Source organism: Rhodnius prolixus, unplaced genomic scaffold (genome assembly GCF_049639745.1).
Source record: "Rhodnius prolixus isolate KJV_2025 unplaced genomic scaffold, Rpr scaffold_3, whole genome shotgun sequence".
NCBI lineage: Eukaryota > Metazoa > Arthropoda > Insecta > Hemiptera > Reduviidae > Rhodnius > Rhodnius prolixus.
In genome coordinates this window covers 30,726,471-31,651,989 of record NW_027411603.1, presented here as the reverse complement: position 1 = coordinate 31,651,989, position 925,519 = coordinate 30,726,471, and the positions used below count along the sequence as shown (strand labels likewise).

Sequence of the window (925,519 nt, the reverse complement as noted above, 5' to 3'; positions counted from 1 at the left end):
AAAAAAACATATAGTTTACTTTGTGGGTTTTTTCGAAATTCCGCTTTCCTAAAATGTTATTAGCGATTGGTGCGTTTTAAATAGATCACCCTGTATATGAAGAAAGTTTAATAAATCGTTAGAGCTGCTATTGCTGGGTTATAACGCCTTTAAATTGAATCCCATAACAATGAAGAAGGTTCTATATATAGTTGTGAAGTCAAGGAGGCAGTGAGAATAGTAAGGCTAGAACTGTCCAGTCCCCCCCGCGATACCCAGTCGCTATTAAACTAGAAATATTAATTAGATACGCCCTCTAACTAACAGCCAATTCGAAGCACCAAACTAATATCCAGATACTCTATTATAATAACAATAAATTACGCAACTGTCAATAGAACCCCATTATTAAAACTTCTAAAGAAGAAGAAATATATTATAGAGGCCGTGGACTCGATGGAAATATATCCGCTATCAAGCTCTACAGCCTCCATTTTCCAAATTATTATGAGACAATCCCAGCTTGTCTTAACACCTTCGTTTTCAGCAGTATGGGTTGATGATCTAAGCGAACTAGCATTTGCTGTGTGGACTGATTATTCTGACCATCTGTTTGTTCAAATTTTAGGAGACTTCGTTTCTGTGCTTGTACTTCTTGTTTACAACCACGGAAGGTAATAATTTTTTCCTATTCTCATGTATGGTACATACTTGGTACATCTCTTTTTTTTACGTTTTTTGTTTCCTTGAGTCCAAAATTTGGTTTTCAGCAAATAGTAACTTTGTATGTGAATAAAAACGAAAAGTGCAAAAGTTTAATTCTTTTTATTTCGATTGGAGCTAACATGAGGCTATCCTGCTGCAATTATAACTTCTCAACTTTAAAGATGTTTTCAATTATTTGAGTTGTTCAAAAAGTCAATTTTTTGCTAAATTTATTTACTGGAGAGGGGGCACCTTTGAACAGTTTTAATTTCCGGCCAAATATTTAAAACATTAATTTTCTACGTATGTTGTGGTAGACCTGTTGTATAATTGGCAGAGTTTCCCTTCGTTTTCATTGTTTGTAAAGTCCAGAATTGAGGAATGTTATATTTTGTAAGGTGGAAGTAAAATTTTTGTTGCAGCTTTGGAAGTGTACTGTGAAGATTGTAGTGGGCAAGGTGTAAGTATTGTTAGTCCATATTAACATTCGGAATTCGTATTTTTAAATCTAGTTATTACGAAAGACTATTTGCTTGCAAAAAGTGTTGGATATTATATTTTCTTTTATGGAAGGAGAGGGGGCACGTTCCAACATCACAGTTAAAATGTGCCCTAACGACCTGCAAGTTTGTGACTTTTTTTTTAGTTTAATCGCAGAGAAGGGGAAAGTGGTCCGAACCTACATTAAGAAGCGCAACAAACCGAATATTTTGTTCAAACTTCCTAAACCCATCATCACTTCGGTTACAACATCCCGAACTGAGTCATTCTTGATTTTTGAACTAGATATCACAGTGGTTTAAAAGAGAAAGTAATGTAGTAGGGAGAGAAATAACTGATAGAAGGTAAATTCAGAGTAAAGTAATATCATTTCTTTCTATTTTATATTGTGTTCAAAGGTACCCCACTAGTGGGGCAGATATTAACATTGAACACAACATTTTTAAATTAAAAAAATATAGATATGTATGTAAAGTACCAACTGTTTATTGATATAGATCTGTTAAGAAGACTTGAAAGTTGTAGAAAACAAAATAAAAAGGTTCAATAATACGATTCTGGTGCACTCTGTAACAGAAAATGTAAATTCTGTTCAAATGTGGCCCCCTCTAATTCTGGAATATAGACTCAGTAAAGTTCACTCTAAATAATTTTTTTTGAATCAATATATGGTACTGCCTCATATTTATGTGGTAAGAGAATGGATAAATGTAAAATGGGAGGAAGTATTCTTCAAAATTCAGCGCATGACGTAAATTCTATAACGGAAATACCATCTTAAAGAAAGAAACTTACATTGAATATTACTACACAGCTTGCAGTTCAGCGAGGCCTGCAATGCTAAGATGTATTGCTGGTTAGTGGGTTCGAGTCCCCCTGATCTAGGCCTTGGATTTTATTTAATGGTTAATGTAAGGAATTTATATTAAAGAATACAAAGCTCCAGCTGTGACACCGTAAAGCCTGACTGCAAAAATAGGCATTATGTACACTTGCAGTTCAATAACTTATATTTGAATAATTTTTCTTGAGGCCTAATATCCATAAGGATTAAATTTATTTAATTAGTAGATAGAAAACAAATGTTAAAATACATAAGATGCAACATGAGGGTTCATATCAGATTCACTTATTTACTTTTTTGAAAATGATCTCGAGATCTTTATTGTGGCTGAAAATTGAAAATCAGCTTTTTACTCTATAAAAATTTGTAGCGACAATGGGAATTGAAGAACTGAACGCTGTAAATGTTGGATATCACAGATGAAATAAATAATAAAACAAATATAAAATCAATAAAAAGCATTATCTTAATAGTTTGCAATCTATTATTTACAGAGAAGCATTTAAAATAATTTTACGTGAGAAACACAGATCAAATAGCGTGGCGATATCGTAAATGAAATATTTTCTTTTATTTAAAAAAAAGAAAAAAGTGGAAAATGTAATGAAAGAGACTGAGTATTGAAGAAGTAGAAATAGCAATTTAAACGAAATATATGTATATATTGAAGTGGCCGACCTCTAAATACAACAACCTGTTTATGGCCAATGGTACGGCCATTAACAGTTGACGATTAACCGTGGACGACATAATTGACTTTTGTGAAAAGGAAATAGCCGCCAAGAAGAGTGAACATTACAACCAACATACACATCAAATACATATACACTAAACAATACGTGTGTAATGGTAGAGGGGGAGTGCATAAGAAGATTGCAGCGCTGTAATAGAAACGCGCACTGAATTCTAAATTATCATTCAATGGTAAGAACGGGATGTAAGATTGTGCAAAAGAGAGGTCGAAAGAAATCAAATCGAATTGCGTTTAGATCTTTTCACGTCTCTATTGTTTGTGGCGAACAATTCCCACAGCCAAGTAATTTCTCATTAAATAAATATATAATTCATAAATGAAATTGACATCCATTAGCTTTTTTTAAAAAAATAATAACAATAATTGTAATTTGTAGATTGTAGATTGTATTAAAAAGGGCGGTTCCACCAAGAAGGGGAAAGGAACGCAGGCAATCAGAAATGCCCATTGTTCCCCGCCCACCCCTCATCTTTTAAGAGATACCGGGGTTTAAAACAACAAATCCGGCTGAAAGTTGCCAGATGCTAATATAATAAACTAATAAAGTAGTAACAGGACACTAGGGAGCATGGCGACTCAATCGTCCAGTGCACTGAATAAACCTAGAAAGTTCATTAAGATTACCAGATGCTACAATCTCCGATAGAGAAACATTTGATCTTCCGAAGACGAGAAATCTAGTTTTAGAATAAACAGGGCACACCTCCACAAAGTGCCGCACAGTCTCATTGGACCCACCACAGCCAGCGCAAATTGGCGACTGGGTAAGGCCACATTTGGATAGATGATACGCTAAATTCGCATGTCCACTCAACACCTGAACCAACTGGCGAATCCGGGACCTACTATAACCAACTATAGCCGTTTTTGACAGGCCAAGAATTTCTTTAGCCTGACGGCAGTCAGCTCGGGATCTCCACCGTTTCCGATGTTCCTTTAAAATCCACTGCTCCACCTCTGTTCTACAACGTCGATAGGAAACAGGGATAATCGGCTGAGGAGTCATTGTTATCATTGCCGCTCCTTCCTATAATAATAACAATAATTGTAATTTAGATAGCAGCGAAATTACATTTACAACAAAATCTGGGCTTTGTAGCTTCTATTTTCCATTATGCATCAACAAAAAACAAATTCGCTGAAATATTTCAATTCTCTTTAATTATTTTTTTGGAGTTTTCAAGTTTTAACCAGCGTGCATACAAATACTTACTAGAATGGCCCTTACAGACTTGGAACGAAGAGATTTTATGCACCTAGAGGCTCCTTAATACAGGAGGCTGTACACTAGGTCAGGGGTCGGCAACCCGCGGCTCGCGAGCCACATGCGGCTCTTTGGATGTGAAGCTGCGGCTCTTTAGTTCCATACGCAAATATTATTTATTTTATAAAAAAAAAATTTAAAAATCGTTCTGAATCGATTAACGAGGATTAGGCACCGATTCTATCTCTCAGCCACTTGTACTCGCTTTTCACCGCCCCCTCCCTCGTGTCACGCGTCGTCACCGTCGTCGTCCATCGGAAGCTCTCGAATGACACCGTCGTCGGATGTTTCTAGGTAGGTTTTAATTCGCTTTCGACGCAAGACAATTTGGCGTCTTCACCAGTGCTTTGGCTGTGACGTATAGTTTGTTGTTTCAAGTAAAAGAGTTAGAAGCGACTTATCTTCTGTAAAGTTATGTATGTACATATATAGATAATAATAATAAAAACCGAAGTAAAGGTAGGTGACATAATGAGTATTATATTTTTAAAACACATATTATACATATTTTTTTCCAAATTAGATACCTAACTTCTTTTTTGAAGTCTGTTGTGTTTTAGGAATAAAGCTTTCATTAGAGTTGATCCAATGATGGATACCCCTGTATCCTTGTTTCTATTTATTGTTTCAATAAATTAAAATTGATTGTAAACAAAACAAATCAATGATTAATTAGAGTAAACACATAAACAAAAGATATCTCTGGATTTTGAGATGAGTCGTGAGTATGTCTACTTCACGACAAAGTCAATAAGAATTGTCAAAAAAGAAACAAAGTACTACTGTTGGATATTACCTCGAACGTGTTTTTATTAAAATATACGAGTATATTTAATAAATTACCTATTTTATAATAATATATTATCTATTTTAAAGCTTTTATTATTTAAAAATTAGCGTTAAAATAATAATTATAAGTGTAAGTACCTATAAATTATTATTTAATAAACCTATTTTCGAACACTGAGGATCAAAGTAGGTAGTTATTTGCAGTTTTAGATTGTTTATATGTTTGGCAATTTTCATTGATTTCGGCATAGCTGGGCGTAACACCTTTACTCGTTAACTAAGTATCTAATATTTGCCAAAATTTAAAAAAAAAACTAAAATGTGCAGACTGCGCCGGAATAAACACGTTCTGACAAGTCCGTTCGTGCCAGTCGGCACCGCACACGGGAGGCGACCACAGATGCGACGAAACTATGTACTTATAGTCAATCAGTACGTGAGAGAGTAAGACAAACAGTGTTTCGGGTCTAAATTATTTATTTTAATAATTAAATTCTTAGAGAATTATTTATTTTATTTAGTTAAGTATTTTTAATTGGGAAATATGTTGTAACATAAAATGTTTTTTGATCAATTATATTTCATTATGCCCAGCTTCTCGTATGTATTTACTTATGTATACGTTGACATAGTAAATAATTGCAAAACTTGTCATCTGCTGTTTTGGATACCTAAACAATAATTTTAACAATTCTTTATTACAGCTTCACCGCAAGCATGGCTTCTACAAAAAAAAAGAGAAGACCTGAAGAAGAGCATCGAGAATTCAATCGGGATTGGACGGAGTCGTTCGCTTTCATCTGCAACTCGGATGGCCTTCCGACTTGTCTCATTTGCCACGAAAACTCGCACACAATAAGAAATCAAATTTAGAGAGTCACTTCACTAAAAAACATACTCAGTTTGCTAGTGAATATCCAGCCGGCAAAGAACGAAAAAAAGCTGTCGACGAGCTCTATAAACAAAAACAGCAATCAAGTTCCTTGTTAAGTAACTGGACGCAATCTACAAGTAATGTTAATCTGGCAAGCTTCGCGGTATCACTAGAAATTGCAAAAAAAGGCAAACCATTCACAGATGGTGAGTATGTCAAAGATTGCTTCATACGAGCATCTGAAGAACTGTTTCGTGATTTCAAAAACAAACCAGAAATCTTGAAAAAAATCAAAGATTTGCCACTATCTGCTAAAACAGTACAAGATAAAATAGCTAAAATGTCTTCAAATGTAACATATTTGCAGGTGGAAGATACTCAACTTTCTTCTGCCTTATCACTTGCTATAGATGAGTCTTGCGACATAAAAGACACGGCACAAGTTGCCCTTTTTGTCAGGTATATGTCTTCCCAAGGTCCAAAAGAAGAACTTCTAGGATTGCTACCGCTCTCGGAACAAACTAGAGGGGAAGATATAGGGAATGCCGTGCAAAAATGCCTTGAAGACAATAAGATCGATTTAAATAAAATCGTTTCAATAGCAACTGATGGAGCCAGAAGATAAATATATTATCTAATTTGTTGTGAAAAACACTACTTATATATGAATAATTTTTTTTTTTTATCAAAAAACTTTATTTATGCGAGTACTATTTATTGTTAGCAAGAAAAAATTTTGTGGCTCTTTAAAAACTTTGAAATTTTGTAAATTGTAATTTTGGCTCTTCCGACTCAAAAGGTTGCCGACCCCTGCACTAGGTTGTTCGTAACCATATAAAAAATTTCCAAAAATCGCAGTTGGAAGGAATGGAAATCATTCACAATATCTTTTATTTTAATCACATAATCTTCAAAAAAATTCAAGAAATATTGCTTTAGTTTTTGTTTTTTTCTTTTTTAAATAGGCACTTTCAGATTTCATTTATCCCATTATTATAAAGGCACTGGCATCAATATATGGCCACATCTCTCAGTCTATCCAATAACACAAATAACCTTTGTGTAAACTGAAAGTTTATATCATAATCTATAATCTTTATGCCTTTTAATTAAGAGCTTAAACAACTTAGTAGAAAGAGGATAATAAATAAGTTAACAATAAAAACTTAGAAAAGTTCCCTCTTCTAAGTAATTACAATGAGTCCTAAAGAATTTCAACCATAAAATGCTGTCAATAATTAAAAATAGATAATTTTATGGACTTGCGTAGTGTGTTTTTAAGTTGTAATAAATGTTTTTACGACCGATTAGATCTAAAAAAAAATACGTAAAAAATTAGAAATTTACACAGCGGTTCAACAATAAAGTATTGGCAGATCTACACAGATCTGGCTGCAATGAAGACATTCAAGTAAAACTAGCCTTCCTTAGTAAATAAATTGAAATTAATATTATCATAAGCGATCTCAGGAAGAGATTAGGGGTTTCAATCCCTGAAAATAGATAACAAATAAAATGGTTTCCATAATGTGCTATAAAATGTAATTGTAACGAAAACTATATCCATTATTTCAGAAAAATTCACACTCAAAGACAAAATTGAATTGGCTTGACTCCATACATCAGTATAAAACATGAATCCATCTGTTGTCTGAAAATTGGAGTTTAATTGAAAAAATTCCTTGGAGTTTGGCCAGTAAGTCTGTGCCACCATACCCAGCGGAATCTGTGAAGTTATTCATACTGCTTGTTGTACCCTTCCAAGTTTGGTGAGCGACTCCTCGGTAAAGCAGTGGAGTATTTCTTTTACAAAATGCCGAACTTTTAGTTATTTACACTATTCATACTTTAAGGGAATTCACTCAGTTTCAATTAGTGCCATTTCTACATCTTTCCGCAATCTAGTGCTTATCATCCTCTTGAAAGACTAGTAGCAAAATACCTCCATTCTTAGATATCAGTAAAAAGAGTTAGTGACTCTATGGAAGTAGATGTTCAAATAATCGATAGTTAAAAAAAGGAACAGAATGTATTCGATGGTTAGCAGAAGTTTCAATGCTCTTCAGGTCATGCACCACTGACACTAACAGAAGAATAGCGTGTGCAAGATCTTCCTCTGCTTTTGATTTTCAGTTACATTCGTTCTGCAACAAACACACATAACTGATGCACATAAATGCACTTAAGAGAAAAACATTTAAATTTTCATAGGTAAATCATTTGAACAAATAAAAGAACTGCTTGTAGATTTGAGGATAGCTCGAAACCCTAAAAATCAATTCCATAATAGAGAATTGTTCTTGCAATTGGCAAAGTCTGGCCTAAGAATTTAGCATAGGAAGTGACGATGGTAAGTAGCAAGCCACTCCTGAAGAAGTTTCACCCTTTATTTCCGTGATTTTCGTGGAACCACGACGAGTTAGCAGTAACCAAAAGTAGGCTTCTAGTCAGGAATTGTTTATTGCTAAATTTGGGCTGATGTACGATGCGATTTGGAAAGTCTCTCACTCTGTCGCTTTTACAACCTTTTGGCCAGAAGAAACAGATAGTTAACCTTGCGTCATACAAGTTCATCTCACTAGCTTCTGCTGGCCAAAGCGGACGATACACCTCCAAGTGGTTCTGATGTTAACTGATCGCGGGTATTGAACCCTAAGAGGCCGAATGCCCATCTGGACTAAATCTGTCCTCTTATAAGACAGAAAAGGTTAGGAATTTTCGCCGTAGATGAGTTTAGAAAACATTTCAAGGGTGTTCCAGACACCCGTCCGTACTCCTCACAATTACCAGCATAAAAACGCTGTAGGCTGGGTAAAATAATAATAATATAAAGTGTCAATAATATCCATAAGCAATGGCAATTTTTATCAATCTCTAGTTTTAGACATTACTTTTTAATTTGAAAAATGTTTGCTAAGTTAGTACATTAAGAACTAGTCAGTTGCCAATAAAACTGAATCGTTTTTTGGGCTTAGCGAATTTTTTTATAAAATATGAAAGAAAAATAAAGACCAATACATAATTGAAACAGAGAGAATTTTCAAAAAAAAACCCTCAAAAACAGACCATTAATAAAAACATGAAATTCATAAGCTGTAACAAAAAAGAAATATCTTACTCGTACTTAATATTATTATTTCGAGTAATTCATTCTTTTAGAAAGTAATTCTTTTATAAGATGGATATTATTCTATAATGTTCCACCCAACTTATAGAACCAGAGAGAGCAAGTTGGCGTACTATAAAAAACAACGTTGAAATTTCCGTGACTGAGTTATGCGCATATTTAGAAATAACTTATTCTAACGATTTGGTCATTTATTTTGAACGATCGTGACAGCTTACTTCCTTTCTTTTTTGCATAATTTATAAAAAAATCTAAAAAGAAGATAATTAAATATTAAAAACAATTTATATTTCGTAATTTTCTTTTTTTCTTAGTAGCCATTTTCATTTTTATTTTATTTTTTTTGAAATAACAACTATCTTATTATTTGTGGATTGTATAAAAGGGCGTTTCCACCAAAAAGGGGAAGGAACGCAGGCAATCCGAAATGCCCATTGTTCCCCTCAAACCCCTAATCTCAAAAGAGACACCGGGCCAAAAAAATTGCCGGATAACAGAACAATAAACTAATCAAGTAGTGACAGGACACTAGGGAGCATGGCGATTCAATCGCCCAGTGCACTGAATAAATCTAGAGAGTTCTGGTAAAGATTACCAGATGCCACAATCTCCGACAGGAAAACATTTAACCTGCCGAAGACGAGAAATCTAGTTTTAGAATAAACGGGACACACCTCTACAAAGTGCCGCACAGTCTCATCGGATTCACCACAGCCGGCGCAAATTGGCGACTGATAAGGCTGCATTTGAAAAGATGGTACGCTAAATTCGTCCACGCAACACCTGAACCAACTGGCGGATCTGGGCCTGATGAAGCTAACCACAGCCATTTTCGACAGGCCAAGAATTATTTACTTGTTTTCACGTTCAGACTATTCGATTTTCTTTGAGACCCACAAAATTTAAAATGTTAGTTCGTCAAAATATAATAGAATTAGTTAATTAAGGCGCGTCAACATCTAAGGTTATTGGCGCCCGGAGCTTTTTTCAGTACACTGGCGGCCTCCGAACAGTGTTCTCTCGTTACAGACAACACTGTCCATCACCGGACAGTGAGCTGTAAGAAGCTCCTAGGAAGAGAAAATCTAAGGCTCAGCAGCTGGATTCGAACCCGGGACCTCCGCGTGGGAGTCCAGTACGCTAACCGCATAGCTAATCTCTTCCCTTAGAATTAGTGTTAATTTAAAAAAGATTTGAGTGGCACCAAAATAATCACCGAGAGAATTGTACCAAATAGCAAGTTTGATATTTTGCCACTGTATTTAGATAACATTGAAGCCCGAATTGTTGATTGATGTCACTGCTCCCCGAGATGCGAATTTCCAGGCTCAGTGCATGGAAAAATATTACGAAGTATCTAAGGCAATTATAGACATCAAATAGGTCCAGAAGAGAATACCCACAAACTTTCTGCTGGAGGTCCAGAAAGATGGCAGCATAAGTTGTCTCACTCACCATTTTATTGCATTTATGGGGAATAAAAATAACTATTATGTGATTAACTCATTTCTAAACGGCTTACTATCCTAACTCGGAAACTTCAAGAGCACTTACAACCTATTTACCACTTACTTAAAATGGATGCTGTGGATGCTTGGCCGATATTGAGTGAACAAGTGTTATGCCCAAGAAGCAATATCCTCTAATGACTTCATATTGACAACTTAAGTTCGGAAGCTGTCTGATAACGGTAACAGCTGACCATTTTTCAGGAAATTTTGAGCACCTTGTTTCCATGATAACTGCACGAGTACATTAAATGCACAAGTGCGATTGTCTAGTAAAAACAATACTAGATGTGTAGTTAATAAACTTCTCAAAATAACGAATGAAAAATTATTGTAAGAGTGATATTTAATTGGATAATTAGGTTCACTCAAATTGGAATGCGATAAATTACCTGTTAATAATAGATAATGTCGGAACTTTTCTAAGTAGAAAGATTTGTTTTATGCATTTTAATTATTGTTTTTTTCGGTGAATACAATATTTATCGTTAAATTAATTCATACGAGGGTCGTTTGAAAAGTCCGTGCAAAAATAAAAACTACTTAATTTTTTGGGGTAAACCTTTTTTATTTTTCAACATAGTCTCCTTTTAGGCTTATACACTTCGTCCAACGCTGTTCTAGTTGGTTGATCCCTTCCGAATAATAGGATTTGTCCAAGTCTGAAAAATAGACATTCGTTTCTGCAATCACCTCCTCGTTTGAATAAAATCTTTTTCCCGCCAGCCATTTCTTCATATTGGGGAACAAATAGTAGTCCGAGGGAGCCAAGTCTGGAGAATAGGGGGGATGTGAAACGAGTTGGAACCCTATTTCCATTAATTTTGCGACCACAACTGCTGAGGTGTGAGCTGGTGCGTTGTCGTGATGGAAAAGGACTTTTTTGTGGGCCAATCGTGGGCGTTTTTCTTGCAGCTCGGTTTTCAAACGGTCCAATAACTATGAATAATATGCAATAGTTTTACGATGTAATAGTTTTACCCTTTTCCAAATAGTCGATGAGGATTATTCCTTGCGAATCCTAAAAGACAGTCGCCATAATCTTTCCGGCCGAAGGAACGGTCTTCGCCTTTTTTGGCGATTCCCCCTTGTTTAGATTGTTCTTTGGTCTCAGGAGTGTAGTGATGTATCCATGTTTCATCCACAGTGACGAAACGACGCTTAAAGTCCTGCGGATTCTTCTGGAACATCTAAGGTTATTGGCGCCTGGAGCTTTTTTCAGAGCACTGTACGACCACAGCACTAGCAATCTCACGCACCTTCACTCTTCTGTCATCCATCACCATATCATGGATTTTATCAATGATTTCTGGAGTAGAAACCTCAACAGGGCGTCCAGAACGTTCAGCGTCACTTGTGCCCATATGGCCACTCCGAAAATTTTGAAACCACTTATAAACTGTTCTAATCGAAGGTGCAGAGTCACTATAATGTTTATCAAGCTTCTCTTTAGTCTCCTGAGGCGTTTTGCCTTTCATAAAGTAGTGTTTAATCAACAAACGAAATTCTTTTTCGTCCATTTTTTGAAAAATCACTCGACTTCCTCGATTCAAACGAATGCCAAACACAAAGAAATAGACCGATCTGGCTGAAACTTGGTGTGTGTTCTTCCAAGAGATGCTACTAACTAAACATAACCTCGATACGCGCCAGTATCTCTCTGACTTTGCACGGACTTTTCAAACGACCCTCGTAAATACGTGTTTATGGCAGGAATAACAAATATCAGAATCAGTTGATTACTAAGATGATGGTTTAATCTTAGTAACCTGATTGGTTGAAATCATTAGAATGCTGCAAATTGATTGTTGCATAAAAATGATTGGTGCTTTCTAAGAAACTCTAAACTCTAAATCTATAAAGTGAGCTCAATATTGGAAACCTTACGATCGATCGTATTCTTCCTGTAGCCAAGAAGAGAAAGTTAAAATTATATTTATCTAAACAAAATAATAATAATTTATGGTAAATAATGTTTCATGGTTTGAGAAATGACGACATACGAGCGCAACTACATTGAAAATGGTTTGTTAGGCTGCAGCCTATAATGAAGTTTTTTTTTAGGCTATAGCTTTAGATATTAAAAAATATAATTTATTTTTAAAAAACCACTGGAACGATGTAATTTCAAAATTTATTAATTTAATTTAGTGTAACGTTAATTTATTTTGTGAAATTAGTATCATAACTTAACAGTCTCAATAGGAACTACATTAAGACAGAAGAGTCTGATCATTATAATAATAAACCGCTTCACACAATAATTTTCTGTATTAACAAAAACCAAGTTTCACGCAACTTATCGAGTCATTAAACATTGCAGTTCGCGTGTGTTACAATTTTCCCCCAAAAAAGTGAGGAATTAATTAAGTTGTTTTTGTGCCAAAAACGGTGGTTTGCTTTCCACATAATTGACTCTGCTTTAGACCGTATCGCTTATGATTATGCTTTACTCTTGTTTCTTGTGCCCTTTATCGGTCATATGATCGCTGGATGTTCGCAATTAATTTGAGTACAAATTATTAAGAGGTAACGTTTCAATCTAATTAGAATATGCATACATATAACTGAAGAGGAAGCCAAAGGTGCAACTCCCTTCGGAAGGGCATAATTTATTAAAGTATTGACACATTTACATAACATATAACGTCGTTCAAAATTGTCTACGGGGTCAATCCCCATACAAATTTTTTTGAGTGTAGTTCTGTTATAAAGAGTAGAATAAAAAATAAGTTAAAGTTCAACTTAAAATAAAAAAGTAACAGATAAATATTATTTTTAAGTAAAAATAATAGTTTAACCTTCGGTTTTATAAATAATGTTAATTATATTAATTCTCTTATTAAAGTGATTATGTTGATCTATGAAGTATTAAGGCCCTTAATTTGAGTACATTACTCACATATGTACAAATTAATTTTAGAACAGATACAGTTTTAGGGTTAAGCAACTTGTCCGTCCAGTTCTCCTCGTTGTTAAAATATTATAAAATTCTCTCATTGGCTGATACATGGGGCATTTGAGAAAAATATGATTCAAGTCTTCGATTTCATTTAATTGGCAAAGCTTTCATTGAATCTGAGGATTAATATTATGAACAGTATCCTTGTCAGTAATTTTAATAAAGTACTTGGTAGAAGTACGGAGTTGTGCTATTAATCTGGTGCAGGTTGAGAGCTAGTTAAGGTTGAATTGTCAGGTTAGAATTAAATATTGAACGGTAATATGGGCTAAAAGTGGAATTGAATAAATTATTTTGGTCTATTGCAGACTACTGCAAAAGACCCTTCGGAAGGAGTAACAGGTGCATGTTGAATTGAAATAGTCTCAAAAAAATCACTTATGTCAGCTAGCACTAACTATAATTTTGCAATTAAAACTAAAAAAACTGACAAATGTTGTCACGATGTCTTACGATTAAATGGTTAAAATTGTGATTATTAGTAATTAATATTATGTCATTGTAATGATACTTTAAAGACTTTGAGTAATGGCTTGAGTGTTATGCGAAGAATATGTTCAATTTTTCTTACTCTAAAAAATTGTGAATTTTTCCCGTAGGTTTTTCTAGAATCTAAAAAAAACACATGGCTTCCCATACTCTTACACTTTCACGAGGTTATTTTGTTCAAAACTTATCTTTGTGTGCGGTATCATGGTATTGTGGTATTATAAATGTTTTGTGTGTGCTATTATCGGCAATTATTGAATGTCAGACATTATGAACATGTGGCAGGTGTAATGTTTTATATTATTAAACAGGTGTGTCGCAAATAATGTTGCTGAAATGACTCTGAAAAACTAATACTATTGCCTTTAGTATATATAATTTACTTGCACCATAAATGCTGGTGGTATCTTAAAGCGCTTCCAAATATTGAACCGTCCAAGAACCGTTTAGAGAGAGACAGTCTGTGTAGAGAGGATATTATATTTAGACAGGTGAGAGAGGCCACCTGCCCGGACAGTATTCCAGAACACAGATGTCAGACGGACTATGTTAGCTAACAATGTATCTCCATATACAGTAAACAAGTACTTTTAAAAGATAATTCCAGTCATTTGAGATTATTTGCATGTGCGGTGTTTTGAAAGAAAATTATACCAAGCTGTGGGCAGTTTGAAAATGTAGATAACAGTTTCTTCATGGGTGGCAATTTCATAGATTTGTTATTTCTCTAATATTGCTAGCAATTATAGTATAATATGGATTTACTATCATTTATTTATTTATAATATGTAAACGGGTTTAAGGCGCCACGGTAGCCTAGCGGTTAGAGGCGAGGCCCGCAAAGTGAATTATGTTGTATGGTACTGGGTTCGATTCCCGGTCTTAGGCCTTGGATTTTATTTAACGGTTAATGCAAGAAATTTATAGCAAAGTATGTTTGCTAGTCGCCTCCGTCCACGACACCTAATTGAGGTATTTCGACGTAAAGTCTGCCTGAAAAATAGGCATTACATTAGTTTTTTACTTTTATAAACCCTCACACTAAACTTAAAAGAACAGAACTAAACAGACGCTATCGACTACTTAGAAGATTCTTAGACGATAGATCAAAACTCTCTATGGACAACAAAAAACTGATTTATACTTCTATTTTAGAACCTGTCAGGGCGTATAGAATAGAGCTGTGGCGTTCAACCAAACGCTCCAATCTCCAAAGGATTCAGTCCCTACAATCTAAAATACTTCGAACTATTGTAAACGCTCCATTTTATGTCTCCAACCTGACTATACACACTGACCTTAACATTCCTTTTATCGCAACAAGTCGCTGAAAACACGATACAGAAAACTCTACTGCAACCTGCAATCTCATATAAATCCTCTAACTCAAAATCTTTCACCAAGAACTCTTCCTGACAACCCAACAAGACGTCTTAAAAGACAGTGGCCACGTGATCTCCTCTCAAGTGAAGAGAGTGACTATCAGTTTAATGTTTTGGAGTGTTACCACAGGGTAACTTCTCCACTCGTTTGCTTCATTTGTTACTCTGTTATCGTAGCGCCAACGCGCTGATTGTAGCACAGATAAACGCAAAAAAAAAAATTTATAAACGGGTTTATACCCAATTACAATTTTATAATAGTAAGTTAGTTCCTGCATTTACAGGGTGAACCAGTAATTAATGTCCATAGGCCCACTGTGTGAAGTACATCTAAAGTGGAGTTCAATGACGTATTGGCCAACTTCATATTTTCCACTGTTCTTGAGTGACGTCATTAATTTTTTTTTTTCTAAAAACACTACTTTTTTTTTGCAATAAAAATGTTATTTATCAGAAAGTTTTAGTCCGAATTCGATTCTGATGGCACAGTTAGAAAGACAGATAAATTTTCTAAAAATTGACACCATTTTGAAGCATAAATTATTCTCCAAACAGCCTCAATCTTCCTCCGAAAACTGGGAAAAATAAAAGTAATCCAAATTTTTAAGAAAACTCATTAGGCCCTTACGTGATCATTATTAGACTTAGGTGCTGTCACTTTTTATAAAAGTTTCCTTGTCTAATGGGCTTTCAAACGGTATATCATTTTCCAGGATTCCTTTTATCTTCGTAAGAGAAATTTATGTTTGTTTTACAAGAAAACGTGCTCACGAGCACTCAACAGAGTTAGTTATCAAGTTGTTTAATTCATTTTGAAAACTCTTTTAGATGGACAGGTAGTCAATTTTAAAGTAGATTGTCTTAAAATAAGGAAGTCAAAGGATATAAATTGCACTTTAAAAATTTACTCCTGATCTCTCTGAAATATTTGAGAAGATGTAAGGAAATATTTTAGCAAAATAAAGCTGCGGACTCCGTCCCCTGAACTCCATACCTTTGAGTGAATAAGGAGGAAAAGAATCCTCTTAATGATAAGAAAATTATGAAGATTAGAAGGAAAGACAAATTTAGATCAATTGGTTTCAATAAAAAAAAATAAATAAATAAAATCCTTGAGTTATTCGCAATGACAATATTGTAATTAATTTTTTTCTTCTTCAAACTTTTATAAAATTCTCTTACATTAAAGTTCAAAACAAAATAAAAAAGAAAATAGACTATAAAACATAGCTCTAAAATGGTCATAATTTTTCATAGCCTTTTATGATTTAATATATACAGAGAGATATGGGCGTAATAATATGGTGTTAGCGATACGTAAAAGATTTGGTGAGGCCAGAGTTAGGCAACTGGCCAATGTTATAAGCTGTCTGGTGTTCCCACAAGATAACCATCTTATATCTTACCACCCTCAACCGATCTAAGATTATAATTAAAGAAAGATGGGGGGAAGTTTTAAAAAAAAACTATATTTTTTATCATGCAGTTTATTGTTATCTCAATTTTTATCGTATCTCAATTTCAATATGTACTCGTAGACTGTTGGTAAGAGGTAAGCGAGATCTTTCTAATAATTTTAGTAAGTTTTTATACGAGGAACTGGCGGATCAAAGTTTATAAATAGAATTTTCACCAGTTTCAAAAATCCAAAAATAAAGTTATTCAAAAAAAAGAGTCGGTATAGAAAGCTAAAACTTGGTATTCCGTTTTCAATCGTCGTTGCCGTAGTCCATCATACAAGTGGGCTATTTACTACGATTTTCACATCCATTTCACTTGATTATCATGAACAATATATGTTATTATTGAAGCTAAAAGTAATAAACTTCGATAAATTGTGCAAAATGCGGTGTGAAAAATACGTATCCAGTATTACTGACAAGATTTTTTGCACTTTTTTTTAAATTTATTTTGTTATTTACAATCTGTATAATACACTATACAATAAGTAAATATGGAGATAGAAGTATAGAGGCGTGAAAGGCAGGAGGAAAGAAACTGCCCAGCGGCAGCACTTTCTACAGGATATGATATTTAGGCCTTTAGACTGCGAGGAAGTCGCGGGGCCACTGGCGATTCAGTCGACGAGGAGGATTGTCAGGAATGTGGAGGCGAGAGACTGTACTAGAGGATTGGAGCAAGTAGAGAGAGCACTATGGAACTATTGATATTTCATCTTGACGAGTTGGTCTATGAAGGGAATGTTGAGGTCGTTGTGAAGAGTGAGGTTAGTCACCGTAGAAAGGAGCGTCAGCTATCTGTCGGAGTAGTTTTGACTGAAATGTTTGTACAGTCCGTATGTTTGTAGGTTTGGCTGAACCTCACAGCTCTAGTCCTCATTGGTTTGAGGATAGTACTGTATATTAATCGTTTGAGTTCAATGGGTAATTTGGAGCGTCGTCCAAGTAGTCTGTAAAGTAGTTTCGCACGTTTTGTCATTGCTTGTCTTTTAAGTCTAGTGTGTGGGTTCCACGTGAGTCGCTTGTCTATGTAAAACTTTAGTACTTAAAATCTCAAAAAGTTATTCGTGTGAATACTCAAAATTATAAGGAAAATCTGTTGATTGCGAAATAAGAGCTTAGCTTAAGGAATGTATTTTTGATATCCTTAACTTTATTTCGAAAACAAGTGTTTATTAAACTTTTCCAAACAGTTAAGACAAAAAGTTAAGAATAAAGAACATGTTAAGAAAGGACAGTTTAAGTTAATCGATTCAATTAAACTTAGAAAATGGCGGATTCATAAAGTAAAACTTATATAGTCTTCTTTTATTAATTTTTCGATAAATTCTTAAATTCTTCTAACATTTCAGATACTTACTTTAGAAGTATAAATTAAACAAAAATTTAATTAGGAACAACTAATATGCAACAGTGAACTCAAACCGATCCGGACTTACGGGACTTGAGCTGTGGGATTCAACCAAACATTTTAATTCACAAAAGATTCAGTATTTTCAATCAAAAATACTCCGTCTGATTGCGGATTCTCCATTTTATGAATCTAACACTACCCTGCATTACGACCTAAATGCTTCATATCTAATTGAAGGATCTAAATCTAAAACATAGACAATTCTTTGTATCTCTTCCTTTCTGCACAAATACTCTTGTCCAAAAATCTTGCCTCGACTACCTTTCCAAATCGCCCTCCACGTCGATTGAAACGCCAGTGGCCTCGTGACCATTCCAGTAATTACATTTTATTGATTTTTGTAGATTGTGAATAGAAATAAATTAAAACAAATAAACAAAATAATTTAAGACACATCCTTATATTTCATGTTTTTAGGATAAATCAACTTTTGAATCAATTCGTGAAATACCTCTGGGATAAAAAGGTAAAAAGCAAAATTTTAATAGCATTTAAAAAAAGATTAAACATTAAAGAAATGACCAATCATAGTCGAGTATTAAAAATATGAAATGTAGGCGGTCTGTGGGGCCAATAGATAGCCAGAATTGTTAGTTGGCCACATATTCATCAAATAGGAAACGTCCAATTCAAAGTAAATTTAGCACTAGCCAATAAACAAAATGGTGGTTTTGTACTTTCATTGTTCTTATTGAATTTTCACTTCTCTTACTGGAAATTTGAATGTATCCAAAATTAAATTGTACACAGCCCAACGACTGCGCAGTAGGGTTCAGCTATGAGCTTTAATCTTATTCTCATCAAATCCCTCCAATCGAAAATCGTACGCATAGTCTTTAACGCAAGATTCATTCTGTTGGAAGAATCCCTTTTATTCTAGACCCAGTACAAGTTCCTTTAAACTACATTTCATTCCAAACTGTCCCAATCTACTCTTCCCTCGAATCCTTCCTGAAGGCTAAAGTGTCGATTTCAACCGCCATCACCTGTTCTCACTAGCAAACATACTTTATTGTAAATTTCATTTATTAACCATTAAATAAAATCCAAGGCCTAAGACCGGGAATCGAACCCAGTACCACAATACATATTTAGCTTCGCAGGTCTCGTCTCTAACCGCTCGGCTACCGTGGCGCCCACACCTGTTCTCATTATAGAAAAAGGTATTCCTCGAAGTCATTTTTTCTATGGTCATCGTTGAATGACCCTCATCAATTCTTTCAATTTATTTTGATTATGTTTAATCATACTTACTTGTTGTCAATGGGCAATTCTAAATTAAGTACAGTGAGTGAAAATATTTGTTTTAGCGCGTGAAATGGACGAAAAAAGTGTACTTTACTCACTTATAGTTGATAACTCCTCTGATTGTCACCCTCATAGACCAAAAAGTATGCCTTTTGTGGCAAGAGATGTGGTCTTATTTTGTTTTTATTTACTTTATGTATTATGTAAAAAGTCATACAAATAAAAATTCTGTTAATACAGAAGATCTTCCATTTAAATATCATCTCTTGCTAAAATTTCCATTGCCTAGATGCGCGTTTATAGGCAGTCTTGCTGACCTTCGAAGAATGATTGGATTCAGTCGGTACTCTATTGTTTTAGACGACAGTAAACAGAGCTGTCTGGTTCCCGTTGTACTCAAGACTGTGTATTTGTGTTTTGGGCAAGTACGTGGTGAGCGTGTTGGTTAGAGTTAGCGTTGTCAACTAGAATGAGTTAGTGACGTGTCATGTCCAAGTATACTCCGCATTCGCTATTCTTTTCTTTCACAAACGGCGGCCGCTGAACACGCCACAAACAGCTAGTACTACAGTCAACCAGTGGTTTTCTGCTTGTTCGTCAAATGGAATTTATCATTTATAAATCCAGTTCTGTCTTGCATGGAGTTGTTGTATTCACGCCGCCACAAAACTTCTAGTTCGTTCTTTCTCTTAACACGATTTCAAGCAACTCTTATGTTCCAGTAATATTATCTCGCACGTCTCCAGTCTATTTCAATTCTAGCTTATACCACACCTCTGGAATTCAATTAGACTTCTTCCTTTTTTTCTTTATTTTTTATTACAAAGCATGGGAGGTGAGAATGAACACAAAGTTAAACCGCTCCGCTTTTAAATCATCTGAAAAATAAAAAATAATTTAATTGAAAATAGATTGCACTTTCAGGCGCTAACAGTTGATGGCTAAGTATTTCAGACGTACACTAACTTCTCAACGATCTGTCTTATCTTTCTAAAAACCACTTTCAGCCATGACTCGAAGCATATAATTGCTTTGGGGCTTTCTTAACGATTAAACTGCCACGTGGCACAATTTGATTTTGTACGCACTTACGAGGGTTCTGTACCATTAAATAACCAAACAAAATTGCTCTGTAGAAAATTATTAACTGGTTTTTTTTTTTAACAAATATTATTAATTTTCTGGCATATTTCCATTCAATAATGTGAATAGAGAAGAGAATAGCATGTTCTAAGGAGGAGATCACGGGTTCGAATCCAGCTGCTGGCTCTTAGATTTTCTTTTCTTTTGTTACTCAAAAAATCTACAAAATCTCACTGTGAAATCACACTTTCAGTAGCTGGTTTCTTCACTTCATCAGGTTTCAAAAATTAGGTTACACTACGAGAACTATAAAAACAAAAATTAATTTAAAAAAAGTCTAGAATTTGTAAATTAAGAAAACAAGAGAAGGGATACCTCTTCCCTGAGGTATAGTGTTCAGTGTGGGATGCAACAACTCAAATTTGAGATGATTTAGGTAGCTTAAACGGAAGTGATGAGCACAACGTTTCGCGACGAATTTTTTGGCTTTCATAATAATAATAATAATAATAATAATAATAATAATAATAATAATAATAATATGCTTTATTAATTTTTTTAAATTTACAAAAACGCAATTTAATTTTTATCTAAAGCACCTACTGCATGGATCGAAGTCCGTCAGCAGAAGTTGACTCCTACTCAATTGTACTGTATCTAATGATTAAAACATATATTTCATGTGTACATCTCAGAATAATAATATAACTAATGCAAAATTAATTACAAACAAAATTAAATTCTATCGAACAAAAATTTTAATTCTACCCAACTAAAAATTAAATTCCTTAATCAAAAAATTTCTGTATTTGCCAGCCGTTACATTATATTTATACAGTTTTTCCCAGTTATGACCGTTCATATAGCGAATAAATTCATTTTTTTCTAGTACGCCTTTACCAAAACATGCCTTCCTGAACTCTGTCAAAATCGGGCAAACTGCAATATAATGAAAAATATCTTCTAGCTCATGCAAATTACACAGTGAACATATCTGAGCTTCTTCACTACGGCCAACTCTGTAATTTAAATTAAATAAAGATCCTCTAATTTTGATTATATTTTGAATAAAAAACAAACTATTGGTATCAGTTATATAATGGTTAGGTCCAAAATCAAATGAAAGTTCTTTATAAATACTGTGCCACCTAGAATTCTGCATTCTATTTAAAAGATCGTTTTTGAAAGAAAGTCTCATCCCACCTAACAAGCCGTCCATTAAATTACCATCCACATTATAATGTAATTCATTATAGCCATGACTTCTACACATCGACAAGCAGTCCTTATACCAAAATAGTTTCTCGGCTATTATTTCTTTAGCTAATATTTTAGGAAGGCGTTCGTCAGGTAAAGTGAGAACTTTCTGTACATAGTCATAGTGCAGTTTAAATGTATAAAAAAACAGAGGTTGAAATCCAGTCTCCAAATATAATATATAATTAGGAGAATTCCAGGGAAGAGAAAAGAGCCTTTTTAGAAAATACGTATTTAATTTTTCCACTATATCCACTCTCATGAATCCCCAAACCTGCGCACCGTAGCAAATTATTGATTTAAAAACACTATTAAAAATTTTAAATTTTGCTGATATAGGAATGTTATTGTTCTTAAGTATTCTACTATAAACTGACATAATACAAAATTTGGCAGCACGTAACTTCTCTTCAAAATGATGTTTTAAAGATAATTGAGGCGTTAACCATATTCCTAAATATTTATATTTGTTTGTAATTTCAATTTTATTTCCTTTAAATTTCCAGCATTCGCCACGGGCTAATTTACCACCATTTCTAAATATTAGTATTTTTGATTTATTCAAATTCAGAGATAAATTCCATAAATCACAATATGTAGCCAATCTGTTAATCATGCATTGAAGGACCAGAGGTTCGCTAGCCATCATTACCACATCATCCTATATCTAATAAATAGTACATAATGATTGTAAATTAGTATGTAAGTTATTTCAAGGATTGCTAGATTAAAAATATATATTGTATAATAAGAATTCTTATTAAAGAACAAGAATTGATTTTGAGTTTTTTTTTTACATGTTGTCAGGTCAAAGTACAGAACTCGCTGCCTGAGAGCTTCCCCATTGAAAGAGGATTGAGACAAGGCGACCCGCTTTCTCCCTTGATATTCATCATATGTCTGGAAATGGCCTTAAGAGCCATAAGGACGAACCAGGGGGCACCGTATACAACATGACGAGTGATATGCGGATGACGTGTTAATTATTGCTAGGTCAAGGGCAGCATTAGGAGGAGCATTTGAAGAATTTGAACAAGCGGCAAAAAAACGAGGCCTGGAGATAAACCAAGAGAAGACCAAGCTCATGCGCACCTCAAGGCTCCAGAGCCAACGAGAAGAGCAAGTTCAAATTCTCAATTATACCTTCTCCACATGCGACAAATTCAAATACCTTGGCTCCGTACTGACAGCAAATTGTGACATAACCGCTGAAATAAAAGAAAGGAAAATAAAAGGTTAAAGAATTTGTCACGTTTTATAAAACAATAATAAGGCCGGTAGTGATGTACGGTAGCGAGACTTGGGCAGTGACACAAGAATGTGAGAATATGCTGGAGGATATGGTGAGCGAAAAGTGTTGCAGAAAATCTACGGCCCGGTGTACATTGACGGTGAATGGAGGCTCCGAAAGAACGAAGAACTCAAGAAACTATACGGAGAACCCGACATAGTTTCTTGTATCAAAAAAAGGCAGGCTAAGGTGTTCGGCCATGTTGAACAGATGCCCCATCACTGAGTACCTAGAAAAGTATTATATGGACACCCGGGGGGCGCAAGACCTAGAGGTTGCCCCAGGATAAGATGGTTGGATGACGCTGAAAGAGATCTGCGAAAGGTGGGTGTTAGAAGATGGCGCCTAAAAGCCGAGGACAGGGAAGAGTGGCACTCTCTCTTGAATGAGGTCCAGGTCCTACTATAGGGCTGTAGCACCAAGGGAAGAAGTATTGATTTCGAAAATTGTTTAAATCTCCTCCGTAACAGATTGAGATAGATAAATGAATTTATTACAATCATACCGAGTCCATAATATCTCTTAATATCAGAAATTTCTTTCAAAGCAGGTATTTTGTTATTTATTTATAATTATACAATTTACCAGATGTACAAAACTTGAAACTGGTTTTAGTTTCTTAGAAATTATTTACCCTCTGTAAGGAGTGTAAGACGTGCAGATCGCTGTAAGTGATATTTGGTTTATTTAAATTAAACAGAAAGTTTTATGGAGATCGTTTATTCAAAACAACAATGCAGTTTAGTTGCATATTTAAGAAATAATTTACTAAATTCTTCACCTTTTTCTTACTGTGGTAATAGCAATGTGTTGTGAACGCCAAATTGATCACTTTATGTTAGCAAAGTTTTTATTTAATTCATCTTTTGAATAATATTTGTACAGAAGAGATTGGTTTTGAAGGTTTATCTGTTACTAGGGCTGGGTATCCAATTTTGATTGCATAATGTATTTCTATTTTATGATGGTTAATAATGCATTCCATAAATAAAGGATTATCCGTTGCGGGTTTGACCTGGCTTAGCCCTGCATAGTAATGCATAGTATTTACGGTTTTTATGTAAGGAAAACTGACACCAGATTTCTCTCATAGATTGCACTGTATTACATTACACTGTAAGCAGTTGGTACATGTTTGGATTTAGGAATTATAAAGTCCAGTTTACCCATTAATAATAATTAGATACTTTCATTTGTAGAAAGCTTTAATAAAATTCACTTCAATCTAGATTGTGTAGTAATATTATTAATATAATAGCTTTCGCTTTGCTTTCTATCTTGTAAATATTGGATTTTAAACAGAAAGGTTTTGCGTAGCCAACAAGAAAAATAAATTGACTTTTAGCTTTAAAGTTCACCTTAATAATTTTGCCTAATTGTTAGAATTTCATTCCAGCGTAGTGTCAAAACTCAGTTTATTTATTTGCTGTAACTCCCGGATTTATTTTTGACGAGTAGTAAGATGCGATGGAGAGGTCTCTGATCTTCATGCAGTACACGGCCGGCGTGCCACAGGGCAGCATACTTGGACCGATCCTATACACCATCTATACTGCTGATATCCCTACCCATCCCCAAACCCTAATCACAACCTACGCCATAATCTGATCCTATTCAAGTCTCTCACATTGTCCAAGAACACCTTAAGTTCATAGAAGCTTGGTGCAGAACATGGAGGATTAAACAACACTACTAAATGTATACAGCTGACATTCACATTAAGACCTGCCCTCCACTAACTATTAACAATACTGACCTACCGTCTTCCACACAGGTTCGTTATCTAGGGCTCTACCTGGACAGCCGTCTAACCTGGAACCCTCACACAAGACTTAAAAGACTAGAACTGAATAGACGTTACGGACTACTAAGGAGACTCCTTGGACCGAAATCCTCCATGAACGTACAAAACAAACTTACACCTTACAAAACACTATTACGACCAATATGGAGCAGAATTATGGGGCTCCGCCAAACCATCCAACATCCAACCTATCCAATCTTTCCAGTCTAAAGTCCTCCGCCGAATCGCTAACGCACCATTCTATGTCTCCAACCGCACCCTTCATCATGATCTCAATATTCCCTACGTAAATGAATTAATCTACTCCCGATTCCTAAATTTCCACAGCAAACTCTCCGATCACCCGAATCCTCTGGCTCAATCACTATCCACATCGTCCCATCCTGACAGTCCTCCACGTCGCTTAAAACGGCGTTGGCCACGTGACCTCATTGCTTCCTAAACCCCCAATAAGTTCCTAGAGAGTTCCAGCGCTGGTTTCTCTCATCCCGTCATCCTGGTTGTGGCACTGAGCCAGCTCTGTGGCACAATCAAATGTTTATCTGTAAATAAACATTTGCTAGATGTATATTTTGTACAGTTGCAAATAAATAAATAAATGAAAATTTTTTTGACGAGTACCGTCGGTTGTTCTGCCATACCCAGCAACGTAACCCAGTTGATTTTGTTTCATTTTGTAAAATTTAAGTAGCACAAGCCTCGTCATTTTCTTTACTATATTAAGTACACTAACTAATACAAAACATACCACCTGTATTAGACCATCTGTCAAATTACTGCAACCAAATTATTAATTGAAATGTATTCATTATATAGGCTGTCTAAACATGCTGGTAAACTGGATATAGTTGGATAATATAAGTTTCTAATGGCGGCTTGATTTGAATTTAAATGGAAACGCAATCAAAATGCAGTTAAAAAATCTTTTTGTACGTGGGATCATAAATCAAATCTACACAGAATCCCACGTTGCTCCTTTTGTAACATCCAATATTCTATTTCATCTCAGGTTTCTTTCTTTTATTTATTTTGACTGTCCATTCGTCTGTCTTAAGAATGTAAACAGGAAAAGAAGTTGAGAAAGAAACCACTCATCTCTACTTTATTGTTTGTAACCTGAAATGTATACTCCATTAACTGCTTTTAATTAATCTTTCTAGGCTTGGTATTTACCGCTTGTTCCCTCTAGTGGATTACATTCAATTTCAGTACTCGAGGGTGTATACCCGAGGAGTTTGAGAAAACTAATGTTTACATTCATTTTCAGCAAAACTGCTCAACTAGGTCGAGTTGCTTAAACCTAAAGCGAACAAATACAACTTAAACCTAATCAGTCAAAATGATGCGGATTTATATCATTTTTATGAACAGATTATTTGAGGCAATATTTAAAAGCCTTTGTTATTCATTCTTGAAAAAAGCTGATGGACGAGCAATATTGGAGTCCAAACTTCATTCAGGCTTCCGTAGAGGGAAGTCAATAATTGACCAGATCTTCTCCCTGAGAATGACGCTCGAAAAGGCTGCGGAATACAACTTTAAAACACACCACTTGTTTATAGATTTTCAATCCGCATATGACAGCATTGATAGAGAACAGCTTTACAGCGCCATGATGAAAATGAATATCCCTGCTAAGCTAGTCAGCCTCATAAGGATGACAATGTCGGGGGCAGTGTTTTGTGCGCGTGCAGGCAGTTCTGTCGGCAAAATTTATGCCAAGTAAGGGACTGCGAGAAGGGGATGCCCTAGCCTGACTTTTATTTAACCTGACGTTGGAAAAGGCTGTGAGGGACTCTGGTATTCAAGCTGGTGGTACGCTACTAAATAAGACTGTCCAGCTGCATACGTTAACGATATCGATATTATAGTAAGATCGATGGATGCCATGAAAGAAGCCTTCCTGTCGCTAGAAATGGCAGCCAGAAGGTTAGGCTTGGTTGTTAATGAAGCAAAGACAAAACATATGTGCACGGGATATAGCTCTACTATCCAGGACGACTGCGCACTTCAAATTCGAGACGGTTAACGAGTTTGGCTATCTAGGGTCCCTAGTTAGTAGTGAAAATCAAGAGAGCCTGGAAGTTAAAAAGAAGAATTATGGCCGCAAATAGGTGCTATTTTGGCCTAGTGAAGTACATCAAAAGCAAGCTTATCTCCCGCAGCACGAAAATTGAAATGTACAAGACGTTGATCCGGCCAGTGCTTATGTACGGCTCCGAAGCATGGACCATGTATGCGAGTGGAAGGTTCTCCGTAGAATTTATGGCCCTGTACGTGATGGACAGAACTGGAGAATCAAGAAATACCGGGAGGTATATGCTTTGTTCAAGGAACCGGATATCGCCAAAATTATAAAACTCAGAAGACTGCGATGGGCAGGGCACGTGGCAAGATTGGGGGATGAGGAAATACCCAAAAAAATTATGGAGGGCAGCGAACAAGGTCCAAGGAGGGTAGCAATACCAAGGAAGGACGCGATGGCAGGACTGTGTGGCAAGAGATGCTTTGGCAATGCTTAGATTCCGAAACTGGAGGGCGGCTGCGCAGGAAAGGGATGCCTGGCGGGCACGTCTTGAGACTCTTCATGAGTTTTTGCGCCATTTAAGAAGTAGAAGAAAACTTCATTCAGAGTACCGGGATCCATCTTGTAATCTTAAGAGGTAATAGTAGTGACTGGTTATTATCAAGTAAACTTAGGAATCCTGGTGAGACGCTTCGATATACTTGTTGAATCTGGTTAAAGAACTTTTAAAAGTCGTGATTTTGGACATACCATTTGTGCATGTGAAGACCATCAGATGGGAGACCAACACGTAGTGTGGAGTGACTGTGTATCTGACACGGTGTTCTCTCGCTTCCTGAGGATTAGATTTACAATATTGTAATTGGCCAGCTATTAAGGGAAGAACTCAGTCGTTCGAAAGTCTGTTCTCAGATATATTATAGATTCACAAATATCGCGTTGAGACCTGCAAACTGATAAGAGAACTTTGAGGCGTTTTCGACGGCGAGTGGATTAGAATAAGTGCCTTTGAAGGCTTAGAGGTCCCTCGCGCTTTTGCGACTCTGTTAATAACGGCAATAATTTTGAAATATTTTATTTCTTGGCATTCCTACATTCAACAAATGGTACTTATTAAAAATTAATCAAAAAAATTATCTCAGTGTGGATTATTCTCGTATTCATCAACTTAAATGCAAGAAGAATGTTTATAACACCTTTCATTCTAATTTTTTCTTAAGAGGTGGACGTCTTCTTAGAATGCAGCTCTTTTTACAGATAACGAGGTCTCTGGACGCTGGTAATAGATTGCTTTTACAGACTCCATTCTAGGGGTTATACTTATTGCAAGCGTATAGACGCGAGGGCACAGCCTGGTGGCCAAGGTTGCAGGTAAGGTCGAGAACAGTTTCTCACGACTTACTCCACCTTCGGTAACGGATTTGTTTAGATTTGTGCGCTAGCTCTAGCTTAGCTGTACAACTTAGCTAACATCCTACATGCACATGCAGACATACACCACTTTACTATGGAGCCTGCGTGACTCATTGTAAAACTAAAAATTATGCTGTAATTTAGCCACGTTTAGCAACAGTTGTAACACAAAAATTAATGTAAACAATAATCAATTAGGTAAATAAATAGTATTATAAATTTGAAAATTACGCACTTATTCACACACACACTTCACAAACGATTATTACCAAAATATTCCCAAAATCTCTTGTCTTACTTTTTCTTTAGGTTTTGTAAAAGGAACTATTGCAATCGTTACCACTTACTCTCACTTCTCGTGAGAATGTAACATGTCTAAGCAAGAAAGCAATAGAGTACTGTCTTGTGAAATGGCAGCCATAATAAAATATAGACAATGGCGGATTTAAAAGTGAACAAATCGCTCAGTTTACTTTTTTAATTTCAATAAAATAATCAATATTCCTAAATTTTTCCATTTCCCCTTGCTTTAGTAATATCAAACAGAAAATATTACGTGAGAAAAACCTCTTTTTGGCACAAAATGACACTTAACCAGTTAAGAGTGGAATTTAGTTTTAAAAAAAAAAACCATTGGGTGCGGAATTAAAATCAGACAATGACGTGTATACACGCAGGGCAAAACAACTAAAAGTTTACAACGTCGTAATATAGTCACTGCAAGCGACTTTTTCTGCATTCTCTGGGGCTTGAGATTACAGAGCATTCTGTGCTCATTCAAAATCTTGCACCGCTTCACAAGAACTTTTACAAGGAAGAAAAGAGCTTTGAATTCTGTGCAAAATGAAATCATGCTCGTACTGAGGTCCTGAACCTCTATCTAAGGTAAAAACGGCATTGCACAAGAGTTGAGAGCTTCTATTTGTGTGCGTAATTCCCAATCTCTAATGCGGAGACCAAACATGTACCAACCACTTATCATTTGGCTGGCTCCCACCGCAGTTCTGTTGGTAAGATAAAGGAAACATCCCACTAAATAATATTCTTATAGTATTTTATTAAAATTTCGAGTTTTTATAGTTAATGGCAATTTTATATTTATCACAACGAGTATTCACGTCGAACGCACCGTAATAGAGATTTGGTTTGACGTGTATACGCGTCAAACACGCTTAACTGGTTAAGGGGATTGAACCCAATCCCTTACACAGAAATACCCTTTAAAAACTTTAACGGGAAAATGATTTCAAATAAAAGTTATTTACATGAAATTAGTACGCCAAGGTTAAATAATCGTGGGAGCCGTTTACGTTAGAGTGTATTATCGCGAGAATGTCCCTGATGAGGAACTTGTAATGTCTCAGAATGATCCAGATTCATCCTTTATCTTCTTCTACGAAATATTAGGTAACAAATTCTGCTCTCCATTTTCACTTATTTTTTCGGTTCACTTTCTCATCCTAAAAAAAAGTTGGAAAATCTCTTTTTTTAAGAATTATTTCGACGAAATAAGTGACTCAATAAAAATTAATTGAGGAAAACGAGAAAATTTTTCTTTTCTCTTACTGCACTTGGTAAGGGTACGTTTACAACGGAGCTGTGAGTATAGATGATAGCAGAGATGATAACTGATAGAGTAAAATATAATCGCTGATTAGTGTGCATAACGGAGCTATGATACATGCAACATGTCGAGTAGTGAAGAAGAGTTTTTATGTTCAGCAGCAACAAAATGGTGTATTTTAAAGAAAAAACGCTTTAGAAAATATCATGTACATCCCATAAATAAAAAACGAAGTACTTTGGGCGAATTTCACTATTTATACAAGGAACTTAGAAATTATCTGGATCGTTTTTTTGAATATGTGAGGATGGGTCCACCCACATTCGACTATATTTTAGAAAAAATAAGGTCAAAATTAAGAAAACTTTGGAAAAATTGTCATGGAAATCCTATAACCATAGAAGAAAAACTAGTGATTACACTTAGGTAAGTAATGATTTGATTGAGAAAAAAAAACAAATAAATACACATGAAAATAAATGTAAGCACGATTTAAAAAACAAAATATTGTTTAAAAGTAAATAACCAAAAATAATGAGTAAAGACAGCACTAAATAATTTTTCGACGTCCATTTTGAAGCTCCGATACTGGAGTTCAGCTAGCAGAAAAATGAAAAATTCAATTCTATCATCTATGCTCGTTTATAGCAGCGCGTATGAGTCACTAGTCGCAGCTTCGTTGTGCACGCTCACATTCGAATGTACTAGGTTATTCAATAAGCGCTGATGCATCACTGCTATCATCTCCGCTATCATCTATGCTCACAGCTCCGTTGTGAACGTACCCTAAGAGGCAATAATAAAAATCGTTTCAAAATTTCCACTTCGATTTTTCACCAGGAAGATCCGGATTTAGGTTCAAAGAGTTCAAAAAGGAGTTTAATGTTCGTGAATTTGTTTTAAAAGGAGTGTGAATTGAGTGGAAAGCGTAACTTGAAATCAAAAAATCGTAGGCATTTCAAAAATGATGATGTCTGGTACAGTCCACCCCATCAGTTGTGACAGAAAGCTTTTGGACAAATCCAGGAAATCGAAAATATACCACATTACTGAATCGATTGTTTTCAGTTTTTGGAGAGTTAATTAAAACAAAAAATGAAGCACCAATGATTGTATTTTAATTTATTATATTTATTGCTCGTCTTCAACTTTTATTAGTCACATTTTCGTGAGAGAATTTGAAAAGAGCAAAGGATGGTAGTTAAGCTTTTCTCTAATGCACTATTTTAGATAATTTATGGACTAATCACATTAAATATAGATCAAGATTAAATGTTCAATTAAAATTGCAGATTTGAAGAACATTGATAGATCGAAAATTTCACTTCACTCAAAAGATTTGCGTAGTTTTTAGCGATTTTTAATAATATAAAGTGATTTTATGTGCAAGCAACAAGGCGAAATGGTTTACTGTCATTTTTAATAGAAGTTTTATTTAAATATTGTATAAAATCATAAAGTAATTAGCTCAATAACTTTTTTTATTATCTCAGTTGCGTTCATAAAAGTTAGAAATGTCCGTGGGATTCATCTTAAGCACATTATTGTAGGGCACGGTATTATTATTATATGTTCTTGAGGGTTAGTTTGTAAATGAATTCATTAATATATTTTTTATAAAATAATTTTCAACAACAATCATCAACTTATACGAGGGTCGTTTGAAAAGTCTGTGCAAAGTCAGAGAGATAGCACTACTGGCGCGTATCGAGGTTATGATTAGTTAGTAGCATCTCTTGGAAGAACACGCACCAAGTTTCAGCCAGATCGGTCTATTTCTTTGTGTTTGGCATTCGTTTGAATCGAGGAAGTCGAGTGATTTTCAAAAAATGGACGAAAAAGAATTTCGTGTGTTGATTAAACACTACTTTATGAAAGGCAAAACGCCTCAGGAGACTAAAGAGAAGCTTGATAAACATTATGGTGACTTTGCACCTTCGATTAGAACAGTTTATAAGTGGTTTCATAATTTTCGGAATGGCCATATGGGCACAAGTGACGCTGAACGTTCTGGACGCCCTGTTGAGGTTACTACTCCAGAAATCATTGATAAAATCCATGATATGGTGATGGATGACAGAAGAGTGAAGGTGCGTGAGATTGCTAGTGCTGTGGGCATCTCGAATGAACGGGTACATAATATTTTGCATCAACATTTGGACATGACAAAGCTATCCGCAAGATGGGTGCCGCGATTGCTCACGCTTGACCAAAAACGAAATCGTGTGAAGTGTTGCAAGGACGGTTTGCAGCTGTTCCAGAAGAATCCGCAGGACTTTAAGCGTCGTTTCGTCACTGTGGATGAAACATGGATACATCACTACACTCCTGAGACCAAAGAACAATCTAAACAATGTGTTACCAAGGGGGAATCTGCGCCAAAAAAGGCGAAGATCGTTCCTTCGGCCGGAAAGATTATGGCGACTGTCTTTTGAGATTCGCAAGGAATAATCCTCATCGACTATCTGGAAAAGGGTAAAACCATTACAGGTGCATATTATTCATCGTTATTGGACCGTTTGAAAACCGAGCTGCAAGAAAAACGCCCACGATTGGCCCACAAAAAAGTCTTTTTCCATCACGACAACGCACCAGCTCACACCTCAGCAGTTGTGGTCGCAAAATTAATGGAAATAGGGTTCCAAATCGTTTCACATCCCCCCTATTCTCCAGACTTGGCTCCCTCGGACTACTATTTGTTCCCCAATATGAAGAAATGGCTGGCGGGAAAAAGATTTTATTCAAACGAGGACGTGATTGCAGAAACGAATGGCTATTTTCCAGACTTGGACAAATCCTATTATTCGGAAGGGATCAACAAACTAGAGCAGCGTTGGACGAAGTGTATAAGTCTAAAAGGAGACTATGTTGAAAATAAAAAAGGTTTACCCCAAAAAATTAAGTAGTTTTTATTTTTGCACGGACTTTTCAAACGACCCTCGTAATAAAAGAATAAAATTGGAGAAAAAATAATCAATAAGAAAGCCAGTGTAGGTGGAAATTGCATTTCAATCTTTACAAAAATAATTATACTGAGCCTAAGGCCAATAAAAACAGGTTTTGATAGTAATGTTATATTTCATTTAACATTTAAAAGTACTGAACAACACGCAGGCTAATAAAAGTGAGGTGAATGTTTCTGAGGAATTTTTACTACAGTATATAAAGTTTTTTATTATTTATTCAAGTCAAGATTACATATGTTGGACTTTGACTTTAAAAGTACACGTAGAATTTATTGTCGCAGGCATTATAATCATAATGGTGTAAACCTAGTATTATTTGCGGCTTTATTATTGCGGCTCGTGGGATTGTTAAGAATTCTTTCCAAAGTTACATTGGTTAAAACCATTGGTACGAGTAATATTGTGGAGATGAAACCAAATTTAGAACCTTATTTAAAGCCAAGCATTAAAAATGAAAAAAAAAGAAAGATTTTAAGCTAATTTTGATTCTATTCAAGCCCAAATTTATTAAAAGAACAACTATCTCTTAGAAATAACCAAAGTATGGTGGGCAAAACTTAACTAAAGCAAACGTGAACATTAAAATTAAGTTACGAAAAGTGACCTGAGAAATAGTGGAAACCCAACAATATGGAATCATACTGTTTACATAACTTTACTTCCAACTGTGCGCGATCAGAGGTCCACCGCCCTTTAGCGGTCTGCCGATACATTTACCATGCTCTACATACTCGTAAGTTACAGTAAAATATTTTTTATTTTTATTTTATCAACTTCTAATGCAGTGAAAACGACCATTTGTGACAAACAGCGACAGAAAACCGCTTATCTAAGTGGGAAGTCTTATTTTCCACTTGAATGATAATTGATTGGTAGCCACTAGTTTAAGATGAAGTTGGATGGCGGCCATGGGGACGGTGTCACATATTGAGCCACCGAAATGAGAAGTGGCAGTTGTCCTTTGTCCATCTGCGGTCAAACATACTAGCACACACTTACTGAATAATACGTTTTGGAAATTAAACAGGGAAAATTAAAAGACAGTTTCAATTTAATTGCAAACATTTAAAAGCAATTAAATTGTAAATCATATTTTATCCATGCGGGTCTTAACATCTAACTACCAAATTAGAATATTCGGAAGAGAAGCCATTTAATTAGCTAGGAACAGATATTCCAGCGTGCATGTCAAGTTCCCAGGCCTGGATTCATTCTTTATGACTGTGCCCTAACAGCTTTCAAATAGTCCAAACTGTTGATTTGGTGCTATCCATTTCTAGAATGCTAGAAGTCTCTCAGGTGCATAAGGAGAACTTTTACAAAAATGAGGCTCATGCCCAACCCTTTCTGTAAATGGTGGAGGAAACAACCACCCAACTTAAGGACACAGAGTTTAGAGGGTGAGACGGATCTTTGGATGGAACAGAAGCATAATAGAGGCCAGCTGGTCGCTGGTATAACAATGCTATGTATCACAGAGATTGCTGACCTTATAGCAACAGGAAGATACAATGCTACTACAATTCTCTACTTCCATAAACCTTCTGCATCCTAAACGAGAAATTGAAAGCCCATGCAGTGAAATAGTGGACGTTGTGAATGCCAGCAAGGTAGAAATTAATGACAGCGAAGAAGAAGTTTGATTCTCCTTAAGAGCATCTTTGGTGGCTCAGGTCCATGATTGGAAGTTTGTCTTAGGCTTAATTGTTGCTTTTGTTTTTCTTTGGTGCTGCTGTATGGGCGCAGAGAGGGTTTGTTTAGCGTAGAGTTTCGTTCCCCAACGCTGAATAACATTAATTTACTCTCGGAAGTGTCTAAAAGAGAATAGTCAATAATTATATTATTAAAAATGTATGTTTAGTTATAATTTTGCTTTTTACATGGATTTAATATTTAATTTTTCTTACATTCTAAGGAAATGACATTCTATCTTAATTTAATCTGGGCGTATGGAATAGAACTGTGGGGTTCAACCAAACGCTCCAATCTTCAAAGGATTCAGTCTCTTCAATCTAAAATACTTCGAACTATTGTAAACGTTCCATTTTATGTCTCCAACCTGACTATACACACTGACCTTAACATTCCTTTTGTCACACAAGTCGCTGAAAACACGATACAGGAAACTCCACTTCAACCTGCAATCTCATATAAATCCTCTAGCTCAAAATCTTTCTTCAAGAACTCTTCCTGATAACCCGACAAGACGCCTTAAGAAACAGTGGCCTCGTGATCTCCTCACAAGTGAAGAGAGCGACTAATAGTTTAATGTTTTGGAGTGTTACCATTAGGTAACTTCTCCACTCGTTTGCTACGTACATTTGTTACTCTGTTATCATTTTTACTTGTTGCGCCAACGCGCTGATTGTAACACAAATAAACGCAAAAGAAATCACAAACAGAATATGCCACAAATTAATACATTTAATTAATTAATTACAAATTAATATATTTTAATTTAAAAAATTGCATAAAATTCATTAGAGTTAATATTACTGAAATCCTTAAATTATTAATCCTTACATTGTGTAACTATTCGTGCAATCTTAGATTTGTATTTTATTTAGTTTCTTTTGCATGCAGTGGTCATGTTTGCACGAGTATTCAAATGGAGAACACGAGCCATTTGCAATCGCCGCCATTCTACGGCATTCCTCCCACCAACCCCATAGAATGTGCATTACTCACGTTTCAAGAATGCATTTTATTTTTCAATATTTGTTTAATCTATTTGGAGATATTTTTTTTTTTGTTATAAAGCTCAAAATGATTAACGTATATTCTATAATGGTAAAAAAAAATATTTATAAATGAAAAATGTCCTAATTTTTTTCAATTTTTTGGTCAGTATTTTACAAATATTCAAAATCTGGAGTTTCAAAATTTTATTATACCCATTTTGTAAGTTTATTATCACTAATTCTCTTTCTTCTGACCTGCTATCCATATTTGTTTCAGGATAACATGTTTTTCCATGAAAACCTTCCACTGCTTACAAGATGCTTATTAATCAGAAATATATCCTTGACTCCATTGAAAATGGCACCCCAGTCGATAAAGTTGCTGATCATAATATTCTTATTAAGTTCGCGGTATCCACGGCAAACTACTTATGTGGCTCAAGAGATATTTAAGGGTTTATACTGTAAAAGTAAAATCTCTTTTTCTAAACCCTCCTCTGCAAAATCACGGTGAATCACGGGTTGCCGAATGGGTGGAAAATATTGTTCACACTTGCACAAGTTGTGCCGGCCGGATATTGTTTTTCTTTTACCTTTGCTGTGAAAAAAACAAAATAAAGTAACTAAGCAAGAACTATGAGCCGCCATTCTCGCTCATAACAGACAAATGGTCTGCCAGAGAATGTAAAACAGCAAGCTGGTCGTTAGTAGAATAATAGAGGCCAGCTGGCCGTTGGTATAACAATGCATACACAGAGACTGCTGACCTCTTAGCGAAAGCGAGAGGTACAATGCTACTACAATCCTCTACTTCCATAAAACTTTCTGGAGCCTAAAAAGAGAAACTGAAAGCCCATGTAGTGAAATAGTGGACTTTGTTAATGCCAGCAAGGCAGAGGGTAATATTTGGAAATCTTTGCTGAAAGGAGCAATTTGAAAAGAAGACATTGCTGTCGATTTTTTTTTAATTTTGAAAGTGTAATCCACTAACAGATTGTTCCGGAAGGTCGTTTTGTTGATTCTGAGCTTTATTCGGAACAGAAAGTTTTGGAGAGGCGATACCCAGCTTTGGTGAATAGGAAGAAAGTTTTGCTGCAGCAGGACAACGCCCAGCCACCACACTTCCCGACACACGAAGCAAAAACTTGCTGAAATGGATGCACCACCACATCACCATATAGCTCTGATCTTGCACCTTCCAACTTATTTCTTATCCGAGCAATGGCTCACTTTCTTAAGGTGAAAACACTTAAGACATTGGAGGAAGTAAAAACTGGAGTAGAAGACGTTTTCCAGTCGAAACCCGAAGAGTGGTACCAGCAGGGAATCGAAGAGTTGGCTTTTAGATGGCAACTAACATAACGGACGGTACTTCGAATGTTAGAAGAAATTTGATATAAGAAAAAAATAATAATTCATTTTAACCCTTGAAACGGTCATTTTCTTTGAGTCACCCCAATATTATGCATTCTCAGATATTGCGTTGAGACCTGCAGACTGATAAGAGAACTTTGAGACGTTTTCGACGGCGAGTGGATTAGAATAAGTGCCTTTGAAGGCTTAGAGGTCCCTCGCGCTTTTGCGTTTCTGTTAATAACGGCAATAATTTTGAAATATTTTATTTCTTGGCATTCCAACATTCAAAAAATGGTACTTATTAAAAATTAATCTAAAAATGATCTTAGTGTGTGTTGCTCTGCAATCTCCACAGGCGAGTGTCCACTGCAAATTGAATCTCACTGAAGGAGACGACTTTGTAAGCACCTGCATAGGACGATAATGAAGGTACTTATTAATGGCATCATATCGAAGAGCTTAAATGTATTTCAAAAGGTTTAAATAATATTATTTTATTTAAAATAAAACAATTATAAATACTGCGACTCACCTCACCTTCTTAGAAAATTGGTTCAAAAAATGGGTTATCAAACTGAACGAAACAAAAGCTCAAAATATTACCTTCACTCTTCGACGCATCACTCTTCCTCCTGTCTTTTACAATTTAATTCCTTTACCAGTAGTCAACGTAGTCCGCTAACGTGGGCTTTACCTTGACAGAAGACTTACATGGAACCCTCATACTCGACTTAAGAGAACAGAACTCAACAGACGCTTCCGACAACTGAAAAGACTACTCGACAACAGATCAAAACTCACTCTGGACAACAAAAGACTTATATATGTAAGTATACTAAAGCCAGTCTGGGCTTATGGCATCGAACTGTGGGGTTCAACCAAACGCTCAAATCTGCAAAGGATCCAGTCCTTGCAGTCTAGAATTCTTCGCTCTATAGTAAACGCTCCTTTCTACGTCACCAATCAAACCATTCACACAGACTTGAACATTCCTTTCGTCACACAAGTTGCAAAAACACGTTACCGAAAATTCCATCTTAACATTTAAACACATCACAATCCACTAGTACAACATCTATCTTCAAGAACATTTCCAGACGTCTTAAAAGACAGTGGCTTCGCGATCTCCTCTCTGATGAAGAGAGTCAGTAGAATGTAGAATGTTATTGGCGTGTTACCGCTGGGTAACTTCTCCACTCTGATATGTGTATGTTATTTATTGTTATCATTGTTGCTTATAACGCAAAATCCGTTGATTGTAACTAAATAAATGATTAAAAAAAAAATATAAGGCGAAATTTGCGCTTAATAAAAATTTATGCATTCACCCAGTGGTTTCAAATTAGTGTGTGGTTTAATTTTTAATCTTAATGCACAAATAAACTGAAAAGAGGTAGTAAAACAAAATTGTTTAAATTTACTGCACAAACGCATGTATGTGCATATCTCCCTTCTACTTATAACATAAGTTTCAAGCTTGTACATACGAGCGCAATCTTCAGCGCCTCCACAGCATCATTCTCCGACGCAATTACCATGGGCATTCTCTGTATGTTTGTGAGTACGCTGTAAAAAAAAAAAAAAAGAAAAAGAAAGGCTGGCTGGACCGGGAGGGAAGTTTTGTATTCAATGTTGCTTGGTGTGCCCCATTGTACTCTACCAAGGCACCACACTCTTTGATCAGGCACCAATCTTCCGACATTATAATAAGATGTAATCCAAGCTCTCGCTCTGTACGTCCTTCCTTCTCAGCAGCCATTCTCACAGTTTGTACCAGATCTAATTAAAACTTACGAAAGATAATTGAATAACTCAAGACACTGCGGTCAGAATTCTGCCGGTACTTGTTGTGAACTGCAGTTTCCATTTAGGTATCTTTATGGAACTAAATTGATGTTGTTTTTAACAAACAAAAGATAGAACACAATCAATTAGTTATAATTATATTGATTATTAAACTAAGTTGTGATAAAGAATATTTTATTTCATATTTGGTCATGTCCAAAAACCAACTACTAGCTATATAATCCTAATTTAATATGTTCGAGACTAATGTTCTTTAGCGAACACTAAATTACTTTGTCACTTTTTCAGAAAAATGAACAATAATTCTGAAATTGAAAATAATAAAGTTTACTATAATAGCAGACATGAATATTATTCGTAGGCTTGTCTAATGCACGTAGACAGTTATATTTTTCACATTACGTGCATCTAAGACTGGTACATCTTCAGTTCTGGCTGTTTAGGTACTCAGTACTAATATATTGATACCAACGTGTGATGCAAGAAATGTAAAAAATACTAAATTGTCTATAAGCAAAAGCCCTGAAGATAACCTAGTCCCTAGGTTGAAAGCTTGGCAAAAAATATTAAACAAGTAAATAACTGAAATTGGCCAACATTTTACTTCTTTTATGCATTCAACTACCAAAAACTATGAAAAATCCTGAAGTATATATTTATTTTTTGGTTCCACGTTTCGTCACTTGTAGTCTTTTGACTATCAGCTGACTCTTGAGTGACAGTCCATCGGATGGGAGATCTTAAACCTTTATTTTAGCTAACTATCTTGATCAACTAATTGTGTTGATAAATAACACTATAACTTATATTTGTTGTATTTTTTTCAAAAAGACTTCTCAAAAAAATAAAATTTGGGGAAGCCGTCGTTGCTGCCAATGGGAATGAAAAAGAGAGGAACTGATTAAAGAATAAATTGTAGCTAATCAAGAACTTATTTAAAGATACAGAAGACCAATAGTGATGTAGATGCTAATTGAGGTGACAGGGGAACTAATTTTGGGTGACACGCATCGACAGCGACTAAAAATTATTATATAATTTTAAATTATGTAGCAATTTGTGACGCAGCGTAAGTGTTGAGTACAAGTTTTTCAAAATTTTGACAAGCCAAGCTTAAAAGGTTCGCCGTCACTATACTATACATTACTGTCAAAAGCTGCACTTCTTTTGTGTACAGATCCATAAATTGAAAAGATATTGAGAGTTGAATTTTTTTTGGGTCATGGCACATTCTGAAATTGGGCCAGCTATAATCTTCCACAGTAAACAACATATTCATATGATATTTGTTTTCTTATAGATGATACTTTTCTCAGTTGAAAGCTATATCTCTTTTATGTACAGATCTATAAATTCAGAAGATATTAAGTGTTGAAATTTTTTTGGGTCATTTCACGCTCTGAAATTGGGTCCGCTACATCTTCCACTGTAAACAACATAGTATGATGTTTCGTTCTCTTATAGATTGTACCCTGATGTCACGCGTTTCGCTGGTGACACGCGAACTCATTTTTGGTGACACACTTCGGCATAGACAACAAATTATTATATAATTTTAAATATAATGTAGCTATTCTTGGATTACTTAGAAGTATTTTTTTTTTTTTGTTTTCTTTTTTTGGCATTGGCTTCCGCCATACAGCCAGCATCGTCTAGGTGCTTATCACTAGAATATCACTTACTCTCCGTTCTTACCTACAAATACATTCGCTTCACACATTCATCATTCTACTATATACCGCTATTTACATAAACTACTGCTAATGGATGGAGCAGCACTCTGTGCTCCTGCCATCCTTCTCGCTTAACCAAAATTAAAATCACGTAATCCTTCTCTAAGCATTTTGTTCCATTCATTCTAATTCGGCTATAGCTTCTAAATACATTCATATTTCATTGCTAGCTCTGCTATCGACTTAAGCACATAAATGTTGGTGGAGAATATAATGTCTTCGTAGCGAAATGGTGCATCTAAATACCTGTATATATCGTCAAACATTCGTTTCCTTTCTACCACATAACGTGGACATATCATTATTACATGTTTGAAATCTTCCTCCTCATTGCAATCTACGCAAAGAGGAGAGGACCTTTTGTTGATCCTGTGTAGATACGATCCGCACACCGCGTGGTTCGCTCTCAGCCTGCTTATTGTCGTAACAACCCATTTATTAGTGCCAGTTCCCTTAAACCATGGTTGTCTAGGTAACTGATCTGCCATAGTTTTATAGAATCTACCTTTATCACCATTATTGTAATCTGTCTGCCATTTTTGTAGTGCTGCTTTTGCAATTATACCCTTGATATCGGTGTGTGGTAATGTATAATTAGCCATTTCCCCACTATCAGTGGCTTCCTTTGCAAGTGTATCAACAATTTCATTCTCTTTTATACCACAATGACCTCTTACCCACAAAAAATTAATGCAGACTCCCTTCTCTTTAAAAATGGCAATAGTTTCTACAATCTCTGCGATAATGTGATTCATTCCTGTAGACTGGTTGTGTATATGTGATAATTTACACAACGCACTCTGGCTGTCACTAATAATGGTATATTTTCTCCGACAACGAATAAATATATTTTAAAGCCGTTAAAATAGCAATTAGCTCCGCTGTATAGATGGACGCCTCATCTTCTAATTTAATTATCGTAAAATAGTTCCGAACCGGATCATACACAGCACTTCCGACTTTATTATTGATTTTGGACCCATCTGTAAATAAACGATATGAGCCCGGATAATGGGAAGAAATGTAATCTTCGAAGGCCGCAGTTCTCATCTTTTCCGGAACCTTTATCAAGTCGAATACTTAGAAGTAATTTCGTTATTTATGGATAATTACGGATCTGGCAAACTTTTCTCAGATCAATAATCATAAAGTGGGTCATTTAATAAATCTTTCTAGTTGCAAATATCAAAAAGTTATTAATATTTCTATATGTGACACTGTCCAGAGTTAAGTTAGGGTTTTACAAAATTTCATGTCTAGTTAAAAATGTTCGCCAATTCTGTGATAGTTAATAAAAATGATTTTAATTAAAAAATTAATCACTTCTCGTCTTACAAATATCCTTAAAATTAATTAATAATTTTAAACTAATAAAAGATATTGGTTTTCTTCTTAAAAAGGAATCTTTGCTTCTTTTGTTATATATTTTATTTGTGCTCTCCATTCGAGTATATATATCTTGAAAGTTTTTTAACTTGTCCGTCCATTGTTATTTAAATGCGGTGATACAGAATTTGTTGTTGTTACAGCGGAGACACAGAAAGCTGAGAAACATTCTGTGTCGTTTTGACTCCTCGGTTCGGCTAATTCTTTGCTATCAGAGACGTTCCGACTGACTACCAACACACAACAGTATGCTTTATTGTTACTAAAGAAGCCGAAAGTGTTCTGGTTAGTAGAGAAATGTTCTCTTCACAAAATTGATCTTCTAAAAGTGGTTCCAGTCGTTTTTTATTTATAGATTTATTCATTTATATATATAGATATATTTCCTTTCAGCTCATTCATTTTTTTTCGTTTTTTTCCCCCAAAAATCCAGTTCTGCTGCCTTCCGTTTTAGTCCACTTTTAACAAAAACACATTCAAACACTTCTCATGATATTTTTGTAGTACCAATTCAATAAATATAAATAAAAAAAAACACCGCTTTTGACACCGCAGTTTTCTGTTCTTCCGACATTTCTACAACTAAAACATTCATCCTTTGTGGTTTCAGAATATCTGTTTACCACAGGAAGCTGAGTCAGTATCTTATAACTGCATGTGGCGGGGATATTATTATGTGAAAAGTAGATTGGCAACACTGAGAATGAATATTTTCTTTCCGCTTTTTTATTCTGCTTTTGTTATTTATTTCGCTTTATCCATATTACTTGTGTAAAACAATTAATAGATAGGAAACTTTGTCGAAACGTTGACAAATAAAGTTTAATTTTGTTCCGACGATCATGAGTTAAAATAAATTACCCTCTTGTATTAAATATTTGATTGTAAAATGGACTGAATAGCCAATACAGATATTAGAAGCAACATCCTTACAATTATCCCACAAGAAATAATAAACCTAAAATTATTGGTTGTAGATCTGGTTGTATCTGAGTGGTTAACTTATAGGATTCCTACATGGTGGTCTCAGTTTCGGATTTGGCAGCTGGCTCTTAGATTTTCTCGTCATAGGTGCTTCTTACTGCTCACAGCAATGGACCGTGTTGTATGTAACGAGAGAACACTATTCGGAGGCCTGCCGTGCCTTAAAAAGCTCCTGGCACCAATAAGTTCAAATGTTTGTCTTAAAACAAACAGAAAGTGTTACTATTAACACAAATTTGGCGAATTGTCTCCACATAGTTGGATTAAACATGTTATGGAATGAGCTTTGAATTTAGGATCTTTAAATTTGAGATTCGTCCCTTGACCTAACAGCGTCAAGAGAAGCTACAGAACTTGAAACTCGGACAAACACAAGAAACCTCCTACCACGGAGGCTAGGAGTACCTTAACCTCCCCTAAATAGGCTTATATTTTAATTACTCATTCAAGTAGAACATTGCTCTTTCATCCCTATATAAGAAACAATGCTTACTAAAGCTGTTCGCTAGCAATAAGTAGACAAGAAACAATATCCCATTCTATATTCTCGGTAATATGGCTCCTTTGTCAATAATAAGATTATTTCTAATGAGATTATTTCTAATATGGACAAATAAGGACATGTTGGCCTTGAACATGGTCTCAAAGAGAGTATTTGTGCGTTCGTAGTATGATACAATCGGAGAGTAATTCTCTTGGCAAGATCGGTAGCGAATCATATTCTGGAACATACTTATTCATTTTGACCAGTGTACCTCTATACACTTAGTTTTGATGAATTTTAGATAAGTATTAGAAAATATGGTTATATTTTCAATATCCAGTAATTTATTGTTTACTAAAACAAAATATATTAATGGCAGAGGTAGAAATTAGAAGTATTATTTTTAAAAAGTTTGGCGTTAACTGTACTTTTATTGCTATTTTATTATTTCTCAAAAGTGACCAGTTTTGTTAAATTATATCGTGATTGGCTGATTGGTATACAGTGTAGTAGCAACCTAATTTATTTGCCAATGAAGTGGCAGTGGTATATTGCTTTATTGCTGCAAAGATCCAGCAGGCTCAGACAATACAGCAGATCCACCCTTAACTTTGATTGCAGCAAGACTACCGCAAGTTTTAACAACGCTTTACAAATGATCTCCTTTGTTTTCTGTAACAAGTATTATTACCACCAAGCTTCAGAGTCGCTACAAATGTAGAGCTCAAAAGAGTGACTTCAATACTGCCTTAGAATGCGCAATCCGAGGAAAGATTGCATTAAGAATAAGCAGTTAATTTGCTTGTCCTAAAAGGTTTAAAATCAGGAGGGATTTATTTTAAAATCAAAGGTGACCAAAAGATATAAACAACTTAACCAATTTTTTCCAGCGATTTAAACAGTTTGTTTTTTTTTTAAAAAAAAGAGTAAATAAAGTGGTTGCAGTTAAAATTTCGTAACTTTTAGCTTGGTTATGTAAATTGATGTTGAAGTATTATACTGTTTGCAAGAGGGCAGGTAATTATTCAAAAAGTGCATTGTGAATTTTCACATACAAATAAATAATAATAGCTGGTTATTCAATGCGAGCTTTTAAAATATTTCTCTCTAGATTTGTTAACTTCTTAGGGAGAGAAATAAAAGTGTCTTAACAAAAAGAAGAATAATAAATAATTATAAGACCTTAAACACAGACGAAGAACTGTGTATGCAGTCAGCGGTTTCAATGTGCAGGTTGGTGGGCTCTACTTAACATAAGTATCAACTCCAGAACAGAAGAATGGTCGTTACGATCAGCTGATGATATCTGCACCAGGAGGTTACGTTGCTAGCCAAATTATGCGGCACGATGTATCTTTAAAAAAAAACAAAAAACCCTCGGGCGAAGAACTATTTAACATTGGTACATCTGGCTGTATAAATGTGGGTGGGTATCAATGCACCCATTGTGGGGTTCTCTCTCATATTAATTAGCTATAGAAATACATAAGATATTCAGCATTGTATGAATAGTTTTATGCAATTTAAATTTAAGGTGCGCAGATAATGAAATATATTTTTTTTATATACTTATTTAGAGATTTACAAACAATATTGTACATTAAGCAATAAGCAAATCTGATAAGACTGTCAGACATGAGGAGAAGTAGGAGAGGAACTACTCAGAATAAGGCAGCCCAGAGGAATCTAGCAGCACTTTCAAATAATACAATAAGAATTGTGAAAAGACTACTCAAAGGGGCCAAAAAATTCCCATAATTTTTTCAAAAAAGGTGTTTTTTTTAACAAAACGTTTTCTTGATACGTCCCACGAAACAGATTTTCAAAATATAATAATTGATGATTGATTAGCAATGATAAATATTTTGCATGATTTATTACAATCTGTTTGAGATGCAGAAACTTATGAACTGATCTTGCGGGACTTTGTCTGGACCGAAGCGCCTTTTCTAATAGAAATAAAAGAGAATTGTGAGACCCAAAATACTCATTAATGTGATAAGCGTATCTGATTCTTGGTTACTGATATTCTTCAAATAATTCGTGGGAAGATAATATGTATAAAGACAGGTACAATAAAGTAGCGCAATCTTGCCTGTCTGAACTGTGGTAGGGTTAAAGGAAAAGATGAGACGTACAATAAGGTTGATTAAAGAGATGACCAGTTTACTCCTTTTAGGTGCAAGACTGATTGATGATGAACTAGAAATGACCCGAAACGTCTTGAACTCTTGAACCAATAAAGGAACAAGTTGCAGAGACTGAATCGGCATGATTTTTTAACCAAACCTTACACAACAAATTAGAAAACAATCTTTAACTAGACATACCTAGCTTAATCACCAGGGAAAGTTTAGCAATCTTTTCCCAGGCCGAGGACGACAGAAGTTGGTAGATGAATGATTTGGTAAGTATGGAAATGAGTGGACGGCCTCTGTTCTAAAAGAATGAAGTAACGATCTTTGTATGTTCTGTAAGTAGTAGTCTTATACCCTAGTCCAATTAGAAAAAGTCGCAAGTAGGCTTCTTTAAACTTTTACTTTGTTTGCCTAAAGGTACTCCCAATCATTTATTACGCCTTGTAACTGAACAACCTCATTTGAAATATGAAGTATTGAAGCTCGCATTAAGATGGTTGCAATCTCTGTGTAAATAATGATAACCATGTAAAAATCTGCTTAAAGAGACTGTAATGAGTAAGCTCTATCCAAGCAATATTAAATTTAATTGATACAGGTAGTTGAATGCTTAAAAGAAATTAATTTAGAAGATTTAGGCTCATTAGAATGCTTGCATTACAAACCTAATAGTTCTATAATTTTAGACAGGTAAAGGGCATATTTGCACTTAACTGATTTAAATAAAGTAAATAACATTATGTTTAATATATTTTGGAATTCTCAAAATTTATTACAAATTGTTGGCCAACAATATTTAGATAAATTCATTTCTTTTCAAGTTGTAAGAATTCTTTTTGAAATAAGATTGGGTGGCCGCCCTGATGTTATTAAATTTAAAATCAATAACGTAATTTATACGATCATTAAGATCATTGTTTAATGTGTAATAAGAACGAGCCGGAAAACATTAATTGTTCATCAGCTGCCCAGTCTATGAAAGATTTAGAATCCCACTCCATATAAAACAAATATAATAATCCTAAAGAAGAATTTTGTAAATTAATTAATAATTTTGAAGAGAAAAATATGTACCAATTTTTAATTATTTAAAAAAAGTTCTAAAATTAATATCTTATAGTCAACAAAGTGAACATGAACTTGAACTCCTTTATAACAGATAAAGTTAAAATATACAAATAAAGTTTGAATAGTACTCTTATATCTTAGGAATAGGCGGATAAAGTAGAAGAATTGTGCTGTTCATAAGACTATTAATGGTTTCTAGGAAGAGAAAATCATTGCGACTTCCGCAATGTGAGCCAATTGCACTATCAATAGGCTAATTGCTGCCCTTAAACAACCCTTCAAAGAAGCTGGGTTCATCACAATCGAGAATCACTTACAAAAAAACAATTTTTTCGTGAGAAAATTTTATTTCCTAACACTTCTTTTGTGCCCTTTGCCAAGGAATAAATGCTTATTCTTACTTTAACCTAGGGCGCCACGGTAGCCGAGCGGGTTAGAGGCGAGACCTGCGACGCTAATATGTATTGTGGTACTGGGTTCGATTCCCGGTCTTAGGCCTTGGATTTTATTTAATGGTTACTAAAAGAAATTTACAGTAAAGTATGTTTGCTAGTCGCCTCCGTCCACGACACCTAATTGGTAGTTGGACGTTAAGCCCCGCCTGAAAAAATAGGCGATTACTTTACTTTACTTTAACCTTTCTTGGGTCAAGCAACTCTTTGCTGTGTATTCGTTGTGCAGTGTAAAAGTCAATCTTTGAGTTCTAGGTTTGAAGTGACAGTGAAGCCAGGTGCCACCTATTACCACATAGCAAAGAGAAGCGAAGGTATTCATTTAACAGCCGTTGAGAAAACTAAAAGAGATTTGCTAAATTAGGGCCGGTTATCTCTTAGAGTTATAGTTTGGTCTGCTGAACTGGCATTGCAAACGTATAAATCGGCTGGGTCTTGTCAATAGTAGAGAATTGAAGAGTTTCTTGACTGAGGAAGAGTTATTGTTCCAAGTGCTCTGCTGATCTGAGGGTGTGGTAAGAACTGGTTCCTCAAATTGGGCATTAAGCTATACTGGAACGGTTTTCAAGCGGCTTTGGCGCTTGCTTGTGAGCATTAGGCTTGACTTAATTGCTCTCGATCGACTCGATTAACTTTGGAAAACCAAATAGACCAGTGATGGCGAACCTTTTGAGCTCGGTGTGTCAAAATATTGAAAAATTGAAACATAATTTTCGTGGCGTGTCTCACATCACAAAAGTAAAGACTAAAAAAAATAGAAATATTTATAATTTTTTTAAGTCATTTGTTTAATGCCATTTAAAATACAAAAACCAAAATTATGAAACCAATGATTTACATTTAGAGACTTGTTTTACATATTTCACTGATATTATTATTAATAACCAACTCTGGCCGTTATGAGAGGCAAATATTTGAATTATGAAATTTTTTATCTTTGAAGATGCGTGTCACCAAAAATGAGCTCGCGTGTCAGCTCAGGTTCGCCATCACTGCTATAGACTGTTTGACTCACTACTTCGCCTCTGTTAATTCCATTCTATTCTTATATAGAACTTCTGTCATGAATAAAATCCATTTTAATTTGTAGGTGACGCGTAGTTGTCAGACGATTTGTATTAGCTTGGAATAGTAAAATATGATGATTAGATGAAATAAAGTCGGTACTTGGAAGATTTAAAAATTGTATGAGTTCCGCTCGCGCTGAAAGCCTTCTTATCCGCCGGTCTGTCAGTCGTTTAGCACGTCAGCCAGCCAAGCAGTATCAATAATGCATGCGATACCCAGTAGTACGGGCTCCTTGTCCTTGGCTAACAACTCTCCTCACACCGCTTCTAAGCCATCCACAAGAACACCTTCTTATTTTCATACAAAAAGTTCCACTTGTTTTCTTGTAATACAAAGTTTTGTACAGATGCACCGCTCACTTACTACCGTCATAAATATAAAGTGGTACATAATCAAAGTTATGGACCACTTACATACACAACAAGAACCTTTTTAGTTATACACTCGAATAACTGCTAGTACATGCAGCCCATTGTCACAGTTATTCTTCTTCTCCAATTCTTTTTTATTTTAATAAAAAGTTCAGTGAAAAGTCTTTTTACTATATTTGGTCGCCCGGCCTACTACGCCTTTTGAATCGGCAATGTATATTTGCCAGTCTACATCTGTTTGTATTCAGTTTACAATACAAGCGAAATGTATTATTTTAGTTGAACCATTTCTTTTTTCTCTACATCCTGTAACTATGTTTTATAACAAAGTTGGTACTTTATTTATACCACATACAAATAAAGGTTTATATTTTTCTCTGGATTTTGCCTAATTCTACTCAAATATAAGTACTTTTAAAATTAGCTTACGTGGCATATCACTGCACTCGTTGCATATCACTGCTCTCGTTGCATATCACTGCACTCGTTGCATATCACTGCTCTCGTTTCAACAATGTCTGTACTTAATGTAAATACATACTTTTTACATATATAATTTAGTGACCAAAATAAGGTCTTTATGGTTTGGGTACCTGGTCATTCAGGAAATAAGGGAAACGAAGTGGCAGATTTATTGGCCCGGGAAGGCACTGCGGGACACTTCGTTGGACCGGAGCCCTGTTTTGGGGTTCCGAAGTGTGTTAAGACTGCGACCATTAACTTATGGGTGCAGAGTTGGTCTCAGGAGTGGTGGCTTGCCACCACTGGGCAGAGACAGGCGAAGAAGTTCATCAGAGGCTATTCGCCGAGGCTGACCGCAGAATTAATCCGTCAAGGCCGTGGGGCTATAAGGATGATTGTAGGCTTATTGTAGACTGGCCACTGCAGGCTCAGAAAACACATGCATCGCATGGGCCTGGCAGATGATAGCCTCTGTAGGTTCTGTCAGGAAGAGGAGGAGACGGTAGTGCACGTGTTGTGTCAGTGTGAGGGGCTCGTGTGGCTAAGGATGTTACTTCTCGGGGAGGAAAAACCAAGGCCTGTTAGCTTTACCCAAGAGTCGCTCTCCAGCATTAAGAGTCTGATTAAATGGACAGGTCTGGAGGGTGAGCTTTAGAGTGAGGGGAGCCACAATAGATCCAAAGGGGTCGCAGTGGCGTAGGCCTTGAGGCCGCCCTAGTCTAATCTAAACTAATCTACATAAATAATCCGTAAGTTGTGGAGAATAAGTTCGTTACGGAGTTCAAAGGCATTCCTGCCTCAATACAAATATTTGACCTCTAAGAATCAATCACTTCTTTCTGTTCACTGATTAATCTTCATCCATTCTTTGCCGGAGCCAATCAGTCCAAATCTGTGGAGTTACTATCGAAGCTTTCCATGACTATTTGGAGCTTAGATTAGCCAACATCCCAAATAGGAATACTCTGCTTGTTGGCGTTCCAGATCATATGGAAAGTATTCCTTAGTAGCGCGTCCTTTAGAGTATTCCTGCGCCAATAATCCTCCCATTGCAGATTGCAAGCTTGTTTAACACTTGTGCTTTAGTACAGTCAGCGGAGGCTTGGTATAAGAGACTGGCAAGGAACTGAGAGCAAGCCCCTCATTCGCCAGTGTTTCTGCACGTTTGTTACCTTAACTGTGAAGGCTGTAAGGAACGCGGTAGCAAGTTGTCTTGGTCCTGTACATTACCAAGAGACGCCTTTCGGGTGATTCTTGCGGTCTTCTAATGCCATACCAAAGCTTTGTAAAATAGCGAGCAGTTCAGCCTGGTTATTGGAACAGAACTCAGCCAGCTTGAATCTTTCTTCAAGCTTTTCTAATCTATTCTAGTATTTAAATAAAGTGTGATTGTCTAAAATACTAATTAAATTGTGGCTTCTTTTCTGCGATTTTGTGCAGAAGGTCACAACCAGATCATGGTCTCTAATTAATTTAAGAAATCCAATTTATTGAACACAAAATCTAGGCTCGTAGTTAAATTTTCACTCTTTCAGAAGATTTTAATATATTTGATTTGGAGATGACATAACATGTCATCCCCAACCGTTAAGTAAGAAGCCCATGTCGTACTTTGCGGGTGCTCTACTATTGTTTAAACCATATTAACATTATCATTTATTATTAACCATATGTCCTTAATTTAGTTAGCTCGGTAATTGTAAATTAGTATTAGAGTTTAGTCTAGTTTCGCTACCCTGTAAGCTTTATTCATCTTCCCGCTCGCTACATTCCTTTAAAGAACAAATCCAAGTTTATCTCTTACAAAAGAAGCCTTCTTTTTGTTATGCTTTTAGTGAAGAGATAAGGCGAAATGGAATTCATTTTCTGGGCTCCGAGGAGACCAACTGATTATTATGTAGGAGCCTCTGTTACAATTACGGAAATAGCAACGGATACTGGTATCTTCCGCTGCAATGAAGTCTTCACAATTTATTCTACTCTCATGCTTATCTTTAATTGATGATCAACCAGCCGATTAGTTTTCTTTATGGCGCTATTAATATTATTGCTATTGTTATTACTTCACTTCCTTACTGAAGTTAAACGCAACATTACTTAGGACTCTACAGCTGTCTTTAAATTAATGTTTAAATGAGTTAGGATGAGAATTGAGAATGAAATGGAATTAGGAAATGGTTGTACAGGAAATGATTATAACTTAAAACTTTATTCTTTAAGTCCCTGCTAAAATTAACGTAACTTAATAAAAACAATCTGATATGAACACGTTCAAATCTTTTTTGTACTAACCATTATCATTTATAATTATTTTTTATAAAAATAACAAACGTAAATTATTTTCAATCAGAGAAATATGTGCTGGTTATCTTCTAAGAAAGACTTGCTGGTCTTATAAAACATTCTGCTTAATAAGTTAAAACTATGATTTTAAATGACGTACTTGGAATCTATTCCAGAAATATTTAACGTGTAAAACACATTATATCCACTATCAAGATCTGAAAATCCATGCTGCTAGAAATCGAAAGAGTTTCGCCGCAAAAGTGAGTTCTGGTTGGATATTTTCTTTATTTTGTACATAATTGATTTGCCATATTCTTACTTGTTTGTATGCGGTTGGCACGTCTCTCTCATATTGCCAGAAGTAAGAATATTGAGGTTAGAGGTCACGGAAAAAATGACTAGTTACCTAAAAATCAATTGGTAATTATCAGCAGAAAACCATACAAAAATAAAGTGTTCAGAACAAACATCTACAAAGAAAGAAAAAGTAATTTGTTCCTGAAGTAGTATTGGGACAAACCTGTGTCCATATCCATACATAAGTCATTAATATGTCCCAAGTAATTTACCTTGCAAGCAAATTAAAGACAGTAATTACTGTGGAAGTATTAAAAACACTATACTATGGATTGTTCAGAATGTCAGTGGTAAACTGTTTACTAGATTGAAGAACAAAATTATTAGATCTACGTTTAATGGAAGATCTCTAGCTAAACTACTGTTTCATGAATTAAATCATGATGGCTTTGGCATAAATATTTGTTCATAAGCAGGCTTAGAAACAGCAACTAACTCAATCAAAGCAACATTTACAACAAATAGAATAAAAAAATTGTAATTAAATTACCCTAATTTTTGGCATAGTGAAATCAGAGCCCAAACTTAGTTTGACCAAAATATATAACAATATTTCTGATAAAATCAAGTAACTTCTGTTACAGAAATTAAAACAGAACTTAAGTTATTTACTGATGAATTGTTTGTTCGTCGCGGTTGGGTTTTTGGAAGACTGAACAATACCTATAAATCTAAACTAATTTCTTTATATTGTGTTCATTCAGATCAGAGGGTTATTTTACGAATTCTTGAATATTACAGCGTTTGATAAATAATATACAGTATAATAAAGAAGTGGTAAAACTATTGAAACTATTTTTTCGTTCTGGTAAAACGTTTTCGAAGCCTGCGTAAGGTTTTATTTTGTTTTTCTTACCAAATGCAGCCAGAATTAAAGAGCTAAATCACTAGTATTGATAGTGCTAAAGTGGTGTTCATACAAGTAAGTACCATCTAAAGGCATCTCTAATTCTTGATCATGATTTCCATTTACCAGTCAGTTGTTATTTACGTGAATTAACCTAATAACCTCTCTCACTCATGGCTGCATAATACTAATCACAGTAAACAGTAAAACGATGCAACAGCGCTAAATCAGTTGTTAATGCAATGGATTTTTTGGTTTATAACTCCTACTTGAACTAGCGTACGAGGGGGTACCCAAAAAAAAACCGGAATTATTTTTTAAAAGCTATTTATTTACAAATTTTTTACAGAACAACCTTATCCCCTTCAAAATACTCTCCATTACAACTAATACATTTGTCCCACCGGTGCTTTCACTGTTCGAAACATTTTTTGTAGTCATCTTTAGAAATGGCTGACAGCTCCTTCTTCGTTTTTTTCTTGACCTCTTCAATGTTGTCAAATCGGTGACCTTTCATGCCCTTTTTCATGCGTGGAAATAAGAAAAAGTCGCACGGAGCCAGGTCAGGCGAGTAAGGTGCGTGGGGCAGCGGAACCATGCCATTTTTAGCCAAAAACTGTGTAACAGAGATGGCTGTGTGTGCAGGTGCATTGTCGTGGTGGAAGAACCAGTCTCCTGTTTGCCACAAATCGGGTCTTTTTTGGCGAACACTATTGCGCAATCTTTTCAAAACTTCCAAATACAAGGTTTGATTGACGGTCTGACCTGGGGGGACAAACTCTGAATGGACTACGCCTTTGGCATCAAAAAAGCAAATCAGCATTGTTTTGATGTTTGACTTGACATTTTTTTGGTCGGGGTGAAGATGACGTCTTCCATTGGCTCGACTGTTGCTTTGTTTCTGGGTCATAACCATAGCACCATGACTCATCACCAGTAATGACCTTTGACAGAAAGTCTGGATCAGTTTCAAGCTGTTGTTTTAAAGCACGACATGTTTCAACTCGATGTTCTTTTTTATTGTCAGTCAGAACTCGAGGAACAAACTTGGCAGCAACCCTTTTCATCCCCAAATCTTCCGTTAAAATTCGCTGAACCGAGCTCCAAGATAACCCACTACTCTCTGACAGTTGATCAATTGTCTGTCGACGGTCTGTGAACACCAGCTCTCGAATTTTTTCAACATTTTCGTCGATTCGGGCAGTTGATGGACGTCCAGAACGAGGTTTGTCATCAATCGACATGTCGCCATTTTTAAACCGAGTAAACCACTCGTATACATGAGTTTTTCCCATAGCGTCATCTTTGTAAGCTGTTTTCAACATTAAAACACTTTCAGCAGCATTTTTGCCGAGTAGAAAACAAAATTTCAGAGCTGCACGTTGTTCACTTAAACTTGCCATCATAAAAAACGAAAAAAGAACAAAACAGCGCTGGTAAAAACAATCACTGCAGATGAACAGAACAAGCCAGGCAGACAACCCAGGCAGGACTGAACTGGCAAGGAATTGCGCTATACACGTCTAGCGGCAGAAATGCGTACTACATAAGCTCCATGCGCGGCAACGCAATTCCGGTTATTTTTGGGTACCCCCTCGTATTACATTAAATGAGCTTCATTTTACGGCAGTTACTATCAGGGTGGAATTATTCTTTTAGGTTCATCACGATTTTTGGTTATTTTTTCTACCAACCTTCATGCTACAATACTCAATCTAATATGAAAACTCCAGGATTAATACTTTCTACCCTTGACAAGGGTATTTTTTTTTTTTTTTAAATATTTAAAATAGAATCCTGGGCAAAGAAGTGGCGGATTAAAATGAACCCACAGAAATGCCAGCACGCCACGTTTACTCTCCGGCTCTTGTCCACCTGTCCTCTTCAACAGCAGTCCTCCTCCTTGTATAGATCTGCTGCTCTACCTTGGGCTCTTTATAGACGAACGACTCACTTAGAACCCACACACTAGACTTAAAAGACAAGCAATGACAAAACGTGCGAAACTTCTTTACAGACTTCTTGGACGACGCTCTAAATTGCCCATAGAACTCAAACGGTGGATAGACAATACTATCCTCAAACCTATGTAGACTTAGGGAACGTTCACAACGGAGCTGTGAGCATAGATGATAGCGGAGATGATAGCAGTGTTGCATCAGCGCTTATAGAATAACCTAGTACATTCTTAAGTGAGCGTGCACAACTCATACGCGCTGGTATAAACGAGCATAGATGATGGAATTGAATTTTTCATTTTTCTGCTAGCTGAACTCCAGTATCGGTGCTTCAAAATGGAGGTAGAAAAATTAATTAGTGCTGTCTTTACTCATTATTTTTGGTTATTATTTTATTATTTACTTTTAAACAATATTTTGTTTTTTAAATCGTGCTTACATTTATTTTCATGTGTATTTATTTGTTTTTTTTTCAATCAAATCATTACTTACCTAAGAGTAATCACTAGTTTTTCTTCTATGGTTGTAGGATTTCCATGACAATTTTTCCAAAGTTTTCTTAATTTTGACCTTATTTTTTCTAAAATATAGTCGAATGTGGGTGGACCCATCCTCACATATTCAAAAAAACGATCCGAATAATTTCGAAGTTCCTTATATAAATAGTGAAATTCACCCAAAGTACTTCGTTTTTTATTTATGGTAATTACATGATATTTTCTAAAGCGTTTTTTCTTTAAAATATACCATTTTGTTGCTGCTGAACATAAAAACTCTTCTTCTCTACTCGACATGTTGCATGTATCACAGCTCCGTTGTGCACACACTAATCAGCGATTATATTTTACTCTATCAGTTATCATCTCTGCTATCATCTATACTCACAGCTCCGTTGTAAACGTACCCTTACAGAGGACTAGAGCTGTGGGGTTCAGCCAAACCTACAAACATACAGACTATACAGGACATTTTAGTCAAAACTCCTCCGACAGATAGCTGACGCTCCTTTCTACGGTGACTAACCTCACTCTTCACAACGATCTCAACATTCCCTTCATAGACCAACTCGCCAAGACTAAATATCAAAAGTTCCACACTACTCTCTCGACTAGCTCTAATCCTCTCGTACTGTCTCTCGCCTCCTCCGACATCCCTAATAATCCTACTCGCCGACTGAATCGCCAGTGGCCCCGCGACTTCCTTACAGTTTGAAGAACTGAACATCATCCTTCTCCTATAGAGAGTGCTACCGCTGGGTTGCTTCTCTCCTCCTGCTCTTTGCGCACCAATATATCTTAACTGCTTTCCTACTTACTCATTGTATACATGTATACAGATTGTAAATTACTAAATAAATAAAAGAATGTTTTTCTTTTCTTTTTTGTTATCTTTTGTAATTTACTCTCAACAATAAAAATATATTTTCTATAATGTAAGGGAGAATCAAAGTTTAAAGCAGAGGGCTCCAATTCTGTAGAAGCACTTAAAATGACTTCTGATCTTAAAATGGAAGCAAAATAACAACATGCTTTGAGATTGTAAACAACTTTAATCCTTTCATTGGCATGAGTGTTCTTGAAAAGAATTATATGTTTTCTGAACAAGGCATTTGATTCCTCAATGTTAAAGAGCTATTCAAAGTTCCTTCTCCCCCCGATTTTCGAGTAAATTCTAATGGGAATTACCAGTATTCTACCCACATAGCTTCATGTTATGGGATGCTTCTCTTTACCAATGCCTAACATATTATGAAAGAAACAGAAACAAAAATATCTTCTTCTACCGCAGTAAGGGAAAGTAGTAACTGCAAATACTTGAAATTCAATATTAAAATAATACAATATTAAGGCCAAATGTAGAATAAACAAATGGAAAGCGAAAAAGCGGGGTATGATGATAGTGATTGGCGGTGATTTTTACAATCACCTCAGAAGAGTCTTTCATGTTTCGCCGCCATTGCCCCAAACTAATACTTTTTGTTTCCCACCTCATGTTTTTACGTACACTTGTACCTTTGAAAGAACAACCTTTAAACACAGTAATACACATTGTTTGCCATTTACTACGCTCAATTACTATTTTGACTCATCTGCCTGACGGAAATGCCTACACAAAAATACATTCCACTTTAGGTGAACAATTTTTATTTTTTGTCTTATTACTAGCAAAAGGAATTTTAGCAATTGTGTCCAATTTACGAAATGATGGAAATGCGTATATATATATATATATGGAGTACCTCTGAAGTGTGTTTTAGCGCAGATGTCCGGTGGGTTATTCTACAGGTTATCTCAGAAACGTGATGTGACAGAATTGGTATTTTCAATACTTTGCAAATCTAGCTCCAGCTTTTTGTTTACTTCATAGCTCCTTCTCGACAAAGATGGTCTTCCTTCTGTCAGCGATCACTCCTGGAAAGCAGCTTCTCTTCGACATGTAGTTGGACATCATACTGTCGGATCTCACAGCTTAAGGCCAAGCTCTCTTAGTTTGCACACTTTTCGGAATTCAAGAAATTGAGGTGGGTAACGGGCACTATTTATATTTTGAGCCTAATAATGAAAAAACAGTAATTTGTTATTGAAAATGACTTTATTGTTTTTCAAAATATGTATTCTCCTTTATGATCTATACACTTCTGCATGCGTTTGAATCACTTGTCAAAGCATTTTTTCCATTCCGCTTGAGACACCTCCAAAACATGGTTTTTGAATGCATCAACGGCTTCTTCTGCCGACGAAAATCGTTGTCCACATAATTTATTCTTGACGTTCGGAAACAAAATGAAGTCATTCGGTGCCAAATCAGGACTGTACGGCGGATGACCCATTAATTCGATTTTTTGAGTGCTCAAATAGTCGGTTGTTAGTCGAGATGTGTGACAGCTGGCATTGTCTTGATGAAGAATAATCCGACGGCGCTTGTTTGTTTTCCTTATTTCATCGAGGACTTCCTGCAAACAAATGGTTGTGTACCATTCAGAATTGTTCTACGTTCCTCTAAAGGCACTGTTGCCTCATGACCAGTTTTTCCGAAAAAACAGGCGACCATTTGTTTCGAAGTGCTTCGAGCGCGAACAACTTTTGTTGGATTTGGTTCATCTTGAAACACCCATACAGTCGACTGCTGTTTAGTTTCCGGCTCATACGCATATATCCATGATTCGTCACCTGTTACAATCTTATACACGTTTTTTGAAGCACCCCCATTGTTTTTCTTAAGCATTTGTTTGCACCAATCGACACGAGCATCTTTTTGAGATTTTGTAAGATTATGTGGGATCCAACGAGAACAAACCTTTTTCACGGCTAAAATATATGCTGGTGGAACTAATGCCTAAGGTTGCCTCAATCTCACAGTATGTCACATGACGATCTTGCATTATTAGATTTTGCACAGCATCAATGTTTTCTGACAAAACAACTGATTTTTGACAACCTTCACGACTTTCGTCGGTGAGCGAACGACGACCACGATTGAATTCGTTATACCAGCGTTTCACAGTGGCAAAGGATGGGGCTTTATTGCCAAAAGTAGAAGTAAGTTGATCGATGCACTCCTGTCTTGATAATCCACGTCGAAAGTCGTAATAAATCATTGCACGAAAATTTTCACGAGATAATTCCATTTTTCCGCTGAGACACAATTTTCAAGTGACTGAAAAACAACACAAATCGCGCTCAAATAACAAAACGTTCAGAAGAAGGTTATGGTCAAAAATGTCAAACTTTCAAGTGGAAACGTCAGACAGCAACTCAGTGTTGCCAAGGCTCAAAATATAAGTAGTGCCCCTTATTATCGAGATGGCCGAGTCACAAATCTTTTCCATTCTGCAAATTTACGAGGCCAATTATATTCGTGACCTGTCTGAAACTGGGTGAGATAATAGTTGAACTCATGCATCCTTTACGCCCACTCAGGAAGACGACTCTTTATGAGTGTAATCTTCTTCGGGTTTATCAGGTGCCACGGTTCACTCCAGGAACTCAAGCTGGCCTCTTTTCTTTTACTTCAGTTCCTTTGATAGTTCCTGTTAACTCACAGGACATCTTCCTGCCTGGAACCATCAAGTCAACTGGTATCACTCTTGTAATCACAAGAACGGCAGGCTCCCTCACTGTGTGGTTTGAACTGTTTACACGAAACGCCCCTCTTCTTAAATCTAATAGTAAATGGTAGATAATTTGTAACCGTTGTTTTATGGAAATCTAACAGAAAACATTTCCTCCTTACAAAGATATCTAAGCAATTATTCTGGCATTCTTCGCAAAGATTCAATTTTAATAAGGATAAAAACCTGAGTTCCTATCAGTAAATCTTAATAGGTGAAATTATTATCCATTTAGCCGGCCTCCATAAAACAGATACAAACAATCAATTAATCTTTCACTGCTATCTAAGCGATCTTCCTATCGAGGTAACGGAATAAAACGGATATATTCATATCCCCGCTTTATGCCTGCCAGCCAAAATATTACAAATAAAAAATACAAATAACCCGTTATAAAGTATCTCTCCCACCAAAATAACAATAGGTCATCAATTTTAAATAATCGTCGACAACAAACAAACTTGTACTAAACATTTATTGATTTTCAAAAGTATTATTAGGAAAGGCTTTTTTCCCAATTTCGAAAGTAATTTTTGCTAATCGGAGGGAAACCGTCGAGGAAAGGAAAGCGAAGAGGATTAGGAAACGAAGTTAGCAATTATTTAGGAATACTTATGTGTCTCCAAGAATTACATCACAATCTCCGTCTATTTTGAGCGAGCTTTTGACTCGGTGAATCACGATTACCTGTGGTATAAGCTGGCAAACCTGGGTGTTTATGGAAAAGTGTTTAGATTTATTAAGAAATTGTATGAATCTGCTAACATTAAAATTAAATGTGGTTACAATGTTACGTCAGAATTTAATTTAACTCAAGGCATAATACAGGGCGAAATTTTAAGCCCATGGGCGTTTAACCACTATATTAGTGATATAGAAAAATTTTTTGTTAGTCATGGTGCGAATACTATTAGAATTAATAAAGAAAATGATATTTTAATGTTGGCATATGCGGATGATTTGACGATATTTGCTGATAGTTATACGGACTTAAACCATAAATTACAAATTTTAGATAAATATTGTGATCAAAATTTTTTAAAAGTAAACGTCAAAAAAACAAAAATTATGAAATTTAAATTGAATGGCAGACATTCTGTGTTAAAAAGAACTTTTATTTATAGAGGTGAGCCAATCGAGGTAGTCAACAATTATGTTTATTTAGGTGTAACTTTTTCATCTTCATGCATGTTTAGAGAAAACCTTGTGTCAGCCATCAGCAAAGCCAACATGGCTACCGGTAGTGTCTTTGATATTCTTAGCAAAGGAAAATCTAAGTCTTGGAGTTCGAGAATATACCTGTTTAAGTCAATAATTGGTAACAGCCTTTTGTATGCATCTCCAGTCTGGGCATTGAAGTATTTAAATGAAACTGACGCGGTTCAATTACGGTTTTTTAAGAGACTATTATGTCTTCCAAGAAATACCGCTAATCACTTGCTTAGGCTTGAAACTGGAGAATTGCATGTGAGTTTTTCTGTTTTAAAACAAGCTTTTAATTGGATCTCAAAAATAGAAACTATGGAGGAACATAGGTTGCCAAAAATCTGTTTCAATCAGTTAATTAACTATGACCAAAACAGTAATAATAAGAAAAACTCTTTGAAATACAATTGGTTTTCTCAAATTAAAAGTATTGTTTCAAAAACATGTATTGATCATTTAGGTAATCTGACGGATCTTCTACGTACTAGTGACAACTTTAAAAATATTTTAAATTTAATTAAATTTTCCTTAGTAACAGCTGATTTGAACCGTTTGTACAAATCAAGCTTTTCCCAGCAGTTATACTCAATCCATACTCTTAAAGATTTTCTTACGTGTCAAACATATCTCGAACTAAATGTACCTCTGAAATTTATTAAATTTTTTGCAGAATTTAGGCTATGTAATAATTATTTTATGAAATTTAATATTAATAATATAATTTACCAAATAGACCCTACAAAAACATGTATGTTATGTAATCTGAATGAAAAGGAAGATCTTACACACATTCTATTAAATTGCACTTTGTACAATAATATGAGAGATGTAATAAATATTAACAGTAGTGACTCACCTCATCAAATTATAGTTAACTTCAAAAACAATTATTCTAAAGCTAATATTTTTAATTAATACAAATACTTCTCTGCCATTCTAAAAGTCCGCTCATCTTCTATTTTAAACGATTAAAATAGAAAAAAAAAAAAAAAAAAATTACTTTATACTTTCTATGAACTATTTTCTTTATTTGATGGAAAAAAAAATTATTTACAATAAGTATTTTTTATTTTTTGTGTGATTATGTACTGTACTCATGTCAGCAATCAACTCACTTGTAACAAGCTATATGCTTAAATACAATAAAGTTTATCTATCTATCCATCTACATTTATTGATTTTCAAAAGTATTATTAGGAAAGGCTTTTTTCCCAATTTCGAAAGCAGTAATTACTATCTGATGTTGGTAATACACTTTACACCGCCATAGTTGGAGCATTCTCACATTACCATTGGTCCATGAGTGCGCAAAAGCAACCTATTCTTTTACAACCTCCCACAAGATATTTATAACTTCAGCTTTATTATTTTACGGGTGTAAAAACTAAAAAAATTTTATTACAGGTACCACCATATGTGTTATAAATTATTCTTTAGAAATGTAATCTCTTCTTCATAATTCATTTTATTATATTGATTTTATTGTATCTAAATAATGTATTAACATAATGTTATTCAATTTAAATAAGCCATGAATCTGGTTAATTGATCTTAACACTATTTATTCAATTGCTTGTATTATTTATTATTCATGAGAAATTCTTGAATAGTTCACAGCCATATAAATTATTTATATAACTCGTTTACACCACAATCATAGGTATTCTAAGTTAAAAAAACAGATTTGTGAGATAGATTGTTAAGTTCATGCGAAATTGAATGATCTCTCGTAATTTGTTTGCGCACAACCACTACTCGGATATTCATTTTTGTTATATTTTTTTTAATTAGAATTACTTGACTTCTCTCGCTTTCTAATGCCTTAAAGTTGATTTTTTTTTAGCACCTAACCTAAAACAGGGTTTTGCTATCTTCGTTCCCTTCAGGTGCCAAAATCTGCAAACTTCTCCCCTGTTTTAAAGTAAGATATTGCTACAGGTACGAGGGTCGTTTGAAAAGTCCGTGCAAAGTCAGAGAGATAGCACCACTGGCGCGTATCGAGGTTATGTTTAGTTAGTAGCATCTCTTGGAAGAACACACACCAAGTTACAGCCAGATCGGTCTATTTCTTTGTGTTTGGCATTCGTTTGAATCGAGGAAGTCGAGTGATTTTCAAAAAATGGACGAAAAAGAATTGATAAACATTATGGTGACTCTGCACCTTCGATTAGAACAGTTTATAAATGGTTTCATAATTTTCGGAGTGGCCATATGGACACAAGTGACGCTGAACGTTCTGGACGCCCTGTTGAGGTTACTACTCCAGAAATCATTGATAAAATCCATGATATGGTGATGGATGACAGAAGAGTGAAGGTGCTTGAGATTGCTAGTGCTGTGGGCATCTCGAATGAACGGGTACATAATATTTTGCATCAACATTTGGACATGACAAAGCTATCCGCAAGATGGGTGCCGCGATTGCTCACGCTTGACCAAAAACGAAATCGTGTGAAGTGTTGCAAGGACGGTTTGCAGCTGTTCCAGAAGAATCCGCAGGACTTTAAGCGTCGTTTCGTCACTGTGGATGAAACATGGATACATCACTACACTTCTGAGACCAAAGAACAATCTAAACAATGGGTTACCAAGGGGGAATCTGCGCCAAAAAAAGGCGAAGACCGTTCCTTCGGCCGGAAAGCTTATGGCGACTGTCTTTTGGGATTCGCAAGGAATAATCCTCATCGGCTATCTGGAAAAGGGTAAAAGGGTATTACAGGTGCATATTATTCATCGTTATTGGACCGTTTGAAAACCGAGCTGCAAGAAAAACGCCCACGATTGGCCCACAAACAAGTCCTTTTCCATCACGACAACGCACCAGCTCATACCTCAGCAGTTGTGGTCGCAAACTTAATGGAAATAGGGTTCCAACTCGTTTCACATCCCCCCTATTCTCCAGACTTGGCTCCCTCGGACTACTATTTGTTCCCTAATATGAAGAAATGGCTGGCGGGAAAAAGATTTTATTCAAACGAGGAGGTGATTGCAGAAACGATTGGCTATTTTTCAGACTGGGACAAATCCTATTATTCGGAAGGGATCAACAAACTAGAGCAGCGTTGGACGAAGTGTATAAGCCTAAAAGGAGACTATATTGAAAAATAAAAAAAGGTTTACCCCAAAAAATTAAGTAATTTTTATTTTTGCACGGACTTTTCAAACGACCCTCGTAAGTAGAACTGCCTGAATACATGAGCTCTTAAGAGAATCTTACATATTTCTGTTGATATATGGTACAAGTAACGTATGAGGCACCTCTGTATACTGTATTCTATAGAATATTGATGTTTAGTTTGATCCCCAGTCTAAGCGTTGGTTTTTTTTTAATGTTGGATATAAGAATGCAACAGTAAAGTATGTTTGCTAGTCACCTCTGTCCACAACACCTAATTAGGTAAATGAACGTAAAAGCCGCCTGAAAAAAGGCATTACTTTACTTTTTTATAAGTAAGGAATGAAGAAAATTAAAAAAATAATAAAAATAATTATTACAGGTATTAACTATTTAGTACAAAGGAAACGAATGTTTGACAACTTATACTGGTATTTAGATACACCATTTCGCTACGAAGACATAATATTCTCCACCATCTATGTGCTTAAATCTGTAGCTGAGCTAGCAAAGAAATACGAATGTACTTAAAAGTTATAGCCGATTAGAATGAATGGAAGAAAATGATTATAGGAGGATTACGAGATTTTAATTTCGGTTAAGCTATAAGGATGGCAGGAATGTAGAGTACTGATCCATCCATTAGTTGTAAGGTTAGTTGTTAATAGTTGTATATAGTAGAGGGATGAATGTGTGAAGCGAATGTATTTATAAGTAAGAATGGAGAGTGAATGATATTCTAGTGATAAGCAGGTAGACGATGCTGGCTGTATGGCGAAAGCCAATGCCAAAAAAAAGCAAAAAAAGAAAAATTTATAACGCAATAAGATGGATAGTTTTGCAGGAAAAATTTAAAGTCCAGTTTGTAAATTAAAAAAGTATCCTTACAGACTAACACAGCGGAATCAAAGTTGGATGTATGATGTTTTCTCTTTACATGTTCAGTTATTTTTTTTTCTTGGGCTGTATTTGGACTTGATCAATCCCCATCTGACGGCGGAAATCCAGTTTAAGGCAGATCAGAAGTTGCAAAAGGCGCAAGATTTGCAGTACCTTCCGATGTTCATTTCTCACGAGTAAATTTGCAGAAAGAAAAATTGCCTTCATTTTGTTTCCTGGAAAGAGATCAATAAACTGTTCTTCTTGTGGAACTTTTCAGTTGTGGGCTCTGATGGACAGCAATGGAAGAATGGATTCCCCATCCCAGTTAGCCAGCCTCTGAACGATTCAATACTTCCTTCCTTGACGTAAGCAGTAAAAAATAGTGTGATTGTGGTAGGCCACAGCAGTACGTTGTCGATAAGAAGACAATGATACATGCAGACTCTTTCTGATTGGATATCTTTCTTCTTCTATCCAAACATAAATAAACACCAACTGTTTGAGAAGTCGTGTCTCGTGACGTAGCGTGTGGAGATAGCAACAAGATAAATCGTTTCATTACTCACTCGGATTAATTACAATGAGAGAAAATATTAATGCGCTTACAGGCCAGCCTAATGGATCCTAATGAACCTTTTATTGCCAGTGTCTAATGATGACAAGTTTCAAGACATTCTTGCACTGCACTCTCGCGCTCATACTGGTTAATTAATCCCTTACAAACTTACACGTGACTTATGGAGAAAGATTTATTTATTTATTTATTTATGTGGTGATGGTCTGGTGAATCTAGTTAGCAGTGTTGAAGTTCTACTTAATACATCCTAATACAAACTATATCTTGCAAATATAATAATATTAGATGGCCTAAGAGAAGAGAGATTTTAGATTTGAGCTGCATGAAGTTAGCTAAATGACGATATTTGCTCAATAAATTTCATCGTGACTCTATTAATCTAAATACTTGACAGATAAAAATGGAAAGAAATCGTATTAATTGGCCCCTCAGAAAAACGTGAACCTTGTCTAAGTTCATAAATATTTGAATAATTCAGAAATAATTTACTTTTTCTTTAAGCTGATTCTAAAAGATACTTCCAAGGTAGCAACTTGGGATAAATATGGTGAATCAACTAACTTGGAATCTTCACACAAGACTGAAACCAAATGATTACACACGTTAGCAAGGCTACTTGAAAAGCGATATAAACACACTAAAAAAATTAATAAATGAAATAAAATTCATTAAAAGAATCACCAATGCAAAGCTCTATATCAGGGGTCCCCAAACTACGGCCCACGGGCCACATGCGACCCCTTGAGGCCACTTATCCGGCCCCCGGCACACTTCCGGAAGGGTACCTCTTTCATTGGTGGTCAGTGAGAGGAGCATTGTATGAGGCGGCGTCGCTCAAGTACAGTACTACTTCCGGTGACGCGGGACGCACGCGTCACGGCTTCGAAAGCAGTGTAAAATAACAGCAGAAGTAGGAAGAAAGGCAAAGCACTATAACTAAACCGGACATTGATCATCTCATTAGCCAAAAGCAGGTCTATAGTTCCCAATGAGCTACTGGGCAGTTTGTTGATTTAAATTTGCTTGTTCTTTATTTTAAATATTGTATTTGTTCCCGTCTTGTTATTTTACTTTAAAATAAAATATGTGCAGTGCGCATAGGGAATAGTTCTTAGTTTTTTTTTTTTTTTATATATGGTCCGGCCCTCCAACAGTCTGAACTGGCCTCCTGTGTAAAACGTTTGTGGATACCTGCTCTATGTAATGACCTAACCATTCCCTTTAGCCTCGGATCTTATAAAAGTTCTCTGTCAAAGATTCCACACTCTCCCATCTTATTATTATAATTCTTTGGACGAACAGCTTTCAAGACTAACATCGCCCAAAATTCCTTTTAGACGACTGCAGAGACAGTCAATCGTCTGCACTTAGACAAGGTCAAGAAGTTTCGGTCAGTGTCGTCTTCAAATGTCACTTAAGTTATTTTTCTCTAGTTTCGCATTAGCTGGTTTTAAATTTTAAATGTGCAAATCAATTGCAAAGATATCACGAGTTTGGAACTGTACAAAGTTGGTGGGAATTTTCGAAGAACCACTGAAAGAGTAGTCCATTAGTGAGGATAAATGCCCGCAGAAACCCTTTTTTGACCGCTAGCGAGTAACAAAATCATCTTTTTTGAATCCTCTGGGACTCAAGTGTCTGATCAAACGATTAAAAATTGTGTGAGAGTGGTTGGTTTACATTCGTATCGCCCTGTTTGATGGCCCACTTTGGACATTCTTGCACAGAAGAGCAAGATTGGAGTGGGTAAAGAATAGGCTCAGGGAGATCCAAAACTGGGAATTTTGTATTGTTTAGTGACGAGTCAAGATTCTAAACCCAATAGAGCACATTTAGGACAAATTTACAAAGACGACTAAATAACTATCAGCCCCAACCCAGGAACTCCGGAGAGCTTGCTAACGCTTTAACATTACTATGGGAAGAAATTCCGCAAGAAGAAATAGCTGCCGTTATTTTGAGTATGGCAAACCGTTGTTCAGCTGTTCAGAGAGTAAGAGGAGGCTACACCAGGTACTGAAAAACTATTAATTGGATTAACAAAATAAAAATTGCGGAAAAACCAGTGGAGATGTTTTCCACAATTTGTTAGGCGACACTCACGGCTTTTGTTAAATCCTGTTTTATCTTTGTTTTTTTTTTAATTTTATCTGTGAAAGATAATTTGATATTATAAGATAAATGAAGCAAACTTTTATTTATTAATTATTTTTTTTGCGTTTATTTATGCTACAATCAGCACGTTAGCGCTATAAGTAACAGTGATAACCGAGTAACAAATAATAAGTAACGAGTGGAGAAGTAACGGAGTGGTAACACTCCCAAATATTAGATGGTTAGTCACTCTCTTCACTTGAGGGGAGATCACGAGGCCACTGTCTCTTAAGGCGTCTTGTCCGGGTTGTCAGGAAGAGTTCTAGAAGAAAGATTTTGAGCAAGAGGATTTATATGAGACTGCAATCTGAAGTGGAGTTTTCTGTATCTTGTTTTAGCAACTTCGGTGATAAAAGGAATGTTAAGGTCAGGGTGTATAATCAGGTTGGAGATATAAAATGGAGCGTGTACAATATTTCGATGTATTTTAGATTGAAGAGATACGAATCCTTTGGAGATTGGAGCGTTTGGTTGAACCCCACAGCTCTATTCCATGTGCCCAGATGGGTTTCAAAATAGAAGTATAAATTAGTCACTTGTTGTCCAGAGAGAGTTTTGATCTGTCTTCTAAGAGTCTTTTAAGTAGTCGTTAGCGCCTGTTCAGTTCTGTTCTTTTAAGTCTAGTGTGGGGATAGTGGACTTGAAAACCAAAGAAAATGCCGAGGCTTATGCTACTTAAATTTTACAAAATGAAGCAAATTAAGCTGGGTTACGTTGCTGGGCATACCAGAACATCTGGCCATAGCAGAACATCTGACGGTACTCTTGATTAAATCTCAATCACGGATATCCGATTTATCTCATTAACCCTTCTGTTCTGAAATCAGGATTATTTTGGGAAACTAATAAGCGCGAGTAAACATTTCTTGGACAACTACTCAATACGTGGGTAGCATTGTTACCGTTGTTTAAACATTAATTAGAACATTTAAAAAAAATGATACGCGACAAAATAATACTGTTTTAAATAGTTACATGATTATTAGGTTAATTTAAAACTTTTAAAAGCATTCTTTAGAAAAGATAATAAAACAGAGAAAAATGAAATAAATTGGAGAAGCGGAGATATATTAATTAGATCCAGAAATAGTGAAGGAGTTGGCTGGTTGAACGTCACGCACACTGTGTCTAGGTCACCTTCTACCTACTTCTTCTCAAGATATACATCACAGTGGCTTTAGTCACTTTCTTTTATTGTGTATACAGTCTACTGGGCTGGCATTGTGACTTAATTATGCAGACCCTGGCAAAGCATGCGTTTTCAACTACATTTTTCTTATGATCTCTAACTAATGGTATATCTACCCTTTTCCTGTATCTTTTTAACTTGAGAATTTATCATTGTAATCCCAAATAACATGGTTCGTTAAGACTGGTAATGGTTTATATGTGTTTAGTTTATTTATGCGTTGGACATTCCATTTGTATGGGACACATTATGGGATCAGGAGAGGATGCCAAAAAAAAGAAGATCTAATTTAATATATTCAGTGGAAATTCTCTGGAAAGAACTGAAACTTTTAGTTGGAATTGTTGTTAAGCAGCATCAAGAGAGGTGATGATTAAGAAGTGAGAGAGAATCAGAGCTCCTTATGATCATGGGGACTTCTAACTCACAAATTTTTACAAAATTTCAAAAGTTTGAGCTCTACTTAATTTTAACAATTTAAAAGAAATCTACCCCTAACTCCTCTCACAGAAGTAAGCTAGTTCTGTTTCTAGCAAAAGTTATAAATTGTTGTCAATACGCTAAGTTTAAATAGAATCGTTAGAGTCATTAGCGAGAGAATCTTAGAATACAGAAAACACAATTCAGTAAATTCAATGAAACTTCTGTCAGTCAATTCCTTCAAAATTAGAAATTAAAATTTTATTCTTATTAACATTATTTTAGGTGGTAAATCAGTGCAATTAACAGTAATAGCACTTTAGAAGGATTTCTTACAATCTCGCTCTACTAGAATCGAATTAATCGAACGAGTTAATCGAACTTTCCTAGAAAAACTATGTTAAATGAAAGTTTTAGGTACGAAACTTCGATAACCGAATAAACGAAAATCTTTGGAGCTATTTGTGACAAAATACTAAATTGGATTTATATAGTTCAGAATAGTTATTCGTAAGAAATTTGTGATATAAGAGCTGTCCGGAGTACGGGATGATAATTGTAACTAAGATAATAGAAACTGTTTTGTAATACTTTTCAATAAAACAACAGTACTTTATAAAAGATCCTTTATTTAACCACCTCAGCCATGTGCTCACACACAGAACCTCCGTTGCTGTTACTGGCCACTGCCAACACCCCCTTTTGTTTACAATTAATTTATTTTAATGAAACTACTACAAAATAGAATATGTTAGAACTTTAACATACAATAATAATAACAACAATAAGGAACTTAACTTTCTTAAATTTTTTCATTTTCCTACACTCATTTTTTCTTTCATTTCTACCTTTAAACTTCCTGAATCAACCTTTTGGGTTTGATCACCACCCTTCCAAATCTAGTGATGATCTTCCCCCCCTGAACTCCTGAAATTTGTGATCCATTCTTCTGACCCGATAATGGTTCCGCTGAGTGTTGCTTTTCTTCTGGACTCCCTGATTCCGCTGTTTGTGCCATAGGCACAGTCTGCTCTGTCATTCCTACTCTACTCCTCATATCGTCATGCCATCTCTCCATCTTTCCTCCATCCTCTTTAATGTGGACTCTGTTTCTTCTGTACATGTGTCCATCAACTTTAATCATATACGACCTTTTATCAATTTTTGCCTTGATTATTCCAGATTTCCATATTACACTTTTGACTCCCGGATTTATTAATATCTTTACTTTCTGGCCTATTTTCAACGTTCCCAAATCTCTTGCCTTTTTGTCGTATTCATTTTTGTACTTGTGTTTTTTAATATCTATTTCCTTTCTAGCCTTTGTCAGATGAACTTTCGTTTGAAGAGATTTGTCTGTTCCTGGTACCATAGTTCTAATGTGGCGACCAAACATTCTTTGAGCTGGACTTGTTGTCATCATTATAGTTGGGGTACTTCTCCAAGTGAGCAGTGCTGCCTCCAAATCGCCTCCTTCTTCTCTGATTTTTAACAATTTCTTTGTCTGTTTTACTGCTGCCTCTGCTCTGTCGTTCGACTGATGATGGTATGGTGAAGAAATTTTCATGTCAAATCCCCACTTTTGTGAGAATGAAACAAATTCTTTGGAGCAAAAATTTGTTCCTCCGTCACTAAACAGAACTTTTGGTACCCCATACCTTGCAAATGTCTTCTTCAGCCATTCAATAGTACTTGATGTACTTGTATCCTTTATTCTTCCAAATTCGAAGAATCCCGAAAAATAGTCCACACATACAATGTACACCAATCCTTTGAACCAAAATATATCAGGAGGCGATTGACAATCCAAATGGGCATCGTTGGTAGCAATATCTTCCATATGGAGTCCAAAATGTTGTTAGTTCTTGCGATTTTTTGTGCAACTTCATTTGATGGAATCCATTTTTTGCATCCAAAACACTGAATATTTTTGCTTTGGTCAGTTTGGGTAGAATTTCATCGATTGTTGGTGTCATAAATCTATTTCTTATAAGATTATCATTTAGTGCTTTTGGAGCAATGCATATCCGGTTTCTCCTTGGTGTCACCACTAACACCATATTTGTAGTCCACTCAGTAGGTTTGTTCACTTTCCTTATTATTCCTTGACGTTCTAAATTTTCCAATTCCTCTTTTATTTGCCTCCTTACACCTATAGGAAATCTTCTAGGAGATTCTATTACTGGAACCGCATTACTTTTCAGTTCTAATTTTAAGGTTCCAATATCCCCTAACTCCTTAGAGAATACGTCCTTATATTTTTCCACTTCGATCTTTCGTATTAAAACTTCCTTATCAGGATTAATTAATTCCATTTCTAACGCAGTGTCTAATCCTAATATAAGCTCTTCATGGTTCGTCACAAAAAATTTTACCTGAAATAGCTCTCTCTTAATTTTAATTTGCAGAGTGCATTCGCCTGCTGCTTGCTCTCTTGCTCCGTTGAAAAACTTCAGTCTCTGCCTTGTATTCCTAACCATAGGGCAAGGTTCCATCGCATTTATGTGATTCCACCCAATTACATTACAGGTCGCTCCTGTGTCTATTAGCGCCTGCAAACTTAGTCCATTTATTTTCAAAGAAATCGTCATTTTTCTCACTTCACTGGTCGAAATTTGAAGCAAATCGCTGTCACTTCCCTCATCCACTACTTCCCTTACCTTGTCTAGTTTTGCACGGCAAACTATGGCAAAATGATTATATTTCAAACACTTTTTACACTGCTTACCAAATGCCGGACACTTGCTTTTATTAAACTCATGCATATTATCACAAAATTTACATTTTCTTGAATAGATAGTCTTCTTTCCCTCTTTTTTCAAGATCATCACATTTTCTACCTCACATTCGGCGCCCTCTTCCTTTTTTCTCATATTTTGCACTTGTTTTTCAGTTTCCTCTACGGCATTAGCTGTGTCAATCAATTTTTGTAATGTTAACTCTGTTGTGCTAAGCAGCCTTTTCCTTAAATCATTACAAATAATACCTACTACAAACCGATCTCGTATCATTTCTTCCTCTAACTCGCCAAACTCACAGCTAGCGGCTTTCTCTTTTAATATTCTTATAAATTCCGAAAACTGCATTCCTTGAGTTTGATATGTAGAAAAAAACACATACCTTTCATATACCACGTTCTTTTTGGGTGTAATTTCCTTATCCAGGGCTAATATCAGCGCCTCAATGTCTTCCTCGTTTTCCATCTGCAACTGGCCGATTATTCGTAATCCCTCCTTACCAATAATCGTCTTGAAAACTGCCGACCTGCGTCTGCTGGATTCTTTTTCTAGACCCGTACCTATCTCATAGTTGTGCCACATTCGTTTAAAAATCCTCCAATTCTCAACCAGTCCCGGGCCCGCCTCCAAATAGCTTGGAATGGGCAAGTTCGAATACATCGACATTGTTATTTTACTTATCACGAATTAAAAATCAAATTCGACCACTTCTGACACCATGTTTTGTATTACTTTTCAATAAAACCACAGTACTTTATAAAAGATCCTTTATTTAACCACCTCAGCCATGTGCTCACACACAGAACCTCCGTTGCTGTTACTGGCCACTGCCAACAGAAACCACATTAGTTGTTAAAAAAAAAGAAGAAATTCGGAAGCTTGGATAACCAAGTTTTAAAAGCGGTTATCTAGGGGGATGTAAACATAAAAAGTAATTCGAAAGCTTGGATAACTAAGTTTCAAAAGCTGATATCTAGGGGAAGAAAACATCTTGAAATGACAAGAAAATCTTAGAAAATATTCAAGGTGAAATTAGATCATTAAATAGTGTCTTCAATTGGATCGAAAAAGGTCCGCTTAAGATAAGTTTTCAGTCAAAGAATTCTGAATCATCATAGATGCCGCCACATCTAAAGATGGAATTCAGCGTCTTGTAAACCGCCTAACAAAGTATTCTTCATGTATCAGTACTACAAACCATCCGACCAAGATTTGCCAGGTTAAGAACTTGCTCCAGCTGCAGGAATCAGCACAAAGTCGTCCTTATCGAATTTTTTGACCTCTACATAATCCCTTGATCTTCACTCTTCAAAACATTGACAAAAATACCCTATAATTTTCGTGATCCTTTCGTGCTTATATTCCCAACTAAACCATCAATCATTACTCAGCCCACAACAATCTGTTCTTATAATTTTAAAATATACACAGACAATAATAATGTTTCTCTTATTATTTCCTCGACTGACGACTAAAGTTGTTTATTAAATATTCATTGTATATATTTTGTATTTAAATTTGAAATTATCATAAAGCTAGAAATGTTTTCCAAAACCCTTTTCTTGCCAGACTGTATAGTTGAACCTATCAATTAAACTTTCAATATTTTAGAATTTTAAGGTATCTTTGACAGAAGTTTGATGTGTAATTTAAGACATGCCACCTTAAATATAAATAATATGAATATAGTATTCCGTTTGTGGCTGACAATTATCTGATTCTTGAAATAATATTTCTAATAACTATTATAAAAAGGAAGCTAAAAACAATTAAATTATTAGGGAACATGTACTTTAATAAATGACTGTTTGTTTGTTTCTTGGTGCCTGAATAAATTAAGTTCATTTTTTTGCTAGACCGTCACAAGGACCTTACCTTGCTTACCTTTCCTTCAAACTCTATGGCTTACCCTGCCTAACTTATTCTAAGAAAAAGAAAACATTGTTATAAGTCTTTTAAAACTGGCTATATTTCATCATATATGTAAATAAAACTTTGATAGAGAAAATCATTTTTAATGTTGAAGTGTTCTACAATTACATTACCTAGCTCTCAAAATGTAGAGGCCTGTTTTGAGTGTAATCCAATTTTTTTAATAGCCCTAACAGGTAAAAAACAAACATTCTTTACAATGCATTGCCAATCCGAAGTCAATTTGACTCCAAAAAAAATAGGAATGGTCTCTGTTTCCCCACATCTCATAGCTATCCCAAAATGCTCTTAGATATGCTATCCCCACTCTCTCACCATTCGATAGTCACGAGCTGAAGACCGTGGAATTCTTAGTTTCTTTTTGCACATTAGTTTACTTGAATCATAAGAGTCATTTTGAATCCAGATTGGTAATATATGTAGATTTTCTGTTATTAACTTGATTCCAGATTATTGCCTAAATGCTTATGTGATAAATTTACATAATTTTCATTGAAAGTATCAAGGCACAAAAAAGCCTTGTTTGATCTTTGCAAACAAAGCGGTAAGTGGACTGTATAGAATAGGGTGTAGTTCTTAATGCGGGCAATCAAATGAAATTATACAAATAAAATGAAATAATAAAGCTTACCTTCCAGATGTGGACACTGGCGTGACCAAGCTCTAAGGAAATGGAACCCCCAAAGGGAAAAGAGAGTCGACTCCCCCCCTCCCTGGCTCCAGATACCTTTATGAGCGTAGATTGTGTCCTCTTGACTAAAGGCGAGCTGATTGAAGGCCAAATAGGCGTAAATATTCTTTTATAGCGGTGAACATGCGGTGTAGCGAGAATAGCGGAAAACTGCGTACCCGTGAACATGCGGTGTAACGAATAGAAGTGAACACGGGTTAACACTTGAAATTGCGGTGTAACAGGAAGAGTAGAAAACTGAACACTCGTACACTTTGCGGGAAATAACAGAGGGAAAACGAAGTGCACTTTAGTAGGCGTTATAATGAAAGACGGAAAACGGAAAGCACTTCCGTACGAGTGCCAAAGAAAAAACAACGTTACAACAGGCGGCAGATTACGACTCCGACGAACAAGCGGGGGTTGAAACAGAGCAATGAGCCGTCGGAAGTTGTCGTAAGTACGACAACTGCCGAGGTCGATGCGTGCGATGCGATTAGCATACATTGGGGGACAGAAAGGAGTTAGAATGAGTTGAAACAAGCCTCTTTCTAGAATTGATTTTCTGTCCGAATTGCAGCCAAAACTTGCAGTGAATTGGGTAATTTCCGATCCGTGTCATCAGCGCACAGTAATTGAAAAAATAGTGAATGTAATTAAAAAAATGAAAAGTCCCTGATCAGAAGGCAGTCAATCAGGGGTTCTAGAAAATACTGAAATTACTGCGATCCTAAGTTGAAGTTAATTTCTTCTGCGTGAAAATGTTAAAGCCGATTTGTGGACAAAATTTGTTTTTTCGTCCTTAATTCCTATTCTTTTTCATCCTTTAATGCAAATTTTATTATTAAAATTGAAATCAATATAAAAAAAAAATGATAAAAATAAATTATGGAGTCAATATGGACTCCGCATTGGCAATAACTGACTAAGTTCGAGCATTGGCAATGCCGTGTTAATATAACCTTCTGTTTAGTGAGAAGCAGTTAAAAGTTTATTAACAAATTTGGAACGTGTCTTAGTGTTATTTATTTAAATCAAATTCTCACCTAAATTGATATTCTTTGAGTTTGTGAAGTCAATGTAAGGCTAAACTTCCTCAATTCTTTCGAAATCATTTACAGCCTAAGTTTCTACTATGCAAAAAAACTAATTTTCTTTATTCATACTTTCATTGCTAAAATATAAACAAATACTTAAATGACTTCAGTCTACATAAATTCCATAAATGCAGCCGATAATGCACAGGTTAATCTTAATAATCCAAACTGCATTCAAATCTTTTAGAAAAAATTATAAGAAATGTGCATTCTACCAGTATGAATGCAGACAGGAATTATCTAGATCAAAGAAGAAATTGATTAATACCGGGATGAGTGAAATTTATGTCCTAGCTGTCGGGTATGCAGAACGAGTAAAATTGATAGTTCTATTGTTTCAAGCAATGTCATTTGGTGCATTCTTATTCTAAGTGAATTGGCTCAACTGCACACAACAAGTGTATCCTCCTGCTAAGAGAACACTGCTGCCCCTTATTTGTTATTGTTCGCTTCAATGTTTGTAGTAAATTTTTCTAAAAAAAAAGAAAAAATGATAAACTTCGTTATTCAAAAAATTTGTAGGTATGATTTCTCTTTGGATTATTATAAACGTTTACAATCAACTCAAGTGCATACAAATCAATAAACACAAATGTAAAACCGTGACCTTCGATCGTCAAACAGTTCCATACACAGGATATACCATTTAGAATTATGTACAGAAAAATAATAGAATGAAAATGCTAAATTTAGATAATAACATTTTTAACTCAAAATTAATGACAATATAAATTTTACAGGGAATGGATTAGGTGAGTTAAGCGAATAATAATAATAATAATAAGGTGTATATTTTCAATTTACAATAAACGTAATGAAGAAAAATTACAATATATAACACAAATGCATGGACTTGGTCCATCAGCAGAGAAGCACGTAACTAAAATTCTAACTTGATACAAAGCAAACAAAAAAATAAAATAAAACAAAAATACATAAAATTTAAGAGAAGAAACTAAAAATTAAACTGTTCTATCATAAACTTCCTATATCTACCTGCGCATATACAATACATATTAAGCTGTGCCCAGTCCTTACCATTCAAATACTCTAAAAATTGGGGTTCACCTAATTGTTTTGTCCCAAAACATTTAATTCTGAACTCCCTTAAAACAGGACAAACGGTAGAGTTAAGCGAATACTGGATTCCAATTTGAAGATCACCGGTTCGAATCCAGCTACTAGCCCTTAGATTTTCTCTTTCTAGCAGCTTCTTAGGTACATCTCACTGGCAAATGTTGGACAGAGTTGTCGGTACAAGAGAGCACTGCCTTGAGGCCGATTGTGCTTCGACAAAAGCTCCTCAGATGTTACCGCATCTTGAATTTAAAAAATGTAATAAAGTTGTTTATATAATAATATAACAAAAAATATAATATTCAACATGTTCCATGCCCAAATATTCAACAAAATGAGGGAATTCATTAATGATTAAATTTAAGTTTCAAAAATTGTGATTGTGTAATATTCTACCTTAATTCGAATAAAACAACTACCTGTAATTTGAAGTGGCTGCACAAAGCCAACCAACGTGGACGATTTAAATTCACCAAATATACGAGATTCTCGTAAATTCTAAACATTCTTTCGATGTCAGATATTTTTTTAACCGAGTAACATTATCTGAATTCAATTACAATAAAAGGCATTTGTCATGAAATATTAAGAGGTCCTCCACAAACAAAGGACATTGCAGATTTGACAGTTGTTAGAATTTTCAGCTACCCAAGCATTATAATTTAATTGCAACAAATCGGAACTCAGCTTATAAGTTTACAATAGCGAGAGAAGTCTGAGAAGTTAAATTTTAAAAATTAATAGATCAGGAGGTTTTCGCTACGTTTTGCTATAACTAAAAGATTTACATTTACTATCATTTTATTCGATAAACTTAAAGAAAGCTTATCAGAATGATCCGATACCGGTTTTTGGAAAGAAATATCAACTTTGTTTTCCTTTCAAAGCTTAACCCATCATTACACGAACATATTTGTTGATTTATAACAATTTTCGCTAGCTGATTTAGCATTTCATTACAGCCCATCTCAGATAGAACTTTATATAATGGTAGATTAAAATAGTAAAAATTTAAAAGTTATTAACTTCATAAGCGCATCCAAGTGGATCGGAACGGAAAGTATGTAAAGAAAGAAAGGCTGTGGCCACCTGAAGAAGCGAGCTAATTACTGAGAGGCATGATGCTCGCTAGATGAGCTGCTAGCTGACGGAGCAAAAGAGTCTCTGGGAATATTACAATTCTAATTATGAAGGCAGGTCATGGCTAACCATCTTCCCTTTGCTATTTACCGCCACTGACACTGCTAGTAAATAGTTCATGAAAGCGGTGAACCGCAGACAACTGGTCAGAACTAAATGGCGTGCCGCCTTCTTACTTTACAAATTGTTTTAGAATTATTATACTGACGCAGAATATAAAAGCAATAAGCTAGAGGTATGAAAAGCTAAAAAAACGTTTTTCTTTCACCTTTGCTTTTATTGACATGCAGTTTTTTTAAAATTCTTTTAATAACGTTCCACTGTGATATCTTCTTGCAAAAGCTAAGTAATAAAAGAATCGCAGTTGAGGAATATCGCTTTTTTATCAAGTTGATAAAAAGAAAAGACAATTTTGTTCCTGGTTTTGTGTAATTAAAGCACTTTGCGAAGTCCTACGTTACTCTTTTTAAAAATTGTTCGGATAATGTTCAAATTACATTAAAACCAGAAACTTATTAGGTATTTGGGAGTAAGATTATACTAATTTAAAGAAACTTAGCAATACTGAGCTTTTGAGCCCCTCCGAGTTAGCCGAAATTTGCCCAAAAGAAAATACTTAGCAAGTTTCAGAGCTTTTTCTGAGTCATTTGCATACGATAGAAGTTAGAGGTAACTCAATTAGCTTTCACTGTGGGCAATGCACTTTAAAGTTAGCTATGTAGATTAGTGTTCTCAGCAAGAGGATATATATTTTTTTTTTTAATGATTTAAGGCGCGTCAACATCTAAGGTTATTGGCGCCCGGAGTTTTTTTTCAGTGCACTGCCTGTCTTCCGGACAGTGTTCTCTTGATACAGACAACACTGTCCATCACCGGACAAAGAGCTGTAAGAAGCTCCTAGAAAGAGAAAATCTAAGGATCAGCAAGCTGGATTCGAACCCGGGACCTCCGCGTGGGAATCCAATAAGCTAACCGCATAGCTAATCCCTTCCCTAGCAAGAGGATATGATTTTAAAAGACGTGACTAACAAATAAACTGGACCCTCAATCTATTATTGACCGCAAGAGGTCAGCTCTGTCTAAGATGGACCGGTATTAAAAGAGAGGGCTACTACCCTTTATAAGAGCGTAGAAATGACGCACAACAGTGGGATAGACTTCAGAAAATCTTTTTAAACTAATCTTTAATTCAGTACTCCGGAGGTACACAACACAATGTCCAATTTTAAATTTTTTAAAAGAGAGCAAATGAAAGAGTTTTTTCGTGGTTTTTTCTTACTTACGAGGGTCGTTTGAAAAGTCCGTGCAAAAATAAAAACTACCTAATTTTTTGGGGTAAACCTTTTTTATTTTTCAACATAGTCTCCTTTTAGGCTTATACACTTCGTCCAACGCTGCTCTAGTTTGTTGATCCCTTCCGAATAATTGGATTTGTCCAAGTCTGAAAAATAGCCATTCGTTTCTGCAATCACCTCCTCGTTTGAATAAAATCTTTTTCCCGCCAACCATTTCTTCATATTGGGGAACAAATAGTAGTCCGAGGGAGCCAAGTCTGGAGAATAGGGGGGATGTGAAACGAGTTGGAACCCTATTTCCATTAATTTTGCGACCACAACTGCTGAGGTGTGAGCTGGTGCGTTGTCGTGATGGAAAAGGACTTTTTTGTGGGCCAATCGTGGGCGTTTTTCTTGCAGCTCGGTTTTCAAACAGTCCAATAACGATGAATAATATGCACCTGTAATAGTTTTACCCTTTTCCAGATAGTCGATGAGGATTATTCCTTGCGAATCCCAAAAGACAGTCGCCATAATCTTTCCGGCCGAAGGAACGGTCTTCGCCTTTTTAGGCGCAGATTCCCCCTTGGTAACCCATTGTTTGATTGTTCTTTGGTCTCAGGAGTGTAGTGATGTATCCATGTTTCATCCACAGTGACGAAACGATGCTTAAAGTCCTGCGGATTCTTCTGGAACAGCTGCTAACCGTCCTTGCAACACTTCACACGATTTCGTTTTTGGTCAAGCGTGAGCAATCGCGGCACCCATCTTGCGGATAGCTTTGTCATGTCCAAATGTTGATGCAAAATATTATGTACCCGTTCATTCGAGATGCCCACAGCACTAGCAATCTCACGCACTTTCACTCTTCTGTCATCCATCACCATATCATGGATTTTATCAATGATTTCTGGAGTAGTAACCTCAACAGGGCGTCCAGAACGTTCAGCGTCACTTGTGCCCATATGGCCACTCCGAAAATTTTGAAACCACTTATAAACTGTTCTAATCGAAGGTGCAGAGTCACCATAATGTTTATCAAACTTCTCTTTAGTCTCCTGAGGCGTTTTGCCTTTCATAAAGTAGTGTTTAATCAACACACGAAATTCTTTTTCGTCCATTTTTTGAACATCACTCGACTTCCTCGATTCAAACGAATGCCAAACACAAAGAAATAGACCGATCTGGCTGAAACTTGGTGTGTGTTCTTCCAAGAGATGCTACTAACTAAACATAACCTCGATACGCGCCAGTGGTGCTATCTCTCTGACTTTGCACGGACTTTTCAAACGACCCTCGTATAAGCCCACGGGAGTTATTTTGCATAAATCTTTGGTCGATAATAAGTAACATAGATGCGTTAACATTAGATGAATAAGTGATGGTTGGTTAATAAAAAAATAAATATTGTATTAGAAACATTAAAAAAATTAATTTTACAAAAAATGGACTTATTGTTGGGTACCTCAGGGGTACTGAATTAATCCTTTAAAACTTAGGAAATTTACAAAACAATTGCGGAAGGTTAAATTTACTTAATTGCAAAGTGTAACAAAAAACACATCAGTAAAAACCGCTCATTTAAACACAGTATTTGGTAAAAGGGTTACAAAAATTTACCTGACTGAAAAAATCTCAGGGTTAACTTTCAGCAAAATGTAATTTTATTAAAAAAAAATACCAAAATAAAGTGGACATTTCTGGAATACAGCACTCTGTTAAAAAGAAGGATCGCCTACACATAGACGATCTTACCTGCCAAACTTCTGTGCCCTTGTAAAATGTTTTTATGAACTTTATGTAAACATTTTTTATTAACTGGTACATGGTTATTACTAATGTTTCACTCTGTTGAGGTACATGTTACCAGTTGTGATGTAGGCGAAATAGCCAGTTAAAAGTCAAGTAATAGACTTTTGATAGTGTTTTCACTACATTTTTCTACTTCCTTTATGTTCTTGAGTCTCGGATACCAGAGTTGTTTTATTCTGTAAAAATGCAAATCAAGTACTGCATATCGTTGTGTAAATTCCATTTTTTGTAATTTCTAAATTTGGTTCGAAATTAATATTATCATTTTATCTCACATAATTCATTTCGCTACGTTTTCTATTTGAAAATATATTCCACATTCATTCGATGATAATAATTAGGGAACGGATTCGTATGTATTTACATATTTTTTCTAGGCAATTTACAGACGTTTTTTAACTAGAAGTATTCATACTGACACTTTTTAAGCCGTTTGTGTTTACTTTTATTTCACATATTTCCACATATTTGGATGTTATCGCATATTTATACATATTTGATTAAAATAAATAAATATTTCTACATATTTAATCAAAATATGTACATATTTTTCATTTTGGGCATATTTTCATAATTGGGAGGTGGTTGACAGGAACTGTGAACCACAGACTGTAGGGCTGTGAATCACAGTGGGTACAATGGTGTAATTTACACAGAATGCTGCTAAACAGTGACGGGCACTTCTTAGTTCTTTGAAGTTGTCTGTTCTTTCAGCTCGTTCGTTGAAGTGTCCAATTCATTTCGTTCGGTCACTTAGTGTATTCTTTTTTGGGTGAAATGCCACGAACATCGGCCTCAAACAAACAACTGGTTGCTAAATATCTTCGCGAGTTTCCAGCAGAACTTTTTCGAAGTGATGGAGACATTTTGTACTGCACAGCTTGTGACAAGCGCGTTTCTTGCTCTCAACGTTCCCAAGTCACCCAACATATTGCCACCGGATCGCACATAGAGAATAAAAACAGAAAGAAAGAGAGGACGTCCTATCAAGCCTTCCTTACATCTCCATCATCAAGTAAGTCTACACTGAGTACAGATCTGTGTCGGGCTTTGGTTAGAGCAGATATCCCTTTCCACAAACTTAAAAATCCTCATTTCAAAGGATTTTAGTCGTTACAAGTCCATCTTACGCCCAGATCGTCGTCACTTTACGTTCTAACATTTGAAATTTCATGTGGTTGCAAACAATTTCGAAGAGTGAAGTTTTCAAAATTGAAAATTTAACACATCTTTTTATAAATAGTAAAAATGTTCTTTGTTGTATAAATCATTATAACTTGCCCCTCCAAAAAAAATTCCATTTTCATAAAAAAAAATGTCTATTTTACTTAAATATTTCAGAAAATATTTTAAGAAAATCACATATTTTCCACATAATTGACGAAAATAAATGCATATTTTAATTAAATATTTGGCATTTTTAAATACATAAAAATCCGTTCCTTAATAATAATAATGATCCTTTATTTGTATAATAAAAAATAATAATACAAAATTTATAATATCATGAAAATGCATATCTTACAGCCGTCTGCAGGTGTTAGCTTTTAGACAAAGAATGAAAAAGAAAGACAAAATAAAATAAAAATGAAAAAAAGGACATGAATCAGAAGAAGTTGAGGGTTGAAGTACAATGGAGAGTCAAAGAAGAGCAGCAAACAAAATAACAAAATAAATCATGAAAATAGAAGATACGAGGTCTGTAAATTAAATAATGAGACTGATTTTTTAAAAAATTTTATTCAAAAAGAATTACAATTCTATATTGTCACCTTCAAAATAACTTCCTTCTGAAGCCATACAGCGCTGGAGACGTTTCTTCTACTCCTCATAGCAGTGCTCGAACTCCGATACTGTAATAGCCTTCAGGTAGTAGGTTACAGCCGTTTGAATGTTTTCGACTGTCCCAAAATGAGTTCCCTTGAGGTGATTTTTTAACTTCGTGAAGAGAAAAAAGTCACAAGGACTCGTCAGGCGAATAAGGAGGCTGAGGAGCCACAGGAATGTTTTTACTGGCCAAAAACTCGTTTATTGAAATTGAAAAAAGCAAGGATGGCGAAGTCGAAGATCAAATGCTTGCTGATTTGTTTTTTCGATATCCACGGAATCGTCCACAAAGAGTTTCTACCTCAAGGTCAAACGGTCAATCAACACTTTTACCGAGAGGTTCTTGAAAAACTTGGAAAAAGGGTCATTCGTGTGAGACCAAACATAAAGAACAAGTGGGTGTTGCATCGCTCCATGTCACACAGCAATTTCAATAAACGAGTTTTTGGCCAGTAAAAACATTCCTGTGGCTCCTCAGCCTCCTTATTCGCCTGACTTGAGTCCTTGTGACTTTTTTCTGTTCCCGAAGTTGAAAAATCACCTCAAGGGAACTCATTTTGGGACAGTCGAAAACATTCAAACAGCTGTAACCGACCAGCTGAAGGTTATTCCAGTATCGGAGTTTGAGCACTGCTATGAGGAGTGGATGAAACGTCTCCAGCGCTGTGTGGCTTCAGAAGGAAGATATTTTGAAGGTGACAATATAGAATTGTAATTTTTTTTGAAAAAAATATTTTAAAAATCAGTCTCATTACTTAATTTACAGACCTCGTATTTAAATTTTCGGCACTCCATTTATAATTTTATATCTTACATCCCAGGCTCTTTTGACAAAATTAATCAGTGGATGATAATCTGGCCAGAAAGACCAGAACTACCCATGATTTGGAGTCGAAACTCACCTAACATTCATTTGATATTCTTATTTAGTTAATTTATTTCGAGACGGCCAACGTTCAGAGTATACGCAAGATTTGTCAAGATGTGCTAGATCAGGCAACGAACGAAAGCGGAAAAGTAAGCAGAATGCTTGAAATTTCAAAACCGATTAAACCAAGAACCTTACCCTGATTCACCAGGTAGGACATATCCCATCCGTAACACCACTGGAAAAAAAGGAAGCCGATAGTTTACGATAACCCTCCTAAAATACCAACACTCCTCCTCTCAAGAGAAGGTTATGTCCTCTTTCACTCCATATATTCATAAAAGCTTCCTGGAGGAGGAGATATTCCCTTTGCAAAGCTAAGAAGGCCCGCAAAGCTAAGATATATTATGGGCACAATTCCCAATTTTGGACTTAGATTTTATATTTAATGGTTAATATGAGAAATTTACAGTAAATTACGTTTGCAAGGCGCCTGCATCGAAAATTGATAGTTGGACGATAAGCCCGCTTGAAAAACAAGGCAAATATGCATTACTATCTCGTCTCAAGCCAATATTAAAAGCAACTTACATCGATTTCAGAACTTAGAGACTTTGTTTTCGATCTACTAATTCCTGTGCGAACTATTAGGCGACACGAGTAGCTTTAGATTGGATTAGAAAAGTGTTGGAAAGGCAGAAAGCAGGAACCAGAGATATCTTGACTTTAGAAAGAGGGCAACTACTTCTCAAATATCTTCCCCTGATGTTGATTCCATTTGCTCATCTGTAATCCCTCTAGGGAAAAACTCCACAAAATCGCCTCGGTCATCTTGCTTGTAGGAGCAGTCGTTTGTTTGGTCACCACGCGAAGGTGGAAATCCCAGGCTATAATTTCTTTTAGTTCAGTAATTGTGAAAATTATTACAGTCATTTTAACTTAAATGATCTGAGTGATAATGGCCTACCGTAATTTAATCAGTAAGATATTTTTGGTAAAGGTTAAGAAGAAATGTGATTGTGAAAAGTTTGAATTTTCTTCAGTTCAACATACTCACTGGGCTTAATGCTTAATTCGAATGTGAAAAAGCGCTGCTTCACTCAAACGTCCAATAAATTACCATTGCATACACAATCTACCAAACCTTATGGTTTTCATCCTTGACTATTTACATTTATCTGAAAGAACCGCAAATGTTGACTATCTACCTCTTTTTTTTACTGAAATTGCGCTTCTATCCAAGAATTAAAGACATCTGTCGTACATCCACCACCAAAAGTGATTTTGTAAACTAGATTTCCTACTGATAAAGCCTCTGGATTCAATCCAGAAATCCAGTTCAAGAAATCCAATGTTTAATTTGTACTGACATATGTCTTTGGATTTTGCAATCTTTGCTTTGAAATTTGTTTTATGATGTGTCTATTCAAATATACAGAGATGTATTCAGTTTATATTTGTCGTATCATCCTCAAGAATAAAAGAAATAATATTTTTAAATAAAAGATTTAAAAGAACAAAGAGAAATATTAGAATAGAGAGTAAAATAGAATTATACATTAGGAGGAACAACAATCATATGGTAATCTAAACGTGCGTGGGCTTTATTCCCCAATCTGTCAGACTGTTTTAAAACTTTGAACAAGTAAAATAGGATACATCGTAATTGTGGTGTTGTTTGAAGACGCATGGTAGTAGATGTAGAAGATGTTTTATCTTTTTTCTTTTTTTATCTAAGAACCATGACACGGGGAGTGGCACGGGACATGAACTGTTGTTGGCAGAGTGTTGGCCGGCTGTTTACCTAGGCACGTTCAGAACTTTGTATAATAAAGATTAGTGTGTCATCTGAAAAGAGCAATCGTTTGGATTATAATGCTCCTACAGGAATGCACACTTCAGGTAACTTCTATCTCGGCGATGTGTGTCTTCAAAGATTTATTGTAGTAGATACATTCTTGTGATTTTTTTAAAAACTATTATGTCACTTTCTTTAACAACTTATATTTCACACAATTTAACCAAGATAAAGCCAATTCTTTTCCAAATGAGAATCATTGTGATCTAAATGGAAGACTTGGTGATGTGGAAGGTATTTTAAAAATCAAGACATAGGCCCCACTCAAAGTTGTGTTCGTTGATAGGTTTGTTTAAGAGATTACTTTTTCTTGAAACTATTCTTGAAAAACATAAAATATTTATTAAGAATAAAGCACAAACTCTCCAATAAGGAAACTGTTTCTGAGATTCTTTCTTTAAGATTTAAGCTGTAAAAGAAATAATAAATAATTGATATTTAATAATTAACCGCTGGAACGTGCGCACTGCTGCATTCTGTGAGCAATGTCGATCAACTGTTTGTTTCCTTTGATGGAAGGTTTTACTTAGTTAGCTTCTGTTATTAGTACTTTATTAACATTAATTCTCTTCGCGTCGGAGTGCGTCTAATTAATTTTTACTTACTCTTAAACTTGTAAGTAAAAGAACGTATTGTAAACGAGCAGATTTTCGATCTAGAGTTCTCACAGAAAATATTCGTTTTGGGGTTCCTGAGTAAAAAAAATGGATTGTTCTAAGTGGTCTATTTATGTATGGGTGTGCGTATGTATCCACCGAAACTTTTTATTTAATTAGTACTTCACCTTCAGCATATAATTACATACAATAAAACTTATAAAGGTGTAAATTGTGTATGAAGAACAGGAGGAGAGAAACTACCCAGCAGTAGCATTCTCTACAGGATATCGATGGTGAGGATGATCTTTAGAACTCAAGAAAGTCCCGAAGCCTCTGACGATTCAGTCGGCGTTATGGATTGTTCGAAATAACATTAAAGATGAGAGACTGTGCAAATGGATTAGAGTAATTCGAGCAAACAGTATGGAACTAGCGATTCACTGTATCTCAAAAACAAAATCTCGCAGCAAGTACAATATTATTTACATTTTAGAGTAATATTTGTGCGCACGTCTACAAACTTTCATTTGAAAACATTTTCAAGGGGAATTTGTTATTAAAAAGAAATTGTAATTGCGAAAAAAATGAGATTAGCTAATCATTACAGAGCTGATATACATAATATCAACTCGTTTTCTCTTAAACTAACAAATATATTTATTGCAGAGAAAAATAATTAAAACTAATTTTTAATTCCATTCAAAATCTCCCATATAAACTTGGCCAATCTAATGATTGATTATTTTTAAAAGAAACAAAAATGTATGACAAATAGCTTGGAGCATGAATTGTTAATGTATTATTAAATTTATTTAAGAATATAAATATTAATTAAGCCATCTTTTTTTAACTGTACTACTGAGCGGTAATTGATTTCTTCTAATGGATTTTATGGGAACATTTAGAAGGAAAAATTAATTCATTACTTTCTTTTTAAGAAGAATTTAATATCTGCAAAAATTTTCAAAACTTACGTATACTGCTAATATAAAGTAAGATAATTATTAAAGGAAATTAAATAAAATCGTTTACTTCTTTCTGCTTAAGGCTATATTCAAGAATTAATTTGTACACTTTAAATCTGGCGTTGCCAACTCTATGATTTAGTGAACCACTTTGGAAATGCAGGCTGCATAGATAATATTAGCTGTATTTTGCATATTTATAAGAATTAACTAGAGGAATGGGGTGGGGGAATTGAAAATCACATTAATATGAATGAACAGTCCCCTTCCAAATCAAATTGTGTTATTACTGCGAGTATTCGGATGATCGTAGACACCTTAACCCGTTGCTGATTGAAAAATACATATTATCGCTTGGAACTGGAAGAGAGTAGCCTGGTTCTATCAGCAGAAAGAGAGATGCTGCACATATTGCAGATGGCTGGTATGGTTCATGGTTCGGCTCTTCCAAGAAAAAAAAACGCTGTTGCCTTCTTACTTGTAAAGAAGTCCCTCACTAGACTCTGTAAATATGATTAAACAGAACATGGCCTAGGGTATCTGTCCGATCGCCATTCCCATTAAGTAGAAATAATGTGGGGGTGCTGCTTCAAACATGTCTGAATCAGACAGAATTTTTTGAATGGGATATTTTTTTTATGGGTTGTCTTAACCTACAGTTAGCTCGCCCGAAGAATTAAGAGTGAAAGTGTTTGGTGAATTGTACAGACCTGGATGTCGCCTGTGATGGACGAGCGAGATAGAGTGACTAAAGGTGGGATGGAAAGAAGATAAGATTTTTTATGTCCATGGTTTTTTTGAGGGCACAAACTTGCACTTAAACACGTATTGTGAGGTGTAGAACGCTGAATGGATACACAAATTGTTACATTGATGTTACTAGGCAAACTAACTGAGTACATGTGACTGTATTAGTGAAGGACAAGAAATGACATCGTGCATCACTTTTATTATAGTCCTCCAAGAATAACTAGCGGTTGAGGTTATTTAAATGCCGGAAACACCTTTTTTTCTTCTTTTTTTTTGGTAGAGATAGCGCTACTCTCTCTTCTGGTCAACTTAATGATTAGTATAGCTCTTACTTGTCAAAATTACAACTAAAACCTCCACCACCGCTCACCTCTTATGGCTGTACAATCATTTCCTAGCCTATGGTCAGGATACAGGACGCCTGCACATTGTGGAGGAGGTAAGTGGTCCTCATTAGTGAGCCACTTTGCTTTATACCCGGCCATTTCCTCCACCTAAACCGCCCTTCTTAACCATTCTAACCTTTACCAAATAAAAAACTGAAATAACAAAGGTGAGACCCCATTTCTAGTTCCCATTTTCCTTTTTTTCTTTTACACTCCTTAACTCTTCTTTCATGCTAGTCTACTCGCATATAAAAGTTTTTCAAAGTATATTAGCGTTCCCATTATTCTTATGACTAAACCTTTAAAACATTTCAAGTTCTCACCAACTTCTTATGTATGATACTTACAAAAAGTACTTTCATCAGGAACGCACAGTGGTTACAGTTGCAATTTAGTTCATACTGTTATAAACTACATCAACTAGATTTCTTCCCACTGATGGCATTTCCTGAGGTATTCTGACTAAGTCAGGCAGATTCTTTGCGGAAATTTCATGAATGGTGGATTCGCTAAGTATTCAAATTGACTGTAATTTGTTTAAACATTTAAAAATAAAAAAGCACTATAACACTATAAGTTAATCAGTTCCCGTAACCTTTTCCAAATTAAGACCCGGCAACTCCTAGTTTCCTATCTTATTTTCCTCCCATTGCGTCTATGGCTACTTAGTGTATGCCGTGATATTGAAGCTAAGCTCAAGTGCCTCATGAACTGCTTCATACAAGATTTATTTTCAGCATTCCCGGAGATACTCGCCTTTCGCACTACTACGTTGAGTAGAAGTGGCTTTTCCCTTGTTTACCGCAGTATTTTTTGGCTTCATTCTTTTTCCAAGTCATCCAATCTCAAAGGCCATCTTATATTTTTCAACTCTTCAAGTTCAAATCTTCGATCCATTCTCGCAATTTCTAGATCTCGTTCCTCTGATTCCCTCACACCGTACTTCATCCTTTGGTAAATCCTTCCAAACACACAGAAGTGAAGAGCTAATGAATAAGCCAAGAACAGGAGATTGTGATTATTCATTAGCTCTTCACAACCTGTTAATTCCAAAAGTTTATTGAGTAGTTCAAGAAAATCTGTGTTTTATTCACATATTTAGCATACTTTTTTAATTAACTAAAGAATAACACACAGATCTAAACTCATTAAACGAAAATCCTTTCTTTCGAAATTGGTACCTAACACTCATTTAACATCATATTCATTTTTCTTCTTTTTATTTTATTTTATTATTTATATTGTAAATTTTATATTTTTGAATGTATTCTTAAATTAATTATTTATTAAATTACACGTTTGTAAAAAATCGTACTGGATTTGATGATTCTGATCAGTTATATTCTTATGGTAGGTGAATTCCTTTCATAATGCCGACGCTGTTTTGAGGCCTACTTTTTTGCAATTAATCGCAGATTTCTGCATCAATTTTTAACATAACCCCAATTATTGTATACCGTTCGAAAGGTGATCGTATGTAGATGTTTTTCCTGATTAGTGCACGGTTTTTTCATATAAAATGTTTTTGAGAAAAATGAAGTCAAAGTTTTTGGAAAAAATCAGAAACTTGCTATTTCTTATGTTTGGGCCACGAAGTAAAATACTTAATATTATTATTTTGGAATTCAAATTAGCGTATTTAAAAGGAAATTTAACCTTCTTTCTAATGAGCTTATTAAAATAGCTGTAGCTTTTATAGTTTGAGAAATATAGACAACGTTTTGCTAAAAAGTAGTAACACCTTGAAAAAACATAAAATTAAAAATATCTATAAAACGGAGCCGAATCGAGCCATAGTTTATATGGAATTTTTTGTTGCAAATGATGCCCAGAATCGCCTCCCGAAGTTACCGTAGTCTTATGCTGAACACTCTGTATAGTGCATTTACGATTTTCAAAAGTGATTTGACTTAGAAAATATGAGATAAAAGAATGATAGATTATGTTTGGAATGCAATGAGCCCTTACAAAGTAGTAGCTTTGTTTTTCAAAAAAAGTAACTTAACTTTAATGCTGTATTACAAAAAAATGTTCAGCCTATTGTTCATTTCCACCTGAAGATAGAGTTGCCAACTCTATAAAGTTCCAAAAAAGGACACCCTAAAATAAATAAGTACATACAGGACCGTCGACAGGATTTTGGGGCCCGGGAATATACAGGGAGTTCAGCATAAGACTACCGTTACTTCGGTAGGCGATTCTGGGCATCATTTGCAACAAAAAATTCTATGGCACGATTCAGCTCCGTTTTATAGTTATTTTTAATTTAATGTTTTTTCAAGGTGTTACTACTTTTTAGCAAACATTTGTCTATATTTCTCAAACTATTAAAGCTACAGCAATTTCAATAAGCTCATTAGAAAGAAGGTTAAATTTCCTTTTAAATAAGCTAATTTGTATTCCAAAATAATAATATTAAGTATTTTACTTTGTGGCCCAAACATAAGAAATAGCAAGTTTCTAATTTTTTCCAAAAAACTTTGACTTCATTTTTCTCAAAAATGTTATATAAGTTTAAAACGTGCACTATTCATGAAAAACATCTACATACAAACACCTTTCGAAAGGTATACCATGAATAGTGGTTATTTTAAAAATTGATGCAGAAATTTCTGATTAATTGCAAAAAAGTAGGCCTCAAAACAGTGTCAGCATTATGAAAGGAATTCACCTACCATAAGAATATAATTAATCAGAATCATCAAATCCAGTACCATTTTTTGCATTTTGTTCATCGTTACATCAATAACCTGTTGACCTATTCAGTTCAGTTGGAACAGAAAAACAACACGCCAAATGAAGAAGTCTCGGTAGTCAGAACTTAAATCAAAAATACAATAACATAAATTAGATTTGTGTGAATAATATCTGAAAAAAGGACAAAAGGCGTCCTTTCCTAATTTAAGAAAGGACAAGGACAACCAGGTGTTAAAGGACTGTCCTTTCCAAAAAAAAAAAGGGTAGTTGGCAACCCTACCTGAAGATCAAGCTGAAGAGTGGCATTGCCTGTATACAGCAGAGCTACTACAGTATCTGTACCAATTGAAAAACAACTACCTATAGATTAAAAAAAAAAAAAAAAATCTTATGTTTAAAGAAGAAACTACAATAATTACTGAAGGGAAGGGATTAGCTATGAGGTTAGCATACTGGACTCCCACGCGGAGGTCCCGGGTTCGAATCCAGCAGCTGACCCTTAGATTTTCTCTTCCTAGGAGCTTCTTACAGCTCACTGTCCGGTGATGGACAGTGTTGTCTGTAACGGGAGAACACTGTCCGGAGGCCGGTAGTGCACTGGAAAAAGCTCCAGGCGCTAATGACCTCAGCTGTTGATGCGCCCAAAAAAAAGAAAAAAAAATTACTGAGTACTTTACTCATCAATCGAAATATCAATATCATTCAAAATGTCCCATGAGCTGGATATTATCATTGATTTTATTCCAAATGGAACCCATGTATTTATAAGATGATTATATTATTTTGTTTGCATCTTTTATATCTAGAAAAAACTGAAGTTTTTGAGTAAATCTCTTTTGTCTTTTGTACTTACCAAACGTACCAATACTCCGACTAATTGGACTTTTTTTTACGTATAATTTTAATTATTTTCAGTTCTTAAATCCAATTCTCTCTCAGGTTCTGGTCTATCTGCTGGTATAACAGTGCGTTGGCAACCTTAACGCTAACTCCTAGCCAGGTTATGTTGCGTTAAAAAAAAAAAAAAGAAAGCCGAATTGAAATGGTGATTAAAGTGTTGAGAATCAATATTAACATAAATTGCTTTCGGAGAAATTTTCACGCAATTTGGAGAAATATGGTTAAACTATTTACTTTATTTACAAAATCACAGAATTTCTAAATTAGGTTAACTGAAGTGCCTTAATCATGACGCAAAATGTAACCACATTAAGTTTTACTCAAATCAAATACGGTTAAATAATGCAAACGACATTACAGAAAAGGTACTAATAATTTTAACTCAGCATAGTTTCTTGATATATTTTTCTAACCAACATAACTAGAAAGTGGGATGAACAATCCATTTTACTGTAAATCCTACGCAGCATTGTCTTTCTTAATTTAAGTGTATGTTAATGAATGAAATTGTTATTTATAAACTTTCAAGTTGTGTTTGTATTTACTTACATTATATTCGCTTCCGCTTTCTTATTGAAAGTTTGTTTTTATTTATTTAAATTACTTTTGTTCTTTGGATTTTTTGTTTACCCGAGCGTACTTTAGAGCTCATATAATTGTTTTAAATATTCAAAAATTGAACAAGATATTTAAAGCCAACTTCTCTGATAATTCCCCAATTCTTTAGAAGAACGTGATTATTATAGATTTTCTTGAAAACCATTTCTGTTTTCATGTGGAATATTTTATAGATATTTTGTCATTTAACAGATAAATGTAAAATATAACATGGTAATTTAGTTTTATAAAAAATTATAACAATTACGCGAAAAGAAAGTTCGTGAATTAAAGAACTACATTTCTAAAACCGTAAACATATGGTTCAATTTCCAAGTTTCAATGAGCGCTTTTCAGCACGAGCTTAGGATTAAGTTTTAGAACTTCTTAACTAAGTCTTCGTTTTGTTCTTTAAAAATTCTTCCTAAATTAATCTAACTAGTTTTTATTTTTAGCTCCTTTAATTTAAATGTAATTCCTAGAAATAATTGAAGTTTTACAAGAAAAGTCAAAGAATGACAATGTACGAGGTGTGTTCAAAAAATAAGGTGAATTTTCATTTTTCTCAAAAAATATTTATTTATTCATCGATTTTTATTTGGTCCCCTTCAAAGTAGTCCCCCCCCCTCAGATATAATACATTTGTGCCAGCGTTTTTTCCAATCCTCGAAACAGTTCTGATATGCACTTTTTGGTATGTCCTTGAGCTCTTTCAGCGATTCGGTTATTATCTCCTCAATCGTCGCAAAACGCCGTCCTTTCATGGGTCTCTTCAATCTTGGGAACAGGAAAAAGTCGCAGGGCGCCAAATCTGGTGAATACGGTGGCTGAGGCATGATAATGTCATTCAACAATTCCTGAGCGATGCTCGTGCGACGGTTTTTTTTTAATCAAAATTCAGCAATTTTGGAACGAACTTCGCTGCCACACGCTTCATGCCCAAAATTTCCGAAAAAAATTGCAGGACATGTGCCAACCGATATGCCGACATCCTCAGCAACTTCTCTAATTGTGATTCGACGAGTCTTCATAACAATTTTCTTTACTTTTGTTACATTTTCATCGGTTGTTGATGTGCTGGGGCGTCCAGGGCGAGCGTCGTCATTCGCATCTTCTCGACCTTCTGTGAAAAGCTTGTAACACTTGTAAACCTTTTTTTGACCCAGAGTACTCTCACCGTACGCCACTGTCAACATTTCAAGTGTTTTTGAGCACTTAATTCCATTTTTTACATAAAATTTGATGCAACTTCGTTGATCCATTTTTTTCGACAGAAGAAAATCGCCGAACTCGCAAAACACTTGTCTTATTTATGCCTCTCACAAACAAACTAAACATGCTATATAGCTACAACTTTGAAAATATGTTCGAGACAAGTGTACCAACATAAAAAAAAAACATGCGTAATTCGAATGTACGTAGCCCGCGAAATTTGAAAATTCACCTTATTTATTGAACACACCTCGTACATATCTGGGTTGAAGGAATGATTCTTATTCATGTAGCCACAGGTAACAGTTTTTTCGACTTCTTCATTTTTCAATGATTAAACCCCATTTAATTTCTTTTGTTAGATCTTATATTTTCTAAATTTAAAAACATTTTCTGAATTTATTAAACGGTCAGTTTCAAGGACTTACTTGCTGATACAATTTCTTAAATAACAGATAGACCGTTTTGTTGTCATTTTCCTTAGTTTACCTTCGTCTTTAAAGCTACAAAACTCTTTTTGGATTTCACAAACATTCAAATGCGTTTCTACTTCGTGCTGCCAAAATCTAGTAATGCGGTACAAATTTCATTCTTATACTTGTTCAGTTTCAGCGACAAACTGTTTCTTTAATATGTCTCTGGTTTTCATTTTTATTATTTAGTTTATATTTTTTATACAGTGTATTTTTTATGGTGTAGTGGTGAGGGGGTCACCTTTGAACAGTTTTAATTTCTCTCCAAATATTTAAACCATTTATGATTGGTAATTCTCTCCATATGTTGTGGTAGACCTGTTGTATAATTGACAGAGTTTCCCTTCGTTTTCCATTGTTTGTAAAGTCAGAATTGAGGAACGTTTTATTTTGTAAGGTGGAAGTAAAATTTATATTGCATCTTTGGAAGTGTATTGTGAAGATTGTAGTGGACTAGGTGTAACTATTGTTAGTCCTTATTAACATTTGGAATTCGTATTTTTAAACCTAGTATTTACAAAAGTCTATTTGCTCGCAAAAATTATTGGGCATTACTTTTTCTCTTATGGAAGGAGAGGTGGCACATTTCAACATCACCGTTAAAATGTGCCCTACCGACCTGCAAGTTTGTGACTTTTTTTTTAGTTTAATCGCAGAGAAGGGGATAGTGGTCCGAACCTACATTAAGAAGCGCAACAAACCGAATATTTTGTTCAAACTTCCTAAACCCATCACACTTCGGGTACAACATCACCGAACTGAGTAATTCTTGATTTTTGAACTAGATTTCAGTGGTTTGAAAGAGAAAGTAATGTATTAGTGAGAGAAATAACTGATAGAAGGTAGATTCAGAGTAAAGTAATATCATTTCTTTCTATTTTATATTGTGTTCAAAGGTACCCCACCAGTGGGGCAGATATTAACATTTGGCACAACATTTTTAAATTAAAAAATATAGATATGTATGTAAAGTACCAACTGTTTATTGATATAGATCTGTTAAGAAGACTTGAAAGTAGTAGAAAACAAAATAAAAAGGTTCAATAATACGATTCTGGTGCACTCTGTGACAGAAAATGTAAATTCTGTTCAAATGTGCCTCCCTCTCCACTAATGTAGAATATTCTCTGTTCAACTTTCTGTAGACACTACACCTCTATTGCCACCTCTAGCGTTAAGCCTGGATGTCTCGATGGATTAAAACATCACAGCGAGGAAGCTGTCATTGTCACTTTAGTTGCAGATAATACTTTCTTATTCTCTCAAGAACCCAATCTAAACTCTTAAGAAGTTGAACAACGAGAATTCATAGTTCTGTGGATCTTCCAAACCATTGCTACAGCTTTTCTAATTTTAACTCCAGATTTCCGTTTTATGAAAATACTGTAAAGAATGTGAACACTACATTTCCATATTACTTGCTTTTGTTTTTATTGTAGCTGGAAAGTGTTTAATATTTTGTTAAATTTAATTTTGAGGCAGTCAAGTATTCTGTGATCTTATTCTTTTCTTGTTCCTACAAATTAAGAATAAAACCAGAGCCTTGTTTAATTACTATTTGAAGATGACGTAGGTGAACTTAGTTAATCGTGGGAAAGATAGATACCTCTGGACAACTTGCTTGAAGAGAGAGTCTGTAAACAATACCTAAATAAAAATTTCTTTAGCAGGATAAAGGGAAGAAATGAGCTGACTAAGAAGATGGTCAAAAGAAAGCGTTTCCCCTGAGGGATTTAAATGGATATCTGTATATGCCCGGCCAAACACAATATTCATTACTGTATTGTTTGTAAATGAGATGCGGTCTGCACGCATCACCACTTACCTTCCTGAAGGGCACTACAAGATGAAAAAGTTGAATCTAATTGTTGGTCTTTGTTAAGGCGGCTAGTGGAAGTAAGAAAAGCAACTTGATCAAAACTTCGCTCTTCAACATTTACTACAATGCTGATGTCTTCATGTAGGAAAGAGGTATCCAAGGTATTCAGAATCTGGCCTGTAGTTATTAGTGTAGTGGTTTTCAGGCGTGGATTTGTAAATGGGAGACCGTTCACAGATTGTCGTTTAGCTATTTGGACTTCTTAGCTTCGTAATAACCGACAATAAGATTATACGAGGCATGTCCAGAAAGTAAGTGTACTGAATTTTTGTAGGTTACAAATTTTTTTATTTTAAAACAAAAACATTACCTGGTTACATTAGTACATATGTAAGCTATTTTTCGACATAGCCACCATTCCTCTCAATGCAGGTGGTGAACCGGGGTATTAATTTTTTGATGCCTTCCTCGAAGTAGTTTCCCGCCAACCCCTTCGTCCACTTCTCCACCTCCCCTTCACCTCCTCGTCAGATAGAGATAGTGATCTGAAGGTGCTAGGCCAGGGAAATGCGCGGGATGGTTCAGGACATCCCATTTAAACGAGGCGAGCAGTTCTTTCGTGGCATTGTCGTGCAGCAGACAGACTCCCTTTGTCAGCATGCCTCTTCCCTTGTTCTGAATCGCCCTCCGCAATTTTTGTTTAAGGGTCTCACAGTATCTTGCAGAGTTGATGGTCTCCCCTTGAGGCATGTATTCAATTAAAAATTATGCCTTGACAGTCCCAAAACACGGATGCCATGATTTTCATGGCTGAAATTGTGATTTTGAACTTTTTTGGCGGAGGGTGAAGAGGTGTGACGCGCCACTGTTCGAGACTGCCTTCTGGTTTCAGGCGTGTAGTGTGCAACCCAAGTTTCATCTCCAGTAAAAATGGAGCGGAGTAATTCATCTCCATGGAGTTTGTAGCGTCTCAAAAACTCTTGAGCCCGGCCTCCACTCGATTCAACTTGTGTTGGTCTGTCAATTGTTTTGGGACCCATCTCGCGGGCAGTTTCGTGATGGTTTCGTATAGCAGAGATCTGGAGATTTGTGGAAACATCGTAGAAAGTTCTTCCACAGTCAAACTGTGGATCGTCACGGAGCGCATTTCCACAATTTCGTCAGTCAGTCAATTGAAGGTCTTCCGCTCCTCTGATCATCATGCACAGACGTACGACCGTTTTTAAACTCGCTACACCACTTGAACACACTCGTACGATTCATAGCCTTATCACCATATGCAGTTTTTACCTCATTATATAAACCTCAACCGGAGTTTTTCCCTTCCAAACGAGATAACGGATGACGCCGCGTATTTCGCACTTGGCGGGGGAGATTTGATTGACATTTTTCACGAAACCTATTGTTGCGTCGACAGTTCTCAACGTACTGACCTCGAACCGGTCACGTTGCGGAGGGTAGGAATCATGTTGGCAGTGTAGCCAACATGTCGAACTCCGGCCGTGAGAGCCTCAGTACTCTTACTTTTTGGACATGCCTCGTATATAACCATTTTGGCACGGTTAAATGCCATCTGTGTAGGCTACAACATTTTGACTGTAACAGGCTGTGCTTATTCATTTTGAAACATCTCTTTGTCGTTAGTAAAAAAAACTAATCATAATCTACAAAAAAAAATAATGAACTTATATTTCTTTATTATATATTAAACTTCATCTTTAGAATTTGATAGCAATATGCTTAGAGTTGAGGAAGTAGGTTGTTTCTAGTGAAGTCATGGGAGCAAAGTATTTGAAGGTGGTACCCCATGATTAGATATGGTAACAAACTATTCACTCTGAAAGTAATGCTTTCCTTTCATTCGCTCCGTCTAAATCTCTCTCTTGCACAGTTAAGCAATGTCTATGGCCAGCACATACCATCAGAATAACGGGTACACAATGTAGATAGTGCGGTAAGAGAGATTCAACCGCTTTATAATTTTACTAACGCAACATACTAAAATATCGACTTGGAAATAAAAAAAAAAAAAAATTGAAACACGGAACATAAGAATAATAATAATACATAACAGTGTATAAATTTATTCAAAAATAAAAATTATATTTTATATTATTAACAATCTAGGTAAGACAAAAAAATTTAAAAGAAGACGTAGCAATTATTTATTTATATCAGGTGCCTTCTCGGCTAAACTTATTTTTTTTGCGAAACTGAACGGCACAAACTTATCAAAAGGACTAAAAGGTCACGGCAGTTGCAGCAAACTTTGGGCTAACGACCACGGGACCTGCTTATTTGCTGTAACGTACTATCGGTGATGCGTAATTTTTTGTTGTTATTGGCAATGTTAGTTATTTTCACATGTTTTTCAGTTAGATAGTGGAGTTTTGAGGAGGTGATTGTACGTACATTGTATAAAAATTATTTAAGATTTTATTATCACATTTCCGCTGTGAGATTAAAGGTTATAAAGGTAAAGGCGTAACTGTTTATAAGTAACCGGGATGGTATCGCTAGGAGTAAGCCATATAAAAGAGAGGTTACGGAGATACGAGGTCTGTAAATTAAGTAATGAGACTGATTTTTTTATTCAAAAAGAATTACAATTCTATATTGTCACCTTCAAAATAACTTCCTTCTGAAGCCACACAGCGCTGGAGACGTTTCTTCCACTCCTCGCAGCAGTGCTCGAAACTCCGATACTGGAATAGCCTTCAGCTGGTCGGTTTGAATGTTTTCGACTGTCCCAAAATGAGTTTCCTTGAGGTGATTTCCCCGTTTTCTGGAACGTGTCATTACTGGTGACGAGTCTTGGGTGTTTGAGTACGACCCAGAAACCAAGTGCCAGAGGACCTCTCCAAGACCCAAAAAAGCAAGGATGGCGAAAGCTAAGATCAAATGCATGCTGATTTTTTGTTTCGATATCCCACGGAATCGTCCACAAAGTGTTTCTACCTGAAGGTCAAACGGTCAATCAACACTTTTACCGAGAGGTTCTTGAAAAACTTCGAAAAAGGGGGCATTCGTGTGAGACCAAACATCAAGAACAAGTGGGTGTTACACCACGATAATGCTCCTTGTCACACAGCAATTTATATTGACAATCTATATTGTCACCTTCAAAATATCTTCCTTCTGAAGCCACACAGCGCTGGAGACGTTTCATCCACTCCTCATAGCAGTGCTCAAACTCCGATACTGGAATACCCTTCAGCTGGTCGGTTACAGCTGTTTGAATGTTTTCGATTGTCCCAAAATGAGTTCCCTTGAGGTGATTTTTCAACTTCGGGAAGAGAAAAAAGTCACAAGGACTCAAGTCAGGCGAATGAGGCTGAGGAGCCACAGGAATGTTTTTACTGGCCAAAAACTCGTTTATTGAAATTGCTGTGTGACAAGGAGCGTTATCGTGATGCAACACCCACTTGTTCTTTATGTTTGGTCTCACACGAATGACCCTTTTTCCAAGTTTTTCAAGAACCTCTCGGTGAAAATGTTGATTGACCGTTTGACCTTGAGGTAGAAACTCTTTGTGGACGATTCCGTGGATATCGAAAAAACAAATCAGCAAGCATTTGATCTTCGACTTCGCCATCCTTGCTTTTTTAAATTTCAATAAACGACTTTTTGGCCAGTAAAAACATTCCTGTGGCTCCTCAGCCTCCTTATTCGCCTGACTTGAGTCCTTGTGACTTTTTTCTGTTCCCGAAGTTGAAAAATCACCTCAAGGAAACTCATTTTGGGACAGTCGAAAACATTCAAACGGCTGTAACCGACCAGCTGAAGGCTATTCCAGTATCGGAGTTCGAGCACTGCTATGAGGAGTGGAAGAAACGTCTCCAGCGCTGTGAGGCTTCAGAAGGAAGTTATTTTGTAGGTGACAATATAGAATTGTAATTCTTTTTGAATAACAAAATTTAAAAAAATCAGTCTCAATACTTAGTTTACAGAACTCTGAACAGTACCTAAAGAAGAGGTCAGACTGAACAGAAATTAAGTATTATTAATATAAAGTTGAAATTCCAAACAAATTAAAAGAAAACACTGCAATGTATATTACCAGAGGACTTTTTTTTAAACAGAAATTTTAATATTTATTGAAACAGACATTTCCCTAATGCGAAACACAATTATGTAAACATTATGACGACGTAAAATATAAAGTGGATCTTCATTACTGTGTAGATTACACATACAATGGTGGTTAACCTGTGCCCACCAGCTGATCAGTAACTAGAAGTCCTTGAAGTCTTTTATATCGTTGTGTGGTACGTTGTTAAGAGTTTAGTGGCCCCCCTGGAGTAACATTATCGGCTCTATACTCACTCTGCTAGCTTTTTGTTGCCCCGACGGTCTCACCATACCTCCTCGTCAACCTCAACTGGTATTCTTCTGTCTAATACCATCTATTCACTTTATTAATACATTCCACCTGTTTAGTTGATAGTCACTATATTTATTACGTCATCAAATTCTACTCATATTTTTTTTGTACTGTTGGCCAAAGATAATCTAGTTTTTTTTGTTTTTAACGAATTCCACGTAACATTATACACATAAGGTATGTGTTTCTAAATCTTATGCATAAGCAAACTTCCTTACAAACATGCTGAAGAAACATAGAGAAAACGTATAATAAATTTGTAATATCAGATCGCTGAGGAAAATAGAATCCCAACCTCTTTTGAGCATCCTCTGCTAAAGCTCTATAAAATTTGGGAATTATTATACGATTTCACCTATAAAATGTATAAATAGGTCGCTCAGTATCTTTAACTAGTCTTCTTCTTCTTCTTGGGATGGTATTAGCCTTAACATTAGTTGACAAGATGTTGAGATAATAATATAAGAAACTCCTAGCAAGGTAAAATCTATGAGCCAATAGCACTTTATATTCTTAACCTCTTCGCTCGCACCAAATAATTACGTTCATTTTAATAAGGCAGCGGTTATAAAAGAATTCTTTTGGGAGAGAGTATCACAGAACACCATTAGTCGACAGAAACTTAATCAGGATTGCTCCTGTTTCGAAAAGAGAACAATACGAGTGATTACTAGTTATTCACACATTTTTGAGAGAAACAATATTGAAGTACAAATTTCTGTGTATTATGAAAGATTATTAAAACAAGAGTTTTTTTAATTCAAAGCTTGACAAATTAGTTAAAACTGGACAACAGACGGCCATAAAGGCTCTTGCTAGAGTACAAAGGTTGGCCTGCATGTTGATTACAGGGGCCTTTAGTAGTGCACCTACTGCTGCGCTAGAGGTACTGCTAGGGTTGCCTCCGCTTCAGTTTGTTATTCAGGCGCGTACAGACTAGCGAGAAATGAACAATGGAGGCGCATTAGCTCCTCTGTTGGACATATGAATATTACAGACAAGGTCGACCCTTTGCCGGTCATAGACATGGTTGGGGACAGCGTCTGCCCTAAATACAGTTTTGAGACTCCGCTTCAGGTGATCCTCAGATCGAGGACTGAATGGAGGGTAAACTGGATAGAACAGTGCCAGAAGGGAGCCATGTGGTTTACGGATGGCTCCAAGATGGCCTGTGGGACCGGAGCTGGAGTGTATAGGGCTAAACATAAGGTACTTATTGAGAGTGCTCTTGGGAGATATGCCACCCTCTTTCAGGCCGAGGTTTTTGCCATTAAAACTTGCGCTGGGGAAAATCTGCGAAAGAATCTTAAAAATAGGGAGATTTGCATTTTTTCGGACAGTCAAGCGGCACTGAAGGCCCTCTCTTCCTTCAGAACTACCTCTTCCCTGGTCTGGGAATGTAAATAGGCCCTAGATCAACTGGCTCGGCACAATAAAGTCCGACTTGAGTGGGTGCCGGGCCATGTGGGGATCAAGGGGAATGAGAAAACTGATCAGTTGGCCAGGAATAGAGCTAATACTCCTTTCACTGGTCCGGAACCAGTCCTGGGGATCACTAGGGGTGCAGTTCGTGAGGCTCTCAGAGATTGGATCTGGAGAGAACATGAAAAGTACTGGGTGATGCTTTCTAGGGTCAAACACAGCAAGAGGGTTATGCCCTTGTTGTACAAACAAAGAACTAAAGTGACTCTAGCTTTGGGCAGGAATCGCATCACTCTTATTACAGGCCTATTCACAGGGCAGGAAAGGTTCAGAAAGCACCTGCACAAGGTAGGGCTTATTAGCTCGGAACCGTTGAGCAGATTGTGCCAGGAAGAGGAGGAAACGGCCTCTCACCTGTTAATCGATTGCGTTGCAGTCGAGAGACTGCGCTACGACATCTTTGGTACCTTGAGACCAAAGGAGATTCTAGCGCAGAAGGAACTGGTAGGGAAAGCCTTCAACCTTCTTAGAAGGGGAGGCTTCATCTACTAGATCCAAAGGGGATGGCACAATAAGCCTTTTGGTGGGTCCCGTCCCGCCGTTCAAATCTAAATCTAATCTAATTCAAAGCTTTCCGGTTCTTCTGATAATCATCCAGTTAATTATTGTGGGTACCTAAACCATTCATCAAAGATTTGCGAGGAATTTGAAGAGTCTAAAAATAAGTTTCTGCGAATTGTTTTCTACTTAAATTCAATCAAAGCTAAACCAAAGGTGGATTCAAAAAGAATGTGTATGCTTCTCTAAGGCATTCCCCACAAACAATTGAAGGGATAACAAGTAGCTTTTACAGTCCTTTTTCTTACCTTATATGGCCACCTAACTTTCCCATCAGCCCCACTTAAATGTTTAAACGTTGTAATTACATGAAAATAAACTTAAGTTACTTTGAAGTTATTTTAAATGGTGCCAAATTAAGAGAGAGCAATTTTGTAAAAAGGAATTCAATAAATTTAAGCTTGTTTGACTTACTTGCAATAACAATTCTTTGAGACAGTATAAGTAGCCAGAAATACTTATATTAACAATTCTGGAAATTATGTTTACTGCTTTTTTTAAGAGGCAACGACTGAAAAATAGATCATTAAATCACATTTCTGGTTAGTAATGGTTTTTGAAACGCTGGGAATTAAATTGTTTCTCTTCTTTTCGATCATTTCTATCACTCTCGTGCATATTTTCAATTTTGGGTTTCCTCCGAAAATGTTTTGAGGAAAAATCTGAATCAGAAAAAGTGTTTTTCTATAAAAATGGTTTGCGTTTGATCTTGTGATCCTTACACAAAACTCGAAAATATCTCAAAAAATTCAAAATTTCGCTTAGATGCTAATCTAGGTTGCCACAATAAGGTTTTAATCAAGATTGATCGTCTGAAACCACTTTACTACTTTAATGCAACAGTTTTTTTTTTAAATATTATTAGATTTTCACAAAAACGGCTCTAACGATTTTTCTTTAAATTTTTGTTTGAGAAACGTTTACCAAAACAAAACCCCCAAAAAAAAAATCGTTTTTGGGCACTTTTGGGAGAAAGAGGTGGCTGCTTCCTCTTTAATATTGGTAAGAATTATATAATAGTATAAAAGAATTGGAGGAATCACAAGAACATAAGAAGACTAGAACTAGGAGCCACTTCCCCTGCAATATTAGTAAGAATTATATAATAATATACGAGTAGGGTAAAGTCGGTTGAGATGGCCAATCGGGAGAGATGGCCAACAGCCGAAATTTAACCGAAATGTCGTCCGACGGCGCTGCGTGACCTCTCCAGTGATGAACCTTCATGTCTGACTACAGTAAGTTCATTTTGGTCTGCGTCAAAGCGTTATTAATTAACTCAGAGAATAAAAACATTATCGTCTCAAACAAAAAATTTTATGATAGTTGCATATTGCGTGCTGCAGCGAATGTATGTGTCGAAATTTTAGTGTTGTTTTTTACATATTAGGTAAGTACAGTATACATTAATGAATCCTAACTTCTAAAACTGTGGACAAAGTACGCGTTGAGTTATGTATATCATGTTGGCCATCTCTCTCTAGCATACGGTACAGATGGCCATCAAACAGCAGGGATAGATGGCCAATTATTTTTACTTTTTTCGGTTATAGTTTGGCTCAGTTTCCAATTCACTGCAGAAAAATGCCAACTCAACATAAAAGACAGAACACTAACCGCGGAAATTATACTGAAGAAAATTTGAGATCGTATTAACCCCACACCCAAAACTGTCGTCTCTGCAAGAAAACGAGCCAAGTCTGTTGTCACTTTATTAACTTCTCTTGAGCACATTGCTGTTGTGAAAAACAGAGTTGTAAAGAAATCCAAACCATCAAGAAATACCATCCCCAAAGAGACAATTCTGAAAGAAAGGATTGTCCGAAAAAGAAAACGCTCACCTTTCCCAAGTTCCGATGAGGAGGACGAAACAGGAATCCAATTTGAAGAGGAAAGTGATGCCATTTCAGAAATCGATGAAACTGAATGTACAGGATATGGGGAAAGCTACAACAAGACCAGAAAAAAAGATTGGTTGGAATGCATAATATGCCGGAAGTGGTTCCACGAAAATTGCTCTACTTTTGCATACGCTTGCCAAAATTGTAGTAAAAGCGCATTTAAAAAGAAGAAGAATAAGTAAATATTAAGTAACCATTCATTTTTTTCTGTTATTTTTACGTTTTACTAGTGCAATTTTATTTACAATATGTGGCCATCTCTTCCAAGTTACGTTGGCCAACTCACCCAACCCAGTGGGGATAGATGGCCAATTGCTATTTTCTTTTTGTAAGAATAAAAAAAATGTTTCTCTTGGCATTTTTTCTGAAATTTTTACTTCAACTGATGTTTGTGAGCGTATGAGGTTTCCAAAAATAATAATAAAGTAAGCCTAGCCCTAACCAAAAATTTGCAGGCACCCTCCAAATAAAATGGTAGCCATCTCACCCTACTTTACCCTACATGAACTGGAGGAATCATAAGAACAGAAGGAGACTAGAATTTAGGAGCCACTTTCTTTACTTTGTTCGTTTTAGATACTTACCCAAATAACCGACACTCACTAGTTCAAATTTAATTATATTTATTTTTATTTTTTAATGATGTAGGTATTTTATTAATCAATATTTATTGAAGTGAAATAGCTGAGAAAAGTAAAAATTGAAGCAAAAAATCTGTACGTTTACAATACTTACTCTAACTTACTAGAGAAAGAGAACATTATATTTTATTGTTTTTAGTGGAACCAAAGTGTGATTAAGGACAGCTTGGTCACCAATTTTGGTCCCTTAAGATCTTGGCCAGAGCATCACTTTGTTGCTAATGGCACGAAAATGATCCCACATTGCTTTCTACTTTTCATTCTATTACACCAGCAATTATCAATCATAACTGTGCACCTTCCAATCTATATTCCTCAATATCTAAAGATTTTCTTTCTTAAGCATGAAATAGATCAAACAGTATATTAGTTTTAATTACTTGTCATGTTAAAATAAAATAAATATGACCCCCCTAAACAAACAGATAGCGCAGCATCATCAAATAAGATCGCCGCCGTATATCTTTCTGAGAAATGAATTATTGTGGGCAAGGTGAAAACAAATGGAGTAACAACAATCTCTTCTCCCTTTGGGCAATCACGTGAATTGTTCAGTGGCTAGAGTATATTGCGGAAGAATGGAATTGTATCCTTTGAGAAGGACAATTTTGTTCTCCACTAGAGCGAAACGGGGACATGAGAATGTTAGCTAAAAAAACTGTGGCGCCTGGTATTTAAATATAATAACTGAGCGAGAATAACGCCTAATCTTCTATATCGATAGTTTTTCACTTTAAAATGAGAAAAGAGGGAAATCTCTTGTTATTTCTTTAAAAGCGAAAGATTGGACAAAGATAATCCAAAATTTTATTTAGCCGACGCCATTAAATTTCAGTTTTTATTATTAAATAAATTCTATTTCGGCAACAAAAATTTATAAAAAAAAATAAATAAAAACCCCCAAAGATATAGAAAATAATTTTGTTTTTGGAGTTCACATAAAAAAAATTTTTATATATATTTTTGGGCGAGAGAAAGAAAAGATAATACCTAATTTGACATTCATATCAAATGTTCCTTTACTGAGAACAGGTGCACTTTAACACCAGCTTATTTAAGAATTCTTTCTGACTTGTTCATTTAAACTGGACCTCTGCTGTCTGGGATTATCTAGCTAAGCCTTTTATCAAGTAATAAGCGAGCAACCGGTCCTGGAATGGAATTTAATTATAGCTGGAACCTATTCCCAACTGTCCATATATCAAAATGCCAAAATCAAAGTAATTTTTTTTTTTTTCAAGTTGAGGAACTTATTTTTATTATATTATGGTCGAATTTCAATGCCATTTTTTGTTTATGGTTTAAGGCGCGTCAACATCTGAGGTTATTGGCGCCTGGAGCTTCATTTAGCGCACTACCGTCCTCATGGACAGAGTTCTCTCGTTACTCTTCCCTCACTGGACAGTTTAAACTCGGGTTCTTCGTGTGGGAATCTAATACGCTAACCACATAGCTAATCCCTTCCCTTTTCTGTGCTAATAATGTCATTTTTTTACAGATAAATTCTGCTTTTCGTTTTACGTAGTATTTTGAACACTAAATATGGAAATACTAACGCATTGATTACAAAGAGATATTTTTAAAATTTAGTAAAATTCAAAATACATTTTTCTGCAACCATGTAGAGGGCAGTTCTCATTACTCAATTAAAATCAGCTGTCTAATGCCCAACTTCCCACACTAGTGGGGAAAAATTCCCATTAATGTCACTTTCCTCACTAGTGAGTGGAAAAACTTTATTGTGCTTCCTTGATATAAGAAGTTTTGTTATTAACATAAATATTTTCTGTAAAACTTTAATAAGCTTATTTAACGTAACTAAATAATTAAAAAACGAATATTAAAAAATAAAATAAAAATTGAAAGGAATATAGAAATAAAAATAATACTTTAATAAATAATTAGATATTTTTAATTATAACAGTTAAAAAGGTTATAGTGTTACCTTATAGAAATTTAAAATGGATTCTAGTGATGCCTGTTTAGAAAACACTCCTCCATCAATAAAAGAAACAGCAGAAAATGTAATAAGTAATGTAAATACGTAAGTAATGTAAATAATTGTAATATAACAATAAATGTTTATAATAAATAAATTACTTTTTGTAGACTGTAAAAATGAAATTTTTAATTTTTTTAGTTAATAAATCTAATGGTTGCAGAAAAATATAATATTTAACTCGAGTGTCAAGTATTTTCCTCACACTCGGCAATTTGCACTTGTACTCGCCTCGCTTCGCTCGCTCGTGCGTGCAAACCCGGCCTCGCGTGAGGAAAAGTACTACTTTCCACACTTGTTAAATAAATAACTATTTCCTTGGGAAAAATTTGTTTTTTATATCCAATTTTAATTTTGTATTTTTCAGTACTTACTTTACAATTTCCTGGTTATTACTATGTTTCTAAATAATAAAGGATAACACAGATCCGCCATTGAAGTGTATCCACAGACTTTTAAAAAAACTTTCATGCTACTTCGTCACAAATGGTTTTCTAATATTGAAAACTAGTTTAAATGTTTGTAATACATAAAAAAATTATAACCAGAGAAGATAAGTCAGACATTTAAAGCAGGTGTAAGTTCTTACATCTGAAGCGAGTTTTTTATTAGAGAACATTTTTTTATAAACACCGATCGTTAGCTGGGTAGACTTGGCCCTTTCCAAGAGTCTATGCTTATCAAATTTTTCACACCTGCCTCTCAAGGCATGACTGCTGTTAAGTGTTACACACAATCGATTCTGGCTGTAATCTAACAACGTACTAAATGTTTGGGTGCAATGGGTCTTTTTACTAACTAGCTCGCTCCTAACTGACTTCATCAAATATGTCTAATAATAAAATCAAATTGCCGAAATTGTTTGATACTTTTTACCCTGTAAATCTGAAGCTCAATCATAAGGATGTGAAGAGGTGAACTGATAATCCTGGGTGATTAATCTGCCAGTGCACATTCTGCATTTACTGTGCAGTTTACCTGCCACTCTGACATTGCTGCTTTAAACGCCTTAGCACACGTAGGCCAAATGGTTCCCTGCGTTAAAATCCTCTTAAAAATTTCTAATGTACCCTCTCCTAATGCCTCAATCACAATCTGCCTCAGTCATTTTTGGAATTCCAAAATATAGATTTTTTTTTTTTATATTTCACTTTATTGGCCATATTTACAACTATGAAAAATGTTGCATCAAGTACATTTGATGATCTTATTGGTTCAGTTCACTTGCAATGTCAAGGTTAGAGCAATCATCCATAGTTGAAACGCTTTCACAATGATTTAATCAGACAAATAGATCTCTAGGCCACCTCCGCTTCAAGCGACGAGGAGGATTGTCTGGAAGGTGAGGAGAGGAGAGCTGTTGTACAAGAGGATTAGGATGGAGAGCTAGGAGGCTTTGAAAGTTGCGGTAGCGAGACTTTATTAGGTCAGTGACAAAAGGGATGTGAAGGTCAGAGTTGTATGGTAAGGTTAGAAATGTAGTACGGAGCATTCAGGATTTTCCTTAGGATTTTAGACCGTAGTGTCCTTCAGGCGTTTGGAGTTAGAAGGTTTGGTTGAGCCCCACACTTCTGCTCCGTATGTCCATATGGGTCTTAACAGTGTCTTGTAGATTGTCAGTTTATGATTCAAGCCAAGATCAGTGGTCAATTTGTCTACGTCTGCTGTCATTTTGCCTTTCCAGTCGAGTATGTGGGTTCCACGTGAGTCTCTTGTCAATGTATAAACCTAAGTACTGGTGGAATCGTCACACCGTTCAGTTGAACTAGAGGATACAATAATTCCCATAAGGTGAATTCGGAACCAGGTTTCGAGAAAATTTAAATGGATTTGAATGTTCTGAATGGCTTGAACCGGATCACCAGAATATTAAAAATCCATAGTTAATATGGGCAACCACAAACTTCCAACATCGTCCATTTTTTTTTTTTTTTTTGTAAATAAGAGTCATTAAATCACTGCATTTTTTAGTAAATGCAATATGAAAATTGGTGTTTACAGCGATTGTGTCAGAAATGCTGATATACTAGCATGTTGGACAGAAAACTTGTAATATTGCAACTTGGGACGTTAAAGACTTGTTAGAAAGGTCTCAATTTAAAGATTGAGTCACCAAAAAAAAATTATTTGACAAAATTTTGGCACTGTTCATCTTCAGTATTAATGAATGAGTTTTGTAAATTTTATCTGTTGTAATGGCAAAATCAGAAGTACAAAACAGAGAATTAAAATTAAAATTCGGTAATTGTAAATAATTTTTAAAAAATATAAAACTTGAGTTAGACGGTGATTGGTATGGTTCTCATGCAACTAAGGGCAAGATACAAGAAGGATTTATTCAACAACCTTTAGGTGTTTTTGGCACGCGGAGGAGACAATCGAACTGCTTGAATAAAGGCCCAAAGACTTCATTGGCTGCGAGAGAGTCTAACTTGAACCTTTTCACCACTCTGTTACAATGCCAATTTTGTCTAGCCTTTATACTCATAATTGCCAAGATGCAATAGTATTTATCATTTGTGAAATTGTAAGTTTTATTTACTTTAGTAATAAAAATAAGTGATTAAAAAGTTTCGTAAAGCATAATTACCGTAATAATCAGTTTATCTATTCCGCAAAAAATTGATCACTCGTGCTTGTCTATGAGAAATACAATAATTACAAGCTATTTTACGATTACTTACCCATATTGAAGCCTTGTGATCTCTTTCCTTCTAGATTCTTTCAAATTCCCTTCTGGTGACGAACTTAGAAATGTAAATGCATCCCTTAATTATGAAAGCATTTAAATAATTACGATTAACAAAATTTGCAAACAAAAACCTACAATGGCCGCTACCATTAGTAACAACTTCAAAAATTTACTAATTGATAGACGAAGTTGCTGCTGAAAAAGAAAAAGTTACAAAAATTTAAAGTAACACTTCATTATAATCAAGTATCAAAGAAATACTATATATATATATATATTTTTTTTGAATAAACTATTTACAAATTCAAAGCAAGACAAAAATGATTAAAGTCGGCCAAATTTCTTTGAAGTTAGTTTGAAACAATCAGGCAAACCAATCTTCATCCAACTTTATACTTCTTATTTCTTTTACCTTCTTCATCAAATCAAACCTTATCTACTACCCAACCAAATTCGGCTCCAAACTGCCGGACTAATTATAAGTAGGCTGCCATATTTGGTAGAGACAGGGGAACAAGTACTCAACCTGGTTAAGAGTCTTGGTGTTAGGAATATAGCAGTACATTAGGAACCCGCTCTAACCTAACTCGACTCCGACCATCTCAGCCTGCAGCATCATTACATCACCCGTACTCTGTGTCAGAGTGTGTGTGTGTGTGTGTGTGTGTGTGGACTATCACACTCTGGTTCCCATCATCAGTTCTCTCCTCCAGATCTAATTACGAGGCCGTATTATCTCCTATCTACCGACCAGCTCTACCACTCCTGAGAGCTAGTGATTGATAGTCGTGTTCAAGTATCACCTGTTAAGAGATACCAGAGTATCTTCTTCTTCTTTCTTTTTTTAAGTGAAGAAGCTGGTACTCCACATATCCAAATATTATCATTACTTCACCTACTTCTGTATGTTTCTCTTTTTGAAGATGTAAAATAAATCATTAATTTTAAAACTGATTTTAAAATTAATGAAAGTAAGCTATTTCTGTTAGGACTGTTTGGTGTTGGCTATATCGACCTTGGGCAAAACAAACATAAACTTGAAAAAATAATAGTAATCCCGCATCTAATTGTTGGGAAAGTAGTTTTTCAATTTTCCAAATATGAAGGTAACAAAACAATCATAAATGAAAATGCTGCCTCAAATTGCCATGGACACGGCCGTGTGTTGTACGTGAATACGTTTACGTAACGGATAATATTTTTATAATATAATAATAATATATTATTAAGCAGCGGTAAGTGTTTTTCTTTTGTTAGCTTCAATGAGCGCAGAAACTATAGACGATCACACTCATCACACTTATGTCCGAATGGATTGTTGATAAACGTCGTAGTGAAACGTGCACTAGCTGCTACCCAATGTGTCTTCATAATCGACGATCGAACACAATCTATGCCTATACAGTCCGTTGTCCATGTAGAAGCGATTTCATCATCCACTTGCATAATTTCAACCGCCCCGGCTGCAGATGTACTGACACCGTCGTTGATCCGCTCGGCCGCATTCATTCTTTTACGTTCCCGGCGCAGCTTGACTCGGTCATATGGTGTTTTATTATTACCATTCGATTGTACTTGAGAAGCCCTTTCCAACCGTATACGATCTCTGTATTTGTTTTTGGCTTTTCGACGCATATAGGCCGACATTATATATTTTTGATAATATTTTTTTATTCTAACACCTTATTATATTCACTGTCACTATTTTACAGTAATGTTTTATATACAATCGATAGATTGTGACGACAGTTGACGATTAAAGCTTAAACGAACATCGTAGCTTCTCCGAGTCAAAAGTTATACTAATTGCAAATCTCGATACGCAGCAAAATGATCTCAAAATGGCGGCGCTTCCCCCTCCACCGCGCGCGATGCGTCACAGTCCTCGCTTATCGTAATGAATTCTTTGATCCTTTAGCTATCCAGTGGTCTAATTTAATTTTGGATGTAGACGATAGATTCGAAACTATAATGCCAAACTGTATCCCCCGATTTTGTTATCATTAGGTTTTTTGGATTGCCTCCATATGATAGCAAATTTAAAGACGTATTCACGTCAAAATGCTGCCTCAAATCACATTGTTTGCTTTCGCGCCATTAGAACCGAAGAATTGCTGTAATATAGTTACCATGTTAACTCCATAATTCAGTCACTGAAATTCAGTGTATGTTTTCAGTAGATTTTTCTTTTTGCATAAGCTAATTCTTCCCAAACACAAAGGGATGTAATTAATAAAAGATATTCAAAAAAAACTTCAGAAAATGAAACAAAATTTTATGGAGAATATTAAGTAATTGTTCTAGAAATGGACATGAGAATTCCATTCAATTGTTTTGAAAATCTATTCCCACATTGAGGCTGCTTTATGTGCGAATCCATATCTATTATTTTATTTCCTAGGCGATGTTCATACAACATGTACGAGTACATTTACGTACATTTACAACATAACTAACTACGAGTCAGTACCCTAGCTTCCTTGCATTGCAAGTCAAGCCATTCTTGCGAGAAAGTAAAACTATTAACCCCTAAATTAACAATAGATTTTTCTCCTCCATAGTTTATAAAACTGGCTCATTATAATAAATAATAAAATATATAAAACCCGCAAAGATGTTTCATACATTTAAAAGCAGTGGTTCCCAACCTGTGGTTCGTGGACCACCAGTGGTCCGCAAGAACTAAAATACGAGTATGGTCCGCGAAACAGTTAACATTTTTAAAATGATAATATATTTATTTGACATGCGGCCGCGTGTGCGACGACGACGCGGTGAGTGGGACATCGAGCGAGCACAGAGCGCCTAAAAACAAGTCCAGGAATCGACTTGAAAAGCAAATGATGATGTGCGTGTCGCTTTGATCAATCTCATCAATCCCCAGGATTACCCTATCTTGTTAAGAAAATGCAAGCTCAAAAAGCAAATTAATGTGACTGAAAACATAATCACTATGTTAATTGAAGTTTATTTTTTAAAATCTATAAGTAGTTTATTGTGATATTGAACCTGTGGTCCCTCCCAAGAACAAAAATATCAAAATGGTCCCTGGTCATAAAAAGGTTGGGAACCACTGATTTAAAAAAAAAAAATCAAATTGGCGCTAATAAACATTGATATGCCAAAAGATGCAAAAATATACAAAATAAATCGAATATATTTACATCGAATATACTTACAGTATTTGGCGCCACATTCTTGCCCACTTCTTCCGCCCATGATGAAATAGTCCAATAAATTATTCATCATTTAGAGGGGGAAAAATCGAATTTAAATCATTTTATTTTATCTTCTTTTTATTTCTCTAAGATTTCTTCGTTTTAAATCATCCTACTCTTTTGCAGTTCTTAGACTGTTAAAATAACTTTAGAAATGTAACCAATAAAAGATAAAGCACTTTAAAAATTCGTGAAAATTCTTTGTAAAATATCGTAAATAAACAAACAAATACTCATTTGTGGATTAGGATAAAGCAATAAGGTTGTTAGTGTTACACTGTAATTATATTAATACACAAATTATTTGAAGATTAGTAAAAAAATTATTTGATTTCAAATAAGTAAAATATGAATAGAATAAGTAGAGCCAAAGTTTTACCTTTTAAACTAACTGACGTACTTATGATAAGCACGGAAGAATTTGGTTTTTTAATTAACGTCACACTTGACTTTATAAAAAATAAATAAATGACAAATAAATATAAGTTGAGACCACTGGAAGATTGTATTTTTGAAGGTAAACTCTGAGAAAGGATTTTACGCTGTACACCATAAATATTAGTAAGCTGTTTTGGATCACACTTTTATGAACTGTGTTTTCTGATTTTCATACGGTTTGCACATTTGAAAAAGCTCAAGCGAACAAAGTAAACCTTCCCCGTGAAGGGGTTTGGTATGAGTGGCCGAAAAAGTGCCAAAATTAGCCGTGTCAATTACATGGAACGGAGAAAGTTTCTAGCCTAGATGACACTAGTTACAGAAGTTTGTGAAGCCATCATAGCCATCTTGACAAGTAGTAGCCCTTAGACATGAAGTTCTACTGCAAGATTCAACGGAAAGGTTATTTCCGTTGAGCACATTTAGAAAATATTAAAGAAAAGGAAGAAGGAACCAAAAAACCATTAACTGCAGCGGACGATACGGCAGTGTCTTGTCTGTGTAATAAGAAAAACCAAGAAATTGTGCACAATGAGAACGGTGACTATTATTTTTGTATCAAAAAACAGGACAAGGAGCAAAAAAAAACCTATAAAAAATATTAATACGTTTATTAACTCGAGATCGGTTATTACAAAACAATGGCCATATAATATGGCCCATGTTCAACCGAAACTGAGCGACTACTTGCACTATACACTTATTAATTAGTAACAAAATGTAAATAGTAACTCTTGTAAATAGAAAAAATAGTCAGTCTTTTAAAATTACAACAAAATTTTTTTTTAATGTCACATTCTTTAAAACTATACTAGCGACAATAATATACAAATATATCTAATTTTCACAATATGAAGATCAGATCTTAACAAAATCATATTCAAATCTTCGAAAAAATATTCACATTTTCATTAATTTCATTGAAAAACAGTACAAATAAATAAAAAAAACAGTACAAAACAGTACAAATGAATAAAAAACAGGACATTTATGCTTAAAAAAAAAAGAAGGACAGCGTCTTAAAAAACAGTACTGTCCTGCCAAAAACAGTACGAATGGTCACCGTAACAATGAGTCACAAGTTTTCTAACTGAAATGGGAAATAGAAAAAAATTGTTATGAAAGTCGGGATAATATTTTACCCACAATTCTCTCCCTCGTTAACCCTTTAGCTACTGAAGACAAGTATAAACGTGGCCCACTGCCTTTCCTGAAGGCCTACACGTTGACTCACTTCCGGCGATGGTTTGGAAGCGATGTGTCTGCCACTAAGTGGAATTCCAAAACGATTCTTTTAAAATACAAAAAAGAGTAGGGATTCTCAAAATATATCCTTAAGTTCACAGTCTTTGAATCCCGATATAGCAAAACTTGTACGAGGAAATCGCTGGCCAAGTTTCGGGTAAAAAAGAATAATTTTCGTTTTATAAATACAATTATATAGTGTCTTAACTATTCTATCTACTATTGAATCCTCACTTTAGAATATAAATTTAACAAAAATTGTAAATGTGATGTGGCCCGTTGAGAATGTATTAAAAGATACAGAGGAGTTATATCGCCGAAGAACTTAGTTGATTGAAAAGAACAATATTGGAATTCCTGTTACGAATTCGGAGAGCATTGTTTGTTATTTAGAAAGGTGCCAAATTTTCTTGTGGAGATGATTGCCTATGCATGATTGAGTATGAAAAAGATGAAAAATGGTAAAAAATTAGGCAGTTTAACACTGCATTGCCAATCCGAAGTCAATTTGACTCCAAAAAATAGGAATGGTCTCTGTTTCCCCAAATCTCATAGCTATGCTCTTAGATATGCTATCCCCACTCTCTCACCATTTAAAAGTCACGAGCTGAAGACCGTGGAATTCTTAGTTTCTTTTTCTCAGATTAGTTTACTTGAATAATAGGAGTCATTTTGACTCCAGATGGGCGTTAAACGTAAATATATCGGAGTCATTTCGACTCCTAATTGGTAATATAAGTAGATTTTCTGTTATTAACTTGACTCCAGATTATTGCCTAAATGCTTATTTGATAAATTTACATAATTTTCATAGAAAGTATCAAGGCAAAGTAAAAAGGAAACGAATGTTTGACGACTTAAACAGGTATTTAGATGCACCATTTCGCTAAGAAGACAATATTCTCCACCAACATATATGCGCTTAAATCTGTAGCAGAGCTAGCTAAGAAATATGAGTGTATTTAATAGTTATAGCCGATTAGAGAAGGGTTACGTGATTTTAATGTAGATTAAGCTGTAAGGATGGCAGGAATATAGAGTACTGATCCGTCCATTAGTTGTAAGGTTTATGAGGTTGTATATAGTAGAATGAATGTGTGAAGCGAATGTATTTATAAGTAAGAATGGAGAGTGAGTGATATTCTAGTGATAAGCACCTAGACGATGCTGGCTGTATGGCGGAAGCCAATGCCAAAAAAAAGTCAAGGCACATAAAAAAATAGCCTCTTTCTAGAATTGATTTTCTGTCCGAATTGCAGCCAAAACTTGCAGCGAATTGGGTCATTTCCGATCCGTGTCAACAGCACACAGTAATTGAAAAAATAGTGAATGTAATTAAAAAAATGAAAAAGCCCCTGATCAGAAGGCAGTCAATCAGGGATTCTAGAAAATACTGAAATTACTGCGATCCTAAGTTGAAGTTAATTCCTTCTGCGTGAAATGTTAAAGCCGATTTGTGGACAAAATTTGTTTTTTCGTTCTTAATTCCTATTCTTTCTCATCCTTTAATGCAAATTTTATTGTTAAAATTGAAATCAATATAAAAAAATGATAAAAATAAATTATGGAGTCAATATGGCTCCACATTGGCAATAACTGACTAAATTCGAGCATTGGTAATGCAGTGTTAAAGGTATGAAATGAACTAAACTCTTTTTAATTTGGCGATGAACAAGGTGTGAAAGTAAGTCTATCAAATTATACTTTTTTCACTCTAGTAGTACAAGAAATGGAAATAAGGCAGTGAAATTGGGGGATGATAAAGCAAAAGATGAGAACTTGAAGCCGGCTGGATACGACAGCAAGTGGGCTCCAGCTCTGCACACGAGCCATGGAATGCAAGCAAGGTCAAACAGCCGGCATAGTGAAGGGCAACATACGTACAGACGGACCCGTGCACTCCAGAGCACAATTCCAGCACCACTGGACTCCCCAGCGTTGCTCTCCATTCCTCGCATTCTCTCCCCTAATCATGTTTTCTTTCTCCTGCTGTTTGCATTCCACCACAGCCCAGACCCGAGGATTCATATTTATTTATTATACTTTTATACTTTGTCATTATTAGCCTGACGTTGACTCCATATTAAGGATGATAAGGTACTGGGAATATAAATGGGAATGAGCCAGCGTGTTCTGTGTTTTTATCCCAATCTGATATCAAATTTTTTGAACTTGATTCTCTTTCATTCTCTTTTTAATAAATATAAAGTTGAGAAATATATAAACATGAGGCTGAAGAAAGAGTTCCTCGACCATCTACAAACCAAAGTGGAATTCAATTTCTAAACTTTTTACTCCAATATTAAACGAATTTTCGCTTAATTTCATTTGTTCTTAACAAATTTATTAAACTAAATTGGTAAATCGATTTAACTTTTTATTAGAAACCGAGAAAAAATTATGGCTCAATAGATTTACTCAAAAGATTTTAATTCATTTCAATTATTTAATGAATCTTGAGGCTTCAAACATTTAGTTGATTTAACCTGTTTGGGCACCGGGGATTGCTTGCTAAACTCAAGAGCATCCTACCAACTACATATTTTCTCATCCTCCAATCTTACCTGACTGGACGTTATTTTAGTGCCCTGTGTGGAAATTCCTGCTCAGTTTCTCAGTTCGTGCAGGTGTTCCCCAGGGAAGCGTCCTTGAGCCTGTACTCTACACCATGTACACTGCTGATATTCCTACCAATCCTCATACCTTCCTTTTTACTTATGCCGATGATACGGCAATCCTCTCTCCTCATGAAGACCCCGGTCCTTGCCTATCGCTCCCTCCAATCCCATTTAGAATCTCTTGAGACGTGGCTAAAGAAATGGAGAATTAAAATCAATGAAAACAAATGTAATTACATTACATTCTCCCTAAGGCGAACTATCCTTCCACCCGTTTACCTAAACCTCACTCCAATTCCTACAACAGATTGTGGTAAGTACCTAGGACTCTTCATGGACAAACGCCTAATCCACTTCTCTCTAGACTTTTCAACAAACGATCTAAACTCTCCCCTACAGATTAAGTGACTTATCTGCACCATGATACTGAAACCTGCCTGTACTTACGGAATGGAACTTTGGGGCTCAGCCAAAGCTTCCAATATCTACAAAATCCAATCCTTCCAGTCAAAAACACTCCGTCAAATCGCAAATGCTCCTTACTATGCCCCTAACTCTACCTTGGGCCGAGATTTCCTTTGTTCCCTATGCTTCAGAAGCTATAAGATCTCGTTATATTAAATTCCACCCATCAATCACCTCACATCCTAATCCACTAGTATCTCAACTTACTACACTCTACCAGAAAATCCTTCCAGGCGGTTGAAGTGCAGGTGGCCACGCGATCTTCTCTAAGAAGTAAGTGCTAGTAGACGATATGAACTGTACCTCTTTGGGAGTTTCACCAATGGGTGAATTCTCCTCTCATGTATTCATGTATTTATTTTGGTATCAAGTTGTAACAGCTTCACTTGTTGCAGAATTATACTGCAGTCGTGAAAATAAATAAAGTAAAAAATAAACCTGTTTGAGAACTATTCTTCAAATTATATGTCGAAAATGTGCAAGATTGGTCAATCATCGGAAATAAGAACGTTGCTAACAATTTAATTACTTAGTTATTTGTTCGCACATTTAATCCAAAAGATTGTTTTAGGGATATGTAAATTGTAGCAATGTATTACTTTACTATGTTCGCTCTATTTATTTATTTATTTTTCAAATCAGTTTCTGATAATACAGTGTCGGATGTTATTGAGTATATAACTAATCATTATAACTTGAAAAAGGCGATCAAATCTGTCAGCTAATCTAATGGGTGAAAATCCAGCTAACTAAAACCAACTCTTTTATGAACATTCAAACTCAGAAGATGTTTGAACCAGAGTAAAATATAAGCAACATAAGATTTTTCGTACAAAAAAGATATTCCTTTTGTTTTCATATACTAGGGAATTCGAGTTCGACGGAGGCGGACGTGATAAAGAATTACGATATTGGATATAAAGGTTAGTGTAAAATATGGTAACCAGCTTTGTCCGCTTCAGACGTGAATAATAACGAAAACTATTTGATCAGCGTTCGAGTACTTAAAAGGAACAGATAATTGAAAAGCTGATAATTTCGTCCATCTCTTTTACTGTTAGACCTGACTTAACAGTTAATAATTACGTCCACCTGTGAAGCTTGTAATCAAATTATAATTAAGATTAGATTAGATTAGAAGCGGTACGGGACCTATGCCCCACGGCACAGCAGCCACAAGAGGCTTATTGTGCCTTCCCCTTTAAGTCTAGTAGGTGAAACCTCCCCTACTAAAAAGATTGAGGGCTTTCCATACCAGTTCCTTCTGCGCTACAATCTCCCTTGGTCTCAGAGTTCCAAAGATATCGTAGCGCAGTCCATCGACTGCAAGGCAATCGAATAACAGGTGAGAAGCCGTTTCCTCCCCTTTCTGACACAATCTGCACAACGGCTAATAAGCCCTACCTGGTGCAGGTGCTTCCTGAACCTGCCGTGCTCTGTGAATAGGCCTGTAATCAGGGCACAAGCCCAGAGTCTCTTTGCTTCTTTGTTTACACAGCAAGGGCATAACACTCTTGTCGTGTTTGACCCCAGGAAGCATCACCCAGTTCTTTTCATGTTCTCTCCAGACTCAATCTCTGAGAGCCTCACGAACTACACCCATGGTGATCCCCAGCACTGGTTCTGGGCCAATGAAAGGAGTACTAGCTCCATTCCTGGCCAGTTTGATCGGCTATTTCATTCCCCTTAATCCCCACATGGACCGGCACCCATTCCAGTCGAACTTTATTGTGCCGGGCCAGTTGCTCTAGGGCCTATAATTAAGATAATAAAGATAATAGTGTTTAAAATAGAGATAATCTTGCAAAATAAATAGATATTGGAATTTTGGTGTAAAGAAAGCAGAAACTATAAGATATTGCAAAATTTGGGTGTTTGTTTAATTCTAGAATAATTTGTTCAGTCATCAATGGACAATAAAGACTATTAACAATAATTAATATGTTCTATTCAGAAAACATGTCTTTACATTCTCAATGGTTGTATTTAGATATTATCGATTATAACGCTCCCTTATATAAGTTATATTAAATGGCAAAGAATAAAAAGTTAACCAGTTGCTTATTATGGGAAGCAAATCTAGATTCCGTGGTTGAAAATTTGCTGCTGCTCCTAAAAGAAAGGAATTGCAGACAATAGAAAACGTGGCACAAACTTCCGAAATCAAAAAAATAAAGTAGCCAAAAGTTTTACTGACCAGGATCCATGGAACATTTTGGAATCTGGAACTGTAACAGTACTTTAAATACACTGTTATTAGCCGAATATTGCCTTCAAAAATGTAAGATGTCCAAGAATGTTAAACGCAGCTTCCTTCAGTAGAACGTAAGCAACTAACATTGCTCTGAAAAGATGGAAACTACCGGTAAAATCTGTACCATATTATCTGTTTCAAGGGGGAAAAAATACTCTTTTTTTTTGCAAAATTAGAAGAAAAAAGAAAAATAAGAAAAGTGCAAGCAGTAAAATCAATATACGTAATTTACCTATCACTGAGGACGTGATCTAGACTTAATTCAGCAATAACAAGTTATTACTAAAAGTGATGTTCTTTTCACCTGATTCCCAAAATACCGTTATTTATTCCTCAAAATAAAGACGTGTTCATTTTATACTGTTAGGTATTCAAAGAAATTACACAAAACTGAAAGAAAATCGATTGAGTCAATTTTGATTTAAAAAAAATGGAAGAATTACTTTTACCATAGGATATTTATACCACAGGTGACCAACTGAATCCAAATTTTTCCTGGCAGATACTATTTGTGTGATACTATGTGGAGTTAGTTTAGCTTCTAGCGGGTTGGACAGAAAGCAAATCAATCAAATCAAATTTATTGCTTCTAAAAATGTAAATTTTACAGCAAGGAGTTCTACATATTTAACAAAACTTTCTACTTAAATCTAAACTAAATAATAGTTATTCTCATAGATGCACAAAAAATAAAGAGAATTTTTTTTTTTTTTTTGTCTTTTGATACAAAAACTTACCTATATACGATAAATGTAACAAAACATTGGCAAGAGGACATAAAAATATAAAGAATACAGAGACTTTCTAACATTATATAAGAACTTTGACTCTTTGTACAGTTACCGCAACTATTTTTTACGATTTAATTTTCTAGTTAATATTATTTATTTATTCTGAAAATGGAACATTTCAACTTAAAATTGTTTTTGCTTTTTAATGTCTGTTTAATTTCTAATTTATAACCAGGGTTTCAATTTTTTTCTAATTTCTAAACATTTTATGACAAAGTAACATAAGTTTTTAATATCTAACTCTGAATAGGGATTCAAGATTATATCTAGCGCATTTAACTTTAAACCCGGCAGCTTGTCAAAATACTTAATTCTAAGTGCGCTAAATGTACGGCATTCCAACAGAAGATGCTCAAGCGTATCCAATGAGCCACCTTTACAGAATGAGCAATTTTCAGTAGGGTTGAAATCATGTTTATCATCTTTAATCACTATTCTTGGGTATTTTTTATTTGCCAGTCGGATCTGTGCTATTAGTTTTAGAAAGTGCAACGGAAGTTTTAGGGACAGGTAGAACGGTGCGGAATTATACTGACTCACAAACCTAATGTAGCAGTTGTATCTTGTTTTGAATAAAGATTCTAGATCAATACTAATAAGATGATTTTTGTAAGCATTTAATAAATTATTTTTGTTTTTTCTTATTTCATTGTAGTCCTGAGAGATCCATAAATGAGTGGCTCCTATTTTAGTTAAATAATTGTACAAAAAGGAACACCAGTTAAAAGGAATTTGTGTATTACCAATTAAATTTATGAGGCGATTTAGGCATAATTTTTGAATACGATTATCATTCATTCCAAGCAATGTTATCCACCATGATAGAACCCTCTTAAATATGTGATAGTTGATATGAATTCTGTTTAGTTCATGTCTAAGTAACGCATCAGGAGTTGATTTTGGCAGCTGTAAGAGTGATTTGAAAAATTTAATTTGTACTTTTTCCAAGATTTCCGCATAAGGTGACGCCCAAATTTCCCCACAATATAACAATACGCTATTTACCATCGAATCAAATAGTACTTCCTTAGTCCTCCATGCATCTGATTTTCCTTTGGATAGTATTTGTTTCACGTTTGCAGCTGCAGTTATGCTCATTGATTTGTTATATTCACTCGCTCTTCTAAATTTTCCACTTGATGAAAATATGATACCGAGGTATCTGAATTCTCTGATTAGTTCCATTTCTTTTTTCTTGAAAATAAATTTCTTCTGTTTTCCTAATTTGCCCTTATGAAAAGGTATTATTTTACTTTTGGCTACATTAACATTTAACAAGTTGTTTTCACAATATTTTTCAAGCAAATCCAGTTTTAACTGCACATCTATCCAAGAGTAACCTAGCAGAACTATATCATCAGCATAAAGAAGCATGATGACATCCTCCTTTTCGTTAATTGCTACGCCTGTCACACCATGGTCCCTAAAGAAAGTTACTACATCAAACAGAAAAATGGAAAATAAGGAAGGGCTGAGGTTCTCTCCTTGCAGTACCCCCTCTGATACCCTGAACTCCTTTGTCTGTCTACCATCGCTTTCTATAAACACAGAGGCATTATCATAGAGATCCTTCATGATGTTTACAACCTTACCGTAGATACCAGCTTTGTTGAGTTTGTTCCATAGTATTGTGTGTGATAGGGAATCAAAAGCCCTTTGTAGGTCTATGAATATTCCGTAAATTTTTGCCCCTCTTTTTCTTAAATTTACATTAACTACTGCAGATAAAGCAAAAATTCCGTCCCTACATCCTCTGTGCTGACGAAATCCAAGCTGCTCTTCAGGCAAGATGTCCTGCTGCTCAACCCAGACATTCAGTCGATTAGCAATTATTCTGGTAGGACAGAAAGCCTACGCACGGTGTAGCCCAGTGAGTGTAACCCAGAGCGTAGGCATTCACTAGTTGGAGCGTCCATTCCGGACCTGACAGTTTAAGTAGACGTAGATGGTTCCTAAAAATGAAGGCGTGGATGTTTCTTCTCCACAAAGCTGAACTATGAACCAAAATAACCTTTCACGGTAGCCATGGTAGCCGAGCGGTTAGAGGCGAGACATGTAAAGCTAAGATGTATTGTGGTACTGGGTTCGATTCCCCGGTATTAGGCCTTGGATTTTATTTAATGGTTAATAAAGGGAATTTTACAGTAAAGTATGTTTGTTAATCGCCTCCGTCCGCGACACCTAATTGGGTAGTTGGACGTAAAGCCCTTCCTGAAAAAACAATTACTAAACTACCTATCACATTGAAATATTCGTACAGCGACGATTTACTTTCTTCCAAGCAGATTTGCACAGACTGTTCCTTGCCAGGCCATTGCTTGTTTTTCCTTAATCTACAATGAGCCGTAAAGAGCCTAGAATCAACCTAATTCTTGATCTAAACGAATGCAAAAAAAAAAAAATCCCTCCAGACTTCTAACGCGAAACCATGGAATAAAATCCTAGGCAGCTGAAGCTTTCTACGAACCGTCTAGCAACCAAGAGGGTCATCGGCTAAAATTGTCCACAGCAATTTCAACAGTTTCTCCTTTCTATGGACAGACTCAACTGGACCCTAACCTCTGTTCAAAACCAAACAGCGAGGCTATATTCCTCTCTCAGACTGCATAACGCATTGACAGATGGTTGATGCACCTTGCATATAATACTCCTTTTATGTCTAGGAACCGTATTTAAATCTTCTAGAGCAGAACCGTTAGTTTCCTTTGCCTTTCAGACACGCTGGCGATTATTTAGAGGTATGATCAAAACTTCATCTCTTACATGCCTGCCTTCTAAATCTCTACATCTTCTGTAACAGAAAGGAAAAATGGCCAATCAATCGAAACTTTGTAAGAGTTAATGCTGCGTTAGACAAGTATCTTTGTAAAATATTTTTTAACATTGCTAGAAAGGTTATCAAAAGTGGAGTTAAGTTGATTTTTTAAGTTGATTAAGTTTTGAATTTCCGTTCTTACTAGTTAGACCTTGAAATGTTAAAAGCTTCGTTACGAACATTAATCGTGATTGAATTTAACTAACTTCGAAATCAGTATAAACTGAAGCATACCTGGATCCGTTTCCAAATCACACCACAAACCCTGGCTGACAGTAACCATGTTCAGTGTAACGCTTACTTTTTATCAAACAAGTAAAAACCAATTTCAACAAAAAAATTTAGATTGAAAACGTATTTTCGAGAATCAGTTGAAATCCTTATTATCACAGCTCGAAAACGTAGAAATAAATATGAAAAATGTACTAAAAAAGTTACCAGAGTGTTAAAGCAGTTATATAACTGTTTCTCAAGTTAACTTATATACTATAGTAGAACTAGCGTCTTAGTTAGAATAAATGGCCTGCATAGTTAGTAAAGTAAGTTATGTTCTACATATTAGTTCATTGCATGTCAAATGTAACTGCGATAATTTACTGTTTAAAGAAAAAAAAAGGTAGTAATATTTTTGTTTAAATTAATGTTAAACGCGTTATTGTTACAGTTGCTCGAAGAACACGTAAAAGAGGACGTGTAAGATAGTAAAAAACAAAATGAATTACTAGCGAAAGCAAACATACATTGGCTTAATCACCTTGCCATATCTATTTCAGATCTCCGTAACTGGTTTAATCATCAACACAAATTTTCATTTACTCTAATGGTGGTGATAAAAATAAACAATGGACGACCAAAACCGGTCACAACTATGGCAAAACAAACATGCTGTGAAGGTTGAACATAAATTATTAAAGATATAATACAAAATTTATTGTATTTAGATACATAATTTCTGCTAGTTTGATTATTTACCAGCGAGCAAGTACTGTTTTACCGGTAATTCGGCTAGTAGTGCCGTAACACAAACAAAAGTTATAGTTCTACGATGAGCGATTAGCACGAAGTATCTGGTGGATACATTGGCACACAGACTATTTTAACCGCTTTTTCATAACCATGGGACCTAGGAACAGGTGTTGGTCTAGTGGTGATGAGCGTGGCTTTGTAAGTGGAAGATCCCAGTTCGAATCCCGCCTAAGACTACTTTTTATTTGTTAGTAAAAAAAAATGTTAATATAAAGTATGTGTTTCTGCCCCATCCATGACACCTAATTGGTAGTTGGAGGTTAGGCCATTCCTAACAAAAATAGGCGATTACTTTACTTTTTTTTTTCTTTTTTTTTTACATAACCTGGTACCCTCACACAAGACTTAAAAGACAAGAACTGAACAGACGTTAAGGACTACTAAGGAGACTCCTTGGACCGAAATCCTCCATGAACGTACAAAAGAAACTTACACTTTACAAAACACTATTACTACCAATATGGACCTATGGAACAGAATTGTGGGGCTCCGCTAAAACCATCCAACATCCAACCTATCCAATCTTTCCAGTCTAAAGTCCTCCGCCGAATCGTTAACACACCATTCTATGTCTCCAACCGCACACCTCCATCCTGATCTCAATATTCCGTATGTAAATGAATTAATCCACCCCCGATTCCTAAATTTCCACAGCACTCTCTGATCAACCCCAAATCCTCTGGCTCAATCATTATCCACATCGTCCCATCCTGACAGTCCTCCACGTCGCTTAAAACGGCGTTGGCCACGTGACCTCATTGCTTCCTAAACCCCCAATAAGTTCCTAGAGAGTTCCAGCGCCGGTTTCTCTCATCCCGTCATCCTGGTTGTGGCACTGAGCCAGCTCTGTGGCACAATCAAATGTTTATCTGTAAATAAACATTTGCTAGATGTATATTTTGTACAGTTGCAAATAAATAAAACTTTTTTTACTTTACTCATTGGAACCTCAGAACGGATATGGCTAGTGAAAACTCAAAAATCCAAAATCAACACGATTACAGTAGCTCAATTAAAGGAAAAGAAAGTAAAAAATACTTTTAGGTTCCTGAATCATATTGCTCAGTTAGAATTTTTAAATTTGCAAAAATTTGACAGATTATAAGGGAAAAATAAACGTACCCAATTCCTGTGACAATGGCCACTTCGTTACATTATAAACTAGTGAGGAACATCATGTATTTAGGTTGATTAACATGTCTGCTGCACATCTGTAAACAATCTAAAGAGTCTTAACTAGGAGAGAAGAGTTTTTTGTCTGCTCAAACTTTTGGCCCTTCATTAGTGAGCATATTTTAAACTAGCAAAGGAGTAATACTTCATTATTTTGCTTTCTTTTTTTTTATTGTTCAAAACTACAGTTAGGGTGCGAAGCCAAGAATCATGGTATGTTCCGGTAGTTGAGACCGGAACTGTGTCAGGGTGGTCTGATGCTCATCGTAGAGCTAGCTGTAATAATGGGTTGGTTCCTTGTTACTCCGCTAATATCCGCTATAGTCATGTAAGGGGCCACGTGTCTTCTTTTGCTAACAGCTGGGTGGCAGTAATACTATCAGAATTGGGAAATCAGTTGCGGATGCTCCTTCAGCTCAATTAGATGTATACTCATTTAGTGGGCTCTTCCGATTACAGAGGAAGTGTGCAATCATCAGCACAGGAAATCTAAAGGAAAAAGAAAAGAACGTGAACAGTCACGTATTTCTTATGCTACGTGTATAATTCCTGTTTGGCTGACTCGTAGTAAGATTTTAAGTGAAACCTCAAAATACTAAAATGAATCCCCAGCTCAAAAAATAGAAATGAAATAAAAACTTTTGATCTACTTTCAAAATTTAGAAAAAAATTGTAGAAGGTATTTTCGGAAAACTCACAGAAAATTGAAAAATACATTCACTAAATTTACTTTCAATTTTGGAATTTTCTGCAAACTTAAACTTTTTGCAAAACAGTTAATTGCTCTTTAAAATGTAAGAAATTGAGAGCTAGACTTTACACTGAATTGAAATCTCTTATTTCAATCTCTTCAATTGTTGGGGAACATTCAATAATAATAATAATAATAATAATAATAATAATAATAATAATAATAATAATAATAATAATAGTAATAATTAAATAATTCATTTGTAAAGTGATTCTCCCGGAATTTATTTAGCTGTAAACTCAGCATTTACGACAGTCTGAAGTCCTCAAAATTAAGATATTTTATAATGACATATTGATACGTAATAATTATAACCAAAACCAAATGGTAACAACGAACTTTTCTAATAAATTAAAGTAAGAAATTATCATCCAAAAAAAAAACCTGAGAATGGACTCTGGGTGGTTCGAAGCATGTGTTGAATATTAGTATAAAAGACTTTTTCAGATACAACTTTCTTTCTCAAAGTGGGCGATAACACCCCCTTGGGGGCGCTGAAGGCCTACAGGGCGGTAAAGGGCCCAAAATTGGGGAGATGTTGAAGCGGTTTAGGGGGAGCGATGGCTGATTTGTGTTTCTCTAATATTTTAAACTAAAATCCAAAACCTGCCTACTACAACTACATCGATTATTCTGATGTTTTTTTATTTCATTTTTTCGTTAATTTGGGATACAAAAACCAATCCCGCAATTGTACCCTGGATTGCGGTCAATTGATCAACGATTTTTGTTAGTATTTCCATCGTTGTATTTGTGTGAACGTGGCTTTAGTGCTGTTGGCAACTAGAAAGAGAAATCGTTTGCATAGTACCGAACGCGGTTACTTGCGGCTGTTTTTTGGGGTAAATTCGAGCCTGATATTAACCAAACTTGTTTAAAAAATCATCAGATTCATCCTTTACATTAGATTAGTTTTAAAATTTAAATTGAAATGCGGAAAGACAGTTCGATTGATATGGATTAGGGGCCACTCAGGGATAACTGGCAATGAAATTGCAGACTCTAAGGCAAAAGAGGCAATACGCCTGGAGAATCTAAAGCTCGAGAAACTGTTACCTTCAGATATAAAGAACTTCTCTAAACGTTCCTACTACAGGGCATGGTCTATAGATTACGAAAAATCAAAATATGCCAAAGGTAAATTTTACACTTCACTGCAGCCGACAATACCTAAAAAACCGTGGTACTTTGACTTCGCAGAAGGTAGAAAGTTCACTACTACTTTGATACGACTGCGCTTCAACCATAACTTCTCGCCCCACCATCTCAGCCGTATAGGAATTTCAGTCCCTCCAATTTGCTCTTGCCCTTCTGATACACTTATAGACGCCAACCACCTGATCCTTGATTGCAATAGTCACCAGGATGATAGGGATAAACTGTGGAATGCAGTCATCAAAGCGAAATGTCCACTTCCTGCCAACCTACACACCATCCTCATAGAACCAATATTCGACACGTATCTGGCTATTTTCCAATTCATTACCAAAAACAAAATCAAACTTTGAAAATAAAAAGTAAAAAATAAAACATAACAGCACCTAAAACAAAAATAACAATAGTACTCGTAACACATCTCATTAAATAATACATTAGTACATCCCTGGCTAATCTGCACAGACAGGAAGCCAACAAACAAACAAACAAAAAAAAAAATTGCTCTCATTGGAACAGTCTCATTTAAAATGTAAGTTTGAACTCAGAATCAGGATAAGACTCATATGGCTCGCTATAATTAAATTAAAGTTATGATTGCGATTGTGATTTTTAAGATGTGGTAAAGTTAAAAATTTTAGAGGGGCGCTAGAAAATAATTGATTCTCAAAGTGGGCGGTAGACGAAACAAGTTTGAAAACCTCTGCTGTCAGATTGTAAATGGCTTGTATATATTTATTTATATATATTCCTTATTCAAGGGCGAATATTGGAGTAATGGTTACGAAGCATGAATTTGTAAGTGAGAGAATCCCAGTTCGAATCCCGCGTACAGCTATTTTCTATTTGTTAGAAAAAATTGTTTATAGTATAAAGTGTGTGCTTCGCCCTTGTCCAAGGCATCTAATTGGTAGTTGGACGTTAAGCCCTTTATGGATTATACAAATAAATATTCAAAATTTACAATCTTCTACAGAGTTTATAAACTTTTAAAGAAGTAAGTTTCTTTCTTCAGGTGTAAGTGTTCGAATTCGCCAAAATGTTGAAGTTGATTTTTCTCCTGTAAAACAAGATTTGATGTCCTGCCAATAAGAACAGAAAGACTCCTTCAAAAATGGCGACTATTCTTTATTTATTCAGTTTTTTGGAATTTTTCTTGAAGTTTGAGATAGTAGTCTTATAAGCAACAAATATGAGAAAATATAGGTGAATGACCCTTAATTCTTCAATCTGAAATTTATATTATTTATTTTGAATTCTAGTCCCCACCTAATGTTTAATAATATAAAAAAGCAAAAAATCCAACAAAATGGAAGGAAAAAAAATATGGATAAAAGAATATACTCCAGAATCAAGAACGATTGTAGATGCCACAGTCGAAATGATTTATTTTTTAAAAAATATTACAAGTAGAACAAGCACAGCTGGTGGCAAAGGCTTTCGCTGTGTCTCTGATTTATCTGCAACTTGCTTACACACTATTTATATAGCGTCAGTTCGCCGCGAGCCATGCGGGACAACATTTATATATATATATATATATATATATTCCCGTCCTCACATACTCCAATTTAAAATAACTGCCATAACTCCAGGTTCCAACTTTTTTATACTTTTTTGCTTAATTTTTATCCTTTTAAAGCAATTTTAATTTTAAGGGTGAAAAATATTAGAGCAATGTTATTTATTAATCTAGCGGAGTCTCCTGTTTAGAGAATTTTCAAAAAAACTAAGCATTTACTATCAAATATTTAGAAATATTTGTTATTTCTTACTTTTCACATAAAGTATTCAAATAAATTTGGTACTTCATACAATCGATTGCAGAACTACGAAAGTCGACTTTGTCCTTTACACTTCAAGGTAGCCTGATATAGAAGTTTGAATAAGCTTAAAGTGTTAATTATTATTAGTTTGTTTCAGTAACCAGTGGTCAAAGATGAGCGGCTAAACTAGAATACTTTGTATTGGAAATAACCAATTTATTCATCCGTTCAACTGGATGAAGGAATTTTCGTGACTGGGAGATTTCTTTTGGAGAGGTTGGATTACAAGAGATTACCAATTCTAAGCAACTACATTTTAGATAAACACTGGATTGGTTCGTTTGAAGTTATTGTAATCTGTTTAAGATGTTTAACATCTTGTAATTATGTGTTATTATTTTCTAATAATTTAGTAAAATATGAACTAGATTGACTGCTAGACGCTGGATTGCTACTTGTAAACGTTCAGCGTATGGTTCGGTGATGAAGTGCTCACTGCTGTTAAGGAGATTTTACTGGGTCTTGCGACACTTTTTATGGAGGTGAGTCTTGGCTAGAAAAGGCTGTTTATACCGTTAAACAAGCAGACCTTCGAAATGCTGTTAAAATCTTTGGTATTTGGTATCTGATTCAGTGGTGAAAATTTATAGTACATTTTTTGAATAGTTAATATTGGGTTAGGTTGGTGTGTTACCTAAAATTATTTGAGATGTATGTATGGTTCCAGAATCAGAACTAAACAGACGCTATCGACTACTTAAAAGAATCTTAGTCGATAGATCAAAACTCTCCCTAGACAACAAAAGACTAATTTATACTTCTATTTTGAAACCCATCTGGGCGTATGGAATAGAGCTGTGGGGTTCAACAAAACGCACCAATCTCCAAAGGATTCAATCTCTTCAATCTAAAATACTTCGATCTATAGTAAAAGCTCCTTCAACCTGGACTATACACACTGACCTTAACATTCCTTTTATCACCGCTGAATCCTCTAGTCCTCTAGAATCCTCTAGCTCAAAATCTTTCTCAAGAACTCTTCCTGATAACCAGACAAGACGCCTTAAGAGACATTGAGTGGCCTCGTGATCTCCTCTCTAGTGAAGAGAGTGACTAATAGTCTAATGTTTTGGAGTGTTACCACTGGTTTGCTTCATTTGTTACTCTGTTATCATTTTTGCTTATAGCGCCAACGCGCTGATTGTAGCATAAATAAACGCAAAAAAAGATTCTAGAATAAACTGAAGGAATTCATACTACATATTTTTCTAGGATGAGGTTTGTATTGTTCCACGTTGAGTTTTAGATAAGCCTCCCACAACTCCTCGGTAAAATTGATTAGCAAAGATTCAGTTAGTAAGACAGCGTTGGAGGCGCTGTGTGTTTCCACTTCAGACTGGTGTCAGAATGTTCTAGAAAGCTGGAAGTGCTTGCTGCTTTCTAAAGAGAGTGCTGGTGCCTGGACATCCTTATTCATAACGGTAACGAATATGGACAGGTTCGCTCATATCGGGAGCCATAACCTCCTTTCATCAGTTCCGGACCAACTGTTGGCGTGACACATGTAAATCGGGAGAGCACGGTAATCATCCTTCTGGATAAGATCTGTACAATGTGGGCAGTCCAATAGTCCAATTATTTTGTTGATATATTTGCTTTTCAGTATTCTTGCAATATCTATAATTTATTAAGCAAATTTGGAACAAGATGACATGGTACTCGGAAATATATGGTACACTTACATTCAATGAACCGATTTTATTTAAATCTGAAATTCTAGAAGTTTTGTTTCCGCAGTGGCTCGTTATACTTGATTGCAGACCTAGCTTCGGTAGCGTTTGTTTCCTATATTTTCTAAATTATGTATGTCTTTGGAATGTATCAATTTCTCTTAAAATGACATTCATAAATCTTAGCGGAAAGCTATGAGCCAGCCACATATGTAATGTCAAATTTAACTTCTAAAATTGTCGATTAGAATTTCCGATAGATTTTGTTCGTTGCACGTGAGAAGAATGATGTGCGATTTTGCGTAAGCAAATGCCTGCTTCATGTAAACGGACAATTGCTCCCGTTGGAATGTCGAGGTGCTCTACTTTCCCTTATAATTCTGGAATCCACAAATTTTTATTATTTTATTTTGTAATGTATTCAAAAAGTAATTTTTTGACTAATTTAACTTTTTTACCTAAAAACGTCGCCTTTAATTGTTATAATTTTTGCCCAAAATGAAATCACTTAACAGTTTAATGAAAACAAAAGTTTGAAGTGCCGCAGGAGAGCATACTTGGCTCCTTTCTGTACACAGTATACACATCATTCTACCTGTACAACCCTTTACACTACTCTGTACATATGCAGACGATTCAGACATACTAGCTACAAGAACACATCCTTCATCAGCTTCATACAAGTTATAGACATACACAAAATAGAATCCTGGGCCAAGAAGTGGCGGATTAAAATGAACCCACAGAAATGTCAGCATGCCACGTTTACTCTCCGGAGGGGCTCCTGTCCACCTGTCCTCTTCAACAGCAATCCTCTTCCATGTACAGATCTGGTGCGCTACCTTGGGCTCTACACAGACAAAAGACTCACGTGGAACCCACACGCTAGACTTAAAAGACAAGCAATGTCGAAACGTGTGAAACTGCTTTACAGACTTCTTGGACGATGCTCCAAATTACCCATTGAACTCAAACGTTTAATATATAGTACTATCCTCAAACCTATGTGGACTTACGGACTAGAGCTGTGGGGTTCAGCCAAACCTAGAACCTTACTATTCACAACGACCTCAACATCCCCTTCGTACACCAAATCGCCAAGACTAAATACCAAAAATTCCATACTGCTCTCTCCACTTGCTCCAATCCTCTTATACTGTCCCTCACCTCCTCTGACAATCCTCCTAATAATCAACCTCGCAGACTGAATCGCCAGTGGCCCCGCGACTTCCTTGAGGTCTGAAGACCTAAAGATCATTACATCCTGTAGAGAGTGCTACCACTCTCCTTCAGTTTCTCTCCTCCTGCTCTTCACGTACCAATTAATCTTAGTACTTCCAGATTTACTTATTGTATATATGTAATACAGATTGTAGATAACTTAAAGTTTGAAATGTCGAAGTCTCTTGCCTGTGAAATTTAATTATTCTAGGCAATGCAAATTCTTTGCACATTTAGTTAAGGTCGAGTGTAAAACATGGATATGATGTTGAGTATATTTGTAGCCATGAATTCCACCACGCCAGCCCTATTTACTTCTTTATGTAATGATAAGAGTTTTGGTTTTCGCGTCAGTTTTAAATTATTATTTTTGTAAGCTCTACTTTTTTCATTGAATTTTTAACATGATTAATTTGTCTGTGGCTCTAAAGCTGAAGCTATCCTTTCTCTCTGAATACGCCCACTCTTGGAGAACCGGATCTTTCGTGGAAAAGGGCTATAATAGGACAAATACTGTAATATATAGAAATAAATGCTTACGTAGTATTTGAAATAAAGCAAAAGTGTTTACAAAATATCAAATAAAATGTATAATTTTACTCGTATTTTGTTTGTTAAAAAAAATCGACAACCCAAAGCAAATAACCATATCTAGATTTTTCTTCAGATAAAACACACTTTTGTAAAGTTTTGTTCAGTTATGTTTGTAAATAGAGACTTCCATAGCACTTGTTTCGTCCCCGTTTTACCCGTTAAGCCAACTGAATTTTAAAGATGTTTAGTTTTGAAAATATTCAGTTTAAAATGTAAACATAATTCTTGTGCAAATGGGCTCAAAATCTAGTACTAAAAAAAAAAATTGAACAAAATTTGACTCACGTCTCAAAAAGGTTCGCCATCCCTGAGTTTAGCTGTCTAGCTCATTGGTTAGTGCATGGATTCTCACGCAAAGATCCGTACTTTAAATCCATAGATTTCTCTTGGATTTTTTTTCTTCTCAAGAACCTCTTACATTGCCCGAAGTAGGTTGTAGTAAGAAAACATATTCCGGAGCCGGCCGTCCTCGGACATGGTTGCGCCTTAAATTTAAAGATACACAAATGTAATATTTACATTACATATGCATTAATCTATATATTACATATTATGTATTTGTAAAAGGACGCCACGTGATACCTAATTTATTTATAGTGAGGGGACAACGCTTTACGCCCACGCTGGTCGTTTGGAGCCGAGTGTAATCTTGTTATTTAGAGTCCCATTATTAAATTATTCAATTCAATAAAAAGAAAAAAAAAATTACAATTTCATCCATTAACAAATGAAGCTGTTTCTAAACCTTTCTTAAAAGGCACGTTGATCCGCTCTTACTCGTATATGTATACATACAGTAGGGATTTCAAGACTTAATGTTTATTGTTTTTACGGGTCATAAAATCGTCTCGAATTTTGGAAATTGTTATTCACACGAAATAAAAGTTTTGACGTCAACCATTTGCGGAAAAATGTTTCTCGCACCTGATGAAATATATCTCTCATTTCATCAAATATCGATTAGCTGCCCATCAAATAAGATTTTTGTTTTAAAGAATAAACATCCAATAGTAAACATCTCGGTCTCGGTCTCGTCGAGATATCTCGGTCTCGGTCTCGGTTTTTTGAATTTTTGTGTAAGTATTAAAAGCGGTTTGCTATTAATAATCTTTTCAAAAAATGTTATTATTTTCTAATAATTATTTTAATTTATATATTGGTAATGAAAATGTGTGTAAAAGAAGACAACTACTTACACTTCAATGCATCATATATTACTATTACTGTTATATATCTTTATATAATTTCAAAAAATGCGCCAAATGAATGACCCAAATAACATATCTGCCTGCTATAACAAGTCGATTCGTGAAATGAAAAATACACCTCCCAATAAACTTCCCGCTCCATTAGTTATGGCTGTTGGTGAAGATAAAGAATCTGATGATTCACCTTTTGACGACGACGACGACTGCATCAATATTTTTGCACCATTTGCTCAAAAATCAGCAAATATCACCGAAGCATGGAAGACAGAAATAATTAATTACACCAAATTAGACCAAGCACCAGTAGACGTTGACATTTTAGAATGGTGGAAAACACTTGAGAATTCCTTCAAAAATTAGTCTAGAATGGCAAAAGATATTTTTAGTATCTGTGCAACTTCAGTGCCATCGGAAAGATTATTTTCGCAAGCTGCGATGATAATGACCAATAGAAGATCTTCTCTAAATTCTGACTCAGTAAAAGCTCTTTTATGTATCAATGCTTGGGCAAAGTGTATCTTAAAAACGAAAATTTGTGGCAATATTTTTTAGGTGCATAGATAGTATTTTTTTTCAAATTCACTAATTCCAAAATTCTAAAATATAATTCAAATAATATCAAAGTTCAAAGTATTAGATTATTAATAGTGAAATTTATGAATTTGAATGAATGAATGATATGAATAGTGAAATTCAGTGAATTTAGAAAAAATTATGTAATTCGAAGGGGGCCGCCACGGTAGCTGAGCGGTGCGAGATCTGCGAAGCTAATGTGTATTGTGGTATTGGGTTCGATTCCCGGTCTTAGGCCTTGGATTTTATTTAATGGTTAATATGAGAAATTTACAGTAAAGTATGTTTGCTAGTCGCCTCCGTCCGCGACACCTAATTGGTAGTTGGACGTAAAGCCCCGCCTGAAAAAATAGGCGATTACTTTACTTTGCTTACTTTACTTATGTAATTCGAAGTCAAATAGATGTAGTAATATTGAACATATATAATAAAATCGTATCTTTTAATAATTAATTCAATACCCGTAATGATTATTTATTAATAAAGAACACAATTTTATAATTTTGTAGCTAAAAATTAATATTTGTAAAACCGAGACGAGACCGAGATTTCTCGACGAGATATATATCATGTCTCGATCTCGGTCTCGGTCTCGGTTGCTCAAGTCTCGTCTCGGTCTCGGTCTCGGTACCGAGACCGAGACCGAGATTTGTCTCGTTTCTCGTGCAGCTCTAGTGTTTCTTTTACTGTTTGATAATATTTTGTTAATTTGATTTTGATAATAATCACGCAGAGTGGTTTACTTTCTTTGGATGTAATCTCTATGGCGAGCTTTGGAATGTGTAGATTACTAAATGTTCGGCAAGCTGAATTTCATTCCATTTAAACAATCATTTGAGTTCATTTTACTGATTTATTTTTGTTTAATTTTTGGATTTTGTTCGCAACTCCCCTAATTAAGGTGATATTTGTCGGCACTAAAATGCTATTTCTCTCTTTTCCTGTAATTTTTTAATTCTCCTCCATTTGTGTGTTCCTTAATGAAAACATTTGACAACTTCTCAAAACTTCTGAGTAAATGTCATTGAAAGAGATCTATCTATTGCTTTCAAATTTCACTGTTTATGACAACAAATAGTACCGTTATTCCATATTCTATATTTATTTAGCCAAAAACCCCTTCACACCAAGAGAGCGACTGAAAGAGAGAGTTAAAAAATTGTGTGTATATGTTGACAAGATGAAAGAATCGATAAAAATCGACGAATATAATTTAATTTATACACCAATTCCATATCGAAATTGACACTGCAAGACAAGGCGACAGTGCTACATAACATAATTGAAAGTTCCAGATCCACTACATCCAAGCCACTGTTTAAGAAGTTGCTCATGAATTACAACAAATTTTAGGTTAACTTTTCTCTAACTTCGCCTAAATTTAAGAGCTTGTCAAACAAATACAAAACAAAGAAAAGAAGACAGTACTTCCAATCAGCAAGGAAAGAAACCTGAAATAAATATTGAAATATCTCGTTTAATATCCCTTAAGTTTTAGTTATAACTCATCAAGTTTTTTTACATGAGAATGTAGTAGCAATATTAACTAATCTACAGATTAGCAGCCATGTAAGATCATTCTATGAAGTATTTTAATACTCATTGGAACTTTCTTAATATGAATGAATATAAATCATTTTAAATGTGAAAGGAGCATTTTAGAAATATATCTACACATTAATCATAATTAAGATAAAAACCACTAAGGAGTTCATACCACTATTTTTAACGATTGCAGATGCACTTGTTGACAAATGACAATTTACTCTTTCTCCAAGTATTTATTTTTATATCTTGCTATCTTTCTAATCATTTTTATTTCTTTTAATTATATTTATATATACAATACGCATACGAGGGTCGTTTGAAAAGTCCGTGCAAAAATAAAAACTACTTAATTTTTTGGGGTAAACCTTTTTTATTTTTCAACATAGTCTCCTTTTAGGCTTATACACTTCGTCCAACGCTGTTCTAGTTTGTTGATCCCTTCCGAATAATAGGATTTGTCCAAGTCTGAAAAATAGCCATTCGTTTCTGCAATCACCTCCTCGTTTGAATAAAACTTTTTCCCGCCAGCCATTTCTTCATATTGGGGAACAAATAGTAGTCCGAGGGAGCCAAGTCTGGAGAATAGGGGGGATGCGAAACGAGTTGGAACCCTATTTCCATTAATTTTGCGACCACAACTGCTGAGGTGAGAGCTGGTGCGTTGTCGTGATGGAAAAGGACTTTTTTGTGGGCCAATTGTGGGCGTTTTTCTTGCAGCTCGGTTTTCAAACGGTCCAATAACGATGAATAATATGCACCTGTTATAGTTTTACCCTTATCCAGATAGTCGATGAGGATTATTCCTTGCGAATCCCAAAAGACAGTCGCCATAATCTTTCCGGCCGAAGGAACGGTCTTCGCCTTTTTTGGCGCAGACTCCCCCTTGGTAACCCATTGTTTAGATTGTTCTTTGGTCTCAGGAGTTTAGTGATGTATCCATGTTTCGTCCACAGTGACGAAACGACGCTTAAAGTCCTGCGGATTCTTCTGGAACAGCTGCAAACCGTCCTTGCAACACTTCACACGATTTCGTTTTTGGTCAAGCGTGAGCAATCGCGGCACCCATCTTGCGGACAGCTTTGTCATGTCCAAATGTTGATGCAAAATATTATGTACCCGTTCATTCGAGATGCCCACAGCACTAGCAATCTCACGCACCTTCACTCTTCTGTCATCCATCACCATATCATGGATTTTATCAATGATTTCTGGAGTAGTAACCTCAACAGGGCGTCCAGAACGTTCAGCGTCACTTGTGCCCATATGGCCATTCCGAAAATTTTGAAACCACTTATAAACTGTTCTAATCGAAGGTGCAGAGTCACCATAATGTTTATCAAGCTTCTCTTTAGTCTCCTCAGGCGTTTTGCCTTTCATAAAGTAGTGTTTAATCAACACACGAAATTCTTTTTCGTCCATTTTTTGAAAATCACTCGACTTCCTCGATTCAAACGAATGCCAAACACAAAGAAATTGACCGATCTGGTTGAAACTTGGTGTGTGTTCTTCCAAGAGATGCTTCTAACTAAACATAACCTCGATATGCGCCATTAGTGCTATCTCTCTGACTTTGCACGGACTTTTCAAACGACCCTCGTACATATGTAACGAATTATATCTTGAGTAAGTGCTGAGCGCTTAAAATTCCCTTTTTACGATTAATTGTGTGAAATTAATGCTTCAAAGTAGTTCTTCTTTGCGTACATAAATCTTGGTGGTAAAGTTGCATCATTTCCAATGAACCAAGATGCTTCACAACATATATTAAGCATCTTTTATTTATCTCGTTAATGAGGGAACTTTTATTGTCGGTCTGTTTTACACAAATTACAGATTGTAAGATCCAGAATCAATTACTCTTTGTCCATTTCATACATTGGTCAAGTGAGCAATGTTATTATTATTATGTATAAAGTAGTGATCGTTTCAAGACTGAGGCATAACTGGCCTCTTCTTGATCAAAATCTCTTGACTTTGCGGAGACGGTGGAAACTGGTGTTAAGATTCAAGAATTTAGCTTAAGAAATCAATACTTCTTTTTTCAGCTCTGTGAATCCAACGAATCAAAATAACATACATATCTTCTAAAAACTGATTGTTGCATCCATCCTCTGTTATTAATCTCTGGTTGAGTTTTAAGCTGAGATTCTTCGAAAGTTATTTGGAAGTTATTTGTTCCAGAAATGTTTATCATTGTTTCACCTCTAAATGAGTTAGGGGACATAATCGAGCTTTTACTTCTTTATAAAATTAACCATAAATGATCATGCATAATTTTTTAAAAAGAATCAGAGTGTGATGAAGGGTGATTAGTTAAATCTAGTTAAACAGCCACATTATTCACCTCGAGTTTGGTCTATTATCGGACGTGTCACTGTAATTTGTTCAGGGTATATTAAGTGTAAATATTTCTTGACCATTATCTGGGTAACTCCTCCCATTTCTTTGAGTCTCTCTTCCTCCACTTCCAACCGTTTTTTCTAAAACATTTTTATTTTCCAACCACGCCTTAGCTTGCGGGAGGTCTAAATACCTCTAATGTGCGCACTTAGACCTAAACACAAAACACCATCTATCACCAACAGATTCACCAGGCCCAGGACACTCCGCCTACGGGTGAAACAATGAAAGATTCCATTCATACCGAAATCAAGCGTCACGATCTCTTTTTTTTACCTTCCTCTTCCATTGTCGCACATGTATCCCATTCTTTCTATCCTTGTTGCCCACTCTAATCTCTCTTTATTTTCAAATCATCATCATCATCATCTTTCTTTGGATCAAAACCAGCTCCATACCATTGTTTTCTCTTTTATTGATGACAGTCACTATCAAAGACTATTTGGGAGATGATCAACCAGGAACAATGGTTCTTTAAAAGTAATTAATGGAATGTACATCTGTGAATTACAACAGATAATTACTTTTAGATCGGATCGTTTCTTCTGAATGTAAAAATCTTGCTTGCTTGCAAATATGCTCGTATATTAGTAACAGAGCAGAAGGCAAAACACAAAAATTACTGATTCTGTTTAAATTGTAGAAATGAGAGATATTGTGACAAAAACTAATTCTGAATTCATACTTTTTTGCTTTAAATACACTTACGAATACACTTGCCTTCCCCGACCTGTACGCCCATCTTGCAATATTTCCTGGTCCATTCCTTCACTGCCTTCTGACATCATCAATTTAGATTATTTAGATGATTTAGAATTTAGAATTTTGAAAATTAAGATGACCGTCCTTGGTGCAACAGCCCAGCCAAACGCTAACCAGCGAGAATTAGGATTCCTTAGCAAAAATTTGCTGGAAAAGTACATTTTAAAATTTCATGCGATTTTGCTGGTCTTAAATATGTCTTTTTATTTTATTTTTAAAGGCTTTTACGAAAATATATTAAGTTATTGCTGAAAATGTTTAGTGACCATAATGACTCGTTCAACAGGAATTTTTATGTACAAGATTCACGTCAGAGCTTTCCTTACTGAGGATTTGAGGATTCCTTCCTAACCACAATCCGATTCTGTTTCTCGATTGCACTTAACCACTTTTTTTCTTTTATTATTCAGTCCCTCCACGTATTTTTTTTTCATGGAAAAGACAGATCCTGGTAAATCCTCCTCAGCCATCTTCAGAGATGTAAAATTTCCTGTAACACCTTTCTCAACTTTCTGGTCTCCGCTAGGTAATATCCGTCTAAAGATCCTTGTGTTCACTTATTCTTGGACCATGGCCGAAGGTAATAACTTGTTCTTAACGATTTTTTGGAGAAAGACCTTCCATAATTCCATTAACCTATTCCTCTAACCTCATTATTCACTTATTCTACAATGTTTTAACCAATTGACTTCCTTTCAGAAATCAATCTCAGTATCCAGAAATGTTTCGATCTTTGTCCTGACTTCATGTTTCCCTGCAGGCAGCATTATGCATTCTATCCTGAAGTTACTTACCATACTTCTAAACTGGAGGAACAACATTATTTCCATTTTAAAAAATTAAGCATTTTACCTCGATGATCAGCCTTGTTGACTTCTTTTTTGAATCTTCTTAAGCTTCAAACATGAAGTCTATGCATTTAAATTCAGCTTCATTACCCATTTTGATCTTTTAATTTCCATTAGTTCTCTATAGATCCCAAAAACACAGTTTTATTTGCTCATACAATTGTCAGATAGTCCCTGTTACTATTGTTAATATTTGAATTTAATACAAATAACTTAACCGCATACTAATTCGACAAGTAAGCCATGTGGAAGTTTTATATATGTACATCTCAAATTAGATGAGAAAACTAGTTAGCGCTCCTCACTCAGCACTAGAGTCAAGAACCTTCTAGAAAGAGAAAATCTAAAGGACAGCAGCTGGAGTTTTGGACTCAGGATGTCCGCGTGGGAATTCAGTACATCTATCCATTAAATTAATCCCCTCTCCTGTCGGAATGATTGTTGGACTCGCTAAGACTTTTAATATGTAGATTCCTATCTGCCCACATGCAAAAATTCTATCAGTTCAACAATCCTATTTATTAATTTTCATTCATTAGTAAAAAAAAAAAAATATCGAACAGCTTAAAAGTTTTATTGATTTTTAAAAAATAAAATTATCAAACAAATTTAATCCACTAGAAATTAGTTGCATTTATGGGCTGCTGAAAGAATTAATCGGGTGAAGTTATGAATTGAGGGATTAGTACGAATGGCAGGGTGGATTGAACTTATATGTAGCCTAGCAGACTTACCAAGTTCAACATTTTTTTTTTTAGGATTTTTTCCTCAACCTTGAGGTTTCCTCAGACCAATTTCCCTACTTTAAAGCCAACACTTCATACATATACTAACAATATAGTGAACTGCAGGAATTATATTTAGCCTCTTCAATCTATACTACTTCTCCAGTGCAATCTATACATTGCGTCTTGCTCGCACAGCCCTCGTCCAGCCATTAGCTCTTCGATGCCATTTTGCCACCGGTTCCTAGGCCTGCCTCTTTTCCGCGTACCTGGCGGGCTCCATTGCATGACAGTCTTCGGCATTCTACTTTCTGGCATCCTCAACACGTGGCCGAACCATATCAGTTTCTTCTGTGCTGTGCTTCTCCACATTCCTCCTTCTCTCTCTACGGGATATTCTCGCGGAACGCCTCCAGAAATCCATTTCAGTCGCCTCTATCTTTTTCTGCATTTTCTTGCTGACTGTCCATGTTTCTGATGCGTAGAGCAAGACGCTTTGAACCAACGCTTCATAGATATGCCTCTCGGTGCTGATCTGGACATTGCTGCTCCATAAGACAGAATTCAGCATTCCAATCCCCTTCCTTGTGCTTGTCACCCTCTTTTCCATATCCATTTCGGTTGTTCCGTCTACTTGAAGGTAGAAGCCCAGGTATTTAAAACTGCTGACTTTATTTAATTTTCGGTCATCAATTTCACATTCATTGTATGGGGATGCAGTCATGTATTCCGTTTTTTCTGAATTTATTTCCAGTCCCCACTTCCTGTATTCTTCTGCCAGCTTTCTGACCATATAATTGATGTCCTCTTCATCATTTGCGATCAGGACTTGGTCGTCAGCGAATAGGAGACTGTGAAGGTCTCATGCCTTCCCCGACCTGTACGCCCATCTTGCAATATTTCCTGGTCCATTCCTTCACTGCCTTCTGACATCATCAATTTAGTCAGAAACCCTAGCACATTGTTACGAATTCCGCTCGCCTGTTGTAGGTAGTTCAGGAAGCAATAGCAGTGTACCTTTTTACATCTGTAGAAGTTCTTTAATCCAATTAATTAATTACCCATGATATCTCGAGAACTCATAGGAATAGGAATTTTGAAAATTAAGATGACCATCCCTTGGTGCAACATCCCAGCCAAACGCTAACCAGCGAGAATTAGGATAAGCACACTCTGAAGCCTAAACACTTCTGCAGTGAGAGAATACATCTCCTTCCACCATCTGGTACTACGCAGACCTTCTGGGGGAAGTCTAATACTCTTTCAAACGTGGGTCAGTCCAGAAAGTACCCCAAGTAGAGTCTCCTAGTTTAAATCAATCTCTCTTAAAGAATTATTTCCACCTTACATCACATCTTAACTCTTAGTTTTACTTTATAGTGATTCATTAGAAAAATATTTTCCCCTATCAGTTATCAGTGCAAACAAAGATAAAACTCGTGACGAGGTACAACGCCACATTACTTAGTTCACCCACTCATTTCTTCTTTTGTCAGCTTTTACTTCTCGTTCTTCCTTTTTGAACTTTTTTCTGCTTTTAGAGTTAGCTTTCTTTGACTGGTAACTTTTAGTCACAGCAGGATAGCACAATAATCCGGCCAACCTTGTGAGTTAAGTCTTTTCATAAAATTAAAGAATTATTTCATTTTTTATGAATTCTTAAGAAATAGAAGACCATATTTTGTTACATTAATAAATCTATCATTATAAAAAATAATTGTAAACTAAAGTTTTTCTAATTTTCTTGAATAAAGTATTCAGTTCGGTATTTGTTAACTTTGCAAAACAAAATCACTTTTTATCTCATTATTTTGTAGACCAACTTGTTGAATTCATTTCACAGATTTTAGTCTGATGTTATTATTACTTATTAATAAAGATATTTTAACGTTGAGTTGGTTCTGCAATATACACAATAGATGTGCTTAAAAAACAGAGAAGCCAAGTGCCTACTCGATCCGAAGATGCGGATTGATACTAACGACGCAAAGTGTAGGAGGTAATCCATAGATTGTGTAGAATTGCAGTGTTTAAGCTAAATGCTTTGAATATCTCTCCAGCACAGAGACAAGTCAGGCGAGCGCGATTTTGAAGTGATTAGAGGCTGAGGAATCTTTCCTAGAATGGCTCTTCACTTTCTTTTCGAGGAGAGCTGTATAATATCGTCAATCACCATTTCTGGATTAAAAGAGTAAAGTAAAGCAATCGCCTATTTTTTCAGGCGGGGCTTAACGTCCAACTACCAATTAGGTGTCGTGGACGGAGGCGACTAGCAAACATACTTTACTGCAAATTTCTTTTATTAACCATTAAATAAAATCCAAGGCCTAAGACCGGGAATCGAACCCAGCCCAGTACCACAATACATATTTGCTTCGCAGGTCTCGCCTCTAAACGCTCGGCTACCGTGACGCCCCCGTTTCTGGATTATCATGAGGTCATTTCCGTTTCTCGATCACACTCTATCCTGCCAATCTCCTCCCTTAAACTACTCCCTACCCTCTATTTTCCGATATTCCCCTTCCATGACTTTGCTGGTCTTCCTCTCCGGCATTCCCTCGAAGGGTTCCATTGCTTCAATTCCTCTGGGCACCTCCACACTGCCATTCTTCTCAAGAGCCTTACGATTTTGACCTTCTTTCAGCCAATATTTTCTTTGTGTTTCTTTTACGTTAATTTCCTCCTTTACATCCTCATTTCTTATTCTTTTAAACCTATTGTTTTATTGCAGTGCCACGTGGCCCATGTTTCTGGCCATGGACAAAGATCGCGTCTATTATTGTGTAACCATTTATTGTTTTGTTCTAAGTACTGGGTGCAGCATTCTCAGTACCTTCCAGGCCTGCTATCTTCTCACCCTGATTTGTTCATCTAGTTCTCTACCATTCTCCAGATTTGGTTTCACAAGTTTTCATCTTTTTTTTTGCCTACCTGAAAACCATTTTATTTTCTCCACCTCTATAAACACCGTTATTTACTGAAATTTATTTTCTAAAGCGTCTCTCTGTTATCTGTTATAATATAATTCTTTATCTTTTTAATCTTTTAATTTCCGCTTCATAAGCTCAAGTTCCTTCCAATCTTCGGCGATTAGAACAAGATAATCTAATTAAATCTAAATATATGCTTAAAGATGACGAAGGAGACAATTTGCAACATTAACTAGTCATGATTTGCTTAATTTTTTCAAATTTATGTCTGGAAATCTGTACGGACTGTACAAACATTTCAGTCAATACTCCTCCGACAGATAGTTGACGCTCCTTTCTACGTGACTAACCTCACTCTTCACTACGACCTCAACATTCCCTTTATAGACCAACTCGCTAAAACTAAATATCAAAAATTCCATACTACTCTCTCGACTAGCTCTAATCCTCTAGTACTGTCTCTCACTTCTTCTGACATCCCTAATACTCCTCGCCGACTGAATCGCCAGAGGCCCAGCGACTTCCTTGCAGTCTGAAGGCCGAAACGCCATTATTCTCTTATCTCTCCTCTCTCCCCACATTCTCCTCTCTCCTATAGAGAGTGCTACCGCTGGGTAGTTTCTCTCCTCCTGCTCTCCTCCCGCACCAGTTCATCACTCTCACCATATTTACTTATTGTATACAATGTATACAGATTGTAAATTACAAAATAAATAAATAAATAAATAAATAAAATGTCTGGAAATCTAAAATTGTATATATTAGTACAATTTTAATGAAAATGTTTAATAATAGAAACAGTTCTTGACCAGTTCTCGGTCAGTTTTGAAATAACAACTATAATATGTTTCGTTACGAACTAAAATTAATGCATCATCAGGACAAAAAGAGAAATCTAGGTGTTTTACAATACCAACATGACAACTTACAACTTAGTTTTTTCTATTCAACTAAAGTAGTAATTTAATTCTTAGTTGTCATGTTTATATTGTAAACACCCAGTTCTCTCTTTTTGTTCTGTAGCTTTTGATGATGAATTAATTTTAGTTCGAATCGTTGGCATCAAGAGTACTTTCAAAAGTGATCAAAACTCAAAATTTCTCGTAAAACAAATAGAATCGAAGTTTATTTTATCATTCATGCGGAATTGTCTTGTGGTAGATGAGTACTGTCAGAACTAGATGTAGTCTAGCAGCCTCTCGCTGAATTTTGTAATTTTCTTTGCTGCGAAGTTGTTAATCTCTCGTCGCCTTAAGTTGGGATATGTCCATCGCTTTTCTGCCAGAACGTTTCTAATATTTTTTGCCACCATCAAAGTTACCAAGATTAAAAGTAAGTCTTCATAAAAAAATAATACAAAATAAAGTAGGTGAAAGTAAAAATTTAGTAAAAACAAAAAAAAATAGAAACCTTATTTTCTATTTATCTAGATAATGTTTGAAAGCATATAACAAGTTAGTAGGTAATGTTTTCTGGTGTGTTGAAGCGCAGCAGTATTTATGTATGTTGTTGCGGAGAATGAGAACAGAGCCTGCAGTGTTCTTCTATGTGGCCCCGGTGAGAGTGTGAGTCTAATAAAAAGGGGCATTCGAGTAAAGGATGGTGAAGAAGGGACCCCTTCTGGGGGCGGAGGGCGGGACAAATATTTGACCTGTAGGTCCGGGTATACCTGGGCGCAGCAAGCTTCAGGGTACCTTTAAGTCTCCACTCTCTTCTACTTGTATATAGATTGTAAAGTGGCGAGCGGTTAGTGGCGGAGAAGAGAGAGAGGTTAGAACAAGATGCAAGTGCAGTACATTCACCCAGAGTGCTGTGGTGGCTGCGTGGAGATAGGCAGAGCGCGCTCGCTAGCTACATACTGTGCTGTAGTGGGGCAACCTCGGCTCTCCAGAGAACTCTGTGTGAGTGTGTATTTCGTTCTCCGTCTTGATCACCGCACCCTGTCCATTTCTTTGTATTATACCCACACTGTTTTTAGTATAGCCGTAGCTGAAGTGAGAGCGCTAGTGTACAAGTAGTAGAGCTTAGGGGCCTATCCCTCCTAAAACATACGGTCAAGTTGGAGCACCCGGCACGCATAGTCCTCTGGTGTTCATTTCACTCAGTCGTAAACTGACGTTTGGATAGAATATGTGAAGAATGTTCGTTCTTTTTTAAACTTTTTTTTTTTTTTTGTTATTAATCGTATTTTGTGACTAAGTGAATCGCGATGTAACATTTTATTTATACATTTTTCCTTGTCTTCCTTGTGAGTGTAAAATAAAAAACAAAATCACTTCCGCGAGTTTTCCCCAAATAGGGATGTACGTGTGGTTTAATGTAGAATCAGTAAACATCTATGGACGATCCACTGTTGGCCAGTTCGCAGCCTCCAGCTGCAATGATGATCGTTCTTGCACTTCTCTTATCACTCTATAATCCGGCTGGAGCAGGTGAGCTACCTACACTTGTCTGATAATCTAATCTTAAAATGTTATGACAATTTAGATAAGCAAGAGGGACGCATTAATGGCATCAATCTGATTTATCTCTATAAAATGTGTTATCAGTTTTCATATCATTTTTCTCACTTCTGATTGGCTAAAAATAATGCCTTAAATTGATTTTATCAAAGTGGAATCTCATTAGAAATTAATCTACCCTTATTTTGATTGATTTTTATGTCTTTAAATTTGTTTGCATTAAAATAGTTCATGATACTAGGTCCTTCTTAACTGTAGAAAACTTGCTAGACGTTGTAGACATTTCATCTAATAAAAATTTTTTTCACGAGTTATTATTGGCTCAACTTTGATTGCTGAAGAGCCTCTTAGCGTTTATAGTATTAGCATTTGTTTGGAACGAAGACATTATTAAATAAGATAGAAAGGGGACCCCTAGCCTTTCACCTATCTGTACCCAACGGAGCCCTAGGCTCAACTCTAGGGTAATAGCATATATATTTATGTGGGCATGCTGGTTTGCCAAAGTTTGCCTGAAGATTCGCTCAATTCAAAAAAAAAAAATTCATGGAACAACCGTCTTCACTTTTGAATACTTAAAAATGCTTTGTAAAGTTCACAGAAAAGATAACCAGAACAAGAGAAGAACAAGAACAAATTTCTAAAAAAAACAATATCAACCAAGGTGTTTTTTTTTTCAAAATCTATTAGATCTAGGTTGTTGCAAAAAATTGCACTTATAAACGAAAATATGCTCTATATTTTAAAGAAAATTTGGAAATTTTATCTTTTATAGAAAAAGAGAAAAAAATTGTCAAAGTTTGGTGTTTTTCAACGTTCCACTTTTTCGTGCTGTTTTTTTGACGATCAACCCTTTGCTAACATCTGTCGTATAAACAGTTTTTTAATGCTATCCATTTCTTCAAAGATTTCAATTTGGTTTAACTCCTCTTTACTGATTTTGGTATCATCACCTGCCTTGATTAAGGAAATTATTGAAGGTAGGTCTTGCTGGCAGGATGAAAGGAATATAAATTACTATTTACGTTTGATGTTGGTCTGATTTTATGGTCTATTGCATCCGTCTTGTATTTATCTTTTTCTGCATCATTTGCTTCCATCATCAGAGGTTGATTCAACGTCCAGAGATTAATAATAGTTTTTTCTAGGTACCTGTTAAAACAAAATAAAAAAAAAACGTCATCTAAAATTCCTAATCAAATTCATATAACACTAAAATTTATTTCCGTATGAAATCAAACTAGAACTTTCAAGATTCCAGCCATATGTTGCTACTCAAAACAGATCTAAGCTTTATCTAATAATAATGTATTATAAATACTCATGACAAAACTTGAAATAGAGTGATACACCCCAGGGTCTTAAATGTTGCTGTCACCTTTTTAGTCAATCAAGGGGAAATATTTATATCAATCTTAGTGTTTATTTTCATTTCATTTTATTATTTATACATGACTATTTATAGGAACTGTGTCCTTCCCATCATTAAAATCAGTTATATAGACCGCAGAGACTGTCAAATACAGTAAATAAATCTTAGTGACTGACAGCTGTTGAACGAACCAATTGAAAACATAATCTTTTTATAAATTTCATTATATTATAAATTTTGCATTCAATATTTCGTTTTATTATCAAATGTTTAGATTTCTTATTAGATTTCACAAGAAATAAATGTGTGTTTTTTTTTAATTATTTATCTAGTTACAATCAACGCCTTTTTGCGTTATAAGCAACAATGATAACAATAAATAACATTCACATATCAGAGTGGAGAAGTTACCCAGCGGTAACACTCTAAATACTACTGACCCTCTTAATCAGAGAGGAGATCGCGAGGCCACTGTCATTTAAGACGTCTGGAAGTGTTGTCTGGAAATGTTCTGGAAGATAGATGTTGTACCAGTGGATTGTGATGTGATTGAATGTTAAGATGGAATTTTCTGTATCGTGTTTTCAGCAACTTGTGTTGCACGAAAGGAATGTTCAAGTCTGTGTGAACAGTTCGATTGGTGACGTATAAAGGAGCGTTTACTATAGAGCGAAGAATTTTAGACTGCAAAGACTGGATCCTTTGCAGATTTGAGCGTTTGGTTGAACCCCACAGTTCGATGCCATAAACCCAGACTGGCTTTAATATACTTACATATATAAGTCTTTTGTTGTCCAGAGTGAGTTTTGATCTATTGTCGAGTAGTCTTTTCAGTTGTCGAAAGCGTCTGTTGAGTACTGTTCTCTTGAGTATGAGGGTTCCACGTGAGTCTTCCTGTCAAGGTAAAGCCCAAGGTAGCGGACTACGTTGACAGCTGGTTAAGGAATAAGATTGTAAAAGACAGGAGGAAGAGTGATGCGTCGAAGGGTGAAGGTAATATTTTGAGATTTAGTTTCGTTCAGTTTGATAGCCCATTTTTTGAACCAATTTTCTAAGGAGGTGAGGAAATAAATGTTAAGGAAAGTTATTCAAACTGTAGTTGTTATTTTTAGTTCATATAATAAGTTTGCTTGATGAATTGTCTGTAATTGTTGATGAATACTTTTGGATGTAAATAGCATAAACTATATTTTTTTAAAACGTATAAAAGATGAGAAAAAAAACTAATTATGGATTCCACATTGCATCAAAATTAAATCCAATCCAAGGGAACCCGATAATATTGTTTATCGTGATATTGCGGTTTTCACCTCTGCTGACCTCTAGGTCCAGTGTTGGGTTTCTTCTACGTCAGTGGAAACTCATTAATAAATAAAAAACTTAATTATAAAAATTTACTTCTGTTCCAAATTTTTAGTAACGCATCTAACATAATCTAATGTTAGATTACATTATGTTAGATTACATTATCTTATGTATTGGACTACTTTGAAACTCCTAGAGACCTTAACATTTTGAACTCTTTGAATCAAATTTTTTATAAAAAATAATTGTGTGGCATTGATTGGGAGAAATTTGTATGAATTTCTCTCTCGTTTTTGAGAAAATAGTTGAAAAAAAACTGAGGAAGTGGGAATCTTGCCTAGTTGTCGGATGTATTTGTATTAGTGATATTAAGTTTAAAATTCCTACGATATTGGTTTTTGATTTGTTTGCGAATTGCAGGTAAAGGGAGATGATAATTGCTTCAATATTTTTTTTAGAAATAGAGTAATTTTGAAACACTATCTTGGAATACCCAATTTCTACTTATTTTTTTTTTTTTTGTTTTTGTAAATTACCACTGTTTGGATCACTCAAGAAATTTAAAACATGAAAAGCTGTTGCAAATTTAATCAGAATTCCACATTTTTACGGAAAAATCTTTGTTTTTAAGGCGCGCCAACGTCTGAAGTTTTTGTTTTTGTTTTTTTTCGGATACAGACATTTTCCATCCCCTGACAGTGTGCTAAAAGAAACTCCTAGGAAGATGATTCAAACTCTGGATCACCGCGTCGGAATTCAGCATGCTTAACCACCTTAGCTAATCCCATCCCCATTAAGTTGCTTTTGTGGTTAATTTCAAATTTTGCTTTTCTTTAATTCGATCGTCAGTGGAGTTTCGAAATGTAATTTGTAGAGATTTTGTTTCATGTATGCAACGAAGTGAGCGAAAATAAGTTTCTCTGTTGTTTATTCCATGATAAAATGGAACAAAGCCATAACATGACCTTGAAATTTCAGTTAACCGCTGGTTAAGGTTAATCTCTGTAGTAGATCCACCTCAAGAAGATGATGTCACCCTTTACAAACAATTCTTTCTCACGATAAACATTGATTTAAGTGAAATTTAGGAACAGTATAATTTAAACTTTTAGTTTTAGTAAATTCAATATAAAAAAAACTTGCATTTATGATATGCTTTCTTAAAACTGATAACTTAAGGTTTATTTCCTTTGCAGTCAAAGAAAGTCCGAAAGGGAAGCCCTTTTGATCCAGTAAGAAAATCCCTTCACTTAAACTATTTATTCATACGAGGTGTGGCTATTAAATAACGAGTCTATTGCTACAAAATATTTTATTTTAAATTTATACATATTTAGTTATTATCACCTTCAATATACACCCCTCCCCCATCCCTACAACGCTCCAAGCGAATTTACCATTGTTCGAAACAGTGCTGGAAGTCTTTTTCTGTCAGCTCCTGCATGACGCGTGCCGCTTTTTCTTTCACAGCTTCAACGGATCGAAATCGTGTCCCTTTTAATGCAGATTTGACTTTTGGGGAACAGATAAAAGTCACATGGGGCCAGGTCAGGCGAATAAGGCGGTTGGCCTAAAACTGGGATGTTTTACTTGGCTAGAAACGTCTTGACAGACAATGCAGTGTGAGCCGGCGCGCTGTCTTGATGGAGAACCCATGACTTGTTCTTCTAAAAATCGGGTCGTTTTTTCCTAACTCTTTCACGGAGTTAAGCAAGTACCTCATGGTAGTAATGTTGATTAATTATAATCGATATTTTCATCCGTTTTGATCGAGGAAGATCGACCCGGGCGGACATCATCTCCGACGTCTTCTCGGCCGTCTTGAACCACTTAGTAACTCGTGCACATGATTAACATTCATCGCCATAAACTTCTTTTAATAAAAGATAAGTTTCAGCAGCGGTTTTACCCAGTTTCATGTGAAATTTCACGACAATTCGTTGCTCTATTACATGTGTAGTATCATGTTTTCGGCCAAACGAAACTAACTCCTCATACACAAACGACGGTTCCGGTCAGACAGATTTCTCTACAAACACGTGAGACGCTGCAATCGAAAGAGAAGGCTTTACGCTGCACAGCTGTCGGTCGTTAGGATTTGGCGCATGCATAGTTCTTCTGTAACAGCATCAGTCTCGTTATTAGCCACACCTCGTATAATTAAGTTCATATTTCGTACTCTAAATATTGAATTATGAAATACAGCGTTATTAATATAATTCTTGTAAGTTATTCTGACTAATAATCTAGTTGAAATTAAGCCTAACTTATCGTGAAAAGGGACTTAGAGGTAAGTTAAAGCTCTCTAATTTGCACCTGCTGACCTTCTTTCTAATTTCACGCGTGATATAATTTATTCAGTTAAAATAAAACTTTATTCTTGCTATAAATAATAACACTAATCGTTCTCTAATTCTTATTTGTTGGTTTAAAAGTGGTTAATTAATATTTATGAACAGAGTTAGCTAGTATCACAAATTTATTACTGACAAGACATTCCTTCTTCGTAGTAATCAATCAAACTTTGTGACACCTTACCAAGTTTAATTATTCCATAGTACGAATTGGATTAATTAATAATAATTTGATGTTCTTTGATTTAATAAAGTAACTTGTAAATGCACATTTAACATGCCTAAATGTCATTAATTTTACTTTTTAAAAATTGCGCTTCCTCTTCAATTTAATGGGCGCCTGGAATATTTTTCAGTGCAATGTCTCTTATTCCCGGAAGAAAAAAAAAAAAAAAATCTTCTAAGACCAACAGCTGAATTCGATCCCGGGATGTTTGGTGGCAGCCCAATATGTGATTTAAAAATAATAATAAGAGATATGCCTCCCTAAAATATATATGTACATTCGTAAACATCTGATTTGAGCCCCACACGACATTCTTTATTAATGAGAAATCACACTTACATTTATTAAAATTTGTAGTATGTAGTACAAAATGGTGCAAGGTTACCTTGTGTCCAGTTAAATTGTTAACTATGGAAGTGATTCGATTTTAAAGTTATCGATGTTCGCTCAGAAACCTCCTTAGACCAGTTTTTTTATAAAAATGTTTCAAATACAATTGATGTTTACAAATATAAACAAATAGCTTACGAACTTTAATTCATTTATTTATGTGCGAAGAAATCTTACTTTCGATTAACTTATATTTTGGTCGACTTTTAAATCAATCAATCAATCAATTAAAGCAATCCTTCTAGTGGCTTTTATTTATTAGGCAGCTGATGAACAGTATATTGTTCTGACGTGGTATCTATGCCAATGTTTTCTACTTTTCTGAAAGAAAAGAACCCCTTAATTTCTTGTTCCGGCAAACAGCAATCCGGCCAATATTGCTTTTTGAAATATATATAGTCACCACTGACCGAGACTATTCATGAAAAGAATTCCCAAAGTATCCAGTAGATCGAGATTTTTTATTAATAACCTTCCTAACGAATAAACATTTTGTAACTGTATTCTTTTTAAGGAATGTTAAACATTAAGTAGTGGTCTCTCGATAACATTAGATGAAGAGAGTGGAAATATTTACAGGTGGAATTATGAACTGAGGCACATGTCATGGAATTTCCGATCGACATATTTGGTATTAAAGTTTTTGGAATGTCTGGTTAATTGTACTGAGTCATTCTTCCCCTTTACAAACCACCATCAAATATTTTTCTTCTCATTTATTGGGCCAATCTTCATTCTTTACTGCCAGCACAGCTTTTAAATTCAAGTCCAGATCTTGACAACCATTGGTAATTTGTTATTCTTATTATTACGGTCTTACTTCGGGACAGAATAAACTATACAGTTCTGGATAACCTACTAATGCAAATAAAGCGTAAAAACTAAGTTCCAATGCTATCGAAAAATAAAGATTTTTTTAAATTTCTTTAAAAGAGTGAAACTACCCACCTAGTGGTACTTCTTTCAACGAGTTAGTATAAAGATTAATCAAACCAGAAGTAAATCGAAAATTATGGTATTATGGTTTACAATTTGGTAGATGCCACGATTGATTTAAGTTTCTTGTCGGTTTGAGAAGAGATTGATTGGATCCTGTTTCTGGTGCATTCTTGCTTTGCAAGGAGAACACCAAATTAAAATACTCTTCGTACCCTACAGACCAGGCCAGTATGTTGCAAAGTGCCAATTGCCTTTTCGGATGTTCATAATAGATTTTATCTATATGTTGGTTGTTTGTACTCCTCAGTACAACATCTACAACTCTTGTAACTAAATAGATCTGATCTAAATCTAATCTGATGGCCTCATTTGTAATCAAGTTACGATTTGGGCTGGCAGTGTACGAGGACTGTAAATTAAGTAATGAGATTGATTTTTTAAAAGTTTTTTATTCAAAAAGAATTACAATTCTATATTGTCACCTTTAAAATAACTTCCTTCTGAAGCCACACAGCGCTGGAGACGTTTCTTCCACTCCTCATAGCAGTGCTCGAACTCCGATACTGGAATAGCCTTCAGCTGGTCGATTACAGCCGTTTAAATGTTTTCGACTGTCCCAAAATGAGTTTCCTTGAGGTGATTTTTCAACTTCGGGAAGAGAAAAAAGTCACAAGAACTCAAGTCCAGGCGAATAAGGAGGCTGAGGAGCCACAGGAATGTTTTTACTGGCCAAAAAACTCGTTTATTGACATTGTTGTGTGACAAGGAGCATTATCGTGATGCAACACCCACTTGTTCTTGATGTTTGGTCTCACACGAATGAACCCTTTTTCGAAGTTTTTCAAGAACCTCTCGGTAAAAGTGTTGATTGACCGTTTGACCTTGAGGTAGAAACTTTTTGTGGACGATTCCGTGGATATCGAAAAAACAAATCAGCATGCTTTTGATCTTCGACTACGCCATCCTTGTTTTTTTGGGCCTTGGAGAGGTTGAGGTGTGCCACTCCATGCTCTGGCGCTTGGTTTCTGGGTAGTACTCAAACACCCAAGACTTGTCACCAGAAAATGGGGGTCATTTTCAATTGAATCACTCATTTTGGGTACAGTCGAAAACATTCAAACGGCTGTAACCGACCAGCTGAAGGCTATTCCAGTATCGGAGTTGGAGCACTGCTATGAGGAGTGGAAGAAACGTCTCCAGCGCTGTGTGGCTTCAGAAGGAAGTTATTTTGAAGGTGATAATATAGAATTGTAATTCTTTTTAAATAAAAAAAATTTAAAATTCAGTCTCACTACTTAATTTACAGACTTCGTACACTCCTAAATCTAGCTGCTAATAATGTTAAGTAAGCTAATGGTTTTGTAGCTAATAGAATAATTATCATTTTCCAAAATAATGTTTCACTTTGCCCATGTACTAAGAATATAGCCAAGGATTGATGGAATAGCTTTAAAAGCACCTCGGCAATGAGAAGAAGATGTTTTGGTAAAAGTGTTTTAGGCATGATTTATATAGGCAGACATTTTGTTCTTTCTCCATTTAATGACGATAGAGATTTTCTTTACTATGATGAAGCTTTCAGACTGCATTCAGTTAAATCAAAAATTGAGACTATTGGTCCCTGCTAGAATAGGCTATTTAGAAATAGTGTTAGCCGATAATTTGTTTGGTGGAAAATATTAAAAAGTAATGCCTACCAGATCACTATTTGAGCAGTTTTTTTTTTTTTTTTAAATTTATTTATTTTCACAACTGCAGAATAATTCTGCATCAAGTGAAGCTGATTACAACATGATAATGGAATAGATACATGAATACATGAGGGGAGAATTCACCCATTGGTGAAACTCCCAAAGTGGTACAGTTCACTACTGTACATTGGCTCTTACTTCATTTAGAAGATCGCGTGGCCACCTGCGCTTCAACCGCCTGGGAGGATTTCCTGGTAGAGTGGTAAGTTGAGCTACTAGAGGATTGGGATGTGAGGATTTGAGCAGTTAGAAAAGTAATTCATTCATTCCAAAGAAATCAAATAAATTCCAAAATTCCAAATAAACCGGAAGATAATTTGATTTAAAACAAATTGAGGAAGCGCCTAGCTTTCAGACATACAAAGAATCAGAAATACAATTTTAAACTGATAAAAGGTTCGACCGTCCGAAAACTAAAAGCAAACACTTCATTGAAAATTGATATATATAGTCGACTCTCGATAATTCGAACCTCGATAATTCGAATTTTTCGATAATTCAAACTGCTAACTTCGGTAAATCGAAAAAATTCAGTGTATTTCGATACGTTCGATAATTCGAAATCCTTTTCTTAACAATAGGGGGAGAGAAGGCTCTACAATTCGAAGAGGCCACCTTCCCCTCTTTATAATTCTAATTTTCCCTAGTAATGTTTACTTCTCATTTTCCGCTTATTGTCCATTTCCTGCGTAATGTTTCCCTCCTCTCAGCCCAGTTTAACTTTCCAATTCTCTTTCTTAGTTTGTCACGATGGGAAGTACGTCTCCCTTACTGTGTCCAACAAAAAAGAAAACAGTATCGCGGCCGTGGAAAGTGGTTCGAAAAAAAGAAGATATCGCCAAAACTTTCAATATTCCACCATCAGCGCTTTCTACAATTCTAAGTCACTTGACTAAGTCAAGCCACATTGAAAGAAAAAACTGTTCTTCATTTTTTTAATTAGGTACATATGTATATTATTATTTATTGAAATGTTAATACATATGTAATTTTTTTGTTCTTTTTTGTCGTTTTCATTATTTTTACTTTTTTACTTGAGGCTATATATGTCTAAAACTTAGGTAAGCTCATGCGTATTTTCAATATACGTATGTACATACATATGTACATAATAAAAACTCTTAATAATTCGAATTTTTTTCCCCCTTCTTGATAATTCGAGGTCTCGATAATTCGAATTTTTCTTGTAGTCCTCCCTTGGATTTCGATTTATCGAGAGTCGACTGTATTTCCATTTTATAACATTTTATCGAGTAGGAATGAGACAGTTATATTATTAATTACCAAGTTTTCAATAGAATTTCATTATTTTTAGAGTATTTATGTGAATCAGTTCCAGGTAACCTAATTATCTCAAATTTCATCAACTAAATTTTAATTAATTTCAGTTTATACAAAAATTATATTTGCTCCTCATTTTTTGTATTTGTTTTAGGTTTTTATTAACTGATTATTTGATATAATCTATTTATATGAAAGTGAACGTAAATAAAATTAAATTTGTACACTTCAGTTTAATCATCTACCTGATTACCAGCAATTTGGCAGAAATATTTTACTAATTACCATTCTATGATAACATTAGTAACAAAAGAAATAAAAATCCCTGAATGAATATTGAGTCTATTTGCTAAAAATCTTTGAAACTGTGCAAAAAAATTCTTACGGATACACATTGTGATTCCTCTATTTCATTACGATTAAAAAGAAACCTGTCTTCTTACGATTTGTACTAAAATAGAAGAGAATTTTGTTATCTTTTGAAAAAATTATCAAATTTGTTTTGCATTAGTATTCCGAGTAGTGTTTTATGGAATTTGATATTAGAAAACTCCAGTTTAACTCTCAAAAAATACAAAACGAAGTGGTTAAGCATACGAGGTCTGTAAATTAAGTAATGAGACTGATTTTTTTAAATTTTTTTATTAAAAAAGAATTACAATTCTATATTATCACCTTCAAAATAACTTCCTTCTGAAGCCACACAGCACTGGAGACGTTTCTTCCACTCCGATACTGGAATAGCCTTCAGCTGGCCGGTGACAGCCGTTTGAATGTTTTCGACTGTCCCAAAATGATTTTTTGGATTCAATTGAAAATGACCCCCATTTTCTGGAACGTGACGAGTCTTGGGTGTTTGAGTACGACCCAGAAACCAAGCGCCAGAACATGGAGTGGCACACTTCAACCTCTCCAAGGCCCAAAAAAGCAAGGATGGCGAAGTCGAAGATCAAATCAGCATGCTGATTTGTTTTCTCGATATCCACGGAATCGTCCACAATGAGTTTCTACCTCAAGGTCAAACGGTCAATCAACACTTTTACCAAGAGGTTCTTGAAAAACTTCGAAAAAGGGTTCATTCGTGTGAGACCAAACATGAAGAACAAGTGGGTGTTGCATCACGATAATGCTCCTTGTCACACAACAATGTCAATAAACGAGTTTTTTGGCCAGTAAAAACATTCCTGTGGCTCCTCAGCCTCCTTATTCGCATGACTTGAGTCATTTTGGGACAGTCGAAAACATTCAAACGGCTGTAACTGGCCAGCTGAAGGCTATTCCAGTATCGGAGTTCGAGCACTGTTATGAGGAGTGGAAGAAACGTCTCCAGCGCTGTGTGGCTTCAGAAGGAAGTTATTTTGAAGGTGACAATATAGAAATGTAATTCTTTTTGAATAAAAAAATTTAAAAAAATCAGTCTCATTACTTAATTTTCAGACTTCGTATACTAGAAGAGAATTGGTTACTGAAGAAATCATTGCCATTCGAATATTCACCCTTGATCACCGTGATCTGCAATTCGGTATTTTGGCAAGAAAACGTTCCTCTGGTTAGCTCAATATCTTAGCTCAAGAACAGGTTTGGAAAATTGACTAACCTATGTTAATATGAAATGCTTGTAGATGCTTAGGAATAATTTAAAGAATGTTCTCAAATATCATTCAATATTAATTCTGCTTCAATGGAAACGTTCCCTTTTAGCACCATTATCTGTATTATTATAGTTGATGCCCTAAAAGAATGGTACAATGGAAGAATAGAAGGCTGAAGTAAATGCAGTTAGAAAGAAAGAACAGGAGATGTAGAAAACGCACCTACAATTCACCCCGGATATTGTCAATTAAATGCAATTCTATTGCTTAATTCCATTCATTAAGACATCCACTTCCTGTGATATTATAGAATGTCCTTTTTATATTTATAGAAGTTCCGTGAAGATATTTTATTACATCAGCAGGTGTACTTCCAACCAATTGTAAGAGAGCGGTCGTATAGAACTACTAGACAGGGTTGATATCTCCAGGGAAATCCATTTCCCTCCAAAAAAAAAAGTGGCTCTCCTTTCTGTTTAAGGTACAAAAAGTTAGTGCATGCCAAAAAATGTTTAAAAACTCGTATAGTTCGAGAATTAAAACTAAAAATCATCATTCCGATTCATGTCACCTTTAGTACTTGTAAACTGGTCTAATTTAATCTGTAATCTGGTCTGATTGAATCAATCTATTGGTACGGATGTACAGTCAAACCTCCTCATAAAGGACACTCTCACTAGCGGCCACCTCCATTTACGGGCAGTTTTTGGATTTCCCCGTTTTACCCCTATACATTTTCTATATAAAAGAACCTCCGTCTAACGGTCACTATACATAGCGACCGAGGACATTGATTTTGGGGGAACGGATTAAATGTTTCACCTCCCACCAACGACCACCTTATTATTATTCGTTCGTTTGACGCTGTGATAGAAAGAATTATCCCCTCTCAAGTTTTTCTCTTTTTCTGGTTTTTCCTAAAGTTTCCTATATAAGCTCATACATCTTGTACCTTTTTAATCATTTTCAATATAACTTTGGACGAACAATATTATTTTTTCCGATACGTTTCTCAAACGAAAGTGGTTAACTCTAGAAGAGAAAATAAATGTGTTGGAAGATTTTGCTAAAACCAAATCGAGCCAAATTCGTCATCTTGCCGAAAGGTTTGTTCTATTTTTCTAATAATAGATGATAGTATGATGATAATTTTACCATAAATTATTATTTATTTATTATTATTTTTTTTTTTTAATGATTTAAGGCGCGTCAACATCTAAGGTTATGGGCGCCCAGAGCTTTTTTCAGTGCACTGCCGGCCTTCGGACAGTGTTCTCTTGTTACAAACAACACTGTCCAACACCGGACAGTGAGCTGTAAGAAGCTCCTAGAAGAGAAAATCTAAGGGTCAGCAGCTGGATTCGAACTCGGGACCTCCGCGTGGGAGTCCAGTATGCTAACCTCATAAATTATTATTGTTATGAATAAATGTGATGATTTAATAATGAAATCAATAATACGAGGGTCGTTTGAAAAGTCCGTGCAAAGTCAAAGAGATAGCACCACTGGCGCGTATCGAGGTTATGTTTAGTTAGTAGCATCTCTTGGAAGAACACACACCAAGTTTCAGCCAGATCGGTCTATTTCTTTGTGTTTGGCATTCGTTTGAATCGAGGAAGTCGAGTGATTTTCAAAAAATGGACGAAAAAGAATTTCGTGAGTTGATTAAACACTACTTTATGAAAGGCAAAACGCCTCAGGAGACTAAAGAGAAGCTTGATAAACATTATGGTGACTCTGCACCTTCGATTAGAACAGTTTATAAGTGGTTTCAAAATTTTCGGAGTGGCCATATGGGCACAAGTGACGCTGAACGTTCTGGACGCCCTGTTGAGGTTACTACTCCAGAAATCATTGATAAAATCCATGATATGGTGATGGATGACAGAAGAGTGAAGGTGCGTGAGATTGCTAGTGCTGTGGGCATCTCGAATGAACGGGTACATAATATTTTGCATCAACATTTTGACATGACAAAGCTATCCGCAAGATGGGTGCCGCGATTACTCACGCTTGACCAAAAACGAAATCGTGTGAAGTGTTGCAAGGACGGTTTGCAGCTGTTCCAGAAGAATCCGCAGGACTTTAAGCGTCGTTTCGTCACTGTGGATGAAACATGGATACAACACTACACTCCTGAGACCTAAGAACAATCTAAACAATGGGTTACCAAGGGGGAATCTGCGCCAAAAAAGGCGAAGACCGTTCCTTCGGTCGGAAAGATTATGGCGACTGTCTTTTGGGATTCGCAAGGAATAATCCTCATCGACTATCTGGAAAAGGGTAAAACTATTACAGGTGCATATTATTCATCGTTATTGGACCGTTTGAAAACCGAGCTGCAAGAAAAACGCCCACGATTGGCCCACAAAAAAGTCCTTTTCCATCACGAGAACGCACCAGCTCACACTTCAGCAGTTGTGGTCGCAAAATTAATGGAAATAGGGTTCCAACTCGTTTCACATCCCCCCTATTCTCCAGACTTGGCTCCCTCGGACTACTATTTGTTCCCCAATATGAAGAAATGGCTGGCGGGAAAAAGATTTTATTTAAACGAGGAGGTGATTGCAGAAACGAATGTCTATTTTTCAGACTTGGACAAATCCTATTACACGGAAGGGATCAACAAACTAGAGCAGCGCTGGACGAAGTGTATAAGCCTAAAAGGAGACTATGTTGAAAAATAAAAAAGGTTTACCCCAAAAAATTAAGTAGTTTTTATTTTTGCACGGACTTTTCAAACGACCCTCGTATGTAGTTTTTTTGATAAATTTTTTTGGATACATTTAAGAAAAAGTTGATGCATTTCATATAGCTAAATAATTATGCAATTATGTACGTTTTAAAATCTATTAATAATAATCAATTTTTAAATAATTGTTTAGGAAAAACCCCGTATTTTTTCATTATGAAACTTGCCAACCTCCTTCTAACGGCCACCTCCAGACAGCGGCCACTTTGGCTTCTCTCTTTTTTTTAATCATTTATTTACTTATTAATGCTTTTAGTGTCCTTTTTAAACAGTGGCGTAACTTTCATTTAGACCCAAAATGTTGTTTAAAAAACTTGAAACATTGTTTTTATTAGTCTGCAATAACTACCTATATTTCAGAAGATAAATGGCACGTTAATAAAAATAATAATTAATTTAAATTTAGGTAAGGAATTAGCTCCAGACCATTTCACTGGATTATAATGAGGAGATCCCGGGTCTGTTACAAATATAATCAGATGAAAAACTGAAAATTCGATCCACAATATGCGGCCATTAAAATTCTTTATCTTCATATTATTCTCAGAACACTTTACACAAGCTTCCAAACTTTGTATAGATGCGTTTGCTTATATTTTCTCAATCTAGTTCTAGCCATAGCTTTCAAAACTGATAGGCGGACCTATCATCGCTACTGGTGAGGACAAAAAGCTATAATAATTGCAAAGCTGGTCATACTATCCTCATCCACTGCTTTACATCTCTTCTAACATCAGCTGCATTAACATAAGACTTTTTGTTAAAATGGCGGCTCCTCTCCTAGTACCATATTATGCGGGCAGCTAACTTATACAGAAAATTCAAGATTCCTAAACTCTCAACAAATCCAACAACAAGTGAATCTAGTGTGAGTATTTCACACAAGAATTTTGTAAAACGTGTAGTAGGTGTATGTAGAATTATAGTCACTATAGTGAGAGTGTGTGTATAGTTAGTTACGCTTCATCATAACCTTAATAGCTAATGTTTTCTTAACAGTTAATAGTAATATATATAAAGGACAGCCAGCAGGTAGAAGAGAGGTTCTATCAGGTAGGGAATTGTATCAGAACTAACCTCAATACACCTTTCAGCTGTTCTTTTAAAGGTACTTGATTTAAAAAGAAAAAAGAGCAAGGACTAACATATTAAGTAGGCAGTGATGCATAGAAAGGTGTGCCACAATTTGACTTAATTTAGGAGTACAATTATTACTTTTTTGTTAGAACTGCAACTTTTAAGGAAACAAATCCATAAAATAATCTTGTTAATGACTATCTTGTAGCCATCTTTATCTTCACCGACTTTTCTAAGAAAGAATATTGAAACTTTTCTCTAATAATGAGATAATTAGGGAAAAAAACATGTTTTTATGCCCTTATGAAAAGCATTCTATTTCTCTTACTTAAACGATCATTTTTTTTCTGTGAGTTTACATCAAGTTAGATCTCTTCAAAGTCTCTTATTTACCCAGCCACTGTGTCGAAGTTCACAAAGCAAGCAAGTTATCCATTATATGGATCAGTGCTGAAATGTCGTTTTTGCTTTTTAGTGTACAATTATGTTACTTGTTCCACTCTGGCCATGTTCATGGGAGGAGTAATTTTTTGAATTCACCATGCTGCGGCATGCTAACTATCACACTCAGGGTTTTCGCAGGTCTGGTCTAGACATTTTAGTCGTGGTATAGGCTAACTGTTACTTGCCAATTAGATGCGAAGTAAAAATAAATGTAAAAACTGAAACAACTAGGGGTAGACGATATAGAAAGCAAACAATAAGTGACAGCTTTTCACAACTACTCAATTTCAAACTCATCGTCCCTTAAAATTATTTTTATGTAGGGTTATTACTAGGGAACGGATTCGTATGTATTTACATATTTTTTTCTAGGCAATTTACAGACGTTTTTCAACTAGAAGTATTCATACTGACACTTTTTAAGCCGTTTGAGTCTACTTTTATTTCACATATTTCCACATATTTGGATGTTATCGCATATTTATACATATTTGATTAAAATAAATAAATATTTCTACATATTTAATCAAAATATGTACATATTTTTTCATATTTTTCATTTTGGGCATATTTTCATAATTGGGAGGTGGTTTACAGGAACTGTGAGCCACAGACTGTAGGGCTGTGAATCACAGTGGGTACAATGGTTATTGTAATTTACACAGAATGCTGCTAAACAGTGACGGGCACTTGTTAGTTCTTTGAAGTTGTCTATTCTTTCAGCTCGTTCGTTGAAGTGTCCAATTCATTTCGTTCGGTCACTTAGTGTATTCTTTTTTGGGTGAAATGCCACGAACATCGGCCTCAAACAAACAACTGGTTGCTAAATATCTTCACGAGTTTCCAGCAGAACTTTTTCGAAGTGATGGAGACATTTTGTACGTACTGTACAGCTTGTGACAAGCGCGTTTCTTGGTCTCAACGTTCCCAAGTCACCCAACATATTGCCACCGGATCGCACATAGAGAATAAAAACAGAAAGAAAGAGAGGACGTCCTATCAAGCCTTCCTTACATCTCCATCATCAAGTAAGTCTACTCTGAGTACAGATCTGTGACGGGCTTTGGTTAGAGCAGATATCCCTTTCCACAAACTTAAAAATCCTCATTTCAAAGGATTCTTAGAGACCTATATTGGGAAAAAAATGCCTGACGAGAGCGCTCTGAGGAAAAACTACCTGGAAGATATCTATAAAGATACACTAACCAAAATTCGAGAACATATCAAAGATGGACGGATTTGGGTGTCAATTGATGAAACCACTGACGTTGAGGGCAGGTATATTGCCAATGCAGTTATTGGAAAACTTGACAGTGTTGCTGATGTGGATTCAAAGCCATTCCTTTTGAACTGTGAGGTTCTCGAAAAATGCAATCATTCCACCATTTCACGATTTTAATAAAAAAAAATGTCCATTTTACTTAAATATTCCAGAAAATATTTTAAGAAAATCACATATTTTCCACATAATTGACGAAAATAAATGCATATTTTAATTAAATATTTGCCATTTTTAAATAAATAAAAATCCGTTCCTTAGTTATTACATTGTCATCAAACTCAAAAGTAGTTGTATTTGTAAACAAAGCCTTCTTTGTGAATCAAATTATTCTCTTATAAACAAGATACATTTTTTTACAGAACAAAATGAATAAATGGGTTTATGTAGTATGTTAGCAAATAATGGCCGTTTAGTGCACGCTATTTCTTCCTTAATACAAATAAACATTTTACAGAATCATTTGTTATTCATCGCGTCAGTGGCTTAATTTTTAATGTAATGTGATTATAAAATGTTAGCGTACGTGTAAACAAAACGTAGTAGTGCAAGAACTACGGAGTCGGTAGTTATAGAGCGCCTCTCAAACTGATCATGTTGACATTTGTAACAACATTTGGCACTGGCCCATCCACGGCCCACTAAATCTCGGCGGCTATACCACCTTACTTCCTGTACTAAATAGTTTCTACATAAATAAATAAAATAAACATATTTATACGCTAATACTTTGCCAATCTATTTTTATGAATATGATACCAACATTTTACATTCACGAATTTATATTTCCCTTGTAGTTTAACGGACACCAAACTGTAAACTCTACGTAATTGTCCTTCCGGGATGAGTCTGGTTTCCCATGGTACTGCAGCCAGAAGGTTAAGGCTATTGTTACCAAACCCTAAATTGCCTTATGGGTAAATTAACCTCATTAGGAATAGAATCGTCCACCACTAGTTTTCGTAGCAATATAATAAAATCTTAGCCTCGTAATCGCTATCAAACAGAATATGAGAAGCTGTGTTTCTTCCACTGACAGATATGAATATACCAGGTCTGTAAATTAAGTAATGAGACTGATTTTTTAAAAAAAAATTATTCAAAAAGAATTACAATTCTATATTGTACCTTCAAAATAACTTCCTTCTGAAGCCACACAGCGCTGGAGACGTTTCTTCCACTCCTCGAACTCCGATACTGGAATAGCCTTCAGCTGGTCGGTTACAGGCGTTTGAATATTTTCGACTGCACCCAAAATGAGTACCCTTGAGGTGATTTTTCAACTTCGGGAAGAGAAAAAAGTCACAAGGACTCAAGTCAGGCGAATAAGGAAACTCTCCACTTTATATCTTTAACCGGACTAAACACACTGATCTTAATATTCCTTTTATCACTGATGTCGCCAAAATCTGATATGTGACCCGAAAAGAGAGTGTGGGATTTTACAGCATTTAGTCAATTATAATTGGAGACAAATCTCCACTTTTTGCTGAGTGGTTTGTTGTTTATAGGCTTAGTTATAAATCTATATTATTGGGGAGCGTCGACATCTATTGCTTTGGCACCCGATGAACGAGTAGCAAGCTGTCAAACTATTTTTTTCTGAGTTATTGCTACAAGATTTTTTGAGTTAAAATGCATTATACTGAATCATACTGAATGCATTTTCTGTTTAGTTATTTTTATTTCGATGTTAAAAGTTCATTTTCTAAATTAATCAGATCAATTTGAATTAGTGAATTCCTTTCAATTGGGGGCGTTAAAAGAAAGGATTAAAATGAATGAATAAAGTTGTTATAGTTGTAAATGAAGTAAACTGGTATAAAAACAGTTGCTTAGGAGGATGAACAATCGTTTGTTAGGAAGGGAGTGGTTGTACAAGCACGAATACGATGAGAATGGAGTATCCGCTCGCCAAACAAGGATACTTAACGTGGCTACAACTTCCAATATGGCAACAACAACCAGCTTTATTCACTTTCAAATACTTCCACTTTTCCTTCTAAAATTATAAAAATTCCAATCTATTTTTATTGAATATTTCTGTCCATTTTATTATTTGACTTTCTCTAAATACTTTACTGTTAAAACTGTAAACTGTTGGAATTTTTTTAATTTGAAAGTTCAGGTTTCTATTTTCTCGAAAGTGATTTTATAGGCACATTCCTCGTATATCTAGCCCTTTTATCTGATTCATTACCACTCTGGAGGAATTGGTTTTAGAGAGAATGGAGGGGCCTTTAGGCATTTCAGTGCTGACGACGACGACAATTAGAATTCCTTGCTTTAAGTCAACGTTTCCCAACCTGTGGTACTCGAGTTGCTAGTTAGTGGTACACAAAAAATTAATCAATAATGGCGGACATAAAAAATTAATTCATAAAAATATCGAAGAAACGTTTTTCCCCTATAATTCATAAAAAACATTTTAATTAATAATATTATACAATAAAGTTGTTAACATGTACAGTAATAAGGTTAGTCTGTCTCAAGATATACGAGAAAAATATAATAGCACATTTAACAGGATTAAAATTGTCTTTCATGGAGTATTTTCCAAAAACCGAAAACACAAATGATAATTGGATTTCAAACCCCTTCTATAAAGAAAATTTCGGAAAAGCTACATCATTATCAGCAAAAGATAAAGAAAATTTAATAGCATTATCATGTGACAGAACTTAAATGATAACTATGTAAAGATCTGCTTAAAGTGACTGTAATGAGTAAGCTCTATCCAAGCAACATTAAATTTTATTGGTAGTTGAATGCTTAAAAGAAATTAATTTAGAAAATTTGGGCTCATTAGAATGCTTGCATTACAAACCTAATATATCTATAATTTTAGACAGGTACAGGGAAACATTTGCACTTAACTGATTTAAATAAAGTAAATAACATTATGTATAATATATTTTGGAATTCTCAAAATTTATTACAAAATGTTGGTCAACAATATTTAGATAAATTCATTTATTTTCAAGTTATAAGAATTCTTTCTGAAATAAGATTGGGTGGCCCATATGTTATTAAACTTAAAATCAATAATGTAATTTATACAAACAGACCCAAAGATCATTGTTTAATGTCTAATAAGAACGAGACGGAAACATTAATTGTTTATCAGCTGCCCAGTCTATGAAAGTTTTAGAATCCCACTTCATATAAACAAATATAATAATCCTAAAGAAGAACTTTGTAATACAGATACATTGCATCTCTATACAAATATAGATAATAATAACAAAATAACCCTCTCGGTATAACAAATTTCACGAAATACAATCATGTTTACGAAGTGGTACAATTTAGCATGTCGCGAGCCAAAAAAAAGGTTGGGAAACGCTGATTTAAGTAAATTATTTGAAGAAGTGCAATTATCTTTTTCCACATAAAATTGATTTGATGGAAAAAGTTTTGAAGTGATTTAGGGGATGCTACAGCTCTTTTTTAAATTTCACTTTAGTGCATTGAGCCGAACCGTAACTCAGCCTAATGGCATTGGGCTAATGAATAGCTGTACGAGGAATCTAGGGAGAGAGTTGTTCTTGGGAACCAGCCAGCCTGCGAAAATTTAATAATGGAGATTTGATAGTTCAGATTGCCAATTTTGATGAATCAAATCCGATTTCAAGTAAACTCGAGTCTTGCTAAAGAATTGGAAGTGTCTTAGGGTACCCTAACCTTCATTGTTATTTCATGGAAAAGATAAAAATGAGTTCTCAGTATTGCACACTTGGATTCTCATAAATATTTCTCATCAAAATCCAATCACAATACGCTGCTTCAAAAATCTAGTAGAATGGAATGAAAAATAGATTTACTTTGCGAAATTCTAAATGGAGATCAAATTCAACGCGCTATAAGTCATCTAAAATTAGAAATTCTCAAGTAATTTGAGTAAAAGCTGTTTTAAAATATTTGCCCTCAATTTTGGGTGACGAAATAGTGCGAAAGAAATACGAAAGCAGACTGTTAAAGTTTTGAAATCTAAAAGAACCTCGTACCAACTTTATATGTTAGGATAAGACTGAAAGATTGATTCATTGACTTGTGCAATAAAATTATGTTCGTACGTAGGCTAATTTTTAGAAAGGAAATGCTACCAATTTGTTTTTAAGTTCGGAAAAACGGATTTAAATGAAGTGTAAATTCTTTTAAAGTACGCAACATATTTACGAGGGTCGTTTGAAAAGTCCGTGCAAAAAATAAAAACTACTTAATTTTTTGGGGTAAACCTTTTTTATTTTTCAACATAGTCTCCTTTTAGGCTTATACACTTCGTCCAACGCTGCTCTAGTTTGTTGATCCCTTCCGAATAATAGGATTTGTCCAAGTCTGAAAAATAGCCATTCGTTTCTGCAATCACCTCCTCGTTTGAATAAAATCTTTTTCCCGCCAGCCATTTCTTCATATTGGGGAACAAATAGTAGTCCGAGGGAGCCAAATCTGGAGAATAGGGGGGATGTGAAACGAGTTGGAACCCTATTTCCATTAATTTTGCGACCACAGCTGCTGAGGTGTGAGCTGGTGCGTTGTCGTGATGGATAAGGACTTTTTTGTGGGCCAATCGTGGGCGTTTTTCTTGCAGCTCGGTTTTCAAACGGTCCAATAACGATGAATAATATGCTGTAATAGTTTTACCCTTTTCCAGATAGTCGATGAGGATTATTCCTTGGGAATCCCAAAAGACAGTCGCCATAATCTTTCCGGCCGAAGGAACGGTCTTCGCCTTTTTTGGCGCAGATTCCCCCTTGGTAACCCATTGTTTAGATTGTTCTTTGGTCTCAGGAGTGTAGTGATGTATCCATGTTTCATCCACAGTGACGAAACGACGCTTAAAGTCCTGCGGATTCTTCTGGAACAGCTGCAAACTGTCCTTGCAACACTACACACGATTTCGTTTTTGGTCAAGCGTGAGCAATCGCGGCACCCATCTTGCGGATAGCTTTGTCATGTCCAAATGTTGATGCAAAATATTATGTACCCGTTCATTCGAGATGCCCACAGCACTAGCAATCTCACGCACCTTCACTCTTCTGTCATCCATCACCATATCATGGATTTTATCAATGATTTCTGGAGTAGTAACCTCAACAAGGCGTCCAGAACGTTCAGCGTCACTTGTGCCCATATGGCCACTCCGAAAATTTTGAAACCACTTATAAACTGTTCTAATCGAAGGTGCAGAGTCACCATAATGTTTATCAAGCTTCTCTTTAGTCTCCTGAGGCGTTTTGCCTTTCATAAAGTAGTGTTTAATCAACACACGAAATTCTTTTTCGTCCATTTTTTGAAAATCACTTGACTTCCTCGATTCAAACGAATGCCAAACACAAAGAAATAGACCGATCTGGCTGAAACTTGGTGTGTGTTCTTCCAAGAGATGCTACTAACTAAACATAACCTCGATACGCGCCAGTAGTGCTATCTCTCTGACTTTGCACGGACTTTTCAAACGACCCTCGTAGCATTACAAAAGTGGTTTACAATCTAAGATTATTTACTTGTTACACATTCAGAACAACTGATGGTAGACCAATATTAAAAATTCTCAATTTTAGATAACTACTTGCAACAGTTTGTAAACACATAAATATAAAACCAAAGCAAAAGCGACCTACTTATAAAAACAAAAAGTGCATCTACTGAAGACTTGATACATATCTTTGAACTGTAACTTGATGCTGTTGATGTTGTTATTTGTAAGGTGAAATACAATCTTCAGCTGAGCAGTGATGTTTCTTTGATAAATGTAAGATAAGATGTATTAATGTCATCAACTCTACTATCTACTTCAGTAGAATTAGCACTTGGCTCTATTTCTGAGAAACGTTTCTTTTTTTTCGGATTTAAATTAAAATGTTACTTTAGCTGCTATTTGAGGAAGAATATAAATTGTATTTAACTAATTTTGATTTCAAGGTAATCTCGGTGAAAGCCTTAAAACTTGAGGTATTTTATCATTTGTTGCTCTAAATCTGGGGTGAGCAACCTTTTTAATCAATGGGCCAATTTAAATTTAAATATTTTTTTGGCGGGCCGTACATAGATTAACTCTTATCAATAATTTACGAAAATTCGCGCGAAACGCATCGCGTCCGTATTGCATGTTTTAACAAGTCACCGACAAGTGTGTATCTCGTCACAAAAAAATCGCGCAGACGCGGCGCGTTCGTATTGCATGTTTAAAAACATCGTCGACAAGTAACTCGCCATAAAAAAATATTTCGGTTTAGTATGTACTACCATTTTATTATAATTAATTTTATAACAATAAATTGATGGGAGAAAGTCGATAAAATAAATTCAATTTTAGAAATGCTTGGCGGGCCGCGTGTTGCTCATCCTTGGTCTAAATGCATTCCACGGTGACCCCACGCTAGAACTGCCATATATTTCATTAGTTAGACCTATTCTAGAAAATTTCTGCTATCCTGTTACTTAACTAACTATTCCTTCTTAATTCAGCATTTGGAAAAAAATGTGAACAACGCTTCCTTAGGTTTATTTATTACCTTTATTTTCACTTATTAAAATTAAGATACACCCACTACTAACCCTAGTACAAAAACCGGTCCATGAGTTGTAAAAATGAAATAGGCAGTGTGAACATCGTATTTAATTTACGCACTGCAGTAGAAGAGAAATATTTTCTAATTGAGTCAATCATTCGAAACTGATAACAGTATTATGCTAAAATAAACAAAGAATATCGGTTATTAGATAAGAAAGAATAAAATCAATAATAACTGTAAATAAATAAGAGTAACCATTAAGTAATTTAATTCTGTATCAGGTTGTGCCTGTAATCCTATACAGATTTACAGGTTAAAACTTATTTAGCTTTTACCCAAGAAGAGAAGCAGTAATGCCATTAAATCGGGAGACTAACATTAAACATTACTTCTTCATGTTCCTCTCTGTAACCAAAGAGCACAATTTAGAAATTCTTCATCTGTTTGTATAAATTGTTAAAAAATAACTTTTTTAGAAAATGCTATGACTTTTGGTAATAAATAAGAAGTAATATTCCCTTATTAATTGATTAAACGCGTTACTGACTATTATATTTTCAGAATCGTTGACACGAATATTGTTCGGCCCCCTCTGTTAAGAGTATACGAGGTCTGTAAATTAAGTAATGAGACTGATTTTTTTTAAAAAAAATTATTCAAAAAGAATTACAATTCTATGTTGTCACCTTCAAAATAACTTCCTTCTGAAGTCACACAGCGCTGGAGACGTTTCTTCCACTCCTCATAGCAGTGCTCGAACTCCGATACTGGAATAGCCTTCAGCTGGCCAGTTACAGCCGTATGAATGTTTTCGACTGTCCCAAAATGATTTTTTGGATTCAATTGAAAATGACCCCCATTTTCTGGAACGTGTCATTACTGGTGACGAGTCTTCGGTGTTTGAGTGCGACCCAGAAACCAAGCGCCAGAGCATGGAGTGGCACACTTCAACCTCTCCAAGGCCCAAAAAAGCAAGGATGTCGAAGATCAAATGCATGATGATTTGTTTTTTTCGATATCCACGGAATCGTCCACAAAAAGTTTCTACCTCAAGGTCAAACGGTCAATCAACACTTTTACCGAGAAGTTCTTGAAAAACTACGAAAAAGGGTCATTCGTGTGAGACCCAAACATCAAGAACAAGTGGGTGTTGCATCACGATAATGCTCCTTGTCACACAGCAGTTTCAATAAACGAGTTTTTTGGCCAGTAAAAACATTCCTGTGGCTCCTCAGCCTCCTTATTCGCCTGACTTGAGTCATTTTGGGACAGTTGAAAACATTCAAACGGCTGTAACCGACCAGCTGAAGGCTATTGCAGTATCGGAGTTCGAGCACTGCTATGAGAAGTGGAAGAAACGTCTCCAGCGCTGTGTGGCTTCAGAAGGAAGTTATTTTGAAGGTGACAATATAGAATTGTAATTCTTTTTGAATAAAAATTTTTTAAAAAATCAGTCTCATTACTTAATTTACAGACCTCGTAAATTCATAACTAGATTGGTTTGCATTTTAAATAATTTAATATCTTTAAAAAAAAAACAGTTAATTGGCTGTAATTGGCTTGGTTTGATTTGTCAGTACTGTTAAAACTAAGATTTATCACAAGTTTACAAAAACCAACTACTATTATTTAGTTTCTAACCACATAGTTAAAATACTGAAGTAATTTGCACTTAAATTCGAGTTTGTAAATATAAATTTGAAAAATTAGAATTAATAAAATACTACGTGAAATTACTAAGTAAAAATTTATAATATTCAAATACTTGACTAAAACTAAAGGCGTGAAGTGGAACAGTACACAAAACCACGCCCCTGCTGAAAACATCACGTTTCAGCGTCTGACATTTAATTACAAATACTAACTTTATATATAGAACATAAAATTTAATAATTCAAACAAGTCACGGACCAAACTTCTATACTATATTTGTGTTTTAAGAAATAGAAAATGTAATGGTTATAAAAAAAAAGATTTTTTTTTGTTTTGTTTCTAAACATAGCTTATCTATCAATCACCTTATAGAAGCTATAGTTTTTACACAGTGTGACTTTTGCCACAAATCATTTATTTATACTAACCTTTCTCACGTACATGTAGTATCTCTCGTCGAGTATAACGATTGTTTTGATATTTCTTTCGGTTTTGTTGTGATTTATATAAGTGAATTATATCAGTTGTCAATGTTTAAATAAACCTTACTGGTAGTTATTTATCTCATTTTTATTTTTCTAATTGTTTAAAAGATTTTATTATTTATTTAACATTAAAGGATTAATAATTGTCTACTTTTACAAATTAATTCTTAAACTTTCCAACTGTTAGCGTACAGCATGCAGAATTAATTATTTGTGCAACTATTTGAGTTTAATTTAATTGCAATCTAATTCTAACTCATTAGTACATTCAGATTTATACATTTAGTACTTAACAGATGCCTGCACTTCAGCAGATCTTTTAGATGGCACTGGATTTGGCTTAAAGCCATCTTCCTTTACAATTTATCTACAGTTACAGAACATTAAAATATTCAATATAATTTTCATAGAACCAATAAATTTGTAAAGCAATTGATTACTTTTACACTGATTATTTATAACTAATTTACGCTTCTCAAATTATAAAGTTTTCAGATTCACTCTTCTTAGGAGCCCCTTTACTGATCAGGGAAATTCCATGTCAAATCAACACGGGGTCTGAACCTCACCATCTCGGATTTTCTTGAAATTTGGAACATGTGTACTATTGGTATAGACTTGGAAAAATATGAAATTTTACTGTGATATGTCAACTGGTTTATGAGTTACAGGGATGTAAAGTTGCCAAAAATGGGCTGAAGAACAGGGAACCCCGTGTTTTTGAATTACTGTAGAAGCTTTCCTAATTGAGCTACAGACTTGGGATTGATGTCATTTTATAGCATATATAATGCCCTTTCCTGTGATATGCGACACCATATGGGTTAGGATAAATAAAGTTTGTTAAATTTAAATTTTTTAAAAAGTACATATTTTAAAATTTTAAAATTAATTCCATGAATAGCTAGTAGTGTTATGAATCACTGGGCAAAATATTAATTTGGGACGACAATGGCTTCATTGTTAAAAAAATTTAAGACTAAAGCTCCAATCCGATTAATTCAACTCTGAATTCATGTTAATACAATAATGCTAATAATAATTCCACTAATAAGTCCAAAGTAAACCATACTGTTAAGTAATAGGATCTCTTTATTATTTTAAGCTTGAAAAGGCTTCATTTGTTCGACATGCATCACTTTCTAGTAGGACATATGTAAGTTCTTCCAGTCAGAGTCACAGGATCAATTTTTATCGAAACATCCACTACTGAGACCCAAAGAATATCAGCATTTCTTGGATGCGAGATGATTTAGAGGGTCCAGCTGGATGAAGAAAAGTTACTTTTACTTCATCAAGTTCTTCATTTTTCTCTAAAACATATCCAAGCCACCAGTTTCTTTATAGACTACACTGATATAACCTGATATGTCGGCTAATTTTAGATTATCGGGGAATTTTGAAACTTCCATTTCGCAAGCTTCTGAGTTCATAGAAAAGTTTTTAACCAATATTTTGGATTTACTTCTGGGAATGAAAGCATGATATTGCTGTGTTCCTTTAATAGCCAATGCTTGAGCAAACCGATTTATTAAAAAACACTCAGATTCAACAGTCTTCCTGGGTTGAATATGCAAAATCTATGTTGGTGATGTTTTCTACTGCCCACTCAAAAAGTTGTAGTGAAGTTTGGATTTGATTTCCATCGGGTCGTTGCAAACTGGCAAGAGCTGCCAGCCTCTTTACCGAACCCCCTATGCCATCACAAGGCCCTTTGCCGACTTAAACCAACTTAAAGAGGCTGTTATCTCAGCCAAAGAAGACTGTTCTTGAACAAAGATATTGAATTGAATTATTTTTGTATAATTTGATTAACTGCATAATTTCATTAAAATAATATATAATAATTAATATGATTAATTACTGTAATCATAATTATTAATTCTAAAAATGATTTCAAAATCAATATTTTAAATCTTAATAATTATGAATTATGATTCATAGATTCATTATTACTATTTTCAATTTATTTATTACTTTAATTTTATTAAAATATATTTTCCATGAAAAGGAGCTTTAGTCTTAAATTTTTTTAACAATGAAGCCATTGTCGTCCCAAATTAATATTTTGCTCAGTGATTCATAATAACTACTAGCTATTCTTGGAATTAATTTTAAAATATGTACTTTTTAAAAAATTTAAATTTAACAAACTTTATTTATCCTAACCCATATGGTGTCGCATATCACAGGAAAGGGCATTATATATGCTATAAAATGACACCAATCCTAAGTCTGTAGCTCAATTAGGAAAGCTTCTACAGTAATTTAAAAACACGGGGTTCCCTGTTTTTCAGCCCATTTTTGGCAACTTTACATCCCTGTAACTCATAAACCAGTTGCCATATCACAGTAAAATAATTTCATATTTTTCCAAGTCTATACCAATAGTACACATGTGCCAAATTTCAAGAAAATCCGAGATGGTGAGGTCAAAAATGGTCTTTTTTTTGCGTTGATTTGACATGGAATGACCCATCAGTATCTGATGTCAGTATTTTTTTTAACGAGAGAACATTGTCTGGAGTGCCATAGTGCACTGAAAAAGACGCTAAATGACCTCAGATTTTGTCGATTCTTACATTAAAAGTTATGTTATAATAAAGATATCTGGTTTGATAATTCTTCTGATGATTGGTGCTGAAAATGTTAACATATTATGTTTTACGAGTATTAGCAAACGTTTTATCACCAATTAACTGGCATTACAAAACATCGAGAGTTCTTTGACCTGCTACTACAAATTTGTTTAAAATTACCGAAATCCTTCTTCCTTAAAAGAAGGTTAATCGTATAATAACTAACAAGAGGTGAAAAGAAACTCTGGTAAAGCCGACTTTGCTAAATTTTCACTCTAATAAAGGCTCCTGTAATGAAAATGTACTGTTACTCCAAACCTGCTAATTATAGTGGCTCAGTATCAATATCTAGATGGCAGGATCAGCTTAATGGAGGTAGTAGTTTCCTTCATCTACTCCAAACTCCTCAGGGTATGGTACAATAATCCTCTTAGCTGCGGTACCTTGGGGAACCCTAGTTCCAATAATACCTCAAGCTCTGGGACTTTGCGTCCAAGCAATGCAGCCTGTTGATGGTTCCCCCCCCCGTTACAAATTGCAGTTCCTAACTCGTATTTCCAAAAAAGTATGCTCTTTGACATGAAGCGATGAAAACGCAAGCGTCAAAACGGATATTCCAATTTTGCAATTAATGAGCTGGGTGCAAAAAGGAGTTATCTACAGTTTTTTAAAATTTTTAGTAGGGACAAAAAACTAAATATACTTTAAGATGTATTCCTTATGTTGTGTCTGCTGTAAGGATTAGTTAATATATTGTGTTGGGGTCATTTGGGGCTCAATTTGAACTTTCTAGGGCATTTTTTTAAGCTTGCTATAAGCAAAAGTTATTTTGCAGCTAACTCTTTTTTGCACCAAAATCATACTTTTCAGTGAAACTTGAGTACATATTAAGTACTTTAGTCAACAGATTTCTTGTGTTTGAGCTTTTAAGTGGCATTTTGTGTCTTGTCGAAACGAATGTTAGATATATTATTATGCCTGTCAAAAAGAAAAATAATAATATCTACCTAATATAAACATTAAATAAATCTAATAAAAAAGTTGATTGCGTCATCTTTTCTGTTTGGAGCAAAAGATAGTTATCTGCAGTAGAAAACTCATTTTTGCTCCAAATCTAACCTAGGTTAGAGAATAAGTAATAATAAACTAGTCCTGCATAAAGACTCGTTTATGCACCAAAAGATGTAGAATTGAACATACAATAAGGGGGCGCCACTAAACACATTTTCTGAAAAAAATGTAGATAACTCCTTTTTGCACCAAGCTCTTCAATTACAATCTTACCAATTGTATTATTTATGTTACTCCTTACCTAATTACTTTGCCTACAAACAGACACAAGTTTATTAATGTCTAGAGTACAGATAGATTACAAAAATATGCGTCAATTGAAGCAATGGAGAATATGTACGAAGTTTACAGAAATAAAAAGAAAACAATTCGGCTTTGTAAAAAATAAATTATTTAATCATGAACCATTATTTTAAATTACAATTTTTTCCTAAACCATCAGGCATCGTAATCATGAAAGTTCTTCGCCCAAAAGGATCTTTAAATTTTAAATCTTTTAACAGACTTTAATAGAATATCGTATACCATGACAAAAGTTGTGGCTTCCGCCAAATTCTTTAAGTCATTAGATCTGCTTCCGCTTTTAGACATGTTTTTTGAGAATGAATATGTTTTATGTGTGTGTGAATAATGTTTGTAGGTGTGGACGAAGAAACTTTTACAAAAAAAAATGGAAGAAATAGCATTTTGTGCATTACGGTGACATTTTAGAATAAGTAAACTAATTTATATTCAGATTGTAAATCACTGTTGCGTTCATTCATTGAGAAATTATTATTGTTATTATGAATATGGCCTTGCATTGTACAATACTCACTGACATACGAAGTTCATTCATCCAACCCTTGTTTATTTGTTTGTTAGCCGTTTGTTTTTATTAAATTCAATTTAATAAATAATTTGTAAGTTTAGAATAAAACAGTTTTAATTTAATCTTATTTTTTGGTCTAAATTTTTCAGTTGGATAATTTCCCAAAAATGAAATCATTTATAAGATAAAAATTGTGGAATTAACGCAGACGATTTACCGTTAATTATTACTAACATCATCTAGATCTTAGATTACGAAGCTGTCCATAATTCTGACACGAAGGTGAAATCTAGAAAACTGAAAGAAAGGGTACTTACTTTATCCGTCCTCAGATTGGCACAAAAAAGAATTTCATTTAAAATAAATAAATAAAATAAAAGTTAGTAATCTACATATTTGCAATCAGTATGAGATTTTTAGAGACAATTGTGGTAGGATCTTAAGTAAACAACACTCAGCTGTGCAATTTGTTTCACTTTATAAAGTTAGTAATCCATTTCACAAAGCTTTTTACAATGTATTTACACAAAGTACCGTACATTATTATGAAATGGTACTTTAGCAAGAAGCCTAACCTAATCTATCCCTCTTTCAAAGAAGTACCTTCCATCAAATTAACCAGCAGAAATGTTTTCTAATAAAACTTTGTTGACCACTGTGAGAATAATTTTTGAAGAAAGTTTCGAGAAAATCCGTTATTTAAAGTGGTTTAATTGCTAAGTTAAAGTTGGGTTTCAACTTCAACTGTTATTTTCCAGTTTTGAACTTCATCTTCTTTTAGGAACGGACGTACACCATTTTTTCTGACAACTACTTTTTATGATAAAGAGATTCTCAAAACGGATATTTTTGAAAAAAAAACTGATAGAATGGTTCTTAAATTGAGAAGACACGTTATAAATTCTTAAGACTTTATTTAAGCAAAACACTAAACACATAAAAGGGCACAATACAAAATACAGAACGTATTACAATTTACACTGAGAATAAGACTCCATGTTACCGACGCTATGTTCTGGCGGCAATTACTAGAATTTCCCTCTAACATTAAAATTTCCCTTTAACAAAAAGTTAAATCTAAAATACAGGGTCTTAGGACTCAAAAAGAATACAATTTCTTCCTTCTTTTAGAAAAAGCCTTTCAAAGGGTTATACATTTTTTTTGTAGATGGATCATTATATTGTTGAGCCGATTAGCAACATTGTATACTTCGTGATTTGCATTTGTTTTGTTCTCTAAATGTGGACAATGTTTCTGTACAGCTCTGTGTCATGTCAACAAATGCTTAAGATGCTTACTCTTCATGTATAATTGCTAACTCTAAGCATACTTGTGATTCTAAATTAAGTTCCGTATAATGCTGACGATTATATGTACGTTTAGACGATTTGACGCGGTTTAAATACCATACATGGTTTTTCCTGCGTATTTGGTTGCCAAAGTATCGTTTCAAACTTTCATTTTTACTAATAGAGACGATACCCGACTGTTACTGCAATGACTAGTAAAGAGGAAAGCATAGTTTTGCTGATTAGTATGGTCACTATTCTTTTTGCAATCTGTAGCTATTCTAGAAGGTAATTTCTTATTTCATTAACAGTGAAGTCGACATTGATGATTTCATTTGATTACCATTGACACTTGTTGGGTGAAATTTTTAAGCCAATTTGTGAAATTATAAAACTTTGTTGACCATTGTGAGAATAATTTTTGAAGAAAGTTTCGTGAAAATCCGTTGTTTAAAGTGGTTTAATGGCTAAGTTAAAGTTGGGTTTCAACTTCAACTGTTATTTTTCAGTATTGAGTTCTTCTTTTAGGCACGGATTGTTCGAATCCCTTTATTTTGTTATTAAAAGATTCAACAACTATAGAAAAAAGTAACATGAACATGTGTGCATAATTTTTTAAACAGCTGAATAAGAAGAATTTAAAGAAAAATATTGTTTCTAGCAGGGAACTACGATCATGAAGGCATGAAGTCCGTGTCTAGCTGACTGATGATGTTAGCTAGAACGGGAGATATCTATTTGAAGATGAATAATGCACTAAAAAGGTCATAATCAGTAATTCAACTGTTTTGTTGAGCTTTAAACACGAACTATATCCGAGATTTACGATATAAAAACGAAAAGAAAAAGGCAAAAAGGGTTGTGAATTATGTTAACTATCCGTGTCCGTCTAAGAGAACTGAGCTGCTTGATGGACTTAAGGCTTGTAAAAATAGGCATTACTTTAATTAGTAATAAGATAAAGTTTAATTATAATGCTGTGGAGTTTCTCTAGATACGTAACTCATTCCTAATTAGTGCAACGTCCAAGCAAATTATCCTTTCCCCAAATTAGATCTGAAAGATTAGCTCATTTAAAGAATTAAGATGCCTCTATTCTCCTCTATAACCGTACAATAACTTTTTAGCTTCTGCCAGGAATAATTGCTCTAATTTGCATACTTTTAATTCGCCGGAAATAGATATTTTGAAGGACCTTCAAAGACGAATAAATACATTTAGAAGGTGCACTCTTTGTGGTGGTGAGCTTCACCGTAATCGCTAAGCTTAGTGTTCTAGTTCTATTGCCTCCTTCATCTGAAAATAACTGCAAGTGCCTTTATATGGGACATGATTTTTTCATTTTTCTCTACTTTATCACGAAAATGGTTCCTCCACTGTTTGTTTGGGAACCACTGGTTTAACCAGACACATTTACTTCAATTTATAGCAGGTCTTTTACTACTAGAGAATAACTAATTACATGTTCAAATCATTTTAAGTTGAAAATTAACAGGTTTTTTTTTAGTTGCAACTGTTCAGTAAGAGAAATGCATTTTGTGACCACATTTACGAATTGATTAGCAAGATTAACATTAAGTAGTAATTTCAATTGAAAATGCAGTTTGTTTAACAAGTTTTTCTCTTTTAAATTTAATTGACCACTTTATGCTAAATAAGTTATAAATATTCCTTCATTACGGTTTTGATATTTTATTAGTTATACAAGAAGAAAAAATTTAAAAAGAATCACCAATTATACTCACAGTGGGCACAAGAGGTGAAACTGCAGGTACTCTCAAAGACGGCTATTGGTTTCCTTAGTTACCTACTCGTAGTATATAGCTGGTGGGAACGCCAAACCTGTTTTTACCAATCCTCCAACCGTCTCGCCCACCATTACAGTTCAACTGCTCCCAGAACATTCTATCTTCTATACATATATCGTGGATTATATGTATAGAGAGTGTGGTTGAAGTTAACTTAACGTCCACGAAGATTAAATAGCCAAACCGTCTAGAAGAAGGGTATGGTTAGATTGTAATGTAGGATATAGCTGTTGTATGCTTGTAGAGTGTTGGCAAACGTCTCGACCAAATCTATTCTATAACATTATGTTCATATTTATCAATGCCCTCAAGCAATTTAATACAGTTGTAATTAAAACCGTGGAACCTAATAGATTTATCCTTCGAACACTACTAATCTTTTGAAATAATACTCGTAGTTTTTATTGTTTTTATTAATAAAAAGAGAATTTTAATCTCATTTTCTATATTTTACTTTAAATAAAACTTATTTCCTGTTCTTAAGACAAGTTTCGGCCATCTAGAACAGGCGTGCGCAACTATTGTGTCCTTAAGAGTCACTTTTTGATCCTTTTCGTCGGATCTTAATGCTGATACTCTTGGCACAAACTTTTTTAGTACTACTTAAAACTTATTTAAAATTAAATTATTTAATCTTAAATACTTATCTCAATGAAATAATTGTAAAAATATCTTATTCTTAACTTAATTTTACTGTAATCACTTATGCGTATTGTGTTATACGTTGTATCGAGTGGGGACTGTGTTAGTTGTACAAAATAAAATCCCCAAAGCCAAAGCAATGATAAAAGTATCCAAATTCCATTCAAAATTTATCAATTCAGAAACCAAATAGGACCTTACATTTTAGTAATAAATTCTTACAATAATTATCTGGCTTGTCTTATTAAAAGAATGTCTGTACATTTACTGGGCGCCTAGTTTTCTGTGATAGATGTATTTTATGTATATATTTATATAGTTGCTGGAGACATGGCATCTGCCCAGAACATTCCACAAATCCTTGGCGCAGCTTAAAAAGAAATACACTCGCCGCAGACAGAGTGCGGGGTTCTACAACATCTTACGTTCAACCGCAATAAGAAATGCACCAGTTGTTCTTAAGTAATGAAGCACTGATAGCGTGTTAGAAGAGAAATAGGGGATTCGTTTTTAATTCCCTGATGTTTACTTTTTTAATTAAATACATATCCTATGAAGGTCCGTAACTTTAGTTATTGATTTAATAAATTAATAATTATTTTAACAGAAAGTTGGTTTATCTAGAAGAAATAATTTGGGTGAAATGTTGTTCCTAATGTGGACTTTAGGACTGTGAATTAATACTTCTAATGAACTTCAGAATTAAAAAGGCAAACTAAACGAAGAATTAGTCTCAAAATTGATGTTCTTACATCAATTTACAGAATTTCGGAAAGATTTAATCAAATTATCTTTGATATTAAGATAAAACTGTGGCACTACGAATCTTCAGGACTTCAATTCTATCTTTACAATTAAGATATAAAAAAATCTATTGCCAGCCATTCTATGAAAAATCCTCATCAGAATCCACATTTAATAATCGAATTTACCAATTTAACAATCTCTTGTGATATTGACTTACAACAGTGAAACAAAAATATAAAAACAGATTAAAAAACTGAAATTATTATTATTATTATTAATTTTTGTTTCAGAGCTAGGCCTGTGGTTCATGCGGTCTCCTGAACCCATAGTAGCTCCTGTTGGCGATGATGTCGTCTTTGAATGTTCATTGAATGTACCAGCGGAATCAGTAAGATGGCGACACAATGGTGCATATTTAGCACACGATCATCCACCTCCTCCAAGGCTATCATCTACTAGTCGATTATTAGTCAAGTTTAACGATGAAAAACAAGAAGGTGACTATCAGGTAATAGTCAAAACTATTGTTTATTTATTTATTTATTTATTGCTTATAAAGGACAATGTCCTGTAGCAAGGGTTTGGTTACAGAGCTTACACGTTTAAATATACAAAAAAAAAATTTACTACTGTTTAAAAAAACAATTTATGGATTTATAATAGCTTGGCTCTTGAAAAATTTAGAAGAAATAATAATAAAGACTGAAATTACATTTTAATAAGATTTAATTGGCCGCCAAGTTATGAAGACGAAAAATAAAATTACAATCACCATACAATTTGCATAGTAGTGAATACATTCAATAGTGATAGCAACTGTGAGGTTACACATAACTTAAATTTAATTATTTTACAATCGCTTCTCAGCCTTTTGGCTAAGATCAAAGTGTCAAAACTAATTCTAATCTCTAATATATTATTGTCTGTTTATCAAATTAAAGGTTAAATAACAAATAACATATTTATTATTATTATTTCAGTGTGTAGCCTGGTTTGGAGCTTCTGCTCTGGCAAGTACGCCGGCAAGGCTAACCCTTGCTGAATTACAACCATTTCTTTATCAACCCCATAAACAGTACTTTGTGACAGAAGGGAACAACGTAGCAATAAACTGTCCACCACCTGTCAGTAAACCGCCAGCAATCATTCAGTACCTTCACAACAATCATATTATGTCAGGTAATTAATTCACATTTATCTCATACGTATTTATCTGTTTTGTTTTGTTTTTTAATTTGTATTTGGTCCTATAATTACTAAATATAATATTACTCTAACAACCCAAATTGAATAATGAATGAACATTGTGATGAAGTAATAATTAGGGAGCAAGCTTACTTTTTTCTTGTTGTGATGGCCCTCTTTTCAAGCAAATTCTTCAACCAAGTGATAAATTTTTAGAGTTGTTCAGTATTAGTAGATTAAAAGTTGGCATAATTAGTATTTTTTTCCTCTTAAAACGCGAGAAAAATAAGTCATTGCCATTTAATTTATTTAAATTAAATAAATTTGGTCACCTTTTTATTTTAAAATTGAATAAATCACTGGCAAAAAAATAAATTTATATTTTATCCAGAAAGAGAAAGTGGAGATCCCCGATTCAAATGCATCTTCTTGGTCATGTGTTTTTCCTTAACATCCTCTCACAGCTCACTATTAGGTGATAGACATTGTTGCCTGTAATTGTAAGCTTGAAGGAAATACCTAAATGGTCTTTATTAAATGTAAATGAATTCCATAAGAACATTATTTTAGAGCAAACGACAAATAAAGAATTACTTACGTTTTGTAAAAATAAATGGATTTCCTGTAAAAATTTAACGACTAAATTTTCCTTTGATCAATTCTCTATAAGTATTCTTATTGTTGGAAACTGTTGCTTTACATAGGATTTTGAAAAGTAACAGAAGAAAGAGTTAACGAACTTTTGATATTAGGTCAAGCAAAGCAAGCAAAATTAAATTTAGTAAGTAAACATTACAAATGCAAGTGTGGTTTACTTTTTCTTCGGTACTAAAGTCGCATCGTCCTTGGTCTCTTTCCAATTGGGAGTACCGTTCCATTCCCCTCATCCTTATTGTTATCCAGTTTTGCGAAGTAAATATTTTTTTTAGTTCTGAAGGAAATATTTTGTACCATACGTCCTTCAACAAAAATCATGGCCATGGGATTGTTTCCATCTGTGTTTCCATTTTGTAGTTAATTCCCTATTTTCATAGAAAATTTGTTTCTCATATTGTTTTAGAATCAACCACAATCCTTCCAACTACAGGCAGCTTACTTTTAAGCAATGTGTCACAACGTGATGCAGGTGTTTACACTTGTTCGGCCACAAATTACATTACTGGACAAATAATTGATTCATCTCTAAAAGTGACAGTTACTGTGGAGCCTCCTGGCGAACCAGCTTCTCCTAGATTTCTTTATATACCTCAAGCCAAATATATTGTTCAAACCGGTAAGTTTTATTGTTGTTATTATTATTATTATTAGATAAGGTAACACTCATTTAGTGTAAAACTTGCTTGGTTGTGTAGATTGTTTAGACAATCGATTGAATTGCCAAAAAAAAAGAAGCGAACAATGTGGTAAACGACATTTTTGGAGAATTTTAGTTATATTTATTTTAATGTTAACCTATACTATTATTGTGGCTGGATTAAAACCCATATGTTCATTCATAATTCTTCTGATTGGTCTATGCTTTAAACCATCAATATATTGGTGGTACAGATCTTTTCAACATAATCTTCATTTATTCGCAACCTCTTGCACACTGGTGCGCAACTATTTTCGCCCTTGGAGCAAGGAGAGCTGAAGATATTGCTTTGATTTGCTTACTAGATGAATGTCTGTCCTATGCACTATATAAATGCATATATGATTTGAGAAGTGGAAGAACCCTACAACATTGCAATCCCTGCCACTAATCAAAGTCATTTTATTCCCTTTGATGAATTTATACAACCTTGGGGCAAAATTTCTTTGTGAAGGGCAAATTATGAAGGAAAAAGTCCGCCGGCAAGACCCCACTAAAAATGACTCCTGAATGTGGAGGAAGATAAGCAAAACATGGAATTAAGGCTGTAGCGAACAAACGTGACAGAGTCGTTGGCAGCAAATTTTTCTGGCAATATTCTCTAAGGACCATAGTTCTACTGGAAAAAATAAAAGAGATGGCGGTTTGGTGATGTTATTATCGTGTTATGAAAATGTCTTTATCGAGCCAATAACCCCGATAAGTAACTGATACAATAACTTTTATTTTAGTTTATCTCCTGATCCTGCATCGTTCCAAAATAGAACTTTTTTCGCCACATATTCTCTTCATTATTCAAAGCGAGTCTTTTAGCACAAGTTCGCTACATCCTTCCTGCAGCATTCTCCCAGACCAGTAAATTCAGGCTACTATTTCTAAGATGCATGGTATTTTAAGGTTTCTAAGTATTTTGTTTCTTCTGAGATTAGAAGTTTCAGCTAATTAGGTACTTGGACGTAAAGCCTGCTTGAAAATAATGATAATAATAATAATGCATTTATATAACCAATGAACTGTGTTTTTAATTTATTCCCTTTATGACATTATTTTATTTTTATGAATTCACTATGCAATTTTTACACTTGTTTTAGGCCAAAATGTGAGCGTAGAGTGTAGCGGAGTTGGTACGCCTCCACCGAACGTGACGTGGCGACGTGTTAATGGAGCTCTGCCAAAAGAAAGAGCAGATTTAACAGTAGGCGCTTTGCGATTAACTGATATTCAGCCCTCTGATCAAGGACAATATGTCTGCGAACTAAGCAATGGGGTTCCACCGAAGGTAGCCCATCTAGTAACAATAGAAGTGCAAGGTTAGCAATCATTTAAACACAATGCAATAAATGGCAAGTAGTGGACTGTACAGTTGATCACCATAGACGTACTTATTCATGTATTTCACATTCATGCCTTAACTGCAGCCATTTCAATTCAAACAAGATCATCAAAAATTAATATCACTATTCAATGCTCTATTCTTATGCTCCATAGCCATCAGATATCATTATTAAAAAAAAAAAAAAACTAATCAATTTTAATGCTATTATTATGATTACAGTTGCTCCAGTAGTGACAAAAGGGCCACAAAATGCTGTATTTGAAGAAAATAACGATACAGAATTGAATTGTGAAGCTATAGGATATCCAGCGCCTAATATTACTTGGCTCCTGAATGGTGAATCAGTCGATAATGATTCACATATAACTCCACTAGGTAAAATAAAAATGTTAAAATCTTGATTATTTACACATTGGTTATTATATTTAAATATTTTATATTAGGAGTAAAGTTTCTGAGTCCCCAATCGAAACCATTTCTTGTTTTTAAAGAAAGAAAGATTAAATAAAAATAGTTTGTGTAAATTCTTGGATATGATCTAGACTTTCTTAATACAATATATTGCAACTAACAGCGTATAGGGTGCCAGCTCTAAATGGTATTTACGTACTAAATCATACACAGGTTTTTGTTGTCCCCTAAGTAATCTTTTAATTCAAGATCACTTCATTGAATGAACTCTTTCTCTCAAGCTGGAAAAAATCTTTGAAAATTAAACTCAAGATCACAGCTTCCTTTCCTAATTTCAGGAGGAAGATTAATCATTAAAAGGATTCAAAAAAAACATGCTGGAATTTACCAATGCTTTGCAACAAATGCTGTTGGAACTACATATGGTTCGGCAATGATACAAGTATCTCCTATTCAAGTTACACAGGTTGGAAGTGATTATCTCCCAGATGTTGATGATCCCGATTTAGAAGGTAAAATGTAGTGGAGCAGAATTAAGTCTTAATTTTATTAATAATCGCTTTATTTTGAATAATAAATCTAATTTTTATAGAATCTTCCGAAGGAGGCTCATCTGGAAGAAATCATAAAAAAGATCACCCAAGAAAAAACAAAGGAAGGCGCAAAGAAAAAAAGCATAAAGGCAATTGTAATTATTTAGTTATTGTAATTTTAAAAGTGGCTTACAATTATCTGTTATGACAACTCCACATGTATTAACGTTGTTCTATTGTGCATCATTTTGCAACACAAAAGGATTATTGGTGCAAATCCATTTTTTTAACAAGGATTCTATAATGATAAATTACTTTTGCAGTAATAGTTGTACTGTCACTTAATTTAGCGAAGTTAGTAATCGTAATGTTTTCAATTGCAGTAATGGTTCCGCCCACGCGACCTAATATAACTAGATTGTCAGACAAATCAGTTATGGTAAGATGGTGTGTTCCACCAAATCCCGGTCTGCCAATACAGTTTTTTAAAGTTCAGTACCAAGATTTAGATGCTTCTGGCAAATCTTCAAGATGGATGACCAGTAATGAAGACATTCAGCCGCATATAAGAAGTTATGAAGTTGATGGCCTCTCCACTGACCACCATTACAGGTATGAAAACTTATAAATTACGATGGCTATTATCGTTTTTATTATATATCCCGGGATACGAATGCACGAATTATATTAAGTATCTCGAGTAAAAAAAATATCAATAGGAGTCTTAAAAGAGTTGGAAGAATCTATGATCTTTTTAAAATAACTTAAAACTTTTAATAGGCCGGTTCTAAAATGGACGCTGAAAAGCTCTTCAATTGGAAAAAATAATTGATAAAAAAAGTAAAGTAAATAAAGTAAATCCTAATTTTTCAAACGAGCTTTACGTCCAACATCCAACTAGATGGCGTGGACGGAGGCGACTATCAAACACACTTTACATTTTATTAATTGAATTAATCCTAGTAAAATTCAAGAAAGGCCGCGTTTCCAACGCATCCATGGAAGTTTTGTAGTATTTAATATATTACTATAACCTTGGCTAACTTCACAGTACATCAATCATATTTGAATTTCACCTAGAATTTTTCATAACAAATTATCGGTAATATTGACGAATTCTAATCGACAAAAGTAGCCAAAAATTTTATCGATTAACACATACCACACACTTCAATGATAACATTTTTTCTGCTTGCCTTTTTAGTATTACACTGAATTCCGTTGATCAAAATTTTTGATTTGGTTGGCTCTCAATTTTATTTCTTAATTTTCTTAAATGGTCATGAATTTTGGGGAACAAAATGCTATACAATTCACGTCAGTAATATGTACTTTATTAATTGATCTTATTCAAAATTAGAACGAAAACAAACAATGCTTTTAGGTTCAGAATCGCTGCTGTATATTCGAACAACGACAATAAATTAGGAAGAAATTCGGCTAAATTTCATTTACAAAGAGGTCTGCCCAGTAACAAAAACCCACTGTACCCGCCTGCTCTTACTCACACGGAAGCAGTAACTCCAACATCGATTCGAATACATTGGGAGGTAAGTAGATCTATATGAGTATTCTCCAAGTAAAATAATATTAGATCTGATTATATTGGTGCAAATTTTAAATCATTGGTCATCACGAGGTATTGTTGCTATGAAAAATACTAGCACACTATTCTGTATATATAACTACTTACTGTAGTTTCTCAAATTTTACTCAACTCTGTTGATGAAATACCTAACTATAGTTAACAGTTATTTGTAGCTAATTCATCTGAGTAATAAATTTTTATTTATATTTATATTTTGCATATTACAAATATTGGAGTTGTTTTGTTGCAGTATTTGAATTCAGTCCTCGTCCCTGTAGACGGATTTTATGTTTACTATCGTGCGACTACAAGCGCAGGTGATTACATTAAAGCAACTGTTGAAGGTCAAAACGCAAGAACTTACGTTATTACACATTTGCAACCAGATACAGCTTATGACATCAAAGTACAGAGTTTCACAGTTGGAGCTGCGTCGGAATTCAGTTCAGTTGTTGTACAGAAAACACAAAGTAAGTTTGCATTTTTTGTGAAAAACGCAAATTAGAAAATCGGTTTTTGTTTACTTCAGCAAGCAGCTGACTATCTAGATTTAGGATAAATTTTGTCAGTGGGATTTCTGAATTTTTATCATTTTTCCTTTGTATCATTTTCTTTATTGCTCAATCATTTGAAAAAATGCTTAAATGGACTTTTTCTCAAATTGCCCTCTGTTGCCAACAGATTATGCGTTTAACTGCAGTCCAACCATTGTCTATCCTTCTAAGAGTTCATGGAAATCCATTCCTCACCACGTCTTTTTTAGTAAAATTTCCATTTGATTATATTTAATTGGATTAAATTAACAGCTTCCCGTAAAGCCTCATCAGTTACGCTGAAGGCTTTCTCTTACCTGTCTTATATAAGCTTTTTTTTCTCTAACATGCAATGTTTTTATCGCAGTCTCTCTCTACCCTAATTTGTTGCAGTATGCAGAACTTCGGGAATTGCACACTTTTTTATTTTCCTCTTCCCACTCATTAGAGAAGTAGTACAATTGTTTAAAATTTTCTGCTTTGAACTTTGTTTGAAACATTTTTCTAACAAGTTTTATTAAGGGTACTTTTGGTGGGAGATTCATTGTAAACACTCTTCCTAAAGATTAACACGGACGACGCTTGTTACTTTACTCGTTACGGCCTAACACGGCTTCTCTCTAGAAAAATCCCTATTTGGGCTGCCTAAATAGTTGAAAAGTGCAACTAAACTTGTTTTGTACCTAGCCAATCAATATGAGCTGGTATTCACTTCTGCCTAAACAGATCTCTGACGTCAATCGACCACCTACAAGTCAAAACACAATTACTAGGCTTACTTAATTGTTTCCCAAATTCTATATGAATCTAGTGTAGTAATATTTAATACAAGTTTGATCACTTCTCAGGGGAACCAAATGCCACAATTGCACCAAACCCAGAGGTAATTGGAGTAAGCAGTTTGGGTGCCACAGATAAATCTAGCCACGGCCAGCTGTATCTAGTATTGGGAGCTGTGTTTACTGGATTAACACTTTTACTTTCTCTCGCTGGCGCCATCTGCATATGTTATCGTCGATCAGTGGCACATGGAGATCATGGTATTTATAAGTTTTTTGTTTTTCTTATAACCTATCTTGTGTGCCAGATCTTCTTAGTGTTACTCTCTTTTGGCAAATAGAAAGTACTGAAAGCTGCGACAAGAGCGGATGTGGAGTAGAACCCGGCCTGACCATACAACAATTGGAACCAGTCACTATGAATGGCTTCACTCATAACGGAAAGGTAAATGGTCGCCTCTCCAACGGATATTTACCAAGATCAATGAATATTACCAATAATCCTCTAGCCGAATCTGAACAAGATAAAGTATGAACATTTACATAAAAATTTAAATTACCAAAATTCATCTGTTTCAAAATTGCCACATCTGATTTCAATCTGGGCGTACCTTTCGTAAGGAAATAAAATAGTAATTCCCAAAATATTGTCATAATTGTGTTTATATTAATTTTCTAAGCAAGCGTAATTTGCTTAACTCGGCTCACCCTTTTTGGCTTAATGATTGTACCCCAAAATAAAAATAAAAATCTGAAAATTCCGCGTTAGAAAACTCATTGATTTTGTAGCACAATAAGATTGTCATACATGATTTAGATGTCGTGTTTTTCAAAATCTTCAGTGAAATCAAAGTTTATTCAATTATTTCTCACAAGAGGTTTACAAAAATATTGTACGATGCTGAGGGTTTTTACTATTTGTTTAATAACAACACTTTCTTATTAATTTAATTAGATGACAAAAATTTAACCCCGTCTAGTAGCTAACGTATCTTGGTGCGGGAAGTCAGGGATCAGTTTCCCAGAGTCGTGGAAAAGATTGCGGGGTAAAATTACTAATAATTTTACATGCCTAATAAAATACCTGCATCTTTTATCAATAAAATTCTTCTTCAGACATACCGTTTTAAATTGGTAGTAAAAACAAGTACAAAGTCTCTAATAATAGACATTTGAGAGTTATTTCACTTAATTTGATCGTCGAAATTACTACACAAGTTTATTTTTTATTTATTTAAATGTTTAATAAGCCTATTTAAAAAATGAATCCAATTAGAAAACAACAAAAGCTGATGATTTTTTACACATTCTACTATTTTTTTCTTCTTTTTGATAAAATTAGATTCGAAGTTTTGGGGACGAATTGTTTTCTCCAATGAGCTGTCCCCCAATAATTTGAAGATTCCCTTACTTCTTAATAGTCTGCTATGGTAACTCACTAATATATAAATCGAAAATAACTGATCGAGCTCTAAATCATGTATGAATAAGAAAGCTTTCTTTTTTGAAACAATGTTTACTTTTATCACCAATAAAATTCTTTTTTTTTACAGAATGTTATGGAGTTAACATATATGACGAGCCAAAACAACAATTGCTCTTCTGAAGGTAGAAGTGACATGGATGATGAATTAGACATTGAACATTCAAAACGAAGAAACAGTTGGAGATCAACAAGGGTACCTCGAACGGGAGAGAATTATGTCTGATTATTTTCAGTCAATTTATGAATAATTTTCTGTCTTTTTACGGAAGTAATCGAACGTTTTTTTCTTTTTTTTATGAGACTGCGCGATTTATAATTTATATTTATTTTTTAATATAAAATAAAAACTAATAACTAAGTCTGGATTAACTTAGTTAATTAAAGAATTTCATTCTGCTAAACAGCTAAAAGTCTTCCTTTTCACACTTTTGCCCTTAAAAGGACATATTGTGGATTTATGTTCATCGTAAAGAATGCATGTGTTTCTTCGGTCCTAAATATTATAAGTTGTTTATTATTAAGAAACATTTTAATGTTTTTTTTAATGTATATTTAAATTTACTTAAATTTATTATTTAAGAAGTAATCTAATGTGATCTGTTGTGAATGTGAATCTCAGCTAAGAAAAGTTGGAATCTGATATTCGTCTAGATATTAAAAAGTTAATGAACTGCTGGGTTAAATAGATGTTGAAAAATATCTGGGATCTTATCCATCTTTACTTCTATTGTGACATATTTTGGAAATTCTTTCACCATCAGTTTGATTCAACATATGATGTAAAAGAGTTTTGATTTCCATTTTCAAAGTTTCTGCCAGAATGTCGGATTTCTGTATCATTCTCAGTGTCTTGTGTAACCAAAAGCTAAAGTGAAATTCATCCCTACTTCATAGACCAGACTCTTCAATGCAGCCAAATTCAAAACTAGTTAAAATTAAAGGAAAAAAGCGTAAGCGAGAAAATCTCCTGACTAGACTGGATATTTATAAAATAATAATAATAATAAAAAAATCCTTGTGTCGAAAAAGATAGAATAAATACATTTGAATACTCAAAAACCGTAATTTTAACTAAAGTATTAATAACTTTATTTCTGCTATTCCTAAAAAATATTAATGTATAATATTAAATATTATTACTAGTATGCACTGTGAATTGCTTAATTTAACGAAGATTCGTTTGTAAAATACTACTCATTTACTTAATTAAGCTGTTTAGTTTTTATTTTTGAAGCGTGATAAATAAGGGAATACAATCTTGTAAATATGTAAGTATGTAAAATTATATTTTTGTGTATTTTATTTGTAAAACCTGCGGTTGTGTTAAATTTTTTAGCATCAATACTTTGGTAAGCTCATTTATTTTACTTTTCTAGATTTTGTATAAAAAAAGACCTTTAAAAAGTTCGCTTTAAAACAAAAACTAAACTTACAGCCAACTTGCAATATTCGGAAAGAATAAAGAACAAAAATGGTTCCTGAGAATGAGATGTGAGGGTTAATATTTATATAAATCTCCAGTAAACAACTCTTCTGAGATAAATTTTTGTAATTTGGTCATTGAAATTAAATTGCTAGAGAGCAATAAAAAAAGTCATCAAAAGGAAGTAACTGGATTTTTCACTTAAAAGACAATAATAATTACTTCCAAAAATAAAAATTGCCTCGTTTAAAACCAGCGAGTGACTTTACGCTAAAGAATTACTTGAGTTTATCTTGTTCCAAATGTTTGATTAAAACTGCTGCACAAGGAGGACATAAACTAGAATTTATTTATTTATTTCCAGTTAACAATTTGTTAGAGCTCATAACTGTAAGTGTAAAACATTAAATAGCTGGCTTAAAATCATGTTTACAGTTAAAGACGGGTTAATATTAAGCTGATGTTGTAATGTCGCTGAAGTTGTCTCCTGAGGCTGAAATATTTTAAAATGTCACTCACCTTATTTAGATCGAAAAACATTTATACATACTAATATCTTTAACAAAGGAAACTGAGTATGTCTTCCCATAACTATGTTTCAAGTTATTTTACTTAATTTACTCAGAAATTTCACACAATCTAATTCTTAAAAAATATTTTGTTTTATTGTTAAAAAATCTCCAAAACTGATAATCATGCAAGTTATCTAATAAACTGTTGCGATAAAACAATTTTAATTTCGATAAATTTAAGGAAGTAACTAAGCCCTGAGAACAAAAAAGACTTATATGTAGAAAAAAGGTTGTGCACAATTAAAATACTAAACATATAGACTGAACATAACAAAGAAGTAAAAACTTTTGTGTTGGAATACTTACTACTTTTAATGTAGATATTTAGTGATAGTTAAAAATAATGTAATTTCATATGTACATAAATTATTAAAATGGTTTACATTCTTATTATTAGCAAATTATTTTGAAAAGGATTTGGAAAATTGTGATCTTAATTTTTTTATATTGTAAATATTGTGTAAGTAAATTTACCACAAATCCTGACTAGTGCAATCTCAATTTTTATATGTATATTTTTTATAGAACTTTATATTTAAAAATTTATTACTGTTTAGAAAAATAAAACAAAATTTTAAAAGCAATATATTTAAGATCAAACAAAAACAAAAAACAATATTGAAACATACTTCTTGCCAATAAAACTTCGATTGAACATTAGTGTTTTTTTTTTTTTTTAATAGTTATAAAGTGCGCATTTTAAAGGGAGTTGTTATAAGCCAAAGAGTAATAGTTCGTGAATATATGTGATAACAAAGAGCTGGAAATTGGCCGCTGGGTTTACTAAAAACAAAATCGTGCACGGGTTTACTAAACACAAAATCGTGCACGGGTTTGCTAAACACAAAATCGTGCACATATTAAACTACAGGCTCTATGTGCAGCTCTAGGTTAATGGTGTTCCTACTTTATTTAAAATTATTTATCTTCTAATTTCAAATAAGTTAATAAATTTTGATTATTTCTTTTTCATATTTATTTTAAAAGCAGTGCATTTAGAAGGGACATAATAGGAATTTTATACAAATAAAATAACAAAAAAATGTAATTATTCAATAAGCTTGACAAGTTGTTCACGTTTATTTTCCAGCTCAATCACATCATTATTATTTTATTTACTTTTTAAAAGGTCCATGCCTATTTTGAATGAGCCACACATCGTCTATGATTTCTCCTCCCTGTACAAAACGATCAAAATTTGTTAATCCATATTTAATTTTTCAATAAAAATTACACCATAAAATTAGCTTTTATGTGAAATTACTTTATCAACAGCAACTTGTTGAATGTGTAAATGAGATGCATTAAGAACATGTAGACGGGTATATCCATATTCTAGTGTTCTGAAAGCAGACCATGGTTTGGCGTGCCTTGTAAAATTGGAAGTTAATTCCTGGCAACCCTAAAAAGTAGTAACAGAAAGAAATAAAACGGGCACAAAAAATCAGGAAAAAAATAGTGCTGAAATTTCTAACTAAAAAATATTTTCCCAATTACCTCAGAATTGCTCGAGAAGAATAAGTGGACAAAGCAGTACGGATGTACATTATGCTGTGTTCAAATGAATGTTAAGCTTACAGACAAAATTTATTGGATTTGTAATTCTATTTTATTTAGCACCCTTGCATTTCCCAAATTCATCGTTTTAGAAATGATTTAAATATGTACATTACAAAAATGGGTAATAATTAAATCAGAAATTGATTTATAACATTTTTAAAAGTAGAGTAAAAAACTATTTGGGAATATGATACGCTTAATTGGAGATGGAGATCAGTAATTAATAAGAGAAAAACACACATTACGTTGTGCATATTATTATATGCAATTTATTCATATTTTAATAATATGCATTTATATTTATTAATTGTTTGAAGACTATATTTAACATGTGGAAACTTCTGCACGAGTAAAAAAATAACATTTGGTTAAGAACGCTTTTGACTGTCAATTTAACACGTTTTCCATGACTGCCTAGCTCTTTGCAAAGTTCAGCTTTATTTGTTGAAGAAGGTACACAAATCATGGCGAGAGCCAGTGAAATTAGGACTAGCACATGTATCGTATATGATTTTTGGACAGTTACTTATACGATTATCAACTTCTGGAAGATTATTTTTACTGAGTTCCCGAAATTTTAGCACAATGATCTAATCTTTATTTGAGATCATCATTTGATATTGCGAGCTCTTCTTGTTTAAAACGAAGGGAAGAGAGAAAGAAACAAGCAAATTATTATTGGTTTTTAATCTCCTTACCGCAGATCCAGTTATGACATGTACTGGAGCTCCTGGATTTACGTAGGGTTGGTCTAAACTACCATTTTTAACCTGGTAATTATAAATAGGCCATAATCGTTCATACGAATGTTCATGGGCCCAGATCTCTAGATCAACACCATGCTGGTAAAATAAATCTTCTAAACCAAACCTAGGTAAATAAAATACAAATTAATATGACCTCAAAAAAAAAAAAGAAAAAAAAGACAACCAACAAAACTGACCATTCCATGACTGGTAAACCAGTTCTAACGCGAGAAGAGTATAATTTACAATCGTCTTTATAATAGTTAGAACAATACATTGGTTTGTGCCCATAAGTGATTATCCATGGCCTCTTTTGGCGGTTTTCTGGTAAATTTGCTTTCTAAAAATTAATTCACCACAATTATAATATAATATTTATTATTGAAAATAAAATTTAAAAGTAATTATTAATTCTGAATAACGTAACGAACCATTAAGTCTTCTATAAGCCAATAATATTGCTTGGTAAGCAATTTCAGGCCATATTCCAAATAATAGTAGGCTTCTGTATTGATACTAATGAAATGTGCTGGACCTAAATCGAAACTATAGAATAAACTTTCATATGGTCCCGGCATACTAAATCTTTCTCTGTAGTGACTGAAATTGCTGTAAACAAAAATCATTATTTAAATTTCAAGGTAATATAAGTTGTCAAAAGTGTGTGGTGTCCCTACTGCGGAAAAACTGCTATTTAATAGTATTTGGGTCTCACAACCGGCATTGCCATGTTAAAAATGGTTTAACAAGCTTTAAACTATTTGTTTTAGTAATATATAGTTAATTAATATAATCATATAAATTCAGTTTAGTAATACAAATATCCTTTACAAGGGACACATACTTCCAGGACAGAGAGCCTGAAAGAACAATACCAAAGTAGTTTTCGTACAAATTGAACATATATCTACTATGGATCATGTATCCACACTGCAGATGCCTAGACAATTGTTGAGTACAATGTGAATTTACATGAAATGTAAGTCGATTTTCAGGAAGTAAACAACAGTGTGAATGAAAATTAAGGCCATTGAAATGCCTTTAGATTTTGGTTCGCCTGCTAATTTGAGGCATCTAATTATAATGATGAAAGTCCTCGTACAAGACAGTAAATCATGCTCTTTAAAAAACACAATAGGTTACAGTCAAGGTGAATCACTTTGTAAAGAGGGAAAGTCAATTGCAAAAAGTAAAAGTAATAAGAAAAAAATATTAATAACAATGAAATGAGCACCATGTATACAAAAAATAACTTTTTTAAAAAAGAGCTCTCAAATTATTTATAGAGTTGCAGAAGTCCACATTAGTTATAATTTTAATGAATTAGGGTACTGCTTTCAAGTTTTTCCAAAGTAAAAATATGAATTTGCTTACTAAGCTTCCTCGTGGTTTCCAGGGCACACCATATAAGGAACATATGCGGCTATTGGTTGGATTTGTCGCATAAATTCATCACCAACTTCACCATTTTTCTAAAAGTAAAATAAAATATTTGTGTTGTAGCGTATAATCTTAAAGCTCACTTCTTTCCAAATGATAGTGGTAGAATGCATCGTCCGTTACCAAAGGAATAAATGAAGGCAAACCTTGTACAGTACCTCTTTTTTTTTTTTGTTTGGAACCATTCTGCAGTGCGATCAAAAGAACTACCGGTTAGGGTGTTAGGGACTCGCCCTTGGTGTGTTTAGGGTTAAGTACCAACACACCTTACTTTCCTTCTCTCTCTAGAAATTCAGTAGAAGAGTCCTTCAATTAATAGATCTGAAACGATTCTAGAAAGGATATAATCCTCAACAATACTTGGTAATTACCTATGCTCAGCAGGCAAGCCCCAGGGTAAGCAAGGAGAGGGAATTAGGAACATCTACATCTCAGTGCAACCGTCCTATCCCTTTTTCTGATGTTCTGAAGAAAGCTTCCTCAGGAGAACTAGCTCTCTAGGAAAGAAAATGCTGGGAATAGAGAGGTCACTCACTGTGTCCAAAGATGTCACCCAAATGAAAATGATGGGAGAGTTCTAGGAATTCCATAAACTCTTTTCACTCTGGTAGCCTCCCAGCTTCTCCCAGTGAACTCTTGAATGAGTTTAATATCTGGGACAAATCCTGTCATTTTGTTATCAGCCATTCAATTATATCAAATATTATAAGTTAAATGTAGTCACGAGCAAATAGTAGTCTCTTAGACAGTTATTTAAAGAGGAATTCTCAATTAAAATGAAAGTAAATGTTTGTTCCGTCATATTTTAAGGCACGCAGTCATTGATTCTGACGAGAAAATATATTCTATTCCGCAAAATGAACTGGATTTAAAGTGATTCCACTAAATTAGATACAGTATCTCGTACTGTATGATGAAAGAATTTGTAAAGGCATTCGCACTTTCGGCATATGGAAATGGGCAGGTCACATAACTAGAGTGGGCTGGGCCAACATTTATATGCGAAGGGATATCTTGTGACAGAGCCAGGAATTCAGATAAACCAGATTTCAGATGAAAAGACAAGGGATTGGAGAACGCCTGTTCCTCATCTGTGTAAGAAAAGAGCCCTAGGAAAATCATTTTGAGAAAGCCTACATTCGCTCTTTAGTGAGTAGAATGTATAAACAAATTGTGCATAAACATTTATCTCACCTTATACACATGTAGTAGTGTACTAAGGTATCATCTTTTGTAATTTATTGTAGTAATTTGAGTCTTGATTTATTGTAATGTAAATAAGCAAATCAGTCACCTCCAATAGGAGAGGCACTTTTTTCTTATCGGATGTAAATAAATGAGGCATTTGAGGCAAGTAATTAAAAAAAAAAAAATCTAACATCTTTCATGTCGTATGCGAGATCTCCAGCATGTATTATAGCGTCGTATACATGACGTTGGGTTTCTTCTTGCAATCTAGGTAATGACCTTGCATTTACATTGCCCAAATCACCGTAAACAGCTAAATGTGGTGACCACGATTCTGACGGATTTACTGTTTTAAACCAAAATTCTTCTGACCAGCCAAGATCACTGCCACAATGGTAAACTAAAACAAACAAAAAAGAATTTTAAATTCACTGTATCTGAAGTAAATTTAAGTACCTCTAATTTATTAAATGTATCTTGCATTTAAAATTATTCTTTTTTTATCGTGACGTAGCGAACCTCATATAAGGAGTTTAAAGGGCTAATAAACACAGTGATTGTCCATTAATAAGATATGATGTAAAAGCAATACAAAAGAGCCCATTTTGAAAGAAGATGATTCTACAACTCTTTTGAAACAAAAACATTTAAATAAAATACTATGATCCGATCTTGCTTTCTTTAGAATATTAAGGGAGGGCACTGCGAGAAGATTAAATAAGCTCCGAGGGGTAATTATCCCTTGCTGCTTACTTCTTCTTTGATTATCCTAGAGTGCTCTGGGTGAGTAGTTTCATCACCAGGGCACCAGAGGTGATGCTGAGATAAAAAAAAGTCCTATTTTCAACCGTTATCGAGAAAGCGGCTATTTTATAAATTTTTTAAGCTTCATAATTTTTTTCCACATAAAAATGGCCTTGTCTCACAAATTATTACACAAAGTACACCTATACACAAATACAAATACACCTTAGTAAACAAATCAAAAGAACATTCAATTTTCCTTAAGGGTCTGATGTCACTTTACTTATATTACTCCTTAACAAAAACTTACAGTTTAAAAAGTTAAGTATAAGGGTTGATTAAACGCCAAAAGGTACACAAATCAGCTTTTTTTACCTTACGGGCCCATTCATATTTATACATCACATCATTGATAGCAGACAACAAAAATAATGATAGTTAAAATATTATCTAATTTTAGTATGCTACGTGGTAAAGAATGACTAAATAAATAGAAAATAGAAAGATAATAAAATTTAAAATTGAACACATTAAAAAAAAAAAGAGATATACAATGATAAGAAATTTTATCAAGGGAAGTAAATTAAAATTCTAATGTATCTTTTATCAGATGGTTAACAGTTGTTAAATACATCACAAATAAATTTAATGAACACTTACCGTATTTAGTTAAGGGCTTAAGATTAGTTAATCTAACTCTATGTATATATTGAATCCTTTTCTCTTTACCGCCATCAACAAATTTTTTAGAATATCCTTCAGCTTTATCTGTTAGTTCATCTATCCCATATTCAACTATTGAGTTTGGCGTTGCATTAAATGTTGACCACGTAATTAACATTTCATCAACATTCTCTGAAAGTAAAATTTTCATCAACATAACAATATTGAATTTTCTTTAAATTACAAATTTTAAATATTGCAAAATAAAACACTAACCACAATAAGTCAAATCACACACCTTCTCATGCTTATTTCAACAACCAAAAACATTTAAATAAAATACTATCTCTAAAAATAAAATGTAAATAGAAATTCTACAAAATCCTCTAATTACTTAGTTTGTACTAAAGTCAGCAGATCTCACAAAATGCTGCCTAATATAGCTGTTTTCAGCCAATTTTTCCGCGCAAATTTTCTTAGCTTCTTTCATTGGACAGAGCCTGACCAGTTGAATCACATCAACTCTTAAGAATATAGTTTCGCTGAACGATGATCTTTTTATGAAATTTAGATTCAAGTTAAGTTAATTATAATTGTTCTAATCGATAGATGTAGAAGGTATTTTCAAATTATGACCGTTACAAAGTGAAATATGTCAGGAAAATAAACACATGCTGAATTAATAACTAAACTAGAACTCAAAGGCATTCCTTGCATTCATAGAGAATTCGCCCTGGCAATAAAACGAATTAAAACGCCAATTTTCATCGGAATCGCTCGGATGAATCGTTAATAAATTAAACTATACACCAATGCACCTATCAGTATTTTTTATTTTAATGCGTTGCTATCACCGTTTAGTTCATGATCGGTTATCAACATTACAATCATGATGTTAATTACAAATTGACTATCCTAATAATCAAAATACAAAACATTTTGAAATCCTAATATCCTAATATTCAAAATACAAAACATTTTGAAATGAGAGATAATATAAGACAATTTATATTACTAGGAAAAGCATTTACTAGAAATTAAAAATCAGGAGCTCAGATGATTTCAAGTAGGAACTTAGTGATAATAACAGCGTTGATTGAATTCACCTAGTCAACTTTAACCGTACGGATCGTTTGAAAAATAGAGTATTAGTAAAAAGAAGTCGAAAAGTTTCTGGTACAAAATTGGTAATAGGAAAAATTAATTAAGTTAATTGATGCTTTAATTAAAAATTTCAGAGCGAGGAAAGCTAATGATGATTCCTGACTCCCAGCTCCCACGGCTCTTGCTAGAACTGTCGTAGAGAATCTGGGTGAGACCTGAAAGACCTATAGATAAGTATCATAGTTCTCTAAATTTTTGGGATCTATTTTGATCATAGTACAGTCTTTCTCATTAATAACAAAACAAAAAACCCCCACGCGGAGGTCCCGGGTTCGAATCCAGCTGCTGACCCTTAGATTTTCTCTTTTTAGGAGCTTCTTACAGCTCACTGTCCGGTGATGGACAGTGTTATCTGTAACGAGAGAACAATGTCCGGAGGCCGGCAGTGCACTGAAAATAGCTCCGGGCGTCAATAACCTGAGATGTTGAACAAAAAACCGTTGATTGAGAAAATGCTATACTCGGGTACCACACCTCTGCTTTCGTAAAACAGAACAGAATTCTAGGGAAATGTAAAATAACTGCATAATGCTTAAAAAATGTATCCCTGAACCTTTAAAAATGGTTGTCCTGTAATAAAATGAAAACTTTGTGGCGCGCCAGACGAAATAAAAGACAGTTTATGGTTTGCGTCAGATGGGAAAATGTTGCGTAACGTGTCTTTTGGTATTAGCAAATTCTTTTAAGCACTTGTAAGTATCGTTCTTAGTTATTTAGGTATCCAATAAAGTATAAATAATTTAGATTAGCTTTTTACCTCCAAAAGCAATATGTATCTGTTCAGGTTGGTACTTTGATATATGGTGTTTTTTCCTGTGTTTTTTCTTCAAATCACTTTCAACAAATCCACTTATTAAATTAATACTAAGTAGCAAAACCAAAAGGTGAATACAAGGCTGCATATTACTGAAACAGGTAGAAAAATAAATAAATAAAATTGTAACGCAAATATAAAAAAACTCTAAAAAAGTTTATCAGTTATTACATTTGTCATAAATAAAGTAACAAATGATAAAAAAAAAAAAAAAAAAATACCTTGCCTCCTTGAACAGAAGTGCTGCACTAACTGACTTAGAGTTTAAGAATTAGAGACGAATATGTATGTAATGTTTTTATATCTTCGTCTAAATGTCAATATTTTCTTATCAATATTACAATATTCTTTATTATTGTTTTATATACTTTTATCACATATATATATCTATAATCTACAAAGAGCTTGCGTTTAACCCCTAGACGAAACTCTGTTTACACTGATTTTTTTTTTTTTGTTCTCTTGCACTTTTATCTTTTTTTTTTTTTAAGGGGTATTTTCAAGTTTCGAAAGTTTTAGAAGTGTTTCACGCTAGTTTTGTTCAGACTGCAACTATTTGCATCCGTTATATTGAGATTATTATCAAATGCAGATAGTTGCAGTCTGAACAAAACTAGCGTAAAACACTTCTAAAACTTTCGAACCTTGAAAATACCTAATACAATTATTTCTTTGAAAATTTAGTTTCTTCAGAGGAAAGGAAAGGGTTGTTACGCTTACAGGAGTTGAAAGGACGGGAAACACTGATTAGGCCTAGAGTTAGCCATTCTTAATATCTTAAAATTAATTAAAATCCAACTCGTAGATTTCCAGAATCAAGAAACTACTAATTCTTGAAAAATGTTCCAAATAAAAGTGTTAGATATAAGCAATTAATAGATTTTCAAATATTGGTAACAATAATAACCGGGCCTTATTAAATATCACTTAGTACACACACATAAGTACATGAATAAAAGATAGTTGGACAAGGAACTTAATCCGTCTGCCAAGCTGTCTTTTCTAAGTTACAGAAAAAAATATTTTTTTACTCACAAAGAAAGGAAATAAATATAACATAACTAACTTTCTAATGAATACAAATGGAAAAGAAACATGCAACCAAAATAAATTCATTTCCTAGTAGATTAGATTAGATTAAACTAGGGCGGCCTCAAGGCCTTCGCCACTGCGTACCCCTTTGGGTCTATTGTGACTTCCCTCACTTTAGAGCTCACCCTCCAGACCTGTCCTTTTAATCAGACTCTCATTTCCTAGTAAATAAAGTTAAAGAGGTGAATTTTGATAAAATGGGTGTGCTTATTAAAAAAAAAATCATTAAATTCATTTACAAGTGAAGTAAAGATCTATAATATCGTGTCTGGCGAACAAAATGGTAAAGATTAATCTAGCCATTGTACCGTTCAAATATTTAATAATTTCTTCTTCAGTTAAAGAGCGACAGACTCTCAGTACAGGATAGCTTTCAATGAAGTCAATTACATTTTCTATCAAATCTGTGTTGCATAGAAAACTGGTATCCTCGGACCAATTCACACTGCAATTAGGCTGAGTTGTTCGCCTCTCACTTTCATCAATTAAGTGCTAATTAGATGGGTATTGTTAATGTTGATGTAATGGTCAGCGTCGAGATCAACGTCAGTCCACGGGAAAATAAATATTTCTGTGAATTCTTTAACATTAAGGGAATCTGTACTTTACAATACCATATTTGCTAAATAAATCTATATTCTTTTTACCAATAGAAATTTTTGTTTACATTTAGGCGAGTGGAGAGCGTGACAGAAGTTTGATATACTACAGGTAATGTAGTCGGAAGATATACAGAAGTAGATGTTTGTAAATGAACAAAATTTTTTTGAGAAAATCCTAAAAATCTGTTCTGTAAGGTTGTTTAGTAAATCGATCTTTCTCAAAACTTTTAGCGATCTTAATGTTCTTTGATATTATCTAAATGGCAGTATAACATAATAAAATGATCTGGAATATTTTATTTTTAAAAAAATCTTTATTGTCTTGCACCACGGAGTCCTTCTTCTGGAATTACTTTAGAGTTGGAGGGCCGCATTCGTCATAAAAGTATTAAATAATGTGTGGCAAAGATAAAAATGGAGATTAAGGAAAGTGTACTAAATGCATTAGAGACTCCTTAACAAAATCTTACTGTTTAAAACGTTAAGTATAATGGTTGATTAAACCACAAATTTATCCAAATCAGCAAGTACCCAACATTTCATACTTCAGCTCGTAATTTAACAAGATAGGAAAAAAGAAATTCATATTTTTCTGGACTGATTTCTCTTAATACCATTGGGGCTTTATAAGTACTTTACGATTCATTCGCGTTAGAACACAAGGTTTTCAATAATCCCTACAGAAGATATTGAAAACACATAAAAATCTTTTGTACTTTTGGAAATTATTTAACAATTGTTATCTTTTAAGTAATTTTATTGCTTTAAATTTTCATTGATGCTTTTTTGAATTTATATGCGCTATAGAAATTTATACTGGCCATTTCATTCATTATATTCACAAAAGCAGAATTATATAGAAAACAAATGAAATTAGAGTTAGTCTATTACTGTTGTAATTTTAATAAACTAATTTCGTAATAAACGAAATTTTAGCCTTCAATTCGTGTTACTGCGAAGACGAGAGCACATATTGTTAACAGCAAATAAATAACTTGAAAAATAATGCATTCTTAAATCTAAAAAAAAATCAAAAAACAAACAAAAATTAATTTCGTTAATGTACATTGGTGTTTGCATTTTTTTTTTTTTTTTAATGTGTTATGAATTTTTTAAGTGTTTAATAGCATTTAAACCTGTGCATTAATAGTTTGATAGCTCCTATAACAATCAATTTCAGTCAAATGGAGTATTACTCTTCACTGAAAAAAAAAAATGTATATGAAAATGGCTAGCATAACATGTAATAAATTCTGAACAATATTAATGAAAAATTAATGCAGTAAAATTACTTAAATGATATTATTGTTATAAAATTTCCTAAAGTACCATTACCCTAGTCAAATTAGGATTTAACATCGGAATGGAAGATAATAAACTGTAAACTTGCACATAATAAACCTTTGTTTTGGCATTTTATTAGTTGGCTCAAAAGTCTTTTAGAATCTCGTGTCGCGTGACTGGAAATCAGAGGTCAGAGGTCACGAAAATCGTTTTTTTTTTTTGTAAATATCTTGTTTCCTTTGCTCTAAATGACATTTAAAGTTATTAAAAAGTTATCGAGCATAAAATTGTATACAAATTTAGTTTTATGAAATTTTTCATACAATCAACTATTCTTAGGTAGAGCGCGCAGAGTGAAAGGCGCTTAGCTGTACGTCAGATTCACAGTCTAATTCAGTAAATAGTTTGTTTTATAAAGTTACAAAAATATTATAATTATTAAGAAACCTTAGTTACTAACTAAATAATGTATCTACATATGTAAATAATAAAGTAAATGTTCTTTTGTTCAAAATCTTTAATCTCCGAAGATTCTTCACCGATTGTTTTGATATTTGGACACAACGTTGCCTTTTCATTCGGGCGTGTTTTTATATACCTATTATCTAAATGTCACACCCGTGACAAGCAAAAACATTTAAAAAACAATTATTATTATTATAGCGCCATCTATTGGACGTGAAAACATCACACACTACATAAAATATTTTACGATTCTATATCAATGTTTCCGATTGCATTGTTTAATTGAATGGCAATAGATTTCAATGTTCTACAAATAGCCCTGAATCTACCGGCTACAATGTTAACTGCTTTCATCACGTTATGTCAAAATGACGCTTTGGCGAAAACACTGCAGTATTCGGAAGTGCATGCATATTACACATGGAACGCGAGTTGAAAATTATTTGAACGATGCAAACGAGGAGAGCAGGACAACCTGGCTTATTTAAAGAAACTACGATAGACAGACTGTACAGCGTGCACATCCCAATCAAGATGAATGCTTCTTTCTTAAATAAGCCTGGTCCAACGCTTTCCATTATTATTATAATAAAATACCTTGTTAGGAACAGATACTAGGTCAATGTGTACTCATTAGGCCAGCTATTCTTGCAATAGAGGTTCGGGAAAGAAAGGAAAATACAAAATCATCATTAATTTTGATGGAATTTCCTCAATTTCGGTTTCAAACATTGTATTTTTATGCCAAGCGTACATTATAAACATTAGATCGGCTATTTTTGGTTGTAATAGTTCAGAAAATAGGGAAAAAATACAAAATCGTTGTCAGTTTTTCTAGAATTTCCTTAATTTTTGTTCTAAATTGTATTTTTATGACGAGCCTATAATAGATTCAGAAAAAAGGGAAAAATCCACGGCTAAATCTAATTTCTTGAATTTTAGCTTTTTCATGGTTTTTGAAAATCAACCATAATGAAACTGTCCACCGGAGAATGGAAAACTTATAACTCATATCTTAAACTAATCTATATCACAAACTATGTGAAATCTAGAACTGGTGTAAACATTCAAACGAATTTTTCTGACCACAATTGATATAGCTAATTTTTTTTTATAACTTACAGTTAAAAAAGTTCTTTTAATTATTATAAATGTTTACTTTAAAACTGCTAATTTTAGGAAAAATGTAAAAAACAAAATTAAAAAATCTATTTACAGAAATGAAAGCCGGTCGGCCAATTGTCTTCAAATTTATAGTATAACTTTGATTACTTATTGATAGATATGATAATGATAATCAGACTAAATAGTTTAGAGGAAAGAACAACCACTCCTGCTTAGAATTACTGATGATCAAATTTTTTCATGGCAAATTTTTCAAATAATAGTTGTGATACTACTTACGCGCAATTATACCAAGTTTAGAGAAAATATGAACATATAGGTTTCGTGACCGTAAATTATTAACTTAAGAATTCAAAATTGGCTAGGAATCGGTAAATAAAAACAACAACTCGTCTTTTTGCCAACGTTTAGACAAATATATTGTAGTAGTACTACATTACTGATTCTCTAAATTGTTTTTATTTGTAATATCCAGGCCCTGAAGAAGATAATATAATTGTCGAAACGCTGGCAAAAAACAATAATGGTTGTTTTTATTTGACCGATTTCTAGCCAATTATGAATCCTTAAGTTCCTTAAAATCCTAGAAGAAGTTTTCGCGAACATCTGAAAAAACTAGAAAATCTATTCTTGTGCTTGGCTGATTTTGTTCAAAAATTTATTGTCAGATCTAACGGTGGCACCTAAAATGGACATCAAATTTAAACTAGCTGCGATTTGTTGGATGGCGGACAACATTACCTTACTTCATTTAGAACTTGCCTGAGTTTACTTATTTTCCCACAAAGTTATCATTTTTGGACAAGAGTGTCCGCGTCTAATAAAGAAAATGCAATTGGATTACTCAGATTTGGGTGTTAGAAAGAAAGTTTTGGTTAACCCAAGCCAAGATGACAAAGATGTCATTGTGAAGAGTAGTTCAATTTCTCTTTCCATTCGCTAGCTTAAACTAGATTCTATATTTTCTATGAAAAACCACCAAATAATTGGAAGCACATCTTCATCTAATGATTTTTTTTTGCCTCAGTGTCATGATGATATGGTAAACATCCACATTTCTCTCTTATTTGGAAATAATCAACTAATTGGATCAACTAAAAATATGGTTCGAAACGTCGACATACAGAGTTGTTCATTGTAAAATGACCTAAACGCGAAATTCTTAAAAAAATATTTATCATTATTGTTAAACATTTTTAAGTTCAACTTTTAAACGAAAATTTATTTTTGGAGAGAAGTTAATCGTGGAGGTTTTATTTAAAACTGTTTCGTCCTTCAGACTTTTGCAAATATAATTTTTGCAGATGCAAACAATTGCTAAATATTGAGCCGCTCCTTCTTGCACTTTATTTTTAATATTTCACATCAATAACGGCGCATTTTCGTCAGTACATACACACTCTCAAATTTACTCCAAATATCCCATCTTTCACTCACACTCACAGAATGTGACCCTGCCAGTTCAAGTGCCTGTCGATTAAAACGACCTGATACCGTTTTACATTTTTTCTTCACGTGATACAAGAAAATTATTATCTCTTTCCCTCTTGTCAAAGTTTTGAGGGCAACAACTTGTTTGGCTAATAAAATTCTACTTTATCAGTGGCCACTCCACCAATAGCCTTCATATTTCAAAATCCAACAACCACTTACAGTGGGGATTACCACAAATGAAGTTAACAATAAAAGTGCTTCACTACCAGAGAATAAAAAATTTGCTGTAAACATTCAAACGACTTTCACTTATATCGAGGTTCTATCTCACACCTCTAAATTTTTAATTTAGATTTAATTCTTGCTAAAATTATAAATTTTTTAAAACTGATAAATTACAAGAAACAACCCAAAAGAACAACTTCTATAAGTCTACGTTTGTACATGTAATTGATGAACGAAGATTGTGGAAAATTCTGCGATTCATTTGCGAGAAAATCTTAAAAAAACAAGCGAACACCTAAGTCAAACTTGTATGGCGAAAGCCAATGCCAAAAAAAAAGTCAAACATCATTCTGACCAACTTTCTATAATCGGTTTTCTTAATTATGGATTACCTAAATTAGTTTGAGTAAAGATGAGAGGGAGATAAAACAAGAACGATAATATGTAGGGTAAACTAACGTAAATCCTTTAAATTAAACATTTCAATATAAACTCTATTGTAAAAGAGTTACACAATCCTAACGTAAACAGTACAGGGTCAAATATGTGTAAAAGATAAAAGAGGAATTCTAACTAGAATTTTGATATCCATTAATAAGAATTTAATAATCTGATAAATTAATAAAGAAATAAAATATTAAACAAGAAATAATAATTATAATTTAAGTAATGTTTATTGTTCGTACGGGTTTGACTTCTAACTTCAATTCAGGTATCAAGAACGAAGGCTTTACTTTACTGTACCTTGACCACCGGCTGACAAATCTATTTAGTATACTCCGGAGGGCATTGAATAGTTTAGTGCTTTCATTGACCTTGCAATATTTTATAAAAATATAGGGAATAAATTGCAGCAACCGGCCAATTAAAAATAAAAATAATAATTTAAAATAAAGGCGTTGCTGTCCTTTAAGGACCCTTCGTCGCCATTCTTTGTCATTACTTCTTCTCACGGGCAAGTTTCCTACATCAACTCCTCACGACGAGTCTTCGATGGGCCTCCTCCTAAATCGTGCAGCCATCTTATACGTGAGTTTTTTCTGCTCCAGACATACTTTCTAATTTCTTTTTCGGGATTCTCTCAGCGGGCATCTTCTCCAAATATCCCAACCACATAAGTGATTCCTTCTTACGAAAGATATCAGATCCAGTTCCCAGTACATCTCTCAGAGTTCGGCATTCATTCTATTCCTCCAATGCCCAACCTCACAGATAGGTCCATGTATTCTTCTAATTAGTTTACTTTCCCATACATTTAAAATCTTTTCGTTTTCTTTGATAAGTTCCCAGGTTTCACAGCCATAGGTAACCATAGGCCTAATTACTATTTCATATACAAGGACCTTTGTCCTATGCGTCAAGCCAATGAACTTTAATGGCTACTGGGGTGCATTTGTTACCGGAAGTTACTCTAGCTTTAATTTTTTCCAGCATTTCATTTCTTCTGGTAACGAAAACTCCCAGATATTTAAATTGACTTACCACCCGGAAGAGAAGTGAAATCTTCATCGGGGCTCAGGAATTTCTAGAGGTACTCATGTACGTCATTGTCCTGCAAACCCAACTTTGTTGCGGCACCTATAAATTCTTTAAAAGCCCCCGCTAGTACTGCTCTTGAACTAGCAGCTATCACAACATCATTAGCATAGCTAGTTGTTGCGTCATTCTAAAGCTTATCTTGGGGGGCCTCAAAACAGGATTTCGAGAATTGTATTATAATATCGCAATAATTTACTTGCACAGTAAGAGAAAGTAAAATAAAAAGCTAATTTATCAACCAATATTGACTAAATATAGAAGATGAAAGTAAAAGATTTAATTATTTAATTGTTTGCAACTACTCGCTAATCGATATATTGCTTTACGCCTAGAGGAGGTTTCAAACAGCGAGATTTCACAGGGAGGTTGTATTCACTTTTGAAACTAAATGGGTTTTTTTATTTAAAGTTAATAATTCTGAAACATGAACTCAGTAATCGGTAGATTAAGTAATACGCTGTTACATAGTGTGGGCATCCGTGCGAATAATGTTACCTGTCTTCCATGTAGAATTGTGGGTATTTAGTCTTCGTTTTCACAAAAAAATTCAAACTAGCTCTTAATGTTTACAAAACTATTGTTATTTTAGATAACAAGAAATTATGCATACCACTATCCCGGTGAAAAGAAGTACAATCCTCAAGAAGCTATACAGTATGATGTTAGTAAAGATCCAGAAGAATGGAAATATGTGAGTAGGTTGCTGCCATCAAAATGGATCAAAGATCCTTTACCTAAAGATAGTTATCCATCAGGATGGAAACCCCCAGATCGTAAGAATACTTTATATAAGAATCTATTTTTATTTTATTTCTAAGCTCTCGATTGTGATTGAAATATCTACTTTTAGGTAAATCATTGTACAAAGGCAATAGTTGCTGATTTTTCATGCTTCTTGCTTTACAGTTCAAAGCTGTTTCTGTTCCTTATCTACAGCATCAGATCGGCCTAAATAATTTTTATTACTATTCGAGAAGTGTGCCCTAAGGTGTCGACAGGCCACGAGTGGCCCCTTAACCTACTCAGTAGAAAACTTTTAACACTTATTTAATCCCCTCACAGGCTTAATTTGAACTGACCAGTGTCGCAATTGAATTCATTAGAGAGAGCTTTATAAACTTGTCTCTCAGAATTACTTTCATTCCAAATACTCTCAGTCTGTATTGCACATAGCGCGAGCGTTCCCCACGTAGTGCGCCAACGACTCTGTATACTTTTCAATTTCACACTTTTACCACTGAGCTCTTTGAATTATTTTCATGTTGAAAAAGCGGCGAACCACTGATGTAATCCAGTAGTTAGCGCCACAGTGATCCCTGATCTAGCATTGTTCCATTTTATGATCTCGAAAGAATCATTAGGATTAACATTCTTAATTGTATGTTTGCTAGTCGCCTCCGTCCATGACACCTAATAGGCAGTTGGACATACAGCCTGCCTAAAAAAAAAAAAAAAATTCTTAATAAATCCCATCGATTAAGTGAGAGCGCAAGAGTCAAGTTGCCACCATCATTTGTCCATTTCTTCTAATTCCTATTCTCGGATGTGTCGAGTAGCCCAGTAGATGCTAGGAATTTGGCAACCCAAGTTCTAGGCCTTCGAAGCGTTGAGAGTATCCCTCCTTCTCCAACTAGCTTGCTTTTTCACTACCTTGGATTCTCTGATATCATGAAACTCGGAAAGGGCTCACTACTTTCTTTCGAGTTTGTTCATTGAATCTTCTACATCTATGATTCTAACACCAATTTGATGCCAAATCCAGAGCTTGTTCCATTAGTCGCCCAAAGAACCAAGGAATTTATCTCTTAATAGTATAAAGGGTACAAAGGCAGCTTACCTTGTATTAACTAACAAGTTGTTTCTTAAGCAAAGTATTATCTAATCACAACTCAGTACTTCAATCCAAAGGCCCGTTTCAATCTCATCTCCGTCTCCGCATTCGCACCCGTCACGTTCAAAAGATGTGTAGAATCCTGTATCCTCGACAGAGGACCCTCTTTTTGGTAATGTGTGTCTGGAGCAACCTTACCAAAATATCCTTGTTTCTGAACAGTAGCTTACCATCCTCTCCTGTAGTGTGGGCGTAATAAACAGTCTCTAAGCTTCAGAGTTCTCTTAGTTTCCAAAGTTCTTTCACGTTTGTCTCGTTTCATTCCTGATTTCCTTTCGTGTTCTCTATCGCGATTTTCATATAAATTTCCCTATTATTTTCCAGTCAACTCTATTTCTTTTAGCCTTCTGCCCTTTAATTTTGATTTTTGAGGCTTGTAGCTCATCCTAATTCTTAGTAAGTCCTTAACTTGAAAGGTAGAGGTCAAGCCTGCTCAAACGCCAGGAATGTCATATCATTTAACCGTTTAACCTTGTTGTGAGTACTCACTTCTAAGAATGACTTCCAGGTGACAATATCAACTTAATCCCTGACCAATCAATTTTTGTTGTAAATTTGTATTTAAACTTAATTTACTCTAAGTAGTACAATTGTGCCCGTAGTCAGTGCTTGATTCAAGGCAGTTTGCTAGAGTTATGACGGATTGTGGAATGGATAATTCTAAATCAGAGATTGTAGTCTCTCTTTCAGTAAGAGATAAAAGTAGGGAAGTCAGAATTAGAACATAGATTGAAATCTTCCATTACTTTGCCACCGCCGCGGATTGATTTATAACCCATTTTTAAAGAATGAGCTTTGAAATCTCTTTCTTCTTTCACGTAGTCAGCACGAGAAGTGTCATTTGGAGGATTGCAAGCAAGTAGGAATTTAAAAGAAGACTTTCCCTGTAATAGAACAAGAGCCGCTGCTTCGCATTTATAACAAATTACGAATTAGGGAATCCTCCTGCATAGTTGTGCTTGAGCTCTGAAAAGACTGTTTGACATTACATCTTTCGTTTTAATTGCAAAAAATACAGCGATTTGGAGTTTCGTTTAGTTACAAAGAAAATTAGATTTTCTTAAATTAAGAAAATTAGATGAACCGGTTTTTCCTGACGTGAAGGCGTGACTACTTAACTTCCCCCCAACCAACTATAGAAATCTTAATCTGATTGCTTTTTTTTCTTTGTAACAGTTATTATTAGTTAATAATATTGATTTCAGCTGCTGCTTTATCATTGCCATACTATGTTCGAAGATCAAAAAACCATATGATCCCAGTTTATTTGAAGATTTCAAAAAGAGGGCAAAGGAAATTAACAGTAATTAGGCACATCTGTGGTGATATTTGGCTTTTCCATGAAGACCTTAAAAAGTTCATAGAAAATAAGTGTGGTAAAGAGTTAGGAATTAAAGTAGATGAAGTTGGATGCAAATTAGTTATAAAAGGTGATCATGCTTATTATGCTTCCGAATGGATTAAAGAACAAGGATTTTAAAATATGAAATTTTTGTGTAAGTTTTAATAAATTATGTTGTTATTTTTTCTCTACTTTTTTTTTAACTTAACCTTAGTTATTTTTTAGTACATTCATTTTACATGTTTGAATAGGAGATTGATCATTTTCCTCTAGTCATTCCTTATTTTTATAGTTCCTTTTATTTTTAGGCGCAGAACTCGAAATCTCCGATTCCCTCAAGGAAGGTTTTTTATATAGCATTTTTTCTTTCTTAGGTCATCACGAGCAGCTATAAGACTCTCGGATATAATTTGATCCCTTAACCTTAAACTCTCATACAAATTCGTGAAGACATCCCAGTTTCAAAAGTCAAATAGTGGTAAGAACCACGCCTTGCTTATGTTATGAAAATGGTTTTAGGTACGTTTTCGCTCTTCTTTTTCGGTTTAGATGGTTGTATTGTTTGACTAGTTCAAATAACTCCTTCCTTTCTATCTTGTGACAAAGAAAACAAAAAAAAGTGAAAGCGATCAGAAGATACTATAGTTTGCACAAAATGATAAGATGCCTGTTCATGAGTTCACTGACTCTATCTTGAGTTGGAATGAGCACCTTTTCCGTCTAACAGACTGAATTCTTTTATCTTCTTATGTGAATGACGTTTCGGGTCACCAAGGATCCGTCATTAGATCTACATTGTTAAAGTCAACGTTTGGATGTATCAGTTCTTTTTTTTGTAAAAAAAAAAAAAAATCTATTCAACCACAGTTCAGAGCAATCTAAATTGTTGACCATAACGACGCATTCAGCTTAGTCAATTTTCCCAGAAGTTAGATTTACTCTTTGCCAATAACACTTACTTTGGAACTAGCTGACATCGTCTAATGCAAAAAAAAAAAAAAATCCGTGGCTAATTTAAATTTTCCATTTTGCCGAATATTTAGTTTTTATAGTATTACACATAAGTTTTCTTACAATCTAGCCTCAGTCCTGGATGAAACAACGGATTGATCCTTTTCTATCTCAGTGACTAATGGAACACTAAAACTTTGTTTATTCAATTTTTATTTTGAAGTCATTGTTAAGCTTTAAATTTTTCTGTGAGTCGTGCAAAGTATTTACCAAATATCACCATACCATCTGCCAAACAGAAGCAAGCACGTAGGTGTTTTGAGGATGATTCGTTTAACTCACCTCTTATCAGATGAAGAGTTGTGAAGCTGAGTGATCTCTCATTGCAAAAACACCGATCTTTCATTAGATTCTATATATATTAGATTATACATTAGATATATATATAAACACACACACATATATATATTTTTTTTTCATCAGCTGTATAAGAAGTCCTATTTTAAAAATATTTTTAGTACTATTCTCTGCAACTTCAAGAAAATTGTTGTTCTCAGTCAACAATTCACTACGTTGCCGTAACTAATGTAAAATTAGTTAAATTTTAACTAATGGCATGCTTTCATCAAAGGAAAAGGAGGGAAAAATATGTAAATAGCCAGCTCTTTGTAGGAAATAAAGGTAAAGAGTTTAAATCCAGCTCTCTTCGTTTATATCCACTTTTCATTATTTAATTTAAACTTTTTTCTTCCTTCTAAATGAATTATTAAAAGAGAGGAAGAAAATATGTTGCAGAAAAATCAACCACCATTGCATGTTGCATTCCCAGGTGCCATTTGATTTTATGATAACAGGGGTTTTTATTTTTATTTATTTTTTTTATTTAAGCTATTAATTTATATTATCTGGTAGAAACACAAGATAAAACAAACGTCTATTTAATACTATTAAAATCAACTAAGGAAAATATACTTAGTACAAGCGTTAAAATTTATAATAAATGTAGAAGGTAATAGCAACAGCAGCAATATACTTCAAAGTCTGATTTAATTGCAATATGATAAAGAGAATCTTGAAGAAAAGACAAGATTTGTTAACTTTATTTACAGGAATACAGTACCCCTTCCACACACAGGTGATGTCTCCTCCTTCTTAATACTTGTTCGCAGCGCCCCGCCACACATCCTTTCTATAATTAGTTATTTTAGAAAGGTAAAGTGAATAGAAAGTGAGCACACACATGTGTGGGAGACGCTTTCATAGTGGGGAGCGGAATTTTTGCTTTTTTGTTCCTCCTGAATGTTGTAAACACTCAGTTTGCTTTATATTATGTCCAAAGTAAGACATAGTTTAGTTTGTGATTCTTTTCTTTGTCTTTATAGTTAGTGGTAACTTTTTCTTTTTACTGTAGATGTACCACAAATCTAAATTATTATGATGATATGAAGTACAAGTATGGCCTTTTGTTCTTACTACTTATGACAGGATGTTTTTTCTTTTTCAACAGCAATAATGAGGATTACAGTTTTAAAATTGTAAAGAAACAAATTAATTTTAACAATTATACTTTTGACTTATTCAAATTAAATAATTCGTCAGTTGTGCCTACTAACAGATTATTAGATTTAAAAGAATTTCGTTATCTAATAAGTAATAATCCTTGTAAACAACTATATATTAGTAAACATAATATATCAACAATTCAGATAATAACATCGTATGCTGGCAATGTTGAAGCTCGCAGAGCAATTCGTAGAGCTTATCCAAGATATGAATTGGAAAAATTGGGTATTGTCAGATTGTTTTTATTGGCCTTATGTAAACCTAACGGACGAGATCGGATAACGCAGCATGCATTATTCCATGAAAATAGTAGATACGGAGATCTAATTCAAGGAAATTTTTTAGAAGATTATAAAAATTTAACTTACAAACATGTTATGGGATTGAAGTGGGCTACAACTAAGTGCTATAATTTGAAATATATAATTAAAATGGACGATGATATATTAGTGGACTTATACGACTTGAATAATATAATTACGAAAAAACATTTAAAAGAAACAGAACTGGCTGGATATTTGTTAAAAGATTTAAGGCCAATAAGGATGAAAGCCAACAAGTGGTATGTTACAAGTGAAGAGTACAGCGATAACACTTATCCATCGTTCTTGTCGGGCTGGATGTACGTCGTTAGCGTACAACTTGCTTTAAAACTGGTTAATTCAGCGCATATGGTGCCATATTTTTGGATTGACGATCTATTTATTACCGGTATTTTGGCTAATCAATTAAATGCCAAATTTATTGATTTAAGTGAATACTTTTCATTACATCCAGAAGTTGTTGAATGTTGTATTAGACTCCGTATGAAATGTGGATTCTTTGTAGCACCAACTAGTGGTGATTACGCTTTACAAACTAAATTTCATGATCATTGTTATACATGTCGCACTTTTATGAATGCTTGCAGAACTTTACCAAGAGGTAAAACTGTGGAAAAAATGTGTGTAGCTAAAAGAAGAATGCCTACTTTAGGTAAAGGTCTGCCTCATTTTAGTATTGTAAAAATTTAGTCAATAACTTTTATCTTTACATTTCAATTTCTTAAAAAATATTCAGAAATTCAGGTTTTAGTGTTCATTAACTTCCCACAATTGCGATATCTGTGGTTTTCTAAGCTCTATTCTCACATTCAGCTAAATTATCCAATCTTGAAATTAGTATTTACAACTGAATAAGATCGAACTTTTAATATTAAAATCGTTACATGGACTTGAAATCCATTTTTTATTTATATAATAATAAATGGCTTTGCCCTCTTATAGCGCAAAGTTGGGCGATGGCTACTGAAGATGTAATGCGCTGATATTAGATGTAAGAATGCCTCCCCCCCAAAAAATTAATATAACTAAGCGGGATGCACAAACTATTTACAGTTCAAGAATCCAGGAAAAAAAGAACAGGGCAATCTTAACACTATTCCTGCTCTTTCTTGCAAAAGATGATAAAATCAGCCAAGACACATTCCTGATTAATCGTTAAGGATACTTAGCATTTTAAGCTCCGCAGTATAGTTCAGAAATTACCATTATATCGCTTGAAAAAGCACCTTGACTCACTGTTCAGTCGGTATCAATTTTTCTCATATATATGTTTCAAATAAAAGTTATTATATATGTTTAGACCTTTGAAGCTTATTGGAAAAACATGTATCAATATTTTTTTAGCAGTTTCCACTTATTTCTAATTTTCTGCCTTTCAAAAAAAGGCACATCACTGAAAAATGCTGCCAAAGAATTTTAGCACTTTATTCCAAGTTTTTTTATTTCTATTTCAATCATTGCCTCCTAAGCAATCTATAATACTATACTTTAAAATATTTTTGTGCCTCCATTTACCACCCAGGAATCAAAGAAATTTCGAGTTTGAGCTTTCTCTGATTTTTCATCTTCAAATCACTTTGTTCTCAACCAGTTTTAAGTATATTAAAAAAAAAAGAAAAAAAGAAGCTAAGTACATATATTTAACAAAATAAGAAGTTTATTTTCAAGATAACCTAAAAACATTTATTTCCGAAAAAAATTCTTACACCTTATCTATTTTTACCACTAAGTAAAACAAAAAATATGTTTTAAAATCTATCAGGTGTCGTGCTTGGGGCAGAAATACATACTTCAATGAGAATATTTACCTAAAAATGAATTATTAATTTTTACCCTCACATTATAATTTTCTGCCTATCGAAAAGGGCACATCACTAAAAAAAACGCTTTCGCTGAAAAATGAATTTCAGTAGTTTCCCACCACTGGCAGTAAAGAAGTGTTATTAAAAGATGCCCAACACTTTTTTATGGGTCTTCCAATTAGCGCCACCATGAATAAAAAAAAATACTACAATCAGGGCCGGATTTTCCTATAGGCTAATTAAGCTTCAGCCTAGGGTCTCAAGATCTACGGAATCTGGATTCCAAATAAAATCGTTAATTAAATTAAAAAACGTGTTTTAACCTTCACATGGATGGCTCATCACTTTTGGCCGAATAATTGTTTTCTTCATTGTTTGGAAGTTAATTGATGGAACTGCAGTCATAAGCTTAAAAAGAAACTGCCATTTTTAATTTACTTCATAAAGCTACTGTTTTTACAAAAGTGTTTCATTAAATAGATTTAGAGAATTAATTAATTAATTTATCTTGATCAGAAAATGGTCAGACGGAAAAGAAATTACCTAAATGTTATGGATTTCTCGAAAATAAGTCTCTCGAAAACACTGGAAAACTTCTAACAGTTCTCAATATTCTGCTGTTCTAGCTCATTCCTCACTCTCTCTTCCACCAGAATAAGTATTTATTTCATACCAATTCTGGTTGAAAGATAAAATTAAAAAGGAACCGTAAACGTTTATAAAATTTTCTTTTTATATCAGAAAAATATGGAACTGATAAAAGAATGAATTTTATTAAAAATTATAAATATGAGTTTTAACATATATTATGTATACTATATACATAATACTTCCTTATAAGCGGTAACTACTATTTTACTTATATAATACTTAGTTAATACAATAGTTTTTTGGGTCTTATGACTAGTTCGAAATTATTGTTAAATATTACTAAATTTGGTAACAAGATAAAAATATTTACGATACCTGAGTAGGTAAAATAAATTGTATGTACAAATTATATTAATTATAATAAACTATAATACAGTAAAGATAAAAATGTATATAATTACATAAGGGAAGATACTTTATAAAACAATAATTTACAACTAACAAATGCTTTAAATGTAAGTAAAATCCCCTTAAAAGAATAAAACTATTCATCTTCTGGGAAATTCAATAACGTTTTTAAGACAGTTCAGATCCGTAAGGTCCATGATTATCTTTTATTATCCACAAGGAATCTATCACATCACCTTTCTGTAAACAAAAAAAAATTAAAAATTAAATAAAAAAGTAACTGGTTACAGTCAAGGATCTAGAGGAGGGATTTTAAGAGTGGGAAGATGAAAGAAGATGTGTAAGTAGTATGGAAGATGTAAGGTGTATGACAATGTATCTTTCCACTTCTAAGCTCTTAATTGGATACTGTGATGAAAGGCATCACAGTTAAATAAAATAATTGGTCTTAAAAATGACGGCGGCCATTGCCGATAAAACCATCTATAACTTCAAGGTCTATTCATTAACCAATCCTTACTTTATACTCTATAAAATGGATTAGAAAAAATAATTGTTTTATTTATATCTAATGATTTATTGTATATTTTTAATAAATTCGCCACTTGAGTAAATGGGGAACAAACTAAACTTTACTTTGTTATGTTATATAATATTTTAAGGACTGTTAACTTTTATAGATATTAAAACTATAGAGACTGTATGTTTATTAGATCTACGAAAAAGTTTTTTATACCATTGTTGTAACATCCTATTTTAATAAACATTATTTTATAAATATACATATAAAGCCAAATTATCAATAGTAGTCCACTTGCTATTCCTGAAAACTACTATATTTATTTTAGAAAGTTGGGCAACAAGTTGAAAACAATGAATCTTTAGTGTAAACTTAAAACTATCAAACTATAAACATTCATACTCTGATTCTTGCTAGGATCACTTATCGACTTGTAGCGAACGTCCAACTTCAATTTTCGTAAGCAAAAACGCGTTTTATCATTGAATACAATGTAAAAATGTTTGGGAAAAAATGAAAGTAAAGACAACTCTATAAAGCGGGGGCGTTGTTGGCTTCTCTCACAATTTTTATGAAGATATCCTGAAAACAAGCCACTTACAGTTTATGAAATCAAAATGTGGCGAACTGTTAAGAAAAATATTTTTTACTGCTCGTAAATTTCTGTTTCAACCATTGTGGAACTTTAAAAAGTAAAGGGGTCAAATAACTGTAAAGCCTTCTTTTCTCTAACTCTGCCCTGAAGATTTCTTTGTAATCTATATTAATATATATATATATATAATATGTGTAATTGGAACTCACATAAATGTAAATTACCACTTACCAAATTTATCGACACCTGTTCCATGTAAAGATGAGTAGAGTTTATTACTTGAAGCCTGGCATAACCATAATCACTACTACGAAATGCAGACCATGACTGCGGATATTTAATAAAGGGATCCGTATTTTCTAGACAACCCTGTAAATTAGAAAATTATTAAAAAGAAAAAGTATTATTGACAAGAAATCAGATAAAAATAAAATATCAACATCAAAAATAATTCTTACTTACGGCAGACCCTGAGATGATATGGACAGGTGCTCTAGGATTTACATACGGTTGACTATAGCTTCCATTTCTAACAATATGATCATAAACTGGCCATAAGCGTTCATAAGAATGTTCGTGCGCCCAGATTTCTAAATCGACACCATTATCGTAGAATAACTGTTCCAAACCAAAACTAAAAAAATTATTATATTAAGTAACGTATATTATATAGAGTATAAAGCTGAATTCCTTTAAATTGAGGCATATTTAAACATCAAATGGACATGTAGGAGAATTTTTTCTAAATTCAATGTAATCATTAGAATATTAAAATGTGGATCGTGCAACAACTTTCATGAAACAACCAAGGATAAATTAACCACAAATAATGTTCGCTGGTTAAGAGTAGAAATCGGAGATTTTTGGTCCCAAGACTCTCTTTTACTAACTGCAGGAAGATCTAGAGGCTAGGCAACGCCAGGTGTCGTGCTAGCGAATTATAATTCGTGAATTCGTGAGGTCAGAATTTTTTGAGTGATTGGAGACGTAGAAGGGAGCGTTAACTATTGTTCTTAGAATTTTAGACTGAAAGGTTTGATGTCGGTTGATCTTACGATTTTTTGACACTTCCGTACAAGTTGTATTCCTTATGTCCATATTGGGACAATTAGGGCGATGTATAATTTTCTTTTGTTCGTCAGGGTCAGTTTAGAACGTTTGTCGAGTGGTCTAAAATTATCACGAAGGTTCTTAATTTGCGATGATAATAGTATTCTTAGCTTTTGAATTAGTTGATATATCTCCTCTATTAAGTGTTTGAATCACTTCACTAGACTTTTCTGTTTCCATAATTCCAATCCTAATGCTCACTAATGTTCACTAAATTCTTATCAAACTTTATTAGTTGAATGAATACACTAATATTATGGAAATGGTGAATTATTTAAAATAATAATGTTAACAAAAAAAATAATAAATAAATAAACCAAGAAAGGGAGACAAGGTAAACTAAAACTAGACAGGTGGTAACTATTTATATAAAATAGGGGGAAAAAGTTGGATAAGATGTTAAAAATAGTGGCTCAATTTGGTTAAATGAGCACATTATCTTTATCTTGCTCACATGGCCTTGATTATAGCCCCGAGGCATCCTTATATACAGGGTGCTCATTTTAAGACGGCTCAAATGCATTTCATGCTTAAACGGTTGATCTGAATGAAAAATGGTAGAATGAAAATTTGTTGCCCGTCACCTCTAGTTTCAGAATATGTGACTTGATTTTAGATTCCTGTCTGCATACGCGGCTAACGCGCGACCAAAAGTAAAGGTTCGCAGTTGACCCCCATTTCCATATACACAGTTTTGAAGAGTATAAATATCTTTAAAATTAAAGGTGCAAGGCCATTTCAAAATCTGATATTTATTAATCATATTTCAATTTTTTAACTTGTTATCAAAGAGAAAGAAGAGCACTCGATAGGTCATTTTTATGTATTTTTTCAACTCCTTTCTACTGAAAATATTGCCTAGGCAGTAAAGCTAGTATTTTTCTTAATATAGGAAAGTAAGTATGATTTTCTAAGAAAAATCAAATGTTAAGAGCTCTAGATGTTTTCAAGCATACACAAAATGGCCAAAAAATAATTTTACACCTTTCATGAAAAGGAACGAACTTATTCCTTAATTTGTCAAATAATGCACTTATCGCAGCTTGTGCAGCATGTATTGTGCCATCAAGGGTGCCACCTCTGGCTCACAAACCAGGTTAGCCAGGAGGTTATCAACTGCTCTCTGTAACTGTAATTACATTTATTGTTTACGACAAATACATCCACAGAGGCATTTAATATGAAAGGGAGAAGATATCAGATCTAATTTTGAAACAAAAATAGTGTGTCCCTAACGACACATTATTTAGTTCAAAAAATTAACCAAGCCAGTACAATTTTCGTATAAGAATAAGGAATTAGGTGGTACAGCCACTTAATGCGAATGGAATTCCACTGGTAAAAAAAGATTTATGTGGAGGCTGAAGTGAACAGAAGGTGTCCTAGTGGATGGAGTTAGAGGGAAGCTTTCTGCGATCGTGAAATTGTGCGAGGTAGGAGAAAGACCTGGTTCAGGACAAGAAGGTTTGTTCCTTATTGCGCAGGGCGCCTCACACTGCTAAGGAGGTAGATAAAGTTAGAATTAGGATGATGATGATGGCACTAAAATGTTTATAAACTCATGATTTTCTAAGATTTTATATTTTTGATACCGAATTTCATTTTTGTAAAATAAGCTGAAATTCGAATCAAAAATTCCACGCACAGATGTGGAAAACAAATATGTTAATTAATATTACATTTAGGCCATTCTTTGTTCAAATCTAACATTTATTTGGGGGTGGTTGAACAAATAACTTCACCCGAAAATTTGACTCTACAATACTCTAGTTTTTTTCCCGCAATTTTCTATTAAAATGATTCCAACCACCTTTTTTTCGTTATCCTTTATGTTCTACGTCAATTTACAAAAGAACATAACTTTTTTTAAAAAATGCTGTCCTAGGAATTTCGTTTTTGGGGGGAAGAGAGGGGAACTCTTAGGAAACGTCATTAAGCTTTTATCTGACAACATGCCATTCAATACAATTAACAGACATACCAACAACTAAATATCAATATCCACTCATTAGCCATTATACATACCTTAGATACCTTATAAATAGGTAGCCATACCTTATAAATTCAAGAATGAGAAATTATTGCCAAATAAGGTCTTAATTTCGGTTTAAGTTTGCCTAAGTTTCAACTAAGAATATAGGTCATTCTAGATTCATACGGAATATCTAACTTCACATTAGTTTTGATTATATATTTAAAAATATATCATTCTTATAATACCCAAACAATCACAAGCTAAGAAACAATCAGCAGTTAACACTTGAAATTAATGTTTAAATTAAGTAACCAAACTAATGTGCTACAGTTCTTAGGTCGAAAATTAAAATCTGCAGGACAAAACAAAATATAAGCGATGAAAGCTGACCATACTTACTAACCTGTCTAACAATGAAATACAGTATTACATAGATCAATATAATTTATTTTTATTGTGTTATATTAATTTTCAAAAAAGACACCCAGAAAAATGATGAATATTACTTATAATGTTACCCAAAATTACATCGATGGCTAAATAACCACCTTATTTAAATTACAGTAATAACCTGACAGCAAACAGTAATGGCTTCGATAGATCCATGGTAAGAAAGTAGGTTTCTCAACAAAAACAGAGAGATATTCAGAAAAAATAGTTTTTTTACCGACTTAAATTAGTAAATCATTATAATTTTTTCTTTTTATTTTTTAAATCTAGAAATTTTAATCCACACACTAAACTGAAAAGACTAGAACTCAACCGACGAAACAAATTACTACTGCGACTAATTGGCAGACAATCCAAACTACCACTGGAACATAAACAACTAATATATAACAGCGTACTCAAACCGATCTGGACTTACGGACTTGAGCTGTGGGGTTCAACCAAACTTTCCAATTCAAGTCATGAAGACTTCTTTTATCGTATTCACTTATTACGAATTTTATTCTTTGTAGATTGTGAATAGCAAATAAATTTAAAAAAAAATTAAATCTACAATTTTTTTCTCTAATGTTGTTATACCATTCAATATGTGTACTTTTTATCAGATAAGATTAACAGAATTTGTCAATACTTAGGTCTTGGGTACACAAAAAACGGTCTGCGATATGGGGACGTCACACAGAACGCGATTCTTTTGTTAAAGCGGTCCAGTTTAGTAGCTTTCTTCTTGAGAAGTAGTAGTGCGTTTTTTTGTTATTTGTTTTAATTTTTATATATTGAGTATGAGCTCGGACGAAGAACAACTCCTTCTGCTATTAGCTTGGCAAAGCAAAAAGAAGAAAAGACACACAGAAAGCGGTCTGTCGCGGCGAGCAACGATCTCTGACTCAGGCGGTCTAGTTGTATTACACAATGTTGCATTATCTCTGTCAAACAGAACGCGGTCTACCGCCGCGGGCTAGTCTTCGTCGCGACGACAAACGGTCTGGTGGTACAAAATTACAGATTTCAACGTGGCCGCCTTGCCTCCTAGTTATACGAAATAGAGATTCCAATGTTAAGAAACTTTATTACTCATTTTTCATTTCATTCTCGCGACATACGAAAATACAAGAAGAACCTATCTTCATGTGACTCCAGTTCGATACATGGTGGTATTCCCCTAATTGTTCTCTCTTCTTATTAATTTCATGCACCCAACTTCGTCTTTTCTTCTTTTTGCATTGCAAAGCAGAAGGAGTTGTTCTTCGTCCGAGCTCATACAATATATACACAAATTAAAGCAAAAAACAAAAAAAACGCACTACTACTTCTCAAGAAGAAAGCTACCAAAGTGGACCGCTCTAACAAATAAATCGCTTCCTGTGTGACGTCCCCATATCGCAGACCGCCGCGACCGACCGCTTTCTGTGTGCCCAAGGCCTTACTCTGAAGTCTAAAAGCAAATTTTCGAAAACAAGACTACTAAAATTCATACCAAATCATATTAAATGAAAAAGCTCAAGAGGAATGGGAAAAAAAAGGTAACGTTCCCTTCTTTAATATGGTCCTCAGTTACTGTCAAGGTTCGGTTAATCAAGTCATCTATTATCTTTTGTTATCAAGTCCGTCATCTACACATAGTTTTGTCCTAATTTCGTTAACCTAAACATCTCCTGTCCCGTTGAAAATGTGGTTAAGGCCGCAATGCTGGTTAGTATCTTTGACTTTATCCACCTTAACACACATTTTATAGTATCCCTGACCGGCAACGAACTTTCATCTATCAGATGTAGATTAATTAGTTTGGTGTTGAGATTTCGGCTTCACTTAATCGTTACTGACTCGTACTATGGTTTGCTGAATGATTTTTAGGTCAATTAACTTTAAATAATATACAGTTTTTGGAGTTTTACAATTATATGACAAAAGTTAAGATTAAAAAGAATAACTTTTACATTTACTCATTAAATGATTAGTAACTTTAATAAAAGTAAATATTTATATAAGCGTTGAATGAAATGATGGAATATTTTCTGTCTTAACATTAACTTATTTAATTATTATTAAAGAAGATGAATAAAAAAAAAAAAGCTGGATTAATATTGTGCCCAAGTTTTGGTATGATGGCGTTTAGCCAATTTATTTTCGCATCCAGACGCACATGTGATATTGATATTTTTTTTTTATTTCTTTAAATGGGAAATATGGCTAGATATTTTTAGTCGCTTATGAATAACACATGTTTGAGCCAACAAACCATCACTAGCTTCTATATAAAGAGGTCCTTAAACACCATTTCAACATTTCCTTAGGTCAACTAATTATGATTGATTTGTTTACCATATTTAAATCAGGAATACCTGTTTACAAAATACTAGTATACGGTTTTCAATAAATTAATCTAAATTTTAACTATAATTCTGGAATATATTACTATTTTATTCGTGTTGAAACCATATTTAATTAATAAATTTAAATAAACGCGCTGTTTTCTAGCTTATTTTCGAAAAAAAGACCATTGCTTGTACCATAACCAAGAGATGACGTCTTTGGGGGTATGTATCCTCGCTCTTGAAACAAAAATTGTATTAAATTGTTTGGTAGGGCGGTTGAACTGTTGAAAAACCTAACTTCGACAATTTTTTTCCTTTTTTTTTTGTATTAAGTAAAATTCCAAAATATTCTTATATATAAAGGAACATTCTTATTGTAACATAAGCAGAATATAATCTCTTCTTTAAGAATAATTTTTTTGCAATATCGCGGATTAAATAAATTTTGAGAAAAACTTTGCCAAAAATAGGGAAAAAACGGAAAATTTTGAGAAATGTTTCTTGTTTTTACCTTAATTAATTGAGTTTTCTTTAATTAATTGATTAAACATTAAGTATTTCATTGATTATGAAAAATCTGTTTGACACAGACGGTCAAATAAATGTGTCTTGGGTGTCTAGAATCACAGAGCACTAATAAAAGCATCCTCTAACTTCCGGCTTAAATCAGCCAAATTACTTCCGATATCCGAATATTAATATATCATTAGATTTGTAAACATGTTTACAATACAACCAAGGATCAGAGAAAATTTTTACAAAAGATTTCAAATATTGTTTGCCAAACTTTCCACTTTAAGAAGTGAAGTGTTGATTGAATGACAAAAGATACACGAATCAGTAGCAAAATCCTAGCATTTCATTCAGATTTCAGATGGTAATTTCAGCCAGTTAGAAATTTCGGAAAAAGCGTATGTGTTTTAATAAAATCTGTTCCAAATGTTTATGCTAAAAAAAAAAATCAGAAAATTAAATATTATTGTAGGTACTTGATAATGATTTGTGTACATTTTGTTAACCCTTATTCTTGATTTTTTTCAAATGAAAGTTTTTGTTATAGCCATTAAAAGAGTGAGGAATGGTCGAATCTTACAAAACTGACGGCACGAATGATAATGAATCTTCTAGATTGCTTGAGGCCATTGAGATCTAAGCCAGAATTCAGAAAATAAATTGGTACCTCTTTTGTTAACCAATCTGTCTAGATTAATCGAGAAAAGAAACCTGATTTCCTTTAGATTGAAAACGTAATCACCAGATGCAAATTAAGAAATAAGCTATGCCTCAGAGAAATATAAGCTCCAATTGTAGAAGGATACACGGCCAACATCTTTGATCCTAGCTGTACTAAAGTTCATGTTTGATGCTTGATACACCAGCGTTTGAAAGACTTTGAAAACTTATCAGTCTTTTAAATTATTAAAAAGGAGTCAAGAAAAGGTGAAACCCTTTAGACTCTTCATAACACTATAAGTATCTAACACTATTTATTGTATCAACATATTTCAATTAGTGTGGCAGTCCTTAATTTCTGGCCTAAGTCCTTAATCAAATTCTTAAAATTATTCACCTGCACCAAAAATTCTTAAAGCATAAAAATATATACAGGGTGACCAAAGTTACCCACCCACTTTTTTTTTAACGGCGGGAAATTTCGAAAAAATAAAAAACACGTATTTAATCATTTCTAGTCTAGTTTATTTTCAGTGATTGACCCATTTTTTAAACCCTTGTATCTCGAGATACAGCATCCAACTTTTGTTTTTCAAATGGAATGTTCTATTTTTTGTTGCATATTTTTGTAGTATTTGAGCTCCTAAAAACAACCAATTTTTTTTTTTTTTAAATCGGTTAGGTTTTTCAAAAGTTATGGGTATTTAAAATATGAAAAACAAATTTCAGTTTACTGTCAAAATTACGTTATTTTTTTTAAAGAATCTATTCAAACTGGGCACAACCAACGGATAGGCAAGCCAAAACTCTGGACTCCCACGCTTTGCTTGTAGCAGCACTTATCGTGGCGAAGTCAAGATCTAGGCCAGGCTAGAAGTTCGACGTTCAGGTTGCTTTTTCTACAAACGTTTAGGTGGAGTTATAGGAAATCAACTAATCGGCCCATACTTCTACAGAGAGAACTTAACTGGTGAAAGGTATCCAACTTTTTTTTCAGAGACATTTTGCCAGTTCCGCTTGAAGATGTTCATCTACAACGTCGGATAGAATGTATTTTCAACAAGATGGTTGTCCGGCGAGAGTGGTTCGAGGTTAGCTGGGCAGAAATTTCCATTAAAAGTGCGTAAGGACTCATTGTCCCTTCCAATGGCCACCTCGATCACCGGACTTGACCCAAATGGACTATATTTTGTGGGGATACCTAAAAAAATAAAGTGTAAATTATCCTTAATCCCGTGGCTTCAGTCGATGATCTGAAACGTCGAATTACTCTAGCCTGCCTAGATCTTGACTTCGCCTACCATAAGTGCTGCTACAAGCAAAGCGTGGGAGTCCAGAGTTTTGGCTTGCTTATCCGTTGGTTGTGCCCAGTTTGAACAGATTCATTTAAAAAAATAACGTAATTTTGACAGTAAACTGAAATTTGTTTTTCATATTTTAAATTACCATAACTTTTGAAAAACCTAACCGATTTAAAAAAAAAATTTTTTTGTTGTTTTTAGGAGCTCAAATACTACAAAAATATGCAACAAAAAATATAACGTTCCATTTGAAAAACAAAAGTTGAATGCTGTATCTCGAGATACAGGGGTTTAAAAAAAATGGGTCAATCACTGAAAATAAACTAGACTAAAAATGATTAAATACGTATTTTTTATTTTTTCGAAATTTCCCGCCGTTAAAAAAAAAAGTGGGTGGAGCATATAACTTTGGTCACCCTGTATATATGAAATCACTTAGTAAAAAGGGTATAACTTCAAGCTCAACAGGCAAAAGTCTGATAATAGATGCTTTACTGATACTAACTTCAAAAGCTTCAAAAATCAGATCTTTCAAGACCAATCTATCATTCCTGACTATCAACACACTTAGCGGAGGGTCAGTCATGACAACTGGATCCGCAGTGCCAGAAATTTAACAGTATGCAACATTTTGAAGGCTTTGACTAGTTTCGAATGAATGCCTATTTTTCAGAATATCTGACATGTAATTTCACTCAAATGAACATTCAAAATGCCCAAAATCACGAACGATTTCCACACTATGATAAAAATTTTCTTAAAGAAAGACCTCTGACGTTATTCATTCATTGCAAAACAAAATACTATCTTTTCTTATAGTTCTTATAAGTCAAATGAGATTTATACTAATATTTATTTTATCGTATATGTTATAAGAAATAGAAAATTTGAAGTTTGGAGAAAAAATTCAGAAAATGTTTATTTTAAAAAAAGACAATATATGTATGTAAAAACTGTATAAAATAAAAAGCACTTACCAATCAAATATTGGAAATCCAACACGCACTCTTGATGAATGTTTTGTACAGTCATCGCCGTCATCATCCGAACAGTACATTGGTCTGTGGCCATATGTAATGATCCATGGCCTTTTAGCTCTATTCTCAGGTTTGTTAGCTTCCTACAAAACAGAAGTTATATATTAAGGGAGAGCCAAATAATATTTACATAATTTAAATTTATATGAAACAATAAATTTATATTGCTCTTACTGACTGCCCTTCCATACCGTATAACTGGACTCTACAACTAAAAACTTATCTAGCTATTGGTAAAGAACATTTGTCGGACAGTGAGGACCATGATACCATTATAAGATATAAAAAAGGCTGTATTAGCGCATTCTGTAACCACTTGTTGAGCAAAGATATAGATAAAATAAGATAAAATTCAACTTTTAATTTTTTCTACAGAAATATTAGTTTATTAGGTGGCTAAGAAACGTACCTGAATTCAATTGCTCAAATCAGTCAAATCAGAGTTATTTCTCAGATTAGACTAGCTTCTAAAAAATCTGTTCGATTATTTATTAATGGACTGAAATACAAATTTCTTCCTTAAAACTAATGTAAATTGTGTAATGAGGCTAGTTCTATGGGCGATCTTTGTCATTTCTTTACAGAAGGTAAAATTTTAGATTGGCTGAGAAATAAACTCTTACTATTTCAATTTCAAGAGGAGCAGGTTTCTAACTTAGTCCAATTTGAAAAGTTATTGTGCTTAGATGATAGCAAAGCAAACAATATTTATAAATTTACTATCGAGGGATTAATTACGATCATTATTATTGTAGGGCTTAAACATGCACTATTGTTGTCTATTTTGTACTTTTGTGTTTGAATTATTCTCTGACATAACATTCATTTCCTCAAAATATCATATTTAATTTTACTGTCATTTATCTAAATGTTTTTTTTTGCGTTTATCTATGCTACAATCAGCGCGTTAGCGCTATAAGTAACAGTTATAACCGAGTAACAAATGATCAGTAACGAGTGGAGAAGTTACCCAATGGTAACATTCCCAAATATTAGATGGTTAGTCACTCTCTTCACTGCAAAGAAGATCACGAGGCCACTGTCTTTTAAGGCGTCTTGTCGGGTTGTCAGGAAGAGTTCTAGAAGAAAGATTTTGAGCTAGAGGATTTATATGAGATTGCAGGCTGAAGTGGAGTTTTCTATAGTGTTTTAGCAACTTCGGTGTTAAAAGGAATGTTAAGGTCAGTGTGTATAGTCAGGTTGGAGACATAAAATGGAGCGTGTACTATAGTTCGAAGTACGTATTTTAGATTGAAGAGATTGAATCCTTCGGAGATTGGAGCGTTTGGTTGAACCCAACAGCTCTATTCCATACGCCCAGATGGGTTTCAAAATAGAAGTATAAATTACTCTTTTGTTATCACAGAGACAGTTTAGATCTATCGTCTAAGAGTCTTTTAAGTAGTCGATAGCGTCTGTTTAGTTCTGTTCTTTTAAGTCTAGTGTGGGGGTAGTATGTTAAGATGCTGAAGATTTCCATTATATTGTCTAATGAGGTTTCTTAAAACTATATGTATTTTTTTTATATAAATATAACTATTTTACAGAATTTAAAAGAACCCAGCACTAATGTTAAATTAACAAAGTAATATTTTAAAATGTTTATTCTGTTATCAGCTTTGTATGCTCATTATTATTATAAAATTTATATTGCAAAATTTTATCATTCTAATTTTGTAGAATTATCCAATAAACAAAGTTTTTAAGTAATTAAACTAGTTATTTGTGTAAGTAGTGTGGAAAGTAATTTAAAATCACGAATAAGAAAATTCTACCGCACTAATTACATACAAATTTTTCGTACAATAAAAACAAACAGTCTGATAGGGAAGGGAATAGCTGAGTGGTTTAAAGCATTATAGTGTATACTAGTGTATATTATAGTGTACAAGTGTATATTATAGTGTACTCTAGTGTATACTCTCTAAATTTTGATTATTTGTAGTGTTTGCTATGTTAGTTATTTTTCGTAGTGTTCGATATTCGTAGTGTTAGCGAGAAAAGATTAATTAGAATGGAAGCGATTCAGTAAATGAGAAATCAGTTTAACTAAAAAAATATTTTTCCAATTTATAACAGTTGTGTAAATTTAAATCGTTTGAACAGGTGAAAGTGAAACGTTGAGTGATGCATACATTAATATTGTCATAAAATCACACTTGAAATAATAACATATGTGATTTTAATAATTATATTTAATACTTTTATTTTGATTATTTACCTTCAAATCATTTTCAAGCCAAAGATATTGTTTGATAGCAAGTTTTATACCATATTCCAAAAAATAATATGCTTCAGTATTAATAGAGATAAAGTGGATTGGTCCTAGATTAAAACTGTAGAACAAATTTTCATATGGCCCGGGCATGCTGAATCTCTGACGATAATGGCTAAAATTACTTTAAAAAAAAAAAAAAATTGATAGATGAGTTGATTTGATAATAAAAAATAAAGCATTGAAAGTAATAAAAAATATCTTACTAAGCCTCTTCATGATTACCAGGCGCAACCATATAGGGAACATATGCGGCAATTGGTTGGATTTGGCGCATGAATTCATCTCCTACATTACCATTTTCCTATCAATCAAATAGTAAAATTTATAACATTAGTCGCTATTTGGTCTCAAATTATATATAGCTATATATAAATGCCAGACGCTTATAACAGATAACCAAAACCAATTATGGATGCACCTGAACAACAATGGTCTGTTGGGATACATAAACTCGTGTTGGTCAAGAATTACATTATTCACTTTATTATAACTCATAGCATTTTTCGACAAAATAATGCATGACCCCAAAACATCAAAACTGACACGAAGAAATTCAAAAACTACTATTTTTATACTACCCATATTAAATAAACTTTGTATTGCAAATCCTTTCCTACGATTTTTCATTTTTAACTCAATTTTACATCATGTTTTCCCAGACTTTCTTTAGAGAAAAAGAATTACTTAAATATTAGAACATTATAAACTATGTTAAATACACATTTTGGCTATGCAATTCAAAAGAGGCTAAAATTTGAATAATGAATGCATTCAGGTAATTTTTAAATACATATAATCCATGAAACCTGATTGAAATTCTACTTACTGTTCTCATGTCATATGCAAAATCGCCAACATGTAGTATAACATCATACAATGTTCTCTGGGCTTCTTGCTGAAGATATGGTAATGAAACGCCATTTATATTGCCCAAATCACCGAAGACGGCTAATTTAGGTGCCCAGTTGGTGCCATTGTCTACTGTAACGAACCAGAAGAGGTCTGACCATCCCTCTGAACTACCACAGTGATACTCTGTACAACAGAAAGGAAAATACAAAGTTACTAGGTTGTAGTACATATTTATAGATAATCAACCCTTATAAAACTTTTACTACCGGACAGTACGCGACTGTTACATTACACCGCAATTAAAAAGACACATGCGGGTGTGAAAATGGATGGAGGTATCTCTAAAAGAAGTTCTGTTTACTGTAGAGGTAAGTGAGAAACCAATAGTGGATAGCAAGGAAAGTTTCCAAACTTTCCAATAGCGAGAGCTGAAAGAGGATGAAAACTTTGAAGGTTTATACACATTAAAGAATTAAGGGGCAATGAAAGACACTGTGTGCGCACTGCATATTAAAGGGTGTCTTTCATCGGAATTTAACAGCACTAAAGGTCTAAGGCAAGGAGATGCTCTATCCTGCCTACTGTTTAATCTTATTTTGGAATATGTAATGCATGAGGCAGAAATCCCGCTATCCGGTAATATATTCCACAAGTCTGTCCAGGTTTTAGCCTACGCAGATGACGTGGACATAATTGGAAGATCCTTCCAAGATATGGAAAGGGCCTTCCTTAATCTGGTTAGAGTGATTGGAAAAGTGGGACTACAAATAAATACTGCTAAGACCAAATATCTAATAGCCGAAGGACCTGCAGATCATCCCGCGCACGTAACATTTGGCAATTACATGATTGAACAAGTTGATTCATTCATATACCTCGGAACCTTAATCTCTAGGGATAACGATGTATCCCTAGAAATAAAAAGAAGGAGTATGTTGGCCAATAGGTGCTATTATGGATTGAATAAGCATATGAGAAGCAACTTAATATCAAAAAATACAAAAGTGGGCAGGCCATGTGGCAAGGATGTCTGATTTGGAAACACCTAAACGGCTTCTGCAAGAAGAAGTACATAGGATCAGGAGAGTGGGCAGGCCTAAATTGAGATAGAATGATGGGGTATGCGTGGATGCCAAGGACCTGCTTGGAGTGAGGAATTGGAAGGTTGCTGCAATGGATAGGAGTGACTGGCGGAAGCGGATTGAGGAGGCCAAGGCTCAGTAATGGGCTGTAGCGCCAGTAGTAGTATTAAATAATTAAGGATTATGCAGAAATCTAATTAATGTAAACAAAAGGAATCCATTGAACAACAGTCTGCACTTAACTGGGGAGAATGGTAATTTGAGAAACATGACTGGGTGGATTTTCGAAGGTTAATTTTCTGAAAGTAACTCTACGAATTTTTTCTAAACTTCGTTCATTCATTACCTAGAAGCAGATCTAACACTATTATTGTAGGAAACATTTTGGGAGAAGAGGAGAATACATCAAAACTGTTCGCAGTTTCCGTCAAAAACACAAATCGAAAAAATGCCTAATTGCGGTACTTCCTCAAACGAGAGACAGAAAATAATAACAATAGTAATTACTTCATTGGAGAGATTATCAATCCCAAAATATTGTTAATATTTTTTAATTAATTTTTAATACTCACATATGAAATGCATCATACCATATTTAGTTTTAGGAAGAAGTCCAGACAAAAGTACTCTATGTATATATTGTTTTCTTTTTAAAGGACCACCATCAACAAACAACTTTGAATATCCGTAAGCTGTATCTACGAGACCATTAATCCCATATTCAACAATAGATTTTGATGTTGCATTAAAGGTAGTCCAAGTTACTACAATTTCATCTGATTCTTCTGTAAACAAAAATGTATAAATAGAGATTGATTAGAGAGATAAACTTTATTATAAATATTTACAAGTAATTACAAAGATGAAGTACCACTGTAAATTTACATTTAACCATCATAACAGTTTAGGAGACGCTTAGGATTGCAAATATGCAGGGAAAAAAGAACAAACCTGCAGCTAAATATTACAGAAAAAGTTAAGCTATTGGAAACCAAAATTAAACAAACTGGAAGATATTAAGAAATACAATCTTTCCAGAAATTAAATTATGCGCATAAATAACAATATCAACAGAATTTGCGAGAAATGTTTATTTAATAATAAAAACCATTAGGTATATATAAAAGAGATAATATTAAAGCAAACACGCACAACAGAATTTCTTATTTATTCTTAAAAAGTTGCAGTTTATATTAAAGGTTGACTCTATTTTGTAGAGCAATTGTTTGCGCTCAAGTCTGGGGGTACAGGGAATATAGTGTAATAGAAATGTTGCAAAGATATTTTATTAAAAGGTTGTTCTCCTTACCGAAATATTCTCCCAATTATTTTATATATCTTGAGACTGGTAGATACCCTTTGTTTCATTTTACGTTGCAGCTTCATCTTAAATATGTTCGGAAAGTATTAACGTGGCCGACAAATTTAATTAGAAAACGCATAGCTCTGTATATGATAGAAAAGAAAATTGATTGGTTTAAAGAGATGTTAGAGTTGTGCAGCAAACAAAATTTTGATGCCGTTAATATTTATAAAGATGATGATAAAGAGTACTATCATCAATTTTTGGAGGTCCTAAAAATTGATTTTCAGAATTCTTTAATTTCCAAAAGGGACCAAGCGAATCCCTTATATATACTTATATAAAGTATATAAGCGATTACATGTTCAACTCACAAATAACAATTACATAAATGACAGTAATACGCGGTATTTTATGTCCACTTTGATGAAAATGAGGGGGGGAATTATTGGGATTGAACTGCTTTGTAACTGGACGTGTGTACATTTGCTCATTATGCAATCTTGATGTTGTGGAAGACGTCTATCATTTCATTGCTGAATGTCCTATTTTGCGAGGGTTTAGAAAGGCAGCATTAAATACGGAAAAGTTAGATTTTAATTGTTTCTTGTTATATTTGAATGGCCGGAATTGGCAGAATTTGTTTATTTTTGACGTAAATGCATTAAAGTATAGAAAAACATTAATTGACGAATTTAATTTTTAATTTTTAGTTAAATTTGTTAAAACAACTCTGCAGACGGACACAGTCCATGTAGATGTGTTTGTAATGTAATGTGAATTTGTAATTATTATTTTTTAAATAAACGCAATTATAATTATTAAAGAGTTACGTACTTTAATATTCATTAAAAAGCTGTATATTAATTAATGTAGCTTTTCTAAAAACATAAACTCTAAATGAAAAAAAAAAAAAATACGACTAATTGACGCAGTTCATTCTGACGTTTCTAAAGTATAGTTTTCAGAGATGTCGGAATATTTCTCAATGCTAATCAAGTCACATGAGGTCTGCTATACTATTCAAAGTAGGGCTAACTATGGAAGTTCAAGACAAACGAAGTAATATTATTTATAGTTTTTGATCAATTAAATGGAAAAGGAAGGGATTAGCTATGAAGTTAGCATACTGGACTCCCACGCGGAGGTCCCGGGTTCGAATCCAGCTGCTGACCCATAGATTTTTTCTTCCTAGGAGCTTCTTACAGCTCACTGTCCGGTGATGGACAGTGTTGTCTGTAACGAGAGAACACTGTCCAGAGGCCGGCAGTGCACTGAAAAAAGCTCCGGGCGCCAATAACCTTAGATGTTGACGCGCCTTAAATCATAATATATATATATATATATGTAGGAAAGAAGAGATTAGATAATACTTAACAAGAAAGATATTGAATCTAATCTCCATACACCCCAATCGAATCGCCATGAAATAAATAATCGTTTCTTCCTCTATCTTTCAAACTCTACAGTCGAGGCCTGGCCTGGCGAGCCCCATTATAAAGAGATATTTCCATTAAACATCAAAACCCAAAATGGAAACTCGTCAGTATGATGATCGTAAGACAGTCAGTAAATCAACTTAACATCAGCTCCATATAGAATCTAATCGGCTTTTTACTTTGTGAGCTAATCAAGTAAGAATTTCTGTGAAACTGGCCGCTCCTAGATGCTAGGTTTAATATGTGATCTAAGGCACGCCAACAGCAGTTCTGGGACCAAGAGAGGTGCCTACAACCTTTCATTTCTAGGATACCCTGGGATATAGCACCTTGATAAAAGAACTTCCTTGACGGAAGATGCTTCTATCTCCAGTCTTCCAGAACATTCCAGCTTCGATTTCTAGTGGAGAATTAAAAAATTTAGTCCCTACGGCTCAGCCTGACTATTCGAGCAAATAAAAATCCCTTTAGAAGCTACGTTTTGTGTGCTGATCAGCTGAAACTTCAACAATGTCTGGGTGTCCATTCACTAAGAAACACGAGTAATTCCTGTCTCAAAATAAACCACTGTTCTAAACCTTCAAGTTTCTAAACCAATCGTGTAACATGAAGAAATGATCAGGTAACACACCAAAAGGACACATCGTTACCCATCCATTATGTTTAAGAGTAAAAGTTAGGTAATCCGTGGACTAGAAGGAGATTCATTAATTTTTTTTTTTTTTTAATTTATTTGTTAAGTTACACCAGCGCCTAGATACGCCATAAGTAACAATGACAATAAATGACCACTACGAACTCACTAATATTAGAAATTTAAGGGTGAAATTTTTAAAACCGTTAATATTCCAAACTAATTCATCATGAGCTCTATTTGTAATTGCTGGACAAACAAAAGCAATACAAAAAATTCAAAAAGTTACTTACGACCAAGAGCAATGTGTACTTGTTCAGGTTGATAATGCAAAATGTCCTGCTTAAATTTCTGATGTGGTTGAGGCTTCTTAACATATTCAATGTGAGTTAAAGAAATATACTCATCTGCTGGAATTGCAGACTGAATGAGCTCTACAAAGCATCCTATAAGAACTAACAATATTTGCATATTTCTGAAAAAATTAAATGATTTTTGTTATTAAATAAGTATTTGATGAAATTAAAAATTTTATACAATAAATATTTATAAATTTTAGTCAATTCACGCATTATGTTTTTTTTTTCCTCGTAATTTTAAATAAGTATTTCGAGATAGCCACTATTTCAAACGGCTAAAATCTAAAATAAGTACTTGATGGCTATAGAAATATCTCCTATGCGAATACGGTTTCATTCAAACCACCCATCTACAACATTTCATTTAAGTTTCTAACATTTTTTTTAACGTATATTTTGGTTACTTCAAATTTTATAAAGAAAATATTTTTACAAATAGAAGGCATCCTTAATAATCACATCTACGATTCGGTAATTTTAATACCTCAACAATTTTCTTGTCAATGAACCTAAACATTTATGTTCCTGAAATGTTTTCCTTTTTCATTAAAGGTAAACATTAATCAGAAAATGCTTTATAAAGAGAAAGAACTCACCCACACATACACAAATACAACTTAATAAGCCGTCGATTCACCATAAATATGTTTGTAAAAATTCTCAAAAAGTATAACTATTAATAACAATACGACTGCAAATCAAAACTATAAAAATTTCAAAATTGGGGACTGTCAGACTTTTTAACAATTTTATATTTCATGACGGGATGTAAGCCACAGCATTTCAGGAAGCAGATAGCAAATAGCCTGTTCACTACTGATATGTTTCTAATAGTATCTATAAAAAAAAATAAAATTTAGTGAAGATATTTAACTTCCAGATGGGTTAGGTTCACTTAAGATAATACGCCCTGGTCACTGCACTTCTAAGAAATTTCTTTTTATTAATTTAATATTTTTTATTCCAAAAAAATAAAATTAAGCCAAAAGTAAGCAAAACCTTTTTAGTGGTTACTTTGGGTCTAAACCTAACTATAAGGTTTAGAATAGTTTAGAGATTAACAAAGTAAATTCCCTCTGAATTTTTGATCTTTCAAAAGAATCTATAAGAAGGGAAGACTAAATAGCTGTACCTCCTAGTTTACCCAACTCTAGGCGTCTACGTCACTCGTACGCAGTACCCTATAACCCTTCAGCTTATCTGGTTGGATGGATATCTAATAATCGCTCCAAGTGCCCCTTATTGGTGAAGGGTAAACGGGGAACCATAAATAATATTTTCTCGTGTCCCTCCTCCTAAAGATGCCGTTGGTGTAATCAACCAATAAATCCACTAGAAGCAACTAAGTTTATGAGCGTGGGAACCCAATGCACTAATTCCTTTTCGATACCACTATTCAATAGAAAAGAACTTTTATCAATACTTGACAGTTTTAACAGCAATTTAAACATAAATAAATAACTTTTTAGTTCAGGCGGGAATATAAAGGAACCTTCTTTATAATTCGAAGCAATTTCTTTCAATATTAAAGGAATTAAAGTTAAGATAAAACGTGATAATGATAAATTGAATTTAAAAAAAAAAACTGCAACTTACAGCAAGATTCCTTAACAAACGACCAAAATTGGAGCTAATAACGACGAAGTAACATATAACGCGATACTGACTCATTCCAACATCTGCACATTCCAAGCATTGCAATACGTAAATTCAGCGCAATATACCAAACCAAACCTCCACACAAATTTACTCTGATCCAAAAGTATCTATTATTTTACTCTCTCCGCGCCAAGAAGTTTCACTCTCGCCTCTCCGAACATCCCAAGCCTCTCATTGACCAGTTTTCATCCTTGACTCTATCTGAGACGTCAATGGCTTGGCGATTTAACTCGGCTGTGGAGTTCAATAACTCACTCAAAGGAGAGCCACCAATGGGACATTTAAAAAACCCTGTATCAATGTTTGACAATTTATTTAATAGAGGGAGGCAATTGATGAACTTATCATTTGTTGTAAATTTCAGTCAAGTTATCTATATTTTAGTAATCAATAATAATTTCAAGTGTAAAGTTTTAATATCAATATTGCATAGGTAGAAAGCCCAATCACTTCAAAAGAAGTAAGTATCGTTACGGTGTTGTATCCCAAAAATAAATCGGAACAATCACATGGAGGTAATTCCATTTTCTTTTTCTTACAAATGACAGAAAATGGTACCCAACTTCAGAAATCAAACACTGTTTTCCACTTTGAAACTTCAGCGTGGTGGTTTAGTGTTAGTGATAAAATCTATCTTACTTGAACACCTCTCGAAAAAACGCAAAAATGAGTGGTACAGATATTCTTCAAATTTGTAATTCCTTACTTAATTTTTATTATAAGGGGAAGGTAAAAATGCAAATTAATCGGAAGTCTACTTTACCTTTATCCCCAAAACGCTCTTTAATAAATATTGGTACCTAAGCAAAATATCAATATAGTACTTTTCCCGCATTGATGATACTTTCCCGCTTATATTATGATGGATGTAGTCAAACATACTTGCCGATTTGTAAAAATCGCTCACTTAAAAGGTGATTTCAAAGTATTTTCAATTAAAACTCAAAATTGGATATCTGCACGAATGCAATACTTCCTTTTATGAAGGGAGAATTAAAGTCAAAATTAGAACAAAAGTTAGTATCTAATAAGATTCATTGATTTTATCATAAATAGAATTCTTGTTTTTTGGTACAGATGTTTAAGAATAATTATTTTTAAGCTTCCAAAACTTCTGACCAACTGCACGACTGACAATGTCAGAATTGGAGAAAAAAAAAACATACTATGACGGACAAAATCAACTATTATATTATTCAGCAACGCAAATCAAACCACATTTTTATGTTTCTTTAATTGAAAGAGAAATCTTGGTAATAATCGTTCTGAATTGATCCACGTTAGAAATACTGTACGGAAAATAAAGTATTAATTAAAAGAAATTAATAAGGTAGTCACAGATTTAAAGCTTTACTTAGTCAAGTAAGCAACATACTCTTATCAATTACGCAGCAAGAATCATTAAGGGTGATAATTCTAATCAATTGAGACTATCTTATTAAACAAAACAAAAAAAAAATATAAATAAGGGGAAGTATAAGCTGATTATCTACTTACGGTCTTAAACTAGGACTACTATTCAAGTTTATTTAACAATTTTTTAATCAAATCACCAAATAAAATCTATAACTCCCTCCCTACGAACATTTTTAAATAATTCAACAGAACTATAATGCCCCCAGCCTTCAAAATACGAAACCTCCAAGCTTTTCTGAGAGGTTTTATAACCTATTTCTTATTAGGCTGGCTGCTGGCTATAGTCAGCTGGTATTTTTTCTTTAGAACCCTTGGTACCATTTTAGCTAGCGAGCTTTACTTACTTAGTAACTTAGGAGTACTACAGTAGCTTCAACAAATTAATCTAGAAAAAATGTTGTCCAGGTTAGCTTTACGCAAATGTAAGTATTATTTTTAAATTAAACGAAATTAATATTTCTCTTGCTCATATAACCTTGCCACAATTGAAAATTTCTGTCCCTATCAAAATTTAAATATTTTTGCTCTTCATTCAACTTATTTATGTTAACCAGACTAGAATAACAAAAAATTACTTTTTTTTAATATAATTTTAGGTCTCCAGTTGAAACCCTTAGCACCCTCTTTTCTTGGAGCTATGAGGCTAACCGCGACAACAGCAAAAGAAGGCCCAGAAAGAGATCTTGTTAATTTTCCTCGTCCTGTGCGGGCTGAATTTCCTTCCAAAGTGCGTTACTGCACAATTCCAGAAGAATGGTTTGAATTTTTCTACAAGAAAACTGGCGTTACAGGTTAGTAATAGAATATCGACACCTAATTGGTAGTAGGACGTAAAGCCCGCCTGAATTCTAATTAACTAAATTTTTGTTTTAAAAAACTAAGTCAAAAGTGAGTAGAAAAATTATCAAAGCTATCTCATTTCGAATTTAAGTTTTTGAAGATAAAAGTATCCTTTTATTTCTTTGACCAATAGCATTTTATTCTCTAGCATTAAAAGTAAAAGGCAACCACTGTCAATGTTCACTCTCGAAACTTCATTTAAAGGAATTATTTATTACTGAAAAACTCTTTCGGTATTAAAGGATTTAGTACTAAATGTATCATTTATTTGAATACTTTAAAATATTTGGCCCCCTTTTTTTTGCAGTAAGATATGTTGACTTTTTATTTATTTATTGATGCTATAAGCCTAATAATATTTACTATAAGTGTATAATTATAGAAACCCCCCGAAAGCAAATATTGTACTTGATATTTCCTTTACAAATTTTTTAATTTATAAGCGTTACAAATCCTTGTAACTTATTAACCATTCCTGCGCAGGCACCTTTTTATACAAGAATAGTTAGCACTTTATTATTAGTTTACCTTGAGAATAAAGTAAATAAATATTGTTTCAGGACCTTACATGCTGGGGCTTGGCCTTTATACATACTTGTTGAGCAAAGAAATTTGGGTCATCGAACATGATTACTACTACTTGTACTCTTTTTTTGTTATTGTTTATTTTGCGCAGAAAAAGTTTGGTAAACAAGTCGCTGCCTATCTGGATAAAGAAATTGATGTAAGAACGTATTTATTTATTCACCAAAAGTACTGTAGTCTTCATTATTTAGTTGATTTAGAAATATTTTTTGTAGTTAATTGTGTGAGAAGGTAAAAATTTATTTAATTGATTGATTAAAAATAAAATGGAACATGGATGTGTATAAAATTATACCACTTTTTTAAAGAAGCTTACTTTGTTTCCACAATCTACAGCTGCTTTTAAATAATTCCCTCTCAAATTCTGTATTCGGTAATGTAACTTTTTCATTGCACGATATTCAATCTTTTTTTTCTTTTTTTGGAAGCTTGTGCAGACTGGGGTGAATATCTTCTCAAATTTTATATTAATCATTTTCAATGCCATTGTCAGTGAGATGGTGTTCTCATTGAGGGCAAACTAATTAAACATAGTCTTCAGTGATGGAGCTTCAATATGAAAAGCCATTCAAGCACTTCATGCAGTGTTCTTCAATACCTGAACTTTGAACTTAAAGAAACATCGCCATAAAACTCTTTATTATAATTGCCTTTGTTTTTGAATGTTAGAAGTTGTACTTTACTTTCACTCTCTCATTACTTTCACTAAGTTATTAATCGAAAACGTTGATGCGAAACTGACACAAAATTATTGATCTAATTAGTCAACATTATTATTTTTTTAGTAGCAAGTAACTAACTGCATTTTATGATTTTACACAGCCGCTGCAACATAGGACAACGACAGCTTCCTCTTAATTCAAATATTCCGTTTAAAAACTCTTTGAAAAACAGAAACTTTCAATTGAATTCTGATAAAGTTGGGATTTTTTTTTTTTTTTAATCCTGACTTTAATTGCTATAAAAATTTAATATTTTATTAATAAAACAAACCAAATAAAGTTATTATTAAAGAATAACGATTTCTTTTTATTATTTTTATTTTTATACGTTTTATTAATACAGTGAAAAATTGAAATTAATCTCACTTACAGAGTGTATCAGATGGATGGAAAGAATCACGTGAAGTTCAGATTCGTACCAATGAAGAAGGAATTGTACAGGAAGAGAAAGCCCAGTGGCAGACAGAGGGACAAATTTTGCTAATAGACGCCAAAAGAGAAAATGTAAAAATGCAGTTAGAAGCTTCCTACAGGGAACGAGCCATGCAAGTTTACTCTGAGGTCAGTTTTATTTTGTTGACTTTTTATTTTATTTTATATATATATATATATATATATATATATATATATATATATATATATATTTCTCGTCTGGTAAACAACTGTAAATTTTTTAGGTGAAAAAGCGCCTTGACTATCAAGTGGAGAAACAGTACATTGAACAAACGATCGCCCAGAAACACATGGTTCAGTGGGTTGTAAATAATGTATTGAAGTCTATCTCGGCCCAACAGGAAAAAGAAACCCTTAAAAAGTGCATGGCAGATCTTCAGGCATTAGCAGTTAAAGTCTAACTTATTGGTGAATGTTATTAGTATGTTGAAAACAAAAAATTATAGTTAGTAATAATCATCGAAGAAAGATAAATATCTGTGGATTAATATCAAATTCTGGTCAGTGAAATAATAATATCCATCATGTGAAATTTAACGTTTTATTTGAACTGTCGAGGGTTTTGTGTCACACTTCTGTCATTAAATATACTGCCATTACGACATGTTGGGCATTTTTATTTTCACTATAATCATACCATCACAAATAAAAGGTTTATAACGAAGTTTGGTTCTTTTGAAATTGCCAGGCTTTAATGTTGGAAATATCTCTTTAGAGAAACCCATTCACATTAATCACTTAAGTGGATGAACTAAATTGAATTGAGAAGTGAATTTTCAGAAGTTTGCATGTTATTGATTTGCAGATGAACAAATAATATGAAGAAAGATATGCTCGTGCTGAAAACGCTGGCGTTCATGTAGATAGCATCAAGACATCCTCACGAACATTGTAACTAAATCCGTTGATTGGAAGTGCAAATTTAATTGATATTTCATTTCAATTTCTGAAGATTTTTTTTATCTGAACCGCACTCAATTTTATAGAAGCTATTTTTTATTTCATTTATTTTTTTTTAAGAAAATATTGATTTGGAAATTTTGAGGAAGTAAAATTGGATATAACCAGAAATCCCACCGTCACGCTTCCTCTTGTCCGCGGCTGCTTGTTCGGGTATGTCTGCTTAAATCAAAGTTGCCCATTTTGTGGATGGCTTTTGCAACCCAAGGTTACACTGGTGAGTATTGGAAACTCCAACTGGAAATTCATCCCTGATCCAGTTCCAGTCAATATCTATATAAAGGAAGAAAGGGAAAAAAACACATGAAGTTAGCGGGGTAGATGATCTTGAAAGTCCCTCTGGATCTTGTGAGATTGCAAGTAGAAGTTAGAAAAAAAAAAGTTTTGGTTACTGCAGCGTGCTTTATCATATTTTAAAGATGAATAGAAATAGGCAAAACTCTAACCCGAAACAACGAATAAAAATGCTAATCCGAAGAATTCGTACTGAGGAAAGAATTGTTGCTTCTTTGGAAGAAAGGAATTATCAGTTAGTTGCAGAACTGAATGACACCAAAGTAGCATTGGCCAATTTTACTAACGAACATGACAAATTGATGTCAATAAATTATGAACAGGATTGTCAATCCATTAGCAAATTTATGAATTCTGGAACAATATCAGACAAGGATAAGAGTAAACAAGCAGACCTCACACGGAATAGCGAGAATACGACTTTGCAGCATGGCAGAATGATGGCGATTCATGGCCAACAGGATGTTCTTCATGTGCTTCAATTGCGGAACTTCCTTGTACTGTTTCATTAATAACTATCCCTGGCTCTGGTAATACCCTTGTACAATTTACAATAGAATCCTCCTGAATGTTTGGTGTGTTACTGGATCTCACAATGAATGTACTGCTGCTGCAAACACTATTGACTTCATCCATTGATACTCCGGCATTTGGTATAAATGAAGAGACCCCAAAAAATCTAGGTTTTTTAGGTGTTTCCTTGTGATTAGATTTAGCATCCTCATTTCTAGGTCGTTTTCTTGAATTCTTATAATTCCATACATTTTCTTCAACGTGCTCTGAATTCGACAGCAAAGTCGCATTCTCGCTATTCCTTGTGAGGTCTGCTTGTTTACTCTTATCCTTGTCTGATATTGTTCCAGAATTCATAAATTTGCTAATGGATTGACAATCTCTTTCTGTTTTAAATAACCCATTATTTGAACTCCTAGCTTCTCTATCTTTATTGTCTTCTACCATTTTCTTAACGTTAGAATTTTGAATCTCACAAGATCCAGAGGGACTTGCAAGATCATCTACCCCGCTAACTTTTTGTTTTTTTCCCTTTCTTCCTTTGTCTCAAAGTGATAGTTTCCGCAGAAAAAATGTTAATTCCGGACACTGAACTAGCTGATGACGTAGAAGGAGAGGTAAATGAAATATCTTTAGTTGGAGTATACTTTACATTTAACAAGGATGTATTACTCAGGAGTCTAGAAAAATCGCTTAATCTCACTACTGGTTCTGCATGCGCTTCTGGTATGAACTCACTCAGTTTCGAAGAAGCACTCCCTGTAAACTGCTGCGGAAGTTGACCTCTTCTACCTAATCGAGATCTAATTGATTCCGCCTACGCGATTTCTTCTGGTATAGGAGACAATTCACTCGTATCATCTGGCTTGCCAGGTTCTTTTACGCCACCTATTTTATTAATCTGCAGCCTCTTTAAAGTGACGTTTGGATTATTGATCGCATACCCCTTAACCATTGGGCTGACAGTTGCTTGATTTCTTTTTACTTCAACAGAATCTGTTAAGTTTATTTCATTTCGAGATGTAAAGGGTGACGCCGCATTTGCAACTGGTCCTTCTGCTGTTAAGTTGATTTCATTTCGAGATGTAAAGGGTGTCACCACATTTACAACTGGCCCTTGTTTGTAATCCGAAATGCCAGTTTTGATGTGGGTGGTAATCTTTTTCAAATTCAATAACACTTCTGATGCAGATTCTATCGACTTCAAGGCAGATAAAGCTCCCATATCTAGCTCATCCAAGTTAGTTCTGAATTTCACGCGATCATTTTGGGTATGATTTAAGCGTACAGCCTGTTCATAATTTATTGACATCAATATGTCATGTTCGTTAAATCATTTGTTTGTCATCAAATTGTCAAATTGGCCAATGCTACTTTGGTGTCATTCAGTTCTGCAACTAACTGATAATTCCTTTCTTCCAAAGAAGCAACAATTCTTTCCTCAGTACGAATTCTTCGGATTAGCATTTTTATTCGTTGTTTCGGGTTAGAGTTTTGCCTATTTCTATTCATCTTTAAAATATGATAAAGCACGCTGCAGTAACCAAAACTTTTTTTTTTTCTAACTTCTACTTACAATCTCACAAGATCCAGAGGCACTTTCAAGATCACCTACCCCGCTAACTTCATGTGTTTTTTTCCCTTTCTTCCTTTATATACATATTGACTGGAACCTGGATCAGGGATGAATTTCCAGTTGGAGTTTCCAATACTCACCAGTGTAACCATGGGTTGCAAAAGCCATCCACAAAATGAACAACTTTGATGGAAACACATTTTGCTCAAAATTCAAATGAAATTTCATAGTATTGCAGCAAGAGAAAACTGTACAAGTGATTTACATCTATTTGATTATTTACTGAGAAAAAAAAAAAGATGATCAAGCATTAACCTTTTTGATGAAAAATTTTAAAGCCGAAAAAGGTAAAAACAGAAAGCAACATTTACATTTTATCATCTTGTATTTACCATCAGATATTACAATAGAAAATATATTTTACTTTTCCATAATCCCATTAAACATTGAATTCCTTTTTTGTTTTTATAAGATAACGCAAAAGTTATTTCTTTTACTTACTCTAAGTGGAAACAATTTTTTGTTTTGCAAGAATCAAATTATCATTTCCATAGGAAGGTAGATCATGACCCCCAATAGCTTCACTGAAAACAGCTATTTTACATTTATATTTACAAAATGGAACTTAAAATATTCCCTGTTCAATTTTTCCATGCTCAAATTTACAAAACAAAATAAGATAGACTTTGTAAAACCTAACCATGACCAAACAAACAATAATATGTATATTTATTTTATTTTTTAATCTTAATTATTGAGTTTACAATTTTTCCTTCAAAGTTACAAAGTTATTTAGGGTTTATATTTGTATACATATATCAATATTTGTTTCTTCTTCCAAAGATGTATATAATTAATAACATCGTTTTGTACAATTTCTACCTAATCAAAAGAAGGCATGCTTGTTTCCAAGCAAAAAAGCCTTTTTCTTTTATTAAATTTATTTCAAAATTTCTGTACACTTTTACAAATTAGATATTTATTTTCAATGTATATTTACTTAATAAACTCATACATATGGGACTTCATCGTTTTTGAAATCTGATTTATTGCTCACCAGTTAATTTAGTTGATTGTTTTTATTTTTAGAATCTTTTTATAAGTGAATAATCACATGTAACATTTTCTCTTTTGATTCTACCATTAAATTACCTACTCTGCTCTAAAACATAAATATAAATATTTTTATCAAATAGGAAAGATATGTGTTTAGAACACTCTTTTCTACGATAATTCTAAATTAATAACAAAAATGATTAAAATAATGGTTAGACTAAAATTATTTTTTGGCTGAAATAATTTTTAATTTTTTACGTTAGTGATCGTTATATGATTCTTTTTACATCGATTGTAAATCCAACAATTTGTTGAGTTCGGTTTAAGCGACCTTATTACAACTGCATCTCTTGAGTTTATGAAATCATTTTACTAGTTGAGTTAAGTAAAATGGAGTATTTTTCAATAATCTGCCATTTATTTAATTATTTGGATATAAGTTCTGTTATCTGTCCAATAAATGAATCAATCAATCAAGTAGATTCTATAATCACATTTGTAACGTTCATGATTTCGTTTCAATATGGTGCTTTGTTACAAAACCTCTTTGTTCTTCTAAATGGGTTATTACTTTTCTTCCTCTGACATTAGGCTTTAACAAATTTGTTTTTACATTCTACAAAAATTGTAGTTACTTGCCTAAACTAGGTAGTCCCTCCACCTGGATTGAGACATCTATCGAGTCATCTCGGATGGTTAAACTTGTCACGTTTTTCTTAATTGTATGATTTCCTAGTTTCAGGAGATGGTCTGTCTATTTTTACAATTACTTTGATAATGATTAATTTATTCATTCATTACTCGCTCAAATCTTTGGGTAAACCAGTTTTATTCGCAGCTAAAATGCTCAAACCATATAACGCAGTTCTTCCTATGATGTAGAGGAGATTCCACTTCTAGACCGAACCTTCTTACTCATTTAGACTAACTAATATCCTTCGGAAACAAAACTTCAACAGCTGTAAGAAGATAAAAGATTTCCCGGTTGGTCTCGAAATATTTATCACCAGTACAATACAACATAATAACGTTTATCGCAAAAAAAAAATTAATAATAAAATAAAAAATTGGAGTATTTGGATAATGTGAAGAGAGAAAACACGACGGTGTGCTGTAAGAAGCTGGAATGAACTTAGGAGCTAATTTTCCTAATCTCTAAGAATTATAAAAATATCATTCGGTTTGAGAAGAAAAGAGTTATAAAGTTAAAATTGATTTAGTGGAAATCTGAACAAGCAGTCTCAATTATCTGTGCAATAATAAAATATTTGATCTAAGCACTGGGATTATCAAAAATTAAATTTTCGTTTATTCACCAGTACATGAACTAGAATAGACAAGTGAGCAATTCTGGATATTGTCAAATAAATAACAAGAATCAGTAAGATCAACTACCAATAATATACTTTAGAAGAGATTTACCCTTTGATTACCGAAAATTTTCTGAACATATGCGAAAGATACCAGCGGTTTTTATTCGTTTTTGCAGAGGTAAGGGAAATATGCTTTCTATCAAAGTCACTTTTAAAGTATCCTTTTAGAGAAGTTAACAAATTATATCTAACATATTAGAGTATAATTTGGATTACAAAATGTAAAAGTTTCAAACCTTGTACAAAAAGACACATCATTCTGAAAAAATTGAAATTATTAAAAACGTTTATCGAGAAAATTTCAGAGGAGCATGATAGCGCTTCCGGATTTTTCCGCATATGCATGAAGGAGCTCAGTCGCGCTCCCCGGTTCTCTAATGGTTAAAACAGATTTATCTGTCCTTAAGTTTGTAGAAATGATATCAATAATTTTAATTTCCTGCCCAGAATTAACTATGGCCAAAATCAACTATTAGATGGATTTACAATCTGTTTTTTATGTAATACAAATAAAAATAGATGGTTTTTAATAAACATTGGAAAGATTAACACTTTTACACAGCCATTAATATCACAAATTTTAGAAGGAATCTAAAATAAAAGAATATTGTTCTTAGATTTTACTCTTTTTTTTAAAACAAGAAAAAAAGGTATTTTTATGGTAGAAGATTTCAACCTCATTTGCATGAATTCAACAAAAAGGTTGGTTTGAATTTTGGATAGAGAAGATTTTTTTTCCCTATTTAGGTTTACTTATAGAAAAACCCCATAACATATGAGTTTCCAAAAAAAAGTATATATATACACAAAAAGTACGACGGTTCAGGGTTGTTTTCTGAAAAAATGTCTATTTATTTACAAACAGTTTCCCTTTCTAATATGTTAGTATTAAAAATACCTTGTAACCGAGAAAACAAACTGAAAACAAGTAATAATAATATTGAAACATTTTCGGATGTTTTGAATACAAAAAAAAAAAAAAAGAGGATAAGGGATGGGTTTTTAATTTATGTACTAGCCTGGCTAAACAAAGATAAGTTATACATATATTATTATGATATAAGCATTCACTTTTTTATCCCCCAAAGAGATTAAGAATTTTTCCTTATATATATATATATATTTAATTACATACATATTTAAAGAGGGAGAAAGTGATAAAAAGAAGGTACAATGAAATTGTGGGGTACAGGCGTTGCCATTTTTTGTTGTACAAGGAAGACCAATAATAATTCACACTCAAGATGTTCATCAATTATAAAATTATATACAATAACTTCTCTTTTTTTTCGTACCTTTCTGTTTTTAAAACAGAAAAATTTGTTTTAATTTAAAACTCCGAAAGCAACATGTGACTAGAACAATATAAAGGTAACAAGAATGCTTTTTCTTTCCTTTAAATTTATTGTGCTTTTAATTTAGTTTAACAACACTAAATAAATTTGATAAATTTTTGATATATTTCTCTTTATTTATCGGATTCTCTTGCAACACGCCATTTTAATAATAAAATTAACAACATAATATTTTATTGTCATATACTTTTAATAAAAATGGAATATTTTACAAGATAAATTAACTAAGAGAAGTATTTTCTAATTTATTACTAAATTAATTAACTTTTTAATAAAATACATAATAGGGTAAACTGTAATATTGAACGATTAGGGTACTTTGTCCGACGTTGACAAGTAATTGCAATGCAAATAAGAAACACAAATTTTAAAACTTTTATACCAACATGTTAAGAAGAAATAGTAGTAAACATTATTAATCAGGATTCCTAAGGACGTTTTGCTACATTACATATATATTCTCTTTAATTAAATTTTTTTTTTACATTCTTTAGTCTTACATAAATTTTGGTAGTCGCGCGTTTACGTGTACTTTTAAGCTATTTGATGGAGGAGTCTAATTTTTCTCTTCGATTAAGAAAGATAAATTAAAATTAATAAAAGGGGGAATGGAAATTGCTCGGGCTCAGAGTTGGCTAACCCAATTTTGACCTCTTAGCAACAGCTTTGAAACATTCATCACCTTTAACCTCTATCCTCCAAATCGCAATAATAGGAAATGGATCAAACTTAATGCCACTTAAGGTAAAGTGAAGAATAACATTTAAGGGGCACCAATCGGAAGATAAAATATTAATCATGTTGAGTGAGGGTTTTTGTCTCGTATTGTAGGAATAAATGACAAATACAATTTTTAATAATAAGGTACATACACCCTTTATTTGGATTTCTTTTCTTCCAAAAATTTTGTTTAAAGTTAAGAACATTAATTTGAATAGATGAAAATAATAAGAGGAAGCTAGATTATATATTTCCGTAAATGCAGAAGAGAGAGCTCGCTCTGAACAAGGCAATAAATGAATTCTAAATCAGTGATTTAAAAATAATAATATACTAAATTTTAGAACAGAATGAAAATAGGAAGAACATTAACAGAATTAAAATGTCATTAAGGGTAATATAGCATTTTACCGTAAATGCTAGCCAAATTTCTACACTAATTGCTTCAAACATCAGTTCAAGAAACCTAAGGGTAACCTTGAAGGTTACTCGCACTTTTCCCAGAGATATTGAGATAACAATCACAGCACATCCTGAAAAATCAAGGAGTTTAGCATAATTTTATATTATTTATTTACTTTCTCTTATTCCTGCTAAAAGGAATTATCGTAATCGTTTCAAATTTTAGATCTTGAGTTATCATAAAAAGTTGAGGTTTCTGGTGTACAATTTTAAAAAATGGGTCTTTGAGCCATAAAACACTCATGTATGAATCAAATTAAGCAAAGCTTAATAACGAGAAATCGCAGGAGATCAAACTGTTTTCCAAAATGTCTCGAAGATTGATTGAATTGCTAAATTTTCAAACTGAGGAAAACCAGAACGACTAAAGTGCTAAATTCCACATATATGTAGTTCTTTATAATTATTATTATTTTTTGTTTTAGTTTATCGCGGTTTTCTCCAAAAATTTGTTTAAGTTGGACTTTGTATATTTACTAATCATGTAAGGACTTATCAGTTTTGATTGTAATTATTTTCGAATGTTAACGATGAAGGAGCATTTTGGTGATCCATTCTAAGCGCCATTACCACTTATATGTATTAACCACTTACCACTTATATCTATGAATTAAATAAGTAGCTGAAATATGGAGATTACTAAAAACCCGAAGTAAATTTGTCAATTACATTTCTATAAGAATTATGAAGTGAGATTACACCAAATTTTTTTATATGCTTTTATTTTATCTCCGTCAATGGTTTTTTTTCTGAGACAACAGACAGAAGTATAGAAAACCAACAAAAGAACTTCCTAGATCTAAATGTAATTTCATTTCTGAGGGTCTCCAACTATTGGCTTAGAATTTCGAATTTCGCCACCCTTAGACCGTGTATCGGTTGTACAGTCATAAGTCACGCGTAATAATTTGCTTATATGACCCTACATAAATAATTAATCACCAAAATGAATGGTTATTTCTACAGAAATATGCAATCGACTACCGTCAACTCCTGGAGGCATACCCTAAGTGGATTAGCAAATCATTGCCATTAAACTACCAAAAATGTTCTTCGCAACGAACGAATCCTTCCTTCTCAAGTAGAACTTACAGCTAACAACAACCAAGGCTAGAAGCATGGTTTGTCTTCTCAGCCGGCAGAATTTCTAACCCAAGAGGTACAAATACCTTTTTATGACTAAGCAATTATTAAGACGAAGGACAAAGATTTTATGTGTTGATTGAAAAAAGTTTTGAAAGGAACTTATTTTACAATCCAGTACTAAATAATTATAATAACAAAAAAAAATCTAATTATTGAAAATAAATGGAACGAAAAATTCATTTGGACTGTTATATAGTTTTTTTTTTAATATATATTTGTTAATATATATCATTAAAAGAAAATAATAACAATAAAAAAGTAATACCAAATGTACAACAGCGCCTACTTCCTAAATTTTAACAATTTTTTTGTTTATTTTTATTAAATGTTTTTATTTTACCGTGGGCCATATCTTAATGTACAAACCAATATAAACAACAGATATGACCATTATGTACAAATTACTATTTGAAAATGAAAATGTTATATACACAATTAACACATAGCTTTTTTCATTTTTATAAAATATTATATATGCAAATTCATTTTGTTTCTACAATCTACAATTTTAATTTACTTTTTTTGTCTTTATTTTATATTATGATTAGCTTATGAAATTATATATTCTTATTTTTTTACTATTAGTAGTCTTTGTATTTTCTTCAAATTTGTCCACACTATTTCTTTTTATTTAAAAAAGATATTAATATCATTTACCAGCTCTAAATATTTATACACTTTTTTCTCTCATTTTATTCAATTTTTCAGTAAAATTCCTAATTAAAGCACAAGATTTGACAGTTTCATAATATTCTTTCAGCAACTATTTCTGATGTCTTACAATAAATATACATAAGTTTATGTGTAGATGTATGAGTGTGCCTTATTTGTATAATATATATATTTATTTGAACAATTAGTGCAATTACTTTGTTGTAATCTATTTTTATTTCATTTTTTAAACTGATACATTCTTATTTTTGCCAATATATAAAATAGGCGGCATATTTGTAGTGCTTAATGGAGGTCCTAAATTTATTTAAAAAATCTGTTTATTTTCATTTTTAAATTATTCAAGAATATTAAAATCCACCTTAATAAACAATAATTAAATATACATTTATTTCCTAAAAAAATATATTTTCTAAAATCATGGATATAATTTAAATTTCATTTTGGGACTATTTTTATACAATACTTCGCCGTAACAGACTTGAACGTCAATCAATCGCTAACGCACATAATAAAAGAATAAACATAGTTCTGCCCCTCATTGATCGTTTCTTTGATAGTTCTCCCATACTTTAAGCAATAAATATTACCTAAATTATCAATTGATTAAACATTTCAGAATAATTAAACTGCGATCAATTAGTTCAACCACTTGTTCTCAGTTCTATCTGATATTTATTAGCGAACTAGAAAGAATTCTAGGAGAATAATTTTCTTTTATTCCCTCGTTTATATTATGGTGTATTGCAATCCTAAGATATTTCTTAATACTTTTCTGATCTTCAAGACAATTTTACAAACTTCTGTGGGAAGAGGATTTGCTGAGTTGTTGGTGCACTTTAGCTTCCAGGTCCACCAGTTCTTAGATTTTTTTACTTTCGAGAGTATTTTGCACCAGACAGAGGTTCTTAAAACGATAGAAAACTGCCCGAAAACCAGCAACCCAATAGAAAAAGGCCCTGGGTGCCAGAGACTTGAGACCTTGATGCAGTTTGGATCACCCTATTTTTGGTGAACAGAAGAGGGTACCCAGTAGTTGGGCAAATTTCGGGACTCATGAGAATGGTCTTTTCTATACCTTAAATACCCAGCTTTTAGCAAATATGAAATTCTCTCTCGAAAAAAAAAACGAGCTCAGGTCCAAGTTCATTTCTTTAAAATTAGTGATGAAAGCTGAAAGAGAAATTTCCTTCAAAAGCATGATGCCACAATTTTTAATCAGCGAACTGCTAGTTAAATTATTTAAGTAAAAATGAATAAATGAAAGAAAATAATAATTACTTAAAAACTGAATGAACGAAGTCGGATGGAAATAGCTCATTTTTTAAAAATCACTAACACATGGTAATTGGAAGAAAGAAGTGATTAGGAACAAATATTAAGTGGTTGGGTGATTGGTTGGCCCCTTAACCATAAACATAATGTAAAAGTTTTTCTATTTTTACACACATTTTAAGTGTAACTGAGTCAGGAAGTACGAAATCAACTGTCTAGAGGGCGCTAATATAAAATGGAGTAAATTGCTGGTTACTTCAGTAAGCTGAATGAAGCTCACTTGAAAGACTTAACTACATCTCTGGAAGTTACTCAAAGGAACTGTATTCTGAAATTTATTACTGAACGGATTACCTATCTATTATAGATGTCCTTAATTTAATCATTTATATCAAAATATAACAAATAATTATAATTTTTATTATAAGCGAAATAATTCTAAAACGACTTTTTTTTTAATCTAAGGAGCAGTTACTGATTTAGAACTTAACTTTTAGGAATTTTCCTCTTTTTTTATTGTTTTCAATGGACTACCCAGCACTTGTTCATCCAAATGGCCACAACACTTGTACCATCAAACTAAATCCATCCATGAAATGAAAAATTTAGGATCACCAATTTAAATCTACATCCAGAAAAGTTCATGATTTTACGAAAAATAATGCAGAAAGAAAAAGACTTAAAAAATAATTTATTATAAGAAATTAACGGTTTTTTCTCAAAAAATCGATTTTGCATTTAGAAATGTTTAAAATTATTTTATAGTTTTGTTTTAATCAATAAAAACCATTGATATGGTTTTTACTCCTCCTTACAGTTTTTTGCATCTGTGTATAATTCATAATTAATGTTATTTTAATGACGTGAACACGTTAAAAATAATATGAAATAAAATCTGACAAGAAATAATAAATTTTCAAGCTTAGATTCCGCAAAATTATTTAAAGATAATGCTAGAGTCGTATTTAATAACTTAAAAATTTTAAAAAGCTGCACTATCTAGGTACCACGGACTCACTTATTTCAATTTAGCTGCCTTATTTACTATAAAATTTGAAAGAAATTCGAAAACATTTTTACTTCTAATTTAAAACATCAACCGACTACTAATTATATTTCTAATTTCTTTTAATTGAATTGAAACAGAAAAGTATTTTTTATGAAATACAATTAAATATATATATATTTAAAAAAATAAAAATAGCCCCAAATTAGAATTTTGTTTAAAATCTCTGGCTGCTTTTGATGTAAAGCAAAGTTTATTTAGACATCTTTATTCATAGCTGTATTAAATTTTGCTAGTTTAACTAACAATAATTGTCACTAAAATATATTCACCGTTCTCAATTTATCTTAACATCATATTTTAGATATTTTTTTTTTAGTTAATACTAATTCCGCGACAAAACTACTTTACATAAGGCAGCCAGAATACGGAAAAATGTAACAAAAAAAAAATTGACGGTCTTAACTTTATTAAATACATAAGTTTGTCGTTAAAATGGAACTTAACATTTTCTTTAATAAACTAATTTTCTTCCTTACAATTGATATAAAAAACAAAATCTATTCTTTTTATAACATTCTAAATCTAAACCAAGGCCTATTTTTAGCCGTAAATAACTATTTAATTCCATAATGTGTTACAGCATCAATTTTAAGTTTTAAATAGTAATCACAGTGTTTCAATATTCAATATAGTTTTTTCCATTTTATTTATTAAATATCATTTAATTAATCTCTGAGCTACACATCCACACGCACACAATAAAATGTTTTATTTCAACACAAATAATAGGCATATAGTTTGTTTTTATTTATGTTTAATACATTTGAATGGATATTAAAATGTCACGGTTTATTTTGCTCTCTGGAACAACATTTTACTTAGAGAGAAATAGAGAGTTTGAGAGAGAGTTGTTTACCATTTATTTTAATTTCAAAGTAGTGTCAAGAATGAAGAGAGGAGCTCATGAGATAACCGCAACACTTGAACGATACATTATGTTTATATACGTGTTGCGTTAATATAAATATAAAATATAATAATAATGTTTCATATTTGGTACCATTTTTTATCTTTATATTTGAGCATAAGGCTGTGCGCTGATGATTGAAACGTTTCAGCTTCAGACATCATTCTAGCTGTACGCTCTTCTAACTGAGAGAGTTTTTCACCTCGCTCAACAACCATTTGATGAGCCCGTGATACTTCATTACAAGCTTTAGTTGCGTTCTGGTCTAATCCAGCTATTCCTGGTATATGTTTGGCTATAGTTCGAGATGGTTTACCGCTTGATTCACCAACTAAAGCATACATCATTTATTATTTTTTACGTACCAAGTAATTATAGTGTACAGCTATTGATCAGTACATCAACACCCGCCCCAACAGTTATAATAATATTAATAAACAAAATACCGATGTTGAATTGCTTTTTACTATTTAGGATAAATCATATTATGTAATATTTTATGATCTTTAAGAAATGAAACCAACCTGAATGCAAGAGAGTAATTCCATTATCCCTTAAAGTTTTAAATGACAAAAGATCTTCATTCCTTCAAATTGTACATGGGACTAAAGTTCATTAAACGTGAATCAATATTTTGATGCAGTAATCAATAATGAACCCTAAAAAATAGTAACCTCCCCCAAAATTCCCCCTTTTCTAAAAGCAAAAAAATGTATTAATTAGAACTTAGTTCTGTTTACGAAAAATTGTTGCAGTCTAACGAAACTTAAAACTGAGTTCGAACTTCTTGCTAATTTGTGTATTTCCCACTTTCTTGTTCTAAATCGTGCAAGTTATGAGTTATTTGGTCGAAAATGAAGTCTTAATAAAAGTTTAAACGAATAGTTTATCGTACTACAATAATTATCTTGCTAAATTATTGGTGGTATTGCCAGGAGTGATTCGATAAAACAAAATATTTAAAGTTAGATTCTTGCTTTAAAAAACCTATATTCAGTTTAATGTAAAGTGCATACTCACATAATTCTTCTCTATCCAACGACCTAGCTCCTCCGCCGAATAAGCCTTTAAAGAAACTTTCTTTTGGAGGTTCTGGCATATCGTGTGGTAAAAATAATTCACCAACCATTTCATTTAAGCTTGAACTAAAATTAAAAATTATTTAATCATCAATACTATTTAATCTCAAATAAGATGGGGAAAAAATGATTACATAAATTTATTATTCAAAATATCAAAACTTTGGATATATTGTTTCACAATGCTACTGCAATAAGTTTTCCATTAAAAACTACTTTAAAATCTGTACTTCTTTCATAATCCTAAATGCAACAAGATTATATTCTAAAAATAAGAGACTCTTTAGTCCTAAAAAAGCAGCAGCACAATATCTAACATTTCATTCATATTTTCTTTTTAGCTTGTAATTTTAATCAATTAGAACTGAAAAAAAACTTATGAACTTTATTTAAATTTGTTACATTTTGAACTGATTTCTTCTTCAACTACCAACATGGCTGTTTATGTACTTTAAAATTCTCCTTCGAACGATTTTCTTAGAATATTTTTTGTGCATTCTTACACAAGATACAATGAAAAACATTAAAATTCATTGTCTTTTTTTGAAATTTAAGAACATTTGATACCATTTAAATAAATTCCACTCAATTATATTTCAATTAAAATTCAAAGCATTGAAGATGACCTATTCCCTAAGATGAAACAAAAACCAACAATTATTATATTATATACTTACACGCACACATGTGCTGCATCTTTTAGCCCACTAACACTTTATCAGCTAAATGTCGTTAGGTCCGCAGAGCTGGATAATATCTTGATTTTATCCGCCATAGCACGTATTGTATTCCTGATCTGTTTCGGATTTTCACCCATCATAAGTAAATCGCTTAATGTCGAGATTTTAACTTCACTTTCATACCGTCTAGCACTACGCTAGCTGACGACTTTTTTTTTACTATCAATCCAAATGATCTTGAAATCTAGGACTAATTCGACCACACTGGACTATCAGACTAGTTCACAAATGGTCCGTAGCTCTGGAGCAAGTACTTTGAGGTAAAGTCACAAATATTCCCCTCAAAGATCTCCTTACTTTTACAGACTATATAGTTTTTTATTGAGGTTTAAAATGGTGCCTTACGGAACAATGAGATTCTCATTTTTCTCGTACAGCCAAGTTGTATTGAAGCTTGTTAAACATAGTTATTCTTTGACTGGGAATGAAGGTACTTCAAGAATCGGCATTCCCGGTGCATCAAGATTGCCCTTGAATGGATGCTCAGTCACATTGGCATCAGGTTAAATGATGAAGTGGCTAATCACCAGGACAGAAATGAAGCATCCCCACCATTTATCCAAAGCCTGGCGCTGGTATCACCAAACGTACATTGCGAATGGCTCATAAGTAATGGCTTTGATGGAACACAACAAGTCTATATGATACTGAATCAATTCTAATGAAAATATCATGCAACAAAATTATGTAAATGGTGTTAGTTGGTTTTAAATTTTTAAAAGAAGAAAGATTTTTATGATCTTAATAAAACCATCAGCATGAAAAAATTGTTCAAAAGTAAATATTGAAGTATACTGAAAGCCTCAGTAGTAGCGAGAGAAATCAGTTCTAGAAGGGCGAGGTAGAAAGATTTAATAATAATTAAAAATTTAAAAATAATTAAAGATTTAGTACAATAATGTAGTAAATAATTGATTTAAGAAAATAAAGTAAATAAGCATTTCTATCGCGCTAAAATTACGAGCTGAAAAGAAAATATGAATGAAATGTACTTGCTCAATTCTTACATATATGGAGTAAATATTAATATTTAAAATCTTACCAAAATTCAGCCGAAACTGTAAACTTTTGAACCTCAGTGGGAGAACACAAATACAGGCCGTGCCCGTGATTACTAAAAGAAAATGTCCTGGCAATTCTGTAAAAATATACATTAATTCATTAGATTTTTCAAATATTACTAGGATGTTTACAAATTGTACATATGAAATTGGCAATAATTAATTATTCACACCAAAAACCAACAAACATCAACAAAAAATAAATAAATTAAAATTACATTTAATAATACATATATTGCCCTTTAAAAAAAACTATTACATAAATAATGTATTACAATTAAACGAATACATAAATATATAAAAGTTGTAAAATGTATTGTAGATATAATATAAATAATTATCACGAATAACTTATTAAAAAAAAAGAAAAATCAAGAGATTCATTTATGAACAAACAATGAGAATTAAAGGAAAAACATTTATATTTTTAAAGATTCTGATTGATGCGGGCCATTGTGTTGTTCGTGTGCTATTTGTATAATATAATTGTATGCAAAAATTTATTAAAATTTAATACCTACATGTAGTTATATTCAGTTAAAAAATAACAAGAATTTAAGTAAATAATAAAAATAGTAAATTTTTTTGCAAAGTGATTGAATTATAAATTAGAAGAAATTGTGCTGAATTGTATAAAAAATTGCCAAGTGCTTTCACATTATTTTGTAAATAAAAATAAAGGGCATAAACAATTATGCAATTAAATAAAAAATAAGAAAAAGTAAAAGTAATGGAGGCATAATTTTTTTTATATATAAATCTCTTTTAAGCATGCACAATATACTGAACAAACAAATTTTAAGCGAAGTGAGAATGCAATATAATTTATGCACAAACATGCTAATTTTCATTACTATTTTATATTATATACTATACTATTATTGTAATATGAATAAGGAAATTTAAAAAATATTTTATGCTATAAAAGAATTAAAACAACTTTATGTAATTATTAAATTAGGATTTGTTGCTCTTAATTCAATTCATCTGAACTTTTATTCACGTACATTAGGCGCATCAATTACATTGTACATTTCGCATTGCTGAGGTATCTTGTAATTTATTTCCTATATTTTTGGAAAAATCGGTATGAAAATATAACAAAATAGAGGGGTTTTAAGCGCAAACCTATCATGTAAGACGACTATGTACGCCAAAAAGATGGAATTAGTAGGAGTTTTCAAAGCGTTCTCATAATAAATACTAGCGTTTGCAATCTTATCTCCATACGAGTTAAAAGCTTCTTAATGTTACCTAAAGATGGGATCAATAGTACTTGAAGATCCCATTAATCTTTTACTGAATCTAAGGTTCCTCACAAAAATAACAAAGATCTTCCCTCTAAACAATTTAAGGTCAAAAATGATTCTTATGTTAAGTATTGCAAGGTAAATCCCTTTTGAAGAAGATATTACAGCTAAAAAAATCTTCAGCCCTTCGGTGGTGTTTTTTGGAACTTCTGGTAATGCTTGCCAATTACATTATTTTTTTTTTTTTTACAAAGTCCTCTCGGCATTATTTTTTTTCTCAATACAGCTTTTGAGAAAAGACATGTGCTTTTTCATCTAGATATGATTCTTTTATAACTTACCAGCCAGCAGTAAACACTTTACTTTGAAAGAACAATTACATTCACCTCACAAATTCTTAAAACCCATTGGATTTCTTAATTTTATTGAGTTTCCTAATAATTGTTAGACTTATGAACTGTTTAGTCAAACAAACAGAAAATAGTCATGAATGGTTAGAAATAGCAAAACCATTTTTCTGGCTTGCTCGATGAATTAAAGTCTCGAAAAGTTACCACTTTCTAATCGATCTCGGTCATAATTACGAAAGAGTTACACGTTACACAATCAGTAGGAGGAACTCGAAGAAAGAGGTTCTACTTGATTATTGTTTAACGAACAAAACTTTATTAATTTATTAAGTTTTAAAAATTAAGAAAAGTAAGTAAGAGCAAATATCAGATATTGGATTTAAAATAATTTAACTATGATTAAGTATTTGACTTGGATAATATTTATAAATTTAACTCCTATATGGCATAATTTCTTATTTGAAAATTAGTAGAAATAAACAGAAAGTATAGTTAACTACAAAAGGGTTATAAAATAACACTATTTAATGAAATACTGAACATATAAAAGCAAAGGAGAGCAAAATTATAGAAAAATAAAAATTATTGAAAAGAATATATAATAAAGCAGGTTCAGGTATGCTGTTTGTTTTCTTTATATATTTCTTTATATATTATACATAATATTGTAGTGTATTTGTATGTACAAGTGCATACACGTGCTTTCTAATATGAGGCCTATTTTTTTTTTCCGGCGCATCGACAGCTTGGTCAATGAAGCCTATTATTCACATTTGTACATTATTAAATAATTTTAATAAATCACAAGGAAAAATATAAAAACTAGAACAAAATGAAAAAGTGCGCTCAATTTCTTAATTCTAAACAATTCCAAAGCAATGGCGTAAAATGTCATTTTCGTCGGTTAAGAATTCGTCCATTTTTTCCTAGTAAGATTCTAATAAGATTTGTTGATGTTAGCGTAACTTTTTAAAAAGAGAGGAATATTTTTTTTCTGAAACTCGAAAATGCTAGTTAAATTACTATTTTTATGGACGATAATATATTTAGTAAGCTTACATAACCTTGGTCCACTACTTAGTAAAAGGTGTACGGAATAAGAGAGATAAATTTTGTTAAAGAGAAGTTCTGGACAAGCCAGTGAGATATTGTGGGTTCTTACTCAAACTGATTATTCAATACAACTCAATGCCAATGTTCTCTGATCAAAGACAACGATGAATCCTGTCTTATGGCCATGTTTTTAATAATTTATTTTGAACTGAATATTGAATATCCTTGCAAAAAAAAGAAAAGGTTACATAGATGAGAAAAAGCGCAGTATTTAGAAAATGTAAACTCCTCTTGTTTCATTAAAATAAATCCAGGTGTAATAGAGAAAACGTAGGTTAACAACTGCAGGCACTAGTGGATCTACTTCTACTGAAAGCATCAGTACTCTAGCCTTACATGCGTGGTTGATCTTTCTAGGAGAAGTGCAAATATTTTTTTTAAGATAAGGCCATTAGTTCTTATAGAAAAGAAACAGCTATTAAAGGCAGTGGAGTGAGGGAGTCAAAGAAGAAGGTAAAGCAAATCCATTTTTTGTTCCGTTACAATTCATAGCTATAAAATTCCATACATTACTTTAATCATTTAAGCTTGATACTCTTTTTAGTTTGTATTATTTTAATATAAATTCACAAAGAAACATTAGGTAAGGATCTACTATTCAAAATAATTTCCTCTACCAACAAGCCACTTTACGCCAATTCGCCACTATTCATGAGCACGTATGTTTTCTTTTTTAAACATTAGCATGTTTTTTATATCCTACGGCCTAAAATAAATGTGATAAAGTTGCTTTCTAACACTTAATGCAGTTTAATTATTTTTAAGTTTTTTTTATTATTATTTTAGCACAAGATTTAATAAGCGCACTTAATAAAGTAAGAGTGATTATTAGTTTTTTCCTTATACAATAATATTTACCACCAATAAATATATTAAATGAGCACGTGTATGCTAAAAAGTATTTGTAATTGTGTGGCCCACTTACTGATCGGTGTCCTCATTCACAAACATCTGTTGCCCCCAAATAGATAACATTGGGTCTACAATGCCCGCTTTCCGAGTCTGAAAACTAAACCCAGTCTTTGTTATCCTGTTTTACCCCACAATGTGGATTTTTTTAAAAACCTTTTTTTTTATTTAATAATTTATTTACTGAGAGGTTAAAAAAAAAAAATATCAAAATAATAATTCAAAGTATTTTTCTCCCCCGGTAACAATTAGTCAACCAAAAATAATGGAATTTTTAGTCAAGTCTCGTTTACAATAACATCATATTAGTCAGTGGCGTAACAATTTTATGATTAATTTAACTTTATTTAGTTTAATTTATTTATTTCTTATTTTTGGAAATAAGGTTATAAAATTAGTTTTATATTCAATTTAATGTTTTAACGAATGAGAGAAAAAAACAACATCCTTTATATTCAAAAGAAATAAAAGCATCTATTGTAAGCTGGCAGATATATCTAAGCTCTTTCTGTTTCCAGGAAATTTCACTTTCAGCGCTTTCAAGGCACGCGAAAAGGGCCTAAGCATTTATAGGTGCGCTAAATTATGCTATCTAAAAGTACTGCAAATTGCTCTGATCACATTAAACTTCTCCTTTTAGAAGTCAAAGGTTTTAAAAGTTAAGAATGAAGTAAATTAATATCTTTGATAAAAAGCCATGATAAAATGTACTCTATCACGAGGACCTCTTTTTTGAGAGGTTTAAAAAAAGGTTAAATGTCAAATCTTCAGGATAATTTTAATCGAAAAGGGAAAATAATTCTTCCCTAAATAATATACATATTTTCTTGATTTTCGGTTAGCTTGTTTAAATTGCATTTATGATTATGAAATGTTGAAAGGAACAGTATATACCAAGTTGAATCTTAGTATTTGAAAGTTATTCGATTGTGACTTCATTTAACTGACAGGCTATGGGAAAAACTCAAGTATACGAGTGGTTTACTCGGTTTAAAAATGGCGACATGTCGATTGATGACAAACCTCGTTCTGGACGTCCATCAACTGCCCGAATCGACGAAAATGTTGAAAAAATTCGAGAGCTGGTGCTCACAGACCGTCGACAGATAATTGATCAACTGTCAGAGAGTAGTGGGTTATCTTGGAGCTCGGTTCAGCGAATTTTAACGGAAGATTTGGGGATGAAAAGGGTTGCTGCCAAGTTTGTTCCTCGAGTTCTGACTGACAATCAAAAAGAACATCGAGTTGAAACATGTCGTGCTTTAAAACAACAGCTTGAAACTGATCCAGACTTTCTGTCAAAGGTCATTCATTACTGGTGATGAGTCATGGTGCTATGGTTATGACCCAGAAACAAAGCAACAGTCGAGCCAATGGAAGACGTCATCTTCACCCCGACCAAAAAAATGTCGTCAAGTCAAGTCAAACATCAAAACAATGCTGATTTGCTTTTTTGATGCCAAAGGCGTAGTCCATTCAGAGTTTGTCCCCCCAGGTCAGACCGTCAATCAAACCTTGTATTTGGAAGTTTTGAAAAGATTGCGCAATAGTGTTCGCCAAAAAAGACCCGATTTGTGGCAAACAGGAGACTGGTTCTTCCACCACGACAATGCACCTGCACACACAGCCATCTCTGTTACACAGTTTTTGGCTAAAAATGGCAAGGTTCCGCTGCCCCACGCACCTTACTCGCCTGACCTGGCTCCGTGCGACTTTTTCTTATTTCCACGCATGAAAAAGGGCATGAAAGGTCACCGATTTGACAACATTGAAGAGATCAAGAAAAAAACGAAGAAGGAGCTGTCAGCCATTTCTAAAGATGACTACAAAAAATGTTTCGAACAGTGGAAGCACCGGTGGGAGAAATGTATTAGTTGTAATGGAGACTATTTTGAAGGGGATAAGGTTGTTCTGTAAAAAATTTGTAAATAAATAGCTTTTAAAAAATAATTCCGGTTTTTTTTGGGTACCCCCTCGTATTATAATACAGAGGTATCGGCTCGCAGTAAAAAAACAGTCGGGCCGCCCGAGGCAAAGTATTGGTTTGAATTTTAAACCTAAATTTATTATTCACATCGGAAATATTTGTGACTATAAGCGTATAATATGGAAAGCTAATAATTTTTCAATTAACAATGAAAAGAAATGTTTGAAATAGATTCATTCATATTCTTTATCAATAAATTGAGAATTAGCATTAGAATATTGCTAAAAAAGATATCTTGTCCCCTAAATTCTGTTATGAAGCCGCTATAAAGCAATAGTAAAAGTATAAAGCAAATAATTGGAGCTACTTTTGACAAGAATTGCAAGAAACTGAAAAAGCCATAGCATTTAAAGTTAAAGCAATCCGACCGAGACCATATTGACAGTACTTAAGTAGCCCTAAGCGGACCATTGATTTGATCTTTTTTTGGGGGGCTATTTCCTATTATTTTAAAAATTTATAATCATAAAATTTCTCTTTAATAAGAAAGTATTACTACTATCATTACATTACAAGGATATTCTAGAGTAAATGTTAAACTCCAATAAATCTGTTTTAGTGGTTCAGCACAACCTATAAACCATTTGAGCTAGCATCCCAATAGTCAAGGTGTATTTCTCAGGTAATCGCCAGCGCAGGAATTGATAAACCTAAACAAAAACTAACCAACTCTCATCCATACTCCTGAATTAGCATTCTCAGTTTATAACTTGATTTACAGCGCCAACCATTATTAGAATATATTCAGGTTTAAATCAAATTTATAATGACACAATTTATTACTGCTTGTCGAACTATGATCAGAGCAAAAAAAAAATCGGCGAACAATAACTTATGGCACTCTTATTGGACCTAACTAATAGTTGCAGGCGTAATATTGGCTTAGAAATTAGAAATTAAGCTACTTTTTATGAGTTTCATAGAATCTTTAAAGAATATTAATAAAAACAGAAGAAAAACATTACAGTAATAAATCTTAAAAATGTAACTGAAAAGTAAGTAAGAATAAGAACCAAAAAATGTTTGTTTACAAAAAATAAGTTTGGCACCAGCTATTATTAACTCTACAAGAAAGTCCACCTATTCCTATGAAAACTAACTATAACTAATCCATATTTTAAAAACAATATTATAAAGGTAAGTAGGTATAAATGAAAAATAAATGTTACACCACTGAAAATCTCTTATACTTTTTTTTTTAGAAAAAAAAAAAAAAAATATTGAAAGTAATGAATTTACAAAAAAACTTAATTGACACCGTTACAACAAAAAACATCAATTTCTAAAATAAATAAAGTGGATTGGACAAGAAATATTTCAAAATCACCCAAAACATTTAATAAATACCTGTGGAAACGTCAAACACAAAACATTGAATTTATAGATTATTAATACACATCAAATATATATTTTATTTATTTTTTACAATTTTTATTATATTTTTTATTTTTTGACACTGAGGTGGATAGTAATGTGATATAGGTAATACTGAAATTTGACACATTTAAAATACTGCCATCCCGTTTCAACCAATCTTCACCTAATATAGCTGAGTCTTTTGTTTTAAGTTTAGAACAAAACTATTTTAAACAATTGTTAACTAAAATTAATTAAATATAATACTAAGTGTATATTTTTAATACAGTGTATGAAACATAAGTTTTTTTTTTTTAAATACACTTAAAGCATTTCTGTGCGAAACGCGCGACAGTGAGAGTGGTCGAAAAAACTACTTGTTCAGTGTGGTCAAAGAAAGAGAGATAGATAGAGAAAAAGAGAGGATATCAGTGAATCGATAAGCATGCTCGATTTTTAATTTTTAGATTTTTTTTTTTTCTTCTGTAATAGTGCTAATTATAATAATTTTTCTTAAAAAATATAATTCTCATGCTAAGAATCCTGTGTTGAATATATTTTTTATTATATAAAAAGTGTATATCATCATTTTTTTTTCGTTTTTGTTTTCAAGGATGTGAAGTATTAGAAAAATGAAAAAGTTTACCTTATAAGATCGCCTAGTGGAAGAAAATCTGTATCCATAAGAAGTCGCAGACTTGGTAGGCTGTAGGCAATGATATGTCCATTGGAGACATAGCATACCAAGCATACACTATCTAAAATTGAAAAGAGTTTTATTGCAACAAAAAATCTTATTTGAACATTCACTTGAATTAGAATAAGGAAAATGAGATAGATAAAATACGAGTATAAGAGATAAGGCAGTTTGGCAAGCCTAGGAAAGAATACAGGGGCACAAATGGCCAAATTGCCTAACCTTAAAGTCACATATGAATAATCAGATGTCACATAGAAAACGTGGTAAAAAACCGAGAACCCTGGTTCTCATTACAAAAAGTCCTTCAACACCTTAACTTAAAACCGTTTTGTAGTCAAAGCGAATTAAACTTATATATCGAATTACTGGCTAGATTTTTTACAGTATCAAATTGCACCAAGAGGATAAGGAAATATTATGTCAATTCACCTGGCAAAAGTTGTGTCTATTTTTATATGTATGTAATAATTGCTTAATTTTTCATTTATTAGATGTTTGAAAATATAAAGTAATAATAAGGACGAATATGACCTCAGTTGTAGCCAATGGCCGTAAATTAAATGATAAAAATGTAATAATAACAATCATCATCAATAACCTTTGCTGTCGATGTGCAAAACAAAAAAATTATAATCATTATCATGTGAAATATATTTCTATAAAAAAAATGTATATTTTTTTACTTACCTTTCAAACATATTATTTCAGCTTTTACTACAAAACCATCTTCAGTTATTTGTTGTCTATAAACGACATTGTAAGATGGTAAAGCGGCTACAATGGCTTGCTTTTCACTTACAATAACTACAAATTGTCGATCACAATTAATTTCTCCGATAACGCTACCAGGCGGCGACATACGACTATTACTATTTGTCCTCGATGAAGATTCTGGAAAATTAAGAATATTTTCAGAATTTTAAAATGAAAAGAGATTTAATTGAGGAAAAAAGAAAATTAAGAATTTAAATCTGCAATATTAGAGAATAATTAGTTAATATTTTCACAAGTAATTCATAATACTGATTCACCTGAATGGCGGCAAAAATATAATTACTCACTCTGCTTATCTTTACTCTCATCTTTCCAACTTTCAAATGTATAAGGTATCAACGCGCCATTACAATCAAGGAAAGACATTGTTAATATCGGACCTTTCAGCCTGAATTGAGAGCCTACAAAATTAGAAATAAATAAACTGTTAAATGGTTTGCATTCAGTAAGACAATTGGTTCAATTAAGAGATTCAAAACAGCACATATATTTTTAAGAATCTAGTTGTTCTTCCAAACCATAAGATCTCTCTTTTATTTTACCATAAGATCCTTTTATGATTCCTTAATCTGAACTTTACCCCAGACTATAATTCCATTCTCACTAAATGATCTACACCCTATTTCAAGGCTCATTGAATCAGTTAGTGATAACCTATATTTCAGTATTGAAATAATAGAAATTCTCTGATGTAATCTTAGTTGAATTCAATATCAACCATGTGATAGAAAACAGTGTTTTCTATGGGTACACTGAAAGTTTTGTAGGGGAATAAGTTAAAACAAGAATTGCTCAAGATTCCATTATGGAGCCTTATTGAGTTTAAAACATCTACATATAAACATCTAATAACTGATACGTCTCTTACAGATCTGATCCTAACAGTTTCATCCTTATGAAGGTCATTTTCAAGTTAAGAGAGCAGTTAGTTAATTTAAATTGTAGTGTAATGCGATTGGAGGAACAGCGATTACGAGCCTATGTAACTTAGGAGAACTTGAGGATATGTGCCATTATTTAAAAATACAGAATTAGGTGGCTGGGAAAGAAGGTACTAGGCAAGGCAAAATTATTTCAGTACTTAATGGAGAAAAATGGACAGATTTGTTTTACTTTCATGTTTCACCTAATTAATAATGTTCTTGATAAATGAATATAATACTTAGATCATACAATGTTGTTTCTGTTTAAATTAAAAATATTATACAAACTCTCTACTACAGAATTTTATTTTACTTTATTTACATTTTGTTTATCTTAGTAAGTTGTTTTTTCTTCTGTACGATGACGTTATGACCATGCCTATCAATAGCTTTTAATTTTGGTTAATATTTTCTTTTTATAAAACATGTACATGTAAGTAAAGCTATTCTATTCAATATCTAGTTACTTATGAATGCAGCAATGTTGAACAGGTTAGTTCGATCACCGTTTAGTCAATACTTTTTGAATACAAAATTATCCTACAACAATAAGTTTTCTTCATTTTTTCCTCTAAACGTTTATGCAAGAATCTTTTACTGGATTTATCCTATTACAAGTCACAGGCTGATTTCTAACCTTTTCATATTATCTTAACGGTTTAATAAAACACTAACATTTCGAAAAACATAATCATTGAAGACCTTACTTAGAGAAATTACCTACACACAAATCGTTCTGGCTAATTTTCTTCAAATAGTAGCATATTGCATGAACAAATAAATAGTAAAGCGAGTAAACCTTAAGTTATGCTATTTGCTTAATGATATTTTAGTTCTAATAATTTTTTTTATAGAAATTATACTTACCAAATGGTCCAACAGCTACAGATTGTGATAATCTTATATCTGCTGAAGGAATGTTAAGCATGACTGTCAGTACAGATCCAAGACTAGTACCCAGCCATAGAGTTGGAAAAGTGGATGTTTCTAAAAGTTAGTTTTTAAAAATATATTGAAATAATTATTTTAAACAAATATCAAACAAAACTAAGTTGATAATATAAGAGATATTTAGTTTATTAAGTACTGTAGTGTGCCCAATAAATTGCGCGTATCTGGCACGTTTATACCCCTAAACTATTTCAATTTACGTATGGCCACTCCGAAAATTTTGAAACCACTTATAAACTGTTCTAATCGAAGGTGCAGAGTCACCATAATGTTTATCAAGCTTCTCTTTAATCTCCTGAGGCGTTTTGCCTTTCATAAAGTAGTGTTTAATCAACACACGAAATTCTTTTTCGTCCATTTTTTGAAAATCACTCGACTTCCTCGATTCAAACGAATGCCAAACACAAAGAAATAGACCGATCTGGCTGAAACTTGGTGTGTGTTCTTCCAAGAGATGCTACTAACTAAACATAACCTCGATACGCGCCAGTAGTGCTATCTCTCTGACTTTGCACGGACTTTTCAAACGACCCTCGTAAATGATGAAAAAAAGAATACATACGGTCAGGTTAGTTTAAAAAAAAACTGATATTTATTTATCTAATAAAAAGAATTGAAGATGTATTAAAAATGTAAACAAATCTGCAAAAACCCAACATTTCACATACATAACTTTGTGGTTTTTTTTCCAAAAAATTGTAATTTTAAACAGATATATTTTGAAGAAAATTTGGGTATTTTATCTTTTTTTTAGAAAAAGAGTCCAAATAAATGTAAAAATGATGTGTTTTTCAAGATTATTTTTTTCCTTCCGAAAAGTCCTACCGAACAGTTTTAATTTAAATAAAATAATGTTTGAAATTATTTATTTAATTTTCTTCCTATATAAACATTTCCTCATCAACACATCAACTATCTACTACTAAAAAAATATTGATTTACCAAAAAAAATAAATCATAATTCACCTGATTTTTTTGTATAAGAATCAGCGAATGCAATACATTGTATTGCTTCAGAATTGATAGTTTCTAAGCTAGACATACTAGAACTTCTTGAACGTGAAAAAGAACTGTCCAATTTGTCTGGAAATTTTAAAAAGTTATAAATATTTTAATTCAGATAGAGTTACATTAAATTTAATATTTTTTTAAAAAAAAATATTGTTATAATTAAATAGTGAAAGAGATTGTTTCTTATTTCTTTTGTATGGTTTAATTAAATCTAATACCAGGATTTTTTGGAACTGCATAAAAATATTTTTAGAGAAATAATTGAAATTTCTTTAAAATAAATATTTTTTTTAACTAATACAAAATAAATAAATAAAAATTACCTCAAGCGCAAAGATTGAACTATTTTCATACAGTTTTACATGTCTATAAGAAACTAATAATTAATTTTGCATTGAAGTTCTTTAAGTAGCATGCGGATTAAATAATAATAATAATAATATATGGTATACCCTTATTTGTCAAATCAATGCATGCAGTTAGTACAATACCGCAGTCAATATAATTTAAATAATTAAAAAAAAAAAATTAGAAATTCTATATCACCAACACCATAGCCACAACAAACACCAGTGGAATAAGAAGGGAATTAATTAAATAAGTTATTGAATTTTAACTATTAATTAAAACAATACTTACAAGGAACAAATCACTCTACAATATTTATTTTATTTTAAAAAATAATTATTTTGGAAAATAATTTTTTTAAAAAAGTACAATTATAAGAATTATAAAAATATAAAATGGATAATGCCATGTTGGAAAAAATACTTAAAGAGTGCAGAAGTGTTTCTTAACTTCTTTAAATGATTATTCTTACAATCAATCTACTTTAATTGTATGTAGCTCCATACAGGGCAGTGCGATCTTTTGCCGATTAAAGCTGGGTAACACAAGACGATTAAGTATTATCCAGGGTAATGGATGATCAGCTTGGGTGCTGGCGTGGATTTTGAGGATGAGAAAAAAAGTTTGTAAAAGTGAATATAAGTATAGGTAACCGAACAATTTAGTAGCTCATCCATTATGGCTTACTGGTGCAAAAAGCTGGTCCCTATCCAGTATAGAAGTCTCATTCATCACGTTTAATAACAAACTTTTCTTTTAAATTTCTCTCTTCCAAAAAAATCTAAACTAGTATCTCTTCTAAAATATTCTAAATTATTAGATGAAATAAACAATTTATTGCTCCTATTGCGTTCTGCTAATTGAAGAAAAGTCTAACAGGATATTGGAAACGCCAGTATATGTAGGCGTGATCACCCAGTGATGCCCCTTTTATTTGAGTTTCCTGAAATTAATTCTTCCATTTAAATAACGTATAGTTAAATTATAAAAAACTGCAAACAGACCAAATAAATAATCTAACTCATTAAATAACTTCAAATATAATTATGAATAATTTAAGTAAAAATGAAACGTTTTCTTTACCAAAATGCTTGTAAGGAACAAAGAAATTATTAGTCCAGCATCTTTAATAATAGAAAAATTGTTCTTGGTATAACTTTTTTATTAAGTTATGAAAGTTTTTATCAAAATAAACATAACGTTAATTTTTGACGAATTTTTTTGTTCTTTCATCATGGTCTCCCAATGGAAAAATACAAGAAACAAGTAAAATTAAGCTTGCCTTTGAAAAGGTGTACATTCTTTCTACATAGAACCATTAATTTTGTGGGAAAGTTTTGACTTTTTGGAAAAAGATTATTTCAGTTGTAGCGCGCTATACTAGCAGTAAGAACAAAAATTATATATAAATATATGTATATATAAACTTTTGTTGCTTAAGATCTTTAAGCATTTTACATAATTACCAAACATTTTGTCATTGAAATAACCTTTCTTCTGGGTCTGCTATAATCTTTCTAAGTAATTTAGTTTTAGAAACAATACACTCTGAAGAAGTTACAAATCTTTACTGAAACTTTTGGCAATAGAATTAAAAACCTATTTCTTATTACTTTTAAGTAGCAAAATATTCAATATAACAATTAAAGTGGTCAGTAAGAAATTGGAACAATTTTAATAATTAAAAATCTCAATGAGAATACCAATATCCATAAGAAATTGAAAAACTAAAGCACCAATCAGGACTTATATTGTATAAAAATAAATTTCTTAATTGCTTCTAAATAGAGCCATAAAGAAATTTACATTTTAATATCGGGTAGGATTTCGAAAGTTTAAAAATTACGAACATTTGATCATAGTAGGAAACCATTGATCGCTTAACTGTAAATGCTAAATAAGAAACTCTCTGGCTAAGCCAATAAATTTTCAGCATGTTTGCCTAAAGTGTTCCCCAAGATTCAAAGAATAACAAGAATAACTAAATTTCAAGAATAAAGAATAAAAACATAATTTTATAACTTGCAACATCAATGTATTTAATGAAGTCTTAAGATGTGATGGATTTCAACAGAACAGAAAAGTTATGAAATTTTTCATTATAAGGAAGATAAGTTCAAGGATTCAATTGGAAATCTCTCCTAGTTAGAGTGGCACATACTGAAGAGCAATCAATCAATAAAGTAATGTTGATGTAAAGTAATTCCGTACATTTTTTCTTCCAGTTACCGCTTTAAACCAGTTTTAAGGCCAGCACCTGCAAGAGTGATTTTTATGTAATTCTTTATTAATAATGTTAAAAGTTTCTACCGGCTGCTAAAGGACTAGCGGCCAGAAACGGCGACTCAATAAGTTCTCTTCAGCAACTAAAGATTTGGATTAACCGAAAAATGAAATAGGACAATTTATAAAAATTTATTACAAACTGAAAAATGTTACCACTCTTAATCATGTTGAGCTGTTTATTGTTGATTATATTGTCAATAACACATCATTATTTATTAATTTTTGTTCAATATCGGCAGAGGAGGCACTGCCGAATATGGAGCTAAAAGAACCACATAAGAAGATAGAAAATGGTATAAAATGTTTTCTGACAATCTTAAAATAATGCAGAAAATTAGATTGAACAATTTTTTTTTTTAAATTTAAGAAAAAGGTGATAAAAAGTTTATTTACCAAAAGTAGTTTAATCAAAATGGTGTTTGCAAAGATAGGCAACGTTGTTCAAACTAAATAAAATATTCTTTCAAAAATATATATATATATATATATATATATTTAAAAGAATGTGCAATAAAATTTTTTTGCAGGTAATTTGCACAAACAATTTGCATCAAAATTATGTAAAAATTGACTGTCTTTCCTGGAACTGTACACATATTTATTCAATTATTTTTTTTTATTATAATTTACCATTAATTCCAAATAAATTCTTCATTGTACAAACATAAATACATAAATAAATTAAAAATCTCAACTTAAAATACATTGAAAAAAAAAAAAAAAAAAAAAAGATCAAAAAATATTAACTACCCATAATTCTATTAAACGAACATTTGAAATTAAATTAGAACTTACAATGTGTACGATTCCATTGTTCTAACAAAAGCCAAAACACCAGCGCAGTAGCAAAGCATGAAACCCATAAGATCAGCCATTTTATTGTACAATAGTAATCATAATAAATAAATAATTAATTTAGAATTTTTACTTTTTTTATAGGCTATAGCCAAATTGATGATTTTTCCAGTTTATAATTAATTAAAAACAAAGAAAAAATTATTTCCTGTCAAGAGTTAAATTTATTTTTGTTTTATTTTATTTATTTTTTTTGTGCTTATTTTAAATATAAACCAACCAGCCTCCATCAAGCTTCATCTTCGCCTGTTTCTTTAAGTAACATGATGGCAGTATTCAATTATTTACCACTCTTTTCGAATATTTGAGGATATAAATTTCAGACTTTATGGCAACTTTGTTAGAAGAATTTGAATACAAATGGCTAAAAATTTTATTGAATATTCTTTAGTTGGGGCAAAAGTGTTTGAAACTGCCTTGTTACATTCACAGAAAAGCAAAAACAAATTACGGATTCATCGAACTTTATATCCTTATGGGTGACAATTAAAGTTAAAAATTCAAATATCACCCTCGATGTGTCCGACTAGAAAAATAAAAGCTAGATGTTTCATTGGACTTGTTACTTACACTTCATACAGCTTCTTTTCTAAAATAATAAACCAAAAATATTTCATCTGAGTTAGCTTACTATTAATGTGAAATATAATCTGATGCTATTTACTAATAGTAAAAAAATAGAGGGAAGAAATAAGTTCAATAAGTAGTCAAGTGCACTTGAAATCGGTGGTTTTCTCCTCACATCATACAGTTCCTAAGAAAACATTCTCTGGAAGGCAGGAATGTTCAGCGAAGAGTAATAATCTTAGATGATGACACATTTTAAAATTAGAAAAAAGAAAAAACATATCCGGTTCTTCTTTTGTATTATCTGCAAAATAATTTTCATCTGAGAATCATAAACGCTTGAAAATACTACTGGAAAAATCATTCTCTAGGCTATAACTAAATGCGTACATGAATAAACTATAACATCACTATGTATCATTTATTTATTTATTTTTTTGTTACTATAAAGAAAAGCCAAAACATGCAAAACGCATTCAATAAAAAGAAAGCAAGCAAAAAGCGCAAAATTGGAACTTATCAAAATGTCAAAACTGATTTCATCACAGTTTTTAATAATTTTATGCAAAAAAATAAAATTAAAAAAAATAAAAATCAGCCATCATGATCTATAATTAAAGTTATGTTTGTTGAAAAATAATAATTGATACAAACTTAAAAACATGGTAAACTAACGAGCAGTAAATTTAAAATAATTAGAGTGATTAACGAAAGAGAAATTAATAAAAAGTGCTCACTAAAGGACGAATAGAAAGAAATATAGTGTGATCTGAGTACCTCATCTATAGAAATATCTGCTAGTAATGTATTACCTAGCTTGCAGTGGACAAACTTTGATAGATAAATTATATAATAGCATTCGAGTAAATTGTGTGTTTGCCCTTTCAGATTCAAGGCAACGAGAACAATACTTTATAAAAGTAATTCACACACAAGTACACTGCATTAAAAAGAAAATTATTTATATAAATAATAGAAATAATTCAGTCAGTCCTTTAAGTTATTAATCTGAATTTGTCCTTTAAGGAGTGCAAAATATAAAACTAGCAATAATAAACAGACCAAAAGTAAGAAAAATGTTTGATTTCGCCTTAATATTATAATAATAAAACAATGAAAAATGTCTGTATATTTTACAATTATTAAAACAATTATTTCAACAAAAAAAAATAGATAATATTTACAAAGAATGAGAAAATATACTGATAAAAGAAGCAGTTATTCTACCTAGTGAGGTAGCATTGTGCAAATTTAATACAAATAAATTTGTTGGTAGAAGGTATTATTTGAGATTCTAGACATAAATAGCATCAAAGAACCGAAGAGATAAAAGCTAGAAATAATTTTCTTTCACTTTCTTCGATCCATGTTGTTTTGAAAAGTTTACACAAAGGAGTTTACCTATAACGACACCAGGTCGCTGGTTTACTTTGAGGTACTTGCCTTACTAGAGCCAGATCAAAATATCTACGCAAAAGGTTTTCTTATCTTGTCGATAACTATCTAGCTACTTTTTTGAAACGAATTCTTTTCTGGTTGTGATGTACGTGTTCTAAAATACTTTTTTTTTCTGGTAACAGATCGACAAACTAAATATATTTTATCTTTAATCTTTGCTGCTGAAACATTCAATTATATTAAGTTTCAAGCATCCATGAATTATTCTTAAAAACTAATGTTTCAAAAAACAAAAACAAAAAATTTGGAACATCTTAAATTTACTTTGATCTACCAAATGCTACTGACTAGGTGTCTACCATTTCTAAAAGTGGGAACTATAGTTCCAGTAAACATATTTGCATAGAACTAAACTGTAAATTGTTAGCGCAATTCGAGTTTAATATTTGTTTAAACTATTCAGTTCTGTTAGAAAAAGAACTTAACAACATCGCAAAAGAAGTGGGATATAATTCCGTATGTATTAATGCATGGCAACTAAACCCAATTGCTAATTGATTACAAGATGGAAAACAGAATTTGGGCTGCTGCATAATTAAAAACAAACCAATTTCTATTTAAAAAAAATATGATGGAAAACAATTATGTGGGCAACAAAATAGTTTGTGTCCATTTAATAGAATCTAATAGATCACTAACAAAAATGAGAACAAATAGAATTAGGAATTAACAAATACAGCTTGGTTATTGATATGCAGCTTCATTCGAATAACGCATTATGTTAGACAATGATGATCCAAATTTATAAAAAGGTAACAAATCCCGTCGAGACGATCCATACAAAATAAATAAATAAATAAAACAACTAAAAGATGAAATCCAAGAGGTGAAAATTGAATGTTGGAAGCCTCGATTGCAAATAGCAAGAATTAGGAGGTTTTTATAGGGAGAAAACCATTAATTAGCTTTCCTTGAGAGACGCGACGGATTCCTAACACTTCAAGAGATTGTCTATTGCGACTTATGTCACAAAACTAACTGGAAACATCTAAATATGGATAAAGTGAAACCGGCTTGTGCTAGTTGTGGGCCTCAGCCAAGCATTCTAATATCTAGTCGCCTCCAATCACTAATGTCTAAATTTCTTCGCCTTATAACGAGTGCTTCTGAACGCTACTTACATGATTTAAAAAAAAAGAAAAGAAAAAACAAAACAAAACAAAAATGTTATTCTTGGTGAGCACATCTACCTATCGGTACTCCTAGCATCTTGTCAGTTGTGTATGGATCACTAATAATCTCTCTGTTCTCTAGTATTACGCGCCTTGCAACGTCACGCCACTGAATACGATCGGCTGGAAATGAATACATAATGTAATAAATAATTTAATTCAATTGCTATCAGAAATAATGAGCTAAGCTATCGGAAAGCAGTATTATAATCATTTATGAATATGATTCTACATTAAACGAATTCAAATTTATAATTTTGATTCATCATTTTCAAATTAATTACTGGAAGAAGCAAGTAACTTATTAGAGGCAGTGAGATGCATGCTTGATAGATTGTATATCTCGCATGCTTATCAAAATAGCTTAAAGCATAAAGACTCTGGTAGTATCTACAATAACATGCTAAAAGGAGCATATTTTCTCAAAATATGTAAATAACTTTAAATTTAATTTAAATAAGTAAAATTAATTTTTATATTTTTAATCAAACTGAAAATTTTTCATTGTCATTGTAAACATTGTAATCATACAGAATACCTAAAAAATATTAATAATAAAAACGTATCAACTGTCTTGTATTAATAATCGCAATAGAAATACATTTAACTATTAATAAATAGAAACTTGAAAGAAAAAATAAAGAGAATAAGAAATAGACATGGAAAAGAAGCGAACATATTAAGATTGTTTAGACAGCCAGGCCTTAAAATTAACTTAGTAACAAGTTTGATAGTACGTCACCCAAAGATCCATGCTAATTTTTAGGGATACTGAAGTCTAATAAAAGAGAAATAAATGTAAAGGTAAAAGCAAGTAGTTAACAAATGATTCACTTTTATTGACACAGTTTATTCTCTCTCTTTCCCTTTTGGGACAGTTTTAAGAAAGAAAGATAAGAAAATATTATATTATTTGTAAATGCAACTATGTACATTTATAAGAAGTAAGTTACAAAAGTGGACATCATTTTGACAGTCCAACAGATGCGCTAGAAACAAAGATTGTCTTTTTTTTATTTATTTCGGCTGAATATGTTGGCATCTTCAATATCTTTAGAATTTGTTCAGAGCAATGAAAGCAAAGATGGCCGTTAAAATTCCGACATTAAATAATTTTAGTTAAATATATTAATTTCACATCTTCTTTATCCGCCGGGTGACATTAATAAAAAGAAAATCTTCCCATGACCGCGCTACCTATAAAACTAACTGAGGAAGAAGTTAAACAATATAAATTCTTTCTTTTGGCACGTTGAAAGCCTCGTTAGCAAATATTACGATTGTTGACTCTTCCCGCAATTACGGGAACAAAATACGGCATGAAAAGTAGTCGATGACAATAATAGCATAGAATGTATATTTAATTATATTATATTGTAATCTTATGCAAGATTAAGCGACTGGACACATCACTGGGTTTGAAGATTTAATTCTCGTTCTGTCTTCTCTAGATTAATGTAGTGGACAAAATCAAATTGTTAGCAATGATGATTTCAATCTGCCGTAAATGTAGATAGATAATTTTAAAAAGTAATAATAATAATTGAAAAACGGAGAAGCTCCGGGCGCCAGTAACCTCAGATATTGACGCGCCTTAAGTCATTAATAAAATTAAAAGAAAAAAAAATTATACTTAACACTTCAACATCTGATAAGCTAATTTTTCTAAATCATTCTACTTCAAAATGAATAAAACTGCTATGGGTTCCTTTACCGTGGGAATTGGCGAATTGTTGGTTCCTCTGCTACAAATGCGGTTTATTAAACGATAGAAATAAAGTTTTTTTTTTAGAGGTAAATCAAATCATTGTCATACTCAGTTTACTTCATTTTCTTCAATTTAGGGAAATATGAATTGAAACCGCAATATTTCGAACAAAAAGTATAATTAACATCATTACTACTCTTCGCATTGACTGAAATAAACAGTAAGCACTTAAGTAGAAGGCAAATTAAACAGAAGCAACTGCTGGAAAATGAAAGCTAAATATTGCTTCAGTTCAGTAATAGGCTGGACTAAAGAAAAATATGAATGATATAGATCTTAAGACAACTAATGTGCGATCACAAAGAAAACAAATTTCTTTTACAGAAAATTAAAATTAGGAGGTGAATTTTTTTTAGAAAAAAAAATACTTACAAAAAATAGTGAAAGAACAGAATTTATAATTATGACTGAAGGACCACTCAAAGTAAGAAGTGAAAGCATTCCACTCATCAAGGAGAAACCAATCTAAGCCATCCAGACTTGCTAAACTCTTCAGGGATGTGAACATCCAATCTAATTTTAAGGAAGAACAGACTTCTAACGTCAATCTGAACAACTAATGGCGTCTTAAAATGAAGTGAAGCTTGGATTCAAGTCAAGTCTTGAAAATATTAAAATATTAGCTAGTTTCACCATGGTCACTACTTTTTAGATTTTCTCTTGGCCCCTCAAAGAATTACTAAGAAGGTGTAACCACGAAGAACTGAAAAAGAATATGTAAACTGGCATACTCTTCAAGAACGACTAATCGTTGCCAACCAAAAACAAAATAGTCCTCTGTGATTCTAAAGCCGCCTTCATCACCGAACAACGGTAAATTACAGCTATCTTGAATGTAGTTTAATCTCCTCCTAAAAGCACCTTGCTTTTAGGTACCATTCAGCAGAGGAATCTCAGACAATGGGAAGGAAGACAGAGAAAAACATTGTTGGGAGAATGTGGTAGTATTGAGTAATAGGAAGGTCCGGCGGACTGGTCTTCTTGGCTTCCTAAAACACGTCTTCCGCTGGATTGGTCCAGAACTGTGGACATGATCACTTGCTGCCTCTCGCTCGGCCGAAGTAGCTAACACTGAATGTATCGCAAACTTTTATTAGTTTGCAAGAAGTAAAATGGCAGAAATGCCTGAGTTGGTGTAGATAAAAAAAAACGAAGAGTGCTTACCTTGAGCATATTAGTAGTTAAGTGTTCAGTAAAGAAATTACAAAAGACACTACAAGTGCCTTAAAAAGGATACCAGATTTCCTTTTGAAAACACAAAGTGATAAGAAAGAACAAAATAAAACATTAAAGCAGAAAGAATGCCAAAGAATGGGTAAGCGAATGGCTAGAATAACAACAATCATGGAGACAATGGATAACTTCTGAGTCTAGCTGATAAAGATGGGCATTTTATGGCAACTTAATGTGAAATGTTAGAAACAGAATGGCCTTTACGTGAACTGTTTTTATAAGAAGAGCAAAATGTTAACTAATGGATGTTCTATTATTATTATGGCAGGCCATTTTAGGCAAAGAGCCTCGAATCTATTATTTGCTTTAAAAGTCTTCATTAACTGAAATAAATAAATAAATAAATTAGGGATACACAAATAAGAGCGATTTTCCAAACCTCCTCAAATTGAACAGTCAACAGATGCCAACAATGTGAAATTAAATGGTATTATGATTTTTGTTTTCATTTGAAACGAAGAATAAAAATGAAAAGAGATAGAGACAAAGACAGAATTACATCAAATACTGCTAACGTTCAATCGTCCAAGTCTTCATCACATTTAAATAAAACATATTCACTTTAGAATACAATCAACAAGTTTAATTTATACGTATAAGCTCTTTACAATGTTGCCAAACCCAAAATATTGCAGATGCCAAAATTTTTTCTTTTTTTTTCGAATTGGGTATCAATTTATTTCTATATTTTAACCCTTCTAATGAATGTAACATTAAACAAATAAAGAAGTATTGTTTTAGAGGTGACTGTACTACCAAAGCTAGCGTACTGTCTGGAGCGAACGAGGTTGGTATGCCGTGCAGGGATTGGCTCCGGGTATGAGAGCGTGGAGAGGCACTTAGTTAGCCTGTGACGATGGTGGTCCGGCGTACCTTGAGACCTGGACCGTCGTACATCTCCGACGTTGCTACTAGTCCTACTAGTCGCTGAAGAACCAACTCCGCTAGTGCTATGTGCTGATGTATTCCTGGCCGGTGATCCAATAGCACTGCTTACGGAACTTGTTGTACCAACTAAACCACTGCTACCAGATTGTCCAGCAGCACTGCTCACGCCATTCAGCTGAAACATTTCGTCTCTAGACTACTATTTCCCACCGTTTCCCCCAAAATCACACCGATATGCCATCATTTCAAAATAATCAGCATTGTTTTTTTAATAAACTAATAATTGGCACTTCTGTTTTTTGATGTAAAAATAACATCGTTTTACTATAAACAAGAGTTCCAAAATTGAAGCTTTAAAGAATTCTATTTTTGCAAAAGAAAGGTTCATAACCTATCCGATTTGTCAATAAAATAAGATTTAAATTTGTTGCTACAATGTAGCTGAGTTGAACCATTTAATTTAGCAAGCAAAATAGATGAACACAAATGGTTGTATCAAATCCATGACGCTTGGCCAAACAGCTGACTAAACGCTGTAAATAAAGACTACGTCAGAGAATGATGCTCACGAATCATTTGTTTTACACATTATTTATATTTGAGGCGTTCCTCAGGAAATAGAGCAAATAATTATTTTCTTTCAACTATCTTTGCTGAAAATCTAAGGTATACATTTTATTAAATCTAACTATATGAATTTGGTTCAAACCGACTAATTAGAAAACGTAATGATTGTTAAATTAGTCAATTTTAATTCACAAAACAATGCAACATATTTAAGAACAAAAAAAATTGTTATAATACTCTTTTTATTATATATTTAATGGAAACAATTCGCCGTGGCCTTGACGACCTTTTTTTTGAAACTGTATTTCTAGGTGGATTTCTTGGGGGCTCTTAGTGCAATACTGGTAAACATTGTTCTATCTTTTCAAATGATTTTATGTTTAATTCAAACATAAGCTGGAAAAAATTGCGTTTAACAAAGCGTACTTGGTTTTGTTATCTTACAACCTGTTTTGAGCTCGCCCATTTTGATAAAAACAGTCCATGATTTTTTATAATCTACTATCCCACAAAACATATTGAGGATAAAACGCAACAAACCATCGTTTATGTACAAAACGGCCAGAAAAAACTATGAATATGAATACTGTAAATTTTTATTTTTTTAAATATAGAATTTTTATTGAGTCTGCAAGTTAAATAAGGGATCCTTCATCTACTTTAAAATTCTTGTAACCGCTAATTATTTCAAAGAGAATTAAACTAATTCAGAGACTATAAATCAAGGAAATATAGTCGCTGTCGGTGAGCAACCAACTCCTTGGTAGGGTATCTTATACACATCTTAGGAATTAAGGGATTCTTTTTTAGGAAGTATGGTTTTGCAAATAAACAGCAGCGCGCCGGAATTATTCAAAAAAAAAGATTGAGTCAGCAAGAGAATTCATAAACTTGCGCAAAAAAAAATTGAAGGATACGTTACCTAAAAAAAATCACAATATAATTTAGCACAATCTATTCATTCAATTCAAGCGTCGTCAACTTAAATATAATAACTACACAATTTTCGATAGAGTACTAGGTTTATCTGGAGGGTACGGTACTTCAGAAAAACTAGATAGAATGGGATTATTTAACCCAAAACTTCAGTGTAGACTCGGTTTAAAGCAGGCAGTGACATCATCATCTCTTAATAGGCTGCTTTGCCATGACGAGTTTGTAGTAGGAAATATTCGGTTCTTTGCGCCAAAGGAATAACATTTCGCAACCAAGACTAGTGGGCATGATTTTGGACCTGGTAAGAAGTGGAGGATTTCCAGGGTAGGTGCAATAAAGTACTTGGGCTGCAGAGCCCATGGAGAACAGAACATGCCCCAGTAATCTTTACTACGATGACTTCATGATGCCTTGACATTCTAGTGCCATAAACCAGGAGTTACCTAGTTACAAATAGGAATTACTTTCGAGAAAAAACGGAAATTATAATTTCATAATGTAGACGATCACAAGTAGTTATATTTTTGTTATGTACTTTTCTCATCTGATGTTCATTAATTAAAAAATTAGATATAATCATTATTAATAGGTTTTAATAAAATATTTAGCACTAATTAACTCTGAATTGGTTTATGATGAATGTTTAGTCAGCATTATTTTTTGTAATATTAGTAATAAAAAACAAAATATTCTGTAAGGAGACGCAGTAATAAAACTAACGCTTAATAATAAAGTTATTTTGACACAATGCCTTAAAAGTGAATGCCTAAATTAAACCTAGGCTAACTGAGTTAATCTCATCTACTCATTCAATAAACGAAGTCAACATGAACAAAAACTTGAGTAGTTTAAATCTCCATTATATCAATACGAATATCTCGTATTAAATGCAAGCTACACATTTTTCACATAATAATATTTGAATATAATGCAATAAATTTAAATGTTTTACCAACTTTAGCTCATTATATTTACGGTAGTTGGATGTTTACTAATTAAATTTTGTACATGAAAATCTTATTGATTTATTAAAAAGTAGACAAATTAAAACTTAGCTATGCGATCCTCGCCTCTAACCGCTTGGCTCCTACTTATAAATCATATGTAATGATGAAAATCCGCTTTTGACGCTCAGGAGTGGAACCTGACCACTGATACCAGCTAACAGACATAAATAGCACAATGCCTCAACTGTGGGAGCTAAAATAACTTGACTGAAATATGAGCTATACGCCATCGAAGAACAGAAGAACTATTTAAAATAACATTGTTAACATGTTCAATTCTGATTGTTATGGTACTGTATTGACGAAGGTCCTTTATTGTGCTTTTTAAACTGAGATACATAACATTTCTTCTTTATCTTCAAAATTCATTTCTTGCAAATGAAGGAAATTTGCGATGTGAGGCCCTTGTACATCTGCAATATTACGTCTGATCGATTGTTGGTGACTACCCTTGTAATTACTTGTACAGTAATTCTCGCTTTCAGACAAGTTCACAACAAGTGAATCATAGTACCCAGGCTTACTGAGCCTACAAGGCTTAAAATTATGTACAAAAGTAAACTATTTCTGGAAATCAAATAATGAATAATTTAAAATATTTCTTCAGGTTTAGATAATTAATATCTTCAGTACTTACTAACTAATTTTCTTAAATAATTAATCCATACTGTAAATTATTCCAAAAATATATATTTCTTATTAGGGTAAGTACTCCTAACCACAAATTGCATACATTCAGTCAAATTCAGTACAAAAATTTTCTAACTTCGTGTTTCGTGCTTTAATTAATTTTTTTTTCTACCATAAAAAGCAGTTATATTTAAAATTGAATAGAACATATTTTTTAACAGTGTAATGGAACAGGGCCTCAGGCCCTTCTAAGTGCAATTAGACACATGGATTCACTTCCAACTTGTTGAGTAAATTGAAATCATGTCTTTTGTACAAATGCATTCGAGTGCTTTCATAATAATATTCAAATTGGCCAACAAAAAAATAAAATAAAAAAATAAAATGAATAACACTCGCCAAAATCCATTTCTAATTTCCTACATTAAACTTTTTCAAACAGAAAATAAAACAAACTAATCAGTGAAGATGCAAAATAAAAGAGTTCGAATTTCTTCTTTTAGTTTAATAGTTGTCTATAAACAAGAAACTTTAATATTTAACACAGTCCACAACTAGTAGCACGGTTTGCATCAGAAAGCACAATAAAAACTAAAGCTGCTACAAACATTATGAATAATAAGTTTTTATACCAAATAAGTATTTAAGGCAGCTTGATTCTCCGTCAGAATCCTAAATAAATGAGTTTAATATTAGTAAACATTCTTTTCAAAACACTTTACTTTTCTTTTAACTAATTTTAACTTTGGACACAGGCATTAATTTTTATATTCATTTTTTCAGCTTGAATTATATTAATATTACTGTACTAAAGTATATCTTTTATACAATGATATTTGACGAAATAGGCAATATAAATTGCCAATTTTATTCATTACAAATCAATAGCAAATGAAGTGGATTTATAAAAAATATATTTTGATAGTAAACATATAAGTAAAATAATAAATAATAGATTTATCAAAACAGCGAATCACTAAAATCTACAGTCCCGAGAATACAACTTCTGGGTTATTTTTCAACAGAATCTTTAAAGGTTGTATGTACCTTCCAACTGAACTATCAAATATAAGAATAGATAAAAAAGAATTCATACTTTCATTTGCAAATCTTCTCTTTTGAAGTATTCAATATTTTGCATAATCAAAACAATTAGTTTGGTTTGTCACAAAAAAGTGGTTATATTTTCAAATCACAGGAGATCTGGTGAATAAGAATAAATTTCAACTACGGAAAAAACAAAATTATAATTAAAAAAAATAATAAAACCTATTCTTGGGTAATGATGGTAAATGAACTGTTAGGCAATGATTCTAAAAGCTAGAGGGAACAATAATAACTATCTTGAACAATTCAACGAAAAGAGCAAGTGTCTTATCAATCAATCCACTTCAAGTGCAAAATCAAACAAAATGCAAAAAAGAGAAGCCTACATTTTTAAATTTTACAAATGAACTACCCTAATATTCATTTCTTGAATGCAACTAATGTATATTTTTCGATAATGCATATTTAAAACAATTCTGTTCACATCGTAAAGTAATAAATTGATGATGTAATAAAATTCAACTTATAATTCAAGGAAAAATTATTTAATTCAACTTATTCAACATCTTATTATCAGTAAAATTAATGTCCACTTAGATAATTAAGTTCAGATCTTCAGTAAAAGTAAATAGAAGTTACGTCTTAAGGCAAATGCCATCGAAACTTGATTCCATCCTCATTCTAGTGGATAGTAAGAAAACCGAACTATAAGCAGCTATGATTTCTAATCTTATACTTGTAGCAAAACTTTAGAACATCAATAATAGTACGTGCGGCGACTTCAATAATGTTAATATTAAGAAAATTATCTAAGTAACCAAGTATCTCAAAGAGCTAAGGGTGGCTAGACTAACTACTTGCCAGAAATATTAACTAATCAATCCCTAAATAATGATTCCAAAAAACTGTTTGGTTCTTTGAACAATTAAGTGGATAGTAAAAGAATAACGGTTTGTGCAAATTATTGTCATAATTAACAATTTCAGATAGAGGCTAGTTATCAGCATATACGAGTTCGTTCTAAAGTTCTTCTGAGTTTAAATAGCATAAGCGTATATTGCGAAATATTATTCATATTTACTTAATTTTTTTCGATATGTAATTATCTTAAGTAATACAAGAATTTTGTTTTAAATCAACCAAAACTTAACAAATCAAAATTTAAAAATTAATGGCAAAATATTTAATTTAATGTTGTCCAGAATTTCTTAAGTAAAATTGTGAAAGTTTTAAGAAGGCATGATGTTTAAGAAATCAAACGAAAGTGGCGAAAATTTCCTTTTGCAGAAATGTGTACTCGTGGTAATTAGTAGAATAATAACTGTTTTATAGTGGACTTTATTACCGTTTAAAACCATGCATTGTAGTCTTTAGAATGGAGGGAATAATATTCATTTATTAATGTAACATAAAACATTATTAGACAGTGAAAAATATGCCATATAATCGAGACCATCATCATAAATGGTGCCCGTTTGAAAGCCTGTTATTCACTTACATATATTCACTAAACTGCTCCAAAGAAATTCATTTTTAAGTCTCGAAAGATATCTGAAACTTTATTTTATAACAAACTTAATAACAGCTACAATTTCGTTTTTTTTTTCATCCTTTAAAAATCTAACAGTAAAAGAAAAGATTTTTTCCTCATTCCTATTTAAATCACTAACGAAACGCTACTCGCATAATTCTAAAAGCCACATTGTTTAGGGTAGAATACTTAAACCTGCAACAAAGTTTATTAACATCATTGTTTTCTACGTATTATTCGGAGACACCACTGTAACATTGCAATAGACATTTGAATCTTCAAATGTCTTTCAAAAGACAAATTCTAAAAGAACTCAAAATTCACTAATTAAAGATTAATTATTTTTTTTAATTAATGTACGACGTTAGACTTTTAATTTGTAAAGAATACATTAAGTCCAAATAAATAACTTTTCGCTATACGTAAGCCAGTTCTGTTTATTTTATATTTTTATTAACTGAAAATGTAAAATTTAATTTTAAGGAGGTAATATTGGTTGTTGCGGTACAATAGTTGTGGAGGTAGGAGTTTGGGATTGTATTCTTCGAAAAAATAAAATCAAATATTGTCAGGATTTTGACAATATTTTTAAAATATTGAGTATAATAATTAATAGAACATAAAGTGGTTATCATATATATTTTTTAAAATAAAATTTTATTTAAAAAATAAAATAAAATAAACATAATATTTAAATCTTTATAATAAAAAGAAATATATGTTTAAACTAAGCATGAATTAAAATTTTAAAAAATGCAAAAATTCGAGCTAGCAAGTTGCAAACGTTTCTTTCACTTTTACCTATCTAAATCTAACTAAATTATTCTACTTGATCAATTAATCTACCATGATATATATAACTAGCTAACTAAATACATCCTGGCATATTCATTTGTTTTAAGATATATGGAAATTCTAGGGAGCAAGATAGCTCTCAATATCTTTTGTGCACAAAAATATGTAACGCCAATATCCTTAAAGAAAAAAAAAAAATCTGTCAAAAAAAGATTAATTATTAATTAATTAACAATACCTATAAAATAAATAAAAACCCAACACATGCACAAGATACTGTCCCACATGCAGTTAAAACTTTCACCCAACCATATTAGTAACAAACCCCAATAATAATATGCCATAAAATTTTCTAATTTATCATACACTTTTTATATTTTATTCATTTTTATTTTAGATAGCAGTAGAATAATTCATAATATAAAAGTTCGTAAAAATGTATATTTGATATTTTCAACCACAAATGGAATTTTGTTTTTTAAAGTTGATAAAAAAATTTTTTGAAAATGAGAAGCAGCAAATTAAAATGGAAAGGAAGAGTCAGTTATTGTCTGCCACAAAAATGATGAGCTTAGATTTACTACAATAACAGTCAATTTAACTGTATCATCTCCACAGCCTTGAAAACAAGCATACTTTAAGTTGCCCCAAATAGTAAGGCCTTTTATTTATTGGGAAATTCATTATTGATTCAGTTTTTAGTCAGTAAGAGTTATCCTGATATTGTTAATAAAACAGCAACATGCCGGACATTTAATATCGAAATTTACTAAATTAAAGAAAAATTCTTTGGTTTTCAAACTATTTCAACTGGTAAGAAAAAGTATTAAGATTTCACTAAATTTTCGAAATTGTGTTCATCTTACATAAAACTTCTTGCACTTAAGATTTTTATAAAACTTCTTGCTATTTTAATAACTAACTACTACTTTTATTTAGATTCCACTATTCTTGAGTAATATTGTTATTAGTTAGTGTATTATTGTTAGTAGTCTTCTATTGTTGTTCATTTTATTGCCGACCATTATCAGAATTATATGTACTTTGTGGATTAATGGTTATAAGCAGGAAATCCCTTATCTCTAGCAGCTAACTTAAACAATACTGACGCTAAAAACAATGGTGACGCTTACTTAAACAATACTATCAGAATATTCCTTAGAAATATGTGGTAACACTAGAAGTGTCCAACTCCAAATCACTTCTTATAAAAGAAGCTTTAATATTTAATTGAAATTAAACTTTGAATAATTTGTTGGAAACTATGATATTAAGGGCTAACTTCATCATTTTGGTTAATTCTTTGCTGTTTAACTAGAAAGAGTTAGGCGAAGGGCAATTCCAGATTCCAGAATTTTAAACCTAGATTTCTAAACAAAATTCCATTCACTGAAGCATTTAACCTGAGTAAATGTATGAAGAAAATAAATTGTAACTTAGAAAATATTAAGTTACACACGGTTATCTCCATAGAAGGTTCATTCATTCTCCTTTTTTTATCCACCAATTTAAATTAGCATAATAATATGTAATAAGTAATAGTGGGTATTACTGATATTTGTAGAAATACTTGACTCGACTAAATTAATCATATTTTTGTAATTTTTAAAATCAAAATCATGTTGTTTAGTACACTTACTTTTCTTCCGGCCAAAAGGTGAGAAGCCTTGTCCGGGTGGCCTTTGGTTGTGATATTTGATATTTGGCACGGAGAGCAGTCTATTGTCTCTTTTTTGATTCGCAACAGTTGAGTCTTTCTTAGTCCTAGGCGGAGCTACAGGCGGCCTATCTTCGAATAACGCCAATTCAGATGGTCTTATCGCTGGTTCACCAAAACCAATTGGCGTAGTAGCTTCATCGTCTAATTCTACAGCTACGATTGGCAAACACTCTTGTTCTTTTATCACAGGTATCTCTTCATCAGGACTTAAACTAGTTGTAGGACTTTCTTCCTGGCCTGAATCTTTTTCTACATAAAACACTGAACACGATCTTTTACTATTATTTGTCCTTTGTTGAAATTTTAATTTTAAATCCACACGACTCAATTGTTTTTTTATTTTAAACTTTTTTCGGCGAGTTTCATCCGATATAGCATCTTCATGAGGCGACGTATTCCCTGAAATGCTCTCGTCTGCTTCTAGGCCCTTTCAAATACAAGCTATATGTACATGCTAAAATATTCTTGCAACTTTTAATATCATTACTATAGACTGATGTCAATAAAAAATAAATAAAGAATAATAAATTAAACACATCAGCCTACAGAATTTAGATAGGTAGCATTCACAAATAAATTAATGAAACAATAAAAAAATTTAATTCGATTTCCGCCATTTATTAATTAAACTAGGTCAATACGTGCCTGGTGGTTATATTTATTCAATTTTTTAAATTTACATTCAAATCTGACAATCCAAGCATTTCCAAAATTGTGTGTAACTCCAAGCAAGATGCATAAGAAATACATCTACATGAGTGCTTTTCAACCAAGATAAGCAGTGAGTGCGTAGTAGCATAAAGCCTCCAAGCACGTTGGTGACCACATTGTGCTAATTTTAATTTAGGACGCAATAAATTGCCAAAAATTTCATAAATTGAATATTTAAATTAAAAATTTCTAGTAATGGAAATTCTACGCACTCTAATCTTCTTAATATAATAATAATAACAAAATCGATTGTGTTTATATCATCTAGTAGTTAATAATCTTAAGATCAGGAAAAGTAAATCCTTTCATAGAATAAAAACGATTAAGTGTCATAGAGAAAATTAATAAAAAAGTTAAAGGTAATAATTTATAAATTAAAGAAATAAAAAATTATTCAGCATAAAAATACATATTGTAGGGATTGTGTTTCATATTCTCTGAATATTAATTTCAAAACATTTCATAAGCATGAATTATTATCATTCATAACGGATTTTGTTGCACCATATTTTCATTGACCAGAAACAAACGAATGTATTTATTTTTTTTTATTTTTTACTTAATTCCATTAATTTAAGAAATCAAAATTCACAACGTCAGCCAATTATTTTAATTCTAATGTATGTAATTCAGAGTAACCTAACTTGAAATTCTCACCTAAAGTAATCACTAATTACTAGGAAACTAATAATAATAATAATAAAAAGCAATAAAACGTATAATCTTCAGGTATTCGGCAAGAAAAAATAAAGCATAACCGAAAATGTAAATGTGGCGACACAATTTACCGGAATTGAAACAGAACAGTATTAGAAACAAATTTTGTATACGAAATTTTCAAGATAATTTAGGAATCAAGAAAAATAAACTTTAAAGTAAGCTAATATTAAACAAGTTTTTGTTTACGAACGTTACAAAATAATAATTAATTAAAATAATAATAAAATCGTTTCTGGAGTGTTCAATTGATTTTTTTTTGGGTGAATTAAAATTAATTTTGAACATAAAAAATTAGACTTATTTGTTTTTTAAAAAAAGAGGAAAGAACCAAGCTTGAAAATGGAAAACAATAATACCTGGGGTGTCCATCACGCAGTTATGATTTTGTTCTAATAAAAAAAAAAATCTACGAAAACTACATGATCTAAAAAATAAATGTAAACATAACCAACTACAGTCAATAAAAATAAATAAATACATAAATAAATAAAATAAAGCAAAACCTTTGCTCACAATGTGAATTAAACTTCACCAAAATGAAAATTAAAAAATTAAAATTGTTTTTGAGGTGATTCTTTCCTTAACATTATTGTACATTTTCTATCATAATTTCGTATAAATCTTACTAAGAAACTATTAAAAATAATGCACATTATTATTTCTGCTCTTTTTTTGAGAAAAGCTTTATTAATAATGGATAGAAAAAATTAAACAGATTGTTAAGTTATTTTTATATCTTAATTTTAAAATCCTAAAGATTATGAGAAATGTTAAAAATGCAATTTATTTTTTAATACGTAAAGTTTTCTTTTTTAAATGGAATGAAACAATTCTTTATTCTTCTAGTATTGTTTTTATTCACTAAAAAAGGCTTCTTCTTGATCACTACTAGAAAGGTGGTCTCAGTTCTTTAAAACATGAAGTTTAATAATTACTAAATATTATTTATTTCCTTTTGGCTGAGCTAAAAGCCAATCAATAGACTTGCGATGCTAGAACCCACTTAAAAACAGAATTTTTCAATGTACACATCAAATTAATGGGCGAAGGTGTACACTAGTTAAGAGTATTTAAATAGTTTGAGCTACATGTACAGTTAAATCATGAATAAACATGGGAATCTTGAAATTTTTTATAAAGATTGTTGTAGGAAGTTATTTATAAAAACAAAAATCTTGAAAGTATGAATATAAAGGTTTCGTGACCGTAAATTAAGCCCTGAAGAAGACCATATATTTGTCGAAACGTTGGCAAAAAGACGAGTTGTTGTTTTTATTTGACCGATTCCTCGCCAATTTTGAATCCTTTTTTGAAAGTATATTATTCAATGATTTGTTTAAATTAAGTAGATGTAAATGCAAAAAAGGATGGATTCTCAAGTTGTTTTTTCACTGTCAATTCCTTCTTTAAGAGAATGACTGTAACTGTTTTTATTTGGTTGGAGATAGAATCAGAAAATTACCTACTCAATGACTGAAAATCTTCCACTTCCTTGAACGCCACTTTAGTAACAAAAGGATCCATATTTAATTATGCATGTTATATTTAATTTTTTTGTTTCTGTAATTTTGAAAAAACAAATGTTTGCTCATATAACTACAAGGAACTCCAGATTTCTTTTCGAATCCACTTTTTAAACTATAGTAATGCTTTTATTTTTCGAGGCTCGCTCTACGTCCAACTAGCAAATTAGGTGTCGTAGACGGAGACGACTAGCAAACGTACTTTACTGCTTATTCCTTTTACTAAACATTAAATAAAATTCAAAGACTAGTCCAGGAATCGAACCCAGGTACCACAATACACATTACCGTTCGGCTACCGTGGCGCCTTACCTTACCATGTACTGGATTCGATTCCCGGTCTATGCTTAGTATTTTATTCAATGATTAAAATATGAGAAGCCGTTTATTAGTATTCTTGAATCTCTACTAAATTTCTAAGCGAAATGAAACCACCAAACCAGAGATGATATTATTCAGTTAAAATCCGAAAAAAAAAAAAAAATTAAAGAACAGAAATAATAAAACTACTAATTTTTAGAAAAAGTATGTACATTGGATAGATTATTTACAATAACTTTCAAGGGCTAAACTAAAAGAAAAGCACTACAAAAAATAAAAAAAATAACCAAATAATTTAAGAACAGCTATAAGTAAACGTTTTAGTAGTGAAAATTATTTAAAAAATAAATTAAAAAATTGTTTTTTAATAATGCTGATAATTTTATAATTGAAAATGAAATGAAGCGCCGATTGTAATGGTATTTTAAATAGATTTTAAGAACGTTGCTAAATATGAACTACTATTTAACCGGAGTATATTATTAATCAGTTGGGAACATTTGATAAAGGTATAGATCAAGCTTGAATAAATGAGAAAGAAAGAAGCAAACTGAGTTAATTGCATTTTACCTATTTATCTATTTATTTATTTTTAGGCTGGAAAAAGCCTGTTGTAACTCAAGCGCTATGAGGTGTCATGAACCAAAAATCTAGAAACTGAACAACCTTAGAACTACTTAGACGTAAAATTAGACCCTAACTTCTAAATTAAGAGAAAACTGTAAGATATGGTTCTTCCATTTTAGGTTCCTTTGAAAATAGATTGCAATATTTAAAGAAAATTATTTTAAAATTAACGAAAAATTATCTAATTAGGATCAGTTTTCAAAGGATTTTTTTAAATTACTTACAGCAAGGATTTTAAAAGTAAATCACAACTCTGATAACGTTATTTTATTTTTATTAACCCATCAAAGTCATAAAGTGGACAATAAATTTGCCAAATCGTTGGAAAAAAAAATAATAAAATAAATAAATAAAATGATTTGATTGATGGAATCCTCCTAGCAACCATTAATTTTTTATTTCTTCAAGGATTATCAGCGAATAGGGGATTGCAATGTATGGAGGGAATAAAGTTAATTTCCACCCCCCACCCCCCAGTAATTTTCAACATATTTTTCACTTTGTTATGAAAAACATTGGATAATGTTGCACATAGAACTTAGCATTTAAAGCAAGGGATCATGATGGTTCTTAGGTGGAAAAAGTTTGGCTCCCTTTAGGACAAAAATATTAAATCATTATAAAATATAATCTGCGACTAACTGGATTGATTTTTATCATAATCTATTTCAATTAACACACTCAATTAAGTACATAATTTTGAGAAGTACATATTTCTAAATCAAAAGAAAATTGAAACAGAAATATTCGCAGAAATTTTATTTTAGGTTATTAAAGAAGATTAAATTTCTGCTATAACCAATGAGAAGTCTTGAAATAAACACAACTTTTTATTAAATGTGCGTGCAAACGGAGAATCTGGAAATTCAAAATTAAAATATTTGGGTTCAAACACTTGAGGAATTGGTAGCGAAGGTTATCTGATAGAACAGAAATAAATCTATAGACGCTGTAGAATTGGCAGTGTGCAGCTGCTTATACAATAACAAAACATATAGTAACAATACGAAATAAAAACCAGTCTTTTGGATATCAAGGTAACAGTCTAGATTTACTTCATTAGAAAATTGAAATAGATTTTAGGGATAAGGAGGGCAATCTCAAGATCTGAATGAGAAAGAATTAAAAAATCATTTTCCTACTTTGTTGCAAAAATAATTTCAGTTTCCCTATCTATGAACATCAATTGGTAAACCAAATATAGACGCTGAATAACAATAACAAAAACAAAAAAAAAAAAAATGGCCACTGTCTAAAAACAAAGATTCAGATAATATTTCTAGAATTTATTTGGAAGAATAAGTAGTATACAACATAGCACACTAGAAAATCCAGCAAATACTTTGCCCTTAGACAGAAAACTTAATTTCAACTCGGGTAGATAGTTATATGATGAATTAAAATCACTTTTAAAGGTTGAACAAATCGTTATTTAACAGGATATATGTAACGTGTTTAATCCCTATCGGTTCAACTTTGGCAATCAATTGCCCAGTTTAAGTGCAATAAAAAATAACGTATTTTTTTTATAAAATCCTTCATTTGGGAGATATTCCACAGTCAGCAGTCTTACAAATGTTTTCTGTCTTACTGAATAAAATCGCTAACAATTTTCAGCAGATCTGCTGAGGATAAATCAAATTCGATAGCATCATTAAAAAGTGCATTATATTTTCTGTTAGAATCTTCAATCACTTTACAAAATGTTCAATATCACTTCAAAGATATAAAAATTTAAAAAAATTTAAAACTTTGTACTTTTAATGATTGATTAAAAAAAAATATTATAAAAAAAAAAGCAAATGAAATGCAAATCTTTGGGATGGCGCAATCGGATTTATTGTAGCCTCAGCACACTCAAATTATATGCGATTTTATAAGATTGGTACCAAACAGGTGGTTAAAAAAAATGTAGAATATTTCCCGAACGAAGTACTTTTTCGAAAAATGTTTACTGAACTTTTTTTGTTGATTTGAACTTTTTTGAATTTTTTGTTGACCAGAGTGTGGCCATTAGGAACATGAGATGCCCTGTATATATCCAGTTTGTTATCAATAATTGATGACAAACTTCTGAAAATTTAAATATTGTGTGTTTTTTATGTAATGAGTAAAATGCTTCCAAAAATAGGAGGACTAAGAATACAATAAATTTTTAAATTATAAAAGCTACGATTTAATTAAGGTATCTCTCCTAAAGTGGACCTATCAGCTTGAGTTGATTGCTCACGCTAGTTAAAACTTAAAAGCTGTAAAAATAGTTAAATTTTTGCAATGAACGCTGATGAAAATAGTGAAATAACTAATTCAGAAACGTTTAGTATTTTGGGAGGGAGTAAGGGCACATTGAGTTTTGGGTAATTAAAGCCCTCCAAAATCCTATTAATTTAATACTATTGTTTTTGTTGCAAAGGTAACATTTTTTAAAATAAAACGTAAATTATTATTGTGGCGATAGAAATGTCACACTTCCATTCGAACTTGGATTTATTGATGTTTGCTGCTTGTTGTCAAACGCTGTTTACAAAAGACTGACAAAGATGTATCTGTGCTTTTATGTTTCACTAATAAAAATTTAATATATAAAAAATTTACAAATTTAAAATAGTATACATTTACTTTATCTGAGCATCTCAAGCAAAAAAAGTAATCAAAATAATTTTTAATTTAGACATTTTAACGATGCATTAAAATTTTTGGTTGTATTGTAATATGAAATGAATATGTAATTTAAATTTTAATTTGTCAATTTCAAATTCCTTTTGGTATATAAGCATTGTTTAAAAAATCAGGTTGCATCAACAAAGAGGTATCTTACAAAGAGGCAGACGCAGATGCTATGAGCATTTTTTATTTATTTATTTAATTTTTTTTTTTTTGTCATTGTGAACACACAAACATGCTTTGCTGTGCGGCAGGCATGTTTCATGCTAATCATTTTGTGCTTTCATGTTAAACATTGGCTTAATTCTTAATTTAAAGATATAAAGCAGAAAGGATTTAAAGTTTTTTTTTTTTTTTTTAAGTAAATTCGTTTATTATTCACTTAAAGAATTATAATGTAATAATTCAAGACTAATATGGCGCTATAATCATATATTAATCATCTGTATTGAAATTCTTTAATATATAGATTTATAAACTAGTTATGCTTAATAAAGTAATTCTTTATAGTAACAAAGATTCGAAAATAACAAGTGTGTCTGCCTCATTTAAGAATTAATGTCTTTGGTGTGCACCACACTTCAAATAAATACAAATAAAAGTGTAAACTATAAGTTGTTTCTCACTTATAAAATTTTCTCAATTTTAAATTACTGCAATAAAAACGATAATTAGAAATTATAGTATAAAAATTTAATACAAAAAAATTATCACTCAATTTACCTAATAAACAACATTATTATATCATAAGGGAGATAATGACTAGAATAATCTAATTTAATTTTGCAAAATATCTGTACATAATCTTTTACCTGATCGATGCTAGGCGACCTGCATCTATCTGCATCAGATGAATCAGGTGGCTGAGTCCTTTTTGGCGATTTAGGAACTCTTTGGTAAGGGTCTGCTCCACCATACAAATCTGGTGTGGCTACGTTTAGTATACACATTCTACGTACAATATCTACAACAACTGCACCGCTTTCTGTACCATATGCCATCCTGTTACATTTCAAAATTATTATAGATCATTTATAAATGCAATTAGAAGTACATAGAAATGGTATTAGGAGAACCTAAATAGAGAAATTATTTGGCAGAAGTGCGATTAGGAAGTTATTTTCGGGTTACACGATAGCCTTAGTGTTTTGTACCTTAAATAAACATTTTATTATAATAATTGCAATTATCAAAGATGTACGACACACCTGTCTCAAAATCTCCATTAAAATATGTTTCAGTTTTACATAGAAAATATTTGAGAAAACTGGCTTAAGATATTTCCTGAAAAATTATGAAATGCAAGGCAAATTCAAATTGTAAGATCCGTGAATAAACATATTTATGTATATATTAATTATAAATATATACAATACATAAAGCAAATTTTCATCGTAAACGAAGTAAGGGTAACCTAAATAAATCTTAATGAAAACAAAGCTACTCACAAGCCGTAAGATGAGTTAATGGAAAGAGCTGTAATCGGTGCAGGAGATATACAAACTAGTGTTGCCTGAAATCCGGATGGCTTTTTGTGCATTCCTGGTTTTACTTTAACGGGAGTACTGCAATCAGCCCCGTATATCTGAAATTCATATCAAAATCTGATAAAACATAACATTGAAACAAATAACTGTAAAAAGTTATTTAGTTATTTACACTACGATTGGAAAAAATGTATATTACAATTAATAAGTTTTTTAAATTTTATTTTATCTGTTGCAGCCCTCGTGATCATGCATCCCTGACCGGTTCTGGACTTTCTTACACCATCAAAAGCTAGGTTAGGAATAGGACTTCGACTTCACATACGTTATCATACGCCACTACACTAGCTGAATCAAGTCAGGGATACGATAAACACGCCTGCTACAACGGATAAAATCAAAGATATTTTCCAGCACTGCGGACCTAACCATACGAGGTGTGGCTATTAAATAACGAGACTATTGCTGTAAAACATTTTATTTTAAATTTATACATATTTAGTTTTTATCACCTTCAATATACACCCCTCCTCTATCCCAACAACGCTCCATGCGAATTTACCATTGTTCCAAACAGTGCTGGAAGTGTTTTTCTGTCAGCTCCTGCATGACGCGTGCCGCTTTTTCTTTCACAGCTTCAACGGACTGAAATCGTGTTCCTTTTAATGCAGATTTGGCATTGGGGAACAGATAAAAGTCACATGGGGCCAGATCAGGCAATGCAGTGTGAGCCGGCGCGTTGTCTTGATGTAGAACCCATGACTTGTTCTTTCACAAATCGGGTCGTTTTTTCCTTACTCTTTCACGGAGTTAAGAAATTACCTCACGGTAGTAATGTTGAATAATTATAATCGATATTTTCATCCGTTTTGGACGTGGAAGGGCGACCCAGGCGGTCATCATCTCCGACGTCTTCTCGGCCATCTTGGAAACGCTTGAACCATTCAAAACCTTGCGCACTTAATAAAAATTCATCGCCATAAACTTCTTTTAATAAAAGATAAGTTTCAGTAGCGGTTTTACCAAGTTTCATGTGAAATTTCACGACAATTCGTTGCTCTACTACATGTAGAACAACTAACACCTCTTACACAAACGACGGTTCCGGTCAGACAGATTTCTCTACAAACACGTGAGACGCTGCAATCGAAAGAGAAGGCTTTACGCTGCACAGCTGCACGTCGGTCGTTAGGATTTGGCGCATGCATAGTTCTTCTGTAGCAGCAACAGTCTCGTTATTTAATAGCCACACCTCGTATTTTCAATAAGTTTATTGATTCATTGCGAACTTCTTCTTCTTCTTCTTCTTAATGGCACTACATCTCATAAAGAATCTTGACGTGATCAATTGGGCCCGCGAGGTGAACTGCTCATTGTGTTTTTATACTTTAAATACTCAATTTCACCACTTAAGCGTTTTGACTTCGGCCACTTTGCTAACACTTGTAAGCATATGTTCCCCTTGTTATTTATTGTTCTAATCATTGGGGGAACATGGTATTTAAAGTAATTTGGATCATAGGATAAGAACGTAGTACTTGGGTTTAAGTAAACAAAAGTTTAGTTTGTTTTGATAGGCTCTAATGCAATCCCAGATTGAAAATATCTCTACTATATTCCCCCTCTATGAAGTTCATACTTCAAAAAGAAAACACTAATTAAAATGTCACAGCGCCAATGATCGCAGAAACTGATCAGTTTTAATTAAACAAAAATAAGCAAACTCGTACTGCAAGGTAACCAGCGACTGTGTTACAAAAGTTTCTTCTGTTTTGAAAAGATAAGATCACACAAACTTCATAACATAGCAATCAACAATGGATGCTTTCAAAATTCAGGACTTTATACTCTTGATTGAGTAAATAAGTAATACAAACAGCATAAGAACTAAGAGAGGCTGAGGTTCTCTTTGTTAGCCAATTAAAAGTGATTATCTATAGTAACGTTTTGTTTATGTACAGCAAATTTATATTCCTGAAGACTTCTTCAGGAACAAATATTTAGAAAGAAATCAACAGGTATGCTACAATGAATTTCTAGTTTTGATTTCTAAACTCGCTAACTGGTTAACTAGTTGAATTATCAGCGATTTACCGTTCTAGGAAGAAATAATTGAAAATACAAAATTCAAAAGCATAATAGAGCGATTTTAGCAATTTTACTTACTTTAGCGTCAGTGGATTCCATTTTATTTAAACTTCCCCTCATTGAAAAGTCAGCTTCAGGAGAAATTTCAGTTTCGTCACAGGTTTCATAGACAATTGGGATATCGAGCACCTGAATGTCAGATTAAGTATATTAAAATGTGTTAATATTATCATGAAATATTTATCGAATCTACTGAATTTACTCTCATACAAGACATTAATTAACAGGCTGATTTTCAGCAATAACAAATATTTGGGCGAACAAAAAAAAGACAAAAAAATCAAAACAAAAAATCAATCTTTTACGTCTGTGAAAACAGATTGAAATACGTGACAATTTATAGTGAAGTAAAACCAAACGATACATACGATTGTTTCCGATGTTGACTCTTGTTTCTTGAACTTAAATAGAATTACATAACCTGCTGTTCCAGCTACACAAAGTTTTCTAGATTCCGGACATAATGATAACAATTGGACTGCGAATGGATCTTCATCACCATCTTGTGATCTTGACTGAGGTCGTTCAAATACTTTACTTGTTTTTACTTTGTATAATACTTGAAGGGTGCCGCAAGATGCATCCCAGAACTTTATGCTACCATCAGCGTGACTGTAAGCAGTACGAAATTATAGTAACATTATTTCCAAAGGGAAATAAATAATAATTGTTTAGATATAATATATATTATATGTACTGCTACAGATTATTTAAATAAGACTATTTTCATTGAATGTTATTCTAATTTCACTCTCTCAATTTATATTAAATTTCAACTTGCACCTCACCGAACTATTCTATCCGAATGAAATGAAATGTGAGCATATACATATATTTAAGAGGGTTACAAAAATAAATAAACATCATCCATGGCTGTAAGTAAATATAACCTTATTTTCATAACCACTTTTCGTTGAATGGCTAATAATTTGCCAAATGATCCTCAGTTTAAGTCTCAGAGCAGTATATTCTTTAATTAGGAAGATTAACCTTATTTTTTCCCCCCTTTTTGTAACATACAAGACTGGGTCGCTGGAAAGTGTGCAGTAAAAAGCTCCTAGTAAAGTAAAATCTAAGGTCAGGTTGCTGGTCATATTACAGAAGCAGATGGGACAAGGATTGAAATATGGAAGCCAAAAAACTTTGATTTTCTGAACCATTAAACGCAATACATGGCATTGCACGGGCAAAGTAATGTCTCGAAAAGAAACGAGTATCATTCGGACATAGATCTTACTGAGGTGCAGAGAGAAAATAGCTGCTGAGCTGGTGCTGAAAGAGGATTCAGCTCATTTTTTAAAACAATTCATATATTATTGACTCCCCACTTGACTTGGCCCAAATTTGTGATCGATAAATCGGCAATCTAAATAAATTATAATTAGAATTCTGTCAGTTTAATTTTTTTTACTACACTAACTTACACACAATAACGTGATTTTACACGGCAGATGTCCTATTTCAAAGTTCAATCTAAATGAGTGTAGTCCAAAGTTGAAACCATTATCTGTCATATTTTCTCGATATTGAAGACCAATGAAGTCTGGTTGGAACTAGTCCTTCAAGACTTCCAGTTTGAAATAATTTTATGTGCCATTATTTTCACTACCACATTAAATATTTATTCTTCTTACCCAGTAATAATGATTTCCGAGTAACTACATGGAGGAGTGGTCCATTCACCACCAGCTAGTGGCCATTCTTTATCACTCAACCCACTCCTCTTGCCAGATCTGGAGCCAACAGAATAGAAAGCTGGTATTAAATCAGAAGGGCTGTCAGCTAAATATGTACAGCAAGTAACTGGACATTCATGAAGGTCCATTGGATGAGGACTTTCAAAACATGGAAAACCAGGTGTTAAAAGATCTATTACAACAAGATCCTTTTGAAGTACAACTACCACAGCATAAGGTTCTGGGATTTCTGAAATAAATAAATAAATTTTATTGAATAAAGTTTATTGTAAATATTCTAAAAAATTCATATTAAATTTGTTCAATGCAACGTTTCACAAAACACTTACCACTAGCGTAGGGACTTTCACAAAGCGTTATAAAATCAATAACATTGTGCTCCATTTCAAGCACTGTGGTTGCTTTTCCTTGAACTATCGTTATGCTCGGAGATCGGCCAGCCTTATCATATGTAAGACCTCCACAGAATATAATGAACGTCTCACTGTTAAACATACAAAAAATCGTTAACTAAATTAAAGGAAAAAGTATTTTAATTAAATGTCAAGAGATTAAATGAGAAGATTTGAGAATCGAAAAGAGAATTTGAAAGTTTGTACAATCATAAGAAGTAATTTGAATTCTAAAATTATTTTTCAAACAAATAGCCGATTTCATTATAGTTACATATTTTTTATTATCGTTTGCTATTTATTTTGAATTAATGTTCAACTTGGCTCCAAAAAAAAAAGAAAGAAAAAAGATTATTATATAAATACATAATATTTAAGTCAGCCGAAGCTGTGGCCACTTTTTAATTAAGATACTCCCATAAAAATTATATAAGTTGACAGAAGAAAATAGTAACCTCTAAAAATCAGAACATTCTGTAAAACTTATTTTTTGTTTTGTTGATTATTATTATTATTATTATTATTATTATTATTATATAATGTTTAGGGTGGGTCAACATCTAAGGTTATTGGCGCCCGGAGCTTTTTTCAGAGCACTGCCGGCCTCCGGACAGTGTTCTCTCGTTACAGACAACACTGCCCATCACCGGACAGTGAGCTGTAAGAAGCTCCTAGGAAGAGAAAATCTAAGGGTCAGCAGCTGGATTCGAAATAATTGTTATTATTATTATTATTTTTTCAGTATTATGTGACACATATTCATACATTTCTTAAGTTGACAATTAAAAACTCAATAACTCAAAGCACTGTTAGATGACTTTCGTATATTCCAGCTCCTTTCAATCTCTAAGTATTTGATGACTTTATAAAGTGGCAGTAGAGGCGACTGTGGACGAGCGTTAGATAAAGGTAAAGGAGATTGTGGCCGTAGGGCTTCTTAAAAAGTATGACTTGAAAAGCTGAACGATGGAGACTGCCATGATTGATGACAGAACAGAGATGAGAGGGAAGTAGACAGGACACAAAATTAAAGAAAATATATCTTTTCGCTCAGGTGGGGATCGTTGTAGAGAAGATAAGGGGATTGTACCAGATGGTAGAGATTGGAAAAAAAGAACTTAATCCCGGCCTTATGAAGTAGATGGCTCGCTGTGGAAGAGGGTTGGATAAGGTGGATAAAGTACTCAATGTCAACATGGAAGGATGAGCTTCGGATGGCGTTGGAAGTGAAGTGCGGGGAGGAAGTGGCTAACAATGAGTGGCTAAAAAAAACAAACCGTTGCAAGTATAAAAAAAAATAATCATGTTTAGGTTTTACGTTCTTTAAAAGACAAACTTGAAGGTTAATGGCTATTCAAAAATTGTAACAAAAGGAAAACTATAAAATGATTTCGGCGTAATGCAAGTTAACAAAAATATGAGAAGAAGAAAACAAATTTAAATTGCAAAAATTCCACATCTTATCTGCAAATTCTAATATCTCCTGTTTCCGAACAATTCTTGACCATCCTCCTAAGTGCCAAGTGATTTGCTAGAGTAAATCTAAGCTCGTTCAGTTTTAAATCTCATGATGAGTGCTACAACTGGGTAGGTTCTTACTCATTAATTATTAATGTGATTCAAACCAGATGTATTAATTGTGGCTAGAATATCATCCAGCGATTGCAACTTCTCTGAAATGTTTTGGAGAAATCTTAAGTGTATCTAGTTAAAATGTGGTAGGGATACGCAAGGCTAGACAATGATGTCTATTTTATCCGTCAATCACGCATGTTTTTATTAACATTTCTGAACGATTTCGGATGTTTATCCATAATGATTATTGGTGAAAGTAGGAAATCAGTCAGAAATATTAAAAAAACAAATTTTCAGCAATGTTCATATACAGTGTCGAACAAAAGTCTACATACACCACAATATTTCGGGAATTTTCAAAATAAAGAATTATTAGAGTAAAAATGTGGTTTAAACATTTGTAACTATTGTTACTAAATATATATATGGAGATGAAAAGACCTCTGCCATCTCCCATTGCATATAAATAAAAAGATCGGAGTTCATGCCTGAACAAAAGTCCACATACAGAATTGATAAATTCAATATTATAATAATACTTACTAGTTAGGGTAAATCTTAATATTTACAAATTTATTAGTTTTAGTTGGAACGTGAATATAGGCGGATCAGAGTTATTTAAGAATATATTATTATTTAAAATGGTTCACCAAAGAAAGGAAATTCCTGTGTCAGAACGCAGATTAATAGTTACGAGGGTCGTTTGAAAAGTCCGTGCAAAAATAAAAACTACTTAATTTTTTGGGGTAAACCTTTTTTATTTTTCAACATAGTCTCCTTTTAGGCTTATACACTTCGTCCAACGCTGCTCTAGTTTGTTGATCCCTTCCGAATAATAGCATTTGTCCAAGTCTGAAAAATAGCCATTCGTTTCTGCAATCACCTCCTCGTTTGAATAAAATCTTTTTCCCGCCAGCCATTTCTTCATATTGGGGAACAAATAGTAGTCCGAGGGAGCCAAATTTGGAGAATAGGGGGATATGAAACGAGTTGGAACCCTCTTTCCATTAATTTTGCGACCACAACTGCTGAGGTGTGAGCTGGTGCGTTGTCGTGATGGAAAAGGACTTTTTTGTGGGCCAATCGTGGGCGTTTTTCTTGCAGCTCGGTTTTCAAACGGTCCAATAACGATGAATAATATGCACCTGTAATAGTTTTACCCTTTTCCAGATAGTCGATGAGGATTATTCCTTGCGAATCCCAAAAGACAGTCGCCATAATCTTTCCGGCCGAAGGAACGGTCTTCGCCTTTTTTGGCGCAGATTCCCCCTTGGTAACCCATTGTTTAGATTGTTCTTTGGTCTCAGGAGTGTAGTGATGTATCCATGTTTCATCCACAGTGACGAAACGACGCTTAAAGTCCTGCGGATTCTTCTGGAACAGCTGCAAACCGTCCTTGCAACACTTCACACGATTTCGTTTTTGGTCAAGCGTGAGCAATCGCGGCACCTATCTTGCGGATAGCTTTGTCATGTCCAAATGTTGATGCAAAATATTATGTACCCGTTCATTCGAGATGCCCACAACAATAGCAATCTCACGCACCTTCACTCTTCTGTCATCCATCACCATATCATGGATTTTATCAATGATTTCTGGAGTAGTAACCTCAACAGGGCGTCCAGAACGTTCAGCGTCACTTGTGCCCATATGGCCACTCCGAAAATTTTGAAACCACTTATAAACTGTTCTAATCGAAGGTGCAGAGTCACCATAATGTTTATCAAGTTTCTCTTTAGTCTCCTGAGGCGTTTTGCCTTTCATAAAGTAGTGTTTAATCAACACACGAAATTCTTTTTCGTCCATTTTTTGAAAATCACTCGACTTCCTCGATTCAAACGAAAGCCAAACACAAAGAAATAGACCGATCTGGCTGAAACTTGGTGTGTGTTCTTCCAAGAGATGCTACTAACTAAACATAACCTCGATACGCGCCAGTGGTGGTATCTCTCTGACTTTGCACGGACTTTTCAAACGACCCTCGTACAATTAAATAATCAAGGATTTTCACATCGTAACATTGCAAAAATTATTCAAAGAAGCCACGCGAGATATCCTTTCCGACCGAGATAAAAGACAAATTTTCAGGGTGTATGCAGACTTTTGTTCGGCACGTATATTTTTAAAAAGCTCATAAAATTTTTAAAACTTACTTCAAAACCGTGGGATTCTCATTGCTAAAACTTTAAGATCTTTAAACTGGTTATAATTAGTATAATCACTACTTCCTTAAAACTTTGGCAAGCAATTTCCTGCAAATTACCCTCCATTACTTCCGCATTATAACACCAGAATTATTACTAACGCAGGAAGTACTGATATCTTTTATGTTTAAATTCCCGGTTCGAATAAAAAAAAAAAAGAATTTTACTGTGTTCTCTGAAGTTTTTCATCTTTACAAAAATTCTCTTTGGTTCAATAATATTGAATTGCAAAGAGGTATGTGATTGCTTATTCCTTTTATTATTTTGCTTTATTTATTTATTTTTTAATTTGTTATTTTCTGTGTTGAAGCCTGGTACTTTTCTTGAACGTTTTATGTTGTTATTGTGATAATTACAATTTTTAGTCTCGACTTTTAGCCGGTAAAATAGTCACCTCACGGCCAGAGAACAGGGAAGGCAGTTTTACTGTACTGCTAAGACAGCATTACAAACTAGATATTCTAGCATTATTCAAATACTGTGTTTGCTTTTGTGACTGCCAAGTAAAGAGGGATTTGTATTCTGCCCAGATTTGTCATGATCAAAGGGAACGAATTAATAATAAATGACAGGCAACATAGTTTACTTAATTGTTCTTTCCAAATCATTTTTTGAAAATATAACAGTTTAATCATGGCATTTCATATTACGAAGGACCGTCATTATTTAGGATTTTTTTTTTTGTTTCGAGGAGCGTATGTACATACAGAGTGAACCAGTAAGTAATTTAAAATATTTCCTAACATTTCTCAAATATTTCAGAGATCAGAAGTAAATTTTTAAAGTGCAATTTGTAACCTTTGACTTCCTTATTTTAAGACATCCTACTTTAAAATTGACTACTGATACATCTAAAAGAGTTTTCAATGAATTAAACAACTTGATAAACTAACACTGTTGAGTGCTCGTGAACACGTTTTCTTGTAAAACAAACGTAATTTCTCATACGAAGATAAAAGGAATGCTGGAAAATGATATACCGTTTGAAAGCCCATTAGACAAGTAAACTTTTATAAAAAGTGCCAGCACCTAGGTCTGATAATGATCACGTAAGGGCCTAATGAGTTTTCTTAAAAAATTCGATTACTTTTACTTTTCCAGTTTCCGGAGGAAGATTGAGGCTGTTTGGAGAATAATTTATGCTTCGAAATGGTGTCAATTTTTAGTAAATTTATCTGTCTTTCTAACCGTGTCATAAGAATCGAATTCGGACTAAAACTTTTTGAGTAATAACATTTTTATTGCAAAAAAGTAATGATTTTAGAAAAAAAAATTAAAGTGACGTCACTCAAGAACAGTGGAAAATATGAAGTTGGCCAATACGTCATTGAACTCCACTTTAGATGTACCACACACAGTAGGCCTATGGACAATACTGATATATACAAGTATATATATGTACACAGTGGCGTACCTAGGGGGGGGGTGGTGGGTGCGGTCCGCACCGGGCGGCACTTACCTTAGGGCGGCATTTTTTATATTTACTTATAGTTGTAAAAAGCAACTTATTCATTTCATATTTATTTTCTTTCTTGAATAATAAATGATTATTATGATTATTATAAGTTTAATATTTGATTTATATAAATTATGATTAACTATATGATTTCGAATATTATTCCTCGGTGTATATAAATGCATTTTAGTGTAAATTTTGAATTCTAATTCAAGAACAAGATAATAATTTTATTTTATTGTATTCATTAAAATTCGTTGAATTCGTAAAAGGATCTTTACGATTTTGTTCGGCAATTTTTCCTAACTAAAATTTTTTGATATCAGTTTATAAATGTCATTTCTTTTGAAAAGTTTATATGATTACTTTGAAGTGATATATCAATATTTTTTTAAATCATCGATGATCGATTTTTCTTTTGAAAAGCAGGGCCGGCGGAAGGCGGTCTGCTAGGTCTGCAAAGCATTAGGGCGCCGGCATAAGAACTATCTTTTTCAAACAACAAAATCTAAACGAGACAAAACAAAAATACTGACGAAGTTACAATTTCAGGAATCGCAAATAGATAAATATACTCAGTCCGTTTTGAAGAATTGTATTTGGAATGATAAATTGCTTATAAACCATTTTGTTCATTCGCGATTCAATCTTTTAACAGTGAAGAGTGAAACAAATTATTAGGGTGCCAGTGCATTTGGAGAGTTTATTATAGGTAAGTATATTATATTACGTATTATAGATATAGATGTTATTCTAAATGCTATTCAGAGTAGTAAAATGACTTTGCCGTTTTCTATACATAATATACTATTTATTTCGACTTTCGACAAGTTATATTTTTATTATATATCCCTAGGATGAAACGAGTAAAAGAAAGTGGTGCGTCATTTAGAAAGAAAAGGAAGAGAAGGGAGGAAATACAGACTAAAAATACTGGAGCACTACTCAAATATATCTCCCATAAGTCAACTTCTAGTTCTTTTAGTATTGTTGCCTCAAATACGGGCGAAGAAGCAGCCCTCGAAGGCGAAAAAACATTTTCCAATGTTGTTCAAGAGGAAAGACCTGCTTCACATACTGGCGAAGAAGTAGAAAGTTCATCAAGTTCTGATGAAGAATCTGCTGCACAAATTATTCCGTCTATTTCTATGAAAGATATTGGATTATGGCCTAACAAAATTGACGACAATACAAGAGTATTTCTGGTACGTCAAGGTCCCTTTGCAATTCAAAATTTGGACGCCGACTTCAGCGAAGGAGTAAAACGTCCTAATAATACAATCAAAGCCAAAGGTGAAACAAGAAAACTGAGTCAGGACTGGTTTTTTCAAATTTTGCCTAATGGCGAAAAGCTCTTAAGATCGTGGATGGTATATTCAATTCTGTTCCCAACATTGTAATTTTGTTAAGAATTTTTTTAACAATTTCAATCAGTGTCGCTAGTTGCGAAAGAAGCTTCTCAAAATTGAAGTTGATAAAAAATTATCTTCGTTCTACAATGAGTCAATTAAGACTACAAAATCTTGCAATATTGTCAATAGAACAAGAAATTACAAATAATATAAATTTTGAGAGCATTATACACGATTTTTCTAGTATGAAAGCTAGAAGAGTAGATATTATATAAATATGTTTACGAGTGCATACAAATATGTCTAAAAAAATTTACTCTGTGTATTAATTAATATTGATTAAATAACTTAATAATTTATTTATGTGTATTAATTTATAAAAACCACTATTTGATTGACTTATAATAGAAAGGGCAGCAAACTGGAGATCGCCCCGGGCGGCAAAAGTTCTAGGTACGCCACTGTATGTACATATTTTAAGGAGATGTGAAAATGTACAAAGCTAGAAATGTAAGTGTATACGAGTTTGAAACTCTCTGAGAAAATTTTGACGCCAGTGTTTCTTTATTTTAGAAACGTAGATTAGTTTGGGGAGTTAAACTGGCACTTAAAAAACATAATTGTAGGAAGAAAATCAAATACAAATTCTTTTAAAGAAATTATCTTCATTCAATACTGTGAATAGGCCTAATGTGTGTAGTACATCTAAATAGCTCTAAATATAATTTAAATAGCTCTAAAAATTAGCCCTTCACAACAATGTCAGCAGCAACATCTTTAAAAAACATCTCTACTGCAACTGACTTTAGAAGTATGAAGAATTAATATCTGAATGAAGTTTACTGAGAAATGAAATAAAGAATTTAATAAATTTTTGATAATTATTTTAAATTATTAAATACCCGCTTCTAGCAGCTTTCCATTCCACTTTTTGTATCGGTTTGCAATTATCCGGTTTGCCATCCTTATTTCTAGCTGCAAATTTAAATACATAAAACATTAGCTCAATAATATCCAATTTGATCCACATTAGCGGTATTGAATAAAAAAACAAATAACTGATTTAAAACTATATGAATTTAACACTCACAATGTGGTTGTTGGGAAGCAATACATTTACCAGGCTGTCTAATATTCCAAGTTTGTAGGGTACCATCTGTATGCGAAGTGATGAATTGTTTACCATCATGACACCAACATACTGATTTCAGCGGTTCTGTAGATTGCCATCGCATTTCTGCTGTTTTAAGCTTTAGGTCCCATAATACCAACTGCCCACTTTCAAAACCTATTAATAGCTGCACATATAAAAAATAAAATAAGAAGAAGAATAATGATGTAATATAAATCAAACGAATTTCTATCACAGATAGTCAATTTGTTTATAAACCTATAAACGAGAGGTAAATTTCAATTCACTGAATTAAAGAGAAATGATTTAATAATGGAAACCTATTTTAATTAATTTACATGACAATAATTTGAAAAAAGATACTTGGACTTATTTAAAAACATTTCTTTATTTCCAACTAATACTAAATTTACTATTCTTAAGTAATGGCCATATAAAGTGACGCGCTACATATTTATTCATTATTAATTGTTTTATTTTCTATCTAGAAATAACAACATAAATGAAAGAAATCCATTTATAATAATAATTATTTTTATAATTATTACTATATTATTACTGTATTATTATATTATTTTTTTAAAACTTTTGACAAGAGTTGTAGATTTCTAATATTGAAATGCTTAAGTAGGTTTTAGACTAATTAAAACCATTAATGCGTTCTTACAAGTTAAAATACTAGGAACCAAACCTTTTTATTGATTTTTTTAAAAATAATAATATACTCGTAGCTATGGGGCAAACCTAGCATTTTTTTCAGCAGAGAGGATTAGTTTGAGAAGTAAATCCATTACGTTTCCATTTTAAAACTATTCTTTCATTTCAGACACAAAACAATCACTTTATAGATTAGATTTTTTTTTTTTTTTTTAATATGTTCACAAAATAATTTGGGTAACATGATATATTAAAGTCACATAAAAAAGTAATAATTAAATAATTATTTTATGCTCACTTTCTCGGTGAGGTTCTCTGATGGTTTCAAGGGGAATACTACGTGAAAACCGGGGTATCATTCTTCGCTAATCCGAAAAATGATATTTAGAAAAGGTGACCACAGATAAAACAGAGTTGCAATAAATTTGTACCTTGCACAGATTATAAAAGAAGTAAATCAATTCCAGAATCGTAATTTTCTAAGACATCTAGGGCTGCTCAACTGGCTAACAAATCCTACGATATTAATTTCGTTATAGACAACCAGATAAGTATTGGGTACACACAGTCTGGGTGCTTGAGGCTTTCAGAACAATAGCTTAATGAGAAGGAAGCCCGTCTGGCCAGGGGAGATTTCCATAGCACCTTTATGGCGAAGCAAAATGCAGTCAATGAAGCGCTGATGCACAAATAACAATGGTAGCGAGAAAAGTTAATTTATTAGCCAATTCGCGCCAGTAGATTGGGGCGACTCTTGCGGCTACTTAGTAAACTTATGCATCTCGTGGGCCAGCTGTTAAGATACCTGTACAGAGAAGAATGAAAAATACACGGCACCACACGTATTTGTGTTTCTTGTCAGTGTGAAAGATGTGCTTGGCTGAAAGTTCGGCACATTGAAGAAGAAATCCTATTTCTTTAAGCTATTTCAAGGAGTCCCTTTCCAGACAATGTGTCTGTGAAGTAGATGGTGAAATAACAGATCAGGATTCCACGACGAACTACACCTACTTAAAAGAAAGAATGAACCAAGATTAGCTAGTGTTTAAGATCAAAGAAGAGGAGCCCCATTTGTGATAAGGTATAAGTGTAGTTTATGTAAGACAATAACTCAAGATTATTTTTACAAAGGAACCAGTTCTATACAACAAATTTAACTCTCTCCAATCATTGATAAACAATGAGAAGTGAAAGAAACTGATTTTAAGCCAAGATTATTACAATATGCGAACACATTACTTCTTTTTCCTGCGAGATAAAGTAAATGGTGTAGATCTTAGTATTTTTCGAATTATTTTACTGCACTTTAATTAAGTAAAGAAAGTAGTCAATAGCACATTTATACAAAATCGGTACCACATCGCCTAAGTTTATTTTGAATTTTTTTGTTTTATTAAACACCATTTCACTTTTTGCATCATTTAAAGCAAAAATTTGGGAACTTTTTTGTCTTTTTGTCTCTAAGAAGTAGTTCTATTCAATAAGATACAGGAACGTAACTAACTAAAGTATGTTTTACCTTGCTACTATCCAAAGGGTTGTCACTGAGATGTACAACAGGTCCTGGGTGAGTCTTCCGAGATCTGCAAACAATTTTTTTAAAGGTTAATATTTAAAGAAAATAATTTTATAGAAGCTACGTCCTAAAAAAAATGTATTTGTAAATAGATAACAGAAGTAAAACATTTTGTTAAGTCTGCTTCATTTGTATTGCATCATGATTTATGTGCAAATAAATAAAAACGATTTATTTTATACAGTTTACTGTTTCATCTTAAAACATTTCAAGTTCTCCAATAACTTCTCGTAGAAAATATAAATTCTTTCGTAGGTTCAAAAGCTTTTGATCTCTTTTTTATTATTTTTATAAGCCGTCTAAGAAAATACTGAACAATATTAAGATTAATATTAATAAGGACGAGAACCGGTGTATTCAACGTGGTATGGCCGTTGGCTATAATTTTATATTGTATTTAGAGACTGGTGTGGACTTGTTGGAGGTGTTTACCCTGAGACTGCATTTCAAATATTGTCTAAAAGTTTTGAATCTACCTGAGTACCGTCTTCCTAGAATACTTGCATTGGAAGTAATTAAACGTAAAGTATTCTGGTTTGAACACTGGATTAATCTTTTTGACAAATATTCTACTGGTTTCTTCCCCTCAGTTGAGAATATGCATCTATGGAGTGGTTAGTTGCCTGTTCTGTTGGATACTGTTAGGCTGGCGCATCGGGAAGAGTGTGTAGAAAAAGCCAGATCGTCGACTAAGTTTTTGTTCTATAAAAAACTAAACTTCTCGTTAAATCTTTTTTCTTTTGAGCGGGATTCCCAGGCCAACTCTTACCCATTAAAAGATCTTTGCTGGTTTTTTAAATTGAGAGGAGAGTTGTTGTTTTTAAACTGTACTCCTTGGGTCGAAAGGCAAATTGAACTCTGCTCTTTATGTAATTTGAATGTTAGGGAAGATATTATGCATTTTTTGGCAGTGTGTCCCATACTGTCAGAATTTCGAACAAGGTATCTGGGTGCGTCTACCTTTTCGGAGGCTGAGATGGTCATTTTACTAAACTCTTTTAATAAAAATTTAATTATATTTGCTAGTCGTGCATGGCAGTACCGATATTTCCTTGTCCAAGAATTTAATTATTAAATTGCTGGAATATTGCATATTTCTGTTTTTTCTTGTTTTATTTTATATCACTTCATTGTAGTTAAATTATTTTATTTTTTTGGCACTTTTTGATTTTAAGTATTCTTATCTTGTTTTATTTGTTAATAAGTATATATATATTTGGTATTTTGTGTAACCCCAACCTCCGGCTGACGGAATTTATTCCAAGCCGTACATACTTTGTATTCAAGAATTTTTGTTCATTTTCTTTTCTATTTCAATAAAAGTATATTATTATTATTATTAATATTAATAAGGTTAATAATAAGTATGATAGTTTTGGTTTTCGACCGTTGTTAATTGATGATTTTGGGGAATATTGAAGTGCAGTCAATTGATCATAACTGTTGTGATGATTTATCTTAACCTTGAACTCCGCAAATTTTACAATACCCTGAAAAAGGTAATATATAGTATTTACCGAAAAGTTGGATATGAAGCAAGAAATTTGTTTATGATTTTATTAACCGCACCTCAATAAAACCCAAAATCATTGTTGATATGTAGCTCTTTCTGCAATCTCAATTTTCTACTATCTTTCATCTAGATAGCTGCAATCGATTTCATCACCTATTTTTTCTCTCAAAAGATACAACTTCTGTGGTTTCTTAAAAAAAATACTATGTTTACCGCCGATTTCTAGAATTTAGTTGTACTGTTATTCAATTTAAGTTTAAGAAAAAATGGAATCTAAGCTATCCTTCACAGTTCCCCGAAGTAAGCGTGTAGAAAAATAACACCGATAGAAAAATAAAATAAAAACTAAGATACTGAATTAAAGGATTAGTAAAATATAAAATAAATATTAATTATATAAATGCGAAAAAGTATAAAATAAAAATGAATGTTCAACGAAGAGTAAAGTCGAAAATGAGGTTATGTTCGCAGTGCTAGACAATATTATTGATTTCATCAGCTTTGACCCGCGTTCCTTTATATTTCAGAACAGTTACGGATTTTCATCTATAAGAATGTGATTCATCAGTTTGGTGTGAGGAATTTTGCTACTATTTATAATACTATCAAACACTATACTTGATTACTCTGACGGCCATTAAACTTTGTATAGTGAGGCAGCCTTCGTGAATGAAATATAAGTGAAAGTCAAATTCTCTAAAACAAACTGATTCAAGAATTTACCTAAATTAATCTATGGCCTTCAAGGCAACTTTTGGAACAGTTCAAACACAAATTAAATTTAATCAAGTCTTCGAGGATAACCTAAAAAGGCATACATTTTCTTACAACTAAATTCCCAGGGTTTAGGGTTTCCCTGTGCTGATCGGAGAAGATGCAGGAATTCCAGTCTGTAAATGTAGCTGATGTAAACTTGATTGATTGTAAACATTCGGCAAACTCTAGCACAATATCAATATATTCACTCCCATTTATACATAACGTGCTGTCGCCAAAAACAATAGAAGGATTGGTATACCTCTTCAACTTTGACCCGCATGGTTTGGCAATTGAGGCAAGTGGAATTGGACGAGTGTTTATAGCATTAACTTTTAGATCTCCTTACCCTCTAGCTGGCTAGAATCGAATTTTGTGGGGGATACTGCCGCTGTAGCCTTGACTCTCGAACAGTTGTGATAGGGAGACCTCCTTTGCAGATTGCATTCTTTGTTGGATCACAGTCTGCTACTATTGCCTTACCAATCGATGGTAGACTGATTATCATAACAATGTAGCACAATTGGGCTGTAATGTCTTGCTAATGTGGGTGCCTAGTTATAGGGGGAATTGTGACGCTGACCTTCTTGCTAAAGAAGGTACCACAAAGGAACAGCCGATGTCCTCATAGAATATGTTGCTATATGAAGGTTCATTGCCAGGAAGATGGAATATAAAAACACAGTAGTCTTGGCCTTGACAAGCAATGGTCTGTACTACTTGACAAAAGAAGCTGAGGAGAGTTCGTGGTATGTTTTCAACTTGCCGCGGATAATGACTTGCACAGGCATGCCCACCTCTTCTGTATAGGGTAGCATCACTGACTGTCCGTTCTGTGGTCACAGATAAACCAAGGATCACTTAGAAGACAAAGAATTTAAGAAGGCATGCAACTAATAATAATATAAAGCAATATAAACCTAATTGATACTGGGTTGCCTTTTATAATATTGCTAACCACTAATAAGGATATATTGAACATTCTTTGAAAAAGCGCAGTACAGCTTGTACAGTAGCACAGGTAAATGCATTAAAAGTCCTATTTTGAAAAGGAGGAGTCCAGTCTAACACATGTAAGTACTGAGACAGTTTGCAAACATACTTTTCAGTAAATTTATTATTACATACTACCATCAAAGGTTAAACAGCAGGGATAGACTCTAATACCCAACTAAGCTTCACGCTTCTAACAGCTTAGCTATCATGACACCTGAGCCACAACCACAACCTAACGCAGATCTCAGTACATCTTTTAGGTAGCTATGTCTTCTTCTTTATCCCTGAACAAATTTATATCTATCTAATCTAGCCTTAGTAACAACTGAAAAAGAGAGCGACGAGAAAATATGCTCTTTCAGAGAGTTGGATATATCTTTCATTCAGGCTTATTGATTCAAGAACTGTGCAAGGAGAATATACACTGATAGGTTAATGATTTAAAGAAAAACCTAAGACTTATATTACTAAGTAATAATAAACTAAGTAAGATTACTGCGGCTTGATTAGTTTTGTTTTGCAATTCAATGGTTTGTAGAAATCAGATAGGAATTAATGGTTGAAGTATTCACCAACAAGACAGATAAAGTTGAGTTAATGCCTGACTTCATAAAAAAATCCTATAATTATTCCTTATTACATTAACAGACATATGCTTTACTGATATATTATTTTATTATTATTATTAATTTTTGTAATATTCAACTAACACTAAAAGTTAAAAGACTTTAACCTTCTGCTTTTGGTTAAATAATAGAAAGAGGGCAACTGAGATTCTTAAAATTACTGCTGCACCTACCAAGGAATACACCTGATTGTTTTGTACGGTTGGAAACGGGAAGGACACATACTGGTTTTAAGGTCTTTAAAAGAGTATTAGGATGGTAGTTAAGACTACTAGAAATGCCAGATTGTCGCCTCCCTAAACTGTGCTATTTAAGGTTGAGGGAATTGGAAGGAAGTTGTAGGATACCCTATAACTGGGTGAGTTCTCTGAAACATTTCCTGTCTTCTATCGTTGCTGTGGACTGGGCAGAGCGTAGCTGTGGCTCGTGGGGACTTCCGTCGATTGTTAGACTCCTTCAAGAACGGTTTGCTTAGCAAAGACATCGAGTCTGTTTTGAATGGTCATTATAATCCTGACTACAGACATTTAAGTAATTTAAATTTTGGAGAAGTTTACTTAACTTACAATATTCATATTGAAAAGTTGAGATTAATGGCTAAGCTTCGTTTAAGTTATAAAAAAATCTGTAAAATATACTTCAATCGGAAAAAATTTGAATTTAATAGTAATAAATTATGTCAACTGTGTTCGTTAAATGAACCTGATGACATTGCTCATGCTATCGCAAGGTGTCCTACCCTTTCATCTTTTAGAGATCCACTTGTTCAGAAATATTGTGGTGCTGTGGACAATTGTGATGGCATCTTTGTAAATTTTCTTTCTTTTACGGAGCCAGGTCATCTCAGTAAGTTGAATGATGTTTTTGTTTTCTGTCAAAATATTTTTAAATTAAGAAGTATTTTTTGTTAGTATTTAAAGTTATTCTATCATTTTATTTATTTTTTTACTATTCTTGCCTTTTACGAGGGTCGTTTGAAAAGTCCGTGCAAAAATAAAAACTACTTAATTTTTTGGGGTAAACCTTTTTTATTTTTCAACATAGTCTCCTTTTAGGCTTATACACTTCGTCCAACGCTGCTCTAGTTTGTTGATCCCTTCCGAATAATAGGATTTGTCCAAGTCTGAAAAATAGCCATTCGTTTCTGCAATCACCTCCTCGTTTGAATAAAATCTTTTTCCCGCCAGCCATTTCTTCATATTGGGGAACAAATAGTAGTCCGAGGGAGCCAAGTCTGGAGAAAAGGGGGGGGATGTGAAACGAGTTGGAACCCTATTTCCATTAATTTTGCGACCACAACTGCTGAGGTGTGAGCTGGTGCGTTGTCGTGATGGAAAAGGACTTTTTCGTGGGCGTTTTTCTTGCAGCTCGGTTTTCAAACGGTCCAATAACGATGAATAATATGCACCTGTAATAGTTTTACCCTTTTCCAGATAGTCGATGAGGATTATTCCTTGCGAATCCCAAAAGACAGTCGCCATAATCTTTCCGGCCGAAGGAACGGTCTTCGCCTTTTTTGGCGCAGATTCCCCCCTTGGTAACCCATTGTTTAGATTGTTCTTTGGTCTCAGGAATGTAGTGATGTATCCATCTTTCATCCACAGTGACGAAACGACGCTTAAAGTCCTGCGGATTCTTCTGGAACAGCTGCAAACCGTCCTTGCAACACTTCACACGATTTCGTTTTTGGTCAAGCGTGAGCAATCGCGGCACCCATCTTGCGGATAGCTTTGTCATATCCAAATGTTGATGCAAAATATTATGTACCCGTTCATTCGAGATGCCCACAGCACTAGCAATCTCACGCACCTTCACTCTTCTGTCATCCATCACCATATTTTATCAATGATTTCTGGAGTAGTAACCTCAACAGGGCGTCCAGAACGTTCAGCGTCACTAGTGCCCATATGGCCACTCCGAAAATTTTGAAACCACTTATAAACTGTTCTAATCGAAGGTGCAGAGTCACCATAATGTTTATCAAGCTTCTCTTTAGTCTCCTGAGGCGTTTTGCCTTTCATAAAGTAGTGTTTAATCAACACACGAAATTCTTTTTCGTCCAATTTTTGAAAATCACTCGACTTCCTCGATTCAAACGAATGCCAAACACAAAGAAATAGACCGATCTGGCTGAAACTTGGTGTGTGTTCTTCCAAGAGATGCTACTAACTAAACATAACCTCCATACGCGCCAGTAGTGCCATCTCTCTGACTTTGCACGGACTTTTCAAACGACCCTCGTATATTTATATTTTTGTTATTATTATTTTGTTTTTTACTAAGTTATCTTGAATTTATTTATACTTTAAATAGGAAGATCCGAATTTTTTTTGTTATTTATTAAGGTCAATGAAGCATTTCTTATTTTTATTTTTTCATTTTTGTTTTGTTTTGTTGGAACCACTGAGTATTTCTGTTTACCTTTTGCCTTATGAGACTACTTGTTAAGGTAGGATTTAAATTTCATTATTTTTATTAATTATGTATAACTATTACTTATGTCTTTATTTTTTGTATTTGTTGAGGTCTGTCTCCAACTGTATACCCTATAAGGGTTAAGTTAGTTGTAAATTTAAATAAATAGAAATAAATAAATGAATAAAAATAATAACTGATAACAGTAAAAAAAAAGCTTTTGTCTGCAACCATGTAGGGAAGTTCTCATTACTCAATTAAAATCAGCTGTGTAATGCCCAACTTCCGCACTTTCCGCACAAGTGAGTGGAAAAACTTTATTGTGCTTCCTTGATATAAGAAGTTTTGTTATTAACATAAATATTTTCTGTAAAACTCTAATAAGCTTATTTAAATTTATTTTATTTAAATAATTAAAAAACGAATATTAAAAAATAAAATAAAAATTGAAAGGAATATAGAAATAAAAATAATACTTTAATAAATAATTAGATATTTTTAATTATAACAGTTAAAAAGGTTATAGTGTTACCTTATAGAAATTTAAAATGGATTCTAATGATTCCTGTTTAGAAAACACTCCTCCATCAATAAAAGAAACAGCAGAAAATGTAATAAGTAATGTAAATACGTAAGTAATGTAAATAATTGTAATATAACAATAAATGTTTATAATAAACAAATTACTTTTTGTAGACTGTAAAAATGAAATTTTTAATTTTATTAGTTAATAAATGGTTGCAGAAAAAATATAATATTTAACTCTAGTGTAAAGTATTTTCTTCACACACTGCCTCGCGTGAGGAAAAGTACTACTTTCCACACTTGTTAAATAAATAACTATGACTTTTATGAAATAAAATATAATGAAAGCTTAAAAGTTTCAACGAACAAATTTTACATTGAATTATAGACCAAATTAAAGAATATAAAGAGTCAGCAATGTTAACAGCATCAAGACTAAATATTACCAATACAGCCCACCTCAAACACGAATCAATATTCTGTTCACTAAACTAATTTCCTCGAAACGGTCCCTCTTAATTGGCGAAATAACATTTAAAGCATTTACAGAGAAAAGCAATATTAAAATAGATAGAACAAGTCCAAAGAAAATGTTGTAAAGATAAGGGACGAAGAAGGCAGGGAGAGTATGTAAACAGATTGCAATCTTAACTGTTAATGGAACTGTTGTTTTAAACAGTTCTCTAACTAGCAGATTTCTTTCTCAAATGAACATTCTCCATCTGCTGAATCAGCCGGTGTTTTTCAATTTATTTCAACAATTTTGCAAATATAATTGTACGGTTCTGCCTTCACAAACAATTAGCTTGAATTTTGTAAGTAATTCATGTGTTATTATGAAAATTGTGAAGATTAAATTAATAATAATGATAATAATATAAACACAGAAAGTTAATTTAATACTTAAGTGCTACAAGTGAATAACTGTGCAGAACAAGTAGTATATCTCTTTATTTTTCATGTATTTATTTATTTTATGATTTTATTGATGAAAATTAATATCAAGTAATTCCGTAATTGGGGAATATTATTATTTTATTTTATTTCTTCACTTTATTAAAACATTTACAACTGCAACAAATGTTGCATCAAGTAAATTTGATGAAATTGGTTAAGTTCTCATGAATGTCATGTAAGAGCAGCCACCCATTGATGAAACTCTTTCTCAGTGGATATTACACTCACATTAGTAGATCCCTAGGCCACCTCCGCTTCAAGCGACGAGGAGGATTGTCTGGAAGGTGAGGAGAGGAGAGTTGTTGCACAAGAGGATTAGGATGGAGAGCTAGGAGGCTGTGAAATTTGCGGTAGCGAGTCTTTTTTTAGGTCGGTGACAAAGGGGATGTGAAGGTCAGTGTTGTATGGTAAGGTTAGAAAAGTACTATGGAGCATTCACAATTTTTCGTAGGATTTTAGACTGTAGTGTCTGCACTTTGGTTGAGCCCCACACTTCTGCTCCGTATGTGCATATGGGTCTTAACAGTGTCTTGTAAATAGTCAGTTTGTGATTCAAGTAGAGTTTGGATGTGCGGTCAAGTAGTCTAGTAAGTAGCTTATAGCGTCTGTTCACTTCTTGTCGTTTCAGTCGAGTATGTGGGCTCCATGTCTCTTGTCAATGTACAGTCCTAAGTATCGTACGTCAGCTGGAGGAATCGTTACACCGTTCAGTAGAACTGGTGGACTCGCAGATTTTCGTAATGTAAAAGTAATGTGCACTAATTTTTGGTTCACTCATTTTTATTTTCCATTTTCGGAACCAGGTTTCAAGAAGATTTAAGTGAGTTTGAATATTCTGACTGGCTTGGGGAATATTATTAAAATTTTTTGGTGACTGTTTCATTCAGGAGGAAGCAAAATTATTTCGGAATAATTTATTTATTTTTTTCAAGCCTTTGAGCTAAGGATTATTATAATTTAATATGGAGCCAGGGCATCCAAAAGGAAGTAAGCTGTCCACTAGGGTCATACTTTGGGCCAATTGTGCTCCGCAGAAAAATAGCTTATTTCAACCCTGAATCATTAAAAAAAACCCAGGGCAGAGGTGAATAAAGACTTCGATCTCTCCCGTTCTTCTGGTGTTAAACATCAGGATCGATGAGCTATAAAGAAAGGTCTAGGCTTTTTCAGGACTTGTACTGGACAAACTGTTCATTAGTTCTGTTGATGACTGTCACTAGTTAGGCGTCACACCCTTGGGCGTTGGTCTCATAAATCCGTTCTCCTCAGCAAAGTAATTGCCTATTTTTTCAGGCGGGCTTTACGTCCAACTACCAATTAGATTTCGTGGACGGGAGGCGACTAGCAAACATACTTTACTGTAAATTTCTTTTATTAACCATTAAATAAAATCCAAGGCCTAAGACCGGGAATCGAACCCCAGTACCACAATGCATATTAGCTTCGCAGGTCTCGCCTCTAACCGCTCGGCTACCGCCTAGTTTATTTTCAGGCACCTTCCAGTTTTTAACTCGTAACAGATAATCTAGCTTCTTCGTGTATACTATCTCTCAATTGCAGTATAGGTACACTTGGTTCGGTACAACTTCTCCTCCAACAGAATTTTGGAGATCTTTGCCTCCAAGATCCCCTACTTGTAAACAACAGGTCTTACTTTAACTGAAACGCAGTATAACTTTCTCGGCTACCTTAATCAAACCAAGACAAGCTACCTTTATATTCTTATATAACCTTTCAAAAACATCTGTTATGTGCATTGACCGAAACCTGAAAGAATCATATTTTACGCTACGAATCGAATATTCTAAGAAGACATAATGTACAAAGTTAATCAAAATGGGGTATTTGCTGAACAGTTATAAAAAAAAAATAATAATATTAAGAAATGGTTATTATTTTTAAGCACCCTGCTTATTTCAATTTAAATGGCAATTTTTACAACTCATAAACTTAACTCAATGCGAGATTTATCTAACTTATTACGAAGCGTTAACTTTATGAAGCACTTGAACAGACTTGTCCAGTCTAATAAAAAGAGAGGACTATAAAGCTAAATAGCATTAACAGGTAAAATGGACTCGCTACGTGCTTTTAGTGCAGGTAGTTGATGGATTTTTTTAAACCATTTTTTAAAAATACTACCTCTATTATATCCCTAAGGATTCAGGCAATGAATCCTGGAGGTTATTTTAATATTACTTGAATAAAAAAAAAGTTACATACTTCTAAGTAAAATGATTATTTGATGATTAAAGGATGTCTCCGTCGCACAAATGGACAGCACTAATTTCAAATAATACAACAAAATTATTAACTGTGCACATCATTAAAAGGCAATTACCAATAGATATTTGGAACATTTAATCAATTATTAGTTCTTCATAGTTTTACACACTTTGTCCGGCGACCTAGAATGACCACTTTATTAAATGCTTTCAAGTTTTTTAGCTTACTTTCTCTCTTCTACAATTTGCGATTATCTCGCAAACAGCTCCAACAATTTTTTCTTGTTTTGTCTAATTTCTACCCAAAATACACACAAAGACTAGAAAAATTTATTGACAATTTTCTCATAGATACATGAGTTTTTCTATAATTTTCTTTTTCTTTAAGGTAGCTTTTCTGTTATTACGAAAAAATCATTTTTTTTTTTTTTTTTTTGATCAGCCTATAATTTTTAGCTAAAAAATGGATATTTACTGAATAGATTAATAATTTATTACTAATAAGTTTAAATCTTTCGGCAATTGAGTTGGCTACACATAAATAAACTACAATGAACAACTAAAATAATACAATGTAGAAATGATATGTGTACGATATGTAATTCCATGCTCTAATATGATATTAGACAGAATATGACAGAAGGTTTCTTATAAAAGAATGTAACACTTAAAAGCTTTTTATTAGAATATATGAACATAGAATATAACTGAAATTATGCGATAAGTTCTAGCTGCGATTGTAAATTGTAACTTTGTCTAGCCTAAAACGCAGAAAACTTACTTAAATAAGGTCCTAGAATTCTGGAAAAATGTTTCATTTGTTCAGATGAAAGTAAATTTAACCTTTTTCGGCACTGATGGGCGTAGGGTACGTTTGGCTTAAACCAAACTCTGCGTTTCAAGCTAGTCATGTAAGGCCGTCTGTAAAACATGGAGGTGGCAGTGTCTTAGTTTGGGGGGCGTATGTCATGGAATGGTGTAGGAAACTTAGCCTTCATTGACAATATTATGAATGCCGAAGCATATGTCGATATTTTGCGGCATAATTTAAAAAGTAGCGCCGAAAAAACTGGGGATTATAGATACGAGGGTCGTTTGAAAAGTCCGTGCAAAGTCAGAGAGATAGCACCACTGGCGCGTATCGAGGTTATGTTTAGTTAGTAGCATCTCTTGGAAGAACACACACCAAGTTTCAGCCAGATCGGTCTATTTCTTTGTGTTTGGCATTCGTTTGAATCGAGGAAGTCGAGTGATTTTCAAAAAATGGACGAAAAAGAATTTCGTGTGTTGATTAAACACTACTTTATGAAAGGCAAAACACCTCAGGAGACTAAAGAGAAGCTTGATAAACATTATGGTGACTCTGCACCTTCGATTAGAACAGTTTATAAGTGGTTTCAAAATTTTCGGAGTGGCCATATGGGCACAAGTGACGCTGAACGTTCTGGACGCCCTGTTGAGGTTACTACTCCAGAAATCATTGATAAAATCCATGATATGGTGATGGATGACAGAAGAGTGAAGGTGCGTGAGATTGCTAGTGCTGTGGGCATCTCGAATGAACGGGTTTTTGCATCACATTTGGACATGACAAAGCTATCCGCAAGATGGGTGCCGCAATTGCTCACGCTTGACCAAAAACGAAATCGTGTGAAGTGCTGCAAGGACGGTTTGCAGCTGTTCCAGAAGAATCCGCAGGACTTTAAGCGTCGTTTCGTCACTGTGCATGAAACATGGATACATCACTACACTCCTGAGACCAAAGAACAATCTAAACAATGGGTTACCAAGGGGGGAATCTGCGCCAAAAAAGGCGAAGACCGTTCCTTCGGCCGGAAAGATTATGGCGACTGTCTTTTGGGATTCGCAAGGAATAATCCTCATCGACTATCTGGAAAAGGGTAAAACTATTACAGGTGCATATTATTCATCGTTATAGGACCGTTTGAAAACCGAGCTGCAAGAAAAACGCCCACGATTGGCCCACAAAAAAGTCCTTTTCCATCACGACAACGCACCAGCTCACACCTCAGCAGTTGTGGTCGCAAAATTAATGGAAATAGGGTTGCAACTCGTTTCACATCCCCCCTATTCTCCAGACTTGGCTCCCTCGGACTACTATTTGTTCCCCAATATGAAGAAATGGCTGGCGGGAAAAAGATTTTATTCAAACGAGGAGGTGATTGCAGAAACGAATGGCTATTTTTCAGACTTGAACAAATCCTATTATTCGGAAGGGATCAACAAACTAGAGCAGCGTTGGACGAAGTGTATAAGCCTAAAAGGAGACTATGTTGAAAAATAAAAAAGGTTTACCTCAAAAAATTAAGTAGTTTTTATTTTTGCACGGACTTTTCAAACGACCCTCGTACTTTCATCTTCCAACAAGACAATGGCCCCAAGCATACGGTATATAAAACAAACGAATGGTTGCTGTACAACGTTCCCAGGCAATTGAAAACGCCTCCACAGTCCCCGGATAACAATCCAATAGAGCACTTATGGTATCTGTTGGTCCTGCAAGTAAGAAAGAATAAAATTTCTTCCAAAAATGATTTGAAAGAAGTTTTGTTAAAAGAGTGACGAAAATTGGACAAGAGGTTACTCAAAATCTTGTACCGTCGATGCCAAGAAGACTGCAGGCTATCGTAGATGCCAATGGTATGATGACAAAATATTAGTGTTATCCAGTAAATTAAAACTTTCAATTTATAAATATATACAATACTTAAATAAATAAAAGTCTGCCAATACTTTTTTGACTTCCCAAAAGTTATTTTTTGTTTACATTTTTGATGGATTATCTAAAATTTGTTTCCCCCTCGCTAAAACCCTGAAAAGTTTAGTGTGCCAATACTTTTTTGACCCACTGGAGATAAAAATAAAACAGTACATTTTACCTAAAAATTATTATTTCAATTAAATTTACATTTAATAAGTTCAACTGAGATACTTTACTTGAGCCCTAATATTGCTTTTTGGACGCTTTTCCAAAGCTTCAGAGAAACAAAATAGTACAAACACAGTAAATCTAATTTAGTACGGAAAATCAAAAGACCGTATTATTTACTGAAATGGTAGACGTAAAAGAGAAGCATGATTTTTATCGACAAATTTTTAATGGAAAAAATTCAGTTGTAGAATGATCTTCACAGGTACGAGTAAGTAATGTGTATTCGGTTTTTATAAATCGTAAAAACCCATTTTCGAGAATAGTCCTGAATACAGAAATTATTTTAGGTTTCCAAAAAGACACAACACTAAACATCGAATTAGAAGTTTTTTTTTTTTTTTAATTTTCCTTTTATGAGTTAGGCGACCACACAGTAACAATTTGTAAAGCATTTTCTGTGTACCAGGTACCTAAAATACGGATACCGCCTGTGAAATCTCCAACTAGAAAATGGGGACGATAATGCATTCTCTTTCTAAAAGTAAGAAAGAAGAATAAAAGTCAACATTTTGGTGAAAATTGTGTTGAATGGTAAAAGGAGTAACACGCAGATGGGAACTCCATGTTTGTTGGGAAAACAACTCCAACCATTGGCTAAAGCTGACCCTTACACTTTCTCGGTAATGCTCCTAAAAGAAAGAAAAACATTTAGATTTGTTTTTACAAGAATCGCTAAAAGAGAATGAAAAACCTAGTATATGTGGCAATGCATTTTTTGTTTACTTTAATGGCAACCACTTATTGGTGGAGGGGGGATGTATTTTCCAAATGAAAGGAAAATAGAATGGAACGATGAAAAACTAGGAAAATAAAAAGCTGTTTTGCTGGAAAGTGGTGAGTAAACTGAGAATATTATTCGCCATTTTAACTCGGAACAGAATTAAAAACAGTTATACAAACAAGTTTTTTGGGTTCCTATTTGTTTTTGTGCCTCCTCAATCCCAGAAATTGACTCTGCCCATGACCACGCCTCTTCATTATCCTATACTAAATCTACAATTAGGGTTACCAACTGCCCTTTTTTGGAAAGAACAGTCCCTTTTTAAAACCTGGTTGTCCTTGTCCTTTCTTAAATTAGGAAAGGACGCCTTTTGTCCTTATTTCAGATATTATTCGCACAAATCTAATTTATTTTATTGTATTTTTGATTTAAGTTCTGACTTCCGAGTCTTCTTCATTTGGCGTGTTGTTTTTCTGTTCTAACTGAACTGAATAGGTCAGCAGGTTATTGATGTAACGATGAACAAAATGCAAAAAATGGTAATGGATTTGATGATCCTGATCAATTATATTCTTATGTTAGTTAAATTCCTTTCACAATGCCGACGCTGTTTTAAGGCCTACTTTTTTGCAATTAATCAGAAATTTCTGCATCAATTTTTAAAATAACCACTATTCATGGTATATCTTTCGAAAGGTGACTGTATGTAGATGTTTTTCATGAGTAGTCCACGTTTTAAACTTATATAATATTTTTGAGAAAAATGAAGTCGAAGTTTTTTTGGAAAAAATTAGAAACTTGCTATTCCTTATGTTTGGGCCACAAAGTGAAAATACTTGATATTACATATTATTTTGGAATACAAATTAGCTTATTTAAAAGGAAATTTAACCTTCTTTCTAATGAGCTGATTGAAATCGCTGTAACTTTATTAGTTTGGGAAATATAGACAACTGTTTGCTAAAAAGTAGTGATACCTTGAAAAAACATAAAATTAAAAATATCTATAAAAAGGAGCCGAATCGTGCCATAGCTCATATAGAATTTTTCGTTACAAATGATGCCCAAAATCGCCCCCCGAAGTAATGGTAGTCTTTTGCTGAACACCCTGTATATTCCGGGCCCCAAAATCCTGTCGACGGCCCTGTATTGCCTATTTTTTTAGGGCGTCCTTTTTCGGAACTTTATAGAGTTGGCAACCCTACCTACAATAGGAGATAAACGTTAATAAAATAAAAATAAAACAATCCAATTGGAAATTGAGAATAACTGTATGTTATTGTAGCTAAAGTTATAACTTAAACATTAAGTTAGCTATCAGCCGCTTTTGCTTGAGTAAGGAACTAATATTTTACAGAATTCTTACTTTTTAATGGAAATTAGAGCACAAGTTTCACAACCAATTTCTAATGAATATTAAATCTGAAACAAATCTACAAGGAATTCTAATAGGCCATTTTAAAATTTGTATTACCCCATTATATTTATTGGTGGTACAGTTTCCGGATATCACCATTAGGCAGCGCCACCTGTTTTTATATTTTAACACAGCATAGTTGATGAATTACCATTTAACCAATTTAAACTTAGACCTAACTTATTCATTGTCCTGGAGGAACGTTATTAAAATTCATTTCTTCTTTCGCCTACTCCTTCTAGGCTCGTCCTAAATTACCATTTCAGAATAAAATGCGGTCCTACTCCTTAAATATTATTAATAAGAATTGAATGTGTTGCTAAAAATTCCTAAACTTCTAGAACCATTTTTCTGAATTTATTTTTTACATTTAAGCCAGATTTTTAAATTGCTTCCATTTAAGCTTAATTTCTTGTATTATTGTACTTTGCTTATATTACATTTAGAGATTTATATTGTATATTTTTTTATTTAAACCATATCTGTATGAAAATTTAGTTTTGGCCAGTTTTCAATTATATCAAACAATATCAAACTCATTTGACATCAAGGTCCATTTTAAGATTTCCACATATACGAGGGTCGTTTGAAAAGTCCGTGCAAAAATAAAAACTACTTAATTTTTTGAGGTAAACCTTTTTTATTTTTCAACATAGTCTCCTTTTAGCCTTATACACTTCATCCAACGCTGCTCTAGTTTGTTGATCCCTTCCGAATAATAGGATTTGTCCAAGTCTGAAAAATAGCCATTCGTTTCTGCAATTACCTCCTCGTTTGAATAAAATCTTTTTCCCGCCAGCCATTTCTTCATATTGAGGAACAAATAGTAGTCCGAGGGAGCCAAGTCTGGAGAATAGGGGGGATGTGAAACGAGTTGGAACCCTATTTCCATTAATTTTGTGACAACAACTGCTGAGGTGTGAGCTGGTGCGTTGTCGTGATGGAAAAGGACTTTTTTCTGGGCCAATCGTGGGCATTTTTCTTGCAGCTCGTTTTCAAACGGTCCAATAACGATGAATAATATGCACCTGTAATAGTTATACCCTTTCCCAGATAGTCGATGAGGATTATTCCTTGCGAATCCCAAAAGCCAGTCGCCATAATCTTTCCGGCCGAAGGAACGGTCTTCGCCTTTTTTGGCGCAGATTCCTTCTTGGTAACCCATTGTTTAGATTGTTCTTTGGTCTCAGGAGTGTAGTGATGTATCCATGTTTCATCCACAGTGACGAAACGACGCTTAAAGTCCTGCGGATTCTTCTGGAACAGCTGCAAATCACTCGACTTCCTCGATTCAAACGAATGCCGAACATAAAGAAATAGACCGATCTGGCTGAAACTTGGTGTGTGTTCTTCCAAGAGATGCTACTAACTAAACATAACCTCGATACGCGCCAGTGGTGCTATCTCTCTGATTTTGCACGGACTTTTCAAACGACCCTCGTAGCTGTGAGCCGAATTATAAAAAAGAAAATTTTGATTTACAATAATTATTAACATAAAAAGTACACTGAGAAAATCAAATCAAGTCAAATAATACAAAGTCGTACAAAAAAATTATAAAATCATTTCTTTGAATAAACTTGGCAAACTTTTTTTTTTCACCAAATCTTCAAAAATTTGGTTGAATTTCAATGGCGGCTTTGATTTTTGAAATAGATTAAACATGTTGATCTGTTAATCTTGATCTTTCGGGCGTTTTATTATTTTTTAATATTGAAAATAATTGTTCACACAAATATGTGCTTCCGAATATGACTAAAACATGATTAGCTAATAATAAAATATTGGGAAATGTTTGATAAATATGTTAGTTATAAAATTTTGGTATTCCAACTTCCGTGAATTTTTGTTTCAAAACAGAATCGCACTGAATTTCGCTAAGTTCTAATTGTAAAATTTCATCAATAGTTTCAACATCTACTTGAAAGAGGAGAAATAAATATTTGAAATTGATTTTCACATTTATTTAAATCCACAAATCTTGTTTCAAATTCGTCTTTTAAAAAATTTTGTTTGATTTTGAAAATTTCAAATTCGGCAATTTTTGTAGTAATGATTTGCAGCATTCAAAATGGGATAAATTTTCTTTTTGAAGTTGTTTTTACCCAAAGTAATAATTTTGTATTTGACTCACTGGCAGTACTGTCGCAGAGAGCAAGAAGCGAGCTAAGTCCACATTGAGTCTTAAGCCCGTAATGCTAGCTACTGCACATTTTGTTTGACGCTGCTGCACTGTTCCGACAACGGCTGCAATGTGGATTACGTTTAATTGTAAACATTAAATTGTAACAATTAAATTTTATAATTTCCAAACAACGTGACGGGCCACAGGTCTTGGACTAGCCTCGTGTTTGACAATTCCTGCACTAAAGTAACTGATTGAAGCCACGGTAGCCGAGCGGGTTAAGAGGCGAGACCTGCGAAGCTAATATGCATTGTGGTACTGGGTTCGATTCCCAGTCTTGGCCTCGGATTTTATTTAATGGTTAAATGAGAAATAGTAAAGTACGTTTGCTATTCGCCTCCGTCCACGACACCTAGTACATGGTAGTTGGACGTTAAGCCCCGCCTGAAAAAAATAGGCGATTACTTTACTCTTTTTTTTTTAAGTAACTGATTGAAGATATTAGTTAGAAAAAGTCGTGTGAGTCGTTCACACTCAGATTTGTTTTTTACTTCCTCATACTCTAGTGATCTGTAATCGTGCCGAATTGGGGTTTTAAAATATTACCAGAAATATCGATTTGTTGCCATTATCGACTTCCGACTCTTTTTCAAAGCATTGTTGCCAGAAACTAGAGTGGGATAGAAACACTGTTAGCACTGGCAATGTGACATAAATCTAAAAAAATTGTAAGTCCAATTCTCAACACACTACTGATGAATCATACTCTGACAGTGAATAAAAATCCGAAATTGGTAATAAGAAAACAAAACAGAAGAGCTAATTCGGGTAAAAATCAACGATGCCTAGCACTGAGAACCCAACAACACTTTCAAAGATAATGTTTTTATTGTTTCGAAACTAAGGTGCACTGAGTTACTTTGTTCGAAGCGAAATTACGAACTGACTTGATGTATAAACAGAATATTTAGAATATTTATATCAAAAATGTATAAAACAGCCACAGTATACTCACATTTCAATCGCTTTATTCCAGTTGATGACGTAACCAGACAGCTGGAACGATTCTATGTTCACTACGTGAATGTTGCCCCTTTCTGAGCCTACGTACAGCCATTTACTTTGTAATGGTAGAAATATACAGGTTATTCTGAAAAATAAAAATTCATAATTAATATAATACTTCCTAGATTGATACAGAATACTAGAAGGTAGATAGATTAGTGAATAAATGCAAGAAGCCAGGAGTGCATTCATTATATTATGCGTCCATGTATACAGGGTGCGGCGGCGCCAAAATCCGAACAACTATACATTTTTTCCAAACATACTTTTGATTGCAAAAAAACGAAAAGGTTTACAAAAAAATTCTATACACACTATCCACAACGTCATAAAGAACACATTTACTCAATAGATCCCTCGCTACCTTGAATGACCGCCTCCATTCTCGGTCTGAAGCATGTGCAGGCGCGCTTTAATGTGACACGGTCCTTATCGGCGAATGCCGCTTTAATAGCGGCTCTCAATGATTTGGATGTCTGGACCTGTTAGTGACCCTTTCAACTACGCTCCATACGTAGTAGTCCAAAGGATTCAAATCTGGGCTGTTGGGAGGCCAGTATTCTTTCGACCAAAACATGTCGACGTTGTCCGACAGCAAATTTTGCACCAAATGACTTGTGTGGACGTCATACGGCTTTCCAGACGACACAGTGTCCATCCACGATTTCACTACATGTGTCAGAACACGCAAATAAACTTCTTTTGTGACATTTTCCCCGTTGTTAAAGAAATGCGGTGGATTGACATCACCCTCAATGGACACAACTCCTAGTAAGTGAACATTCGTAGCAAATTTCGTTCTTGCAACAATGGGAACATCTTCAGGGTCGTGGGCGAGCCAGCGGCCATTCCTTCGATTGGTTTTCGCATTAACAGTAAAATTTTCTCCTCAGAAAAAACCTGAGTCGTCCGGCAGCATTGTTTCTTAAGGAACACAAAAGCAGATTGCAGCGTTCAACTCGCTTTGTCCTGGCGGCTTCGGAAAGCATCTGTTTCACTTTAATTGTGTAAGTCTTATAGCGGAAGTCCTCCTGGACGATTCGACGCATAGTTTTTTCGCTCACAACAACAACCGACGATATTTCTCGGATCAACTGCCCTGGATCTTCAAAAATCAGCTCCTTAGCCCGTTGAATGATATCGGGCGTCCTGACAACGCGCTCCTTCGAGTGGGCTTTCCTCAACGGTGTTGCAAAACCTTCGTAGGACTTCTCCGACTCATTATTTTTCGCGATGACATCGTACAGTCGATTTCGGGTATCCGAAGAACCGAATTATTTCTGTCGCCGCACTTGGTTTCAACATTGAATCTGTTTAGAGGTTATGATGGTTTAGTACATGCGTCAAGCTATATGAACGCTGATCGCGAAATCTACCAGTGTTATAGAAAGGCGGGAATCTCAATTTGTATTTTGTCTGGATGTTGGCGCCGCACCCTGTACAGTCAGGAGATGTGTTAAATCCATTAGAGGAAAAAAGAATGGAGAGTTTGGTGATTATATTTATTTGATGATTTATTACATGAAATTCAAAATACAAACAATAATATGACATAAAACATAATTTAATTTATCAAACTCATAATATAAAGATTAGAATTTCAGACTTGAGTTTTAAAGGTTGAACGCAGGAGATATTGGAGAGTTTAGATGAGTCTCCCAGCTCTGATCCACATGTCCAAGATTGAACATGTAAAGTCTTTGTTAGTTATGTGAGCTTAGTTTAGATTTAGATCCGATCATGCGTCTTAGTTCTCCGAACCTTTTGTTTAGTTGTCTCTTAATTTTGTGCGGCTTCCATGTGTCTAATGTCCAAGTAAAACCCAGGTAGCTTAGTACTTTCGAGGGGTAGGAATTAAATTTATATGTAAACACATGTTTGTCTCCTGAGAATGAAAGTCACAATGACACTTGTTTTTAACTCTTAAAGGGATTTAGAAGTTTGGGATGGTACTGAGATGGCGGAGCCGACAACCAGGTAGTGGATTGTACAGTAACGAGGGAAGGAATTATCTATGAAATAGTTAGGAATTATGTGCAATATAGAAGAATATAATGGGGAAATCACCAGCTCGAATCCGGTGTATGACTACATTTTATTTATAAAAAGTATTATGACTTATTAAGTAATAAAATTGACTGCAAACGTGAGATTCGAACTGGGGATCTCCCACCTACAAAGCCACGCCCTTGACCATTAGACCAACATCCTGGCAAGATATTCTTACCGCAATCATAGGACAAGAAGTCTTGCATATGGGGTACATTATCATGATGGTTGCTTTTACTTGATGAGAAAACAAATTTATTCTGATTCACCCACAACCATTACATTGCACTACATTTTTTAAAATCTTCAATGATTATTATTTTTGTTATTTGCGTCACAAATTTCATTTTTTTTTTTTGGCAGTCAGAGGACCTCCCAAAACGTGTATTTCTGGTGGAAAATTAATATTGAAAACCGTTCACGAATAGATAAAATTGTAACTTTGATCTTAAATATCTCGACTAATATTAGGGATATCGAAACGGGGTTAACGTCATTTTTCACAATTTTTTTATGAAGTTTTCATAATCATTGTCAAAATCAGTGGTCCTCATGAAACTAAGATCAGTTTTTTGGCCGTAACTCCGCCAAATAATGAAGATACAGCATCGGGGGTGGAAAATTTGAAAACTAGACCAAATACAAACATATAGTTTACTTCGTGGGTTTTTACGTATTCCCGCTTTTCTAAAAAGTTATTAGCGATTGGTGCCTTTTAAATGGATCACCCTGTATAGAGTACTGTGTAGAATATATTCAGAATTCGACCGGGATATTGCATTGTGGAAGCATGATTGCTTTAATTAGAAGAATAATAGACAAAAAAATTACCTTTCTCTTTGAAACTGAAGACTGTGAACAAGATCTGGCCTTTTTTGTCTGAAGTTCCAAAGATGTACACTATCATCAGAAGTTGCCGTAATTAATGCACCTTCATTGATGAGAAAAACAATCTGAATTACAGCTACATCTCCTTCATGCCAAACTGGGCAATCAACGCCAAACCTGCCCAATCTATAGATTTATTAGTTAAGGATTTTTGTTAAAGGACAATGAACATAAAGAAAAACTAAACTATTGTAGAAGTTAAAATAAATTAGCCGAAATTGCACTAATTGATCTCTAAATGTACAAATTATGAAGAGCAAGTCTCAGATATCCTGATTCTTTGACCTTGTTGGTGTTAAGAATACTCTATATTAAGAATACATTTTGGTTAAGTAGGTTAAGTAAGTTAACTTAAATTTATTTTACTTGAATTTAAATTCCTCTTGAGCAAACACAGGAGCGTGATTAATTGAAATAGAGAAAATTAGGAAACGCATCTGGTTTAATTTTGAGAAGAGAACTTCGATCTAATTAAAGAATGAAAAAATATTAATCAACAAATAGATGGAAAAATAGACCAAATAATCTTAAAAATATATTATATTTTTAAACAAAATGTTGTCATACTTCAAACTTTGTGTAAAATAAACTATTAATATTATAATAATAATAATTTGCCCGTGTTTAAATAAATAGCACACGTAGTGGGTAGGCGAGATAGGTTCACCCTATTAAAACAACAATGTTAAGTGTTTACCATGTTGAATACCACAACTGGAAAGTTGTCCAGGGGGAAATTGGCTGGCTGTACCAAACTACATGACAAGTACACCCAGAGTTCATTAATCGTAGAATGTCAGGGCGAGACTATGAAGTAGCCGTGGTATAGTGGTAAATTAGGTAAGGTAAATTAGGTATACATACATATATATATGCGCGATTTCCATACAATAACTATGAATGAGATGTAATGTAAGCTGGTTTTAGCAGTGAACAGTATACGAGCAGTGAAATTAAATGAAACAGAATGCAAAATCAACTTTATATAGGCTCCAAAACATTCAGAATGTGAAGTAAATACTTTAACTAATGGTACTATACTTGAAAACGAAAACAACATGGTATTTTATAACCTCTAAATTATAACGTTTGTTTTATATATGTTAAAGAACCTATATTGTTAAAGAATGTTGATATGATTTATAAGATAGGAAAAAATTGTGCAGTTTCTTAAGTGTTTTCTTCATCCATGCGTTCTTAAACCTGAGGTCTATTAACCAATATCCGGGGTTTTCGTAACTGGTAAATTATTATGAAAAGGTGAAACTTACAGACATGTAGATAATTTAAAAGTATATACAGGGTGTTCACGGAAGAGTGGACGAAATTTCGGGAGGTGATACAGCAGCTCAAATGCAACAAAAAACATTCTATTTACTATGGCCTGATTCTCTGCATTTTGAACTTTTCCGTCGATATTCGCGTTTTTCACCATAAAAAACGGTCGTAACTTTTCTATCCTTTATCCTACAACAAAACTGCTTATTCCAAACGAAAGAGCTTTAAATTTCCTATAAATCTGCTTAACACAGAGCCTCAAAACGTTTCTTATAAACAATGAAATTTTTACTTTAATGTCTAAAAAATTCGTTCTCGATGATTTTTGTTAAAATTTTCAACTGTATTTTTTTGAATTATTAATGAATCAAGGAGTCACCCAATTGCAGAAAAAGTGGTGCATTTATTGAGCTTCAAGACCTTATGGATGTTTTTGTTATTAATAAAACTCTACCCCGAACAGAGGGGTGCAAATGCAAAGAACTAAATAAAGAAATAGATAAAGAAGAACCTTGTTTTAATCATTTATCTCATGTTCTTTAAATATAATTGAAATTCCGAAGTCTTATTTTAAAATTATGATAACTGTGGAGTTAAACAATGGGTTATCAGCATAGTGAGGAATTCAGGTTTACTCAGCTCTTCGGGGGAACACGTGGGATACTCAGACCGAAGGAGTCTGAGCAAACTGCGCAAAGAACTGGTGCTGTCCCATTTTCTGAATCAGTTCAGATAACAGAGCTAAGAGTCCGGTTTTGCCACGAGCTGAGTCCAGCATAAGATTCACTGTCTTTAACAACTTGCTGAAGGCTATTTGAAAATGCTTTGATTAGTTATTTTTTAACAACTTCATGAACTGTTACCTCATAGCATTCAGCCCCGATTTCAACTCAAGTTACTACAGAATCAAATTCATTCTTGCTTCCAGTCTGTATTCAATTCCGATCTAGCACCGTCAGATCATAATTTGTTACTGCGATGAAGCAATGTAGACTTTTAAGGATTCTACTTCGCCAAGGAATGGTATCATGATGGTATCCTAGAAATGACGCCGAAAGATGAGTAGATTTGTGTTGGGCTGAGACCATCAACCATCGTCAAAGAAGTTATAGAATTACTATTTTGATTCTAGAAAATATTCAGATTCTTAGAATTCCATTCCATCAATAGAAATGCTTTTTTTGTACATCAACGAAATGAAAGACCAAAGTTCATTTTTGCAATACAAATAACGTTTTCAATATGATCGTAATTCATTTATAAATATGTTCAGGAATCTATCCTGAAGAGTTTAAGCGTCCACGGCTAAGAGAATTTAAATTTTGTTTACAAAGAATTACATGATAAATGGAGTTTAATTTCCCTTGTACATTCCTAAAGGGTGTGACATTAGTTTCGAACATTCTACGCAGAAAGAACCTCCTCGTTTTACCTAAACCCTCCAACACATACTCAATCTTTTCCCCGTTTTCATGTTTGAAATTTATGACGAAAGAGGCCGTGGTATGAGTTGATGGTAGTATCCAATCTCCCAGTTAGCGAGAGGAGAGATGCCCCATTTACCAATCTCTAAACTGTTACCCCTCCGGGGATTCCTCACGTTTAGCGCACTGTTCTACCAATGAACAACCAGCCTCCACGCTACTATAACTCTACTTCCTGCTAGAGAAGCCCACTTTTACTTCTCTAGAAGTTTTAACAGAGTTTATGGCCTCGATTATACTTCATCTTCTAATGACTTCAAACTCAATAATTTTACCTTCACACTCTTTCCAACAAATCTCTGATATCTTTCTAGTAAAATATTGAGTATTAAAATACTCTAATCTTTTCGAAAGATTGTCTTCCATTCAAATTACTGAACTGGAATTTTTAAACAATTCTTTTGTTCAGAACAAAAAAATTATTGTTAGCAGTTGATACAAATAATTGGAAAACAAATTTACAGCAATAATGCTCCCACAAATGACTTACATTCATTTTGCTATCAGAACCATCGGAAATGAAATATAAAAATAACCTAGAATTAAACAGTAATGATTTTAAAAGAACTGATTTTCTCAATTCAGGATAAAAGAGAATTCCAGAAGCAATTTTATGGCAGTAATATGTCCACGTTAGGTTCTAGAAAGGAAACGAATGTTTGACGACATATACAGGTATTTAGATGCACCATTTCGCTACGAAGACATAATATTCTCCACCAACATCTATGTGCTTAAATCTGTAGCAGAGCTAGCAATGAAATATGTATTTAAAAGTTGTGGCCGATTAGAATGAATGGAAGAAAATGATTAGAGAAGGATTAAGTGATTTTAATTTCGGTTAAGCTATAGGATGGCAGGAATATAGAGGACTGATCCATCCATTAGTTGTAAGGTTTATGTAAATAGTTGTATGTAGGGTGAACCAGTAGGTATTGTCCATAGGCCTACTGTGTGTAGTACATCTAAAGTGGAGTTCAATGACGTATTGGCCAACTTCATATTTTCCACTGTTCTTGAGTGACGTCACTTAAATTTTTTTTCTAAAATCATTACTTTTTTCCAATAAAAATGTAATGCTAAAATTCAGTTCTGATGACACGGTTAGAAAGACAGATAAATTTCCTAAAAATTGATACCATTTCGAAGCATATGTTATTCTCCAAACCGCCTCAATCTTCCTCCAAATGCTGGAAAAAAAAAAGTAATCGAAAATTTTAAGAAAACTCATTAGGCCCTTATGTGATCTTTATCAGACCTATGTGCTGGAACTTTTTATAAAAGTTTTCTTGTTTAATGGGCTTTCTAACGGTATATCATTTTCCAGGATTCCTTTTATCTTCGCATGAGAAATTACGTATGTTTTACAAGAAAACGTGTTCACGAGCACTCAACAGTGTTAGTTTATCAAGTTATTTAATTCATTGAAAACTCTTTTAGATGGACCAATAGTCAAATTTTCAAGTAGGTTGTCTTAAAATAAGGCAGTCAAAGTTTACAAATTGTACTTTAAAAAATTCAAGAACAGTGGAAAATATGAAGTTGGCCAATACGTCATTGAACTCCACTTTAGGCGTACTACACAGAGTAGGCCTATGGATATTACTTACTGGTTCACCCTGTACAGTAGAGGGATGAATGAGTGAAGCGAATGTATTTATAAGTAAGAATGTAGAGTGAGTGAATGTATTATTCTAGTGATAATAAGCACCTAGACGATGCTGGCTGTATGGCGAAAGCCAATGCCAAAAACAAAAAGTAACACTAAAACACTTTTAATAGTTACTTATTATTTTGGATTATCGACTTTTCTCTCGCATTGATAAGGTAGTGTCGGACTGAAAAAAAAGCCAAAATGGCTGCTTCTGCCTTGCCAAAAAAGAAATTAGATGCACTTTCTCTGAGTGTTAAACTTACTTTCCGAGAAAACTTGTTTTATGTGTGCTACTCAGTTTTTTTCCCCCTTTTAAGTACACCCAACTCTTTTTTTAATACGATTTGGAAATTACACGGTTCACCAATAAGAACAAATACACTTTTTTAAACGAATTTTTACACGTTTTTAGCACTAATCCACCAAATTTTTTTTTTTTTTAATTCTAATTTCGACAGTGTGATCAGAAGTCAGTAGGTTTTATGGCCACACAAGTGTTAGTGACTTGGTCTTGTTGACATCTCATGACTTCATGGCTTGTTTCCTCTATTATCACTTTTTTCTTTATCTCGTTGTACTTCAAATTGAACACAGCATTTCGATATTCAGTGTTCAAGTGCTCAGTATATCAATGACATATCTACTGATGATAGCATTTTTGATCCAGTTCGTAATAAACGTGCATTTTTGTTATCAAGTAGCGATAATTAGATGCAAAATTCAGTTTTATTCCTAATTTAAATTTAAATTTTTATAAGTACTCGTACTTATGGGACTGAATTTTCACTGTACACTAATTTTATTATTGTAATAAAAATGAATTGTTTTGGTTTTATAAATACAATGTAATATGGATTACATTATTACTTTTTTATCACGGTTTTTGTGGGAAAATTAAGAGTTTTTTTTCATCTTACACGATTTTTTAAAGTTGTGGAACATATCCCCATATTTACCATACGTCGCATGTATTTTTTTACAAGTCTTTTTGCACGTCTAAGCAACGTATCTATCTTGTAAAAAAAGAGTTGGCTGTACGAGTCTCTTTACTGTACTCGTATGTCTTTTTTGGAGTTCTGTTAGGACGAGGCCGTTCGCCAATAAGATCACACGAATCACTTTAATCGTTCTTATGTTTCACAATATCATTATTAATATTTAGGTTGCTACAATGATAAATTAGGCTGCACATTATTATTATTAGGATACTTTTCATGATCAAGTGAATTAAAGTAAAGCAGTTTGAATGTAAAGCTAAGTTTATACCAAACGAAATTAGAAATACAGCATAGATCAAGAGGAAATATATTTTGGGTTCGTTTGGTGTAAGCTGTTTCGTTCAATTGGATGGACTTAAAAGGTTTTTGCATCGAACGATCTTACGAATCACCGTTTATTCTAAAATAACTAATTAATAATTTTTCTGTTCAGTTTCACCTCGCTTTCCGTTCACCACAATATTTTTCATTTATTTTTTTTTGCGTTTATTTATGCTACAATCAGCGCGTTAGCGCTATATGTAACAGTGATAACCGAATAACAAATGATATGTAACGAGTGGAGAAGTTACCTAGTGGTAACACTCCAAAACATTAGACTGTTAGTCACTCTCTTCACTGGAGAGGAGATCACAAGACCACTGTCTCTTAAGGCGTCTTGTCCGGGTTATCAGGAAGAGTTCTAGAAGAAAGATTTTGAGCAAGAGGATTTATATGAGATTGCAGGCTGAAGTGGAGTTTTCTTTATCGTGTTTTCAGCGACTTCGGTGATAATAAAAGGAATGTTAAGGTTAAGGTCAGTGTGTATAGTCAGGTTGGAGACATAAAATGAAGCGTGTACAATAGTTCGAAGTATTTTAGATTGAAGAGACTGAATCCTTTGGAGATTGGAGCGTTTGGTTGAACCCCGCAGCTTTATTCCATACACCCAGATGGGTTTCAAAATAAAATTAATTATAGATCAGTCTTTTGTTGTCCAGAGAGAGTTTTGATCTACGTCTAAGAGTCTTTTAAGTATGTAGTCGATAGCTTCTGTTTAGTTCTGTTCTTTTATGTTAAGTCTAGTGTGCGGTCACCACTAGCTGTATTTATTACTTTTTCACTCACCACTACTTTATTTTTTTAATTTTTTTATTATTTATAAATTTATTTAAGTTTTAATCCATCAAAATTCACGTTTGTTAAATGTAAAAGCAGGGGAGGCGACATGTGTAGAACGAGTCATTTTTCCGAACAGAAATTCAAGCAAGAAAAATAAACTAAAAATAAAAAGTGGTCTGTGCAGAGTACCACAAAAATATTAGGCCATCCGCTGGGCTTGGAAACCTAAATGGAGCCTAAATTAAATTTGTAACTCACTGTTTCAACATTTTTACAACCAACAACGTCTGCCTGTGCTTTTCATTATCACTGTAAGTACGGGTTCTTTATGAAGATCTGTTAAATAAATACTTCTCCCTAACAAGGGGATGTAAATTAGTTTACCAATTTTAACAACAAAGTACTGAAAGTAATTGAGGAATGAACAACACTGTTAGTTGACTAATTTGGCCCGAACGTTGGACAAGCAGATATTACGTAGATAATTATGTAAATAGTTCTTGACTTGTGTTATTTTACGACATTTTGTACAATAATTTGATAAATTTAACTGAATTATTTAACTGAGTTAGCAATTAGTTTTAAAAAAAAATACAGTGGAGTCTCGGTTATCCGTCACCCTTTTATCCGTCTATTCCAATTAACCGTCACCGTCCTCAGTATTTAAAAATTAAAAAAAGACCCAAAAAATTATTTTAAAAAGAAAACTTTCTTTTGAGATTTTTTCCTTTGTCTTTTAGGTACATACTCGTGTCCATCATTCGACAGTTTGTGGGTTTTTTCCCTAAAAAGATCAACCACAAACAAAACCGATTAGATGTCGCAGACATTGTATTCATTAATTTTAATACACAATAGAATGAATTGAATAATGAAAGATAGCTGACCTTTAAGGCTTAAGCGTATAAACGTATAAAATATGTATACCAGTTAATTACAAAGTTTTATACACGTTAAACAAAAGAATCTGGAAATTTTCCTGTTTTTTTCCATTATCCGTCTATTCGACTATCCGTCACCGTGTCCGGTCCCGGTCATGACGGATAACCGAGACTCCACTGTAAGTTGGTTTAACTCATTACTGTGGAAATTGGGTCCGAGAGAATTAAACGATTGTCTTTCTTACCTAGTAGAATTGGAACGTGATGGTTCTATTTGCGATAATCAATTGGCGAGAGGTCTGGAGAATCATTTAACTTTTGGAGGTGCGAGGTAAGCGTTCCCTTGCAAATGGAACGGACCTTTCTGGTGTTCAATGGCGGCTGTTGTTGACCTAAATCCAGTAAATTTAATCGCTCTCTAAACTGAAACCTCTCTAGTGCAGATGCTTTAAACCGGTTTTCAAAAATGTGCAGTGAATGATAACAGTTGATGACCTACTGAAAGTGTTTAGAAACTTCAGTATTGTCTAGAATGTTTCCAAATGACGTATAAGATTCATTTTTCATCAAAAAATCATTTTTCGATCCGAAAGTGCAATTGCTGTAAAGAGCAAATCTATAAAAATGGCTATTTTTGCTGATAATGAAAAAGGCACCTACTTTTCGCTTTTGGTTTACGTTTTCAAAACACTTTAAACCACGGACATTCAGCAATCGCTCCAGCAAAATAGTTCCGGGACCTCTTTGAAACCACTTGCTTTCCTCTTAAGTGATAATGTCTCTAAAGAATCATCTTCGGCAACCGTCAGTCTATCTTAGAGGTCATAATCATCATTTAGAATTTTTTTGCCAACAACGTTACTTCCGATAACTCCAGAGAAATTTTTCTAAATAGAGATGTAAGTACGAGGGTCATTTGAAAAGTCCGTGCAAAGTCAGAGAGATAGCACTACTGGCGCGTATCGAGGTTATGTTTAGTTAGTAGCATCTCTTGGAAGAACACACAACAAGTTTCAGCCAGATCGGTCTATTTCTTTGTGTTTGGCATTCGTTTGAATCGAGGAAGTCGAGTGATTTTCAAAAAATGGACGAAAAAGAATTTCGTGTGTTGATTAAACACTACTTTATGAAAGGCAAAACGCCTGAGGAGACTAAAGAGAAGCTTGATAAACATTATGGTGACTCTGCACCTTCGATTAGAACAGTTTATAAGTGGTTTCAAAATTTTTGGAGTGGCCAAGTGACGCTGAACGTTGTGGACGCCCTGTTGAGGTTACTACTCCTGAAATCATTGATAAAATTCATGATATGGTGATGGATGACAGAAGACTGAAGGTGCGTGAAATTGCTAGTGCTGTGGGCATCTCGAATGAACGGGTACATAATATTTTGCATCAACATTTGGACATGTCAAAGCTATCCGCAAGATGGGTGCCGCGATTGCTCACGCTTGACCAAAAACGAAATCGTGTGAAGTGTTGCAAGGACGGTTTGCAGCTGTTCCAGAAGAATCCGCAGGACTTTAAGCGTCGTTTCGTCACTGTGGATGAAACATGGATACATCACTACACTCCTGAATCTAAACAATGGGTTACCAAGGGGGAATCTGCGCCAAAAAAAGGCGAAGATTATGGCGACTGTCTTTTGGGATTCGCAAGGAATAATCCTCATCGACTATCTGGAAAAGGGTAAAACTATTACAGGTGCATATTATTCATCGTTATTGGACCGTTTGAAAACCGAGCTGCAAGAAAAACGCCCACGATTGGCCCACAAAAAAGTCCTTTTCCATCACGACAACGCACCAGCTCACACCTCAGCAGTTGTGGTCGCAAAATTAATGGAAATAGGTTTCCCCCTATTCTCCAGACTTGGCTCCCTCGGACTACTATTTGTTCCCCAATATGAAGAAATGGCTGGCGGGAAAAAGATTTTATTCAAACGAGGAGGTGATTGCAGAAACGAATGGCTATTTTTCAGACTTGGACAAATCCTATTATTCGGAAGGGATCAACAAACTAGAGCAGCGTTGGACGAAGTGTGTAAGCCTAAAAGGAGACTATGTTGAAAAATAAAAAAGGTTTACCCCAAAAAATTAAGTAGTTTTTATTTTTGCACGGACTTTTCAAACGACCCTCGTAATCTAATTAATTTTGGAAAGAATTTAGAGCTTTGTCCGGGGATCTGTTTTGATATCGAATCAGTTAATGAATTATTTGTTAACTTTAAGAATAGTGTTTCATTGTCAATGATCAGTTCTAATATTTTAGTAAGTAGGAAAAAGTACTCTGGCCCTATTACTGTAAACAAACCTTGGTTCAACTACGAATGTTACAATTACAAAAAACGAGTATCACTTGCGCTAAAACTCTGTCAAAAAAGTAATTTTAGTATAAGTAATGTCAACAACGTTGTACAAATCTGTGCAAATTCCCTTACTGGTGTGCTAAACTTCATAAATATTTCTAACCATCTCTAACTACCCTTCATTGCTTACATAGATCTCACAAAAAAAAAGAAAAAACTTTAGTACGAAAATACTTCCTCAACAAGTCGCAAAGATTCTTTATTTAAAAGAAAAAAACACAGGAAAATAATAAAGTTCGAGTATACTACGAACGATGCATTCATAAAAAGCTGCAAATGTATTTGATAGCAGCAAAAGGTTGGAATTTGGAAAAATTCCAAAGAATTTTAAATAATAAAGAAATAGCAGAAAACCTTAGGTTAGACGTGTTGAGGTCGCCTTGCCCTAAATTAAAATAATGACCTAGTTAAAGGAAAGGGCAACACACAATAGTCCCTAGAAGTTAGAGGGTCGACCGCCACTTGGCACACTCAGAAAAAAATATATTACAGTATTGTACGTGAGAACAACTCTACTCGTACATCTCCCAATCTTTATCTCCGAACTAGTCAGTCAAAGAAACGTTATTAACGTTATTTAGTTGGTAATAATTGGTTTAGAGTTTGGTAAATGTTGAATAGCTTCAGTTTTACGAATTTAACTGCCTGTAAGCGTGAGTTAGTTCGTTAGGCTTTACCCATTGCCGATTTAATGGAACTTTGATTGGCTTTTAAGTCTCAACAGATCGCAATACCCATTGCATGTATATTTCTTATAAAATTACCTACCAACATCACAGTATTCAGTAAATATTTCATTCAAATAAACTATAAGGAAAGTTTAGATGCCAAAAAGACATCTACTTTGTTTACAGCCTAAAATTTAATCAAGGTCAGACATCTACGGTTATTGAATATCGCCTAAACATCATGAAATGACTTCAAGGATGAATACATAAATTTGAGTTCACTGTTTAAAAAGACGGTTCTGTGTAATAACTATAACTTAAACCATCATCTAACCATGAAAAAAACCTTCCTCAATAAGAACAGAACGTGACTCATTACGCATATTATAGTTTGACAGGACCAGAATGCGCGCCCCGGGTTTCCTGTACCGTGTAGCAAAATTATTTAAAATTACAATTTAATTCTGAATTTACTCAGCTCGAGCGCAAGCAAATTAACAAGTGTGATTGAACAGGCTGTGTAGTAAATAAATCGGACTTTCTTAAGTCTGTCTTTTCTTTATCTTATGAAATCACCGATCATTCCGTTTCAAGCTGCCAAATCTGTTAAAAATTGCGAAGTTACACTGGAAGTCTGGGGACTGAGGACTTCAGATTGTTTCGCTTATCTCTTCCCATAAATCGTCCCATCAAGCCTTCTAATTGTATAACTAATTCCTCATAAAATGTTCATTTGAATATAAGTTAAAGATACAGACAATTTTCTGCGCAAATATCCAACCTAATATCTATTTAAATGGCTTAGACAAATTGAATTCAACAAAAAAATAATTATTTGATTAAAATTGCATAAGCATTGATATTTTATTTTTATTTTAAATAAATTGTGTAAAGTAGAGGAGCTAAGACACTTCCCTGTGGCACCCCAGCAAGTGTGGCACACTGCCGACTTACCTTCTAACCTTAATACCTCTATTTACACCTTGGCTAACGACACTGCCATTCTCTCCACACACTCTGACCCTATCCTCGCAGTACGCTCACTACAGTCCCACCTTCACTCAATAGAACCTTGGTTAGAAAACTGGCGTATAAAAATTAGCCCAAATAAGTCTAAATACATAGTCTTCACCCTCAAACGTCATACTCCACCACCTGTCTTCTTACATCATACACCTATCCCACCAGCCGACCATGTGCGGTACCTTGGAATGTATCTAGACAAGAGACTTCCCTGGAACCCCCATACGAGACTTAAACGTACACAAACTTCTAGCCAGACTATTCGACAAACGCTCAAAACTCTCACTACAGAACAAACGACGACTCTATACAGCTCTTCTCACACCAATATGGACTTACGGACACGAACTTTACGGAACAGCTAAAAAATCCAACATCAATAGACTGCAAACACTCCAATCCAAAAATACTCTGCCGCATAGTAAACGCTTCATTCTATGTTAGCAATCACACAATACACACAGATCTCCAAATTCCATTCATCTCCGAACTTGCCAAAATTCGATATAAAAATTTTCACCAAAAACTCTCACTTCATCACAACCCTTTAGGTGCAAATTTGTCTTCAACTACGCTACCCTCCAATCCTCGAAGACGGCTGAGGCCCCGTGACCAACTGGGTGACTAATGGCAGCCATCACTGGAAGACCGTCATTCACGTCTGCCACGCTATTTATTTATACACTTATCGCATTTACCTATTGTACCCTGTAGGTACAGGTGTAAATCTCAATAAAAGGATAAATAAAAATTTTAAATAAATAAACGGTTCAATGAACCAATTTTACAATTTACAAAAACGCACATACGTGCCGGACTCCCGCCAAGGCAGCCTACCGGCTCCAGGCCTAGCCTGGATTCGCTTATGCAGCACTACATCAGGCTAGGCCCCTATTCTATCCCCAATCAAGGGGTCCTCCCTCCAAACTCAACCAGCTCCCTTTGTTTGGCACTTAGCACCTCCCTAATGAAGCGTGCCACACATGCCCACAGCCGCCTACTAGTGAGCATAGTCGGTATTATCCCCGCTGGGGTAATATGCCCGACATATTGCTCCAAGTCTCTCCTGAGGCAACCCCGCCTCTCACACACAAAAAAGGTGTGGTGGGCATCGTCTAGAATTCCCGGACAATAGCCGCACTCACCACTGGTCCTCTTCCCTATCTTCCTTTGGAACTCACAGAAATACCCGTGACCACTAAGGAATTGGGTAACGAAGTAATCCACTTCGCCAAAGGACCTCCCTATCCATGCACCAACATCTGTGATAAGGCTGGCCGTCCATCTACCTCTTGACTCCTCCTCCCAAGAAGATTGCCACTCCAACACCGTGTATGCACGCTCCTCCCTGGAGACCGCTACTTTATCCACTTCGTGCCTTCTAGCGTAAACTCTCCTTCTTTCATCGGCCAGAAGTGCAATTGGGATAACTCCCGCTATAACCAGGACCGCTGGCTCCGAAACAGTCCGGTATGCCGAGGCTATCCGTAGGGCACCCAGCCTCTGCACCCGTGCCAGTCTCTTTCTATAAACTTCTTTTCTGAGTGCCTCTGACCATATTTCAGCCCCATACAACAGGACTGAGTGGGCGACACTCATAAGCACCCTACGCGTACTGGCTTTGGGACCTCCTACATTGCTCATAAGCCTTGTAAGTCTGGCGACATTCTCTCCTGCCTTATCCGCCGCCTCCTGTAAATGTCTCACGAAGCTCAACTTCGCATCAATTGTGATGCCCAAGTATTTCACGGCTTCCACCGAAACAACTTCTTCTTCGCCAACGTTCCACGGGATATGCCGGTTTATTCGTTTTAATAATAATAATAATAATAATAATAATACAAATAGTTTAACGAAATTGTTGACATCTGGCTTTACTTAGAAAAGTTTGTATATCTGTGCCAAGAAATCTAAGTTAAAATGATTGGCTATCCGCATCATACGAAAGATAGGGCAGTAAAAACCGTAATTATGTTTGCAGTACGGTACATTGAACAGAGAAGAATGTCGTGTAGTATGGGATGAGATATTAAAAGAAATAAAAGATATAATATAAAAATGAATTAATTTTACTTTATTTTTTCTCACTGGTTTAATTTAATATATTTGCATTATAATAAAAACAAAAACAGAAGAAAAAGCTGAAAAACCTTTTATAAAATGATGACAAATGAGTTTTATGGTAATATTTTCCTTGCAAACAGTACTTTTTTTTTTTTTTTTTTTAATCATTTATTTAGTTACAATCAACGCATTGGTAAGAAGATAGAAATAAAATTGTCATCTATGTCATAAAAATTATTGTGGATTTTAGATTGCAGACTTAAAGCTAAAAAAAATAAATAAATAAATAAATACATTTCTTACATTAGGAGAAAATTATTGATGACAACTGGGACGTAAACTCAAGTAGATCTAGTAAAAAATTTAATTATTCCCAAAGTTCAAACTTACTAGGCTTGGGTACAATCCTAAAAAACTATCTTCTTTACTCTTACCGCATGTATGGAGTTGTACGCATCCCTCAATCATTGCTAGGCTACAAATAATACAAAACTAGTTTCTTTTTCAAATCGTAAACACTTCAAACCTGGCGCCACAGTAGCCGAGCGGTTAGAGGCGAGACCTGGGAAGCTAATATGTATTGTGGTACTGGGTTCGATTCCCGGTCTTATGCCTTGGATTTTATTTAATGGTTAATAAAAAAAATTTATAGTAAAGTATGTTTGCTAGTCGCCTTCGTCCACGACACCTAATTGGTAGATGGAAGTTAAGCCCCGCCTGAAAAAATAGGCGATTACTTTACTTTTTACATTTTAAACCTCTATATCTCTCTTCGTATTGTTAAGATTTTAATGAATTCTTTACCGAATTGAAGGGAAAAGTACTTCTATACGCAATTTCAACGAAATCGAGCTAAGATTTACAGAGTTATTAATAATAATAATCTTGGAGGGTGCCTTACATACATGGGGCTAACTCCTCTACCATTCGATGTACAACGTCAAGACCCCCCGAAAAGGCCCATATCCATGAAATATCTAATCGAATGACGCCTCATTCATAAAAATCAGTATGCGCGTTTAGGCGCTACGTTGTTTACAAAAAAGGTAACACGAAGAACAACAAGAACAAGAAAATTTTCTGAAAATGCCGTTTTTACCAATTTTCCGCAACATTTTCCTCGAAATCTTATTAGATCTGGATTGTTGCAAAAAAAAAATATAGTTATAAAGGAGAATTTTCCTATATTTTAAAGAAAATTTGAGAATTTTATCTTTTATAGAAAAAGAGAAAAAAATTGTCAAAGTTTGGTGTTTTTCAACGTGACGCGTTTAAAGGGCAGTTTTTGACGACCAACCTTTAGACAACTGCTGTCCTACCGGACAGTTTTAATAAGTATTAATGATATGTTAGGTACTTGCTGATTTGTATACATTTTAGCGTTTAATCAACCTTTAAACTTAACTTTGTAAACTGTAAGTGTTTGTTAAAGATTTATTTATCTAATAAGCTTAGTGTAAAGTCGACTTAATCTGACCTTATTTCTTCTTATATGCACAAGTCAAAAAACATCTCTACAGGGATTCCAGCCATTCATAGAGGCTAAGGCGATGGACAGGAGAAGAGGATACTTCTATACTCTGACAGATTGCGCAGGAACCGTTAGTTTGTGATATGTGGCTTCTGGCACTTGAAGACCGGACTAGACAAAGCATAAAAATGGCAGTAAAAAGGCGAGGGTTTGTTACTGGAAAGGATCGTAACAACAAGCTACTTTTCTTGTCCGGGTAAGGTGATTAACTAATGAAACTGATAAGATTGTGTTAGAAAGAGGAGGAAATAGACCCTCCTATTTGCGGTGTGAACGTCATGAGATCTGTCTTAGCATGTTAGGGACACAGAAGAAAAAGTGAATAGTGGGTAAACACACTGATCTTCTTCAAGTGGAGAGACTTTATCTACTGGAACTGGGAGCATTCAAGAGGATGGTTCGAGCCCCAGGTCCAATATAAATATATTGACCTACAACCCACCAACCCCTTATCTACAAACAAGAGTAATTTCCAAAGCACACTTTTTTCAAAACTTGTCTTTTCCAAAAACCTGCATGAAAACAACACTTCCGAGGGAAGCAAAAAAAAAAAGGTGAAGAAAGATAAATATTGACAAAGAATGATGAAGTAGAGTGAAAATGAGGAGTGTGAGGTAGGTAGTTTTTGAAACTGGGAACCAACTACGTGTCAGAAGTTACTTGTTATCGCATCTGTACTCTGACAATGAATGATGTTACAACAAAAGCTATTACACACATCATATTACACACTGAGAAAACTTCCTCACCTCTACTAACTTGCCGATTCTAGTACTAGTAAAACATACTTTACTAACCTTAATGATGGCAGAACATAAAAAAAACAGTCTGACTGACTACACTGAGTCTAGTTGGTTAGAATTTGATTTGAAAGGATAAAGATAAACAAAGGTGTCCATAAGTACGATAGTTACTGTTTTTATCACACTGTAGATACACTATAGATTCCCTTCCAACTAGCAACTCCTGTATTTATATAACCTTAATTATGAGTAGAAGGTTGCACTGAAAAACTATGAAAGTACTCTGAGCGAAGTTGCTTTCTATTCAATCTCATCTTTGCTACTTGTGAAACTGCTTGGCACACTATAACATTTTGCAAACTATTGTAGAAGCTATTTAAGAGCGAAATGCTAAGTAATGAAACCAAACTTTTTGAATTATTATCGAACTTCCTACGATTTTTCATATCGATATATTATCGATAACAGAAGAATGGTGTAATACAATATTAATAAAATCCAGGTAGAGGCACTGGTATCATTCTTTATTTTTGTGGATCACTCCTATAAACAAAAACAAATTGCCTTTGTGGGAACCTTAATCTACACAATACAAACACTAACAATTCCCAGAAAAAATAAATTTACAGACATGAAACTTACAATAACAAAGACGTCTTTGCACAAAGGTCAAATGTTTACAAAATTTGTAGAATATAACAACAATGCTTGGCCTACAAAGTTTTGGGCTTTAAGCCACTACTGAACCAAGACTTCATAGATTTCTTAGACAATCACTTCTAGAGTACTAATTTAAAACAGAACATAACAAGAAATAATAATATTATTTATATAGAAAACGAAATCAGCTTTAAATTGTAAATCAAATTAGAAGATATAAACATCTTTAAGCATTTAAATTAAATGAAAGTTTCTAGTTTCTCTTAGTAGATATAATATATACAAATAAATCTCTTTCAGTCAGACTATTTACTTAATATAAGAACAGAATATTCAGCTTCTCTGAATTTTTATTACCTAATCTGATGTATTGGAAGCTTTATTTATGTAACGGCTTAAATATTTATCTCTGTAAATTGAAGAAAACGGACCATCCTAATAGAAAATGTATTATTCCATCTTTGTTGTTTCCAGCACAATTTACAAGTATTCTAAGAAAGAAATTGATATTATTTTTACAATGGAAATAAATGTTGCAGCATTTAATATTTGAAATCCTAATTTTGGAAATGAGTATAAATTTCAAGATAAAATTGTGATAAGATTCTGCACCTTCAAGGCAAACACTAAGTAAACTCTAAGAACACATACATTTTAGTACAGTATTTATGCCTGGTGTTTTTTTTTTAAGTTTTAAGCCATTAAAGGTGTTAAGTTATTCCTTATTTTTAGCCAGATATGTGGAGCCTCACTTATTGGAACATCTAGGGAGATTAGAAGAATATTCCTCATTTCATGTGCCCATATCAACGGGATCTAAGCAGACTCCTTGAGATTCTACAGTTGCAAAGAAGCATTATTTAGGTAACCATTCTTCTGGTATTGATGGCAACTTAATTCAAGAGCCGTACATTCTTTTGAAAACCCAAAATTATAATGGGTTCTGGAAGCTTCTAGGCGAAATATAACAGTTTGGTTTATATCTCTGTTAAATGGACGTGTTTTTAGGGAGCTCCGCATTAAAATTTCTAAACGTTGGTCTCCCCAAAATTCTGATAAATACTAAACAACATATTCGGAATCCTAGGTTTGATTAGAACATTACTTAATTGTACACTGATTTAGTCGAAGAGATTTTTAATGAAATTAACACGTTACAATTCACATTATTCAGGGGGGCATTGGTTTCCTCTGTGTGGTGCCTCTGGATACTGAGTACTTTAGAAAACTTGATGTTCGCAAAAACGCACATGACAGCCTGAGGTCACAGGTAGCAGCCCTATCATTAGGATCGGGAGCCTTCGGGCTAATAACCCGCTCTTCTTAAATTAAATGAACGAGTACTCGTATTAAACGCATCAAGAATGATAGAGCCGGAAGGCTTTTAAGGGATAAGACCTGGCGAGGAGCCTCTACACTGTACACACGGTGGAAGAGAACTTAATCAGAAGCTTTTGTACGGCCACTTTGAAACTGTTCTACCCATTTGTAAACGTTCGAACGATTCAAACAATTGTCTCCGTACACTTTTAACATTCTTTTGTGGATTTTACTACCTTTCTCACCTTCCGCGACTAAAAATCTGATCACGGCACGTTGTTCTTCCACGGTGCAATTCTCGAGCGGACTCGCCATCGTTAACTGAGTAAATTTGAGGTTATGTTTACAAAATATAATTGAACAGCTGATCAGATGTCATCGCAAGGTTGCCAACTTTATGTCCTGAAAGTTTCATACGGATCAATTTAGCTGTTTTTGAGCAGTAGTAATTTGTCTCGTTACTTATTGAATGACCCTCGTATATATGAATGTTCACTTCAATTAGCAGACCGCTTGAACAGCGTTTCGAACGACCAGACTACCGAAACTAAACATACCTTTCAAAATATAAGTTTTCGCTCGGAAAAATTTCTTTCACTAAAGTTTAATATACAAATTATCTAGAAAAAAAGAAAATTCTAAGAAAAAAAAAATAGGTAAACAAAGCGATAAGCCATGAAACTGTTCATAAATATAAAACAAAATTTGCGTTAAGTTTGTACCAGCAAGATTCTATTAGAAGCAAGTTTGTGATATTCAAGAAAATCTAAAATGTTATTACCCCCACTACTGACTAATGTTTACATTTCTCGACGACATAATTTTAATTTATAGACTACTGCACTGTTTCCTTTCTTTATACAACCACAACTTCGGCTGTTATAAAGTTTTAAAAGTTTTCTACTTGTTGTTAATCAACTTCAAAAACTGTATATGAAGTAAATTTTTGAAGTTAGCTTGGTTAATTAAACTCTTTCGCTCACAATTGCAACAATTATACAGATTTTAGTTTGAAGTGGTTTAATAAAATCAGATATATCTAATAAAATAAAAGTTATTTTAGGTCTCATTAAGTGTCAATGTTTTTCCATTAAATTGGTGTGTTTGTGAAAAGTGGAAATGTTTGCAAAAAGTGTCAATTATCTTTGCTGGTCCCATGTGTATTGTGTGATTGTTAGTGTCAGTATTATTATTTCTGGTTTTAAGGCTGAACATCTGCAGGAACGGCAAGTACCATTATTTCATAGCACTTATTTATTTAGCCATTATAGTTTTTGCACTATTTTTTGTAAAAAAAAAAAAAAAAATTAATTATTTATAAGTTACTTGCGACCAAACGATAATCTAAGATTTTCTTCAGTTTTGCCGTGTGACATTTCACATAAAATGAACCCATCAGCTTACACGGATAGTTATCGCATGTTTGGATCAAATGCCTCATTGAAATTCATTCAATAAAACACTGATAAACATGGACACCAATATTCACAAAAATAATGGAAGAGATTCCTCCTTTAGGAACTATTTAAATGCATACTTTGTTCTGATTAAGATAAGAAAATATGTGACTAAAAAACAAAACTATATACGAAGAGATTATTTACTTCTGTCACTGTACCAAACTAAACTAAATATGAAATTCAATAAAAAAGTAATAATTAAAACCAAATTAACTAGTATTGCAAGTTGGAAACTTCACAGTGGTACAATTAGTGATCGAAACAGTTAATCAATGAACTCTAAATATCACAGATAAAAGTTACATTGTCAAACAACTACGAGGGTCGTTTGAAAAGTCCGTGCAAAAATAAAAACTACTTAACTTTTTGGGGTAAACCATTTTTATTTTTCAACATAGTCTCCTTTTGGGCTTATACACTTCGTCCAACGCTGCTCTAGTTTGTTGATCCCTTCCGAATAATAGGATTTGTCCAAGTCTGAAAAATAGCCATTCGTTTCTGCAATCACCTCCTCGTTTGAATAAAATCTTTTTCCCGCCAGCCATTTCTTCATATTGGGGAACAAATAGTAGTCCGAGGGAGCCAAGTCTGGAGAATAGGGGGGATGTGAAACGAGTTGGAACCCTATTTCCATTAATTTTGCGACCACAACTGCTGAGGTGTGAGCTGGTGCGTTGTCGTGATGGAAAAGGACTTTTTTGTGGGCCAATCGTGGGCGTTTTTCTTGCAGCTCGGTTTTCAAACGGTCCAATAAAGATGAATAATATGCACCTGTAATAGTTTTGCCCTTTTCCAGATAGTCGATGAGGATTATTCCTTGCGAATCCCAAAAGACAGTCGCCATAACCTTTCCGGCCGAAGGAACGGTCTTCGCCTTTTTTGGCGCAGATTCCCCCTTGGTAACCCATTGTTTAGATTGTTCTTTGGTCTCAGGAGTGTAGTGATGTATCCATGTTTCATCCACAGTGACGAAACGACGCTTAAAGTCCTGCGGATTCTTCTGGAACAGCTGCAAACCGTCCTTGCAACACTTCACACGATTTCGTTTTTCGTCAAGCGTGAGCAACCCATCTTGCGGATAGCTTTTGTCATGTCCAAATGTTGATGCAAAATATTATGTACCCGTTCATTCGAGATGCCCACAGCACTAGAAATCTCACGCACCTTCACTCTTCTGTCATCCATCACCATATCATGAATTTTATCAATGATTTCAGGAGTAGTAACCTCAACAGGGCGTCCACAACGTTCAGCGTCACTTGGCCACTCCAAAAATTTTGAAACCACTTATAAACTGTTCTAATCGAAGGTGCAGAGTCACCATAATGTTTATCAAGCTTCTCTTTAGTCTCCTCAGGCGTTTTGCCTTTCATAAAATAGTGTTTAATCAACACACGAAATTCTTTTTCGTCCATTTTTTGAAAATCACTCGACTTCCTCGATTCAAACGAATGCCAAACACAAAGAAATAGACCGATCTGGCTGAAACTTGGTGTGTGTTCTTCCAAGAGATGCTACTAACTAAACATAACCTCGATACGCGCCAGTAGTGCTATCTCTCTGACTTTGCACGGACTTTTCAAACGACCCTCGTACTTTCAATATTACAAAAATCTATTTCTTCTATTCTGGTTTTAAAGGTTTTCTTCTAACTTTTAATGTTTTATAATGATAGTTAGTTAGTTTGGATGTTGAATTGAATTTGAGAGAAATCTGTTATTTCACGTGCGAGTTAAAACTACTGGTTTACTTTAAGTTTTTTGGATTTTTTCTTGAAACAGCTGCGCCGATTTTTCCTAAACTTTAGCTTGATTAGATAAAATTTGTATTTGATATAATATTTTTCATTATACAGGGATTTGAATTCCGTTCATTGGATTGCCGTACAATTTGAAGGATGAAAAGGATATATTAGTGTTCGTTATCGACCCGAAAAATGAGTACCCTATCATCTTCTAACTACGCTAAACTTCCAAAATCTTTATTTCATAGGAGCAGTGATTATTTAGGTTGTTTTATAAAAATATGCGATAACTTCGGCGAGAAAAGTCTCAAGTTTGTTTCTTACCAGAAGATATACTCATTTACAGCCTCGATAGCTACAAACAGGCCTACACAAAATAAAAAATACAAAGGTTAGCCCTCTTAATTTTTACAAAAAGTCAAGAAATCTGTAAAGTTATATTCTTAAAGTGAGTCCGGCTAGTAATTATAATGTATGTAGGAGTGATGCTGCCAATTAATCTTCCAACTGTTGTAAACTAGTAAAGCAGACGGAATGCCAGATATTTCCCTTGCCAGAAAGTGTGCAGTTAAACTAAGCAGAACCGTAGGCAATACAATGTTTTGCAAGATGTTGAAAAAGAGCCAAACTTACGTAGTTTCTTTAAATCCCTTTTAACAGCTTCTTTACTCTTACTTCCAATTCATGCGTTAGATTGGATTCTGTTTAGATCTGTTTGAAGTTACAATAACTTTGGTTGTGTGGTGAACTGGTTGGCAAACTCTTATCTAAGTCCTGTGAAAGATTAGGAAACAATGTTACATGAGTTTGTGTGATACTATCAATAATGGATCTACTCCTTAACAACTGGGCTTTTTGACTTAATTCTTTACTTTATTAGCGGAAATCGTGCATGACTTAACTTCTTTGAAGAACAAACGTAAAGATATGTTAATAAAATTGAAAAATACTTAAAAATCTGATGAGATAACAGATTCAAGGTAGAACTTAGAAATATTTCTTCATAATGATCTTTAGAAGAATTGTTAGAATAATTTAGGGTTGGCAAATAAGTTCGTTCGGGTTTTTGAGGGTGGAATAAATATCAATTTTTTTGATACACAGAATAAATTTTAATCAATTATTCATTGACCATTCTTATTGATGACTTCTTGCCATCTTTCCACCAACTTCATTATACCACGTTCGTAGAACGTCTATGGCTTATCGTCGAAAAACCAATCAAAATGTTTTTTGACAGTCATCTCATTATCGAAAGTTTTTCTGTCCATAGAGTTCTGCAACTATCAGAATAAATGATAATCAGAAGGTGCCAGGTCCGGTAAATACGGAGGATGAGGCAAAACATCCCAGCAGTTTATTCCGAGTGGTCAATGACGCATGCGGTATTGCGTCGTCGTGCTGGGAGACGACACCTTTGCGATTTGCTAATTCTGGACGTTTTGTGCGGATTGCATGGTCCAGTTTGGTTAACTGCTAGCAGTATGCAGTTGAATCAATTGTTTTGCCTGACGGTAACAGCTCCTAATAGATGATACCTTTATAATCCCACCATACGAAGAACATAATCTTCTTCAGATGCAATTCCGCCTTCGAGCTTGTTTGCGGTGGCTCACTGCAGTGATTCCATGATCTTTTACTATCGTAAAGCACTACATTATCGTAAACGATCCATTTTTCATCTCCCGTTACCATCCGCTTTAAAAATGGGTATTTTTTTGACGTTTCCGCAACGAATCGCAAATGTATATGCGAGTGGCTAAGTTGGCGTCGGTTAATTCACGCAGTACCCAAAAATTGATCCGAGAAACGTATCCCAGCCGACGCAAATGAATTTTGGAGCTCGTACGGGATATGTTAAGTGCTAGTGCTATCTCTCTCACCGATTGGCATGGATCTTTATCGATTACGCCCTTGTCATCATCTGAATTAATCTCAGTCGGGCGACCGGAGCGGAGCGCATCATTAATGTCAAAATCTCCAGAACAGAAATTGACAAACCACTTTTGGCATACGCGATCTGTCAGGGCATCATCACCATAAGCACAAGATATCTTTTTATGAGCCTCTGCAGCTCGTTTGCCCTTTTTAAAATGAAAGAGTAAAATATGACGAAAATGCACTTTATTTTCTTCCATCTTTACAGCTACGCAGCAAGCACAATAGTAATGTTTGCTAAACCGAAATCCATAGAAAGGTTAAGCTTAACATAATCTTTAAAATGAACAATCGAGTTCTGCGCTTGCGCCAAAAATAAAAAAAGAAAATCGGAATGAGTCTGTACCAAAATAAAAACCGAACGAACTTATTTGCCAACCCGATACTATGCTTTATTAGTAAAATTAGACTAATTTCTCAAATAAGAATATATCAAAGGATCAAATGAAACTGCCATGTGCTAATACGAGCTATAGAATCTCGCCATAATCAATGCAATGTCTATGATGTTTCTAAAAACTTGCAATTATTAACGAGAATATGCACTATATTATAAAGAAAATTTGGAAATATAATCTTTTATAGAGAAAGAGAAAAAAAAATTGTTGAAGGTGGGTGTGTTTGGTGTGCTTTTTCTTGCAGCTTTTGAAGGCTTTGTTTTCCTGTTCTGCTTTATAGGATGTTTCTTATATTTTTGTATACTCGTATATCTAGAGATTATGTCTCAACACGGCTAAAGAACGGCAAAGAAGTGTAAAATAATAATTATCATTACTTCTTTAAAGTAAAGATAAAAGATCATAAATGTTCAATTTCAATGGGAACGAGTGGTTTTTTCGGGGTGTAAACGCACTGCTATCTTAAGACTGGTGCCAAGCGAGTCTCTGCAGCATACCTTCAAGTCCAGCTATCCCAGGATCTGCAAGAGTGGGAAGGGTTCCAGGGAGGGTATATCCTTCTCCAGTACCTGACTATTTCCCAGGTGTCAAAATCTTCTACGGATATTAGTGTTAAAGCGAGGAAGTGGATGGAGTCTGCTATTTCCCCCTACAAAAATCAGCAAGTGCTTGTCCCAGCTTCTTAAGACCATCTCTGAATCGATAATGACCCTCGGTCAGTTATTTAGAATTTAGACCACTCAAATCGAGACGCATCTCAGAGCCAGTTTCATTTACGAAAAATGTATGTCTCAGAATAGGAAGGCTGGTCTAGAACATATCTACTGCAGACCTCTTCCTCCTTCTTCAGAACTGTCGCCTATCCTGCTGGAATCTTCTGGATCCCTGGGGTTTTGGACCCGCAAATGGACAAGGCCCTTCTCACCTTGCCTACAGCGTCTCAGTCAGATTATTTCTTTACTTTCTCTAATTAAGGAACTATGAAAGTAGTTTTGTTTTTTAATAACTTGGAACCCCCACACGAGACTCAAACGAATTGACCTCAATCTGTGGTATAAAATGTTGATAAGAATACTCGACAAACGTTCAAAACTGACCCTGACGAACAAACGAACACTATATACCGCTCTACTTGCCCCAATATGGACGTACGGAAAAAATCGAACATCAACCGACTTCAGACGTTGTAATAAAAAATTCTAAGAACAATAGTTAACGCTCCCTTCTACGTCTCCAATCAAACTATACACTCTGATCTAAATATTCCTCTCGTCTCTGAAATAGCCCAATTCTCGATACACCAAACTTCACTCAAATCTGCACAATCATTACAACCCTCTGATCCACATGTCTACTAACAACACTTCCTTCAAATCCACTTCGCAGACTAAAGCGGCGGTGGCCAGGCGACCATCTCGACAAATAAAACCGACCTCCTAGGATGGTTGCTGTGTAAGCTTGCTAATCTGGCGAACTAACGGCTTCCATCACTGGATGGTCGTCCGTCGTTCACTCCACTCACGCCCTTGGCGCACATGCATGCGTGCATGTGTATTTGCGCCATCCCTTATCTCTCTTCACTTTTGCCTATTGTACTAGATACAGTTGCAAAATAAATACAAAAAAAAAAAAAATTAACGAGGGAATATTTAAATTTGCTAAGATTTGAATTATGAAGTCATAGAAATTTTCTATCTTGGTTGATATCATTAATAAATATTCGATTTATGGAGGTTAGATTCGATAAATGGTTACCCAACCAGGTTATAGTCTTCATATTTCATAGGGTAGTTTCCTTTTCAAACGATTCTGCGATGGTCCTTTATTTAAATGAAAGGTTGGGGGCTACCTTTCTGACCTCAAAACAATTTGTGCTATTTAGTCACACAGTTCAGCATGCCAGTGTACCTGTACACATACCATCCACCTTGCAGACATTCCATTCCTAACCTAAACCTTACGCTAGAATGCTCTTGAGGATATTCAATGCTCCCATTTGTCAAAGAATGAGAGACGCCATTATAGAAATTAAGTTGAGGATTTTACCACTCCTGTGCACATGAAAAACCTTGCAATAAAATCTTGCTTTAAATTATATAGATTGAACATTCTATTAGAAGAGTGAGGTGTACATTTGGCGCATTGTTAGAGACTTAATCATTCATAGAATACTATATAAGAAGCTCAGGTATTAAATGATTCATGCCTGCTGTTAAAGCTGTTGTTTCTTATTACTGTTGAATATTCTTTATAAATAATAAACTTTAAGAGAAAAATTATTTAGAGTTAGAGATCGTGAATAGTCAATACCTCTTGATTCCATAAGCGAGAGAACTAGTGAAGTTTGCTTTCTGTAAATAATTAATTAATTACTTCTGTTTTGTTAAATTCAGTAATTTTATTACACTTTCAGATGTAAGACTTCTCTCATTCCATTTTCTTTGCTGAACACGAACTTGATTTTTAATTAAAAATAACAAATAATATTTAAATAAACTTCATCCAGTGACAAATACGAAATTCCTGTTTTCTGTTCAGTACTTCTGTAACTGTACAAATTGAGAGAAATCAAAGATTATCGCTATAAAATTTGATTAAATATTTCTACCAATATTCCCTAGTGTTCCTAAATACTCAGGAAAATTGCAAAATAAAATGAGTGAGCTGAAAAAGAAGTATCGAAACAAGAAGCTATGCAAAGTTTTTACATGTTTCCAAAACCCACAAAATACTTTTACAAGAATTTAAAGAAGCAACTGCGGTGACATGAAATTACTACTGATAATAAGACCAAAATAAAGCCACAAGTTCGCAAAATAAGAGTAAACTAATAAAAGCTAGTTTTTTTTATTGTCTAAAGAAAAATTCTATTTTATTATTAATCAAACTTGTTTTGAATGTATAATTTCATGTTCATTTTATTTAATAATTTAGTTCAAGTTATTCTTTAATTTTTCTATCTAATATTCTAACTTTTATGAATAAATAGTTTTCGTGACCGCAAATTGTTAAACTTAGGATGGAAGATTTGCGAGGAATCAGTCAAATAAAACAATTCGTCTTTTTGCCAACGTTTCGACAAATATATTGTCCTCTTCAGGGCCTGAATATTACAAATACAAAACAATTTACAGAGTCAGTAACATAGGAAAAAACAGTAAAAATCAGGATACTGAGTTACAGAAACTAAGAGCCAGAAATGGAGAAGCAGGTGTATTATACAGGGTGACCAGAGTTATATGCTCCACCCACTTTTTTTTTTAAACGGCGGAAAATTTCGTAAAAATAAAAAACACGTATTTAATCATTTTTAGTCTAGTTTATTTTCAGTGATTGAGCCATTTTTTTGAACCCCTGTGTCTCGAGATACAGCATCCAACTTTTGTTTTTCAAATGGAACGTTATATTTTTTGTTGCATATTTTTATAGAATTTTAGCTCCTAAAAAAAACAAAAGAAAATTTTTTGAAATCGGTTAAGTTTTTCAAAAGTTATGGTAATTTAAAATATGAAAACAAATTTCAGTTTATTGTCAAAATTACGTTATTTTTTTAAATGAATCTGTTCAAGCTGGGCACAACCAACGGATAAGCAAGCCAAAACTCTGGACTACCACACTTTGCTTGTAGCAGCACTTATGGTGGCGAAGTCAAGATCTAGGCAGGCTAGAGTTATTCGACGTTTCAGATCATCGACTGAAGCTATGGGATTAAGGATACTGTACACTTTATTTTTTAGATATCCCCACAAAAAATAGTACATTGGGGTTAAGTCCGGAGATCGAGGTGGCCATTGGATGGGACAATGAGTCCCTAAGCACTTTTCATGGAAATTTCTATGCAGGTAACCTCGAACTACTCTCGCAACCATCGTGCCGGGCAACCATCTTGTTGAAAATACATATCTAGCCGACGTATGAGATGAACATCTTCAAGCAGAACTGGCAAAATGTCTCTTAAAAAAAAGTTGGATACCCTTCACCAGTTAAGTTCTCTCTGTAGAAGTATGGGCCGATTAGTTGATTTCCTAAAACTCCACACCAAACGTTTGTAGAAAAGACATCCTGAACGTCGAATAACTCTAGCCTGCCTAGATCTTGACTTCGCCACCATAAGTGCTGCTACATGCAAGCGTGGGAGTCCAGAGTTTTGGCTTGTCTATCCGTTGATTGTGCCCAGTTTGAACAGATTCTTTAAAAAAAAACAACGTAATTTTGACAGTAAACTGAAATTGTTTTTCATATTTTAAATTACCATAACTTTTGAAAAACCTAACCGATTTCAAAAATTATTTTTTTGTTTTTTTAGGAGCTAAAATACTATAAAAATATGCAACAAAAAATATAACGTTCCATTTGAAAAAACAAAGTTGGATGCTGTATCTCGAGATACAGGGGCTTAAAAAAATGGATCAATCACTAAAAATAAACTAGACTAAAAATGATCAAATACGTGTTTTTTATTTTTTCGAAATTTCCCGCCGTTTAAAAATAAAGTGGGTGGAGCATATAACTCTGGTCACCCTGTATATACAGATATAGCGGGACTTACACGGGAAATTTCTTTAAATAACAAAAACCGTTAAACACAAAACACAGGAGAAACCAGATAACCCTTATGCACTAAATAACAAATAACCAAATAGCCATTTCTGGCTCTTAGTTTCTATAACTCAACCAACCCGCATAGCCACGTAAGTTTCAATAATTATAAAGAATTTATTGTATTTTACTGTTATTACTGATTTTTACTGATTATTTATGTTACTGACTCTGTAAATTGTTTTGTATTTGTAATATCCAGGCCCTGAAGAGGACAATATATTTGACGAAACGTTGGCAAAGAGACGAGTTGTTTTATTTGACCGATTCCTCGCAAATCTTCCATCCTAAGTTTATTCTAACTTTTCTATGGTGTGTTACTGAAGTGTTTATTTAGTTTTATTTATTCTGCGGAACCCTCCGGCAGACGGAATTTCCTTGTCGAAGAATGTTTTCTTTTATTTTAAATGAAAATGTATTTACTTTTTCTTTTTTTTTTTTTTATAAATAAAACATTATTATTATTAGTTCAAGTTATTCCCATCAATTACTTACTAAAATTTGGTACCATTGCCTTTTTTGTTTGCTCATTACAAGATGCTTGTACAGGGGATTCGGTATTCGGAAGGCGAAAAATGTTTGGAAATTTATAAACTAGAGAATCGCCATCGGGTTTCATTTGAACTTGAATATAATTTATATTAGGATTAACTCTTTGGTTTTAACTATGTTTATAGAACAATCATTCTTTGGTGGCTCTCGGGGAGCTACGTAAGGCAACTTTTTAGTACACGAAGAGAATTTAGTGACTAAGCAGTTATTAAATAATTTTAATAGAAAATCGTTACCAGATTTTTAATCTAATAATACCTTCGTTGGTGGCTTTTCTAAAGCCTCTCCCCTTAAATCTTCCTCAGTGACCTCAAATAGGCCTCCATCCATATAGGTCTCCTGTGGACACTATCGGCCCTTTCCAGTTGATCCCAATTTGCTAACTAATTTATCCCATCACTTCCTTTCATCTTCTTTCCGGGGCTCCTCAATTAACTCCTAATTAGTACATACCGCTCCCTTTGTGTAACTTTTCCTGTCCCGCACTGTGCGCTGCCTTTTAAAATGATTTAACCGTAACAGGGCAGATTAAAGGGAAAGTTCTATTAAAGAATAATCTATAATCACAGCCCAACCACCAAATAAGGATCGTGGATGGAGACACATACGAGGTGTGGCTATTAAATAACGAGACTATTGCTGTAAAACATTTTATTTTAAATTTATACATATTTAGTTATTATCACCTTCAATATACACCCCTCTCATATCCCTACAACGCTCCATGCGGATTTACCATTGTTCCAAAACAGTGCTGGAAGTCTTTTTCTATGAGCTCCTGCATGACACGTGCCGCTTTTTCTTTCACAGCTTCAACGGACTGAAATCGTGTTCCTTTTAATGCAAATTTGACTTTGGGGATCAGATAAAAGTCATATGGGGCCAGGTCAGGCGAATAAGGCGGATTGCCTTATAAACTGGGATGTTGTACTTGGCTAGAAACGTCTTGACAGACAATGCAGTGTGAGCCAGCGCGTTGTCTTGATGGAGAACCCGTGACTGGTTCTTCCACAAAACGGTTCGTTTTTTCCTTAATCTTACCAAGAGTTGAGCAAGCACATCACGGTAGAAATGTTGATTAATTATAATCGATATTTTCATCCGTTTTGGACGTGGTAGGGCGACCCGGGCGGTCATCATCTCCGACTTCTTCTCGGCCATTTTGGAAACGCTTGAATCACTCAAAAACTGGCGCACGTGATTAACGTTCATCACCATAAACTTCTTTTAATAAAAGATAAGTTTCAGCAGCGGTTTTATCAAGTTTTGATGTGAAATTGCACAATTCGTTGCTCTACTACATGTGTAGTATCATGTTTTCAGCAAAATGAAACTAGCACTTATTACACAAACGACGGTTCCGGTCAGACAGATTTCTCTACAAACACGTGAGACGCTGCAATCGAAAGAGAAGGCTTTATGCTGCACAGCTGTCGGTCGTTAGGATTTGGCGCATGCATAGTTCTTCTGTAGTAGCATCAGTCTCGTTATTTAATAGCCACACCTCATATCTATACGTTTGTTCTTCAAAGAAGTTAAGTTATGCACGTCAAGTCCATCCACGTCTCAAAATACTACTAAAAATTCAAAACCACTGAGACCGATTCCCAAAAATTAATTAAGCTAGGTCTAGGTCTTTTACTACCTCAGTCGCCAAAACTCATAACAGAAAATTCTTCCTGACCTAGACGCCACAAAATGCAATTGCCTTAAGATCTCTTCAGTATAATAAGCATTTGACCTTCAAACACATCTTTAAACAGAGAGACTATTGTAGAGACAGCGAAGAATTTGTTATTTACAATGGCCAAAGAAAGGGAGCATGCAAAGAAATTAAATTTCAGAGATTGCTAGAGCAACTTGGAAAGGCTCCCCTAATTCAACTGGAGATTACTACCGAATGTTTGGTTTGGAACATTGGGGGACAAGACTGGACTATCAATGAGGCAGAACAACAGAAAACTGGTAACAGAATTCCAAGTCAGGTACAACCGAGGTCCCAAAACTAAGTGATGTTTTGGAACAGTGAACTCCAATGAAGGGTGAGAAATTCACAGGTTTGCAGATGCCCAATACCCATATACGAATGTAAATAGGAATTAAAAATGTATGAACAGATATGAAATTGAAGACATTGGATTAGTGGTAAAACTAAATAAATCTGTGGTATTTAGCATTTTTTCCAACAAATACTTTAAAATAAAGTAATCGCCTATATTTTAAGTCGAAGCTTATCGTCCAGTTACAATTAGGAGAAGAAGCACATACTTTACTACTGAATTTATTTTCTAGCAAATAAAATGTAGCACACACGGGATTCGAACTGGGGAACTCCCACTTACAAATCCACGTTCTTGACCACTAAACCATCAACCGCGACAAATATATTAATATGTAAATTGTGGTTAGAAAAAAATATTAATTTATACAAAATTAACTCCAAAACTCAAACGCAGAGTGATTTATAAATACTCTCTGATTTAAAATTTAGATTATTTCTTCTGAAGAATTCTTTTTTAATATAATAATAATAATAATAAGGAAAGGGATTAGCTATGCGGTTAGCGTACTGGACTCCCACGCGGTGGTCCCGGGTTCGAATTCAGCTGCTGACCCTTAGATTTTCTCTTCCTAGGGCTTCTTACAGCAGCATTCTTTTTTTAAAAAGAATCTGTTCAAACTGGGCACAATCAACGGATAGGCAAGCCAAAACTCTGGACTCCCACGTTTTGCTTGTAGCAGCATTTATGGTGGCGAAGTCAAGATCTAGGATGGCTAGAGTTATTCGACGATCAGATTGTTTTTTCTACAAACGTTTGGTGTGGAGTTTTAGGAAATCAACTAATCGGCCCATACTTCTACATTTTGCCAGTTCTGCTTGAAGATGTTCCTCTACAACGTCGGCTAGATATGTATTTTCAACAAGATGGTTGTCCGGCGAGAGTGGTTCGAGGTTAGCTGGACAGAAATTTCCATGAAAGGTGCTTAGGGACTCATTGACCCATCCAATGGCCACCTCGATCTCTGGACTTAACCCGAATAGACTATTTTTTTGTGGGGATATCTAAAAAATAAAGTGTACAGTAACCTTAATCCCGTGGCTTCAGTTGATGGTCTAAAACGTCGAATAACTCTAGCCATCCTAGATCTTGACTTCGCCACAATAAGTGCTGCTACCAGCAAAGCTTGGGAGTCCAGAGTTTTTGCTTGCCAATCCGTTGATTGTGCCCAGTTTGAACAGATTCTTTAAAAAAAATAACGTAATTTTGACAGAAACAGAAATTTGTTTTTCATATTTTAAATTACCATAACTTTTAAAAAACCTAACCGATTTCAAAATTTTTTTTAGTGTTTTTTAGGAGCTCAAATACTATAAAAATATGGAAAAAAAATATACCGTTCCATTTGAAAAAACAAAGTTGGATGCTGTATCTCGAGATACAGGGGTTTAAAAAAAATGGGTCAATTATTGAAAATAAACTAGACTAAAAATGATTAAATACGTGTTTTTTATTTTTTCGAAATTTCCCGCCGTTTAAAAAAAAAGTGGGTGGAGCATATAACTCTGGTCACCCTGTATACAATACAGATAAAGTGCATAATCTGGCGGCCAAAAAACAAAAAATAATAATAATAAATAATAATCAAAAAATTAAAAAATAAATAAAGCAAAAAGCAAAAGAAAAGAAAAATAATAATAAATCTTCCTGCACAGCAACATGAACTACATTAATATTAAGTGTAAAAACTAAATAATATGGAACTAAGGTTCATATAAACCAATAATAAATAAAAGGTTACTCTTGTACTATATAATTACTTGTAACTAATAAAAATTATAATAATAAAGAATTAAAACAGGGAAGGGATTAGCTATGAGGTTAGCATACTGGACTCCCACGCGGAGGTCCCGGGTTCGAATCCAGCAGCCGACCCTTAGATTTTCTCTTCCTAGGAGCTTCTTACAGCTCACTGTCCGGTGATGGACAGTGTTGTCTGTAACGAGAGAACACTGTCCGGAGGCCGGCAGTGCACTGAAAAAAGCTCCGGGCGCCCAATAACCTTAGATGTTGACGCGCCTTAAGTCATAAAAAAAAAAAAAAAAAAAAAAAAAATAAAGAATTAAAACTTACAAACTATCAGAAAAATCTTTAAACTTCAAAGCTGAATTTACAAAATAAAGTAAATTATTCTTTCTTTTAAAAAAAGTACTTTTAGTAAATTGGTAAATTTAAACATCATCCCAAGGATCTAAAAATTTAATTTTAATGTAAAAATGAGAAAGATGAAAAATTTGGCTAAAATAATTTAGAGAGTCCATTATGCAAAGTGATGCTGGCAGTATTCACTTATCTCTTCAAATTGCTATGAATAATTTGAATGCAATGAGGTTGTTTGTTCTCCGTCTATTCTCCTGGCTAACTCTAACTGGAATATTCAAGAAGTGCGTACAGAGGTAATATTCACTTTGAGGGTTAGTTACCCACAGCCTCAGTTTATAACTTGCAGTGCTTAGAGTATATATAATTTGATTTCATCGATTAGTGTCAGCGGTGAAACTTATTAAGACTTGAATAATTAATCTATTTAGCGTTCTGTTCTTATTATATAAAGAAATATGTTCACAATTCAAGCATTTAACTGTTGAGGTTACAGTCACTTCAGTAATAGTATACTTCTCAAAATAAATTGAATAAATGGCGTAATCATTGTTTTTAATAAATATTTTTTAAGATGACTTTCGCCTTAGGGAGACTGCAATGTAATTGTATTTGCATTCATACGTTGCATTCATTATTCTTCCACCCGTTTTCTTAAATTCACTAACTCCTCTTCCCTCAAGAGATTGTGTTAACCCATTACCTGCCATAGGCCCCATTTTGGGGATCATAGCTTTTTTTTTAGGTTTTTCTGTACCCATCTATAACGTTAATAAAACAGTATCTAAACATTTTAAGTGAGTTTGGAATAACTGGAGAGTTTTTTTTTAACTAAAAAATAACATTTTGAAGTTGTCAACTCGCAAGATAAGCGAGAAGATTGATTAGAATGTCTTAGAATCTACAGTCCCGAAGAACCTACCAGGACTTATCGAAATTCACACCAATCTTCCTAAAGAAGGTATCAGTGAAGAATTACTTTGCCCGCCTACAAAAGGTAAAAAATGTCACAAAAAAAAGCCTGTGAGGTCACCTTGGAAGAAAATGACGTGATTTCTTCAAACTCTCTGAGGATAATAAGGTAATTTTAGAAAGAGAGGAAAAAAGAAAAAGTTCTTCAAGGAAAAATCACCTGTACGGATGTTCGAAACCCTGTCATCAGAAGACATAATGCTGTATATCGTGAAAGAGAGTATATCTTACGCTGCCAAAATAATCGTCATGAAATCCAGTTTTCTATAGATTGCCTTCGTAAGTTAATTCTATTCCTCCTGCTTACTGGATACCTTTCTCTACCGCAAGAACAGATATATTGGTATGAGGATGAAGATGTGAAAAAGCTTAGGAAATGCAATGTAGGGATACATGTAGAACGTATGGAAAAATGGCACTCCTATTTTCAAAAATTTTACAATTCTTATTAATTTTTTGTAAAACTTAATATTTTAAACCCTTAGGTTCTTTCTGTTAATAATAAAATGATCTCTGTTGATGTACCTAGTTTTTTGTACCTGTAGTTGCCAAAATCCCCAAATGGGACTTTTCAAAAAAAATATTTTTTTTTAATAAAATGAAATGTTTAAATACTATTTATTTAATACTGGAGTTATTAAAAAACTATATTTTTTGAAAAAATAGTAAAATTTCTCAAAAAAAAAATTTGGCAGTTAATGGGTTAAGTACCTAGGACTCTTCATGGACAAACGTATAACCTGGAATTCACATACTAGACTTAAATGGAAAGAACTAAACAGACGATTTAAACTTCTCTCTAGACTTCTCGGCACAAGCGATTTAAACATTCACTAGACAACAAACGACTTGATACTAAAACCTGTCTGGACTTACAAAATGGAACTTTCAAGACTCAGTTAGAGCTTCCAATTACTATAGAATCCAATCCTTCCAGTCAAAAACACTCCGTCGAATCGCAAATGCTCCTTACTATGCCCCTAACTCTACCTTGGGCCGAGATTTCCCTTGTTCCCTATGTTTCAGAAGCTATAATATCCCGTTATATTAAATTCCACACTTCAATTACCTCACATCCCAATCCAGTAGTATCCCAACTTACTGCATTGCCTGGAAATACTCCAAGACGGCTGAAGCGCAGTTGGCCACGCGATCTTCTCTAAGAAGTAAGTGCCAGTGCACGATAGTGAACTGTTCTTCTTTAGAAGTTCCACCAATGACTTCTCCCCTCACGTTACTCATGTTTATACTTGTTTCATGTTGTATCAGCTTCACTTATTGCAGAAATATACTGCAGTTGTGATGGGATGTGTTGAAACTTCTAAGAGCACCACACCTGTTTGTCCGTTTAGACTTAAGAATCAGGAGTGAGTCTCTTGGGTGATTTTGAAGGATCTGTTGCTTTTCTTCTCTAATGTGCCGAAGTGCCGAGCTCCCACCTACACAGGTACTTCTCACTGATTAGAAATATTCATTGACTGGCCTCGGTAATGCAAGTGTTCACTCAGCCAGCTGTGGCCCGTTATGGGTACAGTCGACCCAATTGTTTAGCCTTGTTGGACTAACACTGCTGTCAATTTATGTGAGTGGGCTAGATAAAGAATTTTTTTTGCTTGCCTCTCGCCTAAAGACCACCCATTGCTACGACTGTGGATCTCGCTTTGTTTCCTTCATCATTCATAAAATAATAAGTAATTTCTTAACTCAGAACGATGAGAAGGTTCTATCTGCAATGGCCAGAGAAAGATGTTTGTAGTCAGAACGCTGCAAATGTGGCGCTACTTGCGTGGCTATACACAAGTAGCAGATTAGAGGCGCTAAAAGTCGTGCTTGTCGATGGATCTAAAGAGAATAATGAATGGTAGGTGAATGCGAAAATGTTCGCATTTCTCCAAAAAAAAACATGTCATTTCTACCACAGACAGTTAAATCGAGACAGTTTATTTCATATTATTAGTTTAAATTCAATTTTAATGTCAACGAGAATATGTAATGAATTTTATTTTTGCTTTTACTATTTCTAACTTCAGTTTTACTGACATCGTATTCATCTAAACATCGTATTGAAGCGGGTATTCCTCAAGGAAGCATCTTAGGACCTATTCGTGTATGTTATATACACAGCAGACATACCAATCCATTCTGAAACTGTCCTCCTAATTTACGCAGATGATACCGCTATACTTTCTCCTCACATTGATCCGGTAAATTCACACAGAAACCTTCAAACACATCTCTTTTCTCTTGAGGAATGGTTTAAAAAATGGAAAATCAAGTTAAATGAAACAAAATCTCAAAATATTACTTTTACTCTCCGCCGCAATACTCTTCCTCCGATCTTCTTTGACTCAGTTCCTGTCGTCCTCCTGCCAATGTTGTCTGTTATCTTGGGCTGTATTTAGGCAAAAGACTGACTTGGAACACGCACACACGACTTAAACGTCACTTAATAACAAACGACTGATTTACAATTCCATACTAAAACCCGCCTGGACGTACGGTATTGAACTGTGGGGTTCAACGAAACGCTCCAATCTTCAACGAATTCAATCGCTTCAGTCTAAAATTCTCCGTACTAACGTTAACGCTCCATTTTACGTCTCAAATCTAACTATCCACAAAGACCTGGAAATTCCGTTTGTAGGTCAGGTTGCACGAACTCGTTACAAAAGTTTTCATCAGAACTTGCAGTCTCATTCCAATCCTCTTGTACGCCATTTAGCATCTCATCACCTTCCAGATCATCCTCCCATACGACTAAAACGCCAGTGTCCTCTCGATTTTCTCTCTTCTGAAGAGAGTAGCTAACCCTGGAGACGTCTTAGGGAGTGTAATCACTAGGTAACTTCTCCCCTCAATTAGTTAGTTCGATGTCAGTTATTGTCATTGTTACTTATAGCGTGTCTAGCGCTGGTGTAACCGTACAAATAAATTTAAAAAAAAGAAAAAGGTTTGCTGAAAGGATGCGCTGCACTGCGAAGAACTGTCATAGTAAGCCAGATATTTTTTTGTATTGGGCCATCAATAGCAGAAATCATTAGACGGGAAGCCCTCTGGCTGTTGAAATAAAACTATCTCATACTACAAGGACGAGTCTCTGACCAGAATAATCGAAAGAACTTTTATATACAGCTTTCATAAAATTACAGTTTTCATATCAACTACATTTATTAAAGCAAGGAAAAGAGTTCACGGCCTAAACAAAAATATGAAGCAGATATAATTTTCAACGAGCTCTGAAATTTGGCCCACGAGTGCTAGTACATTTGAATATATTAAGCAAACTACCTCGTTTTCATTTGTTCAATGAAAAATAAATCGCAAAAGTTGTTACCAAAGAAAACTTATTGATGAATGATATTTATTTGGATAATTTCATGAAAATTCTAGAAAATAATCACTTATTAAATTGGAAATATTTAACAAATCGCAGTTTTAACACTTTTCCAAAATAGAAAGTATTAATTTTGCGCATTTTCACTTATTTTTTTATGAGTAATTAAAAATTTTTTTTTGGCGTTTATTTGTGCTACAATCAGTGCGTTGGCGCTATAAGTGACAATGATAACAGAACTATGAATTACAGAAGTTTACAAGTGGAGAAGTTACCCAGTTGGTAACACTCCAAAACAGGCTATTAGTCGCTCTCTTCATTTGAGAGGAGATCACGAGGCCACCGATTCTTAAGGCGTCTTGTCCGGGTTGTCAGGAAGAGTTCTTGAAGAAAGATTTTTAGCTAGAGGATTTATATGAGATTGCAGGTGGATGTGGAGTTTTCTGTATCTCGTTTTAGCAACTTGTGAGGCAAAAGGATAATGTTAAGGTCAGTGTGTATAGTCAAGTTGGAGACATAAAATGGAGCGTTTACAATAGTTCGAAGTATTTTAGATTAAATCTTTTGGAAATTTGAGCGTTTGGTTGAACCCCACAGCTCTATTCCATACGCCCAGATGGGTTTCAAAATAGAAGTATAAATTAGTCTTTTGTTGTCCAGAGAGAGTTTTGATCTTTTGTCTAAAAGTCTTTTAAGTAGTCGATAGCGTCTGTTTAGTTCTGTTCTTTTTAGTCTAGTTAAGATGTTTAAATCAAACGTTCTATTATTAAACTTATACCAGATATGATTACATTATTTATAACCTGGCAGATGAAATGTTGCGAACTGATTATCGGTTAAGTTTGAGAACGAAATGATAGAGAATATTTTGTCGACAAAAACTAAACGTCTAATGGATGATGGATGGGTAATGGTTAGAAATAGTAATATATTTTTGTACACAATTAGTCCAGTCATTAATCTAGATGCTTTTAAAAGTTGGACACTGATTTTGTTTCCGCCTACACTGAGACTTTGCTAACAATTTTTTCAATGTCACTTAAGATTAAAAATGAAGCTGGACACCATTACTCTCTCTGTATGTTGAGAATTCACTATCTTAGTGATTTACTTCTAATTATCAAAGTAAATAAATGTTTATTAGATTTGTTCCATTCGCTAAAGAGTCTTCATCGTTTACATGGTTACAAAGGGGGGAAAGAAAGAGAAATAGTAAAAGATAAAAGTATTTCGGATAATGATATGTTAATAGAAGAGTTAGAAAGAAGAACTCATAGCAGACGATCAACATCTAAGAGGTTAAGTTGGGATTAGAGAGATTTTAGTAAGCTTTTTGGAAGAAACAGCTTTTTCACTTTAGTAAGCTCCACTGTAAAGGGAATTTCCTAAATCTACTGCCAATTTAATTTCCCAATAGAGGACTAACAAGATGAAACAAGTGTCTGTTTTGTATAAAACTCTCATCATGCTGAGTTTTAGAATTTCTTTCAAGCATTATCAAAGCAAAGCTCTCACTGTCTGCGGATAAGGACTAAAAAAGAACTAAAGCTTTTGTTTTCAGTCTACTTTAAGGCATTGTTCGCTCTTGGATTCAATTGAACGGATTATATTATTTAGATTAAAATGCAATATTAAGAATTATTTTGCCAATCAAGTAGTAATATACTGTTAAGAATAGGGATTACAAACGAGGGTCGTTTGAAAAGTCCGTGCAAAGTCAGAGAGATAGCACCACTGGCGCGTATCGAGGTTATGTTTAGTTAGTAGCATCTTTTGGAAGAACACACACCAAGTTTCAGCCAGATCGGTCTATTTCTTTGTGTTTGGCATTCGTTTGAATCGAGGAAGTCGAGTGATTTTCAAAAAATGGACGAAAAAGAATTTCGTGTGTTGATTAAACACTACTTTATGAAAGGCAAAACGCCTCAGGAGACTAAAGAGAAGCTTGAAAAAAAACTTTATGGTGACTCTGCATCTTCGATTAGAACAGTTTATAAGTGGTTTCAAAATTTTCGGAGTGGCCATATGGGCACAAGTGACGCTGAACGTTCTGGACGCCATGTTGAGGTTACTACTCCAGAAATCATTGATAAAATCCATGATATGGTGATGGATGACAGAAGAGTGAAGGTGCGTGAGATTTCTAGTGCTGTGGGCATCTCGAATGAACGGGTACATAATATTTTGCATCAACATTTGGACATGACAAAAGCTATCCGCAAGATGGGTTGCTCACGCTTGACGAAAAACGAAATCGTGTGAAGTGTTGCAAGGACGGTTTGCAGCTGTTCCAGAAGAATCCGCAGGACTTTAAGCGTCGTTTCGTCACTGTGGATGAAACATGGATACATCACTACACTCCTGAGACCAAAGAACAATCTAAACAATGGGTTACCAAGGGGGAATCTGCGCCAAAAAAGGCGAAGACCGTTCCTTCGGCCGGAAAGATTGTGGCGACTGTCTTTTGGGATTCGCAAGGAATAATCCTCATCGACTATCTGGAAAAGGGTAAAACTATTACAGGTGCATATTATTCATCGTTATTGGACCGTTTGAAAACCGAGCTGCAAGAAAAACGCCCACGATTGGCCCACAAAAAAAGTGTTTTTTCATCACGACAACGCACCAGCTCACACCTCAGCAGTTGTGGTCGCAAAATTAATGGAAATAGGGTTCCAACTCGTTTCACACCCCCTCTATTCTACAGACTTGGCTCCCTCGGACTACTATTTGTTCCCCAATATGAAGAAATGGCTGGCGGGAAAAAGATTTTATTCAAACGAGGAGGTGATTGCAGAAACGAATGGCTATTTTTCAGACTTGGACAAATCCTATTATTCGGAAGGGATCAACAAACTAGAGCAGCGTTGGACGAAGTGTATAAGCCTAAAAGGAGACTATGTTGAAAAATAAAAAAGGTTTACCCCCAAAAATTAAGTAGTTTTTATTTTTGCACGGACTTTTCAAACGACCCTCGTAAGTTCAATGACTGGTGTAAAGTATTAAAGAATATCTTTCAATGGAAGATAAAAGGCAAATCCTTTATATCATCTTCAAGGAAGCTGCCGAAACAATTTACAAACTCACGCCACTGCAAGTCGCAAGCCGACTTCAAGTATGTGCAACCCTTTTTTGCAAAAATTAATTGATTTTTAGCTTCATCAAAGAGTGTTGCTCGGGTGTCTTTCTCGATGTGAAGCAAGCCTTCGATCGGCTGTGGCACCCGGGCTTACTCTGGAAACTCAAGGGCACACTTCCGTTCACTCACTTCCTCATCTTGAAGCCCTATTTGTCAGATCGTCCTATATGTTATATACTCAGCAGACATACCAACCCATCCTGAAACTGTCCTCCTAACTTATGCAGATGATACAGCTATACTTTCTCCTCACATTGATCCGGTAACTTCACACAGAAACCTTCAAACTCATCTCTTTTCTCTTGAGGAATGGTTCAAGAAAATGGAAAATCAAGTTGAATGAAACAAAATCTCAAAATATTACTTTTATTCTCCGCCGCGTCACTCTTCCTCCGATCTTCTATGACTCAATTCCAATTCCACCTGCCAATGTTGTCCGTTATCTTGGGCTGTATTTAGATAAAAGACTGACTTGGGACCTGCTCACACGACTTAAACGAACTGAAGTTAACAGGCGTTATCGACTACTTAAAAGACTATCAGACCAACGTTCAAAACTTTCATTTAATAACAAGCAACTGATTAACAATTCTATACTAAAACCGGCCGGTATTGAACTGTGGGGTTCAACGAAACGCTCCAATCTTCAACGAATTCAATCGCTTCAGTCTAAAATTCTCCTCACTATCGTTATAGCTCTATTTTACGTTTCAAATCTAACCATCCACACAGACCTGGAAATTCCGTTTGTAGGTCCTAGTTGCACGAACTCGCTGTAAAAGTTTTCATCAGAACTTGCAGTCTCATACCAATCCTCTTGTGCGTCATTTATCATCTCATCACCTTTCAGATCATACTCCCAGACGATTGAAACGCCAGTGGCCTCGCGATTTTCTCTCTTCTGAAGAGAGTAGCTAATCCTGAAGACGACTTAAAGAGTGTTATCACTGGGTAACTTCTCCCCTCACTTAGTGAGTTTGAAGTGGAGTCAGTTATTGCCATTGTTACTAACAGTGTATCTAGCGCTGGTGTAACTTAACAAAGAAAATTAAAATAATAAAAACAAACGCTGTTTTCTCAGCTAGAGTGCATTCCGAGTAAATTCTGTGTTTGAGATTATATTCTTCTTTATAAATATCCTTCTTTGGTTGATTGGAAATATTACTAATTCGACATGACATTAGTATAAAAAGCGTTAACAATTAACATCCTTCTTAAGTTCAAATATTTTATATTTGAGTTCCTTCTTGTTCAAATTAGCTGACTCCATCTAATGCCGACCTTCTCCTCACGAAGCCCGCTTTTTAAGCGCTAAATGGCCTACAAATACCACGAAGAAGGTGAACGGAATGTTTCAAGCTTCTTGCCTGTAAAGAAGCTCTTCATTTCTAAATCCATCAAGTTGTTACACAGATGGGTTCAAATTCTCAGTTAATTTCGAGATGTAACCTTTTAAAAGGGTAAAAAAAAAAAATAAATAAACTCGCATGAACATCTGTTAAGCCTTAGTAAATCTATTTTTGAATTCGTTTTTATCTCCTAATTCCAAAATAGAGAATTATTTATTTCAATCAGTGAACTAAAGGGAACCCCTTTCAAAAATTCGTTATCCGTAATTTGGTGCACTAAAAATTATCTATTTTTCATCTATAACTTGTAAGAAGTAATTCTTCGGCGAGCGTGAGCGAGCAAAATGTAAGTTATTACGAGGGTCGTAATAACTACTTAATTTTTTGGGGTAAACATTTTTTATATTTCAACATTGTCTCCTTTTAGGCTTATACACTTCGTCCAACGCTGCTCTAGTTTGTTGATCTCTTCCGAATAATAGGATTTGTACAAGTCGAAAAATAGCCATTCGTTTCTGCAATCACCTCCTCGTTTGAATAAAATTTTTCCCGCCAGCCATTTCTTCATATTGGGGAACAAATAGTAGTCCGAGGGAGCCAAGTCTGGAGAATAGGGGGGATGTGAAACGAGTTGGAACCCCATTTCCATTAATTTTGCGACCACAACTGCTGAGGTGTGAGCTGGTGCGTTGTCGTGATTGAAAAAGACTTTTTTGTGGGCAAATCGTGGGCGTTTTTCTTGCAGCTCAGTTTTCAAACGGTCCAATAACAATGAATAATATGCACCTGTAATAGTTTTACCCTTTTCCAGATAGTCGATGAGGATTATTCCTTGCGAATCCCAAAAGACAGTCGCCATAATCTTTCCGGCCGAAGGAACGGCCTTCGCCTTTTTTGGCGCAGATTCCCCCTTGGTAACCCATTGTTTAGATTGTTCTTTGGTCTCAGGAGTTTAGTATCCATGTTTCATCCACAGTGACGAAGCGACGCTTAATGTCCTGCGGATTCTTCTGGAACAGCTGCAAACCGTCCTTGCAACACTTCACACGATTTCGTTTTTGGTCAAGCGTGAGCAATCGCGGCACCCATCTTGCGGATAGCTTTGTCATGTCCAAATGTTGATGCAAAATATTATGTACCCGTTCATTCGAGATGCCCACAGCACTAGCAATCTCACGCACCTTCACTCTTCTGTCATCCATCACCATATCATGGATTTTATCAATGATTTCTGGAGTAGTAACCTCAACAGGGCGTCCAGAACGTTCAGCGTCACTTGTGCCCATATGGCCACTCCGAAAATTTTGAAACCACTTATAAACTGTTCTAATCGAAGGTGCAGAGTCACCATAATGTTTATCAAGCTTCTCTTTAGTCTCCTCAGGCGTTTTGCCTTTCATAAAGTAGTGTTTAATCAACACACGAAATTCTTTTTCGTCCATTTTTTGAAAATCACTCGACTTCCTCGATTCAAACGAATGCCAAACCCAAAGAAATAGACCGATCTGGCTGAAACTTGGTGTGTGTTCTTCCAAGAGATGCTACTAACTAAACATAACCTCGATACGCGCCAGTAGTGCTATCTCTCTGACTTTGCACGGACTTTTCAAACGACCCTCGTACATATTTACCATCAATCAGGGAAAAAATAGTTATTGCTTTGATAAATTTTATTAAAAGATTGTACTTTTGAGAAAGAAATACAGCAATTACAAATACTTTGTAACAGAAATCATACCAACTTCTACAAGAAGGACGCCAATAAAAAAAAAGTCTGATGCAAACATAGAAAATCGCCATATTTCCAATTATCATTGAAACAATACGGTCTTTTAATCTACTCAAAATTACTAGAGAAATCATCAGAACTAATGGTATATAATGTTGAAATTTCTTTCTAGTATCCAGTAATAATAAGTGCTGAATTGCATGTTGCATGCATTCTGAAGAAAATAATAAGAAAATCCTTATTGTAGGTTCTATTATTTCATTGAAAAAAACTATATTATATTCTTATATCATTATGCTAAGGGCTACATTGTAAACTATTGGGTAACAATGTTTATTAATTCAATCAAAAGAAGATATTGTAGTTTTACTTAGAATAACTAGCGCCAAAATTTGAATTTAAGCAGTTAATTTACTTAACTAGTAAATTTCATCTATCGAAAGATCTAGGCTGAACACTCTCATGAACCTTACCCCCTAATTATCTCAAATTTTAACTCATAGATTTTCCTTAAATGCCTAATTTTACCGTCATATCGACTTTTTACCAACATTCTACTGTTACTAAAAACTGTACATTACGCTGAACTGCAACACTAGCTGTTAAACTAGGTTTCGTGGTCACTTTAATGTTGCATTTTGCAGCAAGTCTAGAGTACTGCAAATTTTGTATAGTAAATGCATAATAACTCTTTTCCTATTGTGGTTATTAGTTCCATTTCAATGCGTGTAAGATGCTTCAATGGTGAAAAAAGATGATATTTATTTAAATGCTATTATTATTATTAAAACTGTCCGGTAGGACAATTGTATAAGGGTTGATTGTCAAAAAGTGCACGAAATAGTGTAACGTTGAAAAACACCCAACTTTAACAATTTTTTTCTCTTTTCCTATAAAAGATAAAATTTCCAAATTTTCTTTAAAATATAGGGTAAATCCTACTTTATGACTGTAATTTTTTCGTAATAACATAGATTAATTAGTTTTCGAGAAAAAAGTTGCCGAAAATGAGCAAAAACCGCTTTTTCAAAAAATGTTCTTGTTCTTCTTGTTACCTTTTTTTGTAAATAACGTAGCACCCAAACGCGTGTACCGATTTTCATGAATGTTATTATTTAAGGCGCACCAACATCTAAGGTCATTGGTGCCCGGAGCCTTTTTTAGTGTACTCACTCCAGGACAAATTACTCTCGTTACAGACAAAACTGGTCCAGACAGTGAACCAGACAGTGAACTGTTAGCAGCTCCAAAGGATGAGAAACTTTAGGGCCAAATTAAGCTGGAATCGAAACTGTGATCTCCGCGTGGTTATGATAAGTTCTTAGCTAATTCCTTCCCAAAAAATTGTATCATAATTTCATTAATTACGAAAGCAATGAGAAGTAGGCTGAATTAAAGAAAGACTGCGAAGGTAGAACATTAAATTTCCTTGTAAAAACAATAATAAAAATTTGTTCTTGTAGTCAGTCCCAGCTATGAAATAGCTTTAAGATTTACGCCACTAAATGAAGAATATTCAATACTTTTAAAATATGCAATATAGAAAACCATAGTTTTCTTTTAACCTCATCATTACTAATGCAGAGAAACCGCAATGATAACCTCAGTGCTATTCTATCCTATAGCCGATCCGCCTCATCAGTAAATGCTTTTCGAACCTTTCAGGGGAAACCATTCAGAGGAACCTTTCCAAAGAAAAAGGAATAAAAACTATCAAGAAATGGAGAAGAGCAAAAGAAAAACGCAATAATCTAGAGGAAAACCTTTCCATTTGCACTTGAAAGTTTCCATTTGACCCATGAATATCTTTCTAATTAGGGTAATAAATATTTTTGATTGATAGAAAACGCTTTACTAACTGCCAAAATTTTCATCGATTTATTTATGTCTGCAAAAGTTAATGTGTGTTTGTGTTGTTAACTGGCATTATCAAACACGAATATGTACAGATCATTTTTTATTATTTCTCGTTTATTTTAAAAGAGAAAAAAGCTTGTAGAATGTGAAATAATGAGCACATTCATTACAAAATAAAAAGGAAAGCGCAATAATTCATTTCGGGAAATTTAGTAACTTTGGGGCCAAAAAAAAATTTAATAACAAAAAGACTATCTACAGACTACAGATCTTCGCTAAAACTATAGACTGTACTATGTCACATCTTCCCCAAAACTATAGGCTATACCTATGATGGCGAACACTCTTGACACAAGTGGCACGCATCGACAGCGTTTTATAGAGTACTTTGAAGAAATTACGGTATTTATTGAGAATTACGGATCTGGCAAAAGTTAGGGTTTTTCCAAAATTTTGACACGCCAAGCACATAAGGTTAACCATCACTGTACTAGGTCGTATTCTCTTTTTGCAGAACTGTAGAAAATACTGTCTTAACTAAGGTAAACTTAAGGTATTAATGCTCCCCTAAATGTTCTTTGGATTATTCCCATACTCCCTTAGGCAGGCAGCCTAACTAATCAGACCTTTATTCTACATAATGATCAAAAGAAATATCTTTATTCCTTTTCAGAACGAATTAATGCAAGATACCATACCAAGTAGTAGATCTCAAAGCAATAGAGAATACTTTTCAAAATATTTTGAATTTTATATATTTTCTAAATATTTATTATATAAATTTATATTCACAATATTCAATTATATTTATTTAGTTTTTGTGTGCATTTTCTAATTAAACTAAAAAGTAATAAAGCGGTGCTATACAAAGTAACGTAAATGTTAATTAATTTCTGCCATTAACAGAGTACAGGATTTTAATTAATGGAAAAGTATATTTATATATGCTTTGTGCTTTAAGAATCGTGAATCAGATATTAAATTACAATGTTGGTAAAATTAATTAAGAATAGATTAGAAATATTGATATTTAATACTGATACTGAAAATAACGAAGTTAAGTGAATATTTTGTTCCTCCAAAATACAGGTTTATAAATGTGCAATGTGTAATGAATAATGTAGGGGTCGTTTGAAAAGTCCGTGCAAAGTCAGAGAGATAGCACTACTGGCGCGTATCGAGGTTATGTTTAGTTAGTAGCATCTCTAGGAAGAACATTTCTTTGTGTTTGGCATTCGTTTGAATCGAGGAAGTCGAGTGATTTTAAAAAAATGGACGAAAAAGAATTTCGTGTGTTGATTTAACACTACTTTATGAAAGGCAAAACGCCTCAGGAGACTAAAGAGAAGCTTGATAAACATTATGGTGACTCTGCACCTTCGATTAGAACAGTTTATAAGTGGTTTCAAAATTTTCGGAGTGGCCATATGGGCACAAGTGACGCTGAACGTTCTGGACGCCCTGTTGAGGTTACTACTCCAGAAATCATTGATAAAATCCATGATATGGTGATGGATGACAGAAGAGTGAAGGTGCGTGAGATTGCTAGTGCTGTGGGCATCTCGAATGAACGAGTACATAATATTTTGCATCAACATTTGGACATGACAAAAGCTATCCGCAAGATGGGTTGCTCACGCTTGACGAAAAACGAAATCGTGTGAAGTGTTGCAAGGACGGTTTGCAGCTGTTCCAGAAGAATCCGCAGGACTTTAAGCGTCGTTTCGTCACTGTGGATGAAACATGGATACATCACTACACTCCTGAGACCAAAGAACAATCTAAACAATGAGTTACCAAGGGGGAATCTGCGCCAAAAAAGGCGAAGACCGTTCCTTCGGCCGGAAAGATTATGGCGACTGTCTTTTGGGATTCGCAAGGAATAATCCTCATCGACTATCTGGAAAAGGGTAAAACTATTACAGGTGCATATTAGTCATCGTTATTGGACCGTTTGAAAACCGAGCTGCAAGTAAAACGCCCACGATTGGCCCACAAAAAAGTCCTTTTCCATCACGACAACGCACCAGCTCACACCTCAGCAGTTGTGGTCGCAAAATTAATGGAAATAGGGTTCCAACTCGTTTCACATCCCCCCTATTCTCCAGACTTGGCTCCCTCGGACTACTATTTCTTCCCCAATATGAAGAAATGGCTGGCGGGAAAAAGATTTTATTCAAACGAGGAGGTGATTGCAGAAACGAATGGCTATTTTTCAGACTTGGACAAATCCTATTATTCGGAAGGGATCAACAAACTAGGGCAGCGTTGGACGAAGGGTATAAGCCTAAAAGGAGACTACGTTGAAAAATAAAAAAGGTTTACCCCAAAAATTAAGTAGTTTTTATTTTTGCACGGACTTTTCAAACGACCCTCGTATTATAGTATCAAACGCCGAGTATTTCTCTTACATTACAAAATAATATCTGACAGTATCTCCACTGTTCAACTTAATTTTTTTTTTTTTACTTTTTTAGGTTATTTAAGTATTCACTCTTAACTGCTTGGCTATGGTTGCAAATATCAAAAAATTATGAATATTTCTATAAGAGATACGGCATCAGACTTTAGTAAGGGATTTTCAAAATTTTGACGCGCCAAGCACAAAAGGTTCACCTATCATTATAAATACGTCACACTATCTTTTCGCAAAACTGTAGAAAATACTGTCTTAACTGAGGCTGTCCAAGAAGCTTGAGGCACACTCCATCCTCGCTCGCATCAAAGCTCCCCAAATGTTCTAAAGATGGTGCCAATCAGATCTAAAAAGAACCACGCTTTCCTGGTAAGTTCCAAGAAGTTAGAGCTGCCGGGTTATAAGGTATAAATCTTTCCGCAAAACCCTCACTAGGAAGACCTCAAATTTGAAATGTTATCACTGATCTAAGGTGGGTATAGATCTTTTCAAATCTAGTAATCGCCTGGGCTCTCTAGGTAAGTCATGGAGCCATTAGATTGAGATTCCACATTCCGTGAACTTCTTTCATACAATCCCTCAAGAGACAGGAAACGGCTAACTATGCTAAGGGCAGATTCACAGCCATATCTACCAGTCTTTTATTCCAAACTTAGGTTCTCTCTCTCGAATCTTTGAATGCCAACCATTCTAACTATATTCGCTTTGGTTGCAGAGCAATCTTTTTTATATGTAATAATCTGGAACAATCATATCTATAATAATAAATCGTATTCAAAGCTAAAATGAAGAAAAACAAAAATGAACTATTTTGAATTGTGATGAAAGGACATTTAATCCAACTCACCCAAATTTTTATAAATAAATAAAGCCTGGTGGAAATTAAAAAACTCAAAATTTGAGAACGGAAAACCGATAAATTTTGTATTCCAATTTATTTACTCGTATATTATTTTCCGAAGCGAGTAAACATTTTCGTATTAACTTCATTGGCTAATGAGGAAAACTGAATTATTATAGTTACAAGCTATTCAATTTAGAAGCTTCTGTACAAAATGTTGACAAGTTACAAAAAGTTTGGTGCGTTAAATTAGTTATTAGTTTGAAGTGAAATTAGGTTCGCGTTTGAGTGGAACAATACTGTTATAGAGGGTAGACAATAACACGAGTATATGTAGCAGAACATATCCTAGTACTGGAGTAACATCAAATGATAGCTAACTGAATTCCGTGACAAGGAGAGAACTGGGTTTTCAACACATACCATTATGATGACATCATTATAGATAGCAGTCAAGTTTTATAACTGCATATTTTCGAAGCTGTAGAATTGAGTAAATAATGTGGTTTCATAATGAGCTAGTAAACTTAATAGTGTTATAAAAAATTTTGACAGTTTGTTAAATTTAACTTAAGTACACACCGCAAAAAAATTAAAGGGCCACTTTGCATTGACGTACTTCCGCGTCAATGAGTGCACTCTAGAACATGTTTTGAAGAGATATAACTGTGGTTAGAATTAAGACAAACTCTCAGACCTGTCTCAAGAGGCTATTGTTTTCTTTGACCATTTTTATCCTTGTCATCTTGAACTCTGTTCATATTGACCAACATAGGGCTATTTCTACCATATCTCTATCAGTCTTTAACGTTATGTCGTGCAGTTTTTACTGTTGTTTGCTATTGTTTTATGTGTTATGGATCCCCTGCAAGGTTTAAGGCGGCATCTTCCAGAATTTGACGTTTGTAGGACTGTAACATTAATTGAGGAAGGCCTAGGAGTGCGGGAAGTCATTCTGTAATCCAGCGATTATGGGGGAGATACTAGGAGATAGGAGGATTCACGAGACGAAGCCAGGGTAGGGCCGGCCAAGATCCACTTCATTAAATGAGGACCGATTCATGCGTCTACAAGCCGGCTTCAGAAATCGCCAAATCAACTCATCTGCTATCCAAAGTGACCTTAGGCGTGCCACAGGAACCGTGATTTCTGTTCGTAATCGGTCCAGGGAGGATGGCCTGCGTTCCAGGTACCCGATAAAAGTGCCACGGTTGACCAGAAGGCACAAAATCGCCAGATATCTGTTTTCCAGGGACCATCGCAATTGGCACATCGGGCAATGGAGGAGACCAAATTCACTCAGTACAGAAATAATGGACGAAAGAGAGCATGGAGACGAGGAAACGAACGTTTTCCCCCTTGTACACTAACGTCACCATTTGGCGGCGGATCAAATTTGGTTTGGGGTAGAAATTTCTTTCACCGACAGTTTGACAGCTCAGCGGTACGTCAATGAAGTATTACGAATCCACGTCCGCGGAAGAGCACTTACTGGTGGAGATAAATTCATTTACTTCACTTACTGGAGGAGCCCGCCCTCATACTGCAAATGTGGATCGTTAGTTCATAAATGCTAATAACATTTAGACCCTTCGGCTGGCCAGCTTGTAACCCGGATTTGAATCCGTTTAAACACTTATGTGACCAGCTAGTGCCAAAACATTCTCCATAGCCCTGACTCACCACGGGCATCACCAGAGCTGGAACAAGTCCTAAGAGAAGAATGAGAAAGAATTCCACAACAAAACATCGGGCGCCTATTAATGAGCATGCCAAGACGCTGTTATTCAAGCTCACGGTGGCAATACGAGGTACTGAGCACGCAATCAAAAACAATTTCAAATGTTTCTGTATTATCTTTTTTTTTTAAATTTTTGCCCAATTTTAATAAATTTCGTCTTGTGTAAAAATTTATCTCATAAATTGACATAACTTCTTTTCCCCATCACTATTAACACTCCTCTCTGCACTAATAACAAAGTGTTGGCAGCCTTGTTCTTCTAAACAGGATGTACTGTGGGCTTCTTCCAGTGGCCCTTTAATTTTTTTTGCTGTGTGGATACAGCAAATATTAGAAAACTTTTATCTAGGTCACAATCTGTATTATTCCTAACTTTTATAATATATTTTTTAATTTTATATGAAATTTATAACTCCGGCAAGAAGTAAATAGTGAGATGAAATCATCTCCCACTGAAGACTCTTTAAATGGCGTATTTGTTTACTGACCCCCTAGCGTACAAGAACTTATGAAACATCGCCGCTAGGACGTCGAATAGGGTTATTTGAAAGGGATAAAGCAGAGGAGAGGCGCTGAGAAGAGGATTCAGAATTGTTTAGTTTATAATATTTCTAGTGGACACTTAAAATTGGAGTTCACATTCGCAATATCTTCACTAATGGAACTTCTTTACCCAACCTAGAACTATTCAGATGAATAGTACCAGAAAATATGAAGAAAGGAAAGTAGGTCAATTCACTCTTACGATTCAAGCAAAAAAAGAGATACTTTGTTACTGTCACATTATTGCCAATAGATAACCCTAAAGAATCCTCCATTATATATAAGAAAAGGAAGAGATGGGTTATAAAGGCGTAGGTAGAAATGGTGGATTCAAAGCTAAGAGCGATTGTACTAGCAAAGAAAAATTGCTGATTGGTGCCTTGAATATGTCTCAAAGTTTTAGAATCAGAAAAAACCCGAAACTGATGTCATAAAATAATCATTTTACACGTTATTTTATGACATATATTACGCACATTAATATAAAAAATTACAAAAATAACAAATAATTTATTTTCACTTTATTAGCCATATTTACAACTACAACAAATGTTGCATCAAGTAGATTTGATCATACAGGTTAAATTCACATGAAAGTCTTGCTAAGAGTAATCGCCCATTGATGGAACTCTTTCTCAGTGGATTGCACTCACATCAGTAGGTCCCTAGGCCACTTCCCCTTCAAGCGACGAGGAGGATTGTCTAGAAGGTTAAGAGAGGAGAGTTGTTGTACAAAAGGAATAGGATCGGAAATTCATCAATGGTGCGTCCTGCCAACGTTTCACGAAATTCGCAAGTGGTTCTTTGGCTTAAATACGTGTAGCACAGGCCTAACTCCACCTCTAACCCAGGGAAAATGATTCCAAAAAGGTTATAAAACGAAATGTGCTTGAGCGAAGTTTCAAGAAAGGCGTTAGAGATAAATTTGTATTCATTATATCATTTGGCATCTCAAAACCTAATTTCTCCAAGCTCTGACGTTCACCAGTCAGCTTAAATAGTACTATATCTGCCAAACCACCAAATTAACGCAAAAGTTGATTGCCCATTCCATGCTGCAAAGCGGACAATTGCAGTTATTCCCAACTCTAATCCTACCTAAATTGGTTCTGAATAAAGGCTCCATCTCAACTTGATTCTACGAGTATGGCAATAGCTTTAATAAAAGACTGGACAACAGTGTTTCAAGTGCTTGGTCTAAATGTCATCTTCAAGTAGTATATTTGTCTTTGTGATGTGTTAATGCGTTTTACTGAAGACTAAAGAATAATGGTACGAGCAGATGTTCCGGAAGTGCAATTGCTTATCCTTCTTATCCAAAAACAACTCAATCTTCCGCCAAGCCTGCGCCAACATGAGTGTGATTTAACATATTACCAAATCGTTTACTAAATTTTTTTTTATGAATGTTCAGCCATGAAATGTTGTGCTCTGCGCTTGCAGTGATGCTGCAGTTAGTAACTCAACAAACTGTTGAATGGAAGTACCCAAAACTAAAGCCTTAAAAAACCTAAAATACTGGCTAAAAAAGTGCTAACATTGTAAAACAGAAAAATAAATAAAATTAATCGAATGAATACATAACTAAATGAAGACACTATCGATAATGCAATTCTACCAACCGTGACGCAATAACATGGTTGATTAATTTTAAAACCAATTCAACGCTAGCTGGATGGCCGAACCTCATTAACCAAGTGACCATATACATCTTTCTCTAGCGCTCCAATTAAAATGATGTAGCTACCTCATTAAATATTTACATAAGAGGTGTGTTCAAAAAGTAACGGGAATTTTTAAATTTCGCGGGTTTGGAGAGTCTGATTGTAAAATTTTTTTTTTTATTATGTTGGTACACATGCCCCTGAAGTACGATAAAATTTTCAGTAATATTCATTGTTTACTTCTTAAGTGGCAGCCGTTAAGGTTAGACGTGTTTTTCGAGCTTGGCGATTTTTGTTTGTTAAAAAAAATGGATCAAAGAATTTGTATTAAATTTTGCGTAAAAAATGAAATAAAGTGTGTGAAATGTTAATAAAGGCATATGGTGAGTCTGCTATTAGTAAAACAAGGATTTACGAGTGGTATAAGCGTTTCCAAGATGGCCGCGAAAACGTTGAAGATGACGAACGACCTGGACGTCCAAGCACATCAACAACCGATGAAAACGTGAAAAAAGTGAAAGAAATGGTTATGAACGATCGCCGAATCACAATCAGAGAAGTCGCTGATGATGTTGCCATATCAATTGGCTCATGCCATGAAATTTTTTCGGATGTTTTGGGTATGAAACGTGTGGCAGCAAAATTTGTTCCAAAATTGTTGAATTTCGAACAAAAACAGCGGAGAATGGAAGTTGCTCAAGAGTCACTCAATGAAGTCGACAACGATGCGGATCTACTGAAACGTGTTATAACAGGTGACGAAACATGGGTTTACGGATATGATGTCGAAACTAAGGCTCAATCGTCCCAGTGGGGGCATTCTGGATCGCCAAGACCGAAAAAGGCTCGACAAGTGCGGTCGAATGTGAAGGTTATGCTCACTGTGTTCTTCGATTTTAATGGCATAGTGCATCATGAATTCTTGCCACAAGGTCAAACAATCAATAAGGAGTACTACCTACAAGTTCAACGCCGTTTGCGTGAAGCAATCCGAAAAAAACGCCCGGATTTGTGGCAAAACAATTCATGGATTTCGCACCACGATAATGCACCTGCTCACACTTCATTGCTTGTTCGTGAATTTTTGGCCAAAAACAAAACTTTAACGATGCCCCAGCCTCCATATTCGCCAGACATGGCTCCATGTGACTTTTTTCTATTTCCAAACATAAAGAGAACATTAAAAGGCCGTCGTTTTACAAGCATAGATGACATTAAAAGCGAATCGCTGAAAGAGCTAAAAGCTATCACAAAGATCGAGTTTCAGAAGTGTTTCGAGGATTGGAAAAAGCGCTGGCACAAGTGTATTGTATGCGAAGGGGACTACTTTGAAGGCGACAATATTAATGTAGATGAATAAATAAATATTTTTTTCAAAAAACGAAAATTCCCGTTACTTTTTGAACACACCTCGTACACTGCTAATGGTGATGATAAAGTATATATTTAAAATAAATAATTAAAATTTATGTAAATTTAATTCTGAAAAAAATGACTCCTTGATTTCAAAAAAAGTAAACAATTTGTAGATAAAGCTTACTTTAAAACAAAGATACTTTTGTTTCCAAAAACACCTAATCACAGTTAGGTTGAAAGGGAATTATAGATGAAAAAGCATTTTGGAACCTAAAAGTATATTTCTCAAAAATTAACGAGAGAACCCTTTTTTTTCTTTAATTTTGGAAAAAGAAAAAAATACTCTGCAAATGTTTCTTTTTGTGAAAAACTTTTTTCAGTACACTGTCCGGCCTCTGGACAGTGTTCTCTCATTACAGGCAAAACTTGCCATCATCGGACAGTGCATTTTCTGTAAGAAGCTTCTAGGAAGAGTAAATCCTTAAAAATAAAGAACCCGCGATCTCCGCGTTGGAATCCAGTATTCGCTAACCACTTAGCCAATCCCTTACCTGCAAATGTTGTTACGATACTTTTAAATTTCACACCCATAATCAAGGATAAAACGGGTTTGACTAGTTATGATATATTATAAGGGACTCATAAGGGGTAAATTACACGATTTAAAGCTCATCATTTTATGAAATACTTCTCTGAGTTTGGAAGAGCCTTGCCACTTTATAGCGTTGTTCTGAGAAAGGGGATAACTGGATAACAAGATTCAGGCATGATTCGTCCTATACAGAGCCAAGCTACTTATAGTTCTAAATTTTTACTGCACTTCTACTGCAACAACAATAAAATTGCACATAGGAATAGTGGCCAACTAAGTGCAAATATTTTGCTAAGAGCTGTCATAGAAATAGTCTATGTTTGATGGCCAAAAAATGCTCTTGCAAGTCAGCAAAAACTGGACATGTCTTCAGTTCAACAAGCGACCACCAATTATTAAAAACATAGCGCCTTTTCTCTTTGCCATTTATTAACAAGGTGGGAACATGACTGGATATTCAAATGGCAGGCTGATCCAAAATTGTTAAGGAAGACTTGTTTTATTTAAGAAGATATACCATTTTCAGCAGTGAATCATCGGACAGCATTAATATCGTAGTTGAGATGGGATACGGCATGATTTAACTCATTAGAGAAAGGCAAAGATACATTAATTTTAAAACATCCGCTTAGAAATGGTGAAACCAAAAGTTGGCGAGGATTTGGAAGTAGCATACAATTTAACAATTTAATGTATTACAAGCAATAGAGTCATACAAAATCTAAATGAATGATAACCAGATGTTCAAACAATTACACATAAAAGCTAATTTACAATAGAAACCCATTTAAATAATAGTTACAAGGGCACTTGAAACCTAACGCAGACAGATAAGTAAATTCTCCAATAAGTCGATTAGAGCACAGAAACCCTTCATTCATTTAGCACGAATGATCACAATATTAAAACGGTAACTAAGGTAATTACGATATAAATGTTGTCAACTATAGCGGAACTGTCAGGCTTCAACAGAGTTACAAATTAAGAATTAATATTAACTAGAAGGCGTGGCAGAGAGATGGTGAACGATGTGATCGTTGTGGTAGATTAGAGATTTGAAGAAAATTAGACCTAGGTTTTCCATTTCTTAACAAATACATATAAATTTCATGAGTGACAATAATACTTATATTTCGTATCTTCTCAGGATCAACAAAAGATCCTCTCTTCTTTGCGTAGATTGCAATGAGGAGGAGGACGATTTCAAACATATAATAATGATATGTCCACGTTATGTGGTAGAAAGGAAACGAATGTTTGACGATATATACAGGTATTTAGATGCACCATTTCGCTACGAAGACATAATATTCTCCACCAACATTTATGTGCTTAAGTCGATAGCAGAGCTAGCAATGAAATATGAATGTATTTAAAAGCTATAGCCGATTAGAATGAATGCAAGAAAATGATTAGAGAAGGATTACGTGATTTTAATTTCGGTTAAGCTATAAGGATGGCTGGAATATAGAGGACTGATCCATCCATTAGTTGTAAGGTTTATGTAAATAGTTGTATGTAGGGTGAACCAGTAGGTATTGTCCATAGGCCTACTGTGTGTAGTACATCTAAAGTGGAGTTCAATGACGTATTGGCCAACTTCATATTTTCCACTGTTCTTGAGTGACGTCACTTTATTTTTTTTCTAAAATCATTACTTTTTTCCAATAAAAATGTAATATTAAAATTCAGTTCTGATGACGCGGTTAGAAAGACAGATAAATTTCCTAAAAATTGATACCATTTCGAAGCATATGTTATTCTCCAAACAGCCTCAATCTTCCTCCGAATGCTGGAAAAATAAAAGTAATCGAAAATTTTAAGAAAACTCATTAGGCCCTTATGTGATCTTTATCAGACCTATGTGCTGGAACTTTTTATAAAAGTTTTCTTGTTTAATGGGCTTTCTAACGGTATATCATTTTCCAGGATTCCTTTTATCTTCGCATGAGAAATTACGTATGTTTTACAAGAAAACGTGTTCACGAGCACTCAACAGTGTTAGTTTATCAAGTTATTTAATTCATTGAAAACTCTTTTAGATGGACCAATAGTCAAATTTTCAAGTAGGTTGTCTTAAAATAAGGCAGTCAAAGTTTACAAATTGTACTTTAAAAAATTCAAGAACAGTGGAAAATATGAAGTTGGCCAATACGTCATTGAACTCCACTTTAGGCGTACTACACAGAGTAGGCCTATGGATATTACTTACTGGTTCACCCTGTACAGTAGAGGGATGAATGAGTGAAGCGAATGTATTTATAAGTAAGAATGGAGAGTGAGTGATATTCTAGTGATAAGCACCTAGACGATGCTGGTTGTATGGCGGAAGCCAATGCCAAAAAAAGCCAAAAAAATTAAAAATATAATAATATATTTGTTATAAAGGTATCATAGGTTATCATAGAAGGTTATCATCTGTTTACCTGTTTCAGTGCTATTCTTACTGCCAAAATATACGCAAATAGAAATAAATAAAATTTTATAGCAGTAAGGACAAGGAATATAACTGAGGATCTGATTCTTAGAATAACCCAATTATTTGTGACGATCTTGAATAAAAAGCAGGATTTCATAAATCGATTAAAATTCCATTAATCTTAATGCAAAAAAGAAATCGTACTTATTTTAAAAAAAGAAATAAACACAAACACTCACAGAAAAATAACGTTCAATATCTTAGATGATGGTCAAAATATCGAGTACAAAGGATGAAGTATAACTATAAAAGAGGTTAATTGAGGTATATCCTTTTAAGAAAAGAAGAAAGTTAAAAGTATTAAGGATGGAAGGAGAAAAAGAGGTCCTTTTTAGAAGCGGAAGTCTTAGATGAAGTAAAAGGAAAAGCAAAAGAAAGAAAGAAAATCTGAACATTTACAGCAGCACTTGTAAGGATTTTGAAAACAGAATCCTCTCTCTGCCGTAATCCAAAATAGTCTTTTATATTTCCAACAGCTCTTAATAAATCGACTGCCTAGAGATTGGAGGCGGAGAAAAAGGGGTATTACAACTAGCTCCAAATACTCGGACTCCATTGGTTTGCTTGCATACCCCTCCAAACACACTTCCACTTCTTCTAAGACCAAGCCAGCAGCCCTCTAAGGACACCCCACCCAGACATTTCTTAAAAGCTTTCCTATTATATAATCATTCCGTCTCCCTTTATCTATTATTATTCCGATATCATTCTATCTCATTCTCCTTTCCATTCTTAGATCTATCCACTTTAGTGATCAACCCTTTTGGTTCTCCATAATTGAATTCCTAAAGTAAATATTTATATTGGGGCTACAGTCATACTGGCACCCACATTCCAACTGAGTCTTGTGAACTGAGGATATAGAAATAACCATGTTTCCTGTTATATAACATTTAAATTATAGACATAAAGCAAGGTTATGGAATATTTTAACGCATGTTCCTTAAAAAACTGTTATTTTCGATTAACACAAGGACAAAATCAATGGGAAAAATGGAGATAAGGGGAATAATTCTATTACGTAATCGAAAAACTGACTGGAAAGAAGCTTAAACTTATCACCCTAGAACCAGTTTAATTAAAATTTAATTTAAACTAAAGGCCTTTAGTAATGACAGTAAAATTGCTGTTTTCTAGTTCTAGTTTTATAGAAGCAGTTAACCCACAGTGGTTAGCGTACACTGGATTCCTAAGTGGATATCCCCGTTTGGAATCCATCTACTGGCCTTTAATTTTTTTCACTTCCTACGAGTTTCTTGCAGTCGGATGATGTGCAGTACTGTCTGTAACGAGGGAGATCACTGAACGACATTACGGTACGTCGACAGTGCACTGAAAAATTCTATGGCGCCTATAACCTCAGCTGTTGATGCGCCTTAAATTAAAAAAAAAAAAAAACTGATAATAATAATACGTTGTAGAGAAGGGATTAGCTAAGCGGTTAGCGTATTGGATTCCCACGCGGAGTTCCCGGGTTCGAATCCAGCTGTTGGCTACTTAGATTTTCTCTTTCTAAGAGCTACTTACAGCACTGGACAGTGTTGTCTGTAAGGAAAGTGCACTGGGAAAAAGCCCTGGGCGCCAATAATGTTGATGCGCCTTAAGTTAATTACCAGATTTTTCTACCAGAAAAATCAGCTTTACTTTATTTTTTACTTCCGTTTTATAAAATAATAATTGTTCTAAACTAAAATGGTTACTAAAATGGTAAAAATTGATATTTGAGTAAATTAGTAATGAAAAGTCAGTTCGCAAAATCCCAGTTTTCTGCATTTACACCCCTCTGTTCGGGGTCGGGTTTTATTAAAAACCAAAAAAATCCATATGATCTTGAAGCTCAATAAATGCGCAACTTTTTCTGAAATTATGTGATTCCTTGATTCATTAACCATTGAGAAAATGCAGTTGAAAATTTTAACAAAAATCATCGAGAACGAAATTTTTAGACATTCAAGTAAAAATTTCATAGTTATAAGAATCGTTTTGAGGCTCTGTACCAAGCAAATTTATAGGAAATTTAATGCTCTTTCGTTTGGAATAAGCAGATTTGTTGTAGGATAAAGGATAGAAAAGTTACGACCGTTTTTATGGTGGAAAACGCGAATATCGACGGAAAAGTTAAAAATGCAAATATCTTGGACACTATTGAGAATCGGGCCAAAGTGAAGAGAATATTTTTTGTTGCATTTGAGCTGCTGAATCACCTCCCGAAGTTTCGACCACTCCTTCGTATACACCCTGTATACAGATGATCGTATCGTTACTGTTGTCGTCCACTGATAAGGGTTAAGTTTCTCAAATTCCTTTAATAAAGAATCAATTAAGACACACTTTTTGGTTTTCTTGAGTCCTTGTGACTTTTTTCTCTTCACGAAGTTGAAAAATCACCTCAAGGGAACTCATTTTGGGTGCAGTCGAAAACATTCAAACGGCTGTAACCGACCAGCTGAAGGCTATTCCAGTATCGGAGTTCGAGCACTGCTATAAGGAAGAAGCTTCAGAAGGAAGTTATTTTGAAGGTGACAATATAGAATTGTAATTCTTTTTGAATAAAAAACTTTAAAAAAATCAGTCTCATTACTTAATTTACAGACCTTGTATAACTATTTTTCTCAAATATCGAAGTATCATTCATTAAAAATATTACTTGGCCAACTATTTCCGAAAGCCACTTTGTTTTGAAGTTCACTGAATTCACAATTTATAGCCAACGGGTGGTACAAGAGAGCTAAATTCCAATCGATCGCCTAAATCTAATTAAGTTAAAGAATACCCTTTTTTTAATTAAATAATTCTACTAAAATAAAAGTCTGTGAATCCAGGAGTTCAACATGCGCGATAATATATGAGTTGAATGTACAGGAAATGAAATTTAAACAACAGAAGCACCTGCAAGCGGCTGGTATCATGTTGAATAAGCGTTACTAAACGATTATAACTTTCCCGGGACGTTGCTAGGTAACCAGCAACCAGCCTACCATCTAATAAGACCTACCCATCATTCCAACTCATCATCTAACCTTCCATCTTTAGCTGATATTACATTTATATATACATATATATTAATATTTTTTTTTTAGGAAAAAAAATAGAACCTCAAAGAGAAACACATTTCAGATTTAGTATTTTCAACCCACTTTCCTGGCTGCTGGTATATTCAGAGCTCAATGAAAGTTGATGAGTCCTTTTTATCCCAGAGCGAGTGAAAAAAGCTAGGAAAAACTTTTCCTCGGCAGGAGACTTCTCCATTAATATTTTATTCTCGAGCTAGGGATAAATTTTTTATGATTTACTTGAGGCAAAAAGTTACGATATAAATTTTAATATTATCTTACGAATAAGTTCAGTTTCATATGGCGATGGTGGTTTGATGATTAAATTCTAAATAATATTAAAAAGTTAATTAATTTTTAGGATATTTCAACATTTATGACTTTAATAATTAATTGTTAATAATAGAATATTAATTTAATTCTAAGATTTATTTCTCCAATTTTTATTTTTTTTAAATCTTTTATTGCAATTTACCACTGCAACAGTTGTTGCAACAAGCAAATATGGTAGAAGAAAAAAGAAACAGAAGAGATCATGAGTGGAGAAGGCACCCAGTGGTGTCACTCCAGTAACGTGCTTTGCTCTCACGATAAGAGAAGATCATGAGGCCATCTTCTCTTCAATCTCCTTAGAGGATTACCTGGTAATGTGGAGGAAGATAGGTGTTCTATGAGAGGGTTAGGATGAGCTGCTGTAGAGGAATGAAATTTGAAGAAACGAGTGTTAGCAAGATCTGTAATGAAAGGAATTTTGAGGTCATTATGGATAGTGTGAGGTTAGATACATAGAACGGAGCGTTAAGAAGTTTTCGAAGTATTTTTGACTGTAATGCCTGGAGGCGTAGTGAGTTGGAACGCTTAGTCGATCCCCATACTTCGATGCCGTATGACCAAATAGGTCGCAGTAACATTAGATATAAGAGCCTTTTGTTATGTAGGTTAAGTTTCGAACGTTTGTCAAGTAGTCTGGCGAGAAGTTTGTAGCATTGGTTAGTTTCTTGTCTTTTCAGTCTAGTATGGGGATTCCATGTCAACCGTTTGTCTAGGTGCAGTCCATGGTAGCGTACTTTGTCCACAGCTGGTATAGGAGTTTGGTTCAAGATGACAGGAGGTAGGATTTTTCGTCTGAGAGTAAATACTATAAACTTAGACTTCGGAGAAATTTTCCTCAGGACGTATTTCGCACAATTTTTTTTTTTTTTTTTTTTTTGGCGCATCAACAGCTGAGGTCATTAGCGCCCGGAGCTTTTTCCAGTGCACTGCCGGCCTCCGGACAGTGTTCTCTCGTTACAGACAACACTGTCCATCACCGGACAGTGAGCTGTAAGAAGCTCCTAGAAAGAGAAAATCTAAGGGTCAGCTGCTGGATTCGAACCCGGGATCTCCGCGTGGGAGTCCAGTATGCTAACCTCATAGCTAATCCCTTCCCTTCGCACAAATTACAAGGAAACAACCTGAAAATTTCCACCATTTTCTCGAGAGCCAAATAAACATAGTCATTTACAAATTATGTACATCAATCTATGTTGCCAAATATTTCCAATGAAGACCTGATAGTATTTTAATAAGTAGACGCCACGGTACCCGAGCAGTTAGAGGCGAGACCCTGTAAAGCTAATACAGGAGAGACCTGTATGTATTGTGGTACTGGGTTCGATTCCCGGTCTTTAGGCCTTGGATTTTATTTAATGGTTAATAAAAGAAATTTACAGTAAAGTATGTTTGCTAGTCGCCTCCGTCCACGACACCTAATTGGTAGTTGGACGTTAAGCCCGGCCTGAAAAAATAGGCGATTACTTTACTTTTTATTTAAATAAGTGACAAACTAAAACTAAAACAAGTAAAATTCTAATCTTTTTTACAAAAAGAAATTTAAACTCAATATCAAGGTTTCCACTAAAGTTTGAATACCAATATATTATATCAAAAACAAAGTAAGAAGTATTCAATACCTGATGTTGAGAGAGAAATATCGAAGTTGATATTGTATCGAGAGCAATAACGTGATCATTTTATTCAGTCAGGCTTTGCCCGTAAGAAATTTTTTCAATTTCATCATATTAAACTACTTTTAACGAAGTCCCCCGAATATCGGATTAATAAAATACAAGATGAACATGAAAGATCATCATGTGGACAGGCTTCACTTTGGAAGCAAAATTTCAAATTAACAGAGAAATGTAAATAACCTTAAATTTCTTGACAGCAATTCAGGAAATTGTTAGCAAAACTAATTCAATTTTGGATGTAGCATTAATGATGCTATGAAAAATGAATAATATTAAATCAAGAGATCAATTAAATTTGAGACTAAATTTCTCCAAAATTAGTCTTGAAACTATTTTTGATATGGTATTTTTCAATTTTCTTTACTATGATTTTAATTAAACTATAACGAAACAATCGAAAAATGCCAACTAATTTCGAAGAGACGAATGAAATAAAGTGATATGCAAATTATGATCTATCAATTTGTAGCGAAAGATTGCGGTTAAATAAAACTTAGTCGTCTAATTTTCAAACATAAAAACAGTTGACACCCAACAAATCTAACAACTATTGAGATTTCATTCTCTGACAAACCAAACATTCTTAGTTAAAATAGAGAAGAAAACAAGAGGAAATAAGCACAGCAGTCACCGCAAGGCTCAAAATCTAGAACCAGTCTCAAGAATCAAGCTGAAGATTTACAACTAGCAGGAATGATTTTATCTTTAGAGGAGACAAATGAGTTAAGTTTTGCACTTAGTCTTAAAAAGACAATGTTTCTGTTAACAAAGTACAAAAGAAAATCAACAGAGAGCTCAGTAAGGGTACGTTCACAACGGAACTGTGAGTATAGATGTTAACAGAGATGATAACTGATAGAGTAAAATATAATCGCTGATTAGTTGCTCAACATGCAACATGTCCGAGTAGTGAAGAAGAGTTTTTATGTTCAGCAGCCACGAAATGGTATATTTTAAAGAAAAAACGCTTTAGAAAATATCATGTACATCCCATAAATAAAAAACGAAGTACTTTGGGTGAATTTCACCATTTATATAAGGAACTTAGAAATTATCCGGGTCGGTTTTTTTGAATATGTGAGGATGGATCCACCCAGAAAAAATAAGGTCAAAATTAAGAAAACGGAAAAATTGTCATGGAAATCCTATAATCATAAAAGAAAAACTACTGATTACTTAAGAGTAAATTACCTAAGGGTAAGTAGGTAATGGTTTTATTGAGAAAAAACAAATAAATACACATGAAAGTAAATGTAAGCACGATTTAAAAAACAAAATATTGTTTAAAAGTAAATAATAAAATAATAACAAATAATAATGCAGGTTTTCACCAAATGTCTTGTAAAACAGAGGTATTTTGAACAGCAGTCAAATTTAAGGCTCCGATACTGGAGTTCAGCTAGCAGAAAAATGAAATATTTAATTCTATCATCTATGGCTCACAGCTCCGTTGTGAACGTACCCTAAGCAAGGCAGCCAGTGCTGGATTTTTCACCATTTTCTACCTCTCCTACAGCTCTTAAATATAAGTTAAAAATGAGTTTAAGCTATTTCATAAATTATTATAGCCACTTTTTGATACTTTATTCAAATGTTATAAAAGAAAATTAAAGCTTGTCTAATAAGTGAAGAAATTTATAGTAATCTGATACATAACTTTTACCGAATGACGACTCAGCGCATTTAGGGGAGATATACGAGGGTCGTTTGAAAAGTCCGTGCAAAGTCAGAGAGATAGCACTACTGGCGCGTATCGAGGTTATGTTTAGTTAGTAGCATCTCTTGGAAGAACACACACCAAGTTTCAGCCAGATCGGTCTATTTCTTTGTGTTTGGCATTCGTTTGAATCGAGGAAGTCGAGTGATTTTCAAAAAATGGACGAAAAAGAATTTCGTGTGTTGATTAAACACTACTTTATGAAAGGCAAAACGCCTGATAAGAAAAAGAAGCTTGATAAACATTATGGTGACTCTGCACCTTCGATTAGAACAGTTTATAAGTGGTTTCAAAATTTTTGGAGTGGCCATATGGGCACAAGTGACGCTGAACGTTCTGGACGCCCTGTTGAGGTTACTACTCCAGAAATCATTGATAAAATCCATGATATGGTGATGGATGACAGAAGAGTTAAGGTGCGTGAGATTGCTAGTGCTGTGGGCATCTCGAATGAACGGGTACATAATATTTTGCATCAACATTTGGACATGACAAAGCTATCCGCAAGATGGGTGCCGCGATTGCTCACGCTTGACCAAAAACGAAATCGTGTGAAGTGTTGCAAGGACGGTTTGCAGCTGTTCCAGAAGAATCCGCAGCACTTTAAGCGTCGTTTCGCACTGTGGATGAAACATGGATACATCACTACACTCCTGAGACCAAAGAACAATCTAAACAATGGGTTACCAAGAGGGAATCTGCGCCAAAAAAGGCGAAGACCGTTTTTGGGGATTCGCAAGGAATAATCCTCATCGACTATCTGGAAAAGGGTAAAACTATTACAGGTGCATATTATTCATCGTTATTGGACCGTTTGAAAACCGAGCTGCAAGAAAAACGCCCACGATTGGCCCACAAAAAAGTCCTTTTCCATCACGACAACGCACCAGCTCACACCTCAGCAGTTGTGGTCGCAAAATTAATGGAAATAGGGTTTCAACTCGTTTCACATCCCCCCTATTCTCCAGACTTGGCTCCCTCGGACTACTATTTGTTCCCCAATATGAAGAAATTGCTGGCGGGAAAAAGATTTTATTCAAATGAGGAGGTGATTGCAGAAACGAATGGCTATTTTTCAGACTTGGACAAATCCTATTATTCGGAAGGGATCAACAAACTAGAGCAGCGTTGGACGAAGTGTATAAGCCTAAAAGGAGACTATGTTGAAAAATAAAAAAGGTTTACCCCAAAAAATTAAGTAGTTTTTATTTTTGCACGGACTTTTCAAACGACCCTCGTATGATATTACGGAATATGACTGTTTTTAAAATATCAAACTATTTTAAATGTATAACATTTTTTAAATAACGAATTCATTTGATATTGTATCCGTCGAACTAGAAAATTCGTAGGGAATTGCTACGTTTAGCAAGACCTTTAAACTTCTTAGAAGAAGAATGAGTCTACTATGTAATTAAAAGACTTTTCTTAAGAAAAATATAAACCATCCTGACAAGAATTACGAAACACAGCTGATATCTAGCTGGCCAGATCAAGTAAATCTTGCAAATAAAAAGTGCAATAAATTCTCTGCTGTCTACCACTTTGAAATTCTGCTCTTAACTTTAAACTAAGGAAGTTTAAAAAAAAAAAAAAAATAGACGCTTTTTCACTTCTATAGTTTAGTAATGGAGATGCATGTTGAAGCCAAAAAAGTTGAGTTAGAAAAAGTAATTAAAAATACAAAAACAACATCAAATTGGTTGTGAAACTGTTAAACATATTTTCGCAGCTAAAGTACAGCTTTGAGAGTTTGTTCAGTAATGTTTTGAAACAAAATAAAAAATTCATGTTGCGAAGGGTTAAAACAACTTTCTAAAACACTAGATGGCGTTACAATTCCGTGTAATTTTTCTCTTTTGCTAACATTGGTTGTCAGTAAAATTATAGAACAAAAATTAGCAGACACTGTTATTGTTTTAAGTACTAATATAACAATAATAATACAAATATTTTCTTTCGCTAAAATTTTGTATTAACTGTGGCAACAAAAAAAATATTTATCAGGTAAAAGTTTGATCAGAGATTGTGGAATTTAAAACGCAGGAGATAAAAATGAATCAGAATTGTTACCAAGAGTTCTCTAAATTACTTTTTACACGCCAATGTAACAGGTAAAAGACAAGACTACTTAAAGGTATAAAGATAGATCCTCTCCTCTTTGCGTAGATTGCAATGAGGAGGGGGATTTGAAACGTATAATTTTTTTTTTTTTTTTTTTTTTTTTTTTTTTTTTTTTTTTTTACCCTACGCCTTCACGGTCAATGGCTACTACGGCCATGCGACGTCTGGCAGCTCAATATAAAATACTATTTTTTTTGTGTGGGTCCGTGGGCATATTGTCCCGGACATCCTGCAGTTGAGAGCATGCTAGCAGGTGCGGACCGTTCATAACATCTCCAACACAAAGCACACAGATACTGTTGTCCTTAATGCCAATTCGGTGGAGATGCTTCTGAAGGTAATCATGCCCCGTCAATAATCTAAAGCATGCCACAGCTGTTGATCTAGGCAGATCGGTGGGGAGTCTTCCTTTGATATTTTCAAGCACCTCCCACTGCTTCCCTTGTGCTTTTCCCCTTTGTTCTTCGGCCATCTTCGATCGAAATCGGAGCCGGATCTCTCTCTTAGCAGTTCTAAGCGTCAGCGGGGCCTCGAAATGAACTTGATTCGCCCCCTCTTTTGCCAATCTGTCAGCTTCTTCATTGCCCTGGAGTCCAACATGACTCGGGATCCACTGCAGTACAACTTGCTTCCCTTGCGAAAGTAACCTATCTATGAGAGCCCTGCATTTCTTTATAATGATGTCGTCTTTATCATCATAGCCGGTTACTGCTGAAATAGCTGCTTGGGAATCCACAAGTAAAGCAGTCTTGCAAAAGTCCCTTTTAGCTACCTCTTCTAACGCTATTGCGATGGCGTGAAGTCCTGCATAAAAATTTGTATAATAATGATATGTCCATGTTATGTGGTAGAAAGGAAACGAATGTTTGACGACATATGTATATAGGTAGTTAGATGCACCATTTCGCTACGAAGACATAATATTCTTCACTAACATCTCTGTGCTTAAATCTATAGCAGAGCTAGCAATGAAATATGAATGTATTTAAAAGTTATAGCCGATTAGAATGAATGGAAGAAAATGATTAGAGAAGGATTACGTGATTTTAATTTCGGTTAAGCTATAAGGATGACAGGAATATAGAGTACTGATACATCTATTAGCTGTAGTTTATGTAAATAGTTGGATATAGTAGAGGGATGAATGTGTGAAGCGAATGTATTTATAAGTAAGAATGGAGAGTGAGTGATATTCCAGTGATAAGCACCTAGACGATGCTGGCTGTATGGCGAAAGCCAATGCCAAAAAAAGGCAAAAAAGAAAGTATAAAGATTTGTAAAATCCATTTTGATTGGATTTCCAATCACTCACTGCAACTACTAGATCCTGAAAAACTTGTGTCCCATGAATCTATGAACGCATTTCACTCTTTAGTATTAGTACAACTAAAACGATTTAAAGAGCATTCAATAATTGTGCCCAAATTTTATTAAGCTGAAAAAGATGAATATGAAAGATGTCACACGCATTTTAAGTGCTCCCATGAATTAAAAAGACAATATTTTACCTAATATTAGAACATCGCTGCACATATTAGCAGCATTACTCATATCTGCAACATAAAATGAAAGAACTACAACTACATTGCTCAGACTGAAAAATTATTCAAGAACTTTTTACTTTCGTGGCAACAATTAACAAGCGTATACATAGAACTTTAAGCCTACCTGCAGGATCTATTCTACATAGAAAAGCTTGATTTGTACAGCGTTAGGGCAATGTTCACTAGCTAAAAGTCAGCAATATCTACAACCGGAGAGTGAGTGAGCTGTAATGGTTTCTAGGAAGATAAAATCTATCTGTAGCGAGTCTGGATTTGAACCAAGAACTTTCTTCCATTAATTGGTACATGTGAAGAATAAAGGCCTTGGGCACATGGAAAGCGGTCTGTCGCGGCGGGCAACGATCCACAGCGGTCGTTGCGGTGGTTTACGATATGGGGACGTCACTCAGGACACGATATCTTTGTTAGAGCGGTCCCAGTTTGGCCGCTTTCTTCTTGAGAAGCAGTAGAGCGTTTTCTTGTTCTTTGTTTTAATTTTTATATATTGAGTATGAGCTTGGACGAAGAGCAACTCCTTCTGATATTAGCTTTGCAAAGCAAAAAGAAGAAGAGACAAAGTTGGGTGCATGAAATCAATAACAGAAGAGAACAATTAGGGGAATACCACCGCTTATGTATCGAACTGGAGTCACATGAAGATAGGTTTTTTTTTAAAACATTTTTATAATGCCCACGTGAATTATCAAACAAAATTCTGTATTTGCGCACATTTTCTATAAAAATTTCAATTTCTTCACTCATTTTTAATCAAAGGTGGCAAGGCATTCACTTTGAAATCTGTAATTTTGTACTACCAGATCGCTTGCCGTCGCGACAAAGACTAGCCCGTGGCGGTAGACCGCGTTCTGTGTGTCCAAGCCTTAAAGGGTCTACTGGCGAGTAATTAGGATCGGAATGACCATGATTCGAGTCGTACACTGGAAAAACCAAACGATTACGACACCTCCCTCTTAGTAGAGAAAGAGAAGGAAGGTAAGAGATGCCAAGTGAGCTGGAGAATTGTAAAGAAAATTGCAAGGTGATAGACTGGTAGGTAAAGGGACTGATTTACATCTATAAAAAAAAAACGGGGATATACCGGAAGAGATTGTGTCAGACAGAGTATAGTGGCAGTGGAAAGCAAGGCAAGGAAATAGTTGTATAAAAGTTCTTTCTTTGCTGAAAGGAAAAACGTTGGGATATACACTACAATGAGAGTGGTACCCAGCCTCAGGGAAACTCCGAATTGAAGAAAAAGAATGAGAGGAAAACTTACAAGCTTTTCTTTTATTCATCTCCACTTGCTTGCAATCCCTGTTAAATACACCAGAGGATTTCTTTATGTCCGCAACAAAGAATTCTTAAAAAGGATCCACGACCAGTAATAATTCTTTCTTATACAAATTTATAAAGCATCACTGTGTGCACCAAACCATTTATTTATTAAAGATCCAACTCATAAACTGCTTTATTATTATTTATTAATTTATTTGTTTTTGTCAAAGGTGTGTTCAAATCTCAGGCGCCTTCGCAATGTACTGCCGGCCTCTGGATAATGTTAAAGATTATTCATCAACGGAATGTTAAAGATCTTAAAGATATTCATCAACGGAATTGTGAGCTGTAAAGGCTCCTAGAAAGAAAAAGGGCAACTCTTTACGCCTGGATTTGAACCCATGATCTCCGGCTTGTTAGCCCACCGCGCTACCAACTGAGCTAACCTTTTTACATTTAGAGAGATCAGGAGTAAATTTTTAAAGTGTAATTTGTAACCTTTGTTATTTTAACAATATATTCTTCCTTATTTCTTATTTTAAGACAATCTACTTTAAAATTGGACTACTGGTCCATCTAGAAAGAGTTTTCAATGAATTAAACAACTTGATATACTAACACTGTTGAGTGCTTATGAACACGTTTTCTTGCAAAAACAAACGAAATTTCTCGTACGAAGATAAAAGGAATCCTGGAAAATGATATACCGTTTGAAAGCCCATTAGACAAGGAAACTTTTTATAAAAAGTGCCAGCACCTAGGTCTGATAAAGATCACATAAGGGCCTAATGAGTTTTCTTAAAAAATTTCGATTAATTTTATTTTCCCAGTTTCCGGAGAAAGATTGAGGCTGTTTGGAGAATAACTTATGCTTCAAAATGGTATCAATTTTACGAAAATTTATCTGACTTTCTAACCGAGTCATCAGAATCGAATTCGGACTAAAACTTTCTGAGTAATAACGTTTTTATTGCAAAAAAAAGCAATGATTTTAGAAAAAAAAAATTAAAGTGACGTCACTCAAGAACAGTGGAAAATATGAAGTTGGCCAATACGTCATTGAACTCCACTTTAGATGTACTACACACAGTAGGCCTATGGACAATACTTACTGGTTCACCCTGTAATAGTGGATACAAGGCACGTGTTACCAGCTAATAGCTGAAGTAAATATTTTATGTTTAAATAATTTAGGCTTAAATATTGTTGCCTAAATACTGGACTTCAGACTGTTGATTTTCTTTCGACTTCTTTACTAGCCACTATAATTTAATAGTAACTTGACTACTGTCCAACTTAGAATCACGGTGGTCACAGATATGATTAATTTTTAATGTTTTTCAGTAGTAGAGGAGTACGAATGCGGCCAACTGTCTACAATAAATTATAAAAACAAACTGAATAATTGGGAGCTCGGTAAGAAAGAAGACCAGCTGATGAGTTACGCCTCTTCACTCCATTATCCTGGCGCAGGAAGAAAGGAGTTCAATTTCACGCTTTCCTGCGACTAAATGATCACATTATTGTGCTCCTTGATTATTCCATCATGGGAAAAATTTTGACCTGAGGGTCATTCCATGTCAAATCAACACGGGGTCTGAACCTCACCATCTTGGATTTTCTTGAAATTTGGCACATGTCTACTATTGGTATAGACTTGGAAAAATATGAAATTTTACTGTGATATGTCAACTGGTTTATGAGTTACAGGGCTGTAAAGTTGCCAAAAATGGGCTGAAAAACAGGGAACCCCGTGTTTTTGAATTACTGTGGAAGCTTTCCTAATTGAGCCACAGACTTGGGATTGGTGTCATTTTATAGCATATATAATGCCCTTTCCTGTGATATGCGACACCATATAGGTTAGGATAAATAAAGTTTGTTAAATTCAAATTTTAATTTTTTTAAAAAGTACATATTTTAAAATTTTAAAATTAATTCCATGAATAGCTAGTAGTGTTATGAATCACTGGGCAAAATATTAATTTGGGACGACAATGGCTTTATTGTTAAAAAAATTTAAGACTAAAGCTCCAATCCGATTAATTCAACTCTGAATTCATGTTAATACAATAATGCTAATAATAATTCCACTAATACGAAGTAAGGCCAAAGTAAAACATACTGTTAAGTAATAGGATCTCTTTATTATTTTAAGCTTGAAATTTTTTTTTTTTTTTTTTTTATTTTTACTTTATTTCTGCAACTGTACATATATACAACAAGCAAAACTTGAAAGCTTGAAAAGGCTTCATTTGTTCGACATGCATCACTTTCTAGTAGGACATATGTAAGTTCTTCCAGTCAGAGTCACAGGATCAATTTTTATCAAAACATCCACTACTGAGACCCAAAGAATATCGGCATTTCTTGGGTACCAGATGATTTAGAGGGTCCAGCTGGATGAAGAAAAGTTACTTTTACTTCATCAAGTTCTTCAAAGTTCAAGTTCTTCTCTAAAGCATATCCATGCCAAGCCACCAGTTTCTTTATAGACTACACTGATACAACCTGATTTGTCGGCTAATTTTAGATTATCAGGGAATTTTGAAACTTCCATTTCGCAAGCTTCTGAGTTCATAGAAAAGTTTTTAACCAATATTTTGGATTTACTTCTGGGAATGAAAGCATGGTATTGCTGTGTTCCTTTAATAGCCAATGCTTGAGCAAACCGATTTTTTAAAAAACACTCAGATTCAACAGTCTTCGTGGGTTGAATATGCAAAGTCTATGTTGGTGATGTTTTCTACTGCCCACTCAAAAAGTTGTAGTGAAGTTTGGATTTGATTTTCATAGGGTCGTTGCAAACTGGCACGAGCTGCCAGTCTCTTTTCCGAATCCCCCTACGCCATCACAAGGCCCTTTGCTGACTTAAAACAACTTAAAGAGGCTGTTTGTTATCTCAGCCAAAGAAGACTGTTCTTGAACAAAGATATTGAATTGAATTATTTTTGTATAATTTGATTAACTGCATAATTTCATTAAAATAATATATAATAATTAAAATGATTAATTACTGTAATCATAATTATTAATTCTAAAAATGATTTCAAAATCAATATTTTAAATCTTAATAATTATTAATTTTGATTCATTGATTCATTATTACTATTTTCAATTTATTTATCACTTTAATTTTATTAAAATATATTTTCCATGAAAAGGAGCTTTAGTCTTAAATGTTTTTAACAATGAAGCCATTGTCGTCCCAAATTAATATTTTTCCCAGTGATTCATAACACTACTAGCTATTCATGAAATTAATTTTAAAATTTTAAAATATGTACTTTTTAAAAAATTTAAAATTTAAGTTTTAAATTTAAATTTAATAAACTTTATTTATCCTAATCCATATGGTGTCGCATATCACAGGAAAGGGCATCATATATGCTATAAAATGACACCAATCCCAAGTCTGTAGCTCAATTAGGAAAGCTTCCACAGTAATTCAAAAACACAGGGTTCCCTGTTTTTCAGCCCATTTTTGGCAACTTTACATCCCTGTAACTCATAAACCAGTTGACATATCACAGTAAAATTTCATATTTTTCCAAGTCTATACCAATAGCACACATGTGCCAAATTTTAAGAAAATCCGAGATGGTGAGGTCAAAAATGGTCTTTTTTTGTGTTGATTTGACATGGAATGACTCCTGAGTCTTATAATGAGGATCTTTCCTAGTTTATTTATCAACAACTCTCTCCTTGCACAACAACAACAAAAAAAAAGAAGTTAGGATTCGGATCATCTTCACGAGTGAGTCTTCAAAATGAATCCCAACTGGAATTACTATCAATGCAAGTATTGTGAACCTGCGTAAACTAAAAACTTTTTTTCTCTTCCATTTTATAAGATATTCTTTTGTTATATTATTTAATAAAAAGGATCTTTGTGTTACAACCATATTTAGCGTATTTAATCGTAAATATTGTTACACATACTAGAATAGCTTTAAACCGCTTGGAATTTACGGAATAATGTTTGAATAAGCCGATTTACATAAAGATAAGCCCTTAAAGCTAGATTCAACCCAGTAATGGTCACTCCAGTATCATTACATGCCATAAAAAAACCAGTCAATTATCGTTTAACCGATTTGCCGATATCGTTAAATCTTCTCTAAACCACCTTGATAATGTATTTACGCATTTCACGAAGTACCTGCAACTGTAAATTACTCGAATTATCTATAAGGGCGATTTGAATGAAGTTCTATTTAATCTAACAATTGTACACTACAAATGATGCTCGTATTTTTGTAAAAAAAGATCCACTAAGGTCTGATATTTTCAAAGAATTCTGTTGTTACGGGATGGAGCGCCATTGGCATTGCTTTTCACCTCCGGACCTAATACATATCGATACATTACCAAAAAAAAACAATTTTGATCTTCTGTTGGGGACAGCAAGCTGATGATGGCTTCTTCCAACAAGGTAATCTAGGTCGGTCTCAAGTATTTGCCAAATGAGTACAGATAGACATTTTGCTATTGGTCAGCTCGTTCTCCCAAGAACTACAACACGTGTGGTGGATGTGATGAGTCTGTGCTTATTACCATCTTATCTCTGTGAAGGGATTTCTGTAAAAGGAGACACCTTGGCATTGGGATAACAGAAAAGCTATCATTCAGCAAGGGGACCATAGTGATGCACTATTATTAAACTGCTACAATTATTCTCCATTTTGCCCCGAATGCAATCATCATCCTACTGTTTTTACTCCTTCGAGAGCCTAGAAGCATAGTTGGAATTTTCATCCAAAATTTCATCCAACAGGAAGAAATGAAACTGTGCTTCTTTTGGGTCGAGAACTAAGAAACATTGCCGTCTCACAAGTTTCAAAGGAAACTGCAGCTTTCATTCTGGCGATGAAAAAGGCTTTCCTGTTCGTCCAGCTTTTCCACTAAGGAGTGGATGCTCTTTCAGTATTTTGTAAAGGAGCACAACAAACCAGGAAACATTGCGGTAGAAAGCCGATTAAACGGACTGGCAATATGAGTGAACTCAGGAGACGTTGTGTTTGACAACTAATACTACTTTATTCAAACAATTCTGAAAAATTGCCTAAAATCTATAATTAAAAAAAAAAGTAAAGTACAGTAATGCCTATAGGGTGCGGCCCCAAAATCCTGACAAAATATTCATTTTTTCCAAACATAGTTTTGATTACAAAAACGAATTTTTTTTTATCCAAATTATCCACAAGGTCATAAAGAACACATTTACTCAATAGATCCCCCGCTACCTTGAATGACCGCCTCCATTCTCGGTCTGAAGCATGTGCAGGCGTGCTTTAATGTGTCATGGTCCTTATCGGCGAATGCCGCTTCAATAGCGGCTCTCAATGATGCGACGTTTGGATGTCTGGACCTGTTAGTGACCCTTTCAACTACGCTCCATACGTAGTAGTCCAAAGGATTCAAATCTGGGACGTTGGGAGGCCAGTATTCTTTCGACCAAAACATATCGACGTTGTCCGACAGCCAATTTTGCGCCAAATGACTTGAGTGGGCGTCATGCGGCTTTCCAGGCGACGCAGTGTCCATCCACGGCTTTCTCTACATTTGGCAGAACACGTAAATAAACTTCTTTTGTAAAATTTTCCCCGTTGTTGAAGAAATGCGGAGGCATGACATCACCCTCACTGGACACAACTCCTAGAATGTGAACATTCGCAGCGAATTTCGTTCTCGCAACAATGGGGACATCTTCAGGGTCGTGGGCGAGCCAGCGGCCATTCCTTCGATTGATTTTCGCAATAACAGTAAAAATTTTCTCTTCAGAAAAATACCTGAGTCGTCCGTCAGCACTGTTTCTTAAGGAACACAAAAGCAGATTGCAGCGTTCAACTCGCTTTGTCCTGGTGACTTCGGTAAGCATCTGTTTCACTCTAATTGTGTAAGACTTATAGCAGAGGTCCTTCTCGACGATTCGACGCATAGTTTTTTCGCTCACATCAACAACCGACGACAATTTTCGGATCAACTGCCCTGGATCTTCAAAAATCAGTTCCTGGAGCCCGTTGAATGATGTCGGGCGTCCTGACAACGCGCCCCTTCGAGTGTGAAACCTTTGTTGGACTTCTCCGACTCATTATACTTCGCGATGACATCATGCACATTCGATCTCGGGTACCCGAAGAATCGAATTATTTCTGTCGCCGAGCGCCCAGCGCGAACACCTTTGATAATCGCGGCTCTGCGGTTATATTCCGCGCTTGGTTTCAACATTGTGACTGTTTAGAGGTTATGATGGTTTAGTATATCCGTCAAGCTATATGAACGCTAATCGCGCGACATCTACCATTGGTACAGAAAGGCGGGAATCTCAATTTGTATTTTATCCAGATTTTGGCGCCGCACCCTGCATTTTTTTCAACGTACAACTCCCAATTAGGCATTATGGACGGACACGATATATACTTTACTACAAAGTTCTCATATTAAACATTAAATAAAATCCAGGGCATAGACCGGGAATCGAATCCAGTACCACTAATACATACTAGCTTGCAGATCATGCCTCTAACCGCTCGGCTACCGTGGCGCCTTAAAATCTAAATAATTTCCTAACGAACACAAATTGTACTTCTATATTATGGTCTACTTTATTCCCCGTAAGCTGTTTAAAATTATTAGCTTCTAGCTAGAAAGCGGTGAAGCCAATGGCTGGAGGACAGAAATTTTTTTTTAACGACAACGAACGTCAGTAACAGAAATCGTATTTGATATATTGGGCTACAAGAAACGTAATACCTAGGTCATAAGAAAAATGGAACACAAAAAATTAATTAAAAGACAAAGTTCAACAATGGGGGTAATGAGGAGTTAGCTGCCATTGGGATGGGATTGTTCTGTTCTTCTACAATCCTTTGGACTTTTCTCTTCTTTCATTTCCTGTATCTCCTTTTTCTTACTTGGATTTATTTTAATTAAGAGAACATTTGAAATATAAAAAATCAAAATTACGCAATACTGATAAATGTAGTAATTTTCTATCAAAGAAGTACAGGGTAGGGCAAAAGGTATGAACCGGTTTTAAAGGGATGTAAAACAAAAACAATTCAACTTACAGAAATTATGTTCATATTGTTTAATTCAGTACAGAATCTAGTTTTTTACAGCTCAGCGGTATCCCAATTTGGGATTATTGGTCCTTACTTTTTCGAGGATAACGGGCGAACCGTCACTGTCACCGCTGAGCGCTATGTGACAATGTTGGAAGAGTTTTTTGAACCTGAGCTGGAAGAATTGAGTGAAGCAACTAATCTGGGAGACATCTGGTTCCAACAGGACGGGGCTACATCCCACACTGCTAGGATTTCAATGGTGAGATTGAGGCAAGTGTTCCCCCAGCGCCTCGTCTCTTTGAGGGGTGACGTGGAGTGGCCTGCGGCGCTCACCAGATTTGAGCATTTGTGATTTTTTTTTGGGGGGGGTACATAAAGGAAAAAGTTTTTAAACATCGTCCACATACCCAGGAAGAACTAAAGGACAGAATCAGAGAGGAAGTTACGGCAATACCCATCGAAATGTGCAGAAGAGCGGTTGAAAACTTCAGAATTCGCCTTCAAGAGTGCATCGTGGCTGACGGCCGCCACCTACGTGATATCATCTTTCAAACTTTATGTAAAAAACTAGATTCTGTACTGAATTAAACAATATAAACATAATTTCTGTAAGTTGAATTGTTTTGTTTTACATCCCTTTAAAACCGGTTCATCCCTTTTGCCCCACCCTGTACATCGATTGAAATGATGCGTAGAATAATTTATTACATTAATGTCCAAAAAAAGGATGCAAGTTGTGTTATTTAATAAAGTATATGTTCCTTAATAAATAAGAAGGAAAAACAAAAGGAAAAGGAAAAACAAAAAGAAAAGAAAAAAAAAAGATTTTCATTTAAAGCATATAAGATAAGAAAGTGATTCAAAGTATAAAGACAGAAAAATAAAAACTTTATAAAAAAAAAAGACAGTAAATCCATGGAATAGCTGTCCATGGCTACAACCCAGACACACCAATCGCAAAGCTCCAGTTCATTTAGCCCTTCCTTACCGAGATAGACCGACAAACAGACACATTCACTACGTCAAAAAAGCCATGTTCTCCTCATACGTTTTTTTCTACTTCTTTTCTCCTATTACTTTATCACAACACACTACACAATTTCCCCACTATATATATATAAAAAAACCCTATATCCGCTCAAAGACAGTTGAACATTTTCCTTCTAAAGTCAATGTGAAAAAACTCACTCTAGTGACGCAATCAACCGACTGAAGTGTTTGTAACTTATTCTTTGAAAGAAAAAAGGAAACGGAAACGACAAAATAAGGAAAATGATGAAATAAAAAATGTTTAGTAGTTCCAACTTTTTTAATAAAGCCTTCATCATATACAAGAAGTAGGTAAAGATACTTTGGAAACCTCCTTAAATGGAATGAAAAACTTTTTCTCTTCAGAGAAAATACAATTTTAAAATCAAACTTTGAAAAATAAATAAAAGGAAAAATTATTTTTTATGTATTTCTATAAATTTAAATCTAATCTCTTGAAGTTACCATCTTGCACTAACTGTTCACTTTACTATCATTTTGCATTTTGAAGTAATTACTACTTCACATATCAAATCATATTATAAATGTAACAGTAAATTTACATGAAATTATTTCAGTGATAATTAAGATGTGGTATTAATCAAATATTGGGATTAAATTTAACACGAAGTGAGGAAGGATCTGGCGCTAGGGATTCCAATTTCAATCTGCCAGCTCCTCCAATCACTGGGGATTTCCCAGGTCCCTGAGTGGTTATTAGGTTTCGGGGAGTCAACACCAAAGAAAAATCTCAATTTGGAAGACAATTTTGGAAATCTGAGAAAGGTATAAAACTTTTAGGTATTAATATACTAGACCAAAATACCGCCATTCCCCGGTACTCTTCCTAAAACTTACTGGAGATACAAACTTCTCAAAAGATTTGATGTGAGTTTTGGAGGCTTGGAGCATTCTGGGTAGCGTGGGTAGTTACGAGGGGGGTCAGAGTGGAATATTACCTTGAATTCTCTTGTTGGAGATAGTACATTTAGAAAGGGTAATGTAGAAAGGCCCTAGAACAATTGGCCCGGCACAATAAAGTTTGATTGGAATTGGTGCTGGGCCATATGGGAATCATTTGTCCGGAACCAGTCCTGGGGATCACCAAGGGTGCAGTTCGTGAGGCTCTCAGAGATTGGATCTGGAGAGAACACGGCAAGAGTGTTATGCCCTTGCTGTGTAAACAAAGAACCAAAGAGACTCTTGGTTGGGCAAAAATCAGATTACTCTGATTACAGGCCTTTTCACTGGGCACGGCAGGTTCAGAAAGCACCTGCACAAGATAGGGCTTACAAGGTAGGAACCGTTGTGCAGATTGTGCCAGGAAAAGGAGGAGACGGCCTCTCACTTGAGCGGCCGCGCTACGATATCTTTGGAACTTTGAGGCCAGGCCTATTGGAGCGCAGAAGGAACTGTAGGGCAAGGCCTCAACCTTTTTAGAAGGAGAGGTTTCATCTACTAGATCCTAAAGCGGAAGGCACAATAAGCCTCTTGAGACTACGGTGCCGTGGGGCATAGGTTCCGTCCCGCCTTTTCAAAAACTAAATCTAGAAAGAGTAATGGGAAGAATCTCTTGCCTTCGGCTCCGTCTTTTGCTCCTCTAACTTCCCTTCAGTACATGGGAATATTGTTTTTATCACCACAGGAGCGGCAAGGTCTCATAAGGCATTTGCGGGGGGTCACAACAGATCTACTTCAAGGTCACAGTGCAAAAAAACCCTGAAAAATAATGAATCATAACAAGTTAATCTTAAAAAATAATAACTGCAGAACGTGATTTAATTTTTTTTAACAAGAAAACCTAACTGAGGTTCTATGGAAAAGCTCAAACTTCTATGGAACTGGAACTGCAATGGCCAATCAGAAACAAGAAGAGAATCATTGTGGTGCGCATGCTCAAACGGCATTTTACCCACAAAAACTCACGGAGAGCTGGGTAAAAGTAACATTTACCTCGTTCCGCTCATACACTTTGCAACTTCAACTAAGAGAAAGAAATTCTATTTTTCTGCAACCATGTAGGGAAATTCTCATTACTCAATTAAAATCAGCTGTGTAATGCCCAACTTCCCACACTAGTGGGGGGAAATTCCCATTAGTGTCACTTTCCGCACTAGTGTGTGGAAAAACTTTATTGTGCTTCCTTGATATAAGAAGTTTTGTTATTAACATAAATATTTTCTGTAAAACTTTAATAAGCTTATTTAACGTAACTAAATAATTAAAAAACGAATATTAAAAAATAAAATAAAAATTGAAAGGAATATAGAAATAAAAATAATACTTTAATAAATAATTAGATATTTTTAATTATAACAGTTAAAAAGGTTATAGTGTTACCTTATAGAAATTTAAAATGGATTCTAGTGATTCCTGTGTAGAAATCACTTCTCCATCAATAAAAGAAACAGCAGAAAATGTAATAAGTAATGTAAATACGTAAGTAATGTAAATAATTGTAATATAACAATAAATGTTTATAATAAATAAATTACTTTTTGTAGACTGTAAAAATGAAACTTTTAATTTTATTAGTTAATAAATGGTTGCAGAAAAAATATAACATTTAACTCTAGTGTAAAGTATTTTCCTCACACTCGGCAATTTGCACTTGCACTCGCATCGCTTCGCTCGCTCGTGCGTGCAAACCCACTTGTTAAATAAATAACTATTTCAGATTATTTTCATTTTTATTTACTTTTTTAAATCCTTATTTCTTATTCGTTTAAACAGCTTAATGAAGGTAGTCTTGCATATCAGTAAGTTACGCGCTACGTCACTTTTATAAAATTACCAACCGTATCTACGCTGAAAACCTACGCATTATATTCTCACTTTAGAGAATAAAACATAAATTATATCTGAAATGTAAATTAAAAAAAAAAAACTGGGGTCTTAAATGGAAATAAGTTTTTACTTTGAAGTTTTACCGGTATTTATTCAGTTGTACAAAACTTTAAATTGTATAAGTTATTCTGGAAGCTGTGAAAGTGAATCAATAGAAGTAAAATTTTGCACAAGTTTAGCTTTCCACTGAGTGTACAGTTGTATAAAGTTCTAAACACAAACTGAAGTATCTCTTTCAAAGCTCACTCACTTAGTGTCAGCGCTTTCTGGGTTATTTATCAAAAGAAAAGGGTATATTTTCAATTAAAACATTTTGCTTTATATATTTTACCTGTATAAAGCAAGAAAATTATATCGAATTATAAGCAAACTGCTCCAGTTTTATCCATTAAAAGATAGAAAACTTTGGATTAATCATAGAAAGTGGATTAATTTATGCCATTCAATTTAATATTGAGAAAATTATCCAAATTTAGGAAAAAAAAAAACCTGTGGCTGTGCCATGTATGGGCACGTCCGTGTGTTGTACGTGAGTACGTTTACGTAACGGGTTTATATTTTTTATATAAAATATTTTTATTTATGTATTTAGGATGAAATCAAGGAAACAAAAAGCAGCGGTAAGTGTTTTTCTTTTGTTAGCTTCAATGAGCGCAGAAACCATAGACAATCATTTACATCACACTTATATCCGAATGGATTGTTGAAAAACGTCGTAGTGAAACGTGCACTAGCTGCTGCCCAATGTGTCTTCATAAACGACGATCGAACACAATCTATGCCTATACAGTCCGTTGTCGATTTAGAAGCGATTTCATCATCCACTTGCATAATTTCAACCAGCCCAGCTGGGCAGATGTACTGACACCGTCGTTGATCTGCTCGGCCGCATTCATTCTTTTACGTTCCCGGCACAGCTTGACTCGGTCATATGGTGTTTTATTATTACAATTCGATTGTTCTTGAGAAGCCCTTTCCAACCGTATACGTTCTCTGTATTTGGTTTTCGCTTTTCGACGCGTATAGGCCGACATTATATATTTTTGATAATACTTTTTTATTCTAACACCGTTTTATATTCACTGTCACTATTTTACACTAATGTTTTATATACAATCGATAGATTGTGACGACAGCTGACGATTAAAACTTAAACGAACATCGTAGCTTCTCCGAGTCAAAAGTTATACTAATTGCAAATCTCGATAGGCAGCAAAATGATCTCATAATGGCGGCCCTTCTCCCTCCACCGCGCGCGATGCGTCACAGTACTCGCTTATCGTAATGAATTCTTTGATTCTTTAGCTATCCAGTGGTCTAATTTAATTTTCTATGTAGACGATAGATTCGAAACTATAATGCCAAACTGTATCCCCCCGATTTTGTTATCATTATAGGTTTTTTTGGATTGCCTCCATATGATAGCAAATTTAAAGACGTATTCATGTCAAAAAAAACTCTAAAAATAGATGAATGTTCGAAACCATTATGGAATATAAACAAAATTAAAAAAAACCTGCGAGCTGGAAGCAAGAACGGATAAATGAAACTACTTTATCCCAGCTCTGTGCGTCCAACAACATTTTGGCCATATACTCGTATGTTGTTATTTTAACATGATATGATGTGAAATAACAAAGTAAATGACTCTATAATAACAATCAAAATAATTAAAACAAAAATTATATTATTTACTGAAATACTCGTAGCATAAATGAAATCCAAAGGGGGCGGAGCTACAGCCAGCCACAATAAGCAACTGGACTAGTTCAGGACTAGCTATCGATCCAGAGATCAATAAGCAACTATTCTAGATCAATAAAATTCACAATTTGACGAGTTTGCAATAGGTTTGAGGGCCAAAATTATTCAATAAATTCTCGCAATACTTCATACAAAATTGTGTTCTGCGTTTTTGTATGCATCAAAACTGTGAGAAATTGAACACATGATATGAATTTGGTAAAGTGTAAGTACCAACAGGAAAATAATCAAAACGAAAAAATGAAAACAAGAACATTCAACTCTTTTCAATTAGGGAAAATAATTAAAATGAAAATAAAGTAAAAATTACTTTTTTTTAAGGGGTGAGGGAATCGATTAAACTTTTCCAATCAAATTTAACATTTTTTTAAATTAACTGTTTAAAGAAAAATGTCAATTTCATTTGAAAGAAATATTTATTTTGTCTGAAAGAAAGTGTAGTTTATAATTTTCTTAATTATTTATTTATTTTATTTGCTATTTTAATAAATGGCAGGCGGTCTTAATACAAGTGCAATTGACTTACAATTTTGGAAGTTCAGCGGTTGTATTTTTATCAGACGACGAATATCAAATGATTCAAACGAAAGGTTCTTTATGTTTAAGAGTACCTAGGTCGTAATATGGTTTAGCCAACAGCGAAAAAATCTCAAGTTATGTCTAAAGACTAACTCGAAGCCCAACACAAAACTCAAATGATTCCAAACGTGCTGCGAGAAAAGGACAGATAAATGGCAGCAATGACTGAAACAAGGCTGTATTAAATCGGATTTGGAAACATGAAAATATTGCAGAATAGCTACAGACCGTGGTTGACTGACATCGTTTTGTTTCATGTAATAACAAACAGCCAGTGAGTATAAAGCAAAGGATCACGCGAACAATAGGCTACAGATTAGATTCCAAGTAAAACCATTAATTTTCATTATTATCGATAGCAAAGAAAAAGAACCTACGTTTTATCCATGTTTTTGTTTAAAGCAATTATATAGTGTAAGAGGGTAATATAACACTTTTTTGAAAAAATCTTATTTAAGGCTACAGATCTGAAAGAGTGAATTATACGAAGAAGACTCAATTGAAAGTAATTATACGATATTTAGATCTTACCTTACAATTATTGTAGATAAAAACGCTCTTGTAAAGCTAAAAATAATATTTGAAGTCTTTACCTCCTCAACCTAGCGGTGTAGAGGGTGATAAAAAATATTGAAACAGTTAAAACATATAAAGGATACATCCTGAGTGAGCCGTTTTTCGTTCCGATGGCAAGTAATTTCTGTATGGGATCAAATGCAATTGCAGTAGGTTGATATGGGAAACCATGACGGAATGTCTGCAACAAAGTAATTCATTTGAATTAAATCAATTGGTAATGGCAAAATAGAAGTAAATATTTTCGTAAAATGTATAAACATTTGTTGAATGATAATGCAACAAACGGATCAAAAATTACAAACAAACTCAACTTTCTCATTACAGTAAAATAAAATAAAATGGCAGGTCTAAGAGTTTGTAGGTGTACAAAACAATATGTCTTACCTTTTAAATCGTATATACTGCATAGAGAAGCAACATACAAACTCTAAGGTAAATTAAATCTGATAAAAATACATTTCGCTCGACTAGAGAAGCAAAACTGGCGAAAAAATATTCAAGCTGAAGTACTTATTGATATAACTGAAAAAGGAAACGAAAACACAGAAAAAAAAGCTGTGTACCAACTTAAATAAAAAGAAATAAATATATAAACACAAACAATGATTAGTGCATTAGCTTGCACTCTAGTGAGAAACATAACAACTAAATTCCCTCCAGTTAAGATAACATGTAGGGAATTTGCAACTATTTATTGCTAATGACGGTGTCTTGCACAAAAGAAGGGGGATGATCTGGGTTTTTGAGAAAATCTAGGTAAACTGAAAAGAAATAAAACATTCGAGCCGATTGCTTCATTTTCCTCAAAATTAAGAATTTTATCAACTAATTCAAATAATATAATATGTATAAGTGAATTTACCATTATACGAGGTGAGGCTATTAAATAACGAGACTATTGCTGTAAAACATTTTATTTTAAATTTATACATATTTAGTTATTATCACCTTCAATATACACCCCTCCCCTATCACTACAACGCTCCATGCGAATTTACCATTGTTCCAAACAGTGCTGGAAGTCTTTTTCTGTCAGCTCCTGCATGACGCGTGCCGCTTTTTCTTTCACAGCTTCATCGGACTGAAATCGTATTCCTTTTAATGCAGATTTGACTTTGTGGAACAGATAAAAGTCACATGGGGCCAGGTCAGGCGAATAAGGCGGATGGCCTTATAAACTGGGATGTTGTACTTGGCTAAAAACGTCTTGAGTGTGAGCCAGCGCGTTGTCTTGATGGAGAACCCATGACTTGTTCTTTCACAAATCGGGTCGTTTTTTCCTTACTCTTTCATGGAATTAAGCAAGCACCTCGGTAATGTTGATTAATAATAATCGATATTTTCATCCGTTTTGGATGTGGAAGGGCGACCCGGGCGGTATTCATCTCCGACGTCTTCTCGGCCATCTTGGAAACGCTTGAACCACTCAAAAACTCGCGTACGTGATAAACATTCATCGCCATAAACTTCTTTTAATAAAAGATAAGTTTCAGTAGCGTTTTTACCAAGTTTCATGTGAAATTTCACAACGACGATTCGTTGCTCTACTAAATGTGTAGTATCATGTTTTCGGCAAAACGAAACTAACACCTCTTACACAAACGACGGTTCCGGACAGACAGATTTCTCCACAAACACGAGAGATGCTGCAATCGAAAGAGAAGGCTTTAACGCTGCACAGCTATCGGTCGTTAAGATTTAGCGCATGCATAGTTCTTCTGTAGCAGTATCAGTCTCGTTATTTAATAGCCACACCTCGTATTCCACTAAAATGAAGTTATCCTTAAACATCTACTTTACAATTGCCCATAATAGGATTGCCTTGGGAAATACTTCACTCCAAAAAGTGCATTTTTAAGGAAAAATAGAAATCAAAAATTTGACATAACTGTCATATTCTTCCTCTTATTTTGGCGTGAAGCAAAATAAAAATTTAGACAAACAGCCACAGGTATTTCGCATTTTTACCCAGCTTGTCCCAATGTGAAATTCCACCTAGTCTACCCAAAGCTTTAACTTATTCATTTAGCTTTATTATTCAGTAATTATGACAAACATCATTTTCTTGTAAAAGAACCCAGTAGAGGCAGAAATTATTGTTAACCCTGGACGTCTATTTTATTTCGCACAGCCGTGCTAATTACTGTAGTAAGTAGAAAGAAGGTTGTTAATAATAAATAATGATTCTAAGAATAGTATATACCCTGGAGGATGTAATATCCAAGCTTAGAGCCCAGTTACGGAAGGTGCGGTGGTACTCCTCTTATTGCGACATCTCTAATTACATGATTAATAATTTCTTCAGATCCTAGCTGAATTACTTATAACAAGTGAGTGTTTACAAACCGCACTGCCTTTAGGAAACGCATTTAATCTGCATCAGTAGAGAGCGCTTGTGCAAACGATGCATGAAACCCTATATCCCCAAGGTCTATGTTAACTAATCTTACGTTTATATAGGTAGCTGTGTGTGTTTTTAGACAGCGGACATAATTAATCACTAAATACAAAGTGTAACAAACAGAGAAACATTTGTTAATTAAATACTACTACAACTTGTAGTTTAATGCGTGAATCAAATACTAACTATAAGATGTATTTGAATTGTGAACAGCATTTACATTATTCTATAAAATAATAATGGTAGTGAGGGAAAGGGTTAGCTTTAGTGATGATTAAAAACCTTCAAACAAAGATGTGGCGGGGTAAGATGAAGGAGGCAGCCCTCTAGGTTGTTGCTAAGTATCGAAACATAGAACTGCACATAAATCACTGGCAGAGTTATTTGCAAAAAGAAGACTTCCAACAGTGTTAGAAAGGTTGAAGCCAGAACCGAAGGAAGTCATGGAGAAGGAGATATGATAACAAAAAAGGTACCACGATCTATGTATCTTAAGTAAATATTCAAAAGAGAGAATTAACAGTTTGGATTAAAAAAGAATTAGGGAAAGGATGGAAACCAGGTTTGCTGAAGAGCTATCCTAATCTAGTCATGACTGAAGGAGAACTAAAGAAAAAGCATGCAGGCCAATTAAGGGAAAAAGGAAGAGGATGAAGATGAGCTGATGATGGAGTGTTAGCGGATTAAAGAGAGGATAAATGAGCTGAAGATGGAGAAATAACTGATTAAAGTGAGAAGAAATGTGCTGAAGATGGAGGGATAACCGATTAAAGTGAGAAGAAATGTGCTGAAGATGGAGAGATAACTGATTAAAGAGAGGAAAAATGAGCTGAAGATGGTCAGGTAGCGGATTAAAGCGAGGAAAAATGTGCTGAATATGGAGAGATAACTGATTAAAGGGAGGAAAAATGTGCTGAAGATAGAGGGATATCTTCTTAAAGCAGTGATTCCCAAAGTGGTCCCTACGGACCCCTAGGGGTCCCAGGTATCATTCAGGGGGTCCTTGGAAAATTAAAATTGATTTGGGGGTCCCTGAACAACGTCAGGGGGTCCACGCAAGGTTCAATATAAAATAATAAAACTATGATCCATTTTTATTATTATGGAAATTAGAGACTAACAAGGTGACCAATTAAATTTAATCAAAACTAAAAGCGTAATATCTGCGTTTGTTGCAAAACATTTTCTGTAAATACAAAACTTGGGCAGAGGAGAACGTTCTCAGTTTCCAAGTCTTTCGAAATTGTAAAATAGAGATGAAGATTTGCTTGCTCACTGCCGAACACTTAACGGCTCTTCATGCAGACCTGAACCAAAGATTACTCGTGGGGATTTGCGGTTGCTACTCACAAACATTCAGCCGGATATAAATACACTCATAACATCTCATCACGTTCATCCAAATTTTTTTTTTTTTTTTGTAATTTATTTGTTATTCACAATCTACAAGAGAATAAAATGCAATTAGTGAATATGATGAAAGTAGACTTTATGGCTGGATCAGCTTGAGGAAAGAAGCTGCCCTCCGGCAACACTCTCGCTGGAGTTCCTTACATTACTGGAGCTGGTCACGAGGCCAACAGCGTTTCAATCGTCGTGGAGGACGATCTGGAATCGTTGTGGAGGCAAGATTTTGAATAAGAGGATTGGTACAGAATGGAAGAGAGTCAAAGAATTTTCTATATTTAGATTTGGATTCGTCAGTTACGTATGAGATTTTGAGATCGTTATGGAGGGTGGAGTTAGAGACATAAAATGGAGAATTTGTAATCTGACGGAGAATTTTTGATTGGAAGGACTGTATTTTTAGTGAATTAGAAAGTTTGGCTGAACCCCACAGTTCGAGTCCATAAGTCCAGATCGGTTTGAGTACGCTGTTGTATATTAGTCGTTTATGTTCCAGTGGTAGTTTGGATTGTCTGCCAATTAGTCGCAGTAGTAATTTGTTTCGTCGGTTGAGTTCTAGTCTTTTCAGTTTAGTGTGCGGATTCCACGTTAGTCTTTTGTCGATGTACATCCCAAGGTAGCGAACTAAATTAGCAGAAGGAAGAGGAATGGAGTTGAAACTTACAGAGGGACAAGAATTACGACGCAGAGTAAAAGTTATCTGTTCGCACTTTTGAGGATTGAATTTGACTCTCCACTTTTTGGCCCAGGGTTCTAGTTTGTGTAGATGTGTCTGTAGATGAGAGGAAGCGGTAATGGCGTCTGAGTTAGAAGAGAAAATAGCAGTATCGTCAGCGTAAGTGCAGAGCAGTGTGTTTGAGTCAGTTGGTAGGTCAGATGTGTACACAGTATAGAGGAGCGGTCCGAGAATACTACCTTGAGGTACACCAGCCCGTGCCAGAGAGTAGTCGGAAGAGGCAGATCCACAACTTATCTTAAAGAAGCGGTCGGTAAGAAATGATAGTAGAATTAAGTAATAAGTTGATGGAAGAGCTCTCTTTAACTTCCACAATAGTCCTGGGTGCCAGACTCGATCAAAGGCCTGAGCCACGTCGAGAAAGGCCCCACAGCAATATTGTTTCCGCTCCAGAGAGGAAGCAATGGCGTCTACTACTCTGTGACACTGTTGAATAGTGCTGTGCTGTTGTCGAAAGCCAAACTGATGTGTTGGAATTATAGTCGCAGATTCCAGAATAGGGTAGATGCGTTTAAGTAGAAGTTTTTCCAATATTTTCCCCATAATAGGTAGCAAACTAATAGGTCGGTAAGAGGTTGGAAGGTGTAAAGGTTTATTAGGTTTCGGTATCATTTTTATTACAGAGAATTTCCAAGTTAAGGGAAAGTATGTTGTCCTGAGAACTGAGTTGTAAATGTAGGTTAGGAAAACGATTGCTTTTTTTGGAAGATTGCGAAGAATTAGTGCTGTTATCAAGTCGTATCCTGGAGATTTTTTTGTACGGTAGGGATTTTATTACGTGTTTAACGTCAGACGGAGTGAATGGTTTTGGTGGTAACGAAAGTGGGAGAGGGATGTCTAGGTCTGCTATGACGTCAGTGCTGTGTGTCATCCAAATTATTAATTTTTTTTAAATTTTATTTTAAACAAAAGTTATAATTTCAATAAATACTTCTTCAACAAAATGGTTTTTTAAATTTGTAATTTTTATACTATTCATTTATTTAGCTTTTTCACTTGGGGGGGGTCCATGGGCAAGTTTTGACTATAAAAAGGGGTCCATGGGTCAAAAAACGTTTGGGAACCACTGGATTAAAGGAAGGAAAAATGTGCTGAAGATGGATGGATAACCGATTAAAGCGGGGAGATACGTGGAAACCTAAGTGGTAATTAGGAAGACTTTTATCAAGAATTAGGTAAAATGCTTTTGAAAAGATAAAGTATTTTTGCTAAGAAAGGCAGCTTGCGGATTTCTGGGATTAGGGAAAGGTTTATTGCACAATGAAACTTGCCAAATTTCCTACAAAATAGAAGTAATATTAAAGATAAGTACAGAAATGTATTTGGTAATAATTTTGAATAAAATAAAGATGTTAAAATTGGATCAGAATATTTTGTTGACTGAATAACTTCGAACCAGGATTCGTAGAACTACTTCGACTTTTGTTTTTTGTTTTTTAACTGTCCTTTAACTTTTCACCAAAGTCATTTCCCTTAACTTGAATTTAGGACTTGCCCAAACTTTTTAAGCAAGAAATGCTGTATTTGTGCATTACATGTGTCCCAGTAGTTGTGTAGGACACAAATAACTTGGCGAAGATGGAAGGTAAGAAAGAACTTTAGTAAAGATATTCGTCTTGGATATTACCTTAAAGTTACCTTCTTCCTTTTTAACTTTGTACTTCGCCATAAAAGCTATGGGAAGACGGATGATGTAGACTGAACCACCTGCAAATAATATTCTACTGGCACAAATTACTTTTTACAATTCACTTCCATCCAATTCTACATTACTTCTACATTATACAAAATAGCCTATCCATTTTACCACCTTTTATTCTTTCATAATAAATCAATAATGTTCCTTCATCCATTTTCTAACATCAAACATGCGCTATAAATTCTTGCCATTTTAAGAAGAACACGGTAACTGTAGGAAGCAAAATTTAATCAAATTTCGGCTTTTTTAAATATTAGTCTTAAAACATTGTCTTTGTAGAAATTGTCTGTTTTTTGGGGGGAGAGATTTGGTTAGCATATTGCGTGATAGATAGAGGCGCCTGAATCTAGGTTTTAGCTTTTTTTATTTAATTCAACTGCCACTTGGTAACAAGTGAATTAGATTTCTTTATACAGGGTGAACCAGTAAGTAATGTCCATAGGCCTACTGTATGTAGTAATGACGTATTGGCCAACTTCATATTTTCCACTGTTCTTGAGTTACGTCTCTTTGATTTTTTTTCCCCTAAAATCATTACTTTTTTTTGCAATAAAAACGTTATTACTCAGAAAGTTTTAGTCCGAATTCGATTCTGATGACTCGGTTAGAAAGTCAGATAAATTTCCTAAAAATTGACACCATTTCGAAGCATAAGTTGTTCTCCAAACAGCCTTAATCTTCCTCCGGAAACTGGGAAAATAAAATTAATCGAAATTTTTAAGAAAACTCATTAGGTCCTTACGTGATCATTATCAGACCTAGGTGCTGGCACTTTTTATAAAAGTTTCCTTGTCTAATGGGCTTTCAAACGGTATATCATTTTCCAGCTTCCTTTTATCTTCGACCGAGAAATTACGTTTGTTTTGCAAGAAAACGTGTTCACGAGCACTCAACAATGTTGTTTAATTAATTGAAAACTCTTTTAGATGGCACCAGTAGTCAATTTTTAAAGTAGATTGGCCTAAAATAAGGAAGTCAAAGGTTACAAATTGCACTTTAAAAATTTACTTCTGATCTCTCTCTGAAATATTTGAGAAAATGTTATAAAATATTTTAAAACTGCTCACCTTCCTAGAAAATTCTCCGGTGACCCACAGATCGAAATGAGATTGCATCAGATTGATCAATTTCTATCATGGAGACCCTAATCTCAACCTAGCTTCATCATTTTCAAAAAGAGTAGTGCTGCACGAGACCGAGACGAGGCGAGACTTTATGCAGTCTCGATCTCGGTCTCGGTCGCTCAAATCTCGGTCTCGGTCTCGGACTAGTCGATATATCTTGGTTTTTTGAATTTTTGTTTAAGTATTAAAAATGGTTTGCTATTAATAATCTTTTTAAAAAATGTTATTATTTTCTAATAATTATGTTAATTTATATATTAATATTGATATAAAGAAAAAAAATCTGTGTAAAAGAAGACAACTACTTACACTTCAATGCATCATATATTACTGTTAGTGCTATATATCTTTATATAATTTCAAAAAGATGTTAAAAACGCGCCAAATGAAAGACCCAAATAATACGAGGTGTGTTCAAAAAGTAACGGGAATTTTCGTTTTTTGAAAAAAATATTTATTTATTCATCTACATTAATATTGTCGCCTTCAAAGTAGTCCCCTTCGCATACAATACACTTGTGCCAGCGCTTTTTCCAATCCTCGAAACACTTCTGAAACTCGATCTTTGTGATAGCTTTCAGCTCTTTCAGCGATTCGCTTTTAATGTCATCTATGCTTGTAAAACGACGGCCTTTTAATGTTCTCTTTATGTTTGGAAATAGAAAAAGTCACATGGAGCCATGTCTGGCGAATATGGAGGCTGGGGCATCGTTAAAGTTTTGTTTTTGGCCAAAAATTCACGAACAAGCAATGAAGTGTGAGCAGGTGCATTATCGTGGTGCAAAATCCATGAATTGTTTTGCCACAAATCCGGGCGTTTTTTTTCGGATTGCTTCACGCAAACGGCGTTGAACTTGTAGGTAGTACTCCTTATTGATTGTTTGACCTTGTGGCAAGAATTCATGATGCACTATGCCATTAAAATCGAAGAACACAGTGAGCATAACCTTCACATTCGACCGCACTTGTCGAGCCTTTTTCGGTCTTGGCGATCCAGAATGCCTCCACTGGGACGATTGAGCCTTAGTTTCGACATCATATCCGTAAACCCATGTTTCGTCACCTGTTATAACACGTTTCAGTAGATCCGCATCGTTGTCGACTTCATTGAGTGACTCTTGAGCAACTTCCATTCTCCGCTGTTTTTGTTCGAAATTCAACAATTTTGGAACAAATTTTGCTGCCACACGTTTCATACCCAAAACATCCGAAAAAATTTCATGGCATGAGCCAATTGATATGGCAACATCATCAGCGACTTCTCTGATTGTGATTCGGCGATCGTTCATAACCATTTCTTTCACTTTTTTCACGTTTTCATCGGTTGTTGATGTGCTTGGACGTCCAGGTCGTTCGTCATCTTCAACGTTTTCGCGGCCATCTTGGCAACGCTTATACCACTCGTAAATCCTTGTTTTACTCATAGCAGACTCACCATATGCCTTTATTAACATTTCACACACTTTATTTAATTTTTTACGCAAAATTTAATACCAATTCTTTGATCCATTTTTTTTAACAAACAAAAATCGCCAAGCTCGAAAAACACGTCTAACCTTAACGGCTGCCACTTAAGAAGTAAACAATGAATATTACTGAAAATTTTATCGTACTTCAGGGGCATGTGTACCAACATAATAAAAAAAAAAAATTACAATCAGACTCTCCAAACCCGCGAAATTTAAAAATTCCCGTTACTTTTTGATCACACCTCGTATATCTGCCTGCTATAACAAGTCGATTCGTGAAATAAAAAATACACCTCCCAACAAACTTCCCGCTCCATTAGTTATGGCTGTTGGTGAAGATAAAGAATCTGATGATTCACCTTTTGACGACGACGACGACTGCATCAATATTTTTGCACCATTTGCTTAAAAATCAGCAACTATCACCGAAGCATGGAAGACAGAAATAATTAATTATACCAAATTAGACCAAGCACCAGTAGACGTTGACATTTTAGAATGGTGGAAAACACTTCAGAATTCCTTCCACGGTAGCCGAGCGGTTAGAGGCGAGATCTGCGAAGCTAATATGTATTGTGGTACTGGGTTCGATTCCCGGTCTTAGGCCTTGGATTTTGTTTAATGGTTAATAGAAGAAATTTACAGTAAAATATGTTTGCAAGTCGCCGTAATACCCGTAATGATTATTTATTAATAAAGAACACAATTTTATAATTTTGTAGCTAAAAATTAATATTTGAAAAACCGAGACGAGACCAAGATTTCTCGACGAGATATATATAATGTCTCGATCATGGTCTCGGTCTCGGCTGCTGAAGTCTCGTCTCTCGTTTTTGTCTCGTTTCTCGTGCAGCACTAAAAAAGAGAATAACTATAAATGAGAAGGGAATTTTCACAAATTATTATATTTCTGTCACCCTATACTATTCAATCAAAAAATATTTTAAGTACCATTCAGAACGTTCTTAATGTCTGTACTTAATAAAGCCACTTTATTCACTTTATTTCATTTCATATTAGCATTAAAATGTTCTCTAGCAATTTTTGTTCTGAATAAATAGAATCTTAAGCGTTCAATCTTAAGCTGAGAGCTCCGGTATCGATTTAATGTGGCTAGAAGCAATGATTTGGGTAGTTTACAGATGTAAATGAATTTCAGAGTTTGGACTTATATCGTTGAAGCTCAGTATTAACGTATAAAAAGTTAGAAAATTAATAACAAATACAAAAACGCTCTAAAACGTTCTAAAGGTAAACCAAGTACATGATTAACGGTTCTGGTAATATTAGCAGTGACGTTCTAAAGTGAGAAGTGAGAAGAAGAGCCTAATGAAGGGACAACAGAACTGAACTGGGTGGGGCTGACGATATAACGGGGAAGGCAGCCAGGAATGTTGGAAGCGCCAGCACACCAGGGTCCAACTTAATGAGGTTTAAGAAGTTCAGGATCAATAAACTGAGAGACACAGTAGAAGCGAGATTGTCTCTGTCATTAAAAAAAGAAAAACTACACAATTTGCTTGATAAATTTTCGTCTAGTAAATTAATTATACTATTAAAAGGAAACCAATTAGTTTATAAGGAAATAAGTATCGATAAAACCATCGTACAACCTCGTTAAAGCAATTTCTTGAAGGAAGGGAATATTAAAAAGAGACAAGCATTACCAGTGAGAAAGGATATTACAAATACCTCCAACAAAAGTCCCAAAAAAGCGTACATTTATGAAGGACGATTATACAGTCTTACAGATAAATGTGTCCTAAAAGATTAAGATAAAATAAATCATAGAAAAGGTTTAAAGAAACTGATTCAGGAACATTACGAGATAACAACGATGGAGGTAACTGGTTAGTAAGATAATATGTATATAAATATATAAATATCAGTCATGGAGTAAATTCTACTTTAATGGAGAGCACTTCCAACCTGCGAAGATTTGTAATTAGCCCCAAAAGCGGAGGGAATCAAGTTTTAAAGAGGATTAAATTGCTACCTAGTTCCTCAATAACTGGCTTATCTTTACCGGTACGATAGCCTTTGCTGAAAGCTAATATCTTCTTCATCTATAATTTACTGATAATTTACCCGACTGGAAGAGCAACGTGACGACGATTGGAACATATTCCTTCGCTAAGGGTAAACTGTAAATAATTTATTTATAAACCAATATTTCATCCTGTTATTAAATAATAAAGGAGAAGTTGGAAAAGGACCAAGGAAATCTGACGTGGTGAATCCTTTATTTAAACCCTCCTAAACTGGGGAGTAAATATTTTAAAGTTTGTCGCACTTTCGATAAAAATTGCCCAAAATTTTAGAATAAGGAAAAAGTAAATCAAGATTGCAGAAAAGATTTATCCCTGTGATTTACCAATCATGTTGTAAAATTACCTAATTGCGTACCTACACTTTATGATGTTAGAAGAATAGAATAGAATATTGAAATGTGGATTATGAGCCAAACGGCTAACTGATAGCTCAGAGCATATGCGCAATCCAAATGCTTGCAAACCGCCTGAGAGGACTCCTCGGTATAACTAAACGCCCAGCATAATGAGTGTGACTCCTCAAAGAGATTTGCTAGAACCTTTCCAGGCCAGTTCATATCCGGTAATTTGTAGGTGGTTGTACAGCAAAAACACTTTGGTATAAAATATCAAGAAAAGTCAAACGTAGGGTGATTTTTTTTTATTATTAGCATATGGTCTTTCAACGTTTAGGCTTCTCTGTTATTCTCAAAAGACACGATCTAATATCTAACAAAACAGTTAAATGTCACTGTAAAAGAACCTTAAGGAACGCAGAGGAAAATAACCTTACAAAGTAAACAATGAAACAACACTAATCACTTCCTGACTGATTTGCTCAGTTTGTTAATTTTTAAACCAGAGATATCCATTTGCTTGTTGAAATAGAAACGCTTCTTCAAAGAAGTAATCGATTAATTTTCAATTGTAATGATTAACAAAATTAGGGGATAAGCCTGCTCTAAAGCTATCGCCTGCACCTAGAAAATGATTCAGCTTAATTTACTATAGGGAAGAAGATTGCATCGAGTTGGAATTTAAGGGCGAACTGAACTTGATCGTACATCCTGGCGCTCGTTGATCTTATTGAACATATTTCATCAAATAAACTAGGGTCATCAAGGAAACGTTTGGGCGTTTAGGATACATTTATTCCGATTCATTTCGATTTTGCAATAATCGATATTTAATTTCAAAATATTCGGAAGAGTCAATTAATTCATTTTGGATTAACATTAGATGCGATTATCCTATAATGGACAAAAAAAACTTTAAAACTATTATTACAATTTTCTACATCTTATTTGTCGAATTCGGATTTTCAGGATTAACCAACTTAAAAACGAAGACTAAACAACGTTCTGTCCTGACTGATTCCCATACTGAAGACTCATTATTATTATCTTTGTCAGGATATACACCAAATTATGATTCCTTGGTTAGAGACATGCAAACTCAATCTTCCCATTAATGTTAAGGCAACAAAGTAAATTCTAAATCTGTCTTTATCTGTAGCTACCTTGAATTAATAAATATTGTTAATAATTATCCATGTTCTTTTAATTCCCCTGGATGTGGGTGTTTTTTGGCCCTTTAAATAATTATTGTTGTTGTTTTCTACGTAGGTAGATAAGCCGTATATCTGTATTTCAGTACGAGGTGTACTCAGCGAGCTATTGATAGATTAGCAAAAAGTAAGTCATATTATTCTTTCATGATAAATTTTCCTGGCCCCAAAAAAAAACGCGAAAGTGAAATATTGAAATCAAACTATCAGCCATACTGTGCATTTTTATAACAACTTTTTCGTATTTACGAACAAATAGTACAACAACTTATACATTGCAGTTGATAAAAAAATCAAATTGCATATTAAGTTATTAAAAATCTATCTTGAAAAAAAGTGTCGGAAAATCGAATTTTCTAGGTACCGCATGTACGGGAATGCTGCTGTCAAAAGTTGGGTCTGGAAATTTATTTTCTTCATGAGCCTGTATCTCGAAAACTTAATAAGTGATTTAAAAAAATAATATATTTTACTTATCTACTCATACCTCGCTGGGAATGCACCTTATACTGAAACACAGTGTATAAACATAGTATGCATTTCACACCCCTTCTTCCCCCTTAGACTACGCCTATGACAACCAGTCGGTCGCGACACACTTTTAAGATAAAAAGTAGATCTTATATACAGAAAAGTTGGCCACCACTGATTTATACGACCAAATATAAACGAAATTATCAAAAAACATCTCAAGCTCAAATTTCTCATTAAAAGTATTCTTATTATTAACTTGTAATTATTCCCTTAATAAACATATACGAGGTGGTACCCAAAAATAACCCGAATTGCGTTGCCGCGCATGGAGCTTATGTAGTACGCATTTCTGCCGCTAGACGTATAGCGCAATTCCTTGCCAGTTCAGTCCTGCCTGTGTTGTCTGCCTGGCTTGTTCTGTTCATCTGCAGTGATTGTTTTTACCAGCGCTGTTTTGTTCTTTTTTCGTTTTTTATGATGGCAAGTTTAAGTGAACAACGTGCAGCTCTGAAATTTTGTTTTCTACTCGGCAAAAATGCTGCTGAAAGTGTTTTAATGTTGAAAACAGCTTACAAAGATGACGCTATGGGAAAAACTCAAGTATACGAGTGGTTTACTCGGTTTAAAAATGGCGACATGTCGATTGATGACAAACCTCGTTCTGGACGTCCATCAACTGCCCGAATCGACGAAAATGTTGAAAAAATTCGAGAGCTGGTGTTCACAGACCGTCGACAGACAATTGATCAACTGTCAGAGAGTAGTATCTTGGAGCTCGGTTCAGCGAATTTTAACGGAAGATTTGGGGATAAAAAGGGTTGCTGCCAAGTTTGTTCCTCGAGTTCTGACTGACAATCAAAAAGAACATCGAGTTGAAACATGTCGTGCTTTGAAACAACAGCTTGAAACTGATCCAGACTTTCTGTCAAAGGTCATTACTGGTGATGAGTCATGGTGCTATGGTTATGTCCCAGAAACAAAGCAACAGTCGAGCCAATGGAAGACGTCATCTTCACCCCGACCAAAAAAATGTCGTCAAGTCAAGTCAAACATCAAAACAATGCTGATTTGCTTTTTTGATGCCAAAGGCGTAGTCCATTCAGAGTTTGTCCCCCCAGGTCAGACCGTCAATCAAACCTTGTATTTGGAAGTTTTGAAAAGATTGCGCAATAGTGTTCGCCAAAAAAGACCCGATTTGTGGCAAACAGGAGACTGGTTCTTCCACCACGACAATGCACCTGCACACACAGCCATCTCTGTTACACAGTTTTTGGCTAAAAATGGCATGGTTCCGCTGCCTCACGCACCTTACTCGCCTGACCTGGCTCCGTGCGACTTTTTCTTATTTCCACGCATGAAAAAGGGCATGAAAGGTCACCGATTTGACAACATTGAAGAGGTCAAGAAAAAAACGAAGAAGGAGCTGTCAGCCATTTCTAAAGATGACTACAAAAAATGTTTCGAACAGTGGAAGCACCAGTGGGACAAATGTATTAGTTGTAATGGAGAGTATTTTGAAGGGGATAAGGTTGTTCTGTAAAAAATTTGTAAATAAATAGCTTTTAAAAAATAATTCCGGTTTTTTTGGGTACCCCCTCGTACTGTTGTTTTTGTAGTACATATTATTTTATTTAATATTGAAAATAAACATAAACTATTTTACACAGTGTATTATGGGTAAGTAAAATACTTTTAAACTTATCTTATTGTTAGTGTACCGCCAAATTTTGAAATTGTTAAAAGTGTGCCGCGACAAAAAAAAGGTTTAGAATCACTGCTCTAGAATAATGTTTAGAATAAATTACTTTAATTAAAGAATTTAAGTAATATAGGCACAAAAACTACACTATTCTTTTAAGCTAAGCACAGAGCTGCGCTTTAGAACCACCAGCTTGTTCGGCCGTGGCTTTGTAGTGTCAAAAAAGTAAAAAGATAATAGTAGAATTTAATAAATTGAGAAAATGGTATGGAAAAGGCTTAAAAGAGGGCCGAAAATGGCCAAAAGAGCTGTCTCTTTAGCAGCGTTATAACGAGCAACTCCTTACGAGGTCTGTAAATTAAGTAATGAGACTTATTTTTTTTATTCAAAAAGAATTACAATTCTATATTGTCACCTTCAAAATAACTTCTTTCTGAAGCCACACAGCGCTGGAGACGTTTCTTCCACTCCTCATAGCAGTGCTCGAACTCCGATACTGGAATAGCCTTCAGCTGGTCGGTTACAGCCGTTTGAATGTTTTCGACTGCACCCAAAATGAGTTCCCTTGAGGTGATTTTTCAACTTCGGGAAGAGAAAAAAAGTCACAAGGACTCAAGTCAGGCGAATAAGGAGGCTGAGGAGCCACAGGAATGTTTTTACTGGCCAAAAACTCATTTATTGAAATTGCTGTGTGACAAGGAGCATTATCGTGATGCAACACCCACTTGTTCTTGATGTTTGGTCTCACGCGAATGACCCTTTTTCGAAGTTTTTCAAGAACACTTTTATCGAGAGGTTCTTGAAAAACTTCGTATTCATCATTGTTACTTATACACTACAGTTAGTGTAATCCGAGTTCGGCAATCCAGTCTTTTCGGTAGTCTAGTCAATCTAGACTTTTTCTAGTTCGTCCACAGTCTGCACTGTTTAGCCAATTCACTTATTATTAATAAATGTACATTTAGTTTCTATATTTTACCATTTGTAATTAATTATCTTTCGCTTAAATAACTTAGTATTTTTTTTTTTTTTTTTTTAGGGGGGGGGGTGAAATGCTACTTACGCACACTGTGCCGGACTCCCTCGCTAAAACACCCCCCTACTGCCAGGCCTAGCCTGGATTCGCTGTGATGTCAGCATTACATCAGGCTAGGCCTCAACCCTGCCCCTACCCCGGGGACCCTGCTTATACGTATTCCATGTCCCTTTTTTTAGAGACGAGTACTTCTCTTGCAAAACCAGCCACTAGCAACCAGTTAGTCCTGCAAGAGAGCATCGCCTCGACCAACATCTCAGGAGTCAACCGCCCGATTATCATTTCCAAATCCTTTCTGAGGCGACCCCACCTTTCGCACACAAAAAAAGGTATGGAAGGCGTCAAATCTCACTCCTGTACAGTATAAACAATCGTCTTGGGCCTCCTTCCCCATCCTCTTGAGGTATACTCTAAAAAAGCCATGCCCACTCAAGAGTTGGGTAAGGTAGAAATCCACTTCTCCGAAAGACCGCCTTATCCAGATGCTTATATCTCTTATAAGTCTGGCGGTCCATCGGCCACGCGGCTCCTCGTCCCAAGTAGCCTGCCATTCCAGGACGGTGCGGGAACTCTCCTCCCTGGACACGGCTTCCCTGTTGATTTCCGTTCTTCTCTTATAGAGCCTCTTACGCTCTCCAGCTAAAAGAGCAATAGGGATGACCCCAGCAATTACCATAATAGCAGGCTCGGATACGGTGTGATATGCCGAGGCAATCCGCAGTGCACCGAGCCTCTGGACCCTAGCCAATATCTTTCTATTTGTCATTTTACTTAGAGCATCCGCCCACACCTCCGCCCCATAAAGGAGTTTGGAGTGGGTGACGCTCATCAATACTCGACGGGTGCTTGCTCGCGGGCCTCCTACGTTGGCCATCAGCCTCCCCAGCTGCGCGACATTCTTCGCAGCTTTGTCTGCAGCCTGCTGAATGTGCAACCTAAAACTTAATCGCCTATCCACCGTCAATCCCAGGTATTGCACAGAATTCCCAGAGATCATCATCCCACAAGATGTCCGTCGGAATCCTTTTTTTTTGTTAAAAGCACAACCTCAGTTTTGGCCAACGCCAGAGATAGGCCGTGCTCGGCCATCCACCTGTTTACCACCCGCATCACTCGATTCAGCTTCAGCTGAGCTTTATCCGTGTCGCGAGCAGCAATTAGCGCAGCGACATCATCTGCGTAGCCCACTAACACAGTCTCCTCAGGCATATCCTGTCTGAGTAGACTGTCGTAGGCTACGTTCCATAAATCTGGGCCCAATATTGAGCCCTGTGCCGCGCCCGCTGTCACTGCCGAGGATCTTGGTCCGCTAGCAGTCTGATAAATGATTATCCGATTGCATAGATAATCACTCAAGACACGCAAAAGGTATTTTGGGACACAAAAATTGTCTTCCAGAGCGCGCAGCACGTCAATCCAACGAAGGGAATTAAACGCGTTCCGCACGTCCAGTGTGACTAACAAAACTACTCGACGGGAGTGGTGATTGTGGTCTTCTGCCCCTCTCACTGCTTCGATGACCTCTCTCACTGCATCAACGGTGGATCGCCCTGTACGGAAGCCATATTGTCTCGGGGATAGGTCTCCCGCGGCTTGTATCGCGGTTTTCAACCGTTCCCTAAGAAGCCTCTCATATAATTTGCCCGCCGTATCGAGCATACACAATGGTCGAAAGGATGATGGCAACGAATCCCCCTTACCCTTACTGATTAAAACTAACCGCGCCACCTTCCATCTTGAACTAAACATCCCAGATTTCAGGCAGGCGTTAAACATATCAAGCAGCAGTCCAGGTTTCTGCTGTGCCACGATCATTAGCACTTCATTAGGAATGCCATCAGGGCCCGCTGCTTTCTTTGAAATAACTTAGTATTAATACAACGAATTATTATGTTAATTATCTTATTAACTTAGTATTAATACAACGAATTATTATGTTAATTATCTTATTTCTACTGAGCTGAGTAAAGCTACTTAGTGAAATTGTCACTTAACATGTCCCACTTTATAAACTTACTGCATCTCATCACAGTTAATCTTTTGAAAATACTGAAAATTACGAAGAAGTTAATAGACCTTCGTAAATTGTTGGTCGATCTTGAAGAATAAAAAGGTTGATGAATAGTGACATTCAAATAAACTGGGATAAAGCGCGTAGTCGTTGATCCAATCTGGTTGAAACCAACCAACTGACTAACATGAACATTCCACTGACAGTACTTGTTCAAAGTAATATTGTTCGCTCGCAATGTTGCAGTTGAATGAGTGGGCGATGTGCAGTCAATATATGCAAGAGAGATCCAGAATATATCTATGGGTGGACCATGTACCAGATGCGCAATGTAATTAGCTAACCCTGTGTTAAAATGTTATTTTAATGCGAACATGTGGACATTGAAGGCAAAGCACTTGTCTAAACTCATTGTTCTCAAATGCATTCCGTACGTGATTGTGTTTGTAGCAGCTTTTTGACGCGCACGTAAACTTGGTAAACTTGTCTGCAGAGAGAGAAACCAACTGGTTTGTTACCGGATGCCCTCTCTGAACATCCAGAATAACTATTCTAGTCCAGACATGTCCTTTAATTTTCTAATTAGCTGGACCCTGTGTTTTACTGCGTCACTGTGAATACAGTCATTTTACCTTCAGCATGCATTATCTATCCAATCTGAACAAGGAATGTCCAGCATTACTTTCATAATTTAGTACGACCTCACGAAAATTACGAAGCCAGATGCAACTTTACATTTCTAAGCACCAATTTTCCACAATAAATATGATGAACTTAAGATATTGGATTGATTAAACTGAATGGGATTTATCGATTTTTCTGCAAAACTAGACAGGTATACAAATATTCGAGGGCCGCCATAATCGCCGTAGGGAGAGTGATAGTTGTTACAGGGCTAGACTGAGTCGAAGGGAAAGGGATACCGCCACAGTTGGTAAAGTAATGCCTGAATCCAGAGTGTTGATAACCGGTGATATGGAGGAGAATTTTAGGTTGGACGAATTGGATTCAGTGACAAATTTTAAAGCTTAGCCTGTTTTGTATAGTGCAAATCCGTATGTTCATAGAGGAATTAGCTTACTAATTTTCGTAAGTCTTATTAGAAAGAGACAATATGGAGCGGTCACTGAGTAGTCTTCAGAGAAGAAGAAAACGGTTTTTGAGTTCGGAGCGTTTCAGTCGTGCGTGAACGTGTCCTTTGGACTGTATGGGGTCTCCAAGATGCAAGTGGCAAGACATGGTCGACAGATGGGATGGATATTCCGTTAAGATAGAGAGGAAGAAGGTTTTTTGTTTAACCTAAATGTTACACACAGATCACTTTTATCTTCCACTAGAGAAGCCAGGGCTCAAAGAGAGGATGGTGATTTTGAAGAGAACGAGATACGATAACTGGAACGACGTTCAATGACAAGATTGTCGTATCACTGGCAAAGGTGAATACCGAGGTGTTAGGGTGATTCGGTGTGTCAGCTAGGATATATTGAGCTAGAATACTGCCTTGGGATAAGCCAGTAAGGATTAGATGAATTGAGGAGAATGATGCACCTCGGCACCCTTGAAAAAACTATCAGAGATAGAATTTCAAAACTAAGTGCTAGATACTTGGAACTATCCCTTTGAGCTTTAATATGAAGCTTATAAGAGAACAATAAGAAGCTAAGATACGAAGTAAAGTTATCGTTCATTAATCCTAAAGAATTTTGATTCTAACCGACCACAGGTTCAACTAAAAAAAGGATAACTAATTAAAAAGAGATTCTTCAGTTGGATAATTCAAGAGTAATGTTACTAAGGACATCTTAAATCCATCCTTTATCTAAGTTGTCGAGGCTTTAGAAAAGGTACGCCAGATATCACTTGTCCTTAATCATGTTCTTGGCATCTATCGTGATGTGGTGAGGATCTTCTATCCATTTCCTCATTTAAAACATTTCCTTCCCAGCAGATTTTCCTTTTTTTCTCAAGGACCCTTGCCAGGAAAAAAAAAAACATTCTTAGGCAAACAAGTATCCTTCCTGCAATCCTGCAGTCATGCCCAAACCATTTCAACTAAATTCTTTCCACCACTAACGGATTAATTTTCGAAATAGTTCCATTTTGAATGCGGTCTCGCATTAAAAGCTATTCTGTCTTTTTTATCAGGTACTGTATTTCAATTCAAACTTTATTTGTATAGAGATACAATGTACCTGTTATAAAGGAGTTCAAGTTCATGTTCACTTTATAAACTTTGTAGACTGTAAGATCTTAGTTTTACATATTTTTCTCTTCAAAATTATTAATTAATTTGCAAAATTCTTCTTTAGGATTATTATATTTGTTTATGTGGCGTGGGATTCTAAAACTTTCATAGACTGGGCAGCTGTTAAACGATTAATGTTTCCGGCTCGTTCTTATTATACATTAAACAATGATCTTTGGGCTTGATTGTATAAATTACATCATTTATTTTAAATTTAGTAACATAAGGGCCACCCAATCTTATTTCAGAAAGACTTCTTGTAACTTGAAGAGAAATGAATTTATCTAAATATTGTTGACCAACATTTTGTAATAAATTTTGAGAATTCCAAAATATATTAAACATAATGTTATTTACTTTATTTAAATCAGTTAAGTGCAAATATGCCCTTTACCTGTCTAAAATTATAGAAATATTAGGTTTTAAATATAAGCATTCTAATGAGCCCAAATCTTCTAAATTAATTTCTTTTAAGCATTCAACTACTTGTAAGTACCAATTAAATTTAATGTTGCTTGGATAGAGCTTACTCATTACAATCAGTCTTTTTAAGCAGATTTTTACATAATTATCATCATTTACACAAAGAATTTTATGCAACCATCTTAATGCGTGCTTCCATTACTTCGTATTTCAAATGAAGTTGTTCGGTTTCAAGGAGTAATTAATGATTGGGAGTAAGGTACTGTATTTAGCAGGCTTGGAGATGGCCTCAGCTCCATAAGTGAGTACAGAAATAAATGCTGGATGGCCCACGTTAGTTCTGTGAAGATTCATTTTCAAAAATGGTTAGCAGAGGAGAGGGATTCGCAAATAATAACATACATTTTTGTAGTATCGTGCTGTAGTCATAGAGAGAAGCAATAATTATGGAAATTCCAACAAATATGTTTAGAACAGTGTATGATCAGATGTACCCACTGTTTCAAATACCCTGCAAGTTGATGTATCTTTAATTCCGATTCTACAACAATAAGTATTATGTAAGCTAGGATGTGCGAGTTTTCTACGCTTGTTTTGTTAAATATATACCCAATACTCAAGATGCTATGGTCTTCTTGTGCTTAAAGAATTAGTTTAATGGTTACTCCCAAGGGGTGATCCCTTAGGGCCCACTTTAAACCAGCTGCCTATCCTTGAGAATTTCCCCCCCCCCCCACCAAGGAACGACTAACAACTAATCCAACTCCACTGCCATGGATGATGGACAGTGTAGAAGGTAAAAAGAACATTATTGGGAAGCTGGAAGCTGCACTAAAACAGGCTCCAGGCAAAACGAATCTCAAATGTTGACGCGCCCTAAAGTGAAAAAAAAATAAAAATAAAAGAAGATAAAACTGCGAGTTTCCACAGAATAGTTTTGTTAGAGTAAAACTAGGATGGTAAACATCACACTCTAGAACACCGGAAAGAGTAACTTTATGGTTTTGCAACTGACCTAAATATTGGCGCTGAAGAAAGGGTGTGGACGAAAAAATAGCTAGAAATTTATTGTGCCCACTAAGGAGTTCTTATGGTGTTTGCTGGAAAAGAAAAGGAGGTAACCTGAAGAGGTTTATTTATTTCTAGGACTTTGTTTCTGTTCTCTCTGGGAGCTTCTGATCCAAATTCTTGAATTTATCTTATTCATGTCTCTTAAAATAATATCCCCTACCTAATAGTCAGCATCTATTTAAAATTTGTAACTGTAAGCAATATTAGGAAATAACTGAAACATCTACCCTTGAAACTAACATATATGTACCAAGCTTGGTCGGACCATTGTCGCGATTAACCAAAGGTAACAAACATTTGTTATTCAATATTGTTTGCTTTACAAAGTACGCTGCTCCTATATTGTTTACATACGGCTACTACTAATAATACAGTGCTGAAACACCTAATCGAAGTTGTTTTCTTAGTATTTTAGAAGCTTAATTTTGTAAAGACTATAATCGTGAAAAAAGATAACTACCTGTTGGAAATTGGCTATCGTATTCTTCGGGCAATCGATCATGGCATCGCTATTCCCCGCATTCTTGACATTTGAAATAAACGAGTCCCTTGCTAGGGGAATTGAAACAGAACTACCAGGATAGGAAGGATTCGTGGAATAAAAAATACACCTCCCAACAAACCTCCCTCTCCATTAGTTATGGCTGTTGGTGAAGATAAAGAATCTGATGATTCACCTTTTGACGACGACGACGACGACTGCATCAATATTTTTGCACCATTTGCTCAAAAATCAGCAACTATCACCGAAGCATGGAAGACAGAAATAATTAATTATACCAAATTAGACGAAGCACCAGTAGACGTTGACATTTTAGAATGGTGGAAAACACTTGAGAATTCCTTCCACGGTAGCCGATCGGTTGAGGCGAGACCTGCAAAGCTAACATGCATTGAGGTACTGGGTTTGATTCCCGGTCTTAGGGCCTTGTATTTTATTTAAAGGGTAATAAAAGAAATTTACAGTGAAGTATGTTTGCTAGTCGCCTCCGTCCACGACACCTAATTGGTAGTTGGGACGTTAAGCCCCGCCTGAAAAATAGGCATTTACTTTACTTACTTACTAACAGGAGAGGTAAACAATCCTCAGGGACGCCGACAACAATAGCAGAATTAATTTTACAAATTTTGGGCAAAAGTCCATTCCTGCTTTAAGGCAGCCAAGGAGAAACCGGGATCACTACGATCTGAAAATCAGATTATTTCAAGGTAGAAGTGGGGTGTGGATGATGGCGAATTTTTTTTTGTTGCTATTTTTGTATATTTTTTTAAAGTTTATATTTGCAGTTCGAAAGCTTAATTTTTAAAGTAGTAGGTATTAAATTATAAATCGCCTACTTTTTTAGACGGATCTTAACGTCCAACTACCAATTTAGGTGTCGTGGACGAAGGCGGAAGCTAATACTTTACTATAAACAATTTTTTCCTAACAAATAAAAAGTAGTCATACGCAGGATTCGAACCAGCGATCTTCCACATACAAAGCGAAGCTCTTGACCACTAGACCAACGCCCTACCCAGTTACTTGTAAGTATTTCCTTCTCCATACAGTTTTCTTTTAGCTGCTGCGACAGAAAATCTAAGGTATAGAAACTTGTAAACCACTTTTCCCAACATTTTAAACTTATTTCAGTTTAGTTATTTCCTCTCTCTTTTTATCTAGATGTCTCACTCCCTCTCACTATCTCGACCGTCTTTATTTATTTACCTTTTTTGCTATTTAACTCTTCTTTTTTTTCTTCTTTGCTTAAGACTGTCTTTTTTTGTGACTTCTATGGGATTTCTTCTTTTGCCTCTCTAAACAAAGTTAAACTTTGTTCAAGCTCTCAGCCGAAATGAATGGTCTAAATTAGTCACTTGAGAAAATTCCGTGACAGTATATAATTTAATTAATTACAACAGTAATTACAAGTCATTAGTGTACTCAGTGTGCTGGTTAAGGATGCTGGCAGAATTAGAATGAAGAGAGATGTCTTGACAGGGTTGAAAGATAGCAATTCCAGCGTTAGGCGCTTTTAATGACGTGAAACACTGTTCCGTCAAAACTGTAGAATTTAAAAAAAAAGAAACGAATCAATCATCTTGACTATTGTGAATACCTGTTGAAATGCCTTCTCTAATCTCGTTAGTTATTACACATTTTGGATACTCGTAGTTTTTATTTTTCTAGAAAAATGGCTACACTAATATAATTAAACATATCAGCAAACGGTGGAAAAAATTGTTAGCTAGCGCTTTACTCAATCGATTTTCTCAATTTACTTTGATTTTTCGAATTGTTAATTTTATAAATACTAGGTTAATTAACAATTATATTTTTAATTTACGTTTTGTAAAAGTATATGTAATTAAATTGCATTTTTGAAATTAGTATATCTTGTAAAAATGTGCCCAACATATCATAGAACCGCATTTAATGTGCATAGAAAAACATGGACATGCTGAAAATGTGGTAAAAAAAAAAATATACATTAATTCCTTGACCTACTTAAGGTAAAGTACTCGATATTCCTTCACCTCAGTTCGCCTGTACTAAACCAACACCATCTAACCTAATCCAATACTCCACCCTGTCTGTAGCAGTTCCTCTATACAGCAGGATCCTAAAGCCACTTATCCAGTTCCTAATCCCCTGTACTGTGCGACCACACGCATCCAGCCAATTCTAATCTCCTTCTTTCTCTGTCGCAGTAGCAGCAGTATGCATCTAAATACCATGTGTTCTAGAGTAAGTGGTTGCCCTCATTCAAAATTACCAGACTGTTTCAACCAGAAAGCCTCAAGCATTTCACACATGCTCCTTGTCCAGTCAACACCTGGACAACCACAAACTATTTCCAATTTTCATTTTACTTGCTACGACCCTAATAAGGTCCTTCCTTTTTCAGAATTATTCCTGATTTCCTGCCATTTCCTCAATACATGTTCATTCAGCCTTTTCCTTAACTCATTCACACATCCAATGGCTCCACTTTCATATACTTCAATGACGCTCTCTATGATCTCGAATTCCATTCTTATTTACATGATATATCGTTTTGCCCTTTCGTAACAGCCAACATAACTGGCAAAGGACTTAATGCTAATTAGAGACTGTAATGATTGTTTTGTATTAATGCAAAAATGTAGAAAAAATTCAGAAAACAGTCTAAATTTTAAAACTGATACGAACAATTTAAACAACATATACGCCAACTTACTACAACACACGACATCCTCACTACCAAGCAAATATCTCACACACAGACCGATCACTCTCAGTCCACGAGCTGACAAGACAGAAGATACACCAACCCTTTAATGATGTAAAATATTACATTGTAAATTAGGTAAATAATGTTGTAAATTTCGTTGAAATTCATTGTAATATAATTATTGTTAACACACTGTAAATATGTTCCACAGCCCTGAAGATGACCTAGTCCCCTAGGTCGAAAGCTCGGCATAATAAAAATATATAGTGACTGAAACTGGCAGTTATTTTTTCATCCTACTGCAAAAATATAGCTTTCTTAGAATACTACCAATGACTGGCCACCCCAGTGCTAATTATTAAGGCAAAGTTAGCTATATAATTGTTTTTAGGATAAGCCCTCCAATCACTGGGCTAAGGACCGTGTCCTTCACCTTCTTTCTCTCCACCAATCGCCGGTGAGTTGACGGACGTGTGAAGGTTGATGATTGGAAGATGGGTTCTCAAACAGTACTCCACTGGAATGGCGGTGCATTGAAAAACTTTTTAGTTTAAACAAGCTCCAGGCAATGTGCATCGAAAGTTAATGCGAATCGCTTGTAATGAAGTGCAACATTATTGATAGATCTAACATAATATATTTACAGAAAAACTGCACCTTACCATCCAATCTTTAGAACAGAATTAAAAGAAATTCCACCCCGAAAGAGACCAACCTGAAACAAAAACAAAAAAGATGCATTTAATTAATTTTGAAACACAGAAACATATTCAGTTAATGTTAAGGCCAAGAAATACAGCTTTCAGACTATGCTACCACAAAATATACGAGGGTCGTTTGAAAAGTCCGTGCAAAAAAAATTTTTTGGGGTAAACCTTTTTTATTTTTCAACATAGTCTCCTTTTAGACTTATATACTTCGTCCAACGCTGCTCTAGTTTGTTGATCCCTTCCGAATAATAGGATTTGTCCAAGTCTGAAAAATAGCCATTCGTTTCTGCAATCACCTCCTCGTTTGAATAAAATCTTTTTCCCGCCAGCCATTTCTTCATATTGGGGAACAAATAGTAGTACGAGGGAGCCAAGTCTGGAGAATAGGGGGGATGTGAAACGAGTTGGAACCCTATTTCCATTAATTTTGCGACCACAACTGCTGAGGTATGAGCTGGTGCGTTGTCGTGATGGAAAAGGACTTTTTTGTGGGCCAATCGTGGGCGTTTTTCTTGCAGCTCGGTCTTCAAACGGTCCGATAACGATGTATAATATGCACCTGTAATAGTTTTACCCCTTTCCAGATAGTCGATGAGGATTATTCCTTGCGAATCCCAAAAGACAGTCGCCATAATCTTTCCGGCCGAAGAAACGGTCTTCGCCTTTTTTTTGGCGCAGATTCCCCCTTGGTAACCCATTGTTTAGATTGTTCTTTGGTCTCAGGAGTGTAGTGATGTATCCATCTTTCATCCACAGTGACGAAACGACGCTTAAAGTCCTGCGGATTCTTCTGGAGCAGCTGCAAACCGTCCTTGCAACACTTCACACGATTTCGTTTTTGGTCAAGCGTGAGCAATCGCGGCACCCATCTTGCGGATAGCTTTGTCATGTCCAAATGTTGATGCAAAATATTATGTACCCGTTCATTCGAGATGCCCACAGCACTAGCAATCTCACGCACCTTCACTCTTCTGTCAACCATCACCATATCATGGATTTTATCAATGATTTCTGGAGTAGTAACCTCAACAGGGCGTCCAGAACGTTCAGCGTCACTTGTGCCCATATGGCCACTCCGACAATTTTGAAACCACTTATAAACTGTTCTAATCGAAGGTGCAGAGTCGCCATAATGTTTATCAAGCTTCTCTTTAGTCTCCTGAGGCGTTTTGCCTTTCATAAAGTAGTGTTTAATCAACACACGAAATTCCTTTTCGTCCATTTTTTGAAAATCACTCGACTTCCTCGATTCAAACGAATGCCAAACACAAAGAAATAGACCGATCTGGCTGAAACTTGGTGTGTGTTCTTCCAAGAGATGCTACTAACTAAACATAACCTCGATACGCGCCAGTAGTGCTATCTCTCTGACTTTGCACGGACTTTTCAAACCATTCAGTTAATGTTGTTCAATAATCGATATTACATTATAAACTAAGGCAGTAATCAGGGAAATTTGTTAAAAAAACACTGTCATCAACTGAGGAATATTAAACCTTAATATTGTGCACAAAATTTAGACTCGAAATTTAAGGTAACAGCTAAAAACAGAAGTAGAACTCAGTACAGAAGAGTCACAATATGGCTTTCGTATTGCTGCAAGCTCTCAGGAACTACTGTTCAACTTAGAACATCTGTAAAATCAAGTAGAACTGTAAACAATAACTTTTACGGATGATTCAATAGTAGAGGCGAAGACAAACTGCAGGAATGTGCATCGGAAATGAATGCAATTCTATCGTCTGGGAAGTGCTACTTAATTGATAAATCTAAGTAGATTTTAGGGTTATGGTTCAAATAAGTTTGAAGCGAATTTCAAGTTAAAAATAATTGATTGCGTAAAATGCGGCAAGAAACAATCGTGAGAATGTAGAAGAGAGATTTTTGGGAACTACAGCTAGGTTAGTCTAATAAAAACCTTTGAATTGATGAAACTAAAAATTTTCTTAATTATTAATGAATTAATTGAAACTTTTTTTGTAAAACTGTATTGGAAAAGTTTAGAATTCATTAAAACTTTCATTAAAAAATTGCAGAAGGATTATTCCTTCTAATAAAAGTTTAGTAATTTTGTTCTGATAGAAACTCAAATATTTAAACATCTACTTAGTTATGTCTTACGGAAAGAAGTATTGATAAATTTTATTCTCTGAGCTTCCAAATAAAGAAAATTGTAAACAAGAGTTTTTAATATGAATATTTTGTTTGTCTTTTATCATTTAGAAATTCAGTAATTAAAGTGGTGCACCTAAAAGTACGACTAACTGGGCTAATAGTATGAATGGAAAGTTATCCAAGGGTTACCAGAAGTAGAAGGCCTCAGTCAACCTAGAAGATTGTCTGCGAAAGGGAGAGAAAAAAAGCCAGCACGATCGAATAGCAATTTGGTAAAAGAACCAGAGTGTAATTAGTTATAAATGGATTTTGCGAAATCCTAGACGAATGGAAACTTGGATTGAAAAGTTTAGATTCCGATGAGAATGAATTATTTTTGTAAAGTTCTAATTTGATATTGATGTAATCAGTGAAAAGTAAAGTTGTCTACTCGTGTTTAACGTCTCTGGGCGTTTTTCTAAGTGAGTTACAAGAAGCAGTTTGAATCTAGAATGATGTCAAGTTGGTATTAAACAAAAATGTTATTGAATAAAGTTAAATTAAAGAGTTTTCCTTTTTTCTTTAATTTAAGGCGCGTCAACATCTGAGGTCATTGGCGCCCCCAGCTTTTTCCAGCGCACTACTGGCCAACGGACTCTGTACCATAACGAGGTATGGCTATTAAATAACGAGTCTGACGCTGTAAAACATTTTATTTTAAATTTATACATATTTAGTTATTATCACCTTCAATATACACCCCTCCCCTATCCCTACAACGCTCCATGCGAATTTACCATTGTTGGAAACAGTGCTGGAAGTCTTTTTCTGTCAGCTCCTGCATGACGCGTGCCGCTTTTTCTTTCACAGCTTCAACGGATTGAAATCGTGTTCCTTTTAATGCAGATTTGACTTTAGGGAACAAATACAAGTCACATGGGGCCAGATCAGGCGAATAAGGCGGATGGCCTTAAAACTGGGATGTTGTACTTGGCTAGAAACGTCTTGACAGACACAATGCAGTGTGAGCCGGCGTGTTGTCTTGATGGAGAACCCGTGACTTGTTCTTCCACCACGGAGTTGAGCAAGCACCTCGCGGTAGTAATGTTGATTAATTTTAATCGATATTTTCATCCGTTTTGGACGTGGAAGGGCGACCCATGCGGTCATCATCTTTGACGTCTTCTCGGCCATCTTGGAAACGCTTGAACCACTCAAAAACTTGCGCACGTGATAAACATGCATCGCCATAAACTTCTTTTAATAAAAGATAAGTTTCAGTAGCGGTTTTACCAAGTTTTATGTGAAATTGCACAATTCGTTGCTCTACTACATGTGTAGTATCATGTTTTCGGCAAAACGAAACTAACACCTTTTACACAAACGACAGATTTCTCTACAAACACGTGATAAGGCTTTACGCTGCACAGCTATTGGTCGTTAGGATTGCCTCATCTAGAATGATGTGCCAACATGCATAGTTCTTCTGTAGCAGCATCAGTCTCGTTATTTAATAGCCACACCTCGTACTGTCTTGCGAGACCAACACCGGACAGTGAGCTGCAAGACGTTCCTAGGAAGAGAAACTCTAAGGGCCAGCAGATGGATTCGAACCCGAGATTTCCGCGTAGGAATCAAATACGCAAACCAGATAGCTAATTCCTTCCCTAAATTAATATGAGTTAATATTGTTTATTATTTTATTCATGTCTACCTTATTATTATTTCTCCTTATTATTATTTTACATTTTTGAAATTTTTTCTAGAATTCCACTGCTTGTTTTACTTGTTTTTTTGTTTTTAACATTGGAGACTGTGAAGAAATAATGGCTTTGGTCAAGAATGGAAGAAGTCAGAGCTACAGCATTACATCTTAACAGATATATTAAAATTTTATCCAAAATCGGCCCTCTTAGAAAGCTACGAACATAAATAAATAAAAGAAAATTAATAAATAAGGTTACAGATGTGAAGAAAAGATGCAATAATAAATGCAGAAGGCAGAAAAATGCCGGGATGTTTTGTGCATAGAGTTGTAATAAATCAATAGCCTAGAGTTACCTTATTTTTCATTAAAAACTTTTAACCTTTTTTGTAATTAAATTCTAAAATACAAAGAATAGTAATTATAATAAGTAAAGTTAGGTAAAAAAAATAAAAAAGTCAGAAATAGTTCAGTACAAATTAATACGGGTAGATGTCGCCGGGGTGTTCCTGTGCCGGCCGAGCGACTCTCCGTCGCAATGCGGCCCCCTCTACGCCTACGTAACTCTTTAGTTACGCCCTTTACCTCCCAGCACAAACCGCCTCATACACCATTCTACTAACGATATTCTACCTAGAAACGAAGGGAAAAAAGAGAGCACTAACTCTGAAAGGAACCTACTATAGCAGAAAACATCATATCAATACCGAGGTAGGGCTAGTCTAACGTCGAACTAGTAACTGTGATGTTCGTCTGTAGCTTCTTTTCGCTTTTACAACGTTACGTCAACGTACAAGTTTGTTTTTTTTAATTAATTTGATTTAAATAATATTAGATATTATCAACTCTGTTCCTAATTTACTTTTATTCATGAATCGTTAAGATTATAAAAAAATCTCTTGTAAAATATCCCACACAACCTCACATTATACTTTTCTCTACAAAATGACTAATGGTAGGCGTTTTTTTAAATTTTTGAACTTCAATTTTCATTGAAAATACGGAGTTGTAAATGTTGGGAGATATTTAAATTTACAGAAACTGTCCATTGAGCTAATTGCACCGCCAATTCTGCAAGATAACCAGACTGTTTAGAGGTGGTGAACTAGAGTTTTTGACTGTATTCAAAATGTTAAACCTAAGAGAGTTAGCACTCATTTTAAAAATTTTAAGGTTTTAGGAGAAATTCTATGTAAAGTTCTTGGTGTTTACTTGCGGAAATGGTGTAACCTTTTTTTGTTATGCTAAAAGGCTGAACCGAGGTAAGTTTCAAAATATCTTAAACTATAAAAACTTCAAAATCAACTTCAACAAAAAAAATAATGAATTTAAAACTTTATCCTGACTAGATAACATAAATATTGCGATCTTCTTACTAGTTTTGCTAAATCGAGAACCTTTAATAGTACTCCTCATGGCACTGCCAAACAAGATTCGCTAAAAATCTCGCCGCGTGCACAAAAAAAATCATTATTGCATCATTAATCACAGTAATTTTCAGCTATACCAATTGCCTAACAAAACCTAATTTCTCGAAGAACACAGTAGAGGACAAAAGTAATTGCATTTATGAAAGAAAAACAGAAATTGGCCTAAAAACAAACAAGTTCAAGTAAAAGAATAAATAATTTATTACATTGACTCAGGATATGGGAAATATCTTCCCGTTTGATACGCCTGCAATTTATTCGGGCTGATTTCCGTTTCGAGATAGACAATTAACGAAATGAAGATATCACAAGAACAATATCTCATTCAAGTTTAATTCAAGAGAGAACTTTAAACCAATACACTAAATAAGAGGCCAGATTGCGTTTACAGCAGCGGAAAACGTCTAAATTATATATTCTATAAATATAAAGATCCATCTCAGCTCAGTTGGACTAACCGATCTTTTGATATTGTGGCCAAGGCGGGTTTTAACAATAGTATTATACTACATATTTCTAAAAATTATTACAGTATCACGGATAACACTCCTATATGGTCGCCTGGTTTGTAAATCGAGATACAACTCTGAGATATAAAGTTATAAATAAACCAATAAATGTGTTCAATGGCAAACTAAAACATGTAACAATTTCAATACGTATTTGGAACACACAAGCATAGATCTTTTAATCTATGGGCTAGAAATTACATACAACAAAAGATTACACCAGATCTCTGCAGGACTAATAACAAAAGGTTACAGAACTGAAAATAATACAGTAATAAAAGAGGAGGGATTAGCTATGCCGTTAGCGTATAGACCCGCGTTCGAATCCGGCAGCTGACCCTTAGATTTTCTATCTCTTCCTAGGAGCTTCTTACAGCTCACTGTCCGATGATGGACAGTGTTGTCTGTAACGAGAGAACACTGTCCGTAGTCATGCAGTGCACTGAAAAAAGCTCCGGGCGCCAGTAAGCTTAGATGACGACGCGCCTTAAATCTTTAAAAAAAAGAAATATACAGTAATAAACGATATGTCTTACTTTAAACTCACAAAACAAGAACAACTGAAGTGTGTGATGGAAAAATAAGTGAAGTCGAAATCTCTATACCAATGTACCTCTAACGATGAATGAAACTTTGAAGTCAGTCAGGGGCACTATAAACATGTGTGGTTCGATAGACTAAGAACTTTTTTAATTTATTAATGTTATATTTCCTAAATTAACTTAATGCAGTTTAATCGTTACAATTTAAGAACCTGGCCTATAATTACCTTCTTATTCTAAATATGGCTTTTGCAGAGATTTCAGCTGAATAGTTAACATATTCTCTTAATTACTAACAGAGCAGAAATATTGTTCTTCTGTCAGCTCTACTCTTCTAAAAGTTTTACTTAAGTTCAAATGTTACATCTGCCCTTTAGTCTCACTTTTTCACTACTTAAAAGGCAAAAAAAAAACAGACTGATTACAGTAATGGTAATGAAGGGAGATTCTATAATATTATGGAAGATGAGTTACCTAGACAATCATGGTTTAAGGGAACTCACTAATAAATGGGTTGTTACGACAATAAGCAGGCTGAGAGCGAACCACGCGGTGTGCGGATCGTATCTACACAGGATCAACAAAAGGTCCTCTCCTCTCTGCGTAGATTGCAATGAGGAGGAGGATTTCAAACATATAATAATGATATGTCCAAGTTATGTAGTAGGAAGTCGTTTGACGACTTAAACAGATTTTTAGATGCACCATTTCACTACGAAGACATAATAATTCTCCACCAACATCTATGTGCTTAAATCTATAGCAGAGCTAGCAAAGAAATATGAATGTATTTAAAAGTTATAGCCGATTAGAATGAATGCAAGAAAATGATTAGAGAAGGATTATGTGATTTTAATTTCGGTTAAGCTATAAGGATGGCAGGAATATAGAGTACTGATCCATCCATTAGTTGTAAGGTTTATGTAAATAGTAGAAGGATGAATGTGTGAAGCGAATGTATTTATAAGTAAGAATGGAGAGTGAGTGACATTCTAGTGTCTAGCACCTAGACGATGCTGGCTGTATGGCGAAAGCCAATGCCCAAAAAAAAGGCAAAAACAAACTATCAGAGAAATAATTCTTTAAACTGTGACTCGCAATACTACATCAGACATAGCGATTTGTCATAAAAAATTTATCCTGTATAAATTCTAGATTTATTATAACCAACCTAAGTGTTGATCTCTGCAATCATTGACAAAACTTATCACGCTAAAATTGATCAATATATTGGAAAAAGGGATTTTAAAAGTTCTGTGCAATAAGTTCAATAAGTTCTGCAGCAATAATGTAGGCGGTGGCCGTGGGCACACTGCAGTTCGGTCGGCACTAGCAGATCAAGGTAAGCCAACCTATAAATAAAATCCAAGTCCAAGAACTGGAATCGAACCCATTATATACATCAATACAGTTTAGTTCACAGCCAGCGGCTCTTTATAATGGGCCTTGGCCATCTATTGGTAAATTAATACTGACTGAGAAGAATTAAGTATAAGAAGGTTTAAAAAATACAGCGTTACAGCTACGGTAAAGTTTGGAAGCAAAAAGAAAATGGATATCTACCCAGCTTTAATATAATTTTCGTCATTTAATTAATCATTATTACATTATTTAATTATAGGTGGATAAAGCATTAATTAATTAAAACTAAAGAAAACTTTTTACCGGAGCTTTCCACCGTTAAAACTTGTTCTTCTAGGCATTGAACAAAAAAGCTCGCTGCCTTTTTTGTTCTTTTTTCTTTATCACTTTATTTAATTTTTAGATTAAAGAAATAAGCAAGAAGGGGACATTTTAATTATTAATAAATTAATGGCGGCCATCATCGCGACTGTTGCTTTATTATCATTATTTATTTTTTGTAATCTTTTATTGAAATTTTCAACTGCAACGATTTTTGCAACAAGCAAATATAACAATGTTGGGAATGAAGATAGGAGAAGGCACCCAGTGGCGACACTCCATTAACGTGCTCTAGCTATACTGATCTTATGATGAGAGTAGAACGCGTGGCCATCTTCTCTTCAATCTCCTGGTAATGTGCAAGAAGATAGGTGTTCTATTAGAGCAGGGGTCCCCAAACTACGGCCCGCGGGCCACATGCGGCCCCCGCCGCACTTCCGGAAGCGGCATCTCTTTCATTGGTGGTCAGTGAGAGGAGGAGCACTATATGTGGCGGTGCCGCAAAGCGCTGAGTCGCTCATGTACAGTACTACTTCCGATGACCCGGGATGCACACGTCTCAGCTCCGAAAACAGTGTAAAATAACAGCAGAAGTAGGAAAGAAAGGCAAAGCACTGTAACTAAACCGGACATTGACCATCTCATTAGCCAAAAGCAGACCCATAGTTCCCACAGAAATACTGGGCAGTTTGGTGATTTAAATTTACTTGTTCTTTATTTGAAATATTCTATTTGTTCCCGTTTTGTTTTTTTTACTTTAAAATAGTTTGTTTTATAGTCCGGCCCTCCAACGGTCTGAGGGACAGTGAACTGTGGCCCCATGTGTAAAAAGTTTGGGGACCCCTGTATTAGAGGGTTAGGATGAGCTGCTGTAGAGGAATGAAATTTGAGAAAACGAATTTCAGCAAGATCTTTAATGAAAGAGATGTATTATTATTATTATTTTATTGATTTAAGGCGCCCCAACATCTGAGGCGCCCGAAGGGGCTCCGAACAATGTTCTCTCGTTACAGACAACACTGTCCGTCACCGGACCGAATTTGCTAACCCGCATAGCTAATCCCTTCCCTAATTATTATTATTATTATTTCTTCAAGATTTTCTGCGTAATATTTTAATATGTGGAGTTTAATAAGTTTTACTTTTTCTCGACTTTTTGGCGAACAGAATGCAGAACAAATGCACACAAAGAATAAAGATTCTGCGAGAAAATGTGAGTTGTAAAAAGAATCATTCGAAGAAAGATTAGATTAACTACAAAGTACGTTACTGAAAGATGCATTTTAAAAGGGAGAAAAAAAATAATCAGCGCGAATTTTTAAATCGGCTTTCTATACAAATATTAATACCCTGTTTAAAAACTTAATTTTTTTTAAAGCAATTTAATGAGTCACTTAATTAAAAAAAGTTCACAGTTCCTTAGGGGTATTCTAGTATTTTAAGGAGAAAACTTGCATATAGCCTTACATTATTTGGAAAATGAATACTGGGTACGAGCTGTATAAAAACAGATATTATATATTTGTGAAAACATAAGAAATGATATTCAGAATCTCCAAGTCCAATTGGTTATTGTAATACTTTGATACTCACAAGGGAAGGATCTAATTGAGCATGGCCAAAACTCCCTAGCATGAATTGTAATGAAGGGAAATAGATTAACCTTGTTATAACAATTAATTCAAAGCACGTGTAGATACGGAATGGGGCATTATTATCTTCTATATTCCTTATTGTTCCAAACTATATTGTTTAGAAAATTAACAGTAAAGAGAAAATGTATTCAAGCCTGACACCTCGAGCTGACTCCGCAGAATCACATTAATATATACACTTATTTTTCCTACATTACTCTCGTATGCTCTTACGCTCTTACGCTGCTTATGCTCATGTTCTGATGTACTCTTAATCATTTGTAATATAAAGTAAATAAGATATGCATATTTTTAGGACAGCTAATTATTCCAATATTTTACTATAAGTAAAATTAGGGGGACTAAATTAAATTACAATTGAGAAATCAATAATTGTTGTTGAATAATCTACTTGTGGCTTGTTGATGGTAGATTCGAACCCGAGGAATTGGATTTGAAAACTTCCAAATGATGAAAGGTGCATAAAATGCGACCTACTGTTGCGATACGGCACCGGGCAAAAAAAAGTCATTACTTCAGAAGAAGAAGCCAACTTGTTTTCGGTTGAACTGGACAAAGAAGTGGATGTAGGAAACGTTCTGTGCGGAAAATGTCGTCGTTCAACTCGTCTAGTCAGTGCGGATCCGAATTTACCATCAACAAGCCACAGTCATCACGAAACTTTTCCGCAAGATCGTGATCGTGTGGAACGACAATTATCAGAACTCTCAAACTTGTCAGCATCAGGATCTTCAAACCATTGACATCAGACGATGTATCAGACTTTCCCGAAATGACAGAAAAAGATTTGAAGATCCTTTTTACAGGTTCATCATTCATTCATCATTTGGAAGTTTTCGTTTTTTTGGTGGCATCTCTGTTTTAGCGAAAAAAAATTTCAAAAAATTAACATCTTCGACAAAATCAAACTAAAAAAATGTGATATGACGTTTTATCAACATATACTTTTATCATCAAATTCAAGATTATAATTACCTCAATGAATTGAAAATAAAAACAATTATCCGTGCATTTAAAAAAAATTGAAAAAAAATGAATTCTTCGTTTTTTGTTGACAGCATTTTTAACAGCTGTCAATTGTCGAAACATGGTTTTGACATCAAATTCTTGATCAGCGATTTAGAATACCTTTATACGAACATTATTTTTGGTGCTTTTTTTGTTTAATTAAATTGTGACTTATTTTATAGGCCAAAATCGCATACCTTTTAAATTCGCGTTTTACTCAAATTGAGTTATCGCAGACAACAAGCAACCAAATTGAGTTTCAATTGCGCCATTTTGTAGAGTAAGAGTGTATCTTTCAACCATAGTTAGGCCGTCATTTTCCATCGAGTCAGCCCAAAATGCCGAAGACTTGTTTTTAAAAAATCCCGATTTTTAACGATTTTTTTGGATTCAAAGCTATGTTTCACTTCATTTAACTGTACAGTAAAAACCGAAAAAATTCAGGGAACATCTACACATCCAAAATAAATTTTTAGTTGCGTTGGAACCGCTTTAAAAGGATTAGAACGCTCGAAAAAAATTAAAATATCAAAAAAACACATTTTTCTCGTTTACGGGTTTTTGTGGGGTTGGAGAGGGTCGGAAAAAATTTCAAAAAAATTTTTTTCGGTCTCCTCCAAAGTTTTTGGGTCGATTGTTTCAAAACCGGTGGGGGCCGCCAGACCCCTCTTATTCCGCTACTCCCTTTGTAATTTAAAATGGTTTCATATAAATCTCGAAATAATTGGAATAACCAAATATGAATATAAATATAATGGGTTCATTAAAATTCATTGCATTTAATAATAACCAGAAATACTACTTCACTAAATGCATTCTTTAGTACTCCTTAACAAAAACTTACAGTTTAAAATGTTAAGTATAAGGGTTGATTAAACGCCAAAAGGTACACAAAAAACTGTCCGGTAGGACAGTTGTATAAGGATTGATCGTCAAAAAGTGCACGAAAAAGCGTAACGTTAAAAAACACCCAACTTTGACAATTTTTTTCTCTTTTTCTATAAAAGATAAAATTCCCAAATTTTCTTTAAAATATAGGGCAAACCCTCCTTTATAACTGTAATTTTTTTGCAACCCCCCAGACCTAATAGATTTCGAGAAAAAAGTTACCGAAAATGAGCAAAAACGGCATTTTCAGAAATTGTTGTTCTTCTTCTTCTTGTTGTTGTTGTTGTTGTTGTTGTTGTTGTTGTTGTTACCTTTTTTGTAAACTACGTAGCGCCTAAACGCGAGAACCGATTTTCATGAATGAGGTGACATTCGATTCGGAATTTTATGTAGATGTGCCTTTTGGGGGTCTCGACGCTGTACACCGAATTAGAGAGGAGTTAGCCCCCTTTATGTAAGGCCCCCTTCAAAATTATTATTACTAATTACTCTGTAAATCTTAGCCCGATTTTGATAAAATTTGGTAGGATGATAGAGTTAGGGCTCCCCTACGTAACATTAAAGCGGCGATCTGCTCTTACGCTAGTTACGGGGAAGTATAGCAATCGTTTCAAATTATCGACAAGTGAACTGATTTTCATGAATGAAGTGTCATTCGAATCGAAATTTTGTACAGATTTGCACTTTAAAAGTCTAGTCGCTATGCCTCATATGGAGGGGAGTTTGCCCCACCCAAGTAAGGCCGTTTCTAAAACTATTATTACCAATATTTCTATAACGCTTTGTCCGATTTTGATAAAATTTAGCACGAAGAAGTGATTAAAGCTCCTCTACATGGCTGTGAAGTGCCATCATGCTCTTACACCTACTAAGAGGAAGTACTGAAATCGTTAAAATTATCAATGGGTGAACCTATTTACATTAATGAATTGTCGTTCGATTCAAAATCTTTGCCTCTTTGCCTTTTAGGGAGAAGTACTGTAATCGCCCGTTTATTTTTCTTACTCCTCTTAAAAGGAAGGTCTGAAATCGCAGTTTAAATTTGCTTTTTACGTACAAATACCTTCCTATTTTATTCAAAACGTTTTCTCAAAAAAATTGTTATTGAGGATGGTTTGGGGACCGCAACTATAATCATTCTTTAAAAAGATCTCTCCAGTGGTAGTTACGGTTCCTACTTAACACCTTATCAGGTTATAATGATAGAATTGCTTATTCCAAATTTAAAAAAAAAACAGTAAAGCAGATATGTAACTTTGCAAAATAGACAAAAAGAAAAATCTATCCAAAAGGTACAAAAATCTCCTTAACAAAAACTTACAGTTTAAAAAGTTAAGTATAAGGGTTGATTAAACGCCAAAAGGTACACAAATCAGCAAGTACCCATCATTTCATTTATACTTCATTGATATGATTTAAGTAATTTTACTGCATTAACTTTTCCTTCACATTTTTAGAATTCATTAGATGTCACAGACCCTTATGTAAGTTTTTGTTAAGGAGATAGAAATATTGGTAATAATAGTTTTAGAAAGGGCCTTACTTGGGTGGGGCAAACTCCCCTCCTTATGAGGCACGGCGTCGAGACTTTTAAAGTGCAAATCTGTACAAAATTTCGATTCGAATGACACTTCATTCATGAAAATCGGTTCACGTGTCGATAATTTGAAACGATTGCTATACTTCCCCTTAACTAGTGTAAGAGCAGATCGCCGCTTTAATGTTACGTAGGGGAGCCCTAACCCTATCATCCTACCAAATTTTATCAAAATCAGGCCAACATTTACAGAGTAATTAGTAATAATAATTTTGGAGGGGGCCTTGCATAAAGGGGGCTAACTCCTCTCCCATTCCATGTATAGGATCGAGACCCCCAAAAGGCACATCTACATAAAATTCTGAATCGGACGATATCTCATTCATGAAAATCGGTTCACGCGTTTAGGCGCTACGTTGTTTACAAAAAAGAACAAGAAGAACAAGAACATTTTTTGAAAAAGTCGTTTTTGCTCATTTTTAGCAACTTTTTTCTCGAAACCTATTAGATCTGGGTTGTTGCAAAAAAATTACAGTTATAAAGGAGGGTTTGCCCTTTATTTTAAAGAAAATTTGGGAATTTTATCTTTTATAGAAAAAGAGAAAAAAAATTGTCAAAGTTGGGTGTTTTTCAACGTTACGCTTTTTCGTGCAGTTTTTGACGATCAACCCTTATACAACTGTCCTACCGGACAGTTTTAATTTAAAGATCTTCCCCACAAAAAAACAGGTTCCCACAATTTCACTTTAACTAAATATCAAATTGTGACATTGCTATCTGTAGTAAAAATCATTTTTAGAAATGAAATTTGAGAGCAAATATCTTCAACCATTTTTAGTTCCATTTCTCGGCACTTCATCAACACCACTCTTTTTTTGCGTCTGTTCACGAAGTTGTAGCAAAATGAAAGGAAGGCAAAAAACTGGTTTCAAATCTTTCGAAATGGGGAAAAAATAAAGTAATACATTGCTTACTAATTAAATAAGAGAAATATATACATTAAATTGAACAGCATAATGTTCAAGAATGCATTATTCGAAGGAGTTTTTATTTTCTAAATGAGCTTTTTAAACTGCAAGTAGCTTTTACAAGTTACGATTGCAGTTCCAAGCACTTTCGTGTAATATTGTTTCTTAAATATTTAGTTCTTTGCTACAATAACACTGCATAATAAACAGTTACCTCAGTTTTTCTGAGTTATTAGAAGAAAAGGAAATGCATAAGAACAACTTCAGAATTCATTTCAGAATATCTTACGTTTTTTTTTGACGCCAACATTACATTATAGAATGAATAACCATGAAGAAAGTGAAGTACAGCCTTGGTTCAAGAGAAAAACGAATATAATGCAACCAGTTACAGAAATATTATTTCAAATGGTGTTGCAAAGAGATTACCCATTACTCTTCCCTCTAGTTTTCAACATTATTATTACATTTTTTTTACCTTCCGCATTCTTTTCAATAATTCAAGAGACATAGACGAAAAGTACCCGATTTAGGTTATGTAGATTACTGAATTTGTATTTAGTATATTAAATTAGCATGAGCTTTAAAATTTTTAAAAATTTTGCAAAAGAATTTATATATTTAAAATTACTTTGTTACTTTTTATTGCTGCTAATTGTAAATAACTTTTTTATTTTATTTTTTTTATTTAAGGCGCGTCAACATCTGAGGTCAATGGCGCCCAGAACTTTTTTTTAAATACACTGCCGGCCTTCGCACACGATAAAGATAAACACTATTCATCACCAGATAGTGAGCAGTAAGACGTTCTTCGGAAGAGAAAATCTAAAAGCAAGCAACTGGATTCGATCCCGGGATATCTATATGCTTGGCTAACATATAATTTAAAATTGTACTTACTAATAACTGAAGTAAAATTTAAAATTATCCATGGTGATTCATTTAAAATGCACCAATCGCTAATAACTTTTTAGGAAAACGGAAATCTGGTAAAACCTATTAAATAAACTATGTTTATTTGGGTCCAGTTTTCAAATTTTTCATCCCCGATGCTGTATCTTCATTTTTTGCAGAGTTACGGTCAAAAAACTGATCAGGGTTTCATAAGGGCTACTGGCAAGATATTCTTAGCATAATCATAGGTCAAGAAGTCTTGCATACTAGGTGCATTAAATTGATGTGATGATTGCTTTTATTTGATGATAAAACAAATGTATCCTGATTCACCCACAACCATTACATTACACTACATGTTTTAAAATCTTCAATTATAATTATTTTTGTTCTTAGAGTCTCAAATAACATTTTTTGCAGCCAGTGGACCTCCCAAAACGTGTATTTCTGGTGTAAAATTAATATTGAAAACCGTTCACGAATAAGATAAAATTGTAACTTTGAACTTAAATATCTCAACAAATATTAGGGATATCGAAACAGGGTCAACGTAATTTTTCACAATGTTTTATGTAGCTTTAATAATCATTGTCAAAACCAGTGGTCCTTATGAAACCCCGATCAGTTTTTTGGGCCGTAACTCCGCCAAAAATGAAGTTACAGCATCGGGGGCGGAAAATTTGAAAACTAAACCAATAAAAACATATAGTTTACTTCGTGGGTTTTTTTGGAATTCCGTTTTCCTAAAAAGTTATTAGCGATTGGTGTGCATTTTAAATGGATCATCCTGTATAATTCCATGTTGTTAGAGTGATTAATGTAAATTAAAACTTCCTAATTAAGCACACTACCACTGATTGAAAGCTGTACTTCCTTCACGAATTTAAATATAATAACAAGCTCATTATCTAAGGATTAATAACTTACAACAGTCAAAATAAATAGAAAAATGCCCAAAAAAGGTTAAAAGTGGTTCAATAATAATAATGGTTTACACCAATAAATACCTGAGTGTATGTAAATTGAGAAAAATAAAAGAATTCGCAATGCAGCAATACCCACTTGAGAGAGAGTATAAAAGTGACAAATAATAAAGCTACCAATAAATTCACGGAGATATGTTAGTATTTATTGATGTTGCAGAGGGATGGAGATGATTGGACAACTGGTCGTCCACTTATCTCTTCAAATCAATATACACAACAGCTTTGCCAGCTGTATTCTTCTATTGTCTGGTCAAATATTTATTTATATTTTTACGTCAAAATAGAGTCCTCATAGGACTTGAATAGAATCGTTTATCCTTCATTCTGCGATGAAGTCACTTTAAACATTAGCCAAAAGTTTATTGTACAATCCGACTCTAATAGTTTTTTTCTTTCTTTATAATCGAATTTTACTTATCATTTATTAATATGAACAGCTACAAAAAAGTGTAAGGTCTGACAAGATTATCTTTACGAAGATTGTTAAAGATTTCATCGCTAAATTGAAGAAAAGTAGCAAACCTATTTGAGTGTCACCAGAAGTAAGACGAAATTCAGCAGAATTTACAAGTATAAAAAGGGTCGGGTAATAGTGCAGAAGGGCCACACCCAGGTAGGTGACTAAATCAAGGAAGGCTGACAAGTACTTTTACTCTGCTCGATGTATTAAGGGACGCGGATATCCTCTCTAAGACATTCTATGATGGAATTCTAAGCAGAACAATCCAGAGATAGGACATTCTACACTAAAGCTTTTAAGTTCAACGTTTCGTCTACATTTTAGCCATTTCTTAGTTATTATGGTAAAACAGTTTTCCTAGCTCATTCAAATTGTCCGATAAGACAGTTGTATAAGGGTTGATCGTCAAAAAGGGCACGAAAATAGTGTAACGTTGAAAAACACCCAACTTGGACCATTTTTTTTTTCGTTTATAATACAGGGTCATTCCTCGTTTGTAACTGTAATTTTTTTTTTTCTTGCAGCAATCCAGACCAAATAGATTTTAAGAAAAAAAGTTGTTGGATATAAGCAAAAACGTTATTTTCAGAAATTGTTCTTGTTCTTCTTCTTTCTGTTAACTTTTTTTTTTTTTTGAAGTAACTTGGCGCCAAAACGCATGAATCGATTTTAACGAATGAGGCGTCATTAGATTTGGTATTTCATGTAGATGTGTTTAGTGTTAATCTCTCACCTAAATTTATTTAATGCTAAAGCATTAAATTCTCATTTATCAAGTCAATATAATACATCCGCCTGTACCAAAGCAACCATAATTTCTACGAGTCTGTCTACGAAGTAAACTACCACATCAACAACACCCAGACACATTATACTGAGTATGTTTGACATTTTCTTTTCCATAATTTGGATAATCAGTAAATCCAATCACGATTAAGTTAGGAAAAACGTTGCTAACCAACGTTGCCCCAACAAATGCGAAAGTACACTAGCTTATCGCAATTATATTTCAGTATTTTATTAGAAATTACGAGTATTACTTTTTTCCTTTATTCTTAAATTCGCAACTGCGTAATACAACAAACAAATATGATAGCTATAGTATAGTACATCATAAATGTGAAATAGAAAACTGAAATAAAATAAAATAATATATAAAGTAAAAACGAAATAAAATAATTAATAAATAAGTAAATAAAATAAAATCACAGGAATGGCATGAATGAAGGCCATCCAACGATGACTATCATAAGTCGGTTAAAGTAGAATACCGAATGAATTGAATACGAAGGATGGCCTTGTTTATCTCTCAACCAGATGATCGCGAGGCCATCGGCGCCTCAGTCTGCGAGGAGGATTTGACTGGAGGTTAGTGCAGGACAGGTTGCTGATTAAGGGACTTTGATGTACGTAAAGTTTGGAGTGGAATTTGATGTAGCGGGACTGGGCAAGGTCAGAAACAAATAGGATTCGCAGGTCGGTGTGGATGGTACGGTTGTTCACGTACAAGGGTGCACCAGTGATGGTTCGAAGGATTTCTGGACTGGAGGGCTTGGATTCTGTTTAGATTCGAACGCTTAGCTGTTCCGTACAGTTCAAGTCCGTAGGTCCAGATGGGAGCGAGTAGAGCTGTGTACAGTAGTTTCTTGTTTGTAAGAGTCAGCTTTGTCCGTTTGTCGAGCAGTCTCTTGAGCATTCGATATCTCTGGTTTAGTTCAAATCGTTTGAGTCTAGTATGTGGGAAATTCTTTTAATACAAATTTGTATAATTTTAGGGACAACATTTTACAGAATTGTGTAACAATTACTGCGAACACAGAATGCTTTGCTACGCCTCTGTCCATCAGTGTAATGTAATGTCGATCTTAATATGGCATCCTAAATCATATGCAATGATTTTAATTAAGGAACGCAAACTAATTTAACGTTAGTTGTATGTCGATTGTCTCTAGACACACTGAAGAATTAAAAAGAGATTTTTTTTTAACTTATAAGCCTAACAAATATCTGTTAAGAAGTAGAGAAACCTACAATGTAAAGGGAAGTCGCTTTGAAGTTTAGCAAAGTGAATGCTTCAGCCGGTAAATTATTCAGAGGTCTTATGGGAATAATTTCAGACTATAAAGGAATTACTTCCTTTTTTTAAAAAAGACATTTTCAACCACTTAAAACATTAAATACCGCCATCATTCTTTCAGTTTAATAAATAATAATTCTTTCAACTAACTGTTGAGAGTTTTTTAAATCCCTATTAAACATACGCCTTGGACGTATTGACACGACAGTTTAATTTAAAAAGAAGACATTGTTAATAAATAAATGAAACAATAAGAACACAAAAATTTTGTTTCAGCTTATATTTGTTTCAAAAAGTAGGGAAATTTTTGTGTAGAAATAATAAAATGTTTGAACTTCACTAGTTAACAATTAAAAGTATAATTTTGCTTGAATAATCGATTTATTATATAATTGTAAATGTATTATTTTACTTTTTAATTTTTTCGCATAATTTATTAATTTTTTTGGCCCATTTTTACTTTCTATTTATACTACAATTAAGGAAGGACAGTGTAATTTTGATTTTTTGAGTTTTTAAGGAAAAATGTCTATTTTGAGGCCGGCTAAATACTAAAAGTAGTTTTTAAAAATATGAATAAATAAAGGTTAAATGTGCGGACCCACGGAAATCCAAAATGAAAATCATAGAGAGTTCATATTTCGTCATTAAGGAATGAGTTTAAAAAAAAACAAGAGGCTAAAAATCAATGTACCATTTGCCTTGTAGAAAACGGCTATTGCGTTTTCCTTTAGACCTGGGTTGATAATTAAATACGAGTTCTGTAAATTAAGTAATGAGACTGATTTTTTAAAAAAAATTTATTAAAAAAGAATTACAATTCTCTATTGTCACCTTCAGAATAACTTCCTTCTGAAGCCACACAGCGCTGGAGACGTTTCTTCCACTCCTCATAGCAGTGCTCGAACTCCGATACTGGAATAGCCTTCAGCTGGTCGGTTACAGCCGTTTGAATGTTTTCGACTGTCCCAAAATGAGTTTCCATGAGGTGATTTTTCAACTTCGGGAAGAGAAAAAAAGTCACAAGGACTCAAGTCCAGGCGAATAAGGAGGCTGAGGAGCCACAGGAATGTTTTTACTGGCCAAAAACTCTGGTTTATTGAAATTGCTGTGTGACAAGGAGCATTATCGTGATGCAACACCAATTTGTTCTTGATGTTTAGTTTCACACGAATGACCCTTTTTCGAAATGTTTCAAGAACCTCTCGGTAAAAGTGTTGATTGACCGTTTGACCTTGAGGTAGAAACTCTTTGTGGTCGATTCCGTGGATATCGAAAAAACAAATCAGCATGCATTTGATCTTCGACTTCGCCATCCCTGCTTTTTTAGGCCTTGGAGAGGTTGAAGTGTGCCATTCCATGCTCCTTATTCGCCTGACTTGAGTCCTTGTGACTTTTTTCTGTTCCCGAAGTTGAAAAATCACCTCAAGGGAACTCATTTTGGGACAGTCGAAAACATTCAAACGGCTGTAACCGACCAGCTGAAGGCTATTCCAGTATCGGAGTTCGAGCACTGCTATGAGGAGTGGAAGAAACGTCTCCAGCGCTGTATGGCTTCAGAAGGAAGTTATTCTGAAGTGACAATATAGAATTGTAATTCTTTTTGAATAATTTTTTTTTAAAAAACTAGTCTCACTACTTAATTTACAGACCTCGTACAAGTACATCTATAATTTATTTGAAACATTTTTCAAATTTATTGAAGGCACTTCTAGAAGGAAAGAATGGTAATCTCCTTCTTAAATGAAATTCCATTTCTGCATATTCTACTGCATTGCCACCTGTATAATATTAGTAAGAATCAAATGTGGAACTAAATGTTCATATTTGAGGGAAATCAGCAGACTAGAAATGCAATTTAACTCAAGAAGTTTGAAAAAAAAATTGTGCTCTAAAACCTGGAGAAGAGTAAGTCGGTATGTGTTCACGCTAAACTTTTTTTATTTATTTTTTAGCGCAGAGTAATGGCTCTCTAGTTCATGAATTCTGCAATGTAAGCTTTCTAAAAATTTGTATACGTATACAGAGAGATGTGAAGGGAGCAAGGCTTATCTTGGCCAACTTAGTGTGGTAACACTGATTTACCGATTTCTCCGCTTCCATTGAGAGCCTGGTTTAGTCATCAGGTGTTAGGAGATGATATATGAACCTTCTCCTTATGAACCTTCCCACATTCTTATTATTTTTTGAAGTTTTCTTGAGGAATATCTAGAGAAGGTTTAGATAAATTGTTGAATCAAACAGTTGATGGACAACAGCAAAATATTTTTATCACGCCTTAAGAGGATTTATTGTATATCGGATAAAATCTTTATCTTGCAGAAGATTGGTGAGAAGAATCTGTACGCACTCTAGGGAGGATGGCTGAGTGGACACACTTAGGGATGCTAAGTAGTGTCATCTGGAACTAATGGTAAGGAAGCCTCCAATAGCCTAAGTTGGGCGCAGAACAGTAAAAATGTTTAAAAAAAAACAACTCTTAAGCCATTACTTTGTGGACTTTTTGGCTTGCCTTTCCTAAAACCCAGTATCGGCTCTCCATAAGTATATTTATATGTGAGGCTAAAGTCGTAGATTTCTTTAGTGTCTCTGCTTCTTCTTCTTCTTCTTTCTTGGCATTACAGTCTTAACAATCTGAGGTCCTGTTCCACGTCATACAGCCCTCTTCCCGGAGGCCAAATCTTGTATCCTGTCCTACTCCATTCTTCGGTGGCCCAACTACCCCAGGTCCAGTTTATAGTTCTTTTAATTCTTGATATGAGATCATTCTTCAAATTCCATCCTGTCTTACCCAGCCAAATATTTTTTACAGGCTTTCCTTTCACGAACCCGATGAGCAGACGCACCTCCTACCGAGTTAGCCTCCAGGTTTCTCTACCACAGATGACAACCGTTTTTAATATGTTCTTATTAAATATTAAGCTGTAGTGTCTCTTATGATTGAATAATAACACTCCTTTTACAACTAATTATTACCCACAGTTCATGTGAACAAAAAGGAAATAAGAACAAACTTATTTGGCTAAGCGTAATCAGTAAAATATTCAAATAACAAAGTAAACTGTCATTCATTCAACAAAAATGCTGCCTGTAGAGGATCTCACGCAGGAAGTATTCTAAGATGAAATAAAGCAAAGTATAGTTGAAGTATACGAGGTGTGTTCAAAAAGTAACGGGAATTTTTAAATTTCGCGGGTTTGGAGAGTCTGATTGTAAAATTATTTTTTTTATTATGTTGGTACACATGCCCCTGAAGTACGATAAAATTTTCAGTAATATTCATTGTTTACTTCTTAAGTGGCAGCCGTTAAGGTTAGACGTGTTTTTCGAGCTTGGCGATTTTTGTTTGTTAAAAAAAATGGATCAAAGAATTTGTATTAAATTTTGCGTAAAAAATGAAATAAAGTGTGTGAAATGTTAATAAAGGCATATGGTGAGTCTGCTATGAGTAAAACAAGGATTTACGAGTGGTATAAGCGTTTCCAAGATGGCCGCGAAAACGTTGAAGATGACGAACGACCTGGACGTCCAAGCACATCAACAACCGATGAAAACGTGAAAAAAGTGAAAGAAATGGTTATGAACGATCGCCGAATCACAATCAGAGAAGTCGCTGATGATGTTGCCATATCAATTGGCTCATGCCATGAAATTTTTTCGGATGTTTTGGGTATGAAACGTGTGGCAGCAAAATTTGTTCCAAAATTGTTGAATTTCGAACAAAAACAGCGGAGAATGGAAGTTGCTCAAGAGTCACTCAATGAAGTCGACAACGATGCGGATCTACTGAAACGTGTTATAACAGGTGACGAAACATGGGTTTACGGATATGATGTCGAAACTAAGGCTCAATCGTCCCAGTGGAGGCATTCTGGATCGCCAAGACCGAAAAAGGCTCGACAAGTGCGGTCGAATGTGAAGGTTATGCTCACTGTGTTCTTCGATTTTAATGGCATAGTGCATCATGAATTCTTGCCACAAGGTCAAACAATCAATAAGGAGTACTACCTACAAGTTCAACGCCGTTTGCGTGAAGCAATCCGAAAAAAACGCCCGGATTTGTGGCAAAACAATTCATGGATTTCGCACCACGATAATGCACCTGCTCACACTTCATTGCTTGTTCGTGAATTTTTGGCCAAAAACAAAACTTTAACGATGCCCCAGCCTCCATATTCGCCAGACATGGCTCCATGTGACTTTTTTCTATTTCCAAACATAAAGAGAACATTAAAAGGCCGTCGTTTTACAAGCATAGATGACATTAAAAGCGAATCGCTGAAAGAGCTGAAAGCTATCACAAAGATCGAGTTTCAGAAGTGTTTCGAGGATTGGAAAAAGCGCTGGCACAAGTGTATTGTATGCGAAGGGGACTACTTTGAAGGCGACAATATTAATGTAGATGAATAAATAAATATTTTTTTCAAAAAACGAAAATTCCCGTTACTTTTTGAACACACCTCGTATCTATATATTACACTTAGAGTGTATATTGTTACATCGAAAGTACTCAGCGGGGATGAAGAACGCTTCCTGGATTTGATTAAAGCTATTGAAGATAGTAACTTAACTTTATTATCCTATAACAAAGTGTCCTGTTTCGAGTCTTGTTTAGTTAAACCAGTAGAAACCTCATTTATTTGTAGAATTTTTATTTCTTTTAAAAATTAAGGAATGTAAATTATTATAGTTTCGATAAAATTTATAAGAGCAAAAAATAATATATATTTGCTAACATGCTATTTACGACGTTCTCGCACTTACGACGCTTTTGCAGGGTGCACTTTAGAGTTTATAAATCTCTGCATTAAACTAATTCCACGGCCGTCAATATGAGAGGAAAAAAAGAAGGCTTACCAACCTGCTTCAAATCTCAGCTTTACATTACATTTGAACAGTGGATAAACAAATTTATAAATAACAATTGACATAAAGTAAGAAATATATGCCTAGAACTGCAGATATATGCATTTTACGTGCACATTAGAATAGTTGAAAGTTACATAAAGTCAATCAGGCCAACTATTTCCCAGTGGGTAAACAGTAGCTATGGGATAAATGTATTACCACATTACAAAAAATAATGGGATAACAAGTTACATTCTGATATAAAAGAAGGGACGACTGTAAGGGGCAAAATTTCCCAAGGGATTTACCTTTCTATCTGCAGTGGGTATATCTATAACCATACGGCTTACCCCATAGCCTTCCATCACGCTTGTCCTTCGATTTTATCTCTACACTTGGTACTTTAAGGCTTCAAAGATTTGTTAGCCATACACTACCATATTTCTAGTGTATATTTCTCTTCCGTTTCACTCAAGAGATATCGCTCAATTAACTTTTCTAGTAACTTCTCACAAACACTTCAACTACTTCTCCAAAGAATTCTTATTATTTGTTTGATTTAACGCAAAAACACACAGACGCTACTAGGGTAATTGACAGCTTAAGAAAAAAATCGAGTTTAAGATAGAATATCCGTTATTTTGGCTCCAGAAGTAGGTTGTAAATTTGTACCACTCCAGTAGGATGTATTGTGTATTATTAATATTTTAATAGCAGTAAATTCGATCTTTATGTTGTAGGGGTAGTGAACCCCCCACAACTCATCCACCCTAGCGTAGGGGTAGTGAAACCCCACCACTCATCCACTCTAGCCAGAGGGGAGAGGTTCAGCCCCCTTGGCACACAGAGAAGGGAGGCTCGACGAAGGTATATAAGAACAAGAGGAAATTCAAAGAGGATATTCAATTGAGATTCAATTCAGAGATATTGAGATATTCAATTCAGTTCGAGATATTCAGTTACATATTCAGTTCGACATTCAGTTCGATATTCAGTTCGAGATTCAGTTCGAAGATTCTGCTCAAAGTCTTAGACTTCAATTGTACACAACGTTTTCAGTCAGTCTGTTCGGTTCTTGTAGTGTAAAGTATACAGTCCTTGGCAGTCAGTCACATACAAATATAATATCTTATACCGATACTAATATACAGTCCTTGGCAGTCAGTCACATACAAATATAATATCTTATACCGATACTAAAAGTGTTATTTATCCATCAACATCCACAACCAACAACTCTCCCCTCAACCATTACATTGTCAACCAAAAATGATTTTTTTTTTTTTAAATATGTCAAAGACCCGGTGATTGACATCAACTATTCGGGGGTTCCTTGTGTTTGACATGGGGTAGGGTAGGGCAAGTGATTGACAAACAAGTATATTCATGTAAGGACATTAGGTATGTATTCAAAATACCTAAATCACTTTCCCACTTTGATTTATAACAAAAATCAATCTTAATCACAATTAATAACAATCGGTTTTTAAATTGGCATACCTAAATAATGTAATATTTTTCAAAATTACGCTTTTTCATGCAGTTTTTGACGATTATAACCCTTATACTCGTACAACTGTCCTACCGGAGAGTTTTAATTACAGTGGAGTCTCTGTTATCCGTCATGACCGGGACCGGACACGTGACGGATGGTCGAATAGACGGATAATGGAAAAAACAGGAAAATTTCCAGATTCTTTTGTTTAACGTGTATAAAACTTTGCATTAACTGGTATACATATTTTATACGTTTATACGCTTTAGCCTTAAAGATCAGGTATCTTTCATTATTCAATTCATTCTATTGTGTATTAAAATTAATGAATACAATGTCTGCGACATAATTTTTTTTTTTTTTTTTTTTAATTTTTAAATACTGAGGACAGTGACGGTTAATTGGAATAGACGGATAAAAGGGTGACGGATAACCGATACAGAGTGCGTCTAGCTTGAAGAAGTATTTTACGGTAGTTGAGGGTCCTCAAGTTTAGAAATTAAAAGAAAATTTATGTACTGCATTACTTTATTGCCATTAAATGGTTCACCTACTTGAAAATTGAGGAAATCTCAGTGAATAACAATAGTGCATACGCTAGTAATAACACTTCAGTAAGCATTGTTTAGAAAAACGTGCTGTTAAAGGAAAAATGGAAGAGCATATTGAACGGGGCCGAGTGGCCTTTTTTTCAAGCACACTTGCTCAGCAATGGGAATGGCAAGTTTTTCTTTTTGCAATTCTATTCATTGGAAACAATGAAAAACCCTATAGAATCAACATACACTACTTTGAAAACAGTTTTTTATTCGAACACAGTTCTGATTTTCTTTTTGTTAAAAAATCTTTCCCAGTTTACTGGAATATAAACCAGCACAGCAGATTAATATTAAAAGCAATTATCGATCAAATCAATGTTCTTGAAAAAGGAAACATTAAATGGGGCCGGAACAACCAAGGGTTCTCTTAAGTATTTTTTATCAAACAAAAATTGTGTTTTCTTTTGGCTATGTTGAACTTTTCAAAAGTTTTCTTTTTACCGCCATCTAAAATTGTTATGTTCGAGACAATCTGATAGACTTTCAGCTTTTTTTACTATTAATGGCGTCCAAACTAAAAGCTTTTTATTCTAAAATTCACTCCGGGAACAGAGAAATCTCTTTTTAAGCAATATACGAGGTGTGGCTATTAAATATGGAGACTGATGCTGCTACAAAAGAACTATGCATGCGCACAAATCCTAACGGCCGACAGCTGTGCAGCGTAAAGCCTTCTCTTTCGATTGCAGCATCTCACGTGTGTTTGTAGAGAAATCTGTCTAACTGGAACCGTCGTTTGTGTAAGAGGTGTTACTTTCGTTTTGCCGAAAACATGATACTACACATGTAGTAGAGCAATGAATTGTCGTGAAATTTCACATGAAACTTGGGAAAACTGCTACTGAAACTTATCTTTTATTAAAAGAAGTTTATGGCGATGAATGTTTATCACGTACGCGAGTTTTTGAGTGGTTCAAGCGTTTCCAAGATGGCCGAGAAGACGTCGGAGATGATGAACGCCCGGGTCGCCCTTCCACGTCCAAAACGGATGAAAATATCGATTATAATTAATCAACATTACTACCGTGAGAGTAAGAAAAAAACGACCCGATTTGTGAAAGAACATGTCATGGGTTCTCCATCAAGACAACGCGCCAGCTCACACTGCATTGTGTGTCAAGACGTTTCTAGCCAAGTACAACATCTCAGTTTTAGGCCATCCGCCTTATTCGCCTGTACTGGTCCCATGTGACTTTCATCTGTTCCCCAAAGTCAAATCTGGATTAAAAGAAACACGATTTCAGTCCGTTGAAGCTGTGAAAGAAAAAGCGGCACGCGTCATGCAGGAGCTCACAGAAAAAGACTTCCATCACTGTTTCGAACAATGGTAAATTCGCATGGAGCGTTGTAGGGATAGGGGAGGGGTGTATATTGAAGGTGGTAATAACTAAATATGTTTAAATTTAAAATAAAATGTTTTACATCAATAGTCTCGTTATTTAATAGCCACACCTCGTAAGGTCTTCGAAGAGGATTCAAATTCAGCTCCCGGCACTTATGAGTTTTCTGAAGCTTTTTTTTTTTTTTATAGCTCACTATCCGGAAATGGAAACTATTTTCTATAACGAAAGAACACTTAACCAGGAGGTTTATAGTGCAAAGAACAAGGCTCCTGGGGCTAGAGTGAACTCAAGATGTTTTTGACCCGTTTTAAAGTAATATTAATTCTTATTCATTAACATTTATATACGTATAAAAGGCTATAAATGGCGAAGGCGATATTTAATGGGTCACTACCTCAGAATCATGGGCATCCCTTCCAGTAATATCAGCTCAATACAGCTAGAACGCGTCTACTGACATTTTCAGCATTAACTTAACGGAACAGTTGGTTTGACAAATAACTGAATACTAAGTAGTAGATCGCTAATCTGAGAACCTACTTAAATACATAACTAACATTTCAGATGTAGATATTCAAGTTTAAACTCTATTAGATATATCCGATATGAACCAATTAGATGATCTATTTTATTTCGTACGAAGTGCTTTGAAAATGAGGAATTTTGTTTTGTGTTTATAAAAGATTACTGAACATCATTATTTATACTAGAATTTAGAGATCTCATTGTAAATATGGTATGTATTGTAAAATAAAGAGAAGTGGGTTATTTTTGTTTTTGTCCCTAAATTTTGGTTCTTTTAGTTGCTCTCTATTCGATTAGAATGTATACTTTTAGTTCTCAATTGTAGTTTTTATTTTCCCTCCCACTAGACTAAAAAGGACAGAACTAAACAGACGCTATGGACTACTTAAAAGACTTTTAGACGATAGTTCTTAACTGCTACTAATTTATGCTATTATTTTGAAACCCATCTGGGCGTATTGAATAGAGCTGTAGGGTTCAACCAAACGCTCCAATCTCCAAAGAATGCAGTCCCTTCAATCTAAAATACTTCCAACTATTGTAAACGCTCCATTTTATGTCTCCCAACCTGGACTATACACACTGACCTTAACATTCCTTTTAACGCACAAGTCGCTAAAACACGATGCAGAAAACTCCACTTCAGCCTGCAATCTCATATAAATCCTCTTGCTCAAAATCTTTCTTCAAGAACTCTTCCTGATATCCTGCACAAGACGTCTTAGAAGACAGTGGCCTCGTGATCTCCTCTCAAGTGAAGAGAGTGACTAGCAGTCTAATGTTTTGGAGTGTTACCACTGGGGGTAACTTATCCACTCGTTACCTTAACATTTGTTACTCCATGGTAATCACTGTTATGATGTGAAATACGTAAGGTAATGGTAGATTTTATTTTATCTAACCAATACTCCATTTGTATAGGGTAGTACCCTGAAAACAAATAAAATTATTATATTCTATTCATTCTATTCTATTCCAATCTGAGACAAACTAAGTGACTTATGTTTACGTCCAGTAATACAGTGAACCTTCTCTCAATAATCCCTATTGACATCTGTTCACGTCCAAAACGACTAAAATATTTCCAACCCCACAAACTAATAATTGTACCAAGGAAGGGATTAGCTTTTTGGCAATGTATTGAACTTAGAAGGCAAACTTCCCAGATTTGAGTTCAGTTGACTGCTTAAATAGCTTCTACAACACACGAACTCTGATATCTATTATGAGCGATTGCTGACCAGAATACGGGCTAGATTACCAGCAATATCGGTTCCAGTGAACCTCAAGTTGATGAGATTTTAAATTTGATAATACCACTAGAAGAACTACAGCTTTAACAACATACAAGAAGCGCTTATGCAAGTGGAAGACTTGATTGAAATATAGACACGATTAGTCTTTGTGGGAATAATAGCTGGTTGGTACAATAAGAAGGCAACAGTGCTCCACTTTAAATTAAAGATGCTCATCAAGTTTGGCCGTAACGTTACTGCTTACTGCAGTCTTTACTTCCTAAAGAAATATCTCGAATTCCCTGGATAAAAAATAGGAAAAGTTATGCCTGCAGGATCCATTTTTATTTCTTTTCAAATATCAGTTGTTTGTTCTACAACAGTTGCCCTTGAGTTTAACAAATAGTAAATATTAGAATAAATAAGCTTGCAAGTTTACAAAAGGAATTAAATGGATACTCGTTACGATTACAACTAAAGCGCCTACTAATGGCGGAGTCCATGGATTAATTCGTTGTTTTAGATTTATGGATCTACTTAGGAAGATAAATGTTTCTTACTAGCGTTTTCTCGACATTTGAATGTAATAAAACTAAATACCATGTAATTATTCAAAAAGCTTTGCAACTGTCTTTATTAAACGAGAAATTCAAAAACCATGACGTTAAAGTTGAAATTTTTTTGCTGAATCAAATTCTGTATTGATTCATACCAACTTCCAACATCACTTTTACATCAACCTTTTGAATTATTCAAAAGATTTTTGATTTGAATAATGAATATTCATATCTTTTATAAACAAGCCTAGCTTAATAGTTAACCAACATTTTACTTCAAGTGAGAAAGTGATTCAAACAAGAGCATTGTCTTCTTTTTATCTTTATTTTTACAAAAAATATACCCAAATATGAGATATACTTTGTATACAGCGGTGTATTTTTCATGAATTAACTTGTCAATTGGTGGTAAGGATCTTCTGCAACAGTCAAGCACCTTGAAAAGCAAAGCTAAACCCAGCTGCAATTCGTAGCTAGCAGAAGAATGCAGAAAATGTCTTGACAAGCTGGCATAGAAAAAGAAAATTACTTTTTTGTTATTGTGCATTCTGTGGATGCGAACCTGTCTGGTCAATCTTTAAGCGAAATAACAACGAGATCACTAAAAAGTGAAGACTGAGACAATTGTAAAACATTGAACTAAGGTGAAAGGCTATAGGCAGGCTAAAAGATTTATAGTAGGCCACTAATCTGGTCACTACCAGGTTGATGAATATGGAAAAGAAGCATTGAAGGATTTTGGTGCGATGTTTTGGTTTGCTATTGTCGCTGGTCACCGAAATACCACCGGAGGGAAGACCAATCTGTACACGGTATAAAGAGGGGGTTGCAAAAGAGTGTGCATCACTATTTGCTACGTCATCGCTTCCTGAAGATCAACTACAGGATATTTGGCACTCCCAGATGTAAGAAAGGACAATTTAAGGTCAGTGATATGCTCAAAATATTGCACTGATAGCGGCAAACTGAGAGGTGGTGAGATATGAGCCACTGAACAATTAAGTCCCCCAAGATTTTTTATTGGGGCACTGCCATTAATTCAATCATTTTTCAAAGTTCTAAATTTAAAAATGACTCCACATCCTTCCGAAAGAAATTTAATTCATAAACAGCACTAAGTATCAAAGCTCCAGAATAAGGAAAGAAAACGGTTATGTTGGTACACATTAAATACTTTCAGCATGTACGTACATTAGATTCAATCTAAAGCTTCAGAAAAGCTAAAACTCTGTAAGCTTAAAGTTTGTAAAGTATAAGATTTTGTTAATTGCGTGTCTTGGTTCCAAATTCAGGACGCTTCTCGTTTTTTTACTTCCACTAAAAGTAATCAACCTTTGGTAACTGAGCGACGAATAGTTCAGATATACTCGTATGTGAAGAAATTAAACCTTAAGGCAAGTGAACAAGTCATTTTTTATAAGGATTTTTGTAGGGATTTAATAAAATCTAGCAGTACCCAACTTGAAGACGTCCAATACTTTTAAGGAGAATGTGCGCAGGGTTAAATTGATGTTAAATTCTCTAAAGAATATTAATGTAATAATAATAATAATTGTGTTTATTCAGAAACTTACAAACATACAAAAACAAAATATTTATCCTAACTAATAAGCAAAATAATCCAACATTTCTTTAATTCAAAACGAAACACATTTCGAGCATGGACTTAGTCTGTCTGCCGGGTTGACTCTAATTTACATTACCATAAAGTTCGAATCTAAACATATTTCAGTATTAAAAATTAAAATGATTTTTTTAAAAATTGTCTTTAACTCCAAGCGGATATTGCGTACTTATACAGCTTGCACCAATTTAGGTCATTCAAATAAAGAATAATTTCACTTTTCTGGAGTTTTCTATTTCCCAAGTACTGTACCCTAAACTCCTGTTCTAATCGGACAGTCCCCAATGAAATGGATGATATCTTCAATCGCTCCAAGATTACAAAGAGAACAATAAAGGCCTATTTTCATCCCTGTTCAGCTTCATTATAACATTAATCCGTTTTCCCCTAAATCCAACTCTAATTCTTTCTAAATATAATGGTATTCAGCACAATTTTCTTTCCATATTAGACTATCTCTAAATTCTGATTTTATTTTTAACATCAATTCATTATTAGACAATTTTATTAATATTTAACGCACGACAGTGTGATGCTCATTGCTTGCTTCCAACGGTGTACACAGTGGACTTCCACACTGTCCACGTATAAAAAACATTGTTTACAGCGTAATCAAACCACTCACTGCAAAATTGGATCCCCGAAGCAGAGATGCCGTTATTTAAAGCGAGTAATTATTATTGGAATCGATATAATTCAATTAAATAATCGATATTATTAAAATCTGAGATCAATGGAGCCTGGAGCTTTTTTTTTTTCAAGTGCAGTGTAGCCTCCGAATGAATATTTTTTTATTAAAACTCAAAATGTGACGTAATCACTGCAACTTGCATTATACAGGGTGTATACGGAGAAGTGGTCGAAACTTGTGGAGGAGATTCAGCAGCTCAAATGTAACAAAAAATATTCTCTTCACTTTAGCCCGATTCTCAATAGTGTAAAAGATATTTGCATTTTTAACTTTTCCGTCGATATTCGCGTTTTTCACTATAAAAACGGTCGTAAATTTTCTATCCTTTATCCTACATCAAATCTGCTTGTTCCAAACGAAAGAGCATTAAATTTCCTATAAATCTGCTCAATACAGAGCCTCAAAACGTTTCTTATTAACAATGAAATTTTTACTTTAATGTCTAAAAATTTCGTTCTCGATGATTTTTGTTAAAATTTTCAACTGCATTTTCTCAATGGTTAAAAAATCAAGGAATCACATAATTTCAGAAAAAGTTGAGCATTTATTGAGCTTCAAGATCGTATGGATTTTTTTGGGTTTTTAATAAAACCCTACCCCGAACAGAGGGGTGTAAATGCAAAAAACTGGGTTTTTGCAAACTGACTTTTCATTACTAATTTACTCAAATGTCAATTTTTACCATTTTAGTAACATTTTAGTTTAGAACAATTATTGTTTAATAAAACGGAAGTAAAAGTAAGCAGGTGCCTATTTCTTTTACTGTATATAATTTAAAATGCTTTCTTTAAGTGATTACAAATAATTAATTCTCAAGTCTATGAAATTTAAATTTATTCATGTAAAACTTCGTACGATCTCCGAACTCTGTATATAAGGCAATATTGTCTTAAAACTAATAAAGAAGAATACAAAAATCTTGGTATTTAAATTACATTTTTTATAAAAGTAATAGTTCAGGATACTGTCTCAATAAGTATAACCACGGCGCCCTATATCGTACAAGAAGATCTGTATGGAATTTTAATATAAATAAGCGAAGGTTATAAATCGATATAGTTTCTCTTATAGAGTCCGAGTGCGTGCGAGGGTGTAATAGAACGGAAGTTGTGGAAAATAAAAATATATAAATCAAACAAATTGACATGTCACTGGTGTCTGCTAGACTGGCGTTAGTATAGGAACGGATTTCGTGTAAATCAACGTACTACACCAACAAAACGCCAGTGTTATCTATATAGTGCACCTTCCTATACGATATATTCCACTCTAGGACTCACTATGATATTGTTGCCAGTTATATTGAAGCACATTCAGAATATTTATTGCACAATTCACTTATAGAGGTATTATGGAAGTTTGGACAGCAGTCGGGAATGGCATTTATATAATAAAGTGCTGTAGATATAACTAAGCCTTGTTACGCAGTACAAATGTAGTTTATGAATAACCCTGATTGGTTTCTTTTTTCTAATAAAACTACATTAATTATTCCTTTCCTAGAATACGGAAGTGAACCAAAGGCAGCCTGTTAATGCATTAAAATGTTTTTAAAAATCATCAGAACCAGAAAGTTAACAGCAAGAATGAGTATAGTACTAAAGAATCAGTCAACGATTGATGGAAAAAAGTGTTTTCTAGAAAATAAGAGCAATACAAACACAAAACGTAAAATTGAATGAAGTTTGAATTTCATATTTCGAATCCAGTGGGATCCCAGTAAATAATCTTTTAGACGAAATCACTTTGCCGCCATTTTTTTTTTTTTTGCCTCCAAAAACGGCTCTAACAAATTTTCTTAGCCTCCTTTACTTTAAAACATTTTCCCAGATAAAATTATTCTCAAGGCAGTTCTTGGCGAGAAATGGGATAAGCTTTTCTAGAAAATGGCATTTAAATATGGACCGTTTATTTTGAAAGTGATGTAAGTCAATTTTCTCTTGATTCGAGAAAATTAAAGGTTAACATATCTGTTAATTATAAAATTTAGACAAATTATATGAAGTTTCTACTGTTTTATCAATATGTAATTTGGTTATATAAATTTGTTTTAGGCGTATTTTACTAAAGTGATGTATACTTACGGGCTGCAAATGGACTTACACCACTTTCAAAATTAGACGATTGTTTCAAATCAAGTAATAATATACTAATAAATAATAATATACTTCATATTAATCCAATTTTGTTTACAAATAATAATGACGCGACATAAAATAGAAGTAATATTTTTAATTTTAGACGCTAATTACATTGTTAAAATTACAAGATATTTATAGTATTTAATATAAAACAAATGTAAAATAACAGGCTACTGATCGGCAACCATCTGCTAAGCCACCTACCTCTGTCAATTGGACTTACACCACTTTCATAATCAATGATTATGCAATTTCATTTACCGACCAAATTTTTAATTCTACAAAACATGGGATTTTTTTAAGAAATTAAACACGGACTAGTTATACATAAAAAATTTAACATAAAATTAAGCATGAATTACGTGATCTCTTTTTTTTCAAAAATGGATTTACACCATTTTCAAAATAAACGGTCCATATAATGAGCCACCTCATCACCTTGTTGCCGTTACCTTGAAATATAGCTAAATTTTAATTGCAGAATTTATTATAATTAAAATTTTAAGTTTTTAAATCATTTAAATAAAGAATGGAACCTAATTTTAGAATTATTCCATTAAGTATTACCCAGTTTTATTCTTATCAAAGAAATAAAAACTAAAATATAATAATAATAGAAATACAGATTATAATAATACATAATTTTTATTATTATTAACTCCCACCTTATTCATTTTGAGTTGAAATAAACAGAATTGAATATCTACAATATGACATTTTTCTTTAATAAATCCTTAACAAAATGAACAAATAAATGTAAAAATAGAGTTAATAACTTACTATTTCACCACCAGGTTGTGCACAGTACTTCAGCTAGTAAAGTACAAAATAAAGATTTACACACTAACATTCCTACAACTAAAACCAAAACCATATTTCTACCTTCACCATGATGACAATTCAAGGGAAACTATAGTCCACTATGGAATATAATATATATATTTAATTAATAGCAAGGAAATTAAATAAAGATGGAGGAGCAGATTGAACTGTGAGAGAGGCTGTTACCTAGACGACAGGTTATATGACAACTGTTAGTGGCACTTTGTGTGTCTGGCGAGATGGAATTTAGGTATCGACAGATCTCAGTAAGTTAACATTTCCTCACCAATACACCACTTCAAGTTAGTTTACAGTCTCTGCTTGTAAACGTAAATTGTTTGAAAAATCAATTACTTTTCTACTTCATCAACAAGCAGTAGACATGAATAAAAGTGCAATTTTATATCTGCTTAATGATTGCTTAAAAATTGAATTATACATACAGATAATATGTATGTCGCAGGGATGTAGAATAATTCGTATTTACGCAAAAAATAAAACTATATTATTGCTAAGTGAAATACCGAAAAGTCTTTACCTACTAATAATTAGACAAAAAGGCTGATATGGGGGTGCGTTCCACTAAGCGTTCACAACGATCACGCTCACGACCCGCGGTTTTGCCCGTTCCATTTGCTTGCGAACGTTAAAATTGAAAACTCAAGAGCAATCGACTATGGGCGTTTTAACCGTTCATGTAAACATTACAAATGGCGACCTCGAAAATAAGTCAGAAGCTTGAAGAGGTTGTTTTTTTAATTTTAACTCCGTTTATAAGCAGTTATAATAAACTTTATTAATTGTTGGTAAAGTTGACTTATATTAAAAATATACATATAATTCAATTTTTATATAACATTTTCGTGGAGTATTTATAAAATTTACGTTTAAATAAAATTTGAAATGTCTTTTTTGGCAACAATTGGATATTTATTAATGCAACGTAATAATGTTTTAGAAAGTTCTTCATCTAGTTCCGATGAAGAGTGGAATGCAATTTTTACAAAATTGCAATGGTGAAAAGCGAAAACTTAGGCCACGTATTATTAGCTATCAAAGTGTAATTGGTCGTTATTCAGTGATTTAGTATGTAAAGGGATAAGTAATATTTCATTTTATTATTTTTTTTTAGACTTTGCTTTTAAAAATTGCGCCAAATTTCTGAACGCCAACTTCGACCCAGCTCCTTAAGATGGGGCGTTGTGAGCTTTGCGTGAGCGAAAATAATGACGTCATTAGTGACCGCGGTCGTCATGTGGAGCGACTGAAGGTATATATTTTGATCGTTGTGAGCGCTTAGTGAAACGCACCCATAATTATAGACGCCCTTTGGTTCATGCGGGAGAATTTTTCATGAAATATCGTGTGCAAAACAAAAAATGATATTTTATTCATTTACATTTTTTTTTTAGCAAAAATTGTGCTCGTGATTTATAAAATAACAGATTATAACCTAAAAAATATAAGTCCAACATTCCCAGCGACTTTACATCATCTAGGTAATGTAGGCTTCTTTTATATACAGCTACAATGAGCTGTGAGAGAGACAAAAACAAAATAACAAAAAAAAAAATCTCTGCAGAGAGGAGATGCTGATTAGAAAGCAAGTCTTGGGGGTATTCAGCTACTGCAAACACTGTGATAACGCCTGGGAGCTATTCTTTGCCCTGTATTAATACATTTCATGAATAATCACAAATTATTCATAATCACTGACTGGGCACGTCGAAGTCTAAAGATAACAAGATTCCCGTACACGGAGATACAAAACCGAATTTCATTAAGAACATATTTTTATCTTATAATACTAGGCTTCGCGTGCCAATCACTAAATAAACGGAAATTTAGCGCCTAACTATCTTGCCCTTTGAACTGTAGCTGGGAAAGGAACGGCCACAAATTTAGGTTATTTATTCTTGATAAGTGAAGCGTTTGGATCTGAAATTAAGGATTTGGAAAAGGAAAAATTAAAGGATTGAGAAAAGAGATAAAAAAAAAAAGTGCTGGAAATATAAATCGAATAAAGGATGAAATGATATCACCAATTTGACGGTTCCCAAACCACAGGGCAAAGTGCAGTCAACAGTCAAGCCTTCTAATTATTCCCTATAAATTTTATCTTTTACAGAAAAAGAGGAAAACAATAGTCAAAATTAGGTATTTTTCAAGATTGCGCTCTTTCGGGTAGCTTTTGTCGATTACCGGACATTACATTGAGTACCTGGAGGTAATTAAGGATGTATTCTTCTGCAGGCTGAGAAAACATATGCATCGCTTGGGCCTGGCAGATGATAACCTTTGTAGGTTCTGCCAGGAAGAGGAGGAAACGGTACTGCACGGTGTTGTGTTAGTGTGAAGGGCTAGTCTGGCTAAGGATGTTACTTCTCGGGGAGGAAAAACCAAGGCTAGTGAGCTTTCTCAGGGGGCCGTTCTCCAGCATTAAGAGTCTGATTAAAAGGACAGGTCTGGAGGGTGAGCTTTAGAGTGAGGGGAGTCACAATAGATCCAAACGGGTCGCAGTGGTTTAGGCCTTGAGGCCGCCCTAGTTTAATCTACAAGGGTTGGCTGAAAAGTAATGCACACATGCTAGGAGAGGGGGAAAGAAAGGTGTTATCAAGTTGGACAGAAAGTATATTAAAGTGCAATTCTTAAGCTTCACAATTATGTATTACTTTTCAATGTAGTCATCATTAACGCTAATACATTTCTCCCAACGTGAAACAGGTGTCTCCATTCCGTCACTGAAGAATTCTTTTGACCTTTCTTGAATCCAGGAATTGACAGCTTTACCTCATCGTCTGAGGAGTAGTAATTACCCTTGAGGTCTCTCTTGAGTAGAGGAAACAAATAAAAATCGCAGGGGGCAAGATCCGGGGAATAAGGAGGGTGTGGAATTGGTTCAAACTTCAGTTTTTCCAGAGCCTCTGCAGTTTCGTCGCGCGAGGTGTGAGGACGAGCGTTGGTCGTGTCGCAAAATTATTGGTGCCAAGCTGCCTCTAACACGACCATCTCAACGTAGGAGGTTTCTTAGAGTCTGTACGTACCGAGAAGAATTTACCGTTGCCCCTGGATCCAGGAAAATCGGTCACATAAACTTGGTGAGCATCCTAAAAACACAGTCAGAAGAATTTTTTATTTTTTGCGAACGGTTGTGTTTTGAATTTTTTCGGCCAAGGTGAAGACGCATGTCGATATTCAGTGCTCTGCCTTTTCTCTTCTATGATGGACCCATGATTCGTCCCCTGTCACAATATTCAAAAAGAAAGTCGATAACAGCACGCTGTTTATCTCGCCGTGGCTTAGCACTAGTACACGTGTCCATACTTCGGCGTCTAAAAATACACTGGCTGAACGCAGCGAGTTTAAACTGCGCATACGTAATAAGAGGAAATGTGACTTCCAAAAGCCACCTCGCGCGCTTTTTGAAGTTCTTCATTCGCGCTCGGCAAGCATGTGTGCATTACTTTTCAGTGAACCCTCTAATCTAATCAAAGGATATACTCTTAATCACTTTCTCTTTGCGCCCTAGTAAGAGAAGTACTGATTTCACTAGAAATGCATATTTTTAAGGGTTGCCCAAGCGGACTCCACCAATAAGACTCGTTTGTTTACTGATTTAGTCTGCAGTGAGCAGTAACCACAAAGTGGGAAAATCAGAGACTGGGCTTGGCAAGTGCAGAGAATGTGAAGAAGTTTAGTAAGAAGCCGAACAGTAAAAAACTCTTACCTCCAAGGTAGAAAGAAAAAAAAAATGAAGTGGTATCTTGTTTATGAATATTCAATCTTACCAACCTGCAACAGAAAGAATAAGAAATAATAATTAATGCAAAGATAGGAGCGAAATGGACCTGGATCCAAATAAAAAATATATATATTACGCCAACTTCTCATGAATTAGAATTCCAAACATGTACGTAAACTTTACCGCGGAGTTCAAGATAAAGGAGATTTTATTATTTAGGGAATAGAATAAATAAATAGAGAACATTTAATAAAAGGGTTTACAGTTTATTTAAACAAATTATAAAAATATTTTTGTATTTGTTTAAAATTATTGTATTTAATTTTGGAGAGGAAAGCGCACAACTTCATCTCGATAACAATTCAAATAATTATTGTTTTACTAATTTATTAATTTTACGTTTTTAAATAAAATAAATATTCTAAAATACTTGTACTTCCTTAAAAGTTAATTCCAGCTGTTGGTCTAACCCTATCTACTCTTTAAATCATTATCATTGCAATGAACAGTGCCTAGAAATCCTACCGTCCTACCTGGCGTTATATTTCTTGTGTCTGGAGTTCATACTTCGTAATTTATTATAGAAGCGTAACAACAACCCCGGAGGTAATATCTACAACCGGCTATGTCAGATCCTCGCCTATGCAGACGACGTCGTGCTGACAGCTCGTAACATTAACTCCTTAAAGGATTACATGAAAGAGTTCGTGGATGCGGCTAGAAAAATGAGGCTCCATGTAAACGAACAGAAAACACAGTGTCTAGAGACAGCCAGGGAACATGGAGAGAGACGAGGCAGCCTGCAAGTAGAGGGCAAGGTCTATGAACGTGTGGAGGCCTTTGAGTATCTGGGTGCGGTACTGACTGCGGACAATAACGTCGGAACCGACGTGAGGGCTAGAATAGCTGCGGCAAACCGATGTTATTTTGCCTAACAAAAAATGTTCAAATCCCGCGATATTTCCAGAGAGGCCAAATTAATAATATATAAAACGGTCAATAAGCTTGTGGTGATGTACGCCACCGAGACATGGTCTCTAACGAGTGCCGACCAACATTTGTTGGGGTTCTGGAAGAGGAGACTTCTACGCAGGATCTACGGACCAATGTGTGAGAACGGCCAGTGGCGTATTCGCACCAATGCAGAGATTCAAATCCTTTTCGGAGAAGCGGACCTGGTGACAAGAGTGAAACAAGCGAGACTAAGATGGGCTGGCCATCTAATGAGGATGGATCGCAGCCGCGGGCCAAAAATGGCGCTGGAGGGCAAGCCTGGGAGCAGGAGGCCCAGGGGCCGCCCACTAAATAGATGGATTGACCAGGTGGAGAAGGATCTGCGGGCGATGGGCGTAAGAAGGTGGAGGACGAGAGCCCAAGAAAGAGAGGAATGGCAGAGGACAGTGGTGGAGGCCTTCGTCCTTTTAAGGACTGTTGAGCCTTAGAGAAGAAGAATTTATTATACGTAGAATGTTTTTATGGCGTTTCAAATTTACCATCATAAGAAATGGTGATCAGGACCTGACTGAAGAAGCGCTATCATATTTTATTTGATTAATCAAAAATATAATAAATAATTAAATAAATTTTGCTTTATGAGAAAATGTATTGTAACATTTTAAAGTAATGTAATGCGTACTAAAGTCAGGTGTCGCGGACGGAAGCGGCTAGCAAACATACTTTACTGTAAATTTCTCATATTAACCATAAAATAAAATCCAAGGCCTAGACCGGGACTCAAACCGATACATATTAAGTTTAGCGCTCGGCTAATTTGGAGCTTTTATAATATTTTAATTAAATTTAATGATCAATAAGAGGTCTAAATATTTTGTAAAGGAGCTCTAAAAGAAAATTTATAAATATTAATGTCAATTATTTGAAAATTATGTGTTAAAATTAATAATTCACCAAAGTCGCAAAAATGAAGGAAGAACCGTTAGCAGGAGAGATTACTTACTTCCTAGCAAGTTTGATTTACATTCGTAAAGTGCTTTCTCTATAACGCTGAGCAAAATGTAAATTAATAAATATTTTACACTTATTTTCTTATAATTAGTTAATATTAATTAGATAAATCTTTTTACATCGCAAAAATTTCTTAGTAATGAGAGGGAACCTGTAATAGCACAAATGTAACGAACAGAAATATCATTAACAGTTCAGAATTAACTTTGATTTTAATTAGAGCTACTGTATTTCTGTGTATAAGAGCAAAACCAACTATTTGCTAACAAGCAGTTCTCAGTAAATAATATGGACCTCTATTTAATTAATTTTATCATATCTTTTAATGAAATATACAACAATTTTGTACATGAAAATGTCAACAATTCCTCATGCTATCATGGCTATCCTGCCATCTTTAAACTTCCTTTTATTTAGACTTTCATTTTATTTATTAAAGTTTTACAGTAAATTGGTTTAATCAAGGTAAACAAAGTTACAAGTTAGGATTGGTAAGAAATAAACGTTGCTCAAGGTGCCCGGAAAGAGATGCGACCCAAATAAACTAAATTACAAAACCTCACAAAAAACATTTTCAAAATGTCACGTTTCAGAACCCCCAAAAAAATTTACAAATTTTAATGCAAATGATGGTGGAAGAATGGATTTTAATTATTAATGAAATAATTGATTGGTAAACTGTTTGCCCTTAACAAACTGATGGGTCTGACTTGATGTTTACAGCTGGTGAAAATATTCTATACAAACTTAGAAACGATTTTCACCTTCTTTGAATTAAATGGAATCTATAACTTGAACAAAAGACAAGTTTTAGACAATCTAATTAAAACTATGGTTTATAATCAGTTGAAACAATAATTTTATTTATTAAATGGTAAGATATTTAATAGTAAATATTTATTAGAGATATAAAAGAATCAGGTTGATTGGTTAGTTTTACTTCATTTACAACTTAGATCAAATGTGTTTGTATCTGTTACTTTAATATAGCAGGCATATGTAAAGTTTGTTTACAAGCGCAACAAAACTGTCGGCCATCTTTATGGACATTTTTATTTAAGTGTACAGCTTTTTGTAATTTTTCATCGTTTTTATGATAATTTATTAATGTTAATGTCAATAGTGCACCTCTTTCAGTTTAATTAGGTTCTGATTAGATACATATTCGTAGTTTTAAGTTGGACTATTAACCTTTATTGTCTAGTTGGTGCCTTTGGTGGTTGTTATCAGTATCAGTTAAAAGTAACAGTCAACAGTTATCAGTGAACAGTAGGCAGAGCACTGAAACTGAGCATTGAAAACCCTCTAAGAAATTCAAACATGATTCGACATCATACTAACACGTAATCTTAATGCATCCCCCCTCAGAAAAAATAAAAGTTAAATCGCCATAATTCTTTGAGATCATTATGGTTCCTAAGAAAGGTAAGCAAATGTTTTTTCATTGACTGCTAGTATTTATAAATTTTACTTGAATAGAAAGAGTACCAGTGCATTGCGTGGAGTTCTGAAAGTTCTGCAAGCTCACTTTATTTCGATCAATAAAGTAGGATCTAGTAAAAACTATCCTTATCTAAGGGCACCTACAGACAATTTAAACAAGTTAATCTTATTTATCTATCAGTAAAAAACCTTCAAAATTATATTTAACTGCAGTACTTTTTAAAACTGTCCGGTAGGACAGTTGTATAAGGGTTGACCATCAAAAACTGCACGAAAAAGTGTAACGTTGAAAAACACCCAACTTTGACAATTTTTTTCTATTTTTCTATAAAAGATAAAATTCCCAAATTTTCTTTAAATCTTACTCCAAACCATCCTTTATAACTGTAATTTTTTTGCAACCACCCAGATGTAATAGGTTTCGAGAAAAAAGTTGCCGAAAATGAGCAAAAACCGCTTTTTCAAAAAATGTTCTTGTTCTTGTTGTTGTTGTTCTTGTTCTTGTTCTTGTTACCTTTTTTGTAAACAACGTAGCGCCTAAACGCGTGAACCGATTTTCATGAATGAGGTGTCATTCGATTCGGAATTTTATGTAGATGTGCCTTTTGGGGGTACCTTTGTACATCGAATGGGAGAGGAGTTAGCCCCCTTTATGTAAGGCCCCTCCAAAATTATTATTACTAATTACTCTGTAAATCTTGGCCCGATTTTGATAAAATTTGGTAGGATGATAGGGTTAGGGCTCCCCTACCTAACAATAAAGCGACGATCTGCTCTTACACTTGTTAAGGGGAAGTATAACAATCGTTTCAAATTATCGACACGTGAACCGATTTTCATGAATGAAGTGTCATTCGAATCGAATTTTTGTACAGATTTGTACTTTAAAAGTCTCGACGCTATGCCTCATAAGGAGGGGAGTTCGCCCCACCCAAAAAAGGCCCTTTCTAAAACTATTATTACCAATATTTCTACAAAGCTTAGTCTGATTTTGATAAAATTTAGCACGAAGAAGTGATTAAAGCTCCTCTACGTGGCTGTGGAGTGCCATCATGCTCTTACACCTACTAAGAGGAAGTACTGCAATCGTTAAAATTATCAATGAGTGAACCGATTTACATCAATGAATTGTCGTTCGATTCAAAATCTTTGCCTTTTTAGGGAGAAGTACTGTAATCGCAGTTTATTTTTCTTGCTCCTCTTAAAAGGAAGTACTGAAATCGCAGTTTAATTTTGCTATTTACGTACAAATACCTTCCTATTTTATTCAAAACTCTTTCTCAAAAAAATGGTTATTGAGGATGGTTTGGGGACCGCAACTATAACCATTCTTTAAAAAGATCTCTCTAGTGGTAATTACGGTTCCGATTTAACACCTTATCAGGTTATAATGATAGAATAGCTTATTCCAAATTTTAAAAAAATCTGTAAAGCAGGCGTAACTTTGCTAATAGACAAAAAGGAAAATCTATCCAAAAGGTACAAAAATCTCCTTAACAAAAACTTACAGTTTAAAAAGTTAAGTATAAGGGTTGATTAAACGCCAAAAGGTACACAAATCAGCAAGTACCCAACATTTCATTAATACTTCATTGATATTATTTAAGTAATTTTACCGCATTAATTTTCATTAATATTTTTTAAGAATTTATTAGATGTCACATACCCTTATGCTGGCCAGTTCATTCATAATAGTTATAATTGTGATAAAATGTATATTATATCTTCGTATAAATAGGTACTTTATTTTAACTCTATTCCAAATTATTCTTCTGATTTCTCTTTAATGTGCCCTTTATTCTGAAGTTGTCACATATACATGCATGTTAAATTAGAAAAAGACAAATTTAGAGTCGGCTACTGTTTAAATTTGAATCACGGAGGATTTAAAACAATATTTCAGTCTTGAATTCGTCTTACCGAAATATTCGTGAGCACAATTACACACAGTTAATAACAAGTAGATTATTCAAAATTATTTATTCATTTCTCAATTGTAATTTAATTTAGTTCCCCTAATTTTACTTATAGTAAAATACTGGAATAATTAGCTGTCCTAAAAATATGCATATCTTATTTACTTTATATTACATATACACAACATTGTGGGAAGAACACCTAGATGGAGAATGTAATTGAAGACAACTATATTATTTACGATAAAGCCAGATTGACTACTACATAAAATAACAATTACTTTAATCGAAGAATGAACTTAAACCGACGATTTTTATTTAAAAATAAAAATAAATAAACAAAATCATTGATGTATGTTGGTGTAAGCATTTTTTAAAAAATTTTTTGAATTTTTAAGCCTCATATTTTTTTATTTTTATAACGTTTTCTTTTTCACCTGTAATTAATAGTTTGATTATTATAGATAAATAGATATTACAGTCAATCTAAGTTAAATGGTGTGCTACTTGAACAAATATTTTGTAGATGAAAATGGCCAGCATAAGGGTATGTGACATCTAATAAATTCTTAAAAAATATTAATGAAAATTAATGCGGTAAAATTACTTAAATAATATCAATGAAGTATTAATGAAATGTTGGGTACTTGCTGATTTGTGTACCTTTTGGCGTTTAATCAACCCTTATACTTAACTTTTTAAACTGTAAGTTTTTGTTAAGGAGATATGTTACTTGAAATTAAAATTTATGTTTCACAACATGGAATATTTATATTTAACCGAATGCTTAAGTTAGGGACTTGAACATGATTAAATCAACAAGAACAGTCTTGAAGCAAGCTGACATCAAGGGTCAGCGTTAAGTCGAATATATGTCAGGTTATTGTTATGGCAAATATAATCGTTCTATTATTAGATTTACATAAACAATCAATTGCCAAACGCATTAATTGTGAAATCTCCAATATATCTAATTCTGACAGAAATTAATTGATAATGCAGTAAATACAGAATGATCCCTGCGAAATAATTACTACGGGAAATTTGGTTAGGTCCCCAGCGTTTGGATCCGTCCTAGCAATCATATTTATATGAATCTAATTAAAACTGTAGTTTATAATTAGTTGAAACAATAATTTTATTTATTAAATGGTAAGATATTTAATAGTAAATATTTATAAGAGATATAGAAGAATCAGGTTGATTGGTTAGTTTTCCTTTATTTACAATTTAGATCAATAAATGTGGAATTGGATTCAATCAATATGGATTCATTCTAAATATTCCTAATTTTCAGAAATATACAGAGGGATAATTTTAAGACGGCTCAAATACTTTACTTAACTTGAGAAGCATGTACTGTGCCTTCAAAGGTGCCTCCTCTGGCTCGCAAGCCAGGTTATCAACTGCTCTCTGTATCTGAGGAGGCACCTTTGAAGGCACAGTACATACTTCACAAGTTGAGTAAAGTGCATTATTTGATAAATTAAGCAATAAGTTTGATCCTTTACATGAAAGATATTGATCACTTAAATATGTGGCAGGAGGTTTTCAATTTTTTTAGTAATTAAACGCAACTCTCCCAGAATTATTAAATAATTATTAAACCTTCTTGTTTGTAACAGATGTAAAATTAATTTTTAGCCATTTTGTGTATGCTTGAGAACATCTTAAGCTCTTAACATTTGATTTTTCTAAGAAAATCACTCGAAAAATGACTTATTTCCCGATATTAAGAAAAATACTAGCTTTACTGCCTTGGCAATATTTTTAGTAGAAAGGGGATGAAAAAATACATAAAAATGACCAATCGCGTGCTCTTCTTTATCTTTGTTAACAAGTTAAAAAAATTGAAATATGATTAATAAGAACCAGATTTTGAAATTGCCTAGCACCTTTAATTTTAAAGATATCGAATTGCGGTTTCCGGTTTCTTTCATAACTTTTTATACTCTTTAAAACTGTTTTTATGAAAATGAGGGTCAACTGTGAACCCTCACTTTTGGTCGCGCGTCAGCCGCGTATGCGGGCAGGAATCTAAAATCATGTCACATATTCTGAAACTAGAGGTGACGGGCAACTTTGTTTTTCCACTACCATTTTTTGCTCAGATTAACCGTTTAAGCATGAAATACATTTGAGACGTCTTAAAATGAACACCCAGTATATTTATATATTTCGGATACGGATTTTTAATTCAACAGTTTAGAATAAAGTATTTGAATTTCACTATGTTTATATTAAATCTCATTTTCAAATATATGACTCTGAGTTTTCACTTATTAATTCGTTTCTTTGCACTATTTAATGATTTCTATTTTATCTAATAAATAATAAATTATATCTTACAAAACCTCTTTGGAGAATTCAATAATTCATAACTCAATAATTAATTATTTTAATATTTCAAACAGAAGTCACATTCTCAAACCAAACCTATGAATCTTCAACATAATGATAGGTGAAGGTGTCCTAAGAAATATAAGAAAGCGTGTTCCGATAGATACAATGAAATACATAATTAATGGTTACAATAAAATACGAAAAATCAATGGGATGTCGTTTAAAGAATAATAAAGATTTTTAAAAAATAATAATACTCAAAATGGAATTGGATTCAATCAATATGGATACTTTCTAAATATTCCTAATTATACCCAAGGTTACAAATATTGCATGATCTGGGAAATCGGTAGAGTTCTGTGCAAACTTAATTACAAAACGAACCTAATTTATAGTTACGTAAATGATTGGTTTGATTAGCTCCTAATTAGGGCAATATCCACGGAGGCGGTGTTAATAATTACCGTATTTGCTAATTATCTCTCATTTTATCGATAAAATATTATATTTTACGTGTATCTATAGATCTGAATATAAATTCGAGTTGAACTAAACTAGCCAGCGCATTCTCAATCGCCCGTAATAAACATTATTTGGCCAGCACCATTGAACATAGCGCTCTGTTAGGATTCCGTTAGCACTACTGTATGCTAGAAAATTATGTTTAAATCCAGCATAGTTTGTATTTTTTCCTCCAGGTAATAATAGTGCCCTAGTTTTGTGTAGAAACGTGCTGTTTAACATAATTTTTACGGATTTGGAAAGGTACTTTCCGTAAAAAGTAGTTTCGGCAGTCAATTTCTGCACACTTATTGATCTCTTGAAAAAATTAAATTACCATATTGAATTCTCAACAATTTTGAACTACATGAACAGTTCAGACAAAATCGTAAGAGAGATTTTCAAAAATAATCTTCAGAAAGGTGAAAAAACCATTCATTAAGGTGGTGATTTTATGAAAACTATTAACTTCCCAAAATTTTTTCGCAAAATACGAGTATTATGAGTAGAACTGTTACTTCTTAGACAAACTTCAGTTTCTTCTCAGTGAATTCTATAAAATGTTTTGCTGCTAGGAAAAAGGTTTCTTGTTTTGGAAGCTGGTTTTTATAAAGGGTGATCCATTTAAAATGCACCAATCGCTAATAACTTCTTAGGAAAGCGGAAATCCGGAAAAAAAACATTAAATGAACTACGTTTTTTTGTTTGGTCTAGTTTTCAAATGCCGAAGATGTATCTTCATTTTTGGCGGAGTTACGGCCAAAAACCCGATTGGGGTTTCATAAGGACCACTGGTTTTGACAATGATTATGAAAACTACATAAAAAAAATTGTGAAAAATGACGTTGTCCCCATTTCGATATCCCTAATATTTGTCGAGATATTTTTTTTTATTTTGTAATTTACAGTCTGTATAAATAACAATAAGTAAATAGGATGGAAATAAGATGAACTGGTGCGGGAAGAGCAGGAGGAGAGAAGCTACCCAGCGGTAGCACTCTCTGTAGGAGAGAGGTGAATGTGAGGAGGAGAGGGGAGAGATAGGAGAATAATGGCGTTTAGGCCTTCAGCCTACAAGGAAGTCGCGGGGCCACTGGCGATTCAGTCGGCGAGGAGTATTAGGGATGTCAGAGGAAGCGAGAGACAGTACAAGAGGATTAGAGCTAGTCGAGAGAGTAGTATGGAATTTTTGACATTTAGTCTTGGCGAGTTGGTCTCGAGATATTTAGGATCAAAGTTACAATTTTATCTATTCTTTTTTTTTTTAAATGGATCACCCAGTATAAATATTGCGGATACGGATTTTTCAATTCATCAGTTTAGGATAAAGAATTTGAATTTCATTAACATTAACAATGTCTCTTAGTTTTCAATTGTTTCCAACAAAACAATTTATTTCTTGAAGTGGGCCTTCCGTGGTACCACGGCCATTCCACGCAATATCTGATATCTACGCACAGAAATATCTACTTCCTGAAGCCTTGAATTTTGGCAGGAACATTTAATGGGCTATTTAAATTAATTACGAATAATTTGAACTTTTGTCCCCCTGTTAAATTTACAAAACTCCCGTTTAGGTTGGTAGGCTTAATCGAATTGCAATTTTCAAAAGTGCTTAGGAAAAATTTAGCAAATTGCATTCTACGAGGTCTGTAAATTAAATAATGAGACTGACTTTTTTAAATTTTTTTATTCAGAAAGAATTACAATTCTATATTATTACCTTCAAAATAACTTCCTTCTGAAGCCACACAGCGCTGGAGACGTTTCTTCCACTCCTCATAGCAGTGCTCGAACTCCGATACTGGAATAGTTTTTCAAGAACCTCTCGGTAAAAGTGTTGATTAACCTTTTGACCTTGAGGTAGAAACTCTTTGCGAAAAAGGGTCATTCGTGTGAGACCAAACATCAAGAACAAGTGGGTGTTACATCACGTAATGCTCTTTGTCACACAGCAATTTCAATAAACCAGAGTTTTTGGCCAGTAAAAACATTCCTGTGGCTCCTCAGCCTCCTTATTCGCCTGGACTTGAGTCCTTGTGACTTTTTTCTCTTCCCGAAGTTGAAAAATCACCTCAAGGGAACTCATTTTGGGTGCAGTCGAAAACATTCAAACGGCTGTAACCGACCAGCTGAAGGCTATTCCAGTATCGGAGTTCGAGCACTGCTATGAGGAGTGGAAGAAACGTCTCCAGCGCTGTGTGGCTTCAGAAGGAAGTTATTATGCAGGTGATAATATAGAATTGTAATTCTTTCTGAATAAAAAAAATTCAAAAAATCAGTCTCATTACTTAATTTACAGACATCGTACGTATAAATTATAGTCTAAAAGCTATCTACACAAGCACACAAAAAAAAATTTGTATAGACCATAGATCGTAAATATTCATTTCTGTGCTTAATATTCCAAATATAAACGTTCCGGGCAGAGCACATACAGAGCAAGGCTGAATCAACCTCACGCAACACTAACTACACCCCTCTTCTTGTACTTCGTCACAGTAATACGGAATGGATAAAAAACCAACGCAATTCGCTCTAAGGCAAATATAGCGGGGCTGGACATTCTATTAAAAATTCATTCCAGCCTGAGGATATCAAGTGAATTTATAACGAGTTCCAGCAGACTGACGACAACAAAGCTTTGCCATCCCCAATGCAGCGAAGGTTTTGTAGCCAATTAACTGGAAGGATGATTGTGAAAATGAAATTAAAAACGAGAAGGGCAAGGAGAGAGAGGATCCGAGAAATGAAATGGAAAAACCTGAGGCAAATTAAAAAATATGTTTTCCAACCGGATGGAAATTTATCAATTAATTTTCCTTATTGTCTTCTGCGAATGCGATCTCTCATAGTTCTAAAAATAATCTTTAGTACGAATAACTGGCAACAATTAATTAGTTTTCCTAATTATACTTCGTGAACTTAAACAAACATAAGGTACTTACTTCCATAAAACTACATCACTAGGTAGGTTCAGTACCGATAAAGCCACTCAATTCTCTCTTCATCGCTTCAATTCTACTAGTAAAGCTAAATGGAACGTTATTTGCGTTTATTTGTGCGACAATCAGCGCGTTGGGGCTATAAGTAACAGTGATAGAGTAACAAATGAAGCAAACGAGTGGAGAAGTTACCCAGTGGTACCACTCCAAAACTTTAGACTGTTAGTCTAACTCTCATCACTTGAGAGGAGATCACGAGGCCACTGTCTCTTAAGGCGTCTTGTCCGGATTACCAGGAAGAGTTCTTGGTGAAAGATTTTGAACTAGAGGATTTATATGAGATTGCAGGTTAAAATGGAGTTTTCTGAATCGTATTTTCAGCGACTTGTGCGATAAAAGGAATGTTAAGGTCAGTGTGTATAATCAGGTTGGGGACATAAAATGGAGCGTTTACAATAGTTCGAAGTATTTGAGATTGAAGAGACTGAATCCTTTAGAGATCTGAGCGTTTGGTTGAACCCCACAGCTCTATTTCATACGCTCAGATGGGTTTCAAAATAGCAGACTTTTGTTGTCTAGAGAGAGTTGATCTTTCGTCTAAGAATCTTCTAAGTAGTCGATAGCGTCTGTTTAGTTCTGCTCTTTTAAGTCTAGAGTGGAGGAAATTTAAATTAATTCCAATTTTTCTGGCGAGTTTTACGTCCTACGAAATTATATATCGTAAACGGACCCTGCCTCCGAAACACCATCTAAAATCACGAATTTTTAAATATATAAATCTTTTATTGAAATTCACAACTGCAAAAAATTGTTGTAACGTGGTATAAGATACATGAAAATACAGTATTTTACAGTAAATACAGTAGGAGAGGCACCCAGAGGTTAAATTCAACGCTGCGGTCTTTTTAACTGCTTTACTATCAAGGTAATAGTGGATCATGCGGCCATTTTCTTTTCAATCTTCTTGGAAGACAAAAAAAAATGGAGTACGATCAGAGAAACTGGGATGAACTGTGGTGGGATGAAGGAATGAAATTTTGAGGAAACGAGTCTTTGCAAGATCAAAAGAAAAATTCGAGCTTTTAAGGTTATAACGTGTTTTTGATCCCAAAAATGAGAGCATTAAGAATTTTCGTTAGTATTTTAGAGAAGTTTAAAGCATCGATTCAGTATAGAAGGTATTCTAATCGTCTGTCCAGGTCCTCAAATTTTGACCAACATTTGGTTGGTTTGTTTGATTATAGTATAAATACTATATATTTTAATTTGCTGAGTTAGCTTAGGTTGAGCGATAGATGTACATTTTAAGATCACCTGTAATGGTAAGTGAAGAGATAGAATCGTAGTATCATTAGTAAAGGTTGAAAGGATAGTATTTGGATGCTGTGGTATATCTACGTTATGTAAAGAAGGAAGAAGAAGTCCTGGGATGTAGCCCTGGCAAACACCTGCTTTCGCTAAATGGATACTAGAGACTTCCGTTCCACAGCCACCTCTAGAATATCGATCTTGTGGGTATAATTTTTGAGGTAAAGTTGGTACGAGTGATAAAATAAATAATTCTATGTGATTTTGATGTTCGTTGGCCGTTGAACTCAACACTTCTTAAAAATTAATCAATCATTTACAAAAAACTAAAAAATACACAAATTTATTATTTTTCTGTATTTTTTTTGTTTTACCCTATGTTTAAATATTGGGCGCATTCTCCCACATACTCGTATATAGATGGCACTGCAAAGCGGAGTGAAGCATTTCACTTAGTGTACAATGTTTGTTCTGTTCAGTTCAAGAGATGAGCGCTAAAATTTAGTCCAGTTTGTATGTACATTTGTAATGTGTTTTTTTTAAGGGATTTGTTGATTTACTGTGAAAAAAAGATACTTTTATTTTGCCCTATCACAATACTCGTATCCCTTAAGGACAAGTTTTTTGTTGCCGCTACAGCGCTACCTTATCATTTTAAACTATTATCGGTTTAAAAAATTGATTAGAATCGATTGAACATTCATCGATAGATATTTTGCTTCTTCTGATCTTCCATTATAAGCGAAATATTGCCCATATTCCTTATTCACTGAAATATAATAATAAATACAAGTAATTAAAAAGAAAAAGGAATTGAATAAATAGGTTAGTTAGTACAAAGAATTTGTACTTCCATTAATAACGTAGTAGATTGGCGAAAGGAGATGATGGTGGCATTGGCGGCGACATAGAAAGCTTTTCCCAAAGTTTGTTGAAGTTTGCCCTACATTCACTCGGTTAACAATGAAAATAAATTGAGTTTTACATTAGAGATGTTTTATTTTTAATACAGCAACACTGAAATAATGTTATTATAAACTAGACAATACAAAAATAATATTATTATAAAGTTAAATTGCCAAATTTCCAACATGGAAGGTGTAGTTTCGTGGGCATTTCCTTTCCTTATTGTTTAATTAGATTTCAGTTGTTATAGATGATAGCCGCCAGTATATATATTGTCTTGCTGATGCTTCTCTTACATTGATGGATCGCCCTCAAGGATGTACATCTCCATTGGTGATGGATTACCCACATTTGTTCATATTTTTAATTATTAAACTATTTATATTACAAGAAATAGGAATTTAGCCAGAAGACCATATTCTTAATAATGAATTATTCTTAAGTTAGGAACATAAGTGGAAGTAGTAAACACAGGCTAGGATTTATAGCCAGCACAATTTGCTGCTATACTGCTATCTTAGTGCACAAAGAGGACGTTAGTCTAGAAGTTATACGATTGTTGACTATAAAAAGCACAAGTAACAGCAATAAAGTGCCCAAGTTCATGATGGTAAAATTTAGTAAAACAAATAAAAGATTTAAATAATGGTACAAAGAATTTACTGAATATGATAACAAACATCTTTGCACTAAGTTTATAGATGACTGATTGATCTAATTTTTTTCTGAATTTAAGTGGCCCTCTAAAAATCTAATTGGTCAATATTTATAAATTTAATAGAGTTTCACTTTAGATAAGCGTGACTGCTCAACTCTGATGAGTTGCTTGGATCATCAGTTTTCTGATGAGTCAGAATGGGCAAATGATTAAAATTAAAGCACAGCTCATTCTAGGGCAAGTAACAATAGTTATTTAAATGTTGAATACCAAATTTTGCATTAAAATCAAAACTGGGTCATTACCATTAAATTATTAGCCCTGGTTAAAAGACAGAAATTTTGTTTGTTCCTTGTGCAATCTAAATGCTGTTGAAGTCACGTTTCATTTTCTGGCAGTGTGGCCAGATTTTAAAAGAATTTAGATTAACCTGCTTTAACAGGAGCCAATTGGATAATGAGGAATGTGTGTTCTATCTCAATGGCAGAGACTGGATGGGTTTGGTTTAAGTTTGTTGCAGCGGCATCCTCCTATAAAAATGTTTTAATTAAAGAATTTAATTTTTAATTAAAAAAGAATATTATTATTAGTGTCACGAGTATGTTTTTTTGTTCATAGTATTTATTTCTTATAATTTGTCATTATTTTTATAATTTCTAGTTTGATAACAGCTTGACAGACGGTCGAAAGATCATTTTCTAGTGATGTTTTTGTAAGTTTCTGTATGTACTTGAATAAGTAAAATCAATAAACATCTTTATTCATTCATTCATTCGGGGCAAGTATTTTTTTTGTTCTGAGTGACTCTTAAAACCTACTGTTCGGAGCCATCTTAAGATTTGCCTGGTTAGAATACTAGCTTCTTATTGGCTTGGGTTGCATCAATGGGGTTATAGAACCCGTCCCTTAAACCAATACTGAAACTAAGACAATACAAAAATAAAAAAAAAAGAACAATATGCGTACAATGAAATTGGGCGTACATTTATTAGTATAAAAGATTCTCAACTGACTGCGTATCACCATAAACTATAGGTAATATGGATATGGATTGGGTATTGATATGGATTGTATATTGATATGAACGTATACATATATTGCCGCAAGGTAGAAATGTTATGTATATTACATTCTCGAAATTCTTTTATTCATGAAAATGGAATATAAGAGAGTACATGTTCTTCACAATATGGAGCGCAGCAGTTGTTCAATAATGCCAATATCGATATATGTACTTGGTATGAAACTCTACCTATTTCCAACTCAGGTTAATTAAGTGGAATCAACAAAAAAAAACATGTAATTTTACGAGTAGCGCATTTATAAATAAGACGTAGAACCTGCATGCCAAAGTTTATGCAGATAAATAACCAGCAAATATAGACATCGAACCAATTTCGCTGTATGAGGGTTCCTAGCAGGATAGCAGACTAACTTGGAGCCCACAATTGGTCTAAAAAATACAAGAACTAAGCAAGAGATAATCAGGACTATTTGAACCGAATACCACAGTGAATACACACTCAAAATTGACTATTTCATTACTTTTCGGCCATATGGACAAATGGAGCGACTTACTGATCCACTCACAAAGCCACGCTCTTGACCACTACACCAACACTCGCCCATCCCTGGCAAGATATTCTTACCGTAATCATAGGCAAAGAAGTCTTGCATACTGGGTCCATTAAAATGATGTGATGATTGCTTTTATTTGATGATAAAACAAATTTATCCTGATTCACCCACAACCATTACATTACACTACATGTTTTAAAATCTTCAATTTTGCAGTCAGAGAACCTCCCAAAACGTGTATTTCTGGTGGAAATTTAATATTGAAAACCGTTCACGAATAGATAAAATTGTAACTTTAATCTTAAATATCTCAACTAATATTAGGAATATTGAAACGGGGTCAACGTCATTTTTCACAGTTTATTATATAGTTTTCATAATCATTGTCAAAACCAGTGGTCCTTATGAAACCCTAATCAGGTTTTTAGCCGTAACTCCAAACATACAGCATCGGGTGTAAAAAATTTGAAAACTAGACCAAAAAAAACATATAGTTTACGAGGGTCGTTTGAAAAGTCCGGGCAAAAATAAAAACTACTTAATTTTTTGGGGTAAACCTTTTTTATTTTTCAACATAGTCTCCTTTTAGGCTTATACACTTCGTCCAACGCTGCTCTAGTTTGTTGATCCCTTCCGAATAATAGGATTTGTCCAAGTCTGAAAAATAGCCATTCGTTTCTGCAATCACCTCCTCGTTTGAATAAAATCTTTTTCCCGCCAGCCATTTCTTCATATTGGGGAACAAATAGTAGTCAGAGGGAGCCAAGTCTGGAGAATAGGGGGGATGTGAAACGAGTTGGAACCCTATTTCCATTAATTTTGCGACCACAACTGCTGAGGTGTGAGCTGATGCGTTGTCGTGATGGAAAAGGACTTTTTTGTGGGCCAATCGTGGGCGTTTTTCTTGCAGCTCGGTTTTCAAACGGTCCAATAACGATGAATAATATGCACCTGTAATAGTTTTACCATTTTCCAGATAGTCGATGAGGATTATTCCTTGCGAATCCCAAAAGACAGTCGCCATAATCTTTCCGGCCGAAGGAACGGTCTTTGCCTTTTTTGGCGCAGATTCCCCCTTGGTAACCCATTGTTTAGATTGTTCTTTGGTCTCAGGAGTGTAGTGATGTATCCATGTTTCATCCACAGTGACGAAACGACGCTTAAAGTCCTGCGGATTCTTCTGGAACAGCTGCAAACCGTCCTCGCAGCACTTCACACGATTTTGTTTTTGGTCAAGCGTGAGCAATCGCGGCACCCATCTTGCGGATAGCTTTGTCATGTCCAAATGTTGATGCAAAATATTATGTACCCGTTCATTCGAGATGCCCACAGCACTAGCAATCTCACGCACCTTCACTCTTCTGTCATCCATCACCATATCATGGATTTTATCAATGATTTCTGGAGTAGTAACCTCAACAGGGCGTCCAGAACGTTCAGCGTCACTTGTGCCCATATGGCCACTCCGAAAATTTTGAAACCACTTATAAACTGTTCTAATCGAAGGTGCAGAGTCACCATAATGTTTATCAAGCTTCTCTTTAGTCTCCTGAGGCGTTTTACCTTTCATAAAGTAGTGTTTAATCAACACACGAAATTCTTTTTCGTCCATTTTTTGAAAATCACTCGACTTCCTCGATTCAAACGAATGCCAAACACAAAGAAATAGACCGATCTGGCTGAAACTTGGTGTGTGTTCTTCCAAGAGATGCTACTAACTAAACATAACCTCGATACGCGCTAGTGGTGCTATCTCTCTGACTTTGCACGAACTTTTCAAACGACCCTCGTACTTCGTGGGTTTTTTCGAAATTCCGCTTTTCTAAAAAGTTATTAGCGATTGGTGAGCTTTTAAATTGATCACCCTGTATGTTATACACGATGCAAACCAAATATTCGCAGAAACTTTTAAAAATAATCGTTGTATATTTGCAAATGTATGCGAAATCAATTGCGTTTTTTAAGAGATTTCATCAAAACGCATATCAATACAGAGATCGGTTCCCATTCCCCATAAAATGACATAATGACAACTTTGAGTTATTTGCAACTTCTTGTTTTATTGAGATTACTGTTCCATGCACCCACATATTCAAGCTGTATCTTAGGATATTATTTTATTCTATCTAAACATGATTGCCGTTGAAAAATCAATTTGAGAAATTGGATACAAAAGAAAGGAGTAATTGAGGTAAAAAGGAAAAAGATTTAGGCAACAGGGAATAGAAAAGCAATAATAAAAGCAATCAAAAAACAATATTGCTCAAAACAAAAAAAGCAAAAAATGAATACAATCGAAACGGAAGTAAAATACATATATATATAAATGGAAAAAAAAATGACAAGACAGAGAGAGAGAAGTAATGAGAAATTGTGAGAAAGAATTGAGCAGAATGCTGGAGAGATTTCTCATAACATGAGCAACGACATAAAAGCGAGCCAAACAGCTTGTAACGCTATAACTACCGCTGGGAGTTCCGGCTTTTTGCTTTTATTTCTAGTTATGTAGTCTGCCATCAAATTTGCCTAGGTTTCCTCTCCAAGGGTTAGCAGCGGTTAGTAGCCACTGCCGGTTACCAGTGGCGTATGTTTGAGAGCTTCTTTCCCCCAAGGATTTGAGCTTCTCCACTTTAAAAAAAAAATAGTCCATTATGCTTTTATTTATTTGTTTTTTATTATTTTTATATTTATTTTTCCTTTTTTTTAAATGCATTCCAAAATTTTATTTTATTTATTTTCTTAAACATCAATACACAATTAGTTTTATTTCTAGAAAATAAAAAATTGAACAATTGAACAAATACTGAACAATTTCAAATAAAAAAACTTATGTAGGTACTTAGTTTTGCTTAGTTTATTTAAAAAATGAAGTAATCAGCGATTTTAAACACACTGGCAATACAATTCTTTCAGGTCAACTTTGATTCTTCGTCTAAGTGTAACCAGGCAGGGAAAGCTGGTATCTTAAATGAAGCTAACATCAAAAGAGTCATATAGAAAGTAAGATCGGGTTAAAGGTGGAGTGTAAACTGATCTTATTTACAGGAGGATTTCTATCAGCTACAGAAAGAACAGAAAAGCACATTTTCAAATCTAATTTGAATCTAGTTGTCAAAAGGAATGTGTTTAATGCCTGTATAATTCCCTGCCTTCTGTGTGGAGGCACAGACTTGGTCCATGACCAGCAAAAAAAAAAAAATGAGGAGCAGCTGAAAAGCATTCAGAAAGGCAAACGAATGAAGAAGCCTTCTGAATTTTAAAAGGAAAAGTTAAAGTAAAGAAAACAGAGATTCTGAAAAAAAAGATCAACTTTTTGCAACTTAAGAGGCTTAAAAGAGAATAAATAACTATGTATTTCATTATTACGATGGCATTAGTTGATGAAAAATCAACTGATACAACCTTTAAATGGTTTAATTTTCAAGTTACGTTTTCCCTGAATGTCAATTATTTTAAGGAACAGCTTTTTAAATTTTTTGAAGCTGATAAATTATGAAAAAGATGAAAAATAAACTAGATAGCAAAGAAAAGAATTTGATAGAATTACATATGAAATAATCTACATTTAAATTTATTCTATTCATGATTCACTGAGTAAATGTATTGTAGAAGGAGTCGGTTGATGGTACAAATGAAAAAGAAGGTGAAATAACTCTTGAGGATGGGAGTTAAGAATATGAAGGGCCACGGGGACCGTCTAACATGATGGCGTAACAATAATACACAGCTCTGCCTAAATTATTCATACAATTCGTAGCATGGCGTTTCTAGAAGCTGTTTCTTCTGCACTTTATGTAATCAAGGTACAAAAAAAAACTAACTGTCTTCTATACTAGCCCCATATAATCATCTATTCTTTCAAATAATCAACTTCTTACACGAACAAAGCATTAAAAACTTCATAAAAAACTAAAAAGTGATGCATAAAGGAAATATGAACAATTAAAGCAAATTAAGATTTGTCATTTATTAAAAACGCTGAATAATTCAAACTAATTCAACCCAACTAAATTATTACTCGCTTGAAATTAGCACGTTGAATAATCCTGTCTGTCCCATCCTGAGGTTAAAGGAGTTTTCTCCTTTATCTGCTCAATTATTACTTTCACTTAAACTTAATAGAGAAAAGCCACAATTAATCAAAAAGTTGGGTGTTTTTCAACGTTACGTGCAGTTTTTGACGATCTACCCTTATACATCTGTCCTACCGGACAGTTTTACTAGTAGCCTGCCGTTCTAGCTTGTCCTCCAATACAAGTCTGCAGGTTAAGATTGTGACGAAGTGGAGAAAATGTCTATCCGGAATACCGTCTGGGTTGTGGTACGACGACTTTAAGGCTGGAAACATAGTGGAGCGGCGAGCAAAGCGGCGAAAACAAACACAAGTTATCATATGGGACCGCGCAAAAACATTTTGGTCGTTTAATTGTGTTGTACAGTAAAAGCTCTATTCGCGGGGTATATGTTCCATAAATATGCCGCGAATACAGATACTGTGAATACGGAATGGTAATTTATATGGGATTATAGGGGATACGTTCCTAGCTGACAAAATAAAAAAAACATATATATAAAAAAATCAATTTAATTGAAGTTTTTGAACATTTTGATTAATTATCTTAAGGCTTAGGCAATGGTTTGAAGAATTTTGTAATTTTCTCTTGCTTGGCAGTTTTTAAAAGCTTTTGTTTGCAGTCAAAGTTTGAACTTGCCACTACAACTACCATCAGGTTCTGTAAAATGAGCGTAAAGATACTTTGCCTTCTCCCGGACCATTGGACCACTCAGGGGCACCTTTTTTTTTTGGATGCGGTCTTCGATCCATAATGACAACGCCACTTCCATTTTTTCTATTGCTGGATCACGAACAATTGCTTTCATTCTGTGCGTTTACATTCTCAAAAACACCGATCACGGCGAAGGCGGCTTATGTCAAAGTCCTCGGCGATATCATTTAACAACATACTTTAGGCAAAGTTGTAATACTAAGATCTATTTTACTTTTTTTATTAGTCCATTTGACGGCATTTACAAAGGATATTGGGTTGGATACCTATTGGAATCCTTTTATTATCATAGTGTACTTCCGCGAATATAGGAATTGGGTCGCATTTTTTTAATCCGCGAATAGTGAAAACGCGAATGAAGGAAGCGCGAATAAGGAGCTTTTACTGTACTTCATTATTTGGGAAATTTATTATAAATATAAAAAGGCTATGACTGAACCAAAGTGCTTTGACAATTAAATTTAAGATATTTCAAAAAGTGGAGTTAATAATAATGATCTAACTAACTAACATACCAGGTTAAGAACAAAACAAATCTTTAATTTTCACCTGCATGCTAAAGCTTATACGAAGAATATTTTTTTGAATCATCAAATATTAACAATTAATTATAAAGAATTACTGAAATATTGCAAATTGATTAAACATTTTCGAAAATTCGCATTGTCCCATTTGCTCTTTGTTAGCCAACCTACCAAGAGCTGTGCACACAGATGTTACAAAGGATATCAAAACCCATTTATCATTGGGTTTTATTACGTTCCGCCTGGTAGTGACCCCCATATTCAACCTCACAACACAAATAGCTCTTTGTTTGCTGGACTGATCATCCGTGCTAATTTAATGGTCCATTTCCAGAATCCTCGGTCAAGGAATACTAACACAGAGAAAATTAGGAAATAAAAAACATCATGTGTAATGTGAAAATAATGTTATGCAAAAAAATAATGTAGAGATATTGCCTTCACCATCGTATCAGTCTTTCTAGAAAAACATGTTAGGGTCTTTTGAAAGCTGTGTTATGGAAGATCTACCATGTATTCATATGAGGACTAGATTAATTTTTTATCTCTCTGACATTTTCTTATTATCTGCGTATAAATCAAATTACCCATCTTTTTCGGACATCTGTAGTTTTTTATTGCGAGTGGCTGTTGTTCATTTTTTATAATAATATAATAATAATCATAATAATAACAATATTAATAACAATAATAATAATAACTTAACAGTTTTGAACAGCTTAAATTTTTTATTACAATCAGTTGTACTTTGGCTTTAATGAAACCCATATTTTATAAATATAATGAGAAATCTAAAAGAGGAACAACGCGTGTAAAACAGAATACCAAGATAAAAATCAATATCGATCCTATAAATAATAAGTCACTTGTAATTACTCAAATAAATTCAATTGCAATTAGAAAGGTTTACTCATCTACAGGCGTAGTTAACATTTTAAAGTACATTATTTTAAATAAGTATTTGCTATTAATTTTTGGCTAGTCCAAAATAGTATTATTATTATCTAAATCTTAGGTTTTGAAACTAATTTCGTCTACCCCCCCACTTTGAGAATCAATTATTTTCTAGCGCCCCCTAAAATTTTTAACTTTACCACATCTTAAACATCTCAATCGCTATCATTACTTTAATTTAATTATAGTGTGCCATATGAGTCTTATCCTGTTTCTGAGTTCAAACTTACATTTTAAATGAGACTGTACTAATGAGAGCAATAAAATGCAACTTAATAAATAATATTTAGAAAAATTGGTATTCAAATTAAAACAAACATTTCAGTTTAAATTTTAAAACTAATTTAAATAACAAGTTTGTTAATATCAGGCTCGAATTTACTCAAAAACAGCCGCAAGTAACCGCGTTCGGTACTATGCAAACGATTTCTCTTTCTAGTTAGCAGCGTTGCGACAGCACTAAATCCACGTTCACACAAATGCGACGATGGGAATGCTATCAAAAATAGTTGAAAAATCGACCACTGTCCAGGGTACAATTGGGGGATTGGCTTTTGTAGCCAAAATTAACGAAAAAAACGAAATTATCGATGTAGTTGTAGTAGGCAGGTTTTGATTTTAAAATATTAATATTAAAATATTATACACAAATCAGCCATCGCCTCCCTAAACCGCTTCAACATTCCCCAATTTTCTCTGGACCCTTTACCGCCCCTGTAGGCTTCCAGCGCCCCCAAGGAGGCGTTAAAGTCCACTTTGAGAAAGACTGATCTAAATGAATCACAGTATTTGCATTTAGATGATTTGAGTTCAACTTTTCGCGTGATAAAAAAAGAAATATGATACTGTATCTTAACATTTTTGTTCTTAGTTTCTGAGCCTGTTTTGTGCTCTGACATTTCTGATATGTTCGTTCATTTGAGTAATGGAAGATTCCAAAAAAAGATGGAGCAAATCCATAATGACGCTCTTCTTTTTCTTTTATTACCAGAGGATACCCATAATTTTTTTCTGGAAGGTATTGGTTTAACAAGTAAATGCATTACTTTTTCATCATAAAACTAATCCTTCGCTTAAGTCACAACGCAATGTGGATACATTTTTAATGAGATTGTTTCTGTCAATATGTCTGCCAAATAAAATTTAGGCAATAAGATCTCTTTAAGCTATAGAATAGATATTAATAGTTGTCAGTTGTAATAATTTAGTGATTACATTAAAGTTATTTCTTTGTGAGATTCTCGACAGCTTCATGATACAAGAAAGAAGAGTCACGACTACCAAAGTAGTATTCATACTTTGCTAATCCGAGCAAAGAAGTTTAGGTAAGCCTAGGAAAATGGGCAAAAGCCTAAAACTGTAAGCCTAAGTCTGTTAGAAGTACAGAACTGCTGAGGTTATAACAGAAAGGTTATCTATTCCAGAGTAATAATTTTTTTCCAGAAATTTATTGGTTAACAACTCCTACATAGCAGGCATATTTTTTGAATTCCAAAAGAAACTTTTTTCGAGATTATTCATCACAGTAACTCGAAAATCAATGCAAGGATGGAAATGGACAAGCCACTTTTTCTGGGAATGCTGGCCACTCCTGCGGATCGTAAAGAATAGTTGCACTGACAGCTCGTACTATTCACAGGGCTTGCCGAGATAGATGTTTTACACGACTATTTGGGTTTGGCGAACCAAGGCTGCACACACTGTCACACATTTGCAGTACACTTCTATATTACTAATTCGAAGATTTGTCACCAGGTGGGGGAGTCTTTTTTTAGCAATGAAATCCAGTCATAGTTAATGTCAAAAAATTGATACATCCTGAACGTATCTATCTTTCACATTCATTCCAATAAACGAACCCAATTCCAATAACTTCTTGAATAACTATCTCTAAAAGGATAACTCGGCTCATCTATACCAATTTACGTTGGTACACAATATCGCAAAATATTGCAGCCAAATAGGTAAGCAATAAAAAGTATCATTTTGGAAGTTCAACTGATGAGGCATTCCTGTTTTACGAGTCCCAGAGTCCTACGCACTAATCATTTTTTCGAAATGTTCCTCTCTTAGTCACAGCAAGCCTAAGGGTGGAAACATAGTGGAGCGGCGAGCAAAGCGGCGATGATAGCTGTTTCAACTCAATTTCCGTCAAGCAGCGAGCAAAGAGTCGCTTGCATATAGTGACGTTTAATCGCGTTCTCCTTTCGACGAGACATGATGGAGGAATTATTTCTATATGAAAATTATTTCTTGAAAATTTGGTATTTACAGCAGCTTAGTAACAGGAGCTGCGGTGTTCTTGATATAAACTGGACTAGACTTGGTGAATTCCATCGCTTGTACCAACAACTTCGAGAGCATCCTGGCAAGTTTCATGCGTATTTTCGAATGTCTATTTTAACATACTAACCAGTGTGGAAGGCTTGTTAATCAAGAAAAGGACGAATTTCAATGTTAACGACATTAATCCTGTCCCATTTCTTATCTAACACAAATCGGTTGTGCTGTAGAAGATCCTCTTGGTCTCACATAGGTTTATTAAAAAAAAACTACACCAATAAATGCAGCAATATCCATTTTAACCTTGAGAATTGAGCGCGATGAGAGCGAAGAAATCAAATATGACACAACGCGTTGCTCTACTCTCTCTGGGTAGCGTTGCTCTATCTTCGCTTTGCTCTCCATTTGGCCATTGAATAATAAATAATTTATTTCAGAAGCCATTTTGATTAATTCCGTGGTTTAATGGTCTCAGGAGTGTAGTGATGTATCCATGTTTCATCCACAGTGACGAAACGACGCTTAAAGTCCTGCAGATTCTTCTGGAACAGCTGCAAACCGTCCTTGCATCACTTCACACGATTTCGTTTTTGGTCAAGCGTGAGCAATCGCGGCACCCATCTTGCGGATAGCTTTGTCATGTCCAAATGTTCATGCAAAATATTATGTACCCGTTCATTCGAGATGCCCACAGCACTAGGCAATCTCACGCACCTTCACTCTTCTGTCATCCATCACCATATCATGGATTTTATCAATGATTTCTGGAGTAGTAACCTCAAGTAGTAGTGCCCATATGGCCACTCCGAAAATTTTGAAACCACTTATAAACTGTTCTAATCGAAGGTGCAGAGTCACCATAATGTTTATCAAGCTTCTCTTTAGTCTCCTGAGGCGTTTTGCCTTTCATAAAGTAGTGTTTAATCAACACACGAAATTCTTTTTCGTCCATTTTTTGAAAATCACTCGACTTCCTCGATTCAAACGAATGCCAAACACAAAGAAATAGACCGATCTGGCTGAAACTTGGTGTGTGTTCTTCCAAGAGATGCTACTAACTAAACATAACCTCGATACGAGCCAGTATCTCTCTGACTTTGCACGGACTTTTCAAACGACCCTCGTAAATCGTTGCAATAATTCAACTCAAATTCAGTAGCAGGCGCTGATTGATAATCGTAAATTTGTTTGAATTTATGTTATAAATAGAATTATACATTATTTCATCGGATTTCTCCACTTTTTGGTTTTTATGGAGTTAATCGAGTTGTGCATTAAACGGGACAATTATTACTGCTACTGTCCTTAGAAGATATTTTAACATTGTAAGATTTTTGGTTGTTACAATCTAATTTATTATGTTCATAATAAAATTGTCAAACTACGCTTATTTAAATATTTCCTAACATTTTCTCAAATATTTCAGAGAGATCAGAAGTAAATTTTTAAAGTACAATTTGCAACCTATGACTTCCTTATTTTAAGACAATCTACTTTAAAAATTTACTACTGGTCCATCTAAAAGAGTTTTCAATGAATTAAACAACTTGATAAACTAACACTGTTGTGTGCTCGTGAACACGTTTTCTTGCAAAAACAAACGAAATTTCTCGTATGAAGATAAAAGGAATCCTGGAAAATGATATACCGTTTGAAAGCCCATTAGACAAGGAAACTTTAGTTAAAAAGTGCCAGCACCTAGATCTGATAATGATCACATAAGGGCCTAATGGGTTTTCTTAAAAATTTTCGATTACTTTTAATTTAACCTTTAACTTTTCTTAATAATTTGTGCTTCGAAATGGTATCAATTTTTATCCATTCTCATTGTGGTATAAAAGAGAATGAAATTGTTGATACACTTGCAAAGGAAGCCACCAATAGTGGGGAAATGGCTAATTATAAATTACCACACACCGATATCAAGGGTATAATTGCAAAAGCAGCACTACAAAAATGGCAGACAGATTACAATAATGGTGATAAAGGTAGATTCTATAAAACTATGGCAGATCAGTTACCTAGACAACCATGGTTTAAGGGAACCGTCACTAATAAATGGGTTGTTACGACAATAAGCAGGCTGAGAGCGAACCACGCGGTGTGCGGATCGTATCTACACAGGATCAACAAAAGGTCCTCTCCTCTTTGCGTAGATTGCAATGAGGAGGAGGATTTCAAACATGTAATAATGATATGTCCACGTTATGTGGTAGAAAGGAAACGATTGTTTGACGATATATACAGGTATTTAGATGCACCATTTCGCTACGAAGACATTATATTCTCCACCAACATTTTTGTGCTTAAGTCGATAGCAGAGCTAGCAATGAAATATGAATGTATTTAAAAGCTATAGCCGAATTAGAATGAATGGAAGAAAATGCTTAGAGAAGGATTACGTGATTTTAATTTTGGTTAAGCTATAAGGATGGCAGGAGCACAGAGTGCTGCTCCATCCATTAGCAGTAGTTTATGTAAATAGTTGTATATAGTAGAGGGATGAATGAGTGAAGCGAATGTATTTATAAGTAAGAATGGAGAGAGAGTGATATTCTAGTGATAAGCACCTAGACGATGCTGGCTGTATGGCTAAAGCCAATGCCAAAAAAAAACAAAAAAAAAACAGTGTCATCAGAATCGAATTCATACTAAAACTTTCTGAGTAATAACATTTTTATTGCAAAAAAGTAATGATTTTAGAGAAAAAAAAATTAAAGTGACGTCACTCAAGAACAGTGGGAAATATGAAGTTGGCCAATACGTCTTTGAAGTCCACTTCAGTTGTACTACCCACAGTAGGGCTATTGACATTATTTACTGGTTCACCATGTATATACATAAATATAACATAATATATTATATATAATACGTCGTCGCTTAGCGTGTTGTGTTTCATAATACAAAAAAATTTTACTAATTGCCCTTAAATCTGTCTTAATATCCACATGCACGCGTTTATCCCATTTTTTAATGATGTCCCATTTAGGATCCCTTGGAATTGGTGCACTGAACCCCTCTAGGTTAAGAACCCCTGCTCTACTTCCTCAGTTTGTGTGTTTTAATAGCGAACATAAGTACGTTTTCTCCCTTTAAGTACAGTTTGAGAAACAATTCTTGTGCTATTGTTGAAAAAGGTTGTTTCTTAACTAGTTTACATCATTATAGCATTTTTTAAAGCGTTGTTCTAAAAAACTTAGTGCACTTACTGTTATTTCATAGGAAGATTCCCAAGTAAGAGGATAGTTTGAGTAACTCGAATATAAAGACTTCGTTTACTTTTTAACTGTAATCTCACATTCAAAGTACACGTGGATAAATTCCGTTTAAAAAGAAAGAATTTTATTCTGGATACAAAATTCACAATGTACGAATAGAAAAATAGAAAGTACGAAGATGCCTCAGAAATTAAAAAGTTAAATGCAGTGACAGCTAAATTAAAATTTAAACTACACTTCTAATAAAATTTTCTACTGAATAATGAACTGAAAAGAGATTGGTAGATGGAATTTGAAAAAGTTCTGTGTTGTGGTTGATGGAGTTTACCAAAAAAATAAAAACATTTCTTCAGCCCTCAGGGTGCCTGGAAACAATGTATTTCATTGGAACACTCCATCGCGAATACATGGGAAAGCGAAAATTGGAAACAGTCTCTATGTATATATAATAGTGCCGAGTGGAACAGGTAGTTGGAGAAGAATAATATTGTGGAATGCTGGGCGAGAAGCGCTAGGACTAGTTATTACATCGCAGAGGCGCTGGTTAGTGGGTTAGCTTTGTTGATTCAGATACAGAAACCAAATTGTACTTTCATCCTTTATCACCAAATATACATATCTACATAGTCACTTTCAGTGTTTGAGGTGGTTGATTTTAAATTGAAATTTGCATCTCACACAGCTGTCTGGTTCTCTCTAGCCCAAAACTCTAATCCAACTCCGTACATTGATGTATGTATTTAAAATGAATGAGTACACGCAAAATATTCTAAATTGGTAACAAAAATGCATGATAGACAAGTGATTAGGACAGCGGTAAACGCACTTGGTTTCCCTTGCGTAGATAACAAACCGCTGAATTTTGTTACACTTCTTTTAGCTATCAGTTCGGTAATGGTCGGTTTTACGTCAGATAAGAACACTGTCCGGACTTCATTGAATAACAATCAATCTAGCGAATTTTCAGAGTAAATGTTTCAAGCAAAAATTATAAATTAACTCCTTAACAAAAACTTACAGTTTAAAAAGTTAAGTATAAGGGTTGATTAAACGCCAAAAGGTACACAAATCAGCAAGTACCCAACATTTCATTAATACTTCATTGATATTATTTAAGTAATTTTACTGCATTAATTTTCATTAATATTTTTTAAGAATTTATTAGATGTCACAGTCCCTTATGCTGGCCATTTTCATTTACAAAATATTTGTTCAAGTAGCACTGGAGATTGACTTTAATATCTATTAATCTATAATAATCGAACTATTAATTACAGGTTAAAAAGAAAACGTTATAAAAAACAAAAAAAAATATGAGGCTAAAAAATTCAAAACTTCTTTTTTATAAAAAACTCACATCAATGATTTTGTTTATTTTATTTATTTATTTTTATTTTTAAATAAAAATCGTCGGTTTAAGTTCATTCTTTGATTAAAGCAATTGTTATTTTATGAAGTAGTCAAACGTTTATAATAATAGGTAATAATTATCTGGCTTTATCGCAAATAATATAGTTTTCTTCAATTACATTCTCAATCTAGGTGTTCTTCCCACAATGTTGTACATATGTAATATAAAATAAATAAGATATGCATCTTTTTAGGACAGCTAATTATTCCAGTATTTTACTATAAGTAAATTTAGGGGGTCTAAATTAAATTACAATTGAGAAATGAATAAATATTGTTGAATAATCTTCTTGTTATTAACTGCGTGTTATTTGTGCTCACGAATATTTTGGTAAGACGAATTTAAGACTGAAATATTGTTTTAAATCCTCCGTGATTCAAATTTAAACAGTAGCCGACTCTAACTTTGTCTTTTTCTAATTTAACATGCATGTATGTAACCACTCAGAATAAAGGGCATATTAAAGATAAATCAGAAGAATAATTTGGACTAGAGTTAAAATAAAGTACCTATTTAATAACGAAGATATAATATACATTTTATCACAATTATAACAAAAAAAATATTATGAATGAACTGGCCAGCATAAGGGTCTGTGACATCTAATAAATTCTAAAAAATGTGAAGGAAAAGTTAATGCAGCAAAATTATTTAAATTATATCAACTAAGCATGAATGAAATGTTGGGTACTTGCTGATTTGTGTACCTTTTGGCGTTTAATCAACCCTTATACTCAACTTTTTAAACTGTAAGTTTTTGTTAAGGAGATTTTTGTGCCTTTTGGATAGATTTTCCTTTTTGTCCATTTTGCAAAGTTACGCATCTGCTTTACAGACTTTTTTAAACTTTGGAACAAGCAATTCTATCATTATATCCTGATAAGGTGTCAAGTCGGAACCGTAACTACCACTGGAGAGATCTTTTTAAAGAATGACTATAGTTGCGGTCCCCAAACCATCCTCAATAAAATTTTTTTGAGAAAGCGTTTTGAATAAAATAGGAAGGTATTTGTACGTAAATAGCAAAATTAAACTGCGATTTCAGTACTTTCTTTTAAGAGAAGCAAGAAAAATAAACTGCGATTACAGTACTTCTCCCTAAAAGGCAAAGATTTTGAATCGAACGACAATTCATTGATGTAAATCGGTTCACTCATTGATAATTTTAACGATTGCAGCACTTCCTCTTAGCGGGTGTAAGAGCATGATGGCACCTCACAGCCACGTAGAGGAGCTTTAATCACTTCTTCGTGCTAAATTTTATCAAAATCGGACTAAGCGTTATAGAAATATTGGTAATATTAGTTTTAAAAAGGGCCTTATTTGGGTGGGGCAAACTCCGCTCCTGATGAGGCACAGTGTCGAGACCCCCAAAAGGCTCATCTACATAAAATTCTGAATCGAATGACACCTCATTCATGAAAATCGGTTCACTTGTCGATAATTTGAAACGATTGCTATACTTTCCCTTAACAAGTGTAAGAGCTGATCGCCGTTTAATGAGACGTAGGGAAGCCCTAAACCCTATCATTCTACAAAATTTTATCAAAATCGGGCTAAGATTTACAGAGTAATTAGTACTAATAATTTAGGAGGGGGCTTTATATAAAGGGGGCTAACTCCTCTCCCATTCGATGTGCAGGGTCGGGACCACCAAAAGGCACATCTACATAAAATTCTGAATCGAATGACACCTCATTCATGAAAATCGGTTCTCGCGTTTAGGCGCTACGTTGTTTACAAAAATGGTAACAAGAAGAAGAAGAACAACAACAACAACAAGAAGAACAAGAACATTTTTTGAAAAAGCAGTTTTTGCTCATTTTCGGCAACTTTTTTCTCGAAACCTATTAGATCTGGGTTGTTACAGAAAAATTAGAGTTATAAAGGAGGATTTGCCCTATATTATAAAGAAAATTTGGGAATTTTATCTTTTATAGAAAAAGAGAAAAAAATTGTCAAAGTTGGTTGTTTTTCAACGTTACGCTTTTTCGTGCAGTTTTTGACGATCAACCCTTATACAACTGTCCTACCGGACAGTTTTAATGTGTTTGTAATCACATTAAATTACTGAGAGCTTAAATGAAATGATTGAGCAGTTTGCGAGAAAAAACTTAAACTTATTTTACATTTTTTTAAATTTAATTAACCAGTTAAGCGTGGAATTTAGTTTTTTAAAAAACCCCCCCACAGTGTGCAGAATTAAAATCAGACAATGGACCTGTATACACGTCGAACGCAGGGCAAAACAACCAAAAGTTTACAATGGTCGTAACAATCACTGCAAGCGACTTTTTCTGCAATATCTGGGGCTTGAGATTACCACAGCATTCTGTGCTCATTCAAAAATCTAGCACCGTTTTACGTATGCATTGCTCTAGTTAACTAGGGACGCTAGAGTTTTTACAAGGAAGAAAAGAGCTTTGAATTCTGTGCAAAATGAAATCATGCTCGTACTGGAGGTCTGAATCTCTATCTGAGGTAAAAAACGGCATTGCACAAGGGGGCTTCTATTTGTGTGCGTAATTCCTGAATCTCTAGTGCGGAGACCAAACATGTACCAACCACTTATCATTTGGCTAGCTCCCACCAACTCTCTCCGTATAAAATACTTGGCAGTTCTATTGGTAAGATAAAGGAAACATCCCGCCAAATGATATTCTTATTGTATTTCATTAAAATTTCGAGTTTTTATAGTTAATGGCAATTTTATATTTTTCACGAGTACACACGTCAAACACGCTTAACTGGTTAAACAGAATAACTGGAGGACATGTTTGCATCAGAAATGCAAGATTAGCATTTTTTATAAAAGAAGGCAAAAATAAATAAGTAAATAAACTTGAATGTTGTCACTTGGGAGTTTACAGTTTTTCTTTTTTTCGGAACTTGTTATTGAATCGATTCTTTTCTTTGTTTTGAAATCCTTTAAATATTTTTGGTAAATGCACTTACTCCAGATAAGAAGTTTGTAACGTAATGGCAGAAGATACGCCCAGAAAACGTGAGAGAAACGTAAGAGTTACAGCACAGGAACGTAGTTCCATTTATCTCTCTCTCTCTTTCAAAATATATATATTTTGTAGGTGAAGTCGTACTTTATATTTTCTCTGCATCGTAGCCAACCTTAAGTTTGATTTGATTAGATTAGACTGGACTGAAACAGGGAACGATTCCTATTCCCCAGACATTGCAGCCGAATAAATGATGGCTTACTCTGGCAATCCCCTAAGAGTCTATAAGGAAGAACCTCTCCTTTTACTAGGTCCAGTATTTTACAAAAAACCATTGGTTTGGCAATGCTATATTCTCAAGGTATCTAGGTGCTATAGAACTCATATCTTCATCAAGTGAGTTTAATGGAGAACCAACAGCTTGTGAGTGATCTGTTTTCTCCACTTGCTGACTTAATCTGCTGAGGAACTCTAGGTTAGTTAGCTCTACTTCTACTCTATGATGATGCTTCCAGAAGACCTGTAGTACCTCCAAAAGATTCAGGGCAGTCATCAGACTAATCGAATATATTGGAAGGAAAATCAGGACATTTCATTGACTAATTTTATTGCCATCAACAAGACGACATTAAATTAATTGAAAAAAATAATAATAATTGTAGACAGAACCTGCCCAAACTTGAAGAAAGACACCATTTACAATAATTGGTAACGATCTACACCAGCCGCAGTAATACAGACAATAAACACGAGCGAATAAGGTTAAATATTTTCTTTTCAATTGGAAAATTTTTAGAGAAACAGGTTGAACAATGACAACACAAACTACTGTGAGGGTAGATTATAAAGATATAGAAGTGACTGCTAGCACACCTGTGGAATGGTGTCATCCAATCAAATAAAGAGTACACAACTGGAAACGACAGATAGGTATGAAGAAGAACCAATAGAACCCATTCTTTATTGAATGAGTTTTCTGCAGCCTTTGCTCAATCTTTATTTTATTTTTTTGGCAAGATTATAAAATTCATAAAACTATTAATATCATCTTATTCTTCAGCTATAACCACAAGCAGCAATTATATTTAATTATGTTAAAAATAATTAAGTATAAATTAATTACATTTATTTATAATTATGGCCCCAAGAAATCGCGCGAACCAAAAACAAACAAAACGGGAATCAAGAATTTCAAGTAAAACAGGATTTGTTCAACCATACTGTAAATAAATGTCGTGTAATGAATACTCACAAACCAAAAACAAAACGGGAATCGAGGATTTCAAGTAAAACAGGATTTGTTCAACCAAACTGTAAATAAATGTCGTGTAATGAATACTCACAAACCAAAAACAAAACGGGAATCGAGAATTTCAAGTAAAACAGGATTTGTTCAACCAAACTGTAAATAAATGTCGTGTAATGAATACTCACAAACCAAAAACAAAACGAGAATCGAGGATTTCAAGTAAAACAGGATTTGTTCTACCAAACTGTAAATAAATGTCGTGTAATGAATACTCACAAACTAAAAACAAAACGAGAATCGAGGATTTCAAGTAAAACAGGATTTGTTCAACCAAACTGTAAATAAATCTCGTGTAATGAATATTTTCCAATCAATAAATATGTTTTATACAAATATTTACTTCGTTAGAAGCAAATATTAACTCAAATCTCTGATTCCGTCCATTTAGGCCATATTTACATCGAAAAATATTTGCACTATTTATGTAAATAATTTTATTCTTATTCATTTCCCTCTTTGTATCAGCAATGTTAACAAATTTTGGTTTTTTAATATTCTTTCTTCCTATTTAGACTGATGTACCTACTTTTACTTTATTTTTATTTGAATTCTTTGAATAAATGCAGCGAATTCAAGTCTAACAGCTGTTGCCACGCGATAAATATTTTTCATTTTGCTTATTTTCTTTGAAATCTTATTAGGTAATTATAAAATTATTATTATTATACGAAACAAAAAAACTATTTTGTGTTAGTAGAGCTGCGTACAAATGATTTTTCGTTCTCCATTGTTTAGAATGTTTATAAACGTGATCTCATTGTTCCATAAGGATTACCAATCCTTTCACACAAGGAGGATAAACTAATCATCAAAATCACTAAGCAAAATGTCAATAAATTTAATAATATAAAGATGTATTCTGTTGTGAAGCATGAAAATAATATTTTTTATCTGAAATCGTATCAAAATTTCACCCAAAATGTCCGTCTTATGGTTGCAAAAAAAAGTGTAACTTTAACAAATTGGCCAGCATGATAGGTCTGTGAAGGGTGTTTGTTAGTACAACCAAAAAAAACGAAAAATCACTTAAATAATAATATATATAAAAAAAATTAGTATCTGATTTAAGTGCTATTATCGGACCCAACAATTAACACTGAACAAATAATTCAACTTAACACCATCGTTTAATCATAATAGTTGAACTACTTTATTACTTTCCTATTTCTGTAATCATATAAGCAAAGCACAAAAAAAAATTCATTTAGGCGTAGAAGAAAACATTTAATAGATCATTACATTGCAGAGAAGGTAAGTGTGGATAGCTAAATACAAAAGCAAAACGTCCGCCATAAAATGAGGAAGGTGCTAAAAGATAATTTAATAATGTACATGCTTTGAATAGATTGCAACCTTAAGTCCTAAGATAAGCCCTAAATTAAACTTCCTTTATTAGATTGAAGTAATAACTAACTGTCAACAAAACAATATTAAAGAAAAGCATTCAACGAAATGTATTTTACATAAAAACTGCATAGAAAATTAGGTCACAAACTGAAAATTAATTAAAAAATAACTAAAACATTCCTCTTGTTTGAATAAAAATATAAAAAAAAAAAAATAGAAGAAGGAAATAAGATATTTGTAAAAAGATGAAGACAAAAACTAGCGAAATGGGGGAATAAATACACAGTAATATCCGGTGTTCATCTATAAATCGATTGAATTAATAGGAAATGGGCAGATCAAGAGTAATAAACCTGTTCCACTAAACTTAAGAGTATATTATTTCAAGATGGTGGGAGTAGGTAGGAGTGAAATGAAAGATAGTCGAAGAAAGGGATGACTATAACGACTTGGTCTGAGAAAGACTGGAGCACAGCGACTTCTACTAACTCTTAATGTCCCCCTATATTTTAGTTTATTCGAGTTCTTTACCCACAATGAGTTGGGCAACTTTTCACTTAATTTTACAAGTTGATTAGTATATTATATCATCAAGTTAAAGACATTCATTATTAATGAATAATGCTTTATACTATAATAATAACCTCAAAAGATAGAAACACTAAAAGTAATAAGTAAACAATAGTGAAATGATAAGAAGCAAAATATAAATGTGTATGTGTATAACAGTTCCTATGGCTGTGAGTGTATGTATTGTGTATAAGTGTGAAAAAAGAATTAATATCTTGAACTAAGAATTCTAACTAAAATAACTTATCGGAAATTGAGTTTAACAAAGAAGCAGTTTTCTTCTTATTATGTTTATTGTTATTAATAAATACTTTATTTACTTACCGAGTATTACATTTCAGTTGGTTTAGCTTAGTAAATACTTAGTACAATATTGTTTTTCATTTTTATTATTTCTGTGAAATATTTTTATCTTTATTTGATTTCACTTCATTTTCACTTACACTATTGCTATATATTTTTTCCGTTTCTTATTTTTAACTGTCTTTATTGCTACCATTTGTCCTTTTGAATTTAAGTTTTTAGCTTAAGTTGCTAAAGATATCGTTGTTGCAGTTGTATTTTCGTATTTAACGGTTATCTCAAATCCTTTTTCTAAAGCGCTTTGACTTGATGAGGACAGCATCCTTTCCTTTATGAACCGCAGGATTTCTTCAAGCATGGAAGATAATGTATCTTTTGATAGTAATTAATTTATTTCGTTTTGAAAATTCAAAAAATTGAAATTAGAATCTTGGCTTTCGGCGCCAAACAAGGGGTGGCCAACTAGTCGATCGCGAGGCCAGTTTTGGTCGATCGTCGATCGCTCGCCATCCTATCACCAAATGTAGCGAATTAAATCTATTCTTGTTTCGGATCTACATACCTATGCGAATCAGCATTTTCATACTTGAAGCTAACGAAGACCAACCAACGTTCTGTCCTGACTGATTCCCATACTGAAGACTCATTATTAGGATTATCTTTGTCAGGATATACACCAAATTATGATTCCTTGGTTAGAGATATGCAAACTCAGTCTTCCCATTAATGTTAAGGCAAGTAAAGTAAATTCTAAATCTGTCTTTGTATGTAGCTACTTTGAATTAATAAATATTGTTAATAATTATCCATGTTCTTTTAATTCCCCTGGATGTGGGTTTTTTGGGCCTTCAAATAATTATTGTTGTTGTTGTTTACGTAGGTAGATAAGTCGTATATCTATATTTCAGTATGAGGTGTACTCAGCGAGCTATTGATAGATCAGCAAAAAGTAAGTCATATTATTCTTTCATGATAAATTTTCCTGGCCCCCAAAAAACGCGAAATATTGAAATCAAATTATCAGCCATACTGTGCATTTTTAAGACAATTTTTTCATATTTACGAACAAATAGTACAACTTATACATTGCAGTTGATAAAAAAATTAAATTGCATTTTAAGTTAGTAAAAATCTATCTTGTAAAAGTGTCAGAAAATAGAATTTTTAGGTACCGCATGTACCGGTAATGCTGCTATCAAAAGTTGGGTCTGGAAATTTATTTTCTTCATGAGCTTATATCTCGAAAACTTAATAAGTGATTTAAAAAAATAATAATATTTTACTTATCTACCCACACCTCGCTGGAATGCACCTTATACTGAAACACAGCGTATAAACATAGTATGCATTTCACACCCCTTCTTCCCCCTTAGACTACGCCTTTGACAACAAGTCGATCGCGACACACTTTTAAGATAAAAAGTAGATCTTATATACAGAAAAGTTGGCCACCTCTGATATAAACAGATAATTTTTCTTTAATAGACTTTTATTATTCGATAGAAATTATGTTCTCAATTCTTGTTTATACAAAAGAATTTAATATAAATAAAATGAATATTACTGCTGTTATTATTATATTTTTATTAATTAGTAAATATAATTAAAACTTCTAGAGAAAGATGGGATTTCTGTCAGAGTTTATTATTTCTTTAGGACTTTCAATAATGTAGCTTAATAAATCGATATGATTAATTAAGAAAAATACATTCTTTTCAGTACATCCCGCTTAATTAAATTTCACAAAAAGGCAATCTGTTCCCTTAATTAGCTTTGAGTTCATGAAGAGATTTAACATAAAAAAAAATATAAAGTCAAAAAATATTAACTAATTTCTGATATTAAAATATTTTCTGCAAAGAAACAAAAAACATTTTTCTGCAACCATGTAGGGAAGTTCTCATTACTCAATTAAAATCAGCTGTGTAATGCCCAACTTCCCACACTAGTGGGGAAAAATTCCCATTAGTGGCAGTTTCCTCACTAGTGAGTGGAAAAACTTTATTGTGCTTCCTTGATATAAGAAGTTTTGTTATTAACATAAATATTTTCTGTAAAACTTTAATAAGCTTATTTAACGTAACTAAATAATTAAAAAACGAATATTAAAAAATAAAATAAAAATTGAAAGGAATATAGAAATAAAAATAATACTTTAATAAATAATTAGATATTTTTAATTATAACAGTTAAAAAGGTTATAGTGTTACCTTATAGAAATTTAAAATGGATTCTTGTGATTCCTGTTTAGAAAACACTCCTCCATCAATAAAAGAAACAGCAGAAAATGTAATAAGTAATGTAAATACGTAAGTAATGTAAATAATTGTAATATAACAATAAATGTTTATAATAAATAAATTACTTTTTGTAGACTGTAAAAATGAAATTTTTAATTTTATTAGTTAATAAATCTAATGGTTGCAGAAAAAATATAATATTTAACTCGAGTGTTAAGTATTTTCCTCACACTCGGCAATTTGCACTTGCACTCGCCTCGCTTCGCTCGCTCGTGCGTGCAAACCCTGCCTCGCGTGAGGAAAAGTACTACTTTCCACACTTGTTAAATAAATAACTATTAAATGAAATTTTTTCTAATAAATGCAATTTTTTTGTTATTAGTAAGTCCACAAAATCGTGCCCTCGATTTTGAGTTTTACCGAAAATACTAGCTTTGATGCCTTCGAATACAAAAAAGTAGTTTTCAAAAATTGGTGTACGTGTCCTGAATGTGCGAAACCAAAACTATAGAATATCGTAGAAATTACAAATAATATTTTTGGTTTAAATGATAAGCCAGCCAGTGGAGTTATCAAATAAACTCAGAGATAACGGGAACTTAACTGAATTAATTTAGTGTTTTTCTTGGTAATGGTTTTGAATATTATTGATCTTGATTATATCTGTTCAACTTCACTTCATTTTTTGACTAACTTTATTATTATTTTCGTTTCTTATTTTTAACGTTTATTTCATTGATTCTGTTAGAGCCTTTTCTATTTTCATTTAATTTTTTTATGCTCATTACATCTACAAATTTTTTACATTATTTAAACGATTCCAAGAAAATTTATGAGCATTTTTTGTTAAGCGAAGTGAGAAAGCAAGCATACCCACTTAAGCAGTGATTCTAAACATTTTCTTTTTGTCCCACAATAAACACTTTTAACAATTTCAAAATTTGGCGGTACACTAACAATAAGATAAGTTTAAAAGTATTTTACTTATCCATAATACACTATATAAAATGTTTATGTTTATTTTCAGTATAAAATAAAACAATATGTACTACAAAAACAACAGTATATGTTTATTAAGGGATTAATTACAAGTTAATAATAAGAATACTTTTAATGAGAAATTTGAGCTTGATGTTTTTTGATAATTTCGTTTATATTTGGTCGTATAAATGATAATGCTACTCTCACATCGTCTTCTACATTTAATATATAATTTTTATTGTATTGTAAAGTTTTTCTTGTCCTTTTACTAAGAAAGAACTTTACTTACACAACTAGTGCCTGCCACTAGTTATTTTAATAATATGTGGGTTTGATTAAATAATAAAACTCGCTAAATTTGTAAGTAATAACCTGATTTATTAACACATTACCTTTACTCACATTAACATTTACTAGCAACTAACGCTATTCATTACAGTCACCATTTACAACATTCACAACAGTTTACTGTTACTTACTCACTACGTAACGCCACAAAACTGTTCCACGACTGACCCCTGGTCCGCACTGCACCGAATTGCACTAGTCTCAGCTGCACTAACACACCTCTACTCATCAACTGACTAATTGCCCAACTAGCTACCACTGAAGCACTCCACAACACTGACTCTCTCTAACTATGTCTCAACACTGACTCCCCAAGACTAACTCCAAAACTCACTGACTGACTAGAAACTACAAGACTGTAAAACTTTTAGATTAAAAACTGATTAACAACTCGTTAAGAACTCCTTAAAAACTCCTTAAAACTGACTTCTCCAGCTGTGTCTGCCTCCTTTTAACTGCGTGCCTCCCTCCAACTGGGACTGCCCTCCTCCAACTCTCTGAGCATAAGTTTCCACGCCCTCCTGACGTTCATTGGCTGGAGAAAACATACTGCCACCACCTCAGCTGTGAGCCGCCTCCTCCCATTCTCTGTCTCTCTCCAACTCCGTCTGTCTCACTGGCTGGGAAACACATATGCCACCACCCCAACTGAGGCCTTTCTCTTGGCTGGCTTTTACACAGGTCACTAACTCCTTGAACAATCTAGCCCTTTCCTTTCTAGTTCAGGTAGAGACCGGCCCTTTTGTCTACACAGTGGTGGCCTGATACCGACTTTGGTCGCTTAACCCCTAGAACAATCTAGGCCTTTCTTCTCTGCCACAGGTAGATACCGCCCCTTTTGTTTATGCAGTGGCGGCCTGTTACTGACTTTGGTCGTTCAACCTCTAGAACAATCTAGGCCTTTCTTCTCCGCCCAGGTCAACTTCGTTACAGTACGCATTTCTAAAATTTGGCGGCAAACTTCAAAACTTTCGCGGCACGCAAAATATGGTATTACATTCGTAAACTGCACTTATGTTTACATTACAGTAGAGTTTAAGCTTACAACTTATAAAAAATAAAAATATTCTTTTAAAAGGAAATGAAAGCTTAGTATCAAAGTTTATTAAATAAAAATAACACAGGCGCTTGGTGCCCGCAAAGCTAAGATTTGTTGCGGTAAACCAAGTCAACCATTTTGGAATTTATTGAATGCTTTAAATGAGAAATTTCAATAAAATTTTGGTTTACTAGGTGCATCCAACCATGACATCTGATTAGACGTAGAGGCTCCTTCAAAAATAAAAATGGCAAACAGCAATGAACGAAAAACACAATTAGGTTCTCAGAAAATTGAAAAGATAAATTAAATAAAACTATCACTTAAAGAGTAAGCAGTCCGAAAATGGAATCTAAACAAATAAAAGTACAAAATAGAAAGAAAACGTTTATTTAATATTGTTTAATGTAGCAGTTAAGGTTTGTAGGGTTTGCAATTGTGCGCTCGGAATTATGTTGCCATAAAAGCTTTTCTAACTGTTTTCTGCAGATTAAATGGAATAAATTTTATTTTCCGACTGCATTTTCACAAAACAAATTAAACCCATTTACCCACGCTCAGATGTTGAACTAAACATTCTATTTTGTGCGAATGAATCATTGGACATGAATAAGTAATGAAATATTTTTACTATACATTTGTTTGAATTGTCTAAATCAATCAAGTAACTTTGATGATAATAACGGCATTAAAATTGGAAAGATTTCTCATTAATCGGCACAACATTCGCATCATAATGACGCCCAAAACTATAACTAGCAGCAATGTCCAAAACTATTTCACTTGAGTCGAACAATTGTGTAATTGGCTTTGTTTACATTTGGTGGGTAATCGATAGATCGGCATACCAATCGATGTATCAACACACTCAGCCACTTGAATTATTTTAGAATTTTTCAAAATATTTGACACCTTATACTCTTATCAAATACAAAATTAGACACTCATTCCCTCATCATTCTCATCATCTCATCCAACCTCCAAGGGAGGATCCTTTCTTGTATTTTATACTAACTAAATCTATCTCCAGGACTTTTTCAGATTCGTTCATCTCATCTGCGGATCGTATACTCTTGTCTCTTTGTGAACAACACGTCTTTCTACTGTAACTAAGTCCAGATTAGTTGCTGTCAAGCAAACCTCGTACTTTATACTCAATGAGCTCTGGTGATTCGTGAATACAACTATTTACAGTATTGTCTAATAGTACTTAGTAACGTTACTAACTTGTTTGGCCAAATTTTGGAGTTCAACCACTCGTAGAACATTTAAAATTAAAAATCAGCAAAATTCTGTACATCGCTGGCAACAGAGTCTTTTTATCTTGTGTATGGTATTGTCTACCGGTACCGTTTGGCGATTAGATAAATGCTGAAATAAAGGACGAGGAAAAACATTTGCCACAGATTGCAGACGCTGTTCTTCATTTTTAGCGGATGTCATTGCCGCAAAAGCCTATGCCTCATTTGAATTTCTCTTAGAAGTCACTTCTTTCAAGAAAAAAGACCTAATTACAGCACAATAATTTAACACAATAACGCACAATTACACTAAATTCTAGGAATTCATCATTATTATTAAAGTTTGCACCTTACTTTTGATGAAAAAGAGCAGAAAAATTGTACGTATTTCTGCCTGTCATTAGACTTATATTTTAATAACACAAATATTTACAATATTCAATTCCTATACATTATGACGATTCTAAGAAGCTTTTACATTGACAAAACTATAGTATTTGTTTAGAAATGTATACGTTGTCTATTAAATAACAAGACTGATGCTGCTACAGAAGAACTATGCATGCGCCAAATCTTAACGACCGACAGCTGTGCAGCATAAAACCTTCTCTTTCGATTGCAGCGTCTCACGTGTTTGTAGAGAAATCTGTCTGAGTAGAACCGTCGTTTGTGTAAGAGGTGTTAGTTTCATTTTGCCGAAAACATGATATACTACACATGTAGTAGAGCTACGAATTGTCGGTGAAATTTCACATGAAACTTGGTAAAATCGCTACTGAAACTTATCTTTTATTAAAAGAAGTTTATGGCGATGAGTGTTAATCACGTGCACGAGTTTTTTGAGTGGTTCAAGCGTTTCCAAGATGGCCGAGAAGACGTCGGAGATGATGACCGTCCGGGTTCGCCCTTCCACGTCCAAAACGGATGAAAATATCGATTATAATTAATCAACATTACTATCGTGAGGTGTTTGCTCAACTCCGTGAAAGAGTAAGGAAAAAAACGACCCGATTTGTGAAAGAACAAGTCACGGGGTTCTCCATCAAGACAACTGAATTGTCTGTCAAGACGTTTCTAGCCAAGTACAAACATCCCAGTTTTAGGCCGTCCGCCTTATTCGCCTGACCTGGCCCCCCATGTGACTTTTATATGTTCTCCAAAGTCAAATCTGCATTAAAAGGAACAGGATTTCAGTCCGTTGAAGCTGTGATAGAAAAAGCGGGACGCGTCATGCAGGAGCTCACAGAAAAAGACTTCCAGCACGGTTTCGAACAATGGTAAATTCGCATGGAGCGTTGTAGGGATAGAGGAGGGGTGTATATTGAAGGTGATAATAACTAAATATGTGTAAATTTAAAATAAAATGTTTTATAGCAATAGTCTCGTTATTTAATAGCCACACCTCGTATATGATGTAACTTGTACTCGCACATATACGTACACATCTAAAGATAAGATCTAATCTAAATAAAAGAACTTTATAACTGGCCAGTTTACAAAAGCAAAATAAAATGAACTAAGTTCTAAGAATTTAAAATTTTATTTTCATTTTCAGAAGTAAATCTAAGAAAAGAAATACTTGATTCCATAGAATAAGGTCTATAATTTTCCGCCTATTTAATTCAGCAATAATAGTTCTAGCTTTGTAAAAAGGAAAACTTCATTTAAACTTTCCACCTAGCAATGAAAAGGAAACTTAAAAAGAAAAAAAGAAATTATCCAGCTCCAAATTCAATTAGCAAGAGTCTGTTTTAAACACATTTTTAAAAGAAAAAAGTAATGAAAATTTGGTTTTAATTAAACGAAATTTTAAGGTCAATTCATGCTGTTCACAGAAAACACCAATGGAAGGCAGTAATTATAACTTAGAAAATTTAATAACGTTGTTGTTAATTAAACATACGGAAAAAAAGGTATGAAAGGAACAAAATTAAAATAACATTATGCACAACGGTTAACTGCTAATTAGTTTAAGGAAATCCTTACTAATATCACAATGGTTAAAAATATTAAGCGGATGGCAAAACATAGCGCAACATTTGAAATGGAAAAATTGGGAAGATCTAGTAAATAGGGTCACCATAGGGATCATTATCGTTTTAGCAATTAGAAAACGTTAATTAATCTAACTGTAGTAGTTTAAACATAATTCCTGTCGGAAATTATAATACTACACAGTATAATAGTTTTTATAAATTTGAGTTGCATAAAAAGATAAAATTATACATATCTCCTTAAACAAAAATTTTCAGTTTAAAAAGTTAGGTATAAGGGGTTAATTAATTTTAGGTAATTTTACATTATTATTTAGTATTTATTAGAAGTCACAGATCCTTATGCTGGCCATTTTCATCCTTAAAATAATTGTTTAATAAAAAGTAGCCTACCATAAAGAGTTAGTCCATATATTACATCGAATTGGCCTTCTACCGAACTGACCCACCAGCACCCCTCCCCCAAAAGTGCCCTTAATCGAATGATTCCAGAAAAATGTTTCCTATAATAGTTGTAGAACTATTTGAGAGCTAAAATTGTACCAAGTTTGATGAAAATCGGAAAAGCGGTTTTTGAAAAAAAGTTAAAAAAGTGAAAAATCTATTCAGTAAAGTGGTACTTCCGATGGGTCTATTTTCACCAAAAATTTATTGTCGCTCCCGGTGGTGACACTTGAATGAAATATCAAATTTGGGGTTTATACGATTATCCGTTCCTGAGATATAGCGGATAAACTAAGTACAGAGTAGTAAAGTCAGTCCAAACCTATGGCATCAAGGACCGATGGGTTAGAGAACTTAAAATTCTAGGAATTCCAGATCTGTAACCCAACGTGCCTTAGCCGTGCTGTTTAATAACACTTTTCTCTCTCTTCTCTCTGACAAGCCGAATGCGATCGATTTTCTTCGGTAATTTTCGGCTCGACTGACCATTATTTTATTTCCAATTTAATATTTATCATCTAATATGCACACTCACACGACTTTCTATTACCACTACCTGTGTAGTTAGGTTTTCTTGTAAACTAGCATTTTTACCAAATAGTGGTTACCTTAAATTACACAATACATTCTAATGGAACTATTTTAAAAACAATCTAATATTCACACTCACACGACTTTCTCTTACCACTACCTGAGTAGTTGAGTTTTCTTGTAAACTAGCATTTTTACCAAATTGTGGTTACCTTAAATTACACAATACATTCTAATGGAACTATTTTAGAAACAATCTAATATTCAGACTCACACGACTTTCTCTTACCACTACCCACATAGTTTGGTTTTCTTATCTACTAGTATTTTTACCAAACAGTAGTTACCTTAAATTACACAATACATTCTAATGGAACTATTTTAAAAACAATCTATTGGACACACTCACACGACTTTCTCTTACCACTACCTGTGCAGTTGGGTTTTCTTGTACACTGGGTATTAAGGACACTTCTGGATGAAGAGGCTAGTTAGGATTTCCAGTAAAATACCATTTTAGGGTAAATTATGTATTTATTTATCTACTTACTATTGATTAGAATTTAAAACGAAACATAAATTTCAAATATGAGCGGTTCCTACAGGAATACCTAAAGAGAGTATTCTAGTCCAATGGTTCAAATATCAATCCACTCCGTCAATTATAATTGTTCTTAGTGCTTTTGGGTAAATTTTTCAATCTTTTCGGAAATAATTGGGTTGCGAGGTTTGGCTGACAATAATGATTGAAAAATTTACCCAAAAGCACTAAGAACAGTAGCATAACGTGCATGTATGATCTAGGTAGACAGTAATTGGGGTGAATCTTTTTTTTCACGGAGACATCATTAAGATGTTTTATCGCAAGTGTTTTTTCTGAAGGAAAATTATGTGATGTCAAAATCCATTGCTCTTAAAAACAAAAACTTATGTAAAACTTACCAGTAATTTGATTCGAGTTCTCTCACAAATTAAATATAAAATAATGATCTCAATTAAAAAGCAGGCGCTAATGACCTCAGCAGTCGATGCGCCCACCAAAAAAAAAAAGAAGAGAACTTATACAGCTTTTCAGTAAACAATTCGAAAGCAGACTGTAACCTGGCAAACTACTTGAGGTCAGCGCCATATTGGAACTAATCCAAATTCCAATAGCACTTTAAAACACTGGAAACGAGCACTTGCCCACAATGATACTCGTTTCCCCACTGGTAAATATAGATCTCCGTAAACCCGCGCCATTGCACAGACTGATCCTTCACGAGTAGTAATTACTTAGGATCCCCTTTATTGCTTTAAAGTTCGGCGCTCCATTCAATATCCTTTTCCAAACAGAATCAAATTCCTGGCCAATCTCTAAAGTTAATATCACCAGATGATTACATTGATTTTGGTAGGAGAGTAGTTGAATTGGAATTGAAATGAGTAATTTCCTTGCTGAATGCAAGTGGAAACGTTTGCTTGTGAATACTACGTATTCACTCTGTTTAGTGGGCGCCATACTTGTATATTGAATTCGACTGGATGAAATACCAATAACTTGGAGCTGGCTAAAAGGACAAATATTATTTAACTATATTGAAGGTACAAAAAGTTACAGCTAACAAATTTTACTTACTTTTTGTAATATTTTCCTAAAAAAGGAAAACAAACTTTAGGAAGGAGAGAGAAAAACTAAATAAACTGTTTTGAACAAACACAACTTTTTTCCCCACTATTTTTTTCTATGGCGCACCGACTGTTAAGGTCATTAGCGCCCCTTATCATTTAAGCTTCTATCTTCTTGTGGGGCCACTCGAACTGGGTCAGCCACCTTCTGGCTTTCACACACAAAACTTTGCTGAGCAAGACAGGGTGGAGCCTAGGTCAGCTGATAGCGTCTCCACACATTTGTGTAGAAAAAAGAACGCAAGAAAAACAAATAGTCGTTAACGAAACAAAACAAAATGCTTTAAAAGCATTTAATTGAGAGAAGAGATAATTATTCGATCCGTAAACGCCCTTATATGTTGAAATTGCCCTTCCAATTTATCTTTTCTTAACACCGAAATTGGCTTCTTTATTATATAATATTTATTAGATTAATTTTATCGTAATAAATATGTTTTCACCAAGCGCCTCTTAACTCAATTAAACTTGAATAATATCTGAGACCGCAGTGCCATTATTTTTTTTTTTTTTTGACTTACTAAAAGATATCAGATCTTAAGCAAGAAAGAAACATCTCACATTGGCTAGCCCATTTCTTCCACGTATTCGGCTCTACAGTGCCACTTTTTTCCCCGTCCTAAGTGTGTTGGAGTATTCCAGTAAGGATGTACACCTGCATTACTGACTGCTCTAACAGTCTAGAACAGTAATTCTCAAAGTGGGCGTTAACGCCCCCTTGAGGGCGCTGGAGGCCTACAGAGGGGCGGTAAAGAGCCCAGAGAAATTGGGGAGGTGATGAAGCGGTTTAGAAGGGCGAAGGCTGATTTGTGTATAATATTTTAATATTTATATTTTAAAATCAAAACCTGCCTACTACAACTACATCGATTATTTCGATGTTTCCTTAATTATGGCTACAAAAGCCTATCTCGCGATTGTACCCTGGATTGTGGTCGATTGTTCAACCGATTTTTGATAGCATTCCCATCGTCGTATTTGTGAGAACGTGGATTTAGTGCTGTGGCAACGCTGCTAACTAGAAAGAGAAATCGTTTGCACGTTACCGACATACGGCTGTTTTTGAGTGAATTCGAGTCTGATATTAAACAAACTGGTTAAAAATCATCAGATTCATCTTTCGCATTAGATTAGTTTTAAAATTTAAATTGAAATGTTTGTTTTAATTTGAATAACAGTTTTCCTAAATATTATTTCTTACAGGACTGGCTTTTCAAATGGAGAATCAAAACTAACGTTACGAAGTCAAAGTTTATAGTATTTACTCTCAGACGGAAAATCCTACCTTCCATCATCTTGAACCAAACTCCTATACCAACTGTGGACAAAGTAAGCTACCTTGGACTGCCCCTAGACAAACGGTTGACATGGAATCCCCCATGCTAGACTGAAAAGACAAGAAACTAACCAACGCTACAAACTTCTCGCCAGACTACTAGACAAACGTTCGAAACTTAACCTACATAACAAAAGACTCTTATATCTACTATTACTGCGACCTATGTGGTCATACGGCATCGAAGTATGGGGATCGGACTAAGCGTTTCAACTCACTACGCCTCCAGACATTACAGTCAAAAATACTTTGAAAACTTCTTAACGTATCTAACCTCACTATCCATTATGACCTCAAAATCCCTCTCATTACAGATCTTGCTAACACTCGTTTTCTCAAATTTCATTCCTCTACAGCAGCTCATCCTAACCCTCTCATAGAACACCTATCTTCCTCCACATTACCAGGTGGTAATCCTCTAAGGAGATTGAAGAGAAGATGGCCCCGTGATCTACTCTTATCGTGAGAGCAAAGAACGTTACTGGAGTGACACCACTGGGTGCCTTCTCCACTCATGATTTTCTTCTATTTCTTTTTTCTTTTACCATATTTGCTTGTTGCAACAACTGTTGCAGTGGTAAATTACAATAAAAGATTTAAAAAAAATAAAAATATTATTTATAAAGTTGCATTTTATTGCTCTCATTAGCACAGTCTCATTTAAAATGTAAGTTTAAACTCAGAAACAGGATAAGAACCAAATGGCACGCTATAATTAAATTAAAGTAATGATTGCGATTGTGATTTTTGAGATGTGGTAAAGTTAAAAATTTTAGGGGGCGCTAGAAAATAATTGATTCTCAAAGTGGGGCGGTAGACGAAACAAGATTTGAGAACCTCTATACTAGAACTTCGAGACTCACTGTTGTGCAGCTTTTTTTTAAAATCTTAAATTTAAGTTTCATATTTAATCCGAATTAATAATCAACAGGTTACCAAGTCTATAAATTACCCTAAAATGCTACTTTAGAAAGAAGCTCAAGAGACCCCACTCCTTCGCATAGAAATGAGCTTAATAGAATTTTCAGGGAAAAGGTTGTAGGTCACTCCAAAATCAAAGCCCCCCCGGGGCGAGGAGAGTTAAGCGTGGGGCTAACTCTCTTATCTTGTAAAAAAAATAAAATTTATTTTCGAGACTCGCAATTTAATGAGAGGAATTTTCAGGGAGGCAAAAGTCTCCCCTTGGACGGAACAGCTCGTTAAAAGTAAGTACTAATTATTAAATATTTTTTATTTATTTGATACTCAAGTAATTTAAGCGAAAAAGATGAAAATAAAGGATCATAAAAATTTAAGTAAGTAAAAACAAAACAAAAAATATATAAGCTTTATTTAAATAAATAAATAAGCAGATATTTTCTGTCAAAAATCCGAAAAGATCACGACAATCAGTTAGATAAGTGAACAAAGAAGGAAAATTACCTAAATTATCACAAAGTCGAAATTTATCAAGTGGTAAAACTGGGTTCCTTTTTCTTTAGGTTTTTGTGAAAAAGAAAAATCACGCTAATTTTCCACTGACATCAACAATAAAATATAAATCAAAGCGAGGAAAAGAGTTGGTGACAACAGCAATGTTACTGCGAACCGTGGTTACCGCACACAAACAAACCAAACAAATAAACTGAAGAAGGAATAACCTTTTGAAGTAGCACCTTGAACAAGTGCCAAGTAGTCTGTCCAATTAGGGTGACGGACAAACCTTGGTAGAACTTTCAGAGCAATCATCGAGTTGGAGAATAAAATGTGACCATATCTGAAACTAACCTTACAAGGTTAGCGAGTAAGTACTGAAAAGCAAAGTATGATTCAGGCTTACCATGATTATTCATTCTTTAAAATGCGATAAGGTCACAATACTGACGTTGATGCAGCCAGTAAAATAAATTCAATAACAAAATATCGCAGTAAGTACAGAATTTGACAAATGCTTTAGGTGTACGGACAGTACACATTTTTGACAAAATCAGTCAACCAAAATTGTCACTTTACAAAATAATTTTTATTTATTTTTTCGACTGGCCAGGACTGGAGATAACACTCCTTTCATTGGCCCGGAGCCTGTCCTGGGCATTACTAAGGGTTCAGCTCGTGCGGCTGTTAAGAGATTGGATTTGGAGGGAGCACGAGAAGAGCTGGGTGATGTGTCCTGGGGTTAAACACAGCAAGATTATTATTATTATTATTATTATTTATTTTTTCGACTGGCCAGGACTGGAGAGAACACTCCTTTCATTGGCCCGGAGCCTGTCCTGGGCATTACCAAGGGTCAGCTCATGCGGCTGTTAAGAGATTGGATTTGGAGGGAGCACGAGAAGAGCTGGGTGATGTGTCCTGGGGTTAAACACAGCAAGATTATTATGCCTTGGCTGTGCATGCAAAGAGCCAAAGAGACCCTGTACTTGGGTAAAAAATCAGATTACTCTGATTACAGGCCTATTCACGGGGCACGGTAGTTTCAGGAAGTATCTGTACAAGGTGGGGCTTATTAGCTCGGAACAGTTTTGCAGACTGTGTCAGGAAGAGGAGGAAACGGCCTCTCACTTGTTGTTCGATTGCGCTGCAATCGAGTGGTTGCGCTATGAAACCTTTCGAACGTTGAGACTAAAGGAGATAGTAGCGCAAAAAGAACTAGTAGGGAAAGTCCTCAACCTTTTTAGAAGTGGAGGTTTCAACTATAAAACTCAAAAGCTGAAGGCACAATAAGCCTCTAGTGGCTGCGGTAGGTCCCGTCTCGTTTTCTTAATCTTAATCTTTCTTTTTTCACATTTTCACGAAAATGGATCCTACGGGTTTTTCTTTGAACTTTGTTTACCTACTGCGCATAATAAGTGGTTCAACAACTTCTATTTGAAATAATTTTTGCAACTGTCCAATAATTAGGAAGGTCAACTCTGAAAGTTAGACGAAGGAAAGCTGAAGATTAAGATAGTTTATTGAACTTAGGATTGTGGATTAATTTACGCCTGAGAAAAGTAAACGCTAAAATTGCTAAGATAAATGAGCCGCTCACTGCACAACTCCATTAACTCCTTTAAAACAAAAACAAAATGGAGAAATTCGATGAAATAATGTACATTGTTTATAAAATTCCTGATTATAATATAAATTCAAATAAATTTACCGTTATCATTCAGCGCCTGCTACTGAATTTGAGTTGAATTATTGCAACGAATTATACGTGAACCAGGAATTAATCAAAATGACTTCTGAAATATATTATTTATTATTCAATTTTTCCGTGTTATGGTGTTAATCTTTATAAAAAGCTATGACTGCACCGAGTGTTTTGACACTTAAATTTAAAATATTTCAAAAACTGGAGTTAATCGATTTGCACAGTGAACAATTCATTTTTCTTTCAATTATATATTTATAGATGTTTGTTGTACACTTCAAATGAATTGTGCTGTTAAATCTTGCTGTTGATAATTTGCTTTTGTTATATTAATAAATTTTAATCAATTTATTATCAAATAATCTTCTCCAACTGATTTCATTTTTGGGAGATTATTTTTAAACAATGTATTCAAAACAACAAAAAATATCCAATTTACTTTGCATTTTATTTTATTTGTTGGTTTTAGTGCGCTGGTACCCTGCGGGCCTTCAGCTGGTGGTGAGTCTTAGGTGATTGCTAAGGTGTGGAAAATCTAAGGGCACTTTTAATTTGTTGAGTTATTATCTGTTTAAATCACAGTCGTCAATTACAACATTTAAAAAAACGGGAGTTGTTATTTAAGAATAAAAAAAAAAAGATTGGATATTTGAATCATATGGTGGCAATCCAAAAAATCTAATGATAACAAAATCGGGGGATACAGTTTGGCATTATAAATTTCGAATCTATCGTCTACATCCAAAATTAAATTAGACCACTGGATAGCTAAAGGATCAAAGAATTCATTACGATAAGCGAGGACTGTGAAACATCGCGCGCAGTGGAGGGGGAAGCGCCGCCATTTTGAGATCATTTTGCTGCGTATCGAGATTTGCAATTAGTATAATTTTTGACTCGGAGAAGCTACGATGTTCGTTTAAGTTTTAATCGTCAGCTGTCATCACAATCTATCGATTGTACATAAAACATTACTGTAAAATAGTGACAGTAATCATCCACAGTGACGAAACGACGCTTAAAGTCCTGCGGATTCTTCTGGAACAGCTGCAAACCGTCCTTACACGATTTCGTTTTTGGTCAAGCGTGAGCAATCGCGGCACCCATCTTGCGGATAGCTTTGTCATGTCCAAATGTTGATGCAAAATATTATGTACCCGTTCATTCGAGATGCCCACAGCACTAGCAATCTCACGCACCTTCACTCTTCTGTCATCCATCAACATATCATGGATTTTATAAATGATTTCTGGAGTAGTAACCTCAACAGGGCGTCCAGAACGTTCAGCGTCACTTGTGCCCATATGGCCACTCCGAAAATTTTGAAACCACTTATAAACTGTTCTAATCGAAGGTGCAGAGTCACCATAATGTTTATCAAGCTTCTCTTTAGTCTCCTCAGGCGTTTTGCCTTTCATAAAATAGTGTTTAATCAACACACGAAATTCTTTTTCGTCCATTTTTTGAAAATCACTCGACTTCCTCGATTCAAACGAATGCCAAACACAAAGAAATAGACCGATCTGGCTGAAACTTGGTGTGTGTTCTTCCAAGAGATGCTACTAACTAAACATAACCTCGATACGCGCCAGTGGTGCTATCTCTCTGACTTTGCACGGACTTTTCAAACGACCCTCGTAAATAAAGGTGTTAGAATAAAAAAATATTATCGTAAATATATAATGTCGGCCTTTACGCGTCGAAAAGCCAAAACCAAATACAGAGATCGTATACGGTTGAAAAGGGCTTCTAAAGAACAATCGAATGGTAAAAGTTGCAAAGCCGGTGGAGTCGCCATATATCGCAACATCAATAGCTTCACTGATTGTCATACGAGTTAACATTGACATTTGGAAATGAAAGACGCAAAAGCTGGAGATGTCTGTCTAGTAAACGAAAAAGGCCAATGGCATCTTCAAATTCGTACTCGGGTGTGTGTGTATATCCATCCGGGCACAGCGTTAGCAGAAATTAAACTCTTTATGTTAAGATCGTTGTTAAAATACTCCAAAATCATCTCTAAAATTATACCCGATTACGAGCCTGATCTTACTACACAAATTATGATAGTTGGAGACTTTAATGTTGATGTCTCACAAAATCGCTCATTGCCCGACTTCATGCTCAGCGAGTTCAATTTGTCTTATATTGAAACTTCTCCAACAACGTTAGGTAATACCTATATTGATTTAACGTTTACCAGAAATCTCGATGTATCTTGTATGCCATTTGTGTCGTACTTTTCGTATCACAGACCTATAATTAATAAAGTTATATTGTAACACAGTAATTATTTGTTTCCTTGATTTCATCCTAAATACATAAATAAAAATATTTTATATAAAAAATATAACCCGTTACGTAAACGTATTCACGTACAACACACGGCCGTGTCCATGGCAAGTAGAGCTTTTTTTTAAGAAAAAACATTTCATAATTTATAATTTAAAAAAGACGCGATATTTGTCGAAATTTTGGCATTCTTTTTATACGACCCATCATCAACATCTGTTTTGTTTTCTGGTAATATTTTGACAGTTCAATACTTCAGGTGGTGAATTTATTGTTGTTCATCAACTACCTTTCCAGTTGAATATTTCCTTTCAACTATTTCCAAATAATGATATTCATGAGAGAAATGATTTAAAAAAATAGCGAGAAGTAGACTGAAATAAAGCATATTGATAAATAAATTAAATTACGTTGAAAGACCAATTTTCATAATGGCACCTTCACGAGCGTCCCATAATTGCCTTTTTTATTCTAAAGAAAATAACAAAAACAAAAGAAAATCATTTTCTTTCCTGTACATTACCACAGCACGGCCATGAATATAGTATAACAGAGCGGTATGATTGTCACTTTATATTCCTATGACAGGAGGGAAAATTTGAATACAAAATGTATTCAGTTTTCCTTTGGATAATCTTTATATGGGACTGTTTCTTAGTGTGTATTTTTCTTTCTCTCACTTCTCTAGCAAATTTTCCACATTTTCTTTATATTACTGGTGGTAAGGACACGTGAGGCAATCGGTTACAATACTGGAAATAGCGGTTACGAAGGAATACTCTCTGATTAATCCGAATAAGCTACTAAAACAACCTGTCCTGTGAATAAAGTCATATTTCCTCTAAGGATTAATTTAAAGATTAACAATTTCTCAACATCTGAAGTTATTGGCCCCCGGAGCTTCTTATAGTGCACTACCGGCCTCCGGACAGTGGTCTCTCGTTTAATTACTTTGTAAAATTGGCAGTAGTAATAAATTTTTTGTTTAGGAAAGGGTTGTGGTTGTGTATTGGATTCCCTCAGAGACCGGGTTCGAATCCAACTGCTAGCCCTTAGATTTTTCTCTTCCTAGGAGAGCTCTAAACTCTGTTTCACTAAAGCCGCCAGATTAAGGTGGTTAGGGCACGTAGAAAGGAAGTCCAGGGAGGAAGTCCAGAAAAAGAGCAGGTCCTCGCTTGAGATGGCTGGACGATGTCGCAACCGACAGCCAGAAGGCTGGGAGTCAGAAGATGGAGACTCCGTGCTTTGGACAGGGACGAGTGGAATGCTGTGCTGAAGGAGGCTAAGGTCCTTGCAGGACCGTAGCGCCTTGTAGTAAGTAAGGGCAGCTCTAACTTGTCCGTTTATGGACAGTGTTGTTTTGTAACCAGAGAACTCAGTCTATAGGTCGGTAGTGCACTGAAAAACGCTCAAGGGCGCCCATAATTTTAGTCGTGGACGCGCCTTAAATTAAAAAAAATATATATATATTAATATCCGGCAGACGGATATTCCATGCCGTATGGTACTTTTATGCCCTTGTATTTTGTATTTTCTATTTATTAAATAAAGTATTATTATTATTATTATTATTATTATATATATTAATAATGATAAGTATTTATTATACTCGTACAAAGGATTCTTACGAGTAATTCTTCACTATAAGTACAATTGTGCAGATTTTGGATATTGAAGTATCATTGAACAAGTCCCCTCTGAAATGTGCGTGTGTCCGCATTCACCGTAACTCGAAAACGAAGAATCACGGGAAATTAAGTTGATCTGTCGCTACGTATTATTCCCATACATAATAGAATAGCATTTTAGTTTTAACACACAGACTGCGGTAAATAAATTGCATTGTTATTTAAAAAAATATTTTCAGGTTAAAGTTTATAATATATAATACAAAAATGAAAGAAAGTAAATAACTTTAATAATAAAAAAGGTTGAATATAATGGGGAAGTTGGACGTAGCACTCTGAATGTGTAAGTTAGTGAGCTAAAGAGGGTGCTACACGTCACCAATGACAACCAAGTGGTGTCCACATCTTTTCAATAGCTTTCAAGTTAAGTGGCTTTGATTTATAGCTCTTCTTCAACTTTGATAAATACTCTCTCATATTAATAATAGCAACGTGGAAAAAGCATACTTTTTATTTTGGAGTAAACAGAATATTTTTTTCACTTTTTTTTTTAACGTAAAATTGGGGGTGTTGAAACGGTTTAGGGAGAGCGATGGCTGATTTGTGTTTTTCTAATATTTTAAACTAAAATCCAAAAGCTGCCTACTACAACTACATCGATAACAAAAGCCAATTGTACCCTGGATTGTGGTCGATTGTTCAACCGATTTTTGATTGCATTGCCATCGTCGTACTTGTGTGAACGTGGATTTAGTGCTTGTGGCAATGCTGCTAACTAGAAAGAGAAATCGTTTGCATGTTACCGAAAGCAGTGACTAATGGCAGTTTTTTTGAGTAAATTCGAGCCTGATATTAACCAAACTTGACCAAAAACGAAATCGTGTGATGTTGCAAGGACGGTTTGCAGCTGTTCCAGAAGAATCCGCAGGACTTTAAGCGTCGTTTCGTCACTGTGGATGAAACATGGATACATCAATACACTCCTGAGACCAAAGAACAATCTAAGCAATGGTTTACCAAGGGGGAATCTGCGCCAAAAAAGGCGAAGACCGTTCCTTCGGCCGGAAAGATTATGGCGACTGTCTTTTAGGATTCGCAAAGAATAATCCTCATCGACTATCTGGAAAAGGGTAAAACTATTACAGGTGCATATTATTCATCGTTATTGGACCGTTTGAAAACCGAGCTGCAAGAAAAACGCCCACGATTGGCCCACAAAAAAGTCCTTTTCCATCACGACAACGCACCAGCTCACACCTCAGCAGTTGTGGTCGCAAAATTAATGGAAATAGGGTTCCAACTCGTTTCACATCCCCCCTATTCTCCAGACTTGGCTCCCTCGGACTACTATTTGTTCACCAATATGAAGAAATGGCTGGCGGGAAAAAGATTTTATTCAAACGAGGAGGTGATTGCAGAAACGAATGGCTATTTTTCAGACTTGGACAAATCCTATTATTCGGAACGGATCAACAAACTAGAGCAGCGTTGGACGAAGTGTATAAGCCTAAAAGGAGACTATGTTGAAAAATAAAAAAGGTTTGCCCCAAAAAATTAAGTAGTTTTTATTTTTGCACGGACTTTTCAAACGACCCTCGTATGTATACACTACGTAAATACAGAATGTTATCTATCTATCTATCTATCTATCTATATGTATATATGGAACTAAATTTTGAATTTGATACTCTGTCTATATCGCTACTAAGTGAATTGTTTTTTAATTTGTCTATAATATGCCTTTTTTAAACATTTATTTCACTGGCCTCGATACACGCCTCATTATATGTTAAGGTTAGAGACTGGTAGAGCTCCGTTAAGTGTACCTGTTTTTAAAAGGGCTGTTAATTACTGGTGTAAGTTACTTTCTCTTCCGGAAGACCGACTGCCGAAGCAATGTTTATTTTTTAGCACTATGTACCTTAGGTGACGGAGAAGACTTTAAATAAAGAATAAAGTGACGATTGTAAGATCCTGGACGAAAGCATTAGGTGACCCTCATTTATTCTGTAAATTGGATGTTAATTATTTTGAGAAGAACAAAAGGCTCTCATTAGAACAGTCTCATTTAAAGTTTGAACTCAGAAACAGGATAAGAATCATATGGCACTAGAAAATAATTCTCAAAGTGGCTGTGGTAGACGAAATAAGTTTGAGAATCTCTGCAACACAGTATACATCATAAATATGGCGCACAATAGCACTCAGGTTTACTGTACCATCCCCCTAGATGACCTTAAGTTATTGCTCCTGTTTTCATAGCTCAGGATCCACCGCAACTAGTTTTCATTGCGAAATGATCTACTTAAGCTCCAAGTGCCAAATATCCGTAAATATCCAAAGAACCGTTTCCTTTTCTTCACGACATAGTCTACCCAGAGGTTTCGGGTTAAATTATCCTGTGAAGCTACAGTGGCCTGTAATGAGGTAGGTCACTAGGATAAACTGATTCCCTTCGAACTTCAATCCCTAATTTAAATGTAGATCGGCCATAATTTGTTTCAGTGTTAAGATACAGTAATAGTGTTCCCTTCAAGGCCATTCCTTAAAAACAGCACGGTGACTCCAAGGACCGATCTATGCCAACGAACGTTGGAGCCCACTGATCAATAACTTCGTTGCCTCTGATGCCAACATAATGCGGCATTAAAGGAAAGCCTCCTCAGAGGCCTTCCTGCATTCCTATACAAGCAATGAGGTTTCCTGACAAGCTAGCGCTTTTAGCGCAGTCTGGTTGTACGAGAAAAAAATCTCCTTACATACAAAAACCCCTTCTTCTAAGCACAAATCTTAATGGCACAAAATTTCAGCCTAGAAGATTGTGGCGTAGCTGCTAAAAAAGAATATTCAAAAAAAGTGTTTTTGTTTTCACTCTAAAGAAGACAACTGCTGAGGCACAAGTCATCTTAGAGTTTTACCTGAAAACCTGATTCTTTTTGTTCGGTAAATCATCACAGTCAATAACCAGTTCAGTTCTTGGTTTCAAACACACTAGGTAAAGGTGTCCATAACTGTATAGTGGGAGGTTTTGATACCTAGTTACCATGTTACACTCTGTCTCTGAAGTGAGTGGCCAGCAAAACTCAAAAACCAGAAGTAGCGGAAACATTCTGATGTTTAGGCTCCACTATCGGACCCGTCAATAAGCTTTCCGGTCCAATGCTTAGTACTAAAGAGTTTAGTACATCATTTCCTTATCTGCATTATGGTAGCAACCTTTACCTCTGTTCACATTTTTTCTCTTAAACATCTTTGTATTTCAAAATGATTATACGTTTTTATTGTAAATAATAAAAATCTTGAGTGTAACACATTAATTTAACAAAAGATTTAAACTAAATTCTTTTATAAAGAAATACATCCAACATGAGAGGGACCTCCCCAGTAAGTATTCTAAAGGGCCTTCCACTCCCTAGGGCTCGGCGCTTTGTCTGCAGTCAAGATACGTTCCTTCAAACATATTGATTTATTTCTGCTTCACAGACCCCCAAAGGGAAAGGAATTAAGTTTTTTTTTATTATTGTTTGTTCTAGCTAGCGCAGCCATCAGACGCTACGCTGGAGGATTTATTTTCTGTTAGGACTGAATCCTTTCGCTTGTAGCAGCAAGAGGTTAGTCACCAGTTACCGATCATACAAAATTTTGTAAACTAACATTTAGGCAAAGGGTAGCTTTATGCCCTCCGGTACAGGAAATTAAGGTTTTATAACATTTTATATTTAATGAATATTATTTGTAATAAAAAAAAATCATACTAACTTCGGCCCTATTAACCTTATAACCTTATACGAGATAAAGGGTTTCTTTTTTATTTTACAGAAACCGTTTCAACTTCTCGAGAGAAGGGAAGAGATTAGCTACATAGATTCACTTTAGCTGATCCCAGGTTCGAATCCAGCTGCAGAACTTTTCTTAAAACTAACAAACTTGGATTCGGTCAAATGTTTAACGTTCTATTGGATCGTAATTTGGAATATTTATAGCCTCTTACAATTCATTGCCCAGTAATGGTCAGATGGTCTGTAACGAGAGACAATTGTCTAAAAGCCATAATTGCAACAGAAACTGTTCTGGGCACCAATGACTACAGATGTTGTGGATCCCTTAAACAAACTGAACTTGAAGAGCAAATTTAATAAATTCTCCTGTCCGATGCTCTCGCTAGAAGGGAGTTTATTGATTAAAACTAGACACACGCTCCATTAATCAGACCCACACACGTTGTGGAGCGTGTTTAATTTCACAAAAGAAATATCACAAATTTTCTCTTCCGAGATAAACTAAGACGTGGGAATTGGGTGACATTACTTAATTCATATAAAAGACCAGAGGGAAATGATTTTGTGTTGAGCTTTGAAAATATAGAGACAAACGATGCGGGTTTAAAATATTTAAGTGAAATGGGAAGGTAAGAACTGACAAAGATTAAGGGGGTTTAATATCCGGCTCCCATTTTTCAACCCAAAATGCACTTATATCAATTTTCCAAGGAGAATGTTTCAATTAAAAATTACAGATCTAAATGAATGCAATTAATGCATTTAGTTTTTTTTAATCTTTTATTGTAATTTGTGACTGCAACGGTTTTTGCAACAAGCAAATGTGATGTAAGATAGTAGTGTCTTGATAGATTGGAGAAGGCACCCAGTGGCGACACTCCATTAACGTGATCAGATCACTATACTGTTATGAGGAGACTAGGTCGCGGGGTCATCTTCTCTTCAATCTCCTTGGAGGATTGCCTGGTAATGTGGAAGAAGATAAGTGTTCAATTAAAGGATTAGGATGAGCTGTTGTAAAGGAATGAAATTTTAAGAAACGAGTTTTAGTAAGGTCGGTGATGAAAGGGATTTTGTGAGATCATTATGAATGGTGAGGTTAGAAATGTAGAATGGAGCGTTAAGTACGATTGTAAAGTCTGGATATGTAAAGAATTGGAACGTTTAGTCGATCCTCCATACTTCGATGCCGAATGACTAAATGAGGTCGCAGTAACAACAGGTATAAGAGTCTTTTGTATTGTAAGTTGAGTTTAGATCGTTTGTCGAGTAGTCTGGCGAGAAGTTTTGTAGCGTTGGTTAGTTTCTTGTCTTTTCAGTCTAGTATGGGGATTCCATGTCAACCGTTTGTCTAGGGGCACTCCAAGATAGCGTACTTTGTCCACAGTTGGTATAGGAGTTTGGTTCAAGATGATAAAAGGTAGGATTTTCCGTCTTAGCATTTAGTTTAAAGAAAAACATTGATGTTGTTTGATAGAAAATCCAAAAAGTGAAGTAGCTTTTCCTTTTGGCTAATTCTATCGAAGAACTAACTAATCCCGTCATTTAAGTTTCTGTCCAACGAGTAAGGAATACCTTCCATTTAACTTGTAACAGTTAACCCAAATATTTGTAACTTTAATTTAGAAATTAACAAAAACTTACAGTTTCAAATGTTAAGTATAAGGGTTGATTAAACGCCAAAAGGTACACAAATCAGCGTGTACCCAACATTTCATTAATACTTCATTAATAGTCAAGTAATTCTACTGCATTAATTTTCATTAATAAGTTATTTTTTAGAATTTATTAGATGTCACAGACCCTTATGCTGGCCATTTTCGTCTACAAAATATAATATGTTCAAGTAGCACTGTAGATTGACTGTAATATCTAGTTATTTATAATAATCAAACTATTAATTACAGGTTAAAAAGAAAAACGTTACAAAAAATAAAAAAAATTATGAGGCTAAAAAATTCAAAACTTTTTTTTATAAAAAACTTACATCAATGATTTTGTTTATTTTATTTATTTATTTTTATTTTTAAATAAAAATCGTCGGTTTAAGTTCATTCTTTGATTAAAGCAATTGTTATTTTATGAAGTAGTCAAACGTTTATAATAATAGATAATAATTATCTGGCTTTATCGCAAATAATATAGTTTTCTTCAATTACATTCTCAATCTAGGTATTCATCCCACAATGTTGTATATATGTAATATCGGTAAGACGAATTCAAGACAGTAGCCTACTCTAACTTTGTATTTTTCTACTTTAACATGCTTGTTCATATATATGTAGATATACATATTTTTAGGACAGCTAATTATTCCAGCATTTTACTATAAGTAAAATTAGGGGGACTAAATTAAATTACAATTGAGAAATCAATAATTGTTGTTGAATAATCTACTTGTTATTAACTGTTTGTTATTTGTGCTCACGAATATTTCGGTAAGACGAATTCAAGACAGTAGCCTACTCTAACTTTGTCTTGTTCTACTTTAACATGCATGTACATATATATGTGATTTATCATAATTATAACAAAAAATATTATAAATGAAGTGGCCAGCATAAGGGTCTGTGACATCTAATAAATTCTAAAAAATAACTTATTAATGAAAATTAATGCAGTAGAATTACTTGACTATTAATGAAGTATTAATGAAATGTTGGGTACACGCTGATTTGTGTACCTTTTGGCGTTTAATCAACCCTTATACTTAACATTTTAAACTGTAAGTTTTTGTTAAGGAGATTTTTGTACCTTTTGGATAGATTTTCCTTTTTGTCTATTTTACAAAGTTACATATCTTCTTTACAGATTTTTTTAAAATTTGGAATAAACAATTCTATCATTATAATCTGATAAGGTGTTAAGTCGGAACCGTAACTACCAATGGAGAGATCATTTTAAAGAATGATTATAGTTGCGTTCCCCCAAACCATCCTCAATAACAATTTTTTTGAAAAAGCGTTTTGAATAACATAGGAAGGTATTTGTACGTAAATAGCAAAATTAATCTGCGATTTCAGTACTTCCTTTTAAGAGGAGTAAGAAAAATAAACTACGATTGCAGTACTTCTTCCTAAAAGGCAAAGAGGCAAAGATCTTTTAATCGAACGACAATTCATTGATTTAAATCGGTTCACTCATTGATAATTTAAATGATTGTAGTACTTCCTCTTAGTAGGTGCAAGAGCATCAGTAACGTAGAGGAGCTTTAACCACTTATTCGAGCTGAATTTTATCAAAATCGGACTAAGCGTTATAGAAATATTGGTAATAATAGTTTTAGAAAGGGCCTTATTTGGGTGGGGCAAACTCCCCTTCTTATGAGGCACGGCGTCGAGACTTTTAAAGTGCAAATCTGTACGAAATTTCGATTCGAATGACCCTTTATTCATGCAAATCGGTTCACGTGTCGATAATTTGCAACGATTGCTATACTTCCCCTTAACAAGTGTAAGAGCAGATCGTCGCTTTATTGTTAGGTAGGGGAGCCCTAACCCTATCATCCTACCAAATTTTATCAAAATCAGGCCAAGATTTACAGAGTAATTAGTAATAATAATTTTGGAGGAGGCCTTACATAAAGGGGGCTAACTCCTCTCCCATTCGATGTACAGGATCGAGACCCCCAAAAGGCACATCTACATAAAATTCCGAATCGAATGACACCTCATTCATGAAAATCGGTTTGCGCGTTTAGGCGCTACGTTGTTTACAAAAAAGGTAACAACAAGAACAACAAGAACATTTTTTGAAAAAGCGGTTTTTGCTCATTTTTGGCAACTTTTTTCTCGAAACCTATTAGATCTGGGTTGTTGCAAAAAAATTACAGTTATAAAGGAGGGTTTGCCCTTTATTTTAAAGAAAATTTGGGAATTTTATCTTTTATAGAAAAAGAGAAAAAAATTGTCAAAGTTGGGTGTTTTTCAACGTTACGCTTTTTCGTGCAGTTTTTGACGATCAACCCTTATATAACTGTCCTACCGGACAGTTTTAATATTGTGTAAATTTTGAGTTTTAATAGAATTCTGTACATGAGCCATTCACTGAAAAAAACTCGATTAACTCCAAAAAAAACAACAAAAAATTGGAGAATTGGATGAAATGGATGAAATAATGTACTTTTTTTTGTAAATTTTGTTTACAATAATATAAATTCAAATAAATTTCCTACCTGTGCAACGATTAATGTAAATTGTACATTAGAGCACTGAATTAATCAAAATGGCTTCTTAAATAAATTATTTAGTATTCAATGGCCACCAAAGTTTCGTCGTATAATGGTGCTAATCTTTATTATTTGGGAAATTTATTATGAATATAAAAAGCTATTAATGTACCAACCTGTTTGACACTTAAATTTAAGATATTTCAAAAATGATTTTGGGGAATATTGAGGTTAAATTCAGAAAGAAATTTCTTTCTACTTTCTGAGTAAAATTGTATTCAGTTTGTATCTACACTGAGTCAAAAAAGTCTCCATACACGTTGCGTTAAAATGTTTAAACATCCATATTTTCCAGCATATTTACATTCTCGAATTAACTATTTGTTATTATTATTCCTGTGGGTAATAGAACAAAATATAAGCAAAAACAAATTTTGATATGTAACCATTTAGATTAAAAATCCTGACGAGAAGTAAGCATTGCCGGATTAAAGGTCAAAAAAGTTTCCTTACACTCTTATAACTGTTAGTATTTACAATTAGTGATGAACTTAAAAAAGGGAAAGAAGGGAATATTTATTTTTTAATCAGTTCTAAGGTATACTTTGACGTGTAAAGACCCTTTTTACATTGTTCAAATTCAAGTGTTTAAATTTGAAATGGAGATATCGAAAGACATCCGTGCTTTGATAATTAATTTGAGAGAAAAAAAATCATTCATTGCGAGAAATTGGAAAAATGGTGAACAAATCCCACGCCACTGTTCAGTACGTTATCAACCGTTATAAAGAAAATAAAAGTTTAGGAAATAGACCAAGAAAATTAGTTGGCATTCATAGAAGAGCGATTTTGAAAGAAATAAGGGAAAAACCAATGACTAGTGCTCCTAAATTAGCAGGTATGCTTTCAAACCTTTATAATTTAAATGTTGTGCCCGAAACAGTGAGAACAGTTCTAAGATCAAATGGTTATAATGGTCGGGTACCAAGACAAAAACCATTCATTAGCAAAGTCAACAAGAAAAAACGTTTAGAATTTGCGAAAACTAATTTAGACAAGCCACACAAACGTTTTGGGATTCTATTATTTTCAGTGACGAGTCAAAATTGAATGTGTTCTCATCAGATGGGAGGGACTTGTGTGTGGAGAAAACGCGGTGAACAATTAAATCCAAAAAAATGTTATACGAACTGTTAAACATGGGGGAGGGAGCGTACTAGTGTGGGGGGTGTATGAGTGCTTCAGGGGTAGGAAACTTAGTATTTATTGATGGTAAGATGGACGAACATCTTTATTTAGATATTTTAAAAAACAATTTGAAAGCCAGTGCCCGAAATCTGGGTTTTAGAGGCTCATTTATCTTTCAACAGGATAATGATCCTAAACACACTGCAAAGATTGTTAAGGAATGGCTTATTTTTAACATCCCAAGACAACTTCATTCACCCCCTCAGAGTCCCGATCTCAACCCAATTGGGATGAAATTGGAAGGAGAATAAGAAAACGAAATATTAAAAACAAAAATGAGCTTAAAAATGCCATAATATCGGAATGGAATTCTATTGGGTCAGAAGTAACCAAGAAACTAGTTGGTACTATGAAAAGTCGTTTAATTGAAGTTATTAGAGATAAAGGATGAAATACTAATTATTAAAACAGTCGGCTGCTTTGCAGTATGTAAATATTACAAGTGTATGGATACTTTTTTGATGTATTGATTTAATGTTTTGATTTATTGTGCCATCCATTTTTGTTAATATGAATTTAAATGTTTACAAGTTGTTGTCAAATATAATTATTTACTTTCAATATAAATTAGTCTCAATAATCAGCTTGTTTTTCCTGAAAATTCTTCAAAAAATAGAATATTTTTAAAAACAGCTATAAGTGTATGGAGAATTTTTTGACTCAGTGTATATTGGTGTAATATTCTTTTTGTATAGACCCTGAAGAAGGTAATACATTTACCGAAACGATGGTACGAAGAAACAAAATTCGTGTTTTAATCTATTGATTGACCGCACCTCAATATTCCGCCAAAAATCATAAATTAACAAAGGTCGAAAACCAAAACTATCTTATTTCAAAAAGTGGAGTAAATCGATTTGTGCAGTAAGGCTCATATTTTAATACTGAAATATATTATAGGAGAGCAAACTGCAGTTTTATTTATTACCTTATCCTGTGAATCCAATCCGTGCACTTCAATTTCACCTAAATATTCTTGAGCCTTAGCTGCAGAAGGAGAGAACGAATTGGAACCCAAAAACCCAGTACCCACTCTAAACTAGAAAATGCTATATCCTCTCCACAACTTTATCATTCACGTTACTAAGTGTATTCAAGTTTACAAAGAATTAACTTGGAACCTCACACGAGATTCAAAAGAATTGACTTCATCCAGAGATAAACTGACGAACAAAAGATGACGGAATACTGCCCTTTAAGCGTATAACAAGCCAACACTAACCAATTTCAATTACTATAATTTAAAATTCTAAGAACAATAGTTAACACTCTCATCTACGACTCCGAACACACAGTACACACTGACCTAAATATTCCTCTTGTTCCTGGGTAATAGCAAAATAAATCTTCACTCAGATATCTAGGCGGCCATTACAAACCTAATGATCCGCAACATGTCTACTAGAACACCCCCATCAAAACCACACTGGCAGACTAAAGCAGTGGTAGCCATCTTAACTCTGAGGAGGTTCACTCCGAATGCTTGCCATTATGGGGACATAACGTCTTCCATCACTCGAAGGCCGTCGTTTAATCCACTAATGCTTCTTCTGCACATATGTGTAAGTAAGCATCATTTCCTGAATCTCTTTCCTCTTTTGCTTACTGTAAATAGTATACAAATGCAAAATAAATTAAAAAGTATAAACAAAAAAGTAAATTGAACAAATTCAGTTTCGAAACAAATTATTCATAACTTTGGTATCAACAGTTGAGCTAAATGAAATTGCAATGTTCTTCGATAATGGTCTCATTTTATTACATAGTTGAGTTCTAGAATGTTCAAATATTATTATCGTGATAAGCAAATATTAGGAGAATGAAGCACTAGAATTCTCGTTACGACAGCTAATCAAACTTTAATATCACATTCAAGAAATGTACTTCATTTTTATTATTTCCCCTTCTCGCTAGATGGTAAAATTGACAAGAGCAAAAAAAAGGTCGCAACAACACTTCCAAACACACCAATGAAAGGAAAAACTTCAGAAAAGTTGGAATGTTTCCTACAAAGCCCAAAGGAAAATGCTGAGAAAGTAGATAGTGGGGCAAATTGCCCACAGAATAAAGAAGACGATTGATACGAGGACTACAAATCGCCACGAAGGAAGGTACCGTTCATTTGACAAGAAGCAATACCAATAAAAGCAAACAACTGAAATCTTTTGTACAAACTACGAACTAACCTATTCACTGACTTACGTCAGCAATTCTGCGCGTCTAGAGAGACATTCGTGCTTGTCCATTATTCAAATGAAATTACCATAACTAGCTCCGGACCCTTTATAAAGTCATTCTCAGTGAGTATTGTAAAAAAACACTGGTATGCGTCCTTGAGGATTTCTCCAGCAAAAAATAGGAAATACAATCCTCTGTTATTTCTCTTTTTCTTGAAGAGTATTCCAGCCATTTTGAGATACAAGCTTTGGAAATGTACATTTTGGGGTTGAAGACTAATAGTAATTATTTTATAGAGCTGGTGTTCCCCAAGGCAGCATCCTAGGTCCGGCATCTTTGCTGACGATAATGCAATCTTATCTCCTCATTCCGATCCTCTTATCGCTACACGAGCTCTACAAACACACATAAACCACTTACAGGACTGGCTTATCAAATGGCGAATCAAAACTAAAGTTATGAAATCAAAATTTATAGTATTTTCACTTAGACGAAAAATCCTACCTCCCATCATCTTGAACCAAACTCCTATACCAATGTGGACAAAGTACGCTACCTTGGACTGTACCTAGAGAAACGGTTGACATGGAATCCCTATACTAGACTGAAAAGACAAGAAACTAACCAACGCTATAAAACTTCTCACCAGACTACTTGACAAACAATCGAAACTTAACCTACAAAACAAAAGACTCTTAAACCTGCTGTTACTGCGACCTATTTGTTTCATACGACATCGAAGTATGGGGATCGACTAAACGTTTCAACTCTCTACGCATCCAGACTTTACAGTCAAAAATACGACGAAAACTACTAAACGCTCCGTTCTATATTTCTAACCTCACCATTCATCAATGATCTCAAAATCCCTTTCATTACAGATCTTGCTAACACTAGTTTTCTCAAATTTCATTCCTCTACAGCAGCTCATCCTAACCCTCTCATTCAACACCTATCTTCTTCCACATTCTCTAAGGAGATTGAAGAGAAGATGGCCCCGCGATCTGCTCTCCTCATAAGAGCAGTATAGCAAGAGCACGTTATTGGAGTGACACCACTGGGTGCCTTCTCCGATGATATTCACTATATTTTTATCTTAGATCGCATTTGCTTGTTGCAGCAGCTGTTGCAGTTGCGAATTCCAATAAAAGATTTAAAAACAAACAATATGGTATTTTTAACAAATAGGAAAACTAATTTATTTTCAATCCATATCAGAAGTTGCCCTTTTTTTACAATTAAATTCGTTAACCAGTATGAAACGTAAATTGGGCTATACCTGGATAGAAGTCTTGGAAACGGCATACGTACAAGTCTCAAAAGAAGAACAGCGGCTTCCGACAACTTAAAGTACTGCAACCAGATCGAAATTCTCCCAAGACAACTAAAATCCCCATTAACTAACTTATTTATATCAGAATATTAAAGACCATCTAAGTATATATTATTAGAATATTAAAGAAAATCATAATTCGCATCGTACTGTGGAGTTCAACCAAACTCTGAAACCCTCTCTCCTTACAGCCTGAAACCCTCTCTCCTTACATCCTTAAACCCTCTCTCCTTACAGCCTGAAACACTCTCTCCTTACAGCCTGAAATTCTTCGCTCCTTTTTAACGCTCCTTCTTTTTCTTTATCTCCCATCAAACCATTCACCCAGATATTAAACATTTCTTTAGTCAAAAAAAAGGAGCAGAAAACCTGTTACAGGTAAATTCTACCATAACTTACAATCTCCTCCTAACTTACAAAGTTCAACATCTTTCTTCCTTGAAACTTTCAGATAAAACTTCCTGCAGACGTGTTAAAATGACAATGGCCACGCTATCTAAAGACTAGAGTTAGTAGATAGTGAAGAGTTGGGGAGTTTTACCGCTGTCTGCAAGTTCTAGACATTTATATTGTCCTGGTTGCTCGTAGCGTTAATGGTGCACTCATTGTAATTAAATTAAGATTTAAAAAAACAAAACCAAAAATCTAAAGTTAAGTAAAAAAGTTTTACAAACGAAAAATATGTCGAAACAGAATGTGTATCGCTTTACCCGATCGCATTATCGTAAACTTACGCTTCAATAAATAAACTTGATTGCACTGTAATAACGCCAAGCGAAGGTATTAATTAACAAAACAAATTAGAAAAATCCCCTTATATTTATTATTTTAAACTAAATTGTTCACTCAACGACCTCCTTTTACTGCAATTCCCAAAGTAAATTCTGTGAATTCTCATCAAACTCGAAACTTTTGCAAAAAATTGTATTTTAAGGAAATATTGTTCCATTTTTTTTTTTAAATTATTGTTTGTAAAAATTGTACATTACAATGAAATGATACTTTAGATTCCGAGATAAATTCTACCAAGATGGAACATTATTATTATTATTTCTAAATACGTACAAGAGATTTTATTTTAATCGCTCTATTTCCTTAAAATTCCAAATTAGTGAAAATTCGAAAAAAAATCGATTGTTATGAACGTTGTAAAGTTTGTAAAACCGTACAAAACAATGAAATAGCGTTTTAGGAGAGCTTACCGCTCCTATAAATCAGGGTTCTTCAATTTTTTACACTTGTAGGAACCATTCCGAGCTCATGGTCTTTCTTGAAGGAACCTCATGGTTAAGTAGCTGATAAAATCAAAGCTTTTTGCTACCTAAATTCGCAAAATTATTCTTGTATCTTAATTTAAACTTAATAACAAACATCTTAATAAGACAATGGTGTAGTGAGGTAGCGAAACAGTCTTTATTTTATTTATTTTCTAGAATAAATTTTATGAATAATGAACCTAAGAAACAATATTTTAAATTATAACAAATTAGAAAGAAGAAAAATCTGTTTTTGTATTTCGTTCTTTTGACAGCGTACAAAGAGGAAGATTTTTCGAATGTATAGGTTGGTACAATTGACATTAGATGTTTCACAGCTCTTTTTGGCAATTTCAGGATATTCATTTCTAATGTCAATCCTCAATTTGTATTTGAAATACGTGAATTTTACTAGATTTCAAGATATTACCTTTTTCATAAAATATTGGTCTTTTACAATCATCTGATCTGCCTTTTTATAACCAATTTATATTAATACTGCAATTTTTACTTAAATATTATATTAATCTAATATTTTATTAAGACAGTCCACTATCCCGTTCCTACAAGAAAAATTCGTTGTATAGATGATCTCCATTTTACGTGCGTTTTGGCTGTGCAAATAGTGATCACTTGCGGAATTCATTCGCGGAACTCACGTTGAAGACTCCTGCTCTAAATTAATAAACCTAAGCTCTCTGTTTTCAAAACTTTTCGTTTTTGGAGTGAAAGAGTAGGTTCAAAAAAAAAAAAAAAAGTGGGTAGGACCGGAAATCATGAAACTTGATATCAAGAATTTGAAATTTTTGCAATACTTCCCACTAACTTAGTAAGAGCGAATAATTATTTAACTACTCAAACAATTCCATTTTCCCAGAAAATGGATAGCCAAGATACGAAGCACCCAACAGGTTGAGGAGCTGCACTGTCAATTTGGTATACACAAAAAGAGTAATCGTCCTGCAAGGAGCGCTCCTGTTGCTGCTAAGTATAAATATTCATAAACTTGGCACTCTTATTGCCTGTCGCTCTATTTCTGTAATTAAAATTCACTGTCAGAGAGCTCAAGCCTTTTCATTTCAAACTGCAAAGAGTGAAAAGTGGAGTCAATTTATTCACAACATTTTAAAAGAAAAATAGAACGCTTTTCTTACTTCAATTCTAAAATTTTTCTTCGATCTACCTTTTTTTTAACCAAATTTTAGGTACTTGGCTTTAATTTAGGTTCACAAAATACAAATATGACTTGAATCCTACTTACATAACTTTCTTTTACCTTTAATTACATATGTTTTTATTTATTTTGCAACTGTAATTAATTTTACAACAAGCAAAAGAGATGATGAGGGTAAGAAAATGGTGCTAATACATACGCACATACACACACCCGCACATGCAGGTGCACCAAGATACATGAGTGGAGTGAACGAGGACCATCCACTGATTGAAGCCGTTAGTTCGCCCAGGTTGGCAAGCTTGCACATCAACCATCCTAGGAAATCGGCGTTATATGTTGAGATGGTCGCGTGGCCACCGCCGCTTTAGTCTGCGCTGTGGATTTGAAGGAAGTGTTGTAGCAGACATGTTGTGGATCAGAGGGTTGAAATGGCTGTGTAGATTTGAGCGGAGTTTTGTGTATCGAGATTGGGCTATTTTAGAGACGAGAGGAATATTTAGATCAGAATGTATTGTGTGATTAGAGACGTAGAAGGGAGCGTTAACTATTGTTCTCAGGATTTTAGACTGTAAGGTTTGAAGTCGGTTGATGTTCGATTTTTTAGCACTTCCGTAGAGTTGTACACCGTACGTCCTTTAAACTTAGAGTCTGTATTAAAAAAAACAGAAGACTTAAATATTATAAATGCTCACTAAAGGAGAATCGAATGCCAACAGATAACTTTTAACCAGCGTCGTAACTCTTATCGCTCTATAAGACTACTTCATTCCCCTTTCTCCTGCTAACTTGGGATTTACATCGACAAACGTGGAACCCGCCTTCTAGACTATAAAGATTTGAACTTAATCGCCGAAATAAATTACTTCTGCGACCAATAAGGGAGACAATCAAAGCTACCACTGGAATACAAACGACTTACATACAACAGCGTAATCAAACCGATCTAGACTTGGAATTGTGAGGTTCAACTAAACTTTTAAAATACCCAAAAAAAAACGCAGTCCTTTCAATTTTTCAATCCAAAAATTGCTTCGTCATATTGCGGATTCTCTATTTTATGTCTCTAAACATATTTAGAGATAATTTTTCATTTTTTATTAATAAAAAAATTGAAACTTTTAATAATCTTACTTAATTCGTACAAACTAACGGAAAATATTGAATGTTAAATTTTCTATTTCGCATATTCACGCAAAAATACAGTTTTGGGGTTTCATGAGCCAGTAAAAAAAGGTTTTTAGAAAATGGAATGTGCCAATGAGTAAGAATAACTCAAAAAAATGCCGGAAAATGACACTTCTGAAGTTAGACTCTTGCGATTAGTAAGAAATGAGAGTTGCTCGCTTAATATTAATTTATTTTATTTTATTAAATCTTTTATTGAAATTTGCGACTTCAACGGTTGTTGCAACAAGCAATTGTGATGTAATATAGTGTCTTGATTGAAGATTGGAGAAGGCGCCCAATGGCGACACTCCATTAACGTGATCAGATGGGCGATCACTATACTGCTCTTAAGAGGTGAGTAGATCGCGGCGCCATCTTCTCTTCAATCTCCTTGGAGGATTGCCTGGTAATGTGGAAGAAGATAAGTGTTCAATTAAAAGATTAGGATGAGCTGCTGTAAAGGAATGAAATTTTAAGAAACGAGTTTTAGTAAGGTCGTTAATGAAAGAGATTTTGAGATCATTATGGATGGTGAGGTTAGAAACGTAGAGTGGAGCGTTAAGTAGTTTTCGCAGTATTTTTGATTGTAAAGTCTGAATACGTACAGAATTGGAACGTTTAGTCGATCCCAGTACATCGATGCCGTATGACCAAATAGGTCGCAGTAACAACAGAGTATTAATTTATTAAATATTAAATTTATTTTTTATTTATTTGTTTATAATTTAAATTTAAATTTTTTAAATAAACAGGGACACTTTATTAATAATGAAACCTAGAATAAAAATGAAATACTATCGATCATCTTATCCGAATTATGAGTAAAGTGGATAAACTATGATGAAGAGATGGAGAACCATTTAAAATGATATTAACCATAGAATATGCAGGACCTACTGAGTACTAACCACACATTCCGCTATCCACCATTACAGCTATAATACGTAATACCAACCACACCATTAAATCTAGTTATCACTGGTCATATTTATTTCCTTAGCTATTATTGTATTATTTATTTAATCTGTACAGTAAGTTATTATTTATGCCGAGTAACAAATAAAAATTGAGTTAAGTTAAAGACACTATTGAATTTGGTTTTGTAAATATAATCTAAGAAAAGAGTCCAAAGAAAACCGCCAGCAGAAGAAGACAAAGACATGGCTGAGGATGTGAGAACATACGTAATTCATACTTGAGGGCGGGCAGCTGTAGTAATTACTGCACTGAAAGAGTTCTTTGAAAATGGTTGGACTGATTAATAGATCGATAGGTAAGTGCCCTTACATTGATCTAGATAAATTGGATTAAAGCTAAAATTACAATGTGGAAGAAGATAAGCTATCCTCAAGCCAAGTAAACATTTCTCATGGGAAGTAATGAGAAGTGACCAACAGAATAAGGAAAATGCCCGAAGAGAATCCTAAAGTTTTCTGGGATCCCAGAAAACTGTACGCTGCAGTCAATAAAAGAGCTAATTTTCAAAAGCCACCTCACATACCCTTCCATCTAAAAGCAATTCTGCACTTGGACCAGGCAAGAGATAAAAACTAGCCGAACCAATCAGTGATGGCGATCGGTAGATTAATTACTTGTGCCCAATAGAGGGCTTTAGTTCGATTCATCGTTTCCTTTCTAATACCATCTAGGTTAGGATTGCGTGCTTGAGGGGTGGCCTACCTTCCCCGCTAGCACTCAATCCCCAAGGGTCACCTTAAACCTACTTCTTCCCTTTCACCCCAAGTTCCGTTCCGTACGAAATACATCAATAAAAAGCATACAACTGAACATGAACATGCTCCTTTCTTTAACGTTTTTACTGATGGAATATCTACAATTTTACACAATAAATCCGCAAAATGGCTGCTTCAGATTGATGGAATTTTTAGGGGACTTCATAAGCTTATTAATCAACATCTAATTTCTTATATTGTACTTTGTCTCTATAGAGCACACATGCTGAATCATTTCCTTTATTAGCAAACCAAGGAACTACACCTAAACATCAACGAGCGAATTAGGGAATCGAAACTATTGCTTTGTCTGTAATAAAATTTTCTCACCCCAGTGCTATCCATCTTTCTGCGTGGATCGCCGCACTTGGGATTGGACTAGGCAAGTGTTGGAAAGTATTCTTCTTCCCTAGCGCCTCACCCAAACATTTTCCCCAGATATTCTGAGAACAATTGCCTAAACTACCTCTCAGCAAGATGGAGAGTTGTAAGATTGAGGAATTCCTCGATTTTGGCACAGAGGCAGGTCTCTGTATGCCTGCTCTTAAGAACAGCTGTACGGCGAAGCACCACGATGAGGGAGAATATCGGATTTTGTACCCTACTCGCACATAATGCGTAAATAGCAATATTTAAAATATTATATAAATAATTTTAATTAATGTAAATCCATATTTAGCTTCTGAGGATGACCCAGAAAGGCTGAAACGTAAGCAAACTTAAGTAATAAAAATCAAATTAGACCAGCATTAAAGATTTTGTCATCACCCATGTGCAAATCTTACAAGTGAAGGTTTACCCAAAACTTAAGGCCGCAAGAGTGGTGTGATTAAGCTTTACAAGTAGTAGAAGTCGAAGGCTACATCTGATAGTGGATGAATTACTAAACCCGTCAGAATAAGGACAATCTGCATACTGTGTGAAGCTTAAAATCAAAAAATTGCAGCGTCTAAACATTAGATTTCATTTAGGTACCGACTTGGACGGTTAACGATCTAAATTTCCTCAATTAGAAATACCGTTTTTCTGTGTTTTTGCTTTAGTACTTGAGTTTCAATGTTCAAAGATATTTTTTTTTTTTTTTTAGTTCAAATCATCATTTTTTGTAAACAAGCCAGGACTTTTTTAACACGTTCATTTAATTAGTAATTTCGTAAATATTTATAATGAATGGCTTCTCGATTATAAGTGCCATTACAGCTTAAGTTAATACCTTGAAAAAAGGTCAAGTGATGGTTCACAACAAAGATTTGCTACCAGGTTATCTGTTTCATACAAATATGGAAAACAGTACAGGTTGTGCAACTGTTCTCACTCGGGCTGGCCACGATTAATCTTTTTTTTCATTTTGAACACGCCAACTTGAATATAATCATTCGAAGAATGAAGTAAATATCTTTAAATATAGTTTTAATATCTTAATATTGACGTTTTTACCTTTTTCTTGACGTAAACTCGTGGAATTAACATCTAGTTACTCACCTAAAACACACATTTAAAAAAAAAATTAATATTTTTAGAAGAATTTTGTTATATGTGAGAACATTTATAACTTGGGCCGTTCACTGCACAAACTGATTAACTCTACTTTATGAAATATCTTAGATTTAAAGTGTCAAAGCTCTTGGTTTAGTCATAGCTTTTTGTATTTATAGTAAATTTCCCAAATAATAAAGATTAACACCATAGGAACGACCAAAATTTTTGGCCATTAAATAATAAATAATTTATTTCTGGAGCCATTTTAATTAACTGCGTGCTCTAGCTGCAATAATTAAATCAAATTGTTGCAATAATTCAAACTCAAATTCAGTAGCAGCCGCTAAATGATAACAGTAAAGTTATTTGAATTTATATTATAAACAGGAATTTTAAAAAAACAATGTACATTATTTCATCGCATTTCTCCATTTTTTGTTTTATGGAGTTAATCGAGTTGTGCAGTGAACGGTACATTTAATACTTGAGGCTAAGGTAGCGTCCAGCTTCATTGTGAGACATAAAATCTTTACTGAAATTCGAATGAGAATGTTTCATATTTTTATAACCAAATCTGTCAAAAATCTTTTGTCAGATTTCCAAATTATCTGCAAGAAATCAAAATTTGTAGTTAATGAAATAACACCATGAAATTCAGAGTAAGGTAAATGAATAATAATATTCATTTTACAGAAAGGAAAGTAAATTTATCTAATTAGTAAATATATTTTCGCTAAAATTCATTAAATTCAGTACAAACCAAAAATCCGAGACACCTCGGTTTGATACCATAATGAAGCACCTATATCACGATAGTTTCTTTCTGCCTGCTCCAATATCAGAACAACTAAATGGTAACTAGATCCTCGTCAATATTGGCACTTATTTAAAATTAGTTGAAAGAAATTGTATAATTTGGAGGAATGAGGATAAAACTGAATTTCATTAAGAAAACTAGGGCGTAGGTTAATTAATATTGAAGTAGGATCACATTTTATTAAAACGTCAAGAAAATGAGAATATTTTGTTAACTTGCGGAATGTACGAGTACAGTTTCTTATTATATCCTAATAAAGTGAATATAAGCCTATTTTTTCAGGCCGGCTTTACGTCCTAACACCAAATTAGGTGTTGTGGACGGAGGCGTCTAGCAAACATAACATACTTTACTGTAATGATCTCATATTAAACATTAAATAAAATCCAAGGCCTATTGCGGGAATCAAACCCAGCACCACAGTACATACTATCTTTGCAGGTCTCGCTTCTAACCCGCTCGGCCACCGTGGCGCCTTTAAAAAATCCTAATATTCCCTCACAACTATAACCATGATGCAACTTTGCGCTTAATCCTTTCAAACTAAACTTATCCAACAATATCACGGAGGTTACATTAAATTTCAAATTCAAATTTGATTGACAAATCCTATTAAATGTATTTGACCTGATTACATAATCTAGGTATTGAACATTATCTATCCTGTATAATCCACGGGATTAAACAGGGTATACCTGAAGGTGATAAGCTTAAAGCGAACCATAGCATCGTTGCCATTAACTTAAGAAAGTCTTCACTATAGAGACTTAATTATAAAGCAAGCTTTGCCAACTTGATCACGAATATCAACAAGCAATGTTACCTTTCTATACAAAATATTTTAATCCAGTAATACATTCTTTTATAATTTTTTAAATTAACTGTAATTTTTGGGGGCGTTGTAGTTCCTTACAATATCAAAATAAATAATTTTATATTATTAACTATTAGCCTTACTGAATACTTCGTGAGATCTGAGCTCCACTTCATTGGAAAGAGGTAAAATAATTATAAATGCATATTTAGGAACCAAAAAACAATATTAAGTATAATATGCCAATGAATAATTATTATTTTTGCTGGAACACTATTCTTGTTAAATCCACAAATTTTGTAACTAAAGTTTAGGCTCTTGGTCAGTCCGCCACGTAACATTACGCACAGCATTAGAGCTCACTTAAAACCATTACTAAATATAATAGCTTTCGTAAATTACTTTTAATAACCAAAAGCATCATAACTATTCTACAATATTTAAAGATTTGATTAATTAATCTGCTCTACCTCCAGTCTTAAACTATACTTTATAAAATAATTTCAGGATTTACAGGACAGAGGTGTCTAAAATTTAATACGAGGTATAGCTATTAAATAACGAGACTGATGATGCTACAGAAGAACTATGCATGCGCCAAATCCTAACGACCGACAGCTGTGCAGCGTAAAGCCTTCTCCTTCGATTGCAGCGTCTCACATGTTTGTAGAGAAATCTGTCTGACTGGAACCGTCGTTTGTGTAAGAGGTATTAGTTTCGTTTTGCCGAAAACAATATACTACACATGTAGTAGAGCAACGAAATGTCGTGAATTTTCACATGATACTGGGTAAAACCGCTACTGAAACTTATCTTTTATTAAAAGATGTTTATGGTGATGAATGATAATCACGTGCGCGAGTTTTTGAGTGGTTCAAGCGTTTCCAAGATGGCCGAGAAGACGTCGGAGATGATGACCGCCCGGGTCGCCCTTCCATGTCCAAAACGGATGAAAATATCGATTATAATTAATCAACATTACTACCTTGAGGTGCTTGCTCAACTCCGTGAAAGAGTAAGGAAAAAAACGACCCGATTTGTGGAAGAACCAGTCATGGGCTCTCCATCAAGACAACGCGCCGGCTCACACTGCATTGTCTGTCAAGACGTTTCTAGCCAAGTTACAACATCCCAGTTTTAGGCCATCCGCCTTATTCGCCTGACCTGGCCCAAATGTGACTTTTATCTGTTCCCCAAAGTCAAATCAGCATTAAAAGTGACACGATTTCAGTCCGTTGAAGCTGTGAAAGAAAAAGCGGCACGCATCATGCAGGAGCTGACAGAAAAAGACTTCCAGCACGGTTTCAAACAATGGTAAATTCGCATGGAGCGTTATAGGGATAGGGGAGGGGTGTGTATTGAAGGTGATAATAACTAAATATGTATAAATTTAAAATAAAATGTTTTATAGCAATAGTCTCGTTATTTAATAGCCACACCTCGTATAATATTTAAAATGTATTACATTACTTAAACATTTTGAATTTAAATTACATTTGTAACTAAATAATGATACTGAAAGCGATTGAATCAAAATTTAGCACAATAATGAGTCCATTTTTTTTAGTGACGGAATAATAAATAATGTAATAAACCACACAATTTAAAATAGAAATGCATACTAAATTTATACTGGGAATTTCTAATAATTTTTTCGCATTAAATTTATATTCTTATTACCGTTTTTTATTCCCAAATAAGAGTCATTCGCATGTTTTTTTCTTTTAAAGAACGATTAGAAGAACAACAAAGCCAATTTTAACAGATTTTATTTTTATTAACAAACACTGGCACCAATATTTTGAAAAAAATAATGTAAGCAAATATTTCCAATGCCTGTTTTAAAAGTAACTGTTTGGCTGTAATTTTGTAAGTTAATAGTTTCTTGCAGGATGGGAGGATAAAACAAGGTTATTTACTTTACCGGAGTCAGGTTCGATTCCTTTACGCAAGAAAAATAACAAGGGTATGGAAATACCCTGAGAGGCGGTTGGTGGAAGTGAAGTGTATATATATACATATATATATGTGTGTGTGTGGAAGAGAAGGGAAAAGAGAGAAAATATATTTATATATAAGGGCAGCTCCATCAATGTAACAGACAGATAATTTGATAGCGCTGATGGGCGGCCAACGTTAACCCAGTTACAAACAATGGACAGGATGTTAGAACGTTGGTCGAGGAAAATAGTGGCCCATGGTCACTTCTCGCAGAGCACTCTTGGTCTGGACGTAGTAGAGAAGTGCCATGCTGGGGGGGTATGTAATAGTGTGTCATACTTTACTCACACTACCCACAGTAAATATACTGGTGCCCATCATCATTGCCCATGCACCAATGATAACAGGCCTTTCCTCTTCACAGTTTTACCAACCCAAATTTTCATAAACAAAAAGACAAATAGGTTCATTAACGTACTAATGAATGATTAATGCACAATTCCAACTCAATTTGTTTTTCTTCTCATTACAATGTAATAACTTAGCCATTACTGTTTACGGGAGCCATTTTTGTTCACAAATTACATAAAATTCACCATAAATAACTAATCGATCATAATGATTTTAATAATACTATTTATAATTGTTTTTTGAACAACTTGGAAGAATCTGTCAAAGAGACTCACTCATCCATCTACCCTGTCCTTGCTGGTGTACCACAGGGAAGTGTCTTAGCTCCTCTTCTTTACACAATCTACACTGCCGACTTACCTTCTAACCTTAATACCTCTATTTACACCTTCGCTGACGACACTGCCATTCTCTCCACACACTCTGACCCTATCCTCGCAGTACGCTCACTACAGTCCCACCTTCACTCAATAGAACCTTGGTTAGAAAACTGGCGTATAAAAATTAACCCAACTAAATCTAAATACATAGTCTTCACACTCAAACGTCAAACTCCACCACCTGTCTTCTTACATCATACACCTATCCCACCAGCCGACCATGTGCAGTACCTTGGAATGTACCTAGACAAGAGACTTACCTGGAACCCCCATACGAGACTTAAACGTACCGAACTAAACAAACGATACAAACTTCTAGCTAGACTACTCGACAAACGCTCAAAACTCTCACTATAGAACAAACGACTACTCTATACAGCTCTTCTCACACCAATATGGGACTTACGGACTCGAACTTTACGGAACAGCTAAAAAATCAAACATCAATAGAACTGCAAACACTCCAATCCAAAATATTCCGCCGCATAGTAGACGCTCCATTCTATGTTAGCAACCACACAATACATACAGATCTCCAAATTCCACTCATCTCCGAACTTGCCAAAATCCGATAAAAATGTTCATCAAAAACTCTCACTTCATCCCAACCCTTTAGCTGCAAACTTGTCTTCCACTACGCTACCCTCCAATCCTCGAAGACGGCTGAGGCGCTGTTGGCCCCGTGACCAACTGGGTGACTAATGGCGGCCATCACTGGATGACCGTCATTCACGTCTGCCACGCTATTTATATACACTTATCGCATTTACTTATTGTACTCTGTAGGTACAGGTACAATTTCATTAAAAGGATAAATAAATAAATAACTGTTTATTACTTTGTTAATACTCTTTTAAAATTACTTTACTTTGTTATTTTTTTTTAATTACAGATGGTGTTTTTTACTTTTAATGAACTCTGGCAGATGGCAGATGCCACTGCCATCTATATTGTGTTTTTTTTTATTAAAAAACAATTATTTTGTAAAGAGGCAGCAGCAAATGAGAAAACTTAGAACATCAGTTCGAAAACTTGTCACGTTGATGCGAATTCGTGTATCATTTAACTTGTTATAATTTCCAATTATATTTAAAAAAAATCACCCAGCAAATAGTTAATGAAATTTAAATAAGCACGTACACAATGAAATTTACAAGAAGATTACTTTTAGCGTGTGATAACTTTGGAGTGGATTACACAAGGAATGGATCGCCTTGTTACACCGTAGCTAAGCAACATAACCTAATCAAGATGTTTATTTCTGTTAAGCGGTTATAAGAGGGTGTGTAGCATAGTAACTAGTCTGCAGCTAACTGCTGGCAAATTAACCACCCTCCCTGAACGCTATCTACTTTCCTGGCCGAATTCTTACCTTTCTAATCTTTCACTTGATTAATGTTTACAATTAAAATTTGTAATCGATTTTTTTTCTTTTTAATTAAGATGAAAACTCATATATGATTCAAAAGACTAATTGGTTGAATGATATTGTTCTCTCCAAGCCTTAGTTTCTACCTTCACTCCCGTGACTTTTATTGATGTAAGGAAGAATTAGTGGGATTATTACTTATAATTAGGACGAATCGATAGCCTTATGATCATCTGATCGATTGATAAAAAAGGGCATCCTTCGCGTTCACTTTAAATGGTATCCTGAGTTAGCTGACCCATGTTGGGTCATCATTGGATGGCCCACATTCAATTCTTTCAATGTATTAAAAAAAAAAAAAGGTAACAAGAAGAAGAACAAGAACATTTTCCGAAAATGTCGTTTTTGCTCATTTTCAGCAACGTTTTTCTCGAAATCTATTTAATCTATGTAGTTGCGAAAAAATTACAGTCATAAAGGAGGATTTGCCCTATATTTTAAAGAAAATTTGGGAATTTTGTCTTTTATAGAAAAAGAGAAAAAAATTGTCAAAGTTGGGTGTTTTTCAACGTTACTTTTTAGTGCAGTTTTTGACTATCAACCCTTATACAACTGTCCTACCGGACAGTTTTAATTAATTTTTATATTATATACGCAATCATATTCACTTGTTACCAATAGGCAGTTGTAAATTAGTGATTAAAAGAAATTAAAAAAAGTAATTAGATCATTACAGTGAGGTGCTTACTACCAACAAAAAAGTGCAACTGTCGATGTAACAAAACTCCAGTAGCGAAGATCTAAAATAATCCAAGATACTTATTCTATGCATTTCTGCGAAACATTCAACCAACTGTAATAATAATAAAATACATTAATTCAACAAAAACGGTTGTTGAGGGGTTTTCAACGATTTGTTGCGTCTACACCAAAGTCTTAAAATAATGGAACAAATAAAATTTAAATTAAAGAACACAAAAATTTACTTTAATTTCCAAATTATTGCTCCGAAAAACTCGCTAAATTGCATAAGTGATCACTTGTTTATGGTATCATGATTATGATATTTTTCTTTCAAATCCGATTATGCAACGCCTCTATTTTTAGCAATCTTAAATGCGCTCGTGATACAATAGAAATAAATAATAAAGTTGAGAATCCCTGAATCCTAGATCATAGGGCCTCTGTTGCAGTACGAACAACGCTAGCCAGTCAGAAGAAACTAGCTGAACCATTAGCCAATAATGAGGCACGACTACTAGCCAGGCATTTATTAATCATGTCGCACTAAGAAAAAGGTTAATAATGAACATAAAATTTAGCACTAGGGGTGGGCAGAAAAAAACGAGACAATAAGTGGGATTTTATCGCCTTTCTACGTAATTTAATTGGAGAAAAGGCGAAACCAAAGATTTGTATAAAAGCAGTCCAATTTATGCTACATCTGGTATTGTTCATCCAATTAGTATCTGGGTATTGTTCTGGACACGAGACTCACTTGGAAGGCGCAGATAGAGAAAGTCACACTAAGGGCGAAACAGGCCCTTTGTGGAATAACTAGAACCTGTGGGAAGACATGGGGTCTTAGCCCAAAGATGACCCACTGGCTCTACACACGTACAGTCATACCTATCATCACCTACGGTTCAGTGGTGTGGTGGAGAAAGACTGAACAACAGACGGCAATTAAGGCTCTAGCGAGGGTGCAGAGACTGCCTGTCTGATGATCACGGGGGCCTTTAGTAGTACCCCTTCTGCAGCGCTGGAGTTACTGCTGGGGTTGGCTCCGCTTCAATATGTTATTCAGGCGGAGGCAAGGGCCAGTGCGTACAGAATGGCGAGCAATGGGCAATGGAGGCGTATCAGCTCCTGCATTGGCCATGAGTATTTCAGATAAGGTCGACCCTGGGCCGGTTATTGACATGGCAGGGGACAGTATCTGTCCTAAATACAGTTTCGAGACTCCATTTCAGGTATGTATTAAACCGAGGACTGAATGGAGGGTGAACTGGACGGACCAGTACCGGAAGGGAGGCACTTGGTTTACCGATGGCTCCAAGATGGACTGTGGGACTGGGTCTGGAGTGTATGGGGTTAAACCCGAGGTACTTATTGAGAGATCTCTTGGGAGATACGCCACAGTCTTCCAGGCCGAGGTTTTTGCTATTAAAATATGTGCTGAGGAAAACCTGCGGATGGAACCTAGAAATAGGGCGATTCGTATCTTTTCGGACAGCCAGGCAGCACTGAAGGCTCTCGTATCCTTCAGAATGACCTCTTCCCTGGTTTGGGAATGCAGGAAGGCCCTAGAACTACTGGCGCGGCACAACAAAGTTCGGTTGGAATGGGTGCCGGGTCATGTGGGTATTGAAGGGAATGAAAAAGCGGATTATCTGGCTAGGAATGGAGCTAACACTCCTTTCATCGGTCCAGAGCCTGTCCTGGGGATCACCAGGGGGTCGGTTCGTGCGGCTCTCAGAGAGTGGATCTGGAGGGAGCACGAAAAGAACTGGGTGATGTGTCCTGGGGTTAAACACAGCAAGACCTTGATGCCTTGGCTGTGTAAGCAAAGATCTAAAGAGACCCTGTGTTTGGGTAGAAATCAGATTACTCTGATTACAGGCCTATTCACGGGGCACGGTAGGTTTAAGAAGCATCTGCGCAAGGTGGGGCTTATCAGCTCGGAGCCGTTGTGCAGATTATGTCAGGAAGAGGAGGAAACGGCCTCTCACCTGTTGTTCGATTGCGTTGCAATCGAACGTTTGCGCTATGAAACCTTCGGAACGTTGAGGCCGAAGGAGATAGTAGCGCAAAAAGAACTAGTAGGGAAAGTCCTCAACCTCTATAGGAGGGGAGGGTTCGCTTACTGGAACTAAGAAGGGGCTGGCACAATGTCTTTTGTGGCTGCGGTGCCATGGGGCATAGGTCCCGTCCCATCTACTATCTTAATCTTAATCTTATGCTACAAAGCCATAGTCTTAAGAAGTCATAAGAAACAAGTCAATAAGTCTTAACAGGTGCATTACTTCGAAGTTTCTAAGAATTGTCTAGTGTTAGTCAAATCGAACTGTTAGAATTGTTTAATTTGAACTTCAATTAAAAGAAATCTGAGCTTTGATTATAGAATCTTTATTTTACAAGAAAAGACTTTCTAACAAGTTGCCAAATACATTCTTATGAAGCAGTATTATAAATCGCGAGGGGTACAATCTGGATAACCCTTTGGGTAAAACTGTCATTCTTGTCAATATATTTTTTTGGCCTAAAAAATATTTGCGAATAGATTTATAAGTTTGTTTTTTGAAAACTAAAATAAACTAGAAATAGAATAGCGCAAAGTGAAAACAAAACAGTTCCCAAATATTTGTAAACAAAAATGTCGTGCCGGTTAAATTTTCGAATTTAAATAATTGCGCAACAAATATAGAATGTAGAGAAGTACATGTAGCAGACAGATGTTGGTACAGGGTTACCATCACACTGTTACAGTGGACTCCAGAGTATGGCGATGTTGCGGTCCATGTCTGTGGTAACATAGAGTCATTGTAAAGGTTCACCATATTGATCTCCAGGCTGCAGTACTCTCCTAGCCCACAGTCCTTCTATACAATCTCCTTTCCCCTATTTTATACCTTCCTCACAGTACTAGTATTATTCACGGCGCATATTATTTGAAGCTTTTAACTTCTTTATAATGAAGGTCACAATTTTATTATTTACTACTGCAAGGGATGTGTTACGATTCAGAGAGCAGTGAATTCCCTCTTACTGTACAATAGTTATTTACTGTACGATTGTGGAAGTCAGGTTTTGATTTCCCTCATGTACGCAACATCAATTTTGCCTGTAATCGTTTCAATAAACATATAACGTTAAGGATGCACTTGTAAGGTTAGGTAGGTTATTCAATTGTTAGATTAGCATGAGAATTGTAAAAATTTAAAAAAAAAAAAAATTATTTTCAATTATTTTTAACAAGTATTTTCCTTAATGAAAACAATTAAGAGCAATCGCCAATCTAGATTAAGCGATGTTCGTTTAGAAAGCTGTTTGCGAGTTGCTGAATTGTCTTCAGTCTATATCACCAAATATAGACGAATTAGTTGCAAATTAGCTACTCTAGAAGTTTTAATACGTTTCAAAATACTCTGGGTTCATCTCAGTTTCGTTTTACACAAATTATATATAATTTGTATACGTACATAGCACTTATAATTTGGAGGTAGTCAGTTATATAAAAATATTTGTCATTATTATTACTCATTTAAGGCGCGTCAACATCTCGAGGTTATTGGCGCCCGGAGCTTTTTTCCAGTACACTGGTCTGGTTTTCTCGTTACGACAATATTATCTATACACTAAGTACTGTAAGGCACTCCTGAGTAAAGAGAATCGAAAGGGCTAGCAGCTGGATTCCATATGGGAGAATCCAGAACGCTTTTTTTTTTTTTTTTTTTTTTTTTTTTTTTTTTTTTTTTTTTTTTAATAAACTTTATTCTACATGCTCCATTTACATATTACATGTATATATTACTATCACTTAGTATTATAGATCACATAATCACAAATTTACATTTGAATAACTACAGGACTAGCAGATAACAAAAAGAAAATAAATGAATAGATAAATAAACATTGAAAAATTACTTCAATTTATCACAACTGTCTGTCTACATTAATCTAAGTTGTTTAATTTGATTTTATTAATGAATTGGACAAACTGGCATACATATTGTTTCGATATCAGTTTCTGCTTTTGTAGTGGCCATCTTGATCCTGTTGAAAGCACATATCGAATCAACCGACTTCTTTCTCTTTCATGTTCTTGGCAATGGTATATCAAATGGTCCCATGTCTGTTCAACCTCTTCCGCACAAGAACAAAGCCCACTATCAGCCAAACCAAATCTATATAGATAGGCTCGATGTTTTCCATGCTCGCTCAGAACTTGAGTGAGCATGTATCCCAATGGCAAATAGACTGCACGTTGCCGATCAACAATATGAGGGAAATATTGTTTTGTAGCGCTTCCGTTCGCTGTATCATACCATCTTTTCTCCCATCCAGAATACACTGCTTGCCTGCAAATTTCCCTGAGATAAGATACAGGAGCTCTGGCGTAAGATACAGGAAGTGTGCTTAATGCAGCTTCCTTCGCCAACATATCTGCACGTTCATTCCCTTCAACTCCACAATGTGCCTTGACCCAAAGAAAGCCTAAATTCCATCCATCAGCAGATAAAGCATGAACAGATCCCCTGATACACTCCAACAATGGCTCCCTCCTGTTAGCATTATTAATACTTAGCAGAGAGACCCGACTGAACGCTATCTACTGAGCTAATGCTATCCCTATTTATAATTTATTGAATCCTTGATGATTTTGGTCAAAATTCCACATAAAACTATCATTTCTTTACAATTAAATGTAGAAAAAATTGAATTTATACTATATTTAGAGATACGTAAGTACAAAAGGCAGAAAAGGTAATGCCAATTTCAATCATAATTTTTATTTACTTTTTAACTATGTTCGACCTCCCTGAAGGTGACTTATTTGCTAGAGCGAAAGCTTGGCAAAAAATAAAATGAAATTGGCAATAATCTTTTGGATTAATTAATCACTCACCAAAAAAACGGAGAACAATATTCTGCATACAAGGGGTGGATTGGTTTAGTGGTCAAGAGCGTGGCTTTGTATATAAGAGATCCCCAGTTCGAATCCCGCGTACAACTATTTTTTATTTGTTATATAATAAAAGAAGTTTATTGCACAGAATGAGCTTCCACCACGACACCTAATTGGGTAGTTGGACTTTAAGCCCCGCCCTGAAAAAATTTAATCTCATCCTGCATACATAAGTGTTTAGTTTAAGTGTTTAAATTAGTGGATAATTTGCATACATAAAAGACTAAAAAAACGTTAATCTATGTCAACATATTATGTTTCAAAGTTTAAACATGTTACAAGCCCGTAAATTATAATGTTGTATTACGCTGTATAATGAGTTTTTATAAATTTGAAGGCTTGAAAAGATAAAATTATATATCTAGAGACGGTTGGATATACATAAAAAAAAAATTTAACAGAAAAATGAATAAAGTTTTATACTAGATTGCAGTCAACAGCCAGCGTATACGGTAGTTAGAAGCTAACAAACGGGAACCGAAATGCTGATAATTTGTTTTTTTTTAAGATTTTCAATGATATGTTGATAAGCGAATCGATCCAATAGTCACCGTACAATTGTTGACAATATTTTCCTTGTCATAAAGTGTGGGAAGTACATTTAAACTCTGAAGAAAGAAAGGAAAATATTTCCGAAACGTTGAAGCGAAATGTATTTTTTTTTCATTTTCTACTCTGAGAATCAACATGCAGAATGGTTAATCATAAAATGGCCGCATTTTCTCCAAAATGGCTCTAACAGCTTTTTTATAATTTAAAAAAAACCATTCACCTACCTGAATTTTTTAACATTTTTATACAGAAAATCGCACCCCTCCAAGAAAACAGAATATTTGGGAAGTTTTTAGAGGGGAATGCCATGATAGGTTGCTTCAGCCACTTCAGAACTCTTCTCCGCCACCAATCAAACCACTCTAGTAGAAGCCTTACCAATTTTGGCATCAGGTGGCAGAAATCACAGCTTGAACCAAATTGGTACTATAAGGACAACCAAGAATCAAAGTAGGCAATTTATATACAGAGCAGATTCAATATCAACAGAGATTCTTCTGAACGAGACAATAGGTTATTGGCTTTTTGTTTTTGAGATTGATGTTGCGCCTGATAATAAAAGGAAACATATTGATGAGATAATCAGGTTCACTGTTACCATGATTCAGGTTATGCTCTAATATTCTGTACAAAAATTTAAATTAGGAATTCCGGTAAAAAAAGGTAGTTTTCTCATAAATTACTTACTAATTTATGCTAGACTTGTCTATGGAGTTACTGGGAATGGTATTAGAATGGCGAGGTATTTTTCTATTATTATTTAAAATCCGTTTTTAGAAGTCACTGAAACCAAAAACTCACATTATCCGACATTTCCACGATTATTACCGCGATATAAGAAAAGAAATAAAGAAACCTAGTCTTTCAAATAAATATGGAGGTTCAGGAAGTGCAGTCGGCCATGCTCAAGGTCCAGAATATAGTCCTCATTATAATTATTATCTGAGGTTTAATGCTCTCGAGATCTTTAATTAGATCTATTTAGTTTCTTTCTGGGCAGAATCCCCGGAAATGAAATAGCTCAACTAGGTAAAACATCGCCAGATGATCTCAGGAAGTCTCGCTTCCCATTTATAAGCAAGATGGATAGGTATGAGATCTTGAAGTACCACAATACAGTCTGTTGACCTCACCTAGGAGCACTTGTCAGCGGGAGGAGAATGAGATCGGATTTTGACCCTTGTCAACCTAATAAATTATAGGATGGAAAAATAACTGCCAATTTTAGTCATATTTTGTATATTTTTATTAAGCCGAGCTTTCAACCTAGGGACTAGGTCATCTTCAGGGCTGTGGAACATATTTACAGTGTGTTAACAATAATTATATTAAAACGTCTTGCCGTTCACACTCAGTCTATGAGCAGACAAGACAGAAGACACACTAACCCTTTTACACTGCATTGGCCAATGCTCGAACTTTAGTTATTGCCCAATGTGGAGTCATATTGACTCCATAATTTATTTTCATCTTTTTTTATATTGATTTCAATTTTAACAATAAAATTTGCATTAAAGGATGAGAAAGAATAGGAATTAAGGACGAAAAAACAAATTTTGTCCACAAATCGGCTTTAACATTTCACGCAGAAGGAATTAACTTCAACTTAGGATCGCAGTAATTTCAGTATTTTCTAGAACCCTGATTGACTGCCTTCTGATCAGGGACTTTTTCATTTTTTTTAATTACATTCACTATTTTTTTCAATTACTGTGTGCTGTTGACACGGATCAGAAATTACCCAATTCGCTACAAGTTTTTGCTGCAATTCGGACAGAAAATCAATTCTAAAAAGAGGCTATTTTTTTTTATGCCTTGATACTTTCTACGAAAATTATGTAAATTTATCAAATAAGCATTTAGGCAATAATCTGGAGTCAAGTTAATAACAGAAAATCTACTTATATTACCAATCTGGAGTCGAAACGACTCCGATATATTTACGTGTAATGCCAATTTGCAGTCAAAATGACTCTTATAATTCAAGTAAACTAATCTGCATAAAGAAACTAAGAATTCCACGGTTTTCAGCTCGTGACTATCAAATGGCGAGAGAGTGGGGATACCATATCTAAGAGCATTTCGGGATAGCTATGAAATGTGGGGAAACAGAGAATATTCCTATATTTTCGGAGTCAAATTGACTCCGGATTGGCAATGCTTGTTAATGATGTAAAATATTACATTCTCAATTAGGTAAATATTTTTGTAAATAACGGTACATTATACATATCCATTTTAATATTGTTAATACACTGTAAATATGTTCCACAGCCCTGAAGATGACATAGTCCCTACGTCGAAAGCTCGGCATAATAAAAAAATCACTTATTTTTTCATCCTATTGAAACAATGAATCAGTCACCAAAAATAATGAACAGTTATGTAATAAATTAACTGCTCTCGTTTTAAAATTAAAACTATCTGTTTACATAGAACCACCGATTACGAGAACCTCTTCTCAATTACTTGATAATTAGAATTTGATTCCACTGAACAATGTGCATTCTTCACGTAGACTAACTGCGCAAATCGCCCGAACAGCGGCGAAGAAGAAAACTCATCAAACAGAGATTAAAGACACTTTTCCTTAACAGTGAAATAATGCGTCACTAAAACTTTCTTCTGGAAAATAACCTTCCTATTTCCTTGAAAACTTCCTCAAGGTTTTACTCTTGTGCACTTTGTCCGACAATTTGTAAATAAACGATTTTCTTAGAAAACAAGCATTTAATTAAATTAAACACGACAATAGCTAGAGAAAATCTTCATAATTAAAACATCTTTATTGGCGCTCTAATGGTTTCGGGTACCATTAGTGTCCTTTCAAAAGCATAACAGAAATTTGATAACAGAAATTTATAAATGATGAGGTTACGTGATCGAATAAACAAAATAAGATAAAAACGAGCAAGAAAAATAATAAAATAAAATCAAAATTTAAAGGCGCTGGAGGAACATTGTCATCTGAATTCCCTAAAAGTAAACCCGGCTAAATCTAAAATTATATAAAATTTCATAGAGGGTACACAACTTTTTCAGAAAAATTCTTCTATGAAAACACTGAAATCGTTTTGACGAATAAATACGTGTACTTAGGCGTGCAGTTTTCTTCCTCATCCATGTTTCTCTCAGCAACAGAATACTCCATCTCAAGATTTAATATTGCTGCTGGTACCGTAAACAATATTCTGGCGAAATTCAAGAGTAACTCATAGTCTAGTGATGTAGCTCTGTTTAATTTAATTGCCCGTTCCACATGGCTCTATTCAGTACAAATCTGGGGGCTAAGGTATTTAGACCGTTTAGAATATGCCCAAACAAATTTTTACAAGCGTCTTTTTCATCTGCTAAAATCCACTCCATACTATACGAGGGTCGTTTGAAAAGTCCGTGCAAAAATAAAAACTACTTAATTTTTTGGGGTAAACCTTTTTTATTTTTCAACATAGTCTCCTTTTAGGCTTATACACTTCGTCCAACGCTGCTCTAGTTTGTTGATCCCTTCCGAATAATAGGATTTGTCCAAGTCTGAAAAATAGCCATTCGTTTCTGCTATCACCTCCTCGTTTGAATAAAATCTTTTTCCCGCCAGCCATTTCTTCATATTGGGGAACAAATAGTAGTCCGAGGGAGCCAAGTCTGGAGAATAGGGGGGATGTGAAACGAGTTGGAACCCTATTTCCATTAATTTTGCGACCACAACTGCTGAGGTGTGAGCTGGTGCGTTGTCGTGATGGAAAAGGACTTTTTTGTGGGCCAATCGTGGGCGTTTTTCTTGCAGCTCGGTTTTCAAACGGTCCAATAACGATGAATAATATGCACCTGTAATAGTTTTACCCTTTTCCAGATAGTCGATGAGGATTATTCCTTGCGAATCCCAAAAGACAGTCGCCATAATCTTTCCGGCCGAAGGAACGGTCTTCGCCTTTTTTGGCGCAGATTCCCCCTTGGTAACCGATTGTTTAGATTGTTCTTTGGTCTCAGGAGTGTAGCGATGTATCCATGTTTCATCCACAGTGACGAAACGACGCTTAAAGTCCTGCGGATTCTTCTGGAACAGCTGCAAACCGTCCTTGCAACACTTCACACGATTTCGTTTTTGGTCAAGCGTGAGTAATCGCGGCACCCATCTTGCGGATAGCTTTGTTATGTCCAAATGTTCATGCAAAATATTATGTACCCGTTCATTCGAGATGCCCACAGCACTAGCAATCTCACGCACCTTCACTCTTCTGTCATCCATCACAATATCATGGATTTTATCAATGATTTCTGGAGTAGTAACCTCAACAGGGCGTCCAGAACGTTCAGCGTCACTTGTGCCCATATGGCCACTCCGAAAATTTTGAAACCACTTATAAACTGTTCTAATCGAAGGTGCAGAGTCACCATAATGTTTATCAAGCTTCTCTTTAGTCTCCTGAGGCGTTTTGCCTTTCATAAAGTAGTGTTTAATCAACACACGAAATTCTTTTTCGTCCATTTTTTGAAAATCACTCGACTTCCTCGATTCAAACGAATGCCAAACACAAAGAAATAGACCGATCTGGCTGAAACTTGGTGTGTGTTCTTCCAAGAGATGCTACTAACTAAACATAACCTCGATACGCGCCAGTGGTGCTATCTCTCTGACTTTGCACGGACTTTTCAAACGACCCTCGTACTATAATAGTATATAGTATTATAGCCACCACTGTTTTTAAGCTTGTGTTGAAATGGTTTTGCAAAATATTGGAAATGGATCGATCCAGATTACCTCGTATTTGTTACGATAGGCTGTTGCACCTCGATTCTTTACCGTCTAATAACATTAAGTTCAATTGGGTAAGCTAAATTAAGGATTTTTTTAAATAAATGTTGGTTATAACCATCTCTGGGGAATGCAGGATCCTTATGTAATTCGTAAAAATTTAAATGCAATTTTTTCAACCTATGAAACCAATTTACACAACATTGATGTAGCTAAACTATACACCTCAAATTGTAGCATCCCTTTAAATATCTCGGATGAACAAAATTATCTTCTACTTTCTCTACCATTTCCTGTGACTAGTACGAGTATATTGTTCCAACTTAGAACTTGCAGTAATTTCTCCATTAAAATCATCCACAAAGCAATAGCCTACTTAATGAATCCTAACCAGCTCCGTACTCTTTGTAATCTCCATGAAAATGAAGACTTATTTCATTTATTTATTACCTGTCCGATTTATGAATGTATTAGATTAAAATATCTACCCCAGTTATCTATCCCAACCACTATTAGCAGAGAGGTAAAACTGTTTAATTTACTATCACCTAAATCGAAGTCTGACTATATTAATATTTACAATTATACCATAAACGTAGTCATGTTGCGCTCATCTATGCTTAATGACTGATGTAGATTATAACGTATTGTTATAATATTTAAGTTTCATTTAATTTAGAAGTTTATCTCTTATTTATTATTTTTACATTATGTGATTTATTATTTTTTGTTCTGTTCAATTTTTATCTTTTAACATTTGTTTTTAAAACGTTTTGTTTATGCAACTCCTTCGGTACACCTGTCCGGTTAAAACATAATAAATAAATAAATATTTATTTTTAAAATAATAAAAATAAAATCAAAGACAGCGAAAAGATAACTTTAGGAGTTGAAGGTATTTTTAAATGTTGAAATATTTAACATAAATAATTTTATTCTTTTAATTATATACTGTAGTGAGACTCTATGTATACAGCTCTTCTCACACCAATATGGACTTACGGACTCGAACTTTACGGAACAGCTAAAAAATCAAACATCAATAGACTGCAAACACTCCAATCCAAAATATTCCGTCGCATAGTAGACGCTCCATTCTATGTTAGCAACCACACAGTACATACAGATCTCCAAATTCCACTCATCTCCGAACTTGCCAAAATCCGTTATAAAAATTTTCATCAAAATCTCTCATTTCATCCCAACCCTTTAGCTGCAAACTTGTCTTCAACTACGCTACCCTCCAATCCTCGAAGACGGCTGAGGCGCCGTTGGCCCCGTGACCAACTGGGTGACTAATGGCGGCCATCAATGGATGACCGTCATTCACGTCTGCCACGCTATTTATTTATACACTTATCGCATTTACTTATTGTAACCTGTAGGTACAGGTGTGAATTTCATTAAAAGGATAAATAAAAAAAAATTATATACTAATAAAATAAAAAGGAGTTACTACGTATTGTAACGAAGTTGACCTGGGCATAGAAGAAAGGCCTAGATTGTTCTAGGGGTTGAGCGATCAAAGTCAGTAACAGGCCGCCACTGCATAAACAAAAGGGCGGTATCTACCTGTGGCAGAGAAGAAAGGCCTAGATTGTTCTAGGGGTTAAGCGACCAAAGTCGGTATCAGGCCACCACTGTGTAGACAAAAGGGCCGGTCTCTACCTGAACTAGAAAGGAAAGGGCTAGATTGTTCAAGGAGTTAGTGACCTGTGTAAAAGCCAGCTAAGAGAAAGGCCTCAGTTGGGGTGGGGCATATGTGTTTTCCCAGCCAGTGATTGACAGGTAGGAGCGAGACAGAGAGTAGGAGGAGGGCGGCCCCAGCTGAGGTGGTGGCAGTATGTTTTCTCCAGCCAATGAACGTCAGGAGGGCGTGGAAACTTATGCTCAGAGAGTTTGAGGAGGACAGTCCCAGTTGGAGGGAGGCACGCAGTTAAAAGGAGGCAGTCACAGCTGGAGAAGTCAGTTTTTAGAGTTCTTAACGAGTTATTAGAGTTGTTAATCAGTTAGTTTTGAGTGAGTCTTGGAGAGACGTTGGTTTGGAGAGACACTTTGGAAGTGACAGTTTGAGAGAGTCAGTGTTGCGGAGTGCTTCAGTGGTAGCTAGTCAGGCGGTTAGTCAGTTAGTGAGTAGAGCTTTGTTTGTGTAGCAGAGACTAGTGCAATTCGGTGCAGTGCGGACCAGTGGTCAGTCGGGGAACAGTTTTGTGGCGTTACGTAGTGAGTAAGTAACAGTAAACTGTTGTGACTGTTGTAAATGGTAACTGTAATGAATAGCGTTAGTTGTTAGTAAATGTTAATGTGAGTAAAGGTAATGTGTTAATAAATCAGGTTATTACTTACAACTTTAGCGAGTTTTATTATCTTATCAAACCCACATATTATTTAATAACTAGTGGCAGGCATTAGTTGTGTAAGTAAAGGACAAGAAAAACTTTACAGTATAGTAACCTTTAGTACGGTAGTCTCACCTAGGAATTAAGGAGTGGAAAAAATAGGGTAAAAAGGGCAGTTAAGAATTGAAACAAATCATCCCTATTGTTTTAGATTATTTATTTTGTTTTTTTTAATGATTTATAGAATTCAGCATTGCCTATTGTTGGCTTTCATTACAGAGAAACAATAATTATTCAACACTTCCTCCCCGTTAACTAACCCAATGAATGGCCGCCTCCAAAATTTTGTTGGTTTGTTATAAACTATTGTTAGCCCAACTTAAAAACATTAGGCAAGCACTTACAATCAACAATTCAATATTACATTGTATATACTTCGCAAAGTACTGTATTGTATTGTAGTATTGGTATAAATGATAACTTAAGAACTATGTAAACAATTCGACCAGTTCAATGGCATAGGTCAAATGTCACGAAAGGTCATTCAATGAAAATGAAACCTGTATTAATGTGGGTTTTAAAAAAGAAAGTAACGTTCAGTTTCAAGTCTACAATTTATCCCATAATTACGTTAAATTGCTCATGCAAAATAAATTGATTGGTGTAAATTACTAGTGATAATTTAATTATTACATTTGCTATATTGCTATAAATCATTGATTTGTTGTTAGTATTTAAACAAACAACTGTTACAATTTGATTAATTAATGTAGGTTTGTATACTTCAATGTAATTTTAGTAATTTGTATATTTCTGTAGTAGTGGTGATCGTTGCTATTTTATCTTTTTGTTTGGCCATTATTAATTAAAAATTATAATAAAATGAAGTAAAAATAACTTTCTTTCTAATTGCTGATTTTTTTTTAAGTTTTGATAATTAATTAAAATTTTAGATGCTCCCTTTGCTATGTTATAATGAACTATTATTACTCTCTCAACTTTTTATTTTTATTTAATTTGCATGAATTTTTAATAAATGAAAACCAGCAACATTCTGTTGCATTCTCAGCAGCTTCCACAAGACGAAACAATTATAACAAACAAGTAAAAAAGTAAAGTAATGCCTATTTTTCAGGCAGGCTTCATGTCCAACTACCAAATTAGTTGTTCTGAATGATGGCGACTAACAAACATACTTTACTATTAAATTCATAATATTAACCATTAAAATAAAATTTCAAGACCTACAACCAGGAATCGAACCCATTAACCAACATCTTAGTTTTGAGGGCCTAGCCTCAAACCGCTCGCCTTACTTATAAAGAATATATGAATCAACTGGGGGGTTGAAATCCCACAACTCCACCCTTCTCACAATTAAAACCAAGAGCTCTTGGAGATAGAAGTACAACTTGGCCTAAAACAGGGGTCAGCAACCTATTTCAAGTAGAGAGCCATTTTTCCTTAAATATTTTTAATAAATCTTACCAAGAGCCGCAAGGATGATAGTGTAAACAACTCTGAAGATTATTTGTATTCGCAAATTATTATTTTATGATATTCAATAACATTCAAATGTTTTATATATTTATTTTTAAACATTGCAAAGTAAATTAACAAATAAATAGTAACTAAACCTGAGTTAGAATGAAAAGGCGGCAGTATTACACAGGGTGAACCAGTAACTAATGTCTATATAAAAAAATATTTCCTTACATTTTCTCAAATATTTCAGAGAGATCAGAAGTAAATTTTTAAAGTACAATTTGCAACCTTTGACTTCCTTATTTTAAGACAATATACTTAAAAATTGACTACTGGTCCATCTAAAAGAGTTTTCAATGAATTAAACCACTTGATAAACTAACACTGTTGAGTGCTCGTGAACACGTTTTCTTGTAAAACAAACGTAATTTCTCGTACGAAGATAAAAGGAATCCTGGAAAATGATATACCGTTTGAAAGCCCATTAGACAAGGAAACGTTTGTAAAAAGTGCCAGCACCTAGGTCTGATAATGATCAAGTAAGGGCCTAATGAGTTTTCTTAAAAATTTCGATTACTTTTATTTTTCCAGTATCCAGGAGGAAGATTAAGGCTGTTTGGAGAATAACTTTTGCTTCGAAATGGTCCCAATTTTTAGAAAATTTATCTGTCTTTCTAATCATGTCATCAGAATCGAATTCGGACTAAAACTCTCTGAGTAATAACATTTTTATTGGAAAAAAGCAATGATTTTAGAAAAAAAAAAATTAAAGTGACGTCACTCAAGAACAGTGGAAAATATGAAGTTGGCCAATACGTTATTGAACTCCACTTTAGATTTAATACACACTGTAGGCCAATGGACATTACTTACTGATTCACCCTGTATAATTACGTACTTTATTTTAATATAATTCTATTCAATTTCCAACCTATCACATTTAAAATTCTTTTTGAAAAAATATCTTTACTTTAATAAATGAAATTTTCATTTGTTCCAATAAAATTTAAATATACAATTTATTTTGGACAGACTGAAGAGCCGCACAATTTGGATAAAAGAGCTGCATGTGGCTCGCGAGCCGCGGTTGCCGACCCCTGGCCTAAACAACTACCTTCTGAAAAACTTGCAGATTAATTTTGAAGGCTTTTATCTATATGAAAAGTAGGAAAATTTAGCAATTTAATGACCAATTTCTTAGATCCTAGCTACTAATAATTTCATCTAAGGCTCATAATAATTATTAAACACAGTTTTACTTAACATCTAAATTAACCCGTTAAGAAAACAGTAAAAATCTGGTTATTCCATTGTGCATTACTCCGAACTGATTACCAGAGAGAAATTAATGTAAAATGAACAATGTTTAAGAAAGACCATCAAAAAGATTGATTCCCTAGGACCCCGGGTATTGAATTCAGCTGCCTAACCTTACATTTTTCCCTTCCTAACCGCTTCTTACATTTTACTATCCGGAGATGGACGGTACTTCCGGGAGCTGGGCGTGCACTGACAATGACCTTAAGACGTTGACAATTCTTAAAAATTATAATGATGATAATAATAATACCAAGTCTAAGGTATTCCTCTAAGCCTTAAAATGTTATAACCGAATCGAATACTCGTATACCATCACGACAACGCACTAACTCACACCTCAGCAGTTGTGGTCGCAAAATTAATGGAAATAGGGTTCCAACTCGTTTCACATCCCCGCTATTCTCCAGACTTGGCTCCCTCGGACTACTATTTGTTCACCAATATGAAGAAATGGCTGGCGGGAAAAAGATTTTATTCAAACGAGGAGGTGATTGCAGAAACGAATGGCTATTTTTCAGACTTGGACAAATCCTATTATTCGGAAGGGATCAACAAACTAGAGCAGCGTTGGACGAAGTGTATAAGCCTAAAAGGAGACTATGTTGAAAAATAAAAAAGTTTTACCCCAAAAAATTAAGTAGTTTTTATTTTTGCACGGACTTTTCAAACGACCCTCGTAAGTAAGAAAGCGCAATAGATTTAGATTAGATTCTAAATTAAATAATTGTTTTCTATGCGCGCATTAATTGAATTAATTTTCTTATTTGCTGTTATTGATCCCAAAGTAGTAAGAGATATTGCCACCACTTAGTGGGCCAGCGCCAAGAGAGACGTCAAAGCCACTCAGTACCATGGACTATCCACACTCTAAGGTACATTAATCACTAGTAGATTAATGAACCAACCTAGCCTGCAGCTAGGTAACCTTCCAGATTCTCAAGATCAATGTTGACAGTACCAAGTATCAATTTACACGTACAAAGGCACAAACGAGGGGTATGGTGGGGGAGAGAGGAGACTAACTGAACGTGAATACATTTCTCGGATAAGATTCATAAATTACTGAGTCTAAACTCAATAGTTATTTTCCTTTAGGCAATCTTATAGCAAGAATGCAATGAATTAGAATAGATATTAGTTCAAGTACAGAAATATTGATGGAAATGTAACCATTGTTTTTCTTGAGCAAGCATACTTAGATGAAATTAATGCAAAACATTTTATCAAAATGAAGTCCACCAATTCGATGCCCTCAAGTTATGATTGATTCTAGATTTGATTGGTGTTTGTGTAATTACCAATTGTTTCAAACTGTAAATCTACTTTCTTACTTTAGGTCCCCTAACTAAATGGGTATGAGTTTACAACAGCGATGGCCAATCACAACTCGTGCTGTGATTTTCTTCTAAATGGGGAAAAAAAGGCATCGATATTTAAGCGTTTTTCTGTTTTATTTACTGATTGAAAATTTTTCTGTCAATTAAAATTATCAGGAAGACTGTAAAATGTAATTTTTCTGCAACCATATGTAGGGAAGTTCTCATTACTCAATTAAAATCAGCTGTGTAATGCCCAACTTCCCACACTGGTGGGGGGAAATTCCCATTAGTGTCACTTTCCGCACTAGTGTGTGGAAAAACTTTATTGTGCTTCCTATAAGAAGTTTTGTTATTAACATAAATATTTTCTGTAAAACTTTAATAAGCTTATTTAACGTAACTAAATAATTAAAAAACGAATATTAAAAAATCAAATAAAAATTGAAAGGAATATAGAAATAAAAATAATACTTTAATAAATAACTAGATATTTTTAATTATAACAGTTAAAAAGGTTATAGTGTTACCTTATAGAAATTTAAAATGGATTCTAGTGATTCCTGTTTAGAAAACACTCCTCCATCAATAAAAGAAACAGCAGAAAATGTAATAAGTAATGTAAATACGTAAGTACGAGGGTCGTTTGAAAAGTCCGTGCAAAAATAAAAACTACTTAATTTTTGGGGGTAAACCTTTTTTATTTTTCAACATAGTCTCCTTTTAGGCTTATTCACTTCGTCCAACGCTGCTCTAGTTTGTTGATCCCTTCCGAATAATAGGATTTGTCCAAGTCTAAAAAATAGCCATTCGTTTCTGCAATCACCTCCTCGTTTGAATAAAATCTTTTTTCCGCCAACCATTTCTTCATATTGGGGAAGAAATAGTAGTCCGAGGGAGCCAAGTCTGGACTATAGGGGGGATGTGAAACGAGTTGGAACCCTATTTCCATTAATTTTGCGACCACAACTGCTGAGGTGTGAGCTGGTGCGTTGTCATGATGGAAAAGAACTTTTTTGTGGGCCAATCGTGGGCGTTTTTCTTGCAGCTCGGTTTTCAAACGGTCCAATAACGATGAATAATATGCACCTGTAATAGTTTTACCCTTTTCCAGATAGTCGATGAGGATTATTCCTTGCGAATCCCAAAAGACAGTCGCCATAATCTTTCCGGCCGAAGGAACGGTCATCGCCTTTTTTGGCGCAGATTCCCCCTTGGTATCCCATTGTTTAGATTGTTCTTTGGTCTCAGGAGTGTAGTGATGTATCCATGTTTCATCCACAGTGACGAAACGACGCTTAAAGTCCTGCGGATTCTTCTGGATCAGCTGCAAACCGTCCTTGCAACACTTCACACGATTTCGTTTTTGGTCAAGCGTGAGCAATCGCGGCACCCATCTTGCGGATAGCTTTGTCATGTCCAAATGTTGATGCAAAATATTATGTACCCGTTCATTCGAGATGCCCACAGCACTAGCAATCTCACGCACCTTCACTCTTCTGTCATCCATCACCATATCATGGATTTTATCAATGATTTCTGGAGTAGTAACCTCAACAGGGCGTCCAGAACGTTCAGCGTCACTTGTGCCCATATGGCCACTCCGAAAATTTTGAAACCACTTATAAACTGTTCTAATCGAAGGTGCAGAGTCACCATAATGTTTATCAAGCTTCTCTTTAGTCTCCTCAGGCGTTTTGCCTTTCATAAAGTAGTGTTTAATCAACACACGAAATTCTTTTTCGTCCATTTTTTGAAAATCACTCGACTTCCTCGATTCAAACGAATGCCAAACACAAAGAAATAGACCGATCTGGCTGAAACTTGGTGTGTGTTCTTCCAAGAGATGCTACTAACTAAACATAACCTCGATACGCGCCAATAGTGCTGTCTCTCTGACTTTGCACGGACTTTTCAAACGACCCTCGTAATGTAAATAATTGTAATATAACAATAAATGTTTATAATAAATAAATTACTTTTTGTAGACTGTAAAAATGGAATTTTTAATTTTTTTAGTTAATAAATCTAATGGTTGCTGAAAAAATATAATATTTAACTCTAGTGTAAAGTATTTTCCTCACACTCGGCAATTTGCACTTGCACTCGCATCGCTTCGCTCGCTCGTGCGTGCAAACCCTGCCTCGCGTGAGGAAAAGTACTACTTTCCACACTTGTTAAATAAATAACTATTATTGGTTATTATTTTTAATAAACTGAAGTTCGATACAAAAAAGAAACTTTTATTTAAATAAGAAACAAACAAAAATTGAATAAAATTATTAATTAATTAAAAATCTCATACTTTGCTACATAATAACCTCCCTGCCATTATAATTAAAAAGGGCGAAGAGAGTTCTTAAATTTTATTTCAAATATTTTTATTTCGGTTCCCCTGTTTAGCTCTTCGTCGCTTGTGTTATGCCTATTGGAAATAGTATTGCTCTTATAGTTTCAGAACTACAATAACACCAGCTTAACATGATCATTTCCGAACTAATCATATTTATAAACAGAAATAGAACTACTCGACAGACGGCCTACGAGTCATTGTCTAAGACAGGGGTCCCCAAACTTTTTACCCAGGGGGCCAGTACACTGTCCCTCAGACCGTTGGAGGGCCGAACTATAAAACAATTTTAATATAAAAAAAAAAATTTAACGGGAACAAATAGAATATTTCAAATAAAGAACAAGTAAATTTAAATCACCAAACTGCCCAGTATTTCTGTGGGAACTATGGACCTGCTTTTGGCTAATGAAATGGTCAATGTCCGGTTTTGTTATAGTGCTTTGCCTTTCTTCCTACTTCTGCTGTTATTTTTCGGAGCCGTGACGCGTGCATCCCGTGTCCCTGGAAGTAGTACTGTACATGAGCGACGCAGCGCTTTGCGGCACCACCACATATAGTGCTCCTCTCACTGACCACCAATGGAAAGAGATACCCCTTCCGGAAGTGCGGCGGAGGCCGAATAAATGTCCTCAGGGGGCCGCGGGCCGTAGTTTGGGGACCCCTGGTCTCAGATGTGAAATATGGTTTTATTTGAAAAGTTACTTTGAATTTTTTGTTAATGTATTTTTCATATATTTTGTATTTAAAATATTAAATATACATAAATATTCATTCATTCAATCCCCTTCCTAACTGATAGTAAAACTATCTTTGCAGCGAGGATGCTTTTATAATTTATGCTATAAACTTCCATTTTGGTAATGATTTAATAAATGAACTACGATTCATGTGTTCGTCACGAGGAAAATCTATTTTTTTGTAAAATCAACTTATTAAGAAGAGCCCCATATATTACTCACTCATTTAGGGCAAGATAATATCCGCCTGTAGATTCCTATTTTGGCAGTATGTGTACAACGCATCGTATTTCCTGCAATCAGCCAGAACGCGGTTCTATCAGTTTTAACTGTAACGTCTGTTAATATCTTGTAAAATATCTGATTAACAAAAAATCTCTTGTTGATGTAGAAGTGGTGGTAATGTGGAACCCAGCTGGTGTTATGGAACCTTCGTAATATTTTGGCAGCAAGTGATCTTGTGTTAACAGTATTCGGCTCAAACTGTAGCCAGATAGCGGTAGTGTGCAAAGCAGGTGGTTGGTTCAATTGCTACTGTATGTTCATTTTGAAATTTTCAATTTTGTTTTTATCGATTCTTGAAAACTTTAAGAAGGCAAATTCAAACTGTTATTTTTGTTTTGTTATCAAAATAGTGGTAGTTATCCGCACTATCGTATATTGGTTCAAGGGGATGTATTGCAGCGATTTTCATTTGTGAATTAGTTCTTGTGTCTCCCAATTTTTTTGTTGGTGACATATCAAATCCAAGATAGCGATGCTTGCAATGTGGAACCCCATGGGTGATGGTAATGAGGAACCCTGTTCTGCACTCGCAGCAGAAAAATTTCATGGGGTTCCACATTGCAAGCATTACAAGCAAATCACTTATATTGCTGGGGAAAACAGGAGAAGAATCTAAAATGGGGCTAAAAAAAGCTGCAAAACTATTCATTGTACCTAAACCCCACTCTACGGCGACTAGCGATAAAAATACTAAGTTGTTCCATATTACCTGCACCACAAGTCAGAGGCACCACTTTCCACTTTTTCCATAAAATTGAAGGTTGCTCATCTGGTGGTTGGAGGAGAGTAAATTTGAAGACAATAGTGCAAGACTAATGCATAAAGCTAACAAATACCATTTTTTGGAATGCCTAGCATTGGTAAGTCAAAAACAAAGAAGGGTTCCATATTATCACCAATTCCTCTACATTCCTAGTAAAACGACTCCTCAGAGTATTAAAGAAAAAGAACTAGTTGGAATCAAAGAGAATGAGAAAGCAATCAATGTAGAGGTAACCTGTTGCTTCTGGTCATTTTAATTCTTCATTTTTCAAATCATCTCTCTAGAATTTTGGCGTAAAGCCAACGGCAAGAAACAAAAACGAGGAAAATATAAATTTTCTAGAAGATGGTTTATTTTGCACTATTCGAGCGTGAGATGGTTATTGTTATGAGAAACTGAATTCGAGGTAAGTATAGCCAAGAAAAGTCTAGGAATGGTTACAAATTGTTGGATGTCTGCCATGTAATCTGTGCTAAGGATTGGGTTTAGAATGTTTCCTTGGAAGAATTCAACCTTTGGTTTTTTTCGAAAGAAGTGAGAAAATTATTCCACATCTTTAGGTTAGACAGATAGAATTTGAAGATTAAAAAAAAACAAAGAAGGTACAACGCGAGAGCATTCTTGAGCTCGATAATAGCCGCAAGAACATGATCGAATACTGAAAGACTCGGAAGCAATAGAAACGTTGGGAGCAATTAAAGATTATAAATACACAGAACTAACTCTCACAGAATTTTTCACTCCTACAATTCTGCATCTAATTTATAAATTGTGTAAAATTTTGGAAGTACGAGGGTCGTTTGAAAAGTGCGTGCAAAAATAAAAACTACTTAATTTTTTGGGGTAAACCTTTTTTATTTTTCAACATAGTCTCCTTTTAGGCTTATACACTTCGTCCAACGCTGCTCTAGTTTGTTGATCCCTTCCGAATAATAGGATTTGTCCAAGTCTGAAAATAGCCATTCGTTTCTGCAATCACCTCCTCGTTTGAATAAAATCTTTTTCCCGCCAGCCATTTCTTCATATTGGGGAACAAATAGTAGTCCGAGGGAGCCAAGTCTGGAGAATAAGGGGGATGTGAAACGAGTTGGAACCCTATTTCCATTAATTTTGCGACCACAACTGCTGAGGTGTGAGCTGGTGCGTTGTCGTGATGGAAAAGGACTTTTTTGTGGGCCAATCGTGGGCGTTTTTCTTGCAGCTCATTTTTCAAACGGTCCAATAACGATGAATAATATGCACCTGTAATAGTTTTACCCTTTTCCAGATAGTCGATGAGGATTATTCCTTGCAAATCCCAAAAGACAGTCGCCATAATCTTTCCGGCCGAAGGAACGGTCTTCGTCTTTTTTGGCGCAGATTCCCTCTTGGTAACCCATTGTTTAGATTGTTCTTTGGACTCAGGAGTGTATTGATGTATCCATGTTTCATCCACAGAGACGAAACGACGCTTAAAGTCCTGCCTAGCCTATTCTTCTGGAACAGCTGCAAACCGTCCTTGCAACACTTCACACGATTTCGTTTTTGGTCAAGCGTGAGAAAATCACTCGACTTCCTCGATTCAAACGAATGCCAAACACAAAGAAATAGACCGATCTGGCTGAAACTTGGTGTGTGTTCTTCCAAGAGATGCTACTAACTAAACATAACCTCGATACGCGCCAGTGGTGCTATCTCTCTGACTTTGCACGGACTTTTCAAACGACCCTCGTAACATGAAGTGCCAACCCCTTCAAAAAATAAACCCTAAAATTCCCTAAAAATATTAACTTTAAACATTAAAAAAAACAAAACAAAGAAGTCACAATGAAATTTTTTAACTAATCGATAAAAGAAATATGACTGACAAAATACTCCTATTTATCGGAAACTCTGTTCATTCAACTGTTAAACAGTGACATCCCAAGTGGAAATGTAACCCAATAATGATGTTTTATCGCCGATTTCACGGCTGAGTTAATTAAAGCGTTACACTGAGTTCAATTATTGAATTTCTAGTATTTGTATTTATTGACGCAGAATCAATAAGTCCATTGTTTCAAATATTTCTATTTTATAGCAAATTTTTAAGAATATTGAGATTAATAATTTTTATTCGTTAATAAGTTTAACTCTAATAACATGTTTCTGGTAAGGGAAGGGATTAGCTATGAGGTTAGCATACTGGACTCCCACGCGGAGGTCCCGGGTTCGAATCCAGCTGCTGACCCTTAGATTTTCTCTTCCTAGGAGCTTCTTACAGCTCACTGTCCGGTGATGGACAGTGTTGTCTGTAACGAGAGAACACTGTCCGGAGGCCAGCAGTGTACTGGAAAAAGCTCCGGGCGCTAATAACCTCAGCTGTTAATGCGCAAAAAAAAAACACGTTTCTGGTAAAAATAGAAATACTAACAATCTAAAAATGAAACTTCGATCAAATTAAGGTTTAAAATCTCGTAAAAAAAAGCATAATTTTTCTTTTAGTAATGTAATTATTAAGGAACGGATTTTTATGTATTTAAAAATGCCAAATATTTAATTAAAATATGCATTTATTTTCGTCAATTATGTGGAAAATATGTGATTTTCTTAAAATATTTTCTGGAATAATTAAGTAAAATGGACATTTTTTTTTTATGAAAATGAATTTTTTGGGGGGGGGGCAAGTTATAATTATTTATACAAGAAAAGAACATTTTTACCATTTATAATAATTTATTAGGAACAAAATAATTTGTTTTTACAAGTTATAATGATTTATACAACAAAGAACATTTTTACTATTTATAAAAAAAGATGTGTTAAATTTTCAATTTTGAAAACTTCACACTTTGAAATTGTTTGCAACAACATGAAATTTCAAATGTTGGAACGTAAAGTGACGACAATCTGGGCATAAGATGGACTTGTAACGACTAAAAGATCGTTCAACATCTACAGATGTTATAGGTGCCTTGCTGAAAGAAGTTATCTCGTAGGTTGTAAAGGGTACACGATGTTCTGAGGTGACTTCTGTTCCACTGATAATATCAGAAAGCTGGCAGATGGCCTCCCACCCTTTGTTCTTGCTCAGTACTTCTACCAGTTTTGATCTGATCAGATCTCCCTTAATCCCAGGTATTCCTTCCACCTTTTCGATGACTTTTTTAACGTTGGACACGTTTTCTGTCAGTCGAACATTTTGGGACTCAAGTTGGGTAATGGCTTGTGCAAGAAATACGCAATTGTCAGAAATGAATGCAAGGTTGTTCCTTAAATTAGGTTTCTCGAATAAAGACTTGGCTGTATTTATCGCTACTGCTTCGTCTTCGAGATGTGAAAGGACATTCTTGATTTTATTGTAGTTTTCTTAGTAATACTGAGCTGCTTCCAGCCAAGTACCCCATCTTGTCAATATTGGTTCTGGTGGAAGGCACTAGTCTGGATAGAGATCTTTTAGCATTTTAATGCGACTTGGTGCTTTTAAGAACAAAGATCGGACAGTTTCTGCTACTCGATGCAAGGCATGAGCAATACACGTCACATGAATTATCTTAGGATAAAATACCTGAATAGATTGCCCAGCCTTGACCATGTTGGGGGCAGCATCAGAGAGAAACAAAAGAACTTTTTCGTTCTTCAAAGAATTAACAAGTGCCCGTCACTGTTTAGCAGCATTCTGTGTAAATTACAATAACCATTGTACTCACTGTGATTCACAGCCCTACAGTCTGTGGTTCACAGTTCCTGTCAACCACCTCCCAATTATGAAAATATGCCCAAAATGAAAAATATGAAAAAATATCTACATATTTTGATTAAATATGTAGAAATATTTATTTATTTTAATCAAATACAGTGGAACCTCGCATAACGAGCACCTCGCTTAACGAGTAATTCGCATAACGAGTAAAACAAATTGATTCTTATAGCGAGCGATGTTTCGCATAACGATAGTTTTCTAATGACATTTCGCTGACTGCGCAGTTTTCGCTGACTCATCGAAAACTGCGCATACTTCGATTAGTCATTCCTGTTTACGCATATGCGTTTCATATTCTCCACGTATCTAATGCACTGATACAGTCGAAACCGAACTTCACCGAATGAGTGGTGTATAGGGAAAGTCCATATAGTGACATTTGTGTTTAAATATTGTAACGAAGTTGACCTGGGCAGAGAAGAAAGGCTTAGATTGTTCTAGGGGTTGAACGATCATAGTCAAGAGCTATCCACAGAGGAACTTGTTGAGTTGCAACACATTTCACAACAAGAATTGGTGGAAGAGAATTTATTAGACAAAGAGGAGAAAATATCAGAGGAACAACATTCTTCCAGCGCAATAAGAGAAATGTTGAAAGCATGGGAAACTGTTGCAACACACGTAGAAAACTATCACCCGAATAAGGCTGTGGCTATGCGATCTATAAATTTATTTAATGATAATGCTGTGTCACATTTTGAAGACATTTTGAAGCGACGGCAGAAACAAGGAACATTGGACAAATTTATAATTAAAAAGGATTAATTATGAATGTACATATTTATCTCAATTAATATATGTAATTTATATTATATTACATCATATGTACATATGTATATAATTTTTTCGAAATAAATGTTATAAAAAAAAAATTTATCAATATTTTTTTTGCATGGAACCAATTATCCCCTTTTATTTTAATTTAAATGAAAAAAATTGTTTCGCTTAACGAGTAAGGTTCTGGAACGAATTATGCTCGTTAAGCGAGGTTCGACTGTATGTATAAATATGCGATAACATCCAAATATGTGGAAATATGTGAAATAAAAGTAGACTCAAACGGCTTAAAAAGTGTCAGTATGAATACTTATAGTTGAAAAACGTCTGTAAATTGCCTAGAAAAAAATATGTAAATACATACGAATCCGTTCCCTAGTAATTATTATATAAGATTGCACTATTTATTTAATTTTAATAGATAAATCTAACTTGGGGACTTTTGTTCCTGAGCGCTTAGCCAAATCAACTTCGTTATAAGGACAATTCAAGCCGAAGGAGGAAACTCTGATGATTCACTTTTATCCTGGATGCAAAGGACACAAAGTCATGAAAGCATTAAGGAAGCAGAACTTTAGATTCATCTTAACGCTTGAAGCCACTTTTTGATTAATCTAGAGCTGAGAAAAAATCATCTATAAGTCTTAGGTTGTGTAGTAGATCTCCGAAAACAGGCTAAAACCATTAAAAAATCACTAATTTACAAAATTCTTTTAGTTCACGTAATATTACTATCATTTATAATATCTAATACATCATAATACTTGTTTTAATAAAATGTAGACTTACGCGGGATTCGAACTGGGGATCCCCCACTTACAAAGCCACGCTCTTGACCACTAGACCATCACCCTGGCAAGATATTCTTACCGTAATCATAGATCAAGAAGTCTTGCATACTGGGTGCATTAAAATGATGTGACGGTTGCTTTTATTTGATGATAAAACACATTTATCCTGATTCTCCCACTGGCCATTACATTTACACTACATTTTTTAAAAACCTTCAATTATTATTATTTTTGTTTTATGCGTCACCAATAACATTTTTTGCAGTCAGAGGACCTCCCAAAACGTGTATTTCTGGTGGAAAATTAATATTGAAAACCGATCACGAATAGATAAAATTGTAACTTTGATCTTAAATATCTCAACTAATATTAGGCATATCGAAACGGGGTCAACGTCATTTTTCACAACTTTTTATGTAGTTTTCATAATCATTGTCAAAACCAGTGGTCCTTATGAAACTCCGATCAGGTTTTTGGCCGAAACTCCGCTAAAAATAAAGATACAGCATCGAGGATGGAAAATTTTTAAACTAGACTTTAAAAAAACACATAGTTCATTCAATGGGTTTGTCCGGATTTCCGCTTTCCTAAAAGGTTATTAGCAATTGGTGCGCTTTAAATGGATCATCCTGTATTCATTATTTATTTATTTATAACCTGTATAAACTACAACATGTAAAGTGGTCTGTCGTATATCGAGTTAAGCACAGATTTTTTGCTGAATTCTGATGGATCCAGCGCCACAATCGAGGAGGCACGCTTAGAGGGGCCAGCCAATGCTGAAACTCTCTAAAGGTTGTATGGAAGGTTAGGATTGAGATAAAAGGTCGCAAGGCCAACGTCATTTCAGGCGTCGAGGACTGTCGGGATGAGTTGTTGTGGATAAGGCTTGTGCTGTGAAATTAAGATGTATGGTTAGGCTATTATGGGAATTAAGGAAGTTGAGAATGTATTAGGTCATTGACAAAAGGGGATATTGAGGTCTGTAAGGTGGGTTAAATTGGATACATAATAAGGAGCGTTGAGGATATGCCGAAGGACTTTAGATTGAAACGATTGGATTCTTTGGATGTTGGATGGTTTCGCAGAGGCCAACAGTTCAGCTCCGCAGGTCAAAATGGGTCTTGTACAGGTTGTGTCTTTTACAGGGTCGATTTATTCTGTACATTCATGGCTGATCTCCTAGTACTCTTCGTAGTTGTCTACTACGATCTAGCTATTTAGTACTTGCCTACTATTATATTTAAAAACCAATTATTAATTCAAGGAAAATTTAAAGTATATAATATTCTTAAATTTGCTACTAAAAAAGTAAGAAACCTGTATGTTACAATAACTGGCTCTTAAATACAATTAAAATGAAACCTCACAGTTGTTTGTGCTGACACCAAAGTAAATATTTTTTCCTTTATTTTGTTTTTGCTCATTTATAACTTATACAGTAAAAGCTCCTTATTCGCGCTTCCTTCATTCGCGTTTTCACTATTCGCGGATTAAAAAAATACGACCCAATTCCTATATTCGCGGATATTCGCGGAAGTACACTATGATAATAAAAGGATTCCAATAGGTATCCAACCCAATATCCTTTGTAAATGCCGTCAAATGGACTAATAAAAAAAGTAAAATAGATCTTAGTATTACAACTTTGCCTAAAGTATGTTGTTAAATGATATCGCCGAGGACTTTGACATAAGCCGCCTTCGCCGCGATCGGTGTTTTTGAGAATGTAAACGCACAGAATGAAAGCAATTGTTCGTGATCCAGCAATAGAAAAAATGGAAGTGGCGTTGTCATTATGGATCGAAGACCGCATCCAAAAAAAGGGTGCCCCTGAGTGGTCCAATGGTCCGGGAGAAGGCAAAGTATCTTTACGCCCATTTTAAAGAACCTGATGGTAGTTGTAGTGGCAAGTTCAAACTTTGACTGCAAACAAAAGCTTTTAAAAACTGCCAAGCAAGAGAAAATTACAAAATTCTTCAAACCATTGCCTAAGCCTTAAGATAATTAATCAAAATGTTCAAAAACTTCAATTAAATTGATTTTTTTATATATTAGTTTTTTTTTATTTTGTCACCTAGGAACGTATCCCCTATAATCCCATATAAATTACCATTCCGTATTCACGGTTTCTGTATTCGCGGCATATTTATGGAACATATACCCCGCGAATAAAGAGCTTTTACTGTATCTACAATAATTTTTATTACTTGCGTCACACATGCTTAAAAGATAAAATTGTAATAAAGCATTATAAAATAATCAAATGATATTACTGAGAGATGACATTAGCTAATGATGGGACTTTCTAATGATGAGCAAGCTAAGTAGTTGTTAAAAAGTGAAGGAGTTGTTGTTGGGGATTAACAGCTAAGGCTTTTAGAGGTAACTTAGTATTCCTCTACAAAATCCGGGCGTTTTCTACAGTAAGATCAAACAGTGCTAAAATCATATAAAACAAGAGGATCTTCACGCAATGTCGTTGCACTTAAATGAATTCCCAGGCATTGGAAGTTGGCTGTGACGATTGGCTGTTTAACCTGACTTATTAGTCAATTTTCTTTTGATCTAGAATCAAATAACATCAGCCTTCTCAACAGGCAGGAGAGACAAGTTTATCGATCAGTAGAATACATTTCCGGAATATCTATATCGATAAATTGCGCCTTTTATCGCCTTAGATTACAGAAGAATTTTCTCCAACCCTTTGGCCGTTATAGAGATCCTTAAATTGCCTAAGTTACAATTCAATCCTACAATTGTTCTCCACTAAATAAATAAATAATAAAAAAAGAATCTCACGCCTGCATGATTTTGGAGATAGTTTTTATTGGCTAAATTATATACCTAATCTTTGGAACACATTTTATGAAAAGTAGCTATTAAAATGGGGCCCCCAATTATTGCACCAAAAAAAAAAAAAATGGTAATTTTAACTCGTGAAAATATAGGTAGCACTGACCACGCCCCTTTTGATGGTTGCTCAGCGTCTGGTTTCCTCAGATGATAATGAAAGAGAGACAGAAGTGGACTGTAGGGGATGCTGTAGGCAGTTTAAGATGGAATACTTCCGGAGGTGAGAGCACTTTGCTGCAAATACCTGCAGTGCTTGCTGCCAACCAACTACCTGGGGCTTTTACTTCACAAAAACGTCCATAGTAAATATGGCAAGGGATTTTGTACCAATAAGAATATACCATTTTGTTTTTACTTCATTTTACAGTTTAAAAAAATTACATTTTTTTACAATAATGAGAAGTGAAAATAGGAATTTGTCTTGTAACTTAAAAATACAATTACGGAGAGTAAAATAATATAAGAAATTAAGTTCTGTTAGTGACAGAACACTTGATTTAAGAAGAGTTTAAAAAAAATAATCTTAATTAAAGAATGAGGGAATTGGTACCGACTGAGGAGGCGTTGAGAGAATAAAGGAATATATAAAATAAAGATGAATGTTATTATGTTTGGACATGGCATTCAATATTTTATTTTAATCCAACTGTCAGCAGCAAATTTATATAAAATAGCTTTTTATTAGTATTTAATATAAACCGCACTTTCCCTTGGCCGAACTGTCCCAAGTAGGCGTTTTAATATTTAGGGTCCTCTGGTCACAGAAAGGAATGCAACATTTATGGACATAAAAGCGAAACTTGCGGCAGGGAACAATGTGCCTGTTCGCATTCTAGAATTCGCCTGCCTAGATATTGACTTCGCCACCATAAGTGCTGCTACAAGCAGAGCGTGGGAGTCTAGAGTTTTGGCTTGCCTATCCGTTGGTTGTGCCCAGTTTGAACAGATTCATTAAAAAAAATAACGTAATTTTGACAATAAATTGAAATTTGTTTTTCATATTTTAAATTACCATAACTTTTGAAAAACCTAACCGATTTCAAAAATTATTTTTTTGTTTTTTTTAGAAGCTCAAATTCTATAAAAATATGCACAAAAAAAATATAACGTTCCATTTGAAAAACAAAAGTTGGATGCTGTATCTCGAGATATAGGGGTTTAAAAAAATGGGTCAATCACTAAAAATAAACTAGACTAAAAATGATTAAATACGTGTTTTTTATTTTTTCGAAATTTCCCGCCGTTTAAAAAAAAAGTGGGTGGAGCATATAACTTTAGTCACCCTGTATAAGACCCTGATAAGATCGGTAGTGCTTTATGGAAGCGAATTCTGGGTTCTCAACGTATATGGCCCCGCAGCAAACGAGGGAGAAGAACGGAAAATCCGCACCAACTTGGAACTGAAAACTCTTTGTGTAGAAGCAGACATCGTTGAATGCATTAAAAAAGGAAGGCTGAGTTGGTTAGGACATGTGGAGAGGATGGAGGGCAACAGAATCCCTAAACGCCTTTTATATGGAAGGCCCGAAAGTCGTCAGAAGAAGAGGTAGGCTAAGACTGAGATGGCTTGATGACGACGAAGGGGATTTAAGGGAAAATGGGTGGGCGAAGGTAGAGGCTCTTGATAGAGCTAAATGGAGAGCCTTGATTGAGGAGGCCCTGGTCCTTTCAGGACTGTAGCACCGAGGAAGAAGAAGAAGAACTGACCCAAGTATTCAGCAGATTACTAGAATATAGAAAGTTATTGTCGAATTATCCTAAATATTTATGAATTAGAACTCACTCACTATTACAGTTCTATACGGAAAACGGAAATCCGGTTCCGCAGTATTTTGATAAATGGCTACAATGTTTGCCTTACTAGCTAGGTAATTGAATTACTGTTATTTAGTTCTAGTAATGAAATAAAAATATATTAATACAACTTTTAAGGATAAAATTAATTAATTTTTTCTTTGTCTTTTAGAGCTCATTGTATGATGATGGAGATATTGAGACGAGTCTCAAGGAGGCGCTCAAGGAGCATGGCGCATCAAGACCAACCAAGAATTAGACGATCTTATAAAGCATGAAGATATTGTTAGGTTTATTAGGTCCAGAAGAATCAGCTGATTAGGACATCTAGAAAAGATGCCAGACATAAGAATGGCCCAAAAAAGCTTTCCACAAAGCCTTCCCTATAAAGAGGAAAAAAGGACGTCCTCATAAAAGTTGGATCGCTGGCCTGGAAGAGGACCTGGTGAAAATGGGAGCAGCAAACTGGAGAAGAACAGCTTTAGACAGAGATGGTTGGAAATTTATTGTTAGGGAGCCTTAAGTTCACCAAGGACTGTACAGCCGGGTAAGTAAGATAAGTTAGTATGATGAATGGACGGAATGTTGTCTGTAATGAAAGAACAGCGTTCAGAAGCCGGTAGAACACTAAAGAAATGATCCAGACGCCAGTGAGTCCTGATTTTGGTCGCGCCTCAAATTAAAAATAATAAGTAATTATTATATTACTATTAGATATCCAAAAATTTGTCTTATGCGATTTAAACAGATGCATGGAAATAAAAACGGTTCGGAGGAATATAATTGGTTCTCTCAAATTTCAAATCAGTTTTCTCTTATTGGAATCTATATTAGTACCCAAATTGAATGTGATACAGATATCTGGTTAAGAATATGTATGCTACTTTAGAAAAAGTAAAAAATCATTGGCTCAGTTTAAACACTGATAGATGTATTAATTCTTCTTTTAGTTGAAAATTATATAACTTACAAAAATTCAAGTCACAAAATTAGAACAATAGCACAGATCAGGTTAGCCGGCAATAATAATTTGTATATCTTTCATAAAGGAAATAAATATCGTTTGGGTTATTTAAATTTATGTACAATCTGTAATATGAAGAAAGAAGAAGATTTAAATCATTTCTATTTGTATTGTCTTATTTTCAGCTCCAAAAGCCTATATTATTACTTAATAAACCGATTGCTTTTAACTGCATTTAATATATGGACCGTTTATTTTGAAAGTGGTGTAAGTCCATTTTCTGTTATTTTGAGAAAATTAAAGGTTAACATATCTGTTAATTATAAAATTTAGACAAATTATATGAAGTCTGGCAATGTTTCTACTGTTTTATCAATATGTAATTTGGTTATATAAATTTGTTTTAGGCGTATTTTACTAAACTGATGTATACTTACGGGCTGCAAATGGACTTACACCACTTTCAAAATTAGACGATTGTAAAAATCGCTTAATTTCAATTTTGAAAAATCAAATAATATATATTTTCAAATAATAATATACTAATTTATAATAATATTTCATGTTCTTAAATAATAATATACTTCATATTAATCCAATTTTGTTTACAAATAATAATGACACGACATAAAATAGAAGTAATATTTTTAATTTTAGACGCTAATTACATTGTTCAAATTACAAGATATTTATAGTATTTAATATAAAACAAATGTAAAATAACAGGCTACTGATCGGCAACCATCTGCTAAGCCACATACCTCTGTCAATTGGACTTACACCACTTTCATAATCGATGATTATGCAATTTCATTTACCGACCAAATTTTAAATTCTACAAAACATGGGATTTTTTTAAGAAATTAAACACGGACTAGTTATACATAAAAAATTAACATAAAATTAAGATGAATTACGTGATATCTTATTTTTTTTAAAAAATGGACTTACACCACTTTCAAAATAAACGGCCCATATAATTGTGCTGAATATGATTTGTAATACAGCAATATCTCTTAGCTCTCTAGGCCAGTAGTACTTATTTAGTTATTTAACATTTTTTAAAGTGTATATTTCAGTTATATTTATTACTATCAATTTCAGTGTTAATATCAATTTATTACTAGATTTGGTATCTCAGTAGTTTGGCTCGTTATTTTCTGATTTTTATAAATTTTAAATGGTGTTTTTCTTGTATCGTAAAGTTGATATTTAATTTACAACTATTTCTGTTTATAAAAGAATGTCAAACGCAAACTTCTTGCTAAAGGGTCTTGTAACCAGATAAGCAATAAATATTATTATTTGCTATTATTTAGTATTAGTCAAGAAGATTAACTACCTAGACGAAATACAGTTTAAAAGATTGCTACTGTTTACAAGGCTAGCTGCATTCAATGGCGCATACGAAATTCGTTTAATGGGATGGGGAGATTTGAGAAGTAAGCGTAAGATTTTTTTGCATTAAAAAGGATCTATGTTCATTACCTGCACTAGTCATGTACGTACTAGTCCTCAAGTGCAATATACGAGGGTCGTTTGAAAAGTGCGTGCAAAAATAAAAACTACTTAATTTTTTGGGGTAAACCTTTTTTATTTTTCAACATAGTCTCCTTTTAGGCTTATACACTTCGTCCAACGCTGCTCTAGTTTGTTGATCCCTTCCGAATAATAGGATTTGTCCAAGTCTGAAAAATAGCCTTTCGTTTCTGAAATCACCTCCTCGTTTGAATAAAATCTTTTTCCCGCCAGCCATTTCTTCATATTGGGGAACAAATAGTAGTCCGAGGGAGCCAAGTCTGGAGAATAGGGGGGATGTGAAACGAGTTGGAACCCTATTTCCATTAATTTTGCGACCACAACTGCTGAGGTGTGAGCTGGTGCGTTGTCGTGATGGAAAAGGACTTTTTTGTGGGCCAATCGTGGGCGTTTTTCTTGCAGCTCGGTTTTCAAACAGTCCAATAACGATGAATAATATGCACCTGTAATAGTTTTACCCTTTTCCAGATAGTCGATGAGGATTATTCCTTGCGAATCCCAAAAGACAGTCGCCATAATCTTTCCGGCCGAAGGAACGGTCTTCGCCTTTTTTGGCGCAGATTCCCCCTTGGTAACCCATTGTTCAGATTGTTCTTTGGTCTCAGGAGTGTAGTGATGTATCCATGTTTCATCCACAGTGACGAAACGACGCTTAAAGTCCTGCGGATTCTTCTGGAACAGCTGCAAACCGTACTTGTAACACTTCACACGATTTCGTTTTTGGTCAAGCGTGAGAAAATCACTCGACTTCCTCGATTCAAACGAATGCCAAACACAAAGAAATAGACCGATCTGGCTGTAACTTGGTGTGTGTTCTTCCAAGAGATGCTACTAACTAAACATAACCTCGATACGCGCCAGTAGTGCTATCTCTCTGACTTTGCACGGACTTTTCAAACGACCCTCGTATGACAGAAATGTAGTTGAAGTCAAATTCTCCTCCTCACCTAAAAGATGAATCAACCGCTGGATGGAAAATCCGAAACAGGACACATAGAGACAAAAATCCGCATGTTACGTCGGATAAAACCAGCGATTATCCAGCACTAACGGACTTTACCATATTTTTAGCAATTCAATAAACAGTACTCATAACCTTTCTTATACCGATTCATCAAGAAGAATCCAACAATGCTAATTTGAATATTACATTTCTGTAGCTAGTGTTTTTGAGAACCGCATCAAAATTAGCTAAACACACGTTAATAAATGAGATTTACTATCATTGCTTTCATGAAGAATTGTACTTCCAGGAACAGAAATGAAAATTACTCTCTGTGTAATTTTAAATTAATTGCAAGAAATTACTCTCCGTCTTGGCTTATCTACGCTAAAAAGGGTCGGTACTTCCATAATAGCTAAACGCTTCCAGCTAGAGGGAACATCTTTCTTCTTTCGGTCGTAAACAGCTAGATTAACTTCGCTGAAATACGGTAAATTACTGGTAATAAGTGTAAACGGCGTTTTCATAACAACCTTCTATCTTTGGATTGGAGAATTAACAACGCAAAATTTACTTGAGATAACTCAGTATCGTGCAAACTTAATGGATGCATTGAATGCAGTTCTTTTATTTTACTACAATAAATTACTTCATAAGTTGCAGATTGTTAATATCATTAAATACCCACAGTATCAACAATATTTTAACTTGCATGCTATACCCGACTTTAGAATAATGAAGGTTCTCTGAAAGACTGTGGATAACATTTTCAAGAAAATGTGTTGCGAGAAATGGTTTGTAGTTATGTCCAAACGTGCGCTTTATGCACTTATTTTTTAGGATAGTAGTGGCACCGAGATGTGGAGATTTAGAAGTTACTCAAACACCTTCATAGAAAGGAAATGGGAAAATGGTTCACCTAACCGATTCAATACTTCAGAAACGATTCCCAAGAATGGGCTTTGTTCAATGATGCAGCAATTAGTTAATACTTCGGGGGTCCGTCTTAAACAGAAGTAAAAATTTTCTCTCGTTTTTTTAGATCCTGGAATGAAGGCCTACATCTATTAAAACTCTATAATCAGGAAGTTCTCTGAAAATGAAAGGATTAAGGAGTGCTTTATCCTTGATAATCCTTGATCCCAGGAGACTGCACATCAAATTAAAAATGTTCAACAAGCTTACTCTACTGAAACAATTATATCCACTAATTAACAGAAACACACCGTTCAAACACTCCTGCACTGTACTGCTCTACAAGACGCGCCTTAGACCTCTTTTAACATCCAGCCTACCCAGTCTGGATTACAGCTAGCAACTTAATGACGAAAAAAACTGCAGCCCTTTCAATATAAAGTACAACGAATTGCACTGAAAGCCCCAATGGTTTACTAGGAATCCAAATACCCAGAGAACTCGAAATTCAATGCCATTCACACTCACATGACTAAACTAACAGAAAACTTCTTCCTAACCCTTCAACCACTGCCATCCACATCTCATTACCACCTCGGCGAACCTAAAGACTGAAACCAAGACTGTATCAAGATCTATGAAGAACTGAACTACATTTGGAATATATATCATTATGTGTAAACCTTTTAAAGAGCTGGCCCATATGTAATTTTGTTTTAATCATTTATTTAGTTACAATCAACGCATTGCGTTATAAGTAGGGAACGGATTCGTATGTATTTACATATTTTTTTCTAGGCAATTTACAGACGTTTTTCAACTAGAAGTATTCATACTGACACTCTTTAAGCCGTTTGAGCCTACTTTTATTTCACATATTTCCACATATTTGGATGTTATCGCATATTTATACATATTTGATTAAAATAAATAAATATTTCTACATAATTAATCAAAATATGTACATATTTTTCATTTTGGGCATATTTTCATAATTGGGAGGTGGTTGACAGGAACTGTGAACCACAGACTGTAGGGCTGTGAATCACAGTGGTTAAAAAAGTGTTCTTAAAAGCACCAAGTCGCATTAAAATGCTAAAAGATCTCTATCCAGACTTGTGCCTTCCACCAGAACCAATGTTGACAAGATGGGGTACTTGGCTGGAAGCAGCTCAGTATTACTAAGAAAACTACAATAAAATCAAGAATGTCCTTTCACATCTCGAAGACGAAGCAGTAGCGATAAATACAGCCAAGTCTTTATTCGAGAAACCTAATTTAAGGAACGACCTTGCATTCATTTCTGACAATTGCGTATTTCTTGCACAAGCCATTACCCAACTTGAGTCCCAAAATGTTCGACTGACAGAAAACGTGTCCAACGTTAAAAAAGTCATCGAAAAGGTGGAAGGAATACCTGGGAGTAAGGGAGATCTGATCAGATCAAAACTGGTAGAAGTACTGAGCAAGAACAAAGGGTGGGAGACCATCTGCCAGATTTCTGATATTATCAGTGGAACAGAAGTCACCTCAGAACATCGTGTACCCTTTACAACCAACGAGATAACTTCTTTCAGCAAGGCACCTATAACATCTGTAGATGTTGAACGATCTTTTAGTCGTTACAAGTCCATCTTACGCCCAGATCGTCGTCACTTTACGTTCCAACATTTGAAATTTCATGAGGTTGCAAACAATTTCGAAGAGTGAAGTTTTCAAAATTGAAAATTTAACACATCTTTTTATAAATAGTAAAAATGTTCTTTGTTGTACAAATCATTATAACTTGTAAAAACAAATTATTTTGTTCCTAATAAATTATTATAAATTGTTATAATGTTCTTTTCTTGTATAAATAATTATAACTTGCCCCCCCTAAAAAAAATTCCATTTTCATAAAAAAAAATGTCCATTTTACTTAAATATTCCAGAAAATATTTTAAGAAAATCACATATTTTCCACATAATTGACGAAAATAAATGCATATTTTAGTTAAATATTTGGCATTTTTAAATACATAAAAATCCGTTCCTTAGTTATAAGCAACAAGGGTAACAATAAGCAACATCACACATATCAGAGCGGAGAAGTTACCCAGCGGTAACACTCCAATAACATTCTACATTCTACTGACTCTCTTCATCAGAGAGGAAATCGCGAGGCCACCTGTCTTTTAAGACGTCTGGAAGTGTTGTCTGGAAATGTTCTGGAAAATAGATGTTGTACAAGTGGATTGTGATGTGATTGAATGTTAAGATGGAATTTTCTGTAACGTGTTTTTGCAACTTGTGTGACGAAATATTTAATATTTAATAATAAAAGTTAAAAAAATTATTAAATAATAACTTTATAAACTTTATTTTTTTTTTAACCAAAATAAACTCTAGGCATATTGTAAGAGGTTGCGAAAAGAACAGCATTGCGCCTTGATTTAGTGTTTGGTTTTATGTAATTTATTAATTATTTCATTCTTTTTAGTTTGAAAAATTAATTTCATTATAATTTCCTGAATTAAGCGTTTCCCAATGTTACTTTCTTTGTAGAACATTCATTTGGCTTTGATTTATTATAATTATTAACACTTAGTGCTGTTAACGTTCCATATTAATGTAATCTGTATGTCAATGCTCACTGTGGAAAGAGATACTTTTTTTTAACCGCATTCTCATTAATAAATTCCACAAAACACAGCGTGACATTTGTATAATTGGTCTGTTTGCATTGAATTGCTAATTCCAATTAATTTGCGCTAATAATTTATTTAGAAAGCCAAATCCACATCGATCTGAAAGCTCTCTCTTGAGATTATAAGATACATTAGTATACAGATTGTTAGAATAAGCATAATCTTATATTTAATAAACATAGAGTTTAAATTATTTCAACTGATTATCCATTCTGCTTTGTCTCTGAATTGTTTCATCCATTCCCTTGTGATGTTACATGATTCCATAACCTCACTCAGCTTTCTTAATAGTATAAAATATATATAATTTAATATAAACAATAATGTTTATGGCTGTGTAATATTATTAATGCATAAAATTTTAAGATTGAATATTACATTAATCTCCCGGCGAATATTTCAATTTGCAAAGTAGTAAACCTATGAACATCTCAATTGAATTTAAAATATTTATATTCGATAAAATATCGAAGAGAAAGTCATCAATCAACAAGGTAAATGGATATATGTAACAGCAGCTGGCGGAACAATGTTAGCTACAAATCCATATCTTGTGATATATATTGTGAATCTGTCATCCACAATTCATTAGCCCTAATCTAGAAGGGTGGTAACGGAGCAAATGAATTTACATTCACATTATCAAGGAAATAAAGGGGCTGGTGTTGGTCTAGTGGTCAAGAGAGTGGCTTTGTAAGAGGGAGATCCCCGGTTCGAATCCCGCGTATGTCTACTTTTTATTTGTTAGAAAAAAGAATTGATTGTAGCTAAAGAATGAGCTCCCGCACCCTATTCACGGTACCTAATTGGCGATTACTTTACTTTTATGAAGGAAAGAAAGTGGAGGTCTACATTTCCAAAGCGCAGAACCATCTCTTAATATGTAACCTTCGGCTATAGAACAGGATGGATTAGAGGATCTGGATGTTGATTACAGGGAATAATAGCTGATTCACTATTAGTGTACAAGTAACCACGATTAATAAGTCTAGCTAAGAGTACTATCTGGGATGTACAAACTTATGAAAAATAGATTACTTTCAGCCTTGACTTATAATGGCCAAAATAGCTTGTAAGAGAGTCCAAGGTAATCCTAGATGAGTATGGGAGCCTTTCGGGGAAGAGCCTTGATCGGGTTAAAAAAGAGAATGATGTACGACATGTGGCTATTAAATAACGAGATTGATGCTGCTACAGAAGAACTATGCATGTGCCAAATCCTAACGACCGACAGCTGTGCAGCGTAAAGCCGTCTCTTTCGATTCCAGCGTCTCACGTGTTTATAGAGAAATCTGTCTGACCGCAATCCGTCGTTTGTGTAAGAGGGGTTAGTTTCGTTTTGCCGAAAACATGATACTACACATGTGTAGTAGAGCAACGATTTGTCGTGAAATTTCACATGAAACTTGGTGAGAAACCGCTACTGATACTTATCTTTTATTAAAAGAAGTTTATGGCGATGAATGTAAATCACGTGCGCGAGTTTTTCAGTGGTTCAAGCGTTTCCAAGATGGCCGAGAAGACGTCGGAGATGATGACCCACCCGGGTCGCCCTTCCACGTCCAAAACGGATGAAAATATCGATTATAATTAATCAACATTACTACCGTGAGGTACTTGATCAACTCCGTGAAAGAGTAAGGAAAATACGACCCGATTTGTGGAAAGTAGAGGGAAAATGGGGGTTCTGGCGGACCTAAAATATGCACCTTTTTGTGCAAGATGGCCGCCATCCCCACTCCGCCAACACCTACCCCACCCATCATTGAATAATCATCAAATTCGACGAGGGTTTAAGCCACGCCCCCCTCCATATTGACTAATCATCGAATTCGACGAGAGCTTTAGGACACGCCCCCTATCACCTCCTTATTGATCAATCATCGACAAACCTAAATTGTGCAAGAAGGCCACTCTCCCAGGCAATCCGAATTCGACGACATCACCTTTACCACCAACCAATTCTTAATCGACCAATCAGCAAATTCGACTACACCACCCCCACCACAACCCTTCTTAATCAACAGTCAGGAACTAGGACGAGGACTTGAGGCCACGCCCATTTCCCCACCCTTCTTAATCAATTAATCAGCCAATTCGACGACACCACCTTTACCCCCTTTCATAAACGACCAATCAGCAAATTCAACCTTCACCCACCCCTTTTGCAGTGGGAGTTATAAGAGCCCCATTTCACAGCAAAACCATGACCCAAAAAAATTCGACTCTCAATATCTTCTCAACTTATGGATCTGAACTCAAGAAAACTATAGCATACTACTCAGTAAAACAGAGTGTGTAAGAGCAGGAAGTTTCATACGAATAATCTATTGTTTACTGTGGGAGTTATAAGGGCCCAATATCACAGCAAAACCATGACCCAAAAAAATTTCAACTCTCAATATCTTCTCAACTAATGGATCTGAACTCAAGAAAACTATAGCATACTACTCAGTAAAACAGAGTGTGTAAGAGCACAAAATTTCATACGAATAATCTGTTGTTTACAGTGGGAATTATAAGGGCCCCATTTCACAGCAAACCAATGACCCACAAAAATTTCAATTCTCAATATCGTCTCAACTAATGGATCTGTACTCAAGAAAACTATAGCATACTACTCAGTAAAACAGAGTGTGTAAGAGCACAAACTTTCATACGAATAGTCTGTTGTTTACTGTGGGTGTTATAAGGGCCCCATTTCACAGCAGAACCATGACCCAAAAAAATTTCAACTCTCAATATCTTCTCAACTTATGGATCTGTACCCAAGGAAACTACAGCATATAACTTATAACTTTGTAAAGTGTAGTATATAAGTGAACAAAATTTCATGCCAATAATGTGTTGTTAATTGCGGGAGGTAGTTGTAGGTCAAGGAACATCAATTAGTAAAGCTGCTAAAAAGCACCCAGTCGCTCGAGTTACCCTACTCTACAGTCAGCAGACGAATGGAGCCATGTACAGTACTCTCCTCTGCGGAAGAGGATTTTTTTTTAGTTTTGTGGATCACTTCCGTTGCCAGAGCTGGGTTTCCCATCACTAAAAGCCATCTACTGATGAGTGTGTGGCAACTTATTAAAAAACTAGATATACCGAACTCTTTCAATAATAACCTTCCAGGTAAATCTTGGTAGAAAACATTCCGGAACCGTCATCCTATCATTGCAAGAAGGATAAGCGAACTGTTTCTTGAGCCAAAGTAACCAATACTAGTTTGAACGTTTTGTATAATGAAGTTTCTCGGTAATTGAATGATGCAGATGCCCTAGAAGGTTTGAACGAAATTAAAACTCTCCGGTAGGATAGTTGTATAAGGGTTGATCGTCAATAATTGCTTGAAAAAGCGTAATGTTGAAAAATATTACATTATTTAGGTAGGCCAATTTAAAAACCGATTGTTATTAAAGACTGATTTTTTTGTTAAAAATCTAAGTGGAACAGTGATTTAGGTATTTTGAATTTTTTAGGTCGTTTTAGGAATATACTTGTTGTCAAACACTGGTACCACCGAAAATTCGGTATGTCAGAGTTATTTTTTTGGGTCATGGTTTTGCTGTGAAATTGGGCCCTTATAATTCCCACAGCAAAAGGGGGGGTTAAGGTTGAATTCGCTGATTGGTCGTTTAAGAAGGGGGGTAAAGGTGGTGTCGTCGAATTCGCTGATTAATTGATTAAGAAGGGTGGGGAAAGGGGCGTGGCCTAAAGCCCTCGTCCTAGTTCCAGATTGTTGATTAAGAAGGGTGTGGGCGGGGGTGGTTTAGTCGAATTTGCTGATTGGTCGATTAAGAAGATGTGGGGGGTAAAGTTGATGTCATCGGATTCGGATTGCCTGGGACAGCGGCCAGCTTGCACAATTTAGGTGTGTCGATGATTGATCAATAAGGAGGGGGTAGGGGGCGTGGCCTAAAGCGCTCGTCGAATTCGATGATTAGTCAATAAGGAGGGGGCGTGGCTTAAACCCTCGTCGAATTCGATGATTATTCAATAAGGATGGGTGGGGTAGGTGTTGGCGGAGTGGGGATGGCGGCCATCTTGCACAAAAAAAGGTGCACATTTTAGGTGCGCCAGAACCGCTATTTTCCCTCTACTGTGGAAGAACAAGTAATGGGTTCTCCATCAAGACAGCGCGCCGGCTGGCTCACACTGCATTGTCTGTCAAGATGTTTCCTAGCCAAGTACAACATCCCAGTTTTAGGCCATCCGCCTTATTCGCCTGACCTGGCCCCCATATGACTTTTATCTGTTCCCCAAAGTCAAATCTGCATTAAAAGGAACACGATTTCAGTCCTTTGAAGGAGTGAAAGAAAAAGCGGCACGCTTCATGCAGGAGCTGACAGAAAAAGACTTCCAGCACTGTTTCGAACAATGGTAAATTCTCACGGAGCGTTTTAGGGATAGAGGAGGGGTGTATATTGAAGGTGATAATAACTAAATATGTATGAATTTAAAATAAAATGTTTTACAGCAATAGTCTCGCCACACCACGTATTGTAGCACCTTTAAGTGTCAATGTTTTTCATTAAAAATGTACACTTTACGAGTAATGTGAAATGATGAGCAAATTTATCGGTGGGTAAGCTGCTAACTAAAAAAGATATACCTTCACCTATGTTGGCAACACTGCTTTTTTATTTTGAGAGTGTTGGGGGGGGCTAACAGGATAAGCATTGTTTGTGTTGTTAGGCTGCAATACTCAGGGGGCCGTCAAGATTATTGAAGAAATTAAAACCTCTCAAAATTCTATGAATCAGAGGATATCTGCAGTGTATACTTCATCGTTTTATGGTGGGCAACCGCTTCTGCTTGACCTAAAGACAGAGTTAAAGGAGCTCTCACCATTTCTTTAAAGCAAGGAATGGAATTGTAGGATTTGAAAATGAGGTAATGATGCTCTCTTGTGCTTCCAGAGTAGCCCAGGACTGTCTCACTCGATCGAAGCCCACTTCACATCGCATAAGATGCCCCTCAAGATTGAAGACAATGCTGACCAAAACGTGGTGGCATTGCTGAACAGTGGAATTATGCCTTCCAAAGGAAGCTCCAGGAATTACCCGGGTAGTTTCAAAATAAGGAAACATTTTCTTGATAATACATTTTTTTATAGGATTGAACCGATTACATTAAAATTTAAAATTATTTATCAAAAAATTAACAAAAAGACCTAACATTTTTAAGGCACTGAATTATAAATTTTTAAGTCATGAAGTAGAGATTTATACATAAATAGAACGAAAATAATCTATGAATTATTGAACAGCAGACAGTGAATATAAATTTTAATAAACAATTAGGGCAATATTAAAAGTAATGAATTACTAATGAGCTTTTCCTTTGCAAGTGAAGTTTGGCTAACAATTTGCTGTAAAGTTAGACTTTACTGTTTTCCCTTCATGTTTGATCAGACAGCAAACATTGCAAGGAGGTGTTTAGAGATTGCTCTTTGTTGCTCTACTTGTTGCTTCTTATCTTTGACACAATGCTCACACTTCAATCTCAAAGATAATATCTAAAGAATGTAAATCAATATTAGATTTAATCTGTTTGTACATCAATCAACTTAAGTGTAATTCAATGAACTACCTGCATATTTTGACTGAAATTAAGTGCTTCTACCATTATCATTTGTGAAAGTAAAGAACTCTTAGGCTAATAAGTTCATAATGATTGGAGGCTGTGAGATTAATATATCGAAGTTCTATCTTAATTAATTTAAAGATTATTATTTTTTTCGAGTTAGCAATCTTAAACTCAAGGAAATCCTCCTTTAAAAAAACCTCAAATTCTACCTAGCCGAACGATTCTTCCAAGTCCCAAATTCTTCTCAACAAACTTACTGCAGTAATACGAAAAAGTAATGGTGTGGCTATTAAATAACGAGGCTATTGCTGTAAAACATTTTACTTTAAATTTATACATATTTAGTTATTATCACCTTCAATACACACCCCTCCCCTATCCCTAAAACGCTCCATGCGAATTTACCATTGTTCGAAACAGTGCTGGAAGGCTTTTTCTGTGAGCTCCTGCATGACGCGTGCCACTTTTTCTTTCACAGCTTCAACGGACTGAAATCGTGTTCCTTTTAATGCAGATTTGACTTTAGAAAACAGATAAAAGTCACATGGGGCCCCAGGTCAGGCGAATAAGGCGGATGGCCTAAAACTGGGATGTTGTACTTGGTTAGAAACGTCCTGGACAGACAATGCAGTGTGAGCCGGCGCGTTGTCTTGATGTAGAACCTATGACTTGTTCTTCCACAAATCGGGTCGTTTTTTTCCTTACTCTTTCACGGAGTTGAGCAAGCAACTCACGGTAGTAATGTTGATTAATTATAATCGATATTTTCATTCGTTTTGGACGTGGAAGGGCGACCCGGGTGGTCATCATCTCCGACGTCTTCTCGGCCATCTTGGAAACGCTTGAACCACTCAAAAACCCGCGCACGTGATTAACTTTCATCGCCATAAACTTCTTTTAATAAAAGATAAGTTTCAGTTCCGGTTTTACAAGTTTCATGTGAAATTTCACGACAATTCGTTGCTCTACCACATGTGTAGTATCATGTTTTCGGCAAAACGAAACAAACACCTCTTACACAAACGACGGTTCCGGTCAGACAGATTTCTCTACAAACATGTGAAACGCTGCAATCGAAAGAGAAGGCTTTACACTGCACAGCTGTCGGACGTTGAAGATTTGGGGCATGCATGGTTTTTCTGTAGCAGCATCAGTCTCGTTATTTAATAGCCACACCTCGTATGCAGCATAACCTGTACACAATCCGACAATTCCACAATCCTTGTAACACTAATCATCATAGCCTCTTTAGCAGATGATAACAGCCTTTCCTTACTTTTGATTCAGATCCACAAACATGCAAAAGCCATCTCACTGAGCATGAAATATGATGCAAACCTTGGAAAAATAAGAAATTAACGACAGCTAGAGAAATTCACAATATCTGGACGATGTTAATTATATAATAATAATGTAAACAAAGTAGTGGCAATTTGAGAAGGTTAAGAAACAATGGGGTAAAATAATGAATGAACAGAATACAATGCTCCTCAATGAACGCTCCCTTAAATGGCCAAAAACACATGCTTGGTGAATCATCAAATTGAATATAAACCAACCGTGAACCAATTTGAAGTTATCTCATTAAAAATGAACCACTTTTAAAGTTAGTTTACTATTCTTGTATCCAAAAACTAAAACTCAAACAACACTGGTAGATTTATAAGCCGGGCAAAATGAAGGCTATTAATTTCTGATGAGAGTAATTTAGCTCTCCTACAGAGAGAGAGAATAAAGAGATAAAATTTAATTCCGTTTCAAAAAAAAATAAAATCACTTGTTCCGGTATGTTTATACCACAATGCCTCATAAATAATTAATACTACAGGATTAATATGTTAAATCTCGTATTTGTTTGCAATATTAATGAGGACTGTTGTTTACAAGATAATTAGCTCTGTAATGAAACTATATTATCCAAAACCAATATAAGCTACACTTTCCTGAGGCTATGCAGAATGGCGCCTGGTTACGACTTTAGAAAGCCGCCATTTTCAGCAATCTAACCGGTATTACGCTTAAAATAAGATGGTCAAATTAAATTTTACGTTTATCTGCTAAATTCAGTGTAGCTTAATTATTTCTAAAGAAATGAACTCCAAAATAGGGTTTTAAGTAACTTAGATTAAAGTATCACCAGCTTCAAAAGAAACCTAAATATCTTTTAAATTGGAACGGGAAGCCAGGAGCGAGGTAACTTCCCAGTATCTAGAGAGGCGATGAGCATCTGGGTGTTGTTAATAAGAATTGAAGCTTGCTTGCCTCGATGATCACCCAGAATACAACAACTTCGGCAGATTTTGTGAGGGAATTGGTAGAGCCTAGAATCTATTTTACTGACAGACTGAGAAGCTGTGATTCAGAGAAGATTTAGAGTCCTTGATTGATACAAAGTGGAGGAGGATGTATCTTTTCTGGGAACCCCTTCCAGATTCTGAACATTCTCAGAGATTCTGACTCAGTGCAAGAGCTGTAGCAGCGTAATCTTGCCAGTTCCAGCAGGGGGCCAAATAGAAGTTCGAAGTATATTCAAACGAAAATAATCTTATTCTTTTATGTAAATTAATGATATCCAAATGAGGAATGTATAGGTTAAATATTTACTATCGAATCCTCTCATAATGTTAGTCTAATTATAAAATTTTTCCTTTTTTTTTTAATTTAAGCAGAGACATTTTTATTTTAACAAATATAAGTTACCTTGAAAGACCGAGAATGTCAAGATTCGTTACCGAATTGGAGAATGTCAAGATTTACTTGGTGAATGTTGAGATTCACATAGTCGCTTGGTGTATGACCGAAAGATTTACTAAATATCCTTTTGTCCAACTAACACCGGCCAATATCTACATTCACCATGCACTGATAGTGAGTGTTGAGTAAAAACGTTTTTGTTACGTTTATTATTATTTATTATTATTAATATTATTATTTTTTTTTTTTTATGATTTAAGGCGCGTCAACATCTAAGGTTATTGGCGCCCGGAGCTTTTTTCAGTGCACTGCCGGCCTCCGGACAGTGTCCTCTCGTTACAGACAACACTGTCCATCACCGGACAGTGAGCTGTAAGAAGCTCCTAGGAAGAGAAAATCTAAGGGTCAGCTGCTGAATTCGAACCCGGGACCTCCGCGTGGGAGTCCAGTATGCTAACCTCATAGCTAATCCCTTCCCTCTATTATTATTATTATTATTATTATTATTAATATTATTATTATTATTATTATTATTATTATTATTATTATTATTATTATGGAAAATAAAAATTAATGAACAAAAATCAGTGCACATTACGTTTGCTTTACGAAAATCTGCGAGTCCACCAGTTCGACTGAACGGTGTAACGATTCCTCCAGCTGACGTAGTACGATACTTAGGACTGTACATTGACAAGAGACTCACGTGGAACCCAGATACTCGACTGAAACGACAAGACGTGAACAAGTTACTTACTAGACTACTTGACCGCAGATCTAAACTCGACTTGAATCACAAACTATTTACAAGACACTGTTAAGACCCATATGGACATACGGACCAGAAGTGTTGGGCTCAACCAAACCTTCTAACTCCAAACGCCTGCAGGACACTACAGTCTAAAATCCTACGGAAAATCCTGGATGCTCCATACTACATTTCTAACCTTACCATACAACACTGACCTTCACATCCCTTTTGTCTCTGATCTTATAAAGTCTCGCTACCGCAACTTTCACAGCCTCCTAGCTCTCCATCCTAATCCTCTTGTCCAACAACTCTCCTCTCCTCACCTTCCCGACAATCCTCCACGTCGACTGAAGCGGAATTGGCCTAGAGATCTGTTGTGATCAAATCACTGTGAAAGAGTTTCACCAGTGGGTGATTGCTCAAACCATGTAATTACAAGAGAACTGAACCAGTAAGATCAAATTTACTTGATACAACAATTGTGGCAGTTGTAAATATTCAAATAAAGTGAAAAAAAAAATTAATAAAACATATTATGATGTCAAAAATAGGAGCAAGCTTAGGTAACAGCGCATGTAAATAAACGAACTTGAAACGAACATTTTAAATGAGAAAAGAAAAAATACCAATAATAAAGTTAATTATGTGTTTGGTGTTACACAATAATATTTATTGCAACAATTTAAACCAAATATTCGGTCTTTCTCAGACGTATTTGGTGAATCTCAACATTCACCAAGTGAATCTTGACATTCTCCAATTTTGGTCTTTCACGGAAGCGCATTTATAATAATGGTTTACTAGAGTATCATGATGGCCACTAACTGTTATTTCAAATACTTCAAATTATTGGTTTTTAATTTTTTTAACTTTTCGAATCACATTTTCTACGCTAATCACATGAACGTCTGTTCTAGCTTAGTTAGCTTCTGCTTAGTTAGCTTCTACTTAGTTAGCTTCTGCTTAGTTAGCTTCTGCTTAGTTAGCAGTGTTAATCTTCTAATTAACTTCTCAATCTTCCTTTTCTTCATCAGAAACGGAGTTTTAGAATCAAAGTCGTTAGGGAATCAGCACTACTTTCAACTATCTTTTTACAACTGCACTAAGATTCTGTCTTTCTTAACACACTATTTAAAAGAAAACTATTTGTTAGTGGCAACACAGCATGTTTTATCTCCAACTAACCATCTCCCTTTTTCCCTTTTTTTAAAAAAACTAGCAGTTAATGATTTCTGTTCAACTTAAAAACGTTGGCTGTAGACTGTGGAGTTAGTAAAATAGTTTTCGCAGCGAACTAATAGGTGAGATTGGAAATATCGGAAAGCGTTTTTTTTGTATTCTAAAGTTTAGAAGCAACTGGTTCTTTAAATTAACAATTAACAAACATTTTATTTAAAGAAACTAGGGCAGCGAAAATTGTTAAATTCAGTTGTTTGGGAAATATATGGGTGGAGAGAACGCCTGCTAGTGTCAGGAAATACAAAGTTTTTGACAATCAAATTTAGGTTAGGTCAGTGGTGTCGAACTAAATTAAAATACAGGCCATTTGGTGGCAACAACAGGCAAGATTCACGCGGGCCACAACACATTTACAAATTTTGATAGGTTATGATTTATAACAGCATAACCCAGAAATGCTCTTTTGTAAACTTTTTGTGCTATTTGGATATGTTAACACTGAGAATATGGCCGACATATCGCTTCCTCTACGTCGCTGGAACTGAGTCAGCGTATTTATACATGCCCACAGGCACCCCAGGAAAGGCACTGGTCCACGTGTATACTTTTCTTTAGTAGCTAAAGGGTTAACGAGGGAATTGTGTGTACGGTATTGCCTGGATCTCCCCTAAGCGCTATTTTCTTCATTCATACAAAAAAAATTCTATTTTCATTTTATTTCAGGACATCGTGAGTCACAAAAAAAAATACCTCGAAGGCCACAAGTGGCCGCCAGTTTGACAGTCCTGGTTTAGGTTAACCCAGGTTATACAGGGTGGGGCAAAAGGTATGAACCGGTTTTAAAGGGATGTAAAACAAAAACTATTCAACTTACAGAAATTATGTTTATATTGTTTAATTCAGTACAGAATCTAGTTTTTTACATTAAGTTTGAAGGATGATATCACGTAGGTGGCGGCCGTCAGCCGCGATGCACTCTTGAAGGCGAATTCTGAAGTTTTCAACCGCTCTTCTGCACATTTCGAAGGGTATTGTCGTAACTTCTTCTCTGATTCTGTCCTTAAGTTCTTCCTGGGTATGTGGACGATGTTTAAAAACTTTTTCCTTTATGTACCCCCAAAGAAAAAAATCACAAATGCTCAAATCTGGTGAGCGCGCAGGCCACTCCACCCCTCAAAGAGACGAGGCGCTGGGGGAACACTTGCCTTAATCTCGCCATTGAAATCCTAGCAGTGTGGGATGTAGCCCCGTCCTGTTGGAACCAGATGTCTCCCAGATTAGTTGCTTCACTCAATTCTTCCAGCTCTGCTTCAAAAAACTCTTCCACAACATTGTCACATAGCGCTCAGCGGTGACAGTGACGGTTCGCCCATTATCCTCGAAAATGGGTGGAGCAACTAATCTGGGAGACATCTGGTTCCAACAGAACGGGGCTACATCCCACACTGCTAGGATTTCATTGGCGAGATTGAGGCAAGTGTTCCCCCAGCGCTGCGTCTCTTGAGGGGTGACTTGGAGTGGCCAGCGCGCTCACCAGATTTGAGCATTGGTGATTTTTTTCTTTGGGGGTACATAAAGGAAAAAGTTTTTTAACATCGTCCACATACCCAGGAAGAACCTAAGGACAGGATCAGAGAGGAAGTTACGGCAATACCCATCGAAATGTGCAGAAGAGCGGATGAAAACTTCAAAATTCGCCTTCAAGAGTGCATCGCGGCTGACGGCCGCCACCTACGTGATATCATCTTTCGAAACTTAATGTAAAAAACTAGATTCTGTACTGAATTAAACAATATTAACATAATTTCTGTAAGTTGAATTGTTTTTGTTTTACATCCCTTTAAAACCGGTTCATACCTTTTGCCCCACCCTGTATCTTAACAGTTCTAGGCAATGAAAAAAAAACACAATATTTGTAAGCTTATTCAACTAAAAATAGAAAATGGTGGATTTAAATTGAACAAGAGGTCGACTAAGGCTTACAGATTATCAAATAGTTGCTCAGATAAGTCGAACGAGAGTACACTCCTAAGTGTCGAGGTCGTCCAGCTTTTACGTAAGTGGAATTCCAGAATCCAAGAATGTTTTACTTCTCTATTTCCATCGATTAATTGAATAATTCAGCCTTGACAATAACTTCATGCCTTCTCTAATTATATTTGGGGAGGTGATTTGTTGTTGCCAGAGATACTCAATTAATAGTTGCCGTTGGAGTTTGTCTTTCTGATCCTCCAAGTAACAAAATTCTGAGTAAGCACCTACTCAATAGAGAGAAGGTAATTTCAAATATCAATCCAAAGTTACACCACTAGAATATGTTACGAATAAAATGATAATAAAGATAAATGTTTCTTCCAACGCGAAGATCCCGGATTCGAATCCAGCTACAGGCAATTAGATTTTCTCCTGCTAGGAGCTATTTACAGCTGAATTTCCGGTGACGGACAGTGAAACTAGAGAACACTCTAGGCGCCAATAACCTCAGACATTGGCATCAATTAAATCATTTTTTAAAAAAATGAGTAATTTTGTCAGTAAATTGACAAGACAGATGTACATAATTAAAGTGCAAATAAATGAGCCGTTTATTTTGAAAGTGGGGCAAGTCCATTTTTGAAAAAATGAAGATAATGGTAATTATAGATAAAACTTAGTACTATCTTTTTATCTGTAAACAATTTAGAGTCAAAAATATTCAGAATCCTAATATTTGGGAGATGGAAGTTTTAGCTCTTAACAATATTGTAAATATGTTTAATTTGAAAATGGTGCAAGTCCATCTTAGGTTGAAATTATTTAACCGTACAGCAAAATTTAACTCCGGTTGCTGTATGGTGAAGCAAATGTAATGGTATAACATCATGTCTTATCTATCTATCTTTGATATTGGTAATCGGTGATTGTACAATATTTCATAAAATTTATTATTATTTAATAATAATAAGTACATCTTAATTTTGTGTTTCGATAATAACACCAAGATCCGGAAATTTTAGTACTATTGGCAACACTCTGAAAAACTGTAAATTGTATAACATTCGACTTACATTATCGGCTATCAAGTAAGTTGTGTTGTTTTGTGCTCGGTGTACGAAAAAAGTTTCATTATTTGAAAATTAATAACGGATTGTGGTTTATTTTATAAAAAGAAAAAAATGGCTGAAACCGATTACAACGGTAATTATAACTCTGATGCATCTGAAAGTGAATTTGGTAGGTAACAAAAATAAAATAGAAATACTTTTCTGGGTAATAACGCCATTTCAATAAAATCCTCATTTTAAAAAATTACCAATATTTTTAAATTTATTGAACCGCAAAACCTTAAATAGCTCGAAATAACAAAAAAATGGACTTTCCCCACTTTCAAAATCAACGGCACAAATATTATGTAGAAGGAACAGTATTTCTAACTTCCCTCGAAATGGACAATGACCTTAAATCATAAACCACTACAACCTAAAAGATCATCCTGTGGCTTGCTTTGGTGACGTTTTTGTTCAAGGGATGTCCCCTAGACTAGACTACAAAAGGGTAGAACGTAAAAGTTTGGTAAGTGTGCATGTATGGGTGTGGTGAAAATAAACAAGAGTTTTCCTCTGGAGAACAACTAATCTGTTCCTCGTGCACATCGACTAACTCTAGGGAAATAGGTTAGTACTGTTGACTTATTGTTAAGACACCTTCAGGGAGGCCATAATCCCTCAAATATTTTAGCTAGTCCTTCCCATGCTAACTATTAACTAAAAAATAATTAATCTTCAGAAGCATTCTGGTAAAATAAAATTGTTAAAAAAATCGATATCAGACAGGAAATGGACCAATCACGCTCAAAACTAAAAAACTAATAAAACTATAACCAAAATTAAAATTTTTGAAAATATAAAATTAAAAGTTTCAATGGCCGTGCAACAACTATCTAACAAATCTAACAAGTGATGGCTGAGTTTAATTGAAAGTCTTAAAAGTTAATATCTAATTAATTACTTATTAACTAATTCTACAACCAAGTTCAGTATCGATTACAACACTGACATATTGAATCCACAACACTCTGCGGGAATATTAAAATTTTAAAATAATCATGAATTTTATCTACTTCCTCTTGTTAATATTCTGCGAGTAAATCTATGATTATTTTTTTTTAATTTCTAAATTAATTTTAATTAAACTTCAGAAGATCGACCTAGTGGGAGCTGAGAATTTATTTTTACGATTTTGTGAGGCGGTATACTAAACTTTTTCGTCCATTTAATTTAATTTAATTATAATTTATAATTAAATTAAATTAATTTATAATAATTTTTTTTTTTTTTTTTTTAAATATTTTATTGCAATTTACCACTGCAACAGTTGTTGCAACAAGCAAATACGGTGAAAGAGAAAAGAAATAACGGGAAATCATGATTGGAGAAGGCACCCAGTGGTGCCACTCCAGTAACGTGCTTAAGATAAGAAAAGATCACGAGGCCATCTTCTCTTCAATCTCCTTAGAGGATTACCTGGTAATGTGGAGGAAGATAGGTGTTCTATGAGAGGGTTAGGATGAGCTGCTGTAGAGGAATGAAATTTGAAGAAACGAGTGTTAGCAAGATCTGTAATGAAAGGAATTTTGAGGTCATTATGGAGATAGTGAGGTTAGATACATAGAACGGAGCGTTAAGAAGTTTTCGAAGTATTTTTGACTGTAATGTCTGGAGACGTAGTGAGTTGGAACGCTTAGTCGATCCCCATACTTCGATGCCGTATGACCAAATGGGTCGCAGTAACATTAGATATAAGAGTCTTTTGTTATGTAGGTTAAGTTACGAACGTTTGTCAAGTAGTCTGGCTAGAAGTTTGTAGCGTTGGTTAGTTTCTTGTCTTTTATGGGGGATTCCATGTCAACCGTTTGTCTAGGTGCAGTCCAAGGTAGCGTACTTTGTCCACAGTTGGTATAGGAGTTTGGTTCAAGATGACAGGAGGTAGGATTTTCCGTCTGAGAGTAAATACTATAAACTTAGACTTCGTAACGTTGGTTTTGATTCTCCATTTGAAAAGCCAGTCCTGTAAGTGGTTGATGTGTGTTATAATAATTTAATTTATAAATATAGAATTTTACTTTTTACGATGTTATTTATTTTTCCTTTTTTCTTTACGTCGTCGATAGCTTCAATTTTTGGGAGCCACAAAATTTGCACCTTCCAGGAAATCAGCGTGTTTGCAATTCTTTCTCTAACGAAACTCAAAAGAAAGGAAAAGTTATGGGCAATCAATATTCATCATGTAAAGATCATGCAGGCATGATTAGTTATATCTATTGTTCGCCAAAATAATAAGTTGACAATATTTGTATTAATTAGAATTAATATTCATTAATAAAGTTGCTCTACAGTCAACTAATAATGCCTTTATCGGCAGTAATCTCACATCAAAGCGGCTGCCTCTCAACTTTTGATGCCGAGTTCTGCTCTTCCGTTCACTCAAAATAGCCAATGGAAACCCACTCCTCTACCTTCAACTTCTTTGACCCAGTATTTTCTTAACCTGTCCAGCTTAATAACTCTAACTATGTCAGGCTTCTTAAATAATTCGACCACCTGTTGGTTTATATAAGTTTATCTTCTTCTATTTGTCCCGTAAAACCAGCGATGAATGATGAACTACGTGATAGTTGAAATCTCGGAACCATTATTAAGGTTAGCTTTTTTTAGAGTTTTGTCGCAATAATCTATTTTTAAATATGGCGAAGGAGTCCAAAATAGTATTCATTTGTCATCATCACTTTTCTTTTCATCTTCAGTGGCACTTCATTATCTAAGAAGAGATACCAAACAGGTAGCTGTAATCAAGCTTGCAGTTACCTAGTTCCACATACCTAACGCTAGCGGCACTGTCCAATCTCAGGAAAGCTTTTTTCAGTGTTAATTTACCTACTTAAGATACCTACTGGTAAAAGGGCATACGCCAAGATATGTACAGACTTAGCTTTAAGTTCACCACACTTTATCACAAGGGTAAGTTGTAAAGTAAGCATCATAATCTTTTTCTTGTCCTTGTTGACTGCGAGAATTCAAAAGAGAGTTTCTCTAGAATACGCACAAAACGCTGTGAATTTTTTAAAGACTTGTTGACAGAAGCGCACTGATTTATGTGGTATATTCATCTTTAACAAAGCTAAATTCTTTCTGTTGTCATAGGCTAATTTGAAGTCCACAAGTCAATAATGGCTTTGAAGATGAAATTACATATCGCTTTCAAGAGTATCAGTCGCTGGTTCAATTGTTGTACGTCATAATATTAATAAATCTTTATTTCAGCATAATGAGAGACTGGCGTAGATCAAGTTGATTGGTAATTTGTAGACAGAAAGCATTTTAGTTCCTAATAAGCAAACTAATACGTTATAATTCTTTCTAATTCTATTAGAAGTAACATAAGCTCGGGTATGGGTGTCCAAATAGATCAGGATTGAATTTTCTCCAGTAATTTCGTCATTGCTTTTCAGGCGCCGATGACCTGCGCTACATGATTAAGAAAGTGGTAAATGCGTACTCCAAGATGGGGTTTATTTCTTAATAAGAAGAAAACAGAATACATGGTTTTCAATGCGCCAACCGTAAAGCTGTCGATAGGTAACTAGACGTCGAATACCTCGTTCAAATACCTCGGGTTACCGGGTTTTCTAATAGCTAGCGTGAAAAACGGAAGCAGACACTTAGCATAAAGTTAATATTGGAAAAAAAGATTATTAATACCTTAAATACTACCTTCTGTAACTAAAGATATTGTACTGTTGAGTATCAACATTTTCATTTAAAAAAATTAATATTCTTTAAAATTCTTCAATAGGATGAAAAAATAATTGCTATTTCAGTCGTGATACATTTAAAATTTAATTAAAAATCTAATTACAATTAAAACTACAATTAATAAAAGAGATGAAAAAATAAAACGATACCCGCTAATTGGGCCATATCTGGCCTAAACACTAAAATGAGGGCATAAAATTTGAGACTCATTCTAGAGAGACCGGGAGAGCATTATTCCCAGAGCATTATATTTCCATTCATCATCCTCAACAGCTCCTGCTCCAATTTTGGCCTCAGAATAGAAACCACCCCCAACTAATCACTATCCGAGTTTCAGACGATGAATCTCTGTGGTACCCAACATTGTCGGCCTTTCAGCCAATATGGTCCAGCCATTGTGTCTTTTGCCTGACGATCCTTCGCAAATGACTAGCCAATCGAAGTATACTTATTTGGATTCACTGTAATTTTAGTGAAAATCCATAAACTATACAGGGTGTACACGAAGGAGAGGTGAAAACTTCGGGAGGTGATTCAGCAGCTCAAATGCAAACAAAAAATATTCTACTCACTTTGGCCTGATTCTCAATAGTGTCCAAGATATTTGCATTTTTAACTTTTCCGTCGATATTCGCGTTTTCCGCCATAAAAACGGCCGTAACTTTTCTATCCTTTATCCTACAACAAATCTGCTTATTCCAAACGAAAGAGCATTAAATTTCCTGTAAGTCTGCTTAACCCAGACCTTCAAAACGTTTCTTATAAACAATGAAATTTTTACTTTAATGTCTAAAAAATTCGTTCTCGATGATTTTTGTTAAAATTTTCAACTGCATTTTTTTGAATGATTAATGAATCAAGGAGTCACCCAACTGCAGAAAAAGATGTGCATTTATTGAGCTTCAAGACCATTTGGATGTTTTGGTTTATAATAAAACCCAACCCCAACTGCAGAAAACTGGGATGTTTGCGTCACCGACTTTTCACTACTAATTTATTCAAATGTCAAATTTTTGGAGAAGGAACAAATAGGAAAGCTACCATTTTAGTTTTTAACAATTATTATTTAATAAAACGGAAGTAGTAAAAAATACAGTAGCATTTGCATTTGAGCTGCTGAATCACCTTCCAAAGTTTCGTCCACTTCTCCGTGAACACCCTATGTAAGTACATCGATTTAATTTTATAGTTCAGAAATTTTTGTATTACGTTTCAGGGTTCTTTAGCACTTCGGCCTTTTAATAATGTTTTCATTCTATTTTACTATTGTTAACACTTCCAGAACTTCATTTTTATTTTATTGTATTGCTCTATATTTTTCAATCGTTATTTTCTGTTCTTAAAGTTAAATAGTAATTTATTTAACAAGTGTGGAAAGTAGTACTTTTCCTCACGCGAGGCAGGGTTTGCACGCTCGAGCGAGCGAAGCGAGGCGAGTGCAAGTGCAAATTGCCGAGTGTGAGGAAAATACTTAACACTCGAGTTAAATACGAGGGTCGTTTGAAAAGTCCGTGCAAAGTCAGAGAGATAGCACTACTGGCGCGTATCGAGGTTATGTTTAGTTAGTAGCATCTCTTGGAAGAACACACACCAAGTTTCAGCCAGATCGGTCTATTTCTTTGTGTTTGGCATTCGTTTGAATCGAGGAAGTCGAGTGATTTTCAAAAAATGGACGAAAAAGAATTTCGTGTGTTGATTAAACACTACTTTATGAAAGGCAAAACGCCTCAGGAGACTAAAGAGAAGCTTGATAAACATTATGGTGACTCTGCACCTTCGATTAGAACAGTTTATAAGTGGTTTCAAAATTTTCGGAGTGGCCATATGGGCACAAGTGACGCTGAACGTTCTGGACGCCCTGTTGAGGTTACTACTCCAGAAATCATTGATAAAATCCATGATATGGTGATGGATGACAGAAGAGTGAAGGTGCGTGAGATTGCTAGTGCTGTGGGCATCTCGAATGAACGGGTACATAATATTTTGCATCAACATTTGGACATGACAAAGCTATCCGCAAGATGGGTGCCGCGATTGCTCACGCTTGACCAAAAACGAAACGTGTGAAGTGTTGCAAGGTCGGTTTGCAGCTGTTCCAGAAGAATCCGCAGGACTTTAAGCGTCGTTTCGTCACTGTGGATGAAACATGAATACATCACTACCCTTCTGAGACCAAAGAACAATCTAAACAATGGGTTACCAAGGGGGAATCTGCGCCAAAAAGGCGAAGACCGTTTCTTCGGCCGGAAAGATTATGGCGACTTTCTTTTGGGATTCGCAAGGAATAATCCTCATCGACTATCTGGAAAAGGGTAAAACTATTACAGGTGCATATTATTCATCGTTATTGGACCGTTTGAAAACCGAGCTGCAAGAAAAACGCCCACGATTGGCCCACAAAAAAGTCCTTTTCCATCACGACAACGCACCAGCTCACACCTCAGCAGTTGTGGTCGCAAAATTAATGGAAATAGGGTTCCAACTCGTTTCACATCCCCCCTATTCTCCAGACTTGGCTCCCTCGGACTACTATTTCTTCCCCAATATGAAGAAATGGCTGGCGGGAAAAAGATTTTATTCAAACGAGGAGGTGATTGCAGAAACGAATGGCTATTTTTCAGATTTGGACAAATCCTATTATTCGGAAGGGATCAACAAACTAGAGCAGCGTTGGACGAAGTGTATAAGACAAAAAGGAGACTATGTTGAAAAATAAAAAAGGTTTACCCCAAAAAATTAAGTAGTTTTTATTTTTGCACGGACTTTTCAAACGACCCTCGTATTATATTTTTTCTGCAACCATTAGATTTAATAACTAAAAAAATTAAAAATTTCATTTTTACAGTCTACAAAAAGTAATTTATTTATTATAAACATTTATTGTTATATTATAATTATTTACATTACTTATTACATTTTTTGCTGTTTCTTTTATTGATGGAGGAGTGTTTTCTAAACAGGAATCACTAGAATCCATTTTAAATTTCTATATGGTAACACTTTTTAACTGTTATAATTAAAAATATCTAATTATTTATTAAAGTATTATTTTTATTTCTATATTCCTTTCAATTTTTATTTTATTTTTTAATATTCGTTTTTTAATTATTTAGTTACGTTAAATAAGCTTATTAAAGTTTTACAGAAAATATTTATGTTAATAACAAAACTTCTTATATCAAGGAAGCACAATAAAGTTTTTCCACACACTAGTGCGAAAAGTGACACTAATAAGAATTTTTCCCCACTAGTGTGGGAAGTTGGGGATTACACAGCTGATTTTAATTGAGTAATGAGAACATTCCTACATGGTTGCAGAAAAATTATATTTATTACTTTTATCAAGTTAATTATTACTTCTTCTTTGTCTAATTTTTTAATTAATCATCAGTTATTGTAACATTTATTCTTGTAAAATACACACAAATAAATAAATAAAATAAATATATTTATTGGGATTCAATACTTTATCGAGATAACCTTACACTGCTCATATTAGAACTTTTTAGTTATATCTACTCTCCCAACAACACAGCATTACACTTGGAGAATAAAATTTGAAGCCAATTCGTGAGAAACATTAGACGTCTTTCACAGAATATTATATACAAGTTATGAAATTCGTCGGCAGCATGAATCGGTTGGATACAAAGTTTAGTTTAAATAAAGCTTATCGTCGCTGTGAAAGTTAAGAAGATAAAAAAGAAAACTACCTCAGTTTTATTGAAGCCAAGAAAAAGTCTAGACGGCAACACAAGTCTAGCAGCTGTTTTGCATATCTACCTGCTACTTTTCTGCACTTTCCATGTTTAGAGGATTTGTTCCTGAATCAAAATAAGTAAGTAAAGAAAAGTAATCGCCTATTTTTTCAGGGTGGAGCTTAACGTCCAACTACCAATTAGGTGTCGTGGACGGGGCGGAAGCTCATATTTTACTAGAAACAATTTTTTCTGGCAAATAAAAAGTAGTCATAGGCGGGATTCGAACTGAAGATCTCCCACTTACAAAGTCATGCTCTTGACCACTAGACCAACAACCGCCCAACCTAAATCAAAATAATGGAACGGCAATAAATCAAACAATCCTTCTTCTTCCACTTCACTAATTCATGAATGGTTTCCTTGATGGTTGAAACCATCAATAACTTGATAGTGCCTTGACTTATTTTTATACTTATTATTATTTATTTTTCATGTATTTTTCGTCTATCATGCTAAACGAGCCTTTCTTCATAGATATCCTCGTAGATAGATAGATAATAGATGGGACGGGACCCACGCCCCACGGCACTGCAGCCTCAGAAGACTTATTGTGCCAGCCCCTTCTTAGTTCTAGTAAGCGAACCCTCCCCTCCTAAAGAGGTTGAGGACTTTCTCTACTAGTTCTTTTTGCGCTACTATCTCCTTCGGCCTCAGCGTTCCAAAGGTTTCATAGCGCAAACGCTCGACAACAGGTGAGAGGCCGTATCCTCCTCTTCCAGACATAATCTGCACAACGGCTCCGAGCTGATAAGCCCCACCATGCGCAGATGCTTCTTGAACCTACCTTGCCCCGTGAATAGGCCGGTAATCAGAGTAATCTGATTTCTGCCCAAACACAGGGTCTCTTTGGTTCTTTGCTTACACAGCCAAGGCATCATGGTCTTGCTGTGTTTAACCCCAGGACACATCACCCAGTTCTTTTCGTGCTCCCTCCAGATCTAATCTCTGAGAGCCGCACGAACCGAACCCCTGGTGATCCCCAGGACAGGCTCCGGGCCGATGAAAGCAGTGTTAGCTCCATTCCTGGCCATGCCTATATGACCCGGAACCCATTCCAGCCGAACTTTGTTGTGCCGCTCCTGTAGTTCTAGGGCCTTCCTGCATTCCCAAACCAGGGAAGAGGTCATTCTGAAGGGTACAAGAGCCTTCAGTGCAGCCTGGCTGTCCGAAAAGATACGCATCTCCCTATTTCTAGGTTAGATATCCTCATAGTCTTTATTGATTCCTTAACATAAAAAACTTCTATTTTTCTACTGTAGTCTTGAAGGGAAGTATTTCGTGGACGGCTCTTGCCAACTTATCACATTATACGAGGGTGGTTTGAAAAGTTCTCGGAATCACAGCTAGATGTCAGTGTTAGAGCAACGAGGTTCCCGCGCAATAATCACACATCCTTTGTGAGTGAACACGTGGCGCGTCAGTGCTCTTGCTGCAGGAGAGTGGTAGTGACGACTTATTGTTGTTGTTCCCGCGTAGTGATTTGTGACAAAGGAAAAAACTGATATTCGTATCTTGAAAAACAGAGCGGTACGTGATCGAATTCAAAATAATCTCCTCCAGGAAATCTAAATTTTATTGGACCATCTTATACTGTACTCAGAACTGAGAAATTTAGACGTCCTATCCCAATTTCCCTCATTATCTTCTCGACGAGAAGAAGCTGACGTGATTTTCTCTTTCAAGTTGATTTAATTGGTTGGCTATCCCAATGTTTTGTTATATTCTCCAACTTCTGTTTTCCTTCTCATTTCAACCCGAGAAACGCTAAATTTTAGGATAAAAAACTTTCTAAGTCGTACTTTACAAAGAAGTGATTCTACAATTTTTCAAACATTTCATTCACTTCCAATCACTGGACATGCAAATTAACTTCCTTAATGTACTTAGTAAAACAATGGACCCATTGTTTAGCGACGGCAGGGAGAAAAAATAGGTTCCTCTTTAATTTTTTAATAAAGTAAAGTAAAATAATTGCCTATTTTTTCGGTCTAACTACCAATGAGTCGTGGACGGAGACGACTAGCAAACATACTTTACTATAAATTTCTTTTATTAACCATTAATTTTTTTTTTAAATTTATTTTACAATCTGTATAATACACTATACAATAAGTAAATAAAGAGATTGAAGTATAGAGGCGTGAAAGGCAGGAGGAAAGAAACTGCCCAGCGGTAGCAATTTCTACAGGATATGAGTTTTAGGCCTTCAGACTGCGAGGAAGTCGCGGGGCCACTGGCGATTCAGTCGGCGAGGAGGATTGTCGGGAATGTCAGAGGAGGCGAGAGACTGTACTAGAGGATTGGAGCAAGTGGAGAGGTATGGAATTTTTGATATTTAGTCTTGGCTAATTGGTGTACGAAGGGGATGTTGAGGTCGTTGTGAAGAGTGAGGTTAGTCACGTAGAAAGGTGCGTCAGCTATCTGTCGAAGTAGTTATGACGGAAATGTCTGCACTGTCCTTATGTTTGTAGGTTTGGCTGAATCCCACAGCTCTAGTCCGTAAGTCCACATAGGTTTGAGGATAGTACTGTATATTAAGCGTTTGAGTTCACTGGGTAATTTGGAGTGTCGTCCAAGAAGTCTGTAAAGTAGTTTCTCACGTTTTGTCATTGCTTGTCTTTTAAGTCTAGTGTGAAAAATATACCATTATTAGTGACAGCCAGAGTGCGTTGTGTAAATTATCACATATACACAACCAGTCTACAGGAATGAATCACATTATCGCAGAGATTGTAGAAACTATTGCCATTTTTAAAGAGAAGGGAGTCTGCATTAATTTTTTGTGGGTAAGGGGTCATTGTGGTATAAAAGAGAATGAAATTGTTGATACACTTGCAAAGGAAGCCACCAATAGTGGGGAAATGGCTAATTATAAATTACCACACACCGATATCAAGGGTATAATTGCAAAAGCAGCACTACAAAAATGGCAGACAGATTACAATAATGGTGATAAAGGTAGATTCTATAAAACTATGGCAGATCAGTTACCTAGACAACCATGGTTTAAGGGAACTGTCACTAATAAATGGGTTGTTACGACAATAAGCAGGCTGAGAGCGAACCACGCGGTGTGCGGATCGTATCTACCCAGGATCAACAAAAGGTCCTCTCCTCTTTGCGTAGATTGCAATGAGGAGGAGGATTTCAAACATGTAATAATGATATGTCCACGTTATGTGGTAGAAAGGAAACGAATGTTTGACGATATATACAGGTATTTAGATGCACCATTTCGCTACGAAGACATTATATTCTCCAACATTTATGTGCTTAAGTCGATAGCAGAGCTAGCAATGAAATATGAATGTATTTAAAAGCTATAGCCCAATTAGAATGAATGGAAGAAAATGCTTAGAGAAGGATTACGTGATTTTAATTTTGGTTAAGCTATAAGGATGGCAGGAGCACAGAGTGCTGCTCCATCCATTAGCAGTAGTTTATGTAAATAGCAGTATATAGTAGAATGATGAATGTGTGAAGCGAATGTATTTGTAGGTAAGAATGGAGAGTGAGTGATATTCTAGTGATAGGCACCTAGACGATGCTGGCTGTATGGCGGAAGCCAATGCCAAAAAAAAAAAAAAAGTCTAGTGTGTGGGTTCCACGTGAGTCGCTTGTCTATGTAGAGCCCAAGGTAGCGTACCAGATCTGTATAAGGAAGAGGATTGCTGTTGAAGAGGACAGGTGGACAGGAGCCCCGCCGGAGAGTAAACGTGGCAAGCAGGCATTTCTGTGGATTAACCATTAAATAAAATCCAAGGCCTAAGACCGGGAATCGAACCCAGTACCACAATACATAATAGCTTTAAAGGTCTCGCCTCTGACCGCTCGGCTACCGTGGCGCCTTAGTTTTTGACTATAAAACTTAAAACATAAAGCTAAAGGTTCATGTAGAAATGGAACAGCTGCAATAAAAATAGGCAATTATTCGTTTATACGAACTTTTATTAAAGCTTTTTAAAGAAATTAGTGTTTTTTGTCAATTTAGAAATGAGGGCCCTTTCAGGACAGAAAGTTTATGATGCAAGCACAAAGTTAACAGCAACAGTTTCTAGTTGTAACAGGAATACCTCAGGTTTAGCATCAGTTATTTAGCCAGATCATCTGTCTAGCCCGTTAGCAGCGTAATTAGTAATTAACTTAATTGAGATCAGTTTATTAATAAATATTACCACAAAGCAATAACATCTCAGTTATATCTATATCATATAAACGCTTCAGTTATCTCAATATTCTAATTCAAATAGAAATTACATTCTAGTATATCTGAAAACATTCAGCTAGGTTAGATCAGTATTCATATTAAAGGTAACCTTAAATTAAATTATTTATAATAAAACTGTTGCTAACAGATTCCCCAACTGGAATTTTGTGAATTCATTTGCAATTTCTATTTGAAATTAAGCTCATAAGCATGGTTTACGTATAGTACTAACTATACGGATTGTGGCCATGTGCTAACATTGTCGAACTCGAATTATTATTTATAAAGAATAGCTTGCAAACAATGTGCGTTAGTTACAAAGAATCTTTTAATAAAAGATCGACTGTTAGTCGTATAAGTTCTCAAATATAGTATTTCTCTTTTAAACGTCAGCCATTGTAGTGGAAAACGGATCCGGGCAGGGTAACAATAAATATAAAGTAAAGTATTGCCCTATTTATTCAGGCGGTCTTGTAACTTCCAAATACTAAATTGGACGGAGGCGATTACCAAACATACTTAACTATAAAGTTCTTATATTAAACATTAAATAAAATCCATGACCTAGAGACCGGGAATCGAACCCAGTTCCACAATGCATTTTAGCATTACAGGTCTCGCCTCTAACCGCTCGGCTACCGTGGTGCCTTACAATAAATCATTAAAATCTAACAGAAACTTTTTTGAGTTTTATAAAATTAATTTTAATGAATAAACATTACCATAAACAAACTTATATTTTGTAAGTAAAAAATTAATTGCATTATGTGGGAAGAATTTGTACAAATATCTGTGAGATTAGGAACCCTGAACATAGTTTGTGAAGAGCACAAATTGTTTTCAAGTTAACATAGAACTTTAACATCCTCATTGTAAACATTTAGCTCTTACCCAGATAACAAACTCAATTGAATCACCACCATAATTATAAATGGGCTGAAGTGAAAACGAAAATATATACGAGGGTCGTTTGAAAAGTCCGTGCAAAGTCAGAGAGATAGCACCACTGGCGCGTATCGAGGTTATGTTTAGTTAGTAGCATCTCTTGGAAGAACACACACCAAATTTCAGCCAGATCGGTCTATTTCTTTGTGTTTGGCATTCGTATGAATCGAGGAAGTCGAGTGATTTTCAAAAAATGGAAGAAAAAGAATTTCGTGTGTTGATTAAACACTACTTTATGAAAGGCAAAACGCCTCAGGAGACTAAAGAGAAGCTTGATAAACATTATGGTGACTCTGCACCTTCGATTAGAACAGTTTATAAGTGGTTTCAAAATTTTCGGAGTGGCCATATGGGCACAAGTGACGCTGAACGTTCTGGACGCCCTGTTGAGGTTACTACTCCAGAAATCATTGATAAAATCCATGATATGGTGATGGATGACAGAAGAGTGAAGGTGCGTGAGATTGCTAGTGCTGTGGGCATCTCGAATGAACGGGTACATAATATTTTGCATGAACATTTGGACATGACAAAGCTATCCGCTATAGATGGGTGCCGCGATTGCTCACGCTTGACCAAAAACGAAATCGTGTGAAGTGTTGCAAGGACGGTTTGCAGCTGTTCCAGAAGAATACGCAGGACTTTAAGCGTCGTTTCGTCACTGTGGATGAAACATGGATACATCACTACACTCCTGAGACCAAAGAGTAATCTAAACAATGGGTTACCAAGGGGGAATCTGCGCCAAAAAAGGCGAAGACCGTTCCTTCGGCCGGAAAGATTATGGCGACTGTCTTTTGGGATTCGCAAGGAATAATCCTCATCGACTATCTGGAAAAGGGTAAAACTATTACAGATTCATCGTTATTGGACCGTTTGAAAACCGAGCTGCAAGAAAAACGCCCACGATTGGCCCACAAAAAAGTCCTTTTCCATCACGACAACGCACCAGCTCACACCTCAGCAGTTGTGGTCGCAAAATTAATGGAAATAGGGTTCCAACTCGTTTCACATCCCCCCTATTCTCCAGACTTGGCTCCCTCGGACTACTATTTGTTCCCCAATATGAAGAAATGGCCGGCGGGAAAAAGATTTTATTCAAACGAGGAGGTGATTGCAGAAACGAATGGCTATTTTTCAGACTTGGACAAATCCTATTATTAGGAAGGGATCAACAAACTAGAGCAGCGTTGGACGAAGTGTATAAGCCTAAAAGGAGACTATGTTGAAAAATAAAAAAGGTTTACCCCAAAAAATTAAGTAGTTTTTATTTTTGCACGGACTTTTCAAACGACCCTCGTATGTGTGGGGGTATTTGTATATTTATGATCATGAATACCTAAAACAATATAGAAGGCAGAGAATTAGATCATCTAAAATTTAGCAATTTAATGCTTGGTTTCATAATAAATAATTTAGGATATTCTGTCAGTTCATACTCAAGGTGTAAAATGGATCAAACTCAAATAGCTCATACCTTGATTACTTAATGCAAGTGAAGTAGTAAAATCAATGGTTAATGTGAACCCACCTGGAAAAAATACAACAAAATTTTAATTAAATTAAATAAAACAATACAATTTAGATAAAAATTATATTTTTAACGTTTTAACTCACAAATATGATTCGAAGAATTTCCCCCAAAATTGATATCAGCTCTAGATTTATAAACGCTCTCCCCTAATACGTATATCAGTACAAGAGAGAACACTTTCAAGCATTGGTTAGTCCCCTCGTTGAATACTTAAGGAGACATCCCTTCTAAATGGAGCTTATCCCGGAACCCGGAAGTTCGTGAGACGGAAACGCCATGGAAGCCGAGCGGTTAGAGGCAAGACCTGCAACGGTAATGTGTATTGTGATACAATTGTCTCACAATTGTCTGGCTAAGGATGTTACTTCTCGGGGAGGAAAACCCAAGGCCTGTGAGCTTTACCCAAGAGCCGCTCTCCAGAATTAAGAGTCTGATAAAACGGACGGATCTAGAGTGGTGGGAGCCACAATAGATCCAAAGGGGTCGCAGTGGAGTAGGCCTTGGGGCCGCCCTAATTTAATCTATTCTAACACAAACTTCAAAATTTACAGATCCATTTTCGAGAATGTGAACAATCCCCTGACTGGGAGGTCGAAGAATTTCCCCCAAAATTGATATCAGCTCTAGATTTATAAACGCTCTCCCCTAATACGTATATCAGTACAAGAGAGAACACTTTCAAGCATTGGTTAGTCCCCTCGTTGAATACTTAAGGAGACATCCCTTCTAAATGGAGCTTATCCCGGAACCCGGAAGTTCGTGAGACGGAAACGCCATGGAAGCCGAGCGGTTAGAGGCAAGACCTGCAACGGTAATGTGTATTGTGGTACTCTGGGTTCGATTCCGAGTCTAGGCATTGGATTTTATTTGATGGTTAATATCAGAGATTTACAATAAAATGTGTGCCTTCGTCCACGACACCTAATTTGGTAGTTGGACGTAAAGCTAGCCTTTAAAATAGGCTTTACTTTACTTTTACATGAGGGATAGGGCCATACATCACAGAAATACAACTCTTGCAAGGGAATCTAAGAACATACTCTTTTTCCAGACCAACTCTAAATCCAATACTGTGAAACATCAAATAAAGTGGCAAGTCAGCTGTCTTTTCTTCGTTTGAAAATTAAGTTCCACATTTTATACATCGGTGTCAAGGCAATATAATAAACTATAAAGGCTTATTAGCCTATCCCCTCTATCAGAAGTTTCATTAATAGAATTTCCTCTGAAAAATGTTTCAAATAAAAGCTGAAAATTAGTTTAAAAAATGGTTAGAGCCGTTTTCCAAAAAATATCTTGGGACTTTTTTTTTTGCGTTTATTTATGCTACAATCAGCGCATTGGCGCTATAAGTAACAGTGATAACCGAGTAACAAATGATAAGTAACGAGTGGAGAAGTTACCCAGTGGTAACACTCCCAAATATTAGATGGTTAGTCACTCTCTTCACTGGAGAGGAGATCACGAGGCCACTGTCTTTTAAGGCGTCTTGTCGGGTTATCAGGAAGAGTTCTTGAAGAAAGATTTTAAGCTAGAGGCTTTATATGAGATATTGCAGGTTGAAGTGGAGTTTTCTGTATCTTGTTTTAGCAACTTGTGTGACAAAAGGAATGTTAAGGTCAGTGTGTATAGTCAGGTTGGAGACATAAAATGGAGCATGTAAAATAGTTCGAAGTATTTTAGATTGTAGAGATTGGAGCGTTTGGTTGAACCCCACAGCTCTATTCCATACGCCCAGATGGGTTTCAAAATAGAAGTATAAATTAGTCTTTTGTCGCCCAGAGAGAGTTTTGATCTGTCGTCTAAGAGTCTTTTAAGTAGTCGATAGCGTCTGTTCTTTTAAATCTAGTGTGGGGGTTCCAAGAAAGTCTTCGGTCTCTCTCTCTCTGGACCGCTTCAAAAATAATCCTCCGCTACAAACCCAGTACCCTCCCCACTTCGACGTAGCGATGGATCATGGGCTACTTCTGATGGCGATAAAGCTGCTCTCTTTTCTTCTCATTTTTTAAATCCATTCACTCCACATTCTGACATGATCGACTCTCAATTCCAAAAATCTCTCCTACAAGATCTGGACACACCTCTTCCTCTCTCTCTCTTCCACCCAAACCATTTTCACTTTCTGAGGTTCAGTACGTCATAAATCATCTTTCACGTAAGAAAGCGCCTGGATTTGATCTCATTACTTCAACCATTCACTTCAATCTTCCCAAAAAAGTCGTGGTATTTCTGACTTCCATATACTACGCAATTCTTGGGACACTAAACCAATTTATCCAATAAAATAAAATAAAAGACAGATATTGTCCTAAATGCTATTTTTGCCAACTTCGGTTTGCAACTAAGCTATATTTTTTTAATTTTCACAACGATTTTTTGTATTAGAGTTATGGCGAATTCAGACAAGACAGTAGCACACCAAACTATTGGGTAAAAAGCCACTACATCAGACTTTGACGAACTCAAAATAGATACTTCAAATGAAGGCCTAAAATAGAAAATCGCTTAAAGAACTACAAAAAAGGCAAGTCATTTCCTTTTTAGTTCGCAAAACTCTTGTGGCCAAAAGAAATTATAGCCAATTTCACTCATACTTTTTTTGTTTTCATTCGCTTTGGTGAGTTTTCCACCACAGTTGGACACTCCTAACCCTCCAAAGACCCCCGTAGTACTGAGTGGGTGTTGGGGAAGTGAAGTAGCTGTTGTTTGGATCGTTAGAATGGGAAATCCACATGAAGTCCAACATTCCCATTACGAGAAGAGGGTTTAATGTTCCCAACAAGCAATTTATAACTTGTTTCTTCCCATCTGTGACTATTATTTTATTTTGATCGCAACTTTATAAAAATAAACAACTAATTTTATCGACCGACAACGGGCGCAACCAAGTACGAATCTTGGTACCACAAATTCACTTATGGACAGGTAAATCTTATTTAGAAATTTAAAAAAAAAAACAGTCAACAATAAGAACACTAATCAACCATTAATGAAAATACAAACTTTTTAATTTAATTCAAATTGATATTAAATCGTGTCAGTAAACTTTTTAAATTTTTACTTGGCAAATTTTAAGTCTGCGTTATATAATTCAATCAAGTGGACAGTTTGATAAAATACAAACTGCTGATAATACTGTGGTATAAGTTTATCTAGAACTGTTATTTGATAAGATAACTGCCTACCGTTATTCTATCATTACAGTCGATCTATCATTGTTTAGTTTTATAAATTAAATATTGTTTAGTTATTTTTTATAAACATTAACTTTATAGTTGATTTAAATCATTTATTCTACTAATTTATTAGTAATAATTATTATGTATTGAATAATTCCCTCCCATACCTGCCAATCACCCCTAATCCACATCCAAATTAATCGCAAATATCAGCATCCACAGCTTCACAAGCTAAATCTGGTTCTAGACTCTTCACCAGTCTTTCAAGGCAGTTCGGACGGGATTCTTTCTAGAATATTATCAAAATTCTCAACTTAAGGCACAATTAAGCCTAATTTTATGTTATGTTTTTCATTTAAATGAAATGAATGTGGGCCATTTTTCTATTTGTCAGATACGTTATCTATAAGTTAGCCCGGTTGTGAACGATTCGCAAACGAACTCTCCCGTTTTTCTGCCTCCTGTTACGTAGGCTTGCTTGGTGTTACATGGTGTTAACGTGTTTTTTGATCACTCTTTAAAGTTTGTAGCAGCCCATTAAGTTCCAATTTTGCTAAGTTTGATGAACTAATCTTTTTAGAGGATGCAAGGCGTGCTTGATGTCCTTCCTGTTGGGTGCCAAATCAGTAATAAGAATATCTTATTTATACATCATGGAAATGCCTCCTTGCCTCCATAACATTAAGAATAAAGTAGTAAAGTAAAATAATCGCCTATTTTTTCAGGCGGGTCTTAACGTCCAACTACCAATTAGGTGTCGTGGACGGAGGCGACTAGCAAACCTACTATACTGTAAATTTCTTTTATTAGCCATTAAATAAAATCCTAGGCCTAAGACCGGGAATCGAATTCAGTACCACAATACATGTTAGCTTCACCGGTCTCGCCTCCAACCGCTCGGCTACCGATATTAAGGATGGAATAAGTGTTCAAATGGTACAAATAAGGAAACCCGAAACTTGAATAACATTCGGGGCATAAAAACACTTTCCCATTTAAAATGTTTCAAATAAAAAGTGATAAACTATATTTGTAAGTAGTAAAATAAAATTTACAGGAAAACTGTTGAATATATTTTCTTTCGAGAGGTGGGAATAATGAGAAAAAGATCCTCAGGTAAGTCACGACAGATTCCTGAACGTTAAACTAGCTAAACCATCTTTTCGTTACAATCAATAGGACTGTAACAAAAAAGTAATTACGAACATTATGCACTCGCAAAAATAATCGATAATCTTCTTAATGCTATAGAAAAAGGAAAACAATAAACAAAATGAAATAGAGGAGACAGCCAGATGCAATGATACATCGAAGATACATCCGCAGAATTACCAAGTACCTTACAGAAGAAGAGAAAAACTAGAAAAAGAAAGATTGGTGGCAGTTAGGTTATTGGAAATTCGATCTGATTGAGATTGGACGCTTAGAATGTGAAGTAGTTTGTAGATGATGGAGGTGCGATTGCAGAAGGAATTGAAGAATTTGATTGGCTTTACCTATTGCACAGCTCGAGGGGAAAATAAGGTAGCGGTTTGAAGGCCCTTGTAGCCAAATCATTTATTTTTTTTATTTTTTTTTTTTATTTTGACATCAAGATATTTTATTTATTTGGAATGCTTAAATAAATATTTCAGATTTTTCTTCAAGATTTTTGTATTTCTCAATTTCTTTAGAATTTTTCATGCGTATAATGGACTTTTATAATTCGTTTTTTCATCTTTAGTATTACTTGTCTGAAAAAAAGACTTAGTAAAGGACAAAACACTTTCTCAGAACTGAGTCGGTGTAAAATGCCGCGTCAGGGTGAGGCTGGTAGAACAAAATGGAGGAGAGATAGATCGGAAGAAATGGACCACCGCCAGCCGCACAATAGGATTTACTAGGATAACATCCGGTGAACTAGCTGAAAGCATTGAAGTATATTCAACGTTCACAAGCAAGACCAATAGTCCATCTGAGGAGTTGGCACCAAATCATCGCCATGGTTGGATGAATCTCACCCTAGTAAAGTCATAGAGTTCATAGAACTTGCCAAACTTGTAGACAATGACCTCTCGGGCGGATAAATCCCTGTAACTCTAAGAACCCCCCAGATTCCAGTTTAGCCACAATATCTACCGTAAATTTTATGAGAATCTGCCCAGAAAATTCATTCTCGCTAGTCTTGTTCCACTAGTGAAAAATATGCCACTAGGATACAGACTTGTTGAAAAATCTTTGGGATTAGAAGTTTGATTTTGCCATTGTCAGGAATAAGCTGTAGGATTTCAAGCACACAAAAAAGGGGGTTTATTAACCTATCCAGACTAGTTTGTTCGATTACACAATGAGAACATAACTAGCGCTTCAGGGAAATCGCAGTTGCCATGCGTTCGTCTTCCTGAGTGAAGGGCTAAATAAACCATTAAATATCCTTAAGAAAAACTTACAGTTTTAAACGCCAAATGGTACACAGATCAGGTAGTACCCAACATTTCATCCATACTTCTAGACTCATATTTTTTAGAATATATTAGATGTCACAGACCCTTGTGCTGGCCTTTTATCACCCATAAATATTTTTCTGTTAGAATAATAAAAGATGTATCTCATCACCATAGTTAGTATTAAAAAGGCACTTCATTTTAACCCTGTTCCTAATTATTCTTGCGATTTATCTTTATTCTGAATAATCATCACATTCACTCTCACATTAAGGCAGAAAAAGGGAAAGTTGGAGTTGGTCTATTACTACCGTGATTTGAATTACGGAGTTAAAACGAAATTTTCAGTCTTGAATTCGTCTTAAGTGAGCACAAATTACATAGTTAATAACAAATAAATGATACTTGTAATTATACTTCATTCATTTTCAAACTTTAATTTAAAGTAACCCTTTAATTTAGTACTTGTAAAGAAGTTTTATAACCAACTAAAAATATGCCTATCCACGTATTTTATATTACACATATAACTTTGTGGGGAGAACGCATAGATTAACAATATAATTGAAGAAAATATGTACATTAAAATTTAATATTAAAAAACTACATTAATTATTAATTACATATTATAATGCTTAACTACTGCATAAAGTCAAGTACCAATCAGTTTAATTGAATAATGACTTAACCGACCATTTTTACTTCCTTCTGCTGCGCTAAAATTGCACTTAAATCAGATGTCAAAAACAAAACAGAATAAATTTGGTATGTACGGTGATATATGCATTTTTAATTTTTAACGTACTTAACAAGTTACCAATTGTAGTGTTAACTGCACTTGAAGGGAAGGGATTAGCTATGAGGTTAGCATACTGGACTCCCACGCGGAGGTCCCGGGTTCGAATCCAGCAGCTGACCCCTTAGATTTTCTCTTCCTAGGAGCTTCTTACAGCTCACTGTCCGGTGATGGACAGTGTTGTCTGTAACGAGAGAATACTGTCCGGAGGCCGGCAGTGCACTGGAAAAAGCTCCGGGCGCTAATAACCTCAGCTGTTGATGCGCCAAAAAAAAAAAAAAACTGCACTTGACTACCGGAATACATGACAAAACTCATGTTAAGGAGATCCTAAGGGCAATGTGCAACAACCACTAGAAGAACTGCGGCAATCCTTACCTAGATCGACCCAATAGTGAGTACCAAGTATAGGTGCATTCTAGTTCTGGATTAGTTCCACATCTGCGTTAGAATATTAGATCACATTTGCTTAAATATTCTACCTACACTGGCTAGCAAAGGGTCAAGGAAAACTCTAACATGCGACGTCTATTCGGATGCAAAGTTTAACTGACCTGAGGCTATTTTGAAACTGTTTAATTAGTTTCTGGACGTGACGCTAATTTTCCAGCTGGTGAATGATGAAGAAGAGCTGACAGTTTACTTAATTAGTTCAACTCAAGAAGAAAAGGAGATGCTTTATTTGGATCCAAGAAGAACATGCCTCTCATAATGAAGGGAACTGAGTGATCTAGGAATAATTTTTTGTGAAGAACGCAAATTAGATAAGATAGTTTAGCTTTTTATTAGCAAAGGTGAGCTGACAAGCAGGAAGATCCCGTACCAAACTAAAGGAAGTGTTGCTCTTACGATTTCCTATTCTTCGGGGCAACGGAAGTTGACCGACTAATGTCGAAAGGGTTGTCCATATAGACAGAAAACTGGAGATAGATAGTGTACTGAAAAGGCTCTCAGAGATGTAGAATTCACAAATGGTTGGCTAGCCTTTATTATATTCGTATATATTCTAGCGATATAACTAGAGGTAACAAAAATTTGCACTTTTAATAGTCGGAATCAAAACAACACAAAGCAGCGTCACACTAATATTCTTTCATTTATTTTTGATATTATGTGTATTATTTTATTTTTGAAGTGATTATTTATTATTATACATGCAGCGCCGAGGGCTGACCACTTCTGGGTTCTATCCCCTATTACGCAATGGAGTGGCACACCACTGTTTCATTGCGGACAACCACAAAAAGGTCAGGAATTTGCGAGGGAGAGAGATAGAAAGAACAACTTAAAAACGAATTGAAATAGGCTAGTCCATTTAGAGGCGTTTCAATTCATTGTTATTGTATATTCACCTATTTTTTGAAGGTTTTTTTTTCTAAGCAGAGCCACCCTGTAAAGCTCAAATTGTAAATACAAAAAATATGGTTTTGGTTTGCAAATAATCACTCTCTCTCCTTAAAACCTCCTGCCGCAGTAAAGCTGCTAATTACTTAACCAGTTAAGCGTGGAATTTAGTTTTTAAAAAACACCCCCACAGTGTGCGGAATTAAAATCAGACAATGACGTGTATACACGTCCGAACGCAGGGCAAAATAACCAAAAGTTTACAACGTCGTAATAGTCACTGCAAGCGACTTTTTCTGCAATTTCTAGGGCTTGAGATTACAGAGCATTCTGTGCTCATTCAAAAATCTTGCACCGTCTTCATGTATGCATTGCTCTAGTTAACTAGGGACGCAAGAGCTTTTACAAGGAAGGACTGAATTCTGTGCAAAATGAAATCATGCTCGTACTGAGGTCTGAACCTCTATCTAAGGTAAAAACGGCATTGCACGAGGGTTGAGACCTGCGTAATTCCCAATATCTAATGCGGAGTCCAAACATGTACCAACCACATATAATTTGGCTGACTCCCACCGCAAATCTATTGGTAAGATAAAGGAAACATCCCACCAAATAATATTCTTATTGAATTTTATTAAAATTTCGAGTTTTTATAATTGATGGCAATTTTATATTTTTCACGAGTATACACGTCAAATAGAGATTTGGTTTGACGTGTATACACATCAAACACGCTTAACTGGTTAAAAAAGAGAAATTTTAAAGCAAGAAATTCAATAAATTCATTTTATTACTAGTTTTATACTTAAAATTAGGCGCCACAGTAGCCGAGCGGTTAGAGGCGAGACCTGCGAAGCTAATATGTATTGTGGAACTGGGTTCGATTCCCGGTCTTAAGCCTTGGATTTTATTTAATGGTTAATAAAAAGAAATTTACAGTAAAGTAAGTTTGCTAGTCGCCTCCGTCCACGACACCTAATTGGTAGTTGGACGTTAAGCCCGCCTGAAAATATACTTAAAATTATTGCCTCTCCAACGATGTTATTGTAGTTAATGATACAGTTCCTTGAACCTAAGGCTACCTAAGGTTCAATAGATCACAAATCGTTAGTTTCCTGAGTTCACTACTGTTTATCACGCCAACTAGTCACCTTGAACAACTTATCGTATTTTTATTTAATTGAAACTGAATAATTTAAAGAGATTGGACCGAATAATGAAACATTTCTACTAATTTGGTTAAACTTGTAATTGAATAAGGCGGTTTGCAGTTGGAGGCGAATATTGTGGAAGCTGTAACAAACAGTTCAGGATGTGGCGAGTTTTTTTTGTAATATAATCACCGCTTATCATTCGCTAATTTGCTTATTACATATTAGTTTACTTATTAGAAATCGTAAATTGAAAGTCAAAAATTCTGCCACTGAATTCTAAATGATTTTTTTTTTTGCCAATCTTTTTAAGTATAGTGTATTTACAAGGGTTTATTGATCTGTAATTACTTTTACCAATTAGATTGCGTAATTTATTAAAAACAAAACAAAATACTTAAAAGTGCTTTTGCTAATTACTGCGTTATTTAGTTTCCGATTTTAAGTTGAAGTAAGTAAAACAAAAGTGGTTTGTTATCTTGAAATAAAACATGCTGATATGCCTCGATTAGAAACATCCGTTAATAGCACAATTTGTTTATTCTGGACAAATCATCTGGTGAATTTGATGTTTCCCATATAAAGTTTATTTAATAAATTCTGTAGCTTTACTGTGTTTCGGTTCCCAGAGCCAGTAATCTAGTGGCGTTCTAGAGGGTATCTTATTAATTAACTTTAATATATCATACATTTCATATTTTAATTCAAAACAGAATAAAATTGAGAAATTTAGTTCACGGAATTTGAGTAGGGTAAAATGCCCAAATTTTCGTCCCTGCGCCTAATTTCGTCCCCCTGTTTAACACAATCGCCAAGTATTGCACACTAAATGCAATTTTAAGAAAGCTACATTGTGGTAGCAGTAATCGTTTGGAAACGTCAACTCGGGGTACGGTTCATGTCTAGCCGAGTTTTGAAGTGTTATACGTTATTTAGTTTCCGATTTTAAGTTGAAGTAAGTAAAACAAAAGTGGTTTGTTATCTTGAAATAAAACATGCTGATATGCCTCGATTAGAAACATCCGTTAATAGCACAATTTGTTTATTCTGGACAAATCATCTGGTGAATTTGATGTTTCCCATATAAAGTTTATTTAATAAATTCTGTAGCTTTACTGTGTTTCGGTTCCCAGAGCCAGTAATCTAGTGGCGTTCTAGAGGGTATCTTATTAATTAACTTTAATATATCATACATTTCATATTTTAATTCAAAACAGAATAAAATTGAGAAATTTAGTTCACGGAATTTGAGTAGGGTAAAATGCCCAAATTTTCGTCCCTGCGCCTAATTTCGTCCCCCTGTTTAACACAATCGCCAAGTATTGCACACTAAATGCAATTTTAAGAAAGCTACATTGTGGTAGCAGTAATCGTTTGGAAACGTCAACTCGGGGTACGGTTCATGTCTAGCCGAGTTTTGAAGTGTTATATTTTTAGTCATAATACTCGTAAGTTGTTATATTTGGTAGTGTTTCAAAACGTATTCTAGTCTCTTAAAGGTTCCTTAAAATATTGATGTTGCTTAGGGCATGTCACATATTGTCTTTACGAGGGTCGTTTGAAAAGTCCGTGCAAAGTCCGAGAGATAGCACTACTGGCGCGTATCGAGGTTATGTTTAGATAGTAGCATCTCTTGGAAGAACACACACCAAGTTTCAGCCAGATCGGTCTATTTCTTTGTGTTTGACATTCGTTTGAAGCGAGGAAGTCGAGTGATTTTCAAATCGTGTGAAGTGTTGCAAGGACGGTTTCCAGCTGTTCCAGAAGAATCCGCAGGACTTTAAGCGTCACTGTGTTAATAGTTAATATTAAAGGTAAATAGAAATATGAAAGGGTACGATTCTCTTAGATTGGGAATGTTACGCTAACGGACGAAATATCAATTTGTAAGAAAAGGATAACAAAGACATTTAAAGCGACTAGTAAAGGCAGGCCTTTAAAATGAAACAAAGAGCTTTTCATGGAATTACATCTGAAACAAAAAGAAAAGTAGAGAAATCAAGTTGTAAGCAAGAAATTACAGGTTTCATTCGAATAATAATAGAATTAAAAGAAATATATTGTGATGAATAAGAAAACATTTGAGGGAACGAGGTAGTAAGTCCAAAAAAATTATTATTATTATTGGGCATGGATGAAAGGGAAGATACAAAAAAAACGTGCGAATATGAGGCCCCGATCTGGCGACGAGTAACTGGGATTTGGCTAGGCGGGCGCGGACTTACGGGAGAGTTGTGTATTGATTTCCCAGAGAGTATGCCTGCTCTCTGGGAATGCCTGTCCCTCGCTGGGTGTCCCTATTTACTCGGCTTCTCTTCACCACACTTACAAATACACTCTGGAGATGTGTAACTTCACTGGGGTTTCCCCCCCCCCCAAAAAAAAAACATCTGTACAAAATTCACTACTATATTCGTACTAGAAACATCTGCATGGAAATTGCATAATGTTACATGTCAAGTGTCTAAAATGTATTCCAACTCGAAGGCTGGTTGAAAAAAGGTAAGTATACTTTTGTAGGTTTTTTTTATTTATTTTGAATGTGTTTCAAAGAGCTACTAGAATTGACTCACTCATTTTTGGTTACATTTCTAAAGAAAGGAAAAATTTTAAAGCATCATTTACAAAATAAGGTAAGAGACGATAAAAACGATTTACCAGATATTTTGGAGCAGACGGGGTGCTTCTTAAAATTAATTGGAACTTCAATGAGAGATACGAGAGTCACACCACAAACTTTTCGTAAACAAATATCACAAACCTTTCCAACAAAGATTGCAGCATAACAAATCATTCGAATTGCCGATGATGTCATGGTCACTGGATGAGATCAGAATATAGCATTGAGTGAGGCATTAAAATGCAGGTATGCTTACCTACCTATATTACTAAGTTCACCAGTTCATTATCCAGACATGACTTCATATATTTCTTATTTTTCTGAATAATATATTCATGTTTAACAGTAGAATTCTTATTAAAGCATATTATATTACATATTTTCTTTTTAAATCATATCTACTCAAAAAGGCGTACCAAAGAAGCGTTTTTAATAAAGCTAGGAGAATTTATTACGAACTCATCTTTTTCTATAATGTTGGATTAGTGCAGGGCTGTATGTAAGTAAATAAAGGTGTAAATGATAACCACTTAAGTTGTAATAAGTATAATTTTGTTTAAATTTAAAACATTTTTTTATAAATTTATTTAAATTTAAATAACATTGAATTAAATATACAGGGTGTTCACTTTTATTTTGGTTGTTAAACGCAACTCTCCCGAAATTACCAAAAAATTATTAAACCTTCTTGTTAGTAACAGATGTAAAATTATTTTTTAGCCATTTTGTGTATACTTGAGAACATCCAAAGCTCTTAACATTTGATTTTTATTAGAAAATCACTCGGGAAAACTACTTATTTCCCGATATTAAGAAAAATACAAGCTTTACTGCCTTGGCAATATTTTCAGTAGAAAGGGGATGAAAAAATACATAAAAATGACCTATCGCGTGCTCTTCTTTCTCTTTGTCAACAAGTTAAAAAAATTAAAATTTGATTAATAAATATCAGACTTTGAAATGGCCTAGCACCTTTAATTTTAAAGATATCGATTCGCGATTTCCGGTTTCTTTCATTACTTTTTATACTCTTTAAAACTGTGCAAATGAAAATGGGGGTCATCTGCGAACCCTCACTTTTGGACGCGGGTCTGCCGCGTATGCGGGTAGGAATCTAAAATCAAGCCCCATATTCTGAAACTAGAGGTGACAGGCAACAAATATTTCCTCTACCATTTTTTGCTCAGATCAACCGTTTAAGCATGAAATGCATTTGAGCCGTCTTGTAGGGGTAGTGAACCCCCCACAACTCATCCACTCTAGCGTGGGGGTAGTGAAACCCCACCACTCATCCACTCTAGCCAGAGGGAGAGGTTCAGCCCCCTTGGCACACAGAGAAGGGAGGCTCGACGAAGATATATAAGAATAGATTCGAGATTCAACTGGGATTCAATTCAGTGATAGATCATATTGATATTGCGTTACATATTCAGTTCGAAGTTTCTGCTCAAAGTCTTACACTTCAGTTGTACACATCGTTTAGCCACGTCAGTCAGTCTGTTCGGTTCTTGTGTAAAGTATACAGCCCTTGGCAGTCAGTCACATACAAATATAATATCTTATACCGATACTAAAAGTGTTATTTATCAATCAACGTCTACAACCAACATCTCTCTCCTAAACCATTACAGTCTTAAAATGAACACCCTGTATACGCAGATTATGTGAAAGATAATTTTAAGCTAAGAACAGATAATTTTTTATTTTTAAATTTTATAGTTAACAACTCCAATTACCCTTTGGGTAGCCACAGCGTTAGCTGATTTAAATATTTAAATGTATTGTTTAAAATATTTAATAAATGTTTTCATTCCATTTCATTTCATCTTTTTCTACAATACAAAAAAAAGAAATGGTACGTGCTCTTATAAAATATAACATGCAGCGCTAGCAGTATATTGCAGTATAACAAATTTGGTGTAAAATGTCAAACGATCTTATTCTACTATAATTAAATTTGTTTAGAAGTTAGAATCTGCAGTAGAAAGATAGTTTACTTTACAACATTAATGCGTACAGGGTAGTAAAATATATAGCTAACGATCACCTTCGGGCACCGGGCGAAACCCCCATTGTAATGTAGCCTTCCTGTGGTAATGGCGGTCTGCCACAGGTGACCGTTGATCCCCTACCACACGTGGGACTAAAATGAATAAAAAATTGAAAATAAAAAATTTAAAATCACCAATTAGTGGTGTTCCTCAGGTTTCTGTGGAAGGTACGCCAACTGGTTCTGAACCTAAGGGTGGTATTGTGGCCAGAGCTTAAGATGGATGCGCTGAGAGCACAGGGGTGAGCGGAAACGCTCCAAGAAATGGAAGCTCTAGCTAGGGTCTACCAGAAAGGATTTTCTGAAATCTTTGGAACTTTTGAGACCTAAGAAGATAGTAGCGCAAAAAGAACTAGTATGGAAAGTCCTCAACCTCTTTAGTAAGAGAGGTTTTGTCTACTAGATCCTAAAGGGGAAGGCACAATAAGCCTATTTTGGCTGCGGTGCCGTGGGGCATAGGTCCCGTCCCACTTTTTTATCTAATCTAATCTAAAATCACTACACATATCCGAGCGGTTACAGGCGAGACCTGTAAAGTTAATAAGGATTGTAGTAGTGGATTCGATTCCCGGTCCTAGGCCTTGGATTTTATTTAATGGTTAATAAAGAAATCTGAAGTTCTTACTAATATCACACTGAAATGGTACCTTTAGAGTGGAAGCAAGTTAATAAGAACAATTTCGGTTGATTGACTTTAACCAAACCTTTATTGTCGTGTTCCCAGGACGAACCAAAAGTCTTCTGTCTTTCGAGTCTCACTAGGAATATAGGTTAAGAAGAAGATCTCCAGTTCGAATCTCGCGTCTACTCGTAGTTCATTTTTGTTTTTATATAAAAAAAAACATGTTGATAGTAAAGTATGTGTGTGCTAGAAATTGCTCAAAGGACATGATACGATAAAAATCTTTCGATAAATCTTCGTTAAATTTAACATCAATTAAATAGAATATTTCAAATACTGCGTGACTTAAAGTCATTTATGCTGCAACTAGAACTGAGTTTAGAATATACTAAATTAGACAAGTTTTATTATGAAAATGAACTATAATAATAATTAACTCGATTTATCGCAATATGAGTTAGTTCATGTTACACGAAGGTTGTTAAGGCCAGTTTGAAAATAGGATTCCCCCCAAAAAAAATTTTTGGCAAATAGTTCAGCTCAATTATTTACAAAATGAATTTTGACTTAAAAATGGCGATAAAAACTTGCAAAAGATAATCAACTAGTCAAAATCAACCATCCACCCTCATAGCATTTGAAATCAACGTCACTAAAAATTAGCGCTTGTGGAAGGCTGTCGATTAATGTTTAAATGTAGATTTAAAAATGGCAGACCATTCTGACTCAGATAAAAGTTCTGAAATTGATCAAAATCGTATCTATCTTTAAATAACATTTTTTTAAATTTTAAAACATTTCTCCCAAAAAGTTCCTAATATTGTTCACATTTTTTCTTTGCCTATCACTTTTTTTTTTTTTGAAAATATTTTAGAATAAGAAATTTGTATTTATTCTACAGAATCTGAAACGTCATTACGCTTACTTCTAAAGCTACAAATACGATGAAAAAAAATGTTTTGATTAAATAATCATTAAGTTACAAAATGACGAGGCTTCAAGGTGTACAATAAAATGACAGGTGTTACCTAAGAAGCAACAAGTGATATGTCTGTGTCAACAGCTTCTAGATTTTATTCGACCTGTGATCTTCAGTCCTAGATAATTCCTGCCATTAAAAAAATCTTCAAGAGCGACTACCACTGTCTCTCTTCTTGTACAGGTATTGGCGGATATGTCGGAAATTTTTGTAACTTGTAATTTTTAGATTGCTATGGTCGATTTGCGTGAAGTGTATTTATTTTTAACAGGTATCAATAAAATGATATAATAACAATAATAATAATAATAATAATAATAATAATAATAATAGCTATGAGGTTAGCATACTGGACTCCCACGCGGAGGTCCCGGGTTCGAATCCAGCTGCTGACCCTTAGATTTTCTCTTCCTAGGAGCTTCTTACAGCTCACTGTCCGGTGATGGATAGTGTTGTCTGTAACGAGAGAACACTGTCCGGAGGCCGGCAGTGCACTGGAAAAAGCTCCGGGCGCCAATAACCTTAGATGTTGACGCGCCTTAAATAAAAAAATAATAATAATAATAATAATAAAAATAATAATAATAGAGATATAAGGGAAGGGATTTACTATGAGGTTAGCATACTGGACTCCCACGCGGAGGTCCCGGGTTCGAATCCAGCAGCTAGCCCTTAGATTTTCTCTTCCTAGGAGCTTCTTACAGCTCACTGTCCGGTGATGGACAGTGTTGTCTGTAACGAGAGAACACTGTCCGGAGGCCGGCAGTGCACTGGAAAAAGCTCCGGGCGCTAATAACCTCAGCTGTTGATGCGCCAAAAAAAAAAAAAAAAAAAATAGAGAAATACTGGACAATTAGAAATCGATGAACCTAAAGGGTATTGTCAAACTAAACACTGAAAAATGGACGCAAGGAGTTAAAGAGGTGCTAGTTGAACCAAGAAAAAGAACGTATTCAATGGCTAACGTCACAACATCTCTCCAACATATGGACCTAACCACTAATCAATATCACTACTTCATAATCCTGGCAAGTAGAGCGATACCAGCTCTAAGATATAGATGTCCTTCCGCTCAAGAGGGTCCACCATTATGCACCCTATTATTCAATGTCTCACCTTTTCTTTTAACGTGAGCCCGTCCTTCTTGGTCTAATGGGAGAGCATTATATGTTGCTGGCTACTACGCTGTTACACATTAATATTGTACTTACAATCGAGCCGGTCAGTTTAGCGTGATCCTGGCATTAAAAATGGAATATATTTGGTTTAGGCGAAGAAAGGATGTGAACATTTATCGTGCTGTCTGAAGATAATGAGCAATTACAATTAACGCAGAACCCTTAAAACTATAAATTTTAATAAAAACTAGAGGACAGAATTTAAAAGATTTGTGTAAAAATTGGAAGTATTGCAAAAATGAATTTTTAAAAAGTAGGTATTCTACGCAATGTTCTGCGCCACACTAAATTCTAAACTTCATTTCGTTCCACCTCTTAAGTTTCAGTTTATTATACTGTGTTCATTTTAAGACGGCTCAAATGCATTTCATGCTTAGACGGTTAATCTGAGCCAAAAATGGGAGAGGAAAAATGTGTTGCCCGTCACTTCTAGTTTCAGAATATGGGACTTGATTTTAGATACCTGCCCGCACACGCGGCTGAAGCGCGAACAAAAGTGAGGGTTCGCAGTTGACCCCCATTTTCATGTACACAGTTTTAAAGAGTATAAAAAGTAATGAAAGAAACCGGAAACCTCAATTCGATATCTTCAAAATTAAAGGTGCTAGGCCATTTCAAAATCTGGTATTTATTAATCATATTTCAATTTTTTAACTTGATATCAAAGAGAAAGTAGAGCACGCGATAGGTCATTTTTATGTATTTTTTCATCCCCTTTCTATTAAAAACATTGCCAAGGCAGTAAAGCTAGTATTTTTCTTAATATCGGGAAATAAGTCGTTTTCCGAGAGATTTTTCTAAGAAAAATCAAATGTTAAGAGCTTTAGATGTTATCAAGCATACACAAAATGGCTAAAAATTAATTTTACATCTGTTACAAACAAGAAGGTTTAATAATTTTTTGGTGGTAATTTTGGGAGAGTTGCGTTTAATTACTAAAAAAATTGGTGTCCTCCTGCCACATATTTAAGTGATCAATATCTTTCATGTAAAGGATCAAACTTATACCTTAATTTATCAAATAATGCACTTTACTCAACTTGTGGAGCATGTACTGTGCCTTCAAAGGTGTCTCCTCTGGCTCGCCAAGTCAGGTTAGCCTGGAGGTTATCAACTGCTCTCTGTATCTGAGATGACTTCATAGAATACGTGTAAAATACTCGTTCTGTTTGATGATTCCTTACGCATTTAATTAATAATAAGGAATAAAAGAGTGAAGTAAAGTAATCGCCTAATTTTTCAGACGCAATAAGGTATCACAGGCGCACTTTTACTATATTTTTCTAACAAATAAAAAGTAGCTATACCCAAAATTCGAACTGGGGATCTCTCACTTACAAAGCCACACTCACAACCACTAGACCAACCCCCACGCCTACAATAAGCAATAATAATAAAGGATTAATATGAAACTTTCATAAACCAAAAACTGTAAAACATGTTTTACAATTAATAATGAAGCAGGGTCGCTGCTCCCAATCTACCTGGCGGTTTTTTTTTTTTGAATGAAGTATTATTTTTATTAAGAAAAACCAATTACGCTGGTCCGCTCCACGGCGTTAGCAATTTCGCTAATAAAAAGTTGAACTAATAAAAATCCATTATAATTTTTATAATAAAAAAACCTTAAAAAAGAAAAAAAGATCTATGTTTGTGTATATAAGGATCGTTTTCGTTGATTGGAATCACAAAAGAATTTTTTTTAATTATTCCAACAATATTTTTATGTTACAAGTGGAAATATTTTCATAAAGGATTCCAGCGTTTATTATTGAAAAAGATTGAAAGACAATCTCTTTTTGTTTTTCCGGCTGGCCAGCAGTAAATCATGTAGTTAAAAAAAGACATCAAAGTTAAAACATAACTCAAACAGATCAAATTTTGATTGAAACAGACTTTTTACTTGTTTTCTCTACGTTTGCTATTTGTTTTTTAAAAAAAAATATTCATTTTTAATTAAGGCGCATCAACATCAGAAATCATTGGGACGTCCTGAGCCTTTTTTCAATGTACACGGCCAGCTTATGGTCCATGTTCAATACGAGGGTCGTTTGAAAAGTCCGTGCAAAAATAAAAACTACTTAATTTTTTGAGGTAAACCTTTTTTATTTTTCAACATAGTCTCCTTTTAGGCTTATACACTTCGTCCAACGCTGCTCTAGTTTGTTGATCCCATCCGAATAATAGGATTTGTCCAAGTCTGAAAAATAGCCATTCGTTTCTGCAATCACCTCCTCGTTTGAATAAAATCTTTTTCCCGCCAGCCATTTCTTCATATTGGGGAACAAATAGTAGTCCGAGGGAGCCATGTCTGGAGAATAGGGGGGGATGTGAAACGAGTTGGAACCCTATTTCCATTAATTTTGCGACCACAACTGCTGAGGTGTGAGCTGGTGCGTTGTCGTGATGGAAAAGGACTTTTTTGTGGGCTAATCGTGGGCGTTTTTCTTGCAGCTCGGTTTTCAAACGGTCCAATAACGATGAATAATATGCACCTGTAATAGTTTTACCCTTTTCCAGATAGTCGATGAGGATTATTCCTTGCGAATCCCAAAAGACAGTCGCCATAATCTTTCCGGCCGAAGGAACGGTCTTCGCCTTTTTTGGCGCAGATTCCCCCTTGGTAACCCATTGTTTAGATTCAGGAGTGTAGAGTGGTGGGAGCCACAATAGATCCAAAGGGGTCGCAGTGGCGTAGGCCTTAGGACCGCCCTACTAGAATCTTATCTTATGTCTTACAGGAAAGAACTGGCCACTTATCAAAACTTCTGTAATCGAACAAATTCACTCTCAATCAGTTCCAGTTTGTTAATAATCAATAGTGATCAGGTAAAAGATGTCTCGATAAAAGAGGCTGGACTTTTAGAGAAAAGAAAGTAGAAACAGATTTTCCTTTTTGCCGTTTTTACCTTAGATAGAGGTTCAGACCTCAGTACGAGCATAATTTCATTTTGCACAGAATTCAAAGCTCTTTTCTTCCTTGTAAAAGCACTTGCGTCCCTAGTTAACTAGGCAATGCATACGTGAAGCGGTGCAAGATTTTGAATGAGCATCTCAAGCCCCAGAGATTGCAGAAAAAAAGTGCTTGCAGTGACTATTATGACGTTGTAAACTTTTGGTTATTTTGCCCTGCGTTCGACGTGTTTACGCGTCATTGTCTGATTTTAATTCTGCACACTGTGGGTTTTTTTTTTTAAAACTAAATTCCTCGCTTAACTGGTTAAACATTAAGTAAAATCCACGGCTTCTAAACAGGAAATCGTACCCTGTACCACAATACGTATTATTAGTTTTGCGGGTCACTCCTCTAACCGCTCGGCTACCATGGCGCCCCAGTTTTAATTAATGATAAATAATTAATTACATTAAGAATATTAAGTTAATAAATAAACTTAATGCTCTATTTATTACAGTTAGATTAGCATTAACTTAACAATAGAAAAGGCTATTATAAAGGGATTTCAATGGCTAATGTTTGGTAAATACATAAACTACTTGCACAAACTTAGTAATATAAGCGTTCACCATTGTGTAAAGCTTTGTTTTTGAGAGTAAGTATACATAAAAGGCGAGCATAGATGGGATTTTGGTTAAAGTTAGAGCTAGTTTAGTTGATCCATAGCCCAAGTAAATGGTCTAGTTTGGCAGTTATATGAGTGAGCTCTAATGGTAAAAGCAAACGTCTCACTTCTTAGTGATCCTTCGAGAAGGTAACTTTAGCGATAGTGCTGTGTTAACCTTTAACACGGATATACTAACTTACACCAGCTTTGACTTGTGAGCTTTGAATGGAATCACAGAATTAGCCGCCTCATAGCACAATAGCTAAAAGTTGTGTACTCTGACGCAAGCAAATCATATAGACCGACAGTCCAAAGTTCTGGCACTATCGTCTTTACGATTTCCTATTCTTTGTTTACGTGAATTTGTAAAAATTTTGTTACAATTGTCGACTCAAGAGGACTGAAAACTTCCACATCGCAAATTCTCTAATCGCTTAGAATAATTGATACTACTTCTAATACGCACTATAACCTGGAAATTATGCATCAATTGTAATTAACTTAAATGTGTTTATGCAACTAAGGTGATATAACACCAGATTTCAAAGTTCAATTCAACGCGCATAACCAATTCACAGAGATTATTTGTACTTCTTGGCAAAAAAAGTGGCCGCCATTAAAAAAAATGTATTTACCCATTCGTTATTGCAAAAAAATAAAATATTTTTAGCATGCATTGTTGATAAACGTATGGTAGCTTAAAGAAATGATAAGGAAATTCAAAATTGGGAAATAAAGAAATATGGAAAAACCAAAAAAAAAAAGTAGCACAAACAAATCACTAGTACCGTTTGTTTTTGTAAACTTAGATCTCTAATCCTTAAAATTCACAGTGATGTGGTTTGGACCAGGATTAATTTGAAACTCGGACTGAATTAATTTTTATAGAGTGAACTCTATAACAGCTGCTGGCTACATAGAGGACATTCTTTCGGAGGCTGTTTGAACCCAATCGTACCATACTTTGGCGAGGAATTATCGTTTAAGCACGATAATGCACGGCCCCGTACAGCAAAGATTGTTACCCGCTACCTGGAAAACGCTTAAATCCAATGTTTAGAGTGGGCCCAGCATGTAGTCCAGATCTAAAGCCTATTGAAAATCTATGGGATGAGTTGTCAAGACGAATTAAGAGACGTCCAACATTAGCAGATTCGCTTCACGAGTTAAGGATTGCACTAGCGGAAGAATATGAAAATATCACCTCAGGAAATTATTCAAAATCCTATTAGGTCAATGCCCCGTAGAATGCAAGCCCTAATAAACGCAAGAGGCGGAAACACATGCGTTAACATTTTGTTAATTTCAAAATACTTAATAATTTTTCTCTTTTTTTTAAATGCCACTTGTTATTATTTACCTTAAATATTCCTAAGTATGTTACAAGTGGCCTGCTATTTATTCTAATAGTATGTGGAGACGTTAATAAGAAATAGATTGGAAATCAGTACACATACTGAAGGGTGGCCACTTTTTTTGCCTTTCAGTGCAGTATGTTATCAAACAAATGTTAAATACAGAAAACCCTTTGATTACCATTCAAATAATATAAAGCTATAAAGTCAAAGGAGCTTCTAACAGCTTACTGTCCGACGATGGACATTAAGAAGAGAACGCTACTCTGGAGACCAACAGTGCACTGAAAAAAAGCACCGGGCACCAATAGCCTGTGATGTGACGCGCCTTAAATACTAAAAATAAATAAATAATTTCGTTGTTTCAGACAGTGAACACAAAACTTGCCCAATAGACTCTAAAGACAATCATTTCTCTTCAAAACATTAAGAAGATCTGCTTCTGATTACAGAATACCTAAAATACTTTGATTTCCCAATAATCCAGGATAGTCCGCAAAAAAATTAAATTGTCGCAACCAAATTAATTTTTAGTATACTTGTAAGTTCTCTTCATTTAGATTGTTAGGAGAATGTACGAGGTGTGGCTATTAAATAACGAGACTGATGCTGCTACAGAAGAACTATACATGCGCCAAATCCTAAAGACCGACAGCTGTGCAGCGTAAAGCCTTCTCTTTCGATTGCAGCGTCTCACGTGTTTATAGAGAAATCTGTCTGACCGGAACCGTCGTTTGTGTAAGAGGCGTTAGTTTCGTTTTGCCGAAAACATGATACTACACATGTAGTAGAGCAACGAATTGTCGTGAAATTTCACATGATACTGGGTAAAACCGCTACTGAAACTTATCTTTTATTAAAAGAAGTTTATGGCGATGAATGTTTATAACGTGCGCAAGTTTTTGAATGGTTCAAGCGTTTCCAAGATGGCCGAGAAGACGTCGGAGATGATGTCCGCCCGGGTCGCCCTTCCACGTCCAAAACGGATGAAAATATCGATTACAATGAATCAACATTACTACCGTGAGGTGCTCGCTCAACTACGTGAAAGAGAAAGGAAAAAACTACCCGATTTGTGGAAGAACAAGTCATGGGGATCTCCATCTAGACAACGCGCCGGCTATATGTATTGTCTGTCAAGACGTTTCTAGCCAAGTACAACCTCCCAGTTTTAGGCCATCCGCCTTATTCGCCTAACGTGGCCCCATGTGACTTTTATCTGTTCTCCAAAGTCAAATCTGCATTAAAAGGAACACGATTTCAGTCCGTTGAAGCTGTGAAAGAAAAAGCGGCCCGCGTCATGCAGGAGCTCACAGAAAAAGACTTCCAGCACTGTTTCAAACAATGGTAAATTCGCATGGAGCGTTGTAGGGATAGGGGAGGGGTGTATATTGAAGGTGATAATGACAAATTATGTATAAAATTAAAATAAAATGTTTTAGAGCAATATTCCCGTTAATTAATAGCCACACCTCGTATTACCAGTCGCATTAAGAACTTAGACAAACCAACTCATTTCGTCGAGACTACAATATTTAATAAATGACGATCTGCCAAACCAAATATTAAATACTGACAACCCAGATGTTTTGAGTAGTCACTAATTTTAATCATTAGGTTAGGCAAATGTAATGGAAAGAATAAGTAGAGGAATGTTAAAGGAAAAGCAGTAAGTATAAACAGATAGACTTGCTGAAGTAAGGTGAACTAAGGAAAATAAATCTACATTAGAGCTATAACACTAAATAACCAATATCCAGCTAAAGAATAAAGATAAATTAGATGGTAGCATTCTTTTATCCTCAATTTTTCACTATGAGATCTAAAATTTTATCAATTCCCTTGCTAATCTATCGCAGTAACTTTTCAGCACTTTTTAGATTCAGCTCGAAATAATTTAAGGAAGGAATACTCGTATTATATTGCACAAAAAAATTAATGAAAATGTTTATTCATAAAAATGTTTAATTCATTTAATATAGGTTGATATATTGAGGGACAAAACTAATTGTATAACATCATCAATTGTCGTCATCTAATGACGTAAATGTACAATAATTTGTTCCAATAAAAGCAAGTATAGGTATTGTGGTTTGGAAATATGAAGGAGGCAGACAGTTAGAGGAGAATAACCAAGAGAATATTTTAGATGAAAGAGAGGGATAACTCCAACTGGAGAAGTCTGGCAAATATTGAGTAGACAGAATCGTTTACATTAATTTCCTCCCAACCACAATCGCGTAATCACGCACAGTAATGACGTAATCAAAGCAATGACATCAGGGAGTATATTGTCTTTCAGCAATGTCAACTTTTTCCCTAATATATTAAGCTGCCTTAAGTTAATTTTAGGCAAAATGAAAACCCTGCCAGTAGACACTTCATTAAGGGTTTTGGTTCACCTTGTGATTCTTATATCTATTACTATTAAAACTGTCCGGCAGGGCAGTTGTACGAGGGTCGTTTGAAAAGTCCGTGCATGTCAGAGAGATAGCACTACTGGCGCGTATCGAGGTTATGTTTAGTTAGTAGCATCTCTTGGAAGAACACACACCAAGTTTCAGCCAGATCGGTCTATTTCTTTGTGTTTGGCATTCGTTTGAATCGAGGAAGTCGAGTGATTTTCAAAAAATGGACGAAAAAGAATTTCGTGTGTTGATTAAACACTACTTTATGAAAGGGAAAACCCTCAGGAGACTAAAGAGAAGCTTGATAAACATTATGGTGACTCTGCACCTTCGATTAGAACAGTTTATAAGTGGTTTCAAAATTTTCGGAGTGGCCATATGGGCACAAGTGACGCTGAACGTTCTGGACGCCATGTTGAGGTTACTACTCCAGAAATCATTGATAAAATCCATGATATGGTGATGGATGACAGAAGAGTGAAGGTGCGTGAGATTGCTAGTGCTGTGGGCATCTCGAATGAACGGGTACATAATATTTTGCATCAACATTTGGACATGACAAAGCTATCCGCAAGATGGGTGCCGCGATTGCTCACGCTTGACGAAAAAAGAAATCGTGTGAAGTGTTGCAAGGACGGTTTGCAGCTGTTCCAGAAGAATCCGCAGGACTTTAAGCGTCGTTTCGTCACTGTGGATGAAACATGGATACATCACTACACTCCTGAGACCAAAGAACAATCTAAACAATGGGTTACCAAGGGGGAATCTGCGCCAAAAAAGGCGAAGACCGTTCCTTCGGCCGGAAAGATTATGTCTTTTGGGATTCGCAAGGAATAATCCTCATCGACTATCTGGAAAAGGGTAAAACTATTACAGGTGCATATTATTCATCGTTATTGAACCGTTTGAAAACCGAGCTGCAAGAAAAACGCCCACGATTGGCCCACAAAAAAGTCCTTTTCCATCACGACAACGCACCAGCTCACACCTCATCAGCAGTTGTGGTCGCAAAATTAATGGAAATAGGGTTCCAACTCGTTTCACATTCCCCCTATTCTCCAGACTTGGCTCTCTCGGACTACTATTTGTTCCCCAATATGAAGAAATGGCTGGCGGGAAAAATATTTTATTCAAACGAGGAGGTGATTGCAGAAACGAATGGCTATTTTTCAGACTTGGACAAATCCTATTATTCGGAAGGGATCAACAAACTAGAGCAGCGTTGGACGAAGTGTATAAGCCTAAAAGGAGACTATGTTGAAAAATAAAAAAGGTTTACCCCAAAAAATTAAGTAGTTTTTATTTTTGCGCGGACTTTTCAAACGACCCTCGTACAGTCGTATAAGGGTGACCGTCAAAAAGTGCACGAAAAAGCGTAACGTTGAAAAACAACTAACTTTAACAATGTTTTTCTCTTTTTCTCTTTAAAGATAAAATTCCCAAATTTTCTTTAAAATATAGGGCAAATCCTCCTTTATAACTGTAACTTTTTTGCAACATAGATTAAATAGATTTTCAGAAAAAAAGTTGCTGAAAATGAGCAAAATCGGCATTTTCAAGAATTGTTCTTGTTGTTTTTGTTGTTGTCATCCTATTAAATGATTTTAATGACCCTCCTAAGTATTTTTGTTTTTTTAAATATTAACTTTCCTGAATAATTGAATAAAAATGAACCAAATTCAGCTGGAACCCACGGATGACCACTCGCTGGGCCTACAAACCCATTCCCTCCAATGTCTTCCAAGATAATCTGAAGAAAACTCTACCAGAAAAAGAAAAGAAAATGCATAGATGCTAATTCGAATCTAGTTTCCACTCAAAACAAGCCCCAGGGTCGATAGGTAATCAAAAGATGAGTACAATCATTGATACCAACAAACACCTATCAACGTTTATTATAATGTCAGTCAGTAGTCAAGTTGAATATTTTGTTCTTTTTTATATCAAAGAAAATTAAATTAAGTTTCATTCAGGCAAAAATGAACCATTTGTTTTTGCCAAAAAAAAAAAGCGTAAGTTTTCTAGAGAAAAATTTGGTTGCTAAAATTTATTGGCAAGTCAGAATATAAATAAAAGTTTTCTCTGAAGATGAGGTCGTGGTTACGCATCTAATGACATCTTATAATTCTTCACTCTGAGAGCCAGCAGTGTTGTGAGAAGCCTCCGGATGCAGTTTAATCTTTGTTTAAAATTTGTTTGATCTTTGCAAACAAACGCGGTAAGTGGACTGTATAGAATAGGGTGTAGTTCTTAATGCGGGCAATCAAATGAAATTATACAAATAAAATGAAATAATAAAGCTTACCTTCCAAGATGTGGACACTGGCGTGACAAAGCTCTAAGGAAATGGAAACCCCAAAGGGAAAAGAGAGTCGACTCCCCCACCCCCTGGCCACAGATACCTTTATGAGCGTAGATTATGTCCTCTTGACTAAAGGCGAGCTGATTGAAGACCAAATAGGCGTTAATATTCTTTATAGCGGTGAACATGCGGTGTAACGAGAATAGCGGAAAACTGCGTACCCGTGAACATGCGGTGTAACGAATGGAAGTGAACACGGGATAGCACTTGAAATTGCGGTGTAACAGAAAGAGTAGAACACTGGACACTCATACAGTTGCGATGAACGTGCGGTGTAGCGAGAATAGCGGAAAACGGAAAACACTTCCGTACGAGTGCCAGAGAACAAACGTGACGAACAGACTGCGGTAAAACGAAGAGAGAAACGAAAATTAATGGGATAGTTCCCAATTGGAAGAAAATTTCAAATAAAACTTGTAACTTACTCGTTTTTACTCAATATCATTAACTCTGACTGGTGGGATAAACGGATATTCACAAAGGATATAAATTCTGAACAAGAACAAATATCATACAATCCTCCATGAATTCTGCAAGTCTTTTGTAAATCATAAGTTTTATGACAGAAGACCAACATACCTCTTACAACAAAAAATACACTTTTCAGATCTACTCGGCCTACGAAAAAGGCCGAGAAAGTCAGTACGTGACAAAAATATCAAGTATAAAAAGATCTCAGTAATTATCAGACCCAATTATTCCAACAAAACTATTATTAATAATAAATAATACAAACCAAGTATTAAATAAATAAATGCGTAACAAAATTAATTAAAATTAATTTTTTTTTTTTTATATATTTATGGATTAAGGCGCGTCACAACATCTGAGATTATTAGCCCCTGGAGCTTTGTTCAGTCCACTTCCGGCATCCGGACAGTGTTTTCTCGCTAAAGACAGTCCACCACTGTACAGTGAGCTGTAAGAAGCTCCTAGGAAGAAAAAATCTAAGGGCTAATAAGCTAATCTCTTCCCTCAATTAATTAATTTAATTAATTAATTAAAAAGAATAATAAGAAGAAAGTAATCCAATCATTCCATTGGTGAACTAAAAAAAACAGTAATATCAATAAATTAAGAAAAAATATTTGTTTTAATTAACCCGAAATGATTTTAAAACATGTATCAAATTAAAAAAGATAATTAATTATTCACATTCAATTAATTTAAATGGCGCTAATGAAAAACCAACTTCAATCAATTCCACCCACGCAACTTTCTCATCAAATATATGTAAATACTTTCATGCAAATATATATGTATATATTCTATATAGTATATCTAGAGAGAGGGAATTTTACAATATAATTTTGGTGATTTGAAACACAAATCAGATGAAAGTAAATAATTATTTTTAACTTTAAATTGCTCTAGACTTGACACATTTTAGTGCGATCTACGAGGGTCGTTTGAAAAGTCCGAGCAAAAATAAAAACTACTTAATTTTTTGGGGTAAACCTTTTTTATTTTTCAACATAGTCTCCTTTTAGGCTTATACACTTCGTCCAACGCTGCTCTAGTTTGTTGATCCCTTCCGAATAATAGGATTTGTCCAAGTCTGAAAAATAGCCATTCGTTTCTGCAATCACCTCCTCGTTTGAATAAAATCTTTTTCCCGCCAGCCATTTCTTCATATTGGGGAACAAATAGTAGTCCGAGGGAGCCAAGTCTGGAGAATAGGGGGGATGTGAAACGAGTTGGAACCCTATTTCCATTAATTTTGCGACCACAACTGCTGAGGTGTGAGCTGGTGCGTTGTCGTGATGGAAAAGGACTTTTTGTGGGCCAATCGTGGGCGTTTTTCTTGCGGCTCGGTTTTCAAACGGTCCAATAACGATGGATAATATGCACCTGTAATAGTTTTACCCTTTTCCAGATAGTCGATGAGGATTATTCCTTGCGAATCCCAAAAGACAGTCGCCATAATCTTTCCGGCCGAAGGAACGGTCTTCGCCTTATTTTGGCGCAGATTCCCCCTTGGTAACCCATTGTTTAGATTGTTCTTGGGTCTCAGGAGTGTAGTGATGTATCCATGTTTCATCCACAGTGACGAAACGACGCTTAAAGTCCTGCGGATTCTTCTGGAACAGCTGTAAACCGTCCTTGCAACACTTCACACGATTTCGTTTTTGGTCAAGCGTGAGCAATCGCGGCACCCATCTTGCGGATAGCTTTGTCATGTCCAAATGTTGATGCAAAATATTATGTACCCGTTCATTCGAGATGCCCACAGCACTAGCAATCTCACGCACCTTCACTCTTCTGTCATCCATCACCATATCATGGATTTTATCAATGATTTCTGGAGTAGTAACCTCAACAGGGCGTCCAGAACGTTCAGCGTCACTTGTGCCCATTTGGCCACTCCGAAAATTTTGAAACCACTTATAAACTGTTCTAATCGAAGGTGCAAAGTCACCATAATGTTTATCAAGCTTCTCTTTAGTCTCCTCAGGCGTTTTGCCTTTCATAAAGTCAACACACTTACATAAAGTCAATCAACACACGAAATTCTTTTTCGTCCATTTTTTGAAAATCACTCGACTTCCTCGATTCAAACGAATGCCAAACACAAAGAAATAGACCGATCTGGCTGAAACTTGGTGTGTGTTCTTCCAAGAGATGCTACTAACTAAACATAACCTCGATACGCGCCAGTAGTGCTATCTCTCTGACTTTGCACGGACTTTTCAAACGACCCTCGTATATTTTTGAAGGAATACCTCTAATTCACTAATATAATAACTATGATTTCAGCACCATAGTCTATAACAAATCACAATTGATTAAGAGTGCATTGTAGAAGTTTCGATGGCTGGTTTTGGTTCCTGTGCTTATCAAATTCAAAGCTGCCCACTCTGAGACAGAAAAGAAGGCACACCAACCTTTGAAGTTAATACTTAAGAAAGCAAAAATATTACAATTGTCAACAAGTATTAGGTAAATAATTTTAGTAAACAGTGCTTTTTTTTATCAAATTAATGTAATTTTCTAAATGTAATAATTCAATTTAATGTAAATAATCAATCTGTTATCTGTTACTATAAAATATTGTTGGAAGCTAGCCAAAAAATAAATGATAAAATTATGAATGAAATTGACAATAATCTTTCTTCCTGTTTGAATTATAAATCGATAAACGAAAAAACGATAAACTAAATTCTCAACAATTAACTCATTCAGTTAACTTAAGTTGAAAAGATCTGTTATTAGATCTCCAGTACTTATTCTCAACAGAGATGTGTGTCAGCACAAAATTTAGAATGCTTCAGAAATAATTCAAAGAAAGTTTACTGTTTCTTGTAACCATTCAATGTAATGACCCACTTCTGGTTTATTTTCAAAAAGTTATTTATCTGAAGATAAAAACAAAAATTAAGGGGGAACACGACTCTCTGTTTCTACAATTCTCGAAGTTCTGACTGATAAATTTCATTCACATTTTTAGGAAATGTTTCAGGAAAAATGTTACAAATTTAGACAAACTTACAAGAAAATTCTTCGGGCCATTTTCGAAAAAAAAAAATTGCAAACTGCAAAAACACGTTGAGTAATGGTGCACCATTAATGGCAGCTTGGGAAAAATTTTCTGAAAGGAAATGTCAAGCATTGAAAATCAAAAAGAAATTGAAAAGAAAAACTTAACTGACAGGAGAAACGAGAAAAATATAAATGGAAATATGACATATTTCAATATTCTATAGAAAGAAAGTGGAAAATGCTTCTGCACACATCTCATTATTGAAATCCAATAGAAAAACTGACAAAAACCTGTAGCAAGGAAGTGAAATACCAATCGTCCGTCACCGGCAAGAGTTCCGGTAAATCTAAATTATAATCGTAAATTTTTAAGGAATTTTCAGCTAGCAGCAGTTGTCTTTGGCGATGGATAAATTGAAGTAGAAATGTAGAATCGCCAAGGATTGTATCGTCTGGACACTTTTAACTGACTTCCAATCATCCCGGGTTTTCGGATCAACAGTTACGGAGTCGATTAAATTAAATATTAAACAATAAATAAATTAAATAAATTTAAATAATTTATTAAATTAATTTATAGATTTATTAAATTAATTTATATATTTACTGACAACAAATAATAATTAATAAGCATACCTTACTCTTCTTAAACTTATCTAATAGCCAACACTCACCTAAAACAGTAAAAAAAATCTTATTAATTAAATTATAATTTAATATCTAGTACTTAATGGTAAGCAGGAGCACTTTAATATTTTTTTAGCTTTCAAACATACTTAAAGGAAAGATAAGAGACTTCAAAAAAAATGGTAAATACTCTTTAAGAATTACGTACACAATATTAAATTTAGTATTCTGTTCATTGTGACCTTGTCGCTTCTGTAACTAAAGTTTTGGCCCAAGTCTGTCAATCCCACAAATTCTTGTAAATGCAGTTATAAATATGATTTTCAGTTTGAAGTGATATTTTTCCGGAAAAATGGACTCCAAATTTTTTTTTTAAAGATCACTACTTAATTGTAATTATTTCTATATGGGCATATGGATTCGAATTACTCCGGACAGCCGAACGCTCCAATCCTGAATCGCAACAGACCTAAATATTCCCTAACTAGTTGATTTAGCCCGCGTTACTTAAAACTTTTCCTATTACAATTCACTAATCCCACTCTCTTCTATCCAGAACAGTCACAGAACTAACCCTCCACGCAGACTTAGGCGTCGATGGCTCCCTAAGCTATTAAATACTGCATTGCCAATCCGAAATCAATTTGACTCCAAAAAAAAAAATAAGAATGGTCTCTGTTTCCCCACATCTCATAGCTATCTCGAAATGCCCTTAGATATGCTATCCCCACTCTCTCACCATTTGGTAGTCACGAGCTGAAGACCGTGGAACTCTTAGTTTCTTTTTGCAGATTAGTTTACTTGAATCATAAGAGTCCTTTAGACTCCTGATTGGTAATATGAGTAGATTTTCTATTATTATCTTGACTCCAGATTATTGCCTAAATGCTTATTTGATAAAATTACGTAATTTTCATAGAAAGTATCAAGGCACAAAAAAAAGCCTCTTTCTAGAATTGATTTTCTGTCCGAATTGCAGCAAAAACTTGCAGCGAATTGGGTAATTTCCGATACGTGTCAACAGCGCACAGTACTTGAAAAAATGAAAAAGTCCCTGATCAGAAGGCAGTCAATCAGGATTCTAGAAAATACTGAAATTACTGCGATCCTAAGTTGAAGTTAATTCCTTCTGCGTGAAATGTTAAAGCCGATTTGTGGACAGAATTTGTTTTTTCGTTCTTAATTACTATTCTTTCTCATCCTTTAATGCAAATTTTATTGTTAAAATTGAAATCAATATAGAAAAAGAAAAAAAATAAATTATGGAGTCAATATCATTCCACATTAGCAATAACTGACTTAAGTTCGAGCATTAGCAATGCAGTGTTAACTTCATAACCTTTATCGTCCTAGGACCTAGGACATGTAGTAACAGCTGGCTACCAACATTGGTTGGTCACATAACCAAGCAAATATGTGCATATGTGTGTATATTCTCGCTTATTAAACATTTTTTGCTTGTTGCATCATTGTATGCAGTTGCAAAATTGTAAAACAAAAAACAAAAAACGTACGGATCAATTCTCAGTAAAGGTCACAGTACCTCTAAAGATATAGGCAATACAGTACAGCTAGTGTGTAATGCAGGTTAGTAGAACTGCACTAAACTTTACATTATAAAGTCAGGCATGTTGGCTCAACAATTTACCTGGAATTTGAGAACAGTAAAATGTTGTAACTAACTCAGAAGTTCTGTTCAATTGCCCATCCTTGTGTACATTATACATTTTTAGAAAGCTATGTTTAAACAGGTTCGTTTACTAAAAACGTTTTACTCGGTAAACATAAGAGAGTTAGAAAGACTTATTTTATTCATATTCCGTTTAAATCGTACTAAATTCACAAATTAAATAATATTTTTCTTAATTTATATCGAGAATGTGAAAGAATTTAGAGTTAAAAACACTAAACATTGCTGACCGATTAAATCAAGAGCCAAAAGACAAACAGAGATGAGAAATTTTCTTCTGTGTTTTGCTAGATTTTGCTTTTCTAGGCATACTCATTCTCCACTATTTCCAAGGGCGGTACCGAACGGTAAAGGAATGAAATGGGCGAAATTAAAACAAAATACAAATAAATTTATGTGCCCGAGGAAATCTCAAAACCTTCTAAATACAAAATTCAGGAATCAGAATTTAAATTAGTGACGCATTACCAGCGTAATTTATTTATACTTACTGAAGCAGCGTTAAGCATGAATTAAAAATCTCAAATTACTTTCTTTCACCCAAATTTACATTTTAAATTGTTTCTCCGATAACTGAAAAGACTACTCGACAACAGATCAAAACTCACACTGGACAACAAAAGACTTATATATGTAAGTATATTAAAGCCAGTCTGGGTTTATGGCATCGAACTGTTCAACCAAACGCTCAAATCTGCAAAGGATCCAGTCCTTGCAGTCTAAAATTCTTCGCTCTCGTATAGTAAACGCTCCTTTCGACGTCACCAATCAAACCATTCACACAGACCTGAACATTCCTTTCGTGCAACACAATTTGCAAAATCACGTTACAGAAAATTCCATCTTAACATTCAAACACATCACAATCCACTGGTACAGCATCTATCTTCAAGAACACTTCCGAACAACACTTTTAGGCGACTTAAAAGACAGTGGCCTCGCGATCTCCTCTCTGATGAAGAGAGTCAGTAGAATGTAGAATGTTTTTGGAGTGTTACCGCTGTGTAACTTCTCCACTTTGATATGTGTGAATGTTATTTATTGTTATCATTGTTGCTTATAACGAAAAATGCGTTGATTGTAACTAAATAAATGATTTTTTAAAAAAAATTGTTAATTAATTAAATTCATTGTTGAATTAAATGTTCTTGAAACTAGAATTAGATAGAGATAGGTACTTCACTTCAATATTTATATAGGTTCGTAGCGATTGATACAATTTTTTGTAATGTATTGTAATAATTTGTGGCGTATTGTCTTACAATATTAAAAGTAATTTCTATTCAATCAATAATTATTGCATTACTTGAAACTTCTCTGAATGGGTCTCATGAAGAAATGGGTTACACTTAATTGGGCAGAGGTGAAATCATATTTATAAAAAAAAACTACTTTTTTAGGTGGGCTTTACGTTTAACTACCAATTAGGTGCCGTGGGCGGAGGCGACTACAAAACGTACTTTTACTATAAATTTCTCAAGTTAAAAATTAAATAAGATCCAAGGACTAGACCGGAAGTCAAACCCAGTACCACAATGAAATCTTGCCTTCAACTTCCGTGGCAAAAAAAAAATTAAATCTGCAGATAATTAAAACTGTCCGGTAGGACAGTTGTATAAGGGTTGATCGTCAAAAACTGCACGAAAATAGTGTAACGTTGAAAAACACCCAACTTTGACAATTTTTTTCTCTTTTTCTATAACAGATAAAATTCCCAAATTTTCTTTAAATTATAGGGCAAATCCTCCTTGCCAAATATTGAAAAAATGGCATTTTTCAGAAAATGTTCTTTTTACTTTTTTTACTGTAAACAACGTAGCGCCTAAAAGCGCGGGCCAATTTTCATGAATAGGGTTTTAAATTAAGAATTTATTTAAAATACAATAATTTTTGCCAATAAATAGTTTTTATGATTATTATAGGAGGACTGATTTCATAAATTGGCCAGTCCAAGGACTAACATTTCATTTAGCACTTAATTCGCTCCATAATACTTACAATTCCATCTCAATTTGGCCAGCATCACTTCTTTTATCGCAGCTAACTTAAGCTTAAAACTAAAATACTTAAATTTTTGACGGCCAGAGAATTTGGCGCTTCCATTATTCAGTCCGATCCACAAAATTTTCAAATAAATAATTAACTCCGACGAATACACATTTACACATTACCATTAAAATTTATTTTGAAGAATAGGTGGCGTCAAAGCTCGTACAGAACCACTCTAGATTATTTGAGAAAAAGCTTTTCGGATCGAACTGAAACAAGCAATAAACTCACAAGACCTCTTACTACCCTATATAACCTTCATTGATTTGTGAAGTGATTGCTGGCAGTTACGATTATTATATTTTAATCAATTCATCAACAAATTAGCTTTTGATCAAGTGCTCCAGGTGTAATAAATTCTCCTCTTTAATTTGTTATTTAATCCTAAATATTGTATTGTCTATCAGCTTGCATTTCGTATCTCTTGTGCGTTAGATGTACATTGATTCACGTTTATAAAGTGCAAGAAGTTTTGGTAAATCTTTAGAATAACTCCCCGGAGGCGTGGCCTAATTCGAAGTGATTCTGATTCGCTGTTACTATAGAACCCGCCATATTCAAATATAAATATAAAACTATTTCTTTATTTTATATTTACACATAAATCTAGCGGGTTATATGGTAACAGCGAATCAGAATCACTTCGAATTATTTATTTATTTCTTAATGGGGGCTTCGCCCCCACACCCCCTGATTTTTTCTTAATGGGGGCTTCGCCCCCATACCCCCTCCTAACCTGCCTAATCACCCTCAATTTTTTAATTTGTGTCACAAGATTCATTACAATAATTACACAGAACAACACAAAAGAAACTTACCTTATTCTGTGGAGTCCTTTTCCTGAGGAGGGTATACCTGTCGAACTCCCTCCAGATAATCTCTCCATACAACCATACAAAACCAACATCCATACAAAATTTTATAACATTCATTACTCCAACCTCACTCACACTACACTCATGCTTTAATTTAAAAAAAAACTGCAAATTTAAAACGCTCATACTCATAAAGTTACAAAAAAACGGCACCTCAGGTCACATACAGAGCACTCGCGGGAACTATTAATACATTAAACAGGAAGCAGTTGCTAGGCAGTAAGTGTACTGCGCATGCGCGCGAAACATAAGCGTTACGAAATTCGCACAATCCGAAACAGTTCATTGGCGGGAAGTAGTTTAAATTTTCACCGGTAGGTGCGCTGTACTTCCCACCCCCTAAAAATAAACAGGCCACGCCTCCGGGGCGCTATTCTATAGATTAGCCAAAGTTTTTAGCACGGAACGTATCGTACATACGGGGAAAAAAGTATTAAATTTATAAAAACCATTTTATTAGGGCTTAAGAGACCTCAAAACGGAGACAAATCCAATAAAAGCTCAAAAACAAAAATTTGACAACGCAATGCTTTCTCTTATCGTAAACTAGCTGTACCCGTACACACGTTGCTGTGTTTAACAAAAAGGCAGTTTTGATACCTCAAACATAATTTATTAATGACCAAATGAATACAATACATCGAAATGAAAATTAACAATAAAATTATCCCTACTTCAGAGTACAGTAGTGTCCTTGCAAAGGTAGCATTTCTACATAATGTGAAAAATTCAGTTAATGTTGTTGGAGGTGGTGACATTGCTCTTGCACGTACATTTTCTGATGTAAAGTACACACGATGTCCATTTTCTGCTAAATGAACAACCGTTGGATATCGCTCATGAATGGAAAATGATAAAATACGCCATACGGCCTCATTGCTACTTATGTAGCGTCCCAGTTGATATTGGGTGACTTCATCGTTAGATGCAGTTGTATTTTCCACTCCAAACACTTCCATATCGCTTCCTTTGTTCACATATTTGCAAATATATTTTATCGCTTTCACTGAATTGCAGTACCCAACATTTATGTGTGCGTTATACGTTTTTAGTAGTAATGGAGAATATGGTACTACCCAACGATTATCAACGCCAATAGTATTGTTGAGTACTTTTAGTTTAATGGATTTTCCACCATCTTCGGTATAATTTATTCTCGTATTAATAATTGCAAAAAACTGTTTTTCATGGTTTTCATGGTTACACTTTCAACAAATATTACTAATTAAATGTTATTTTGATATTTTTGGGATATTTGTTCGGGAGCACCTAGAGCCCCAACTCTGATTTTAAAAAAACTTTGCAAAAACCTTCCCGGGGATATACCTAATAATTTCCCAAATTTTCACGGCGATTGGATGTATGGTTTTTGAATCTATCGAGTACAAACAAACAGACACACATTCATTTTTATATATATAGATATATTGTAAATAAAAGTTAAAAAAAAATTGCTAAGGGCAGAATAAAAAAAAATAATAAGTTAAATATGTTTTATGAGAAATGGAACAGATGGAATTAGTAAAACGCCATGATTAGTGAATAATGTAGTTTATAAAATTGCTACAGTTACTAAATGAGAGTTGGAAAAAGCAGCTATTAAATTACATTCTCAACCTTTTGGAGTAAGGCTGTCGCGCCAGTCCGCCAAGAACTCTCCACTAGAGAGGGAATGATGGACCTAAAGCTATGGGCAAAGTGGAGACAGCAATAAAGTTGTTCATTATATATATAAGTATATATATGAACAGAACAAGATGGCGAGAGGGTCTAGACAACTCTTTAACCAACCGCACTCCTTCTGCCTTTACACTCGCTGAACAATTTTATTTTTTTCTAACTACTTTTATAACTTAGCTACAAAAAAAAAAAAAAGAAATGCAATTTTTTAACTTTGAAATCCCAAAGGATTAAGTAACGTTAGTACGTATAATTTATTTGGACAGGAGACGGAGAGTGGGTGGGAGAAAAACGAGGCAGAAAAAGTAAATGCATATTTCAAACTGTGTTAGGGATGCATACAATATTTTTTCCTTTTACATAAAAGTTTTTAATTTTTTTTATTGGCGGAAGACCGAAAATGGTGGTACAACGGGATTATCAATTATTCTTTTTTTGTATTTAAAACGCGTCAACATCTGAGTCATTGGGGCCTGGAGCATTTTTACAGACAACACTGTATCATCACCGATCAGTGAGTTGTAAGAAGCTCCTAGGAAGAGAAAAATCTAAAAGTCAGCAGCTGGATTCGAACCCGGGAACCGCACAGCTAATCCTATCTGTATCTCCTTAACAAAAACTTATAGTTTTAAAAGTAAAGTGTAAGGGGTTGATTAAACGTCAAAAAGGTACACAAATCAGCAAGTACCCAACATTTCATTCATACTTCTAGTATCATATTTTTTAGACTATTAGATGTCACAGACCCTTGCGCTGGCCTTTCATCACCCATAAATATTTTTCTGTAAGAATAATAAAAGATGTATCTCATCATCATAGTTAGTACGAGGGTTGGCTGAAAAGTAATGCACACATGCTTGCCGAGCGCGAACGAAGAGCTTCAAAAAGGCGCGCGAGGTGGCATTTGGAAGTCACATTTCACCTTATTACGTATGCGCAGTTTGAACTCGCTGCGTTCAGCCAATGTATTTCTAGTCGCCGAAGTATGGACACGTGTACTGGTGCTATGTCATTGAGAGATAAACAGCATGCTGTTATCGACTTTCTTTTTGAATATTGTGACAGGGGACGAATCATGGGTCCATCATTACGACACCCAGAAGAGAAAAGGCGGAGCACGGAATATCGACATGCATCTTCCACCTCGGCCGAAAAAGTCCGCAAAAAAAAAATTCTTCTGACTGTGCTTTGGGATGCTCACCAAGTTTATGTGACCGATTTTCCTGGAACCAGGGGCAACGGTAAATTCTTCTCGGTACGTACAGACTCTAAGAAATCTCCGACGTTGAGATTGTCGTGTAGGAGGCAGCTTGGCACCAATAATCTTACGACACGATCAACGCTCATCCTCACACCTCGCTCGAAACTGCAGAGGCTCTGGAAAAACTGAAGTTTGAACCAATTCCACATCCTCCTTATTCCACGGATCTTGCCTCCTGCGATTTTTATTTGTTTCCTCTACTCAAGAGAGACCTCAAGGGTAATTACTACTCCTCAGACGATGAGGTAAAGCTGTCAATTCCTGGATTCAAGAAAAGTCAAAAGAATTCTTCAGTGACGGAATGGAGACACCTGTTTCACGTTGGGAGAAATGTATTAGCGTTAATGATGACTACATTGAAAAGTAATACATAATTGTGAAGCTTAAGAATTGCACTTTAATATACTTTCTGGCTGAACTTGATAACACCTTTCTTTCCCCCTCTCCTAACATGTGTGCATTACTTTTCAGCCAACCCTTGTATTAAAAAAGGCACTTCATTTTAACTCTATTCCAAATTATTCTTGTGATTTATCTTTATTCTGAACAATCATCACATTCACTCTCACATTAAAAGAAAAAGGGAAAGTTGGAATTGGTCTATTACTGCCGTGATTTGAATTACGGAGTTAAAACGAAATTTCAGTCTTGAATTCGTCTTACGTGAGCACAAATTACATAGTTAATAACATATATTTTTATTTACTTTGGCAAGTTTAGGGACCGAAATAACTCCATCGCCGATTATAAACGGACTAGGGCTCTATACCCAAATCGGCATATTCTAAGTCTTTTAGGCATAACAATTGTGACAGCACCGTTCGTGTTAGTTAAGTGTCCCTTCCTACCATTTCCATAATTGAACTCCTTAGGTTTTTATAACTGTTCTATCATCTTATTCTCCTAACTGTTTACAATATCATTATGTTATGGGCTCCTATGATACAAGTAATCATAAAAATAAGACCCAAAAACAAAAAACTTTGGCCTTGAGTTTCTATACCCTTAATCCCATTTCTGGAGTTAATAAAAGGTAAGAAAAATTATGAATTTAATTGTCTGGAAGTAGACAGTGGAAAAGGAAGGAGCTGGCTATTAGATTAACAAAGCAACCGGCATAAGATCTTAGACAAGTTAAGATCAGAAGAGATCATGACGCAAAAACACTGGATCTCATAATGAGAGAAGGCTTTATACCTATTAGACCTTCCAAGGGTATGGTTCGATAAGGCCCTTCGGCTGCTGTACCCGGCGGGGAACAGGACCCGCCCCTTGTAACAATCGATAAATAAATAACACCTCCGCTTTAGAGACAACAGTGCGCAGCGAACCACCCCCGCTACAAATAATATTGCAATTAAGTAAATTTAAAAATTAAGTACACTAACAGCAAACTTATTTTATCTGTATTGACCAGCGTTTCCCAACTTTTTTTTGGCTCGCGTACCACTTGGTAGTACATCATGCTAAATTGTAGCACTTCGTAAAAATTGCCGAGTGTGTTATTTTATTATTATTATCTTTATTTGTATAGATATACAATGGGATTCTACAACTTTCATAGACTGAGCAACTGATAAACATTAATGTTTCCGGCTCGTTCTTATTACACATTAAACAATGATCTTTGGGTTTGATTGTTTAAATTACATCATTTATTTTAAATTTAGTAACATAAGGGCCACCCAATCTTATTTCAGAAAGAATTCTTATAACTTGAAAATAAATGAATTTATCTAAATATTTTTGACCAACATTTTGTTATTAATTTTGAGAATTCCAAAATATATTTAACATAATGTTATTTACTTTATTTAAATCAGTTAAGTGCAAATGTTCCCTGTTTTATTATAGAAATATTGCTGGTACTTATGTCTTTTGATAGCTCCAATATATGCACTCTTTGTAAAAATAACGTTTCAGACTCCTTGCTCCACTTCCTTTTCTCCTGCCAGGTCTTCGAGCCTTTCCGATCACATAAATTAAACAACTATATTGCAACAGCTTTTCCTGACTCAGAAAACTATGTAAACCTATTTTCTATTAACTCTGTACATCAAATCAATGCTATGTATATCACGGTTCGCCTAGAACGATTTTAATTGAAATGTTCACTAACATGAAAAAAGTTTCTTTCTCCTTATTATTTGGGTCAAAACTAACCAAAATCCACTGGAAACCAAAGCGGTTTACGTTGCGGATTTTTTTTTTTTTTAATTTTTCAGGTCAAAAAACGGGAAAAACGGTTTTTTTTTTGCATTGTTAAGCTTAATAAGGAAAAACAATACAGTTTTTTGCAAAACCAATGCATGCATTTTGAAGCTGAGGGAATTTCCGACAGATTGATGTATTTTATAAATGATAAAAATGAGATTTCGACATTCAAAATCAATAAAAAAGAAATTTTTGAGCAAATCAAGGCAAAAACAAGGTGTTTCTCGCATTTCAAAGCTTACTTAACAAATAAATCAACGTTTTTTTTGTGGAAGGGAATGGGACTTTTCAAAAATGAGAAAAATTCCTGCAAAATACAATATTTATACACTGGGAAAAGGGAAATTTTCCAAGTCAAATTCATTTAATGAAACTTTTTGGATTAAAAGAGCTCATTCTAAGTCAAACTCCATGCTAAGGGAATAAACCCCAAAAGCATTATGTAATGAATAATTAAATAAATAAAATAAATATTACAGAAATATTAGATTTGTGATATAAGCGTTCTAATGAGCAATTCAAAATCTAGAAAGGGGTTTGAAATCTAATTATCATTTGTGTTTTCGGGTTTTGGAAAATACTCCATGAAAAACAATTTTAATCCTGTTAAATGTGCTATTATTCTTTCTCGTATATCTTGAGGCAGACTAACATTATTACTGTACATATTAACAACTTTACTCTGTTACGTTATTAATTAAAATAATTTTTATGAATTATACAAAAAAACGTTTTTTTTTAATGAAAATTTTATTAATTAATATTTTTATGATTTAATTTTTTTTTGTATTTTTTATGTCCGCCATTATTGATTATTTTTCGTGTATCACCCACCAGCAACTCGCATAGCACCAGTGGTATGCTTGGGAATCGCTGGAATAGACTAAGCATGGACATTTTTCAGAGTAAAAACGTCAAAAAGACACCTCTAAATAAGACACATCAAAAATTCAGAAGGATACCGTACTGAAACTTCACAAAGAAGGGCTTTAAATTTTTCCTTTTTTTCATGAAATATTTGTACGAATGAAAAGAGAAATAAATTCGAATATAAACTTAAAATATAATTTCTTGATGAGATGAGAGAGAGAAAAAAAACAGTTCTACGATTGAAGCAGAGAAATCTTTCCACTCAGTGAGCATGACAGAACCTTAATAACCTAATAAACAAAATGAGCATGTAATTTTCAGGAAATAAATGCCATTCATTCTGAAAGTTTATTCAAGTTATGTTGCCTAGAAAGGGAGCAGTCGAGAAATAGACTAGAAAATCAATTCGGGAGAACTGAAATCTCATTAACGCGTAGAATATATTAATGCAGTATACTTAACGGTCTCCATTAATCAATCTACTGTTAATTATTACCAAATTTATGAAGATTTATAAACTGTATAATAAAAATAATAACTATAATAATATCGCGAACTGACGAGGGTCGTTTGAAAAGTCCGTACGAAAATAAAAACTACTTAATTTTTTGGGGTAAACCTTTTTTATTTTTCAACATAGTCTCCTTTTAGGCTTATACACTTCGTCCAACGCTGCTCTAGTTTGTTGATCCCTTCCGGATAATAGGATTTGTCCAAGTCTGAAAAATAGCCATTCGTTTCTGCAATCACCTCCTCGTTTGAATAAAATCTTTTTCCCGCCAGCCATTTCTTCATATTGGGGAACAAATAGTAGTCCGAGGGAGCCAAGTCTGGAGAATAGGAGGGATGTGAAACGAGTTGGAACCCTATTTCCATTAATTTTGCGACCACAACTGCTGAGGTGTGAGCTGGTGCGTTGTCGTGATGGAAAAGGACTTTTTTGTGGGCCAATCGTGGGCGTTTTTCTTGCAGCTCGGTTTTCAAACGGTCCAATAACGATGAATAATATGCACCTGTAACAGTTTTACCCTTTTCCAGATAGTCGATGAGGATTATTCCTTGCGAATCCCAAAAGACAGTCGCCATAATCTTTCCGGCCGAAGGAACGGTCTTCGCCTTTTTTGGCGCAGATTCCCCCTTGGTAACCCATTGTTTAGATTGTTCTTTGGTCTCAGGAGTGTAGTGATGTATCCATGTTTCATCCACAGTGACGAAACGACGCTTAAAGTCCTGCGGATTCTTCTGGAACAGCCGCAAACCGTCCTTGCAACACTTCACACGATTTCGTTTTTGGTCAAGCGTGAGCAATCGCGGCACCCATCTTGCGGATAGCTTTGTCATGTCCAAATTTTGTTGCAAAATATTATGTACCCGTTCATTCGAGATGCCCACAGCACTAGCAATCTCACGCACCTTCACTCTTCTGTCATCCATCACCATATCATGGATTTTATCAATGATTTCTGGAGTAGTAACCTCAACAGGGCGTCCAGAACGTTCAGCGTCACTTGTGCCCATATGGCCACTCCGAAAATTTTGAAACCACTTATAAACTGTTCTAATCGAAGGTGCAGAGTCACCATAATGTTTATCAAGCTTCTCTTTAGTCTCCTGAGGCGTTTTGCCTTTCATAAAGTAGTGTTTAATCAACACACGAAATTCTTTTTCGTCCATTTTTTGAAAATCACTCGACTTCCTCGATTCAAACGAATGCCAAACACAAAGAAATAGACCGATCTGGCTGAAACTTGGTGTGTGTTCTTCCAAGAGATGCTACTAACTAAACATAACCTCGATACGCGCCAGTGGTGCTATCTCTCTGACTTTGCATGGACTTTTCAAACGACCCTCGTACTTAATATGTTTTAATGTTGGTCTTAACGTAGTCAAATTTATTTTAATGTAGTTAGTTTCCAATAGATTTGCCGATAACATTTTTTTCTGGACAAGTTTATGCCAGCTGAACTCCTGGAGGCCACAGGCTTTTATACTTAGTCAGAAAATAGAGAAGCGTCTTAGGCGAAGCCCCTATGACCTGCATAAATATCAGAACATTTAGCTACAAAATTCAATCTTCCTAGAACACTCGAGTAGAATGAGAGACAGTAAACAGTAACATTGTAAGAAGTATCATTGCTAAACCACTTTGTCTGTCAGGTACGCTCTGTTTTTATTATATCATGATTGCTTTAATAAGAAATTTATTAAAAATTGAGCAGTTTCTTTCACTTAAAAAATTACTTTCCTCAATTTATTCAAAGTAATAGAAAAAACAATACAATATCAAAGATCAAAATACAAAAAGCAAAAATTGAATATTAACCTCCGATGACGCAATAAAAAAAATAATACCCATTTCCTGATTCAATAAACCCCTCAAAAAATAAATTGCAGAAACTAAAGTGAAAAATAAAGTTTAAAAAAAGAAAAATAAAGGTATATTTTGATGGTAATAGCTGGAAGTTAGGTGAGAGATAAGGCAAGATGTTGACAGTGTAAGGTAAGTAAGGTAAGCTGGGTTAGTTGGCGTGTTCTCCAGAGTTCTGACATGGAGCAACTATAGTCATAGAAATGGCTAAAAGAAAGTATAAAGGCGAGATAAGAAAACTCAGAGCACGTAGAAGTTACCATCTAGTGAAGAGGCAAGCAAGCTCCGATATCCTCACCACATAACAACTATCTCTTCAGTGGAGGGGGGGGCATGACTTCATGGACAACTAAAATCTACTATCTCCTCCCTTATGGAACAGTTCCTTTTTATCTATGCAACTATCCTCATCCGTAACACCCTCTGACAAGCGATGCAACAGTGGACATGTCCAGCAAAACAGCTCTTCTAATTCTATTTGCGAAATATCTTAATGTAAAGTCCCCCGTAACCTATGAAGGTAATATTAATATTTGAAGAAGAAAAATATCTTAGAACAGAATTATATTACAATCAAATTAATTCAAAAAGTCGTACTTTTAAAATTATTAAAAATGTACCGTTCACCGCGCAACTCGATTAACTCCATAAAACAAAACAAAAAATGGAGAAATGCGATGAAATAATGTACATTGTTTTTTAAAATTCCTGTTTATAATTAAAACTGTCCGGTAGGACAGTTGTATAAGGGTTGATCGTCAAAAAGTGCACGAAAAAGCGTAACGTTAAAAAACACCCAACTTTGACAATTTTTTTCTCTTTTTCTATAAAAGATAAAATTCCCAAATTTTCTTTAAAATATAGAGCAAACCCTCCTTTATAACTGAAATTTTTTTGCAACCACCCAGACCTAATAGATTTCGAGAAAAAAGTTGCCGAAAATGAGCAAAAACGGCATTTTCAGAAATTGTTGTTGTTCTTGTTCTTCTTCTTCTTGTTGTTGTTGTTGTTGCTGTTGTTGTTGTTGTTGTTGTTGTTGTTGTTGTTACCTTTTTTGTAAACTACGTAGCGCCTAAACGCGTGAACCGATTTTCATGAATGAGGTGTCATTCGATTCGGAATTTTATGTAGATGTGCCTTTTGGCGGTCTCGACCCTGTACATCGAATGGGAGAGGAGTTAGCCCCCTTTATGTAAGGCCCCCTTCAAAATTATTATTACTAATTACTCTGTAAATCTTAGCCCGATTTTGATAAAATTTGGTAGGATGATGGGGTTAGGGCTCCCCTATGTAACATTAAAGCGACGATCTGCTCTTACACTAGTTAAGGGGAAGTATAGCAATCGTTTCAAATTATCGACACGTGAACTGATTTTCATGAATGAAGTGTCATTCGAATCGAAATTTTGTACAGATTTGCACTTTAAAAGTCTCGTCGCTATGCCTCATATGGAGGGGAGTTTGCCCCACCCAAGTAAGGCCGTTTCTAAAACTATTATTACCAATATTTCTATAACGCTTTGTCCGATTTTGATAAAATTTAGCACGAAGAAGTGATTAAAGCTCCTCTACATGGCTGTGAAGTGCCATCATGCTCTTACACCTACTAAGAGGAAGTACTGCAATCGTTAAAATTATCAATGGGTGAACCTATTTACATTAATGAATTGTCGTTCGATTCAAAATCTTTGCCTCTTTGCCTTTTAGGGAGAAGTACTGTAATCGCCCGTTTATTTTTCTTACTCCTCTTAAAAGGAAGGTCTGAAATCGCAGTTTAAATTTGCTTTTTACGTACAAATACCTTCCTATTTTATATAAAAAGGCTTTCTCAAAAAAATTGTTGTTGAGGATGGTTTGGGGACCGCAACTATAATCATTCTTTAAAAAGATCTCTCCAGTGGTAGTTACGGTTCCTACTTAACACCTTATCAGGTTATAATGATAGAATTGCTTATTCCAAATTTAAAAAAAACAGTAAAGCAGATATGTAACTTAGCAAAATAGACAAAAATGAAAATCTATCCAAAAGGTACAAAAATCTCCTTAACAAAAACTTACAGTTTAAAAAGTTAAGTATAAGGGTTGATTAAACGCCAAAAGGTACACAAATCAGCAAGTACCCAACATTTCATTCAAGCTTAGTTGATATAATTTAAGTAATTTTGCTGCATTAACTTTTCCTTCACATTTTTTAGAATTTATTAGATGTCACAGACCCTTATGCTGGCCATTTTCATCTACAAAATATTTGTTCAATTAGCACTGTAGATTGACTTTAATATCTATTAATCTATAATAATCAAACTATTAATTACAGGTTAAAAAGAAAACGTTATAAAAAATTAAAAAAATTACGAGGCTACAAAATTTAAAAACTTTTTTAAAAAAATGCTTACACCAACACACATCAATGATTTCGATTATTTTATTTTAAATAAAAATCGTCGGTTTAAGTTCATTCTTCGATTAAAGTAATTGTTATTTTATGTAGTAGTCAAACGTTTATAATATTAGGTAATAATTATCTGGCTCTATCGCAAATAATATAGTTTTCTTCAATCACACTCTCAATGTAGCTGTTCTTCTCACAATGTTATATATATGTTATGTAATATAAAATAAATAAGTATTGCATACTTTTAGGACAGCTAATTATTCCAGTATTTTACTATAAGTAAAATTAAATTACAATTGAGAAATGAATAATTGTTGTTGAATAATCTACTTGTTATTAACTGTGTGTTATTTGTGCTCACGAATATTTCGGTAAGACGAATTCAAGTCTGAAATATTGTTTTAAGTCCTCCGTGATTCAAATTTAAACAGTAGCAGACTCTAACTTTGTCTTTTTCTACTTTAACATGCATGTATAAGATGTGACAACTTCAGAATAAAGGGCATATTAAAGATAAATCAGAAGAATAATTTGGAATAGAGTTAAAATAAAGTACCTATTTAAAAACGAAGATATAATATACATTTTATCATAATTATAACCAAATAATATTATGAACGAACTGGCCAGCATAAGGGTCTGTGACATCTAATAAATTCTAAAAAATGTGAAGGAAAAGTTAATGCAGCAAAATTACTTAAATTATATCAACTAAGCTTGAATGAAATGTTGGGTACTTGCTGATTTGTGTACCTTTTGGCGTTTAATCAACCCTTATACTTAACTTTTTAAACTGTAAGTTTTTGTTAAGGAGATATAAATTCAAATAACTTTAGTTAGCATTCAGCGCCTGCTACTGAATTTGAGATGAATTATTGCTAAGATTAACCTAAGATCAAAATAAGGCTTCTGAAATAAATTATTTATTATTTAATGGCCAAAAATTGTTGTCGTTTAATGATGTTGATTTTTATTATTTGGAAAATTTATTATAAATCGAGGTCTGTAAATTAAGTAATGAGACTGATTTTTTTAAATTCTTTTATTCAAAAAGAATTACAATTCTATATTGTCACCTTCAAAATAACTTCCTTCTGAAGCCACACAGCGCTGGAGACGTTTCTTCCACTCCTCATAGCAGTGCTCGAACTCCGATACTGGAATTGCCTTCAGCTGGGTCGGTTACAGCCGTTTGAATGTTTTCGACTGTCCCAAAATGAGTTCCCTTGAGGTGATTTTTCAACTTCGGGAAGAGAAAAAAGTCACAAGGACTCAAGTCCAGGCGAATAAGGAGGTTGAGGAGTCACAGGAATGTTTTTACTGGCCAAAAACTCAGTTTATTGAAATTGCTGTGTGACAAGGAGCATTATCGTGATGCAACACCCACTTGTGTCTTGATGTTTGGTCTCACACGAATAACCCTTTTTCGAAGTTTTTCAAGAACCTCTCGGTAAAAGTGTTGATTGACCGTTTGACTTAGAGGTAGAAACTCTTTGTGGGCGATTCCATGTGGATAACGAAAAAACAAATAAGCATGCATTTGATCTTCGACTTCGCCATCCTGGCTTTTTTGGGCCTTGGAGAGGTTGAAGTGTGCCACTCCATGCTCTGGCGCTTGGTTTCTAGGTCGTACTCAAACACCAGTAATGGACACGTTCCAGAAAATGGGGGTCATTTTCAATTGAATCACTCATTTTGGGACAGTCGAAAACATTCAAACGACTGTAACCGACCAGCTGAAGGCTATTCCAGTATCGGAGTTCCAGCACTGCTATGCTATGAGGAGTGGAAGAAACGTCTCCAGTGCTGTGTGGCTTCAGAAGGAAGTTATTTTGAAGGTGACAATATAGAATTGTAATTCTTTTTGAATAAAAGATTTAAAAAAAAATCAGTCTCATTACTTAATTTACAGACCTCGTATAAAAATCTATGATTGAACCAAATGCATTGATACGCAAATTTAAGATATTTCAAAAATTGGAGTTAATCGATATAAGCAGTGAACGGCTCAATTTTCTGATGGTTTCTTTGGAAGATCTCGTTCTGTGAACAATGATGTCTACTACTTCTAAGTAATGTTATTAAGGATGCCAGAATGTGAGCTAGAGCGGTTACTGTCCACTACTCTACTCACATACATTTAATTAAACAAAAGAATAAAATAAATCAACCCGATAAAAGTTTACGGAACGTAAGAACACTGCAAACACAAGAAAAGCCAAATAAATAAAAAACGCTTGAGTTTACAAGTGAAACGTGATCAGAAAGTGTAAAATTTTGAAAGAATTACTAAGGAGAAGACAAATTAAATATTTACAAATATATTCAGAGGGTGACTCTTGGAAATAAAAAAAAAGCAAAAACAAAAATAAAGATAAAAACTAGGAATGAAATGGAGCGATAGGAGAGGGAATTAGATAGAAGATGTGAGGAGGTTAAACTTGACTAAAGGAAGGGAAGGTTATGTTTAGATAATCATGTGCTGTTAGCAGAGTCGGGAAAGTTTACGGGTTTGCGCCAGTTGGCATTAGGAAATATACAGGAATACGTAGATGAAATATACATGAATAATGTATAGAACTTTTTTAAAAAAAACTAGTTTATGCAACTTTAAATGTGGAGAGGGGAACACAAAAGAGAGATAATTCACAAACGGCTCGTTAAGTATTGTGACCCGTAGCTCGTTCATTAAAACTTCAAAATATATACTTTAAAAATTAAAAAACGCTCAAATCAGCAAAGGATCCAGTCCTTGCAATCTAAAATTCTTCGCTCTCGTATAGTAAACGCTCCTTTCGACGTCACCAATCAAACCATTCACACAGACTTGAACATTCCTTTCGTCACACAAGTTGCAAAAACACGATACAGAAAATTCCATCTTAACATTCAAACACATCACAATCCACTTGTACAACATCTATTTTCAAGAACATTTCCAGACAACACTTCTAGACGACCTCGCGATCTCCTCTCTGATGAAGAGAGTCAGTAGAAAGTAAAATGTTTTTGGAGTGTTACCGCTGGGTAACTTCTCCACTCCGTTATACTGTTATTTATTGTTATCATTGTTGCTTATAACGCAAAATGCGTTGATTGTAACTAAATAAATAATTAATAATAAATAAATAAAAAAGTTAGAATAAAAAAACAAAAAATTCTGGTGAACAGATCCATTTTTTTCTATCACAACTAATCTCAAACCTTGTTTAAGGAAGTGTAACGTCTCAGAATCGCTACTTAAAACCAATTTGCCCTGGGGGCTTCTCATAAGGAACTGTGTACGAGGGTCGTTTGAAAAGTCCGTGCAAAGTCAGAGAGATAGCACTACTGGCGCGTATCGAGGTTATGTTTAGTTAGTAGCATCTCTTGGAAGAACACACACCAAGTTTCAGCCAGATCGGTCTATTTCTTTGTGTTTGGCATTCGTTTGAATCGAGGAAGTCGAGTGATTTTCAAAAAATGGACGAAATAGAATTTCGTGTGTTGATTAAACACTACTTTATGAAAGGCAAAACGCCTCAGGAGACTAAAGAGAAGCTTGATAAACATTATGGTGACTCTGCACCTTCGATTAGAACAGTTTATAAGTGGATTCAAAATTTTCAGAGTGGCCATATGGGCACAAGTGACGCTGAACGTTCTGGACGCCCTGTTGAGGTTACTACTCCAGAAATCATTGATAAAATCCATGATATGGTGATGGATGACAGAAGAGTGAAGGTGCGTGAGATTGCTAGTGCTGTGGGCATCTCGAATGAACGGGTACATAATATTTTGCATGAACATTTGGACATGACAAAGCTATCCGCAAGATGGGTGCCGCGATTGCTCACGCTTGACCAAAAACGAAATCGTGTGAAGTGTTGCGAGGACGGTTTGCAGCTGTTCCAGAAGAATCCGCAGGACTTTAAGCGTCGTTTCGTCACTGTGGATGAAACATGGATACATCACTACACTCCTGAGACCCAAGAACAATCTAAACAATGGGTTACCAAGGGGGAATCTGCGCCAAAAAAGGCGAAGACCCTTCCTTCCGCCGGAAAGATTATGGCGACTGTCTTTTGGGATTCGTAAGGAATAATCCTCATCGACTATCTGGAAAAGGGTAAAACTATTACAGGTGCATATTATTCATCGTTATTGGACCGTTTGAAAACCGAGCTGCAAGAAAAATGCCCACGATTGGCCCACAAAAAAGTATTCTCCAGACTTGGCTCCCTCGGACTACTATTTGTTCCCCAATATGAAGAAATGGCTGGGGGGAAAAAGATTTCATTCAAACGAGGAGGTGATTGCAGAAACGAATGGCTATTTTTCAGACTTGGACAAATCCTATTATTCGGAAGGGATCAACAAACTAGAGCAGCGTTGGACGAAGTGTATAAGCCTAAAAGGAGACTATGTGAAAAATAAAAAAAGTTTACCCCAAAAAATTAAGTAGTTTTTATTTTTGCACGGACTTTTCAAACGACCCTCATATATGTCAGAACTCTGGTCCTGTCTTAGGGTACGTTCACAACAGAGCTGTGAGTATAGATGATAGCAGAGATGATAACTGATAGAGTAAAATATAATCGCTGATTAGTGTGCACAACGGAGCTGTGATACATGCAACATGTCCGAGTAGTGAAGAAGAGTTTTTATGTTCAGCAGCCACGAAATGGTATATTTTAAAGAAAAAACGCTTTAGAAAATATCATATACATCCTATAAATAAAAAACGAAGTACTTTGGGTGAATTTCACTATTTATATAAGGAACTTAGAAGTTATCCGGATCGTTTTTTTGAATATGTGAGGATGGGTCCACCCACATTCGACGATATTTTAGAAAAAATAAGGTCAAAATAAGGAAACTTTGGAAAAATTGTCATGGAAATCCTATAACCATAGAAGAAAAACTAGTGATAACTCTGAGGTAATGGTTTTATTGAGAAAAAACAAATAAATACATATGAAAATAAATGTAAGCACGATTTAAAAAACAAAATATTGTTTAAAAGTAAATAATAACAAAAAATAATGAGTAAAGACAGCACTAAATAATTTTTCTACGTCCATTTTGAAGCTCCGATACTGGGAGTTCAGCTAGCAGAAAAATGAAAAATTCAATTCTATCATCTATGCTCATTTATAGCAGCGCGTATGAGTCACTAGTCGAAGTTTCGTTGTGCACGCTCACATAAGAATGTACTAGGTTATTCTATAAGCGCATCACTGCTATCATCTCCGCTATCAGCTATGCTCACAGCTCCGTTGTAAACGTACCCTTAGACAGCCATTACAGTGAGTGCCAAAGGAGTGGTAGTTTGGTTATGTACTAGCAAGTCTGTTTGGTCATGGACCATTGTTTTTTTAATGTAAATGTATGTAATTTTTGTATGTTTATTAGTAAAAATATAAGCACACTGGTCTTGTGTCACTTGATGTAGAGAAGGCGTTCGATACCGTCTAGCACGAGGGGCTACTCTACTGCCTTATTACCTACAATTTTCCTCCATATTTAATAAAACTAATAGCTTCCTATCTGAGCAATAGAAATTTTTTTGTAAATATTAATCAGAAAAATTCTTCTCTAAGACAAGTTAGTGCCGGTGTTCCCCAGGGATCAATTCTTGGCCCCATTCTTTACATAATATTTATAAATATGTTACCCAACCCTAAACATGTAAAGCTTGCTTTATACGCCGATGATATGGCTGTCTACACCTCCTCATGGAGGACGGACACCATCGCAAACAGGCTGACCAAAGCTCTCAATCGGTTTTGCAACAAATGGAAAATAAAAATTAATGATGACAAGACTGTGGCCATACTGTTTACAAAGCGGAGACCGGTGCTAATAAACTCTGTCAAAATCTAATAATCCCCTGGAAGGCAGAGATCAAATATCTAGGTCTAATAATGGATAGGAGGCTGACTTTCACAGCTCACATTAATGACCGTATGAACAAAGGCAAAGCAGCTATTAAGAAATTATTTCCTCTGCTATCAAGGGACTCCAAATATTGATACCCAAAACAAGTTGTTAATGTACCGTGTAATTGTTAGACCAATGTTGCTATATGCCTGCCCTGCATGGAACTTGACCGGTAATACCAACTTCAAAAAGCTCCAAAATAATTTAAAACAAGTTCTTAAGACTGGCCACTGACTCACCCAGATACACATACATCGAGACGCTCCACAAGAATACCGACTCCCACTTACATCAAGGACATAGTTAGAAATAGTACACACAGATTTTTCACCAAACTCCATGACACTGACATACCTATTTACAGCCAGACAGGAACATACGACAGCAACTTGAAGTACAAACATAAAAGAGTCAAGAATATACTTAGCCTATAATTTAGGATTATAATTAGGCTTCAACATTTTATTTTTACCTTTTAGAGGTTTTTATTTATTTTTCCCTCTAATCGAATTGTACTCCCTTACTATCCTGTGTAAATATGCGATAACTGTGTAGGAGTTAGAATACACAAATTGGTACTCCTGTATATATTTTGTACTTATTTTGAAAATAAATAAATAATACATCTCTTTAAAAAAAAAAAAAAAAGTCAAAATATATTCGGTCTAGAATACGAGTATAGTTACCTGTATTGTTCATTTAAGGTATTCTGAGTGTCGGTGGCTTTCCATCCTTTATTTTATGTTATTTGTGTTTTATTATCTTGCTCTCCCAAATTGTACTTTTGCAAAGTTTCTTCACTCTTAGTTTGATTTTCATTGAGCTTGATTTTAGAGCAACACAATCAAATGTTATTAACAACATATACGCGATATGATCATACACTGCACAGAAATGGCTATTTAGAAAGTAAACTAACCTCTCTCAGGAGTGAGATATCGATTAATCCTAATCGATTTGATTTAATTGAAAAAATGTTTTAAATAATGTTATGACCCAACATTAGGAGGTTAAGAATGTTATACCGAACCAACTGTATACCGAAAGGAAGGACAAATATTGCCAATTTCAAACATAACATTTTAAAGTCTAACATTTTTTTTATTTTTGTCTAGATTTCGACCTTGAGACTAGGTCATCTTCATCTTTAGGTTCTGAGTTTTTAAAGCTGGCCACACTCAGTAAAAATGTAAAAAAGTATTATGATTGTTAGCATACGACCTGAAGATGAACTAGACCACTCTAGGTCTAAAGATAGGAAAAAGTATGATACAAAATGACTGAAATTGACAATAGTCTTTCATCCTTTTGGACTAACGAATAGGTCACCCAAAATGATAAACAAACAGGTTAATCTAATCAGACTTTTTTCGGATAATCAGGCTGCTTTGGAATAGTGCTCATCAAAGCTGGTGAGGTAGAGGCTCAATAAACCAAGTCTGCAAAGAGCAGGAAGCCTTTTCGGAATGCCCTCTAGAAATCAACGAGTCCTGAATAACAAAAGAGAGCTGATGATCTGTCCGCCACTTCAGCCCTTCGTAAACTCTGAGAGCCTGTTACCGGCAGTAATTGGGCTGCCAGAATCTGAGGGTATTTAAAAGAAATGGACATGAGTTAGCGCCAAACTAAGCCACAGTGTCTACGGCAAATTTTCTTGAGGAATGCCAGAGAAAGACAAGTAAATAAAACCCTTCTCTGACGATAATTAATAAAATAACTTAAAAATAATCCGAAATTGAGAACTAATATAAAATGGCTAAGAAATTGGACAGAATAACGGCACAGTAACTACAGGTTTCGACAGAATAAAGGCGTAGTATACTTCTGATGATAGATCCGCTCTTTCTTTAGGAATGATCAGTTTTTTACTGAGTGTTCGAGTCGGAGTCGTGGAGGAATCATATAATACGAATTAACTGGAAAGTGGACTCATAATCAGGTTTAACCTTAAGTAGAAATGAGAATTCCCAATTTCAATTATATTTAGGGTGGATTCATAGAGAATGGTAAGCAAGGAATTTATATCTTTCGTCTAAAATAGATCCTCTATAGTTAATATTTCATTAGATTATATACTGAGAGAGGATAAGAATCTAAACGGTTAAGCGCCAGTTATGAGAAGAGAATATCTCTCTTTATTAAAGCTGCACACAATTCCATAATCTCTTATGATGGTGGTGGCTAGCGCGGCTCACAGTGGGTCTATTTCATAAACTAGAGCTGGCTGGCTCATTGCCTCCTTACTGTAATAACATTAGTTCGCCATTCTTCCAGAATTGTTTTCTTTCTATATCATCGTCCAACTACATACTTATTGAACCGTTACACACCTAAATTATTCTATTTTTCCTTAATAATAGCCAGATGGGATGTTTAGCAACTTTCAATATTAATTTATTTCCTTTTAATGAAAGATTATCAGATTGTGTTTGTGTGAAACTACGAGGTGTGGCTATTAACCTTCCAGCGGGCGCGCGTATCTTACAGATAAACTTTGGTATTTTTAATTTTTTCTATCAATAGAAGGAATGAAATTAATTAAATAACATCTGTAATTATTTATAATGAAATAACAATAAAAAAAGGCTCAGGAAACGACAGTACTTTTTATTTTTTACAAGCCAATAAGTGTAATTTTACAATCACCATGTTCAGCCACTAGACTGTCTGAAAGCTTTCGCAGATATTTCCTCCTCGTATCTGAGATATACAATGTCTTTTTCTGTCAGTAGAAAACAATATTCTTATAAACAATGTTGAAAATAGTTCAATTTGATGGACATGTATAAAAGAAAAAATATAAATAATTAGTAAATCTGGAAACTTACTCGATTGGTCGCGAGTATATGTCAAGTACGGATCGATAATTGCAAAGAAATGTACTCCCCAAACAATGGCAGATGATAGCCTTTGTAGGTTCTGTCAGGAAGAGGAGGAAACGGCACTGCACGTGCTGTGTCAGTGTGAGGGGCTCGTATGGCTAAGGATGTTACTTCTCGGGGAGGAAAAACCAAGGCCTGAGAGCTTTACCCAGGAGCCACTCTCCAGAATTAAGAAGTCTGATTAAGCGGACGGGTCTGGAGGGTGAGCTCTAAAGCCGGGGAGCCACAATAGATCCATGGGGGTCGCGGTGGCGTAGGCCATGAGGCCACCCTAATTTAAATCTAATCTAATCTAACTCCCCAAACAAGATAAGATTTTTACTGAAGGAAACTAGTCACGAGGGTGTAGCATTGCTTAAAGGACAGCACCCTCCGCCGTTCCGACACTAAACTGCGATTATTTTAGTCACAGACTGTATCTGTGAGATACTCGCGCCCGCTGGAAGGTTAAATAACGAGACTGATGCTACTACAGAAGAACTATGCATGCGCCAAATCCTAACGACCGACAGCTGTGCAGCGTAAAGCCTTCTCTTTCGATTGTAGCGTCTCTCGTGTTTGTAGAGAAATCTGTCTGACCGGAACCGTCGTTTGTGTAAGAGCAGTTACTTTCTTTGTGCCGAAAACATGATACTACACATGTAGTAGAGCAACGAATTGTTGTGAAATTTCACATGAAACTGGGTAAAACCGCTACTGAAACTTATCTTTTATTAAAAGAAGTTTATGGCGATGAATGTTTATCACGTGCGCGATTTTTGAGTGGTTTCCAAGATGGCCGAGAAGACGTCGGAGCTGATGACCTCCCGGGTCCCTCTTCCACGTCCAAAATATCGATTATAATTAATCAACATTACTACCGTGAGGTGCTTGCTCAACACCGTGAAAGAGTAAGCAAAAAACGACCCGATTTGTGGAAGAACAAGTCATGGGTTCTCCATCAAGACAACGCGCCGGCTCACTCTGCATTGACTTCTGTCAAGACGTTTCTAGCCAAGTACAACATCCCAGTATTAGGCCTTATTCGCCTGACCTAGTCCCATGTGGCTTTTATCTGTTCCCCAAAGTCAAATCTGCATTAAAAGGAACACGATTTCAGTCCGTTGAAGCTGTGAAAGAAAAAGATGCATGTAAAATAAAATGTTTTACAGCAATAGTCTCGTTATTTAATAGCCACACCTCGTATTTATCATAACTTGATGGCATTCAGCAAGTTTGGAATCTTAAATTGGGACTGCAGTGAATTTATATTTTGTAGCCTTACTGCTCACCAGTTCTATTTATTGATCCAAAACGAAGAAAGATAATTGTTTTTCAGACATTTTTTTTATTATTATTTGTTCACAAGCTTTTCGACCTTCGTTCAGGCCATTTTCAGAGCTTAAGAATTATAATATTTTTCACATAGTAAACATCTAAGGTTTGATTAGTTTCAAGTACCTAAACAGGGTAGAAAAACTACCAACCTTAACAATGTAAAAAGAAAATATAATTTTGAACAGGCACAAGCCCTGATGAAGACTAAATCCTAGTCCTAAGGTCGAAAGCTTAGCACAAAAAAATAAATCGAAAATTATGTTTGAAATTGGCAATAATCTTTCTTCTTTTTAGTTAATTTTGATACTTACAACAAAAGTTATGTTGGCAACAAACAATATAAGTATTAAAAGCAAGCATAATTTGTTTTAGCTTTCCATTAAATAGAGATTTGTTATTTTTTCCCCCTTAATGTAAAAATTATCTACTACTTTATTTTTGAACAGAATATCAAATCATATTAGCGATCAAAATACGTTTTACTCCTAAGTTGGTCCCACAAAGCAGGGAACTATAAGCATACAGAATAACATCAAAAAGAAATCAGTCCAACCTTAAGTAGGTGAAAAAACGCAAATCTAAGATTAGCCATAAATAATGCAACAGTACCTGTTGAATGTTATCATTCCTATGCAATGTATCCAAACATCAGACAAAATTATTTCAGCATGAATGAAAATGATAAAAAACAGAAATCTGCATAGTAATTCGTAAACGTATTCGCATTCTCTTGTTAAGAACTTCTTTAAAAAAGGCTAAAAAGGAAATATGATTTGTGCATTCGCATAATTTTCTCTCAACTCTATTTTAATTAACTGTTCTTAAATAGAAAATGTAACAAAAATTTTGTACTTTTTAATGTAACTAGGGGAGAATGGAGTGTATGTTAATTGACAGGGTTTCACTTCGTTTTCATTGTTTGGTAAAGTCCAGAATTGAGGAATGTTATATTTTGTAAGGTGGTAGAAAAAATTTTTGTTGCAGCTTTGGAAGTGTATTGTGAAGATTGGAGTGGACAAGGTGTAAGTATTGTTAGTCCATATTAACATTTGGAATTCGTATTTTTAAATCTAGTATTTACAAAAATCTATTTGCTTGCAAAAAGTGTTGGATATTATATTTTCTTTTATGGAAGGAGAGGGGGCACATTTCAACATCACAGTTAAACTGTGCCCTACCGACCTGCAAGTTTGTGACTTTTTTTTTTTTTAATCGCAGAGAAAGGGAAAGTGATCCGAACCTACATTAAGAAGCGCAACAAACCGAATATTTTGTTCAAACTTCCTAAACCCATCACACTTCGAGTACAACTTCCCGAACTGAGTCATTCTTGATTTTTGAACTAGATTTCAGTGGTTTAAAAGAGAAAGTAATGTAGTATTGAGAGAAATAACTGATAGAAGGTAGATTCAGAGTAAAGTAATATCATTTCTTTCTATTTTATATTGTGTTCAAAGCTACCCCACCAGTGGGGCAGATATTAACATTTGACACAACATTTTTAAATTAAAAAAATATAGATATGTATGTAAAGTACCAACTGTTTATTGATATAGATCTGTTAAGGAGACTTGAAAGTTGTAGAAAACAAAATAAAAAGGTTCAATAATACGATTCTGCGCACTCTGTAACAGAAAATGTAAATTCTGTTCTAATGTGCCCCCTCGCCTCTACTGTTATAAATATATGAAATATATTATGCAATATTTAATATTATAAAAAAAAGTTTATATTAGAAAATATTTCATTCCAAGAATTCTCTCACGAGAACCTTCTTCCAGAATATTTAAGAAGGGCAATTTAAGGGAATAAGAGTGAGTTGGCTCTAGGGAAAGGTTATCCCTAACTGCTGGCTACAAGTCTTCTCTTCAATTACCCTAGAGATAGCTGGATGAGTTTTTCATCACTTGAGAAAGCAGCAGAGCATGCAATATAGGCTCTAATAAAGTTCGCAATGAGAATATCCTAGGTAAAACACAACAACGAGACCAAGTATTGCAGCCTTTAAATTTCTGGCATCCCATTTAACTCCCAATTCATTTTTATTAAATTGATTACAATTTAAAGCCAGTCTGAAAAAAAAAATCAATGTCCCACAGATAGGTGGTTCGGCCTAAGTTTACCAGTATTCTCAGGTAATTAATATTCTTAGTATAATTAATATCCATCCAAAATCTACAAAAAAATATAATTAGTGAATCTAATAGTAAAGTAATTTTCTTGATCAATTGGAGGAGAGAAGCTGCCATCGACATCTCAATCGAGTTTTGGACAATTTGGAAGCGAGATCAAGACCAGATTTCGAGCTAAAGGATTTGTGCAGAAAAGAAGAGATTCGAAGACTGTTTAAAATATTTGGATTTTTGATGCTTCAGTTACAAATGAAATTTTAAGATATTTGGGAAGGTAAGCGAAACAAACTCGTCTTCTTTATTTTTATTTGACCGATTCCTCGCCAATCTTGAATCCTAAGTTTAACAATTTACGGCTACGAAACCTATATCACGGTTCGCCTAGAACGATTTTAATTGAAATGTTCACTAACATGAAAAAAGTTTCTTTCTCCTTATTATTTGGGTCAAAACTAACCAAAATCCACTGGAAACCAAATCGGTTTACGTTGCGGATTTTTTTATTTTTTATTTTTTAGGTCAAAAAACGGCTTTTTTGCATTGCTAAGCTTAATAAGGAAAAACAATACAGTTTTTTGCAAAACCAATGCATGCATTTTGAAGCTGAGGGAATTTCCGACAGATTGATGTATTTTATAAATGATAAAAATGAAATTTCGACATTCAAAATCAATAAAAAAGAAATTTTTGAGCAAAATAAGGCAAAAACAAGGTGTTTCTCGCATTTCAAAGCTTACTTAACAAATAAATCATCGTTTTTTTTGTGGAAGGGAATGGGACTTTTCAAAAATGAGAAAAATTCCTGCAAAATACAATATTTATACACTGGAAAAAGTGAAACTTTCTAATTCAAATTCATTTAATGAAACTTTTTGAATTAAAAGAGCCCAAATAATTTTTTATCGCATTTCAGGGCTTAGTAACTAAAAAAATTAAAGTTTTTGCTATTGGAGACATTGTGATTGACATCAGAGGTTGTAAAGAACTTACTCAATTATTTTTAAGTTTTTTTAGTCAACATTTTTTACTTTATTTGAATAAAGATAGATATTCATAGAAATTAAATTTTCACAAAAAAGACATTTATGTACATGTACATAAATATAAAAATTTAAAGTAATTATAAACTTAAAGTAATTTAAATTTTATTTTTTAACAAAAATCTCAATAATTTTATCGAGAACAACGATAGTGTACAATACTTTGATGTCATATATTATGATATAAATTATTTTGTCAACAAAAGAAATTACAAATGATTACAATTGTAAACAACAATAGAACGAAGAAGTCTTTCACCATACTTTGGTATTTCCACGCCGTATGGTACTTGTACTTTCCTGTGAGTTTATTAAAGTATTAAAAAAAAAAAAAAAAAAAATTGTAATTATTTGGGCTCTTTTAATCCAAAAAGTTTCATTAAATGAATTTGAATTGGAAAATTTCACTTTTTCCAGTGTATAAATATTGTATTTTGCAGGAATTTTTCTCATTTTTGGAAAGTCCCATTCTCTTCCACCAAAAAGCGATGATTTATTTGTTAAGTAAGCTTTGAAATGCGAGAAACACCTTGTTTTTGCCTTATTTTGCTCAAAAATGTCTTTTTTATTGATTTTGAATGTCGAAATTTCATTTTTATCATTTATAAAATACATCAATCTGTCGGAATTTCCCTCAGCTTCAAAATTCATGCATTGGTTTTGCAAAAAACTGTATTGTTTTTCCTTATTAGGCTTAACAATGCAAAAAAAAAGGCCGTTTTTTGACCTAAAAAATAAAAATAAAAAAATCCGCAACGTAAACCGATTTGGTTTTCAGTGGATTTTGGTTAGTTTTGACCCAAATAATAAGGAGAAAGAAAAATTTTTAATGTTGGTGAACTTTTCAATTAAAATCGTTCTAGGCGAACCGTGATATATTTACGTATAACGTTGACTATATAGAGTTTTTGAATATATAGTAGCTACATTCTTTTTTCTTCCACTGCACAAAATGTATACTTAAGATACTAAGACAAGCTGTAATGAAATAGGATTTCAAAAAATCTTGCAGAAACAATGCAAAACTACTTGCGAATAGTAATGGAGTGTAACAATTGATAAAAAAAAAAGAAGTTTATTCTATGGCAATTAAATTGCACGAGCTTATAGATTACCACGTGTAATAAAATAGGTTGATAATGTTGACTTTGTAGCTTTTTTGATTAGAAAAAGAAGGCTTTATCAAAAAACAATTGTCAATAAAAAGAAAAAATCATGAAGCCATGACTCACTATATCGCAATAAAATTATAAGATTATTTTTATAAATTTAGTTTGTGACATAATAGATTTAGAAATAATTAACTGAGATGGTAATAATCAACTTCCTACGAGACTTGAGTCGCCATATATACCTGAAATCTTGAAGAAAACTTGAAGTACTTTTTATTTAAATGATATTAAGTTGCTGAAGAGAATAAATGTTAATCTACAATACAAGAAGTCATTCGCAATTGAGTTATATACGAGGATCGTTTGAAAAGTCCGTGCAAAAATAAAAACTACTTAATTTTTTGGGCTAAACCTTTTTTATTTTTCAACATAGTCTCCTTTTAGGCTTATACACTTCGTCCAACGCTGCTCTAGTTTGTTGATCCCTTCCGAATAATAGGATTTGTCCAAGTTTGAAAAATAGCCATTCGTTTCTGCAGTCACTTCCTCGTTTGAATAAAATCTTTTTCCCGCCAGCCATTTCTTCATATTGGGGAACAAATAGTAGTCCGAGGGAGCCAAGTCTGGAGAATAGGGGGGATGTGAAACGAGTTGGAACCCTATTTCCATTAATTTTGCGACCACAACTGCTGAGGTGTGAGCTGGTGCGTTGTCGTGATGGAAAAGGACTTTTTTGTGGGCCAATCGTGGGCGTTTTTCTTGCAGCTCGGTTTTCAAACGGTCCAATAACGATGAATAATATGCACCTGTAATAGTTTTACCCTTTTCCAGATAGTCGATGAGGATTATTCCTTGCGAATCCCAAAAGACAGTCGCCATAATCTTTCCGGCCGAAGGAACGGTCTTCGCCTTTTTTGGCGCAGATTCCCCCATGGTAACCCATTGTTTAGATTGTTCTTTGGTCTCAGGAGTGTAGTGATGTATCCATGTTTCATCCACAGTGACGAAACGACGCTTAAAGTCCTGCGGATTCTTCTGGAATAGCTGCAAACCGTCCTTGCAACACTTCACACGATTTCGTTTTTGGTCAAGCGTGAGCAATCGCGGCACCCATCTTGCGGATAGCTTTGTCATGTCCAAATGTTCATGAAAAATATTATGTATCCGTTCATTCGAGATGCCCACAGCACTAGCAATCTCACGCACCTTCACTCTTCTGTCATCCATCACCATATCATGGATTTTATCAATGATTTCTGGAGTAGTAACCTCAACAGGGCGTCCAGAACGTTCAGCGTCACTTGTGCCCATATGGCCACTCCGAAAATTTTGAAACCACTTATAAACTGTTCTAATCGAAGGTGCAGAGTCACCAAAATTTTAACAAGCTTCTCTTTAGTCTCCTGAGGCGTTTTGCCTTTCATAAAGTAGTGTTTAATCAACACACGAAATTCTTTTTCGTCCATTTTTTGAAAATCACTCGACTTCCTCGATTCAAACGAATGCCAAACACAAAGAAATAGACCGATCTGGCTGAAACTTGGTGTGTGTTCTTCCAAGATATGCTACTAACTAAACATAACCTCGATACGCGCCAGTGGTGCTATCTCTCTGACTTTGCACGGACTTTTCAAACGACCCTCGTATTATCATGAACATTATATCCACCAACAAACACGCCTTTTATATAAGTGGATATTGTATCGTTTCACTAAGCACTCATGACAACGTCATTTCAGCTTACTTGACAGCTAATTGCCATGAGTAGGATCCACATTTATTGTTGTAGAAAATTATAAAGTTTAAGCGAGTTGAACTTTTGAGAATAAACTCTGCGAAATTTATTCGCTACTACAATTTAAATCTTCCTTCATTTCTAATAATTATTATTACCGATAACAATTGTAATTGTTTATACTTAAGGCCGGCAATAAGAAATTTATAAAAACAAAATAATAACTTAATAATGTTTGAACGATTCTAATGAATGAAAGAAACTATGTCAGATCGATAAAACTAAGTGAGAGACCTTAAAACCTATTTCTCCACGGCTTACATGATACACGAAAAGTCACAGTTCTCACAGAGGAATTTTGTGCTAAAATTTAAATTTTATCAACATTAGAATTGTTTTATAAAAAATTGTATACAAATATATAAATATGTACTTATGTATTGAGTTTTAAAGTGATTATATCATTAATCAGACGAAGGATCTATAGAGTGAGGTTCAGACTAGGTACACAATGCGGACTACATAGTCGTATAATGTGAAAAGTGAAAACTGACATGCTACAATATCAACGTAATTCTAAAAGGTGTTTTTAATTAATCTTTGTTTTTTAAATAATAACGTTCTTCATCAAAATCTGTAGGTGGTTCTATTCAAGTATTTATAACATTTCGCCATAAAATACTTTGGCCATCTTGTTTTGTTTACTTTTAATTAAAATTTTAATATTTGGATGGACGCACTCTTGAAGCACAAAAAAATAAAAATAAATACTAGAACAAAACTCATGCCTCTCGTCAGAAATAGCAGTGAAGAAAAGCAAAAACCAAAGAAAAGCAGTTCTATTAGCACTTGGAGTATCAGTCAGGACAGATGACAGAGCAACCATAGATGTAAAGCCTTACATTATAACAATGTAAAAAAATATAATTGTCAATAGCATGAGCCCTGAAGATGACCTAGACGCTAGATCGAAAGCTTGGCCAAAAAATTATAGCTGAAATTGGCGATGAACTTCTTTTCCTTTGGATTAATGAATACAAAAAACGATGAACAATGCTCTACAGTTCTATTATAGAGGAGAAGGTGGTAATATGGGACGGAGTTGGAATTTGGGACACCCCTGTTTTTGTGAAACCAGTAGTGGCAATCTGTTAGTTTTTTGGTGCCTTACTACTCTTTGGGGTAGGCTTTGTCTGCTGCAGAAGGCAGCGCGTCAATCGAGTGTCCAAGAGAGGACCGTGTTGATTTTGTCAATGCTAAAAATTTTCTTAAGGTTGATTTTCCTCTGCTTTTGGTTAATACCGAGGTAAGTTAGAATAATTTCTCTTAGGTATTAAAAATGTAGAAAGTAGAGAGTTTTAATTGCCAGTATTATGGATTTCAAATATGAATGTATATTGGAAAAAAAATGAGGTTATATTGTACTTGGTGTATGGTGGTATTTTGGGACAGCGTTGTCCCATTATAACAACCTCGTTAATCGTCTGCCGAACAAGTGTGGAAAGTGACACTGAGGACGAAACTAGTGTCTTATAAATATTCTGTTTTTTTGTTCTACAAGGTACTATAGAGGGCCTAAAAAGATATGCTTAGAACAAAATTAGGGCCATCGCCGAAAGGCGAACGTAAAAATTGGGATGAAAAGGACATGTTTGATGCTATTAAAACTGTAAGGGAGAAAAAAACTTGGTATTCGAGAAGCTGCACTTCACTTCAGGGTCCCAAAGTCAAAATTGCATCGCCTATTATCGAAACAAACAGATTCTAAAATTTCAGTTTCATCAGGTGAATCGAATTTTTCAACCCCAAAATTCGACACCAGATAGTGAAGAGGTTGCATTTTTTGCGGAGAGAAGTTCAAGAACTCAAAGCCTGGAGAAATGTGGACTGAGTGCATTGTTTGTTGTCGTTGGGCTCACATGGAATGCACTGCGTGTGAAAAGGAGTCATTTGTTTGTGATTTTTGTGTCCAGTCCGCCTATCATGGCTTGACATTTCTCTAAGAAAACTGATTACACCCTAATTTTTATCCTTAATGTACGATAATTGTATAAAATATAGTTTTGTGGCATATTTAAGGCTTATTTTTTTTAAGTTGATCTACTCAGGACTCCAAATTTACAAAGACAAATAATGTACGAGGTCTGTAAATTAAGTAATGAGACTGATTTTTTTAAAAAAAATTCTCTTCCCGAAGTTGAAAAATCACCTCAAGGGAATCATTTTGGGACAGTCGAAAACATTCAAACCTGTAACAGACCAGCTGAAGGCTATTCCAGTATCGGAGTTCGAGCACTGCTATGAGGAGTGGAAGAAACGCCTCCAGCGCTGTGTGACTTCAGAAGGAAGTTATTTTAAAGGTGACAATATAGAATTGTAATTCTTTTTGAACAAAAAAATTTTAAAAAATCAGTCTCATTACTTAATTTACAGACCTCGTATGTCTACGATTTTACTTCAGAGTAGATTTTAAATTCAATATGATCAAAATATGCAAGGTAAAAAAAGACTGTCCCATATTACCACCTACTCAGATGACTACTACTACTGAGAGTAGATGGCTACTACCTAAAAGCCATACACTGTTTTTGAAACTTAGAAATTCATATTCATGAATTGGTGACCCTCAAAACATGAACGGAAAAAAAACATGTCGATGAAAAACTGTGAACTGCTAAAATTCGAATTAATACCACGAGGGATAGTTGTGTACTAAAAAAGAAGCTCCACATCTGATCGGTTAGAAACGACGCCCCTAAAGCTAAGATGTATTGCGGCGCCAAACAAGATTCGATTTCTGGCCTGGGATATTAATTTAATAGCTAAAATGTTTGTTCCATTAAAACATGTCGGTGATGAGTTTGTTAATGTTTGTGTTGTCGTCTTTCGTTAATTTTGTCGTAATAGCTTGTAAGGTCTGTCCACACAGTATGTATGTTATTGAATCTTATTATGAGAGTTAGGGCTTAAAAAAGGTATCGTGTGATTTGAATCATGTAATTAAGAGCGTACGTCTACCTAATTTTGTAAATACCTAAGCTTGTCAATGATATCCAAAACATGTAGCATCAAAAAAAGGACTTTTTTTTTTTTAAATTTATTTTGCAATTTACAATCTGCATACAGTTGTATACAATCAGTAAATATGGAGAGAGTGATGAACTGGTGCGGGAGGAGAGCAGGAGGAGAGAAACTACCCAGCGGTAGCACTCTCTATAGGAGAGAGGAGAGTGTGAGGAGGAGAGAGTGATGAACTGGTGCGGGAGGAGAGCAGGAGGAGAGTAACTACCCAGCGGTAGCACTCTCTATAGGAGAGAGGAGAGTGTGAGGAGGAGAGAGTGATGAACTGGTGCGGGAGGAGAGCAGGAGGAAAGAAACTACCCAGCGGTAGCACTCTCTATAGGAGAGAGGAGAGTGTGAGGATGATAGTGTGAGGAGGAGAATACGAGGAGGAGATACGAGTAGGAGAATAATGGCGTTTAGGCCTTCAGACTGCGAGGAATTCTCGGGACCACTGGCGATTCAGTCGGCGAGGAGTATTAGGGATGTCAGAAGAAGTGAGAGACAGTACAAGAGGATTAGAGCTAGTCGAGAGAGCAGTATGGAATTTTTGGTATTTAGTCTTGGCGAATTGGTCTATGAAGGGAATGTTGAGGTCGGTGTGAAGAGTGAGGTTAGTCACCGTAGAAAGGAGCGTCAGCTATCTGTCGGAGGAGTTTTAATACTTGTTTTGATGTTTTGTACTGTCCGTATGTTTGTAGGTTTGGCTGAACCCCACAGCTCTAGCCAGTAAGTCCACAGAATAGTGTTGTATTTTAAGCGTTTGAGTTCTATGGGTAATTTGGAGTGTCGTCCAAGAATTCTGTAAAGCAGTTTCACACGTTTCATCATTGCTTGTCTTTTAAGTCTAGCCTGTGGGTTTCACGTGAGTCGTTTGTCTATGTAGAGCCCAAGGTAGCGCACCAGATCTGTACAGGGAAGAGGATTCCTGTTGAAGAGGACAGGTGGACAGGAGCCCCGCCGGAGAGTAAACGTGGCATGCTGGCATTTCTGTGGGTTCATTTTAATCCTCCACTTCTTTGCCCAGGATTCTATTTCATGTAAGTGTGTCTGCAACTTGTATGAAGCTGATGAAGGATATGTACTTATGGCTAGTATGGCTGTATCGTCTGCATATGTAGTAGAGTAGTGTAGAGGGTTGTACAGGTATGTCTGATGTGTATACTGTGTAGAGAACGGGGCCAAGTATACTCCTCTGCGGCACTCCCGCCAGGACTTGGTTAAAAAAGATCTTAGACTATTGCAGAACATCTTTTTTCTCATCAAAGAGTTGGTACTATATAGTCGCGTGTTGTGTGGGGTATTACATGGTTTCTATCATAAACTAGATATTTATTCTAGGAATAACTTCGAAATTATGTTTTGGTTCCACTTACATAAGAATGTTGTTAATACAGTGCAGAGGAAAAATATATAAAGGAACTATTTCAGTAACGTTAACAAAACTAATATTACCCATTATTTCTACCTACAGCTCCCAAGTTACAGGAACAGGAAATGAGACAAAGAGGATCTGGATATTGCATTAATTTACCTTTCTTATGCCCTATTGCTGCGCTATTGTTATTGCAATTATTGCTGTTATTATACAGTTCTATCGCTAGTAATTACGTAAAGTTTCGCAAAACAGTTTCTATGACCAGTCTATGGAGCAGTAGAAGTAATTAAGTTTGTATTTTCATCATTTTCTTGCACTCTAAAAGACTATATTTATTTTATATTACAAGTCAAACTTTAAAACTGTTACAAACAAAATTTATTATTAAAAAAATAAAAAAGTAAAGTAATCGCCTATTTTTTCAGGCGGGGCTTTACGTCCAACTACGAATTAGGTGTCGTGGACGGAGGCGACTAGCAAACATACTTTACTGTAAATTTCTTTTATTAACCATTAAATAAAATCCAAGGCCTACAGACCGGGAATAGAATCCAGTACCACAATGCATATTAGCTTTGAAGGTCTCGCCTCTAACCGCTCGGCTACCGTGGTGCCTGCTGCTTGATAATAAAATTTATTATTATTTGTTGATAAAATGAAAAAGAATCACTTGCTTTTGCCGGGCAGAAATTCTATCTTAAAAAATTACAGAGAACAAAATATGATTTACAAAACCATTAACTGTTTATCTTATAGCACGTTCAAAGGGTAGCTTAGATTTTAGCCGTTCTCGGTCATTTCCCAAGTTAGTGGTACCACCCAGCTTTTTGTAGTTTCCAGCTGCTTGAGAAGGTTATTTATTTTCTTTACGATGAGTTTTTGAGTGTTGGGTGTGTCCTCAAGTTTTTTAAGTATTGGAACGTTTTGTCTGAAACGCAGCGTTCGCAACACTTTGTTTTGAAACATCTGCAACTTGTTTATTGTGGCCTTATTAGCTCCTATCCATATAGAGCAATCGCAAGTCGCAAATAAAGGTAGAGCAATCGCAAATAAAGGTCTAATTGAAGAAAAGTTGAGGAGAATCGAGTATTCCAGTTAATTCGTAACGTCGGTTAATTAAAGAGATTAATAGAACTATCAAAGAATATGCATGCCTTAATTTCTGTTATTTAAGGCGTCCAAATAAGTCTTGTGTCAAAGTTTAAACCTAGATATTTTTGTCTTTACACCGTAGTCTCTCAATTCGCTTCGCTTTTTGTAACCTTTCAAAGTTCTAATTAGGTAATACTATAATGAGAGGTGCAAATAAGGTCTGTGTCTTGTTTAACAATTATATTTACTGTCTACTTTTGAAACCAGTCTATCCACTTTGTCTATGTTATGGCGGACTTACTGCTTCAGTAGGTGAAGTTTTTAAGAGAGAGTATAATCTCGAAGCGCAATGATTTGCAAGATAATTATTATAAATCAAATGTACATTCATACCATTTTCTAGATATTTTACAGTATTTTGACTTTGCGCCAAAACATTAAAATTGTAAAAATTTGCTTGTTTGGAGGATGAATACATATTAAAATTTTTTCATCAATTTTTTCCCCATAGGTATTTGAAGAACGAATCATAATATGGGATTAAAAAACAAAAGTACATCAAAAATCGCGTACCACCAGATTTGGAAACGCTGATCTAGAATATTAATATCGTAGAAATAATCTAAATACGTCTAGTTTAGCGTATCGAAAACTATTCTTCACATCAAGTTGATCATTTATGGACGTTATTGCCATACGTTTCCCCAAAATAACTAAAATAACACCTGATTCATTGTAACGTTCTCTCTGTAGCTTAGAGCTTTTGCCTTTGCTCTAGCATTGCTCCACAATATCCAATTGTTTAAATATCGCCATAGACTAATCGATTAAAAAATCCAAATCGCCAAATCATCCACCGAAAATGATCGAATCTGTTCAAGTGAACACAAATATTACCCTCTCTGTGGTCGTATTGACATATTAATGTTCTGGATGTAATTAATAATTGAATCAAGTAACTGATAATTGTAAACGCTTGAGCAATTGTGCGGAAATAGTAGTTTCACCTCCAGAAATACTATCTATCAAAATAACTGATCTGGTTAACGCATGATGCGGCTCATAGTTATTATCACTGCAATTAGTTCTGGTTGGAAACGTTAACTATCCTATATATACTTGAATCATTTCCGTAAGATCGTAAAAGGGTTGGTCGTATAACTCCTTAATTTGTTGATTATTACCAACATATTCTGTACAAGACCGCCTTCTAACATCCAAAAATATATTCGTTCTTCACAATGGGGTCCAGGTAACTGAACACTGAGGTAATCATTTCAATTAGAGTCAAAATTTATTCTCATGATAAAGTATACTCTTCGTAAATGGAAATTTATGGAGCACCCATACCATATGATTGGCTCCTTATGAAAAACCATCTTTCGGAAAAAAAAGGAAAATTTGGAAATGAGAAGAAAAATAACAAATATTACGGATAGCTATGAGGGAAGGGATTAGCTATGAGGTTAGCATACTGGACTCCCACGCGGAGGTCCCGGGTTCGAATCCAGCAGCTGACCCTTAGATTTTTTCTTCCTAGGAGCTTCTTACAGCTCACTGTCCGGTGATGGACAGTGTTGTCTGTAACGAGAGAACACTGTCCGGAGGCCGGCAGTGCACTGGAAAAAGCTCCGGGCGCTAATAACCTTAGATGTTGACGCGCCTTAATCTTAAATAAAAAAAAAAAATTACGGATAGCAATCAACCATTTTGTAGTGGATCACGGATTATAAGTAAATTTCGTAACTCCTATCTCTTGATCTTTCCAGTTGTTGAAGAGTTTTGTTCTAACAGCATCAGGTAAGCTCTAATCCAATTTAATGCCGGAGCCATAAATTACTTGTTCCAACAACAACAACTAATTCCAGTTATAGGATTAAATTCGATGAACAGATTTGTCAAACTAAGTGACGCGGAAGAAGGGTTTAGTTTGGGATTCACCTAGTAAATGGTGTAAGCATTTGTAAGCGCTGCCCTTTAGCTAGGGCAAAATGTTAAACATCATGAGATTGAAAGATATAAGCATGATGAGCTAGAGCTATCTGCTAAGCTAATCTTAAGCATAATAGATGACCTAGACTACAAGTGAAAGTTGAGTAATACGAGGCTTGTCCAGAAAGTAAGTGTACTGAGGCTCTCACGGCATGTTTTTTCCGACATGTTGGCTACACTGCCGTGTAGCCTGATTACTCCCCTCTGCAACGTGACCGGTTCGAGGTCAGTACGTTGAGAACTGTCGACGCAACAATAGGTTTCGTGGAAAATGTCAATGCAATCTCCCGCCAAGTGCGAAATACGCGGCATCATCCGTTATCTCGTTTCGTGTAGCAGAGATCTGGAGATTTGCGGAAACATCGCAGAAAGTTCATCCACAGTCAATCTGCGATCGTCACGGAGCGCATTTTCTATTTTTTCCACAATTTCGTCAATCACAATTGAAGGTCTTCCGCTCCTCTGATCATCATGCACAGACGTACGACCGTTTTTAAACTCGCGACACCACTTGAACACACTCGTACGATTCATAGCCTTATCACCATATGCAGTTTTTACCTCATTTTAAACCTCAACCGGAGTTTTTCCCTTCCAAACGAGATAACGGATGACGCCGCGTATTTCGCACTTGGCGGGAGATTGGATTGACATTTTTCACGAAACCTATTGTCGCGTCGACAGTTCTTAACGTACTGATCTCGAACCGGTTTCGTTGCGGAGGGGAGGAATCAGACTTGGCAGTGTAGCCAACATGTCGAAAAAAAATCTCTCCGGCCGTGAGAGCCTCAGTACACTTACTTTCTGGACATGCCTCTTATATAGAAATGAGCTACTAGAACTTTTGATCAAATACGTATATACTCATGTATTCTTTAAGATGACTTAAATCACAGTAGGGATAGGCAACAATACAACCCTTACTCTGAAAGAAGTAGAAGAATAGGATATTTGCAAGGCGTTAAGGGATAAAAGTGAAAGTAAAGCAATGCCTACTATCGAATTACAGATATCGTAGACGGAGATGACTAGCAAGAGTAATTTAATTGTTTTTATTAACCATTAAATAAAATCCAAGACCTAGACCGGGAATCGAACCTAGTATTGTTAAGTATTATCTTAACAGGCCTCGCCTCTAACCGCTCGGCTATCGTGGCGCCTGCGATAAGGTAATTACATATTGTACGGATGTAAATAGTTATTTCCTTGATTTTATCCGTCATAGTGTGTGTGCGATTTTCTGATAGTTTACGCATTTTTCTCCATCGTCAGAGTTTCATTCAACAGTTTGTTGTAGGAAATCTGTCTTTAACTAATTATTGTTTATTTTTGCTACAATCAGCGCGTTAGCGCTAGAAGTAACAGTGATAACAGGGTAACAACAAATAACAGAAGAATACGAGTGGAGAAGTTACCCAGTGGTAACACTCCAAAACAGGCTATTAGTCGCTCTCTTCACTTGAGAGGAGATCACGAGGCCACTGTCTCTTAAGGCGTCTTGTCGGGTTGTCTTGAAGAGTTCTTGAAGAAAGATTTTGAGCAAGAGGGTTTATATGAGATTGCAGGCTGAAGTGGAGTTTTCTGTATCTTGTTTTAGCAACTTGTGTGACAAAAGGAATGTTAAGGTCAGTGTGTATAGTCAGGTTGGAGACATAAAATGGAGCGAGTACAATAGTTCGAAGTATTTTAGGTTGAAGAGATTGAATCCTTTGGAGATTGGAGCGTTTGGTTGAACCCCACAGCTCTATTTAGTAAGTCCAGATAGGTTTCAAAATAGAAGTATAAATCAGTCTTTTGTAGCGACAGTCTAGATCTATCGTCTAAGAATCTTTTAAGTAGTCGATAGCGTCTGTTTAGTTCTGTTCTTTTTAGTCTAGTGTGGGGTTCCAAGAAAGTCTTCGGTCTAAGTCAAGCCCATGATAGCGGGCAACGTTATTTTTTCTCTTGGAATTATTATACATAATGAGTTTCGCGACAAAAAAAAATAAATGGAAATCTTGTTGTTGTTCAAGATTCCCTTTTTTGTAAACAATGTAGCCCTAAACGCTTAAACCGATGTGTAATGATTTACGGAGTTAACAGAATAGCCTTGGAGCCATTTAACAGAAAGTGAATTATCCAATGAGAAAAAGAGGTAGCAATTCCGGAATAGTATTCCAGAAAAGAATTCTCTTTAAACTCGATTTTAGCAGCATATTTTACCTTTTTTAACTATTATAGATATTTATTTAGATATCTTTAACTATTGTAGATACTTATTTAGATAGTCTTTCAACTATTATAGATACTTATTCAGATAGTCGAAGCATGTTGGGTATTCAAAGAGCTCAGAAAATTAGGAACTCCGAAATTAGAAGCCAAACTGGGATGACGGATGTAGTAGAAGCAGCTTTATTGCTGAAATGGAATTGGTCTGGACACGTGGCCAGGATGAGCGAGATGAACTAGGCAAGGAGAGTCACTGAATGGATACCGTTAGACAGACCAAGGAAAAGCGGGAGGCAGTTCTTGAGATGGAAGGATGATCTGGAGAAATTCTGTGGGGTACTGTGGAGCAGAGCGGCTCGAAACAAATCTGGATGGAAGAAACAAGGAGAGGCCTTTGCCCTAAGATGGGCCTAGTTAACAATATTATTTTGTGCTTATTCTTTTCAATTATTTTTAATTTCAATCATATATTCAGTGTAAAATTTCAGTTCAAAAGTTATTTTAGTTATTTTTTATTTTAAGTTTATTTCAGGCAAAATTTTTTCGTTTTAAATAACATTTCTTTTTGAATTTAATTTACTGTTTGTATATATATTTAAATTAATTTAAAATGTTGAATTATATGCTTGTGTGTAATTTGTATTGGTAATAAAGGCTATTATTATTATTATTATTATTATTATTCAGATAGTCTTTAACTATTATAGATACTTATTTAGATAGGAGACTTTAACTATTACAGATACTTATTTAGATAGTCTTTAACTAATACGAGTATAGTTCTTTAACGATACAGCAGCACGAATAAGGCCCTCAGGCTTTGATCTTGAATAAGTTCTGAAGCTATTTGATGTAGACATGCCTCTGTCGAAAATATTGAAAAAAAGAATAAGGTTTTGACAAACAAATTTCTTACAACAGAGTACAAGATGCATAATTTCAGAGTTATGTTAGTCCAAAGTAAGCTAATAATCATTAACGCGGATTTCATTTAATGAACTTACATTTTGCATAATTATTTTCAATAAATCTTATTATTAATAAATAATATAAATCTTATTTATTTATTCTTGATACAAATTAGAGGAAATAATTAATTTCCTCGCACCAACGGCCATTCTGAACTCATGTGCACCGATGTATTTTAGCCAGTAGAAATATATAAGATAAGGAATAATTTAAGCTATGTGTTCGTTAACCAATTAAAAATAGAACAAGAATAAGAAGAACAGCACCCTCTAAAAGTAAGCAATCTTTACCACCTTGACTTTAAAGAATTGCAGATTAGTAATTAATCTTTATTTATAACCAATCTGATTAAATATCCACATCTATTTCCAATTTCTCTCTAAAGACGATGTTGGTAGCATTCAAGTAGCATGTTGCTCTTTGATCTGAGAGTTTTTCCAAGAACGATATCCGCTACAAATAGAGTGTTGTAAAAAAAAGGTTGTTGAATGTAGGCTACATCTGCACAACAATAGCACTAGTTACAATAACAATAGACTAAAAGATAACAACACAACACGGAGTCCAACTGCAAGCTCTAATTGTAGTATAAAAATTGTAAACAAGGACTATATAAAACTACGAGAATCAACCAATGTTAAATGGGATTCCGTCTACATGTTGGAATAATGATAAATGTGTTGAAATATATAATTATTTATTTCCTATCAATTAGATTCTGCAGTATAACACTCGCATGACTTAGCCAACCACATTTTATGAAATAAACATTTTGTTGAAACTATTTTGAGTTAAAAAAAATCACTACACACAATTAATTCAGTAAAATACCTCTTCCACTGAATCGATTTTCATCAAAATATGGTTAGGTCCCCGGTGCCTGAGTAATATCTTTGATTTTATCCGACATAGCACGCATATTTCTTTGCGTAAACAAGATATTTACAAGAAATATGCGTGCAATGTCAGATAAAAATCAAACAGATTTTCATCAAATTATGAGTTTCAATTACATATTTAATTACAATCACAAAAATTGTAGAGCCGTTGTAGTGGTGTTAATTATACCTAAATAGCACTTTAGTGGGAACCCACCCTTTTCTCAAGAACTCGACTTTAAAAGCAATTTACCTCAGATAATGTTTAAATTAAAAGTTCTCGATCAAACATGCACGCAATCATCATCAACTGTCGAAGTTTAAAGGGAAATAGAGAGAGCTATTTACTAAAAATCACAATAAACTGTAAAATCTAATAAGTATAGAGACACACTACTGGCTGGCTAATTTCGTCAAGAAGCTTTTTACCGGTGGCACCGATACGAAATACCAAATTTGAACAGCATTCAACTTGAAGCATTAATTGAAGTTAATAAATTGGGAAACGATTCATTAGTAAATATTAACTTATAAAATTTCTCAAATTGTAATACAGTACCCCGGAGGTACTCAGCACTACGTCACATTTTAAATTTTTTACAGGAGAGCAAATGAAAGAGTTTATTCGTGGGTTTTCCTTACTTATAAGCCCACGGTAGTTATTTTGCTTAGATCTTTGGTGGATAATAAGTAACATCATAAGTGATGGTTGGGTAATATAATAAGAAATATTGTATTAGAAACATTAAAAAAATAAATTTTGAAAAAATGGACTTAGTGTTGTGTATCTCCGGGGTACTGAATTTTTTTTTTGTTTGCGTTTATTGTGCTACAATCAGCGCGTTAGCGCTATAAGTAACTATGATACAATAGAGCAATAAATGATAAGTAACGAATGGAGAAGTTACCCAGTGGTAACATTAGATGGTTAGTCACTCTCTTCACTGGAGAGGAGATCACGAGGCCACTGTCTCTTAAGGCGTCTTGCCCGGGTTATCAGCAAGAGTTCTAGAAGAAAGATTTTGAGCTAAAGGGTTTATATGAGATTGCAGGTTGAAGTGGAGTTTTCTGTATCTTGTTTTCAGCAACTTGTGTGACAAAAGGAATGTTAAGGTCAGTGTGTATAGTCAGGTTGGATACATAAAATGGAGCGTTTACAATAGGTCGAAGTATTTTATATTGAAGAGATTGAATCCTTTGGAGATTGGAGCGTTTGGTTGAACCCCACAGCTCTATTTAGTAAGTCCAGATGGGTTTCAAAATAGAAGTATAAATTAGTCTTTTGTTGTCTAGAGAGAGTTTTGATCTATCGTCTTAGAGTCTTTTAAGTAGTCGATAGCGTCTGTTCAGTTCTGTTCTTTTTTAGTCTAGTGTGGGGGAGTACTGAATTATTTTTTAAAAAAGTAAAAGTAATGCCTATTTTTATAGACCAGTCTAACTACCAAATTGGATGTCGTGGACGGAGGAGACTAACAAACTGACTTTACTGTAAATTTCACGCATTAACTATAAAATGGAAGGGATTAGCTATGGGTTTAACATATTGGATTCCCACGCGGAGATTCCAGGTTCGAATCCAGCTGCTGGCCCTTAAATTTTCTCTTCCTAGAAGCTTCTTACAGCTCACTGTCCGGTGATGGAGAGAACGAGAGAACTCTGTCTGGAGTTATTTAGTGCACTGAAAAAAGCTCCGAGTCCCAAAACTTCAAAAAAAAAAAAGTTGGAAGTTTGAAAAAAAAACTGACAATTTAAAATGAATAATATAGATGGTTTAGATTGAGAACAATTTTGGAAAGACGCCAGCCAAACGTCTACACCATTCTAAAATGATTTTGCCCTGAAGAAGCGATTAACAAAAGCGATGAACCAGTAAATGGATAGGTTAGTCAGTGGGAGAAATGATTGCCAAAAAAAGTGTGACGTTTACAAAGAGGAATAAACTGGCAAAATACAGTGGGCTATAAAAAGGAGTTGTTAGGTCCTTCAGGCGAGGAGAAAGGAACTGAAGCAGGAAGCTTATCTGGTGTTTTATTTATTTATATTTGTTATCTATCAACACCCATTCTAAGGCTACAACCGCAGGATGAACTTTCAACCACCATCTCCCTAAAGCAAGCTACACATAAATAATGGTTGAAGGGTGGCGCGAATTTCCCTCTTATCCATTATCTTCTCTGGTAATATCAGACGGAAGTGTACTTAAAAGCAATGAGTAATGTTTCCTAGAAATTAATCGCACACTTCCGACAGTCTGAACATTTAAGGACATTTCTCCTTGGAAGCTCTCCATAAAAGTATAATTTGAGGTCTTATAATTTGAAGTATTTGTGGGTTTACATAAATTTCTTAATTTCCATTGAATTCCATTCATCATTGAATGGAAATTTTCGTATTTTAATACCAAATTCGAAGCCCAATCTTGAACTCTGAAGTAGTTATCTATCGATTACTGGTAACATAGAATATGGTTTTTGTAACATGCGTCCTCTAATGTCCAGAAATTATGGATTAAGTGCTATAAGACAATAAGGATTTATCAAAATGAACCAACTTGGAAATACGAAATTGTTAACACTTGTTAGCTATTTTACGGACCTGATGCTTTTAGAACGAGACCAACAGAGATAGTGTAAGGCAGCATTTCCCTAAACTGTGCTATGCGAGTTGCTGGTTGGTGGTACACGAAATATAATCAATAATGGCGGACATAGAAAATTTTAAAAAAAATTAAATCATAAAATTATCGTAGAAACGTTTTTTATTTTTTTTATAATTCATAAAAATTATTTTTAAAAAATAATTAATTAATTAATTAAAAATAAAAAATATTTTAAAATTATACAGTAAAGTTGTTAATAACTGTAATAAGGTTAGTCTGTCTTAAGATATACGAGAAAATGTAATAGCTAGGGAACGGATTCGTATGTATTTACATATTTTTTTCTAGGCAATTTACAGACGTTTTTCAACTAGAATTCATACTGACACTTTTTAAGCCGTTTGAGTCTACTTTTATTTCACATATTTCCACATATTTGGATGTTATCGCATATTTATACATATTTGATTAAAATAAATAAATATTTCTACATATTTAATCAAAATATGTACATATTTTTCATTTTGGGCATATTTTCATAATTGGGAGGTGGTTGACAGGAACTGTGAACCACAGACTGTAGGGCTGTGAATCACAGTGGGTACAATGGTTATTGTAATTTACACAGAATGCTGCTAAACAGTGACGGGCACTTGTTAGTTCTTTGAAGTTGTCTGATGTGTCTGTTCTTTCAGCTCGTTCGTTGAAGTGTCTAATTCATTTCGTTCGGTCACTTAGTGTATTATTTTTTGGGTGAAATGCCATGAACATCGGCCTCAAACAAACAACTGGTTGCTAAATATCTTCGCGAGTTTCCAGCAGAACTTTTTCGAAGTGATGGAGACATTTTGTACTGCACAGCTTGTGACAAGCGCGTTTCTTGCTCTCAACGTTCCCAAGTCACCCAACATATTGCCACCGGATCGCACATAGAGAATAAAAACAGAAAGAAAGAGAGGACGTCCTATCAAGCCTTCCTTACATCTCCATCATCAAGTAAGTCTACACTGAGTACAGATCTGTGTCGGGCTTTGGTTAGAGAAGATATCCCTTTCCACAAACTTAAAAATCCTCATTTCAAAGGATTTTAGTTGTTACAAGTCCATCTTACGCCCAGATCGTCGTCACTTTACGTTCCAACATTTGAAATTTCATGTGGTTGCAAACAATTTCGAAGAGTGAAGTTTTCAAAATTGAAAATTTAACACATCTTTTTATAAATAGTAAAAATTTTCTTTGTTGTATAAATCATTATAACTTGTAAAAACAAATTATTTTGTTCCTAATAAATTATTATAAATTGTAAAAATGTTCTTTTCTTGTATAAATAATTATAACTCCCCCCCCCCCAAAAAAAATTCCATTTTCATAAAAAAAAATGTCCATTTTACTTAAATATTCCAGAAAATATTTTAAGAAAATCACATATTTTCCACATAATTGACGAAAATAAATGCATATTTTAGTTAAATATTTGGCATTTTTAAATACATAAAAATCCGTTCCTAATAGCACATTTAACAGGATTAAAATTGTCTTTCACGGATTATTTTCCGAAACCCGAAAACACAAATGATAGTTGGGTTTCAAACCCACTTCTAGAATTAGAATTGCTCATTAGAATGCTTATATCACAAGCCTAATATTTTCTATAATAAAACAGGGAACATTTGCTCTAAACTGATTTAAATAAAGTAAATAACATTAAGTTTAATATAATTTGGAATTCTCAAAATTTATTACAAAATGTTGGTCAACAATATTTAGATAAATTCATTTATTTTCAAGTTATTAGAATTCTTTCTGAAATAAGATTGGGTGGCCCTTATGTTACTAAATTTAAAATAAATGATGTAATTTATACAATCAAACCCAAAGATCATTGTTTAATGTGTAATAAGAACGAGCCGGAAACATTAATTGTTTACCAGCTGCCCAGTCTATGAAAGTTGTAGAATCCCATTGTATCTCTAAGCAAATGAAGATAATAATAATAAAATAACACACTAGGAATAACAAATTTCATGAAATACAACCATTTTTACGAAATGGATTTAGCATGGTGTACTAACAAGTGGTACGCGAGCCAAAACGCTGCTATAGAATGAAGAAGAGTCATTCCAAATAGTCTTTGCGATTACTGGGTACTGATCTGGAAATTTAAGGGAAAATATTTTCATAATTTCACTGATCGTTGTTCTAGGAAAGAACTGCGAACATAATCTTTGCAGATTGCTTTCGAGGATCTTAAAAAACGGGCTTTAGATTTTCATTTTAAATTTGTAATAATGAAACTTTCCCTACTGCTACTAGAAAATTAAATTTTTCACGTATTTCAAGTATGTTTCATAGAAAGGGTTCCAGAAACAGGAAGGGAGTACCTGCAATTTCGCTAACTTCCGTTCTTAAAAACATACTAGTGATTTTAGGCTAAAAAAATATTCTCCGCGGAAAGATTACCTAACTTTCCACTTACACACCGAGTTATCACGTACTTCCTGTTAATTTAGTAGAGTAAACCTGACCGCTTAAACCGGAAGTAAGCTTTTCAACATTTTCTATCAAAAGATGAAAGAAGGTGTTTTTTTTTATCTAGCTCCTGAAGCTGACATTATTTATTTATTCTATTCATTTTTTCATTTCATCGCTTAAAAACTAAAACACACGGAACAAGCTGTTTTCATTTTTTTTTTCAAATTTACTTATTCATGAAAATCGGTTTGCGCGTTTAGGTGCTACGTTGTTTAGTTTAAACAAGAAGAAGAATTTTTGAAAATGCCGTTTTTGCTCATTTTCAGCAACTTTTTTCTCGAAATCTATTAGATCTGGGTGGTCGCAAAAAATTACAGTTATAAAGGAGTACTTGCCCTATATTTTAATGGAAATTTGGGAATTTTATCTTTTATAGAAAAAGAGAAAAAAAATTGTCAAAGTTGGGTGTTTTTCAACTTTACGCTTTTTCGTGCACTTTTTGACAATCAACCCTTATACGAGGGTCGTTTCAAAAGTCCGTGCAAAAATAAAAACTACTTAATTTTTTGGGGTAAACCTTTTTTATTTTTCAACATAGTCTCCTTTTAGGCTTATACACTTCGTCCAACGCTGCTCTAGTTTGTTGATCCCTTCCGAATAATAGGATTTGTCCAAGTCTGAAAAATAGCCATTCGTGTCTGCAATCACCTCCTCGTTTGAATAAAATCTTTTTCCCGCTAGCAATTTCTTCATATTGGGGAACAAATAGTAGTCCGAGGGAGCCAAGTCTGGAGAATAGGGGGGATGTGAAACGAGTTGGAACCCTATTTCCATTAATTTTGCGACCACAACTGCTGAGGTGTGAGTTGGTGCGTTGTCGTGATGGAAAAGGACTTTTTTGTGGGCCAATCGTGGGCGTTTTTCTTGCAGTTCGGTTTTCAAACGGTCCAATAACGATGAATTTTTTATGCACCTGTAATAGTTTTACCCTTTTCCAGATAGTCGATGAGGATTATTCCTTGCGAATCCCAAAAGACAGTCGCCATAATCTTTCCGGCCGAAGGAAAGGTCTTCGCCTTTATTGGCGCAGATTCCCCCTTGGTAACACATTGTTTAGATTGTTCTTTGGTCTCAGGAGTGTAGTGATGTATCCATGTTTCATCCAAAGTGACGAAACGACGCTTAAAGTCCTGCGGATTCTTCTGGAACAGCTGCAAACCGTCCTTGCAACACTTCACACGATTTCGTTTTTGGTCAAGCGTGAGCAATCGCGGCACCCATCTTGCGGATAGCTTTGTCATGTTCAAATGTTGATGCAAAATATTATGTACCCGTTCATTCGAGATGCCCACAGCACTAGCAATCTCACGCACCTTCACTCTTCTGTCATCCATCACCATATCATGGATTTTATCAATGATTTCAGGAGTAGTAACCTTAACAGGGCGTCCAGAACGTTCAGCGTCACTTGTGCCCATATGGCCACTCCGAAAATTTTGAAACCACTTATAAACTGTTCTAATCGAAGGTGCAGAGTCACCATAATGTTTATCAAGCTTCTCTTTAGTCTCCTCAGGCGTTTTGCCTTTCATAAAGTAGTTTTTAATCAACACACGAAATTCTTTTTCGTCCATTTTTTGAAAATCACTCGACTTCCTCGATTTAAACGAATGACAAACACAAAGAAATAGACCGATCTGGCTGAAACTTGGTGTGTGTTCTTCTAAGAGATGCTACTAACTAAACATAACCTCGATACGCGCCAGTGGTGCTATCTCTCTGACTTCGCACGGACTTTTCAAACGACCCTCGTACAACTGTCCTACAGGACAGTTTAAATATAGTAACTAGAAGTGGTCTAAATGAGGTTCTTCTCTTAAAAGAGTACGGTCAGGATTGGACTAAAGTCCTTGTGCAATCACTGCCAGGAAAAGGAGGAAATGACATCCTTGATTGCTGGCGAATCAATTGCTAGGTTACAGCATAAGATCACTGGCAAAATCGTTTCTTAAAAACGTCTAGTAAAATCCTGGATCTCCTGAAGTGGGAAGACATTATCTACGTGACTTTACAACCCCATAGGGGAAAGTGGATTAGTCACTTCTTCAGGGTACTTGGCGTTCCTGCGGGTATCCCAGCCTAATAACATGAACATGAGCTACTGTTACACCTCAATACATTTACACAGTACACATAGGGCATAGTCATCTGTACAAGATATTATTAGCTCGGAACCGTTGTGCAGATTGTGACAGGAACAGGAGGAAACGGCCTCTCACTTGTTGTTCGATTGCGTTGTAATCGAGTGTAGCGCAAAAAGAACTACGATAGTAGGGAAGTCCTCAACCCTTTAATTAGGGAGAGGTTTCGTCTACTAGATCCAAAGGGTAAGGCACAATAAGCCTCTTTTGGCTGCGGTGTCGTGGGGCATAGGTCCCACTCCGATAATCTATTCATTTTACAAGGGTAGGCTACAATAAATATTTTTTGACAGCATTGCTGTGTGGAACAGTACCCGTTTCATGTTTCAATAATTAATACTTCCTTGTAGGGAAGTTGTATAAGAGTATATCGTTGAAAAACTGCACGAAAAAAATGTAATTTTGTAAAACATAATATAAATAATTGGTCCAATAATTGTACACCTTGTGCTCGGGTTCTGAACACAGCGAAGTGTCACTTCCCGTGAGGTCAGTTTCTTCCAATTTTTTCGAATTTTTATTGTATATTCAATCCTAATTATTATTATTTTGTTCTTTAATAAAAAGCACTTCAACATCTGAGGTTAACAGCATCTCAGACACTTATTTTTTTCAGTGCACTTAAGAAGTTCCTAGGAACAGAATATCTAAGGACCAGGTAGCTGGATTCGTATCCAGGATCTCCGCATTGGTAACCTGTATACGCTAATCTCTGCCCTTTTAATCCTTATTAACATTCTTATTATGGATTTATCACCTACTAAATATTAATTTTTTTTAACACTTTGTGATCAATCCATACGTTAAATTGAATTGGCACTTTAGAAAGAAGCCTATTTCCTTCGTCCTTAATAATTTTTTTTATTAATATTTCTGAGAAAAATTATTTTCCAAAGAAAATCTCCAAAAAAAAAAGCACAGGAAATATGGATTCACTTCCTTTTGGCTGATATTCCCCAGAAGCTTACTCCGATAAGGCAGAGGTGGCCAACTTTTCTGTATATAAGATCTACTTTTTATCTTAAAAGTGTGTCGCGACCGACTGGTTGTCATAGGCGTAGTCTAAGGGGTGAAGAAGGGGTGTGAAATGCATACTGTGTTTATACACTGTGTTTCAGTATAAGGTGCATTCCCAGCGAGGTATGGGTAGATAAGTAAAATATATTATTTTTTTAAATCACTTATTAAGTTTTCGAGATATAGGCTCATGAAGAAAATAAATTTCCGGACCCAACTTTTGATAGCAGCATTCCCGTACATGCGGTACCTAGAAAATTCTATTTTCCCACACTTTTTTCAAGGTAGATTTTTTACTAACTTAAAAATGCAATTTAATTTTTTTTATCAACTTCAAAGTTGTTGTACTATTTGTTCGTAAATATGAAAAAGTTGTTATAAAAATGCACAGTATGGCTGATAATTTGATTTCAATATTTCACTTTCGCGTTTTTTTTTTGCCAGGAAAATTTATCATGAAAGAATAATATGACTTACGAGTACTTTTTGCTAATCTATCAACAGCTCGCTGAGTACACCTCGTACTGAAATATAGATATACGACTTATCTACCTACGTAAACAACAACAACAATAATTATTTAGAGGGCCAAAAAACTCGCATCCAGGGGAATTAAAAGAACATGGATAATTATTAACAATATTTATTAATTCAAGGTAGCTACAGATAAAGACAAATTTAGAATTTACTTTGTTGCCTTAACATCAATGGGAAGACTCGAGTTTGCAAGTCTCTAACCAAGGAATCATAATTAGGTGTATATCCTGAAGAAGATAGTAATAATGAATCTTCAGTATTCCACCCCAGACGTTGCAAGCGATCGACGATCGACCAAAACTGGCCTCGCGATCGACTTGTTGGCCACCCCTACGATAAGGGACTTAAAGTTTATATAAAATTTGAGATTTATGCTAGTATTCCTTTTCAAGTTATGCTGATTACAACGACAGACTCGCACACATTGACATGCTCACTATGCTTTCCCTTAGTTAGTATAGTAAGAGAAATTTACAAAAATAAAAAAAGTAAATAAATAAATAATAATAATACTAATAATAATAAGGGAAGGGATTAGCTGTGCGGTTAGCGTATTGGACTCCCACGCGGAGGTCCCAGGTTCGAATCTAGCTGCTGACCCTTAAATTTTCTCTTCCTAGGAGTTTCTTACAGCTCACTGTCCGGTGATGGACAGTGTTGTCTGTAACGAGAGAACCTGTCCGGAGGCCGGCAGTAAACTGAAAAAAGCTCCGGGCGCCAATAACCTTAGATGTTGACGCGCCTTAAATCATTAAAAAAAATAATAATAAATGATATCAGCACGAACACTATGAATAATCACTTTGAACTAATATATCGATCTTTATTGTTTCTTTACTTGTCTTAAAGCACAACTACAGCTGACGAGTAGGACAATACTTTGCAGCAGTGTATCGCATTCCACACAGTGGAGGGGAATTGCCCACAATGTCAGAATAGTGATTGGCTTCACGCCCCACCACAATTGACCCAATTGACCTTTGCCCACTTTCATTGATATTGGCCGTAAATACAAGTTACTTAACTACTATTATATATATCGATATATCCTAGTTCCATTATTTCATTAATACTTAACTAAGGCTTCTTATCACTCTGCGCTCTTTATTCTATTTGTGTGCATATTATTTATGCATTTACATCAATGAACGAAGAAAGACTGTCACGCGTAATCGGTGGATCGAATGCATTTTTTATTTCTTGTAAAAACGGTTACTTCGATACAAGACCCCCCGAGGATATTTGATGATCATTGCGTTCAGTGTGGAATGATTTTTCCTGAAATATTATTTACCCATATTAATGTTCAATTAAAAAAACCAAGACAAACATCAGTATTAAACGTCAGTACAAAGGGGCGTTGTTGGTGTAGTGGTTACGAAACTTGTTTTTTGCGAGAGGGAGATCCCCAGTTCGAATCCTGCGTGTAGCAAAACATTTTATTCGTTTGATAAAATGTTAAATAGAATCCCTTAGGTACACATGTGACTGGCTAGGGGAGTCAATATTGATCTTCGTCGTGGTGTACTGTGGTTCCATACCGACCTCGTCTAACTGACGGGATCGTTCCCCGAACCTCTCTCTAACCACAGACCTCAACATCGTGCTTGTCAAACTCTTTCGAAGAGATAGTAAATGCATTTAGCATAAATGCTGCACTTTTTTTTTACAATACCAAACCGCTCTGAGATCGATGAAAAATACACGCCTGCTGTTCTTTTCTTTTTTTTTTGAACGCCATAATGAACGCGTATTTCGTGTGAACTCGTCATACGCTGCATCAAAGCACGTGCAGTTGGTGGTCCGTAAGAGTATTCATGATTGCGTGCATTGCCCTAAGTGTTAACGTTTCATTTTCTCGTGCAACTTTTGCTGCAGAGGCGTCAGATATATTCTTTAGTATTATTGGCTTCTAAGGAACCGAGAAGCAATAGCTTGTGGCATGCTTGAAGAATTCAATCCTGAAGTGGAAGATGCCTACCTCCTCGCCACTTAAGCCTATCGTCCTTTCATTGAAGGACTTCTTTCTTCTGGTGGATTTTTTTTCTGTTTTTTACAGAGAAAATTGTCTTGATTAATAAACTCCCGATATCAAGGCGTTCCACTCTCTGACTAGCTTCAACGTTAGGTCAAAAATCCTTGGCAACTGAGGGTCTTTCACTTAAACGATCCTCCGAGCTCATAGATACGGTTACCACGGTGCCTTCCACGGCCATTTGAACTTAGTTGTACGTACCTTGTAACATTTATTCTCCGATAGCACCAGAATGGCAACACTGCAGTTGATATTAAAGTGAACATCCACCAGGAGAGAAGGACTAGTTTTAGTTCTGATTGACTCTACACCTCCGGGTGAAGTCTGTAGCGAGGAAGCCAGCCCTGTAATAAGATACGATCAACTTTTGGATTTAATAAATTCTACGTACATGGAATCCTCATACACGGCCTTAAGAGAACAGAACTCAACAGACGCTTCCTACAACTGAAAAGACTACTCGACAACAGATCAAAACTCACTCTGGACAACAAAAGACTTATATATGTAAGTATATTAAAGCCAGTCTGGGCTTACGGCATCGAACTGTGGGGTTCAACCAAACGCTCAAATCTGCAAAGGATCCAGTCCTTGCAATCTAAAATTCTTCGCTCTATAGTAAACGCTCCTTTCTACGTCACCAATCAAACCATTCACACAGACTTCCTTTCGTCACACAAGTTGCTATAACACGATTCAGAAAATTCCATCTTAACACACAATCTCATCAAAATTCCACTGGTACCAACATCTATCTTCCAGAACATTCCAGACAACACTCCTAGACGTCTTAAAAAACTTGTGGCCTCGAGACCTCTTCTCTAATGTCGAGAGTCAGTAGAAAGTAAAATGTTGTTGGAGTGTTACCACTACTGGTAACTTATATCTTGCTTATTATTTTATATATTATTTTATTTTTTATGATTTAAGGCGCGTCAACATCTAAGGTTATTTGCGCCCGGAGTTTTTTTCAGTGCGCTGCCGGCCTCCGGATAGTGTTCTCTCGTTACAGACAACACTGTTCATTACCGGACATGTTTCAGCGAGGGAATACATAAAATAACTAGATTAAATAGTGTTGGATAGAGATGAATTCTAGCGAATATGGTTTGGAATCTGTTTTCTTCGTACCCACCGCTTTGACAGTTACGAGGGTCGTTTGAAAAGTCCGTGCAAAAATAAAAACTACTTAATTTTTTGGGGTAAACCTTTTTTATTTTTCAACATAGTCTCCTTTTAGGCTTATACACTTCGTCCAACGCTGCTCTAGTTTGTTGATCCCTTCCGAATAATAGGATTTGTCCAAGTCTGAAAAATAGCCATTCGTTTCTGCAATCACCTCCTCGTTTGAATAAAATCTTTTTCCCGCCAGCCATTTCTTCATATTGGGGAACAAATAGTAGTCCGAGGGAGCCAAATCTGGAGAATAGGGGGGATGTGAAACGAGTTGGAACCCTATTTCCATTAATTTTGCGACCACAACTGCTGAGGTGTGAGCTGGTGCGTTGTCGTGATGGAAAAGGACTTTTTTGTGGGCCAATCGTGGGCGTTTTTCTTGCAGCTCGGTTTTCAAACGGTCCAATAACGATGAATATGCACCTGTAATAGTTTCGATGAGGATGAGGATTATTCCTTGCGAATCCCATAAGACAGTCGCCATAATCTTTCCGGCCGAAGGAACGGTCTTCGCCTTTTTTGGCGCAGATTCCCCCTTGGTAACCCATTGTTTAGATTGTTCTTTGGTCTCAGGAGTGTAGTGATGTATTCATGTTTCATCCACAGTGACGAAACGACGCTTAAAGTCCTGCGGATTCTTCTGGAACAGCTGCAAACCGTCCTTGCAACACTTCACACGATTTCGTTTTTGGTCAAGCGTGAGCAATCGCGGCACCCATCTTGCGGATAGCTTTGTCATGTCCAAATGTTGATGCAAAATATTATGTACCCGTTCATTCGAGATGCCCACAGCACTAGCAATCTCACGCATCTTCACTCTTCAGTCATCCATCACCATATCATGGATTTTATCAATGATTTCTGGAGTAGTAACCTCAACAGGGCGTCCAGAACGTTCAGCGTCACTTGTGCCCATATGGCCACTCCGAAAATTTTGAAACCACTTATAAACTGTTCTAATCGAAGGTGCAGAGTCACCATAATGTTTATCAAGCTTCTCTTTAGTCTCCTGAGGCGTTTTGCCTTTCATAAAGTAGTGTTTAATCAACACACGAAATTCTTTTTCGTCCATTTTTTGAAAATCACTCGACTTCCTCGATTCAAACGAATGCCAAACACAAAGAAATAGACCGATCTGGCTGAAACTTGGTGTGTGTTCTTCCAAGAGATGCTACTAACACTAACTAAACATAACCTCGATACGCGCCAGTAGTGCTTTCTCTCTGACTTTGCACGGACTTTTCAAACGACCCTCGTATATCCCTTTTTTTCTTGTTAACAGGGTATATTTAGAATGTTCTATGAATTCGGAGCTCTGTGAGATTTGCACAGATAAGTTCTAAGCAACAGCAAATCAATACCACTAGAGAGGGAAGGGATTAGCTATGCGTTTAGCGTATTGGATTCCCACGCGGAGGTCCCGGGTTCAAATCCAGCTGTTGGCCCCTTAGATTTTCTCTTCCTAGAAGCTTCTTGCAGCTCACATGTCCGGTGATACGACAGTGAAAAAAGCTAGGGGCGCCAATAACCTCAGATGTAAATTATTAAATTTATTAAATTATTAAATTAAAAAAAATAAATAAATAAAACATTAGATATCTTAAGCTCTAAGAATTTAGCGCCCTTGAAATATTTATATATCCATTTTTAATTTAAGACATTTTCGAATGTATTGATACATTAATTGTGAAATAATTTATATATTGTTTACTTATAAATTTGTAGTAATATAATTCCTCTGCAAAGACCCTGAAATTTGCTGAAATTTCTGAAAAAGTTTATTTTAAATTATTTATTTCGTATTTATTTTCAATTAAAACTGTCCGGTAGGACAGTTGAATAAGGTGTGATCGTCAAAAAGTGCACAGAAAAAGCGTAACGTTGAAAAACACCCAACTTTGACAATTCTTTTCTCTTTTTCTATAAGATAAAATTCCCAAATTTTCTTTAAAATATAGGGCAAACCCTCTTTTATAACTGTAATTTTTTTTTTTTCCAACAACCCAGATCTGATAGATTTTGAGAAACAAAGTTGCTGAAAATGAGCAAAAACGGCATTTTCAGAAATTGGTCTTGTTGTTACCTTTTTTGTAAACAACGTAGCGCCTAAACGCGAGAACCGATTTTCATGAATGAGGTGTCATTCGATTTGGAATTTGATGTAGATGTGCCTTTTGGGGGTCTCGACGCTGTACATCGAATGGGAGAGGAGTTAGCCCCCTTTATGCAAGGCCCCCTCTAAAATTATTATTACTAATAACTCTGTAAATCTTGGCCCGATTTTGAAAGAATTTGGTAGGATGATAGAGTTAGGGCTCCCCTACATACCATTAGAGCGACGTTCTGCTCTTACACCTATTAAGGGGAAGTGTAGCAATCGTTTCAAATTATTTGTGTACCTTTAATCAACCCTTATACTCAACTTTTAAACTGTAAGTTTTTGTTAAAGATTACTTCTCAGTACGTTGAAATTATTCATTGAGCTTTTTCATGGACGATAACGGAACCATAAAAAAATAGTAAGAACAATAATTAAACAAGCATAATTGCAAAGTACTTTTTACTTTTTTTTTTGAACTTCATGTAAAATGACAATAAGAGATTAGTTATAGAGAGAAATAGAAGCTAACTGAGAGAAGACATAATTTAGATGATATCTAAAAACGTTGGCGCGGAAGGCAGCGAAACCCTCTCTCTCAATAAAGCCTAGGCGAAGAGGGATGTCAAATGAGGTCACAGAAAGATATAGATTATGTAGGCTTTGCATTCAACTCCACCTTCCTTTTCATATCTTTCCTTCTCATCATGACGCTACAAAATTTATTACATAATTTGGTCTTTACAACTCAAAATTGAAGATTATATAAATAATTATTGTTGCGATAACTAAAGAGGAAAAAGGGGAAGCAACACAAAAATTAATTAATTTTTTTTAATTAAAACCATGTTCATATCCAAGCTTTGTTAATACCATCGAAAGAACAAAAAAAGTAAGTTTTAGGAGAGTTTAAACTGGATCCAAGGTAGAATATGATGACGCTTTATAACAATATTTTGGAGCATTTCTTTGCTTGGAATTATTTCAATGATGTATGAGGTATATCCGAACAATAATTTTAAAACACTCCAGGAAATGATTGGCATAGCGAGTAGTTAAAAAAGTGCCCGCTAGATGCCTCTAGAGAAAGCTCGAAACAACACAAATAAGTTCCCGCAATCTCGTTTTACCTATTTTTGGGCTTCATGGCTCAATTGTAAAGGTAAATTGAAAAAGCTTTGCCCTTCTAGATGTCGCTTCTGATAATATCTTCCAAACAACTATTCATTCACGTGCCCAAATTCTATAAAGATAAAAATTTATGGACCTTGGAAGGAATTTTGGATCATTAGTACGTCAAATACAAAGTCCAAAACAGTTCGATAGTTGACACTGAAGAGCACTTTTCTGAAAGATAATAACTTGCTGGAAGATTTTTAAAAGTTAACAAGCATCGCTAGAGAAAGAAGCAAGGTAACTGATTGTACAATACAGTTTGCTTGGCTGTGAATTGTAGTGATTAGTTAGGTACAATTTTATTGTTATCTTATTAAAACTATCCGGTAAGACAGTTGTATAAGGGTTGATCGTCAAAAACTGCACGAAAAAGCGTAACGTTGAAAAACACCCAACTTTGATAATTTTTTTTTCTCTTTTTCTAAAAAAGATAAAATTCCCAAATTTTCTTTAGAATATTGTGCAAATCCTCCTTTGTAACTGTATTCTTTTGCAATAACATAAATTAAATAGATTTGGAGAAATACGTGTCTGAAAATGGGCAAAAACGGCATTTTCAAAAAATGGTTGTTCTTGTTATTATTACCTTTTTTGTAAACAACGTAGCGCCTAAACGCGTGAACCGATTTTCATGAATTAGTTTCGATGATATAAGATTATTTATTCTATATAGTATTATTAATAAGGAGCGGTTTGGTCTAGTGGTCAAGAGCTTCGCTTTGTAAGTGAGAGATCCCTAGTTCGAATCCCGTGAATGACTACTTTTTGTTTGTTAGAAAAAATTGTTTACAGTAAAGTATGTTTGCTAGTCGCCTCCGTCCACGACACCTAATTGGTAGTTGGACGTAAAGCCCCGCCCGGAAAAATGGGTGACTTTACTTTATGTGTTTAGTAAAGTGGTGCCTATTTTTTCAGGCGGGGCTTAACGTCCAACTACCAATTAGGTGTCGTGGACGGAGGCGACTAGCAAACATACTTTACTGTAAAATTTCTTTTATTAACCATTAAATAAAATCCAACGCCTAAGACCGGGAATCGAACCCAGTACCACAATAATCATTTATTATTTGGGAAATTTCTTATAAATATAAAAAGCTATGATTGAACCAAGTGCTTTGACACGCAAATTCAAGATATTTCCAAAAAGTGGAGTTAATCGATTTGTGCATTGAAAGGCTCATATAGAATGCAGTGAATGGCTCAAAATATAAGACAGCACCGGAAGAAAAGCTATTTGCGACCACTGAAGAAACGAAACTAATGAAAAGAAAGAAGCCTTTATCGTTATTTGGAAATGTTTTTTAAAGCTTCTTTGTTATGACGTCTAATAGTTAGAAAAAAATACGACTACAAGAAGAAGAGTTCTTTGAAGATTATTCAAAAGAAATAAATTTCCCAAGTTGAACAATAATTATTTCTTTTTATTTTGTACAAAACATTACTAATTAATATTTTACTATTTAAAGAAAAGATTTCGCTAGCTTAAATCGATTTACTGTGATCAAAAATGCAGTGAAATCAACATATCTGTTTCTATTCAAAATTTACACCCTTACAAACATTTTTTGCATTAAGAATTTCATAATTTATAATTTTGTTAATAACAAGTCGTTTATGAGTTAAAAGTAGTGCATAGGATCATCACATATTTCCCTCTATAATAACGTTGAACAAGAGACCCGAGTTTAAAATTTAAAAAATAATAAATTAAACTGAAGTTAGGTGGTGCGTAAAAGATGGAAACAGGTCCAGCGGATATACCCCATTTATCTTAAGGTTTTTTCCAACGGGATTAACCCAAATGATGACAAAAGATGTAACAACTTTGTATATAACAACGAGAGAAGAATAGAAGAGTCTAAAATTAAACTGTTAATCACTCTGTTACGTTGTCAATTTGTCTAGACGATTATAATTGTCTATCTAGTTCTGTAGTTAACATTTACAAATTCTTGGTGTTATTTTTTTAGATCCTAAACTAGTCATTTCAAGTTTATAATTCTAGTTTCTTTGATAAGTAAGTAAGTAAGTGCCTATTTTTTCAGGCAGGCTTTACGTCTAACTACCAATCAGGTATCGTGGACGGAGGCGGCTAGCAAACATACTTTACTGCAAATTTCTTTTAACCATTAAATAAAATCCAAGGCCTAAAGACCAGGAATCGAACCCAGTACCACAATATTAGCTTCGCAGGTCTCGCCTCTAACCGCTCGGCTACCGTGGCGCCTAGTTTATTTTTTTGGCATTGGCTTTCGCCATACATCCAGCATCGTCTAGGTGCTTATCACTAGAATATTACTCACTCTCCATTCTTACTTATATTCGCTTCACACATTCATCCCTCTACTATATACAACTATTTACATAAACTACAGCTAATGAGTGGATCAGTACTCTATATTCCTGCCATCCTTATAGCTTAACCAAAATTAAAATCACGTAATCCTTCTCTAAGCATTTTCTTCCATTCATTCTAATTCGGCTATAGCTTTTAAATACATTCATATTTCATTGCTTGCTCTGCTATCGACTTAAGCACATAAATGTTGGTGGAAAATATTGTGTCTTCGTAGCGAAATGGTGTATCTAAATACCTGTGTATGTCGTGAAGCATTCGTTTCCTTTCTACTACATAACGTGGACATATCATTATTATATTTTTGAAATCCTCCTCCTCATTGCAATCTACGCCTAGTTCATTTGATAATAATTATATTTCTTTAAATAAATTCCGTTCGCGCAATTCGAAAAGCAAAAAATTAATTGGCTATTCTAACATACATCAAATAATCAAACAGCTACACCAAACCAGACCCAACTATAATGTTGCCCTAATGTATTAATGCGTTCTGCAAGCATCCAGTAAAAAAACTTCTGGGTTGTACCGATAAAAGGATATTTACTGCCGGGGGTACAGGACTTTTCATAAATAGATCCGCCATTACAGTCCACTTTGGTTTTATAATCCACTAGCTGCAGTTCTAAACTACCAGATTTACTGGTACACACTGAGTATCTACAGAAAACGAAGTTTTTAACTGATGATTTATTATCTATATATTCTATTTTTTAATCAAAGATTTTTGTTTTGTTTTTAAACCTTAATTGAGTTCATAATTGAATTTGTAGAGTCTTCTTTGAAAATGAGAAATAAGATGGAAGACAAAAGTCATATGAAAAAAATACTGGGCAAAGCTTAGATCGAAAAAATTATAAATAATTTTTATTTATTTTTTCAACAAAGATCGACCAAAAACAAAACTAACAGTTCAATTGTTAGTTCACAAATTAATCCTAAAATTTCTAAAAGAAGCTGTAGTTTTTTCACAATTTTCTTTATAATAGGAAATGCTCTCTTTGTATTCCACTTATCGGGAAAATTCCATTACCTGAGAAAACAGATTATTCGCTACTTTGAGGTGCTCCGAACATAAATAAATAAACGGAAGAAGATCAGACCGAAACATGTTTCCGCTTTTTATTAAAAAGCTCGGTCAATAAAGCCGGAAGTACTGCTCAATATAATTCGTTTTAATGCCAACCAAAAATGGAAGTAGTCGATGAATTCCAAGCCCAACGAAGGGGCACTATCTGTTCTTTTTTTCTTTCACACAACCTACTTTGCGGAATTGGAGACTCTGAAGTAAGCAGAAACCCGTGGGTCAATTCTCAAGCTGGTAAAGCTATTCTATTGGGTTGTCCGGAAAATAATGCAGGATTATGGTTTTAAAAGATGATTTATAACTGTTTTTATTAATCAAAATAGTCTCCATTACTTTCTATACATTTCTGCCAACGTGTGGGTAACTTTTCCATAACCTCTGTACAGAATTAGGAATCCTTAGAATTCAGGAAACGTATTTTCTAATGTTCTTTGGTCTATAAATTTTTTATTTTGTAAATAGCGGTCCAGGTGTCTTAAAAAAAAATGGTAATCAGTAAGCGAGAGGTCCGGTGAGTAGGGCGGGTGTGGCAGAGTCTCATAGCCAAGCTCCAACAATTCACGGGAAGTTAAACATGAGATATGTGGCCGAGCGTTGTCATGCAATAAGAATGGGGCCCCTTTTGATTGACTTAAGATGGTTTCATTATTGCCAGTTTCTGATGCATTACGTCAATTTGGTTACAATACGATTCGGCATTGATGGTTTGGCCAGGATTCAAGAAGCTGTAATGAAGCAGACCAAACAGTAACCATCACCTTTTTTTTTTTTGGATGATTTTTGGAGGCTTTGGAAAATGTCGTACTGCTTCTCCTTTGTCAAGCCACTGTCTAGAGCGTCTGCAGTTGTAGAGGATCCACTTTTCATCGCAAGTCACAATTCTGGAGACAGAAAAGAATTGCTGTTGTTTCGGCAAAGAAGTTGCAGCACAAATTTCATACCGGCTGATCTTTTTGGCGGTCGTTTTAATGTGTGAGGAACCCAACTTTCAAGCTTTTTCACCTTCCCAATCGCCTTGAGATGGTCATTGACGGTTGATTTGCTGACTTTGAGTTTCCCAGTCAGTTTTTCTGGGATTTTCTCCCACCAAAGCTCGGAGAACATCGTCATCAAGGGCAGAACTTCTTCCACGGCCTTCTTTGTCTTCAAGGCTTAAGTCTCCCTCTTGAAATCTCTGGAACCACCGTTGAACAGTGCACTCCCTTATACTGCCTTTGCCCCAGACATCGTGGATATTTCAGGCCGTTTGGGCCCCGTTCCGGCCGAGTTTGAACTCGTAAAACAAAATTATGCGAAAATCACGCTTTGACATCTTAGTAAAGACTGAATTATTTCCAAGTAGCAAAATGTTATAGAGGTAACATTTTTGTTTGAAAGAGGATTAATAAGTGTTTACATTTATAAAAGTCAAAAGTCCAACAAACATAAACAGTTTACTATTTGGAGGGGTATTTTAAATAAAACATAAAATCCTGCATTATTTTCTCGTATTATAAATCTATTACCAGGGTCATAATGATTACAACAAAAATCGGACCAGAGTTCTATTTTTTTACCCTTACATTGTGAAACAGTTACAAATATTTCATTACTTCAAAATTAAATTAAAGGGTAAAGTGCCCAAATTTCGACCCTGCGCCTAATTTCGTCTCCCTATTTAAAGCAGTCGCCAAGTATTGCACACTAATGACAATTTTAAGAAAGCTACATTGAGGCAGCAGTAATCGTTTGGAAACATCAACTCGGGGTACGGTTCATGTCCAGCCGAGTTTTGAAGTGTTATATTTTTAGTTATATTTGGTAGTGTTTCAAAACGTATTCCAGTCTTTTAAAGGTTCGTTAAAATATTGATGATGCTTCACACATTGTCTTTATTTTGAAATTCTTCATCGAAACGCCAGTTCATTCATGTGTTGTTTCTATAGTGGTAGCCATCTTTAAAAATGTAATTGTTCCTAATTCCGTCCCTTTAAGTAGTCAAACATTATTTTTATTTCATATTTAAAAAGTTATAGAATACAGTTGATTATTTGCTTTCGATTTAGATGGCAAACGTAAGCAATTGAATCCTAAGGCGATGGTAGAAGCATGAAGGCGGTGAGAAAAAAAGAAATGGGATACAAAACGGCAGCAAAGACATTCCAAGTTCCAAGAGCAACGCTGAAGGATTATGTCCAATCCTCATTAGAACCAGAGGAAATGGTTAATAGTCATCGAGCAAAAGCTTGCAGAATACTGCCTGACAATAGGAAAAACTTCTACGGGTTAACTGTCGGAGACTTGCTTCGTATGGCGTTTCAGTTAGCTAAGAAGAACAAAAACTGCTTAAGAGAAGGATCATCCATTTCGCCCAGCTAAGATACTCATTCTGCAAACTTACATGTTTTAGTTGTCGGCTAAATTTATTTTTATTTTTTTAGAAAGAAATGGGTATCCTGAAGGATAAAATAAATAGATAAATTGCATTTGGATTGAAGCTATTAAATTTTAATTATAGCCACATAATTCATTACCCGCATATAGTAAGATATGAAATTACAATTATTACTTCACGTATGACCAATGACCCAATAAAAACTTAAACACAGCGTTTTCTCCTGTTACTATTTAAAATTTAATATAACCAAAATAATACAAAAGGGAATATATATGAATAATGTTAGATAATTAAAGTAGAACATAAAAGAGATATTGAATCCATTGTCATGCTAATAGAAGAACTCCTGCATATCTCTGGATTCCTATTTACATACCTACATACAATTTCATTTCTTTAATAACTGTTATCGTTTTTTTTCAAATAATTAACTGTACATTAAATTTACATTATCCTCAAGACCGAAATTCTTTTTAAAGAGCAATGAAAAGACTTCATTTATCAATATGTCTACCCTGTTCAACTATTCTGGTTTTAATTTTCAAGTTTGCATTTAGCTCGTTTTGGCTACATTCAGCTTTTTATTTGAAGGGACCTGCTGAAAACTTTTAGCATCCAATGATATAACGACTAGCCCAGCTGAGAACTACCTGCAATTACGTAATTGCTGGAAAATCCGAGATTTGAGACTTGCGCTGGAGAATTTGTGGAAGAGGTTCTATCGTCCACCTCTATTAAGAACAGCTACCACTTCTATAAAAATTCAGGGCCCTTAGATTTGAAAAAAAATTTGTGCATCCTTGGCTCAAGATATTGTTCTTTTTTTTTAAGGGTATTCTAGCTTGTGGCTCCCCTACTATGTTAGATGTCGCTCGATATTTCCTCTCATTGCAGTGGGAAATTCAATGCTACCAACCTTCACAACATCCCCAATATCTTCACTGACTCGCAATAGATAATTGTTGAGTTGAATAATTGTTTTTTGAACTTTCTGCTATTCTCTGATGATATTGGATTGATGAGAGTTTTAGGTTACGTGAGATGAAATTGTTTGCACAGTTAGATGTTTTGAAATAGAGGTTGGTTAGAGAAAAAGTTGGCAACACTGACTTCCTCACAAACCAAACACATATCACGCACAGACCGATTACACTCAGTCTATGAGCAGACGAAGGCAGAAGACACACCAACCCTTTAAAGATGGAAAATATTACATTGTAAATTAGGTAAATATTTTTGTAAATTACGTCACATTTGAACAGTTTTAATTTCTCGCCAAATATTTAAAACTTTTATGATTGGTAATTCTCTCCACATTTTGTGGTAGACCTGTTGTATAATTGACAGAGTTTCCCTTCGTTTTCATTGTTTGTAAAGTCAGAATTGAGGAATGTTATATTTTGTAAGGTGGAAGTAAAATTTTTGTTGCAGCTTTGGAAGTGTATTGTGAAGATTGTAGTGGACAAGGTGTAAGTATTGTTAGTCCATATTACCATTTGGAATTCGTATTTTTAAATCTAATATTTACAAAAGTCTATTTGCTTGCAAAAAGTGTTGGATATTATATTTTCTTTTATGGAAGGAGAGGGGGCACATTTCAAAATCACATTTAAAATGTGCTCTACCGACCCTTTTTTGTTTAATCGCAGAGAAGAGGAAAGTGGTCCGAATCTACATTAAGAAGCGCAACAAACCGAATATTTTGTTCAAACTTCCTGAACCCATCACACTTCGGGTACAACATCCCGAACTGAGTCATTCTTGATTTTTGAACTAGATTTCAGTGGTTTAAAAGAGCAAGTAATGTATTAGTGAGAGAAATAACTGATAGAAGGTAGATTCAGAGTAAAGTAATATCATTTCTTTCTATGTTATATTGTGTTCAAAGGTACCCCACCAGTGGAGCAGATATTAACATTTGACACAAAATGTTTAATTAAAAAAAATATGGATATGTATGTAAAGTACCAACTGTTTATTGATATAGATCTGCTAAGAAGACTTGAAAGTTGTAGAAAACAAAATAAAAAGGTCCAATAATACGATTCTGGGCACTCTGCAACAGAAAATGTAAATTCTGTTCAAATGTGGCCCCCTCTGCCCTATGCATATATGAGTTCTGTATATTATTTTTTCACAGATAATAATTTAGTGTTATAAAATTAGAGCTGATTTTTTTTTGGTTAGGAGGTTACACGAATTTAAATAGGGAACAATGAATGACACAAAATGTTTCACAGTTCATTATCATTTTATATAGCACACAAATACACTCTATAACCTCTCACGCTCAAGTCAGCAAGTGCAACGTGAGACGGAAACATAGTTGAAGTCAAATCATAGTCTTCTACTCCTAAGAAGGATAAAATCATTGATATTATCGATCAATGCGGATCTTAACCATTTTTTCGACAATTTACTTTACAGAAGCTCAACACTACGTTACAAGCCGCCAGAAATCAGTACCATATTTCCTGCAACAACCTAATTTTTTAAGATCGTATCGTACCTAAGAATATTGTTGGGTAAAAATATAAGCTGCACTATCGCGGTAAATTTACAAATCACGGCCTGCACGTCCAGAAATTGTATTTTGTTACTGACTATTATTAAAACTCTTTCAAGAGGCTGCCAAATATTGTAATAGGAGGTACACAATATTTTTAAATTTAAAGACAATAGATGAATAGGAGTAAAGATTTATAAAATAAGAATCAGGTGAATTTATTACGCTAAAACATATTGGTTAAACATACGGGCAAAATTTAGATGGCTCAGAATAGTATACTTAATAGATTTTAGATTAAAAATTAAGTAACCAATAACATATAGAATAATGAATAAAACTAGAATAGTATCAAATAAAAGTGTAATTTGATATAACTCAAGTTCGACTATATCTCCCATCTTAAAAGGACTTTTCCCCATCTCTTCTAAATAGGCCTAGTAGGGAGTAACACCTGCATGATGAATATAGATATGTGAGATGACATGGCGCGATCCCGTAACACTCAAAATACTTGAAAAGCCAGAGTATTACCTTTAAAAATAAGTTCCTTTAATTTTTGGTTTGTAGTAACAAGTTTTTGCAAATACTGTTCTGGCTAATGGCTTTTTGATTAATTTCACAAATAGACCCGAACATTTTTCTTTTTTCTGTAAATACACCAAATTACTCAGGAATATCAGGCCACTGAAACCTGGCCCTTTCTAGAGCAATCAATAAATCTTTGATTACAAATTGTATTCATGGAATAGAAGCAAAGAATTCACGGTACCCATATGTTTCGCGGAACACATTGTCTAAAAGGGGTAGTCCCAAAATAATTATTAATATATAGCTAAGAAAACCATTAAAATGTTTTAGGAAACGCATTTCGACTACTTTGATTGCGACTATATAGTTTTTCGTGCAAAAAAGACAACAGCAAACTAAGAAAAAGAAAGCGCTACACAGAAGAAAACAGCGATGAATAGTCTCAAGAGAGGTACGCCGTTAGAATAAAAATTAATATATGGCGGTAAATGTTGCATAACTTGTGGTTATAATGTACTAAATTCATTAGATTGGTGGAAAATGCTTTTAAAAAGTAAAATCAAAACTCATAGTAGACTTTAATATACCAGTTTTTATAAAATTAAATAGTTTCAACGTACATTAATTCTTATATAAAGTAAAGTAAAGTAATTGACTATTTTTTCAGGCGGGCTTTACGTCCAACTACCAATTATGTGTCGTGTACGCAGGCGACTAGCAAACATACTTTACAGTAAATTTCTTTTATTAACCATTAAACGAAATCCAAGGCCCAAGACCGGGAATCGAATCCAGTACCATAATACATATTAGCTTTGCAGGTTTCGCCTCTAACCGCTCGGCTTCCGTGGCGCCTTAATTCTTATATAAATCACTTTAATAGAAAGAATCACTAAAATTGTTAACTTATAATTTTAAAAATTTTCTTTTTTATACATTGCAGGTCAATGCAATTTGAAAATCTGTGAAAAAATTTGTTCGTTTTTTTTTTTTTAAATTAAAGTATTAAAACGAACATTTTTACTTTATAATTACTGCTTTAACGATTCTTTATTCTTAGAATATTTCGAATACAAAAAGGCAAATACATTCTTTAAATCGGGGTCAATGGAATATCTTTAAAAGGAGAGTCCATTTAAGTTGGTTGTTAAATTCTAACTCAACTAAGATTTACTTTCGACGAAAAATTTAAAAAAACAAACTTCAACGATTAAAAAAAAAGTAGACAAACATTTACTATCTCTTTTTTCGAATATAATAAAATTTAAAAAATAATAAACGATAATTTCCTCTTTACGAGCTCATGAAATAAATTTTCATCAGATAATTTAAATTTAGTCTTAAATAATTCTTTAAGCAAATTAATTTATAATTAATTATTTCAAGTGTGTGAAAGTAATTATGATAGATTGACTTCAATAAAGATTATTAACAAATAAATTATATGTGGAATAACATTTAAAGCCAATTTAGTTACTAGTATATTTTCTTCTACGACAGTAGCATCTAATAAAATTAGAAATTACACATAAGTTTATTAATATCTATTTTTTCATTTTGATTAACTTTAAGAAATGTTGGCATCTCTTGACTTCATTTTTATTTCTTAGTAATATACTCGTAAAATAAAAAAAATGAAATCTAATTTGCTGTAAAGTTAACATACCAAAATCTGTATTGAACAATCACTTCAAATATATTATTAAATGTTTAAAAAACGTGGTATACGTGACAAATTTTAGAACGTTTTCTTTCCACATTCTTAATAATTTTTTCGTAGCATCTAATACAACTAAGTTGTCCATTCAAATATCATTTAAATGGCAGAATAAATATTTTTATTAAAAAACTATATCAAGATTTATCTTTGAGTAAAATGAAATAAGAACGCTATTAATTTATTTTAAATACTTGTAACATATAAATCATTTTAATGACATAAAGGATAACATGTATAGTTTTTGCATTGGCTTCTAATACATTAATAAAAAAAAAAAACTTGTAATTTGGCAGTGAATAGTATCGATGAAACTTGATCGTGTTATCACTCTTTCAGTGATAACTCAAAGAGTGATAACTACAGGAGGAGCTGTCACTGTGCAATTTGGTTTATGATAGCGGGGTTATAATATCTCCAATTTGTGGTTATAAAAATTTACAATTTTACTAACCTTAGAAACTTGGAAGTTTTCAGGCCTCAGTGTTTCCACAATTTCTTGATCATTTCTTGGTTGTTGTGTAACGGATGATCGTAAACCATCCAAAACACCTTTGAAGGTAAACTTCTTCATTTCTCAAAGTAGCTGTTATCCATCTAACTAATACTTAATGTGTTCATAAATGATAACACTTCTTTTTTTACTTAATAACACACTACAGTTCACCTATCTAATAAAAATATGCATTATTCAAATCAAATGAACAACAGGTACTCCGGTTTAGGAAGAGGACCGATTGATACTGGCTTTGGTGTGCTCAATATTGTGTGAAAAATAGTACTCTTGGTTATGGAACGTAGGATTGAATTGGGATGAGATATGGAAGGATAACTCGACCGAACTAAGTCACGGGGGAAACAAACTAGGTTCGTATGGTAAAACCGATTTGATATTAAATTGAATATTTGAAGCCTGGTTGTCTGACTAGTTAAATACTGTTGATCAATAACTTGCTATGCCCGTGCTAACAGCTGGAATGACAGTGGTCTTCTTTCCACGTCCACGTAATTTTAGAATTGGCCGCAGATGGCACTACAGTGCAGGCATTGGGCAGGCGACAAGCCTGTTATCTGTTGACTTTGGTTATAAATCTGGTTGCAACATATTGTTCAAAACAAATGTGATCTTACCTTACTAAATTCAATTTTAATTATTCCTTTTTAGATCTAAAGATGTTTGCCAGACAATCCCAGAAATTGCTGCGTTTCTGTACATTTTTTGTACCGAAGAGAAAAGATGCGAAGAAATTGAGGTTATTAGTATTTTCTATTCTGTTTATCTCTTCTTTATTCTCTATAAAATAGTAAAAAAACTGTGCTTCTTAAAGTAATTTTATTAATTAGACAGTGTTTTTTTGCCATTCAGTATTGCATATAATTTCAAATAACTCAGAACTTTTTTCTTTAAATGTTTTACGTACTTAATACTATGTGATTCTAGCTATGTGACTGGCTTGCTAGCTACCGGCGTTTCTGCCGGTGTAGTTTCTTATTCCATGATCGTGAAAAAAGCATACATGAGGAAATCCCAACTTAATTTATCACAATTTATGGCTGAGCCTATTACAGATGTTGATGCTCTTAAAAAAAATGCAGATGACATGAAAACTAAAATGGAAATTCTAATCATGAAGATACAAGTGAGCACTTTGAACACAATAAATGAGTGAGTCATTACAAAATTATTAAATTTTGTTTGTTTTCCAGCATGATTTCTGCAGGGCTTTGGAAGCAGAAGAAGAACCAGACACAAAATTTGTTGTCGACCGCTGGAAAAGAAAAGAAGGTGGTGGAGGTATAACGTGTGTACTCCAAGATGGAATGGTGCTGGAAAAAGCTGGTGTAAACATATCTGTAGTAACAGGAAACCTTCCTCCCGGAGCCGTTCAGCAAATGAAGTCTAGGTTCGATATCTTAAATAATACTCAGTGGGCACTATGAAATTGCCAAAAAGCGTTTCATATAGTACTTGTAGCTATCCAAATATTTTAATGCTGTCCATTCTCAGCCTCATGGCACCCTTTATGATCTATCAAGTCTATCTATTCGAAATTTAGAAAGCCTACAATGAATGATGGTCTCAAAGGTTGGAGGAAAAGATAAAAAGGAAAATATAACTAAACTTGGCACTAATTTGTCTTCCCTTTTACAAGTTGAAAGCAAACTCTGAGTAAGTTCATATTGGGTTTAGGTTCCGCGCCAGTCAAAAAAAAAAACAAAGATATCATAAACTTTATAAGTTTTATGCCAAATACTTTCATGTTTTATCCGTAAATGAACCGTTATATTCCTAAAGTTAATTTGAATTAGAATTTGCAAATTAAGAATTTAGTAAATTTGCAATTGCTTATTTTTGGAACTAACCTCAGTATTTTGTAGCAACATTATCTAATAATTAGATTAGATTGTTTAAGACGGGCGGTTCCACCAAACAAGGGGAAGGAACGCAGGCAATCCTGATGCCCATTGTTCCCCGCCCACCCCTCATCTCATGAGAGATACCGGGGTTTAAAAACAAATCCAGCTAAAAATTACCAGATGCTAATATTATAACCTAACAGAGTAGCAACAGGACACTAGGGAGCTTGACGACTCAGTCTCCCAGTGCACTGAATAAACCTAGAAAGTTCATTAAGTTTACCAGATGCTACAATCTCCGGTAGGGAGACATTTGACCCTCCGAAGACGAGGAATCTAGTTTTAGATTATCTAATAATGGTTCAGCAAACTTGCTTAATAATACATGAATGTTTACTGTATGAACTTCGTCTTTAAAACTGAAGAGTTTTTAGTTAATGAAAACCAGGTCACTGCTTAAACGATTTGTTGTGATTCCCTTAAGTGATTGTTTGAACATATAATTTTGGTACTCTGAAAGAGCACAATAAGGAGTATGTGTGTATTGATGAGCTAGGGATTGGTTCTGCTTGCCAAAGTTCTTAGAAATAGCAATTACCTCTGCAGGTCCTAGAGTATTGGAGGTGTCAGAATTGACTTTCGGTTGTTACGCTAGGAAAGCCACAGTTACTTTATCATCTCTTAACATTTCCCCCAACATGCAAGTTCGGCTTGAGGTCATGTCAATCTTATTTAATCGTTCATTATCCACATCCTAACCTCCATTAAAAATAGGAATAGATTAAAATAAATTCCCTAATAGAAAACATTATTTGTTCCCATATTCTTGTTAAGTCACTCCTTCATTCATTTATTTTTCAATGTTAGAGGTAAAGATTTTGGTGGAGAAGGAGAGTTACCATTTTTTGCTGCTGGAATCAGTGCTGTGATACATCCCAGAAATCCAATGGTTCCAACAATTCATTTCAATTATAGATACTTTGAAGTTACGGATGCTAAAGGAAATAAACAGGTAATGTAATAGTTTTACATCTCAATTTTTTTTTTTTTTTAAGCAGGCTAAACTACATTCTTCCTACTGTATTTTAAATTTATCTTCATTTTATTAATTTTAAAAAATTGAAGTGGTCATTTGAGACTTTTGTTTGGTAGTTACAAAAAGTGATCAGCAATGATTTAGCAATCATGCTAAATTTTATAGTTGAATTTTCATCGTAATTTTATTTTAAGGTGTCTTGAATTAGAACCAATCAGGAGGATCAACTAAAACTCGTAGATTGCATGGTGACTGTGAATTCATTAACGTTTACCTGTAATTACAGCAGTAACTGAATTGTAAAAATAAATTTTATTTTATTTAAATACCCTTTAGATGACATTTACGCTTCTGAAACCAAGTTTTCCGCCAAAATCTTCAAGTAATTGTGAATTCATTCGATTCGGAAGTAATATTTTACAAGTTGCTACTAGAACTAAAGTGTAAGGATTTCTTTACTAATACATCATGAATGTCTTAATTAGAAATGGGAACGCCTGCCTCAGGTTTCACTAGAGCCGGTTGTTTCAACATATTCTTCTTTTATTGAAGTTTCCTTCAATATTTAGTTGTGCTAAGTTTGTCATAATATAACCAGATAATAAACAAGTACTCTTACATTTCAAGCATTTTTATTTATTATTTGATAAAAAATATATTAATAATTATTGTTTGTTAATAGTGGTGGTTTGGTGGAGGTACAGATTTAACTCCTTATTACTTAAACCAAGAAGATGCTTGCCATTTTCATCAGACTCTTAAAAATGCCTGCGATAAAAATGACCCTACCTACTATCCTAAATTTAAAAAATGGTGCGACGACTACTTTACAATAACGCACAGAGGTAACTGTTTATTTGTTAAAATTTATCCAGCAAAACGTAAAATTAAATTTTTGCATGCAAATAGACAAATTATTTTGAGAAGATTGATCAGAGAGTTTTTTAAAAAAGTTTATATTTTTGCTTAAAAGTTTTGGTTACCATTAAAATACCGTTCTCAGGAGCTTGCTTAGAATTTCAGAAGCTGACTAGTGCGTTGTAACTTGCAACCGGGAATAATTTAAGGCCAGGTGAACTAGAAAAATTGTTTAATTTAGTAATTGCTGACAAATATTTGTAGTATTAATTTTTCACTGGATGGTGCCTGTGAATTAATTTAGATTTAGCTGTGATTACAACAGTAACTGAATTGTAAAAATAAATTTTATTTTATAATTATTATTTATTTAATTTTTTAAGGAGAAAGTAGAGGAATTGGTGGTATATTTTTTGATGACTTAGATTCACCTACCAAGGAAGATGCTTTTAAATTTGTTAGCAGCTGTGCACATTCTGTAATACCTTCGTACATTCCATTGGGTAAGCTTTAATTTAATTCAATTTTTTTTTTTTTTTTTCTAATAAAATTGATTCTTTTTTTCCCATCAGTGAAAAAACACAAAAATGACGCTTACGGTTATTTTGAAAGAGAATGGCAATTGTTAAGAAGAGGCAGATATGTTGAATTTAATTTGATCTATGATAGAGGAACTAAATTTGGATTATATACACCTGGTGCCAGATATGAGTCAATTCTCATGTCTCTGCCACTTTCAGCTGTAAGTGCTTGTTTTTATTCCTTATTTTCAACGGACAGTACATTGCGAATTTCATAATCCAAGGTCATTTCACTGACAGTCTCGGAGAGTTACCTAATTGGTAGTTGGTGGTTGCCCAGCCTGAAACAAATATTACTTTACTTCCTTTATACTTTTAGGGTCCGCAATGTCGCCTCTACGACACCTTATCAAAGCACGCAAAAAAAAAAAAAAAAAAATAGTCATTACTTTTATAGCTCAGTAAGATATTACGAGACTCTAGGGCAGAGGTCGCCAAAGTGGTCTATATAGACCCCAAAGTAGGTGTCGATCTGAGCCAGGGGTCGATTGGTGGTCTTATTTATAATTACTTATTATTTAATAAATAATGTTGATAAAACTTAATAAATAATGTTAAAATACCTTAATAAGATATTTTTCATAAAGCTATTGTTACACAATGTAAAATTACTTTAATAAATGTTTAAAATCATAAAATAAATATACAAACGCAGTACCTAATTTCTAATAGTTTTATTTTAATAACTGAAAATTACTTTTATGGGGGTTGATGGAGATTTAGAAAAATTATATAGGGGTCCAAGATCAAAATACTTTGGCGACCCCTGCTCTAGGTGTTGAGCTAAGTGACATCTTCAATGCAACAGTTATCAAGGCAAAGCTTATCGAACGTTAGAGTTCTCATAATTATCGTCGAGCAGTATTTTTTGTTATTAGGGTCTCAGTTCTCTTTAGGCAGAGATTGGGCACATAAAAAATGGAGTTACCATATCCACATCCCAACTCTATTTCACTACTCACCACTACCCAATTTTCTTATCTACGTTATCAGTGTACTCTTTGACAGATTTGTATAAAACAGTACCCCCATCGGGGGCATAGTAGAATAAAACTTTTAATTGTAATGGTTCATTTTGGGTACATGAAAATTCTGCTGGCTAAGTTGTTCTTTTAGTGCATCCGAGGAGTTAGTTTGGTAAGTTATAGCTGATAATCGCTCTGAAACATTGTCTTCGTTCCTTACGGAGACATTATTTAAGCAAGTTATGATCGCTCTATGAGAATCTGTGATTCATTCAGTCTGGCACGTCACGTGCTCATTGTCTGTAATAAACTAAGATAGTGCTTAGTCAAATTATTTGATAAATTTTATTGATTTCAAGAAAACAAATAGTTTTTTCTCCAATATATCACAAAGTTGAAGGGCGTCACAGATTTTACTTTTGTGACGATTATCATGTCATGAATCATACTAATAAGACATTAATTAAAGTTTTATTAAATTTAGAGATCACAAGTTTTAGATGTTACTCAGAACATTGTCACGGCACAGAACTCTCTAAAAATAAAAATAAATAATATGAAAGGATAAAGTTTGCAATTATTGTGCAAAATTTTATTTTCAGAAATGGCTCTACATGCATACACCTGAAAAAGGAAGTAAAGAGGCTGAACTTATGGATGTGTTAAAGAATCCTCGTGATTGGGTTGGAGCGACACGAGGCTTATGAATGTTATATTATTATGCATATTGCATTTTAAATACTGTTTTTAATATTAAAAAGTATATTTATATTGTCTAATCGTTTGTGGTTGAAGATCTCATAATGGAAAAATATAATAAGATGCCAAAGCAATGTGACAACTAGCTGTAGGTATTATTAATTTGTTTATTGTGCCTTTCTTAACATTCTTACATTTAGAAATGTTTCAAGACTGCTTAATTATTTAAATATTTTTAATATAAAGCAAAAATTCGGCGCAAAGGCAATGAAATTACTTCATTTATTCAATTACAATTATACGCTTTGTTTTCAGTATCTAATTTTAATTTTCAATTTTTTTCGAGTTTATAATGATAAAATGTTATATATTTTAAAAATGGTCCGTTCAAAAATAAGTAAGTTAAATAATTTTATTTATAACACATTTGTTCAATTCTTTTATTCTTTTAATTCAGCTCTTTCTAAGTCAGTTTCTTAACATTGGAAAACTTAATATCTTCGTCTATTTTTTTCCAGTCATATGAAGTCGAACGAAAAGTGAATGTTGGCCATGATGCAATTTAATCTTCGCAATTTTGGCTTTAAATTAAAATATTTAAATAAATAACGAATTCAAATAAAGATTGAATAATCAGATTATTTAAACGAATTGAAAAGTATCACTTACTTTGACAGATTTTGTTATTCCTAAAAACATAAACCTAAGGTACCTATTTTTTAAATACTTTAAAACTTACATGCCTACCTATCTATCTTATTATTGTACTTATGTTTCTAGTGCCTACGTGTGGGTTTTTTAATCACAATCCCTGTAACCGAAGCAAATCGAAGTTGGAATGATGGAAGTTGTCCATCATTTGGTATCCTTGTTCACTCCTTTACATTCCTTAACCAGCCCCTTTCCTTTTCCTTATTTAACTATTTAACCTTTAAGGATTAGTTGTGATAGTCTGCCATTTTCTTCTCTTAGAACTGTTCCCTCATTGGTCAAATTTGTTTTGTTTTTAGCTTTTCCCTATTAACTTTAGCTGGTTTTAGAAAATGTTCTTTAGTTTGTCTAGTTCCTAAAGACATTCCATTCCTCAGCAGGTGCCGGCAAATCGAAATTTCTAATGCTTTTAATTATTTTGTTGATTTTAATTTAATTTTTTTACCTTACTTTTATTATTTCAGAATGAGTCTTTTACAATTTCTGTGTTCAGTTTCTAAAATATAGTTTCAACATTAGTTTCGAAATTCTTAATTCATTAATTAATTGTGTTATTTAATTATATTATGGTGATCGGCTGTTTTAAATTTTTCGTATTGTTATTTTCAAAAAAAAATTAATAATTAATAATGAACTGATTATTGTATGAATATAAAATACCAATATAAATATCTGTTCTTGTAAGTGAAGAAAAATTATTTTTCTAAGATTGGCATTACTGTAAAAAGATTAGGTTTTGGGTCTCTCTCAAGTATTACCAAGAATGTTATGTTTATTCTAAAAAAAGATTTATAAAAATATATGTTTTTCACTGATTACAATTTTTATGATTACTCCTAACTTATAATTTCTGACGTGGGTTCAACAACCATAGTCGAGATCAATATTCAACATGGATTAATATTCAGTTCATTTAAAAAAATAATTTTAATGAAGATCCATTAATAATTGAAGCTAAAAACTAGTAACAGTTTACAGAGGAGTGGTAGAATAGATTTAAAATAGTCGTTCGTTACTTTTTAGAGGTAATTTAGTGAGAGAAAGAGACTTGTGAATATTATTTCGTGTGTGTTTCATGAGTTTTTTGAATTTCGAAACTTACTTAAAAACATAAATAATCGTAAATTAGATTGAACTGTTGAATGAGGGTAGGTCGTCAAAAAGTTTAGAACGTAAGGTGGTTAGAGCTTCCTTATGTGACATTGAAATGCCATCATGCTCTTACACCTACTAAGGGGATTAGATTAGATAGTAGATGGGATGGTACCACAGCCACAGAAGACTTTACTAAAGGGAAGTACTGCAATCGTTCAAATTATTGATGAATGAACTGATTTTCATGAATGAATCGTTATTCAATTTGAAACTTTTTCTTGATACGGCTTTTTGGAGCCTCGATGGTGTTTTCTTTAGGAGGGGAGTTTGCCCCACTTGAAATGAAGTCCCCTCTTAAACTGCTATACTTGCTCGTTTTTGAACAAATTTGGCAAAAAACAAGATTTTAGAGTGCATGATATTTAAATGCCATCCTATTCTTACACCTACCAAGGAGAAATATAGCAATCATGCCGCATTCGCAGTTGAAATTCTCTTTGCCCTTTTAGGAAAAAGAACTGCAATAGCAGATAATTTTTCTTTCCACACATTAGGAGAAGATATTGTGATCACAGCTTCATTTCTCTAATATCCCTTAAAAGGAAGTAATGTTATCACTATTTATCTTACCGCTCATACTGGAAGGTACTGTAATCGCAAGTTACTTACTATTATCCCTTATAATAGGTTGTAATTATTCAACACTTTATCCAACAACCTTTTTTTTTAGTCTCATCTTCTTTCCATAAAAAAATAGAAAAGAAAAATCAATCCAAAAAGTACAAAAATCTCCTTAACAAAAACTTACAGTTTAAAAAGTTAAATATGAGAGTTGATTAAACGACAAAAGGTAAGCAAGTCAGCAAGTACATTTCATTTCATTAATATTTTTCGGAATTTATTAGATGCCACAGACCCTTATGCCGGCCGTTTTTATCTATAAAATGGTTCAGTAAAATATAACACTCATTTAATTAAGACTGATTCTAATAAAAGGTATTAAACTACTCATCAACTGTTTTTAAAAAGATTATAAAAAAAAATAACAATTATGACAATAGGTAATGAGGTATAGAAGGTTAAATTTTAAAAGTTTTTAAATCCCATCAAATTTGAAAACTTTATATCTCTCTTCGAATTGTTCAGATTTCAATGAATTCGTTACTGAATTGTAGAGAAAAGTTAGTATAAATTGCAATGTTCTAGTTATAATATTGAAAGAGATATAGAAGGTTAAAATTTAGTGGTTTTTAAATTCATTTAAATTTCAAACCTTTGTGCCTCTCTTTGTATGGTTCAGATTTCAATGATATCTTTACTGAATTGTAGCTGTATAACCGATATAAATTGTGTCGATATGTGTCGTTTCTGTTTACTGCAAACGATTGTGTTTGCGGGGTAAGGAGTAGAAAACCCTGTAGTGTTTTTTGGATTCACATTTCGTTTTCATTAGTCTAATTCATTAAGGGATCAGTAAGCGTGTTTCCAAAGATTTAATGTTGTTGTACGATATTTACACTACGCAAGATTAGGCGCCACGATAGCCGAGCGGTTAGAGGCGAGGCCCTTAAAGATAATGTGTATTGTGGTGGTACTGGATTCGATACCCGGTCTAGGTATCTTTTAAATATTGCTTTTAAATATAATTTTTTACAAAGTAAGACTATGCTTTGATAGACTAGGTTATGAATTAAAAATCATAAACCAGAGACATATGTCGGTACATAAGACGTAGTATCTGCTATCGTCTCCATCCGCATTTTTGGTAACAGAATATTTAGCATTCCTGGATTGCTTTTTACTTACTCTTAGCAGTGATTGAAATAAATAGAATATACGTCGGAACTCCTTCTCTTTAAAGTGGAAGGAGAAAGAAAGTTAAAACATTAAAGTTACAATTTTTTTAAAAAATTAGATTTTGGGAGATGAAAACATGTTTTTGATGCATTGTCTAATTCTATGGAAGCGTGTGTGTTATGAGGATATTTTCAACAATTAACCTAATCGCGCAATACAAGTGTTTTACTGAAACATTTTGGAATGAATTTCCTAAAGTTGCGGGAGAGATGCAATTGCCTATAACCTGAATTTTTTGTTTTACTGCAATTTATATTTTAGGCATTTTAACTTAACAATTAATCAAAAGCATTGCTATAATTTGTATTGAATTTAAAATTTTTAATAGATCTGTTAACCCTAAGTTTGAAGAGCGATTTTCGTCAAACATCCAACGTTATAGTAATTCGGAGCAAATAGAAGTTCACCATCCGCAAATCGCAGGGTAAACAATACACTAGTATCATTTCTTAGAACTCTCAAGGTTAACGATATTAAAAATCTATAAAAATGTAAAAACATGTTTACTAAAGTAAACAGAAAATATTTTTATGTTATATGCGTTTTGCTTTCAAGGATAATAAAACAATCTGAATTTACATACACATATTTTTTTTTCTTGTTGCCCATCGGGCCTCAAATTATAAATGGGAAAGCTTTTTTGGCTAATCAGAAGAGAAAGTCTATTTTTGAAGACCAATTTTCTCTAAGTTTCGAGTTGATGCTCTACAATTGGGGCTTCATTACAGACGGATGTTTACGTTGTAACCATACAAACTGTATTTTTTTTGTTTTTAATCAATGCGTTGTTCCTAGAACTGTACTACACATTAGTAAATAATTGGTAAATCATAAGTTAGAAAAATAACTAAAAAATAAATTATATAGATAACAAAAAATTAATACATTTGCGTCAATGAGAGATGAAACAATTAATTAGTGTATACAAATGACTATACATTGTAGACAACTATATGAACAAAAAAAACAGTCTATTATGCAGATTTGTCTAACTTCCTTTAGATCAGGTATTCTTCAACCTGTGTTCTGCTGAACCCTAGGGGACCCTGGAACGTTGACAGGGGTTCCGCAAGTGATCACTGTTTGCTCAGCCAAAACGCACTTAAAATGGAATTCATCTATTCAACGAATTTTTCTTGTAGGAACGGGGTAGTGGACTGTCTTATTAAAATATTAGATTAATATAATATTTAAGTAAAAATTACAATATTAATACAAATGATGGTTTTGGTTTATTTCGACCGCTGTTGATAGATGATTTTTGGGGAATATCGAGGTGCGGTCATCAATAAAAACAACTTTTTTGCTTTATACCAACGTTTCGGTAATTTTTACTACCTTCTTCAGGGTATTATAAAAAAAAGTTTGTGAAGTTTAATGTAGAGCTATATCATCATAACTGTTGTTATAACATCATAACAACAGTTATGATGATATAGCTCTACATTAAACATCACAAACTTTTATATAATAAAAAGCAAAAAAGTTGTTTTTATTTAAGACCGCACCTCGATATTCCCCAAAAATCATTAATATAAATTGGATGTAAAAAGGCAGTTAATCGTAAAAAGTAAATATAAATAAATATTTTATGGATACAATAAAATCATGAAATTCGGTAAAAGTCACAAGTTTCAAATACACCAATCAAGGCACATTAATTATAACAAAATTTGAAAGTTAATAAAATAAAAGTGAAAGTGAGTAAAGATGTGTCTTATAAGATGTTTGTATTAAGCTTAAATAAAGATGTAAGAATAATTTTGCGCATTTGGGTAGCAAAAAAACTTTGATAAACTATTTTATCTGCTACTTAAACATGAGGTTCCTTCAAGAAAGACCATGAACTCGAAGGGTTCCTAAAAGTATAAACGCTTTAAGACCTTTAATTTAGATAATTTTTCATTGTTTCAATCTGAATATTTCAGCATTATGTTGTATATATTGTGAAGTGGCTCGGGAAGTCAGAAACAATTTTGCTTAAGCAAATCAACTGAATAGGCTTTTCTATTTACAAACTAGAATAACCATTTTGGAGAAGTCAATCTGAAAACAACCGCGACAAGTATCATAATAAAAGCTGGTGTGAACTTTTTCTTACTACTACTTTCTAGGTTCTAACTTACAAATTTTCTTCTAACTCCAAACGTATAATACATATTTATTTCTTTATCTACTTTATAAGGAATCTAACCTCACACTAGTACCTATAAAATCGAATTTCTGGGGAAAATGTTACCTGTTAAGGTTTTAGATTTATTTATGTTTATCACTATACAAAGATTATATGAAATCTTAGGAGCCATTCGCGAGGTAATCCTAAAATAAGGAACATTCTATTCTGAACATCTGATTTTCATCAAATAATGGTATTTCAATCTCACGTTTACTTCTTATTGTATTATACTTATTGTATTCTTTGTAACTGGGTGATTGCCCGTCTTGTAAATAAATAAATAAATAAATAAATACTGGTAGCAAGCTAGTACGATAAGCAGGAGGAAAACCTAAGCACTCCCAGCAGTCCTTAGTCGAATTTTTCTGAAAAAATGTTTCAAATAAAAGTCAGACCATCGTAGGCACTATAAGATTCAATAAAATTGTGTGTGATGTTTTGGAAAAACCTTCAAAAAATTGAAAATCTATTTATTAAAGTGATAACTTCTGGGCAACCGCTTTTGACCAAATTCTTTTAGTGACATCCTCTCTAAGAGTTGACAAACTTGAAAGCTAAGTATCGTAGTGATCCATATTGAATATTTCGTTTATGTGTCTCAATGAGGCATTAATGAAAATCCTAACAAATGATCTTTTTGACAAAACCAACCAGACAGTGGTGCCAATATTTGGAATCAATTTTTCAGTTTTAGGGATTTTGAAAAACTGCTCCAATTGAGACAGATGCAAGATGTGCATCGAACAACTATACCATCATTACAAACTTTACGATAGGAGTCAAATTTACAAATCATAATACATGTTTATAACGTATCGAAAAAGCTAAGGATATTTAATGATGATACGATACGCCTGTTTGCAACATGATTTGATTGACATCGATCCTAAATAATGTAGTTTTTTTATTAGTGTCATAAAATTAGCAGTGTCTTTTATTTAACACTGAATTCAAATCAATTCGTAAATTTCTATTTTAGAATAATTTAAAAAGATGGTAGTTTTATTTAACCTAATTCAAATATTTACCCAACAGTAAGCGAAGTCAATAAATAAATCCAAACAGTGACTGTCTTTATTGTAGTTTCAAATTGATATTTCAGCACACTTGTATAAAGATTAAACTGAATTAATTTTAACTATCTATTCTATACTAAACCGCAGATCATCAGTCTAGTAGACTGAATCAGAAAAATAATTATGGGATTTCCATTAATTTTTTTCTGGTCTCTCTTGCTAGGTACAGCTTTTAGCCAAGAAAATGATTTTACTTTTTTTACTAATCAGTTCACAAGATTTGGAAATGTTACGGGCCAAGGAACAGACGTAATACGAGATGCAGTTACATCAGCTGCTAAACTCATATTGAGTGGTGTAGATCATACTACTAACTTAGCTACTCTGGTTGTTACAGCAGTGGCAACAATCAAGAGCCAAGTTTTAACTGGTGGAAGTTCACTCGGCATACAAGCCTTACGTAAGAATAAAAATTATTACTTTTATTATTGTTTATTATTACTTTTATTATTGTTTATTATTACTTTTATTATTGTTTATTATTACTTTTATTATTGTTTATTATTACTTTTATTATTGTTTATTATTACTTTTATTATTGTTTATTATTACTTTTATTATTGTTTATTATTATTTTTATTATTGTTTATTATTACTTTTATTATTGTTTATTATTACTTTTATTATTGTTTATTATGATTTCTAACCCTCCCTCCTTGAACCAGTAAGTTCAAGTTGAAAGTTCTAAAGCCGGTTGCTTTAAAATTTTGACACAACGTTGCATTCGACGAATATGCGCGTGATTTTATGTACTTATTATAAAGACGTAACAGATAAAAACATAAATAGCCCAGAATCCACAGGCTACAACGTTAACTGCTTTCTTCACGTTATGTCAAAATGACGCGTTTGCGAAAACACTACTGTATTCGGAAGTGCTTACGTATTACACATGGAACGCGAGTTGAAAACCATTTGAACGACGCAAACGAGGAGAGAGAGCTGACGGACAAACTGACATATTTAATGAAACTTCTTACTTAAATAAGCCCGGACCAACGTCTTCCAACAATTCAGAATTCAGACCAGCGTGTATTACAATAAAATTATACAATGTTAGAAACAGGCATTAGGTCAATGTATTCAATACAAATACACAATAGGTTTTGAAAAAAAAGGAAAATACAAAATCATCATTAGTTTTTCTAGAATTTCCTTGATTTCGGATTCGAACATTGTATTTTTAGGACGAGAGTATATTATACACGTTAGGTCGGTTAATTTGGATCCAGTAGTTCAGAAAATAGGGAAAACTACTATACAAAATCTTGATTAGTTTTGTTGGAGTTTCTTTAACTTTGTTTTCGAACATTGTATTCTTATGCCAAGCGTATTAAAAAGTAAAATCCATATCAATTTTAAAGATGTTCAACAACTATTTTCGAGAAAAATTAATAAAATGCCTATGATGTGCTATTATGTTCAATAAATTCCTGCGATTTAGTAAACATCCTTCAATTTTTCGCTTTTTTATCTCGAGTATTCTCACTTACATTACTTAGGCTATTAATCATTAACTAAAAAATATTTCGAGGGAAACGATGCATGTTTTTAGTCTAAACTTAATTTCGAAAAGTTGTTTTTTCTAAGTCTTAGTTTAGAAAAGACATTTTTCTTAACACTATTGGATGCAAAGTCACATGTTTATATTTTGAAATTACTTTTTAATAAACTTCCTTTCGTCCGGGTTATTGTTGGAAGAAAAATAAACACACGCCATGTTCTAAACCATTTGTTTAGTTGATCTCAAAACGCATATTTTTCGGGATTCATGTCATATAAAGATCAAGAGTTGCTTTCCTTAGCTTGCTCCGCTTTTATGAAGTTACTTTCTGTCCTGGTTCTCATAGCCATAATAATCCTATACCTTCTTTATTTGCGATGTCACTAAAGCTATTCTGAGATAAATATTTTTTTAGAGCCGTATATTAAGATATAGAAATCTTAAAAGCCAATTATCTAATAAACCACAATTATCTAATTTCTTAAAAATTTTGTATTATTAAAAGTTCCAAATCTGTGGCTTCATCTTCCAATTCCCAGTGTTTTAAGTTATTAATGTTCTTTAAACCACGAATTTCTATGTTACTTCGCTTCAGTTTCAGTTTACTATAACCAGAATGCCATTGTGGGAGGTATTTAGATCCTAGAATCACTATTGAACAGAATTTTCATGAAAAGAATTTAAAACCAATGAGTAAATCTGAGGGAAGTATGTGAAATCTACAAAAATATCGTTCAAGAAACCTCGAATCCACCAATAAACAGCTTGTTTCCGCTTTCAGAACCTTTCGGATTTTAATGTTGTTATTATTTTTTTAATCTTATTAGAAAAGCTGTAAGGGTGTATTTTTTTTTAAAAAAAATGATTAATTATTGGCAGCTATGCGCCAATTTCTAATTTCTAATATTATTTTATTACAGGATGTTTTTGTTGTTTTTAGAGTTGGCTGATACGGTAGGCGAAATAATTCCACTTGGAGAAATGCCTATGAAACTTGCTACTGCTGTTGGTAAAGTCAGTATGGAAGCAGTGAATAGTGTAGGACAACAAACTGTTAAAAGTGGCTTAGATGTGGAAGGAACAGTCGTGAATGTTATAGAACAGGCGACAAAATATACAACTGGCACTCTGAGGAACTTATCAGCAGCTGGAACTGGATTCATTAAAAGTGCAGTTTCATCCATGCTGAAGGGCGTTGGAGGAGTGCTTGACGCAGGTTTAGATGCAGTTAAGAAAGTTATATCTGGAGGAAAATAGACAAACTCGTTGAATCGAAATTTTAGCAAAAAATTGTTGAATTATTGAACCTTAAAAATTTAATTTAATCCTGTTTCAAGAGGTTTAGAGGCGGTACAAAGTAATGTGATTTTTGTCTACTTTTGATTTAATGAGAAATTATTGTAGGTAAAAGAGAGCTCTGAAATATTTGTTTTCATATCTCAAATGAAACCATAGACTTCCTAAGTTGTGCTTTTTGAAGCTAAAACAGATTCATTTTAGCCATAAACCCTCGATAAAGTACAACTGGTTTTCGCAGATGAATTATTTATTGAGTCTGATTGGCTCAAATGACATCCTTCTTGAAAGAGACCCCACAGCCTTTAAAAACTCTATCTCTGGAACATTAAATAGATATAAGGAATTCCAAAAGTTAAAAGACCTAGATCTAATGCACTCAGCAAAGTACAGCCCTATTTACAACGATATACTTGCCACAAGTTCGGTCTGCCAATATTCTAGCGAATTGAATTTGCCATTTGGTGTAGTGAAACTAGTCACACAACTGAGGCTTTCGGGCAATTACCAGATCAAATTGTCAGTGAAAAATGTCACACACCTAATAAAACCTAAGGAAATATGCACAATATGCGGGCGTAATGATGCGGAAGATTTGTACCACTTAATAGTAGTTTGTCCGGTTTACGAATCTCTTCGTAATCAGTACATGCTGCAGGTTAAGAATGTATCAATGGAGCAGTTCCACAATGTGTTTGTTTTTAAGTGCGAAAATGAAATTAAACAATTATACCTCTTTACAATTAATTGCCTCAAAACACGATCATTTATACTAAATGAATAGTTTACAGTGTGAGAGATTGATTACATACTTATATCGCCACTTTTTGTCCGTTTATACTCCTGTATTCATAAATTATACATCTGTTACTTAAAATATGGATACAATGCAGTGTGCTGTATATTTACTGTTATTACTCTAGATCTTATGTTTTATTGTTATATATTGTATTATTTATATATTCTGGTCTCTTTTTTCTTACCATGTTGTTTACTATATTTGACCAGTCTTCATTTGTATGGGGTATATCCCCAAAACAAATTATTATAAATAAAAAATATCTCAAATTCCAGCAAACTTTAGTGTGTATAAGAATGCAAACGTTAATTTGTTATTAACAACTCAATAAAAATTTCTTTTATTATATAATAAATTTTATTATATTGTTGGTAAGTAATAATCTCTAAATTTCCTGCGTGTTTCTATGATGGCAAATGGCAAAGTTTACTAAATTACTAAAAGCTTCTAATAACAAAAAAAAAATAACCTGGAATGAACACCCAACTATTTTTTCTCACATACGAGGTGTGTTCAAAAAGTAACGGGAATTTTTAAATTTCGCTGGTTTGGAGAGTCTGATTGTAAATTTTTTTTTTTTATTATGTTGGTACACATGCCCCTGAAGTACGATAAAATTTTCAGTAATATTCATTGTTTACTTCTTAAGTGGCAGCCGTTAAGGTTAGACGTGTTTTTCGAGCTTGGCGATTTTTGTTTGTTAAAAAAAATGGATCAAAGAATTTGTATTAAATTTTGCGTAAAAAATGAAATAAAGTGTGTGAAATGTTAATAAAGGCATATGGTGAGTCTGCTGAGTAAAACAAGGATTTACGAGTGGTATAAGCGTTTCCAAGATGGCCGCGAAAACGTTGAAGATGACGAACGACCTGGACGTCCAAGCACATCAACAACCGATGAAAACGTGAAAAAAGTGAAAGAAATGGTTATGAACGATCGCCGAATCACAATCAGAGAAGTCGCTGATGATGTTGCCATATCAATTGGCTCATGCCATGAAATTTTTTCGGATGTTTTGGGTATGAAACGTGTGGCAGCAAAATTTGTTCCAAAATTGTTGAATTTCGAACAAAAACAGCGGAGAATGGAAGTTGCTCAAGAGTCACTCAATGAAGTCGATAACGATGCGGATCTACTGAAACGTGTTATAACAGGTGACGAAGCATGGGTTTACGGATATGATGTCGAAACTAAGGCTCAATCGTCCCAGTGGAGGCATTCTGGATCGCCAAGACCGAAAAAGGCTCGACAAGTGCGGTCGAATGTGAAGGTTATGCTCACTGTGTTCTTCGATTTTAATGGCATAGTGCATCATGAATTCTTGCCACAAGGTCAAACAATCAATAAGGAGTACTACCTACAAGTTCAACGCCGTTTGCGTGAAGCAATCCGAAAAAAACGCCCGGATTTGTGGCAAAACAATTCATGGATTTTGCACCACGATAATGCACCTGCTCACACTTCATTGCTTGTTCGTGAATTTTTGGCCAAAAACAAAACTTTAACGATGCCCCAGCCTCCATATTCGCCAGACATGGCTCCATGTGACTTTTTTCTATTTCCAAACATAAAGAGAACATTAAAAGGCCGTCGTTTTACAAGCATAGATGACATTAAAAGCGAATCGCTGAAAGAGCTGAAAGCTATCACAAAGATCGAGTTTCAGAAGTGTTTCGAGGATTGGAAAAAGCGCTGGCACAAGTGTATTGTATGCGAAGGGGACTACTTTGAAAGCGACAATATTAATGTAGATGAATAAATAAATATTTTTTTCAAAAAACGAAAATTCCCGTTACATTTTGAACACACCTCGTATATGAATAAATTCTCTTCCTAGGAGCTTCTTACAGCTCACTGTCCGGTGATGGACAGTGTTGTCTGTAACGAGAGAACACTGTCCGGAGGCCTGCAGTGCACTGAAAAATGCTCCGGGCGCCAATAACCTTAGATGTTGACGCGTCTCAAATCATTAAAAAAATATTAACAATAAAAAATAAATAAATAAACAAGGAGATAGATTGTTTCATCGCGGGTACAAAATAAATAAATGATCTTGCATACCAGCTACCTCCCAGAGCCCTAATCAAATTAATAATGAAAAAATAAAATAAAAGGACCTGGAAAACGTTCAAAAAAAGAAAAAGTATATGCATTTAATATACATGAGTAAGAACTTTTGATGAGCCAAGAATTGCAAAAAGTTACGAGGAGATAAGCGATATCGATAGAAAAAGAATCGTCGCTCTCGGTTTAGTGACCATCAATCAAAGACAGTCGCTACTATGTGTTTGCAGCTTGAGTTAATTGCGGAGTTACTTAAGATGTTCTAGAATTGGGTGATATTAGTAATTATGTCTAACTCATCTTTGATATTCAAAGCCTATTCAATGCTCTTCGATACATCAACAAGATCTTAAAGCCAGTTTTGTTATCCTTTGAAACAGTCATGTCAACTCCAACTTTAAAACCAGACAATCGTTCTTCGCACTTATTTCCTATAACAATTCATATCTGAAAGGTAAAGATTGCTTTTATTATTTGCTTGCAGATAATCACAATTCGTTGCTAGAAAGAAATTTGCTGAGGCTATTCTTCCAGTAAAATTTGTTGATCGTAGAGTCGTTGAACTATGGAACTTCTTCGAGATTGTTGAGGTTGAATTCTACTTTTTTTTTCTAAGCTTTCGATTTAGGAGAACCTTAGCGTCTTAACTGGAACACTTTACGTGTTTTGCAATCAGATTTTGCAGCATACTAATCTAGTTGAAGCTAAATTCAAATCTTATCAGAAGTTTATCTTTTGATTTTGATTTTTATAAAAACAATTTTTTATTTAAAAGCGTACTGTTAAACAATTTAATTTTTACATTATATAGAAAAACAAAAACAATTTATAAACATTTTTACCAAACTCCACTTTTTTGGATTTTGGTGATGTTTTTCTCGAATTCAATTTGATCAGTCATGTGAAAAATTACTGTTAAAAAAAAAGATATGCTCTTTATTTAATGAACATAATTGGGAATTTTATTTTTTTCTTAAAAAGAATAAATTATGTCAAAGTTGATTGTTTTTCACATGGCGTTTTTTTGATGATCAACCCTTTTACAACTGTGCTACCTACAAGACTCGCTTAAGAACTACATGTAATAATTTACAATTATTAGTTTTACAGTTATTTTGTGAATGTAACATGCCTTGTAAAGTGTAAGGACATTATAAATATTTTTAATAAAATTAGGTACTACATTTCAAATTAAATAAAACGTTACATACATTTTAAAAATAGCTCTCTAATTATTGGAAATAATAACCCTAATAAAGAATAGAACGTTTGAATGATTTTCGAAATAGGAAGTAGGCATGACAAGTTCCTACAATACTCGCAAGGTGAACTGGACTAATCCAGAAACTGTAGACGCATACTTATCTGAGTTAGACTGCCCCCTCAAGCAATCCAGTCTAATAATGCCACTTTGATTATGAGCCATTCATTCGCCAACAGTTACCCCTGTTAGAAGCGCCTACCTCTTGCTATAGTGTACATCATGTCTTCATCTTATTTAATGGTAAATAATATTTGTATAAATAAATTCTAAATCGAAAAGCAAGTATTTAAATCATTTCCAGTTTATAATTAATAAATTTTAATTTCCATTGGCAATACATGTAACATTTCCTCATTTTACTGTAACATTTGCATATTTACTGCATGCATTTATATGTGACTGAACAAACAGCCTAAACCGTTCATTCAATTTTAGGAGCTCCTGGCGTTAATGTTTCCCTTAAATAACGTTTTATGGTAGTGAGGGTAATTTTCTCTTGATAATTTTGAAGTTTAAACGTTCAATTTAAATCTGTAGAGATTAATAGATCTGTATTTGTCACTGCAACGGGATAAAATAGGATTTTTTAAAGTAAATTTATACGTCAACTGTATGAAATGAAAATTATAGCAACCATTTTCGGAAAATGTTCATTCACTAAATGAAAAACATTCTTCTGGTTCCTCCTCAACCAGAGTACTTTTCTTTAAACTCTGAATGTAGATAACATATTTAGTTCTAAATATTACAAAAATTTTGCAACAGGATCTTAAAATCTAATAAATGAAACTTCAGAGAAAGATTACCCCATCTCTCACTGAGAAGTGCCCTTATTTGATTATTTATTTATTTTTTTGGAAATTATATATTTTTCTAATAAAACTTGTAGAATTGCATGTGTGCAATTAGTAACCAAAGTTAAAATAAAATTTTTGAAGCCATTTTCGAGAATATTACCCAAAAAAAAAGTGAAAAATCAACTCAGTGACCTTCCGTTTGTGGATTTTTTTAATCATTTTATTTTAAACTTTTTATCAGGTGCAATGGAATTACACTCGTACGAAATGTAAAGTTCGGAATTCTCCGATTTTTTAATTTTGAGATAGTGTACAAACACGTATATACTACTTTCACCAAGACTATTGACTAAAAAATTTTCGGTATCAAAGAAATCCTTAAAAAATCAGTAAAATCTCAATATGTACTGAAAATGATTTACAAGTCAGAGAAAGTAAAATCACACAATGGGAGATAGTAAAATAATAAATCAATAATAATTCCATTAGGATGAAAAAATAATTGCCATTTCAGTCGTGATACATTTATTCTGCCGAGCTCCTTCATGTACAGTCCATGAACAGTCAAGACAGAAGACATACCAACCTTGTAATGTAAAAATATTACTTTGTAAACCAGCCCTGAAGATGACCTAGTCCCTAGGTCGAAAGCTCGGCAGAATAAATGTATCACGACTGAAATGGCAATTATTTTTTCATCCTGTTGAAACTATGAATCAGTCACCAAAAAGAATGAACCATTCCATTATTTACATAATTATTAACAATATCTTTGCGTCTTGTTGACAGATTCTATTAGGAATCATTTTATTATGGAATGAAGAAATGATCACTGCTGGACAACCATTAGGCATGGAAGATTATTATAATCTAATAGAGCCTAAAGATAACAATAACATTTGGATAAAACCAAGAGGTAAGGTGAATATGAAAAATTTAATATTATCTATACAAAAAATAGAAGCAAAACAAAAACAATATTGGAATAAGAATGAGTTAAAAACAGAACCAAATTTAACAATTAGACCAGAAGTAACTAGTGAAGCAATAACCTCTACAACATCGGAAAGAACAACTAATGTTCCTATTGCTCATGAGGACCCACCAAGATTAAAAAGTTTACATGAACAAATGGAAACTGGACAAAAACGTTTCTATCATTCGTTTCGACATGGATGGGTATACTAGGAAACAAACGCGGAAGTCAAAATCATTTGTTTTAGAAACAAATTAACATTAAAAAATAAAAATAAAAAGAAATACTAGAGATATAGTAATAAACAATGTTCCCATTTCTTTTGAAGTCCATGTTTTCCTACTTTACAAAAAAAAACAACTTTATTTTCTGCTTCATTATTATTCAATAAAAGTTAACTTTAAACAAAACAGCAATTTACAGTTAATAAAATCAAGGACAAACAATTTGCCCTCTACTCACGATTCATTTAGGAGATTTAAACGAGATGTACACCGAGTAAACAATAACTTTTCTATTTTGTCTTTATGATAAAAAATTAAAATACTAGTCAAATTAAAAATGTTAACTGATATGAACATTTGTTTCTTTGTATTGATTTTACTTACTTATTATTTATTTAGCAAAGTAAAACTATGTCGCTTTTGAATTTGGTATTATGTCCAAATTGTAGTCAATTATTTAGAAAAAAAAAATCTTACATTTAAAACAAACGTTATACGCTGTTTTTATGCAATCATGAGAAGTAAATAGAAATCTAGTGTACACAGGAAATAAACATATCCTATACATACAACAATTTGGTTTTGAATAAATTTATTTTCCTTCATAATTTTTTAAAAATTTGGAAATTAAAATATTAATCATAAATTGCGATGAAGACACAAAATAAGTGTTATGTGCAGTTGTATGTTATGTTGACATTTTATTTTAATGGTAGTCATCCTTAATAATGTTTCTGTAACTACTTGAATTATTTTTTTTTTTTATCAACTACTTCTGATTAAATTAAGTTTAGGTTTTTATCTTATGTAGCAACATACATTTTGTATCAGCTTCGTAAACATCTTACGAACAGGAAGATTTCCAAATATTATTAAATCAAAATTTTAGGAAAATTAATTTGGATAGTTTTCTGAGGTTTTTCTAGCAAGTATTTCAATACATCATACGATTTCACAAATCAATAGATATTAAAAAGGTTTTTAAAATGCCGAGATATGCCAAAGCATAATTTTTTATAGATAAAAAATTAAAAAGATAAACAGCGATGTCTAGATAAAGAATAAAAATTAATCACTTTTTAGATCTTTGATATGCAACGTATTATACGCCAACATTGAAAGTGTTTTTATTATATTTACTGTTCGTTATTAGACTAAACACGAGCAGTTCTGTCATCTTTGTGTAAAAGTATGTTTTTATTCTCAGAGCTTTAATTTTAGTATGTTTTGGGTGCAGAGAAGTTTTGCCACATCACTTCAAAAGTATCGACTTTAACGTGTAAGAAACTTTCAAAAAAACTGAACAGACCTTTTTATAAATTCCCAAATTCGCAACACACATTTGGATCTATAGTTTTTATTTATAACATTTTAGGATGAAAATGCTTCTAAAGCAATACTAAGAAAATTAGTGGTAGGTCCCTCTGAAAAGTTATTTAGGAGTAATGAGCGGCTTTCAACAGAGTAATATTAGGAGCAATTTAATATATGAGTAAAATTCCAAATTCAAGAAAAACGCTGTTCGAAACTGCTTCAGACAGGGAGAAATACTTATTCCATCAGGGCCCTGTTGCTGCCTAAGATACCCTATTTTTCGACGTCATTCCGTGCCATCTATCCTTTAGCATGAATCGATTACTTCTTAGGGATAGCAGTTAGAGTTGCTTGTAGCTCGCTAAACATGCTACAAATATCTTTTCTAGCGCAAATACAAATGTGCGAGTGTTGGGGGTATCAGTGTTTTTAGGCTGGGATTTCCATAGGATCGCCGAAGAAGTTGCTAATTCACTTCTTCCAAAGCATAATTTAGCCTTTACTTCCCGTTACTATATCAAGTATTCAATAAAATTGGTTTCATTTTTTTGGATGCCCTCCATTTCTTCAATTTCTCTAGACTGAAATGTAAATAATATTAATTGAACAGTACAATCAATTTCTCTTTTCCCTATTAAGCTCTCTTTTGTATATAAAATTTCTTTTTAATATTATGTGACTTTAAAAATTATTTATAGAACTTGATAGAGTGTTTTATCGCATATTTTACAATTTAGGAAGAAAATTTTAACATCAAAAATTTCACCACCATTATTTATAAGTAAGGTATAAAAAAAGAGAACAAAAAATTGTCAAAGTTAGACATTTAAACAATTTTTTTAGCGATTCGCTTTTTCGTGCAGTTTCTAACGATCAACTCTTATAACTGTCCAACTGGACAGTTTTAATTAACACTTAAATTCAAAGTGGAAGGACACTTTTCAATATTTTTTTGAAGATTTTGGAATTTTACTGTTCATGAGAAATAAATATTTTGAGATCACTTAAATTGATCGATTATATGTTTACAGGTATAATATAACTCAAATACAGAAATGTGCAGAAAATTTAAATAAGTAATTTCGTTTAGGTGCTACCTGGGTATTCGACAGTTTGATTTTTCATCATAATTGGACAACTAGAATAGCGATGTCTTTTTTGTGATTAACTGTCTGTAACTTTAACGGTGCCATTTTGATAACTTCGGATAGGATTCTTTCATGTTTTTAATTTAACGAAACATTTCGTCTGATTAAGTTTTTTCGAAACCTTTTTATAGCGTTTATGAAATAGAAGAAGTAAGACAAAAATCTTTTTGTGACTGACAAAAGTAGGGGTAGGTTTTTATGTTACAACTTGGGCTGTTTACCTTGAATCTTACTGTGCAGTTAACAGTTTATCCAGAACTCCGAGCATCTAATCATATTCGGTCTTGTCCAAGAGTTGTAGTGTGGCTGCGGCTTCTGATTATTCTAAGTTTGAGTATCTTTAGGCGGCTCACTGTAGTACTAAAGTGACGAATTCCTAGATAGTGTTGAAATGGCATTTTACATATAAAAAAAAAAACCTTTTAGATTTCTGTGGATGAAGGGTACCGGCAGTCTTGGATTGAGATTAAGCTTACAAATTATAAAGAAAAGGAATTGAAAGAAACTATTGTAAACAGAAGGGTAAGATTCCAATCAAATGAAAACAATTTAAATTCATTGTTAGGGAATTTAAACTGACCCAATTTTTTAGTCATACTTATAAATTTATTTTTATTTATTTTTTTTAGATTTACTTTTTAATAACACTTCTTAAATGCTTGATAAATATAATTTATGATTTAAAAAAAATGAAATTTGTAAAGTTGTCAATGAGATGCCAATAGAAACACTGTTCAGAAAGTTAGAGATGTAACGAGCTACTGCAGACTAATAGCATCTTGCTTTTCTGTTTGTCCTGCACTAATATATTTCATGAATAACAATTATCTTAAGTTTTTTTCTCTCTTTTCTTTATGTTAATAGGACAATAATTAAGGTTAATTAATAATATTTTTAATAATTATTAACAAATTCGCTTTCTTTCTTCACATATATAGACAGTAAACATTTAATTTGAATAACTCAAAAACTTCCATAGCCGATTAGATGACATCTCCTAAAAAAGACCTTCCGATCCAATGTGCTTAAAATATGAATAACCTGACAGAATTATTATTAACAGTTTATAAATGTTAGGTGTCCAAAGAAAACCTAAGAACCATGTCAAAAACTAAGTTCATTATTTAGAAAGAAACTTTTGCATAGAAAAATTTGTGATAACCGAAACGGGCAAAGTACATTTATAAAAATTACGTTGTAAATAGCTATAAATGGCATATGATTCCTCGCATCTTTTTCCTTCGACTAATTAAACATGATAATTATTTATCTGTGGGAGGTTCAAAACCATCGCCCTTCCAAGCCCAAGTTTATACTTAATTCTCTATAAAATTAACTTCTACTATTCCCATGCTCTTCCTACAACCCCATTTCAACAGTAATCAAGGATTTTTCTCTTATCCCTAAACTAATCAAGCTATTCAAATGAAAGAAATTTGAAAAATCTTTCACTTTATAATTAGTTAATTTGCCTTGATAAATCCTGGTCTACCGAATTAAATCGTTCTTATAGATAATGTTGAACATAACTGATTTACATTAAGAACAATCAGTTTCAATAGTTTCTTCATTTCAGAGATTGCATCTTTTTACTTTATCTTTTATTTTATTTATGTTTTACCACCAAATGATGTGTACTATTGTCTCTTCAGAATCAGTGGAGGTTCTAAGGTATACTTCCTTATAGAATAACCGGAATGTCGCTTCTTCAAGAGAACTTGAGTCTATAGTCTTAATTACTTGCAAGATTTGTTCAAATTATAACTGCTCAGTCAAGTCCGAGATTGCATATCTATTGAGAGGCTCCCTCGGACAGTCTCCTAGCTTGAGCTCTCCTTAAAGTATTCTGTTTCCAAATGTTGATATGCCTTTCCTTGCCAGCTAGTTGACCGTCCCATTAAAAGACTTTTAGTGAAATTCTAAATAAAAAATGACTATCTACTAACCTTAAATGCCTTAAATTCATCTAGAAGCTGTAGGTTTTATAGTAGAATGACATCTGTCAGCGGTTCTCCAAAAGAAGTTAATTAAAAGAAAAATTAGAGGCGGCCTGTCAAAATTATAATAAAGATACCCTTTAGGTGCTGTCCAGTTTAGGACACTTCAGGCACCAGTAGTATACACTATTCAAAACCATTTTTGAGTTGAAAAAGGGTCTTGAAAAAACACAATGTGACTTCAGAATTAACTGTTCTGAAGTACTACAGAAATTATTAGACCACAATAATACGTAAGTCTTCCTTGAGGTTTACAAGTTTGCAACATTTATGATTGTGCATTTCAAATATTAAAAGAATTCAATGTTGATTAATACATTGTTTATGCATCAAACTTTTTCTTACTTTTAATAGAATTCCTTATTCAGGGAAAGCAATATGATAACAATACAAGTATATACGACGTCCTTCAATTAAACAGGTTTCACATATTTATATTGACGATTCGCAGTAAACCTAACATTTTGTAAGCAAAATATGTTTTCAAATTAAAACATTTTAAGAACTTATAAAATTATGAGTTCTATCATTTTTGCCTTAAGTTATTTTTTTAATCTTCCCGCAGAATGATTTTTTGCCATATTTAGAAAACATTCACAAAAACTAAGATATTTCTTTAAGTGGTTTCCCAACAACTAGCGTACTTACTACTCTGTAGGAGTAGTACCGTAATTTTCACAATTTGAATTGTATTTTGATTATGACCTAATCCTTAACAGATTAGTTTCTACATTAAATCAGAAAAAAATAAGGATGAATAATTCAATAAATTCGGGCTAAAAAAAAAAGGCAAGTTCTAAACAAGGTCTGCTGTTTATTTTCGTCATCCGATCACATGATCATAGAAATACGATGTTGAGAGACGTAGAAATATGCAATAAAAAATAGAATAAACAAAAAATAAGGTCACACCCTAGTTAACCTTGGATTAAAGTGTCACGCCCCATGATGTAATTTACTTTTATGTATATTGTTTATTCTGTATGCTTTTTGTTCACCAATCTGAATGCCATGAGTCTTTTTATTCATGTTACATTTATAAATACCTACTTGATTTTTTTCTTTTTCTTTTTTGCAGAAAAACAGAATTAAAATGATGTAGTATTTATAGATTAACTACAAACATTGGTTACACGTCCAAGGACTTTGTGAGGCGTCCACTAACAGTTTTATTTTATTTAGGGCTTTTCCACTTTTATGATTATGCAGAAGACACCAAGAAACAGACAGAAAAAAGCAGTCCATACATTAAACTTTTGGTTATTTTTTTTAAAAGATCTATTTTAGAAATTAGATAATAGTTGTCTTAAGCCTCATCAATTGACCTCACTCGTTGCGTTTTGGAGCTAATGCTGTGTATCTGCAGGCCTAAGAGCAGTTTATGAGGACTTTCAAAAGCCAAAATCCTCAAATAGGCATCGTATACTAAGCTAAAAATGTATATTCTTCAAGTTTTTGCAACATTTCGGCCAAAAACATGAGCTAAAGTTGCCTTGAACATATCAGTATTTTTTTAAACTTATTTTCAAAAATCATAAAATAAGTGACAATAATATAAGTTGTTCACTCTAAAATTTTAACAGAAACAACCTACCGAACACATCAAAATAAAATTTTCATGGAACACATAGAATTGAGAACATGTATAAGGAAAGCAAGATCGAAAAAGGTAAAGTTGAAAATTGTTTCTCTAAATGTCACTACTTACCAGGAAGAAAATCAAGGTTAATGAATTAATTGAAAAAAAAGGTGAGATATGAAAATAAAATTAAAGATGGTATCTCGAAGATGAATCCTTTGGAAATTTTGGATGCTACATCTATGCCTGTCACTCCAGCAACAGGAATGAATAAACTTGGAGAAAAATAAGTGCACAGTCCCCGAAATATTCAAAATTAAATATTTATATCCCCACATTTCAAATAGAACAGTGTCATCTAAACTGATACAACTTTTTTTTTAACTTAATTTTTTAAGAATTAGAAATATATGAAGATTTGTTACCATTCGGGGGCTAAACTTATTATGTTATGGTCCCCTTTAAGCTAACCTAGAGAACCTAAATTAAATACCGTTATAAATGACAATAAATATCGAGTAACAAGGTCCAGAGTATGGGCCCTTTATTCATTAGATGATTTTGATCATCATACACAAGGTTTGTAACAAGTATAAAGGTTATATTTGAAATTAGTAAATAAAATTATGCATCTAACTGAAGTTTTGCATGGGGAAGGAAAATTCTATCTCCACCACCTTATGGTGTCTTCCCAAACAAATGCTTTTAGAAGCAGGCCATCAGAGACTGAATGAAGAAGACCTGCCGGTTTGAGGTACTCTTCATGATGCTGAGAAGTGGTTAAAGGAGACTCCACAAATAATTCGGCAAGGTTATTGGTGAGAGGAGGGGGAGCTAGATATCCCAGGACTGCTACTCCTCCTTTTCTTCAGCACTTCCCTAGCCTGATTCAAAGCGTCGATGCTGCCTGAACTTCCTTGGAAAACTTCTTTCTTATTTGGATCTAGGAAAGCCTTCCTTAGAAAATGACAAATTTCTTCACGGGGCTCTGTGAACTCAGTGAGCACCTGAAGAAGTTAGGTTATAGAACGTGATTTGCATTTGCAGATATTTTTGGACAGATAGAGGAACCATTTATTCATTTGACTGCCTGCTATGCTATTTTATTCAATCAAGGAACATGTAGCCACTTAGGAAATTACCAGGAGGTCCTGCAGAGGTTTGCCTGGCACCAGTTAGAGAGGACAATAGATCTTAAAGGTCGCAGTGCATTACATACTACAGACAAAAAAAAAAGTTATGCACACATTGAAATAAATAATAAATTATTGCAGAAAGTGAGTAGAAAAATATATGAAACAAATTATTACCACAGGACAAAAAAAATCAAAGGTATGTATAAATAGTGACTAAACACAGACATTTTATTTAAAATACTACATTAAGAGAATGGAAATCTGTTTAAAAATAAAATACTAAATAATAACCAATATAAATCTCTCAAATCAAAAGATCAATGAACTGGTTTGATCTTGATGAAATAATTTAATTACAGCTGGCTTTTTTTTTTAAAAAATTTTTGTTTATTGTAATGTAAGATGGACTCAGTTTCCAGTGGTACAATTAAACATTATTACTGACAGTTCTAAACGTGATTTCGATTTTGGAATTAGTAACCTAATAACTTTAGATATTAACCAAATAGCGACTTTGCAAAAAGTAGATTAGATCATCTCCAAAAAAAAAGTCAATTTGCAAAATTCGTATTTTTTTTTATTAGAATTTATTTATTCTTTCAACGGCAGACTTTTGCCAAATGTAGCCAGTCAGTAATAATTAGCGGATGGAAAAACTTTCTAGTGGTTTATTACAATTGAGAGATTTAATGACATAAATTTACTCGATTAAAACACGAGACTATTGGAGTTTTGTGATGTTTTTGGTAGATTGTCTGGTATCGTGCGGGAAGAGAGGTGTATTAGAAAAGGAATATTGAGTAATTATTAATAAGTCTGAGGGAGAAAATGTTCTCTTTCATGCTATACAAGTATGCCGTGGTAAATAATGTTTATCCTAAACTGCACGTCTTACGTGGTACACCCGCAAAACTCGAAGTTATGTGATGAAATATAAAATAGTGAATATTAAAATAGTATGTTGTTAGCTGAAAGAAGCTAGGAATTAACTTATTCTCCAATGTTTCTTAAAAATATAAATATTTTTTTTTTAAATATTTCTTTATATATATATGTACATAAATCAGCAAAATTCGTTATTAATAAGTCTGAGGGGGAAAATGTTCTCTTTCATGCTACACAAGTATGCCGTGGTAAATAATGTTTAGGATAAACATTACTAAACTGCACGTCTTCATTTTCAAAGTTCCATGGAAATAAAAAAAAATTCACTCAAACATGTTTTTATGCTAAAAATTGAAGTTTCCTATTAATATCACTGGTTATTAGTTTAGTTTGAAATCATTGTAATGCCCACTTATCGAAAACCTAAAGGGCACATCTACACCTGAACACACACATTTACTGACCACACTTACTTTATTACATATACACCCTTTCATAACTATTAAGGCATTATCAGTACACTTCCATGGGCTACCTTCCCTAGGAGATAGCTCCTAAATGGGGGAGCAACTCTGGAAGTTACCAGATTCGGGCGCTGAGGGCTAATCATCCGCACGCCTTACATTTTCATGATTACTAAACTTCAAAGTGAAGAAAACCATAATGGATTGTTACCTGTCAATAGACCCCTGAAACGTCTTACTTACTTAAAAATAGGATTTTGGAATATTTTATTCCTTTACAGACTAGGAGACTTGAAGCACTTCTTACTGAGATTGATAAATATCACATTGACCTCGCTGCGACCCAAGAAATTCGTTGGACTGTTAATGGAATTCTTGAAAAAAAGACCACATCTATTATAATTGCCATGATAAAAAACACGTTTCTGCAACTGGAATAGTAAAAGGAAGAATGAGAGAACTGACTATTGGATTCACATCCATGAGCCTTCGTATCTGTAAGCGGAGGATTGAAGGAAAGTTTTTCCATTATAGTTTCATAAGATGACATGCCCCACAGAATCTTTCAAAGAAGACATCAAGGGGGATTTCTATGAAGCCCTTGAGAAAGCCTTTGATGAGTACTCTAGTAATGAATAAAAGTTTTCCTCGGTTTCTTCAACGCTAAAATTGAAGCTACGGACCAACTATTGGCCTGCATAGTTTGCTAGAGGTGAGTTGTCAACTGCCATAAACTAATTAACTTTTCAGCCTCACGTAGATTGGTTTATGGGAAGTACATTTTTCCCAAGGAAAAAGAAACAAAAAGCGTTGTAGAGGTCACCAAACGGAAACACCTTTAATCAAATTGTCCATAATTATCTAATTATTAATTAGCGCTCGTCACAAATCCAGCCTGATAAGTATTAGATCGTACAGAGGAGCTAACGTGAATTCTGACCATTATCTAGCTACAAGCTAGAATTAGATTTAGAATATCTCAGGCTAGTAAATTTCGTTCTGAGAAAGCTAACAGATTTAATGGAGAAAAGCTACAGAATGATGAAGTGCTACCTATCAACCAGCAGAAAATTACAAGAATATTTAGCTGAAGATTTATCTGAAGCCAATGAGAAGTTCGAAGACGCATGCAAATGCTGGCAAAGTGCTCTAATTAAAACAGCCGAGGAGATCAAGGTTTAAAGGAACCAAAGAAAAGATCTCCTTGGTTTGCTAAGGAATGCGAAGCAGCAACAGATGCAAAGAATGTGGTGTACAAAAATAAGCTTGCTATGCGATCTCCAAGAAGAGCCACAGAAGAGTACAGAGCCTAAAGATGGAAGGTAAAAGAATCTATAGGAAAAAGAAGAAAATATGTATAAATAAAGAGCTAGAGAATATCAAAACTCATAGGAATATAAACGAGAATAGGCAGTTCTTTCAGAAAGATAATATGAGAAGGGCTCCTTTTAAGCCTAGGGAACTGCATTAAAGGAGGACAAGATGCTACTAGCCAGAAAATAGCATACTTTGAATAAATAGTTTCAATATTTAGACATGCTTTTAAATAGTGATAGAACTGAAAAGTTAGGGTTAATTAAATCAAGCCAAACAGAAGTGCATAGAGAGGATGATATTGAACTCTGGACTTCGAAGACGTTGTGGATGCAATTCAAAGGAGAAGACTCATTGAGGAGGCTAGAACCCACCAAAGGGTTGTAATGCCATGGAGGTAGAGAGAGAGAAGGTGCATCTGAATCAAAGAAAGATAACGTTCGTCTTAAATAATAAAGTTATAATGTACAAAAAAAATCTAAAAAAAAAAAAAATGAAAAAAGAATTTGGCCTGAAATATAGTGGCATCCTTTAGTAGGATAACAAGTAAAAGTAATGACATTATATCCATTATTGGAAAGGTTAAAGAACGATCAACAGCATCCACATTTCGCAGTAGATTCTTCTAGAGAGTGATAAAATTCTAATCAACCGAAATCCACATTGTGTCGTTTAGCTGGTGTAAACAATTGGAGAAAGCACTATTTGTTGGGCAAAACCAATATGAGGTACATTAGACAGCATGCTTGATTTATAACAAAAGAAGCTAAAATAAAAAAAAATTATAAATTTTTTAGCGGCCCATCTAAAAGATGTTAAGAGTTTTACTAGATTATCAAATATAAAACGCACGTATTCGCGTGCAATATTGCTTCTGCCTTGTTCAGTAATTATTACTCTATTGGTGGGCAAAAACTGAAAGATGAAATAAAAACTAACTCGAGTGTTGGACCCTGAATATTTGTTCATCCACTCATAAGACTGCCCTGACTGTCCCATTAAGATTTTGTTTGTATAGTTTTAACTTCTTTATTTCTTTATGTAACAGTTCAGTTCCTACTATTCTGTTTTTTTTAAAGTACGCAATCAACATTCTCAGGCGCTCAAAAGACCAAGAGTATCTATCGCCTGTCTTCATATTAAAATAATAGATAGAAAAGTTTGCATTTAATTCAACAGAAATAAACATTACACTTATAGAGAAACAGAATTAATATTAAGTATATCAGCAAGGCGTCTGCCACGAGTTGCTACAAATTAACAAAATATACACTACCATTGCCATGGGCCAAAGGAAAGCTGTCATTTTTCAAAACTCAATTATTATTAAACTCAAATACCGAATAGCAAACACACATGAAAATAGAATACAGAACAAATTACTTATTTAAACAACCAGAACACTTCCGAATTGTATTCGCTTATTATAGTACAGATTTGTGTGCAGGTAAATGAAAATTGTATTAGCTATTCCGATTTGTGCAGTTAAGCAGTTTAATTAATTTCTGTACGAAACAGTAGTGGTTTTCCCAGTCATCTATCTCTATATTACTCTAATTCAGGGCACATACATACACATAGTGGGGCTTTAATTCCCTTCGGTTACACAGGGTGTATAACCACTGTTCTTTAGTAACTGTACTTTGGTAAGCTGCTGCCTCCATAACCCTAATATTATGTTATTTGCACAGGTTATATTAGTTATCATCCAAATCACATTTCAGTTCTTAATACAAGGTGTGAAAGCTGTAATATATTATATTAATTCACATAGTGTAAATATTTTTAACAATAAAAGTTGTAATTATTACTTTTAAATAAAGTCATTCTGTAGGAAAAATAAAATGACAGAGATTTACTACAGAAAAAGTTAAGGGAATAATTATAAATTATAATTAGTCATTTTTACGCAAAAAAAAAATCAGTAAGAAAGTAAAATTTGCATTGTTGGGCTGATTCCGATTCCCAGTCTAGGCCTAGATTTACATAGAGAACTTAGTAGTAAAGTATGTTTGCTAGTCGCCTCCGTCCAAGACTACCTAATTGGCAGTTAGACGTAAAACCCGCCTGAAAAAACAGGTACTACTTTACTTGGTTAGTCCGCAGATAATACAATTTTAAATTCGCTGAAAGTACAAAAAACCAAAACCTTGTGATTTTTTTTTTACATTTATCTACTCTGCCCTTAATTTTTTTTTCAAACTAATGGTTAATACAAAACTATAAGAATATATACAAAAACCTGGAGGCAGACACATAGTAATAGAGAATACAAATAAAATAGATAAATATTGCTTAATGTTCATAGGTGCAAGTAAAACATTGCTTATACTCAATTTTCGTTTAAATTAACCTTTATTAATTAAGAAATATTTAAATCAAACATATTAACCTTTAATTTCATGTTAAAATAGTTTAAACACGTTGTGGTTAATTTTATATATTTATTTTTAAGCAAAGCTTGATCAAAACTCAAACTTTAAATGGACTTTAGTTATGGATCGATTAAAAATAAAAATAAACACTAGGGCTATAAGAAAACATGACTTTGAGAACATTATTGCTAAACCGGCTTTAGTGTGTTAAATATCTGTGGTAGTACTACAATCTACAACTGTTAACTACGGTTATTGATAGAATTAAGAACACTTCTATTATCAATTGTATCATTAACCGCGATTTTCTGCTGCTCCATTTTGTAGTAAATTTATTAGTCTGAAATAGATAGAATTTGCCTCTGTCTTTTATTCTAGCTTCTATGCATTGAGAAGTAAAAATTTGGCAAAGATAAAGTGAAAATTAAGAAAACACGTCCATAATCAATAAAAGTAACTTCGAAATTTTATGGAAAAAAATAATGGCTTCTTTTTAATGCAACGATGAGAAAACGCTTCTAAAATCTTACACAAGAAGCCTGAATGTTTGAATAATTAATTTTAAGATTTTTTAAGCAACAAGCTTTCAACAACATAATTAACTATTAGATAACAATAGAGCCGTTATCTCAGCACCGGTTAACACAACATGGCACATGTGATTTTTGTGTATGCTTATTCTCTGCAGTGCATGTTCGGTTCACTTTTGACTGCTTTCTCGGCCGCTTCCCAGAATATTGCTTCATCACAATTGCACCTGCTCGCTTGGAAACTCAGAATGGACTTGAGGATCACTAATCTATAGCCGGTAATTTCCGCCTTCTATCCAGGTATCTCTAGCATCCTCCGAGAAGGTTGACCGTTTCTAGCACCTGTCAGTATCAACAAAAACATTTCTTTTTTTAGTAGCTGCATTTTTGCCTAGAATATCATAGGGTTCATTGAAACTAAGTGAATAATTAGCTGATGCAATTTTAACAAATAATTAAATTTTTAATTAATTTTGTTGCAAATGATTTTTCAAGTATCAGAGTTCTTTAAATTGATTAATAATGGACTTTTCCACTTCAGTTCAACTACTGCTGCTTTGCTCGTATCATTACACCATTGCTGTTTTATAATTTATGTATGGCCTGCTAACAAACACTAGCTGATGAAACTCTTAAGGTTTATCATACGATTAAACGATTTCAGATTATAAGGCCTTTGCTCCAAAAAAGGTAAATTTCAAAACGCTATATTAAGGAAATATTTGCTTAGAAAACTTTTTTGTCTTTACATAAAAGTTTAATTTATAATGTTCTGTTTAATTTTATTTCACTTATATTTTTTTACTATATAGAAATATGGTGATTTATTTTCTATAATTCTATCATTATAAGATATTCTATTAAGTAAACCAGTAAAGAGTAAACTATTTCTAAATGTTTACAGGACCGCAAGGAAACAAAAGACTTTATTATTGTGGTTATAACATTACGCCAAATTTGTGAAAAGTACAAATAATTTTTAGCATGAACTATAGGAAGTTAGACATTTAACAATAAAATAAAATACACATCTAAAAAGATTACAGTTCTAATTTCGAATATTATTCTAATTTATATAAAACTTCTACACCGAATGGTAGCTGTCAAATCCAAGAATTACTTACTAAGTAGCTTTAAGAAAATCTATTACGTTGCACACTAATCACGCTAATGATTTTGGTCAAATGCCCATCAGGACTTGCTTTTAATTTAAACTTTAGCTATCAATATCAGAAAGGCGAGGTGTATGTAATATGTTAGGGACGTCTGTTAACTTATAACAGGATATACAATAGTTATATCCAGACTGTATCAGTAATTTCACTAGAAATTTAGGAAGGTTAAGGTAAGTGCTTAGGGAAGCCATGCGATGTTTAATTTCTAAAGAAAAACCCACTGTCAGCAATGTAGGAGGAGAGGATATCTAGGTCACTGGATTTTGCTGCAAATTTGTTTGCTCTTACAATAGTTTAATGTAACTTATAATCAAAATGAAATTTTTACACGCGGTAGTTTAATTCATACAGCCGTAAAATGATTTTCTGGTAAAACGAATACTAACAGAAGTGATGTTTTTTAACAAAATATAATTACTCAATGTATTCGCGTTTTCGATGCGCTTGGATGGATTTTACGGAATCACAATACTTATATAAAAATTGGCACTGGTCCCAATAACAGAAAACAAACGCTTAGAAGGAGTTATTTTAAAAAATCTGAAAAGATAAAAAACACGGTAGAGAAATTATTCTGGGAGAATGCAAATTTTATGATGGAGCTTTTCTTTTTCATTTACCACTAGTTTTGCATTTCAATATTGATGTTGCAGTTTCATAGAAGCAGTTCAAATTCAAAGACATTTTTATCTCGAAGGATTTGTATTAAGAAGATTTTATATCTTTTACCGGGCTTCTGATATATTTATTTATTTTACATTATTATTTGTATTCATTGATTTATTACTAATTGCATTTACTTCATATATTACTAAATACATGTTTTTAAATTTGTTAATACTTATTTTTTAAATTTAGCCCTAAAGGACATACACTGGCTCACAGTCAAAATGATGTACCAGGTTATTTGTTAGAAATTATTGAATAAGTAGTTCAAAATTATATTTCATTGAAAAAAATTATTTATTTCAATTAATAAACATCCTAGTAATATGTTCTTTGTGTGAAAACAAATAAAAATGAACCAATGATTTATTAATAGAATAAACACATTTGTTTACAATTGACTAAAATCACAGTGAAAATGATACATACACCGTTCTTTGCCCCTATATGTATGTATTTGTTTATTTTAAATTGTTTTCTCCTCTAGTTAAACTCTTCTGGCGAAATCATTTGGTTCTCTTCAGAGACAATATCTGCCGTTTATTTGAAATTTTTCATTAATGGGAGTACATACAACTCTTAAAGAACGTGAATTGGTCATTATGCATTTTAATGATGGGAAATCGCTGAACGAAATAGCCGAAATAACTGAAAAAAGCCGTTCAACTATTCAGCATATAGTGGAGAGGTACAAAAAGGAAAACCGCATTGCCAGGAAAAAAACTAAATCTACAAAAAAAATATAGGGATAAGTCGTGGATCCTTGGAGAAGTGAAACAAAATCCATTCCTGAGTGCACCAAAAATAGCCGTAGAACTATCAAAGTCAGTAAGTCCAGAAACAGTCCGGCGTGTGCTAAGAAAAAACAAATTTCATGGACGAGTAGCGTGAAAGAAACTTTTTATTAGCAAGAAAAATCAAATAGATATGGGCCCAGAGTTTTGGACTACTGTGATATTTGCAGATGAAAGTAAATTTAATATTTTCGGGTCCGATGGACGTTCCTATGTGTGGAGTTGAAACATCTGAATGAAGTTTGATGTGAAAACAAGTTTGAATCTGACATCTTCAAGAAACTGCAACATCAATTTTAATTATTATTCTTCAAAACAAAACCTATAAGTGCCCCTAACCTACAATGCATCTATAAATTAGTAATGAGTTTAACTTTTTTGGCAAGTTATGAGATAATTGTTTCGTAACCTGGTGAAATCGTACCAGGAACTTGTTTGAAACGTCATTTTATTTATAAATGAATATTTTAATGAAGGGCTTATTGTTTGAGTAACAAAAAAGGTTATTTTGATAACTAGGTTTAGGAGCCATCACCAGTTTCAAATTCAAATTTTCATTGAATTCGTTGCTATCGCGTAGTTTTAATATGAAATATTTCGCTTTGCAGACAGGTCTTATCCAAAAAATACTAGGAACATATCCTTCAGTATCTTGGAGAACAGTACCCGGGCTTTTGACTCAATAATAATAAATTATCTAGCTTTGTTAAGAAGTTTAGCAAATTTTTAGCAAAAACAATCAAGATGTCAACAGACAACCAGGTAGATGCAAATTAGCAATTCGATAACTAACATAATACTTTAAAACGGGTAGTGATCCTAATTAAATATTGTGATCTTTTAAAGAAACCAAAAATTAAGGATAGATAAATTACAATTTTGAGACAATTCTTAGAATGTTTTTACAACCAAAAATTGTTTCAAAAATAAAATTTGTACCGAACAATTTGGGATTAACCTGAATAATAATTTTGTCTGTGAATTGAGCTTTAAAAATGAACACTTCAAAGGTAGAGGAAGCATCTCAAAAGCCTCTACACCATAAAATGTATACTGTTTTAAAAGATCCCACCGAACGTTTAAATTCTAAAATAGAAAATGTAACCAACTGAACGATTTTTAGTAATTAAAAAATTTTTATAATAATTTTAAATTTGAATTATTACCACACACCCAAAATTGAAAGTATATTTTAATCCTGTTTGTGTAAGATCAGATTTGTATTATACCTGTTAACAAGTAGGTATTTTTTCTGTTTTTTCTCTACCAGATCCTTCTAACGTGAGCACATCTCATGCTTCCTTTACAAAGATGTAGAATAATTGTTTTATACAATAATGCTAATACTTTTGAATGAATCTTTTGAATGACTAGGTCTTTCTTTCAATAGCTGTATTCTACTGATCCTTCTAATGTGTGCACATCTGAAATCTCCTTTTCAAAGATGAAGATCGTAGGTGTTAATCAATGAATAACAACATCAAGCCCTGAATTAGATAGAAAATCCACCAAATTATTGGATTTTGAGATGAAACATCTGAATCAAGTTTAAAGCTATAACAAGATTGAATCTAAGGGACGTTGCTACAACTACTAAATGAAAACGCCTCTCAAATAGGATTTTTAGTTTCTACCTATTCCTTCTTTATGAAGGAATTGTTTTCCCTTAATCTTAAAGAGGGCTGCCTTGTTTTTCAGATTATGCAGCCTAAAGTTGTAATATTATCGGGGCTTATAACAAGTGTTGTCAATGGGGGTCTTACAGTTGGATCTTCCGTTACAAAAATTGAGAACACAGGTTTTTTTTACAATCATACTATATTTGTTGAAAAACTAGGTCTTTCGTTCTATAGCTTCATATCCTAGATAAGCGTACACATCCACTATTTGTAAGGGTGCAGTGATTAAGGGTTTTTTCAATTGTACGAGGTGTGGCTATTAAATAACGAGACTATTGCTGTAAAACATTTTAGTTTGAATTTATACATATTTAGTTATTATCACCTTCAATATACACCACTCCCCATCCCTACAACGCTCCATGCGAATTTACCATTGTTCGAAACCGTGCTGGAAGTCTTTTTCTGTGAGCTCCTGCATGAGGCGTGCTGCTTTTTCTTTCACAACTTCAACGGACTAAAATCGTGTTCCTTTTAATGCAGATTTGACTTTGGGGAACAGATAAAAGTCACATGGGGCCAGATCAGGCGAATAACGATTGGCCTAAACTGGGATGTTGTACTTGTCTAGAAACGTCTTGACTGACAATGCAGTGTGAGCCGGCGCGTTGTCTTGATGGAGAGCCCACTTGTTCTTCCACAAATCGGGTCGTTTTTTCCTTACTCTTTCACGGAATTGAGCAAGCACCTCACGGTAGTAATGTTGATTAATTATAATCGATATTTTCATCCGTTTTGGATGTGGTAGGGCAACCCGGGCGGTCATCATCTACTCGGCGAACTCTCGGCCATCTTGGAAACGCTTGAACCACTCAAAAACTTGCGCACGTGAAAAACATTAATCGCTATAAACTTCTTTTAATAAAAGATAAGTTTCAGTAGCGGTTTTATTAAATTTTGATGTGAAATTTCACAATTCGTTGCTCTACTACAAGTGTAGTATTATGTTTTCGGCAAAATCTGTCAGACATATTTCTCTACAAACACGTGAGGCGCTGCAATCGAAAGAGAAGGCTTTACGCTGCACAGCTGTCGGTCGTTAGGATTTGGCGCATGCATAGTTCTTGTGTAGCAGCATCAGTCTCGTTATTTAATAGGCACACCTCGTATTCATTTAGATTAAAGAGAGAAGAACGACATTTTTCATAAACGTACTGGAGTAAGTTCTAGAGGACTAGATCTTATCGCCTCCCATTCATCAACCTCTGAACACTTAGTATGCAGTTTAAAATTCAACCCAAACATGACGATCATCGCATCATTATTGCACATGAGTAGGATACAGTCCTCAGAATCCTAGATAAGCCAACTAAGCGCCTCCGAGTACATAAGTAAGTGACAGTCTCATAAAAGAAAAGGCCCACAAGCCCAGGCGGAACACAATATCGTGCAATCCATACTCGAGGTGGCTATCAACTACTACCATAACCTAGGATAGTAAAGCTGTCCAAACCAATCTATTTATAATGAGCTCCAGATCCAAAAGAGAGAGAAACGAAGCAAGAAAGTAAGGAATAATTGCCTTGTAGATGCTATTTCCCTAAAAGAAAAAAAAAAGGTTTTAAAATATCACATAATCCACTGCCAAGAGAACTAGGTTACATAATTTTTCTAGCTAACTTACGACTATTTAATGTAATAGAAAATAAATCAGCCTAAAGCTAATAACAATACATGTCGACAATGCACTAAAAAGAAAAAATGCTCCAGGCGCAAAAAATATTATAGTTAAAATAAAAAATATTAATAGAACAATTTGAAAACAAAGACATTCCGAAGAATTATTAAAAATAGTGATGTTCAAAATAATGATACGAGATAAAGTTGCTATTATCGATACTTACCTTCATTATTAGTTCTAGGCTTAGTCTGTTTACATGTAAGACCTTATCTCTCCATTCAAAATTCCCTATCTTACAATTCTGCTCTCTTATTCCTGCCTGTCCTTTTAAGTGTTAATTACTTGACCCTTCAACTGAAAAAAACAAAACAAAAATCATTCACCATTTTCAAAAATACGTTCAAATTTAACACTAAACTGAAAACAATTAAAAAAAAAAAAACAATTATTGCTCATAAAGTGTTAAATAATATAGGGTTTATTAAGCTATTTTATTGATTACAAAGCAGTAATTTTCTTTCTAGCACTTTTGGATTGGATAACAAGCATTTTGACTAAGTTGGCAGCATTTATTCTAAGCAATTCTTTAGAGGTTAAGAATACAGGTATTCAGCTACAAACGTAACCTTGATCTAATTCAAGGATTCTTATCAGGGTTTATAATGAAAATCTTTTGATATTTCTTTAAAAGATAGAGGCTACCTCTATTTTTACTTACTCTAGAGAAAATATTGTAAACGTGCTGTTATACGATTTTGAGATTTTTACTAGAAACGTCTGCTTTTAAGTCTTCTGTGCAAGAAAAAAAGGTTTAATAAATTGGTCTTTTTCTCGGTCCACAACAACAAAATTGCAGAAATTTAAAAATAAAAGCAGATTAGAACCACCAGAGGATACCACAATATGGTTTTGGTAAGTCGGTCATCCGAAAGTACTCATTTTCTGAATAGTTTTTTCCTTCAAGTTTTTAAGATTTCCTACAAAACGGCTCCACCAAATGGTTTCCTTAGACTTGGAGATAGCAATTGCATAATTAGGTAGATCTATTTCTTTAATTTGTAATAATTCGTTAAAAGAACATTTCTGTTAAGACACTTCTGAGAGAGAGAGAGAGAGAGAGAGAGAGAGAGAGTGAGAGAGTGTGTGTGAGAGAGAGAGAATGATTAAGGCATTCCTTTAGAGGAATTAGTGTGCCATTTTCGAATAATGCAATGCACTACCATGCACTGCATTTGATTAGAATCAAATGTGAGACTTCATTTCTAAATTTCGAGGAAACCGCCAGACGACTAAATGTGACATTTCATTAATATTCAGATTTAGGTTCAATATTTAAGTTTTTTTTTTAAAAAAAAAATGGGCACCTGAAATTAATCCACCTAAAGTACGTGTAATAGAGCTCCTGGAGAGGATGATATTCCGGGATGCTGAACAACTGAATCATAACATGTAAGTCACAAAAACTTAATTTCAAAACATTATACAACAAAAAATGCAAATGATTGGTATTATAGACTGATTATTCCAATTTTTAAAAAGGGAGATAAGTCCTTTTATCAAAACTACAAAGGAATAACTCTTTTAAATATGGTTTAGAAAATTTTACCTAATATTTTTACGAGTAATCTCAAGATTTATTCGAAGCAAATTGTAATTGATCATTGAAGTGATTTTACGTTCAATTGAGGTAAAACTAATCAGATTTTTGTCATAAGGCAAAGTCCTCGAAAAATATTTTGAATAAAATAAGTATGAACATATACTTTTTATAGATACTTAAGGCAAACATTAGTTGGATTGATAAAACTCAAAAATCTTATCTTCTTTCGGGAATTCATCGTTACATTTAAGCTGCCAAATTTAATAAAAATGATAATATTCCGACCACAAGCCTATTGATGATATTGCTATTTCGGGAAGAAATGGGAAAGCTCAAAAAATAGAGAAATCAAGGATATTGGGCAGGACGATTAATAAGTGGAAGATCAAGTACCATACATGGTGGTATCTCCGACGAATGTTTTACATCCCTTGGAACTAAAACGGTCAGAACAAGATTAGTGATGAAATAAAGATAAGAATAATGGCAATCAACAAGGCATCTTAATGTAGTTAAATCTATTCTTTTATCAAGACTGACCAAATTGAAGCTGTACAAGGCCTCAGGTCAGACCCTCAGTTTCCTACGGTGAGCGTCGTAAGACACTCAAAGAAGTAGACCAGCAGTTTTTGAGAATCTTCAAGAGAAGAATAATGTATATTTGGGCGCACGGTACATACATTCTAGGTGGATTAGCGCAACAAGTATTGGACGTTAAGGTAGGTCATGAAAATATAGTACGTTTCATTAAATTAAAATAAATAAATAAATAAATAAAAATAAGCTGGCTTGGACATGTAGACTACCAGATGAGAGGATGATCAAGAGAATAACAAGAGGACGCCCAAGGAAATGCTGAAGAAAAGGACTAGAAGACGATCTGTCTAAAGTTGGAGACGACAAGCTCAAGACAGAGTTTGAGGAGGAATTATATGAGAGGCCAAAGTCCACCTTGTAGTAGATCTAATTTCTAATTAAAACCTATATTTGTCCGAAAAAATTAAACTATGTGAAAGTAGATCCGCAAAAAGGTTTGAGTAGATTCCTCGTGTCATTTCCTGCCATGCACGGTTCTGTTAAAAAGGATTAAATGTGAAGTTAAAAATCAAGTTAAAATATATTTTTCAACCAGATGTAGCTCTTCCCTCTATGGAATTTGTTCAAATTGTTCCTAAGCTTTTCTGTCAACTTAGTGTATGCATTACCTGCACATAAATTTATAACTTTTTCCTAAGTACCATTTTTCTATAAAAATTCGTATTGTGGCGATTCTCGAAGAACGCTGTTCTGTAAGGTCACAAATCTACAAATTGTTAAGTATTCTGTCAGAAAGAAATATTGCTCTAATATTAGAAGAAAATTTGTGAGCTAGAATTTGAGAATAATAAAACGATAGTTGATGAGTATTTACGAGGGTCGTTGAAAAGTCCGTGCAAAAATAAAAACTACTTAATTTTTTGGGGCAAACCTTTTTTATTTTTCAACATTGTCTCCTTTTAGGCTTATACACTTCGTCCAACGCTTCTCTAGTTTGTTGATCCCTTCCGAATAATAGGATTTGTCCAAGTCTGTAAAATAGCCATTCGTTTCTGCAATCACCTCCTCGTTTGAATAAAATCTTTTTCCCGCCAACCATTTCTTCATATTGGGGAACAAATAGTAGTCCGAGGGAGTCAAGTCTGGAGAATAGGGAGGATGTGAAACGAGTTGGAACCCTATTTCCATTAATTTTGCGACCACAACTGCTGAGGTGTGAGCTGGTGCGTTGTCGTGATGGAAAAGGACTTTTTTGTGGGCCAATCGTGGGCGTTTTTCTTGCAGCTCGGTTATCAAACGGTCCAATAACGATGAATAATATGCACCTGTAATAGTTTTACCCTTTTCCAGATAGTCGATGAGGATTATTCCTTGCGAATCCCAAAAGACAGTCGCCATAATCTTTCCGGCGGAAGGAACGGTCTTCGCCTTTTTTTGGCGCAGATTCCCCCTTGGTAACCCATTGTTTAGATTCAGGAGTGTAGTGATGTATCCATGTTTCATCCACCGTGACGAAACGACGCTTTAAGTCCTGTGGATTCTTCTGGAACAGCTGCAAACCGTCCTTGCAACACTTCACACGATTTCGTTTTTGGTTAAGCGTGAGCAATCGCGGCACCCATCTTGCGGATAGCTTTGTCATGTCCAAATGTTGATGCAAAATATTATGTACCCGTTCATTCGAGATGCCCACAGCACTAGCAATCTCACGAACCTTCACTCTTCTGTCATCCATCATCATATCATGGATTTTATCAATGATTTCTGGAGTAGTAACCTCAACAGGGCGTCCAGAACGTTTAGCGTCACTTGTGCCCATATGGCCACTCCGAAAATTTTGAAACCACTTATAAACTGTTCTAATCGAAGGTGCTGAGTCACCACAATGTTTATCAAGCTTCTCTTTAGTCTCCTGAGGCGTTTTGCCTTTCATAAAGTAGTGTTTAATCAACACACGAAATTCTTTTTCGTCCATTTTTTGAAAATCACTCGACTTCCTCGATTCAAACGAATGCCAAACACAAAGAAATAGACCGATCTGGCTGAAACTTGGTGTGTGTTCTTCCAAGAGATGCTACTAACTAAACATAACCTCGATACGCGCCAGTGGTGCTATCTCTCTGACTTTGCACGGACTTTTTAAACGACCCTCGTATATCGGATTTCATGTTTAATTCATAGGTGTTTTTGAATTTTCTTGCCTAACGCAAATTTTCAAAAAATTAAAAGATATTAGGCTACCACCTACAAAAAGGAGGTAATTTTTCGTCATAACTTGATATTATTACATTTACGTACTTACCTAATCCGGAAATTACACATAGACTCCGAGAAAGAGTAAGCAAAAGCGGGGATAGACCTTCTTCTCCCAATGGGTTTAAGCGTCCAACTTGGAAAACTTGAAACACCTTAACCCAGAGCATTCTCAACACCTAAACACAAAGCAAACAGCAGATAGTTGCTATGTGCAACAACTAAATGAAAACAATATTACCACAAACTAAATTGTGCATTTCACACGTGCATACTATGAACTCATTAGTCTTTGTAGATGTTAGATTGCAAGGAATTTTGAATTTATGGCAACCTCTTCTTAAATAGGTTTTTTGAAAAACAATTTACAAACTATAAGTTTAGAACGAATATTTGATAATTTTGATGTTATGGTAAGCATAACTCAAAGAATGCATGGAATTAGTCCATTTGCTGAGTTGAACTTAAAATTTTTCGTACAATGTAAAAAATGGAAGACAAGACGTAAAATAAATATTGCACCTAAAGTGTAAAACAATATGCATTTTTTTATAGATAAAATGGGCATTAAAAATGTAAACAAAATGTCAAAAATAAAAATAGAATAAGAATAGAATTCAAGAAAAAATAAATTAATAACATTGCTTAATCAAGTTAAATTTAATATCTTATATCTGAGAAAAAAATTATCTAATACCAGCCAATTTCTTCCTATTAGACTTAACATGCGTATTTGTCTCCTGCCAAATCATCTAATTAGCAAACACCATCGGGACAAACCGCTTGATTTCATTGATTCACTCAATGACCCTTCTTCGTATTACACACGGTACAGTAATGTTGTGCTTTGCTCCCAAGCGAATTACAGCGTAATTTGATTTTCCGGACGCAGCCCTCATGTTTTGGACATATTACTCATGAAATAATTATTTTCATCTGACCTGTGGGTTTATCTAATCTCAGTTTCAAGTCTTTGTGCAGACAAATGAAAAGTTAATGTCTTAGCTTTTGTACAAACACTCTACTTTTATAAGCTCTTAACATCAATTTCAGGTATCTTTTTTGATTATAAATTTGAATTCATTAATTTTGACAGCCTGTTCGGTAATGTCAGGACGTTCATAAACTTACTTTTAAAAGCAACTTCAACCTGAAGAAGAACTAAGATTCAAGACTCCTGTTTCTAAATAATTATGTAGTACGAAGTATATATATTTTTTTAAATACAACTGTTTTACAGCATCATATCGCCAGAAGCCCCAAATTGGCGCACCATTTGAAATACCTTAAGTTTATCGCAAAGAGAAAAAAACCGGATCTCAAACGCGCAGATTTCCTCTTTACAGAAGCCTCTAAAAGATGAGAGATGGCTAGGCATTGCTGCCTGTATCGAGAGAAGACAGAGCGGGAGGTAATGGTAAATTGCTACGGGCGCCAATGACCTTAGATATGGCGCCCTTACATTTGAAAATAATAAATGAAAAAAAAGGTTTTACTGATTGCAGTAACTTGCTTTCGGAGCAAGTTTAGCTAATAATTTAAAGATTTATCTTTGAACAGAAATTTTAACCAAAAACAATAAACACTGCTGTAAAATTTTATTAGAGAAAAAATAATCGCAAAAATCTCAGAAGAATCGATTGTTTACACTCTAATCTAATAACATTATCGTTAATAAAACGTTTATTAATAATGTTAAAGGTGCTAATTTAGTCGCTCTAGTTTATTAAGGTTCACATTTCATTGTAATTGAATACAATTCAAATTACAAGTGTTTAACTTAAACGTTGAAAGGGATAAATTTAAAAAGTGTTGGATTTGATAGATAATGGCATGTTTCTGAGAAATAAAATGCAAGAAAAAGAAGTTTTGAAAACATTACGTCGTCGTTAGTAATAATTTTCAGCTTCAACTTCGATGTTAGTTTTAGCAAAGTTTTGTCAAAATTATTTTAGATAATTTATTCATCTTATTTAGCTTCATTAATTTTAATGTTTCTTATTAGTGTATTGATTAAATGACAAAACATTTTGAATTGTAAGTAGTGGCAAAGGTGAGTTGAGAGGACGGTCTTGAATTTCATTCACTACCGGCTAAATATTTGTAAGAATTAAAGTAATTAAATCCAACAATTTAAGTCAAGAAGGGCACCGTACTTGGAATTTATCAGATTATCTTCTGATCAAAAACGTACTTTTCACTAAAGTATTGGATCTTTTCTTGATCATATAAGTAACACTTATACTACTGTAAACGTGATATTTAGTGGAAGCTTGGAATCAAAGTAAAATAAAAAATTGGGCAATTTAGGAGACCTCAAGTTAATACCTCCAACTTTTGTTAAAAACAATAGTTAACTAGTAGGGAAGGGATTAGCTATGCGGTTAGCGTACGAGTATTGAATTCCCACGCGGAGGTCCCGGGTTCGAATCCAGCTGCTGGCCCTTAGATTTTCTTTTACTAGGAGCTTCATACAGCTCAATGTCCGGTGGTGGACAGTGTTAGTCTGTAACGAGAGAACACTGTCCGGAGCACTGAAAAAAGCACCGGGCGCCAACAACCTTAGATGTTGACGCGCCTTAAATTTAAAAAAAAAAAAAAAAAAAATAGTTGACTAGTAAGTTGTGGTGAAGTTCTAAATAGTTAACTCTAGTCGCTAATATTTTGTAACTGTTACTAATACAAGAGCTTCCCTGATGAAAAATACTGAATTGAAATGCTCAATATTTATGATGCTGATGTTTGGATAGACAAAAATTTAAATTAAGATCTTTACTCAAATTTGTTAAATCGAGAGAGGAAAATTTAACCTACTTAGGAAATTAAAGCTAGTTGCATTCCATATTTTAAACTATTTTGAATTTACCTTTAAACAGTAAAATGTCCTTTTTCAGTTGTCTGAAAGTTGATCAGCATGCTTGCTTATGTTTTTCTCTTGATATTTGCTATCATAATCCTATATTCTTAGTCCAGTAGACATGGCACCCTTCAAAAACGATTCATGCTAAAACAAACTTTGCTTTTCGTTTAATAAAATGACCAAATAAATTATTAAAAAAAAAAAAAAAAAGTCACAAACAAAGCAACAAAGACGAAAAAAAAATTATTAAAATACCCAAACAAAATCTAAAATTGTGACTAACTCTCTAGAAACAAAATATTGATACATATCCAGTGTAATTAAGCTAACCAGGATTCTTAACCTTTTCAATTTTTTTCTTGGATTTTGAATATTTTTGTACTAAAAGTATTTTGTTGTTTGAATAAAACTTAAGTATACATTCTAATTAGCTTCCATACTTAAAAGTCTTACTGCATACATTAATTACATTACTTCTTTTCTTCTAATTTACTTGTCAATAGTTTTTTCTGCATTTTAACATAGTTCAGAATCCACACAAAATAAAAATTTTATTAATTAACTAGCATCCTTAGTTGTACAATTATTTTTTGAAAAAGTTAATAATGAAAAATTAAATATGGTTACATTTTTTTTATGGTCTTTTCACCATACAGCCAACTTCATTCCTTCCCAGAATACTACAATTAATAGCACAATAAATATTACAATTACGAAAAAAATATCTGAAATTATAGAACTTCATTTCTGCAAAAAAAAAAAATATACATATTTTTTTAATCTTCCATTTGTTTGGAGCAAAGAATTACAATTAGCAAAAATACTTCTTAAAGAAAAAACCGTAGCTGTTTTACCATTTCATAGTACTTTTAAACAAATTAAGAACCCTAAAGGAATTTATGTACTTAAAAAACTAAATTCACTTTGACAAAATTTCACGGCATTTATTGTTTTAAACTAATTATCTAAAAAAAGTATAAACAGATATGTATATTGAGACTAAAAGCAGTTAGCATGTTAAGAAATATTTTGTTCCTAAAAAGTTGGTAGTAAAATTATTCTAAACAAACAACTAGAAACTGAATAAGATTCGAAATTGACCAAGTTCAAACTTATAAAATTACTTGAAGAATGATAATGTTTAATTAAATAAATAATAATTAAAATTTATATATTGTAAGCTCACAATATGTTTAGAAACTAACTACATATCAAATGATAGATGAGTAAATATGATTTACGATTAATAATCAGTAATATAGTTCCTACCATCCAATGCTATCTCTTAGAACAAGCGAAAATGAGATCAAATATTTACAATCTAAATATTACACTAAAAATATATGAATAACATCTTAAGATTTCGTAGTTAATTTTACTTATTAAAAGAAAAAATGTTCATTAAAATCTGATTAATTATATTTCATACACTCAAGGTAAGCACTCTGAAAAAAATTACAGTTAAATAACGTACAAAAAAACATCGTAAAGAACAACAGGGTTTTGCTGCATAGAAGTTATTTTACTAATAAATTTACAAATTAAAAGTACTAGAAGAAAAATTAAATCAAATCTGTATGTGTAAATAGAATTCTGTACTAAAACAATAAACGTTTTGTAAATATTTCTATGGAAGTTATGGATGAAATGGGAAGGTTTTAGTGTCTGGCGTGGACCCTGTGTCCTTGTATGAGGGCGCGAATGGCCGTCCAAGGACACGACTCAGACTACAAGAGTGGTTACTCTTTCATCCTCAGGAGAGCAAAAAAAAAATTAAACAAGTAGACTTATAAATGGTATTCACTTCATCGTACTTCTTCTGATACCCTATTTTTTGGGAGGGGCGGTAAAAGAAATCGAACAAAGCTGCTTATCATAGCCAAAATTTTCATCATCCTTTCTGAGAAACATGAAATATCCAAAAGCGGGAACTTCAACACCGTTGACTTGATACAATGCCAACGGTGGTGGAGTTACCAACTCAAGATACTTCTCTATCAAAATTGACTTCCAAAAAAAAAATCTCTGGAAGATGTTTAACAATAAAAACAAACTAAGATTATTAAAAGTTACAGAAGCTTATTCTGATTAATTGTAAATACTAACAAAAATATTTAATAAAATTAACAAATTTAGTTCAAAAAAATATTACATAAGTATAAACTGAAAACATTAAGCGATTCAAGAGCATCAAACAACTGTTGCTACACCTGCCTCGCTACCAAGGTCGACTCAGAGAGAGGTGTTCTTCCAAAAAAAAAACATGTTTCATCTCTTTTTCGGTTAAAAAATTAAAATAAACTAATTCAGGAAGGGTGCAAAGATACGATAAAATTTAAAAATAAAATAATTACAGGTTCAGAATATCACTACCAAATTAAAAACTTTTCTAAACAAATATAATCACACTCAAATGAATTTAAAACACAGTTTACACAAAAATCTAAAAAAAAAAATATTTCGCCGAAAGTTGATTTCATTAATTGTTCCAAGTTGAAGCCTGATGAATGTGTACAGCCACAGTAGGGTAACTCCAAACCCCTTGGAGATAATACTAAAAGCCAACGGTGGTATGAAGTTACCAAACTATAGAAGACAATAATTTTTTTTTTAAATAGTCTTCGATATACTTTATTATTGCAAACCTAGATTTTTTTTATAAACACTAAAAAATTAGCTTAGACAAATTTAAAAAACGAAAAGTATTAGATTTTACAAAATTTAGGAAAAGCTTACAACAAAAATTCGCGGCAAAGAAAACATGTTACCCACCCCTTCTCAAAAGCCGTTGTGTCGTTTCCATTGTTAGGGTTTTTCTGACTAGAACATCTGCTGGGACGTATTAGTAGTAGTATAAAAACCCTCCAACCCTACACCCCTTGTATAAACATCTGCACCACAGCAGTAGAGAGTAGGCAACATTGGGGCATACAATATTGTCGTAGGTAGTGGTTCATAGTGTACTGTTCAACTTGCAGACTTAGCAGAAAAAAAATAAATAATGCTAACTATATAAGTGTTATGAATTAAACTTTGAAATCTATTGACCGTGTACAAAACAAGATTTGAGAACAATAGAAATATTTGTAATAAACCAAAAAAATATATAAACACGTGGAAAATAGCATGCCAATTGTATACAGTTTTGTTAAAATGCACTTAAAATCATTGAATATAACTTACAAGATGAAGAAAATCGGTGACACATTTCAATTATCGTTTAATACTCGCTTTAAACAGATTCCTTGCTTCACTGCCCATTTCACTTACCCGAACTTAAATTATTTGTTTAAAATATTAAAAAGGAGTGAATCGATTGCACTGGATTTAAATTTAACATGGGCCGGCGTAACCTAATAAAGTAAATTACATTGAAGAATTATATAACTCCAAAGACCGGCGTAGGAAGCGATAGGTACAAATATTTAAAAATTGAAAAAAAAAGAAATATATATTAGAAGAGGGGATTGCATGACACTGAACACACGAGACATAAGACTGAGAAACGGCGTCTGTTGAGCCGGCACCAAATAGAGTGGGGGAAATTCCCCTACCCAAGCCAAACTACACTGCTCTCTGTGTGCCTTCCCTCCAATTCAAGCAGCCACGCTATTTTTAGCTACCAATATTCATCCCTATGGACAAAAAAAACGGCTTGTCTTTTTGGTCAAAAAATTAACCCTAGTTTATTAACTTATATGAATAGAACTTGAAAATTCTCAAAGAAATCCTGAAAAAAAAAAGTTCTAAATAAGATTTACCTGAAATATCTTGAGATGTTCCTTTTGCCAATTGAAAAGATGAACAGACGAACTTGATTGAAACTTTTAAAACTGTTTAATAGAAAAAAGGCTTTACAGACTTTAAAGTTTTTTTTTTTAAAAAAAAAAAATAGTATTTAATAATTAAAACTGAACTAAGAAACAGGTTTGACATTCACCGGGAAAAACGATCTGCACCGAAAGAAAGACGCTGCACAAGTACAAGCCGGCAGAGGGCACCAGAATGCAACATGTGTCATGGTGTAGAGGAGGGGGCAACTTTGTCTATGTGTGCTTGTATTTGTGTATATATGAGAAAGAACAAGAGTAAGAGAATGGGTTGTTTTAAGAAAAAGAGAAGTCTAGATGAGTGGAGGCGCATTTGGTTGGTGTTTCTCTCCTAGGAAGGGAGAGTGTGTGAGGACAATGCCTTCTCGAACCAAGGGGCAAAGTACCTGGCATCTCTTTTGTGAAAGAGGAGGGGGGGATACCTGCCAGGTAAACCCTGCAAGGCCACTACTACAGTTCGTCCTCATGATCCTGAATCAAAGTCTCTTATATATTTTCAATGCTTCTCAAAAAATTATCCATCAAAATTTATTTAAATAATATATTTAGCATTGTATTCAATTATTCTTAGTGAATATTTTTGTAAAATAAGTCAAATACAATTTTCTATAAAATTTCTTTTAAAGATATTATAAAGAAACAGCTGTCTGCTGCCAAATAATACACAATTTTGTACAAAAAAAGTAAAGAACAATGTTTTATTAAATGGATCCTATAGTTATGCCTAAGCCAACACAAAAGTTTTCTCTTAAATTTTACTCTCTCTTATTATGTGGCAAAATATTAACGATTGCTTCTTAGAGAAGACATATTTTAATATTACCTTTTTTACAAAAAAAATATTAATAATATCTTTAAAATAACTTTTCATAACACCACAATTTAGCAATTCTAAAAATTATAAAAAAAAAATGCTTTATAAAATATACTATTCAGTCCAAAATTTTTAATGCCTAGAGCGTTTGTTTAAGTAACAATTCATTCAAACTGTTCTTATTCAACTAACTTTGTTAGTTTATTTTTAACTTTAATACGCCTCTTTATTTTCAAGACTTCATACTTACTTTATTGCATTTATTACAATTAATGTAGACTTTATTTTCAATACTTAACTTTCATTTATCTTATTTATTGTATTTATAAAGACATTACAATTTTAATCAAAATTAAAATGAAAACAAAACTAATTTGTTTAATCTTCGTATTGTTGAAATAACAACAATAATCTCCTAATTATTTGTTTGATTTAGGAATTGGTTTTCTATCTTTTATACAATTTCCCTGTTATTTTTTGAACTCGAAATTATTTGTTCAAATTTTCATAACCATATTTTCTGCTTTTTGTAAGAAAATTTTCAAATTACAAGTTAAAAGCAATTGGAAACCTTTAAGATCCATTATAACCATATAATATGATTATTTCTTAGGTTCAGATTTTTGTGTTTATTTATTATTTTTCGTTGCGTTGTTTTTTGGTCTTAAATGTTCAATGTTTCTCTTACCAAATTTTGCTTCCATAAATAAAATTCTTGGATTATTCCAGATTTGTCCATCATAATGCTCGAAAAATTGATACATTTTTATTCATTTTCTTTTATCGAGATTTTAATAGAATTAGACTTGATTACCATTATTAAGACCCATGAATACAAAATGACTTATTAGTAAGTTGCCATTATATTTAAAATTTGGGATTTATTTTTTAAACTAACGTAATTAACATCTTAATTTAAGAATATACATAGAGGTTGTTAATCATGTCACAAGAAGTATCCAAAATTTTCTATTTTCCTACTGCATCATTTATCTTACCAACGCTACCCAAATAATTCTTTCACTCACAAAGATTATAATGTAAATAGATACTTTAGTCCAGGGGTGAGCAACCTTTTTAATCAATGGGCCAATTTAAATTTTAATTTTTTTTTGCGGGCCGCACATAGATTAACTCTTACTAATAATTTACGAAACGTCCGTATTGCATGTTTGAACAAGTCACCGACAAGTGTGTATCTCGTCACCAAAAAATCACGCAGACGCGGCGCGTTCGTATTGCATGTTTAAAAAACGTCGTCGACAAGTAACTCGCCATAAAAAAAGATTTCGGTTTAGTATGTACTACCATTTTATTATAATTAATTTTATAACAATATATTGATGGGAGAAAGTCGATAAAATAAATTCAATTTTAGAAATGCTTGGCGGGCCGCGTGTTGCTCATCCCTGCTTTAGTCCATACCACTTTTACCCAGTGTGTGTCGAGAATAAACACGTAAATATATCTAAATGTGGATACCACGATAGCGTTTAGAGGCTCCGAAAGCCAACAAGATGTAAGATGCATTGTGGTAATAAGTTCGATTACCGTTGTTGCCCTTGGAATTTATATAATCTTTGGTACTTTTCCGTTAGCCGGGCGCAAGCGAAAAACAGTATTGGGTAAAACTGTTTTCTTTACAATTCATTAATATTTGTTTATAGTTGAACGTTTTCGACTTTTTTCCGTTGACTTGGCTCGCGTTTGGTTCACAATTGGCGACATTTGCGCCCGGCTAACGGAAAAGTACCTAATCTTTTAATACGCCTGAAAAAAAACCATTATTTTCATTTTATATAATCACTATCCCCTACGTGTCTATAAAAGCTTTCCAAGTTCTGTTCATTTATTATTTTGTCAAGGTTAGAACTCAGAAGGCAGACATGTGGGACCATATTCTTAGTTTCAAATTGAGCCTAGCAGGTTGTTCCGATGGCACAATGTATTGTTCGTAGCGATTTCACGTAGTAGTACAGCGAAAAGACCAATATAGCCTTAAAAAGTAAAACATAATCTATCTAGTTTTGAAGAATGAATAATGCCAGTTTCAGTCATGATCATTTTAAAAATTATTTTGCGGAGCTTTCGTCCTAGTGGCTAGGTCATCTTCTGGGCTTATTGACAATTTAATATTTTTACATTGTTATTGCATGGTTGGTATGTCTTCTGTCCTATCTGCTTATGAAGGAAAAATAATTAAAAAAAAATCATAACTGAAATTGGCATTATTATTCCTTCTTCCTTTTAGATTAATGAATCAGTCACCCAAAAACAATGAACAATATTATCCATCTAACTAATGTAACAAAATCATATATCAAACATATCACGAGCCGATGACATATGTAGATACGAGGGTCGTTTGAAAAGTCCGTGCAAAGTCAGAGAGATAGCACTACTGGCGCGTATCGAGGTTATGTTTAGTTAGTAGCATCTCTTGGAAGAACACACACCAAGTTTCAGCCAGATCGGTCTATTTCTTTGTGTTTGGCATTCGTTTGAATCGAGGAAGTCGAGTGATTTTCAAAAAATGGACGAAAAAGAATTTCGTGTGTTGATTAAACACTACTTTATGAAAGGCAAAACGCCTCAGGAGACTAAAGAGAAGCTTGATAAACATTATGGTGACTCTGCACCTTCGATTAGAACAGTTTATAAGTGGTTTCAAAATTTTCGGAGTGGCCATATGAGCACAAGTGACGTTGAACGTTCTGGACGCCCTGTTGAGGTTACTACTCCAGAAATCATTGATAAAATCCATGATATGGTGATGGATGACAGAAGAGTGAAGGTGCGTGAGATTGCTAGTGCTGTGGGCATCTCGAATGAACGGGTACATAATATTTTGCATCAACATTTGGACATGACAAAGCTATCCGCAAGATGGGTGCCGCGATTGCTCACGCTTGACCAAAAACGAAATCGTGTGAAGTGTTGCAAGGACGGTTTGCAGCTGTTCCAGAAGAATCCGCAGGACTTTAAGCGTCGTTTCGTCACTGTGGATGAAACATGGATACATCACTACACTCCTGAGACCAAAGAAAAATCTAAACAATGGGTTACCAAGGGGGAATCTGCGCCAAAAAAGGCGAAGACCGTTCCTTCGGCCGGAAAGATTATGGCGACTGTCTTTTGGGATTCGCAAGGAATAATCCTCATCGACTATCTGGAAAAGGGTAAAACTATTACAGGTGCATATTATTCATCGTTATTGGACCGTTTGAAAACCGAGCTGCGAGAAAACGCCCACGATTGGCCCACAAAAAAGTCCTTTTCCATCACGAAAACGCACCAGCTCACACCTCAGCAGTTGTGGTCGCAAAATTAATGGAAATAGGGTTCCAACTCGTTTCACATCCCCCCTATTCTCCAGACTTGCTCCCTCGGACTACTATTTGTTCCCCAATATGAAGAAATGGCTGGCGGGAAAAAGATTTTATTCAAACGAGGAGGTGATTGCAGAAACGAATGGCTATTTTTCAGACTTGGACAAATCCTATTATTCGGAAGGGATCAACAAACTAGAGCAGCGTTGGACGAAGTGTATAAGCCTAAAAGGAGACTATGTTGAAAAATAAAAAAGGTTTACCCCAAAAAATTAAGTAGTTTTTATTTTTGCACGGACTTTTCAAACGACCCTCGTATATCAGAAATTGTATTCACAGCATCTTGTCCCAAAATTAAAATAAAAAAGACTGTTCAAGCTAGCTGTGGAATGTTACCATAAAACGGAACTCAACTAACGAAGAGGAGCACAGTTTTGGATTTTTGTTTTTATTTTCAAATTTAATTTATTTTGCAAGTCCCTTACAGTGCTTCAAATAAAATAAGGTATAATATTCAATTGATGATTAAATAACATTCAAAATAAAATACGGCAAATAACATAAACGAAATTAAATATTCAAATAATAAAACAAACATTATAAAAATAGAATATTTACTTGCATTCAATAAATTCAGATCCAGAGAATCAAATCAATTATATAAAATATTCGACTTTTTTTAACTATAAAGGATCAGTTAGCGAGGAATCGGTCCAGAACAAAAAACAACTCCGTCTTTTTGCCAACGTTTCGACAAATTTATTACTACAGGACTACAAATACAACATATTAATACATCGTATTAACCAGTTAAGCGTGTTTGACGTGTATACACGTCAAACCAAATCTCTATTATGGTGCGTTCGACGTGTAAAATATAAAGTTGCTATTAACTATAAAAACTCGAAATTTTAATAAAATTCAATAAGAATATTATTTGGTGGGGTGTTTCCTTTATCTTACCAATAGAACTGCGGTGGAGTCAGCCCAATGATAAGTGGTTGGTACATGTTTGGTCTCCGCATTAGTGATTGGGTATTAGGCACATAAATAGAAGCTCTCAATCCTTGTGCAATGGCCGTTTTTACCCTAGATAGAGGTTCAGGACCTCAGTACGAGCATCATTTCATTTTGCACAGAGTTCAAAGCACTTTTCTTCCTTGTAAAAGCTCTTGCGTCCCTAGTTAAACTAGGGCAATGCATAGGTGAAGCGGTGCATGATTTTGAATGAGCACAAAATGCTCTGTAATCTCAAGCCCCAGAGATTGCAGTGACTATTACAACGTTGTAAACTTTTGGTTGTTTTGCCCTGCGTTTGACGTGTTTACACGTCATTGTCTGATTTTAATTCTGCACGTGGGTCTTTTTTTTTTTTTCTTAAACTAAATTCCACGCTTAACTGGTTAAAGACTATAAGAGATGAAATAAGAACCCTGAAGCCCTGAAGAAGACAATAAATTTGTCGAAACGTTGGCAAAAAGACGGAGTTGTTTTTTGTCGTGGGCCGATTCCTCGCTAATTGAATCCTTAATATAACACCTAATATATTAAATTCAAATTGAGGAATATGTCCAGAATCAAAAGTTACCAAAGCAGCAAAGTCTTTAGTTAGAACTATCGCAAACGACATTTTCTAGCTGGGCAATCATGAGATTCGATTATTCTAAATTCACAGCTTTGAAGAAAATAGTATCAGAAGAAAAATTAAACGGTTGCAGATGTTTTAAGGGTAAGACCATAAGGGCTAGCAATGAGGCTGTTAGTAAAGGGATGTGTTCAAGCAACGTGACCCTTCTCCAAGTTTTGCCCACTACCCTAATTTACCCCATTGAATATTTAAGGGAGCGACGTTGAGGAGGAGGAAATAGCAAAAAGGAAGGGCAACCTTAAGACCCCCCTAGCTGTCAGAATGGCCCTTCTTACTAGCGACCCTTTTGTTATTTTCCGCTGGACAATAAATTCAAACCGTCTTAAAAGTATTGCTGCTTCTTTGCCATTGTGGGTAAATAAAGAAAACAGTAGGGACGGGTTATGTTGCAACAGCTAATTCACCTTAGATTCGTTAAATATTTTATTTATTCCACCGAGATCATTTGTTGTAACATTGCTTCTAAACAAATTATAAACTTAACAAGAAAAGAAACAAAAAAAATAAGCGAACTCAGAAAAATTTCTCTTAATAATAATAATAATAATAGAGTTTATTTAAAGAAATGTTTCCATCTTACAATACAATAATATTTATGAACAAATAATAATTCTAAATTCAATAGAAAAATAAATAATAACTCTTTGAAGGCAATGGATTACATCCGTCTGCCGAGTTGCGATTACAAATTATTATGGTTTAAAACTGCAACTAAATGAGGAACAAATAAACATCGGATAAAGTAAAAAATAAAAATAATATTAAAACAGAACAAAAATAGAAATGAAAACGACTTATCATCAGAAATAAAATTCATTAATAATCAATCTTTTATAAGAGATAGCTGATTTTAACTATTTGCATAAGTCACTCCAGTTTTCTGTACCATTCAAAAAACTACATACCTCCTCAATCGAGAGAACTGTTTTATTTAAATAATGAAGCCTATATGGCGCCAGTATGGGACAAACTCCTATAAAATGAATAACGGTTTCTATTTCATTTAGGTTACACAAAGTGCAGTTTTGGACAGCTTCCGGATCAAAGGGCCTAAAATTTAAATTGAATGACTCTGATCTGGCTTTTATTATTAGGCGGGCATCTTCGACACTATAATTACAGAGGTATTCCCATTTATCGTAATCTAACCTCGGATAGATAACATGATGTTGTCCTTTTCTCGCCCTAGCTATATCATTCTCTCTCTCGTTCATCTTTAATATATCCAGAAAACTATTTAAATTACTTCTCCAGTTATCATAATTTTCTAGATTGAACGGGGATATTCCCAGTTGACGACACATGTTATCCCAATCCTTGAACTACAAGATTTTTTTAGCGATAATTTTCTTGGCTATTAGTTTGGGGAGCCTACCGTCTGGAAGCCTACTCAGAAAAATTTCTCTTAACTCGTACAACAGAACAGTTTAAATGTTAAACAATAAAAACAAAAATAATTTAATCAGTCTAAAGATTAACCCAGAACGAAAGCTTGGCAAAGACAAATTAAAAAAATTATTAGAAGTAAGAAGGTTGATGACACTACAGAAAGCTGTGCTGTTTAGACATTTAAATTGATTTTCGGTAAAAAGAAAAGTAAGATACATAATTCTTAATTATACTCGTACATTAAATGGATTGTGAAAATAATAACTGAATAGAAATGTACCTGTAATTTTTTATGTTCAGATTTGAAAATGGTATGGAAAGGTTATAGAATGGTGACGACATAATTTTTATATGAATTGGAGGTGGAAATCAGAGCCACTGCCACGACTGTAAGTGACTAGGCATATGTAGATATGTACATTATATCTTCGTAATTAAATAGGTACTTTATTTTAGCTTTATTCCAAATTATTCTTCTGATTTATCTTTACTATGCCCTTTATTCTGAGTAATCACATACACGGTGATCCATTTAAAACGCACCAATCGCTAATAACTTTTTAGTAAAGCGGGATTTCGAAAAAAACCCACGAAGTAAACTATATGTTTTTTTTGGGTCTAATTTTCAAATTTTTCACCCACGATGCTGTATCTTCATTATTTGGCGGAGTTACGGCTAAAAACCTAATTGGGGTTTCATAAAGACCACTGGTTTTGACAATGATTATGAAAACTACATAAAAAACTGTGAAAAATGACGTTGACCCCGTTTCGATATCTGTAGCATTTGTTATGATTAAGGAACGGATTTTTATGTATTTAAAAATGCCAAATATTTAACTAAAATATGCATTTATTTTCGTCAATTATGTGGAAAATATGTGATTTTCTTAAAATATTTTCTGGAATATTTAAGTAAAATGGACATTTTTTTTTATGAAAATGGAATTTTTTGGGTGGGGGGGGCAAGTTATAATTATTTATACAAGAAAAGAACATTTTTACAATTTATAATAATTTATTAGGAACAAAATAATTTGTTTTTCAAGTTATAATGATTTATACAACAAAGAACATTTTTACTATTTATAAAAAGATGTGTTAAATTTTCAATTTTGAAAACTTCACTCTTCGAAATTGTTTGCAACCACATGAAATTTCAAATGTTGGAACGTAAAGTGACGACGATCTGGGCGAAAGATGGACTTGTAACGACTAAAAGATCGTTCAACATCTACAGATATTATAGGTGCCTTGCTAAAAGAAGTTATCTCGTTGGTTGTAAAGGGTACACGATGTTCTGAGGTAACTTCTGTTCCACTGATAATATCAGAAATCTGGCAGATGGTCTCCCACCCTTTGTTCTTGCTCAGTACTTCTACCAGTTTTGATCTGATCAGATCTCTCTTACTCCCAGGTATTCCTTCCACCTTTTCGATGACTTTTTTAACGTTGGACACGTTTTCTGTCAGTCGAACATTTTGGGACTCAAGTTGGGTAATGGCTTGTGCAAGAAATACGCAATTGTCAGAAATGAATGCAAGTTCATTCCTTAAATTAGGTTTCTCGAATAAAGACTTGGCTGTATTTATCGCTACTGCTTCGTCTTCGAGATGTGAAAGGACATTCTTGATTTTATTGTAGTTTTCATAGTAATACTGAGCTGCTTCCAGCCAAGTACCCCATCTTGTCAATATTGGTTCTGGTGGAAGGCACAAGTCTGGATAGAGATCTTTTAGCATTTTAATGCGACTTGGTGCTTTTAAGAACACTTTTTTAACCACTGTGATTCACAGTCTGTGGTTCACAGTTCCTGTCAACCACCTCCCAATTATGAAAATATGCCCAAAATGAAAAATATGTAGAAATATTTATTTATTTTAATCAAATATATATAAATATGCGATAACATCCAAATATGTGGAAATATGTGAAATAAAAGTAGGCTCAAACGGCTTAAAAAGTGTCAGTATGAATACTTCTAGTTGAAAAACGTCTGTAAATTGCCTAGAAAAAAATATGTAAATACATACGAATCCGTTCCCTAGTTATGATATTTAAGATCAAAGTTACAACTTTTTCTATTTGTGAACGGTTTTCAGTATTAGTTTTCCAACAGAAATACACGTTTTGGGAGGTCCTCTGACTGCAAAAAATGTTATTTGTGACGCAAAATAAAAAAATAATAATAATTGAAGATTTTCAAACATGTAGTGTTATTTAATGGTTGTGGGTGAATCAGGATAAATTTGTTTTATCATCAAATAAAAGCAATCATCACAACATTTTAATGCACCCAGTGTGCAAGACTTCTTGACCTATGATTACGATAAGAATATCTTGCCAGGGTGTTGGTCCAGTGGACAAGAGCGTGGCTTTGTAAGTGGGAGATCCCCAGTTCGAATCCCGTGTATGACTACACTTTATTAAAAAAAAGTATGATTTTTTTAAGTAATAAGAATGACTGCATACGCGGGATTCGAACTGGGGATCTCCCACTTACAAAGCCACGCTCTTGACCACTAGAACAACACCCACTCCTCCCTGGCAAAGAGTCGGCAACTGTTTAAATTTGAATCACGGATTTAAAACAATATTTCAGTCTAGAATTTGTCTTACCGAAGTATTTGTGAGCACAAATAACGCATAGGTAATATCAAGTAAATTATTCAACAATAATTATTCATTTCTCAATTGTAATTTAATGTAGTCCCTCTAATTTTACTTATAGTAGGTAAAATACTGGAATAACATAATTAGCTGTCATAAAAATATGCACATCTTATTTATCTTATATTCCAAATATATAATACTGTGGGAAGAATACCTAGATTGAGAATGTAATTGAAGAAAACTATATTATTTGCGATAAAGCCAGATAATTATTACCTATTATTATAAACGTTTGACTACTTCATAAAATAACAATTACTTTAATCGAAGAATGAACTTAAACCGACGATTTTTATTTAAAAATAAAAATAAATAAATAAAATAAAATCATTGATGTATGTTGGTGTAAACATTTTTTTGAATTTTTTAGCCTCATATTTTTTTTTTTTATAAAGTTTTTCTTTTTAACCTGTGATTAATAGTTTCTTGATTAGATATTACAGTCAATCTAAGTTAAATGGTGTTCTATTTGAACAAATATTTTGTAGATTAAAATGGCCAGCATAAGGGTCTGTGACATCTAATAATTCTAAAAAATGTTAATGAAAATTAATGCAGTAAAATTACTTAAATAATATCAATGAAGTATTAATGAAATGATGGTTACTTGCTGATTTGTGTACCTTTTGACGTTTAATGAACCTTTATACTTAACTTTTTAAAGTTTTTTAAAAGTTTATAAAGTTTTTGTTAAGGATATGTAGTTATAATTCCGTGCTTTACAATAAAAAGGTTGAAAAAGAAAAGCAAAAACAATCTTCTTTCCTAAAAGGGCCATAAAAAGGTGTCCTAGTAAAATATTTCAAATATGCTACATAGAATTACACGAAAAGCAATCAGTATACGAAATTATGATGAAGAATTAACTCAGTACAATGATATTTCAGAACCAAAACTTTAAAAAGTACTCAAATTTTACTAACTAAAAATTCCGCAGATTTAGGAATACCTTCTTTTATATTTAGGGCACAATATACGAGGGTCGTTTGAAAAGTCCGTGCAAAAATAAAAACTACTTAATTTTTGGGGGTAAACCTTTTTTATTTTTCAACATAGTCTCCTTTTAGGCTTGTACACTTCGTCCAACGCTGCTCTAGTTTGTTGATCCCTTCCGAAAAATAGGATTTGTCCAAGTCTGAAAAATAGCCATTCGTTTCTGCAATCACCACCTCGTTTGAATAAAATCTTTTTCCCGCCAGCCATTTCTTCATATTGGGGAACAAATAGTAGTCCGAGGGAGCCAAGTCTAGAGAATAGGGGGGATGTGAAACGAGTTGGAACCCTATTTCCATTAATTTTGCGACCACAACTGCTAAAACTGACACATACATTAAAGCTTTTAACAGATTTCCTGTGTTCTTTGTTTCTAGATGTTAGGCACATTCGTTGATATACCCAATGGTCGTTCAATTCATGCATCCATGTTGATTTCGAGGTTGATCTGTCTAATTGATTTTGTCAGTTCTCTTTTCTCGTTTCTATAATTAAGGAATCTGTTCTTCGGTAGACAATATCTCAGCATTCCAAAACTGCATATTTACGTCTACCAATTGGTATTCAGTAGATGAACATTAAGGATTGCAAGAATCCTTTCTTTTTATGTTTTTTATTGAACTTGATTTTTTGTAATATAAATCTCGTTTTTGTTTATTGTGTACTTAACATTATTCTTTTTCTGCAACCATGTAGGGAAGTTCTCATTACTCAATTAAAATCAGCTGTGTAATGCCCTACTTCCCACACTAGTGGGGGGGAATTTCCATTAGTGTCACTTTCCGCACAAGTGAGTGGAAAAACTTTATTGTGCTTCCTTGATATAAGAAGTTTTGTTATTAACATAAATATTTTCTGTAAAACTCTAATAAGCTTATTTAAATTTATTTTATTTAAATAATTAAAAAACGAATATTAAAAAAATAAAATAAAAATTGAAAGGAATATAGAAATAAAAATAATACTTTAATAAATAATTAGATATTTTTAATTATAACAGTTAAAAAGGTTATAGTGTTACCTTATAGAAATTTAAAATGGATTCTAGTGATTCCTGTTTAGAAAACACTCCTCCATCAATAAAAGAAACAGCAGAAAATGTAATAAGTAATGTAAATACGTAAGTAATGTAAATAATTGTAATATAACAATAAATGTTTATAATAAATAAATTACTTTTTGTAGACTGTAAAAATGAAATTTTTAATTTTTTTAGTTAATAAATCTAATGGTTGCCGAGGGAAGGGATTAGCTATGAGGTTAGCATACTGGACTCCCACGCGGAGGTCCCGGGTTCGAATCCAGCAGCTGACCCTTAGATTTTCTCTTCCTAGGAGCTTCTTACAGCTCACTGTCCGGTGATGGACAGTGTTGTCTGTAACGAGAGAACACTGTCCGGAAGCCGGCAGTGCACTGGAAAAAGCTCCGGGCGCTAATGACCTCAGCTGTTGATGCGCCAAAAAAAAAAAAAAAAAAAAAAAAAAATAATGGTTGCAGAAAAAATATAATATTTAACTCTAGTGTAAAGTATTTTCCTCACACTCGGCAATTTGCACTTGCACTCGCATCGCTTCGCTCGCTCGTGCGTGCAAACCCTGAGGAAAAGTACTACTTTCTACACTTGTTAAATAAATAACTATTCTCTTAATGTAATGCAGGCAAGAAAAATAAAGAATAGCGATCGTGTTTAGTTTTTGATTGATTTCTTTTCATCTCTTTGTGACTATTTCATGTCTGAGTCTTGCGTTGGAAGATTTGGATTAGTTATTCTATCGGAATCTTCAATAAGCTTTTGGATAAAATCAGCCAACTAATAGTACTTCTTTACTAAATCGACTTTTGAGTTTTTTGGTTTTTTTAAACTAAAAACGGCTCTGATCACTTTTTTTTTAAATCTAAAATACAAATTGTTTACATGTGTATCTATAACTTTTTTCTGTATATTTTTCCGGGAAAAGTCACTTTTAGGAAAGGGAAGGCTTTCCTCTAGTATGCCACTTCAGTGATATGTACGACCTAACCATCCACAAAGGATTAATATGAATTAAATTTAGATGATAAATTCAAAATTTGAAACTCCTTCATCCGAAATACTGATTTTTTCTTGATTGCTTGCTCTTGAGAAGTTCCATGCTCGTAGATTACACAAATAAAAAAAGAAATTGCTCCTACAAGCAAATGTTGTTACTGAAATAATAACAAATGTATACCCATCACCCTTTGGTAGCTTTCCAATGAATCAATTATTGGGCTACACCGTCGGGTAAATCGCGGGACCAGCTCCGTTTCAATTGACGGTTGGTTTTGGCCAGACTAGTCAAAGATGAAAGCTGGTCAATGAGAGGGTCAGGATGTTCGGATAGGCTATAGTGAAGAAATGACTCTTGTATCGGGGCGGTAATCAGATCTTGAATAATACGTTCTTTCAGAAGGGAGTGAATGGTTCAGTTAGATGCGTAGTAAGGAGCATTAGTTATTAGAATTTGTGACTGTAGCGTTTGGAATTTGGTAAAATGTTTAGAATGCTTGACTAAAACCCACAATTGGAGTCCTTAAGTCTAAATAGATTTCAGTGACGTGTAGTATACTAAAGTATTTTGTGGTTTAACGTCAATGAAGGAGGTTTGACACCTGGAGTTGCGTTTTAGTGAGTTCTTAACGATTAAGATGGCACGTTGATTTATGTATATCGAAAGAATTTCGTGGTGCACCTAATTTGTGAAAATTAAGTATGAAAAACGTATTTGCCTTTGCCTAAATTATACTTTCAACATTTGAAAACAATAAATGTATACTTATTAAAATACATTTTTATTATACTATTTATTTAACACTTAGCATCAATATTTTTAAATAAACGATAATAAAAAGTAATAATAAAACTGTAATTAAAAATTGTAAGTTGCCACAGTTCTTTGAGTTTTACCAATTTAAAAGTAAAGAATGAAGTTGTAAATACGCGCGCAATTACTATGTGAAGTTAATAACATAAACAAAGTGAATATACAGGGCTTTGGACTATGCACTAAGTGTAATGGCAAAGATGAATCACCACCTAATGTAAAAGTAAGGTAGTTGCATAAATACGCAATTCATTCGATCGATATGTGTGGGTATTTATTTACATCACTGTTGGCTGCATGTAGTTTATGAATCTACATTTTGCTTGTACAAATTTCTTTCAAATTTTGGCCATTATTTCTTTACGTCTAGTTTTTTTGCTCCAATTATTGGTCTCTAAAAACATGATGAACTGAAACATGCGTAACATCCTGTTTTATTATATAGTTAATCATGATTATCGCTAAGAAGTGAAATGTTATGAACTTACGTAAAGGTCATTTACAAAGAAATAATTAAAAATTTAAATATTTGATAACGATACTCATTAAGACTTGGTTAAAAAAAAAAAATCATTTAAATACGAATTCTTGGTAGTATAATTAACAGTATTATTTTACATTTTGGTAATAAACAAAAAACAAGAAAATTTTTAAAAAGTTACACTTATTCTGTAAATGTAATTGAATTCCAGTGCCTTTCAAATAATTCTAATCGAAAATATTCCTCTGTGCATTTATTATTGATTTTTGAAGGTGTATCCAACTATATGCTATGGTCAATAATTTTTTAAGCCAAGTACCATTTTTTTTCTGCATATGCCATCGTAATAATAATAATAATAAATACGTCATGGATGCAAGTTAATAGCAGGTATAAATAATTTCTGTTTAAATCATTTAATGATTTATGAGTCTCAAATTGTGACAGACCTAGATATTTTTTTCTGATTACTTCCTTGTATATCCAAAATTTTGATTTTTTGTGGAGAATTTTTACCATCCAATTTTATTAAATTGTAACTGTTTCTTGATTATTGGGCCTGATTAACACTTAACGCGACCTTGGGAGACCCACTTTTCTATCTGTCTAACCATTTCTTTGTAGTTCTCTTTTTATAACGCCATTTTTAATCATCCTTCGAGTCGTCATTATAAACCGGCAGCGGTGTCTTCCCCTCACTATTATTTAAACTTTTTTAAGGCAACATCTAAAGTCATTGGCACCTGGTGCTTTTTGCAGTTCATTGCCGGCCTCCGTACAGTATCTCTCTTTACAGATATTACTAACCATCACCGGATGAGCTGTAAGCAGCTCTTGGGAAAGACAAAAAAAAAAATCTAAGGTTCGGCCGAACCCCAAACCCGAGATCTCTCCGTGGCAATCAAGAGCACTAACCTCTTAGCGAAATCCCTTTCCTAAATTTAGTAAGTTTTATGTTTTTCTTTTTGAAATTTAATCTATCTGAACTTAAGACTTTAAACCGTCTAAATTATTCCCCGTTTAGGAGCCAATAAACCAGGATAGTGTACAAAACGTGGTTCCCTCTACATGTACCTCATTTTCGTATTTTTAACGGCGTTTTCTTAATAGGACATAGTGCTGCACGAGACCGAGACGAGGCGAGACTTTATGCAGTCTCGATCTCGGTCGCTCAAATCTCGGTCTCGGTCTCGGTCTCGTCGAGATATCTCGGTCTCGGTCTAGGACTAGTCGATATATCTCTGTTTTTTTGAATTTTTGTTTAAGTATTAAAAATGGTTTGCTATTAATAATCTTTTCAAAAAATGTTATTATTTTCTAATAATTATTTTAATTTATATATTGGTATTGATATAAAGAGAAAAAAAGGTTGTAAAAGAAGACAACTACTTACACTTCAATGCATCATATGTTACTATTACTGTTAAATTATATCTTTTATATAATCTTTATATATTTTCAAAAAGATGTTAAAAACGCGCCAAATGAAAGACCCAAATAACATATCTGCCTCCTATAACAAGTCGATTCGTGAAATAGAAAATACACCTCCCAACAAACTTCCCGCTCCATTAGTTATGACTGTTGGTGAAGATAAAGAATCTGATGATTCACCTTTTGACAACGACGTCGACTGCATCAATATTTTTGCACCATTTGCTCAAAAATCAGCAAATATCACCGAAGCATGGAAGACAGAAATAATTAATACTATACCAAATTAGACCAAGCACCAGTAGACGGTGACATTTTAGAATGGTGGAAAACACTTGAGAATTCCTTCAAAAATTTGTCTAGAATGGCGAGAGATATTTTTAGTATCTGTGCAACTTCAGTGCCATCTGAAAGATTATTTTCGCAAGCTGCGTTGATAATGACCAATAGAAGATCGGTTAGAGGCGAGACCTGCGAAGCTAATATGTATTGTGGTACTGGGTTCGATTCCCGATCTTAGGCCTTGGATTTTATTTAATGGTTAATAAAAGACATTTACAGTAAAGTATGTTTGCTAGTCGCCTCCGCCCGCGACACCTAATTGGTAGTTGGACGTAAAGCCCGCCAGAAAATATAGGCGATTACTTTACTTATGTAATTCGAAGTCAAATAGATGTAGTAATATTGAACATATATAATAAAATCGTATCTTTTAATAATTAATTCAATACCCGTAATGATTATTTATTAATAAATAACACAATTTTATAATTTTGTAGCTAAAAATTAATATTTGAAAAACCGAGACGAGGCCGAGATTTTTCGACGAGATATATATGATGTCTCGATCTCGGTCTCGGTCTCGGTACCGAGACCGAGACCGAGATTTATCTCGTTTCTCGTGCAGCACTAATAGGACATTCTCTGTGTTTCGAGTTCGCTTCAAATGAGACCATCTACAGTTGGTACTCTCCGGAAAAATAAGAAAGAGATATTAGTATCTTTTATAAATTTGAAAAGATCGTAGTTGATGTTTGGCTTTTTAAAAGGTACTGTCTTTCTCAAAAACCCAAAAACGAAAACGAACAAAAACGTGATAAATTTATTATATGTAATAATATAACCAGTAATACCAACATGAAAATTAGAATGCCAGAAATACTGAACTTCTATAAATTTAAATAAACACGGAGTTTACAATTTAAAAAATATGTATACCATTTAATTTTTAAAATTTTAAAATGTGATAATTTGAATTTAAATTTTAATACCGAACTAAACAAACGATACAAACTTCTAGCCAGACTACTCGACAAACGCTCAAAAGTCTCACTACAGAACAAACGACGAATCTATACAGCTCTTCTCACACCAATATGGACTTACGGACTCGAACTTTACGGAACAGCTAAAAAATGAAACATCAATAGACTTCAAACACTCCAATCCAAAATACTTCGTCGCACAGGAGACGCTCCATTCTATGTTAGCAACCACACAGATATATACAGATTTCCAAATTCCACTCATCTCCGAACTTGCCAAAAATCCGATGTAAAAATTTTCACCAAAAACTCTCACTTCATCACAACCCTTTAGCTGCAAACTTGTCTTCAACTGCAGCTACCCTCCAATCCTCGAGGACGGCTGAGGCGCCGTTGGCCCCTGACCATCTGGGTGACTAATGGCGGCCATCACTGGATGACCGTCATTCACGTCTGCCATGTTACTCTATATACATTTATCTCATTTACTTATTGTACCCTGTAGGTACAGGTGTAAATTTCAATAAAAGGATATTAAAAAAAATTAATAAATTTTTTTTTTGTGATTTAAGGCGCGTCAACATCTAAGGTTATTGGCGCCCGGAGCTTTTTTCAGTGCACTGCCGGCCTCCGGACAGTGTTCTCTCGTTACAAACAACACTGTCCATCACCGGACAGTGAGCTGTAAGAAGCTCCTAGGAAGAAAAAATCTAAGGGTCAGCAGCTGGATTCGAACCCGGGACCTCCGCGTGGGAGTCCAGTATGCTAACCTCATAGCTAATCCCACAATAATAAATTGTGTTCCAAACTTTCATAAACTATTAATTTTAATTTAATATTATTAAAATATTAATATTAAAAAAATAGAAGAATTTAAAAAATGAAGGTTAATCAGTACATGATGGAAAAAATATCGAAATACCAGGTGAGGTATTGAAGTGCGTGACGCCTCTCGTGGGTCGCCCAAGGAATTTGTGGGTTCAGTACTTTAATTAAAAATGAATTCAATGAAAAATTAATTCATTAAAATGGAAAAAACTGTGTTATTTTATTTTAACTTTATAAACCTCAGGTAATCTGCTTTAAAATAATCAGTACTTTAAAAAAACAACAGTTTTTCTGCCGAAATGATAACATCATTACCAAAAATATAAAAGAAATGTCGGTAGAAAATTGAAATCGATGATTCACAGCGCATCAAAGGCGATAAGCTGAATATTATATCTTATCATCAAATAAAAAAATATCAAAAAAGAAAAAAAAAATAATAATAATGATGCGGCATGGAACAACAAAGATTCTTTGTACATATTGCTTCGTTTGTAAACTTTTTTTATTTTTTTTAAAGTTAATACTAATTTGTTTACAGTTTCAAAAACTATTCTTGGACAAAACTGTCGTTCAAACCAGTACAGTTAATCGTCAAACAGTAAATTAATAAATGAAAATTAAATGTAATTACGTTTATTTTAGGAATTAGAAAACATTTGAATTAGGAAAACCCCCAACCCTTGAAGTCATTAACTCACTTTGTAGAGAAAAACATGATAATAAATTTTAAAACTGAAACAGAGAGAAGTGGTTAGTGAATGCAGAATACCAATGCGGAGATCATAGGTTCAAATCCAGCTACCGGCACTTAGATTTTCTCTTTCTTGGAGCTCCATATACGAGGGTCGTTTGAAAAGTCCGTGCAAAGTCAGAGAGATAGCACTACTGGCGCGTATCGAGGTTATGTTTAGTTAGTAGCATCTCTTGGAAGAACACACACCAAGTTTCAGCCAGATCGGTCTATTTCTTTGTGTTTGGCATTCGTTTGAATCGAGGAAGTCGAGTGATTTTCAAAAAATGGACGAAAAAGAATTTCGTGTGATGATTAAACACTACTTTATGAAAGGCAAAACGCCTGAGGAGACTAAAGAGAAGCTTGATAAACATTATGGTGACTCTGCACCTTCGATTAGAACAGTTTATAAAAAATTTTCGGAGTGGCCATATGGGCACAAGTGACGCTGAACGTTCTGGACGCCCTGTTGAGGTTACTACTCCAGAAATCATTGATAAAATCCATGATATGGTGATGGATGACAGAAGAGTGAAAGTGCGTGAGATTGCTAGTACTGTGGGCATCTCGAATGAACGGGTACATAATATTTTGCATCAACATTTGGACATGACAAAGCTATCCGCAAGATGGGTGCCGCGATTGCTCACGCTTGACCAAAAACGAAATCGTGTGAAGTGTTGCAAGGACGGTTTGCAGCTGTTCCAGAAGAATCCGCAGGACTTTAAGCGTCGTTTCGTCACTGTGGTTGAAACATGGATACATCACTACACTCCTGAGACCAAAGAACAATCTAAACAATGGGTTACCAAGGGGGAATCTGCGCCAAAAAAGGCGAAGACCGTTCCTTTTGGGATTCGCAAGGAATAATCCTCATCGACTATCTGGAAAAGGGTAAAACTATTACAGGTGCATATTATTCATCGTTATTGGACCGTTTGAAAACCGAGCTGCAAGAAAAACACCCACGATTGGCCCACAAAAAAGTCTTTTTCCATCACGACAACGCACCAGCTCACACCTCAGCAGTTGTGGTCGCAAAATTAATGGAAATAGGGTTCCAACTCGTTTCACATCTCCCCTATTCTCCAGACTTGGCTCCCTCGGACTACTATTTGTTCCCCAATATGAAGAAATGGCTGGCGGGAAAAAGATTTTATTCAAACGCGGAGGTGATTGCAGAAACGAATGGCTATTTTTCAGACTTGGACAAATCCTATTATTCGGAAGGGATCAACAAACTAGAGCAGCATTGGACGAAGTGTATAAGCCTAAAAGGAGACTATGTTGAAAAATAAAAAAGGTTTACCCCCAAAAATTAAGTAGTTTTTATTTTTGCACGGACTTTTCAAACGATCCTCGTACATATCAGAGCTCCTCCAGTTGTTGGACAGTATTTGGTACTTTAACGTATTAGTGTAAATTACTATTCTTTTAAGACGGCTTTGTGGTAACTGATTTGATTTAATTTTGCTATTATCGCATAATTGATTGTTTTTAATATCTTTCAGCTTTATTCAGAGAATGGAAATAGAGATAACAATACTACTACCAACTTTACACACAGGACTACCCAAAGATATTTTAAAAGCTCTGCATTTAGAAGCTGGTTTAGTCTGTCAACTCGGGCAGCTTCGACGCCAAATGAAATCTAAATAATCATAAAACAAATGTCAATTGATATTTAATCAAAATATCGACTTTGAAGCGTCTACGATTTTCTGTTTATGACTTATGCTGATTGCACAAAGGGACAGTTGTTTAAGTGGAAATTCTTTTTTTTTTTTAATCATTTATTTAGTTACAATCAACGCATTTTGCGTTATAAGCAACAATAATAACAATAAATAACATTCACATATCAAAGTGGAGAAGTTACACAGCGGTAACACTCCAAAAACATTCCAAGTTCTACTGACCCTCTTCATTAGAGAGGAGATAGCGAGGCCACTGTCTTTTAAGACGTCTGGAAGTGTTGTCTGGAAATGTTCTGGAAGATAGATGTTGTACGTACGTACAAGTGGATTGTGATTTGTTTGAATGTTAAGATGGAATTTTCTGTAACGTGTTATTGCAACTTGTGTGACGAAAAGAATGTTCAAGTCTGTGTGAATGGTTTGATTGGTGACGTAGAAAGGAGCGTTTACTGTAGAATTTAGGGAATAAGAACTGGAACCTTTTGAGGTTTGAGCGTTTGGTTGAACCCCACCGTTCCATGCCATAAGCTCAAATAAACTTTAATATACTTACGTAAATAAGTCTTTTCAGTTGTCGGAAGCGTCCGTTGAGTTCTGTTCTCTTAAGTCAGGTATGATGGTTCCATGAAAGTCTTCTGTCAAGGTAAAGCCCAAGGTAGCCGACTACTTTGGCTGCAGGTAAAGGAATAAGATTGTAAAAGACAGCAGGAAGAGTGTTGCGTCGAAGAGTGAAGGTAATATTTTGAGATTTAGTTTCGTTCAGTTTGCTAGCCCCCATTTTTTGAACCATTTTTCTAAGGAGGTGAGGTGAGACTGAAGGTTTCTATGAGCTATTATTGGATCTTTGTCAGTAGATAAGATGGCAGTATCGTCAGCATAGGGTGAGAAGAGTAGTTTGAGGATGAGTAGGTATATCTGAGGAGTAGATTGTACACAGATTGGGGCCTAGTATGCTGCCTTGCGGAACTCCAGCGTCAGCATGGCTGAATGGAGAAAGAATAGTTCCTACCTTCACTCTAAAATGTCTGTCAGTCAAGTACGATTTCAAAATGAGGAAATAGGTGACTGGAGGGATGCTCTTGAGCTTCCAGAGAAGTCCAGTGTGCCGCACCCGATCGGAAAGCAAGCTTCACATCAAGGAACACCCCAGAACAACACTCCTTCTTCTCAAGGGAGGTGGAGATTACATCTACAACGAAAATTCAAATCAGCAAAATGTTTAACAGAAAACCGAATTTCCTATTAACTGAGAAAAATAAATTAATAAATAAAAGATGGAATAAACAAAAAAGAAAATAACAGATCAAAGTAAACAGGCCACTGTGAAACATAAATAAACAAAAATCCCAAAATAATAAACAAGAATCTGATCTCATTTCTAGGAGTGAATTACATTAACAAAACAGTGTGTTCTCCTTTCGTTGCAGTAATTTGATCCTACAAAAAATGGTTTTCTATTTCTATTAAAATCAACGTGAAGAAAATCTTTTGATTTCCTAAGACATTATTTAAAAATAATTTTATAAAAGCAAAAGAGAAGAGTATAATGATTCTTTTCATCAAGATCTTGACGTAAAAAATAAATTATTTGCTGAAATGCAACTTTTAATTTAAATAGACTGATATTTTAGTACATCAGCACTGTGTGATTGTAAGAGATACTTTATTTATGTTACTTGAAACCCATCGTAACACTTGGCTGAAATGCGATATCTTTCATCAAATCTGACTTCTTTCCACATTCCAAGTGCTACGGAGAAAAGATAAATATTTTGTTCGGTAAAATGTTATTGTATCTTCTTAACTCTTTGAGATTGCAAAAGCAGCACTACAAAAATGGCAGACAGATTACAATAATGGTGTTAAAGGTAGATTCTATAAAACTAGTCATTCTTAGTGATTCTAAAAGTGCACTCCAAAAAATAAAACGTCCGGGCGATGTTTTTGATCCCATAATTATAGTAATTGTATGTCATTTGATTAATGCAATGGGTAGGTTGCATCTGGTTTGGCTGAAAGGGCATGCTGGGATAGTTGATAACGAGAAAGTCGACGTGCTAGCAAAAAGAGCGATCTTGTTAGGGGAACATACTCCAGTGCTCAATTTAGCGGATTTCGAAGGTGCTTTAAGAAACCGTTGTTATGACGCATGGCAAAAGCTCTACGATCTGGAAAAAGAAATTAAGGGTAAATATTACGCTGATTTACAGCCTAGGATTCCCAACAAGCCATGGTTTGTAGAAGTACTGGAGGGGGAAAGGCAATTTTACACAACAATAATGCGACTGAGGTTCAACCATAATCTCACAAATCCGCATCTGCATAAAATTAAGTTATTAGATAGTCCCAAATGTGATTGCAATAGCGGGGAGGATGGGGACATCGATCACCTCCTCTTCAGTTGCAGCAGATATAATAGAAATAGAGACAAGTTCCTAAAGGAATTGGCAACACATGTACGATTTCCCTGTAGCGCTAAAAGTATTTTAGCTATAATGAATCCTGATGCGCTACGAATTATTTACAAATTCATTAGAGAGAATAAAATAAAAATATAGGATGCAGCTAAACTCCATAGTTGCGATTTTAGTTCTTAATTACTCACACAAGTACTATCATAACTACACTACTAATTACACCACTCTAAGCTCACATCAAATAACGAAGTCACATTCAGAGACCATTGTGTTGTTCTAGGAAGGAATGTCAGTACGCAGCGCTCAAGATATCCTTATCTCATGGAAGCCACGAAGCAGAATGTAGTAGAAGAGTGGCTGGCATGACGAAGAAAGAAGGGAAAGAGGTTGTGCTATTCCTCAAATTGAACATCGGAAAAGATAGGGCTGGTTTTTTTCCACCAACATATTGGTAAATTGAGGCGCTAGGAGCCAACTGTAATTGTTCATACCAATATGTTGGTTTTTTCCAGCCCTCATATAAAGTAATTGTTAATGTGCAAACAAGACCACTATAACAATAAATAAATAAATATAAAACTATGGCAGATCAGTTACCTAGACAACCATGGTTTAAGGGAACTGTCACTAATAAATGGGTTGTTACGACAATAAGCAGGCTGAGAGCGAACCACGCGGTGTGCGGATCGTATCTACACAGGATCAACAAAAGGTCCTCTCCTCTTTGCGTAGATTGCAATGAGGAGGAGGATTTCAAACATGTAATAATGATATGTCCACGTTATGTGGTAGAAAGGAAACGAATGTTTGACGATATATACAGGTATTTAGAGGCACCATTTCGCTACGAAGACATTATATTCTCCACCAACATTTATGTGCTTAAGTCGATAGCAGAGCTAGCAATGAAATATGAATATATTTAAAAGCTATAGCCGAATTAGAATGAATGGAAGAAAATGCTTAGAGAAGGATTACGTGATTTTAATTTCGGTTAAGCTATAAGGATGGCAGGAGCACAGAGTGCTGCTCCATCCATTAGCAGTAGTTTATGTAAATAGCAGTATATAGTAGAATGAATGTGTGAAGCGAATGTATTTGTAGGTAAGAATGGAGAGTGAGTGATATTCTAGAGATAAGCACCTAGACGATGCTGGCTGTATGGCGGAAGCCAATGCCAAAAAAAAAACATTAATTAACTCGGTTTAGTTACAATTATCAGTGATCGACAGAAGGCCAATATTGATAAACAGAAAAATAATAGTACACCTTCCAATAGTATTTGCCAACTCTATAAAAAGTTCCAAAAAAAAAGGACATCCTAAAAAAATTAGGTACATACAGGGGCCGTCGACAGGATTTTGGGGCCCGGGAATATACAGGGTGTTCAGCATAAGACTACCGTTACTTCGGGAGGCGATCCTGGGCATCATTTGCAACAAAAAATTCCATATAAACTATGGCACGATTCGGCTCCATTTTATAGATATTTTTAATGTTATGTTTTTTCAAGGTATCACTACTTTTTAGCAAACAGTTTTCGATATTTCTCAAACTATTAAAGCTACAGCAATTTCAATAAGCTCATTAGAAAGAAGGTTAAATTTCCTTTTAAATAAGCTAATTTATATTTCAAAATAATAATATCAAGTAAGGGAAGGGATTAGCTATGAGGTTAGCATACTGGACTCCCACGCGGAGGTCCTGGGTTCGAATCCAGCTGCTGACCCTTAGATTTTCTCTTCCTAGGAGCTTCTTACAGCTCACTGTCCGGTAATGGACAGTGTTGTCTGTAACGAGAGAACACTGTCCGGCAGTGCACTGAAAAAAAACTCCGGGCACCAATAACGTTAGATGTTGAAGCGCCTTAAATCTTAATATAATAATAATAATAATAATAATAATAATAATAATAATAATAATAATATCAAGTATTTCACTTTGTGGCTCAAACATAAGAAATAGCAAGTTTCTAATTTTTTCCAAAAAACTTTGACTTCATTTTTCTCAAAAATATTATATAAGTTTAAAACGTGCACTATTCATGAAAAACATCTACATACAGTCACCTTTCGAAAGATATACCATGAATAGTGGTTATTTTAAAAATTGATGCAGAAATCTGTGATTAATAGCAAAAAAGTAGGCCTCAAAACAGCGTCGGCATTATGAAAGGAATTCACCTACCATAAGAATATAATTAATCAGATTCATCAAATCCAGTACCATATTTTGCATCTTTTTCATCGTTACATCAATAACCTGTTGACCTATTCAGTTCAGTTAGTACAGAAAAACAACACTCCAAATGTAGAAGTCTCGGAAGTCAGAACTTAAATCAACAATAAAATAAATTAGATTTGTGCGAATAATATCTGAATAAAGAACAGAAGGCGTCCTTTCCTAATTTAAGAATGGACAACGACAACCAGGTGTTACAAAAAGGACTGTACTTTTGAAAAAAGGGCAGTTGGCAATCCTACCTTCAAATAATATGATCGTTAATTTTCAGGAGAACGACAGTGCTTTACGTCTTTCATAATCTGATGAGTCTCCTTATTAGAGTCAGGCGAGTCTCTACAACTCCAATCCCAGATGTCGGCGTAATCCCATGAATTGAGAAAGTTCCAGGAAAACGTTAGCTCCATTCCAGCATCTTGTAGTTCCCCTGGAATAATTCCAGAATCTACCTTGAATAATAGCATAAGCCAACATTTATTGAAAGTGAATTGTAGTTTTCCCTATCTGCCCACAAAATCTGCAAGTATCGGGGACGATCTATGCTTCAGCTGCTCTTTCTGAGTCGACTATGCCTATCGATTATAGATCTTCTACCTGTTTCATACCAAAAAGGATGGCCCAGAAAATACCCCTACAGACATCTTCCTTTTTCATCAGCTACTCACAAAGAAAACCATTGCTTATCATCCCAAAAAAAGGGATGAAGGCCGAACTTAAAAATGCCCCCAGGCACCCATAATGGAGTAACTGTTGTTATCTCTGCCCAGTTCTTTGATATTGTACAAATAGTATTATATTGAATAACTGCTGATCTGAAATCAGACGGATGGATATACAATGCTTATCTTTGACATTACTTCTTAGTCTCCAATCTTCTTTAGTGCTGACCGGTATCAAATTTGGAATGTTTTTAGAGCACATTCCTTGTAAGACTGTACATCTGTCCATTCAATATAACAGTGTTAAAGAAAAAGGTTTGCATTGGCAAGATTGTCGTCAGACTCTTAACGATAACACTTGAAGATTATTTATTAAAATTGCATCTTTTGCACAGACAAATACACACGTACTTGTATTATTTTGTAAGGGAAAATATTTGAAATTTATTTAATGCTTTAAACTTACAATTTTTCCCTTTCAGAGAATTTAAACAAAAAATTAGAGCATACAAGCTATTGAAATCCATTCCATTAAATTCTGCAAAAGTAGTTTTTATAAATTGTTCATTGCGTTTGTTTGAATAGTAAAGCTCAATAATATTAAAAAAAGTACAAATTAGATGTTATGAATCAGTTCCGCCATTGTTATTATTATTATTGAACAGAAATAGCTTACTGAAAGTACCTCTTTACAGAATCGATTTTATCCTCATTTTTTTGGAATTTTCTTAAAAATGGCTGTATCGATTTTCTTTAAACTGCGCATGCTTATTGTACACATGTAGTTCTATAATTTTTAATTGTAAAATTTTTCCAAGAAGTGGGTTAAATTTACCTTTAATGAGTCATTTAAGAACAATAAGCGGCACCCCCAACACCTATGTAATATTAAAACCAATACATATTATGTCAGCAATAGCCCCAATTTGAAGATCATTGGTTGAATGGCAGTAACTTTATTTAATAATTTTTTTCCATTTTTCAGTCATTCTATTGAACAAAATAGTTTCAACAAAAATTTTTATCTCCTAAATTGCGTTTTTGAACCTAGTCATTTAGGTATTTTACATCAGGCATCTAATTAATCGTGTAAAGAAGAAATAATTAACAACATAAATTATTCTATACACTAAAAATAGATTTTGCATACGAAGTGTAGTGCAGTACTTGTTAAAATTCATTGTTCTATAAACAAAATTTATACAAATATTTGTTCAGATGATATTGTAAACTAAATTAATAAATAATTGTGTATATTTTTGGCCCATCCAGTGGAAAACCTAACCTAAAACAAGCTGTATAATTATTCTGGAAAGGTTAATTGGTTATTAAAAATACGATGGTATAATTATTATTATTATAACACGGCAAAAGCTTCTAGCGTAGAATTATCTGAAACTTGTAAATTATGCAGAGCAAGCGAGGAATCTCTTGAACACATATTTTTAAAATGCCCCTGCAACAATTTATACAGAAAATAAATACCTTAATAGTTCTTCAGATACTTCTTTAACAAACATACTTGTATGTGAAAGCAAAATTCAAGTATTTAATGTGTATAACTTTTTTTACTAAAGCAATGAGACTGACGTAGTGCGTTGCTACAAGAGCAATGTCCAGTCTGTGCTCACTAGAAGTATAATGTTATTTTAGTCGGTAATGTGAATGAATAATTTGTAATTTTGTACTGCCTAGATTCCTATTTATTATTATATGTTTTATTTTTAAATTCACCTACAGTTTTATTATGTTTAATTTCAGTATAAATTTGTTTATTTCAATTATTTTTGTATCTTAATTCTTATATTACAGTAAAAGGCTAACTCTTTCTGCAACATGCTACTTTGTATAATACAGAAATAAATAAATAATAACAGCAAGGAGCAGTAAGTTTTCAAATAAAGAGAAAAACCGTTACATTTTTTTTGTCATTATTCTACATTAAATTAAAAGAATGGACAAACAAGGTTCTGTTTTTAACGGAACACTTTATTGAATATTAAGTTAAGTAATCAATACAAAACAAATAGCAGGATGTTTTTTACTCACGTAGGATTTTTTGTGTAGGTTTTGCCCATTTCCTGTTCGGTTTCCTGAGAAGGTAACAATATTATCGCCTAACTGGTGATATCTTGTTTGCAAAACAAGTAATATTTAAAGAGGATGTAAAACAAATGTAATAAAGTTAGAAGTTACTAAATGAAACATCCTGTACAACTGGAAAAAGGGGATTATTTATAAAAGGAAATCTTAATAAAACTAATATTTTATATCTCAGACAATTTTTAATACAAAACTTCTTTTTTTTAAAATAACTTTTACTTTAAATTTATAATGGCAAGGAACAGTATGTAGGTTAGAGTGTCGATAAGGAGTTAGCTTAGGAAATTCAGTGCATGGGACCGCCGGAAGGGACAGGTGCACTTCTGTCTGCCAATAAAAATAGAGAACTGAGCATATGAAGGGCGCGCCCACTTAATGCATAAACAAGTCCTAGCGTTACGTCAGCAGAGCGTGAAATTGGAGTTTATCAAGCTTATAATAATTAAGTCTAAAAACGGCTTGATCTATATTTTCTAATATTAGCTACAGTTAGCGAAGATTCGGTCAATAATACAACTACACTCAAACCTGTTTTTGTGCGGTGGATAGGGACCGAATAAAAGAAAACGCATAAAAATAATTGCATAAAACTTCGCGAGTAGCTATAAGAAATAGTTTTCGATTCAAGAAAGCACTGTTGTTGTAGCTTTAACAGAAATGAAGAAGTCTTCCGCAAACGCTGAATATTTTCAATTTTAAGAAAAGTTACGAGACCAACAGGTGAATCTGATTAAATTAATTAAAATCCTGGTATAGGCTAAGAGCCTTCAGACTTATCATTCCTTTTTTGTTAGCCTGACATTGTTTGCTCTTAAAACTGCTATTTAGCTGTCAGATTGTAGCGGTTTCTGCTCAACGGAAATTACTTCTGAGCCATATCAAACGTGTCTTAGAAATCGATACCTAGGAACTAGAAATGGTATTTGAGTGGACATTACCTTTCTATAGTGTTTTTGGCCGTCGTAATCGTATCTTCTCAGTTATTGATTAAAATAGAGTAAAGCTGAACGTATTTAGTGATAGTTCCAAAGAAGCTTGTAGCGCTTGTGATGGTTACAAAGCAAAGGTTAGGAACATGCCATCTATATTTTGGGTGGCTAAAGTAAGAATTTTTTTTCTTACAGGATTTGCTGGCAAAAAATATTGTACTAGAAGCAGTTAAGATAAATAATTCTATTAATAAATAATGTAAAGAAAATTTCGCTGTTGATAGTGGCCTAAGACAAGGAGATCCACTGCCACCTACACTTTTCAATCTTGTATTGGAGACTGCGGTAAGAGCCATTCGTACCAATCCAAATGGTACGATTCTAAATATTGTAGATTGACACAACATTTAGCCTACGCGGATGATGTTGTGTTCACAGCAAGGAGTAAAGCGGCATTAGCAGGATCCTTTCAGGAATTTGAAAGAGCAGCCAAAAAACTGTGACTTCGAATTAATTTCGAAAAAACCTTGTACACGATTAAATAGGGAGAATGTCCAACTGGGAGATATTTCTTTTAGAGCAGCAACTCAGTTCAAATATTTGGGGACCATTTTGACTGAAAACAAAATGAAATAGAAGAAGATACAGTGACTCCCATTAATATTGGGACAGTACATACAGAAGTTCAAAATTGACGAAAATTAAAAGTGGCACCCATTTATTCAAATTTTTATAAATTCATTTCATTTTATAATTACTATTAATTAAATAAAAACTATTTAAATAAGTACATAAAAATGTTTTGGTAGATTAAAAAAAATTTATATAATAATAAGTGCAAATTCTACCTCTCATAAATATTGGGACACTATTATAATTTATAGTTTGTCCAAGGTTTTGCCCGAATATTTATACAATTTGTAAATATATACCTTAAGCATATATTCAATATGAAATTAATAATTATATTAGTTTATATAAATCAAGCCAGGTGTAACATGTCGCGCAAAAATACAAATACAACGATTGAACAAAGAAAAATTGTAATTTCTTTGCGCAAAGACAATAAAAAGTGTTAGAGAGACAGAAAAACTGATCGGACCTAAAACATCTACTGTGTGGAACATCATTCAGCGTTACCAAAAAGAAAAAGAATTGTTTCAATCCCACAAAAAGGCCGTCCTTTTTGAGGAGAGAGAGCAGCAGAGAGCAGCGTTATATTTTAAAAGAATTAGAAAAGACCACCGACTTAGTGCTCCAAAACTTCAATGTGAAATTTTTGACATGTTCAGAGAGCAAAAAACGAGCAGAATTTGTTCGGAGAGTGCTAAGAAAACTCGACTATCATGGTAGAGTAGCCTGGAAGAATCCTTTTGTCAGTAAGATAAATCGTGCTAAGAGAGTGAAATTTGCCGAAAAATATTTTAATGAAAATAGTGAATTTTGGAATGATATACTCTAGCGATGAATCAAAATTTAATATTTTTTAGCCTGATGGAAGGGATATGGTCTGGAGGAAAGCGAATGCTGAACTCGAAAAGAAGAATTTACAGCCAACTTTAAAGGGTTTTAAAGCTGCACCACCGGGTGGAGGTGGGTCAGTAATGGTTTGGGGCTAGATGTCCGCATCAGGATTTGGAGAATTAATGTTTGTTGATGGAGTGATGGACAAAATGGTTTATAGTAATATATTAAAAAATAATTTGAAAAAAATGCCCAAAAATTGGGTATTTTAGGGTCTTTTAAATTCTACCAAGAGAACGACCCCAAACCTACGGCTTGGGTGATACGCCAGTGACTGTCATATAATTGCCCAAAAGTATTCCAAACCTCTCCGCAATCTCCAGGTCTTAATCCCATTGAAGATTTATGGCAATATTTAGCTAGTGCTTTAAGTAAACGAGTAATATCTAACAAAAATGAATAAACGATGTTTCCTGGAAGAATGGGAAAAAAACACCACCTGAATTAACCAAAAACTTGTTTCACCTATGCCTGATCGTTTGAGGGCTATTGTACGTCAAAAAGCAATTATTAAATTATTACCAACCAATTATTAAATAGTAGGAGATTTTAAATATTGAACATTTAAACTCTAGCACTTCTGGTGTCCCAATATTTTTGAGAGCCTTATTTCACACTTTTTCAAAAAGTGCTACCTAACAGTTTGGAATTTCATCGATTTATACTTATATATAATTTGTACAGATGTTGCTAATGTAATTAAAAAAAAAAAAATTCCAAACTTTTGTATGTTGTTTTCATTTTCCTTTTAAATCATTTTGTAATAGGTGTCCCAATATTAATGGGAGTCACTGTATATAGGCTAGGATTGCTGCAGGAAATAGATGTTATTTCTCCCTATGGAAAACCATCTTTCCCAAAATGATGTCACGAAGAGCTAAATTGCTAGTTCACAAGACCATTATCCGAACCGTAGTTACCTATGGATGTGAAGCATGGGTATTGACCAAGGATAATGAGCGTCTTCTAAATATTTGGGTAAAAAAGATTTTAAGAAGAATATTTGTTCTCGTAAAGGTTAACATTAACGAATAAATAGGTTTCGTGATCGTAAATTGTTAAGCTCAGTTGTTTAGCAAGAAATCTAATGTTAACGTTTACGTTAACGTTAACCTTAGGATTCAAGATTGGCGAGGAATCGGTCAAATAAAACACAAATTCGTCTTCTTGCCAACGTTTCGACAAATATATTGTCCTCTTCAGGGTGTGGCTATGCGTGGCTAAACTGTGTCGGCAAGAAGACGAGTTTGTGTTTTATTTAACCGATTCTTCGCCAATCTTGAATCCTAAGGTTAACGTTAACGTAAACATTAGATTTCTTGCTAAACAACTGAGATCCTTTTTTAGAGTATTGAGTATTGGGTAATAAAACTTTTGTTCCCAAATGCGGAAATGAAAACAAAATAGATTACATAAAAAGGTGGCAAAGTATAGAAGAAAGACATCAGTAAAATATTAGAAGGAGGATAATGGTGGACAGTTCGTAGCCAGAGACACTGTGAAGTGTTCAATGCACAAAGCGAGCGAGAGGAGGTCCATGACAGTGAACCTTGCGCTGTGATATAAGGCTGTATTCAAGGACATTCACTTTAAATGTTCCAACAAATGCTGTTGTTATTTTCTGTTTTCAGCGAACTTTGACAACCTGCAGTTTCCTATATTTATTTAATTTCTAGCATTTTTTTTTACAACGATCTCAATCAGCCTTCCATTACTAATCAATATATAATTTAAACATATTTATTTTCCCTTCCCTTCGTTGAGCAAGTGTTGATTTTAGAAGCTTGGTTTCAGCATTAATCAAGAGAATTCAAGTCTAAGTATACTTAATTATTATTATTTTTTGTAAGAACACGAGAATAAAAAATGAAATGGCTTTGCTAATTTGAAACAATTTTACGCCACATAACTATTTAAGTCTCTACAAGACATAAAAACAACTTATTGAGCTAGTCTATGTTTAATTAGTAAATATAAATGTCTCTAACAAAACCATTTTTACCCTGATTTTTTTTGTTTAATCTTTTATTGTAACTTACCACTGCAACAGTTGTTGCAACAAGCAAATATGGTAAAAAAAGAAGAGAAATAATAAATAAAAGGAAATCATGAGTGGAGAAGGCACCCAGTGGTGCCACTCCTGTAACGTGTTTTGCTCTCACGATAAGAGTAGACCACGAGGCCATCTTCTCTTCAATCTCCTTAGAGGATTACCTGGTAATGTGGAGGAAGATAGGTGTTCTATGAGAGGGCTAGGATGAGCTGCTGTAGAGGAATGAAATTTGAAGAAATGAGTGTTAGTTAGATCTGTAATGAAAGGGATTTTTTAGGTCATTATGGATAGTGAGGTTAGGTACATAGAACGGAGCGTTAAGAAGTTTTCGAAGTATTTTTGACTGTAATGTCTGGTGGCGAAGTGAGTTGTAACGCTTGGTCGATCCCCATACTTCGATGTCGTATGGCCAAATAGGTCGCAGTGACAGTAGATGTAAGAGTCTTTTGTTATGTAGGTTAAGTTTCGAACGATCGTGATGTAGTCTGGCAAGAAGTTTGTAGCGTTGGTTAGTTTCTTGTCTTTTCAGTCTAGAATGGGGATTCCATGTCTACCGTTTGTCTTGGTAGCGTACTTTGTCCACAGTTGGTATAGGAGTTTGGTTCAAGATGGCAGGAGGTAGGATTTTCCGTCTGAGAGTAAATACTATAAACTTAGACTTCGTAACGTTGGTTTTGATTCTCCATTTGAAAAGCCAGCCCTGTAAGTGGTTGATGTGTGTTTGTAGAGTTCGTGTAGCGATAAGAGGATCGGAATGAGGAGATAAGATTGCAGTATCGTCAGCAAAGGAAGAAAGAATGGTATTTGGGTGTTGAGGTATGTCTGCTGTATATAAGGAGTAAAGAGGAGGACCTAGGACACTGCCCTGAGGAACACCAGCTCTGGCTAGATGGATATCAGAGTATGCTGTTCCACAGTTGACTCTGAAATATCGATCTTTTCGGTAAGATTTGAAGATGAGGTAGTAAGTATGAGGAAGAATCTCGCTCAGCTTAAACAGTACCCCAATTTAAAAAAGTCTTTTAATCGAATCCTATCGTAAAAAAGGCATTGGTAAAAAATTCAGTTACATGAAAAACAAAAATGAATAAGGGAAAAATAATATTAAAAAATAAAAATAAAAAATTGTAGAACAGAACAATCTTAGCAATGCGTCAGGGTCTTTCCACCAACTTGGTATCGTTCAGTTATAACTTCTTGTATTTTTGTAATTTATCTTCGAATTTTCATTATTTTACTCGTTCTTCTCAACTTTACAGCACTTTCTCATAATTTTAAAATCCCTAGTAATTTTTTTTTTTTTTTTTTTATATTTACAACTGCAACAATTGTTGCACCAAGTAAATCTGATCTTATTGGTTCAGTTCTCTTGAAAAGTCATGGTTGGAGCAATCACCCACTGGGGAAACTCCTTCACAATGATTTAATCACAACAGATCTCTAGGCCATTTTCGCTTCAGTCGACGAGGAGGATTGTCTGGAAGGTTTAGAGAGGAGAGTTGTTGGACAAGAGGATTAGGATGGAGAGCTAGGAGGCTGTGAAATTTACGGTAGCGAGACTTTATTAGGTCAGTGACGAAAGGGATGTGAAGGTCGGTGTGTATTGTAAGGTTAGAAATGTAGTATGGAGCATTCAGGATTTTCCGTAGGATTTTTGACTGTAGTGTCCTGCAGGCGTTTGGAGTTAGAAGGTTTGGTTGAGCCCCACACTTCAGCTCCGTATGTCCAGGGTCTTAACAGTGTCTTGTAGCTGGTTACCTTGTGATTCAAGTCGAGTTTGGATCTGCGGTCAAGTAGTCTAGTAAGTAGCTTGTAGCGTCTGTTCACGTCTTGTCGTTTCAGTCGAGTATGTGGATTCCAGGTGAGTCTCTTGTCAATGTACAGTCCTAAGTATCGTACTACGTCAGCTGGAGGAATCGTTACACCGTTCAGTAGAACTGGTGGACTCGCAGATTTTCGTAATGTAAAAGTAATGTGCACTGATTTTTGTTCATTAATTTTTATTTTCCATTTTCGGAACCAGGTTTCAAGAAGATTTAAATGGATTTGACTGTTCTGACTGGCTTGTATCGGATCGGAGTGGGAAGAAAGTATGGCAGTATCGTCAGCGAATGTTGAAACTATTGTATTTTGAGATAGAGGTAAGTCAGCAGTGTATATTAGAAAAAGAAAAGGGCCTAGAACGCTTCCTTGAGGGACTCCAGCTTTTATGGGTATAAAGGATGAGAGGGCCTGCCCTTGACGAACGCGGCAGTAGCGATCGGTTAAATAAGATTTTAAGATCAAGTAGTAGGTGAAAGGAAGATGATTTTTAAGTTTGTGCAGTAAGCCCGAGTGCCAGACTCGAAGTAATTAATAGCAAAACATTTACAAAAAAGGTTAGCTCCGTTTAAAGTGTAAATTAAGTAACTATATTGCACGATTAAATTGTCCCTTAAAATTAAATAGTCTTTTCAGTTGTCGGAAGCGTCTGTTGAGTTCTGTTCTCTTAAGTCGAGTATGAGGATTCCATGTAAGTCTTTTGTCTTGTTAAAGCCCATGATAGTGTACTATTTGTAGAATTTGATGCAAATATTAATAACTGTTTTTCCAAATTTTCCCCAGTAAATTTTATTTTAATGGATTTCTGGAATGGGAGGTCGTCGTCTGCCGTCTATAGTGTCTAGGTTCGTTTAACGAATTCTAATCATGATTAGCATTTCAATACTAAGTGAGGTAAATCTTTAACACTGGATTTTAATGAAAATATCATTTTCAGGGGAAACGCCTCCAACCGCTCAGCTTCCGAGGCACATAAAACCATAGATTTAATAATTTATTATGTAATTCATAATTAAAAGGAGTAAACTTTTTCTTCTCCTTTTTTTTAAAGTAGTGGACCTTCTGTTCTTAAATCAGTGGTTTAAGAGGTTCTTAAGAACTAAAGAAATGGATGATACTTGCTGTAAATGGTACCGCTTCTGTTAGATTTCATTGGGTAAGGGACTCTCTGCATGGTAGGGACGGACGCAAGTTAAGGTGCACGGAATGAGGCAGGTAGTTTGACAAGTGAGGTCGCCAACTTGTCTTTGCTCTTCCTTCGAAGTGGTCACCACTGGACTGCTCTTGTAGTACCTCCCACACTAATTCTGTTTTTACTCTGTACCATCTTCATAAAATTATTTCAATTCTAGTTTTATAAATGACGATTTTAAATCTTAATGTTTTTAAAAAAAATTATTCTTAAAAATAATGAATATTTATTTTAAGCAAATTAAATAAATAAAAAAAAGAATTATCCATTTTCTTCTTTAGGACTCCATCTTACTCTTTCTCAATGTTGATGAGGTAGTGCAGATTTTCCTGACAACTGATTCCTGATAATTGTCTCTGTAGAGGATCACCAACGGCCCGAAGTGCGACATGATTCTTACTTCCTCAAGCTGCACCTTCTAATACTCTCTAAATCAGGAATACCTAAAAACCAAAATAAAGTTAACCTAACTTTTATTGTTTGTATGATGAACTCATTAAAGAGTGAATTTAATCTCTTGACAATCGCCAAGAAAGAATGCTATTCCCACCAGTTTACCCAGCAGAATCTTCTCATGTATTTTCTAAAGGAAGTTAGAAAAAAAATTCTCATGTCTTTAATAATTTTTTTTTTAAAAAGATAAGTTCGTGTGGCTAAATTAATTTGTTAAAACTAATTAAAATCAAGATGGCCGCCACGAGACAAAACAATAGAATTAATCTCGCAATGTGGTTTTCAGTCAAAGTCAGACCCGTTATAATTATCGTATAATTGGAGAAAATACGATAATTCAATTTTCGCAAAAGATTATATGATTTTATGGTTTAAGTATACCAATTATTTCTTAATTTCCATATTAATTATTAATGAACAAATTATACTAATATTTATTTTGAATATTTATTACTTCCGTTATGTAAATTCTAACATAAAAATAAATTGCTCAGGCATTAGGTAATAAGCGCTTACCTACTGTTTTCTTTTATTTATTTAATTTCGGCACCTGAGATTCATTCATTTGATTGCCTGAGACGCCTCAGAGCATTGTGAGCAGTACTCCATTACCGGCAGCGAGCTTAGAGAGGCTCTTAGCAGGCTAGAAAGGTTTCTCAGGAGAAATCTAAGGTCAGGGAACCTTAAGTCTGAAGTTCATTGCAATAGTATTGTATGTTGTGATGATTATCAGCCGTTAGATTCAGTAGTTTAGAATAGTTTTGGTACGTAGATTCCGCCAGTAAAAAAGAGCTGTGGACAACCGCAAAGTTTAGAGATATACCTTTTCCAAACACCTACAAAATGTATACCATTACTTTTTTAAAATAGTTACACAGCTATTTTATTTTAGTTTAGCTTGAGCTTCTTCTTGATGTCTGGTAACCTTTAACCCTTTTGCAACAAATAATGCGATAAAACTACTTTAACCCTTCAGCCGTCACGTCGGGTCATACTTTCAAGTCTTCTATTTTAATATCTATAAAAACTGGGCTCGCGACATTTTTATTTATCTCTTTGTGACGTATTTTGATTGAGATGGCATAGGAGTTTTTCCCGCCGCCTGCTGTACGGGCGCGAACCAGCCATTTTGACCCGAGGTGACAGAGTGTGTCGTTCATTTCTTAGTCATAGTTCATTTCTCAACCTTTGTTGGGACTTTGTTTGAGGAAAAATAAGCCAGAAATCCCCACTGCATTTCTGCCACACAAGCCAAGGGAAGCGAACAGCTACCTTTTTGGGTTCACAAAGAAATTTTCTATGGTGACTTATGTCCCCAAAAAATCAAGAGCAGTAATTTTGTTATCTACAATTTATCATAGCGATAAATCCATTGACAGTGGAACAGGGAACAAAAATAAACCCGAAATTATAACTTTTTACAATGCTACCAAAGGAGGGGTAGACACTAATGACCAACTTTGTGTAAATTATTCTGAAGGAAGAAAAACAAATAGATGGCCCATGGCCATTTTTCACCACTTACTTAATGTGTCAGGCATTAATGCGTATATATCACATAAAAATAATGATCAACGTAAAAATATAAATTTCAAAATGGACCGACGCACCTTCCTCAAAAGTTTGTGGCATCAATTATTGCGAAACGTCATTATCAGAAGGTCGCTGAGCACCGTGATCCCACGGAATTAGAAGGTGAGGACGTACCTGCAAGAAGAAGGTGCAACAATTCTTCCGATTGCAACAAATGAAGAAGACATTCCTAACCCTAAAAAACGAAGAAGATGCCACATATGCCCTAGTATAAGGCACAATAAATATCCTACTTTTTGCAGTAACTGTAAAAATTACATATGTAAGATACACTCAGTAACTATTTGCACTAACTGTAGAAATAATTGTAATTAATTAACAGTTTTAATTTTAATTGTAAACTGCCAATATTTTCTGTTTTTCATTACATGCTAAGCAGCACCTCATTTAGAAATTACATCTTTATGTTACTGATTTTTTTTTTAAATTTGTATTTCTGTTTTATTAAAGTATAAATAAATGTTTCGTCTTTGATTTCTATTCCCTATAACATGATATTAGTTAGTTTTTCCTTTTTATTTAATAGTTTTTAATGCTGGGTCAATATGACCCGAGGTGACGGATTATAGCACTTTACGAAAGGTGACGGCTCAAGGGTTAATGTAATATTTTTGAATAATTGTAAATCCAAATATCCATTTAATAACTAGAATTCAGCTAAAACTATTATAATAAAGGGTAAGATTTATAGTGAAGATTGTTCCGAACGATATAGAACGTTCGGACTGGAGAATGGACATTCCTTTTGCTAGTTTGCTGATGTTTTTACCGTTAGAGAACCGTGTGGACGGCCATATTGAGCTAGCCTTACCTCTTTCCCGGTCGAGGAGACTGCAATCGAACAACTTGCAAGCTACAATTCTACTATCTTGCAAATAACATGTATCCGCGTAACAAGATCTATCCAAAATAATGGCGACTATTGAAGTTTTATTTTAACAACCGGTAACAAAAGCCATGGAGAAGAGAGGAAATACTGTCGAAACTTTGGTATAATTCAAATTTTTAGAATGAAATCTAAAAAATTAATTTTAATTCTAAAAAAATTAGAATTCTTTTTTTTAAAAACACATTTCTCTAATACAAAATTACCCACAACTCATTCTAATATTCTGTAACAAATTTAGATTATTGAAAGTTATAAATTGTAATATCTGAACTAATATTTTAGTTGCTTTTATTTTTGCTGTTTTAATTACCAAAATGTGGTTTTGTTTCCGGGCAGATTTTGATTTTGTGTTTTCACTGTAAACATCCATTTTGAAATCCCCAGACTCCGAAAAAGGGGTTTTTAAAAAATGGTTCTCTCTCTCTCTTACACAAAGAAGGAAGTATTTCCTTGGTAACTTCTTGTACATGCTCTTCAGGAATCAACATCCGCAGTATTTACTTGGTATGTTCAGAAGTAAGGCCCAATTAGATCTTAGAAACACTGGAGCGGTCAACGCTCAATTCTATATTTCTCCAAACAGAACAGTTACTTATAATAATTCATTTCTAATTTAGTCCTCTGTATTCTGGAACACTTTACTTCTATCTTTAATACTTAATACTGCAATAGCAACATTTAAGACTAAATTTTATAATACTTTAATGCAACTATTCAAAGATGGCGCCAATTAATGTTTAGTTATGTTTATATCCAATTTAAGTTGTTAATAACCAAATAATTATTATTGTTATATTATACAAAATTTAGTATATTTAATAAAATTGTTGGCCGGTAGTTAATACGCAATAACACGCAGTTAGCTTCAGTGACTTAAGAACCAATAAATAAATGATAAGTTTGGATAACAAGCGCTCAAACAAATTGTGCATTCTTTTTAATTTTCCTTTTTCATTAATAAAACGCCAAAAAAACGAGGCCTGGAGCAGGGGCGGCTCTAGCTCGTGTAGCGCCCGTGTGCAATGAAACCCTGGCGCTCCTAGGCCTGACCCCCCCCCGAGGCTATAACTATTGACTTTGCCGTCATCGCAAAGCCGAATTCGCAATGATTGTCGGCTTGTTGATCAAACGCGTGCCGGCGGGCGTCGGCACGTGCTTTTGATAGCAATGCCGCCTTACGCGAGTATAAACTTTAATTACGTGAAATAAGGTTGATTTAAAGTTGAACAAAATGGTCGAAAAAGGAGCCGCTCGCGTTTGACACCGCCGCACTACCGGCGCCGCTCTGTCTGGCCGCTTCTAAACTTTAAATACGTGAAGTAAGGTTTATTTCGAGTTGAAACAAAATGTTCGAAAAAGAAGCCGCCCATAGGGCGCTCGCGTTTGATAAATGCCGCCACCGCGCTGGCTGGCCGCTTCTGTCATATCATTGTTGTACCATGATGGTCCAAGACGATGCTCTTAGCTGTCTCAGGGAGCGCCGCGGCGTCCCCTGAGACGGCGGCGCCCGTGTGCATTGCACACCCTGCACTATAGGTTAAGCCGCCCCTGGCCTGGAGATAAACCAAGAGAAGACAAAGCTCATGCGCACCTCAAGGCTCCAGAGCCAACGAGAAGAGCAAGTTCAGATTCTCAATTATACCTTGCCCCACATGCGACAAATTCAAATATCTTGGCTCCGTACTGACAGCAAATTGTGACATAACCGCTGAAATAAAAGGAAGAGTAACTGCAGGAAACAGGTGTCTATATGCGTTACAAAAAATTTTGCGGTTCAAGTATTTGTCACGTCCGGCGAAAATGATTATTTATAAAACAATAATAAGGCCGGTAGTGATGTACGGTAGCGAGACTTGGGCAGTGACACAATAATGTGAGAATATGCTGAAGGATATGGTGAGCGAAAAGTGTTGCGAAAAATCTACGGCCCGGTGGTGTACATTGACGGGGTGAATGGAGGCTCCGAAAGAACGAAGAACTCAAGAAACTATACGGAGAACCCGACATAGTTTCCATAGTTTCTTGGTATCAAAAAAGGCAGGCTGAGCTGGCTCGGCCATATTGAACGGATGCCCCATCACCAAGTTCCTAGAAAAGTACTATACGTACACCCGGGGGGCGCAAGACGTAGAAGTTGTCCCAGGATAAGATGGTTGGATGACGCAGAAAGAGATCTGCGAAAAGTGGGTGTTAGAAGATGGTGCCTAAAAGCCGATAGGGAAGAGTGGCACTCTCTCTTGAATGAGGTCCAGGTCCTACTATAGGACTGTAGCACCATGGGAAGAAGAAGAAGAAGAAGATTAATAATTTAGGAATGGTTTTCTTTTTTGTAATGATGGACATTCAGTCTATTAAGAGAAATTTAGGAGTCAAAAACCTCAAGACTGAAGAGTGAAAACTTCACACTTCTTTCTCTGAAAGAAGATAACTGCATTTAGCCATCCCAGCCGAGGTGAAAAACACAAAAGATTGCAAATTATATACAAATTTTCCATTCTATTAGCATTAAGTGAATCTAATGTTAAGTTTAGTAACGCACCAAAATTACAGCTGTATCATCGTTGGCTTTATCCAAACCGTGAAAATACAAAATATCTCGGAAGAAGCTTTTTGTAATTGATTTAATGTTTAACATGGATTTTTTATTTTTTTTAATTCCTCTCAATTCAAACTTATTTTAATACAATAACTAAACAGGAGAAGAACAAAATAGAATTACTTAGGAGAGCAAAATTTGTTAAGGGCTTTTTATAGTTAGCTCTTTAAATTCTCGAATTTAGACAATTTAATCATTTGTTACTTCAATTAAGTGACAGTAAACTCAAGTTACGATATAAAATAATAAGTTTTTAAGTGGTTTTAGTGTAAAAATATTATCTATTCTAAATATATTATTTTTTATTTTTTAAGGTTGACTAAGTGATTATTCAATATTTCTGTTTAGATTTTACAGGTTTTGATATACGAGGTGTGTTCAAAAAGTAACGGGAATTTTCGTTTTTTGAAAAAAATATTTATTTATTCATCTACATTAATATTGTCGCCTTCAAAGTAGTCCCCTTCGCATACAATACACTTGTGCCAGCGCTTTTTCCAATCCTCGAAACACTTCTGAAACTCGATCTTTGTGATAGCTTTCAGCTCTTTCAGCGATTCGCTTTTAATGTCATCTATGCTTGTAAAACGACGGCCTTTTAATGTTCTCTTTATGTTTGGAAATAGAAAAAAGTCACATGGAGCCATGTCTGGCGAATATGGAGGCTGGGGCATCGTTAAAGTTTTGTTTTTGGCCAAAAATTCACGAACAAGCAATGAAGTGTGAGCAGGTGCATTATCGTGGTGCAAAATCCATGAATTGTTTTGCCACAAATCCGGGCGTTTTTTCGGATTGCTTCACGCAAACGGCGTTGAACTTGTAGGTAGTACTCCTTATTGATTGTTTGACCTTGTGGCAAGAATTCATGATGCACTATGCCATTAAAATCGAAGAACACAGTGAGCATAACCTTCACATTCGACCGCACTTGTCGAGCCTTTTTCGGTCTTGGCGATCCAGAATGCCTCCACAGGGACGATTGAGCCTTAATTTCGACATCATATCCGTAAACCCATGTTTCGTCACCTGTTATAACACGTTTCAGTAGATCCGCATCGTTGTCGACTTCATTGAGTGACTCTTGAGCAACTTCCATTCTCCGCTGTTTTTGTTCGAAATTCAACAATTTTGGAACAAATTTTGCTGCCACACGTTTCATACCCAAAACATCCGAAAAAATTTCATGGCATGAGCCAATTGATATGGCAACATCATCAGCGACTTCTCTGATTGTGATTCGGCGATCGTTCATAACCATTTCTTTCACTTTTTTCACGTTTTCATCGGTTGTTGATGTGCTTGGACGTCCAGGTCGTTCGTCATCTTCAACGTTTTCGCGGCCATCTTGGAAACGCTTATACCACTCGTAAATCCTTGTTTTACTCATAGCAGACTCACCATATGCCTTTATTAACATTTCACACACTTTATTACACTTTATTTCATTTTTTACGCAAAATTTAATACAAATTCTTTGATCCATTTTTTTTAACAAACAAAAATCGCCAAGCTCGAAAAACACGTCTAACCTTAACGGCTGCCACTTAAGAAGTAAACAATGAATATTACTGAAAATTTTATCGTACTTCAGGGGCATGTGTACCAACATAATAAAAAAAAAAATTTTACAATCAGACTCTCCAAACCCGCGAAATTTAAAAATTCCCGTTACTTTTTGAACACACCTCGTACTCTGTCTAGGGTTAACGTACATTTTTCAGTTCTTACTCTTAGTAAGTAAATCATTGTAATCATGACAAATTTTCTATTTCCACTTTTTGGCCGAAGTATCTTTGGCGCTTTCACTGGACTTCCCAAAGCGGAAAGATTGAAGACGGATGCCAAAAAATATCTGCTGTTAAACCATACTTTACGGTTTAACAAGTATCGAAAATATAAGTTGTAACCAGCTTAGTTAGCTATTTATTTTTTTTAAATCAAGAATTTCGCAACTGTACTGTTTGTTACAATAAGTAAAGTAAAGGAAATGTACAAAAAGTATGTGCATAAGGCCAGGAGACAGTACACCGAGTGGCTTGGACTAGTTAATGGTGTGGCCATCAAGCTATGACAACCTTAATGGATCATGGCTGATGTCAGACATTTTGATGATAGCGTGGCCAACACGGCCACTCACACGTTTTGGAAGGTTTCTTGGTGATTTCAGATAACAGAATTTGGCTTTGGCGGAAAAGAAATTTTTAAGTTGGATGGTTTAAGATGTAGGGTTACATAGATTGCAAGGATTGAATGTGCAGGTGTATGAGTGTTCGGCAGCCATAAGTCCATATTGGAACTAGTAGGGTTTTGTACCATATAGTTCTCGTTTCTTTTGCTGAGTGATTTCGGAGCAGCGGTAGCATTCTCTGCAGGAAATCGATGATATGAAGATGATCTTCAGTTCTCAGACAGTACGATGAGATTAAAGTAAGTAGAGAGAGCAGTATGGAATTTTTGGTATTTAGTCTTGGCGCGTTGGTTGTACGAATGGAATGTTGAGGTCGTTGTGAAGAGTAAGGTTAGCCACCGTAGAAAGGAGCTTCAACTATCTGTCGGCAGTAGTTTTGATTGCAATATCTTGTATGTTTGGCTGAACCCCACAGCTCTAGTACCGTAAGTCCACATAGGTTTGAGGATAGTATTGTACTCGTACATCAGTCGTTCCAGTTTTTGAGGGCAATTTGGAGCATCGTCCTAGAAGTTTGTAAAGAAGTTTCGCACGTTTTGTGATTGTTCTCTAACATATTATTTGTTAAATGAGGTGGCTCCTGTTCCAAAATTACCTATCTTGCGTCCAATCTTCTGACTTCCTCACCAATCGCCAGAAGCTCGAGATTCCTTTAGAGATTCCAGTAGATATCACGCCGAGAATTCTACTCATCTCTGCTACTCACCTCTCTTACAGATACCACTATTTATCTCATCTGCTTTTTGTGTATTTATCAGATTGCTAATTTCTAAATAAATAAATAATCCCACCAGCTGCAAATATAGCTTCGAACGGTCCTTTGGTCATAAACACATTTATGTACTTTCTTTCGAATTGCCAAAACCATAAAAATGCCTTCTACCAACCTTTCCTCATTAAAACAATGAAAATATATTTTTTTTGTTGAATCATTCTATTATTCTTCCTGCTACTCACCAGCCAGACTGCATCCCTTTCCATTCCTGACAATATTCCCGCCGAGAAGAGTTAAAAAGGCATTGACCTTATGACCTTAAGTGAAGAGTGAACAGCAAATAGTGACTTTGTCAGGTAACGTTTGTCTTCAGATAATAATATTAATAATAATAATAAAAAAAGATTGTTGATTTGATTTTCTTGAGATATTTTCATTTCTACGAGTATAAATAAATCCAAACCTTAAATAAAAGACATGTCATTTTTTTTTTGCTTAAAAATTAAAAATAAAGTTATTAGCATTAATATTAATCCGGTGCAATGACGTAATCAAACAATGCATTGTAAGTTGACTCCTATATCTTGGCGCGCCTCAACAGATTAAGACATTTGTGCCACAATCTATTGTGGGAACACAGAACCCAGGAACACACACAAAAAAAATCATTTTTTGTTATAGGAACCAGCAACATTATAACAAAGTAATTTTAATCCCCATATTATTTGAATTTTGAATTTGAAAATTTTATTTACAATTTAAAAATTGTTTATACAAAAAGGAGGTTTCAGGCTGCAGTGCCTATATACTCTCCCATATTATTAAATAACTAATCAATTATAACTTATCTGAAAAATCTCAACTCTAAATTTTATAACAAGTTTATCTATAGACATTAGCGATGTACGAGGATCGTTTGAAAAGTCCGTGCAAAGTCAGAGAGATAGCACCACTGGCGCGTATCGAGGTTATGTTTAGTTAGTAGCATCTCTTGGAAGAACACACACCAAGTTACAGCCAGATCGGTCTATTTCTTTGTGTTTGGCATTCGTTTCAATTGAGGAAGTCGAGTGATTTTCAAAAAATGGACGAAAAAGTATTTCGTGTGTTGATTAAACACTACTTTATGAAAGGCAAAACGCCTCAGGAGACTAAAGCGAAGCTTGATAAACATTATGGTGACTCTGCACCTTCGATTAGAACAGTTTATAAGTGGTTTCAAAATTTTCGGAGTGGCCATATGGGCACAAGTGACGCTGAACGTTCTGGACGCCCTGTTGAGGTTACTACTCCAGAAATCATTGATAAAATCCATGATATGGTGATGGATGACAGAAGAGTGAAGGTGCGTGAGATTGCTAGTACTGTGGGCATCTCGAATGAACGGGTGCATCAACATTTGGACATGACAAAGCTATCCGCAAGATGGGTGCCGCGATTGCTCACGCTTGACCAAAAACGAAATCGTATGAAGTGTTGTAAGGACGGTTTGCAGCTGTTCCAGAAGAATCCGCAGGACTTTAAGCGTCGTTTCGTCACTGTGGATGAAACATGGATACATCACTACACTCCTGAGCCCAAAGAACAATCTAAACAATGGGTTACCAAGGGGGAATCTGCGCCAAAAAAGGCGAAGACTGTTCCTTCGGCCGGAAAGATTATGGCGACTGTCTTTTGGGATTCGCAAGGAATAATCCTCATCGACTATCTGGAAAAGGGTAAAACTATTACAGGTGCATATTATTCATCGTTATTGGACCGTTTGAAAACCGAGCTGCAAGAAAAACGCCCACGATTGGCCCACAAAAAAGTCCTTTTCCATCACGACAACGCACCAGCTCACACCTCAGCAGTTGTGATCGCAAAATTAATGAAAATAGGGTTCCAACTCGTTTCACATACCCCCTATTCTCCAGACTGGGCTCCCTCGGACTACTATTTGTTCCCCAATATGAAGAAATGGCTGGCGGGAAAAAGATTTTATTCAAACGAGGAGGTGATTGCAGAAACGAATGGCTATTTTTCAGACTTGGACAAATCCTATTATTCGGAAGGGATCAACAAACTAGAGCAGCGTTGGACGAAGTGTATAAGCCTAAAAGGAGACTATGTTGAAAAATAAAAAAGGTTTACCCCAAAAAATTAAGTAGTTTTTATTTTTGCACGGACTTTTCAAACGACCCTCGTACTAAATTCTTCATTTAATACCAATTATAGATTGATATGTCCTATGGCCAATGGCAAGTCATATGTTAATCTCAAGTGTAATACTTAAAAAATCAGACTGATAGCTCAGATTAGGAGCCAGTACTAAATATCCTAGGATTTTTCATAAAGGAATAAACCATGTATTTGACTATGAAAGGGTTTGCTTTACTTGCGCTGAAACAAAAACAGACAATATCAATCACTTTTTGCTGGAATATTCTTTCTATAATTCACTAAGGAAAAGATTGTTAAATAGGTACATAAGCTCCAATAACACTGAGGTTTACACTAATTTACTTGATATTGACAGCAAAGAAAAATTAAGCAGTTTGTTTTATATCATTTCTGGCGCTCTAGATGAGAGGTACAGATTTGTAAGAATTATATTCAACAGCTATAAGGAAATTCCGCCGCCGAATAATAATTAAACTCTTATCAGTATCAAATTTATGTTATTTTTTTTGTAAATATATCAGTTTTCATTATTTTTCTTTGTTTTTAATAAATAATTGTAACGAGAGGTGATTTTGATTTTGTATTTCATACTTTTATTTTGTATTTATCTTTCACAAGTGGAAGTAATGGGTAGTGGCTATTTCTTTTTAATTATAAATTAAACAATTATGTTATTACTAGCAGAGGCCAAACTCTTGCTATAAAAATGTATCATTTCTTATATGCAATAAAACAAACAAATAAATAAATATAACTTATTGTTGAAAATTATTAATGCTAATGGTATAAGTACGTTAATGAATATTGGAAATAATGCATCTTCAAACAAACACATATTTTAAATGAAGTATTCGTCTATAATTTTCGTTTAGAGCTTAAAGTCGGAATCTAAAAATTGGTGGTGCGTTTCAAGCAGACGATTAATCAATCGTCAATGAAATGTAGCTGGTTAGCTGCATGCTTAGGAAACTATTTTATATAAAAGGTTTGTGATAACAATTTTTATGGAAATTTTAAACTGTCCTAGAAAGTAATAATCAAATACAAAGTGAGATCTACAAGCTTCGGAATCAAACTGAACAAGAATTAAGAATCAAAACTTTTGGTGAAGGACCTTAAAAATAGAAATGCCGAAGTAGAGAAGCATTGCTCATTAAATGTGACGAAGACCGGTTTTACACTATATTTAGACTGCGTCTCCAAACATTCAAGACCAAAGAACTTGCCTCCCATGGTCCTTCACAAACATTTCAAAATTTAATGAATTTAGATGCTTGTAGATTTATTAAATAATCTTACATTCTCTATACAGCAAGCGAAGGATATCCTAATCGAATACATTTTTGAGTTTGAGATTTAACGGGAAATATTAGTTTCGAAATCTTCCGAATCCCATAAAATGGATTTTACTAAATGGTGTGTAAATCTACAAGTTATGTTTACAAAAGTTTTTTTCCTATTTTATTTCTTTTTGCAGCTCTAATTTTCGTTATTGTATTTTCTAAAGGAAACTTTTTTCAATCTTCAGGCGCCACGGTAGCCGAGCGGTTAGAGGCGAGACCTGCGAAGCTAATATGTATTGTGGTACTGGGTTCGATTCCCGGTCTTAGGCCTTGGATTTTATTTAATGGTTAATAAAAGAAATTTACAGTAAAGTATGTTTGCTAGTCGCCTCCTTCCACGACACCTAATTGGTAGTTGGATGTAAAGCCTGCCTGAAAAAATAGGCATTACTTTACTTTACTAAAGGGCGATTATATGTATTGCTGAAATCGACTTAAAGATAATGCTTCAAAAGGAAGTCCCAGATCGTTTACTTTCTCGAAATTAGCCTTTGCTTTCTACATCAACTTTATATGTTAGGATCATCTAGGAATTAGCCATTCGAGAAGTAGATCACGTGAGTCCACCACTAGTTTTTTTAAAAAAGTATCCAGGACTTTTTACAAATCACTAAGTCCAGCAGTTTAGTTAACTTACTCTAGATCTTGAATAACATAAAAGATAAGTGCAGAGTAAAAACAAATACCTAGTCGTATCCCATTGTTTGAAGAGTGTAAATGACCTCTTCATGGAAGATCAAGGTGAGATTAACAAATGCTAAAAAACAAGTGCTATAATCCGCCTTTCACATCTCTTAGGCCTTAGGATTGTGCAGTTTTCCTAAAGTAAGTAAATGATTGAAAACAAACTCACATGATGACGGTTAAAAGAAGATACACAAACCTTGTTTTAATAAATTTATATTCGTGTTACGAAAATTGCGATAGGCTAAAATATTTTTGTCTTATTGATTTCTGTTCCTAATCTAAATTGTGTTTAACTCTACATATGATATTACTGATTACTTTAAATGAATTGTGACTTTTTTCCTTGCCAAAATTGTAAAATCATTTTTTGGTTCAAAATTAAGTTCATTTCGAACCCGATCAACTTATTTTACAGGCTTCTGTACTTTCAGTTTCTTCGAATGCCGGATTTCTAGATCACTAGAAAAGACACTAAAATAATCTATTAATAGTCTTTTCATTTTATGTTATTGTTTATTTTTTCAATTCCAGATATAAAATTAATCAGGAAACCAGCTATTTGGAATACTTCATTTCCTTTACTCACAGCAAATGAAAAACACGTTTTGCTAAAAGAAATAAACTTGTATTTGCTTTAATAAAATAAACAAAAATCTTCTTTTTAAAAATAAAAGAAGAAACATTTAAGCAGGAAGATAGAATTTCCTGAGGCAAGACCTAAAATTAAGGAAGTGCTTTTATGATTGTAAATGCTTTTATAATTAAAAAAGGATACAAAAAAAATTCTATATTTGATTTTACCTAACTTCCGCAGTTAGCTTTGAAAATCTTAAGTTTGTAAGAGTATGTTAAATAATTTGGTTAGAGCTGAATGAAATTATAAGTAGCGTTTGTTCTATTGAAATTAAAGAATTCTTTAACGAACAAATAGATATTGTTTGTGAGATATCTTGGTGTTTTGGTCACTACGTATTATTAACTTGGAAAAAAATATTTAACTTTTTACCAAAGTTTGAAGAAACTTTTTAATTTTATTAATATTTAGAAAATTTTGTCGATCTCTGATAAATAGTTATACATATTATTTTTTTATTTTTATTATTTTTTTTAATTAAGGCGCGTCAACATCTAAGGTTATTGGCGCCCGGTGCATTTTTCAGTGCACTACCGGCCTCCGGACAGCGTTCTCTCGTTACAGACAACACTCCATCACCGGACAGTGAGCTGTAAGAAGCTCCTAGGAAGAGAAAATCAAAGGGTCAGCAGCTGGATTCGACCCGGGACCTCCGCGTGGGAGTCCAGTACGCTAACCGCACAGCTAATCCCTTCCCTGTACATATTATTATTATTATTATTATTTTTAGTGCTTTTAAGTAATATTATGGGCAATAACTTTTACAAAATTTGTAGAAATGGATATTAATAAAAAATATAAGCTTTGAAGATGAACTAAGTGTTGTTGGGAAACGTTGGCTTAAAGATTTTGTATTTATAACTGATCCAAAACTCAAGATTTCTGAGAAATATTATCTGATCAACAACTGCTCAAGAATTACTACCTTCTCAAAAAAAATTTAAAAAAAGTTATAATGATCATATTTGTTGGATAGTTATACTGTTAAAAAGGGAAATAGGTAGCCCGGCTGGAAAAATAGACATTACTTACTTTGTGGAGGAGAGAACGCCCAACAATCTTGAGAGGATGGTTTGGAATGTGAGGAAGCTAGATTTAAGATCTTTAGCCGAAATAGGTGGAAGTTAGAGAAGCTGAAGGCTGTTTCCTCAAATGTTTGTCGCTCATTTCGTTCAGGCAGCTGATTTGCCATAGTTATTTTTGTTGGAGGTTAGCAATATGGGTGTCGAGTAGCTTTAGATAGCACAGAGCTTTCCTCCTCACTGACAGATAATAATTATAATATAAAGCTAAGAGAATTTAGATGACAATTCAATGCAAGTAACTGTAAGTTTTATTTTATTGCAAAAATAAAATTGGCAAAAATAACTACATATTCTATCAGAATGTTTTCTTATTCTCATATAATTTGAAGTAAAAAAGTCTAATGAATTCGCAGTAAATTAATTAAGAACAAGAAGTAAGACGGCTGACCTCGTAATACTGTTGAGGAGGTCAACGAATACCTTAAGTTGGTTTTCTAGGGTTTAAGTTTCGCATATGCGAGTTATTTTATAGAGAGATTTCAGAGTCCTCATAATTTTTTATCCTATCTGGTATGTGTTAAGCACTTAAATATATCTATGGTAGAAAAGGAACAAATACACATCCCGGTAACCTCTTCCACTTCGTAAACCAAGTAATGCTTTTGGTAGAAGTTGAAACTATTTTAATGCATTTGTTCGGTGAGCTAGAATAGAAGTGAACATTATGCCAGGATTAGATTCTTTTTTTGAGAATCATTTTCAATTCTACACGTCGAAGAGGATGCTTCCTTTGTTACTGATTGGATAGCTTAGCTGTAACCCAGAAGCCGCTAAATGTTTTGGGTCTTTCCTTGTTACAAATTGTCTTTACTACCACATTCATTCCTAGACTTTTCAACAAATATGATTAAAACGTTCTCTATTTTGTAGTCCGTTTGCTGTATTTTTATAAATATTGTTTATTTACAACTTTGATTTATTGTAATTAACTAATGTATTATAAAATCTTAACTTAAAGATTTTTTTATATATAAGACTAGTAATAAAATATCAACTTGTGACTAGTTTTCTTCTAAACAGTTACTATGACCCCCGATCGTTCAACTTCTTTGTGGTCTTGCCTTATTACCTTGAATGCTGAAGCTTGTCTAGTCACTGGCTCGTTAGATCCTTTCTCCTTAGTTTATACAATTATGACTCATATTGTCCGCAGAGAAATATTTCTCTTGACATAAGACTGTTGCAATTTTTTTCTCTCATATATTTTAAAGAAATTAAGGCAACTTTTTTTCTTTTTTTTTAGGGCAATTAATCAAGTATTTTCGAACAATGTAAAAATCTAATTGTCAGTACCAACCTACTTCGACTCTTTTTTCGAACTTGGTGTGCATCAATCAACAAGGTGTTATCTTGAAGTGACTCTTTATTATTGTAATCCCCTCTTCTAGAACTTTATTGAATCAATATTGCAAGAGAAATGTGAGGAGAATTCGATAAATTTATGAAAGACGACGTCATTTCTTCGAGTGATGCGTTTGTAGGGATTCCGGCCTTGCAACACTTATACAAAACACATAGTGGAAGCACAAGTATCCGAGAATTTAGCCGTGACTTCTTTTAGGATCTTCGATTGGCTCAGGGCGGCCATCTTTATGACGTAGCAGACTGTGTGCTTTGATTGTTTACATCAATTACACGAAAACATTCATTTACGGTACTCGTTTTATATAAACTGTTACCTTGGATCTATTTCTGATCTGGGATTAAGTTGCAAGTCAGATCAAAACCTTTCTACTTCCCCTGTAATAACAATAATGATAATATTAATAAAAATAAAAGAAAATATTGAAAACACTTTCACGACTAGGTTTTATTTCGCATCACAACTTTTATTGACCACAAAATCTCATCACAGACCATCACTTATTTCATATCTTCTCTCATCACATCTTGATCCTCTAATCCAGCAAGTTTAAGTAATATCTTTACAGTAATTCAGTTCGCGGTATGAAACTCACGATTTCTAATCTTATGTTCAATGAATATTTGATTTGATATGAATCAAATTGATTACAATAATAAATTGTGCTTTGTAAGTAATATTCTGGGAGTTATTCTTAAAAAAAACGTTCTGCCTTTTTTGCTTCATTATTTATACAGTACAGCGAACATATATGAAAAACTACAATATATTTGAATATTATGATTAATTGGAGTCTACTAGTGCACGACTCGTGTGAAAGCGTTCCATTATTATTCATAAAAGATGGCACGAAATGCGAATAAACAAATGCGAATACCTTGTGATAGGCTACCCACATACTCCTAGTTTGGTGTTAGACGGCGGCGAGAAAATTAAGGGTAGCTCTAGTATCAGGTACCTTGGATCCATTCTGAGTAAAGATGGTGGGTGTTCTGAGGACGTGAAGGAGAAGGTGATAAAGGGAAGAGCAGCGACGCGGATGCTTCTTTCCCTAATCTGGAACCGCGCTTTGAGCATTCCCACTAAGCACCAAATCTACACTTCCCTCGTAGAAAGCCTAATACAGTATAGATCCGAGGCGTGGACACTGACAACTAAAGAGCGCAAAACCCTTAATTCGACGGAAATGAGATTCTGGAGGAGATGTTTAAGGAAAACAATCTTCGATAGAGTCCCAAATATGGTTAAGGGAAGTATAAGGGAAGCCGTCGGTATAGATAGAACCATACTGGATAGGGTGGACGAAAGAAGGCCGTTGTGGTTTCGACATGTTCTTCGCTTGAGCGATACGCGCCTCCCAAAAAAAGGCTCTCTGCTGGCAACCTGCTGGCAGACAAAGAAGAGGAAGGCCTACGAAGGTAAAGGAACTAATGATAGCGTGAGGTCTATGCAAAAGCGACGCTCAGGATAGAGAAGGATGGATGCTTGGCGCAAGGAACCCTGGTTAGAGAAACTCCTTGAAAGCACGAAATGTTACACATCATCATTGCAACTGAGCACTTTACAGCAACCATTGATTAACTTAAGCCACAAAACTTGAATACTAACTATTATTATACATATTAATTACAAGAAGACAAAGAAGTCTACAGAGTAGGGAGACACCACCTTGACCAAATCACCCTGGTGGACTCACGGAGGCAATGTGGGCCTCTGTCAAATACCCAGTCACAAAACAGACCCTCCATTTATTATTTTTATCGTACCAAGGACAAATAGTAAAGACGTCTTTGATATCAAAGTCCTATGTTCCAACCGCATCAATATAGAGAAAGCGCATAAACAATGCAGAGCTGCGAAGAATATGGACACACTCGTAGCTAAGACGGTTTGCTGTTGTTTCTTCCCCGAAGAGGTTCAATGAATCCGACAACACTCTAGCAAAATCTGATTAGATCAAGGAGTGCCTCTAGAAGAACATCGCCTTCAAGGAATCGGCTCCGCAGGAAATCCATTGTATCCAGGATTTTATAATTCTTTATTCGCAGAACGCCTCCTCAATAATGTTGATCAGTAATAAATGCTAAGTCAAAATTTCGAGTTTTTCCACAAAAATTTTGCTAAACCAAATTATATTGATGAATACATATGGAAATGATGGGAGTTTCAAAAGAATAACTCAGGAACCTGAGACAACTGGGAAACAGAATTCTTTCAGATTTTAAAAATCGACTTTGTTATGTGGAATGAATATTTTTAGAACAAAATAACCAACTTCTTTTTTACAAATTGCTAGGTGAACGACCTTTACAAGACATCAAGTGTACTGTCGTGCTTCTTTCACACTTAAAGCGGCTAATTTCAATGTGATTCTCTAGCATAATCTTGGATGTAACCTAGCTATTACTTATTTCACCGGCGAAATTATTGGTTATAAATTTTGTGCAAGTAATTACTTACTCATTCTGAGCTGTACGTGCAAACTAGCAAGAATTTTCTGATATATCAGGCGAATGTCATGTAGTACTGTCATACAGTACATCTAGTTTAATGTCAATTGATGGTATTTAAAACTACCTATCCTACAAACTTTTTTGGTGGACGACATGACTAAATTTGGATTTAGCGAAGTTATTAAATCAATTAGACTTTCAAAGGTAGATAACTTCTTACGTGGGTTACCGAGCTTACCATTCTGTAGTAACTCCAATATGATCACTACCTATGAAAATATTTAATTAATTTTAATTATGATTAATTATAAAAAATAATTAACTATTCTAACAATTCTCGGACAATCATCCATGGTATTTTGAATTTGCCAGATCGTAGAGATTTTGAAACATATAAGCTTATCCTAGTTCTCAGATAGGTTTGAATTCTCAGACATGGAACTTATTCTAGTTAGCTTCCGGCAATGTCAACACTCTCTAGATCCCATCCTAGATTAGATTTAGATTTTGAAAGGCGGGACGGGACCCATGCCCCACGGCATCGCAGCCACAAGAGGCTTATTGTGCCTTCCCCTTTAGGTCTAGAAGATGAAACCTCCCCTTCTAAAAAAAAGTTGAGGACTTTCCCTACCACTTCCTTCTGCGCCACAATCTCCTTTGGTCTCAAAGTTCCAAAGATATCGTAGCGCAGTCTCTCGATTGAAACGCAATCGAACAACAAGTGAGAGGCCGTTTCCTCCTCTTCCTGGCACAATCTGCACAACGGTTCCAAGCTGGTAAGTCCTACCTTGTGCAGGTGCTTCCTGAACCTGCCATGCTCTGTGAATGGGCCTGTAATCAGAGTAATCTGATTTCTGCCTAAGCCCAGGAGTCTCTTTGGTTCTTTGTTTACACAGCAAGGGCATGACACTCTTGCTGTGTTCTCTCTAGATCCAATCTCTGAGAGCCTCAAGAACCGAACCCCTGGTGATCCCCAGGAGATCCCATCCTAAACAACACATAAAACATCCTACACCCCACTCATTCTAATAATATGATCGATACTTATGCGGACGGTACCTGGATACCGTTGAAGCCTCTCTAAATATGCACCACCACCTTGATATTATAACTGAATGGAACTCGTGTGTACAAATCAAACTAACCGTCATCAAGAGTGCACAAATTTCTTTTACTCTATGACGACAAATCTGCTCGACTGTTCAGAAAAAGGAGATGCCAAGAACCAGCCAAGTGCGCTAATCTTTGGTTTCACTTGGCTAGTACACTAATCTACACACTCGGCAGAAAAGATAAGAATTAAACCGAAAATACAGTCTTCTAAGACTATTTAAGGCCGAATTCAACTGAGAATACACAAGTACAACTAATCATTTAAATCACTTCTAAGATCGATATGAACATACAGAGCGGAACTGTTCCATTTTTAACATCCGGAGAATACAATCCTTCAAATCCAAAGTTATCAAGCAGATCGCATCAACGCTCCTTTCATTTTGAATCTTGGTAGTGGAGTTTCGCTAGCATATTTTAGGTATGGCAGATAGAAACTGTATATTATATTCCTCTTTATGAAATAATAATAATAGCAGTGCTCGATTCCCACGCGGAGGTCCCGGGTTCGAATCCAGCAGCTGACCCTTAGATTTTCTCTTCCTAGGCGCTTCTTACAGCTCACTGTCCGGTGATGGACAGTGTTGTCTGTAAAGAGAGAACACTGTCTGGAGGCCGGCAGTGCACTGAAAAAAGCTCCGAGCGCTAATAACCTCAGCTGTTGATGCGCTAAAAAAAAAAAATAGCAGTGCTTTATTTATATCAAATAATACAAAGATAAAATAAAAGTGAAAAAAGAAAAAGAAAACCCCGTCTGCCGAGTTGCTCCATCGAAACACAACAAAATAATATCTCATCAGTAGAATGTTACAGCAAAATAATTGCAAATCATTTATAAACTTAACCAAAAAAAAAATTAACAATTCACTGAAATTCCTCCATAATCAGTCTTCTATACAATAGTCCTGCCTTTAAATATTTATATAAGTAGGCCCAATTTTTCCCGTTAAGAAAAAGAACGACATCCTCCTGTGCTAACTTTTTCCCTCCCAGATATTGTAATCTGTATGGACCCAGGATGGGGCATATCCCCAACAAAGTAAAAAACGTCTTCAATCTCAGATAGATTACACAGGGTACACTCTTGCCTAGACTCTGAACCAAAAGGGCTTGTAGTTAAGGTACAACGATTCAGATCTGGCCTGCATGAGAAGTTGTGCCTCAGAAAATGTCCTGTTACGGACATAATCTACCTCGTATAGCAGTCTGGGATACAGTTTATGAAATTATCCCATTCTAGCACGCGACACCACGTTCTCTTTCTCTTGTTGTTGCACTACCGAAATAAAAGTATCCAACGAGGTTTCCCCAGTTAGCAACTTTTCCATTTGGGAGTACGGTGTCTGCAATTGGGAGTCTATTTTTGTACATTCTTCCCACCATAGAACTTTATTGGCAATTACTCGTTTGGCTATTATTAAAACTGTCCGGTAGGACAGTTGTATAAGGGTTGATCGTCAAAAAGTGCACGAAAAAGCGTAACGTCGAAAAACACCCAACTTTGACAATTTTTTTCTCTTTTTCTATAAGAGATAAAATTCCAAAATTTTCTTTAAAATATAGGGCAAACCCTTCTTTATAGCTGTAATTTTTTTGAAACAACCCAGATCTAATAGGTTTCGAGAAAAAAGTTGCCGAAAATGAGCAAAAACGGCTTTTTCAAAAAATGTTCTTGTTCTTGTTCTTGTTGTTGTTGTTGTTGTTGTTCTTCTTCTTCTTGTTACCTTTTTTGTAAACAACGTAGCGCCTAAACGCGCGAACCGATTTTCATGAATGAGGTGTCATTCGATTCGGAATTTTATGTAGATGTGCCTTTTGGGGGTCTCGACCCTGTACATCGAATGGGAGAGGAGTTAGCCCCCTTTATGTAAGGCCCCCTCCAAAATTATTATTACTAATTACTCTGTAAATCTTGGCCCGATTTTGATAAAATTTGGTAGGATGATAGGGTTAGGGCTCCCCTACGTAACATTAAAGCGGCGATCAGCTCTTACACTTGTTAAGGGGAAGTATAGGAATCGTTTCAAATTATCGACACGTGAACCGATTTTCATGAATGAAGTGTCATTCGAATCGAAATTTTGTACAGATTTGCACTTTAAAAGTCTCGACGCCGTGCCTCATAAGGAGGGGAGTTTGCCCCTCCCAAATAAGGCCCTTTCTAAAACTATTATTACCAATATTTCTATAACGCTTAGTCCGATTTTGATAAAATTCAGCTCGAATAAGTGGTTAAAGCTCCTCTACATTGCTGATGCTCTTGCACCTACTAAGAGGAAGTACTGCAATCGTTTAAATTATCAATGAGTGAACCGATTTAAATCAATGAATTGTCGTTCGATTAAAAAATCTTTGCCTCTTTGCCTAGAAGTACTGCAATCGCAGTTTTTTTTTTACTTCTCTTAAAAGGAAGTAATGAAATCGCAGTTTAATTTTGCTATTTACGCACAAATACCTTCCTATGTTATTCAAAACGCTTTTTCAAAAAAAGTTGTTACTGAGGATGGTTTGGGGGACCTTAACGATAATCATTCTTTAAAAAGATCTCTCTAGTGGTAGTTACGGTTCCGACTTACCATCTTATCAGGTTATAATGATAGAATTGCTTATTCCAAATTTAAAAAAATCTGTAAAGCAGATATGTAACTTTGTAAAATAGACAAAAAGGAAAATCTATCCAAAAGGTACAAAAATCTCTTTAACAAAAACTTACAGTTTAAAATGTTAAGTATAAGGGTTGATTAAACGCCAAAAGGTACACAAATCAGCGAGTACCCAACATTTCATTAATTCTTCATTAATATTTAAGTAATTTTACTGCATTAATATTCATTAATATTTTTTAGAATTTATTAGATGTCACAGACCCTTATGCTGGCCACTTCATTTATAATATTTTTTTGTTATAATTATGATAAATCACACATATGTACATGCATGTTAAAGTAGAAAAAGACAAAGTTAGAGTCGGCTACTGTCTTGAATTCGTCTTACCGAAATATTCGTGAGCACAAGTAACACACAGTTATAACAAGTAGATTATTCAACAACAATTATTCATTTCTCAATTGTAATTTAATTTAGTCCCCCTAATTTTACTTATAGTAAAATACTGGAATAATTAGCTGTCCTAAAAATATACATATCTTATTTACTTTATATTACATGTTACATTTTTTTTTATAAAAAAAAGTTTTGAATTTTTTAGCCTCATAATTTTTTTTTATTTTTTATAACGTTTTTCTTTTTAACCTGTATTTAATAGTTTGATTATTATAAATAACTAGATATTAGTCAATCTACAGTGCTACTTGAACAAATATTTTGTAGACGAAAATGGCCAGCATAAGGGTCTGTGACATCTAATAAATTCTAAAAAATATTAATGAATATTAATGCAGTAAAATTACTTAAATATTAATGAAGAATTAATGAAATGTTGGGTACTCGCTGATTTGTGTACCTTTTGGCGTTTAATCAACCCTTATACTTAACATTTTAAACTGTAAGTTTTTGTTAAAGAGTTATTTTGGGAAGTCTGTGAAGCGGGAATTTTAAAACTTTCAAAATATATTTCAAATGTAATTTCAGTGTGAAAGTAAACATTGTTTATCCTGTCTCTAAGATGATATAATTTGATACATTTTATAAAAAACCTTTGTAACTTCTCCAATGTATTCCACTTTATGTATTTAAATTACTTTTTCTCCAAGAAAAGCTCCTAGCAGAAGAGTGTTAAGAAGCCGAAAGAGTCTTTGACCTTTTATTCATTTCTCCGTTCAACCGCCATGTTTAATTGGTGGTTCCATGATATTCAAAATCTTGGACCAGCTCCAATCTTTCTCTACTTATTCTCACAACCTATTGTCGATATGTCCGCTTTGGTAGTCTTCGTGTTTTTCGTTTTTTTTTTTTGCTAGTTTATTTGCATTTTAAATAATCCAATACTATGCAGGACACTTAGATTACACTAAAAGGAAATTCCAAGTTAGTGGATTACAATATAGATAGATAGATAGATAGACAGATGAGCTTTTAATTTAATACATTTACACAGAAAAATGTTTTACAAAACTAATAGCTGACATAGCCATTTTCTTTTTAACTATTTCTTTGGCTATTAAAGAGGTCAGGCGGAAATATTTATAATTTCGTGTTTTTTATGTATTTTAAATGAAGACCAAATGTGAAGACATGAATAGGCACACAGTTAGCCTCCAGGTATATTATTACATAATCCGGGATCTTGGGAAGTCTGAAGAGTTAGTAAAGGTCCTTTGAACTGTTTCTATTTTATACACGAAACGATAACCCCCAGAATTCGCAACCATAAGTTATCACAGACCGCATCACCGAATTAAACACGCCATATTTAGAAGAAAGGGGTATAAGATCATTTAGAAATAAATTAGATCAAACAGAGTTAATCCCAAACTACTCGTAAACATGTCGAGAGCAATGAGAGAGTTGACGATAGCCTTATTCCTAAATATTTATAAGAGCTAACCACTTTAATTGGCTGGCCATTAAAATTCCGACATTCTTTATTACCCAGCATTCCTGAAAACCATAATATTAGACTTAGTAAGATTTACCGTCAAATTCCACATTTTAACGTAATCCTCAACATCTTTTATCACATGTAATGAAGGGCTGCCGCAATGTCCGCTAAAACAACTATGTCGTCTGCATAGAGTAAGAATTTTACTTTATAACCCTGAAGCCTAATTCCTCCACTAGGATAACAATATATTTTCACTAGCAATTGAGATTCTAAGAAAATTGAAGCCTTTATCGGATAGATTAAGTTTTCAAAATTAAGACAAAAATAGGTGTGGAGGAAAAATCAGTAAATTATATCTTCTTAGTAAAGGATTTTACAGAATCCAAGAAGCATGTGATTTTTACCTTTGCGAAATACTAAATGTAATTCCTTCCAATTTTTTCATTTTGAGAAATCTCATTTATAAACAACTTCTAAAGGCACAGATTTTTCTATTTTTTGTTTTACTCAGGGAATTTTGGAACATTTACATGCTTGACTTAAACTTAAAGAAATTTCTTAATTTTACTCTTTTGCAATTCCGTACTGTTCGGTATCGAGGTCAACTCCACCGTTAGATACTGGAACTATTTCTTTTTTCTTTCTCGGTCATTGGTACAGCAAAGTACCACCCTCCGTGGGGTCTTGTCCAGTTAGATTACATCTTGCTTATAGACCAAGTTGGCCGGGGACTTCAATATCCCACAGCAGCTTTGATTGGCCATTTTCAAATTTTTTGACACCGGCCGGCACATGTAGTAGCTTATTATAATTATGGCCTATTACAATCTCTTTAAAACTTGACATCAATAAAATTTATTCTTGCAGTAAGCGGTTAATAGAAGGAAAACTTCTCCAGAAGAACTATTTATGATAAATAAAGGAATTAGAAGAACTTAAAGACCATCGTTGATTGGCCGCAACAAATTGCTGGTCCAATGCCTTTTCGATTCCTAAATGTTCCTAATAACAGTGTGCTATTTCTGAATTGCGTTTGGCCACATCAGTTATCGAGTATAGTACCATATTTACTATCGATCTATGAATTAGTCGACTAAGCATAGCCTGTACAAGGGGCCATAAGCGTTCAAATTTTAGCTATATCTTTTGTACAAGACACAAATTGACCCGCATTATCTACTCCCACAGTGGGAAGCTAAACGCTGGTAAAGAGTGGATTGCTCCGTCAATCCGTACGCCTGTCGGCGAATGCCAACATTGCCGGTAGAGTAGGATATATACTATAGTACTAGTCGTAAGGTTATGTATGGGGGCGCGTACGTATGGAGAATAGTGGGGCTACCTCCTTGAACTCCTCGGCCAGCTAATAACGTGTTCTCAGCCCATTCACCTCATACCGGACAGCCCGGTAGGGTGCAATGGACTGTCTAGGCAGTGCCCCACCATCCTGCTACAATCTAGCCCATCTCTTCTATTTCTCAAATATAGTAGAGGGGAGTTCTTTTTTTTTCCATCTTCTCTGACAAAACATCGAATTTTGCGCCCCTTAGTAAAGTGTGGTCATCAATTTTGGTTTTTGACGTATTTTATTCAACGTTGTTCGCACATCTGTAGATCTCTCCCTTTCTCTTTAACTCTCTGCATAAATATATACCCCGAATTATTATTTTTTTAACCACATAAATTTAACTACATATATGAATAATCAAACTTTCATTTAGGTCTATTCCATCAGACAATTTGAGATCTGAATAAAATAGAATAAATATTTATTATAATAGATATAACAGGGTGTCCCAAGCTATATGGATAACGACTTTTTCTCGGAAACTAAGATAGCTAGAAAAAAACTAAAAAATACGTGTTCCCTTAGTTTTTTGTTAGGAATCCAAATTTAATTTGTAAATTTTTTTCGGTGCTTCCAGAAGCGAGATACAGGCACCAACTTCATTTTTTCAAATGGGAAGGTGCGGTTTTTATTTCAGAAATAGATTTCTCTATTTTTTTTAAAGAAAAATTTACTTGAACGGTTTTTTTCTGTGAGCGATATTTTAGAAGTTAAGAATGAAAACATAATTCTTATAAGAAATGTCAAAATGATAATATTATAACGGTTTTTTGATAGAATAAGAAGAAAAGTACTATTTTATTATGAATAATCACCTTGTTTTTCGGGTATCCCTAAAGGAAATAGTCCATAGGTGTCAAGTCCGGTGAACGAGGTGGCCACTGAATCGCCCCCTGTGTCGATATAACACGCCCATCAAATTGCCTATCGAGATATCTCTTTACATGCCTGATGGTGTTATATCGACACGGGGGCGATTCAATGGCCACCTCTCTCACCGGATTTAACACCTATGGACTATTTCCTTTAGGGATACCCGAAAAATAAGGTGATTATTCATAAATTTTTTCTTTCTTTCCTTATTTCTGCTTACCTAAAAGCATTTCTAAATCTAGGTGTATCAGAATCAAGCTGGGATGGCATCTGTAGATGAACTAAAGCAGAGATGCCTGTAACTCGGTTAAAGCCGAATCTATTTCTTTGGCAGTAAGGGGCAATTGGCAGGAAAGAGCATGTCTAAGCATCTCTAATGGTGGAGGCCATTTCGAGCATGATCTGTAATATTAATGAGGAGTAAAATTTATAATAAAATAGTACTTTTCTTCTTATTTAATCAAAAAACCGTTAAATATTATCATTTTGACGTATCTTATAAGAATCATGTTTTCATTCATAACTTGTTAAATATCGCTCACAGAAAAAACCGTTCAAGTAAATTTTTCTTTAAAAAAATAGAGGAATCTATTTCTGAAATAAAAACCGCACCTTCCCATTTGAAAAAATGAAGTTGGTGCCTGTATCTCGCTTCTGGAAGCACCGAAAAAAATTTACAAAGTAAATTTGGATTCCTAACAAAAAACTAAGGGAACACGTATTTTTTAGTTTTTTTTCTAGCTATCTTAGTTTCCGAGAAAAAGTCGTTATCCATATAGCTTGGGACACCCTGTATACATAGAATAAATATTAAAGAAGTATAAATGTATGATACATTTCAACCTTCTTAACTGAGTAACAAAGAAAAAAGTTAGGTGTGGAGGATTGGAATGCAGGGAAAAAGGAGGGAAAACCTGCAGCTAGTGTAGAGAGTTAGAGTAGGTTATGTTTTAGTCTTCTGTGTCTGTATGTTGTAGAAGGATCGTAGGAGTCTATGTCGCGGCATAATAGATTGGGATGGCAGTCTAGGATGGAAAGGAGTTTGAGCAGACGATTTTGGATAAAGAAGTGTACGGGAGTAATGGACGCAGTCTCGTGGAGTGAGTCAATTCTAGTACGTCGTGGAGATTCTGTTGCGAGTCTCAGAAATTTGTTTTGCGTTGCCCTGGAGTTTCTTGATGTTGCTACTACAAGTCAGGCTCCGCCTGGAGGAGCAGGCGTAGAGCAACATCGGCCTAATGACTACTTTGTAGAGGAGTAGTTTGTTAGTCACAGTCATTTTGGAGTCACGTGATAGAAGAGGATATAATAGTCGTGTAGCCAGTTTGCCTGCGTTTACTTTGTCCTGAACGTGGAGTAGTGAAAGTCATTTTGTGGTCCAAAGTTAGCCCTAAGTACTTCACGTGGGTACAATTTGAGATCAATTGCCAATTGGTTTAAGATCATTATACGGAGATGGGCAATCCCTGTACTAGTTTAAATTTGTGTTTGGTTGGAGCACTTTAATTACTTTGCACATGCTCGAAAAAGTTTTAAGAACTTTTGAAGATTACAAGAAGTTTTACGTCTGGTGTCTGATGGAAGCAGAGCCGTCAAAAATTGGTAATCTGTTCGGATACTGTTAAAACTCTTTTTTGCGCATGCTTAGTGCAATCAAACTATTCAGAGGTTCTGTTGATACAATCTTTTATGTTCACAGAGTATTGCTACCTAAAGAGCAAACCATTAGATATTCTTATAAAAATATATTGTTTTCTTCAAGTTAAGTTTGTTATACCTTATTTCTGTTCTAAACTATTTTATTAAAACTGTATTACTGTAAAAATTAATTGAAAGTAAATACAGTGGTATGGTTTCAATAAAAAGTAAAAAAAGTAAAGTAAAGTAATAGCGTATTTTTTCAGGCGGGGCTTAACGTCCAACTACCAATTAGGTGTCGTGGACGGAGGCGACTAGCAAACATACTTTGCTGTAAATTTCTTTTATTAACCATTAAATAAAATCCAAAGCCGAAGACCGGGAATCGAATCCAGTACCACAATGCATATTAGCTTTGAAGGTCTCGCCTCTAACCGCTCGGCTACCGTGGCGCCTATTTTCAATAAATTGATGTATTGCAATAGCAATAAACCAGCGATGAAGTCGCCTCCGTCCACTACACCTAATTTGGTAGTTAGACGTGTAGCCCGCCTGCAAAAAATAGGCAATTACTACTAAACCATCGAAGATAACCATTATGTGACTCAGAAGTCGCAGCACCACCGGCGATTTAAGTCTCTTTGGGGGTGTCCAAGGAGGATATTTGAGGCGAGAGATTGAGCTAAAGAATTGAAATAAGATAGAAAACTAAGGTAAATGATTTTGAGAAAGGGGTTATGGAGATCCAGATAGGGTAAGGTTGGTTACATTAGTATATGGAGTTAGTAATATGGCGAAGGATGATGCGTTTGATGATTGTGGATGCGGTTTGAATTAGCAAACCCTTAACTGCCCAAGAAAAAAGAATACATTTATTCTGTAAATATTAACTTAGCACTAGAGTTAAATGCCGAAATATTAAGAATATTTTTCTAACAAATTTAACCTTTACCTTTACAATGCACTCATTCGAAGCCAGTAGTGACTCTTCAAGCCGATACGGCAGATTGACTCTTCAAGGGACGAACAGAGCTTTATCCTAGAGGTTTATCATTGATGGCACCTCTTCTGTCAAACCACCTTCTCTAAAGAACGGAACCATTCAATGAATGCAAGTAATCCATTTTGGAATCTCCCTACATCTCAATTTATTAAAAAAAATAAAGCTGCTTCTAGTACTTAGAATTAAGCACTATTATGCTAATAAATATCTTGTCACCACTAGAGATTAACCTGAACCTTCCCATCCTAAGTTCACTGTACTAATAAAAATTTAATGTCGTTAAAAAACAAGTTTTAAAAACTGCTTTTTAAACATATTTTTATGACTTGGTAGATTATTTAGTCGCTACTCATTTTCTATCACTTATTTCCTGCAATCGTGATGGATGATGTTTTCTCTCTTTATTTTTTTTTTGTGACCGGAAGTATAATTAAAAGGATGCGTTAAATGTCCTTCTTCTTCTTTTGGTGGCAGAATGATTCCTTCAAATTGGAGAAAACTTATTGCTTTTCCGTCATATATTATTTTAATTATACCTATCTTTAAGGTTAACACACATGTAAAACTATTTACAATCATTATTAATTGGTCTGAAGATGAAACTAGTCCCTTGTTCAAAAGATCGGGAATAAAACTAGCAATAATTTCTCTTCATTGATTAAATTCTTGTCTAGCAAATGTAGTTTACTAGCCACATCTTGCGTTCCATTTTCTGTATTCAGTGTGCGTCTTAAATAACCAGAAATTCCACCTCTTGGAAGTCTATCGTATAACTGAAATACTTAATTTTAACCAGTAGAAATGAGTACTGCGCATCAAGAGAGATTTGCTTCTGTCTGAGTTGAAGGTAAAGTTGTTGAAAAGCAATAGGTTTTAAAACTGCTAAAGGAGCAAAATGGGTCAAATATACGAGGGTCGTTTGAAAAGTCCGTGCAAAAATAAAAACTACTTAATTTTTTAGGGTAAACCTTTTTTATTTTTCAACATAGTCTCCTTTTAGGCTTATACACTTCGTCCAACGCTGCTCTAGTTTGTTGATCCCTTCCGAATAATAGGATTTGTCCAAGTCTGAAAAATAGCCATTCGTTTCTGCAATCACCTTCTCGTTTGAATAAAATCTTTTTCCCGCCAGCCATTTCTTCATATTGGGGAACAAATAGTAGACCGAGGGAGCCAAGTCTGGAGAATAGGGGGGATGTGAAACGAGTTGGAACCCTATTTCCATTAATTTTGCGACCACAACTGCTGAGGTGTGAGCTGGTGCGTTGTCGTGATGGAAAAGGACTTTTTTGTGGGCCAATCGTGGGCGTTTTTCTTGCAGCTCGGTTTTCAAACGATCCAATAACGATGAATAATATGCACCTGTAATAGTTTTACCCTTTTTTAGATAGTCGATGAGGATTATTCCTTGCGAATCCCAAAAGACAGTCGCCATAATCTTTCCGGCCGAAGGAACGGTCTTCGCCTTTTTTGGCGCAGATTTCTCCTTGGTAACACATTGTTTAGATTGTTCTTTGGTCTCAAGAGTGTAGTGATGTATCCATGTTTCATCCACAGTGACGAAACGACGCTTAAAGTCCTGCGGATTCTTCTGGAACAGCTGCAAACCGTCCTTGCAACACTTCACACGATTTCGTTTTTGGTCAATCGCGGCACCCATCTTGCGGATAGCTTTGTCATGTCCAAATGTTGATGCAAAATATTATGTAACCGTTCATTCGAGATGCCCACAGCACTAGCAATCTCACGCACCTTCACTCTTCTGTCATCCATCACCATATCATGGATTTTATCAATGATTTCTGGAGTAGTAACCTCAACAGGGCGTCTAGAACGTACAGCGTCACTTGTGCCCATATGGCCACTCCGAAAATTTTGAAACCACTTATAAACTGTTCTAATCGAAGGTGCAGAGTCACCATAATGTTTATCAAGCTTCTCTTTAGTCTCCTGAGGCGTTTTGCCTTTCATAAAGTAGTGTTTAATCAACACACGAAATTCTTTTTCGTCCATTTTTTGAAAATCACTCGACTTCCTCGATTCAAACGAATGCCAAACACAAAGAAATAGACCGATCTGGCTGAAACTTGGTTTGTGTTCTTCCAAGAGATGCTACTAACTAAACATAACCTCGATACGCGCCAGTAGTGCTATCTCTCTGACTTTGCACGGACTTTTCAAACGACCCTCGTAGTTATCTACTTTAGGCAAAGTATTGAAACAAATTGATACAAGAATTTAACTGGTAACAGCAATATTTTAATGCTATTTAAAATACTTTTAATTTATTTATATTGACGTCCATTTTATTTATTATATTTTAATAAACGTTAGATTGTTAATTTTTTGATATCTAAAGTAATAAAAATGTTTTTCGTTTTTATATACAGTCAAAAAAAGTATTCATACACTAAGTTTTCTTACTTTATCTACTGAACTTTTGTTTCTAGGATGACTATTTCTTCAGCACTGAAATCGAAGATAGTAACAATGAATTTAATGCTCTCATTTTCTTTTATAAACATAAAGAATGAATTAAAAAGCAGAAAAATAATTTATTGTTAGCAAAATAAGTATTCATACACTCAGTCTGAATGTTATAATTAAAGCAAAACTAAAGACCTAATATTTTGTAAGCAATCCTTTGCATTTATTATTGCCTGAAGCCTCCTTGGCATAGATTCCACCTGGTTTAGTGTCTCTTGAGATGTGATTTCTGCCCATGATTTCCTTAAATTGGTTATGAGCTCTTTTCTGGAAGAACATTTCAATTTTCGAATTTTCCGTCCCAAATAAGACCATAAATTTTCAATAGGATTTATACCCGGAGACTGTGGAGGGGTGAGAAGTTGTTCCCGGGAATCATAAAGCAGCCATTCCTTAGTATTTTTGGGCTCGTTATCCTGCTGAAAGAAGTATGCGCTTCCAATGAGCTCGCCAACTCTCGGGAAAGCCTTGCGTCAACTTCAGGGACCCAAAGTTACGCCACAGACCATCCGTTGCCTATGTACAGCGAGTTACAAAGGTAGAACTGCAAGGAAGAAACAATTTATTAGTGATATCAATGGGATGAAGAGACGGGATTTCACTCGAAAGTTTGCCAATAAGCAGCTTTTTAATTCTTCCCAAATTCTTTATGCTTATAAAAGAAAATGAGAGCATTAAATTCATTGTTACTATCTTCGATTTCAGTGCTGAAGAAATAGTCATCCTAGAAACAAAAGATCAGTAGATAAAGTAAAAAAACTTAGTGTAGGAATACTTTTTTTGACCACTGTACTTCCCTAATTCTCAGAGTTAATTTTTTTTATTGAATTTCTTATATAAATAGTTAGTTTTCATTGAATTAAACTTATTTACTTTGTAAAATACTTTTTATTTGTTAAAAAAAAGGTTAATAGCAAACTATAACTACGTGCTTCCACCTTCATCCACGACATAAATTATTAGGTGGTTAGACGTTAAATCATGCCAAAAAAAACAGGCGATTACTTTACTTAAAAATTGATTCCAAATGGTTTTTGTAAAACGCGTGCCAATAATAATTAATTTTTGAAAGAATGATCTGTTTTGCAAGGGTAGCTGAGAGAAGTAACAAGACAGATCCTGCCCAATCGATGGGTAGAAGCTTTTAGATTTGACCAGGAATTCTACCAGTTTCCGTTAACTCTATTTCATTGTAAAACCTATCATTTCTCTTTACAAAATCCCACTGAAGCATTTAATAATGGAAGTAATATCCTTATTTTTGTTCAACTATTAAATGGTAACCTGTTTGGAGGTTTACAAAAATATAAATAAATTAAAGTAATAATAGGTTATTTTAACTCTCTTATTGGAAGTCATTAAATAAATGACAGAAAATAAAGAAAAATTTGTTTTGTTCTTTTTTGAAGCTCTGTTTCGTCTTAACGCTCGAAAGCATGTAACATATATGTGTTTACAAGGACAATCTGATATAACATAATTTACTAATAATTAATGGAAACAGGTGTAGAAGTAATTATGAATTAATATCTTGTTTTACTCTTTATTATTTTTCGACCATTTATTTTTTAGTTATCCAAACTATTCATTATAGAGCGGTATCACAGTCTTAAATACTACTTTGACTCGACGGTTGCACGAAACTTTTATCAGAAATACATTTTTAAGTAAAAGAAAAAGATCCACATTTTGAAGAGAGAAGCCAGGAGTTTGTTAGTAAAGCATTCTTGGGCCCATTATTTTTTTTTAAATATTCGTATTTTCCAACTAACTCATTCATAGACCCCTCTACCTTCTCATATAGTAATGGACCTGGCCTCACTTCACATTCAGACCCAATTCAGGTTACACTCTTCTTATAACTCTCTAGAAGGATGGTTTTCAAACATGAAAAATGCTCAGAACTTATCTTGACTCTCAAGACATCTGTCCTCCAGTTTGCTACAAACGTTCTGCTAGACTCTTTTCCTTCAAAACCCAATGTAATTTAAGTATATATGACCCGGTGAGAATGAGAGTGGCGTAAGTCCAGTTTTGAGATAAAGCGAGTTTTGTGTTTTGCTCTGTAAAAAAATGCAGATAATAAAAATAGCTTTATTACTTTTGTTTTTATTATTATTACATAGAATCAAATTTTTTGGTGCATATTAGAATGCAATGGAATTTTAAATTATTTTAGAAAATGCAAAAATGTGACTTACTTCATTGTCATTCTCAGCATATATGGCGCAAGGTTAAGCAAAATGGCATTTAAAACCAATTTTAAGGGTTTTGTTCCATAAACCATTGCTTCAAGATGCAGAAGACTCATCACAGAGACTCATTTTACTAGCAGATCTTATTTCAACATAACCGACTACACTATCCACAGAACTGATCATCCTGATGATACTGCCCATAGAGGGCACTGCAATTCTAATAAAAACTGTCTTCAACACAATCTGATCCCAACTAATCCTACCAATTCTCTTCAATCAACAGTCATCTCTCTCCCAATAAACTGAACAGACGATTCAGACTTCTCGACAAGCGATCTAAACTCTCACTACAGAATAAACGACTTATCTACACTATGATACTGAAACCTACCCCTGGACTTACGGAATGAAACTTTGGGGCTCAGCCAAAGCTTCCAATATCTACAAAATCCAATCCTTCCAGTCAAAAACACTCCGTCGAATCGCTAATGCACCTTTCTATGTCCCTAACTCTTCCTTGCACCGAGATATCCTTGATCCTTATGTTTCAGAAGCTGTAAGATCCCGTTATACTAAATTCCACACATCAATCACCTCACATCCTAATCCACTAGTATCCCAACTTACTGTATTGCCTGAAAATACTCCAAGATGGCTGAAGCACAGATGGAAGTAAGTGCCAGGATTCACAAAATAGTAAGGAAATGAAGTAAGTGCCAATGTACAATAGTGAACTGTACCTCTTTGGAGTTTCTCCAGTGGGTGAATTCTCCCCTCATGCTCTTCATGTACTTATCTAATGCGAGAAAAAAATATGTTTTTAAATTCCGAGTTGGTAGAAGAATTTTAGAAATTAAAGTAGAATATTACTTTGTAATAATCAATTGCATTATTTATAGTATTTTTTAAAGTATTAAAAAAATAAACCATTTTTTATAAACGAAAAGGAGGGCGGTACGCAGTTAGGATTCTACTATTGTATGCTGAATTTTTGATTCGTAGTTTACAATCATCTCTAGGCCTTCCCTGGTAAATGTGAAACAAAATTTGGTAAGTAGAAGTTAAAACAATTTATGAACTCGAATATTAAGTATGACCGATCAGAAATTGGAGAAAAATAGGATCATAATGTCTATCTTTTAAGAGAAGGTGAAGGTATTGAATTTTAAAACAAAACAGTCTGAGGAACTTTCCCATTACTAGTAACCCAGTTTGGTGCAGTACAGATCAAATATGGCTTCTGAGCAAACTAAATGGGTGGATTCCCAGTGACAAATACTTAATGTCTGACTAATGTTATCAACCGCAGTAAATTTTTTTTTGGTTTCTCAATAAATTACATTTACCTGTACCTTACACATTCTCTGATATCAAATTAGAAATTAAATTAAAATAAAGTACACTTTTTGTTCAGTGAAGAAGGGAAAAAACTATAGTGTTTCCTAACTTAAATAACATCAGAAAATAAAACAATTGTTATTTTTTGTACTTTGAATTCAAATCCTTAGGTTTCATTGTTTAATATTTTTTTCCACTTTATTAGCCATATTTACAACTACAACAAATGTTGTATCAAGTAAATTTGATGGTACTGGTTAAGTTCACATGAAAGTCGTGATAAGAGTAATCACCCATTGATGAAACTCTTTCTCGGTGGATATTACACTCACATCAATAGGTCCCTAGACGACTTCCGCTTGAAACGACGACGAGGATTGTCTGGAAGGTGAGGAGAAGAGAGTTGTTGCAAAAGAGGATTAGGATGGAGAGCTAGGAGGCTGTGAAATTTGCGATAGCGAGACTTTATTAGATCAGAGTCAAAGGGGATGTTTTTTGTTTAATTAAACACAATACTTTTTTATTTTTTTTGCTGTGCTAACTTGTTTTGTTAAAGTTAAAGTAGTACCCTTCGGTGTGCAAAATAAAGAATATTCAGTGTTTTACTGGCTCTAATATAGACACAAGATTGCACTAAACTGGGTAGCCAAACGAACTAACCTCAAACGAATTCAAACTCTCCAATCCAGAATCCTAAAAATCATAAGTAGTTGTAGTAGTAGTAATCGCCTATTTTTTCAGGCGGGGCTTAACGTCCAACTACCATTTACTAGGTGTCGTGGACGGAGGCGACTAGCAAACGTACTTTATTACTATTTACTCATTTAACCATTAAATAAAATCCAAGGCCAAGACCGGGAATCGAACCCAGTACCACAATGCATATTAGCTTTGCAGGTCTCGCCTCTTAACCCGCTCGGCTACCGTGGCGCAGAATCCTAAAAATCATAATAAATACTCTAATTGATTTTCTCCAACCTCACCCATCCATTTTAACCTAAATATTCCCCTTATCTCTGACCTAGCTCAATCCTTGTAACGCAAAGCTCCACACAAATTAGCCTTCTATTACAATCCCTTAATCCGCTCTCATTCCTTAAAAACCATCCCGGCCAACATTTCCTCGCAGGTTCAGACTCTGAAGTTCATTTAAGTGTATAATATCGACCCTAGAATTGCTGTACAGTTGGAGTAATAGGCTTGCAACACTGGTCGCTGGTTGCCGTTCACATTGGCTCGCTTGTGCATGCAATACTCGTATACAGGGTGTTCATTTTAAGACGGCTCAAATGCATTTCATGCTTAAACGGTTAATCTGAGCAAAAAAATGGTAGAGGAAAACTTTGTTGCCCGTCACCTCTAGTTTCAGAATATGTAACTTGATTTTAGATTCCTGCCCGTATACGCGGCTGACGCGCGACCAAAAGTGAGAGTTCGCAGTTGATCCCCATTTTCATATTCACAGTTTTAAAGAGTATAAAAAGTTATGAAAGAAACCGGAAACCGCAATTTGATACCTTTAAAATTGCTAGGCCATTTCAAAATGTGGTATTTATTAATCACATTTCAATTTTTTAACTCGTTATCAAAGAGAAAAAGGAGCAAGCGATAGGTCATTTTTATGTATTTTTTCATCCCCTTTCTACTAAAAATATTGCCAAGGCAGTAAAGCTAGTATTTTTCTTAATATCGGAAAATAAGTCGTTTTCTGAGTGATTTTTCTAAGAAAAATCAAATGTTTAGAGCTTTAGATGTTCTCAAGCATACACAAAATGGCTGAAAAATAATTTTACATCTGTTACAAACAAGAAGGTTTAATAATTATTTGGTAATTTTGGGAGAGTTGCATTTAATTACCAAAAAAATTGGAAACATCCTGCCACATATTTAAGTGATCAAGATCTTTCATGTAAAGGATCAAACTTATACCTTAATTTATCAAAAAATGCGCTTTACTCAACTTGTGAAGCATGCACTGTGCCTTCAAAGGTGCTTCCTGTGTCTTGCGAGCCAGGTTACCCAGAAGGTTATCAACTGCTCTCTGTATCTGAGGAGGCACCTTTGAGTCAGCCGCGTATGCTAAAATCAAATCACATATTCTGAAACTAGAGGTGACGGGCAACAAATTTTTCCTCTACCATTTTTTGCTCAGATCAAATGTTTAAGAATGAAATGCATTTGAGCCGTCTTAAAATGAACACCCTGTATATGTATCGTATATACATATTACGTTATAATGCATAATGTACAAGCGTAGCATTTTATCTAATGGCTTTTACTTTTTTAAACTGTATTACCGATTTAGGCAGTTTATGTCATTTATAAAATTGTACTCTTTCATAAAGTAAGTTTATAAAGATCACGCAGTACTTATTTGTTTAACAATTAAAGTTTTCGTATTATAATAACAATAAATAAATTACATGAGAACTTGGTTCTATTTAAGCTAGTTGTTATTTTATGTAGGTTTTACAATTAACAAAGAAAACAATGCGAATAATTTAATGTTTGTTCCTTTTATGTAATTTACCTGCTGTTGAAGTTGAACTTTTATGGGATTTAGAAAATTCAAACACTGCCAAAATGATATTTCTTCTTCCTAACATTTTATGACACTTAGGCTTCACGTATAAAGCCTGAATAATAACCGCTTATAATATTAGAAGTTGCAACTAGCTTTTAGGCATTTTGTTGAATTTTATAAAATAACTATGTGTTTAGATAAAATAACAGGATTTTATGTACTCTGCTGATAGCAACATGAAAAAACATCTTTTTTTTTGAAGTTGTTTTTACTGGTTTCACTATTGTTTGCAGATGCAAAATGAAAAATAAAATTATTTATTATATTATTTATACAGAAACATGAGAAAAATTAAGTGGGTTCATTTTCAACAACTGCACACTGTTATGCCCAAGTCGACCTTTCTCTAAGAATTTGGTTTCTTGATCAGGGACCACAGAATGTTCATTTCTGTAAAAGTTTCATTTAATTACAATACATATTCCTAAATTGTACTAGATAAATTGGCCTTGTTCGTGGGCTTCAAAGACCTTTCTTGGTGACTAATTCCAAGGGCACAATTCCGTCCTATCTTAATAAAGAGTTAATTCTATTTTCAATATTTTTATGTCTTTTATTTGAACATAATCTGATAAAAATAATCTTAATAATTATAGTAAATGTATAAGCAATTAATTAAAATAATCTAAAGATGGTTTTACTTAAGTCAGCTGATACCAGAATAGGTGATAATATCAGCGAACTGCAATGTCACATAACATTCGCTCGTTTTATGGAAATGAAGATTAATGTACGTAGCAAATGATAAAAGAATTAAGAATAATATTATTATTAAATAGCACAGGTATAAGCTGGTTTTTAGTTTCTCACGGCTTTTTACATAGATGATATCATCTTCTTAGGCAAAACTCAAAAATATTATCGGATAATTGGTTTCAATAAATACATATAATCATCATAAGGATGTGATGATAATAATATTTATAATGATTATGCGTTTTACTATCCGGCGATAACTGCGTTTGAAATTTTTCAGCATAAAAGTGAGTTGCCTCGTTATGAAATCAACCACTTTAATGCCGAACCCTAGAGAGCCCAAATAATTTTTTATCGCATTGCAGGGCTTAGTAATCCATAAAGTTTCATTAAATGAATTTGACTTGGAAAATTTCCCTTTTCCCAGTGTATAAATATTGTATTTTGCAGGAATTTTTCTCATTTTTGAAAAGTCCCATTCCCTTCCACCAAAAAAACGATGATTTATTTGTTAAGCGAAATGCGAGGAACCCTTCTTTGTGCCTTATTTTGCTCAAAAATGTCTTTTATATTGATTTTGAATGTCGAAATTTCATTTTTATCATTTGTAAAATATATCAATCTGTCGGAAATTCCCTCAGCTTCAAAATGCATGCATTGGTTTTGCAAAAAACTGTATTGTTTTTCCATTTATTAGGCTTAACAATGCAAAAAAAGCCGTTTTTTACCTGAAAAATTAAAAAAACAAAAATCCGCAACGTAAACCGATTTGGTTTTCAGTGGATTTTGGTTAACTTTGGCGCAAATAATAAGGAGAAAGAAAATTTTTTCATGTTGGTGAACTTTTCAATTAAAATCGTTCTAGGCGAACCGTGATATATGGAGTGTTGCCATCTTTCAAGTAAGGGGTTTACTAAAATTTGTATCTATATTACAAAAGACAGAAGTAAAATTTGTACACAAAGGGAAATATTATATATTAACTATTAAAAAACAAGTTCTTAAGTTCATAGAAAACTTTCGAGAATTGTAAAGACATTATAATGTAGTTGTGGAAGTGGATTGCTTTTCTATGTTAACTCATATCCATTAAACTATTCTATGATTAGTCCATTTAACCGGATGGCCCTCTAACTCAATAGTAGTATTTACCTTCGCCGACTGATGAAAGAGCATTCTACTGCTGGACGAACAGTACAGTCTTCAACGGAGCTGTTTTTCGATGCTAAAAAGAAAGGTCCAGTCTTCTTTAAGGGGTGGAAATCGGCTACATCTTTTAGTACTTCACAGCTAAATTTCTTTCCGTTCCTTATTCTAGGCCTTCAAAATCGTAAAAACTGTGGTATGAAGCTGGTATTTCTTTTAACTTATCCACTATTTTGTGAACACATGTGCAAAGGATTACACCCTCCGGTAGAAGTTACAGGTTTAAACCAGGTTTTTCCTGTGGAAACCCATCCCTTACTAGTAATGCTACTGTGAACTCGAGCAGCCAAACAAAATAGGGCCTATCATACAAGAACTTACTGCTACAGTCCAATATTTTACATATAGACAGACCAAAAGCACTACTCGATGACCATTCATGTCTTATTGCACCAAAGAAACCTGTCTGGCTTCCTCAAGAAGTTGTGTGTGATTGGTGGCCTTCGGCTTTGCTGTTGGAGTTAAGATCAAAAGACTCTGTACGCCTTAACTCTAAACCATTTTTCCAAAAGCCCAATAGCAGCTGAAGGGTGAAATCTCTAGCTAAATTCATTTGTCGCTTGTATTATTCACCACGATGATTACTTGCTAAGGGTGCCTACTTCTAGGATGACGGTGCTAGATGCCTTCCTCCGTTTTTAGATCTCCATACCCGAATCTCGGTACGAAATATCATTCATGAAACTGTTCATTCTTATCATTTCAAAATGTTAAATCCAAGTAACTTTTAGCAATTGAACTGCCTATCAGAAGTTCAATGCTTTACTTATATAATATGTTACTTATATTACTTAGTTATGTAATTAGTAAAGTAAAAGTAAAGTAAAGTAATTGCCTATTTTTTCAGATGGGGCTTAACGTCCAACTACCAATTAGGTGTCGTGGACGGAGGGGACTAACAAACATACTTTACTGTAAATTTCTCATATTAAACATTAAATAAAATCCAAGGCCTAAGACCGGGAATCGAACCCAGTACCACAATACATCTTAGCTTTGCAGGTCACACTTTTAACCCCTCGGCTACCGTAGAGCCTGAAGATTGAAGTAAAGTATCCTTTAAAAAATTCAGTAACGAAAATTAGAGCTGCAAGAATAAATAAAATGATTAGTGACTCCATGGTGAGGTTGATGCTATAAACTGTTGCAATTATATAAAATTATGCATTCATAACAGCGATAAACGGCAGAAAATCAATATAAAATTGCTACAAGTTTATTGTAAATAAAAAATTATCTGAAAACAAAACAGACAATAAGTTGGAAATCCTAATGTGAGATAGGCTGAGTTGAGAATATTTCTGCATGGACAGTTACTTGATTTACTGGACCTACAATTTGGTCAGGTCGCCCCCCCTTTATTTCTGACGTCTGCGTGTGTGAACAAGCATACATCTGTAAGTTTGAATTAGCCAAAAGGCTGTTCGGTTAGTAGCAGATAGGTTGGAGGGTGTGCCCTGGCCCCTTCACAATAGCCCGCACCATATGGACCAACGATTAGACAGACCGCTCTCCAGTCGAATCCTCGTTATTGCTCAACAATTTGGGCACTCTTATTGCGATAATATTCAGTTATAAATAATTTCCACAGATGTACTGGAGTATTTAATAAACTTGAACGTAAATACTGTATACTTTGTAAAGTTTACTAAGTAATTACGATCTTAAGCGACATAACGTAGTCATAAGAAGTAGTAAATTGAATTTATTACTAATAAATAAATAACGACCAATTGCAAATTAATTATTGAATTAATGCTAGCTTTAAAAGTAATAAAATGTGAGCAATTAAGAATATCGTTGCATTGTACACCAAGGAAATAGTAGCCATTTCCAGGAATTTTATTTTCCCTTCCGGCAAACACCTCCCACAACTTCAACACAAACCTCCCCAACGCTATAATAATACAAAATTGGGGTGTACAGAAGTGTTTATGTGTGCAGCTGTTTGACACAAATGGTAAAATCTCAAATGTTAACTTTCGGACAATATATAGCACACAATGTAGTTTTAAAGACTATTAAATTTAAATTTACCTGAGTAAACTCTCGAAAAGTGGAGCTATTTCAAGTAAAGGTATTTTTGTTTAGTTTACAGTGTTACATAAATAATTTAGCCCAGTAGTCTTATCTGGAGATTGAAACGTTTACAAACAATTCTCAGTTTCAATAATAATTAGCCAGCGCAAAATTTAACACTTACAATAAACTCTATGTAAATTAGAAAACAGACTTACGTCAGTGGGTTTAGTTAAAAAAATAATCAATTTTTATACAACAAACTACTTCATACGTGTTATTTTATATTTTGTTGCTATCTAGCGACGTTAGAACAGTTTGCTCCATCCAGCATAATAATAGTGCTCAAATAGAAGTTATTTCATCATCAAAGATTCTTATTTCAGCAACCCCAAAATTGTAAACCTTTTTGCAATGATGAGTTAAAGCAAATCGTTTCCGCAATTTTGTGTGAAGTACGCGATGATTTTAAAAATATATTCCATATTAGCTACAAGTACACATACTTCATCAGCTTCATACAAGTTACAGACACACTTACATAAAATAGAATCCTGGGCCAAGAAGTGGCGGATTAAAATGAACCCACAGAAATGCCAGCATGCCACGTTTACTCTCCGGCGGGGCTCCTGTTCACCTGTCCTCTTCAACAGCAATCCTCTTCCTTGTACAGATCTGATGCGATACCTTGGGCTCTACATAGACAAACGACTCACGTGGAACCCACACACTAGACTTAAAAGACAAGCAATGACGAAACGTGCTTTACAGACTTCTTGGACGACGCTCCAAATTGCCTTTAGAACTCAAACGTTTAACATACAACACTATCCTCAAACCTATGTGGACTTACGGACTAGAGCTGTGGGGTTCAGCCAAACCTACAAACATACGGACTGTACAAACATTTCAGTCAAAACTCCTCCGGCAGATAGCTGACGCTCCTTTCTAAGTGACTAACCTCACTCTTCACAACGACCTCAACATTCCCTTCATAGACCAACTCGCCAAGACTAAAGACCAAAAATTCCATACTACTCTCTCGACTAGCCCTAATCCTCTTGTACTGTCTCTCGCTTCCTCTGACATCCCTAATACTCCTCGCCGACTGAATCGCCAGTGGCCCCGCGATTTCCTTGTAGGCTGACGGCCGAAACGCCATTATTCTCCTATCTCTCCTCTCTCCTCACATTCCCCTCTCTCCTATAGAGAGTGCTACCGCTGGGTAGTTTCTCTCCTCCTGCACTCCTCCCGCACCAGTTCATTATACTCTTCATATTTACTGATTGTATACAATGTATACAGATTGTAAATTTCAAAATAAATTAAATATATATAATATATATTCTGAAATCGATTCAGAATTTTAGCGATTATTTAAGTTAATTAATCCTCCTCAATATAATTATATTTCTAATTTGACTAATAACTGAAAGCACAATGAACTGTAAAGCACTCTTAAATCAATTGCTTAAAGTAAGTATATTTTCGAATAGTGTTCTCTCGTTACAGACAATACTGTCCATCACTGTAAATTGTAAGAAGTTTCTAAGAACAGAAAAACTAAAGACCAGCAGCTAGATTTGAACCAGTGATCTTCGCGTAGAAATCCATTACACTAACCATTCAGCTGAATTCCCCACCCTAAGTGTACAACATTATTTGCAATGAAGGACCATTGGAAGCAAGTAACATTCTGTAGTAACCATTGTACACTTGAAAATAGAAAAATGAACTTCGTTTTATATTTATTTTGCTTTTATTTGTTAATCATCAGAAGCCGCTGATTCCATATTTTCTGAAGACCCAAGGCTTTATGCTGATGAAAGATACAAATTAAGAATATTTTGCACGATCATAACACATCCACTTATCGTAGAACTGAGGTAATTAGAAGTACTATCCTTAATTTCCTGCTAAAGCTGATATATATATAGTGCGGCTTTTGGTTCTGTGACGCATGGCGTGATATACATCAGAAAATAACTTTTCAGTTCATAGCATGTTCTACAAAAGGTTAATTGAGAATTTCCTGCAGGAAGCATTAAAAAGAACATTTTCAAGTAGAATGCATTCAAAGAGGGGAGAACTAGATACATAAAATAACTGTTTTTAAATTTATAAAAACAAAGCCTGCAAAAATTTCACAATAAAAAATTATGAGAACTGTATAAACTTTTGTTCGTAATAATATAATGAGTTTTTTTTACAGTTTTGTAGTAATCGCAATAACTGTTTTTGGACTACAAAGTAAATAAATTATGTAAGTGTGTGAAATAAGTGTAGTAAAAAATGTGTTTGTGGTTATAAAAAAAAACATTAAGACCTTTTTGAGAAATAGGAGTGCTGAAAGCTGAACATTCACCATAGAAATACCAGAGCATTTTAGTTTCAAATTGGCTGAAGATGAACACATTGTAATCCGAGCTGTGGCTATTAAATAACAAGACTGATGCTGCTACAGAAGAACTATGCATGCGCCAAATCCTAACGACCGACAGCTGTGCAGCGTAAAGCCTTCTCTATCGATTGCAGCGTCTCACGTGTTTGTAGAGAAATCTGTCTGACCGGAACCGTCGTTTGTGTAAGAGGTGTTAGTTTCGTTTAGCCGAAAACATAATACAACACATGTAGTAAAGCAACGAATTGTCGTGAAATTTCACATGATACTTAGTAAAACTGCTATTGAAACTTATCTTTTATTAAAAGAAGTTTATGGCAATGAATGTTTATCACGTGCGCAATTTTTTGAGTGGTTCAAGCGTTTCCAAGATGGCCGAGAAGACGTCAGAGATGATGACTGCCCCGGTCGCCCTACCACACCCAAAACGGATGAAAATATCGATTATCATTGATCAACATTACTACCGTGAGGTGCTTGCTCAACTCCGTGAAAGAGTAAGGAAAAAACGACCCGATTTGTGGAAGAACAAGTCACGGGTTCTCCATTAAGACAACGCGCAGGCTCACACTGCATTGCCTGTCAAGACGTTTCTAGCCAAGTCCAACAACATCCCAGTTTTAGGCCATCCGCCTTAATCGCCTGACCTGGCCCCATATGACTTTTATCTGTTCCCTAAAGTCAAATCTGCATTAAAAGGAACACGATTTCAGTCCGTTGAAGCTGTGAAAGAAAAAGCGGCACGCGTCATGCAGGAGCTGACAGAAAAAGACTTTCAGCACTGTTTCGAACAATGGTAAATTCGCATGGAGCGTTGTAGGGATAGGGGAGGGGTGTATATTGAAGGTGATAATATGTATAATTTTAAAATAAAATGTCTTATAGCAATAGTCTCGTTATTTAATAGCCACACCTCGTATGAAAGAAATGTATTGACCAAAACATTAAATAAACTGTTTGGCAATGTCTTGTCTATAAACTTCGAATGATTTAAAATAGTGTCACATTCTATGCATGGTAACATTTCAGGAAATGAAAAAGAGAATTTACCTAATTTTAGGGCAAATACTAAAATAATCTTTAAAAAAAACTTGATCTATTTTTTTGTTTTTAATTCTTCCTAACTGGATCAGCTGGGAAAGAGAAGCTGCCCATTGGTAACACTCTCGCTGGAGTTTCTGAAATTACTGGAATTGGTCGCGAAGGCCAACAGCGTTTCAATCGTCGTGGAGGACGATCTGGAATCGTAGTGGAGGCAAGATTTTTGGACAGGTGTATTTGTGCAGAAAGGAAAAGATTCAAAGAATTTTCTGAATTTTAGATTTAGATTCTTCAGTTAGATAAGAGATCTTGAGGTTGTTATGGTGTGTAAAATGGAGAATCCATTATCTGACGAAGTATTTTTAAGCGAAAAGACGAGATTTGCTTGATCTTAATAAATAGAAAAAAGACGGAATAATAAAATGTTAACTAGAGAGTGATTCTAATGATTATACTATTTAAAATCGCAAAAAATCTGTGATAATTGGGCCAAAAGCAGAGTAAATAAGTTGTGAAGATGATCCTGCCGAACCTGTGAAAGAAATAATACATATAAGAAACGGAGAAAACGTAAGGGGTTTACTTGAACATAAATAAACATTCACTAAGTAACTGGTTCAAAAAGTAAGGAACTTGGTGAAGTAATGAAACCTATATAGCTAAATAGCAACTTTGGTTGTAAGAATTAAGATTGATTTAGTGAGAAAGCGAAAAAGGGTACAGTTCAAAAAACTTCAAATCTTTGAAATTGAATTGAAACTAAGTAAGTTCACCTTTACTCAAAAACTCGTTTATCTTGATTTTCGTTGTCTTTGTCAGCATACCGTCAAAATAATTCCTATTTGGACATGAGCCATTATTTCTCTTGAATTTTCCAAGTATTTTACAAATACCAATCATAATTCTGGCAATCTGACGCTCTTAACAGTACGAAGTAAACAATGCCAGCTGTAGCACCACCTAGAATAAGAATTTTTAATACTTATTTCTTGTAAAGATTTTAGAATGTTTTCAAAACTCAAGCCGCGAGGCATATGTAACAAAAAGTTAATCTGATTTATTGTAAACGATAAAAGTTTTATTCTGAAATTTGAATTGATTGCAAGAAACATATACTTCTTCTGAAATTGAAAGGTAACTTTTTAAGACTTAGTTCGGTCAATATCTCTAAATATAAAGTAGAATTAGACAAAAAAATCTCTTGGGTTAATTCATATAATATTGCTATGAGAAGATGCACAGCAGTGACTATTCTAAGAGCATGCAGTAGCAGGTGTGCTGAAACTGGAGGCTATAGAATTACAAGACAGACAGTATGAGCTGCGGTCCTTGGCCACACCGGATGTTTTGCATAACACTCGACCATGTCGTAATATCACCACAGTTCTACAGCCAGTAATAAAAAATTGAATTTTTTTTATTTTTTTTTATTTTGTAATAACAACAATAGTTATGGTAAAAAAAAGGGCTGCTGAATATTCGCTCAAGCTTTGATAATCGCAGAAGCATTGGGAACCAGGATAACGTATTATAAGATCCTTGGGTATTAAAAATAAATAATTGGATTGTTGAAATTAAGTGAACATTAAATATGTAAAATAGGAGCGAATATACATCAACTTAAGGAATAAATTCTTTCCCAGCCCGTTATAATCAGTTACTAAGTGTTAGTAATTGCAAATACGAGGGTCGTTTGAAAAGTCCATGCAAAGTCAGACTGGCGCGTATCGAGGTTATGTTTAGTTAGTAGCATCTCTTGGAAGAACACACACCAAGTTTCAGCCAGATCGGTCAATTTCTTTGTGTTTGGCATTCGTTTGAATCGAGGAAGTAGAGTGATTTTCAAAAAATGGACGAAAAAGAATTTCGTGTGTTGATTAAACACTACTTTATGAAAGGCAAAACGCCTCAGGAGACTAAAGAGAAGCTTGATAAACATTATGGTAACTCTGCACCTTCGATTAGAGCAGTTTATAAGTGGTTTCAAAATTTTCGGAGTGACTATATGGGCACAAGTGACGCTGAACGTTCTGGACGCCCTTTGAGGTTACTACTCCAGAAATCATTGATAAAATCCATGATATGGTGATGGATGACAGAAGAGTGAAGGTGCGTGAGATTGCTAGTGCTGTGGGCATCTCGAATGAACGGGTACATAATATTTTGCATCAACATTTGGACATGACAAAGCTATCCGCAAGATGGGTGCCGCGATTGCTCACGCTTGACCAAAAACGAAATCGTGTGAAGTGTTGCAAGGACGGTTTGCAGCTGTTCCAGAAGAATCCGCAGGACTTTAAGCGTCGTTTCGTCACTGTGGATGAAACATGGATACATCACTACACTCCTGAGACCAAAGAACAATCTAAACAATGGGTTACCAAGGGGGAATCTGCGCCAAAAAAAGCGAAGACCGTTCCTTCGGCCGGAAAGATTATGGCGACTGTCTTTTGGGATTCGCAAGGAATAATCCTCATCGACTATCTGGAAAAGGGTAAAACTATTACAGGTGCATATTATTCATCGTTATTGTACCGTTTGAAAACCGAGCTGCAAGAAAAACGCCCACGATTGGCCCACAAAAAAGTCCTTTTCCATCACGACAACGCACCAGCTCACACCTCAGCAGTTGTGGTCGCAAAATTAATGGAAATAGGGTTCCAACTCGTTTCACATCCCCCTTATTCTCCAGACTTGGCTCCCTCGGACTACTATTTGTTCCCCAATATGAAGAAATGGCTGGCGGGAGAAAGATTTTATTCAAACGAGGAGGTGATTGCAGAAACGAATGGCTATTTTTCAGACTTGGACAAATCCTATTATTCGGAAGGGATCAACAAACTAGAGCAGCGTTGGACGAAGTGTATAAGCCTAAAAGGAGACTACGTTGAAAAATAAAAAAGGTTTACCCCAAAAAATTAAGTAGTTTTTATTTTTGCACGGACTTTTCAAACGACCCTCGTAGTGTATGAGAGGTCTGATTTGGATAAGAAATTGCAACTTTGTTCGATAACAAAATGCTATTATAACTGCAAAATGGGAGATAGTCATTTGTTGAACTACGAGTACTAATTTCAAATCTCTGTTTATACACCTAATTGTGAGCAGAAAATTCTAATGAGTTCTTATTTTCCTTACTGTTTTTCTTAAATGGAAATTCAGACTGAATTAGTTTAATGTTTTTAATTAAGTGCCCTTAATGATTGAGGAAACTTAAACAATGACCCTTTATTCAATTAAAGGCTTCCTCTTTTTGGGGGTGACTTTTTTTGGGTATCTCTTGCACTACTAAGTATTTTTGTAAGAGAAGTATTAAGTATTTTAGAAAAGTAGGAGAAGGTATAGAAGGAAATAAAGGAAGGAGTTACTGTGGCAGTGAATGAAGCTTCCAAGATATCGGGCTTCTCTCTGAGTAAATAGCCTTATCCTGTTTATCGCGGGACGTTTGATCTTCCCCGAAATATCGGCTAGTGAAGGAATATATTCACTCTCTCGGCGGAGAGGAGTGGTTAAGAGGTGTTTACGGAAACGTCATCCTTATCTGCCAGTTCGGTGCTTTCTGAGGGTCCCTCATAGTGCTAGGATGGTAACCACATGAGTAATTATGAGAAGCTTTGCCAGAGAGTGTTTTTTTTCCAACTGGCAGGTTACCTGATTCCCTAGTTTTCTGTAGAAAGCCCTGCGTGTTTACTAGAGTTGGAGGAATGTGTACCCTTCTTAGAACACTCTACTCTTGTAATTTGAGGCCAATTTTGGAATATCTGGGTTTTAGAATGAAGTGTTTGAGACTCCACGAAGAATGAACTTGACTACCGATTATCTTCACTTCCTATAATTTTCTTTAAGAGAATAATTGAAGAGCTTGGTGCGAAAAGGAGTTATCTACAGATTTTTTAAAATTTTTAGTAGGGACAAAAAACTAAATATGCTTTAAGATGTATTCCTTATGTTGTGTCTGCTGTAAGGATTAGTTAATATAATGTGATGGGATCATTTGGGGCTCAATTTTAACTTTCTAGGGCATTTTTTAAGCTTGCTATAAGCAAAAGTTATTTTGCAGCTAACTCTTTTTTGCACCAAAATCATAATTTTCAGTAAAACTTGAGTACATATTAAGTACTTTAGTCAACAGATTTCTTGTTTTTGAGCTTTTAATTGGCACTTTGTGTCTTGTCGAAACGAATATTAGATATATTATTATGCCTGTCAAAAAGAAAAAATAATAATATCTACCGGGAAGGGATTAGCTATGAGGTTAGCATACTGGACTCCCACGCGGAGGTCCCGGGTTCGAATCCAGCAGCTGACCCTTAGATTTTCTCTTCCTAGGAGCTTCTTACAGCTCACTGTCCGGTGATGGACAGTGTTGTCTGTAACGAGAGAACACTGTCCGGAGGCCGGCAGTGCACTGGAAAAAGCTCCGGGCGCTAATGACCTCAGCTGTTGATGCGTATAAACATTAAATAAACCTAATAAATTTTTTTTTTTTTCCAAGGAATGTAAAGAATGTATTAAAGAAATGAAATGTTTCTATCCATATAAAAAACTCATTTTTTGCTCCAAATCTAACCTAGGTTAGAGAATAAGTAATAATAAACGAGTCTGCATAAAGACTCGTTTATGCACCAAAAGATGTAGAATTGAACATACAATAGGGGGCGCCACTAAACACATTTTCTGGAAAAAAAAATGTAGATAACTCCTTTTTGCACCAAGCTCTTCAATTCGTTTCTGATCTGGGGGAGCGAAAATTTGAAAAAAACCGTTGGTGGCATGGCGTGATTGGACAGCATAACTCTTCCTAGACACCCTGGGAGGTTACCAGCTGTATACCAACAAACCCGTAATGGTCAACTTTAATTTGTTCCCAAGAATGCCGTCAGTTGAGTCAATTGAAAGCGCCACCTTCCGCTTTTGATTGGAATGTTTTAGCCAGAAAAATATTTTTGCTAAATTCGAAGGAAAATATTCAAGAGAGAAAATAAAAAAAGCATTCAAACTTTGTTTTTGTATTTAATTTATGTTTGCAAGAACATTTTGCATTCCTGTAAGTTTTCTATCCTATAAGTGGCAAGATTTATTAAATGCATTACTTGTATTTCAAGTTTGAAAAAAAAAAATAGGTTTACCTGTAGTTTCAGTAATAAAGGAAACACCTATAAAGGAAGTGAACGCATAAAACTATCTTGTAAACCGGTTATCTCTTAGAACGATGGGAGGGAAAAAAAAGATGCTCAAAACAAGCGAGCTGTTGCAGGCAGTCTTTATTGTGGCTGAAGATATTAGAAGTAACATAATTTTTACAGGTTTACAGGTTGTAAACCTTAGCAGCTATACACAGCGAGGAATAGTATTTTTTCGAGAAAAATTCGTGCTTTAGGAAATAGTATCTAGGTCCACTAAACAAGAAATTAGTCTTAACTATATATTGTCTCTATTCTTATAGAATACTCCTGTATTCTATAGGGTCAGTACAAAATTCTTTACAAAATGATAATAGCAATGAAGACAAAATAATAATGTAAAATAAAGATCAACTTTGAGATCTGGAGGAGTATTTAGATGGCGGAGTGAATATTGGTGCATCTAATGTTAAACTTTTAGCGTACGCCGATGACATTGTCTTGCTTGCATCGTCGCCCATTTCACTACAAAAAATGATAAATTCATTGCACGGTTATTGTAGTACTTGGAATTTGGTTGTTAATCTTGCAAAATCAAAAATAATTGTTTTTAGAAACGGCGGTAAAATCCCTTCAAATAACAAGTGGTGGTATGGAGCTGAACAAATTGAAATTGTAAATAATTATAAATATCTTGGAATTAATATCACGCCAACCCTTTGTCTGACTAATCATTTTAAAAATAAATTAAAAAGTTCAAAGTCTTGTCTAAATTCCGTTTGGAAAAGTTTTATTTTAAACAAAGATATTGGCTTCGAAAGTAAATTAAAAATATTTAATTCTATATCTAGAGCAAGTATCTGCTACGGAGCTCAAGTGTGGGGAGGCCAAAAATTTAATGATGTGGAAAAACTATTGGTATTCTTTATTAAGAAAGTGTTCAAATTGCCAGTAAATACTCCAAATTATTTATTATATCTCGAGACAAAGCTTTGCCCATTATATATTTTCACTCTTAATTTACATCATAAATATATTTTAAAAGTACTGGAAATGCCCGACTTCAGATATCCGAAAATTCTAGCTCAGTTTGCCATCAGAAAAAATTTGTATTGGTTTAAGATTCAAAATGAACTGTTTCATTCGCAAGGAATTCGATTTGATGTGGGTGCTGTCAATCCAGAAGCTCTTAATAATAGCTTTATTAAATTAAGGAAGCAGATCGGTTTGAAATTTCTGGAGGATTGTGTAAATGCAGCTACCTCGTCTAAAACGTCAGTAATTTATAAAGATTTAAAATACGATTTAAACTTCATAAATGAGTGGCCCTCCATAAATGATCTCACCTGGATAATAAAAGCGAGAGGGGAATTGATTAGTTTGAACTATAAACGTTATGAAACAAGCGCATCATCCCTCTGTTCGCTTTGCAACCTTTCACAGCAGGAGGACATCTACCACTTCATTGCAATCTGTCCAATCCTAAAAGAGTTTCGCGTGAAGTGGTTGAAAAAGGCTGTACTTACACGGGAAGAATTAATAAACTACTTAAATGGTGCCGATTTTAAAGCTTTGATTAATTATTGCAAAACGGCCTGGCAGTACAGGTATTTCCTAGTACAGGAATTTAATTATTAATCTTTAATGTAACAATCCCTATACGTTCCCTTTCATTTGTATTTTATTGGTTTTGTTTGTTAAGTATCAAAATGTATCCAAGTCAGAAGTACTATCTTATAATTTGTATGCAGAATGTTGTTTTATTTTTTATTTATTTTATGTTTATTATTATTATTATTATTTTTTAAATGCCAGCTCCCTCTGATGGTTTATAAAACCCAAGAGTATTATCTTTATATTCTCAGTGATTGTTTTGTTTTATTTCTTTTTTAATTTGGCTTAATAAAGATATTATTATTATTATTATTATTATTATTAAAGATCAACTTTGATTACAGAATTAGAATAAAATACAAGTCTTTAATTACATAATATAAAATTGAATAAAGTCTTCTTTAGGTGAGCTGAAAAATTGACAGAAATTAGCTTGGTTATTGTCCAAAATGCCTTTACATCGTTAGTGTCAGAATGTGTTAGTTGATTTGTTAGTAGATAGTTTAATAACGATCAGTTTAGAGAAGGGCCCTTCAATGGGGATCAAAAGGTATGCTGAGTTAAAAGAAAAACAAAGAAGTTGACATTCTATCAAAGGGGATGCGCTCCAATCGGGCAAAGAACTTTCCATTAGCTAGAAAAATAAATATCAACAATGCTCTGAAGAGTTATTGCCCTAGTTATATGTATGACACGACAAGATTATGGAAAAGACAAGAAATGCAAATATTCCTTCGACGTACGACCATGTATCCCAGGAGAAACTGGATTTGTAGATGGAGGGAAGATAGGCAATTTCCTAAAAAAGATGTGACTAAAAAAGAGACTAAATGTGATTGTGGTTTTGTAGAAAATGGCAACATAATAATAACCTTAGATGTTGACATTAAAAAAAAAAAAATAATAATAGGAGCTTCTTACAGCTCACTGTTCCGGTGATGGACAGTGTTGTCTGTAACGAGAGAACACTGTCCGGAGGCCGGCAGTGCACTGAAAAAAGCTCCAGGCGCCAATATCCCTAGATGTTGACGCGCCTTAAATCATTAAAAAAAAAAAAAAAAATAATAATAATAATAAGGGAAGAGATTACCTATGCGGTTAGCGTACTGGACTCCCACGCGGAGGTCCCGGGTTCGAATCCAGCTGCTGATCCTTAGATTTTCTCTTCCTAGGAGCTTCTTACAGCTCACTGTTCCGGTGATGGACAGTGTTTTCTGTAACGAGAGAACACTGTCCGGAGGCTGGCAGTGCACTGAAAAAAGCTCTGGGCGCCAATAACCTTATATGTTGACGCGCCTTAAATGATACAATAATAATTATAATATTTAGTAATAATTTATTTATTTAACATTAGTTTTTACAAATAGAGTTAGGTCAGTACAAAATCCTTTACAAAATGATAATAGCAATGAAGACAAAATAATAATGTAAAATGAAGATCAACTTTGATTACAGAATTAGAATAAAATACAAGTCTTTAATTACATAATATAAAATTGAATAAACAAACAAAAGGCACTATGTTGGAAACAAAAGAAAATTCTGCATAATAGAAAGAAAATAAATTTATAAAAATAAACTAAAACGAAATACGTATTTAGGGTGAATCAAATAAAACAGATAACAGGAATTAATTAATTTACGATAAGTATAAGATCCCTTAGGGACATGGCGTGTAGAAAATAATTATAAATATTGTTCACTTCTTGAATGTGATGAAGACCACTTAATAATCATGTAAATATATCGACCTTAAATGATCTAAGGCTGGGCAAGTAAATAAAATATGGTACAACGATTCTGGCGCTCTGCTACATAAAACGCATGCACAATGGCCATAATCGAGTAGTACCTACCAGAGATGGAGAACCTTAATAAGTTGTCTGAAGACAACCGAATTTGGCAAATAAATTTAACTTTTTATAAATATGTAGTTCTAAGTCGAAGGTAACTTTCTGACTCGCCAAGCACATTCACAGTCCTGTATATTGAGGGCACGATTTATGTCCAGTGATATACAACGATTTCTGAGCACCAAATCAGAAATGTTAAGACTGAACGATGCGCAAATCTTGCTGCAACCATAAATTATTTAATATTAATATTTAATATTAATCCAATTAACATACTTTCGTTGTAGTATAGTAATATTTCATTGCACAATTGGATTGAAAGAGCTAGCAAAAAATATAACAAACTCCATGGAATATAAGATCAATTACAAGCGATAACAAAGTAAAAATAGAACAAAACAGGAATAATAGGCGCCTGCCTAATACCTAGCCTAGACATAGTAACAACTGCACCAGGCTGCCCGCTGCTCCAAGTACATTAGCACGGATCAAGGTCAGACCTTTTCAACTTATCTGTGACTTACTAGATCAAATATGTTCATTCAATTATTCTTTTATTGTTTATGATACTTTATTAATCGCTAAAAGGCAGAAAATAAAGGTTCAATAGCACTTGTTTAGTTGCGTGAAAAACCTTCTTAATATATGTTTATAAAAAATTATAATATTTTAATGATTCTAAATTATGACTAAAATCTTATTTAGTGGATTCAAAATTCTTTATTCAATAACCGACTCAATGGATGATAATTCGAAACCCTTAAACTATACCAAAAACAAGCGTAGTATGATTAGGGTTGCCAACTCTATAAAGTTCCAAAAAAGGACACCCTAAAAAAAATAGGTACATACTGGACCGTGTTCAGCATAAGACTACCGTTATTTCAGGAGGCGATTCTGGGCATCATTTGCAACAAAAAATTCTATATAAACTATGGCACGATTCGGCTCCGTTTTATAGATATTTTTAATTTTATGTTTTTTCAAGGTATCACTACTTTTTAGCAAACAGTTGACTATATTTCTCAAACTATTAAAGCTAAAGCGATTTCAATCATCTCATTAGAAAGAAGGTTAAATTTCCTTTTAAATAAGCTAATTTGTATTCCAAAATAATAATATTAAGTATTTCACTTTGTGGCCCAAACATAAGAAATAGCAAGTTTCTAATTTTTTCCAAAAAACTTCGACTTCATTTTTCTCAAAAATATTATATAAGTTTAAAACGTGCACTATTCATGAAAAACATCTACATACAGTCACCTTTCGAAAGATATACCATGAATAGTGGTTATTTTAAAAAAAATTGATGCAGAAATCTGTGATTAATTGCAAAAAAAGTAGGCCTCAAAACAGCGTCGGCATTATGAAAGGAATTCAGCTACCATAAGAATATAATTAATCAGAATCATCAAATCCAGTACCATTTTTTGCATTTTGTTCATCGTTACATCAATAACCTGTTGACCTATTCAGTTCAGTTAGAACAGAAAAACAACACGCCAAATGTAGAAGTCTCGGAAGTCAGAACTTAAATAAAAAATACAATAAAATAAATTAGATTTGTGCGAATAATATCTGAAAAAGGACAAAAGGCGTCCTTCCTTAATTTAAGAAAGGACAAGGACAACCAGGTGTTAAAAAGGGACTGTCCTTTCCAAAAAAGGGCAGTTGGCAACCCTAGGTATGATGGACAATATCTTTGGCATTGTCCATCTTTGCAATAATGATTATTTTGTACTGTTTGGCCTAGATAAATAGTTATTCATCATACTTTTAAAAATGTTACTCTTATAGCAAAACTGAAGTTTCGAACGTTTCTTATTCTGGTCTGATTATAATGAGCAACGTTGAGCAAGCGGAAACTGTATATTTAGTCAAAAAAATCTTTCTCTTCTTTCATGATATTATTACTTCAAAACATTATATGAACAGTGCTATCAATCACCTAATCTTTTAGACGATAAAAAGAAAAAAAATAAATCATTGTTGGGAACGAACCAGGTGCATTCATTTATTAATCAATTATAATACATAAATGTAAATTATAAACTCAAACTTCAATCATGTAAATCTTAAGGAAGGAAGCAGATAGCTCTTTCTCTGAAGAATGACGATGTCAATTATTGTAAACAAAGAACATATGGACGGATAGAACAAAAATAAAAAAGACGACATGTTGCACAAGCGTCGACCCACCAGCGTCTGATAAAAGGTTTCGTAAACACGAGGACGTTATATTTGTTTCACTCTCATATATTTCAAAATTAAAGAAAGGTTAGAAGATTTATGAAGTTAAGTAATGCTACACAATAACCTTTTTTTTCCCTTCTGTGGTCAATAGCAGTTTTTCAGTTGTTTTTTTTTTCATTGTAGGGCCTTCAGGGTGTTTCTATCGTTACTGACAATTCAAACCATCACCGGAAATAATCAATTAGAATAATCTGTGGGTAAGCAGCTTGATTCGAACCTGGATCTACGCGTGGGAGCCTGTGGAATCAGTTTATTTTAAATTCTCTTTAGATAAATTAATAATATAATGAATGCAAAAGTAGTTCAGGTATATGTTAGAGTGAATCTCTTATCCATCTATCTATGTTTAGAGGCTAGTAGCTCTATCATCTAGTTTTTCTATTCATTTCGGTGACCTTAGGGTTGTAGAGAGGAGGGAACAGAGATTAGTTTGTTGAGCAAATAGCTTTCTAATCTGGCTTGCTTGCTTACCAATTTCGGGCCAATGTGCCATGTCTCTTTGGAGGTATTGAACGAGGATATACCTTCGGCCCGGTGGTGAGAATCTGGCTCTTCCAAGGAACGTATCCCTTGAAACTCTTGAGCTAGAGAAATGGTGGTCACAAAGGGCCAGCATGCAAGTTCATAGCACTAGCCTCTGTTGCTCTGAACGTATCAGATTAGTCCTGCTAGTAATTGGTCGCCCAGTGTGTCTACGATGACTTATTGTATCATTAGTTCAAGTAGTGGGTTAGGTTATTAATACCCACTTCTCCCAGGCCTAGGATCTTCCCCAGTAGTTTTGATATGATCTCGTCTGGCCGCATGGCCACGTGACCAAAAGTGATGACAACTTCTTCCTCATCTTTCAGTTATTGCCATATAATCCGAGTCTACATCTAGAAGACTGAAACCAAGACTGTATCATGATTTAAGAAGTGATGAACTTCGTCTACATGATGAATCACTATGATAAAAGCTCTTGGAGAAATGGCCCACATAACTACAAATAATTTGCAAAAAAAAATTATGAAAATTATGTTCTTCTAAATTTTACATTTTTATAATTTCAAAATTTGTAACGGCGTATAAAATTCCGCAGCTGATCACAAATTTTCACGAAATTCAATTATTTAATTTTATTTAAGTGGCCTAATGGAACAAACCGAAATGAATAGAGCTCATTTATTTTTTAAACTGCATTCCTGAGACGCATGGAAACATTATTTTACGCTAACATTATTGTGGCTAACTTTAATTTATAAAACCATTTATTTATTTTCACAAGGGATTGACTGACTCACAATAGTTGCAAATTAAGAACGTGGAATCACACAAAAGAAAATATACTAAAAACAGTCGATTGCAGTCAGAACACATTTCTGTAATTTTCTACATCAATATGGTTCTTATACTTTGACTTATGTTCTTTGCGTAGACTCAGAAAGTTCCCAAACACTGATTTTCACATTAAATGCTTATTTTTATGTGAGCTTAAACTTTTTTTTAAAAAGATTTCATAAATCAGTATGCTAATACCTCTTAAATTTGTCACTAGATTTAGATTTATTTTAATGCAAATGAAATAGTCAATATACTTGGTTTCATTTGGCTAGTAAGCACCTTTTTCTCTTTTTGGTTTAAGAGAAACAGGTTACTATGTTTATAACAATGATTGGAAGGTAACAAGAGAAAAATACTTTTCTACTCCCAAACTATAAACATACTAATTGTTAATATATGTTAATTTTTACACAGTTTTTTTTGTTTCAACCTTTTACAAATTGTTTTTAGTTAAATAAAGGACATTGAACTTTCTCACACTTCTAGATGTATTATGAGTAATATTCCTCGCCAATAAGTGAATCCAATTTGTAATTATGTTCCAAACTAGCCATTAGAGTAGATTCAAAACAAAATTACTATGTGTTTTTTTTTTTTATTAATTTAGTGCCAAGACAATTCCCAAATTGCATTAATGTCAGGGAAAATTCTCAAAAGCTGACTGACTATAAGTAAGTTCAAGTTATGCTAATAACTAGGCAGTACTAATGAGCTTTTTAATTAATGAAATAATGTATTCGTAAGATTATTTCAGTCATTTGTGAAGTTTAGAGTTTAAAGTAATAAGATTATGTTCATTTAATTTTCTCTAGTTAAAGAAACTGGTTATTACAGATAAGCCATTATTTGTTGACTGCAATTATTAGTAGCTACGTACAATAGAATGAATCATGTTATTTTATTCTAATTTGCCTCGCTGTTTTCTGGCAACTTGAACCATCAGACGATGTTTAGCATAATGTATGATCAATTTTGCTATGAGGTTATCATTATCCGCTAAGTATATTTTTATATTTTTTATAGAAACGCAGATACTCAGGTGTAAAAGATCTAAATCGCCATAGCTGGACAGAATTCATGTCGGGCTATCTTTGGCTGCGATTCAATGGAGGTACTTCAACATGTCGTGGGTGGTAAGTAAAAGTAGGACAGCCTAATATTTCTGGCGATTCCATGTTAACCAGACAATTTGAGAATTATCTCTGCCACTCCGCTTATCAATCTGGCCAAACCTTCCCTGCCTTGATCAAGTCTCTGATGGTTGCTAAGCGTATATGAGAGTTAAAAATCTTTTCTGGGACCTTGCTCAGATATTCTTTCGAAGCCATTCTTATCACTATAATCTTAATATCGAAATCTGAGGCGATCTAACCAACAGGTGCAGCTGTTGATGTTGCGGGTATATAAAGCTTGGATTTGTAAGAGGGTTAATTGGACGCTAAGCCCTGCCCTGAACAAAATAGGCGATTGCTTTACTTACTTTGTCTTCTTGCTAATATCATAATTTCACTGACTAATTTAAATTTGGTAAGTTGTAGCAGTTTGAGAGTTAGGTCTATAGAATACTGGATGAACTCTTTTTACTTTTTTCTTGGTAAATTTTCTGAAAAACCTTAGACTTTGTTTAAAAAATTTAATTTAAAGCGCTCCAACATTTGAGTTCATTGGCACCTGCAACTTTTTATAGTGGCGCTTTTGACAACATTGTTCTTCATCACGCCATCTTTATTCAATCTTAAGAAAACTGGCAGAGTTAAGCATTTTAGAGGATTGGATTAATCTAAAAGGTTTAAAATAACCTCAAACAAATAAATTTTGATTTTAGAATACATTAAATTAGTTAAAGAATATTCTGAAACCAGAAAAAAAACGTAATGTTCAAATGATCTTTTTTGTAAAGCTCGAATTTTTAAAAACACGACCATATATTTAGTAAGTAAAGTAAAGTAATCGCCTATTTTTTCAGGCGGGGCTTAACGTCCAACTACCAACTAGGTGTCGCGGACGGAGGCGACTAGCTTTAGTAAGTAAAGTAAAGTAATCGCCTATTTTTTCAGGCGGGGCTTAACGTCCAACTACCAACTAGGTGTCGCGGACGGAGGCGACTAGCAAACATACTTTACTGTAAATTTCTTTTATTAACCATTAAATAAAATCCAAGGCCTAAGTCCGGGAATCGAACCCAGTACCACAATACACATTAGCTTCGCAGGTCTCGCCTCTAACCGCTCGGCTACCGTGGCGCCTATATATTTAGTAATAGCTGCAATATTTTCACTAATTATTTACCGAAAACCAGGAATTTGAGTAAAAATTCTTTCTTGGTTAGAACGCAGTTTAACGCTGCAACTCATAGCCTCCCAAAATCCATTTTCTGAAGAAAACGTTCCAAATAAAGGCAGTTGATACGAAAAAAAGAAAAGTGCCAAACCTTTAGTAAAGTGACAGTTGTGTATGATAGGTTTGTATAAAAACTGTAGCATCATGTACGATGCGAGTAAGGCAAACCAATCTTCTTATTCTCGAATTTTTGTACGATTTTCCCTTTACTATATTTGGTTCTGAGACCTACCCTAAAATCCACATTGACTTGAGCCACAGAAATCATAGCAGGCATTTATTTACCAGTGCACCGCATACTGGTAATGTAAAGCAACATTTATGATTAAACTTGTTTAATCGTCATCAATAAAAGTTAGCCTTTATAAGAGAAGCCTTATTTGCATTTTGTTGGTTTAATCATTTGATAGGTTTCCAGCGATGAGTGAGCATAAATATTGCGACTTTAATAGCCTATGTTGACCTCAATTGACCTTTCTAGTTTTTGTTTTTTGCTTTTATGGAGAAACTAACCCAAAGAGTGACGAAGAAGTAACACAGGACGGAACTGAACTCTAATGACAGTTGATAAAGAAAGAAAACACATGGATATCAAATAACTAGGTTTGTGACTTTCTAAGAGTAGATTATTTGTGAGACAGTCAATGTAACAAGGGACACCTCTTTGACGTAGGTAATATAAAGTGTCTGTGCTCATTGTCAAGGCTGGAACTTCTAACACGATACAAAAGATTGCACATAAACCTTGAACCGTTACATGATACCCACTCTTCATGCCTTTCTCCTCAACTAAACTTTGTTACATTTATCGCTATTTTATTAGCTTTTTTGTCTGTTTGTTTGTTTTAATTTGTTGTTTATTGTGTGTTTAAAAATTCATTATTTTTGTTTGAATTTCTAGCTTGCACCGAAAGTTTAGTTTTTTAAGGCCAGTTCTGGGTTATAAGTATGTGATATGCTTCATTGTTATGGGCATCAGAAAATAGGTACCGTCTAGATTAGGGCAGCCCCTCTGCTAGAACTGTAACAAAAATATACATAAATACCAATTATCTCTGATAAAAAAAAATTATCATACTGTACACTGAGAATATGATAGAATCATAGTTGAAGTAAATTGTCTTCATCAAACTGCATAGTGATAACCCGAAAACGTCCAGGAAATAAAACTAAAGGTGCATGAAATCATCGATATTAACTAGCTCTGTGGTTTTCATAAATATGTGGAGGTTACAAAAATTAAAGTAATATATACATTTATATATCCTTAACAAAAACTTCTTGGGTCGATGTATTTTGATAAACAAGAAGTAAAAACTAGTAGAAAAAGTGGAAATTTCCTCCTAATTTCACTGTATTGCTTCTGTTTCTGCATTTCATAGTTAATATTAACAAAAACTTACAGTTTAAAATGTTAAGTATAAGGGTTGATTAAACGCCAAAAGGTACACAAATCAGCGAGTACCCAACATTTCATTAATACTTCATTAATATTTAAGTAATTCTACTGCATTAATTTTCATTAATAAGTTATTTTTTAGAATTTATTAGATATCACAGACCCTTATGCTGGCCATTTTCGTCTACAAAATATATGTTCAAGTAGCACTGTAGATTGACTGTAATATCTAGTTATCTATAATAATCAAACTATTAATTACAGGTTAAAAAGAAAAACGTTATAAAAAATAAAATAAAAATATGAGGCTAAAAAATTCAAAACCTTGTTTAAAAAATGCTTACACTAACTTACATCAATGATTTTGTTTATTTTATTTATTTATTTTTATTTTTAAATAAAAATCGTCGGTTTAAGTTCATTCTTCGATTAAAGTAATTGTTATTTTATGAAGTAGTCAAACGTTTATAATAATTATCTGGCTTTATCGCAAGTAACATAGTTTTCTTCAATTACATTCTCAATCTAGGTGTTCTTCCCACAATGTTGTATATATGTAATATAAAGTAAATAAGATATGCATATATTTAGGACAGCAAATTATTCCAGTATTTTACTATAAGTAAAATTAGGGGGACTAAATTAAATTACAATAGAGAAATGAATAATTATTGTTTAATAATCTACTTGTTATTAACTGTGTGTTAATTGTGCTCACGAATATTTCGGTAAGGCGAATTCAAGACAGTAGCCTACTCTAACTTTATCTTTACTTTAACATGCATGTACGTATATGTGATTTATCATAATTATAACAAAAAAATAATATAAATGAAGTGGCCAGCATAAGGGTCTGTGATATCTAATAAATTCTAAAAAATAACTTATTAATGAAAATTAATGCAGTAGAATTACTTAAATATTAATGAAGTATTAATGAAATGTTGGGTACTCGCTGATTTGTGTACCTTTTGGCGTTTAATCAACCCTTATACTTAACATTTTAAACTGTAAGTTTTTGTTAAGGAGATTTTTGTACCTTTTGGATAGATTTTCCTTTTTGTCTATTTTACAAAGTTACATATCTGCTTTACAGATTTTTTTAAAATTTGGAATAAGCAATTCTATCATTATAACCTGATAAGGTGTTAACTACCACTGGAGAGATCTTTTTAAAAAATGATTGTAGTTGCGGCTCCCAAACCATCCTCAATAACAATTTTTTCGAGAAAGCGTTTTGAATAACATAGGAAGGTATTTGTACGTAAATAGCAAAATTAAACTGCGATTTCAGTACTTCCTTTTAAGAGGAGTAAGAAAAATAAACTAGGATTGCAGTACTTCTCCCTAAAAGGCAAAGAGGCAAAGATTTTTTAATCGAACAATTCATTGATTTAAATCGGTTCACTCATTGATAATTTAAACGATTGCAGTACTTCCTCTTAGTAGGAGCAAGAGAATCAGCAACGTAGAGGAGCTTTAACCACTTATTCGAGCTGAATTTTATCAAAATCGGACTAAGCTTTATAGAAATATTGGTAATAATAGTTTTAGAAAGGGCCTTATTTGGGTGGGGCAAACTCCCCTCCTTATGAGGCACGGTGCCGAGACTTTTAAAGTGCAAATCTGTATAAAATTTCGATTCGAATGACACTTCATTCATAAAAATCGGTTCACGTGTCGATAATTTGAAACGATTGCTACACTTCCCCTTAACAAGTGTAAGAGCTGATCGCCGCTTTAATGTTACGTAGGGGAGCCCTAACCCTATCATCCTACCAAATTTTATCAAAATCGGGCCAAGATTTACAGAGTAATTAGTAATAATAATTTTGGAGGGGGCCTTACATAAAAGGGGCTAACTCCTCTCCCATTCCATGTACAGCGTCGCGACCCCCAAAAGGCACATCTACATAAAATTCCGAATCGAATGACACCTCATTCATGAAAATCGGTTCACGCGTTTAGGCGCTACGTTGTTTACAAAAAAGGTAACAAGAAGAAGAAGAACAACAACAAGAAGAACAAGAACAAGAACATTTTTTGAAAATGCCGTTTTTGCTCATTTTCGGCAACTTTTTTCTCGAAACCTATTAGATGTGGGTGGTTGCAAAAAAATTACAGTTATAAAGGAGGGTTTGTCCTACAATTTAAAGAAAATTTGGGAATTTTATCTTTTATAGAAAAAGAGAAAAAAATTGTCAAAGTTGGGTGTTTTTCAACGTTACGCTTTTTCGTGTAGTTTTTGATGGTCAACCCTTATACAACTGTCCTACCGGACAGTTTTAATGAAGGCCGATGCTAGATTGTACATCTTAGGCCAATCTATTTTGACAAACAAGAAGTAAAAACCATTGGAAAAAGTAGAAATAGTCTCCTAATTTTACTGGAATGCTGCTGTTTCTGCATTTGATAGTTAATATTAAGAGCAACGCTAGATTGTACATCTTGGGTCGATTTATTTTGACAAACAAAAAGTAAAAACTAATGGAAAAAGTGGAAATCTCCAAAGTGGAAATCTGGTTTTAAAAGTTAAGTATAAGGGTTGATTAAACGCCAAAAAGGTACACAAATCAGCTAGTACCCAACATTTCATTTACACTTATAGTATAATATTTTTTAGAATGTATTAGATGTCACAGACCCTTGTGCTGGGCCTTTTAATCACCCATAAACAAATTTTCGGTTAGAATAATAAAAGATGTATCTCATCATCATAGTATTAAAAGGGCACTTCATTTTAACTCTATTCCAGATTATTCGTGTGATTTATCTGTATTCTGAATAATCATCACATTCACTCGCATATTAAGGAAGAAAAAGTGAAAGTTGGAATTGGTCTATTACTGCCGTGATTTGAATTACGGAGTTAAAACGAAATTTCAGTCTTGAATTCGTCTTACGCGAGCACAAATTACATAGTTAATATCAATTAAATAATACTTGCTGTAATTATTCATTCATTTTCAAACTTTAATCGAATGTAGGCCCTTTAATTGAGTACTTGTTGCAAAGAAGTTTTATAACTAACTAATATATTTTTTAAATTTATTTATTGGAAAATTTACAACTGTACAAATATGCATCTAGTAAAATGTGATAAGTGCAAAAGATGAGTGCAAGAGTGCAGCAGCAGTTTGCTGACATCCATTCGAGAAAATTACAAGTAGTAAGGAATGCAGGCTATAGATAATGAATGAGATGAAGGTATTTACAAGCAGAGATGAGGGAGATGAGGGCAATTAATAAAAGGAAGCCTTTTAGAGTATCAACTATATGGAGAAGAGAGAGCAATATTTTACATACTATTTGCAAAAAAATTATAGATCACTCTTATTCCATGAGTTGATAGATTGATGAGTTGATTGGCCACCGGGGTCATAATCAACGGGATCTACGCCTTTATATCCAGTGCGCTAACCATCGAGCTAATTCCTATATTATCTAGAAGTCTGTGACCTATATTTTAAAAAACATTTGGGGATTTTAACATTTATAGAAAAAGAGGGGAAAATGGTTAGAGTTGGGCGAGTTCCAATATTACGCTATTCGAGCAGTTTTTTGACAGCCAACCCTTAATACAACTGTCATACAGGAAGTTTCCGGTTATCTTTAATGCCGGAAATGATTTTTATTTCATTTACTTTAACTTTGTCTGTACATAAATACTTCAGGAATTTTTCATTTGTCTTTGATTCTGAATATCTATAATAATTAAGAATCATATTTACTTCAAACTAGTAGATAGTAAAAAAATGTCAATGTCTTTTTGGAATTGTTATATATTTAACTTTAAGTTTTATTATCTTGCACGGATGGTTTACCGTTGGCTCTAAGATGGACTGTGGGACTGGTTCTGGAGTGTATGGGGTTAAACCCGAGGTACTCATAATCTTGGGAGATACGCCACAGTCTTCCAGGCCGAGGTTTTTGCTATTGAAATATGTGCTGAGGAAAACCTGCGAATGGAACCTAGAAACAGAGAGATTTGCATCTTTTCGGGACAGCCAGGCTGCACTGAAGGCTCTTGTATCCTTCAGAATGACCTCTTCCCTGGTCTGGGAATGCAGAAAGGCCCTTGAACTACTGGCTTGGTACAACAAAGTTCGGCTGGAATGGATTGCTGGTCATGTGGGGATTGAAGGGAATGAGAGGGCCTGATCATCTGGCCCAGAAATGGAACTAACACTCCTTTCATCGGTCCGGAGCATGTCCTGGGGCATCACCAGGGGAGGGAGCACGAAAAGAACTGGGTGATGTGTCCTGGGGGTTAAACACAGCAAGACTATGATGCCCTGGCTGTGCAAGCAAAGAACCAAAGAGACCTTGTGCTTGGGGTAGAAATCTGATTACTCTGATTACAGGCCTATTCGCGGGGTACTTTAAGTTCAGGAAGCATCTGCACAAGGTGGGGGCTTATCAGCTCGGAACCGTTGAGCAGATTGTGTCAGGAAGAGGAGGAAACGGCCTCTCACCTGTTGAGCGTTTGCGCTATGAAACCTTTGGAACTTTGAGACCAAAGGAGGTAGTAGCGCAAAAAGAACTAGTAGGGAAGGTCCTCAACCTCTTTAGGAGGGGAGGGTTCGCTTACTAGAACTAAGAAGGGGCTGGCACAATAAGTCTTTTGTGGCTGCGGTGCCGTGGGGCGTAGGTCCCGTCCCATATATTATTCTAATTCTAATTCTAATCTTGCACGGTTAACACATTTTTTAAACTTATAATGAATGATACCTAAAAATAATAAACGGATAAGTCCTATCAATTAAAAGCTGCCAGAGGATTATTGCTAATTTTGGCAATAAACCAAAACATATTTTTTTTTTGTTTAGCTTTTGTCCAAAAAATAAATATATAAAACAAATATCACCCAGTTTCAACAGTTATTTTTCATCTTTATAAACTGAATAAACTGATTTTGTGTTGTTCTGAACTGAACCCGCTTGTAGAGAAATAAGAATAACATATGGAAATCAACTGTAATAAGTTTGAACAATCTATGATTCACAGCTACCTGAATGACAGTTCAAAAAAAAAAAAAATGAAATCAACAAATTCGTAAAGAGAAGGCTTTACTATTTGTAGCTATAATTGGTAGGTATTCACAAATTGGTCTCAAGGAGATATTTCATCACTTCCTTTTAGAAGTTCAGAAGTGTTTAGAAGCTTTAGTTTAGAAGTTTTGAGCGTACAAGTTCAAAATTAATAGTTACGCAAGATTAGACAAAGATCACTCTGCTTGCATAATAAGGGCCCCTTGCTTGTGCTATCTAATGATCGTAAAAATGTTTTTTTTATATTGCATCAATATACAAGATACATAATGTATTCAGGGCATTATTCTCATTATTCTTTATCGCATCACAAACATTTCTCTCTCTGTCTTTATGTCAGTCTCTCTCAGGCCCAATTTAATAAATCTATAAAGGATCCATTAGATGTTTTAGCTGGTAATTATGTTAAAAAATAAATTTCTAAATAATGATAAAAGAACCCAATAGAGGAGCTAAAATATTGATACTCCGTGTACCAATTTAGTTCCACAAGGTCCAGGCTGAATGTTCTTAAATTAGCAAAAAATGTTTTTATTAATTGAGATACTCAAAGGCAAGGGTTTCCAAAATTTTTGTAGATTTGTAAAGAAAGATATTGAGAATGCTAGAATTCAAATTTAATTACAGTTAATAACGGATATTTATCCTGTATTTTAAAGAGAGAAATATTCTGCTTTCGCAGCGTGTTTTAAATTTTTAGATTAATTTTATAGTTTTTGTATCCATTCAGTGTTGTAGAAAATATTATCAAACTTCTGAGCTTTGCAATTGCATTTCCATGCAGTTGCTTTATGTTATGCACTTTATTGCAATCAAATTGTTATCATTTTATGAGATTTTCCGCAGAGAAATTGTCTCAGTTGGCCAACATTATTACACCTTGAGGGTATCACGCTTATTCTTCAACTACATAACTGAAGGTTGTTCACCTTTAGTTGTTATTTTTAACTTTTCTATGTAATTTTACTACCATCATGTGGGTGGACAGATAACGGAGTATTACCGATGCTTTTAAATACTTGTTAAATATCGTCATTTGGTTATTAAAGGATATTTGTATTATAACAAGAAGGTTAGATTGAACTTTGTAGTTTTATTCCATAGTTTATTGTATTTCGAATTAAGGAATAAAGACTGTGGCGACCCACTGTTGGCACGAGACTGCCTCGGGCTCCTCTGAGGCGAAAATGTGTTTTATTTGATTTATTTCTATTTTTATTCATTTAAATATTTACACATGTTTTTTGTCAATATGACACATGTGAGTTTTTCATAAAACACTAGGACCTGTTAAAAAAGCAAAAATAGATTGTATGTACTAAGGTACAAGAAATACAGCTTTTAAGATACATATTTGTGGTTCTTATTTTACGTTTAACCACAAGTGGTGACCCCAACAATAACAAGCATGCCGAAAAGGAGAAAAGCACAACCAGAACCCAGCGATGATGTAGAAGACGGTGTACCACAACATCCCGCCAACAAAATGAATACATCCTCTAGGTCCAGCAGTACTGATAAATGCCTTATACTACCGCATCCAGCCAGCAAGGTAACAGCGCCTCCATAGTATAGTGTGTGTCATTGGACAGCCTAGCACAAACCGCGGACAGAGTATGGGGAGTAGAGTGTCCAGAACACGGGATCGGTGAAACGCGATGCATCCGTAGCATCCAAAATACGCAGGTAACTAGCTACGCGACACCCATAGAGCGGGTAGATGACGTACCACTCCCGCATAGCACACATAACCAACACTCGCCTCAGCCGCGCGAAGTAGCACAAATAAAATCCCCTAAAGAACGGCGACGCGAGACTCGCAGCGCACAAGCCGCGAAATTGAAAGAACAGATTGCCCAACTAGAAAAGGAGCTGCCCTCGTTAGTATAGTGTGTGTGGTATGTGAACACACTCTGTCTGTCATGGGCTCATCCCCCACGACCCTTGGGAACTCGTTCAATATTGCCTCGTATCGGTCGGCTGCGTTTTCCCCGCGCCTAGTTTGGTGCGTATGCACGGTAAGTGCCTCCTTCTTGGTGTTTCCGGTCGTCGACGCTATCAGCTTGCCGTTTTGGAGGTCAACTGTCCAGCCATAAGCCTTTAAAATATCCGCGCCCAGGATTGGCCGCGACACGCCTGCTATGAGTACGTCCCAATGTGCTGCTAGGTCCTCGCCGAAGTCCAGGTGCATCGGCCGTCGCCCGTAAAGTGGAATTGGGGTTCCGTTAGCGGCTGTGAGCTTAGGTTCTCCGGTAGATAGTGATTGTCTGCCCGCCGGAGGTGGTATTGCGGTCACTTCCGCCCCTGTATCGACGAGAAACATCGTGCCGGTGAGCCTGTCAGTTACATAAAGGCGGCTTGAGAGGGGGGGCAAGCTGCTCGCCGCGTCTAACGCTTGCCCAAACAGTTTTCCGGCCGCCATCCGCACGAGGGCTTACATTTATAGGCTTTGCTGCCAAATTTCCGATGAAAAAAACAGAGCTCGTCAGTCTCCAAGCTGCGCAGCTCCTTTTCTAGTTGGGCAATCTGTTCTTTCAATTTCGCGGCTTGTGCGCTGCGAGTCTCGCGTCGCCGTTCTTTAGGGGATTTTATTTGTGCTACTTCGCGCGGCTGAGGCGAGTGTTGGTTATGTGTGCTATGCGGGAGTGGTACGTCATCTACCCGCTCTATGGGTGTCGCGTAGCTAGTTACCTGCGTATTTTGGATGCTACGGATACATCGCGTTTCACCGATCCCGTGTTCTGGACACTCTACTCCCCATACTCTGTCCGCGGTTTGTGCTAGGCTGTCCAATGAACCTTCCTGCGCTGCCACGATAGTGCGCGTGTGGATTGGCAGTCGCTGGAGCCATAACTGACGGATGGTATGCTGCCCGATATCAGTGCCGGCAGCCAATCGTCGCAGGTCGTTTAGTAATTGCGAGGGGCGTCGATCCCCTAGCTCCCCTTCTGCGAACAGTCGCTCGATCCGCTGGTCAATAGTGACCTGATATCTTTCTTTAAGGTATTTGCGCATATGTTCATATTTGTCCTGCACCGACGCCTCCACCACTCGCATTGCCTGTGCTAGTACGTCGGTAGGCAGGGCTGTAATCAAATGGTTATACTTACTACCAGAGTCCTGCACGCCGGCTATCTGCAGCGAGGTGTCGAACTGCAACAGCCACAATCACCAGCGACCAGGGGACGCAGTTTACGTCAAGAGTGTATCATGAACTGGCGGCGCTCACAGGAACTCAGCTCAAACGAACAACCGCATATCACCCGCAGGCTAATGGTGTTATAGAGCGATGGCACAGGACTCTGAAGACAGCGCTACGCTGCCATGGAACAGATAGCTGGATGGACAGACTGCCCACCGTTTTGCTGGGTTTACGAGCAGCCGTGCGTGAGGATACGGGACTGTCCCCTGCAGAGTATGTGTATGGAACCACGCTACGGTTACCAGGCGAATTCGTTGGGGAGGAATTCACTAACCAGACGCAGACGGAGGTGGTTCAACAACTTAAAAGGTCTATGAGAGCCCTGCGCCCGGCACCGACGGTCTGGCACGCCCGCCAAAAACCATTTGTTCATCAACAATTGGGAACCTGTTCGCATGTTTTCCTTAGGATCGACGCGCACAGGTCCCCGCTGGCGCCGCCTTATGAAGGTCCATATCCCGTACTCTCACGAACTGACAAGACCCTATGTATCGACCGACGGGGCAAAAGTAAAACGGTCACCATCGACCGGGTCAAGGCGGCCTATGGACTGGCCACACCAGGCCTTGTCATAACACCAGCGGCGCCAGAGCCTACCCAGGTCCAAGAGAAACAACTGGGAGCACACCCGATCGACACCACACAGAATCACGCTACACGATCCGGGCGAATCAGCAAAACTCCGCAGCGCTATGTTACGCAGCGCTGCTAGGAAGGAGGGTGCTGTGGCGACCCACTGTTGGCACGAGACTGCCTCGGGCTCCTCTGAGGCGAAAATGTGTTTTATTTGATTTATTTCTATTTTTATTCATTTAAATATTTACACATGTTTTTTGTCAATATGACACATGTGAGTTTTTCATAAAACACTAGGACCTGTTAAAAAAGCAAAAATAGATTGTATGTACTAAGGTACAAGAAATACAGCTTTTAAGATACATATTTGTGGTTCTTATTTTACGTTTAACCACAAGACCAAGGGATTTTTTTTTGTATCCTTGATTTGTTGTAAATAATATATTAATTAAAAGTAGGACATTATATGTTGTTAGTTTAATTAAGAACAGGTTACTCATCACTTCCATAGCATCCTCTGCAAAACCAACTTAGGTTTTAAAGTAATAATAGGGCTCAAATTTATCATATGTAGAGCACTTGAATGACTAATTTTGGGAAAATGAGATTCATAATTTTTCCCAAAATATATAACAAGAAAAGCTAAAATGGTAAAAACCTATGAAATGTTTTATAATAGCCCGGATTCCTTAAATGGCAGCTTGTTGTTATTATTTGAATTTGAATGTCAAGGTTGGCCAGTATTAAGGGGATAATGGTACAATAAATTTGGGAATAAATTATTTTAGCTTCTCCATTATTTTGGGAATATTCATGTTAAAAAAAAGGGCATTGCCATCTAGAGTACAGTTCTTTGCCTATTATATAATTATATATGAACATACGAGAACGTTTCTTATTGCTTCAACATGAAATGAAATAATATTTACAAAAGAAAATCAAAAACTTTTTGCCGTCTTTTTCCACGTTTATTCTCTTTAACTGTTTTTAAAGGACTCCACGATTGTCTAAGCTGTATTTAGGCTCAATAAGGGTGGATAGCGAAGGGCTTAATCTACCAATAATAAATATACTAGAGAAGTTAGTAGCTCAATGGTTTGAGTAATGGTTGGTAGCGTAAAGTAGAGTTAATACTGATTTAAAATTTGTATCTAGTTGAACACATTTGGTTATTAATGTACAATATTAAAAGTTTTAATAAAAACAAGTTAATGAAACAATTCTCTTTATTATAGTCTACAAATTCTCACTTAAGAGCACAAATGGTAGCTTTTAGAGTCCTGAGTGTCTGGCAACCCAAGCTAGCACCGTTAGCCATTAGTAACTATTACTATTAAAATAATAATAATAATATAAGTATTGTATTTTATATAATATGTAAATCTGCTCATCAGTAAACTGAAATAAAATTAGATAAGATTAGACATTATCGTTCCGAATTAATATGTTATAAAGCTCGACGAATCAGCAAACCTATGCGTGTAGTACAGTATATGTTGCTGGTCTGCAAATTATTGTGTCGCCCATATTTCCTGTCATTCATATAATTTTGTACGTCACAGCCAACATAATCGTTTTTATCGTTTACTGTGAAAGTAATGAATCATCATTAACTCTATAGTTAAAGGTGATATTTTTTTTCAAACAAACAATATTGTTGTTCAAAGTATTCTCTTTATATTCAAAAATGACTATGCAGCCATCAACTTTGTTGATAAACCTGAGTATATATTTAAACATATTCTGTGTATGACTGGACTTGAGGGGGCTCGATAATTAATGAAAGAAAATTAATGAAAACTTGCAAGAAATTTCCAGGAACTCACTCCCTGATTACTGGAAAATGATTGCCAATTATGGACTTTCGTTAATTACAAAAATGAATTACAACTAATCCAACTTAAGACTTAATCCAACTGATGAGTTTCACTTAAAATTTTCATACAACGTAAATAGAAAATAATAATAAAATGAATAAACATTTTAAAAATGCAAAACCGTATTTAACATTAAATACATTAAAAATGCATAATAAAAATAAATAGTTTCTTTCTGTGCAAAACTAGAACAAAAATAAAAAGTAACCAATTTTATTAAACAAGAAGGAATTAGTAATTAAATTGTTCAGTTATTATTTTTCTACATTCACGTTCTGAGCGAATGAATTCATTTAATAACAGAGTCAATTTCTTCCTTGAAATAATGTACACAATTGTCACTTTCCACAAAACTTGTCCCTAAACTTCCTTGAAAGTTGGCGAACCGCTACAAAAAAGATAAATACCTACAGCTTTTAAATTACACAGGGAACAGTGCCTAAGCTGTACTTCCGTAAGAATTACAGTGTATTTTAATTTTAGAAGCTGCCCTCTTGATGCTTTAATCATATGTAATACTCATCAATAAGGAACGGATTTTTATGTATTTAAAAATGCCAAATATTTAATTAAAATATGCATTTATTTTCGTCAATTATGTGGAAAATATGTGATTTTCTTAAAATATTTTCTGGAATATTTAAGTAAAATGGACATTTTTTTTTATGAAAATGGATTGGGGGGGGGGGGTTATAATGATTTATACATCAAAGAACATTTTTACTATTTATAAAAAGATGTGTTAAATTTTCAATTTTGAAAACTTCACTCTTCGAAATTGTTTGCAACCACATGAAATTTCAAATGTTGGTACGTAAAGTGACGACGATCCGGGCGTAAGATGGACTTGTAACGACTAAAATCCTTTGAAATGAGGATTTTTAAGTTTGTGGAAAGGGATATCTGCTCTAACCAAAGCCCGACACAGATCTGTACTCAGTGTAGACTTACTTGATGATGGAGATGTAAGGAAGGCTTGGTAGGACGTCCTCTCATTCTTTCTGTTTTTATTCTCTATGTGCGATCCGGTGGCAATATGTTGGGTGACTTGGGAACGTTGAGAGCAAGAAACGCGCTTGTCACAAGCTGTGAAGTACAAAATGTCTCCATCACTTCGAAAAAGTTCTGCTGGAAACTCGCGAAGATATTTAGCAACCAGTTGTTTGTTTGAGGCCGATGTTCGTGGCATTTCACCCAAAAAAGAATACACTAAGTGACCGAACGAAATGAATTGGACACTTCAACGAACGAGCTGAAAGAACAGAGAACGTCAGACAACTTCAAAGAACTAACAAGTGCCCGTCACTGTTTAGCAGCATTCTGTGTAAATTACAATAACCATTGTAGCCACTGTGATTCACAGCCCTACAGTCTGTGGTCCACAGTTCCTGTCAACCACCTCCCAATTATGAAAATATGCCCAAAATGAAAAATATGAAAAAATATGTACATATTTTGATTAAATATGTAGAAAATTTATTTATTTTAATCAAATATGTATAAATATGCGATAACATCCAAATATGTGGAAATAAGAGAAATAAAAGTAGACTCAAACGGCTTAAAAAGTGTCAGTATGAATACTTCTAGTTGAAAAACGTCTGTAAATTGTCTAGAAAAAAATATGTAAATACATACGAATCCGTTCCCTACTCATCAAGTTATTGCCAAAGCATTATTGTCAAAACACAATTTATGGTTATTTAAACTCAATTCCAAATTTTCTGTTTAGACTATGAATAGCAGAAGTCTAGACTTTCGTAAGACAGTCTTCTTTCACTCAAACAAATCCATCTAAAGAACCTTTATGATTTCTTTTGCAAGCAAATTTGCAGTCATTTATTCATGCAACAACTTGATCACTCTTAAAATGTTTAAAAAACTAAATCAACCATTTTAAGAACATTGCCTTAAGCCCCAGTTTATAAATAGAATATGTCTGTAAAGTAGTAGCCTCGAAACACCGTTCTTCTTCGAGATTTTAAGAGATTAGAGCGTGTGTAAACTTCGGAATCGCTAGATAACAATGGAGTTACAGAACAGGATTTGGTTACAAAGCTATATAGTGGAAAACAAGATTTTTTCGGACAAAATTAAAACTATTAAATTGCATAATTATCCGGAAATACAAAATCATACGAGTACATTCTTGGGAAAAACTGGGTACAAATAAGTTTAAGATATTATTATTATTAATAATAAGGAATAATCCATACATATTATTATTAATAATAATAATATATATGGATTATTCCTTAGAATCCTCAATAATTTGCTCTGCAATAGTTTCAGGTGATTCCTGACGACAACAAAGACACTTGGAGAGTGAACTACTGAATCCCAGGCCGAGCTTGACGCTATTCTTTGTTCTGTTTTGGATGAGTGGACTCGCAACTCTCCTTTAAAAGGGATTTGCATCACTTCGGTTAGTTAGCGATAAAGGCCGTAGTGTTTTCACTTCCAGGAATAGTGTTGGATGTACTAGGATATTGGAAGATTTAGCTTTTATTAAAGATATACTTCTAGTCAGGTTATCGAGTCATATGAGGATTCTTGATAAGGAATTGCTAGAAATACTGGCTAAATCAAGAGCTAAACCAGCTATTGGCGTATCGTTTAGTACGCCATTGATGAATGCATGTTCGGATTCCAATTTTAGTGAACCTTGCAGCATTTATTCTCAAGGTAGAGACCAGAAGATTGATTCAGAGCTCGTTCAGAGTTGGTAGTGAGTTGCTGTAAGGACTTCCACGGATCTCTCTCAGGCCCATGGTTTGTTTCCTCACTGGGCTTTGTAGTCTAAAATTGTGCTAATGCCCGATCTTTCCTGTAGAGTTTCTATAAAGAGCGAGGAATCATCCATCCATCTTGTGAGGAATTGTTAAGATTGTGAATGGATTAGGTTTAGGAGCCTTGAACTGAATAGGTTGACAATGCTGGAGCTTGGACTGTTTTTCCTTAATCTGTTCGGACAGCTGCGAATCTTAGGTGGCTAAGGCCGAATTGGAGTCAGTCTGTTATTGTTTCTCTTTGAAGAAGCAGTACGAACCTAGAGTCGCTTGGATAACCTAGGTTTTACCCTTCCCTGTTGATAACACTTCAAAAACATGCATGTACGAGGGTCGTTTGAAAAGTCCGTGCAAAAATAAAAACTACTTAATTTTTTGGGGTAAACCTTTTTTATTTTTCAACATAGTCTCCTTTTAGGCTTATACACTTCGTCCAACGCTGCTCTAGTTTGTTGATCCCTTCCGAATAATAGGATTTGTCCAAGTCTGAAAAATAGCCATTCGTTTCTGCAATCACCTCCTCGTTTGAAAAAAATCTTTTTCCCGCCAGCCATTTCTTCATATTGGGGAACAAATAGTAGTCCGAGGGAGCCAAGTCTGGAGAATAAGGGGGGTGTGAAACGAGTTGGAACCCTATTTCCATTAATTTTGCGACCACAACTGCTGAGGTGTGAGCTGGTGCGTTGTCTTGATGGAAAAGGACTTTTTTGTGGGCCAATCGTGGGCGTTTTTCTTGCAGCTCGGTTTTCAAACGGTCCAATAACGATGAATAATATGCACCTGTAATAGTTTTACCCTTTTCCAGATAGTCGATGTAGATTATTCCTTGCGAATCCCAAAAGACAGTCGCCATAATCTTTCCGGCCGAAGGAACGGTCTTCGCCTTTTTTGGCGCAGATTCCCCCTTGGTAACCCATTCTTTAGATTGTTCTTTGGTCTCAGGAGTGTAGTGATGTATCCATGTTTCATCCACAGTGACGAAACGACGCTTAAAGTCCTGCGGATTCTTCTGGAACAGCTGCAAACCGTCCTTGCAACACTTCACACGATTTCGTTTTTGGTCAAGCGTGAGTAATCGCGGCACCCATCTTGCGGATAGCTTTGTCATGTCCAAATGTTGATGCAAAATATTATGTACCCGTTCATTCGAGATGCCCACAGCACTAGCAATCTCACGCACCTTCACTCTTCTGTCATCTATCACCATATCATGGATTTTATCAATGATTTCTGGAGTAGTAACCTCAACAGGGCGTCCAGAACGTTCAGCGTCACTTGTGCCCATATGGCCACTCCGAAAATTTTGAAACCACTTATAAACTGTTTTAATCGAAGGTGCAGAGTCACCATAATGTTTATCAAGCTTCTCTTTAGTCTCCTGAGGCGTTTTGCCTTTCATAAAGTAGTGTTTAATCAACACACGAAATTCTTTTTCGTCCATTTTTTGAAAATCACTCGACTTCCTCGATTCAAACGAATGCCAAACACAAAGAAATAGACCGATCTGGCTGAAACATGGTGTGTGTTCTTCCAAGAGATGCTACTAACTAAACATAACCTCGATACGCGCCAATGGTGCTATCTCTCTGACTTTGCACGGACTTTTCAAACGACCCTCGTATAAATACTAAGATATTCAAATGAGCGATACTCAATAATAAAATAAGATTAAGTAAGGTAATGTTATCTGCGTGACAAGAGATATGATTCACAATATTATCAAATACTCGTATTACCTCAATATGGTTTACACTGTGTGTAAAAAGTCCCTGAGAATCAAAGATTCTTAATATTTTTACATATTTCCAAATTGAACTAAATTAATGATGAAATAGAAAATATTTTATAAACGCTTTATTAAATTTGCAGCAACTACTTTAATAAACAACCTAAACTACTAACTCTTTTTATTAGTCCCTACAAGGCCATCAGTTATTCATTTTAATAGTTATGTTGTAAAAGTTAGAAAATTATTTTGCTTAGATTATTCTTAACTTTTAACTTTACACGAATTTTAAAAAGAATGTATTTCCCCCAAAAATAAAAGAAAATTATTTGAATTTAACTTTAGCACAAAAATAATTCAGAATATAAACAAGCATTTAGAAAAGTGAGCTCATCGCAATAAAAGTAACCATTAATGTAAACAGTATTAAATTATTTAAAAAAAGAAACTAAATAACTTCATTTGACAATCAAATCTCGTCTTGAAAAATATGAATAGTGAAGTTTGTGTAAATAGAGTTTTAAAACTATTTAATTTTTTAAACTTTATATCTTTAAAAACTTTTTTTTATAACGAAATAAAAGTAATGATTACTTTTATTGGGCGCATTCAGCAGACAAGAGCGCTACGGAACTATCCGCTGAATGGCTCACTTTTAGCATCGCTCTCACAACATGTGGCAGCGGACGCCATCTTATGGAGCGGAAATTTTCTATGCTACTTCGACGGAGCGGTGATCGCTACTAGCAAAGTACGTGTATTTATAAAAACAATTTGAAATTTTTCCAATTTTTTTGGTAATTAAACGCAACTCTCCCAAAATTATCAAATAATTATTAAACCTTGTTTGTAACAGATGTAAAATTATTTTTTAGTCATTCCGTGTATGCTTCAGAACATCTAAAGCTCTTAACATTTGATTTTTCTTAGAAAAATCACTCGGAAAACGACTTATTTCCCGATATTAAGAGAAATATTAGCTTTACTGCCTTGGCAATATTTTTGGTAGAAAGGGGATGAAAAAATACATAAAAATGACCTATCGCGTGCTCTTTTTTCTCTTTGATAACAAGTTAAAAAATTAAAATATTATTAATAAATACCAGATTTTGAAATGGCCTAGCACCTTTTAATTTAAAAGACGAGTTGTTTTTTATTTGACCGATTCCTCGCCAATATTAATTCGAAAAAAGGTTATGTTAAGGTTATATTAGTAGCAGAGCGTTCAGAGAAATAAAGCGCTCCTTTTGAGAGCGATCTGGCAGCGCTCTTGTCTGCTGAATGCGCCCATTGTTAACATGATGCACATAGAAATGTTTATAATTTTGCATTCCACTGTTTTCTTTAAATTAAATAAATATGTTCATAATTATATCAGTTATGAATTTTATAACATTTTCGAATCACAAAGAATGTACCATCTAGATCAGAGGTTCCCAATCTTTTTCGGTTTGCGGTTCCTTAAATAATCGGATTTTTTTCCGCGGCGCCCTTAATACATAAGATTTTTTTTTATAAATTTTTGACTTTCTTGAAAAATTGGAAAACTTTCCTTTTCAAAAGCGATTACCCATTTACCAGCGAAAAATTAAAAACAGATACTATTTTCCTTGAGATAATATAAAATATCTAATTTCACCTGTTTCGGTAATATCCATATCGAGACGGGACAACCACCATTAGGTTAGGTTAGTTGAAACAATAAATTAAACACGAATTTTAAATTCACAAACAATTTATTGAACGTCCATTGATGATTAACATTATTAAAAATAATTAATGGGATGGAGGGAAGGGATTAGCTATGCGGTTAGCGTACTGGACTCCCACGCGGAGGTCCCGGGTTCGAATCCAGCTGCTGACCCTTAGATTTTCTCTTCCTAGGAGCTTCTTACAGCTCACTGTCCGGTGATGGACAGTGTTGTCTGTAACGAGATAACACTGTCCGGAGGCCGGCAGTGCACTGGAAAAAGCTCCGGGCGCTAATGACCTCAGCTGTTGATGCGCCAAAAAAAAAAAAAAAAAAATTAATGGGATGGATGGGCTTGATGTTCACTACACAACTTCTCAAATCACGGAATAAAATTGAATATAAAATTCGAGAAGTGGAAATTCCAAGAAAATTGCCGAATTGTTTAATTGAATATTTCGCGGCGCCCTTATGACGGCACCGCGGCGCCTTTGGGTGCATTCAGCAGACAAGAGCGCTACCAGATCGCTACCAAAGGGAGCGCTTTATTTCTCTGAACGCTCTGCTACTAATACAACCTAAACGTAACCTCACGCGCATCGTGCATCCTTCCCGGGTCCCGGCACACTAATAAATACAGTAAAAGCTCCTTATTCGCGCTTCCTTCATTCGCGTTTCCACTATTCGCGGATTAAAAAAATGCGACCCAATTCCTATATTCCCGGATATTCGCGGAAGTACACTATGATAATAAAAGGATTCCAATAGGTATCCAACCCAATATCCTTTGTAAGTGCCGTCAAATGGACTAATAAAAAAAGTAAAATAGATCTTATTACAACTTTGCCTAAAGTATGTTGTTAAATGATATCGCCGAGGACTTTGACATAAGCCGCCTTCGCCGCGATCGGTGTTTTTGAGAATGTAAACGCACAGAATGAAAGCAATTGTTTGTGATCCAGCAATAGATAAAATGGAAGTGGCGTTATCATTATGGATGGAAGACCGCATCCAAAAAAGGGTGCCCCTGAGTGGTCCAATGGTCCGGGAGAAGGCAAAGTATCTTTACGCTCATTTTAAAGAACCTGATGGTAGTTGTAGTGGCAAGTTCAAACTTTGACTGCAAACAAAAGCTTTTAAAAACTGCCAAGCAAGAGAAAATTACAAAATTCTTCAAACCATTGCCTAAGCCTTAAGATAATTAATCAAAAAGTTCAAAAACTTCAATTAAATTGATTTTTTTATATATTAGTTTTTTTTTATCTTGTCAGCTAGGAACGTATCCCCTATAATCCCATATAAATTACCATTCCGTATTCACGGTTTCTGTATTCGCGGCATATTTATGGAACATATACCCCGCGAATAAAGAGCTTTTACTGTATATCAATAATCTCCTTAACAAAAATACAGTTTAAAAAGTTAAGTGTAAGGGTTGATTAAACGCCAAAAGGAATACAAATCAGTAAGTACCCATCATTTCTTTAATACTTCATTCATATCATTTAAGTCATTTTAATGCACTAACTTTTCCTTCATATTTTTTAGAATTTATTAGATGTTACAGACCCTTAGGCTGGCCAGTTCATTCATAATATTTTTTTGTTATAATTATGATAAAATGTACGTATATTAATATTAAACTGATGTTTAATTTTACCTTTAACTTAAAAAATATTAAATGTTTGCCTTTACCTTGAAATATAATCGCATGAAATTGTCCTTTGAAATTGACGAAACCTTTTTTCGAATTGTTTAGTGAAAATCAATTATTATAAATTGTATCTGTTCAATTGTAATTACCAAAATTCCCGTGTAAGTCCCGCTATATCTGTATATATATACCTGCTCCTCCATTTCTGGCTCTTAGTTTCTGTAACTCAACTAACCCGCATATCCACGTAAGTTTCAATAATTATAAAGAATTTATTGTATTTTACTGTTTATTTTTAAATTACTGATTTTTATTGTTTTTTCTATGTTACTGACTCTGTAAATTGTTTTGTATTTGTAATATCCAGGCCCTGAAGAGGACAATATATTTGTCGAAACGTTGGCAAAGAGACGAGTTGTTTTATTTGACCGATTCCTCGCAAATCTTCCATCTTAAGTATAAAAAATAATAAAAGTATGATATAAGATAATTAAAAAAAATAAAATGTATAAAGTAAAGAAACCTATGTATGTAAAAAATCTAGATGTTTTATTTGTCGGATGTCGTTATTAAAACTGTCCGGCTAGGACAGCTGTGTTAGGGTTGATCGTCATAAACTGCACAAGAAAGAGTAACGTTCTAAAACACCCAAATTTGACAATTTTTTCTCTCTATTTGTATAAAAGATAAAATTTCCTTTTTTTTTTATATATAATATAGGGCAAATCCTCGTTTAAAAACATCTTAGATTAATTAAATTTAAAGAAAAAAGTTGTCAAAAATCAGGAAAAACAGCTTTTTCCAAAATTGTTCTTCTTACCTTTTTTGTAAACAACGTAGCGCCTAAACGCGTGAACCAATTTTCATGAATGAGGTGTCATTCGATTCGGGATTTAATGTAGATTTGCCTTTTGGGGGTATCACAAAGCAGTACATGCAACAGAAGAGAAGTTATCCCCCATTTCTGGAAGGCCCCCTTCGCTCTTGAACAATAACTGTGTAAATCTTATCCTGATTTTGATAAAATTTGGCAGGATGATGGGGACAATTCATAGAACTAAAAAATAAAAATAAAAATTTACCCAAAAGGTCAATAATCTCCTTGACAAAAACTTACAGTTTAAATAGTTAAGTATTAGGGGTTGATTAAACGTCAAAAGGTACACAAATCAGCTAGTACCTATCATTTCATCAACACTTCAGCTCGTAATTTCAGTCATTCTGAAACGTAAAGTCATTTTTACTTCCTACTGCTGCACTAAACTTGCACTTAAATCAGATCTCCAAAAAAAAAAATGCATTTTGGTCTTTGCATTTTTTAAAAATAATTAATTTATTATTATTATTATTTTAAAAAAAAACGAGTGCAGAAGTAGTTTAATAACTTCTACGAGGGTCGTTTGAAAAGTCCGTGCAAAGTCAGAGAGATAGCACCACTGGCGCGTATCGAGGTTATGTTTAGTTAGTAGCATCTCTAGGAAGAACACACACCAAGTTTCAGCCAGATCGGTCTACTTCTATGTGTTTGGCATTCGTTTGAATCGAGGAAGTCGAGTGATTTTCAAAAAATGGACGAAAAAGAATTTCGTGTGTTGATTAAACACTACTTTATGAAAGGCAAAACGCCTCAGGAGACTAAAGAGAAGCTTGATAAACATTATGGTGACTCTGCACCTTCGATTAGAACAGTTTATAAGTGGTTTCAAAATTTTCGGAGTGGCCATATGGGCACAAGTGACGCTGAACGTTCTGGACGCCCTGTTGAGGTTACTACTCCAGAAATCATTGATAAAATCCATGATATGGTGATGGATGACAGAAGAGTGAAGATGCGTGAGATTGCTAGTGCTGTGGGCATCTCGAATGAACGGGTACATAATATTTTGCATCAACATTTGGACATGATAAAGCTATCCGCAAGATGGGTGCCGCGATTGCTCACGTTTGACCAAAAACGAAATCGTGTGAAGTGTTGCAAGGACGGTTTGCAGCTGTTCCAGAAGAATCCGCAGGACTTTAAGCGTCGTTTCGTCACTGTGGATGAAACATGGATACATCACTACACTCCTGAGCCCAAAGAACAATCTAAACAATGGGTTACCAAGGGGGAATCTGCGCCAAAAAAGGCGAAGACCGTTCCTTCGGCCGGAAAGATTATGGCGACTGTCTTTTGGGATTCGCAAGGAATAATCCTCATCGACTATCTGGAAAAGGGTAAAACTATTACAGTTGCATATTATTCATCGTTATTGGACCGTTTGAAAACCGAGCTGCAAGAAAAACGCCCACGATTGGCCCACAAAAAAGTCCTTTTCCATCACGACAACGCACCAGCTCACACCTCAGCAGTTGTGGTCGCAAAATTAATGAAAATAGGGTTCCAACTCGTTTCACATCCCCCCTATTCTCCAGACTTGGCTCCCTCGGACTACTATTTGTTCCCCAATATGAAGAAATGGCTGGCGGGAAAAAGATTTTATTCAAACGAGGAGGTGATTGCAGAAACGAATGGCTATTTTTCAGACTTGGACAAATCCTATTATTCGGAAGGGATCAACAAACTAGAGCAGCGTTGGACGAAGTGTATAAGCCTAAAAGGAGACTATGTTGAAAAATAAAAAAGGTTTACCCCAAAAAATTAAGTAGTTTTTATTTTTGCAAGGACTTTTCAAACGACCCTCGTATTTACAGTCAATGTAAGTTAAATGGGTGTTACACTTAACTGAACAAATATTTTGTAGATGAAAATGGCCAGCATAAGAGTCTGTGACATCTACTAAATTCTAAACAGTATTAATGCAAATTTAAAGCAGTAAAATTACTTAAATGATACCAATTGTAATAAAATGTCAAACAGACGCTTTTTCGAACGTTTCTATGTAACTGAAATTACCAACTGAAGTATGAATGAAATGTTGGGTACTTTGCTGATATATGTACCTTTCCGTTTAATCAATCCTTATATGTAATTTTTTAAACTATAAGTTTTTGTTTAAAAAGATTTTACTCTGTGATGATCAATACTTGGTTAAAGAGTCTTTCAGAGTGCGTTAAGAGTCGGAGTGGGAATTTCATAATTATTTATTTAATTACCCTTGGGCATGCTACTGTTCTTTACCAAAGGAAAGATTTGTTCATTTCAAACCTGGTTTGAGTTTTTATTTCCTTGGACTGCTTAATTATTTTTGGCCAAAATAATTAAGCCATAAAAAGATTACATCCGGCTAATCTTTGAATTGAACCATCTAGCGAATAGCAAACAAAAATAAGCGTTTAGTGTGTTGATCAACATTTCCTAATAAAATATCCGGTTGTGCAGCGATCTTGGCCTTCAGTGGCTGCTTGGCAGTCATTCATAATTAGTTTGATCTCTACTTCTGAGATATCCCTGAGAAGATTTAGCGTACTCGCGCGAAGCCTTGGAAACAAATCTCCAACCGCAACACTTTCCATTACAATGGCTCTTTTAATTGTTACTGATGGTGTAAATCCATCAATTAAATTTGTGAAGAACCAAATTCTTTGTTTAAGGAGAAGGGAAAACAACTAATACGTATTTAATTCTTGAAGAAAAACGAAAAGGAATTGCAATGTTCAGCTTTTACTGGTTTAATGCAAGCTGAACGAGTCTTTATTACTGCAAGAAGAAGCATCAATGGTCGATTCTATTTAACTGGCAGAAATAGAAGTATAATAATCAGAATAATAATCTGAATCAGTATAATAATATTTGAAATCTCATAAGTTTTTTGAATGGGCAATCTCGAAAACAAAAATTGCTAGCACTGAGATATCAAAATCTATTAGCATTCGGCGTTTTGCAATGAAATCCGTTAAGTGCTCTGTTTTTAAGTATTTATTAAGAGTACATGGAGACGTCCCGCTAAATTACGTTCTAGACGACATACTATGTACATCTGCTATATAATTGCGATTAGATTAGTGCAAGTGACTACCATACTGACATAAAAAAATAAATACTTTAGACATGGAATTGCTTATTATATTTATTTGTGCACATATTCTTAGAAATAATGTTTTAACGAAGTGATTATATTGTACGAGGTGTGGCTATTAAATAACGAGACAGATGCTGCTACAGAAAAACTATGCATGCGCTAAATCCTAGCAACCGACAGCTGTGCCACGTAAAGCCTTCTCTTTCGATTGCAGCGTCTCACGTGTTTGTAGAGAAATCTATCTGACCGAACCTTCGTTTGGGTAAGAGGTGTTAGTTTCGTTTTGCCGAAAACATGATACTACACATGTAGTTGAGCAACGAATTGTCGTGAAATTTCACATGAAACTGGGTAAAACCTCTACTGAAACTTATCTTTTATTAAAAGAAGTTTATGGCAATGAATGTTTATCACGTGTGCGAGTTTTTGAGAGGTTCAAGCGTTTCCAAGATGGCCGAGAAGATGACAGAGATGATGACTGCCCCGGTCGCCCTACCACACCCAAAACGGATGAAAAAATCGATTTTAATTAATCAACATTACTACCGTGAGGTGCTTGCTCAACTCCGTGAAAGAGTAAGGAAAAATCGACCCGATTGGTGAAAGAACAAGTCATAGGTTCTCCATCAAGACAACGCGCCGGCTCAAACTGCATTGTCTGTCAAGTCGTTTCTAGCCAAGTACAACATCCCATGGTTTTAGGCCATCCGCCTTATTCGCCTGACCTGGCCCCATGTAACGTTTATCTGTTTCCCAAAGTCAAATCTGCATTAAAAGGAACACGATTTCAGTCCGTTGAAGCTGTTTGAAAGAAAAAGCGGCACGCGTCATGCAGGAGCTGACAGAAAAAGACTTCTAGTACTGTTTCGAACAATGGTAAATTCGCATGGAGCGTTTTAGGGATAGGGAAGTGGTGTATATTGAAGGTCTAAATATGTATAAATTTAAAATAAAATATTTTACAGCAATAGTCTCGTTATTTAATAGCCACACCTCGTATACTACATAACAGGTAGTTTCGAAATGAAGAATTATGGACTGAAACAAAATCCCCTAACGAAAAAATTTTTGGATACGCTTCTACCTAAAAATATACACCTTTCGAAATACTTTTTGAATAGTATTTTATTTTCATTACAAGACAGTAGAATTCTCTTTTGTTGTTCAGCATCCCAGTTAGCGAAATGAGAAGGAATTTTAAATAAAAAATAAGAAGATGTATCCATGAATAAGGTGGTACAAAGGCGAAAGTCAGCACAACGAGAAGAGATGAAGAAGAGGAAGATACAAAACAAAAACAAAAATAAAATAGGAATAAAAAAAATTCAGCTCTGTCTGGGGTAAGGTAGTTGGTTCGCCTCCACCTTGACTCCTCGCTCAATTATGAGACACGGCCCACTGTGCAATAACCTTCCCAAGTTTTGGAGTAAAGAGTGGGGATAAGGACCCCCAATCCTTTGGCCAGACTTTCAAAGAGTTTGTTATACCAGTTTCTTACATTGTATACTAACCTTGAATTAGTGCTTGCCCATTTTGCCTAAATTATAATAGCCGGAGGATGTTGCAGGCTCAAGTCTCATGACTCCATCTCTCCTCCGAAAATATTTTATTTTGTGCTCATTTTAAATACAGAAACTTCTATGCTGTTCCTCTCAGCTGACTAGACAATGATTACTGTACACTTGAAAACAGAGATATAAAGATACAATCTAGTTTTATAAACAGATGAATCATCAAATTATATCTTAAAGTTGATTGTTTACTGTTGGTTATGTTCCCATCATTCATACATCAGTTGTGATAAAAGTTTTTGAATTAATCGTTGATATAGCGTGTTCAAAAATGCAGGTTCGGCCATTTAAGAGTCGTGGTGGGTGCAATGCCTCCATGATCGAGGTGGCCACAAGAAGAGATGAATTATAATGCAAATGGCAATAAAACAACGATTATAACTGCATATTTTCTCCTCTCTCTCTCTCTCTCAAAAAAAAAAAAAAAAAGAAATAAAATTAAATAAAAATTAAAAATAAATAATGAATTGGAAATTTTAGAAAACCATTTATATTTTAAGCTTAAATCATTATGTGAATCTGGATGGAAAGTGAAAAAGTCTAGTTTACTTTGTGAATCATCTTTCCGAATTAGGCAGCTTACGCAACGTTTCATATAAACACCTTTTGCAAAAACAGAAGTAGATCAGAATTTAGATCAATCATATTTATTAAATTTTTTTTATGTTTTCCGACTAATTTACTAATTAAAATAAGAAAAAAAACATAAAGAAAAATTGAACTAATTTTAAATACAGGGTGTCCAAAGCTACATGGATAACGACTTTTTCTCTGAAACTAAGATAGCTAGAAAAGAACTAGAAAATACGTGTTCCCTTAGTTTTTTGTTAGAAATCCAAATTTACTTTGCAAATTTTGTTCGGTGCTTCAAGAAGCGAGATACAGGCACCAACTTCATTTTTTCAAATGGGAAGGTGCGGTTTTTATTTCAGAAATAGATTCCTCTATTTTTTTAAAGAAAAATTTACTTGAACGGTTTTTTTCTGTGAGCGATATTTTACAAGTTATGAATGAAAACATGATTCTTATTATAAACGTCAAAATGATAATATATTAACGGTTTTTTGATTAAATAAGAAGAAAAGTACTATTTTATTATAAATCTTACTCCTCATTAATATTACAGATCATTAGAGATGCATAGACATGCACTTTCCTGTCAATTGCCCTTACTGCCAAAGAAATAGATATTTTAATTTATTTGCTATTCACAATCTACAAAGAATAAAATGTAATAAGTGAATACGATAAAAGAACACTTCATGACTGGATCAGATTGAGGAGAGAAGCTGCCCACTGCGGCAACACTCCCGCTGGAGTTTCCTGTACTATTGAAGCTGGTCACGAGGCCAACAGCGTTTCAATCGTCGTGGAGGACGATCTGGAATCGTTTTAGAGGCAAGATTTTGAACAATAGGATTTGTAAAGAATGGAAGAGAGTCAAAGAATTTTCTTTATTTAGATTTAGATTCGTCAGTTACGTATGAGATCTTGAGGTTGTTATGGAGGGTGGAGTTAGAGATATAAAATGGAGAATTCGTAATCTGACAGAGTATTTTGGATTGGAAGGACTGGATCTTTTGTGAATTAGAAAGTTTGGCTGAACCCCACAGTTCGAGTCCGTAAGTCCAGATCGGTTTAAGTACGCTGTTGTATATTAATGGCAGCTTAGATTGTCTGCCAATTAGTCGCAGTAGTAATTTGTTTCGTCGGTTGAGTTCAAGTCTTTTCAGAAATTTTAAATATAAATCTCATTAAAAATGAAACTAATTTAATCGATTTCATTAAAAATAAAAGTATAAATCAAATTAAATTAGTAAACCTTATTACAAATAAACAAATAATTCATAAATAACAAAAGGAAAGGGATTAGCTGTACGGTATTGGATTCCCACGCGGAGATCCCGGGTTCGAATCCAGCAGCTGGCTCTTTAGATTTTCTCTTCCTAGGAACTTCTTACAGCTCACTGTCCGGTGATGGTCACAGTGTTATCGGTAAACAGAAAACACTGTCCAGAGCCGGCAGTGCACTATAAAAAGCTCTGGGCGCCAACAACCTCAGATGTTGTCGCGCCTTTAAATCATTAAAATAAAAAAAAAAAATGACAAAATAAGTAGAAGAGTTTTACAAAGGTTGTAAAGCAATTATGAATAAAAACAGCTTCTTGAATTATCAATAATTTTTAAGGAAAAGATTGTATACAATTTTTTAATTATTAAACAGTTAAACAAAGTGGTTTGAAAATAATTAAAATTGCGCATCACAGATTAGCTTCCCATTGTGTGCCAAAAAATTTCTTGACTATTGTATCTGTTAGATGGTTAGTAAGAACAAGAAACTGGTGTTTACCTTTACAGTTACCTCTTTCGCAGACAATGTGCTCAATTGTCACTCTTATATTGGCAAGTGTCCTTAAATGCTCCTTAATTGGTTTTGTTGCAAGAGAATCTCTTTGAGAGTAATAATATGTGTTAGTTAAATATTTTATGTGGTTAGAGTGCTTTTTTGCAGGGAAGAGATTAGCTATGCGGTTAGCGTATTAGATTCCCACGCGGAGGGCCCGGGTTCGAATCCAACTGCTGGTCTTTAAATTTTCTCTTCCTAGGAGCTTCATACAGCTCACTGTCCAGTAGTGGAAAGTGTTATCTGTAAAAAAAGAGTGTAATTCTCAATTTCTGTGACAATTCCTTCCTAGATTTATGTGAGTTATGTTGTCCTCCACAGATAGACAAACCGACACTCTCTCACCTATACATACCCAGTAGTGTAGGCAAAGTATGCAAAAGATAAACATCAAGAGTGATAGTATGGTGAACCTTTTGGCGCTTAAAAAGAATCATAATAATCATTGTCCACTGGTGGAGTCCTTAAGAAGGATAATGCATGCAATTTCGGAAGAAAAGGTGGTCACGTTTTTCTATCTCATTGGTGATGGGCCACGTAGGAATAGTTAGGAAATGAAGATGTTAGAATCGACTGGCAATGGAAGTTTTCTTGGATGAGGGTAGTGAGAGGTCATACTACCAACTCCTGGAAGAAGCTCTGCTGAAATGGGGTCATAGTGCCAAGATTGGGTCCCACACGAAGAAGTTATAGACAGATACAGACTGTCAGCCTATTTGAAGTAGAGTTTCAAGTAAACCCAAACATTTTGGTGGAAATGGTCGTATAAGATCATACTTCAAAAGGTTCCATATGATAATGGACGGTTTTACACTCGTAGGATGAGTCAAAGCCTCCTGTTGTTCTTCTGGTCCTATAGTATACTATAGTGTTAGGATGTAGGCGAACACCAAGACCTCATTTCGACATATTTATACCGAGAATTATACCACTTTATTGAAAACATAGATTTAAACACACAGAAATTATTGCCGCATAGTTCAGGAAAAAAAAAGACTTTGCAAAGATATTAGGTAGGATTCTTCTGCAAAAAGACAATCCACGATCCACTTTTCCTGTGGATACGATCCACACGCCAAGCAATTTTACATTAATAGGCTATAATTTGAACGAAGAACAGTAATATTGAAGGAACATTTCATTTTTTTACTTCTGAAAAATTTAGATGTTCACATGAAACCGCGATTCAATCTACATATTAGATTATATAGTTAAATTTAAACATTCTGACCATCACAGTCTCAGAAAACACATTAAACTATTTAATTGTGAAAAAGTAATTATAGGAATAAATCCATATTTTTTTAAATTTGACTACCCTCACACAAGACTTAAAAGAACAGAACTAAACAGACGTTATCGACTACTTAAAAGACTCTTAGACGATAGATCAAAACTCTCTCTGGACAACAAAAGATTGATTTATACTTCTATTTTGAAACCCATCTGGGCGTATGGAATAGAGTTGTGGGGTTCAACCAAAGGATTCAATCTCTTCAATCTAAAATACTTCGAACTATTATAAACGCTCCATTTTATGTCTCCAGCCTGACTATACACACTGACCTTAACATTCCTCTTATCACCGAAGTTGCTAAAACTAGATACAGAAAACTCCACTTCAGCCTGCAATCTCATATAAATCCTCTAGCTCAAAATCTTTCTTCAAAAACTCTTCCTGATAACCCGACAAGACGTCTTAAAAGACAGTGGTCTCGTGATCTCCTCTCAAGTGAAGAGAGTGACTAAACGTGTAATATTTGGGAGTGTTACCACTGGGTAACTTCTCCACTCGTTACATATCATTTGTTACTCGGTTATCACTTTTACTTATAGCGCTAACGTTGTGATTATAGCACAAATAAACGCAAAAAAAAAATTGACCAGTTTTCTGAAATTAAAAATAGATTACAGGTGCTACTAGGGTAATGGCCTATTATTATGGGTGGGCAGCCAAATTTATGGCCTCTTACAAAGCTTGTTGGTAGCCAAGCGATTAAAAGCGACGCCTGCAAAGCTAATATGTACTATGTGGTGATGAGATCGATTCCGCCGGGTGTAGGCGTTGCATTTTATTTAATGGTTAATAAAAGGAATTTATGTCGAAGTATGTTTGATATACGCTTCCGTTCACTAAGCAGTTGTTGCGATATAAAGCACGCGTCTGAACGAGCTTTGTTTATTTGCATATCTGGTCCGTCGGAAATCAGTTTGAAACTCGAAGGAGGAGTACATCTATCTTTGCGGCAATCACGAACCAATCTGTGATTTGGGAAAAACTGCTACCAACAAACTATTATTATACAGTTATTCGTGAAACCAGATAAAGTTTACCGCTTAAATTGTAAAGAAAATTGGTTACTTTTTTTGAGTTAGAATTTCTCACTAAGTTTAATGAACTCGTCATGCTTAAAATAAAAAAAACTTCCCAATACAAACGGATGTCCATTTTAAAAAGCACTTGTATCAAATTGAGTGAACTGAAAACATTTAAGAAGCTCCACGCATTATCTTTCGACAAGGTATACTTGAAAGTGGTAAAACAAAGAAAGGCGCATGAATTTAATGGTAATTACCTGGATAATTAAGTCCAATTAATGCGGGAAGGAAGTGTATATAGATTGGAATGGGAGTAGAAACGATGGTCAGGGAAGTGGTAAGAGAAACGTACAGAGGATCCCACTTAGTGTGTCCGAGAAGAGTAGGGAGAGACACTGAACTGGAGTAGGGGTAGAAGATTGGTTAGGTACCATGGAGCATGTGGAAGACGAACTTAGCGGAGCAACTGTGTAACAGAGGGCAGACACTAAAAAAGTGGATGTACCGTCCTCAAAGGCGCCTCCTCTTCTTAACTCAGGACTTTCAACTCGAGTTGCTCCGACAGCTTCAACCGTGTTTCTTCCTTAACTTCTATTACTTCAACCCATCCCTTTCTGCTTCGCATTTCTTGTCTTACGCAATCGTTGGGTACCTTTTTTGTTTTAATTAAAAAAATCTTTCTCTTAGCTCACAATTCTCTTCAAATTCCGAACATTTACGTCAAATGTAATTTTCACAAACTTCATACAGTTTTTGTAACCGTAAATTACATTGAAATGTAACCTTACAGGAATGCGCGTGCACCAACCCTTTCATCAGAACTGCCATAAAACAGGAGTCGGCAACCTATTTTAAGTAGAGAGCCATTTCTCCTTAAATAATTTTAATAAATCTTACCAAGAGCCGTAAGGATGATAGATGTAAACAACTCTGTAGATCATTTGTATTCGCAGATTATTATTATATGATATTCAATAACATTTAAATGTTTTATATATTTATTTTCACATATTGCAAAGTAAATTAACAAATAAATAATAACGTATCGAATGAAAAGAGGCAGTCTTACAATACAAATAAAGTATGTACTTTATTTTGATATTGTATAATTAATTCCATTCAATTTCGAACCTATCACATTTAAAATTATTTTTGAAAAAATATCTTTAATAAATGGAATTTTCATTTGTTTCAATAAAATTGAAATATACAATTTATTTTGGGCAGGCTGAAGGGCCACACAATTTGGATAGAAGAGCCGCGGGTTGCCGACCCCTGTCCTAAAAGAAAAAAAAGAACATTTTCTTAAAAAAGATTTATGAATAGTATTATCTCTGTAAATGTAGTTCACACATATACATGTTGGTTCTAGACAGGAGTTTCATGGGATATTCAGAAGCAGATATCTGGATGCAAGAAAGATTGAGCAGCATTAAAGATTGAAACTAGAAAGCTGGGAAGCGATAGAGGGGATCCAACTTAACTGGAAGAAGATAAAGTATCTTCCGTAGATAGTTAGACGGCTTTCGAGGCAATTAATCCAGCTGGGACTCTAAGCTGGTAGCAGAATGCAAGACTCGTCTGGATCATCTTCCAGAGAAGAATGGTTAGACCCTTTTGGATCTCTTGGCGTATAGGAGATTGAGGGATTGAAGGTAATTATCTATTAAAATTGGAATGAACTTCTAACCGGAAACCTTTTGTGGGTTTCATGTTAAAAGTGGGCCACAAATTTTAGTCTTCAACTTGAGCGTCCATTCAACGTAAAACAAAGAAAAACGAGGATGTAATTGATAAAGCCAGCAGGACAGACTCAATCAGTTAAGCGTGGAATTTAGTTAAAAAAAAAAAAAAAAAAAAAACAGTACGTGGAATTAAAATCAGACTATGGACATGTATACACGTCGAACGCAGGGCAAAAAACAACCAAAAGTTTACAACGTCATAATAGTCACTGCAAGCACTTTTTTTTTGCAATTTCATGGGCTTGAGATTACCAGAGCATTCTGTGCTCATTCAAAATCTTGTACCGCTTCACGTATGCATTGCGCTAGTTAACTAGGGAAGCAAGAGCTTTTACAAGGAAGAAAAGAGCTTTGAATTCTGTGCAACATGAAATCATGCTCGTACTGAGGTCTGAATCTCTATCTAAAAGGTAAAAACGGCATTGCACAAAGGTTGAGAGCTGCGTAATTCCCAATCTCTAATGCGGAGACCAAACATGTACCAACCACTTATCATTGGCTGACTCCCAACGCAGTTCTATTGGTAAGATAAAGGGAACATGCCATTAAATAATATTCTTATTGTATTTTATTAAAATTTCGAGTTTTCATAGTTAATGGCAATTTTATATTTTTCCCAACGAGTATACACGTCGAACGCACCGTAACAGAAATTTGGTTTGATGTGTATACACGTCAAACACGCTTAACTGGTTAAAAGAGTGACCAGTACCTAACCTAACTGTAGAACAATTATTTGTAAGAAAAGAGCCCAATTAAAATGCTCGCCTTTAATAATAGTTAAAATTTAAAAGTGATAACTTTATCTGAATCTCAAAATAGCACATCTTATTCATACAATCTGAAGGCTCTGTAATTCCAAGATTCTTCCTGTTAAAGAACTAGTAGTAATCTTTCTTTCTTCGTTCTCCTTCGGTGAACACCTTGATTATACCACCGGTAAAGTCTATAGAATGTTTGGATTAGAAATACTTCAAATTTCGCCAGTATTATCTCCTTAAGATACCGTAGTTTGATAAGCTAGCACTTAGAAATGGCTACTTTAGTCTGATGCACTTAGTCTGATCTCCTCGCTGCTGCATCCATAAAGGAAATTTAAAACAAGTTCCTTAAATTGATCCCTTTTACAAAAATCTTATAGATCTCCCTCAATGGACAATTTATCAAAGTAATGCAATTTAAATTCTTGTCATTCTCGAAGGTTATTATTTGTTTCTTTGCTCATTTATAGTAAGCAGGTCTCAAATTTTCTCACATGAAAACTTGCTTTTCTCTAATGCGGGGATTGCAAGAAAACAATATCTATTCTCTATAAAAAAAATCTAAAAAAGAAATGATTTTGTTCCATCCTCTATTTTAACAGTCTAAGATTTCAAAACAATTGACCAAAAGATGTAGATTTGTTCTTTATGTCTGAATTAAATCTATAGAATCTCATTATTATAATTATGATTTAAGGCGCGTCAACATCTAAGGTTATTGGCGCCCAGAGCTTTTTCCAGTGCACTGTCGGTCTCCGGACAGTGTTCTCTCGTTACAGACAACACTGTCCATCACCAGACAGTGAGCTGTAAGAAGCTCCTAGAAAGAGGAAATCTAAGAGCCAGCAGCTGGATTCGCCTTAAACTAATTAGTATTAGTATTATAATATTTTACATTATTATTACACCATTTAATTTTCTATTTTCGTAATAAACTATTATTTTAATGTATCTATTTATGTAGCTATAATGGAAAATTATTTATCATTATTGTAACTTTTTAGTTTTATAGTTTGTTTGGTTTATTGTTTTGTATATTAAGGTTTCTAATTATTATACTGTATTATTTGTTAAAGTATTTAAATACATTATTATATAAATAAGGATTTATTACACAATATTACTAATTAAATTTATTATTAATTAAAGGTCCATTAGGAGAGTGGAGATAGTAGTGACTCTGCTGCGAATTGACCATACCCGGCTAACGCAGGGATTCCTACCTGATGTGTGGCGACCCTACGCCGAGGTGCAATGCCTGTAAACAGCTGTCTGTCCGTACATTATTGCTGAATGTCTGCAGAGTCGACACAGAGAAACGGAATTTTATAGCAACACTGTGGAGGCCCTTGGAAATTGATACAACCCAAATAAACCGGGTGATTCAGTTTTAAAGGGAAATAAATATATTTGAGCGCTTATAAGACTGAAAGTGAGATTGACACCTCGACAATTGAGTGAAGTAATGGAGAAGCAACGAAGATGGAGCAAGATAATAACCGGGAAAATAAATAATCAAAGGGCTTTCATCCTTTAAATATTGTCTTGTAAAAATTAGCCCAGAGAAGATTAAGTTAAACTAAGACAGGTTAGTTAAACCTAGGCAAATGTTCAAATTTAAAAAAACCCGCTAGGAATAAATAAAAAAACTAGCAAAAAAGATAACCTGTAATTATAAGGGAAGGAAACGTGTGAGATGAAAAAAGCATTGGTGATTTAGGAGGAGCCGGTTTCTTAAGTATGCCTGCATCCACGGGAATGGCCACTCATCTTGAATTTGCATAATGAATATTCACTATTCGCAAAACAGCATATTATTCTAGAATCTTTTAAATACTCGGTAAATATTATTTTAAATTTTTTATCTGAGCAATTACAGATTTATCTTATTCTCTACCATCTTCAGATCTTACTGGGATAGCGGTACATTTGGCAAAAGAAATGAAATAAAATAAAATCTCAATTTTTCTCAGCTTATCAAGATACCATTTGCAATATCTATCCTTAAAGTCAGGAACTTGATTGCACTCTGATGGCGCTGGAATAAAAATTCAATCTCACTTCCTTCATCTGTTTGATTACGGCTCCAAAATACTTAAATTACCAACTGCTATTCTAGAGAAGTATTTGAGGATTTGGTATTTTTAATTGAAGAGCTTTTTGCTTTTTAACTTCAAATTATTGATTTTTTTTTTTTTTTATTATCCTTTTAATGTAATTTACACCTGTACCTGCAGGGTACAATAAGTAAATGCGATAAGTGTATATTAATAGCGTGGCAAACGTAAATGACGGTCATCCAGTGATGGCCGCTTTAGAGGCAAGATTTTGAACAATAGGATTTGTAAAGAATGGAAGAGAGTCAAAGAATTTTCTATATTTAGATTTAGATTCGTCAGTTACGTATGAGATCTTGAGGTTGTTATGGAGGGTGGAGTTAGAGATATAAAATGGAGAATTCGTAATCTGACAGAGTATTTTGGATTGGAAGGACTGGATCTTTTGTGAATTAGAAAGTTTGGCTGAACCCCACAGTTCGAGTCCGTAAGTCCAGATCGGTTTAAGTACGCTGTTGTATATTAATGGCAGCTTAGATTGTCTGCCAATTAGTCGCAGTAGTAATTTGTTTCGTCGGTTGAGTTCAAGTCTTTTCAGAAATGTTAAATATAAATCTCATTAAAAATGAAACTAATTTAATCGATTTCATTAAAAATAAAAGTATAAATCACCAGTGATGGCCGCCATTAGTCACCCAGTTGGTCACGGGGCCAACGGCGCCTCAGCCGTCTTCGAGGATTGGAGGGTAGCGTAGTTGTAGACAAAGCAGCTAAAGGGTTGGGATGAAGTGAGAGTTTTTGGTGAAAATTTTTATATCGAATTTTGGCATGTTCGGAGATGAGTGGAATTTGGAGATCTGTATGTATAGTGTGGTTGCTAACATAGAATGGGGCGTCTAGTATGCGGCGGAGTATTTTGGATTGCAGTGTTTGTAGTCTATTGAGGTTGGATTTTTTAGCTGTTCCGTAAAGTTCGAGTCCGTAAGTCCATATTGGTGTGAGAAGGGCTGTATAGAGTCGTCGTTTGTTCTGTAGTGAGAGTTTTGAGCGTTTGTCGAGTAGCCTGGCTAGAAGTTTGTATCGTTTGTTTAGTTCGGTACGTTTAAGTCTCGTATGGGGGTTCCAGGTAAGTCTCTTGTCTAGGTACATTCCAAGGTACCGCACATGGTCGGCTGGTGGGATAGGTGTGTGATGTAAGAAGACAGGTGGCGGAGTTTGACGTTTGAGTGTGAAGACTATGTATTTAGACTTAGTTGGGTTAATATTTATACGCCAGTTTTCTAACCAAGGTTCTATTGAGTGAAAGTGGGACTGTAGTGAGCGTACAGGGTGTCCCAAGCTATATGGATAACGACTTTTTCTCGGAAACTAAGATAGCTAGAAAAGAACTAGAAAATACGTGTCCCCTTAGTTTTTTGTTAAAAATCCAAATTTAATTTCTAAATTTTTTTCGGTGCTTCCAGAAGCGAGATACAGGCACCAACTTCATTTTTTCAAATGGGGAGGTGCGGTTTTTATTTCAGAAATAGATTCCTCTATTTTTTTAAAGAAAAATTTACTTGAACGGTTTTTTTCTGTGAGCGATATTTTAGAAGTTATGAATGAAAACATGATTCTTATAAGAAATTTCAAAATGATAATATTAAAACGGTTTTAGGATTGAATATGTAGAAAAGTACTATTTTATTATAAATTTTACTCCTCATTAATATTACAGATCATGCTCGAAATGGCCTCCACAATTAGAGATGCATTAGACATGCTCTTTCCTGCCAATTGTCCCTTACTGCCAAAGAAATAGATTCGGCTTTAACCGAGTTACAGGCATCTATTATTCTTTGCTTTAGTTCATCTACAGATGCAATTCCGGCTTGATTCTGATACACCTAGATTTAGAAATGCTTTTAGATAAGCAGAAATAAGGAAAGCAAGAAAAATGTTATGAATAATCACCTTGTTTTTCAGGTATCCCTAAAGGAAATAGCCCATAGGTGTCAAGTCCGGTAAACGAGGTGGCCACTGAATCGCCCCCCGTGTCGATATAACACAATCAGGCATGTAAAGAGATGTCTCGATAGGCAATTTGATGGGCATGTTATCCATATAGCTTGGGACATCCTGTATATATTTTTATTGATAAATGAAAACCAGTAAACATTACAATCTGGCTTGCTTCCTTGACGCAGATTCCTCATTGTTGTGTAGTGATGTAGATATTGTTTAGACTTGATATGAGAGTGATAAGCTAATTTTTGATGAAACATTATTGTAATTTGTTTCAATTTTATCAGAAAAAAGTCGATGTTTTGTTTACATTTTTGAAATGTAATAAAATGTTTTAACAGTTCAAATTGAAATTTCTGTAGTCTGTTGAAGTTAAAAGTTTTGCTAGTGCGCCAATGTTCCCAACCGTACAGCCTTGCTTGTTAAAAACATGTAGAGGTTGTCGTTTTGTTACCGTCCAATAATCTTCTAATTGGTCAGAATCTGTTTTATCAATTTTCATTTTTATCTGTGTAACTTTTAATTATTAAGCTGCAAATTTTTTGAAATGTGGTCGGACCGTACCATTGCTGAATTTAACATATTAACTTCGCACTCTCTAGTATGAAAAGTCATTGTTTAGTTCCTCTAAAATATGTTTTCAGAGATTCTAAAAGTAACATTTTTTGGAATATTAGTTTCCCTTATTTCCTCGCTGAAATATACCGTAGTTATAAAGGATAACTGAGGCGAGACCTGTAAAGCTAATATGTATTGTGGTACTGAGTTCGATTCCCGGACTTAGCCTTAGATTTTATTTAATGGTTAATACGAGAAATTTACAGTAAAGTATGTTTGCTAGTCGCCTCCGTCCGCGACACCTAATTGGTAGTTGGACGTAAAGCCCGCCTGAAAAAATAGGCAAATTACTTAAAGGATAAGAAAAATGAGATCTTACGATCTGAGAGCATTAAATAATTATAATTAAAAAAACTTCTGAAAAATGCGTATATTATTACAGGAACATTATCAGGTAACCTATGATTCACAAGATATGTAAATAGAGGTGCATATGCTCCCAAGGACATGAGAATTACTAATACATTTCCCCCTTTAAATTAACACGTTTAATATAGACTTACGTCTTTATTAAGAAATAAACATTAAAAAAAAAAAAATAATTTTATGTATATATTTTCAAATAATAATCCCATTTTTCCAAAATTGTAAGATGTTACGGTTTGTTTAGATCTTGTTTGTGAAAACTATAAACTAGAATAATATTACCGATTGTGCGCTTTTGGCGAAGACAATCACAAAGTAAGCTGGAATGGAAAAAATAAGCATTTAGAAGATTAATAAAGCATGAGCTTATTAATGGAATTTAATTCTTAACCAGTTAAGCGTGTTTGACGCGTATGCACGTCAAACCAAATCTCTATTACGGTGCTTTCGACGTGTACACTCGTTGTGAAAAATATAAAATTGCCATTAACTATAAGAACTCGAAATTTTAATAAAATACAATAAGAATATTATTTGGTGGGATGTTTCCTTTATCTTACCAATAGAACTGCCAAGTATTTTATACGGAGGGGGATGGTGGGAGTCAGCCAAATGATAAGTGGTTGGTACATGTTTGGTCTCCGCATTAGAGATTGGGGGAATTAACACACAAATAGAAGCTCTCAACCCTTGTACAATGCCGTTTTTTACCTTAGATAGAGGTTCACAGACCTCAGTACGAGCATGATTTCATTTTGCACAGAATTCAAAGCTCTTTTTCTTCCTTGTAAAAGCTCCTGCGTCCCTAGTTAACTAGAGCAATGCAAGCTTTGGAATGCGCACAGAATGCTCTGGTAATCTCAAGACCCCAGAGATTGCAGAAAAAGTCGCTTGCAGTGACTATTACGAATATTTTAAACTTTTGGTTGTTTTGCCCTGCGTTCGACGGTGTATACATGTCATTGTCTGATTTTAATTCCGCACACTGTGGGGGATTTTTAAAAATAAATTCCACGCTTTTATATTTTAATTTTATATTTTTCACAACGAGTCAAACACACTTATCTGGTTAATGAAGTTTCAAGACCTTTTATGCAAAGGAAAATTACTTTCTTTCTTCATCAAAATTTCTTGTTTTTAAAAGTGCATACTTTGTTCTGTCGCCGCCTCCTACGTTACCAACAGGTCGATGCCATTATCAGGAATATATTTCAACGGTATGATTGGCATTTATTGCTTAATAAATACCACCACTAATATTGTACTCTTCAGTAATCAAAAGACAAGAAAAAGCCGTTCATTAAGAATTCAATACCTGAGTTTACACTTATATGAAATCACAGTTTCAAAATTCCTCTTAAATAAAGGTTATTCCAAAATGTTGAAACCTTTTTCTAGTGCCAGGGATAATAAATTTTATCGTTATCGTTTTCAGCTTGAATGATAATGATTGCACCACAAATCGCAAAATGTTTTTATACTTTTTTTAAACGTAAATTTTATATTTTAGTTCTTCGCAGCTGCATTCAGTTATGTCACAAGGAAAAAGCGATAAGATAAATAGCCAATGTACTGTATGTGTAAATTCACGTACACTGTTATCTCTTTATGAAAGAACTCAGTTTAAACAGTTCGAGTTTAAGGGTTGATTAAAGGATAAAAGACTCAAAAAGTCAGTGAGTTCTTGATAATACATTCATAATTTATTCCACTCCAAACGATCCCATCTTGTTTTATGAACATTACGCTGCCTCATTACTAAGTACAGATTTTTGATTCCGAGTCTTCTCCTGAAATATAATTTTTTTGGGTCCCCAGAATCTGAAAAAAGTGTTGTTTTAGCCCACAGATTGGTCTGGGTATACGAGGTGTGGCTATTAAATAACGAGACTGATGCTGCTACAGAAGAACTATGCATGCGCCAAATCCTAACGACCTACAGCTGTGCAGCGTAAAGCCTACTCTTTCGATTGCAGCGTCTCACGTGTTTGTAGAGAAATCTGTCTGACCGGAACCGTCGTTTGTGTAGTAAGAGGTGTTAGTTTCGTTTTACCGAAAACATGATACTACACACGTAGTAGAGCAACGCATTGTCGTGAAATTTCACATGATACTTGGTAAAACCGCTATTGAAACTTATCTTTTATTAAAAAAAGTTTATGGCGATGAATATTTATCACGTGCGCGAGTTTTGTGAGTGGTTCAAGCGTTTCCAAGATGACCGAGAAGACGTCGGAGATGATGACCCACCCGGGTCGCCCTTCCACGTCCAAAACGGATGAAAATATCGATTATAATTAATCAACATTACTACCTTGAGGTGCTTCTTGCTCAACTCCGTGAAAGAGTAAGGAAAAAACGACCCGATTAACAAGTCATGTTCTCCATCAAGACAACGCGCTGGCTCACACTGTATTGTCTGTCAAGACGTTTCTAGCCAAGTACAACATCCCAGTTTTAGGCCATCCGCCTTATTCGCCTGACCTGGCCCAAATGTGACTTTTATCTGTACCCCAAAGTCAAATCTGCATTAAAAGCTGACAGAAAAAGACTTCCAGCACGGTTTCGAACAATGGTAAATTCGCACGGAGCGTTGTAGGGTTAGTGAGGGGGGGGTGTATATTGAAGGTGATAATAACTAAATATGTATAAATTTAAAATAAAATGTTTTACAGCAATAGTCTCGTTATTTAATAGCCACACCTCGTACACCTCCTAAACTCGAAAACAAAATAAAATAGAAAGTGATCATTCGCAAAGGTTACAAGAGAAGGATGGAACAATTATAGTTTTTGGTCAAAATGGGTCAACCGGATGTACCATTTTGTGGTATCAATTTTTCCGCTTTTTAGGATTTTAGAATCTTCATGCTTTATTCAGAATATTTACTCAGGCAAATTTGATTATGGGTACTTCTGGTAGAGTGTGGTGGTAAGAAATCCTTCTAAAATGCCATTACTGTTTATTGTACAGGATTGCCACTTGTATAGTAATAATAAAAATTCGGAAATCCGGATAAAGTGGCGGAAAAGCTAATATATCAAGTAGAATTTTCCGTATTTTTAGATTTATATCGAAATCAAATATGGTGAATTCAGTCTGGGCATTTAAGGCTCTCAGATGAATATTCGAGTGAATTAAAACTCAACGAATAAATAAAATATATGAATAATGACGAATAATAAAATATAACGAATAATAAAATATATAGTATAACTGTTATTGTGCAATATAAAAGTATTTGATTAATTTAGTTCATTTAATGATTTTATTGAATAAAAATTAAATTTTAAAGAAAAATTAAGGGAATGAAATAAATCTTTAAATTAATTTTAATTAATTGAGTTAGTTCTTAATAAATTTTGCCTTTACAAATATGTCGATTCATATTTTAATAAATAAAATATACAAAACATCTAAGAAATGAACCATAATGACGAATACGAGGCAAAACATCTAAGAAATGAACCATAATGACGAATACGAGGCAAAACATCTAAGAAATGAACCATAATGACGAATACGAGGCAAAACATCTAAGAAATGAACCATAATGACGAATACGAGGCAAAACATCTAAGAAATGAACCATAATGACGAATACGAGGCAAAACAAATTAAAAACAAATCTCATAAAATAATTGAAATACTATTTAAATTAGTTTTTAGACGATAGTTTATAGTTTGGATATATTTGTGTGACCAGATGGAGAATGAGAGGATTTAAAAGAGGAAGACAAAAAAAAAAAAAAATAAATAAAAAAGGCCATGTTTCAATTTTTACTGAAGTCCGAAGGACAAGGTTAACTCGAAGGACATGAAATTATTCGTTAAGAGCCACGAGATTAAAATAACCCACGATAGAAGTAGTCTAGGAGGGGGTAATTGTGAAGAAAGAAGGATTTGGTTCTAGTGTTCTGTCGGCTGGCTTCGGGGCCGTTCCGAGCACATTTGTTTGTCAACACACAGTCCACCGAGCATATTGGTTAATCAACTCCGGCTCTAAGCAATTAAGATGGACCACAGTGTTGTAGAAGATTCTCATTTTATATTTTGTTATTTGTCCAAATTTCGAACATTTTTCAAAAAATTGAAGCCGAAAATTTTGATATATCTTAGACAGAAAATTGTATTAAATAAAATCATAATTTATGTTCCCTTAATTTATAAATATAAACACAGATCTTAAATTTTGTTTTTAAAGATAGATAGATAAAAGTAGAATATTGTAGATAGCGCTACATAAAGGAATGTGGTGAAGTCCAGAGGCCGTGTGCAACCTTCAGCTAAGCCATTCACCTAAACTCAAGGCCATTACCTCCTAAACCTTGCTTGCAACACACAGTAACATCTACACATCGTCCTATGTGAATATTTACAACGCATACATAGGCAACTCTCGTATTTATATAATCGTCATTCTCACTTCACAATTATGTGATTCATGTATATAAAACTATAAAAGTTTGGTGTTTATGCCAGTTTGTATACTAAGTAATTATTTTGGGCTGCTCAGAGCCTGTTACTAAACGATTCTTCTTTTTTTTTTTCTGATAAACATCGACTTAAATCGATAATTTCTTCCTCCGATTATCATAATTATAAAAATGAAATACCGCGCTTAATAAATAAATTTCTTTAATTTGAATGTTAAAGCTGGACTCAGATTCTTTAATTCCTAAAATGTTCATTTTAATGTACAATTTGAATCTTCCTATTGCATTACTTGCAACTCTAATTTCATTCTTGGATGGAAGGTCTGCTTGCGAGTCATGGGAGGCGCAAGACAATGTAAAAAGAGGAGTTCAATCCAAAACAAAAAAGGCTGCAAATCCTAGGCAAATCTAACCATTCCTCTGGAAATCTTTAACCAGTTACCCGACTTATTTTTCGGAAGCCTCGTTTAAGCGAATGCCAAGAAATGTTTTAAAATTAAAAATTATGTTCTGTATTTCCCTCTTATTGTGTGCAGACAATCCCGAAGAAGTTGTTGAGCGACCAGCCTATTTTTAAATTGTAAATTAAAAGAGAATTGAATGAACTATCAAGAAGGAAAGTTGACCGAAATTAATAATGAAAGAGCAAGATGGTTTAGTTAATTAAATTGCGTTTAATAACAGTAATTGTACAATATAAAAATATTTGATTAATTTAATTCATTTAATGATTTTTTTGAATAAAAATTAAATTTTAAAGAAAAATTAAGGGAATGAAATAAATCTTTAAATTAATTTTAATTAATTGAGTTAGTTCTTAATTAATTGAGTTAGTTCTTAATAAATTTTGCCTTAACAAATATTTCGATTCATATTTTGCTTTCTAAAGTGGCTGGTTTAACAATGACTTCATAATTTAAACTTTTTTTTGGATAGAAACAAAAGAGCGACAGCTACAACGCCAAATCCTCTGGAATAGTCTTCTGGAGTGGATCAGCTAAAGTGGATCTGAGAGCTCACCAAACCAATAGCTGGACACTGCTATAAGCAAACATGGAACACATTTTGCAGGCTTGAATAACTGAAATGACAAATTTTAAAATTTTAGTGCCCCTTTTATAAATGATTAAAACAAAATAGAATTAAAATTTTCTCTATTCACAAATTCTAATGAGGCTTTTAAATTATTACCTCCCTCCTGGGAACATTATCTGTTACAATTATTTAAAGTAATTTGGAATGAAGAAAAAATCCCTCAGGCCTGGTGTGCGGTCAAGCTAAAAATGTTTTATAAGAAAGGGGACCCCAAAGACCCCCTTAATTACAGAGGCATTGCCCTTATCAATAATATCTTAAAGCTATTCACGGAAATACTATATGAACGCATACTTAGCTGGTCAGAACAGTTTTCCTTAATTCCCGAGGAACAGTGCGGCTTCAGACCGGGTAGGGGTTGTATGGATGCGATTTTTAGTCTTTCCAGCTCGATAAATCTTAATTTCAGATTTAGTAAAAGACGTGTTTATATAATTTTTGTAGACTTCAAACGCGCATTTGACTCGGTGCCTCATAATTTACTATTTAATAAATTATATAAATTAGGTATTAGTGCTAAAATGGTACGAGTTATTAAAGCACTGTATGAATATGCATCACTAACCTTAACAGACACTCATGACGATTTAAATTCCATTAACATCACACAGGGTGTGTTGCAAGGGGAGAAATTAAGCCCACTTTTATTTAATTTGTATACTTCAAATATTGTCGAATATTTTAAGATTTGGGGCGCCAAAGGAATTAGCATTGACAAATCTAATGAACTACTAATGCTATCATATGCGGATGATTTGGCCATAGCCGCTTACTCCCCAAAGGATGTTCAGTTTAAGCTCAATTTACTACAGTCTTACTGTGACACTAATTATCTCCAAATTAATACCTCCAAAACTGTTGTTATGCCTTTCTATAAAGGTAAATTATCTTCAAATATTCCAAAATTTTTTTGTAACAATGAAAGAATCGAAATTGTTAATTCGTTTTCCTACCTGGGTGTTCCTTTCTCGACATCGGGTAAATTCTTGCAGGCGGCCCAACATTTTAAAAATAAAAGCTCAATCGCGGTTTCTTCCGTACTCTCTTTGTTATCGAAGATAAAATCGGATTCTTGGGATGTAAAGAATTATCTGTTTAATTCTCTTGTCTCTAGCGTTCTCCTGTATTCATCAGAGTTATGGGGGCTCCGCTATGCGGAGATTGCAGAAAGAATACCGCTAAGATTTTACAAAAATTTGTTGAGGCTATCTAGAAACACGCCCGACTGTTTTGTGAGACTTGAAATTGGGATTATACATATAATATCGAAAGTTTTTAAACGTACTGTCTCTTGGTGGTTGAAGATCCTGACTATGCCACGCGAAAGAATTCCTCGTATCTGCTATGAAGCGCTTTTAGCAAATATTGACAATGGGAGCATTCCATTCAACTGGGTCACAAACACGCGTAAAAGTTTTATTATTATTGGTGCCGAAAATATATTTGACCAACAAGATATAGATTTCATTTCTAGCAGAGTACCTGGCATTATAACAAGTTTCAATAATCACCTCATCTGTAAGGACGTTGACATTGCGATAAATTCGAAATTTAATTCCATTTTTAGAAACATCAGCAGTTTTGGTTCAAGTGAACAATATATTCATTTTAAATGTAACATAAATGTGACCCGGGTTGCCTGCCAACTTAGACTGTTTTCCCAGAAAAAGCCCCAACTATTTGTTGATGGGAAAGTATATAAGTTTAACTCAGAGGCGCCTTGCCCCCTATGCAAGGAGGACAAGGACAATATTATGCACTTTTTAATAACTTGTCCAATTTTCGATGTTTTAAGGTTTAAGTTCATAATAGAATATATTAATGTGCCTCCATCTAAAACAGTTATGGAAAATTTGTTACCTTTTGATAGTCAGTACCAAGTGAAATATGTTTACATTTATGTATCTAAAGCGTTAAAAATAAGAAGTTTTATTTTGAGTAATTAAGAATCTGATATTTAGGTATTTCTATTATACTCTCATATTTTTAATTTATTTTTTTATTTTTTATTTTTATTTTTCTTTAATTCTATTTTTATGATTCCAGTATTTTTCTTTTAACTCAGTTTGTGTACATTTATCCTTTTTAATACATATATATATATATATATATATATATATATATATATATATATATATAATACCAGCAAATTTGTTATTAAGAAGAATTCATGTATGGAAAAAACATGTTAATCTAGTTTTGTTTATTTACTTCATTTTGTGATCTCAGTTTATTTGTTTACAGAATAGGTATTTTATTTTGTAATTAAAGTTCTATTGTAAATATATGTTTAGGTCAAACCCCTTGCTACAAATTGTATTTATAAGCAAGTAATAAATAAATAATATTCACAAATTCTTACTTTTACTCAACAAAATAATCATGAAGCTCTGTTTTCTCTATTTTAAATATTGCTAAATTATACAGAACTTGTATTATATTTAGATGCACCATTTCGCTACGAAGACATAATATTCTCCACCAGAATCTATGTGCTTAAATATGTAGCAGAGCTAGCAAAGAAATATGAATGTATTTTAAAAGTTATAGCCGATTAGAATGAATGGAAGAGAATGATTAGAGAAGGATTACGTGATTTTAATTACAGTTAAGCTATAAGGACGGCAGGAATATAGAGTACTGATCCATCCATTAGTTGTAAGGTTTATGTAAATAGTTGTATCTAATAGAGGGATGAATGTGTTAAGCGAATGTATTTATAAGTAAGAATGGAGAGTAAGTGATATTCTAGTGTCTAGCACCTAGACGATGCTGGCTGTATGGCGAAAGCCAATGCCAAAAAAAAGGCAAAAAAAACGTATTATTATTTTTCATCAAAAGTTCGGTCCCTTGGTATTATTTTTTTTCTGATTCGATATTAGGTGTATAAATTTAAATAATATGGTGTTCCATTCTCGAGCTCCACCGACTTCGTAAAGAAAGATGTTCACGAAAGATTTTAGTGCCATCTTATTTGCGGAGGAGACTATCGTCGACATGGCGCTAATGACCAAAGCTGTCGATGCGAAAAAAAAAATATTTGTATGGTGATCAATATATTATTTTAAATATCAAATCTATTGTTATATAAGACATCGTATATCAAATATCAATACTACTGATTGTATTAAAATCAAATTATTATATTTATTTTAACAGCCTAACCCTTGCCACAAACTGTTAATAATCCATAAATACGAGAGAACACTTCCGGAGACTGGCATTGCACTGAAAGAAGCTCCAGACGCCAATGACGCAGATAGTGACACTTCTAAAATTAATAAAATATGAAATGCCTAGTTAAATCACTGTATTTCTAGTTTAAACTTTTCTGGTTTTAATTTTTCACTGTGAAGATTTACTCTGGATAAGTTCTTTTAATGCATTTTTGCTTAAAGGATCGATTCGTTTCACTTTTTACTCGGTTGTTAAAAGTTTCTTGCATTCTTAAACTTTCAAGATCATTTTTATAAAATCTTTTTTAAAGTTTACGCTAAAAAAACAAAAAAAAAAACCTTCCGCACTTCCAATTTATTTGAATTTGACACGATGTTAACATTTTGGTGTTTTACTTAGATATGGCTGACGATCGATACGTCAACAGAATGAAAATATGGCAAATAAAAATGAGAATGTGAAAGGTTTTATTTTTGAAAATAAGCACTATGAAAGGAGGCTCTTAAATAATTAATCTCCTAATTTTTTCGGAGCTATTTTAAAAGTTCACTCCGCTGGTAAAGGAGTCGGTCCTTTAACCGGAGTGATTTCCTTGGAAGGGATGATCGAAGGATTCACTGAACTGAAGACTAACTTCTATATTGTAAGATGGACTTGTAACGACTAAAAGATCGTTCAACATCTACAGATGATATAGATGCCTTGCTGAAAGAAGTTATCTCGTTGGTTGTAAAGGGTACACGATGTTCTGAGGTGACTTCTGTTCCACTGATAATATCAGAAATCTGGTAGATGGTCTCCCACCCTTTGTTCTTGCTCAGTACTTCTACCAGTTTTGATCTGATCAGATCTCCCTTACTCCCAGGTATTCCTTCCACCTTTTCGATGACTTTTTTAACGTTGGACACGTTTTCTGCCAGTCGAACATTTTGGGACTCAAGTTGGGTAATGGCTTGTGCAAGAAATACGCAATTGTCGATCCGGTGGCAATATGTTGGGTGACTTGGGAACGTTGAGAGCAAGAAACGCGCTTGTCACAAGCTGTGCAGTACAAAATGTCTCCATCACTTCGAAAAAGTTCTGCTGGAAACTTGCGAAGATATTTAGCAACCAGTAGTTTGTTTGAGGCCGATGTTCGTGGCATTTCACCCAAAAAAGAATACACTAAGTGACCGAACGAAATGAATTGGACACTTCAACGAACGAGCTGAAAGAACAGACAACGTCAGACAACTTCAAAGAACTAACAAGTGCCTGTCACTGTTTAGCAGCATTCTGTGTAAATTACAATAACCATTGTACCCACTGTGATTCCCAAACCTTCAGTCTGTGGTTCACAGTTCCTGTCAACCACCTCCCAATTATGAAAATATGCCCAAATTGAAAAATATGAAAAAATATGTACATATTTTGATTAAATATGTAGAAATATTTATTTATTTTAATCAAATATGTATAAATATGCGATAACATCCAAATATGTGGAAATATGTGAAATAAAAGTAGACTCAAACGGCTTAAAAAGTGTCAGTATGAATACTTCTAGTTGAAAAACGTCTGTAAATTGCCTAGAAAAAAATATGTAAATACATACGAATCCGTTCCCTATTTATTAGCCATTAAAATGTGAAATTTTATTTTTAGATTTAACTGTTAAAAAATAATCACCCAATGCAAATTAAGTTTTTGATGAAAGAAAGTTTATGTTAAAGTACTAATGGAAGAGTGAAAGTGCCATAAAATTGTAAGACTATTGATTTGGATAGATGAAACTACATTTAAATTAAATGATACAAATAACTGCCACAATAAATGGGCATTTCGGTGAATTACAACGAATTTACCAGAAGGTTTTGGCGACGAGAGACAACCACACTATCGTCGTGATGTAATGTTCTATCTTAATGAAATTCAGCCTAACAGGTGATAAGATGTAGTGACTGTATAGAATAACTGGCACGATCTTACCTACACAAAAAACACCGTTCGAATTGTTCTTATAGGTTTATTCTTAAGAATATTATTCAATACCTATCACAGTTCATGAATATTGAAAGTAGCTATCGAAATTTAATGTGCCGGAATCCCGAATTAAATGAATGCGATTCCACAGTTTCACTACGCGGGTGTTGTTTACATTGGTCTTCAATTTGAAACATACTCTCTTCAAAACTCGATTTAAATTGGGTCATTTCAACCGTTTAAACCTACTACAAAAAATTTAAATTGATCGATAATGAACTGTGGTAATATTTTTTTCTGCTACAGACTGAATTTTTCAGGCAAATTCCTTTTGAATGCACTTATGCAAAAAGAAACAAATTAAAGCACTTTTTTATTGTGCACCTGAAAATGCTTTGATAACTACAGCGAGATATCTTTTCTTTAAAACAGTACTGTAAGAAGTGGTATTTGAGGTTAAATATGGAAAAATCAAAGGTAACAATTTACCGCTGTAGGAAATAGATTTTAGGGCAATTTACCTAAGTGCAAAATCAACCACTTTCCGTGTACTTAGGAATGGACTTCGGTAGTTGAACTCTTGACTCTAAAAAGTTCAATGGCGAGAGTTGATGATTACGTAGACAGACGGCACCCGAAAGGGAAGGAAAGCTGACCTTCACTTGATATTGTTCCTCAATGGGAACTTTAGGGGTCCGATATGTTCACGTGTTCCCCGTTAAATATTGTTTGAAATAAATATGACCAAAATGGAAGGATTTAGAGTTGACTTAATTTCGAGGATACTAGGCTTCCGATTCTTGGTGCAGTAGTTCTTAACACGAGTCCCGTGTACCATTATTAGTATCCGATATCACCATTTTTAAAGTTACACTATCTTGTCTATAACTGATCTATTTGGAAATGCTTTTTGTAAATCAGAAACTGTCCCTAAAATAAAACATTCCATTTTACTGGTAAAAGAAAAAAATTTGGGCAACTAGTAACTTTAAAGTAGACAGATTATGTCCGGCATTAAGAGGATTCTACAAGAATTTCATAGCGATGACAGAAAGCATTGTGGTCAAAACGATTTAGATAGAAATGAATACCTGCTGGAAAAGACTCATGACAGTGTTTGGGTAAATAATATTTTAAAAAAAACTCAATTAAAATCAAATATTTATGATATTTTTTGGTAATATTTGTTTCTAATTCTTTCTCGACGCTATTTCATGTTTTAATTATTTTTTTATCTAATCCATTAAATTTGCTTTCTTTTGCGTTTTAGTTCGAACATTGAGTAACTTTTCCTTTTTCGAATTAATAATAAGTAATTTAAAAAATAGTTACAGTTGTCTTAACAGGATACAGTTAGACTTTAACTACCGTAATCACATCTTATCAGAGTAAAATAAAACGTTGTGGTAAAATGAATACAGTTGTTATCAACTGATTTACATTTCTATTAGCAAGCAATTATCAGAACTGATGATAAAAACATTAGGTGTAACTTAGACTTTCGCCATCTGCTTTAAAAAAATTTACCTTGTTTGGCTTATGTGGTCTTTTGAACCTTTGATTTTAGGGTACAAAATTGCTAAGAATAATTACCGTTCCTGAACTAATTGCGAATTATTTTGCAGAGTTTTAGAAAATTGTTCATTCGAATTTTGAATAATAGAAGGTTCGGGACAAGTGGGTTGAAAGCTACTAACGCATTGATATACTAGATAATTCGCAATCTGCTTCCTCATTAGCACACAAGCTGGGTTCAGCACAAAAATCCAAACCTAGATTGAGCCATTGTGGTCCGAAAAAATTGGCTGATATCTCAAATTGGATCAGTTTAAATTCTTCCTCAGTCAAAATGTTCCTAAGCCTAATTCTCACTACCCGAACACTTCTTCATGGGTGTTTATCCCTTTATCAATCACACAAATTGCACAAAAGTATTCTGGTATGAGTCCCCAATAAGTAAAAAGTCTCCTTTAAACTGCAATAACCAGTAAGAGATTCAATCAAGGGTCTGAGAGACTTTGTAAAAGGCATAGAATCATCTTACTATCGGCGTCATACGAACCCTTGAGTTTTTCCATGGCGATGAATGCTGTGAACTGTCTTTGATGGTTAGGTGTATATGTAGAGAGACGTATACAGGTTCAGTTCAATGAACGAGGAAATTAGTCAAATTTAATTAATCTATCTTCGAATATTAATTAGATTTTATTTAATTCTTCTAGTCGCATTAAGTGGCTTGTGTAAATCTTCAAAGCGCAACATTCAAGAGATATTGCCTGACTAGTAAATTACCAGGTGATTCAAGAACGTAAACTTACAGTCAGATACAATTTTCATAGAGATGTTATAAATTACAGCAGATTCTATGTAAGGAATATTATCAATTTTTTCCATTAAATTATATAGACTTCAATAAAAAAAATCAAAAGATATTTCTTGCAATTATTATGCAAGAAGTAATAATTTTTTTGTATTTAAAAAAGATCGTTTATTATAATGATTTAATAATCGTTATAATTATTTATTATTTAATTATACTTATTTAATTTTTAAATTCCTTTCAATTGAGCAATGCATTGCTTCAGATTTATACTTGACATAAACTCCTTAATTGCACTTAAAAATTTTAATGAATTTCTGTAAATACTTCTTAGATTAAATTTACAATTATTGTTGAAGGGTCTACTCACCTGCTATAAGTTATGAATGGAGATCAGTATCAACAAAAATAAAAGGGTCAGGACCTACAAGAAAATGTTGATGAAAATCTGAAACCTATAAAATGAATAAACTGAAGACCTGTAAAATTTTCATGAACTTTTCTTCGAAAATAGAGGAAAAAAAGAATTTTTTATTTTATAACCTGTACGACATGAAACTATTATTACTTTGTGGCTTCCACTATTTTCTTAAAGGATAGCTTTGTTGACAATTAAACTTAGTTTTTCTCTTTCTACAGATTCTGGGTAAAATCTAAGATCAATGATTTGCACATGTGATTTTAAGTTTGCCTATCTCCTTTTAAGAAAAATCGTGGACATGAGTAGCTTATTCTGCAATAGTTTCTAGTCATAGCTACACTCAGAAATGAATTAGTCTACCTCAAGTCTTTTCATTATAAATTCCCTTTCAATCCTAATTTGTAAGTGAACGTTGCTAGTATGACTAATTCAAGCTCAAGAATAATTTTGCTCTAAGAGTTTTGCCCTGCAAAACGTGATGAAGGTGACAGCAAGAATCGATTTTACAATGAGGTATAATAAGATTACAGCATGTACTTATCCATATATATTTTTTTTATGACTGTAAACTAAAGTTACAGTCAAAGAAATGATGTTTTCTAGTCTTTTCATCTTAGCCCTTCAAACAAAGATCTGATTTCTTTGAAATATCTGATCGAAGAGATCGTTTCTTATTAATACAAATGAGAATATTTTAATAAATGATAGTAAATTTAAAATATAGGGAACATGCATACTATCACATCTATTTATGAAAATGTCAAGCAGTTGGAAGGGTAGTATAACTTATACTGTTAAAAGCATCTGCTATCTAGCGGACATCTCAACAACTTTAATTTGCTTTATTTCTAGCACATTTTCTCCTTTGTTTTATTTTCTTGTTTTGCTTACTTCTATTCTCGTGCTTGAATATTGTTTTGTTGAATAGCATTTATGCCTTTTTAATCTAAGGAATAAAAATGAAATTATGTAGAAGTACATTATTTAATAATAACATACTTTAAAGCCCAGTTTCTACTTAACTTGTACATATTTATACCAAAAATAGAACAACATAGACTTGATTTTTCAGAATTACAGTTAATATTTATTAATTTATGTTTTAAACATTTGGTAAAGAGAGAAAGATGACCCAACAAATCAAAGTAAAAATCATCCATAATTTATTATATTTGATTTTTTACTATTTGGTGCATTTTGAGTATTATTAGGTGGCTACTATAAGAGCAAATGATTCTAGAGACTGGAAATCGCTTCAAATTTTCACTTATTAGTCCTTGGGCAGCCAGTATTTCATTTTTTTTTAAATCGGTAAATCTTTTCCGAGAAAGATTCAAAAAGTTTAGGATTTGTTTTTTACTGTATAAAGTGATGGTGCCAATATTATTTCTGGAAAAATATTTGGAAGAAATATATCTCAGCGTTGGGCAGTAAATGAAATTAGTACATTTAATGAGAAATGAAAAGCCATTGGGAATTCTATTCTTTGCATATGATTTGTGATTTGTGCTTTTAATGATTATGATTTTACCATATGTATACTTCATGTCCTTATTAAATTATTATTTATATTTTCCACAGGATTTAATCACAGGGCACAGTTTATGCCATGAAATGGTAATTATGTTTATAAATGTGAAACAAATAGACTGTGTCATGGTGCCAAAGGCTTTCTGCCTAATTCCATGTAGTCTTAACACGGAAAAAAGACAAGGAACTTGAAAGGTTATATATTTTATAGTCGTCACAGATAAAATTAGAGTGAAATTATAGGTTTATTTTTATGTCCGCCATTATTGATAATTTTTCGCGTACCACAGGTTGGGAAACGCTGCTCTAGACCAACCACGCACAAATTTTGAGCCCTTGGTCCATATGAGGCGGCCAGTATGTTCTCTGTAGCCCTCAGCAACATTTTCTGTGCCCGATGTTGTCTTAATAAGAATGAACCAAATTTTAATTAAGAGATACTGTAAACATTATTATTTCTTGATCTCTATCTTTCTAAAAGAGAAAGAAATTGTGTTCGCTTCAAATTACTTAAGATTTTAACGGAAACGGCACATTTACACCTACACCATTAACCCTAGTTTGTTGGTTGTCGATTCTACCAAAATGTTTTTTTGATAATTAGAAAGTTGCCATGTCTTTTACAAGCAAGCATCTCTCAGATTTCTTGTTGGATGGATTTCTTGCTGAACATTTTTGCTTCATAAGACATTTGTAAATAAATGAGCTGATTTCGTATAGTTTGTGAAGAAAAATTTATTTGTTATAATTGCATGCGGAAATCACTAGTAGTCTGGGTATCGATAATTTGTAAATCAAAGAGATAATAATCTCGTTTATTTCATTGATTTCAACAACCTTATACACTTTTATTAAATCATGCATTACGTCATTTATTTGCAATAACTGCCTAATGAACGGCTATTGTATTTATATGTTGATAAACATAGATAAAACAGATATAACAACAGAATTATGAAAATTATCTTGAACAATATTAATTTATTATTGAAATAGTGTAATTAAACAATAATACATTTTAGAAATTAACCGATTTATTTATCAGAAAGCTTTATAATTAGTTTACTTGTAATTATATGCATTGAATTATCTGCCTTCAACATTGCAACCAATTAACTGTTATTTAAAACTGTGGAGTAATTATTCCCAGTAGTTTATTTATGGAAGAAACAAAAAAATGCAATTTCGCTTCGCTGTTTTTCCTCAACATGGATTTTCAGCATGTTTAACTTGTGATGCTGGCGTGAGGAACAAGAAATTGAGCTGGTATGGATCCTGATGGCCAAGTATAGAACTTCAATGGTTATCCGGTTACAGACCTTCTCTTTACGAATGAGAATAATACTGTAAGATGGGTTTCACTACCAAGAACCCAAACTGGACTAATGGGATTCTTCAGGAATGAGAATACTGTAACGCGGATTAAGAGTAACTTGGAAGCAGGAAATTATAATTTATGTTTCTTATTGTCGCAAATTTTGTTCTGGACAAAACTAATTGACTGATCAGACTGAGTTTTGGTCTAAAAGGTTTGGGTATATGACAAGACTGTGTAAAGTGATCTGGCCTCTATGGGCCATTGGCGTTTTACCACTGGTCTGGGATTGGTCGAGACATAGCTCACAAAATTACTAAAATATCTGGGATGTATTATCTCACGAGGAAATTCTAGGTTCTATTCCAGTAGCTGGCATTAAGATTTTCTCTTCCTAGGAGCTTCCTACAGCTCACTGTAAAGTGATAGACATGTCTGTAACGAGACAACATTATCCTGAGGCCAGAAATGCACTTGAAAAATGCTTAGAGCGCCAATGACTTCAGATGTTGAATCGCCTTAAATTATAAATAAAAGAACGTAACCTTAACCTAGTTAGGTGGGTGTTGAATTCGTTAGAAGCTGACCAAATTTAATGTGATCACAATCTTTACAGTGGTTGGGCGGTCTTACAAAGAAGCTGATCGATTTTTGGAGCCAATCTTATGCTATTCATGAATCATGGGCTCATTAATATCCGCCAGAAAACTGGAAACAGCTTTCAAACCTTGAAGTTGGGGACTCTGAAAAAGTTGAAGTTGATTTCATTCGAAGGAATGATCAAGGCTAAGGGTTTTCTGGGATTCAAAAGGATTTTTTTGGATTGATTACCTTTCAAATGGTGCTTGGCAAGTAGACTTCTGTACTAATGGATTATATATTATTCGTTATAAGTCCTGGATAATGTGATGGGGAAAACAGATTGGGAATTAAAATACGAGGTGTGGCTAATAAATAACGAGACTGATGCTGCTACAGAAGAACTATGCATGCGCTAAATCCTAACGACCAACAGCTGTGCAGCGTAAAACCTTCTCTTTCGATTGCAGCGTCTCACGTGTTTGTAGAGAAATCAGTCTAACCGGAACCGTCGTTTGTGTAAGAGGTGTTAGTTTCGTTTTGCCGAAAACATGATACTACACATGTAGTAGAGCAACGTATTGTCGTGAAATTTCACATGATACTTGATAAAACCGCTACTGAAACTTATCTTTTATTAAAAGAAGTTTATGGCGATGAATGTTTATGACGTGCGCGAGTTTTTGAGTGGTTCATGCGTTTCCAAGATGGCCGAGAAGACGTCGGAGATGATGACCGCCCGGGTCGCCTTTCCACGTCCAAAACGGATGAAAATATCGATTATAATTAATCAACATTACTACCGTGAGGTGCTTGCTCAACTCCGTGAAAGAGTAAGGAAAAAAACGTCCCGATTTGTAGATGGCCCAGTTTTAGGCCATCCGCCTTATTCGCCTGACCTGTACTATTTGTCGGAACATCTATTCATTGACGGCCATCTACTCTTAAAGAACGAAGTTTGTATCTGCAAAACTTATTGAGTAAAATGAAGATATAAGAGCAACCTTAGTTGGGTAGGTGGCAACTTTTCAGAACAGCACTTCGTGGATGGAATCCATTAATTGAAAAAACGTAGGAAAAAGTGCATTTCACCAAGAATGGCCAGCGAAAAAATATAAATGAATCTTAAAATGAAACACAAATCTTTGCCTGTTAAGAATACATTTCCAACTAAGAACGCAATGGGATTTACACCAATTAGGACCAACTGGAGGATGTCACCTTGATAGTGATGTAACAGTAGAGTAGTTGGTAGGTAATGGATACATCCTGCGTTCTCAAAAAAATAAACGATCTTTACAAAGTAGAGGCATTACAAGGCAGATGAATTGCATTAAGGAAATCGTTGATAATTAATGGTTCGTTTCCGGACTGTAGTCTCTTCTTTAAAATGAAACCATAGCTGGTACTCCTTCGCCGATGAAATAATAAACGCCAAGATTTATTGATTTCCATTAGGCCGCTTTCATGTCAATAGAGAAGAGAATGCGGATCATAATTAAATAAGAGAGGTTCTACTTTAATTCCTTTTAAATGTGGCTTCATCAATACCTAGTATGAGATTAAGAACTAAGTTCCAGAATGGTTAGAGGTAAGTGCTTACTTTTCTTTTCAGTTCAATTTTAATTTGAGTTTGTAGACGCACTTTGGTAAACATTATATTTCATTGAAAAATTCTGTCCTAATTTCATTTGTTGTTAATTTACGAAATTACTCGTATCTTGGGCTAAGGAACTTTGAAGAATTAGTACCATTTTTATCGAATAAGTTGTTAAATTAAATTTAGAGCTCATAATTTCAGATAATGATAAAACAGTTTAACATTTTGGAACTTAATTGTTCAGATCTTTCTTATTTCCAAATGACATACCTTTTTATCTGTTCACACAATTTTGATTTTCTTCCTTTATAAGAGGTTTGTTAATGAGTTGGGTGCAGCGGATTCTGGATGCACAAACTGCACTCGCTGGCTCTAGGCTAACCACTCTTTCAATACATTAATTAGTTTGTTGAAGGTGAAAGGATTTGCTTGCCACAAGGAAACCTGCGATGGAGGCTCCGAAAGTTCTTTTAGGTATGCCGAAGATAAAGCTTTAATATTACTTTGGCACTCGGAGTTGCACTCCATTGAAAGAGTGCCATAAACTATCTGATTCTGGAACAATCCATAAGAAGCCATTTTAAAGTAGAAAGGAATAAGAAGTATATTTAAGAAAAGTGCCAGATAAAAACCAATAGAAAGTAAGATAATGAGTCTTACCACTGTTCCTCTACAAGTGTTTGATGTACTGTTCCTCGTACATGAAGAATTATGGTGAAATCAAAGTAGAGAAACAAAATCTGCAACAGCATAATAAATCTGATGTAAGGTATTCTGAATAACAAATCAGTTAAATCTGACAACACTTTAGTTATCTTGACAAGTTAAATATTGAATTATTTACCGAACATTATAAGAGTATAACAAACTTAATATAAAAACAACATTATACAAGATTTTTTAATAAATATAAGCGTTACTACGAAATAAGCGATAGATGAAAGAACAGTTTTCATTTGAAGTGCCCAAAACTAACTGGCTTGATAGAGGAACTTGCTGACAATAACTTTTTGCTTTGTGTTAATTATAATATGTATTTGTGACGACATAATTCATTGCTTTAAGTATCCTAATGAATAAATAAAATTAAAGTCATGAAAATATGAAAATGAAGGACATAAAGAAATACTCTTAAATGAAACGAAAAATGAGCCCAGAACAGTAGTAGAACTGATTATCTGAGAGGAATGAATTAATATGAACCTGCCTTCACTACTAGAGGAACAAAATATAAATTATTCGATCTGAAGAAGAAAAATTTGATACTCAAAAAACTGTAGCCAATAAATACCAAATTATAGAACTGATGCAAAGAAGTATTAATATAGTGTTTGGAATAGTTGAAGGTAATAAAGAGAATTTAGGTGCAGTGCAGTTAATTATTTTCGTTTGGTTTAACTTTAATAATTTGGACTTTTCAAGTCCCTAATATGTTTATAACTGCTGCTCTTCTTGGTGGTCCCTTAAGTTGTAAGTTTACATTAATGAAGTATTTTTTACAATCTTTATTCATCTAAATTGTTGATGGGATAACCCTGCTTTTATTGGACATCTGACAGCTGACATTGTTACTTGTAAGTACAGTATTGTGTTACAGCTTGAAGGAATGGATTATTCGGAGTGTTACAAAGTTTCAGGTACAAACAAGGGCCACTTTGTGACACCTAACTGTCACAACGACAAATTTGGAAATTTAATGCATCTAAACAAATACATTGAAGGGCTCATCAAAACCATTAAACAAATTAATTTGAATTTGTACATTAACTTTTTAAAAAAAAGGACAAAATATGCTACAAAGTTGTCATTGTTTACGATTGAAATCGCTGTGTGACAAGGAGCATTATCGTGATGCAACACCCACTTGTCCTTGATGTTTCAATAAACGAGTTTTTGGTCAGTAAAAAAACATTCCTGTGGCTCCTCAGCCTCCTTATTCGCCTGGACTTGAGTCCTTGTGACTTTTTTCTCTTCCCGAAGTTGAATAATCACCTCAAGGGAACTCATTTTGGGACAGTTGAAAACATTCAAACGGCTGTAACTGACCAGCTGAAGGCTATTCCAGTATCGGAGTTCGAGCACTGTTATGAGGAGTGGAAGAAACGTCTCCAGCGCTGTGTGGCTTCAGAAGGAAGTTATTTTGAAGGTGACAATAGAGAATTGTAATTCTTTTTGAATACAAAAATCAGTCTCATTACTTAATTTACAGACCTCGTATGTTCCCTTTTGTAATTTTGATTCTAGACTGCATGATGTTTACCATTTAATGCAATTTACTTTAAAAAACTTTAGGTATTATAAAAAAAAAAAAAGATACACTAAAGATGGAGGTGTTTATAAATATTTAGAATGGTAAACATTGGGCCACTGTGCAGTACAGTAAACAGTCGAGGGCCACCAAATACCCTCCAGTCAGAAAATTCAATTATTAAATCTGCTTTCCGAATTCTCTTTCACTTTTAACTACCTTAATTTTTAATTTTTTCAGTCTTTTCCTTTTACCTCCATCTTTCCCTTTCGTTTGTAGTCTCGAAACACTTTAGCTACCGCCCTTAATTTTTTACTTTCTATTTATTTTTGTACTACGTTGTAAATATCTATATACAATTAAAAATTACAACTGTACAATTTAACCTTTTTGTTTGTAAAAAGTTTAGAGGATTTTTTGTTTGCTTAAACTACAAAAGCATCTGTTTATTTACTCTTGTTTTCAGTTGGATTGTTCTGTATCACTTTTTCTATTTGTTTATTTATTTTTTATGTCCGCCGCTGCCTTATTTCTCTCATTTATGATGCTTTTGTTGTACACTAAAGTGAGAGAAGCTACTGTAATAGTGCAGATTTTGGATTTTTGGTTTTTATAATAAATATCGTTTTTTTTTGTTTTTTAAATTAGTCTGCGTTCGTGTTGGTGTATGTAACAATGGTAACGTGAATAGACCAATAGATAGGAGTTGTATGTTTGGCTTGTTCTTCACTCATTTGTCTTTCATTGAAGATAATTTGTTATTAACGTGGACTGCAATTCATTAATTAAAATTAAATTTAAATTCTATAATTTTACGCGCAAGCACCGTGAGAACAATTTCGTTCTCTTCTGAATAAACTAAACAAGAAATAAGACAAACTTGAGCGAATATTTATTTATTTATTTTTTTTGGCGTTTATTTATGCGACAATCAGCGCGTTGGCGCTTTAAGTAATAATGATAACAGAGTAACAAATGAAGCAAACGAGTGGAGAAGTTACCCAGTGGTAACACTCCAAAACATTAGACTGTTACTCTAACTATCTTCACTTGAGAGGAGATCACGAGGCCACTGTCTCTTAAGACGTCTTGTCAGGTTATCAAGAAGAAAGATTTTGAGCTAGAGGATTTATATGAGATTGCAGGCTGAAGTAGAGTTTTCTGTATCGTGTTTTAGCAACTTGTGTGACAAAAGGAATGTTAAGGTCATTGTGTACAGTCAGATTGGAGACATAAAATGGAGCGTTTACAATCGTTAGAAGTATTTCAGATTGAAGAATCTGAAATCCTTCGGAGATTGGAGCGTTTGGTTGAACCCTACAGCTCTGTTCCGTACGCCCAGATGGTATCTAAAATATTGTTATACAGCAGTC

The 925,519-nt window shown here is 34.4% G+C and overlaps 10 protein-coding genes and 4 long non-coding RNA genes across 38 annotated transcripts; 8 read left to right on the top strand and 6 right to left on the bottom strand.

Annotated features, from left to right (window-relative positions):
- The first annotated feature begins 84,612 nt into the window (after positions 1–84,612).
- Positions 84,613–190,613, top strand: LOC141452456 (interference hedgehog-like). Of its 9 annotated transcripts, XM_074124637.1 has the most exons (15): positions 128,037–128,193; positions 128,287–128,400; positions 179,516–179,733; positions 180,206–180,404; positions 181,471–181,683; positions 182,856–183,074; positions 183,320–183,475; positions 183,850–184,023; positions 184,104–184,199; positions 184,428–184,656; positions 185,429–185,594; positions 185,883–186,102; positions 187,014–187,205; positions 187,286–187,473; positions 188,498–190,613. In XM_074124637.1, the coding sequence occupies exons 3-15, from the start codon at positions 179,533–179,535 to the stop codon at positions 188,651–188,653; spliced, it is 2,409 nt and encodes an 802-aa protein (XP_073980738.1). In that variant the 5' UTR covers positions 128,037–128,193; positions 128,287–128,400; positions 179,516–179,532; the 3' UTR covers positions 188,654–190,613. The 9 variants fall into 9 exon arrangements, with proteins under 9 accessions (XP_073980740.1, XP_073980739.1, XP_073980738.1 ...); XM_074124639.1 differs by lacking the exons at positions 128,037–128,193; positions 128,287–128,400 and adding an exon at positions 84,613–84,980; XM_074124638.1 differs by lacking the exons at positions 128,037–128,193; positions 128,287–128,400 and adding an exon at positions 84,613–85,157.
- On the bottom strand, positions 117,883–119,007 carry LOC141453430 (uncharacterized). The gene is made up of 3 exons (XR_012457989.1): positions 118,614–119,007; positions 118,325–118,471; positions 117,883–118,239 (listed from the first exon to the last, which is right to left on the bottom strand). It is a non-coding gene; the product is annotated as an uncharacterized lncRNA (long non-coding RNA).
- Positions 190,614–190,994: 381 nt separating the features above from the next.
- LOC141452458 (acid phosphatase type 7-like) lies at positions 190,995–199,073 on the bottom strand. Its single transcript, XM_074124640.1, has 10 exons — positions 198,966–199,073; positions 198,688–198,836; positions 196,764–196,958; positions 195,551–195,759; positions 194,106–194,203; positions 193,163–193,340; positions 192,929–193,071; positions 192,684–192,855; positions 191,690–191,827; positions 190,995–191,603 (listed from the first exon to the last, which is right to left on the bottom strand). Exons 2-10 carry the CDS (start codon positions 198,830–198,832, stop codon positions 191,541–191,543), a joined length of 1,341 nt encoding a protein of 446 aa, XP_073980741.1. The 5' UTR covers positions 198,833–198,836; positions 198,966–199,073; the 3' UTR covers positions 190,995–191,540.
- Positions 199,074–201,477: 2,404 nt separating this feature from the next.
- On the bottom strand, positions 201,478–202,184 carry LOC141452459 (uncharacterized). Its single transcript, XR_012457419.1, has 3 exons — positions 202,046–202,184; positions 201,774–201,966; positions 201,478–201,640 (listed from the first exon to the last, which is right to left on the bottom strand). It is a non-coding gene; the product is annotated as an uncharacterized lncRNA (long non-coding RNA).
- Positions 202,185–206,836: 4,652 nt separating this feature from the next.
- mRpL49 (mitochondrial ribosomal protein L49) lies at positions 206,837–209,934 on the top strand. Its single transcript, XM_074124629.1, has 3 exons — positions 206,837–207,024; positions 207,100–207,283; positions 209,607–209,934. The coding sequence occupies exons 1-3, from the start codon at positions 206,935–206,937 to the stop codon at positions 209,879–209,881; spliced, it is 549 nt and encodes a 182-aa protein (XP_073980730.1). The 5' UTR covers positions 206,837–206,934; the 3' UTR covers positions 209,882–209,934.
- A 1,974-nt stretch (positions 209,935–211,908) lies between these two features.
- On the top strand, positions 211,909–216,177 carry LOC141452453 (beta-1,3-galactosyltransferase 5). Its single transcript, XM_074124627.1, has one exon. It carries the CDS (start codon positions 212,137–212,139, stop codon positions 213,268–213,270), a length of 1,134 nt encoding a protein of 377 aa, XP_073980728.1. The 5' UTR covers positions 211,909–212,136; the 3' UTR covers positions 213,271–216,177.
- LOC141452450 (acid phosphatase type 7-like) lies at positions 215,133–237,113 on the bottom strand. Of its 3 annotated transcripts, none has more exons than XM_074124623.1 (10): positions 236,961–237,113; positions 233,739–233,920; positions 230,660–230,854; positions 228,962–229,170; positions 228,339–228,436; positions 228,079–228,256; positions 225,798–225,940; positions 216,959–217,130; positions 216,728–216,865; positions 215,133–215,621 (listed from the first exon to the last, which is right to left on the bottom strand). In XM_074124623.1, the coding sequence occupies exons 2-10, from the start codon at positions 233,914–233,916 to the stop codon at positions 215,550–215,552; spliced, it is 1,383 nt and encodes a 460-aa protein (XP_073980724.1). In that variant the 5' UTR covers positions 233,917–233,920; positions 236,961–237,113; the 3' UTR covers positions 215,133–215,549. The 3 variants fall into 3 exon arrangements, with proteins under 3 accessions (XP_073980724.1, XP_073980725.1, XP_073980723.1); XM_074124624.1 differs by lacking the exon at positions 236,961–237,113 and adding an exon at positions 235,401–235,547; XM_074124622.1 differs by lacking the exon at positions 236,961–237,113 and adding an exon at positions 234,401–234,557.
- A 17-nt stretch (positions 237,114–237,130) lies between these two features.
- ATPsynB (ATP synthase subunit b, mitochondrial) lies at positions 237,131–240,083 on the top strand. The gene is made up of 5 exons (XM_074124628.1): positions 237,131–237,301; positions 237,476–237,670; positions 238,280–238,443; positions 239,399–239,587; positions 239,704–240,083. The coding sequence occupies exons 1-5, from the start codon at positions 237,274–237,276 to the stop codon at positions 239,878–239,880; spliced, it is 753 nt and encodes a 250-aa protein (XP_073980729.1). The 5' UTR covers positions 237,131–237,273; the 3' UTR covers positions 239,881–240,083.
- Positions 240,084–243,188: 3,105 nt separating this feature from the next.
- On the bottom strand, positions 243,189–720,134 carry Tomosyn (syntaxin-binding protein tomosyn). 9 transcript variants are annotated; one of them, XM_074124613.1, is made up of 24 exons: positions 719,871–720,134; positions 411,648–411,745; positions 329,286–329,468; positions 326,356–326,490; positions 308,055–308,118; positions 305,837–306,044; positions 305,649–305,721; positions 298,097–298,251; positions 297,705–297,996; positions 296,439–296,682; positions 296,089–296,199; positions 293,884–294,020; positions 293,248–293,437; positions 285,789–286,296; positions 270,491–270,511; positions 267,017–267,133; positions 265,967–266,086; positions 264,464–264,577; positions 264,090–264,293; positions 263,349–263,460; positions 259,376–259,459; positions 255,719–255,814; positions 253,878–254,002; positions 243,189–253,188 (listed from the first exon to the last, which is right to left on the bottom strand). In XM_074124613.1, exons 1-24 carry the CDS (start codon positions 719,988–719,990, stop codon positions 252,938–252,940), a joined length of 3,762 nt encoding a protein of 1,253 aa, XP_073980714.1. In that variant the 5' UTR covers positions 719,991–720,134; the 3' UTR covers positions 243,189–252,937. The 9 variants fall into 9 exon arrangements, with proteins under 9 accessions (XP_073980714.1, XP_073980717.1, XP_073980719.1 ...); XM_074124616.1 differs by lacking the exon at positions 285,789–286,296 and adding an exon at positions 277,505–277,811; XM_074124618.1 differs by lacking the exons at positions 270,491–270,511; positions 285,789–286,296 and adding exons at positions 273,766–273,870; positions 277,622–277,811.
- Positions 720,135–720,453: 319 nt separating this feature from the next.
- On the top strand, positions 720,454–727,439 carry Coprox (oxygen-dependent coproporphyrinogen-III oxidase). 5 transcript variants are annotated; one of them, XR_012457417.1, is made up of 9 exons: positions 720,454–720,669; positions 720,858–721,056; positions 721,124–721,320; positions 722,642–722,786; positions 723,493–723,655; positions 724,052–724,171; positions 724,241–724,410; positions 725,817–726,061; positions 727,089–727,439. XR_012457417.1 is itself a non-coding variant. In XM_074124625.1 (8 exons), exons 1-8 carry the CDS (start codon positions 720,590–720,592, stop codon positions 725,919–725,921), a joined length of 1,179 nt encoding a protein of 392 aa, XP_073980726.1. In that variant the 5' UTR covers positions 720,588–720,589; the 3' UTR covers positions 725,922–727,439. The 5 variants fall into 5 exon arrangements, 1 of the variants encoding a protein (XP_073980726.1); XR_012457415.1 differs by having other exon boundaries at positions 726,432–727,439; XR_012457418.1 differs by having other exon boundaries at positions 725,817–726,065.
- A 5,382-nt stretch (positions 727,440–732,821) lies between these two features.
- Positions 732,822–736,700, top strand: LOC141452573 (uncharacterized). The gene is made up of 2 exons (XM_074124859.1): positions 732,822–733,228; positions 735,273–736,700. The coding sequence occupies exons 1-2, from the start codon at positions 732,952–732,954 to the stop codon at positions 735,587–735,589; spliced, it is 594 nt and encodes a 197-aa protein (XP_073980960.1). The 5' UTR covers positions 732,822–732,951; the 3' UTR covers positions 735,590–736,700.
- Positions 736,701–739,834: 3,134 nt separating this feature from the next.
- LOC141453677 (uncharacterized) lies at positions 739,835–742,327 on the top strand. Its single transcript, XM_074127157.1, has 2 exons — positions 739,835–739,995; positions 741,342–742,327. The coding sequence occupies exons 1-2, from the start codon at positions 739,975–739,977 to the stop codon at positions 741,738–741,740; spliced, it is 420 nt and encodes a 139-aa protein (XP_073983258.1). The 5' UTR covers positions 739,835–739,974; the 3' UTR covers positions 741,741–742,327.
- An 11,598-nt stretch (positions 742,328–753,925) lies between these two features.
- On the bottom strand, positions 753,926–771,636 carry LOC141453678 (uncharacterized). 3 transcript variants are annotated; one of them, XR_012458119.1, is made up of 5 exons: positions 770,863–771,636; positions 767,686–767,833; positions 764,869–764,998; positions 760,653–760,783; positions 753,926–754,836 (listed from the first exon to the last, which is right to left on the bottom strand). It is a non-coding gene; the product is annotated as an uncharacterized lncRNA (long non-coding RNA). The 3 variants fall into 3 exon arrangements; XR_012458120.1 differs by having other exon boundaries at positions 767,686–767,805; positions 770,863–771,633; XR_012458118.1 differs by lacking the exon at positions 770,863–771,636 and having other exon boundaries at positions 767,686–770,200.
- A 92,080-nt stretch (positions 771,637–863,716) lies between these two features.
- Positions 863,717–898,090, top strand: LOC141453728 (uncharacterized). Its single transcript, XR_012458147.1, has 4 exons — positions 863,717–864,026; positions 864,379–864,488; positions 880,087–880,225; positions 897,285–898,090. It is a non-coding gene; the product is annotated as an uncharacterized lncRNA (long non-coding RNA).
- The last annotated feature ends 27,429 nt before the right edge of the window (positions 898,091–925,519 follow it).

Excerpts from the sequence above, each read along its gene's own strand:
- LOC141452456 (XM_074124630.1), top strand. The coding sequence starts at position 144,736 with ATGGACGATCCACTGTTGGCCAGTTCGCAGCCTCCAGCTGCAATGATG. Across the intron at positions 184,024-184,103 it reads TGATGATCCCGATTTAGAAG|AATCTTCCGAAGGAGGCTCA; the intron begins GTAAAATGTAGT and ends TAATTTTTATAG. Across the intron at positions 184,657-185,428 it reads TCCACTGACCACCATTACAG|GTTCAGAATCGCTGCTGTAT; the intron begins GTATGAAAACTT and ends CAATGCTTTTAG.
- LOC141452458 (XM_074124640.1), bottom strand. The coding sequence starts at position 198,832 with ATGCAGCCTTGTATTCACCTTTTGGTTTTGCTACTTAGTATTAATTTA. Across the intron at positions 193,072-193,162 it reads GGCTTATAGAAGACTTAATG|AAAGCAAATTTACCAGAAAA; the intron begins GTTCGTTACGTT and ends ATTAATTTTTAG. Across the intron at positions 191,828-192,683 it reads ATGTCATAACTGGATCTGCG|GGTTGCCAGGAATTAACTTC; the intron begins GTAAGGAGATTA and ends ACTACTTTTTAG.
- mRpL49 (XM_074124629.1), top strand. The coding sequence starts at position 206,935 with ATGAACTCAGTAATCGGTAGATTAAGTAATACGCTGTTACATAGTGTG. Across the intron at positions 207,025-207,099 it reads CCTGTCTTCCATGTAGAATT|ATAACAAGAAATTATGCATA; the intron begins GTGGGTATTTAG and ends TTGTTATTTTAG. Across the intron at positions 207,284-209,606 it reads AGGATGGAAACCCCCAGATC|CTGCTGCTTTATCATTGCCA; the intron begins GTAAGAATACTT and ends TATTGATTTCAG.
- LOC141452453 (XM_074124627.1), top strand. The coding sequence starts at position 212,137 with ATGAAGTACAAGTATGGCCTTTTGTTCTTACTACTTATGACAGGATGT.
- LOC141452450 (XM_074124622.1), bottom strand. The coding sequence starts at position 234,444 with ATGGTGAATCGACGGCTTATTAAGTTGTATTTGTGTATGTGTGG. Across the intron at positions 228,257-228,338 it reads GGTAATCATGAAGAGGCTTA|TAATTTTAGCCATTATCGTC; the intron begins GTAAGATATTTT and ends TTTTTTTTAAAG. Across the intron at positions 217,131-225,797 it reads GGATTTCCAATATTTGATTG|TTTTGGTTTGGAACAGTTAT; the intron begins GTAAGTGCTTTT and ends TAATTTTTTTAG.
- ATPsynB (XM_074124628.1), top strand. The coding sequence starts at position 237,274 with ATGTTGTCCAGGTTAGCTTTACGCAAAT. Across the intron at positions 237,302-237,475 it reads CAGGTTAGCTTTACGCAAAT|GTCTCCAGTTGAAACCCTTA; the intron begins GTAAGTATTATT and ends ATATAATTTTAG. Across the intron at positions 239,588-239,703 it reads CCATGCAAGTTTACTCTGAG|GTGAAAAAGCGCCTTGACTA; the intron begins GTCAGTTTTATT and ends TAAATTTTTTAG.
- Tomosyn (XM_074124613.1), bottom strand. The coding sequence starts at position 719,990 with ATGAAGAAGTTTACCTTCAAAGGTGTTTTGGATGGTTTACGATCATCC. Across the intron at positions 308,119-326,355 it reads TGGAATAAAGCGATTGAAAT|ATCTCGGAAGACTCACCCAG; the intron begins GTGAGTATACTG and ends AATTGTTTGCAG. Across the intron at positions 255,815-259,375 it reads GTGAATGAGGACACCGATCA|AATTGCCAGGACATTTTCTT; the intron begins GTAAGTGGGCCA and ends ATATTTTTACAG.
- Coprox (XM_074124625.1), top strand. The coding sequence starts at position 720,590 with ATGTTTGCCAGACAATCCCAGAAATTGCTGCGTTTCTGTACATTTTTT. Across the intron at positions 723,656-724,051 it reads CTTTACAATAACGCACAGAG|GAGAAAGTAGAGGAATTGGT; the intron begins GTAACTGTTTAT and ends TAATTTTTTAAG. Across the intron at positions 724,411-725,816 it reads TGTCTCTGCCACTTTCAGCT|AAATGGCTCTACATGCATAC; the intron begins GTAAGTGCTTGT and ends TTTTATTTTCAG.
- LOC141452573 (XM_074124859.1), top strand. The coding sequence starts at position 732,952 with ATGGGATTTCCATTAATTTTTTTCTGGTCTCTCTTGCTAGGTACAGCT. Across the intron at positions 733,229-735,272 it reads ACTCGGCATACAAGCCTTAC|AGTTGGCTGATACGGTAGGC; the intron begins GTAAGAATAAAA and ends TGTTGTTTTTAG.
- LOC141453677 (XM_074127157.1), top strand. The coding sequence starts at position 739,975 with ATGTCTTCATCTTATTTAATG. Across the intron at positions 739,996-741,341 it reads TGTCTTCATCTTATTTAATG|ATTCTATTAGGAATCATTTT; the intron begins GTAAATAATATT and ends TCTTGTTGACAG.